Source organism: Elgaria multicarinata, chromosome 21, assembly GCF_023053635.1.
Source record: "Elgaria multicarinata webbii isolate HBS135686 ecotype San Diego chromosome 21, rElgMul1.1.pri, whole genome shotgun sequence".
Lineage (NCBI taxonomy): Eukaryota > Metazoa > Chordata > Lepidosauria > Squamata > Anguidae > Elgaria > Elgaria multicarinata.
The window spans coordinates 13,662,568-14,788,973 of NC_086191.1; the positions used below are offsets into that span (position 1 = coordinate 13,662,568).

Below are 1,126,406 nucleotides of genomic sequence, written 5' to 3' on the forward strand. Positions count from 1 at the left end.
GTGGCCAGGTGTCCTCTTTTACAGAGAACCGTCTTCTGTTTGAAGGGCTACCCCTGTCCAAGCCCAGTTTAAAGGTCAAGAACCGTAAGTACTCTTGACCATCCACAGTTAGTATCTGGACATCCGTCCTCTTCTTGGTCAGTGGAGGGTGGCATGGGTTCATCCTCTCCTCCATGAGAAGACAGGGCTAAAAGGGTGATACATTTCTCCTGTCCTGAGAGGAGAACGCCCCTTCGCCTTGGAGGGTGCCAGGTTGGGTAAGGCTGCTCACTGAACGAGCCAGCTAAACGATTCAGGGGTTTTCTCATTTAGCAGGCGACTTTGGTTTGAAACCCCAAACCGAGCCAATGGAAAAGGCACTGTGTGAAAAGAAACATTGCTCCCGTTTCTCTCTCTTTCCCATCCCACTCTACTTCAGACTACCAGAAGAAATTAGGACCGGAGCATCCCCTCAGCTTACAGATGGAGGATCAAGTGGACAGGCTTCAGGTCAAACTCCAGAGAAAAGGGGTGTTTTGAAAAAAGGAGGTGCACCAAAGAAGTGCACCCCCACCCACCCCCACTTCCGTGCACGCTCGCCCTAACCCTGATAGCCGCAAAGCCTGGGGACAAAACAAGTAAATGTATCTATCAATTTGCTTCCAGACCCCTTTTTGTCAGGGACCACTAAAAGCCTTTCTCACAGTTCAGAAGGAAAGGGAATTCCGGAGAGGGGCAAATCAGCTGGTCTGGCAACGCAGCGACAAGTCTTAAAGCAGGGGTGGGGAACCTCCTCCAGACCAAGGGCTGGATTCCATTTCGAAGAAGCTCTCGGGGGCCGCATTGTAGTGGTGGGCGGGGCATTAAAAGCTCCATCCGGCGAGCGTTTTACTGCACACTTGTTACTGGGCCCTCACGGATTGCTCACATGACATCGCCTGCCTCTTGCGTGTCGTCCGCCCTTTCTGGCCTTTGTTGCGCTGCAAACCCACCCACCCCCACCCCCGGAAAAAGTCCGGTTGCTGCTTTCTCCTACCAGACTGAATGGGCCTAATTACTTCCTGTTTTCAGGAAGCGACGTCGAAGCGACATCGAAGCGACGGGAGCCGCGCGTTTCGACCTAGATGGGATGATGGGGCTTTTAAACTCCTAATGCCAGTAACTAAATGTTAGGAAAGGGGGTACGGGGGGAAAGATAGCACAAACAAAGGCCTGGAAACCATCAAACTACCAGCAGTTGGAGGGACGGAGGGGGAAAGAGGCGTGAGGCTCCCTACCCTTAAATTCTAACCACATTTATTATGGCATTCGTTTTTGTGGGAAGAATCCCAGCTTCGTCAGATTCCTGAAGCCTCGGGGCCCTGATCCAAAGTATGTTTGGATTGTTGTTTCCTCCTCCTAAGTAGGGCTCAGGATATTTGCATCCAGTTGCAGTGCCTCTTGGGCCTTGTAAATCTCAAGGCTTTGTAAGGAAAGGAAAGGAACCTCTATGCAAGCACTGAGTCATTGCTGACTCTTGGAGGGACGCCAGCTTTCGCTGACGTTTTCTTGGCAGGCCTTATAGCGGGGTGGTTTGCCGTTGCCTTCCCCGGCCGTGATTACCTTTCCCCCAGCTAACTGGGTACTCATTTTACCGACCTCGGGAGGATGGAAAGCTGAGTCGACCTGAGCCGGCTGCCTGAGAACCAGCTTCCGCTGGGATCGAACTCAGGCCGTGGGGAGGGTTTCGGCTGCAGAAACTGCTGCTTTACCGCTCTGCGCCACACGAGGCTCTTAAGGCTTTGTAAACATGGACCTAAATTGAACAATGTAACGTGTCCTGTACACCAGGGTGTGTATATGTGTGCTTTTGGCTTGCGTTTCTCAAATGGTAGCCCCCCTGTCCCTCCGCTGCTGCCCCCCACAACCCCATGTCATGTAGCAAACCCCTTTTGAAAGGGAAGAACGTTTTCAACGGCCACGGGGCAGCGCGACGACCGCCGTTCAAAGGCAAAATCCTTCCGGGCGCTGAGCGGCATCCTCTCTCCCTCTTGCGGCTTTAAAGAGGCCTCCGGGCAGGAATGACGAGGCCCACGGCATTGCACAAGACGATTTAATTTGCTTAGCCCAACAAAATAAATGATTGCTTCCTCGGCCAAATTAGTTGCGTGCAAACGCTCGGAAACTTTAGGGCAAGGGAAAATCCCTTCTCCGGCGTTGCTTCTGGGGGAGCCTCTTAGATTGGGGGTTCTGCAAAAGAGTTTGAGGGGAGCATCAGGTTCTCAGTGACCTGCACCCTCTCTCTCTCTCTCTCTCTCTCTTCCAGGACATGGCCTTGTGGCCCCACATCCCAGGCCCTCCTCCCACCTTCCTGGACCCCCAGTGCCCGGGGTTGGGAGATCCTAGGAGAACTCCGTGTCTCCATCTGTGTCATGTTTACCCACGGCTCCAAGTCCGAAACCACAGAGCTCCTCTCTCAAATATTTACCTGTAGCTGAGCTGACACACCCCCCCAACAGCCCCCTCTGTCTGCCTCCTTTCCTATCTCTCCCCCCTGCTTCCTCCCCCCCCCATATAACACTTAAACACACAGCCTTGTTTTCTCCTGCTGCCCTAAATTCTCCTTTTCCCTGTCAAGGGGTTCTTTGTCCAGCAACCTGCTTCTCTGCATGTCACTCTGCTTTCTGTTTGCACTCGCCGGTCCCTGCGCCAAACTTTTGCCAAGCACTTGGTTTCGGGGGTGTGGGGGGGGGGGAGGGGGGGAGGCTCTATCCCAAGAACTGTAGCCAGATTTCCTCCTAAAAAACTTAAGACTGTCTTCAATCGATTCCAGCTTTGACAGGTTTCTGTTCTTGGTGTGGGACTTAAGCTAATCACCCAGAGCTTGTGTGATAAGGCTGCACACTAGAAATAGGTGATACACGGGGAGAATGGTTCTCAGCGCACGTTCAAGGCCATTCTCTTCAAGCTGAATAGCCCACCTCAGGGCCCTTACACCAGGGAAACCAGGGAGTAAGGCATCCAGGTGGACTTTGGCTCCAATGTTTGTTTGTTTGTTTAAAGAAGGAAATGAAATGCTTGAATTTGTGGGGAAAGGAACCGGCTCTGGGATTCCCCTCTGCCAGTTAACAAAGAAGAGACTCCGTCCATCGCTTTGCGAAAGCAAAGGCGAGGCGCTCGTTTGTGAACTGAGCCGGACCAGAGGGAGGAGCCTCTCCCTGGTAGGTGGAGCCGCAACAGGAGGAGGAGCCTCTTCCTGGAAGGCTGGGCCAGAATAAAGAGGGAGGAGCCTAGCAGTGGTGGGCGGGGCAAGGTCAGGTGTAAGATCCTTTCCTAGTGACTCTCTTGTGTGTGTGTGTGTGTGTTGTGTTCCAGCTCCCTCCCTCCCCCCCCCAACACCCCTCCTCAGCGACAACGGCAGGACTTCACGACCATGTTGCTGAGCTGCTGCACTTTGGGCGAGCGGCCAACGTAGTAGAGGATGGTCAAGGGGTCCAGTTCGTGGGGGACACAGCAAGGGGCGGCCGAGGCCTCAGGGTTCAGCTTGTTGTACAAAGGGAGGACCTGCAGAAGAGGAGGGTTGGACAGAGAGGCTGTTAGAGAAGATGCCTGCCCTCTCCCTCCACTTCTACCCCTCTGGAGCTGCCCCGATGTCTCCTGCTCCCACATCTCTCTTGCTGCCCTACACACTTGGAGCTGCCTCCTGGAACCCCTGTGTGAAACCGCCTCTCCGCCTTCAAGTCCCTCCTCGAAATCTCACATCTTCCATGGAGCTTTCGGCTCATGTCCTCATCTCCAACTTCGGCAAAGTGTAAGTACCACTTTTTGAGCCGTGTCTTTCCCTCTCTTTTCCTCTGTTGCCTTCCTCCTTTTATCTCACCACCACCACCACAGATGTAAAGCTAAATTGTAAGCTCATTGCAGCGGGACAGGGGAGCCGTCTTCCCCCGCCCTTTCATTTTTTGGCTATTGTTACTCCATAAACCACCATGTACGTGGCTAATATTCCCGTATTTCTTCGATTGTAAGACGCTGTCCATTGTAAGACACACACTAATTTCAGTACCACCAACAGAAAAACAAGCTTTGATTCTAAGAAATAATAAATGCACCCGCAATTCTAAGACGCACCCCGTTTTTAGAGATGTTTATATGGGGGGAAAGTGCGTCTTAGACTCGAAGAAATACGGTAATTCATTCTCTGACACAAGGGTGGGGACATCAGGCCTGGTGGGCCAAACTTGGCTCTCTTGGGATCCCAATCTGGGTTCCCCAGAGGGACAATGCCGCCTTCCCCTTTCCTCCAAACATCAATTGTGGTTTGAGGACAAGCTGGAGGGGGTTCAGAGGAGGGCAACCAGGATGATCAGGGGTCTGGAAACAAAGCCCTATGAAGAGAGACTGAAAGAACTGGGCATGTTTAGCCTGGAGAAGAAAAGATTGAGGGGAGACATGACAGCACTCTTCAAATACTTAAAGGGTTGTCACACAGAGGAGGTCCAGGATCTCTTCTCGATCCTCCCGGAGTACAGGACACGGAATAACGGGCTCAAGTTAAAGGAAGCCAGATTCCAGCTGGACATCAGGAAAAACTTCCTGACTGTTAGAGCAGTACGACAATGGAATCAGTGACCTAGGGAGGTTGTGGGCTCTCCCACACTGGAGGCCTTCAAGAGGCAGCTGGACAAGCATCTGTCAGGGATGCTGTAGGGCGAATTCCTGCATTGAGCAGGGGGTTGGACTGGATGGCCTTTTACGTCCCTTCCAACTCTGCTATTCTATGATTCTATGGTGGCTTCCTAGCTTCTCCACAAATCCCACCCCCTGTCCTGAAAGGTTTAATTGCCTCTCCTAAGGCTTTAGTTCCTGGCAGCAAGAGCTTTAAGATAGAATACGCTGGCATTTGTATACGCCTCTCCTCCTTCGCCTTTGACCCCATCCGCCAGTGGAATGCGGCCCCCAAGGGCTTCTCCGAAAGAGGTTCCCCACACCAGCTTCATCACACCAGGGTTATATTGTGCAATCACTGCGAATTGCGTGCAAAGGACTCCGAAGTTTTCCAGCTTATAATCTGCTTTGACTTGTGAAGGACTCCCATGCTTTTAATTGTGCTATAAAGCCAAAAGACCCGACCTATTTGCTACTTGTTTATTAGCCAATCTTTTGTAGTTCTCCAAGTGGCCACTGGGGGAGCAGGAGGAGGATGTGATATGTTTAAAGGACAAATTAAACAAATGCTCACATCTGCGTAAGTTTTAAAGATAAAGACATCAAAATTGGCACAGGTATAGATATTAAGGAGGGCTTTAAGCATGCCAAATTTGAATCGGATTGGGTCATCTGTTGATTTTTTAAATGATTTTATTATATTTCTCCCCCTTAAACCCTTTCCTGGTATGCAAAGGATCTTAGGAGTGCTGCCGCCCGGGGTGGCAACATCTTTACACTATGGGGATAATTCAAGGGAAATGGGTACGTGGGATGAAGCCCTTGGCCTCACACATGGCCTTAGAGAGCGCCATGTCCTACATCGCTTCCTTCTAACAGCAAACTCAGATAGCAAGTGCCAACAGCCTTGAATGCAGGATGGAGCAACATAGAACAAGAGAAGAAGACCGCAGCTTTCAGGGGCGAAACCCTGAGGTTTGCAGATGTAAAAAAGTAATAATTATCTTGAAACACACCGGGAGTGGGGGGGGAGAAGCCCAAGGAGGACTGAGGATGCCCAAAATGTTGAGTATCTGCTGGAAAAGAAAGCCAGGGGGGATGGAATGGAGGTATCCTGAACACTGAACAAGAGCACTCCTATTAGGAGAGGAGCTATACTGCAACATTTTGTTGCAAGTGTCACTTTAATTAATTAATTAATAAAAAGTAATGCCCCCCCCCCAGGCTCTTGGTTTGGAGGCAAGGATGGCGCAAGGCCAACTCTTACCATATTGTACTGTGTATCTGTGCTCCAAACGTAGCGGCAGTTTCCGGCACAGAAGTTAGCCTTGTAGCCTTTGGGCTGGTGGATCCACTTCCATTTCAGATCCTTGCGGAAATCGATGTACAGTGTGCGTAGGCAACAGCCCTGATCGGTACTCCTGGAGCAAGGTGGGGTGGGGGATGGAGAAGAGGGATAGGCAGGAGATTCACGTCACGTTGACCAATGGAACTCACCGCCACAGGATGTGGCAGTGGCTGCAAGCCACAAAACGCCCAAGATCAATCGTTGTGGTTGGTCTCGCTTACTTGTTGCCCTGGGACTGGAGAACTGAAGGGAAGGATAGAGTTGCCTCAAGGCTATCAGCAGCTACTTGTCATGATGGCTGCATTGAGCAGGGGGTTGGACTCGATGGCCTTATAGGCCCCTTCCAACTCTACTATTCTATGATTCTACATTACCTCCAGGATCGGTATGCTTGTGGGCTTCCTATAGGCATTTGGCTTCACCACTGTGAGAACAGACATCCTCAGACTACATAGGCCGGGAGTTGCCTACCAGATGTTTCACGCTACAACTCCTTTTTCTGCTCCACCCAGCAGGGCCAATAGTCAGGAATGATGGGAGTTGTATTCCGAAACATCACTGAGTCACCAAAAAAGCGTTTTCAAGTTTTTAGAATGGGGGGGGGGGGATGCACAAAAGTCGGGGAATCACCAAAACATTGGCAGTTGGGGGGAACTGGTAGGGCTGGGGGAAGAATCATAGAATCATAGAATAGTAGAGTTGGAAGGGGCCTATAAGGCCATCGAGTCCAACCCCCTGCTCAATGGTGGGGGGCCATTTCTGGAAAACCCCAGCTGGACTGAATTTGTCCCATCTCTCCTGCCCAAACACACACACACCGAGTGTTAGGTATTTTAAGGCCCAGCACCACGTATCCACCTTTGAACGACCGCGTTTGCTCACCTGGCACAGCTGGGGGCGTTGGCTGCCCTGCGCCGCCGGCCCTTTGGGGAGGGCTCTAGCCGGTGTGGGGGCAGCAGGGTGAGGACCAAGTGGGGGGATTTCCCACTGAGGTCTGGGGGCCGTGCCCGGCCTTTCCATGCCTCCTTGATGAGATCGTCATCTAGGCCTGTGAGTGTATAGAAAGCATCTCTCTGAGTCTTAGATGGGAGGGATTCTTCTGGGGTTTTTTTCCTCCCATCGTCCTCACCTGCATACGTACCTGCAAACCGCGCGTCCAGCTCCTCGCTGTGGTTGGGGTTAATCGTGTTTCCGGCAGGGACGTACGTGCAGCAGGGGCAATGCACGCCCAGTTTGAGCCCCAAATTTCTCTCTGGGGAGAGGATGCAGGGAGGAGGAGAAGGAGGAGGAGGAGGAAGAGAATTAAAAAGGAGAATTTGGATTCCACAGTCCGAAAGGCAATAAGCAAACAGTGTTGCCACTTTAGGAACAGTATATTGGAACGGGTTGAAGGTAGGGGAAGATGTGGCAGGGCTGTTAAAGAAAGAGTTAGGTTTCTCAAGCTGTCAGCCTGATTTGGAAGGTGGGGAGAGAGAGTACTTAGACACAGGCGTCCCCTCCTCTTTTATAACAGGCCAACATATGAAAATTAGGGCAGGAAAGGGGAGGCACCAGAAATAACTAGGGGGGGATCTACACTACTGCTTTAAAGTGCTTTTAAAGCGCTTTATAACAGTTTTGACAACTTTAGGCCCAGGACACACTGCATATACAGGTTTCAAAATGTTTTCAAAGTGCTTTAAAGCGTTTTAAAAGCAATAGTGTAGATCCCCCCTAAAAGATTTACCATCAACCTGCCCAGGTGTCAGATAAATCTGGCAAGCTGGTAAAATACCAGGCTGTTGGTAATGCCTGGATTGAAAACTTCCCTAGCAGGGAATTTTCACTCAATGCAAATAGGTTTGAGGGGAGAAGAGCTCTCACCTCTTTTATCCAGCCACTGACTGACAGTATCAGTGACATCAAATGATACCCATTCAGCCCGATCCGTTGGCCGCAAGGTCCTGCTCCCCACGTAACGCTGGCTCGGTGCAGAGGGATCCCGTGCTCGAATCACCTGGGGAGGCGTTTATTTTTATTTGACTTGATTTTAAATATATGCCTCGTGCACTCTCTCAAAGGAGCTTCCGAAATTAAAAACAAGACGAAACGCAGTTAGGGCTCCATTCTATGCATGTTGAGACAGAAAAGAGTCCTGCAACTCCCACCATGCCCTAGGGTGGATCTAAACCGAGGGCTCCTAACGCCGGCAGTCAGAAGTTGCTGTGCGGCAATTCTCTCTCCCCAACACCCCTTAATGGACTTCCTGGAAGGAAAGGAACCTCTCGTGCAAGCACTGAGTCATTGCTGACTCTTGGAGGGACGCCAGCTTTCGCTGACGTTTTCTTGGCAGGCCTTATAGCGGGGTGGTTTGCCGTTGCCTTCCCCGGCCGTGATTACCTTTCCCCCAGCTAACTGGGTTCTCATTTTACCAACCTCGGGAGGATGGAAGGCTGAGTCGACCCGAGCCGGCTGCCTGAGAACCAGCTTCCGCTGGGATTGAACTCAGGCCGAGGGGAGTTTCAGCTGCAGAAACTGCTGCTTTAACAGTCTGTGCCACACGAGGCTCGTAATGGACTTCCTACCGTAGGGGAAAAGACGCAAGAAGCGATGGGAGAACATGCGAAGGCTACAAACGGAAGACGGCGACTTCTGGACCCCCGTAAAATTCCACGAGAGAGGCAAGGAGAGGGGAAGATAAAAAAAAACCTGTCTGGAAGCATTCCGAGTTACACCGCTTCCCCCCCCAAGGAGAGCAAGACAGAGCAATGTGCAGCAAATCGAGACTTGCAGTCCGTGTGTGGCAAAGGGCCCTCCGTGGCTCTGACCTGATACAGCTCGACCCGCTGCTCCGTGGCCCGCGCCCGGGGGTTTGGCACCCTGTAGACCCGCAGTTCGGCCTGGATGAGGCTGCTGAGGTTGGCTTCAGCACCCGAGACATCGAAGCGCAGGAGGCGGAAGAAGGGGCTGGCTTGGGTGCTGGCGATGGAGTCTACGGAGGAGGAGGAAAAGTGGAAAAGGTTAGGAAACGGCCATTGCTCCTTTAGGTATTTAGTTTTAATGAAACGTCCACCAATGAGAAACATGCAACCATTTTATTCACCTGGCTTTGATGTCTATATTTTTATATTTCATAAAGCATGGTATCGCTGTTTTGCCCCTTGCTTTATTAAAAATATTGATTCTTACCAGGGTTTGCCTGACTGCAGTGCTATTTAGCTGCTTTTCCCGTAATACACATAGAATCATAGAATAGCAGAGTTGGAAGGGGCCTACAAGGCCATCGAGTCCAACCCCCTGCTCAATGCAGGAATCCACTTAAAGCATCCCTGACAGATGGCCTCTAGTGTGGGAGCGCCCACAACCTCACCAGGCAACTGATTCCATTGTCGTACTGCTCTAACAGTCAGGAAGTAAAATGTCAGGGATGCTTTAGGGTGGATTCCTGCACTGAGTGGGGGGTTGGACTCGATGGCCTTATAGGCCCCTTCCAACTCTACTATTCTATGATTCTATTCACCGGGGGGCATTGCTGGCCTGGGCCCCTCAGCCTTCAACTCCAAATCTACTTCAAATGGCTTCGAATCTTTTCCGCAGACCCGATTCTTTATTGATTCCAATAGACTTTTCCCCCCCTCTTGGCTTAATTGCCATGCTGTGGTGGGTGGGCAATTTTCAAGGGGGCCTTGCAGCTGGGGAGAGAAGGGTTAACTCTCTTCCCCACTTATTGCAACACCCCCACACAGCACACACCCCAGGCACGAGAGAAGGGTGGGAAAAGCTTTTCTTTCCAGTTTTGAAATGACCTGGGGCAAGATTAACTGAAGAATTCATTAATTCCGTTGATTTGGATGTGAATTTTATTTGGCTCTGCCCCCTGTGAAATTAAAACAAATCCTCATCCTTATTTCTAAACTTTTGCATATGCAGATATAAAGTAGCATATGCAGATTTGTGTCCTGAGGACCTGAGCCCCAAATCTTTTAAGTGCTTAGCAACCCCCCTGTAGTTCACCCCTTCCTTCACAGTCTGTGGATCCTGACGGCTTGGCCCTTGCTAAGCCCCCATTTGCCTAGCCGTCTCCCCGATACCCCTTTCCACGCCCCTTACTGTCAGCGTGCCCGGAGGGCAACATGTCCACGCGCCGGACTTCCTTGGCGTAGTACTCCTCTTCCTCGCTGCTGCTGGTGCTCTGTCCTCCGCAAGACGCCCGTTCCCGCGCCAGCTCCCGCGTGCTGTTGTACAGGAGCATCACCTCGGGGGGCGGCTGTTCGGGCACCCCTGCCACCACCTCGGGGGGCGTCAGCAGCTGCAGCTTACTGAGGATTTGCCCTCGCACGGCCTGCACGCGCCGGGCCCGGGCCACCTCCAGGTCCAGGGTTTGGCAAGTGGAGAGCGCCAGGGCCGTGCCGCCAGGCCCTAGAAGTAGTGGCACCACCAGGAGCACCACGGAAAGCATACTTGAGGTCCCCCCAAAAAAAAGCCAGACCAGGGAGGGGACGGAGAGCCGCTCATCCAGACCCCCCCACCCCCGTGACAAGTTTTGTCTCTGGACGTCCAGAGCTCGGGAGGGTGCAAGAATCCGCCTTCTGGTCCTGATGGAATTTGGCAGATTTGGAAGGTCTCCGGGCAGATCCACGAATACCTGGAAGCTCTGGAGAATCCTTAAGCACGGGAGCAGGAGGGGTGTAGGCTCAGGAGGCGGGAGGACCAGTGCGCCCCCTCTGTGCAGTCATCGGACATATGTGTCAGCACCCTTGCCGTCTCTCTCGTTGTGAGCTGCTTTGCTGCACTGTGTGCAGTCAAAAAAGTGGGCAAAGAGTTGTTCAATGCACTCTCCTTCCATCCCCTCAGGAAACTGGGAGTCTCTCCGGGAGAGAGAGAGAGAGAGAGAGACTTCCCCACACACCCACCCCAGCCTTCCCACACATCTCCACCCCCTTCCTGCCACATGCTTTTGCTCCACAGAGCAAGCATTGATCCCAGGCGCCACCGAGAACGGCCGGGAGCAGTGCAAAGAGCACTGGGTTATGGTGTGTCCTGGACAGTGCTTCATTTCACCCTCACCTCTCCCCAGGCCCCCTCAAACCTCTGGTTTCTCTCGCTCTCTCTTTCGGGCCCTTTGCAGACCGACGCATTGAAATGGCTGCAGAGGTTCAAATCTCACCTTTGGCTTCGGAGCCAGGGCTAAGCTATTTTTCTCACAAGTGCGAACTGCGGAGCGATTAAAGCAACAACGATTACTTCCAGAACAACCACCTGCCCAGCTGGGTTTCATAGAATCATAGAATAGCAGAGTGGGAAAGTGCCTACAAGGCCATCGAGTCCAACCCCTGCTCAATGCAGGAATCCACCCTAAAGCATCCCTGACAGATGGTTGTCCAGCTTCCTCTTGAAGGCCTCCAGTGTGGGAGAGCCCACCACCTCCCTAGGTCACTGGTTCCATTGTCGCACTGCTCTAACAGTCAGGAAGTTTTTCCTGATGTCCAGCTGGAATCTGGCTTCCTTTAACTTGAGCCCGTTATTCCTTGTCCTGCACTCTGGGAGGATCGAGAAGAGATCCTGGCCCTCCTCTGTGTGACAACCTTTTAAGTATTTAAAGAGTGCTGTCATGTCTCCCCTCAATCTTCTCTTCTCCAGTTCTTTCAGTCTCTCTTCATAGGGCTTTGTTTCCAGACCCCTGATCATCCTGGTAATTAAATTATGGATTTGTTTTTTAAAGGATTGCAGGGATTTTGGGCTGTTCAGGTTAACCCGGCCTTCTCGTTCCCCTCCCGTGATAGCACTGTCAGGCTCACTGGCATAGATTGAATATAGCGGGGTTTACACACACAAAATGACATTTCCCTCCCCTGAGCTCCAATACTGTGGAAAGTCAGTTTCACTTCAGCTTGTAGCTTACAGTGGAAGAGCAGTGACTGATAGAAATAGGAGCCGCCCAACAGGAGCAATCTGACTGGTTTTAGGAAAGCCTCAGCTTCCATATCCACAATATGGGGACAATAATATTCTCCTATTTTACAGGACTGACGTAAAGATTACTGAGAACATACATGAAGCGATTTGAAGATTCAAGACTCCCTGAGAAGTGGGCCCACATTCCTCAGTCCTCACACCCATCCGGAATGAAGCCAAAATCCATGTAGCAGCAAGTACTCAGGTTTGGCTTTCCTTCCTTTTCCATATTTTTTTCGCTCCATCTGGAGAATTCCAGAGGGCTGGATTGGGACCCCAGACGGGGCAGATCCAGACCCTGGCCTTGAGGTTATATGCATCCTTCGTGTCCACACTGCTGTGATGATGTTCAAAATGTACCATTGCACCACCAATAAGGTCTTCGTGCCTTTGGCATAGGAACAGGGAAAAGTCTATCAACGGCTACTAGTCCTGATGGCTATATGCGGCCTCTAGGATCAGAGGCAGAATGCCTGTGTACACCAGTTGCTGGGGAACATGGGCGGGAGGGTTCTTGTTCATTCACGTCACTGGTTGGCCCCTGTGTGAACAGAATGCTGGACTAGATGGACCCTTGGTCTGATCTTCTTCTGTTCTTCTGTGAACCAGCAGCCCTTGTCTGCTGTACTTCTGCAGGGCTTGACTTACATTCTTCTGTCAATGCAACCCAAGCATCTCCCTCCCCGCCCCCCACCTCCCCAAATTTCCTACTACTTGACCATGCAGTTTGTCCAAACCCAGATGCCCCCGAGAGCCGCCCAGCTTTTAGACCCCTATCGATTGTCCGCGTTTCGGTTTGTCTCCTGGAGAAGATCGATCAGACAGCTGGCTGCAGTGCTAATGGGGGAAGGCCGAGCCATTAGCGACGGGCAGAGAGCGGCCGCCCCGTGCCAACCTGCGCTTGGCCTTCTGATCCGCTGCCAGGCCTTGAGTAGGCCTCGCTGTGCTTCGTTTGCCTGTCAGCAGCTTGTCCTAGAAGCAGAGCTGGTCTGCTCGTCTCTGTTCTTCCTCTGCCTCACGCCTCTTCTCTCCGCCCTTTCTTCTACCTTTCAAAGCGTCAGGCGAATGGGCTCCAGGGAGTCATAAAGGAAAGGGGTCACGGCCTGGCGGGCTGGCAGAGAGAAGATGCCAGGGCCGGGTGTAGTGCAACACTGAGATGTGATTGAGGGCAAAAGGATGGAGGCCCCGGAAGTGGGAGGCACTTTTTACAATTCCTCTGCTCGAAGCTGCTTTATACCAGATCAGACTTTATTAGTCCATTTAGATCACAACTGCCTGCTCTGCTTGGCAGTGGTTGTCCATCATGTACACTGATGGTGCTATATAAATAAATAAATAAATAATTGTCCAGAGCCCTTGGCAGAAAAGGGTCTTTCCTGTCATCCAAACCCTAGTTCTTTTCTTTTTTAAAAAAAGTGGAGACGCTACAGCCTCTCCTCTAAAGACTGAGAGCTTTATCACGCCAGCGTTATTCGGTGCACTCACTGCGAATTGCATGCAAAGGACTCAGAAGTTTTCCACCTTATAATCTGCTTTGATGGTGAAGTACTCCCATGCATCCTGCCTTAATTGTGCAATAAAGCCAAAAGGTTTATTTGAAGGAACGCCTCCTCCCATATGTGCCTGCCCGGACCATAAGATCATCTACAGGGGTCCTTCTCCGTGAGCCCCTGCCAAAGGAAGTGAGGCAGGTGGCTACTAGGAGCAGGGCCTTCTCCGCTGTGGCACCCCGGTTGTGGAATGAGCTCCCCAGAGAGGTCCGCCTGGTGCCTACACTGTACTCCTTTCGTCGCCAGCTGAAGACCTTTTTATTCTCTCAGTATTTTAACATTTAATTTTAACTTAAATTTAAATCTTACTGTTTTAACTCTGTATTTTAATCTTATATCAATTTCTGCTCCGTGGTTTTATCCTGGTTGTGCTTTTTATACTGTATTTTGTAATTGTGCTTTTAACCTGTTGGTTGTTTTATTATAGTTTTAATGTTTGTGAACCGCCCGGAGAGCTTCGGCTATTGGGCGGTATAAAAATGTAATAAATAAATAAATAAAAGATTCGCCGTATTTAGCCTCTACTTTAAGCTTCATCCCACGTACCTGCTTCCCTCGGATTATCCCCGTAGCGCTAAGCTTTCGCTATTGGTGTTGTTTTTGCTACCGGGCGACAGCAATCCTTTGCATACAAAGAAGTGAGTTTAAGAGGGGAAATGTAAAAAATCATTAAAAAATCAATGGATGGCCCAATTCAATTCAAATTTGGTATGCTTAAAGCGCTCCGTAATATCTATTACTGTGCCAATTTTGGTGTCTTTATCTTTAAAGCTTATGCAGATGCAAGCATTTGTTTAAAATCCTGCTCCTGCACCCCAGCGGCGGCTCGGAGGATACGCTGAGATTCTAGGGCTGATTTCAATATTGATATTCAAGAAGGTCCCAGATTCCAGCTGGACATCAGGAAAACCTGACTGTTAGAGCAGTACAATGGAATCAGTTACCTAGGGAGGTTGTGGGCTCTCCCACACTCGAGGCCTTCAAGAGGCAGCTGGACAACCATCTGTCAGGGATGCTTTAGGGTGGATTCCTGCACTGAGCAGGGGGTTGGACTCGATGGCCTTGTAGGCCCCTTCCAATTCTACGATTCTATGATTCTATGATTCTAAATCAGTGGGTCCATCTAGATCAGTATTGTGCACTGACTGGAAGCATTTCTCCACGAATCCCAAGTAGACAAAGGTCTTCCCAGTACCTGGAACCTGATCTCTTAACTGGAGATCGCAGGAATTAGGAACATAGGAAGCTGCTTTAAACTGGGGCTGTTCACACGGTTATCTTGCTCCCAGATCCTTTGAACTGGAGATGCCTTGGGTCTGAACCTAGGGCTCTTCTGCATGAGATGTGTGCGCTAAACCCCTGAGCTGCAGCTCTCTCCCTTCCAACACTGCCAACGTTACCTGTCGCTTTACCCCTTCCCTGGAATGGGACTCTTCTGGACTGGTCAAACTGGTTCTGAATGAAGCTAAAAGTCGAGGTTGAAAGCTTTGTGATCCGAATGACCTGACCTCCTTCAGCCTTCAGGGCTGGCAGCACTGCACCTGGAACCCATGTTCCCCCCATCCCCCCAGGAAGGGCTTTCAACCCCCTACTGGGGGTTGTCAGGTGCACAATGCCCCCACTCCCCTTTTTTGCTGACTCTGGCAGGCAACAAAACCCAGGAGATTTATTTATGATCCGCCACCACTATACATGCATTGGGGACACCGGGGAGTTGCGTTCAGCTTGAGGATGGGTCCCATCCTGTTGCAGACCTGCGCCGCACAGCGCCCATCACCTACTGCTGGCCGGCTTCATGCAGATTAAAGGAAATGCCTGGCTAACTCACCCACCTGGGAAACCGCAGAGAAAATAGCATAGAACAGGTGCAATGAGCCCTTGAGCCCAGTCCGGCTTAATTTGCACCAGGAGGGTTCCAGAGTGTAACCCTGGACCTTGCTGCAACGCCTAGGAACATGAGATTTTAAAAAGTACCTCTGAGCACGTGCAGAACGCAGTCCCTTTACCGCACAGAATAATATCACAGCTGAGATTCGAGGGCACAGTCTTTCATTCTCTTTCTCTCTCTTTTAATAAATTAAGTGCCGACTCCTTGTGGGGGGGAGTTATTCTTTACTGGAGCACTGGGACATTGGGTTTGGGGTTTATATATCATCACCACCAGGAGAGTAGTCCATTTTGAGAGAAGTGTGACATCTAGTGATGAATGCTGGGATGGCAAATGCTCCTAACACCTGGGTAAGGAATGGGGACTGATAATTTAGACTAGAGAAGCCTTCCTCCACCTAGTGGTGGCTTCCGGTTGTGTTGGATTGCAACTCCCATCACCCCCAGCCAAAATGGCTATGGGCTATGCTGGCTGAGGACGAGAGGAGTTATAGTCCAACACACTGGGGAAGGCTGGATTAGAGCGAAAAGGGTTGAGAGAACCAGGAGGACTCCTGGGTTGTCTGAGAGGAAGTCTACTGAATTACATTCCATCAGTGTGGTGCTTAGTAAACAGTGTTCCAACCTCGGACCTCCCCCTTGGTCATAGGGCACCCTAGGTCACATCATTTTCGCCTCCCCCCCATCCCAACTGATCTACTTCACAGGCTCTGCTATAAATGTCTACTTGGAAGTAAGCCCAACTGAGTGCAATGGGACCTGCTCCTGGTTAAGTCTGCATAGGATTGCAGCCTATCATCTTGAAATGGCTACACTACACTGATGTTTCCGCCTCTTGGCTGCCATTGGCTTAATTGCTCTGATGTCACTGAAAGGCCAAGGCTGCAATTTAGAGGCAAAGACTTGGCATTCTGTCATTGTTTTGAAGCTTTGGAATGAGCTCCCCGAAGGGGCACATCCGTCTTTTTTTTACATTTTCCATCTCAAGCAGCCATTCACGGCGCATCTGTTTAGCTCCGCTGTTAGCGTTTTAACGTAAAACTGTTTTTAGCTGCCTGCTGTTTTAAAATAATCTGCTCTATCTTTAATAGGGTTGTGCGTTTGTTTTGAACCGCTCCGATCGTTCCATGATTCTGGATTTTGTCAGTCCCCTGAAATGCAGGATAGATTAGTGGGACTCTAAAGCAGAGTTCTGGGGGCCTTCTTAGCAGGAGGGCTGCCAAACACATCAACAGGGGTGGGATGGCCACACTTTGAAGGGAGTGATGGGAGTTGTAGTAGCCCAGCCCATTCAGAGGTCGCTGGTAAGAAAGCCAAATCCAGATGCATAACAATGCTAATAATTCACTCTATCAACCCTTTCTTTTTTAAAGTTGTACTTCTGGTAAATAGAAACAGTCTTAGGGTGGCCTGTGCCCTATTTTACAGAGGACAGCCCTCTGTTTGAAGGTCTGTCCTATCCACTTCTAGTTTTGTTCGTCCTTTCTTTTCTAAAAGTTGTTCTCGGTGGGCTCAGAACAAAAAAACCCTGCACCTTGACACGGAAATCTTTTTTATACAGCTTTGATGATTGCAGGGAAGAAAAGGAGAAGGTGTGGGGGGGGGGGGGGAGAACAGAGGGAAAACTTTGCCAGATCTGCAGATAAGCACGATGAACTGAATGGCAGGTGAAAAGAGAAATGCACACAGACACACACACACACTCCCCAGGGGGATTCTCCTTCAGCGTATGACTCAAGGGAGTGTCGAAACACGTGCAGGTAATTCTAGGTGGTTTCTTTGCCCGGTGAAAGGTGGAGCTCAACTACCTTTAGCCCTTGGTTTACTCCAGCAACCAAGGGTGTGTGTTGGGGTGGGGAATGCGAAAGCAGGGGGGAGCGATGTTGAGAAGGGACAGGGAGGGGCGACAGGGCCCCAGGGCAGGACAATTTCTTGCATGGCGAGTTTCACATATGGGTCCCGCCCTTCGGAATGATAGAACTGGTACCAACTGGAGCTGTCCAGCCCTACAGCAGCAATGATTTATGCCTTTTGGAAGAAAACTGGTCTTTAGAAGAACTTTGTAACTAACAACTAGTGCGGCATCTTCTTTTTCTTCTCCCCTCCCCGGTCCCTTTTCCTTTTGTGTCATGTCTGTTGGACCATACGCCTGAGGACAGGGACTATCTGATTTCTGGAATTCGTAAGCTGTTCTGACGGCCTTTTATGAAAAGCAGAGTAAAATGCTTTCTACAGCTTGTACTGTCAGGAAGATCTTTCTAATGTTCAATAATGATGATGATGATGTATTTATTTCTTACCCGCCTCTCTGACTGAATTGAAATCCTTTTGTCATTTCATCCTGTTGGTTCGGGCTCTACCATCTGGAGCAACAGAGCCCAAGTTTGATCCATTCTCTCTGTGACAGCCCTTCAGATATTTGAAGATGGCCTCTTAATTTTCTCTGCCAGTCTCATTTGTACAATGGGCTGTATAATTTATACAGCACTGACACACAGTAAAAATAAAAATGAGGATCTTGTTGGCTGTCGTGCGAACGGAATGCTGTGTTAGATAGGCCCGGCAGGGCACTTACATTCTTACGTGATTTTTAATATTATTTTTACAAAGTACAACCACCCCAGCCTTCGCGTCATAACCAGATTTACCATTGTCAGTTTCAAGACTACAGAGGCCTTTGTATATCTGTCCACCCAGTGGGAAGAGGGTAAATCCCAGCATGTATGGGTGGTTGTCCATCTGTTTATAAAAGTTGTGGTTGATCTCAAGTTACGGCTGTCAGAGGTGTAAGAGACAGCGAAGCCTTTGAGCAAAATTGCACAGCTGTTAGACCCACGAGATGTAGGGGATGGCCGCCAATTTGGATGTCTTTAAAAGGGGATTGGGCGGATTCTTGGAGGGGAAGGCAATCAATGGCTACTAGCCCTGATGGCTATATGCTACCTCCGGTATCAGAGGCAACGTGCCTATGTTTGCCAGTTGCTGGGGAACATGGGCAGGAGAGTGCTCATGCACTCACGCCCCTGGGCAGCTGGTTGGCCACTGTGTGTAGGGAATGCTGGACTATGTGGACCCTTGGTCTGATCCAGCGTAGCTCTTCTTATGAGTCTCCAGGGCGGCTTTTCTTGCCCTACCTGAAGATTCTGGGGATTAAACCCAGCTCCTTCTGCATGTGCTCCAGAGTGCAGGACATGGAATAACGGGCTCAAGTTAAAGGAAGGCAGATTCAAGCTGGACATCAGGAAAAACTTCCTGACTGTTAGAGCAGTACGACAATGGAATCAGTTACCTAGGGAGGTTGTGGGCTCTCCCACACTAGAGGCAGCTTGACAACCATCTGTCAGGGATGCTTTAGGGTGGATTCCTGCATTGAGCAGGGGGTTGGACTCGATGGCCTTGTAGGCCCCTTCCAACTCTGCTATTCTATGATTCTATGTAAAGCAGAGGCTTTACCACTGAGCCCCTCAGTAATTGGCCTTCCTGTCTTGTTTGTACCCAGCGTTTTGCTACTCTACCCAAAGGTGAACTGCCTCTGAACATGGGAGGCTCTAGCTATCACGGCTAAAACCAGGAACCTAATGAACTGACCTACCCAGCTGAATTTTAAGATGCCTTTTTTAAAGGGTGTGCTGCTTTTAATGATGCACTGGTTTTAAATGTTTGAATTAGTTTTATGTATTTTATGTTGTTTTTAATTGTGTTGTACCCCGCCTCGATCCAGAGGGAGAGGCGGGTAACAAATAAATAAATAAATAAATAAATTATTATTATTATTAACTGCTTTTACTGGGTCAGATCACCTTGTTTGAACAGTGGCCCCCCAGTTACCTGCATGAAACTCCCAAGCAGGACAGGAAGGGGCTGCTGGTCTTCTGTCATCTGTCCCTACTAGCATCTGCTATTCAGAGGGAGATTGCATTTGGATATGGAAGCTTCAATTAGTTGTTGTTGTTATTATTAAAGTCTCATGAGCCTCATGTGGTGCAGAGTGGTAAGCGGCAGTTACTGCAGCCGAAACTCTCCCCACAGCCTGAGTTCGATCCCAGCGGAAGCTGGTTCTCAGGCAGCCGGCTCAGGTCGACTCAGCCTTCCATCATAAAATGAGTACCCAGCTAGCTGGGGGAAAGGTAACCACGACTGGGGAAGGCAACGGCAAACCATCCCGCTACAAAGTCTGCCAAGAAACCGACAGTGAAAGCAGGCGTCCCTCTAGGAGTCATAGAATCATGATTCTATGACTCTAGGAGTCATAGAATAGCAGAGCCGGAAGGGGCCTACAAGGCCATCGAGTCCAACCCCCTGCTCATTGTGTCAGCAATGATTCGAGAGGTTCCCTTTCCTTTTATTAAAGTCTGCAGTATCTGGATATGGACGATCCATTTAGATTTTTGATGATGATTAGGCAGTCTCCATCCTGTTCCTTTTAGAACAACAATCAATCAATCAATATACTATTAAGGTAGACTGCGTCTACATATGGAGGTCCGTTTAGAATTCTTCTTCTTCTTGTTCAGATTGGGTCTAGAGAGGGCGTTTCCATGTCGACTTAGGCGGGCTCTAGACAGAGAGGTTCCATTTAGCAGCTAAAACCTTCGCTTAGTTTCGCTGCTGCTGTTATGATGGTGACTGTTATGTAGATGCGGAGGGGTTCCGTTGCGCTCATCCATCCATCCATGCGCTCCATTTCCTGGGTGACCTTGAGAAGCGAGAGGGCGCATCCCAGCCGCCTTCCCCGCCAGCAAGCTGGGCTCCCACGGGTTTCTCCAGGCCTGACAGGTCCCTCCTCCTCCTCCGCACGCCCCCCCCTCGCCCCCCAGCCCCGTCCTTCTGGCTCCCCTCCAGCGCCCCGCAATAGCGCGCCCCCGTCTTCCCAGCGCGGCGCCTTGGAGAGCCCGAGCGCACCCGCCCGCGCGCGCCTGCCTGCCTGCCTGCCTGCCTGCCTTCCACCGGGGAGGGGCGGGGGCCATGTGGGCCGTGGCCCCGCCCCTCTGCTCTGCATATTCCCCCCCAGGCCCCGCCCCCACCAGCTGGAGGAAGCCGAGTAGGAAGTGGGTTGCGATGTCCTTTTGTGTCCTACAGCCGGAGCGAGGAGCGAGCGCGCAGCCCCAGACTATGGCTCGGCCGGTCCCCGGCGCGCGGGGCCACTGAGCCGCCCCCCCCGGCCGGACCCAGCAGCAGCAGCCGCCCCCAGCCCTTGTCTGCGACCAAGGTCAGTCAGTGCCATCGGGGGTGGGGTGGGGGGTGCTGAGCCCCCACCCCCGCTCCCGCACCCCAACCCGGCTCCATGTGACTGGTGCTGGAGGGAAAGCCGTGGAGAAAACAGGGTTGCAGAGGGAGAGAAGCCCATCTAGGAGGCAGGGGGCAAGCGGCACTGGAGGGGGGAGGGGGGCCCCCCATGGTGATGCCCCCACTTGGGGCAGACAGCAGGGGGTGGCCTCAGGCAGACGCATCGGCACCCAACCCCCACCACCACCACCACCACCATACACACACCCCAGTGCGCCAAGATTCCTAGACAGATCAAGAGAGACGGTTACACACCTCGGCTGACAGGCATGTACTCAGATCGTGGGGGAATAGAAACAACCGTGCGCTCGTCTGGACGCTCCCGCCGGTCCCGTGGATGGTGCAGGGCCGAGTGGCGCTCCAGTAGGTGCGGCAGAGATGGTTCGCACAGGCATCCGGTGCGCAAGGGGCTCACTTCTACGTGCCCACTGCTGGAGTTTGGCGCATGGGTACAGCCGCGCGGGGCCGTGACGGGAGCCACACGCTTGCACGGGGGCGGGTGGGCACCCAGGACGGCTCGGCACGGGGGTGCAAAGGCACAGACGTGGAAAGGGAGCGGATGCTTTGGTGTGCCTGTACGTGTGTACATGTCAAAAGGGGGGTTGTCACCACCGCACCTGGACGGTGCGGTCACCACCGCACCTGGACATGCTCTGGCCAGGCCGGTGGGATAGGCTGAGCAGTTGTACGGACACAGCTGTGTCCCCTGATGTCTCCGGGACGGGCGAGCATTTCTTCAGTCACGGGACAGGAAGCGCACACTCTTACATGCACAGCAAACTCCAGGGCACGTGTGAACAGAGGGGGCTGGATAAGGAGGAGTGCCCCCGTCTCTTTCACCCAGCTGGACCCACTGCTGGGCCTCTAGTGGGTGCTGCAGACCACAGTGAGCGTTGGGGGGGAGTTGTCCAGAGAATGGCAGAAGTGAGCTGCAGGGGGGGTCAAAGGTCACAGGCGTGGGCTTTGCACGAGAAATTATCCCTGGAGGAGTCCGGCGGAAACCTGACCACACACCATGCGGGGAGGTCGTGTGCAGATGTACGCGGGGTTGGGACAGCGTGTCGGATCCTGACAGCTGCCTTAAATCACATTTCTGAGACTCGTGGGTGGGTGTTTTGGGCCACCAGGGAACAAGAGAAAGTTTAACTATTAGACATGCAGAGGCTTTTCCAAATGTTTTTTTTCTTTTTGCTAGCTTGGGGTGGGAGAAAGTTGGACCGTGTCATTTTGTCTCACATCCCCCTCCCCCTGCCTTCCTCCTCTTGCGTAAACTCTACTCTCATTCCCGATTGGGGAATGCAAAACGGGACAAAGGTCCTCAGACCGCCCTGGCAAAAGTGGGGAAGAAAAGCCCACGGGTCGAGATACGGGACAGCGCAAGATAACGCTTCCCTTGCAATGCACGGACTTAAATACGTCGGGGTAGGATATTATCTCTGCCTGGGAGCTTTTCTGTTTAGCTCCGGTCACGGGACCTAACTTGTTAATGCCAAGCAACTAATCGCAAGTGCTTAAGAAATATTATTAGCCTTATAATTTCTTAATATTGTAAGCTGTGCCCACCCCACCTGGCAGGGCTGGTCATTCCAATGTGGGGCGTTTAAGAAAGCTTTATACTCCCTTCCCCAAATTCTAAAGGAGATGCTTAGGAACCAAGACGAACACTTTCATACCTTCAGTTCCTGGCTGGTTATGGGGGACAACCTTCGATCAGGGGAATGGATCCTGTACCTTAAGTGTGTTTGTGGAGGGAGACAATTCATGGTGGTGTGTGTGTAAAATCTTTGTTGCATTGTAGTGGCAGGGGGGCAGGGGGGGAGAAAAGAGAGACGCCAGGTCGCTGAGCCAAGAGGCTATTCCCGTCCTACGGCTGTTTACATTTAACTTGCAAAGTCCCAGGATGTTGCCGCATCCAGAGACGGCAACGGAGAAGGGACGGGATGGGAGGCAGCGAGGGTGCGCTCGCCTTCGATGCCACTCCGGTCCTGCCAGGGTGCCTGATCGTATCTCCCTGGAGTGACCTTGAGGCCGTTCCAGTCTCGTGGCAGAATGCCGGTAGCTGGAGACTGTGCCAGCAGCTGATGGGGGAGCCAGGGGTCAACAGATTGAGGGGGAGAGGGGTGCCTCTAGGCCTACCTGGCAGAATGCGCCATGAGGGGGATGCTCGCCCCATAAGAAAGGGTGCCAAAATGTCGTTAATTTTGATGGACTTCCGGGGGGGGGGGGGGTGGAAACGTTCGTCTCGGCCTGTGTGAATTAGGCCGTGACCCAAAAGCTTCGCTGCGATTTCGTGGAGCAAGCCGTAGAGGTTCTGTGCTCCTCCCTCCCACGATGCATTGGGGGTCCATCTCCCCAGATTGGCCAGTGGGGATGGAGGCCTAGTTCCACAGTTGCTTGGCTTTGTCGCTAAGGGGATCTCCGAAGGCGTCCAGGCAAGCTACAGAGGCCGCCTCTGACCCCTAAACTCAGGTTGGCCGATACGATGGGGTTGTGCCCTACATCCAGCCATTGATTGTGATCCTTTCCCTGGTCAGCTAAGTTGGTTTGGCCTCAAAAATTCTGCACTGATCTCTGATTGGCTGGTTGATTTGGGACACACACACACACCCCTGACTGGCTCGGCAGTATTTGGGGTGACATGACAGTCTGTTCCTTGTAACCACCCCAAATCCCTTTCATGACTGCAGTCCCCAGGCCCATCCGGATGAAAAATGGATAATCATTTTTTAAAAAATAAAATAAAACGCAACTTTAATCACCACCTTTAATTTTATAAGACCGAAGAGGTTATAGCCATTCCCCCCCTGTTTTAATGCCATGAATTTAAGCAAGCGAATATGTTTTTTTTAAAGACGTGGGTGGAAAGCTATCTCCCGCCGTTCAGGATGGATCGATGACTTCGTTCAGCCTGAGCAGTGCCGGCACCGGGTCTTGGAGGGGCCTTAGTCACCTTCAGGGGGTCCCTTTGCTTTAGCCGCCCTGCCTGAGTGAGTCCCTTTCCTGGCAGTGTCAGCAGCTGCTGTTGCTCCTCTTGGTCTTCCTCATCATGCTTGCTTGACAGGCGAAGAGCCAGTGAGCAAGTAGGCCGTGGCTTCTTCTGCTCATCGACGCCGTCGTCTAGGCCAGAGCGAGAGGCAGGAGAACAATTCACTTGCAGTGCTGGAGCAACTCCAGGGGGCTCTTGACAGTGGGCCCTCAGCTGGTGCATGACTATACCTACCCTGGGCGCTTAGCCCTGAGTGTGAGAGGTTCCTCTGCCAGTTCCCAACACTGCTTTCTGCTAAGGACATCTCTGTTATCATAGAATCATAGAATAACAGAGTTGGAAGGAGTCTACAAGGCCATCGAGTCCAACCCCCTGCTCAATGCAGGAATCCACCCTAAAGCATCCCTGACAGATGGTTGTCCAGCTGCCTCTTGAAGGCCTCTAGTGTGGGAGAGGCCACAACCTCCCTAGGTCACTGGTTCCCTTGTCGTACTGCTCTAACAGTCAGGAAGTTTTTCCTGATGTCCAGCAGGAATCTGGCTTCCTTTAACTTGAGCCCATTTTTCCGTGCCCTGCACTCTGGGAGGATCGAGAAGAGATCCTGGCCCTCCTCTGTGTGACCACCTTTCAAGTCTTTGAAGAGTGCTGTCATGTCTCCCCTCCATCTCCTCTTCTCCAGGCTAAACAGGCCCAATTCTTTCAGTCTCTCTTCCTAGGGCTCAATGCAGCTGATGGTTAACGTCTTGTTTTTTTCCCTTCTCGCCCCCTTCCTGCAGCTCCTTTCAGCCATGTCGTCCCGGGAACGCCGAGCGGAATTCTTCATCAAGACGGAGCCGGCCTCCCCAGACAGCCTTGCCCAGCACAGCCCAAGCGGATCATCTGACACCAGCGTCAGCGGGGCTCCCCAAGAGCTTGAGACTGCGGGAGCGCTACCCGCCGGGACGGGGGCTTCCCGCCGTCGCCACGACGATGATCCGGATGAGCCTCCGGGGCGGGGGAAGTACATGCTGGGCTCCATGCCCAAGCGGCTGTGCCTGGTGTGCGGAGATGTCGCCTCGGGGTACCACTACGGCGTGGCGTCCTGCGAGGCCTGCAAAGCGTTCTTCAAGAGAACCATCCAAGGTATGTCCACAAAGACGTTGAAAGAAAAGAAGGACCGCAACACGTAGCGATGGCCACCAACTTGGATGGCTTCAAAAGGGGTTAGACAAATTCTTGGAGGAGAAGGCATGGCTACTAGTCCGGATGGCTACTTGCTGCCTCCAGTATCGGAGGCAGTAAGCCTGTGTGCACCAATTGCTGGGAAACATGGGCAGAAGGATGCTGCTGACCTCAACTCCTGCTTGATTAGATGGACCTTTGGCTTGATCCAACAGGGCTCTTCTTATGCTCTTAGTCTTGCATCCGGTTCTTCTGACAATAGCCAGCTAAACATCTCTGTGACGCTCACTTTCCTTGTTTAGCTTCAGTGGCACACTGCCTCTGAAAGTGGGGCTTCCAGAGCTGGCTAGGGAACGATAGAAGTTGTAGTCCAACACATCTGGAAGATACCAGGTTGGGGAAGGCTGCATCTAGGCATTACAGAGAATTGATATCCACAGGGCTGATCCCATGGGGGTGTGCTGTAGCCCCTGGTTCCCTTCAGGAATATTCCAGACTCCTTTCCTAAATGTTCTGTTTTCATTATTATTTTTTAAGTAAACCTCTAGTCCTTTTTACGTAGGGGTTAGCAACCTTAGGCCCGCAGACCAAATCCGGTGCTCCTGGGGTCCCCTATATGACCATGCCCCCTTTCTCTGGCCACGCCCCTTTCTCCGACTGATTTCCCAGCTTTCACATTTCTTATTTCTCCCCCATCCAATTCTAAAAGGTTGAAATGCCTCTCTTAAGGTGTAGATCAGTGGTTCACAAAGTGGGCGGTACCCCCCCTTGGGGGCGGTGGGATTGCATAGGGGGGCGTTCGAGGTGGTATTTTCCGTACCAGGAGTTTTGGATACAGAAGGACATTTCTGATCGCTCTCCTGCACTACAGAGAGCGGTTCAGAAGCCCCTGGTTGCATTTCCAACATCATATTTGGTGGAATGTGGTTTTAGTGTAGTCTGCCTACTTCTCTCCAAGCAAAGAAATCGACTCCAAATTACTAAATGTGGCGATTTAAGACTCACGTTAAGTGACTTTAAACCAGACATTGGGAAACTGGTATCCCTTCATCAAGCCCATCCATCACATTAAGAATTTACAGAATAGTGAGGTCCTCTACCCTAGTTACTAAATGTGGTATCTAATATTCTTGCTCAATGACTATCAGACTTTGAAAAGATGATATCACTGGATCAAGTTCAATAATTAGGTTTAATTGAGTAAACTAAAAAAAATGTAATTGGATTTTTAATTTTGATTCAATTAATTGTTACTGTTTTGATTTTCATTGTTATTATCTTCTGTCGTGGGTTGTTGAAAACCGCTATTCTGAATAGTGATTTTTATAGTGTATGGTAGGGGGCACTGGGCGTGAGTTTGTGGAACCAAGGGGGTGGCGACCTGAAAAAGTGGTTTAGATACTGGCTGGAAGAACTTTGAGGTAAAAAATGCTGTTTTGAGCCTTTTCCCTTTTTGCCTTCAGTTCTGCCCACTAGTGAAATGTGGCCCTGAAGAACTAAATTTGGCCCTCAGGCTGAAAAAAGCTTCCCACCTCTGCTTTTACTTGTGGAGATATAATACGGATATAATACGGACAATCGTACAGGCCGCATTTTGCATAGGTACTCACTGAGAAGTACTGCAATTTAATATCTTTGGGGTGCAATCCGATGCATGTTTGGACAGAAAATTCCCAGCATGCCCAGGCTAGCATAGCTACCTAAAGAGATGCTGGGAGTTGAAGGACTCTTTTTTTTTCTGACTCTAAATATAGTTGAAATTAGACATGTTGAAATTAGGTTCTGGGTGATCCTCTACTACTTTAGGCCCTAGCCACGAAATGTCCAGCTATGGGCTTCAACTGAATAGACCTTTTCTTCCTCCATGCATTTATTTCTTTTGGTGTTTTTTTTTTTTTACATATATAAAAAAAAGTCTAGAAAAGCCATCTCAGCTAACTCTTGCCTCATCTTGTGGCAGGGGAATTCCATAGGTTAATTATGTGTTCTGCGAAGAAATGGTTCCTTAAATGGTGTCAGTCTTGGCCCTACGGCCTATCTGCTTCCTCAATCTGTTCCATAGGGCTGAGTAAGGGCAGCGGTGACATGAGCGTAAGAAGAGAACCACTGAACCAAACCAAGGCTCCATTTTGCCCCCAGTATTCTGTTCCCAACAGTGGCCAGCCAAGCCCTGCCAACAGGCTATGACAGCAAGAGACTTCTGCCATGGATGTCTTCCTCTGCAGCAATTAAAAGAAGGGTGCAAAACCTCAGGACCAGGGACCCAATCCCTCCCTCCAGGTTTTCCTGGACGGCCACTCCTCTTTCCCCATGAACACCATTTGGCCTATATAGAATCATAGAATGGCAGAGTTGGAAGGGGCCTACAAGGCCATCGAGTCCAACCCCCTGCTCAATGCAGGAATCCACCCTAAAGCATCCCTGACAGATGGTTGTCCAGCTGCCTCTTGAAGGCCTCTAGTGTGGGAGAGCCCACAAGCTCCCTAGGTAACTGATTCCATTGTCATACTGCTCTAACAGTCAGGAAGTTTTTCCTGATGTCCAGCTGGAAACTGGCTTCCTGTAACTTGAGCCCGTGATTCCGTGTCCTGCACTCTGGGAGGATCGAGAAGAGATCCTGGCCCTCCTCTGTGTGACAACCTTTTAAGTATTTGAAGAGTGCTTTCATGTCTCCCCTCAATCTTCCCTTCTCCAGGCTAAACACACCCAGTTCTTTCAGTCTCTCCACAGGAGCCACGTATAGCCTCAAGGCACAATCCTATGAGTGTTCAAACAAAACAAAAAAAAGTCCTACAACTCCCAGCATGCCCCAGCTATGGCTGGCTGCGCATGCTGGGAGTTGTAGGACTTTTTTTCCTCTTTCTAAACATGCGTAGGATTGTGCCCTTATCCCCCAAGAATTTGTCTCATCTCCCCTTTAAAGCCATAGAAGTTGGCGGCCATCACTGCATCTTGTAATGAATTTCACAGTTTAATTATCCGCTCTGCGAAGAAGTCCTTTCTTTCATCTTCCACCGTTCCGTTTCATTTTAGTATAAGATTTTAGTATACTGAATGAAGGAGAAAAGTTTCTCCCTATCCTCTTTCTCCACACCATGCGCAATTGTATTCACTTCTATCTTATTCCCTTTGACTTGCCTTTGTTCTAAGTTAAAAAGCTGCAGACGTTATAACGTTGCCCTTTTCTGTACCTTTTCCAACTCTGCAATGATCCTATGAAGTGGTATTGGACAACTTTTTGCCCCAATGTCCATTCTTCTAAAGACCATGACCTAGGCTGTTTGGAAAGGCTGAAGCCCGACATATTTTCAAAGGGGAGTGACACCCTGTACCACACAATTGTGGGAATTGTAAAGTTAGCCCCAGTAAATCTCCAGGGAATAAGCAGTCCGTATTGGCCGCTGACGAAGACCCTTTGTCGAAACGCGTTTGGGCTCTTCCTACGTGGTTTTAGCTACGCATTGGTCTGTGCAATATGTTATTGCACTTTTAACGCAATATCATTGTTAAACTTTATTTTATAATTTTGTATATTAAACGTTATGGTTTCCTTGTATATATATATATCCGTAACTTTTTGTTGAACATTGTATACTGACTTTATACTGCTAGTTTTACCCTACCCTGTGCCTGTTTGGTGCATTCTCTTCCCCTCCTTATTGTTTTATTATGATTTTATTAGAATGTAAGCCTATGCGGCAGGGTCTTGCTATTTACTGTTTTACTCTGTACAGCACCATGTACATTGATGGTGCTATATAAATAATAATAATAATAATAATAATAATAATAATAATATACTTGTTCGTTAAGGATTTCACCTTTCCTTGCTCTTGAAGGTGCTACAGGACCCTTGAGTTCCTTTTTACTGCAACAGGCAGACACGGCTACCTGTCTGTAGGCTGTGTAACCCTTTCTCTCTCTCTCTGTCTGTCTCTCTCTCATTCTTCCTGCATCTCTCCCTCTCTTAGGCAGCATTGAGTACAGTTGCCCGGCCACCAACGAATGTGAAATAACTAAACGCCGCCGGAAGGCCTGCCAGGCGTGTCGTTTTACCAAGTGCCTCCGCGTGGGCATGCTGAAGGAAGGTACGGTTTTGGGAGGGGTGTCCTTCGTCAGACCCACGGGGTTTCCCAGTTGCCTGTGCTGCCTTTCTCCAGACTGCTGATCATTGGGCGTTTTCCCAGCTTATCTACAGCTTTTCCCCATTCTGAAAGGTTGAAATACCTCCCCTAAGGCTACACAAGGGACTGTAAGAGCTTGAAATTAAAATACGCGGGTCTTTTTGTCTTTTTTTGCGTTTTACTCCCTGCTCCATTTTTGCTTTCGTACACACCCACCACTGGGATGCGACTCCTGATACCCTCTCGGGCCAAAAGTCAAGGGCACGGGACGTGTGTTCTTAGAATCATAGAATCATAGAATAGCAGAGTTGGAAGGGGCCTACAAGACCATCGAGTCCAACCCCCTGCTCAATGCAGGAATCCACCCTAAAGCATCCCTGACAGATGGCTGTCCAGCTGCCTCTAGTGTGGGAGAGCCCACAACCTCCCTAGGTAAACCCATGATCTTCCTGGTTGCCCTCCTCTGAACACGGGGAGGTAGAAGATTTAGTACACCTCTTGTTTGCATCCCTGACAGATGGTTGTCCAGCTGCCTCTCGAAGGCCTCCAGTATGGGAGAGCCCACAATCTCCCTAGGTAGCTGATTCCATTGTCGCACTGCTCTAACAGTCAGGAAGTTTTTCCTGATGTCCAGCCGGAATCTGGCTTCCTTTAACTTGAGCCCGTTATTCCGTGCCCTGCACTCTGGGAGGATCGAAAAGAGATCCTGGCCCTCCTCTGTGTGAGATTAAAAAGATTAAAAACATAGTAATAAATCCTTAAATTTTTGTAAAACATTTGCGGTTCTGGCATGTTAGTGTCATAGGGAATGAAAAAAAACCCAGAAAATATTTGAGATGGGCTTTTTATTTTAACATGTATTTTAATTTCTGTTTGTCAGATTTCAGTTTCTCTCAAATAACTGAAACAAGGCACATACATTGAGGTTTGGGCACAGTACGGATTTATTTAAATATAATTGAGTAATCAGAACAATGGCAGGTGATGGTTCAACGGAGAATTCTTTCTTATGGCCTAAAGTAGATAGATATCTTTGCCTTTACAAAAATTTAAGGCTTCTTTAATCATCTTTTTAGGGGGATTTACAAGTTCCATCAGCCAAAGCCAGAATAGCCAATTGTCAAGGGTGATGGGAATTTATTTATTTATTTATTTAAAATATTTATATCCCGGCCCTATATCACTAAGATCTCAGGGCGGCGTGCAGGTAAAAACATACAGTATAAAACAATAAATATACACAGTTAAAAACAAATTAAACCATGATCCAAGTTAAAACAATATATAATTTAAAAGCAATAGATACAGTTAAAACAATGTGCCAGTGAATTGAATTGTTATACAACAACACTGAATTGTTATACAACAACGTCTGGAGACCCCAGCTGCGACCTAACTTCACACAATAAAGCAGATACTGAGCAGTTGACCTTAATGGGCCTAGAAAGGCCCTGTTTGGTGGAGGAGGAGGAGGAGTGTGTGACAAAAGGAAAGTATAGGTCAAAATTATGTCCCAAAGCAGGTACTTAAGAGAGTACCTCTGGGCATGAGGCGATGGCTTTTTCCCCTCTCCATCACAGTATCACAGCCATGTGAGGACTTCTGGGTAAAAGCTTTTTTTCTTTTTCTTTTTGAAGCAAGAACTTCTTGATAAAACCATTTTTTTGGAAGCGAGGACTACTGGGTAAGAGCTTTTTGTTGGAAGCAAGGACTTCTGGGTAAGATTTTTTTTAGAAGCAAGGACTTCTGGGTAAGATTTTTTTTTTGGAAGCAAGGACTTCTGGGTAAGAAATTTTTTGGAAGCAAGGACTTCTGGGTAAGAACTTATTTGGAAGCAAGGATTTCTGGGTAAGAACTTTTTTTGGGAAGCAAGGACTTCTGGGTAAGATTTTTTTTGGAAGCAAGAACTTCTGGGTAAGAGCTTTTTTGGGAAGCAAGGACTTCTGGGTAAGAGCTTTTTTGGGAAGCAAGAACTTCTGGGAATGAACTTTTTTGAGAAGCAAGGACTTCTGGGTAAGAGCTTTTTTGGAAGCAAGGACTTCTGGGTAAGAAATTTTTTGGAAGCAAGGACTTCTGGGTAAGAACCTATTTGGAAGTAAGGATTTCTGGGTAAGAACTTTTTGGGAAGCAAAGACTTCTGGGTAAGAACTTTTTTGGAAGCAAGGACTTCTGGGTAAGAGCTTTTTTTGGAAGCAAGGACTTCTGGGTAAGAACTCTTTGGCAGAGTTAAGGCCAGACACCCGCCTTTTGAAAAATGACACGTGAGATGGCAATGCTTAGCAATTGACCGTGATATTTCTTCCCACCCTTATATCCTTCCTCTCTCTCTCTCTTCAGGGGTACGTCTAGACCGGGTACGAGGCGGCCGCCAGAAGTACAAGCGCCGGCCTGAGGTGGAGAGTTCCACCTACCCCAGCGCTTTTGTCACCCCGCAGATCGCCACGGCAACCGCTAAGAAACCAGGTGAGCGGCGATGAAGGTGTAAGGTGCACCTCCAAACCCACATTCTCATCCAAAGTTTGGGGATAAGGGACCCAGGACACAACCTTAGGGTGACCCTATGAAAAGGAAGACCGGGCTCCTGTATCTTTAACGGTTGTATTGGAAAGGGAATTTCAGCAGGTGTCATTTGTACATATGGAGAACCTAGTGAAACTCCCTCTTCATCACACCAGTTAAAGCTGCCTTCTTTTAAATCTGGTCACTCTAGTATAGCTCCTGCAGCTTTAACTGTTGTGATGGAGAGGGAATTTCACCAGGTGCTCCATCTATACAAATGACACCTGCAGAAATTCTCTTTTCTATGCAACCGTTAAAGATACAGGAGCCCTGTCCTCCTTTTCATAGGGTCACCCTACACAACCCAGAGCGGACCAACTCCTTGGCTGTGTTCTCAAGGGTCCTGGAACTGTGAAGCAGAAAGAGAAGCCTGCGTGAAACTTTCTGCCCTGTTAAAGCTGATTTTTTCTGCTAACCTTAAAGCTACTGTTGAGGAACTCTCTTCTGACAGGGGGGATTCCCTGGCCGCCAGGATATGACACTTATTTGCTGCAAGCATCCAGGAAACGGGCAAATAGCAACTCCGAGAGCTACGAGGCAGAAAGGGGTGAATATGATTTACTCTAGGATATGGTTCCTTAAGTTGCCCATTGCTATGGCAACCTGGGAGGCAGAAGAGAGCGTAGGCCAAGATTGAAAGGCTTTTTAAATTTATAATTAGATCTACATATTCAGGAAAAGAAACACACGGCACAGTCATAGAATCACAGAACCATAGAATAGCAGAGTTGGAAGGGGCCTACAAGGCCATCGAGTCCAACCCCCTGCTCAATGCAGGAATCCACCCTAAAGCATCCCTGACAGATGGCTGTCCAGCTGCCTCTTGAATGCCTCTAGTGTGGGAGAGGCCACAACCTCACCAGGCAACTGATTCCATTGTCGTACTGCTCTAACAGTCAGGAAGTTTTTCCTGATGTCTAGCTGGAATCTGGCTTCCTGGAACTTGAGCCTGTTATTCCGTGTCCTGCACTCTGGGAGGATCGAGAAGAGATCCTGGCCCTCCTCTGTGAGACAACCTTTGAAGTATTCGAAGAGTGCTCTCATGTCTCCCCTCAATCTTCTCTTCCCCAGGCTAAACATGCCCAGTTCTTTAAGTCTCTCCTCATAGGGCTTTGTTTCCAGACCCCTGATCATCCTGGTTGCCCTCCTCTGAACCCGCTCCAGCTTGTCTGCGTCCTTCTTGAATTGTGGAGCCCAGAACTGGACGCAATACTCTAGATGAGGCCTAACCAGGGCCGAACAGAGAGGAACCAGGACCTCACGTGATTTGGAAGCTATACTTCTATTAATGCAGCCCAAAATAGCATTTGCCTTTCTTGCAGCCATATCGCACTGTTGGCTCATATTCAGCTTGCAGTCTACAACAATTCCAAGACCCTTCTCGTTTGTAGTATTGCTGAGCCAAGTATCCGCCATCTTGTAACTGTGCATTTCGTTTCTATTTCCTAAATGTAGAACTTGGCATTTATCCCTATTAAATTTCATCCTGTTGTTTTCAGCCCATCACTCCAGCCTATCAAGATCCCTTTGAAGTTTGTTTCTGTCTTCTAGGGTATTAGCTATCCCACCCAATTTTGTGTCATCTGCGAATCTGATAAGTGTTCCATGCACCTCCTCGTTCAAATCATTAATAAAAACGTTGAAGAGCACTGGGCCCAGGGCTGAGCCCTGCGGTACCCTTCTGGGCCTGTACCTTTCGGAGTGCAGGGGAGCTGCGTGATTGAATATTCCCCTTTGTATAATCAGAAACGAGCATTTCAGAGAGGAAGTTAAGCCAAACCGCAGTTCCTTGATGCATGAGTAGAGAGGTGGTCGTTGCTTGTTTTGCATCCAGTCACATGAATCCACCCCTGCATTCTTGAAATGGTACAGTCCTGGAGGGTTGTACCGTATGATTTATAGCTAAGAGTGAACAATATCAGGAGGGTCTTGGCGGTCTGGTCGCTGACCATGGCGATAAGTGAATTTGTGGATATGGGTGAAAAAGGAGTGGGGAGACGTGGGATCAGGGCCGTATGGTCCGCTCCTGAGACATATGTATCTTGCTTTCTTCTTTGCTCCCAGCTCCAATGAACACCATGGTGTCGCACTTGCTGGTAGCAGAGCCTGAGAAACTGTATGCCATGCCCGACCCTGCGCTTCCTGACGGCCCCGCCAAGGCAGCGAGCACGTTGTGCGACCTGGCCGACCGGGAGATCGTGGTCATCATCGGCTGGGCCAAAAACATACCCGGTGAGAGAGGGAGCTGCCCGGAGCCTCAGCCAATGGGTTGTTGGGAAGGTATTTTACCACCCGCCAAAGACTCCTGCTGGCTTCATTCCAAGAGGCTGACGCAGGGGTGCACAACCGAGAATCATAGAATAGCAGAGTTGGAAGGGGCCTACAAGGCCATCGAGGCCAACCCCCTGCTCAATGCAGGAATCCACCCTAAAGCATCCCTGACAGATGGATGTCCAGCTGCCTCTTGAAGGCCTCTAGTGTGGGAGAGCCCACAACCTCCCTAGGTCACTGATTCCATTGTCGTACTGCTCTAACAGTCAGGAAGTTTTTCCTGATGTCCAGCCGGAATCTGGCTTCCTTTAACTTGAGCCCGTTATTCCGTGTCCTGCACCCTGGGAGGATCGAGAAGAGATCCTGGCCCTCCTGTGTGACAACCTTTTAAGTATTTGAAGAGTGCTCTCATGTCTCCCCTCCATCTTCTCTTCTCCAGGCTAAACATGCCCAGTTCTTTCAGTCTCTCTTCATAGGGCTTTGTTTCCAGACCCCTGATCATTCTGGTTGCCCTCCTCTGAACACGCTCCAGTTTGTCTGCTTCCTTCTTGAATTGTGGAGCCTAGAACTGGACGCAATACTCTAGATGAGGCCTAACCAGGGCCGAATAGAGAGGAACCAGGACCTCACGTGATCTGGAAGCTATACTTCTATTAATGCAGCCCAAAACAGCATTTGCCCTTCTTGCAGCCATATCTAGATGAGGCTTAACCAGGGCCGAATACAGGGGACCCAGCACCTCACCCCAGGCAACTAGCTGTTTGTTGATGAGCCTGAATTAATCCCTCCTTTGCCGACTCCCTGGTGCAGGATTCCCAGCGCTGTCCTTGGCAGACCAGATGTCAGTCCTGCAGAGTGTGTGGCTGGAAGTTTTGCTGCTGGGGGTTGCCTGGCGCTCGCTGCCCTGCGAGGACGAGATCGTCTTTGCGGAAGACTTCGCCCTCGACGAGGAAGCGGCGCGGACGGCGGGGCTGCTGGAGCTCAGCGGGGTGGTCCTGCAGCTCGTGCGCAAGTACCGGGCCTTGCGCCTGGAGCGCGAGGAGTACGTGCTTCTCAAAGCCTTGGCGCTTGCCAACTCAGGTGAGTCCCTGTCGTGGCTGCGTGGCGGGGCGGAGTTAGCGGGTGCGACGACACTGACCTCACGCAGAAGGCCTTGCCTAGCACACCTTTCTCAAGCCAAGCGCCACCTCTTGAAAAGCCTGAGGAAACGGGTAAAAACAACAACACCTTTCCCCTATATGGGAGGGAACAAGGTCAAGGGTTTTGGAAAATAGGTTCTATTTATTATTTATTTAGAATATTTATATACCGCTCCCCACTGAAAAATTCCGGCGCAGTGTACAAGGTAAAATGAAAATAAAAACAGAATAAAACAGTTAAAACAAAATTTAAAAAGAAGCAAAAACAGAAATCCAAGACTGCATGTTAAAGAAAGGCTTCTTGGAATAAAGATGTTTTCAGGAGGCGCCGAAGGTTGGTGCCTGCCTGACCTCCAGAGGCAGGGAGTTCCACAGGAGGGGGACCACCACGTTGAAGGCTCTTCCCCTGATGGATTCCAATCGGAGGATGGATCTATGTGGAACCATCAGGAGCAGGCCCTCGGATGACCTCAGTGACCGGGCAGGTTGGTAAGGAGAAGGCGCTCTCTCAGGTATCCTGGTCCCAAGTTGTTTAGGGCTTTGTGCACAAGTACAAGTTCTATGGTTTAGGTACTGTACTGCAGGTGAGTTGTTGGATGTTTTTACACTGTGTAATATAGCAGGTAATAAATCCGAGCTGACGCGTGGTTTGTGGTAACAGAACTCCAAGTAAAGTTTGTTGAAATTGAACAGATCTTTGGTATTTCAATTTGGATCAAACCTGCTTATTTTTTTATACTTAAAACAACAATCCCAAGTCCCTTAAAACCCTATCTCTTCTCGCTCCTCGCACACCAAACACTCTCACGAAGCACAAGCCAGACTAAAACTAAACCTCAAACGAACTCACAATCCCCTCAGCCAACCTTTTTATACTCCTCCCTCTCCGCATCACTAGCCACACCCACTCAGTCGAACATTCCGCACTCGCTAGACATACAAAGCCAGACATACCCAAGGGACAGAAAGGTGGGTATCGTCACAGGGGGCATTCCCCGAAAGCAACGGCAGAATGTGCAGGGCGAAGAACCGGCCAAGGACACCCTATTAGAATGTATTATCCCATTGTGACCTTTGGATATTCGCCCCACCCCAACAGACCATTGTCGCTCTGCCATTTTTCCATGCTTGGCTTGAGCTACCTGCAGCAGTGCCAACTTCCACTTCAACCTGCCCTTGCACTGATTTCGTTTGCTGGTGCCCCCCTCCACCTGAGGCCCAGGGCAATCTCGGAGAGGAAACCTTTGCCTGTGGAACCCCATCTCTTGAACTTCCTTGGGGGTGAGGCTCACCAGCCAGCCCAGCGTCTATTTTTGGAGCTAGACAAAGACATTTGCTGTTTTCAATTCCGCAGCCTCGTTAAAACGGATTGATCTGGGTTTTACGCTGCCGTTTAATTGCCGTTTTTGTCATTTGCGGATGACGTTTAGCCCTTTGTGCTTGGGTGTTGTAGTTTTTAACCTTCAGTTCTGGAAACTGCCCTCCAAACCTCTGCTGAAGAACGGTATAGAAATGTTTCAGTAAACGGAATTAAAAAACCAAAAGAGGCTTTTGTTGGAAGCCTCGAGCTCAACCTAGTCTAGAGCACGAACATTAACTTTGGCAGGAGGTTCTCGCCTTGCGGTGGGCGGCTTCTGTTTTGGGACTCTTCTGTCGAATTAAGAGGGCCCGAGGGATGTGATCCGCTGTGGCGTTGCATGCATTTCTCTCCACCCACCCTGCCATCCGGATTTTTCCTCCAGACTCCGTGCATATCGAGGACATGGCGGCCGTGCAGCGGCTCCGGGACGTGCTCCACGAGGCCCTGCTAGAATACGAAGCGTCGCGGCGCCCGGAGGAACCCCGCCGCGCCGGACGCCTCCTCCTCACGCTGCCCTTGCTGCGCCAGACGGCCACCCGGGTCCTCCACCACTTCTACAGCCTCAAACTGGAGGGCAAAGTGCCCATGCATAAGCTTTTCTTGGAAATGCTGGAGGCCATGATGGACTGACCGATTAGGCCGGAGGGGGGCAGGATTTGGGGAGTGGGGGGAGCCGGGGCGCGGCACAGCATAGCACAGGTGATCAGGGGTGGGAGGGAAACAGAGGCCTGGTTCCCCCGTCCCCTGTCCCCTCTTGCCGCTGCTCACCTGCATAATGTTAAATGCATTTCAATGTATGCAAACGTAGTAATTGCCCATTGCTTCGCACTGAGGCCGGCGTCAAGGAAATGGACCCACCGGGGAGGCGAAGGAGGGAGCGGTTTCAACCCAGACAGAGTGCCAAGCCTTCCCAGCCGTAAGGGTGGGACGGACGCGTGGGGTGGGAGTGGGAGACGCAGAACGTTTTGACATTCACACTGGAAGCCATACTTTTAATTTATTAACTAGGGGAGGGGTATTAGCTACTGTAGCTCTAGCCTGGAAGCCATATTGGATTAGCGTGGCATGAAGGAATAGGTACTGGGGTGTGCGTGGCGGGACGGGGTGGGTGGGGGGACAAGTTGTGTGTTCTTGCCCTAGGATATGGCTACTGTTGAGTGTGCGGTGGAGAGCAGAGGTGTCAAACTTCCGTTGCGCTGTCCGTACGTTCGGGCGGTGCCTTCCCTCCACCTCCTGCTTGTACCTGGGCTGGGCCCGACCAAACGCACCTTAACGTGGGGTGTAAAGAATAGCCTCATAGCGTCATGCCTCTAGGCATCATGAGGGAGACAGATTTGGGATGGAGGAGGAGACCCATGACACTTTTTTGCCTTCTTTCTGTCTCTTCACTTCAGAGTCTTTGTTGGGCAACTCTCAGGGGAGGGAAATTGCCCCCACCAAGGCCACCTCCCTCTGGGAATGTTGCATTATCACTTTTAAGCAATAAAAAAAAGAAAGAATTGGGGGGGGGCGGGGGGGCTGTGTCTTATGTTGTGCTTTGCATGGAGCCTGCCTTAACATTTGGGGAGGGGGGTTGCGGCGATGGAGTCAGCCCCTGGGGAAGGCGAAGGCAGGGCCTTTAGTGCTCCATCCGGCAAAGTTTCTTCACTTAATTCCCTTGTAGCAATAGTTAAAAAGGCATTTATGCTTTTTTTCAGGTGTGATTTCATATCTTCCCGCACCCCCAAACCCCCTCCCCGAAAGACCAGTCAAGCCAACCTCGTCTTCTGTCCAAAGCAATAAAAACAACACTTCCCTTCATCTTCCTTCGATTCCCTTCCCACCCGCTAAACCAAGGAGGGAGGCTGCATGGCGTAAAGCTGAGAGCCGTGTACATAGCAATATATTTTATTGTATATTTGTTGCAGGAAAAGAAAAGAGATAAAAAAGAAGAGATCTACCCTCCGTTTCTGGCTCACTTCCCCCAAGGGCAGGGCTGCAGCCGCCCATGCCCCGTCGGGGAAGGGGGGAAGGAAGGTGGCAGAATTCGCTTGGGGGGTGATGGTTTTTTTTGTATTAAATTATGTGTGTGTACATATTATAAATACCTCTGATTTGTGTATAAGCGGCTACACATACACATCCATAGAGAGCTCTATTACCGAACAAATTAAAAAAAGGCTGCCACAGCCTACAGAGAACGCTGTCTGTCTGTCATCTTCTTGCACGTGTGCCAAAGAGCCAGAGAAAAACACACAAGTCAGAGGGGAAATCATTGCTCCGTTCGCCCAGGTGAGTCTACAGCGGCGTTCCCTATCCTGGTGTCCTTCACTAGCCGTGCGTGCTGGGGATTATGGGCGTTCCAGTCATAGAATCATAGAATAGTAGAGTTGGAAGGGGCCTACAAGGCCATCGAGTCCAACCCCCTGCTCAATGCAGGAATCCACCCTAAAGCATCCCTGACAGATGCTTGTCCAGCTGCCTCTTGAAGGCCTCTAGTGTGGGAGAGCCCACCACCTCCCTAGGTCACTGGTTCCATTGTCGTACTGCTCTAACAGTCAGGAGTTTTTCCTGATGTCCAGCCGGAATCTGGCTTCCTGTAACTTGAGCCCGTTATTCCGTGTCCTGCACTCTGGGAGGATCGAGAAGAGATCCTGGCCCTCCTCTGTGTGACCACCTTTCAAGTATTTGAAGAGTGCTATCCTGTCTCCCCTCAATCTGCTCTTCTTCAGGCTAAACATGCCCAGGTGTTTCAGCCTCTCTTCACAGGGCTTTGTTTCCAGACCCCTGTTCCAGTCCAACACACCTGGAGGTTGCCAATTTGGGGAATAGTGCCCATGAAGCTCTGGCCTGCTGAGAACATCCCCCCCCCCACACACACACACCCTCCCCAAATGTCTGCAAAACAGCAACAGCTACTCCCGGGGCTTACAAAGCTGTTTAGAGGCCTTCTAGCCTGAAACTTGGTAACTTCATTCATCCGTAATTCAAGGTGTACCAGCTGACACTAAGAATGCTGTGAAGACAGGCCAGGCCAGGCAATTTACCTCCTACAGGCTAAGAATCTAACATCGATGGAACAGGACGTCAGGCTTTCGCAGCGCCACTCGCCTGTCACCCACAGGAACCGGCAGCAGCAGAGGACTATACCACTTAAGGCTGCAGGTAAGGAAAGCCTTTTTTCAAACCCCATCTAAGTGAAAAACCAGACACCTTAAAAAACACCACCAACCAACCCCCCACCCCCAGCACAACAGGGTGATAGCAGTAAAAGCTCTAGAGAAAGGGCTAGGAAGCCGGCGCCCCTTCTAGATAACTGTCTCCCACCAGCCCCAGCTCATGGTCAATATTGATAGGTGTTGTAGTCCAACAGCATCTGGAGGGATGCAAGTTCTCCACCTCTTACCTAGAATCTTTCTCTGTTGCCATGCTAGTTTTCTACTATTTCCCCCCTACAGTGTAACCCCCCCATTCTGAGACCTCAGGGGTCTGTGACTGGGTTGGGAAACACACACACACACACACACACACGCCGTGGAAGACGTAATTCCCTCTGGGGAAATGTTCCATTCCCCAAGGTAGCAGCAGAGAGGCCAAAGCCAGCCCTGAGCAAGGGCGAAGTCCAAAGCTGCTGGCTACCTACACCAGCTCCATAACCTTATTTCCCAGCCTAGTTAAACACCCACTCTTCAGTCTTGGATGGGTTGTGGGGAACAGCAGTCCTGGTAAAAATCAAATAAAGGCAAAAGTTGAGAAGTAAAGAGCAGAGAGCAACAATGGCAGCAAAATCCTGTACAGTAAGACTGACACTTCGTTCTCTACCTTAAAACTCACATTTATTTAAATATTCGCAGAAGCAACAACTTGGAACATTTTCAGAACATTTCCCAACGGAAAAAAAACATAAAATAAAGGGGTTTGGCCTTCCACAGGAATGGACCACCCCAATCTCGCTTCTCGCAACAGTTCCCTCGAAGCAAAACGGGCTCATGTCTCTTTCTCGCTCAGCAACATGTTGGGGATACCCTTCGTGATGGGAAACTCGTGCCCAGTATCCGGGCATTTCAGGACACCTTCCATCACCTCCACCTGCGAAAGAAGAAACATGAGATGAGCAGCATGCTGTGGGGTGGGGTGGAAAACAGGAGTGGCAGGAGGAAGAGAAGAGAGATGGAGACTCCACGGCTGGAAGAAAATGCGGCTAGATTCCATTCCTAGAAAAGGCAGCAGGTAGCCACAAACTCTTTGCTTGAAGGGAGGCTTCTGTGGGTCATGAGGGGAGAGGGAAACTACAGCCAAGAAGAGGGGCTCTTACCTCCAACAGCACATGATGCACTTTTCGAAGGAAATCCTCGTTTCCCTCGTAGCCGGGGAGGAGCTCCGAGGGCAAGTCTGAGCGGTGACCCAACTGCAAAAGAGGTGCAGAATAGGACACGTCATTTTTGCAACCCTCCTAATTCAGGGACCGGTATTATCGCTTAACCACTGGATGCTGGGAAGTTTATCCCACTGGCAGCTCCTCGGTAGCATTTGGCTGACCAGAGAGTGGCAGAGATAGGACACTGAGCTTGGTCCAAACCTCACACAATCCCCTAGAGGAAGCGTGAGCAGATGTTTTCGACTGCAACTCCCATAATCTTTGACCATTGGCTATGATGGCTGGGGCCAATGGGAGCTGTAATCCAACACATTGCCTAGCTCTGCTTTAGATCAAGCCAGTGCTACAGTTCCACATCTATCTTGGATTTTCCCATTTGATTTTTCCTACTCTCCATAGATGGCCTTCAATGGCTGGAGGATATCAATGTGCTCCTTTGCTCCACCAGGTACATTGTGAATGTGCCTGACAATCCTTGGTGTCTTCCCCCTTCCTCTGGTGGTTCAAGGGCGGGCAAACCAACGGCTCTCAGCCTAATTTCAGATGCTCTTGGAGAGCGATTAATTAGCTCACACCTCTGGCGAGGGATGCCCCCCCACACCTTTCGCTGTGGACTTGCTGACAGCTGGCATGCAGCTTTGACAGATTATCCCTGGGGGAATGTGACCCCCCACCACCACACACACACCAAAATACAAACAAACCATCCTTGTACCGGATGTAAACTGGCTCCTGACTTATGGAAAAAAACACACCTTTCAATGCGTAAATTCCCAGGCGGCTTATTGCAAATGAAGGGAACACAAAACACACCACTAATATATCCCTAAAGCAAGAAAACCCCAATAGCAATCAGTTCTGCTCTTGTCCTGCTGATGCGTTTCCCATTGTGGCAGCTGGGTAACCACTGTGTGAACAGAAAGCTAGACTAGAGAGGCCTTTGGTCTGATCCAGCAGGGCTCTTCTTAAATCTGTAGTTTTCCTTCAGTACCCTGCCCCCATCACCACCAGGAAGCGATGACTCACACTCTCAGCCGCCTCCACCAGTGCACCCCATTCCACTTTGGGAACCATCCGGGCAGTGAACTCCGGGTTGAAGTCTACATTGTTCACTTTCACCTCTGTGGCCTGTTGGAAGAAAATGGAAGAAGAAGAAGAAGAACTTGAGACAAAGAACTAAAATCAAACCTTTCCTCTCCCTGCTCTTCCATAAGTGAGACAGAGCAGGGTCGAAGGAGGAAACGCAAGAAGGATAAAAGAGCATCCCTTTACGTCATGTGCAAAGTCCCAGGTTCAAAATTCCGTTTTAGCCACACACTTACAAATGGTGCAAGTTTAGACAGAAAAAAAGTCCTTCAACTCCCAGCGTTCCCAAGCCAGCAAGAGGTCTTCCTATTTTTTATACCATCTTATTTTGAGAGTTCACACATTATTAAATAATTTTCTTTGCCAAATACACCCTTCTGGATTTTTCAGTACACAAATTATTATTACCTCTAGGGGAAGGTGGGTTTAACCTTCCAATTTCCAAGCTTAACATTGCATACATATTTTGGCTTCTGTTAACAGGGTGGAACAGAGAGCCTCAGAAGTCATTTCCCCTTTGGACTCAACTTGAGTTTCAACTCTGTGAATCCTTAGCAGGTACTAGTTTCCTTATTTGTTCAGGGAGCTGTTTTATTACCAGCACTTTACACTGCAAGGTATATATGGGAAATGCTGGGTCGAAGGTATTGTTTTGATCTCTTTATCCATGAAAATTTTAATTTGTGGGAAAATCCTAGTTTAAAATAGCTTGTAAATCTTATTTTGTGTGTGGGGGAAATTGGGCTTTCTGCAATATTATTAGAATCCTAGAATAGTAGAGTTGGAAGGGGCCTATAAGGCCATCAAGTCCAACCCCCTGCTCAATGCAGGAATCCATCCTAAAGCATCCCTGACAGATGGTTCTCCAGCTGCCTCTTGAAGGCCTCTAGTGTGGGAGAGCCCTCAACCTCCCTAGGTAACTGGTTCCATTGTCGTACTGCTCTAACAGTCAGGAAGTTTTTCCTGATGTCCAGTTGGAATCTGGCTTCCTTTAACTTGAGCCCGTTATTCCGTGTCCTGCACTCTGGGAGGATCGAGAAGAGATCCTGGCCCTCCTCTGTGTGACGACCTTTTAAGTATTTAAAGAGTGCTATCATGTCTCCCCTTCATCTTCTCTTCTCCAGGCTAAACATGCCCAGTTGTTTCAATCTCTCTTCATAGGGCTTCATTCCCTGACCCCTGATCATCCTGGTCGATCATTACTTTAGCTCAACTTCACTTCTCTTCTCTAAGGCCACTTTTAAAACCTCCGACGCTGTCAAAGTAGAGTTTGATTCATCACAGGCTGCTTGTTGGGAGTTTATTCAGCTTAAAACATTTGTTATTTCGGCTTTTTGGTCTTGATGCATTTGGGGTTCTGGATCTCAAATCTTTTAGTACCCAAACCTGTCGCGTAACTTGAGCTGGTTGGAGAGATGTAAACGTGACGGCGGTGTACTCTGCAGGGTTGTTGTGGAGTTAACGGATGAGCTGTGGAGAAAAACCACTATACAAATAGTAAATATTGATTATGAGTATTATGGGGCATCTCAAGAGGCAAATCCCAGCTCCCCCAAGGACACTCTGTGGGAATCCCCGTTACCTGGATACGGAGAGGGAATCCTCCACCGGGCTGCACTCCCCGCACGTGTGAAGTGAGCATGTTGTGTGTCAGGAGCTTCATGATTTCTAGACACCAGACTCAAAACTACAAAAAAAGAGAGGGAGGGAGAAGTGCGCATGCGCGTGACCTTCCACTCGGAACAACTTCCGGTTCGGTTGAAATCTTCCCGCTGTGATGTGTAACCGTCTTTCCCGCACGTGTGGGAAACCTGATTCTGGAGTGCGATAGTTCCGGGTAGGTTTTCATTCCAGCCCACGTGGAGTTTGTTTGCTTGTTTGCTGATCCAAAGACGGTTTGGATAAAGTCTGAAGAGTTTGCAAAGCTTGCAGTTTCTGGTATGCAACAACAACAACAACGAAGTGTAGAAAAGTCACATATTGGGCTGCACAGATCAGTGCAAATGTAGGCAAATACAGAACTGGCTTTCTGATGCAATCAAGTGTCAAAAGCAAAGTTGCAGAAGTTAGCATGCAAAGAAGCTCATGCCAACCCGATCCTAAGGCACGTTCCCTCAGAAGTAGCTCCTACTCCGTGCAGTGAATTTATTTATTTATTTTCATTTCTATACCGCCCAATAGCCGAAGCTGTCTGGGCGGTTCACAAAAATTAAAACCATGAATAGCATAATAAAACAACCAACAATTTAAAAACACAAATACAATGTGAATATTTACTCACATTCAAGAAGGCTTGCGATGTTGTGAATTGCCCAGAGAACATCAGCTGTTGGGTGATATTATTATTATTATTATTATTATTATTATTATTATTATTATTTATTACATTGATATACTGCCTCATAGCTGAAGCTCTCTGGGCGGTTTACAAAAGTTAAAAACAGTAAACAGATTCGTCAACTTGACAGTCTTTTAGAATTTAAAAAAGCAATAAAGACTGATCTATTCCGGCAGTCCTATCCAGTGAAATTTTAGAATGTTTTCAGGATGTTTTAATCATGTTTTAATTCGTTTTAATGTGTATTTTATCTCATGTTTTTATACTGATTGATTTACACTTTGAATTGTTTTAGTTTTTGTGAACCGCCCAGGGAGCTTCGGCTATTGGGCGGTATAAAAATGCAAATAATAATAATAATAATAATAATAATAATAATAATAATAATATAAAAACCCATCAAAAACAACAGTATCCATTTTAAACAACAGTATAAAAACAACTATCCATTTAAACAACAATTCTGGGGGCCGTTAGATTGCCAGTGTGGTGGAGTGGACAGAGGGGGACAACTTGGATTAAAATTCCTACCCTGCCAAGAAGCTCCCTGGAAAATCTTTATTTGTTAGCCCAGTCCACCTCAAAGGGTTGTTTTGAGGATTGGGCAGGAGACACATAGGGTTGGGTTGCATTTAAGACATGGTAGTCTGCAATGTGTATGGGCCCAAACCTTGTAAGGGTGAGTGGCTTGTTCTAGGTTTCCCGGGTGATTTTTGACCTGCTGGGTTTGGACGTCATAACAACCCACACCTGTACAGTATGTACAAGTAAAAATCCAACAATATCCTGCCCAGAGGCTTACAATCTAAGGTCTGCTTTGATCTGCAACATCTTGCAGATGCTTCGCTTGTGTCTTTTACATCTTGCTACCATATGCCATGGGCACATCCTCAAAAGCCAGGAATTGGCAACTTCGAGTGAACAACCTACGATATTTCCATAGGCTGTAATGAGGCAAGAATACACTGTATTGGTGTCTCCTTCCATGACTTCATGTTTGTAACGGGAGGGACCGTAGCTTAGAGGCAGATCACATGTTTTGCATTCAGAAGATCTCATGTGTTGTGAACTGCCCAGAGAGCTTCAGCTATTGGGCGGTATAAAAATGCAATAAATAAATAATAAATAAATAATGCTAATTAAGTGGGCTTGCAACTGGCATGAGTGGGGAGCTAAAATAAGCTACCAGGGCTTATTTCCCCCTGTGATCATGGGTAGTTTGTTAGCCATGCCAACAAACATGGTAATATATATAGTAATAAATAAATCCGTGATCTCGTGCGCCAGTCTATACGGATGTAAACCCTGCTTTGCAAACACTCAGCACCGTACCCGAAGTCACGCTGCAATCCTTCCTTGGTAGGGTGACCCTATGAAAAGGAGGACTGGGCTCCTGTGTCTTTAACAGTTGTATTGAAAAGGGAATTTCAGCAGGTCTCATTTGTATATATGGGGAACCTGGTGAAATTCCCTCTTCATCACAACAGTTAAAGCTGTAAATCTGGACACTCTAGTATAGCTCTTGCAGCTTTAACTGTTGTGATAAAGAGGGAATTTCACCAGGTTCTCCATATATACAAATGACACCTGCTGAAATTCCCATTATTATTATTATTATTATTATTATTATTATTATTATTATTTATTAGACGCCAGGTGAAGACCTTTTTATTCTCCCAGCATTTTAACAATCTCTAAATACATTTCAACTTGGTGTTTTAAATTTGCAATTTTGCATTGCTGCTGTTTTGATCTAGTTGAGTTTTTATATTGTATTTTATATTATGGTTTTATACTGTTGTTTTATACTTCGAATGGTTTTAATTTTTGCGAACCGCCCAGAGAGCTCTGGCTATTGGGCGGTATAAAAATGTAATAAATAAATTAATTAATAAATAAAATACTGCCCAATAGCCGAAGCCCTCGAACCAATAGCTCTTTTCTATGCAACGGTTAAAGATCCAGGAGCCCTGTCCTCCTTTCCATAGGGTCACCCTACTTTACTCACAAGTAAGCCTATGCTTACTTGTGAGTAAAGCATAGGCGTACTTGTGAGTAAGCATAGGCTTACTCACAAGTAAGCCCTTTTTTTTGTCCTGCGCTGCAACCATGTAGGCTGCGCTCCCTTGCACGCTTACGAGGGAGTAAGTGCCGTGGGGGAGCAGTGGGGCTTACTTGCGAGTAAATGAGGTAGCCATCAGTGGCATGCAAATGAGATGCAGATGAGCCACCCGCCTGCCCAGCCTTTGCGGGAGCGGCGGCGGCGCGCGCTTGCACAACCCGAGCAGAACGAGGAGGAGGAGGAGGAGGAGGAGGAGGACTTCAAAGGCCGCGGGTTGCTATGGCAGCCGTCACTCAAGCGATTTCCATGGCAACGGGGTGGAGAGGAGCAGCGGGGTTGGCTTTGCTGAGCCGTTGGGGAGCCAGTCCCGGTTCCCCGCCCGGACGAGGTCGAGCGGCTTGGGTGACCCTGCGGCGGCCCTTTGGATCCACGGCGGCCATGGCGGCTCTCAAGGTGAGGCTGCGGAGCGGGGCCCCGCGGGCCGCCCTGCCAGGGGAAGCGGGGGTCCCCAGCGCTGCCCCTGTCCCCTGTCTCCGCCGCGTAGGACAGCGGCAATGCAGTGTAGAGGACAGGACGCCCCCACTCCCGGCCCCATAGAAACCCAGGTCTGGGTCCATGCAGTGCAAAAGCCCCAATGCAAAAGGGCAGCAATGTAGAGGACAAGACGCCCCCACTCCCGGCCCCATAGAAGCCCAGGTCTGGGTCCATGCAGTGCAAAAGCCCCAATGCAAAAGGGCAGCAATGTAGAGGACAAGACGCCCCCACTCCCGGCCCCATAGAAGCCCAGGTCTGGGTCCATGCAGTGCAAAAGCCCCAATGCAAAAGGGCAGCAATGTAGAGGACAAGACGCCCCCACTCCCGGCCCCATAGAAGCCCAGGTCTGGGTCCATGCAGTGCAAAAGCCCCAATGCAAAAGGGCAGCAATGTAGAGGACAAGACGCCCCCACTCCCGGCCCCATAGAAACCCAGGTCTGGGTCCATGCAGTGCAAAAGCCCCAATGCAAAAGGGCAGCAATGTAGAGGACAAGACGCCCCCACTCCCGGCCCCATAGAAGCCCAGGTCTGGGTCCATGCAGTGCAAAAGCCCCAATGCAAAAGGGCAGCAATGTAGAGGACAAGACGCCCCCACTCCCGGCCCCATAGAAGCCCAGGTCTGGGTCCATGCAGTGCAAAAGCCCCAATGCAAAAGGGCAGCAATGTAGAGGACAAGACGCCCCCACTCCCGGCCCCATAGAAACCCAGGTCTGGGTCCATGCAGTGCAAAAGCCCCAATGCAAAAGGGCAGCAATGTAGAGGACAAGACGCCCCCACTCCCGGCCCCATAGAAGCCCAGGTCTGGGTCCATGCAGTGCAAAAGCCCCAATGCAAAAGGGCAGCAATGTAGAGGACAAGACGCCCCCACTCCCGGCCCCATAGAAGCCCAGGTCTGGGTCCATGCAGTGCAAAAGCCCCAATGCAAAAGGGCAGCAATGTAGAGGACAAGACGCCCCCACTCCCGGCCCCATAGAAACCCAGGTCTGGGTCCATGCAGTGCAAAAGCCCCAATGCAAAAGGGCAGCAATGTAGAGGACAAGACGCCCCCACTCCCGGCCCCATAGAAGCCCAGGTCTGGGTCCATGCAGTGCAAAAGCCCCAATGCAAAAGGGCAGCAATGTAGAGGACAAGACGCCCCCACTCCCGGCCCCATAGAAGCCCAGGTCTGGGTCCATGCAGTGCAAAAGCCCCCATGCAAAAGGGCAGCTTTGGACTACCTCCCTTTTCAGGAAAGGTGACAACATCTGGGATTGTTTAGCTTAGGGGAAAGGCGAGAGAGGAGAGACATGACAGAAGTGTACAGAATTGTGGTGGTGGAGGAGAGGGAAACATTTTCTCCCTCTCCCATAACAGATAAAAAAAAGAAGGACTTCTTCACTCAGTACAGAATTAAACTGTGGAACCCGCTGCCACAAGACGTAGCGATGGCCACCAGTTTGGACAGGTTTCAAAGGGGGTTGGATAAATCCCTGGAGGAGAAAGCTATCAATGGCTACAAGTCTTGAGAGCGCTGTGTGCTGCCTTCTGGATCAGAGGCATCAGTTGCTGGGGAGGGTGGTCTTGCACTCGTGTCCTGCTTGTGGGTTCTGCTTGTTGCTGGACTTCATGGACTCATGGTCTTCCTTCAGCATGGGTGTTCTTATGTTCCTGGCCATTGGCCGAACTGGATGGGGCTTATGGGAGGTGCAGTCCAAAACATCTGTTGGGTACCAGACTGCCCATTCTTGCAGTAAGATATCAGCAGGTTTGGGGGGGGAAACTGCAAGGTTTGCAAAATATCTTTAGAAAAAAGTACTGTTGAGAGATGCAACATCTAGAAGGACTGTTTAGAACAGTGGTTCTCAACCTTCCTAATGCCGCGACCCTTTAATACAGTTCCTCATGTTGTGGTGACCCCCAACCATAAAATTATTTTCGTTGCTACTTCATAACTGTAATTTTGCTACTGTTAGGAATCGTAATGTAAACATCTGATATGCAGGATGTATTTTCATTGTTACAAATTGAACGTAAGTAAAGCATAGTGATTAATCACAAAAACAATATGTAATTATATGTTGTGTATGTGATAGGGTTGGTGTGATGATGTCATCATGCCGGGCACTCGTATGTGGGCGTATCTGCGTGTGGGCGGACACTCCTGGAGACGGATAGAGGAGCGGTTTCTCGGTTCCTAAGACCATCGGAAATATGTGTTTTCCAATGGTCTTAGGCGACCCCTGTGAAAGGGTCGTTCGACCCCCAAAGGGGTCGCGACCCACAGGTTGAGAACCGCTGGTTTAGAAGGACAACTTGCACAAGAATATGTCCGTGCTGCGGGTGTTCTTCTGGAGAAGGCTGCGTGTGACCCGGTCTCCTCTCCAAGTGGCCAAAACTGACTGAGTGCAAGTTAGTGGAGGAAAAAGATCCCTGCTGCGCTTTAAACCTTTGCCTCCTCTTCTCGCCAGGTTGGAGACAAACTTCCCAGCGTGGAGGTCCACGAGGGAGACCCCGGCACCAAAGTGAACGTGGCGACCCTGTTCAAAGGCAAGAAAGGCATCTTGTTCGGGGTGCCTGGGGCATTCACCCCAGGTTGTTCAAATGTGAGTTATGTCCTCGGGTGTGTTCGCTGGGATCCCGTTCAGCGACGTACTCCCATCTATGCGGGGATGCCCTTAAGGCTGGTCCGAAAGCTGCAGCTACTCCGGAATATGCAGCAGAGCGGTTGTTGTCTAAGGATGCCCCCTTTCAACCTGCAGTGGCTGCTTATCTACTACCAAACTAAGTTTAAGGTTTCGTTATTTGGGGACCAGGGTATTGGAAAGAGTGCCCTCGCCCTTACCAGCCTCTGTGGAACTCCCTGCCTGTTGATGTCAGGCAGACACTGATGCCGTTTCGTTTTCAGTGACCACTGAAGAAATTTTGATTTTAACAAGCCTAGCCATCCCTGATGGTTTTCTTGACATAATTGAATTTTAGAGATTTTAATTCTGTATATTTTAAATTTTTTATTTATTATTATTATTATTCACCGCTCTGGAATTTTATTGGATGTAGCGCAGTATATATTGCGTCCAGTTCTGGGCTCCACAATTCAAGAAGGACGCAAACAAGCTGGAGCGGGTTCAGAGGAGGGCAACCAGGATGATCAGGGGTCTGGAAACAAAGCCCTATGAAGAGAGACTGAAAGAACTGGGCATGTTTAGCCTGGAGAAGAGGAGATGGAGGGGAGATATGAGAGCACTCTTCAAATACTTAAAAGGTTGTCACACAGAGGAGGGCCAGGATCTCTTCTCAATCCTCCCAGTGTGCAGGACACGGAATAACGGGCTCAAGTTAAAGGAAGCCAGATTCCAGCTGGACATCAGGAAAAACTTCCTGACTGTTAGAGCAGGAGGACAATGGAAGTAGTGAACTAGGGAATTTGTCAGTTACCTAGGGAGGTTGTCAGTTTCATAGGGAGGTGTGGGCTCTCCCACACTAGAGGCCTTCAAGAGGCAGCTGGACAGCCACCTGTCAGGGCTGCTGTAGGGTGGATTCCTGCATTGAGCAGGGGGTTGGACTCCATGGCCTTGTAGGCCCCTTCCAACTCTGCTATTCTATGATTCTATGATTCTAAATCTTCCAAATAATCTAAAACTCGATGGTAGAGTGCCAAGACTTCTCAGGAAAGCTGGAACCATGGTTTAAAAACCCCAAAGCTTTGGAGCTCAAACCAAGACACTGATCGGTGCACCCCCTCAAGATCTACACTCAGGGAGGTGTCCTGGCAATTTCTTGGCCGCCTTTCAGGGCAAGCAGAAACATTTCACATGTTTTTGTGGGTTTTTAATTATTGTTTTCAAGTGTTTTTACCTTATGTGAACCGCCCAGAGAGCTTCGGCTATGGGGCAGTATACAAATGCAATAAATAATAATAATAACAATAGCAGCAGCCCTGATAGTCTTTTTTTCTGCCCTGGGCCCTCCAACATAGACCCACCTTCCAGGCTACGTGGAAAAGGCAGGTCAGCTCAAGGGTAAAGGCGTGGAAATCATTGCCTGCTTGTCCGTCAACGACGTCTTCGTCATGAACGCCTGGGGAAAGGCTCATCAAACCGAGGGAAAGGTAGGAAAACTGCGGCTATCTTTCTTTTTAAAACCAAAAGCCACGTTTCTAACCCTTACGGTTGCTAGAGAAGTTCAGAAGTGCGCGGGCAGCGCCCGGTGACATCTGGGAAGACCGGAAGGTAGCTGACTAAGACAGCTGGCAGCCAGACGGCTGGCTCTCCCAACGCCTTCGCCCCTTACACAAGGTTCCTTTTATTTCGCAAGTGTGAACGCCACTCACAGGTTTCATCAAGTGCCAGGCTTCAGAAGACCGGAGATCAGAGAGGCGGCTCCTGTGGGTTGGCGCCTAGATCCTCCACCCGCCCCACACGCAAACCCCAGAGTTTATATCCAGTGGTGCCTTCCTTCTCCCTCGACCGAGGGGTCTCTGGACAGTTTTGCCCGCATTCCACAAGGGCCCCTCCTGCCGGTCTCTTGTTATATTGTACCTTTGCAAGGATTTTCATTGCTGGCTGCTTCAGGAGCTAGCCTTGGCTGCAACGGAGGCTAGAAATGTAATAAATGAAGCAGGGTTGGGCAACCTCAGGCCCAGGGAGCGAATCCAGCCCTTTTGAGGCCCAGTGGTTATCAGATGGTCTCTGGCCCTTACAGCGTTTCCCCCTGGCCACCGGCTTTGGTGGGCTTCCCCCCCCCACCCCCCGGTTCTAAAAGTTTGAAATACCTGTGTGCCGAGGCTTAGTTACTAGCCGTAAGAGCTTGAAGCTAAACTAGGCTGGTATTTTTGCCTTGCCCCATTTTCCTTTCTGCCCCATCTGTTGGGTGGGGCACCATTCCTTTTCGCAGCCCTTTGTGCCAAAGAATGTGCCTCCGCTCAGGGAAGACGAGCCACAGGAGGTTGAATGCTTCCTCTCTCCCCCCACGCCCTCCCAAATAAGAATTTAGCCAGAATTTAGAGGGCTTGGCTGAATACAAACCAGGAGCAACAGAACCCTGTGTAAACCCCCCGCCCCGCCCCCCAAAAAGAGCAAAGGCAGACGCACCAGGCTGTTTCATTCTCCTGGGCCTGTATCTCCAGAGAGCCGGAGGCTTGTAATTAATCAAACGTTTCTTCTTAATCCGAAGACGGCGTGTTAATGAACTGGGAGGGCGGGAGGAAAAGGAAGATGACGGTAACTAGGCCCGAGGGAATCGCTTCAGCACTCAAGTGGCAGGGCAGATTTCGGCATGTTCTAAGGGCCGAACAACACGCTACGTTAAATGCCTCGCGTGTCAGCGATACGATGCCAAGGAGATTTTCCTTGCTTTCTTAACCCACCCGCAAGCGAGGGGAAGGAATGTAAAGACAAAAAATGTTTGGGTGGGAAGATTTTTCTATGAAGCGGGGAAATTCGTATTTCCTTTTCTCGGGAGGCCAAAGTGGGCCCCATGGCATGGAACACTTCGACCATCAACCCCATTTATTCATCATAAACATTTATCATATTTATTGTTTTCTAATTCTTGCCAGCGTTGTAGATTTTATTTATGGACAGGTCTCCGCGGTTTGTTTTCCTGTTTTCACTGAGAGCTTCGTCGGAACAAACGCCATGACGAGTCGGATAAATTATTGTATGGTCAACATCTTCAAAGGTGTTTTTTCAGGCTACAAGCGGACCGGCTGTTTCATCTGGAGGGGTTTACACCCCATAATAATCTTTGAAGCTGTTGACCATACAATAATTTACGGCTTTCAGCCGACTCGTCATGGCGTTTGTTCCGACGAAGCTCTTAGTGAAAACAGGAAAACAAACCGCGGAGACCTGTCTATAAATAAAATCTACAACGCTGGCAAGAATTAGAAAAGAATAAATACGATAAATATTTATGATGAATAAATGGGGTTGATGGTCGAAGTGTTCCATGCCATGGGGCCCACTTTGGCCTCTTGAGAAAAGGAAATATGAATTTCCCCGCTTCACAGAAACGGCCTGGTGTAGGAGGGTCAAACATTCCCTTCCATGGCACCAATAAAAACCAGAGATGTTATAGCTGTGCTTCAGAAGTTTGTTTTGTTTTTAAAGCAAGGAGGATCCTTTCTCAGGTTTTGCACATCGCGTGCGGTTTGGCCACCAGCTCCCAGAGGTTTAGGAAACACTGCCCGACAGGCACAGCCACGCCCAGACCAATGCTGCCCGTGCCCTTTTATAACTTTCCCCCAATTAATTCGGCATTATTCGCCTTGTTTCATGAGGATGCAAGGGATTGCATAGCCAAGGGCTGGGAGCCGCCAACCTAGAGCTGAGGTGGGGAGAGGCAAGGATTGACTTCTCCAGAGCCAGTCTGCCTGTGCCCCCCACCCCGGGTCTCGGAAGTGGTTTCTGCCCTATGCTTCAGGCGAGGAACAGTCTGTGCTGGCAAGGTGGGTTGCGTAACTCCAGGAACGGCTCTGTCGTTCATTATGCAATAGCAGACTTGCGACAGAGTGTCTCTGTGGCGTAAGGATTGCCTTTCTAGGTCAGATTGAAGTCCACCCAGCCCGGTTCGCGGTTTCCAACAGGGGACAGCCAGGTTCTTCTGGGAATCTTGCAAAGCAGGGCACGAGAGGGGTTACCTTTTCCTCTGGCTGGTCTCCAGCATCTGGTATTCAGAGATACAGCGCCTCCGCCCATGGAGGTTCCATTAATCGTAACCCTATACACACTGACCTGTGAGTGAGCCCCACAGGGCTCAATGGGACTGACTTCTGAGAAGGTCTGTGTGGGAATGTGCTGTAATTCTGGGACACAATGTCGCGTGTGGCAGCGGTGGTGTCCATAAACCGATTGCACACGACTTCCTGTTGCCTGGTGTAAACATGAGAGTCAGTGTGGTGTAGTGGCTAAGGTGTTGGGCTGGGAGCCGGGAGATCCGGGTTCTAGTCCCCACTCGGCCATGGAAAGCCACTGGGTGGCTTTGGGCCAGTCACAGACTCTCAGCCCAACCTACCTCACAGGGTGGTTGTTGTGAGGATAACATGGAGAGGAGGAGGAGGGTTATATACGCCGCCTTGGGTTCCTTGGAGGAAAAACGGCGGGATAGAAAGGTGATAAATAAATATGTTTCCAGGGCCATGCACCAAACGCCTTACGCGGCCCCCTGGACAACGGACGGACTGTGGACTGGCACTTAGGAATTGGAGGCGTGTGTCACCTCTTCGCAACCGGCATTGCCAAGCTGCGGTCCTCCTCATTCAAACAGCTGCTGCCGTCTGTTGGTGTTGCAGCCTGTTTTGCAGTGTTCCTTCACGCAGTCTTGGATTTCACCTCACGCCTGGTCACCAAAACCCTGTGCAGCCGGTGACCTGGCTGGCGAGGGGATGGGGTGCTCTGTCCCTCCTGTACGCCCAGCGTAGACACCCCAGAAGAAGGTCGCCTTCCCCATGCCCAGAAATGAGCTGCCGGAAGAGTGATGGAGCTTTCCATCTGTCGGTCATCTCCCAGCCAGCTATAATTCCTTTGTTTGTAGTGCAAGCTGCCGACTTAAGTTTATTTATTTATTCATTCATTTATTTTATTAGATTTATATACCGCCCCACAGCCGAAGCTCTCTGGGCGGTTTACAACAATTAAAAATAGTAAACATTAAAAGTATACAAAAATTAAAAAAACATAAAAACAGTATAAAAACAACAGTATCCATTTAAAAACAACAATTCTGGGCTCCATTAAAAACAAACTTAACGTTGTTAAATGCTGTTAAAATGCCTGGGAGAAGAGAAAAGTCTTGACCTGGCGCTGAAAAGATAACAATGTTGGCGCCAGGCGAGCCTCATCAGGGAGATCATTCCACAGTCGGGGGGCCACCACCAAAAAGGCCCTCTCCCTTGTTGCCATCCTCCGAGCTTCCCTCGGAGTAGGCACTCGGAGGAGGACCTTAGATGTTGAGCGCAGTGTACGGGTACGTTCATGTCGGGAGAGGCGTTCCATCAAGTCTTGCGGTCCCAAGCCATGTAGGGCTTTATAGGTTAAGACCAGCACCTTGAATTGGGCTCGGAAACATATAGGCAGCCAATGCAAGCGGGCCGGAATCGGTGTTATACGTTCGAACCTTCTGGTTCCAGTTATCAATCTGGCCGCTGCATTTTGCACAAGCTGCAGCTTCCGAACCGTCTTCAAAGGCTGGCCCACATAGAGGGTATTGCAGTAATCTAATTTGGAGGTTACCAGAGTGTGGACAACTGAAGCTAGGTTATCCCTGTCCAGATAGGGGCGTAGCTGGGCCACCAGCTGGAGTTGGTAGAAAGCACTCCGTGCCACCGAGGCCACCTGAGCCTCAAGTGACAAAGGTGGTTCTAGGAGAACCCCCAAGCTACGAACCTGCTCCTTCAGGGGGAGGGCAACCCCATCCAGAACCGGTTGAACGCCCAGTTCTGGATGGGGTTGCCCTCCCACTGAAGGAGCAGGTTCGTAGCTTGGGGGTTCTCCTAGAACCAACTTTGGAGGAACCACCCACCAGCAGCATCTCAGTCTTATTTACAAGTCTGCCTTAAACAGTCTTAATTCTTGCTCCCCGCCCCAGTGGTTGCAACCGCCGCAATTCCCCTTTCGTACCCGCAGCAGGGCTATTTAACCTCCGGGTTTGCCTTGTCTCCTCCACAGGTGCGGATGCTGGCGGATCCAACAGGAGCGTTTGGGAAGGTAATGAAATAATCTGATCCTAGGACGGCCTGCCAGGATTCCTGTCCTCCTTGGTCCTCTAAAACATACATTTCTGGATGGGATGGGTGACACCTTTGTCTGCCAGGGACTGCATTCCCTTTATTTATTTATTTATTTATTTTATTTAAGCATTTTTATGCCGCCATTCAGCCAAAAAAGGCTCACATGGCGGCTTACAAAAGTATTTCTTGACAGGCCCTGCCCACAGGCTTACAATCTAAAAGACATGACACAAGAGGAAAGAGGATTGGGAGGGAGGAGGAGGAGGGAAAAGGAAAGCAAATTCAGGCACTACAATCTTAGTTGCAAAGTTCAGCATTGACAGTTGGCAGCAGGAGGGAGGAGGCTCTCAGCTGGAGCTGGAGCCAGGCACGATGGAGAGGTGCCTGGCTGCTGCTTCCTCCCTCACTGGTGGCCTCTGCAGAGACAGTTGGTAGCAGGAGGGAGGGGGCTCTCAGCTGGAGCTGGACTCAGGCATGATGGAGAGGTGCCTGGCTGCTGCTTCCTCCCTCGCTGGTGGCCTCTGCAGAGACAGTTGGTAGCAGGAGGAAGGGGGGCTCTATGGTAATCTGTCGGGGCCAGGGAGCGGGGAGAGGCCACCTTTAATCTGTCCTAAGTATCCCACCAATGCTACATGTATGGAAAAGCCTGCAGGCCCCCTCAGACTCAAGGCTGGTGTGCAAGACAGGTCAAAAGCCTCAGCCCCTTGATTTTAATCTCTGCACCAAGCACGCCCCCACTAATTCTGGGTAGTTCCTTGTTTAACCGCCCCATCCCAAAGCTTGGTTGTTTTTCTTTAATGGCTCCTGCAAAGGTGTGGGCTTCTGGGTTTTTTTTTTAATTTTATTTTATTTTGCAGCGCTCTCCAAAGCCTTTAGATCTCTCCCGCTTACGTTTTCCCCTACAGGCCACAAACCTCTTGCTGGATAAGGAACCGCTCCGAGAGCTCTTTGGGACCAACCGCTCTAAACGGTAAGGCATAAGTGGGGCCTGCAGGCAGGAAGAACAGGGGCTTCCCGCCTGTGTGATGGGGAAAGAGAGAGAGAGGCCTCCGTTTAGCTTTGCCTGGGTTTTAAGGTCTTGGAGGCTCGTCTCTGGGTGCCATTGCGATCGGAGGGACATTTGATGGGGACACGAGGCAGGGCCTTCTTGGTGGCTGCTCCCTGGCTGTGGAACACCCCGCCCAGCTCCTTCTGCCAGCATGCAAAGATGTTTCAATTCAGGCAGGCCTTCGGCACGTCAGCTATGGCTGAAGTGGCTTAAATTGTGTGCTGTTTTTTATTTCTTTCATTCTGGTGTTTTACGTGTCCTTTTAACTGATTTGTTTTCACGATGGTTTGAATTAAGTTTTTTTTTTTTTTAATCTTGACATTATTGTCAGCCGCCTTGAGCAACATTTCATAGCGGAAACGCAGGATGTAAATCAATAAATAGCACATAACCCTCAATCCACCCATTCCCTCACTCCTCTTCCTGCCACTTGTAAGGCCCGAGTTTCCTATAACGATGTTGTTTTTGAAAGTTACAGGCAGAGGGCTCTAGTTTGGCTAAAAATAGGGGAAGCCGTAAGCCCTCTCTCCCCCCCCCCCCGCCCTTCCCCAGCCAGCGTTGTAAGACCCTTCATGAGTTGAGGTGTAGGCGCAAAGGCGTCCTTGCCTTGGAAGTCCCTGCATGCAGAAGAGACGAGGCAGGCGGAGCCATGCAGAAGGGGGGCGAGCTAAAGATGCAGTCCGACAGCTGCTTTTGACATGGGCAGCGCTTTCAAGTGAGTAACACGTGAAGAGGTGGGTGGGACAGCATCATAGAAGGGACCTTAGAGGCCATTTAGTCCAACCCTTTTTCAGTGCAAGAACCCGGCAACTACTGCTTCCTTGACAGATGGCCGTCCAGTCTCTGTTCTAGCTTTGGATTAGGGGGTGGGGTTTCTGGTAGGGCTGTGCACGGACCCCCCCGATCCGCTTCGGGCTGATCCGCCTGTCCCCCGCTTCGCTCTGCAGAGTGAGATCCGGCTCTGTCGCCACATGGACGGCGGCACCAGGTAAGCCAACCCCCCCACCCCCTTACCTGTGTCCATCGTCACGGGCTTCAATTGAGGCACTGGCTTGAAGCCGGAAGAGGCCACTTCAGGCTTCAACTGGGGCCTCAATTGAAGCCCGCAACAGACGCAGGTAAGATTCCCTCCTCCCTGCCCCCTTACCTGGCTCCATCACTGTCGCCACAGGGACTGCGGCAGCGCCAGATGAGTCCCCCTCCCCCCCCCCACTTACCTGCATCCGGAGCTCAGGATCGAGGCGATCCTCTTTGCCTCGATCCGCAGCCCCCCCCAACTCGCTTCTCAGCCTTTTCTGGAGGCGAATCAGGGCGCTCCTATGTCGCTTCTCCGAAGCGAAGCGGAGCACAGCCCTAGTTTCTAGATTCCATTCATGCCCCCCCCCCCAATAATTCAGGGACTGCTTTGGAGTCACACAGAGTTCTTTCTCGGGGGAAACACACTTACCAGCTAGTTTCTAGTCTGGTCTAGCTGCTAAGTAGATTTCTCCTTGGGCCAGAAACAGATGGCTCCTTCACCCCGCGGTTGCTCACCCTCTCTCCCTCTCCTGTCCCATTTTACAGGTTCTCCCTGGTGGTGCAGGATGGCGTGGTGACGGCCCTAAACGTGGAAGAGGATGGGACCGGCCTCACCTGCAGCTTGGCCAACAACATTGTATCTCAGCTCTGAGCCCCGGATACTTGGGTCCCAACCTGGCTCCTGTGGGCTGACGCAGCATCTAGGATTTGGCCTAAATTAGTGCACTGGGAGGCAGTGCACTTTATGCAGTTGCTTTAACCCTTTCGCTGTTGGCTCTGTTCTCTTGGGTATAAACAGCTTGCAATAAAACTATCCTGGGTTGTCTGTTTTGCTCTTGCTTGTGTTTCTAGCTCGTTAGACGTAACAAACAGTTTAGCCTTTGATAGGTGGCGTAACTTGGCCGTGAACATCATTACATCGTAAAGCTTTTTTCTTTTTTACAGCGCAATGCTATGCATGTTGCGTTCCGCGGACATTACTCCTCGGTAAATGAATCACAGCCTTAGTCAGCGAGCTTCCTGCCCGTGTGATCTGCTTTTGCATTTCCTAGAGGTAAGCTGTTAGCCATTGCGTGAAACAGGATGATAGACTAAATGGCCCTTCAGTCATTAATCAATGAGGGCGCACACGTGCATTTATTCAGCCTGTTTTGGTGTGTTATTGTAACAGAAGTAGTAAAGACAACTTTTCCTCCTAACTATACAAAGTTTAAAAAAAAATTAAATACACTGCATCTGAATTGATCTCCTTGCAGTTCTTTCTGTCACTCGGGATCTTTATTTGGTACAAGAAAGACAACCTGATAAAGTTATCACTCATCGTCCTAACATCCCTCCATGGAGTTCTGTGGACTTCAAAGAGGTTCTCATGGGTTTTTCCCAGCATTGGCGCATTCAATAAATGGATAGCGTATTCCATGAAAAGAATCCATTTGGCCTCTGCACCTGAAGATGTCAGAGGAAACAGAGCAGTAAAAACTCTGCATGCCTTTAGAATCATAGAAAAGCAGAGTTGGAAGGGGCCTACAAGGCCATCAAGTCCAACCCCCTGCTGGAAGCATGCAGAAATAACCTTCCTGTTATCCAACAGGGAAGGGTGCTTTCCAGATGGTTTGGTCTCCAGCTCCCTAGACTGACACTCTATTCTCAAAATGGCTATTGAGATGTTGAGGCTGTTGTGCTCAGAGTGACCACAAGAAGATAACCTTTAAATATTTTGATGCGCTAAACACTGCTACTCAGTGGTGGCCACAAGAGGGCACCCTATTAAGTCTCAAAATGGCAATTTTAGCTGATCAGGCTGCCATAATGATAATAATGATAATGATAATAATTTTATTTGTTACCCGCCTCTCCGTCTAGATCGAGGCAGGGTAGAACACAAATAAAAATACCAGAAAACACATACAAGTAATTCAAACGTTTAAATGTTAATGACTTATAATTTTGTTGTGTATTTTAAACCCCCTTTTTTTTTTTACATTTCTTTTCCTAGGTTTTACAATGTATGTTTTAAACTTTGTAAGGCCGCCTTGAGGCCCAGTATTGGGCAAAAGGATGGGATACAAATAAATATAATAGTAGTAATAAACAGTGCATCATTAAAAGCAGCACACAATTAAAAAAGGCATCTTAAAATTTAACTGGGTAGGCCTGCCAGAAGAGATCAGTGTTTATGGCTTTCTTAAATTCTGGAAGACTGTTAAGTTGACGAATCTCTCCCGGCAGGTCATTCCATAATCTGGGAGCGGCAGAAGAGAAGGTCCTCTGGGTAATAGTTGTCAGCCTGGTTTTTGTTGATTGGAGGAAATTCTTCCTAGAGGACCTGAGTGAGCGGGGCGGATTGTACGGGAGGAGGCGATCCTGCAGGTAACCTGGACCCAAACCATGTGGGGCTTTAAAGGTGATAACCAACACTTTATACTTCACCCGGAAACTAATTGGCAGCCAGTGAAGAGATTTTAAGACTGGTGTAATGGGGTCTCCCCTAGGTGTACCGGTGACCAGCCTGGCTGCCATATTTTGAACTAGTTGGAAGTTTCCGGACTAGGCACAAAGGTAGCCTTATGTAGAGCGCATTGCAGAAGTTGAGCCTCGAAGTTACCAGCGCGTGCACGGCCGTCTTTAGGTCTTCTTACTCTAGGAAGGGGCACGGCTGGCATATCAGCTGAAGCTGATAGTAGGCACTCCTGGCCATAATCAGGCCTGAAGCCAGATTGAAATGGATCTAGATAATCTGTGTCATCCAGGAATCCCTGGAGTTGGGAGGCCACCACACGCTCCAATACCTTTCCCAAAAATGGGATGTTGGAGACTGGCCGGTAGTTATCCAATACAGTGGGGGCCAAGGAGGGCTTTTTCAGTGTGGGTCTTACCACTGCCTCCTTCAAACAGGCTGGGACCCTTCCTTGGCGAAGGGAGGCATTGACCCGCTCAGCCAGACCCCCTCTGGCAGCTTTTTTAAGCCAGGAAGGGCACGGACCTAGTGTACACGTGGTGGCTCTCACCAATCCAAGGACCCTGTCCACATCATCAGACTGTGCAAATGGAAAGGTACCCAATAATACTGGTCAAGCAGGTGCCAAAGTTACATTCACTGGGTCTGTATCAACAATAGCATCCAAGTCAGAGCGGATCCGAGCGATTTCATCTGCAAAGTGCTGGGCAAATTGGTCACAGTGGTCTGTCGAAATCTCCTCTTGGGGGGCCAGAGTGTAGAAGGCCCCTGACCACCCGAAACAGCTCCGCTGGACGGCTGCTTGCAGACGCAGTAGTGGCAGAGAGAAAAAGTTTTTTCGCTGCCCGAATTGCGTCGGAGTAGGCCTTCAAATAGGCTCTAGCCTGTGTTCGATCAGATTTACTCTGAGTTTTCCGCCAACGTCGTTCCAGCCTACGTCTCACTTGTTTCATTGCTGCCAGTTCACTGGAAAACCAGGGGGCTGGTGTGGCTCCACAACGTGAGAGAGGACGCTCAGGAGCAATCGTGTCCACCGCCCTGGCCATTTCTCCATTCCAGAGATCGACCAGGGCTTCGACAGAATCACCTGCCGAGGCAACAGGAAAATCCCCAAGAGCCATCAGGAAACCATTTGGATCCATCAGCCTCCTGGGGCTGGCCATCTTAATCGGTCCTCCACCCCTGCAGAGGTTCTGAGTGCCAGCAAGTCTAAACCCCACCAGGGAGTGATCTGCCCATGACAACGGAACTATAGAAAGTTCCTCCACTCTCAGATCCCTGTCACCCCATCCAGGACAGAAAACAAGGTCCAAAGTGTGCCCAGCAACATGGGTGGGACCAGATACTATTTGGGACAGACCCATAGTTGTCATGGCGGACATGAAGTCCTGAGCTTCTCCAGACAGGACAGCCTCCACATGGATATTGAAATCCCCCAGAACAACAAGCCGTGAGGACTCCAACACCAAATCTGAGACTATCCCGGCTAGCTCAGGAAAGGAGACTGTTGAACAGCGGGGTGGACGGTACACCAACAGAATCCCTAATCTATCCCAGGCACCCACCTTCTTTTTACTGTTTTATTCCTATGTGCACCTGTCTGGAATTTATTTTAGATAAATACAGCAAATAAATAGATATAGATTCATGTTGTCACGATTCCTGTGATAACGCATATAACTTCTGTTGTCTTAAATCTCTTATTGTATTTTAAATCCCTCTATTGCTGCTAGGCTTTTTTCCCCTTTTCTTTTTTTGGTTGTAGTTCTCAGCTTTTATATTGCAATTTTAAGCTAGTTCATTTTACATCGGACTGAAGCCTGGAATGGATTCAGAGGCCCACCGGAATCAGAGCCACCAGCCTCTGCTCCCCAGGAATCTCAACAGGAAAAAGATGGGTTTTGTTGCCTTTCGCTGCCATCAGTATATGCTGAGTTCTCCTCGTGTGAGTCCTCCGGGGCTTCATCAGTCTAAAACCTGCAAAGAGAGAACTTGAAGAAATATGCCTTCAGTAAGCATTAAATTATACAAAGACGTCACAGATATCCAATACAAATGAACGCACCAATGAGTCCTTCGAAGTCCAAACAAAACATGGATTTCTAGCTTGCAACTTTTCAGTGGTCCAGTCCCAAAGTGCCTTTCTTTACTCCAGATGCTGAATATTTCAGTAGCTTCTTTTGTAGATTTCTTAACTTCACTTCACAGGGCAATCCCCAATTTGTAGCTCAACACTGTCGTTCCAGGTAGTAGCCCAATAATAATAATAATAATAATAATAATAATAATAATAGAATGATAACAAATACTGAAAGATGCAAAACTGATTCCCTATTTGAAATTCTCCTGTGCACAAATATCAGTTTGGTTTATCTTGTGCAAAGGGAGAAGCAACCCGAGAAGCAATCCTCTGATGGTCAGCTTCTTGGCAGAACAAGCTGGGTTTTTACTTTGGAGGAGGAGGGGTGTCTGGTCTTTCTTCCCCGGGTGAGAACTCCGCTCCCAGGGACTCAACCATCTCCTCTGCAGGGGTTATGTCAGCTGAAACAGGAGATGGAGACGTGGGGGAAATTTAGCCAAAGGACTGACCAAGCCCTGGGATGAGGAGGAGCCCTTGGGGAAGGGGGGATGCGAGGAACTGTTGCATTGCAAGCATCTTGAGATGCCAGAGACAGCTTCTGAAATGCTACTTTATTCTCAGCCTACACTAAAACTGAGACTCCAGCAAACACTGGCTCCCATCTTCCAGACTCCACCCTCCACTTCCTCTCCCTCCCATGCCTCTACTACAACTCCCAGCATGCAATTCACCTACCACAATTTCACAGGACCCCAGGCAGGAGCAAGCCAGGGGAAGCGCAAGGCCAGGCAGCAGCCTCCGCAGGGGAAGCGCTCCGCTCTGGTGCCGCCCAGGGTGGGACCCAGAAGACTCCCAGCATCAGAACTGGTCCAGTTCACAAGAGCGGTGGAGAGGCGTCACATCCGCCAGCAAAGGGGACCCTCTCCGTAGCCCCCCACCAGCCCAGGGGCTTGGGCTGCTCACGCCCCACCCCACATGGTGCCTGGATGTGAGTATAAATAACTAGGATTGCTTTCCTCAAATATGCTTCCCTTCGCTTCGGCTTGCTTCCATTCCCTGGGTTGCTGAATGAGTCCCTTGTAACACTGCGTGCAGGCTGTGGAAACCGCCCAGGGCTGTGTCCATCCCATTTGATTCTTAAGGAGCTGGGCTAAACCTCCGCTCCTGTTTTGTAGCTTCATCCCCCATACCTGCTTCCCTCGGATTATCCCCGTAGCACTAAGCTTTTGCGGTTGTTGTTCTTTTTGCTACCAGGCAACAGCGATCCTTTGCATACCAGGAAGTGAATTTAAGGGGGGAAATGTAAAAAAATCATCAAAAAATCAACGGATGACCCAATTCAATTCAAAGTTGGAATGCTTAAAGCTCTCCCTAATATCTATTCCTGCGCCAATTTTGGTGTCTTTATCTTTAAAGCTTACGCAGATATAAGCATTTGTTTAAAATCCTGCCCCTCTGCCCCAGCGGTGGCTCGGAATATATGTTCAAAAAGTAGGGGCTAAATACGGCGAATCTTTTTGCTTTATTGCACAATTAAGGCAGGATGCATGGGAGTACTTAAGGTGGAAAACGTCTGAGTCCTTTGCATGCAATTCACAGTGTTGCAAAGTATAATGCTGGCATGATAAAGCTCTTATACAGATTTCAGAGTGTTATTTCCTGCTTTTTATCCTCCATTCAAGGTGTAGATCTGGCCATTGGCAGTCAGCGATAATCCATGTCTGACAGCCCAGGATTAGACCTGACAGCCGGCTGAAATGTTCTGTGTTCTTACAACACCTGGGCCTCCCTTACCCGTGTCCGTCCTTAAGGGAATTCTTTTAGCTGGCAACTGAGATGAGGGAATTCCAGAGATGCAAAGAACCACCTTTTCTGTGCAGAAAGCCAGGCAAAACAGAATTCCTTTAGTGGAACCGATTCCTGACTGCAGAATTTGGCAACATCTTTATCCCACCTGACCCCTTCTCAAACCTGCCCTTTAACAACTTGCCTGACGAAGAGACCTGTTGGCCTCCAATGCTTGCACGTGTTTCCTGAGCTTTCACTTGGCCTAAGCAAGGCGTTATTATAGCATGATGGATTATTCAATTGTGAAAAAGAGAAACACTTCACCATACCACAAATCGATTTTAAAATATGTGCAGGGACCCACAGCATCAAAAATTGATTTATAAAACACGCAAGGACACCACCGTACCAGGAAAGGATTTTTTTTAAATTATGCAAGGAACAACCCCTCAATCAATTGATTTTTTAAAAATATGCAAGCTCTCCAGCAGCAGAGACTGAATATGAAAAAAATGATTTTTTAAATATGCAAGGCCCTGAAGCACCAGAAATTGATTCTAAAATTCTACTTTTTCAGAAATGGATGGAGTAGTATCCCCCAATAAAAAAAATTATCAGGTATGAATCAGCCCTATTAGGTATAAGACCTAGGTCTTTAAACAAGGCAATTCTCACATCTTTATAAATTGGGCAGACAAGCAGGTAGTGAGTTAAATCTTCAGCTATATTAGATCCACATGGACAAAATCTTTCCTCCATGGGGATCCGTTGGAATCACTGCTGAGTTCATTGACTGGCACCGAAGAGCTGTAAATGCGTATCTCCACTTAGAATTAGTTATACTATTTAAATATTGAGGGTAAGGCGTATGAATAGGCAATTTAGCATACCAGGGGGCAAGTTTTGACAAGCAGACAGAGATGCGATCAGCTTGGAAATCATATTTTAGGATATGAGACTTCAAATAATGTGCTGCCTTCTCAAAACTTAGAGCACCTAAAGAATCCAGAGAAAGACCATACAAATCATTCATGCTCAGTTGGAAGGAAATCTGAGGCTCCGATGATTATGGGGGAATTTTTGAAAATCCTACACCCCACTTTCAGAAATGGGATTTACCCTCTTCGCCCGTCTCTGGTTGTGATCCAGAGGAAGCTTTGAGTCTGAGCATCTTAGGAGTAGGAGGAACCCCCTGGCTCCCCCCACTATCTTCAGTTTCCCCCTGCGTCGTGGTGTTCACCTGCCTTGTGAGGATGGCCTCCTTCTTTTGACCCTGTTTTGGGCTGCTGTAGACAGGAGGATCTTCAGATGCTCTGGACATTTGTGAGAGAGTAAAGGGTCAGAAGGAACATCTCTCTTTCTGCCTTCTCCCAAACGCCTCCCTGTTCCCACTGAGATCTCCCCCCCTCCCCCCCTACGCACACTCAACACCCCATCTTTGTTCTTGCTTCTTCCGCTGCTTGGGGGAGCCAAGAAAGAGCAATGAAGCTAGAACACACCAGAATCCTCAGCATTAGCCAGAGTTGTTTTCTTATATATTGCCGCCTGATGTGCAAATCATGCCACTATGTCCAAAAAGGCCACCAATAAACATTAAAAAATGTATCTGTGGGCCACCCTACTTGTCAATTCTCTTGATTATCAGTGGCTCCTTTGATAATTGAAATAAACATCTCTTGGGTTTCTACTTTCAGCTGATGGGAAGCTGTATGGAAGAACTCACGCAGCCATGAAGCCCTATGAATGCTTAGAGTGCGGGAAGAGGTTCACTGTTAGAAAGAGCCTTGATATACATCACAGGATCCACACAGGCGAAAAGCCCTATAAATGCTTATTATGCGGGAAGAGCTTCAATTACAGTACAGCTTTGAAACGGCATCAAAAAATCCACACTGGTGGGAAGCCTTATAAATGCTTAGAGTGCGGGAAGAGTTTCAGTCAGAGCTCACACCTTGATGCCCATCGCAGGAGCCACACAGGCGAGAAGCCCTATGAATGTTTAGAGTGTGGGAAGAGTTTCAGTCAGAGCTCAAACCTTGACGCCCATCATAGGATCCACACAGGTGAGAAGCCCTATAAATGCTTAGAGTGCGGGAAGAGTTTCAGTCGTAGCGCAAGGCTTGATGTCCATCGCAGGATCCACACAGGCGAGAAGCCCTATGAATGCTTAGAGTGCGGGAAGAGTTTCAGTGAGTGCTCCTACCTTGATGCCCATCTCAGGATCCACACAGGCGAGAAGCCCTACGAATGCTTAGAGTGTGGAAGGACTTTCACTTGGAGGTCAGGCCTTAACTCCCATCACAGGATCCACACAGGTGAGAAGCCCTATAAATGCTTAGAGAGCGGGAAGGCCTTCACTGACAGTACAGCTTCTAAAGAGCATCAAAGAATTCATACAGGTGAGAAGCCCTATAAATGCTTAGAGTGCGGAAAGAGTTTCAGTAAGAGCACAAACCTTGACTGCCATCGCAGAACCCACACTGGTGAGAAGCCTTATACATGCTTAGAGTGTGGAAAGAGTTTCAGTCATAGCTCACACCTTCGTGACCACTACAGAATCCACACTGGCGAGAAGCCTTATACATGTTTAGAGTGTGGGAAGAGTTTCAATCGTATTTCACACCTCAACAGACATCATAGAATTCACACTGGAGAGAAGCCCTTTAAATGCTTAGAGTGCGGAAAGAGCTTCACTGATGGAAGGAGCCTTGAATTACATAAAAGGATCCACACAGGTGAAAAGCCTTATGAATGCGTAGAGTGTGGAAAGACTTTCACTTGGAAATCAGGCCTTAACTCCCATCACAGGATCCACACAGGTGAGAAGCCCTATAAATGCTTAGAGAACGGGAAGGCCTTCACTGACAGTACAGCTTCTAAAGAGCATCAAATAATTCATACAGGTGAGAAGCCCTATAAATGCTTAGAGTGCGGAAAGTGTTTCAGTAAGAGCAGAAACCTTGACAACCATTGCAGAACCCACACTGGCGAGAAGCCCTATAAATGCTTAGAGAACGGGAAGGCCTTCACTGACAGTACAGCTTCTAAAGAGCATCAAAGAATTCATACAGGTGAGAAGCCCTCTAAAGGCTTAGAAAGTGGGAAGGCCTTCACAGACAGTACCACTTCTAAAGAGCATCAAAAAATTCATACAGGTGAGAAGCCCTCTAAAGGCTTAGAAAGTGGGAAGGCCTTCACAGACAGTACCACTTCTAAAGAGCATCAAAAAATTCATACAGGTGAGAAGCCTTATAAATGCTTAGAGTGTGGGAGGAGTTTCAATCGTATTTCACACCTCAACAGACATCATAGGATCCACACTGGCGAAAAGCCCTTTAAATGCTTAGAGTGCGGGAAGAGCTTCACTGATGGAAGCATCCTTGAAATACATCACAGGATTCACACAGGTGAAAAGCCTTATAAATGCTTAGAGTGCGGGAAGAGCTTCACCATTGGAAGGAGCCTTAAAATACATAACAGGATCCACACAGGTGAGAAACCTTATAAATGCTTAAAGTGTGGGAAGACTTTCAGTAGGAGCACAAACCTTGACAGCCATCGCAGAACCCACACTGGCGAGAAGCCTTATAAATGCTTAGAGTGTGGAAAGAGTTTCAGTCGGAGCTCAGGCCTTAACGTCCATTGCAGGATCCACACTGGCGAGAAGCCTTATAAATGCTTAGAGTGTGGAAAGAGCTTCAGTCGTATTTCACACCTCAACAGACATCATAGAATCCACACTGGCGAGAAGCCCTTTAAATGTTTAGATTGTGGGAAGAGTTTCAGTGTCAGCTCACAACTTAATGACCACTACAGAACCCACACAGGTGAGAAGCAAGAAGAGCTTCAATGACCGCGCAACCTTTAAAAGACATCACAGGGTCCACACTGGAGAGAAGCCCCATAAATGCTTCAGTGGGAGCTCTTCCAATTTTTGCTATTAGTTGTCTTGCAGCTGTCAGCATATATCCTATTAGCATTTTTTTCTCTTATCTTTTTATTTTCTTTGACAAAAATATTCAATAAAGCCAACTCTAGCATTTTATGTATTTTTTGGTCAGTATTTTTTTCTATTTCTCTAAAGATCCTGTCCTAGAACTTCTTTACCTTTCTGCACTCCCACCACATGTGAATTTGAGATCTGTTACCTTCACATCCTCTCCAACATGAGGATGACAAAGCCTTGTTGATTTTTGGCAGCCTCACAGGTGTCCAATACCACTTCTGGGCTCATTTTAAAACACCCTGTTTTATTCTTGTTCATGTTGTTTCAAAGGAGAATCTCTCAAATATTTTCTCCCATTCTTCATCGTTTATCTGCTCTTCTATATCCCTTTGCCACATCTGTTTTATTGCCACATTTCCCCATATCTCTTGCTTTATTAATATTTTGTATATTTGTGTTACTAACCCTTTATCTCCTACCTTATAGCTCCCTATAATTTTTTCCCCATTCTGTTAAGTCCCTTATACTTTGCCTTATTATCTTTCCCACACTTATAAATCTACTAATTTGTGCCCATACTATCCAAGGCATTTTCAAATTTTGGGTTCGATTCTTCCATACTTCATTTGTTATAGGGTGTTGTTGTTAATAAAAAAATTTCATCTGAGTCTATCCTGTTTCCTTCAATTCTTTTTTTCTACTGTTTTATTTTTTTATATTGAAATCCAGATGTACCCAAATTAAAGTTAGTGGTGAAATCCCCAGCATCAATTTCTCTTTTTTAAAATACCATGTTTTCAATAGTCCTATAATTGTGCAGCTTTTTCTCTCTATTCGTTGATTTATGTATTTTCGATTATGGAACATATTCTGTATTTCTTCCTCCTTTAGTTCCATCAATTCCCTTTCTATTTCCATCCATTGTACACTAGTTCCTTTTTTATTATTATTGCTAATAGGTGTCTTAATTGGTATGTGTCATAGTATGTTTTTAAGTGTGTTATACCCCAGCCTCCTTCCTGCCCTGGTCTATACCTAAACGTTTTTGCTGTTCGTGGACTTTTGCTCTTAAATATAAATGTTTCTATCCTATTTTGCCATATTTAAAATCTTTTTATTGGTATTTCCTGCGGTAATGTGTTAAATAAATGTGTCAATTTTGGTAGTACCATAATTTTTAGAGTCAAGATACGGTCTGAGAATGATAGCTGTAACTTCTCCCATCTAACTATATCCTCCTTTATATCTTTCTACAATTTCCCATAATTTAATTTCCACCGGTTCTTCTGTTGTTTAGGTATCTGAATTCCCACATATCTAAACGCTTTTGTTACTAAAGGTATATTTGTCTGTTTTGAGATTTATATTTGTTTTTTGGGTGCTATATTTATACACATCAGATCCGATTTCTTCATGTTTGCCACCTGTTGGAATTGTAATAATTCTTCTATCAATTCTTTTATTCCCTTTTCTGAGTCCTGCAGTGAGAATATAATATCATCTGCATAAAGGTTTAATTTAAACTCCCTCCTCCCTGTATTCTTTTAATATCCTTATTTGACCTTATTCTATCTGCAAGAAACTCTATTACCATTGTGAATAAAAGAGGCGATTAAAGGACATCCCTGTCTTATTCCCGAGTTAAATTTTATTTCTTCCGTTTCTGTTCTGTTAGATCGTATTTTTGCTACTGTTTGTCTATATATTGCCTCTATTATATGTTTAAATTTATCTCCCAATTTGTATATTGCTGGCAAATTAATTATAAATTTTGGGTTAACCATATCAAAAGCTTTATGCAAATCCAGTGTCATAACTATGGTTGGAATTTTTCTTTTTTTGCAAATGTTAATTAAAGCAAATATTTTCCGAATTGGGTCTGCAATGAATCTATTTTTTAAAACAACAACAACATATTGATCTGAGCCTATGGATTCATGGTTGACCTCTTTCAACCATTTTGCCCATATTTTTGTAAAGATCTTATAATCTACATTCAGTAGGGATATTGGTCTATATGACTTCAGAGTGTATTTATCTTTGTTGGGTTTAGGTATCAGTGTTATTATAATTTGTGTCCATAGAACCCATTCTTGTATTTCGTCAAATAATACTTTCAGTTGCGGTACCAATATGTTAGCAAATATCTTTAAAAAAATTCAGATGCATATCCATCTTGACCTGGTGATTTATTGCTTTTTAAATCTTTGCCTCTTTTATCTCATTTTCTTCAATCCTTGCTTCTAAATACTGTTTTTGTTCTTCCTTTAATGGTGGATTTTTGCTTTCCCTTGGTATCTCTGAATCGTTTTTCTTTCTATCTCTTCTCCTTCATTGGTGAACCGCCCAGAGAGCTCCAGCTATTGGGCGGCATAGAAATGTAATAAATAATAAATAAATAAATACAGCTTTTAAAAATATTTTTGTAGAATTCACATCAAAGAATAGACACAGGGAGTAATCTTTTCAATCCCAGCAGTTCCCGGAATGTAGGAAGATCTTCAAATAGAGCACAGCTCTTCCTTTTAAAAGAAGCAAGCCCAGAGGAAAGACCTTGAATTAAAAACAAATACTCATGCCACGTTCACCTAGGGGTGACCACATTACACCAGTCTTAAAATCTCTTCACTGGCTGCCAATTATTTATTTTATTTATTTATTTATTTAATTACATTTATATACCGCCCCACAGCCGAAGCTCTCTGAGCGGTTTACAACACTTAAAAATAGTAAACATTAAAAGTATACAATTTAAACACACACACACACACACACACACATAAAAACAGTATAAAAACAACAGTATCCATTTAAAAACAACAATTGTGGGGTCCATTAAAAACAAACTTAACGTTGTTAAATGCTGTTAAAATGCTGTTAAAAATGCCTGGGAGAAGAGAAAAGTCTTGACCTGGCGCCGAAAAGATAACAATGTTGGTTAGTTAGTTTCTGGGCGAAGTATAAAGTGTTTGTTATCAACTTTAAAAGCCCTACATGGTTTGGGTCCAGGCTACCTGCGGAATCGCCTTCTCCTGTACAATCCGCCCCGCACACTCAGGTCCTCCGGGAAGAATTTCCTTAAGCCAGCCAAAATTAGGCTGACAGGTATTACCCAGAGGACCTTCTCTTCTGCTGCTCCCAGGCTGTGGAACGGCCTGCTGGAGGAGATTCATCAACTTAACAGTCTACTAGCATTCAAGAAAGCAATAACGACTCATCCCCTCCGGCAGGCCTATCCAGTGGAATTTTAGGATGCTTTTAATATGCTTTCAGGATGTTTTTTGGATGTTTTAACAATGAATACTATGTTTTTAATAGTATTTTTTGTATTTTATACAAAATATATTGTATATTATTATTATTGTCAGAAGTTGCCCCTTTTCGGCATGTAACTCCTTTGCTGAAGGGACTGCAATGGCTCTGTATTGGGTACAGGACCATGTTTAAGAGGGGAGTGTACAAAGCCCTAAACAGTTTGGGATCGGGATACATGAGAAAGCGCCTTCTCTCCTCTCACCCTGCCCCAGTCACTGAGGTCATTGGAGGGATGGCTCCTGGTGGTTCCACGTGGACCTTTGTCCGGATTGGAATCCAGCAGGAGAAGAGCCTTTAGGGTGGTGGCCCCTTCCCTTTGAAACTCCCTGCCCCTTGTGGTTAGGCAGGTGGCAACCCTAGGCTGCTTCTGACTCCTCCTGAAAGAACCGTCTTCCAGGAAGCCTTCCTCAACTGACCAGCCTCTCGTGTGGGTCCGGCGGGGCTTCATCAGAATAAAACTTGCAAATAGGGAACTTGAACAAGTATGTCTTTAGTAAGTATTAAAGTATACAAACACGTCACAGATATCCAATGAAATGAACGCACCAATGAGTCCTTCGAAGTCCAAACAAAACATGGATTTCTAGCTTGCAACTTTTCAGTGGTCCAGTCCCAAAGTGCCTTCCTTTTCTCCAGATGCTGAATATTTCAGTAGCTTCTTTTGTAGGTTTCTAAACCTTACCTCGCAGCGCAATCCCCAATTCGTATCTCAACACCGTCATTCATTCAAGCCCAATAATAATAATAATAATAATAAAAAAAGAAGAAGAATGATAACAAATACTGAAAGATGCAAAACTGATTCCCTATTTGAAATTCTCCTGCGCACAAATATCAGTTCAGTTTATCTTGTGCAAAGAGAGAAGAGCCCGTAATGTCATATCTCGTCCTCTGACATTCAGCTTCCTGGCAGAACAAGCTGGGTCTGTATTTTGGAGGAGGAGGGTGTGTGTGTCTGGTCTTTCTTGCCCGTGCGAGGACTCTGCCCCCGGGACAGTGCCCACCTCCTCTGCAGGGGTGTTGTGAGCAGAGGCTCTTCTGTGAGTTGCTTCCTCTCCCTGCGGCTGCTTGAGCTGAAACAGGAGAAGGAGACGATGTGGGGGAAAACTCAGCAGAGGGACCGATCAAGCGCTGGGATGAGGTGGAGCCCTTGGGGAAGGGGGGATGCGAGGAACTGTTGCATTGCAAGCATCTCCAGATGCCAGAGACATCTTCTGAAATGCTACTTTATTCTCAGCCCACACTAAAACTGAGACTCCAGCAAACACTGGTTCCCATCTTCCTGACTCTACCCTCCACCTCCTCTCCCTCCCAGCTCCCCTCCATGCCTCTACTACAACTCCCAGCATGCAATTCACCTCCCACAATGCCACAGGAACCCAGGCAGGAGCAAGCCAGGGGAAGCGCAAGGCCAGGCAGCCTCCTCCGCAGGGGAAGCGCTCCGCTCTGCAGCCGCCCAGGGTGGGACCCAGAAGACTCCCAGCATCAGAACTGGTCCAGTCCACAAGAGCGGCGGAGAGGCGTCACCTCCGCCAGCAAAGGGGACCCTCTCCGTAGCCCCCCACCGGCCCAGGGGCTTGGGCTGCTCACCCCCCATCCCACATGGTGCCTGGAGGTGAGTATGAATGACTAGGACTGCTGTGCTTAAATGTGCCTCCCTTTGCTTCGGGTTGCTTCCATTCCCTGGGTTGCTGAATGAGTCCCTTGTAATGCTGTGTGCAGGGGGTAGGAACCACCCAGGGCTGTGTCCGTCAAATTTGCTTCTTAAGTAGCTGGGCTGAATCTGTGTTCCTTTTTTGTAGTGGTATTGAAGTGTCCTGGTAACTGTTGGGCTGCGATCCACGTTCCTTATACAGCTTTCAGAGCGTTATTTCCTGCTTTTTATACCCCATTCGTAGTGATTTGACTCAAGGTGTAGATCTGGCCATTGGGAGTCAGCGATCATGGATGTCTGACAGCCCAGGATCAGACCTTTCGGCTGGCTGAAATGTTCCAAATTCACAACAACTGGGGCTCTGTCAGCCGCGTCCCGTCCTTAAGGGGATGCTTTTAGCTGGCAACTGAGAGGAGGTTATTTAAAACATTCAAGGTCCGCCACAATCAATTGGTGTTTAAAAATACGCTAGGCTCCACAAGCCAGAAATGGGTTTTTAAAAGCATGCAAGGACCCTGTTGCAAGAAAATCACCTGTTCCGTATATTCTGAAAGCCAATCAGCCCCGAGTATATAGCTTCAAGCCTTATATGGGCAACGCTTGATGAAGGCACACCAAGCCAAAAGGCATTGCCTAACCTTGTATCGATACCGATTGGATTAAGCTTCGTCTCGCCTGATCGACTGTCCAGTTGGACACGAATCTTGACCAGCCACATCAACCCACCGTACCAGAAACAGTTCTTTTTAAATAATGACCTAACCTACACCAAGCAGGATATTGCACTATGAAAGCTGTATGAAAAGGCAATAGAAAAGGCAGGAGCCGCACGGCTGCTTTATAGCAGTATTGAAGTGCACTGACAACTGTTGGGGCCCATTGACACGTACCATGTACTGCTTTCATACCGCTATATCCTGCTTGGTGTGGCTTCTGCCTCTTATTTATCGCTTTTAGACCACTTTCATAGTGAAATATCCTGCTTGGTGTAGATTAGGCCAACGAAAGGAACCCACCACCACCAATGAATTGATCTTTAAAAAATATACAAGAAAATCAACACCAGAAGTTGATTTTGAAATATGCAAGGACCACATCTCCCAAATGAATTGATTTTCAAAAAACAAAACCACAGGGCTTTGTGGCACCGCTCTGCCATCTGCACCCCTCTCTGGTTCGGATCCAGATTGAGCTTTGGGTCTGAGCATCTTAGGAGTAGAGGAAACCCCTGACTCTGCCCCTCCTCCTGCTATCTCTAGTTTCCCCCTGCGGCGCGGTGTTCACCTCTCTCATCTCACACTATCGCCCCGCTCGGGCTCTCCGCTCCTCTGATGCCATGCTTCTCGCCTGCCCAAGGACCTCCACTTCCCTTACTCGGCTTCGTCCTTTTTCTTCTGCTGCCCCTTACGCCTGGAACGCTCTTCCAGAACACTTGAGAACTACAAACTCAATCACTGCTCTTAAAACTCAGCTAAAAACTTTTCTTTTCCCTATAGCCTTCAAATATTGAGTTTGTTCTGACTCTATACTGTTAGCTTCACCCTACCCGGTGCCTGTTTACACTTCCCTGTGCCTGTTTGCATTCTCCTTCCCTCTTTATTGTTTACTACAACTTATTAGATTGTAAGCCTATGCGGCAGGGTCTTGCTATTTACTGTGTTATCTGTACAGCACCATGTACATTGATGGTGCTATATAAATAAATAAATAATAATAATAATAATAATAATAATAATGCATTGTGAGGAGGGCAGTCAGGTGTGAGCAGTCTGTGCCATGAAGCTTCCTTTCCATGTTACCAGCGGCTGCCTTTCATCCAATACCGTGGTGGAATCAGCAGCACCCAAAAGCCTTGTCTCTTGGCAAGACCTTGCAAATAACTGAGAATCAGGGGCATAAACTATGGGTGGGTGGGTGTGCTCAAGCCCCCTCTGGGATTTCCCAGAATTGGCAAAGACCCCTCCAGGCAACCAGCTGTTTCATGTTTGGGGGGCAATCTAAATTACCTCCAGTGATCCCTTATAACTCAGTGTCTCTAAGTAAAAGAGATTAAGGATACCCTTCCCCCACTGCAATATATACATACATAAATGTAAACAAATAAGCATAACCCCCCTGCTCAGGTTTAGCCCCATGCCCACCCCCCAGGAAATTGAAAAGTCCCTGCCCCTGCTGAGAATAGTGGGCGAAATACACCTGGAAGGGTAGCAAACTCACCCTGCTGATTACTGCAAGGAATATTATTATTATTATTTATTTATTTATTTATTTATTTATATAGCACCATCAATGTACATGGTGCTGTACAGAGTAAAACAATAAATAGCAAGACCCTGCCGCATAGGCTTACATTCTAATATGTGAACATGCTGAGCCAGGAGGCCTTCTCTGTTGCTCCTGCCAGATTTGGAAAATGTTGTGCCTGTGATCAATTTGTTTCCAGGTTTGAGCTAACTTCTCTAAGCAAACTCTTTGGGCCTAATTGGTGAGATTCAGCACTTTGGGGCAGACTCTCCAGTCAGCTGTGTTGCTTTGCCAGTAAAAGCTCTGGGAGCATGTTCTGAAATCCCAGTGCAGAAGTGGCCTCAGTTTCCGCCACACCACCCACATCGAATGATAGAGAATGAGCTGACAAAAACACCCTCTCCTGAACAGGGATAGATTGGGCACAGAGGTGGAGGCCCTAGTTTTCTTATCTCTATAAAAGCACATTGCTGTGTGATGTGCAAACCATGCCACTACGTTCAAAAAGCCCCCCCTATTAACAGTGTAATCAGTAAAATAATATCTCTGTTAAGTACTCTCATCAGTTCTCTTGCTTATCACCAACTACTCTGATAATTAAAATAACCATCTCTTGCTTTTCTTCTTTTAGCTGATGGGAGGCTGCATGAAAGGATTCCCCCAGGCATGAAGCCCTATAAATGCTTAGAGAGTGGGAAGAGCTTCACTGACAGTACAGCTTTTAAAGAGCATCAAAAAATTCACACAGGAGAGAAGCCCTATAAATGCTTAGAGTGCAGAAAGAGCTTTAGTCACAGCTCAGCCCTTAACGTCCATCACAGGATCCACACTGGGGAGAAGCCTTATAAATGCTTAGAGTGCGGGAAGAGTTTCAATCAGAGCACAAACCTTGATGCCCATCACAGAATCCACACTGGAGAAAAGCCCTATAAATGCTTAGAGTGCGGGAGGAGTTTCAGCCACAGCTCACACCTTAATGACCACTACAGAACCCACACTGGCGAGAAGCCCCATAAATGCTTAGAATGCGGAAAGAGCTTCAATCACCGTTCAACCTTCAAAAGACATCAAAGTATCCACACTGGTGAGAAGCCCTATATATGCTTAGAGTGTGGGAAGAGTTTCACTCGGATGTCAGGCCTTGATGCCCATCACAAGATCCACACTGGGGAGAAGCCTTATAAATGCTTAGATTGTGGGAAGAGTTTCAGTCGGAGCTCAAGACTTAATGACCATCACAGGATCCACACTGGGGAGAAGCCCTATAAATGTTTAGAGTGCGGGAAGTGCTTCACTGATAGCCTGGGCCTTAGAAGTCATCGCAGGATCCACACAGGCGAAAAGCGTTATAAATGCTTAGAGTGTGGGAAGAGCTTCCCTGATCATAGCAGCTGTAAAAGCCATCAAAGAATTCACACAGGCGAGAAGCCTTATAAATGCTTCGAGTGCGGGAAGTGTTTCCGTCTGAGTTCAAGCCTTAATGCCCATCACAGGATCCACACTGGAGAGTAGCATTGTGAATGCTTAGAGTGCAAGAAGGCCTTCATTCACCACAGAAACTTTGAACAGCATCAAAGAATCTACTAAAGGGAGAAATCCTTTAAATACATTTCTTAGCATACTGTAAGAACTTCCAACATTATAAGGACCTGAAATCATATCAAAGAACAGACACAGGGAGGAATCTTTTCAATCTTAGCACTTTCCGGAATGTAGGAAAATCTTCAAATGGAGCATAGCCCTTCCTTTTAAAAGAACCAAGCCCAGGAGGAAAGGCCTTGAATTAAAAACAAATATCCATGCCACGTTCAGCCGAACAGATCTGTCGAGGGCTTCTCAGCTTCACTGAGCCACCAGTGTGTTGAGAAATGAGAGCGGTTAAGGGCCGGGCGGGGGAGTTATTTTGGCCTTCTGTGTGTCATATGGTGTCCTGCGCTGTGGTCCTTTCCAGATTCCCAAAGACCTTGGAGGACGGTCAGGGGCAGAGCGGTGGAGCTACACCGCAGAGGTGTCTTTTCTCCTGGACAGGCGCATGCAGTCTGTGCAAGCGAAGCTCCTCTTTTTTGTTACAAGCGCTGGACTCAGTAGCCCCAAAGGCCTCCTCTCTTGGCACCATCTTGCAAGTTCCTGGGAACGTTGTACGAAATATGCCTGGGAGGGTAGTGAACTCACCCTGCTGATTACTGCAAGAAATATGTGAATGTGCTGAGCTGGAAGCCTTCTTTTTTTTTTAATGCTTTATGTGTGTATGTTCTGTGTTTTAGAGTTTTAAATTTTGTATACTTGTTTTAACCTCAATTTTAGAATTTCTGTAAACCGCCCAGAGAGCCCCGGCTATGGGAGCGGTATATAAGTGTAATTAAATAAATAAATAAATAAATAAATACATTCTCTGACACTCCTGCGTGATTAGGAAAATGATCAATTGGTTTCCAGGTTTGAGCAGAAGTGGACTCGGCTTCGTCCACACCGCCCACATTGAACGATAAAGAGCTGAGAAGAGCACCCTCTCCGGGACAGGGACGGCTTGGCCACAGAGGTGCAGGCGCTACGAACCTCAAGTCTGGAGGACTGCAATGTGCTCCATCTGGGGCTGCCCTTAAGGCTGCTTTGGATGCTGGAGCCCGTTCAGAACGCAGCAGCTCGGCTGTTGTCCGGGGCTGCTCCTTTTCGGCATGTAACTCCTTTGCGGAAGGGACTGTACTGGCTCCGTATCGGCTACAGGGCCTGGTTTAAGAGGGGAGCGTACAAAGCCCTAAACAGTTTGGGATCGGGATACATGAGAAAGCGCCTTCTCTCGTCTCACCCTGCCCCAGGGACTGAGGTCATTGGAGGGCCGGCTCCTGGTGGTTCCACGTGGACCTTTGTCCCAATTGGAGTCCAGCAGGAGAAGAGCCTTCAGTGTGGTGGCCCCTTCCCTTTGGAACTCCCTGCCCCTTGTGGTTAGGCAGGTGGCAACCCTAGGCTGCTTCTGCCTCCTCTGAAAAGGACTCTTTTCCAGGAAGCCTCCCTCAACTGACCAGCCACTGTTTATATTGGTCCTTTGTTTTAAATTCAACAAAATTCAATTTACTGTTTTGTATCTTCTTCTTTTTTACTGTTTTATTCCTATGTGCACCACTCTGGAATTTATTTTAGATAAATAAAGCAAATAAATAGATAAAGATTCATGTTGTCACGATTCCTGTGATAATGCATATAACTTCTGTTGTCTTAAATCTCTTATTGTATTTTAAATCCCTCTATTGCTGCTAGGTGTTTTTTATTATTATTTTGGTTGTAGTTTTCAGCTTTTATATTGCAATTTTAAGTTTGTGCATTTTACATCGGACTGAAGCCTGGAATGGATTCAGAGGCCCACCGGAATCAGAGCCACCAGCCTCTGCTCCCCAGGAATCTCAACAGGAAAAAGATGGGTTTTGTTGCCTTTCGCTGCCATCAGTATATGCTGAGTTCTCCCTCGTGTGAGTCCTGCGGGGCTTCATCAGTCTAAAACCTGCAAAGAGAGAACTTGAACAAATACACTTTTAATAAGCATTAAATTTTTTTGCTAAGTGTAAGCCGCTCCGAGAGCCTTTTTTGGCTGAGGAGCGGGGTATAAGTATGATAAATAAAAATAAATAAATAAAATAAATTATACAAACACGAAACAAATCTCCAATACAAATGAATGCACCAATGAGTCCTTCTAAATTGAAATGATAGTGTTGAGCGACAAACTGGGGATTGCCCTGGTAATTAAAAGTAAGAAATCTACCAAAGAAGCTACTGAAATACAGCTTCTTTGGTAGATTTCTTACCTTTAATTCTCAGGGCAATCCCCAGTTTGTAGCTCAGCACTATCATTCCAGGTAGTAGCCCTGCAATATTAACAATAATAGAATGATAATAAATACTAAAATTCTCCTGTGCACAAATATGTTTGGTTTATCTTGTGCAAAAGGGGGAAGAGCCCGTAAGGCCACATCTGTCCTCTGACATTCAGCTTCCTGGCAGAACAAGCTGGGTCTGTGTTTTGGTGGAGGAGGTGGAGGGGTGAGTGTCTGGGCTTCCTTGCCCAGGTGAGGACTCCGCCCCAGGGACCCTGCCTATCTGCTCTGCAAGGGTGATGTGAGCAGAGGCTCTTCTGTGAGTTGCTTCCTCTCCCTGCGGCTGCTTGATTTGAAACAGGAGACCGAGACGACGTGGGGGAACACTCAGCAGAGGGACCGATCAAGCCCTGGGATGAGGAGGAGCCCTTGGGGAAGGGGGGATGCGAGGAACTGTTGCATTGCGAGCATCTGGAGACGCCAGAGACAGCTTCTGAAATGCTACTTTATTCTCAGCCCACACTAAAACTGAGAGTCCACCCTCCACTTCCTCTCCCTCCCAGCATCCCTCCATGCCTCTACTACAACTCCCAGCATGCAATTCACCTCCCACAATGCCACAGGGCTCCAGGCAGGAACAAGCCAGGGGAAGCGCAAGGCCAGGCTGCATCCTTCGCAGGGGAAGCGCTCCGCTCTGCAGCCGCCCAGGGTGGGACCCAGAGGACTCCCAGGATCAGAACTGGTCTAGTCCACAAGAGCGGCGGAGAGGCGTCACCTCCGCCAGCAAAGGGGACCCTCTCCGTAGCCCCCCACCGGCCCAGGGGCTTGGGCTGCCCACCCCCCACCCCACATGGTGCCTGGAGGTGAGTATGAATGACTAGGACTGCTGTGCTTAAATGTGCCTCCCTTTGCTTCGGGTTGCTTCCATTCCCTGGGTTGCTGAATGAGTCCCTTGTAATGCTGCGTGCAGGCTGTGGAAACTGCCCAGGGCTGTGTCAGTCCCATTTGATTCTTAAAAGTTATTTCCTGCTTTTTATCCCTCATTTGTAGTGATTTGACTCAATGACTGGCCATTGGGAGTCAGCGATAATCCATGTCAGACAGCCCAGGATCAGACCTTTCGGCCGGCTGAAAAGTTCTATATTCTTACAACACCTGGACCTTCCTCAGCTGCGTTCCATCCTTTAGGGAATGCTTCTAGCTGGCAACTGAGAGGAGGGAATTCCAGAGATGCAAAAAACCACCTTCTCTGTGCAGAAAGCCAGGCAAAACAGAATTCCTTTATTGGAACTGATTCCTGACTGCAGAATTTCATACCATCTTCACCCCACCCGAACCCTTCTCATACCTGCCCTTTAACAACTTGCCTGATGAAGAGACCTGGAGGTCTTTTTTGATTTAGATGTTTTATTATGCTCTAAGACACAAACAAACACAAACGCTTTACAAAACATAAACATCAACATAAAAAAACATACACATTTAAGATGGACTTCCCATTCCCCACACAGCAAATATATATGTACTCAATATCTTTTCTTATTCCATAACTAATAATAGTTTCTCTCTTTCTTTCATTTTAACATTTTCTTCTCATTCATTGAATCTACAGATAAACAAGGGTGATAGTAGAGCGGGTTAGCAAAAAAATTGTGCACATTGTGATACAAGTGTGAAATTTGGTATGGTGGCATTTATGACCATGTAGATTAAAATGAGATATAGGGGCATCTTGGGAAATCATCATAACGGTTACCACCTTGGAAAATGGCGGCCAAAATCCAGTTTTCGCACAATTACTCTATTATTTGTAATCTCACAGAAAAGATGTCTCAGCACAAAATGAAAGAGCATAAAATTTGCTACAAAGAAGTCATTAACAATCTTTTCATAAGAGCAACCCTCGTCGAGATATAAAGGTTTTATTCCTACCCATTCCTATCCAAGCCTGAAACTTTCAGATGTTGCATTTTACACATTTTTCAACATTATCAAAGTAAAGGAAAATTGATCCTCTGCAGATGCAAACGGGGGGAATTCCACATTGGTGGACTATCAGGACAAGGGCTCAAGGGGACAAAATTTAAACATTCCTAAAAAATCAAGGGATGAACCAATCTGATTCAAGCTTGGCATACCTGAAGCCCTACTGAAAAGCTCTCAGGGTCCCAAGTTTCATCTGTTTATCTTTAAAAATAAGGGAGCTGTGGGCAAGGAGGGGGGTAGGGTTGGAGCAGTAAAAGTACGTTACACTAAATTTGGTTGGTTACCTACATGGGATACATTTCCTCCTGCTTCAAATTCACCACAAAAAAGCAAATCTTAAAGAATTATAGCCATTTCCCCCATTGTGGTAGAATGAGCATAGATACATATAAAAAAAAGGTTAATAGTTTAAGAACGTAAGAAGAGACATGTTAGATCAGAGCAGGGCTCCATCACACTAGTGATTTAATGCACTCTCGCCATGCCTGGTGTGGTTTTGCAGCATGGTACCCACATGACGCTGTGCCTGTCTTGCAGACACCCCACCTCTTCCCCAGCCTTTTCTGTCTTTTCCTAGAATGGGGAAAGTCTGGATTATTTTCCCCAATTGAATTTAATGCACCCTGAAGCCTCCATGTAGTGCTGTCCCCTTGCTTTTTCCTTTGCTGGGGGCATGTGCTGTAAGTGAGAGCTTGCTGATGAAAGGGGTCCGTGGAGTGGTTCTCCTCCTCCACGCCTTTCAAACCAAGGGGCTGAGCCAGTGTAACATACTGCTCCAACCCTACCCCCCTCCTTGCCCACAGCTCCCTTATTTTTAAAGATAAACAGATGAAACTTGGGACCCTGAGAGCTTTTCAGTAGGGTTTCAGGTATGCCAAGCTTGAATCAGATTGGTTCATTCCTTGATTTTTTAGGAATTTTTAAATTTTGTCCCCTTAAGCCCTTGTCCTGATAGTCCACCAATGTGGAATTCCCCCCGTTTGCATCTGCAGAGGATCAGTTTTCCTTTACTCTGATAATGTTGAAAAATGTGACCTCTGAAAGTTCCAGGCTTGCAACACAAGGTGCAAGATTGGAAAGAGGGTGAGATAGTGCATCTTGTTGACTTCTCAGACAAATGGGTAGGAATAAAACCTTTATATCTCGACGAGGGTTGCGCCTAAGAAAATATTGTTATTGACTTTTTTGTAGCAAATTTTATGCTCTTTCATTTTGTGCTGAGACATCTTTTCTGTGAGATTACAAATAATAGAGTAATTGTGCGAAAACTGGCCATTTCCCAAGGTGGCGGCCATTAAAATGATTTCCCAAGATGCCCCTATATCTCAATTCAATCTGCATGGTCCTAAATGCCACCATACTTGTATCACAATGTGCCCCATTTGGCCAGAAATTGTCGTTAACAATTACTATTACTAAGACTGTTGACGTGAGTTTTGCCATCTCTGCCATCCTTGACCTTATGCTTGGCCTACGCAAGGTGTTATTATAGCATGACGAATGACTGAATTGTGAAATAGAGGAACTCTTCTCCAAACTACAAATCGATTTTGAAATATATGCAAGGACTCCCAGCACCAGAAATTGATTTTTAAAAATATAAAAGGACCCATCGTACCAGGAAAGGATTTTTTTTAGGTATGCAAGGCCCAGAAGCACCATGAATTGATTCTAAAATATGCAAGGACCCCCTCCTCCAATAAATCTATTTAAAAAAAAACACCAAACACCTCAAGGCTGTGGGGCTCAGCTCTGCCCTCTTTGCTCGTCTCTGGTTGTGATCTAGAGGAAGCTTTGAGTCTGAGCACCTTAGGAGTAGGAGGAACCCCCTGGCTCCCCCCTCCCCCCACTATCTCCAGTTTCCCCCTGTGTTGTGTTGTTCACCTGCATTGTGAGGATGGCCTCCTTCTTTTGACCCTGTTTTGGGCTGCTGTAGACAGGAGGATCTACAGTGTTCACACAGTGGCCAAAGAGCTGTCAATCAGGGACCCACGACCAGGACATGGTGCAACAGCATTCTCCTGCCCATGTTCCCCAGCAACCGGTTTCAAAAGGCTTCCTTCCTCTGATCCTGGAGATTGGACTTAGCCATCAAAACTGGTAGCCCTCGATAGCCTTCCCCTCCAGGAAATGCTCCAACACCCTCTTCAGGCCATCCCAGTCGGTGGCCATCACCACATCTTGTGCTGGTTAATTCCACTCTGTGCTATGTGCCAAAGTCCTTCCTTTGATCTGTCCTGAATCAAGCTAGAACACACTGGAATTCTCTAGGTTACCCATAAAGAGTGATCTCTTCCGGCAGGCCTATCCAGTAGAATTTTAAGATGCCTTTTTCAGTGGTGTGCTGCTTTTAATGATGCACTGGTTTTAAACATTTGAATGAGTTGTTTGTATTTTGTGGTGTGTTTATTTGTGTTGTATCCTGCCACGATCCAGAGGGAGAGGCAGGAAACAGATATATTTCCGGTTTTGTGAACCGCCCAGAGAGCTTCGGCTATTGAGCGGTATAAAAATGTAATAAATAAATAAATAAATAAATAAAATAAAATACACATACACACACACACACACACACACACATTGCTGCATGATACGCAAACCAGACCACTGTGTCCAAAAAGGACATGTATATTTTTTTTTAAAAAAAAAGGATCTGTGGGCCAAACTAGTTGTCAGTTCTCTTGATTATCATCAGCTCCTCTGATAATTGAAATAAACATCTTTTCGGTTTCTTCTTTCAGCTGATGGGAAGCTGCATGAAAGAATTCACACAGGCATGAATCCCTATCAATGCTTACAGTGTGGGAAGAGTTTCAGTCGGAGGTCAGCTCTTAACACCCATCACAGGATCCACACAGGCGAGAAGCCTTATAAATGCTTAGAGTGCGGGAAGAGTTTCAGACTGAGCTCACACCTTGACATCCATCACAGGATCCACACAGGCGAGAAGCCTTATAAATGCTTAGAGTGCGGGAAACGTTTCACTGAAAGTTCAGGTTTTGAAAAGCATCAAAGAATTCACATCGGAGAGAAGGCTTATAAATGCTTAGATTGCGGGAAGAGTTTCAGACAGAGCCATCATCTTAACGCCCATCACAGGATCCACACAGGCGAGAAGCCTTATAAATGCTCAGAGTGTGGGAAGAGTTTCAGTGAGAGCTCAACCCTTAAGTACCATCACATGATCCACACAGGTAATAAGCCTTATAAATGCTCAGATTGTGGGAAGAGTTTCAGTAAGACTTCAGACCTAAACAGGCATCAAAGGATCCACACAGGCGAGAAGCCTTATAAATGCTTACAGTGTGGGAAGAGTTTCAGTACGAGGTCAAGCCTTAACGCCCATCACAGGATCCACACAGGCGAGAAGCCTTATAAATGCTTACAGTGTGGGAAGAGTTTCAGTTGGAGTTCAGAGCTAAACAGGCATCAAAGGATCCACACAGGCGAGAAGCCCTACAAATGCTTAGAGCGCTGGAAATGTTTCACTGAAAGTTCAAGTTTTAAAAAGCAGCAAAGAATTCACATGGGAGAGAAGGCTTATAAATGCTTAGAGTGCGGGAAGAGTTTCAGTCAGAGCTCAGGCCTTAATGCCCATCACAGGATCCACACAGGTGAGAAGCCTTATAAATGCTTAGAGTGTGGGAAGAGTTTCAGTCAGAGCTCAAGCCTTAACGCCCATCTTAGGATCCACACAGGCGAGAAGCCTTATAAATGCTTAGAGTGTGGGAAGAGTTTCAGTCAGTGCCAACTGCTTAACCGCCATCACAGGATCCACACTGGTGAGAAGCCTCATAAATGCTTAGATTGTGGGAAGAGTTTCAGTCGGAGGTCAAGCCTTGACAACCATCACAGGATCCACACAGGTGAGAAGCCTTATAAATGCTTAGAGTGTGGAAAGACTTTCAGTGAGAACTCAAGCCTTAACGCCCATCACAGGATCCACACAGGCGTGAAGCCCTATAAATGCTCAGTGTGCGGGAAGAGTTTCAGTCAGAGTGCACACCTTGACACCCATCACAGGATCCACACAGGCGAGAAGCCTTATAAATGCTTAGAGTGTGGAAAGACTTTCAGTGAGAACTCAAGCCTTACTGCCCATCACAGGATCCACACAGGCGAGAAGCCCTATAAATGCTTAGAGTGTGGGAAGAGTTTCAGTCGGAGCTCACAGCTTAACACCCATCACATGATCCACACAGGCGTGAAGCCCTAGAAATGCTCAGTGTGCGGGAAGAGTTTCAGTCAGAGTGCACACCTTGACACCCATCACAGGATCCACACAGGCAAGAAGCCTTATAAATGCTTAGAGTGTGGGAAGAGTTTTAAGTTCAACTGTTTAAAAGCATCAAAGAATTCATACAGGAGAGAAGCCATATACATGCTTAGAGTGCGGGAAGCATTTCAGTCAGAGCTCAAGCCTTAACATCCATCTCAAGATCCACACAGGAGAAAAGCCCTAGAAATGCTTAGAGTGCCGGTAGAGTTTCACTTGGAGCTTGAGCCTTAACACCCATCACAGGATCCACACTGGGAAGTAGCCTTTTAAATGCTTAGCGTACAGGAAGGGCTTCCAACATTGCAAGTCCTCGAAATTGCGTCAAAGAACAGAAATGGGGAATCTTTTCAATCCAAGCATTTTCTGGAATGTGGGAGGATTTTCAAATGGAGCACAGCCCTTCCTTTTCAAAGAATCAAGCCCAGAGTGAAAGATCGTTTCTCCGGGACAGGCGCAAGCAGTCAGTGCCAGTGAAGAGCCCCTTCCAGGTTACAAGCGGTGGAATCAGCAGCACCCAAAGGCCTCGTCTCTTAGCACGATCTCGCAAGTTCCTTAGAAGGTTGGCCGAAATACGCCTGCATGAGTAGCAAACTCAATACCCTGCCGATTACTGCAAGAAATATGCAGTGGACTCGGTTTCTTCCACACCGCCCACATCGAACGATAGAGAAAGAGCTGACAAACGCACCCTCTCCTGGACAGGGATCGCTGGGCCACAGAGGTGCAGGCACTAGGAACCTCAAGACTGGATGACTGCAATGCACTCTCTGTGGGGCTGCCCTGGACGCTGGAGCCAATGCTGAACGCAGCAGCTCAGCTGTTGTCAGGAGCTGTCCCTTTTAATCTCTTTTAGATAATTATTCACATTGTGACTATTCCTCTGATAATGCAGATGAGCTCCGTTGTCTTAAACCATGTATTGTATTTTAAATGTGTCTATTGCTGCTTGGTATTTTAGTCTTGTAATGTAATCTTATATATTTTTAATATATTTGATTATTCTGTTTTATTTGATTATATATATGTTTGTAATGGCTTTGGCTACACAAATAAATTTTCTTTACTTAAGCTTGTGCCTTGCGTAAGAAGTGGCAAAGGCTACTTGAAGCTTTTGCCCACGGAGAGAAGAAAGATAGGCTTCAAAAGCTGGCTCTTTGCAGGAATACCAAAAACGGGGGCGTGGGATTTCCCAACTTGAGGCTTTATTAACATGCTGCTCAACTTTCTCAATTACTTCACTTTCTTAACAACATGTTGGATATCCACAGGGTGCAGATGGAAAATGTACAAACCGTTCCATCCTTAAGGGGAACGATTTTCCTTCCTAGAAGGCCGTCAAACCTGGCACACATAACCAACCCTTTTACCCAGGCTCCCTTTTCAGTTTGGAAGCAATGGGTGACAAAGCTTGCTCCATTTCCCCCTCTTCCCATTCCTGGACCACCTGGCATTTTGTGAACGGTCCAAATATGGACAATACAGGGAATGTGAAGCTAGAGGACTTTACAGAGTAGGGGATCTTGTAGACAAAGGACTCCCCATTTCACCTGCAAAACTAAATGATCTGTTAGTGGGAACACGAGCTGGGTGGATGCAGAAACTCCAAATTAAAGTAATTGCTCAGAAGGTGGTCAAAAACATGGCATTAACCAGGTCATTTACAAACTTTGAATCTTTGTGTCTTCAAACCACAGAGAACACGAAAGGGCTGTTCTTTATCATTGATAACATACTTTTGGAAGGGTGACGCGTAAAGTTTAAAGGCAGTCTGGGAAACTGATCTGCATTCCCAAATAGACAAGGACAGTTGGAATAAACTTTGGGCCAAACTACCTTTTAATACTATCTCTGCTAATTTGCAAAAGCTGGGTTTTGTTGCCTTTCACTGCCCTCTGTATATGCTCAATTCCCCTCATGTGGGTCCTGTGGGATTTCATGAGAATAAAACTTGCAAAGAGAGAACTTGAACTAATATGCATTTAGTAAGCATTAAATTATACAAACACGTCACAAATCTCCAGTACAAATGAATGCAACAATGAGTCCTTCTAAATTGAAATGATAGTGTTGAGCTACAACAGAGCTCTGTTGCCCTACAATAGGGCAACAGAGTTGGGAGGGAATATGGAGACAAAGAGTGTTGAGAAGTGTGTCAGTGAGCATAAAAGAGAACTATGGAGGTGGTATCTAACCCCGGTGAGATTAAATAAAATAAACCAGCTGCATTCAGCAAATTGCTGGAGAGGATGTAAAGAAAAAAAGGAACGTATTTACATATGTGGTGGGAATGTGTATTTGTTCAAAAAATGTAGGAAATGGTGTTTAAAGAGATAAATGATATCGTGGGAATGGAGATTGAAGAGACACCTACAGTGGCATTGCTATCATTATATGGAGATTATTATTATTATTTATTTATTTATATAGCACCATCAATGTACATGGTGCTGTACAGAGTAAACAGATTTAAAATGCAATAAAGAAACAAAAGAACTGATAACGAATTTGCTGACAGCAGCAAGGCTGATCATATGTAGGAACTGGAAGGTGCAGGGAGATTATCATGTTGAGGATTGGTATAAAGAGATTTGGGATATGGCTATAAATGATAAATTGACATGTAATATAAAAGTAAGAAAAGGAATAACAAAAACAAATGATTTTGAGGGAATTTGGAATCAGTTCCTAGAATATGTATATACAAACATGTCACAAATCTCCAACACAAATGAATACAACAATGAGTCCTTCTAAATTGAAATGATCGTGTTGAGCGACAAACTGGGGATTGCCCTGGGAATTAAAAGTAAGAAATCTACCAAAGAAGCTACTGAAATACAGCTTCTTTGGTAGATTTCTTACCTTTAATTCTCAGGGCAATCCCCAGTTTGTAGCTCAACACTATCATTCCAGGTAGTAGCCCTGCAATATTAACAATAATAGAAAGATAATAAATACTAAAATTCTCCTGTGCACAAATATCAGTTTGGTTTATCTTGTGCGAAAGGGGGAAGAGCCCGTAAGGCCACATCTGTCCTCTGACATTCAGCTTCCTGGCAGAACAAGCTGGGTCTTTATTTTGGAGGAGGAGGTGGAGGGGTGAGTGTGTCTGGGCTTCCTTGCCCGGGTGAGGACTCCGCCCCAGGGACCCTGCCTATCTGCTCTGCAAGGGTGATGTGAGCAGAGGCTCTTCTGTGAGTTGCTTCCTCTCCCTGCGGCTGCTTGATTTGAAACAGGAGACCGAGACGACGTGGGGGAACACTCAGCAGAGGGACCGATCAAGCCCTGGGATGAGGAGGAGCCCTTGGGGAAGGGGGGATGCGAGGAAGTGTTGCATTGCGAGCATCTGGAGACGCCAGAGACAGCTTCTGAAATGCTACTTTATTCTCAGCCCACACTAAAACTGAGACTCAAACAAACACTGGCTGCCTTCTTCCGGACTCCACCCTCCACTTTCTCTCCTTTCCAGCTCTCCTCCATGCCTCTACTACAACTCCCAGTATGCAATTCACCTCCCACAATTCCACAGGAGCAAGCCAGGGGAAGCGCAGGGCCAGGCAGCCTCCTCCGCAGGGGAAGCGCTCCGCTCTGCAGCCGCCCAGGGTGGGACCCAGAAGACTCCCAGCATCAGAACTGGTCCAGTCCACAAGAGCGGCGGAGAGGCGTCACCTCCGCCAGCAAAGGGGACCCTCTCCGTAGCCCCCCACCGGCCCAGGGGCTTGGGCTGCTCACCCCCCACCCCACATGGTGCCTGGAGGTGAGTATGAATGACTACGACTGCTGTGCTAAAATGTGCCTCCCTTTGTTTCGGGTTGCTTCCATTCCCTGGGTTGCAGGATGAGTCCCCTTGTAACTCTGCGTGCAGGCTGTGGAGACTGCCCAAGGCTGTGTCAGTCCCATTTGATTCTTAAAAGTTATTTCCTGCTTTTTATCCCTCATTTGTAGTGATTTGACTCAATGACTGGCCATTGGGAGTCAGCGATCATCCATGTCAGACAGCCCAGGAGCAGACCTTTCGGCCGGCTGAAAAGTTCCATGTTCTTACAATACCTGGACCTTCCTCAGCCATGTCCCATTCTTCAGGGAATCCTTTTAGCTGGCAACTGAGAGGAGGGAATTCCAGAGAGGCAAAGAACCACCATCTCTGTGCAGAAAGCCAGGCAAAACAGAATTCCTTTAGTGGAACCCATTCCTGACTGCAGAATTTCATAACATCTTCACCCTACCCGAATCCTTCTCATAGCAGCCCTTTAGCAACTTGCCTGATAAAGAGAAATCTACCAGGTCTTTTTTAGATTTAGATGTTTTATTATGCTCTAAAACACAAACAGACACATGTGCTTTACAAAACATAAAAGCAAACATCAACAAAAAACACACATAAACAATTAAGATAGACTTCCACACAGCAAATATACATATATCTCAATATCTTTTCTTATTCCATAACTAAAAATAGTTTCTCTCTTTCTTTCATTTTAATATTTTCTTCTCATTCATTAAATCCACAGATAAACAAGTTTTTTGTTTTCTAGGCCCTGCCAAAAGTCTATAAAAGGTTTCTATTCAGTTATAAACCTATATATTGACGTTCCTCTGATAGTAGAGTGGGTTAGCAAAAAAATTGTGCACATTGTGATACAAGTGTGAAATTTGCTATGGTGGCATTTATGACCATGTAGATTAAATTTTATCCAACCCTACCCCCATCCTTTCCCACAGCTCCCTTATTTTTAAAGATAAACAGATGAAACTTGGGACCCTGAGAGCTTTTAAGTAGGGCTTCAGGTATGCTAAGATTGAATCAGATTGGTTCATTCCTTGATTTTTTAGGAATTTTTAAATTTTGTCCCCTTAAGCCCTTGTCCTGATAGTCCACCAATGTGGAATTCCACCTTTTTGCATCTGCAGAGGATCAGTTTTCCTTTACTTTGATAATGTTAAAAAATGCGACCTCTGAAAGTTCCAGGCCTGCAACACAAGGTGCAAGATTGGAATGATGGTGAGATAGTGCCTCTTGTTCACTTCTCAGACAAATGGGTAGGAATAAAACCTTTATATCTCTACGAGGGTTGCTCCTATGAAAAGCTTGTTAAGGACTTTTTTGTAGCAAATTTTATGCTCTTTAATTTTGTGCTGAGACATCTTTTCTGTGGGATTACAAATGATAGAGTTATCGTGCGAAAACTGGATTTTGGCTGCCATTTTCCAAGGTGGTGGCCGTTAGATGATTTCCCAAGATGCTCCTATATCTCATTTTAATTTACATGGTCATAAATGCCACCATACCAAATTTCACACTTGTATCACAATGTTCCCCATTTGGCCAGAAATTATCGTTAACAATTACTATTACTAAGACTGTTGACGTGAATTTTGCCATCTCTGCCATCCCTGACCTTATGCTTGGCCTTCGCAAGGCGTTATTATAGCATGACGAATGATTGAATTGTGAAAAAGAGGAACTCTTCACCACACTACAAATTGATTTTAAAATATATGCAAGGACTCCCAGCACCAGAAATTGATTTTTAAAAATATGAAAGGACCCATCGTACCAGGAAAGGATTTTTTTTTAGGTATGCAAGGCCCTGAAGCACCAGAAATTGATTCTAAAATATGCAAGGACCCCCTCCTCCAATAAACTTATTTAAAAAACACATCAAACACCTCAAGGCTGTGGGGCTCAGCTCTGCCCTCTTTGCTCGTCTCTGGTTGTGATCCAGAGGAAGCTCTGAGTCTGAGCACCTTAGGAGTAGGAGGAACCCCCTGGCTCCCCCCACTATCTCCAGTTTCCCTCTGTGTTGTGTTGTCCACCTGCATTGTGAGGATGGCCTCCTTCTTTTGACCCTATTTTGGGCTGCTGTAGACAGGAGGGTCTTCAGATGCTCTGGATGTTTGGGACAGAGCAGACGGTCAAAAGGAAAGTCTCTCTTTCTGCCTTCTCCCAAAGGCCTCCATGCTCCCAGCTGGGATCTCCTCTCCTGGCAGGAAAGAAAGGGGAAGGTCCATTCCTTGGGGTGGATGAAGAAACAGAGGCGTCAGCAGATATGAGCCTGGGACTGAGGGACCTTTGAGAGATCGTTCAGTTTCCTCCCAGTCGCTGACCTGCCTTTTGGGCCGAGCCATGGGGAAGGCAGGGGCCTCAACGCCAGGAAGGGTCTTGGAGGAAACAGTCAGTTTAGATCCCAGATTCCTTCCTGGGTTTGTGATGAAATGAGTCTTCGTCACTCGATGACCTATGCCGGAAAGACCTCTTGGTTTTCTCAGCAGCGGTAGAAACTGTTAACCATTAGATCAGAAGAACGTAAGAAGGGGCCTGATTCAGGATCAGACCCAGGGTCCATCAAGTCCAGCAGTCTGTTCACACAGTGGCGAAAGAGCTGTCAATCAGGGACCACAACCAGGACATGGTGCAACAGCATTCTCCCGCCCATGTTCCCCAGCAACCGATTTCAAAAGGCTTCTTGCCTCTGATCCTGGAGATTGGACTTCGCCATCAAAAGTGGTAGCCCTCGATAGCCTTCCCCTCCAGGAAATGCTCCAACACCCGTTTCGGGCCATCCCAGTCGGTGGCCATCACCACATCTTGTGCTGGTGAATCCCACTCTGTGCTGTGTGCCAAAGTCCTTCCTTTGATCTGTCCTGAATCAAGCTAGAACACACTGGAATTCTCTGGGTTACCCATAAAGACTGATCTCTTCCTGCAGGCCTATCCAGTTGAATTTTAAGATGCCTTTTTCAGAGGTGTGCTGTTTTAATGATGCACTGGTTTTAAACATTTGAATGAGTTGTTTGTATTTTGTGGTGTTTTTATTTGTGTTGTATCCAGCTTCGATACAGAGGGAGAGGCAGGAAGATATATAGATATAGATACACACACATACACACAAACACACACACATTGCTGCATGATACGCAAACCAGACCACTGTGTCCAAAAAGGACACCTATATTTTTTTTAAAAAACAAAAGATATCTGGGCCAAACTAGTTGTCAGTTCTCTTGATTATCATCGGCTCCTCTGATAATTGAAATAACCATCTCTTGGGTTTCTTCTTTCAGCTGACGGGAAGCTGCATGAAAGAATTCAGACAGGCATGAAGCCCTATGAATGCTTAGAGTGCGGGAAGAGTTTCAGTCGGAGGTCAGCTCTTAACACCCATCACAGGATCCACACAGGCGAGAAGCCTTATGAATGCTTAGAGTGTGGGAAGAGTTTCAGTCAGAGCTCAAACCTTAGTGCCCATCACAGGATCCACACTGGTGAGAAGCCTCATAAACGCTTAGAGCGTGGGAAACGTTTCACTGAAAGTTCAAGTTTTAAAAAGCATGAAAGGATTCACATGGTAGAGAAGGCTTATAAATGCTTAGAGTGCGGGAAGAGTTTCAGTCAGAGCTCAAGCCTTAATGACCATCACAGGACCCACACAGGTGAGAAGCCTTATGAATGCTTAGAGTGCGGGAAGAGTTTCAGTCAGAGCTCAAACCTTAATGCCCATCACAGGATCCACACAGGTGAGAAGCCTTATGAATGCTTAGCGTGTGGGAAGAGTTTCAGTCAGAGCTCAAACCTTAGTGCCCATCACAGGATCCACACTGGTGAGAAGCCTCATAAATGCTTAGAGTGTGGGAAGAGTTTCAGTATGAACGCAAGCCTTAACCGCCATCACAGGATCCACACTGGTGCGAAGCCTTATGAATGCTTAGAGTGTGGGAAGTGTTTCAGTCGGAGGTCAGCTCTTAACACCCATCACAGGATCCACACAGGCGAGAAGCCCTACAAATGCTTAGAGCGTGGGAAACGTTTTACTGAAAGTTCAAGTTTTAAAAAGCATGAAAGAATTCACATGGTAGAGGAGGCTTATAAATGCTTAGAGTGCGGGAAGAGTTTCAGTCAGAGCTCAAACCTTAATGCCCATCACAGGATCCACACAGGTGAGAAGCCTTATGAATGCTTAGAGTGTGGGAAGAGTTTCAGTCAGAGCTCAAACCTTAGTGCCCATCACAGGATCCACACAGGTGAGATGACTCATAAATGCTTAGAGTGTGGGAAGAGTTTCAGTCGGTGGTCAAGCCTTAACCGCCATCACAGGATCCACACTGGTGCGAAGCCTTATGAATGCTTAGAGTGTGGGAAGAGTTTCAGTCGGTGGTCAAGCCTTGACAACCATCATAGGATCCACACAGGTGAGAAGCCCTATAAATGCTTACAGTGTGGGAAGAGTTTCAGTACGAACGCAAGCCTTAACCACCATCACAGGATCCACACAGGAGAGAAGCCATATAAATGCTTAGAGTGCGGGAAGAGTTTCAGTGAGAGCTCAAGCCTTCATGCCCATCGCAGGATCCACACAGGTGAGAAGCCTCATGAATGCTTAGAGTGTGGGAAGAGTTTCAGTACGAACGCAAGCCTTAACCACCATCACAGGATCCACACAGGAGAGAAGCCATATAAATGCTTAGAGTGCGGGAAGAGTTTCAGTCGGAGCCATCATCTTAATGCCCATCGCAGGATTTGCCGTGTGATGTGCAAATCATGCCACTATGTCCAAATAGGCCACCAATAAACATTAAAAAAATGAATCTGTGGGTCAATCAAGTTGTCAGTTCTCTTGATTATCAGTGGCTCCTCTGAAAATTGAAACTACCATTTCTTGGTTTTCTTTTTCAGCTGATGGGAGGCTGCATGAAAGAACTCACACAGCCATGAAGCCCTATGAATGCTTAGAGTGCGGGAAGAAGTTCACTGTTAGAAAGAGCCTTCAAATACATCACAGGATCCACACAGGCGAGAAGCCCTATAAATGCTTATGCGGGAAGAGCTTCAATTACAGTACAGCTTTGAAACGGCATCAAAAAATCCACACTGGTGGGAAGCCCTATAAATGCTTAGAGTGTGGGAAGTGTTTCAGTCAGAGCTCACACCTTGATGCCCATCGCAGGATCCACACAGGCGAGAAGCCCTATCAATGCTTAGAGTGTGGGAAGAGTTTCAGTCGGAGCTCAAACCTTGACGCCCATCACAGGATCCACACAGGCGAGACGCCCTATCAATGCTTAGAGTGCGGGAAGAGTTTCAGTCGGAGCTCACACCTTGATGTCCATCGCAGGATCCACACAGGCGAGAAGCCCTATCAATGCTTAAAGTGCGGAAAGAGTTTCAGTGAGATCTCCTACCTTGATGCCCATTGCAGGATGCACACAGGCGAGAAGCCCTATGAATGCTTAGAGTGTGGAAAGACTTTCACTTGGAGGTCAAGCCTTTACTCCCATCACAGGATCCACACAGGTGAGAAGCCCTATAAATGCTTAGAGAGCAGTAAGGCCTTCACTGACAATACAGCTTCTAAAGAGTGTCAAAGAATTCATACAGGTGAGAAGCCCTATAAATGCTTAGAGTGCGGAAAGAGTTTCAGTAAGAGCACAAACCTTGCTGGCCATCGCAGAACCCACACTGGTGAAAAGCCGTATAAATGCTTAGAGTGTGGAAAGAGCTTCCCTGTTGGAAGGAGCCTTGAAATACATAAAAGGATCCATGCAGGTGAAAAGCTCTATAAATGCTTAGAGTGCGGGAAAAGCTTCAATTACAGAATAGCTTTGAAAACGCATCAAAAAATCCACACTGGTGAGAAACCCTATAAATGCTTAGAGTGCGGGAAGAGTTTCAGTCAGAGCTCACACCTTCATGCCCATCACAGGATCCACACAGGCGAGAAGCCCTATAAATGCTTAGTGTGCGGGAAGTGTTTCAGTCGGAGCTCAAATCTTGATGCCCATCACAGAATGCACACTGGTGAAAAGCCCTATAAATGCTTAGAATGCGGGAAGGGTTTCAGTCGGAGCTCACACCTTGATGTCCATCGCAGGATCCACACAGGCGAGAATCCCTATGAATGCTTAGAGTGCGGGAAGAGTTTCAGTGAGATCTCCTACCTTGATGCCCATCGCAGGATTCACACAGGCGAGAAGCCCTATGAATGCTTAGAGTGTGGAAGGACTTTCACTTGGAGGTCAGGCCTTAACTCCCATCACAGGATCCACACAGGTGAGAAGCGCCATAAATGCTTAGAGAGTGGGAAGGCCTTCACTGACAGTACAGCTTCTAAAGAGTGTCAAAGAATTCATACAGGTGAGAAGCCCTATATATGCTTAGAGTGTGGAAAGAGTTTCAGTAAGAGCACAAACCTTAGTGACCACTACAGAACCCACACTGGCGAGAAGCCTTATAAATGCTTAGAGTGTGGGAAGGGTTTCAGTCAGAGTTCAAGCCTTAATGCCCATCACAGGATCCACACTGGCGAGAAACCCTATAAATGCTTAGAGTGTGGGAAGGGTTTCAGTCGGAGTTCAGGCCTTAATGCCCATCACAGGATCCACACTGGCGAGAAACCCTATAAATGCTTAGAGTGTGGGAAGTGTTTCACTCGGAGTTCAAGCCTTAACGCCCATCACAGGATCCACACACGGGAGTAGCATCGTATTTTTTTAAAATACATTTCAAAATTAAAATTCCAATACATATGTATAAACAAACATACAAAATACAGTAAACTTTTTTTATCAACCAGAAATTTTAACAACAGTACTTTCTTTTCAAGGTTCACCTTTTATCCCTCTACCCTGTTCCCTGCCCGTCTCACATAGATTCACCATAGTTTTCTTTCTAGGATGGTATATCCTTTTTCTTTATCTCTTCCATTTTATTTTGTGTGGTGTATATATATAAAACCCTCCTTCTTTTTCAGCAGTCCCAGAGAGTCCTATAAGCTTCTTCCAAAGTTGTTCTATTCTTTTCTTTCTTCATATATTCTATATAATTTTGCCAATCCTTCTTAAAATTATCTCTTTGCTTTATTCCTCTTTGAAATTGTAACTTCTGTGTCAATTTTTCACTAATTCCTATTTCCCAAATTTTCCTTTTCCACATGCCTACTGTCAGCCTCCTTGCTGTCTTCCAATTTTTTGCTGTTAGTTGTCTTGCAGCTGTCAGCGTATATCCTATTAGCATTTTTTCTCTTATCTTTTTATTTTCTTTGACTAAAATATTCAATAAAGCCAACTCTGGCGTTTCATGTATTTTTTGGTCAGTATTTTTTTCTGTTTCTCTAAAGACCCTGTCCCAAAACTTCTTTACCTTTCCGCACTCCCACCACATACGAATTTGAGATCCGTTACCTTCCTATCCTCTCCAACATGAGGATGACAAAGCCTTATTGATTTTTGGCAGCCTCACAGGTGTCCAATACCACTTCTGGACTCATTTTAAAGCACCCTCTTTTATTCTTGTTGACGTTGTTTCAAAGGAGAATCTCTCAAATATTTTCTCCCGTTCTTCATCGTTTATCTGCTTTTCTATATCCCTTTGCCATGTCTGTTTTATTGCCACATTTCCCCATATCTCTTGCTTTATTAATATTTTGTATATTTGTGTTACTAACTCTTTATCTCCTACCTTATAGTTTTCTATAAATTTTTCCCATTCCGTTAAGTTCCTTATTGTTGTTGTTTATTCGTTCAGTCGCTTCCGACTCTTCGTGACTTCATGGACCAGCCCACGCCAGAGCTTTCTGTCGGCTGTCGCCACCCCTAGCTCTTTGCCCTTATTATCTTTTCCATACTTTCCCTTACTTATAAATCTACTCAGGTCCTCTGGGAAAAATTTACTTCAGCTAGCAAAAACTAGATTAACAACGGTTACCCAGAGGACCTTCTCTTCTGCCGCTCCCAGACTGTGGAACGGCCTGCCGGAGGAGACTCATCAACTTAACAGTCTACTAGCATTCAAGAAAGCCATAAAGACTGATCTATTCCAACAGGCCTATCCAGTGGAATTTTAAGATGTTCTAAAAATGTTTTAGGATGTTTTTAACAATGTACATTATGTTCTGATTGAGTATTATGTATTTTATCATTTTTTATTGTTCCCCGCCTGATCAGAGTGGAGAGGTGTGTAAGAAATAAAATTATTATTATTATTATTATTATTATTATTATTATTATTATTATTATTATTATTATCTGACTTTTATACTGTTAGTTTTACCCTACCCTGTGCCTGTTTGGTGCATTCTCTTCCCCTTCATATTGTTTTAATAAAACAATAAAACTAACAGTAAAAACTAACAGATTTTATTAGAATGTAAGCCTATGCGGCAGGGTTTTGCTATTTTATTGTTTTACTCTGTACAGCACCATGTACATTGATGGCGCTAAATAAATAAATAAATAAATAATATTACTGATTTGGGCCCATACTATCCAAGGCATTTTCAAATTTTGTGTTCAATTCTTCCATACTTCATTTGTTATAAGGTGTTGTTGTTCATATATTTTTTTTCATCTGAGTCAATCCGGTTTCCTTGAATTTGTTTTCCCCCCCTACTGCTTTATTTTTTCTATCGAAATCCGGATGTACCCAAATTGGAGTTAGTGGCAAAATCCCTGGCATCAATTTCTCTTTTTTTTAAAATACCATGTTTTCAATAGTCCTATAATTGTGCAGCTTTTTCTCTCTATTCGTTGATTTATGTATTTTCTATTATGGAACATATTCTGTATTTCTTCCTCCTTTAGTTCCATCAGTTCCCTTTCTATTTCCATCCATTGTACACTAGTTCCTTTTTTATTATTATTGCTAATAGGTGTCTTAATTGGTATGTGTCATAGTATGTTTTTAAATGCGGTATACCCCAGCCTCCTTCCTGCCCTGGTCTATACCTAAACGTTTTTGCTGTTTGTGGACTTTTGCTCTTAAATATAAAATTTTCTATCCTATTTTGCCATATTTAAAATCTTTTTATTGGTATTCCCTGCGGTAATGTGTTAAATAAATATGTCAATTTTGGTAGTACCATAATTTTTATAGTCAAGATACGGTCTGAGAGTGATAGCTGTAACTTCTCCCTTCTAACTATATCCTCCTTTATATCTTTCTACAATTTTCCATAATTTAATTTCCACCAGTTCTTCTGTTGTTTAGGTATCTGAATTCCCAAATATCTAAACGCTTTTGTTATTAAAGGTATATTTTTCTGTTTTGAGATTTATATTTGTTTTTTGGGTGCTATATTTATACACATCAGATCCGATTTCTTCATGTTTGCCACCTGTTGGAATTGTAATAATTCTTCTATCAATTCTTTTATTCCCTTTTCCAAGTCCTGCAGTGAGAATATAATATCATCTGCATAAAGGTTTAATTTAAACTCTCTCCTCCCTACCTGTATTCTTTTAATATCCTTATTTGACCTTATTCTATCTGCAAGAAACTCTATTACCATTGTGAATAAAAGAGGCGATTAAAGGACATCCCTGTCTTATTCCCGAGTTAAATTTTATTTCTTCTGTTTCTGTTCCATTATATCATATTTTGCTACTGTTTGTCTATATATTGCCTCTATTATATGTTTAAATTTATCTCCAAAATTGTATATTGCTGGCAAATTAACTATCAATTTTTGGTTAACCTTATCGGAAGGGGAAGGAAAGGAACCTCTTGTGCAAGCACTGAGTCATTACTGACTCTTGGAGGGACGCCAGCTTTCACTGACGTTTTCTTGGCAGGCCTTATAGCGGGGTGGTTTGCCGTTGCCTTCCCCGGCCGTTATTCCCTTTCCCCCAGCTAACTGGGTACTCATTTTACCGACCTCGGGAGGATGGAAGGCTGAGTTGACTTGAGACGGCTGCCTGAGAACCAGCTTCCGCTGGGATCGAACTCAGGCCGTGGGGAGAGTTTCAGCTGCAGAAACTGCTGCTTTACCGCTCTGCGCCTATCGGAAGCCTTATACAAATCCAGTGTCATAATTATGGTTGGATTTTTTCTTTTTCTGCAAGTGTTAATTAAAGCAAATATTTTCAGAATTGGGCCTGCAATGAATCTATTCTTTAAAAAACCATATTGATCTGAGCCTATGGATTCATTTATGACCTCTGTTATGTCTAACTCTACTGCCCCTGTGTCGGTAGAAGGTGTTTCAAGTAATCAATCAGAATCAGATTCAGAAATAGAAGATGCAGCGCCAGACACCAGCTAGTCTGTACCAGTGGAGGAGGAAGCTCTCAGGAGAGAGGCTTCAGCTGGTAGTTGCCCCCCTCCAGAGCTTATCGCATCAAAGCCAAATCCTACAAGCTCAGTGGGAAGGGAGGGAGCTTCTAAGGATGAGCATTCCCACACGTTAACTGATGCTAGGGTCCGCCAGAAGCTAAAATGCACAGCGTGGACAGAAGCCGTGAGAAAGTTGGAGAGATTACGCCAGAAACTACCATCTCACCAGTCGCTTTAATCTTACAGACGTTTGAGATGCTGTTTCTTTTCCTTTTGAACAGACAATTGTCTTGCTTAGTTTGCATAGTTTTGTGTGTGGGGGGGGTCGTTTCACAGCAGTGGCCTCTACTCAAGATAAAGGAACGTTTGTAGTTTGAAATAAAGCTTTGTGGATTACTTAGCACGGTTCCTCATTTTGCCTCCCATTGAAAGCATAGAGCAACTGAGAGACACGACAACCTCTTTCAACCATTTTGCCCGTATTTTTGTAAAGATCTTATAATCTACATTCAGTTGGGATATTGGTCTATATGACTCCGGATTGTATTTATCTTTGTTGGGTTTAGGTATCAGCGTTATTATAGTTTGTGTCCAGATGCTGAACATTTCAGCAGCTTCTTTGGTAGATTTCTTACCTTTAATTCCCAGGTTAATCCCCAATTCGTAGCTCAACACTGTCATTCCAGGTAGTAGCCCAATAATAATAATAATAATAATAATAATAATAATAATAATAAGAAGTATTATAAGAAATGCTGAAATATTTGGTTAATCTTGTGCAAAGGGAGAAGAGCCCGTAAGGCCACATCTGTCCTCTGACATTCAGCTTCCTGGCAGAACAAGATGGGTCTTTATTTTGGAGGAGGAATTGGAGGGGGGGTGTCTGGTCTTTCTTCCCTGGGTGAGAACTCAGCCCCAGGGACCCTGCCCAACTCCTCTGCAGGGGTGTTGTGATCAGAGGCTCTTCTGTGAGTTGCTTCCTCTCCCTGCGGCTGCTTGAGCTGAAAGAGGAGACAGAGATGAGGTTGGGGAACACTCAGCCGAGGGAGCGATCAAGCCCTGGGATCAGGAATGGCCCTTGGGGAAGGGGGGGATGCAAGGAACTGTTGCATTGCAAGCATCTTCAGATGCCAGAGACAGCTTCTGAAATGCTACTTTCTTCTCAGCCCACACTAAAACTGAGACTCCACCCTCCACTTCCTCTCCCTCCCAGCATCCCTCCATGCCTCTACTACAACTCCCAGCATGCAATTCACCTCCCACAATGCCACAGGACCCCAGGCAGGAGCAAGCCAGGGGAAGCGCAAGGCCAGGCAGCCTCCTCCGCAGGGGAAGCGCTCCGCTCTGTTGCCGCCCAGGGTGGGATCCAGAAGACTCCCAGCATCAGAACTGGACCAGTTCACAAGAGCGGCGGAGAGGCGTCACCTCCGCCAGCAAAGGGGACCCTCTCCGTAGCCCCCCACCGGCCCAGGGGCTTGGGCTGCTCACCCCCCACCCCACAAGGTGCCTGGAGGTGAGTATGAATGACTACGACTGCTGTGCTAAAATGTGCCGCCCTTCGCTTCGGGTTGCTTCCATTCCCTGGGTTGCTGAATAAGCTCCTTGTAACGCTGCATGCAGGTGGTGACTTGTAAAACTATGCAAGCTCTCCAACATCAGAAACTGAATATTCAAAATGAGTTTTAAATATGCAGGGCCCTGAAGCACCCGAACCTGATTCTCAAATTTGCAAGGGCTCCTTCCTCCAATAAATCTATATTAAAAAACAAAAAACCTCAAGGCTGTGGGTGACAGCTCTGTCCTCTTCGCCCATCTCTGGTTGAGATCCAGAGGAAACTTTGGGTCTGAGCACCTTAGGATTGGGAGGAACCCCCCCGGGCTCCCCCCTCCCCCGCTATCACCAGTTACCCCCTGTGTCATGGTTGTATATTTGGTCCTTTCTAACCTCAGAACCTACACCAAATGGGTCCGAAACACCCCAGGGGGTAACCAGTGCTGATCCAAACAGACAAACATTGAATCCCAGCCGACAAGCATCACCGCAGACGTGATTGTAAAGTAGAATCTATTTATTGTGAAAATTGCAAAACAATTGGCATGCTGGTTATATACTAGACAATCTCTCTCTGGTTACAAGAAAAGAGAATGAAATGCAAATACAAGATTGTTGCCAAAGCAGGTATCACAAACTTAGCTAATAAGCTTCTAGCATTGTGATGACTCCTCCTTATCCACTTCCGTTTGTTACTTGTGGTTTAAAGCTAAACTAAAACACTTTCGACTATACTAAAACACAGCAGTTAATACTCCCTGTTCTTCGTCTTGCACACTATTTGAATCTAAAAACTATACTAAAGTATTAATAAATTCATCTGTGCATGTGAAGAGCAAAAGCAGAAGTCAGAGAACTTCTAAGACTTGGAAATAATTTCAAGTTCCAGCTTCAGAAAATAAGTCCAAGTCCCAGAATCTAAACTTTCAGGGAAAAGTCCCAAAGCCTATTGGCATAAAGAAATTCATAATTACTCAACTGCATCACTCCAAATGTCCGAGGTGAAGTTGAAAAGCAAGTAACAAAATTCCAAAAAATAAAATAATTTTAAAAATTCTGCCTTCCAGCTCTGCTACCTGTGCTTTGATACCCTTGTTCTGCCCCAAAGGTGGGGGTCCACGCGTGAGGAGACCACCATCTCCCAATCACAATTGGCACGGACACGTGAGTAGACCACCCATTCACCAATCAGAAGTTAGGTGTCTCCCCCTCCCCAATGTCTCAAGTGAATGAATGAATGAATGAATAAGTTTATTACGATATAACAACCAGCACTCCAATCAAACACCATACAATTTAACACATTACATTACAGATGTAGAACATGCATATATTATTATTGTCTTGCCTCTTTACGGCGTGAGATGGCTGCAGCACAATATCTGGTCAATTTCGCAATAACTTGGGCATTCATGCCTGACAAAAGGTAATCTAAACAAAATTTGTCTGTTCTGCCCGGGAATCTTTTTATGAGTGGAGTTATTAAGGAAACTCTGAGGTGTTCATACAGGTGGCAGTAAAGTAAAACATGGACTATTGTCTCCACATCCACATGGACATTGCCGTTCGCTGTAAGGGATTTTTTAAAATCTGCCCTCCAGCAATGCTGAAGGTAGGACATTAAACCTGGCTAACGTAAAAGCTCTTCTGAGCCTCGGAACGGTCAAGTTTATCAGGTACGTGGCGAGTGCTGGAGGACCACTATTTTCCCTGAACCCCGGGTTCAGGCTAGCTCGACTCAGTTGGTCTTGTAGGTCGATGTCTTGAATCCTTTGGGCAATGTCCATTTTTGCTTTCTCGTATCCTAGGTTCAGGACTGCATCCATGGAGTAGCCTAGGGATTGCAACTTCCTATTCAAAGTATCTTTCCACCTTGAATTGAAAGTGTCCGTTAGAGTGAGCGGAGCTAAACCCACAGGGACAAACAGTAATTTTAACCAGAGATGAAACTTACGTATCCATATACGGGCCTCCAACGAGATCTGGCCTGCTTCCAGCCTTGCAATTGTATTTTGAAGGCAGGACGGGACCGCAAGTATTGCCCTCAGAAATTTAGTTTGTACAGCTTCCAGAGGGGCCATGTTTTCATAGACACAAATCTCTGAACCATACAGCATTTGAGCTAAAACCTCAGCAGCAAAGGCTTGGAGAACAGAGGGAACATGCTGCCCACCTTTGTTGTAGAAAAAGGAGAGGAGTGCCTTAATGCTCCTCTGCACATTAGCGATGGCATTTTTAGATTGAACCCTCCACGTTCCTGATGAGTGGAATATTATTCCCAGATATTTATACGAAGCCACCGGTTCGATTTGGTGTTCATTTAGTTGCCATTTATATTTTACTCTTCTTCTGGAAAAAACTACAACCTTTGTTTTGTCATAAATGATCTGCAATAGTTCCCTTTCACAGTAACCCATCAAGGCCCTCAGCAATCTCCTCAAACCTGATTTGGTCAATGACAACAGCACCGCATCGTCCGCATAGAGCAAAATCGATAAGGGTCTCTTTGAAATACTAGGTGGTTGTGCTGTTTGCTCCGCTAGACATTCTACCAGGGAATTAATGTAAAAACTAAACAGAGTGGGAGCTAAAACACAGCCCTGTTTCACGCCCATCGTAGTAGTGATAGACCGGGACATAAGACCAGCCCTGTTACATCTCACCTGGAGAGCCTAGTGTGTTCATATAGGCTGCGAATGAGAATCTGAAGTCGCCGGTCAATGTTAGTACCCTCTAGCTTGTCCCACAGCCTGTCCCTGGATATCAGATCGAATGCGGATCTAAAATCAATAAAGGCAGTATAAAGTGCACCCCCCGGGGAAGCTGAATATTTTCCTCTTAGATGCTGGAGAATGTCCCTGATCTACCTTAGAGCACCCACCCCTAAACCCAGCCTGTTCATCCTTTATAATATTTTCCTGTTCCAGCCAATCACTCAACTTCTCCAGTAAATGGCTAGCATACAACTTGCTTGTAACACTTAGGGGGCTAATAGGTCTGTAATTCCCAGGGTCTGCTCTTCTCCCTTTTTTGTAAATTGGAATAATGGTAGCCAAGCCCCAATCGTCCGGAATTCGTGCTGATTGGTCGATGCTCGTAAAAAGGGCCGCCAGCACGGGTGCCCACCAGTCTAAAGTAGATTGAAATATTTCCGGTGGGAGGTTATCACTGCCCGGGGCTTTACCCACTTTAAGCCTGGTTATAAGGCACTTTATTTCCAGGACAGATACAGGTGGCCATTCTGGGGAGTTATTAATATGGATCTGCTTAATGCACGGCAGGGCTGGCGAGCTCCCACTAGATTATAAAAGTGCTGCTCTCAGATGTCAGGGGGGATATGGGACTCGATGTTTATAGGAGCGTTTGGATACCCCTCGCAACCAGCCTCCAGAAAGTGGTTGTATCCTTTTCCCTGGATGCTGATATTAAGTCACTCCATGCCTCCCTTTGTGCTGGGGACTTTTTTGCCTTTATTGGTTTTTTATATCCCCTTTTTAGCTCAAACCATTCATGACGAATTGTTGTCAAATTCTTTTCCCTATATTGTCTGTACTTTTCGACCCAGGATTTTTTCATAATTACACATTCCTTATCAAACCACCGCTTAGAAGTACACTGGGAGAAGGATTTTTTTGGTAGGGTCTTTTGCGTTAAAAGGTTCTGAAGGGTCACTATCAAACCCTGATAGGATTCATGCATGGAGTCCACAGAATTTGCTGTTACCAGTGCGTTACGATAGTTTAGACAGTTTTCAGAGTATAGTAATTCCTTCACCTCTTTCTCAAGCCTAGATGTCCGTCTAACACGGGAAACTCTTATTGCAAAGTCCCCGATTTGCATGAGGTTTTGTTCTGCATGGATTCTTTGGTTGCCATAGTTTAAAAATAGGACCAGGGTTAGGTGATCACTTTCTATACATCTTTCCACTACACACGTGGTCATTGCCCGAAATAGACCAGAGGAAACAATGAAATAGTCAATTGTAGAAGCTCCTAAGCGTGATAGAAAAGTAAATTCTCCATTACTGTCACCATTCGCCCTCCCATTAACAATACACAAATCTAGCCTATTTAGCAGAGGCATAACCCCGCGAAGTTGCATCCCTTGTCTTTAGAATGTCTAACTGGGAATTTTAAAATCTCTTTGTTTATAGGCGGGGGTATATGAAAATACGAATATATAGCCTCCTCACTTTGTCCCGTTCTAGCATTTAAATCACCTGCCATTATAATGGAGGCTTCCAGGTACAGAGCAAGACATATATTCTTCTAGTCTGCACCAGGTTTCCTTTACCAATTTCTTTTGGTGCTGAGGGGGGAGATACACATTTATAAGAAATAGACTTGCCCACTTAGATTTTACAATCAGGGCATTTGCAAGCCCAGGGAGAGGATCAAGAATGACGAACTTAGCTTCAATACTTAAATTAACCAAAAGTAAGAGACCCCTGTTTAGGCCGCCCCCCCCCCTTTCTGCTTAGTTCTGCATCTAGTAGATATGCTGCAAAGCCGTCCAACGCAATATCATCCGTGGCCCAGGTCTCCTGCAGTAAAATTATATCATGCTTTTTTATAAATTTTAAGAAGGAAGGATCTGCCACTTTTCCCTTCCAAGTGCAAAAACAAGGAAAACCCCGGGGGGGAGTAAAAAATAGCCAAAGGCAAGGGTGGAACCAAGTAATCTTCAAACTTAATAATTGCAGGAGTATTTATTAAAGTGCCAAAGTGCGAAGATGCCTACACGTTTCGAACGCAGTTGAAAGGACGCAGTTGCGTCCTTCTTCAGGGCATTTAGAGTATTCGTGATGTTATCTACAGAAAGCTGCCATGTCTTGCTTGTGTCAGGGACCCACAAGCAGGACATGGTGCAACAGCACCCTCCCGCCCATGTTCCCCAGCAACCAGTTTCAAAAGGCTTCCTCCCTCTGATCCTGGAGATTGGACTTAGCCTTCAAAACTGGTAGCCCTCGATAGCCTTCCCCTCCAGGAAATGCTCCAACACCCTCTTTGGGCCATCCCAGTCGGTGGCCATCACCACATCTTGTGCTGGTGAATTCCAGAGTTGGACTCTGTGCTGTGAGCCGAAGTCCTTCCTTTGAACTGTCCTGAATTTCACACCCATCAGCTCCTTGACAGGACCCCATTTGGGTTCTATTACTGTGGGAGAGGGAGAAAAATGTCTCCCTCTCCACATTCCCCACCTCATATCCTTGTAGACCGCCTTGCTCAGCTTGATTGTGAATTACTTTTCTTTAACCAGACCTCCATTATAAAATGAATGTTGCACTGCTGTCTGGCTTTCACGATGAATTTATTCGAGCGAAGGGTCAGAAGGAACGTCTCTCCCTCTCTCTCTCTTTCTGCCTTCCCCCAAAGGCCTGCCTGTTCCCACCTGGGACCTCCCCCCTCCCCACACTAGCCACACTCATCACCAGGGTCTTGCTCCTTCCGCAATGAGGCTTGAACACACCAGAATGCTCAGGGTTTCCCAGAGTTGCTGCATGATGTACAGACCAGGCCACTAGGTCCTAAAAGGCCACCTGTAAACATTAAAAAAATGAATTTGTGGGCCACACTAGTTTTCTGTTCTCTTGATTATCATCGGCTCCTCTGCTAATTGAAATAACCTTCTCTTGGGTTTCTTCTTTCAGCTGATGGGAGGCTGCATGAATGAATTCACACAGGCATGAAGCCCTATGAATGCTTAGAGTGCGGGAAGACTTTCAGTCGGAGCTCAGTTCTGTATCGCCATCACAGGATCCACACAGGCGAGAAGCCTTATAAATGCTTAGAGTGCGGGATGAGTTTTAGTCGGAGGTCAGGTCTTAACTCCCATCAAAGGATCCACACAGGGGGAAAGCCCTATGAATGTTTAGAGTGCGGGAAGACTTTTAGTCAGAGTTCAGGCCTTGACACCCATCGCAGGATCCACACAGGCGAGAAGCCTTATAAATGCTTTGAGTGTGGGAAGAGTTTCAGTGACAGGTCAACCCTTAACGCCCATCACAGGATCCACACAGGCGAGAAGCCCTATAAATGCTTAGAGTGTGGGAAGAGTTTCAGTCAGATTTCAGGCCTTGACACCCATCACAGGACCCACACAGGAGAGAAGCCTCATAAATGCTTAGAGTGTGGGAAGAGTTTCAGTGACAGGTCAACCCTTAACGCCCATCACAGGGTCCACACAGGCGACAAGCCTTATAAATGCTTAGTGTGCGGGAAGAGTTTCAGTCGGAGCTCACATCTGTATCGCCATCACAGGATCCACACAGGAGAGAAGCCTTATAAATGCTTAGAGTGTGGGAAGAGTTTTACTGATAGCAATAGCCTTAAAATACATCAAAGGAACCACACAGGAGAGAAGCCCTATAAATGCTTAGAGTGTGGGAAGGGTTTCAGTTCAAATTCAAGCCTTCACGCCCATCACAGGACCCACACAGGAGGGAAGCCTTATAAATGCTTCGAGTGCGGGAAGAATTTCAGTCACAGCTCACACCTTAACGCCCATCACAGGACACACACAGGCAAGAAGCCTTATAAATGCTTAGAGTGTGGGAAGAGTTTCACTGATAGCAATAGCCTTAAAATACATCACAGGATCCACACAGGAGAGAAGCCCTATAAATGCTTAGAGTGTGGGAAGAGTTTCAGTCTGAGCTCACGCCTTTACACCCATCACAGGACCCACACAGGAGAGAAGCCCTATAAATGCTTCGAGTGCGGGAAGAGTTTCAGTGAGAGCTCAAGCCTTAACGCCCATCACAGGATCCACACAGGCGAGAAGCCCTATAAATGCTTAGAGTGTGGGAAGAGTTTCAATCAGAGGTCAAGCCTTAACAACCATCACAGGACCCACACAGGAGGGAAGCCTTATAAATGCTTAGAGTGTGGGAAGAGTTTCAGTCACAGCTCCAGCCTTGACATCCATCACAGAATCCACACAGGAGAGAAGCGTTATAAATGCTTAGAGTGCGGGAAGAGTTTCAGTCTGAGCTCGCATCTGCATCGCCATTACAGTATCCACACAGGGAAGTAGCCTTTTAAATGCTTAGCATACTGTTAGATCTTCCAACGTTGCAAGTACCCAAAATCGCATTTTCTGGAATGAGGGAGGATTTTCAAACGGAGCACAGCCCTTCCTTTTCAAAGAATCAAGCGCAGAATGAAAGATCTTCTCTCCAGGACAGGTGCACACAGTCTTTGCCAGCGAAGCTCCCTTTCCATGTTACCTGCGGCTGCCTTTCTTCCAATACTGTGGTGGAACCAGCACCCCCAAAGGCCTCATTTCTTGGCCCAATCTCTCAAATAACTGAGAATATTGGGAGAAATACACCTGGAAGGGTAGCAAACTCACCCTGCTGATTACTGCAAGAAATACGTGAACATGCTGAGCCAGGAGGCCTTCTCTGGTGCTCCTGCCTGATTTGGAAAATGTGCTGTGATCAATTTGTTTCCAAGTTTGAGCAGAAGTGGACTGGGTTTCGTCCACACCGCCCACATTGAACGATAGAGTAAGAGCTGTCAAACGCACCCTCCCCGGGATAAGGATGTCTTGGCCACAGAGGTGCAGGCGCTAGGAACCTCAAGGCTGGAAGACTGCAATGCGCTCCATCTGGGGCTGCCCTTAAGGCTGCTTCGTATGCTGGAGCCAGTGCAGAAGGCAGCAGCTCGGCTATCGTCAGGACCTGACCCGTTTTATCTATTTTGGAGAAATATTGCAAACAAATACATAAATATTCATATTGTGACTATTCCTGTGACAATGCACATCAGCTCTGTTGTCTTCAACCATGTGTTGCATTTTAAATGTGTCTATTGCTGCTAGGTATTTTTTTTTATTTTGGTTGCAGTCTTCAGCTTTCTTTATTGCAGTTTTAAGCTTGTGCGTTTTATGTTGTTTTTATACTGTTGTTTTTATGCTTCTGAAGATTATTAAATTTTGAATACTTACTTAATTTTTGTAAACTGCCCAAAGAGCTTCAGCTATTTGTAATATCTAAATGTAATAAATAAATTAAATAAATAAATTTCAGAATGAAGCCGGAAATGGAATCAGAGCCCCACCAGAGGCAGAGCCACCAGCCTCTGCTCCCCAGGAATCTCAACACGAACAAGCTGGGTTTTAAAAACTTTATTTTATTTAGTTATAGTGCATTGTACAACAAGCTTATAGTTTATATCTTATTTTAATTTCATCAACCGTAGAATGTCCTTACAACACCGCTGATTTAATTAGATCCCTCCAGAGTGATGTTTGGGATGTCACAGGCTTCTAGGCCTCCATCCCTTTGTTCATAAATCTTCCCTCCCCATCCCCTTTTCCTTGTGTGTCGCGTCTTTTTTAGAATGTAAGCCTGACGGCCCGGACTGTCTTCCTTACTGATCAATTGTAAGCCGCTCCTAGAGCCTTTTTGGCTGAGGGGCGGGATAAAAATACTCTAAATAAGGCAGGGAAACCAGATTTCCATGGTGTGCTTGTGTCTGGCCACCCCTCTCAGAATTCTGGGAGTCTCTCTGGAAGTGCAGTTTCCCAGATATTGGAGAACCACCCCCGTTTCCCAATGTCATACTATTTCTAGGCGCGCTGCTAGCAATAAAAACAGGATTACTTCACAGTGTGGCAAATTGCCTCTGACATTATCCATTTGCCATAACAGGACTAAGAGGGGTTCTGGCACAATGACGCAACTCTCAACATCTGTAATCACCCCAAATTTAGAATTTCTGTAAACCTCCCAGAGAGCCCTGGCTATGGGAGCGGTATATAAGTGAAATAAATAAATAAATAAATGCTCCAAACCAGAAGTGTTGAATCTGGGGACAGTCCCAGCACATATGGATCCACGTCCCAACATTCCCACATCCCCTCCAGCAAAGGGACAAAAGGGAAGGGTCCCGCCTGGATACGGGAAAGCAGACAGGACTTCCATGCCTGGAGCAAATTAAATCTATCCCGGCTGGGCAGAATTGCCATGCTGACAATGTTGATTCCACCCCGGTTCCTCTTTGAGACTCTCCCTGTCCAGGTTTCAGACGAATTGCTTAAGAAGTGGCAAAAACTACTTTTGCCCACAGAGAGAGAAAAGCTAGGTTTCAAAAGCTAGCTCTTGACAGGAATACCCAAAATGGTACAAACAGTTCCATTGTTAAGGGGAACGATTTTCCTTCCTCTGAGGCCATCAAACCTGGCACACATAACCAACCCAAGCTACCTTTTCAGTTTGGAAGCAATGGGTGACAAAGCTTGCCCCATTTCCCCCTCCTCCCATTCCTGGACCACCCAACATTTTGTGAATGGTACAAATGTGGACAATACAGGGAATGGGAAGCCAGAGGACTTTACAGATTAGGGGATCTTGTTGGCAAAGGACTCCCCATGTCACCTGCAAAACTGAATGATCTGTTAGTTGGAACACCAGCTGGTTGGATGCAGAAACCCCACATTAAAGTATTTGCTCACAAGGTGGCCCAAAACATGGCATTAACCAGGACATTAACACATTTTGAATCTTTGTGTCTCCAAACAACAGAAAAAAATGAAGGAGTTGTTATCTATCAGTCTGGGAAACTGATCTGCCATGCCAAATTTGAAAAAGCTGGGTTTTGTTCCCTTTCGCTGCCCTCAGTATATGCTGAAATCTACTCGTGTGGGGCTTCATCAGAATAAAACATGCAAAGACAGAGCTTGAACAAGTATGCATTTAGTAAGCATTAAATTATACAAATGCGTCACAACTCTCCAATACAAATGAATACAACAATGAGTCCTTCTAAGTCCAAATGATCTACCAATGGGGGATTGTCCTGGGTATTAAAGGTAAGAAATCTACAAAAGAAGCTACTGAAATATAGCTTGTTTTGTAGATTTCTTACCTTTAATTCCCAGGGCAATCCCCGGTTTAATCGCAAGACTTGTTCCAGGTAGTAGCCCAATAATAATAATAATAATAATAATAATAATAATAATAATAATAATAATAATAATATAACTGAAAGATGCAAAACTGATTCCCTATTTCAAATTCTCCTGTGCACAAATATCAGTTCGGTCAGTCTTGTCAAAGGGAGAAGAGGCCGTAATGTCACATCCACCTTTGACATTCAGCTTCCTGGCAGAACAAGCTGAGACTTTATTTTGGAGGAGGAGGAGGGGGGTCTGTTCTTCCTCTCCCTGCGGCTGCTTGAGCTGAAACAGGAGACCGAGAAGACCTTGGGGAACACTCAGCAGAGGGACCGATCAAGCGCTGGGATGAGGAGGAGCCCTTGGGGAAGGGGGGATGCGAGGAACTGTTGCATTGCGAGCATCCTAAGACGCCAGAGACAGCTTCTGAAATGCTACTTTCTTCTCAGCCCACGCTAAAACTGAGACTCCAGCAAACACTGGCTCCCATCTTCCAGATTCCACTCTCCACTTCCTCTCCCTCCCAGCTCCCCTCCATGCCTCTACTACAACTCCCAGCATGCAATTCACCTACCACAATGCCACAAGACGCCAGGCAGGAGCAAGCCAGGGGAAGCGCAGGGCCAGGCAGCCTCCTCCGCAGGGGAAGCGCTCCGCTCTGGAGTCGCCCAGGGTGGGACCCAGAGGACTCCCAGCATCAGAACTGGTCCAGTCCACAAGAGCGGCGGAGAGGCGTCACCTCCGCCAGCAAAGGGCACCCTCTCCGTAGCCCCCCACCGGCCCAGGGGCTTGGGCTTGGGCTGCTCACCCCCCATCCCACATGGTGCCTGGAGGTGAGTATGAATGACTACGGCTGCTGTGCTTAAATGTGCCTCCCTTTGTTTCGGGTTGCTTCCATTCCCTGGGTTGCTGAATGAGCTCCTTGTAACGCTGCATGCAGGTGGTGATTTCGAAAACTATGCAACCTCTCCAACATCAGAAACTGAATATTCAAAATGAGTTTTAAATACGCAGGGCCTCTTGCACACTATTTGAATCTAAAAGCTATACTGAAGCATTACTAAATTCCTCTGGGCATGTGAAGAGCAGAAACAGAAGTCAGAGAACTTCTAAGACTTGGAAATAATTTCAAGTTCCAACTGCAGAAAATAAGTCCAAGTCCCAGATCCAAACAGATAAACATTTAATCCCAGCCGACAAGGATCACCGCAGATGTGATTGTAAAGTAGAATTTATTTATTGTAAAAATTGCAAAACAATTTGGCATGCTGGTTATATCCTGTTTACACTTCCCTGTGCCTGTTTGCATTCTCTTTCCCTCCTTATTGTTTACTACAACTTTATTAGATTGTAAGCCTATGCGGCAGGGTCTTGCTATTTACTGTGTATAATCTGTACAGCACCATGTACATTGATGGTGCTATATAAATAAATAAATAATAATAATAATAATAATAATAATCCTATACAATCTGTCTCTGGTTAGAAGTAAGTAAAGTAAGTAAGTAAAGAAGGTTTATTTGTGTAGCCGAAGCCATTACAAACATATATATAATCAAATAAAACAGAAAAATCAAATATATTACAAATATATAAGATTACATTACAAGACTAAAATCGTCCAAAAGCATTGTTCAGTAGACTCCATTCAGTTGCAACTTAAAACCTGATCATCATCATTAGAAAACTTCCTCCTTAAAATTGATGCTTTAAAAGCAAAACAGGCTACTTTTCCAGAAATGGATGGAGTGGTATCCCCCAATAAAAATTTAATCAAGTAAGAATGAGACCTATTAGGTATAAGACCTAGGTCTTTAAACAAAGCTATTCTTACATCTTCATAAATTGGGCAGACAGGCAGGTAGTGAGTTAAATCTTCAACTATATTAGATCCACATGGGCAAACTCTTTCCTCCAAGGGGGAATCCGTTGGTAGCGTCCCTGAATCACTGCTGAGTTCATTGACTGGCACCGAAGAGCTGTAAATGCATATCTCCACTTAGAATTAGTTCTACTATTTAAATATTGAGGGTAAGGCGTATGAATAGGCAATTTAGCATACCAGGGGGCAAGTTTTGACAAGCAGGCAGAAGTGCGATCAGCGTGGAAATCATATTTTTGGATATGAGACTTCAAGTAATGTGCTGCTCTCTCAAAACTTAGAGCACCTAAAGAATCCAGTGAAAACCATACAAATCAATAAGATGCAGAATTTCCTGATTCCAAGGCAGATTTATCTTACAGTTGTATCTTGACATTTCTAAACATTTAGCCAAACATTTCTAAACATTTCTAAACATTTCTAAACATTTGACATTTAGCCAAAACTCAAGCTGAGCCTATTCCTTTTCTCAATTTCAATCAGTATTTAATGGTATGTATATAAACTATAGCCTTCACTGAACGAAGGCCGGCTTCCAGCCGAAGGATAGAAGTTTCAAATCCTTTGGGTAAACCTAAAATCGCTCGTAGGTAATTGTTTTGGGCTATTTCTAAGTCTATTTTCAGAGAAGACCCCCCAAAGTTCGGCACCATAACACATCTGGGCAACAACTTTAGCCTCGTAAATTTTTAGAACAGGAGGGATCTGTTTGCCACCACTGCCCCAATAGAATCTTATTAAGGAATTAACAGTATTGATGGATTTTTTTTTAGTATTATCAAAATGATTTTTCCACGAGCCAGTTGAGGAGAAATTGACACCTAAATATTTAAAGGACTTCACTTGTTCTATAGGATGTCCATCAATCTGCCATACATGTTTTTTATATCTATTGGCAAATACTAATATTTTTGTCTTTTCGTAGTTGATTTTTAGTTTATCTTGTACAGCCAGTTGGTTAACGGCTTTCAATAATCTCCTCAAACTTTGTTGCATTTATGACAGTAAAAGGGTATCGTCGGCATACATGAGTACTGTTATTTTCCTAGTGCCCAATTTAGGAGGCACATAATTATCGTTGTTGCTTAAATCGGTTATTAGTGAGTTTACATAAATATTAAACAGTGCTGGGGTTAGCAAACAGCCTTGGCGAACACCTCAACTGGTTGTTATCATATCTGATCACGATCCAGAGCGGTTCAACCTAACCTGGATCTTCGTATCAGAGTGAAGCTCTCGCGTATTAGCATCAGCAGTCTTTTGTCTATAGATGTTTTACTCAATTTATCCCAGAGACGATCCCTGTCAATGGAGTCAAAAGCTGCTGAGAAATCAATAAATGCCGCATATAAACGTCTTCGTTTCAATTTGACATACTTGTACCTCAAGTTGAGACAAAACAAAGCAGTGATCTACAGTTGAACGATTGTATCGGAAACCCGCCTGTTCTTCTGCTAACATCTCACTGGACTCAAGCCAATGATTTAGTTTTTGGGATAGATACTTAGTATAAATTTTTGACGCTATATCTAACAGGCTGATAGGGCGAAAATTAGTTGGTTTGCTAGGTCCACCTTTTTTAAATATAGGAACTACTATGCTGATATTCCATTGAGGAGGAAAGTAACCGCTATAGTTGATTGATGTAAATAAGACTGAGAGGATAGAGGCCCACCAGTTTGGTGCCGCTTTATAGACTTCACCCACAATTCCATCGGCACCAGGAGCCTTCCCATTCTTTAGAGTGGCAATTATTTCACAGATCTCACTAGGGGAGACAGGCTCCCATGCTGGCAAATCCTCTCCCGACTTGGGAGCAAGTCTATTAATCTTTGTTGAAGTCTCCAAGAAATTATTATTAGAGGGTTCATGAAATAAATCTTGAAAATGGTCTTCCCATACCTGTGAGGGAATTTTTGGTTCAGACAATAATTGCCCATTTGACCTCGATTGATTAATAAGATCCAAACTGAAAATTCCAACAAGCTGAAAATTAGCTATATTTCCTCCTCTAACTAAGTTCACAGTCCACTCCTGAGCCATCCCACCTGCTACATTTCCCCCAAGTTTGAAAAATGGGGTGTTTATTTCAATCTTGGCTCTATCTGATCTGGCAACTTCAGTTTGTTGGAATTCAGTATCAGCATTTTCACACATATTCCTGTAGTTTAAATTGGGATTATCTAAAGCAGTGGTTCTCAACCTTCCTAATGCCGCGACCCTTTAATACAGTTCCTCATGTTGTGGTGACCCCCAACCATAAAATTATTTTCATTGCTACTTCATAACTGTAATTTTGCTACTGTTAGGAATCGTAATGTAAACATCTGATATGCAGGATGTATTTTCATTGTTACAAATAGAACATAATGAAAGCATAGTGATTAATCACAAAAACAATATGTAATTATATATTGTGAAATATTTATTTCTAATTACAAATAAATGAAATATGTGTTTTCCGATGGTCTTAGGCGCCCCCTGTGAAAGGGTTGTTTGACCCCCAAAGGGGTCGCGACCCACAGGTAGAGAACCGCTGATCTAAAGTTACCTGATTTCTTTCCCAACTATCTGTATCTACATCCAGCTCTTTCAAATTTACCTGCCAATCTTCACCCTAGTTTGGAGGTTTGGTTCTGGCAATTTGACCAAATTAATGAGATCATCTCCACTCACTATTTCACTAGTGGGAGCTGTGTTGGACTAACACATCCCACCTTTGCAAAGACCTAGCAGGGATAGGGGATGTGTCAGGTTTTTAAAATATCTAGCTACTGTTATGCCCAGAGACAATATTTCCAGTCTCTTATCATATATCTTTTTAGCTATTATACTATCCTTGAAGGTCACCACGGCACGCGCGTGGGTGTAGTTATAAAACAAATATTCCACCTTCAGAATTTTAGTTGGAGTAAGCAAATCAATAGAAATGGCTTTTAAGATTTTAATTAGATGCAATGTGCGATCATTCTGCGGGAGCGTACCTCTTGGTTTTGGATAGCCACAAAACACTAAGGTGTGAGCAAATAATCTTAGCTCCCAGTTCACATTGGGCTTTGGCTGTATAAATTGTTGAGGTGGCTGGTTTCTCTTCCTGTTGGTGCGCATTAAGGCATCAGCCCATGGATCTTGTCCGACTTTGACTTTAGTGTTTTCTGCAGAGGTGACATTATGGTGTGTAACAATGGCAGCCTTATGGCTTCTTACCTCTGAGGTCTTTCTCTCAGAACTGGATGATTTTTTTATTACATCTAAGGTTAGAAGAAAAGAGAATGAAATGCAAATACAAGATTGTTGCCAAAGCAGGTATTACAAACTTAGCTAATAAGCTTCTAGCCGTGTGATGACTCTTCCTTATCCGCTTCTGTTTGTTACTTGTGGTTCAAAGCTAAACTAAAACACTTTGGACTATTCTAAAACACAGCAGTTAACCCTCCCTGTTCTTCCTCTTGCACACTATTTGAATATGAAAGCTATTCTGAAGGATTACTAAATTCCTCTGGGCATGTGAAGAGCAAAAGCAGAAGTCAGAGAACTTCTAAGACTTGGAAATAATTTCAACTTCCAGCTGCAGAAAATAAGTCCAAGTCCCAGAATCTAAACTTTCAGGGAAATATTCTAAATCCCAAAGTCTATTGGCATAAAGAAATTCATAATTACTCAACTGCATCACTCCAAATGTCCGAGGTGAAGCTGAAAAGCAAATAACCAAATTCCAAAAAATAAAATCTTCCGTGGATATCCCACCCCTAAACCCAGCCTGTTCATCCTTTATAATATTTTCCTGTTCCAGCCAATCACTCAACTTCTCCAGTAAATGGCTAGCATACAACTTGCTTGTAACACTTAGGGGGCTAATAGGTCTGTAATTCCCAGGGTCTGCTCTTCTCCCTTTTTTGTAAATTGGAATAATGGTAATCAAGCCCCAATTATCCGGAATTCATGCTGATTGGTCGATGCTCGTAAAAAGGGCCGCCAGCGCAGGTGCCCACCAGTCTAAAGTAGATTGAAATATTTCCGTTGGGAGGTTATCACTGCCCGGGGCTTTACCCACTTTAACCCTCTTCCAGAACACTTGAGAACTACAAACTCAATCACAGCTTTTAAAACTCAGCTAAAAACTTTTCTTTTCCCTATAGCCTTCAAATATTGAGTTTGTTCTGACTCTATACTGTTAGCTTCACCCTACCCGGTGCCTGTTTACACTTCCCTGTGCCTGTTTGCATTCTCTCTCCCTCCTTATTGTTTACTACAACTTTATTAGATTGTAAGCCTATTCGGCAGGGTCTTGCTATTTACTGTGTATAATCTGTACAGCACCATGTACATTGATGGTGCTATATAAATAATAATAATAATAATAATAATAATAATAATAATAATATTACTGTGGGAGAGGGAGGAAAATGTCTTCCTCTGCACATTCTCCACCCCGTATCCTTGTAGACCGCCTTGCTCAGCTTGGTTGTGAATTACTTTTCTTTAACCAGACCTCCATTAAAAAATGAATGTTGCACTGCTGTCTGGCTTTCACAATGAGTTTATTCGAGCGAAGGGTCAGAAGGAACGTCTCTCTCTCTCTCTCTCTCTTTCTGTCTTCTCCCAAAGGCATCCCTGTTCCCAGCCGGGATCTCTCCCCTCCCCACACCAGCCACACTCATCACCAGGGCTTTGTTCTTGCTCCTTCCACAATGAGGCTTGAACACTCCAGAATGCTCAGGGTTACCCAGAGTTGCTGCATGATGTGCAGACCAGGCCACTATGTCCTAAAAGTCCAACTCTAAACATTAAAAAAATGAATTTCTGGGCCACAATAGTTTTCAGTTTTCTTGATTATCATTGGTTCCTCTGATAATTGAAATAACCAACTCTTGGGTTTCTTCTTTCAGCTGATGGGAGGCTGCATGAAAGAATTCACACAGGCATGAAGCCTTATAAATGCTTAGAGTGCGGGAAGAGTTTCAGTTGGAGTTCAAGACTTGATGGCCATCTCAGGATCCACACAGGCGAAAAGCCCTATGAATGTTTAGAGTGCGGGAAGAGTTTCAGTCAGAGTTCAGGCCTTGACACCCATCGCAGGATCCACACAGGAGAGAAGCCTTATAAATGCTTAGAGTGCGGGAAGAGTTTCAGTCAGAGTTCAGGCCTTGACACCCATCACAGGATCCACACAGGAGAGAAGCCTTATAAATGCTTAGAGTGCGGGAAGAGTTTCCGTCAGAGTTCAGGCCTTGACACCCATCGCAGGATCCACACAGGAGAGAAGCCTTATAAATGCTTAGAGTGCGGGAAGAGTTTCAGTCAGAGTTCAGGCCTTGACATCCATCAAAGGATTCACACAGGGAAGAAGCTCTATAAATGCATAGAGTGCGGGAAGAGTTTCAGTCACAGCTCAACCCTTAACACCCATCACAGGACCCACACAAGAGAGAAGCCTTATAAATGCTTGGAGTGCGGGAAGTCTTTCAGTACGAGCTCATCACTTAACTCCCATCACAGGATCCACACAGGCGAGAAGCCTTATAAATGCTTAGAGTGTGGGAAGAGTTTCCGTAAGAGTTCATGCCTTGACATCCATCACAGGATCCACACAGGAGAGAAGCCTTATAAATGCTTAGAGTGTGGGAAGAGTTTCAGAACCAGCTCAGCCCTTAACATCCATCACAGGAGCCACACAGGAGAGAAGGCTTATGAATGCTTAGAGTGTGGGAAGAGTTTCACTGATAGCAATAGCCTTAAAATACATCACAGGATCCACACAGGCGAGAAGCCTTATAAATGCTTAGAGTGCGGGAAGAGTTTCAGCAGCAGCTCAGCCCTTAACACCCATCACAGGAGCCACACAGGAGAGAAGCCCTATAAATGCTTAGAGTGCGGGAAGAGTTTCAGCAACAGATCAGCCCTTAACACCCATCACAGGAGCCACACAGGAGAGAAGCCTTATGAATGCTTACAGTGTGGGAAGAGTTTCAGCACCAGCTCAGCCCTTAACACCCATCACAGGAGCCACACAGGAGAGAAGCCTTTTGAATGCTTAGAGTGTGGGAAGAGTTTCAGCAACAGCTCAGCCCTTAACACCCATCACAGGATCCACACAGGCGAAAAGCCTTATAAATGCTTAGAGTGCGGGAAGAATTTCAGTCAGAGTTCAGGCCTTGACATCCATCACAGGATCCACACTGGTGAGAAGCCTTATAAATGCTTAGAGTGTGGGAAGAATTTCAGCAACAGCTCAGCCCTTAACACCCATCACAGGACTCACACAGGAGAGAAGCCTTATGAATGCTTAGAGTGTGGGAAGAGTTTCACTGATAGCAATAGCCTTAAAACACATCACAGGACCCACACTGGTGAGAAGCCTTATAAATGTTTAGAGTGCGGGAAGAGTTTCAGTCAGAGTTCAGCCCTTAAGATCCATCACAGGAGCCACACAGGAGAGAAGGCTTATGAATGCTTAGAGTGTGGGAAGAGTTTCACTGATAGCAATAGCCTTAAAACACATCACAGGATCCACACTGGTGAGAAGCCTTATAAATGTTTAGAGTGCGGGAAGAGTTTCAGTCAGAGTTCAGGCCTTGACATCCATCACAGGAGCCACACAGGAGAGAAGCCTTATAAATGCTTAGAGTGTGGGAAGAGTTTCAGCAACAGCTCAGCCCTTAGCACCCATCACAGGATCCACACAGGTGAGAAGCTCTACAAATGCTTAGAGTGCGGGAGGAGCTTCAATGACCGTTCAACCTTAAGAAAACATCAAAGTATTCACACTGGTGAGAAGCCTTATAAATGCTTAGAGTGCGGGAAGAGTTTCAGTCAGAGTTCAAGTCTTGACACCCATCGCAGGATCCACACAGGAGAGAAGCCTTATAAATGCTTAGAATGTGGGAAGAGTTTCAGTCGAAACTCACACCTTGACACCCATCACAGGATCCACACAGGGGAGAAGCCTTATAAATGCTTAGAGTGTGGGAAGAGTTTCAGGTACAGCTCAAACCTTGACTCTCATCACAGGATCCACACAGGAGAGAAGCCTTATAAATGCTTACAGTGTGGGAAGAGTTTCAGGTACAGCTCAAACCTTGACTCTCATCACAGGATCCACACAGACGAGAAGCCCATAAATGTTTAGAATGCGGAAAGAGCTTCATTCACCATACAACCTTTAGAAGACATCAAACTACTCACTCTGCTGAGAAGCCTTATAAATGCTTAGAGTGCAAGAAGAGCTTCATTCACTGTAGAAACTTTAAACAGCATCAAAGAATCCACTAAAGGGAGAAATCCTTTAAATGCATTTCTTAGCATCTGGGAAGAACTTCCAACATTATAAGTACCTGAAATCACATCAAAGAACAGACACAGGAAGGATTTTTTCAATCCCAGCAGTTTCCGGAAAGAAGGAAGATCTTCGAATGGAGGACAGCCGTTCCCTTTAAAAGAAGCAAGCCCAGGAGGAAAGACCTTGAATTAAAAACAAATATCCATGCCACGTTCAGCCTAACAGATCTGTCGAGGGCTTCTCAGATTCACTGAGCCACCAGTGTGTTGTGAAATGAGAGCTGTTAAGGGCCGGGCTGAGGAGTTATTTTGGCCTTCTGTGTGTCGTATGGTGTCCTGCGCTGTGGTCATTTCCAGATTCCCAAAGACCTTGGAGGGCGGTCAGGGGCAGAGCAGTGGAGCTACACCACAGAGGTGTCTTTTCTCCTGGACAGGCGCGTGCAGTCTGTGCAAGCGAAGCTGCTCTTTTTTGTTACAAGCGCTGGACTCCGTAGCCCCAAAGGCCTCGTCTCTTGGCACCATCTTGCAAGTTCCTGGGAACGTTGTACGAAATATGCCTGGAAGGGTAGCAAACCCACCCTGCTGATTACTGCAAGAAATATGTGAATGTGCTGAGCCAGAAGCCTTCTCTGATGCTCCTGCCTGATTAGGAAAATGATCAGTTGATTTCCAGGTTTGAGCAGAAGTGGACTCGGCTTCGTCCACACCGCACACATTGAACGATAAAGAGCTGAGAAGAGCACCCTCTCCGGGACAGGGACGGCTTGGCCACAGAGGTGCAGGCGCTACGAACCTCAAGGCTGGAGGACTGCAATGTGCTCCATCTGGGGCTGCCCTTAAGGCTGCTTTGGATGCTGGAACCCGTTCAGAACGCAGCAGCTCGGCTGCTGTCCGAGGCTGCTCCTTTTCGGCATGTAACTCCTTTGCGGAAGGGACTGTACTGGCTCCGCATCGCCTACAGGGCCTGGTTGAAGAGGGGAGCGTACAAAGCCCTAAACAGTTTGGGATCGGGATACATGAGAAAGCGCCTTCTCTCCTCTCACCCTGCCCCAGGGACTGAGGTCATTTTCTCCGCTGTGGCACCCCGGTTGTGGAACGAGCTCCCCAGAGAGGTCCGCCTGGCGCCTACACTGTACTCCTTTCGTCGCCAGCTGAAGACCTTTTTATTCACTCAGTATTTTAACACTTAATTTTAACTTAAATTTAAATTTTACTGTTTTAACTCTGTATTTTAATCCTATATCAACTTTGCTGTGTGGTTTTATCCTGGTTGCGCTTTTTATACTGTATTTCGTAATTGTGTTTTAACCTGTTGGGTGTTTTACTGTGGTTTTAATTTTTGTGAACCGCCCAGAGAGCTTCGGCTATTGGGCGGTATAAAAATGTAATAAATAAATAAATAAATAAATAAATTGGAGGGCCGGCTCCTGGTGGTTCCACGTGGACCTTTGTCCCGATTGGAGTCCAGCAGGAGAAGAGCCTTCAGTGTGGTGGCCCCTGCCCTTTGGAACTCCCTGCCCCTTGTGGTTAGGCAGGTGGCAACCCGAGGCTGCTTCTGCCTCCTCTGAAAAGGACTCTTTTCCAGGAAGCCTCCCTCAACTGACCAGCCACTGTTTATATTGGTCCTTTGTTTTAAATTCAACAAAATTCAACTTACTGTTTTGTATCTTCTTCTTTTTTACTGTTTTATTCCTATGTGCACCACTCTGGAATTTATTTTAGACCAATATGGTAAATAAGCAGATAAAGATTCATATTGTGACTATTCCTATGATAATGCATATAACTTCTGTTGTCTTAAATCTCTTATTGTATTTTAAATCCCTCTATTGCTGCTAGGATTATTTTTTTCTTTTTCTTTTTTTGGTTGTATCTTTTAACTTTTATATTGCAATTTTAAGCTATTTCATTTTATATCGGACTGAAGCCTGGAGTGGATTCAGAGGCCCACCGGAATCAGAGTCACCAGCTTCTGCTCCCCAGGAATCTCAGCAGGAAAAAGATGGGTTTTGTTGCCTTTCGCTGCCATCAGTATATGCTGAGTTCTCCTCGTGTGAGTCCTCCGGGGCTTCATCAGTCTAAAACCTGCAAAGATAGAACTTGATCAAATATGCTTTTAATAAGCATTAAATGATACAAACACGTCACAGATATCCAATGCAAATGAATGCAACAATGAGTCCTTCGAAGTCCAAACATGGATTTCTTGTTTGGAACTTCTCTGTGGTCCAGTCCCAAAGTGCCTTCCTTTCCTCCAGATGCGGAACATTTTAGCAGCTTCTTTGGTAGATTTCTTGCCTTTAATTCCCAGGGCCATCCCCAATTCGTAGCTCCGTTCCGTGTTCTTACACCTGGGCCTCCCTTAACCGCGTCCCGTCCTTAAGGGGATCCTTTAAGCTGGCAACTGAGACGAGGGAATGCTAGAGATGCAAAGAACCACCTTCTGTACGCATAAAGCCAGGCAAAACAGAATTCCTTTAGTGGAACTGATTCCTGATTGCAGAATTTGGTAACATCTTTAACCTACCCAACCCCTTCTCAAACCTGCCTTTTAACAACTTGACTGATGAAGAGACCTGGAGGTCTCCAATGCTTGCAGGGGTCTCCTGAGCTTTCCCTTGGCCTAAGCAAGGTGTTATTATAGCATGATGAATTATTCAATTGTGAAAAAGAGGAACTCTTCACAGCACCACAAAATGATTTAAAAATATATGCGAGGACCCAACTGTACCAGGAAAGGATTTTTTTTTTAATTATGCAAGGAATAAGTTACTATAGTTGAATAAAAAAGACTATGAACTTTTCAGGTTGAGGTTTTTATTGTGGGCTCATCCTTCCTCACTCCTGGCTTTTTACAGGTGCCTTAGACGATGTCATCACCGTTCATTTTTGCTTCCAGTTTTTAAAAGCAATTTTGTAGGGATTTTTGGAGCAGGGGAAAATCCAGTATTATTTGTGAAAGTGAAACAAAACAGTAGTCCTTGCTAGTGTAATTCCACTATTCTGCTATTCCACAGTGCCATCTAGCGGTCATGTAGTGGAAAGTACAGAAAGGCAGGAAAGGAAAATAATTCATGTAGAAAATAATACATGTAGATCATACTACTTTTGTTAATGCTCAGTGTGTGTTATAAGTTGAACCAAATGCCACCAGAAGTAAACACCACTGAATTCAACAGAGATTATTCCCAGATAAGTAGGGGTAGAATTGCAGTCATGCTGATCCTAGTAAATTGTGTTACTATGCTATGAACTGCTGCTCTTTTTTTAAAAAAAATCTTATAGTTAATATAATTTAACACAAGAGAGCAAATACAATACCAAAACTGGGATATTCTTAATACCATCAGTTCATCACTGCACTTTCTCAATTCAATACTTTTCTTACTACTTTTCCAATCCAAGTTGATAAACAATTGAAATTGTCATATGGAGCTAAAGAATTCTCTCTCTCTTTTTGGTCATTTGACCCTCCCATATTTGTTTTAAATATTTGGCACATGAAATTAATGCACAAGATATTATGCATTAATTTTATGTGCCAAATATTACTTTCTCATTCCCTTAGTGGTGGTAACCCCAACGGACTGTTGCTCATTTATTCAGTCATTTCATAGAATCATAGAAACATAGAATAGCAGAGTTGGAAGGGGCCTACAAGGCCATCAAGTCCAACCCCCTGCTCAATGCAGGAATCCACCCTAAAGCATCCCCGACAGATGCTTGTCCAGCTGCCTCTTGAAGGCCTCCATTCATTCATTACATTTATACTCCACTCCACAACTCAAGCTCTCCCATCCACCTTGCTGCCACCTCCAAACACCTGCCGTCTGAAGCAACCACCTCACTCTGCCTCATGGTAGATCCGGCCATGCCACTGTTCTATGGCAAAACACATGCTCTAACCCCTCAGCTATTCACTCATTTTGCAGTAGCAGGACTCACCAAGCACTGTTACGGTCACCTTGCGAGTGGCCACAGTGGTTTTCTTCACCTTGCACTCGTAGGTGGCCGAGTCTGAAATCTGAACATTCTGCAGATTGATGGAGGCGTACTGGCTCGGATCCGGGACAGCAAATGTCACCCGCTGTTGCAGGCCAGAGCAGCAGTCACCAACTGAGCCCCCTACCACCACGTTCTGCTGTGAGCCGGTATCGCCAAATCGGCGCACATCCTGGGTTACGTAACCCCCATTCTGCTGCAAGTAGTGGGATCCAGGGTGGATCACTTGATGGTCATGGTAGCTTAGGACCTGGTGGGCAAGAACCAGAGAACAACAGTGCTGAATCTACAGAGATTGGCTTGGGGGACATGATCAACTTCCTCCCCAGAAGAAGTTTGCTTATCTCCTAAACACAAGATGGTTTCCTGCTGGATCAGACCAAGGGTCCATCTGGTCCAGTACTCTGTTCACACAGTGGCCAACCAACTGCCCACAGAAAAACTACAAGTAGGACATGAGCACAACAGCACCCTCCCGCCCATGTTCCCCAGCAACTGGTATTCACAGACATCCTGCCTCTGATACTGGAGGTAGCACGTCGCTATCAGGACTAGTAGCCATTGAGAGCCTTCTCCTCCAGAAATGTGTCCAATCCCCTTTTAAAGCCATCCAAATTAGTGTCCATCACTACATCTTGTGGCAGTGAGTTCCATAGTTTAAATCTGCGCTGTGTGAAGAAGTCCTTCCTTTGATCTGTCCTGAATCTCCCACCCATCAACTTCATGGGATATGACCCTACTGGGTTCTCGTATTATGGGAGAGGGAGGAAAATGTCTCCTTCTCCAGTTTCTCCACAACAGGCATCATTTGCTACAACTCTATCATGTCTCTCGTTCCTTGCTCTTTCCTCGATGTTCTGCCCAACGAGGTGGCACTCATTGCAAAAATAAAATAAAATAGAGGAATTGCATCACCAAAAAGAAGATGCTCATTTGCATAACATTACTTTTACCCTACCCTGTGCCTGCTTACCCTACCCTGTGCCTGTTTGCATTCTCTTCCCCTCCTTATTGTTTTACTATGATTTTATTAGAATGTAAGCCTATGCGGCAGGGTCTTGCTATTTACTGTTTTACTCTGTACAGCACCATGTACATTGATGGTGCTATATAAATAAATAAATAAATAATAATGACAACATGGTCGCCCCCAAGGAGGCGTGTCCAGTACCAAGGGGGCGTGCCCACCCAAACATAGCCTTGGTCACATGTCTGATTTTACAGCACACATTTAAGACAAATCTGTTCTACATAACATCTTAATGTTAAAATCACTGAAATAAAGAACAAGTGAGAGATTCAATGTATCTGAAATTAACTTCACTCACTCCTACTTTTGTAGGTTTTGCTGTACTTTGAAGCTTTTGCTATACTCTGTGTGTTACATTCTCCCCTTCCCTCAAATATCTTTTCTGACTGTATCTTCACTCACTGCAAGCTGCTGTTGTTGTTAACAGGGTTTGCTACTGCCCCCAGATCTGCTTCAAATTTGGTATGGCTAAAGCTCTACCTAAATCCTATCATGGTACAAAGTTTCATCTCTTTATCTTTAAAAATGACGATTTTAAAAATAATAATTTTAAAACCTCAATTTTTAAAAAATTCCTAAAAAATCAATGGATGAACGGATTTGTTTCAAATTTGGTGTGGCTAAAGCTCTACCTAAATCCTATCACGGTACAAAGTTTCATCTCTTTATCTTTAAAAATGACGATTTTAAAAATAATAATTTTAAAACCTCAATTTTAAAAAAATTCCTAAAAAATCAATGGATGAACGGATCTGTTTCAAATTTGGTGTGGCTAAAGCTCTACCTAAATCCTATCACGGTACAAAGTTTCATCTCTTTATCTTTAAAAATGACGATTTTAAAAATAATAATTTTAAAACCTCAATTTTTAAAAAATTCCTAAAAAATCAATGGATGAACGGATTTGTTTCAAATTTGGTGTGGCTAAAGCTCTACCTAAATCCTATCACGGTACAAAGTTTCACCTCTTTATCTTTAAAAATGACGATTTTAAAAATAATAATTTTAAAACCTCAATTTTAAAAAAATTCCTAAAAAATCAATGGATGAACGGATCTGTTTCAAATTTGGTGTGGCTAAAGCTCTACCTAAGTCCTATCATGGTACAAAGTTTCATCTCTTTATCTTTAAAAATGACGATTTTAAAAATAATAATTTTAAAACCTCAATTTTTAAAAAATTCCTAAAAAATCAATGGATGAACGGATCTGTTTCAAATTTGGTGTGGCTAAAGCTCTACCTAAATCCTATCATGGTACAAAGTTTCATCTCTTTATCTTTAAAAATGACGATTTTAAAAATAATAATTTTAAAACCTCAATTTTTAAAAAATTCCTAAAAAATCAATGGATGAACGGATCTGTTTCAAATTTGGTGTGGCTAAAGCTCTACCTAAATCCTATCACGGTACAAAGTTTCATCTCTTTATCTTTAAAAATGACGATTTTAAAAATAATAATTTTAAAACCGCAATTTAAAAAAAATTCCTAAAAAATCAATGGATGAACGGATCTGTTTCAAATTTGGTGTGGCTAAAGCTCTACCTAAATCCTATCATGGTCCAAAGTTTCATCTCTTTATCTTTAAAAATGACGATTTTAAAAATAATAATTTTAAAACCTCAATTTTTAAAAAATTCCTTAAAAATCAATGGATGAACGGATCTGTTTCAAATTTGGTATGACTAAAGCCATTCCTAAGAGCTACCATTGTGCCAAGTTTCATGACTTTATCTTAAAAAATGACGGAGTTATAAGCATTTTTGTTAATTCCCATTAGAGCTGCTCTTTGCAAAAAACCCTGGATTTCCCCTCTCCCCCCCGGATTGCCATCAAAACCCCCGTCACCCTAGTATTAATATATCAGTGCATATAATGGGGTGCCCTCTCCTGGCCATTACGTAGCACTGCAAACTGATCATTTCAATAGCGATTTAGAAATTCAGGCGTTATACCGGCGTTATATACAGCTGAGCACTGCAGCCTTGTAATGTCAAGGACGATTTAAAAATCAGGATTTATACTGGGCTGCCCTCTGCTGGCTACAACTGCACATTGCAGCCTGCTGATGTGAATAGGTAAATTTATTCTGGTCTGCCCTCTTGTGGCCAGAGCTGAGCACTGCAGCCTTGTAATTTCAATGGTGATTTATAAATCAGGATTTATACTGGTCTGCCCTCTTGTGGCCACTATGGAGCACTGCAGCCTGATCATCTCAATAGCGATTTTAAAATTCAGGATTTATACAGGGCTGCCCTCTGCTGGCTGCAACTGCACACTGCAGCCTACTGAGGTGACTAGGTAAATTATGAACGTAGTGGTTATTCTGGTCTGCCCTCTTGTGGCCAGAGCTGAGCACTGCAGCCTTGTAATTTCAAAGGTGATTTATAAATCAGGATTTATACCGGTCTTCCCTCTTGTGGCCACTATGGAGCACTGCTGCCTGATCATCTCAATAGCGATTTTAAAATTCAGGATTTATATAGGGCTGCCCTCTGCTGACTACAACTGCAGCCTGCTGAGGTGAATAGGTAAATTATGAATGTAGCGGTTATTTTGGGCTGCTCTCTTGTGGCCACAGCTGAGCACTGCAGCCTTGAAATATCAATTATGATTTAAAATTTCAAAAGTGATACAGTACTGCAGCCTGATCATCTTAATAGCAGCATTAATTTAGCAGTGCATATAATGCAGCCTGATCATCCCAATAGAAATTTTATCTTAAAAAATGACGGAGTTATAAGCATTTTTGTTAATTCCCATTAGAGCTGCTCTTTGCAAAAAACCCTGGATTTCCCCTCTCCCCCCCGGATTGCCATCAAAAACCCCGTCACCCTAGTATTAATATATCAGTGCATATAATGGGGTGCCCTCTCGTGGCCATTACGTAGCACTGCAAACTGATCATTTCAATAGCGATTTAGAAATTCAGGCGTTATACCGGCGTTATATACAGCTGAGCACTGCAGCCTTGTAATGCTGAGGTGAATAGGTAAATTATGAACGCAGTGGTTATTCTGGTCTGCCCTCTTGTGGCCAGAGCTGAGCACTGCAGCCTTGTAATTTCAATGGTGATTTATAAATCAGGATTTATACTGGTCTGCCCTCTTGTGGCCACTATGGAGCACTGCAGCCTGATCATCACAATAGCGATTTTAAAATTCAGGATTTATACAGGGCTGCCCTCTGTTGGTTACAACTGCACATTGCAGCCTGATGATGTGAATAGGTAAATTATGAACGTAGTGGTTATTCTGGTCTGCCCTCTTGTGGCCAGAGCTGAGCACTGCAGCCTTGTAATTTCAATGGTGATTTAAAAATCAGGATTTATACTGGTCTGCCCTCTTGTGGCCACTATGGAGCACTGCAGCCTGATCATCTCAATAGCGATTTTAAAATTCAGGATTTATACAGGGCTGCCGTCTGCTGGCTACAACTGCACATTGCAGCCTACTGAGGTGACTAGGTAAATTATGAACGCAGTGGTTATTCTGGTCTGCCCTCTTGTGGCCACAGCTGAGCACTGCAGCCTTGTAATGTCAAGGACGATTTAAAAATCAGGATTTATACCGGGCTGCCCTCTGCTGGCTACAACTGCACACTGCAGCCTGCTGATGTGAATAGGTAAATTATGAACGCAGTGGTTATTCTGGTCTGCCCTCTTGTGGCCACAGCTGAGCACTGCAGCCTTGTAATGTCAAGGACGATTTAAAAATCAGGATTTATACCGGGCTGCCCTCTAGTGGCCACAGCTGAGCACTGCAGCCTGATCATCTCAATAGCGATTTTAAAATTCAGGATTTATACAGGGCTGCCCTCTGCTGGCTACAACTGCACACTGCAGCCTGCTGATGTGAATAGGTAAATTATGAACGTAGTGGTTATTCTGGGTTGCCCTCTTCTGGCCAGAGCTGAGCACTGCAGCCTTGTAATGTCAAGGGCGATTTAAAAATCAGGATTTATACCGGGCTGCCCTCTGCTGGCTACAACTGCACACTGCAGCCTGCTGATGTGAATAGGTAAATTATGAACGCAGTGGTTATTCTGGTCTGCCCTCTTGTGGCCACAGCTGAGCACTGCAGCCTTGTAATGTCAAGGACGATTTAAAAATCAGGATTTATACCGGGCTGCCCTCTAGTGGCCACAGCTGAGCACTGCAGCCTGATCATCTCAATAGCGATTTTAAAATTCAGGATTTATACAGGGCTGCCCTCTGCTGGCTACAACTGCACACTGCAGCCTGCTGATGTGAATAGGTAAATTATGAACGTAGTGGTTATTCTGGGTTGCCCTCTTCTGGCCAGAGCTGAGCACTGCAGCCTTGTAATGTCAAGGGCGATTTAAAAATCAGGATTTATACTGGTCTGCCCTCTTGTGGCCACTATGGAGCACTGCAGCCTGAACATCTCAATAGCGATTTTAAAATTCAGGATTTATACAGGGCTGCCCTCTGCTGGCTACAACTGCAGCCTGCTGAGGTGAATAGGTAAATTATGAATGTAGTGGTTATTTTGGGCTGCTCTCTTGTGGCCACAGCTGAGCACTGCAGCCTTGAAATCTCAATTATGATTTAAAATTTCAAAAGTTATACAGTACTGCAGCCTGATCATGTTAATAGCAGCATTAATTTAGCAGTGCATATAATGCAGCCTGATCATCTCAATAGAAATTTTTAAATTCAAAAGGGCTGAGCATTGCAGCCCAATGATGTGAATAAGTTAATTATGAATTTAGTGGTTATTCTAGGGTGCCCTCTTATGGCCACCACTAAGCAATGCAGCCTAATAATGTCAAGAGCAGTATTAACATATCTGTGCATATAATCATGTACTGCAGCCTTGTTATTTCAACAACAATTTATTTATTTATTTTATTTATTACATTTCTATACCACCCAATAGCCAAAGCTCACTGGGCGGTTCACAAAAATTAAAACCATAATAAAACAACCAACATGTTAAATGCACAATTACAAAATACAGTATAAAAAGCACAACCAGAATAAAACCACGCAACAAAATTGATATAAGATTAAAATACAGAGTTAGAACAGTAAAATTTAAAATTTATTTAAAATTAAGTGTTAAAATACTGAGCGAATAAAAAGGTCTTTAGCTGGCGACGAAAGCAGTACAAAAATCAAAAAGTTATTCTGGTCTGCCCTCTTGTGTCCACAGCTGAGCACTGCTGCCTTGTAATCTCAATAACAATTAAAAAATCAGGATTTATACAGGGCTGCCCTCTTGTGGCTACTGCTGAGTACTGCAGCCCGATCATCTCAACAGAGATTTAAAAATTCAAAATTTAGGCAGTGCTGCCGCCTTGTAATCCCAATAGTGATTATAAAATTCAAAAGTTATACAGGCCGCTGCTGAGTACTGCAGCCTTATAATTTCAATAGCAGTATTAACATATGCGTGCATATAATGGGGTGCCCTCTTGTGGCCAACATCATAAACTGCAGCCTTGTCATTTCAATAGCAATTTAACAATTAAAAAGTTATTCTGGGCTGCCCTCTTGTGGCCACAGCTGAGTCCTGCTGCCTTGTAATGTTAATATTGATTTAAAAATCAGGATTTATACAAGGCTGCCATCTTGTGGCCACCACTGAACACTGCAGCCTGATCAACTCAACAGCAGCATTAATATATCAGTGCATATGACAGGGTACCCTTTTGTGGCCACCACTGACTTATACAGGGCTTTCAATATTTATACCACTGAGCCTTGCTGCACACTGCTACCTGCTGATGTGAATAGGTTAATTATGAATTTAGTGGTTATTCTAGGGTGCCCTCTTATGGCCACAACTGGTGGTCATTGATTAGCACTGCAGCCTTGTAATTTCAATGGTGATTAAAATTTCAAAAGTTATGCAGGGCTGCCCTCTTGTGGCTGCTACTGCACACTGCTGCCTGCTGATGTGAATAGGTTAATTATGAATTTAGTGGTTATTCTGGGCTGCCCTCTTGTGGCCACGGCTGAGCACTGCAGCCAACTGATGTGAATAGGTTTTATGCATTTAGTGGTTATTCTAATATAGCAGGGCATATAATGGGGTGTGGCCACCATGGAGCACTGCAGCCCAATCATCTCTAGAGATTTAAAAATTCAAAACTTAGGCATGGCTGCCCTCTTGTGGCTACAACTGAGCACTGCAGCCTGCTGAATTGGATTGGTTTGTTATGAATTGTTTTTATTCTGGGCTCTCCTCTTGTGGCCACTGTTGAGCACTGCAGTGAGATAACCCCAATAGTGGTTTAAAACTTCAGGATTTATACAGGGATGCTGTTTTATGGCCACCACTGAGTGCTGCAGCCTGCTGATCTGAGTAGCTTAATTAAGAGGTAAGCAGTTACTCTGGGGTGCCCTCTTGTGGCCAACTCAGCATTGCAGCATTGCAGCCTGCATTGCCCTTTTAAGAGCTCAGCCCCTCCCTACTTCCTCACCCTCATCAGCTGCAGCTGATCTTCTTTTGCCTTCTCATTGCTGCCACTTTTATTTCTTGTCCTGCATCGATCAAGGCGCTTGTGGCATCTCCTGCTCCTTCTGGGCCAGAGCAACAGGTAGGTGAATGAGCAGATTGTAGGGGTGAAAAGGGGTGACTTGCTCATGGGCCCTTGCTGGGGCGTGGGCCCTTGGCAGCTAAGATAACACCCAAGGCTGGCCAGGTGGTCCTGGCAGCTGAGACAGAGAAACAAGCCCATAGCTCTCCCTGGGAACAGAACCTAACTATAATTTTAAATAGTAAGTAAACATTTGCTGCCTTTTCATGGGAAATTCATATTTCCTTCCTCTGGAGGCTTGAGTGGCCCCCTTGGCATGGAACACTTTTAACCAGTTATGTCCCATGGGTAGTATGACACCGAGCGTATAGCCATGAGGACTAGTAACCACTGATAGCCTTCTCCCCCATGAATTTGTCTAATGTTCTTTTAAAGCCATCCCTTGGGCTGAGGGACAACACCATTCTCTCCCTGCTGCCATTCCACTTAGAGAAGCCACCCAGCTTGGCAGTTGAATCTTAGTTCACCACCGGTAATGGGACAGATTCCTTCACTGCACCTGAGGGCAGCAGGCTAGGTATGGGGGGGGCAGGCCCCATGGCGTCATCGCCTCTGTCCTCCCAACTCCCTGTCCCCTTAGTGCCAGCCACCTGAGATGGCTGCTTCAGTCTGCCTTCATGGTAGGGTCAGTCCCAAAATGATTTTGCAAAATTATTATTCCTCACAGCACTTTTAATTTATTTGCTGTTTCTTCCCCAGGGGACCCCCCACCCAGCATCCCTAAAGCCGTGCCAGGGATGGGAATAACCCCTAGGAAAAACCCTTCAATCATCGCAACCAAATCCTGTCAGTGCTGGTGGGCCTAGAGGCCAGGGTTGGCTACGCGCTCATCGCGGGCATCGTCTGCATCCAGAAGCCGGTGCCTAGCCACGTGGGGCCTCGCGCCATTGCAGTCAAGGAGGAATAAGAATAAGAGTGGGGCACCTGGCTGAGTGACAATGTGCTCCGTGTTCTTCAAATGGACCGTGGTTCTTGTACTACGTTAGGCCTGGCAAAGCCACCTCCCCTCAGACGCTTCTCTCTCTTTCCTCTTGTTCATTCCAGAATTCAGGGCATGGGACGGGGTGGGGGGCAGCCAAGGCCAATAAATCTGTGTCACCCACGCTTTGCAGTTCCACTCGTGTGCAACTAGCCTCTCAGTCCTCGCATGTTGTGGGTTGAAATGGAACTAGTTGGTAGGCAGATCATATGCAGCGGCGGACCTCTGGCTCCGATACCTACATTCCTTTACTTATTTACTTGTTCTCTTCAGCCAAAAATAGCTCCCAAGGTATTTGTTTTGGGGTGGGGTACTGGGGTAGGGAAGAAGGTGGACGTGGTTGGCTTTACACCAGTCGCTGTCTCTCAAGACTGCTTGGGTTCCATCAGTGTTTCCCCTATTTCCGATGTCTGGGCTGTGAATGCTGTTGCGTACGCAGCCAAAACAGCACCACCCCTGGAACGAGACAGAGGGATCAGCAGGCAACATTTGCAGAAATACCCCCTCCCCAAATTGGGGTGGGGGAGATCTCAAAAACAGCCCAATGATGGCTACGTGTGCTCAGTGAGCCCAGAATGCTACCTGTCATTCTGTGCCCACTGAGCATGCTTATCCATCATTATTGGGGTAGGGGATGGAAATGGAGGGGGCCATAGAATGGGGTTTGCAGGAATCCTGAATTACAGCATCTCACCCTGCTACACTTGTGTCCTCTAAACTGGAACCTCTGGACTGCTCATCCCAGTTTGGGGCGGTGGGAGTGAGCTGGCATTACCTTGTAGTAGGAGATTTGCACTCTGTACATGCTCAAGGGCATGGTATTGCCTAAGGCTGAGTTATTACAGATGGGATCTAGGGAGAACCCCTTGCTTGCCCCAAATTAATGTTTTAAATTCTGCTGTCCCGCTGCAGCTAACAGAAGCAGTGACTTAAGTCCTTCAGAGCAAGTTAGTCACGGCTTTCCTAAGAAGTGAGTAAGAGCAAACGTCCATCTAGTCAGACATAAGTTTCCATCAAATGGATGCTGCTAGGAAGCCCACAAGGCAAACTTTCCTGTTAGGAAAAGATAGACTCTTTCTGAACACGGCAGTTCCATTTTGCTGTGATCCAGACCTCTTCTCTATGAGTTGGCCTAATCCTGTGTAGTCTTCCATTTATTCTGTATATCGGTTGCCAAATAACAGCAGTTCTCTGGTCAATGTACCAACGGGAGGGCGGGAAGAAAAATGAGAAATCAGGACAAGCAAACAAACATTAGGAAGTAAATTGATCAACTGTAAAATTGAAACACGAGTACAAGACATCCAAACTTTGCATTAAGAGCAGGGAGATACTACAATACCAATTTCACTGAGCCAAATGACCCTATTGAAACCACAGTATAATATATGAGTATAAAAGGTTGAAGGGGAAATAAAAATCTCCTTGCCTGGTGCAAGAAAGGCAGTAAAATAGATGCCAGGGACGCCTTTTTGGGAAGGGCCACTGCTGAAAAGGCTCTGCTCTCGTAGCCCCAGCGCCGGGGGCATGTGGAGAAGGCTCAGCCTGTGTACAAATTAGCTCTAGACATTTTCCACACTGTATTTGAGGGGAAGGAAACTGTGTGTGTTGGGGGGAGGTGGGCAGGGTACCGTGCCTTGCCTTGCCCAAGTACTTACCCCCTTTTTAACTTTGCAACCTGGAATTAAAATGGAGTTCATGGGCATGTTTACCATTCGATTGACACAACATACTTATTGTGGCACAAAAGTCGAATTTACAATAAAAAAATACTTTGCACCTTCAAAGTGTTAAGTATGTTGTGTCAATCGAATGGTAAACATGTCCATGAACTCCGGTTTAATTCTAGGTTGTAACGGAATGAACTGTGAACATGGGATGGTGCTTATGCACGGCTGTCTGTCATTGCTAGTAGTTCAGATTTAAAACCCGAGTCACACTGAGACTGTATAACAGGGGTGGGTAACTTGTGGCCCTCCAGATGTTTTGGTTTACAAATCCCATCAGCCTGAGCCAAGGACATAGTTAATGGTGAGAGATTATGGGACTTGTAGGTCAAAACATCTGGAGGGCCACCAGCTGCCCACCCCTGTTTTATAACGTTAACAAGCCTGCATCCATCACTGCCCTTTTTGTGGACATTGGCTAACGCTGCACTTCTCAAATACAGTGAGCTGCTGAAAGAACAATTCGTTCATTTTATAAAAGTTGTGTGTCTTTAATCCTGTGCATATTGAACTTCTGTCCACTCTAATGGCTGCCCCCAGTGAGGGGCTAAGGAAGCAGTCATTTTTTAAAAAGCGTCAGCAGCCCTTTGAGGTTTCCCAGAGTTCCCTGCCCAACCCCACTTCAGAACAAGGCTTTCTGGGAAAGACTAAATGTCAGCCATTCAGATTCTCTTCTCGCCCTGCCAAGATTAGATAAAGGATTCGTCCCTGGAATTAATTGGGGTAAAGTTTTCTTTTTAAATTGCACTACATGTGTTTGATGTTTGTGTTATCAGCAATAACTTCACTGTGAATGACCACTGTCAATAAGGCGATGGGCATTTAATTTTCTTCTGCCTTCCCTGTTCTTTGGGCTTTTCTTTTTTCTCTTCTCCTACTCCACGCTGTATGTGTTGTATGCAAACCTGAACCTGTCCACAATGCTTCATGTGCATCTGATGGAAAGTTTGTGCCAGAATAAAATGTTTGGTCTTTAAGGTGTCCCAATCTTTGTGTAATGGTTGTTAAGATCTTCTAAGAAGTTTTTTTTTAAAAGACGCTGCTGCCGCCTCCCTTAAATCTGCTTGCAGTTAGATTACAGTATCTACAACAGGGGTGGGTGGGCAGAAGGTAAATCCCCAAATGTTTTGGACTTCAAGTCCCAGAAGCCCCAGCCTGCATTCCTGCAGTGGTCAGGAATGCTGGGAACTGAAGTCAGGAACATCTGGAGATCTCCTTTTTGCTCACCCGTACTCTAAAATACCTTCCACAGGATAGCTTTCAGCAAATCATTTAATGTATTTATGTAAAATGTTCCTTGGGCGCTTTTCAGAGCAGAAAGCCCTGCCAAGGCGGCTTAAAGGAATAAAATACATAAAAGCAGCTCCTATAGTGTTGGGAGATAAATATAAGCTCATATAGCGTGGGGAGACGAATGATCATAATTTATAATAATGCATTTGCCATGCCTGGTGCAGAATAGTGAGGATGATCGTCTATTTGAGAATCTGGTAGTTAGGAGTTCCTATCCCCTTTCCAACAGGTGCCTTTTTAAACTAACCCCCGGGAGTTCCCCAACTCCTGATATAGTGCAGAGGGGAAGGGGTCTAGTTGTGGGGTTGGTGGCTGGACATTTGAGTTGACTTTGTAGCTCCTGTTTGTTCGTTTTTGCCTGGAAAGGCTGCATCAATCTAGAGGTTGGGAGTTCCATTTCCCCTTGGTGTGTATTCTTTTTCCTTGAAAGGCAGCTTAGAACTTGAGCCCCGGATCTAAGTCACCATGTGTCAGGGCTGCTTTAGGGTGGATTGTTGCCTTGAGCAGGGGGTTGGACTGGATGGCCTTTTAGGCCCCTTCCAACTCTCTTATTCTATGATTCTAAGTGCCACAGTCTGTCTTTCGCCTGCAACTAGAGCATAAACTTTCGAGGCTGAGGCTGGATTTGCCATTGCCTTTGGTGGCTTGGTGTGTTTTGCGTTGTGCAGAAGCAGGAGCGCCGGCTGAACTCCACGTCCCCCCAAAACTCTAGCGAGGAGAGGCGCGTGATTGTGCCGTGTCCCTCTTGAAGGCCTCCTTGGGAACGGAGCTTCGCCTCGTAGGCCCGAGAAGCGGTGTCGGGCTGTAGGCGAGTGTCAGAAGCGTTGGGCTTGTAGAGGCTCGGGTGCGGGCTTGCGGCTCCCCCGGGTCTCCCCTTTGGCCGTGAAAGGCTCGAAGCGGCTCCCCCAATGGAAGCTCCGGCCCTCTTTTTGTGGAGCGCGGTGGGCGAGCGCCCCCAGCGGTGCAGGCCGAAGTGTGGGAGGTGCAGCCCCGGCAGGGTTTTTCCCCCTTTCAATGTGTGTCGCCTTAAATGCAAGTTTGGGGGTAACAGCTCCCCAGCAAGTTTGGCTCCGTAGGAAGAGCGGCCTGCGTCTGGGCGCCCAGTCCGGGGTTTTGGAATCCCCGGTATTGGCGCTCCTTTTTTTTTTATTTTCAAAGGGCGCGTTCGGCGCCTTAAGTATAAGTTCCGAATAGGTGGATTCCAAGTGCTGGTATAGCACAGTGGGAAGGCGCTTGGCTGCGGAGCCCAAGCCTGGGAGTTCGAATCCCCACTGTGCGCTCCCGGGAGAGGGGCCAGCCGAGATCACCCATAGTCCAGTGGCCATGCACGGGATTAACTACCCGGCCACACCTCTATAGTCAGTGGCCATATGCACGGGATTAACTACCCGGCCACACCCACATAGTCAGTGGCCATACACGGGATTAACTACCCGGCCACACGGAGCGGAAGTGGCTCATGGGGTTACGCGCCCCGCCACCTGGGCAGCCTTGGGCAAGCTGCACAGACCTCGGTGCCCAGCTGCCCCCCAGCCGTCGACCCAAGAGCGGACAAGCCCAGAGTGCGGACAAGCCCAGAGAGACACCCCAAAAGACTGTGCGGCAGTGGCGACGCAGCACAAGTCACAGGCGGCTGGGGCGGTTATGCCTAAAGTAACCTGGGGGCATCACAGTACGCCCCCAGGCGAAAAACTTCGCACTTAGTATCTTTTAGATATATACAGCCGCCTCTCGCGCCTGCGCAAAAGGCTCCTCCCTCTCTCCCCTTTTGCATGGCTTCCCCCCCTTTCTCCGCCTCCTAGGGACCTCTCCCCAGGGGCCCCCACTCGGGCTGCGGCAGGGTACTTAATCCCGTCAATTGCCGCTTCGACTAGGGGTGATCTAGCTGGGCCGACCCCGGCAGGCACAAGCGGGGATTCGAACTCCCAGGCTCTGGCTCCGCAGCCAAGCGCCTTCCCACTGTGCTATTCCAGCTGTTGGAAGGAACAATTCGGAACTAATATTTCAAGCGCCAACTCCCACACACCTGATCGAGATAACTACTTAATTACCCCAGCCGGATACGTCAGACCGCAAGTGCTTGTGGGAACTTAGATGGGAGGCTGCAGTGCAGGCTTCAGTAACGCAAGGGGGCGCCACGTACATTGCGCAGACGCAGGGCCACCACTCGCAAGACCTGCCATTGCCAACGGCCTTCGCCAGGGGCGCCACGTACATTGCGCAGACGCACGCCCACCACTCGCAAGACCTGCCATTGCCAACGGCCTTCGCCAGGGGCGCCACGTACATTGCGCAGACGCACGCCCACCACTCGCAAGACCTGCCATTGCCAACGGCCTTCGCCAGGGGCGCCACGTACATTGCGCAGACGCACGCCCACCACTCGCAAGACCTGCCATTGCCAACGGCCTTCGCCAGGGGCGCCGCGTGCATCGGCCAGCCTTGCAAGCCAATGGACACAGGAAGGACCAGCAACAGCGCCCATTGCCAAGAGCCTGCCGCACCTCCCACTGGGCTGGGCTACACGATGGGCTTCGCAACTCCTGCTCCAGCCTCTCGCCCCGGGTGGCCTCTTAAGGAAGCACAACACACTTAGGACTGCCGAGCGCCGCCTTCCCACGGGGCTCCAGCTCCCCAGCCTTCAACACGGCAAGGGGCCTTCCCAAGGCCACAGAGCCGCTCCTTCGGAGCTGGCCCCACTCAGCCATGGCTCGCAGGGGAGAAGAGCGGCGACCCTCTAGGGCTGCTCGGAGGGTGCCGTCTCGCTCCCAGGCGCCCCTGACAGCGAGGCCCGGGCTCACCAATGCTGCGGGGCCAAGTCCCAAGCTCCCGCAGACCCGCTTTCCGACCAGCCCTGCCCTACACGGCCACTCCACGCCAGCCATGGGCTCGTGCCCTTCTCTGGACCCCCTCGACCCTGCTCCCGCCCCCGAGCTGCGCAGGAACACCTGGGTCCCCCCCCCACCGCTTTAGTTGGCCCCTCTGCAGCAGCGACCCCCGCTCCGAAAATGCTCCGCGCTCCATCAGGCTCGGAAAAAGTGGCCATTAGCTACAACGGAGCCTGACTGCGGGGGGCGCATTTTCGGAGTGGGGGGCGCTGCCTGGGAAGCCAAAGTACCCCCCCAAAGCTAGCTCCCCCCTCCCCAAAGACGCCCCCTCCTCGTCTTCTCTTAGGCTCCATTCGGACGAATGGAGCCTAAAGGAAGCAGGGGGGGCATTTTCGGAGTGGGGGTCGCTGCCTGGGAAGCCACAACTAACCCCCCCAAAGCTAGCACCCCCTCCCCAAAGACGCCCCCTCCTCGTCTTCTCTTAGGCTCCATTCGGACGAATGGAGCCTAAAGGAAGCAGGGGGCGCATTTTCGGAGTGAGGGGCGCTGCCTGGGAAGCCACAACTAACCCCCCTCCCAAAGCTATCCCCCCTTTCAAAAATGAGCCCTCTAACTCCCCCTCCCAATGCCCCCTCCCCTGCTTCCTTGAAGCTCTATTGGCACGAATAGAGCCTAAAAGAAACAGTGCGGGGGGCATTTTCGGAGTGGGGGGCGCTGCCTGGGAAGACAAACTAACCCCCCCTCCCAAAGGTAATTCCCCCCTCCCCAAAGATGCCCCCTCCTCGCCTTTCTTTAGGCTCCATTCAGACGAATGGAGCCTAAAGGAAGCAGGGGGGGTCATTTTCGGAGTGGGGGGCCGCTGCTTGGGAGGCCACAACTAACCCCTCTCCCAAAGCTATGCCCCCCCTTCAAAAATGCCCCCTCCTCTCCTTCCTTTAGGCTCGTAAAAAGGCACCATTGGCACAATCGCAGCCTAAAGAAAGCAGTGCGGGGGGTGCATTTTCGGAGTGGGGGTCGCTGCCTGGGAAGCCAAACTAACCCCCCTCCCAAAGCTAACTCCCCCCTCCCAAAGCTATGCCCCCCCTTCAAAAATGCCCCCTCCTCCCCTTCCTTTAGGCTCGTAAAAAGGCACCATTGGCACAGTCGCAGCCTAAAGAAAGCAGTGCGGGGGGGGGGCGTTTTCGGAGTGGGGGGTCGCTGCTTGGGAGGCGAATATTAACCCCCTCCCAAAGCTATCCCCCCTTTCAAAAATGAGCCCTCTAACTCCCCCTCCCAATGCTACCCCCCCTTGAAAAATGCCCCCTCCCCTGCTTCCTTGAGGCTCTATTGGCACGAATAGAGCCTAAAAGAAGCAGTGCGGGGGGCATTTTCGGAGTGGGGGGCGCATCCTGGGAAGCCAAACTACCCCACGTCCCAAAGCTAACTCCCCCCTCCCCAAAGATGCCCCCTCCTCGCCTTCCTTTAGGCTCCATTCGGACGAATGGAGCCTAAAGGAAGCAGGGGGGGTCATTTTCGGAGTGGGGGGCCGCTGCTTGGGAGGCCACAACTAACCCCCCACCCAAAGCTATGCCCCCCCTTCAAAAATGCCCCCTCCTCTCCTTCCTTTAGGCTCGTAAAAAGGCACCATTGGCACAATCGCAGCCTAAAGAAAGCAGTGCGGGGGGTGCATTTTCGGAGTGGGGGGTCGCTGCCTGGGAAGCCAAACTAACCCCCCACCCAAAGCTATGCCCCCCTTCAAAAATGCCCCCTCCTCTCCTTCCTTTAGGCTCGTAAAAAGGCACCATTGACACAGTCGCAGCCTAAAGAAAGCAGTGCGGGGGGGGCGTTTTCGGAGTGGGGGGTCGCTGCTTGGGAGGCGAATATTAACCCCCTCCCAAAGCTATCCCCCCTTTCAAAAATGAGCCCTCTAACTCCCCCTCCCAATGCTACCCCCCCTTGAAAAATGCCCCCTCCCCTGCTTCCTTGAGGCTCTATTGGCACGAATAGAGCCTAAAAGAAGCAGTGCGGGGGGCATTTTCGGAGTGGGGGGCGCATCCTGGGAAGCCAAACTACCCCACGTCCCAAAGCTAACTCCCCCCTCCCCAAAGATGCCCCCTCCTCGCCTTTCTTTAGGCTCCATTCGGACGAATGGAGCCTAGAGGAAGTAGTGGGGGGCATTTTCGGAGTGGGGGTCGCTGCTTGGGAGGCCACAAGTAACCCCTCTCCCAAAGTTATGCCCCCCCTTCAAAAATGCCCCCTCCTCTCCTTCCTTTAGGCTCGTAAAAAGGCACCATTGGCACAATCGCAGCCTAAAGAAAGCAGTGCGGGGGGTGCATTTTCGGAGTGGGGGGTCGCTGCCTGGGAAGCCAAACTAACTCCGCCCTCCCCAAAGCCAGGGCCCCGCCCCCTCGAAACCCCGCCCCTCCCGCGTTTCCTTTAAGCTCGAAAAAGGCCTCCGTGGACGCCCAGGAAGCGCCTTTCCGTGCCTGAAAGGAAGCGGGGGGAGGGAGGGCGGCGGAGAGGCTCGCTAATTCTCCCCGGGGCCCCCCCACGCGCGCCGCGACCCCCCTAAGCAAAACTCGCCCCTTCCACGCTGCGCTCCGTCTCCACAGCTGCTCTTCCGACGACCGCCACGAAGAAGGGAATTTGCAGGTGCAGACTTGTCCTTTAAATTTCGCACAATGCCCTCGACAGAGCTCTGGTGCCTTGTGGGAGTTTTAAAGGGCGCCTGATAGGTGAGCTCAACACTGCCGTGGAAGAACCAGTTTGGATCCAGGCGGTAGCAGAGGGAGAATGTCAGTCATCCATCTCAGCTTTCCCCAACCTGGTGCCCTCCAAATGTTTCACACTTTAACTCCCATCAGCCTCAACCTGCATGGCCAGTGGTCAGGAATGCTGGGAGTTATAGTTGGAGAAGGCTGGTCTAACCGTACACACACGGCTCCAATCCAGATCCCGACCACAAACATACATACACCACTATTAGCCGTGGAGGAGAAAACATATTTATTAATTTACAGCATTTTTATCCTGCTTGCTCCTCAGGCAAAAACCTTTCCAGAGCAGCGTACATACAATCAGTACAAGAAGACAGTCCCTGCCCGCAGACTTACAATATAAAAAGTCATGACAGACAAGGAAAAAAGGATGAGGAGGGAAGAGGGGGGAAATGAGGTGAAAAAATTAGGAAACTGCTGGTGGTGAAATGGCCCCACTTATCCATCACATCCAGACCAGTGAAGCCTTTTGGAATGGTTGCTGGTTGTGAAATGTGCAGATGTGAACATTTACCAGGAGTGTTTATACGGGGTTGCCCTCTCGTGGCCACCACTGAGCACTGCCGCCTGTTCATCTCAACGTCAGCGTTTCTACTGGAGGACTCTGAGCCCTGAAGTCTGCTTCTTTCAATAGCAGAGTTAAGACCTCACCTCAGCATTTATACTGGGGTATACTACATGCATAAAACTGGTTGAAACTGTCATTCTCACATCCTGGGGTACTCTGGGAAATGTAGTTCTTTGGGAAAGGCTAGGGAGCATTCCCAAAAGTTTCTCTGCTATCCAGCCAAACTACCATTTGCTTCACCTGCCAGTACCTTGACCTCCCAGTAGCTTCCCCTGCCAGTATGTTGACCTGCCAGTACTACCAACAGATCATCAGCCACAAACAACTGGGTTAAAAAGCCACTAAGAAAAGAATAACGTAAGAGTGATGACCAAAGCCCCCCACCCAATTCTTAAAGGGCTCTTGTGACCCACCTACACACACACACCCCAAAATAAAGATTCTTCATCAGAATACTCAGATCAGCAGGAATTTTGTGGTTTGGGCCTATTTTGCAAAACTGTCCTTCACTTCTGCTTTCTGCAGTAGACTCTGATAATCTTTTGGGGGTTTCCCACTCTTTCTAACCCGTGGGGTGATAAAAGGGGATTTCCTGTGGGAAAACTGGAGCTTCATCCACAAGAACTTTCTCCTCCGCTCATTTCATTTCTTCTCCCTGCTGTGTTCCAAAACGGGGCTGCAATGATTTGGACTTCGCTTGCTTCGATGCTGTACGCAGGTAAGAAGGTTTATCTTCTTAAAAGATATGTCCGCCTTCTGATCCCAGTTTCTTGCTTCTGAGGGAAGGAGAGAAGTTGGTGGCAAACGACTCAAGAAAGATTAGCGGTAGAACAGTGAACCATCAGTGACTTTACCAGCAGAAGGTCCCAGTTCAATCCAGGTATTGCCTGTTAAAAGGAGTTAGGGGATGAGAAAGGCCCTCATCCCTTCTCTCTCTTCTCCTATTGCATTTCAGGAGAAAAAATATTGGGCTCCCTGGATAAACAGACAATGCAGGCAGCTTCCTAGGATGAATTATCCCTGGCATCGACGGTAGCTCAGCGGGACAGGGCATGTTTCGGATGGAGAAGGCTCAGGTTCAATCTCCAGTATAATAGCAGGGAGAAGATAGCTATGTTTTGCCATATATTCTGCATGGGGACAGGACTGAAAGCCTCTTCTAAATAAATTCAGTGGGGAGAAGGAGAAGAAAATCCCCTTCTAAGGCACATTGGTTCAGTTCATACTGCTGCATGAAGCTCTGTCGTTGTACAGCTTGGGACCTTGCTACAAGTTCTAGACTTCATAAGGAACTGTAATGAAACACAGATGGATTCATTTACTGCAGGGATGGGTTTTATAAGGTGACCCTATGAAAAGGAGGACAGGGCCCCTGTATCTTTAACGGTTGCATTGAAAAGGGAATTTCAGCAGGTGTCCTTTGTATAGATGGAGAACCTGGTGAAATGTCCTCTTTTAAATCTGGTCACTCTAGTATAGCTCCTGCAGCTTTAACTGTGGCGATGAAGAGGACATTTCACCAGGTTCTCCATCTATACAAATGACACCTGCTGAAATTCCCTTTTTTATGCAACTGTTAAAGATACAGGAGCCCTGTCCTCCTTTTCATGTGGTCACCCTAGGTTTTATCCATCGCATCTTGGAACAATAAATTTCCAGATTTGGCCCACCCATTTTTTTCCCTTTTGTTATTGTAGGGCAGGGGCCTCCAACCCTGTTGGATCAGTGGGCACATTTGGATTTTATTTTATTTTTCAGAGTGTCATGGGAATTCTCACAAAATGGCTGCTATGAGGTGTGGCTTGCCTATTCATAAAACGGCAAGCGTGGCCAGTCACAAAACACTCATTATTTATTCTCAGCCCACGCTAAAACTGAGACTCCAGCAAACACTGGCTCCCATCTTCCAGACTCCACCCTCCAATTCCTTGCTCCCTCCAAGCTCCCCTCCATGCCTCTACTACAACTCCCAGCATGCAATACACCTACCACAATTCCACAGGAACCCAGGCAGGAGCAAGCCAGGGGAAGCGCAAGGCCAGGCAGCCTCCTCCGCAGGGGAAGCGCTCCGCTCTGCAGCCGCCCAGGGTGGGACCCAGAAGACTCCCAGCATCAGAACTGGTCCAGTCCACAAGAGCGGCGGAGAGGCGTCACCTCCGCCAGCAAAGGGGACCCTCTCCGTAGCCCCCCACCGGCCCAGGGGCTTGGGCTGCTCACCCCCCACCCCACATGGTGCCTGGAGGTGAGTATGAATGACTACGACTGCTGTGCTGAAATGTGCCTCCCTTTGCTTCGGGTTGCTTCCATTCCCTGGGTTGCAGGATGAGCTCCTTGTAACGCTGCACACAGGTGGTGATTTCTGAAACTATGCAAGCTCTCCAACATCAGAAACTGAACTTTCAAAATGAGTTTTAAATATATGCAGGGCCCTGAAGCATCAGAAAGACCCAGGATTTTTTCATAATTACACATTCCTTATCGAATCACCGCTTAGAAGTACACTGGGAGAAGGATTTTTTTGGTAGGGTCTTTTGCGTTAAAAGGTTTTGAAGGTTTTGTTCTGCATGGATTCTTTGGTTGCCATAGTTTAAAAATAGGACCAGGGTAGGTGATCACTTTCTATACATCTTTCCACTACACACGTGGTCACTGCCCGAAATAGACCAGAGGAAACAATGAAATAGTCAATTGTAGAAGCTCCTAAGCGTGATAGAAAAGTAAATTCTCCATTACTGTCACCATTCGCTCTCCCATTAACAATACACAAATCTAGCCTATTTAGCAGAGGCATAACCCCGCGAAGTTGCATCCCTTGTCTTTAGAATGTCTAACTGGGAATTTTAAAATCTCTTCGTTTATAGGCGGGGGTATATCAAAATACGAATATATAGCCTCCTCACTTTGTCCCGTTCTAGCATTTAAACCGCCTGCCATGAAAATGGAGGCTTCCGGGTACAGAGCAAGACATATATTCTTCTAGTCTGCACCAGGTTTCCTTTACCAATTTCTTTTGGCGCTGAGGGGGGAGATACACATTTATAAGAAATAGACTTGCCCACTTAGATTTTACAATCAGGGCATTTGCAAGCCCAGGGAGAGGATCAAGAATGATAAACTTAGCTTCAGTACTTAAATTAACCAAAAGTAAGAGATCCCCTTTAGGCCGGCCCCCCTTTCTGCTTAGTTCTGCATCTAGTATTTATTTATTTATTTATTTATTTATTTATTACATTTTTATACCGCCTAATAGCCGAAGCTCTCTGGGCGGTTCACAAAAATTAAAACCACAATTTTGCGGTTTTAATCACAGATATGCTGCAAAGCCGTCCAACGCAATATCATCCGTGGCCCAGGTCTCCTGCAGCAAAATTATATCATGCTTTTTTATAAATTTTAAGAAGGAAGGATCTGCCACTTTTCCCTTCCAAGTGCAAAAACAAGGAAAACCCCGGGGGGGAGTAAAAAATAGCCAAAGGCAAGGGTGGAACCAAGTAATCTTCAAACTTAATAATTGCAGGAGTATTTATTAAAGTGCCAAAGTGCGAAGATGCCTACACGTTTCGAACGCAGTTGAAAGGACGCAGTTGCGTCCTTCTTCAGGGCATTTAGAGTATTCGTGATGTTATCTACAGAAAGCTGCCATGTCTTGCTTGTGTCAGGGACCCACAAGCAGGACATGGTGCAACAGCACCCTCCCGCCCATGTTCCCCAGCAACCAGTTTCAAAAGGCTTCCTGCCTCTGATCCTGGAGATTGGACTTCGCCATCAAAACTGGTAGCCCTCGATAGCCTTCCCCTCCAGGAAATGCTCCAACACCCTCTTTGGGCCATCCCAGTCGGTGGCCATCACCACATCTTGTGCTGGTGAATTCCAGAGTTGGACTCTGTGCTGTGAGCCGAAGTCCTTCCTTTGAACTGTCCTGAATTTCACACCCATCCCACCCATCAGCTCCTTGACAGGACCCCATTTGCGTTCTATTACTGTGGGAGAGGGAGAAAAATGTCTCCCTCTCCACATTCTTCACCCCACATCCTTGTAGACCGCCTTGCTCAGCTAGGTTGTGAATTACTTTTCTTTAACCAGACCTCCATTATAAAATGAATGTTGCACTGCTGTCTGGCTTTCACGATGAATTTATTCGAGCGAAGGGTCAGAAGGAACGTCTCTCCCTCTCTCTCTCTTTCTGCCTTCTCCCAAAGGCCTCCCTGTTCCCAGCTGGGACCTCCCCCCTCCCCACACTAGCCACACTCATCACCAGGGCTTTATTCTTGCTCCTTCCGCAATGAGGCTTGAACACACCAGAATGCTCAGGGTTACCCAGAGTTACTGCATGATGTGCAGACCAGGCCCCTAGGTCCTAAAAGGCCACCTGTAAACATTAAAAAAATGAATTTGAGGGCCACACTAGTTTTCAGTTCTCTTGATTATCATCGGCTCCTCTGCTAATTGAAATAACCATCTCTTGGGTTTCTTCTTTCAGCTGATGGGAGGCTGCATGAAAGAATTCACACAGGCATGAAGCCCTATGAATGCTTAGAGTGCGGGAAGAGTTTCAGTCGGAGCTCAGTTCTGTATCGCCATCACAGGATCCACACAGGCGAGAAGCCCTATGAATGCTTAGAGTGCGGGAAGAGTTTCAGTCGGAGTTCAGGCCTTGACACCCATCGCAGGATCCACACAGGCGAGAAGCCTTATAAATGCTTAGAGTGCGGGATGAGTTTTAGTCGGAGGTCAGGTCTTAACTCCCATCAATGGATCCACACAGGGGGAAAGCCCTATGAATGCTTTGAGTGCGGGAAGAGTTTCAGTGACAGGTCAACCCTTAACGCCCATCGCAGGATCCACACAGGCGAGAAGCCCTATAAATGCTTAGAGTGTGGGAAGAGTTTCAGTGACAGGTCAACCCTTAACGCCCATCGCAGGATCCACACAGGCGAGAAGCCCTATAAATGCTTAGAGTGTGGGAAGAGTTTCAGTCAGATTTCAGGCCTTGACACCCATCACAGGACCCACACAGGAGAGAAGCCTCATAAATGCTTAGAGTGCGGGAAGAGTTTCAGTGACAGGTCAACCCTTAACGCCCATCACAGGGTCCACACAGGCGAGAAGCCCTATAAATGCTTAGTGTGCGGGAAGAGTTTCAGTCGGAGCTCACATCTGTATCGCCATCACAGGACCCACACAGGAGAGAAGCCTTATAAATGCTTAGTGTGTGGGAAGGATTTCACTGATAGCAATAGCCTTAAAATACATCACAGGATCCACACAGGAGAGAAGCCCTATAAATGCTTAGAGTGTGGGAAGAGTTTTACTGATAGCAATAGCCTTAAAATACATCAAAGGAACCACACAGGAGAGAAGCCCTATAAATGCTTAGTGTGCGGGAAGAGTTTCAGTCGGAGCTCACATCTGTATTGCCATCACAGGATCCACACAGGAGAGAAGCCTTATAAATGCTTAGAGTGTGGGAAGAGTTTTACTGATAGCAATAGCCTTAAAATACATCAAAGGAACCACACAGGAGAGAAGCCCTATAAATGCTTAGTGTGCGGGAAGAGTTTCAGTCGGAGCTCACATCTGTATCGCCATCACAGGACCCACACAGGAGAGAAGCCTTATAAATGCTTAGTGTGTGGGAAGGATTTCACTGATAGCAATAGCCTTAAAATACATCACAGGATCCACACAGGAGAGAAGCCCTATAAATGCTTAGAGTGTGGGAAGAGTTTCAATCAGAGGTCAAGCCTTAACAACCATCACAGGACCCACACAGGAGAGAAGCCTTATAAATGCTTCGAGTGCGGGAAGAGTTTCAATGAGAGCTCAAGCCTTAACGCCCATCACAGGATCCACACAGGCGAGAAGCCCTATAAATGCTAAGAGTGTGGGAAGAGTTTCAATCAGAGGTCAAGCCTTAACAACCATCACAGGACCCACACAGGAGAGAAGCCTTATAAATGCTTAGAGTGTGGGAAGAGTTTCAAGTACAGCTCAAGCCTTGACATCCATCACAGGATCCACACAGGAGAGAAGCGTTATAAATGCTTAGAGTGCGGGAAGAGTTTCAGTCTGAGCTCGCATCTGCATCGCCATTACAGGATCCACACAGGGAAGTAGCCTTTTAAATGCTTAGCATACTGTTAGGTCTTCCAACGTTGCAAGTACCCAAAATCGCATTTTCTGGAATGAGGGAGGATTTTCAAATGGAACACAGCCCTTCCTTTTCAAAGAATCAAGCGCAGAATGAAAGATCTTCTCTCCAGGACAGGTGCACACAGTCTTTGCCAGCGAAGCTCCCTTTCCATGTTACCTGCAGCTGCCTTTCATCCAATACTGTGGTGGAACCAGCACCCCCAAAGGCCTCATTTCTTGGCCCAATCTCTCAAATAACTGAGAATATTGGGAGAACTACGCCTGGAAGGGTAGCAAACTCACCCTGCTGATTACTGCAAGAAATACGTGAACATGCTGAGCCAGGAGGCCTTCTCTGGTGCTCCTGCCTGATTTGGAAAATGTGCTGTGATCAATTTGTTTCCAAGTTTGAGCAGAAGTGGACTGGGTTTCGTCCACACCGCCCACATTGAACGATAGAGTAAGAGCTGTCAAACGCACCCTCCCCGGGATAAGGATGTCTTGGCCACAGAGGTGCAGGCGCTAGGAACCTCAAGGCTGGAAGACTGCAATGCGCTCCATCTGGGGCTGCCCTTAAGGCTGCTTCGGATGCTGGAGCCAGTGCAGAAGGCAGCAGCTCGGCTATCGTCAGGACCTGACCCGTTTTATCTATTTTGGAGAAATATTGCAAACAAATACATAAATAAAGATTCATATTGTGACTATTCCTGTGATAATGCACATCAGCTCTGTTGTCTTCAACCATGTATTGCATTTTAAATGTGTCTATTGCTGCTAGGTATTTTTTTTATTTTGGTTGCAGTCTTCAGCTTTCTTTATTGCAGTTTTAAGCTTGTGCGTTTTATGTTGTTTTTAAACTGTTGTTTTTATGCTTCTGAAGATTTTTAAATTTTGAATACTTACTTAATTTTTGTAAACTGCCCAAAGAGCTTCAGCTATTTGTAATATCTAAATGTAATAAATAAATTAAATAAATAAATTTCAGAATGAAGCCGGAAATGGAATCAGAGCCCCACCAGAGGCAGAGCCACCAGCCTCTGCTCCCCAGGAATCTCAACACGAACAAGCTGGGTTTTAAAAACTTTATTTTATTTAGTTATAGTGCATTGTACAACAAGCTTATAGTCAACAAATATAGTCAACAAATACAATAACAGTCAACGATCTTATTTTAATTTCATCAACCGTAGAATGTCCTTACAGCACCGCTGATTTAATTAGATCCCTCCAGAGTGATGTTTGGGATGTCACAGGCTTCTAGGCCTCCATCCCTTTGTTCATAAATCTTCCCTCCCCGTCCCCTTTTCCTTGTGTGTCGCATCTTTTTTAGAATGTAAGCCTGACGGCCCGGACTGTCTTCCTTACTGATCAATTGTAAGCCGCTCCGAGAGCCTTTCTGGCTGAGGGGCGGGATAAAAATACTCTAAATAAGGCAGGGAAACCAGATTTCCATGGTGTGCTTGTGTTTGGCCACCCCTCTCAGAATTCTGGGGGTCTCTCTGGAAGTGCAGTTTCCCAGATATTGGAGAACCACCCCTGTTTCCCAATGTCGTACTATTTCTAGGCGCGCTGCTAGCAATAAAAACAGGATTACTTCACAGTGTGGCAAATTGCCTCTGACATTATCCATTTGCCATAACAGGACTAAGAGGGGTTCTGGCACAATGACGCAACTCTCAACATCTGTAATCACCCCAAATTTAGAATTTCTGTAAACCGCCCAGAGAGCCCTGGCTATGGGAGCGGTATATAAGTGAAATAAATAAATACATAAATGCTCCAAACCAGAAGTGTTGAATCTGGGGACAGTCCCAGCACATATGGATCCGCGTCCCAACATTCCCACATCCCCTCCAGCAAAGGGACAACAGGGAAGGGTCCCGCCTGGATATGGGAAAGCAGACAGGACTTCCATGCCTGGAGCAAATTAAATCTATCCCGGCTGGGCAGAATTGCCACGCTGACAATGTTGATTCCACCCCGGTTCCTCTTTGAGACTCTCCCTGTCCAGGTTTCAGAAGAATTCCTTAAGAAGGGGCAAAGACTACTTTTGCCCACAGAGAGAGAAAAGCTAGGCTTCAAAAGCTAGCTCTTGACAGGAATACCCAAAATGGTACAAACAGTTCCATCGTTAAGGGGAACGATTTTCCTTCCTATGAGGCCGTCAAACCTGGCACACATAACCAACCCATTTACCCAGGCTCCCTTTTCAGTTTGGAAGCAATGGGTGACAAAGCTTGCCCCATTTCCCCCTCCTCCCATTCCTGGACCACCCGGCATTTTGTGAATGGTACAAATGTGGACAATACAGGGAATGGGAAGCCAGAGGATTTTACAGATTAGGGGATCTTGTTGGCAAAGGACTCCCCATATCACCTGCAAAACTGAATGATCTGTTAGTTGGAACACCAGCTGGTTGGATGCAGAAACCCCACATTAAAGTATTTGCTCACAAGGTGGCCCAAAACATGGCATTAACCAGGACATTAATACATTTTGAATCTTTGTGTTTCCAAACAACAGAAAAAATGAAAGTTGCTATCTATCAGTCTGGGAAACTGATCTGCCGTGCCAAATTTGAAAAAGCTGGGTTTTGTTCCCTTTCGCTGCCCTCAGTATATGCTGAAATCTACTCGTGTGGGGCTTCATCAGAATAAAACTTGCAAAGACAGCGCTTGAACAAGTATGCATTTAGTAAGCATGAAATTATACAAATGCGTCACAACTCTCCAATACAAATGAGTGCAACAATTAGTCCTTCTAAGTCCAAACAATCTACCAATGGGGGATTGCCCTGGGTATTAAAGGTAAGAAATCTACAAAAGAAGCTACTGAAATATAGCTTCTTTTGTAGATTTCTTACCTTTAATTCCCAGGGCAATCCCCGGTTTAATCGCAAGACTGTTGTTCCAGGTAGTAGCCCGATAATAATAATAATATTATTATTATAATAATACTGAAAGATGCAAAACTGATTCCCTATTTCAAATTCTCCTGTGCACAAATATCAGTTCGGTCAGTCTTGTCAAAGGGAGAAGAGGCCGTAATGTCACATCCACCTTTGACATTCAGCTTCCTGGCAGAACAAGCTGAGACTTTATTTTGGAGGAGGAGGAGGAGGAGGGGGGTCTGTTCTTCCTCTCCCTGCGGCTGCTTGAGCTGAAACAGGAGACCGAGAAGACCTTGGGGAACACTCAGCAGAGGGACCGATCAAGCGCTGGGATGAGGAGGAGCCCTTGGGGAAGGGGGGATGCGAGGAACTGTTGCATTGCAAGCATCTTGAGACGCCAGAGACAGCTTCTGAAATGCTACTTTCTTCTCAGCCCACGCTAAAACTGAGACTCCAGCAAACACTGGCTCCCATCTTCCAGATTCCACTCTCCACTTCCTCTCCCTCCCAGCTCCCCTCCATGCCTCTACTACAACTCCCAGCATGCAATTCACCTCCCACAATGCCACAGGGCTCCAGGCAGGAGCAAGCCAGGGGAAGCGCAAGGCCAGGCAGCATCCTCAGCAGGGGAAGCGCTCCGCTCTGCAGCCGCCCAGGGTGGGACCCAGAGGACTCCCAGCATCAGAACTGGTCCAGTTCACAAGAGCGGCGGAGAGGCGTCACCTCCGCCAGCAAAGGGGACCCTCTCCGTAGCCCCCCACCGGCTCAGGGGCTTGGGCTGCTCACCCCCCACCCCACATGGTGCCTGGAGGTGAGTATGAATGACTACGACTGCTGTGCTAAAATGTGCCTCGCTTTGTTTCGGGTTGCTTCCATTCCCTGGGTTGCAGGATGAGCTCCTTGTAACGCTGCATGCAGGTGGTGAATTATAAAAATATGCAAGCTCTCCAACATCAGAAACTGAATATTCAAAATGAGTTTTAAATACGCAGGGCCTCTTGCACACTATTTGAATCTAAAAGCTATACTGAAGCATTACTAAATTCCTCTGGGCATGTGAAGAGCAAAAGCAGAAGTCAGAGAACTTCTAAGACTTGGAAATAAGTTCAAGTTCCAACTGCAGAAAATAAGTCCAAGTCCCAGATCCAAACAGATAAACATTTAATCCCAGCCGACACGGATCACCGCAGATGTGATTGTAAAGAAGAATCTATTTATTGTAAAAATTGCAAAAGAATTGGCATGCTGGTTATATCCTATACAATCTGTCTCTGGTTAGAAGTAAGTAAAGAAAGTAAGTAAAGAAAGTTTATTTGTGTAGCCGAAGCCATTACAAACATATATATAATCAAATAAAACAGAAAAATCAAATATATTACAAATATATAAGATTACATTACAAGACTAAAATCGTCCAAAAGCATTGTTCAGTAGACTCCATTCAGTTGCAACTTAAAACCTGATCATCATCATTAGAAAACTTCCTCCTTAAAATTGATGCTTTAAAAGCAAAACAGGCTACTTTTCCAGAAATGGATGGAGTGGTATCCCCCAATAAAAATTTAATCAAGTAAGAATGAGACCTATTAGGTATAAGACCTAGGTCTTTAAACAAAGCTATTCTTACATCTTCATAAATTGGGCAGACAGGCAGGTAGTGAGTTAAATCTTCAACTATATTAGATCCACATGGGCAAACTCTTTCCTCCAAGGGGGAATCCGTTGGTAGCGTCCCTGAATCACTGCTGAGTTCATTGACTGGCACCGAAGAGCTGTAAATGCATATCTCCACTTAGAATTAGTTCTATTATTTAAATATTGAGGGTAAGGCGTATGAATAGGCAATTTAGCATACCAGGGGGCAAGTTTTGACAAGCAGGCAGAAGTGCGATCAGCGTGGAAATCATATTTTTGGATATGAGACTTCAAGTAATGTGCTGCTCTCTCAAAACTTAGAGCACCTAAAGAATCCAGTGAAAACCATACAAATCAATAAGATGCAGAATTTCCTGATTCCAAGGCGGATTTATCTTACAGTTGTATCTTGACATTTCTAAACATTTAGCCAAACATTTCTAAACATTTCTAAACATTTCTAAACATTTGACATTTAGCCAAAACTCAAGCTGAGCCTATTCCTTTTCTCAATTTCAATCAGTATTTAATGGCATGTATATGAACTCTAGCCTTCACTGAACGAAGGCCGGCTTCCAGCCGAAGGATAGAAGTTTCAAATCCTTTGGGTAAACCTAAAATGGCCCGTAGGTAATTGTTTTGGGCTATTTCTAAGTCTATTTTCAGAGAAGACCCCCAAAGTTCGGCACCATTACAAATCTGGGCAGCAACTTTAGCCTTGTAAATTTTTAGAACAGGAGGGATCTGTTTGCCACCACTGCCCCAATAGAATCATATTAAGGAATTAACAGTATTGATGGAATTTTTTTTAGTTTTATCAAAATGATTTTTCCATGAGCCAGTTGAGGAGAAATTGACACCTAAATATATATATATATATATATTTAATAATTTTTATTTGTTTTCTACACTATATAAACATACAACATTACCACTATTTCACTAGTGGGAGCTGTGTTGGACTTACACGTCCCACCTTTGCAAAGACCTAGCAGGGATAGGGGATGTGTCAGGTTTTTAAAATATCTAGCTACTGTTATGCCCAGAGACAATATTTCCAGTCTCTTATCATATATCTTTTTAGCTATTATGCTATCCTTGAAGGTCACCACGGCACGCGCGTGGGTGTAGTTATAAAACAAATATTCCACCTTCAGAATTTTAGTTGGAGTAAGCAAATCAATAGAAATGGCTTTTAAGATTTTAATTAGATGCAATGTGCGATCATTCTGCGGGAGCGTACCTCTTGGTTTTGGATAGCCACAAAACACTAAGGTGTGAGCAAATAATCTTAGCTCCCAGTTCACATTGGGCTTTGGCTGTATAAATTGTTGCAGTGGCTGGTTTCTCTTCCTGTTGGTGCTCATTAAGGCATCAGCCCATGGATCTTGTCCGACTTTGACTTTAGTGTTTTCTGCAGAGGTGACATTATGGTGTGTAACAATGGCAGCCTTATGGCTTCTTAGCTCTGAGGTCTTTCTCTCAGAACTGGATGATTTTTTTATTACATCTAAGGTTAGAAGAAAAGAGAATGAAATGCAAATACAAGATTGTTGCCAAAGCAGGTATTACAAACTTAGCTAATAAGCTTCTAGCGGTGTGATGACTCTTCCTTATCCGCTTCTGTTTGTTACTTGTGGTTCAAAGCTAAACTAAAACACTTTGGACTATTCTAAAACACAGCAGTTAACCCTCCCTGTTCTTCCTCTTGCACACTATTTGAATCTAAAAGCTATACTGAAGGATTACTAAATTCCTCTGGGCATGTGAAGAGCAAAAGCAGAAGTCAGAGAACTTCTAAGACTTGGAAATAATTTCTAGTTCCAGCTGCAGGAAATAAGTCCAAGTCCCAGAATCTAAACTTTCAGGGAAATATTCTAAGTCCCAAAGTCTATTGGCATAAAGAAATTCATAATTACTCAACTGCATCACTCCAAATGTCTGAGGTGAAGTTGAAAAGCAAATAACCAAATTCCAAAAAATAAAATAATTTTTAAAATTCCGCCTTCCAGCTCTGCTACCTGTGCTTTGATACCCTTGTTCTGGCCCAAAGGTGGGGGTCCACGAGTGAGGAGACCACCATCTCCCAATCACAATTGGCACGGACACGTGATTAGACCACCCATTCTCCAATCAGAAGTTAGGTGTCTCCCCCTCCCCAATATCTCACATGTTATACTCCTGGGGTCCTAGGAAACATGGCTGCCATCGGGGCGTCCTATCTGATTGGCGTAGAGGACATCTTCTTTGAGCTCGTGTTCTTCTTCAGATGTATTTGGTCATATCCACCCAAACACCGTCTCCCAAGTGCCACGTTTGCTTAGTATTATGACTTTCCACGCCCAACTTCGAGTGAGGATATTCTCTTATCAGCAGGTGCACAAGATCTCAAAACAGGGTATTCCCCCTCTTAGTGGACATCTGAGCATGCTCAGCTCTCTCATTCAGCTCACTGTGGCCTTGAACGTGCTCCACTGTGGGTTTTTCCCCCTTTCTTCAAAGACAGTCCTGCAAGTCTTAGCTAGAATCTTAATTAATAGTATAACATTAATTAGCATGGAATTAACTTTAAGGTCTTCAGGTCCATGACTCAATGGTCTGGCTTATACCTCTGGGGGTAATTCAGATATGAGTCTGGGGTCTTTCAGGGTGTCTTGTAAATCTTCCCAAAACCCTCACTCAAGCTACCCCATTCCAGATCAGATCATCCATATTTCACTTGATGTAGCCTTCTTCTTGCAGCATAATTTAACCCTTTTAGCACCAGATTAACAGTGGTGTTCACCTGCATTGTGAGGATGGCCTCCTTCTTCTGACCGTGTTTTGGGCTGCTGTAGACAGGAAGGGCTTCAGATACTCTGAATGATTGGGACAGAGTGAAGGGTCAGAAGGAAAGTCTCTCTTTCTGCCTTCTCCCAAAGGCCTCCCTGTTCCCAGCTGGGATCTGCTCTGCTGGCAGGAAAGACCCACACTAGCGGCCTTCAAGAGGCAGCTGGACAACCATCTGTGCTGTGAGCCGAAGTCCTTCTTTTGATCTGTCCTGAATTTCACACCCATCCCACCCATCAGCTCCTTGACAGGACCCCATTTGGGTTCTATTCTTCTTACTGCCAAGTCTAAAGGCCATTATTCCATTCTTATTCTCCTTGATCTAACTGTAGCCTTTGACACGGTTGATCACGATCTTCTCTTAGATTCCCTCCATGACCTTGGACTCTGTGGCTCTGTCTATAACTGGTTCGCCTCCTATCTAGAGGGTTGCTCTTTCAGCGTGTCGGCTAACAGCAGCTCGTCCTCCTCTTTTCCCCTTTCAGTAGGGGTTCCGCAAGGCTCGGTGCTTGGCCCGTTGTTGTTTTCTTTATACATGCTGCCCTTGGGTAAGCTTATTCAATCTCATGGCCTCCAATATCACCTGTATGCCGATAATACACAATTATATCTCTCATCTCCGGAACTTTCTCCTGATGTTCACGATCGTATCTCGGCATGTCTTTCAGATATCTCAGCCTGGCTGCTTCATCGTCGTTTGAAACTTAATATGGCAAAGACTGAATTGCTTGTTTTTCCTCCTAAACCTTCTCCTCACCTCTCATTCTCTCTTACTGTCAACGATGTCACGCTTACTCCGGTCAAGGAAGCTCGTAGTCTTGGCTTTATATTTGACTCCTCGCTCTCCTTTATTCCTCATATTGAGGCAGTAGCTAAATCTTGTTGTTTCTTCCTGTATAATATTGCCAGGATTCGAACATTTTTGTCTGTCTCTTCTGCCAAGACTCTTGTTCACGCACTGGTTATCTCTCGGTTGGACTACTGCAACCTTCTTCTCTCTGGCCTTCCTTCGTCTCACATCAGTCCGCTGGTCTCTGTCCACCACTCTGCCGCTAAGATCATCTTCTTGGCCTGCCGCTCTGGCCATGTCACTCCACTTCTGAAATCTCTTCATTGGCTTCCAATTCACTCCAGAATCCAATATAAACTTCTCCTGTTGACCTTCAAAGCTTTTCATGGTCTAGCTCCTGCCTATCTCTCCTCTCTCATCTCACACTATTGCCCCGCTCGTGCTCTCCGCTCCTCTGATGCCATGCTTCTCGCCTGCCCAAGGGCCTCTACTTCCCTTACTCGGCTTCGTCCTTTTTCTTCTGCTGCCCCCTACGCCTGGAACCCTCTTCCAGAACACTTGAGAACTACAAACTCAATCACAGCTTTTAAAACTCAGCTAAAATCTTTTCTTTTCCCTATAGCTTTTAAATATTGAGTTTGTTCTGACTCTATACTGTTAGCTTCACCCTACCCGGTGCCTGTTTACACTTCCCTGTGCCTGTTTGCATTCTCTCTCCCTCCTTATTGTTTGCTACAACTTTATTAGATTGTAAGCCTATGCGGCAGGGTCTTGCTATTTACTGTGTAATCTGTACAGCACCATGTACATTGATGGTGCTATATAAATAAATAAATAATAATAATAATAATAATAATAATAATAATAATAATAATAATAATATTACTGTGGGAGAGGGAGAAAAATATCTTCCTCTGCACATTCCCCACCCCATATCCTTGTAGACCGCCTTGCTCAGCTTGGTTGTGAATTACTTTTCTTTAACCAGATCTCCATTATAAAATGAATGTTGCACTGCTGCCAGGCTTTCACGAGTTTATTCGAGCGAAGGGTCAGAAGGAACGTCTCTCTCTCTTTCTGCCTTCTCCCAAAGGCCTCCCTGTTCCCAGCTGGGATCCCTCCCCTCCCCCCACTAGCCACACTCATCACCAGGGCTTTGTTCTTGCTCCTTCCGCAATGAGGCTTGAACACACCAGAATGCTCAGGGTTACCCAGAGTTGCTGCATGATGTGCAGACCAGACCACTTTGTCCTAAAAGTCCAACTCTAAACATTAAAAAAATGAATTTGAGGGCCACAATAGTTTTCAGTTTTCTTGATTATCATTGGTTCCTCTGATAATTGAAATAACCAACTCTTGGGTTTCTTCTTTCAGCTGATGGGAGGCTGCATGAAGGAATTCACACAGGCATGAAGCCCTATGAATGCTTAGAGTGCGGGAAGAGTTTCAGTCGGAGTTCAAGACTTGATGGCCATCACAGGATCCACACAGGCGAAAAGCCCTATGAATGTTTAGAGTGCGGGAAGAGTTTTAATCAGAGCTCAAGCCTTAACTCCCATCGCAGGATCCACACAGGAGAGAAGCCTTATAAATGCTTAGAGTGCGGGAAGAGTTTCAGTCAGAGTTCAGGCCTTGACACCCATCGCAGGAGCCACACAGGAGAGAAGCCTTATAAATGCTTAGAGTGCAGGAAGAGTTTCCGTCAGAGTTCAAGCCTTGACATCCATCAAAGGATTCACACAGGGGAGAAGCTCTATAAATGCATAGAGTGCGGGAAGAGTTTCAGTCACAGCTCAACCCTTAACACCCATCACAGGACCCACACAAGAGAGAAGCCTTATAAATGCTTGGAGTGCAGGAAGTCTTTCAGTACGAGCTCATCACTTAACTCCCATCACAGGATCCACACAGGCGAGAAGCCTTATAAATGCTTAGAGTGTGGGAAGAGTTTCCGTAAGAGTTCATGCCTTGACATCCATCACAGGATCCACACAGGAGAGAAGCCTTATAAATGCTTAGAGTGTGGGAAGAGTTTCAGAACCAGCTCAGCCCTTAACATCCATCACAGGACCCACACAGGAGAGAAGGCTTATGAATGCTTAGAGTGTGGGAAGAGTCTCACTGATAGCAATAGCCTTAAAATACATCACAGGATCCACACTGGAGAGAAGCCTTATAAATGCTTAGAGTGTGGGAAGAGTTTCAGCAGCAGCTCAGCCCTTAACACCCATCACAGGAGCCACACAGGAGAGAAGCCCTATAAATGCTTAGAGTGCGGGAAGAGCTTCAGCAACAGATCAGCCCTTAACACCCATCACAGGAGCCACACAGGAGAGAAGCCTTATGAATGCTTACAGTGTGGGAAGAGTTTCAGCACCAGCTCAGCCCTTAACACCCATCACAGGAGCCACACAGGAGAGAAGCCTTATGAATGCTTACAGTGTGGGAAGAGTTTCACTGATAGCAATAGCCTTAAAAAACATCACAGGATCCACACAGGCGAAAAGCCTTATACATGCTTAGAGTGCGGGAAGAATTTCAGTCGGAGTTCAGGCCTTGACATCCATCACAGGATCCACACTGGTGAGAAGCCTTATAAATGCTTAGAGTGTGGGAAGAATTTCAGCAACAGCTCAGCCCTTAACACCCATCACAGGAGCCACACAGGACAGAAGCCTTATGAATGCTTAGAGTGTGGGAAGAGTTTCACTGATAGCAATAGCCTTAAAACACATCACAGGACCCACACTGGTGAGAAGCCTTATAAATGTTTAGAGTGCGGGAAGAGTTTCAGTCAGAGTTCAGGCCTTAACACCCATCACAGGAGCCACACAGGAGAGAAGCCTTATGAATGCTTAGAGTGTGGGAAGAGTTTCACTGATAACAATAGCCTTAAAACACATCACAGGACCCACACTGGTGAGAAGCCTTATAAATGTTTAGAGTGCGGGAAGAGTTTCAGTCAGAGTTCAGCCCTTAACACCCATCACAGGATCCACACTGGTGAGAAGCCTTATAAATGCTTAGAGTGTGGGAAGAGTTTCAGGTACAGCTCAGCCCTTAGCACCCATCACAGGATCCACACAGGTGAGAAGCTCTACAAATGCTTAGAGTGCGGGAAGAGCTTCAATGACCGTTCAACCTTAAGAAAACATCAAAGTATTCACACTGGTGAGAAGCCTTATAAATGCTTAGAGTGCGGGAAGAGTTTCAGTCGAAACTCAAGCCTTGACACCCATCACAGGATCCACACAGGGGAGAAGCCTTATAAATGTTTAGAATGCGGAAAGAGCTTCATTCACCATACAACCTTTAGAAGACATCAAACTACTCACTGTGCTGAGAAGCCTTATACATGCTTAGAGTGCAAGAAGACCTTCATTCACTGTAGAAACTTTAAACAGCATCAAAGAATCCACTAAAGGAAGAAATCCTTTAAATGCATTTCTTAGCATACTGGAAGAACTTCCAACATTATAAGTACCTGAAATCACATCAAAGAACAGACACAGGAAGGATTTTTTTCAATGCAAGCAGTTTCCAGAAAGAAGGAAGATCTTCGAATGGAGGACAGCCATTCCCTTTAAAAGAAGCAAGCCCAGGAGGAAAGACCTTAAATTAAAAACAAATATCCATGCCAAGTTCAGCCGAACAGATCTGTCAAGGGCTTCTCAGCTTCACTGAGCTCTCTTCACTGAGAGCTGTTAAGGGCCGGGCAGAGGAGTTATTTTGGCCTTCTGTGTGCCGTATGGTGTCCTGCGCTATGGTCCTTTCCAGATTCCCAAAGACCTTGGAGGGCGGTCAGGGGCAGAGCGGTGGAGCTACCCCGCAGAGGTGTCTTTTCTCCTGGACAGGCGCGTGCAAGCGAAGCTGCTCTTTTTTGTTACAAGCCGTGGACTCCGTAGCCCCAAAGGCCTCGTCTCTTGGCACCATCTTGCAAGTTCCTGGGAACGTTGTACGAAATATGCCTGGAAGGGTAGCGAACCCACCCTGCTGATCACTGCAAGAAATACGTGAATGTGCTGAGCCGGAAGCCTTCTCTGATGCTCCTGCCTGATTAGGAAAATGATCAGTTGGTTTCCAGGTTTGAGCAGAAGTGGACTCGGCTTCATCCACACCGCCCACATTGAACGATAAAGAGCTGACAAGAGCACCCTCACAGGGATGGCTTGGCCACAGAGGTGCAGGCGCTACGAACCTCAAGGCTGGATGACTGCAATGTGCTCCATCTGGGGCTGCCCTTAAGGCTGCTTTGGATGCTGGAGCCCGTTCAGAACGCAGCAGCTCGACTGTTGTCCGGGGCTGCTCCTTTTCGGCATGTGACTCCTTTGCGGAAGGGACTGTACTGGCTCCGTATCGCCGACAGGGCCTGGTTTAAGAGGGGACCGTACAAAGCCCTAAACAGTTTGGGATCGGGATACATGAGAAAGCGCCTTCTCTCCTCTCACCCTGTCCCAGGGACTGAGGTCATTGGAGGGCAATTAAAAAATACTGAAAGATGCAAAACTGATTCCCCATTTGAAATTCCTGCCCATCTCCTCTGCAGGGGTGTTGTGATCAGAGGCTCTTCCGTGAGTTGCTTCCTCTCCCTGCGGCTGCTTGAGCTGTAACGGGAGACAGAGACAACGTGGGGGAAACTCAGCTGAGGGAGCGACCAAAACCAGGGATGAGGAGGAGCCCTTGGGGAAGGGGGGATGCGAGGAACTGTTGCATTGCAAGCATCTTCAGATGCCAGAGACAGCTTCTGAAACACTACTTTATTCTCAGCCTACACTAAAACTGAGACTCCAGCAAACACTAGCTCCCATCTTCCAGGCAGGAGCAAGCAGGGTTGGCACTGCCATATAGGCAGCTAAGTAAGGGGGGGGAAGTCGCCCGGAAGTCGCCGTTCCACAGCGGCTCTGAGGGGGTGGCTTCCGGGCTCGCCATTCCAAAGCCGCCTGCCCACCCCCCAACCCCAGTGTCCTGGCTTCAAAGCGGCTTCCAGCTGGGCGCTGGCTTTGAACTCAAAACGCTGGGTGCAGAGGTTGGCTTTGGAACGGCGTGCCCAGAAGCCGCTCTCCCAGAGTGCCAGCGAGCGAAGGCGGTGCCCCGGCCATTGCCTTGTGTCGCTCTCATGCTCGTCAGCATGGGGGCGACACGAGGGAGGGGCGAGGGGTCTCTGTTTGTTCGTTGTCGCATGCGGATGGGTCTGCCCCAGTCGCTTGTGAAGGCGGAGTGCTGGCAGATGGCTGATTTGCCACCCCCTCCCTTCTCAGAGACCACCGAAAACTCCGTTGCCCGCCCCCCTCCACGTATAACTACCAGTTGGCATGGAGGGAAGGGAGAGCACCCCGCAGCAGCCCAGCAGTAACCGCAGGACCACGAGCGGCTGCCCCATGGCCGAGGACCGTCTGATTTTATAATTATAGAGATATTTAGACTAAATGTGATGATTATATAAGTAATATTATTTTATCTCTGTAGCGTTTGTTCCGAGGAAGCTTGAGCAGCGAAAACGGGAAGTTTATTGCAAAATCCTGTCAACAACTTACAACGCTGGAAAGAATAAAATATAATAAGAACAAACCTTATTTATAATATATCCGTGAACATATGTTTATGTACTGATGTATTGCCAAATGCGTTTAATAGACTAAAGTGTGTTAGTGTGTCTTTGCTGTGCTATATTATAGACTTGTATTGTCTTATAGTAGGAACAGCATTCCAATTATTGGTTTATTGTATTATAGTACCCAACACCACTATTGTCTAACAACTATGGGATACATCAGCTTTTTTGTATAATAATAAATGGGTTTCTTGTTAATCATCGGCACTACCAGGCGATGAAAGGGGATGGATTAGGTGTGAAAACGTGAACCAGAGCTTGCAGAATCTAAACATCTCCATGTCTCCCGGCCCACAGCTCAGTGACAGCCTGTGAGCTTTGGAAGCGGAAGGTCCCAGGTTCAACCTCTGGCATTTCCAGTTAAAGTCACTATATCGTTATTGGGGAGGGGGGGAGAGATACAAATCCCTGCCATCTGTTCGCCTTTGCTGACTAGTCCTGTTGTAGTGGCCCTAAACCCGTGTGTGTAGTCGTATGAGTGTGTGTGTGTGGGGGGAACGTTGCACCCTGCACGTAATTCCACTTGTTTGTGAGTGGTAGAGGAATGCATGCGTGAGAGAGGGAGTATAACAGCATGAAACACTCTCACCAATGAAAAAGTTGTCTTGTTGGGTTTTTGTGTGCCCTTTGTCTGTCTTCAAATAAGTTGAGAGTTCACCTGGGCAAGGTAATAACGTAGCAGCTCCCTTGACATCAAAACTGGTCCAGTTCAGACAACACGCTAAACCGTGCTGCTTAATCGCAAAATGTTTAACGAAACGTGTTGACCTTAAAGCATTCCATTAACCATTTTGTTAATGGAACGAGTCCTTCCAACTCCAAGCAAAAACATGGATTTCTTGTTTGGAACTTCTCAGTGGGCCAGTCCCAAAGTGCCTTCCTTTCCTCCAGATGCTGAATATTTCAGCTGCTTCTTTTGTAGATTTCTTAAATTTGCTTCACAGGGCAATCCCCAATTCATAGCTCAACACTGTCATTCCAAGTAGGAGCCCAGTAATAATTAGAATAATAAGAGGAAGCATAAAAATAGAATGCTAATAAATACTGAAAGATGCAAAACTGATTCCCTGTTTGAAATTCTCCTGTGCACAAATATCAGCTCAAATTATCTTCTACAAAGAGAGAAGAGCCCGTAATGTCACATCCGTCCTCTGACATTCAGCTTCCTGGCAGAACAAGCTGGGTCTGTATTTTGGAGGAGGAGGTGGTGGGGGTGTCTGTTCTTGCCTGGGAGAGGACTTCGCCCCACGGACTCTACACTCTCCTCTGCACGGGTGTTGTGATCAGAGGCTCTTCTGTGAGTTGTTTTCTTTCCCTGCAGCTTCTTGAACTGAAACAGGAGACGGAGACCACTTGGGGAACACTCAGCCGAGGGACCGACCAAGCCCTTGGATGAGAGGAGCCCTTGGGGAAGGGGGATGCGAGGAACTGTTGCATTGCGAGCATCAGATGCCAGAGACAGCTTCTGAAATGCTGCTTTCTTCTCAGCCTACACTAAAACTGAGACCAGCAAACACTGGCTCACATCTTCCAGACTCCACCCTCCACTTCCTCTCCCTCCCAGCTCCCCTCCATGCCTCTACTACAACCCCCAGCATGCAATTCACCTACCACAATACCACAGCACTCGAAGCAGGAACATGCCAGGGGACGAATATGGCCAGGCAGCATCTTCCGCAGGTTTAGCGCTCAGCTCCGGAGCCACCAAGGGTGGGACCCAGAGGACTCCCAGGAATAGAACTGGTCCAGTTCACAAGAGGAGCTGGGAGGGGTCACATCCGCCAGCAAAGGGGACCCTCTCCATAGGCCCCCACCGGCCCAGGGGCTTGGGCTGCTCACCCCCCACCCCACATGGTGCCTGGATGTGAGTATGAATAACTTGGAATGCTTTCTTAAAATATGATTCCCTTTGCTTCGGGTTGCATCCATTCCCTGGATTGCAGGATGAGTTCCTTGTAACGCTGAGTTCAGGGCGTGGAAACTAGGGGTGTGTATGGACCCCCCGCTCCGCTTCACTTGCAGATCTGCCATTTTCGGAGCGGGCTGCTTCGCCCCACCCCCGCTCCACCCACTTCCGCTCCGCTCCGCTCGGAGCTCCGGATCCGGATCGGAGCTCCGTTTCCCCCCCCCATAGGGTTGCATTGAAAGCTAAAAAATTATACAACTTTTTTTCTTTTCAAGTTAGAAACCTCATGTTTGGCACCATGACACCTCATGGGGGTATACACACGCACGCCAAGTTTCAAGGCAATCCCATCATCCCCTGATTTTGGGGGAATTTTTGAAAATCGGGCACCCCATTCACACCCCTTGAGATAGCTCCGTCAATTTGCACGTTAGAAACCTCAAACACGGCACCAGGACAGCTTATCCATGTGTCCACATGGATGCCCACACTCAAGGCAATCCCATCATCCCCTGATTTTTGGCGCGGCTCTAACCTCTAACGCACCACCCATAACCCTAATTCTCACCCCTTTCGATAGCTCCGTCAATTTGCACGTTAGAAACCTCAAACTCGGCACCATGATAGCTTATCCATGTGTCCACATGGACGCCAAGTTTCAAGGCAATCCCATCATCCCCTGATTTTTGGGGAATTTTTGAAAATCGGGCACCCCATTCACACCCCTTGGGATAGCTCCGTCAATTTGCATGTTAGAATCCTCAAACTTGGCACCAGGACAGCTTATCCATGTGTCCACATGGACACCCACACTCAAGGCAATCCCATCATCCTCTGATTTTTGGCACCCCAAATCAAGTCCCATTCTACAACTACGTCAATTTGCACGTCAGAAACCTCAAACTCGGCACCATGATAGCTTATCCACGTGTCCACATGGATGCCAAGTTTCAAGGCAATCCCATCATCCCCTGATTTTTGGCGAATTTTTGAAAATCGGGCACCCCATTCACACCCCTTGGGATAGCTCCATCAATTTGCATGTTAGAAACCTCAAACTTGGCACCAGGACAGCTTATCTATGTGTCCACATGGATGCCCACACTCAAGGCAATCCCATCATCCCCTGATTTTTGGCACCCCAAATCAAGTCCCATTCTACAACTACGTCAATTTGCACGTCAGAAACCTATCCTTTGGTCCCATGACAGCTTACCCATGTGTCCACATGGATGCCAAATTTCAAGGCAATCCCATCATCCCGTGATGTTAGGGGAAGTTTTGAAAATCGGGCACTCCAGTATGTCAGGGATTAAAGTTGCAATGCAGACAGCTCAATGGGGCCAGTTCAAAGGAAATCCCAACATGCCATGAGATAACCCTAAATCTTCTTCCACACTTGAAAAATGGATTTTTGAACTTGATAAAGTCTAAGTGAGCGCAGGAAGGACTTCTCCCCTGAGTCAAAGCAAGACACCATCCCTGCGAGGCGGGAAGGCGAGAAGGGAGGGAAGGCGAGAAGGGAGGGAAGGCAGGCAGGCAGGCAGCACTAACGCATAGCAAACCAACCCGTAAGCGGGCGCAAGGAGCAAGTGAGGCAAAGATGGCTGGTTGTTTCTTTCTAAGCCAGCAGTTACGCATTGAGGGGCACAGAGGAGGACGACTGGGAGCAAGCGTGCCGGAGGGTGCTGGGCACGAACCGCAAAGCCCATCTCCCAGGCACCAGACGGGCAGAGAGGCAGGCAGAGCAGACGAGGAGTCAGTCCTGGCAGATGCCCCACCACAGCAGCAGTTGTGGTGTTCACCTGCATTGTGAGGATGGCCTCCTTCTTTTGACCCTGTTTTGGGCTGCTGTAGACAGGAGGGGCTTCAGATGCTCCGGACGTTTGGGACAGAGCGAAGGGTGGGAAGGAACGTCTCCCTTTCTGCCTTCTCCCGAAGGCCTCCTTGTTCCCAGCTTGGATCTCCTCTCCTGGCAGGAAAGAAAGGGGGAAGGTCCATTCCTTGGGGCGGCCGAAGAAGCAGAGGCATCAGCAGATATGAGCCTGGGACTGAGGGACCCTTTGGGAGATCCTTCAGTTTCCTCGCAGTCGCTGACCCCCTTTAGTGCTGAGCCATGGAGAAGGCAGGGGCCTCAACGCCAGGAAGGGTCTTGGAGGAAACGGTCAGTTTAGATCCCAGATTCCTTCCTGGGTTTGTGATGAAATGAGTCTTGGTCACTCGATGGCCTTGACCAGAAAGACCTCTTGGTTTTCTCAGCAGTGGTAGAAACTGTTAACCATTAGATCAGAAGAACATGAGAAGGGGCCTGATTCTGGATCAGACCCAGGGTCCATCAAGTCCAGCAGTCTGTTCACACAGTGGCGAAAGAGCTGTCAATCAGGGACCACAACCAGGACATGGTGCAACAGCATTCTCCTGCCCATGTTCCCCAGCAACCGGTTTCAAAAGGCTTCTTGCCTCTGATCCTGGAGATTGGACTTCGCCATCAAAACTGGTAGCCCTCGATAGCCTTCCCCTCCAGGAAATGCTCCAACACCCGTTTCGGGCCATCCCAGTCGGTGGTCATGACCACATCTTGTGCTGGTGAATCCCACTCTGTGCTGTGTGCCAAAGTCCTTCCTTTGATCTGTCCTGAATCAAGCTAGAACACACTGGAATTCTCTGGGTTACCCATAAAGAGTGATCTCTTCCGGCAGGCCTATCCAGTTGAATTTTAAGATGCCTTTTTTAGTGGTGTGCTGCTTTTAATGATGCACTGGTTTTAAACATTTGAATGAGTTGTTTGTATTTTGTGCTGTTTTTATTTGTGTTGTATCCTGCCCCTATCCAGAAGGAGAGGTGGGTAACAGATATACACACACACACTGCTGCATGATATGCAAACCAGACCACTGTGTCCAAAAAGGCCACCTATAATTTTTTTTAAAAAAAGGATTTGTAGGCTAAACTAGTTGTCAGTTCTCTTGATTATCATCGGCTCCTCTGATAATTGAAATAACCATCTCTTGGGTTTCTTCTTTCAGCTGATGGGAGGCTGCATGAAAGAATTCACACAGGCATGAAGCCCTATGAATGCTTAGAGTGCGGGAAAAGTTTCAGGTACAGCTCAAACCTTGACACCCATCACCGGATCCACACAGGCGAGAAGCCTTATAAATGCTTAGAGTGCGGGAAGAGTTTCAGTCAGAGTTCAGGACTTAACACCCATCAGAGGATCCACACAGGAGAGAAGCCTTATAAATGCTTGGAGTGCGGGAAGAGTTTCAGTCACAACTCACAGCTTAACACCCATCATAGGATCCACACTGGAGAGAAGCCTTATAAATGCTTAGAGTGCAAGAAGAGTTTCAGTCAGATCTCACACCTTAACATCCATCATAGGATCCACACAGGAGAGAAGCCTCATAAATGTTTAGAGTGCGGGAAGAGTTTCAGTCAGAGTTCAGGACTTAACACCCATCAGAAGATCCACACAGGAGAGAAGCCTTATAAATGCTTGGAGTGCGGGAAGAGTTTCAGTCACAACTCACAGCTTAACACCCATCATAGGATCCACACTGGAGAGAAGCCTTATAAATGCTTAGAGTGCGGGAAGAGTTTCAGTCAGATCTCACACCTTAACATTCATCATAGGATCCACACAGGAGAGAAGCCCTACAAATGCTTAGAGTGTGGGAAATGTTTCACTGAAAGTTCAAGTTTTAAAAAGCATCGAAGTATTCACTTGGTAGAGAAGGCTTATAAATGCTTAGAGTGCGGGAAGAGTTTCAGTCAGAACTCAAGCCTTAACGCCCATCACAGGATCCATAGAGGAGAGAAGCCCTATAAATGCTTAGAGTGCGGGAAGAGTTTCAGAGAGAGCTCAAATCTTGATGCCCATCACAGGATCCACACAGGGGAGAAGCCTTATAAATGCTTAGAGTGCGGAAAGAGTTTCAGACGGAGCTCAAATCTTGCTGCCCATCACAGGATCCACACAGGCGAGAAGCCTTATAAATGCTTAGAGTGCGGGAAGAGTTTTGGACGGAGCTCAAGTCTTGAGGTCCATCACAGGATCCACACAGGCGAGAAGCCCTACAAATGCTTAGAGTGTGGGAAATGTTTCACTGAAAGTTCAAGTTTTAAAAAGCATCAAAGTATTCACTTGGTAGAGAAGGCTTATAAATGCTTAGAGTGCGGGAAGAGTTTCAGTCAGTGCTCAAGCCTTAACGCCCATCACAGGATCCATACAGGAGAGAAGCCCTATAAATGCTTAGAGTGCGGGAAGAGTTTCAGTCGGAGCTCAACCCTTGACACCCATCACAAGATCCACACAGGGGAGAAGCCTTATAAATGCTTAGAGTGCGGGAAGAGTTTCAGTCACAGCTCATACCTTAACGACCATCACAGGAGCCACACAGGAGAGAAGCCTTATAAATGCTTACAGTGTGGAAAGAGTTTCAGCACCAGCTCAGCCCTTAACACCCATCACAGGAGCCACACAGGAGAGAAGACTTATAAATGCTTAGAGTGTGGGAAGAGTTTCACTACAAATGCAAGCCTTGACACCCATCAGAGGACCCACACAGGACAGAAGCCCTACAAATGCTTAGAGTGTGGGAAGAGTTTCAGGTACAGGTCAAACTTTGTTACCCATCACCGGATCCACACAGGCGAGAAGCCTTATAAATGCTTAGATTGCGATAAGAGTTTCAGTCGGAGCTCAAGACTTAACACCCATCACAGGATCCACACAGGTGAGAAGCCTTATAAATGCTTAGAGTGTGGGAAGAGTTTTAGTCGGAGCTCAAGCCTTGACACCCATCACAGGATCCACACAGGGGAGAAGCGTTATGAATGCTTAGAGTGTGGAAAGAGTTTCAGTCAGAGCGCACACCTTAACACCCATCACAGGATCCACACAGGCGAGAAGCCTTATAAATGCTTAGAGTGTGGGAAGAGTTTCAGCAACAGCTCAGCCCTTAACACGCATCACATGATCCACACAGGTGAGAAGCCTTATAAATGCTTAGAGTGCGGGAAGAGTTTCAATCGGCGCTCAACCCTTAACACCCATCACAGGATCCACACAGGTGAGAAGCCCATAAATTTTTCGAATGCGTAAAGAGCTTCATTCACCATACAACCCTTAGAAGACATCAAACTACTCACTGTGCTGAGAAGCCTTATAAATGCTTAGAGTGCAAGAAGAGCTTCATTCACTGTAGAAACTTTAAACAGCATCAAAGAATCCACTAAAGGAAGAAATCCTTTAAATGCATTTCTTAGCATACTGGAAGAACTTCCAACATTATAAGTACCTGAAATCACATCAAAGAACAGACACAGGAAGGATTTCTTTCAAACCCAGCAGTTTCCGGAAAGAAGGAAGATCTTCAAATGGAGGAGAGCCATTCCCTTTAAAAGAAGCAAGCACGGGGGGGCGGGGGGGGGGGGCGGAGCCTGACAGTTTGATGAAGCGGTAAGTTTTTTCTCAGCTCCTGATAAGGAGGCCTAAAAGCGTATTTAACTGCATTTGATCGGCATAATATGTTAGTACAATTTTACAAAAAGACTTATGAAATCTTTCTGCATTCAGAGAAAGTTGAAACGTCTCCCGGAGAGCTGTGAAATTATTTATAAGATCTACTTTAGCTTTCAACAGTTCTAATAGCCTCAGCTACTCCATAAGGGAGAGTTTCTTAAAGTTATAAATAACACTTTAAAGGAATGCAGGGACATTAAGAAGAAGTAAATCAATCATTACCTAAGAGGAACAAATTAGTCGCTCTAAAATAACTTACTGAGGCAAAGGAGGGGTCACGAAAGCGCATGGGTTGTTGATGCAACTGACTTCCGCCTAGTGAACTGAAAGAGCGATGTGAGGCTTGATGCCAAGAAAGAATAATAATAAGAGCAAAAATCCAATTTGGTCAAGGGCAAAATCACATCCCTCTGATAAATCTACGACCAGACTAACAAAAGTATTGGAAGGGAAAGAGAGTGGAAGTGTACAGGATTCAAACGGCTCGTTAAGAAATCTTCAGCACAGCGACGAAATGGTGGCCATAGCTGGCACTGAGCCAAAATCAGCACTTGATGAATTGCAAACTGATATGATGGAGTTTATTAAAAGCAACAACGAAGCAATGCTCCAGGAAATGAAATTGATTAAAGAAGAAATTATCAAAAATATGCAAAAGCTCCAAATTTCAGTAGTAAAAGTTGAGAAAGACCTGGCAGAGACTAAAACAGAACTTAAGCAAATATCAAATCAAGTGAATTTGAACAAACAACAAATAACTCAGCATAATATTAAATTTGATCAATATGAGCTGAGGCTGATCCATTTAGAAGGTCAATCAAGATGAGCAAATCTTCGGGTAAAAAAATTCCCAGAAATGCAAGGAGAAAATTTGAGATTGAGTATTTTGGGATGGTTTAAAGAGCTGATATGGATTTAACACAGCAGGACATCGAGAGAATCCAAAGAGTAGCTGGAAACAGAACAAGGGCTATGTCAAGAGATATTTTGGTCAGATTCAGAAATTATTATAAGAAGGAGCAATTCATGAAAAAATTAAGGTCAATATCTACGCTGAAGTTTCAAGAAACGCCAGTTCAAATCTATAATGATCTTTGTCAGAAAACCGTGGAATGGAGGCAAAGCGTTAGACCCGTGATAGCAAAGCTTAAGAGGGAGGGAATTGCTTATTCATGGGGTTATCCGGTGTTCCTGAGATTTATGCAAGATGGAAGACAGCATAGAGTAACATCGCTGGAACGGGGAATGGCGCTGCTGAGAAGTCTAAGGCTAGATGAAGAAATGTCAACCCAGCAAGAAGGAGTAGAGGAAGAAGATCCTGGCCCAAGTGGGAATTAAAGGTTTAATGAATTAAAAAAAAGGGGGGAAGGAGATATAAGAATAATCAATGAGTAAGAGGCTTGCCACATCGGGACTGTGGGTTCCAACTCTCCCCCCCCCCCCCGGTTAAGGTTGATAGCCATGACCGGGGTGTTTCACCAACGGAGTAATAAAGGGGGGGAAATAGGGGGGAGAGGGGAGGGAGAGGGGTTAAGGGTGAGAAGGGGAGGGGTGGGAATAAAAAGTGTATTTGTTAGTTGTTATAAGTTTAGTTTTTATTTTGTTAATAATGTGGGTGTGCACAAGGGATCTACAAGAAATTAAACAAAAATATAATGGGATATTGCTATTAATGATAAATTAACATGTAATATAAAAGTAAGAAGCGGAATAACAAAAACGAATGATTTTGAAGGAATGTGGAAACAGTTCCTAGAATATGTTCTATCTAAGGGAAGAAACAATGAGATTTTGGAAACAGGAATAGATCCTGGGGTGAGGTGGGATGCACTTTATGGTATATGATTATGTTAACACATTAAATTAGAAAATGTTACAAGGTTATTCAACATTTATGTATTATGTTGGGGTTTTTTTTGTTATTGTATTGATGTATGCTTAAGTTTTGAAAAGAATAAAAATGATTAAAAATAAATAAATAAAAGAAGCAAGCCCAGGAGGAAAGACCTTGAATTAAAAACAAATATCCATGCCACGTTCAGCCTAACAGATCTGTCGAGGGCTTCTCAGCTTCATTGAGTCACCTGTGTGTTGGGAAATGAGAGCTGTTAAGGGCCGGGCAGAGGAGTTATTTTGGCCTTCTGTGTGTCGTATGGTGTCCTGCGCTGTGGTCCTTTCCAGATTCCCAAAGACCTTGGAAGGCGGTCAGGGGCAGAGCGTTGGTCCTACACCGCAGAGGTGTCTTTTCTCCTGGACAGGCTGTGCAAGCGAAGCTGTTTTTTTTTGTTACAAGCGCTGGACTCAGTAGCCACAAAGGCCTCGTCTCTTGGCACCATCTTGCAAGTTCCTGGGAACGTTGTACGAAATATGCCTGGAAGGGTAGCGAACTCACCCTGCTGATCACTACAAGAAATATGTGTATGTGCTGAGCCAGAAGCCTTCTCTGATGCTCCTGCCTGATTAGGGAAATGATCAATCGGTTTCCAGGTTTGAGCAGAAGCGGACTCGGCTTCGTCCACACCGCCCACATTGAATGATAAAGAGCTGACTAAAGCACCCTCTCCGGGACAGGGATGGCTTGGCCACAGAGGTGCAGGCGCTACGAACCTCAAGGCTGGAGGACTGCAAAGTGCTCCATCTGGGGCTGCCCTTAAGGCTCCTCCGGACGCTGGAGCCAGTGCAGAACGCAGCAGCTCGGCTGTTGTCCAGAGCTGCTCCTTTTCGGCATGTAACTCCTTTGCAGAAGGGACTGTACTGGCTCCGCATCGCCTACAGGGCCTGGTTTAAGAGGGGAGCGTACAAAGCCCTAAACAGTTTGGGATCGGGATACATGAGAAAGCGGCTTCTCTCCTCTCACCCTGCCCCAGGGACTGAGGTCATTGGAGGGCTGGCCCCTGGTGGTTCCACGTGGACCTTTGTCCCGATTGGAGTCCATCAGGAGAAGAGCCTTCAGTGTGGTGGCCCCTTCCCTTTGGAACTCCCTGCCCCTTGTGGTTAGGCAGGTGGCAACCCGAGGCTGCTTCTGCCTCCTTTGAAAAGGACTCTTTTCCAGGAAGCCTTCCTCAACTGACCAGCCACTGTTTATATTGGTCCTTTGTTTTAAATTCAACACAATTCAATTTACTGTTTTGTATCTTCTTCTTTTTTACTGTTTTATTCCTATGTGCACCACTCTGGAATTTATTTTAGACCAATATGGTAAATAAGCAGATAAAGATTCATATTGTGACTATTCCTATGATAATGCATATAACTTCTGTTGTCTTAAATCTCTTATTGTATTTTAAATCCCTCTATTGCTGCTAGGATTATTTTTTTCTTTTTCTTTTTTTGGATGTATCTTTTAACTTTTATACTGCAATTTTAAGCTATTTCATTTTATATCGGACTGAAGCCTGGAGTGGATTCAGAGGCCCACCGGAATCAGAGTCACCAGCTTCTGCTCCCCAGGAATCTCAGCAGGAAAAAGATGGGATTTGTTGCCTTTCGCTGCCATCAGTATATGCTGAGTTCTCCTCGTGTGAATCCTCCGGGGCTTCATCAATCTAAAACCTGCAAAGAGAGAACTTGAACAAATATGTTTTTCATAAGCATTAAATTATACAAACACGTCACAGATATCCAATACAAATGAACGCACCAATGAGTCCTTCGAAGTCCAAACAAAACATGGATTTCTTGCTTGCAACTTCTCAGTGGTCCAGTCCCAAAGTGCCTTCCTTTCCTCCAGATGCGGAACATTTCAGCAGCTTCTTTGGTAGATTTCTTGCCTTTAATTCCCAGGACCATCCCCAATTCGTAGCTCAACATTGTCGTTCCAGGTAATAGCCCAATAAGAATAAGGATAAGTATTATAAGAAATACTGAAATATTCGGTTAATCTTGTGCAAAGGGAGAAGAGCCCGTAAAGCCATATCTGTCCTCTGACATTCAGCTTCCTGGGAGAACAAGATTGGTCTTTATTTTGGTGGAGGAGGAGGGGGGGTGTCTGGTCTTTCTTCCCCAGGTGAGAACTCCGCCCCAGGGACCATGCCCATCTCCTCTGCAGGGGTGTTGTGATCAGAGGCTCTTCTGTGAGTTGCTTCCTCTCCCTGCGGATGCTTGAGCTGAAAGAGGAGACGGGGACAATGTGGGGGAAACTCAGCCGAGGGAGCGACCAAAACCAGGGATGAGGAAGGGCCCATGGGGAAGGGGGGATGCGAGGAACTGTTGCATTGCAAGCATCTTCAGACACCAGAGACAGCTTCTGAAATGCTACTTTATTCTCAGCCTACACTTAAACTGAGACTCCAGCAAACATTGCCTCCCATCTTCCAGACTCCACCCTCCACTTCCTCCCCCTCCCAGCTCCCCACCCTGCCTCTGCTACAACTCCCAGCATGCAGTTCACCCCCCACAATTCCACAGGATCCCAGGCAGGAGCAAGCAGGGCCGGCGCTGCCATAGAGGCAGTTCAGGTGGCGGCCTAGAGCATCAAAGTAAGGGGGCGCGCCGAACCGCACGCCCGGAAGCCGCCGTCCCACAGCAGCTCTGAGAGGGCGCCTTCCGGGCTCGCCGTTCCAAAGCCGCCCGCCCTCCAACCCCAGTGTCCTGGCTTCGAAGCCAGGTGCGGCTTCTGGCCAGGTGCTGTCTTTCAAGCCAAGACGCTGGGGGCAGGGGTTGGCTTTGGAACGGTGCACCCGGAAGCCGCTCTCCCAGAGCGCCAGCGAGTGAAGGCGGTGCCCCGGCCATTGCCTCGTGTCGCCCTCATGCTTGTCAGCACGGGGGCGACACGAGGGAGGGGCAGGGGGTCTCAGTTTGCTTGCCGTCGCAAGCGGGTGGGTCTGCCCCATTTGCCACCCCCTCCCTTCTCAGCGACCACCGAAAACTCCGTTGCCTGCCCCCCTCCACTTATACCTACCATTTGGCGTGGAGGGAAGGGAGAGCACCCCGCTGCAGCCCAGCAGTAACAGCAGGACCACGAGCGGCTGCCCCATGGCCACCTCCTCACCCGGCAAGGACCGTACGAGTGGCCCCACAAATCCAGCCTCCAGCGCCTCAAGAGTCGTGTCGTCTGTGAGAGGCGGTATGTGAGGGGAAAGGGCAATACAAGTGCTACAGGGAGACCACGGAAGCATGCCACCGAAGGAGGCGGCCCACAGAGATAACGACTGACCCAAAGCCGGAGGGGAAGGACGGGAGCTAAGCCCAGTGCGCCTCCCGCGTCCAGTCTCCTCCACCACCGCCTTCTCAACGCCGGCTGGCACAAGGAGGAGAAGAGCGTCTTGTTCAGTATTTGTATTTTGCTCTTCCACCTTATTCCCATGAGGTTTACATCTGTCTCTCTCCCCTGCCCTCTCTCAAACTGTGGGTTCCTTACAAGAGGAGAAAAGGGGATATAAATGTAATCAACAGATAAATAAAAATAAAAGCCACAAAATGGTAGACGCCACATAAAGCATTGGGCAGGATTAAAGGTGCATCTAAAAATCTCAGCAAGATAAAAAGGGGCTGAAGATACAGGAGGCACTAGAACCTCTTTGGGGAGAGGGTCTCAGGTAACACTAAGGTGTGTGTGGGGGGTGCGCATGCTGTCAGTGTGTGCATTCATGTGGTTGCTTGCATTCCCTCAGTTGCTGGATGAGTTCCTTGTAACGCTGCGCTGTGTGCAAGCTGTGAAAACCACACAGGGCAGTGTCAGTCCCATTTGAGTCTTAAAAGTTATTTCCTGCTTTTTATCCCTCACTCATAGTGATTTGACTCGATGACTGGCCATTGGGAGTCAGCGATCATCCATGTCTGACAGCCCAGGATCAGACCTTTCGGCCGGCTTAAAAGTTCTATATTCTTACAACACCTGGGCCTCCCTCAGCCGTGTCCCGTCCTTCAGGGGATGCTTTTAGCTGGCAACTGAGAGGAGGGAATTCCAGAGATGCAAAGAACCACCTTCTCTGTGCAGAAAGCCAGGCAAAACAGAATTCCTTTCGTGGAACCAATTCCTGACTGCAGAATTGGGTAACATCTCCTCATAGAATCATGGAGTTGGAAGGGTCTTACAAGGTCATCAAGTCCAGCCCCCTGCTCCATGCAGGAATCAATGAACACGGGGTTCCCAGGTAGTCACCCTTCGAGAAACTGACCAGGCCTAGACCCCGCTTAGTTTCATCAAGGTTGCAGCATCAATGTACATGGGGTTCCCTTGATGAAGCTAAGCGGGGTCTAGGCCTGGTCAGTTTCTCGAAGGGTGACGAAGGGACCGGGGGGTCTCCAATGCTTGCATGTGTTTCCTGACCTTATGCTTGGCCTACACAAGGCATTATCGCAGGAATAGTCACAACATGAATCTGGATTTATCTATTTATTTGCCATATTTATCTAAAATAGATTCCAGAGTGGTGCAGATAGGAATAAAGAAAAGAAGATACAAAACAGTAAAATGAATTTGTTAAATTTAAAACAAAGGACCAATGCAAAGAATGGATGGTCAGTTGAGGAAGGCTTCCTGGAAAAGAGTCCTTTTCAGAGGAGGCAGAAGCAGCCTAGGGTTGCCACCTGCCTAACCACAAGGGGCAGGGAGTTCCAAAGGGAAGGGGCCACCACACTGAAGGCTCTTCTCCTGATGGACTCCAATCGGGACAAAGGTCCACGTGGAACCACCAGGGGCCGGCCCTCCAATGACCTCAGTCCCTGGGGCAGGGTGAGAGGAGAGAAGGCGCTTTCTTATGTATCCCGATCCCAAACTGTTTAGGGCTTTGTACGGTCCCCTCTTAAACCAGGCCTGTGGCCGATACAGAGCCAGTACAGTCCCTTCCGCAAAGGAGTTACATGCGAAAAGGAGCAGCCCCGGACAACAGCTCAGCTGCTGTGTTCTGCACTGGCTCCAGCGTCCGAAGCGGCCTTAATGGCTCTCCTCCATTTGAAGATCTTCCTTCTTTCCGGAAACTGCTGGGATTGAAAAAAATCCTCCCTGTGTCTGTTCTTTGATGTGATTTCAGGTACTTATAATGTTTGAAGTTCTTCCAGTAGGTTAAGAAATGCATTTGAAGGATTTCTTCCTTTATTGGATTCTTTGGTGCTGTTTAAAGTTTCTACGGTGAATGAAGCTTTTCATGCACTCTAAGCATTTATAAGGCTTCTCACCAGTATGAATACTTGGATGTCTATGGTCATTGAAGCTCTTTCCGCATTCTAAACATTTTTGGACATCTCGCCTGTGTGGATCCTGTGATGGGTGTTAAGGGTTGAGCTGTGACTGAAACTCTTCCCGCACTCAAAGCACTTATAGAGCTTCTCGCCAGTGTGGATTCTATGATGGATGTTAAGGGTTGAGCTGTGATTAAAACTCTTCCCGCACTCTAAGCATTTATAGAGCTTCTCGCCTGTGTGGATCCTGTGATGGGTGTTAAGGGTTGAACTGTGATTGAAACTCTTCCCGCACTCTAAGCATTTATAAGGCTTCTCTCCTGTGTGGATCCTCTGATGGGTGTCGAGGCTTGAACTCTGACTAAAACTCTTCCCACACTGTAAGCATTTATAAGGCTTCTCTCCAGTGTGGATCCTGTGATGGGCGTCAAGGGTGGAGCTCTGACTGAAACACTTCCCACACTCTAAGCATTTATAAGGCTTCTCACCAGTGTGGATCATGTGATGTTTTTTAAGGCTGTTTCTATCAGTGAAACTCTTCCCACACTCTAAGCATTTATAAGGCTTCTCTCCAGTGTGGATCCTGTGATGTTTTTTAAGGCTATTTCTCTCAGTAAAACTCTTCCCACACTCTAAGCATTTATAAGGCTTCTCACCTGTGTGGATCCGGTGATGGGTGTCTAGGTTTGAGCTCCGACTGAAACTCTTCCCGCACTCTAAGCATTTATAAGGCTTCTCGCCTATGTGGCTCTTGTGATGGACGTCAAGGCCTGAACTCTGACTGAAACTCTTCCCACACTCTAAGCATTTATAAGGCTTCTCGCCTGTGTGGATCCTATGATGTATTTTAAGGCTATTTCTACCAGTGAAACTCTTCCCACACTCTAAGCATTTATAAAGCTTCTCGCCTGTGTGGATCCTGTGATGGGTGTTGAGGTTTGAGCTGTACCTGAAACTCTTTCCGCACTCTAAGCATTTATAAGGCTTCTCGCCTATGTGGGTCTTGTGATGGACGTCAAGGCCTGAACTCTGACTGAAACTCTTCCCGCACTCTAAGCATTTATAAGGCTTCTTGCCTGTGTGGATCCTGTGATGTATTTTAAGGCTATTTCTACGAGTGAAACTCTTCCCACACTCTAAGCATTTATAAGGCTTCTCGCCTATGTGGCTCTTGTGATGGATGTCAAGGCCTGAACTCTGACTGAAACTCTTCCCGCACTCTAAGCATTTATAAGGCTTCTCTCCTGTGTGGATTCTGTGATGGGTGTTAAGGCCTGAACTATGACTGAAACTCTTCCCACACTCTGAGCATTTATAAGGCTTCTCGCCTGTGTGGATCCTGTGATGTATTTTAAGGCTATTTCCATCAGTGAAATTCTTCCCGCACTCTAAGCATTTATAAGGCTTCTCGCCTGTGCGTCTCCTGTGATGCTTGTTAAGGGCTGAGCTGTTGCTGAAACTCTTCCCACACTCTAAACATTTATAAGGCTTCTCACCTGTGTGGATCCTGTGATGTATTTTAAGGCTATTTCTATCAGTGAAATTCTTCCCGCACTCTAAGCATTTATAAGGCTTCTCGCCTGTGTGGCTCCTGTGATGCCTGTTAAGGGTTGAACTCTGACTGAAACTCTTCCCGCACTCTAAGCATTTATAAGGCTTCTTGCCTGTGTGAATCCTGAGATGCGTGTTAAGGGTTGAGCTCTTGCGGAAACTCTTCTCACACTCTAAGCATTTATAAGGCTTCTCTCCCGTGTGGATCCTGTGATGGTAGTTAAGGGATGAGCTCGTACGGAAACTCTTCCCGCACTCTAAGCATTTATAAGGCTTCTCTCCAGTGTGTATCTTCTGATGGGTGTAAAGGTCTGAACTCCGACTGAAGGTCTTCCTGCACTCTAAACATTCATAGGGCTTCATGCCTGTGTGAATTCTTTCATGCAGCCTCCCATCAGCTGAAAGAAGAAACCCAAGAGTTGGTTATTTCAATTATCAGAGGAGCTGATGATAATCAAGAGAACTGAAAACTAGTGTGGCCCAGAAATTCATTTTTTTTTTATGTTTACAGGTGGCCTTTTTGGACATAGTGGCCTGGTCTGCACATCATGCAGCAACTCTGGGTAATCCTGAGCATTCTGGTGTGTCAAAGCCTCATTGTGGAAGGAGCAAGAACAAAGCCCTGGTGATGAGTGTGGCTAGTGGGGGGAGGGGAGAGATCCCAGCTGGGAACAGGGAGGCCTTTGGGAGAAGGCAGAAAGAGAGAGAGAGATAGAGAGACGTTCCTTCTGACCCTTTGCTCGAATAAACTCATCTTGCAGGCTAGGCATCAGTGCAACATTCATTTTATAATGGAGGTCTGGTTAAAGAAAAGTAAGGCTGAGCAAGGCGGTCTACAAGGATGCGGGGTGAAGAATGTGGAGAGGGAGACATTTTTCTCCCTCTCCCACAGTAATAGAACCCAAATAGGGTCCTGTCAAGGAGCTGATAGGTGTGAAATTCAGGACAGATCAAAGGAAGGACTTCGGCTCACAGCACAGAGTCCAACTCTGGAATTCACCAGCACAAGCTGTGGTGATGGCCACCGACTGGGATGGCCTGAAGAGGGTGTTGGAGCATTTCCTGGAGGGGAAGGCTATCGAGGGCTACCAGTTTTGATGGCGAAGTCCAATCTCCAGGATCAGAGGCAGGAAGCCTTTTGAAACAGGTTGCTGGGGAACATGGGTGGGAGAGTGCTCTTGCACCATGTCCTGGTTGTGGGTCCCTGATCGACAGCTCTTTGGCCGCTGTGTGAACAGACTGCTGGACTTGATGGACCCTGGGTCCTATCCAGAATCAGGCCTCTTCTTACGTTCTTCTGATCTAATGGTTAACAGTTTCTACCGCTGCTGAGAAAACCAAGAGGTCTTTCTGGTGTAGGTTTTCTGACCAAGACTCATTTCATCACAAACCCAGGAAGGAATGTGGGATCTAAGCTGACCGTTTCCTCCAGGACCCTTCCTGGCGTTGAGGCACCTGTCTTCTCCATGGCTCGGCCCAAAAGGCAGGTCAGCGACTAAGAGGAAACTTAAGGATCTCCCAAAGGGTCCCTCAGTCCCAGGCTCATATGTGCTGATACCTCTGCTTCTTCGGGCGCCCCAAGGAACGGACCTTCCCCCTTTCTTTCCTGCCAGGAGAGGAGGTCCCAGCTGGGAACAGGGAGGCCTTTGGGAGAAGGCAGAAAGAGAGACGTTCCTTCTGACCCTTCGCTCTGTCCCAAACGTCCGGAGCATCTGAATCCCCTCCTGTCTACAGCAGCCCAAAACAGGGTCAAAAGAATGAGGCCATCCTCACAATGCAGGTGAACACCATTGTTAATCTGGTGCTAAAAGGGTTAAATTATGCTGCAAGAAGAAGGCTACATCAACTGAAATATGGATGGTCTGATCTGGAATGGGGTAGCTTGAGTGAGGGTTTTGGGAAGATTTACAAATCCCCCTGAAAGTCCCCAGACTCATATCTGAAATGCCCCCAGAGGTATATTCCAGACCCTTGAGCCATGGACTTGAAGACGTTCAAATTAATTCTATGCTATTTAATGTTATACCATTAATTAAGACTCTAGCTAAGACTTGCAGGACTGTCTTTGAAGAAAGGGGAAAAAACCCACTGTAACTTTTACAAAAGGCTTCGTAGAGCACGTTCAAGGCCACAGTGAGCTGAATGAGAGAGCTGAGCATGCTCAGATGTCCACTAGGAGGGAGGAAACCCTGTTTTGAGATCTTGTGCACCTGCTGATAAGAGAATGTCCTCACTCGAAGTTGGGCATGGAAAGTCATAATACTAAGCCAACGTGACACTTGGGAGGAGGTGTTTGGGTGGATATGACCAAATATGTCCGAAGAAGAACACGACCTCAAAGAAGATGTCCTCTACGCCAATCAAGATAGGACGCCCCAATGGCAGCCATGTTTCCTAGGACCCCATGAGTATAACACGTGAGTCATTGGGGAGGGGGAGACACCTAACTTCTGATTGGTGAATGGGTGGTCTACTCACGTGTTCGTGCCAATTGTGATTGGGAGATGGTGGTCTCCTCACTCGGACCCCCACCTTTGGGGCAGAACAAGGGTATCAAAGCACAGGTAGCAGAGCTGGAAGGCAGAATTTTTAAAATTATTTTATTTTTTGTAGTTTGGTTATTTGCTTTTCAAATTCACCCCGGACATTTGGAGTGATGCAGTTGAGTAATTATGAATTTCTTTATGCCAATAGACTTTGGGACTTAGAATATTTCCCTGAAAGTTTAGATTCTGGGACTTGGACTTATTTTCTGCAGCTGGAACTTGAAATTATTTCCAAGTCTTAGAAGTTCTCTGACTTCTGCTTTTCCTCTTCACATGCCCAGAGGAATTTAGTAATGCTTCAGTATAGCTTTTAGATTCAAATAGTGTGCAAGAGGAAGAACAGGGAGGGTTAACTGCTGTGTTTTAGAATAGTCCAAAGTGTTTTAGTTTAGCTTTGAACCACAAGTAACAAACAGAAGCGGATTAGGAGGAGTCATCACAATGCTAGAAGCTTATTAGCTAAGTTTGTGATACCTGCTTTGGCAACAATCTTGTATTTGCATTTCATTCTCTTTTCTTGTAACCAGAGAGAGATTGTCTAGTATATAACCAGCATGCCAATTGTTTTGCAATTTTCACAATAAATAGATTCTATTTTACAATCACGTCTGCGGTGATGCTTGTCGGCTGGGATTAAAAGTTTGTCTGTTTGGATCAGCACTGGTTGCCCCCTGGGGTGTTTCGGACCAATTTGGTGTAGGTTCTGAGGTTTAAAAGGTCTGAATATACAACCACAGGGGATAACTGGAGATAGTGGGGGAGGGGGGAGTCCGGGGGTTCCTCCCAATCCTAAGGTGCTCAGACCCAAAGATTCCTCTGGATCACAACCAGAGATGGGTGAAGAGGACAGAGCTGTCACCCACAGCCTTGAGGTGTTTGGTTTTCTTAAAACATAGATTTATTGGAGGAGGGGGTCCTTGAATCTTTTAGAATCAGGTTCTGGTGCTTCAGGGCCCTGCATATTTAAAACTCATTTTGAATATTCAGTTTCTGATGTTGGAGAGCTTGCATAGTCTTAGAAATCAGCACCTGCACGCAGCATTACAAGGGACTCATCCTGCAACCCAGGGAATGGAAGCAACCCGAAGCGAAGGGAAGCGTATTTTAGCACAGCAATCCTAGTTATTTATACTCACATCCAGGCACCATGTGGGGTGGGGGGTGAGCAGCCCAAGCCCCTGGGCCGGTGGGGGGCTACGGAGAGGGTCCCCTTTGCTGGCGGAGGTGACGCCTCTCCGCCGCTCTTGTGAACTGGTCCAGTTCTGATGCTGGGAGTCCTCTGGGTCCCAACTTTGGCGGCTCCAGAGCGGAGCGCTTCCCCTGCGGAGGAGGCTGCCTGGCCCTGCGCTTCCCCTGGCTTGCTCCTGCCTGGGTTCCTGTGGAATTCTGGTAGGTGAATTGTATGCTGGGAGTTGTAGTCGAGGCATGGAGGGGAGCTGGGAGGGAGAGGAGGTGGAGGGTGGAGTCAGGCAGATGTGAACCAGTGTTTGCTGGAGTCTCAGTTTTAGTGTGGGCTGAGAATAAAGTAGCATTTCAGCAGCTGTCTCTGGCGTCTCAAGATGCTCGCAAAGCAACAGTTCCTCGCATCCCCCCTTCCCGAAGGGCTCCTCTCATCCCAGGGCTTGGTCGGTCCCTCTGCTGAGTGTTCCCCAACGTCTTCTTGGTCTCCTGTTTCAGCTCAAGCAGCCGCAGGGAGAGGAAGCAACTCACAGAAGAGCCTCTGCTCACAACACCCCTGCAGAAGAGTTGGGCAGGGTCCCTGGGGCAGAGTTCTCGCACAGGCAGGAAAGACCAGAACCCACCCACCCCTCTACCTCCTCCTCCAAAATAAAGACCCAGCTTGTTCTGCCAGGAAGCTGAATGTCAGAGGACGGATTTGGCCTTACGAGCTCTTCTCTCTTTGTAGAAGATCATTTGAACTGAACAGGAGAATTTCAAATGGGGAATCAGTTTTGCATCTATTATTATTATTATTATTATTATTATTATTATTATTATTATTATTATTATTATTGGACTACTATCCGGAATGACAGTGTTGACCATATGAACTCCCTCCTGTCTATAGCAGCCCAAATCAGGGTCAGAAGGAGGAGGCCATCCTCACAATGCAGGTGAACACCACGACACAGGAGGAAACTGGAGACAGTGGTGGGAGGGGGGAGACAGGGGGTTCTTCCTACTCCTAAGAAGCTCAGACCCAAAGCTTCCTCTGGATCACAACCAGAATCGGTCGGAAAGGGCAGAGCTGTGCCCCACAGCCTTGAGGTGTTTGGTTTTCTTAAAACATAGATTTATTGGAGGAGGGGGTCCTTGAATCTTTTAGAATCAGTTTCTGGTGCTTCAGGTCCTTCCATATTTTTTTTAAAAAACGTTTTTAAAATTCAGTTTCTGCTGTTGAAGAGCTTACATCGTTTTAACAAATAATTGATTCAGGGGTTGTTCCTTGCATTATTAAATAAAATACTTTACAAATGAATTTTTTGATGTGGTGAAGAGTTCCTCTTTCTTACAATTCAATAATTCATCATGAGATGCTGCAACCCTGATGAAACTAAGCGGGGTCTAGGCCTGGTCAGTTTCTTGAAGGGTGACTACTTGGGAACCCCGTGTTCATTGATTCCGGCATTGAGCAGGGGGTTGGACTGGATGGCCTTGTAGGCCCCTTCCAACTCAATGATTCTATGAGATGTTACCCAATTCTGCAGTCAGGAATCGGTTCCAATAAAGGAATTCTGTTTTGCCTGGCTTTCTGCACAGAGAAGGTGGTTCTTTGCATCTCTGGAATTCCCTCCTCTCAGTTGCCAGCTAAAAGCATCCCCTGAAGGATGGGACGCGGCTGAGGGGGCCCCAGGTGTTGTAAGAATACAGAACTTTTAAGCCGGCCGAAAGGTCTAATCCTGGGCTGTCAGACATGGATTATCGCTGACTCCCAATGGCCAGTTATTGAGTCAAATCACTACGAGTGGGGGATAAAAAGCAGGAAATAACTTTTAAGAATCAAATGGGTCCCCTTTGCTGGCGGATAACTGTAGCTAGGCTATCTCTGTCCAGATAAGGGCATAGTTGGTATATCAACCTAAGCTGATAAAAGGTGCTCTTTGCCACTGCCTCAAGTGACAGTTCTGGATCCAAGAGCACCCCCAAACTACGGACCCGATCCTTTAGGGGGAGTGAAACCCCGTCCAGGACAGGGCAAACATCACCTCGCCGGACAGATGAACCACCCGCTAACAGTACCTCCGTCTTGTCTGGATTGAGTCTCAGTTCATTAGCCCTCATCGAGTCCATTACCGTGCCCAGGCACTGGTTCAGAACAGCCACTGCCTCACCTGGGTTTGATGAAAAGGAAAGGTAGAGCTGGGTATCATCCGCATATTGATGACACCTCAGTCCACATCTCCGGATAACCTCCCCAGCGGCTTCATGTATATGTTAAACAGCATAGGGGATAAGATAGCGCCCTGTGGAACCCCATGGCTTAGCAGCCACGGCATAGAGCAATAATCCCCCAGCACCACCTTCTGGAATCGGCCATCCAAGTAGGAGCGGAACCACTGCAACGCAGTACCTCCAACTCCCAGCTCAGACAACCTATCCAGAAGGATACCATGGTCGATGGTATCGAAGGCCGCTGAAAGGTCCAGGAGAACCAATAGGGTCGCACTCCCCGTCTCTCTCCCGACAGAGGTCATCCCACAGGGCGACCAAGGCAGTTTCCATTCCAAAACCAGGCCTGAAACCCGATTGAAATGGATCTAGATAATCCATTTCATTCAAGAGTGCCTGGAGTTGTCCTGCAACCACCCGCTCAAGCACCTTGCCCAGGAAAGGGATATTAGCCACTGGCCTGTAGTTAACATCCTCTGGATCCAGGTTAGGCTTCTTCAGGAGTGGTCTAATTACCACCTCTTTTAAAGAGGTCGGCACCACTCCCTCTCTCAAGGAGGCATTTACAACCTCCTGGACCCAGCCGGTGATCCCCTCCTTATTGGATGTAATGAGCCATGAGGGGCAAGGGTCAAGCACACAGGTGGTCGACCGGACTTGGCCAAGCACCTTGTCCACATCCTCGGGCCTCACTAACTGAAACTCATCCAATAACGCTGAACCAGACGGCGCTCTGAACGCCTCTACTAGTGGAGCTGCATTAAGTGTGGTGTCCAATTCATGACAAATCTGAGCGACTTTATCTTCAAAGTGCCGTGCAAACTCGTCACAGCGTGCTACCAAGGGTTCAACTATCTCACGTCCTGTCCCAGAGTGTAACAGGCCGCGAACCACCCGGAAAAGCTCCGCCGGACGACACTGAGAAGATGCAATGCTGGTGGAAAAGAACTGCCTCTTTGCCACCCTCACTGCCACAGAGTAGGCTCGATAGTGAGCTCTAACCCATTATTATTATTATTATTATTATTTATTTATATAGCACCATCAATGTACATGGTGCTGTACAGAGTAAAACAGTAAATAGCAAGACTCTGCCGCATAGGCTTACATTCTGATAAAATCATAATGAAACAATAAGGAGGGGAAGAGAATGCAAACAGGCACAGAGTAGGGTAAACAGGCACAGGGTAGGGTAAAACTAACAGTATAAAGTCTGCACAACATCAAGTTTTAAAAGCTTTAGGAAAAAGAAAAGTTTTTAGTTGAGCTTTAAAAGCTGCGATTGAACTTGTTCTCAAATGTTCTGGAAGAGCGTTCCAGGTGTAAGGGGCAGCAGAAGAAAATGGACGGAGCCGAGCAAGGGAAGTAGAGGCCCTTGGGCAGGCGAGAAACATGGCATCAGAACCCATGCTCGATCAGACCCAGCACGAGTTTTCCTAATTTTTAAGAGGAACCTGTTTGGTTTTTCTTAACTGCCTTCCCCCCCTCCCTTTTTTAAATTTACTTCTGGAGGTATTTATACAGAAGTAACACATATTGAATGAGCCTCGTGTGGCACAGAGCAGTAAAGCAGCAGTTTCTGCAGCCGAAACTCTCCCCACGGCCTGAGTTCGATCCCAGCGGAAGCTGGTTTCAGGCAGCCGGCTCGGGTCGACTCAGCCTTCCATCCTCCCGAGGTCGGTAAAATGAGCACCCAGTTAGCTGGGGGAAAGGTAACAACGGCCGGGGAAGGCAACGGCGAACCACCCCGCTATAAGGCCTGCCAAGAAAACGTCAGCGAAAGCTGGCGTCCCTCCAAGAGTCAGTAATGACTCAGTGCTTGTACGAGAGGTGCCTTTCCTTCCTTTCAACGTATATTGAGCAGTTTTAAGCCGCTGGTGGTGTTGGTTTCTTCAAAGCTGCCCGAGCCGAGCTGCTAGGACCGCGTGGACGCCACCCAAAAGACCCACAAAGCCGTGGTGTGCAAGAATTGCTCCGTGGCCTGGAACGACCTCCGTTGCCCCAGCCAAGACTCTGGGTGCCTCTGGCTTTCTTGGGTGTGTTTGTCTGATTGTTTAATTCAGCACCATCTGTGTACATAGCTCAGGATGGAGTTGCGTAGGCAAAACAAGAGAGGCCCCTGCCCGTAAGGAGCTTACAGTTCTATTTTAGGCTATGGAAAGGAGAAAGGCAGGCAAGCAGGCTGGGGGGTGGTTACAGAGCCTTCAAGTTTGGTTAGGGTTGGTAGTGAGGGTTAAGGGGGAGGTTTATTTATTTGTTTACAAAATTTGTAGACCGCTCCATATCTGAAACAGGTTCTGGAGTGGTGAACGTAAAGAATTTAAACAGCAAAAGATCTAAAAATTTAAACACCATTGTTATACCAAAAAGCGCAGAAAGGCAATAAAAACCGTGGCTGTCGGTCAAGGGACGCTTCATGGAAGAAGACTGCTTACAGGAGGTGCCGGCAACAGCACAATGTTGGCGCCTGCCTGACCTCCAGGGGCAGGGAGCTCCGAAGGAAGGGGGCCACCACACTGAAGGCTCTTTTCCGGGTGGGCTCCAGTCGGGCTATAGGCCCATGTGGAACCACCAGGAGCATGCCCTCTAATCACCTCTCCCACAGTAGAGGCCTTCAAGAGCCATCTGTCAGGGTTGCTTTAGGGTGGATTCCTGCATTGAGCAGGGGGTTGGACTCGATGGCCTTAGAGGCCCCTTCCAACTCTACTATTCTATGATTCTATGATCTCCCCTCTTGCTTCATTGCCCTCAGCTCAGGTGTATACCAAGGAGCTGACCAGGCTCTGCTCAGAGGGAAAGGACGCTTGGGCGCGATCGTGTCAACCGCCCAAGTCATCTCTGCATTCCACAGAGCGACCTGGGCTTCGACAGGAGCACCGGCCATATCAGCAGGAAAATCCCCCAGAGTCCTCTGGAATCCATCGGAGTCCATTAGCCTCCGGGGGCGGACCATTTTAATAGCCCCCCCCACCCTTGCAGAGGGGAAAGGCTACCGAAAGTCTAAACCTCAATAGGAAGTGATCTGACCATGACAAGGGAGTAGATGTTAGTTCCCCCACTTCCAGATCACCATCCTCCTGTCCAGTCGAGAAAACCAAGTCAAGTGTGTGTCCCTTTGCATGTGCTGGGCCGATGACCTGTTGAGACAGCCCCATGGTTGTCATGGCAGCCATGAAGTCCTGAGCCGCTCCGGATACAGGAGCCTCAGCATGGAAGTTGAGATTCCCAAGAACCACCATCCTGGGGGTCCTCAACACCAGGTCCGAGACAACCTCCGTCAGCTCAGGCAGGGAGACTGTTGGGCAGCGGGTGGACGGTACACCAGCAGAATCCCTAATCTGTCTCGAGTGCCCAACACACAGTACAAACACATAGAAATAAAACAGTAAAAAGAAAGAAGATACAAAACAATAAATTAAATTTTGTTGAATTTAAAACAAAGGACCAATATAAACAGTGGCTGGTCAGTTGAGGGAGGCTTCCTGGAAAAGAGTCCTTTTCAGAGGTGGCAGAAGCAGTCTAGTGTTGCCACCTGCCTAACCACAATGGAGCAGGGAGTTCCAGACGGAAGGGGCCACCACACTGAAGGCTCTTTTGCTTGACTCCAATCGGGACAAAGGTCCACATGGAACCACCAGGAGCCGGCCCTCCAATGACCTCAGTCCCTGGGGCAGGTGCACATGCCTGTCCTGGAGAAAAGTCACCTCTGCGGTGTAGCTCCACTGCTCTGCTGCTGACCGTCCTCCAAGGTATTTGGGAATCTGGAAATGACCATAGCGCAGGGCACCATACGACACACAGAAGGCCAAAATAACTCCTCTGCCCGGCCCTTAACAGCTCTCATTTCCCAACACACTGGTGGCTCAGTGAAGCTGAGAAGCCCTCGACAGATCTGTTAGGCTGAACGTAGCATGGATATTTGTTTTTAATTCAAGGTCATTCCCCCTGGCTTGCTTCTTTTAAAGGGAACGGCTCTCCTCCATTTGAAGATCTTTCTTCTTTCCGGAAACTGCAGGGATTGAAAAAAATCCTTCCTGTGTCTGTTCTTTGATGTGATTTCAGGTACTTATAATGTTGGAAGTTCTTCCAGTATGCTAAGAAATGCAATTAAAGGATTTCTTCCTTTAGTGGATTCTTTGAAGTTGTTTAAAGTTTCTACGGTGAATGAAGCTCTTCTTGCACTCTAAGCATTTATAAGGCTTCTCACCAGTGTGAATACTTTGATGTCTTCTAAAGGTTGTATGGTCATTGAAGCTCTTTCCGCATTCTAAACATTTATGGGCTTCTCGCCTGTGTGGACCCTGCAATGGGTGTTAAGGGTTGAGCTGTTGCTGAAACTCTTCCCACACTCTAAGCATTTATAGGGCTTCTCTCCTGTGTGGATCCTGTGATGGGTGTCAAGGTTTGAGCTGTTGATGAAACTCTTCCCACACTCTAAGCATTTATAAGGCTTCTCACCAGTGTGGATCCTGTAATGTATTTTAAGGCTATTTCTAACAGCGAAACTCTTCCCACACTCTAAGCATTCATAAGGTTTCTCTCCTGTGTGGATCCTGTGATGGGTGTCAAGGTATGAGCTGTTGCTGAAACTCTTCCCACACTCTAAGCATTTATAAGGCTTCTCACCAGTGTGGATCCTGTAATGTATTTTAAGGGTATTGCTATTAGTGAAACTCTTCCCACACTCTAAGCATTCATAAGGCTTCTCTCCTGTGTGGCTCCTGTGATGAGTGTTAAGGCCTGAACTCCTACTGAAACTCTTCCCACACTCTAAGCATTTATAAGGCTTCTCACCAGTGTGGATCCTGTGATGTATTTTAAGGCTATTTCTACCAGTGAAACTCTTCCCACACTCTAAGCATTCATAGGGCTTCTCTCCTGTGTGGATCCTGTGATGGGTGTCAAGGTTTGAGCTGTTGCTGAAACTCTTCCCACACTCAAAGCATTTATAAGGCTTCTCACCAGTGTGGATCCTGTGATGTAGTTTAAGGCTATTTCTACAAATGAAACACTTCCCACACTCTAAGCATTCATAAGGCTTCTCAGCAGTGTGGATCCTCCGATGGGTGTTAAGGCCTGAACTCTGACTGAAAGTTTTCCCACACTCTAAGCATTTATAAGGCTTCTGGCCTGTATGGATCCTATGATGTATTTTAAGGCTATTTCTATAAGTGAAACTCTTCCCACACTCTAAGCATTTATAAGGCTTCTCTCCTGTGTGGATCTGGTGATGGGTGTCAAGGCTTGAGCTCCGACTGAAGCTCTTCCCACATTCTAAGCATTTATAAGGCTTCTCCCCTGTGTGGCTCCGGTGATGGGCGTCAAGGCTTGAACTTTGACTGAAACTCTTCCCGCACTCTAAGCATTTATAAGGCTTCAGGCCTGTGTGGATCCTGTGATGTATTTTAAGGCTATTTCTATAAGGGAAACTCTTCCCACACTCTAAGCATTTATAAGGCTTCTCTCCTGTGTGGATCTGGTGATGGGTGTCAAGGCTTGAGCTACGACTGAAGCTCTTCCCGCACTCTAAGCATTTATAAGGCTTCTCCCCTGTGTGGATCCGGTGATGGGAGTTAAGATGTGAGCTCCGACTGAAGCTCTTCCCGCACTCTAAGCATTTATAAGACTTATCCCCTGTGTGGATCCGGTGATGGGAGTCAAGGTGTGAGCTCCGACTGAAACTCTTCCCGCACTCTAAGCATTTATAGGGCTTCTCGGATGTGTGGATCCTGTGATGTATTTTAAGGATATTTCTATAAGTGAAACTCTTCCCACACTCTAAGCATTTATAAGGTTTCTCGCCTGTGTGGATCCTGTGGTGAGTGTCAAGGTCTGAACTCCGACTGAAACTCTTCCCACACTCAAAGCATTTATAAGGTTTCTCTCCTGTGTGGATCCTCTGATGGTCTTTAAGGGTAGACCTCCGACTGAAACTCTTCCCACACTCTAAGCATTCATTGGGCTTCTCGCCTGTGTGGATCCTGTGATGCGTGTCAAGGTCTGAACTCCGACTGAAACTTTTCCCACACTCGAAGCATTTATAAGGTTTCTCTCCTGTGTGGATCCTCTGATGGTCTTTAAGGGTAGACCTCCGACTGAAACTCTTCCCGCACTCTAAGCATTCATAGGGCTTCATGCCTGTGTGAATTCTTTCATGCAGCCTCCAATCAGCTGAAAGAAGAAACCCAAGAGATGGATATTTCAATTATCAGAGGAGCCAATGATAATCAAGAGAACTGAAAACAAGTGTGTCCCACAAATTCATTTTTTAAATCTTTACAGGTGGCCTTTTAGGACCTAGGGGCCTGGTCTGCACATCATGCAGCAACTCTGGGTAACCCTGAGCATTCTGGTGTGTCAAAGCCTCATTGCGGAAGGAGCAAGAACAAAGCCCTGGTGATGAGTGTGGCTAGTGGGGGGAGGGGGAGGTCCCAGCTGGGAAAAGGGAGGCCTTTGGGGGAAGGCAGAAAGAGAGACGTTCCTTCTGACCCTTCGCTTGAATAAACTCATTGTGAAACCCAGGCAGCAGTGCAACATTCATTTTATAATGGAGGTCTGGTTAAAGAAAAGTAATTCACAACCAAGCTGTGCAAGGCGGTCTACAAGGATTTCGGGTGGAGAATGTGCAGAGGGAGACATTTTTCTCCCTCTCCCACAGTAATAGAACCCAAATGGGGTCCTGTCAAGGAGTGGATGGGTGGGAGATTCAGGACAGATCAAAGGAAGGACTTCGGCTCACAGCACAGAGTCCAACTCTGGAATTCAACAGCACAAGATGTGGTGATGGCCACCGACTGGGATGGCCTGAAGAGGGTGTTGGAGCATTTCCTGGAGGGGAAGGCTATCGAGGGCTACCAGTTTTGAAGGCTGTCCAATCTCCAGGATCAGAGGCAGGAAGCCTTTTGAAACTGGTTGCTGGGGAACATGGGCGGGAGGGTGCTGTTGCACCCTGTCCTAGTTGTGGGTCCCTGATCGACAGCTCTTTGGCCGCTGTGTGAACAGACTGATGGACTTGATGGACCCTGGGTCCGATCCAGAATCAGGCCTCTTCTTACGTTCTTCTGATCTAATGGTTAACCGTTTCTACCGCTGCTGAGAAAACCAAGAGGTCTTTCTGGCCAAGGCCATCGAGTGACCAAGACTCATTTCATCACAAACCCAGGAAGGAATCTGGGATCTAAACTGACCGTTTCCTCCAGGACCGTTCCTGGCATTGAGGCCCCTGCCTTCTCCATGGCTCGGCCCAAATGGGGGTCAGCGACTGGGAGGAAACTGAAGGATCTCCCAAAGGGTCCCTCAGTCCCAGGCTCATATCTGCTGATGCCTCTGCTTCTTCAGCCGCCCCAAGGAATGTACCTTCCCCCTTTCTTTCCTGCCAGGAGAGGAGATCCAAGCTGGGAACAAGGAGGCCTTCGGGAGAAGGCAGAAAGAGAGACGTTCCTTCCCACCCTTCGCTCTGTCCCAAACGTCCGGAGCATCTGAATCCCCTCCTGTCTACAGCAGCCCAAAACAGGGTCAAAAGAAGGAGGCCATCCTCACAATGCAGGTAAACACCACTGTTAATCTGGTTCTAAAAGGGTTAAATTATGCTGCAAGAAGAAGGCTACATCAAGTGAAATATCGATGATCTGATCTGGAATGGGGTAGCTTGAGTGAGGGTTTTGGGAAGATTTACAAGACACCCTGAAAGACCCCAGACTCATATCTGAATTACCCCCAGAGGTATAATCCAGACATTTTGCCATGGACCTGAAGACCTTGAAGTGAATTCCATGCTAATTAATGTTATACCATTAATTAAGACGCTAGCTAAGACTTGCAGGACTGTCTTTAAAGAAAGGGGAAAAAACCCACTGTAACTTTTACAAACGGCTTCGTAGAGCACATTCAAGGCCACAGTGAGCTGAATGAGAGAGCTGAGCATGCTCAGATGTACACTAGGAGGGGGGAAACCCTGTTTTGAGGTCTTGTGCACCTGTTGATAAGAGAATGTCCTCACTCGAAGTTGGGCGTGGAAAGTCATAATACTAAGCAAATGTGACACTTGGGAGGAGGTGTTTGGGCGGATATGACCAAATACGTCCGAAGAAGAACACGACCTCAAAGAAGATGTCCTCTACGCCAATCAAGATAGGACGCCCCAATGGCAGCCATATTTCCTAGGACCCCATGAGTATAACACGTGAGTCATTGGGGAGGGGGAGACACCTAACTTCTGATTGGTGAATGGGTGGTCTACTCACGTGTTCGTGCCAATTGTGATTGGGAGATGGTGGTCTCCTCACTCGGACCCCCACCTTTGGGGTATCAACAAGGGTATCAAAGCACAGGTAGCAGAGCTGGAAGGCAGAATTTTAAAAATTATTTTACTTTTTGTAGTTTGGTTATTTGCTTTTCAACTCCAAGTCATTTGGAGTGATGCAGTTGAGTAATTATGAATTTCTTTATGCCAATAGACTTTGGGACTTAGAATATTTCCCTGAAAGTTTAGATTCTGGGACTTGGACTTATTTTCTGAAGCTGGAACTTGAAATTATTTCCAAGTCTTAGAAGTTCTCTGACTTCTGCTTTTGCTCTTCACATGCCCAGAGGAATTTAGTAATGCTTCAGTATAGCTTTTAGATTCAAATAGTGTGCAAGAGGAAGAACAGGGAGGGTTAACTGCTGTGTTTTAGTATAGTCCAAAGTGTTTTAGTTTAGCTTTAAACCACAAGTAACAAACAGAAGCAGATAAGGAGGAGTCATCACAATGCTAGAAGCTTGTTCGCTGTTTGTGATACCTGCTTTGGCAACAATCTTGTATTTGCATTTCATTCTCTTTTCTTGTAACCAGAGAGAGATTGTATAGTATATAACCAGCATGCCAATTGTTTTGCAATTCTTTCGATAAATAGATTCTATTTTACAATCACGTCTGCGGTGATGCTTGTCGGCTGGGATTAAAAGTTTGTCTGTTTGGATCAGCACTGGTTGCCCCCTGGGGTGTTTCGGACCCATTTGGTGTAGGTTCCGAGGTTAAAAAGGACCGAATATACAAATATGACAAAGGAGGGAAACTGGAGATAGTGGGGGAGGGGGGAGCCCAGGGGTTCCTCCCAATCCTAAGGTGCTCAGACCCAAAGTTTCCTCTGGATCACAGCCAGAGATGGGCGAAGAGGACAGAGCTGTGACCCACAGCCGTGTGGTTTTCTGGTTTTTTAAATATAGATTTATTGGAGGAAGGAGCCCTTGCAAATTTGAGAATCAGGTTCTGGTGCTTCAGGGCGGTGCATATTTAAAACTCATTTTGAAAATTCAGTTTCTGATGTTGGAGAGCTTGCATAGTTTTACAATTCACCACCTGCATGCAGCGTTACAAGGGGACTCATCCTGCAACCCAGGGAATGGAAGCAACCCGAAACAAAGGGAGGCACATTTTAGCACAGCAGTCGTAGTCATTCATACTCACATCCAGGCACCATGTGGGGTGGGGGGTGAGCAGCCCAAGCCCCTGGGCCGGTGGGGGGCTACGGAGAGGGTCCCCTTTGCTGGCGGAGGTGACGCCTCTCCGCCGCTCTTGTGGACTGGACCAGTTCTGATGCTGGGAGTCCTCTGGGTCCCACCCTGGGCAGCTCCAGAGCGGAGCGCTTCCCCTGCGGAGGAGGCTGCCTGGCCCTGCGCTTCCCCTGGCTTACTCCTGCCTGGGTTCCTGTGGAATTGTGGTAGGTGAATTGTATGCTGGGAGTTGTAGTAGAGGCATGGAGGAGAGCTGGGAGGGAGAGGAAGTGGAGGGTGGAGTCTCAGTTTTAGCTTAGGCAGAGAATAAAGTAGCATTTCAGAAGCTGTCTCTGGCGTCTCAAGATGCTTGCAATGCAACACTTCCTCGCATCCCCCCTTCCCCAAGGGCTCCACCTCATCCTAGGACTTGGTCAGTCCCTCTGCTGAGTGTTCCCCAACGTCTTCTTGGTCTCCTGTTTCAGCTCAAGCAGCCGCAGGGAGAGGAAGAACAGACCCCCCTCCTCCTCCTCTTCCAAAATAAAGTCTCAGCTTGTTCTGCCAGGAAGCTGAATGTCAAAGGTGGATGTGATATTACAGCCTCTTCTCCCTTTGACAAGACTGACCAAACTGATATTTGGGCACAGGAGAATTTGAAATAGGGAATCAGTTTTGCATCTTTCAGTTATATTATTATTATTATTATTATTATTATTATTATTATTATTATTATTGTTGAGCTACTACCTGGAACAACAGTCTTGCGCTTAAACCGGGGATTGCCCTGGGAATTAAAGGTAAGAAATCTACAAAAGAAGCTATATTTCAGTAGCTTCTTTTGTAGATTTCTTACCTTTAATACCCAGGGCAATCCCCAGTTGGTAGACAGTTTGGACTTAGAAGGACTCATTGTTGTATTCATTTGTATTGGAGGGTTGTGACGCATTTGTATAATTTCATGCTTACTAAATGCATACTTATTCAAGCGCTGTCTTTGCAAGTTTTATTCTGATGAAGCCCCACACGAGTAGATTTCAGCATATACTGAGGGCAGCGAAAGGAAACAAAACCCAGCTTTTTCAAATTTGGCACGGCAGATCAGTTTCCCAGACTGATAGATAGCAACTTTCATTTTTTTCTGTTGTTTGGAAACACAAAGATTCAAAATGTATTAATGTCCTGGTTAATGCCATGTTTTGGGCCACCTTGTGAGCAAATACTTTAATGTGGGGTTTCTGCATCCAACCAGCTGGTGTTCCAACTAACAGATCATTCAGTTTTGCAGGTGACATGGGGAGTCCTTTGTCAACAAGATCCCCTAATCTGTAAAATCCTCTGGCTTCCCATTCCCTGTATTGTCCACATTTGTACCATTCACAAAATGCCAGGTGGTCCAGGAATGGGAGGAGGGGGTAATGGGGCAAGCTTTGTCACCCATTGCTTCCAAACTGAAAAGGGAGCCTGGGTAAATGGGTTGGTTATGTGTGCCAAAAAGGCTCTAGGAGCAGCTTACAATTGATCAGTAAGGAAAACACTCCGTGCCCTCAGGCTTACATTCTAAAAAAGACGCAACACACAAGGAAAAGGGGACAGGGAGGGAAGGTTTATGAACAAAGGGATGGAGGCCTAGAAGCCTGCGACATCCCAAACATCACTCTGGAGGGATCTAATTAAATCAGCGGTGCTGTAAGGACATTCTACGGTTGATGACATTAAAATAAGATTGTTGACTGTTATTGTATTTGTTGACTATAAGCTTGTTGTACAATGCACTATAACTAAATAAAATATTTTTTAAAAAAACCAGCTTGTTCGTGTTGAGATTCCTGGGGAGCAGAGGGTGGTGGCTCTGATTTTGGTGGGGCGCTGATTCCATTTCCGGCTTCATTCTGAAATTTATTTATTTAATTTATTTATTACATTTATATACCGCCCCAGAGCTGAAGCTCTTTGGGCAGTTTACAAAAATTAAATAAGTATTCAAAATTTAAAAATCTTCAGAAGCATAAAAACAACAGTATAAAAACAACATAAAACGCACAAGCTTAAAACTGCAATAAAGAAAGCTGAAGACTGCAACCAAAATAAAAAAAATACCTAGCAGCAATAGACACATTTAAAATGCAACACATGGTTGAAGACAACAGAGCTGATGTGCATTGTCACAGGAATAGTCACAATATGAATCTTTATTTATGTATTTGTTTGCAATATTTCTCCAAAATAGACAAAACGGGTCAGCTCCTGACGATAGCCGAGCTGCTGCCTTCTGCACTGGCTCCAGCGTCCGGAGCAGCCTTAAGGGCAGCCCCACATGGAGCGCATTGCAGTCATCCAGCCTTGAGGTTCCTAGCCCCTGCACCTCTGTGGCCAAGACATCCTTATCCCGGGGAGGGTGCGTTTGACAGCTCTTACTCTATCGTTCAATGTGGGCGGTGTGGAAGAAACCGAGTCCACTTCTGCTCAAACTTGGAAACATATTGATCACAGCACATTTTCCAAATCAGGCAGGAGCACTGGAGAAGGCCTCTTGGCTCAGCACGTTTGCATATTTCTTGCAGTAATCGGCAGGGTATTGAGTTTGCTACTCATGCAGGCATATTTCGGCCAATAATCTCAGGAACTTGCGAGATCTTGCTAAGAGACGAGGCCTTTGGGTGCTGCTGATTCCACCGCTTGTAGCCTGGAAGGGGCTCTTCACGGGCACTGACTGCTTGCGCCAGTCCCGGAGAAACGATCTTTCACGCTGTGCTTGATTCTTTGAACAGGAAGGGCTGTGCTCCATTTGAAAATCCTCCCACATTCCAGAAAATGCTTGGATTGAAAAGATTCCGCCATTTCTGTTCTTTGACGCAATTTCGAGTACTTGCAATTTTGGAAGCCCTTCCCCTACACTAAGCATTTAAAAGGCTACTTCCCAGTGTGGATCCTGTGATGGCCATACAGCTGTGAGCTCCAAGTGAAACTCTTCCCGCACTCTAAGCATTTCTAGGACTTTTCTCCTGTGTGGATCTTGAGATGGGTGTTAAGGCTTGAGCTCTGACTAAAACGCTTCCCACACTCTAAGCATTTATAAGGCTGCTTGCCTGTGTGGATCCTGTGATGCCTGGTTAGGTTTGAACTCTCACTGAAATTCTTCCCACACTCTAAGCATTTATAGGGCTTCTCGCCTGTGTGGATCCTATGATGGGTGTTAAGGTGTGAGCTCCGACTGAAACTCTTCCCACACTCTAAGCATTTATAAGGCTTCTCGACTGTGTGGATCCAGTGATGTGCATTAAGCTGTTGGCTCCGACTGAAACTCTTCTCGCACTCTAAGCATTTAAAGGGCTTTTCGCCTGTGTGGATCCTGTGATGGGCAGTAAGGCTTGAGCTCTCACTGAAACTCTTCCCACACTCTAAGCATTTATAAGGCTTCTCGCCTGTGTGGATCCTATGATGGTTGTTAAGGCTTGACCTCTGACTGAAACTCTTCCCACACTCTAAGCATTTATAGGGCTTCTCGCCTGTGTGGATCCTGTGATGGGCATTAAGGCTTGAGCTCTCATTGAAACTCTTCCCGCACTCTAAGCATTCATAAGGCTTCTCTCCTGTGTGGATACTGTGATGGGCATTAAGGCTTGAGCTCTGACTGAAACTCTTCCCACACTCTAAGCATTTATAGGGCTTCTCTCCTGTGTGGATCCTATGATGGGTGTTAAGGTGTGAGCGCCGACTGAAACTCTTCCCACACTCTAAGCATTTATAAGGCTTCTCACCTGTGTGGATCCAGTGATGGGCATTAAGATGTTGGCTCTGACTGAAACTCTTTCCGCACTCTAAGCATTTAAAGGGCTTCTCGCCTCTGTGGATCCTGTGATGGGCGTTAAGGCTTGAGCTCTCACTGAAACTCTTCCCGCACTCTAAGCATTTATAAGGCTTCTCTCCTGTGTGGATCCTATGATGGTTGATAAGGTTTGACCTCCGACTGAAACTCTTCCCACACTGTAAGCATTCGTAGGGCTTCATGCCTGTGTGAATTCTTTCATTGCAGCTTCCTATCAGCTGAAAGAAGAAACCCAAGAGATGTTTATTTCAATTATCAGAGGAGCCAATGATAATCAAGAGAACTGACAACTAGTTTGGGCCACAGATCCTGTTTTTTTAAAAAATTATAGGTGGCCTTTTTGGACACAGTGGTCTGGTTTGCGTATCATGCAGCAATATGTGTGTGTATATATGTTACCCACCTCTCCCTCTGGATCGAAGCAGGATACAACACAAATAACAACACCACAAAATACAAACAACTCATTCAAATGTTTAAAACCTGTGCATCATTAAAAGCAGCACACCACCAAAGAAGGCATCTTTTTAGATGCCTTCAACTGGATAGGCCTGCCAGAAGAGATCACTCTTTATGGGTAACGCAGAAAATTCCGGTGTGCTCTAGCTTGATTCAGGACAGATCAAAGGAAGGACTTCGGCTCACAGCACAGAGTCAAACTCTGGAATTCACCAGCACAAGATGTGGTGATGGCCACCGACTGGGATGGCCGGAAAAGGGTGTTGGAGCATTTCCTGGAGGGGAAGGCTATCGAGGGCTACCAGTTTTGAAGGCTGTCCAATCTCCAGGATCAGAGGCAGGAAGCCTTTTAAAACCGGTTGCTGGGGAACATGGGCGGGAGGGTGCTGTTGCACCATGTCCTGGTTGTGGGTCCCTGATCGACAGCTCTTTGGCCACTGTGTGAACAAAGTGCTGGACTTGATGGACCCTGGGTCCGATCCAGAATCAGGCCCCTTCTTATGTTCTTCTGATCTAATGGTTAACCGTTTCTACCGCTGATGAGAAAACCAAGAGGTCTTTCTGGCCATGGCCATCGAGTGACCAAGACTCATTTCATCACAAACAGAGGAAGGAATCTGGGATCTAAACTGACCGTTTCCTCCAAGACCCTTCCTGGCGTTGAGGCCCCTGCCTTCCCCATAGCTCGGCCCAAATGGGGGTCAGCGACTGGTCAGTTACTGAACCATCTCCCAAAGGGTCTCTCAGTCCCAGGCTCATACCTGCTGATGCCTCTGCTTCTTCGGCCGCCCCAAGGAATGGACCTTCCCCCTTTCTTTCCTGCCAGGAGAGGAGATCCCAGCTGGGCACAGGGAGGTCTTTGGGAGAAGGCAGAAAGAGAGATGTTCCTTCTGACCCTTCACTCTTCCCAAACATCCAGAGCATCTGAATCCCCTCCTGTCTATAGCAGCCGAAAACAGGGTCAAAAGAAGGAAGCCATTCTTACAATGCAGGTAAACACCACTGTTAATCTGGTGCTAAAAGGGTTAAATTATGCTGCAAGAAGAAGGCTACTTCAAATGAAATATCGATGATCTGATCTGGAATGGGGTAGCTTGAGTGAGGGTTTTGGGAAGATTTACAAGACGCCCTGAAAGCCTCGAGACTCATATCTGAAATACCCCCATTGGTATATTCGAGACCCTTGAGCCATGGACCTGAAGACCTTGAAGTGAATTCCATGCTAATTAATGTTATACCATTAATTAAGACTCTATCTAAGACTTGCAGGACTGTCTTTGAAGAAAGGGGAAAAAACCCACTGTAAATTTTACAAACGGCTTCGTAGAGCACGTTCAAGGCCACAGTGAGCTGAATGAGAGAGCTGAGCATGCTCAGATGTCCACTAGGAGGGGGGAAACCCTGTTTTGAGATCTTGTGCACCTGCTGATAAGAGAATGTCTTCACTCGAAGTTGGGCATGGAAAGTCATAATACTAAGCAAACGTGACACTTGGGAGGAGGTGTTTGGGCGGATATGACCAAACATGTCCGAAGAAGAACACGTGCTCAAAGATGTCCTCTACGCCAATCAAGATAGGACGCCCCAATGGCAGCCATGTTTCCTAGGACCCCATGAGTATAACATGTGAGACATTGGGGAGGGGGAGACACCTAACTCCTGATTGGTGAATGGGTGGTCTACTCACGTGTCAGTGCCAATTGTGATTGGGAGATGGTGGTCTCCTCACTCGTGGACCCCCACCTTTGGGCCAGAACAAGGGTATCAAAGCACAGGTAACAGAGCTGGAAGGCAGAATTTTTTAAATTATTTTATTTTTTTGGAATTTGGTTATTTGCTTTTCAACTTCACCTCGGACATTTGGAGTGATGCAGTTGAGTAATTATGAATTTCTTTATGCCAATAGACTTTGGGACTTTTCCCTGAAAGTTTAGATTCTGGGACTTGGACTTATTTTCTGAAGCTGGAACTTGAAATTATTTCCAAGTCTTAGAAGTTCTCTGACTTCTGCTTTTGCTCTTCACATGCCCAGAGGAATTTAGTCATGCTTCAGTATAGCTTTTAGATTCAAATAGTGTGCAAGAGGAAGAACAGGGAGGGTTAACTGCTATGTTTTAGTATAGTCCAAAGTGTTTTAGTTTAGCTTTAAACCACAAGTAACAAACAGAAGCGGATAAGGAGGAGGAGTCACAATGCTAGAAGCTTGTTCGCTGAGTTTGTGATACCTGCTTTGGCAACAATCTTGTATTTGCATTTCATTCTCTTTTCTTGTAACCAGAGAGATTGTATAGTATATAACCAGCATGCCAATTGTTTTGCAATTTTCACAATAAATAGATTCTACTTTATAATCATATCTGCTTGTCAGCTGGGATTAAACGTTAGTCTGTTTGGATCAGCACTGGTTACCCCCTGGGGTGTTTCGGACCAATTCGGTGTAGGTTCTGAGGTTTAAAAGGACCGAATATACAACCAGGACACAGGGGGTAACTGGAGATAGCGGGGGGGGGGGGGAGCCCGGGGGATCCTCCCAATCCTAAGGTGCTCAGACCTAAAGCTTCCTCTGGATCACAGCCAGAGATGGGCGAAGAGGACAGAGCTGTCACCCACAGCCTTGAGATTTTTTGTTTTTTAAATATAGATTTATTGGAGGAAAGGGCCCTTGCAAATTTGAGAATCAGGTTCTGGTGCTTCAGGGCCCTGCATATTTAAAACTCATTTTGAAAATTCAGTTTCTGATGTTGGAGAAGTTGCATAGTTTTCGAAATCACCACCTGCATGCAGCGTTACAAGGGGACTCATCCTGCAACCCAGGGAATGGAAGCAACCCGAAACAAAGGGAGGCACATTTTAGCACAGCAGTCGTAGTCATTCATACTCACCTCCAGGCACCATGTGGGGTGGGGGGTGAGCAGCCCAAGCCCCTGAGCCGGTGGGGGGCTACGGAGAGGGTCCCCTTTGCTGGCGGAGGTGACACCTCTCCGCCGCTCTTGTGGACTAGACCAGTTCTGATGCTGGGAGTCTTCTGGGTCCCACCCTGGGCGACTCCAGAGCGGAGCGCTTCCCCTGGCTTGCTCCTGCCTGGCGTCCTGTGGAATTGTGGTAGGTGAATTGCATGCTGGGAGTTGTAGTAGAGGCATGGAGGGGAGCTGGGAGGGAGAGGAATTGGAGGAAAGCTGAATGTCAGAGGACAGATCTGGCCTTACTGGTTCTTCTCTCTTTGCAGAAGATAAACAGAACTGCTATTTGTGCACAGGAGAATTTCAAATGGGGAATCAGTTTTGCATCTTTGATGATGTTGATGATTGTGCTCCTATCCGGAATGACAGTGTTGACCATATGAAGTCCCTCCTGTCTATAGCAGCCCAAATTAGGGTCAGAAGGAGGAGGCCATCCTCACAATGCAGGTGAACACCACGACACAGGGGGAAACTGGAGACAGTGGTGGGAGGGGGGAGACAGGGGGTTCTTCCTACTCCTAAGAAGCTCAGACCCAAAGCTTCCTCTGGTTCACAACCAGAAACGGTCGAAAAGGGCAGAGCTGTGCCCCACAGCCTTGTCGTCTTTGGTTTTCTTAAAATATAGGTTTATTGGAGGAGGGGGTCCTTCAACCTTTTAGGATCTATTTCTGGTGCTTCAGGGCCTTCCATTTTTTATTTTTTTTTAAAAAAAACATTTTTAGAATTCAGTTTCTGCTATTGAAGAGCTTACATAGTTTTAACAATCAATTTATTCAGGAGTTGTTCCTTGCATAATTAAATGAAATCCTTTCCTGGTAAGGTCGGGTCCTTACCTGTATTTACAAATGAATTTTTTGGTGTGGTGAAGAGTTCCTCTTTCTTACAATTCAATAATTCATCATAAGATGCTACAGCCTTGATGAAACTAAGCGGGGTCTAGGCCTGGTCAGTTTCTCGAAGGGTGAGTACCTGGGAACCCCATGTTCATTGATTCCTGCGTGGAGCAGGGGGTTGGACTGGATGGCCTTGTAGGCCACTTCCAACTCTATGATTGTATGAGGAGATGTTACCCAATCCTGCAGTCAGGAATCGGTTCCACGAAAGGAATCCTGTTTTGCCTGGCTTTCTGCACAGAGAAGGTGGTTCTTTGCATCTCTGGAATTCCCCCCTCTCAGTTGCCAGCTAAAAGCATCCCCTGAAGGACGGGACGCGGCTGAGGGAGGCCCAGGTGTTGTAAGAATATAGAACTTTCAAGCCGGCCGAAAGGTCTGATCCTGGGCTGTCAGACATGGATTATTGCTGACTCCCAATGGCCAGTCATCGAGTCAAATCACTATGAGTGAGGGATAAAAAGCAGGAAATAACTTTTAAGAATCAAATGGGACTGATACAGCCCTGTGTGGTTTTCACAGCTTGCACACAGCGCAGCACTACAAGGAACTCATCCAGCAACTGAGGGAATGGAAGCAACCCGAAGCAAAGGGAAGCCTATTTGAGGAAAGCAATCCTAGTTATTCATACTCACATCCAGGCACCATGTTGGGTGTGGGGTGAGCAGCCCAAGCCCCTGGGCCGGTGGGGGGCTACGGAGAGGGTCCCCTTTCCTGGTGGATGTGATGCCTCTCCGCCGCTCTTGTGAACTGGACCAGTTCTGATGCTGGGAGTCTCCTGGGTCCCAACCATGGCGGCTCCAGAGCAGAACACTTCACCTGCGGAGGATGCTGCCTGGCTTGTGCTTCTTTTGCCTTTCTCCCAGACTATTTCGCCCCCTAGGCAAGGTGAGCTACTTCCACCACCTTCGAAACTTTTTTTGCCAACTTCAATTTTTAAGAACAGATGGTTTGTAGGAAAAATAAGCACGAAACTTGAAACTGCTAAATTTATTTTAAATTGCAACAATAAGTAATAAACCATTTTTGACTATCTTTCTCAAATACAAAAGACAATGTTTTGGCACAGAAATCATTTTGAACTAAGGGGCACTCGGTGTAATGCATACTTCCGCCATTGCAAATGCAACAGTAAAAAGGAGTTTTTGTTCACAGGGCAGAGAGGTGAAAATGGTCAAGGGAGCTGCTAAATTATTACATTGTCCAGGTGCACTCTCAACTTATTTAAAGACAGACAAAGGGCACACAAAAATCCAACAGGACAACTTTTTCATTGGTGAGAGTGTTCATGCTGTTATACTCCCTCTCTCTCACGCATGCACTCACAAAAAAGTGGAATTATGTGCAGGGTGCAACGTTTCCCACACACACACACACACACTCATACGCCTACACACACGGGTCTAGGGCCACTACAACAGGACTAGTCAGGAAAGGCAAACAAATGTCAGCGATTTGTATCTCCTCCTTCCCCCCAATAACGATATGGTGCCTTTAACTGGAAATGCCAGAGGTTGAACCTGGGACCTCCCGCTTCCAAAACTCATAGGCTGTCACTGAGCTGTGGGCCGGGAGACATGGGGGTGTTTAGATTCTGGAAGCTCTGGTTCTCGTTTTCACACCTAATCCATCCCCTTTCATCGCTTGGTACTGGGGTTTACCCAACAGCCTTGAATATACACCACTGGCTACGGAAATTAAAGACCTGGGGCAGCAGGAAAAAGTCACAATTTTTCCATCAGTCACCAGCATCCCATGATTATCAAGTCGCATTGATTTCAATAAAGCAAACACCCCATTCAGACATGAATACACACACTGCCAGCATGCGCACACACACACACACCTTAGTGTTAACAGGGACCCTCTCCCCAAAGAGGTTCTAGTGCCTCCTGTATCTTCAGCCCCTTTTTATCTTGCTGAGATTTTTCGATGCACCTTTAATCCTGCCCATTGCTTTATGTGGCGTCTATCATTTTGTGGCTTTTATTTTTATTTATCTCTTGATTACATTTATATCCCCTTTTCTCCTCTTGTAAGGAACCGACAGTTTGAGAGAGTGCAGAGGAGGGAGAGAGATGTAAACCTCATGGGAATGAGGTGGAAGAGCAAAATACAAATACTGAACTAGACGCTCTTCTCCTCCTTGTGCCAGCCGGCGTTGAGAAGGGAGGGTGTGGCAAACTGAGACCCCTCCCCTCCCTAGTGTCACCCCCAAGGACAAATGTGGCCCCACGGGCTCTTCTCCCTTTGCACAAGATTAACCGAATATTTCAGCATTTCTTATAATATTTATTATTATTATTATTATTATTATTGGGCTTCTACCTGAAGTGACAGTGTTGAGCTACGAATTGGGGATGGTCCTGGGAATTAAAGGCAAGAAATCTACAAAAGAAGCTGCTGAAATGTTCAGCATCTGGAGGAGAGGAAAGGAAGGCACTTTGGGACTGGACCACTGAGAAGTTGCAAGCAAGAAATCCATGTTTTGTTTGGACTTCGAAGGACTCATTGGTGCGTTCGTTTGTATTGGATATCTGTGATGTGTTTGTATCATTTAATGCTTATTAAAAGCATATTTGTTCAAATTCTCTCTTTGCAGGTTTTAGACTGATGAAGCCCCGGAGGACTCACACGAGGAGAACTCAGCATATACTGATGGCAGCGAAAGACAACAAAACCCATCTTTTTCCTGTTGAGATTCCTGGGGAGCAGAGGCTGGTGGATCTGATTCCGGTGGGCCTCTGAATCCATTCCAGGCTTCAGTCCGATGTAAAATGCACAAGCTTAAAATTGCAATATAAAAGCTGAAAACTATAACCAGAAAAGAAAAAGAAAAAGCCTAGCAGCAATAGAGGGATTTAAAATACAATAAGAGATTTAAGACAACAGAAGTTATATGCAATATCATCTGGATAGTCACAATATGAATCTTTATCTATTTATTTACCATATTGGTCTAAAATGAATTCCAGAGTGGTGCACATAGGAATAAAACAGTAAAAAGAAAGAAGATACAAAACAATAAATTGAATTTCGTTGAATTTAAAACAAAGGACCAATATAAACAGTGGCTGGTCAGTTGAGGAAGGCTTCCTGGAAAAGAGTCCTTTTCAGAGGAGGCAGAAGCAGCCTAGGGTTGCCACCTGCCTAACCACAAGGGGCAGGGAGTTCCAAAGGGAAGGGGCCACCACACTGAAGGCTCTTCTCCTGATGGACTCCAATCGGGACAAAGGTCCACTTGGAACCACCAGGAGCCGGCCCTCCAATGACCTTAGTCCCTGGGGCAGGGTGAGAGGAGAGAAGGTGCTTTTTCATGTATCCTGATCCCAAACTGTTTAGAGCTTTGTACACTCCCCTCTTAAACCAGGCCCTGTAGCCGATACGGAGCCAGTACAGTCCCTTCAGCAAAGGAGTTACGTGCCGAATAGGGTCAACCCCAGACAACAGCCGAGCTGCTGCGTTCTGAACTGGCTCCAGCGTCCGGAGCAGCCTTAAGGGCAGCCCCAGATGGAACACATTGCAGTCATCCAGCCTTGAGGTTCGTAGCGCCTGCACCTCTGTGGCCAAGCCATCCCTGTCCCAGAGAGGGTGCTTTAGTCAGCTCTTTATCGTTCAATGTGGGCGGTGTGGACGAAACCGAGTCCACTTCTGCTCAAACCTGGAAACCAATTGATCATTTTCCTAATCAGGCAGGAGCATCAGGGAAGGCTTCTGGCTCAGCACATACACATATTTCTTGCAGTGATCAGCAGGGTGAGTTTGCTACAGTTCCAGGCATATTTCGTACAACGTTCCCAGGAACTTGCATGATGGTGCCAAGAGACGAGGCCTTTGGGGCTACGGAGTCCACCGCTTGTAACAAAAAAGAGCAGCTTCGCTTGCACAGACTGCACGCGCCTGTCCAGGAGAAAAGACACCTCTGCGGTGTAGCTCCACCGCTCTGCCCCTGACCGCCCTCCAAGGTCTTTGGGAATCTGGAAATGACCACAGCGCAGGACACCATACGGCACACAGAAGGCCAAAATAACTCCTCTGCCCGGCCCTTAACAGCTCTCATTTCCCAACACACTGGTGGCTCAGTGAAGCTGAGAAGCCCTCGACAGATCTGTTCGGCTGAACGTGGCATGGATATTTGTTTTTAATTCAAGGTCTTTCCTCCTGGGCTTGCTTCTTTTAAAAGGAATGGCTCTCCTCCATTTGAAGATCTTCCTTCTTTCCGGAAACGGCTGGGATTGAAAAAAATCCTTCCTGTGGCTGTTCTTTGATGTGATTTCAGGTACTTATAATGTTGGAAGTTCTTCCAGGATGCTAAGAATTGTATTTAAAGGATTTCACCCTTTAGTGGATTCTTTGATGCTGTTTAAAGTCCTTGGGGGAGCTAGGGGTGGCGATAGCCGAAAGAAAGCTCTGGCGTGGGCTGGTCAATGAAGTCACGAAGAGTCGGAAGCGACTGAACAAATAAACCACAACAATAAAGTTTCTACGGTGAATGAAGCTCTTTTTGCACTCTAAGCATTTATAAGATTCTCACCAGTGGGAATACTTTAATGTCTTCTAAATGTTGTATGTTCATTGAAGCTCATTCCGCATTCTAAACATTTATGGGCTTCTCACCTGTGTGGATCCTGTGATGGGTGTGAAGGGTTGAGTTCCGACTGAAACTCTTCCCGCACTCTAAGCATTTATAAGGCTTCTCACCAGTGTGGATCCTCTGATGGGTGTCAAGGCTTGAATTTGTAGTGAAACTCTTCCCACACTCTAAGCATTTATAAGGCTTCTCTCCAGTGTGGATCCTGTGATGGATGTTAAGGGCTGAACTATCACTGAAAGTCTTCCCACACTCTGAGCATTTATAAGGCTTCTCTCCTGTGTGGATCCTGCGATGGGTGTTAAGGTTTGAGCTGTGACTGAAACTCTGCCCGCAATCTAAGCATTTATAGGGCTTCTCTCCTGTGTGGATCCTGTGATGGGTGTCAAGGTGTGAGCTCTGACTGAAACTCTGCCCGCACTCTAAACATTTATAGGGCTTCTCTCCTGTGTGAATCCTGTGATGCTTGTTAAGGCCTGAACTCTGACTGAAACCCTTCCCGCACTCTAAGCATTTATAAGGCTTCTCACCTGTGTGGATCCTGTGATGGGTGTCAAGGTTTGAGCTGTACCTGAAACTCTTCTCGCACTCTAAGCATTTATAAGTCTTCTCGCCTTTGTGGCTCTTGTGATGCGTATTAACGGCTGAGCTGTTGCTGAAACTCTTCCCACACTCTAAGCATTTATAAGGCTTCTCACCAGTGTGGATCCTGTGATGTATTTTAAGGCTATTTCTACCAGAAAAACTCTTCCCACACTCTAAGCATTCATAGGGCTTCACCCCTGTGTGGATCCTGTGATGGGCGTCAAGGGCTGAGCTTTTTCTAAAACTCTTCCCACACTCAAAGCATTTATAAGGCTTCTCACCAGTGTGGATCCTGTGATGCATTTTAAGGCTATTTCTACCAGTGAAACTCTTCCCACACTCTAAGCATTTACAAGTCTTCTTGCCTGTGTGGCTCCTGTGATGGGCGTCAAGGCCTGAACTCTGACTGAAACTCTTTCCGCACTCTAAGCATTTATAAGGCTTCTTGCCTGTGTGAATCCTGTGATGCGTGTTAAGGGCTGAGCTCTTGCTGAAACTCTTCCCACACTCTAAGCATTTATAAGGCTTCTCTCCTGTGTGGATCCTGTGATGTATTTTAAGACTATTTCTATCAATAAAACTCTTCCCACACTCTAAGCATTTATAAGGCTTCTCGCCTGTGTGGATCCTGTGATGGGAGTTAAGGTATGAGCTTGTACTGAAACTCTTCCCGCACTCTAAGCATTTATAAGGCTTCTCTCCTGTGTGGATCCTGTGATGGGAGTTAAGGTATGAGCTTGTACTGAAACTCTTCCCGCACTCTAAGCATTTATAAGGCTTCTCGCCTGTGTGGATCCTGTGATGGGCGTCAAGGCCTGAACTCTGACTGAAACTCTTCCCGCACTCTAAGCATTTATAGGGCTTTTCGCCTGTGTGGATCCTGTGATGCGTGTTAAGGGCTGAGCTCCGACTGAAAGTCTTCCCGCACTCTAAGCATTCATAGGGCTTCATGCCTGTGTGAATTCGTTCATGCAGCCTCCCATCAGCTGAAAGAAGAAACCCAGTAGATGGTTATTTCAATTAGGAGAGGAGCCAATGATAATCAAGAGAACTGAAAACCAGTTTGGCCCACAAATTCATTCTTTTAATGTTTACAGGTGGCCTTTTTGGACATAGCGGCCTGGTCTGCACATCATGCAGCAACTCTGGGTAACCGTGAGCATTCTGTTGTGTTCAAGCCTTATTGTGGAAGGAGCAAGAACAAAGCCCTGGTGATGAGTGTGGCTAGTGGGGGGAGGGGGGAGGTCCCAGCTGGGAACAGGGAGGCCTTTGGGAGAAGGCAGAAAGAGAGAGAGAGAGAGACGTTCCTTCTGACCCTTCGCTCGAATAAATTCATCGTGAAAGCCAGGCAGCAGTGCAACATTATTTTATAATGGAGGTCTGGTTAAAGAAAAGTAATTCACAACCAAGCTCAGCTAGGCGGTCTACAAGGATTTTGGGTGGGGAATGTGTAGAGGGAGACATTTTTCTCACTCTCCCACAGTAATAGAACGCAAATGGGGTCCTGTCAAGGAGCTGATGGGTGTGAAATTCAGGACAGATCAAAGGAAGGACTTTGGCTCACAGCACAGAGTCCAACTCTGGAATTCACCAGCACAAGATGTGGTGATGGCCACCGACTGGGATGGCCGGAAAAGGGTGTTGGAGCATTTCTTGGAGGGGATCCAACATGTCTCTTCTTACGTTCTTAAACTATTAACCTTTTTTCATATATGTATCTATGCTCATTCTACCACAATGGGTGAAATGGCTATAATTCTTTAAGATTTGCCTTTTTGTGATGAATTTGAAGCAGGAGGAAATGTATGCCACGTAGGTAACCAATCAGATTTAGTGTAACATTCTTACAACACCTGGGCCTCCCTCAGCCATGTCCCATGCTTCAGGGGATGCTTTTAGCTGGCAACTCAGAGGAGGGAATTCCAGAGATGCAAAGAACCACCTTCTCTGTGCAGAAAGCCAGGCAAAACAGGATTCTTTTATTGGAACTGATTCCTGACTGCAGAATTTCATACCATCTTCACCCCACCTGAACCCTTCTCATACCTGCCCTTTAACAACTTGCCTGATGAAGAGACCTGGAGGTCTTTTTTGATTTACATGTTTTATTATGCTCTGAGACACAACCAAACACATACTCTTTACAAAACATAAAATCAAACATCAACATAAAAAAAACATACACAATTAAGATGGAGTTCCAATTCCCCACACAGCAAATATATATATACTCAATATCTTTTCTTATTCCATAAATAATAATAGTTCCTCTCTTTCTTTTTAATTTTAACATTTTCTTCTCATTCATTGAATCCACGGATAATAGAGTTATTGTGCGAAAACTTGATTTTGGCTGCCATTTTCCAAGGTGGTGGCCGTTATGATGATTTCCCAAGATGCCCCTATATCTCATTTTAATCTACATGGTCATAAATGCCACCATACGAAATTTCACAGTTGTATTACAATGTGCACAATTTTTTTGCTAACCCGCTCTACTATCGCCCTTGTTTATTCGTGGATTCAATGAATGAGAAGAAAATGTTAAAATGAAAGAAAGAGAGAAACTATTATTAGTTATGGAATAAGAAAAGATATTGAGATATATGTATATATATTTGCTGTGTGGGGAATGGGAAGTCCATCTTAATTGTGTATGTTTTTTTTATGTTGATGTTTGATTTTATGTTTTGTAAAGCGTATGTGTTTGTTTGTGTCTTAGAGCATAATAAAACATCTAAATCAAAAAAGACCTCCAGGTCTCTTCATCAGGCAAGTTGTTAAAGGGCTGCTATGAGAAGGGTTCAGGTGGGGTGAAGATGGTATGAAATTCTGCAGTCAGGAATCGGTTGCAATAAAGGAATTCTGTTTTGCCTGGCTTTCTGCACAGAGAAGGTGGTTCTTTGCCTCTCTGGAATTCCCTCCTCTCAGTTGCCAGCTAAAAGCATCCCCTGAAGCATGGGACGCGGCTAAGGGAGGCCCAGGTGTTGTAAGAACATGGAACATTTCAACAGGCCAAAAGGTCTGATCTTGTGCCATCAGACATGGATTATCGCTGACTTACAGATCTACACCTTGAGTCAAATCACTACAAATGAGGGATAAAAAGCAGGAAATAACTTTTAAGAATCAAATGGGACGGACACAGCCCTGGGCAGTTTCCACAGCCTGCACGCAGCATTACAAAGGACTCATTCAGCAACCCAGGGAATGGAAGCAACCCGAAGCGAAGGGCGGCACATTTTAGCACAGCAGTCGTAGTCATTCATACTCACCTCCAGGCACCATGTGGGGTGGGGGGTGAGCAGCCCAAGCCCCTGGGCCGGTGGGGGGCTACGGAGAGGGTCCCCTTTGCTGGCGGATGTGACGCCTCTCCGCCGCTCTTGTGGACTGGACCAGTTCTGATGCTGGGAGTCTTCTCCTGGCCGGCTCCAGAGCGGAGCGCTTCTCCTGCAGAGGAGGCTGCCTGGCCATGCGCTTCCCCTGGCTTGTTCCTGCCTGGGTTCCTGTGGAATTGTGGTAGGTGAATTGCATGCTGGGAGTTGTAGTAGAGGCATGGAGGGATGCTGGGAGGGAGCAAGGAATTGGAGGGTGGAGTCAGGCAGATGTGAGCCAGTGTTTGCTGGAGTCTCAGCTTTAGTGTGGGCTGAGAAGAAAGTAGCATTTCAGAAGCTGTCTCTGGCGTCTCCAGATGCTCGCAATGCAACACTTCCTCGCATCCCCCCTTCCCCAAGGGCTCCTCCTAATACCAGGGCTTGGTCGGTCCCTCGGCTGAGTGTTCCCCAAAGTCTTCTCGGTCTCCTGTTTCAGCTCAAGCAGCCGCAGGGAGAGGAAGCAACTCACAGAAGAGCCCCTGTTCACAACAACCCTGCAGAGGACATGGGCAGGGTCCCTGGGGCAGAGTCCTCGCATGGGCAAGAAAGAACAGATACCCCCCCTCCTCCTCCCCCAAAATAAAGACCCAGCTTGTTCTGCCAGGAAGCTGAATGTCAGAGGACGGATGTGACATTACACTCTCTTCTCTCTTTGCACAAGATAAATTGAACTAATATTTGTTTTGCATCTTTGATGATGATGATGATTGGGCTACTATCTGGAACGACAGTGCTGACCATATGAAGTCCCTCCTGTCTATAGCAGCCCAAAACAGGGTCAGAAGAAGGAGGCCATCCTCACAATGCAGGTGAACACCACGACACGGGAAAACTGGAGACAGTGGTGGGAGGGGGGAGACAGGGGGTTCTTCCTACTCCTAAGAAGCTCAGACCCAAAGCTTCCTCTGGATCACAACCAGAATCGGTCGAAAAGGGCAGAGCTGTGCCCCACAGCCTTGAGGTGTTTGGTTTTCTTAAAACATAGATTTATTGGAGGAGGGGGGCCCTTGGATCTTTTAGAATCAATTTCTGGTGCTTCAGGTCCTTCCATATTTTTTAAAAAAAACGTTTTAAAATTCAGTTTCTGCTGTTGAAGAGCTTACATCGTTTTAACAAATAATTGATTCAGGAGTTGTTCCTTGCATAATTAAATAAAATCCTTTCCTGGTAAGGTTGGGTCCTTGCCTGTTTTTAGAAATGAATTTGTGGTGTGGTGAAGAGTTCCTCTTTCTCACAATTCAATAATTCATCATGAGATGCTGCAACCTTGATGGAACTAAGCGGGGTCTAGCCCTGGTCAGTTTCTTGAAGGGTGACTACCTGGGAACCCCGTGTTCATTGATTCCGGCATTGAGCAGGGGGTTGGACTGGATGGCCTTGTAGGCCCCTTCCAACTCTATGATTCTATGAGATGTTACCCAATTCTGCAGTCAGGAATTGGTTCCACGAAAGGAATTCTGTTTTGCCTGGCTTTCTGCACAGAGAAGGTGGTTCTTTGCATCTCTGGAATTCCCTCCTCTCAGTTGCCAGCTAAAAGCATCCCCTTAAGGATGGGACGTGGCTGAGGGAGGCCAGGTGTTGTAAGAATATAGAACTTTTAAGCCAGCCGAAAGGTCTGATCCTGGGCTGTCAGACATGGATGCTTGCAATGCAACAGTTCCTCGCATCCCCCTTCCCCAAGGGCCATTCCTCATCCCAGGGCTTTTGGTCGGTCCCTCTGTCAGATTTTCCCCACGTCGTCTCAGTCTCCTCTTTCAGCTCAAGTAGCCGCAGGGAGAGGAAGCAACTCACAGAAGAGCCTCTGCTCACAACACCCCTGCAGAGGAGACGGGCAGGGTCCCTGGGGCAGAGTCCTTGCACAGGCAGGAAAGAACAGGGCCCCCCTCCAATTCCTCTTCCAAAATAAAGACCCATCTTGTAACCAGAGAGAGATTGTCTAGTATATAACCAGCATGCCAATTGTTTTGCAATTTTCACAATAAATAGATTCTATTTTACAATCACGTCTGCGGTGATGCTTGTCGGCTGTTTGGATCAGCACTGGTTGCCCCCTGGGGTGTTTCGGACCCATTTGGTGTAGGTTCTGAGGTTTAAAAGGACCGAATATACAACCACGACACAGGGGGTAACTGGAGATAGCGGGGGAGGGGGGAGCCCGGGGGTTCCTCCCAATCCTAAGGTGCTCAGACCCAAAGCTTCCTCTGGATCACAACCAGAGATGGGCGAAGAGGACAGAGCTGTGACCCACAGCCTAGAGGTTTTTTGTTTTTTTAATATAGATTTATTGGAGGAAGGGGCCCTTGCAATTTTTAGAATCAGTTTCTGGTGCTTCAGGGCCCTGCATATTTAAAACTCATTTTGAAAATTCAGTTTCTGTTGTTGGAGAAGTTGCATAGTTTTACAATTCACCACCTGCATGCAGCGTTACAAGGACCTCATTCAGCAACCCAGGGAATGGAAGCAACCCGAAGCAAAGGGAAGCACATTTTAGCACAGCAGTCGTAGTTATTCATACTCACATCCAGGCACCATGTGGGGTGGGGGGTGAGCAGCCCAAGCCCCTGGGCCGGTGGGGGGCTACGGAGAGGGTCCCCTTTGCTGGCAGATGTGACGCCTCTCCGCCGCTCTTGTGGACTGGACCAGTTCTGATGCTGGGAGTCTTCTGGGTCCCACCCTGGGCGGTTCCAGAGCTGGATGCAGCCTGGCCATGCGCTTCCCCTGGCTTGCTCCTGCCTGGGTTCCTGTGGCAATGTGGGAGGTGAATTGCATGCTGGGAGTTGTAGTAGAGGCATGGAGGGGAGCTGGGAGGGAGCAAGGAATTGGAGGGTGGAGTCAGGCAGATGTGAGCCAGTGTTGGTTGGAGTCTCAGTTTTAGTGTGGGCTGAGAATAAAGCAGCATTTCAGCAGCTGTCTCTGGCTTCTCAAGATGCTCGCAATGCAACAGTTCCTCGCATCCCCCCTTCCCGAAGGGCTCCTCTCATCCCAGGGCTTGGTGGGTTCCTGTTTGCTACTTGTACAGGCGTATTTTGCCCAACATTCTCAACAGGAACTTGCAAGATTGTGCCAAGAGACTAGGCCTTTGAGTGCTGCTGATTCCACCGCTTGTGACAAAAAAGAGGAGCTTTGCTTGCACAGATTGCACGCGCCTGTCCAGGAGAAAAGACCCCTCTGCAATGTAGCTCCACCGCTCTGTTCCTGATCACCCTCCAAGGTCTTTGGGAAGTTGGAAATGAACACAGCGCAGGACACCATAGGACACACAGAAGGCCAAAATAACTCATCTGCACAGCCCTTAACAGCTCTCATTTCCCAACCCACTGATGTTTGAGTGACCCTGAAAAGCCCTCGACAGATCTGTTAGGCTGAACATGGCATGGATTGTAAATTTGGTCTTTTTTTTTTACCTCAGAACCTACACCAAATGGGTCTGAAAACCCCCAGTGGGTAACCAGTGAGACAAACATTTAATCTCAGCTGACAAACATCACCACAGACATAACTGTAAATAAGAATCTTTTTATTGTAAAAGTTGCAAAATTAAACAAGTGGCATCGTGGTTATATAAGTATACAATCACTGGCCTTAGCTAGACCTAAGGTTGATCTCGGGGTCATCCCTACCTGATCCCTGGATCCCCTGTGTGTCATTTATATGCACAAAGACGACCCCAGGACGATCCTGGGATAAACCTTAGGTCTAGCTAAGGCCTCTCTCTCTCTCTCTCTCTCTGTGGTTACAAGAAAAGAGAATGAAATGCAAATACAAGATTAAGTAAAAGAATTGCAGTTGCTAAAGCAGGTATTACAAACTTAGCTAATAAGCTTCTAGCATTGTGACTCCTCCTCCTTATCTGCTTCTGTTTGTTACTTGTGGTTTAAAGCTAAACTAAAACACTTTCGACTATACTAAAACAGAGCAGTTAACCCTCCCTGTTCTTCCTCTTGCACACTATTTGAATATGAAAGCTATACTGCAATATTACTAAGTTCCTCTGGGCATGTGAAGAGGAAAAGCAGAAGTTAGAGAACATCTAAGACTTGGAAATAATTTCAACTTCCAGCTTCAGAAAATAACTCTTAAGTCCTAAAGTCTAGAAATACTCTAAGTCCCAACTTTCAGGGAAATACTCTTGAAGCTTTTAGACATTAGGAGTTAAAGAGATTCGTAGTTACCCATTGGTCCAGCAATCCACAAGTCTGAGGTGAAGTTGAAGAGGAAAATAAAAATAAAATCTAAAATAATAATAATAAAAAATCTGTGTTGCCGCTTCTGCGACCTGTGCTTTTATACACTTGTTCTGGCCACCTCTTGGAAAGGGGAAGAGGGAGGGTTGAGCATGGAGTGCTTGGTGTACACTTTTCCCCAGAAAGGGGGTCTTTGGTGGGGGTCTTTTGGTCCATCCTAACATAGGGTGACCATATGAAAAGGAGGACAGGGCTCCTGTATCTTTAAGAGTTGCGTTGAAAAGGGAATTTCAGCAGGGGTCCTTTGTATATATGGAGAATCTGGTGAAATTCCCTCTTCATCACAACAGTTAAAGCTGCAGGAGCTATGCTAGAGTGATCAGATTTAAAAGAGGGCAGCTTTAACTGTTGTGATGAAGAGGGAATTTCACCAGTTGCTCCATATATACAAATGACACCTGCTTTTCAGTGCAACTGTTAAAGGTACAGGAGCCCTGGCCTCCTTTTCATATGGTCACCCTACCTAACAGCTCTAATAGGCAGCAGCTGAGTCTGGGTGTGGCTCAGCAACCTTTATTAGGAAAAGCCCAGCAGTCAGCATTTGCTGGCTGCTGGCATCAAACTCTCCCCAACTTCTCCTGGTTTCTTCGCCCATCTTGAACCCATGTGCTATGAACTTGGACTCCTGCTTGACCCTGCTATTGGATTGTGTATGTATTGGGCTGCCTTACTCTGTTGGACTACTTCTGCTTTGCCTGACTCTATGGCCCTGTTCAGAAGATACCTTAAACCACCGGTTTAAGCACTGTGGTCAAAGCCATGGTTTAACATGTCTGCTGAACAGGGCCATTATCTTGGCTTGCTTGCCTGTGTCTTGACCCTGGGCCTGTTATCTGGATCCCTCCTGCATTTGCCAGAGCTTCTGAAACTTGTCTTCTGGGACATTGGCCTGGGTTATAACTTGTCCCTTCCGTCAGCCCTATAACTAAGACTGCTACATACACAGGACTGCTAAAATCAAATGTTAAAGTGTGAGATACTGTGTGTCTCTGGCCTGGTTCAGACAACACGCTAAACCATGCTGCTTAACCACATAATGGTTAAGGGAATGCATGCATTTTGTGGTCAAGCAGCATGGTTTAGCATGTGGTCTGAGCCAGGCCAGTGAAGGGGAAGGAAAAAGTGTGTGTGTGTGTCCTGACTAGAAGAGCCAAGACACCCACTAATGGCACTTTGCTCTGGCAAGCAAGAAGCCTAGTGCTTTCAGCAGGAGCCTTTCCTCTGGGAAGAGAGTCTCAGTGGCTTCAGCAGCGGTGTTGCACCTTTCCCTGGGGAGTTGGGGGGGTAAGGTACACTGTCTTGTTTTCAATGGATTTTACTGTTTTAAAATTTCATATTGGTTTAATATGTCAATGTTTTAATTTGTTTTAGGATTGTGTATTTATTCTATTTTATATGTATGGTTTTATCTGTATGCTGCCCTGAGATCCTTGTGGTATAGGGTGGGGTGTAAAAGTTTTAATAAATAAATACAATGCCTCTGGGAAGAAGGGGAGTCTGGGCTCTCCCAAATGCGAGGGTACTTATACAGTTCAGAGAAGTGCAGTGCCATGGGTGGAAAAGATGCTACTTGATATGGGAGAAAGACTGGGCTGCCTTTCCATCCCATCTAAGCAAAGAGAATAATTGCTGTAGTTGCCAGAAACCTGCTTTTAACAAAAGATGGCCTCACATGCTAATGGCTGCCTTAACAGACAGGTGTGCAGACTGACCAGGTGTGTCACTAACGATCACTCTGGCTATCCAGTGTTTCATATTCTGCTCAGGTTTAAAATAAAACACTCTTTTGCCTTTGGGGAATACGTTTGTAAGAGGTCTGTTAGGGACTGAATTGCTTGGTCCAGCCTTCCCGGATTCCTCTCAGCCCTGTTCCCTGGGCTTTTCTCACAAGGGGGGAGGGAGACGCCTTCCTTTTTGGGCTGCCTCAAAATGGAGCCGCTACTTCTCACTCGCAAAAGAGCTGCTTTGGAACAAGAGAGCTGAAATAAGCCCTGAAATAAGAGTAGGGTGACCCTAGGAAAAGGAGGACAGGGCTCCTGTAGCTTTAGCAGTTGTATTGAAAAGGAAATTTTAGCATGTGTCATTTGTATATATGGAGAACCTGGGGAAATTCCCCTCTTCATCACCACAGTGAAAGCTGCAGGAGCCCAGCCCTCTTTTAAATCTGGTCACTCTAGTATAACCCTTTTCTATGCAACTGTTAAAGATGCAGGAGCCCTGTCCTCCTTTTCATATGGTCACCCTAAATAAGAGCCCCAAAATTGATGTGGAGGTTTGAACTGAGACCCTAAGCATACTAAGAGTTTTTGCTGGAGGCAAAAGTGGAATGGTCCCCACTTTGTGCATGGCCACCTTAGGTTCATTCAGAATGGCCATAGGAAAGCACTGGGCTGTCAGGCAGCCCCCCCCCCAAAAGGGGAGCCCCAAAATTGTTGTGGAGGTTTGAACTGAGACCCTAAGCATACTAAGAGTTTTTGCTGGAGGCGTGCTCCATTGGAATGGTCCCCACTTTGTGCATGGTCACCTTAGGTTCCATCAGAATGGCCATCGGAAAGCACTGGGCTGTCAGGCAGCCCCCCCGAAAAGGGGGAGCCCCAAAATTGTTGTGGAGGTTTGAACTGAGACCCTTAGCATACTAAGAGTTTTTGCTGGAGGCAAAAGTGGAATGGTTCCCACTTTGTGCATGGCCAATTTAGGTTCATTCAGAATGGCCATCGGAAAGCACTGGGCTGTCAGGCAGCCCCCCCCCCCAAAAAAGGGGGAGCCCCAAAATTGTTGTGGAGGCTTGAACTGAGACCCTGAGCATACTAAGAGTTTTTGCTGGAGGCAAAAGTGGAATGTTCCCCACTTCGTGCATGGCCACTTTAGGTTCCATCAGAATGGCCATAGGAAAGCACTGGGCTGTCAGGCAGCCCCCCCCCCCCCCAAAAGGGAGAGCCCCAAAATTGTTGTAGAGGTTTGAACTGAGACCCTAAGCATACTAAGAGTTTTTGCTGGAGGCGTGCTCCATTGGAATGGTCCCCACTTTGTGCATGGCCACTTTAGGTTCCATCAGAATGGCCATCGGAAAGCACTGGGCTGTCAGGCAGCCCCCCCAAAAGGGGGAGCCCCAAAATTGTTGTGGAGGTTTGAACTGAGACCCTGAGCATACTAAGAGTTTTTGCTGGAGGCAAAAGTGGAATGGTTCCCACTTTGTGCATAGCCACTTTAGGTTCCATCAGAATGGCCACAGGAAAGCACTGGGCTGTCAGGCAGCCCCCCCAAAAGGGGGAGCCCCAAAATTGTTGTGGAGGTTTGAACTGAGACCCTAAGCATACTAAGAGTTTTTGCTGGAGGCAAAAGTGGAATGTTCCCCACTTTGTGCATGGTCACCTTAGGTTCCATCAGAATGGCCATCGGAAAGCACTGGGCTGTCAGGCAGCCCCCCCAAAAGGGGAGCCCCAAAATTGTTGTGGAGGTTTGAACTGAGACCCTAAGCATGCTAAGAGTTTTTGCTGGAGGCAAAAGTGGAATGTTCCCCACTTTGTGCATGGTCACCTTAGGTTCCATCAGAATGGCCATCGGAAAGCACTGGGCTGTCAGGCAGCCCCCCCAAAAGGGGAGCCCCAAAATTGTTGTGGAGGTTTGAACTGAGACCCTAAGCATACTAAGAGTTTTTGCTGGAGGCGTGCTCCATTGGAATGGTCCCCACTTTGTGCATGGTCACCTTAGGTTCCATCAGAATGGCCATTGGAAAGCACTGGGCTGTCAGGCAGCCCCCCCGAAAAGGGGGAGCCCCAAAATTGTTGTGGAGGTTTGAACTGAGACCCTGAGCATACTAAGAGTTTTTGCTGGAGGCAAAAGTGGAATGTTCCCCACTTTGTGCATGGCCACTTTAGGTTCCATCAGAATGGCCATAGGAAAGCACTGGGCTGTCAGGCAGCCCCCCCCCAAAAGGGGGAGCCCCAAAATTGTGGTGGAGGTTTGAACTGAGACCCTAAGCATCCTAAGAGTTTTTGCTGGAGGCGTGCTCCATTGGAATGGTCCCCACTTTGTGCATGGCCACTTTAGGTTCCATCAGAATGGGCATAGGAAAGCACTGGGCTGTCAGGCAGCCCCCCCCCCAAAAAAAAGGGTGAGCCTCAAAATTGTTGTGGAGGGTTGAACTGAGACCCTAAGCATACTAAGAGTTTTTGCTGGAGGCAAAAGTGGAATGTTCCCCACTTTGTGCATGGCCACTTTAGGTTCCATCAGAATGGCCATAGGAAAGCACTGGGCTGTCAGGCAGCCCCCCCCCCAAAAAAAGGGGGAGCCCCAAAATTGTTGTGGAGGTTTGAACTGAGACCCTAAGCATACTAAGAGTTTTTGCTGGAGGCGTGCTCCATTGGAATGGTCCCCACTTTGTGCATGGTCACCTTAGGTTCCATCAGAATGGCCATCGGAAAGCACTGGGCTGTCAGGCAGCCCCCCCGAAAAGGGGGAGCCCCAAAATTGTTGTGGAGGTTTGAACTGAGACCCTAAGCATACTAAGAGTTTTTGCTGGAGGCAAAAGTGGAATGGTTCCCACTTTGTGCATGGCCACTTTAGGTTCATTCAGAATGGCCATCGGAAAGCACTGGGCTGTCAGGCAGCCCCCCCCCAAAAAAGGGGGAGCCCCAAAATTGTTGTGGAGGGTTGAACTGAGACCCTAAGCATACTAAGAGTTTTTGCTGGAGGCAAAAGTGGAATGTTCCTCACTTTGTGCATGGTCACCTTAGGTTCCATCAGAATGGCCATCGGAAAGCACTGGGCTGTCAGGCAGCCCCCCCCCAAAAAAATGGGGGAGACCCAAAATCGTTGTGGAGGTTTGAACTGAGACCCTGAGCATACTAAGAGTTTTTGCTGGAGGCGTGCTCCCTTGGAATGATCCCCACTTTGTGCATGGTCACCTTAGGTTCCATCAGAATGGCCATAGGAAAACATGGACTGCAATATCTGTTATTTTACTATGATTAATAAGGAGTAAGCTTTATTGTGATTAACATGTCCACACATTTTTATCTGCTTAAAGTCATTGACTATTCAGTTCTGAAACTGGGTTCTCATTTAAAGGTCTTTTTAAAAATATATATTTTGGTTTAGTTGTACTTTTTTCAAAAGTTGTTGAATTCTGCCACTACTGTTTAAGTAGATGATAACCCCTGAACTTTCTAATTATTACAGCCTCAGAACTACATCCCCCCCCCCAGTTTATGAAATCCTGCACAGTATTTTTTTATGAGGACAGCCTTAGAACTTATCTAAAGGAATAGAAATGGAGTGGAGTCAGTAGTAGGTGACCCTATGAAAAGAAGGACAGGGCTCCTGTATCTTTAACAGTTGTATTGTAAAGGAAATTTTAGCAGGTGTCATTTGTATATATGGAGAGCCTGGTGAAATTTCTTCTTCATCACAACAGTTAAAGCTGCAGGAGCCCTGCCCTCTTTTAAATCTGGTCACTCTAGTATAGCTCCTGCAGCTTTAACTGTTGGGATGAAGAGGGAATTTCACCAGGTGCTGCATGCATGCAAATGACACCTGTTGAATTTTTTTTATATATATATACAACTGTTAAAGATACAGGAGCCCTGTCCTTCTTTCCATAAGGTCACCCTAGACACTCAGGACTCTGTGGAGGAGATCCAGGAAATAGATTCGGGGCTGCCATGCCCTAGCAGGCTTCCAGAACTGTCACCAGCGAGGTCAATTTATGATGTGCTAATTTTGCTGGGTCACAACTTATACGGGCATCTAAGAGAGTCCTGCTAGATTGGGGCAAAGTCATCCTGCTTCCAGCCAGGGGTTTCTGTGATGGCCACAGGTAGGCCCTGGGAGCACCATCAGGCGCGCATTTTCTTGCACGCTCGTTACTGGGCACTCACGGATTTTTGTGGGTCCCTCTCACGACGACCGCTGCCTCCTCCTGCACGCCTCCCGCCCCTTCTAGCCTTCTTCATGCCACCAAAAAACACCCCAGTAAGTCTGACTTATTTTTAAAGACGGAAGTTGCCGCTCTCTCCTGCTGTGTGCAGGAGAAGCAGCGGGCTCAAAACGGCCCACGGAATGGGCCATGTGTGTGTTATTTACTTCCTCTTTTGAAAGAGGAAGTAATGAGGGACAAACATGCGTGTGATGACGCTCTGAAACAACAGCTCCCACCTCCAGCAGCTAGTATTCAGAGGTACTTGCTTGTGAACATGGAGGTTCCATTTAGTTCTCATGGCCAAAGAATAAGCACCCAGCAACAGTGCTCGCTGGCAAAGATGGTCTCCTCAGGAGAAAGCAAAGTCCTCGTGTAGGGCTCTGGCCAGAGGGCTCTGATAGGGAAAAACTCCCCAACTAGAAGGGAACAGGAAACCAGACAAGTCCAGATGCAGTGACTATCTTTTTATTAACTACACGTGTAGGAGGAACCTCACCCTCGACGGATCAAAAGCAAGATTCTCCACCCATCATCCACAACTAACATCTTTTATAACTATCCAGGCCCCTCCTGAATGAGCTCATGTTCATCCCTCCTCCCATCCCTTCTTGGTTGCAGAGTTACACATTTTCCATAACCGAAGCTATTAACAACACATAATGTTTTGACAACTATGCCTTATTCGTGTGACTTACTGTAACAGATAAGCCCCCCATGCAAGGGCAAGCAAAGCTAACAAGCACAAATGCACCAGGGTGTCTGAGTAAAAGACAACTTGGGTCCAGGGTCCAAGCCTCAGAAGCTGTGGTGTTGTAAGTTGCCACATTTGACCAGGCAGATTGGGCCTCTGTTTGTGTTCTTGAGAAGTACAGGGCAACTTGCTGACTGCGTTTCCAATGACTCTTGGGAAGGGAACGGGGAAGAGGGAGGGATGAGCAAGGAGGGCTTGGTGTACACTTTTCCCCAGAAAGGGGGTCTTTGGTGGGGGTCTTTTGGCCCACCCTAACAGCTCTAATAGGCAGCAGCTGAGTCTGGGTGTGGCTTAGCAGCCTTTATTAGGAAAAGCCCAGCAGTCAGCATTTGCTGGCTGCTGGCAACAACCTCTCCCCAACTTCTCCTGGTTTCTTCGCCCATCTTGAACCCAACTTGGACTCCTGCTTGACCCTGATATTGGATTGTGTATGTATTGGGCTGCCTAACTCTGTTGAACTACTTCTGCTTTGCCTGACTCTATGGCCCTGTTCAGAAGATACCTTAAACCACAGGTTTAAGCACTGTGGTCAAAGCCATGGTTTAACATGTCTTCTGAACAGGGCCATTATCTTGGCTTGCTTGCCTGTGTCTTGACCCTGGGCCTGTTATCTGGATCCCTCCTGCATTTGCCAGAGCTTCTGAAACTTGTCTTCTGGAACATTGGCCTGGGTTTTTACTTGTCCCTTCCATCAGCCCTGCTACCAACACAGGACTGCTAAAATCAAATGTTAAAGAGAGAGATACTGTGTGTCTCTGGCTGCAGCATGGTTTAGCATGTTGTCTGAACCAGGCTTCTGTGTGTTCTCTCCTCACCCCCCCCCCCCAAAAAAAAATCTGGGCTTCAGCAGGATCAGGAGAAAATTGCAATGCCCTAGGTCCTTCCTGGCTAAAAAGGATTCAGTAGCACCTTTTCCAGAGGGCTTCCTAAAACAATTCCTATCGGCCCCTGCTTATATTAGGGTGTCTAAAAACCCCTTTTTTCAAGCAAAAATGATGCAGTAACCAGCAAACTGTTCTTTTGGTAAACATGGGGTATGTGTGTGTATATCTTGTGTCACCTTAAAAACAGCTGCAGCACAATCCTAAATATGTCTACTCAGAAGTGTCTACTCTCTGGTGACTGTAATCTGATATTACTTGCTGGTTTAGAGACAGAACAGTGTTAATGTTTAAACTTAATTCAGGTCTCAGGTAAACACTTCCTGCAGTTGGAGGCTCTACTTTTGTAGTCCTTCCTCTATCTAAAGGCAGTTGATTAGGAAGCAAGAGCTGGTTAACAAAGGGACGTACTAAAACAAAGGACAGTACTTGCCCATAGGGAAACCATACTTGCCCATAGAGAAACCATACGTGCCCATAGGGATCCATTGAAAAGCACTTGCCCATAGGGGAACATAGGACAGAATTCTCCATAGAGAAACCATGCTTGCCCATAGGGATCCATTGTCTGAGCCAGGCCAGTGAAAGGGAAGGAAAACGTGTGTGTGTGTGTTGCCTGACTAGAAGAGCCAAGACACCCACTAATGGCACTTTGCTCTGGCAAGCAAGAAGCCTAGTGCTTTCAGCAGGAGCCTTTCCTCTGGGAAGAGAGTCTTAGTGACTTCAGCTGCAGTGTTGCACCTTGCCCTGGGGAGTGGGGGGGGGCATAAGGCACACTGTCTTCTTTTAATTGGATTTTAAAATTTCATATTGGTTTTAACATGTTAATGTTTTAATTTGTTTTAGGATTGTATATATATTCTATTTTATATGTATGGTTTTATCTGTATGCTGCCCTGAGATCCTTGTGGTATAGGGTGGGATGTAAATGTTTTAATAAACAAATAAAATGCCTCTGGGAAGAACGTGAGGGTACTTATACAGTTCAGAGGAGTGCAGTGCCATGGGTCCTGAGCCCTGGAAAAGATGCTACTTGATATGGGAGAAAGACTGGGCTGCCTTTCCATCCCATCTAAGCAAAGGGAAAAATTGCTGTAGGTGCCAGAAACCTGCTTTTAACAAAAGATGGCCTCACATGCTCATGGCTGCCTTAAAAGACAGGTGTGCAGACTGACCAGGTGTGTCACTAACGATCACTCTGGCTCTGCAGCATTCATATTCTGCTCAAATTTAAAATAAAACACACTTTTGCCTTTGGGGAATACGTTTGTAAGAGGTCTGTTAGGGACTGAATTGCCTGGTCCAGCCTTCCCGGATTCCTCTCAGCCCTGTTCCCTGGGCTTTTCTCCCAAGGGGGGACGGAGAGGCCTTCGCTTTTGGGCTGCCTCAAAATGGAGCCGCTACTTCTCACTCGCAAAAGAGCTGCTTTGGAACAAGAGAGCTCCTTAAGCCCTGAAATAAGAGTAGGGTGACCCTAGGAAAAGGAGGACTGGGCCCCTGTATCTTTAACAGTTGTATTGAAAAGGGATTTTCAGCAGGTGTCATTTGTATATATGGAGAGCCTGGAGAAATTCCCTCTTCATCACACCAGTTAAAGCTGCAGGAGCCCTGACCACTTTTAAATCTGGTCACTCTAGTATTTATTTATTTATTTATTACATTTCTATACCGCCCAATAGCCGGAGCTCTCTGGGCGGTTCACAAAATAGTCTAGCTCCTGCAGCTTTAACTGTGGTGATGAAGAGGGAATTTCACCAGGTTCTCCATATATACCAAGGACACCTGCTGAAATTCCTTTTTCTATGCAACTGTTAAAGATGCAGGAGCCCTGTCCTCCTTTTCATAGGGGCACCCTAAATAAGAGGCATTTGCCACGAATAAGAAACCCCAGCGCTGAGGAGAGAGAGAAAAATCCCCTCAGAAGGAACAACTCCCAGCAGGGCAGTTTGCAAGTCAGTCAGAATGCAATTAGTAACAGCTGGCTGCACTCTCGCCATTGCTGGGCGCCAGAGGAAGGCGAGGTGGAGCTGGCTGAGGGTTTAGGGAATATGGCCTGACGTTAAAAAAAGGAAGGGAAAGAAGTATTTATTAAGAGGCTTGTAGGGTGGATTTGATTTAAATCATGATTTAAATCACTACTCAGAAAGACTTTGAGGTGACCCCCCCAAAAAAGTGCACTCTTCCTTGCTAAATTTTACACAACTCAGCGTTACCAAAGACTCATTCTTGCTGGTATAAGCGTAATATTTGCAACCAGATGAAGGTTTCAGTTTTAGAAGAGCAACTTTTCAGAATAGTTTTACAGTTATATTTAAAAAAATAGTATCTAATAGTTTCTAATAGTATCATATTTGGTGATACTATTAGAAACACATCATAGATAGATAATTATGAAATTATTGTGAGGTAAACTGTCTCCAGTTTAATAGGTTAATCATTCATATTTGACCACTTCTCTGCTGTACTTTATTGGAAGGTGAAAAATAATCTTACAGAAACCTCTGGAAGAGCATGACATTGTGAATGGATTCATGGAATACATTTACCAAAAAATTAAAAATGCCTCATGCTACGTAGTTAAAAACTAATCCTTATTTCATGATGAATAACCTTTGAACTATAATGTATCTTAAATAGAAAACTATCTTTAGATAGATTTTTCCTCAAAAAACATATCAAAAGCATCAAATTTAAATTTAAAAAATCCATTTTTTTTGATTATTTTTTTTAAAATCATGGATTTTTAATCAGTGATTTAATCAGTGATTTTAAAAAATCACTGTTGCTACTTGTAGTCCTTCAGAGTTGCCACCAAGCAATCTTGAAAATCCTAAAGTAAATATTAGGGTCCCCTCAGGTCTGGAGTTCTTGCTGTCTCCTGCACCCCACACTTTCAGTCCTTAATCTCTCTCAGGGACCCCCACACACCACCCCCAAAACTTCCATGTCCCCTTTTAAGACAAATCACCCAGTCAAAATCACGCACTCCAGAGTAAAGTTTTTTTTTAAAAAAAAACACTTTTGGTGATTTTAAATTTTGTATATTTGTTTTTAATGTTCATTGTGTATAACTTTTGTAAACCGCCCAGAGAGCTTTGGCTATGGGGAAGTATCTAAATGTAATAAAATAATAAAGTTAACAGAAAAGGAGGACAAGTCCTGGTTTCCCTCAATCTAGAGCTTTCAGCTACAGAAGGGGCCCAATCCTCCCCCTTTCCCAAACACAGAGGTAAAGGGGTTTAAGGACTGGGGCATTGCTTCAGTAGGAAAAGCACCTAGTTTGTGTGAGAAAGGGGGGATCTACACTATTGCTTTTAAAGCGCTTTGAAAACGTTTTGAAACCTGTATATGCAGTGCGTCCTGGGCCCCAACAGTTGTCAAAACTGTTATAAAGCACTTCCAAATCAGCTTTGGAAGAACCAGTTCGCCACTATATATATTATATATTAATGCCGCTTTGTAGCATTACAGACCACACAAAGGCTCGAGGCTGAACATTTCTATTCAGGAGCAAAAGCCTGCTCATGAGGAGAAGGAACCAGTCCTTTTAAAGTTTCTTTTCCCCTTCTTTTTTTAATAGCTGCTTTCAGTGCTGCAAAGCATCGAATGGGTGGAGACTGAAGGGGTCTACTCAAGAGAAGGAAGGACAAGCTGTGAATGCCAACGAGCCAGACTCCGTTCAGCTGCAGCAACAGAGCCAGCGTGCGCATAATCTCTCCGTCTCCTCCAGGACCTCAGTTAGGTGGAGAGTTTGCGCAGGGGAGAGACTTAAACGAAGAACCAGCCCTGCCGTGGCCAGCAGCACAAAGACCCAACTGGCCATGTGGGGCCAGAGACTCACCTGGAAGTGGCTCATTTAAAAAAACCAGAGCTGCCTCGTGGGGGCATAGCCGGGCATAGCCGCCTCGTGGGGGCATAGCCGCCTCATGGGGGCATAGCTGGGCATAGCCGCCTCGTGGGGGCATAGCTGGGCATAGGCACCTCGTAGGGGCATAGCTAGGCATAGCCGCCTCATGGGGGCATAGCCGCCTCGTGGGGGCATAGCCGGGCATAGCCGCCTCGTGGGGGCATAGCCGCCTCGTGGGGGCATAGCCGGGCATAGCCGCCTCGTAGGGGCATAGCCGCCTTGTGGGGGCATAGCCGGGCATAGCCACCCGTAGGAGCATAGCCGCCTCATAGGGGCATAGCCGGGCATAGCCGCCTCGTAGGGGCATAGCCACTTCGTGGGGGCATAGCCGGGCATAGCCGCCTCGTGGGGGCATAGCCGGGCATAGCCGCCTCGTAGGGGCATAGCCACCTCGTGGGGGCATAGCCGGGCATAGCCGCCTTGTGGGGGGGCACAGCTGCCACGTTGCCACGAGGGAGCACAGCCGAGCACAGCCGCCACGAGGGACACAGCTGAGCACAGCCACCATGAGGGGGCACAGTCGCCGCGAGGGGGCATAGCCGGGCACAGTCACCACGAGGGGGCATAGCCGGGCACAGCCACCACATGGCATAGCGCCTTCTTGCTTGGCCTGCCTGCTTACCGGGACTGTTTCAACCTGCAGCTGGCCACTAAGGGTTTGCTGTTGGGGACTCTGTGGTGGCTGGATTGGCCCAGAGCCTCACCTGGAAGTGGCTCATAAAAGAGCTAGCCCTGCAGTGTCCTTCCTTCCTGGGAGCAGCACCCAGCCCTCTGCCTCAGCTGCGTTTTACCTGCTAGCAAGAGTGCCTTCTCGCTTGGCCTGCCTGCTGACCTGGATGGCTTCAATCTGCAGCTTGGCTGGTAAGGGTTTGCCTCTGGGGACTGTGTGGTGGGGGGATTGGGCTGGAGCCTCACCTGGAAGAGGCTCATTTAAAAAAACACCACCAGCCCTGCCACTTGGGGGCAAGCTGTCATTTGGGGGCAAGCCTCAACACACGGGCGACATTTATGATCATCAGAGGGGGGCCCTGCTTCTTGTTCCAAGAAGAACAAACTGTCGTCATGAAGATCCTCGACGGCAGGGCCTTCTCTGTAGCAGCACCCACCCTCTGGAAAAACCCACCCTCGTGCAGTTTGGGAGGCGGGAAATATAACTTCCTTCAAACGCCTCCTGAAGACATACCTGTTTAGACAAGCTTTCCCTGGACTATAACTTGCATTGGTTTTATATGACATTTTAAAATCGTTATTCTTGATTTTGTGTATTATGATTTGAGCTGCCCAGAGAGCCTTGGCTGTTGGGCAGTATAAATATATAATAAAGGAATAAAATAGGGTTCTGCTCTCTTGGCTAGTCTGCTGTAGTTATGGCCGGGGTGGTCAGAGAGTTACTTGGCCAGTGGCTTTGCTCCCGTTCTCCTCCTGGTTGTACTGAACAGCAAATGAGCCAACAAGCCCTATTGAAATGCAGCTTCTGTTTGAGGGACATCTGAAAACTAAAGGTGTCTCTTTGGATATTGCAATTAGTAAGTTTTAGTTTGCATTCGTCTTAAGTGTTTTATTTGTTCTTGTGTGTAATTGTACGTTTTCACTTCTCTTCTCAGCTTGTCTGTCTGCTTGATCTACTTGCATCAAAGAAAGCTAAGTGCCTGGGATTTCATTTTATAATGTTTCTTGTGTTTTGCATTGTTGTGGGTTGCATTTTATTTTCTGATGCATTTGGGATTGGAATTGTTGTGGGTTGCATTTTATTTTCTGATGCATTTGGGGTTGGAATTGTTGTGGGTTGCATTTTATTTTGTAATGAATTTTGTGGTTTGAATGGTTATTATTGTGAGAGTTGGGTTGTGTAACTTTTTTAGCGTTTATCACGCAATCCTACGTGTGTTTAATCAGAAGTAAACCCCAATGACCCTGTTCAGGAGGTGCCTTAAACTACGGTGGTTCAGGCTTTTTTGTTAACAAAAAAGTCTGAACCACTGTGGTTTAAGGAGCCTTCTGAACAGGGCCAATAGGGGGCACCAGGTTGGGGAAGGGTGGTTTAGAGGAAGAATGATTGGTACTGACAGGGTTAAACTTAAACCCCTTACCAAGATTCCTTCCTGGCTTCCTAAATGTGCTTTCACATTTTATATTATATTTTATTTGATGATGCGTTCTGTGGTTTGAATTGTTGTGTATTTCATTTTATTTAATGATGCGTTCTGTGGTTTGAATTGTTGTGTATTTCATTTTATTTAATGATGCATTTTGTGGTTTGAATTGTTGTGTATTTCATTTTATTTAATGATGCATTTTGTGATTTGAATTGTTGTGTATTGCCCACAGAGCTCAATTGTAAAGTTGGTTAGTGCCACTTTTAGGATTTATCACACAATCCTATGTATGTTTAATTGGAAGTAAATCCCAATGTGTTTAACTGCAAAATGGAAGGGCACCAGGGCAAGGGTGGGTTAGAGCAGCGATGGTGTGGTTGGGATTGCTTCCTAGCTTGCAGACTTCGAGGACCACGCCCACTCTCATCACGTCTGACAAGGTAAGACATTGTGGGTACTCTTACTTCTTTACTAGCAATTGTTTCATTACCTAGTCATGTTTTATTAGGTTGTGTGGGGTGGCACAGTTTTTGGGATTGCTTCAGGCAGCAAAGCTCCTTGGGCCAGACCCGGACTTAGAACTGTGTTAGACACAGCTTGCATCCCTTTATGGGATGTCTCAGGTTAGCCATGGTGCCCTTCCAAGGACCCTCCTTCACGGAGAGCGTTATGGTCTAAGTGCTGGAACTTAGCGGACTTCTTTGCCACCTCTTCACGAGGACCGCTGACTTGGGACTGTGTTCCCTTCATGGGAATGTCTCAGGTTAAGTGAAGATGCCCTAGCAGGCATGGCCAGCATTCATGCATTTTGTGGTTTTAAATTGCCCAAAGTGCCTCACTGCAAAGAGTTGGTTAGTGCCACTTTTAGGATTTATCACACAATCCTATGTGTGTTTAATTAGAAGTAAATCTCAATGTGTTTAACTGTGAAATGGGAGGGCACCAGGTTGGGGAAGGGTGGTTTAGGGGAGCAATGGCTGGCAGTGATACGGTTAAACTCCCCTTACCAAGATTCCTCCCTGGCTTCCTAATTACAATATAAAATGTAAAAGCACATTTTATTTCATAAAGCATTTTGTGGGTTTTGTTGCATTTTTTGTTATGGATTTGGTGGTTTTAACTGTATTGCGTGTTATTTGAACATGCATTTTGGAGGTTCAATTGTTGTGTGGTTTTGATTGTTGTGAGTTCCTCAAAGGGCGTCATTGGCAGAGACAGGGCTGGACACCGCAAGATTGGTTCCTAATTGCAATATAAAATGTAAACTCAAGATTCCTTCCTTGCTTCCTAATTGCAATATAATATGTAAAAGCGCATTTTATTTCATATTTTGTGGTTTTAATTGTTGTGTGTTGTGTTTTAGTATGCATTTTGGTGGTTTAATTGTGTATTGTGTTTGATTTTACTATGCAATTTGAGGGGTTAATTGTTTATTGTTTTGATTTTACTATGCAATTTGAGGGGTTAATTGTTGTGTATTGCAATTTATTGTGTTTTATTTCATTTCTTAAATTTTTATACTGTCCCATAGCCGGGGCTCTCTGGGAAGTTCACAAAAAAATAATTCCAGGCTCAGAATCATAGAATAGTAGAGTTGGAAGGGGCCTATAAGGCCATCAAGTCCAACCCCCTGCTCAATGCAGGAATCCATATAATAATAATAATGATAATAATAATTTTATTTCTTAACCGCCTCTCCCTCTGGATCGAGGCGGGGAACAACATAGAACAATACAGATAGTGGGATAATTGTAAACAGTGAGGTCAAAATAAATTTAACTGCAAAAAGCTGCAACTGCATTAGCAGTAAACAAGGTAAATGATAACACCATCTCCCTGACACCAGGATACAATCTGACAACTGGTGTTAATTGGCTTAATTGCCAGAGGTGTCGATGTATTTGACATAATTATGCATGGGGGGTTAATTGTTGTGAATTTCCCAAGGAGCCTGGTTGTAAGAGTTTGTGCCCACAGGCATTTTGCAAGGTAAGTGTTCATAGGAATGACGCATCTCATCAGGCTCATTAACATCAGTTGAAGACTTCTGACAAGGTGAGTGCAAGACTGTACATGTGTTAGAGTAGAATTATAAAAACTCAGCTTAGCTTAGTCCTATGTACATCTTTTCTCAGACACTGTTAGTTCTGTTGCTTCTTTACTAGCAATTGTTTAAATATCTAGTCATGTTTTATAGGGTTGTGTGGGGTGGCACAGTTTTTGGGATTGCTCCAGGCAGCAAAATACCTTGGGCCAGACCTGGACTTAGGACTGTGTTACACACAGGTAATGTCCCCTTTATGGGGATGTGTCAGTTTAGCAATGGTCGCTTGCAAGCATGGCTGGCCCTCCATGGAGAAAGTTATGCGCTAAGTGTAAGGACTTAGCAGTCTACTTGCCATCTCTTCATGGGTTGGCTGACTAAGTGCTGTGTTACACACAGGCAGTGTCCCCTTTATGGGGTTGTGTCAGGTTAGCAATGGTCACTTGCAAGCAAGGCTGGCCCTCCTCCATGGAGAAAGTTATGCGCTAAGTGTAAGGACTTAGCAGTCTACTTGCCTCCTCTTTATGGGTTGGCTGACTAAGTGCTGTGTTACACACAGGTAGTGTCCCCTTTATGGGGACATCACAGGTTAGCAATGGTCTTCGTGGATTATGGAGGTTTTAATTGTTGTGTATTGCATTTACTGTACACATTTAACATTAGTCATTAGGCAGATTTAAAATATAAATTAATGAGAGGATATTAAATCAAAAGAAATGTTTTTATTATGAATTTTATTTTATTTTCTCCTGCGATATTAATGTAACAATTTAATAAAGGCATCTGAAACCTGAGTTGGTGTATTTATTTTGTCCGTGTGCATTTATTTTGCTTGTGTATATGTAACAAAAGCATTCTGTTGCAAAAGTGTCATTTTTCTTTTGTCACATTACTCTAAAAAGTTTAAGTTTTTCTGAAAGTGCCATTTTTCATGCTATAATGTATCATCTTGTGTTGAAATGTTTTGCATCCTTCCAAAATTTGTTTATGTGCATTTGGCTATCTGCATTTTGTTTTACAAAGTATTTTGTGGTTCTAGTTGTTGTGAACTGCCCAAAGAAATTAGTTGTGAGAGTTGGTTTGTGTCATTTTTTTTAGGGTTTATCGCAAGCTCCTATTTGTGTTTATTCAGAGGTAAATCCCCATGCATTTAACTGTGGAATGTGAGGACTCCAGATTGGTGAAGTTTGGTTTAGAATTTGAGTGGTTGTCAGTGATAGGGTTACACACCCCTTACCAGGACTTCTTCCTTGCTTCCTAACTGCGCTTTTACATTTTATATTGCAAAACATTTTGTGGGTTTAATTCTGGTGTATTGCATTTTATTTTGCAATGTGTTTTGAGGGTTTTAATTGTTGTGAATTGCCCGAAGAGCATTGTTGTAAGAGTTAGTTTGTGTCATTTTTTAAGGGTTTATTGCAAAGTCGACAGAAGTAAATCGCAATGTGTTTAACTGTGAAATGGTGGGTGAGGGTCCAGCTTGGTTAAAGGTGTTTTAGAGGAACTGTTGGCAGTGATTGGGTTAAATACACCTTACCAAGTTTCCTAATTGCACGTTTTCATTGTTGTGTATTGAATTTTATTATTTTATTATAAAACTTAAATATCACCATAATACAGAAATCTTAAAAGCAAGGAATAAGTAATAAATTGCTATATATATTTAAAAGAAAGAGTCCGACACTATAAATACCCCGTAGGAATTTAACATTAATTATTAGGCAGGTTTAAAATAAGATAAACTAATGGGAGGATAGGTATCAAATAGAAAGGTAGACTGTTTTTTATTATTAATGTACTTTGATTTTTCTCTCCTATTGAAACCATAACCTAATAAAAGCATCTGAAACCTGTGTTGGTACTTTTATTTTGTTTGTGTGAATATAATAAAACGCCGGCATTCTGTTGCAAAAGCGTCTCCTTCCTTTGCTTTCTTAATAGTCTAAAATGTTGCGTATGTTTCTCTGTAAGTGCTATTTCTCATACTGTATTGTACCGTCGTCCTTAGTTTAAACCCTTTTGCATCCTTCCAACAGTTGGCAAATGCTATTTCTCATACTGTATTGTACCGTCGTCCTTAGTTTAAACCTATTGCGCCCTTCCAACATTTGGCTATCTGCATTTTATTTCAAAATGCATTTTGTGCCTTTAATTGTTGTCAGTAGACCAAAGAGTTTGTGCCCACTTTGTGATAAATCCTAACAGTGTTCAGTTAGGAATGACACATCCCATTACTTCTGTCAAGGTAAGTGTGTAATTTGTACATGTGTGAGAGCAGAATTATAAAAACTCAGCTTAGTCCTATGTACATCTTTTCTCAGACATTGTTAGTTCGCTTACTGCTTTACTGGTAATAGTTTCATTAGGTTGTGTGGGGTGGCATAGTTTTGGGGATTGCTTCAGGCAGCAAAATACCTTGGGCCAGACCTGGATTTAGAACTGGGTTACAGCCTGCATACCCCTACATGGGGCTATCTCAGGTTAGCAATCCTGACTTGCAATCCTGAAGAAAGTTATGCTTGAAGTTCTCAGACATAGAGACCTAAGAGCTTGGTTGTAAGAGTTTGTTTGTGCCAACTTTGTGATAAAGCTTAACAGTGTTCAGTTCCCAATCAGGCTTTCTGCAAGGTAATTGTGCATAGGAATGACGCGTCCAAACAGGATCATTAACATCAGTTGAAGACTTTGAGGACCAGGCCCGCTCCCATCTCTTCTGACAAGGTAAGTGTATAATTTCTACATGTGTGAAAGCAGAATCATGAAAACTCAACTTATCAGAGACATTGTTCTGTTACTTCTTTATTCGTAATAGTTATATTGCCTAGTCATGTTTTATTGGGTTGTGCAATTTTTTGTATTGGTTCAGGGAGCAAAACACCTTGGGCCAGACCTGGACTTAGAACTGTGTTAGACACAGCTTGCATCCCTTTATGGGATGTCTCAGGTTAGCTATGGTGCCCTTCCAAGGACCCTCCTTCACGGAGAGCGTTACGGTCTAAGTGCTGGAACTTAGCGGACTTCTTTGCCTCCTCTTCACGAGGACCGCTGACTTGGGACTGTGTTATACACAGGCAGCGTTCCCTTCATGGGAATGTCTCAGGTTAAGTGAAGATGCCCTAGCAGGCATGGCCAGCATTCATGCATTTTGTGGTTTTAATTGTTGTGAATTGCCCAAAGTGCTTCACTGCAAAGAGTTGGTTTGTGCCCTTTTTTAGGGTTTATCACACAATCCTATGTGTGTTTAATTAGAAGTAAATGCTAATGTGTTTGACTGTGAAATGGGAGGGCACCAGGTAGGGGAAGGGTGATTTAGAGGAAGAACGGTTGGCAGTGATAGGGTTAAACACCCCTTACTAAGATTCCTTCCTAGTTTCCATGCTTGCAGACTTTGAGGACCAGACTTTGAGGTTATCAGTTATTCCTGATAACGCACATCCCTAGCCAAGAAGCGTACCTCTAATGAGAGGATGTACGGCTGGGTCCAGCTGGGTCCAGGTGTTCAGAAATTCCTGTTTGAGAGAAGGGTGGGTCACTCTTGGGTCGACCTGTGCCAGGAGAAGGACAGAGGACCTGCAACCCTGTGGACTCCCTTGGAACTCCCATGCCATCCTTCTGGGAAGGCTGCCTTGAGTCGGGATGTGAAGCCATTATTGCGATGGTCCCGCTCCTGCCAAGAATTTTGAAGGTGGTGGTATTCGGGGATGGTGGATCTGTCCTACGGCAGTCTTACTACGGAGTGTCTCAGGGCTTTATTTGACCCCCAAGCTTTTCAACATCTACACGAAACCGCCGGGAGACGTTTACCAGGGGTGCGGGCTGAGGCATCACCCATGACACCCAGCTTCACCTCCCCTTCTCAGCTAACAGAGGTGGGGCAGTTGGAGCCCTGAACCAGCGCACGGGCAGGAGAATGGACTGGATGAGGGCCAATAAACTGAGATTCAATCCAGCCAAGACAGACATACTGTTTGCGGGTGGGTCATCATTCCAGTTTAGTGACATTCACCCTGTTCTGGCGGGGGGTTACAGACTTCCCATTCGGTGACGTCTGTAGTTTGGGGATGGTCATGGATCCGTCGTTGCCCGTAGAGGCACAGGCTCCCTCCGGGGCTCAGAGTAGCTTTCCATCAGCTTAGGCCAGGGAGGAACAGCTGCAGTTGTTTTGGCCTAAAACTCCCATGATCCCCTGCCATCAGCGACGCTGGCTGGAGCTGATGGGGGTTGTAGTCCAAAACAACTGAAGTCACCATTTTTTTAATTTCCATTTGTATTTTAGTTGTGTTTTATTTTGCTTTAGTTCATTTTTTTTCTTTATTGCACCCAATCCCAAAGTTCTTCAAGCATTTAAAATAATAAAAATATAAACAGAATAAAACTAGCCGAGATTCAAACCATAGAAATAATTATACTAAACTTAAAACCAGCAGGATAGAAAAGTACTAAAATTACTGTCTAATAATATTTAAAATAACTAAAAAGAACTAAAAACATCCCTTTAAACAGGAGGTGCTCTCAGCCCCTGAGGGAGCCTGCACCTCTACGGACGATGACGGATCTGTCATCGTCCCCAACCTGCAGACCTCACCCTTTAGGAAGTCTGTAACCCCCTTCCAGAACAGGGTGACTGACACTTAACCGGATAGATGAGCCACCCACAAACAGTATTTCTGTCTTGTCTCGATTGAATCTCAGTTTATTGGGCCTCATCCAGCCCACTCCTCTGCCCCTGTGCTGGTTCAGAGCTTCAACTGCCCCACCTCTGTTTCGCTGAGAAGGAGAGGTGGAGCTAGGTGCCATGGGTCATGCCTCAGCCCGTGCTCCTGGTTAACATCTCTCGGCGGTTTCATGCAGATGTTGAGAAACTTGGGGATCAACTACAGCCCTGAGGCACCCTGTAGCAAGACCGCCATGGGACAGACCCATTAGCCCCTGCCACCACCTTCTCTAAGGGCCATTCTAGGCTGGAGCGGAACGGTTGCAATACGCGACTTCACATCCCAACCCAAGGCAGCCTTCCCAGAAGGATAGCCTAAGAGGTCCAAGAGTGTCCACGGGGTTGCAGGTCCTTCTCCCAGCAAAGGATGCAAGCAACAAGCAGACTTGCACGCCCCTCACCTGGCACAGGTCAACCTAATTGTTTCATAGCCTAGTCATGTTTTATTGGGTTGTGCCAGGAGCCACAATTTGGGGGATTGCTTCTGGCAGCAAAATACCTCGGGCCAGACCTGGACTTAGAACTGTGTTACACACAGCCAGGATTCCCTTCATGGGATGTCTGAGGTTAGCCATGGTGCCCTTCCAAGTGCAAGGACTTAGCTGACTGCTTGCCTCGCCTTCATGGGATTTCACACAGCCAGTGTCCCCTTTATGGGAATGCCTCAGGTCATCGAAGTTGCCCTAGAAAACATGGCCAGCTCCGCCTTCATGCATTTTGTGGTTTTAACTGTTAAGAATTGCCCAAAGTGCTTCCCTGTAAAGAGTTGGTTTGTGCCCTTTTTTAGGGTTTATCACACAACCCTACGTGTTTTTAATTAGAAGTAAATCCCAGTGTGTTTAACGGTGAAATGGAAGGGCACCAGGTTGGGGAAGGGTGGTTTAGAGGAGCAACGGTTGGCAGTGATAGGGTTAACCACTGCTTAACAAGATTCCTTCCTAGCTTCCTGGCTTGCAGATTTTGAGGACCAGGCCCACTCGCATCACTCCTGACCAGGTAAGACATGGTTAGTTCTCTTGCTTCTTTACTAGTAAGTGTTTCAATATCTAGTCATGCTTTATTGGGTTGTGTGGGGTGGCACAGGTCAGCCCGGTGTCCTTCCAAGCCCGGCCAGCCCCTCCTTTATGGAGAACGTTGCGCTCTAAGTGGAGGAAGTTAGCGGACGTCTTTGCCCCCTCTTTATGAGGATGGCTGACTTAGAGGGCTGTGTTACACAGAGCCAGCGTCCCCTTTATGGGAATGCCTCAGGTCAGTGAATGTGCCCTAGCAAACATGGCCAGCTCTTCCTTCATGCATTATGAGGGTTTTAAATGATGGCTCACTGTGAAGAATACTAAGAATGGTATTCTTGCGTAAAACTACATGTGAGCACAGTTGTGGTCTTGATCACTCTTGATTCCTCTACTGAGGATGTGCTCGGGGGCGCCCGATTCCTAAATTCTTAGTGTAACTCTACTGGCGTCCTATTGGAAGTCCCACAAACCCTTAAAGGACTGGATTTCCTGATAACCCACATCCCTAGCCAGGAAGCGTACATCTAACAAGGGGATGTACAGCTGGGTCCAGGCGTTTGAAAATGCCTGAGAGAAGGGTGGGTCACACTTGGGTTGACAGAGGACCTGCAACCCCGTGGGCTCCCTTGGACCTCTCATGCCACCCTTCTGGGAAGTCTGCCTTGAGTCAGGATGTGAAGTCATTATTGCGATGGTCCCGCTCCTGCCAAGAATTTTGAAGGTGGTGGGAGGGGATGGTGGGTCTGTCCTACAGCAGTCTTACTATGGAGTGTCTCAAGGCTTTATTTGACCCCCAAGCTTTTCAACATCTACACGAAACCGCCGGGAGACGTTTACCAGGGGTGCGGGCTGAGGCATCACCCATGACACCCAGCTTCACCTCCCCTTCTCAGCTAACAGAGGTGGGGCAGTTGGAGCCCTGAACCAGCGCACGGGCAGGAGAATGGACTGGATGAGGACCCAATAAACTGAGATTCAATCCAGCCAAGACAGACATACTGTTTGCGGGTGGGTCATCATTCCAGTTTAGTGACATTCACCCTGTTCTGGCGGGGGGTTACAGACTTCCCATTCGGTGACGTCTGTAGTTTGGGGATGGTCATGGATCCGTCATTGCCCGTAGAGGCACAGGCTCCCTCCGGGGCTCAGAGTAGCTTTCCATCAGCTTAGGCCAGGGAGGAACAGCTGCAGTTGTTTTGGCCTAAAACTCCCATGATCCCCTGCCATCAGCGACGCTGGCTGGAGCTGATGGGGGTTGTAGTCCAAAACAACTGAAGTCATCATTTTTTTAATTTCCATTTGTATTTTAGTTGTGTTTTATTTTACTTTAGTTCATTTTTTTTCTTTACTGCACCCAATCCCAAAGTTCTTCAAGCATTTAAAATAATAAAAAATTAAAACAGAATAAAACTAGCTGAGATTCAAACCATAGAAATAAATATACTAAACTTAAAACCAGCGGGATAGAAAAGTACTAAAATTACTGTCTAATAATATTTAAAATAACTAAAAAGAACTAAAAACATCCCTTTAAACAGGAGGTGCTCTCAGCCCCTGAGGGAGCCTGCACCTCTACGGACGATGACGGATCTGTCATCGTCCCCAACCTGCAGACCTCACCCTTTAGGAAGTCTGTAACCCCCTTCCAGAACAGGGTGACTGACACTTAACCGGATAGATGAGCCACCCACAAACAGTATTTCTGTCTTGTCTCGATTGAATCTCAGTTTATTGGGCCCTCATCCAGCCCACTCCTCTGCCCCTGTGCTGGTTCAGAGCTTCAACTGCCTCACCTCTGTTTAGCTGAGAAGGAGAGGTGGAGCTAGGTGCCATGGGTCATGCCTCAGCCCGTGCTCCTGGTTAACATCTCTCGGCGGTTTCATGCAGATGTTGAGAAACTTGGGGGTCAACTACAGCCCTGAGGCATCCTGTAGCAAGACCGCCGTAGGACAGACCCATTATCCCCTGCCACCACCTTCTCTAAGGGGCATTCTAGGCCGGAGCGGAACGGTTGCAATACGCGACTTCACATCCCAACCCAGGACAGCCTTCCCAGAAGGATAGCCTAAGAGGTCCAAGGGAGTCCACAGGGTTGCAGGTCCTTCTCCTGGCAAAGGACGCAAGCAGGCTTGCACGTTCCTCACCTGGCTCAGGTCGACCTAATTGTTTCATGACGTAGTCGTGTTTTATTGGGTTGTGTGGGGTAGCACAGTTTTGGGGATTGCTTCAGGCAGCAAAACACCCTGGGCCAGACCTGGACTTAGAACTGTGTTAGACGCAGCCTGCATCCCCGTTATGGGATGTCTCAGGTTAGCCATGGTGCCCTTCCAAGCACGGGCGGTCCCTCCTTTATGGAGAACGTTATGGTCTAAGTGCTGTAACTTAGCGGACTTCTTTGCCTCCTCTTCACGAGGACCGCTGACTTGGGACTGTGTTACACACAGGCAGTGTTCCCTTCATGGGAATGTCTCAGGTTAGTGAAGATGCCCTAGGAAGCATGGCAGCTCCTCTATGGAGAATGCTACACTTGAAATTCTGGGATTTAGCTGCCTGGCCTACCTCTTCATGGGGATGGCTGACTTAACTGACAGGCATGTTCACGAACATGTTATTTGGAATTAACAGGACACAGGCTTCTAATGTGGAAGGCTGAGTTCAGAATGTATTTAAATAGTTCTCACAGAAAAGAGACATTTGCACTGAGATTGTTTACTTGGCAGTATAAAAAGGCTGCGGTAACTGTTCGCTGGGCGTTCCCTCTCTTGTTGGGGTTCAGCCCACCGCTGTGCTAACTCTCTTTTGCTGTGGAAAATAATTCTGTTGCTAGTGTCTCACTGGTCTCTTTGTCCATGTCTTTCAAATCCATAATACCCGGGGGAGCCTTGTCTGGGATTTGACAGCGCTCGTCAGAACCACACCGGCAGAAGCTCTCTGGGGACCACCTTTCCAGCTTGCACCCAAGGTAAGAGACCTTTTGAAATCCCCATTGGCTTAGCCTCCTGTTTCAGGTGACAGCATGGGTCTGGATCACACTGGACTCCCAGCCCAAGACTTCTGTGAGACCCAGCAAAACAGACTTAGAAAAGTGGGCCTGGTCCATTGGAGGGGCAGATGAGGTTTGACATGGCTGGGCCCAGCGCAAAAGACAGGTCAGTAAAACAGGTCCCTGAGGAAGCAAGTGAGCAGAGCTGTTGCTGATACCCATAGTGTATATGTACAAAACTTATGGGGCAGGACCTGCAAATTCCAGAATGTTTAAAATGTTCAGATTCTGTTTAAGATAACTAGGAAGAAGTTGAATGATTTGTGGCTTAGAGACAGGTAGAAGAAGAGTTTAAATCTGGCACATAGCAAAAGGTGTTGTGGAGCCTAGAGACAAGAACTGCGAAAGAAAGGGGAGGGAGTTTTCTCCTGCCAAAGAAAGAAAGAATTTTTAGGCTGTTGTATATTTAAGCTTCCAACATGATTATTTTTAATGCATCACTAGTATTGCATTGTAGAAGGAGTAGAAATGTCCGTCTCTGAAGAGTTAACTTGCATTTAGAGTTCAAGCAATTTAGAAAGAATCTCATTTTTCAAAAAGCCCAGGAAGCAATAACAATGCAGAATCCATGGTAGATTCAAGGGCAGAGGCAACGGATGAGAACATGGTGTGAGCAAAAAGCAAAATCACCCTAGCTAGAATATGCCACTATTGTGGTCAAATTGGTCACTAGAAAATGAGTGTCCTAATAAGCCTGGCCAGCTTATGCAGACACCTCATAAAGCTAGCTGATCTAGACTAAAGTTTCAAGATGTTCTTACAGCTACGCTGTCTGCTAAAAAAATTACAACTGTTGTAGGCATGTTTCTTAACTAACTGCCTCACTATCCAGACCAACATGCTTTGGTTAAGTCCTTCCTCTTTAAGCAGAAAGCTATTTTGTAATAAAGATTTTCTCACCACATGAAGCATTTCTTGATGCCCTAAATACGTTGTGACCTTGCTGCAAAGCATGGTGTGTGTGTTCTCCTGATTCCTCTTCATGAAATCCAGACTTCCAGCCTGATCACCTGGGGGTCTTGGAATTTGATGAAATCCCTTTTTTGCAATTAAGAAAAGGGAGTATCAAGGATATCAGGGCACACCATGTTTCCAAGGAAGGGCAAGCTCATACCTTGTGTATGGTCTGAGCTATATGCAGTTGATAATGCATAATTACTCTAGTTGGCAATCTTTATGATGTGTGGCCGGCCTCTGGCACTTATGAACAAGAGTTTAGTCCTTATGGAACCCTCACGGGTAAACCAGTGACTCTCCCCTTAATAAAATTCAGGCCACCAAACTCCAACTAACAGATGATCAAGTGTTAAGGCTATGGCCGTGCATTAATGAGGTAATTTAAGGTTCTCATTCACAGATTAAAGACTCCCAGACGAGCCCTGCCACGACCACCGGCCAAAGCCTGCATCTGCATCAAGGTTCTTCAGTGGACAAGAGGACCCTGGCGCCCAGGTGGAAAGGTCCCCACCAGATCTTCCCGGATCCACACATCACGCTGCAAGAGGGCCGTTGACCCAGACTTCGCCAGTCAACTGTAGACAGCAACCAAGGCGGCGCTCTCAAGGACAACGCGGGCGATTTCTCCCCGACGCGGCCAACAGCAGGTGTTGACTGCTTCTCCCAAGACCCAGCGGATCATGCCCCTCTACAAACATTTAAGGGACATAATAATGCCCAGCCACTCGCCAGAAACCAAAACGGTTTCATCCTACTGGTAGAGTTGGCAAAAGTCCAGCAAGAGCCAAATGCCAGCTGCACGAAGACAGACTTAGCCAGGCAGCCAATGATGACTGAGATGGCCACCCTGTTCCAATACGGTGGTCTTGTTCTTTTTGAACTGTGCTTTATGGGAAATAGAGGAGGGTATAGTACAACTCAGTTTAACTGTAGCAGAAACAGATAAACTTACCAAACTGTTAAATATTTAATTGTTTAAAACGTTAGCTGTTTTTATGCTGCGCCCCAGAACTCACTCATTGCACCCCCGTTACACCTCTGCAACCCTAACACACACCCATTCCGGCCCCAGAACCTGTTTTCAACCCCAACAAACGTGTGGTGTAGAAATAATGATGAGAGTGCATCTGAGCGTCTGCAGAGTGCTTTCAACACCCGCCCTGTATATGCTTGGGAAGCAGCATTCTTCAGCAGACTTCACTTCTCAGTGCCTTTGCAGGGGACTGAGTGGCTCCCTTCCTCAACTATAGGCAGCCTTAGCTCAGCTGCAGAGCATAACCTTTGTCCGCACAAGGTCCCAAGTTCGATTCTTGTCCGGTCCAATTCAAAGGGTCTGGTAGCAAGCCAGAGGAAAGATGAGAACTTGCCAGTCAAAACAGATGGCACTGTGCTAAAGTGGAGGCGGTTTCATATGCCTGCATGTTCATTTATTTAGGGTGACCATCTGAAAAGGAGGACAGGGCTCCTGTAGCTTCAACAGCTGTATTGAAAATGAAATTTCAGCAGGTATATATGGGGAACCTGGAGAAATTCCCTCTTCATCACAACAGTTAAAGCTGCAGGTGCCCTACCTGCTTTTAAATCTAGTATAGCTCCTGCACCTTTAACTGTGGTGATGAAGAGGGAATCTCACCAGGTCCTCCTTTTCATATGGTCACCCTAAAATAGTACATAATGCTATGGGGTTTGGCAGTGCTAAATGATATTACCCCCATATCCCTGGGTTAAACCAGGAAATGGGTCACTTTAGGAATCCTAAACAAGGCATTATTAAAAGAAAACCTTTTACATTATTATGGACAACAGAACAGCGGGGAAAATCGGGTTCACTTTGAATACAACAGCAATGGTTGAGTTAGTTGGTTGTAGGGTTATACTGCTGGTTGATAACTTATATTTTTACTTTATTGTAATTATTAGTTTACCTTTATTGTTACATTGTCAGTGTTTTTATTTATTGAGATATCAAGATGTATTCTATTCAAATACTGTGACCAGGCCCCAGTGAAAACTCTTCTAATCTCACCACCAAGGCCATATTGTGGGTGCTCTCCAAAGAGTGTACACATAAAAATCTGCAAACGGCTATGCCCGGAGTAAGACCTTCAATAGAAATTGACTTGTGAAAATCTAGTTTTATTTATTTATTTATTTATTGCATTTCTATACCGCCCAATAGCCGAAGCTCTCTGGGCGGTTTACAAATTTAAGGCAATTCAAAACAAAACAATAGTGTGAAACCATAATATAAAATACAATATAAAAGCACAACCAAGATAAAAACAGCAGCAATGCGAAAATACAAATTTAAAAGAGCAAAGTTAAAATTAATTTATAGACTGTTAAAATACCGGTAGAATAAAGAGGTCTTCACCTGGCACCTAAAAGAATATAATGTAGGTGCCAAGCGAACCTCCTTAGGGAGCTCATTCCACAGCCGGGGTGCCACAGCAGAGAAGGCCCTCCTCCTGGTAGCCACCTTATATTACATCCCAAGTGTTAAAATATTTTAAAGAGAGCTGCATTTTGTTGCTTAATATTAACTCACACTGAATAGGTCTGAGAAAAGATTGCTTCAATAACCCAATCATTCCTCTCTTCTTTCTCCACCCTTACCTGGGAGTAACTCCTGTTATTAAAAGATGCCTTTTTTAATGGTCCTTCCTCCTCCCTCCCAATCCCCTTTCCTTTTGTGTCGTGTCTTTTAGATTGTAAGCCTGTGGGCAGGGACCGTCAAGAAATACTTCTGTAAGCCGCTGTGAGAGCCTTTTTTGGCTGAATGGCGGCATAAAAATGCTTAAATAAATAAATAATGGTGTGCTGCAACTCAATCACAGCTTTTAAAACTCAGCTAAAAACTTTTCTTTTCCCTATAGCTTTTAAATATTGAGTTTGTTCTGACTCTATACTGTTAGCTTCACCCTACCCGGTGCCTGTTTACACTTCCCTGTGCCTGTTTGCATTCTCTTTCCCTCCTTATTGTTTACTACAACTTTATTAGATTGTAAGCCTATGCGGCAGGGTCTTGCTATTTACTGTGTATAATCTGTACAGCACCATGTACATCGATGGTGCTATATAAATAAATTAATAATAATAATAATAATAGTTTTAAACATTTGAATTAGTTGTATGTATTTTATGGTGTTTTTATTTGTGTGGTGCCCCGCCTCGATCCAGAAGGAGAGGCGGGTAAATAATAATAATAATAATAATAATAATCTCAGTGAGGCTTGCTTCTGGTTAGGGCACGATCCTATGCTGGCAGTTGTAGGACTTTTTTCTGGCTAGGGAATTGCGCCTTTTGCCTCCCTGTCTGATCTTTCTTTACTGCATATTTCCCATTTTCTGTTTAGTCTAGCACTAAACATTTGGATAGGAGCATTTCCCCTCCTATCCACACTGTTCTTTGTTTTTAACTGTGTATATTGTTTTATACTGTATGTTTTTATCTGTACGCCGCCCTGAGATCTTAGTGATATAGGGTGGGATATAAATATTTTAAATAAATAATAAAATATTTATTTTTCTAATCCAGGACCTTTTGCTTTTAAAACAATAGAAAATAATAATTGTCTTTTCTACTGGTCTTGTATGAGGACAGCAAAAAGAACTACCATAAAGAAATTTGTACAGCCACTAAAAATACATGTTGATTTCAGATACATTGAATGTCTCACTTGATCTTTATTTCGGCGATTTTAACATATTTGCTTGGCTTTTCCCCTTCCTCCTCCCTCCCAATCCCCTTTCCTTTTGTGTCGTGTCTTTTAGATTGTAAGCCTGTGGGCAGGGACTGTCAAGAAATATTTTTGTAAGCTGCTCTGAATGGCAGGATAAAAATGCCTAAATAAATAAATGTATTTTGTAGAACACGGCGGTGTGACTTGTGAGCTGTAGAACCAGACATGTGACCAAGGCCACGTCCCCTTGGGGGGCAGGTGGGGCCATCCTTTTGGGGGGCGGGCATGATGTTGGGGTGGGCAGGTCTCCTTGAGAGCGGCCGTACGGAATTGTAGTCCAGCAACATCTTGTCTAAATATATATTCTCAATCTTTTATTCACATGCACATGTCGTTTCAATCAAAATAGCCTGGTGGCGTTGATGTCAGTTGTGATATGTGCATGTACCTGTAAGAAGCCTGTAGCTGCTAGTCTCCAGGTCGTCATCGAAGGCCTGGGCGGGGCCTCTGTTTCTTCATCCACCTGGTGGCATGGGCCTTGCTGCAGGGAGTTGGGTGTATCACTGTTCCAGGAGGTTTCAATAATAAAGGAATCCAGCAAGGAAAAGGCTCTGCAGTTATTGCCTGGTAGTCTAGGGCAGGGGTCCCAAATCCCTGGGCCATAGACTGGTCCCAGTCCCAGTCCATGGCCTTTTAGGAAGCAAGCCGTGCAGGTGAGCTGCTTTTACCCACCCACCTCCACCCCAGCGTACCTGGGCGCCGGGCGCCATCTTGCCTGCCCAACCGAAGCAAAGCCAGGACGCTGGGGTGGGGACGGCAGCTTCAGAACGGCGCGCCAGTCCAGAAGCCGCCCCAGTGTCCTGGCTTCGCTTCGGCTGGGCGCCCACCCAGCCGAAGCGAAGCCTGAATGCTGGAGTGTTGGGGTGCGTGGCTTCCCCAAACCATCCCCTCAACCCCACCCACCCCAGGTCTGTAGAAAAATTGTCTTCCACGAAACCGGTCCCTGGTGCCAAAAAGGTTGGGGACCCCTGGTCTAGGGGCAAACGGCAGGCTGAACAGGTAAGCTCACCCCTACGGTCCCTATGCCTGAGGGATGCTACAAGGTGTCAGAAGTGGACTATCCCGTTCAGAAAACCACCTGAAGAGGGTTTTTTAGTGCCCACCGCCATATTGGAAGAAAAGATGGAGCATGTCCTGGCCCGCTCCTTCCTGGGTTTGTGATGAAGAGAGTCTTGGTTCGAACCCAGGTTTGCCAGGAACCAGTGACTGCATTGTGACTCCTTCTCCTTGGTTTGTCCCTTTCTGCCTTAGAATCATAGAATAGCAGAGTTGGAAGGGGCCTACAAGGCCATTGAGTCCAACCCCCTGCTCAATGCAGGAATCTACCCTAAAGCATCCCTGACAGATGCTTGTCCAGCTGCCTCTTGAATGCCTCTAGTGTGGGAGAGCCCACAACCTCCCTAGGTAACCTTCTCCCAAAGCTCTTCCTGTTCCCAGCTGGGGTCTCTCCCCCCCCCCCCCCCACTCGGCTGTTTTGGGAGCTGCCCCCTTTTTGTATCTGTTATGTATAAATCTTGCAAATAAATAGATATATAAAGACTCATGTTGTGACTTTTCTTTTGATAATGCCCGTGAGCTCTCTTGCATTTTAAATCTCTCTATTGCTGCTAGAGTTTCTTTTTATTTGGGTTGTTTTCAGCTTTTCAATTGCAGTTTTAAGCTTATACTGTCATAAGCTTCTCTGTGGAATGAGCTCCCTAAGGAGGTTCGCTTGGCATGTACATTATATGCCCTTAGATGCCAGGTGAAGACCTTTTTATTCTCCCAGCATTTTAACAGTCTATAAATAAATTTGAACTTGGCGTTTTGAATTTGTAATTTTGCATTGCCGCTGTTTTGATCTGGTTGAGCTTTTATATTGTATTTTATATTGTGGTTTTATACTGTTGTTTTATACTTTGAATGGTTTTAATTTTGGTGAACCGGCCAGAGAGCTCCAGCTCTTGGGCGGTATAAAAATGTAATAAATAAATTAAATAAATATCAGGCTGAAGCCTGGCCTGGATTCGGAGCCCCGCCAGAATCGGAGCCACCAGCCCATACCCGCACTGCACCCCATGGCGTTGATTCCCTCCGTAAATGCATGCAAATCGAAGGGATCGCTGCCCAAATTGCGCCTTGCCCTGCCCCATCCCTCCCTCCTTTCCACCAGCATGGCTTTTCCCCTCTCCAGAGAGCCTCTCTCCGCCTTGCACCGGTGGGGACGCATTTCGCGCTTCCCCGGACCTTATTTCACGGCTGCTTGCCTCGAGGGGGCGTGGCTCCGTTGCCTTGGCCCCGCCCCTAACCGGAGTCAACCCGGGATCGAGCGCCACGTCGGATGTGGGCGCAGGCAAAGGCGAGGACGCGCAGAGGGCGCCATCGCGCGTAGAGCGCGGCGAGGCAAAGGCGTCAGCAGGCTGGTTCTTTGGCAGCAGGGAGACAATACCTGCGGGGGTTGAAGGGGGCAGGTGGGTTGGTGTTCTTGGGCGGAAGGGGGCTGGGAAGGGGGAGAGGTAGGGGGCTGAACCTCCAGGCGCCTCTCTGGGTGTCAGGCTTGGGCAGAACCCAACTGGGGCCCCAGCTGGGTCTCCCTTGCGACAACCACAGCAGCCATGTGGGTCCCCGGACTCCTGGGTCCCTGGGTTTTGGTCCTGTCCCTGTCCGCAGGGGGCTGCCAGGCTCTTTCCTTCCAGCTTCCGCCGCAGACCCGCAAATGCCTGAAAGAGGAGCTGCACCGGGACGTCATGGTCACCGGGGAATACGAGGTCTCCGAAGCCGCCGCGCCAGGAATCCGGACAGACTTACGGGTGAGGGCTCCGTCCACCCACGCACCCACCCACACCCCTGTGCCCCCTCTTCGGGTCTTCCCAAGCGGTGGCCACGCTGTTGCCTCTTTCGGCGCAGACAGCAGAGGGATGAACTGGACTGCAGCTTGTGCCGTTCCGCCTTTAAGGCTGTGTCTTGGTGTGGCACTTTGGACATGCCCAGGGGCACTCTGGCTGCACCTGAGTGGACACCACCGCCGGCCCTCTCTATTATTTTATATCCATGGTCTTGACGTTTTGGTGTAAGACAGACAGAGATATGTATGTGCGTGTGTATGCGCAGGCCTGTATGTATGTAAACGACAAGAAGTAGAATAATGACAAAAGGATAAGTGAGCTGATGACCAAAAGATCCTTAAGTTTTCCATCATCTTATCCATGTACTTTCAGTGTTCATTGGATGATCTTCCCCGGAATTGTATTTTGTTTTGTAATAATAAATTCCTGCATTGAGCAGGGGGTTGGACTCGATGGCCTTATGGACCCCTTCCGACTCTACTATTCTATGATTCTCCCCGCAGGTCACGGACTCCTCCGGACACCTCTTGTATTCCAAGGATGAGGCCAAGAAAGGGAAATTTGCCTTTACCACCGATGATTACGAAATCTATGAAATTTGCTTTGAAAGCCATGGACAGCCAGGTATGTGGGGGTGGGGGTGGTCCTGGGTGCTTGTTGCACTGAACTGACCCATGAGCCTCCGGGCAACACAACCTGCCTCTTCTTTACTGTCTCCCACCCCCCACCCCTTTTGAAGCCTTCCCATAGTTCTGACAGTGGGGTTTAAATTTGTAAAAGCACCAAAAAGAGAGAGGTACGGGGGCCGAGGCCTGCCTAAGATTCATGGGAGGCTGCAACCTTGATGAAGCTAAGTGGGTTTTTGATGAGGCATTGCCATTAGAAATTAATGGCAGTTAATTTCTGGAATTCTGGTCAGTTTCTGGAAGGGTGACTACCTGGGAACCCCATGTACATTGATTCCTGCATTGAGCAGGGGGTTGGACTCGATGGCCTTGTAGGCCCCTTCCAACTCTATGATTCTATCTATCATTCTATGCCCCTGAAGTCCCCTGGCCTCTGTTCCCCAGTTTTTGGTGTGTTCACCCACTGGAGAGGGGAATGTCCTCCAAACATGCTCAGAGACACTCATTCTGTTCAATTTGCATGTTTCACGGCTGACCCTGGATTGGAAAAAAGAGCAGGTTTATTTATTTATTTATTTAATTGTTGCATTTCTATACTGCCCACTAGCTGAAGCGCTTTGGGCGGTTCCAAATAATTCCTGTCGCTTTTACACACACACACATTATTATTCTATCTATTTTCCTCTGCAAAGTAAGCTAGACAGATTATTTGCCTGTATCGGTTGTTTCAATTCTTTAATATGGCTTGCTGTAGTCCGCCAAATTGTCAGAAAAAAATACAGCCATGGTTGTTGGTTGGTTTTCATTTCTCAAAAGCCTACCTGGAATCCGTATTCCTTTAGGGGTACTTATGCTCAGCACACCAATTTCTGTTGCCTTCAGCATTTCTAGGTGGGTCTTTGAAGAAACAAATGGAAAATTAGTGATTGCTTTACAATCAGCAGAAACATCTTAAATCCCTCTCTCTAAGCTGAGTGTATATATATTTTATTTTATTTTTATTTATTACATTTTTGTAGCGCCCAATAGCCGAAGCTCTCTGGGCGGTTCACAAAAATTAAAACCATAATAAAACTACCAACAGGTTAAAAACACAAATACAAAATATGGTATAAAAAGCACAACCAGGATAAAACCACGTAGCAAAATTGATATAAGATTAAAATACAGAGTTAGAACAGTAAAATTTAAGTTTGGTAACACTCAAAATATATCAGTAATTTGAAGGTTCAAGAATTTTTAACTGCTCTTAACCAATACCTTCCTTAGGTTACGTCCTCCCTGGCCTCAAGCTTTCTGCTATGCTCAGGGTCAGATTAATTGGGGGAAAAGGAGGTTTGTGGGTGTTTTTTTTTTAAAAAAAAAAATCACCAAAGTATGATAAGATGTGTAGAGATCTTGGAAAAATACACACTGAGCTGTAAGTGGGGAAAGCCAAACAGATCAGGGTTTTAATGGAATTGTCTTAATGCGGGTTGAGGGTTTTAATGGAATTGTTTTATATGTTATTGTAAAGCCAGAAATGGTAAGGCGGTGCTATAGAAATGCTTTAAATAATAATAAATAAATAAATAAATAATCAGGTACGGGAGTAGAATTTGGGACACTCCCCCATTTGAGAGTTATCAGAATTGTTTTCTTATTATGAAAAAAAGGTAAGCTTCATGTATCACCCATTTTTAAAGCCTGGTTTCTGGTGGCTTTTAGAAAAATTCTTAAGAGTTGCCGTGCATTCACAGGCCTCACTTTGGCTACTGCTTTAGTTAATGGGAAGGCATGGGCATTTTGTGTATGCTCAGGGTTTTTTTCTTATCATTTCCCACATGCTTAAAGGAGGTTCCAAAACTTTTATATTGTGGTTGGAAGTTTCCATATTTTATACTTTAATTATACTCTATAGTTTTAATCTTGTGAACTGCACAGAGAACTTCTGCTGTTGTGTGTGTGTGTGTGTGTATATAGAAATGAAATAAATAATAAATGAATAAAATAATTGTCCTCTAGAACTATCATCATCATCATAGCTTCGGCTATGGGGCGGTATATAAATGCAATAAATAAAATCTAACCTTACTCTCTCTGTCTGTATCTATCTGGATCTATCCCTATTTCCAGCACCACTCACTTCAACCATTCTTTTTCATCTGGTCTTCCAGGGAATTTCCGGGTCCCCGACCAACTGGTCACCCTCAATATCAAACACGGGGTGGAGGCACGGAATTATGAAGACGTAAGTATAACAACGCCCACTTTGCTAGGGGAGGCTCTTGATAATAGCCCTATATGGTTCGGGTCCAGGTTATCTGAAAGACCGTATTCTCCCTTATGAGCCTGCCCGTGCTTTGAGATCTTCTGGAGAAGCCCTTCTTTCAGTCCCACCATCTTCACGGGCGCACTTGGTAGGAACATGGGACAGGGCCTTCTCGGTGGCTGCTCCGGTGCTCTGGAACTCTCTTCCCGGGGAAGCTAGGCTGGCTCCCTCCTTGATGGGCTTTCGGAAGCAGGCAAAAACTTGTTTGTTCCAGCAGGCCTTTGGAGAATAATCTGGCCCTCCATCTATGTTAATGACTTATAATTTTGTTGTGTATTTTAAACGTTTTTTTTCTTCTTCTTTCCGATGTATGTTTCAAACTTTGTAAGGCCGCCTTGAGGCCCAGTATTGGGCAAAAGGTGCGATACAAATAATAATAATAATAATAATTTGGGGTGCCCCATGGCAGGTGGGCAGTGGGCATGGAGTGGGGTTATGCTGGTCCTCAAAGCATGGGGTGAATGCAATGTGTAATGACAGCATAACCCTTTCCCGTGGCTCTTCTCCAGAGATGGCTGGTCTTTTCTGACTTGGACACTGTGTCTCCAAAGCTCAAGGTTTAGCCCTCCCCAGCATGGGTGCTGCTATACCTAGACCGAATCACTTTCCCAGGGTCCTGGATTTATTCCATACGGTCCGGAGTGTCCATTGGTGCCAATAGAATTTTTTTCTCTCTGCTTCATTGCCATGCAGAGGGCAGTTTTCAATTTCCACTTCCTACAAGCTACAATAACCTCCCCCCTCCCAAATATATATATATCTTCCTTTGCATGGCAAGGAAGCTTAGGGGAAGGAAATCCTTTTTTCCCATTGGTTTGGTTGATCTGGGTTAGGGTGCAAATAAATGGAACGATTTCTTTGATTTGAGATGATTCAGTTGAGCAATTAATTGGCTGCCTTTGCCCCCTGTGAAATGTAAATAAACCCTCCCAATGTCTTTTCATTGAGCCCCTGTATAAATGAACATCAGCAGATTTTATGCTGATTTGCGTCATAGAATCATAGAATAGCAGAGTTGGAAGGGGCCTACAAGGCCATTGAGTCCAACCCCCTGCTCAATGCAGGAATCCACCCTACAGCATCCCTGACAGATGGTTGTCCGGCTGCCTCTTGAAGGCCTCTAGTGTGGGAGAGCCCACAACCTCCCTAGGTCACTGGTCCCATTGTTGTACTGCTCTAATAGTCAGGAAGTTTTTCCTGAGGTCCAGCTGGAATCCGGCTTCCTTTAACTTGAGCCCGTTATTCCATGTCCTGCACTCTGGGAGGATCGAGAAGAGATCCTGGCCCTCCTCTGTGTGACAACCTTTTAAGTATTTGAAGAGTCCTATGGGCCTGGGCCATGAATCTTTCGCCAGAAATGGCTGCATCTTTGAGCTCAGCGAGAGCTAGGTGACCTTGCAGGTGCTGGGGGGTCGTCCCTCCTCGGGGTCCAGCTCACCCTCTCCTCGCCTTTTCTTTAGATCGCGAAGGCGGAGAAGCTCAAGCCCTTGGAGGTGGACCTGAGGCGTCTGGAAGACCTTTCTGAATTCATCGTCAAGGACTTTGCCTTCATGAAGCAACGTGAGGAAGAAATGCGTGACACCAATGGTGGGTTTGTACGCTGACGCAGAATCATAGAATGGTAGAGTTGGAACGGGCCTACAAGGCCATCGAGTCCAACCCCCTGCTCAATGCAGGAATCCACCCTAAAGCATCCCTGACAAATGGTTGTCCAGCTGCCTCTTGAAGGCCTCTCGGGTGGGAGAGCCCACCGCCTCCCTAGATAATTGGTTCCACTGTTGTACGGCTCTAACAGTCAAGAAGTTTTTCCTGATGTCCATCCAGAATCTGGCTTCCTGCCACTTGAGCCCGTTATTCCATGTCCTGCACTCTGGGAGGATGGAGAAGAGATCCTGGCCCTCCTCTGTGTGACAACCTTTTAAGTATTTGAAGAGTACTCTCATGTCTCCCCTCAATCTCCTCTTCTCCAGGCTAAACAGGCCCAGTTCTTTCAGTCTCTCCTCATAGGGCTTTGTTTCCAGCTCCCTGATCATCCTCATTGCCCTCATTGTGGCTGCCTTCCACGTGGCACAGCGTGGGCGCCTCCTAGGACCCCTTGCCTTGCCCCAGAGGATGCTGGGAGCCATGCTCTCTTGATTAAACCGGACATGGCAATGAACTCAGACTCTGGGGCAGAACCCCTGGGCTTACTGGGGACTGAAGCTGGCACCTGTGCTTGACCAATCTCATACAGCCCCTCCCCAAACATAGTTAAACAATAAAGTTCCGAAAACGTGACAAACTCTGACACCGCTCTGCCATTCTCCCTTTCCCCTTTCTCTTTGCAGAATCCACCAGCGTTCGTGTCTTCTACTTCAGCATCTTCTCCATGTTTTGCCTCGTCGGCCTGGCTACTTGGCAGGTCTTCTACCTCAGGCGGTTTTTCAAGGCCAAGAAACTCATTGAGTGATTGGTTAAGGATGGGTGGGGGGAGGCAATAAGTGAATCCCATTCTTCCTGGGCTCCCTGCCTCACCCCTTCTCTAGCAACTTGCTCTGATCCTGAGCTGCCTGGATTCTTTTTTTTCTGGCTTTTTCCTTGGCCAGGAGTCTTGGTGGAACATGAAAACTGGACAGGATCTCTCGGCCAGCTGGAAATCAGAAACCCATTGGTATTGGAGGCTGGATTTCAAAACCACTGGCTCACTTTTTGTGTGTGTGTGGGGGGAAGGAAACCCTGGTGCTTTCCCTGGGTGCTGGTGGAAATTAGATGGTGGTTAACTGCAGTTAATTTAAATCCCAAATGCTGAGCACACTGGAGAATGTTTGAAAGTAATAAATGTTGGATAATAGATGTTGTTGTTATTTGGGAGGGTGGGAATACACACACACACACATGTACATACACACCTCTTCAACTGGGGCCAGGATTTATGGAGTTTAGCAGGATGCATGCGTGGAAGATCTGTAGCTTCCTTGGCCGGTTTTATAATTTTGACCTGTGGGTCATTATGCAATGTTGGAGAACATCAGAAGAGCCCTGCTAGATCAGACCAAGAGTCCATCTAGTCCAGCATTCTATTCACAGAGTGGCCGACCAGGCCCCCCAAACAGGACATGGTGCAACAGCACTCTCCTGCCCATGTTCCCCAGCAACTGGTGTACATAGGCCTCTGATTACGAGAGGAAGCATAGAGGCATCAAGACTGGTAGTCATTAATAGCCTTCTCCTCTAGGAGCAATATGGAAAGTGTGTGTTTGTGTGTTGTGTCTGCTGGAGTCCATTAATGTTGCCATTTTGTGTTTTGCGTACGCTAGAGTCCATTAATGTTGCCATTTTGTGTTTTGCGTACGCTAGAGTCCATTAATGTTGCCATTTTGTGTTTTGCGTACGCTAGAGTCTATTAATGTTGCCATTTTGTGTTTTGTGTACGCTAGAGTCCATTAATGTTGCCATTTTGTGTTTTGCGTACGCTAGAGTCCATTAATGTTGCCATTTTGTGTTTTGCGTACGCTAGAGTCCATTAATGTTGCAATTTTGTGTTTTGCGTACGCTAGAGTCCATTAATGTTGCCATTTTGTGTTTTGCGTACGCTAGAGTCCATTAATGTTGCCATTTTGTGTTTTGCGTACACTAGAGTCTATCAATGTTGCCATTTTGTGTTTTGCGTACACTAGAGTCTATTAATGTTGCCATTTTGTGTTTTGCGTACACTAGAGTCTTGATAAAATAGTTAAGAGCAGAGACACCACAGTGACAACAAAGGTCAGCATAGTTAAAGCAATGGTGTTCCCCGTAGTAACCTATGGCTGTGAGAGCTGGACCATAAGGAAGGCTGAGCGAAGGAAGATAGATGCTTTTGAACTGTGGTGTTGGAGGAAAATTCTGGGAGTGCCTTGGACTGCAAGAAGATCAAACCAGTCCATACTCCAAAAAATAAAGCCAGACTGCTCACTTGAGGGAATGGTATTAAAGGCAAAACTGAAGTACTTTGGCCACATAATGAGAAGACAGGACACCCTGGAGAAGAGGCTGATGCTAGGGAAAGTGGAAGGCAAAAGGAAGAGGGGCCGACCAAGGGCAAGATGGATGGAGGATATTCTGGAGGTGACGGACTTGACCATGGGGGAGCTCGGGGTGGTGACGGCCGACCAAAAGCTCTGGCGTGGGCTGGTCCATGAAGTCACGAAGAGTCGGAAACGACTGAACGAATAAACAACAACAAAGAGTCTATTAATGCCATTTTGTGTACACTAGAGTCCATTAATGTTACCCTTTTGTGTCTTGTGTACGCTAAAGTCTTTTAACGTTGCCAGTTTTCGTTCGTTTTACTGTCCTGTTTCTGTGTTTTGCATCAGTATGCTTTTTTTACGCCAGTTAAACAAAGAAATGTTGGTTTGTCTTTCTAGAGATTTCAGGTCTGTCGGTACAATTAGTGGGTGGTTGTTTTTCAAAAGAGGTGTTGGGGTTCAAGCTGTCACAGAAATGGTAGCCTTTGCTGTAGGCTGCTTGAACCCTAAGCTCAGATAGTTGGAGGCTGCAGGTGGAACTTGACCAGACCAGAATTTCCTCATCCCTGCATAACCTTTTTTTTGGTGAAGGCAAAAAAATTCAGATGAAGCACCTGCTTTGCCAGCCGAGATCTGAGGGATGGGGGATGGACACACAGAGGAAAAGGTGTAAGCAGAATGGACAGGTAGAACCCTATACAATCAACGGTTACATTGATCACCCTCTTTTTGCAGAATGTAAAAAGCCTTTGTTGGCTAAACTGGTAATTCTCACACATTGGGCCATGAGCTGTATTATGTCCGATCAAAAGCGTGGGGTGTTTTTTGGGGGGAACAACACATTTTAAGATGTGACTTTCTAGGCCACGTTCCTGAATAAGAAATGAGTTCACACTCCTTCCAAATAAATTTGGATCAGCCCAAATAACACGCCCCCACCTTGTCAACATTGCTGCCCCGTAGCAATGAGTGTTGATATAAAGGAACTGGTCCGGTGCGACCCCAAAGAAGTGTTCAGTGACTCCAAATCATATATCCACAGCGTCAGGACCATGTCCCACACAAGACATCACAGCAAACGCTTCATAAGAAATAAATTATTATTATTAATTTCTGAGCATGACACCATCGAGAGCACTGGGCCCATGGCCGCAACTGCCAGTATATTGAATATGAAATTCAGAGCTGGGGTTATGCACCCCACATTGCGATTTGGGCCACCCACTAACACAAATGGGGAAATTCTTCAAGGTGTCTTCAGGCTCATGTCTGGCTTGATGATTCATGTTTGTGCAAGATAATTGGCCTGGTTCAGACAACACGCTAAACCATGCTGCTTAACCACAACATGGTTAAGGGAATCCCTTAACCATGTTGTAGTTAAGCAGCATGGTTTAGTGTGTTGTCTGAACCAGGTCATTGTCAATTGCAGCTCCCAAAGTTTTGTTCTGTGTGTATTGGACTCCACAACATCTCTTTAATAAGGGATTGTCTAATTCTGCTGATTTCTGGTGGTGCAATGCAGCAAATGCTTCTGTTAAGTGTATGTTTTGGCAATGGCCAGTAGATGCTGCTTTTGTGGAGGAAGTTATTGTATGGATAAATTTTGTACTGGAACATCCTTTAATACCTGCTGATGTACATGCCCTTTTAAATTATCTACCTACTTCCTAAAAAATGATGCACGGTCAGCATAAATCTGGTCACAGTATAGCTACAGTATAGCTCCTGCAGCTTTAACTGTTGTGATGAAGAGGGAATCTCACCAGGTTCCCCATATATACAAATGACACCTGCTGAAATTCCCTTTTCTATGCAACTGTTAAAGATACAGGAACCCTGTCCTCCTTTTTATATGGTCACTCTACGCTATAAATAGGGTGACCCTATGAAAAGGAGGACAGGGCTCCTGTATCTTTAACAGTTGTATTGAAAAGGGAATTTCAGCAGGTGTCCTTTGTATATATAGAGAACCTGGTGAAATTCCTTCTTCGTCACAGCAGTTAAAGCTGCAGGAGCTATACTAGAGTGACCAGATTTAAAAGAGGGCAGGGCTCCTGCAGCTTTCACCAGGTTCTCCATATATACAAATGACACCTGCTGAAATTCCCTTTTCTATGCAACTGTTAAAGATACAGGCAATTCCTGCCCAAGTGTCTATCTGCGTGTGTGCGTCTTGTCTACCCTTTTTTTTTTTTTTACAAGTCTACGGACACGCAGACCTTACGGGGGACTCATTTCTTTGGTGCACCCATTGGCAACCATGGGGTTTCCATGGCAACGGATCCCCGGGCTTATCTGTCATGGCGGCTGCAGCGGCGTCTTCATCTTCCTTTGCAAGCACCAGCGAGAGGTAAGGAGGAGCAGGATGGTAGTTTTAACAGTATCTTTTGTAGAAGGAAATTATTATTTTTTGTCTGCCTCCCCCTCCCCCCTCCCCTCCTTGTGATGGGAATCTAGGATTCCTGGGTCCCTTCTTATGGGGAAGAGTCTCTGCCTGCCTCTGATATCAAGCCAGGACTCCTGGGTTCCTGGATAAGGGGAGTTTATGACTAGATCTGGAGGCTCGGACTCCTGGGTCCTTCAGTGGAAAAGTGTGTGTGTGTGTGTTGAATTTTCACCCCAGCAAGACTCAGTCAATCAATCAAATTTATTACATGATTCCTATATGCTTTTCAGCTAATCATCTTCATCATCTATCTTTAACAGTTGCATAGAAAAGGGAATTTCAGCAAGTGTCATTTGTATATATAGAGAACCTGGTGAAATTCCCTCTTCGTCACAGCAGTTAAAGCTGCAGGAGCTATACTAGAGTGTCCAGATTTAAAAGAGGGCAGGGCTCCTGCAGCTTTCACCAGGTTCTCCATATATACAAAGGACTCCTGGGTTCCTGGATAAGGGGAGTTTATGACTAGATCTGGAGGCTCGGACTCCTGGGTCCTTCAGGGGAAAAGTGTGTGTGTGTTGAATTTTCACCCCAGCAAGACTCAGTCAATCAATCAATCAAATTTATTACATGACTTCTATATGCTTTTCTGCTAATCATCATCATCATCATCTATCTTTAACAGTTGCATAGAAAAGGGAATTTCAGGTGTCATTTGTATATATAGAGAACCTGGTGAAATTCCCTCTTCGTCACAGCAGTTAAAGCTGCAGGAGCTATACTAGAGTGACCAGATTTAAAAGAGGGCAGGGCACCTCCAACTTTAACTGTTGTAATGAAGAGGGAATCTCGCCTGGTTCCCCATATATGCAAATGACACCTGCTGAAATTTCCTTTTCAATACAACTGTTAAAGCTACAGGAGCCCTGTCCTCCTTTTCATATGGTCACTCTACTACTATCCACCCTCAACCCTGGTAAAATTTTGTACATAAGTCAGGACAATTGCACACTCTAAGGCCTGGTTCAGACAACACACTAAGCCATGCTGCTTCACCATAAAATGGTTAAGGGAATGCATTAAATGCATTCCCTTAACCATTTTGTGGTTAAGCAGCATGGTTTAGCGTGTTGTCTGAACCAGGCCAAAGCCGTGTCTCAAGCATCCTTAGTCCAAAGTGCTACCACTGTCTTCATCCTTCTTATGCAATGGGCTAACAAGGGTACTTAAAAGGCACAACCCTATGCATGCTTAGACAGAAACCCACACCCCCCCCCCCACACACACAACTTCCAGCATTCCCCAACCAATATGAAAAAAAGTCCTACAACTCCCTAAAAAAAGTCCTACAAAAGAGATTTACAATTTCCAGGATTCCCCAGCCAGCATAAAAAATAATAATCCTACAACCCCCTATCTATCTATCTATCTATCTATCTATCTATCTATCTATCTATCTATCTATAAAAAGTCCTATAAAAATAACCCTACAACTCCAGGCATCCCCTAGCCAGCACAGCCAGTGTTCATAAGTGATGGGAAATGTAGTCTCAAACGTTCCGCTTGCAACTCCATGCTGTTTGCACGACCCGTAATTGTCCTGGGGGAAAGAGACCAAGGGGTGCTAATCTTAGGCGTGTTTAGACAGAAAAGAGTCCTAGCAGTCCCTAAATCGTAAACCCACCTTGAGTGCGTGGGCAGAAAGGCCCCAAAGTACCTGCAAGGTCTCAGGTGTGTTTTCTCAACCTTTTCTCCTACCCTCGCTTTGCCTAGCAGTTCTCAAGCCAATTCCAAATGGCTGGACGCCCACTACGACCCGGTGGCCAACCTGTACACATTCTCCTCTTGCGTCGGTAAGTCAGGATGCCTTTTCAGTGACTCTGTAACAACGGGTGTCTCTTCCTTGTTTGGAGGGGTGGGTGCCCCACCACCTGATTCCCCTCCCTTAATTTTAGCCAAATCATGCTCCCTCTGGTAGCCCCCATCTCCCAGTTTGGACCTCTTGTTGAATGGGCTGACACGGGGTCTGTTTTCTGTTTTAGCCCTCGCTGATCTGCATGGCGATGGAGACCATAAGGTAAGGTGGTGCTGCTGTCTCACCCACAAACCCTTCTCTGGCCTGGTACCAGCTCTTCAAATTTCCTCCCATCGCACCCACAAACCTGTGCCCAGTCTGCTTTTTCCCCATCCTACCTCCATCTTCGATCGGAATAACACACCTTATCGCCAATGTTTTTGAAAGCGGGATACAAGTCATAAACCATGGGAGGGACCCTGGAGGTCGATGACATCGTGTAAAGGACTCGCTAACTTCCGTGAGCAGCCAACCTAGATCGCACGATACAAGCCTTGTGTAAAAGGGCCTTGCGTTTGTTTTATACTTTGAATTGTATTTGATGGTTTTAACTTTTGTGAACCGCCCAGAGAACCTCGGCTATTGGGTGGTATAGAAATGCAATAAATAAATAAATAAATAAATATTTCCCGTTGGCCTAATGGACCATTCATACCATACCGCTACAAATGCATACAATTTCTACACTTTAGCTTGGCGAAAAGGTGGATAAAAATCAATGAGATATTTTTTTAAAAAAAAATATCCGGTTTGTTTTGTGTGCTTGTCTTTCCATTTACCACTTAGCCTATTCTGGTATCTCGGCATCCTAAGAAACGTTGAGTGCGCAACCATACACATAATTCAAGGAGGCTCTTAGCTCTCTTCTCCTTTTCCTTCCCCAGCTGGTGGTGGGCAATTTGGGCTCTACGGGCCATGAGATGAAGCTGAAGGTGTACCAAGGCATGGGCCTCCTGAGTGAAAACGCCCTGCCGGATTTGCCCGCAAGTGTCGCCGCTTTCCTGATGGAGCAGCATGAGCCGCGCATGCCTGCTGTGGCGGTGGCCTCTGGGCCTTACATCTACGTGTACAAGAACCTGCGTCCCTACTTCAAGTTTACACTGCCCCTGATGGAACCGAACCCAACCGAGAAGGAGGTCTGGGAGCAGGCAAAGGAGGTAAGGAGAGCGAGGCCAGACTTCGGATGAGGAGGGTGTCTGCTGGGCAGATATTTTTGGCGTTGGGTCTTCAGCCATTTCCCCTTCCTTCTGATTTGCGTTTTTGGCATCCTGCTCCTTGGATCTTAGGGCACATATAATTCTTTTCTAATCCATGGGATCATAGAATAGTAGAGTTGAAAGGGGCCTACAAGGCCATCGAGTCCAACCCCCTGCTTAATGCAGGAATCCACCCTAAAGCATCCCTGACGGATGGTGGTCCAGCTTCCTCTTGAAGGCCTCTAGTGTGGGAGAGTCCACAACTTCTCTAGGTCACTGGTTCCATTCTTGTACTGCTCTCACAGTCAGGAAGTTTTTCCTGATGTCCAGCCGGAATCTGGCTTCTTGTCACTTGAGCCCGTTATTCCGTGTCCTGCACTCTGGGAGGATCGAGAAGAGATCCTGGCCCTCCTCTGTGTGACAACCTTTTAAGTATTTCAAAACCACTGGCTCACTTTTTGTGTGTGTGTGGGGGGGGGGGGAAGGAAACCCTGCTGCTTTCCCTGGGTGCTGGTGGAAATTAGATGGTGGTTAACTGCAGTTAATTTAAATCCCAAATGCTGAGCACACTGGAGAATGTTTGAAAGTAATAAATGTTGGATAATAGATGTTGTTGTTATTTGGGAGGGTGGGAATACACACACACACACACACACACACACACATGTACACACACACCTCTTCAACTGGGGCCAGGATTTATGGAGTTTAGCAGGATGCATGCGTGGGAGATCTGTAGCTTCCTTGGCCGGTTTTATAATTTTGACCTGTGGGTCATTATGCAATGTTGGAGAACATCAGAAGAGCCCTGCTAGATCAGACCAAGAGTCCATCTAGTCCAGCATTCTGTTCACAGAGTGGCCGACCAGGCCCCCCAAACAAGACATGGTGCAACAGCACTCTCCTGCCCATGTTCCCCAGCAACTGGTGTACATAGGCCTCTGATTACGAGAGGAAGCATAGAGGCATCAAGACTGGTAGTCATTGATAGCCTTCTCCTCTAGGAGCAATATGGAAAGTGTGTGTTTGTGTGTTGCGTCTGCTGGAGTCTATTAATGTTGCCATTTTGTGTTTTGTGTACGCTAGAGTCCATTAATGTTGCCATTTTGTGTTTTGCGTACACTAGAGTCTATTAATGTTGCCATTTTGTGTTTTGAGTATGCTAGAGTCTTAATAAAATAGTTAAGAGCAGAGACACCACACTGACAACAAAGGTCAGCATAGTTAAAGCAATGGTATTCCCCATAGTAATCTATGACTGTGAGAGCTGGACCATAAGGAAAGCGGAGCGAAGGAAGATAGATGCTTTTGAACTTGGGTGTTGGAGGAAAATTCTGAGAGTGCCTTGGACTGCAAGAAGATCAAACCAGTCCATGCTCCAGGAAATAAAGCTAGACTGCTCACTTGAGGGAATGGTATTAAAGGCAAAACTGAAGTTCTTTGGCCACATAATGAGAAGACAGTTATTCCGTGTCCTGCATTCTGGGAGGATCGAGAAGAGATCTTGGCCCTCCTCTGTGTGACAACCTTTTAAGTATTTGAAGAGGGCTCTCATGTCTCCCCTCAATCTTCTCTTCTCCAGGCTAAACATGCCCAGTTCTTTCAGTCTCTCCTCATAGGGCTTTGGGTCCAGACCCCTGATCATCCTGGTTGCAGAACCTCTCCTATTCTGACTCTGCACAGTCTGAATTGAACTCCATTTCCAGCTGCGGCAAAATTCCTAGGTCTCTGCTCGACTCTGCGGTGTGTGCCTGGGCCATAACTGATTGTCCTCTTCTCTCTCTCTCTCTCTCTCTCTCTGTAGGACAAGGTTGACCTTCTGTCGATGAAAGAAATGCTAGAGGTGATCCGGTGAGAAACTCTTGAGTTTGGGCAGGGTGGAAAACGTAGAATCCTAAAAAGCAGAGAAAAAGCAGGGGTGGAATATGCGACTTTGCTTCCCAAGGCTGTGAATCAGCTGGATCTATTTTCGGTTTCGTCGCAGAACTGAGATCCGAGCACTACATGGTGTTTCCTTTCCCGCTTTTCCATGGCATAGCCTCTAGGTGGCAGTGTGGTAGCACAGAATCACGCGAAAAAAAGCACTTTCTTTTGCGTTCACTATTAAAGGCTGCATTTTCCCTGCACCAAAGACAAAAAATTGCTGAAAGTGATTGTTAGACACAGAAGCGAAACTGGAGGGTCACAGCAGCGTCTAAAGAGCTTACAAACAACCATGAGTCAGGAATGAGGAGCACGCGATAAATGCCTCATGTAGAAAAGCCCTAAGTGCCGGAACACCAAGCTGAAGCAGGGTGTTGGTGGCTCAACATAGAGATGCCAAGAACCCACATATGTGACATCCCACCTCTTTAGTTAATTTGGAATGGCTCCTAGCTACTCGCCCTGTGAAATGCATGTAAGGTTCTTGTTTGTTTGTTCCAGGCAGAATTCCCTAGCCTGAGCCACCCCCCTCATCTCCGGGCAGCATGGCCAATAGTTGGGGATAATGGGAGTTGTAGGCAACAAAGCTTTTTGAAAGCCAGGGGTTCCCCCCGCCCCCAGAGAAAGAGGATTCTTGAGTGGCAGTTACAGGAGTTAGTAGGAGCATCTTAGTTTATTGCAGCTCATTATTATTATTATTATTATTATTATTATTATTATTATTATTACTTAACCACCTCTCCGATTGGATCGAGGCAGGAAACATCAGCAAGCATAAAATACATAAAATAGTGATTAAAAACATAGTATACACTGTTAAAAAACATCCTAAAAACATACTAAAAGCATCCTAAAATTCCACTGGGTAGGCCTGCCGGAAGAGATCAGTCTTGATAGCTTTCTTGAATGCTAAAAGACTGTCAAGCTGATGAGTCTCCTCCAGCAGGCCATTCCACAGTCTGGGGGCAGCAGAAGAGAAGGTCCTCTGGGTAATAGTTGTCAGCCTAGTTTTGGCTGGCTGAAGGAACTTCTCCCCAGAGGACCTGAGTGTGCGGGGCGGATTGTACGGGAGAAGGCGATCCCGCAGGTAGCCTGGACCCAAACCATGTAGGGCTTTAAAGGTGATAACCAACACTTTATACTTCGCCCGGGAACTAATTGGCAGCCAGTGAAGAGATTTTAAGACTGGTGTCCTGAGCACCCTTCTGTACTTGCTCTCATAATGGTGGAAGGGTCAGGTCGCCACTTCCCCCTCCTCTCCTATCAATGTGGTTATTGCTGTTCAAAGGGAGGGTGAGTAAAAAATAAGGACTCCAGATCATTGAAAGTGGTTGAAAAGGTGGAGAGGAAGAAGTGGTTCTCTCTCCCCTCCCCATGAATTCCCGATGGTGAGTGTTGCCGGACGGTTCATCGGTATCTCATCTTAACGATGGTTTAGAAATAGTTTTAATGACTAAATAGAAATGAGCGCTCTGTTTGGTGCCCCAGGTACTGACAACCGGAGCTCTGCTTTCAGCCTGCATTGGAGCGTGGGCAGGCTTCGGTTAGTGCAACAGAGGCCCTCTGCCCATGTTCAGAGGCAGTCTCCACGTGTCTTCTCTGAAGGCTAAGGCCTAGCGTTGAAGTAAGTTCTGCGGCAGACTCCTAACTCGGATTAAGTTGCAGAGCCTGTCCTTCACTTGGGTACTATTTGACTGGGGCACACGGCATAGACACCGTGGGAGATGGAATTCTTCTGCTGCAGGTCTGGACCAGGACTATGCCGATTTAACTTGAGTTTCACAGCAATAACCACATTGATAGGAAAGGAGGGGGAAGTGGCGTTTTATGGATTTTATGTATGTATTTTATTGTATATTGGGGTTTTTAATATTATTGCGATGATGTTTTCTGTTGTGCTGGTCTATGACCGAAATAAACAAACATTCATTCATTCATGCCGATTTAACTTGAGTTGAGAAATTGAGGCTGAGAGATTTCATTTGTGGAAGGCTCTCAGGCCCAAAGCTAGTTGCTGCCCACACTGGCATGAGTAAGAGAAAAGCCTCACAAGTTCAATTTGCCCTGACTTGTCTTATCTTCTTCCCTGACAGGGAAAATTCTGAGATGCCCTTGTCGGTGCAGTCCCTGAGGTGAGCCCTTGGGCAGAGACCCCTAAATCCTTTGCTTCAGGCTTGACTGGCGTTCAGCCTTCGTCTTTTCATCAACCTTTCCCCCTTGGAGGGTGGCTGGTGATCGCCCCGTCTCTCTTCTCTCTCTGACTGGGTTCGCACAACACGCTAACCCACACAGAGATTGAGGGTGGGTTGTTTGTCAAACCGTGGGTTAGCGTGTCATCTGAACCCAGGACGTTTCCCACAGGGCAGCTTGTTAACCATGGGGTGTGGCTCATTCTTCTCAAACAAGCCACCTTGACAACCCATGGCTTGTTGTTGGATTGTTCAGGGTGGTTAACCAGCTGCACTGCATGGTTAAGCCACCCTGGGGAAAATGTCCTGGGTTCAGATCACACGCTAACCCACGGTTCAACAAACTACCCGTGGTTCCACAGCAGCCCACGCTCAACCACGGAGTGTGGGTTAGCGTGCTGTGTGAACGGCTTCCCTGGGGGTGAGGTCCCTATGATCTCCTCACCATCTTCCCCTCTGCTCTGTAGGTTCCTCACCCTCGACCCACCTGAGATGGAGTCCTTTGTGAACCAGCATAAACTGCAGCCAATCAAGCACCAGGTGTGTACTCCTATGCCTGGGGGGGTCGTCGGGTGGGTGTGGGGAGATTCTCCCGCTTAGAGGAAGCACAAACTCCACCCATGGAGTGGGATTTGGGTGTCAGTCAGCTGACCATGTCCAAATGCTGTCCAATATTCCATGAATGGCCTTTTGCAGGGCTTGGCTTTTAGGTGGTATCGAAACGAAATTACTATTATTACAATTTTCATTTCTCTACCACAACGCAACAACTCACAAAGTCACTAACCACAGATACAAGATCATAAAACGCAGCATATTCATTTCAATATATAAAATCGAAAGCCGTTTAAACAGTTAAAAGCAATTTCAATTAAAATACCAGACCTGTTCAAGACAGCTGACATCAATGCCCCCTTCATATGCCATTAAATGCCCAGGAATAGAAGGGCAATCTTAACCTGGCGCTGAAAAGATGACAGCGTTGGTGCCAGGCGGGCTTCGCTGGGGAGAGCATTCCACAGTTGGGGGGGCCACCACTTAGAAGGCGCTTCCCTCTGTTGCCACCTTCTGTGCCTCCTTTACAGTGCAGAAATTGAACTGATTTTGCACACTGGGTACCAGCATTAGGTCCCTTTTCACTACGTGTTCCATCCTGCTGCTTAAGAAAGGGATGGCCTAGAAACTTTGTCCTCGCGCTCTGGGACTCATCCCTCTTAGGTCTGACCCTAAGAGATACCCACCACCCCGACCATGTCTTCCAGACGGTGATCACCTGCATGGCCACCCTGAAGAAGAACATGGTGGACGAGGACGCGATCAGCTGCCTGGTGATTGGGACAGAGAATGCCGAAATCCTAATCTTGGACCCCGAGGCCTTTACCATCCTGGCAAAGGTGAGGCCTTGAAGAAGAGCTCTGTGATATTCAAAAGCCTGCATGTTCCAAGTGGGGAGGATCATTTCCTCGGCACCTTACATTTTACATTCCTCTGCATCTTACATCTACCACTTGCTCCCATGTTCTCCGCTATCACACATCCAGCTGTAGAATTCAGTACAGTAGAGTGGATAAGAGCATTTAGGTTGGGGAGACTTGAGTTCAGATCTTACCTCATCCATGGAGCTAGCTCACTGCATGACATTGGGCCAGTTTATTTATTTATTTATTGCATTTATATCCCACCTTTTTTCCTCCAAGGAACCCAAGGCAGCGTACATAATCCTCTCCATTTTATCCTCACAACAACAACCCTGTGAGGTAGGGTTGGCCTGATAGTCTGTGACAAAGTCACCCAGTGGGTTTCTATGGCCAAGTGGCAACTAGAACCCAAATCTCCCGACTCCCAGTCCAACATTGTAGCCACTACACCACACTGGCTCTCCTTCAGTCTAACCTACCTTGCAGGGCTGTGGTGAGGATATATAAAAAAAGAGAGAGCGAGAGAGAGAGCTGCTCTGCTCCCCTATTTCCTTGGGAAGACATGTGAGATAAAAAGAATGATTTGGCTGACTGAGAACGCTAGCTTTGAAGAAATTAAAAAAGATACGTTTCTAGTTTTGATTGATTTGATTTGTACGCCGCCTTTTCCTCCGAGGAAATGACACTCATTGCAGCCAACAGTGCTAACAGCTAACATTTAAAATAAAATAAAAAACTTGGATAAAGCAAGGGAGAAGATGGTCTTCCATGACATCTCAGAATCTTGTGGTCCAGTGGTGCGGCTGTTGGGGACTTCTCTTACCAACTGGTAAACTCTCCGCTTGCCTGGAGGATCCACAGTGCCACCCCCTGTATAAACTCCGCCTCCTACCTGTCCCTTCGAGGCGCTCTGCCTGGGGGAATCCAGCCTCACCACCGGTCTCTTGTTCTCCACGGCAGATGACGGTGCCGAGCGTGCCGGCCTTCCTGGACGTCACGGGTCAGTTTGACGTGGAGTATCGGCTCACCGTGGCCTGCCGTAATGGATGCGCCTACATCCTCCGCAGGTGGGTGGGAGAACGGAGGGAGCAGCTGCCCATGGCTACGGGGGCAAGCAGGCTTGAGAAGAGCCCAGCAAGGTTCTATCTGACATGGGAGAAGACAGTCCAAATCCTTGCCCAGACCTCAGCCTCAACGTTCAGTCCTGGGGCAGGAGGCAAGCCAAACTCCAGCCTATGCATCACCAGCCAGTAGCCAGGTGAAACACCCCGCGAACAACCCACGGTTCTGGGTTCACACATAACGACAACCCAGCGTTCACAACCCAACCACAAACCATGGGTTCTCTTTCTGGGTTATTCGTGGCTAACATGGATGGGTTTGCACCTAATGACAACCCAGAATTCAGGTCCCTTGTTCATTGGCAGGAGGGAAGGAAGGTACCCTTTGGATCTTCCACCCCGAGCATGAAAGGTTTGGGGTCAGCCCTGCCCCGAAGCTGCTTCCAGTCCCGGTCCCCATCCATCACCGCTGTCTTTCTCTCCTCCGCAGAGACTCCAAGCGGCCCAAATACTGCATTGAGCTGAGCGCACAAGCCGTGGGCTTGGTTCGGGTCCAGAAGAACATCGTGGCGGCCTGTTCGGACGAGACACTGCAAGGCTACACTCAGAAGGTTGTGGGGTGGCTGCCGTGGCCGTGAGGAGGAGGAGGTTTAATTCATGGCTGCATGGCTGAGGCTCTGCACTTTGCCTTTTCTGAAGTGCCAGAATGAATGCGAGGGAATTTAGTCACCAGGGCTTAGCTTGGACCTGGGCGCAGTTCTGTAACCTGGAATCCAAAAGTGAATTAGACTTAACTGAACAAGGCCAAAATACATTGAAGGGCATGGTGGGCTTTGGGTGCGTGCGTGTGTTTTCTGCCTGCAGGTGGCAGAGTTGGTGCCTCATTCTTCTTTCAGGGGTTAAAGCAAGGACAATCCTGATGCCGGGTGGCCCTTAACTATCAAGGAAATGGATTGGGGAGCAGGGTACGAGTAGCCGCTCAGGCATGAACCTGACGCTCTCTTCTCCCGGCAGGGGAAGAAGCTCTGGGTGGTCCCACTGCCAGCCACGCCCGTCACTGTCGGTCTCCTGGATGAGAAGTTCCAGAGCTTCCAGGCTGTGCTGGTGGCCTTGGCCAACAGAGAAGTCCACATGTACCGGGACAAGAACCTGGTCAACGTCATCCAAACACAGGTGAGACACATTAGAGCAGAGCTGACTTTGGTGGGGAGGTTGGTGACCGGAGCAGAACGGGAGCTGGGCGGGGAGAACTCTAAGGAAGGAGTCGTCTATGGCGAGCCTCCTCCCATGAAGGTAACCACTGGGAGATACAGGACAGAACCTGGAGAGAACTGAACACAGATCGGGGAGGCCTGCACTCGGCGAAAGGGAGGAAGAATAGAACGGAATTCAGGAAGAGGAGGGATTGCAGGAGATCCCAAACTTCAACATGATCTTGATAGGCTGGAGTGCTGGGCTGAAAACAACAGAATGAAATTTAATAGGGATAAACGCCAAGTTCTACATCTAGGAAATAGAAACCAAATGCACAGTTACAAGATGGGGGATACTTGGCTCAGCAATACTACAGATGAGAAGGATCTTGGAATTGTTGTAGATCGCAAGCTGAATAGGAGCCAACAGTGCAATATGGCTGCAAGAAAGGCCAATGCTATTTTGGGCTGCATTAATAGAAGTATAGCTTCCAAATCACGTGAGGTACTGGTTCCTCTCTATTCGGCCCTGGTTAGGCCTCATCTAGAGTATTGCGTCCAGTTCTGGGATCCACAATTCAAGAAGAACGCAGATAAGCTGGAACGTGTTCAGAGGAGGGCAACCAGGATGATCAGGGGTCTGGAAACAAAGCCCTATGAAGAGAGACTGAAAGAACTGGGCCTGTTTAGCCTGGAGAAGAGAAGATGGAGGGGAGACATGAGAGCACTCTTCAAATACTTAAAAGGTTGTCACACAGAGGAGGGCCAGGATCTCTTCTCGATCCTCCCAGAGTGCAGGAAATGGAATAACGGGCTCAAGTTAAAGGAAGCCAGATTCCGGCTGGACATCAGGAAAAACTTCCTGACAGTTAGAGCAGTACAACAATGGAACCCGTGACCTAGGGAGGTTGTGGGCTCTCCCACCCTAGAGGCCTTCAAGAGGCAGCTGGACAACCTTCTGTCGGGGATGCTTTAGTGTGGATTCCTGCATTGGACTCAATGGCCACTTGCATTGGCTGCCTATACGTTTCCGAGCCTAATTCAAGGTGCTGGTTTTAACCTATAAAGCCCTACACTGCTTGGGTCCACAATACCTGACGGAACGCCTCTCCCGACATGAACCTACCTGTACACTGCGCTCAACATCAAAGGTCCTCCTCCGAGTGCCTACTCCGAGGGAAGCTTGGAGGATGGCAACAAGGGAGAGGGCCTTTTCGGTGGTGGCTCCCCGACTGTGGAATGATCTCCCCGATGAGGCTCGCCTGGCACCAACACTGTTAACTTTCAGGCACCAGGTCAAGACTTTTCTCTTCTCCCAGGCGTTTTAACAGCATTTAGCAACGCTAAGTTTGCTTGTTTTTTTAATGGACCCCAGAACTGCTGTTGTTTAAAACGGATACTGTTTTACACTGTTGTTTTTATGTTTTTGATGGTTTAAAATTTTGTATACTCTTTAATGTCCACTGCTTTTTTAACTTTTGTAAACCGCCCAGAGAGCTTCGGCTATGGGGCGGTATATAAATTTAATAAATAAATAAATAAATAAATAAATAAATAAATAAGATCTCAGGGCGTCATACAGATAAAAGCATACCGTATAAAACAATAAATATACACAGCTAAAAACAAATTAAACCATAAACCAAGTTAAAACAATATATATGGGCCACCAATGAAGTGCACCTCTGTTCTCTCTCCCTCATCTCCCACCCCCAAAACGTCTCTTTTCACACTTCTTTTTTCTTTCTCTCCTGCTGCCAGGATGTCGTCACCAGCATCTGCTTTGGCCGCTACGGGCGAGAGGATAACACCCTGGTCATGACGACTAAAGGTAAGAGCAGAACATAAGGCATCTCACCCAGTGCGATGTTTCCGAGCAGTGGGCAGCCGGACGTCTCTGGAAGAGGGGACATTTCATAGAATCATAGAATAGCAGAGTCGGAAGGGGCCTACAAGGCCATCGAGTCCAACCCCCTGCTCAATGCAGGAATCCACTTTAAAGCACCCCTGACAGATGGTTGTCCAGCTGCCTCTTGAAGGCCTCTTGTGTGGGAGAGCCCACTGCCTCCCTAGGTCACTGGTTCCATTGTCGTACTGCTCTAACAGTTAGGAAGATTTTCCTGATGTCCAGCCGGAATCTGTCTTCCTGTAACTTGAGCCCGTTATTCCGTGTCCTGCACTCTGGGAGGATCGAGAAGAGATCCTGGCCCTCCTCTGTGTGACAACCTTTTAAGTATTTGAAGAGTGCTCTCATGTCTCCCTTCAATCTCCTCTACGCCAGGCTAAACATGCCCAGTTCTTTCAGTCTCTCTTCATAGGGCTTTGTTTCCAGACCCCTGATCATCCTGGTTGCCCTCCTCTGAACATGCTCCAGCTTGTCTGCGTCCTTCTTGAATCTCCTAACATGTGGCACTTAGCTTTATCCTGCCCCTGATTGCAGGGACTTCCTGTGGGGCTGGAAACTGCAGATCTCCTGTCTGGTTGAAAGGGGACATGTGCCGCTGAACCTTGGGGCCTCGGCTGCAGCTGAGAATTTTGCTAAAAACCTCCGCTTCACAGACAGACCTCACTCAGGGCTCCTGGGGCAAAAGCCATGTTAGTTTAAGCTGGCTGGAGTTGGTAGCTGAGGGAGTACCTCCTTTGTTTCCCCATCTCTAATTTCAAAGCAAAACGGAGGCAACAAGTTTCTAGTGCTCGTGGAGGTACACTGGAAAGCATGTGTGTGTGTGTGATAGCGCCCTGCCTCTGCCTTGCGTCTCGTCTTTCCTCTTCTTCTCTTAGGCGGGGGTCTGATCATCAAGATTTTGAAACGCACGGCCACATTCAACAAGGGGGACGCAGTTGTCGGAGCCCCTGTCGCCCAGAGTATCAAACTCAGCGTTCCCAAGAAAACAAAGCTGTATGTGGACCAGACGCTGCGGGAGCGAGAAAACGGAGTAGGTGAGTCACGCGGGCGGCGGGTTTCACGGCACGGTGCCCTCGGCCACCTGGGCCAGCGCTTGGGCACACAGCCTCCAAGCAAGCGCTAAGCTCTTTCTTCCTCCTTCTCTGGAGGAGGAGATTTTTTTCTCCGCTTCACACATTTGGGGCTTTTATAACCTCCCCGGAAACATTCCCATTGATTCTCTTGGACCTCTCAGAGGCTTTCGGTACCATCAACCGTGGTAGCAACGGTTTCACTCATAGAATCATAGACTAGACCTGGATAAGGACCAATAGAGATTCAATACAGATTTCATTTCAGTTATTACATTTCCATACCAAAGCCGTGTATTTATTTTATTTATTTATTTATTTATTTATTACATTTCCATACCGCCCAATAGCCGAAGCTCTCTGGGCGGTTCACAAAAATTTAAACCATAATAAAACAACCAACAGTTTAAAAACACAAATTCAAAATACAGTCTCAAAAGCACAACCAGGATAAAAACCACGCAGCAAAATTGATATAAAATTAAAATACAGAGTTAGAACAGTAAAATTTAAATTTAAGTTAAAATTAAGTGTTAAAATACTGAGAGAATAAAAAGGTCTTCAGCTGGCGACGAAAGGAATACAATGTAGGCGCCAGGCGAACCTCTCTGGGGAGCTCATTCCACAACCGGGGTGCCACAGCGGAGAAGGCCCTGCTCCTAGTAGCCACCTGCCTCACTTCCTTTGGCAGGGGCTCACGGAGAAGAGCCCCTGCAGATGATCTTAAGGTCCGGGCAGGTACATATGGGAGGAGGCGTTCCTTCAAATAACCTGGCCCCAAACCATTTAGGGCTTTAAATGTCAATACCAGCACTTTGAATCGGGCCCGGACCTGGACTGGCAGCCAATGAAGTTGTAAAAGGACTGTAAACGTCTAAAAACACAACAGTTAAAAATAAATAAATGCAGAAGGACTAAAAGTCCTGGGAGAACAAAAAATTCTTTACCTGGCAGCTTTTGGTGATGCTGAGGATAGAACTGGTGAGTTCTTGGCTGGTGAGCGATGGCTTTACAGACTCGCTAATCTATGTGCCCAGAGGATGTTTTGAAGCTGGGAACAGAGAGAGAACATTTGCTCTCCTCTTCTCCTTCCTTTAATCCGCCTCCCTTCCCTTCTTCCTTAGCCATGCATCGGGTGTTTCAGACGGACCTGAGCCGCATCCGCTTGATGGCAGCCCGCGCTTACGTCCGGGCGCTGGAGTGTAGCATGACGCCTGTCTCAGAGTCGTTGCAGGAGCCGCTCAAGATGAATGCAGTGGTGAGAGAAAGAGGAAAGAGTCCGGAAGGGCTTGTGGCTTTGGATGTGCTCAGGACCCCTTCGAACCCTCCCTAGATTAAATCTCCTGTAGTAATTATTTATTCATCGTTTTGAAACGTTTCTATACCGCTTCCCATTTTGAAAATCCCACCCTATTACAAAACAATACGTCAGAAAAAACTATAGCAGCATTCAGATAAGTTGAGGGTCGGGAAAAGCCGGGGTGAACTAGCACCTTTTTAGTAGTCGCCAAAAGCACATGATCTTCGGTGCCCGATGTATCTCAGAGGGGAGGTCGTTCTAGAGCAGCCTTCCTCAACCTGGGGCGCTCCAAATGTGTTGGGCTACAACTCCCAGAATGCTCTGGGAGTTGTAGTCCAACACATCTGAAGCGCCCCAGGTTGAGGAAGGCTATTCTAGAGGGAAGGGGCCACCACAGAGAAGGCCCCATGGATGTGTTGTTGCCAGACGGGACACTGCAGGGTTTAGCACGGACAACAAGGCCTCCCCTGAAGATCGGTCCAACAGGTCTAAATTGGCCGAGATGATTTTTCAGGTCATGAGAGGCGTTATGATATCTCCGTGGAGACATGGGTTGAAAACCAGAGGGGGGCAGGGCAAGGAAAAAGAGAAGTATTTTAAAAAATCAACTATGGATACTTGAGTGGGGGGAACTCTCCCACAGCTATTCCCTAGTTCCGACATGGGTTGGGAGCAGGACCTCAAGCCAAACACATCATCTGATGGAGGTCCTGGAGGCTTCACTGGGACACTGCCTATCCAATCCTCTTTGTCTTCTGTGCTCAGTTTCCACACTTGCTTACACCCTTCTTCCACAGGTCCAGGGGATGGGCCCCACCTTTAAGTTGAGCCTAAACCTCCAGAATATGTCAGATACCCGTGCGGTCGCTAACCTCCTCATCAGCTTCCTCTATGATGAAAAACTCTACTCCGTAGAACATCCTTCCTTCAAGGTAACTCCATCCTTCTCCTAGGTATTATTATTATTATATTTATTTGTATCCCGCCTTCAAGGCGGCCTTACAAAATTTAAAACATATACATTATAAACCTAGGAAAAGAAATGTCCAATATATATAATTTTAACAAAAATTACAATATTAAAACATTAAATGTTTAAAATACAAGACCATTTTACAAGTCCTTAACGTAGACGGAGCGCCAGATTATTCTCCAAAGGCCTGCCGGAACAAACAAGTTTTTGCCTGCTTCCGAAAGCCCATCAAGGAGGGAGCCAGTCTATCTTCCTCGGGAAGAGAGTTCCAAAGCACTGGAGCAGCCACCGAGAAGGCCCTGTCCCGTGTTCCCACCAAGCACGCCTGATTTTGGCATATTTGCAAATGTTGTGTGCCCTATAGCGGTTTTGGTTGTTCTCAGAGGTTCAGGCACACGCCACGCCAGAGAAGGCACTCATGTCTTGTTCGACATTTGCAGCCTGTCTTCGACGTGGGAGTCTGAACCCTGCAGCTTCATTCTTTCTAGACATTCCTCTGCCTCCCCGGTGCTCTGCTTGCATTGAAAATTTTCTTTAACTTCTGCCCTCCTTTAGACTCCGATGCTGGTCCCGGGACTGAATTACCCGCTGGTGACCTTTGTGGAGTGTCTCAGTGACCAAGGGATCTCCGATATCATTAAGGTTGGTGTCCATGTGTTGATTTTCCTGTAATAGAATCATAGAACCATTGAGCTGGAAGGGGCCTCTAAGGCCATCAAGTCCAACCCCTGCTCAGTGCAGGAATCCCTGAAAGCACCCCTGACAGATGGCTGTCCAGCTAACTGCCTCTTGAAGGCCTCTAGGGTGGGAGAACCCACAACCTCCCTAGTTCACTGGTTCCATTGTCGTACTGCTCTAACAGTCAGGACATTTTTCCTGATGTCCAGCGGGAATCTGGCTTTCTGTCACTTGAGCCCACGATTCCCAGAATGTTTAGGACAGGCCTGTCTATTGACTGAAGAGGACCGTTTCATTGAAATACATTTGGGATGTAGACATTGTGCATTTATATAGCCTTTTGATTTGGAAACCAGTATTGGAACTCTGTATACGGGATGGACTGCTAACCAATGAAATGGTGTGAAATTTCAGGATTCGTATCAAAATTTTGGTCGTATTTTTAACACCCATAATCAAAGCTCTCTGGGCACTTCACAAAAATTTTAAACCATTAAAATACATTATATAAAGTATAAAACCATTCGCGTAAGGACATAAAACAGATCACACACGCAACAACGCATCTCTAAACCAGGTGAAGACCTTTTTATTTTCACAGACTTTTTAGCCCTTCGGTTTTAAAACTGGTGTTAGTGCGTTTTTCATAGAATCATAGAATAGCAGAGTTGGAAGGGGCCTACAAGGCCATCGAGTCGGAGGAGGACCTTAGATGTTGAGCGCAGTGTACGGGGAGGTTCATGTCGGGAGAGGCGTTCCGTCAGGTATTGTGGTCCCAAGCCGTGTAGGGCTTTATAGGTTAAAACCAGCACCTTGAATTAGGCTCGGAAACGTATAGGCAGCCAATGCAAGCGGCCATCGAGTCCAACCCCCCGCTCAATGCAGGAATCCACCCTAAAGCATCCCTGACAGATGCTTGTCCAGCTGCCTCTTGAAGGCCTCTACTGTGGGAGAGCCCACAACCTCCCTAGGTCACTGGTTCCATTGTCGTACTGCTCTAACTGTCAGGAAGTTTTTCCTGATGTCCAGCCGGAATCTGGCTTCCTTTAACTTGAGCCCGTTATTCCGTGTCCTGCACTCTGGGAGGATCGAGAAGAGATCCTGGCCCTCCTCTGTGTGACAACCTTTCAAGTCTTTGAAGAGTGCTATCATGTCTCCCCTCAATCTTCTCTTCTCCAGGCTAAACATGCCCAGTTCTTTCAGTCTCTCTTCATAGTGCTTTGTTTCCAGACCCCTGATCATCCTGGTTGCCCTCCTCTAAACACGCTCCAATCTTTTGCCGTGCTGCTACTACTTTTCACTCTGCCATTTTAAAACTTCGGATTTACCCTGCCTTCAGCTGAAGGTTGACGTTTTACCATGTTATTGCATCGTATGGGTTTTTTTTTACGTTTTTGTTTTGCCAACCTGCCAGAGAGCTTTGGTTGTTGGGCGCTGGAGGAAGGTCGTACGTGGAATTAAAAAATGAACGAATGGGCTTCTAAAGAGCGCCTTGTTCTGCTCCTCACTTGCGGCTGTCTGCTTTGCAGGTATTTGTGTTGCACGAAGGCACAACGGAGCCCTTGCTCACGGCACACATCAACATGCCCGTCAGCGAAGGCTTGGCGGCTGTGTGAACTTCCTTGTGCTGGAAGCCAAAGAAAACTCCGTTCTGAGCTGGCCGCCTAGAAAGCAGCGTTAGCTTTACCTTTCGGCAGCATCGTGACGGGACGCGCAGAGAGGAGTCTCCTCCCAGGGCCGCCAGATGGCGGCAAACGGGCCCTCTCCTCCCGTTGAAGACCGGCCCGCATCCAGAGGCCGCCACAGAATAGGCCCTGCTTAGGAATCGCTTGCCTTCCAGGTCGGAGATGAAAGGTTAGAACAGCAAAGCCAGGCCGGTAGTCCAAGTCGCTCAATAAATTTTTTTATTTTGTCTGCATTACATTTGAGTGTGGGTTGGGTGTCTGCAGAGAGGCTTGTGTTGCCCTGGGGAAAAGATATATGGATAAGATCAACCCGCGGGAGCAGAGAACTGGAGCCATTTCCATACCCTAGCCACCCCAATCTGGTGCCTTTTGGCTGTTTCGGACTACAACCCCCAGCATGCCTGACTACTAGCTGGGGCTTTTGGGAGTTTGGAATCCAAAACATCAAGGGGGGGGGCACGGCTCAGGCCTCCCCCCCTCCTCCCCCCCAAAACAGGCTGGTGTGTGTGTCTCCACTTCTAGTTCTCCTCCACACAAGCACTGCTCCGTGTTTCGCAACGTGGTCCTCTCTGCCATTTTGAACGGCCCTCTTTTCCTTCCCATCACCAGAGGGTGGGCTGGGCTGGGGGCGGGGGGACGACCACGAGAGCAGTTGGCTGCTGTTATCAGCAAGAGACTCAGTCGCTGTCGCTTGGCTCGTTTTCTCCACCGATGTGGTTTTTGCCTCCGCGCCTTGCGAACGCGGAGGTGCGAACAGCCGAGTTCCATCCCCAACCACAGTGTCCGCCAGCCGCCCCTATTTATATAAAAGGTGCTAAGTTTCCCCCCTCTCAAGCAGCCCTCGTTTCTGTAGACCTCCCAGATCTGTCGAAACGCGCACTTCCTTTTCTGACTGCAGCCCGTTTCAGGCTGGTGCCGGAAGGGTGGCCGTTTGCCAGGGCTTCAAAACCAGCAGAGGACCGACACCCCCCCCCCACACACACCTTAAGAGGGCTCCCCTTTCCGCTTTGCAGGCGAAGAGAACTCTCAGTGTGCATGCCCCACTTTCTCCTGCAGACAGAACTGCTCCCACACACCTCAATCTCCAGTACGACAATGGAACCCATGACCTAGGGAGGCCTTTTTCATTTATAGCCTTCTCCTCCATGAATTCATCCAACCCCCCTTTTAAAGCCATCCAAATTCCAGGCCATCACTACGTCTTTTGGTAGCAAATTCCATAGTTTGAATCTGCGCTGGGTGGTAGAAGTCCTTCCTCTTATCTGTCCCGAATGCCCCACCAAAGAGCCGCATGGGGTGACCCCGGGTTCTAATATTTTGAGAGAGGGAGAAAAATATCTCCCTCTGCACATTCTCCACACCAGGCATCATTTTGTCCACCTCTATCATGTCTCTCCTCAGCCTCCTTTTCCCCCAAGCTAAACAATCCCAGCTGTTGCAGCCTTCCCTCATAGGGGAGAATTTCCAGCCCCTTGAACGTTTTTAGCTGTCCCTATTAAAAACTTTTCCAGGATGACCTTCGGAAGAACTGGTGCTATTCTGTTTGAAGGATGATGCATCCAATGTCACCGGAAAGGATGCTAGCTTCTTCCTCGTTTCAACGCAAACAAAAGAAAAAATTACATTGGCCCTGTTTTAACATGTATTGGTTTTATTGAATTACTCTTCATTAGCTGTATCTTCCATACAAAACCCAGTATTGGTGTGTGATTGTAATAAAACGATTCACTCATTCATTCATACGTACGTAGGCACACACACAGAGTTGTCCCATTTAGGGAGGACAGCGGACGGGTTTCTTTCCCCCTGAATTCTTGACGATCGCCGTCGCTGTATACATGGCTACGCCACAAACGTTGGTACCCCGATACAGGCGGAAATACCCCTAGGTGAGAAGAGCGCGAATTAAAACAGGGCAGGGTGACGCTTTTGTTCATCCTGGTCATTGTTTCACATTGTTTCCTGCGTTGAGCAGGGGGTTGGACTTGATGGCCTTGTAGGCCCCTTCCAACTCTGCTATTCTATGATTCTACGAAACGGTGAAAAATGCGTGGTTGGAATCGAGATGAATACCAAACTGTGCTTACAAAAATGCTAGACTTGTAAGGGACCCCTGAGACCATCTGGTCTACCCTCTTGCTAATGCAGGAAAGATACTGATACGGCATCCCTGGTAGGTGGGCCAACGAGCCTCTAATTTAAACCCTCCAACAAAGGAAAGCCCACAGAGTTCTTAATAACATTGAAATGACATTTAAACCTGGTGCTTTATGTTCTGAGAGCCATAAAAGATGAGATTGGGGCAGGCCTTCATCTATCTGAAGGTGGCTATGGTCCGGCCTCTTCATCATCTCTTCTCCAGGCTAAACATATCCCTTCACACTTTCTTCGTAGGATTTGGTCTCCAGACCCTCAGACATCTTTGCCACCCACCTTTGGGCATCCTCCAGCTTGCTGCACCCCTGTGCTGCCTCCCTCGTCCCCCCACATCCTTCCCAGTGGTTAAAACCATTGGAAACCAACCTACCTTTTCTCCCCAGTCTGCTCCCCATGAGTTCTGGATGATCCAGTATGACCCAGTCCAGGATCCACGCCGAGATTTGACTGCGTAGAAGGGTAAACAGCAAACTAAGCGTCATTTTGCTGGATCAGGCCCAAGCCTTTGACACTGATCAGGCAGATACCAGGGACATGAACAAGTATGCCTGAAGGAGACAGGTCACCCATGTTGGTTGAGCTATCCTTCGCTACTGATACCTCCTCTAGGGATTTGTCTGACCTTATTTTGAAAAGCTATCCTGCGGCAGTGAGTTCCACCGGTTAACTAGCAGCCCACCGCTAAAGAACCGCCTGATTTAGGTTTCAAACCAAATACGATCCTGTTATTCCCAGCCGGCGTGGCTAAATGACCTCAGGCAAACCGTCTCCCGGCCTCAGGGTCCATGCCCTCCAACTGCAAAATGGGGATGACACTACCCTGGGATGCTACTTTTCTATGTGCAGGGCTTTTATTTATTTATTTATTTATTTTCACACAGAGGATGGGGGATTTTTCCCTATCCACTTTTGCTGGCTCTTTGCTGTACCCTAGAACCCGTGCCGTGAACTCGAGGTCCTATTGCCATCAATGGGTGGCAGAACTTACCCCGCCGGCAAAGACCTTGTCCACTCACCTTCATCAAAGCCCACAATGGCTGCCACATGATCCAGGTACCTTGGGGTGCAGTCCTGAGAAGATCTCCGGATAATGCCCCTTTTGTAGTGCTGGCAAACCGAGAGAAACAGAGCATGTAACAATCAGCAAAAATGTGAGGAATCCTTAAAAGAATGGCCACCTCCACCACCATTTGCTGGTTTCCTGGTTTTTGTGATGATACTGGCAGTAAGAGAGTTAAGCTACGATAGACTGGCCCTTTTTGTATTTTTAGCCCCACCCCTTCTGCTTATGACTTCACCCACCACCGGAATGCGGCCCCTGAAATTGAATGTGGCCCTCGAGTTGAAAGGTTCCCCACCCGGGCTTAAAACAAAGGTTACCTTCCCAAGAAAGTTGGAAGGGGGGGCAGGTGAGGTGGGTAAGACAGGTTTCCCCTCCCCCAAAGACTCACCTGAAGGAATTTTTGGTTGAGCAGAGCAGTGACAGGACCTTGGGAAGCAACTATTACAGCGATGACTGGAAAATGAGGGAGGGATTATTTATATTTATTTATATAAATAAATGATGCAGGGATCATAGAGTTAGCATTGAGAAGGGCAGAGAACAGGAGAGATCAAGGAGTTATATTTAGCTAGTGTTCTGTCTCAAAATTTATCTCCTCCCCACCAGCACACACACAGAGCCAGTGCCAAGTTTCCACCCTAGGGCATGATAAATTATGACTAATGCCTCTGAGAACATGCAGAGCGCCTTTTCTTCACTAACAGGAAGTCCCAATTAGCTTCCGTGTGGCTTAGGGCCTGGTCAGAGGTTAGAGGAACTGGCGTGGGCTGACTAATATTCAAAGTGCCAGAAGTGAGCTTTTAGGTTACACAGAGTTCTTCTTCAGGGGGAGAAGCTATTACCTGCCAGGCTGACATTGCCTCAATAAAACTGTCTTCCTGGTTGTTTTAAGGACAGCTTCCCCCAATACAAAACCCAAATCTTAACTTTACCCTTTAGCTGGCAGTAATTTTGGAACACACCACCAGCCAAAGAGTCCAGTGCTGCTCTGAAGTTTGCTCCCAGAGTTCTGAATGTTATGAGGTTCGGCCTGGCAAAGACAACTTCCAGACAACTTAATGTCTTAAAAGAAAGGAGACCCAGTTCCTTGGAAGATTCACACTGTGGGCCATGCCTTCTTTCTACTCAACTGATGCTTCATCTTTGTTCCAGAACAGGTAAGGCAGTCTGCCATCTTCCTTTTATACAAGTACCTAATTCACTACAGTCTCAACCAGGACATAAGCTGAGCCCAGGCCCTAAGAATCGAAGTCCGCTTCCCATCCCAGTTATGCATGCGGCTGCGGATGACAGTACCTCTAAACATGTGCAGAGTGCATTCTTCCTTCCTCACCGCTTGCTTGCCCGATTCAAATCCCCCCTACCTCTAGAATTAAGGGGCATTCGTTCTAAGCAGGCTTGAGCAGACCTGGGCGCCTCTTCCTTTTACAAACAACATCCGCTTGGCCACAAATGATTCACTCGTTTCTCTCCAGGCCTCTCCTGTTCTACCCCACCGCCAAATCCTTACATTTCTCATCCCGGGGGAGTATTTCATAGCCGTCGATCTTGGCCACATTTCGTCCCTTGTGTTTTTGGCACGGCTGATCTTTGCCCACATAGGGGTACAGGACGCTGCTCGACAGGCCACCTGGGAAGGAATACACAGTGTTTAGCAATGTGTGTCTACAAGAGAGAGAGAGAGTGTGGTGGAGACATCTCATGATGATGATGATGATGATGAAACTGTAGCACAGAGGGAGCTAGCCCGGCCTCCCTGGGAAGGCGGTTCCAGAGCCTTGGAGCAGCCACCAAGAAGGCCCTGTCCCGCATACCCATCAGGCGTGCCTGGGATGTCGGTGGGACTGAGAGAAAGGCCTCCCCAGAAGATCTTAGAGCATGAGCAGGCTCATATGGTCTTTCAGATAAATTGGACCCGAGCCGTAGAGGGCTTTATAGGTGATAACCAGCACTTCTCATCATTCACTCATTCAGAGCTTGTAGCGTAGAAAAAATGGTGAGTGAGGGGAGCAGACCTGGCACCAAGAGTAGGCATAGTTGGGCAAATTCAGAGAGCCCAAACCCCAGCAGGGGCCCATGGACAAGATCCCCCTGGTTGATCCTCTCTGCCGTTGCGACTTGCTTCCCCACCTGCCTCTCGCTCTGGCCCAGACAATGGTGGTAGAGACGGCAGGACCTTCTTGCTCACTGCCCCTCTGACTGTAAAGCAAGCAAGTGAGAGCCAGGAGGTAGAGGAGGAGGAAGAGGAAGAGCAGCTGGGGACCATGATGCTGAGACAGTGGACTGGCCGAGGGAGGAGTCCGTTGAGAGTCTTTTGCACCAGGTCCCTCCAGAATCCAGAGACCGCACTGAAATGGAGAAATGACCGTGGGACACAAAACCACGCCTGGGGTGGAGGAGGTGGACAAGGAGACCTTTTTCTCCCTCTCTCAAAAGACTAGAACCCAATGGGGAGTCATTCCAAGAAGCTGGTTAGGGGGAGATCCAGGGCAGATTCAAGGCAGGGCTTCTTCACACGGTGCAGAGTCAAAACAATGGAATCTGTCGCCACAAGGTGGAGCGATGGGCACTGTCCATGGTTACTAGTCCTGATGGTTCTGTGCTACCTCAAGTATCAGACGCAGGGTGCAGTTGTTGGGGAACATGGGCAGGAGGCTGCTGTTGGCCTCACGTCCTGCTTGTGGGTTTTCCGTGGGCAGCTGCTATGGGAACAGAGTGCTGAACTAGATGGCAGCGATCTTCTGACGTTCTCCTGCCAAAAGGCCAACCAGCCCCGGAGGAGGCCCACACCCAATACAGGCAACCATCAGTTGCGTTGAACCTGGCATTGAGCCCTACGAAGAGAGACTGAAAGAACTAGGCATGTTTAGCCTGGAGAAGAGGAGATGGAGGGGAGACATGAGAGCACTCTTCAAATACTTAAAAGATTGTCACACAGAGGAGGGCCAGGATCTCTTCTCGATCCTCCCAGAGTGCAGGACACGGAATAACGGGCTCAAGTTAAAGGAAGCCAGATTCCAGCTGGACATCAGGAAAAATGTCCTGACTGTTAGAGCAGTACGACAATGGAATCAGTTACCTAGGGAGGTTGTGGGCTCTCCCACACTAGAGGCCTTCAAGAGGCAGCTGGACAACCATCTGTCAGGGATGCTTTAGGGTGGATTCCTGCATTGAGCAGGGGGTTGGACTGGATGGCCTTGTAGGTCCCTTCCAACTCTGCTATTCTATGATTTTATTTCTGGACAAGTTCCACCATTCTCCCTATCCGCTGAACCTGCGGGAAACCCAAGTTCCAATCTCCCAGTCAGCCATGAGCCTCCCCGGGTGACCCTAGCCCACTGACCCGTCTCCGACGGCACCCTACCTCACAGGATTGTTGTGAGGATAAAATGGGAGGGGGGTTGTATGCTGCCTTGGGGCCTTCAGGGGGAATTGCAGGCGTTGTCATCGCAAGTATAACAGGTGGTGCTGGTTATACGTACTGTTGTTGAAAACGGTCAGGAGTCCATCCCACGCGTAACCTCCTTCACAGCCTCTCCTGGGGTACGTGCAGTCGATGATCTCTGGAACGGAAGAACAGAGAGCCCGGTAACGTGCCTTTGATGGTGGTGGGACTCAGAGCTGGGACCCCGCCAGAGTTCTTAACCTGAACCAGAAGGTTCGAACATATAAGACCGATTCTGGCCCTCTTGCAATGGCTGCCTGTACGTTTCCGAGCCCAATTCAAGGTGCTGGTTTTAACCTATAAAGCCTTATATGGCGTGGGACCACAATACCTGATGGAATGCCTCTCCGGCCATGAACCTACCCGTACACTGCGCTCAACATCTAAGGTCCTACTCCAAGCTTCCCTCGGATGGCAAGAAAGGAGAGGGCCTTTTCAGTGGTGTCCCCCCAATTACGGAGCGATCTCCCCGACAAGGCTCACCTGGCTCCAACATTGTTACCTTTTGTCAGCTCCAGTTCTCTTCTCCCAGGCAGTTAACAACATGTGCTGAGTTTTTAACTGACCCCAGAACAGTTCTTTTAAATGGATGCTGTTGTTTTTATGCTTTTGATGGTTTTTGCATTTTTGTATATTCGTTTTTAACGTTCTCTGTTTTTAACCTTTGTAGACCGCCCAGAGAGCTTTGGCTATGGGGCGGTATATAAATGTAATAAATAAATAAATACATGGGTGGACTTGTATGGGAGAAGGCGGGCTTTCAGGTAGCCTGGTCCCAAGCTGTAAAAAAAGGGAGTCACTGGTTACTAGTTTCGCTGCGGCGTTAGTAGATGCAGCAGGGGCAGAGGCTAAGCTCCAGTAGAGCCAGGCGCAAGCCAGGCCTTCTGCGTGCCCAACCCAGGTCCCGTCCTCCCGATGCCCAACGTACCCTGGATCGAGAGATTCCGTGGCGAATGTCGGTGGATGTTCCACAAGGCTTCAATGTTGGACACGGCAGCAAAGGCCCAGCAAGACCGGCACGTCTTGCCCTGTGAGGCGGGGAGGGGGGGAAGTCGTTTTGGAGTTCATCGAGGAAACTTTCACCCCCAAATTCTGATCTCAGGGAAGGCCACGGAAGGCTCCAGGGTCTATAGCAGCCTTCCTCAACCTGGGGCGCTCCAGATGTGTTGGACTACAACTCTCAGAATGCCCCAGCCAGCTGGGGCATTCTGGGAGATGCAGTCCAACACATCTGGAGCGCCCCAGGTTGAGGAAGGCTGGTCTATAGCCTCCAGGATCTAGCTGCCCACTTAATTTCCCACAATACGCCACAGCAACGGTAGAGCGTAGGCACTTGTAGGGAAATCTACATGCCTGGTACTGCTCAGTGTGCTAGATCTAAGGGGGTGAGGGATTAAGGAGGTAGTGATGCCTGTGCTCCTACAGGCCCTGCAGAACGGGTTTCCCCCTCTCTTTCTGGGTGACACAGACCCCCGCCCCCCGTGCACAAACCTCAGCATCAAAGAGGATAGAGCCTTTCATAGAATCATAGAACAGCAGAGTTGGAAGGGGCCTACAAGGCCATCGAGTCCAACCCCCTGCTCCATGCAGGAATCCACCCTAAAGCATCCCTGACAGATGCTTGTCCAGCTGCCTCTTTCTGCTGTCCCCTTTGAGTCTCCACCGGACGGAGCCAGCCTGCTAACAGACCGCAGTCCCTCCGTGAACCTTACCTGGTGTTTCACTGCCGTGACCGCTCCAGCTTTTCTCCAGTCGCAGGATCTGCCTGTCTTCCCCACATAGGGCTTCTCCGACTGCCCCAAGGTAGGGGGCAGGCCGAGCCCAGAGCCAGGGGAGTTGGCAAACCTCTCCGCAAACTCGCTTCCTGGGTGACAGGGGAAAGTTGCATACGTGTCTGTGAAGGCGAGCTTGTGGCCAAGGGTTGGCATGGATGTGTCGGACTACAACCACCATCGTTCCCAGCCAGCCTGGCTGTTGGGGATGATGGGACTTGTAATGCAACCCATACGGAGACCTCAGGGTCAGAGAAGGCTGGATTAGAGTGTTGATTTTAAACTGTGAGTGTATTTGAGTCAAAAGGAAGGGCAGCAGAGAGGGAGCGGGCCTCTGGACCTGGCAGGATGTTTCTCTGCGGGGGAACATCCGTTCATCTGGATCAGGCCCCAGTCTTAGATCGGTTCCTTTTGGCTCTGCTGCCCTTGAATAGCGCATGCGTCACCCAACCTGTCCTTTCGATCCAGGTCTCCCTGTTACCTGTCAGGTCACTGAAGCGGGTGACCCCATACTGCGCTGTCCCGAGTTCAGTTGCCTGCAGCGCACGGCTCACTTCCAAGTTGTGCACGAAGGCTTTGAAGCGATGGTGCATCTCTGGGGTGAGAAATCAAGGGCAGGTGAGAGAGGGGGGCGAGGCGTAGATCACCAGGCAATGGTGCATTTAATGCGTAATCCTATGTATGTTAGACAGGAAAAAAGTCCTACAACTCCCAGAATTCCCCAGCCAGCATGACTGGCTGGAGAATGCTGGGAGTTGTAGGAATTATTTCTCCCCCTGCTGTCTGGGGAATTCTGGGAGTTGTAGGACTTTACCCCCTGCTGTCTGGGGAATGCTGGGAGTTGTAAGACTTTTCCCCATGCTGTCTGGGGAATTCTGGGAGTTGTAGGACTTTACCCCCTGCTGTCTGGGGAATGCTGGGAGTTGTAAGACTTTTCCCCATGCTGTCTGGGGAATTCTGGGAGTTGTAGGACTTTCCCCAGTGCTGTCTGGGGAATGCTGGGAGTTGTAGGACTTTCCCCCTGCTGTCTGGGGAATTCTGGGAGTTATAGGACTTTTTTCTTTCTAAACATGCATAGTATGCCATCCCTTAGGTCATTTTAAACTGGACTTCGTGGTCTTATGGAGAGGGCTCTCTTTACATCAGAGTATCTCAGGCCTGCAGGTCAAAACCAGCACCCCGGGGGCTCCCTGAACAGCCACGCCCCTTTCCCTGACTCCGCCCCTCTCCCCAATCCCCAGTCATTTGGAACGTCTGCAGAGTTTCCCCCCTCCCATTCTAAAAGGTCTAAATGCCTCTCCTAGGGTTCAGTTCTCAGCAGTAAGAACTTGAAGCTAAAATTACCTAGGCTGGTGTTTTGGGTCATATTGGCCCCGCCCCTTTTACCTTCAGCCTCGCCCACCGCTCAAACGCGGCCCCCGAGAGCTAAATGGAATCTGGTCGTCGGACTGAGAAAAGGTTCAACAGCTTGGCTTTAGATGGTGACATGTGTATTACCGTATTTCTTCGATTGTAAGACTCCATCGATTGTAAGACGCACACTAATTTCAGTACCAGCAACAGAAAAAAACCCTTTTGATTCTAAGAATAATAATCGCACCCGCGATTCTAAGATGCACCCCGTTTTTAGAGATGTTTATATGGGGGGGGGGGGAAAAGTGTGTCTTCACTTTCTACGAAATGTGGTAAACTGGCCCTGCCGTTGGGTTTGGGGTCACTTCCTGCCCCATTCTGTTCAATGGGGGCCCTAGACACCTACTCCAAAGTCCTGCCCTGATAGAACCACCTTTCTGCCTTCCTTGACTAGTACAGACTCCATTTCAGGGCATTGAAGTGTCCCTGGGCGATTTACAGTCACCCCGCTCATTTTATTTCCAAAGCCAGAGAGCACTTTTCAAACTTTAGCTCGAGTAAACCCAAATGCAGCAGCAGGGAGGCGGGGAAGGGCATAGAAAGCACTCCACCCATGCTCAGAGGCAATGGCTGGGTTCACACAAAACCCACCGAGAACGCTTCTATTACCTTCTTGGTTCCGGTAGGTTTTGTTGAACTGCATCATGAAGTCCTGGAACATCTGAGACAAAAGCAAAAGGCAGAGAGAGAGGGTTAAGAAATTTCCCCCAAAGAAGGGGGGGGGCATTTCAAGTACAACCCATCCTCCTTAGATTAACCCCTTTTAGGATGCATCTTTAGACAGAAAAAGCCCTACAGCTCCCAGATTTCCCCAGCCAGCCATGCTGGGAGCTGTAGGACTTCCTTTTTCTGTCTAAAAATGCACCCTCACAGCGTTAATTCTGCCAACAGCTACCACCCTCCATTTTGTCTCTGGCTTTCTCCCAGGGTTGCCTCTCAGGGTTCCTCTACCTTCAGAGCCTTTTTAGGCTGCCAGGGTTTAGGGAACCATTCTCCCACCCCCAGATTGCACAGTGGCAAAGCCCGTTTTTTTCACCTGTTGGATTGCTGTCTGTAAGGCAGACATTCAACCCATTCTGCGGGAATGGGGCAGAATGAAAAGAAATAAACCCGCGGCCCACGAGACCCTCAATGCTTTCCCTTCGGGGGTCTCCTCACCATGCTCAGGTCTGGGGCCGGGATGGAGTAGGTAGGGGGGGCGGAGATCCATGGCCCCCACAGCATCAAGCAAAGAGGCACGGTGGCTGACCACATAGCAAAGCACATCCTGCGAGGTCGTGGTGCGGAGTGAAGGTAATCTTGGCCAGGCACAAAAACTGAAGATGGAAAGGAAGGGGGGGAGTGGAATGGGGGCATCCGTTGAGGAAACCACAGCAGCAGGAAGACGAGGAGGTGTTCCTCTGGGGTGCCCCCCTCCCGCGTTGTCGGAAAGACTTAGATGCACACCATGCGTAGGAAAACGCGACAGGGCAATGGGGAGCCCTTAGAGACGGTGCCACAGAAGCAGGGCAGCCTCTGAGCATGCACAGAAGGCCTCCCTCGCAAATCACCGCCCTGCCCCTCCCAACTCTGCTCCTCTCTTTCTCGTTGTTGTATTCAGTTTTGAGTTTTCTTTTTAAGGAGTCATGGATAGTACACGGGTGGAGAACCTTTTTCAGGAAAGCTCTCGGGGGCCGCATGCCAGGGGTGGGCGGGGCTGAAAGCAAAGGGGCGGAGTCCAAAGCAGAAAGGGTGTGACCAACCCATCCCAGCGCAGTGTGGCTTCAAGCGCTTCCTGCCTGCCATTAAGCCCTATAGGAGAGGCGTTTCGACTTTGCACAATGGCGGACGGACTGCATAAAAGCTGGGGAAAGGGGGAGGGGTCATGGGAAAGTGGCGTGGCCATTTGGGGAACTTCAGAAAGCTGGACTGGGAGCCTAGGGAGGGCCAGATTTGTTCCCCGTGGAATGCCTTTATTAAACCAATTCAAAGTTCACCAAAAACGTGCAAGCTTTTGACATCACCAGAGCTCTTCATCAGGCGAAGTGTTACTAAAAACGAAGTGGCAGAGGGCAGAATATGGAGAGGGGAAAGACTGACTGGATATTGTTGGCAGGATGTCTGTGTGCTCAGAGTCTTAAGAAGATATAGAGGGAGGAGGAGGTTTCGAATTCAGCTCTACCGAGGGATGGGACAGTTTCCTGTTTCAGTGCCCCTAAGATAAGGGTGAGCAACTCAAGACTGTCTGGAGCAGCCTTTTCCAAGCTGGTGAACTTCAGATGTGTTGGACTTCAACTCCCAGAATCTCCAGGCTGGGGGATTCTGGGAGCTGTAGTCCAACACATCTGAAGTTCACCAGCTTGGAAAAGGCAGTTGTAGATTAGGCTGCAACTCATCCCTCACCAGAGCCTCGTGTGGCGCAGAGCAGTAAAGCAGCAGTTTCTGCAGCCGAAACTCTCCCCACGGCCTGAGTTCGATCCCAGCGGAAGCTGGTTTCAGGCAGCCGGCTCGGGTCGACTCAGCCTTCCATCCTCCCGAGGTCGGTAAAATGAGTACCCAGTTAGCTGGGGGAAAGGGAATAACGGCCGGGGAAGGCAACAGCAAACCACCCCGCTATAAGGCCTGCCAAGAAAACGTCAGCGAACGCTGGCAGCCCTCCAAGAGTCAGTAATGACTCAGTGCTTGCACGAGAGGTTCCTTTCCTTTCCTTCAACCCTCACCATTGGCTCTGCTGGCCGGGGCAGTTGGGAAATGTAGTCCCCCCCCAAAAAAAAACACCTGGAGAGCTACAACTTGCCCTGGGACCACTGAGAACAATGAAGTCGCAGCTAATCGAAGGTCCTCTGCTCCTTTTTGAAAGTATCAAATCCAGCTGTTAGCTCAAAACTCTCTCCGTCCTGGGCGAATGAGACAAATTCCTTCATTGGCCCAAAATACTTTTTTTAAAAAAACACCCTTCAGTCACGTCTGGCTTGGCACAACCGTTCCGGCTACGAAACCCCTTTGGGCCTCCAGCCGTGTGCCGGAATGTCAGCCTTCTGGGCAGACACACACACAGGCACTCCGCTGTCCGGACACAACCCCCGCACCTGTCCCACACTTCCAGGGCCTTGGCAAAGTTCCTCCGATCCACCCGGCCTGACCTTGAGCGGTATTTGCCTGGCTTGCCCGGGCCGAGGTGCGTGCAGCAAAGTTGGAAGCGGTTGCGAGAAATCCTCCATCCAACTTGCCCTGTCCGCTGGGCATTCCTTCCACGTTTGGCCCGTTCGTGCCTTTATAAGATGGACGGGGGGGGGGGGGTGCTCCTCTCTTTCTCTCTTCCCTCTCCCACCTCCAGATGAGGGGTGAAACCATCTGGAAATTGGGTCACGAAACTTGGGAACGTCACAGTAACAGCACTCCGGGTGTTCTCAGACTTCAAGCATTCCACTTGCGTTTATGGCGGCCCTTACAACAACCTTGCAAGGGAGGCCAATATTATTTCCCTTCTATCGTAGATCATTGGCCGTGGCAGGGAAAGGGTGGAAGCCAAGAGAGTTCGGGATAGGGGGTTGGAATTGCTGAGTTCACTGCAGTGGGGACATTTGAATCCAGGACTTTCCTGGCCAGTAACTCAAAGCGCAAGGCAAGGCTCAGAACGTGTCTGCTCCGACCGCATTGCGCGTTTACAAGACATGTATTCCAACTGGGTTCGGAGGGCTTACTCCCAGGTAAGGCTCTGTAGGATTGGGGCAGCCTCAATTACTGAGTCACTGTGCCACACCAGCTTGCAAAGATGAAAGAATCGTGTGTGTTTTCATAGTGCCTCCAAGCACGTACAGAGTTCAGTGGTGGGTCCTCCTCCTCTTCCTCATCATGGCTCCCACTTGCTTGCTTGGCAGGCAGGGAGCTGGGAGGCCGTGGCGTTTGCTGCTGCTCCTTTTCACCTCTCTGGTTGTCTGGGTCAGAGCAAGGGGCAGGCGAACAAGCAGGTTGCAAGGCAAAGAATCATAGAATAGCGGAGTTGGAAGGGGCCTACAAGGCCATCGAGTCCAACCCCCTGCTCAATGCAGGGATCCACCCTAAAGCATCCATGACAGGTGGTTGTCCAGCTGCCTCTTGAAGGCCTCTAGTGTGGGAGAGCCCACCACCTCCCTAGGAGGAACAACTTCAGAGGGCTTTTTTCCCCGTGGGCCCCGGCTGGGATGTTGGGCCCTTGACAGATGCCCAGCTGTGCCGACCTTTGATCCAGCCCTGGTCAAGGGCCCGGACCCCTGGGTCTTTTAAGTATGTAGTCATGTCCCTTGTCATGGCATCCTGGCACTTTTGTTTTGAAGCATGCCCAGCAAAGAGTCCGCCCTGCCTTGGGAGGCTAGAGCATGTCCTTGGAAGCAAACAGGTTGCATGACAGAGAGGTGGCTTGTTTCATTGTTTTGGCACGGAGCGTGTTTTGCCTGGGTTTGTGTGTATGTGTTTGTGTGGGATGTGTTTTGCCCTTTGGAGGCGGGGCGGCTATGTTTTGCCTGTGAGTGTTTGTGTTTCTCTGAGCATCTCCACATCGCCTTCTGTGAAATGGATATTTTGTTGTGCTCCGCGGAGGCAAACGTGGGATTTGGCATTTGTTAGTTCAGAGCCCACCTCTGCCGAGGACGGTGTCTGAGCTGCAGTTTGCTTCTCTCTGAGCCTCAGCAGTTTTGCCATCTGTGAAATGGGCGTCCGAGGAGAAGAGGGTGGGTTCAAAAGCGACTTTCTGTTTGGGGCCTGAGCACCGCACCTCTGCCTGGCGCTTCGGTTCATGGGGAAATGACTCTTCTTTTCATCTCAACAGCTTGCCTTCCGGGTGCCCTGCGCAACATGGCAGCCAGTTTGCAAACGAGCACGCCCTCTTGCAGCAGCCATTTTGTGAGAGTGCCCACAATACTCTCTTCCCATTCCAAAGCCCCACCACCACAAAACCCCAAAGGGTCATAATTATAGAAGTGTACAGACATGTCCCGGAGACTCAGTTCTCACATTTACTGGATTCCAGCAGCTGTTGGGTTACCACTGCTCAAATGTGTCTGAATTTCCCACCCTTCTACCACATGGGCTATTAATGTCTTCCAAGCGGCAGAACTATCCCCCCTGGTTAGGTTTGGGGCCAATTTCAGGGGGTCATTCATGGTTAGCTTGCCAAGTTCTCTCACAAACATGGCATGGCTTCCAGGCCTGGAGCAGGCCCGGCGTCAAGAGTTGGCTTAGTCGGGTAGTTGACAAGGGACCACCCCACAGCAGGGTCCACCTGGCAAGTACACCTTGGACTTTCTCCTCCTATTCTCCATTGCCACCTGTTTGTTCACCTGCTTCTCGCTCTGGCCCAGGTGGTGGTGAGAAGAATGAACAGGAGGTGCCACGGTCTCCTTGCTCCCCGGGTCTTGGCCTCTCAAGCCATCCTGAGGAAGAGGACAAGGCATTATCCCTCGTGATAATGGCGGGAAGGTGGACCCACCGAAGGAGGGGGCCCAGGGAAGGTATCTCGCCCAAGGCCCCTCCAAAACTTGGAACCGGCCATGGAGAGAGAATGCCAACTGCAATCCAAGGAAGGGGCTTCGATTCATCTTCAAAGGGGTCAGGCCCCACCGCGGTGTGACTGCAGCGGCTCACGACTCCTTCGCCCAGCTAGCGTCCCGCACTCCCCGTTCATCCCTTTGATGTCGAGACCTTGAGAGCAGGTGCGGAGAGGTTGTGTTTGTGAACATCTAATCTCTTCACAGATTCCATCCGTTCTGTGTTCCCCCCCACCTCCATCTTTCCATACACCCCACCACCACTCCCAGACGACCTGGGGAGCTATTTATAGCTCAGAAACAACAGCTCTCTGTTCCCTAGGAATGTGTAGTCCAAGGAGGGTGTGTGTGTGTGTTTCCTCCACGATCCAAGCTTGTCCAACAAAGCAAGGGTCATGTTTTGTGCGATTCGTTTTTAAGCCTGATGGAACTCCCCACAACAGAACTGCCTTGGCTGAGGGGGCTCACGTAGCCCCGTGTCTGGTTTCCAAGCATGACCAACACTGGGACGTAACCCACCAGTAGGCATCTGCTGCGGTTTGGTCTTCAGCATCTGATTCTCGGAGGTGCAGGGCCTTGGAATGTGGCGCTCTACGTTATTGCAGCTGATAGCAATTGATAGGCCTGTTGTATAAGAACAGCCGCCATCTCTAGCCTTAATTCTACTCCATAAGGAAGGGTGGGGAGAAAGTAGACCTCTAGATCAGTGGTTCCCAATTAGCTAAGTACCATGGACCCCTTGTTTTTCAAGTGCCAAGCCACGGACCTCCTACTTTTGAAAAATGTGTGATCTCTATAGTAGTTACCTGTGCGAAGCAATTTTTTGGAGAAAATAAGGGGTAGCCCCTCATAAGCAAAGGATATTAGGTCTACTAAAAAAAACAGACCATAAAATTTGTGATATTTGTGATATTACCACACAAAAATGACAATGATTTAATTAGGAATGTAAAGACGAATTTAATTTTATTAACGTCTAGTTTACCATTGAACAACTTATGACTTGTCTAGCAGCTACTAAATCTAAATGTGATGGGAGAAATCATGCCTCTTTTTGTCCCGAACAATCCCTTCCACATCCGGTTCAATATTTCCTACTTTTAATCTCAAATCTGGATCAACATCGAGCCGATTTCTATGCTTGTTCTTCATATAACAAAATGTCGAAAATGTTTGTTCACAAAGATATGTGGAACAAAAGGGAACTAGATGTTTCAAAGCTTTTTCGCCTAACTTCTTATAATCAGGAAAAACCTTCACCCAGAATTGGTCCAGTCTATATTCTTTGAAAAATGATTTCAGTGAATCATCACAAGTCACGTCAACGGGTGCATCTCGCTCTTCCGCAGACGGAGTTCTTAGTTGTACATCACCTCATTCAAAAGGATTCCTTCTCCATGAGTTTTCAGGATTAGGTGCAGGGAAGTAATCTCTGAAGCTGGTCGCTAAATCACGCAGGTGCTCAGTGATGTTCGATTTTACTTCTGGTAGGAATTTGTCGTCGGTGGACTCCAGAAATGAATGGTGAATATGTGAATGGTGCCATAGACCACCAGAGGTCCACAGACCACCAATTGAGAACCACTGCTCTAGATGTTTGGGGCACTCTTAAGACCATCAGAAGAGCCTACCCAGATCAGACCAAGGGTCCATCTCATCCTGCATTCTGTTCCAACCAGCTGCCCACAGGAAACCCACGAGCAGGACACGAGTACAACAACACCCTCCCGCCCATGTTCCCCAGCAACTAGTGTATACATTGGCATCCTGCCTCTGATACTGGAGGTAGCACATAGCCACGGAGGGCCTTCTGCTCCAGGAATTCCTCCAACCCGTGGGCCCCGGCTGGGATGTTGGGCCCTTGACAGATGCTCAGCTGTGCCGAAGGCCTCTAGTGTGGGAGAGCCCACAACCTCCTTAGGTAACTGATTCCATTGTCGTACTGCTCTAACAGTCAGGAAGTTTTTCCTGATGTCCAGCTGGAATCTGGCTTCCTTTAACTTGAGCCCGTTATTCCATGTCCTGCGCTCTGGGAGGATCGAGAAGAGATCCTGGCCCTCCTCTGTGTGACAACCTTTTAAGTATTTGAAGAGTGCTATTATGTCTCCCCTCAATCTTCTCTTCTCCACGTCATAAGCAAAGAGTGCCTCTGAGAGTATGCAGAGGGCCTTTTGCCTCATCGCTAAGCAAGCATAACCCACCTTCAGGAATCCAAGGAGGAGATTTGGCTTCCAGGAAAACATACATAAGGGGTGTGGAGTATCTGTATTTATAGTGTGACCATATGAAAAGGAGGACAGGGCTCCTGTATCTTTAACAGTTGTATTGAAAGGGGAATTTCACTCTGCATCACAACAATTAAAGCTGCAGGAGCCCTGCCCTCTTTTGTATCTGATCACTCTAGTATAGTTCCTGCAGCTTTAACCGTTGTGATGAAGAGGGAATGTCACCAGGTGCTGCCTGCATACAAATGACACCTGCTGAAATGCCTGTTTCAGTGCAACTGTTAAAGATACAGGAGCCCTGTCCTCCTTCTCATATGGTCACCCTAGTATTTATCTTCCAGTACTAGAAGACTTGTTACATTACTTAAGAAGAAAATCTTTCTCTCTTTCCCCCCCAAACATTTATGGCTTAGTAGCCTTTCTAATAGCAGAAAGGCCTAAATTTGAAACGCATTCGGCAGTCCCTCTGTCACCAGAAATGAGTTTCAAAAAATCTTAATTAATTTAGGCTACAATCCTATGTGCATTTACCTAGGAGAAAACCCCATGAAACACAATAGGCATGAATTGGATTGCAGCCTTAGCACAGCTGAACCTTGCCTCCCAAATTTCCAAGCAGAGGAAAAATAAATTAGCATTTAAGGTCCTAATTTAGTGTTAGTATTTAAGGTACTAAATCCCACGGGCTTTTAGTGGGTAGACACCACCTGGGATGTGCTTCCTTGCAGATTTCCTTTCAAGGGTAGGTACCTGGTGCTGATTTTTTTTGTCATGCACTCTACTTATGCTCAGAAGCCCTTTTCCATCTATTATCATCATCATCCTATTACATTGATATCCAGCCTTTTCCGTCTCCAAGTTCACATGACCCCCCTCCTCTCCGTTTTGTCCTCACAACAACCCTGCGAGGTAGGTCAGGCAGTGACTGTCACCCGGTGAGCTTCATGGCAGAGCGGGGAATAGAACCCACATCCCACTCCAACGCTCTAACTCCTACACCACACTGCCTCTCGGAAATGAGCTCCTGGTATTTTAAAGCATGCCCTAATGCCGGATATCACCTGGAAAGTTAATTTTGGGTCTTTCAAAGTTGGGAGGGGGGGAGGTTCGGTTGGGGATGGGGGGAGTCTGGGCCCTGCCCCAGAGGGCCGAGACAGCTGGCATCTGATGCTTTTTGGCTAGTTTCTGTCGTGGGGGAAGATGCAAAGCCTGCCTGTGAAAAATGCCAAGGTCACCTCAGTGGTAAGGGAGAGGCAGATAAAAGTGGATTCTCACAGTTGCTTCAAGCTCTGCCCGCCTTCCTTGTCCACCCAGTCGCCAAACCCACACCCCTTTGCTTTGCCCAGGGATACATTCTGCCTGGCGCCATGTTGCACCTGCTGCTGCTGAGCGGCTTGCTGGTGGGGGTGCTGCCATGCGGCATCTGTGCCCCCCGGGAGACCCGCCTTGGGGAGGAACAACCGCTTGAATCTGTTGTCAGCCTCAACGAAAGGTAAGCAGTGGGTTTTCTCCCCACGCAGGGAAACTGCAAAGAGGCAATGCAGCATGGGGGTTACGGGTCTCAGGTTGCAGAGACCTGAATTCGAATCCCCACTCGGTCCACTGGCTGGCCTTTTCCCCTGTGGGTCTCCCTCTAACCCCAACCTACCTCACAGGGCTGTTGTGAAGACAAAATGGGTTGTGCGGACGGGGAGGGGGGGGAGAATGCTATATACATTGCTTTGAGCTCCTCGGAAGAATATAAATGCAGCAAATAAAGAAATGCAAAGTAGGAAAGCAGACAGTCTCCATCAGTGGTGTGGCTAGGGCTGGACCTGGGGGGTCAAAATACGGGGGGGGGCACCAATGACCAACCGGACAGGGCAGATAGGAGCAGAAGCAAATAGAGCCAGGATGGGTGGACACAGGATCTACACTACTGCTTTAAAGTGCTTTATAACAGTTATAAAGCGCTTTAACTGCTTTAAAGCGCTATAAAACTGTTATCAAGCGCTTTAAAGCAGTAGTGTAGGATGTTAGAGCATCTGTCTTATTTTTAGAAATATTTTATACTCAGGGAGTGCATGTACATGGTTACAGATACTCATTTATTCTTATTTTATATCTATCTATCTATCTATCTATCTATCTATCTATCTATCTATCTATCATACCTTTACTGAGAGCTAGTGTGGTGTAGTAGCTAAGGTGTTGGACTAGGAGTTGGGAGATCCGGGTTCTAGTCCCCCACTCGGCCATGGAAACCCACTGGGTGACTTTGGGCCAGTCACAGACTTTCAGCCCAACCTACCTCGTAGGGTTGTTGTTGTGAGGATAAAATGGAGAAGAAGAGGATTATGTACGCCGCCTTGGGTTTCCTTGGAGGAAAAAAGGTGGGATATGAATGAAAATAAATAAATAAAATAGGCCTGCCCTTATTCCCAAATAAACGAGATTGGCGTCAGGGCAGCGGAAACAAAATTCCGTTTGATACCTGGGCTCCCGACGGCACCATGATTTCAGTGAGCTTAAAATGAGAAACTCTTCAAGCCCAGAGTATTTCTGGTGGTGCTAATAGAAGCACGACCTCGTATCTTTCTATATGGCAATTTCTATAGGGATTATAGTTTCTATGCTTTATTTATAGCCGGGAAGCTCTGGTGAGTTTTATACATTTCTTGCGCTCACGGCAGATGCAAACATCATGTTAGCTGAAAACGCAGCCAAGTTCCTTTCCACAGCTGTTAGAAACGAGGTCACGGATGCTATGTGCGGCTGCGTCATTTGGAGTCTGGTCTTATTAAATTTGATTATGTCAATATCGTTTGAACAGAATACACATGCTCTAATTTTGGTTCAGATTTTTTTTTTTTTTTATTATTATTATTATTATTATTATTATTATTATTATTATTATTTTGGTGCTGGCTTTTTTTTAAGGCTTCTGGAATAGAAACAATTATTATTATTATTATTATTATTATTATTATTATTATTATTATTATTATTTATTGCATTTCTATACTGCGCAATAGCCGAAGCTCTCTGGGCAGCTCACAAAACAAACATTTGGTGTTTGTTTATTTATTTATTTATTTTATTAGATTTATATACCGCCGCACAGCCGAAACTCTCTGGGCGGTTTACAACAATGGTAGTATTTATCTTTATAAAATCAGGGTTGGCAAATATTTTTGTTGGTTTATTTATTTTGCCCTTAACACATCAGGAAGAAAGGAAAGGAAAGGAACCTCTTGTGCAAGCACTGAGTCATTACTGAAGCTCCAGCTATTGGGCGGTATAGAAATGTAATAAATAAATAAATAAATGGTAAAGCATTGGATGGCAGGTGGGCCAGCAGGGATCACAGAAATGTTAGTTGTGCACTCCGCGGTTGAAGGGTTTTTTTTGGGGGGGGGGGAGTGACATCTAAATGGACACATACACGCACCCCGTAGGACCATCTAATCCAGATCTAAACTTCCAGTTTTCCAATTCCAAAGGTTTTCTCACTCTCAACTCTAGCAACAACAAAATGACTTTTCCCACCTGAATGATACTGCTGAAAGGAAGAAAGCTTGGGGTGACCAAAAGTGTGGGTTTTTGGGTGACACCCCCCGCCCCCCCCCCCCGCCCCCCAGAGGTCTGGTGTTACAATCTAATTCCTGGGCTCCAAATTCGTTAATTCTAAGTGTAGTTGAGGCCGGTGGCTCTGGTGTCAGTGGGGCAGTGAATCCGTTCTGGGTTTCAGTCAGAACCACCCAGTACTCTAAAGAAGCTCTCCAAGGTAGCTCCTTTAGAGTGTTCCCCTGTACCAATTTGGTGCTTTCTCTTCCTTTTCTTATTATGATTTTATTAGAATGTAAGCCTGTGTGGCAGGGTGTTCCTGTTTTATTCTTTTACTATGTACAGCACCATGTTCATTGATGGCGCTAGATAAATGGGTGCAATCCTATGTATGTTGAGAAAGAAAGAAAAAAGTCCTACAACTCCCATCATTCCTGGTTGGGAATGTTGGGAGTTCTAGGACTTTTTTCTGTCTAAACGTGCATAGGATTGCACGCTGAGAATTGTTGTCCAACCAAGTTAACAGCATCTGGACAGCAGACACCCATCTTACCTGGGCAAAAGCCCTAAACTGTTTGGGGCCAGGTTATTTGAAGGAACGCCTCCTCCCATACGTGCCTGGACCTTAAGATCATCCACAGGGGTCCTTCTCCGTGAGCCCCTGCCAAAAGAAGTGAGGAAGGTGGCTACTAGGAGCAGGGCCTTCTCTGCTGTGGCACCCCGGCTGTGGAACGAGCTCTCCAGAGAGGTTCGCTTGGTGCCTTCACTGTACTCCTTCCATCGCCAGCTTCCGGCTGGACATCAGGAAGACCTTTTTTATTTTCTCAGTATTTCAACACCTATTAATTTAAATTTAAATTTTGCTGTTTTAATTCCATATTTTAACCTATATTAATTTTTGCTGTGTGGTTTTATCCTGGCTGTGCTTTTTATATTGTATTTTGTATTTGTGTTTTTAGATTGTTGGTTGTTTTTATGCTCTTCATGATTTTAATTTTTGTGAACCGCCCAGACAGCTTCGGCTATTGGGCGGTATAAAAATGTAATAAATAAATAAGTTACCTAGGGAGGTGGTGGGCTCTCCCACACTGGAGGCCTTCAAGAGGCAGCTGGACAACCATCTGTCAGGGATGCTTTGGGGTGGATTCCTGCATTGAGCAGGGGGTTGGACTCGATGGCCTTGTAGGCCCCTTCCAACTCTGCTATTCTATGATCCTATGAAAACATTACCCACTATAGTGGGATGGGCTATATTTCTATTTAAACCATAATCATTATTTCCCAGTTTGCATCTTGACACATACACGAGCAACGTTTGTGCAAACGGGCGTCCTCTTTTGGCCGATTCATTTCCTTTTGCGGGAGGCATGTATACATGGCCACCCTGTGCCTCTGGCCACACACTAGTTTTGAAAACCGGACCAGCGTGGCAACTATCGTACTTGCATTTTTGTAAACCCCCTTGGCTGGTCCCGAAAAGGCAGTACGGAAATGCAATACACTAACAAATGCGTAATAGCGACCACGCTCTGCAGAAGTGCATGTAGAATCTGTGGTTCATCTTTCTTCTGTCTTTCTCTGCAGTTGCAGGGAACAGGTGCTCCAGCATGTGGCTTCAGCTGTGCTTCCTTTGCTCCGGCTGGAACGGCCCCCCAGAATTGCAGCTGACACCATGCCCCAGCTGCGCGACGCCTGGACAAAGGAATCCATTCCGTTCCCGGCACTGTCCGTTGTGGGACAACATCACAGTGAGTGTCCCTCTCCCCTTTTTCAACCTGAAGACTGCATTCCAGGAATGGGCAGGGTCAAAGGCAAAGGGGCAGAGCAAAAGAAATACCGGCCTATTTTCTGCGTGGCTTCACTCATTGGCTAACTGCACTGGAACGTGTTGGCTGGCTTATTTCTCACAAAAACGATTGGACAGGGGGCGCGGGGATGTGCTACAAGGACTAGAAACTTGTTCTTCTTTTTTTACTTGAAAGCTGGGCTAGCTAGTGGGTGCTCTTAGCCCTGTGTCAAATCTGGCTATGGAGCTGAGAGTGATAGAAGTATAGCTGGTGCGTTGGCTTTGAACCTGGGAAAGATGGGTTCAAATCCCACCTCTGCTGAGGATTTTCTGTGTGACTATGTGTAAAATCACTACCTTCCAGCCCTGGTGTTTCCATCTGTAAAATGGGAAGCGTGACCAGGATTGGAGGGCAATTGTTATGGCCGACAGCCATACTTGCTGGTAGTTTCAAATCAATATGCCTTCTCTACTGTCTGTCCGCTTAATTTCTTGTCTGCCCCCCACCAGCAGATCCCTGATCTGTTTCCAGATCAGGGGTCTGGAAACAAAGCCCTATGAAGACAGACTGAAAGAACTGGGCATGTTTAGACTGGAGAAGAGAAGATTGAGGGGGAGACATGATAGCACTCTTCAAATACCTGAAACGTTGTCACACAGAGGAGGGCCAGGATCTCTTCTTGATCCTCCCAGAGTGCAGGACACGGAATAACGGGATCAAGTTAAAGAAAGTCAGATTTCAGCTGGACATCAGGAAAAACTTCCTGACTGTTAGAGCAGTACGACAATGGAATCAGTTACCTAGGGAGGTTGTGGGCTCTCCCACCCTAGAGGCATTCAAGAGGCAGCTGGACAACCATCTGTCAGGGATGCTTTAGGGTGGATTGCTGCATTGAGCAGGGGGTTGGACTCGATGGCTTTGTAGGTCCCTTCCAACTCTGCTGTTCTATGATTCTATGATATTTCTCCTATCGCTACATTCTGTATCAGGTTCTTCCCCCTTCCAAACTGACCTTGCACTACCACACAGAAGTTGCACTGATTTTAAACATTCCGCAGCTTTCTGTTTCCTTCCACGGAACGTTCCTTGAACAATTATTATTATTATTTTATTTATATAGCACCATCAATGTACATGGTGCTGTACAGAGTAAAACAGTAAATAGCAAGACCCTGCCGCATAGACTTACATTCTAATAAAATCATAATAAAACAATAAGGAGGGGAAGACAATGCACCAAACAGGCACAGGGTAGGGTAAAACTAGCAATCTGTGACATCACATCAGCTCAGCAAATGGCTTTAGTCGGTCAAGGGGATGGGGCTTGTATAAAGGCGGCGGAGGCAATATTTTGCCTTCTATATATCTGTGTAAATAAACAGGGTTGTTATTAAAAGGATTTCTCGTTCAATAAGAAGCCCTTCTGCCCTCTGCTGGCCCCTCTAGGAGTAGACAACCAGGATGGCAGATCCAACAATGCCCCGTTCTGATCAGCGCAACTTTTCCCCTCCGTCATGCCACACTGCAGGGAGAATTTGCAACAACCGGAATTCCCCCTTCCAAATAAGTTTTGCAGATGCAAGAGCCCATAACTTTATCCCTGTTTTACAGAACCTCGTAATGTATCACCAGCCGCTCATTTGGTTGTCCTCATTTCCCCCAGATATCTCTTCCAATCAGACGCTGTTGATCCGAAGAGGAGGCTGCGCTCAGATCTCCCACCGCATAACGCTGGATGGTAAAAGCTCAGTAGATTAATACACCCATTGCACACACAGACATTGCAAGCTTGCACGCCTACACAGAACTCCAACCCTTGACGGCCATAATGAAGCTGACTTGGGTAGAGCAGATCACTGATTTGCCATCTATTATTTGTCTTCCAGAAAAAAAGAATGAGACATATAACCAGTGTTTGTACAGAGTTCTGCCCATCCGCCCTCCATGCTTACGCCTCTTCCTCTGTTTCTCTCCTCCCATTGCCATCCGCCAGACCTAGGTTGGCAGAGCTGGGTGCTGCACCCTGATTCCTTCGTCTTCACCCAATGCCTGGGGTGTCACTGCCACCAGAAGGAAGCGAGACCCCCGCTGCCCCTTTGGGTTCAAGACTGTGGACTCGGCCAGCCAAACCCTTGGCTGGACATGGACGAAAAGAAGGTACAGCGCTTTACTTAAACCTTTTTGGGTGGGCCATGGCTCGTGGGTGCTTGGAGGCAGAACGTCCCAGGTTCAGCCTCTCCAGGTAGAGTTCAGAAAGAATCTTGCCTGAAACCTGGGAGAGTTGTTGCTGCCAGTCAGTGGACTTGATAGATCAAGGGTCTGACGTAGTAGGAGGCATGTTCAGAGGAGGGCAATGAGGATGATCAGGGGTCTGGAAACAAAGCCCTAGGAGGAGAGACTGAAAGAACTGGGCATGTTTAGCCTGGAGAAGACAAGATTGAGGGGAGACATGACAGCACTCTTCAAATACTTGAAAGGTTGTCACACAGAGGAGGGCCAGGATCTCTTCTCGATCCTCCCAGAGTGCAGGACACGGAATAACGGGCTCAAGTTAAAGGAAGCCAGATTCCGGCTGGACATCAGGAAAAACTTCCTGACTGTTAGAGCAGTACGACAATGGAACCCATGACCTAGGGAGGTGGTGGGCTCTCCCACACTAGAGGCCTTCAAGAGGCAGCTGGACAACCCTCTGTCAGGGATGCTTTAAGGTGGATTCCTGCATTGAGCAGGGGGTTGGACTCGATGGCCTTGTGGGCCCCTTCCAACTCTACGGTTCTATGATTCTAGGACTTCTCTGTTCCTGTGACCCAGCACACTATTCAAAATAGAATTAGGAACGAAAAAAAGCTGCTTTAGACCAAGACAGATTCTTTGAGCTTTTTTTATTGCACCGTGGATCGCTCCTTTAGAGTTCTGACTGAAAACTGGAATAGATTCACCACCCCACTGAGCTCAGAGCCACCAGCTTCCACTGGCTACAGCAGCAGAGATTTTTTGGTTTAGGCAGAGGCATTCTTGAGGTTTATGCAATTTGGAGTTCAAGTTCCACCTCTTTGTACTTCGGTTTTGGGGGCAAGTTTTTGTGTGTGTGTGTGTTTTTTTTAAGTGTCACCAGTTTGCCTTCTGTGAAACGGGTGTCCCGTGACCCCCCATGGCAGCCATTTTGTGAGAGCGCCCACACCACCCTCCCGAAATTCCGAATGTGCCCACCGCCCCAAAAACCTTGGAAACTCCTGCTGGCCGCTGCAGGAAACAGGGTAGAACCATATACAGAATCATAGAACAGTAGAGTTGGAAGGGGCCTCTAAGGCCATCAAGCCCAACCCCCTGCTCAGTGCAGAAATCCATAAAGAAGTCCCATTTTATGATTCTATGACTTCAGTGGGTTTACTTTATGTAGACTAACATTGGATACCACGAAGGGACGTTGGTCTGATTCTTCAGAGGTTCTGATCTCCTCTCCAGGATGGAGAAAGGAAAATTGACGTTAGCTTTGAAGGTTGCTTTGCCTGGCAGTGAAGAAGCTGTATGTTCTCTGTGGCTTTTGTTTCGGCTTTCCTGCCTTGGTTCACATCGTTTCTCTCTCGCCAGAGACGTTGCTGTCGGCCGCGCCGGAATACGCTGCCCTTTGCTTTCCTGAAAGCGGATGGTTCTTTGGTAGTTCAGCCGGTCCGCTTGGTGCAAGATTGCTTCTGCCGAGCCTGAGTGTCTGGGAGAAACCCCACCCCACCCCACCCCGACTGACATAGAAAGAACCCAACGCCAAAAGGAGGCGTGCAGAGCTTCAAAGCGATGCCCCCAAAATGGGTGAGGCCAGAGTGGAACAGTGTGTGGTTGGGTGGGTGGAAAAGGACTGTTTTTGCCCAGGGACATTCACGGAGTGAAGACGGATTCCCATTCCTTTCAGGCCTGCTTGCTGCACGGCACGTCCAGCACGACTGCACTGCTATTCTGATAGGTGTGAAACCGGTTTGGCTGTCGCGGCTTCCCAAAGACCCCTGGGAGTTGTAGTTTTGCAAGGGGAGTTCTGTTCCGCTCTAAATCTCTCATTGCAAAACGACAATCCTGAAACGGCTTCTCTCCTTCCCTTTCTTTAAAAATAAAAACCAGGAGAGTCGTTACAAACAGGCGTCTACAGTAATGTTGCCAATTTCTTCCGTCAGCCCTCGCTACTACGCCTGTAAATCACCGCTTGTGCCGCAGATATCAGCAGGAGACAATACTTATTAAAACTTCCCCTGCTGATCTGTGCAAATCAACCTTCTGTTAAAAGGCATAGGAGCAGGCCTGGTGTGTGTTTTTTCCTGTAAAGTTGGCGATCCCACTTGACATCTGATGCAAGCCAACTCATGACAGGTATGAAACTGGTTTAAAATTTCAGTGTAGACTTAGCCAAGATGTCAACCGTTCGTTGGGGGGAAGGACCGGGAGACCAAAGGGCACATTTTGTATTTTTTAATCGCTATAAAGAAATGCACGCAGACTTACAATAAATATGCACTGACTATTTTAATACAACGTGGCCTCTTGATCACATTTATCCTCTTTTTCTGTTTCAGCAGAGAGTGCAAGTTAGGGTGTGATTAGCATGTTTAGAAAGAGAGAGACAGAAAGTCCTATAACTCCCAGAATTCCCGGTCATCAATGTCATGAAGACAGTGGGTTTGCTTGTAAGTCATAATACACAGGATTTAGCTCCGTGTCCCATATCGAATATTATTTTTCCGGCCTGACTTGAGGTAGTGGGTGGGTAGAAAAACCCATTTATTCCCACCCACTCCTCCTAAATAGCAGCAACGTCACAGAACCAAACTGTATAACTTCCAAGATGTTCAACTTTGCACTCAGCAATTGGGACTTAAATTAACTTCAGTCAAATTAATCACCTGTGCCCTAAATACCCACCATTCGTTTGGGGTAGAAGTCTGTTTTGGGAAGGGGAGGAACATTGATTTCCAAATCCGTGTTCCGGATCGCATGCCCGTTCTGTTTCCAGCTAGGAAAGGGATTCATTCCAGTGGATACATCCTGGTTTAGGGAAATCGAGTGGGAGAAAGAATCCAGAGCAAATGGGTGGGAGAAAAGGCAGCAGAGAGCACGGTTCATACCTAAAGTCTCTGGCAAAATCAGGTGGGGAGTCCAGAGAGGGTGGGATTCACATAGTGCCTCTTTCCCCGCTCCCATCCTCAACCTCAGCTCAATCACTCGCTGATTGTCATGGACTTAAAACAACGCTTGAAATAAAAGGACTGCCAAACACCCAGAGCCAAGAGGCAAAGCGTAGAGAGGACGCTGAAGCGGAAGACCAGAGTGCCAGTGGATGCTGCAAAGAGAAAGAGAGAAGAAGGGCAAATGGCAGGTCGGTGTCGGAGCTTCGTTTGGAGAGAACAGCAGCCGACGGATGTCACAGAGATCTGCGGCGGATTCAAACGAGTTCAGATTTCTACGAATCTGACCTGGGGATGCCGCGTCTGGCCGGCTTTTTCTGAGTCGCGCGGACTTTGCCGGTCTTTTTTTCCACCGGGGTGGTGTTGGTTATGCTAATACACACCAGCATAAATAACGAGTGCAAGTGCCCGTTAGCGCTCATGTGAATGTGTGCCAGCCCAGGAGTTACAGGGCTTTCCCTCCCGCTATCTAAACCTGCATAGGATTGCAGCCTGAGTGGAAGAGACTTCTTTTGTCCCAGCTAATGAAAGGGCAGGGGAAGAAACCTCAACCCATCATGCAGGGGTGATCAACTTGCAGCCCTCCAGATGCGGCCAGGATCTCTTCTCGATCCTCCCAGAGTGCAGGACACGGAATAACGGGCTCAAGATAAAGGAAGCCAGATTCCGGCTGGACATCAGGAAAAACCTCCTGACTGTTAGAGCAGTACGACAATGGAATCAGTGAGCTAGGCAGGTGGTGGGCTCTCCCACACTAGAGGCCTTCAAGAGGCAGCTGGACAAGCATCTGTCAGGGATGCTTTAGGGTGGATTCCTGCATTGAGCAGGGGGTTGGACTTGATGGCCTTGTAGGCCCCTTCCAACTCTGCTATTCTATGATTCTATGATTCTATGTTTTCGCCTACAACTACCATGAGCCCTATAGCCAAAAGGTGAAAGATCATGGGAGCTGTAGGCCCCCCAAACCCTGAAGGGCCACAAGTTATCTCGTCCTGCAGGGGGTTGGACTCGATGGCCTTATAGGCCCCTTCCAACTCTACTATTCTACGATTCTGCCACACTGTGTGTGGACGCCACTCACGCTTGGTGCTGTGCCCGTCCTTTTCCCGTTGCTTCCTGAAAGCAAATTCTTTGAGGATGGATTCCGACAGGTCCTCCAGACGCCGCAGGCCCACCTCCAAGTGCTTCAGTTTCTCTGCCTTTGCGATCTGTGGGTATTGTATATTTTTTAATATATTGTGCCCTGGCCAGAGGACTTAAAAGTTTAGAAGAACGGGGGGATAACAAAATAAGTATATAACTAAGTAAAAGCGCAATCCTATGTATGTTTAGACTGAAAAAAAGTCCTCCAACTCCCTGCGTTCCCCAGCCAATAAGGAAAGAAGTAAGTAAAATAAAGTGAAGATGAGGTCAGCTGGGAACCAGCACAAAACTGGTTTCTCCAAAGTCACCATTTACTTAGCTTAAAGATGCAGCCGTTTCTGGAGAGGGCTACACCCTGGGCTGGAGATACGGGCGTGCCTCATCCTCTGAAGAGGCAGCCACCTCTGGGATGGAGCACAGAAAAGGTTCATGCTGCCCTAACCCATCGCATCCAGCCCGTGCTATGGGGATTGGCCTAAACAGCCCCACGTCGCCCGCCCCACATCACCCTGACCCGGGCGTTGCACTTACGTCCTCGTAATTCCGTGCCTCCACGCCGTGCTTGATGTTGAGGGTGACGAGTTTGTAGGGAATTTGGAAATTCCCTGGAGGAAAAGTTGAAAATGAGCCACTGGGGTGAGAGGCGAAGGAAACAGGGGGCGATCTTGGTGGATCTGCTCTTTATCCAATACAGGCTCAGCCGTGAAACATGCAAATTGAAAAGAATGAGTGTCTCTGAGCATGTTCAGAGGACATTCTGATCTCCAATGGTAAATGAAAGAACTGGGCATGTTTAGCCTGGAGAAGAGAAGACTGAGGGGAGACATGAGAGCACTCTTCAAATACTTAAAAGGTTGTCACACAAAGGAGGGCCAGGATCTCTTCTCAATCCTCCCAGAGTGCAGGACACGGAATAACGGGCTCAAGTTCAAGGAAGCCAGATTCCGGCTGGACATCAGGAAAAACTTCCAGACTGTTAGAGCAGTACGACAAAGGAATCAGTTACCTAGGGGGGTTGTGGGCTCTCCCATACTAGAGGCCTTCAAGAGGCAGCTGGACAACAACCTGTCAGGGATGCTTTAAGATGGATTCCTGCATTGAGCAGGGGGTTGGACTGGATGGCCTTGTGGGCCCCTTCCAACTCTGCTATTCTATGATTCTATGAAATGCACCAAAACTTGGGAACATTGGCTAGGGGACTTGTGGGCAGACAGGGTATGAACCCTTGTATCTCTCTCTTCTTGGTGCTTTTACAAATTTAAACCCCACCGTCAGAATTATGGGAAGGCTTCAAAAGGGGGGGGGACAGTAAAGAAGAGGGAACATTGTGTGGCCAAGAGGCTCATGGGTCAGTTCGGGGTTGCAGGCACCCAGGACCACCCCCCGGCTCCATCTACCTGGCTGTCCGTGGCTCTCAAAGCAAATTTCGTAGATTTCATGATCTTCCGTGATAAAGAACATTTTCCCTTTCTTGGCCTCATCCTTGGAGTACAAGAGGTGTCCGGAGGAGTCCGTGACCTGCAGGGAGAAGAGAGGGACAGCTGTGGTGTCCACTCAGGTGCAGCCAGAGTGCCCCTGGGCATGTCCAAAGTGCCAAACCATGGCCCCTTAAAGACAGAACGGCACAAGCTGCAGTCCAGTTCATCCCTCTGCTGTCTGCGCTGAAAGAGGCAACAGCGTGGCCACCGCTTGGGAAGACCCGAAGAGGGGGCACAGGGGTGTGGGTGGGTGCGTGGGTGGACGGAGCCCTCACCCGTAAGTCGGTCCGGATTCCCGGCGCGGCGGCTTCGGAGACCTCGTATTCCCCGGTGACCATGACGTCCCGGTGCAGCTCCTCTTTCAGGCATTTGCGGGTCTGCGGCGGAAGCTGGAAGGAAAGAGCCTGGCAGCCCCCTGCGGACAGGGACAGGACCAAAACCCAGGGACCCAGGAGTCCGGGGACCCACATGGCTGCTGTGGTTGTCGCAAGGGAGACCCAGCTGGGGCACCAGTTGGGTTCTGCCCAAGCCTGACACCCAGGGAGGCGCCTGGAGGTTCAGCCCCCTCTCCCCCTTCCCTGCCCAGCCCCCTTTCGCCCAACAACGCCCCCACCACCACCTGCCCCCTTCAACACCCTCCTCCCTCCCCACCACCCCCGGCGGTATTGGCTCCATGATGTCAAACCTCCAGCGAGTTGATGCCTTTGACGTGGCGTCCCTTGAAGCGCGATCGCTCGTTTCCAGCCTCGGGCTCTTTTCCGTCCGCTGCTTCTCTGCCGTCTGCCTGCGTCCACATCCGACCTGGGTTGACTCCGATTGAGGGCGGGGCCAGGAGGGAAGGAGCCACGCCCCCCTCCAGGCGGGCGGCGTGAAAGGAGGCCCGGGGAAGCGCGAAATAGACCTTTTGCATCGAGCAAAGGAGAGGGCCGTCTTTGCACGTGCAGAGCGCTGATTTTGGGCTTCGGATGGCACGAGAAGAACTCCATCATGGGCAAGAGATTCACAACAACCCTGTGAGGCAGGGCTGGGCAGACGTTGGAGCTCCCACATATTGGAGTTGGAGTTAAAAATATCTGGGAATCTTCCTTCTGCTCACCTCTGCTGTAACCCTTACCCACCCAGGGCCCCTGCAGGTCCCATTAGCCCCCGCCAGCATGGACTACATCTCCCATTAGCCCCAGCCAGCATGGCCCATGATCTGGAGTAGTTTCCCCCTTGCTTGCAAAACATTGGGGATGAACCAAATGGGTGAAGGGATCCATGACTCCCAGAATGGCTTGGCTCCCGTGGGTGTTTTGGGGTGTGTGGGGGGTGGGGGAGAGAAAGGATTCAGGTAGAAGCTTGTTTTTGAGAGGGATTTCGAGGAGAGGAAGGGGGAGCATGGGACGTGATGACTCACCTCTCTGAGACCCATTTACTCTCACCCCAGTGGGTGGGCTTGGATTGGGGGAGGAAGGAATTGGCGGGTGTTGGGCCTGCGACCAAAATTTGGTTGACTCACGGAACTGGAATGATGGCACTAACTCAGGTGCCAAATGGATGACAAACCACAACTCGGAGATGACTCACCAGCTGCCATTTCGGGGACCCAGGGGGTAGTATGCATGAGTATTTGTGTGAATGGGAGGGGGGCGGTGTCACAATTTTGGAGAGCAGAGTTAGGGTTTGTTCCCCCCACTTTTTGTTTTGCCTGGGTCCTGATCCTTTAACAGTGGCGTGCCCCCTTCTACAATCCGCTGAACAGGGACCCAGACGTCTGCCCCAAATTCCTACCCTAATGGTGCTGCTGTTCTCTTCCTAACAATTAGGCAGCTCTGGGCCGTCTAGTTGAAGTGGAGGGTGGAGAAAAGGAAGAACTTCAAAAATGCAGGATGAACTTGAGTAGCAGTAAAAAATTGGAGAATGGTAGAATTGGAGGGGGTCTTCGAGGCCATCTAGTCCAACCCCCATTAGATGTAGAAAATCCAGCGTCCCAAGCAAACAATTGTCAGGACTCTAACTGAAGACCTCAGGTGAGGGAGCTCTCTCTCTCACACACACACCTCAGGTAATTGGTTCTATTCTCAAATGGCTCCAGCCATCAAGACGTTTTCCCTAATGTTCTACCCAAATCTACCCCACTGTAATGGAAACCCTTGAAACCTTGCCACCCTCTTATTCACCATAGGGAAATTTATTCATTTCTTTATTATTGGTTATATTTATATCCTTCCTTACCCCTCCCAGAAGGAACCCATACATGAATCATAGAACAGTAGAGTTGGAAGGGGCCTGTAAGGCCATCAAGTCCAACCCCCTGCTCAATGCAGGAAATACACGAATCATAGAATAGTAGAGTTAGAAGGGGCCTGTAAGGCCATCAAGTCCAACCCCCTGCTCAATGCAGGAAATGCTTAAAGCATCCCTGACAGATAGCTGTCCATGCTCTTCCTCCTCTCTGTTTTATCCTCTCAACAACTCTGTGAGGTAGACTTAGCTTTTGTGTGAGGATTCGAACCCAGGTCTCTTCAGCTCCAACCTGACATTGTAACCCAAGCGTCCTCAATGCAGCACCCTCCATACATGTTGGGTTCTTCTCAGTGAGGAAATCAGGACCCATAAAACTAAAGTCTACAAAAAGGAATTTAAAACTATGTTTCTTCCCCCTCTCTCCTCCCCAACCCCTGTCCTTGATCTGGCCTCTCGTCCCAGATTTTGGCTTCTCACTCCTGATTTTGGTTTGTGGCGCGAAAGAGTCATGTGTTTGGAGGAAGGACGGAGCGGGCTGAAATCCAAGAGACATCTTTGAAACGTGAGTGAGTCGGCTCTGGGAGGAAGAGGAAAGGTGACTCAACTGAAAAATATAGAGAAACCTCACATATCGTGCCAGTCCTGCTCAGACATCGCCCTGAGCTTTTGGGCTACAGCCATTAGAGGAGCCTGCTGGTTGCCACGTGCGAGGCCCACCGGCTGCCTCGCCAAGCCACACGGCACAGGAATCCCTCCGCTTTGCGTCCTGCGTGGGGTAAGCGGAGAATCATAGAATCATAGAATAGTAGAGTTGGAAGGAGCCTATAAGGCCATCAAGTCCAACCCCCTGCTCAATGCAGGAATCCACCCTAAAGCATCCCTGACAGATGGTTGTCCCGCTGCCTCTTGAATGGCCAGGATCTCTTCTCGATCCTCCCAGAGTGCAGGACACGGAATAACGGGCTCAAGTTAAAGGAAGCCAGATTCCAGCTGGACATCAGGAAAAACTTCCTGACTGTTAGAGCAGTACGACAATGGAATCAGTTACCTAGGGAGGTGGTGGGCTCTCCCGCACTGGAGGCCTTCAAGAGGCAGCTGGACAACCACCTGTCAGGGATGCTTTAGGGTGGATTCCTGCACTGAGCAGGGGGTTGGACTCGATGGCCTTGTAGGCCCCTTCCAACTCTGCTATTCTATGATTCCAGTGTTGTGTGGATAAAACGGACAGGAGGAGGAAGAGGCTCATGTCTGCTTCCTTTGGCATCTCGGAGGAAAGACGGGTTCTACATGCATCAGATAAATAATTAAACCTTAGCTCTGTTGATGCTCAGCTGTTTTTACTGGGAATTATTAGGTCTGGGCCTATGGGGTGCTCACCCCGAATCTATTTCCCAGGGCCCCTGAATCTGTTTCCCAGGGCTCTGAGTGTTACAAGGGAAGATTTCTCTCTCTCCACTTAATTGCCACGCATGGTGGAGGTGGTGCAATTTTCAAGGGTAAGATTCCACCTGGGGAAGGAAGGTTCACTCTGCGTCACACCCACCCAAATCTCTCCCTGCATGGTCAAGATACTTAGAAGACAGCAAACTTTTCCCTGTTGGTTTGGGGTGATCTGGGCCAAAAATAGAAGGACTTCTCTGAGTTGAAATGATTCAGATGAGAAATTAATTGCCTGCCTTTGCCTCTTGTGAAATTGAACTAGAACTTTTTAATTGTTTTCACATCTTCATATGCAGATACCGATCAATGTGTGCAAATATTATGCATGCGTGTGTCCTGTGGGCCTCAGCAGAATCTTTTAAGTACCTAATCGTAGCACTCCCTTCCTTCCATCCCTCTGCTTGGGAGGGGCCGTAGCGCAGTGGTACGGCCCCTGTTTTGCATGCAGGAGGACCCAGGTTCGATCCCTGGCATCTCCAAGCAGGGCTGGAAAAAAATTCCCCCTGAAACCCTTGAAAGCCGCTGCTGCTGTCAGTCCGTGTCGACAATACTGGGCTAGATGGACCCAAGGTCTGACTCAAGATAAGGCAGTTTCTGATGTCCCAGCTCTGCCAGGACCCCTCAAAATAGTCGGGGGGGGGCTCCCAACCTCTCACATCTGTGCTAGCTTTGTAGGGCTTTTAAGAGTCCTCCTGGGCTCCTTCTAGCATTTGGGGACAAGCCGTGAGCATGTGTTTTCTCCTCTTCACCCCCCCTCTTCCTTCAAGGTGAGTCACCAGAGTCCTAAATGGGTGTCTCATATCCTGCCGGATCTCAAGAGAGCCTTCTTGTTAACTCTTGGCGATCCACAAGAGGGCCAGGGAATCCCCTCCAGCCTGGAGACTGGAAATCAGGAATGTGGGTCCCATTTAGCTGGGATGGTTGGAAATCAATGTCAAACTAGGGAATTCTCTACCACCATTTGTAGCAATGGCCACCGGTTTGGGTGGCTTTGAAAGGGGAGTCCTGGAGGAGAAGGCTACTGATGGCTATGTGCTACTTCCAGTATCAGAGGCAGGATGCTGGGGACCATGGGTGGGAGGGTGGTGTTTCACTTGTGTCCTCCTTGTGAGTCCCTGGTCGACAGCTGCTTGTCCACTGTGTGAACAGAGCGCTGGATTAGATGGAACCTCAGTCCTCTTAGGTTGTTAAAGCCTCGTTGGAGTGGTGAAATGAACAGTGCCTTCCCATGTCAGAGAAGGCAGTGTCGAATAATGGTTAGGATTATATCACTCGGAATAACAGGCTCAAGTTAAAGGAAGCCAGATTCCAGCTGGACATCAGGAAAAACTTCCTGACTGTTAGAGCAGTACGACAATGGAACTGGTGACCTAAGGAGGTGGTGGGCTGTTCTCCCACACTAGAGGCATTCAAGAGGAAGCTGGACAACCATCTGTCAGGGCTGCTTTAGGGTGGATTCCTGCATTGAGCAGGGGGTTGGACTCGATGGCCTTGTAGGCCCCTTCCAACTCTGCTATTCTATGATTCTATGTGGGGTGGAGGAGAAGGTTTACAATGCCAGTTGGGCAATCCCTGTCTTGTTTTTTTCTTTTTCTTTGCTCAGCCTCAGTTTACCAAGCCTGTACAATGGGGATAAGAATTCCCACCCACCCCCGAAACCAAAGCAGCACATTCAAAAGGGTTATGGGAGTAGCATGTGGCCATAAATATTCCCAGTGGTTAGATTTCTGACATGGAAAGGCTGTTGGAGTCAAGGTCTCCTCCACCCCTTTCTCCTTAACTGGGACTATGATGACTGTACATGTTTTGGTGTACACTTCACATCCTCCACCACCCTGAATGAGATCTAGCACTAGAAGCATCTTCAGAGGGACTGATCCAGCCCAACCAGCCTTGATTCAAAGGATAACGTGTGTGTTTGTGTGTTCTTTCACATTCATTTCCAGTTTAACTTTGACACTGGATGACCTGTGGCCATCTAGATGATGTTGGATAACAAACCCCATCATCCCTGGCCACCCACAGGTCCTCCACGCCTTTTCGACAGGGTGCGGTTTCTCTTTTGCTCTGATGATTTTCCCAGGTTCAGAAGAAAACTCAGTTTACTTTTCAATCACTTTCTATTCCTGAGTCTTTTGCACCAGAGCAGGGGAAAGAAAAGACATGAAAAGAAAAATCATTGCTCTCGTTCTTCCATTCTCGCTCTGAGCAGGTTTTGAGGCTGAGATTCAAGTTCAAAATGTCTGGAAATCTAGCCCACCCCTGCTCAGTCTAAAGAAAGGCACTTATGGATTCCATCTTCCATCACCCCTGCCCAGTGGCTATGGGGCTGATGGGTCTTGAGACTCCAACACTATCTGAATGAACACAGTGACCTCCGGGTATGTGTGTGTGGGGGGGGAGAGAAGTTAGTGTAATAGATTCCCTCCCAATTTGAGCTGCTCTGCATGAGTTTGGAAAAGGGACCCAGGAATAAAATCCAACATAAATCCCACTTAGAGTCCCATTCATTTCAATGAGTCTACTCTAAGTAGGACTTACTTTAGATTTTAACCCTAGGAGTCCAGATGCTTCTTGTATTGCATGGACCCTACTTTCTTTCCAGAGAGTTTTGATTGTGGGGTGGGGTGGGGGGTCGTGCCCCTACCCCCAATATCTCCGAAGGGTCTTCTGTCGCGTTCCCTGAATGAAACAGGGCGCAAGTGAGTTTCGCTATCTAGGTTTATTACAGGTTGGCTCGATTCCCAGCGGGGAAATATGGGGGATTTCCCTGCTTAGCTGCCCACGAGGGTGTGAGTCACACCCGTGAAAAATGCAGAGACGCCATCAGGATTAAACCGGTAAGACGAACACGTGCCCGGCGGAAGGGGTTGGCGGGTAGGCTGTCGCTTTCTCCGTTTCCTAACTTTCCTACCCCCTGAAAAAATGTCTCTCTCCCCACCCCCCGAGTAAAATCTCAGGCATCGGACTTTTTTTTTTTTTAAGGCCAAGATTCAGTTCTACACACACGATTATTATTATCAAACATGCTGCAGAGCATGTGCAGAGTGCCCCCGCGTTGAATAAACACTTGACATGAACAAGGACAGGTTTATCCAGGAGAAAGTAGGGATTTTAAAATAAAACTAATAAAACTTCTAGACAGGTTTGAAGCCCCGGTACCTCTCCTCTGTGCCCCCCAGAAAACACGTCTCACCGCATCCCCAAAGAAGCTTTCGGCTTTTAAAGTCACCAGCGTCAAAAACCACACACGTGAAAAAGCTGGGCAAAGGGGAATCCTTTTCTAAGCGAGCTAAACAGGAAGAAAACAGGCCATGTAAGGGCATCTACGTCACCGCTCCGTGATTCACTCCTTGGGACGTACCAAGTGCTGCTTCGCCGTGGGGGAAAGGGCGGCAGGGGGGGACTTTTCGGGGTTTCTTAAGAGCCCCCAAACCGTGTCTGTTGGTGCGTGGGGGGGTCGTGATTTTTTTATAATGTCCCACCTTGCAGGGATGGGGTGTTGGGGGCGGGGCTTGAAGCGCAGGGGCGGCGTTGCCGTTTCTCCCTCCCCCTCCCCTTCTAGAGCGAAGTGTCCCGGGAGTTCCCATTCATAAAAAACTCCAGGCAGCTCGCAAAGCGCTCATTCAAAGCGTGGGTGAATGAATCAGCGGCCGCGCTGAAATGTTCAAAGATTACGGAGGAGGAAGGCCACCCGCTCCCGGAGCTCAGCGCTTTCGTTTACAGGGCCTCGCCTCCCCCTTACGCCCAGGAGCACAGCAGCAGCAGCAGGTAAGTCTCCCCACCCCGCGATTCCTTCGGCACTCTGTACATGCCCTGTGAAACTCTGCGGATTGGGCTTGTCCCCTGAAAGTGACCTTGAATACGCTGTGGTTCTCCTTCTTTCCCCACCACGTGTCTTTCAAGGCTGAGGCCTGGTGATGAAGAGACGTTTGGGGGTGAAAGGACCCTAATTTTAAATTTTGTTTTAACTGTTTTATTCTGTTTTTATTTTCATTTTACCTTGTACACCGCTCCGAAATTTTTCAATGGGGAGTGGTATATAAATATTCTAAATAATAAATAATTTGGATCGTCCCTCATTTCTTTGGGGTGAGGTGGGGTTACTTTTATAGTAAGGCCAGAGTTAGCTCTCAAAAAATAGTTTACTGTTGGCCTGGAGGAAATTGGTTACTTTGGGGTCTAAGCCTGCTTTAGAAGCCCGTCTATGAGACTTGTCCCTCCCGAGCGGTGCTTCTCTTTCAACGAGGGCAGAGGGCTGGTTGCAATGGATGAGATGAATGTAGGTTGCTTGGTTACAGCTGTCTTGAAAATGAAGCAATCGCTAATAGGATTTTTGTGGGACTCTAAGTCTATATTTATGTATTTGAAGCATTTCTACCTGGCTCTTCAGGCAGAAGGATCCCAGGGTGGCTTACAGACTGGTAAAAACCAGGCAGCCCCTGTCCTGCAGAGTACAATCTGAATTTTAGATTCTAGAAAGACACGATGCAAAAGGAAGAAGGGATGAGGAGGGAAGAGGAAAAAAGCAATCTCAGGGACTAATTTGTGTGCGGATGTAGATAAGTATATAAATCTATATCTGTACTAATGTGTGTGTGTTTATAGGGTGTTTTACACCAGAATTCTCCAACATGGTGCCTTCCAAATGGGTTGGACTAACATTTCCATCTTTCCCAGCTATCCCCATGTTAGCTGGGAATAATGGGACTTGTGGAAGGCACCAGGTTGGAGAAGGTTGTTTCTATTAGCTATCAATTAATTCATTTACTCTGACTGTGACATCATTTACAAGGATGAATGTGCATTTACTCTGCATGTGCAGAGAGCATGCTTTGAATGCAAGAGTCAAAAGCAAGGGTCGTGCAGGCCAGTGGGAGGAACTGGTATTTTAAGCCCAAATCGGTCATTGCACAGAGGGGAGAAAGCCACATTACTCTGTCTTGTCTTTCTGGAATGTTCAAAGAGGATTTGGGGAGTGTTCGCTTTGAGAAGGGAGCAGTCTTTGGGTAGAAAAAGGTTTTTTGAGTGGTCAGGACACTTGGGTTCTTTCGAAGCAGAAAGTCACAGGTGTGGAAGGGTAGGGCTGGTGATTTGGGATAGTTTGGATTTAGCTTTAGCTTTAAGCTAAAGCTGAACAGAGAGTCTATGTATAGCACCTAGCATGGTGGCTCAGAGGAGCCATTTAAAAAAACACCATGCATATGTTTTTGGGCTGCTTTCCCCAGCATGGTGCCCTCCAAAGAGGAGAAGGGATGAGGAGGGAAGAGGAAAAAGCAAAGTCGGGCACTAATTGTGTGTGCATGCCTGTGTGCCATTTCTCCTGCTGGCTGGGCTGATGGGAGTTGGAGTCCAAAAGATCTGAAAGATGCCAGATCAGAGATGGCTGTTTTAGGGTGTTCCAGGAGTATGAAAGCCATGTTTTTGGGGACAGAGAGAGAAGAGGAAATTCTGTAGGCCCAGAGGGAGAAGGGTTTGGAATGCTCTATGTCCCCTATCTGTCTTTGATTCTAGCCATGGTAGGGGAATTGGCCAGGGCAGAGCCTATAGGAAGGGATGTGTGTGTGTGTGTGTGTGAATGGGTTCCCACGCCTGCCTCTTTCTGGTGATGTGTGTTCGTGTGTGCTTGCATGGTGGATAGGCTGAGTCAACCGGGACCTGTATACTGGGGCAGGGGGATGGTGGTTCTTTAGGGTTCTGTTCTGTATGGGAGTCTAGTTAGAAGATCAATAAAGAGGTTTCAGGGCAGAGAAGTTGGAAATCAACACTTGTGAATGAAAAAAGTTTTGGGGTGTTGCAGATCAGTGTTGATCATCATTGGGTTCTTTGAAGATAAGAGGCTCAACACAAGAGCCAACATCCCCCCCACACACACTTCCTCTCTTCGACCTGTGAGTGAGGAAATAAGTATGCCAGCCTTTAAGTGCCACAGAACTCTTCGACAGGCCAGGGAGAAGAGGGTGGTGGAAGACAAAAGTGCAGCAGATTGATAGCACATGGAAAGTAAACCTACACCTTGTTCTAATCCAGCTCTCTCTCCTCCTTCTCCCCCACCAATCCGGCATCCTTCAGATGTGTTAAACTACAAATCCCACCATCCCCAGCAGCACCAATCGCCCGCTGTGCCTTTCTCAGGAGTTTGCTTTCCCGCTCTTGTGGAGAGAATTCTGCAAGAACAGGCTGTCTCCATCAGGATCCTCTTTCCCACAGTAGTCAAGCAGATGCCTGCAGGGGAGAGAACACCCCTTCCTTTGGTTGTTCATTTCCTGGCAATCAGGGATAGACTGCTTTTAAAAATGGAAGCTCTTTTAAGCTCACTGGCCAGTGCTAGATGTATTCTTGGCTGCCTTTCCCAGCAAGAACAAAGTGTCCCACTGAAGGGGAATTTCTGCCTTACATAGGATGAATAATAGACTGGAGACGTCTCCTCTTGTATTTATATTTACATGTCCCTTTTCTCTCCCACTCCCGTCCCAAATTCACATTTGTTTTGTTGGGGGCAGGGTATGACAGGAGGTGCGTGTGTTAAATCACAACCATTTTATCGCAGAAGGTGGGGGGAAATAACCTTTTGAAAAAGGGAGAGATTGAGGTTAGAACTGAGTAATAGAGGGATCATTTTACTCCACCCTCCATAAGCATCTTAGCTGCATGAGGTATCTTTCAGGTCTTTGTAGTTTGTAAAAAGGTGTCCTCTCTTCTCTACCCTCCCCTCCCCCCAAAATCCACACCTGGGTCATTGTGCCTGGAGCAGGATGGGAGGATTTGTACTTTTTATGCTGTGTCATTTTGCACTGTGTCATAACACGGTGACTCATCAGAACAGTCATACTGGGAGTCACACACTCCGCAGACAGCGAGGGTGGGGCGCCTCTGCCCTTCTCTCCCTGTTCTCATCCTCTGCTCCAGTTTCAGTGGAAGGAGGGACATTTTTTTTTCTCAGCTACTTGTCTTTCTGTCTCCTTGTGAAATCCACCTGGGAATATTCCTCTTCCTCCCACCCCCTCTGCAGGCCTACCTCACAAGGGGGTTGTTTGGACGGAGACGTAAGCAGAGCACTCCAAAGACTCCATGACTGAGGATGTTTCAGTAGGGCGTTTTAAGAGCGACAGCCTTGCAAGGGAGGCCTCCATTGTCCAAATCCCAGGGCAAGTGGGTGAGGAATCTAAGGACCCCTAGATTGAGGCAAGATTTGACCCACTGAGGATGTGGGGAGGGGAGCAAGTTCCCAACTCAATTAGCCAGCCACTGGCTGGGGAACATGGGAATTGAAATCCAACACGTCTTGAGTAAAAGCTGCTCTTAGCTGCAATACTTGTAGTAGATGTACTTCAAATCTGCTCAGCTGCAATACTTGTAGTAGATGTACTTCAAATCTGCTCTTAGCTGCAATACTTGTAGTAGATGTACTTCAAATCTGCTCTTAGCTGCAGTACTTGTATTAGATGTACTTCAAATCTGCTCTTAGCTGCAGTACTTGTAGTAGATGTACTTCAAATCTGCTCTTAGCTGCAATACTTGTAGTAGATGTACTTCAAATCTGCTCTTAGCTGCAGTACTTGTATTAGATGTACTTCAAATCTGCTCTTAGCTGCAATACTTTTATTAGATGTACTTCAAATCTGCTCTTAGCTGCAATACTTTTATTAGATGTACTTCAAATCTGCTCTTAGCTGCAATACTTTTATTAGATGTACTTCAAATCTGCTCTTAGCTGCAGTACTTGTATTAGATGTACTTCAAATCTGCTCTTAGCTGCAGTACTTGTATAAGATGTACTTCAAATCTGCTCTTAGCTGCAATACTTGTATTAGATGTACTTCAAATCTGCTCTTAGCTGCAATACTTTTATTAGATGTACTTCAAATCTGCTGTGTCAACGTCATGATCGGTCAATTTCTCTTAACCCTAGCCAAACCCCAGGGTTTGCTTCGCAGGCACCCCAGTTTTTAATCTCGAGAAAGATGGGTGATGAATAGATGGACGCCCTTTCCCCCTCCTCTCATGTGTAGGTGGGTGGGGTGCTTGCAGTAAAAAGAGGCAATCTGTTACTTCCTGACTTCTGACAACTGAGCACCCCCTGGCCAAAAAATAAATAAAAAAATAAGAATTTGCTAATCCGAGTCAGACCCAAATTTTTGTCTAATCTAGCGTTTCATGGCCAGCTGAACGCTCTGTAAAGGGGGCTTTTAGTTTGATCCTCAGCATCTGGTGTTTAGAGATAGACTTCCTGTGAACGTGGAGGATCTGAGGAGCCATTGTGGCTCAGAACAGCACCGTACAAGCCCATCCCAGCCAGGGATTCCATGTGTTCTGTATATACTAGGCAAGTGTAGGGTAGATGGGTCCCAAGCCCTGAAACTATTCCCTGGTGCCCTGAGCGTCCATTGATGCCAATAGAAAGTCTCTCTCTTTCTGCTAAATTGCCATGCAGGGAGCAATTTTCAGGGGTGATTGCAGCAGGAGAAGGAAGAGTTAATTCTCCCTTAATTAACTTAATTAAATGGGGTGTGTTGCAACACACCCCGTTTATTTATTACATGTCTATACCTCCCCATAGTCAAACCTCTCTGGGCAGTTTACAAAAGATCAAAACATTAAAAAGGATATACAAAATTTACAACCTTCAAAACAGACAACATACACACGCACACCATGCATCTAAAAACAACTTCCAGCAAATCTTCGCCAGCATGGCGACGAAGCATAGGAAAAGGACTTTTTTTCCCTGTTGCTTTGCGCTGAGGATGCAAACGAACTGGAGGGATTTATTTCATTTGAGATGATGTGGATGAGAAATTCCTTGGCTTTGCCTCCTGGGCCCTTTTAATTAATTCTCAGCTTTCTTTCCAAATTTGCAGGTTTAGATATGAATTTGCATACGGCGTTTTGATTGAGATTTGGGTGTTCTGTAGGCCTGGGCTACGAATCTGTTAAGTTTGCTGCAATACCAAAACGCTACTGTAGCGTTTGTGATTTTCCTCTAGACCTCCGTCAGTTATTGAACCCAGTGCCCTGTGTTGCTCTAGCTGCTATACCTCACTCCCTTCAGGGCGTGGGAGTGTATTACTGTAGAATCCGGCAACCTGGAACTTAGTAGACACCGACATAATTCTGCCACATCTTCCCATGTTCCACCTTAAGACTGTGGCTAAATCCACATTCCATCTAAGCAGTTCTGCTGAATGCGAAAGCTTTGCTCATTGTTCTGTGAAATGTTGGCTAGTGAAATGATGACGTTCCCCTGGCTACTATAAAGCAGGAAAGTTTTCTTCTGGGCCAACACGTCTACCTTTGCTTTCTGGTTTCTTGTAACCAGACTAGGGTTGGGGTGAGAGAGACCTGGGTTCAAATCCCCACAGCCCTGAGTCTTACTGGGCTGAAGCCCAGACTTCCTTGCAGGGTTGTTTTGTGAGGATCAATAGAAGGAAGGAACCTTGGCCTGTCGCATTCTTGCTGCCTGGCTGACCTCGCAGGGTTGTTGTGAGGATAAAACGGGAGTGGGGAATCAGGTCGCCTGCGCTGATGTTTTTGGAGGAAGGGTAGAGGTGGGATAGATATAATGAAAATAAAATTGTGATTCTGATTGTGACCCACACACACAAATGCCCAGATACCTGCGTTAAAAGATTCCACTTACTGATTTGGGTGGAGGTGAGTTGTAAGGTCTTTCAGCCTGCTTTAACCCGTTGTTGTCTTCCCCCTACCTGGGCAGAGAACCCAGGGGTCCCGGTTCCCATCAGGCCTACCCAACACAGCCCTGGTGAGTGGGCACTGGAACTACCCCACCCTTACCTGGCTGGAGGTAGGATGCGTCAGAGATAGGAGGCCAGTTCTGCCTCACCCACTGAGTCGGATGGTGAAATGACGCCATCGCCCCACGCAGAAGGTCAGGGCGTGACTCCCCATAGCATGCCAGGAGGCTCCTGGCAGAGGCAACCCAGGGAATTGGGTCGGGAGGTATGTGGAAAGGGCACAGAGTTCAAAGACCCATTTCTCGCTGGGCCTGATAATCCCACAGAGTGCCGTTCCCACAGACTGTGTTTCATTGCCATGACTCGGCCCTCAAATATGTGAAGGAGCGACAAAGTGCTCCTGAGCATGTCCAAAGTGAGGGAGCGACAAAGTGCTCCTGAGCATGTCCAGAGTGAAGGAGCTACAAAGTGCTCCTGAGCATGCCCAGAGTGAAGGAGCGACAAAGTGCTCTTGAGCATGTCCAGAGAGAAGGAGCCACAAAGTGCTCCTGAGCATGCCCAGAGAGAAGGAGCCACAAAGTGCTCCTGAGCATGCCCAGAGAGAAGGAACCACAAAGTGCTCCTGAGCATGCCCAGAGTGAAGGAGCCACAAAGTGCTTCTGAGCATGTCCAGAGTGCTCACACCCTGTCACACATCTGGGAGATGAAAGAAAGGCAGATTCTTGGCCATGGCCTTTTGGGGGGGGGGTGCCTCAGGTGAAGAGCCGTTGGCGTTGTTCTCTTCTCTCCCCTCTACTCCCATGCCATAGGAGTCTCGTGGAGGAGAGCTTCTGGTGGATTGGGCCCTTTGTGTCAGTTCTGCCACTCTTCATGGCAGATCAAGGGGGTGGCATGGTGGGGTAGGGATGTCTTTAAGAGGCCACATAGGTTTGAGGGATGGCTGAGGAATTTGGGGGAATTGTAGAAACTTCCCCCAGTCTGAACATGCATCACATCGCATCCCAAGTTCAGGGTTTAAAATTACCTAGCAGCAGCATTGCTGCTGCTCCAGGTGACAGCCAGCCAGGCCCTCGCCCAACCTATGCTATTCCATTCCTCCGCCGTCCACTTTGCCCTGCCCCCAACAGTCTGAACATTCCAGGCCTACTGAGCGTTTCTTGCCTTCCAAGGCTGCTCTGTTCTCGTTGAGCTCTTTTGCGTGACCCTCTTAGGGGTTTTCCCCACCCTTAAAAACTTTTTTGGGGGTTAATCCTGCAAACCTCAGGTGCCCCACCATGTCCATCCTTGATACCGCGTCCATGTGTGTGTTTTTCTTTAGACCTCCCTAATTTTTGTGAACCGCCCAGGGAGCTTCGGCTATTGGGCGGCATAAAAATGCAATAAATACATAAAATAAATAGTAAGTATTTTCTTTTGGGGGGGAGCGGCCCTAACCACTGCCACCGCAGCTGTGCTCTGGAGCATGTACAGAACGCCCAAAGACAGCTACGTGGCACATCCGTGGCTTCTTAGCCACGCAGACCCAGAGTCCGTAATGCTGCTTTCCTTCTTTTCTTCCCCACAGAAATACCCGTCGGATCCCGGGGCCGGAAGCAGCAGTTCTACAACTAGCAGCTTTGTCCCCAACCTCAACACCATCACCACCAGCCAAAACCTCCAGTGGATGGTTCAGCCCACGATCATGGGTGCGTCTCCGGGAATCCCCCCGTACCCACGGCCGTACCGCTGCCCGCACTTCGCGGCCGGGATGCGGCCGGGCGTCATCCGCACCGCCGGACCGCTCCTGACGCCTCGGAGGCGTCATTCGGAGCATGTGAGTATTCGGGGCGACCCGTCGGCTTGTCATGGGCGTAGGAGGATAGGTTTAATTTAGTTTGCGTATTTATGATACGCAAACTAAACTCTGACCTGGGGGGCAAAATCCGACCAATATTGCCCAGGTGGGCTCATGGCTTTGCCCTTGATCTTGTCTCATTGGGTAGTTTCCAGGCCTTTTGCAGAGATCCCCCACCACCACCATTCTGAAAAGCTGAAACACCTCCCTTAAGGGTTGGCTACCGGCAGTGAGAGTTTTTCTCTACAATATTTATTTAATTTATTTATTATTGCATTTACATCCCGCCATTGTTCCTGCAAGGAACCCAAGGTGGCGTACATAATTCCCCTCCTCCTCTCCACTTTATCCTCACAACAACAACCCTGTGAGGTGGGTTGGGCTGAGAGCTTGTGACTGGCCGAAAGTCACCCAGTGGGTTTCCATGGCCAAGTGGGGACTAGAACCCGGATCTCCGTACTCCCAGTCCAACACCTTAGCCGCTACACCACACTGGGAGGGTGTGCCTCTGACTCCGCCCGTTTGCCCTTGACCCCGCCTCCTTTCCCCTGACTCCACCCCTTCGCTTCTGACTTGGTCCACCCCTGGAATATGGTCACACGATCTTTTCTGAAATTGAATATAATAATGATAATAATAATTAATAAAATTAATTTGAGCCAAAAGAGGTTCCCTGCCCCGATTTCTGATATCCTAGTTCCTTTTAAAAATGTATTTTTTAATGGATAGAGGTATATAAATATTTTTGGATAAGAGAGAGGTATATAAATATTGTAAATAAAATAAATAAATAATAGTTTCGGGGGGTGTCTCCCCCCCCCGAGGTTATGACTTGCAAAACACATGCCAGATCTTCTTTCTTTTTCTTTTCTTTTTAAAAATATTTTATTACCGTATTTCTTCGATTGTAAGATGCCATCGATTGTAAGACGCACACTAATTTCACTACCACCAACAGAAAAAAAAAAAAACCCTAAGACACACCCGCGATTCTAAGAGATGTTTATATGGGGGGGAAAGTGTGTCTTAGAATCGAAGAAATAGGGTAAGTTTCCGAAACACATTAAAAATACCAACAGTAGGAGAGAAAAGGAAAAGAAGTAAATGGAACACACTGGATTTAAATTGAATTATTGCCCGAGGGTAATACATTTCACATATAATGTATATGATATTCCAGCTGGATTCCAGATTCTGGCTGGACATCAGGAAAAACTTCCTGACTGTTAGAGCAGTACGACAATGGAACCAGTTACCTAGGGAGGTCGTGGGCTCTCCCACACTAGAGGCCTTCAAGAGGCAGCTGGACAACCATCTGTCAGGGATGCTTTAGGGTGGATTCCTGCCTTGAGCAGGGGGTTGGACTCGATGGCCTTGTAGGCCCCTTCCAACTCTGCTATTCTATGATTCTATATATTTTTTCCTTTACCTTATAAACCAAGGTATAGATGGAATCTGTTTGGATTCTTTTGTGTGTGTGACGGGATTTCTCTTTGAGAGAGGTCTGCTAAACTCTGCTGCAACATACAAAGCATGTGCAAGAGTGCTTTGGGACACGTCCAGAGTACCTGCGTTGTGCCACTCAAGCCAAAAACGATTTGTAAAAGAGCAGAGCCAGCTTAGGGCCCTACACTACCGGGGTAATAACGTGGACTGCTTTCGTTGGCGGGGTAGGACCTCCCAGACATTCGATGGCGTAGAGATGCCATGGCAGAGAACAGGCTGCTCAGGTTTTCTGCTTGTGTGTCCCTTCAAGGCACAGCAACCTTTAACACACGAAGAGTTGGCGACTGTTTTTGGTGCTGGATTTCTGTGCCACTGGCGCCCTCTGGTGCCCAGTGATGGCCCTCCAATTGGCCAAGTTCCTAGAATGGCTCCAAGTTCTTGTTAATACGAACAATATTTTATTTTTTGTTAGAACGTCTTTGTCACCGTTCTCGTATTTTCTTTTTTCTAGCTATTTAGGCTGCCATCCTATTACACCCCCGTCTGTGAGAACGTCCCATTGAACTCAATGGGACTTCCTTCTCCCGTGGGCTTCTTGCCATCACTGAACCTGGTACACTCCAGATGTGTTGGGCTACAATTCTCATCACACCTACCCAGAATGATAGGCATTGTAGCGTAAGGATTGGTTCATATCTTATTGTAACTGAGCCAAAGTGTGTGCGATTGAAGTAATCCCATTTTCCCAAAGCCTTGGACTGGGAGTCGGGAGATCCGGGTTCGAGTCTGCACACGGCCATGGAAACCCACTGGGTGACTTTGGGCCAGTCACAGACTCTCAGCCCAACCCACCTCACAGGGTTGTTGTTGTAGGATAAAGTGGAGACGAGGAGGATTATGTACAGAACCTTGGGTTCCTCGGAGGACAAAAGACGGGATATAAATGTAATTAATAATAATTACTTCAAGTAACTTCAAGAAGGACGCAGACAAGCTGGAGCGTGTTCAGAGGAGGGCAAACAGGATGATCAGGGGTCTGGAAACAAAGCCCTATGAAGAGAGACTGAAAGAACTGGGCATGTTTAGCCTGGAGAAGAGAAGATGTAAACTTCAACAATAATATTAGTAAAAGTTTTATTAAAGTGCCAGGTGCCTACGCGTTTCGAACGCGGTTGCGTTCTTCCTCAGGGCTTTATCTAAAAAACAAAGAAGTCCTTTGTATCATAATATTTACAATTAGAGGCATTTTACAAGTATCTGTACCTTAAAAATTTATAATAGCTAGTTAGAATTTTTTTAAAACAATATGTATAACAAGACATACACCGAAGTCAGAGACACCAGCCTCCACTGCTGCCCCCTACCTCCTCCTATGGGGCAGCCCCCCCCATCGGGAATGGAGTGGACAGACTCCTCTCTCAGGCGACTATAGGGACACACTATGGCAGGGGCAATTACATAATACTTGTTATGGATAGAATTGCAGGCTAATGATGAGTTTGAAGCACTCTGTACACGCTCAGAGGCAGTTTCTACGGCTGCACCCTGGCTCAAAAGAAAGACTGCTTTGCTGGGTCCAGATTCCAGTGCTCAACCTGAGATCTTACTTCGGCCTAGAAACGGGAACGTGCGTCTCCCAGCCAGGAAAAGGCAGGAAAGAGCAAAGCAGAAAAGAGGTTAATTTTGTGAGTCATCGTGCGTCATTGACAACTCTCTTCTCCCTCTGTAGCTGACGGCTGAAGAGGAAGAGCGCCGTCGTTTACGTCGGGAGAGGAATAAACTGGCAGCCGCAAAATGCCGAAACCGACGGAAGGAATTGACGGACACTTTGCAAGCGGTGAGTGAGCTTCTGTGGACTTGGTGGGGAATGTGGGATCTAACTGCGTTTGTGTTAATTGTGTGCTGTGTATATATTACAGGGGCGCGCCGACCACGACATTTGGTTCAGACTCCGAATTCGGAAAACAACCCCATTCAGAAGCAGCTCGATTTGACTCGGGTCTGCCTCCGAATCTTGATTCGGAAACTTGAATTTTCATTCCTCAATTTGAGCTGTAACTTTTCCTCTCGTTTGTCAGAACTGAGAATATTTGCAGGCATAGCAAATATGCCTTAGGACAGGACCACACCTGCCAAATTTCGGACCGAGTTTTTTGTGCTGCACAGTTTTAGATTTTGATGATTTTTTAAAAGAAAACTGCCGATGACTTCTATTATTATTTCGGAGTCGAATTGGATGGAATTTGCCGGGATAGCCGCCCCTCCTGAGGGGATTGCGCCTGCCAGGTTTTGGACAAATTGGTGCAGAATGCTTTGTGCAAGAGTAGCCTTTACCATTTGGAAGTTTCCCGAAAAGAATGTGCTGATTCCTCTCTGTTTTTGTGGGTGACTGTTAGGAAAATGACATAGAAGTAGCCCTGGTTAAGAAACCTGCAATATTTCAGAAGGATAGGTGCAGCATATATTGTGTGGAAGGGGAGTGTTCAAATTGGGTGTGGGTGTGTGCAGTAAGCGATTTGCTTCACCTTATCCCCCCCCATGGTTTTTTTTTTGGGGGGGGGGTGTAATTTGTATGGAAATGAAATATGTCAGAGAAGTGTCCCTGGACAAGAAACCTGCAATATTTCAGGAGTATAGGTGCAAGGGTTAGGGAGTTATGATGAATGAAAGACCGCCTAAGACTTCTTTGTTTTTGTTTTCTGACTGTAGATTAACGTGTTGTCTGAACCCAGCCAGGGTGGCATCTTAACCATGCAGTGCGGCTTATTTTCTTGAACAAGCAACCTTAAGAATCCATGGTTTGTTGTTAGGCTGTTCCAGGTAGTTAGCAAGTCACATTGTATCGTTAACAAACCCTACTGGCCAAAATATCCTGGATTCAGACAACACACTAACTCACGGTTCAACCGCTGAGTGTGGATTAGCGTGCTGTGTGAAAAACCCGGGGTCTTCCGGATCCTGAATCTTCAAGAGCGTTGGGATATGGATGTGGTCAAATTCAGGAAATGTCCGAATCAAATCAGCTGAATTCGCTTCGGGATTTGACCGAATCTGAAGCACAAGTCGAATATATTGTGCTGGTTGATTCCCTTTCTCCATGCAGAGAAAGGCACGGAGCCGACCATGCCTGTTTTTGGCCAGAGGAAAGAAAAAACGAGAGAGGGTTTCGGGGTCATCCGGCTTGGTCCGGGAGGGTCACCCTCTCGCTCCCTGGACTCATAGAGGTTCTCCGCCCCATCCTTCCTTGGATCCAGCAGCCACTGACCCGAATCTTTTTCACTCTCAAGGAGACTGATGAACTGGAGGCTGAGCAGTCCGGGCTGCGGAAGGAGATTGCGGAACTGCAGAAACAGAAAGAGCGCCTTGAGCTGGTCCTGGAGGCCCACCGCCCCGTCTGCAAAGTCCCGGGGGAGTCCTCGGGGGAAGAGGAAGAGAGCAGCGGGCAGCTGGTGGTCTTTCAACAGCCGCCTGTCAAGCGGGAGTCTCCGCCGGGGCCCAGCGTCCCCCGCCGTCCTGTTCCCTTGCCTCCGAGTATCACTTTGCCCCCCAGCGGCATGCTGGAGCCCGAATCTTTGCACACCCCGACCCTGATGTCCACCCCTTCTCTCACCCCCTTCACCCCTAGTCTGGTCTTCACCTATCCAACGCCGGGAGACCCCGAAGCGCCCTCCGGTTCGGGCTTCCTGCCGGAGCCTTGCTCCTCTGCTCACCGACGCAGCAGCAGCGGTGACCACTCCTCCGATTCGCTCAATTCCCCGACCTTGCTGGCCCTCTGAGGAGCGGGAGCGAGACGCGCGGCTCTCCAGAATGGGAGAACGGTCTAGAACATTTCTCTCTCTCTCTCTCTCTCTCTCTCTCTCTCTCTCTCTCTCTCCCTCTCTCTCTTTCCAGCTAGGTTCTAGGCTGGCTTCTCATCTGCCCTTGGGTCATGCCACAAGCATAGGACATGCAGGCTTCTACCTCTCGCCCCCGAGTTTTGGCGTCAAGTTGCCAGTCCTCAAGAGCGACCACACAGCCCTTTTCCTTTGAAAAAGAATTTCCTTCTCCCACAGCACCAGAACACTGTCCGTTATCCATTCTTTTTAAAAACCAAACCAAACCTACTTACACTTATTTTTTAAAAATCTCTTCACTCCACTTTTTTTTGCTGAAGCCACCATTTTCTGACTTGTGCCTCATAGAAACGTTTGTCCTCTTTCAAAACTGGGTACAGAAACACTCGATAAAATGAACTCCAGCCTCACCCACATCTTTTGGACTACACCCTACACCAAGAATTAACCCATAGCCTCCTGGTTTGAGGTGGGACCTCTCTTTGCTTCTCCCACTGTTGGAGCTGGTTGAATGTAGATATATAAGAAATATAGATATATTTTTTATCAAAAACATATTTGTTTCCTTTCTCCTGGTCTTCATTCCTTGTGGCTATGATTAAAAGTTACTGTCAGCCAGAACCTGGGTGTCTTTTCCTGCAAGATTTAAAGAGGTTGTCTCCTTTGTCAACAAAGTCCCCCAACACACACACACACAAACATTTATAAAAATAATAGTATACTGAAAGCAGTAATATATCTCATTTTCAAACATTCACATTGAAGGTTGCAATGCGGAAGTTGGAAATTCAATTTTGGAGATGTTTTTGTGGCTGCATTCTGGTGGTGGGTGGAGCTAAAGGGGTGGACCCAAAAAGACCAGTGTATTGTAGCTTAGATCTCTTATTGCCAGTAACTAAGCCTTCATAGAATCGTAGAGTTGGAAGGGGCCCACAAGGCCATCAAGTCCAACCCCCTGCTCAATGCAGGAATCCACCTTAAAGCATCCCTGACAGATGGTTGTCCAGCTGCCTCTGGAAGGCCTCTAGGGTAGGAGAGTCCACCACCTCTCTAGGTCATTGGTTCCTTTGTCGTACCGCTCTAACAGTCAGGAAGTTTTTCCTGATGTCCAGCCAGAATTGGTCTTCCTATAACTTGAGCCCATTATTCCGTGTAGAAGAGGCATTTCAACCTTGTGTGGAATACAGGGCGAAAAAACTGCACTAAAGCCAGGATTGATTGATTTGGAGAAAAGGAGGGCGGGGGATGTGAGCCGCAAGAGATCTCTGATCCACGTGCCGACTTAGTTGGGTCAATTTCGTAGCAACAATGCTCCTTCTCTCAACCTTCACATCACACCTGCAAAACGGGGAATCCAGCACACCAGAGTACACAATGGGTGTTTTTTCCAGGCCTACAACCCGGGACTGCCTGCACAAAACACCCATGCAGCTATGTTCATGGGCGAAGAGCAAAAATCACGAATGGCAAACCTTCTTTTCCAGCGCCTTAATTTTGCGATTGCCTGAGTCACTGCCATAGTTTTTATCCTACATCCCTCACCCCACCCAACAGTGCTAGGAATACTAGAGATTTAAAAAAAACCACCCTTCCCCTTTCCGCCTGGGGGAGATGCAACTCCATGAAGGCCGGGCAAAGGGCACGTCCGGGGATTGTTGACGTTGGCTCCTTGTTATCAGTGAGTGTGAATCCGGACACCTGCTTCCTGGCTCGGAGACCTTTTGTCTCCAATTTGGCCGGGCAGGAAGACGCACGGAGGCCCTCCCGGCAATCCGGGTTCGTTTCAGTTTTACGCGCCGCAGATGTTGCTGGGAGAAAGAAGGGGCATCCTGATCTAGAGTTTCGGCTAGTGCTTTGCACCACAGCAAATCGGCTAAAGCCACGGCCCTCTGGCTGCTTGCCTACCAATGCATTGCAGGCTAGAGTGAATGAGCAGGATAGCGGCGCCGAAAGGCCAGGACTTCAGGGCACATGTCAGGGGGAGGGATGTTTGGAGGAGACTGCCATAGACAAAATTGAGAGAAACAGGCCTGCAGCCTGACACAGTAAAAGGCTTCTTCCCATATTTCTCTCCCCAGGGCCGATTTAGATGTTAATGGCCCCCAAACGCGGATGCCTGAAAAAATCATTATTTCAGATCTTGATCCCGTATCGTCCCTTCAAGGACCAGCTGGGAAAGACGGGGGGGGGGGGGGCTACTCTGTTTTCTCCTCCCAACCCCTGCAAGGCGGACTGACCTAAACTCGTCTGCAGGATCAAACCTTCAGTTCGTCGCACAGCGTGTGGCTGAGGATAATCCAGGTAAAATCCAACCTGAGCCCTGCTTAAGAGTACAGCCATTGAAAGGAACGGGATTTAAATTAGTAATGACTAATTTAAGTCCCATTCGTTGCAATGGGTCTACTTTAGTAGGACTTAGGATGGATGTTACCTTTTTAAAAACAACAACACTAGAATAAATGGACATGTTATTTGTTTATTCGTCCAGTCGCTTCCGACTCTTCGTGACCACTATGCCACTGTGAAGGAAGGACTCAACCTTTGCCCTCCCAGAAATCCTCCCTGGAGTGGATTTTGAATCCCCCCCCCCCGCCCGGTGGTCCTAATCCAAATTGGATTACTCTAGAGCAGGGGCAGGAAACTTTAAGAGATGAAGGAATCAGCCGTTTGCAAACAGCAAAAGGCTTAAAAATGTTAAATCCAGTTTGTTTTCAAGCTCAGTTCGTCCCTTTTAAGTCTGCTGCGATTTCCTGCCGAATTTCGGCAGCAAACCAATTTTGGCTATTTTGCCACTGCATCGCCCATTTCGGTGGTGTGTTGGCCACACTGGAGGCTGGGGCGGGGGCCACATGAGGTCTGCAGGTTGCACACCCACTTTACAATAAGAAAACCAAGGTTATCCTCAATACACTACACAATTCGTTGTTGGAGCCTGTTTTGGGGCCGAGGGAAGACTCGAATCCAGGCCTTTCTGGCCCAAGTTTGATGCTCTGGTCTAGCGACTACACCTCACCACCAGAAGCTCCAAATTAGGGGGGGGTGTCATTTCTGTTACCCACTTGCATCCTGCCCCTCATGTCAGAGGAAGCGTTCTCTGTTCCCGTCTCTCCATCAAACCTTGGCTGGCCTCTTGCTGAACCCAGAACGTTGAGATTATGTTTAGCAATGAAGGAAGGAAGACCCACAGCACCCATTTCTCTTGCTCACCTGCCCTGAAATCACAGCTGGGAAACTATGCAAGAACACAGAATTTACCCCTGACTTCATCCACGAAATACCTCCCCTCTGCTGCTGGTTGTTAAAAACACGATCCGTTCTCCGGTTTCCATGAAAACGCAAGGAGCTCCATCCACCCACCTTTACTGGAAAGCCAGGGTTCAAGCCCCCCCCCCAATGGCATCGTTTCTGAGTTGGACAAAGCGATACATTGCCCCTGAGCATGTACAAAATACCCTCAGATCCACACGTCGCAGTCATGCACGGCTGGAAGGGTTCCTATGCAGGAAATAAAGCAGCAGTATGAACTGCCTAGGTTTTTATTTTGAATTGTCTGGACTGGGACAGCACCGTGGGGGAAATAATTGTGATCCCACGTTTCTATTCCATGCCAAGAGGAGTCTCGCAATTTCAGAGTTTAAGGGAGGGGAGCACCCTCTGTTCCAACAATGGGAGCAGAAGCTCTTTCAGCAGAGGGCTTAATTCCTTTTGGGAGAAGTTCTTGGGGGCGTAAAAAAATATGGGCATATTTGAGCTTAAAGCTGTTGCTGCTGGTAACTAAGTCTTTGCAGAGGCATTTTGAGCTTTTAGAAAGGGGGGGCATGCAAAAGCTGAAAAGAAACCCCCCCCCCCAATAATTGATGGTCATGGGAAAAGGAAGCATGGCAGTGAGGATGATCAGGGGTCTGGAAATAAAGCCCTATGAAGAGAGACTGAAAGAACTGGGCATGTTGAGCCTGGAGAAGAGAAGATTGAGGGGAGACATGAGAGCACTCTTCAAATACTTGAAAGGTTGTCACACAGAGGAGGGCCGGGATCTCTTCTCGATCCTCCCAGAGTGCAGGACACGGAATAAGGGGCTCAAGTTAAAGGAAGCCAGATTCCAGCTGGACATCAGGAAAAACTTCCTGACTGTTAGAGCAGTACGATAATGGAATCAGTTGCCTGGTGAGGTTGTGGGCTCTCCCACACTAGAGGCCTTCAAGAGGCAGCTGGAGAACCATCTGTCAGGGATGCTTTAGGGTGGATTCCTGCATTGAGCAGGGGGTTGGACTCGATGGCCTTGTAGGCCCCTTCCAACTTCGCTATTCTATGATTCAGCCCGGGGGGCCCTAAGATCGCCCACCCCTGCTCCCCAGAATCAGCACATTCCGACGGTCGAAAGACAAGGAGTGAACGCCTCTCTGGAAACGGCAGTTTTTAAAACATTTATTAGCATCCTAAGGAGGCAGAAGGAATTTCTCACTGCTGGGGTCTTCCTCCGTCCCAATCTTGGACCTAGAGGCTGTGTCAACACAGCCACACGCTGGTTCCCATGCAAGGTAAGAGGACATCCCCTGCCCCGCCCCCCCGGCCACGACACGTGGTTGGCTACATCTTGGAAGGGAGCGGGGGTTAAACCCCAAAGACCTGGCTCAGGATCCTTGGGGGGTGGGCAGAGGACGCTGTTATTCCAAGCCTCAATATCCTGCTGTCCAAGGATGAGGATTTCAAAACAAAACAACAGGCGGATGTAGTTTGGCTTCCAAGCATCCCTTCCTGCACGCAAGCCTCCTGTGGAGCGCCGAGGCTTGCTACTTTCACCGCCAGCTGTCTGTCCGACGAAAGGCGAGGTTCTGACCCTGATGCGGCAGCGGCCTCCATCGGGGAAGTAAACCCTGCACGTAACAGCCGTGCCAAGTCCGTCCTGGCGGCCGCAGTTCAAGTGGAGGGGAGTTCCGAAGTTCGCCGCTCTTGAACGGTCAATGCCCAAACCAAATCCTCCAAGCTATTGCTGTTCTGAAGACAGTTTAAGGGAGGTGTGGGGGGGGAGGGGTTATCTGCTTATGCTCTATTGGCCAACCTCCCATTTATTCCCTAGGTAGGAGGATTAACAATAAGGAACACTTTAAATTACCGGAGGACGCTTCGTTCTGTTCCCTGCACCCCAAGACCCTCCAAATAACGGTAGGAAGCTGATTGCTCTAAGACCGCCTTCTAAAATGGGGGTACTCAGATACTTTGAGGGTCCCTGTTCTTTTGTCCATACTTTGACCTGTCCACACCTTTCGCTCTCTGCAGCTCTAGTTCCTGCCAGGGGACCCCAACTGTTGCTTGTGGTGGGTTGGGGGATGCTGGGACTTGGGGAAGGGCTGAGCTATGTGGTATTTCAATGTTGAAACCACCACTTCCAAAAGGAGGGAGAGGAGGGGAAAAGTGCAACAGGATGGAACTCATAAAGATCTTTTTGGGTGGCCAGATTCCTCTCGTCCCCTCCCACAAAACGGCTTCTCGCTAACGCCAAGTCCTTGCAAAACAGCAGCCTCTGCACCCAGAACCGCCTCCGCTGTGTCGAGAACCACTTGCAAGCTGCCAGAATCAAATGGTCCACTCTGCTACTTTGCCTCCACTTGATGCACAGGAGGGCAGGGTGAGGAAGAGGGGCACCCCCCCCCCACAATCCCAAATTCCCCATGTCTGAAACCAATCGAAGAAAGCCTGCCGCACAGTCTTTTTTTAAGCGCCACAAATGCAGCCCTACGGACGGATTGAAGAAGAACCCTGTGCGATCCAAAAGCTTGCTACTCCCTCCAGCGCACCGAAAAAAAGGGGGTTAATCGTGTCAAACAGAACAAAACGAAGCCTCAATCAGATCACACCGGGTCGGCGGCGATGGGAGGCCGGGCTGCTGGTATATCCGGCTGGTCGATTCGGAAGGAAAACACATTCCCTGTCCGGCGCCATCCGTCCAATTTCTCCAGGGAGCAGGTCGGGAAGCCGCATTGAGGGACGGGGCGGGAGCCGTTGGCAGCAAGAGGTGAAGGGAGGTGGCCGCCCGGATGGAGCAGGGCTGGTTGGGGGCTCCCCAACCCAGCGAGAAGCGTCCAGTGTGATCCGGCGGTGACCGGAGCCAAAATAAAACCGTTCTCCATATTTGGTGTGCGTGGATGGATGGATGGATGGGGGGGGGTTTCCCATGCTCCCCTCGTCCTACGCGTGAAAAAAGTCCAGGGGTGCAGAGGGGGGGGAAGGGGGGTCGCCCCGTAGAAGCCGCGTGGGCAGCCGGGGAGGGGCTGGTCCGCTTCAGTCGTCGGGGGAGCAGGCCGGGTGCAGCTGGTCGGGGCTGCCCACGCTGCCGGTGCTGGAGCTGCCGTCGCCGAGGTCGCGGGGCCCGCAGGGCAGGCCCAGCTCGGCGGCGCCCCCGCCGGGGCTGGCGTCGGCGGGGGTGGCGGGGGCAGCCAGGGCCAGCCCACCGCCCTCCTGGTCGAGGGCCAGGCAGAGCGCCTTGAGCTCGGCGTTGTCGGCGGCCAGGCGCTCCTGCAGCCCCTCCAGGCCGGCCAGCTTGCGCAGGCAGCCGGCCACGTCGTCGCGCAGCACCTGCGCCGCGTGGTGCCCGAAGAGCTGCCAGTGGCGCGCCAGGCGCTTGGCCTTGAGCCGGTCCTCGTCCAGGAAGCAGCACAGCTCGCGCAGCTCGCGGTTCTCGGCCTGCAGGCGCCCGTTGACGGCCTTGAGCTCGCGGACCTCGCGGAGGTGCTCCTGCAGCTGCCGGTTGACGCCCTGCATCAGGCGGCCGCGCTGCACCAGCGCCGCCAGCTTGGCGGCCTCCTCGACGCGCAGCCGGCGCACCAGCTCCTCCTTGCTGCAGCCGCCCAGCTCCGCGTCGCTGGGGGGAGCCGCGGCGGCGGCGGCAGCCGGGGGCGCGGGCAGCCCGGGAGGCGGCGGGGGCGGCGTCGCCTCCGGGCTCGGCGGGGCGCCCCCGGCCTCGCCAGCCGGGAACATCGCCGGGGCGCACGGAGGGACGCGCGCGCGCTCACCGCCGGCCAGGGCGCACCAGCCGCGCCGCCATCACATCCTGCCGCCGCCGCCGCCTCCTCCTCCGGGGGATAACGGGGCCGCCGCCGCCGCTGCTGCGCTCTCGCCCCTTGCAAGTGCGCCGCTTCGACGGTAGAGGGGAGCAGGTGCAGCCTCGGAGCCCGGGGCGCCTGCGCCGGAGGGAGGCGCGCGGGTGGGTGAGTGGGTGGGCGGCCGGGTGGGGTGGGGCAAGGAAGGGGGCGAGCCCGGGGGGAGGGAGGAGAGAGAGAGAGAGAGAGAATCGAGGCTGAGCCAGCGCCCAGCTTTAATCCGGATTAAGGGCATCGCATTTGTCCGCAGCTGGACAAGCATCTGTCAGGGATGCTTGAGGGTGGATTCCTGCACTGAGCAGGGGGTTGGGCTCGATGGCCTTGTAGGCGCCTTCCAACTCTGCTGTTCTATGATTCTGTGATTCGCCACCGCCGTGCCAGCTCATCCAAGCCTCGTCAGAGACATCAGTCTGCCCAGGGATGCTCTGAAACTGGATTCCTGCACTGAGTTGGGGGAGTCGAGTAGGGTGACCCTATGAGAAGGAGGACAGGGCTCCTGCATCTTTAACAGTGGCATAGAAAAAGGGAATTTCAGCAGGGCCGGATCTACACTACTGCTTTAAAGCGCTTTATAACAGTTTTGACAACTGTGTATGGAGTGTGTCCCGGGCCCCAACAGTTGTCAAAACTGTTGTAAAGCACTTTTAAGCACTTTAAAGCAGTAGTGTAGATCCAGACCTGGTGTCATTTGTATATATGGAGAACCTGGTGAAACGCCCTCTTCATCACAACAGTGAAAGCTGTCCTCTTTTAAATCTGGTCACTCTAGGATAGCTCCTGCAGCTTTAACTGCTGTGATGAAGAGGGAATTTCACCAGGTTCCCCATATATACAAATGACACCTGCTGAAATTCCCTTTTCTATGCCACTGCTAAAGGTACAGGAGCCCTGTCCTCCTTTCCATAGGGTCACCCTAGAGTCGAGGGCCCAAAGGGCTCCTGCTAACATCTGGTGTTAGGCCGATGTAGAGTATTTATCACACAGAGGAGGGCCAGGATCTCTTCTCGATCCTCCCAGAATGCAGGACACGGAATAATGGGCTCAAGTGACAGGAAGCCAAATCCAGCTGGACATCAGGAAAAACTTCCAGACTGTTAGAGCAGTACGACAATGGAACCCGTTACCTCGGGAGGTTGTGGGCTCTCCCACACTAGAGGCATTCAAGAGGCAGATGGACAACCATCTGTCAGGGATGCTTTAGGGTGGATTCCTGCATTGAACACGCTCTGAACATTGATTCTGAATAAAGGGCTGATTTAAACAGCATGATAACAGCTGCCTTCTACAAAACCAGAATCTTTCTCCATCGAGCCCAGAATTGTCGCTGCTGACTAACAGCGACTCTCAGCTGTTTTTCCAGATGCCAAAAGGCAAGAAATGTGTCAGGATGCAGATATTTTAATAGTGGAAATCCCAACGCATTTCAACCTCTTGTTTTGTTTTGTTTTAAAGCCTTCCTCAAGGTCTTATAAAAACGACCGCAGAGATTCCGTTAACAAAATGGCAGAAGTGACTTGCAATTTCAGTGGAAGATGTTACAACAGGAGAGATTTTCTTCTAAGAATCCCCGCAGACGTTTTTATAACCCCTTGAAGAAGGCCTTAAAAGAGTCCGAAACACATTGGGCTTTCCAGAAATAAAATATTTGCTTCCTGAGACATTTCTCTCTGTTTTGGGTCTTCTTCAGATACTTACCAGCCTTTGCACCCAGGCGTTTTTCCAGCCCTACCTGGACATGCCAGGGTTCGAACATTCTGCATGTAAAATATGTGTCATAATCGTGAGCCCTCCTGCAAATCATGGCTGAGTTCTGTCAGATGCACAGGCAGATTTTTTTTGCTGAAGAGCGGCCCATAAATGACCTGAATAAAAAATTAAAATGAAATCAATGCCGCGTCCTCCTTGGCCTCCCACGCCTTTGCCTCATGGTAGGGTTTCTCCTGCACATGGACCTTTGGGGCTTCTCCTTTCTCAGTTTCCAAAAAGCGTTGTTGCGCCCCGGAATCCGTGACCTACGGAGACATAATGGCAGCCAACCCATTGCAGGCCCGCACCCATGCCAATTCACCCGGGGAAAGACAAAGAGCTTTTCTTCCCACCCACACAGGCACGTCAAGAGACTTGGAATCGTTCTACCCGCCTACGATGCCTGGCAGGCCTCCCATCCCTTTGAGAGCAGAGTGGTAACACCGAAACTCAACAGGTGAAGCTTCCCCATGTCACCGCATGGCACAGCAGCAGAAAGCTGCACCTGTTGAATTTCCGGCTTCTCGTCTATTAAAATTAATCTGTTGAAATGTTATAGACCAGCCTTCTGCAGCCTGGAGCTCTGCTGTGGGCCATGCTGACCAGGGATGATAGAAATTGCAGTCAACATTTCTGGAAACCATCCAGTTGGGGGTGTTACAAACCCACCAGCCTCAGTGTTTTCAAGTCTATTGGGTTTCTCATATATTATCAGACCTCAGTTTATTCCCCATTTTTATTTTCATATTGTTGTTTTAAACTTTTTTTTATTGTATTTCATCTTCTGTATTTTATTGTCTGGTATTTTATGTTTTTAATAGCTTTTGCTATTGGGTGGTATAAAAATCCAATAAATAAATAAATCATTTAAATAGGGTGACCCTATGAAAAGGAGGATAGAGCTCCTGTATCTTTAACAGTTGCACAGAAAAGGGAATTTCAGCAGCTGTCATTTGTATATATAGAGAACCTGGTGAAATTCCCTCTTCATTACAACAGTTAAAGCTGCAGGAGCTATACTAGAGTGAACTGTTGAACTGTTGAGCTGTTGAACAGCTTGAACTGTTGTGATGAAGAGGGAATCTCACCAGGTTCTCCATAAATTCTCCATATATGCATGCAGCACCTGGTGAAATTCCCTCTTTATCACAACAGTTAAAGCTGCCCTCTTTTAAATCTGGTCACTCTAGTATAGCTCCTGCAGCTTTAACTTGTGATGAAGAGGGGATTTCACCAGGTTCCCCATATATACAAATGACACCTGCTGAAATTCCCTTTTCTATGCAACTGTTAAAGATACAGGAGCCCGGTCCTCCTTTTCATAGGGTCACCCTAATGTTGGCATTTTCTTCATGGTCAAACCTTTATTTTTCCTTGCAAGAGTAGTAAACCGGTTTGTGTGAAAAGGGGTGTTATTGGTGAATAAATAAGGATTTGAAGGGTAAAATCCAACATAAATCCTATATAGAATACCCCCCCTTGAAATGAATAGGACTTAAATTAGTCATAATGTAATCCCCATTCATTTCAAGGGGTCTACTCTTAAGTAGGATTTATGTTGGATTTTATCCTTAAAAAGCTAAGGAAACACACACATGTTTGGCAACAAGGCTCTTAGTCATCAGCCTGGCTTCCTACCCCAGTGGGCCCAATGAGCTTTAACCGCTAGGCGGCATTTCCCTTCCTTGCCCGTCCTAAACATGGAGGACAAAGCTTCAGGAGCAAAAGAGCGCGTGCGCAGAGCTTCCAGCCCAGGCGTGACCCGGAAGAGGATGTCCCCGGCAGGGGTCATGTGAAAAGGCTCTATCCAAGGCAGTGGCAGCTGGATGGAGGTAGGTCGCTTGGAAAAGGGGAGGGGGGCGCGTTGGAGCCAGGACTCCTGGGTCCGCCGTGCAAAAGGTGGGGCTTATGGGGGGCTGGGGACCCATGAGTGTAAGCATGGGAGTGTAGCTTTGAAGGTCAATCTCCTCCCTGCTGCTTCGGGCAGGGTGCCTCTGAGCATGAGCAGAGTGGACACCTTTCTTTAAACACTGCCTGCTGGGGAAGAATCTACGGGCGAAATGCCTCTGAGCATGGGCAGACTGCTTGTTCCTTGAGAGAGGAGGCGAGAGAAAGAAAGATTTGCATGCATGTGTAGACAGAAAATCCTATGCATGTTTAGAGGGGGGGGGAGTCCTGCAATTCCCAGCATGTAATAATGCAGTGTTATTTACTTTAATAAGTAACTCAAGGTGTGTTTCTAGACAGAAAAAAAGTCCTGCAATTCCCAGCATGTAATAATGCAGTGTAATTTACTTTAATAAGTAACTCAAGGTGTGTTTTTAGACAGAAAAAAAGTCCTGCAGCTTCCAGCATTCCCCAGCTAGGAATTGTAGGACTTTTTTCTGTCTAAACATGCACAGGATTGCACCTTATGTCAGTCAGTGCAGCAACTGAGACCCTATAACCACGGTTTTATTCCCCCCCCCCAAATCCTCATCTGCATTTTCCCATTTTTTTTTTAAAAAAAGCATCATTCAAAATACGAAATGGGTTTACTGTATTTCTTCGATTCTAAGACACACTTTTTTCCCCATATAAACATGTCTAAAAACGGGGTGCGTCTTAGAATCGCGGGTGCGTTTATTGTTTCTTAGAATCAAAGCTTTTTTTCTGTTGGTGGTACTGAAATTAGGGTGCATCTTACAATCGATTGCATCTTAGAATTGAAGAAATACGGTAATAATCTTGTACTGTTGGGGGAGGGTGTGTTTAATCAGTTTAATTGAGAAATAAGGAAATAACCACACATTGATCTCGGTGTGTGTTTTAACGCCTTCCCCCGTTTCTTCCCTTCACTCTGGGAATTGACTAGGAAGACGGCGGTTTATTTTCTTTTGCAATGTTTCTAAGAGACCGCTCTTCAATTCGAGATGTGTGGGGCGCTTTTGCAATAACTCCGAAAAGAGAACAAAGCACACGTTGTTTATTTAAAGTATTTTTAACCTGCCTCTCAGCTGAAAAGCACCCACCCCCAGGAAGAGCTTACATATCATCAGTAAAACAAGACAGTCTCCGCCCTTGCAGGCTTACAATCTAAAAAGGCATGACACGTGAGGAAAAACGGATGGGGACGGCAGAGGAAAAAATAATTAAATTATTCCTTCAGCAGCCTGTTGGAATGGGGGTGACTACTGAGGGAGGAGGAGCCTTTGGGGAGATTGTCCGATAAACCAAAGAATCAGCAATAATCAAGAAATTGTGGTCAGGCCAGAGAGGTTCTATGTCTAGCAGGCGTCCGCTGTGTAAAGGTGGCGGGATGCCATCAAACACGTTGGAGCTGCAGAACAGGGGAAGCCATGGCTGTTGGGTGAACAGCGTTTGTAGACTGGGGAGAGTCTTTTGTTCCTCCTGCAGCCACCCCTCTGATCTCTGGAGTCCCTCGGGAGCAGCTGGAAGTTGGGGAGCAGGTGACGGATCTTGAGCCGGAGAGGCCTGGCTCTGTGGACCATGACCAGCAATCTGGACATCTTCGTGGGGAACACCACCCTGATTGACGAGGAAGTCTACCAACTCTGGTTGGACGGCTACTCGGGTAAGAACGGACGCCTCGGATCATTCTATCTTCTGAAAGAACTGGGCATGTTTAGCCTGGAGAAGAGAAGATTGAGGGGAAACACGATAGCACTCTTCAAATACTTGAAAGGTTGTCACACAGAGGAGGGCCAGGATCTCTTCTCGATCCTCCCAGAGTGCAAGACACGGAATAACGGGCTGAAGTTAAAGGAAGCCAGATTCCGGCTGGACATCAGGAAAAACTTCCTGACTGTTAGAGCAGTACGACAATGGAACCAGTTGCCTGGTGAGGTTGTGGGCTCTCCCACACTAGAGGCCTTCAAGAGGCAGCTGGACAACCACCTGTCAGGGATGCTTTAGGGTGGATTCCTGCATTGAGCAGGGGGTTGGACTCGATGGCCTTGTAGGCCCATTCCAACTCTGCTATTCTATGATTCTCTTTCCTTTTTTGATGTGATGCAGCCAACCTAAGAGCCCTGCTGGATCAGACCAAAGGACCATCTAGTCCAGCACTGTTCATTTTCTGCCTATCCTCTCCACACAGTCCTTGGTTTAGCCCAGCAGAGCCCACATTCTGTACCTGTCAATGTACTGGTCGATTTCATCTCCACTTCCACCAAGTGAAACTGACACGCTCATATATTCTTAACTAGCAAATGGAGCTGGTTTTTCAGGCATTAGAACATCAGAACTCCCGCCCATGTTCCCCAGCAACTGGTGCACACAGGCTTACTGCCTCGAATACTGGAAGTAGCACACAACCATGGTGTGCTACTAACCGTGCTAGTAGCCATGGATAGCCTTCGCCTCCAGGAATTTATCCAATCCCCTTTTAAAACCATCCAAATTGGTGGCTATTACTTTGCCTTGTGCTAGCAAATTCCATAGTTTGATTCTGTGTTATGTGAAGACGTCCTTCCTTTGATCAGTCCTGAACCCGGTGCCCAGTGTGTGGGACTACACCTCCCATCACCCCCAGCCCCCAAGGGCAGCATGATTTTTTAAGTCCCGACGTTTCAGTATACTTTGGGCCGCGTCCAATGTAGTCCTGCGTAGAGCGGAGTCACGGAAATGAATAGGGTTTCAGTGGGTCGTGAGTCACTGAGGCTCCATGATTTCAATGGGCCTACTCTATGCAGGAGTAGCACTGGAGACTCCTTGATCATGTTTTTATTGCATTTTTCCCCCTCTATGTCGATTGTGTTTCTTTTTCTTTGAAAGCCGCCTTGAAATTTTGGGGGAGGCAGGATTGCACGTCTGGAGGGGGCGAAGTTGAACAAGGGAGAATCTAAACGCTTTACATAAATAAATCCCACCCATCGCAGTGCTCGGTTTCCAGCTATGCCCGTACCTTCAGCTTTTGACTGTCCCGCAGTGAACGATGCAGTGACGCTCCGCTTGAGGAGCGGGATCCTGGAGCAGACCGGGGCCACGGTGGACGTCTTGCAGAGCGACACCATGGACCACTACCGCACCTTCTACATGCTGGAACGCCTCCTCCACTCGCCCCCCAAGCTGCTGAACCAGTTGCTCTTCCAAATTCCGCCCTGTCGCCAGACCATGTTGATTGAGAGGTGGGGCAGCTGGAGAAGGAGGGCTGGGAAGGGAAAAGAGTCGGGGGCACAGGCTGGGGATGGGAGGGTGAAGCAACCAGGTCACTCTAAAACGTGACGTCTGAACTAGCCGTGTGTTTAACCGCTCCCCTGGTCGCCTTAGGCGAGGCGGAACAACACACAGGTGAGCATAGAGGCGAACGGAAAAGGGGGAAGTCTTCCTCTATGCCTGGCATAGAAACCGAGATGGCTGACAGGGAGGGAACCCAGTTCTTCTGCAACCTGCGTAGAATTGCTGTGGGCTGCAGCTGTCTGTCCCCTTTTGCCAGCTCACAGTGGGCAAGTAGGAATAATAATAATAATAATAATAATAATAATAATAATAATAATAATAATAATATTTCTTACCTGCCTCTCCGATTGGATCGAGACGGGGAACCACAGCAATCATAAAATACTGATTAAAACATAGCATACACTGTTAAAAATGTCCTAAAAGTATTCCCAAGGGAAGCTCGGAGAATGGCAACCAGGGAGAGGGCCTTTTCAGTGGTGGCCCCTCAATTATGGAATGATCTCCCTGACGAAGTTTGCCTGGCACCAGCGTCGTTGTCCTTTCAACGCCAGGTCAAGACTTTTCTCTTCTCCCAGGCATTTAACAGCATATGCTGAGTTTTTTTAACTAACTCCAGAATAGTTGTTTTAAATGGATATTGTCTGTTTTTGTTTGTATTTTATGGTTTTAAATCTTAATGTTCACTGTTTTTACCTTCTGTAAGCCGCCCAGAGAGCTTCGGCTGTGGGGCGGTATATAAATGTAAATAATAATAATAATAATAATAATAATAATGGATAGAATTTCGTTTTGTTTTGCAGATGAGTAGGTTTCGTGGGCTCACTTTACACAGCCGGCATTCACTGACTAAATAAGTACTGTATTTTCTGGCGTATAAGACTACTTTTTAACCCAGGAAAATCTTCTCAAAAGTTGGGGGTCGTCTTATACGCCCAGTCGTCTTATACGCCGGAAAATACGGTAAATAGACTAGTTCTGGAGTAAGCAGCCTTTTGCCCTCCAGAAATTTTGGACAGCAACTCCCATCAGCTCCAATGGCCAGGGATTCTGGGAATTGTAGTCCATGACATCTAGAGGGCACCAAGTTGCCATACTCCTGGATTTTTTTAAAAAATGGCTAAACCTGCTTCTGCGATCTGTTCTTGTTCCTTGCCGCCTCCTCCAGATATTATGCCTTCGACGAGGCCTTTGTGCGGGAGGTTCTAGGTAAGAAACTCTCCAAGGGCACCAAGAAAGACCTGGACGACATCAGCGTCAAAACCGGGGTCACCCTCAAGAGCTGCCGTCGACAGGTACGCTTTCTAAGGCTTCTCTGAACTCCCCATGCTGTTTCCACAGCGATCTGTGAGTAGATAGTTTAAAAATGTGAAAAATTGCTTTTAAATATGCCTTTTATGGATATATATTCTGCCGCCCCTAAAGTGCCACTTCAAAGACCTTACCTCCCACCCCCCTGCTTCCAAAATATGCCATTTTAAACATCTGTTTTGATATGTTTTTTGAGCCAAGAGCAAAATCTGTTGGGTAACAAAAGTTCCTCGCATTAGCCTGGTATTTGAGGCTTAGGTCAGTTCATGACAGAATTCACGAGGAATCATATTCCTCAAACATCCCTGGCGATTGGAGAGACCAGAAGAGGTTATATACCTCACCCAGTGGCCTACATTTCTCAGACTTCAGTCCAGATATGCCTGCTAGGCTCATTTATTAGTGGCGGAGTTGTCTCGCTAAAACCGTAGATCGACACCAGAAATGTTTTCGCTTTTAAACCAGTTTAAACCATCACGAGTGTTTGTGAGCACACTCCCAAAATGGCTGGCAAGGAGGGGTGGGATTTCATCCGGAAAATGGCCGTCGTGGTGGCCGGGGCTGTTCACGAAACACTCATTTCCCAGAAGGCAAACTGCGAAGACTGAAAGAAAAGTCACTCGCCCAAGAACCCACGTACAAGGCAGAGGAGGGCTTTGAGGTTTCAAACAATAAAACGACTCTGTTGAACCCTAATAAAGATGGCACCGTAGGGCAGCGTGTGGCTTTGAACCTGTGAGCCTGCCACGAAATAAAAATTAGGAGTGACAGAGCTTCGTGGGCACCGTGGGTTCAAACAATGGGAACGGCTATGAAACCAGTTTAAGCCAGTGTTGTAGACACGCCCTGACTTTTTCTGCCCTGTTTCAGTTTGACAATTTCAAGCGAGTCTTCAAGGCCGTCGAAGAGCTCCGTGGGTCCCTGGTGGAAAACATCCAACAGCATTTCCTGCTCTCGGACCGGCTAGCCAGGTGAGGGGGGCTGGAGAAGAAGACGCTGAGGTGTGACTGCGTGGGCTCGCTGTGGCGCTGGGCGCCTCCATCGCCACCCCTGGCCCAGATTGTCGCTCCCTTGACTTGAGTTCTGGGGCGGTAGGGAGTAGGCTGTGATGTGTAGCGAGGCAGATCTTAAAAATAAAAGGCTTAACCTAGTGCCGAAACTCTCCTGTCTTTTCAGGGATTACGCAGCCATCGTATTTTTTGCCAACAGCCGGTTTGAGACAGGGAAAAAGAAGCTGCAGTACTTGACTTTTGAAGATTTTGCGTACTGTGCAGAACAAATGATTCAAAACTGGACATTGGGGGCAGTTGGTGAGTTCTAGTTCTTATTGTGGTTTTACCTTCAGTAAGGTTCTAGTCCTCATTCTGGTTGAAGATAGCACAGCCTTCCTCAACCTGGGGCGCTCCAGATGTGTTGGACTGCATCTCCCAGGTGGGAGTTGTAGTCCAACACATCTGGAGCGCCCCAGGTTGAGGAAGGCTGGCTTAGAACGTTACCTTTTTCTTATTTATTTTATTTATTAATTAATTACATTTCTATACCACCCAATAGCCGGAGCGCTATTTTGAGTTTCAGTCTTACTTTTCCCTGCCTCAATATTTTTCTTTAAAAAAGGAAATACTTTTTGAAAAGGAATATTAGAAACTTCGCAAAGTTATGCCTGGTGTGGAGTGGAGAGGGAGACATTTTTCTCCCTCTCAAGATACTAGAACCCATGAAGCTGATGGGTGGGAGATTCAGGGCAGATCAAAGGAAGGACTTCTTCACACAGCACGTAGTTAAACTATGGAACTCACTACCACAAGATGTCATGATGGCCGCCAATTGGGTTGGCTTTCAAAAGGGGTTGGATAAGTTCCTGGAGGAGAAAGCTATCCGTGGCTACTAGCCCTGATGGTTGTGTGCTATCTCCAGTATTCAAGGCAGTAAGCCTATGTGCACCAGTTGCTGGGGAACATGGGTGGGAAGCTGCTGTTGCACCATGACCTGCTTGTGGGTTCCTGGTTGACAGCCGCTGTGTGAACAGAGTGCTGGACTGAATGGACCCTTGGTCTGATCCAGCATCAGGGCACTTCTGACGTTCTTATGAACACCCAAATAATTTACAAATGTCCTGTGGAAATTAAGGATTTCCAAATCTTAAACAGCACTCTTAGAAGGTATTCAAGTCCGGTCTTTCATAGTTAGATCCCTGAGCTAGAAATCTGATGTTGGTAGCTGAGGCTCAATCCAGAAGGACCATCAAGGTGGTTTCTTTGATTCCTCAAACTCTAATCTCTCTCTATGGAACAATGATCCGCAAAATTGTCCCCTTGTGGGGACTCTACAGTGCTAGCATCGGTGAAACATTCCCCCTCAAATTACTGGGTCCGTTTCACGAATTTGTGGCCGCGCCACTTTTCTGCCACCTTCTCCCCTCCTTCCTGGGCCTCCTCTTCTCCCATGAAAGTAATAAAAATGTCCTAGATCAGCCTTCCTCAACCTGGGGCGCTCCAGATGTGTTGGACTACAACTCCCAGAATGCCCCAGCCAGCTGGCTGGGGCATTCTGGGAGATGCAGTCCAACACATCTGGAGCGCCCCAGGTTGAGGAAGGCTGTCCTAGATGATTTGGAAGATGGAGCCATCTGTCAACCTGCCATGCTCAGTACCGTCCGTCTTCCCTCCACAGATACCAACGTGGACGACATGGACGTCGACCTTGACAAGGAATTCTTACAGGGCCTGAAAGAGTTGAAGATCCTGTTCGCCGACAAAGACCTGTTAGACCTCCACAAAAGGTACCGCAGGTGGGGTTGTGGGTCGGCGGTGTTTACAGAGTATCTAAGGGGGAGCAAAGGGATTGCCTGGCATGACGTCTGCGGTCAATTCTGAACCGCAAGCATTCACCACGCCTGTCCCCTATCACCACATCCCCGAGCAGGGCCGGCCCTCCCGCTAGGCAAAGTGAGGCGATTGCTTCAGGCGGTAATTGCTGGGAGGCGGCAAAAGCTTGCCGCCTTCAGGTGCACTGCAGCCCCCACCTGCCTGTCATCTCAAATGTTTGGAGAGGGGCATGCTGTGGTTGGTTAGTAGCGACGCCGGGAATGTTCTCTACGCATGCTCAGAGGTACTATGCTCTTCCTTTTTTTCATGTTCTACAAAAGGGTTAGGGGAACCTGTGCCTCTCCGGATGTTGTTGGACTCCAACTCCCATCATAGTCAATCATTGCTGGGGATGATAGGATATGGAGTCTGACTGTCTCCGGAAGGGGCAGTTTCCTCACCCTTGTTTATTTATTTCTTATATTTATATTCTACTTTTTCCTCTAAGGATCTTCAGGCAGCTTACACTCCTCCTCCTCCTTCTCTCTACTTTATCCTCACAACAACTCTGCGAGGTTGCATAGGCTGAGACAGACAGTAACTGGCCCAAAATCATACAGTGGGCTTCACAGGAAAGTGGAGACTCGAACCCAGATCTTCTGAGTCCCAATCCAACACGCCTTCCTCAATAGGTTTGGGGGCTGAGATTTTTCAAGCTTACCCCCCTGACAGTTCCTCTTATATCTCTCCCCACCCAGTCTGGTGTGTACGTCCCTGCGGGGGAAGATTTCTGTGTACAACGAGATGGAATCCAGTTTTAAGGTGCGTCGTGGAAACTGTGAGGGACCCGTCCGGAGAAGCGCTCCCTAGTTTTGAGATCTTGCGCTGGCACCCCAGCCCTTTGCTGAGATCCCTTTTCCACCTTTGGAAAATTTCGTTGCTGTTTGGCCGGCTACTTCTCTGTTGGCCACCAGAAGGGGCTCTTGAGCTTCTGAAATCCTCGAGCAATGTTGAGAGGTGGTGGAATTTCGTTTCTTTTCGCAAATATCAGAACTTGCCATTTGCAGTTCTGAACAGGAGTGCATTCCCCCCCCCCCAAAAAAAACCCACACACATCTGCACTTTTCTGAACTTTCAACCTTTTGAAAAATATGCACTTTTAAAAGTTTTTTTTTACTGTAACACTTAGAGAAAACCAAACACAAATTGCAGCTACGTGAGTTCGAATATGTCAATTTCAGTGCATGCTTAAGGAACGTGTGTGTTTGTATACGTGGGGAAATATGGCTTTCTAACAATTATACATAAACTTCAACAAAAGCAGATAAATAGCCCCATATATGTATCCATTCACGAGGGGCGTGTCTATATACCTCCCATTCAGATGTTGAAAGCATTTTTAGGTTAATGTGCACCTTAAAAAATATGCATTTTCACACATTAGCCAATGGGGAGAACGGATGTGAACAGAAATTTGGACTTCCCCTGTCTGAAACGGCCATCTTCCCCGTTCGAATTCAACGAAAAAACCAGTCGAAAATAAGAACGGGAGCGAGTTTTACAGTATGGTTTTATGCTGTTGTTTTATACTTTGAATGGTTTTAATTTTTGTGAACCGCCCAGAGAGCTCCGGCTATTGGGCGGTATAGAAATGCAATAAATAAATAAATAAATCAGCCTTCCTCAACCTGGGGCGCTCCAGATGTGTTGGACTACAACTCCCAGAATGCTGGCTGGGGCATTCTGGGAGATGCAGTCCAACACATCTGGAGCGCCCCAGGTTGAGGAAGGCTGAAATAAATAAATAAAGAAGGCCTGTCGGTGACACACCCACACACCCGTCGCTCCTTACAGAACCTTTCCCGGGCTCTGATCAACATCGCTTCGAAGCTCACTCACAGCAAAGATGTCCGGGATTTTTTCGTCGACCTGGTGGAGAAGGTAAGAGCTTCCCTCAACTATCCAGATAAGCGGAGGCAGAGAGAAAGTGTGGTCCAGACGGGGTGGTCCATGCCATGGGTGGTGGTGGTGTTGTTTTTAATGGCCCCTCCCACTTTGGATTTTGGTTCCGCCCACCCCTGGGGTGCGGCCCCCAAGATGGAATTCGGCCCTTGAGCTGAAAGAGGTTCCTCACTGCAGGGCTACGGCTGATTTCGCAACGTTTGAGTGACCCCCTCAGTCCCGTTCGCCACCTTATGAGGCAGGCTCCTTTCCCCCCCTGTTTATGGCAGCTTTTATTATCAGTAACAAGGCCTTAGGGGAAGTATTTAAAACATTTAGAATGGGGGGGGGTGTCTGGGGAAAGTGGGTGGAGCCAAAGGAAAGGGAGGGTGGCCTTCTGGGGAATGCCAGGGGGTCTGAAGTTCTGTACCCCACCTGCTGCGTCTCCAAGGTTAATGCTTTTTATTTTATGTAAGGGATTTCTACCCCCAACTTGGCTTAAAATGAAAAGCAAAAACAAAAACAAAAAAACCACCAGTGCATAGCTTGGGACTCTTATGGGGGTCGCTGTTCAGAGTCTATGCACAATCCCCCCTCCCACGCCATCGCCCGGTAAGTCTATAGGGTGCCACTTTGAATGCTTGTCGTTTTCCTTTGCAGTTTGTGGAACCCTTTCGGTCGGACAAATGGAGCCCCAACGACGTGCGCCTCTTTCTGACGCAGTACACGGCTTGCGCTCACACGCTGGATGCGTTCAGGTGTGTGCGAACGCCAGATATTGTGGAGTACAGTTCCCATTGTCCCCGGGGCTTTTGGCTTGATCCAGCAGAGCCCTTTCTCTCTCTCTCTCTGATGCTAAGGCAATGCGTGGCATGGAGGTTCTGAGCTATAACACTCTGGAACTTCTGAGCTATGAGAAGAACTTTGTAAGATAGGTGTTCCGAGCTATGAGAAGAACTTTGTAAGATAGAGGTTCCGAGCTATGAGAAGAACTTTGTGGCTAAGCAACAGGATATATAAACACAGCTGGGAGTGGGGTGGTGGTGCCTGGGAAGAGTGGGGAGTCCAACGGACTCCTGATCAGCCCCGTGACCAGCTTTTCTGGGGGATGCTGAGCAATAAGGCACTAGTGCACAAATGGTCTGTGCAAGTCAAGTTAGTTATGATTATGACTACATTTATATACCACCTTTTTCTCTCTCTCTCTCTCTCGGAACCCAAGTCAGCTCATGGAGTCCTCTTCGCCTTATCCTGACAACGATCCTATGAGGTTGATTAAGCTGAGAGAATCAGTAACTGGCCCAAAGTCACCCAGTGAGCTTCAGGGCCGAGTGGAGGACTAGAACCCGGGTCTCCGTTGTCCCAATCCAGCACTCTAACCACTAGGCCACCCTGGCTCTCTTCCTATGCTCGTCTCCCCGTTTTCAGTGGACTGTAGTTCTAACCTGGGTCCTCCTTTTCCTTTCCCCCCCTCCTGCAGGCATCAAGTGCTCTGGGAGAGATACATGGCAACGCTCAAAGCTTGCCTTCTGAAGATGTACCACGACTGAGACCCTGGCGTTCTGTTTTCAGTTTTAGATTTTAGTTCTCTTCTAGGAGAGACAAGTTGAAGGGCGAAAGCAAAAGGGGGGAAGAAAAAGAAAGTCTACCAGCCGGTCAGCAGTGAGCTTCTGTGCCGGTCAGTTCCGCCGGCCGCTCTCCGCTCCGCCTCGGCCGAATCTCACCCATTTTTCTCTCCATCTCTTCAGAGACGGCAGCGAGGCCCTTGCTTTTAAGAAATAAAGGAGCATTTCTGTCACAAGGGGTGCAGGTGTCTCCTGGTTGGCCTGACTTCGCGACGTGGTTGTGAGCTGACAGAGAATGCTCCGTCTGCAGGTTTTTTACGTCGCCCGTGAAGCAGGCGTGTAGGATGTTAGGCAGACCTCGACGCTGCCGTTTCCAGCTTTCCTTCTCTCTCCCTCTCTCATCTCCGCGAAATGTGCCGGAGGGCCCCCGAATCCCGGATTTTGATGTCAATGAAGGAAGGCACGCTTGCCGTCTAGAGGGCAGAAGAAGAGTGTGGCCGTGTGAAATCGGCAAAGTGACACACGCCGCCTTCTAAAGAAGGGCCCCGTGTAGGACCAGAGTCTAAAACGGCGGTGCACAACCTCTTTCGGCCCGCGGGCCGCATTCCGTGTCTGAGAGGCTCTTGGAGGGGCGGGGCATGTTCTGGAGGTGGGCGGGGCGAAGTTCAAAGAGGCGGGGCAAACACCAAATATTTTACCTTTAGGTTCTTTAGTGGCAGCAACAAAGCTTGGGAGAAGCATTTCAACCTTTCAGAAGGGCGGGGAAAACACACAAATAGCAAGAAATCACCAAGGGATTTTGGTGGGTGGAATTTGGACCCTGGGCCTGAGTTTCTGCTCCCCTGGTCTAAAACTATCGCTCATGGGTTCTCTTATTCTTAATTAATTCTCCTGTCTCCCCCCCCCCCCCCACACACACACACTGCCGCCCTGGAAACAATCAATTTTATATCTTTAATGTCGTTGAAGATATTTTCCCTCCCCTAAAGACCGGGCCTCAAGGCAACTCGTAACAAACTTGAAAATTTATTTATTTATTTATTACATTTTTATACCGCCCAATAGCCGAAGCTCTCTGGGCGGTTCACAAAAATTAAAACCATAATAAAACAACCAACAGGTTAAAAGCACAAATACAAAATACAGTATAAAAATCACAACCGAGATAAAAACCACGCAGCAAAATTGATATAAAATTAAAATACAGAGTTAAAACAGTAAAATTTAAATTTAAGTTAAAATTAAGTGTTAAAATACTGAGAGAATAAAAAGGTCTTCAGCTGGCGACGAAAGGAGTACAGTGTAGGCGCCAGGCAGACCAATCTGGGGAGTTCGTTCCACAACCGGGGTGCCACAGCGGAGAAGGCCCTGCTCCTGGGAGCCACCTGCCTCACTTCCTTTGGCAGGGGCTCATGGAGAAGGACCTCTGTGGATGATCTTAAGGTCCGGGCAGGTACATATGGGAGGAGGCATTCCTTCAAATAACCTGGCCCCAAACCGTTTAGGGCTTTAAATGTCAATACCAGCACTTTGAATCGGGCCTGGACCTGGACTGGCAGCCAATAAAGTTGTAAAAGGACTGGCATAACGTGATCTCGCCGGCCAGTCCCTGTTAGTAAACGGGCTGCCCTGACAATAAGACAAAGTACACAGTTCAATAACAGACCAGCAGCCACTGCTGCAGCGAACAGCGTAACAAATGAGCCATCGATTAATCAGTCAATTGATCTGCTGCTCAATCGATTAATCGGGACCGCCACAGCCTGTCCGGCCTGGCGTTGAAACCGAGCCGACGGCCGGTAGATCATTTGAGGCGGGAATTCACTTCACACAACTGCAGCTCTTGGGGGCGAGGAGAGGAATTCTGTACGTGCTCAGGAGACCCCCTTTCCTTTGTTTCGTATCATCCGGGCCTAGCACGGAGAGTTCAGCTTCACATTTTAGGCCAATTTAGCTGGTGGGTTGGAACTCGTGCCTCCAAACCCGATCTCTAGCACGTTTCTTTGTACTCGGTGGGTTCCGTTTACATTCTTTATATCCCCTAATTTACCCCCTCCACCTGCACACCTGCCCTGCTGGAAGAGACAGAATGTGGATGTTACCTGCAGTTTAATTATGCCCTGTGGCTAACAGCCCTTCCCAACCTCATTCCTTTGTAATGACCCTGCAGCAAGAGCATTTTCTACCCTTTAATTTCCTTTCTCCCCCCTTCACCGCTAAGCTGCACCTGGTTCAAGGCTGCTCAGAGCACAGAGGGGGAAGCCGGTTCCACTCCTGATTCAGAGAGGGGAGAAGGGCCATAGCTCTGGTGTGACCCAGGTTTGGCACTCAGGAGGTCACAGGCTCAATCGCTCAGCGTTCGGGGAAGACCCCTGTCCAGCTATATCCAGTAAGCATCAACACGGCTTTGCTCCACAGACCAAAAATCCAGCAGAGCCTAAAGCATTTTCCTATGTTTCTGTTTAAGTCCGACCCCGGTTCACAACCATGAGGACCAGCAACTTGGGGTTGAAGCTTGCAATAACATTTTCAGCCCTTGAGGGCAGACTTCCCCAACCACCAGCGCATAGCTTGCCGTTATGCGCCAGCCAGGCCAATGCGTACAGCTCTTGACCCGACGAGTCCTACAGACAGGGTGTCCACTTAGAAATTGCCCCCTGCCAAAAGAGGAAAAAATCACCAAAAAAAAAGCAGAACTAAAGAGGACAGCGATTTGCATAACTATACATACGCAAATGTCTATGTACAGATGCAATGCAGAAATAGTTATCAATTCCAAAAGGAATACAGCAAATCTCACCTGAGTGTGAAAGACTGGGACCAGGCGGCCTGTGTGCCTACCTGTTCAGTCTGTTGTTCAGGTGCGAACCGTAGATGGGCAACAATTCTTTTTTTGCCGTAAAACAGGGAAACCTTTCAAACAGCACACACACATTCAAATCGAGGACCATCCTCTGTAAAAGAGGACACCTTGCTACTTGTTTGAACTATTTTGACTGTTGTTATTAGCAGTAAGAAGCATTAAACAGTTCCCTTGATAAATATTTTTTTGAAAATGTTTTGGAAACCAAAACATCTGTTTACGTGTCCTTCGGGTTTTTTTTTTACAAGTCTCCTCCTTCCACTGGTTTTTTTAAATTTCACACGCGTTGCTTATAAGCGTTGAAACCCGCCGTTGCGCCTTGAGGCCTAGAAACTTCCTTTTTAAAAAAACAAGCAGAGATTGCCCAGATCCTGAACGTCACTCATGTTGATTTCTGCGCTCCATGCAGCCGTCTCTTGGTGGTAGCTATCTATGTATGCCCAGGAATGGGAGTAAGGAACGTATCCTGATGCCGGCTGGAGCCCTATTAATGCAACCGTACAAAAGGCAAATTGGAAGCAATTTTGCACCGTGTGGGGAGCAGAGCTATGGGGCGGAACGTGCCCTTTCCGTGGCAGGGTTGTGAGCAGTGTGACGACTGGGAACAGCTGGCCAGGAAAGGGTGTTTGCTGGAGGCTAAATGGAACCAGATGTTGGGTGGAATCCTTTAGCAACTACTGCTGGCAGGGCGCCAGGAATTCGGCATGGGGGGGTGTTGAAGGGGGAGCGCCAGCGCACACTCTCCCAGGGAGCGTTCGCCACAGCTCACTCCGCACCCAGCCGGGATTGGGGGGGTGTTTTGAGCGTGCCGCCGGAGAAGCGAAGAGGGGGTACCGGTACGTACCAGGCGGCTGTCAGTGTGGTGAGTGACGGGCCGTTTCGTATTTGGTTTTGGGAAGGGGGGGTGTTGGAGGAAGGAGAAGGCCGGGGCCTGAAGCACGGCGGAAGAAGGCCACAGGGAAATCGCTCGGTAAAGTGGGTGCATTTATGGGTCAGGGGGATCCTTGGCCCAGCTGCAGAAAGGCGCCTCTCTTTTTCTGGCCATGGGGTGTCTTTGGGGCGATGGGTCTCCCTGCAAAAAGTTTCCCTTTGCGGAATTTGAGGACTGCACAGGTGGACAATTCTCCAATCTCTTGGGATGCCCCTTTCCCCTTGTTTTCTTCCCAAAGGGTGGGATTCGCTCTGCGCCCGCCCGGCTGGAGTGTCCATCCTGGACGAGCCCGTCCCAGGCGTTCGTCTGTTCCAGCTTTGTGGGGGAGAGGCAGGGTCTTCTTGGGGTCTGGGGACAAGCTGCCATGCGCCACGAGTCACAAAGTCCAAACTGTCTTTCACAACGTTTCTACGGGGCTGGTGGCCTTTGGGGAAACACTGGCTCTAGTCTCTAAGCCAGCTTTCCCCAACCTTGTGCCCTCCAGATGTTCTGGACTACAACACCCAGCATTCCTGACCGCCGGCCAGGCTGCCTGGGGCTGATGGGAGTCAAAGTCCAAAACATCTGGAGAGCATGAGGCTGGGGAAGGCTGGAAAAGACCGTGCCAAACCATTCTCCCACTGGCTCTCATCTCTCTCTTTTATTATGGGATAGCTGCCTTTTAATTCGCTTATATATACAGCTATGTTAAGTGCTGGACTCTCCCCCTCCCTGGTTTTTTTCTACCCGCTTTGGATGTCCCCATTGAAAAGGGTATAAAAGCAAGAGGTTAATCTGTGTAGTAAAAATATTGAGGCCTGGCCCACCTGGGATAGCCACAGCCTTTGACCTGGAAACCAAGTTCCACAGCCTCCAAGGGAGTGTGTTTGCCTCAGCATTAAAAACCATTGGAAGCGGCCTTATCCTGGGTTAACTCTGGGTAAGGCAACAAGCCATGGATTAGAATCATAGAATAGTAGAGTTGGAAGGGGCCTACAAGGCCATCGAGTCCAACCCCCTGCTCAATGCAGGAATCCACCCTAAAGCATCCCTGACAGATGCTTGTCCAGCTGCCTCTTGAATGCCTCTAGTGTGGGAGAGCCCACGACCTCCCTAGGTCACTGATTCCATTGTCGTACTGCTCTAACAGTCAGGAAGTTTTTCCTGATGTCGAGCCAGAATCGGGCTTCCTTTAACTTGAGCCCGTTATTCCGTGTCCTGCACTCTGGGATGATCGAGAAGAGATCCTGGCCCTCCTGTGTGACAACCTTTTAAGTATTTGAAGAGTGCTATCATTATGTGTGAACCTGGTCACTGTTCACCTCATCTGCCTTCATGAAGACCTTTTCTGGATACCTCAAACTCCTAAGAGCAATTCTCCTTGTTCTAGCCAAAGTGGTACCCACACAACAATTTGCATTCCCCGCTCCCCTGAAACTCTGAACTGACTGGCTGGTCCATTACTTCTGGTCAATGACATTTTGGAACCTGGAAGATACTTGATGATGGGTTAAAGAAGGGTGCTAGGATAAACTCTGTGGCTGGGTGTGTTTTATATATAGATATACATTTGTCCAAACAAGGGTTATATTTAGCTCAGGCTGGAAACAAACTCTCCCTTGAAGAAAATCTCTTTCTCTCTCTCTCTCTCTCTCTCTCGCACACACAGAGAGAGAGAGAGAGACGCACACACACAGGGTCTGTTCATCTCTTAAAGGAAGTGGATTCCTGTAATTAAAAGCCCGGGACCCCAGGAGTCAAACCTGAATTTATTTTTAACTACTGTTTTGATACTAAATAAATTCCAGTGATTGAGTTAATGGTTTACACACACACACACACACACACACACACACACACACACACTTAGAAATCACCTCTTTTTGAAAATACTGGTGCAGCTATGCAATTTTAGACCCTGAACAAAGGCTGCAATTCTATACACACTTACCTGGGAGTAAGTACCCTTGAACTCAGTAGAGCTTGTGTCTGAGTAGACATGCATAGGCTTACACTGTCAGTGGACTTCCGGAGGGGGAGGGGGCGTGGGGCTTTAGCAGAACAATGCTGTATTACCTCTTGAATCATTGAATAGTAGAGTTGGAAGCGGTCTATAAGGCCATCAAGTCCAACCCCCTGCTCAGTGCAGGAATCCACACTAAAGCATCCCTGACAGATAGTTGTCCAGCTGCCTCTTGAAGGCCTCTAGTGTGGGAGAGCCCACAATCTCCCTAGGTCACTGGTTCCATTGTCATACTGCTCTAACAGTCAGGAAGTTTTTCCTGATGTCCAGCTGGAATCTGGCTTCCTTTGAGCCCATTAGTCCGTGTCCTGCACTCTGGGAGGATCGAGAAGAGATCCTGGCCCTCCTCTGTGTGACAACCTTTTACGTATTTGAAGAGTGCTCTCATGTCTCCCCTCAATCTTCTCTTCTCCAGGTTAAACATGCCCAGTTCTTTCAGTCTCTCCTCATAGGCCTTTGTTTCCAGACCCCTGATCATCCTGGTTGCCCAGGAAGTATCCAACCAGGGTTTCTTTTCTTTTCCCCTCTGATTTTCCCTGCTTTTGCAACTGCTCCTAAATTCCTGAGATATTAGAGCAAAGGAAATCAACAACAACCTGAATTTGCCAACCCCGATTTAAAAAGAAAGAACGTCACACTCTGAATGGGTGCAGCATGTCACATTTACATGCATGAAATGGAGTTTGTTTCAGCTGATGCTAAACATGCTGAATTGGGAATCCACACCGTTTATGCAGTCAAAAGGATAATATATGTTTGAAGTAAAAATAATAGTAATAAAATGAGGAACTGTAACCACCTGGCTGCCCTCTGGCTGAGTGTATGTGTAGACGTTATGTTGTTGCTGCCTCAAACCATTACCTGTCTGATTTTTAAAAATAAAAAAATAGCCGGTGATCATGTGAACATAAGTTTTGTACTGGATCAGACCCAAAACCTATCTACTCCAGTATCTTGCTCCCACAGTAGACCATGAGTGCAGGGCTGTCTTTCCGGTTGTGTCCCCCAGTACACAGCCTCCTTCCCATTACAAGATGGGGGATACTTGGCTCAGCAATACTAAAAACGAAAAGGATCTAAGAATTGTTGTAGACTGCAAGCTGAATATGAGCCAACAGTGCGATATGGCTGCAAGAAAGGCAAATGCTATTTTGGGCTGCATTAATAGTATAGCTTCCAAATCATGTGAGGTACTGGTTCCTCTCTATTCGGCCCTGGTTAGGCCTCATCTAGAGTATTGCGTCCAGTTCTGGGCTCCACAATTCAAGAAGGACGCAGACAAGCTGGAGCGGGTTCAGAGGACAGCAACCAGGATGATCAGGGGTCTGGAAACAAAGCCCTAGGAAGAGAGACTGAAAGAACTGGGCATGTTGAGCCTGGAGAAGAGAAGATGGAGGGGAGACATGAGAGCACTCTTCAAATACTTAAAAGGTTGTCACACAGAGGAGGGCCAGGATCTCTTCTTGATCCTCCCAAAGTGCAGGACACGGAATAACGGGCTCAAGTTAAAGGAAGCCAGATTCCAGCTGGACATCAGGAAGGCTTCCTGACTGTTAGAGCAGTACGACAATGGAATCAGTTACCTAGGGAGGTGGTGGGCTCTCCCACACTGGAGGCATTCAAGAGGCAGCTGGACAGCCATCTGTCAGGGATGCTTTAGGGTGGATTCCTGCATTGAGTAGGGGGTTGGAATCGATGGCCTTGTAGGCCCCTTCCAACTCTGCTATTCTATGATTCCATGAATTTGTCGAATTTCCAGGTATCTTGCATCGTTTGGGCCTGATATGGTCAGCTAACTGCTGTGTGCTGTGAGCCTTGCTCATTTCTAACCAGCGTCTTCCCCCAGGTAGAACAATGAAGCCTGTTTCATGCCTCCTTTTAGCAACGCTTCTGAGAGCGTCCGTTTCACAAGAACCGGAGGGAACCGAGTTTTACACGACAAACGTAAGCCGGAGCGCGTGCCGTGGGGCGGGCCCCAAAGCACAAACCTGGGGCCCGTCGCTAACTCTCAGCTGAACCTACCTCGCAGGGTTGTTATGAGGATAAAAACTGGGGCGGGGGGCGCGCTACGTATGCCACCTCGAGCTGTTCGGAGAAAAGAAGACGTGACAAGGGGAACCCACGACAAAAAGAACTCCTGTTTCAAGTATCAGCCGGCCGGGACCCCTTCTGGGAAACTCTATTACAGGGGTGGGCAGGTTCCAAGTGCGAATCCCACCGGAACCTAGTGCACTGCAGAAATTTCTGCCAAAATTCAGCGCAAATGAGGCCTCATCTCCCCATCTCACCCCGGTTGAAACATAGACGAAGCAGCACTATTTTGCTGCTGCTATGCTACCGAATTTTGGCAGCAAAGCAGTAGTTGTTTTCCTTAAAACAGGGTGGATGGGAAGAAATATGTTACTCCCCCCCCCCCCCATATGCCAGCAGGGGAAGCTGACAAGACCCCCACCCCTTGGGGATGCTCATTTAAACACCTTTTCTGTTTGTCCTAGGAATGCACAGATGGCTACGACTGGGATCCTGACAGCCAGCACTGCAAAGGTAGAGGCATGCTAGAGACTTACAGGGTGGACTTACTGGATGGAAGGGGAAACCCTTGCGCCTGGATTCACCTAGCGGCATCCTTGCTTTGGGGAAACTCAGCATTTCCCCAATGAAGAAGCCCAATGACGTTTTGGCATCCCGGAACAACGGGCGGCCACCGTTTTGAGGGGCACGCAGGCAGCTTCCACCGCTGCATGGCAGGCAGAAATGCAACTGGTGAAGCTCGGCATTGGGGTGTGTGGTGGTTGGGTGACCTTCTTTAGCTGTTGAGTTTTTTCAGCTCCGTGCTACCGTTCTCCCGAAAGGTAGCAAGGCCAAATTTTAAGATGTTTTTAGGCTGTTTTAATGTATATTATGTTTTTAATTCAGTTTTATATATGTTATACTTCTTGTTGTTTCCTGCCTTGATCCAAATGGAGGGGGGGGTAAGAAATATATTATTATTATTATTATTATTATTATTATTATTATTATTATTAGCTCAGATGCTGTATTTCTATCCCAGAACTCTGGTAAGGGACTGATCCTAGAGAACAGTTTATTTCAACAATAAGTCAGGCTTTGCACAAAACACAGAGCCGGTGTTTAGCGTGTCAGACTGGGAGTCAGGTCCCCCCTCGGCCATGGAAACCCACTGGGTGACTTTGGGCCAGTCACAGACTCTCAGCCCAACCCACCTCACAGGGTTGTTGTTGTGAGGATAAAGGAGGAGGAGGATTATGTACACCGCCTTGGGTTCCTTGGATTGGGCGGGAAAAGTGGGCTATAAATGTAATAATAAATTTAAAAATTATTTAATCTTTATTCCAAGAAGCCTTTCTTTAACATGCAGCCTTGGATTACTGTTATGGCTTCTTTTAAATTTTGTTTTAACTGTTTTTATTCTGTTTTTATTTTCATTTTACCTTGTATACCGCTCCGAAATTTTTCAATAGGGAGTGGTATATAAATATTCTAAATAAATAAATAAATAATAATAATAATAATAATAATAAATAATAATAATAAACACAGAGGGAAAGATCATTATTTCTAGATTTGCCTCTGTACACATCGATTCGCACCTGCAAATTCTATGCCTCTTTTGGCGTGATTCGTCAGTGGCTGCCCCATTTAGAACTGGCCATAAGACAGTCAGGGTGCCTTTTCCTCCTCCACCGTCTGACCCTCCTTTCTTCCTCTCTCATCTACACTCTGCCCCCCCCTCCCAAGATGTGAATGAATGTGAGACCATCCCCCACGCCTGCAAAGGGGAGATGAAATGCATCAACCATTACGGCGGGTACCTCTGCCTCCCCCGCTCAGCCTCGGTGATCAACGACGTGAACTCTGACCGAGCCCCCCCGCCCAGCCCTCCTCGGCCAAGGCCCCCCCAGCCCCCCCAACATGACTTCCGACAGAACACCTGCCCCCAGGGCTACGAACCAGACAGGCATGGATCGTGTTTGGGTGAGTGAGGAGGTGGATTCCAGCCCCCAAGGGCTGGTTCTTGCAATAGGCTTGTGTTGTGTGTGTGTGTGTGGAATCAGCTTAATTTGATGAAGATGCAATGGCTCGGCTATATCCGACATGTATATAGAGGGCTCGGAACTGGTGTGTCTCTGAACGTGTCTGCTTGGATGCACTGCCGGAGAGGACACTTGGTAATGTCTTCTCCAAAGGTAACTGACCAGGATAGGTGACCCTGAACTTTTTTTTAGAAAGAATGGAGCAAAACCATGCCTTGGTATACTTCTAAGTGTGTAAAGGAGAGTCTTATGGTGATGGAGATCCATGGCTAATGATTAAGGGGGCTGGAGCATCTCCCCTACGAGGGAAGGTTGCATCAACTGGGATTGTTTAGTTTGAAAAAAATTAGGCTAAGGGGAGACATGATAGAGGTGTACAAAATTAGGCCTGGTGTGAAGAATGTGGAGAGGGAGACATTTTTATAAATAATAGAGCCCGGGGTCATCCCATGAAACTGATTGATGGGAGATCCAGGACAAATAAAAGGAAGGACTTCTTCACACAGCGCATAGTGAAATTATGGAACTCACTACCACAAGATGTAGTGATGGCCACCAATCTGGATGGCTTCAAAAGGGGGTTGGATAAATTCCTGGAAGAGGAGAAGGCTATCTGTGGCTACTAGCCCTGATGGTTGTGTGCTGCCTCCAGTATTCAAGGCAGTAAGCCTGTATGCCCCAGTTGCTGGGGAACATGGGCGGGAGGGTGCTGTTGCACCATGTCCTGCTTGTTCATCCCTGGCCTATGGCTGGTTGGCCGCTGTGTGAACAGAGTGCTGGACTAGATGGACCCTTGGTCTTCTCCAGCATCAGGGCACTTCTGAGGTTCTTATGACTTCTAAGCCAACCTTACAGGAAAGGTGCTCTAAAAAATTCCAGGAGATTCCTTAAATATTTCCTGTCTAACTCCAGGAAGTCCAAGTATGAACACCTTGCTTTCATCTCTCTTCCTAGGAGAACTAACCCTTTCCCCCTTGTGACTTAGGAGTCTGATAGGGAGAGATCATAGCTCAGTAATAGAGCCTTTGCTTTGCATGAGGAAGGCCTCGGGTTCGATTCCCGGCATCGGGATGGAAAAACTCCGGCCTGAAACACCGGGGAACCACTGCTGCCAGTCAGGGTTGACAATACTGGTCTAGATGTTCCTGTACGATGACGTGTTTCTGTCTCGCAGACACGGACGAGTGTGAATACGATCTGCACGACTGTCAGCCAAGTCAGGAGTGCATCAACACCATGGGAGGCTTCCATTGCCAGTGCCCGGATGGCTACCGGAAGATCGGCACGGAATGTGTGGGTGAGTGGGTGCGGTGGGGTGGAGCAGCCATGAACACACAGGGTTGCAGGGGGGCTTGAAAACAAAGGGTGCCTGTTCACACTTTGGAGAGCTCCTTTAAAGTTCTGACTGAATCCCGGAGCGGATTCATCGCCTCACTGGCATCGGAGCCATGACTGGTCCAACTCCCCTCCCATTCAGTGCAGATTTAGAAAATCTAGAATTGGAGCATCCCAATCAGAGCTCTAGAGAGAAGTGAAAGGCATACACACACACACCCTGCTTGGTTCCGTTGTCACGATCAAGATGTTTCTCCTAATGTCCGAACGAAATCTACCTCCCCGCAATTCAGGGGTGTTGAACATCAGGAAAAACTTCCTGACTGTTAGAGCAGTGCGACGGTGGAATCAGTTACCTAGGGAGGTTGTGGGCTCTCCCACACTAGAGGCATTCAAGAGGCAGCTGGACAACCATCTGTCAGGGATGCTTTAGGGTGGATTCCTGCCTTGAGCAGGGGGTTGGACTAGATGGCCTTGTAGGCCCCTTCCAACTCTGCTATTCTATGATTCTATGATTCTATGATTCTCAGCAAGAAGGGGAAAGTCCTTTGTGCATGCTCAGAGGCACAGCGAAGAGGCAGGGGTGCCGGTAATCATGCGACATAATCCAGTGATTTCCTCTCCTTTCCCCATTCCAGATATCGACGAATGCCGTTATCGGTACTGCCAACACCGCTGTGTCAACTCGCCCGGGTCGTTTTCCTGCCAGTGTGAACCCGGCTTCCAGCTGGCCAGCAACAACCGCTCGTGTGTAGGTAAGGGAGGCAGACAGTGTGGTGTAGTGGTTACAGTGTTGGGACTGGCACTCAGGGGACCTGGGTTCTAGTCCCCTGGGCCTGTCACTGACTCTCAGCCTGACCAACCTCACAGGGTTGTTGTGACGATAAAATGGAACAAAGAGCCGGAACAAAGGCGTCACAGAAATGCTGGCTTTTGGGGGGACATTTTAAGGAAGAGGATACTAGCTGGAGTAGAGGTTCTGGGAGGAAGGGTTCAGGACTTGGGGGCAGCGTGGGAGAGCGAGCGGAGCCACTGAAGAGCACGGAAGGGCTTCTGATAGCAGAGGTCGCCTGTGGGCAAGCTGTTAACAGAGAGAGAGGGGAGATTGCCCCCCAAATTAGGTAGGCTCCCCTTCCGCACGCGCGGTCTGTACGCCTCCCACATTTAACCTACACCCTGTTTAAGCCGCATCCTCTGCACCCTCCCCGCAGACGTAAACGAGTGTGAGATGGGAGCCCCGTGCGAACAACGCTGCTTCAACACGTACGGCACGTTCATTTGCCGCTGCAATCAGGGCTACGAGCTGGACCACGACGGCTTTACCTGTAAAGGTAGGCGAGTGGGCGGGGCTTCACCCCACTTTGTAGCTAGGCCCTTCTTTCTTTCCCTCTGCCCCTCCCACCTCACCCCATGGTTTATCTGTTTATTACATCCTTTTCTTTGTATTGCAAAGTCCTCATCGGGACAGAGGTAGCCTTGCTACAGTTACCCGTGCTCTGATAACTTCTCACCTGGGGTCTTTATCTCCCATCTATCCCTTTGCTTACCCCCCTCTTTCTCAGCCCCACTGTCTCTCTCCTCTACCCCTCCTTAGCTCACTTTTGATTAGCCAGGCCTCATGTGACTAGCCACACCCTTCGCGGGAGCCATTTTGTGGTAGGCCCACAGCAGTTTCTCAAATTCCCAACAAGTCCGAAAAGTTTGGAGACCCTCTGTCAGGGATGCTTGAAGGTGGATTCCTGCATTGAGCAGGGGGTTGGACTCGATGGCCTTAGAGGCCCCTTCCAACTCTACTATTCTATGATTCTATGAGATAGATGGTCCCAGGTTCAAAACCTGGCATCTTCAGATAGGGTTGGAAAAGACCTCTGTCTGGAACCTGGGAGAGACACTACCAGCCAGTGTATACAGTACTGAGTGCGAAGGACAAAAGGGTTCCCATTTTCCTATTTAAATCAGACCCTTATTCAAACCCATGAGGACTAGCATCTTTATTTTAGAGGACAATGCCATCATTCAGTGGTCAGGTATATCCTTTGTATGCAGAAGGTTCATTATTCATTCCCTGCCATCTTCAGGTAGGAAAAATCCTTGTCTTGAACTCCAGAAAGCCGCTGCTGGCTGGTTCCCCCCCCCAAATAATAATAATAATAACAGTGCCCGGGTAAAGCATGCTTTTTAAATAATGTACCATCAGTTGTACTGAGGGAGATGAGAGTGAAAAATGGAGACACTGAAAGACTTTTTTAAAAAAATCCCTCTTCCCTCCCTGTTCCTTTTTCCTTGCATGTCGTGTCTTTTCAGTTTGCAAAGCAGGGACTGTTTTGTTTTATTGATTATATTTAAGCCACTCTGGGATGCTTTTTTAAAAAACTTTAAATATAAATAAATAAATAAATAACACATAGTTTGGCCCTCAATGGAATCTTCTCCCTCTTTCCAAGATGTGGATGAGTGTAGCTACTCCACCTATTTGTGCCAGTTCCAGTGTGTGAATGAGCCAGGACACTTCTCTTGCGCCTGCCCTCAAGGATACCAGCAACTGAGCACCCGTCTCTGCCAAGGTAATTGTACATCACGTAATGTTGTCTTGGGCTGTGTCATGGTCTCTGGCCTTGATTCTCCCTTGCGGAGGAGGCATTGTCCAGTGATGCATCATGATCTGCCACCCCAGGACCTTCCAAGCCAGAGGGCATGAACTCAGAGGGCGCCCTCCCAGCCGATGTAGTTCTCACTACCCCCATTCTGGAAGACCCAACAGATGTAGAATCAGACAATGTCTCTTTAGGAATCAGACAGGTCCTCACAAGGGTGGGGTTAACAGCATGTCCAGATCAGCCTTCATAAAGCCTCAGAGGGCCTCTACAAGTTGCTGAGACAACAGGTCTTTCCTGAGTGAGCTCCAGCCAGTGTACAGCTGTCCAGGGTCCTGAAAGGTCCACCGTTGCCTTCTTAGACTTCACTCTACCTCACCCTTCTAGAAAGTGCAACTGCTTCAGATGGGCTTTCCTGCAAACCTTGAGCTGAGTTAGACGGGACAGGACAAACGGGCAACGGAGCTAGCAGGGTGCTTTACAAGGGGCCAACCCCAAATCAGTTCATGTTATACGATCAGAGTTTTAACGATTTTCCAATATGCTTAATTTGAATTGCACACATTGGTTTTGAAACGATGAACTATTTTATCAATGAAGTCAAAGTAAAATATTGTTTTTACTCTGACAATACTTGAAGATTGACTATTTTGAGTTCCAGTAAGGTGACCTCTACCCAAATGGTTCTGGTTTCAGCCATGTACCTCTAGGGAGTCAAACCTTTCATACCTTACGATGTAAGTTTTCTGACACCGGCTCGGATTTGCAAACTTTTCTGGAGAATAAAGGTGCTCCTGGTCACGTGGGTGTCCAGGATTGCAAATCTCTGCACTGCTGCATGGTTTTATTCTGATTGTACTTCTATATTGTGTTTTTAGGTTGTGGTTAAAGTTTTATACTTTAAGTTGTACTTTGTGGTTTTAATTTTTGTGAACCGCCCAGAGAGCTTCGGTGATTGGGCGGTATAGAAATACAACAAATAAATAAATAATGAAATTTTCATACTTTCCGGCAACCTACCTGGTAAGACCAGTGAGGACAGATTCCTTGTTTGGAAGAATTCCTAGGAAATCAAGGAGACGGGTTTGCTTTCCTGATTTGTCTCTCTGCTGGCTTTGGTAACTGGTAAAACTTCTTTCTCTCTCTCCCTCTCCTGCTGCAATCCTAGACATCAACGAATGTGAGACAGGAGCCCACCAGTGCACCGAATCCCAGAATTGTGTCAACTTTCACGGCGGTTACCGTTGTGTTGAGAAAAACCGCTGCCAGGAACCCTACATACAGGTCTCAGAAAAGTAAGCGCTCACAGGGGCAGCGGCGGTGGGCGTGAACTGGGAGAGTGGAGAAGCTGTAGTGATTCTTTTTGACCAGAGCAACGTATCACTAACTCATGGGGTTTCTACAACCCCGAGATCTGGCAATGAGCAGTCGAGTCAGAAAGACCGGTGGCCTTAAGCGGGGGAAAGAAGTAGATGAAACCATGGAGGGTAGATTTCTTTTTAATGGCTGCTCGTTGGAATAGGTAAACAAAGCCTCCACCTTCAGTGGCAGTCTACTTTTGAGCACGGGACAAAGGTGGGCTGTTAGCACCAGTACCCGCCCCCCCCCCCGGATCCTCCCTTTTGAAAAGTTTTTTTTTTCTGGATCAAATTTCCCCAAGTCTCCTTTCCCAGCAATGTCTAGTGTTGCTCCAAGGCATTGTAGGAAATTAAAATGGCAGCTGGACTTTGCCAGCCGGCATTTTGGGGGGTGTCTGTCCCTGTAGATTCCCCCCAATATTTCCTGTACTTCTGTGAATCTCAGCATTGGCAAAAGTTCCTTTTCCTGCTTGGGATGCCTCCATAAGCAACGGCACTCACAGCCCGTACGTCTGACATAGAAGGGTGTCTTTATTTCTCTGCAGCTTTTTTATCCCAGTCTTCAGCTCCCCCTCCAAAAAAAAACCCTCTCGGAACAGCTTACAAAGATGAATATCTTGCAATCTAAAACCCAACCCAATTTATTCCCCCTGTAGCCGCTGTCTCTGCCCTTCCACGAACCCACTCTGCAACGAAAAGCCCTCGTCCGTCACCCACCGGTACATGAGCATCACGGCTGACCGAACGGTGCCCTCCGACATCTTCCAAATCCAGGCCACCAGCATCTACCCGGGAGCCTACAACACTTTCCAGATCCGCTCAGGCAATGAACAAGGAGAGTTCTACATCCGAGTGAGTCTGTTTCCTAGCAACGGCCAATTGGAAAGGCCGCTGCCCAAGTCTGCCATCTTTCCGGGCAGAGGAAAACTTAAGTGGTTTACAAACTGTGCAAGGTTCGGTTTGTCTCCTTACAGGACTTCATCAAAGGAGAGTTTATTTATTTAAAGTATTTTTTTCCTGGACTCCTCAACACAGAGGAGGTTGGTGGCTCACATTTCCATGGGGTCTGTGAATCCATTCTGGGTTTCAGTCAGAACCAGCCCAAACTCTAAAGGGGCTCTCCAAAATAATGAACTCTGGAATGGATTCACAACTGCCATGAAACCAGAGCCTCCATTGTAAGATCACACCAAGGGTCATAGAATCATAGAATAGTAGAGTTGGAAGGGGCCTCTAAGGCCATCAAGTCCAACCCACTCCTCAATGCAGGAATCCACCCTAAAGCATCCCTGACAGAGGGTTGTCCAGCTGCCTCTTGAAGGCCTCTAGTGTGGGAGAGCCCACCACCTCCCTAGATCACTGGTTCCATTGTCGTACTGCTCTAACAGTCAAGAAGTTTTTCCTGATGTTTTTCTCTCTGCTTTGGCAGAGAAACATTCCCATTGATTCTGTTGGACCTCTCAGAGGCTTTCGGTACCATCAGCCATCGTAGAAATGGTTTCACTCATAGAATCATAGAATAGTAGAGTTGGAAGGGGCCTACAAGGCCATCGAGTCCAACCCCCTGCTCATTGCAGGAATCCCCCTTAAAGAATACCTGATAGATGGGTGTCCAGCTGCCTCTTGAAGGCCTCTAGTGTGGGAGAGCCCACAACCTCCCTAAGTCATGGCTTCCATTGTCATACTGCTCTAACAGTCAGGAAGTTTTTCCTGATGTCCAGCTGGAATCTGGCTTCCTTTAACTTGAGCCCGTTATTCCGAGTCCTGCACTCTGGGAGGATCGAGAAGAGATCCTGGCCCTCCTCTGTGTGACCACCTTTTAAGTATTTGAAGAGTGTTCTCATGTCTCCCCTCAATCTTCTCTTCTCCAGGCTCAACATGCCCAGTTCTTTCAGTCTCTCTTCATAGGGCTTTGTTTCCAGACCCCTGATCATCCTGGTTGCCCTCCTCTGAACCCACTCCAGCTTGTCTGCGTCCTTCTTGAATTGTGGAGCCCAGAACTGGGCACAATCCTCTAGATGAGGCCTAACCAGATCCATGCTGGATCAGGATCAGTCCAAGGGTCCATCCATTGCAGCATTCTGTTCACACAATGGCCAACTAGATGTCAACCAGGAACCCACAACCAGCACAGGAGTGCAACGCCACCCTCCCGCCCATGTTCCCCAGCAACTAGTATAAATAGGCCTCTGATACTGGAGGTAGCAGAGAGCCATGAGGACTAGTAACCATTGATCACCTTCTCCTCGTCTTCGTTACCCTGGCTGACAACAAACTTGAGATTTCTATAAGCCTTGAGCAACAGAATTAGCCCCAGGATCTAATAAAACAGGCATCACTAGCCAGCTCAATAAAGAGGCCCAAACGGCACTCTAGACATGGGCAGGGGTATTCTGGGCACCATTAGCTCCTCCCCGGAGTCACCTTCTGCCTCTTCTTTTCCTTTTTAGCAAATCAATAACATCAGTGCAATGTTAGTTCTGGCCCGGCCGGTGACCGGGCCCCGGGAGTTCGTCCTGGACTTAGAGATGGTCACCATGAACACCGTGATGAGCTACCGCTCCAGCTCCGTCCTGCGTCTCACCGTCTTCGTAGGCGCCCATCCGTTCTAGCCGTCCAGCGGCTCTGCCCTTACCTGGCCGAGGAGGGAAGGGGGTAAGTCCGGTTGTTGGAGAAGGGGGAGGAGAGACTGGCTCTCCCCACTTTTGAAAAAAGGAAGGCCATCAAGTCCGCTCAAGTGGTGGAGGTTCAGGCGTATTCCTGAGCCACTCAGCGGTGTCACGATCTTTGTCTCCGCGGAGAGGTTTCCATTTATGGGCTGTCTGGGGCTTTTAATATCATATTCTTACCATGGTTTCTAATGCATTTTGCTAACTTGTACCTATGTGACTACCTAGTCTTACTCTACACCTGTGAGTTGGCAAACCCTCTAGTAAATACATATTTTCAGGGTGACATACATTAAACACAACCAGTATCTCTGATGAGTTTATCTGTCCACCCCGCCCAAAACATCCTCCCTAAATTCCTTCGCGAGAGGCTGGGAGAAAGCTCAGGGAGCCTGAAAGAAGGGAGAGTCATGCATGAAGATTCGAACGTACACCCAACGTATCCTCCTTGTGATAGTAGTAATTCGTAGAATCATAGTAGAGTTGGAAGGGGCCTACAAGGCCATTGAGTCCAACCCAATGCAGCTCAATGCAGGAATCCACCCTAAAGCTCAATGCAGGAATCCACCCTAAAGCATCCCTGACAGATGGTTATCCAGTTGCCTCTTGAAGGCCTCTAGTGTGGGAGAGCCCACCACCTCCCTAGGTAACTGATTTTCAGCCCCTGAGTTTCAGCCCTTCCCCGAAAAAGCAAGTGCGGCAGCATCCCTTCCGGCTAACTGAGCATGTTTAGCCTGGAGAAGAGAAGATTGAGGGGAGACATGAGAGCACTCTTCAAATACTTAAAAGGTTGTCACACAGAGGAGGGCCAGGATCTCTTCTCGATCCTCCCAGAGTGCAGGACACGGAATAACAGGCTGAAGTTAAAGGAAGCCAGATTCCGGCTGAACATCAGGAAAAACTTCCTGACTGTTAGAGCAGTGCGACAATGGAACCAGTGACCTAGGGAGGTTGTGGGCTCTCCCACACTAGAGGCCTTCAAGAGGCAGCTCGAGACGCATCTGTCAGGGATGCTTTAGCGTGGATTCCTGCATTGAGCAGGGGGTTGGACTCGATGGCCTTGTAGGCCCCTTCTAACTCTGCTATTCTATGATTCTATGATTCTAGATCATTTTTTTTGCGACTTTTCAATATACTCTATCAAAAGTTTCCAGTCCATTGCAAATGAAGTTGTTGATTTTTCTCTTACTAACACCCTAAGTTTCACCATTTCCCCCAGTTCCAACACCTTAACCATTCTTCCATCGTTGATACTTGGTTCCCCTCCCCACCCCCAGTATTGCGCATAAAACAATATAGCCGCTGTTGTCATATACAAAAATAACAGTGCTTTTGAAGTGGTTTCCTGTTCTTCTTGAGCGGACAATTGCCTTGCTTATTTTGCATAGTTTTGCCTCGGGGGATGTTTCCAAAAGATTAGACTCTCTTCAGGTAGAAGAGACATTTGTTGCTTCATAAAAGCTTTGTGGATTACCTTAGCAAGCCTCGTCTTTTGCCTCCTGTCGAAAGCAGGAGTGTTCTGAGAAACATGACAGGTGAACCGGCAGGTTGCGATGGGGAAGACGAGAAGCAACTCTACGGGGCACTTGACAGTGGGGTGTGGGCCCTGGACAGGTGCCCAAGCGTGCCTACACTTGACGCCAGCCTGTGCCACCCCTCATAGAATCATAGAATAGCAGAGTTGGAAGGGGCCTACAAGGCCATCGAGTCCAACCCCCTGCTCAAGGCAGGAATCCACCCTAAAGCATCCCCGACAGATGCTTGTCCAGCTGCCTCTTGAAGTCCTCTAGTGTGGGAGAGCCCACCACCTCCCTAGGTAACTGATTCCACCGTCGCACTGCTCTAACAGTCAGGAAGTTTTTCCTGATGTCCAGCTGGAATCTGGCTTCCTGTCACTTGAGCCCGTTATTCCGTGTCCTGTACTCTGGGAGGATCGAGAAGAGATCCTGGCCCTCCTGTGTGACAACCTTTCAAGTACTTGAAGAGTGCTCTCATGTCTCCCCTCCATCTTCTCTTCTCCAGGCTAAACATGCCCAGTTCTTTCAGTCTCTCTTCATAGGGCTTTGTTTCCAGACCCCTGATCATCCTGGTTGCCCTCCTCTGAACACGCTCCAGCTTGTCTGCATCCTTCTTGAATTGTGGAGCCCAGAACTGGACACAATACTCTAGAGGAGGCCTAACCCTGATTTAGCGGTGTGTGCTATGCATGGCTACATTCTCTTCTTTGTCTCTCTCCACTGCAGAAAACATCCGGGGAGGGGGAATCACGCGCTGAGGCGTCACGGCCCCAACTACCAAGGCAGCAATGCCGCAGGTCTCTCCCACCCGCCCACGAACCAGAAGCACTGCTTGGATGAAGCTTCTAGCGGCCAGAGCTGCGGCTTAATGAAGTGCACCCGTCCCCACACAATGACAGCCACCCCCCTCCAACGCTGCCCTTTGAGCCGCAGCACTGCCCAGTGATGAAACCCTGTCTCCTGCTCCCAAGTAGAGGGAAGCAAGGAAGAGAAGAAGCCAGCCCTGCATCTCCAAAAACGGAGGGGACTTTTGAACCTTGCTCAAAAGAGGGAGACCGACAAAAATTAGTAAAATGTTTTTTTTTTAAAAAAGGAAAGCATTCAACAGAGGCAATTTGTGGTGTCTGTGTATTACCCCTGAGTCTCAAATGCCCGAGATTGCGCTCCTCGTACGCAAAGGACAAAGAGATTTTGCCTGATCAACCCAGGACTCTTCTGGGTTTTCCGTAGTAGTTGGGAAGTCGGTTTTCTATTTTAGATGTTGGCTCTGGTCACCCCATCTTAAAAAAAAAAAGCAGCAAATTGCAGAGTTTGAAAAGGGGCAGAAAAAAACCCTACTAGGAAAGGCTAGAACAATTTGGGCCTTTTAGTTTAGAACGAAGGTGACTGCGGTTTATAGAATTATAGATAGTGTGGAAAATGAGAGAGGCATTTTTCTCTCTTTTCTAAGCCTTGAACAGGTTCATAGTTAGAGATGGTCTTTGAAGTCACTTATTCCAACTTTCCGTCCATCTGACAAGGAGGGCACTCCAGACGTTACAATGAACAACACAGGGACCAAATGTCTCTGGGTTGTTTAGCTCCACTTGGCTAAACCATGGGTTTTTTAAACCCTGGGTTATTGTGATGTCTGAACCGGGTGACTTAGGAGAAGGCAGGCTCTCTCTTGATGGGAGCTGGGTGGCCATCTGTCAGGGATGCTGCAGGCACAAATTCTTGCACTGAACGCAGGGCAGGACAATGTAAATCCCAAGATCCCTTCCAGTGTAATCATGGGTTGTCGTAACTGAATGGAAATTAATTCCCAGAATTCCCATTACCTTTCTTTCCCCCAGCCAATGGGGAAAAAGAACTAGGGATTACTGAGAAAACGAGGAAAGGAAAGCAGCCTGTGGTATTTTCTCTTGGCATGATCACTGGAAGAATCTGTAATATTTAAAGCAAATATTATTACTTCTTCCCTTCCAAGGATTTAGAGTCTCAACCTGTCCATTTTTAGGCTGCCTGGTCTAATTAAATACAGGGAGGGGGAATGTATGTACGTGTTTCTTACCGTCCTGGAGTGAATGAGCAAACGGTGCTCAGTAGCTGGTTTGCCCATCTGTTACAGCCTGGATAGGGAGACATTTTTCTCCCTCTCTTATAATACTAGGACTCAGTGGGAGATTCAGAATGGCTAAAAGGAAGTTCTTCACACAGCACGGAGTCGAACTATGGTATTTGTAGAGCCTTTCTGGAAAGCTGAAGAGAACTCCAGGCTATCCTCAGCAAATGCGTCCTTCCTTGCAAATACTTCAAAAGGGGCTCTTTGCCTTTGCCTGTGCAAATTGCTGCAGGAACAGACCGTACGTTTTTAAAGCTGCAGAGGCTGGGAAATGCCCCACCAGAGCTGGCCAAATTGCCCAGCTGCGCTCCGAAAGCAGGAGCAGAAAACCTCTTTCAGCTTAAGGGATGAATTCGATTTCGGAGAAACTCTTGCATTCTGGTGATGGGTGGAGCAAAAGGTAAAAGGGGACCCCCCCCAAAATAATAATTAAAAAATAGTGCATTGTAGCTTAAAGCAATTAACTGCCAGTGACCTGGTTTGCACGATCGCAGGGGGGTTAATAAACCGCTGTGACTTCATAGAATCATAGAATAGCAAAGTTGGAAGGCGCCTACAAGGCCATCTAGTCCAACCCCCTGCTCAATGCAGGAATCCACCCTAAAGCATCCCTGACAGAGGGTTGTCCAGCTGCCTCTTGAAAGCCTCCAGTGTGGGAGAGCCCACAACCTCCCTAGGTAACCGGTTCCATTGTCGTACTGCTCTAATAGTCAGGAAGTTTTTCCTGATGTCCAGCCGGAATCTGGCTTCCTTTAACTTGAGCCCGTTATTCCGTGTCCTGCACTCTGGGAGGATCGAGAAGAGATCCTGGCCCTCCTCTGTGTGACAACCTTTTAAGTATTTGAAGAGTGCTCTCATGTCTCCCCTCCATCTTCTCTTCTCCAGGCTAAACATGCCCAGTTCTTTCAGTCTCTCTTCATAGGGCTTTGTTTCCAGACCCCTAATCATCCTGGTTGCCCTCCTCTGAACATGCAAACACCCTGCAAATGCATGAACGGGGCCCAGTAACTCTGCTTTAGGGGAAGCTTTTTAGAATGGGGTGCGGGGGGGGGGGGGGAACTGTACAAAACATGGAAACCGTTGAATGATTGGTGGGTGAGGGGAAGGGGGCGTGGCTTGGGAAAGGGGTGGGGCCTCAGGGCGTGAAGTTCCACACTTTTGTCTTATAGAGAACAAGCAGGTCAAAGTGAGACCAGCGTGGCCCAATTTCCCCCATCTGAAAGGCTAAGCTAGGCCCAGAGAAGGTGGGAGGTTGTGGGGGGGGGGGAGGAGAGGTTGGCATATCCCCCCCTCCCCACTTATGGTTTCTGACCCTTGGTGGGAGTCAAGTTGTGTCCCCTCAACACACACACCGGTTCTGTGCACCGCTGCGATTGAATACCGAAAACCTTTTGCAAAACAATTCGTAACAATTTTATTAGAATATTAAGAGCTTAAATGGGAAAAGGAGGAAACAGGTATGAAAATAGGCCCTGCCCAAGCACCGACTTCCAAGGCAATGCAGAGTATCCAATAATGAGCTCTTCCCTAAACACTCGATTCCCCACACACACTTCTAAACTTGTGAGGACGAGGTGCTAGTAAATTTCCATCACACAACATGGGTCCAATAGGCCCACACATCGCCTTTCGCCCTCCAACGTCGTTTTACTAGCAGTGGTGGGCATTCCGTGGGCTGGGTTTTAGCCAGCTGCTGTCTATGCAGGTCATTTGTGGTCACCCGCAGGCCTGCCCCACATCTGGTGTGGGGGACGGTCTCGTCCACTGAGAGATGGTAATACACACACAGAGCCTCCCGTGGATTCAAGGCAGCGGCCCCCGTGTACAGTACAGCTGGGCCAAAGTCTTGCTCAGCGCGGGACCCAGGTTCCTGCAGAGGAAGTAAGGAGAACGAGAAGAAGAAAGGTTACGGGCTGGCAGAAGGAGGGAGCCAGTATCTCTTCTTCAAAGACGCTCCCAAATTCAGCAGGACAATTTTCAAGGCTACAGGAATGCATCTTCAGGGAGTGATGAGATAAAAGTGTCTCCACAATTTCTATGGTCTCCTCTCCCCAGATTTATTATTTTCCTTGGCTGTTAGATTTATATCCCACCTTCCTCCAAAGAGCCCAAGGTGGTGTACATGATCAGCCCTCTCCTCCCCGTTTTATCCTCCTAATGACCCGGTGAGGCTGGCTAAGCTGAGAGTCCGTGACTGCCCCAAAGTCACCCAGGGAGCTTCATGGCCGAGTGGGGACTAGAACCCAGGTCTCTGCAGTCCCAGTCCAACATTCTACCCACTACACCACCATGGGAGGGGGAAAAGGGAGTAAGGGACGACCTGAGAGAGGTGTACAAAACTATGCCTGGTGTGGAGTGTGGACCAGGAGACAATTTTCTCCCTCTCCCCAAACAGGATTCACCCTTTGATTGGTGGGAGATTCAGGACGGATAAAAGGAAGGACGTCTTCACACAGAGCATAAACTATGGAACTCTCTACCACAAGATGTAGTGATGGGCGACAATTTGGCTGGCTTTCAAAGGGGGTTGGATAAATTCCTGGAGGCAAAGGCTATCCACGGCTACTAGTCCTGATGGATCTATGCTACCACCAGAATCAGAGGCAGTCTGCTTATGAATGTCAGTTGCTGGGGAACATGGGTGGGAGGGTGCTGTTGCACTCATGTCCTGCTTGTGGGCTTTCTCTGGGCAGCTGGTCGGCCCCTGTGTGAACAGGATGCTGGCCTGGATGGACCCTTGGTCTGATCCAGCAGGGCTGCTCTTATGTTCCTGCATTACATAACCCCCAGAGCAGGGCATGACGGCAACAGCTTCTTCTGTAAAGGAAATACAGAAGTTCTACATCTAGGAAATAGAAACCAAATGCGCAGTTACAAGATGGGGGATACTTGGATCAGCAATACTACAAACGAGAAGGATCTTGGAATTGTTTTAGATCGCAAGCTGAATCTGAGCCAACGGTGCGACATGGCTGCAAGAAAGGCCAATGCTATTTTGGGCTGCGTTAATGGAAGTATAGCTTCCAAATCACGTGAGGTGCTGGTTCCTCTCTATTCGGCCCTGGTTAGGCCTCATCTAGAGTATTGCGTCCAGTTCTGGGCTCCACAATTCAAGAAGGACGTAGACAAGCTGGAGCGTGTTCAGAGGAGGGCAACCAGGATGGTCAGGGGTCTGGAAACAAAGCCCTACGAAGAGAGACTGAAAGAACTGGGCAGGTTTAGCCTGGAGAAGAAAAGGCTGAGGGGAGACATGATAGCACTCTTCCAATACTTAAAAGGTTGTCACACAGAGGAGGGCCAGGATCTCTTCTCGATCCTCCCAGAGTGCAGGACACGGAATAACGGGCTCAAGTGACAGGAAGCCAGATTCCAGCTGGACATCAGGAAAAAACTTCCTGACTGTTAGAGCAGTATGACAATGGAACCAGTTACCAAGGGAGGTTGTGGGCTCTCCCACACTGGAGGCCTTCAAGAGGCAGCTGGACAACCATCTGTCAGGGATGCTTTAGGGTGGATTCCTGCATTGAGCAGGGGGTTGGACTCGATGGCCGGCCTTAGAGGCCCCTTCCAACTCTGCTATTCTATGATTCTATGAAATCCAGAGCAGAAGCCACTACAAGGCCGCTGCCGGATCTCCATCTGTTGTCTCCAGAATCCACATCCTTTGTGGTTCAACGGGGCTTGCACAAGAGGCCGTTGTGCATGCAGGCGTTCCGTACCAAGCCCAGGGGAGGAGGTTGTGGGGCGGGACGTGCAGCGCCATCACTCACCTCTGCAGTTTGCCACATTTGATGTTGCTCAACAGCTGCTCCTGGCCACGCGGAGTTGGGCAAGTGGCATAAGCAGCAAGCAGGCTGAGGAAAGACAGAAATGTTGTGAAGGGTCACGGGTGGCCATCAGCCCTGCCTCCAACCCACCCACGGACAGAAAACGCATTCAAATCCCTGGCAGTGTGAGAAGAAGCCCTTATACCAAATCACACGCTTTGTCTCCCTTGCTTTGAACAGCATCATCTCCACGTCCTTACCTGGCTGGTGTCTTGTACCTCTCCAGTACAGCAGCTGCCTTCTCTCCGCTGATGCCGCTGATCTGCATGAGTTGCCGGGCAAAGACCTCGCTCACCGTCTGGGCCTGGGAGAGATAGACAGCGATCAAGACGGTTGTGGTCTCCCATCCCGGAATCCACTTATTTTATTTATTTCTTTATTTGTTACATTTATAGCCCGCCTTTTCCTCCAAGGAGCCGTACACGTCCTCCTGCAGGTGCCTTCTCTGAGGTTCGGAAGATGGCAACAAGGGACAGGGCCTTCTCAGTGGTGGCCCCCCTCAATTCTGGAATGATCTCTCTGATGAGACCCGCCTGGCGCCAAAGATTATTCATCTTTCAGTGCCCAGTCAAGACCTTTCTCTTCTCAGGAATTCAGCAGCTCACAATGAGTTTTAATCAGGTCTTGGATTTGCCTGATGGTCATGTTCTAGATAGATTTTCTAGGCTTCTACTGCCTGTTTGCATGTTTTTGATGCAAGTAGTTTTTAACCTTTGTACAGGGAATTTTTTTAATGGTCTTTAATCTTTGCAAGCCGCCCAGACAGCTTCCTCTATGGGGCATTAGAGAAACATAATAAATAAATAAGTAATAATAAAAATGACCCTCCTCCACCTCTCCATTTTATTGTGACCAACCCTGCGAGGTAGGTTAGGCTGAGAGAGACAGTGACTGTGCATCACCTAATCCTGGCACCTTTGGCATGCAAAAGAGCGTTTTCTCACTCCAGAAACATTTCTTCTGTTGCATCAAATCACCTTGTTCTTCACAGATCCCTCGTTAAACTCCGCAAAAGTCAGGAGCCGGCAGGAACCGGCGCTGGGCTGCAGGGGGCGCTCACACTCCAGTTCCTCCTTGGTACAACTCAAGAGCGTTTTGTCCTAAAGAGGAAATAAACAATGAAAATAAAAAGACAAACCTACAAGCTACAAGGCTTAGAGCAGCCTCCAGCTGCATTGGATTTCAGTTTCCATCATCCCCACGACTGGGGCAGATGGGAGCTGTATGTCATCAAATCCCAGGTTGGTTAAGGCTGGATTAAAGCATTCTCTCTGTCCCAGAAGCGCAGCGTCACTCTTGCCCCAGTGTCCTCATATAATATGACCACATTTCCTTATAGCGCTGGTTAATTTCTCAACCACGGGGAGAAAAAGTAAAAATAAAACCTGCCAGCTAGCAAAGAACTTCCTTTCATTCAAGCCGGAGAATAGAGCACTCACCGCGTTTTTAAAAAAACAGATTGCAGACAATTAATCGTATGAAGTTTAAGCTCCCCACACTTTTTCTTTTCAAAAATAAATAAATACAAATACCAAAATAGGCAATTTGGCAGCAGTGGAAGCAATAATGGTAAATGATTTAATATGCAAGACTTAAATATGTAAGACCTTAATATGCATAGAACCCTAACTTAAGCCGTCAGTGCCCTGAAGGAAAGTCTCAGGAGGAGGAAACCTGGGGAAAAGGAGACTTTACTGTTCTGTGACTTGTACCATCATCAGTATAGCCGAGAAGGAGGGACGGATTGTTGTTTTTTTAATTGTTAAAAAATAATCACAGAAAAAGAGCCCTTTCAATAAAGGACAATAAATAAATAAACTCAGAAAGGGCTTAGGGACAAAAGTTTGAAATAAAACAAAGACACACTTCCAACGATTAAAGTCACAAACTAGGGGACATCAGAGCAGCGGAGAGACAGAGAAGTTCAGCCTGCTGCCGTCCCGGAGTCGAGATGCCTGTTCCCCGCTCTGTACTCACCCCGTACAATTTGGCCAGGTGACGCGTCATGAGGGTCAGGTAGGCGGCGGATTCCCGAATGTCACGGGTGCGTTTGACGAAGAAGCCATCCACCACCTGGAGAAAATGAGGGTTACACCGCTGTTCCACTCTAACACTCCCTCTATTCTCCCCACCGGGTGAGCAACACCAAAGCCGGTACGATGGCTGGGATCGGGGCCAGAGAGACAGAGAGGGTGCGCGCGTGTGCTCTGGTTCATCTATGAAGAGGATGAAGTGGAAATGCAGAAGACTTTGGTATTTCGAGGCGTCAGTGGTGCAACAGTTCTCCTGCCCATGTCTAGAGCGCCTGTTTGTGAACTGACGACAGTAGGCAGCTATGCTAGTACCCAGAGCATCACTTGTTGATGCTGAATTCGGGACTTGTGGATAAAGACGGTGGCAGAATGCAAAGGCCGGTGGAGCTTGGAGCTTTCTGTATTGGGCTTGAATGGTTGAAGCTGGTTGTTTTCCAGTGAACAAGAATATAGAATATATGAAGTCCTGTGACCATGTCCACAATGAGAGAGATCAAGGGGTAATATATGATTCATAGAATCGCAGAATCATAGAATAGTAGAGTTGGAAGGGGCCTATAAGGCCATTGAGTCCAACCCCTGGCTCAAACCCTGGGACTTCCAGAATTCAGAACTTCTCCATGGGCCGAATTGACAGGCCTTTGGACCCCGTTCATTGCCGCTCTTATCTCATTTTCTGATCTTAAGATAAGAGTGCGGCACTCCCAGTGACTAAAGTATGCTTTATGCTTTGAACATATTGTCTTGGTTTTTCTTCCTTTATAAGTCTGTTTTAGCTCTATAAACTTCTTTCTTTCACTTCCCAAAGAACCACTGCCTATTTCCAAAACATTTAGCAAAACAGAGGGTTGGCAGAGCCTAGGGAAACGCGTGCTTAGTGTTGTTTTACAGTATGGGCAGGGTGAAATATCGACCTTCCTGGGGAGTCCGTACCTGGGTGTTGGTCATCGCTTGCTGCAGAGTCTTTTCAGGCAAGCTGAGGTGCTGTGCTGAGTCCAAATCCTCCACCAGGTAGATGGGGTGGGAGAGACCGCACTGCCGCAGACGGAACTGGGCGTGTGATGCGTTGGGGAGAAAAAAGCAAATGCTTTAGATTTTGTGTTATATTTTACGGTGCTCCCAATATGCTTATTTTTAATGTAAGCTGCTTCAGGAAATGAGTTTGAAAAACGGCACAGGGAACTTAAATAACATGCTGAGTTCTAGGTCAAGTTAAACGCTGCATCTGCTTCCAGGAATCTCTGTCCCTTCCTAACTCTTAATAAGATCTCTGTTTGCTGTGCTCTGACCCCCCACCCCCACCCCCGGTACCTTCTGCTCGCGAAAACGTCCGTCGATAATACTGCTGCACAAATCAGGCATCCTTTTGCGTTCCACCACATAGTCCAGCACCAACTCCTGAGCTGAAGTTGGCTGCCGTTCTCCTGAAAAGGGTAGGTGAGAGACAGGAAGAAAGGAAGGAAGATTTATTTATTTATTACATTTTTATACCGCCCAATAGCCGAAGCTCTCTGGGCGGTTCACAAAAATTAAAACCATAATAAAACAACCAACAGGTTAAAATCGCAAATACAAAATACAGTATAAAAAGCACAACCGGGATAAAACCACGCAGCAAAATTGATATAAAATTAAAATACAGAGTTAAAACAGTAAAATTTAAATTTAAGTTAAAATGAAGTGTTAAAATCCTGAGAGAATAAAAAGGTCTTCCGCTGGCGACGAAAGCAGTACAGTGTAGGCGCCAGGCGGACCTCTCTGGGGAGCTCATTCCACAGCCGGGGTGCCACAGCGGAGAAGGCCCTGCTCCTAGTAGCCACCTGCCTCACTTCCTTTGGCAGGGGCTCACGGAGAAGGACTCCTGTAGATGATCTTAAGGTCCGGGCATGTACATACGGGAGGAGGCGTTCCTTCAAATAACCTGGCCCCAAACCGTTTAGGGCTTTAAATGTCAATACCAGCACTTTGAATAGGGCCCGGACCTGGACTGGCAGCCAATGAAGTTGTAAAAGGACTGGCGTAATGTGATCTCGCCAGCCAGTCCCTGTTAGTAAATGGGCTGCCCTGTTTTGTATCAGTTGAAGCTTCCGGACCGTTTTCAAAGGCAGCCCCACATATAACGCATTGCAGTAATCCAAACGAGAGGTTATCAGAGCATGGATAACTGTAGCTAGGTTATCTCTGTCCAGATAAGGGCAGATTAGAATAATTGTAGAAAGAATGTCATGGGGTTAGGGGGTCCACCACTGAAAAGGCCCTCTCCCTTCTTGCCATCCTCCAAGCTTCCCTTGGAGTAGGCACCCGGAGAAGGACCTTAGATGTTGAACGTAGTATACGGGTAGGTTCATGTCATAACATTCTATAATTGGGAAAATCCTGGTCCAGTCCTCCAACAGCTTCAGTTAAACACACCCACCCACCACACACACATACCTGCAAAGGGAGAGACCCTCTCCCGGGCTACCCAGAGGAAGTCCCCGATGTGTAGTTTCCGGATGCTGAAGGGAACGTGGTGGCGTTGCAGTTCGCTCACCAAGTCCTGTTTCCGGGACGTGGGGCCACTGGAAGTTAAAAGGAAAAGCGGGAGCTGCCGTTTAGAGCAGACTTCAGGCTTGGGAGCTCGACTTTGTTTGGACTACAAGCTCCAGATCCCACGACCAGAGGCACGTGCAAGATGGCGGGTTAGGGAGGGGACTTCCATACCCTTAGAATTGAGGACCCAGGTGTGTTTGAGCACATGCTCAGCCTGAGAATCCGTTTTGGGGACCAGAAGTGATCTCCGTCCTTTTACACACAAATCGTCTCCTAGGTTTTCCCCAAGCTTTCTTCGTTTCAGCAACGTAAGAGTGCAATCTTAGGCATGTTTAGACAGAAAAAAGTCCCATGAAAAGAAGGCAAAATCCTATACTCCAGAGATTGGGAACCTTTTTTGACCTGAGACTGAAATTGGCTCTGGGCAAGCATGTTGGCTCTGGCCAGGATCTCTTCTCGATCCTCCCAGAGTGCAGGACACGGAACAACGGACTCAAGTGACAGGAAGCCAGATTCCGGCTGGACATCAGGAAAAACTTCCTGACTGTTAGAGCAGTACGACGACGGAACCAGTTACCTAGGGAGGTTGTGGGCTCTCCCACACTAGAGGCAGCTGGACAACCCTCTGTCAGGGATGCTTTAGGGTGGATTCCTGCACTGAGCAGGGGGTTGGACTTGATGGCCTTATAGGCCCCTTCCAACTCTACTATTCTTTGATTCTATGTTGCGGGAGCTTTAGACCAGCAGTGGGTGGGGCTATGCCACTGCAGTCAGGGACCCACTCCTGCAACATGCTTGCCCAGGCCCCATTCACACACACACACACACACGTATTTCGCATTCACATGACAGCTGCCTCTCACCCTGTGGTTTCAATGACATCTACGCAGAGGATAACATCGAACTGCCCCGGGCGAAAGACAAACTGAGCCTTAAACAGCGCTGCCCTTGGCTCTGCACAGCTGGACCTGGAATAAAAAAACCAGAGGAATCCCATTAGGTCATATTTGGAGGTTACACAAGCGCAACGGTCTAGTAGTAGCTGCCTTCTACTGAGCTAGACTCTTGGTCCATCTAGCTCAGTATTGTCAACACTGGCTGGCAGCAAGGGCCCTCCGGGGTTTTAGACAGGAGTTTTTCCTGCCTTACTTGGAGATGCCGGAGATCGAACCCGAGACCTTTTGCATGCAGGGCAGAGGACATGGCCTACACATAAACATTCCCCACCCCTGCCAAAGCAGCTCCACCACATAAGAATGTAAGAAGAGCCAAGGGTCTGCTCACACAGTGGCCAACCGGCTGCCCACGGGGAAACCCGCAAGCACGACAGGCGTGCAACAGCACCCTCCCGCCCATGTTCCCCTGCAGCTGTTGTATACAGGCAGACTGCCTCTGATACTGGAGGTGGCACATAGCCATCAGGACAAGTAGCCATGGACAGCCTTCTCCTTTGAAAGCCGTCCGAATTAGTGGCCATTGCTACGTCTTGTGGTAGTGAGTTCCATAGTCCACCACCTCTGCCATTCATCTGAAATCCCATACTGGCTGGGAATAATGGGACTTGTAGTCCAACACATCAGGAGGGCAGCAGGTTAGGGGAAGTCTGGTTCAGAGAATGGAGGGGGGGGGGAACTACTTACTCGGGGGAGGCACTGCCTGAACACTGCTCGTCCCCATCGCCTTCCTCCGGAAGCACCCGGAGTTCTCCGGTGTCCGCTGCTGGCGAATTGGCGTCCTTATCCTTCGGCTCTTCCGAAGCGACCAGCTCCTGGGCTAAGGCCAGCCCTGCCTCGGTCAGAGAATACCTGGCAGAGCAGAGAACTCAAAACAGTCTCCACTTGGGCTCTGCATCCCCACATCCTGTGGCCGCTTTCCTTATGCCGGGGCAAAATCTAGCCGTCCTGTGGTCCCATCCTGGCCACAACTCCCTTCCACTGATTGGCAGTTTCCCAACTCTGGGGCACTTTTAATTCTAGGAACAGGGGACGCTGCCTTATATGGAGTATATTTAGCTCCTCCCCTTCTGCCTTTCCCCCCCCACCACCACTGGGATGCAGCCCCTGGAAGCTGCTCTGAAACGGAATTCATCCCTCGTGCCGAAATCGGTTCTGCACCTCTGTTCTAGGAAATAAAAGCCTGCATACAGACGTTACTTCTAGGACTCGTTCACTGAGACCAAACCACGTAAGAAACGGGTGGGTTGTGCTAATAGCTCATACACCTAGCTCCAAGTTACATCCGACCATGGGTTCTTCTCCCTCACCCCAAATATACTGCTGTATATTCACCTGGCTGGGATATTGGTCTTGAGGACTAGCTCCTTGCGAATCAGACTGCTGACTGCAGACCAGGCGGTGTTCTTACTCCCGGGATCAGGCTGTAAGAGGGAAGAGGGGGGAAACCCAGCAGCAATGAACATAACAACCAAAGAGGGAGGGTGGCAAAATAGGGTGGTCTCGGGCCACCTTTGGGGGTGGGAACGCAAACAAAGGTGTTCCACAACCCGATATTGACTCAGGATTCTAAGGACAGGCGGAGAGTCTGGGAACTCACCAGAGAGAAAGATTTATCGCACAGCGGCTGAGCTGCTCTCTGCAACTCCGGCTTTGTCAGGTAACCCCTAGTGTGAGGATTCTGGGAAAGAAATCCAGAAGGACAAATGTATGATATACACACACACACACACACACACACACACACACACACACTTCTGTTCTCTTAACCTGTTCCCATCAGTTTTGCTGCCCTCTGGATCAGGCTTCCATTCCACCTCCATGATTCCCCCCCAATTTGGGAGGCGCAGATGCTACACCCACCAGCAGTCCCCCCCCCCACTCCTTCACATCCACCCCAAATGCCCTCCTTTGGAGCCAACCGAGTTTTGCACCAGCCGTATCTTACCGTACTGTCTTGGTACAGAGCCATGAGCACAGCATAGGCTGCAGAACGTGGAGACGGGGCGTTTCCCCTGGCACGTTGGCGTGACCCGGGCTGCTTTTTCTAGGAGAAAGAAAAATTAAGTATGCCTACTTCAGGGACTCTGTGGTAGGTGGAGTTTTCTCCTCCATGTATCTCTCTCCAAGAGCTGTAGTCAATTAACTTCAACCATCAATGAGCGTTTGCTAACCCATTCTGATTAATAAGGGTACCAAAACATGCATTGATTCCTCACCTTTAAGCGCTGCCCTTGGCACGGATCTGCCCCTGTGGAGCACAAAGCAGGCTCCAGTCCTGGGATATCACCAGCAGCTATGCCTTCTGGAGCCTGCTGACCTGGAATTCGTGGTATAAAATCATCAGCAGGCAACGTTTGGGGGCCACGGGAACATTTACCAATTAGAGAAATCATCCATCCCAACACGGCCGCCACAGGAGGTGTGGCAAACTACCTCCCAAGATCTTACTCTGCATCCTGACTGCCTGATATACCCCTTTTGACATCAAAATCAGGCAAGACTTGATACGTGAATGGAGCAGACGTGCGATTTAATAAGCATTGCATCTAATTGGACCCTTTGTTAAGCAGGCATTATAAGAAAAGGAATTGAGAATAAAACGGCCAGTATCGTACCGCCCTTATACAAATCAATGGTGCGACCACACTTAGAATACTGTGTACAGTTCTAGTCACCACACCTTAAAAAGGATATTATAGAGCTGGAAAAAGTGCAGAAAAGGGCAACTGAAATGACTAAGGGGCTGGAGCATCTACCGTATGAGTGAAGGTTATGAGGGCTGGGATAGCTTAGCTTGGAAAAAAGGAGGCTAAAGGGAGACATGATAGAGGTGTACAAAATTAGGCATGGTGTGGAGAATGTGGACAGAGAGGCATTTTTCTCCCTCTCCCAAAATACTAGAACCCGGGGTCATCCCATGAAACTGATGGGTGGGACAAATAAAAGGAAGGACTTCTTCACACAGCGCAGAGTTAAGTTATGGAACTCACTACCACAAGATGTAGCGATGGCCACCAATCTGGATGGCTTCAAAAGGGGGTTGGATCAATTCCTGGAGGCGAAGGCTATCCATGGCTACTAGCCCTGATGGTTGTGTGCTATCTCCAGTATTTGAGGCAGTAAGCCTGTATGCACCAGTTGCTGGGGAACATGGGCGGGAGGGTGCTGTTGCACCATGTCCTGCTTGTGGGTCCCAGGCTGACGGCTGGTGGGCCCCTGTGTGAACAGAGTGCTGGACTAGATGGACCCTTGGTCTGATCCAACAGGGCTCTTCTGACATTCTTAGATGTCTGTGCCACATATGTGTGTGAGTGGGAGAAATCAGACTATCCATAACTCTGCCCATATATCCTGCTTTATATGATTTCTCACATATACCAGGCTCAGGCCGAAACTTTAACGGCCTCCCTCCGCGCGCGCGCACACACACGCACACACACCTGTTAACGCTGTCCCCTCCTGGGCGCTGTGCTGCTTCTCCAGCTGTTCATCCAGCTGACGGCAGATGTGCTCCCCGAAGTACTGAAGGATCCGGGCCTCCCGCCCACTGCGCAACGGGAGCGGATATTTGCGGAGTGAGCTCAGTGCCTGCACAGGTGGAAGAGGAGAGCACTTAAGGCAAGCAGAGGAAGTTAAGACGCTATCAGCTGTTATTAATAACAACCTCTTAATGAGTGGTGTGTAAGCATTAATACACTGCATTCATTAAACATTCTGCATTCTGCATTCTGAAACTCTTCCCTGGCTTCCTCCTTGATGGGCTTTCGGATGCAGGCAAAAACTTGTTTGTTCCAGCAGGCCTTTGGAGAATAATCTGATCCTCCATCTATGTTAAGGACTTGTAACATTTATGTTTTAATATTGTGATTTTTTTTGTACATTTATATTTATTTATTTAACTTATTTATTAAATTTATAAACCGCCCCATAGCCGAAGCTCTCTGGGCGGTTTACAAAAGTTAAAACAGCGAACATTAAAAAGTATACAAAATTTAAAACCATCAAAAATATAAAAACAACAGTGTAAAACAGTATCCATTTTAAACGAGAGTTGTTTTCCTGGGTTTGAAATGTATATAAGGGAATATAAGGGAAAGGGCTTTCTCTGTTGTGGCACCCTGACGGTGGAACGCCCTCCCCTTGGGAGGCCCGACTGGCGCCGACATTGTTTGCATTTCGACGCCAAGTAAAAACATGGCTTTTAAACAAAGCCTTTGATGGTTAAACTCACTGGCACATTGTTTTAACTGCGTCTATTGCTTTTAAATTATATATTGCTTTAACTTGGATCATGGTTTAATTTGTTTTTAACTGTGTATATTTATTGTTTTATACTGTATGTTTTTATCTGTATGCCGCCCTGAGATCTTAGTGATATAGGGCCGGGATATAAATATTTTAAATAAATAAATATGTTTTAAATTTTGTAAGGCCGCCTTGAGGCCCAGTATTGGGCAAAAAGTGGGATACTGTTGTTTTTATACTGTTTTTTTTAATGTTTTCGATGGTTTTTAAATTTTGTATACTTTTAATGTTTACCATTTTTAATTGTTGTAAACCGCCCAGAGAACTTCGGCTGTGGGGCGGTATATAAAGGTAATAAAATAAATAAATAAATAAATAAATACAAATAAATATTATAATAATAATTAATAATCAGAAATAATTGCTTTCAATAATTACATTTATTATTATTATGTTCCTATTATTATTATTATTATTATTTTGTTGTTATTGTTATTATTTTGTAAACCGCCCAGAGAGCTTCAGCTAAGGGGTGGTATATTATTATTATTATTATTATTTATTTATATAGCACCATCAATGTACATGGTGCTGTACAGAGTAAAACAGTAAATAGCAAGACTCTGCCGCATAGGCTTACAATCTACGCAATAAATAAATAAATAAATTATTATTATTATTATTATGCTCCTGTTATTACATTGCTGTTATTAAATATCATAACTATTAACATTGACACTATTGTCAAGGCTTACATAATAGTTTAAACTAAGGACTTAATTCTTGGGTGGGCGTGGCTTGGGCGAAATGGGCGTGGCTTGGGCTAGATGGGCGTGGCCTCCGCCTGGAAGGGGGCGTGGCTTACCCTTTCATAAGCCCGTTGGCTCCTGGGTCGTCCCCGCTCGGCGGCCTGGTCGCGCCACTCCTGGAGCCACCGTGTAAATAAGGGGTTCGGGCACCCCGGAGGCGGTCCCGGCATCTTCCTAACGCGCCAGGGGTCGTTTTCCGTCCGGGCCTGCCTCTTGCCCTTTAACCCGGATCTCGTCGTACCCCCTTTACCACAGAGTCTCCGGAAGAGCGGAGGGTAGAGTGTCCGCGAGGAAAACACTCTTCGCCCCTGATGGCGAGAAAGTGAACCACAGATCTAGGAAAAGAGAGAGAAAGAAAATTATAGAGATGCACACGACGCTGGAGTTGCGGGTCCAGTTTTTTTCCTTCTTTATGTCTTAATTCCAACCCATAGATCTGCCTATGGAAATCAATGGAGAAATCTAAAGTTTTCCCTGTGACTTGGGAATAGCGTGTCTACCATCTTCCCTAGGAAGGGAAAGGGGATTTGAGTTTTGGGGCATTTACAGTGCACTCTTACTCATAAGTAAGCCCTATTGAGTTCAATTAAGTGTGTATAGCGCTGCAGCCTAAAAGCATGGCTGCAGGCCAAAGGAGCAAAAGGCTGATTTGCATGCAACTAGGGAGTGGGTTTATTTATCTGTAGGGGAAAGTCCAAGGGGGCGATGCTAATACAACTGACCTTTGATTTAACTTGAAAATTGTTGGTTGTTTTATGGGCGATTTTCACCAGCCTCAACTCAGTCTTCAACCCAAAATATAAAGAATTGCAGGGGTGTTGTAAGCTACTCTACCCACTGCATCCTCCAAATTGTTCTTATTATACAATGCACAACAGGGATTAAATACACAAATATTTTGAACAATAAACAGCTAAAAACAACAATAAAATACTAAGGCCTGACCCGTAGTAACCTACAGCTGCAAGAGCTGGACCATAAGGAAAGCTGAGCGAAGGAAGATAGATGCTTTTGAACTGGGGCGTTGGAGGAAAATTCTGAGAGTGCCTTGGACTGCAAGAAGATCAAACCAGTCCATACTCCAGGAAATCAAGCCAGACTGCTCACGTGAGGGAATGGTATTAAAGGCAAAACTGAAGTACTTTGGCCACATAATGAGAAGACAGAACACCCTGGAGAAGAGGCTGATGCTAGGGAAAGTGGAAGGCAAAAGGAAGAGGGGCCGACCAAGGGCAAGATGGATGGATGATATTCTGGAGGTGACAGACTTGATCTTGGGGGAGCTAGGGGTGGCGACGGCCGACAGAAAGCTCTGGCGTGGGCTGGTCCATGAAGTCACGAAGAGTCGGAAGCGACTGAACGAATAAACAACAAAAAAATTGAGAAGCCCTTTACATGCCTGGCAGTAGGGAGAAGTTTCAACCTGGTGCTAAAAAATGACGATGTTAGTGTCAGGTGTGGGGTCTATTACACAATCAGGGGGCCACCACCGAGAAGTCCCTCTCAGAGGAGGCGTTCAGAAGAAGAGTGTTGTGTATATTTATTTATTTATTTATTACATTTCTATACCGCACCAATAGCCGAAGCTCTCTGGACGGTTCACAAAAACTAAAAACATTCAAAGTATAAAACAACAATACAAAACCATACTATAAAATACAATAGGCAAGTCCATCCCAGGAGAGACGCTTTGTTAGGTATAACGGTCGCAAGCCATCTAAAGCTTTATAGCTCACAACCAGCACTTTGAGTTGGGCTTTAAAATGTACAGGCAGACAGCGCAAACGGGTCAGAATCGGTGCTATAGGCTCAGGCCTTCTGATCCCCGCTGTCAATCTGCATTTTAGCACAAGCCACGGTTTCTGAACCGTCTTCAAGTGAAAGCCTATACTCTCAAATATCATTCGCTGGGGAACATGAAAGGAAGCGTGCTGTTGCACTTGGGTCCTCCTTGTGAGTTTCCCATTGGAGCATCAGGGGGGATCTACACTACTGCTTTAAAGCACTTTATAAGAGTTTTGACAACTGTTGGAGCCCAGGACACACTGCATATACAGTTTTCAAAATGTTTTCAAAGTGCTTTAAAGCGCTTTAAAAGCAATAGTGTAGTTCCCCCCCGGTTGGCCCCTGTGGGCTAACAGTAGATTCGATTCGGTGGGCCCTTTGTTCTGATTTCGTAGGGCGATGCTGCCTCAACGGCCCCGTTCAGACAACACGCTAAACCATGCTGCTTATCCCCTTCTTTGGAACAAAGTGAGGCTGTCCTTTCAGTTTGGGAGGCTGCATGGTTTAAGCAGCATGGTTTAATGTGTTGTCTGAACGGGGCCAACGAGTCTAACTTTTCACTGCCATGGTCACCAGCTACTCTTCCTCTTCCTCCTCATGGCTCCTACTTCCTTGCTTGAGAGGCAGGGAGCAAGGAGGCCGGTGCGTCTGCTGCTTCTCACCACCACTGTTGCCTGGGCCAGAGCGAGAGGCAGGCGAACAAGCAGGGTGCAAAGGTGAAGAACAGGTACAATTCCAAGGGCCGCTTGTCCGTGGGCCCCCGACCCTCGACGCTGGCCCTGAAGCAGGCCCTTACTTATTAAGAGAGCCTTAAGATGCACTCTTGTTCTGCAGATTTAAAAACAAGTCCACGAAGATTCTAGTCCAGGTGGAAGTAGATGTGGGTAAGGCTGAAGTCGGCCCACCTGCTCCTGCTATAAGGCGTGTATTCATTCCGTGTTCTTGGATTCGATGTCTCTCCTCGGCAAGCAAGACAAGGCGAGGCATCACCTTGGGGTGGTTACGCATAGTTTAACCGGAGCCAAGTGTAGCTTGCGATGCTAGCAAGGCCGCCTGCAGTCAAATTTGTCATAGCTGTGGAACGATCCTTCTGGATTGCGCCATATGCCTCCGTTGACACCTTTCCCCACCCCGCAAGGGTCTTTCCAGCAAATGACTCATCGCTCACCGTGAGGCGGTGCTGAGATTGTTTTTGGGGGTGGAAGGTGACTGAGGAAACCCTTCTGTCCACGTGCTTGGCTCGGGGAGCGGTGGATCGTTCAGACGGAAAAGCTACAACTGGATCTAGCAGGAGGGGGAGAAAGCAAGGGGGAGAACGGAAAGAGAGACAGGGGGAGACATGGGAGCATCCTTCAAATACTTAAAAGGTTGTCACACAGAGGAGGGCCAGGATCTTTTCTCGATCTTCCCAGAGTGCAGGACACAGAATAACAGGCTCAAGTTAAAGGAAGCCAGATTCCAGCTGGACATCAGGAAAAACTTCCTGACTGTTAGAGCAGTACAACAATGGGACCAGTGACCTAGGGAGGTTGTGGGCTCTCCCACACTAGAGGCCTTCAAGAGGCAGCTGGACAACCCTCTGTCAGGGATGCTTTAGGGTGGCTTTTGGTTGCCACCCAGTGCACAATATTGCAACCGTACCAATACTGAATGGTCTGCACTGGTTGCCAGTCAGCCCCACCTCCATGGCGCAGGGGCTAAACAAAGGGAAAAGCCTCCAGTTCCACCAATTGAGGGCTTTCCCCCCTCTTATTTATTTATTTATTTATTTAATTTATATACCGCCTCGTAGCCGAAGCTCTCTGGTCCCTGTGTGATGGTGGTGGGGATTGAAACTGAAACAAATGAGATTTACTTCTGAGTAAATATTTATAGGATTGCACTTATGTATTAATAAAAGCTTCGTAGTTCTAGAGGTTATTGGTAAGTTTGATTCTATTCATTTAGGGCCCAATCAGGATCAAGGTTCTCTTTCCCGCAAAAGCTATTGAAATAGCATAGCAAAACTAGGAAGATAGGCTTTTGCTCTTGGCGTGGGTGCGCAGTGTTCTTAATTTGTATATATCTGAGCTTTGCCTAGAAATGTCACAGACTGGATGTCTTGCATTTCATAGTCTTTCAGCCCTGGTATGAACAAATTCCTTCTCAATCCTCCTGGGTGATCATCTGGTGACTTTGTAAACCTGCCAGGATAATCTTTCAGGCATCCCATGTCATTGGCTTTAGTCCCTGAATGCTTCTGTCACAACCAATCTATTCGCAGATAACAGTCCAACTTCTTAGCATGTTATTATATAAAGAAAATGGGCCCAGAAGGTTGGAAGCAAGGCCAGAATTCTCTGTATCAGCCAAGGTACAAAATGTCTATGCCATCTGTTCACTGATCTGTGGAGAAATGTGAACTCTCTAACCAGATTTTCAATTCTCCCGATCTTCAATTCTCTATCATTAGCCAATATAAACTTAATATATTATATTAGAATATTATTATTATTATTATTAATAATAATAACTATAAGACTAAATGGAAAGGAATTTGTCAGAATTTAAATCCAAGGCAGAGGTGGAGTCTGAGTTCGCAAACATGAAAACCATTCTTTTGAACCCAAATAAAGATGGCACTGGAGGGTGACCTTCATGGTTCCGAATAAAGTGCTGATTTGAATGGGAGCACTGGAAGCTACTGTATCAGATCAGTAGTCTATCCAGCTCAGTCCACTGACTACCAGGTTTTCAGACCCGGAGTCTTCCCCAGAGGTGCTTGGGGATTGAACCGGGGACCTTCTGCTTGTAAAGTTGAGGTGGAATACAAATGTAATAGTAGAATACAAATATAATAATGGAATACAGATGTAATAGTGGAATACAAGGTAAAGTAGAACATAAATGTAATAGTGGAATACGAAGTGAGGTGGAATACAAATGTAATTAGTGGAATACAAAGTAAGGTGGAATAGAAGATAAGGTAGAATACAAATGTAATGGTGAATACAAATTTAATAATGGGATACAGATGTAATAGTGGAATACAAGGTAAAGTAGAATATAAATGTAATAGTGGAATATGAAGTGAGGTGGAATACAAATGTAATAGTGGAATACAAAGTGAGGTGGAACAGAAGATAAGGTAGAATGCAAATGTAATGGTGAATACAAATGTAACAGTGGAATACAAATGAAATCAATACAGTAATGACAGTTAGTGGTAGCAATGAGCAGAGCCTGTTGGACAATCTCCCTGTTTATCTTACATCAGTGGAAAAACAGAAGATGGGTAAGTAATGAATGGATCTGTCTACAGTTCCCAGTTGGGATTTTTTTTTGTGTGTTGTTGATATTACGAAGGTAACACACACAAAGAACTCTGAAAGTAATGCCAGGTAGAGCTAAAATACGACAGATTTTGATGTAACGTACAGCCTTTATCTAAAAGAGGCAGCTGGACAACCATCTGTCGGGGATGCTTTAGGGTGGATTCCTGCATTGAGCAGGGGGTTGGACTCGATGACCTTTTAGGCCCCTTCCAATTCTATGATTCTATGATCTGGCACTAACTTGTATCACTAACTTGTGTACCCATGCAGGCTGGTGTTTCCGACTTGGGCTGTGACTCCATTCTGGCTTTCACCCACAACCAGCCGGAACTCTGAAGGAGCTCTCCAAAGTGCTGAGCCCTACTCCCCCACCCCAATTTTTTTGGGGGGGGTTTCAGCACCTTGGACAGCTGCCTTAGAGGCCTGGCTGCTTCTGAATGAGACCCAGAACGGATTCACAGCCCCGCCGGAATCGCACCCACCAGCCCCCACTGACGACCTCCCCTTTCTCTCCGGGCCGACAAAGCGCTGCAATGCCCCGCCGCGGCCGCTGCGGGGCGCCCGCGCGCTAGGCGCTGCGCCTCCGCCGCTCCAGAATGTCCAAATAAGGGCAAATCTGGTCGTGGGGAGGGAGGCGCTTGCGGGTTTGGCTCGCACGACGCCTTATTTGGAAGAGAGCGGCCAGAGGGGAAAGAAAGGGGGGGGGGAGACGGCCCGGGAAGGGCGGAGGAGGGAGCAGCCTGCCGAGCAGAAAGGAAGGCGGCCAGAGGCAAAGGGAAGGGGGGGGGGAAGGAGGGGTGCTGGCCTGACTCGTGCACAAGCTCTCTTTGTTTCCCCTCGTGCATCTTGCAAGCGCGCAGGCTGCCTGCAAGAATAGAAGGAGCCCACGTCTTTTTCTCTTCTCCCCCCCTTTCTTTCTTTCCTTCCCCTCCCCCAGCTGGGCAAACCTTCCTAGAGGTTGCAAAGAAGAGAGAGAGAGAGAGAGAAAAGCGAGTCGTTACAAACGCGCTCCCTGTCTGATGAGTCAACGGAGGGGGGGGGGGGGTGGCTTACGCATTTTTAAATTATTTTTGCAAGCCAGAAGGTACTGCAAGGGTTTCTCTCTCTCTCTCTCTGATGAATCAGCTGTCTTGCTTGGGTCTCTTGTGCATTTTTATTTTTATTTTGCAAAGAGAGAAAGAGTTACTACAACAATCTTTCTCGCCTATGAACCATCTTTCTGGAGCTGTTTTTATTTTATTTTATTTGCAAAAGGCAAAGCGTCCACTGCAACGTCCTCTCTCTCACACACACTCACACACATCAATCAACTGTCTTTCTGGATCATTTCCACATATATATTTGCAAGAGAGAATTTCTGCACCGGTGTGTGTGAAGCTGTGTGCTGTATCTTCTTCAATGAATCACTTGGATGCCTCTCGTTCATTGATTTTTGCACGCTCACGAAAAGGCTGTCACAGCTCTGTATAAATCTGCGTAAAACCGATATGATGTTAAGAATAAAAACAGTAAGAAAGCAGCAATGAAAAGAGTAGCAGCAATTTGATCGAGAGAAAGCCAGAGTAAAATAACATGTTTTCAAGACTTTCTTGTTTCGCATTCGATGATGGAGCAATTCCAGAGACGGGCCACTGCAGAGAAGGCCCTGAAATAATCTTCAAGGACCTTTCTGCTCTCCCTCCTTAGGGTTCATAGAATCATAGAATAGTAGAGTTGGAAGGGCCTATAAGGCCATCTAGTCCAACCCCCTGCTCAATGCAGGAATCCACCCTAAAGCATCCCTGACAGATGGTCTTTAACCTTTGACTTTAACCTATATTTGGACTGGACAGCCCATCAAATGGAATTGCTTCAAAAGGAGAACTGTCTTAGGTAAAGTAGGATGCATGGCAATCCTACCTCGTGAACCAAGACTTCTTTGCTTCAGCTATGTGCTCTGTGGTGGTACAAGGCTAGCCGCTATGTAAGCCTTCTCCAACCTCGATGTGTTTGAGTCCAGGGTTTACAGCTCCGCTATGACCATGTTTACTCGGAAGGCAGTCTACGATTTGCTTGTCCTGCAATCCATTTGCCCTGGTCTGCAGGCACAATGTTTAAATTTGTGTTTTTTAAACATGTGGGGGTGGGGGTGGGTGTTAAAATGTTGCCCAGAAAGCACCTGCTTCAAAATATCTGGGGAAAGGAAGGGCCGTAAAATTGTAAGGAAACCAGAGAGGACAATGCAGCCCACTTGCTAATGTCACGCCAACGGCATGGATGGAACATGGCATAATCCCAGTTCCCAGGGCAGACAACCGGGACCCCATCATCCTAATAATACCTCTTGTGGTTTTGGGATCCTTTTGAGCATTTCACCAACATTTCTCTCAGGTACCTGACCCCGCGAGGTAGCATTTTCCACAGGGGAGGTCCTCTTCGGGGTGGCCGCTTGCACCTGGCCGAAAAAGAACGATTGCATCACACACACACACCGCAAAAGAGAGCAGATGTTTGTAAAAAAAAATCTGCATGTGCTCATTTATATGTATAGATGCAATTTTTGAGTAAATAGCTATTTAAATAGAAATGCAATACATCTCCCGACATGAATCGACCCGTATGCTACATTCAGTATCTAAGGCCCTCCTCCGAGGGAAGCTCAGAGGGTATCAACAAAGGAGACGGCCTTCTCTGTGGTGGCCCCCAATTCTGGAATTCTCTCCCCAACAAGGCCTGCCAGGCGCCAGCACTGTTCTTTTTTCAGCCCCAGGTTAAAATCGCCCTCTTGCATCAGGCCATTAGCAACATAGAATGAGTTTTTAATCAGGTTTGTTTAAAAACAGTGTAGATATATGTTGTCTGTGTGTGTGCTGTCGGTTTATATCCTTCTATGTAAATTGTTTAGCACTTTGTATAATGTATGTTCAATGGTTTTTCATTTCAATGCAGGAATCCACCCTAAAGCATCCCTGACAGAGGGTTGTCCAGCTGCCTCTTGAAGGCCTCTAGTGTGGGAAGCCCACCACCGCCCTAGTTAATTGGTTCCAATGTCGTACTGCTCTAACAGTCAGGAAGTTTTTCCTGATGTTTTTCTCTCTGCTTTGGCCGAACCAAACCAACGGTACCCCGAAGGTCGGGAGTTGCTTTGTCCACCAGGCCTTCTACTCCCTCCTCCTTAAACTGGGCTATTTTCCTGCTGGCACGCTGGGACCTTTTTTCTTTCCCCAACCTTTTTCTCTTCCTAAAATGGGCATATAATTGATGTGCCTCCTCTGCCTCACTCACCATCCTTTGGACCCAGGAATGCCCTTTGCCTCCGATTTCCAAAGTAACATTCCTAGTGTGTTTGTATGACCTTCTTCCACCCTTGCTGGTGACACACACACGTCTTCTTTTCTTACCAACCCATGTAGGGGGGTTTCAAAAGTGGGGAGGGGGGGGAATAAAACCACAAAACGACTGTACCGCTTTGTGCTTCCCTCAGTCTTTAATTCCCCTCCCCCTGGCATGCATTTAGGAACTCTGCTGTGGTGGGAGGCTGGCTGAGTTATGCAAGTTCTGCTGTTGCCAAGACATTTGGCTGTGGGAATCCAAATTCCCATTAAGGCGCACAGTGCATCACCGGCAACCCAGAAGTCCTTTGGAGAAGGTTTGGTTTGTTCTGAGCTAGGGAGGTGACTTTCTTATGGTAAGGTATATACTCAGAAGTGTGCTGGTTCCAGGTATTTTGGAGGGTGGGGACCCGTGACAAGATGCCCTCAGTGGCTACAGGACCAATCTGTACCATTGCCTCAAATGTCAAAGAAGCAGGCCACGGCTATCCTTCCGCTCACTCCTCTAACTCACTGGCACTCTGTCTTGGGCCAGTGTCACAGGGTGGGTGAGCAATTGGCAAAGGCAAGAGAAGCAGCAACAGCAGCAGGGACTTCTCGGTGGTGGCTCCCAAGGTGCAGAATTCCCTGCCGAGAGAGGCTAGGTTGGTTCCCCCAATGTCATCCTTCCGCAGGCAAAGGCTCCAGCAAGCCTTCAGCATGTCAGCCGGCCTCTTGGGTCCGGCTACCATTTTGATTCTTCGTCTGTTGTGTCGTCGTTTTTCACGTTATTGTTTTTCGACCGAGGTTTTGATGTTAAAAGTTTGGCTCCTATGATTGTGAACCCTGAGCACCATGTTCTTAGCGGAAAGGACAGACACAAATAAAATAAAATGAAATAAAATCAATCCATCTACAGCATGGGGGAAGGTCAGCATCGGTGCTGACCCAAAGCCGGAACCATTATGGGATAGAGTTGGTTCTAAAACCAACAGGAGCAGCTGGAATTAGAGACCTATCTTGAATCGAGCAAACTCAGTTGCATGCCTTCCTGATGAAGAGAAGTTGGACAAGGACGTAGCTGTTTTTTCCTGCTCCTGGCATTAGCAGTCTTATTCAGCGCCCCTTTCCATCTTATTACTAGTTCTCTGAGATATTACCCCACCCCATCTTCTTTCAGAACAGGAAGCACACTGCACATTCTCAGAGGCAATTGTGGCTGTAGGACGTTTAAGAAAGAGAGAGAATATGATTCCCTTGACAAAAAGGAAAATATACTGTGAATGTTGGGTGGTGGTAGTTTTTCTTCAGATCCTTTTGAAAGACTTTTCTCCCAGGCAGTTAACAACGTAAGCTAAGGTTTTTTTAACTGACCGCAGAATAGCTGGGGTCAGTTAATAGGGGGTTGGACTCGATGGCCTTATAGGCCCCTTCCGACTCTACTATTCTATGATTCTGTTTTAAATGGATATTGCTGTTTTTATGTTTTTAAATTTTGATAGGGTGACCATATAAAAAGGAGGACAAGGCTCCTGTATCTTTAACAGTTGTATTGAAAATGAAGAAAGACTGAAAGAACTGGGCATGTTTAGCCTGGAGAAGAGAAGATTGAGGGGAGACATGAGAGCACTCTTCAAATACTTGAAAGGTTGTCACACAGAGGAGGGCCGGGATCTCTTACCGATCCTCCCAGAGTGCAGGGCACGGAATAACGGGCTCAAGTTAAAGGAAGCCAGATTCCGGCTGGACATCAGGAAAAACTTCCTGACTGTTAGAGCAGTACGACAATGGAACCAGTGACCTAGGAAGGTGGTGGGCTCTCCCACACTAGAGGCCTTCAAGAGGCAGCTGGACAACCACCTGTCAGGGATGCTGTAGTGTGGATTCCTGCATTGAGCAGGGGGTTGGACTCGATGGCCTTGTAGGCCCCTTCCAACTCTGCTATTTTATGATTCTATGAAAAGAGAATTTCAGCAGGTGTCATTTGGATATGTGGAGAATCTGGTGAAATTCCCTCTTCATCACAACAGTTAAAGCTGCAGGAGCCCTGCCCTATGTTGTATGTGACAAAGAGGGGCAGGGCTCCTGCAGCTTTAACTGTTGTGATGAAGAGGGAATTTCACCAGGTGCGACATACATACATATAACACCTGCTGATGAAATTCCCTTTTCTATGCAACTGTTCAAGATATAGGAGCCCTGTCTTCCTTTTCATAGGGTCACCCTAAATAAATAAATAAATAAATAAATGCAAATTAATAAATAAATGAATAAAAACATGCAGATTTGCTTCAGCTATGGGGCAGTATATAAATGTAATAAATAAATACACATAAATAAATAAATAAATAAATACATGCAGACTTGCTTCGCCTATGAGGCAGTATATAAATGTAATAAATAAATACAAATAAATAAATAAATAAAACCATGCAGACTTGCTTCGGCTATGGGGCAGTATATAAATGTAATAAATAAATACAAATACATAAATAAAACCATGCAGACTTGCTTCGGCTATGAGGCAGTATATAAATGTAATAAATAAATACAAATAAATAAATAAATAAAATGCAGACTTGCTTTGGCTATGGGGCAGTATATAAATGTAATAAATAAATACAAATACATAAATAAATAAATAAAATGCAGACTTGCTTTGGCTATGGGGCAGTATATAAATGTAATAAATAAATACAAATACATACATAAATAAATAAATAAATAATTTAAAAAACAACATGCAGACTGGTTTTGCCTGGCAAAAGGGTGGGGTGTGTGTGTGGGGGGGGGGAGTTTGAAGACATTCAGAGGCACTCTTCTCGAAGGAATACATTTCCCAGGATGCCCCGGGTGGGGTGGGGTGGGGAGGAAAGCGAGGAAGACTCGCTTTCCCGTGATGCCGCGCGCCGCCGGGCCGGAAGCGGCTGCTCCTCAGGCGGCGCCTTAAAGCGGAAGCGCTGAGCCGGGGCGGGGCAGCAGTTCCTTTTGGGCCTCGCTCGACGCGCAGACCGAGTCGAAGCCGCCGCCGCGGAGGAGGGAGAAGCAGCAGCGCCGCCGCCGCCGCCGACCCGAGAGCAGCCCCAGCACCAGCACCGCCGGCTCCTCTTCCTTCTCCTCCTCCTCCTCCTCCCTCCTTCTTCTTCTTCTTCGCCGACACAACCATGGTGAGGCCCGGCGCCCCCTCCCCTCCCTCACCCCCCCTCTCACGTCCGCCATCTTGTCTCCCGGCCGCCATTTTGTGGGGGGCTCCTGGGGGCCCCTTCCCCCGCCCGCTTGGAAAGGTGGGTTTGTGCCCCTGGGCTGCCCCCTTTCCCCCTCGCTACCTGCGGCGGCGGCGGCGGCGGCTGCCTCCCCCCGCCCTCAAAACACACAAATGCTGGTAGTCACGTGGCTAGTGGGGGAGGGGCTTCCCCTTAGGACCCCCCCTCTAACTTCATGATGTGAAGCTTCCCCCACACCCCACCCTCCTCCTCGTTTGGTTTCCTGTATTTGCCCCCCTCCCGCCAATTCGCAGGGGTGGAAAAGGACCCAGGAGTCCTGTATAAGGGGGGGGTCTTCTTCTCCCCCCCCCGTTTCCTTTGATCTGCGTTGTCTCCCTTTGCTACTTTCAGAACTAGGGAGGGAACCCAGGAGTCCTGCTTCGCATCCCCCTCCCCCGAATATCATACACTCTTCTCTCTCTAATACTCTCTCTCTATATATACTCTGTCTCTTTCTCTCTCTCTCTCTCTATATATATACTCTATATATTCTCTCTCTATATATATTATTATTATTATTATTTATTTATATAGCACCATCAATGTACATGTATATACACTTTACTCTCTCTATATATGTTCTCTCTACATATATATCTCTACTCTCTCTATATTCTCTCTCTATATATACTCTCTCTTTATATACACTCTACTCTCTCTATACTCTCTCTCTATATATTCTCTCTCTATATATATACACTATATATATACTCTCACTCTCTCTATATATACACACTCTCTCTTTCTCTCTCTATATATACTCTCTCTCTCTTTATATACACTCTACTCTCTATATATATTCTCTTATATATACTCTCTCTCTCTCTATATATATATATATACTCTCTCTATGTATATACACACTATATATATATATACTCTATATATATACACACTCTCACTTTCTCTATATATACACGCTACTCTCTATATTCTCTCTCTCTCTCTCTCTCTCTCTGCACCTTGCATCATCCTTTCTCCTTGGGCTGTATTTAATGGCGCTCCTGCACAGAGTAGACCCCCTTCGAAGTGAATGGGCCTGATCTACGGAAGGCTGATGATGGGATGTGGCCCCTTTATGCCCCTTCCTCCTACCTAAAAGGGGTGCAGATTGAATGCCCGGGGAAGAGCGGTACAGGAAAGACCCATTGTGTGTCCTGGGATGGGGCGGTTCAGGATTTAGTGGGGCTGTCATGGGGTCAGGGGGGCCTCAGCACCCTCCACCATTTGCGCTGCTCTCCTGGTCTGAGAAACTTGGTTCCTCTGGAGCTGTTCCTCCACCTCTCTTCTAAAATGTAGTCCTGTGTTCCAGTCTGCATCTTTTCCTGCTGCCTTTTGTTCTCCTCCTCCTCCTCCTCCTCCTCCTCCTAACCACCGGCCTGCCAAAAGACTCTGCAGAGACATTCTTGGGCTTTCTGTCCTGTCCATGTCCTGCCTTCTCTCCCCCCCCCCCAAATCCCAAAATAAGCCCTTCTTTCCCTCTACTGCTGGTTGTCGAATCCAAGAACGTCTCTCCCCATCCCTGCCGGCCCCCCTCCGCTAGGCTGCTCCCCATACGTGAAACAGTCGGGCCTTCTGTGCGTTCCCCAAACTCATGATACTGACAATAGATCTCTCTTTCTCTCCCCCCCCCCTCACTGCGCACTCATATCCTGGCTGCCGCCACTTAACATTCTCCCTCCCCGCCCCATGCGGCACAACTCCACTTCCTTTTCTGGCGTTGGCGGCCGCTGGTGCTTAGCGCCTCCTCCCTGAGCACCTGCTCCCCCGTGCTGTTCTTGTTTCAGACGGTTTATGCCAGATTGCAGGAGTCTTCCTTCGCTCCTGCCCTCTCCTGGGGGCAGGCATGGAATCAAGGAGACCCTGATTTCCCTGGCACTCCCTAGCTGGTTTGCCTCCCAGTTTCTGAGAGGTACAGCGCCTAAACCTGCCACTCCCAGATCCTGCCTGGAGATGAATGGCGCTTCAGTCCTGGCTCTCTCTAGCCTCTCCTCCTGGGATGGGACCCTCTGACTTGGCTTAAAACGTCAATTGGGGAGGGGGCTTCCTCTCTGTTTCGTGTGCTGAGTCTGTCTACTCATATTAGTGCGTGAATATTTTTTTTTTTTAACAAGGGCTAGGTCAGATGCTGAGATGAGACACTGGAGCCCAGTTCTCCCAAAGAAGGCGCTCAGTCTTGTGCATCCTTGGCTGTTTAAGGCCTTTCTGAGCAAGGCCGGGCTCATTCAGTCACCCACATTTGCGGTTGCCATGACCCTACCCTCCTAACTTGTGTGTGTGTGTGTGTGTGTGTGTGGTTTATCTCTGCCACGATGAGCTTTAAGGTGTTGAGTGTCTCTGTAACACCAGCCCAGGGAAGGTCCCCTGCTCCCCCCCAGTTCCAAACTTGGGGGGGGGGGGAAGTGAGCGGGGCTTGCCTTTCGTCATGCTGTGTTTCTAAAACACTTCTGCCTGTGGGTGGTTAGCGAGGGCTTCTGCTTGCCAGAGTGGGAAGGGATTTTGCTGTAGCGAGTGAACGCATGGATCGCTGTTTCTGAGCCCTTGCTTGTTAGCGTGGGAAAACCGGATCAAACCAGAGGCCCATTTACTCCATTATCCTGTTTGCCACAGTGGCCAGTTAGATGCCTCTGGGAAGCCCACGAGCAGGACATGAGGGCGTGAGCCCTCTCCTGCCGCTGTTTCCCAGCAACTGATACTTTGCCCTGTGAAACACGGGAGGTAACATATAGCCATCAACCCTGGCTAGTAGCCATTGACAGACTTTTCCATGAATGTCTCTAATCCCGTTTCGAAGCCGGTAGCCATCACTGCATCTTGGGGCAGAGAGTTCTGTCAATTACTCGCCGCTTGGCTTCATGGGCTAACCCCAAGTTCCAGCATTATGAGAGTGGGCGGAAAGTTCGCTCTTAACGTTCTCTGCGCCATGTAGGTCCACTTCCTCCGGTACAGCGACTGCTGACCTCTTTCCCTTTTCCCCTTCTTCCCCCCTCCACCCCACCCCCTGGCAGGCCTCCGGCGTAGCTGTCTCGGATGGAGTCATCAAGATCTTCAATGACATGAAGGTGCGCAAAGCTTCCACTCTAGAGGAAGTGAAGAAGCGCAAGAAGGCTGTGCTCTTCTGTCTGAGTGAGGACAAGAAGAACATTATCCTGGAGGAAGGGAAGGAGATTCTGGTGGGCGACGTGGGGGACACCATCGACGACCCCTACCTGCACTTCGTCAAGATGCTGCCCGACCGTGACTGCCGCTATGCCCTCTACGACGCCACCTACGAGACCAAGGAGAGCAAAAAGGAGGACCTTGTCTTCTTCTTCTGGTGAGGACCCCCAAAAAACCAACCGAGGCCTGCTGCCAGAGCAGCCCTCGTTCAGCCCCTGCTCAGTACTTGCCGAAGCATGAAACCACCATCCATGCTTACAAGCAAATGTGAGCAGGATTGAGGTTCTGGAACCCTTTCAATTTGGAGGTTTATTATTATTATTATTATTATTATTATTATTATTATTATTTTGGAGGTCTTTATTTATTTGGAGGTTTTTATTATTATTTTGGAGGTCTTTATTTATCTGGAGGTTTTTATTATTATTTTGGAGGTCTTTATTTATCTGGAGGTTTTTATTATTATTTTGGAGGTCTTTATTTATCTGGAGGTTTTTATTATTATTTTGGAGGTCTTTATTTACTTGGAGGTTTTTATTATTAGTTTGGAGGTCTTTATTTATCTGGAGGTTTTTATTATTAGTTTGGAGGTCTTTATTTATCTGGAGGTTTTTATTATTAGTTTGGAAGTCTTTATTTATTTGGAGGTTTTTATTATTAGTTTGGAGGTCTTTATTTATTTGGAGGTTTTTATTATTTTGGAGGTCTTTATTTATCTGGAGGTTTTTATTATTAGTTTGGAGGTCTTTATTTATTTGGAGGTTATTATTATTTTGGAGGTCTTTATTTACTTGGAGGTTTTTATTATTATTTTGGAGGTCTTTATTTACTTGGAGGTTTTTATTATTAGTTTGGAGGTCTTTATTTATTTGGAGGTTTTTTTTAAAACCCGTTTTTGTCTCACAAGGAAAGAGGTCTCTAAATAGACCCTTTCTCCTTTGCAATAAAAAAAGCGTGGCTATCTTCTGAACTGGAAACTAGCTGCTGGACTAGCTGCTCCAGCCAATGCCTAGCCTCAAGACAGCTTGAGGTCCTTTTGAACAAAGAGCTGTTCCTGGTTTAGAAAACATTGAGGACAAGCCCCTTGGGTTTAGGTGACATGTGAGCGAGGACATGTTGGGGAGAACTCTGGGCATTTCATGGGTCTCCAGAGGCCTTATGGTGTTGATTTATGTCATATTGGTTCTCTTTTAAGCGTTGATATTGAGGAAGCAGCTTCTTTGACGTGCGCAAGACTCTTAGGGTAGGGCGGCATATCCCACTGCCTCAAACACTTTGCAACACCTAGCACAGTGGCTTTTTGGTATTTACAGCACTCTCATGCTGCTAAATCTACAGTGTGTGTGTACATCCCCCCCCCCCGCCCCCAAAATGTGGTTGAGGGGAATACCAAATGCCTTTGTACCAGTATCATGATGCTGCGAGAATACAATCATTGGACGACTTCTATATCGCAGGTAATTGGGGCAGTACAGACAACCTTGGAATGCTGGGAAGGGTGGCTGTCAGAAACTGCCTTACCCCCGGGTCAGGTTAATCCAGCCTGCTGTTGCCGACACTGACTGTCAGCAGGGGCTCTCCAGTCTTTCAAACAAAGTTCTTTCAAAGCCCTACTTGGAGAATCCGGGGTTAGAACAGGGGGGTCAGTCTGCGTGCAAAGCCTTGTCCCCTGCTGCTGAACTGCAACGCAGGCCTTTGTCTCGTGCAGAGAAACGACCACTAGACTCATACGTGTTCTTTATCCCATTGGAATCCCGGTGTAAAGAGCTACACATGTGGTCTCTGTCCTCTAGCCCAGTGGTTCCCAAACTTTTTCAGGTCGCCACCCCCTTGTTTGTGGAACCCCTTGTGAGTTCCACAAACTCACGCCCAGTGCCCCCTACCCTACGCTATAAAAATCATTATTCAGAATTGCGGTTTTCAACGACTCACTAAGGAAGATAACAATAAAATTCAAACCAGTAACAATTGAATATTTATTCAAAATCCAATTACATTTTTTTTTAGTTTATTCATTTAAATATAATTGATGAACTTGATCCAGTGATATCATCTTTTCAAAGTCTGATAGTCATTAGCAAGGATATTAGATCTCACATTTAGTAACTAGGGTAGAGTTACTAAACTATTCTGTAAATTTACACTATTCTGTAAATTCTTCATGTGATGGATGGGCTTGAAGTGATACCAGTTTCCCAATGTCTGGTTTGAAGTCACTTAACATGAGTCTTCAATCGCCACGTTTAGTAATCTGGAATCGATTTCTTTGCTTGGAGAGAAGTAGGCAGACCACACTAAAACCACATTCCACCCAATATGATGTTGGAAATGCAACCAGGAGCTTCTGAACCGCTCTCCGTAGTGCAGGATAGCGATCAGAAATGTCCTTAGAATCATAGAATCATAGAATAGCAGAGTTGGAAGGGGCCTACAAGGCCATCGAGTCCAACCCCCTGCTCAAGGCAGGAATCCACCCTAAAGCATCCCTGACAGAGGGTTGCCCTTCTGTATCCAAAACTCCTGGTACGGAAAAGACCACCTCGAGCGCCCCCCCTGCTGCCCCCTTGCCTCTTAACGCCCCCCTATGCAATCCCACCGCCCTCTTTGGGAACCACTGCTCTAGCCTACCAAAGGGTCCGGGATTCCCTCTTGGAGGCAATTGCTCCTTTCAGCAGGTGGGTAGCGTACTGCTGCCTGCTGCCTTCCAGATGGGAGTTGCAGTCCAACATACCTGGAAGGCACCAGCTGGGCCAGGCTGACAACAGCCCACGTCCCTCGCCGTGCTTCCCTGCCTGCTCTTTGCCCATCTCCTCTCCTCCCTCTTGAGCTTGCTGTTCTCTCTCCCCGCAGGGCGCCTGAGAGTGCCCCCCTGAAGAGCAAGATGATCTATGCTAGTTCTAAGGATGCCATCAAGAAGAAATTTACAGGTGAGAGCCGGCGGGGCTGCGGCTTGTACACCAGAGGGTTGGTGGCGGGGCTCTTCTGCTAGGCCGGCCCGTGTCTTGTCCCCGGGGCGCTGCCCTGGGAGCAGCACGTGGTGATGCACAATCGCTGACTAACCGCAGCCTGGTTAAATATCTGGGATTAGCAGGCTGGGGCTCCAGCGCCTTGTTAGAGAATCAGCCCTTGGCTTAGTCAGCACCGCAGACGACGCAGTGTTGGTGCCTTGACTAATGACCGTCTGTGCGGCGCTCGGGCCTTGCAAAGGGCTCAGCCCTGTCCTTGGAGTTGGGGAAACCGAGGCTGAGAGGAGCAAGCCCGAAGCCCTGCCTCCGCCTCGTTCCTGTCCGCAGTAAGCACCCCGACCCACGCCGAAAGAGCGCGGAGGGTCTCAAAATGATCCAGACCTGTCGGTAAACAGTTGGGTTCTCTTGGAGAGACGCCATTAGAGGAAGCGAGTCACATTTCAGTCTCCCTTGGCTGCTGGCTTCGTCCTGCCCTGTCCCAACGGTTGCATTTTCGGCTTTTAACGTACACTGGCCCGGACGGCTGCCATTTTATGCGGCTGGTTTGAAAGGACCGAAAAGAAAGGGAATGAGACGCATTCGTCTGGACTTCGGGAAGTTGCGTTAATTCCAACGGGGTCACAGTGAAGCAGACTTCCTCTACCTGGTGTCCTCCAGATACGGTGTTGAGCTGCATCCATCAGCACGCCTCAGCCAGTCCAGCATATCTGCAGGGCAGAACGCTGCAGTGAACTGTGACTTCCTTAGTCTGGGTCCGGTCCTAAATACCTTTCAGACGGCCGGGCAGCGAAAGGAGTCCTAGCCTGTCAAACCGTGAAGTCGTAAGTTACGTCTTCGTACCCTCGAAGCCGGCAGGGACTCGTTAGCCACAGTCAGCTTGTCTCCTCGCCTTTCATTGGGACTGAAGCGGTGATTCATATAGATTTGTGTGTTCTACTGCTTGGCCGCCCTGCCCAGCCTTCCGCTTTGACCGTCGCCTGTAAACAAGGCGCTGAGACCCCTCCTGTGTCCAGCTCTACCGGCCGCCGCCCTGCCCACACCCTCGACTCTTGAGTCTGGCCTTCTGCTCGGTTGGGCCTCGCTGTCCGGCTGAACTGCCGGAATAGCTGTGCCTGCTGCGACCGTGCTTCTGCCCTGAGCGTTACACCCTCTCCGCTGCACATGGCATCACCGTTCCACAGCAACCTTCAGGGAAAAGCCGGTGGGAAGGAAGGGGGAGGGGTGATCCCCCACCCCCGTGGCGGTGCCAGGCCTATAGGATAGGCTTGGTGTGGGCAGGGCAGCGCATTCACTCACCCCCCACCCCCAAATCTCTTCCTTTGCAGGGATCAAGCACGAGGTGCAAGCGAACTGCTACGAGGAAGTGAAGGACCGCTGTACCCTGGCGGAGAAACTGGGCGGCAGCTGCGTCATCAGCCTGGAGGGCAAGCCCTTGTGAGCGCCTCCCCCTCCCCTGCCGTGCCAGCGTCTCCAGAGCTTCCATGTTAACGGCCCTGTGCTACCGTTTTGGGGTTTTGGTGGGCGGGATGGGTTTTCTCCCCTTTTTAGTTACGTTCCAGTCTCTTCTGCCTTCTCACCTTTTTATCCCCTCCGGTGCTCCCCTCCTGTAACAAACAAACAAACCCCACAAGCGGTTGCCTCCCAGCTGTGCAGCTGCTGTTGAAACTTGCCAAACTAACCACGACTCTTCCCCTCCCTCTTCCAAGCCCAGCCATTAAGGTGACATTCCTGGGAGGGGGGCTCCACTCCTGGGCTGCCTCCCCCCCCACCCACCCTGTGGGGACCGTCGGCTTCCTCCATTCCAGCTGTGGGACCACTTTCGTGAGAGAGACTCCACTCCTGGCCAAGGCTTGCAGCGAGGGGGGTCTATCTAAAGGCAGGGGTGTTCAGGGCCCCTCATTCCAAAATTAGCCCATCATTCCCAGTGTGTAAATTTTTTTTTTAACGGTCTCTGTATGTGTGTTTTGGAAAACAAATGTGGAATGGCAGCTGCGTTCCCAGCCCCTTCCCCCCCCCCATCCCTATGATCCACTACCCCCCCCCTCCTTACTGCCATAGTGGCTTTGTGCTTTGTCCGTAGTACTGTGTATAAATGAGATATTGTGGAGAAAGTTGCACCCATCTCAATGTCGGGGGGGTGGAATTAACAGAATAATGGAAGCAGCACCAATGACCTTCAATAAAAAAAACCCACAAAAAGAAATAATGCTGCCTTTTCCCGCGTTGCTCCTTTCTCGCCTGAGCTTCGGGGTTAAGCGCAGCGCTTTGTGTCCAAGGTGCTAAATTATTCTTGGTTCTGGGCCAAGGAAAGCAAAACTGCTCAAATGATGCCGGTCCGTTAAATCTGGGTGGTTTCGTGTTAGTAAAGTCCTGCTTTACTAAACCAGGTACTGGTTCCTCTCTCTTCGGCCCTGGTTAGGCCTCATCTAGAGTATTGCGTCCGGTTCTGGGCTCCACAATTCAAGAAGGACGCAGAGAAGCTGGAGCGTGTTCAGAGGAGGGCAACCAGGATGATCAGGGGTCTGGAAACAAAGCCCTATGAGGAGAGACTGAAAGAACTGGGCATGTTTATTATTATTATTATTTATTTATATAGCACCATCAATGTACATGGTGCTGTACAGAGTAAAACAGTAAATAGCAAGACCCTGCCGCATAGGCTTGCATTAGCCTGGAGAAGAGAAAGCTGAGGGGAGACATGATAGCACTCTTCCAATACTTAAAAGGTTGTCACACAGAGGAGGGCCAGGATCTCTTCTCAATCCTCCCAGAGTGCAGGACACGGAATAGCGGGCTCAAGTTAAAGGAAGCCAGATTCCAGCTGGACATCAGGAAGAACTTCCTGACTGTTAGAGCAGTACGACAATGGAATCAGTTGCCTGGTGAGGTTGTGGCCTCTCCCACACTAGAGGCCTTCAAGAGGCAGCAGGACAACCACCTGTCAGGGATGCTTTAGGGTGGATTCCTGCCTTGAGCAGGGGGTTGGACTCAATGGCCTTGTAGGCGCCTTCCAACTCTGCTATTCTATGATTCTGCTAGTTTATGGTGGGTGGTGGTGGTGGGTGGGAATGAGGGTGCAGAGATGTATATTTTGTGAACCGCCCCGAGAGTTCCAGCTATTGGGCGGTATACAAATGTAATAAATAAATATATAACTGCCTTCCCCAGCCTGTCCATACAGGGGAAAAATTCAGCCACAGCTCCGCTTCAGAAATCTACCAGGTACTGCCCGCGGCCTTTCCAGCCCGCCTCTGCATTAAAATGAAAGTTGATCTTTAATCTGGAATAAACAGAACTAAGTTAATATGTTCCATCCCATCCAAATCTGGTTCGACGTGTACGTTAATGGATCGCTTTCTTGCCCCGAAAGGTGCACAATCTTTTTGACCCCGCAGGTCACATCTGGCTGCACCCCCCTGCCCTAAAGCCTCAAGTCTGGATTGCCTTTAATGTTTAAGGAAGAGGGGAATTAAAATTCACAGCCTCCCCTTGTGATTTGCCTCACAGCCCAGCTTAGTTAATATACCAAACCAAGCGTCGCGGGGTGTGTGGGGGGGAACCTGAGCAGTCAGCCGTTCACCTAAACCCACTTCCCCATAACCTCGAAGGATGTGAGCTTCCGAGTCTCACAGAAGGTTTTGCCGAATTGGAAGTACGCTGTGATGTTCCCTCACCGAGGCTAAATAAAAAGGAGCCTCTTCGTTATCCGTATGTGGGCACAGGGCGCTCTTGAAATACAGCCCGCCGTTTTGTGTGTGTGTGTGTGTGTGTGTGTGTGTGTGTGTGTGTGTATCACAATCCTAGCAAACGAGCACTGCGCCTTCCCTGTGCTTCTACCTAACGCTGGGAGACAGTCACCTCAACAGACCGCCGCTGAAGCTTCCCTGGCAGTAAATGACACCCTTGCTCCAGAGGGTATGAGTCAAACCGCAAGAGTTCAAATTACAAATGAGGGGATTTCGACTAAACAGCGAGAAATTTTGGGTGATGCAAACTGGTAGTTGGAAGATGTCACGCTCTCCTTCATTGGGATGTTCTGCACCTTTTCGTGGATACTCTTGCATCGGCGGGGGGTTGGACTAAATGACCTTCGAGGTCCCTCTCAACTCCCATGTTTCTAACAACAGCTTCCTAGGAGGCAATCGGCTAAATCTGCCTTCAGTCAAGTCACAATATCTGCTCCAGCGCTGGCATGTTTAGCCTGGAGAAGAGAAGATTGAGGGGAGACATGAGAGCACTCTTCAGATACTTGAAAGGTTGTCACACAGAGGAGGGCCAGGATCTCGTCTCGATCCTCCCAGAGTGCAGGACACGGAATAATGGACTCAAGTTAAAGGAAGCCAGATTCCAGCTGGACATCAGGAAAAACGTCCTGGCTGTTAGAGCAGTACGACAATGGAACCAGTGACCTAGGGAGGTTGTGGGCTCTCCCGCACTAGAGGCCTTCAAGAGGCAGCTGGACAACCCTCTGTCAGAGATGCTTTAGGGTGGATTCCTGCGTTGAGCAGTGGGTTGGACTTGATGGCCTCATAGGCCCCTTCCAACTCTGCTATTCTATGATTCTACTCCAAGGCGTCAGGCAGAAATGTCTCCCAGCGCTGCGAAAGGGTCCTTCAACGAGAGTTGTGGGTGACCTAACCTGTGAAGCTGTATCCTGGCAAAACTGTGAAGCTTTATATAGCCAGCACCTTCGATTACACCTGTTTAAAAAAGAAAAGCTGGTGGAGAGATTAGGTTATACTGGGAGGGGACCCCAGCCTTGAATTCAATCCCTGGTAAGAAGGCACATGTGATGGGGAAAGTCCCTGCTTCTCTGCCAAAGACATCACTGGTCCAGACAGCCTGCCCTGGGGACATAGAAACTTCAGCATGCCGGGGCCTGTCCCCATTAACTTAGCCGGTGGCTATGTTTTAGTCTCCCTGCAATGTTTTCAATCTCATCTTGAGAAGCTGATGCTTTTCTGGACTAGTATTTGTGGCTCCTTCGCATGTGCCCCCTCTCCAGCTTTCTCAAGGTTGCCGCTGCCAATATTCACTGCCTCCAAGCCCTTCCGGCACTGCGGTCTTGCGTCCCTGTGGCTCAGTCTGTCCTTGGGTGGGGCTGGCCGTGTTACCTTGGCTCCACATGCACACACACACACACACACACACACACAGACCAAAGTCCTGGGTGGGGCTGGCGGCCTTGATTTAAGTCATCGCTGCCTCCGGTGCCCCAGGAGCTGAGTCAGCGTGGCACCACCTTCTACCAGCTGCGAAAGGACTCACGGGCTGGTGGAGGCACTGCGTGTGTCAAAGCAGAGAGCATTTGGCTCTCCTGCAGTTCCAGGCCTGAGTTGGAATAGAGGCCCTGTTCTATCTTCTTCACAACCCTGCGGGGTACAGTAGCTGGAGTGAGCGTCCGGCCCAACATCAGCTGGCAGGCAGGCTTGCCCCTTGGGACAGCCCAGTTTAGCGTTCTGACCACCACACCGGGCATGCAGAACGTCTTTTAACCCGAGGGCCGCATGGCAGGGTTGGTTGCGGCCAAAGGCAACGGGGACTCTTCTCGATCCTCCCAGAGTGCAGGACACGGAATAACGGACTCAAGTGACAGGAAGCCAGATTCCGGCTGGACATCAGGAAAAACTTCCTGACTGTTAGAGCAGTACGACAATGGAAGCAGTTACCTAGGGAGGTTGTGGGCTCTCCCACACTAGAGGCCTTCAAGAGGTAGCTGGACAAGCATCTCTCAGGGATGCTTTAGGGTGGATTCCTGCATTGAGCAGGGGGTTGGACTCGATGGCCTTGTAGGCCCCTTCCAACTCTGCTATTCTATGACTTTTCGACCTCTTAGAATGGTGTGTGGGGGGGGGAACGGTACGAAAGATAGGAAAACTTCCAAAGGACCCGCAGCTAGAGAGGGAAAGGGGCGTGAAGCCAGGAAGTGGGGTGTGTGTGGCATTTTGGGCTAAGATTTAGCCCAAATTTGGGGTGAGGTTCCGCACCGTTGCAAATATAACCTGCAGGTGATACTGGCTTGCCCTGATGGGGCCCACAACTGGCCGTGCCCACAACTGTGTCTAAATACAATGTAGGTCAGAAAGCATATCTTAGGGTGCACATTTAGACAGGACTTCCCCCACACACCGCATCTAAACATGCATAAAATTGCACTTTCAGCTGTTCAAAATACTTTTGCTCCGAAGCAATCTCTGTAAGGTATTCTAGTCTGGCGTCCTCTACATCTTCCCCCTTTTCGTGACAGGACGCTGAGATTCATGGGGAACGCTGAGGTATCGAGGCCTTCCCCCCCCCCCCCCCGTCCTAAACCTGCATAGGATTGTGCCTTGATTTCCCCCCCTTTGCCCTAAATTAAACATGCGGTTAAGGAATTGTGATATCTAGCCCTGATGACGCACGTGGCTTGTGGCTTTTTGTTCTCCGTTGCTTGGGGGCAGTGCCTGCTTGTGGAATGAGTCACACACGAAGTTCAAAGTCAAGTTTCCCTGGGTGAGAGACTTACTTTAATATTTTTTAATATATATATATCTATATATATATCTATATCTAAAAGTGCCTCTGAGCATGTGCAGAGTTCCTGAACCACCCGGGGGGGGACCCGTGATGGTGGCAAGTTTTATACTGTCTGTTTTATACTTTGAATGTTTTTAATTTTTGTGAACCGCCCAGAGAGCTCCGGCTATTGGGCGGTATAGAAATGTAATAAATAAATAGATAAGGCAAGGAGAAGCTATGACTCCTAAGCTTTGAGCCCAGTAATCTTTAGAAAGTTAGGATTGTGTACCATGTGCTGTGTGTGAGAGAATTTATTTATTTAAAATATTTATATCCCACCCTATATCACTAAGATCTCAGGGTGGCGTACAGATAAAAACATACAGTATAAAAAATTAAATATACACAGTTAAAAACAAATTAAACCATGATCCAAGTTAAAACAATATATAATTAAAAGCAATAGATACTCTCTCTCTCTCTCTCTCTCTCTCTCTCTCTCTCTCTCTCTCTCTCTCTCTCTCTCTCTCTCATTATTATTATTTATTTATATAGCACCATCAATGTACATGATGAATGTACATATGAATGAGGTGGGTGTATTTGTAACTCAGTGGGCTAGGCATTTTTCCAAAAGGGGCGTGCATCCTCTAATTAAGCCTACACACACACACACACACACACACACACACAATTATGATTGTCATGGTAACTTAATTACGATTTTAAGAATCACTGGCTTTTTAAAAGGAAGGGGAGGGGGGCAAAAGAGGAGGATGTCACATGGCTGTCAAAAAATTGGGCTATGCTACCCTCTGCAGGCCATGTACAGCTCCTGCAAGAGTTTTCAAATCAGGGCTGAATGTCTCTGTGTGTCTTGTGTGTGTGTGTTCATTTTTAGTCCTGCAGCGGAGGCTGGTGCAACCTATTATGGTGCAGCTGTGAATCCGCTCTGGATTTCAGTCAGAAACCAGCCAGAACTCGGTCGTATCTTGCACCCTCTGCTTCCAAGAGGTCCCATTTCTGTTGTGCCGAATATGAAGGGGAAAAGAAATTCATAGAATCATAGAATAGCAGAGTTGGAAGGGGCCTACAAGGCCATCCAGTCCAACCCCCTGCTCAAGGCAGGAATCCACCCTAAAGCATCCCTGACAGACGGTTGTCCAGCTGCCTCTTGAAGGCCTCGAGTGTGGGAGAGCCCACAACCTCCCTAGGTTACTGCTTCCATTGTCGTACTGCTCTAACAGTCAGGAAGTTTTTCCTGATGTCCAGCTGGAATCTGGCTTCCTTTATCTTGAGCCCGTTATCTTTATCAAGATTCCTTTATCTTGAGCCCTCAAGAAATTCTTCACTCCCATTATATTTCACTCTTTTCCCTAATATTCCCGGACTTCTCTTCTATTACACCCGCCGGTATTTTCTCTCTCCTGAAATCTCCTTTTCTGACTCTCTCCTTCCTTTTTGTTTTCACCTGGGGTTGGGTGGGTAGGGGGCTGTCTTTTTTCTTTTTTGCTTACGCTGTAACGTGGCATGTGCTCTCTTTCACTTCATAACATTTTTTATTTATTTAAAATCGTTTCCAGGCCACCTTGGAAGGTGGAATCCTCTCGTGGTAGCGTATAAGATATCATTGGCCTAATAGGCAGGGCCGTCCCAAGATGTTTCTTGTCTGAGGCAAAGGACATCCAGAAGCCAACTCAACAGGCCGTTGAATCTTACTTTGACTCTGGCAATGGGTCTACATCCTCCACCACAGCTGAGTTTAGGGGATTATGGGATAATGCCTCCTCCAGCTGAATGCCTTGTGATTCTGCCACTACTGCCTCCTCCCGTATCTGCCGCCTGAAGCAGTTGCCTCACTCTGCCAAATGGGAGGGCCGGCCCTGCTAAAAGGGATCACGGAGTTCTTAACTGTATTGATTTTAAATGATTTTTTAAACGCCGCCTTTAAAAGGTAGAACCTTCCAAATCAGTCCCGGCGCTCCGCTTAGCCTTTGTGCAACTCCACACCTCGATCTCAGGGCTTCCGTTTGTGCGGCTGGCGGCTGCCAGGTTGGGGTTTTAGCCTGTTGCGTTAAAAAAGAAAGGGTGGGTGGAATATTCCATTCCAAGCCTTTGACTGGGAAACCCAGATAACCATCTCGTTTTCTTAGTTTATTTTAAAAAGAATTATGCAAACTCAGCTCAGCAGCCATCCAAGGAAACGGCATGAAGCACCCTGGCTTCAGGCTGAACACGCCAAAGGGCCACCTTCCCCCCTTTTTTTAATGCACTACCATCTCTAGAACTCCCACGTCCAAATTTGACAGCAGACCACCTCTTAGCAAAAACAATAGCAAAGTCATTAAGGGAGACTCAACTCTGGTGTTCTCCTCTCCCCTTACACACACACACACACCCCTCTACCTCAGACAAGGACATTTCCAACATATTCTATAAACACGTCTTAAGTTTCTGGTATGCATTAGGAGTTCAGAGGTGCGGTTGCATTTTCTTTGCATTGGTTTCTTTGTTATGGCAGTGGCCACGACTCTGGCTTTTGCCTCTTTAAAGATAAAAGCAAAAGCAAAAAGCCTTCCAGGAGTCATTCCACTTATGCTGAAGCGAAAACCTTGGAGGAAAATACACAACACATCATTTCAATGCACCATTTATATCTCTCCTTTTGCCCAATCCCGGGCCTCAAGGCGACATTACAAAATTTAAAACCTATACATTAAAAACCTATAGAGATGTGCAAAAGTTAAAAGTACGTTAAACATATTCCAATATTAAAACGTTAAAACATTTAAAATGACAATAATAATGGTTTATTTTCCCAAGGCTTGTCACATAACATACCTCATTTCGGACACCAGATCCCTGCCAAGAAAGCAGGCATGTATGTGGGAAGGAGGTTGGGGTGGGGCGGGGACTGTTCACACAACACGCTAACCCACACTCCGTGGTTGGGCGTAGGTCATTTGTTGAACCGTAAAAGTTAGTGTGCTGTCTGAACCCAGGACACTTTCTGCAGGGTGGCTTGTTAACAGCCCTGAACAGCCCAGCAATAAACCATGGCTTCACAAGGTGGCTTGTTCAAGAAAATAAACAACCCAGGGTTTGACAGCAACCCACGCTCAGTTGCGTTGTGCGAACCAAGTCAGTGATTTTCATTCATCTCTACGTTGGACTTGAACAAAGCATTGGTGATTTACGAGAGCGTTTTGTGTTCAGGCATCAGGGACTTGCTTTGCAGGAAGCAAAGGTTTGATCCTGAACATCCGTTGTCGTACTGTTAGAGCAGTACGACAATGGAACTAGTGACCTAGGGAGGTTGTGGGCTCTCCCACACTAGAAGCATTCAAGAGGCAGCTGGACAACCATCTGCCAGGGATGCTTTAGGGTGGATTCCTGCATTGAGCAGGGGGTTGGACTGGATGGCCTTACAGGCACCTTCCAACTCTACTATTCTATGATCTCCAGATATGACCGGGGGGTGGGGGGATTCTGCCTGAAACCTTGGAGTGGCTGCTGCCAGTCAGTGTCAACAAGACTGGGGTAGATGGACCAATAGAAGACGTCTTCCGATGTCCCTATAAACCCATGGATGCAACCATGGAGGCGATTTTGAAATTGCGCCTGCCCCCAAAGCGGCCAATTTGGAAATGGAACTGGTTTTCCTGAACGGCCAGTTTCACCAAGATAAGAACCCTTTCTCGAAATCCTCAAATAATACACGGCCCGGCCCCCAAACGCCCCGCGGCAAGGGAAGGGACGTTTCTGCGCTCACGGTGCTTAAATAAACGCGACCCGCCGGAGAGATGGAAGGAAAAGGCTGCGAGGCCTCCTTTAAGAGGACGTGACTACGTTGGCTATAAATTGAAGGCCTCGTGAAAAACTCAAGTGGGGTGGATTGCAGGGGGAGGAGAGAGATGGAAACCATTTGTTCTTGAACGGCAGGAGATATTCTATAACCTCATCCTCTCAACCCGCTGCTAAGGGATTTCCATCATGCCTCCATGCTTATTCATTAATGTTCCCTCTTAGCAACACGGGCATTAGTGATGCTCTACATCATAATATTAGTGATATTGGAGCTCCTCACATGAGGACAGGCCTTTCAAAGAACAAAATGTCTTCCTTTTTCTTGAGCTCACCCCGTCCCCAAAGTTCGCCGGGGAAGGGGGGGGGCGCGCTATATTAGACAAAGACATTTAAAAACATTCAGGGACGTGCGGTGAAAAGTCAAGCTAAACCATGTCAAAAATGAGCCAAACGCTACCCAAATAAAAGGTTTTCTGAAGTTTTTGTCTTCCTTTCTTTCCAAAGTACGCTCAGGCTATGGTTTTGGTGGACCTCCGAAGCTGTGAGGAAGGCAGCAGGGACATCTTCCGATGCAGCCTCGCGGTTAAAACAAGACTCTTTGTCAATCTTTCAGGTGGCATTTGGCGTTTTTATTCTTTTAGCATATTAGGTTGTCGTTTGCCAGCAGACCGATGTGAAACGGTCTCACCACCTGGTGGCAGTTTGCGAAATAAGCACACGGCACATGTCAATGCACTTGAGAGCTGTTCAATTAACACAGTTCATATTAACACAGCCCCACATTACACGGTTATCGTATGGCATGTGTCAGCCCTTTCATGAGGCATGTTCAGCGTAAGATCGGGTGCAAGTAGTTTCAAGGAACCTAAGAGGAACGTACAGTGGGGTTGCGCTAATGGAAGGACACAGTTGGAGATTCTGGACTCAAACTCCCAGCGTTCTTGCCTATGCTCACTGGGGCTGATGGGAGTTGAAGTCCGAAGGATGTGGAGGTCACCATTGTTGGGGGAAGGCTAATCTAATCTCTACCTCTTAAGTAGTACAGATAGAAACCTGACACTAATTTAGACCTAAATTAGCAGAAGTTGGGGATGCTGTCGGAGATCCACCGGGAGATCCTTTTTCAGCTCGAGAAAAAGACCTATCCTTCCTCCACTCTGGGATTGGATTTAGGGCGTTGGGCCCTTAAGCATGACAACACTAGCAAAGGCATTTTAACAAGGCGTCCCCAAGAGGCCTACATAACTGTAATATATAGGGTAAAGAGGTACATTGGGAGAATGTGTGTCAGCCAAGCCAGAAACAACCCTGGAAATGTATTCTTTTGCCGGGAGGCGTAGGGGGGAATGGGACCCTCTGTAGTAAACCAGGCGCAGCTGGAGTCGACCGGGAGAGGCCTGCGAGGGTTGTGTAAATAAACGGAACGGGCCAAGACGCCAGACAATGGTTTTAGGAGGTTGAAGGGAGAAGCCCACTGCTAGGGTGAGTTTCTCTGGCAGCCCCGGCGTTCACGTTAATTGCTTCAAGCTTGGCGATGCCGTATTTCCCCCACCCCTAGGTCTCCCCTGCCGTTTCCCACGCAAAAGGAATTCCATGCATTTCCCGCCGTTCCCTTTTCTACATCTGCACCCTGTCCCCCCCCCCCACTAATAACACCCCTCTCCATCCAAATGGATAGGCAGGAAAAACGGCCTGCATTTGTGTGTGTATTTATACACACATCCCGTCGTGATTCACATCAACAAACCAGTTCTAATGGTTCGCGTCCCCCCTGGAGAAGCCAAACGGGTCTGAATTGTCCATTCAGCAAAGAACAACAGATTGAAAGTCGGTGTGGCGTAGGTTGGGTCGGGAGATCTGGGTTCGAATCCCCACTCGGCCACGGAAGCTCACTGGGACTCTCAGCCCAGCCTACCTCATAGGATTGTCGTTAGGATAAAAACGGAGAGGAGGCGGGTGACGTACGCAGGCTTGGGTTCCTTGAGGAGGAAAAATGGTGGGATAGAAACACAATAAATAAATAATATTTGCTGCTGGGATAATTTATCACCCGCCCCACCGCCCAATTCCCCACACCCGGCTATGGGAAGGAGTGCAGCAATGGAGGCTGGTGGCTCTCATGTCAGTGGGGCAATAAATCCGCTCTGGGTTCAAGTCAGGACTCTGAAGGAGGAAACCAAGTTGTTTCACAGCCAGAGTTCTGACTGAACTCCCGGGTGGATTTACAGCCCCACTGGCACCGAAGACACCAGCCTCCACTGACCTGACCGAGGTGGCCGCCTCACTCTGCCTAACAGGAGAGCCGGCCCCACTCCTGGGTTTTCTGCAGCAAGGTTGAGAACCAGGGTTTCTCTTTGCAGGTCCAGAAGAAGACTGGGTGAGATTTGGGGATGGCCTTTTCTGTGCCTCCTTCGCCTTCCTTCTTTTCGGGCTCCTCCCCTGCTCACTCCCCACCCCATCCAGTGGAGGCTGGTTTCTCCACGGTCAGTGGGGCTGCGAACCCCCTCCGTGTTTCACTTGAGAACCAGCCAGAACGCTACAGAAGCCGTCTACGGTGCCAAAACCCGCTCACCCCAAACAGGTCCAGCTCCTTTAGAGTGCTGACCGGTTCTGGCTGAAACTCAGAGTGGATTCAACACCCCGCCGGCATGGGAGCCCCCAGCCTCCACTCCTGGGGCAGGCAGTGCAGGCTGGTGGCTCTAATTTTGGGAAGGCAGTGCATCCATTCTGGGTTTTCAATCGGAACCGGCCAGGACTCTGAAGGAGCTGTCCAGGTGGCCCTCTGACCCAAAATAGGATTGGGGAAGAGTTCTGACTGAAAGCCCAGACGGAATCCACACCCCGAGGGGATGGGAGCCCCCCTCCCCTGGCCTCCACCGGTGGTCGGATGCTTTGGAAAGGGGGGTGGGGTGGGGAAGGAGGCGTGCTTGGGGGGCTCCTCCTCCTCTTCTCCCGCCCCGTCCCACCCCGGCTGGGATGGGGAAAGGGGAGAGGAGCAGGGGGCCCCTCGGCTGTCAGAGCGCTGGACGGTCGGCTGGGAGCAGGGTGAGCAGGGAGCCGCCACCATGGCCCGGTTGCTGCCACTGCTGCTGCTGCTGCTGCCTTGGCCCTGGCCGGGCGCCTCGCAGGACTCCCCGGCCGCCGCCTGCGACCCCGACGGCTGCTTGGCTGTCTTTGCGCAGCGCCGCAGCTTCCTCGACGCCTGGCACAGCTGCCGGGAGCTGGGGGGCACCCTGGCCGCACTCAAGCGCCCCGAGGACGCGGCCCGGTTGGCCCCGCTGCTGCTGCGCGGTTCCGGCGCCGTCCAGGGGGAGCCGCGCCTCTTCTGGATCGGGCTGCACCGCCAGCCGCGCCAGTGTTTCCCGGGCCGGCCGCTGCGGGGCTTCGCATGGACCACGGGCGACCAGGACACGGCTTACACCAACTGGGCCAGCGCCGCCGACGGGCCGGGCAGCGCCGCCTGCAACGCGCAGCGCTGCGTGGCCCTGGACGACCGCGAGTTCCAGTGGGTCGAGGGCTCCTGTGTCAGCCCGCTGGACGGCTACGTGTGCCGGCTGGCCTACCGAGGCATGTGCCCCGGCTTGGACGAGGAGGGCGCCGGCACCGCCGTGGCGTACACCACCCCCTTCGGGCCGGCGGACGGCAGCCTGAGCTACGTCCCCTTCGGCACCGTGGCCGCCGTGGCCTGCGGCCGGGCCGGGCCGGCGGTGTCGCTGCTGTGCCTGCAGAAAGAGGACGGCGCCGTGGCCTGGTCCAAAGAAGGCCCGCTCTGCAGGGAGGACGTGTACCGGCACAGCTGGTGCGAGGGCGACAACGGCGGGTGTCAGCAGCTGTGCCTGGACGAGGGCTCGGGCTACTCCTGCGAGTGCCACGCCGGCTACTTCCTGATGCCCGACGGGCACTCCTGCGCGGCCCACGATGCCTGCCGGGACCGGCCCTGCCAGTTCGGGTGCGTGCCCCTGGAAGACGAGGAGGGCGGCGAAGGAGGCTACCAATGCCAGTGCCCCGCGGGCTTCGAGCCCAGTGACGACGACCCCCACCACTGCGAGGACGTGGACGAGTGCGCGGACGAGGCATCCTGCGAGCACCAGTGCGAGAACACCGAGGGCTCCTTCGTGTGCCGCTGCCACCTGGGCTTCAGCCCCTCCTTGGACGACGACCCGGGCCGGTGCGTGGACACGGACGAGTGCCAGTTCTCCGGCGTGTGCCAGCAGATGTGTGTCAACTACGAGGGCGGCTTCGAGTGCTACTGCAACGTGGGCTACGAGCTGGAGCCCGACGGCATCAGCTGCAGCCCCGGCGCCCAGCTGCCCCCGTTGGCCACCCCGATCTTCGTGGCCAAGCCCACGTGGCTAGTAGAGCCTCCGGTCCACATCCCGGCCACCTGGGGGCAGGACTCCTCGCTCTGGCTGCAGGACTCCACTGCCCAAACGGTCTCCCAAGCGTCCCCCTCCTCGCTTCCCCCGACAGACACCTACGGTGATGACTACATGGCACCAAGCGCCGAACCCCTTGACCTTAGCCCATCCCGCCCTGATATGACCTCCGCTCCCTTGGAGCCCACCAGCGCTGGTTTCGGTCCTCTGGCTGCCACGTGGGGCTCCCTGCAGCTTACCACGGGCCCCCCCCAAAACTCCCTGAGCCACCCTGCAGGTGAGACCGGGCCTGGATCTCCCCGGATCCCTCTTGCTCCCACTGCTGCCCCGTTGCCGGATTCCTCGGAAAGGGGGCAGGGCGCGGTGGTCGGGGGAGTCCGGGCCCTGCTCCCCACTCCGGCCACCCCCAGCCCGGCCCCGGGGGAGGAGCCGGGGCGGCAGCGGAGAGACGACCGCTGGCTCCTGGTGGCCCTGCTGGTGCCCCTCTGCGTCTTCGCGGTGATCATGTTGGCGGTGGGCATCGTCTACTGCACCCGCTGCGGGGCCCAGGCCAAGGCCCGGAGCGTCACCCAGTGCTACCGTTGGGTCATCAACTCGGCAGGCAAAGGCGCCCCTCCGCCGACCTCCCGGCCCTGCCAGCCGGCCACTTGCCGGACCAGCGTCTGAGCCGCAGGACGGCCGCGGGCACAGTGCCCCTCCACTCCACCACCAACACCACCGCTCAGGCCTGGTTGGGGCCTACGAAATACAGCTGTTCGCGGCCGGCAGGCAAGTGTCAACCACAAAGAACTCCTTCTCCCCGGTGGGGAGGCCCGTCACCACCACATCACCGCCCGCAGCGGACGCCGGGACGCTCCGAGCTCTGCCGGGTGGGACGCAGAGACCCAGCTGGGACGCAGAGAAGCCTCGCTGGGCTTTCGGCAGGAGGAAATCCTTTTCCTCCCACCCGCCCCCTTGCCGGGTGGGATACAGGCAGCTCGAGCCGCAGCCAGGGGGTGGGGTGGGGGGATCCGGAAACACTGCTGGGACAAAGAGACCTTTCAAGATGCTAAGGCAGCGATCTTCCGTCCCCGGCTAACCGGGACACATGCAAGAGGAGGCCCTGAACAAGCAGTCCAAGGTTTCAGATGGAGGCCTTTTCTTGCTTTACCTGGAGACATAGAACCTGGAGAGACAGAACCTTCTTGTCCTCTACAAGTAAGGTTCCAGTCCTCATTGTTCTGAATAAGGGGGGGAGCAATTGAAATAGGAACACAGGAGGACGCTCCATCTATCTCGCTCCGTCTTGTCTACCCCGGCTGGCAGCGGTGCTCAGCGATTCCAGACAGGGGGTGTTCTCCAGTCCTGCCTAAACACGGTTAGATTTGAACCTGGGACCCGCGCCTCCAACACAGCTGCTTTGCCCACGGAGCAGTGGGCCTTCCCAGCGCAACGTGGCTCCGGAGAGCCCTCATTGGTGTGGGACTCCAGGCCCCAATGCAACCATCAATGCTCCTGGGATGTACAGAACTCCTCACCGCCGAGGGGAGCACAACTTCGACGTAAGACGGCCGGCAAAAGGGATCCATAAACCCATCTCTGGCCTCCCCCCACCCAGTCCAGCTGTTCTGGAGGGAGGGGCAGCACATCTGGGACAGCTATTCTCCTGCTCGTCACCAGCCAGGACAAAACTTTCCGCCCTTCTTTTTTGGCAAGAGCAGAATGAGGAGCGAAAGGCCCCGGCTGGGATGGGGCCCGCTCCTTGCCTTTATTATCCCCTTGCTCTGTTCCCCTGCACAAAAGAAGCAGATGCCCTCCGTCAGGGGAGTCAGCAGCTGGTGTGGGTGCAAGACTTGGGGTCTGATTATTGGGGTGCAGATGTTTCTTTTTGGGCCAGAGGCCGGGGTGTCCGTGCTGTCGCAAAGAGGCAGGGGCGAAGGCGGTTCCGTGGAAGGGGAGGCCCTTCAGGACCCACATTCCAGGGAAGGGCAGCGTTAATTCGTGACCGCTGATGTACTTTTCCTTTGTGGGGAAATTGTCTCCCTCCCTTGCGTGTGCGTGCACTTTGTGCATGTGTGTGTGTGTGTGTGTCTGTGTGTGCGGGCGTGCGGTTTCCCCCCCATGTGTTCAATAAAAGGGACTGGGCGCCTCTGTCTGGCTGGAATGAGAAATAAATCTTCTATGCACCATGGAGGAGTGGAGAGAGAGGGTGGACCCCCTATTTAGTGAGCGAGGGCCTACTTGGGGGAGAAAGGTCTACAAGCCACACGATCGCTTGCCAGTTTAATATGAGAGAGAGAGAGAGAGAGTTTTGGGTTCCTGCCCCCCCCACTGAGAAGAAGAGATGGGGTGAATGGGAGGAAAAATCCAACTTCTGGACTCCTAGGTCCAGTTGCCAGCTGTTTGAGATGCTCACGAGGACCAGCTGGCTGAAGAGGAATAAAGTGGGCCGAAGTGAGGGAAACGCCTTCTGCTCATGCCTAGAGGCACTCTCTACACCCCTTTCATTTTGTGCGTGTCCCAGAGCTGATAGAAGGAAGAGACCACACCTCAGGATGTATTTTTATTCCCTGAAGCCGCTCAACCCATTTCGGCCCCGTTATCGTGTACATAGGTCTTTTTAAAAATTGCCTGCAGAGATCTCTGAAAAAAAGTATAAAGCCCCCAGGTGATGGCTGTGACTGGTTCAGTGCTCTGGGATGAAGGGTGGGTGTGGGGTGAGGGTGGAACAAGCCCCACTCCAATTCTCAGTGTTGCAAGGAAATGGAATTTAGGGGGTTAATCCCAAAAGGCCTTTTGAATCCTAAAACTTTGATAAGAGAGTTTGGGAGTAGATAGCTAGGAAGGGGAAGATGGATTTTAGTGGGGGTTTTCCCTAGGGGGAAAAAGCCCCAGGGGACAAATAGCACAAAGGGAATGTTTGTGTTCTCCGACCATCCCTATAATTTCAAGATAATGAAAGATCTGGATTTCGAGGAATTAAAACCAACATGTTATACCTATCCAGCCCTCGGATCCGTGCCCTGTCTGATGTTCCCAGTTGCTGGGAAAAGAAAATTTGGAGCCTATACGCTTAGCACCACTTATTCACCACGTCCTCAACTCACATATTTCATCCGCTGTTCCTCCAGCCCTGCAAGAGATGTGGTCGGAAACCGGATAAACGTAGAAATAGGATAAAAGCCAGGACAAATACTAGTCGTTGGGGCTGCTGGCCTGGGTGAGAGCCTGTCTCAGCTTTGCACAGTTGATGAGGGGTAGTTCGTTTGCTGCTTTAAAGGGACGGTGCACAAAATTGGGCATGTAACTGGTTTCCTGGCTTTCTCAGGCCCAGCGAAGGGTCAGAGGGAACTAAAGCCCTCGTAGAAACTGCATCCGGTCAGAGGTGGGCCCTTTTTCTTAATGCCGACATTGTCTAGTTGTTGCTATGCAGATTTGAAGGAAATGCACTCTGCCCATGCTCGGAAGCACTCTCTCTGTTTTTTTGTTTTGTTTTGCTTTGCACGTTCCAGAGCTGAGCTCAGCATTTGCAACAAGCCCCACAAACAATGTGTGCGTGCGTGCTGAGGGCTGGGCTGGGAGTTGTTTTGTGTATGGGAGAGGGGCAGGGGCTGAAATGAGGTAACAGCATATGCAAAAGCCAACCCCCCCCCTCGCCCCCCAATTTAAATTCCCATTTCACTCCCATCTTTATTCTCGCCGGCCCAGCCACCTTTCCACGGCCCTGCGTGACTCAGCCCAAATAGTTCTGGCTTTAGTTTAAATTCATGGGTGTGGTGGTAACTCAGAGGCACTCTGCCTAATTTGGGGGGGGGGAGGGAGGAAGAGGGGGGGCTATAGGGCACCCCAGCAAAATCTGAAATGTTAACCCTGTGCAGCACTTTGAGGCCCAGAGAGACAGTGAGAACTTCACAGCTAGTTGAACGGGGAGAAGTTTACAGTTTACATTCCTGTATTGCTCTCCGCCCCACCTACCCCCAAAATTTCTGCCTTTAAGCCAAATGTCTATATCTACTCTGCCTCCCAGACCCCCCTGCCCTGGAAAATCCAAAACTTGAGCTAAAACGGATGGGGGAGAGATAACGGGAGGATCAGAAAGGGGTGTTTTTTTTTCCACGGCTCTCTTTTTGGTGGGTCGGTGGGGCCGGAATGTGATTCAGTCGCACAGGGCCCAGTAAGGGTTAATAGCAACCTCTGGAATGTGCGCTTTTAATAAGGAACAGATGGGGTGGCATTTGCCCCCCTCCCCACACATTGCCCCCCCCCGATCACGCTCCAGACCCCCCACCCGAATAGGGCTGGGCTGCATTTCTCCCCGCAGCTTTCTAAAAGGGGCCTCTGCGGCTGTAGTGGCTGTGTACCAGGCCGAAATACTACAGGTAGAGCTCTCCCCCCATTGCTGCGCCTTCTTGGCTGCACCGGTTGTGTTGGTGCCTGCTGTTGCAGCAGCTGTTAAAGTAGGGGCTGATCTAGTCCTGGTGTCTCAGTCTGACCCTCCGGAATTTCCCAGGGATTTCAGCTCAAATAGGCTGTTCCTTTTTGCTCCGTCTTTGCCTTCGGGGTGAAGGGGGGGATATTGATTTGAGAGGATTAATCCCCATTATTCAGCAGCGGATTGGTAGGAAGGGAGGGAGGAGAATGGAGAGGTGGCGTTCAGTCTGCTTCAAAATCCACACCTGGGCAATACCTTGAATTACGGCCAAGCGGAACGTCACAAAAAGAGTGCGCAAGCTTTCGGGTTCCACAGAACTCTTCGTCAGACTGAACGGCAGCCGAGGAGAGACGCTCCCTGTATTGCTTCACATGTGCCCGAACCGAGCCACGAAATAGAAAAGATGGGTTACAACGGGATTTAGTTTGCACCCGCTCCACCTTATTTATTACATTTATATCCCACACAGAATTCTCCCCTTTCCTTGGCTCTTCACAACAGCCCTGTGAGGTAGGTTAGGCTGGGAGAGAGCCTGGCCCCAGATCAAGTGAACTTCATGACTATGTGGGGATTTGAACCTGGGTCTCCCCAATCCTAATCCAACACATTGACCGCCTTGGGTCCACCTTGGGTATTACCTCCACGGCTGCTTTCAGGGCCGGCGCCGGAGGTCAGCATCACCGGGTGCCTGCTATCGCCCACACTTCTGCATTGGGGTCCCTTTACCACTCTCTGGACTTTCCTGCTGTTGCAGCTTGATAATTTATTTCTTCCTTGTTTCAGAACATTTATATACATCGCCTCCCATTGTACCACTTTGCAATTTATTACAAAATACGAAATCCCGGGAGAGCGTAGCAGCACTGAGTCAAGTTGACAGTTGGGAAAAGCCAAGGGTGAGCAAATACGGATTTACTCAGCATCAAAAGCGCAGGGTGGTCTTTGCCTGACGTATGGCAGAGGGGAGGTCGTTCTAAGGGAGGAGGCCACCACAGAGAAGGTCCTGTTGCTGTGTTGTTGCCAGACGGGATTTAAGGCCTTCCCTGACGTTCGTAGTGGCTTAACTGGTTTATATCGGTGGAGACGATCTTTCAGGTACCGTGGTCCTAAGTTGTCCTCTGCCCTCTCCTAGCAGGCGATGACACGTGGGGAGACAGCTGGGTTTTTCCCTGGGTGCTTGTCTGGATTGGGCCCATAGAGCAAGCAGAGCCTGGGGGCACACTAAGAAGGGACCCACCCCCCACCCCAAAAACCACTGGTGTCAGCACGTTCTCTGATCTGGAAGCCCTGTTCCTGAAATATCACGACAGGCTGTTGCTCCTCAATAGCAAACAAAAGTACTCTGTGTATGCTCAGAGACTCCCCCCTGCTTTCTTATATCAACAACAAATGCATACCGTGCTTATGTTTTCCAAGGGCTGATTTCTGGTTGTGAAATTTTATTTATTTATTTATTTATTATTACATTTCTATACCGCCCCATAGCTGAAGCTCCCTGGGCGGTTTACAAAAGTTAAAATCAGTAAACAGTAAAAAAAATGTACACAAAATTTAAAACCATCAAAAACATAAAAACAACAGTATAAAAACAACAATATCCATTTAAAAACAACAGTTCTGGGGTCCGTTAAAAGACAAACTTAGCGTTGTTAAATGCTGTTAAATGCCTGGGAGAAGAGAAAAGTCTTGACCTGGTGCCGAAAAGATAACAATGTTGGCACCAGGTGAGCCTCATCGGGGAGATCATTCCACAGTCGGGGGGTCACCACCGAAAAGGCCCTCTCCCTGGTTGCCATCCTCCAAGCTTCCCTCGGAGTAGGCACTTGGAGGAGGACCTTAGATGTTGAGCGCAGTGTACGGGGAGGTTCATGTCGGGAGAGGCGTTCCGTCAGGTATTGTGGTCCCAAGCCATGTAGGACAGAGAAATCAGATTGTAGCTTTAGTTCATTTCAGTTTCCAAACACTTCTGTACCACTCAATAGCCAAAGCTCTCTGGATGCTTTAAGGAAACGTCTCTGAAGGAAACCGCACCATCTTTGCATTGAGGAAACTACAAGAAAACACACCTAAACTCTTAAGATGACTTATACCAGGTCAGGCTGTTTTCCATCCAGCCCAGTATTGCCAACACAGGCTGGCAGCAGCGCCTCTCCAGGGTTTCCTGCAGGGTTTTCCCCACCAGCCCTACCTGGAGAAGCTGTCTGGGCTTGAACCCAGGACTTTCTGCATGCGAAGCAGGGTTCCCACCACTGAGGACAGAGTAAGATCCCAGTCCTCATTGTTCAAAATAAAAGCCGGATTTAAATAGGAACGTGGGAAGGCGAGTCAGATGGTTGGTCCATCTAGCTCAGCAGGGCCGGCCCTTCCATTAGACAGAGTGAAGCGATCACCTCAGGCGGTAAATGCTGGGAGGTGGCAGCAAGATATTGGATGGTGTCCTAAATTAGCCTGTTCCATCATCAATGTTGTTGACGGATTCATCTGTCTGTCCCGTTGGCTTGCGTACTTGGAATGGGTGGGGGGCACCGTCTTGTCCTTCTCTTCAGGCTGCTAAATGTCTTGAGCCAGCCCTGTTAAGCTCAGTCTACTGGACCCTGACTGGCAGCAGGTCCCCAGTGTTTCAGACACAGAAGGTCTTGGATTATCTACACTATTGCTTTAAAGCGCTTTATAACAGTTATAAAGCGCTTTAAAGCGCTATAAAACTGTTATAAAGTGCTTTAAAGCAATAGTGTAGATCCAGCCTTGGTCGCAATCTTCGCCCTAGAGTGAGTTTTAAACCACAGTCACGACTTCTAAACGTGCCTCTATCCCGATCAATGAGCATGTGCAGACCGCAGGCACATCAGTGTCCTCTTTTCCCTTTCGGGGCGGCCACCCGAGCGCTTGGAAAAGGTCTCCGTTTTTACAGCTGCGGATGGACCTCTCCGCCGGCCCCACACACAGACACAGCTGAGATTGGGGGGTGGGTGTGGGTGGGGGCCCCTCTCTGCTCTGCCCCAGTTTGAGGGAGGGGAGATTCCCATCCTGTCCCTCGCTCCACTTCTCTTCCCCCCCCACCCCCCTGCTGAAACTGGAGAGCGCGTTAAAAGACCCTCCCGGTTCCTGGCTTTGTTTGTGTTCTTTGAGTGGTGCTTGGGTGGGAAATTGGTCATCCAGCCCACACACACAGGCAGAGGCAGCTGGGAAATAGGGAGGTGGGGAGGTGGGCGAGGCCTGGGAAACAGGACACCCGGGTTTCCCTGCCGGGGTCTGGCAAACAGCAAGGGAGCCTAGTGGTTGGAGGAACATATGTCAAAAGTGGGATCGCTTATAACAATAATAATAATGAGAATGAGAAGAAGGAAGAGCAGGCCTAATGGAAGTGTGGACAACTTTCTGGCCCACCAGACATTTCGGCCTACAACCCAGTTCTCTGTCACCGCCAGTCCAGCAGTTTTTAATGACAGAGAGGACAGGGGGAAAGGGGCCATTTCACTACCCTATTGAAAGACTCCCCCCTTTTTTTCACCCTCCCCCCCTTCCCTTTTCCCTTGCGTGTCATGACTATTTAGGTCATAAGCCTGCAGAGCAAGGACTGCCTTGTTTAATCGATTATACATAAGTGCTTTTGGCTGAGCAGCAACACGAAAATATTTCAGATAAAGAACGTGACAGAAAATAAATCATCCTGGTCTTCTGGCTACGGCTGATGTGGGTGGGGGCACAAATTGCCCACCGCTGGTGTAATGGTTTGTAGGTTTGCGGGTGTGTGCGTGTTTGTCCTCCAGCAGAGTTCTGGTGCCTTTAGGGCTTTGAGATGGCAGAAATTCAACAGGTGTAGTTCCCCAGGTACAATACTGGAGGTGAGTTGATTTGCCTACAACCACTGTACAGCCCAAGAGCCTTTCAGAGAATCAGAGAATAGTAGAGTTGGAAGGGGCCTATAAGGCCATTGAGTCCACCCTAAAGCATCCCTGACAGATGGTTGTCCAGCTGCCTCTTGAAGGCCTCTAGTGTGCGAGAGACCACAACCTCCCTAGGTCACTGGTTCTATTGTTGTACTGCTCTAACAGTCAGGAAGTTTTTCCTGATGTCCAGCCAGAATCTGGCTTCCTGTCACTTGAGCCCGTTATTCCGTGTCCTGCACTCTGGGAGGATCAAGAAGAGATCCTTGCCCTCCTCTGTGTGACAAGCTTTTAAGTATTTGAAGAGTGCTATCCTGTCTCCCCTCCATCTTCTCTTCTCCAGGCTAAACATGCCCAGTTCTTTCAGTCTCTCTTCATAGGGCTTTGTTTCCAGACCCCTGATCATCCTGGTTGCCCTCCTCTGAACACGCTCCAGCTTGTCTGCGTCCTTCTTGAATTGTGGACGTTATAAAGCTTTAAGCTCAAGTTTCCCTCTCCTCCTGCATTTTCCCCTCACAACTGCCCTGCGAGGTAGGCTAAGCTGAGAATGACTTTTCCAAACATTGTGGGTAAGAAGGGATTTGATCCCATGTGTCTCTGGCCCAACTCCAATGGCTACTAGCCCTGATGGTTATGTGCTGCCTCCAGTGTCCGAGGCAGTAAGCCTGTGTGCACCAGTTGCTGGGGAACATGGGTGGGGGGGTGCTGTTGCACCATGCCCTGCTTTGTTGGTCGACGGCTGGTCGGCCACTGTGTGAACAGAATGCTGGACTAAATGGGCCCTTGGCCTGATCCAGCATGGCCTTCCTTATGTTCTCTTTCTAACCAGGAGGCCCATTGGGATTGCCAACTGACCTGCTCTTGGCCTGCTACTCTGCCTTGAACATAGGCCTACGCTGCAGAGTTTGGCTGGCTGGCGGAGCTCGAAGGGCGGTTAGAGGCGGAGGAGCAGGGGCTGGCTCAGCTGTTGACAACCTCGCTTCTCAGCCCATTTCTTGTCTGTGTGTCCACATATGGACACATGCTCATAAGCAGTGGCGAAGCCTAGTGGTTAGAGCAACGCTCGGCAAGGGAGTTTTCAACGTGGGCCGGCCTCCTGGGTCTCCCTGTCTCCAGCCAGGGTGGAGGCCGCTGCCGTCCCTATTTGCTGGCCGTTCTCTCTGGTGCAGGGTTGCTGTGAGGTCAGGAGGAACGCAAAGTCCCTTCTTTTCTTCCCTTTTCTGCTGCAGATGGACGTGGCTGCTGCTGTTAAGCAGTAGGGCGGCCCCACCCGGATGGTGGGCCTGGGGGACTGAGTTATTATAGGGAGCCCTGCCCAAAGCGGGGAGCGGAGGGGAAAGACAGCCGGTCTGGTTTGTGTCTCATCTCTTTCTTTTAAAAACTCTCTCTTTTGCTTTTAATGCAAGCATTGCCATCCGAAACGTTCAGGCTTTCCGGGAACAAACGGAGCCTGCCGTGGAGAGAACCGAACAGGTTTGGGGGCTGAACCCTGGAGGCTCAATGGTGTCTACCCAGCCCCATTCTTCTAGCCCAGCCTTCCTCAACCTGGGGCGCTCCAGATGTGTTGGACTGGAGTTGTAGTCCAACACATCTGGAGCGCCCCAAGTTGAGGAAGGCTGTAATCTAGCCCCACAACCCCATTATTCAGCCCCACTCTTCCAACGTCACACGGAAAGGTTGGAAAAGGTGGCAAACCAAAGGGCCAGGCAAATTCTCACCCCAGCCGTTTCTCAGCCTCCCTTCCCTATGGAGGAAAAATGCCACACGGGGCATTTCTATGCCTCTCTCCACCACCACCACCACGTCTGCCCTGCCTTTCCCAGCTCTGAAATTCTCCCCCGCCCCTCTGCTTTTGGGGTCTTGCACGGATTCTCGGCCAGTGACATCCACAAACCCAGGTTGGATTCCTCCCAAGACATTCCAGCCCTGATAAAAGCTCCTGACCTTTCAAAACATCAGCGTTTTCCCCCACTTCGAAAATGGGTGGGGTTCCTGATGCATCATTCCGAACCTCATGCGGCCTCTACAGAGCCAAGTTCTGGGATAATTGTTGTGTGTGGGGGGATAGAAATTCGGAATGAAGGTTTGCAGCAGAATTGGACGAACAAAGTCATCCCCCCACCACCACCATCTACCACGTATCTGGCGGGGTTCACACAACACAACAATCCAGAATCTAGGGTAGGTGCGGGTTGTTGCTGAATCGTGGATTGTTGTGTTGTGTGAACCCGGCCACACTAACAAACCATGGTTTGTTAACCACGAGCAACCCCTGAAGACAGCCCATGGTTTGTTGTTGGGTGGTGAACTGTGGGTTGTTCGTGGTTAACAAACTATGGTTTGTTGGCGTGGCTGGGTTCAGGCAATGCAACAACCCACGATTCAGTGACAAGCCATGGTTCAACCAGTGGATCGAGACTTGGCTTTTCTCAACCGTCAACTTGCTGTTATGCGTTGTCAGAGGGCGCGTGGAGGGTGTCTGGCGGACGCACTGCCACTACCACCTGGAGTAAACTTCACCCATCCTCTACAAATCAGGGTAAAGACAGCAAGCTTTGAGATCAGAGATGGCACGGGATGCAGGCAGACTAGTTGAGCCTCGGCACCTGTTAACCTCTGGCTGGAACGGCTTGCTACCGGTCTGCAACTGGCTTGCAGAAAACAGAATGGTGGGAAACCCTTTCCAGAACGAGACTTCGACTGACGCACGCATAGCAAAGAAAAGAAAAATAAATAAATCCGGAAAATCGACGCATTGTGAGAGCCAGGCCGGCTTGGATACTTGTGGGTTGGATTCAGAATTTGCCACGTTTCATGTAGACCAGCCTTCCTCAACCTGGGGTGCTCCAGATGTGTTGGACTACATCTCCCAGAATGCCCCGGCTGGGGCATTCTGGGAGTTGTAGTCCAACACATCTGGAGCGCCCCAGGTTGAGGAAGGCTGATGTAGACGCTCTCGAAATCCACAGGACATAGGACTGTCATGACTTGCTGCATTCCAGGGGTCTACTCTATTGAATTCAAGGGGGTCTACTCTAACCATGACTCCATCTGAATCTGTCTCTCCGCTTACCCTGTTCACACAAGACCACTTGCAATGCGCACGCAACAGCGGGTGAGAAAGCGGAGCAAAATCTATGCTTTACGTCGTCGACTCTGAAGAGGGTGGGTGGAGGTGAAATTGTTGTTTATTTTTCCCCTCTGCAGTCTTTCGCAATCGGGGCAGAACACAGAATTGGATCGGGACGGCTATGATCTCATCCCGTCCCCGGAGCAGATACAAGCAAGGAACAAACATGCACCACACAGCGGAGCTCAAGACGTGAGATGGAAGCAAAGCGTCCCATTTGCTACTCTTTTATTTATTTTATTTTTGCTGGCTCAGGAAAAAGGTTTAGGGCCATGGAGTCCAGGTTCTGCCAGCGATGGGGGAAGAGCGACACTGGGCGATTGTCCATAAGGGATTGATCGACAACGTCAAGAAGGCCTTGCTCGTGATCTTTTTGGGAAGGGACCACGAGCCGTCTCTAAGGGCTTGTCCGCAGCGGAAGAATTTATGGCGGCTGGGCTCCAGAGTACTTGAAACTGATTTAAACAGCAGATGACTGGCAGTGCAGAGACCAAAAAACCCCAAAACACATCTGGAAAGCAGAGTTTGCATTGTTTTGGGGGGGGATGTTCTGTGTACGTAGTTCAAGTGGCATTGCTTCGAAGGGACAGGCAGGCAGGGAAGGGGGATAAAGCCAAGGACTTGCTTTGAGTTCAAAACACGCGAGGCCTCGGCCCAAGAGTCTGACGTTAAGGCTGGGAACAGGCAGAGCAGCTGCTGAGAGCGGCGTGGCCTCTGAGCATGCACAAAGCGGACACTTTAGATCTGATGCTGGATATGGCAATGAATAAGAAATTAGCAACGGATCTAGTCCTGCTTAGACTAGACACGCTGAAATCAGTGGGATTAATCTTCTCAAGGAATTTGTCCAACCCCTTTTTAAAGTCATCCACGTTGGTGGCCATCACTACATCTTGTGGTAGTGAGTTCCGTAATTTCGCTTTGCGCTGTGTGAAGAACTTCCTTTTATCTGTCCTGAATCTCCCTTCGTTCAGCTTCATGGGATCTGATCCCTTTGGGTTCCAGTATTATGAGAGAGGGAGAAAAATATCCCCCTATCCACCTTCTCCACACCGGGCATAATTCTGCACACCTCTGCCATGTCCCCCACCCCATGGGATTTGCTTCCACCCCACCACAAAAGCCACACACTGAGTTGACCTTTCCATAGCTGCTGTCCACTACAACCCCAAGAACCCAGCTTGAATCTCAGCCGCGCACCTGCGAAATTGTCATCACGCGCCTCGCTTTGCACTTGGGTTACCCCGAACCACATTCCCCGCTTCCCCCAGTTTGGAGAGCGATCCCGTCGGAGATCTTCGCGAACCCTCTTCATTTTTACCACCGTAAATAATTTCATAGCGTCGGCAAACTTGGCCACTCCACAATTCACTCCGTTGCCAGAACATTTACGAACAACTTAAATAATTCCAGTCCCAATACAGACCCTTCCATTGCCGGCACTGAACGCTGATTCCCAATTTCAGCTCTTTAACCAGTCTCTAAGCTGGTGCAGGAGTCTTTGGTGCAAGACTTTTGAGAAGGGCCTTTTGGAAGTCCTAAGAAACAACGTCCAGCGGATCGCCTCCTTTTGCATGTTTTCCGGCACTGTCTGCCCGAAAGGGTTAACGAGACAGGCCTTACCTTTACACCGGGGTGCACCAAAGCAATGCTTTGCACCATGGGTGTGGGGGGGAACAGTTTGGAGCTAGTGATTAGAGCCAGGTGGATATGGGTGAGGGGCAGGGCTCCTGTCAGTCTCTTTCTCCCCCCCCCCTTGGGAGGTGAGTCAGGCCTGGAAGAATCTAATGAGTTCATCCATTCTGTCCCCGCAACAGGCACCCCGCCCCAGGCCAGCACTTTGTTCCAGAGGCTATGAGCCAAGCTGACCCACAGGAACAGCTGAGCCCTGTCTTTGCTGGAGACCTCAGCCAGGGTAATAAGTTGCCGTTGACCTTAACCTGTGGTGATCTGAGGACTTCCTTTTCCATCCGCTCCCACCTCTGACTTGGAAGGAGCACCCTCTGGTTGGCTCTAACCGCCCGGGGTCTCCAACGTCGAACCACCAGGACTAGAAACTTACATTCTTGTTAGGGGGAAGGATCGTAGCCCATTGGCACAGCGGCGACTTTGCCTGCACCTCGCCCTGTTTCGGCCCGGTCTGTTGCCGTATGAGGCAGCTTTTGAGATCCTGATTTATAATCAGAGTGTTTATTCAGAACCAAAAGGGCTAGAAACTTTTTTTGTTTAAATAGGAAATTTCTTTTTAAGAGAAGGGACGTAGCTCTGCACAGATCCTTCATTGCAGAGCTCTGTTGAAAGACTGATTGAAGTTTGGATTGGGTTTATGGATGCTTCAGGTATATACTATCAGCTATAACAACATCAGAAGTGCCCTGATGCTGGAATAAAGGAAGCCAGATTCCGGCTGGACATCAGGAAAAACTTCCTGACTGTTAGAGTAGTACGACAATGGAACCAGTGACCTAGGGAGGTGTTGGGCTCTCCCACACTAGAGGCCTTCAAGAGGCAGCTGGACAACCACCTGTCAGGGATGCTTTAGGGTGGATTCCTGCATTGAGCAGGGGGTTGGACTCGATGGCCTTGTAGGCCCCTTCCAACTCTACTATTCTATGATGCTATGATTCCATCTAGTCCAGCACTCTGTTCACACAGTGGCCAACCAGCCATCGGCCAGGGATGAACAAGCAGGAAGTGGTGCAACAGCACCCTCCCACCCATGTTCCCCAGCAACTATGAGATAGGAGGGAATGCTATATCCCCCCTTCTTCTTATGAAACATCTATAGACTGATCGTAACAGATAAGCTGTGCAAGAGGTCTTTCTGGGCTGAATCGAATAATTAACATCAACTATAAAAAAAGTTTAGTGTTTTCGGGGATAGTTCTGATAATACAGTAGAGGTTTTCAAGAGGCAGCTGGACAGCCATCTGTCAGGCATGCTTTAAGGCGGATTCCTGCATTGAGCAGGGGGTTGGACTGGATGGCCTTAGAGGCCCCTTCCAATTCTACGATTCTAGGGTTTTATCCCCCTGATGAAGACTCTTGAGATTGAAATGCTTCTGGGACAGATGGATGTGTACTAATATAGCCTACTAAATGACTATTAGAAAAGAAAAAGAAAAAGTAAGGTCACTATGTTTGTGGACCGTTCCGTTTCTATTTGGGTATACTTTTATATGGGTTGCCTCGTGTGGCGCAGAGTGGTAAAGCAGCAGTTTCTGCAGCCGAAACTCTCCCCACGGCCTGAGTTCGATCCCAGCGGAAGCTGGTTTCAGGCAGCCGGCTCGGGTCGACTCAGCCTTCCATCCTCCCGAGGTCGGTAAATGAGTACCCAGCTAGCTGGGGGAAAGGTAATAACGGCCGGGGAAGGCAACGGCAAACCACCCCGCTATAAGGCCTGCCGAGAAAACATCAGCGAAAGCTGGCGTCCCTCCAAGAGTCAGTAATGACTCAGTGCTTGCACGAGAGGTTCCTTTCCTTCCTTTCCTTTATATGGGTTGCAATAGAATTGTTTATATTGTAGTATGGATTAGCTATTTTATCAATTCCATTATAGTTTATTTTATGATAGCCCTGTCGTCATTCTGTATTTTACAGGTCCTCTTAGTAAACCCATTTTGCTTCGTGAGCCGCTGCTGCCAGTCCGTGTTGACAATACTGGGCTGGTTGGACCAGGGGTCCGACTGGGTATAAGGCAGCTTCCGATGTTAATATGTAACATCTGGTGGGCTGTATGTTCTCCAGCTCTGGACTAGAGGGAGATAAAGTCTGAACTGGCATAAGGCAGCGTCTTTGTCCCAGGGAAGAGAACGCAGCTCAGCAGTACAGGCTTGTGGCTCCAATTTCAAAGGGGGTGTAAATCCATTTTGGGTTTCATTCAGAACCAGGTGGGACTCTAAAGGAGCGATTCAAAGGCCTGAACGCTGACCCCAAAGTGCCTTGACATTTTCATTACGTTGAAAATGTCTGCCGTTTAGAACCTCCCACTAGGCTAGAGGGATTCAAGTGGACTTGATCAGCATAAGTGGTTTCTTAAGGAGGGGCCCTAGTCCATGATGAACACATCCTTTGCATGAGAAGGTGTCCGGTTCAATTCCAGGCCTCCCCAGCCAAGCTGGGAACGGACCTTGTGTGGCCTAGAAAGAAAGCGGATACAGAGATGTTTTTCTCTGACTCTCATAACGGAAGAGCCCCGGGGTCATTCAAAGAAGCTGATTCATCCTTAGAATCATAGAATCATAGAATAGCAGAGTTGGAAGGGGGCTACAAGGCCATCGAGTCCAACCCCCTGCTCAATGCAGGAATCCACCCTAAAGCATCCCCGACAGATGCTTGTCCCGCTGCCTCTTGAAGGCCTCTAGTGTGGGAGAGCCCACAACCTCCCTAGGTCACTGGTTCCAAACAGCCGGGAAGTTTTTCCTGATGTCCAGCCGGAATCTGGCTTCCTTTAACTTGAGCCCATTATTCCGTGTCCTGCACTCTGGGAGGATCGAGAAGAGATCCTGGCCCTCTTCTGTGTGACAACCTTTTAAGTATTTGAAGAGTGCTCTCATGTCTCCCCTCAATCTTCTCTTCTCCAGGCTAAACATGCCAGGTTCTTTAGTCTCTCTTCATAGGGCAGCTACTGACCAAAAGAAGAAGAGGACACCTATTTGCATAACATCAACACAGACAAGTCTCTATGTATAGGAGCAAGTTTAGAAAGAGTGGCTCCCCTTTAAATAGAAATGCAAGTCAGGGCTGTTCACACAACACTCTAACCCACGCTCAGACACTGAGCGTGGGTTGTTGTTGAACCACGGGTTAGCGTGTTGTCCAAATTCAGGGCATTTCCCACAGGGTGGCTTGTGAACCGTGCAGTGTGGTTTATTTTTCTCAAACAAGCCACCTTGAGAACCTACTGACAAAGGCTTGATCCTCATCTTCACCTTTGCAACCTGCTTGTTCACCTGCCTCTCTCTCCAGCCTCCTTGCTCCCGGGTTCTCTGCCCAGCGAGCGAGCGGCGCAGGGCAGGCCCAAGGCATTCTGCTGCCTAAGTTGAAGAACAAGATGGCGCCCACGCCTGTTCCATGCGGAAAAACCACCTTGACTTGCAGGGGAATCTTATGTCAATACTGGGGATGGGACGTCTTCTTCCTCCACTGGCTCTGAAGGCAGCGGGCTAGCCTAGAAGGTGGCCCAAAGCTCGCTCCTCTGACATGCCACCTCCCAGCATTTGCTGCTTGAAGCAACTGCCTCACTCTGCCTAACGGTAGGGCCGGCGCAGAAATGGTAGCAGGGAAGAGGAGGAGGAAAGATAGCAGCTAGAGATCATGGCAGTAAGAAGATAGACTCATTGAAGAGGGGGTCCATGGACAGTGTATTGGACAAGAACTCCCCAAATCCGGGATCCAGTACCAGCCGTATGGGTCTTTGAGTTTAAACCAGACGTGGACAGGTCACTGCCAGGTCTCCAAAAGAGGACGGTAAAGCATGACATCTAGCCACGATAACAGCAGCATGAAATTTAGGGCGTGACACATCTTTTCTCCTTTCACCCCATGTCAGAGAACTGCAGCCTCGATCGACCTTTTCCCCCCCACAGCTGATGATCACGGAGCCTGGACCGGTTTTCCCATTCCCAGCATTTTTCATCTGCTGTCCCATTTCCTGTTCTCCCAGGGATACGACGTGCTGAAGGGCAGGAGAGGGCAGGCGAGACCGGATCCTGTCTCCCTTGGGATCCGGTCCCTACGGCAGCTGTGGGGCACAGGGGCAGGGCGGCCGAAGGATTCCGCGGAAGCGAGGGCGGAGGCGCCGTCCGCACAGCTGGGCTGCTGAGGCTGGAATGGGTGGGGGGCAGACGGGACAGGCAGGGAAGGAGATGTCCTCACTGGCCCTCATTCACGTGCCCCTGTACTCAGTTGGGACCAGAGGGGTCCCGTAGGTGTCATTGGGAAAAAGGACAAAACAGATCCAGGAGGAAGTAAGCCCTTTTCTTTCTCGCCACCAGCATTGTCTGGGCCAGAGCGAGAGGCCGGAGAACAACCAGGGCGCAACTAGGATGATCAGGGGTCTGGAAACAAAGCCCTATGAAGAGAGACTGAAAGAACTGGGCATGTTTAGCCTGGAGAAGAGAAGATTGAGGGGAGACATGAGAGCACTCTTCAAATACTTAAAAGGTTGTCACACAGAGCAGGGCCAGGATCTCTTCTCGATCCTCCCAGAGTGCAGGACACGGAATAACCGGCTCAAGTTAAAGGAAGCCAGATTCCAGCTGGACATCAGGAAAAACTTCCTGACTGTTAGAGCAGTATGACAATGAAATCTGTTACCTAGGGAGGTCGTAGGCTCTCCCACACTAGAGGCCTTCAAGAGGCAGCTGGACTACCATCTGTCAGGGATGCTTTAGGGTGGATTCCTGGACTCGATGGCCTTGTAGGCCCCTTCCAACTCTGCTATTCTATGATTCTATGGTGAAGAGCAATTTCCCAGGGCCTCTTGCCTGTGGAGCGGGCCCTTGACAGCAGGGCCGGCGCCAGACTATTTTGCGCCCTAGGCAAGGTGAGCTACTTCCACACCCACGCCCCAACAAACCACCAAAAACCACCAACTTCGTTTTGTAGAAAATAAATAAATAGCACCAAACTTGAAACTGCTGAATTTATTTTAAATCGCAAGGATAAGTCATATAACCAGTCTTTGTTTTACCTTCCGCGAATACAAAAGAAACTATTTTGGCACGCAAATCATTTTGAACTAAAGGGCACTCGGTGTAATGCAGACCTCTGCCATTGGCAACACGTCATTAAAACCTTTTGCTTCACACACCTTGAAGTACTGCGCCCCTCTGAGGTCGAAGCCCTCGGCGGTGGCTTCGTTTGCCTAATGGTAGCACCAGCTCTGGTTAGCAGACACCCAACCATGCTGACCTTGGATGCTGGCCTCACTTCTACGACACAAGATCTCTTCGCCCTGGTGACTGCTTTCTCTCTCTCTTTCATCTTCTGCTTCCTGCTCCCAATGCAATGGGTCATTCCAGCACGCCCCCGCCCCCACCGCCCCCCATCTCTGGGGAAGAAAGATGTCAAAGAGACCCGCGCTTCACTTTCAAGTGCTCTTGGCCAAACCAGGGGAGAAAAAAAACAATTTAAATCTAAAAATAAAATAAAATAAATCCCAGGACTTGGCAGGGCGCTTTGCAGGCTGTTCCCTTGCATCCCTCACCAGATCTACACTGATAAAAATTCCCAGGGAAGAGAAAAAAGAAGAAGCGTCCCGCTCCATAGTTAGAATGCAAATTAAACAAAGCAAGCGAAACATAATAAACACAGAAAGTCAGTAAAATCTTCAAAGCGATGTGACAAGAACCAGCAGGGCGAATGTTGCCTGGAAGAAGCCTGGGGAAATAAACAGGTCTTTTGCACGGCCGCAAAAAGACAGCGAAGTTGGATTTGGGGACGCCACTACGTTGAAGACCTTCTCCGTGCCCCCAACAAGCTTCTGCCTTGATCTCCTGACCTGGCGGGCGTTCTCGGTTGATATCCTGCATAAGCTTTGAGAATTGGTTGTGCAATTTGTGCCTATGTACATGGGACTCCCCACCCGCGTGTGTAGGTAGGTCGCTCTGCGAATGTAGCAGCTGCCCCTGAATGATCAGGAGGCTGAAAAGGCCAGGTAACAGTGGTGTAATGGAAGCAGGGCTCGCAGAGTGTCAGCCCTGACACTTTTTTCATTAGCAGGGATCCTTCTGTCACCTGACACTCCCTCCATAGAATCATAGAATAGTAGAGTTGGAAGGGGCCTACAAGGCCATCGAGTCCAACCCCCTGCTCGATGCAGGAATCCACCTTAAAGCATCCCTGACAGATGCTTGTCCAGCTGCCTCTTGAAGGCCTCTAGTGTGGGAGAGCCCACAACCTCCCTAGGTCACTGGTTCCAGTGTCGTACTGCTCTAACAGTCAGGAAGTTTTCCCTGATGTCCAGCTGGAATCTGGCTTCCTGTCACTTGAGTCCTGCACTCTGGGAGGATCAAGAAGAGATCCTGGCCCTCCTCTGTGTGACAACCTTTCAAGTATTTGAAGAGTGCTCTCATGTCTCCCCTCAATCTTCTCTTCTCCAGGCTAAACATGCCCAGTTCTTTCAGCCTCTCTTCATAGGGCTTTGTTTCCAGACCGCTGATCATCCTCGTTGCCCTCCTCTGAACACGCTCCAGCTTGTCTGCATCCTTCTTGAATTGTGGAGCCCAGAACTGGACGCAATACTCTAGATGAGGCCTAACCAGGGCCGAATAGAGAGGAACCAGTACCTCACGCGATTTGGAAGCTATACTTCTATTAATGCAGTCCAAAATAGCATTTGCCTTTCTTGCAGCCATATCGCACTGTTGGCTCATATTCAGCTTGTGATCTACAACAACTCCAAGATCCTTCTCGTTTGTAGTATTGCTGAGCCAAGTATCCCCCATCTTGTAACTGCGCATTTGGTTTCTATTTCCATATTCCCAGGGTCCATCTAGTCCAAAGTTCTGTTCACACAGTGGCTGACCAGTTGTCCCTATGGGAATCCCCAAGCAGGACAAGACTAGATGGATCCTGGGTCTGATTTTCTGATGTTCCTATGCCTGAAGGCTTTGCCGTATCAAGCTAAGGCCCTACTTCATCTTTGCAAAACCGGCACCATTCGCTAGTTAAGAATATATGAATCTAAGAAGAACTTGTCAACTTCACTTGGTGGAAGTGAAGAATGAAATTGACCAGTACTTTGACAATTACCCTCTGCTGAGCTAAACCAACATGAAATTAACAAGGACATTTACAACAGGAATATGTTTCTGCGGGGCTGCATAGGATTGATAAACTTGTGATTGTGCACAAGATTGCTACAAAGGGACTTTAAGCACCTTTTATTTATTCAATTTTCAAGGTTGCATCGTGCAGAGTTGACTGAAGAAGTATTGAAACATTTATCACAATCCGGAGTTGTCGTTTTCTTCTGTGTACTGGCTTGTTCTCCTACAACAAATATGTTTGGTTTAAGTCTGTGTTAATAAATTTGTATAATGTTCAATTTATTAATGTACAGGGGTTTGGAAACAAAGCCCTATGAAGAGAGACTGAAAGAACTGGGCATGTTTAGCCTGGAGAAGAGAAGATGGAGGGGAGACATGAGAGCACTCTTCAGATACTTCAAGGTTTATTTATTTTTATTTATTATTTATTTATTTATTACATTTTTATACCGCCCAATAGCCGAAGCTCTCTGGGCGGTTCACAAAAATTAAAATCATCATAAAACAACCAACAAGTTAAAAATACAAATACAAAATACAATATAAAAAGCACAACCAGGATAAAACCATGCAGCAAAATTGATATAAGGTTAAAATACAGAGTTAAAACAGTATAATTTAAATTTAAGTTAAAATTAAGTGTTAAAATACTGAGTGAATAAAAAGGTCTTCAGCTGGCGACGAAAGGAGTACAGTGTAGGCGCCAGGCGGACCTCTCTGGGGAGCTCATTCCACAACCGGGGTGCCACAGCGGAGAAAGCCCTCCTCCTAGTAGCCACCTGCCTCACTTCCTTTGGCAGGGGCTCACGGAGAAGGGCCCCTGTAGATGATCTTAAGGTCCGGGTAGGTACATATGGGAGGAGGCGTTCCTTCAAATAACCTGGCCCCAAACCGTTTAGGGCTTTAAATGTCAATACCAGCACTTTGAATCGGGCCCGGACCTGGACTGGCAGCCAATGAAGTTGTAAAAGGACTGGCGTAATGTGATCTCGCCAGCCAGTCCCTGTTAGTAAACGGGCTGCCCTGTTTTGTACCAGCTGAAGCTTCCGGACCGTTTTCAAAGGCAGCCCCACGTATAACGCATTGCAGTAATCCAAACGAGAGGTTATCAGAGCATGGATAACTGTAGCTAGGCTATCACTGTCCAGATAAGGGCGCAGTTGGTATATCAGCCTAAGCTGATAAAAGGTGCTCTTTGCCACTGAGTTCACCTGTGCCTCAAGTGACAGTTCTGGATCGAAGAGCACCCCCAAACTACGGACCCGATCCTTTAGGGAGAGTGCAACCCCGTCCAGGACAGGGCAAACATCACCTCGCCGGACAAATGAACCACCCGCTAACAGTACCTCCGTCTTGTCTGGATTGAGTCTCAGTTTGTTAGCCCTCATCCAGTCCATTACCGTGCCCAGGCACTGGTTCAGAACAGTCACTGCCTCACCTGGGTTTGATGAAAAGGAAAGGTAGAGCTGGGTGTCATCCGCATATTGATGACACCTCAGTCCACATCTCCGGATAACCTCCCCCAGCGGCTTCATGTATATGTTAAACAGCATAGGGGATAAAATAGAGCCCTGCGGAACCCCATGGCTTAGGAGCCACGGCACAGAGCAATAATCCCCCAGCACCACCTTCTGGAATCGGCCATCCAAGTAGGAGCGGAACCACTGCAACGCAGTACCTCCAACTCCCAGTTCAGACAACCTATCCAGAAGGATACCATGGTCGATGGTATCGAAGGCCGCTGAGAGGTCCAGGAGAACCAACAGGGTCGCACTCCCCCTGTCTCTCTCCCGACAGAGGTCATCCCACAGGGCGACCAAGGCAGTTTCTGTTCCAAAACCAGGCCTGAAACCCGATTGAAATGGATCTAGATAATCCGTTTCATTCAAGAGTGCCTGGAGTTGTCCTGCAACCACCCGCTCAAGCACCTTGCCCAGGAAAGGTTGTCACACAGAGGAGGGCCAGGATCTCTTCTCGATCCTCCCAGTGTGCAGGACACGGAATAACGGGGTCAAGTTAAAGGAAGCCAGATCCCGGCTGGACATCAGGAAAAACTTCCTGACTGTTAGAGCAGTATGACAACGGAACTAGTTACCTAGAGAGGTTGTGGGCTCTCCCACACTGGAGGCATTCAAGAGACAGCTGGACAACCATCTGTCAGGGATGCTTTAGGGTGGATTCCTGCATTAAGCAGGGGGTTGGACTCGATGGCCTTATAGGCCCCTTCCAACTCTACTGTTCTATGATTCTATGATCAGCAATGTTCATATTATATGTAACATATAATTAATTGTTTGACTAATACAGTTATGACTTGTACAGCTTTTTCTGGAGTATATATCATCCCTCACAGGTCTTATGTGTTTTGCGCACACACAAAAATACAACATTAGCACAAATTTCAAAAACCATCTATCCACTCACCCACCCAATTGTGCAAATTGCTACCATTAAAGTAATAATAACAGAATCCGGGTATTGGCTCACCTGGCTACAGGTCAAGCCAACATCAGCAGGGTGGTGGCGACAGAATGAAACCCACAGGGCCAAACTGGGGTGGGGGGTGGGGGGGGAATCCATCAAGTTTTCACTCCCAAAATTGAATTCTGATTGTGGCACCAATCTACAATTAAATATGGACATGCTGCCCCCTGCTGATGGGTTTGCAGGACTTCATTGAACCTGGATTGTTTTCTAGAGAGGAGATTTAAAGCAGGGATTTGAAATCTTTAAAATCTGAGCTTCTCTTCCTTGTCCATGTCTCCTCCCCCAGCGCAACCGAGCCAGGATGCCTTTGTTAAATTATGTAACTTATAGACACACAACGGAGATCTACCTTATGTCTGCCTTCCCCGCCTTCCCTTGAACCACAGTGTATACCAGCGAGAGTACAATATCAGTACACTAAGAGGAAGAGAGATGGTCTACAAGCCATGACCCTACAACCAAGAGAGAGGCCCTTCTCCGGAGAAGTTGCCTAGGAAAGGTATGCCCTGTTTGGGGAAGTTGTCCCTACGTTTGAAGAAACAGCCACTGTTCCTTTCTTCCTCACCCTCCTCAAAACTATTTGCACAGCTAGCAACCTACACTCTTCCCATTAGTAAAGCAGGGGTGTGGTGGAAGGGGAGAAGCCACTATGTTTAACCAGTCTGGGTATTTTTTGCACACTCCTCGTTCCCATGCACAATTCACAGGGCAATCTGAAAGAAAGGAAGAATAACCGATGGAAAGAAACTGAAAAAACCCCGAAGCCTTTAGCTCCTCCAGCCATCCTGGAATGACTCAAATAATCTGAACGGAAGGCCAGCAAAAACCCAGACTGAAAAGGGAAATGTCTTCCCAAGCCCAACAACCAAGTGAAGAGCTCCAGACTTGAAACTTGATCAGAGAACAAATGCAAAATCTCAGCAAATCCATACACATTTATAAATGCTTTTAATAGCTGGACGGTCAGAAAGGTTTTGGAGCGGGCCAGAGTTCCACTGTCTCTTGCTGTCACCGTCTCTACTGTGGCTTCAGTGCGTAGAAGACCCCCCAGCGCTGGTCTCCATCTGCACAGCGCTCCAGTTTCTTCCGCCATCCAGAGGCCATAGACTCGAACTCGTCTTCTGAGAACGCCTGGGCGGGAGGAGAAAAAAGAAAGTCCGTGATTCATTCTCTACTGGGAAGCAAACAAAAGTTCCCTGGGAGGAAAAATACTCCTGCCCCTATGCCGTGTTTGAAAGGGGCTCACTGTGAGGATTTGGGGGTGGCCGTAGGGTGATCAGGTGCCCTCTTTTACAGGGAACAGTCCTCTATTGGAAGGCATGGAACCCCAAGCTGGGAAATCCACAGGGCCAAGCAATACCCCCCAAGGACCACCTTCTGTTGTAGGGTTATTTGGGGGTTGTTTAACCCTCAAACAACCATTGCCACTCGAGTTGGGATGACAGGACAAACCGTGGTGACCCCCAACCGGGGATTAAATATTCCAAACGCCTGCCTGCCCACATCACGAGCTGTGTGTGAACTGGCTTACTGTTTTTTTGCTGGCCTAGAATATATCCCAACCAAAGGCACGCACCAGTGTTCGATTGCATCTACTAGGGATCATTCCCCATCTGTACGCAAGGCATTCCTCTCTTCTGAAGAGCTATCCCGCCCAATCCCAGTTTAAAGATAAAGAACCATCCACAGTTAGCCCTTGAACAGCAGACTGAACAGGCAGGCCACAGAAGGAAGGACATTGCGGAAATTTGTAACGGAATCAAATGAGCTCAGATTTCTATTAACCCGGCCTGTAGATTCAAGCTGCAGCGTGTTCAAAGGATTCCTGCATTTGTATTTGTGCTTTTAACCAGTTGGTTGTTTTATTATGGTTTTAATTTTTGTGAACCGCCCAGAGAGCTTCGGCTATTGGGCGGTACAAAAATGTAATAAATAAATAAATTCAAAGGAGGGCAACGAGGATGATCAGGGGCCTGGAAACAAAGCCCTATGAAGAGAGACTGAAAGAACTGGGCATGTTTAGCCTGGAGAAGAGAAGACGGAGGGGAGACATGAGAGCACTCTTCAAATACTTGAATGGTTGTCACACAGAGGAGGGCCAGGATCTCTTCTCAATCCTCCCAGAGTGCAGGACACGGAATAACAAGCTAAACAGAAGCCAGATTCCGGCTGGACATCAGGAAAAACTTCCTGACTGTTAGAGCAGTGCGACGGTGGAATCAGCTACCTAGGGAGGTTGTGGGCTCTCCCACACTAGAGGCCTTCAAGAGGCAGCTGGACAACCATCTGTCAGGGATGCTTTAGGGTGGATTCCTGCATTGAGCAGAGGGTTAGACTCGATGGCCTTATAGGCCCCTTCCAACTCTACTATTCTATGACATGGGTGCAACAGGTACAGCAGGCTCTGTAGCTCAATACACGTGAAACACCTGTTTTGTGTCTCCAGTTAAAAAAAGGGTCTCACATCGCAGATTTTGGGGGCGGGGAACCTGAAGCCGTGGAGAATCAGGGCGATGACATGACTAGAACATACTATTCTGTGATTCTAAGTCAATGCAAAGTAGCATTATTCTCATGCACTAACTCACAAGCCGAATGAAATTCTGGTTAAAAAAAACACCACCCAAATCCATCAAGGAGCGCTCAATGGAATGAAAAACGCCTGACCGTCCGCGAAACACATCCTAATAGATTGCATCCTTAGAGGCTAAAACCACTTCTCATTTGTTGTGGTGGTCACAGGCAGCAACGTGTGTGTGTGTGTTTTCCCCCTCCAAGAAATCACGCTTGCATGCCACACACTGGGAGGGGTAGAATCTACTTCCGATGTGCCGACTCACCTGAACAAACCGATCCTGACTTCCTTTCAGCTGTCGCAGTTCTTGGGTCAATGCCGACAGCATCCGCTCTGTGCGGTCCAAAGCCTGCACCTGCCTGAATCCAGCCTCCTGCAGGACCTACGTAGGACGGTGCCGGTGAGCGGTGTGAATCCATCCCTGCAAGAATCCATTCCCTGCCCTGCCTTCTAAAAGCCAGTTTATGCACCCAGGTATTTTGCAGGACAGATCTCCATCCTTTCCCCCCAGGGCCGGATCTACACTACTGCTTTAAAGCACTTTATAACAGTTTTGACAACTGAATATGGCGTGTGTCCTTGGCCCCAACCGTTGTCAAAACTGTTATAAAGCGTTTTAAAGCAGTAGTGTAGATCCTGCCCTGGAGTTAGTTACTTATCCTCAGCACCACCTGTCGGGTGCTGAAATCCTTGCCCAGAACCCAGCCCTTCCGTCTCGCAAGGCGTTTCTTACACTGCGAAGTACGGGGGCAGGCTCAGGGTCCCTTCACACAAATTAGGGGCTCTTAGCTCTGGGGCAGGGTTGAAGAACTTCAGGCTCGGGGGGGGGGGGGGCAAAATCCAGAGCAACAGGGTTTCTGAAAAGGCCACGCTCCTTCCCCGGCTCCGCCCCTTTCATTTGGTGATTTCCAGGGGTGTTTTTTTTGCTGTTCGGTTTTTTGAACCTTGAGTCGAATTCTGTTTTGAACAAAGCTCAACATCCCCCCGATTTCTTCCCAACGGCTGTTGTACACCTTCAGCAGTGGCAGCGTCCTTCCTGGGCTGTACCACTTCAAGGTAGGGTGTGTGTGTGTGTGTGTGATTTTTAAATACTCCCCAGTTGAAGAAGACGTGCTTGCTTCTCCATCAAAGCGACTTGCATAGATTTCTCCCCTCTAGACACACACACAAATCAGAGAGATTTCAAAAATATGACCCCCCCCCCCAGCCCTGAGAATGAAGTCATACAATCCAGGAAGGGCTGTTCCACATGATTCCACTTGTAGGCCCCTTCCAACTCTGCTATTCTATGATTCTGCAGAACCTGTAGCCCATGGACACAATTCTAATCAATTACATAGTTTGACCTGTTCTGATCTTCCCTTGTTTTCGAGTGGCTACCCGGCCCACATACCATACCTGGCCGTATTCCTGGGGGGTGAGCAACCTGTACCCCCTCTGCTTGACATACTCGGCGAACGCTTTCGACCACGGCCGTGGCCCACAGCAATAATCAGAGATGAGGAGCTGCCCATCTGGTTTTAGCCATGACTAGGGAAGAGAGACGCAGAGACGGCTGTGTAAGATGGAGAGTGGGAGGTAGGTGCTACTTGTGGGACAGGATCCAGTATTTTCATAAAGTTTTGTAGCGGACTAACGGGGATGCAACACTGTCCCCAACGAAGACTATTTGGGATACGTTGGGCTGAACGAATTATATTTTTCTCTGCACTTTGGAGGCTCTGTCTTCTCTGATTCCAACCCGGTAGGCTCCCCAACTTTCCATCTTTGTGGGCAAGCACTCACGGGTGCACTCACCAGGAACCTCTCAAAGAGGGCACGTTTGTCCACCACATGCAGGATGGTGTCCCGGCTGTAAATGACATCAAAGGACTCTTCTGGGAACGTCCTTCGGGTCGCGTCACCAATTTCAAACTGCACCTAAAAAAGCAGAGCTGGGAAAAGATTGGTGTCTAGCCTGTATTTGGCCCTGGTTAGGCCTCATCTAGAGTATTGCATCCAGTTCTGGGCACCACACTTCAAGAAGGACGCAGACAAGCTGGAGCGTGTTCAGAGGAGGGCAACCAGGATGATCAGGGGTCTGGAAACAAAGCCCTACGAGGAGAGACTGAAAGAACTGGGCATGTTTAGCCTGGAGAAGAGAAGATGAAGGGGAGACATGATAGCACTCTTCAAATACTTAAAAGGTTGTCACACAGAGGAGGGCCAGGATCTCTTCTCGATCCTCCCAGAGTGCAGGACACGGAATAATGGGCTCAAGTTACAGGGAGCCAGATTCCGGCTGGACATCAGGAAAAACTTCCTGACTGTTAGAGTGGTACGACAACGGAATCAGTGACCTAGGGAGGTTGTGGGCTCTCCCACCCTAGAGGCCTTCAAGAGGCAGCTGGACAAGCATCTGTCAGGGATGCTTTAGGGTGGATTCCTGCATTGAGCAGGGATTGGACTCAATGGCCTTATAGGCCCCTTCCAACTCTACTATTCTATGATTCTATCCAAATGGTACCCAACTCAATAACATATGGACAGGTCCAGCTCCAGGTCTTTGAGGGTCCTTGGGAAAGACACCTTCCCTGGGACCACCCCGTCTCACCGCCAGGGTCTCCTGTTCTTCATCCTCTTACTCATCATGGCCGCCACTTGCTTGCTTAACAGACAGAGAGCCAGGGAGCAAGTTTCTCTAGTTCCCGTGAAGTGTGTTTCCCTAGTTCCAAAGTTTTAAATGCCCATCTTCTTAGGGAACAAAACACCAGCACTTTTTTGCATCCCGGCCGATGAAGAGTGCTTAAAAGCTTGCTCACAATTTGAGGCACATGATGCCGATCCAAATAAAGATCTTTCCTGACCGTGGATTTTGGAACCATAACACAGGGGCGATACCTGAGCCTGCCGTTGTCTCGTGGCTGGCTGGGGGATGCTGGGAGTTGTAGGACTTTTGCCTAAACGTGCATCATGCCGTAAAGGATTCTCTCAACCTTTCGCTCCGCCCCCTCCTTCAAGGCTTGTATCGCAGGATAATTTCTCCTGCTTCCCTTGAAAATACCTGGGTCGTATTTTCCTTCTGCGCTCGCTCCAAAGCCAGTTCCACCATGTTGTGGGAGAGATCCATGCCCAACACCTCCACACCAAACTCCTGAAAAGGCAAGGCAAGGGTCAGACCCGCACAGGACTGCCTGACGGGTCAGAACCAGGACAGCAACATGAGGTAGGGTGGGTGGCCCTCCGGCTTGCATGACTCTTCTTATGTTCATATTATGACCTCGGCACTTGTAGGGCCTGTTCAGACAACATGCTAAACCATGGTTAGGCTGCTAACCGTTTTGCAGCAAATGGTTAGTGAGCGTGTTTAAACCATGCTTACGTAGCCACCATGGTTAGGAATGGTTCACATGACACGCTAAGCCATAATGTTTAGCTCAGAATGCTTAACCACTGTGGGTTAGTGTGTCATCTGAACAGGGGCCATCTCTGTAATGCACCATGCACGCTGATGGAGTCACAACATCATCAGGACACAGGCAAGCTGGTGCGTGTTCAGAGGAGGGCAGCCAGGATGATCAGGGGTCTGGAAACAAAGCCCTGTGAAGAGAGACTGAAAGAACTGGGCATGTTTAGCCTGGAGAAGAGAAGATTGAGGGGAGACATGAGAGCACTCTTCAAATACTTCAAAGGTTGTCTCACAGAGGAGGGCCAGGATCTCTTCTTGATCCTCCCAGAGTGCAAGACACGGAATAACAGGCTCAAGTTACAGGAAGCCAGAGTCCAGCTGGACATCAGGAAAAACTTCCTGACTGTTAGAGCGGTACGACAAGTGAACCAGTGACCTAGGGAGGTTGTGGGCTCTCCCACACTAGAGGCCTTCAAGAGGCAGCTGGACAACCATCTGTCAGGGATGCTTTAGGGTGGATTCCTGCCTTGAGCAGGGGGTTGGACTCGATGGCCTTGTAGGCCCCTTCCAACTCTGCTATTCTATGGTTCTGTGATTCTATGATCAGCAACCCAAAACAATGGGTATAAGTTACAGCTACCTAGATTTCGATTAAATGTTAGGCAAAACTTCCTGACAATAAGATCTGTACCACAGTGGGGCAGTCTACCTATGGAGGTTGTGGGTTCTCCATCTCTGGAGGTTTTTAAGAGGAGGCTGGACAGCCACCTCTCAGGAATGGTTTAACTGGTTTTCCTGCACATTGCAGAGGGTTAGACTAGTTGATCCTTGTGGTCCCTTCCAATTCCACCATTCTATGATTCTATGAACCAAAATGCTACTTTATGCCAGTACCTTTGCCATGTAGAAATCGCTACCGCCAATTCCACAGCCCACATCCAGCACCTGCTGACCTGGTTTCAAATCCAGCATGCGCATTAGTTCCTGAGGAAAAATCAGGAAACTTAGGCAGAGCTCAGACACAACCCAGCCTCACCCAGTCTCTGTGCCCAAAGCAAGGCTGGACCTGCTGGATAATAGATACGACTTTGCATGGGTCTAATGCTAAATGCTGTGTTGCCACGCTTTCTCTGCATAAAGCAACTCCGCTGTAAGCCACACCAGACTTTCCAGCAAAACCAACCATAGAGACAAACTAGGCAGGCCTCTTGGGTTGCCCAAATATTAGAAATGTCTCTTTCTCGGAGGGAGAGAGCAACTTCCTGCATGTCTGGAAGTATGCTAGTGATGGAGTCCAGGAATTTTTTGGGGGGGCGTGCATTTAGTCTGGCGGAACAAATGTGGGACACAACAGTGCAGAGGAGGAGGAGTACTAGTCACTGGGTGAATTTGGGCCAATCACTTCCGTTACAAGGTTGTCGTGAGGATTAAAGGGGAGAGGAAGAGGATTGTGCATAAAAATAAAAATAACTCCAAAATTCTACCCCAACCTTCCCACACTCCAGTTACCTGGGTGGTACTGAGTCCACCAGTGCTGACAAATCCAGGCCCAAATATCCATTCATAGCGACGGATGCTACGGGTTGCATATTGCTCGTTGTCTAAGAAACTCTGGAAAGTGTCATAGCCTTGTGTCGACTCACGGTCCCGGGCGACTTTCTGGAGAAGCCAGCACACCTGATTCCTGTTTTTCTTCCTCTGCAAAAGCACGTTGTGACTTAGCCCCCTTTTGATCACTAAGGACATCGGAGGAGGCTTTATTGCTTGGACCACAACCTACAGAGTGCCATCTGACGGGAACCCAGAATCAGGTCTTCTTTGTGGTGGCACCCACTTTGTGGAAGACCCGCCCCCTTGGTATGAAGGAGGAGCCAACAATGGGTGGGATGTTTTAGACTGCAGTTAAAGATCTACCTTTTCACCCAGGCCTGAATACTGGGAGGCGTAGGACTTTTATCTATCTAAAAATGCACCCTAAATTACTAAAATGAAGGCGTTTTTTTCCTCTGCTACCTGGAAACCCCCATCACTTCTCAGTTAGGTAGTTTTCACTGCTGCATTTAGGTAATTTTAAAACATAATCCAATGCATGTTCAGATAGGAAAAGTTCTACATCTCCCAGCCTGCCCCAGCCAGCCTGGATGTAGGACTTTTTTCTGTCTAAAGATGCATAGGATTGCACCCTAAATGATAAATAAATAAATAAATAAATGGGCATCTTGTCAATGCATTTCATTTCTAAAAGGTCAAGTTTCTAGTCCCTAACATTGTTTTCTGGCAGAACCCACGGCAGGTTCGTGTGCCATCTGTGGTGTGTTTCCGGCCACCTGTGATGGGTTAAGCCGCCCAAACGCCCCACTCTGACAACCCACGCTCTGCACAGTGGGCTGTTTACATCATTTGTGACACATAGAGCTGAGCAAACCATCATGGCTTGGTGTTACGTGTGAACCCAGCCTGCACCGGCCCTTCGTTGGTCCACACTGCCGGAATAGAAGTCAGAAAGGGAATAAATATTTTATTTTATTTATTTATTACATTCTACCGCCCCATAGTCAAAGCTCTCTGGGCGGTTTACAAAAGTTAAAAACAGTAAACATTTAAAAAGTATACAACATTTTAAACCATCAAAAACTTCAGAACAACAGTATAAAAACAACACCATCCATTTAAAAACAACGGTTCTGGGGTCCGTTAAAAGACAAACAGCGTGGTTAAATGCTGTTAAATGCCTGGGAGAAGAGAAAAGCCTTGACCTGGCGCCTGAAAGATAACAGCGTTGGCACCAGGCGAGCCTCGTCGGGGAGATCATTCCATAATTGAGGGGCCACCACCGAAAAGGCCCTCTCCCTTGTTACCATCCTCCGAGCTTCCCTCGGAGTAGGCACTCGGAGGAGGACCTTAGATGTTGAGCACAGTGTATGGGTAGGTTCATGTCGGTTACCTTGACGTAGGTTTGCACGGAGCGGGACATGACGATCTCAAAGCCGTAGAGCGTGTCTTCCACGGCCACGTGGGCCGAGGTCAGGAGGCGATTGTACTCAGCAGGGGTTCGATACAGCGTGGGGTTGAAGGTACGTACGGTGTCTCCTAGGGAGCGAAAGAAAGCCATATGAGACTGGAATGTGAGATGTAGAGCACCCGCTTCTCACTCAGAAGGTGCCAGGCCGGGGAAAGACATCCGCCTAAAACCTTGGCGGGCCGCTGCCGGTAAATGCAGAATGGACCATTTGTCTGGCTTGGTAAAGGCAGCCTTTCACATTCCTGTTGGACTAGGAGGACTGGATATCGATGGGAACACTTTTGGGGGTGGAGCCAGCTCACGGATCCCTGCTCTGGCTCGACACGTGGTTTCCCACCTTCCCCCTGCTAATCACGGGGCCCTGGGAAAGAGATCCCTTTTTGATCACTAAGGACATCGGAGGAGGCTTTACTGCAGAGAACCATCTGACGGGAACCCAGAATCAGGTCTTCTTTGTGGTGGCACCCACTTTGTGGAAGACCCGCCCCCTTGGTATGAAGGAGGAGCCAACAATGGGTGGGATGTTTTAGGCAGCTGTTAAAGATCTACCTTTTCACCCAGGCCTGAATACTGGGAGGCGTAGGCCTTTTATGTATCTAAAAACGCACAGGATTGCACCCTAAATTACTAAAATGAAGGTGTTTTCCCCCTCTGCTACCAGGATACCCTCATCACTTCTCAGTTAGGTAGTTTTTACTGCTGCATTTAGGTAATTTTAAAGCACAATCCAGTGCATGTTCAGTTAGGAAAAGTTCTACATCTCCCAGCCTGCCCCAACCAGCCTGGATGTATTTATTTATTTATTTATTTAAAACATTTATATCCCGCCCTGTATCAATAAGATATCAGGGCGGTGTAGAGATGTAGGACTTCTTTCAGTCTAAAGACGCGTAGGATTGCACCCTAAATGATAAATAAATAAACAGGCATCTTGCCAACGCATTTCATTTTTAAAAGTTCAAGTTTCTAGTCCCTAACATTGTTTGTAAACAAGGCAGGGGCCAGTTTCAAAAAGGTGAGATGCCGGAACCAAACCTTTCAATTCAGACCCACCCATCGCATCGTCCTCCGCAGCTCACTAGGTTCCAGGGCTTCCCAAGAACTCTCCTGCCCCGTCACCTGTTGGGCCACTGACCTGACTGGTAGAAACAGGACTCCCGGAAGAAAAGGTAGCCTCCCGGACGTAGCCAGAGAAGCATCTGCTGAGCCACGTTATTCAGTTCATTATCCATGAGGTACATGAAAAGCCAGTTAGAGAAGATGAGGTCGAAGCTACAGCAGGGAGGAGAAGAGAGACTGAAAGAGCTGGGCATGTTTAGCTCAGATCTACACCAAGCAGGATATAAGACTTTGAAAACAACATACATAATGTGTCCTGGGCCCAAACAGTTGTCAAAAACATTATAAAGCAGTAGTGTAGATCCAGCACTGGAGAAGAGGAGATTGAGGGGAGACATGAAAGCACTCTTCAAATACTTAAAAGGTTGTCACACAGAGGAGGGCCAGGATCTCTTCTCGATCCTCCCAGAGTGCAGGACACAGAATAACGCGCTCAAGTTAAAGGAAGCCAGATTCCAGCTGGGCATCAGGAAAAACTTCCTGACTGTTAGAGCAGTACGACAATGGAATCAGTTACCTAGGGAGGTTGTGGTCTCTCCCACACTAGAGGCCTTCAAGAGGCAGCTGGACAAGCATCTGTCAGGGATGCTTTAGGGTGGATTCCTGCGTTGAGCAGGGGGTTGGACTGGATGGCCTTACAGGCCCCTTCCAACTCTGCTATTCTATGATTCTATGATATAATTGAAACTGCTGCCTATTCCTTTCCTTGGGGCAGAGACCTGTCCATTTGTACTCTGCAAAAGTCCAGGCATTAAGCAAGGCGACAAACCGCACCGCTGGCTTTGCAACGTCAGGCTGGTAACGTCGGCCTGTAGAAACACCACATTGGATCGGTGCCCGTTCTCTTGCCGGTTCTGCGCCAGGAATCTCTCCATGAAATCCACGGCCGTGACGTGTTGCGCGGACTCAGCAAGAGCCCCAGTGAACCGGCTGAAAGAAAAGCAGGGGAAAGGGGGAGGTCTTAGGCCTCTATCCGATAAACGCATCGGCCCGCCGCCGCCTGAATTGGTGATAAAAAGCAGAGGGCTGATCTTTGCCCCCCCCCTGCTGGGGTGGCCCAAAGATTTCAGGACAGGGAGTCAGATCCCCAGAACTCAGGGCTAGGACAGCAGAGCCAGTAATCCCCAGCTGCCTCTGAGAATGTGCAGAGTGCTTTCTCTCTTACTATGGAAAAACCCAGGGTGATTCTTACTCTGTGTGAGAGACAGAAAGTACACTAGAGGCCTTCAAGAGGCAGCTGGACAAGCATCTATCAGGGATGCTTTAGGGTGGATTCCTGCATTGAGCAGGGGGTTGGACTCGATGGCCTTAGAGACCCCTTCCAACTCTGCTATTCTATGATTCTTTCTTTCTTTTTCAAGATGTTAGGGTTCAAGTCTAGGCAAACTCATGCTCTTCAACCCTCCCACCCTTTTCCCATGAAGGGCCGGTGTAGTTAAGCAGGCGAGGATGAAGGAAAGATCCTTTGTACATGGCCAGAAGTTCTCTCTCCCCTTTGCATTGCTTCATACATTTCAGGCGCATGCGATCTGTCACCCGGACCTCGTTTCGAAATACTCTGGAACAAACCTGTACCAATTTGGGGAAGTGGGGAGGGAATGAGCAGCATGGGATACGTAGTCGCTGTCAGAAACAGCCACCCTCTCGGCAAACAAGTCACCCCAAGCTCCCTGCAAAGTGTTGAGGGTTACGAAAAACGGCAGCGTCTCTGAGCATGTGCAGAGTGTCTCCACCCCCGCACTGAATAACCACAGCAAGAGAGGTTCTGGGACTGCGTGGAAGAAGCTTCCTGGCCTCTGGGAAAGAGCTGGGGTGGGGGTTGGCCTTCCTGACTGATAGTCTTGGGGGGGGCAGTCCCCCCAGGGCTTCATCCCCACGCACCCTATACCAGCTCCCAGTTCCAACACATCCTGTCCTTTCAGGCAAGGCAAGAGGCCAAGGATCTCCGGGGTGTCTTCTTGCGTGAGTTGCTGCGCGCCAGAGTCCAGCATCATCTCCTCCAGCGAGGAAGCCTGCGAGTGCTGCCACCAGTAGCACCGCATCAGCGTACGAGGGGTGGGTTCCGGTGCTAGAGGGGGGATGAGAAAACACACGACTGCATAGACAGTGGCCGGAACGCCGCTCCTAAAGCGTCGGAACGTCAGAAGCGGCCTTATTCCGAGTCATATTTGTGGTCCACGTAGCCCAGTATTGTCGACACGGACTGGCAGCAGCGGCTCTCCGGAGTTTCCAGATGGGGTTTTTCCAGGCCTACCTGGAGACGCCAGGGATCGAACACGGGGCCTCCTGAGTGCACAGCAGAGGCTCTGCCCTTGAGCCATGCCCCCTCCAAGACTTAGTTACTGGCTGTAAGAATTTCAAGCTACAACAGGTTGGAAGGTTTGGGACTTTGGGCAATGCCCATTTTGCCTTTAGCCACGCCCACACTGGACTGAGGCCCCCCTAGAGGTGGGGGGACCATCTCCAATGTTGTGGGAGCGGGTGGGGGGAACATCTGTCTATATGTGAGAGTGTTCAGAGGAGGGCAACCAGGATGATCAGGGGTCTGGAAACAAAGCCCTATGAGGAGAGACTGAAAGAACTGGGCCTGTTTAGCCTGGAGAAGAGAAGATGGAGGGGAGACATGATGCACTCTTCAAATACTTGAAAGGTTGTCTCACAGAGGAGAGCCAGGATCTCTTCTCGATCCTCCCAGAGTGCAGGACACAGAATAACGGGCTCAAGTGACAGGAAGCCAGATTCCAGCTGGACATCAGGAAAAAACTTCCTAACTGTTAGAGCAGTACGACAGTGGAATCAGTTACCAAGGGAGGTTGTGGGCTCTCCCACACTAGAGGCCTTCAAGAGGCAGCTGGACAAGCATCTGTCAGGGATGCTTTAGGGTGGATTCCTGCCTTGAGCAGGGGGTTGGACTCGATGGCCTTGTAGGCCCCTTCCAACTCTGCTATTCTATGATTCTATGTCCCTTGCAAGAAAATCTTCTGAAGTAGTTAATGTTGCTTTCTTCTCTGACCCCCAAATTCTTCTGTTCCAAATTCTGTTGCTTTGCCTACTTTCAGCCTATAGAAACCACCACCTTCCTTTTATTATTATTATTATTATTATTATTATTATTATTATTATTATTTGGTGTGCATGGTACTTTAAAGAAAACAAGAGAGCAGGTCCCTGCCCCAAGAGGATTCCAATCTAAAACTGGAGACAGGAGGAAACCAGGGGAGCGACAGGCCGTTGTGCTGAGGGCTAGCTGCTGCTTGGATTCTTATTACGGCGGGCGTGGGGATCCGGGGGTCTTGCCAAAGGCCTAGCAGAAAGGGTGTGAATTGAGGCGGGGTCGGGAGAAGGGAGTGAGGTGGGCTGGAGGTGAGCGGAGAAGCAAAGGGCAAAACCTTTGGAAGGAGCCTGAGACCTTCGCCTGGCCGAAAGCTGTGGAGCTGGAGGAGCAAAGGGCAACCGTGTCTCAGCCTGCATCAGGGTAGGACTCTGGGGCAGAGGAGTGGGCGCCCCACTCGGCGCAAGGGCCCCCCAGACCCACTGGGAAGTAAAACAATAACACACATTGCTATTGAAGAGAACCCTCTGCCCCGTCCGATAAGACCATGAAGTTCAGAGTCTAAAATGGTGCCCCATAAAGAGAGGGGGGGGGAGAGTTGGGGGTCTCTGAAGATCGAGCCAAGAGTTTGTGCCGAATCCCAGAGTGGAGATAAGAAGGCGGTGGAGGGGTTTGGCGGGTGGTGGTGGTGATGTGCTCAGGGGAACAGTGCAGAGAAGAAATTGATTTGGGCGCCGCAGGAGCGCCGCAGTGCTGGATGCAATTGAGGGGACCAAGGTGAGATGTAAGAGAGGAGAAAAACCCACAGGTATTTAGGTGAGAGGTGAACGGCGCTTCTGCCAACGGCCTCTCCCAAGACTCTGGCTCCTTGCAGGAGGATGAAACCCAGAAGTCTCGAGAATTTAGGCTGCCCAGTTGCCCTTTTTCTCTCTCATAGAATCATAGAATAGCAGAGTTGGAAGGCGCCTACAAGGCCATCGAGTCCAACCCCCTGCTCAATGCAGGAATCCACCCTAAAGCATCCCTGACAGATGCTTGTCCAGCTGCCTCTTGAAGGCCTCTAGTATGGGAGAGCCCACCACCTCCCTAAGTCATTGGTTCCATTGTCGTACTGCTCTAACAGTCAGGAAGTTTTTCCTGATGTCCAGCCGGAATCTGGCTTCCTTTAACTTGAGCCCGTTATTCCGTGTCCCGCACTCTGGGAGGATCGAGAAGAGATCCTGGCCCTCCTCTGTGTGGCAACCTTTTAAGTATTTGAAGAGTGCTCTCATGTCTCCCCTCCATCTTCTCTTCTCCAGGCTAAACATGCCCAGTTCTTTCAGTCTCCCTGTGATGCCGGGAAAAGCCAGCACCAAAAAATAGTCCCTTGGCTTGATTCCCCTGTCACGCTCGGCTCATCTTTCCTGTGGACCCTGGACTCTTCTTTTGCCTGGGTTATGGATCGTTCAGAGTGGAATCTTTACTTTCCATCCCATTCCTTTCACTGCCCCCCTACCCAAATTCGCCCACCCCCCACCCCCACGGCAAATCTACTCACCCACCGCCATGGGGTCAGCCTGCTCCTTCTGAATGCTCCTGGATTCTGACATTCCAATTAATCATTAACTTACCATTGTCCTGATAACGGCTGGCAGGCAAGTGACAGGATCACCCGGTCATCTATCGGACCCGCCTTTGGCCCAGTTCGTGGAAAATGTTTGCGTGTTTCTCCTCTGGAGTAATTAATCCAGACTGATTGCCACCTTTGGTCTGCATTTGGGGAGAGCAACCGAGAGACCCCCCCCCCACCGAATCGAAGCGCATGCTGTACTGCAACATTTTGTTGCAGGTCTCGCTCGTACCGTTTCTTTCCCTTTGGAAGGATCTACACTACTGCTTTATAACGGTATTGACAAATGATTCAGGCCCAGGACACATTCCATATACCGTTTTCAAACCGCTTTCAAATGGTTATATCTTGCTTGGTGTTGATCTGGCCATGGTCAGTTCTCAGCTCAAAGCCATGAAGGAAACCGAGCAAGGTAATGCCAGTCCAATCACTCCCTCTCTCAGCCTAACCTGCCTACCTCGGAAGGTTGTAGTGAGGACAAATGCTGGAGTGGATGGGCTATGTATTCTTTATATATATTAATTATATTTTTATAACCGTCCATTAGCTGACGATCGCTGGAAACGTAAAAACCCTAAAATACGAAAACATAATATAAAAAACGTAACTTTCAAATGATTCTATGATCTTGTAGGTTAGTACCAGCACTTCAAATTGGACCCAGAAATGGACTAGCAGCCATAAAGTATATCATAAAGCACCTGTGTAATTTCTCGAGACTAGCCAGCCCCAGTTTACAATCATGCTGTCCTATTTGGGACCAGTTAAACTTCCTGCACCCTTTTCAAAGGCAGCATATTAACGCATCGCAGGAATCCAAACCTGTCCAGATGCGTGGATAATTATAGTGAGGCTATCTCTGTCCAGATGGGGTCGTAACTGGTATTTCAGCCCACGCTGATAAAAGGTACTCCATGCCAGCACTTTTCAGGCAGAGAAATGTGTTCAGGTATGTAAAAAATGGAAGGGGAAGAGAAATGGCCCGGTAGGGGGTGAAGCCGGGGAGGTAAAGGCAGGGAGGAGATAAGAGGTATTTTGCAAGGAGCAATGTTTTTTGGCCACCTCTAAGGAACAGGTGGACCAAGGCGGGGGGAAATGTACCTCTTTGAAAGGAAGGAAGATAGACTTTCAGCACATAGGAGCATGCAATGGGACACCCATCCTGGACCAGGGATCCTTTTGCCCTGTGGAAGGGGCTGTTCTGACAACATGCCTTGCCCCACATATTTGGGGTGGGAACGCTTGGGATGCGAAGGGAATTTTGCCAGCAAAACAAAGAATCATAGAATAGTAGAGTTGGAAGGGGCCTATAAGGCCATCGAGTCCAACCCCCTGCTCAATGCAGGAATCCACCCTAAAGCAGCCCTACCTCTTGAAGGCCTCTAGGGTGAAAGAGCCCACCTCCTCCCTAAGTCATGGGTTCCATTGTCGTACTGCTCTAACAGTCAGGAAGTTTTTCCTGATCTCCAGCCGGAATCTGGCTTCCTGTCACTTGAGCCCGTTATTCCGTGTCCTGCACTCTGGGAGGATTGAGAAGAGATCCTGGCCCTCTTCTGTGTGGCAACCTTTCAAGTATTTGTAGAGTGCTCTCATCTCTCCCCTTCTTGCAGTGAGAGACAAACCACACACGGCCTGCAGATATAACCTTTCATTTCATACAGCAAGTACTATGTTCGATCCTGCACAGTCCAATTCCATCCATGTCAAAATGACATGAATGCAGCTTGCTCCTAAGTAAACAGGTACAGCCTTGCAAACAAAACCGCTTTTCAAGCACAATCCTGTGCATATTTAGACAGAAGAAATATACTACCATGCCCAGCATCCTCCAGCCAACCATGCTGGCTGGGGGTGTTGGGAACGGTAGTACTTTTTCTGTCTAAACATGCACCCTTAAATAGTTAAGCAGACGAGATATTTATTGGAGGGGTGTCCGCCCCTGCAAAGCTTTATTTGATGGTTTTATTTGATTTTACAAAGTTTTATTTGATTTCACAGATTTGTACACTGATGGCGCTATATAAATAAACAATAATATAATAATGGGGTTTAAGATGTGAAATTCATTGTAAAAATAATAATGTAGAGCTTATATTTATTAATAACAATAATATTGATTGAAAACATTTTTTTTTATCCCTGCCCTTCATCAAATAAGAGTCAGGACTAGGTAGAAGACACGTAAATCGTAACACAAAACAATAATTTCAATCAAACATTACTCAAGCATGCTGTAACATCCTCCTTCTACAAAAGAGAGGTTGAAGCAATGAGAAAGATAGTTTAAAAAGTGGGGGACATAAGGATGTTTTAGCAGCTTTGGGGATACCGTGACTTTTCCTGGCCTTTTGCCCGCTACCTTGCTTAGGGTGCAGCCCTGGGCATGTTTAGAAGGAGAAAAGTCCTACAACTCTGAGAATGCCCCAGCTGGAAGTTGTAGGACTTTCGTCTGTGTAAACATAAATAGGATCGCATCCTCAACACCTGCATCAGTTTCCCAGATCCCCTACATTCAACGGTATCCATAACTGGAAATGCTTTCAAAAAGACAACACTTAAGAAATAAGTTTAATATCTTAATTTCCTGCAGGAAGCTCAAAGAAGCACACAATTTTGCACTCACGACAACCCTGTAAGGTAGGGCAAGACTGTGGGGATGTCTGTTGTGGAGAACTCTTAGAGAGGGAAGCCAATGGAGTTCCATGGCATGTAAGACTCACTTTGCATCTGGGAGACTTTTTGTGCATTTTTTTTTACAGTTCTGCAATTTGTGCAAATTCGGTCACTGCCGAATCACAGCCAAATCCCCACAAATTATGGCCGAATTTGCACAAATTGTAGCCACTTTTAGCAACGAAGGCATACTTGGCTGTAATTTGCACAAATTGTTCAGAAATTTGCACAGATTGCAGAACCTCCCCCCCCTCCCTAAATTCCCAGAAAATCCACGAACTGGCTCGGATTGAGTGCTGCAGCGAGAACCAAAACGAAGTTCAGCAAGCCAAGCCTAGAACTGCTTGAATTTGAACCTGCAAATTGATATCTTTGGTATCCCTACAAGACTGAGAGGGAGTGACCAGCCCAAGGTCGCCCAGATTAATAATAATGATGATGATAATAATAATAATAATAATAATAATAATATTTCAGAGAGTAGGAAAACCATGGAATTAATATATTATTAATTATTCTTATTCTTTTACTTATATCCCACCTTTCTTCCAAGGATTTCAAAGTGACCTACATGACTGTCACACGCCCGTCCCATTTTATCCTCACAACGCCCCTGTGAGGTAGGCTAGCCTGCTCTGAAACCAGCCACAAACCTCGCGCTGCCTCTAGCATAAATGTACTGTTTTTGCAAGCTTTGAAGAATCCCCCCCCCCATGAACTCTCCCTTCATAAAAACAACCCCCACCTTGGGTCTGTACTTCTCAGAAGAACTGAGAAGTTCTGACTTGGAGACCCCCGAATTTTATTCCTTTCCCAGAGTTCGGATAGGCCCCGTCCATTTCCTCTGTGGGCTGTTAGACTTCCGTCCTTTCACAGAGAAACCGAGGAGTCTGAGGACTTGTGCGTCCCGTCAAATTCTACAAAAGTCCAGCTCCAGGAATGGCTCAAGAAAAGTGAAAGGATGAACGTGTGCAGTCTCTTATTCCGTTGTCCAAACTGCCTCTTTCTTGGGCCGGGACGTTCCAGGGAAAGTGATCCGAGTGAGCGGCCTGGTCATATGGCTCTGCCTGTTCCTCCTCCATAACACGTAGCAGCTGACCCAAGGAAGAAAGAGGGGTTACAGAGACCCCAGAATGACCCACACCCTCCTTGTCGTTGCTCTGGGGCCCGCGGTAGGTCTCCAACTTCGCCGTCAAGGAAAGCGGAGGCGGTGGGTCGCCATTGGAAGACGGGCTTCCCCCATCAGGGACAGGAGACTGGGGCAGATGTTTCTTCTTCTTCCCAACGGGTATTGGGGGTGGAGGGGCAGCCGGTGGAGACAGCGGGCTGGCGGCCTCTGTGGACACTTGTACTTTGATGTTGTTCTTGAAGTGCCGGCGGCGGACACCCACGTCTCCGTCAGATGGAGGGTTCGGAGAGTCACAGGCTTTGCCGGGTTTTCTGCCGGACGCCTCGGCGCAGCTCGGCACACAGGCGTCACTCACGGGGTGGAGCAGGGAGTCCGAATCCGTACCGGAAGGAGGCAGCGGCGGCCTGGAAAATTGCTTTGTATTGAGGGAGGAGTTCCAGAATTCTAGAAGTGAAACCAGAAGAGAGGAAGGGTGTTAAAACTGCATGCCTTTGCAGCAACTCATCAGGGGTGCAAACTCATAGGAATGGCTCTAAAAAGAGCCCTGCTGGATCAAACCCGGGGTCCACCCGGGGTCCCAAACAGCTGTCGGCCAGGGACCCACAAGCAGGACGTGACTGCAACAGCACCCTCCCACCCATGTTCCCCAGCAACTGCCTCTGATACTGGAGGCAGCACATAGCCATCAGGGCTAGTAGCCATTGATGGCCTTCTCGGTCCAGGAATTCATCCAACCCCCTTTTAAAGCCATCCAAATGGATGGCCGTCGCTACATCTTGTGGTAGCGAGTTCCATAATTTAACTGTGTTCTGCGTGAAAAAGTCTTTCCTTTGATCTGCCCTGAATCTCCCACCAATCAGCTTCATGGGAGGACCCCCGCCGGGTTCTAGTATTATGGGAGAGGGAGGAAAATGTCTCCCTCTGCACATTCTCCACACCAGGCCTCATTTCGTTCACCTCGATCGTGTCACAATCCCAGCTGTTGCCACCTTCCCTCCTAGGGGAGAGCCTCCAAGCCCTTGAACCTTTGAGTTGCTCTTTTCTGTACCTTTTCCAGCTCCACAATAACTCTTTTTTAGGTGCGGTGAACAGAACTGGACCCTAACAAGAAGCCGCTGTTTTTATTGGTTTGGGGGTATCAACACAGAGAAAACCTGCGTCCTTGTGCATTACAAGGCATACATACACTCCACTACAGGAGCAGGGAACCCCAGCCCAACAGGTGTCGGATTGCAACTCCCATCAGCCCCAGCTGGAATGATGGGAGTTGGAGTCCAACATCGGAGAGAGCGGGGCGACATGTTCATAGAATCACAGAATAGCAGAGTTGGAAGGGGCCTACAAGGCCATCGAGTCCAACCCCCTGCTCAATGCAGGAATCCACCCTAAAGCATCCCTGACAGAGGGTTGTCCAGCTGCCTCTTGAAGGCCTCTAGTGTGGGAGAGCCCACAACCTCCCTAGGTAACTGGTTCCATTCTCGTACTGCTCTAACAGTCAGGAAGTTTTTCCTGAGGTCCAGCTGGAATCTGGCTTCCTTTAACTTGAGCCGGTTATTCCGTGTCCTGCACTCTGGGAGGATCGAGAAGAGATCTTGGCCCTCCTCTGTGTGACAACCTTTCAATTATTTGAAGAGTGCTCTCATGTCTCCCCTCAATCTTCTCTTCTCCAGGCTAAACATGCCCAGTTCTTTCAGTCTCTCTTCATAGGGCTTTGTTTCCAGACCCCTGATCATCCTGGTTGCCCTCCTCTGAACCCGCTCCAGCTTGTCTGCGTCCTTCTTGAATTGTGGAGCCCAGAACTGGACGCGATACTCTAGATGTTCCCTCCTGCTTTGCTGCCGCCACTCAACCAGGCAGGTTCGGTTGCGAGTTCAGGGTGCCGGCTGAAAGCGCTTCCCCTGGAGTAGCCGTGTTACTCTGTGGCGGCAAAAGCAAATCGTCTCGTGGCACCTTAACGACGAACAAATTTACAAAAAGCCTAAGCTTTTTGCGGACTGGGGCCCTGCATCCGCTGCTCCGAAGGTTGGCAGCAGGGAACGAGTTTTACCTCTAGGTCAACACCTGATCCACTCACCAAGTCCCAAGTGCGCGATGGCTTCCAGCTGCTGGCAGGATGAGGCCTCCCAGATGGGCCGAGGAAGTCGGAGGGAGAGAGTGAGGATGTCCCTTAGGAGCAGAAAAAGGACATTTTTTTTACAAAATACATACACTATGAAACATAACATACATGAGAGGCAGTGTGGTGTAGTGGTTAGAGTGTGGGACTGGGTCCCTACTTAGTTCCCCGGGTGACTTTGGGCCAGTCACGGGCTCTCAGCCTAACCTACCTCACAACCGTGGGTTGTTTGCTGAACGTGTTCATTTATTTTCTTTTTATGTATTACATTTTTATACCGCCCGATAGCCGAAGCTCTCTGGGCGGTTCACAAACATGCTGTGTTGTCTGAATGCAGCACGTTTTCCGCAAGGCGGGTTGTTAACCACGCTGCCGTGGGTTGTTGTTGGAATGTTCACGGTGGTTCCCAAGCGGAAAATGTCCTGGGTTCAGACAACAGGGTAGCCCACAGTTCAGCAATAACCCACAGTTCAACAACAACCCACACTCAACCACTGAGTGCAGGTTAGCGTGTTGTGTGAACAGCCCCACGGCCACCGGCTTTCCAGGGTTTCAGACGGCATCTTTCGTAGCGAAATCCTGAGATGCCGAGGAATGAAACTGCGGCATCCTGCAGGCAAAGCACAGCTCCTACCATTACGAGCTTTCCCTGGAAAACGTTTGCAAGGAAATTGGAGCGAGCGGCGAAGGAAACGTTGCCTGGGGGATCGTTTCCCACAACGCAGACATTTCACATCACTTACGGGGATGAGCAGTAAGAAGCGATCAGATGCAGCAGGCTGGGGAAGGCCAGCTCCGAGCCATCCAGCGAGATGCCTAGAGGAAACGAGAGGCCGGTGAACAAATAGCAAATTTCCAGAAACCACCAGAGCCTGCTTCAGTCAGAAACCATCCCCTCCACAAGGCTAACTGCCACCTTCACCCTGGGGGGGTCTGCCCCTCCATTGGGAGATGAGAAAGGGGAGCAGGGCCTTCCCACCAGCCTAAACAGTCTCCTACATTTATTTTTCCTTTTCTCCCTCTTCCCTCCCCATCCCGTTTTCCTTGTGTGTCGTGCCTTTTTTAGAACGTAAGCCTGAGGGCAGAGACTGTCTTCTTTACCGATCAATTGCAAGCGGCTCCAAGAGCCTTTGTGCAGCATAAAAATACTCCAAATGAATAATAATAAATAAACTTTCCCCACCAAAATTCTTATTGACAAAAAGGTCGAATAGACTCAGAACCCAGCAGGGAACCGACCTTACCTGCGCGCTGCTGGTGCAAGCGATAGTTCGTGACGAAAGCGGGCGAGGAATCGTCCGGCAGGCGTAAACAGAGCACTTGGCACTGACGCGTATTTGAGCTCCTCACCAGAAATGTCTGCAGGCAGGGGAGAGGAAAGGAGCCCGCAAGGCAGGATTAAGAAATAAAAAAGGCAGAGAAAATTAACATTTTTAAAGAAATACCCGAATGCCGCAGAAAACAGAATGAAAAAACTCGCTTGAGTTTCGATGATGCCGCCCTCCAGGCCCCAAAATCACACCCCCTTATCCACAGCTTCCATTAATCTGGAGAAACGACTCCAGATGGACTACCACTCCCATGTCTCTGCTGGATAGGGGATAATGGGAGTTGGAATCCCACAAATCTGGAGCACCCCAGAGTGGGGGAGGCTGATTTAAGGTGCCATCCTATGCATGTTTAGACAGGGGGAAAAAGTCCTACAACTCCCAGTATTCCCCAGATCAGCTATACTGGGAATTGTAGGACTTCTTTCTTTTTTTTCTGTCTAAACATGCACTTTTAAAGGCTAATGAGCCTTTAAGAGAAAAGGTAACGACAACCCTATCAGAGAGGTGCGAGAATTGATTATGTTGACTCAGAGGCTGGGCTGTCCACTTTCTGCCTTTTAACAGCAGCAAGCCAGAAATCCAACAGGTGAAGTTCCAAGTGCCATTTCATCCTGTGGAAGGTTGAATTATAGCCCGGGGGTTACTGAACACAGAGTGATCCCTACTACAGTATTTCTTCAATTGTAAGACGCACACTAATTTCAGTACCACCAACAGAAGAAAAAAAACCTAAGACACACCCAGGATTCTAAGACGCACTCCATTTTTAGAGATGTTTATATGGAGAAAAAAGTGCATCTTAGAATCGAAGAAATAGGGTAAGTCTCGACCTCAGCACTGCAGGCAGCCTGTCTTCTCTAAGAAAACGTGGCAATCCTACCCAAATGGGCAAGGAGCCCACTTTGCAGATGCTCAGAAGCACTCTTTTCATTATCCATCCTGCGTCAACAGTCTTTCAGTTTGAGGGGTGAATTCCATTTTGGAGAAGTGTGTGTGTGTGTGTTTGTGTGTGTGTGCCTTCTATAAAAATGCCAGCATATAGTAGTTTAAAGCTCTTGCTCCCTGGAGAAGAGAAAATTGAGGAGAGATATGATAGCACTCTTCAAATACTTGAAACGTTGTCACACAGAGGAGGGCCAGGATCTCTTCTCGATCCTCCCAGAGTGCAGGACACGGAATAACGGGCTCAAATGACAGGAAGCCAGATTCCGGCTGGACATCAGGAAAAACTTCCTGACTGTTAGAGTAGTGTGACAGTGGAACCAGTTACCTAGGGAGGTTGTAGGCTCTCCCACACTAGAGGCCTTCAAGAGGCAGCTGGACTGCCATCTGTCAGGGCTGCTTGAAGGTGGATTCCTGCATTGAGCAGGGGTTGGACTCGATGGCCTTATAGGCCCCTTCCAACTCTACTATTCTATGATTCTAGGAGAGCCATTTCAACCTTTTAGAATATGGAGGGAAACGGCAGGACAGCTGATAAACCACCAAAGAACTTGTGGAAAGGGGCGGGGCCACTTGGGGAATTTCCGAGGGCCGGATTTGGCCCACGGAGCCGAGGTCCCGCACCCCTGTCCTAAAGCTAAGCTCTGACTCAAACTACACCCCGCCTCTCCTTACCCCTGGAGGTTCACGCTGCAAGACGTGGAGCGCGGCGGCGGAGTTGATGCCCAACTGAAGCCAAACTGGCTGGGTGAGCCGCAGCCGTCCCACGAGGCTGATCTTCCGGGGTGATGCCACCGTCCCATGCCGGGGGTTGGCATAGGGTTCGGGATAATCGTAGATCGGATTCCGAGTCATCCTGAGTTAGGAGAGAGAGAGAGGGGTGGTGGAAATCTTCTCTAAGTCCAACGAGAAGCGGAAAAAGACGCAAAGAGCAGAAGGCAACGTAAGAGAGCAACCGCTGGTTATTATTTTGCTCATGGAGTTTATAAACTACGCTTCCTCCAAGGGGAAAGAAAGGCTGCATTTACCGGTTCTTCAAAGGAAAGAAGGCCTCTAAGCATGGGGAAAGGACCCTCCTACAAAGGCCAGGAAGCCTGCATCCAGGTCATTTCCGGGGAAGAGACCACCCCCCACCCCAGATCTCCAGACCAAGGTAGAATGAAGGTGAATGACAGAAATTGCAACACTTTTCTCCCCCACCAAAACAAATAACAATTAAGAGAAAAAGACGGTCGAGCTAAGTTGGGAAGGAAACACAGAAACTTAAAGCTTCCTAAGGCGACAAAGAAACTGAACTCCTTGTTGGTCTTAAGTTTGGATCTGAGCTCCCATGCTGCCCCTCTGGATGTGTTGGACTACAACACCCATCATCCACCAGCCAGCTGTAATCCAACACATCTGGAGAGCAACTGGTTGGGAAAGCAACTGAAAAATGTGCATCCCTCCTCCCCGCTGGCTAAAGCATGAAAAGATGCATTTTGGATGGTGATTTGCGCATTTTGCACAAGCGGGGATTTGCTCAAATGTGTATTTGCACGAACGCAAATTTGGGGGAAAATCCGATCGCATGAATGAGACGCACCTTGACAATCCACAAAACGCAGACAGGACAGATTTTACAAAATCTCTACATTTATTTTATTGCATTTATATCCCCGTCTGTTTTCCTCCAGGGAACCCAAGCTGACATATATAATCCTCCTCCTGTCCATTTTATCTTCGCAACAACAACCCTGTGAGGAAGGTTAAGCTGAGCGTCTGAGACTAGCCCAAAGTCACCCAGTGAGCTTTCATGGCCGAGGGGGGACTAGAACCCAGATCTCCCGACGCCCAGTCCAACACTCTAGCCACTACACCACACTGCCTCTCAAGATGAAGCCTCCTTCAGAAAGGTCTGAGTAGAAGGCCCTCTGGGTTGAGTTGGGCTTTAAGTTGATCCGTTGAGGCAGAAGTTGAGTTTGACCCTGTGCTGCTGTTGCTGTCTGGGTTTGAGATCCCTGGAAGGTTTCTTGGGAGGCTGACTTCTCTTAGGTGGCGTTGAAGGGACGTAAAGAACAAGGTTGTCTAGGCATCTTCTTTTCCTTCTCCTCCTGGTGAGGATTTCAGCAGAACTTTTCACCTGCCCTTGGTCTCCACCAAAGTTCCCCTGAAAAAAAACTCCTAGAGAAAGAAAACCTGGCCACTGGTTGTCCACGTCTGGTGGCCACATTCAAAGCCAGAGACCTGGTTCTAGAACGGCATCCATCACAAAGGAAAACTTTGCGGAGTGAATCCCTCCGTCTTTAGGGAACCATTTCCCAAGAATCCATCGATCATTGGGATTGACAGGGAATTCATCCGAGCCTGAAGGAAGCCAATAAAACATCTTAGATGTGAGAGTTAGCATTGGGAGGTGTTTTTTCCTACTGGGACTTTGCAAATTGGGAGCCCGGCCAGCGCCTGCCCAGAATGCAGGAAATCGTCTGGGGATTTGAGGAAGGGAGCCTTCCTCTCCGGAAATGGCTCCAGAGGTTGGCTGGCGGGCCAGCCTTCCTGCCCCGGAGACTAGCATGCGAGGAGGAGAGACACTGACCAGGTGCACTTACGAATCGTGAGAAATGAGGCCCTGCGCCCGCAAAACAGAGGACACGCATTTGCATGAAATGTGCGTATCCTAACGTATATGTACGGATGCAAAAACAAGGAAGGGATATAATTTAACTAGAAATACAGTGCATTTATCATTCATTCAAGATTTGTGGCTGTTTAAGTCTCCTTCCATTCTGGCTGGAGCAAACTGGGAACTGCAGGGCTTTTGATGTAGGGCATAGAATTGCACCCTGAAACGATCACACCTGCGGAGCCAAGCAGGTCCCTGCCCGAAGGAACTTACAGTCGCCGCTGGAACTGTTTGAGGGTGAGAGATGATGACTGGATGCAAGGAGAGAAGCCAACGTAAAGGGATGTGGTTAGAGAAGCACAGAGCCTTTGTTTTGGGCATGAACTCGGAGGTTAGGGGTCCATTTAAACTCTCTCTGGTGTAGGATCCATTTACATGCACTTTCTCTCTGGCAAGCACGAAGAGATCCACTTAAAACTGCTCTCTCTCTCTCTCTCTCTCTCTTTTTCTCCAAACCCTGTTGGCACTGGCACAGTGGTGATTCATCCTCTTGTCTTCCTCCTTTTCTCGCCCCCGCTGAGTTTTGTAACGGCTCAAAAAGGACGTCTCGTTCAGCTCGCATGCTTTCCAGATGCGCCTCCGCCGCACATGGCAACCTCCTTCTCCCAGCAGGCCTCCGGACCTGACGATGAGCTGCAGAAACTCAACAGGTGCCACCTTTGCGTTTCCACACAGGGATAAGCTTCACCTGTTGGATTTCTGTCTTTTGTGGGCCTGGGATCAAGCTTTTTTATTTTATTTTTAATACCAGCTCAGCTGCTTGTCCTTCTAGCTCGGTCGTGTGTGCTGTGCTGGTAGGACCTCTTTCTCCGGCAGAAGAAGTTCTCTTTCCGTCACCAGATTATTTTTAAGTGGAGGTGCCGGAATTTGAACCCAGGACTTCCTTGCATGCCAAGCAGGTGTTACACCACTGAGCTACAGTCCCTCCACTGGAATATCAAAATCTACCTTGTACCAGGTCAAACTGTTCATTTAACTCAGTATGGTCTATTCTGGCAGCATTTCTTCATAGAATCAGAATAGTAGAGTTGGAAGGGGCCTACAAGGCCATCAAGTCCAACTCCCTGCTCAATGCAGGAATCCACGCTAAAGCATCCCTGACAGATGGCTGTCCAGCTGCCTCTTGAAGGCCTCTAGTGTGGGAGAGCCCACAACCTCCCTAGGTCACTGATTCCATTGTTGTACTGCTCTAACAGTCAGGAAGTTTTTCCTGATGTCCAGCCGGAATCTGGCTTCCTTTAATTTGAGCCGGTTATTCCGTGTCGTGCACTCTGGGAGGATCGAGAAGAGATCCTGGCCCTCCTCTGTGTGACAACCTTTTAAGTATTTGAAGAGTGCTCTCATGTCGCCCCTCAATCTTCTCTTCTCCAGGCTAAACATGCCCAGTTCTTTCAGTCTCTCTTCATAGGGCTTTGTTTCCAGACCCTTGATCATCCTGGTTGCCCTCCTCTGAACACGCTCCAGCTTGTCTGCGTCCTTCTTGAAGTGTGGAGCCCAGAACTGGACGCAATACTAAAATTATGCATCTAAAATTACCACTCTGGATGTCATGGTCCTATGCTCCTCCCTCTTTAGATGGCCCTGTGTATCACTTCAGTTGTGAAGCCTCCATTTCTCTTCTTTCTCCCCCCACCACACTCAAAACCATGCTTTACAACAGCTTTTTCATTCCATAGGCATTAGAATCTTTGCCCACCCTGAGAAAACACATCCTCTGACCATATGCAGTGTTGCATTTTAGGCTCGTCTGTATCACAGCACTGCAATGACTAAGGGTACAATCCCATGGGTTTTGAGCCAGGGGCGGGGGGGAAGCCCTACAACTCCCGGCATGATTGAGGCCTCTCACGAAAAGCAGGAACGCTAAAAATGATAGAGACAAAACGACTCTTTCCAATAAAGAAAGATGAAGCATGCGATAGATATGTGCCAGTCAAGTGCCACATACATCAATGGGCAGCTCACCACCACGGGCAGCTGAGGTCTGCTACGAGCCAATGTGATGTAGTGGTTGGAACATGGGACCGGGAGCCGGAAGAAGTGGGTTCGAATCCCCACTCACGCTCACTGGTTGACTTTGGGCCAGTCGCTTTCTCTCAGCGTAAGCTACCTCGCAGGGTTGTTGTGAGGGTGAAAGGGAGGGAGAAGAACATAATAAATAGGCAGAGTGGCCTCTCCAGCAGATTAGAAGTTAAGCAACTAGGCCCTGCAGACAGGAATTACTGACTCAGCCCCACAGCGGAGCCCTGCCGGCTTGCCCACAACCATCACCTGACTGAGACTCTTGACATGCACACCTGGGGCGGGGCTGTGAGGCATCCATTCCAGGACAAGGCTGAGGACTGCGGTCACGTGCAACGCGCATGAGGAGGCGGAGAAGTGTGGTTGAAAAAGAAAAGAAAAAGATAAGGGGAAGAAAAAGGAGGCGTCTTTTCCAAACATCCCATAATACGAAGCAGAAAGCAAATTCATGTGTGTGGGGAGGGGGGTGTCTCCGACATTTTTCAATAGAGTCTGAAATAGAACCAAGATTCTCTCTCTGCAATAGGTATGCATTCAACACCTGCCCAATTTGAGATTTGAATGCAGGCACCAGTCCTCACCAGTAAACACCAGTAAATTCATTTCCTTTGAGGTATCCAGGAATCAGAGTTCGCCCCTCTCCAGATATCACCTAATGACATCAGTGTTAAATGCTTCCCAGAACCCCAGAGAAATTAGAAATCCTAACAGTGCAATCTTATACAGGTCTACTCAGAAGTAAGCCCCCACTGGATTCAATGCGGCACAATCCCAGCTATAAACAGGGGTGGAGGACCAGATGCTGATGGGTTCCAATTCCCATCAGCCTCCACCAGCATGGCCAGTGATCAGGGATGATGGGAGTTGGCGTCCAAGAGCTGAAGAGGGCACAGCTTTCCCCTGACCCCGGGGAATGGGATCACAGCCTAAAACTTGCCCTGACCCCAATCTTACTCCGGAGTAGCTCCCACCCTCTGGTCCGGATCCAAAATCGCCAGGCAGACTTGTTACATTCCTTAAGGAATATTCTGTTGACGGAAGGTGTGCGTTTTCAGGAAGCCAATCAGGTGCACCCAATCCTGGGCGTATAAAGGGTTTATTTAGTACCCAGAGCTGGACATGACCCCCAAAAGACTCCTGGTTTGCTTCCTATCCCCCCCCCCCAAAACACATCAGTATCATTAACGTCTTCTCTTCCAAACACACGTGCACAGAGACACATGCGTACACACGTGCCTTCTGGTTCTTAAATCTGAACCCCGCACACACACACACACCCGGATCACTTTGGCTCTAACCTTTAGACCATACTGCCCCTGCCTAAAAATAAATAAATGCTACTGGTAGATTACAAGATGGAGAGTTCTACAAACGAGGAAGTGGACTAGCCCAAAAACACATCTATAAAAATTCCCCCAGCAATTCAGTTTGGGAAATAAAAGTCAAGGAGGAAGGGGGGAGTCTTCTCTGGGCACCCTTCCATCGCAGGACCCAAACCAAGCCCCCTTCCACCCTGAGCACTCACCTCCTGGCTTCAACAGCCCTGCTGTCGCTTCTCTTCCCCCTTTCTAATCCATGTGGTTTCTCTTCGTCGTAGCACCCGCAGCTGAGACTGTCTGAACACGCCTCGGCTCCGATCCAACTGCAGGGCGAGACCTGGCAGGCACTCAGCACAAGGAATGGGGTGGAGGGGTGGGGGACTGGATGGGCACCACGCTCCCAAGCCAGCTCCGATTCCCAGGGTTGCAGGCTTGAGGCTGACCTCAGCCAGGGCTGGGTCTTTCTTTAAAAAAATAAAAAGCACACACAGAAAAGGGCTGGTTTGGGGTTTTTTAAATGCCAAATAGAACAAGCCTTTTTGGGCATCAAAAAGAGAAGCGACTGCAAGGGAGAGAGAGAGAGAGTCTCTGAGGAAGTGCAGAGTGCTTCCACAGGGCAAACTTCTGCAAAGGAGAGCGTGTGTGTCTCTGAGAAAGTGCAGAGTGCTTCCACAGGGAAAACCTCTGCAAAGGAGAGAGTGTGTCTCTGAGAAAGTGCAGAGTGCTTCCGCAGGGAAAACCTCTGCAAAGGAGAGAGAGTCTGAGAAAGTGCAGAGTGCTTCCACAGGGCAAACTTCTGCAAAGGAGAGCGTGTGTCTCTCTGAGAAAGTGCAGCGTGCTTCCACAGGGCAAATCTCTGCAAAGGAGAGTGTGTCTCTGAGAAAGTGCAGAGTGCTTCCACAGGGCAAACTTCTGCAAAGGAGAGCGTGTGTCTCTCTGAGAAAGTGCAGCGTGCTTCCACAGGGCAAATCTCTGCAAAGGAGAGTGTGTCTCTGAGAAAGTGCAGAGTGCTTCCACAGGGCAAACTTCTGCAAAGGAGAGCGTGTGTCTCTCTGAGAAAGTGCAGCGTGCTTCCACAGGGCAAATCTCTGCAAAGGAGAGTGTGTCTCTGAGAAAGTGCAGAGTGCTTCCACAGGGCAAACCTCTGCAAAGGACAGAGTCTCTGAGAAAGTGCCGAGTGCTTCCACAGGGAAAACCTCTGCAAAGGAGAGAGAGAGAGAGGCTGAATTCGGACAACACGCTAATCAACGGTTGTTTCCCGTTCTGTTCCTATTACCCCCCCCCACCCCAGTTGATTAGTGTGTCGTCCGAACTCAGCCAGAGTCTCTGAGAAAGTGCAGAGTGCTTCCACAGGGCAAATTTCTGCATAGGAGAGTGAGTCTCTGAGAAAGTGCAGAGTGCTTTCACAGGGCAAACTTCTGCAAAGGAGATTGTGTGTGTGTATGTGTGTGCTAGAGAGAGAGAGAGAGAAAGTGCAGAGTGCTTTCACAGGGCAAACTTCTGCAAAGGAGAGTGTGTGTGTGGTTCGCTTGGCACCTACATTATATTCTTTTAGACGCCAGGTGAAGACCTTTTTATTCTCCCAGCATTTTAACAGTCTATAAATTAATTTTAACTTGGTGTTTTAAATTTGTATTTTTGCATCACTGCTGATTTTATCTTGGTTGTGCTTTTATATTGTATTTTATATTATGGTTTTATACTGTTGTTTTATACTTGAATTGTCTTAATTTTGTAAACCGCCCAGAGAGCTTCGGCTATGGGGCGGTATAGAAATGTAATAAATAAATAAATATCTGGGATTTGGGCAGAAAAGTTGGTGATTTCCTTCGCACATTTTGGGTGATGCATCATACTGTACTGAATTCTTTTAAACATTGGTCTTGTATGTTATATATATTTTAACTGATTATCGCCGGCATTTTAGCCTTTTAACCATTTCTAATCCACTCAGAGACCATTAGTTATTTGGGCGGATTAGAAATGTAAAAAATAAATAAGGGATTTTCTGACAGTCACCACGGCTAGCTTTGATTTGGAGGGAATATATCTAGATAGTGCAGGAGAACCTAGCTACAGTTATCCCTGCTCTGATAACCTCTCGCTTGGATTACTGCAATGCGTTATACGTGGGGCTGCCTTTGAAAACAGTCCGGAAGCTTCAGCTGGTACAAAACAGGGCAGCCCGTTTACTAACAGGGACTGGCCGACAAGACCACATCACACCAGTCCTTTTCCAGCTTCATTGGCTGCCAGTCCAGGTCTGGGCCCAATTCAAAGTGCTGGTATTGACATTTAAAGCCCTAAACGGTTTGGGGCCAGGTTATTTGAAGGAACGCCTCCTCTCATATGTACCTGCCCGGACCTTAAGATCATCCTCAGGGGCCCTTCTCCGTGAGCCCCTGCCAAAGGAAGTGAGACAGGTGACTACTAGGAGCAGGGCCTTCTCCGCTGTGGCACCCCGATTATGGAATGAGCTCCCCACAGAGGTCCGCCTGGCACCTACACTGTACTCCTTTCGTCGCCAGCTGAACACCTTTTTATTCTCTCAGTATTTTAACACTTAATTTTAACTTAAATTTAAATTTTACTGTTCTAACTCTGTATTTTAATCTTATGTCAATTTTGCTGCGTGGCTTTTATCCTGGTTGTGCTTTTTATACCGTATTTTGTAATTGTGCTTTTAACCTGTTGGTTGTTTTATTATGGTTTTAATTTTTGTGAACCGCCCAGAGTGCTTCGGCTATTGGGCGGTATAAAAATGTAATTAATAAATAAATAAGAACCCCAGAACAAGAAGGCGTTTCCTGATCACTGAAAACAGCTTGGTTTTGCTTCCTATGGACCTACCAAGAAGCACCCTGATGCTGAATCAGAACAAAGGTCCATCTAGTCTAGCACTCAGTTCACACAGCGGCCAACCAGCTGTCTACCAGGAAGCCCAAAAGCAAGACATGAATGCAACAGCAGCGTCCTTAATTAACATAGGTGCAATCCTACGCAGGTTTAGATGGAAAGAAGGCCTACAACTCCCAGAATTCGTTGTAGGACTTCTTTCCATCTAAACCTGCGTAGGATTGCGCTCTTAATTGAGAAGATATTTTTATTTTCCCAGACAGAGGGGGGCTAGAAGCAGCTGTTTCATTTATTCCCAGAAAAGTAGCATATCCACACACACACACACACACACACACACACACACACACACACGTCACTTCTCCAGAGAGCAAGCGTTGAATTTTAAGAAAAGCCAGGCGCAGGAGGGAAAAGGGAAATTCACTTTGGTGCTTTATTTGAAGTCCTTTCCAGAAACGGGAGTCGCCGTCGATTCTGCTCCAGTCCTCCCCGAAACAGTGGGAGCGCCCGCTTGGCAGTCATCATCGAAATGGGCGCGTTCCCACACCAGGGGCCCAATCCACCGGCTGCCGCAACAGCTGGGCCATCCACCACGGCAAGCGTGTCTCCGTTTCCCTAAGCAGGCGCAGGGAATGTATCTTCTGGTACAGGGGCCCTTCGGGTTTCCGAGAAGGAGGACGCTCCGGTTCCGGGAGAAGTGAGGGAGACAAAGTCCGTGATCGGGCCGCCGTGTGTGTGTGTGTGTGTGTGTGCTAGACCTTGTGTACTGAATACTTGCCCTTTTGGAGCTGGGACACGTAGATTTTGGTCTTGCTGCCGTCATCACGGCGGAGCCAAACTTCGCCCGTGCTGACGGCGGTGATCACAGCCCTGTGGGGAAGGGATGCGGGTTGGCAGAAAGAAAAAGGGTGGGTGGGTCACGCAGCAGCAGCAGCACCACCCACAGCTTAGGGATGCCCACTTTTGAGGCTTCATAGAATAGCAGAGTCGGAAGGGGCCTACAAGGTCATCGAGTCCAACCCCCCGCTCAATGCAGGAATCCATCCTAAAGCATCCCTGACAGATGGCTGTCCAGCTGCCTCTTGAAGGCTTCGAGTGTGGGAGAGACCACAACCTCCCTAGGTCACTGGTTCTATTGTCGTACTGCTCTAACAGTCAGGAAGTTTTTCCTGATGTCCAGCTGGAATCTGACTTCCTGTAACTTGAGCCCGTTATTCCGTGTCCTGCACTCTGGGAGGATTGAGAAGAGATCCTGGCCCTCCTCTGTGTGGCAACCTTTTAAGTATTTGAAGAGTGCTATCTTGTCTTCCCTCAACCTTCTCTTCTCCAGGCTCAACATGCCCAGTTCTTTCAGTCTCTCTTCATAGGGCTTTGTTTCCAGACCCCGGATCATCCTGTTTGCCCTCCTCTGAACACGCTCCAGCTTGTCTGCGTCCTTCTTGAATTGTGGAGCCCAGAACTGGACGCAATACTCTAGATGAGGCCTAACCAGGGCCGAATAGAGAGGAACCAGGACCTCACATGATTTGGAAGCTATACTTCTATTAATGCAGCCCAAAATAGCATTGGCCTTTCTTGCAGCCATGTCGCACCGTTGGCTCAGATTCAGCTTGTGATCTACTTCCGCGGTGCGCCCACTCAGCTTTGCATTTGCGATTGGAGCCGCGCACTTCCCCTGAATTCCGGGGACTTTTTACGTATTTTATTTGCAGAAATAGGCCTTGGGTGGCTCCCGACCTCCTTTGGGGAGCTCTCCCCACCCCCTGCACTTCGCCTTTAGTACTCACTGGACCGGGGCCTCGTCCCCAACTTGCAAGGAGATGCTCTGCCCCTTGACATAGGCCTCGCCTTCATAGTGGAGGTGGCCGTCTTCGCAGTGCGCAGAGAACAGGGCGGGGGACGGCAGCTTCTCGGTCTTCACTGGGCCTGGAGGAAGGACATGGGGGGCAGGGAGGCGTGGGGATCAAGACCATTTACAGATTGACACCGTTTCGATACGCCCTGGCAGCTGAAACGCTGCGGCCAGCTCACGAAACAAAAACTTAAAACCCTAAAATACAAGCACGGAGCAAGACACAATTTTTTTAAAAATAATAATCCTACAGCTGCTTCCCCGTAAGAGTACAAACGTACCGCCAATCAATCACACAACTAAAAGGAGTTGTCCTTTCAGCCCCTCAGGCTGAAAGAGGTTCTATTTAATGGTGTGCGTTTACTTCTTCTTCTTCTTTGAAAAACCCTAAAGCTAAAATATTGTTTTCTGCTAGGCTAAGACAAGCACAGAGTTCAATAGTAAGATAATAACTAGGTAGGCTGGGCCCAGCCCTTTAAAATACTAGGCATGTTGGGCCAGGCCTGTCCCACTTCTGTCTTGAATTGAGCGCTGCACCCTCCCAGGTACCCAGTCCACAGGAAGGAGTCCCTTGGGGAGGCATAACATCATACATTCTCCTCCCTGCAAGGAAGGGAGAAAGATCGGGGGCTCTTGCCTTCTAGTTTCCTCTTCGGAGGGGACACGGCGGCTTTAGCCTGAGAAATAAGAATGAGAAAGTGTTGAGAGAAAGAAAGACAGACAGACACACACACACACACACACACACACGACTACCCAGGGCTCCTTGCCTATTCTCCAGCCTTCCTAGATTTATCCTGAATTAGAAAAACGGGACAGGAAACGTAAGAGCAGCCATGCTGGGTCAGACCAAGGGCCCATCTAATCCAGCATTCTGTTCACATGGTGCCCCACCCCCGGAAGCCCAAAATAGGACATGAGTGCAACTCCTCTGCTGAGGGAACTGCCCTGGCTGCCTATTCGCTACCGGGCCAGGTTGAAGGTTCTTGTACTTGTGTACAAAGCCCTAAACAACTTGAGACCAGGATACCTGAGAGAGCGCCTTCTCCCTTACCAACCTGCCCGGTCACTGAGGTCACCTGAGGGTCTTCTCCTGGTGGTTCCACCTAGATCCCTCCTCCGATTGGAGTCCACCAGGGGAAGAGCCTTCAGCGTGGTGGCTCCCCTCCTGTGGAACTCCCTGCCTCATGAGGTCAGGCAGGTGCCAACCTTGTACTCCTTTCGGCGCCTCCTGAAAACATCTTTATTCCAAGAAGCCTTTCTTTAACATGCAGCCTTGGATTTCTGTTTTTGCTTCTTTTTAAATTTTGTTTTAACTGTTTTTATTCTGTTTTTATTTTCATTTTACCATGTACACCGCTCCGAAATTTTTCAATGGGAAGCAGTATATAAATATTCTAAATAAATAAATAAATAAATAACAGCACCCTCCTGCTTGGATACCCCAGTAACCGGTGTTCCTAGGCATCGTGCCTCCAATACGGTAGGTAGCACAGAGCCATCAGGATTAGTGGCCCTTGAATACCTTGATCCTCCATGGAATTTGTCTAACCCCCTTTTAAAGTCATACAAATTGGCGCTCCGTCTTAAGAACATACATCAGAAGAGCCCTGATGGAGCAGACCCAGGGTGCATCCAGTCCAGAATTCTGTTCACACAGGGGCCAACCAGATGCCCCAATGGGAATCCCACAAGCAGGACTTGAGTACAACAGCACCCTCCAACCCATGTTCCCCAGAAAGTGGTGCGCCCAGGCTTACTGCTTCGGATACTAGAGGAAGCACATAACCATCAGGGCTAGTAACCACAGATGGCCTTCTCCTCCAGGAATTTATCCAACCCCCTTTTCAAGCCATCCAAATTGGTGTCCATCTTGTCGTAGCGAATTCCACAGTTTGACTCTGCACTGTGTGAAGAACTCCTTCTTTTTATCTGTCCTGAATCTCCCACTCATCAGCTTCATGGGATGACCCCAAGTCCTAGTATTATGAGAGAGGGAGAAAAATGTCTCCCTCTCCACATTCTATGAAGCCTCGTGTAGCGCAGAGCGGTAAAGCAGCAGTTTCTGCAGCCGAAACTCTCCCCACGGCCTGAGTTCGATCCCAGCGGAAGCTGGTTCTCAGGCAGCCGGCTCGGGTCGATTCAGCCTTCCATCCTCCTGAGGTCGGTAAAATGAGTACCCAGTTAGCTGGGGGAAAGGCAATCACGGCCGGGGAAGGCAACGGCAAACCACCCCGCTATAAGGCCTGCCAAGAAAATGTCAGCAAAAGCTGGCGTCCCCCAAAGAGTCAGTAATGACTCAGTGCTCGCACGAGAGGTTCCTTTCCTTTCCTCCACATTCTCCAGACCAGGCATAATTTGGTACACCTCTACCATGCCTCCCTTGGGCAGGTATTCCAAGACCCAGCTCCATTCTCGAAGAGTTCAGTACGGGGCACGTTAAGAGCTGAGCATCATAGCGGACTCCCTGTTTAGTCCCCGAAAGGCGCTGGGCATCCTTGATCGGAACCTCCGGGAGACAGGAAGCTGCCTTAGATACTGAGTCAAAGCCTCGATCCATCTCGCTGCATATTGCCTACACGAACTGGCAGCAGCTGCCCAAAGTTGGAGATGGTCCCCACCACCACCGCCCCAGGCCTCCACCGCTGCCCAATCAGAGCGTCTGTCTCCCCAGGACTTACCTTCTTGATGGCCGTCCAGTCCTCCATGATATCCATCTCGTGCAACATGTAGACGATGTAGGGACGTGAGGAAGGGGAGTTAAGGAGGTGATGCACAAGCAACCACGAGAAAGTGGCATTCACCACCACCACCACCACTTCCTCCTTCTCCAGGCCGAATTTTGGGCCGGAGTACAACAGGTGTGCGCACGGCCTGCACAAGAAGTTGCAAAAGCCACCCAGCCGCGCATAGAATCATAGAATAGTAGAGTTGGAAGGGCCCTGAAAAGCCATCATGTCCTACGTCCAGCTCAGTGCAGGAATCCACCTTAAAGGATCCCTGAAAGATGGCTGTCCAGCTTCATCTTGAAGGCTCCTAGTATGGGACAGCCCACAACCTCCCTAAGTCATTGGTTTCATTGTCGTACTGCTCTAACAGTCAGGAAGTTTTTCCTGATCTCCAGCCGGAATCTGGCTTCCTGTTACTTGAGCCCGTTATTCCGTGTCCTGCACTCTGGGAGGATTGAGAAGAGATCCTGGCCCTCCTCTGTGTGACAACCTTTTAAGTCTTTGAAGAGTGCTCTCAGGTCTCCCCTCCATCTTCTCTTCTCCAGGCTAAACAGGCCCAGTTCTTTCAGTCTCTCTTCATAGGGCTTTGTTTCCAGACCCCTGATCATCCTCGTTGCAAACGGGTCGGGCGAGGCCACAAAAGGATATCAGACACCAGCGGTGGCTTCTTCCTCTTCCCGGGCCGGAGAGGGTCCCAATCCTTGGCGCTGTGCTTCGGCCGAAGCTTGTCGTCCCACCATTCTAAGGGAGGGAGAAGCCGCCCACCGTGGCGAGAGAGATTCAGCCCGGAGGGTGGGCTACGCTGCTGGATGAAATGAATCTGGCTCCCCGGGAAATCCCGGGAGGTGCAGTTTTGAGCAGCGGGGCAGGGATCTCCCTGATCGACCGTGCCCCTGGTTTCGCTGTTTTTAAGGTTGAGCTGCCACACCAGAGAGAAAACGGGGACGTGGGGATCACAGCCCGTAACACCCACCTTGGAGAGCTCCTTTAAAGTTCTGACTGAAACCCGGAGTGGATTCATGCCCCCCACCCTGAAATCAGAGCCACAAGGCTACCAAACGACGTCCCCTCTCTCCAAATGGGTCCACAGCTGCCGTGGCAGGAGCAAACCAGAGCACCACTGCACTGACCTGAGGTGAGGCCCACGCTGTGCCGGTCGTCCTCCAAGTGCTGAATCCGTTCCAAGAGGCGTTCCTGGAGGGTGTCAAACAGCAGAAGCTTCTCGCTCTGGATGGGGGTGGACAGAGCAAGAATTGAGAAAATACACGGCGTCCTTTCTCTACATGACCTCCCAAGTCGGGCTTCTATTAATCCAGAATATACTCTTCCTCTTTGCCTACAGGAAGACTAAGCCTCGTTGTGGCTGTTTTTAGTTTTTGAGTGAACCACCCAGGGAGCTGTTTTAGTTTTTGTGAACCGCCCAGGGAGCTTCACCTATTGGCCAGTATAAAAATGCTATAAATAAATAAATAAAGAACACTCTTCAAATACTTAAAAGGTCGTCACACAGAGGAGGGCCAGGATCTCTTCTCGATCCTCCCAGAGTGCAGGACACGGAATAACGGGCTCAAGTGAAAGGAAGCCAGATTCCGGCTGGACATCAGGAAAAACTTCCTGACGGTTAGAGCAGTATGACAATGGAACCAGTGACCTAGGGAGGTGGTGGGCTCTCCCACACTGAGGCAGCTGGACAAGCATCTGTCAGGGATGCTTTAGGGTGGATTCCTGCACTGAGCAGGGGGTTGGACTTGATGGCCTTGTAGGCCCCTTCCAACTCTCCAATTCTATGATTCTATGATTCTAGTGCAAAAGATCTGGAAGGGGCCTGCCTGTGCCCCCAGGGATTTGAGTAAAAAAATAAAGACAGAAGAGGTTTTGTTTTTTCTCACCTCCAGATGCTGCTGGGCTCCCTGTAGTTCACAGCGGTGTTTGTGGTGAATGACCTCCAGGCAGAAGCCTCGGTAGATCCCTGCGGAAAGACAAAGGGGTGGAGATCGGTCTGAGCCAGGGATCAGCACCTCCCCGCCACGCCCCAGGGTTCTTTTTTCAAAGCCAACGAGCAGGCCACAGAAGAGACAGAGCGAGCCTCTTTGCCTTCCCCCCCACATTTCTTTCTCGTCAACAGAAAGTTGCGCAAAAAAGCGAGCTTGCCCAAGTTCCGGACGGCGTTTAGCTCATTCGCGCAAGCCACGGCCGGGATTTGCGTGAAACGCAGCCAGAATCTGTGCAAATTCCACCCGCCGTGGGCACAAACTTTCTACTGTTAAGGAAAAGAAACCCGGATAACCCGCAAATCGATGCAGGTCAAACTGGGCCAGCTTATGGCTAAGTGCGCTGGGATGGGGGGCAAGGTCCACACACACCCCACACACTGATTCCTCTCACGGGCTCCCCTTTTCTGGAATCTAACCACAGGCCCTTTCCCCAAATGCCACATTTCAGAAGTCCTCTCTCTGCCTGAGTTTGCCCCATCTGCCCAAAAGCTCACCCCACCCCACCCCCGGGAAGCAGGGACCTCGCTTTACCAGCCACTTCGATGCGGATTTGCATGTGGTTCTGCGACACCCCCAGGGGATCGAGGTACTCCGCCGCTTTTCCCGACACCACGTCCTCCAGTTTGGCCTTCACCTGACTCTGGCGCTCCTTGAAAAGCCTGCAAGAGAGCAGCGGACACCCTCGTCTGGCTTTCTAGGCCCTCCTCTCACCAGGGACCCTGCGTGTCTGCGCGTGCGCGAGTGTCAAGTCCCCGTTCCCGGAGTTGCGCAGGTCAGGTGTGACGGAGGCAACCGCCATCCTCCGACAACCGGCCTCTGCAGCCAAGAGGTGGGCCGCGTCCGAACGGCGCAGGTCGCCTTTCATTACAATTTAATTATTGGGGTTCAGAGCAGAGGTGTCGAGCCGAGGGTTCAAATCCCCCCTCAGTCATGTGCCTTGCTAGGTGGCGAGGGAAAAGCCACTCATTAGTTTGACCTCGCAGGATGGTTGTGAGGATAAATGGTGTGTGTGTGTGTATGAGAGAGAGAGAGGGAGAGAACGAGATATCGTCGGAGACATTTTAGAGGGCTGAAGATATCAAACTTATCGTTTTGTTAGCTACCAAACACCACGTGTCAGCTGGGCATTATTTACCTGCCTTACAGCTATTCAACACCCACCCCAGATTAGACCCACCCTATATTTAGAGCAGATCCTGTATTAAAACTAGGGTGACTCTATGAAAAGGAGGACAGGGCTCGTGTATCTTTAACAGTTGCATAGAAAAGGGAATTTCAGCAGGTGTCATTTGTATATATGGAGAACCTGGTGAAATCCCCTCTTCATCACCACAGTGAAAGCTGCAGGAGCTATACTAGAGTGGCCAGATTTGAAAGAAGGCAGCTTTAACTGTTGTGATGAAGAGGGGATTTCACAAGGTTCCCTATATATACAAATTACACTGCTGAAATTTCCTTTTCAATACAACTGTTAAAGGTAGAGGAGCCCTGTCCGCCTTTTCATAGGGTCACCCTAATTCTATCATTGTACTCCTCACAAGGATCTACAGAGAAAGTAGCTGGTCTTGAACCAGACCCTGAAGACTGAGGGGATTCTGTGGGACTCCTGGTCCTACGCTGAGACAAGCACTGAGTGCATCTTATTGCACGAGGCCAGTTCAAGTATGTGCACATGTGGCATGACCACTTATTTGCATTTTCCATACTGTAGGATGACTTAACTCTTGGTCTTGCACTGGAATCTGGACATATCAAAGGGCCGCTGCCTCCTTCAATACTTGTAGGATCCCAGTCTCTACCAACATCACTTGAACCACTCTTGAATGGACCTTCGGTGATAATAGTTCCACTAGGTCTTTGAGCACGGCACATGGTACACTTGACTGCAGACGGTCAGTTTTCGTATGTGCAATACTATTCCACGTTCTGTCGTCCTGCACTCCCTGAAGTTAATTGTTTCAGGCAGAAAGCTTGCAGGGCCGCCTCCCAATCCCGTGGCTATCTCCTCAGCAGCTGCCGTTCATGCCCCTCACCTGCAATCCATCCACCCCTGCACCGCTGGCTGCGGCCTGCTCTCCCCTCCCCTCCCCCCAGCTCAAGACATCGGGTCCCCCTAAATAAACCTGTTTCCCTCATAGCTAGGAGAAAGGATTTAATCAACCCTAAACCTCAGGTTTTCAAGTGGTGGCGCGTGGCCTGAGAACGGTTGATGCAACGGGCCTAGCGTAAGGGTCTGTGACGTCGCATAAAACCCTCTGGGGTTTAGAGGGCTCTTCAGCAACACCCCCTCAAACGACCCCCTCCCTCAGCAAGCCAAACTTCTCACTGCGGTCGTCACTGGCTATTCTTCCTCCTCCTCCTCCTCTTCCTCATCATGGCTGCCACTTGCTTGCTTGGCAGGCAGAGACCCAACAAACCGTGGCATCTGCTTCTCCTCCTCCTCACTTCCACCGGTACCTGGGCCAGAGCGAGAGGCAGGTGAACCGTCAGGATGCAATGATGGAGGAGGAGGAGGAGGAGTTCCAGGGGGGCTCTTGCCCGTGGGCCCGTTGCAGAGCAGGCCCTCAGCAGCTGCCCGGCCACGCCGACCCTCGGGCGGATAAAAATGCCAGAATTAAACAAGGACTGAGGGAGAAGCAGCAACTTACGTCTCCTTGAGTTCGGAGAACTGCTTCTCCAAGTCCGACATCTCGTCCACGCACTCGGCGCGGCGGCGCTCGCAGCCCTCCTCGTCCATCTCTGCAGGCAAAACCAACAACGTGGGCGCAAAACCGGGCGTCTTTCCCACGCTCCCACGGCACCGACCGTTAGGAAGCTTCTCCTCGTGTTCAGCCGGAATCCGCTTCCCCGCCCTTTCCACCCGTCGGTTCTTAGCCCTGCCTTCCGCTCCTTCTTTCAGATATTTGTAGGCTGCTCCCATGTCTCCCCTTAAACTTCCCTACCCAAGGTCCCGATTCATGATGCTCCCTGTCATTTGCACTCCCCGTGAGTGGGTTTAAAGGGGCAGTTTTGTGGTTGGGGGCTCAGGTGCCCACCTCTACCTTGTATTCAGGTTCTTGGGCACGTTTTAGCCTCATCGGTTTGCCTTTCTGCAAAATGGGCGTTTCTCTTGCAGAAGCAAATGACGCCAGAGGCAGCCCACAACTCACGGCGGCCATGATGTGACGGTGCTCACGACGCTTTCTTAAAAATTCCAAAGGTGCCCAGGGAAGGAAAGGAAAGGAACCTCTCGTGCAAGCACTGAGTCATTACTGACTCTTGGAGGGACTCTTGGAGATTTCTAGGCAGGCCTTATAGCGGGATGGTTTGCCGTTGCCTTCCCCAGCCATTATTCCCTTTCCCCCAGCTAACTGGGTACTCATTTTACCAACCTCGGGAGGATGGAAGGCTGAGTCGACCCAAGCCGGCTGCCTGAAACCAGCTTCCGCTGGGATCAAACTCAGGCCGTGGGGAGAGTTTCAGCTGCAGAAACTGCTAGCCTGCAATTGGCAGAGGCACTCCAGGGACTAACAGAGATCCTCTAACTCAGCTTTCCCCAACCTGATGCCCTCCAAAATGGTTGGACTGCAACTCCCAGGTTCCCCCATCCAAACACATCCACAGGACACCAGGCTGGGGAAGGATGTTCTCAGTAAAGCAGGAGTAAGCGGAAGGTAGATCTCCAGGTGTTTTGGACTACAACTCCCAGAAGCCTCTGCCAACAAAAGAGGACGTGGCGGCTACCTGAACTCTCCTCTTCTGACTCAGACTGGCTAGCGCTGGGCTCATCTTCGCTCTCTTCTTCGCCATTCATCTCAGCAGCCGAGTCTCCTTCTGCCTCCATCTCCTTGGGCAGGGGTTGCACAGGCATCGTGGTCTGCGGAGGTGAAGAGGGCACAGAGTTGGTAGAAAAGAGGGAGAGAAAATGACCCAATGATGGAGGGCTGGTCAGCCCCAGCACATCACTACTGCATTATGGTCTGCATATTCTGCGAGGGTGTAAAAGATAGCTACGGTATCGGGCACAGCATTCAGCAAGTTTCTAGTCCTTAAGAGCACAACCCTATGCACGTTTAGAGAGAAGAAAGTCCTACAACTCCCAGAATTCCCCAGACACTACTACAATTCCCAGCATAGCTGGCAGGGGAATGCCGGTAGCTGTAGGATTTTCTTCTGTCTAAACGTGCCTCGGTTCGCCTTTTTCCTGTTGCTGGGTAAGAACCATCCAATAGAGGAAGGGGAGATACTGCGTGGTTTAGGTAGGGTGACCATATGAAAAGGAGGACAGGGCTCCTGTAACTTTAACAGTTAAATAGAAAAGGGAATTTCAGCAGGTGTCATTTGTATATATAGAGAACCTGGTGAAATTCCCGTCATCACAATAGTTAAAGCTGTAGGAGCTATACTACAGTGACCAGATTTAAAAGAGGGCAGGGCTCCTGCAGCTTTAACTTTTTGTGAACCACCCAGAGAGCTTCGACTATTGGGCGGTATAAAAATGTAATAAATAAATAAACTGTTGTGATGAAGAGGGTATTTCAGCAGGTGTCATTTGTGTATATGGAGAACCTGATGAAATTCCCTCTTCATCACAACAGTTAAAGGTGCAGGAGCTATACTAGAGTGACCAGATAAAGAGGGCAGGGCACCTGCAGCTTTAACTGTTGTGATGAAGAGGAAATTTCACCAGGTTCCCCATATACACAAATGACATTTGCTGAAATTTCCTTTTCAATACAACCATTAAAGATACAGGAGCCCTGTCCTCCTTTTCATAGGGTCACCCTAGTTTAGGGATATCAGAAGGAGCCTTCCTTTCTACTGAAAGCATCTCTGCAGGCCCTCTTGGAACTCCCCCAAATCCCAGAAATACCTAGCGGGACTAAGGACAGGGCCTTTTTGGTGGCTGCCCCCAGACTCTGCGACTCCTATGCCAAGAAGGCTTGCATCACTCACTCATTGATGACCTCCTTGGAAGCTAGGAAAGACCTTTCTTTAGACATTTAGGGTGCAATCCTATGCATGTTTAGATAGGGAAAATAATCCTGCATGCCCCAGCCAGCAAGCAAGCTGGGAATAGTAGGACTTTTTTTCTCTCTGTCCACACATGCATAGGATTGCACCCTTAATAAATAATTCCTGCTGTTTTAATCTGTGTATATGTGTGTGTGTGTGTTTTAAAAAAAATCAGCATATTTTGAAGGCTGTGATGGTTTTCACCACCTGCTGCTGTCTTGATGTCTGTGTTTTAATTGTTAGGATGCTTTTCATGGTTCAGTTCATGGCTTCTCTTCTTCGCCGTCTTGAGCTCCCGGGAGGAAAAGCGGTTTATAAGTGTTTAAAAACAGGTTAAACATAAACATAAACATAAACATAAACATAATAATAATAATAATAATAATTTATTTGTTACCCGCCTCTCCCTCTGGATCGACAACACAAATGCAAACACCATAAAATACATATAACTAATTAAAACATTTAAAACTAAAAATATCACAACCCAGACCTCTCCCCCCCCACACCCCCAAGATTGCAATGGACTAAACCACAACCCTCTATGGATTTCATAGGGGAACAGACTATGGAGGGCTTAAAAAGGGGGCCCCCGGAGTTAATAGGGAGAAACCAGCCATCTAGAGGTCCCTACAAGGAGACACCCCCGCCCCGGGTTGCAGTGGTCTGGCCCATGGCTTCCCACCCTTGGACTGGGATGGGTGGGACCATCATTCCCCACAAAATGGGGGGGTTTGGTGGGGGAAAGCGTCTGGACCCCCTCATTACCTGGGGGTGGGGCTGAGAAAGGCGCAAACCCCGCTCAGGCTCCCTTCAGCAATCGGAAGTCGTCCTCGCTCGGCCCCGCCCACCGCCGCCAGCCAATCACAGCGGCGCATCTGGCGGGTGGTTATCTATGGTCCGCGGCTTCGCAGAAGGGCTCTGTGGTTCCCGCGCTGCATGGCGGGAAGCTGGAAGCCGGAAGTTGGGCCCGCTGTTTCCACAGCAACGGGGCGCCAGGAAAACAAAAACAGTGGAATTGAGAGTCCAAACATGCCCTGTGTGGAGGAGTTGTTAAAAATAACCAGGGGATTATTCAGACAAAACTATAATAATTTAAAATAGCCGCTGTCAGCCTCCCTGGGCATGGCTCATTTGCATGTGGCTACCTATATGCTAATGTGCAGGGGTGTAAATACCTAAATAGATGCACCTTTACAATGGTTAGCAATGAGAAGAGGGAAAAATTAGAGCTAAAACCACCCAAGAGGCAGAAGCCACAACTATGAAAAGAGGGTGTTGTTGCCATGGTTCCCAGTACAGTTGCCATGGCAACTGGCCTTCTCTCCCCCCCTACTGCCCACCCACACACCATCTGTGCTATTTATTTGAATTTTTATCCCACCTTTCTACCAAGCTCAGACAGCACTCATGATTCCCCCCCCTTTATTGTCACAACAACCCTTTGAGGTAGGTTAGTCTGGCTCATATCACCCTTTGAGCTCTGTGGCTGCGCAAGGGGTTTGAACCGAGGTTTCCTCGCTTAAGAACATCAAAAGTGACCTGATGCTGGATCAGACTCAGGGTCCATCTAGTCCAGCATTTGGTTCACACAGTGGCACGACCAGCCATCGGCCGGGGATGAACAAGCAGGACACGGATGCAACAGCACCCTCCCACCCATGTTCCCCAGCAACTGGTGCACACAGGCTTATTGCCTCGGGTACTGGCGGCAGCACACAACTGTTGACAAAAAGTGCCCAGCTCTGAACCAGAGTAACCTACAGTAGTCGCTAACAAAATGTTGCAGAATTGAAATGTCTAAGAAGCCAAGAAATTCTTAGATAACCGAAATCAAGTGAATGTTCTCTTAAAGAACAGTGAGTCCCTATCTCTTTTAGCAGATGCTTGCCAAAAGAACAGAGACTGTATTTCCATGTTCTTTCTTTTCAGCTAGGAATTTCCTGTTAGATGGTGCCTGCATATGCGGCCGCTTGAGAAGATTGTGTATAAATACCTAGCTACCTCCCTTGCGAGGGTAGGCACATGCTTTGCAGCAATTAACTCCAGTACCAATTTATTCTGCAGAATAAACGCTGTTTGACCCATACTTCATCTCCTCTCCTCCTCGTGTGCTGAACTGGACTTGGTACACCAGGGAACGAGCTATTTTTGCAACACAGCCCTCAGGGCTAGTAGCCATTGAACGCTTTTGCCTCCAGGAATTTATCCAGACCCCTTTTAAAGCCATCCAAATGGGTGGCCATGACCACATCCACTCGCTTCTTGATGCTGAACTATGCTCAATGGTGACATGCCACATCAACACAGGGACTCACTGTCATAACACCATGCTCTGTTGGGTACAGTGACTAAGACAAAGACCATGAAATGACTGACCAGGCTCTACCAGAACTCTACCAGAGTTCTAGATTTTGTCACAGAAGGTTTGGGGTCATGCAGGTTACTTGTTCTTCGTGGAAGACAGAAACATCCGTTTTGTGCAACGTGACAGAGAGAGCGGATCCTCATCGCAAGTTAGAAAGGAAAGGAGTAAGCCAGCCCCACTAAAAGAATGCCCTAAAACGTTTTTAAAACATCATGTTCGTATGATAATCCAAATCTCACTCTAGTGAGGGTACCAAAACACAAATGCAGTTGATTTTCCCCATCTGTCACCGAACCAACGGCGATTCCATCAGGATGCAGAGCAGAGGGAGGAGAAAAGCATGGGATTCCATTACCTTGGCTGAGACCCACCTGCCTTTGGCTTTTCCTCAATGGACACCTGGCTGAAAGCCATTCTGTCAGGCTACCTAAACTATTTCCATCCCATGATAAGAACTGTAACTTTAAGAACTGAGCTTGCTTTTTTCCTCCTCCCTCCCCTTCTCCTTCTCCTTGCGTCTCCTTTCTTTTAGATTGTAAAAATGCCTTGAGCCATTTGAGAATATTAAAGCGTGCTGTCCACCCACCCAGTCCTCACCAGCTATGTACAGTGGTCCTAATTTACAGAGGACTGTTCTCTATTTGCAGGCAACTTCTGTTTGCAGTCCAATTCAAGTCTGGATTAAAGGGGTTTAGTTGCCGCTCACAATTACAACAGATAGGCACACAATTCATCTGGTCGCAGTCTTCCTCAATATGATGGCAAGATGCATTAAATCCTATTATATTATAGTAATTATTTCTAAATTTGCATCTCTCTATATACAAATTAGCATAGTTTTTTGCAAATCCTTATCCTTTCTTGGGTGATGGCATGAGTGGCTACATTTAACGATTCCTACAAACCATTTATGGTGGGACGCTCAGTACAAGATCAGTGGGATTTTGAGAGCATTTTAAATCCAACCGGTTCCACTTTAATTCGTTTGCGGATTGTAATGTTTAAGGGAAGAAATAAATCAAGCTTCTCCCCTCCTGTCCCTGGAGGTACATCAGGATATTTACTACATTCATACAGAAAAAGAAACGGAGGGTACCAAGTAGAGAAGCAACGTCACGGGTCCAGTTCCAGGTTTTTGAGGGTCTTTAAAGCCAAGGGTACCTCCATGGGCTCCCTCTGTCAATGAATCTACTTTCTTGCCACCATTGTCACCAGCTACTCTTCCTCCTACTACTCTTCTTCATCATGGCTGCTGCTTGCTTGCTTGACAGGCAGAAAGCCAGGGATCAAGGAGGCCGTGGCGTCTGCTGCTTCTACCAACTAAGCACCACCTTTGTCTGAGCCGGAGTGAGAGGCAGGTGAACAAACAGGTTGCAAAGGTGAAGATGAGAGGCAAGGCTAAGGAGAGCTGTGTCAGTGACCCGCTGCTGAAGTGGGCAGGTAACCCATCGTGCCAAGATTAGGCCTCTTTCTCCCCACCACACTAGAAGATCTCACTTCACAACCTCAGAACCAACGTCTAGTTCCTCTGATTTGTCCCCACCTCAATTAATTATCATAAAACATCAGACCTTATTCCACAGGCTTTTTATTCACAATGCCCATTAGGGAGAAATTGACCAGGGTGGGGACATTCAATGTCTGTAAACACTAGAAAGAGAAATGGTGAGACAGAACGCTTATTCACACAATCAATCTCCAAAGATAGTTATCTCGGGGTTTTATCCCAGGATTTGTATACTAAGATAACAGGAAGTAGTTGTTGTTGTTTAAAAAAGCCAGAATAGTTCATTGTACCTGTGTTTTTAAAAAATGAACACCCATCAAAGGTGACCCCCGGTACTGTTTACCTGGAAGTGAGCTGTTTCTTCTCCTTTAACAACCACAGATCTCTGAATTACCCCTTGAGGTTGGGATAACTGAACTGTAAACAACTGGTTTATTCTCCAGCGACACCCACCCTCCCACCCGGCACAGGAGTGGGTCTCATCCTGAGCTGGACGTCTCTGCTGAGGCAGTGTGCAACGCACGGTTTCCCCGCAGTTCGAAAGAGCCTCAGTACCCTCTCCACCTGAAGGGGGACGTGAAGTCAGCATCGCCGCAGAGAGTCAGGGTACCTGGTCTTCAACTCCTGCTTGAACTGCCGAAAGAGCACCTTGTTGCGCTGGTTCTCGGCGTCTTTTTGCGCGTGGAACTCGCCCGCCACCTTGAAGCCCTTGTGGACCAGGAATGCGTTGCTCAGCACCGAGAAGCGGTAGCCAGCTACGTGGAGCTCACAGGCCTGGCAGGAAAGGACAGAGCGACGACAGCATGGAATACACAAGAACGAAACCCCCGCTCCCAAGCCGACCAAATCTGGTCCCTTCCCCAGCGTAGCTTACCTGGCTGATGCGGTTGAAGCCGTACTGCTTGAAGCGCTCGTCATAACGTGGCACGGAGCTGGCGCCGATGTAGAAAGGTTCCCAAGGGTCTTGCCACTCCACCTCGTACGCCACCCGGAGCGGGCCGCCCGTAGGGAGATTCAGCCAGTGGGAGTAGTTGGTAGGAGCCTGGCACCGCGCGCACAGCTCCTCGTAGAACGGCCGGATCTCGCCCACTTGGTACAGCTGCAAGAGCTCTGCCTTCGTGCCAGGGATGCGGCGGGTGTGGCGGATCTCGAACGCCGGCACGACGAAGACCCCCGGCGTGCCCTCCTCTGCGGCTCTGGGTAACGCCAAGAAGGCCTCCCGCAGGCCCTCGCTGGGCACCATGTCCATGTCCACCACCAGCATCCAGTGGCCCTCCGCCGCCCCCCGAGCCACGTTGCGGAGCAAGTTGTTGGGGTAAGAAGCGTTGGCCACCTCCATGGCGTAATTGCGCCGGCCGGCCCCGACGCGCACCAGCTTGGCAAAGACGTCCGCGCAGCTCTGCAGGCGGGCAAACTCCCCGCCGTCCGCCGGCTCAGGGAAAGCGGCCGCTTGGTCGGCGTGGCACACCAGGTGCAGGCGGACCAGCTGGCGGGCCGGGGCGCAGAGGGCCCCCAAGGCGTAGACCATGGCCGTGGCCAGGCGGACCTCGGCCGAGCCCGGCGCAAAGAGGGCTACCGAGACGGGCCCCCGCCAGCGCTCCGCCAGCCGCTGCGCGTGGTGTAAGTTGCCCAGGCTGGTGTGCGTGACCAGCACCACGTCCGGGCCCCGCTGGCCGTCCCACGAGCCCCGCAGCATGTCGCGGTAGATGCGGTACTGCCCACTGGCATCCAGGACGCCGCCGCTCGCCAGGACCTTCTTGAGCCTCTCCTTGTGCCCGTCCCCGGGCAGCCGCTGCCGCCCCTGGAAAAGCTCGGCATAGCGGGAACGCTGGTCCTGCCCGTGAAGCCCAGACAGCAGGGCCAAGTACAGCAGCTGCAAGCCGGCCACCAGCGCTAGCGCTGCCACCAGTACCTGGAAGCATGAGCAGTGCATGGGCATAAGAACGCAAAGGGGGAAGGGGGCAGAGATGGATATTGGGGTGGGGGGTCTCAGACCCGGCTCATCAGCTCTGCTTCCTTGCCTTTGAATGAAAAAACTCAAAACTTCATGGAAGTCCAGCGCGGAGAGCAATCCAAAGATCCGTTCCCGGTGCTGCTGCTTCCTCCTCCTCCTCCTCCTCCTCCTCTGCAACTCTTCACATTTCCTGCCGCCTGTCCCTTGGAGAGGTGACAGCCCAGGATTTGGGAATTTGGAAAAAAGGAGAGATTGGGAGGGGGGGTCCCTCTCCAGCGCCCTCTACTCACGAGGAGGATGCATTGCAACAAGGAGGCACAGCCCTGCCTCCCTCCCCACCACCGCTTTGACGTTGCCCTCCCCCCCTTCTGCGACCCCTCCTCCCCTCCCCTCCCCTCCCCTCCGCCAGGGACGCACGTGCGCAATGAGCCCTGTGCGCTTTCGCTTTGCGCTGTGGGTGGGTTGATTTGGGAAGGGGTGTTTTTTTTGGGGGGGGGGGGCTCGTGGGTGGTTCTGCTCCACAGCGAGTGGAGGAGCGGGGAGAGAGAGGGGGGAACACTGAGATCTTGGGGTGGAGAGAAAGCATGGAGACCAGGAGGGCACAGTGTCTCCCCCACCCCACCCTGTGCGCGCACACCCCATAGGAAAACAGCTACCGACCAGGTGGAAGAGGCAGGGGCGAGGTGGCCGAGTGGTTAAGGCGATGGACTGCTAATCCATTGTGCTCTGCACGCGTGGGTTCGAATCCCACCCTCGTCGCTTCCTCCCTTTTGAGCATGGAGCTGCGCGTTATATTTTCAGCAGAGAAGGGCTGGAAAGAAAGCCCGCAAGGGTCGCTCCTCCAGCTAGCGGAAGGGGGAAACACAAGGCCGAGGACGTGGCTCTCCCCGAAGTGTCCCTGTTACTGGGGGCCCAGGGAAGTCCTGGGGGATCCCCAGGAATCACAGCCCAGTCTGTGGCAGAGGGGAGGGGAGCGTGAGTGGGTGGGGGGCTGCTTTGAAAGGAACCCACAAGAACATCAGAAGAGCCCTGCTGGGTCAGACCAAGGGCCCATCTAGTCCAGCACTCTGTCCATGCTCCCCCCCCACACACACACACTCCTTGGTTTAGCCCAGTAGAGCCCACATTTTGTATTTGTCAAAGAACTGGTCGATTTCATTCTCTACCCACCAAGTGAAATTGACAAGTTCTTCCTGAGCTGGTTTTGCACAAAACAATCATATATATATGATTGCGGCTACAAAGTTAAGGAAATCATGAAACAATAAATGTATAGCAAAAACAATAAAGAATAAAACGTGGGACACTTTTTAGAAGCATACACACAAAAGTAATAAGCCTACAAACAACAATGATGCAGTAATAAACCTTCTCCACAATATCTGTAAGTGAAGGCCAAACGCGTTTCGACTTGCGATCTTCTTCAGTGGCCTGATAGCTAAAATAAATAAAGATAACATACACAACACAATAATAATAATGAGTGTCTCAGAGGTTAACAACAGGATCGATAATTTCAGCTGTTTTGAAAGTACGTACGTACCTGAACTGACGTTTTTAACGAGTTGTGGCACGTCCCCTTGACTGTATTACTGTTGTTCGTATGCTTATTACTTTTGTGTGTGTGCTTCTAAAAAGTGTTCCACATTTTATTCTTTATATATATATATATATATATATATATATATGATTGTTTTTACTATAAGTTTATTGTTTCATTGTTTCTTTAACTTTGTAGCCACTCATTGTTTAACTTTTGGTTAAGGTGAGCGCCTGTTGTTCAGACGTTTTTGCACAGAGTAGGCCTTAGTTTGATATGGCAAAGCTTTCAAGTGTAGCACTGTTGTCAATAAAGGATGGGGTGAACTGCACACAACCTATTAAGGATTCGATTACGAACTTATTAACAGCAGCAAGATTAATAATAGCTAGGAAATGGAAGATACAAAGTGAATATCAGATTGAGGAATGGTATAAAGAATTATGGGATATAGCTATCAATGACAAATTAACATGTAATATTAAAATAGAAAAAGGAAGGTGCAATTATAATGAATTTGAGATTATATGGAAACCATTTTTGGAATTTGTTTTGTTAAGAGGGAAAGGATGTACACCTGTACAAGAAATATTACAATTTTGGGAAAAGGGATGAAGGTGTATAATAATAATAATAATAATAATAATAATAATAATAATAATAATAATAATATGTTTTTTCAAAAAAAGCTTTCAAGTGTAACAACCTATTCACACAGCGGCCAACTAACTGTCCATAGGAAACCCACAACCAGGACAGGAGCACAAAGGCACCCTCCCACCCACATTCCCCAGCAACTGGTGCATATAGGCTTACTGCCTCCGATACTGGAGGTAGAACATAGCCATCAGTACTAATAGCCATTGATAGCCTTTTCCTCCAGGTACTTATAATTTGATACAAGGTCATTGCCTTTCGGCATTACCTGGAGAATTTGGCAGGGGTCTTAAGTCTGTCCAGGGCAGGTAAGGATTCTTGCACTGCAGCAGTACCCATTCTACCTCCCAGATCCTCCCGCCTCTCAATTATGGACACCGAGGAAGAGGGAGGACAAAGCAAAGGTGACTTTTTGTGGGGTGGGGAGATGTTGGTTTTTTTAAAAAAAGGAATGGAGAAACAAAATCATCGTTCAGATTTTGATTTTTTTTAAAGGCTTTATTGGCGAAGGAATAAGCAGCTAGCCATAATAACCGCAATAATTCCACACTGTGCATGCAACAGAAATATTCTTTAAAAACAAAACTTGAATCTAAACAGAGTCACCCACAAAGACCTGGTCTAAAAAAAAAAAGTACTCATACCACAAACAGTAAAATATATAGTCCTATTTTTAAAAAACAAACAAACATAGTAGCACTATTGCCCTTTGATCCTTCATAAAGCTAATATTAAGTCACTAAAGTCACAATCCTGTGCATGTTTAGACAAAGGAGGGGGGGGGAGTCCTAAAATTCCCAGCATCCCCCAGCAAACATGGAGAATGCTGGGAGTCGTAGGACTTTTCTTGGTTTAAACATATATAGGATTGTACCCTTATTTATTTAAAAGCGAGCCTCAAGCCCGGTTCAGGCATTACCATTACTGAGAAACGCAACAGACTAGACGCACTGTGCCGCACAACCCATTCCCTGACCTGGTGCACATAAGTAACCTCTAATACAGGAGAAACATTTCCATTGAGATGGCCTCTATGCACACAGCTATAGATGTAAAGGCCCTTCTGTGCTGAGATTCACGCTGTATATGCACGAGGGCCCCCAGGAACACCGGGTATATCAGCTAGTATATTATATTATTGCTTAAGTAGATAGCAAGACTGATGTAGTTCAGTTGTACTGAAATATATGTGTGTGTGGGCCCTGTTCAGAAGACACCTTTAACCACAGCTTTAACCACTGTGAATTTTGCTTTATTTATCATGGTTAAAGCCGTGGTTTAACGTGTCTTCCGAACAGGGCCTGTGTGCGTTTTCCTATCAGATGTCTGAGAAAAAAGACCAGGGTTACCTTGAAGCAATACCTGGCCAGAGTCTAGCACTTGACAAAGTAGTATTAACAGCCCAAGAACATTCCGGGGATGTGTTTCCATGAGAACTCATTGTCGTCATTTTCCTTAAGTCTTCGGAATAGCTAGGAAATACCTGATAGGGAGTATTATATGCCTTTCTCTCCCCAACCGCACCCTCCTAGCTGAGGATGGATTCCTGCATTGAGCAGGGGGTTGGACTTGATGGCCTTGTAGGCCCCTTCCAACTCTGCTAGTCTATGATTCTATGATTATACCCTCCAGATGTGTCATCCCCCAGCAGAACACATCTGGAGGGTAGCATACAGTAACATCACTTTGCCTTTCTGTGCCACAACCCCCACTTTCCCCCATAAAACTATTTCATCAGAGACTAAATCTCACACCCTAGTTTAAAGATGCATTCTACCATTTCTCACCAATTCTATACCTCTTTCTGGAGCATGGGGAAGTGTCTCCCTGTTCCTTTCTTCTCTCTTCCTATGTTTTCCCCCCAAAATCCTGGATATTTTATATGTTGCTCGGACCAGCCTTTGAAACCACCACCATTAGGGTAGGGGGTGGACATAAATACTTCAGGCGTCCGTGGGTTCAAGCCCCATGAAACCCCATTTACAGTAGGGACTGAAACAAATTACATTCATTTGTTCGTTGGTTCTGCGTTAGAAAAGCTGCCGCAGAATCTGACGTCTCGCGGAACTCGTTTCGAGGAAGGCGGGGTTCTAGCCCTGTGGTTTTCGCGGATAGTTTGAAGCTGCCAAATCATGGCAGGACAGGAAGGGAGGAGAGAATTTGGGGGTGCCCTGCTACAGAAGGCAGGGCACCCCCCAAAGAGATTGTGCGCGTCATGTGTGCGAACGCCGAGCGGAGAGAGAGAGAGAGAGAGAGAAGCGAAGTGTGCGAAACTTACAAAGCCTTCCTTTTTGTGCGTTTCGGGTAGGCGCTGCAACGCAGGAAGCTGCCCGGACCTTCCGCTTGCACGAGGAGGAGCGGGGTCTTGAGAATTCTCGCTGGGAAAACCCAGGAGCGGGTCATAAAATACATACAAAAGAGGAGGGCGATCGGGCGAACACAAAACCACACACAGAGATAGACGGAAGTGTTCCCTTCATTCTCCCTTCCTGCCCTCCACCTTCCCCATACACGGGAGATTAATAGCTGCCACACGGGGAGGGGGGAGATTTGAAGCAAAATGAAGCCCCGCCCATCAGGCCCCCCCTCCCCACAAGCTTTCAAGGTGTTCTGACGGTTTGTTAGCGGCAGGGTGGCGTCCATCACAGCAAGGCCTTGAGGACGAAGGACAACCCAGCCCCGCAGGAGAGACCTAGGGCCAGGAAAAAGGTCATGATGGCCCCAGCCAGCTCACTCTCCTGAGGCTGGACCTGCCTGGGGAAGAGAAGAAGAGAGAGCTTTAGAGGCTTTATCACACCAGCGTTATACTGTGCAATCACTGTGAATTGCGTGCAAAGGACTCTGACGTTTTCCAGCTTATAATCTGCTTTCACTGTGAAGGACTCCCAGGCATCCTGCTTTAATTGTGCTACCCGACCTATTTTGCTACCTGTTTAGGAGCGAATCATTTGTTGTTTTCCAAGCTTTGCGCTGTAGGGGATAATTCAAGGGAAACAGGTACGTGGGATGAAGCCTTTATAGAATCGTAGAATCATAGAATAGCAGAGTTGGACGGGGCCTACAAGGCCATGGAGTCCAACCCCCTGCTCAATGCAGGAATCCACCCTAAAGCATCCCTGACAGATGCTTGTCCAGCTGCCTCTTGAAGGCCTCTAGTGTGGGAGAGCCCACAACCTCCCTAGGTCACTGGTTCCCTTACTGGGATAGGGAGGCTCAGGACCCTGATGGCCACGCCCCTCCCCCAGACAGCCCCTCCCCTCCCCCCCCCCCCACTGATCATTTCAGGGTTTCCTGGCTTTCACGCATCCCCCTTGCAATTCTAAAAGACTGAAATGCCTCTCTTAAGTCTTACTTAATATAGCTTTTAAGCTACATTGGGGCGGTCTTTTTGGCTTTACCCGCCACTGGATGTGCCCTGCACCAAGATCTTCTCAGAAATTGAATCTACCCCTTCATCTTATCCCTCCCTCACTTCTTTAAAATTAAGAAGAACAATCCACCAGCGTGGACCTCCCGTTAAGCCTTTCGCCCCTCCGAGTATTTCAGGGGGAGAAAGCGGCACCGGTCCCCACACTCACTTCGGTGCCAGGCACATGGTGAGGGAGACGAAGTAGCCGTTGGAGAGTGAGAAGACCACCATGAAGAGGACAAACCAGGCGTCCTGGCGGAACAGCATGGGCAGGTAAGCGCGCTGAGGGACATTGCACAGCAAGAGGAGAGGAACTAGAAGCAGACGGAGACCCACCACCGCGGGGAGCAGCCGCAGAAACTTCTCCGGCTGGGAAGGAGTAAAAACACAAACACAAAAAAAAATTCCCAGTTTATTAGTTAAGTTCTAAATAAATTTCTGATGCTAGAGGTAGCCCTGAGGACTAGTAGCCATTGATACAAGCGTATCGTCTTCTCCTCCAGCCATCGGTGGCCTCGCGACATTGCCGCCCTGAGGTCTTAATGATACAGGGCAGGGTACAAATACTTTAATAAACGAAATAAACAACTGAGTTCCATAGTTTTAACACTGCCCTGTGTGAAGAAGTCCTTCCTTTTATCTGTCCTGAATCTCCCACCCATCTGCTTCATGGGATGATCCCATTGGGTTTTGGGCTGCGTTAATAGAAGTATAGCTTCCAAATCGTGTGAGATATTGGTTCCTCTCTATTCGGCCCAAGTCAGGCCTCGCCTAAAGTATTGCGTCCAGTTCTGGGCTTCACAATTCAAGGACGCAGACAAGCTGGAGCATGTTCAGAGGAGGGCAACCAGGATGATCAGGGGTCTGGAAACAAAGTCCTATGAAGAGAGACTGAAAGAACTTTGCATGTTTAGCCTGGAGAAGAGAAGATTGAGGGGAGACATGATAGCACTCTTCAAATGCTTAAAAGGTTGTCACACAGAGGAGGGCCAGGATCTCTTCTCGATCCTCCCAGAGTGCAGGACACGGAATAACGGGCTCAAGTTAAAGGAAGCCAGATTCCGGCTGGACATCAGGAAAAACTTCCTGACTGTTAGAGCAGTACGACAATGGAACCAGTGACCTAAGGAGGTTGTGGTCTCTCCCACACTCGAGGCCTTCAAGAGGCAGCTGGACAACCATCTGTCAGGGATGCTTTAGGGTGGATTCCTGCATTGAGCAGGGAGTTGGACTAGATGGCCTTGTGCGCCCCTTCCAACTCTACTATTCTATGATTCTATTATGGGAGAGGGAGAAAAATGTCTCTCCATTTTCTCCATACCATGCATAATTTTGTACGCCTTTATCATGTCTCCCCTCACTCACCCTTTTTCTAAGCTAAACAGTCCCAAACACTGCGGCCTCTCCTTATAGGGGAGATCCTCCAACCCCTTGATCATTTTAATTGCCCTTTTCCGCACTTTTCCCAACTGCAAAATCTCGTTTTCATGTGTAGTGACCAGAACTATCCACCGTATTCTAAGTGTGGTCGCACCATAGATTTGTTTAAGAGCAGTATGATCTTGGAAGGTTTATTTTCAGTTCCTTTCCTAACTATGCCCAACACAGAATTTCCCTTTACACAGCAGTTGCACGTTGGGTCAGTATTTTCATCGAGCCGTCCACCACAACCCCAAGATCTCTTCCTTAGGTTATACAACAATAAAATTGTTCGCCTTGAAGGTGTCACAAGCCTCCTCCTCCTCCTCATTTTTGCTATGAGAGACTAATAACATGACTCCTTGGGATTTCCTCCAAGGCAACGGTCGTGCTGCTTGTCCCTGACATGGAGCAGACCTAAGCTGGAAGACAATCCCACTGCTGACACCATCACCACTCTTATCACTTACCCAGAGGAAATAGGACGTAGCGCTACGGCCCAGCCAATCCATGACGTTGAACAGAAGGAAGCAGCAGACAGGAGTGAAGAACTCGCCTGACATGGAGAGAAAGGAAAGAGAAATTGAGGGTGAGGAAGAGAATGGGACACAGAATTGCAGTTGTTATGAGACGGTCGTGGTCTCAATGCAAGATGTGGAATTAGTTGGCGCCTTTCCTGAGACTCTGGTTCCCCTAGAAAGACTTGGCAGGCAGAGAACCCAGCAAATGCTCCCATTATGGGGGAAATGGCAGTTGCTAAAAACTCAAACAAAAAGTTCATTCTTCTCCCTGTATGATTATACCTCTCCATCCCATCTCTCGCCCAAAAGCCCCCATCACTTACTCCAGGTCTTGTTCTCAGATGTGCTGGCAACACTGGCAGTAATGGCAGGAAACACGGACAGGGTGACGGAGAAGACCATGACGATACACAGGGCCAGCTGCCAGATCTGAAACACAAAGACAGAGTCAGACAGAGCCCTAGCAAAACTGTGGCCCCGTTCCTTCATCCTGGCCCTGCCTTCACCCAACACTCAGGGCAGAATTGGGAATAGCTACCCTTAGCACCTCTACAGCCTACGGAGCAGTTTCCTGCTCCTCCCTTCACCCCTACCCCCCCACACACACTCTTTCTGACCTCCTCCATTGCTGGAAGCAAGAAACGGACTGAACAAACTATGTTTGAAACTTTATGCTGTACCTGCATTTTTATGCAAGAATATTATGAGTAAACCATTTAACCTTTTCTTCACTAAAGAAAGGTGTGGTCTTTTTTGTCTTTTTTTTTTAAGCCTCTGTGTGCATGTGTAAACGCTCATTCTGTTTTGCCTTTTTGTTTTTCTCTGCTAACTGTCATCACCAAAGTACCAGTGTGGTGTAATGGTTCAGAATTTTGCACTGGGACTGGGGAGATCCAGGTTCTAGTCCCCACTCAGCCATGAAGCTCGCTGGGTGACTCTGGGCCAGTCACTGACTCTCAGCCTAACCTACCTCACAAGGTCGTTGTGAGGATAAACTGGAGAGGAGGAGGCCTATGTAAGCGGCCTCAAGTTCCTCACAAGTGTATTTGTGTTTTTAACCTGTTGGTAGTTTTATTATGGTTTTAATTTTTGTGAACCGCCCAGAGAGCTTCGGCTATTGGGCGGTATAAAAATGTAATAAAATAAATAAATAAATAAATAAATAAGAAGGCGGGATATAAATGTAATAATAAATACATCACTGTTAGCCATTCCAACTGACTGTACTGAAGGAGATGAGAGGGTGAAGTCCAGCCATTCAATCACATTTTTCCTCTTCCCTCCCCCTCCCTTTTTCCTTGTGTGTCATGTCTTTTTAGATTGTAACCCTGCAGGGAAGGGGCTGCCTTCTTTTGCTGATTATATGCAAGCCACTCCGGGAGTCTTTTCGGCTGAGGAGTGGCATAAAAATAAATAATAAATAGAATATATTTTTTTTTTTAATTAGAAACAATAAGGTACTATTGATGCCAAAATGTCCACATCTAAGGACTGAACAATCTCTCTGCAAGAACATGAAAGGCGTAATCCTATGCATGTTTAGACAGGGAAAAAACTACAACTCCCAGCATTCCCCAGCCAACACATGGAAATTGCCCACTATAAGGACATATGGAGATACTGATATGACCACCTAGCACAGTGTTGACTGACAAGCATTCCAGGTTCTCAGACAGGTCTTTTCCATCGAGTGAGATGAAATTCCTTTTCAATGTAAAATGTCGGGGATTGAACTACTCACCCGCATGGGATTCCTGTTCGCCTGGGGCGACCAGGCACGCTGTTAAATGTCAGGCTGCTTTCGTTCATTACCATACATTCTACCATTGCGCTGTGGTTATAGCTCTTACTTTCTTGAGCACTCCAAGGACGGACGGTTTGGGTGGCCCATGGTTTGCCCCTCCGTTCCCATTCATCATCTCCGGGGGACATTTCAAGCCTGCCTGTTCTAGGACCACAATGTTGCCGTTACTCTGGTGTAGCAGTTCTCCTTGGGGGCCGTCCACTAGAGATACAAAGAACAGGACGAGGGACCAGTCAACACATGGCAAAGTGGCATATTAAAACAATGCCGGCAGTCAACATTTGAAGAAACCCTCCAGAGAAAGCCCACCAGGAGAAAGCAGCCCAGCTTTGGTCTCCATTTCACAGCCTGGTTCTTCCGGGGTTCTTTTCTCCAGGTAGTGACGGGCAAAATCCTGCAAAGACAGAAGGCTAGCGCTGTTGCAACGGCAGGCGTTCCTGGATCTACCCCCTTCGTCTCTGCAAGACGCAACGACGGCGTTCACAGAGCACTTCTCATGTTACATTGATCTCAGGAACTCGCCTGCATGGGATTCCGGTTCGCCTATGGCGACCAGGAGCGTTGTTAAATGCCAGGCTGCTTTCCTTGATTACTGTACTTTTTAACCAGGAGTTGCAGGGGGGACAATTGGATTTTACATCTCAGGTCCGCATTACAGAGATCGTACACTTTCCGTGGTGAGGTCATGCATCCCTTCCTGCCTCGAGCCCAGCCAAAGGACGTCCCCCTTATTTTTTCAGGACTGGGGATTGGGGGTCAGGGGAAAGAGGGTTTTGTCTAACCTTGTGAGGTAGCAAAAGATAACACACAATTGAGATCAGCGTCCCGACGCAGGGAGTCACAAAGTAGCTTAAGGCAGAAGTCTGAGAGTCCAAGCCACCTAAAAAGACCAACGAGACAAGATTAATGAGGGGGACGCAAATTCCTTTCTCCTGTGCTCTTTCTGGACTACAGTGTAAGAGCTCCCCCAAAATTAAAGGCAGGCCATGGAGCTAAGGTGTGGCTACCCAGACTTTCTGTAAGTGTCGCCCGACTTTAAAAAGCGAAAAGGACATCCTGGATCTTTGAGAAAGGGTACAACTCCCTCTCAAGGAGAAGTTACAACGTCCAGGAGCTATTTGGTTTTAAAAAGTGGCTTTGGAAACTTCCAATTCTGCGCCTTGCATGACTTCGCAGCTGTTAAAAGGTTTAGATGCAGGAAACCAGGGTCAGTAGGTTCAAAAGGATGAAGATGTATAGTTTTACGATGACATTCCCACCCCCTTGGTTCTAGCCTTGATCTCTGGAGCGAAAGAGGTCTGCCCCGGTTTCTGAGTGACAGACCTTGAGATCATAGAATCATAGGCTAGTAGAGTTGGAAGGGGCCCACAAGGCTATCGAGTCCAACCCCTGCTCAATGCAGGAATCCACCTTCAAGCATCCCTGACAGATGGTTGTCCAGCTGCCTCTTGAAGGCCTCTAGTGTGGGAGAGCCCACCACCTCCCTAGGTCACTGGTTCCATTGTCATACTGCTCTAACAGTCAGGAAGTTTTTCCTGATGTTCAGCCGGAATCTGACTACCTGTAACTTGAGCCCGTTATTCCGTGTCCTGCACTCTGGGAGGATCGAGAAGAGATCCTGGCCCTCCTCTGTGTGACAACCTTTCAAGTATTTGAAGAGTGCTATCATGTCTCCTCTCAGTCTTCTCTTCTCCAGGCTAAACATGCCCAGTTCTTTCAGTCTCTCTTCATAGGGCTTTGTTTCCAGACCCCTGATCATCCTGGTTGCCCTCCTCTGAACCCCCTCCAGCTTATCTGTGTCCTTCTTGAGTTGTGGTGCCCAGAACTGGACGCAGTACTCAAGATGAGGCCTAACCAATGCTGAACAGAGGAGAACCAGTACCTCGTGCAATTTGAGAGCTATACTTCTATTAATACATCCCAAAATAGCATTTGCTCTATTTGCAGCCACATCACACTGTTGGCTCATATTCAGCTTTCGATCTACAACAATTCCAAGATCCTTCTCGCTTGCAGTATTACTGAGCCAAGTATCCCCCATCTTGCAATGGTGCATTGGGTTTCTTTTTGCTAGGTGCAGAACTTGGCATTTATCCCTATTAAATTCCATTCTGTTGTTTTCAGATATGTGCAGGGCGCAATCCTGTTTCCGCTGGCTCTTCCCTTCCCCCAGGCTAAAGATGCTCTGCTCTTCTGATCTTTTCCATAGGACGTGGTTTCTAGGTCCTTCTATCTTCCTCACTCATCGGGATACTCACTGGCCATAGAAAGCAACATGGCTAGAGCAGCGAAGGTCCCCGCCATCCCCTGGCCACTCAGGAAGAGAGTGCTGTAGCTTTGCGGAAACGATCCCAGCTGCCCGAAAAGGCTCCCTTGCAGGACGGCACAGAAGGCTGGAGAGAGACGGGGAAGGAGATAGAAGAGAATTTATTTATTTATTTATTTATTTAAAACATTTATATCCCGCCCTATATCAATAAGATCTCAGGGCGGCGTACAGATAAAAGCATACGGAATAAAAACAGTAAATATACACGGCTAAAAACAAATTAAACCATAAACCACGTTAAAACGATATATAATTTAAAAGCAGTGAATGAGAATACCAGCAGCACAGGATTCAAGCGAAATGCCCCCTGCAATTTTGTGAACTGCCCAGAGAGCTCCGGCTATTGGGCGGTATAGAAATGTAATAAATAAATAAATAAATAAATAAATAAATTCTACAAGCTTTGGTTCCTGGGGGGGGGGTGTCTTGGGGGCTGGATTCTGTTACCCGGGGGTAAAGGAAACACACTCCAAACATGCCCAAAGGCAAGTTTCCTTCTTGATGAGCTCATGTGTCCCAGGACCGTGCCCTGGGACTGAAGGCAACTAAGCCCCAGAGAAACCGGATGGTGACTAAATCTTCAGAACTGAGCTGTTCAAAACAGGCAGTGAGGGGTGAGGGGTGGAAACAGAATTGCTGTTAGAACTCATGGTGATGGGAAAGCCGCACCTGTTGAATTTCGGCCTGACACAAAGCAGAGGTGGGGAGCCTCTGGCCTGGTTTCCCAATCCAGCCCTCTGGGGTTCCCGAGATGACCCACCCACTTTCCCCCAACTATTGATTGTTTCCTGGGTTTTTAATGCAGTTTCCCCCCTATTCTCAAAACCTGAAATGCCTCTTCGAAGGCAATGAGAGCTAGAAGCTGCAACACAGCTTTTTGGCCACACCCCTCTTGCCTCCAGCTCCACCCACCTCCGCCCGAGCGCTTCTACGAAATGGGTTAGGGCGAAAGAGATTCAACGCGCCTGCTCTAACCACTGCACCACACTGCCTCGCAACTTCTTCCTCCCCAAGCTAAACACGGACGGGCCCCAGACCACGCAAACTCACAGTTAATGAACCAGACGCTCGCCATGGTCACGGAGAAGAAGCTCTGGGGCGTCATCTCCACCCTGACCAGGATGGCCGTCAGCATGAAGAGGACCAGTATCCCAACCAGGCTACCCACGATCCGCACTTTGTCCGGAATGCTTTGTAAGAGAGGAAAGGAAGAGGTTGAGTGCTCCAGGGCACGATTGCCGGCAGCCCTGCGTACGACGTAAACAGTCGTGGTCCTACCTCGCAGGGTCGTCTCCAAGGAAAACACAATCAAGGCCCTACCGTCGCTAGTCACTTACAGAACTGATTTATTGGAAACAAAGCCCTAGGAGGAGAGACTGAAAGAACTGGGCACGTTTAGCCTGGATAAGAGAAGATTGAGGGGAGACATGAGCACTCTTCAAATACTTGAAAGGTTGTCACACAGAGGAAGGCCAGGATCTCTTCTTGATCCTCCCAGAGTGCAGGACACGGAATAACGGGCTCAAGTTAAAGGAAGCCAGATTCCAGCTGGACATCAGGAAAAACTTCCTGACAGTTAGAGCAGTACGACAATGGAACCGGTGACGTAGGGAGGCGGTGGGCTCTCCCACACTAGAGGCCTTCAAGAGGCAGCTGGACAACCATCTGTCCGAGATGCTTTAGGGTGGATTCCTGCACTGAGCAGGGGGTTGGACTCGATGGCCTTGTAGGCCCCTTCCAACTCTACAATTCTATGATTCTATACTTCGGTAAGTGCTAAGCTATAGAGAACAACCCGGAAAGGGGAGAGCGTGGATGGAGCCGGAGTGGGCGGGGTGGGGGGGCGGGGACACAGTCTCGGGACGGGACCCTGGAGCTTTGCTGGGATAAAATCGTGTGAACGCGTCCGTCTCACCACTGGTAGAGGAGCGAGTTGAGAAGAGTAAAGAGCAGCAAAGGCAGCTGGGAGAGGAGGGCCAGCCAGTTGCTGAAGTTGAAGTCATCGCTGCAGCGAGGTGCAGGCCCAGGGCTCTCCGACGTCCAGTTCCCATCCTCCTCGCCAACCGAGCAGTTCCCCAAAATGAGACGGGCCTGAAAATACTGAGGAGAAGGTTTTATTTGTGGGGGTGTCCTTGACGTGGAATCACCCCAGAAGAACGTGAGGGTCGGGACGCGGGCTTGCTTGGCTGTGAGTCAGGCTTGAAAGCAATCCCCTCTGAACGGAGATACGTGCAAGGTAATAAGTGGCTATTCAATTGCATGGTGCAAGGGCGCTTTGCGCGTGCCCTGAGGCACTCCCTTCATCCCTGTTGGACAGAAGCTAAGCCAGACCAACTTCATTCCTTCCCTCTGGACTTGGACACTCAAAACACGAAAGGAAAGGAAAGGAGGTGGTTTGCATGGTGAAGAGAAAGCCGGAACAAGCATGTACATCAGGAGGAAAGAAAAGGAAAAGAAAGCAATTTGCTCCCGAGTAAGTCCATGCCAAGCAATGAACCTCAGACCCTGGCCTAGGGAGAAATCATGTGCTGCCCAGATACTGGATCTATCACAGCTTAACAGCACAATCCTTCACATTGCGTCCAGTTCTGGGCACCACAATTCAAGAAGGAAGCAGATAAGCTGGAGGGGGTTCAGAGGAGGGCAACCAGATGATCAGGGGTCTGGAAACAAAGCCCTATGAAGAGAGACTGAAGGAACTGGGCATGTTTAGCCTGGAGAAGAGAAGATTGAGGGGAGACATGAGAGCACTCTTCAAATATTTAAAAGGTAGTCACACAGAGGAGGGCCAGGATCTCTTCTCGATCGTCCCAGAGTGCAGGACACGGAATAACGGGCTCAAGTGACAGGAAGCCAGATTCCAGCTGGACATCAGGAAAAACTTCCTGACTGTTAGAGCAGTACGATAATGGAATCAGTTACCTAGGGAGGTTGTGGGCTCTCCCACACTAGAGGCCTTCAAGAGGCAGCTGGACAACCACCTGTCAGGGATGCTTTAGGGTGGATTCCTGCACTGAGCAGGCGGTTGGACTGGATGGCCTTATAGGCCCCTTCCAACTCTACTATTCTATGATTCTATGATTCTATGATCTAGCTCAGGAGTTGAAGTCCAAAACATTTAGAGAACTACTTCCTTCCCACCCTCGGAGACACGGTGGGACTTCTGCTCTCAGTATTCCTGATCATTGCCCATGCTAACTGATGGGTAAAAAGACCCAAACATTTGGGGGGTGCCCAGTTGGGGGAGGAAAAGTACAAGAGAGTGGTGATGCACACAGAATTCCCCATAAATAATAACAATAATTCATTATGATGTATTAACAACAACGAGAAGGAGATATACAAAGGGGAACTGAGCTGGGAAAAATCCAGGGGTGGGGCGATTCCTAGCTGAGCCCCGCAACAGTCCGGTTGCCCAGAAAAGTATCGAAATCAAAGCACCAACCGGGATGGCCGTGATGAAGAAATTCCAGGGAAGGAGAGTTCCAAGGCCGAGAAGGAAGAAGATGATCCCCACACAATGGAACCTAACGGTTTGGATAGAAAGATGAGAGAGACTTTGGTCAAAATAGAGGAATCTTTTCTTATCCCATGCTGACCGGGGCATGCTGGGAGTTGTAGTACTTTTCTTTCTGTCTAAACATGCATAGGATTGCACCATAATGTATCTGGAGAGAGAACAGACACGACAAAATCTAAACCAGACAGGCCAAAGGTTTCCTAGATAAAAATGTCTTTGGCTGGTGGCTGTTTTTCCTTGGTTCCTTTATCACCACCCACTCCTGCCCCTAGCAGAGAGAGAAACGGTGTACTTTGTTAAAGAAAGAAATGTTTGCAGTTCCTTGGCCGTTTCTAGACCAGAAAATCAAGTTTTGGAGGAGGAAGAGAGGGAAAGGGTTTGCCCCCGAAATGCAGGCGGGGAGACACGACAAGGAGGCTGTGCACCTGGCCAGGAAAGCTGGAAACTCAATACCTTTCAACCTAAAACTATAATCTATGCAAATTGACCCAGCCAGGTGTGCCGTATTTCCTTCCTTGCCTCTCCCAAACACATAACTGACTACATGAAAACGAAACAGCAGCAAGAGGACACATCTATACAAACTGTCATAGCTGCCTCTTCTAAAAACAAACAAAATGCTTACGTAACTGCCCCAATTCATGTCGAGCTGGGGGAGTAAGCCAGCTTGGGAGTCACACAGAATTCTTTAGGCGCAGAGCAGAAAACATCAAATTATTATTATTATAGTTATGATTAAACAATCAAGGTAGCACCAAAGGTATCTTGTGCCTGGGAGACGGGACGACACTTTGTTCAGTGGGGGTAGGGAACTTGGGGCCCTCCACCAGATGGTGTGGGACTCCAGTTCCCATCATCCCCAGCTATGGATGATGGGAGTTGTAGGCCAACAGCAGTTTTGTTTTGTTTCCTGCTCAGAGCCTGGTCCATGGGGGTCATCCCATTTTATCTTTACAACCTCCCAAGAGGTTTCATCCTCTTCAAACTATGACTGGCATTATGGCTTTAAAACTAGGGGTTCACACACACTGAATTATTGGGCTACATCCCACTGGCTTATTGCAACCTTTGCCCAAGAAAGCGTTTTCAGTAACTCAAAAAACTAACTTCTTGGCAGGCCAGACATTAACTGGTCCATGAAAGCCTCCTCCTCCACGACTCAACCTCCTTTTGAGACGTTACAAAATTTTGACACATGGAGCTCTAGGGCTGGAGGAAATGGCACTCTGCATATGCTCAAGGGTATCCCCCGTATTGTTCTCATATCCTACGATTCAGCCTCAGCATTCAAGAAGAGATTCCACGGACAAGGCAGAAGCTGGGTATATTCTAAGCTCCTTTCCAACTTATATCCTCTGAAATCGGACGTAACGCAGCTCGGCTACTTACGAATCCTTGGGTCTCCCCTGGGAAGCCATCGGAAAAGGGTTATCCTGAAGCCGGAGGCAGGAAAGGCCACGGAAGTCTCCCCTCTGTCAAAACACAGCTGCACCTGGGAGAGAGAAAAGCAGATGTGTTGAACTACTGCTCCCAGAATCCCCCCTGCCAGGTTTCTGTAAGCAGTAAAGTCCCACACATCTGGTGGGCATCCGGTTGGGGAAAGCGACTTAACAGATAAATAAATAAAATGAAGCAACATTTCAATATGGGAGTACCGGAATCCGTTCTTTCCTTCTGAACGCTCCAATCAAAAGTAGGCAATAAAGTGTTACATGAGCGGGGAGAACGCTGTGCTTTTACAAGGACAAGAAAAGTAAACACCATATAGATAAGCCCTTAAGCCAGGACAAAGGCGGGAATACACAGATAGCAATTCACAACTGGAAAAACAAATCCTTTCTTTATACATACACACACACACACACACACACACACATATAGGATGAGTCTACTCACGTTACACCATTTAGCACCCTTTGACCAACGTTCAGGGTTGTGCAATTAGAATGAGGGATTTGCCAAGAGCGGTGGGAGATTTTTACCCTTGCAAATATTTTGAGCAATGCTCAGGGCTTACCCTTAGTTTCTGCAATTTCTCCTGTCCCTACACATGACTGGTATTGGGGTTTTTTTTAGAATTATTCTAATATCGTATCTTCACACTGATACAGGGTATTCAAAAAGAGATTCGTCTACATGGGAATAAGATCCAGCCTCAGTCATACTTGGAGTAGACCCACTGGAATCACGGGGACTTCACTGTGCTATGCTTAACCTGAGTCAGTGGGTCTACTCAGACTACGTCTGGATCCGACTCGTGATTTCAATAAACCTCACAACAACTGTGCAGTGTAGGCCAGGGGTGCCGGTCCCTGAATTTCGTGGTATGGATACCGAGAGTGAGACCTAATTGAATAGTCACTGGAGGGCTGTATGTCGCCCCATTCCAACCCAGTGGGGTTATCCTATAAAGCTGGATGGTGGGCCAGTGTGGTGTAGTGGTTAGAGCATTGGACCTGGGTTCAAATCCTCACTCGCCCATGAAGCTTGCTGGGATGACTTTACCTCTCAGCCTAACCTACCTCACAGGGTTGCTGCGAGGATAAAAGGGAGAGGAGGAGAATCCCACATGCCTCTTTGGCCTCCTTGGAGGAAAAAAGCGGGATATCAACGCAACAAATCAATGCATGAAAGAAGTTAAACTACGGAATTTGGTGACACAAGATATAATGATGGGAACAACAAAACTTAGATGGCTTTAAAAGGGGATTAGACAAATTCATGGAAGAGAAGACTGTCAAGGCCTACTAGGCCTGATGGCTATGTATCACCTGAAGGTTGCGTAGCCTAAAGGTGCGATCCTATGCATGCTTAGACAGAAAAAAACCTCCTACAACACCCAGCATTCTCCAGCCATCACAACAGCCGGGCGCTGGATTGTAACAGAGATGGCCTACACTCAGCTTTCAGGGAGGGAGCCCTCTGCACAAGCTCAGAGGCACGGCCGCCCTTCTTCCTCACCCGCTGTCTTTCCCGGTTGCGTCGTGGCGCTGCAAATCCGATAGATCCCATAGGAAGGGGGTTTTTGAAAAGCCAACCTGGACCCCTCTTTTCTCACCCACCCAGAAATCCGCGCGTCCCGAGGACGAGGACTGGGTAACCCCTCCTTCTCCAAGTCCTACATCTCTTCCAATGGACACATTGGAAGCTCGGGGGACACAATCCGGACCGGATTCGCCCCCCACCAGGGCGGAACCCCTTCCCCCCCCCCCCGAAGCGGGCCGGGGAGGCTCACCTAGGACGGAGGCCCGGCCCCCGGCGGTCCGGCCCCGGCTCCATCAGGCAGGATGCGGCCAAGGCGCGCGGCACTCGCCTTCCCCCGTCCTTGGAGAGGAGGCGCGCTCGGGGAGGAGCCGGCCTCGGCAGCTGCGTGCAGGTACGCAGCCCGGGAAGAGGCCGCGTCTGGCCGCCGCTGCTGCCCGCCCCCAACGACCCTCGGGCCGGGCCTGCTGCAGCCTAGAGGCCGGCCGGGACGGGAGGGGGGCTCCTCCGCCGTCAACCAGACGAGGGGAGAATCGGGGAGGGGCGCAAAGGAGGAACCTGGGAGCGGGGAGCACAGATGGCGCAAAGTAGGAGGTTAAGAACATAAAACCATCAGAAGACCTGACTGGGCTGCGATTCATGCAGATCCCACCCCCCAACCACCCAGGGAAGTCTTTTGGGGGGATCCCCATGAATCACAGCCCATTCTGTGGCCCGGTGGGGGGAGTGGGTGGGGGTGGGGCTGCTCTGAAAGGAACCCATAAGAACATCAGAAGACAGACCAAGGGTCCATCTAGTCCAGCACTCTGTCCATGCTCTCTCCACACACTCCCGGCAGAGCCCATATTTTTGTACCTGTCAAAGAACTGGTCGATTTCATTCTCCACTGCCACCCAGTGAAACTGACACGTCTTTCTTACCTTCGTATATTCTTCACTAGCGAATGGAGATGGTTTTGCACAGGTGAAGTAAGGCCTTAGCTTGCTACGGCAAAACCTTCAAATATAAGAACATCAGACGAGCCCTGCTGTCAGACCCAGGGCCCATTTAGTCAAGCACTCTGTTCACACAGGGACCAAACAGCTGCCCCCAATGGGAATCCCACAAGCACAACATGAGTGCAACAGCACCCTCCCGCCCATGTTCCCCAGCAACTGGTGTCCATAGGCACACTCCCTCTGATCCTGAAGGTAGCATATAACCATCAGGGCTAGTAGCCCTGGATAGCCTTCTCCTCCAGGAATTTATCCAACCCCCTTTTAAAGCTACCCAAACGTATGGCCGTCACTCCATCTTGTGGAAGTGAGTTCCATAGTTTGACTCTGCATGTGAAGATGTCCTTCCTTCTGTCTGTCCTGAATCTCCCACCAATCAGCGTGTTCAGAGGAGGGCAACCAGGATGATCAGGGGTCTGGAAACAAAGCCCTATGAAGAGAGACTGAAAGAACTGGGCATGTTGAGCCTGGAGAAGAGGAGATGGAGGGGAGACATGATAGCACTCTTCAAATACTTAAAAGGTTGTCACACAGAGGAGGGCCAGGATTTATTTATTTATTTATTACATTTTTATACCGCCCAATAGCCGAAGCTCTCTGGACGGTTGACAAAAATTAAAACCATGATAAAACAACCAACAGGTTAAAAGCACAAATACAAAATACAGTATAAAAAGCACAACCAGGATCTCCTCTCGATCCTCCCAGAGTGCAGGACACGGAATAACGGGCTCAAGTAACAGGAAGCCAGATTCCGGCTGGACATCAGGAAAAACTTCCTGACTGTTAGAGCAGTACGACAATGGAATCAGTGACCTAGGGAGGTTGTGGGCTCTCCCACACTAGAGGCAGCTGGACAACCCTCTGTCAGGGCTGCTTTAGGGTGGATTCCTGCATTGAGCAGGGGGTTGGACTCGATGGCCTTGTAGGCCCCTTCCAACTCTGCTATTCTATGATTCTATGATGAGATGACCCCCATGGGGTTCTAGTATTAGGAAAAGAGGGGACAAAAAGGTCTCCCTGTCCATATTCTCCACACCAGACATAATTTTATACCTCTATCATTTCTCTTTACTTACTTTGTCTCCAAGCTAAACAATCCCAGCTGTTGTCCTTCTGGGGGAGTTTTTCCAGACCCTTGAACATTTTAGTTACCCTTTTCTGCTCTTTTTCAACTCTACAATGTTCTTTTTTAGGTGCAGTGACCAGAACTACCCACAATATTTTAAGTGTGATCACAGTTAGAATACTATAGCCGACCCACGGCATGGATAAATGCCTTGAGCTTGACCAGGTTCTTGACTTATGGTCTCCTCTATGCTTTGCAGCTAAAACACACTTCCTGTTTCCAGGATCTGGAACTAAATCTGTGCACAGACAGCAGCTGTCCAAAACTTTGCTGGCCTGTGCAGGAGAAAAAAAGAGAAATGTATGTCGTTGCACAAATGATTCAAAGTCTGAATCATTGCTGAATCGGCTGGCGTGATTAAGCAAAAGAGGCATGAGCAGAGAAAATCAAGATATCTATCTGCCTCATTTATATCTTGGCTTTCCTCTGAGGAGGCCAGAGGTGGTATGCATAGGCTTTCCTCTGGGTTCTCCTCACAACAACCCTGTGAGGTAGGTTAGGCCGCAATGTCTTACGTTTATTAACTATTCATGAGATATACCATATATTCCACAAAGTTTCAAAGCGGTGACTGTGTTGTGATTGGGACAAAGTCATCCTGTGAGCCTCATGTCATGACTGAAAGAGAGCTGATGATATAGGGTGGGATACAAATATTTTAATAAATAATCTATAAATGAAATTAAATCAGAATGTAAGCAGAGACCTCCTGAATTAGGTTTCCATCTAGTCCAGGAGCTGAAAGTCTGAAACATCTAGAAATCTATTTCCTGCCCACTCCTGGAGTCACAGAGGGATGTCCGTTTGAGTAAACAGACATACATTTTTCTCCCTTTCTCATAATCCTTGAACCCAGGGTCACCCCATGAAGTTGAATGGTGGGAGATTTGGGACAGATAAAAGGAAGGACTTCTTCACACAGTGCATAATCAGGTGATGCAATTCACGCAGAGTTAAACTGTGGAACTCACTTCCACAAGACATAATGATGGCCACCAGTTTGGATAGCTTCAAAAGCGGGTTAGACAAATTCAGGTCAGAACAGAAAAGGCTACTGTTGGCCTTTTCCAACCTGGAGCTGCTCAAGCTGCAAAAAACAGTAGCGAGAGCTGCAGATCAAGCTCTTCTTAAAATGCACAAACCAGTAAAAAAAAACCACCACCCAGCCCTTCCAGACAGATACCAGGATGCTACAGGAGATGTGCTCCTTTCACTGATAGCTTTTTGTTGTTACTTTGCCCCATGAAGGTGCACAGAGTACAAGAGGAGAGGTCCCTGCCCCAGCAAGCTTACAATCTGGAGGGAGAACAAAGGGCCGCTGAGAGACCGCGTCTCCAGCCTCCAAAGAAGAACAGCCTGGCCCCATACATCATCAGCCAGAGAAGGGGCAGCTACAGGGAGCTCGCTTCACCCTTCACAGCTACAAGAACTTTGAAACCAAGTATGAGTTCCTGGGTTGCACTTTATTATTATTATTATTATTATTATTATTATTATTATTATTATTATTTATTTATTTATATAGCACCATCAATGTACATGGTGCTGTATCCCCTTTCCTTTTATGTCGTGTCTTTTAGATGGCAAACCTGACAGCAGGGACTTTCACACTCTTAATCTTTATCAGGCGCAGGGTGGGCGCTTTTTTTGCTGCAAATAAATAAATTTGGCAGAAGAGAAGGAAAGGGTAGCAAACAAGGAAGTTGAACTCCAATACACTGGGAGGGTGCCAGAGGTTGGGGAAGTTTGCAGTACTGCTCGAGAACTATAAAACACGTCGTAATGAAGTCCTGTTCCTCTGCTTCCTTTGCTTTTTCAGCCAGCCCCAGAAGGTAAGGCTAAGCAAAACACAATATTTCTCGCCAGCCCCCAGTCCCCACGCCTCGGTCTCCTTACCTTACAGTCGGCTCTCCACAACCTTTGGAGGGGCGAGAAAAGGAAGTTTTTCTGTCATTTCGTTTTAATTTCCCGCCAAATGAAAACCCGGTTCTCTCTCGGTGGTGTGCCTTCCCTCCCCCAGCAGAGGGCATTGGGGACCCAAATTTCGACACACGGGAGGATTTTTCAAGAACATACTAGACTGTGCTTCCAGATCTCTGGTGATGAGCAGGGGACCAAACGGTTGCCTAATCCAGCAACCTGCTCCCACGATGGCCAGCCGGATGTCCTTTCAGGGAACCCACAAGCAGGGTGTGAGAACAATTTCGCGTCTTCTTACTTCCGTTACCCTTCATCGTACATTGAGAGGCCTCCTGCCTCTGATGCCAGAGGTGGCTTGTGGCCATCAGGACTAGTACCCATTGATAGTCTTCTCATAGAATCATAGAATAGCAGAGTTGGAAGGGGCCTACAAGGCCATCGAGTCCAACCCCCTGCTCAATGCAGGAATCCACCCTAAAGCATCCCTGACAGATGCTTGTCCAGCTGCCTCTTGAAGGCCTCTAGTGTGGGAAAGCCCACGACCACCCTAGGTAACTGGTTCCCTTGTCGTACTGCTCTAACAGTCAGGAAGTTTTTCCTGATGTCCAGCTGGAATCTGGCTTCCTTTAACTTGAGCCGGTATTCCGTGTCCTGCACTCTGGGAGGATCGAGAAGAGATCCTGGCCCTCCTGTGTGTGACAACCTTTCAAGTATTTGAAGAGTGCTCTCAGGTCTCCCCTCCATCTTCTCTTCTTCAGGCTAAACATGCCCAGTTCTTTCAGTCTCTCTTCATGGGGCTTTGTTTCCAGACCCCTGATCATCCTGGTTGCCTTCCTATGAACACGCTCCAGCTTGTCTGCATCTTTCTTGAATTGTGGAGCCCAGAACTGGACGCAATCCTCTAGATGAGGCCTAACCAGGGCCGAATAGAGAGGAACCAGTACCTCACGTGATTTGGAAGCTATACTTCTATTAATGCAGCCCAAAAATAGCATTTGCCTTTCTTGCAGCCATATTGCACTGTTGGCTCATATTCAGCTTGCGATCTACAACAATTCCAAGATCCTTCTCGTTGGGATGTGTCTAGCCATCTTTTAAAGCCATCCAAAGGGGTGCCCAATGCCACCGCTCGTGGTAATGAATTCCATAGTTTCACTCCTTGCTGGGCCAAGAAACTCTTTTTCTTCATCCCGGATCTCCCAGCGATCATGGGACGACCCCATTGGGTTCTTGTAGGAGAAAGGGAGAAAAATGATTCCCTGTCCTGTCTCCACACCATGGGTAATTTTGTAAACTAGCACATCACCGTTCCGTACATACACCCCAATCTAAAAAACACCAATCATTGTAGCCTGTCCCTGGACTCGCGTCAGAATACGAACATTTCAATAAGCTACTTTATACCCGGTTAGAGCCTTGCTCCATCGAAATCAGGCATGTCTACACTGACAGGCAGCCTTCTCCAGGAGAGGACTTGTGTCCGGCCTTACCTGGAGAGGCCAGGAATCGAACCTGGAATCTTCTGCATGCCAAGCAGGGGCCCTATCCATTGATCTATGCATGATCCTTCCCCATCACAGCCAGCCAGATGGTCCTCAAACCAACCACCGAGAAATGTGTGGTCACGTTCACGCCTGCCTTCGTTACATCCCGTTCGGACGACTGAAATTCGTGGGGCTGCCCTTGAAAACTGTTCAGAAACTTCTGCTGATCCAGAATCGGGAGCTGGGAAGAATCCATTCAGGGTTGGAGCATGATGAGATTTACTTTGTTCATCCCCCTGGAACTTTGGTCCATTTTCCATGGCAGTGAGTTGGGACAGTTGATAGGTTTTCCATGGTGGGGTTTTTTTTAAAAAAAAATACATGAATTTTGTGCAATTTGCACAAATTATGCACATTTTGGCCTTGAGTTGCACAGATTACATAAATTTGCACAAATTAGGTCTCTCTTTCTTAATCTCTCTCTCTCTCACACACACACACACACACAGCAAGACGTTCCCCGACTCCAGGGGAAATCTCACAGCTTAGCCTGAGTTGGCTATGCTACGGTTTTTGTGAATTGCCCCAGGAGCGTCAGCTATCGGGTGATATAAAATTGCAATAAATAAATAAACAAACTCTGTTGAGCCAAAAGCAAAATGGATTTCCCCACGATGGACGTCCCTTTTCCAGAATGGTCCCACCGTACCGTTGCCCAGAGCTGTTTACACAGGGTCCTCATGACTCCCTCGTTACAACAGGTTCAGTGTCTCTTTCCCAATGCAATTCAATCTGCTTGTTATGACCTAGAAAGTTCTATATATCTTGGGGCCAGCAGGCTACCGAAAAAGGCCACCTTCTCCCAAACACAATTGCCTGGGGCTTAACATCATTGTGGGAGTCTCTTCTTTTGATGTGGCCACCTACAGAAGTGGATACAGTGAGGATGAGGAAGAGGGCCTTCTCGGTGGCTGCTCCCCAAAGCTGAAATTCCTTGCCAAGGGAAGCTACATTCCCTCTTTCTCTGTTGTCTTTCTGCTGACAAGCAAAGATGTTTTTTATTCATCAGGCCATTGACATGTAAACTGGTCTGTTGGCTTGCATTCCATATTTATCCTTTTATTGTTGTGTTTTTCATTGTGTTTCTAATGTATCTGTTTTGTTTTTATGACTGTTTTCATTATGTTATTTTAAATGTTGGCTTTTACTGTTGTTAGCTGACTTGAGTGACATTTCCTGGTAGAAAGCAGGATGCAAATAAAATAAACACATGTATACCTGAATACACACAAAGTTATAACACTTTGTGAAATGTCATAGAATCATAGAATAGCAGAGTTGGAAGGGGCCTACAAGGCCATTGAATCCAACCCCCTGCTCAATGCAGGAATCCACCCTAAAGCATCCCTGACAGATGCTTGTCCAGCTGCCTCTTGAAGGCCTCTAGTGTGGGAGAGCCCACAACCTCCCTAGGTCACTGGTTCCATTGTCATACTGCTCTAACAGTCAGGAAGTTTTTCCTGATGTCCAGCCGGAATCTGACTTCCTGTCAGATTCCCATTATTCTGCATTATTCCGTGCACTCTGGGATGATCGAGAAGAGATCCTGGCCCTCCTCTGTGTGACAACCTTTTAAGTATTTGAAGAGTGCTCTCATGTCTCCCCTCAATCTTCTCTTCTCCAGGCTAAACGTGCCCAGTTATTTCATTTTATTTAAAGATCCTGGTCGCTTCCCCGCCTGATAAATAGTGCAGTTTAATGCTGTGTCTTCACCAGTGTTGCTTTTAGTGAAAAAAAATGCTTTAAACTTGTTCATGGTTTCATATTTTACTTTTATTCCAAAGTGTTCATATCAAGACCCAACTTCGGGTCAAACATTTGCACAATACAAACAGACAGGGATGAGTGTGTTCCACCGATATAAAAATCACGATACACTTGTGTTTGTTTTTTTTAAAATGAAAAAGCAAACCTGGTCTCACGTCCCCTTTTTATATCTATCGATACAAATGTACATTATTCGTCAATATATATATTTTACAGCGTCTCACACTTCAGCAATGTGTGAATTTGTAAAAAGGTACAGAGGAATCAATCCTGATACTTGATCGTAGAGAATTCTACATTTTGTGACCGTTCCCCCCCACCTCCAGAGGTGGGATGGCGGCACATATTTCAAAACCACAAAGAAAGAGGAGGGGACAGAAAGAACAGTTCCCCACAGCCTGACCCACACATTTCTGTTCAGAACAGAGGTTGGGACAAGCTCCCGGAGAAATTTCACAAGCCCTCTTACAAAAGAATTGGTTAAAAAAAAGAAGAAGAACTTACCTAGATAGCCACTGATATTTATACCTATAAACATTTGTTTATCTGGACCAGGATAACTGCACCACCACACAGCTGCTGTTGGAAGGTAATAAATAGCCTTCTCCCAAGTTAGATTTTTGGTCAATGTAGCTCAGTGTTTTCTACACTGACCGGCAGTAGCCTCTCCCCCCCAATGCCCCCATTGCTGGGAGGTTAGGGGCATGTTTAGGTCTCTAAAAAGATTATCGTCGTTATTATTGTAATCTTTCCAAATAGCTCAGACTGTAACCTTATCTACGGCAGATCCTGCTGTTCAAACAGGCAACGCTTTCTTTGCGACCAGAACAGATGAGGTTATTTTATGAGCAAAACGACGTTATTCATGTTAAAAAAGAAAAATATTTTTTGCTGAAGGCCAAAGTGGGGGCAGACGGGGGAGAGGCGAGATCTGACAGAGGTCATGAGGTCGAAATTGCCAGTAAATGTATTACTTCAAAGGAGTTGCAGTCTTTAAAGATCCAGCACCTTCGGATAGGAACTGGAAGAGTTCTAATTTCTGCAAGTCGTCCTTGCAGTTAACACTAGTGCCGCTGTTGGCCTTTTAAAAAAATAAAATTAAAAAAATCATCCCTGGATTTGTTTTATTTGCAACCGTTAAATGTAGTCAACTTTCTCTGTCAGGCCTGGCTCTTACCCCAAGCCAAAACGAGGATCAGATGAGTGGTGAACACAGAGGGTCATGGAACTAGAATTGGGGAACGTTACAATCCTAGGCATCTCTACACAGGAGTAAGTCCCATTGCGTTCAATGGGACTTCCTTCCCCTGTAAGCGGCTTTGGAATTGCAGCCTACGTCTCCCAGAGAAGTTCTGAGACACAAAAATTAGGAACCATAAGAAGAAGGAGAATCCCCTCCCAAAATGGGCAAGTTGGAACCTGAATTTGAAAACTTCTTCGTGAACCGAAACGCAATTAACAAGAGAAGAGCAGCGAGGAAAATTAGGAAATAAAACGGAAGATTATATCACCAGCCATTGGCCCTTACTATAGTAGGTTCTAATACCACCTACACTGTCTGTTCTTTTGGGGGCGGGGGACAGATCGAAAAAATAGGAACCCCCAATTCATGCACAAACCAGCTCTACAGTTGCTTCGCTCCAACGCTGCGTTGAATGGCTAATGTGAGCAGCCCAGCACAAATCCCCGTCTCATTTTTCTTAGTAAATTACATACGAGTTTACTCACTACGAGTGAATACAGTAACATGTGTAAGTCCATTTACAATGGTCCATCCCTTAGCTCGGATCAACTAGCCTACCATCGATGTCTCAGAATCAAGATAGATATAGATATATAAATACTTGCTTTCGTTTAAAAAAAAAAAGGACAAAAAGTCTATCTCCCCACAAAAGAAAATGAAAAAACACACCCATTTCCCAGGTTGATCGGTGCGACGCCCTCTCACTTCATCTTGAGAGAGCTTCCCGGGGGTGGGTTCAGTGGAAGAAGGTCTTTGGGATATGACAATATGCCATACTCAGAGAAGTAAGTCACAGACTTATTTCAAAACGAAGGGTCACTTTCGCTTCCATCTGTAGAAGGAGACACAAAGCCAAGAGCACACGGGTTAATGCACAGCAATACTTCCACCTTCGCAGCCATGAGGACTAGAAACTTATTTTCGAAAGAGGAATGGGAGGTGTACAGCAGTTTTTTTAAAAAAACAACAACAACCCAAATATCTACCACAGGGGTGTTCATAGAATCATAGAATCATAGAATAGCAGAGTTGGAAGGGGCCTACAAGGCCATCGAGTCCAACCCCCTGCTCAATGCAGGAATCTACCCTAACGCATCCCTGACAGGTGGTTGTCCAGCTGCCTCTTGAAGGCCTCTAGGGTGGGAGAGCCCACATTGAACCTCTTTAAGCCAAGGGCTGAATGCTAAGCTCTCTGAGGCCTGCATTCCTTTGGTGGGTGGGGCTAGAGGCAAAAGAGGGTGTGGCCAGAAATACCAGCATGGTGTTGCTTAAAGCTCTTAGTGCCGGTAGCTATTTCAAGCTTTTAGAAATGCAGGGGACGTTGCATGAAAACCGGGAAATCAACAAACATCCTGGTGTTTGGAGAGAATCCATCTAGAATCGTAGAGTTGGAAGGGGCCCACAAGGCCATCGAGTCCAACCCCCTGCTCAGTGCAGGAATCCACCCTAAAGCAGCCCTGACAGATGGTTGTCCAGCTGCCTCTAGCTATGCCTTGACTACTTGACAGAATTTCAGGCAGGTCTCCTGCCCCCAAGCCCGACTTGGAGACTCTAGGAATTGAACCCAGGACCTTCTCCGCCCCACTGAGCTTCTAAACCACCACGTTTCCCCCCTCCCTCCCCGCCTTGGGCCTGATTGCCCCTGCTTACCTTCATGGAAGCCTTCTTGTATGTGGCTCTGGAGTTGATACAACTCATCTAACCCGTCACAGGGAGAGTTTGAGGCACGTGTCTCAAAGGCTGTTTCGTAGGAGGCCAGTTCTTCCAAAAGGCATTGGTCTTCTGGAGGCAGGTCCATCCTGGGCGAGGGAGCCAGGGCCCCCCGGCTCCGGTCTTCGGTGTCCAAGCCGACTGGACTACTGACATTCCCACCGCAGAACTGGTGGTGAGGGCACCTCACACCCGCGCCGACTCTCTCGAACAGAGAGGCGGACAGGTCTTGGAGAAGGGTCTCAAGAGCATCGTCTTCCAGGATGTCGGCCTCCGGGCAGGACAGTGAGAAGTCGATGCTCCTCCAATCTTTGGCAGGCTGGATGTCCAGGCACGGTCCAGGCACCACGGCCGGAGCAGGACCGTCGAGGGCCGCTGGGCCGTTCCGGGCCAGCTCCCTGGAAGCCACAGAGCTGAAGGCCTCGGCCAGGCTGCTGATTTGCTGAGCCAAGAGTTCGATTTCGATCTTCTCTTTTTCAGAATATCTGAAGAAGGTCTGCTTGATGGGCGAGGCCTCTGGAGTCAGGAGCCCCTCAGGCACCATGGGCACGTCTACGTAGAGGGGCCCCCGGATCTCCGGCAAGGTCATCACGGTACAATCCCCATTACCGGGGCTGTCCGGGGTAGGCGGTAACTTCTCATAGAGAGCACTGCATTGTTCTTGGGTGTAGAACAGCTCGGAGGTGGTGGTCACGGTGGTGGTAGTGGGGGGGACGCTGGCGGTCGGGGCGGCCGTCACAGGGGGTGTGGCGGAAGGGGCGGTGCTGGGAGCGTACAGTTCCTGGGCCCCAAACAGGAAGGCTGAACCCTGATGGGGCGTATAAGGAGGGGTGCAGATGAAGTCCTTGGAGGAGGAAGAGGAGGAGGTGCTCAGGTTGTCCCTCCTTAAAGTCTGTTCGTAGCCCGTCGGGAAGATGACGTAACCAAAGGCCGGGCCTTTGCCGAGAAGGCTGAGGGTGGAGCCCGGAGCGGCCTCCTCCATGGAGGAGATATTCCCGGGCTCCGTCACCTCCTGGGGTAGACCGGCGGCAGAGGTCTCCGTGAACGCCGGAGGGCATTCCACGCCACTGAAATCGAAGGCCGTCGTGACCATGGTGGCGCTTGGGGTGCCGCCCACGGGCGTAAAGACTTGGTCGGGGCTGGACAGCTGCCCCGGAGAGAGCAGGCCTTCCAGGAAAGCGGGCGTACTTCCGAGGGCATAGGCCGCCTGGGTTTCTTCTGCCGAAAGCTGCTGCTTAAGACACCAGGCTTCGGAGTCACTGTGAAGAGTTAAGGAAGGGGAAATGAAATGGCCGTCCAGAAGCAGAAATACAAAGAAAGCCTATCCCTCGATAGCTTCCCTCCATGTCAGCTGTCGGACTGTGAGCTCCTTGAACCTCAATAGTAGTCCTACTAGATCAGACCAAGGGTCCATCTCATCCAGCATTTTGTCTACACAGTGGCCAAACAGCTTCCCATGGGAAACTGCTGCTATATCAGGAGGGGGCAACGTGTAGCCCTCCAGATGATTTGGCCTACATACAATTCCAATCCTCTCTCAGCAGTGGTGATGCTGGCTATGCCTGAGGGGAGTTCTAGGCCCAAAACGTCTGGACAGCCAAAGTTGCCCATCCCTCTGCTAGATAGTATGATTCCCTCCAATGCTGAAAGATGACTTTGTTTTTTCCCCTCTTCCCTCCTCATCGTGTTTTCCTTGCATGTTGTGTCTTTTTAGATTGTAAGCCTGCGGGGCAGGGGCTGTCCTGTTTAATTGGTTAGACAGGCAGCTGTGGAAGCCTTTTTGGCTGAGGAGACGCATAAAAAGCCTTCAAGTGCATAAATAAATAAATAAATCCCCTCCTCCTCGTTTGGAGGACAAAATAGCCTCTTAGCTAGCAACCCTGAAAGCAGGACTCTAAGGAAAGCGACGGAGGCAAAGTCTTGACAGTTCCACTGACTGCAAAATTTATTACGAAGGAGCAAGTCCTTCAGAGACCGATAGAGAGGCATTTCTTGATATCTACCTGATGATATAGTTGTGGCAGGTGATGGGAACGTCAACATTCTCCAGGTGGAGCAGCGAATATATCCATATCCAGCTCGTGGCATCTTTGGTTTGGAGTCGGACGACCATTTCAGCCCGGGTTTCACTCGTGTCACCCACTGGAGAAAGAAACAGAGCGGGAAAGGTCAGATGATGGGGCCTCTCCAAAGAAGCAGCTCTGCAATTGTACAGCCGCTCTGGTTTTCAAGGCACGGTAAAGGCCACGGGGGCCCTTGATCAATCAAACAGCTGAATTATATACTCACACAGCTTATAATGCTGGGCTGACGCATGGCTGAGATCTTCCGGATGGATGAGGCTGTACCAGGACTTGTGGAAGAGTTCGCTTTTCTCAAAGCCCAAGTGGAAAACCACACTACAAAGAGTTGTAAAGGGAGAGAGATCAGTGTTTTGAATCATTCACCCACTAACAGCTTCCTCGTTTGCTAGGCCTAGGCTATTCCTGCTGTGAAGCAAACAGCAATGCCTTCCCAGCACACCTTCTTACCTCTCAGAGATGTCCACAATGGCCAAGTCTTTTGCGTGACGGCTCTCGAAAGAAGACAAGAAGAAAGAGTTGGGAGTGCTTCTGGGCTTGGGATCCAGAGGGGTGCAGAAGGCCGTGAAGACTGGGTTAGTGGACCAGTAAGAGCCAGGTGGGGGCTGGTGGAACTGCCCTCGGATCAGGACCAGCTTGTTGCCTGCGCTTTGCCGCCGGATCGTCTTGGAGGTGTTGAAATGGCAGCGGAAGAGTCGGTCTGAAGGTGTTTAAAAAAAAAGAAAAGGGACGTTGAGAGATCAGAAGTGCCACCCATACATTTCTATACATCCACATCATTGAGCCAATCCCTAGCAGAAAGCATTCAATAGTTCTACTCTCCTCGGCTCCTTGGCAAGGAACTTTCATTTTTATATGGCATTTCTAAGCTTGAATTCTTTCTTTTTTAAAAAAAAAGAGATAAACATCACAGTTTGAACCTTCCTAGAATCAAGGGAGAACCCTTTTCCTCTAAACCCTACAGGGGCTGGCTTTGATTGCTTAGTGGTGAGGGGTAGGCAGTCTGCACATGCTCAAAGACACTCTCACTTGCTAGGCATCACTCTCTTTCGGACACATGCTGGCCAGCTTTTCATCTCTCTACACAGTTGCATGTCACAGAGCAAGACCCATTTTTATTTTTTTTTACAAAGCATCACCTACCGGTATCTGTTGGAGAGGGCAGTGCCAGCTGGTTCCTCATCACAAAGTGATCTGCCGGTTCAATAATGTCATAGATGCTGTCTCCTTGGGCCACCAAATCCACCTGTAAGATAAGAGGGAGGGATGCCAGGTGAGATTGACAAATTGTCTCTGAACTTAAGCACCCTAGTATCACAATTGCATCCATAAAGGGCCTTAACCTCCAACAGACATTCCTGGGCAGAGGAATAATTGGTATCAGCACATCAGAAAAGATGCCAAAAGGCTATAGATGAACTGAGCTTGAGTTACAGGAAGCCAGATTCTGGCTGGACATCAGGAAAAACTTCCTGACTGTTAGAGCAGTATGACAATGGAACCAGTGACCTAGGGAGGTTGTGGGCTCTCCCACACTAGAGGCATTCAAAAGGCAGCTGGACAACCCTCTGTCAGGGATGCTTTAGGGTGGATTTCTGCACTGAGCAGGGGGTTGGACTTGATGGCCTTGTAGGCCCCTTCCAGCTCTACTATTCTATGATTCTATGAACTGTTTGTATTATGAGGATCATAGGATTAATCTAATGAAAACTGGGATCTGAAACAATGGAAAGATATTGAACTAAACAGTTGTGGTTTAATTAACTACCTGCCCAAAGGGTTATTTGATTCCCCCCATTTTATAGTAAACTCCTCTCTCTCTCTCTCTCTCTCTCCCCACAAGCCTGGGAAGTAATTTTTGTGAACCGCCCAGAGAGCTCCGGCTATTGGGCGGTATAGAAATGTAATAAATAAATAAGTAAATAAATAAATAAGTACGTACCATAGAGTGCCCCAGGTGCTCAGAGACATTCTCCGACACATAGATGAGTTTGCCTTCTCCGGTGAAAGCGAGCAGGAAGCCCGGCAGGCTCTGTATGAAATCATCCAGGTCCTGGGAAGACAGCAAGGTCTCCAAGCCTTCCAGAGTCGCACCTGTTGAAGAAGAGGGGTGGGAATTAGCCATTTCTCAAAAGGGCTCTCTCCACGTCCAATGTAACACGCAGAGGACGCTGCGGGAGGGTTGCTTCAGCACCAGGGACAGCGGTACATGGCTGTTTCAGGACCCTGGACAGCTTCCCCATCACTTGGTATTTCAGCACCTGTTGAGTTCCACCATCTCAAACCAGGGGCGACACTTTTGGAGGGCAGGTCCCTCTCCCAACTTTAGGTTGGGAGACGCATCCTGGCACCTCTTGCTCTCCCCCCACCTCCGCCCCGAACTCTTTCGGTAACTACCTTTGGAGAAGAAGATGGATTTCCGAGTGTAGATGCACGCCAAGGACATGATGTGCAGGTAGGACAGCCGGAGTTTATCCCCTTCTGCGATGGGCAACAGGTCTTTAAGATTCCTGATCTCGGCATTGATTTGGTCCCGCCGTGCCTTCGAGGCGCCCTTCGTGGACCGGTACATCTCGGCTGGCGCAGATCCGTGCGGCTAAGCGCTCCTCTGTCTCTGCTTTCTCTCTCTCTCTCTCTCTCTCAAGTCTGCCTGTGGATCTGTATGAGAACCACCGCTTGCCTCCCACCTTTTATAGGCTGCCGGGAGTGTGGGCACTGCCATGTTAAGGAAAGTGGGGCGGGAAGTTTTGTTCAGATCAATGAAGGGACACGGCTGCGGAGTGTTCAGCCCCCTCCTTTCCTCGGGCTTGGGGGAACCCGACGTCACTGGCTCCTGAATGACGTGGTGAGGAAAGGCGGGGGGAGCGGAGGAGGAAGCCAAAGAAACACTGCACCGAATTAGGAGATGAAGCAGAGGAGAGACTTGATTGTTGGAATCACATCTTGGTCTAGTCTAGTCTGCCTCTTTCCCTCCCAGACTTAGAATTCAGTCTAGCCCTGGAGTTTCCCTCTTCTCTTCCTTCTCACAGAAAGGGTCTCTCAACTCCTCATATATACATCCACCCATTTTTGCTTTTTAATGTTGCCTTTCTTCCTTTCACGAAAGTGGTATAGTGAATGTTTTCTGCACCCATTTTTTGTTTTTTGCTTGCGCTCTCTCTCTCTCTCTCTCTCTCTCACACACACACACACACACACACACTATGTACCTGTCAAACCTCTTCTCTGCTGCACTAAAACAGAAAACCAGGGAGGAATGGTGATGTGAAAATCAAGGCGTTACAAGCGAATTGTTTGAAAAGCAGCTTTGAATTGCAATTTAAAAAAACAACAACCCAGAAAAGGTGTGTTTGCATTGTGCTTTAAGCCGGGCTCTCTTTCATCTCTATATCTATGTGTTTATTGCTCTGAGCACAGTCTTTATTTTAGTGGCATTAAAAAAACGTTCCTTATGTGGGCTCATAAAAAAATACAAACATTGATTTGCAACAATGAAAGAACATTCCAAGGTGTTTTCATTTTCTTTCTTTTCCTTCCCACCCTGTCCTTTTTCGCTCCCTTTGTCTAAAATATTTTTGACTGATTTATTTTCTCTTTTCCACCTTCTTTTTTTTAGTAAAGAAAACATGTGCTAAGCACACCTTTATATGGGATTTCTCTCCAGGAATTCTGTCTTCTCTCCCGTAGAGCAAACAGGGGTGAGTTCATCTTCTTTTCTTTCTTTCTTTTTTAACTCCTTCAAAAAATAAATAATTAAATCAGGTCTTAAATAACACTTTCTTATATGAAAGCCAAAAATAGACTTCAGAAGATGGGGGGGGAGAGTGCCCCCCTCTTTTTTGGCTTCACGGTTGCCTAAGCAACTGAATGAAAAATGACAGCTCTCTGTCTCCCATTTTGGGATGTGGATGTATGTGTGTGTGTTTCTACTTCTTCAAAGAGGTAACCTAAATTAGGTAGGTGGCTTTTGCATAATCTCCCTTTCCATATAAGGGAAGAAAGCTGAGACGGTAGAAGGCAAATAACTCTTTGCAGTCTGGATGCTTCTGCAGTGCTTTGGAAGCTGCAAAGAGAAGCCATCTCTCAGGTTGTACTTCTTCAGTGAATGAAGCTGCATTTTTTTTAAAAAAAAAGCAACCTGTTTGCTTGTTTTCTTTTAATCTTCTGTGATTTAGTGCTTTTGTACTTAAAAAAGAAATGTTGTTTGAGCAGAGCTGAAACAGCACCAGTCTTGAGTGAGCCCTGGTTCCATAGAGCAGGTTTTGACACCGTTATGCAATTACAGCTTTCTGCAATGCAGACAGCCAGTTTATGCAATCAAGTTACCCGGAGATAGCAACTTTTCCAGGAGTTCGAACTCTGATGTATACACATTTTCTGTGTGTGTATAATCAGAAGCTGAAGTGAGCTGCAAGAGATTCCATAAGCCCTTGCAGAATCAGAGGCCTGCTGGCTCCCTTGCGTCCCAGGATAAGAGATCATGGTAGCAGCAACTGCTTTTGCATTTGCAAAGCTGTTTGGGAGGGCAGAGTTCCTTAGTGATGCACAGTGAACTGGGAATGACCTGGAAAAGCCAGCAAACCTGATATTGACTCCTTTGCAGTAAAGTTAAGAGCTATTGACCCAGGATAACCATCCTAAACAGACAGCTGCCAGAAACTGAATGGCATCCACCACCACCCAGAACTCTTGGACTACAACTCCAATCATTTCAGCCATCATGGCCCATCACCCAGTGCTTCGGGAGGGCACCAGGTGACCTGCAATACAACATGACTTTATCTCCACAATGAGTTGGGTTTCTCCAACGGCCTCTTTCAACCAGCGTGATGTGTTGAGTCCTGGATTTAGTAAGGAGAACCCCAGTAAGCCTGAAGAAGAGAAGATTGCGGGGAGACATGATAGCCCTCTTCAAATACTTAAAAGGTTGCCACACAGAGGAGGGCCAGGATCTCTTCTCGATCCTCCCAGAGTGCAGGACACGGAATAACGGGCTCCAGTTACAGGAAGCCAGATTCCGGCTGGACATCAGGAAAAACTTCCTGACTCTTAGAGCAGTACAACAATGGAATCAGTTGCCTGGTGAGGTTGTGGGCTCTCCCACACTAGAGGCCTTCAAGAGGCAGCTGGACAACCATCTGTCAGGGATGCTTTAGGGTGGATTCCTGCATTGAGCAGGGGGTTGGACTCGATGGCCTTGTAGGCCCCTTCTGACTCTGCTATTCTATGATTCTATGATTCTAAGGCCAGGCTAAGGAATCACTTTCGGCCCAAAAGGCGAATCCAATTTCAGAGAAGCTCTTCGTCATGGGCGTGGCTTGAGGCAAAAGGAGTGGAGTTAAGAATGCAAAAGAAAATACTAGCATATTGTATGGCCAGTAGAATACAGGCCAGGAGACAAAATACTTCCCAGTAAAAGATACTGGAAAGATTATCTTAACCTCCTTGTAAAAAAGATTAAAAAGATGATTTATTGATTTATTTTACGTCCCAGAAATACTTCCCAGTAAAAACATTGGAAAGATGGTTTTTACGGGCCAGCAAAAAATACTTCCCAGTAAAAATACTTGGAAGATGATTTTTACTTCCCAGTAAAAAGATGGTTAAAAGATGATTTTTACTTCCCAGCAAAAATACAGGTAGTAGTATACTGGCATACCTTAACCCCAGTAAAATACTGGTATATCTTAACCTCTAAGAAACATTTTAACCTTTTAGAATGGGGGGGGGGAAATGGGAAAAGGGAGCCATAAAACCACTCAAAGATGGGTGTTTAGGGGAAAGGGGCTGTTGCCATCCAGCAAACCCGGGGGGGGGGAGGGCAGATTTCACCCCCCCCCCCCAGGGCCTGAGTTTCCCCCTTCTGTGAGGCTCATTAACAAAAAACAGTTGTCCATGAAAGACCAGGCCTAAGACTTACCATTTTGGAGGAAGGCTCCTTTTTTATTTTATTTTTTTGTTCGTTTGTACAGGGTGTTGCCATCCCAATAAATTGCAAACACACCCCAAACCATTTTGCAGTATCAATTCTGGGGTGCTCACATACACGTCCTCGGTTTGCCTTCTTCCGAAGACGCTTGCTCCATCTAGCTCAGGGTTGTCAACACTGACTGGCAACAGCAGCAGTCCTCTGGGGTTTCAGATGCCTGGTTTGAAACCGGGACCTTTCTCAAGCAAAGCAGGGCCTCTTATCATTGAGCCTCAAAAGGAAGTTTCTAGTCCTCATGGCTCTGAATAAAGGCCTGGCTTGAAATCGAAACATAGGAAGCAGCCCTGATACTGCATCAGACCATTCGTCCATCTAGCCCAGTATTGTCAACACGGACTGGCAGCAGCAGCTCTCCAGGGTTTCAGGCTGGAGTTTTTAAAGCCCTACCTGGAGATGCCAGGGATCGAATCAGGGACTTCTTGCATCGAAAGCACGCATTCTGCCATTGCAGGCGCTCTAGTATTTTGCTAAGCATATGGTCTCCCAGATTGGACCAATTTGTGGGGGAGGATGTGGCTAACAGAATACCCAGAATGGATTTACAGTCCCACTGAAATCGGAGGCTACATGGGAAGAGAGGAAGGATATTTTTTAAAAAAATAATAATAATTGATGAGGCATTGTGGGGGAAAGGAAATGAATTCACCATGTTTCAGTGTTCTTGTTTTAGTAACATGATGCTATAAATAAGCAGAGGGACATCCCTGTTTTTTGTTTGGGGATTTTTCCTGCCAGCGTCCCGGTTCCTCGAGATGGGATCTTTTCCAAAGCACCACTGAGTTTTGCAGGTTGAGCGGACCCGTCAAAAGCAGGGGAAGCCCTGTGGCACAAGCAAGTTGGGTCCAACCGCAGCCCAGAAGGCTGTTCGAGAGAAGGTGGAGGGCTGGGGGGTATTGCTAAGCATTTAAAAGATTTGAAGCTCAGGCTCATAGGATGCAAACCCGCGTAGAAATTCGCATACGTCAATTGATATTTATCTGCGCAAATGTAGAAAGAATTACTAGGGTGTTTTTAAATTTCGCAGGAGGGAAAGTCAGCCAACCCATTCCTCATCCGAGTCATTGAGGGTAAAGTAAATGCTTCAATTAAATCACATCCTGTTGCAGGGCATCCCAAACCAATGGGTTTGACTGCCATGATGGGAGAGCTTTCGGGGAGGGGGCCGTTGCAGCATGTAGGGAGAGGAGAGTTAACCATTCCCACCTCGCCTGCCAAGTCCCTTGAATCTTGTCTCCTGAAGGGCCATTAAGCCAAGAAAAATACCCTTCCAATGGCACCAAAGGGCCTTCTAGGGAAGAGATCCGGGGCACTAGGAAATATATCTGGGGATCATGCCACGGTGGGCTCCTGGTGGAGGGGGGGGAAGTGGTGGCCATGTGTCAAGGAAAGCCATTTGTGCTTTGTCTCCATGGGCACGTACCCTCAAGGAATTTAAGTTTTAAATGGCGGAGTTGCAGATGGAGTTCCCCCTGTGTAAGTGATGGGGAGAAGCACCCCACACTTTTAGCCATGAAGATCTTTTTAGCCACTCAATGCTTTTGGCATTCCAATTCTTGCTCAGCCCTGCAGCCTGGTCCTCTAGTCTGCTATGCAATGAGACCAGAAAAGGTGGCTAGAATCTCCAGGCTCCTATCAACCACAGCCAGCTACCGCTCCCTCCTGATTGATGGGGTCTGTAGTCCGACACATCTGGAAGGAACCATAGCCTACATGAGGGCAAACAGTGATCAGGCCTGAAACACAGGAGGACATTGTGGCTGACCCCACAGCCATGATTTATTGTTGAGTTGTGAACTATGGGTTGTTTATGGTCAACAAACCAGGGTTTGTTAGCAGGGCTGGGTTCACACAACATAACAACCTACAGTTCAGCGACAACCCAACTCACCCCAAATTCTGGCTTGTTGCGTTGTGTGAACCAGGTCAACATCTGTGACTGGGTTCAGACAACATGATAACCCACAATTAGGGGTGGGTTGAGTGTGGGTTGTCATTGAAACATGGGTTACCGTGCTGTCGGGACCCAGCCATGCTAATAAACCATGGTTTGTTCACCACAAACAACCCACGAAGAGAACTTATGAGTTGTTGCTGGGTTGCAAACTGTGGGTTGTTCACGGTTAACAAACCATGTTTTGTTATCGCAACTGGATTCAGACAACATGATAGCCCCCAGTTCAGCAACAACCCATGGTTCAACAACAACCCACATTCAACCCATTCCCTTGAGTGTTGTTTATCGTGTTGTGTGAACCCAGTCGCTGTCTGTATGTGTTGGGGGGGGGCAGTGAGGACAGAAAGGCAGAATTCCTAATAAGGAGGAAGACCTGCCTAAAAGGGTGGCAGGCAAGACCTCCGATTTGCTCACAGCTTAGCCTAAATTTGAATGAATCATGTTGTGTTGTGACAGTGACTCACTGCCCTTGTAGCATATTCTGTGGGTTTGGGGATGGGGTGTGGGGAAAGGATATGGTGAGTGTCTGGGGGGCAGGGGGGTAATAGCAGGGGGCTGGTTTGATGACTGTAGACCCCCCTTCTCAGTCCTTCTAAAAGCCTCCCATCTCCCCACACACACACACTCCCTGCCCCCTCCCCAACTCTTGCTTAGGTCTCCAAGCCTTCTTGGGCATATTTTTCCCCCCTTCACCTCTTTATTGCTAATTTGGGTTCTGAATCAAGAAGCTAAAAACAGCAACCCGGCAGCTAAATATAGCCAGCCTGGAGTGCGCACACACGCCGGAGCTCCTGTGCTTTGCAATTCAGCCTGGATAATGCACAGTCCCTTTGCTGCAGCGTGTGGGGGCGGGCCAACAGCGTCGCTCATCGCCGGAGAGACTGCAGTGGGGAGAGCAGGAAGAGGGAACGCGGGGGAGGCACGGCGTGCAAGTTGTACTTTTACCCCAATAAGGGTTGATAAAAATATCTTTGGCTCCTGGAGCTGTTTGTACCAGAAGTGACACACACACACACACAACACACACACCAACCTAGAAAGTGGGGGGAGAGGTGTGAGCTGACATACATGTACAAATAGGCAGTGTGCGCATCATGCATGAAACATGCGCCAACACTGGCCGCATGCGCAGATAGAGGAAGTTGCTTTTTGCAGGGTTCCCCCCCCCTCCGCCGCCCTCTCTGGAGGCTTCTGCACGCAAAAATATGCTGTACCTCTGAGATAGGGCTTTTCGCCTCCAAAAAGAAAGTAAGACTCCAGTCCTCATGACTCTAAATAAGGGGCTGGTTTTAATATGAACTGCCTTATATTGAGTCAGACTCGCAACCCATCTGGCCCAGTATTTTCAACACTGACTGGCAGCAGCAGCCGCTCTCCAGGGTTTCAGGCAGTTTTTCATGACCTATCTGGAGATTCTGGGATTGAACCAGGGACTGAGCTACAGCCCTCCCTTAGGACCTGGGAAGCTAGCAGACCCTTGCTCCATTAGTGCAACTTGTCCGGGATGCTCTACTCTGACAGGCAGCATTTTTCCAGGGTCTCTTAAAGCGTTAATCACAGGATCTCCTCCATGCAAACCAAGAACCACAGAGCTCGGGGTTTCCCAGAAACCAAAGAGCTGCCTTACTCTATGGGTCCATTTCGCATTTGCAGCACAAAGAGGGGGCGTCGTGGCTCTGCTTCGGTGGTGCCCCCCTATTTCTTCCACTGCCACTCTGGCTCTATGGAAAAGTGTCTGCAATTACACTATATGAAGCTAATCCCCTATCCACCATCTGACCAATCTGTCCTCACCAATGTCTGGGAGGTATCCTTCTCATCATTACCCTGCGTATGGACTGAAATCATCTCTTGGTTCATTTTAGTATCTTTCCTACCCGGTAATTGCAGACATGTCTGAAAGGGAGCCCCCTCCTTTGGAAGCTTTGTACAGCACCGACTAAGGTAGTGGACCTAAATCAACCACTGCTAACGGGAACACACTCAGACATGCACACACAGCAGCCTTAATCACAGTTGCTAGGCACTTAGAAAAATTGGCATCAATAGAAGGTTTCCCCCCCCCTCTAAGCTTAATTGCTATACGGAGGGGGGGATTGTTGGGGGGACGGACGACAAAGTGCACAGGAAATGAAGGGTTAACCCTATCCCTACCAATGTTGATCACCCTGGAAATCACCCCCTCCCAGGAAACAAAGCCCTATGAAGAGAGACTGAAAGAACTGGGCATGTTTAGCCTGGAGAAGAGAAGATGGAGGGGAGACATGATAGTCCTCTTCAAACACTTGAAAGGTTGTCACACAGAAGAGGGCCAGGATCTCTTCTCGATCCTCCCAGAGTGCAGGACACGGAATAACGGGCTCAAGTGACAGGAAGCCAGATTCTGGCTGGACATCAGGAAAAACTTCCTGATTGTTAGAGCAGTACAACAGTGGAACCAGTGACCTAGGGAGGTTGTGGGCTCTCCCACCTGAGAGGCCTTCAAGAGGCAGCTGGACAACCATCTGTCAGGGATGCTGTAGGGGGGATTCCTGCCTTGAGCAGGGGGTTGGACTCAATGGCCGCCTAGGCCCCTTCCAACTCTACTATTCTATGATTCTATTTGGCTGCTAAGCTTAGGGAAAATCTCTGATTGGTATCAACAGAAAGATTTCTTTTGCCTCTAAGGTTCATTGTCAACAAGGGTGCGGGTTGGGGAGACATTGCATGCAATGCCCCTTGGAAATTGCCCCCTGCATGGCAATAAAGCTGAGTAGGGGAAACTCACATTGTTTAGGTTTCCAGAGAATAGATCCAGGGCCACGGGAAATAAAACCAGGGCCCGGACCTCAACGTGCCTAGGTCTAACAACGTCCCTGGTGGCTGGCATCCTCTTTGTGCTTGGAGCAAACTTCACCCACCCACATGATTATTGATGAACGGGTAAAGACCCCTCTGATAAGTTTTCGATAAGCGTCCACACAGCTGTGCCTGAACCGGAATCCTGGCTGCCGCACTGTGTGCGTTAATTTAGTCTAGGAAATGAGTGCGAGAGAAGGGGAAAGGGAAGAAGAAATGGTTGCAAAGAAACATTCCTGGGGTCGCCACCTCGTTACATAAAGTAGCCCCCTCACTGGTTACTGCTTTTAATCTGTTGCTTTTAATAACCCAAGAGAGCAAGCTATTTATATTCCTCCACCTAGCTAGGACAAACAACAAGGGGGGGGAAAAACCACCCTAGAAAAATGGGTTTTGCAATCATGTTTTCAACAGGGGCATTTGGAGAGCTCAAAGGGTTGGGGGAGACACAGCAAATTAACAGGGCCCACTTGTAGGTCACCCACACACCCCAAAATAACAGCTATTGTGTGTATCCTTTTGCTGAACTGTACTTGCCTCTCACTGCCGCTGGCTTGCTAACCCACACTTTTGAGATTCAAAACTGACATTAGCAGAAACCCAAGGCCATGTGCCGTACACACACACACACAATGACCTAGTTTGCACATAGCGCTAATCCGTCATCGGTTTAATCCATGTGTTGTTGGATTCTGGGTTGTCGTGATGTGCGAACCCAACTGCGTGACCAAAACATGGTGGATTAACCATATCCAGAAAGAGAAAACATGGTTTACTGTTGGGCTGTGAAGTATGGGTTGTTTAAACCATGGGTTGGCATTACCTGTGAAAACAGAACCGCGGGTTGTTTGGGCAGGATGTCAAAACAAACAAGCAAACCAAAAACCAGCCATTCTACATGCCCGTACTACAGCGCTGCAAAGGCATTTGGGATACAGGGAGGGACGGGGTGAAGGCAGAGGGAAACACACAACCTAGGAGATGGAGAAAAGAAAGTATAGCTTGTTCTATCGTCTGCTAGACAAACCGTGGGTAAGGCAACAAACCATAGCTTAACCACGATTTAAATAAACCACACATTAGTGCTATGTGTGAACAAGGTCACAAAGTGCTTGCTTTCTAAAATGAGAGGGGCTCAAACCACCACTGGAAGCTGTTCGATCCCTAATCCCAAATAAGAAGAAATCAGTGGTGAGGGAGGAAGAGGCGCTCTGCACGTGCTCAGAGCTACCTTCTTCTTTACTGCTACGGCAAATGTCCCACGGTTGAGCTTTTGCATGCAAAAGATCCTGACCACGGACCCAATCCCCAAATACAACCTTCGACTGGGATCCTGAGGGCAAAGCAGCAGCTGTCCACAGAGCTCTTCCAAGGGGGGACCCCTTTCCCCCTCAAAATGCCCCCGGAGTAGAGTGAAGAGAAACCCACAAAAATTTCACATAGGAACCTCAACCTCACATAACCTCCCTCTATAAGTTATAGGGCCGCCACTGAGGCACCGGAAGAGAAATCACAAAGTACTAATCATAATCAAATTAAGAAGTCAATTTCCATTTGGGGACCGCTGAAACTAACAACCACAGACTCTGTGTGTGTTTGTGCACGCACATGTGAACGCATAGGAACTGGCTACGGTTAGTGGGTATGAGATCGGCCCTTTGCACATGGCCAGAGGTGCACTCTCATTACATCACACTGTTCAAGGCCAGAGGGCCTAACACGGAAAGAAACCCCCAAATCACGGCTCAAATGAAATCCCGACCACTCGCAAACGTGAGCATTTGTTGAAATCTTTGAGTTGGCCTAATGAAGCTATTCCCACGACATGGATATTCCTTCACACATGCATAACACACATCCTGTCCTAGAGAACAGAGGGCCAGAAAGGTTGCCATTCCCTCTGATTCATTCGGACCTTTCCCCATTTTGCTATAAAATCTATGTAGATGGATGGATGGATGATAGGTTATTTAATCCCTCTCTCCCCCTCCCCGTTCCTGTTTGCATGGAGGGGGTAGAACGGCGCATGCGACGGGGAGGGGGCATAGAGTGTGAGGAACGCTTCCAAGTCCCGTCTTCATCGAAAATATCTCAGCCGTTGCCATGGCGACCCACCCACGGCTTTGCCAAAAAGGACAAGAAGGTTCAGAAGAGAGAAAGGCAGCTTTTTATAGAAAGAAAAAAGTGTGTGTGTATGTGTGTGGGGGGGGGGGGGGCAGAAAAAGCAAGGGGAGCAAACAGCAGAGCGGTTCAAGACACACACACCCATCTCTAAAACGTCCCAATTATTTGGGCTAAGGCTTTGTGTGCATTTCCCTACTAGGGGCAGGTTTGGGCCTACACGTCTTGACAACAGTGTGGCCACTCCCCACAAATCCCATCCCTTCGCCCTTTTTTCCTGGCAGCAGCTTTTAAAGGAGTGTGTGGCAGCCAGAAATCCAACAGGTGCAGCATCTTCTAAAACTGCCAGGCCGTCTGAGAGGGAGGGAAAGAACTCTGCCTGTTGAGCTGCTGCCTGTCATGTGGTTGTGAGGGAGGCGGATCTCTGACTCCCCCTTCTGAGGTCGGAGCGGTCTCGGAAGGGCTTTTCCGAGCCATGGTACCTGGAATGCTTGCCCCGGGACTACATAGCACTATTCTCTCCATGTGCTTTAGATTGCAAGCGAAGGACCATTAAGAAGTGGCAATGGTGCCATTCCACCTGGCACACTGCCCTCACTAAGCCTCCGAGCAAGCGAATATCTAGCTTAACATCTTTAAAGCTGTGCTTATTTCAAACTGCAACGAACATGAAGCTTTAACATTAATTTTTAAGGATGTTCAGTATATTCCCTGATCTCTGGTGGCCATTTCATACTCTTTTTCTGTTGCATGGAGGGTGTGTGTGCAAGAACAAGAGGAATTGGTCGAAAAAGGACATGAAAAGGGGGGGGGGGAGGAGGGAAAGAAGATAATAAAAGACACAAATTATGAAAACGAGGGAAAATGACCAGTCCAAAACTAGTGGGCTGCATCAACTTGGTGGTTCATCCAATTCAACTCTCCAGGATCTGAGACAGAGTGATGTCTTCCCCCATCACTGGGGATGATGGGACTTGTACCTCCGACCTTCTAGGTGCAAAGTATATCTTCTATCACTAATCTATGGTTCTTCTTACTTCATATATTCTTGACTAGAGAATGGAGCTGGTTTTGCACAGACGAAGGAGGCCTTAGCTTGATATAGAGCAAAGCCTTCAAGCATAGGAACGTCAATAGAGCCCTGCCGGATCACACCCAGGGTCCATTTAGTCTAGCGTTCTGTTCACACAGGGGCCGACCAGCTGCCCCCAATGGGAGCCCCACAAGGAGGAGTGCTGGTCTTCAGGCCTTGAGCTGGGGCTGCACTTCTTCGCCTCACTGTCCGTCAGCTCCTGAAGTCAACTCTTGATGACTGGAGTGTGGAGACTGTGCAATTCTATGGAGAAATGCTGCATTTGATGCTGTGAGCAATGGCTCATACACACACACACACACGTGGCAGCTGATGCCTGGAGGTTGACATGTTGGAGGGCAATGTCACCAGAGATGGCGGTAATGACACCCACCATCCATTCACCCACAAACGTCATATCCATCCATTCGCACACACGGAAGTCAGAACGTCAGAAGAGCCCTGCTGGATCACACTCAGGGTCAGGGTCTTCAGACTCAGGGTCTGAAGAGAGACTGAAAGAACTGGGCATGTTTAGCCTGGAGAAGAGAAGATTGAGGGTAGACATGAGAGCACTCTTCAAATACCTAAAAGGTTGTCACACAGAGGAGGGCCAGGATCTCTTCTCGATCCTCCCAGAGTGCAGGACACGGAATAACGGGCTCAAGTGACAGGAAGCCAGATTCCGGCTGGACATCAGGAAAAACATCCTGACTGTTAGAGCAGTACGACAATGGAATCAGTTGCCTGGTGAAGTTGTGGGCTCTCCCACACTAGAGGCCTTCAAGAGGCAGCTGGAGAACCCTCTGTCAGGGATGCTTTAGGGTGGATTCCTGCATTGAGCAGGGGGTTGGACTCGATGGCCTTGTGGGCCCCTTCCAACTCTGCTATTCTGTGATTCTATGATTCCATCTAATCCAGCATTCTGGGCACATAGTGGCTGACCAGGGACCCACAAGCAGGACAGGGGTGCAACAGCACCCTCCCGCCCATGTTCCCCAGCAACTGGTGTATATACGCCTACCACCTCTGATACTGGAGGTAGCACATAGCCATCAATAGCCTTCTCCTCTAGGAATTTATCCAAGTGTATGTACACACAGACACACACACACACACCATATCCATCCATCCACACATAAGCACACACCCTTTATCTATCCATCTTTGGCAGAGGCCAACGCAAGCCTTTGAAACAAATACATTTACAGAACCCACCCCCTCAAAAAAAAAAAAGCATTTTGAAGCTACAGGGGAGCTCCAGATCTATCACCCGTGTCTAACGGTCTCACCCGTGTCTCTCTCTCACACACACACCTCATTGCTTCATTGTACAGTCATCCCCTGACGGGACGGGCACAGGGCATTCAAAAAAAAGCCCAGAGGAAAATGTGGTGTTTTTTTTAAAAAAATACATATCGTGTTCAACGAGGTGTCTTTCAACGCTTGGACGCGCCGGTTGGTTCATGGGACGCCTGAATGGCAGGGCTTTGCCAGCCAAATCCTGGACTGCATCAAATTGGGCTCTGCGCCTTTAAAGATGGTGGGGGGGAGGAAGCTGCTGACGCAGCTCCAACTTGCCTTTCACTGCCAAAATAGGGGAAAAGGCTGAAAAACCTGAAAAGGAAAAATATAAGCGGCGCTAGGCAACCAGGCTGTGGCGTCACCATCACCCCTTCTCCCGCGCCCCCCCCCCTCTGCCAGCCCTGGTCCCACGAAGCCTGCATCACATTGCCATGGCAACAGCATATAACCAGCATCCAAGGCACAGAGGCTTCTTCAGTAGGAGGAGGAACGCGTTGGTTTGAAAGGAATCCCATTGATTTCACCATGAATCCGAAGGAGGCAGCTGGGCCGGCCAGCACCAAAAGTCTTTGTTTGGCTCAGAAGCACCAAATACTCCCCCCTCCCCGAAAACTTCATGGGAACAAATAAAGGACAAGATGTTTAAACGAATCCCTATTTTGCTGAATGGCTGCCATTCCAGGCTCGATCCTTGGTGTCTCCTTCGGATGGGGGATACTTGGCTCAGCAATACTACAAACGAGAAGGATCTTGGAATGGTTGTAGATCGCAAGCTGAATAAGAGCCCACAGTGCGATAGGGCTGCAAGAAAGGCAAATGCTATTTTGGGTGGCATTAATAGAGGTATAGCTTCCAAATCACGTGAGGTACTGGTTCCTCTGTATTCAGCCCTGGTTAGGCCTCATCTAGAGGATTGCGTCCAGTTCTGGGCTCCACAATTCAAGAAGGACGCAGGGAAGCTGGAGTGTGTTCAGAGGAGGGCAACCAGGATGATCAGGGGTCTGGAAACAAAGCTCTAGGAAGAGAGACTGAAAGAACTGGGCCTGTTTAGCCTGGAGAAGAGAAGATTGAGGGGAGACATGATAGCACTCTTCAAATACTTGAAAGGTTGTCACACAGAGGAGGGCCAGGATCTCTTCTCAATCCTCCCAGAGTGCAGGACACGGAATAACGGGCTCAAGTTAAAGGAAGCCAGATTCCGGCTGGACATCACGAAAAGCTTCCTGACTCTTAGAGCAGTACGACAATGGAACCAGTGACCTAGGGAGGTGGTGGGCTCTCCCACACTAGAGGCCTTCAAGAGGCAGCTGAACAACCATCTGTCAAGGATGCTGTAGGGTGGATTCCTGCATTGAGCAGGGGGTTGGACTCGATGGCCTTAGAGGCCCCTTCCAACTCTACTGTTCTATGATTCTATGATTCCAGGTAGGCTGAAAGAAAACAAAAACTCCTGCTTGAAACCCTGGACAGCTGCTGTGGCCAGTCAGTGTTGACAGCACATGGGTTGTTTGCTGAACCATGGGGTTGTGTTGTCCGAACACAGCATGTTTTCTGCAGGGTTTATTATCATGTTGTCTGAAACCTGGTGGCATGTTAATCACAACCACTCTGAACAAGCCATGGTTTCTCAAAGTGGCTTGTTTGAGAAAATAAACCACACACACTTCATGGTTAAGACGTTAAGCCACGGTTCAAAACAACCCATGGTTCAAAACAACCCACATTCCACCACTGAGCGTGGCTTGCCGTGTTGTGTGAACAGCCCCAAAGAAGCTAGGCCGGGAGGGCAAGGAAACACCCTCCTAGGCCTGGGAGCAATACACAGAGGCAGGCGTCCTTCGCAGCTGGGAATAAGTGGTTTGACTAGCAGACAGGATGGTGGGTTTCCACGACTGAGATGTGGCAGGCGGACACAAGAACTGGGAAACACTTTGCCGAAAGGGAGCGAGTTCTAAGGGCATGTGATTTGGGGAGACCGCGGTCAACTTATTTGCTGCCCCAGGAGTTCCAGTCAGGGACCTATTTGGCCATGAGTGTTGTTTTCATCCAGGAAGAGGCAAATGGAGGCATCTGCATTTGGGGTGAGGCTTTTTTTCAGAGCCCTGTCCTTTTATTTCAGGGGCGAGAGGATTCTCTGGAGTAAGGAAGGGACGCCTCCCCTCTTCCCCCTGCCCCAAATTGCTCCAAATTCCCCCAGCTGCCTCTCTCTTCCCTCTCCCCGCTTGACTCTGGCACATCCGTCTTCCAACCAAGCAGACCTAGCAACAGGAAGCCGGCATCCCAAAGAGCTTCACTCGTTGCTATGGAAACTCTGGGTACCAGTAAGGAGGAGAAGGGCAGTCAAAGTCCATCAGGAACTCCTGCCAGGTAAAGGGAGCTGGTGTGGTCACAGGGGGTAGGAAGGCGTCCCACTGGAGCCTGTGGGTTGTCAAAGGCTCCGCTCCATTTCTCATAGGTGCTGAGTTTTAGGGTAGGCCTCCAAGGCCCCACAGAGCAATGTATGAAAGAGAGAGAGAGAAAGAGAGAGAAATGTGTGTGGGTGTCTACAAAACAGAGAGGTATAGCTCAGGCCTGACACCTGCTGGATACTCTCTAACACGTTGCCCAATTCCACGCTTCCAGTATTAAGAGATAAATCCCACCAGCACCTTTTAAACAACCGCCAGTAATAGAGAGAAGGGGGGGGGTTGTGCATGGGCAGAGGGTTCGAATGATGAGGAGCAAGTTAAATTGTAGGCTGGAGGACAGAGTGAAAGACGGCTTAGATAAATAAATTTTAAAAATCCGCCAATGGTGAGCCGTTTGGAGACATGCTGTTTTGAAGTCCGTGCTGACAAGCCCCGATTATTTGAAGGAATGGGTTCCTCTCCCTGACACCAAGCTCAAACTAACTTTGGGTCATCGGTACAGGCTGTGTCGTTTTGAGGGGTGGTGGTTCAGTGGCAGAGCACCAATTTGGCATGCCAAAGGTCACGGGTTCAAGCCCTAGCAGCTCCAGTTTAAAAAAATAAAATCGGTGGGGTGGAGTAGCAGAGAGATCCCTGCCCAGTACACTCCAGAGAGGCCTTTGCTGGTCAGTGTAGAATCTACTCGAAGGCTGAATTCAGTTTTAGAGAAACTCTCAGAGGCTGCATTTTAGTGGTGGGTGGAGCTAAAGGCAAAAGGAGGAAGGACCAATGGCAAAAGAGGTGTGCCCAAAAAATACCAGCCCATTGGAGCTTCAAGCTCTTACTGCCAGGCACGAAGCCTTAGGAGAGGAAATTTCAACATTTTAGAACGGAGGGAAACATTGCGCAAAAAACAGAAGCCATTAAACAACTGGTGGACAAAGGGGAGGGGCCAGGAAAAGGGGGTGTGGCTATCTGGGGGACTTCGGAGGATCAGGTTACAAACTCGAGAGGGCCGGTTTTGCCCCCAAAGGTTCCTCACCCCCAGGATAAACTAGACCAGCAAATCATCTGACCAGCAGCCTAGGTTCTTACGTGTGCATGTTTGCTTGCTGACTTCAGTACATCGAAACGACGTTTTCACTTGCATTTAATATCGTTCGTCGACGTTGATTTCGGCTCGTAAGCCGCTGCTGGGCTGTCGGGGGGTTCGTTGCCGCGGTTTTGCGGAGGGAAGGGAGAAAGGAAATCCCCAATACCCGACGAATCTTACCCTTCTCATGGCTCATTGAGAAACACCAGCTTTCTCCTACTTCCTCGGCCCTTGAGTGATCAGATCAGAAAGAGAAACGCAGGCGCAGAAAGACAACTAGACACCCGGGTGAGTCAGGGGATTGTTATGATTTACTTACAAGGGACTGACAATAACGACACCAGAACCTGCAGTGTGGGCCAGGTCCCAACCAGGAGCACGGCCCTTCGGGGCTCCCGCCTGCTTCCTCTCCCAAACCGGCCATCGCCCCCAGCGCAAAGTGGATGGGGACAAGACCCACGCTGGCACCCTCAGCCTGCCGGTGCTGCCCAGAGATCCGGATCCCAGGGCGCTAAACGTTGGCGGAGGCAGCCAATTTCTTCTTCAGCGCTGCCAGTTCAGCCTGTTTGGCTTCAGCCGCGGCTGCCAACACCTCTTCGCGCTGCTTCAGGAAGACACCGTATTCCTCCGGATTCAGTCTGAGAGGGGGAGAGAGAAGGGAGAATTGGAGCTGCTTGCTCCCTGTGACGCTCGATTCGCCTTTTCCAATTGTATCGACCCACCCCTGCAACTTCCTCTGCCATTTACTGTGCCAGTTCCATTTTCCCTTCCGTGACCTCCGTCGAAGAATTTTGAGCTTTGATTGCTCTGAACCTGCATCTCCTAACGACCTCCCTCCGCAGAACAGCCTCTGGTTCTCCTCCGGCACACCCATCTCACGAGAACATCAGAAGCTGCCTCCTCCCGAGTCAAGCCATGGATCCACGGACTGGCAGCAGGGTGTCAGGCAGGGTCCTTTCTGTCGCTCTACCTGGAGAAGCCAGGAATCGAACCGGGGGACCTCTTGCACGCAAAGCAAGGGCTCTGCGAATGAGCTCTATGGATAGCTGCCTTAAACCGCAGGAAGCTGCCTTATATGAAGGTCAAATCATGTGTCTATCTAGCCCAGTGCTGTCAACACTGACCGGCAGCAGCGGCTCTGTAGCATTTCATACGGGAATTTTTCCAGCCCTACCCAGAGAAGTAGCCTCGTGTGGCGCAGAGCGGTAAAGCAGCAGTTTCTGCAGCCGATCCCAGCGGAAGCTGGTTTCTGGCAGCCGCCTTGGGTCGACTCAGCCTTCCATCCTCCCAAGGTCGGTAAAATGAGTACCCAGTTAGCTGGGGGAAAGGGAATAACGGCCAGGGAAGGCAACGGCAAACCACCCCGCTATAAGGCCAGCCAAGAAAACATCAGCGAAAGCTGGCGTCCCTCCAAGAGTCAGCAATGACTCAGTGCTTGCACGAGAGGTTCCTTTCCTTCCTTTCCTACCCGGAGAAGCCGGGGATTGAACCATGACCCATCCCATGGAGTTACGGCACCTCTTCCTGTCCCACCTCCGGCCCCGGGTCCCACACGGCGCCAGACACTCACTCTCTGACCACCTTGATGCCCAGCGAGCGGGCGCTGCCCAAGAGCGACCGGACGACCATTTCGAGCGGCATGTCCCGCAGCACGAAACACGGGTCCTGAGACTTCACCAGGGCGATTTCGTACAGCTGCTTCAGCGTCACCATCCCGGCCACCTCTTGCCCTGCACAGCACACAGATTGCCTTGACGCAGCGGCAGGGGACTCGGGGACAAATCCATCCCTCCGGGCTTCGCAGGTGCCCAGGCCCTCTACCCCCCCCCCCCCAACCAAAGACAGTTTGGCGATTTCCAATCTTATGTGCAGTCCCCCCCTGCCACCATTTTAAACAGTTGAAAAGGCACTCTAAAGCTTCAGGGTTAGCAGTAGGAACTTTAAGCCAAAACAGATTGGTAACTTTTGTATTTGGGGCACTGCCGCTTTTAACCACACCTCCTTTGCCTTTAGCCACGCCCACCACTGGAATGAGGCCCCCCAAGAGCTCCTCTGAAATGGAATTTGTCTCTTGGCTGGACTCTGCCCTGTGACACAATGTCGTCCGGCCCCTCAAGGCCCAGCCAACTTTTAATCAAGGCACTGTGCCCAGCTTCACTCCTAAAGGAAAATGTTTTCTCCCCAAATGTTGTGTGTGAGTGTGTGAGAGAGAGAGACAGAGAAAGATCAGTTCACATGTCACAGAGGCAATTCCTGGGTTATTTAACCCAGGAATTGCTGGGAAAGAGCTGACAGTGCGAACCATTTCCAGTTTCAATTAACAACCCATGCATACCCATGACCTATGAACCCAGAAACTGTGCATTAAATAGCCCAGAGTTCACCCAACAATTGCCCTCTCCTTTAGAGTCCTGACTGGAACCCGGAGTGGATTCACCACCACTCTGACATTGGAGCCACCAACCTCCAGTGGATCTAATGCTAGATCCCTTTGCGATTTGCACTTTAAGCCAGACCTTCCATCCTGCCCATCAGTTACCCTCTTCGTTCACATATCTTACCGGGGTTTGATGCTCCCTTTTCGATCCCAGCTGCCGACATCAGAAAATAGCTGGCTGTTGGCTTGTTAATCTGGATCTCGTATGACCTGTCAGGCTGGAAGTACAAGGAAAGGCAGGAGACGGGGCGTCAGAGGTGTCTCAAAGATCTCTGGCAAAGGCACAAGGGAAGATGGGGGTGCTGCACTGATGTTAATAAACAGAAGTGTTGTTGGGCGGGAATATTGGGGAAAGGCTGGCTGTTGACTCAAAGAACTGGGCACGTTTAGCCTGGAGGAGAGAAGATGGAGGGGAGACAGGATAGCACTCTTCAAATCCTTAAAAGGTCGTCACACAGAGGAGGGCCAGGATCTCTTCTCGATCCTCCCAGAGTGCAGGACACGGAATAAGACTGCAGAGGCCACCATGAGGGAGGAAGCAGCAGCCAGGCATCTTTCCACCGTGCCTGGGTCCAGCTCCAGCTGGGAGCCCCCTCCCTCCTGCTACCAACTGTCACTGCAGAGGCCACCATGAGGGAGGAAGCAGCAGCCAGGCATCTTTCCACCGTGCCTGGGTCCAGCTCCAGCTGGGAGCCCCCTCCCTCCTGCTACCAACTGTCACTGCAGAGGCCACCATGAGGGAGGAAGCAGCAGCCAGGCATCTTTCCACCGTGCCTGGGTCCAGCTCCAGCTGGGAGCCCCCTCCCTCCTGCTACCAACTGTCACTGCAGAGGCCACCATGAGGGAGGAAGCAGCAGCCAGGCATCTTTCCACCGTGCCTGGGTCCAGCTCCAGCTGAGAGCCCCCTCCCTCCTGCTGTCACCTGTAACTGCTGAACTTTCCAACTAAGATTGTAGTGCCTGAATTTGCTTTCCTTTCCCCCCTCCTCCTCCTCCCTCCCAATCCCCTTTCCTTTTGTGTCATGTCTTTTAGATTGTAAGCCTGTGGGCAGGGACTGTCAAGAAATACTTTTGTAAGCCGCCATGAGAGCCTTTTTTGGCTGAATGGCGGCATAAAAATACTTAAATAAATAAAATAAAATAAATAAATAACGGGCTCAAGTTTAAGGAAGCCAGATTCCGTCTGGACATCAGGAAAAACTTCCTGACTGTTAGAGCAGTACGACAATGGAATCAATTACCTAGGGAGGTTGTGGGCTCTCCCACACTAGAGGCCTTCAAGAGGCAGCCGGACAACCATCTGTCAGGGATGCTTTAGGGTGGATTCCTGCATTGAGCAGGGGGTTGGACTCAATGGCCTTGTAGGCCCCTTCCAACTCTGCTATTCTATGATTCTATGAACACACAGCCTTGGCAGCAAACATCGGGGAAGTGTTCAGAACACACAACAAAGCATGACCCACAATTTGCTGTGGAGAGAACGACCAGAGAACCAATCAGGTAAAATCAAAGCCCCTCCAAGGATTCCATTAGAGCCCTTCAGCGTTAACAGCATGGTGGTGGTGTTTTTAATGGGCGAAAACACTCGCAACAGGAATCCTCCATAGCAATCTTAGCCGTAAACATGGTTTGGAGTTGCCCTGCAGGGCAGACAAGCATGGCAAGGAGGAAGAGGATGCAACAGATACACAGGGCTGCCTTTGAAGCCTGTTCAGAAATTGCAATGAATCCAAGACATAGGGCCCAGGTGGCTAACTGGGACCGGGCACTATGACTGCATCCCTTCATCAATTGCATTCGCTTCTAGGGCAGATCTACACCAAGCAGGATATAATGCTTTGAAAACGGTATATATAATGTGTCCTGGGCCCAAGCAGTTGTCAAAACCATTATGAACTGTTATAAAGCAGTAGTGTAGATCCTGCCCTGGTCAATTTCTCAGCTAGGATCTTCAACAAAATCTTTTTTCGAGGTTCCCCACCATTGGACATGACTTAAGTCCCATGGATTTCAATAGGATATTAACAGTTTCCCTTCCATTCCCTCCCCTCCCTTAAAATCTAAATAATATCAGGGAACTGCATGCTATCGAGTTATGCTGTCTTAAAATCTTTACAAGCATCAGAATCATAGAATAGCAGAGTTGGAAGGGGCCTACAAGGCCATCGAGTCCAACCCCCTGCTCAATGCAGGAATCCACCCTACAGCAGCCCTGACAGAGGGTTGTCCAGCTGCCTCTTGAATGCCTCTAGTGTGGGAGAGGCCACCACCTCCCTAGGTCACTGGTTCCATTGTCATACTGCTCTAACAGTCAGGATGTTTTTCCTGATGTTCAACCAGAATCTGGCTTCCTGTAACTTGCGCCCGTTATTCCGTGTCCTGCACTCTGGGAGGATCGAGAAGAGATCCTGGCCCTCCTCTGTATGACATTTTTCTCCCTCTCCCATAATAGAATCATAGAATAGCAGAGTTGGAAGGGGCCTACAAGGCCATCGAGTCCAACCCCCTGCTCAATGCAGGAATCCACCCTAAAGCATCCCTGACAGATGCTTGTCCAGCTACCTCTTGAAGGCCTCTAGTGTGGGAGAGCCCACAACCTCCCTAGGTCACTGGTTCCATTGTTGTACTGCTCTAACAGTGAGGACGTTTTTCCTGATGTCCAGCTGGAACTTTACATGACCTTTAGGCCGCAATCCTATGGCTGTTTAGACAGAGAAAAGCCCTATAGTGTGGTTGTCTGGAGCTCTTTGGAATAGATCCGGGGGCCCTGGGAAACAGATTAGGGACTAGTCCTAACCACTAGGCCACACTGGTTCCTATCTGGGTCGGTCGCTCCCTCTAAACCAGCCAAAGAAATGTCTTTTCCTCACGTGCACAGTGATGCGTGTGGGCAACGGGATCCCGTCTTTGATGTCCTTGGTCCGTTCGTTGAAGTCCTTGCAAAAATGTCCAATGGGGATGCCTCTCTGGAAGGAGGACAAGAGGGTTTGGAAGGAGACGAGGGATTGGGTCCTCCAGCCAGGGTAAACCCTTGCCCGGATGCCCTGCGTAAGGCCTTGGTGCAGCACTGCACTGACCAGGCTGGAATTCCCTTGCTCCTTGAGTACACGATAGGAGCCTTGCCCCCACCCCCCGACCAACTGTACCTCCAGGGTCCCCCCCCCCCGTCCCACAAACACACAGCAAGGCCTTGTCCACACCAGCAAGCCCCGATTCCCCACAGCTAAAAATCCAGGGGTGAATCGCTCACACATTTCAATATTTCCAAGCCCGATTTAAGGTGCTGGTTTAAAGCTATAATAAAGCCTTCCACGGCACGGGACCCCAATCTTATACATCAGCTTTCCTCAACCTGGGGCGCTCCAGATGTGTTGGACTGCATCTCCCAGAATGCCCCGGCTGGGGCATTCTGGGAGGTGCAGTCCAACACATCTGGAGCGCCCCAGGTTGAGGAAAGCTGCTATACATGAATGAATACCTTACTGAATAAGTCTTCTGACCATTTCAAAAAATCACATAATCATTAAAAACAAACAAACGTTACTTAAAATTTATGATTTAAAATTTTAAAACAATATACAGTTTGTATATGATATATTATATATGACTAACAGTTAATAATTAATAAAACCCCTTGTATATTACAACATTTGATAAAAACTTATTAATTAATTATGCATGTCTAGACACACACACACCTTTTCTAAACATGCATAGGATTTAATTCAATGATATTATTATGATGATGATCTCTTCCGGCAAGCCTACCCAGTTGAATTTTAAGATGCCTTTTTTAATGGCGTGCTGCTTTTAATGACGTTTGAATTAGTTGTATGTATTTTATAGTGTTTTTATTTGTGTTGAACCCCGCCTCGATCCAGAGGGAGAGGCGGGTAACAAATAAATAAATTCATTATGATGATGATGATGATGAATTACATTTCTCTACCACCCAATAGCCGAAGCTCTCTAGGCAATTATTCATGAATATTAAAGCCTGTTCCAGTACAAAATATATCTGTAAGCTTCTCCCCAGAATAAGCAGCTACCGGATCTATGTATATATAATTCTACGTACAATATAATCTCTATCTATGTATATACATTTTCTCTCTCTTTTCCCCCTCTCCTTTCTTTTATATATATATATATATTTATTTTCGCTTGAATTCTGCAATAATCAAAAAAGGAATTTAAAAACATCAGGCTCACGGTTAAACCCCTTGGGGGAGATATACGGCATTAAATGTCCCCCCCCCCCCCGGCTGCCCTTCCACCCTTTTCCACGCAGGCAGAAAAGACGTGACCGCAATAAAACGAGGATGTTTCTGGCGCCTGTGTTTCAAATCCTCTAGCTTGCCCACTTCTTGAATGGAAAACGGGGTGGAGGCACACCACCACACAGATGCTCCCTCCCCACTTCCTTACAAGAGGGAGCTTTCCCTCGGCCCCATCTTCGCCTGGAGAGACAGAAGCGCCCACGCTGCTGCCACCGTCCGTCCGTCCCCTCCTGATGATTCCCGCAGGTATTGGAAGGAGGGAAGGGGGCAGGATGTGGGACATTCCGCCATCACTCACAAGCAGCTTGGAAGGATGCGGGGAAGGGGGGGCGCGCGGGGAGGCAGAACTGGGCCGGCTTTGCGCCTTTCTTCAGCACAAACAGCAGCTGTAGAGATGGAAGGGGGACGGGTGGGGGAGAACTGAATGGGAAGCAAATCAGATCCCACACTCCCCCCCCTTTTCCCCACACAGGAAATATAGGAAGGCCGAATACGAACAGACTTAAATGCATACACTACCAATCGGCTCCCTGTGTTTGCCCATCAAATAGCAGCCTGCTTATCTAAGGGGATTGTGGCCTTCCTCTGGCCTCTCCGGGACCTTCCATCTAGATTAGAAAGAGAGCCAACAAAGACCTTTCCAGTACACCCATCTTCCTGGGGGTGGGGGCCACAGGCACGCACACACACACACACACACACACAAACTTTGGCTCCCCCATCTCCAAAAAGAAGTAATCAGGAGTCCTATGTAGAGAAAAGGGGGGGGGACATTTCTCTCTCTCTCCCTCTCTCATAATACTAGAACCCAGCGGGGGTCATCGCATGAAGCCGAAGGGTGGGAGATTCAAGACGGATCGAAAGGAAGGATTCCTTCACCCAGCGGGAAAGTTAAATGAAGGAATTCGCTACCAGAGTAGCGGCTACCAACTTGGACGGCTTTAAAAGGGGGTTAGATAGCGTGACCCTATGGAAAGGAGGACAGGGCTCCTGTATCTTTAACAGTTGCATAGAAATGGGGATTTCAGCAGGTGTCCTTTAGTATGCATGCAGCACCTGGTGAAATCCCCTCTTCATTACAACAGTTAAAACTGCAGGAGCTATGCCAGAGTGACTGGATACAAAAGAGGGCAGGGGTCCTGCTGCTTTAACTGTTGTGATCAAGAGGGGATTTCACCAGGTTCTCCATATGTACAAATGACACCTGCTGAAATTCCCTTTTCAAGACAACTGTTAAAGATACAGGAGCCACGTCCTCCTTTTCATAGGGTCACCCTAGGTCAGACAAAGCCCTGGAGAAGGCCGTCCATGACTCCTGCGTCAGAGGCAGTATGCCTAGGCATACCAGTAGCTGTGGAACATGGGCAGGAGGGTGCTGTTGCATTCTTGGACTCCTTGTGGTTTTCTCATGGGCAGCTGGTTGGCCGCTGTGCGAACAGAGTCCTGGACTAGATGGACCCTGGGTCTGTCTTCTTATGTTCCTATTTTGTGCCAGTTTATAATTAGCACACCATTGTTCACATTAAGAACTGGTTCCTAAAAAGAGGAGCTAAGCCACAAACTATGTAGACCTGTGTGGCGCAGAGTGGTAAAGCAGCAGTTTCTGCAGCCGAAACTCTCCCCATGGCCTGAGTTCGATCCCAGCGGAAGCTGGTTTCAGGCAGCCGGCTCGGGTCGACTCAGCCTTCCATCCTCCCGAGGTCGGTAAAATGAGTACCCAGCTAGCTGGGGGAAAGGTAATAACGGCCGGGGAAGGCAACGGCAAACCACCCCACTATATAAGGCCTGCCAAGAAAACGTCAGCGAAAGCTGGCGTCCCTCAGTAATGCTTTGCCGTTGCCTTCCCCGGCCGTTATTCCCTTTCCCCCAGCTAGCTGGCTACTCATTTTACCGACCTCGGGAGGATGGAAGGCTGAGTCGACCCGAGCCGGCTGCCTGAAACCAGCTTCCGCTGGGATCGAACTCAGGCCGTGGGGAGTTTCGGCTGCAGAAACTGCTGCTTTACTGCTCTGCGCCACACGAGGAGTTGCAAAAGGCCCCTTAAAAAATTCATGGCAGACCTGAGATTGATGAAAGGGACACAGCTTAGTCCCTTGGGACCTGATAGGGATGAAGCAAAGGCTTTGTGGAAGAGGCAGGAAGACGAGAAGACGCAACAAGGATGTGTTTAATTGCTGCCTTTTTTCAGCCCCCTCCAGGCTCCTGACCCCAGAGCCATGGCGTTCGCAGTGACTGGACCGGGTGACCGAGAAGCCACTCCCCAACTGCAAGGGCGATCCCTGCAATCTGCTGACCAGGGAGCCCTTCCAGCTCGGGGCTGACAGCGAAGCGAGGCGGTGGTCTCTCAAGCAGGCCGTCTAACTGCGAAGCAGAGCGAGGCAAGTCGATTCTTGGCGACCCCCACCAGCCTCCACGATGCCCAACATCCTGCGTGTGGTAGGATGTTGCGGCCGCCCAGAGGCCCGGCCTGGCTGTGACACCGAAGCCACAAATGAAGCGGGTGGTGGAGGTGCCAAGGTTGTTCTGATGTGGGGGCAGGGCGGGTGGGGGGAGGCCACTCTAGCCTACACAGGCCATGTCCTTCGGGGAAGCAACACACAGACCCGAGCTTTACTTTTCAGCGCCCCCTTAAAACGGGGATGCCACATTCCTCGGGCACTCCAGCCTTCCTTCCCCTGACGCTCTCCGCTTCCTCTCCCCACAGAAGGGCTCCATGGAGCTGCAGCCCCCCAACGTCCCGCACAGCGGCGTGGCGGCCGTGGTCATCGTCTGCACCATGGGGGCCATGGACGTCTACCTGGTGGAGCAGAGCGTGGGGCCCCGCCGGCTGGGCGTGGGGGCTCTCGCCCTGGCCGGGGACCTCTTCTTCCTGCTGGTGCTGCGCTACGCCACCCTGTGGGTGGGGGGCGAGGCCCGGCCGGCCCAGCGCGGCTACGCCATGGTGCTGTGGTTCCTCTTCGCCTTCGCCCTGGAGGTCAAGCTCTACTTCATCTACCAGCACTACGCCACGGAGGGGCGGGCGCCCGACCCGCTGGCCCGGCGCACCCTGACCCTCCTGCTCTCCGTCTGCATCCCCGCGCTCTACACGGTGCTGGGCGCCACCGAGCTCGTGGCCCAGGCCGCCGCCAGCTTCCGCAAGAAAGACGAGCTGCGGGGCCGCCTCTTCTGGGTGGTCCTGGACCTGCTGGACGTACTGGAGATCCAGGCCAGCCTGTGGGAGCCGCAGCGGCGGGGGCTGCCCCTGTGGGCCGAGGGCCTGACGTTCTTCTACTGCTACGGCCTCCTGCTGGTCCTGCCGTGCGTCTCGCTGAGCGAGCTGGGCGTGCCCGGCCCCCGGCCCGGCCCGCTCTACCCGCTGCTGAGCCTGGCCAGCGTCAACGTGGCCACCATCTTCATCCGCGGAGGGCTGCTGCTGCTGTGCCGTGAGCAGCGCATCTCCTCCATCTTCATGGGCAAGAACGTCCTGGCCATCGCCCTGAAGTGCTGTGCTGCCACGCAGCACCACAGGGGCGCCCAGGCCACCAGGGGAGCCAGCCACGGCCGCGCCAAAGGCAGCCAGCCTTCTCAGCACAGCGGGGGGCTCTGCGCGCACGTCAGAACCCCAGGGGAAGTGCGTCACGGACAGGCTATGGCTGACTGGCCCCACGGAGCTGCTGTGACCACGGGCGAACAGCCTGACCGGTGTACCGCAGGGGAGCCACCACAGGGACACGCCCAGGCAATGGCGGACGTGCCCCACAGGCTCCCTCAGGCCCCAGGCGGGCGGCCCGACGGCCCCATCCAAACCAGGGCTCAGCAGCACCACAGACACTGCTCTCACCATTCCCAACACTCGCCGAGACCTCCAGCTGCTGCCGCCGGCCCCTCCGCTTCCAGAGGGCTCCGTACAGGCCATCGTGTCCAGCTCAAGTCTGTGTGGGGCGGCCCGTGAGACCCCTCCGTGGGGACGCTGCTTGATCAAAAAGCCCCGCCTGCCTCTATGTGCACCCACGAAGGTTGGCCTCAAGCGGAGGGCCACAAAAGGAGCGGCGTCAGCCGCACCTAGGGCCAGCCGCCTGAGTTTAGCAAGCGCCGCTGGCATGCGTTCGCCTTACAGCACTGCGCAATAACCGGTTGGCCACCTGCACTACGCATCGCCCGTGCCCGGAGACCAGGTCGCCCCGTTGCTCATGATCATCGCTGTAACTCCACTCTGCCTGACCTGGTACCTTTCAGACGAGCTGGACGGCAGCTCCCATGGCCATGGGCCAATCTGGCAGGGAACGATGGGAGGTGTAGTCCAACACATCTGGAAGGCACCAGGTTGGGGCAGGAGGCTATGACTGATCCCAATGGAGACTTCTCCAAACCATTTGTGTCCTGGGTCCCTTCCCAATTTTGCTCTACTTTGTCTTATAAAGTCCCTTTCGGAGGTTTATACAAATGAATTGGTTTCATTTACATGCCTTGGGTGTAAGCTAGCAGCAGCGGAGGGATCCGTCCAGGGGGATGGAGCTTGCCAACATTTCACCTGCTCGGCCCCCTGGACTTCAGCTTGCTTTGCCACAAACTGGCCCAAACCCACATCAAGACACGGGCAGTTCATGGATTTCCCAGATATTTTTCACATCAATAGAAAAGTGCGCCAATTTCAGCTGCAACTGACACAAATTTAACGTAATTGGCGTAATTCCTGCAAAGGGTAGGTGCAATTCGTGTAAACTACACCATTTGCAGCCACACATTTCTATTTACGTTTTGGGGTTTTTTTTAGGGAAAAACTTCAGATATCAGGAAAAGCGCTGCAACACAGCACAGAACTGCGAGCCCAAAACGGGCCGATTCCACAGCAATGGGCATCCCTAGCGTAGGGTTTTGACCCTTAGCACTCTAAATCTCTTTACGTATGTAACTTTGCACCACGGAGAGGTCTAGAAAATGCAATACTTGCGTCTATTGAACAGAAAAATGTTTTTACAGATCCTTTCACCACGTTATTTTTCACCTTCCACTTTCAAAGTTGTTGAGACTGCCCGTTCCTTGAACAGATACCATGTCCCTTATCTTAGGAAGAGGAACTCAAAGTGACTAACCAAAGGACTGCAATTATACTGTTTCACTTAGAATTGGACTGGAGTTGTATTTGATCCCAGGGAGCATAGTCCCAGAATGTGTGAAGCAATAAAGAAGAGAGTGCCTCTAAGCATGTCAAAAGTGTCTTTTCCTTACCAACAAACAACCACAACCATCCTCTATACACCCACCTGCAGAAGAATCAACAGTGTCCGATTTTTCAAACATTAAGTGCTGATGGTGTGTATATTAAAATAGGGATTTTGATATATTACTCGATTATATATTAGATAGCCCTATAGATGTTCTGGTCTACAACTCCCAAAGATTCTCACCACTGACCAATGAATTATAAGACAAAATATCTGGAGGGCCACGCCCAGCACGAGATTACAAGATACTTATAAATTGTTAGGGCCTTTGGGATCGCCTTCTCCCATGCAGTCCGCCCCACACACTCAGGTCCTCTGGGGTGAACTTACTTCAGTCAGCTGAAACTAGGCTGACATCAGTTTCCCAGAGGACCTTTTCTTCTGTCACCCCCAGATTGTGGAACGGCCTGCCGGAGGAGATTCGTAAAATTAACTCTCTGTGTGATTTTAAGGCAGCTTTAAAGACTAGCCTTTTCCGGCAGGCCTATCCAGATCAACGTAAAATCAAGAATTTTTAAGATGTATTGATTCCTGTTCTAATGTTGTTCCCTGCCTCGATCCAAAGGGAGAGGCAGGTAAGAAATTTATTATCATCATCATCATCATCATCATCCTGGAAGATCACAGGTTATTCTCCAACCATTTGGGAGGGACTTTAAAATTCCCTTCTTTTTTTTCTTAGAGAGCAATCCTATGCCCACCAAACTCACACAGTGAACTGTGGATCTTTGGGATTCACTGCCACAGGATGTAGGCATATAAAAAAGTTCAGGAAAAAACCAACACACTTATGAAAGGTAAGGTTTAAGGAGTGTGATTTCTAGGTTAGGGGATGTAGGTGCTAGGCAGATCTGAGCCCAAGCATTGAATTGCCACCCATCCCATAAGTCCTTTTCATAGCATGTGACCAATGCCAATGGTACCTGCTAACCCCTCCTCAGAAAGGAAAACCGCAACAGCAGACTTTTGTCAAGTTGCTGGTTCAAATCTTGCTTTGTGGCTTACAAGTGAAAGCTGCTTGCCGATCTAGCCTCAACCTCCATTTAGCGGGGGGCCCTCCCATCTGAACTCTCTCTCATGCATACCTGCCCAAGGATGGGCCCTAAGGGGGGTCCCGGAACAGCCTGTCCAGCTCGAATGATTGACCGAATCACATTCCCAGGCTCCACCTTTGGTAGCGCTTTAGCAGCACGAGAGATCTTCGACATGGTAACAGAGCTTCTGGATAGACCTGGATTAGAACGACACGAGATAAAAAAAGGAGTTCGGGATGAACAGATTCTATAGCACTGTCATCTCACAGGGAGAAGGGCGTACACATGCTGCATCAGGCTGAGAAAAGTTACGCTCTGATACACCCTGCTTGCGACTGATGGGGGTTGTCCTTATCAAACTCTAGCTGGGGCTGATGGGACTTGTACTCCAACACATGCTGGGTCGGGCTGAGGAAAGTTACAGTCTGATACACCCTAACTGCAACTGATGGGGGTTGTGCTTATTAAACTCTAGCTGGGGCTGATGGGGGTTGTGCTCCAACACTTGGTGGATGGGGCTTGTACTCCAACACATGCTGGGTCGGGCTGAGGAAAGTTACAGTCTGATACACCCTAACTGCGACTGATGGGGGTTGTGCTTATCAAACCCTAGCTGGGGCTGATGGGGGTTGTGCTCCAACACTTGGTGGCTGGGGCTGATGGGATTTGTACTCCAACACATGCTGGGTCGGGCTGAGGAAAGTTACAGTCTGATACACCCTAACTGCGACTGATGGGGGTTGTGCTTATCAAACCCTAGCTGGGGCTGATGGGGGTTGTGCTCCAACACTTGGTGGCTGGGGCTGATGGGATTTGTACTCCAACACATGCTGGGTCGGGCTGAGGAAAGTTACAGTCTGATACACCCTAACTGCAACTGATGGGGGTTGTGCTTATCAAACCCTAGCTGGGGCTGATGGGGTTGTGCTCCAACACTTGGTGGCTGGGGCTGATGGGACTTATACTCCAACACATGCTGAGTCGGGCTGAGGAAAGTTACACTCTGATACACCCTAACTGCGACTGATGGGGGTTGTGCTTATCAAACTCTAGCTGGGGCTGATGGGGGTTGTGTTCCAACACTTGGTGGCTGGGGCTGATGGGACTTATACTCCAACACATGCTGGGTCGGGCTGAGGAAAGTTACAGTCTGACACACCCTGCCTGCGACTGATGGGGGTTGTGCTTATCAAACTCTAGCTGGGGCTGATGGGGGTTGTGCTCCACACCTCCGGAGGGCGCCAGGCTGCGTAAGTCTGGAGGAGATCATACTGAGCTCGCTGGACAAACGGGGCCCCACCTCCTCGGCCTCCCCACCTCCTCGGCCTCCCCGGCTCCTCGCTTCGCCTCCCTCTTACCTTCCACTCGCTCAAAGCATCTCCTCCGCCTCCCTGGGCGCCGCCATCTTGGGTCACGGGGGTCAACGGCGCGCTGCATGCCGGGAGGGGTTCGCCTAAGCGGCCCAAAACGGCGCCCGTTCCCATAGCAACCACAGAGCGCAGCTCAGGACAGGGATGGAAAGCTCAAGAAACTTAAGGCTTTAGGCCCTAAAGCAGCCTTCCTCAACCTGGGGCGCTCCAGGTGTGTTGGACTGCATCTCCCAGAATGCCCCAGCCAGCTGGCTGGGGCATTCTGGGAGTTGTAGTCCGACACATCTAGAGCGCCCAATGTTGAGGAAGGCTGCCCTAAAGCCTTAAGTTTCTCAGGCATGTTGCTTAGGCCGACCATATTTTGGAAACCAAAAAGGAGGACGATATGGCTGCTCTCAAGGAGACCTGCCCGCCCCCCAAAAGGGTGGCCCCACCTGCCCCCCAAGGTCACATGTCTGGTTCTACAGCTCACAAGTCACACCAACGTGTTCTACAAAATACATTTATTTATTTAGGCATTTTTATCCTGCCATTCAGAACAGCTTACAAAAATATTTCTTGACAGTCCCTGCCCACAGGCTTACAATCTAAAAGACACGACACAAAAGGAAAGGGGATTGGGAGGGAGGAGGAAAAGCAAAGCAAATATGTTAAAATCGCCGAAATAAAGATCAAGTGAGACATTCAATGTATCTGAAATCAACATGTATTTTTAGTGGCTGTACAAATTTCTTTATGGTAGTTCTTTTTGCTGTCCTCATACAAGACCAGTAGAAAAGACAATTATTATTTTTCATTGTTTTAAAAGCAAAAGGTCCTGGATTAGAAAAAGAAATATTTTATTATTTATTTAAAATATTTATATCCCACCCTATATCACTAAGATCTCAGGGCGGCGTACAGATAAAAACATACAGTATAAAACAATATACACAGTTAAAAACAAAGAACAGTGTGGATAGGAGGGGAAATGCTCCTATCCAAATGTTTAGTGCTAGACTAAACAGAAAATGGGAAATATGCAGTAAAGAAAGATCAGACAGGGAGGCAAAAGGCGCAATTCCCTAGCCAGAAAAAAGTCCTACAACTGCCAGCATAGGATCGTGCCCTAACCAGAAGCAAGCCTCACTGAGATTATTATTATTATTATTATTTACCCGCCTCTCCTTCTGGATCGAGGCGGGGCACCACACAAATAAAAACACCATAAAATACATACAACTAATTCAAATGTTTAAAACTATTATTATTATTATTATTTATTTATTTATTTATATAGCACCATCGATGTACATGGTGCTGTACAGATTATACACAGTAAATAGCAAGACCCTGCCGCATAGGCTTACAATCTAATAAAGTTGTAGTAAACAATAAGGAGGGAAAGAGAATGCAAACAGGCACAGGGAAGTGTAAACAGGCACCGGGTAGGGTGAAGCTAACAGTATAGAGTCAGAACAAACTCAATATTTAAAAGCTATAGGGAAAAGAAAAGTTTTTAGCTGAGTTTTAAAAGCTGTGATTGAGTTGCAGCACACCATTATTTATTTATTTAAGCATTTTTATGCCGCCATTCAGCCAAAAAAGGCTCTCACAGCGGCTTACAGAAGTATTTCTTGACGGTCCCTGCCCACAGGCTTACAATCTAAAAGACACGACACAAAAGGAAAGGGGATTGGGAGGGAGGAGGAAGGACCATTAAAAAAGGCATCTTTTAATAATAGGAGTTACTCCCAGGTAAGGGTGGAGAAAGAAGAGAGGAATGATTGGGTTACTGAAGCAATCTTTTCTCAGACCTATTCAGTGTGAGTTAATATTAAGCAAGAAAATGCAGCTCTCTTTAAAATATTTTAACACTTGGGATGTAATATAAGGTGGCTACCAGGAGGAGGGCCTTCTCTGCTGTGGCACCCCGGCTGTGGAATGAGCTCCCTAAGGAGGTTCGCTTGGCACCTACATTATATTCTTTTAGGTGCCAGGTGAAGACCTCTTTATTCTACCGGTATTTTAACAGTCTATAAATTAATTTTAACTTTGCTCTTTTAAATTTGTATTTTCGCATTGCTGCTGTTTTTATCTTGGTTGTGCTTTTATATTGTATTTTATATTATGGTTTTATACTATTGTATTGTTTTGAATTGTCTTAAATTTGTAAACCGACCAGAAAGCTTCGGCTATTGGGCGGTTTAGAAATGCAATAAATAAATAAATGAACAAACTAGATTTTCACAAGTCAATTTCTATTGAAGGTCTTACTCCGGGCATAGCCGTTTGCAGATTTTTATGTGTACACTCTTTGGAGAGCACCCACAATATGGCCTTAGTGGTGAGATTAGAACAGTTTTCACTGGGGCCTGGTCACATTATTTGAATAGAATACATCTTGATATCTCAATAAATAAAACCACTGACAATGTAACAATAAAGGTAAACTAATAATTACAATAAAGTAAAAATATAAGTTATCAACCAGCAGTATAACCCTACAACCAACTAACTCAACCATTGCTGTTGTATTCAAAGTGAACCCAATTTTCCCCGCTGTTCTGTTGTCCATAATAATGTAAAAGGTTTTCTTTTAATAATGCCTTGTTTAGGATTCCTAAAGTGACCCATTTCCTGGTTTAACCCAGGGATATGGGGGTAATATCATTTAGCACTGCCAAACCCCATAGCATTATGTACTATTTTAGGGTGACCATATGAAAAGGAGGACCTGGTGAGATTCCCTCTTCATCACCACAGTTAAAGGTGCAGGAGCTATACTAGATTTAAAAGCGTGCAGGGCTCCTGCAGCTTTAACTGTGGTGATGAAGAGGGAATTTCTCCAGGTTCCCCATATATACCTGCTGAAATTTCATTTTCAATACAGCTGTTGAAGCTACAGGAGCCCTGTCCTCCTTTTCAGATGGTCACCCTAAATAAATGAACATGCAGGCATATGAAACCGCCTCCACTTTAGCACAGTGCCATCTGTTTTGACTGGCAAGTTCTCATCTTTCCTCTGGCTTGCTACCAGACCCTTTGAATTGGACCGGACAGGAATCGAACTTGGGACCTTGTGCGGACAAAGGTTATGCTCTGCAGCTGAGCTAAGGCTGCCTATAGTTGAGGAAGGGAGCCACTCAGTCCCCTGCAAAGGCACTGAGAAGTGAAGTCCGCTGAAGAATGCTGCTTCCCAAGCATATACAGGGCGGGTGTTGAAAGCACTTTGCAGACGCTCAGAGGCACTCTCATAATTACTTCTACACCACATGTTTGCTGGGGTTGAAAACAAGTTCAGGGGCTAGAATGGGGGCGTGTTATGGTTGCAGAGGTGTAATGGGGGTGCAAGGGGTGAGTTCTGGGAGTGCAGCATAAAAACAGCTAACGTTTAAAACAATTAAATATTTAACAGTTTGGTAAGTTTATCTATTTCTGCTACAGTTAAACTTAGTTGTACTATACCCTCCTCTATTTCCCATAAAGCACAGTTCAAAGAGAACAAGACCACCGTACTGGAACAGGGTGGCCATCTCAGTCATCATTGGCTGCCTGGCTAAGTCTGTCTTCGTGCAGCTGGCATTTGGCTCTTGCTGGACTTTTGCCAACTCTACCAGTAGGATGAAACCCTTTTGGTTTCTGGCGAGTGGCTGGGCATTATTATGTCCCTTAAATATTTGTAGAGGGGCATGATCCGCTGGGTCTTGAGAGAAGCAGTCAACACCTGCTGTTGGCCGCGTCGGGGAGAAATCGCCTGCGTTGTCCTTGAGAGCGCCGCCTTGGTTGCTGTCTACAGTTGACTGGCGAAGTCTGGGTCAACGGCCCTCTTGCAGCGTGATGTGTGGATCCGGGAAGATCTGGTAGGGACCTTTCCATCTGGGCGCCAGGGTCCTCTTGTCCACTGAAGAACCTTGATGCAGATGCAGGCTTTGGCCGGTGGTCGTGGCAGGGCTCGTCTGGGAGTCTTTAATCTGTGAATGAGAACCTTAAATTACCTCATTAATGCACGGCCATAGCCTTAACACTTGATCATCTGTTAGTTGGAGTTTGGTGGCCTGAATTTTATTAAGGGGAGAGTCACTGGTTTACCCGTGAGGGTTCCATAAGGACTAAACTCTTATTCATAAGCGCCAGAGGCCGGCCACACATCATAAAGATTGCCAACTAGAGTAATTATGCATTATCAACTGCATATAGCTCAGACCATACACAAGGTATGAGCTTGCCCTTCCTTGGAAACATGGTGTGCCCTGATATCCTTGATACTCCCTTTTCTTAATTGCAAAAAAGGGATTTCATCAAATTCCAAGACCCCCAGGTGATCAGGCTGGAAGTTTGGATTTCATGAAGAGGAATCAGGAGAACACACACACCATGCTTTGCAGCAAGGTCACAACGTATTTAGGGCATCAAGAAATGCTTCACGTGGTGAGTAAATCTTTATTACAAAATAGCTTTCTGCTTAAGGAGGAAGGACTTAACCAAAGCATGTTGGTCTGGATAGTGAGGCAGTTAGTTAAGAAACATGCCTACAACAGTTGTAATTTTTTTAGCAGACAGCGTAGCTGTAAGAACATCTTGAAACTTTAGTCTAGATCAGCTAGCTTTATGAGGTGTCTGCATAAGCTGGCCAGGCTTATTAGGACACTCATTTTCTAGTGACCAATTTGACCACAATAGTGGCATATTCTAGCTAGGGTGATTTTGCTTTTTGCTCACACCATGTTCTCATCCGTTGCCTCTGCCCTTGAATCTACCATGGATTCTGCATTGTTATTGCTTTGTGGGCTTTTTGAAAAATGAGATTCTTTCTAAATTGCTTGAACTCTAAATGCAAGTTAACTCTTCAGAGACGGACATTTCTACTCCTTCTACAATTCAATACTAGTGATGCATTAAAAATAATCATGTTGTAAGCTTAAATATACAACAGCCTAAAAATTCTTTCTTTCTTTGGCAGGAGAAAACTCCCTCCCTTTTCTTTCGCAGTTCTTGTCTCTAGGCTCCACAACACCTTTTGCTATGTGCCAGATTTAAACTCTTCTTCTACCTGTCTCTAAGCCACAAATCATTCAACTTCTTCCTAGTTATCTTAAACAGAATCTGAACATTTTAAACATTCTGGAATTTGCAGGTCCTGGCCCATAAGTTTTGTACATATACACTATGGGTGTCAGCAACAGCTCTGCTCACTTGCTTCCTCAGGGACCTGTTTTACTGACCTGTCTTTTGCGCTGGGCCCAGCCATGTCAAACCTCATCTGCCCCTCCAATGGACCAGGCCCACTTTTCTAAGTCTGTTTTGCTGCGTCTCACAGAAGTCTTGGGCTGGGAGTCCAGTGTGATCCAGACCCACGCTGTCACCTGAAACAGGAGGCTAAGCCAATGGGGATTTCAAAAGGTCTCTTACCTTGGGTGCACGCTGGAAAGGTGGTCCCCAGAGAGCTTCTGCCGGTGTGGTTCTGACGAGCGCTGTCAAATCCCAGACAAGGCTCCCCCGGGTATTATGGATTTGAAAGACATGGACAAAGAGACCAGTGAGACACTAGCAACAGAATTATTTTCCACAGCAAAAGAGAGTTAGCACAGCGGTGGGCTGAACCCCAACAAGAGAGGGAATGCCCAGAGAACAGTTACCGCAGCCTTTTTATACTATCAAGTAAACAATCTCAGTGCAAATGTCTCTTTTCTGTGAGAACTATTTAAATACATTCTGAACTCAGCCTTCCACATTAGAAGCCTGTGTCCTGTTAATTCCAAATAACATAATAAACATGTTCGTGAACATGCCTGTCAGTTAAGTCAGCCATCCCCATGAAGAGGTAGGCCAGGCAGCTAAATCCCAGAATTTCAAGTGTAGCATTCTCCATAGAGGAGCTGCCATGCTTCCTAGGGCATCTTCACTAACCTGAGACATTCCCATGAAGGGAACGCTGCCTGTGTGTAACACAGTCCCAAGTCAGCGGTCCTCGTGAAGAGGAGGCAAAGAAGTCCGCTAAGTTACAGCACTTAGACCATAACGTTCTCCATAAAGGAGGGACCGCCCGTGCTTGGAAGGGCACCATGGCTAACCTGAGACATCCCATAAAGGGGATGCAGGCTGCGTCTAACACAGTTCTAAGTCCAGGTCTGGCCCAGGGTGTTTTGCTGCCTGAAGCAATCCCCAAAACTGTGCTACCCCACACAACCCAATAAAACACGACTACGTCATGAAACAATTAGGTCGACCTGAGCCAGGTGAGGAACGTGCAAGCCTGCTTGTGTCCTTTGCCAGGGGAAGGACCTGTAACCCTGTGGACTCCCTTGGACCTCTTAGGCTATCCTTCTGGGAAGGCTGTCCTGGGTTGGGATGTGAAGTCGCGTATTGCAACCGTTCCATTCCTGCCTAGAATGCCCCTTAGAGAAGATGGTGGCAAGGGGATAATGGGTCTGTCCTATGGCGGTCTTGCTACAGGGTGCCTCAGGGCTGTAGTTGACCCCCAAGCTTCTCAACATCTGCATGAAACCGCCAGGAGATGTTAACCAGGAGCACGGGCTGAGGCATGACCCATGGCACCTAGCTCCACCTCTCCTTCTCAGCGAAACAGAGGTGAGGCAGTTGAAGCTCTGAACCAGCACAGGGGCAGAGGAGTGGGCTGGATGAGGGCCCAATAAACTGAGATTCAATTGAGACAAGACAGAAATACTGTTTGTGGGTGGCTCATCTATCCGGTTAAGTGTCAGTCACCCTGTTCTGGAAGGGGGTTACAGACTTCCTAAAGGGTGAGGTCTGCAGGTTGGGGACGATGATGGATCCGTCATCGTCCACAGAGGCACAGGCTCCCTCAGGGGCTGAGAGCACCTCCTGTTTAAAGGGATGTTTTAGTTCTTCTTTTTAGTTACTTCAAATATTAGACACTCAGTGATTTTAGTGATTTTCTATCCTGCTGGTTTTAAGTTTAGTATATTTATTTCTATGGTTTGAATCTCAGCTAGTTTTATTCTGTTTTAATTTTTTATTATTTTAAATGCTTGAAGAACTTTGGGATTGGGTGCAGTAAAGAAAAAAAATGAACTAAAGTAAAATAAAACACAACTAAAATACAAATGGAAATTAAAAAAATGGTGACTTCAGTTGTTTTGGACTACAACCCCCATCAGCTCCAGCCAGCGTCGCTGATGGCAGGGGATCATGGGAGTTTTAGGCCAAAACAACTGCAGCTGTTCCTCCCTGGCCTAAGCTGATGGAAAGCTACTCTGAGCCCCGGAGGGAGCCTGTGCCTCTACGGGCAACGACGGATCCATGACCATCCCCAAACTACAAACGTCACCGAATGGGAAGTCTGTAACCCCCCGCCAGAACAGGGTGAATGTCACTAAACTGGAATGATGACCCACCCGCAAACAGTATGTCTGTCTTGGCTGGATTGAATCTCAGTTTATTGGGTCCTCATCCAGTCCATTCTCCTGCCCGTGCGCTGGTTCAGGGCTCCAACTGCCCCACCTCTGTTAGCTGAGAAGGGGAGGTGAAGCTGGGTGTCATGGGTGATGCCTCAGCCCGCACCCCTGGTAAACATCTCCCGGCGGTTTCATGTAGATGTTGAAAAGCTTGGGGGTCAAATAAAGCCCTGAGACACTCCATAGTAAGACTGCCGTAGGACAGACCCATCATCCCCGAACACCACCACCTTTAGGATTCTTGGCAGGAGCGGGACCATCGCAATAATGGCTTCACATCCCGACTCAAGGCAGCCTTCCCAGAAGGGTGGCATGAGAGGTCCAAGGGAGCCCACGGGGTTGCAGGTCCTCTGTCAACCCAAGTGTGACCCACCCTTCTCTCAGGCATTTTCAAACGCCTGGACCCAGCCGTACATCCCCTTGTTAGATGTACGCTTTAGATGTACGCTTCCTGGCTAGGGATGTGGGTTATCAGGAAATCCAGTCCTTTAAGGGCTTGTGGGACTTCCAATAGGACGCCAGTACAGTTACACTAAGAATTTAGGAATCGGGCGCCCCTGAGCACATCCTCAGTAGAGGAATCAAGAGTGATCAAGACCACAACTGTGCTCACATGTAGTTTTACGCAAGAATACCATTCTTAGTATTCTTCACAGTGAGCCATCATTTAAAACCCTCATAATGCATGAAGGAAGAGCTGGCCATGTTTGCTAGGGCACATTCACTGACCTGAGGCATTCCCATAAAGGGGACGCTGGCTCTGTGTAACACAGCCCTCTAAGTCAGCCATCCTCATAAAGAGGGGGCAAAGACGTCCGCTAACTTCCTCCACTTAGAGCGCAACGTTCTCCATAAAGGAGGGGCTGGCCGGGCTTGGAAGGGCACCGGGCTGACCTGTGCCACCCCACACAACCCAATAAAGCATGACTAGATATTGAAACACTTACTAGTAAAGAAGCAAGAGAACTAACCATGTCTTACCTGGTCAGGAGTGATGCGAGTGGGCCTGGTCCTCAAAATCTGCAAGCCAGGAAGCTAGGAAGGAATCTTGTTAAGCAGTGGTTAACCCTATCACTGCCAACCGTTGCTCCTCTAAACCACCCTTCCCCAACCTGGTGCCCTTCCATTTCACCGTTAAACACACTGGGATTTACTTCTAATTAAAAACACGTAGGCTTGTGTGATAAACCCTTAAAAAGGGCACAAACCAACTCTTTACAGGGAAGCACTTTGGGCAATTCTTAACAGTTAAAACCACAAAATGCATGAAGGCGGAGCTAGCCATGTTTTCTAGGGCAACTTTGATGACCTGAGGCATTCCCATAAAGGGGACACTGGCTGTGTGAAATCCCATGAAGGCGAGGCAAGCAGTCAGCTAAGTCCTTGCACTTGGAAGGGCACCATGGCTAACCTCAGACATCCCATGAAGGGAATCCTGGCTGTGTGTAACACAGTTCTAAGTCCAGGTCTGGCCCGAGGTATTTTGCTGCCAGAAGCAATCCCCCAAATTGTGGCTCCTGGCACAACCCAATAAAACATGACTAGGCTATGAAACAATTAGGTTGACCTGTGCCAGGTGAGGGGCGTGCAAGTCTGCTTGTTGCTTGCATCCTTTGCTGGGAGAAGGACCTGCAACCCCGTGGACACTCTTGGACCTCTTAGGCTATCCTTCTGGGAAGGCTGCCTTGGGTTGGGATGTGAAGTCGCGTATTGCAACCGTTCCGCTCCAGCCTAGAATGGCCCTTAGAGAAGGTGGTGGCAGGGGCTAATGGGTCTGTCCCATGGCGGTCTTGCTACAGGGTGCCTCAGGGCTGTAGTTGACCCCCAAATTTCTCAACATCTGCATGAAACCGCCGAGAGATGTTAACCAGGAGCACGGGCTGAGGCATGACCCATGGCACCTAGCTCCACCTCTCCTTCTCAGCGAAACAGAGGTGGGGCAGTTGAAGCTCTGAACCAGCACAGGGGCAGAGGAGTGGGCTGGATGAGGGCCAATAAACTGAGATTCAATCGAGACAAGACAGAAATACTGTTTGTGGGTGGCTCATCTATCCGGTTAAGTGTCAGTCACCCTGTTCTGGAAGGGGGTTACAGACTTCCTAAAGGGTGAGGTCTGCAGGTTGGGGACGATGACAGATCCGTCATCGTCCGTAGAGGTGCAGGCTCCCTCAGGGGCTGAGAGCACCTCCTGTTTAAAGGGATGTTTTTAGTTCTTTTTAGTTATTTTAAATATTATTAGACAGTAATTTTAGTATTTTTCTATCCCGCTGGTTTTAAGTTTAGTATAATTATTTCTATGGTTTGAATCTCGGCTAGTTTTATTCTGTTTATATTTTTATTATTTTAAATGCTTGAAGAACTTTGGGATTGGGTGCAATAAAGAAAAAAAATGAACTAAAGCAAAATAAAACACAAAATACAAATGGAAATTAAAAAAATGGTGACTTCAGTTGTTTTGGACTACAACCCCCATCAGCTCCAGCCAGCGTCGCTGATGGCAGGTGATCATGGAAGTTTTAGGCCAAAACAACTGCAGCTGTTCCTCCCTGGCCTAAGCTGATGGAAAGCTACTCTGAGCCCCGGAGGGAGCCTGTGCCTCTACGGGCAACGACGGATCCATGACCATCCCCAAACTACAGACGTCACCGAATGGGAAGTCTGTAACCCCCCGCCAGAACAGGGTGAATGTCACTAAACTGGAATGATGACCCACCCGCAAACAGTATGTCTGTCTTGGCTGGATTGAATCTCAGTTTATTGGCCCTCATCCAGTCCATTCTCCTGCCCGTGCGCTGGTTCAGGGCTCCAACTGCCCCACCTCTGTTAGCTGAGAAGGGGAGGTGAAGCTGGGTGTCATGGGTGATGCCTCAGCCCGCACCCCTGGTAAACGTCTCCCGGCGGTTTCGTGTAGATGTTGAAAAGCTTGGGGGTCAAATAAAGCCCTGAGACACTCCGTAGTAAGACTGCCGTAGGACAGATCCACCATCCCCGAATACCACCACCTTCAAAATTCTTGGCAGGAGCGGGACCATCGCAATAATGGCTTCACATCCCGACTCAAGGCAGCCTTCCCAGAAGGATGGCATGGGAGTTCCAAGGGAGTCCACAGGGTTGCAGGTCCTCTGTCCTTCTCCTGGCACAGGTCGACCCAAGAGTGACCCACCCTTCTCTCAAACAGGAATTTCTGAACACCTGGACCCAGCTGGACCCAGCCGTACATCCTCTCATTAGAGGTACGCTTCTTGGCTAGGGATGTGCGTTATCAGGAATAACTGATAACCTCAAAGTCTGGTCCTCAAAGTCTGCAAGCATGGAAACTAGGAAGGAATCTTAGTAAGGGGTGTTTAACCCTATCACTGCCAACCGTTCTTCCTCTAAATCACCCTTCCCCAACCTGGTGCCCTCCCATTTCACAGTTAAACACATTGAGATTTACTTCTAATTAAACACACATAGGATTGTGTGATAAACCCTAAAAAAGGGCACAAACCAACTCTTTGCAGTGAAGCACTTTGGGCAATTCACAACAATTAAAACCACAAAATGCATGAATGCTGGCCATGCCTGCTAGGGCATCTTCACTTAACCTGAGACATTCCCATGAAGGGAACGCTGCCTGTGTATAACACAGTCCCAAGTCAGCGGTCCTCGTGAAGAGGAGGCAAAGAAGTCCGCTAAGTTCCAGCACTTAGACCGTAACGCTCTCCGTGAAGGAGGGTCCTTGGAAGGGCACCATAGCTAACCTGAGACATCCCATAAAGGGATGCAAGCTGTGTCTAACACAGTTCTAAGTCCAGGTCTGGCCCAAGGTGTTTTGCTCCCTGAACCAATACAAAAAATTGCACAACCCAATAAACCATGACTAGGCAATATAACTATTACGAATAAAGAAGTAACAGAACAATGTCTCTGATAAGTTGAGTTTTCATGATTCTGCTTTCACACATGTAGAAATTATACACTTACCTTGTCAGAAGAGATGGGAGCGGGCCTGGTCCTCAAAGTCTTCAACTGATGTTAATGATCCTGTTTGGACGCGTCATTCCTATGCACAATTACCTTGCAGAAAGCCTGATTGGGAACTGAACACTGTTAAGCTTTATCACAAAGTTGGCACAAACAAACTCTTACAACCAAGCTCTTAGGTCTCTATGTCTGAGAACTTCAAGCATAACTTTCTTCAGGATTGCAAGTCAGGATTGCTAACCTGAGATAGCCCCATGTAGGGGTATGCAGGCTGTAACCCAGTTCTAAATCCAGGTCTGGCCCAAGGTATTTTGCTGCCTGAAGCAATCCCCAAAACTATGCCACCCCACACAACCTAATGAAACTATTACCAGTAAAGCAGTAAGCGAACTAACAATGTCTGAGAAAAGATGTACATAGGACTAAGCTGAGTTTTTATAATTCTGCTCTCACACATGTACAAATTACACACTTACCTTGACAGAAGTAATGGGATGTGTCATTCCTAACTGAACACTGTTAGGATTTATCACAAAGTGGGCACAAACTCTTTGGTCTACTGACAACAATTAAAGGCACAAAATGCATTTTGAAATAAAATGCAGATAGCCAAATGTTGGAAGGGCGCAATAGGTTTAAACTAAGGACGACGGTACAATACAGTATGAGAAATAGCATTTGCCAACTGTTGGAAGGATGCAAAAGGGTTTAAACTAAGGACGACGGTACAATACAGTATGAGAAATAGCACTTACAGAGAAACATACGCAACATTTTAGACTATTAAGAAAGCAAAGGAAGGAGACGCTTTTGCAACAGAATGCCGGCGTTTTATTATATTCACACAAACAAAATAAAAGTACCAACACAGGTTTCAGATGCTTTTATTAGGTTATGGTTTCAATAGGAGAGAAAAATCAAAGTACATTAATAATAAAAAACAGTCTACCTTTCTATTTGATACCTATCCTCCCATTAGTTTATCTTATTTTAAACCTGCCTAATAATTAATGTTAAATTCCTACGGGGTATTTATAGTGTCGGACTCTTTCTTTTAAATATATATAGCAATTTATTACTTATTCCTTGCTTTTAAGATTTCTGTATTATGGTGATATTTAAGTTTTATAATAAAATAATAAAATTCAATACACAACAATGAAAACGTGCAATTAGGAAACTTGGTAAGGTGTATTTAACCCAATCACTGCCAACAGTTCCTCTAAAACACCTTTAACCAAGCTGGACCCTCACCCACCATTTCACAGTTAAACACATTGCGATTTACTTCTGTCGACTTTGCAATAAACCCTTAAAAAATGACACAAACTAACTCTTACAACAATGCTCTTCGGGCAATTCACAACAATTAAAACCCTCAAAACACATTGCAAAATAAAATGCAATACACCAGAATTAAACCCACAAAATGTTTTGCAATATAAAATGTAAAAGCGCAGTTAGGAAGCAAGGAAGAAGTCCTGGTAAGGGGTGTGTAACCCTATCACTGACAACCACTCAAATTCTAAACCAAACTTCACCAATCTGGAGTCCTCACATTCCACAGTTAAATGCATGGGGATTTACCTCTGAATAAACACAAATAGGACCTTGCGATAAACCCTAAAAAAAATGACACAAACCAACTCTCACAACTAATTTCTTTGGGCAGTTCACAACAATTAGAACCACAAAATACTTTGTAAAACAAAATGCAGATAGCCAAATGCACATAAACAAATTTTGGAAGGATGCAAAACATTTCAACACAAGATGATACATTATAGCATGAAAAATGGCACTTTCAGAAAAACTTAAACTTTTTAGAGTAATGTGACAAAAGAAAAATGACACTTTTGCAACAGAATGCTTTTGTTACATATACACAAGCAAAATAAATGCACACGGACAAAATAAATACACCAACTCAGGTTTCAGATGCCTTTATTAAATTGTTACATTAATATCGCAGGAGAAAATAAAATAAAATTCATAATAAAAACATTTCTTTTGATTTAATATCCTCTCATTAATTTATATTTTAAATCTGCCTAATGACTAATGTTAAATGTGTACAGTAAATGCAATACACAACAATTAAAACCTCCATAATCCACGAAGACCATTGCTAACCTGTGATGTCCCCATAAAGGGGACACTACCTGTGTGTAACACAGCACTTAGTCAGCCAACCCATAAAGAGGAGGCAAGTAGACTGCTAAGTCCTTACACTTAGCGCATAACTTTCTCCATGGAGGAGGGCCAGCCTTGCTTGCAAGTGACCATTGCTAACCTGACACAACCCCATAAAGGGGACACTGCCTGTGTGTAACACAGCACTTAGTCAGCCAACCCATGAAGAGATGGCAAGTAGACTGCTAAGTCCTTACACTTAGCGCATAACTTTCTCCATGGAGGGCCAGCCATGCTTGCAAGCGACCATTGCTAAACTGACACATCCCCATAAAGGGGACATTACCTGTGTGTAACACAGTCCTAAGTCCAGGTCTGGCCCAAGGTATTTTGCTGCCTGGAGCAATCCCAAAAACTGTGCCACCCCACACAACCCTATAAAACATGACTAGATATTTAAACAATTGCTAGTAAAGAAGCAACAGAACTAACAGTGTCTGAGAAAAGATGTACATAGGACTAAGCTAAGCTGAGTTTTTATAATTCTACTCTAACACATGTACAGTCTTGCACTCACCTTGTCAGAAGTCTTCAACTGATGTTAATGAGCCTGATGAGATGCGTCATTCCTATGAACACTTACCTTGCAAAATGCCTGTGGGCACAAACTCTTACAACCAGGCTCCTTGGGAAATTCACAACAATTAACCCCCCATGCATAATTATGTCAAATACATCGACACCTCTGGCAATTAAGCCAATTAACACCAGTTGTCAGATTGTATCCTGGTGTCAGGGAGATGGTGTTATCATTTACCTTGTTTACTGCTAATGCAGTTGCAGCTTTTTGCAGTTAAATTTATTTTGACCTCACTGTTTACAATTATCCCACTATCTGTATTGTTCTATGTTGTTCCCCGCCTCGATCCAGAGGGAGAGGCGGTTAAGAAATAAAATTATTATTATCATTATTATTATTATATGGATTCCTGCATTGAGCAGGGGGTTGGACTTGATGGCCTTATAGGCCCCTTCCAACTCTACTATTCTATGATTCTGAGCCTGGAATTATTTTTTTGTGAACTTCCCAGAGAGCCCCGGCTATGGGACAGTATAAAAATTTAAGAAATGAAATAAAACACAATAAATTGCAATACACAACAATTAACCCCTCAAATTGCATAGTAAAATCAAAACAATAAACAATTAACCCCTCAAATTGCATAGTAAAATCAAACACAATACACAATTAAACCACCAAAATGCATACTAAAACACAACACACAACAATTAAAACCACAAAATATGAAATAAAATGCGCTTTTGCATATTATATTGCAATTAGGAAGCAAGGAAGGAATCTTGAGTTTACATTTTATATTGCAATTAGGAACCAATCTTGCGGTGTCCAGCCCTGTCTCTGCCAATGACGCCCTTTGAGGAACTCACAACAATCAAAACCACACAACAATTGAACCTCCAAAATGCATGTTCAAATAACACGCAATACAGTTAAAACCACCAAATCCATAACAAAAAATGCAACAAAACCCACAAAATGCTTTATGAAATAAAATGTGCTTTTACATTTTATATTGTAATTAGGAAGCCAGGGAGGAATCTTGGTAAGGGGAGTTTAACCGTATCACTGCCAGCCATTGCTCCCCTAAACCACCCTTCCCCAACCTGGTGCCCTCCCATTTCACAGTTAAACACATTGAGATTTACTTCTAATTAAACACACATAGGATTGTGTGATAAATCCTAAAAGTGGCACTAACCAACTCTTTGCAGTGAGGCACTTTGGGCAATTCACAACAATTAAAACCACAAAATGCATGAATGCTGGCCATGCCTGCTAGGGCATCTTCACTTAACCTGAGACATTCCCATGAAGGGAACACAGTCCCAAGTCAGCGGTCCTCGTGAAGAGGTGGCAAAGAAGTCCGCTAAGTTCCAGCACTTAGACCATAACGCTCTCCGTGAAGGAGGGTCCTTGGAAGGGCACCATGGCTAACCTGAGACATCCCATAAAGGGATGCAAGCTGTGTCTAACACAGTTCTAAGTCCGGGTCTGGCCCAAGGAGCTTTGCTGCCTGAAGCAATCCCAAAAACTGTGCCACCCCACACAACCTAATAAAACATGACTAGGTAATGAAACAATTGCTAGTAAAGAAGTAAGAGTACCCACAATGTCTTACCTTGTCAGACGTGATGAGAGTGGGCGTGGTCCTCGAAGTCTGCAAGCTAGGAAGCAATCCCAACCACACCATCGCTGCTCTAACCCACCCTTGCCCTGGTGCCCTTCCATTTTGCAGTTAAACACATTGGGATTTACTTCCAATTAAACATACATAGGATTGTGTGATAAATCCTAAAAGTGGCACTAACCAACTTTACAATTGAGCTCTGTGGGCAATACACAACAATTCAAATCACAAAATGCATCATTAAATAAAATGAAATACACAACAATTCAAACCACAAAATGCATCATTAAATAAAATGAAATACACAACAATTCAAACCACAGAACGCATCATTAAATAAAATGAAATACACAACAATTCAAACCACAGAACGCATCATCAAATAAAATATAATATAAAATGTGAAAGCACATTTAGGAAGCCAGGAAGGAATCTTGGTAAGGGGTTTAAGTTTAACCCTGTCAGTACCAATCATTCTTCCTCTAAACCACCCTTCCCCAACCTGGTGCCCCCTATTGGCCCTGTTCAGAAGGCTCCTTAAACCACAGTGGTTCAGACTTTTTTGTTAACAAAAAAGCCTGAACCACCGTAGTTTAAGGCACCTCCTGAACAGGGTCATTGGGGTTTACTTCTGATTAAACACACGTAGGATTGCGTGATAAACGCTAAAAAAGTTACACAACCCAACTCTCACAATAATAACCATTCAAACCACAAAATTCATTACAAAATAAAATGCAACCCACAACAATTCCAACCCCAAATGCATCAGAAAATAAAATGCAACCCACAACAATTCCAATCCCAAATGCATCAGAAAATAAAATGCAACCCACAACAATGCAAAACACAAGAAACATTATAAAATGAAATCCCAGGCACTTAGCTTTCTTTGATGCAAGTAGATCAAGCAGACAGACAAGCTGAGAAGAGAAGTGAAAACGTACAATTACACACAAGAACAAATAAAACACTTAAGACGAATGCAAACTAAAACTTACTAATTGCAATATCCAAAGAGACACCTTTAGTTTTCAGATGTCCCTCAAACAGAAGCTGCATTTCAATAGGGCTTGTTGGCTCATTTGCTGTTCAGTACAACCAGGAGGAGAACGGGAGCAAAGCCACTGGCCAAGTAACTCTCTGACCACCCCGGCCATAACTACAGCAGACTAGCCAAGAGAGCAGAACCCTATTTTATTCCTTTATTATATATTTATACTGCCCAACAGCCAAGGCTCTCTGGGCAGCTCAAATCATAATACACAAAATCAAGAATAACGATTTTAAAATGTCATATAAAACCAATGCAAGTTATAGTCCAGGGAAAGCTTGTCTAAAACAGGTATGTCTTCAGGAGGCGTTTGAAGGAAGTTATATTTCCCGCCTCCCAAACTGCACGAGGGTGGGTTTTTCCAGAGGGTGGGAGCTGCTACAGAGAAGACCCTGCCGTCGAGGATCTTCATGACGACAGTTTGTTCTTCTTGGAACAAGAAGCAGGGCCCCCCTCTGATGATCATAAATGTCGCCCGTGTGTTGAGGCTTGCCCCCAAATGACAGCTTGCCCCCAAGTGGCAGGGCTGGTGGTGTTTTTTTAAATGAGCCTCTTCCAGGTGAGGCTCCGGCCCAATCCCCCCACCACACAGTCCCCAGAGGCAAACCCTTACCAGCCAAGCTGCAGATTGAAGCCGTCCAGGTCAGCAGGCAGGCCAAGCGAGAAGGCACTCTTGCTAGCAGGTAAAACGCAGCTGAGGCAGAGGGCTGGGTGCTGCTCCCAGGAAGGAAGGACACTGCAGGACTAGCTATTTTATGAGCCACTTCCAGGTGAGGCTCTGGGCCAATCCAGCCACCACAGAGTCCCCAACAGCAAACCCTTAGTGGCCAGCTGCAGGTTGAAACAGTCCCGGTAAGCAGGCAGGCCAAGCAAGAAGGCGCTATGCCATGTGGTGGCTGTGCCCGGCTATGCCCCCTCGTGGTGACTGTGCCCGGCTATGCCCCCTCGCGGCGACTGTGCCCCCTCATGGTGGCTGTGCTCAGCTGTGTCCCTCGTGGCGGCTGTGCTCGGCTGTGCTCCCTCGTGGCAACGTGGCAGCTGTGCCCCCCCACAAGGCGGCTATGCCCGGCTATGCCCCCACGAGGTGGCTATGCCCCTACGAGGCGGCTATGCCCGGCTATGCCCGGCTATGCCCCCACGAAGTGGCTATGCCCCTACGAGGCGGCTATGCCCGGCTATGCCCCTATGAGGCGGCTATGCTCCTACGGGTGGCTATGCCCGGCTATGCCCCCACAAGGCGGCTATGCCCCCACGAGGCGGCTATGCCCGGCTATGCCCCCACGAGGCGGCTATGCCCCCACGAGGCGGCTATGCCCGGCTATGCCCCCACGAGGCGGCTATGCCCCCATGAGGCGGCTATGCCTAGCTATGCCCCTACGAGGTGCCTATGCCCAGCTATGCCCCCACGAGGCGGCTATGCCCAGCTATGCCCCCATGAGGCGGCTATGCCCCCACGAGGCGGCTATGCCCGGCTATGCCCCCACGAGGCAGCTCTGGGTTTTTTAAATGAGCCACTTCCAGGTGAGTCTCTGGCCCCACATGGCCAGTTGGGTCTTTGTGCTGCTGGCCACGGCAGGGCTGGTTCTTCGTTTAAGTCTCTCCCCTGCGCAAACTCTCCACCTAACTGAGGTCCTGGGGGAGACGGAGAGATTATGCGCACGCTGGCTCTGTTGCTGCAGCTGAACGGAGTCTGGCTCGTTGGCATTCACAGCTTGTCCTTCCTTCTCTTGAGTAGACCCCTTCAGTCTCCGCCCATTCGATGCTTTGCAGCACTGAAAGCAGCTATTAAAAAAAGAAGGGGAAAAGAAACTTTAAAAGGACTGGTTCCTTCTCCTCATGAGCAGGCTTTTGCTCCTGAATAGAAATGTTCAGCCTCGAGCCTTTGTGTGGTCTGTAATGCTACAAAGCGGCATTAATATATAATATATATAGTGGCGAACTGGTTCTTCCAAAGCTGATTTGGAAGCGCTTTATAACAGTTTTGACAACTGTTGGGGCCCAGGACGCACTGCATATACAGGTTTCAAAACGTTTTCAAAGCGCTTTAAAAGCAATAGTGTAGATCCCCCTTTCTCACACAAACTAGGTGCTTTTCCTACTGAAGCAATGCCCCACTCCTTAAACCCCTTTACCTCTGTGTTTGGGAAAGGGGGAGGATTGGGCCCCTTCTGTAGCTGAAAGCTCTAGATTGAGGGAAACCAGGACTTGTGCTCCTTTTCTGTAAACTTTATTATTTTATTACATTTAGATACTTCCCCATAGCCAAAGCTCTCTGGGCAGTTTACAAAAGTTATAAACAATGAACATTAAAAACAAATATACAAAATTTAAAATCACCAAAAGTTTTTTTTAAAAAAAACTTTACTCTGGAGTGCGTGATTTTGACTGGGTGATTTGTCTTAAAAGGGGACATGGAAGTTTTGGGGGTGGTGTGGGGGGGTCCCTGAGAGAGATTAAGGACTGAAAGTGTGGGGTGCAGGAGACAGCAAGAACTCCAGACCTGAGGGGACCCTAATATTTACTTTAGGATTTTCAAGATTGCTTGGTGGCAACTCTGAAGGACTACAAGCAGCAACAGTGATTTTTTTTAAATCAATGATTAAATCACTGATTAAAAATCCATGATTTAAAAAAAAACAATCCAAAAAAATGGATTTTTTAAATTTAAATTTGATGCTTTTGATATGTTTTTTGAAGAAAAATCTATCTAAAAATAGTTTTCTATTTAAGATACATTATAGTTCAAATGACCTTTGAACTATAATGTATCTTAAATAAGGATTAGTTTTTAACTACACAGCATGAGGCATTTTTAATTTTTTGGTAAATGTATTCCATGAATCCATTCACAATGTCACGCTCTTCCAGAGGGTTCTGTAAGGTTATTTTTCACCTTCCAATAAAGTACAGCAGAGAAGTGGTCAAATATGAATGATTAACCTATTAAACTGGAGACAGTTTACCTCACAATAATTTCATAATTATCTATCTATGATGTGTTTCTAATAGTATCACCAAATATGATACTATTAGAAACTATTAGATACTATTTTTTTTATATAACTGTAAAACTATTCTGAAAAGTTGCTCTTCTAAAACTGAAACCTTCATCTGGTTGCAAATATTACGCTTATCCCAGCAAGAACGAGTCTTTGGTAACGCTGAGTTGTGCAAAATTTAGCAAGGAAGAGTGCACTTTTTGGGGGGAGGGGGGGTCACCTCAAAGTCTTTCTGAGTAGTGATTTAAATCATGATTTAAATCAAATCCACCCCACAAGCCTCTTAATAAATACTTCTTTCCCTTCCTTTTTTTTAGGTCAGGCCATATTCCCTAAACCCTCAGCCAGCTCCACCTCGCCTTCCTCTGGCTCCCAGCAATGGCGAGAGTGCAGCCAGCTGTTACTAATTGCATTCTGACTGACTTGCAAACTGCCCTGCTGGGAGTTGTTCCTTCTGAGGGGATTTTTCTCTCTCTCCTCAGCGCTGGGGTTTCTTATTCGTGGCAAATGCCTCTTATTTAGGGTGCCCCTATGAAAAGGAGGACAGGGCTCCTGCATCTTTAACAGTTGCATAGAAAAAGGAATTTCAGCAGGTGTCCTTGGTATATATGGAGAACCTGGTGAAATTCCCTCTTCATCACCACAGTTAAAGCTGCAGGAGCTAGACTATTTTGTGAACCGCCCAGAGAGCTCCAGCTATTGGGCGGTATAGAAATGTAATAAATAAATAAATACTAGAGTGACCAGATTTAAAAGTGGTCAGGGCTCCTGCAGCTTTAACTGGTGAGATGAAGAGGGAATTTCTCCAGGTTCTCCATGTATACAAATGACACCTGCTGAAAATCCCTTTTCAATACAACTGTTAAAGATACAGGGGCCCAGTCCTCCTTTTCATATGGTCACCCTACTCTTATTTCAGGGCTTATTTCAGCTCTCTTGTTCCAAAGCAGCTCTTTTGCGAGTGAGAAGTAGCGGCTCCGTTTTGAGGCAGCCCAAAAGCGAAGGCCTCTCCGTCCCCCCTTGGGAGGAAAGCCCAGGGAACAGGGCTGAGAGGAATCCGGGAAGGCTGGACCAGGCAATTCAGTCCCTAACAGACCTCTTACAAACGTATTCCCCAAAGGCAAAAGTGTGTTTTATTTTAAATTTGAGCAGAATATGAATGCTGCAGAGCCAGAGTGATCGTTAGTGACACACCTGGTCAGTCTGCACACCTGTCTTTTAAGGCAGCCATGAGCATGTGAGGCCATCTTTTGTTAAAAGCAGGTTTCTGGCACCTACAGCAATTTTTCCCTTTGCTTAGATGGGATGGAAAGGCAGCCCAGTCTTTCTCCCATATCAAGTAGCATCTTTTCCAGGGCTCAGGACTCATGGCACTGCACTCCTCTGAACTGTATAAGTACCCTCACGTTTGGGAGAGCCCAGACTCCCCTTCTTCCCAGAGGCATTTTATTTATTTATTAAAACGTTTACATCCCACCCTATACCACAAGGATCTCAGGGCGGCGTACAGATAAAACCATACATATAAAATAGAATAAATATACAATCCTAAAACAAATTAAAACATTAACATGTTAAAACCAAAATGAAATTTTAAAATCCAATTAAAAGAAGACAGTGTGCCTTACCCCCCCCTCCCCTCCCCAGGGCAAGGTGTAACACTGCAGCTGAAGTCACTGAGACTCTCTTCCCAGAGGAAAGGCTCCTGCTGAAAGCACTAGGCTTCTTGCTTGCCAGAGCAAAGTGCCATTAGTGGGTGTCTTGGCTCTTCTAGTCAGGCCACAGGCCCCACCCACCCACCCACCGACACACACACACACACACACACACACACGTTTTCCTTCCCTTTCACTGGCCTGGCTCAGACAATGGATCCCTATGGGCAAGTATGGTTTCTCTATGGACATTTCTGTCCTATGGATCCCTATGGACAAGCGCTTTGCAATGGATCCCTATGGGCATGTATGGTTTCTCTATGGAGAATTCTGTCCTATGTTCCCCTATGGGCAAGTGCTTTTCAATGGATCCCTATGGGCACGTATGGTTTCTCTATGGGCAAGTATGGTTTCCCTATGGGCAAGTACTGTCCTTTGTTTTAGTACGTCCCTTTGTTAACCAGCTCTTGCTTCCTAATCAACTGCCTTTAGATAGAGGAAGGACTACAAAAGTAGAGCCTCCAACTGCAGGAAGTGTTTACCTGAGACCTGAATTAAATTTAAACATTAACACTGTTCTGTCTCTAAACCAGCAAGTAATATCAGATTACAGTCACCAGAGAGTAGACACTTCTGAGTAGACATATTTAGGATTGTGCTGCAGCTGTTTTTAAGGTGACACAAGATACACACACACATACCCCATGTTTACCAAAAGAACAGTTTGCTGGTTACTGCATCATTTTTACTTGAAAAAAGGGGTTTTTAGACACCCTAATATAAGCAGGGGCCGATAGGAATTGTTTTAGGAAGCCCTCTGGAAAAGGTGCTACTGAATCCTTTTTAGCCAGGAAGAATTTTCTCCTGATCCTGCTGGAGCCCAGATTTGGGGGGGGGGGGGTGAGGAGAGAACACACAGAGGCCTGGTTCAGACAACACGCTAAACCATGCTGCAGCCAGAGACACACAGTATCTCTCTTTTTAACATTTTATTTAGCAGTCCTGTGTTGGTAGCAGGGCTGATGGAAGGGACATGTAAAAACCCAGGCCAATGTTCCAGAAGACAAGTTTCAGAAGCTCTGGCAAATGCAGGAGGGATCCAGATAACAAGCACAGGGTCAAGACACAGGCAAGCAAGCCAAGATAATGGCCCTGTTCAGAAGACATGTTAAACCATGGCTTTGACCACAGTGCTTAAACCTGTGGTTTAAGGTATCTTCTGAACAGGGCCATAAGAGTCAGGCAAAGCAGAAGTGGTGAAACAGAGTTAGGCAGCCCAATACATACACAATCCAATAGCAGAGTCAAGCAGGAGTCCAAGTTGGGTCCAAGATGGGCGAAGAAACCAGGAGAAGTTGGGGAGAGGCTGTTGCCAGCAGCCAGCAAATGCTGACTGCTGGGCTTTTCCTAATAAAGGCTGCTAAGCCACACCCAGACTCAGCTGCTGCCTATTAGAGCTGTTAGGGTGGGCCAAAAGACCCCCACCAAAGACCCCCTTTCTGGGGAAAAGTGTACACCAAGCCCTCCATGCTCATCCCTCCCTCTTCCCTGTTCCCTTCCCAAGAGTCATTGGAAACGCAGTCAGCAAGTTGCCCTGTACTTCTCAAGAACACAAACAGAGGCCCAATCTGCCTGGTCAAATGTGGCAACTTACAACACCACAGCTTCTGAGGCTTGGACCCTGGACCCAAGTTGTCTTTTACTCAGACACCCTGGTGCATTTGTGCTTGTTAGCTTTGCTTGCCCTTGCATGGGGGGCTTATCTGTTACAGTAAGTCACACAAATAAGGCATAGTTGTCAAAACATTATGTGTTGTTAATAGCTTCGGTTACGGAAAATGTGCAACTCTGCAACCAAGAAGGGATGGGAGGAGGGATAAGCATGAGCTCATTCAGGAGGGGCCTGGATAGTTATAAAAGATGTTAGTTGTGGATGATGGGTGGAGAATCTTGCTTTTGATCCGTCGAGGGTGAGGTTCCTCCTACACGTGTAGTTAATAAAAAGATAGTCACTGCATCTGGACTTGTCTGGTTTCCTGTTCCCTTCTAGTTGGGGGAGGTTTTCCCTATCAGAGCCCTCTGGCCAGAGCCCTACACGAGGACTTTGCTTTCTCCTGAGGAGACCATCTTTGCCAGCGAGCACTGTTGCTGGGTGCTTATTCTTTGGCCATGAGAACTAAATGGAACCTCCATGTTCACAAGCAAGTACCTCTGAATACTAGCTGCTGGAGGTGGGAGCTGTTGTTTCAGAGCGTCATCACACGCATGTTTGTCCCTCATTACTTCCTCTTTCAAAAGAGGAAGTAAATAACACACACATGGCCCATTCCGTGGGCCGTTTTGAGCCCGCTGCTTCTCCTGCACACAGCAGGAGAGAGCGGCAACTTCCGTCTTTAAAAATAAGTCAGACTTACTGGGGTGTTTTTTGGTGGCATGAAGAAGGCTAGAAGGGGCGGAAGGCGTGCAGGAGGAGGCAGCTGTCGTCGTAAGAGGGACCCACAAAAATCCGTGAGTGCCCAGTAACGAGCGTGCAAGAAAATGCGCGCCTGATGGTGCTCCCAGGGCCTACCTATGGCCATCACAGAAACCCCTGGCTGGAAGCAGGATGACTTTGCCCCAATCTAGCAGGGCTCTCTTAGATGCCCGTATAAGTTGTGACCCAGCAAAATTAGCACATCATAAATTGACCTGGCTGGTGACAGTTCTGGAAGCCTGCTAAGGCGTGGCAGCCCCGAATCTATTTCCTGGATCTCCTCCACAGAGTCCTGAGTGTCTAGGGTGACCTTATGGAAAGAAGGACAGGGCTCCTGTATCTTTAACAGTTGTATATATATATAAAAATTCAACAGGTGTCATTTGCATGCATGCAGCACCTGGTGAAATTCCCTCTTCATCCCAACAGTTAAAGCTGCAAGAGCTATACTAGAGTGACCAGATTTAAAAGAGGGCAGGGCTCCTGCAGCTTTAACTGTTGTGATGATGAAGAAATTTCACCAGGCTCTCCATATATACAAATGACACCTGCTAAAATTTCCTTTGCAATACAACTGTTAAAGATACAGGAGCCCTGTCCTCCGTTTCATATGGTCACCCTACTACTGACTCCACTCCATTTCTATTCCTTTACATAAGTTCTAAGGCTGTCCTCATAAAAAAATACTGTGCAGGATTTCATAAAGTGGGGGGGGGCATGTAGTTCTGAGGCTGTAATAATTAGAAAGTTCAGGTGTTATCATCTACTTAAACAGTAGTAGCAGAATTCAACAACTTTTGAAAAAAGTACAACTAAACCAAAATATATTTTTTAAAAACACCTTGAAATGAGAACCCAGTTTCAGAACTGAATAGTCAATGACTTTAAGCAGATAAAAATGTGTGGACATGTTAATCGCAACAAAGCTTACTCCTTATTAATCATAGTAAAATAACAGATATTGCAGTCCATGTTTTCCTATGGCCATTCTGATGGAACCTAAGGTGGCCATGCACAAAGTGGGGATCATTCCAAGGGAGCACGCCTCCAGCAAAAACTCTTAGTATGCTTAGGGTCTCAGTTCAAACCTCCACAACAATTTTGAGGCTCACCCTTTTTTTGGGGGGGGGCTGCCTGACAGCCCAGTGCTTTCCTATGGCCATTCTGATGGAACCTAAAGTGGCCATGCACAAAGTGGGGACCATTCCAATGGAGCACGCCTCCAGCAAAAACTCTTAGTATGCTCAGGGTCTCAGTTCAAACCTCCACAACAATTTTGGGGCTCCCCCTTTTGTGGGGGGGCTGCCTGACAGCCCAGTGCTTTCCTATGACCATTCGGATGGAACCTAAAGTGACCATGCACAAAGTGGGGACGATTCCACTTTTGCCTCCAGCAAAAACTCTTAGTATGCTTAGGGTCTCAGTTCAAACCTCCACAACAATTTTGGGGCTCCCCCTTTTTGGGGGGGCTGCCTGACAGCCCAGTGCTTCCCTATGGCCATTCTGATGGAACCTAATGTGACCATGCACAAAGTGGGGACCATTCCACTTTTGCCTCCAGCAAAAACTCTTAGTATGCTTAGGGTCTCAGTTCAAACCTCCACAACAATTTTGAGGCTCCCCCTTTTCGGGGGGGCTGCCTGACAGACCAGTGCTTTCCTATGACCATTCAGATGGAACCTAAAGTGGCCATGCACAAAGTGGGGACGATTCCACTTTTGCCTCCAGCAAAAACTCTTAGTATGCTTTGGGTCTCAGTTCAAACCTCCACAACAATTTTGAGGCTCCCCCTTTTTTGGGGAGGGGGCTGCCTGACAGCCCAGTGCTTTCCTATGACCATTCAGATGGAACCTAAAGTGGCCATGCACAAAGTGGGGACCTTTCCAATGGAGCACGCCTCCAGCAAAAACTCTTAGTATGCTTAGGGTCTCAGTTCAAACCTCCACAACAATTTTGGGGCTCCCCCTTTTTTGGGGGGGGGGCTGCCTGACAGCCCAGTGCTTTCCTATGACCATTCGGATGGAACCTAAAGTGGCCATGCACAAAGTGGGGACCATTCCACTTTTGCCTCCAGCAAAAACTCTTAGTATGCTTAGGGTCTCAGTTCAAACCTCCACAACAATTTTGAGGCTCCCCCTTTTTTTGGGAGGGGGCTGCCTGACAGCCCAGTGCTTTCCTATGGCCATTCTGATGGAACCTAAGGTGACCATGCACAAAGTGGGGACCTTTCCAATGGAGCACGCCTCCAGCAAAAACTCTTAGTATGCTTAGGGTCTCAGTTCAAACCTCCACAACAATTTTGAGGCTCCCCCTTTTTTGGGGGGGGGATCTGCCTGATAGCCCAGTGCTTTCCTATGGCCATTCTGATGGAACCTAAGGTGACCATGCACAAAGTGGGGACCATTCCACTTTTGCCTCCAGCAAAAACTCTTAGTATGCTCAGGGTCTCAGTTCAAACCTCCACAACAATTTTGGGGCTCCCCCTTTTTGGGGGGGGGATCTGCCTGATAGCCCAGTGCTTTCCTATGACCATTCAGATGGAACCTAAAGTGGCCATGCACAAAGTGGGGACGATTCCACTTTTGCCTCCAGCAAAAACTCTTAGTATGCTCAGGGTCTCAGTTCAAACCTCCACAACAATTTTGGGGCTCCCCCTTTTCGGGGGGGCTGCCTGACAGACCAGTGCTTTCCTATGACCATTCAGATGGAACCTAAAGTGGCCATGCACAAAGTGGGGACCATTCCACTTTTGCCTCCAGCAAAAACTCTTAGTATGCTCAGGGTCTCAGTTCAAACCTCCACAACAATTTTGGGGCTCCCCCTTTTGTGGGGGGGCTGCCTGACAGCCCAGTGCTTTCCTATGGCCATTCTGATGGAACCTAAAGTGGCCATGCACAAAGTGGGGAACATTCCACTTTTGCCTCCAGCAAAAACTCTTAGTATGCTCAGGGTCTCAGTTCAAACCTCCACAACAATTTTGAGGCTCCCCCTTTTTTGGGGGGGGCTGCCTGACAGCCCAGTGCTTTCCTATGGCCATTCTGATGGAACCTAATGTGACCATGCACAAAGTGGGGACCATTCCACTTTTGCCTCCAGCAAAAACTCTTAGTATGCTTAGGGTCTCAGTTCAAACCTCCACAACAATTTTGGGGCTCCCCCTTTTCGGGGGGGCTGCCTGACAGACCAGTGCTTTCCTATGACCATTCAGATGGAACCTAAAGTGGCCATGCACAAAGTGGGGACCATTCCACTTTTGCCTCCAGCAAAAACTCTTAGTATGCTCAGGGTCTCAGTTCAAACCTCCACAACAATTTTGGGGCTCCCCCTTTTTTTGGGGGGGGGGATCTGCCTGATAGCCCAGTGCTTTCCTATGGCCATTCTGATGGAACCTAAAGTTTCCATGCACAAAGTGGGAACCATTCCACTTTTGCCTCCAGCAAAAACTCTTAGTATGCTCACGGTCTCAGTTCAAACCTCCACAACAATTTTGAGGCTCCCCCTTTTTTGGGGGGGGATCTGCCTGATAGCCCAGTGCTTTCCTATGACCATTCAGATGGAACCTAAAGTGGCCATGCACAAAGTGGGGACGATTCCACTTTTGCCTCCAGCAAAAACTCTTAGTATGCTTAGGGTCTCAGTTCAAACCTCCACAACAATTTTGAGGCTCCCCCTTTTCGGGGGGGCTGCCTGACAGACCAGTGCTTTCCTATGACCATTCAGATGGAACCTAAAGTGACCATGCACAAAGTGGGGACGATTCCACTTTTGCCTCCAGCAAAAACTCTTAGTATGCATAGGGTCTCAGTTCAAACCTCCACAACAATTTTGGGGCTCCCCCTTTTTGCGGGGGGGCTGCCTGACAGCCCAGTGCTTTCCTATAGCCATTCTGATGGAACCTAAGGTGACCATGCACAAAGTGGGGACCATTCCACTTTTGCCTCCAGCAAAAACTCTTAGGATGCTTAGGGTCTCAGTTCAAACCTCCACAACAATTTTGGGGCTCTTATTTAGGATGACCAGATTTAAAAGAGGGCTGGGCTCCTGCAGCTTTCACTGTAGTGATGAAGAGGGGAATTTCACCAGGTTCTCCATATATACAAATGACACATGCTAAAATTTCCTTTTCAATACAACTGCTAAAGCCACAGGAGCCCTGTCCTCCTTTTCCTAGGGTCACCCTACTCTTATTTCAGGGCTTATTTCAGCTCTCTTGTTCCAAAGCAGCTCTTTTGCGAGTGAGAAGTAGCGGCTCCATTTTGAGGCAGCCCAAAAAGGAAGGCGTCTCCCTCCCCCCTTGTGAGAAAAGCCCAGGGAACAGGGCTGAGAGGAATCCGGGAAGGCTGGACCAAGCAATTCAGTCCCTAAAAATGTACTCTTAAAAATGTATTCCCCAAAGGCAAAAGTGTGTTGTTTTATTTTAAACCTGAGCAGAATATGGAACACTGGATAGCCAGAGTGATCGTTAGTGACACACCTGGTCAGTCTGCACACCTGTCTTTTAAGGCAGCCATTAGCATGTGAGGCCATCTTTTGTTAAAAGCAGGTTTCTGGCAACTACAGCAATTATTCCCTTTGCTTAGATGGGATGGAAAGGCAGCCCAGTCTTTCTCCCATATCAAGTAGCATCTTTTCCACCCATGGCACTGCACTTCTCTGAACTGTATAAGTACCCTCACATTTGGGAGAGTCCAGACTCCCCTTCTTCCCAGAGGCATTGTATTTATTTATTAAAACTTTTACATCCCACCCTATACCACAAGGATCTCAGGGCAGCATACAGATAAAACCATACATATAAAATAGAATAAATACACAATCCTAAAACAAATTAAAACATTGACATGTTAAAACCAATATGAAATTTTAAAACAATAAAATCCAATGAAAACAAGACAGTGTACCTTACCCCCCCCACTCCCCAGGGAAAGGTGCAACACCCCTGCTGAAGCCACTGAGACTCTCTTCCCAGAGGAAAGGCTCCTGCTGAAAGCACTAGGCTTCTTGCTTGCCAGAGCAAAGTGCCATTAGTGGGTGTCTTGGCTCTTCTAGTCAGGCCACACACAGAGAGAGAGACAGGTTTTCTTCCCCTTCACTGGCCTGGCTCAGACCACATGCTAAACCATGCTGCTTGACCACAAAATGCATGCATTCCCTTAACCATTTTGTGGTTAAGCATCATGGTTTAGCGTGTTGTCTGAACCAGGCCAGAGACACACAGTATCTCACACTTTAACATTTGATTTTAGCAGTCCTGTGTTGGTAGCAGTCTTAGTTATAGGGCTGACGGAAGGGACAAGTTATAACCCAGGCCAATGTCCCAGAAGACAAATTTCAGAAGCTCTGGCAAATGCAGGAGGGATCCAGATAACAGGCCCAGGGTCAAGACACAGGCAAGCAAGCCAAGATAATGGCCCTGTTCAGCAGACATGTTAAACCATGGCTTTGACCACAGTGCTTAAACCTGTGGTTTAAGGTATCTTCTGAACAGGGCCATAGAGTCAGGCAAAGCAGAAGTAGTCCAACAGAGTAAGGCAGCCCAATACATACACAATCCAATAGCAGGGTCAAGCAGGAGTCCAAGTTCATAGCACATGGGTTCAAGATGGGCGAAGAAACCAGGAGAAGTTGGGGAGAGTTTGTTGCCAGCAGCCAGCAAATGCTGACTGCTGAGCTTTTCCTAATAAAGGTTGCTGAGCCACACCCAGACTCAGCTGCTGCCTATTAGAGCTGTTAGGTAGGGTGACCATATGAAAAGGAGGCCAGGGCTCCTGTACCTTTAACAGTTGCACTGAAAAGCAGGTGTCATTTGTATATATGGAGCAACTGGTGAAATTCCCTCTCCATCACAACAGTTAAAGCTGCCCTCTTTTAAATCTGGTCACTCTAGCATAGCTCCTGCAGCTTTAACTGTTGTGATGAAGAAGGAATTTCACCAGATTCTCCATATATACAAAGGACCCCTGCTGAAATTCCCTTTTCAACGCAACTCTTAAAGATACAGGAGCTCTGTCCTCCTTTTCATATGGTCACCCTATGTTAGGATGGGCCAAAAGACCCCCACCAAAGACCCCCTTTCTGGGGAAAAGTGTACACCAAGCACTCCATGCTCAACCCTCCCTCGTCCCCTTTCCAAGAGTCATCAGAAAAGCAGCCAGCAAGTCGCCCGAGGTTGCCCTGTACTTCTCAAGAACACAAGCAAAGGCCTAATCTGCCTGGACAAATGTGGCTACTTACAACACCACAGCTTCTGAGGCTTGGACCCTGGACCCAAGTTGTCTTTTACTCAGACACCCTGGTGCATTTGTGCATTTGTGCTTGTTAGCTTTGCCTGCCCTTGCATGGGGGTCTTATCTGTGTTGCTGTAGGACTTATTTCTTTCTAAACATGAATAGGATTGTGCTCTAATTGGCTGTGGTCGAAAATACCTCCCCCTCCAAAAAATATCATTAACAACAAAACCAATAAAAATAAGAATCCCTGTGATTTATGTCGTTTTAATTCTTCATTTTAAAAAACCCACCACATTTGAAAGTGTATGCAAGTCAACAGAGCGAGAGGGTTCTGCTTGCAAATGAGCATTGGATTTAGTCTCGTGACCACTGCAGAACAGGCAGAAATTCCACAGATAAAACTCCCTCACATTGCTGCATCTTCATGCCAGGAGGAAACTGCATCTGTTGAACATCCGCCTGTTAAGAAAGCCGTAAAGGCTGATCTCTTCCGGCAGGCCTACCCAGTGGAATTTTAAGATGCCTTTTTAATAATGTGCTGCTTTTAATAATGTATTAGTTTTAAATGTTTTAAAAGAGTTATATGTATTTTATGGTGTCTGTATTTGTGTTGTACCCCGCCTCGATCCAGAGGGAGAGGCGGGTAATAAATAAATACAATTATTATTATTATTATTATTATTATTATTATTATTATTATTATTGGATAACTTGGCCACTTGAACCGAAATTGAACTGTCAAGACTTAGCTGGGTTCTGCTGCAGCCTAACAAAATGAAAATCAGTGGGCAGAAAACTGGCTTGATAAAACCCAACAGTATCGTGGTGAGATTATTATTAGCAAGTTCTCAACTCCATTACACCAGAATATTACTAATTCATTGGCATGTGAGCAAGGCCTCCCAACTCCTACAGCAATAGTCAACATTTTATGAACTTCTTGCTTCCATGGTTTATTATTAAATTACTAATTTTGTTTTCTGTTCTTATTATTTGATTCTTGGAAAACTGGACATGCCTTTCAATGCTGGAATGCAGAAATGATCATTTTTTTGTAACAAGAACAGGCAATATAGACAGTATCTCTCAGAACATGGATTTTCTTTTCCCTATACAACCCGAATCCGGTATAGTACTACTGGCCATGAATTGGGGCCGGACACGATATAATGCTATGGAGAAACCCTATTTCAGAAATCAACAGGAAAGCATAGACTTTCTACATGCATTCATTCATTCACACACACACACACACACACACACTTTTGGGTTACTAGTTCCCCCCACCCCCTTGTTCTGCTCTCGTATCTTTTAAGATGCAGAAATCTAGCAAAAGATATTGGAGAAATTGTAATCAGCAAGGTTTATACATGCATATGTAGTGGTCGTGTCTTGTCGTGTTATAGTTTGGGAACATGATATTCTCAGAAATGGCAAACGTTACACACCAAGAGATATGCATCAGCGTTGGCTTTGTTGACAATATGGGAAGAACAAAATGAAAAAGTGACATTTAAGGAATTAGTTGTATTTATGCTGATGACAGCCTGCAGGGTAATAGCTAAAAGTTGGAAAACTGCAGGACACGGATATCTTGGCACAAAGAGCCGTGGCAGAAAAATTGTGGTACCAACTGAAATTAGCTAAAGACAAAGGCAAAACATCTGGTTCTCACAAAATGTGGCATGATTTTATTTGATGTACAAACCAGGAGGACATACGCCTCTGTATTTGTCAAAGTCTGTCCTCGGATTATGGTAAAGAGACTGAATATAATTTGTTCTTATGAAGTATAAAGGAAACCTCCATGCAACTAATAGATTCCACCGATGTTTTTGTATGTAAAATTAAGTTGCAGGGAGAAAATGTAGGCCTTTTCCCCCTGTCTAGCCAAGCATAGGATTCCACCCTTAGCTGTCAGAGGTGCATTCTTGGAAGGTTGCCATGTTTTCCCTTGTGTCCCTCACTTCAATCGTAAAAGTCATCTTTATCATCTGGACCGCCATCTTTGCTTGCTTCCTCTTCATCAGCCCAGAACTCTGTGGAAGAAAAAGATGTTGCCATGGTATCAAGTGTTTTCTTCAGTATAGTTCTAGCACTTTTTTCCTGTAGAAACATGGAATATGCTGGCGCACTCGGGTGCACGCACACACACACACACAGAATGGTGCAATGAAGGTGGGACTCCTGGTAGCCACCTGCCTCACTTCCTTTGGCAGGGGCTCACGGAGAAGGACCCCTGAGGATGACCTTAGGGTCCGGGCAGGTACATATGGGAGGAGGCGTTCCTTCAGATAACCTAGTAGCTAGGAGCCATGGATAGCCTTCTCCACCAGGAATTTGTCTAACCCCCTTTTAAAGCCATCCAAATTTGTGGCCATCACCACATCTTGAGAAAGCAAGATGGTCAGTCACAAAACACTCATTTCGCAGAAGACAAGCCCCTGAGACTAAAAGAAAAATCACTCGCCCAAGAACTCAAGTATAAGGCAGAGGTGGTGTGGGGAGTGGCCTAGGGTCCAAATTACTCTTTTGAATCCAAATAAAGAAGAGGGCAGCACCTTGCTTTGGAGCAATACAGCCTCCCAGTTTTAAAAAAATAATTGTTCTGATTTTTTTTTTTAAATAAAGAAATAAAATAAAAAGCTAGAGGAGCAGAGAGCCTAAGAGAGTACCTCACTGGAGACCCCGGGATTAGATAGTGGAAAAGAGAGGTAGAACTGCATGTCATGCTCATATTGACGGCACCTCAACCTCCAGATGATCTCTCCCAGTGGATTCATGGAGACGTTGAGAAGCCCAGGGAACATGACTGAATCTTGAGACATCCAGTTAGGAGGTTCAGGTGGCTAACTGGAGATGCTGAGAATGAACCGGGCACCTCCTGCATTCAAAGCACTGAGCTACGGTCCCCTCTCCTCTGCGGTCCGTATTTGAGGCTCTGAATAGCAAGTGGCATGCTGAGAACTTCAGCTCAAGCACCTGCTCCCTGTGCCCAGGAAACACACGCTCACCTTGAAGCCTTCTGACGGCTGCCTCACTCTGTGGATCCCTAGGGAGAAGAGGGCGGGGGAGAAACAGACTCTGAGAATGGGGGGTCCAAATGCAGAGACATACCTCCAATTACGGCTTAATTGCAAGATCAGATTTATGTACCACAACCATCCCACCTCCTTTGCAAGCCCACTTGGCTAGGGTTCTGGGTATATTTAGAACAGGGACACAAAAAGTGGAACAGGCAGGGAGAATTGGCCCTCCAAGACCACCAGGTTGTTTAGGGGCTAAAAAACCCAGCAGTTAACCCAACAACAAACCATGGCTAACTGCTGGGTTGTTTAGCCTTTTGTTTTCTCCCACTGGGCGGAATCGGAGGCGACAGAGAAGGCCTGCCAAGCTTTGACATTGTAAGCTTTTACGATATCCTTGAAAACGTTTTATTTTACTGTGGCCTTCTTGTGATAGGACTACTGTTGCTGCTGCTGGTTTCATTGTAGCCTTTTATTGCTTTAATTGCTATTTTATTGTGTTTATGTTTTTATTGCTTTTAATACTGTAATTGTTTTCATGTATTTTGTAAGCAAGGGCTTCTTTATTTTAACTAAGTAAAGAACAATATCAGCAGCTCAAGATCTCAGACAAGCAACACGCAGAGGTAATTGACTAGAATAACCATTGTCGGTCCATAACATATAAAGGTAAACAGATTCCTGGAACACAATATAACTCTATCTATAATGGCTAAGTATATAGACCTTTTGTGTGATGGACCAAGTTAATCCTTGAATATATTTTTTTCGTTCTTTCATAGCGTGCCTTTTGTTTTTCCTCCGCCTTTCGTTTTTCCTCTGCTAATTGCATTTCTCACAGGAGGCATCATTGCTAAACAATCCTATCATATCAGACCATTAAGTCCAGAATCAGAAATTATCTAGCCGCACCACTGCGGAGCAGATCGGAGAACTTCTTTTTGTAGCTTCATCTTAAGCCTATGCTTGGAAGTTAAGTTCTGCTAGGTTAAATGAGATTTATTCCCAAGTATGCATGCCTAATAAAATTACAATGTTGTGAAATTTGATATGAGGCAGTAGATGGCGCCCTGTTATCATGTCTTCATTGGTAGATAAGATGTCAAGTTACTACCGGGAGGGAATCTACACGTCGTACTGAAGGTGTTTGCATGCGCCCCCAGTACGCCCCCAAAACGATGGTGTAGATTCCTGCCTACCTGCAGCCCAGAAGAGACGGAGGAGGAGGAGGAGGAGGCAAGGACGCGGCCGGATTCCCCAGCCTCCTCCTCCTCCGTCTCTTCTGGGCTGCAGGTAGGCAGGAATCTACACCATCATTTTGGGGGTGTACTGGGGGCGCATGGAAACACCTTCAGTACGACGTGTAGATTCCCTCCTGGAGCAAGGACCACCTTCCTTAGCTAGAAAGACATTATTACTATTACTATTATTTATTTATTTATTTATTTATTTATTTATTTATTGCATTTTCACACCGCCCAACAACTGAAGCTCCCGTGGCGGTTCACAAAAACCAAAACCATCCAAAGTATAAAACACAGTATAAAAACATGATATAAAATACACTTTAAAACTGATTAAAACATACCATACATGATTAAAATATCTTTAAAACATCCTGAAAACATTTTAAAATTTCACTGGATAGGCCTGCCGGAAGAGATCAGTCTTTATAGCTTTCTTAAAATCCGGAAGACTGTAAATGAATCTCTCCCAGCAAGTCATTCCATAATCTTAGAGCAGAAGAAGAAAAGGTTCTCTGGGTAACAGTTGTTAATCTAGTTTTTGCTAGCTGAAGTAGATTCTTCCCAGAGGACCTGAGTGTGTAGGGCAGATTGTACAGGAGAAGGCGATCCCGCAGGTAGCCCGGACCCAAACCATGTAGGGCTTTAAAGGTGATAACCAACACTTTATACTTCGCCTGGAAACTAATTGGCAGCCAGTGAAGAGATTTTAAAACTGGTGTAATGTGGTCACCCCTAAGTGTACTGGTGACCAGCCCGGCTGCTATGTTTTGGACTAATTGAAGTTTCCGGACTAGGCACAAAGGTAGCCCTATGTAGAGCACATTGCAGAAGTTGAGCCTCGAAGTTACCAGCGTGTGCACGACCGTCTTTCGGTCTTCCGACTCTAGGAAGGGGCGCAGTTAGCGTATCAGCCGAAGCTGATAGTAGGCACTGACGGATTTTAGCTTAGGAAAAAGCCATCTGTATACAGAGAAGGACAAGATCAAAGTCTTAGAAGGTCATGGGAGGAAAATATAAAGAATTACCTTGATTCCGACTTCTGGCAACGGGGCGCTAAAGTAGCTTCAATATCTGTATCAGCTTCACTGTTTCCTTCTTCATTGTCTTCTTCCTCCTCCTCTTCCTCCTCCTCCTCCTCCTCCTGTCCTTCACATGTGCCTGCATAGGGAATAAATGAACTGGGACAAATTTGACAGGAAGAAGGGGAAGAGAATGACGGGTGCACAAGGACTTGACTGGCACACATGCTCCATTTTCGGTTGCTGGACCTTCCATTCGTTTCGTCGCAAAGGACTCCCCTCGCATGATTCGAACTGATGGTTTGGGCGTTTGGAGTCTTTAAGCCAGTCTTCGCCAACCTGGTGCCCTGTAGATGTGTTGGACCACAACCCCATCATCCCCAGCCAGCATGGCTGGGGATGAAGGGAGTTGCGGTCCAACACATCAACAGGGCGGTTGGTTGAGGAACGCTAAAGAAGACCACACTGAGCTAATGAGACCAATGGTCTCACTTCGAACAAGTCCGTTTCCTGTGTTCCTATTTAAATCATCCCTTTAGGAAGAACATTGAGGACTGGAATCTTATTTTATTTTTAGGGGAAAGTGTTTTGCATGCAGAAATACCCTAGGTTCAATCCTTCCTGCATCTCCAGGTAGATCTGGGAAAGAAACCCCGGTTTGAAACTTGTTCCAAACTTGACTGCTGGCGTGACTCACCTCCCTGCTTCAGCTTGGCTTCCAGGGGGCTGTCCTTCCGCAGGTTAGGGGTCTGGCTGGCCCCATCGTTTCTCCTCAAGCAGAAGAAAAAAGAACAGTGATGGGGTGGGGTCCATCTCCACAGAGAACACAGAAAGAAAGTTCTGCCCTTCTCCATCAGAACACCAAAGAAACAGGTTGGGGGCAAACTTACGGCTCCGATGAACCACCGTTCCTGGGTCCCAAAGGGAACCGCACCGAGCCCAGACTGCTGCTGGCTGCATCCTCTTCCGGACCACTGAGCCCCTCTTGGCTACTCACGCTCCTCTCTGGGCCTCCTTCCTTCTTGCCACCACTGCATCCATGCTGGCCTCCTTCAGCCCCGTCACGTTTGCCATTTCCTCCTTCGCCCTCTTCGCTTTCATTTCCCCTTTCACTGCCCTTCCCTTCCACCTCTGGACTGCCCTTCTCCCCAGCCTCTGGCCCTGCACATAACTCCCCATTTCCTTCCACGGCGCTGTGCCCCAAAGACTCAACTTTATTTCCTTCCCCAGTTTTGCCCTCCTCAGCGGCACTACGGCACCCATCCTGTTCTCTTTCCTCTGGCTCTGGTCTTTCATTCCCCTCTTCTTCCTCAGCCGGGGCTCCCCCTAGAGCCCCGTACTCCCTGGTGGTTCCCTCCTGTCCCAAATCCAGACTTTCTGCATCTTCTTCAGCCTCATTATTGATTTTTCCTTTTCCCCTTTCCTCCTTTTCCTCGAGGTCTCCTTCTCCCTGCTCTTCCAAGCTTGCTGTTCTTTCCTGCTGCTCCAAAACCTTCCCGGATCCCTGGATTATCTCATTCTCCTCCTGTTTGAGCCATCCTAGAGGTCTGGGAAAAGAAAACAGTGAAGAACACGATCAAGGAAAATGGACTCAGAGCCGTCCTTCCAAAAAACGGAGAGCAATTGGCAAGATGAAACCTCCCCCAGTAATTCCTGCTGTGCATCTGACAGCAAAGACCACTTTATTCAAGAAGGCCTTTTGCTTGTAAATTGATTTGTTGGGTTGGGGGCTGTTTTTAATACATTTTTTAATCCAGGGTATAAACCAAATCAAATCAACACGTAAGCAGGACAAGGATTTTCCAAACCACCACCTTTCCACATCCACTGCTCTGGTATGCAACGAGGAGGTATTAGGGCTGTCCACACAATGCGCTAACCCACACTCAGCGGTTCAGTGTGAGTTGTTTTGAACCGTGGGTTGTTTGCTGAACCGTGGGTTCACGTGTTATCTGAACGCAGCCAGGGGGGCTTGTTAACCATGCAGTGCGGCTCATTTTCTTGAGAACCCATGGTTTGTTGCTGGGTTGCTTAGGGTGGGTTAACTGCTGCCGCCCCCAGCAAGTGCCGCCCGAGGCAATCACGCCACTCTTCCTTATGTTTGGGCTGGCCCTAGGGCCGATACCTCTCCTGGGTCATCTGCATCCATTCCTCATTTAAAACCGCTGGGTTAGCATCCTGGCGTTGTGCCTCCGTCCCTCGTCGCCTTGGCAAAACCGTTGAGGCCTGTTCAGCCACCTGGTGCCCGGGACCCACCTCGGCCGAGGAAGAGATGAAAATGTCTGGCCAGAGGGGAAGAAATGGGTCTCAGTCCAGAGACCCGTTTTCACAAAACCCAGGCTTCTGCCTCAGAGCACATGGGCCAGCAATAATGTTGGGATTACTCTGCACATGCTCAGAAGCACCATTCCTTGAGTACGGTAGACAGGAGATTCTGTTCCCCAAAATTTCCTAAGAACGGTCAAGACAGAAAAGCATTTGATGCCAGCATCCTTACCTGGGGCTTCTCCATAAAGCATTACAGGCGGCGAAATTTCTCGTGCCTGGCCTCTCCTCCTCGCTGACACATCGTCCTGCTCCTCTCCTGTATCTCTGCTGCTCAGAACGGCACTCCTGGTTGTGTCTCCGGACCCTGCGCATTTGACAGTCTCACTGGATGTGAGACATGGTCCCTCTGGTATCTGGGCCATGCCACGCTTCAACCATCCCTGTGGAAGGCCTCCCGTCAACGCAGTGGCCTCACTGGGGACTGCCCACATTTGGGAGCCTACAGAGCGGTGTCTTCCTTGACCAGAGGAAAGCCAGGTCTCCTCATCCTTCTGAGATGTCCATGGAGACCATGAGGAAGACAAGGACTGGCAGCCATGTTTCCTGGCAGCTTGGGGGCTGGTGTTTACGGCGTGGAAGGATCGTGCCATTCGGAGGACCTGGTTCGGCCCATGCACCCCAAGCCCTGACCACAGTTGCCCATGAGTTCTGGGGGCCTGGGCCGGCACTGTCTCAAACGGCAATCGGTCTCTCAGGTAGCCAATTTCCAAAGGACGGTGCCCATTCCAGTTAGCAGAGGGTGGCCTCGTCAGAGGCTCTAGCGGGGGCGCGGAGACCCAGCCCTAGGGACAAAGAAATCGCAAGAGGGAGGCGTGTAGAAGCCAGAACTGGAAATACGTCTACACAGGGCACACTTTTCCAAATGCCACCCACTCTCCAATCCCAATTTGGTTATTCACTTGTTTGCTGTCAAGTTAAGATAAAGGAAAGCTTCTTCTTTTTTTAATGAACAACAACAGGTGAATTGATAGAAAACTGGCGGTCCATAGCAGGTGTTGGAATCCAGGCTTCAGAGCGGCAGACTGAAGGCTGAGCATCAAATGTTTGCAATAGTTCAGGTTCTAACGGGACCCTTTCAAAAGCAAGGAAGAAGACCTGAAATGGAGTGAGGAAACTAGCCTCTGAGTGTGTGTGTGTGTGAGTGTGTGTGTGTGCGCAGCCACAATTTTCCCAGTGTTGAACACATGCAAAATTCCCGATCAAAGGAAATCCAAATTTGGTTTTAGCACCTGAACAGCCTACCTGTCTCACGCCAGGTGTGTGGGGCCTCTCCGGGTCGATCCTCAGATGTTGGAGGAATTCTTCGTAGTATCTCTGAGATAAAGGGCAGTTTTGGATCTGGGGTTCAAATCCTTTGCACATACACCCCCCACCCCCCATTTATCCACCAACACCCTTCGAATTTTCCAATATGGTTAGTGAAGATTGGAACGTCCTGCCTTCTCCATCAAAGAAAATCGAATGTAGTTCTGCTGGATGAGACCAGGGTTCAGAGCTCTGTTGCTAGCCAACAGACAGGAATCCAACAGGTACATCTTTACCCATCATACATCTCCATGCTGGAAAAAGCTGAACCTATTGAACTTCTGCCTGTCAAATGCACAACAGCCCCTCCCCTATTACTCCTGTGTGCCTGGTTCTTGAACATCCCCTAATTAACCTTTTCCTTTTTAGGGGAGAGGTCTCCTCATCTCACCTTTCTCCTCCTCAGGGCATCTGTCTTGGCTGACAACTTTGCCAAGTGAGACTCCACTTCTGCAAAATCTCTCAATAGCTGCCCGTTCCGAACCTGGGCTCGGTTTTGGCGCGTGCAAAGCTCGGTCCATAACCTGCACAGCGCAGTCGCTTGGTTCTTTGGGCTAGAGAAATGAAGAGAAGTTACCTGGCGCGGAAACACCTTGGCTAGCTCCATTAAGAGATCTGACTGAAACCCGGAGTGGATTCGCCGCCCTTCTGACAACAGAGCCACCAGCCTCCACTGTAGTGGAGGGGAAACACAGCTATGGGGCTGTTTTCAGAGCAGTAATGTCATTGGAGCACTCGGGTGAATGACAGACCCTCCTTGAATGAGGACATAACGAAGCTTTCCATTTCGCTACACTTGTCTTAAAACTAACCAATTTATTACGGCATAAACCAGGGATTCTCAGCCCATTTGGGTCAGTGGGCACATTTGGGATTTTGAGTCATGGGCACTCTCACAAAATGGTTGCCATGGAGGGTGGCACATTCATAAAATGGCTGCCATGGTGGGCACAGCCAGTCACAAAACATTCATTTCATAGAAGGCAAACCAGTGTGACTCAAAGAACAGTCACTTAGCCCAAGACGACTAAGACAGGGGTGGACTCTGAGCCCCAAAACACAGCCTCACTCTTTTGAACCTAAATAAAGATGGAGCTGTCCACAAAAGCTCATGTCAACACAAATGTGTTTGGGTAATAGCTAAACGTTAGTCCTATTTAGGGTGACCCTATGAAAAGAAGGACCAGGCTCCTGTATCAGTTGTATAGAAAAGGGAATTTCAGCAGGGGTCATTCCCTCTTCATGAAATTCCCTCTTCATCACAACAGTGAAAGCTGCAGGAGCCCTGCCCTCTTTTAAATCTGGTCACTCTAGTATAGCTCCTGCAGCTTTCACTGTTGTGATGGAGAGGGAATTTCACCAGGTTCTCCATCTATACAAATGACCCCTGCTGAAATGCCCTTTTCTATGTAACTGTTAAAGATACAGGAGCCCGGTCCTCCTTTTCATAGGGTCACCCTAGTCCTATTAGAGTAGACCCATTGAAATGAATGGGATTTATGCCAAGACTGACTTAAATCCCATTCGTGTCAACGGGGCTGCTCTGAGTAGGACTAACAATTGGAGAACATCCTTCATCTTTTAAGGTGTCACAAGAGTTTTTGTTGCTTGAAGAAGAAAAAAGAGCACTATACCATTCTCACAATTTAATTTTTTTTCTTTTTCTAAAAAAGTAGAAATATTTTGAAAGGCCCAAGTCTTTCTCTGCAACCCAGCTGCTCAATCTCCTCTGAACTACAGCGAAAGGGATTTGGGCCGTCTCTTCTTGCCCAGCGGGCAGTTCGGAATTCATCTCCAGTTCCGTTGCAAGAGCTTACAGCCGCTTGCAAACGAAGAAAAACGCACGGCGGGAAATGGCAGGAATGAGATCGCACTGTTGGCGGTTCCTGGGCCGCCCAATGTCAAGCGCAGTCCGTTTACCTCGAATCGGGAAGGGGCTGGGATTCAAACTGATCGTGACCTGGTTGAAACAGAGCAAGGAGAAACGGAAAAGCCACCGAATTCGGGAGTTGTCACACAGAGGAGGGCCAGGATCTCTTCACGATCCTCCCAGAGTGCAGGACACGGAATAATGGCCTCAAGTTAAAGGAAGCCGGATTCCAGCTGGACAGCAGGAAAAACTTCCTGACTGTTAGAGCAGTACGACAATGGAAGCAGTTACCTAGGGAGGTTGTGGGCTCTCCCTCCCTAGAGGCCTACAAGAGGCAGCTGGACGACCATCTGTCAGGGATGCTTTAGGGTGGATTCCTGCCTTGAGCAGGGGGTTGGACTTGATGGCCTTGTAGGCCCCTTCCAACTCTGCTATTCTATGATTCTATGGGGTTGTGGGTCAGCTCCTACCTTCGTTCGCTCTTGGTCTGTGAAGGAAAGTCCAGTTTTGCGTTGCGATGGTCATGCTCCACTTCTAAGCCTAGTGGGGATTTTTTCTCCCAGGTTCTTAATCCAATAATAGCATCCTCCTCCTCCCCTCCTTTCTGGGCTCCTATCTCACTCTCTGTCCAAGGTTTCTAACTGGGCCAATCTGTAGGGAAGATCTCTGGAGGATTAGCAAATCAATCTCTTTAAGAAGCCGCAGACTTCTCTTCCAGCGAAGGCAACGCTGCTGATTCTTTCTCCCCTGGGAGACCTAGTAAGAAATAGGAAGTAGAGTCTTCTAACTCTTACACACACACACACACACACAGCGTAGAGGTCAATTGGGAGTGCAGGCGTTCATCGTAACAGCCCCCTTAGCCATGCACCCCCAAGGAAAGTCCAGAAATTGATCGCATTGATCCGTGCGATCAATGCGATTCTAACCATTTTCATCTCTCCCAGGAGCAGATCTTTGGACAAGCGAACAGGTCTGGATTGTTGGGAATATTGCAACCTTGTCTGCAAGTTGCTGGAAGGGGGCAGTGTTGCATTTTGTTTGTTCATGGGAATTTTGACCAGCTAGCGTCAGGCTCTCTATGGTCGACAGTGTGGTTTCCTGTGATTTCTTCCTTTTGCTCCACCCCTTCCTTCGCCCTCTCTCTCTCTCTCTCTCTCTCTCTCTGACCTTCCACTATTGCTGGGAACGCACGTGTTTACTCTCTCGCTCCTGCCTGTGTAATGGAACACAAAACAGACTGAAAAAAACTCCTTGAAACTCTACGCTGTACCTGCATTGTATATGCAAGATTATTTGAGTGAACTGTTTTCTTTTTCTTCATTGAACGGTATAGTCGCCTTCATTGTCCTAACAACGCCTCTGTGTGCATGTGGGACTGGTAAACGCTTCTTCTGTTTTGCCCTTTTTTTTCTCTCTGCAAATTGCCTTTCTAGCAGGAGGCATCGTTGCTAAATAAAAAAAAAATTAAACTGTTTTAGTCTGTTTTTATTTTCATTTTATCTTGTACACCGCTCCGAAATTTTTCAATGGGGAGCGGTATATAAATATTCTAAATAAATAAATAAATAAATAAATAATCCCATCATGAATTGCCCATTCGAGACTTGGCCACCCCAAAAGACTTGGCATTACTGCAGTCTTTTAGAGTTTAAAAAAGCAATAAAGCAATTAAAACTTATCTATTCCGGCAGGCCTATCCAGTGAAATTTTAGAATGTTTTAAGGATGTTTTTAATCATGTATGATATGTTTTTAATCAGTTTTTAACGTGTATTTTATATCATGTTTTTATACTGTTTGTTTTATACTTTGAATGGTTTTAGTTTTTGTGAACTTCAGCTTCAGCTATTGGGTGGTATAAAAATGCAATAAATAAATAAATAAATAATAAACAGCAATAGAACCTTGCTGAGGAAATTCATTTCTCCCCTGCTACCGAGAGGATTTATTTTACTTTTATTTGTTTTATCTGTGGCATTTGTATACCGCTGAATATAGTAAAAAAAAAATCTCAGTGCTTCACAATATTAATTGCAGCCAAATTCAGAGGAGAACAGGGAAGTTTGGGGGATGTGGGGTGGCAATTGACAGCCTACCCATTAATACTTAAAAATACATATGCTGGTGTTGTGTCCCCGTGAACAGGGCCAGCCCAATGTATTTTGCTACCTGACGCAAAGGACAAAATGGTGGCCCCCTCCATTCCATGTAGAAAAGACAACTAGGCTGGCAGTTGAATTTTTCTTTGACAGCATCACCCACCACACCCGAGGGCATCCGGATTGCAGGCTGGGCCTCTCAGCACACAGAGCTTTCTCCTTTAACGCCTTGATGCCACCTCCCGGTATCTGCCACCTGAAGCAATCGCCTCACTCTGCCTCATGGTAGGGCCGGCCCTACCTTTGAGCTCTGGCTCCACTACCACACTGTGCCTCAGTCCAAAAGGGAGAAGAGGAAGGGAATGTCACCTACAGCCAGTGTTTGTTATGTATATGGTGCTGTATAAATAAATAAATAAATAAATAATAATATACACCTGCAGCAGAGGCAAGAGCAAAGCTCTATCAGGTCATCATAGTCCCTAGGCTAGAAGTGGGAAATCTGTGGCCCACGTTCAGAGGGAATAGGGGATTTTGAGAAGGTGGTGGCAGATGAAATCAACATCCCTGCTAATAAAAAAGTGCCAGTACTTTGACCCCGAGAACCCCAGTTCTGCTACAACACGGCATCCCTGCAATGAGAGCTCCTGGCTCACTCAAACATGCCCCAAAACACACATTGGATTCAAACAGAACAGGCTTTTATTGGCCTCGCATTTCTCGTTCAAGGAAACACACGGAGGTCTTCCCTATCACAACATTGTCAGTTCTTGGGAGTGCTGGAAACAGATTCCTGGAAGTGAAGACCGGTGAACCGCCCGGAAGTGTGGATGGACGGGAAGGAGACAAAATAGGAAGGAAGAACCTCAGAAGTGCCCTGATGCTGGATCAGACCCAGGGTCCATCTAGTCCAGTACTCTGTTCACACAGGGGCCCACCAGCCATCGGCCAGGGAGGAACAAGCAGGACATGGTGCAACAGCACCCTCCCGCCCATGTTCCCCAGCAACTGGCGCACACACAGGCTTATTGCCTCGGATACCGGAGATAGCACACAAGGTGTCACGATGTGGCCCAAATTGGAGGATACGGCGGTATGGAATGGAGGAAGTGGGACACAGAGGTGCAGGCATGAGCTGTGGATTTGGGGCAGGGGTAATAGGTGGAATGGGAAAAGAGGGCAGGTGTGCAAGAGACCGGGGGGGGGGGAGAACCAGCGGACCAACACACCCCTCTTTTTCCAGGGCCAGCGTGCTTGCAGACAGCTCCTCCTGAAAATCAATCCCTGTTCTTCTGCGGGAAGCTACATGTACATCTGCAATTGGCTTTCCACATTATGGGATGGAGGGGAGGGGATATTGTGCTTTTTTCAGTGGGTACACCCCCAAACCAGCAGCTTTAACTGCTACTCTTCCATCTTTTCTAAGGTGCCCGTAACGCTCCATCTTCCATTTTTGACACGGGCAGCTGAGACAGAGCCTTTAAGTCGCACTATAACATTTTTGTTTTGTTTTTAAAAATAATAATTTTTAAAAAAGAATTCCCAGTCACCATTAACCACTTGCTAAAACGGCAGTGAATGGAAAGAGATGTTTCCTCCCATCTTTTTAATATATTGCATTCCTATCTAAACATGCATAGGATTGCGCTCTTAAAAGACCATTTTTAAAAAACCGAATGACTGACGACAGTAGGACTTTTTTCCCCTGTCTAAACATGCGTAGGATCGAGCCTTTCAAAGACCTTTTTTTAAAAAAAAAAATGATGCTAAATATGTCCTGAACCAAGTCAGGTCCGTCTGTTCCAACAGTTCAACATTTCTCAAAGATGGAAGACCAGCATTAAGGGCGCCTACAAGCTGAGCATTACTTTTCTATCCTTTTCAACAAAGCGAAGACTTCCCAGAAGCAGCACTGGGGGGGGGGAGAACCCGCAGGAGGGTGGGAAACGGATGACAACACAGTGTGGACCCCCGCGAGAAAGGTGACCGAACGAGCCATGGCAATGACTCAATAAATGCCGTGTTCGGAAGCAGCCTGGGATTTGTTCCGGGTTGCCCTGAGGTCACTGTTCCTCAGAAGCACAGAAGACGTTCGGCCAAACCGGAGCGCCCAGCTGGGGTTTTGAAGACCCAGCTGGTAGCGAGCGACCTGACCGGAGACAATCTACACACAGCTTGCAGAGCGTCCAGACGAGAGCCCTGCTCGCCCAGACGCCTGGGTCCTGAGCATAACGGCGTCAAAATATCCGACCGTTCCAGAGAAGACATAAGGGAATCACCACCGAACGGGGCCATCAGGTCTCCGGCAGACCCCACCGTCCTCAGAGGTCTGCCCTCAAAAGCACACCCCCGAAACAGGATAATGGGACGCCACGGAAAGTTTTCCCCGCTAGGCTTGCCGTGTGGCATGGGGATGGTCTTTCGCCTGCCCCGGGGAATGTTTAGGCTACCTTGGGAGCCGGGTGCCGGGGGGGTCGCAGAAGACCCCTGGGAGGGAGCGGCCGGTGGGGGGCCGCCCTCCGCCGGTTCCTCAGGCTCTGCTTCCGCAGCAGGTAACGAGAATACTGCACCTCCGGCATAACGAGCTTGAGGCACTGTTCGTCCAAGGGCGCCCCGGAGCCAGGGAGGTCGTAACCCACAATGTCCACCTTGGCGCTGGGCTGCCACGGACGGAGGTCTTTGTTCTTGATCTGCATGGCCGGGCGCAGCTGGGGCTGGCCCCCGAAGCAGCGGCGCGCCAGGCGCTCGCAGGCCCGGCGGAGGGCGCGCACCTCTCTCGCCACGCAGTCCGGGCCCACCTCGGCCAGCTTGCGCCAGAAGGTGGCGTTGAAGTGGCCGTAGAGCTGAGCGTCGAGGGCGTTCCAGCTGCGGATCTGGGCCGCCACGCGGGCCGAGGTGATGTTGAGCTTGGACTCCGGGCTGCGCATGTTCAGCTTGACGTAGAGGACGTCGTCCAGGTCCCAGGCCAGGAGCCGCCGCAGGAGGACCAGCGACTCGTCGAAGTACTCCGCTAGCATGACCAGGGAGAAGATGCCCTCCACTTGGCGGATGAACGCGGGCAGGTAGGCCGGGTCGTCGGGGTCGCGCTCAGGGTCGCCCCCCAGGTCGTAGACCAGGGTATTGTGGGCGTACATGGCGTACTTCTCGTGGGGGCGGTAGTAGCGGCGCGGCTGGTCCAGGAAGGCCTCCATGGAGCCGTTGGGCACCCGCTTGAAAGCCGGGCAGTACTGGTTGTAGTAGCTGAAGAGCGACTCGAACATGGCCACCGGCTCGCGCAGGATGGTGACGTAGACGGTGTCGTTGGGCATGAGGCGGCGCAGCTCGTCGCGGTTGAAGCGCAGGTGGCTGGCGATCAGGCGCGGCGGCAGGGTGTAGGGGTGGACGAAGCGGGAGGAGAAGTTGCGGGGGTAGCAGAACTGGTGGTCGCAGGCGTGGTGGGGCAGGGCCACCGTCAGGTTGTGCCGCTCGGCGAAGCGGAAGAGGAGGTTCTGGACGGTGGTGCTGGCCGTCTTGTGGGTCTTCAGGAAGGCCACGGCGGTGTGCTTGGGGCGCGGGGGCGGCGGCGGGGCGCAGCTGAAGAGGGGCGCCTTGGGGAACCTAGCAGGGGGGAAGGAGCAAGGGGTCAGCGTGGCTTGAGGGGTCAGGGCAAGCTGGGGCAACCTACGCTAGAGCAGTATGACAACGGAACCCACGACCCAGGGAGGTGGTGGGCTCTCCCACACGAGAGGCCTTCAAGAGGCAGCTGGACAGGGATGCTTGAAGGTGGAGTCCTGCACTGAGCAGGGGGTTGGACTCGATGGCCTTAGAGGCCCCTTCCAACTCTATGACTCTATGATAAGCCCCACCCCTTTCCTTCTTCCCTGCTCCACCCACTCACTAACCCCACCTCCGTTTCCCCTTGAGTCCGCAAGTAGCCCTCTCCCCATTCCAGCCATTCTTCCCTCCTCCCAACCACGTCCCTCTCTGTGCCCGCCCCTCCCTCCCCCTCTCCCCATCAACCCATTAATTTTAATCCCACCCAAAGATGGCACCAAGGCTTTTAACCCACCCCTTTACCGAAGCTTCTACTTCCGGATCCTTTGCGAGTTTAAGATCGGCTCCTTTACACATATTCCCCCCCTAGGGTTTTTCTTTCCCGGAGTTTCTATTATACAACCACTAGGAGGCACTGTGGTACGGCGCAATCGCACAATTGCCCAGCAGTGTTATAGAGCCCGAAAAGACGTGATAGTGGTCTCAAAGCACAGGAAAGGTCCTGGAGGACAACGACGTCATGTAAAGGACCTGTGATTGAGCAATCAGAAACGCCCAATAAAAGCCTCGTGTAGAAAGGCTCCAGGAGGGCAGTGAGGGAAGAGGAGCAGAAACCCTGCCGTGTGCGTTGTCCTCTCCCTCTGGAGCCAGCGTGGAGGCAAGCAAGCAGGCAGGGACAACTGTGGCAAAGAGTACGGTGACTTGGGCCCACCCAAGGACTGGTCCTCCTATGCCCCCATTTTCACTGCTCCCCAATCTATTTGCTTGCTCCTATCCCCTTCCCCGGAGCCCTACCAGCCGAGGTGGGCGCTCTGGCGCAGGATCAGCGTGCCCGTGCTGAACGCCAGCAGGAGTAGGAGCAGGGCCTTCTTGCGAGACATCGTCTTGGGGCCGTAGAGCAGTGCAGGCAGAGAGCAGGCCATGCTGGGGGCCCCTATCCAGGTGCAGCTGCGCAGGTGTGAGTCCACCCCGGCATGGGGACTCAGGGTGATCGTGAAAGCCTGGAGCACTGGGCTGAAAACAACAGAATGACATTTAATAGGGATAAATGCCAAGTTGTACATCTAGGAAGTAGAAACCAAATGCACAGTTACAAGATGGGGGATACTTGGCTCAGCAATACTACGAACGAGAAGGATCTTGGAATGGTTGTAGATCGCAAGCTGAATAGGAGCCCACAGTGTGATAAGGCTGCAAGGAAGGCAAATGCTATTTTGGGCTGCATTAATAGAAGTATAGCTTCCAAATCAAGCGAGGTACTGGTTCCTCTCTATTCGGCCTTGGTTAGGCCTCATCTAGAGTATTGCGTCCAGTTCTGGGCTCCACAATTCAAGAAGGATGCAGACAAGCTGGAGCATGTTCAGAGGAGGGCAGCCAGAATGATCAGGGGTCTGGAAACAAAGCCCTATGAAGAGAGACTGAAAGAACTGGGCATGTTTAGCCTGGAGAAGAGAAGATTGAGGGGAGACATGAGAGCATTCTTCAAAGACTTAAAAGGTTGTCACACAGAGGAGGGCCAGGATCTCTTCTCGATCCTCCCAGAGTGCAGGACACGGAATAACGGGCTCAAGTGACAGGAAGCTAGATTCCGGCTGGACATCAGAAAAAACTTCCTGACTGTTAGAGCAGTACGACAATGGAACCAGTGACCTAGGGAGGTTGTGGGCTCTCCCACACTGGAGGCTTTCAAGAGGCAGCTGGACAACCATCTGTCAGGGATGCTTTTGGGTGGATTCCTGCATTGAGCAGGGGGTTGGACTCGATGGCCTTGTAGGCCCCTTCCAACTCTGCTATTCTATGGTTCTGTAATTCTAGGGCAGGCAGCGCTCACTGGCTCCTGGCCTCAGGAGCCTGATGTAGAAAGGGAGACCTGGAGAGAAACACAACAGCCGGTGGTTACTCGTTTTCCCTCTCTCCCCCATAACCCTGGAAGCCAACGGGGTCTTCCCATGAAGCCGATTGGTGGGAGACTCAGGACAGACCAAAGTTTGCACTTCTGCAGAGATAAATGATGGTATTCGCTCCCCCCAAGATACAACAATGGCTGCAGAAGGGGATTTAGATAAACACACGGAGGAGAAGGCTATCAAGGGCTCTACCCATAGAACACAGGAAGCTGTTTTAGACTGAATCAGACCCTGGGCCCATCTAGCTCAGTGTTGTCGACACAGACTGGCAGCAGCGTCTCTCCGGGGGTTTCAGGCAGGATTTTCTCCCAAGCCTACCTGGAGACGCCGGGGAATCAAGTGTGGCAACGAGGGACAGGGCCTTTTCGGTGGTGGCTCCCAGACTATGGAACGATCTCCCTGACGAGGCTCGCCTGGCACCAACGCTGCTGTCTTTCCAGCGCCAGGTTAAGACTTTCCTCTTTGCCCAGGCATATGGCGGCACATCTTAATCACCCACAGGTTTAGGTTTTTTTTAATGGTTTTTAATGCTTTATGTGTGTATGTTCTGTGTTTTAGAATTTTAAATTTTGTATACTTGTTTTTATCTCAATTTTAGAATTTCTGTAAACCGCCCAGAGAGTCCTGGCTATTTTTTATTTATTTTTATTTATTTAAGGATTTTTATGCCGCCATTCAGCCAAAAAAGGCTCTCACGGCGGCTTACAAAAGTATTTCTTGACAGTCCCTGCCCACAGGCTTACAATCTAAAAGACATGACACAAAAGGAAAGGGGATTGGGAGGGAGGAGGAGGAGGGGGGAAAGGAAAGCAAATTCAGGCACTACAATCTTAGTTGGAAAGTTCAGCAGTTACAGGTGACAGCAGGAGGGAGGGGGCTCTCAGCTGGAGCTGGACCCAGGCACGGTGGAGAGGTGTCTGGCTGCTGCTTCCTCCCTCACTGGTGGCCTCTGCAGAGACAGGTGACAGCAGGAGGGAGGGGGCTCTCAGCTGGAGCTGGACCCAGGCACGGTGGAGAGGTGCCTGGCTGCTGCTTCCTCCCGCTATGGGAGCGGTATATAAGTGCAGTAAATAAATAAATAATAAATAAATAAATTCTGGCATTGAAGACAAAATTACCCTCCATGGTCCCCATACAAACTCTCCCCCCAACCCAACACCTCCCTTGCACACCTATTTTTGCTTCTTCCCTTTGCTCCTCCCCCCTTCATGCTCTTTACACGTTTATTCCTCCCTCCCAGGCCTCTGAGCTGCGTTTATTTTCTCTACTCAGACCCTTTTGCACCAAATGGGGCCATTTTAAGCTCCTGAACCCTCAGAGAGTGTTCTCTGAACATATCTAGAGTGCCCCCATTCGCTCTCTCCCCACTGAGTTCACAAAAGCAGGTGTTTCAAGGTTGAAACGAGCCCCTCTACCTCTCTGTTGAGAGATCAACTGCTAGTCCGTCCCTACGCCAGGGTGGGCAGGGGTCCCCACCAGCTGATCGGTCAACTTACCTGGGTACAGCGGTTCTAAGAGGGGTTATTTCAAGTTAATCTACAACAAAGCTGTATTCTTCCCACCCAGGACCAGCGTCTGTCTCTTTCCCAGGTACGATGGCACCTTCCTTCCTACACCCAGCTCCCAATTCCTGGCCCCAAACGCTCGCTCTCTCCCGCACTGTCCGCCGATGAATGAAGAACATCCCATCCACTGGGTGCCCACCTTTCTTCGCTCCGCCCTCCTCCAACACACACACACACACACACACACACAAAGGAAACTAAAGACAGCCACCAAGTTCACCTTGTTCCAAAGAATGGGAGGAGATTAGGTGTCCTAGCACCAGGATCAGTCCACGGGCGCTTTTCTGGATAGCCTCCAAGCGCTTGCGATCTCACGGAAGCACAGCTCTGGGGCTGCCCCTAGGATCTGGTCCTGGCATTTCCAAACACGGCAAACAGAAACAGCCAGAGCCTCAGCTTTACCCATGGGGGGGGGGCAAATTTGGCAAAGAACCCCCCCTCCAATTGAACAGGGAGCGAGGGAATACAGAGAAGGAGAGAAATGCACAGATTGTGTGCATTGTTATCGCTGACTTTCATCACACACGGCCTGCAGAAGGAATCAGACCGGGTGCAGAAAAGATTGCATCCATAAAGCAACCGGAAACCCGGACGTCCGTATCAGAGGGCACAGTTCAATACAAGGGCAGCCCCTTCGAGGCTTACATTGCTCCTGAGCCCGTGCAGAGCGCAGTTCCATTTGCACGAATTAAACGCAACCCACCTGGACCCTTCCCAGAGCCGAAGAGGTGAAAGAACCCCTCACCCCAAAACCAGTCCTTCGGTATTCTGACAGATGCAGAAAAAGAGTGTTCAGCGGATGTATCACAGTCTGAAATAGGAGCCGAAACAGGAGGAAATAAGACGCGGAACAGAGGAAGATGAAGCTATGGGAAGGGGGCATGGGGTGATCAAAGGAGCCTGGCCCCAAACCAGACCTCAAATACTTTGACTTCTGGAAGGTTCGTGGAAGAATTAACAGCAGATAAAGGACGTCTACTTGGGAGAGGAAATTGTCCTTCCAAAATCACTAAGAGCATGCACCCTAAAGAAGTTTCACGTGGTATTACGCACAGAATGGGCACGAAGCATCCTGCATTAGCCGGATAGAAACCATGTCAGCCAAAGCCCAAAGAAGCAATGAAACTAACAGCATCGTCTTAAACTTGTCTACCTGGGTCCCAGGTGAGCAAGTACTGGACTGCGACCCTCGAGATGCGCTTAGCAGGCTGAAGTAGCAAACTCAGACTGATCTGTCCACACAAGACAGAGAGAGAACGAACTGTTTGTCCATTGTGGGTCATTACAGCCCGAATCCAGAGATTGGGCTGTCCCCTGTCTACTTTCCCCGTCTTTTGAGGGCGATCCGCTCAGCCATCGTATTTCAGCTGGTGGCGCTCAAGCCGAGAACGGATTCTCACCAGCGAATGGAGGGAGCGACAGAGTTCACTGTACGTTGGGGTAAAGAAAGCCCTGGGAAGCTGACAGGGATACACGTTGTTGCTCCAAAGGCAAGGTGGTGGGCTCCGTCCGTTTTCGAGAGGCCGGGGATATATATATATAGACAGGCGTCGCACAGGTGGATGCATCTGCCCCAAATGTTTCCAGCGCCGCACACACAAGCAGCCTTTGTGTGAGGATAAGGGAGCGGAGAGAAATTAGAGTCAGACGGATTAACCCAATGACCATAGCCACCAGCTACGGTCGTAAATAATACAAAGTCAAGAAGAGCTCTCCTGCATCAGACTGAAAGGCCTAGCTAGCCCAGCCTTCTGTTCACACAGCAGCCAACCAGCTGCCTGTGGGAAACCCACAACAGGACTTGAGTGCAACAGCACCCTTCCGTCCATGTTCCCCAGCAACTGGTGTACCTAGGGATCCCCCTGCCTCGGATACTGGAGGTGGCACATAGCCATCAGGACCAGTAGCCGTTGGACAGCCTGATCCTCCATGCAAGTGACAGGAAGCCAGATTCCGGCTGGACATCAGGAAAAACTTCCGGACTGTTAGAGCAGGACGACAATGGAACCAGTGACCTAGGGAGGTCGTGGGCTCTCCCACACTAGAGGCAGCTGGACAACCATCTGTTAGGGATGCTTTAGGGTGGATTCTTGCATTGAGCAGGGGGTTGGACTAGATGGCCTTATAGGTACCTTCCAACTCTACTATTCTATGATTCTGTGTTTTGTCCAATCTCCTTTGAAAGCCAACAGAATTGGCAACATAGCCACATCTTCCAGTGTGAAGGATTACTGAAACAGCACCATGTACATTGATGGTGCTATATAAATAATAATAATAATAATAATAATAAATGACGGTGGTGGTGAAAAGGGTGCCCTGAGCACACGCAGAGTGCCTTTCCGACCCTGCCACCTGCTCACAATGATCTACGATGGCACCACAAAGCTGGAGGGACAACTTCCAGGCAGCTTCTTGTAGCCATGACGGGAGGGGCAGATGGGCACTGAAGTTCAAAAGGTCTGGAAATCTACTTTCGGCCCACCTGTGCTTTAAGAGAACAATCATCAGCTAAGACTAAAAATTCATGGCCCATAAGGGTTTTCAGCTGCCGAATGACCCTACAAGTGCGAAATGTTGTTTTTGGACAGAGGGCAAACTTCTCTGCTTTGACAATAACTTCCCGCTCAAGAAGACAACTGGGTTCTTGTTCTCATCGTCCCACAACTCGCTCGATGCTTGCAGGTTGGCTGCTGAAAGTCTGGAAATCTTTCCGACGCTTGCAAAACGTTATCTTCACCCCCACGTGTAACGTGTTCGGCGTATCTGAGTCACTCTATGCACTGGCAGAGGACTGAAAAGGACGCTTTATCTTTCGTCCTCCTTTTCCAACTTCCGACACGCTTGACGCAAGAAAGCATTCTTTTCCTGGGTGTGCCAACTTTGCTCAGAAAATGTCCACATTCAACCTTTGCTTTGATGGGCTGTCAAGCTGTCCTGCAGAAGGAATACCATGATCTGTTTGTTTGTTTTTTAAAAAAAATAACTTTGCATGAGGCTTACTAGGAAAGCAGTCTTTCTCGACCCTGGGTGCCCAGGTTGGGTTAGAACTCCTGTTGTCTCTGACCATTGGTCCTGCTGGCTGGAGATCACGGGGCTTGAGGCCAGCGTTATCTGGAGACCCACCATTGAGAAAGGTTGCTTAACAGGTCCCCACGCTAGGTCTCTGGCTGCGAAGAGTTCTACAGATTATCAGGGACATCACCTTGAATTTGGAGCCCACAAGGGCATACAAAGGCAGACATCTTCTCATGCCTCTGTGCACGCATGGCCAATTTCGGTGAACGCTGCTGCCTCCACATCCCAGCGAGAGAGCAAGAGAAACCGATCGAAAGGTGGGTGACCCGAATCAACCGCCCTTCCAATTCAGAGAGGCTGCCCGGTGCGTCGAACCCGCCGCTAATAAAATGTCCCTTCCAGCAACCTGAAAATCCAAACAGAGCTGAAAGACCGGACTGGAAAAACCCGGAAATCAAAAACTTCCCCACACACACACACCCACCCCCTAACCCTTCACCGCTCCCTTTTTCATAGCTGGAAACTGAACGTTGGCTCCTTTTGTTCTAACCACTAATCCTCGCTTCCCTCCAAGAGAATCTAGGCCAGACCTCTGCCCAATCAATGGGTACCAGCCTCAGGGCGCTGATGGAAACTTATCAGTTCCCTGTGTCTCAATAAATCCATGCCCAGTCAGAGAGATGAGGGGGAAAGTGGGGGAAAGGCGGTGGATGTTCAGCGCAGGGAAAGGGTAAAATAGACTGCCAGATGTACCTAACCACTCCCTCTCGAACGAACGCTAAGTTTTGCGGGTGGTTTGTCCCTTTGGGAGACGAGTGTGGGCATTCAAATGCTGCTCGCAACAAAAAGGCAGAGGCACTAGCAAAGGGGGAAGCCGAGAATTTACTCGACTATCCCGTGAAGTGCAAGAGGGCAGCTTTGGGGCCTGAAAAACGCTTTCAGATTCCTGAGCACCAAACTTCAGAGCGCCCAAGCAGAAGGAGTTGGGAGGACGTGTTGTTTTCTTTTTTACGTTTTTCATACAGAACGTCCCAACTATCCCAACCCACCGTCGGGAGCGCATTCCTCGGAGCTCAGCAGGGCTGGCTTTCCAAGTCAATACACATTAAGGTTGATGTCAGTTGTCAGCTGCAGTAGATGAAAAGAAAGAAAAGGCTCCCCCCCCCTTCAAAAGCTGGGTTCAAAATCCTGCCCCTGTCACGGATCCCGCCGAGGGGTCTCCGTGCAAGTCCCTCACGCTTCCTCGGCCTCGATCCCCCCACGTGGTGAATGGGTAGGACACAAGGGGGGTGTTCACACAACACGCTAACCCACACTCGGATAGTTTCAAACCGTGGGTTGTCGTGTCCTTTGACCACAGCCACGGTGGCTTGTTATTCAGGCAGGGCAGCTCGTTCGCCGTCCAGAACAACCCAAGAACAAGCCATGGGTTCTCAAAGCAGCATGCTCAAGAAAAATAATACGTGGCTAACAAGCTTGGAGAAGAGAAGATTGAGGGGAGACATGAGAGCACTCTTCAAATACTTGAAAGGTTGTCACACAGAGGAAGGCCAGGATCTCTTCTCGATCCTCCCAGAGTGCAGGACACGGAATAATGGTCTCAAGTTAAAGGAAGCCAGATTCCGTCTGGACATCAGGAAAAACTTCCTGACTGTTAGAGCAGTATGACAATGAAACTAGTTACCTAGGGAGGTTGTGGGCTCTTCTCCCACACTAGAGGCCTTCAAGAGGCAGCTGGACAACCATCTGCCAAGTATGCTTGAGGGTGGATTCCTGCATTGAGCAGGGGGTTGGACTCGATGGCCTTGTAGGCCCCTTCCAACTCTGCTATTCTATGATTCTATGAAGCCACCCTGACTGTGTTCAGACAACACACTAGCCCACAGTTCAACAAACAACCCGCAGGCAACCCATGAGTGTGGGTTGGCGTGTGGTGCGGACAGCTCAAGAACTAGCCGCACAGAGAGCAAAGGGTTTTAAACACGCTTTGAAAGTGAGACGTAATTTTGCCAATATCAGTTAAGAACAGTCCCCACAACAGTCCACTCAGCACTAGAGGTAGCAGGCCTGAGCTACCCATTCAGGTGGAAACAATGAGGCAGACTGGCTACCTGCCAGGTCTCCAAGAAGTATCCGTTCCCTGCCCTCCATTGGCCCAGGCAGGAAAACTGTGCCAACTTACCTGGGCTCAGGTTACTGTCTTATGATTAAAACACAGAAAGATCCCTGCGCAAGTGACCTGGTTACAGAGCTGCCCATTCAGAGACAAAAGCCAGGCCTCTCAAGGGGCCGGAGGAAGATACAGCGAAGGTGGACTCTGGAGCATCAATGCCAATATGTCTGCACTCTAACCATTAGACCCCGCTCCCCTTCCCGCAACTGGAGTGCAGAGACTACAGAAGGCCTTCGCCCTTTGCCCAGAACACTGCTTGTTTGGAGTTCCTCAACGTTTGCGCAGTTTTCCGTCTCTAAAAGGTAGAAATGACTGGACTAAGGGTTAGTTACTGGAGCTAAGAGCTTGAAGCTAAAATAGGCAATGGGATTGACTCCGCCCCTTTTTGCCTTTGGCCACGCCCACCACTGGAATGCAGCCCCCGAGAGCTTCCTGAAATGGAATCCGGCCATCGGGTGGGAAAAGGTTTGACACCTCGTGTGTTGCAGAAACGCTGGCTATCTAAACCAGGGGTGGGCAGATGGTAGCCTGTGTCCTACTGGAAAATCTCTGGGGGATTTGTACCAGAGGGGCTCCAGGTTTTTGACCCCCTCAATGACTCTGCCTTCTTACTGCGATGGTCACTGGCTGATCCTCCTCCTCCTCCTCTTCCTCATCATGGCTTCCACTTCCTTGCTTGATGGGCAGAGATCCAAGAAGCAAGGAGACCGTGGTGTCTGCTGCTCCTCCTTGTCACCACGGTTGCCTGGTCCAGAGTGAGAGGCAGGTGAACAGGTAAGGCAGGTGGCTACCAAGAGCAGGGCCTTCTCTGCTGTGGCACCCTGGCTGTGGAATGAGCTCCCTAAGGAGGTTCGCCTAGCACCTACACTATATTCTTTCAGACGCCAGGCGAAGACCTTTTTTATTCTCTCAGCATTTTAACAGTCTATAAATTCAATTTTAACTTTGCCGTTTTAAATTTGTATTTTCAATTTGTATTTCCAACACTGCTGCTGATTTTATCCTGTTTGTTTTATACTTTGAATGGTTTTAATTTTTGTAAACTGCCCAGGGAGCTTCAGCTATTGGGCAGTATAAAAATGCAATAAATAAATAAACAAACAGGGTGCAAAGGTGAAGAACAGGTACAACTCCAGGGGGCGCTTGTCTGTGGGCCTCTGCTGCAGAGCGGACCGTCAGCAACTGCCCTACTATGACTACTACCCATGACACTGATCATGGATGTCTGTCTGCCAGCGATTCCACAACAGCAACAACAAAGCAACTTGAAGTTCTATTTGGGGTATACCAAGGGTGGATTTTCAGGTGGGTTCAGAATTCTTTGCTTCTAAGTGTGTGTCTTTTGCATCGGGCTCTGGCTGATGGCTCTTAAAAAATAAAGGGGAAAAAAAGTTTACCCCATACGGCTGAAATTTGCTCATCCCTGAACACAACACAAAAGGAAAAGAAGAAGTGGAGGGAGGAAGGAAAGCTTAGGCACCAGTTCTTAAAATTACAGTCCTTTTAAATGAACCTCATTTAAAAGCCATGGCTAGGTACTTTGTTCCTCCTCTGTAACCAGTAGGCTCCACTCTCCTGCCAGAGGTGGATTTAAAAAATGAAACATGCCTCCCTGTTCCTGCTCTCAAAAACCTGCCAGGACTTGTTTTTGTCCGAAGGAATAGCGGAATCCAGTCCCCGGGGGCGGGGGCTGTTTCTGCTACAAACTCACCTGACTACCCCATTCCTCTCCCATGGCCTGAAGCAACGCAGATGCCTGGCTGGCAGAAGACCACCTGCTTGCATCCGAAGAGGTGGCTCACCTGCTTGCATCCGAAGGGTCCCAGGTTACTTATACACACACACACACACAGCATCTTCAGTTTCAAAAACACACTCAGGCAACCAGAAAGACCTTTCTCTCCTGGAGAGCCACTGATTTATTATAGTACTTTTATCCTGCCCTTTAGCCAAAAAGGCTCTCAAGGCGGCTTACAAAAATATTTCTTAAGACAGTCCCTGCCCACAGGCTTACAACCTAAAAAACATGGCACAAAAGGAAAGGAGTTGGGGAGGGAAGAGGAAAAAAAGAAGAAGCAAATTCAGGCATTTGACTCTTGGTTGCAAAGAATGAGAGCAGGGGTCAAAATGACTCTGAATAACTAACGTGCTCCCTCTGTTCGTAGAAGCCATCCCTTCAAACCAAACCTGCAAGTCCTAGAAGATCTGATTAGAAATGACAGACGTGCCTCTGAGAGTGAGCAGAGGGCCTTTCTCCTATCCTCCCCACCTGTCTTGGGGGTTTGGAAGCTCAGCTTGCAGGTGAGAAACCGGCAAGCTTTGACAGGTTTCGCTCCTGACATTAAATGAAGGCGCTTGGGTCTGTTTAATATTATCTCTTCAATGTCCTTTCGGATCAGCTGCAGGGACCCCAAAGATATCGGGGGACACAGAACGGAGGCTTCCTCACCTGCCCTGGCATTCAGAGGGGACAAGGGCAAACAATCCCGCCGGCCCACGCCCAACATGCCAAAGCCGGACGGCGCTGCCAAGGGTATTATTTATATCTCGGCTACACAACCCAACTCTGCCAAGCGTCGACTTTGTCGAAGGGCACCTGATGTCTCTCCTATCTTAAGACCGGCCTGGCACATAATGTGCACGGAAAAGAAAACGGGGAGGGGGGGGGGAACACCAAAGAAAATAAACGCGTGGGGCAAACGAGGCAATATCATTTGGAAACTGGATTCATCGGTGCCGAAAGGCCAAGATTTGCAGGCCCAGGTTGCAAACTGCATAAACAAAAGAGGCATTCCTTCGTAAGTTTCAGTTTTCTTCCAATATATCAATGAAAGGCTTCCGATTGTCCATGGATCTGGATTGTCTTTCTCCCACCGGAGTATTTTTTTTTTTATCATGTTCCAAGGTGTAGACTTTAGCAAAGTCCTGATATTCTTACCTAGGGCTGGACCCAGGGCCGGTGCTACCATAGAGGCCACTCAGGTGGCTGCCTAGAGTGCCAAGCTAAGAGGGGCACCGGGTGCAGCGCAGCACTCACGCGCGTTGGCTGTAAGCCGGCCCGGCCCGAGGATTCAGCTGGGCCTGGGCGGGTGAGATGGTGCCCCACGCCTGCCCAGCCGAAGCAAAGCCAGGGACGGCTCTACATTCGGACTTCTGGAATGCACCCGGAAGAGAGAGAGAGAGAGAGCGTATGGGTGAATGGGGTGCACGGGGTCTTTGAGTGAATGCATGTGTTCATGTGTGTGTTTGTTTGGAGTGAGTGATGCTGAGTGTGTGTGTGTGTGTGCGCGTGCGCATGAGTTGGGGGGGATGATTTGGAGGTGACGTTCCTATTAAATAATGCATTGTAGACCCATAGACGTTCCTTTCCAATTTGTTTGCTATAATTGGCATGACGTATTTCTTGCACTTTAAAATAAATTTAGCAGTTTCAAGTTTTGTGCTTCTTATTTTTTCCAGGAAACATATGTTCTCAAAAATCAAAGTTGGCATTTTTTCAGGTGTGGGTGGGTGAAAGTAGCTCACCTTGCCTAGGGCGCAAAATAGTCTGGCACCGGCCCTGGCTGGACCCCTTTGGGACTGGGTCTATTTGGGGAGTGGAGGGGTCAGGGTGCTATTAGAATGGACGCTGGGGCACAGGCGCAGGGGTCACACAGGACAGAATGTTGGATCGTTCCTTTCAAGTTTTGGCTGATTCTGTCTGAAACCCAGAATGGATTTACAACCCCACCATAATCGGAGCCACCAGCCTGCACTGCAGCCAATACTCGACTAATTGAATGAATAGGACACCCACCCACCCCCAGCTATGAATTCTAGGAAGATATTTTGGCAGGAAGGACTTCAGTGGGAGGGCCCCTGCACTGCTTGCAGAAGGTCCCGGGTTCAATTCCTGGCATCTCCAGCTGGGGATTCAGGAGCAGGTGATGGGGACAGCCCCTTCTCTGCTTCCGTCCCTGGAGAGATGCTGCATGTCAGAGCAAACAATACAGCCTAGATAAAGTCTGACATATTAGGTAGAGGTGGTCAGAACGGAGATCTTTAGATGATTTGGGGTTTAACGCTTTGGGCAGCTCCCAGAGCAGCCTTTCAACAAAGAACAAGAATGGTTGACTGCCAGCAATGGTAATTGGATTACAGAACAGCTAAGCCTCCCCGATGGGGTCAAATGGACGGCGCCTCTCCCCCCCCCCCCGACCCACAGAAAGAAATCCCATCCGTCTGTTCATTCCAGAACCTGCCAGTGGTGACATCTGGACTTCACACAATAGGGGATTCCTCATACTCCAACAAGACTGAGTTCCAGCACCAATCTGAGGCAAACCATCACCCCTGGATGCGGGGAATCGATGCCTATCATCTTGGATTAGCTTTCTCCAGCCTGCCGCTTTCCAAATATGTTGCACTACAACCCCCATCATCCTCACCCAGCATGGACGCCAGGTTGCAGGGTAGGAAGGCGCTCCAAGTTGCACAGAAATGGGGCTGCACTTCCCAAGAGCGGGAAAGAGAGAGAGAAACACCTTCGTCTTATAATTATTATTCTTGACATTTAGAGAATAGGTCCGGGGGCTCAAAGCTGGCTCCAGTTTTAGCCCCAGTCTGCAATCCCAGTTCATACTCACCGGGGCCGATAGAAACGGTGAAGAACCCCAAGCCAAATGATGAGAAATGGGAAAATACAAAAAATGCCAAGATTCTCAGTAAGGCCACGAAAAGGTGCAGGGGTCATCCTATTTCACAAGTCAAAGCCGTCTCAGGTGATGTCCTACGCCCCCGCCCCCCCCCGCCCCCTGGTTATTTGGGGGAATGTCCATCCATGGTGGAGCCATAGACACACGCAAGCAGAAGGGGAAAGAGTTTGGCGAAACCCAGAGCAAATGCCAGGACACACCTGAGCAACGGCCGGTCAAGCGTTCGGGGCGCAAATCAGTGAAGCACTTCCAGTCTAAAATGATAATCCGACCGCTAGAAATATTAATCCAGTTGTGGGGAATATTAATCCGTCTCTGGCAAAGAGGCTCAGCTGACCCAAATGGAGACAGTGAGATTATGGGATGTAATGGTGGGCGAGGGAGAGAGAGAGAGAGAGAGAGAGGAGGTGATAATGCTTGTGTATTTGGAGATAGAGAATGCTGTCTTACACCCAGAAAGAATATTGGTTCATAGCAACGGTCCTTCCGGGTTTCTACCCAGCCCTATATGGGAGGATCTACCTGGCATTAATCTTTACAAACACAGATTCCCTCGTAATGCAAATGTGCATGATGGGACCTGCTTTTAAATTCCCTCTTAACACAAACATGCAAGAGGGAGACCGACTTTTACTTTTCTTGCGTATCAATAAGAGCACCATGTCTAGCAGAGAGTTGGAGAGGGTCTTGGAGGTCATTTAGTCCATCCCCCTGTTCAAAGCAGGATGCCGCTACTTCATCCCTGACAGATGTTCGTCCCCGCCTGGGCTTCAAATGCCCCCGCCTCCCAAAGCAGTCAGCCTGCTGCACCACCGAACGTCTCTTACTGATAGGACGTTTCTCCTAATGTTTCCCCGAAATCTGCTAGTCTGAGATCTCCACCCGTTGCCGATTCCAACCCAGGCCTGTGCTGTTCTTTTCTTCCCTTTCTTTCTAGCTGGCTTTTCTCTTCTCTCAGACTGCCAAAGGTGTTCCTGGGGCTGTTGATGCAGCCTGATCAAAAGACACAACCCCCCAACCTCGAAACTTTCCCCTGAAAACCGACAAGAAGCAGACCCTGCCCTTTCTGCAAGTATAAGGACATAGGAGTTACAGGAAGCCAGATTCCGGCTGGACATCAGGAAAAAAAATTCCTGACTGTTAGAGCAGTACAACAATGGAACCAGTGACCTAGGGAGGTTGTGGTCTCTCTCACACTAGAGGCCTTCAAGAGGCAGCTGGACAACCGTCTGTCAGGGATGCTTTAGGGTGGATTCCTGCATTGAGCAGGGGGTTGGACTTGATGGCCTTAGAGGCCCCTTCCAACTCTACTATTCTATGATTCTAGGATGAGCAGTGTTGAATGAAACACAAGGTCCCTCTTTTCCAACATTCCACAGATTCCCCGATGGAAAGCCCCCAAGTACATGAGCGCAAGACCGCAAAAAAAAGAAAAGGAAGCTGTTTATACTGTTTTCCAGGAAGCATCTCCTACAGTTTCACCTGAATCCAGCTTCCCATGTAGAGTGACCAGCTACAAAAGAGGGCAGGGCTCCTGCAGCTTTAACGGTTGCGATGAAGAGGGGATTTCGCCAGGTGTTGCATGCATATAAATGACACCTGCTGAAAACCACTTTTCAGTACAACTGTTAAAGTTACAGGAGCCCTGTCCTCCTTTTCATAGGGTCACCCTAATAGAGAATTGCATTTAGGGGTGTGTGTGTGTGTGTTCAAGAAGGGGTAACAGAACTTTAAAGAGAACCATTTAATTCCTGGGCAAGTATGTGTGTGTGCATGGAGAAGGAGGAAGAAAGTTAGGGTGACCATATGAAAAGGAGGACTGGGCTCCTGCATCTTTAACAGTTGCATAGAAAAGGGAATTTCAGCAGATGTCATTTGTATATATGGAGAACCTGGTGAAATTCCCTCTTCATCACAACAGTTCAAGCTGCAGGAGCTGTACTAGAGTGAGCAGAATTAAAAGAGGGCAGGGCTCCTGCAGCTTGAACTGTTGCGATGAAGAGGGAATTTCACCAGGTTCCCCATATATACAAATGACACCTGCTGAAACTCCTTTTTCAATACAACTGTTAAAGACACAGGAGCCCTGTCCTCCTTTTCATAGGGTCACCCTAAGAAAGTGGAGTGAAAGAATGACGTTTCAACCTGAGACAACTTGAATGGGGGAGAAACAGATCGTGCTAGGATGCGTGAGAGTGTTTTGGGGGAGGGATGGTGGGGTCTTGAAAGGAAGACTTAAAAAGAAGGACAGAGCGCTTCAAAGCTAACAGTTTGGTGCTGAGAATATTAAGGGAAATAGAAGAAAGGAGCTATTGGCTTATGTAAGGAAAATAGAAATTAATGCAACGCTATACTTTTCTATCTGCTGTCTGCTGAGCATTGGCAAACCTGGCTGAGTCCCTCCTGGAAAAAGATGGGGAGATACAGAGAAAGAAACAGAGGGGGGAAAGGTTGCTCTTCTCATCAGCAAGCGTGAGGGTTCTTCCTGGGTGGAAAGAAACCTCCCTCCAAATGCAGGCCTCCTCTCAGGATGGAAGGCTTCAAAATAAAAACAAAATACGTTCTCTGCTCACCGCTGGAAAATGGATTTTTCAGGTGTCAGATACTGAGAGAAGAAAGGAGTCAATGGCCGATCACGAGTCCAGATGAGAAAGAGAAGCCAAGGAGATTTCAGTGATGGCTTTAAAAAAAAAAGGTTGGGTGACAAAAGAGCCCTGTAGGATCCTCCACTAATACCGTGCTGGGATTTCAGGGCCTTGCAGCTATAAAAGATGTGGAATACTTTAAAGGAAGCAACCTTGCTGAGCCTTTTTTCCTTCCATCTGGCTTGAAGGTTAGAAATCCGCAGCAAATATTTCTGGATGGGGGGGGGGGGGCTTCTCTGGCATTTGCAAGTGTTCATCCAGAGGAATTAAGGCAAGCAACACACAATGGCCGACCAGAAAGTTGTTTGCAAGAAGTCACATAGGTCATTTTCGCCCTAACCGGGGGTGGGGGTGGGTTGCTGTTTTGCTTTCCTGCAAGACCAGAACGCCAGCCCCCACAGGCCTTTTCTTCCCTTACAAACAACAGCGTTTTTGTGACGCTTCGTAACACGAAGAAAATGATCCAAAATGAACCAATGAACACAGCATTGCTCAATTTAGCCAATTCTCAATTCCCCAGATTAAATATGTGTTTCCTATTTTTGGGGGGGGTGGTGTCATTCTCCTAAATGCCACTCTCCACCCAGAACCAACCGAGGTATTTTTTTTCTCTCTCTCTCTCTCCTGCGACCCAACATTCACCAAAGAGATCCATGAAGCCTTGCTGTGGCGTTTACTCATAAGGCCACAGACACTGCTGGGAATTCAGCTCCTGTGTCAGTTTCAAAGCAGGGTGCCCCTTTGCAACACCCTCCCCATGGTTCCAACGGCTTCTCAGCCTCTGAGCATGCACGGAGTGCTCCATCCTCCTTACTGAGTCACCACAGGGAGAGCTTCGACCCCTTTAAAGCCATTCACACTAAAGCCCGGTGGTCCTTGTCCCTTTGACGCAACCCAACTAACAGCCCCCACCCCCGGCCCCGATCTACCTGCAAAATGCCCTGCACAAGCCTCCTTTCACCTCCCGCTCCGTTTCAAGGAGACGCGGACCCCCTGGCGGATCGGGCCCCTTAACCCCTCCGCCTCCACTCGCAGACTCACCTGGCCTCAAGGTAACAGCATCCCCCCTTAAAGGTGGCGCCCTCCCCGGCTTCCCAGGCCGTGCTGGTGGGGATGATGGGGTCTGTAATCCAACCCACGCGGCGGGTCTCAGCTCGGGGGAAGGTGCGCGCTCTCCACACAGCCGGCCCCTTCCCAGGCTTGAGGTTGTGCGGGGTGGGGGTGGGGGGTCGATCAGAGACGAACCGAGCCGCCCCTCGCGAGGAGACCCGCGATGCGACGGAGGCGGGGAGGCGGCGGTCGAGGTGCAGCCCGGCGCGTTCAGTGCCCTCGGCTCGTGTTTTCCGAGAGAGAGGGGGTCTCCCCCTTCCCCCCCCTCCCCAGAGATATTTTGAATCAGGGGGGCTGGAGAAAGAAAGCGCACCCCGACCTGCCTCTTCCCCAGCAACCGCGCGCCCCCGCCGGGCTTTGTACTCGGGTCCTGCCTGCCTGCCGCGCTGCGCCCCGCTTCTCACGTTCGCAGGACACACCGCCGAGCCGCTGGAGACGCCGATGCGCGCGCGCCCCGCCACACGCACAAGCGCTCGCGGGCGCCCCGAGCCGGAGGAGCGATGCCCGGGGAGAGGGGGGGAGAGAGAGGGGGGAGGGGAGGGGAGAATCCCTGCCTATGGCGTGGCCGGCTGGAGAGATGGCGGGGAGGCGCGTCTAGGGGGGAGGGGGGTGGGGCATGGGCCCCCCGCCCCCCACGCACCTGTCCCCCTCCCGGCTCGGGGCCGCCGCAGCAGCTCCCCTCGCACTGCGGCTCCGGGGATGGCTCCGGGGGGGGGGGGGAGGTCGCGCGGCCCGGCTGTCCCCCGGGAGAGAGGGGGAGCGCGCAGCCTACGAGCCCTGGGCTGCGTCCCGGCGCCGCGCCATGATGCGTCCTGCCGGCTGGGGAGGGAGCGAGAGAGGTTCGGGGGCGGGGAAAGGACGCGAGGAGGGGAGGGAGAAACGCGTTTTCCCCTCCGGGGGGGCACGCGGGGCCCCCGGCAAGGCCACGGTCCCCGCGCGCGTCCCCGGGAGGCGCGGGTCGGGGTCGCCACGTCGGAATGCGCCAGCGTGACGTGGACGAGCCTTGCCACCCGTGTCGGCGACGGGGCTGCCTCCCTGTGACGTGGGTGGGCACGAGCCCACGCCCCCCCCCCCGGTTCTTGGTGACACTTCTCAGGGTCGAGCCAGTTCCCCGTTCCGTGGGTCATGCGTGACGGAAACACGCCCGCCCCTTTCGTTCGCCACGCGTCTGCATCCACCTCCCTGTTACGTTTGTGACACGGATGACCCTACCGCCTGCGACATGTGCTGTGGACAGGCCCGGGGCCTGTTACATCAGTCACGCATGATGGTCCTGCACCCCATTCGTTCATCACGCTTCTGGGTCTCCATTACACAGCTCACGCATGACAGAAACCTGCAGGCCATCGCGTTTGTCACGCGTGATGAAAAATGAGCCTGCGTCCCGGCCATTCATCACACGTGTCAGAGACAAGCCGGCTCCCTGGTAAGATGGTCACGCATGACAGAAAGGAGCCGGGTACCCCTCGGCTGCACCCCATTCCTCTGTGAAACGTGACGGGAACAAGCCAACACACACACACACACACACACACACACGCTCGTTTGTCATGCATGATGGGAACACGCTTGCACCCCCCTTGGTCACCCGTGACGTGCTGGCAGCTGCATGTGTCAGTAATCCCCCTGCTTCCAGGCGTGCTTTTCCATGCTGGCTTCCGCACAGCAGCTGTGCCGATTTGTAGATTGCCTTTGTATAAATCTTCCCGCAAATGTGTGGCGCTGGTGACGCCGTGCCAAGGTGTGGGCTGCCTTCTCTGGCCCAGGCTGGGAACCTGTTCCTCCCCAGTGGTGCGCTGCTGAATTTCAAAGTGCAGTCGCTCATCATCACAGCTTCTGCAGCTGCACCCCCAAGGAGAGTCCAAAATGCAGGCTTCTAGGAGTCCTTTGTAAAGCTAGCGGTCCGAATTGCCTTTCTAGACCAGGCTGCCCCAAAAAGACTTGGCATCACAACCTATTATTGCTGGGAAAATCCGTTTCCCTCTTGCTGGTGTGAGGATTGCAGCTAAATTCAGAAGAAACAGGGAAGTTTGAGGAGGGCCCCCCCAGCATCCCTGCTAATAAAAAAAGTGGTGGACCCTGGTGACACAACATCACTGTTTCCCAGCAAATGCCTCTTTGCACTTTTGTAAACTGCGGAGTGTTACAAATAGCTCCCCAAATTCTGCTGTTTGGGGCAGAAGAGGCCTGCGTCTGAAAGGCTGAGCTTGGCCGTCCCCATCCCCTCGATATTTATTTATTTATTGCAGCTTACACATGCCTGCAGCTGCTCCGCTCATCGTCTTCTCAAATTTCCCTTCTCAGCCTAGATCACTGGAAACGGTTTTCAGAATTTTCGAATTGGGCATTTGAGGCCAGCGTCACAACCGCGCAGGAAGGAAGCCCAACGGCGAAATAGATCGGGATTCTCATTTGTTTCTGATACGGTCACAGACCCCGTTCAAAGGCGAAACAACAATGGAAACAATTAGATCTCTCTCCTGTGTATAACTCAATAGCATCCTATGAGATATCTTTGCGAGTTTGTTTATAGTACAAGGATTTCCTTTGGGAAATATTGTATTTAAAGTTAATTAAAATATAGGTATTTGAAACCATAAAGGGGTTTTCTTCCACTTTTGAGAAAGAGGGTTCACCCGTGCTCTTTGACTACATAGAATCATAGAATTGCAGAGTTGGAAGGGGCCTATAAGGCCATCCAGTCCAACCCCCTGCTCAATGCAGGAATCCACCTTAAAGCATCCCTGACAGAGGGTTGTCCAGCTGCCTCTTAAAGGCCTCTAGTGTGGGAGAGCCCACAACCTCCCTAGGTAACTGATTCCATTGTCGTACTGCTCTAATAGTCAGGAAGTTTTTCCTGATGTCCAGCTGGAATCTGGCTTCCTGTAACTTGAGCCCGTTATTCCGTGTCTTGCACTCTGGGAGGATCGAGAAGAGATCCTGGCCCTCCTCTGTGTGACAACCTTTTAAGTCTTTGAAGAGTGCTAGCATGTCTCCCCTCAGCCTTCTCTTTTCCAGGCTGAACATGCCCTGGTGTAGTGTTTTGGATTCCCAGTGTAGAACGCCTGCTTTGCTGGTCCCACTTTCAGGCACCAGAATTTCCAGTTGCTTCACTCCTTTAGAGCGAAGCAACTGAAACCCAGAACAGATTCATTACACTGGAACCTCCACACTATATTTCCCTTCTGTGAGATAGATATTGCCATAAGCAGCACAAATTAAGGCAATTTGTGACTTGGGTCCAGGTTATCTGAAAGACCGTATTCTCCCTTATGAGCTTGCCCGTGCTTTGAGATCTTCTGGGGAAGCCCTTCTTTCAGTCCCACCATCTTCACAGGCGCGCTTGGTGGGAACACAGGACACGGCCTTCTCAGTGGCTGCTCCAGTGCTTTCGAACTCTCTTCCCGGGGAAGCTAGACTGGATCCCTCCTTGATGGGCTTTCGGAAGCAGGCAAAAACTTCTTTGTTCTGGCAGGCCTTTGGCGAATAATCTATGCCTCCGTCTGTGCTAATGACTTGTAAAATTGTCATGTATTTTAAATGTTTAATTTTTTAAATATTGTAATGTATTTAATTTGTTTTAAAAATTTTGTATATTTCTTTTCCTTGGTTTTAAAATGTATATGTTTAAAATTTTGTAAGGCTGCTTTGAGGCCCAGTATTGGGCAAAGGGTGGGATACAAATAAAGATGATGATGATGATGATGTAGTCATCTACCTGCCCACCCAAACCCATCTTGGACATCTGCATGCATCATGCCCACAACGTGAAATTCAGAAAGGGACAACTGTCTTCCTAAAGACGGTAGTGCACCCGCTGGTAACTTCGAGGCTTGACTTCTGCAATGCGCTCTACATGGGGCTACCTTTGTGCCTAGTCCCGAAACTTCAACTAGGTCAAAACATGGCAGCCAGGTTGGTCACCGGTACACCTAGGGGTGACCACACCACACCAGTCTTAAAATCTGTTCACTGGCTGCCAATTAGTTTCCGGGCAAAGTACAAAGTGTTGGTTATCACCTTTAAAGCCCTACATGGTTTGGGTCCAGGTTACCTGCGGGAACGCCTTCTCCCGTACAATCCGCCCCGCACACTCCAGTCCTCTGGGAAGAATTTCCTCCAGCCAGCAAAAACAAGGTTGACAACTATTACCCAGAGGACCTTTTCTTCGGCCGCTCCCAGTTTGTGGAACGGCTTGCCGGGAGAGATTCGTCAACTTAACAGTCTACTAGCATTCAAGAAAGCCGTAAAGACTGATCTCTTCCGGCAGGCCTACCCAGCTGAATTTTAAGATGCCTTTTTTAATGGTGTGCTGCTTTTAAAGATGCGCTGGTTTTAAACATTTGAATTAGTTGTATGTATTTTATGGTGTTTGTATTTGTGTTGTACCCCGCCTCGATCCAGAGGGAGAGGCGGGTAACAAATAAATATATGATGATGATGATGATGATGATGGATGCCGTTCCTGTTCGCCATAGGTGATTAGCCACGCAGGTCTTGCCCATTTCAAACTTCCTCAGCATTGGTTTGCCCTTTGAAACTTCAGAGCAGCCGTCCAAAGCTGTTAACAACCTGCCCCCCCCCCCCACACCTCTTCTGCCAGCAAATTTTTGAGGGAATTAAATACAGCAGGTGTTCCATTTGCGACCGACCGTATGAGCCGGTTCTGCGCTCTCAAAAACACAACCCCCTTAAAAACACGACTAAATGCAAGCAATTAAACACTGGCTTGTGCTCCCTCTTGTCAGTTTCACTGCATCTCATAAATGGGCCCCCTTTTCCTCCCTCCATTCCTAGATCAGCTTTCTATTGTGCCTGGGGCTGGACAAACCTCCTTGCCACCATTAAAAAGAAAAGAAAAGAAAAATGGGATTCAGCAAACGTCAAGGTCTCGATGGGGAGAGGAGGTGGACGGATACAAAGCCGAGAGAGGCCTTCTCCATAAATCGAAGCCGACTTGAAGGCACGTAACTCCCTAAAAGTATAGTCATGGAATGTCCAGAAGACTATTCTGCAATGTCCCTCTTTCTCTCTTCCCAGCAGGATCAGACACACTTTTCTCAACAAGATCTTTGTCTTCACAGTTGGGAAAAACGCTTGGAGAACTGAAGGATGCCCCCGTTTTCCACCTCCCTGTCCCCTTCAGTCTCCGCTTTGTTCCAGCGGCTGGACACCCATTGCGAGCCATGTGGGGGTTGACCCAACTTCAGGGCAACAATAGCAGGCATGAGAGAGGCCATTTGTGCTTTCAGTCTCTCCGCGGGCCCCTTTTCCCCGCCTCCTCTCCCTTCCCCACGGCTTTCCTTACTACCAAGACAGAGGGCAGAAGTATCGGCCCACAAAGCATCGATTGTGTCAAGGTCCCAAGAGGGCAGAAAGACAGACAGACCCTGGCTTGAAATTACAGCTTGGGACAAGTCAGCCACGGAAGGAAAAAAGGCGTGGCAGATCCACACAGCTGCCACAGTGTGATAAAAAACGGAGTGCAAACCCTGGAGGTGCAAACCACGGCTGAGTACACGCCATTTCTGCAGCCTCGGCACACACAGAATTCGTTTCCAGCCCACGTTGCAAGTTTATAGTCCGTCCCAGGTGAGGGCATCACAAAGGACAAGGATGTTGCTAGGTGTTTTAAGACCTCACCTTTGCCGCAGATTCAGCTAAGTGGTCTTAGGCTGACTGGCTTTTCTCTGAGCCACCAGCAAGTCCAAGACGACAATAACGTTGGCCTACCTTTCAGGATTGTTGTAAGGGTTACAGAAATGTGCAAAATGACTGTAAGAAGTCATTTTCAAAACCCTTCCCCCCACCCCACCCCCATCGCAGATTGCTTGAAAATTTCTTGGGCCTTGGCAGACTAGTTCATAAGATGTGTTTTTTTTTCAGTTCTAGAAATCAAAGCATGTACAGAAGTCATATTATAATACGGTTTCCTTTAGAACCAGTGTTTTCAAAACCAGCAGCAAACTACAACAATCATAAGCTCAAGGCTGTGGGATCACTGAAAAGGACCACTTTAACTGGATAAAGTGTTTCAAGGGAAATGAATAACCCTCGTGAAAGCTGTATTGTGAAAATCACAGGCCCTGGGCTGGTCTAAACAGCCTTGATTTCTGTCCTCACAAAGAAAAGTCAAGTGCAGGATGGAGCATACAGACCAACTTGATGTTTCCATAAATACATTTTGCAAATTGCTTGGCTTCACTTTTTTAGCCTGAATGGCAGCCCTTGAGTTTGGATGAGATAGTCACTATAACTTCGGGGCCAGCCTTCCCCCAACCGGGTGCCCTCTGGATGCCATGGACTACACCTCCAATCAGCCACAGCTGTTTGGCGATTGCTGGGAGTTGTAGTCCAACCCTACAACTGGCGAAAGCTGCTCTAGCGCACCTCGAAAAACAGGCGATTCACAAATTTACTTCCATGCAGTACGATTACGCCATATTCATGGCGGCGTGGCACTCGATTCAAAAGGATCGCCTCCCCAAAGGATGGTAATCTGAGCAACTCAGGGGTTTTGTTTTAAACAAACCAAAAATCCGAATTATTGTTTTCGTAAAACACTCCGGGTTTTTGCTTTTGAGAGGGGACGAACTTTATATAGGCTTATCAGTCACAAATTTCAAGAGCTTCTCTAGCCCCTGAACTTGAATGTCCTGGGAAGACGGAGCGGATACAGGTTAGATAGCGGAGGAATCGCACAGCACAGCAGATGGACATATATATACTTGATCCCCAAGAGATGCAAGCAACTTGGTGTAGGATAAACGGGGACTCCACAATGCCCCTCTTCATGAATCTTTGCAAAGCGCCCAGAGCGCTTCGGGTATGGGGCCGTACATAAATGTAATGAATAAATAAGCAGCCATGTCAACAGCAAGGAAACCGGAGATCGGGCTTGTTAAAAGGTAGGAGGTAGTAAGGGCTTGCTTTGCGGATGGAAGTTTTAGCTTCAATTCCCGATTTTATTTTCAGTTGAAGTAGATGAGCGGAAAAGGCTTCTTTCTGCCTGCAAAAGCAGGCTGGACGAATTGACAGCCTGACTTGGTATGCAAAGGCAGATATGTACGCGGACTCTTTTAACTGGAGAGGCAAAGAATTGGGATGTTCTGTGTGTGCAAAGCAGCGCTCAGCCGAACTATGGCAAGGCATGCAGGTTTAAGACTCTATCTAGGAAGTTGGGATGGAGAAGACCAGCACAGACCGGCAGCATCCCACGCACTTGCAACCCCCACCACCTCTTCAGCTCTGCTAGGGACGGAGACGGCTTCTTCCTACCACCTCTCCCCAAGAGAAGTTTCCAGTAAAACAAAAAACAAATCCCATGGACACAGGTTCAAAGCTGAGCATTTGCAGTGTGGATTTGCTTCCCCCTGGTGGGCGCAGAGGATCCAACGCTTCCCTGAAGCGTTTCAGTTAGCAATCGCTCACGTATTTCCACAGTGCGTTTACGTTACGCAGCGTTCTATATTTGTTCACCCCTGCAACGAACTGGAGAACACCGCGGCCGAGGGGTCCTGCCCAGCGTTGCACAGAAGGCAGCGGAGGTGGAAAGCAAAGAGACGGGAGATTCTGACTCCCTCAATTCTCTGCGCAACACTTAAGGGGCTGAGGCTACTTGGTGTGTGTTGGGGAGGGAATACAAGAGAATAATCCTGGTCATTTGCTTTCTGTTTTCAGACAGACATGTCCATTGAGTTCATAGAATCCTAGAATAGTGGATTTGGAAGGGGCCTACAAGGCCATCGAGTCAACCCCCTGCTCAGTGCAGGAATCCACCCTACAGCATCCCTGACAGAGGGTTGTCCAGCTGCCTCTTGAAGGCCTCCAGTGTGGGAGAGCCCACAACCTCCCTAGGTCACTGGTTCCATTGTCGTACTGCTCTAACAGTCTGGAAGTTTTTCCTGATGTCCAACTGGAACCTGACTTCCTGTCACTTGAGCCCGTTATTCCGTGTCCTGCACTCTGGGAGGATCGAGAAGAGATCCTGGCCCTCCTCTGTGTGGCAATCTGTCAAGGACTTGAAGAGGGTTATCATGTCTCCCCTCAATCTTCTCTTCTCCAGGCTAAACATGCCCAGTTCTTTCAGTCTCTCCTCATAGGGCTTTGTTTCCAGAGCTCCTGCACAACTGGAAAAGTACAGGAAAGGGAAGACGTGGGTTTTCCTGGCATGTGGAATTACTATGTCTCCTTGTTGTTGTTGTTCATTCGTTCAGTCGCTTCCGACTCTTCGTGACTTCATGGACCAGCCCACGCCAGAGCTTTCTGTCGGCCGTTGCCACCCCTAGCTCCCCCAAGGTACTTAATACTTTAATAGAATACACACATGGGGAGGAGGAAGAGAAAAGCAACAGCTACAGATGCAAAAGGCTGCAAAAATTCCACACACACACACCCTGCCCCAAGGCCTTAACATCAGCATAGGCAAACGAGGCAAGGGTCTTGAGGACATGCATTCAACCATGCAGACGCCGGTAAAAGCAAGACTTCGCTACTATTTGACGCAGGAACGTTTTGCAAAATCCATCAGGTCAGGGAAGGGAAGCGGCTGCGAGTAAGAGCGCACGACTCCAGTCTGACATCCAGAACGAGGGGGAAACGCCGCAACGCAGAAGTAAAGGAACAGAATACAGATGGGCCACCTATATTAAAGACCACCACCCCCGTGATAGTCGCTAGAAATACAGCTTTACCTTAATTTAATGGCGGGACAGAGTGCAGGGTTTGCGGACAACGGGATTTTTTTGGGATTAAATTAGGGTTGTGGATCATGTGGACTTGCTGGGACGCTACGACGGGAATGGAGGCTTTGGTGAGAAGGGCGATCTCTTTGGAGGCATGGGCTTGCCCACCGAAACACCGGCCCTCTCCTTTTCAAGGATTGGGGTTATGGGTCTGAGGTGTAGCATAACCTGCCCCACGGCGCTCAGAACTCTTCCTGCCTAAATCGTTACCGCTCTCCGGCTTGGGGGGGGGGGGGGAATGAGATCTCCAGGGAGCAACTCCACCTTTTATTTACAAAATAATCCACATCTTAAATTCAGACCGAAGAACATCACAAAAGCCAGGGGGGCTCCCTGGCAGAAGGGGATTTCAGGCCGGGACAGAAAAGCAGACGAGGGTACTGAAAATAGACAAACGCGAACAGGAACAGACGTGACATTTCGGAATGGGGCTAGAACTTGAACTCCTTGTACTTCTTGGCTCCGGCCCGGGTATCCTGGGGTTGCGCTTTCCGCTTCTTTTGCTGGGGGAGCAAAGAGAGGGATGGTCACAGCCACGCCAGAGAGATGGTCACAGCCCCCCACCACCATATCAACCAATGTGAAAATTCATATACGCCCCCTTCCATTCAGCCCACCGTCGCCTCCCCGCCTGCTACGCAACACCTCCTCTTCTTCCAAACGGCAGCATGAAGTTTTTTCCAGCATCCCCTTGGTCCTCAGCTACTTCCTTCTGCCTTCTTGTTTTCAGTCTTTTGCTGCAGATTTCTGCTCGGCCCTTCCGTCCTCCCCCCTCCACTGGCCACCCTGACACCTAGCTCTCTCAGCCCGTCCGCCCCACGGGCCTGCCCACAACCTACAGCTTTTTCCTGTCGCTGATCCTCTTCCGAAGTCACCGCCACCAAAGCCGCGCACCTTTCACTTCCCTCACAGCAGCTGCACTTTGTCAACATTCCGTGACCTCCCGCAGCTCAGGGCTTCCCCGACGCGGTGCCCTCCCGAAGAGTTGGGACGGCAAACCCCCCCCGATTCCCAGCTCGCGGACCGCCTCACCTTCTGTTTGGCGGCGTGCTCAGCCACCATGTCGCTGAAGTCCTCCTTCTCCACCTGAGCCTGCTGCTCCCGCACGTGCTCCTCGTACTTCTGGGTCATGGCCATGGGGTCCAACTCCAGCTCCTCTGGGGCCAAAGCCACCTCCACGCCTTGGATCTCCGGCACCGGTCCCTTGCGGCTCATCACCTACAAGCCAACACAAGGCAAGAGTGGGGGAAGGAAGACCTGCATGGCAGGGAATGAAAAGACCCACCCTTTGCCCCACCCTCCAATTAGACGCACAGACAGTGCTTGGCAGCCCCTTCTCGGATCTGGGGAAGCAGAGCGTTGCCTATAGGGCATCTTGTGTGTAAGGAGCCAGCCAGCATCCGAACAGCTGCGCCCCCATGAACGCAGGCAAGCAAACAGAAGGGACTCCCAGCAGGGGTCATTCTGCAGTTGCTGCTCACTCGCACACAAAGCTTTATGACAAGGGTGGGGAACCGTTTTCAGCCCGAGGGCCAGATTCCATTCCTCAGAAGCTCTCGGGGGCTGCACTCCAGAGGTGAACGGGGCCCAACAGCAAAGGAGTGGAGTCAGAAACACAAAAAACATCACCCTCGCGTAGCCTCAACCGCTTACTGCCAGTCACCCGAGAGGCTTAGGAGAGGAACTTCGACCTTTCAGGATGTGGGAAACCCAGCACAAAAGCTGGGAAACCACACAATGGTTGGTAGTTGGGAGAAAACGGCTGGAGGAAGGGAGGGCGGCCTTCAGAGGGCCGCATTGGGATTCCACGAGGGCCGCATCGGGCCCGCGGTTCTGAGGTTCCTCACTCCTGCTCTACGCGCAGGATACGTTCTCCAGGAGGAAGATTACCTCAAGGCGAGGGATATCCCCCAAAACTCTCATCTGCTCTGCTTCGTACAGCAGCAGCAGACGTCTTTAGGGTCGAAGAGAGGATTCCCAAGAGGAGGGCCGGGCCCCACCATTGGGCAAATGTTCATACGAGCCGTTCCGAAGCAGAATGCAGCTGCTGACTTCCCTCCAGCTCTCCCCGCCGCGAGAAGCGTGCCCCTGGACACGTCAAGGATTGGTTAAGACGGAAATTCCTATCTGCGCATGGCCTTCCGGGCCAGGGGCGTTCCGCCCTCTCGCTGCTAGGGAGCCAAACAGCAGGAACTGTTGGCCTTCTCCTCACTTCCCTGTCCCTGCTGGGGGATCTCCAGAGCATGGAACAGAAGGCTCCTTCGCAGGCCCTGCGCCATCCGCGGTGATCCCTAAAGCCGAAGGCAGAACCGAGCCCATACCGTCGCCATGTCATAGATGTGCGTAGAGCCCATCATGGCTCCGCCCACCGTCGCCGTCCTCTTCTCCGGCAGAACTGTGAAGAGCTGGGGCGTCTCACTGCTGCAGGGGACAAGGCGGAGGGGAGGCAGAAATTCGTCACTGCGAGAGCAGCAAGGAGAGGCAGCCGAGTGTCGATTAGTGAGGGAGAACCTTCCAGCACCCAGTGGAGACAGGAGGCCTGGTCCAGTGCCAACGGACCTCCTAAGGACTAGAAACTTACCTCCCCTTCCTCTGCAAATGACAGCTCGGACTCAGGTGAGGCTAAATCCTGGGCCCAAGACCAAGCTCCAGGCTGGCTCCTCTGCATTTGTGCTCAGCAACAGGACCGCCCAGCCCTGCCCTTTAGTGAGTCAGTCTCTGGATCCTCTGGCAAGTGACTGCCTCCCGCAACAGATGGCAATTCTCCACGGGGGCAGAATTGGACAGGCAGAATTAGAAGCCTTCGCAGGCCCGATTCCTAGAGATCTTTTCCAAACCAGAGATGCCGAGGACTGGACCTAACTGGCAAAGTGTCTGCTCTGGCACTACGCCATCGACCCGGCGATGTCTCCTTGCGATTCTAACTCCACAGCCGGACACAGGAGCTCTTCCCTGCCCCTTTTTAACAGCCAGCTTCATCAGCCTTTCCCTCTCGCCCCTGGACTGCCACCCAGCAGCCTTTCCCTCAGGCTGCAAATGAGGGAAACGCAGAGAGCAGGGCCGCTCCATCAACTGAGCATGGAGGCGAGACATTTTGGGCTCCCCCCTCTCTTTGAAGTGGTCACCGTAAGGCTAGCAACAACATCCAGCGGCATTACGCCTGGGACATGCTAAGTATCCTGTCACAGTAACAACTGGCACCTCAGTTGCCTTGTTTTCCTTCTCCCTCCCCATCCCTTTTTCCTTTTATGCTGCAAATTTTCTTTTTCTTTTTTACTGCAAGGCTGAAGGCAGGCACCGTCTTGGGTTTTATTGACCCGTAAGCCGCTCTAGGAACCTTTCTGGCTGACGCGAGCGGCATAAATGCATTAAAATAGATAAACGCTATAGCACTGGAGGCAGGCCCCGGCCAAAGACAAGTCTTTGCTCCCCTGTAGTTCAGTTCCCCCGCAGGATGGGGGGGGGGGAGGCAGAGAAAGGGAGATAAGGAGGAGGTCACCACTCACCCATCCATGGCTTCCTCGATCTTCTTCTTACGCAGCTCAATGAGTTCAGGCGTCTCCATGCCAGCAGGAACGGAAGAGAAGCCGCCAGGCGTGATGAGGCCACTAGCGAGGGATCAGGGGGGGGGGGTCAGGATCAGACGAAACACCCTCCCACTGCCTCAAACATACGAGCTCCAGCCTTGTGGCAGAGCCCCACGGCCAGATTTGGGGGTGGGTGGAGGGGTGGGCAAGACGTCCTCGGTGGTCCTGCCAACATTTTACCACTGCCAGCTCTCTCCCCTCCAGACCCCATCTGCACAAGGGCAACTATATGGTTGGTCTATATGGTTCGGGTCCAGGTTATTTGAAAGACCATATTCTCCCTTATGAGCCTGCCCGTGCTTTGAGATCTTCTGGAGAAGCCCTTCTTTCAGTCCCACCTTCTTCACAGGCGCGCTTGGTGGGAACACAGGACAGGGCCTTCTCGGTGGCTGCTCCGGTGCTCTGGAACTCTCTTCCCGGGGAAGCTAGGCTGGCTCCCTCCTGGATGGGCTTTCGGAAGCAGGCTAAAACTTTTTTGTTCCAGCAGGCCTTTGGAGAATAATCCAGCCCTCCATCTATGTTAATGACTTATAATTTTGTTGTGTATTTTTTAATTGTTTATGGTTTTGGCCCGTGTGTGAACAGAATGCTGGACTAGATGGACCTCAGTCTGCCCCAGCAGGGCTCTCCTGATGTTCTTCACGTCACGGCTTGCCCGCAGGCTATCAGCTGCCCACAGCAGGGCCAGGAGACTTGAGGGGGCAGCGGTGGTCCCCTTTGCAAGGGTGTGAGCCTGGGCAGGGGCCAGCCATGACGACCCCCTCCGCACCCTACCAAGAGGCATCACGGCGAGGCGGGCAGACCTACCTGTCTGCCGGGGTGATGAAACCTGTCTCGTCGGGTTTCTCTTCGTCACTGTCGTCCTCCTCTTCCTCCTCGGAGGACTCTTCGTCCGAGGGCTCCAGCTCCCCCCACGGCGTCCGGTCAATCTCCTCCTCCTCTGTCTTGGTCTGGTGGGAGGGATGTTAAAAAGTCACTCTCCGAGCCCCCTGCACAGCTCAGAGAGGGCTCTAAACATGCAGCGAGGGAGCGAGGGGGGGGGGCAATTCGCCTCCTTGCTGCCAGCCGGCCTCCGAGGGCCTGACGCCTACCTGAAATTCCGCGGCGTTGGTCCCAAAGACATCTCCGTAGAGAGGCTTCCCGGTCTCGTCCACGGGGGGCTTGCCCCAGCCCCCGGCGTGGTACCCGAAGGAGCAACCCTGGAGAAAAGGAGACAGAGGGAGGTCACGGTTTCATTCGGCAGAAGGAAGGAAAAGTACTCTGGGCTCCTGGGCTCCCCGTTCCTTTTTCTCCATTACAAATTTTCATTTGGTCTCCCGATACAATCCTTCAGCTTAAGACACATTTAGCATATCGATAGCGTGAGGTTCTGGTTCCTTTCTATTCGGCCTTGGTTCAGCCTCAGCTAGAGGACTGCGTCCAGTTCTGGGCTCCACAATTCAAGGACACAGACAAGCTGGAGCGTGTTCAGAGGAGGGCAACCAGGTTGATCAGGGGTCTGGAAACAAAGCCCTATGAAGAGAGACTGAAAGAACTGGGCCTGTTTAGCCTGGAGAAGAGAAGGCTGAGGGGAGACATGAGAGCACTCTTCAAATTGGTTGGACTCGATGGCCTTGTAGGCCCCTTCCAACTCTGCTATTCTATGATTCTATGATTCTACTTAAAAGGTTGTCACACAGAGGAGGACCAGGTTCTCTTCTCAATCCTCCCAGAGTGCAGGACACAGAATAACAGTCTCAAGTTACAGGAAGCCAGATTCCGGCTGGACATCAGGAAAAACTTCCTGACTGTTAGAGTAGTACGACAATGGAACCTGTTCCCTAGGGAGGTGGTGGGCTCTCCCACACTCGAGGCCTTCAAGAGGCAGCTGGACAACCCTCTGTCCGGGATGCTTTAGGGTGGATTCCTGCATTGAGCAGGGGGTTGGACTTGATGGCCTTGTGGGCCCCTTCCAACTCTACTATTCTATGATTCTACATCTCCTGGCTGGAAGCTATTGCAATACTTGAGAACTGGTATTCAACTTGTCTGCAGAGTCTGGATGGAGCCCATTCGATAGCTACCTATTTTATTCATTGCCACTGAAGTCCACATTTTCGATTGTAGAGTGGTATAGCCTCAGGGGGTATAAGGCAGACTCCTACATTCCAAGGGAGGAGGGACCATAGCTCAGTGGTAGAGCCTCTGCTTTGGATCCAGAAGGTCCCCAGTTCGATTCCCGGCATCTCCAAGTAAGGCAGGAAAAACTCCTCCCTGAATCCCCGGAGAGCCGCTGCTGCCAGTCCGTGTCGACCATACTGGGCTTGATGGCCAAGGGTCAGACTTGATATAAAGCAGCTTCCCAGGTTCCGTGCTTGTTTCGTAGTGTGTAAACCGCTCTGGCTGAAAAGTGGGCGTCTACGTGCTTTCAATAAACAAGGTCCACTCACCTCGGGGATAGGAGAATTCAAGCCTGGGATCTTCAGGTTGGGATAGGAAGGGGGCGGGCCGTAACGCTGCATCGCAATCAGCCAGGGAGGAGGAACTTTGTGTGCGTTCTTGGAGCCGGGAGGAGAGAGAGAGAGAGAGACAGACAGACAGACATTAGCCACAAAAGCCTTTCCAAGCAGCCGTGCACAAGTTCCACTGGCCCCACTCCCAATACTGCCATGTCTATCCCTGTTCCCCGTTTTGGAAGAAGGTGTTTCAGGTAATCAATCAGAATCAGACTCTGAAGTAGAGGAGTCGGCGCCAGAAACAGGCCAGCCTGTACCAGTGGGGGAGGAAGCTCTCACGGGCTCTTCACCAGCTGGGAGTGAACCCTCTCCAAAGATTATCTCTTCAAGGGCAAATAATACACAGTCAGTGGGAAGCCAATATTCTTCCGAGGGGGAGAGCACGGAGAGGTTAGCCGATCCTAGAGTGTACACCGCAGACTAAAATGGGCGGAGCCAAAGGAAGGCGAGAGAAAGTCAACCCGGCTGGCATCCTGTCAGAAGCTGCCTCAGAACTAGTCTCTCTGAAGTTAACGCGTCCTGTGAAAAGGCTTTCCATTCTTCTTGAAAGAACAATTGTCTTGGCTTAGTTTGCATAGTTTTGCCTAGGGGGGGACGTTCCAAGAGATTAGACCCTCTTCAGGTGGGAAGAGATGTTGATTTCTTAAATAAAGCTTTGTGGATTACTTAGCAGGCCTCGTCATTGTCTCCCAAGGAGCCAGGAGGTTTCTGAGAAACATGACAGATACCCTGCCAGGCAACCCCACCGCTCACCCTGCCCCTCCCCTCCCGTTCTCACAGCCATGCTTAAAATCACAATCCCTGCCTGCACTACCGTCTCAGCAGTACCAACACCACCCTCCTGAAACTCCTGCCACCTCTCCCCAAAATGAGAGGACATGGATTGGCATGCTCTGCGATACATTTCGAGAGCTCGGGGCACAAGAGGTTCCAAACCCACATTGTGAGTCGAAGAATTAAGCAAATAAACGCACCTACGTAACACAGCTAGGGTGCCATCCCATGCCTGTGTAGACAGAAATAAGTCCTAAAGATCCCCCAGCATTCCCCAGGGTGAAGGGTTTATTTCTGTCTAAACAGTCTTTCGTTTGTGCTCTTGGGAAATCGCTTCACTCTTTCAAGCGTGTCTGCTGGAAACAGCGATAAAGGAGAGCAAGTTTTGGAGGGATCTGGCGTTTGGAGAGGACGGCAACGGATTTGCCTGCATTCTGGCTTCCCCCATCTCTCAAGACTTGCCTGCGAGACCTTCAAGGAAACCACCCCATCCTCCATTACTCCCGACAGGGGTGAAACTCACCGGCCCCACGGGCATCCCGAGGGCGATGCGCAACTCGTCGGACAGGTCCCCTGGCTTCTTCTCCTTCAGCCGTGTCTCGAACTCCTTACCCTGGTGGGGAAGGAGAGAGAGAGGAGAGGGGTCAGCAAAGGAACAGCCTGGATTGCTTCTGCTCCGCTGTCTTCTTTGATGAGAGGGGGCCGGGCAGGCCTGACGGTGGCAGCCCCGTTACCTCATAGTACAAGTCCCCGTGGATGGTCAGTTTCGGCTTGGTCTGCCACTTGAAGAAGGCGTCATGTAGCTTCTGGTAGTCGATATCGATCTTGCCCATCTTGGGACGAACTTTCTCCCTCATTTTGGATTTCATCGTCTTCTGTTCCTCCTGGGAAGGAGGTGAAAGAGGGAAGAATGTTACGAAACGGAAGCCTGCATCTTCACAAACACACACACAAAAGGTTCCTTCAGGTTAAAACTCCTAGAAGAACATCAGCGTCATTATTATCTTTCTCGCTAGCGGCGGTTTTTCCTAGACGGACGTGACACGGGCTTTGCCGAGTCATGCTGGCTTTTACCGATTCAGGAATTTCCTGACAATTGAGCATGTTTTAGGTATGACTGCTTTCTGGATGTTGGTGTGGATGTATTTTGGAATATCCTTTTGGTAGGCCCAGTTTCTGATGGATTTCTGTATAGTTTTTTTAATGTGATGCCAGTGACAAATGTGACTAACGGAATAATTGTGACCTTCTCCTGTTGCCACAGTTCTTTCACTTCCATGGCCAGTGGTGTATATTTTCCTCTTTCTCTCTTCCTTTTCTACATTTTTGTCATTCGGTATTGCTATGTCAATGAGGTTTGTGTGTTTTTTCTTTTTTCTCTATAACTGTTATGTCTGGTCAGCCGCAAGGTATTGTCTTGTCCGTATGAATCACATAGTCTAAATGTTTTTTAACATACAAAATTTAAAACAATTTAAACAGCTGAAAATGGTATCAGTGAACAATTTTTTATAGACCTGTTATAAAACACCAGATGTACATGCCCCATCATATGTCATTAAATGCCTGGGAGAAGAGGTTAGTCTTAACGTAGCACCCAAAAGATGCCAGTGTCGGTGCCAGGCAGGCCTCAATGGGGAGCTTACACCAGGGGAGTGGGATACATCATTATCTTAGGACTGAAACATGACCAGAATGCTCTGGAATATCCTTGCAGGATTTCACTGAAGACGAGCATGCGTGTGTGTGTATGTTTGGGGGGCGGGCATTGTCATACAAACTGCCTGTGGAAATGGTGCTGAAATGAAGGACGTGAACTTCAGGGCCTCGATAATGGGAGCGGGCGGGACCCAGATGCGAATTCTGTATTCTGCGCTCACCTTTTCCTGCAGGGCCTCTCTCATCTCCTGGATCCCGGTGCGCTTGATGAACTCCGGCAGCTCGAAGGGCGGCTTCTCGATGCCCCTCTTGCCTTGCAGGTACTTGCGTTTGAAGCACCAGTGCCGGGGGACGGGTACCGAGTTGCGGGTGGCCTTCAAGTGGACTAGCAGCTTGGGGTCCTGGGCGGTCACATCGTGCATCTCCACAACGTCAGGACGGGCCACGAGCTGCGGGGGAAACACAGGGCTGAAATGAAGCCCACGCCTCCTGCCTCTTGGGTCGGGGCTGACCCATTTCCCCCCTGGGTAGATGCTTTGCCCACCTCTGAATCCAGCCACAAATCAGCAAAGCGCTCTCATGAAGCATTCTGCTTGCCAGGTCGTTTTCTTTTTCTCTCCCTCAATTTAATAGAACCCCCACCCCACCCCACCCCACCCACCCCAAGGTCCACCAACGAGAGCCAGGTGCAAAAGAATTGAAGCCTTCAAATTAAACGCGCTTAGAATTAAAGAAAAAGGGGGGCCCCCTCTGAGCCGAGGGATTTGTTTTCAGCGCCGGAGCTGGCTGAACGGAGCGTACGGTCCTTAAAAGGAAATCGTCAGCCAGATCTGTACGCCCCCTCCCTGTCACAACCCACCCTGAGGGGCTCAGGGAGAGCGGTACTTCTATCCCTGAACTAAGTGGGGTGGGAGGAGGAAGACCCAGAAAGAAGAGAGCCTCTCTCTCGGAGCGGGGGGCTTCCTGTTTCTTTCCACAAGGGAAGCGACTGCACACGCTCGCCCTCTACGTGGCCCCCCCACCCCACCCCACAGATCCGCCATACCTGCTTGAGCTCGGCCACGGTGAAGCGATTCATGCGCCGCAGTTTCTTCTTGGAGAGCTTGGGGGCTTCTGGCTTCTTCTCCTGCACGTAGTCGGGAAGGAACACACCGTTCGCGGCCTCTTAGCGTAAGAGCCGGGAAAGCCGGCAAACGGCCGTCGGTCGGGCGAAAAGGGGCGGGGCCCTTTGGGGAATCTCGGAGGGCCGGATACGGCCCGCGGGCCTGAGGTTCCCCCGCCTCTGCTCTAATGGTCACATTTCCTTTGGGGTTCTGCATAATAACAAGATCTCCAGCCCCATCCCTTGCGTCCCCTTCCGCAAGCTAACAGGAGGGGCATGACAGCGACTCCTGTCCCCTGCCGTCCGTCCTCGTGTGTGTGTGTGTGTGTGTGTCTGGTACCTAAGGGATGAGCTGCCCCCGATTTTGGAGATTTCGTTCTTCAGTCGTGACGGCCAAGAGCCGCCTAGAGACCTATCCCAGGCTCAGGCACACAGCCCCAAGAAAGGAGGGTTTCCTCCGCCCCTGCCATGCCAGGCACTCACGTGTTCATCATCAGAGCTGTCGTCGCTGTCCTTCCGCTCCTCCTCAAAGCCCTTCTTCTTGGGGACAGCGGAACTGGCCACCTTGTCCGCCTTTTCCGGCTCTTTCTCTTTGTCCTTTTTTACGTCGTCGGTCAGCTGCAGAGAGGAAAAGGCGAAAAGTCCAGGATGGGGAAGAGGTGGGCGCCTGAGTTAGGGAAATAGTTTGGTACCCCAGCGACCTCCCACCTCCTCCCCACGGTTGTCCGCTTTGGCCGTGGGGAGGCGACCAGGACGCCCCAGGCCCCGTCAGACCTTGAACGCCTCGAAGATCCTCTTGAAGAAAATGAAATTGGGGTCGTAGATCTCCGGCTCCTCCGTGACGTACTCGATTTCCACCGGGGCGTCGCTCCCCGACTCCTCCCCACGCCCCTTGGCATCCTGTGGGGTAGCCGGACCTTCTTTCGGGGCCGCGTTCTGCTTCTTCTTCTTCTTCCGATTCCGCCGCTTGCGGTTTTTCTGTCAAGGTGGACAAAAGGCGCTTGAAAATCGGCACGCGGCAACCAACTCGCTCTCTGGCAGGGGGGGATCGCGCCGCCCCTCCGAGGCACCCCAAATCCCAGCGACCGGAGTCCCTCTGCCAGGGTTCAGAACTCATTCATTTGTAGCCACGACTGGGGAAGGCAACAGCAAACCACCCTGCTACAAAGTCTGCCAAGAAAACGTCAGCGAAAGCAGGCGTCCCTCTAGGAGTCAGCAATGACTCAAGTGCTTGCACGAGAGGTTCCTTCCCTTTCCTCACTCCCAGTGTGGCTTCCAATCAACCAGCCAACACCCCCTCCCAAAAAAACCCCCAGGCTTACAATCTTAAAAAGAAAAGCAAAAACAAAACCACATCACACAAGGAAAGGGGGATGGGGAGGGAAGAGGAAACAATTAAGCAGATTGATAGCAGGGCTATTGGAATGGCACTGTTTCCCCACTCAATTTCCGAGGGGAGGACAGCAGTCCAACCGGAACAGTCCCTGATGATGGCTCCGTCTGCTCCCTTCTCCCTCATTCCTTCTTCTTTCCCACAGGGCAGTTGATATCAGGTAGTGCTGTGAGGGAGATCCAACTGTCCCCTCCGCCTGCTCCTGTCTCTCTTAACTGAACTCCCTGCTCTGATCACATTGCCTTAACACCTGATCTGCAGGTGTTGGCCTGTCTCATGTGGCAGCAAGTGCTGAGGGCCTAACAGGTCAGTTGCAGAGAGGGGCTAAGAGCTTTACCGCCTGCTGGCTGGGATTCTTGCTTCTTCAGCCCAGGCATCCGCTTACCTCTTTCTTAGACAGCGCCAAAGCATCCTCCTCCGCGTCTGAAGCAGAGATACCAGCCAACATCCTCAAGTCGGTCTCCATGTCATCATCTACAGGGGGGTAAGCAGGGCAGGAGAGACAGCCTAATTATCTCTCCGGGAAGTGTACATACAGATATGCCCCCTACCGCTGCATAATCTCCCAAGAAGTCCTTCTGTAGCTTTGACTGCCATTCAGCATAGCAAAGAAAACAGCCAGAGAGTGTGACCGAGGCCTCGAAATCCAGCTGCTTTATCTCTCTCCATTTCACAAAAAACAAAACCTAGATTCTAGCCCCTAAGGTAGCAAAGATGTGCTTGACTAGGCGTGGGCAATGCCTGGACCAATTTCAGAAGACCGGGCAAGAATTATGATCCAAATAAGAGAAATCCTGACACGCCTACTTTGCACAAGTTAGAGAACAGGCCGAATTTAGGGTTGTGCTTCGGTACAGAATCTTTTTTTGAACACAAGAACACATCGGCCTATCTACAGATCCCTCCTACCTGGCACTGGAAGAGCTAGGAGTTCCACCCCTGTTCCTTAAAGAACGGATTCCTGTAAGCTCTGCGCTCCAAGGTAGCCCTAACTCCCCCACCTGAAAGTTTCAGAGGTATTGAGGAGCCTGCTGATTCTGCATAATTATCTTTGGCTAGTTAGGGGAGGCAAGAATAAGAAGCAATGCCCAGCACGTTCCCCTCCCCTCTGACTTCTGAAACTTCACCTGCTGCTGTTCCCAAATGGGTTTCGTTGCCATCATGAAGGCTAGAAACCTGTGGGTTTTAAGAACAACTAAACCAGATTCCAAAAAACTCAATTTCATAGAATCATAGAATAGCAGAGTTGGAAGGGGCCTACAAGGCCATTGAGTCCAACCCCCCCCCGCTCAATGCAGGAATCCACCCTAAAGCATCCCTGACAGATGGCTGTCCAGCTGCCTCTTGAAGGCCTCTAGTGTGGGAGAGCCCACAACCTCACCAGGCAACTGATTCCATTGTCGTACTGCTCTAACAGTCAGGACGTTTTTCCTGATGTCCAGCTGGAATCTGGCTTCCTTTAACTTGAGCCCGTTATTCCATGTCCTGCACTCTGGGAGGATCGAGAAGAGATCCTGGCCCTCCTCTGTGGGACAACCTTTCAAGTATCTGCAGCATAACCACTCGGGATAGGCACAAGCCCACCTAAGAGAGAGATCTGTCTGTTTCAACTTCTGCTTGGCCTTGAGCGCATTACCTGTGATGCTGGGCACAGCTGTGAGCTCTTCCTGACGGATCTCTTTGAGCTGGAGGATCTTCTCCAGAACTTGAGGGATTTTGGGTCCCACCCCGGACTCATCGACCTGGAAGAGGAAACAACATTGGCCGGGCAGAACAGGCATCGTTTCGCTTCCCTTACTTCGGGGGTGCAAAAGCGTGGCACTGGCAAGGGAATCCCTTCCCTCATCTCCTACCTCTGTGTTTGCAATGGCGCTTCAGTGCGTGAGCATAAAGATGTGCTTGCGTGCACACGCACAGACACGTGTGCAGCCCCCCAGGCATCCTGGCCCTGCTGGAGGTGGACCTCATGCCGAAAACACTTGCGTACTCTTACCCCAATGAGTCCTATGGGGTGGGGATCAAGGGATCCACCAGCCAGCTATGAAAAATGTCAAAATCAGGGCGGTATATTAACAAGGCAGATTCAGCCTGCCGGTTAGGGCTCTTGTCTTAGCAATGAAGTGAGGCAAACAGAGGGGAAAGGAAGGACAAAGCAGGAAAGAGGGATGAGTGAAGAATTACTGCGAGCACCACCAAGGGATTAAGAGTCATGAAAAGAGCCACAGATCCCTCTCCAACAGACGCTGCCCAAATTGCTCAGCCTCCGCTGAACCCTAAGAACTCGATTTGTTAGAAGGAAAAGTAAAAATTAAATCCAAATCAAATCTCAAGAGCCCGGAATGCACCAGAGTACTCACAGCACTGCCAAGTGTCAACACTGCTTGAACCTCACTCCTATCCAGAGCTGGGGTACACCTGGACCACAAAAGCCTGCTGTCCTTTTCAGTTTCTTCTAGCTTGCTTAATTTCTCCCCCGCCCCAAATCTGGGAAGGTCTAGACGGTTTAATTCCTCTCCCACCCGGTAGAGCCTCTCACCCAGCCCCGCCCCCTCTTCTACAGTGAACGGCTTTACCTCGCGGCTGTCCTCTCCAGGAGGCGGTGGGGGACCCCGGGGCCTCGGGCCCAGGGGTCCCATGGATGGGACCACGGCAGGGTTACCTAGGAACAGAGCAGAGGAATTAACGGGACGGGTCTACTGGTCAGAACAAACTGTTTAACTTGACCTTATTTGGATTTGCATCGCCATGATTTTTTCCCCCCCCTCTTCCCTCCCCATCGTCCTTTCCTTGCGTGTCAGGACTTTTTAGACTGTAAGCCTTCAGGAAAGGACTGGCGTTTTTACTGATTTGCTGGGAGCCACTTCTGGTTGAGGAGAAGGATAAAAATCCTTTAAATAAATGAAATAAATACGAATAAACGGCCAGCGTAGTCACAGAAACCCGGTTTCAAAGGACGCTGGCCAACTGTACTTCAAAGCCTCACAAACAAGGCAACATGGGAAGAGCCATCCCCGTGGTTTGCTCCCGGCACCTGGCAATCACACCCTACTTGCCTTCCTTGAGAAAACCGCCCCAGAATTCCTTCCCTTACCTCTCGGGAGCCCCGGAGGTCTTGGGCCCATGTCCGGAGCAGACCTGGGTATTGAAGGGGGCAGCTTGGACATCTCTTGCTGGCGCTCTTGTTCCATAAGGACGGCAGCCTGGGGGGGGGGGGAGGCAGGGGAACAGAGGAGGGCAGGGGCGCATCAGCTGCTAGATACAGGTGCTGCATCACAGCACCTCTTCGTGCTGGGATTTCACAGAACGTTAAAGAGTTGGAAGGGACCCTGGGAGGTCATGCAGCCCAACCCCCGCGCTCAACAGTTGTTGTACCCTGCGTTTGTCACACGACTGCACGCAAAGAGCACACACGTGAAGAAAAAGCGCCAGCTGTAACCCAGGGAGATGAGCTGGGAAAGCAGAGCCATCCCAACAGGCCTCCTAAAAGACTCGACTTCTCCCACCTCTTCCCTCCCCACCCCGTTCCGTTTTCCTTGAGCGTCGTGCCTTTTTCAATTGTAAGCCTGCAGACAGGGAACGGCCTACGTTTAATGATTATACGTCCGCCGCTCTGGGGAACGTGATAAAAAAGATCTCCAATGAATAAAGCCGCTACCTGCTTGACTCTCTCCTCCTGTTGTATCAACATGGCGGCTTGCTGCTGTGCCAGTTTCAGACGCTCTTCTTCGGGCAACGCGGAAGGATCCACCGCTTGCATGCGGAGGGGCGGGCCCATGCCGGGTGGTGGGGGAGGGGGTCCCACACCCATGGGGAAGCCGAGGCCCATGCCAGGGGGCGGCGGGGGCGGTTGCATCGGTGGCATCCCCATTGGAGGGGGTGGCAAAGGAATACCAGGGTGCTGAGAGAGAGAGAGAGAGAAAGAGAAGGTGTTTGAGGTGCTTCTGGTTTAAAAAGCGTTCCTGTGCGGAACAAACCTCCAAAAGAGAAAGGCAGAAGCGTTAAGGGGGCAGCTGCAATGCAGGCAGAAATCCAGCAGCAAATGGCTGTGTTGCTGGATTTCTGCCTGCATAGCATTTGCCCCCTTAATGCTTCTGCCTTTCTCTTTGAGGTCTGTCCCCATAAATCTCCATCTCTTGTTAATTTCTACTCCATCTTTTCGGGGGGGGGGAACCCTCACAAGACAACTTACAAAAAATAAATAAACCCCCACCTTTTTTAAAAAACTTTTTTTAAAAAAAAAGCTGGAGTGATCAATGATTGAACCTGGGGCTTTCTGCACGCCAAGAAGGTGCTCTTCCAGAGACGGGGTTCCTCCCAAAGCCATCCGATCCTATAACAGCTGCCCAAATGCTCTCCCTGGACAAATCGCTCACCTGTCCTGGCATGGGAGGCGGGGCTGGCTTGTCTCCATCATCTCCCCGCAGGACTGGCCTGTTGAGCACGATTCCAGTCTGAAGAAAATAAAAGAGCAGCCACTGTTGGTATTTCATTGCTCAAACAGGAGCGTTCAGTACTTATAAGCTGCTTTGCTTTCCTAAATCAACCTTTGTGACAAGAGTATTAAGAGGTAAGACAATGTGCCAGCAATTTCAGAGGGAGAAAGCAGTATAGACATGGTGCTTAGCATGAGTGTCAATGAGCCCTTTGCAGGTTAATCAAAAGCAGCCTAAAAAGCCTTTTAACGCTCCCATGATGTGGTTAAGAAGTGGGAGAGAGGCAAAGTGGAGGAACCACCACAGGGAAGGCCCCGTCCTGTATGCTTGATAACCTAACTGTGCTTACAGATGTGCTCACAAGTAGGATCATACGGGCAGTCCTTTATATTTGTGAACCGCCCAGAGAGCTTCGGCTATTGGGCGGTATAAAAATGTAATAAATAAATAAAATAAATAAATAAATATTACCTGCTCCCAACCATTTACAGCTTTGAATGTAGTCAAAGTAGTAGTCTATATGGCAGGAAGTTTGGTTTTGGGGGCTAAATAGGTAACATAACTGCAAAGACTGAACAGAGGGTGTATGAAGAACACACTAGAGGATTCTAGCTAGGCTCCCATGTACAATTGCCAAATTGTTGCTCCTACATTCCATACTGACCTTTACATTTAAAATCCTTACAATTTTTTTTTTTAAATCAACGTTTTCCCACCACTTGAACGGCCCTGTTCAGAAGACACCTTAAACCACAGCTTTAACCCCGGTGGTTAAGCGAGAATGCCAGGTCGTGTTCAGAAGACACCTTAAACCAAGGCTTTAACCACGGTGACTAAGGCAAATAGCCTTATTCACTGTGTTTTAGGTGTCTTCTGAACACGACCTGGCTTTCTTGCGTAACCACCGTGGATAAAGCTGTGGTTTAAGGTGTCTTCTGAATGGTGCCAGAATGGGAGAAAAATAAATCTTTCAAACTACTAGGCGCTGGAATCAAGCGCTGAGATGCATAAGGATTGTTCCCAGCCCTGCTGCATCCATTTCACACACTGAGATGCACCTTCAATTCACATTTACAACACAAGGGCCCTCGATATATTCGACACAAATATGGTCTTTGGTCCTGAAGCGACCCTCCCAGCACGTCTTCCTAAGATGGACTTGCTGCACAACGCCAGGCCAACAACACCCATCTCCATCCTCAGACAGTTAAACCCTCCATAACCTCAAGCATCATGATGAATGATGTGGCCAAGATGAAAGTTAACCTAAGCACAGCGGCTGCCATCTAATAATAGAAAACATTACATGTATTTATGCCACAAGAATTAAGGGCTCACCTGAAGTGTGTATGTCTGCAACCGTTCCACCAGCTCTTCGCGGCTACCTGGAAGGGTAAAGAGAAGCTGAAGTCATTCTGCGGTTACTCATAAGAACGTAAGAAGAGGGATCGTGGCTCAGCGTTCAACCTATTGCTCTGCATGTTAAAAGACCCAAGGCTTAATTTCTCAACGTAGATCACAGGTATCAGAGCTGCCCGATATTCTGGAGAGTAGTTTCAGCAGACAATATTGGGCTATCTGGATCATGACCTAACATATAGCAGAGGTGAAGCTTGAAACGCAGACTTAGAATCATAGAATAGTAGAGTTGGAAGGGGCCTCTAAGGCCATCAAGTCCAATGCAGGAATCTACCTTAAAGCATCCCTGACAGATGGCTGCCCAGCTGCCTCTTGAAGGCCTCTAGTGTAGGAAAGCCCACAACCTCCCTAGGTAACTGGTTCCATTGTCGTACTGCTCTAACAGTCAGGAAGTTTTTCCTGATGTCCAGCTTGATTCTGGCTTCCTGTCACTTGAGCCCCTTATTCCACATCCTGCGCTCTGGGAGGATCGAGAAGAGATCCTGGCCTTCCTCTGTGTGTCTCCCTGGCCCACAACTCATTCTCTTTGCTTTTAACACTACACCAGGAGATGGAGATATCCTGTTGTTTATTCCCAACACTAGGGTGACCCTATGAAAAGGAGGACAGGGCTCCTGTATCTTTAACAGTTGCATAGAAAAGGGAATCTCAGCAGGTGTCATTTGTATATATGGAGAACCTGGTGAAATTCCCTCTTCATCACAACAGTTAAAGCTGCAGGAGCTATGCTAGAGTGACCAGATTTAAAAGAGGGCAGCTTTAACTGTTGTGATGAAGAGGGAATTTTACCAGGTGCTGTATGCATACAAATGACACCTCATGAAATGCCTTTTTCTATGCAAATGTTAAAGATACAGGAGCCCGGTCCTCCTTTCCAAAGGGTAGGGTGACCCTATGAAAAGGAGGACAGGGCTCCTGCATCTTTAACAGTTGCATAGAAAAGGGAATTTCAGCAGGTGTCATTTGTATGCGTGCAGAACCTGGTGAAATTCCCTCTTCATCACAACAGTTAAAGCTGCAGGAGCTATACTAGAGTGACCAGATTTAAAAGAGGGCAGCTTTAACTGTTGTGATGAAGAGGGGATTTCACCAGGTGCTGTATGCATACCAATGACACCTGCTGAAATTCCCTTTTCTCTGCAGCTGTTAAAGATACAGGGGCCCTGTCCTCCTTTCCATAGGGCCACCCTACCCAACACCTGACACTCAGAGGTATGCTGTGTTCACCTGCAGCCCCCTAAAGTTTCGCCCCGTGGGGCCTAAGCCGAACCCTGGCTTCCATCTCCCGCTCCCCCACAAGAAGGGCCCCGGGCCTGGATGAGGCCAAGCCCCGCCGTTCCCCGCAGCCGCCCAGCCCCACGCTCCTGGGACGCCCGGCAGACAGAGCACCGCCCTCACCCTGCGTGGGCGCCCCGATCTCGGCCAGCCTGGCTTGCAGCTCGTTGGGCGACCAGGCCGCGTATCCTGGCAACGGCAGCTCCCCGGCCTTGGGAGGCTCGGAGTGCACCTCGGACGCCATCTTGCTTTTCCCCGCCGCGCTGACGCAGGCTCCGCCTCATTGACACCACGCGGCCGCCGTAGGCAGCTCTCGGCCAATCAACGCCGGCTGACGTCAAAACCCCGCGCGGCCATAAGAGGGAGCAGTTCGCCGGCGGGGTCTGAAGAAGGGGAGGGAATGGGTAGAGGAAGTAACTGCGCATGCGGAAATCTAACCAATCAGCGTCATCTTCAAGCGGGGTGAGGATGGGGGGTGGTCCATGGTCCGTAAGTGGTGTCCCAGAATTAATTATTATTATTAATTTATTACATTTTGTTTATTACATTACATTTCTATACCACCCAATAGCTGAAGCGCTTTTTATTTTAAAACAAAATTGTAATACAATTTAAAAATGCACTTGTGTTAGGCACTTATGCGTGGCATTCTCTGTTTCCTTATTTGCCTTGTTTATTTATTACTAATTTATTTATACACATGCTGTCTTTCAAAGCAAAAAGCCACACGAATGCAGTTTACAATCTAGCTAAGATAATATTTATTTATTTATTTATTTATTCATGATGTTCTTAATCCTCTCAATAATAAACATTCTCTGGGCAGGCTGCAATCAGATTAAAAAAAAATAGAATACATATAGTTGAAAGATGGTATAAATGCGATTTTTAAATAAATAAATAAATAAATGCAAGTAAAGAAAACAAAAAAGCAGTTCTGAGCCCATTCCAGTTCTATGACTAATATGAACAAATATATTGGGAGAAGTTTAGGAGATTTATATTCCACCTTTCCTCCAAGTCGCTTTGTGAACCGCCCAGAGAGCTTCGGCTATTGGGCGGTATAAAAATGTAATAAATAAATAAATAAATAAATAAAGGCAGCATTTGGAGAGAGACCCGCACATTTTTTCTTTACAGCAACCTTTTGGGGTAGGGCAGACTGTGAGCTTGCTTGAGAGGGCTTTGACATCACGCTTTCATAGCATATTATTCATTCGTTAATTGATTTGTTACACTTGTAACCCACCAAATGGTGCACAAGGAAAATACAAAATAACAATCAAAACATAAGAACAGTTACAACAGAGGACACAGTTATTTGGATCACCGTTTAATGATGTCTGTGTTATCATCCAACAATATTTTGTGTATAGCCACTGTTAATCTAATCATCACTCATACCAAACCCAGCTATGTTCAACTGATAAATGTCAAAAGATGTACATTATTTAAAGAATATAACATAATCTTTAACATAGGTAGACAATTAATTAAAAAATTCAAGCTACTTTGATCTTTTAAATGCAGGAACCTCTGCTGAAAAGCAAAGTCTAGCCTGTGAGCACTATGGAATTTTCTTTCTGAGTTTCATCTGTTAAGGTAATCCTCTTCTGTTGTCTGTAAGGAGAGAGAAATCAAAACCATCCACCAGGTGATCATTTATTGCATTTTTACACCAATCGTTTTCCAAAGAGCTCAACGTTCCATGCATGATTGTCTTCCTCCTGGCTATTATATCCCACCACAACAGGTTAATTCGATTAATCGAGACTATTCCAAAATTATCTAGTGAGTTTCAGGGCAGAACAGGGATTTGAACTTGGATTTCTGCATCCAAACATTTCAAATGACTGCCTCCTTCTCAAGGACTACTAGAGCCAGCATTTCCCAACCGTGGGTTCCCAGACATTGTTGATTATAATTCCCATCATCCCCCACAGGTGTGGTCAAGGACGACGGAAGTATAATTAACAGCACCCGGGGGCTGAGGTTGGGAAAGGCTGCATAGGACTTTGTGGATTTTTAAGAGGATTACAACTCCCATCATCCCATTGGCTATGCTGCCTCATACTGATGGGATTTGGAGTCCAATATAATCTGGAAGGCCAGATAAGAGTTGTAGTCCAAAAACATTTGGAGGCTAGGGAAGACCGTCTTAGGGAAAAGGTACCTTTAGTTCTCTCTAACCTCACTGAGTGGCGAAGAGGACAAGAGGTTAACCTTGGCCCCAGTGAGCTCTGGGGATGTCTCCTTTTGGGAAAGACGGGAACAGATCATATCCAGTGGAAGCAGGCCTGGAAAAAGTTTTAGCCGCCTGTGGCTGGAGGCTCTCTCACCTCAAAGAAAGTGTCCAAGATCTTGTCGGTGGTGGAGGCCTGAGACCTGAGATGCTGCTGGTTCGTTTCAATGGCTGTCATCAGCTGGAAGTAGGCATAGAGAAGTTGCCACTCTCTGGAAGCAGGAGAAGAAATACGAGAGGCGTGGGGGACTTCTGTTACTATCCAATTGCTGTTAGTCTGGTCCTTCCTCTCAGGAGAGCCATGGGAGAATGAAGACCTCCAAAAATCTATTCTCATCTCCCGGGAAAGGCAAATGACTCTCAGTCTCCAAGGCCCATAACCTGGGATACCATCTCAGGCCTCTTCCTACATCCAAGATACACCCTGCTTTCTTGCAACCATAATTCAATGCCTTTTTCATGCTCTAGATGCCTCTTGCTTAGTCTACTGTGGCCTCTGTTTTTCTGGACCTCTTTCCTGGCCAAGCTGTACTCTCAAGATGGCCTTCTAACTAATTCAGGGATACAGAACTCGAGAGAAAAATTTCCCCCTCTGATCTAAACGGTTGAAACGCCTCTCCTAAGGCTTTGCTACTGGCAAAGATCAGGTTTGCATTTAATGACAACCCAGAGTATAAGTTGAGTATGAGTTATTACACGTAAACCCTGCCCTATGGTCTAACTATGGGTTGTTGACTGCAAACAACCCAGAGTTCACAACCCAACAACAAGCCATTGGGATGTTTGTGGTTAACAACCCATAGTGAAACCTCTGGAATTTTGGTCCAGCCCCTTTTTAGAATTGGCTCCACCCACTACCAGAATGTGGGGCCCCATAGTTTCTCCAGAATGGAATTCAGCCCTGAGACTGAAAGAGATTCAGCACCACCTGATCTAGACGAAGCCGACGGGACCAGCAAAAGACGCTGTCCCTTCAAACTGGGCCATGACTACAAAATTCTGGCATTTGCAGCACTGAAACATCTTATTCTTTCTGAATCTCTCACTCCCGCCACAGTTCACACGGTCCTGGGCCGGCTTCCCAACATCTCATCTGGCCATGACCTCTTCGTGGTGTCAGAGGCCACGGTGGATCAGGACAGCCGGCTGCTGCACCTCCTCACCTGTCCACCAGCTCGATGCTGGAGTATTTTTCCATGATCATCCGCCGGAAAAACTCCTCCTCCTCTTCTTCGTTAACTTTTGTCTTTTCTGTCGCAAGGCAAAGAACAGAAGGTTCATCTCCCTCCCTCCTGACTTTGCAAGCCGTGACCAACCCCCTTTATATCAGGCTGGTGGGTACAGGCTGGTGAGAGAAAGGCACTCTGCTTAGACACAGAGGCACTCTCTCCTTGCTACTACACGCCATAAGAGTTTCCAGGCCGAAGCCCAATCTCATCATTTTCTGCCCCTGCCCAAAGAAACGTGTCACCTGCTGCCTTGGTAGTGGCATCGTCTTCTGCAGTGCTCTCCTTTGGCTGGATCTGCTTCTGTCAATTTGAGAAGAGAGATTTAGCAACAGACACCTGTGTCAGGCAATACGAACAACTCCGCTTGCTTCCAGACACTGGGGGGCGACAGAGAACATGTTGGAGGGCTATCAACGGCTACTAGTCCTGATGGTCATGTGCTACCTCCAGTAGCAAAGGCAGTATGCTGGGGAACATGGGCAGGAGGGATGCTATTGCACGCATGTCCTGCTTGTGGGTGCCTGGTAGACGCCTCGTTGGCCAACAGAATGCTGGACTAGATGGACCCTTGGATTGCATAGCCAACGTCAACTTGTGTAGCTCATCCCCTTGTTGTTCTGTAGCATCCTCTGGCCTTGTCCTCCTTCCCCCGCTGGCCTTTGCAACGTTGAGCAGGGGTTTGGACTAGATGGCCTCACAGGCCCCTTCCAACTCTACTCTTCTATGTTTCTGCATTAAGCCATGCTGCCTGCTTCTCTGAGGATGTGCGTAGGTGAAAAGTACAGAGCCCAAGTCCAGGTATGGTCCGGACTCTAAAAAGCAGTGCTTCGCTGCCGTGACTCCTCAGCACCCCACCGGTGTCCTCGGCCGTGGGACTGACCTTATTTTTCTTCCGCTCCCGGTGCTTAAGCAGGGCCATTTGGAAATTATCAACCAGGACTGCAATCACCAGGCTGGAAGGGAAAGAGAGAGGATGGAGGAGCATCAACCAGAAGCATGCGGTTAGGTTGCCACTGGTTTTCCCCCCAGCAGGGCTTTTGTGCCGTCAATGGAGTTCGTTGACAGACCGAAATTCAACCGATGCCACGTTCCTGTTCCCCGAATTGCTATGGTGGGGGAAAGCTCATAGATAGCGTAAGTCAGGCATGAGGAACGTCTGTCCCTCTGATTGTTGTTCGATTCATCTCTCATAGAAACATCAGAAGCTGCCTTAGCCTGAGTCAGACTCTGGCTCCACCTAAGCCAGTATTGTCAGCACGGACTGGCAGCAGCAGCAGCTTTTCAGGATTTCAGCCAGGAGTTTTTCCAGCCCTACCTGGAGATACCGGGAATCGAACCTGGCACCTTCTGCAAACAAAACAGGGGCTCTACCCCTGAGTACGACCACTGCTCATTATTGTCTGTTCTGCCTAAGGTTGATGGGAATTGCAATCCACCTGGAGAGCAACACATTCTCCACCCCTGACTTAAGACTATCCCCTCCACCCTTTTTTTTTTTTTGGTGCTGGAGGTGAAAATCCAGAGAGAATCCCATTCTTGTTAATCAACGTGGGGAGAGAGAAAATGCTCGTGCGTTTGTACATCGTGCGATGTAAATAGAATAGTATAGCTTCCAAATAGAATAGTATAGCTTCCAAATCGCGTGAGGTACTGGTTCCTCTCTCTTCGGCCCTGGTCAGGCCTCATCTAGAGTATTGCGTCCAGTTCTGGGCTCCACAATTCAAGAAGGATGCAGACAAGCTGGAGCGTGTTCAGAGGAGGGCAACCAGGATGATCAGGGGTCTGGAAACAAAGCCCTATGAAGAGACACTGAAAGAACTGGGCATGTTTAGCCTGGAGAAGAGAAGATGGAGGGGAGACATGAGAGCACTCTTCAAATACTTAAAAGGTTGTCACACAGGAGGGCCAGGATCTCTTCTCGATCCTCCCAGAGTGCAGGACACGGAATAACGGGCTCAAGTTAAAGGAAGCCAGATTCCGGCTGGACCTCAGGAAAAACTTCCTGACTGTTAGAGCAGTACGACAATGGAATCAGTTACCTAGGGAGGTGGTGGGCTCTCCCACACTAGAGGCCTTCAAGAGGCAGCTGGACAAGGGATGCTTGTCAGGGATGCTTTAGGGTGGATTCCTGCATTGAGCAGGGGGTTGGACTCGATGGCCTTGTAGGCCCCTTCCAACTCTGCTATTCTATGATTCTATGATTTTCCCTGACATGCAGTCATGCATCCTGATACATGTGTCTGCACACGTGTACAAGCAAGCACGCACACACCCTCTAGGACACCCCACCAGGAGCCCAACCGGGGACATCTGGAAAAGGCAAGTGGGCACAACAAGCCAGGGGAGGGGAGTAGCCAGACGCCCCTCAGTAAAAACTCCATTTACCCCCATGCAAGTGGCATGTAGGTGACTTCCAAGCCCCTTTCTTGCCAGACGATATCGGTTGAGTTAATCCTGCGGAATCCACTCCACTGATTAACTGCCAGGACAACACCATAGGTCAGTTTCAAATGAAACTGACCAATCAAACCCAGCCAAGTCCTTACCACTGCCCCCTAGCCACATCACCAATAGGGGAAGGGCTACAGGTGCAAAGCACACCTGGGAAAGCACATGGCGATGGCAGCCGAGTAATCACAGCTGCAATTCCCCCTTCTGACCACTGCATGGAAGTATATAAGCTATTGTCTTGCCTCATAGAATCATAGAATAGCAGAGTTGGAAGGGGCCTACAAGGCCATCGAGTCCAACCCCCTGCTCAATGCAGGAATCCACCCTAAAGCATCCCTGACGGATGGTTGTCCAGCTGCCTCTTGAAGGCCTCTAGTGTGGGAGAGCCCACAACCTCCCTAGGTCACTGATTCCATTGTCGTACTGCTCTAACAGTCAGGAAGGTTTTCCTGATATCCAGCTGGAATCTGGTTTCCTTTAACTTGAGCCCCTTATTCCGTGTCCTGCACTCTGGGAGGATCAAGAAGAGATCCTGGCCCTCCTCTGTGTGACAACCTCAGCGCCGAGTGACTCTGATTTAGCAGCGTGAGCGCCAAGAGGTCACCTTATTCTCGAGAATAAACGTTTGGAGCCCAACGCCTTGCCTGTGATCTTTCGCAGGTGTCTCAATATTGGATTTGAACGCACTCGGATTAGCAGAATTTATGCAACACGTGGATCGAGAGCATGGCAAAAGATCAACTCTTAAAGGTACAGGTGCCCTCCCAGGTGGGAAAAGAAATAAAGTGAATAATCGCTATTACTTACTTGAGGAGCAGGAAGTACTCCACAAGGATGTAGATAACTAGGAAGATGATAATGTACCAGGCACCTGGAAGGAGGGAAGGAAACATGGCAGAGGTGAGGAACTCCATCAAGAAATCCAACCCCCCACTGCCATAGTGCTGAGCTGTGCCTGCCTGCCTCTCAGCTCCTAATATTCTCAAGCACATTGGCAGGGGTCTGGGGCAGCTGTGTTTTCGAGCCGCCCATCAAATGACCCACAATGGGGTGGTTGAGTGTCCTCTTTTACAAAGGGCTATCCTCTATTTAACAGCTGAAAAAGGACTGTCCCCTATTCAAAGAGTTGTCTTGTCCAATTTCGGTTAAAGAACCGTAGGAACAATTCAAATCCACACCACTTAGCACCTGGTCACGCAAGGCCACCTGGACACCTATTTAGATTCGAATCGTTATTTCCAAATTTGTCTTACGATTTACTTGTCATTTCTTTTAGTACCTTTCTTTATCGCCTAATGCCTTTCCGGCCGACGGTTCACAACAGTTAAATCCCCAAAACACAACAGGGTCAAATATAAAACTATTTCTATGTAGAGGTGCAAATATATATAAGTTTGGCACTACATCTATACATAATCATTATTTATTTATTTATCTGTGATATTTATATGCCACTAAATATAATAGAATCCCTTTGCGGTCCTTCTCCTCCTCCTCCTCCTCCTCCTCCTCCTCCTCATCATCATCAGGGAACAACAATAAATGGTAAAATACATAATACTCAATTAAAACATAATATACATTGTTAAAAACATCCTAAAAGCATTTTAAAAACATCTTAAAATTCCACTGGATAGGCCTGCCGGAAGAGATCAGTCTTGATAGCTTTCTTGAATGCTAAAAGACTTTCAAGCTGACTTTCAAACTTCCTGACTGTTAGAGCAGTACGACAATGGAGCCAGTTCCCTAGGGAGGTGGTGGGCTCTCCCACACTAGAGGCCTTCAAGAGGCAGCTGGACAAGCATCTGTCAGGGATGCTTTAGGGTGGATTCCTGCATTGAGCAGAGGGTTGGACTCGATGGCCTTGTGGGCCCCTTCCAACTCTGCTATTCTATGATTCTATGAGTCTCCTCCGGCAGGCCATTCCACAGTCTGGGAGCAGCAGAAGAGAAGGTCCTCTGGGTAAGTTGTTAATCTAGTTTTTGCTAGCTGAAGTAGATTCTTCCCAGAGGACTTGAGTGTGCAGGGCGGACTGTACAGGAGAAGGCGATCCCGCAGGTAGCCCGGACCCAAACCATGTAGGGCTTTAAAGGTGATAACCAACACTTTATACTTTGCTCAGAAACTAATGTGACTAATATTAAAGTCACATTTAAAAATGCAATATTAAAAACACAACCCATTAAATTTAATTAGATGTGAAATGAGTGTATGCAAGTCGCCGTCCCTTTTGCTGAGGAGGGTCCTCTTTTTGGGTGAGTCATAAGTGGTCATCCGACTGACATAGCATTGCTCCCGGGCATTGTGGGAAAACGGCATTCCTGGCCATTTTGTAGGATTTCTTTTCTGTCTCAAGCATGGGTGGGATCACACCCTAAGCAATGTCTTTCTACCCTGAAAGAGTTCTGATAGGTACTCACCTGCGTCATAACAGGTAAGATAGATAAGGGACCAGTCGTCCAAAGTGAAGAGTTGGAAGAGGGTGAAAATGGTTTGGAAAAGGTCTCCAAAGTGTTTCTTATCAGCGTTGTGAAACATGTCACGTAGCACAACAGAAGACATGACTGAGAGATGGAAGGAGTTAAGGAAAAATAAGCTGCAGTCCTAGGGGACGCAATCGGCTACATTTAAAGAAGAGCAGATAACATTTTGATAGATCTATTGTATGTATTAGCACGATACAAAAGCTGGGAAAAGATAACTGTCTTTCTTTTACAGACAGTTAAAGACAGTGTACATATTTCTCCCTCTTTTATTTCTGGTAAATAGGTTTGGTAAGTTTGGGTGTGTCCCACCAAAAAACCTGCCGAACCGGCTTAGCCAGAGTGATAGTGGAACCAAAGAAATGTGTGGGTACACCCTGGGAAAGTGACGCCCTTGTCAAACCACTATCGGCTCCTTCTTCATAACAGTGACCCCAGAGAGAAATAACCCAAACTTGTAACCCAAGAACAAACCATGGATTATAAATCTGGGTTGTTCTTCCCTCAACAACCTCCAATTCCGGGTTCTGATGCCCAGAGACAGCGTTGTTGAATCATTCAGGGCTACAAAGCAGTTGTTCAACCACAAAGCCACAGTCCTTGGCAGGCAAAGGGAAGTTCCCGGCCCTTGTGTTAGGATAAGATTCAGACCGGGGAGACCCAGGTTCAAATCCCCCATGGACCAACAATAAAGCTCTCTAGCTGACCCTGGGCCAGCTGCCAGACCTCTCAGTGGTTGTGAGGATAATATTGTGGCATTGTACGCTGCCTCTTTACAGGAGAGGCAGGATATAGGTGTAATAAGCAAATAAACAAATGTTTTGGGTCAGTCCTGCTTCTCACCCACCCTCCGAACACCTTCCTGGGGGTGGGGATACACAGGAAAGAAAACATGAGGACAATAATGGCTCCAATTGACTGGCAGGAAAGCATAAAAGTACTTGTGACTTCTTGAAGATTCTCCGTCACCCTACGCGGAAACACACAAACAAAACACAGAGTTAGTTTGGGGTCTAAGGGCAGTCCCCATCTTCCCCCCTGAAGGGACGGCCCTGTCATGAAGGAGTGTGAGGCCTCCGCCTCAGGTGGCAAACTTGGGCTGTCATGGAAGGGTGGCTAATTATCAGTGACGTGATTTGTATTTCTTGTGGTTTTGCTTGAGAGGTTTTCTGCCTCAGGGACCAAAATGAATTCACTGGGTACGCTGCGCCTAATAATAATAATAATAATAATAATAATAATAATAATAATAATTTCTTACCCGCCTCTCCCTTTGGATCGAGGCGGGGAACAACATTAGTACAGAATCAATACATCTTAAAAATTATTGATTTTACATTGATCTGGATAGGCCTGCCGGAAAAGGCTAGTCTTTAAAGCTGCCTTGAAATCACAGAGAGAGTTAATTTTACGAATCTCCTCCGGCAGGCCGTTCCACAATCTGGGGGCGACAGAAGAAAAGGTCCTCTGGGAAACTGATGTCAGCCTAGTTTTAGCTGGCTGAAGTAAGTTCACCCCAGAGGACCTGAGTGTGCCGGGCGGACTGTATGGGAGAAGGCGATCCCGCAGGTAACCTGGACCCAAACCATGTAGGGCTTTAAAGGTAATGACCAACACTTTGTACTTTGCCCGGAAACTAATTGGCAGCCATTGGAGTGATTTCAATGTTGGGGTAATATGCTCACCCCTAGATGTACCAGTGACCAACCTGGCTGCCATATTTTGAACTAGTTGAAGTTTCCGAACTAGGTACAATGGTAGCCCCATGTAGAGCGCATTGCAGAAGTCAAGCCTTGAGGTTACCAGCACGTGCAAAACCATCTTTAGGTCTTCTGACTCTAAGAAGGGGCGCAGCTAGCGTATCAGCCAAAGCTGATAGTAGGCACTCCTGGCCGTCGCATCTTTCTGGGCTGTCATTTGGAGCGACGGATCCAGGAGCACCCCCAAACTGTGAACACAGTCTTTCAGGGGGAGTGTAACCCCATCCAGAACTGGGTGACACACCTCCAAACCCAGGTCAGACCTCTGTTTTGTCTGGATTCAGCTTCAGTTTGTCTTTCCTCATCCATCCCCTTCCCGCCTCCAAGCATTCATTCAGAGGAGACACACTAGCCTTAGCTGATGCTGTTGTCGAAGGCATAGAGAAATATATTTGGGTGTCATCAGCATACTGACAGCACCCCGCCCCATGCCTCCGGATGATCTCTCCCTGCGGTTTCACGTAGATGTTAAATAGCATTGGGGAAAGGATGGCACCTTGTGGTACGCCATACAACAGCTCCTTTTTTGATTTAGACTTAGTTGGGGAGTGTCATTTGCAGCCCTGCCTTAGATACAAAAAGGTCTTCAGCCAGCAACTCGCCCCACACTCCTTGTTGAACCTGGGCAATTGTTTTAGCTCTTCCAGTCCATCCCACCATTCAAAATTAAGAAGGAGCAGGCTTGACTTTTATTGCTTTAGAGCCTGGCATCATCATCATGATGGTTATTATAATTATCACATTATTATCATCATCATCTATATCTCTTTACTCGCTTGTAGTGGTTTTTCCAGACGAACATGACGGGCTTTGCCAGGTCATGCTGTCTTTTACTGATTCAGGAATTTCCTAACTATTGAACATCTTTAAGTATGTCTACTTTCTGGATGTTGGTGTGGATGTATTTTGGTAGGCCCAGTTTCTGAAGGTCTCCTGTATAGTTTTTTGATGTGATGCCAGTGACTGATGTGACTAACAGAATAATTGTGACCTTTTCCTGTTGTGATAGTTCTTTGATTTCCATAGCTAATGGTGTATATTTTTCTCTCTTTTCCACAACATTTTTGTCATTAGGTATTGCTATGTCAATGAGGTAAGTGTGTTTTCCTATAACTTATGTCTGGTTGCAGATCCCAGGTCTAGGGCCAACCTTGTCCTAGAACGAATGAGGGAAGCAGATTCAAGGATTTGCAAGGAAGTAGATTCCAATAAAGCAGTAGGAGAAATGTCCTAATGGGAAAAATGTTTGACAGTGGAACAGACTTCTTGGGGAGGTGGTAGGTTCTCCTTTGTGGAGCGATTTAAGTAGCGTCTGGATGGCCATTTCTCAGTGTCCTCCGTCGCAGATCCAGCATTGAGCATGGGGTTGGTCTAAATGATCTCCAACGTCCCTTCCAACTCTATGATTCTATGGTTCTATGAGTGCTGACCGGAGCGTGAGGAGAAACCGGATGGCGCGAATGGCACGGATCCCTTTAAAGATTTTGAGGACACGGAACATGGTCACTGTGTTGCTTCGGTTGCCTTGCGTAGTGGTGATGATCAGTGGTAGTGTGAAATCCAGCACCGTCATGATCATGATGAAGAAATCTGGCAAGGAGTAAGAACGAGACACAGAAGTAAAGGTCAACCCATCAGATATGGTGCAGCAGCGGGCTTGTGAGATGCCGGCTGAGCTGGCGTGGTTGTTCACGTGCCCCGACCCATTCCGCAGAAGACCCACCAATGTCATTCCACGGGTCGCGGAAGTATTTGATGTCCAATGCGATCAGCTTGAGGATGGTTTCTATGACGTAGACAGAAAGGAAGACAGGGTCCAAGGCAGAAAAGAACCACTCTAGAGAGAGAGAGAGAGAGAGAGAGAGAGATTGATGGCGACACCCCTGTGTCAAAAGCGCAGAGGTGACCCTTGGCGTATCAAGCCCTCCTGGAATAGGGCGTTAGGAAGGTGGATTTTTTGCTGCCGAGTTTACAGGCATAACGTCATGCTGTCACAGAATAAAGGAAAAAGCCCTGAGCAAGCAAAGTGTTCCTCCTAAATCCAAGGAGGTGAGGCAGGTGGCTACCAGGAGGAGGGCCTTCTCTGCTGTGGCACCCCGGCTGTGGAATGAGCTCCCTAAGTACGTTCGCTTGGCACCTACATTATATGCTTTTAGACGCCAGGTGAAGACCTTTTTATTCTCCCAGCATTTTAACAGTCCATAAATAAATTTTAACTTGGTGTTTTAAATTTGTAATTTTGCATTGCTGCTGTTTTTATCTGGTTGAGCTTTTTTATTGTATTTTATAGTATGGTTTTATACTGTTGTTTTATACTTTGAATGGTTTTAATTTTTGTGAACCGCCCAGAGAGCTCCGGCTGTTGGGCGGTATAGAAATGTAATAAATAAATAAATAAAGGCGAATAGGGTTGCCATATTCTGAATCCACAAAACCGGGACAATTTGTGGTGGGGGGGGGGATAGGTTTTTTTTAAAAAAACAACAACAACTGAGCAACATGTAAAGGTCTAGGGAAAGAAAGAACGCTATCTAAGCTTTAGTTATCTAACACTGCAATCCTATGTGTGTCTACTCAGAAACAAATCCTATTAAGTTAAATAGGACTTATTCCCAGGTAAGCATGCATAGGATTGCAGCCTAAAGCACTTAAGCACTTGCAAATAAATACCATATTTCTTCGATTGTAAGATGCCATCGATTGTAAGACGCACACTGATTTCAGTACCACTAACAGAAAAAAAAGCTTTGATTCTAAGAATAATAATCGCACCTGCGATTCTAAGACGCACCCCGTTTTTAGAGATGTTTATATGAGGGGAAAAGTGTGTCTTAGAATCGAAGAAATACGGTAATACAGTTTAAGCAAACGAACAGAAAAAAATGAGGCTAAATTACATTTCTCCACTAGTTCTCAAAAGCTAGAGGAGAGTTCAATACGGAGGCTTACACTCCAATTAGCAGGCTCAAGGCACCATTTCGGAGGTTGGAATTTCTCCGGCTGGCTGGAACAGGAATCTAGGATTCTTGACTGACTGGCCGGGACATTTGGAACCAGGACATTCCTGGTTTTCCGGGACGTATGGCGACCCTAAAGGCGAACCGGTCACCTTGGACAGCTTCCTGAAGCACCTAGCTCTAGATAGCACCTTGGACAGCTCCGAGCACTTTAGAGTTCTGGCTGAATCAGTGGATTCTAGGTCTCTGCAGCCACTGCCCTCCACTGACCCTTGGTCTGATCCAGCACGGCTCTTCTTATCTTCTGATGGTATGTTAAAGGCTCCTGTTCTGCTCTCCCTCCTTAGAAACCAGACTCGGACTGGTTGGCACTTTAAATAGGGGATGGTCTTCTGTAAACCAGGACACAGGGTCCTCCAATGCTCCCTGGCACTGTAGGGAATTTATGGGACAGCTCAGACCTGACTCACCGTACCGTTGCTCTTGCTACCGCAAGGTAAGCCGACCATGGACTAGCGGTGTACTGCTAAATGTTTAAGTGCAGGCGCTCATCGTGAAAGTGCCCTATAGCCACGCCCCCCCAAGGAGAGTCAAAAATGCAGGCAGCCTTGTTGATCCCTATCAACAAACCAATTGTAGGAGTTCTCCACTCCGCTTGGAGCAGGCCTGATGTCAAGCGAATGGGTCCGAATTGCCGATGCACCACTAAGCCACCACAAAATACTTTGCAACACAGGGCACAATTTATTGTTATTGGGGAAATTCTTTTTTTTTTCCCCTGCAGCTAGTGACTGTGTTCACTCAACACCCTAGTGTAGGTCGCTGTTGAACTGTAGGCTGTTTGTTGAACCGTGGGTTAGCGTGTTGTCTGGACCCAGGACATGTTCCACAGGGTGGCTTATTCTTCTTGAACACACCATCTTGAGGACCCATGGTTTCTTGCTGGGCAGTTCACAAGCCATACTCCACGGTCACCAGGCCACCTTGCAGGAAACGCCCTGCGTTCAGACAACCCACGGTTCAACAAACCATCCACGGTTCAACTACAACCCATACTCAAACAATGAGTGTGGGTTAGCATGTTGTGTGAACAGGCCACACTGTGAGGATAGAAGCTCAGAGAGAACAGAGAATCTGAACAGGGATGGCGGATAACAAAAAATACAAAAAAGTGCCAGTGTTACATCTATGAAAACACCAGCTCCACTACACTACTGATGGAGGAGGGTGGGCACAATAATAATAATAATAATAATAATAATAATAATAATAATAATAATAATAATATTTCAAACCCACCTCTCCATCCTGATCGAGGCGGCGAACAACAATAAATGTTAAAATACATAAAACTGAATTAAAACATAGTATGCACTGTTAAAACATCGTAAAAGCATATTAAAAGCATCCTAAAATTCCACTGGATAGGCCAGCCGGAAGAGATCAGTCTTGATAGCTTTCTTAAATGCTGATAGATTGTTAAGTTGACGATTCTCCTCCAGCAGGCCATTCCACAGTCTGGGAGCAGCAGAAGGGAAGGTCCTCTTTATTTATTTTTTTGCTAGCTGAAGTAGATTCTTCCCAGAGGACCTGAGTGTGTGGGGCGGATTGTACGGGAGAAGGAGATCCCACAGGTAGCCCGGACCCAAACCATGTAGGGTTTTAAAGGTGATAACCAAGACTTTATACTTCGCCCGGAAACTAATTGGCAGCCAGTGAAGAGATTTTAAAACTGGTGTAATGTGGTCACCCCTAGGTGTACCGGGACCAGCCTGGCTGCTATATTTTGGACTAATTGAAGTTTCTGGACTAGGCACAAAGGTAGCCCTATGTAGAGCACACTGCAGAAGTTGAGCCTCAAAGTTACCAGCGCGTGCACGGCCGTCTTTAGGTAGTGCACCCAGAGTGCAGGACACGGAATAATGGGCTCAAGTTACAGGAAGCTAGATTCTGGCTGGAAATCAGGAAAAACTTCCTGACTGTTAGAGCAGTACGACAAGGGAACCAGTGACCTAGGGAGGTTGTGGGCTCTCCCACACTAGAGGCCTTCAAGAGGCAGCTGGACAACCCTCTGTCAGGGATGCTTTAGGGTGGATTCCTGCATTGAGCAGGGGATTGGACTCGATGGCTGTGTAGGCTCCTTCCAACTCTGCTATTCTTTGATTCTATGATTCTTCCGACTCTAGGAAGGGCGCAGCTGGCATATCAGCCGAAGCTGATAGTAGGCACTCCTGGCCATCGCATCTATCTGGGCTGTCATTGGAGCGACGGATCTAGAAGCACCCCCAAGCTGCGAACACATTCTTTCAGGGGGAGTGTAGCCCCATCCAGAACTGGCACTTTGCTGGGAGCGAAGGGGGTGTCCCAGCCTGGAGGGACACCATGTCCTGAAGGCTCTCCAGCGTGCAGAAAACGTCCACCCTGGATATGAGGAACCGTTGCTCTCCAGTTCTAAGGACCGGCTCACCTCCCCGAATTTCCACAAGAGAAAACGTCTGAGCCACCAGCAAGATGGTGTTACAGGCAACGACAGTGCAGATGAAGATGTCAAACAGCATGGACTGGGTTAAGACATAGATGACCTCCCGCAAGGTGATAAGGTAGGGGTAGATTTTTTCCCAGGAGCGGGTCAGCAGCTCCTTCACAGTCATCCGCCGACGCTTCCGTTTGTGATGGCGTCGGGCCTCTTTCGCCACCCCTAGGTGAGGAAGGGAGCGAGTTTTTAGGAAGGGCACACAGGCACGGCTTTCCCCCAGCCCACACACCATCATGCGGGATTATTCGCATAGGTGCAGCTGCAGTTCTGATAGGGCAAACCCAGCAGCACTGACGGTGGGTTACCAGGGGCCACACAGAAGAACAAGGGGCCGTGTGGTTTCCCCACCATTGTGGTAGGCAGTACTACTGACCCCAGATTTATGGAGGACTATCGGGGCAAAATACTCCCAGTGGGGGAAAGGTTTTCCATCGTAACGAGTATTCGCAAGAATGCCCATGGGGAAAGCCTGCCATCTTTTTAATTTCATTTATTTTTGAGCCAACAGTGCCCCTCCTGGGAATGACACTATTTCATGACACTACCTCCCCATTCCTTTTACATCCAAATATGTGTCCCAGGTTTTTTAAGAACCTAGCAGCGCCCCTGACTGGCTGTGTGTTAACTTCCAGGAAGCAGATAGATCATTTAAGAGAACGGGTACATCAGTAGGGTGACCAACTGTCAGGATTTCCCCGGATTTGTCCTGGGTTTTGTTCTTTCCATGGTGTCAGGGGGGATTTTCTATAATTTTCAATAATGTCCTGGAATCACCTTCCCCTTTAAGGCTGCCATTAGCATGGCAGGAAGGAATGACATGCTTTCTTGAGGCACATCATTCCCCCACCCCGAGCTCCAATTGAGGTCTTAAAGGGGAAAGTGGGTCATTCGTGGATATTATAGAAAAGGCTCCAATTGGAGTGGATGGTGGTGGTGCAGAATGAAATCCTTTCCCCTTCTCCACCCCAATCGGGTTCTTTAAGGTGGCGGGGGAATAATGTACTTTCTGCAGGACTCAGAAAGCTGCTTCCCCACACACACACTAGGTGTCCTCTTTTTTGGTTTCCCAAATATGGTCACCCTATACATCAGTAAATATTAAAGAGTGTTCCAGTACAAAGTTTATCCTTATAATAACCTCCTCCCCCAAAGAGGCAACTATTGGTTAAAATAAGCATCAGCTGTGTTACACCTCCAGCTGTTAGCTGGCTTAGGTAAGTCCTTATTAAAGAGACGTTGTGGCATATTGGATGCCACAATTGCTGGCCGTAACACACATGGCCATAATACATAAGACTGCAAAGTCCAAGGAGTAAAATGACCTCGGTGTACCACGGTTCTCACCTCTGGATCTCTGCGTAGAATGTGTGGCTCTGCTTCCCCGCCTCTGCTTGTGGAACCTGCTAAATCTCTGCGATGTTCTCATCCTGCTGCCCGAAAAAGGCATTCCTGAGGTGATGGCCATGACAGTGGACTGTTCTTGGATGAGAGGAATGGGGAGAGAGATACCAGACACCTGGTTGGAGTCAGTTCCTGGAATCCCAGGACTTGAGACTTGGGCCTGGTCGTCTTTGAGCATGGCTTTGTCCATCTGAGAAAGAGACGAAATGTCCGGGACGGTGAGGTAATCCATGGCGGTGGTTGAGTGAGCCTGGTTCTTCAGCTCTCACACTTGGTGACTTCCTAACAGGTCAAGCCCCCTTCCCTTCTGTGCCTGAGATCCTAGAATGCAGGAAGCCTCAGCCTTCCGAAGGGGATGTTTTGCCTTCCTTTGTGATGCCATCATCAGTGAAGCAAGGCCTTCTCCGCTGTGGCACCCCGGCTGTGGAATGAGCTCCCCAGAGAGGTCCGCCTGGCGCATCCTTTCATCACCAGCTGAAGACCTTTTTATTCTCTCACTATTTTAACACTTAATTTTAACTTAAATTTTACTCTTCTAATTCTGTATTTTAATCTTATATCAATTTCTGCTGCGTGGTTTTATCCTGGTTGTGCTTTTTATACTGCATTTTGTGTTTGTGTTTTTAGACCAGTGGTTCCCCAAAGTGGGCGGTACCACCCCCTTGGGGGTGGTGGGTTTGCATAGGGGGGAGTTAAGAGGCAAGGAGGCAGCAGGGGGGCGCTTGAAGTGGTCTTTTCCAAGAAGCATCTCTCATAAAATCGTAGAATAGCAGAGTTGGAAGGGGCCTACAAGGCCATCGAGTCCAACCCGCTGCTCAATGCAGGAATCCACGCGAAAGCATCCCTGACAGATGGTTGTCCAGCTGCCTCTTGAAGGCCTCTAGTGTGGGAGAGCCCACAACCTCACCAGGCAACTGATTCCATTATCGTACTGCTCTAACAGTCAGGAAGTTTTTCCTGATGTCCAGCCGGAATCTGGCTTCCTTTAACTTGAGCCCATTATTCTGTGTCCTGCGCTCTGGGAGGATCGAGAAGAGATCCTGGCCTTCCTCTGTGTGACAACCTTTTAAGTATTTGAAGACTGCTCTCATGTCTCCCCTCAATCTTCTCTTCTCCAGGCTAAACATGCCCAGTTCTTTCAGTCTCTCTTCATAGCTCTGTACAGCACCATGTACACTGATGGTGCGATATAAATAAATAATAATAATTGTGAAGAACTGCCAGCATGGCAGCAGTCCTCCTGCCCAATAGTTAGCTTTGGTCAGTTGGGCTTCGGCCTCTGGACTGGGAGGAGGGAGTTTCAAGGAACATTCCTTAGAGTTAGTCTCACAGTATACATAACTGGACGCTGCTGTTTTTATACTGTTGTTTTAATGTCTTTGATGGTTTTTAAATTTTGCATACTTTTAATGTTTACTGTTTTTAGCTTTTGTGAACCGCCCAGAGAGCTCCGGCTGTGGGGTGGTATATAAATGTAATAAAATGAAATAAATAAATAGATAAATGCGTGTCAAGCCCTCCCTGTCCTGTGGGAGTAACACCTGTGAGAGTTATCACTTTTAGCTAGAGTAGTCAAGGCCGCACTAACTGGGGTGCTGATCCGTGTCAGCTGGGAAAAAGCTTGACACGAGAGGGAGGGAGGGCCGGAGATCTGAGAGGGGATCAGAGATTGGCTGACGTGAGTCAGGAGACCTGTAAGTCAAGGAAGGGATAAAAGAGTGGGCAGCCAGTGGCCAGCCATCTTCCCTGGGCCTGTAAGTGCGTGATGCAGAAGATCCCCGTTGAGCTGGGTGAAAGCTTGGTCTCTATTTATTTATTTATTGCACTTATATACCGCTCCCATAGCCAGGGCTCTCTGGGCGGTTTACAGAAATTCTAGAATTAAGATAAAAACGAGGATACAAAATTTAAAATTCTAAAACACAGAACATACACACATAAAGCATTAAAAACCGTTAAAAAAACTAAACATGTGGGTGATTAAGATGTGCCGCCATATGCCTGGGCAAAGAGGAAAGTCTTAACCTGGCACCGGAAAGATAGCCAGGCAAGCCTTGTCAGGGAGATCATTCCACAGTCTGGGGGCCACCACCGAAAAGGCCCTGTCCCTCGTTGCCACACTCTGAGCCTCTCTCGGAGTAGGCACCCGGAGGAGGACCTTAGATGTTGAACATAGTGCCGGGGATATTCACGTCGGGAGAGGTGTTCCATCAGGTATTGTGGTCCCAAGCCGTGGAAGGCTTTATAGGTCAAAACCAGCACCTCTAGCTAGGTTTTCTTATGTTTAAGTGTCTGGAGGTTCCAGGGGAATTTATTTGCCTTAGGGCACGGTTCTGGGTTGGCTTGGAGTCTTAGTGGACTGTTGTGTGGGAGCTGTTTGTGGTGAAGTGTTTTTTAGCCTGTTCATCCTTTTCCTGTGTAAAGTCTGTTTTAAAGCATTGTTCCAACTTTCCCCTACCCCTCCCCTTTCCCCCCTTTTAAATATTTTATTGTCTGTGTCTTTTTGTGTTTGACTGAAGCCCTACTTGTTAGACTAGACTTTTTATTAAACTGCTTCGGTCCTTAAACGTGTGTGAGTGCCTTATTTCCCCCGAGGGCTGGCTTGGACAGGAGTGGGGTGAGGATTATCCGGGGAATTGGGTATTTGGCCTAGGGAGCCTACCCTGCGGGGTGGTTAGGTGGACCCTAACTCCTTTACAACAATAATTTACTATTTTATACTGTATGCTTTTATCTGTACGCCACCCTGAGATCTTAATGATATAGGGCGGGATATAAATGTTTTAAATAAATAAATGAATGTCCCGCCCACACAGAGCAGGAAGAGTAAGACGGATTCAGTGTCTCTGCTCTCTGAAGCTAGCTTTATTTTCAGGTGCTTCATGGCTACAGATGCAGGAGATACGTGTCTAGCCGTAAGGTTCTCTCTCTCTCTCTCTCTGTCTTCCACGTTTTGCTCTCAGGTGGATTCTTCGAGATATTCTGGTGACTCCGTCCTCTTATGCCTGGAATACATAGACCGAAATGAGGCTGTAAGTCCTAGATGCTCCAGCAGCTCACCCAGGGTGTATCCCTTCCTCCCTGTTTAGGGAAAGGCCATAGCACAGTGGTAGAGCAAACGCTGGAAAAAGATCCCTGTTTGAAAACCTGCCAGTCAGTCTACCTACACATACAAGGCGACTGCCATGAAGAAATGTGAAACAGCCTCTTGGGGTCGGGATGATGAGCCCACGAAATGGTGCTGCCTGAGGCAGAACAGCAAATGGTGCGGAAGGAAGGCGTGAGAAAGTCAGTTCGATTACGCCAGAACCTGCCTCCGCACCAGGTGCTCTGAAGTTACAGGCATTTGGGAAGTGGCTTCCTGTTCTCCTTGGTCGGACAATTGTCTCGTTTAGTTTGCATAGTTTTGCCTAGGGGGACATTTCCAAGCGGTTAGACTCCCTTCAGGTAGAAGAGACGTTTGTTGCTTCATAAAAGCTTTGTGGATAACTTAGCAAGCCTCGTCATTTGCCTCCCATCGAAAGCAGGAGTGTTCTGAGAAACACAACACCAAGGTGCAGAGGACCCAAAGTGAAGCAAGTGATTTTGGCATACGAGGGAGAAATTCCCACAAGCACCACTCCCTGTCGTTCGTGTTAAAAGTGTGATAACAACAAATAACTATTTGCTGACTTTTTGTGAAAACCCAGATCTGCCGCCTGAGGTGGATGCCTCACTCTGCCTACTTGTAGGGCTGGCCCTGCAGGAGGCAGCAGGTCGGGAAAGAGCGGGTTTCCCTGCCTCCTTTCACCTCCACCTCCGTGGGTTTTTTTAAAAAAAATCTATGACTGGTGTGTCCAAGCAGCATTTTGACTTCCTTGCTAAAACGTCTCGGTCATCTCTGGGGAGTCACGAAGGTGCATAATAGAACAGGAGCATAACAGGCAATTGAAGAAGAAGGGATCTATGAGGAGGAGCCCAAAACTAGACCCAAAGTTACTCCATTGATAAGTATTTTAAACTCTATGGCTTTCAATGGCGCTCCCCAAACTTGCATCTGGCCCTGTTAAAAACACATTTAGTGTAGAACAAGCTTTCGTAGGCTATGGCCCAATCCGTCAGAGATCTGAAGTGGCTGCATTTATAGACCACATAATATACACCAGGCAGCTACCACACTGGTCACTGGTACACCTAGGGGAGACCCCATTACACCAGTCTTAAAATCTCTTCACAGGCTGCCAATTAGTTTCCGGGCGAAGTATAAAGTGTTGGTTATCACCTTTAAAGCCCTACATGGTTTGGGTCCGGGCTACCTGCGGGATCGCCTCCTCCCGTACAATCCGCCCCGCACACTCAGGTCCTCTGGGAAGAATCTACTTCAGCTAGCAAGAACTAGATTAACAACTGTTACCCAGAGGACTTTCTCCTCTGCCGCTCCCTGACTGTGGAACGGCCTGCCGGAGGAGACTCGTCAACTAGCATTCAAGAAAGCTATAAAGACTTATTATCTCTTCCGGCAGGCCTATCCGGTAGAATTTTAGGATGCTTTTATTATCCTTTTAGGATGCTTTTAGGATGTTTTTAACAGTGTATACTATGTTTTTAATCAGTATTTTATGTATTTTATGATTGCTGTTGTTCCCCGCCTCGATCCAATAGAAGAGGCAGGTAAGAAATAAAATTATTATTATTATTATTATTATTTATGCAGATTTTAGAGATTGCCTCCAAAAGGTAATTTTTGTTTGGCTTTCAGTGTATGCAGAGTTCTGGTCTAAGCTGAAAAGGGGGAAATCTGTATTTCCTACAGGGGAAGAAAGTTCTCCCCCCTCCCTCCCCGCCGCCCCATTCTCCTTAGCCTCACATGATCTTGGCCGAGGGTTTGCCACCGGCCTGCCGTGCAGCATGCTTCCACAGCATCTCTTCGTCAATGCCGAGCGCGGCCAGAACTTGGGAGAATCGCCGCTCCACGGCCTGGCGGGCGTTGGCCTGCAGAGGAGAGTGGCATCAGGCCAAAGGCAGCCCAGGGAGGGCGTCGAGGGGAGGCACAGTCGGGCACCTGCCGTGGGGACACGCCCCAGCAGGGGCCCACGGACAAGAGACCCCCTGGGCTTGCTCCTTCTCTTAACCATTGCAACCTGCTTGTTCACCTGCCTCTCACAGAATCGTAGAGTTGGAAGGGTCCCATAAGGCCATCAAGTCCAACCCCCTGCTCAATGCAGGAATCCACCCTAAAGCATCCCTGACAGAGGGTTGTCCAGCTTGAGGGCCTCTAGTGTGGGAGAGCCCACAACCTCCCTCGGTCACTGGTTCCATTGTCATACTGCTCTAACAGTCAGGAAGTTTTTCCTGATGTCCAGCCGGAATCTGGCTTCCTGTCACTTGAGCCCATTCTTCCGTGTCCTCTCGCTGTGGACCGGGCAACAGTGGTGGTGTATTTCTACATGCGTTCCCCAGTCCTGGTGCTGCTTTCTACCCACTGCACCCCTTTGGCTCCCCGCCTCGTTGCGAGATGGACTTGTCTCCCGGTTCCCAGCCTCCCCACCTCTTCACCTGCATGACTCTTTCGAAGAGGTACGGCCTGCTCTCCACACGGTCGTGCATCTCCTGCAGCTGCAACGTGTAGTCTTCCATGCGCTGTCTCTCCTGCCTCCTGCGCAGGAAAGAGCAGTGAGACGTTGATCGATCCTTGCCTTCTCCCCCACCCCCATAGAAGCACAATAACTAGGGCAACTCCCCACACCCACCACCTAAAAGGCTGCTTGCAATGTAGCAAACTATTTATTTATGTATTTATTACATTTTTATACACCCAATAGCCCAAGCTCTCTGGGCGGTTCACAAAAATTAAAACCATAATAAAACAACCAACAGGTTAAAAGCACAAATACAAAATTTGTATTTTGTATACAAAATACTTCCCTTGTTCAGCTTCGTCCATTTTCTTCCGCTGCCCCTTACGCCTGGAACGCTCTTCCAGAACATTTGAGAACTACAAGTTCAATCGCAGCTTTTAAAGCTCAGCTAAAAACTTTTCTTTTTCCTAAAGCTTTTAAAACTTGATTTTGTTCTGACTTTATACTGCTAGTTTTACCCTACCCTGTGCCTGTTTGGTGCATTCTCTTCCCCTCCTTATTGTTTTATTATGATTTTATTAGAATGTAAGCCTATGCGGCAGGGTCTTGCTATTTACTGTTTTACTCTGTACAGCACCATGTCCATTGATGGTGCTATATAAATAAATAATAAATAATAATAATAATAATAATAAAATGCAGTATAAAAAGCACAACCGGGATAAAACCACGCAGCAAAATTGATGTAAGATTAAAATAGAGTTAGAACAGTAAAATTTAAATTTAAGTTAAGTGTTAAAGTACTGACAGAATAAAAAGGTCTTCAGCTGGCAACGAAAGGAGTACAGTGTAGGCGCCAGGCGGACCTCTCTGGGGAGCTCATTCCACAACCGGGGTGCCACAGCGGAGAAGGCCCTGCTCCTAATAGCCACCTGCCTCGCTTCCTTTGGCAGGGGCTCACGGAGAAGGGCCCCTGTAGATGATCTTAAGGTCCGGGCAGGTACATATGGGAGGAGGCGTTCCTTCAAATAACCTGGCCCCAAACCGTTTAGGGCTTTAAATGTCAATACCAGCACTTTGAACTAAGCTGCGGAGGAGGAGGAGGAGGAGGAGAGGGAGGAATCTCCTTTCTTAATAGTCATCTGTTGGCCCGACGGGCGCCAACATGGATTGCATTTCAACGCCAAGTAAAAACGTGGCTTTTTAACAAAGCCTTTGATGGTTAAACTCACTGGCACATTGTTTTAACTGTTCTAACTGCTTTTACTGCTTTTAAAATATATATTGTTTTAACTTGGATCATGGTTTAATTTGTTTTTAACTGTGCATATTTATTGTTTTATACTGTACGTTTTTATCTGTACGCCGCTCTGAGATCTTAATGATATAGGGTGGGATTTAAATGTTTTAAATAAATAAATAAATAAATAAATAACTCTGTTGGGGAGAGGTGTGTGGGGTCTTTTCCCAGCCTCGTACAGTGACCACATCTCTGGCATGTTGTTGGTTATTTGCCCAATACTGGGCCTCAAGGTGGCCTTACAAAGTTTAAAACATACATTGGGGGGAAAAACTGTTTAAAAAACACAACAAAATTACAAGTCCTTAACATAGATGGAGGGCCAAATTACTCTCCAAAGGCCTGTCGGAACAAACAAGTTTTTGCCTGCTTCCGAAAGCCCATCCAGGAGGGAGCCAGCCTAGCTTCCCCAGGAAGAGAGTTCCAGAGCACCGGAGCAGCCACCGAGAAGGCCCTGTCCTGTGTTCCCACCAAGCGCGCCTGTGAAGATGGTGGGACTGAGAGAAGGGCTTCTCCAGAAGATCTCAAAGCACGGGCAGGCTCACAAGGGAGAAGACGGTCTTTCAGATAACCTGGACCTGAGCCATATAGGGCTTTATAGGTCACAACCAGCACTTTGAATTGTGCCTGGAAACAGACTGGAAGCCAGTGGAGCTGTTTTAACAGGGGAGTTGTGTGCTCCCTGTTCCATTATTCGACCACTAGGTGGTGCGGTGGTATTGCGGAATTACATGAGATTTCTATGGCGTGACAGAAGCCGTTCAGAAAAAAATACCGCACTTTCCTCATTAGGAAAAAAAAAACGTGCTAAGCACGGGAAAGCACAGCATCCGCAAACTACTATGAGTGAGCAACCTCCCGCACTACTCAGGAGCAGGATTCGCTGTGACGACGAATGCCCAAATAATAATTTTGGCGATCCTCACCCGGATCCAGCCGTAGTTGGCAGGTGAGCGCAAATCCCAAAACACGACTGTAACGTAGAGAGACTTCTCGGGGAGAGAGAGAAAGAGAGGGGTTGTGAGAGGTTACCTGAGCTCCTCCCGCCTTCTCTGGAATGACACTGTGGGGTGTCCACGGGTCCGGTAAGTCGCCAGGCACTTGGCCACTTCCCTCTGGACTTGCTGTTCCTTGACCCTGCGGACCTCAGCTCTCCTCTTCTCCTGCCGCTCCTGCCGCTCCCATTCTAGTAACAGCAGCCTAACGAAAAGAGGTAGGGTGAATTCTCGAGGGGCGGAGCCACCAAACATAGCCCTAACAGTCCAAAGATTCTGCGCCGCTATTCTGTCTTTTCCATCTTAACGGGGAGCTCTAGGCTATGTCGCATTCAGTTATGACATCCAGGGTGGGTGTCATGTCTAACCGTACTGCCCCTGTTTTGGGAGATGTTTCAGGTAATCAATCAGAATCAGATTCGGAACTAGAAGACGCAGCGTCAGACACCAGCCAGCCTGGACCAGTGGGGGAGGAAGCTCTCATGGGTGATTCCTCACAACTGGGAGTCAGCCCTCTCCAGAGCTTATCTCCTCAAGGCCAAATCCTACACACTCAGTGGGAAGTGAGCCTTCTTCCGGAGGTGAGCGTCCCAACAAGCTAGCTAATGCGAGGGTCCGCCAGAAGCTCAAACGCACCGGGTGGAAGGAAGGCGTGAGAAAGTCAGTTTGATTACGCCAGAACCTGCCTCCACACCAGGCGCTCTGAAGTTACGGGCATTTGGAAAGTGGCTTCCTATTCTTCTTGAGCGGACAATTGTCTCGCCTAGTTTGCATAGTTTTGCCTAGGGGGACGTTTCCAAGAAGTTAGACTCCCTTCAGGTAGAAGAGACGTTTGTTGCTTCATAAAAGCTTGGTGGATTACTTAGCAAGCCTCGTCATTTGCCTCCCATCGAAAGCAGGAGTGTTCTGAGAAACACAATAGTAGGCATGGTCAGGTATTTGCCGAGGGCTCACAATCCGTGGGCCCCACAGACGCCAGCCCCCTGGAGTTCCTCCTCTTCGCCGCTGCATAAGCGAAATGACTCAAGACTAAAAGCAGGCTGAAACGACAATGACAACAGTGCACTCCACTGTTCATCAGCTGCATCCAGTTTCGGTTTCATTGCAGAATTGAGATCCAAACACTGCAATAGGAAGGTTTCCGTTCCTGCTTTTCTGCCGCGTCACCTCTAGGTGGCACTGCGGTACAGCAGATCTCAACACTGCAACGGAACCGACAGTAGTAGTGGATTAACAGTCGGTTAACAGACTGGTGTAGAAAACTCTGTTTCATCAGGCTCAACAACATTATTTCTCCCCTGCTAAACGGTGGTGTGTGTGTTTTAAGCTTAATATTCAGACAGAAGAAAAGTTCTGATAAACTCAAAAACCTGCTTGTTATTTTGTGACATTTTAGTCATTTCCTACTTCTGCTTTTGCATCCCCATCCGAATGGACCAGGTTTTGCTTTGGCTTTTTTTTTTTTAACCTGAATGTGGAAATGTTTTTGTATGTTTTTCCGGACTCCGGCACCGCAGCAGCACATGTGTTATACCTGTTGGCTTCCTGGCGCTTGTCGGACGCCTTGGTGGGCATGACGGGAGGAACCACTGGCAGACCAAAGTCTGGGCAGGATTGAGCCCTCCACTGAACGTCCCAGAGTCGACGGATTTCATAAAATGGATCCTCCTGGTCCTCGTCCTCACAGAGGGGCTGGGAGCTGCTGGCGGAGTGAAGCCGGAAAGGCTTACAGATAGTCAGCTTTGCTAGGTGGGGCAGAGGGAAGAGAGGTGTTAATAGGGTGCCCCCAACATCACCTGACTGTTCTACTTTGGTCTCTTCAAAGGAAGGAGAGTCATAGAATCATAGAATAGCAGAGTTGGAAGGGGTCTACAAGGCCATCTAGTCCAACCCCCTGCTCAATGCAGGAATCCACCTTAAAGCATCCCTGACAGACGGCTGTCCAGCTGCCTCTTGAAGGCCTCTAGGGTGGGAGAGCCCACCACCTCCCTAGGTCACTGGTTCCATTGTCGTACTGCTCTAACAGTCAAGAAGTTTTTCCTGATGTCCAGCTGGAATCTGGCTTCCTGTAACTTGAGCCCGTTGTTCCGTGTCCTGCACTCTGCGATGAGCGAGAAGAGATCCTGGCCCTCCTCTGTGTGACAACCTTTCAAGTATTTGAAGAGTGCTCTCATGTCTCCCCTAAATCTCATCTAGAGGATTGCGTCCAGTTCTGGGCTCCACAATTCAAGAAGGACGCAGACAAGCTGGAGCGTGTTCAGAGGAGGGCAACCAGGATGATCAGGGGTCTGGAAGCAAAGCCCTGTGAAGAGAGACTGAAAGAACTGGGCATGTTTAGCCTGGAGAAGAGAAGATTGAGGGGAGACATGAGAGCACTCTTCAAGGACTTAAAAGGTTGTCACACAGAGGAGGGCCAGGATCTCTTCTCGATCCTCCCAGAGTGCAGGACACGGAATAACAGGCTCAAGTTACAGGAAGCCAGATTCCGGTTGGACATCAGGAAAAACGTCCTGACTGTTAGAGCAGTACGACAATGGAACCAGTTACCTAGGGAGGTTGTGGGCTCTCCCACACTGGAGGCCTTCAAGAGGCAGCTGGACAACCATCCATCAGGGATGCTTTAGGGTGGATTCCTGCATTGAGCAGGGGGTTGGACTCGATGGCCTCGTGGGCCCCTTCCAACTCTGCTATTCTAGGATTCTATGATCAATGGATGGCTGTTCCCACCTTGCTCTTTCTTTTGCTCCAGTTGCTCTTGGAAGCGCCTCTGCAGGCTCTTGAAGTTGGGGATCTTGCGGTTAATGATGGGCTGAAAGGTCGGCTCCTCCTTGGCCGACTGGAACCGGCTCTTGGCTTTGCTTTTCTCCTTCTGGGGACCAGGCTCCTCGGGCTCTGTGGCCAGGCAGAGCATTTCTACCTGGAGCTTCTCTTCCAGCTGCTTGAAGGAGAGGCGTTTCTCCGGACTGGGGGACCGGTCTTCGAGGCTGAGGAGCTGCTGAGTGAGCTGGAGCCAACGTTTACGCTCCTGACGCAGCTGGCGCTTCCGGGCCTCGGACCGAGCTTCCATCTTCCAGTAGAGAGGCAATAGGGACCTCCCAGGAGCGAGGCCTGGACACTGGTGATGCTGCCTGCGCCTGGAGCAAGGGTTCTCAGGACCACGGGACGGCTTGGGCTCTTCTTTCACACCTGCGGAGGCCTGGCCTGGCTCCGGCGTACACGGCGTCTCACAGACAGAGATGGTGGAAACCCGAGGGGACTTCTTCTTCTTGGCCTTCTCGGGGGGTCCCTCTTGGTACACAGCCTGGCCTTTGACGGAGAAGCGCTCCCACATCCAGTGAAAGGGAAAGGAGCCTTGACGAGAAGGCTTGGGGGACAGCAAAGGACTTGGCGATGCGTCACTGGGGTTCGGAGTGGGGGGCATCGACTGCCTAGGGAAAAAAGCCAAACATGGATCAGACACAGACCTCATCTCTCCCCCGCTCTGAAATCCAGTTCCCCCAGGGAAAAGGAAAGGAACCTCTCGTGCAAGCACTGAGTCATTACTGACTCTTGGAGGGACGCCAGCTTTTGTTGACATTTTCTTGGCAGGCCTTATAGCGGGGTGGTTTGCAGTTGCCTTCCCCAGCCGTGATTACCTTTCCCCCAGCTAACTAGGTACTCATTTTACTGACCTCGGGAGGATGGAAGGCTGAGCCGACCGGAGCCGGCTGCCTGAAACCAGCTTCTGCTGGGATTGAACTCAGGCCGTGGGGAGAGTTTCGGCTGCAGAAACTAACCCTGCCTTTATTCCAGTTCAGGCGGGCAGCTTTCAGCGATACCTGGTTGCCGTTCTTCCCCTGTAAAATCGGTTTTCCTCACTTTGCAGGGAGGGGAAATATTGCTCTTTCCCCTCCACCAAAAAAAGGACATGATTTCTTTCCCCCTCCCTGAGTCTTTGCATTCCACCACGGCCGGCCAGCCTTCCCATGAGATGTGCTGAGCCACGTGCTTCAGGCAGCAGATTGGGAAGGGTGGCGGATCGCCTCCCCACACTGCAATCCGCCACTTGCAAGGATGTCTATCGCTGCCTCCGCTTTTCTTGCTGCCACAAATACGGTTCGTTAAGCCGGATTTGCCACTGCAGAAAATTGACCGGCAATATTCCGACGCAGCTCTTGAAAGGATGAAACCAAAATTCCCGAACCGGGTGCTCTCCAGATAGGATAGCCTGTAACTCTTACCAGTCAGCTTAGCCAACGGTGAGGCAAACCTAGGACACCTGTCCCCTGGATTTATTGGTCTGCAGCTCCCATAATTCCAAGCCACCATGGCCAAAGGCTGGTGATTCTTGGAACTGCAGGCCAATACATCTGGAGAGCACCAGGTTGGGGGAAAACAGTCAGGACCTGGCTACTTTATAACAGGATTAGCAACTTATGGCTCTCCAAGTATTTTGGCCTAACATTCTCAATAGCCCTAGTCAGCTTAGTTAGGGTGGACCTATGAAAAGGAGGACCGGGCTCCTGTATCTTTAACAGTTGTATTGAAAAGGAAATTTCAGCAGGTGTCATTTGTATATATGGGGAACCTGGTGAAATTCCCTCTTCATCACAACAGTTAAAGCTGCCCTCTTTTAAATCTGGTCACTTTAGCTTTAACTGCTGTGATGGAGAGGGAATTTCACCAGGTTCCCCATATATACAAATGACACCTGCTGAAATTTCCTTTTCAATACAACTGTTAAAGATACAGGAGCCCGGTCCTCCTTTCCATAGGGTCACCCAATACGAGGCCCAAGGGAAACCACTGGGGAGCCTGGCTTTCTTAACCCTGAACAGCTAGATATCTCCAAGCAGACCATTCCCAGCACCAGCAGCAGTATAAAAGCAGGTATCAACTCCCTTCAGTCTGGCCTCTCTCCACCCCAGCATCTTGCCTGTTCGTTTCAGGATCCAGCTCTATGTCTGAGGCGTCACTGACATTGGGGGCATTTTTTTCAGGATACCAGCGGCCCTTCCTTGTTGGGTTAGGACCTCTCTTCTTCGTCCGTTTCATACAGATCAGCATGCCATCACCAGTATCCAAATAGTCCTCCTGAAACACCAAAACAGCGGCAATAAATCACGAAGTTCACGATAAACCCCAAATCCACACGCCTTCAAGGAGAATCCATCATCACACACCCAACTGAGAGAAACTTATATACTACTTTTCTATTTATATTTAAAGGGTGCTAATAGTTTAAAAACTCCGGTTAAAAAGAAAATAAACCACTCATACAAGTTTGCAATTCAGTTTATGAGACACGACCGCTCTCCCTTTACCCCTTTTTTTTAAAATACACATACATAAATGTGTATGTATCTGTAGCAATGAATACATATGCTATATATATGAAAATACAACTAACTAGCATTTATACAAGCATGTGTGGGCTGGCTGGGGCATGCTAGAGTCACAGGACTTTTCTCTGTCGAAACATGCATCTGATTGCACCTTAAAAAGCTTAACAGTCTATAGAGAATATTTCACGTTTCTTTTTTAATCGTGAAATTTTATTTTATTTCACAGTTACTGTAGATGTTCCGTTAACCTATCGGTTTTAGACTTTTATTTATTTATTTATTTATTTATTTATTTATTTACAATATTTATATACCGCTCCCCATTGAAAATTTCGGGGCGGTGTACAAGATAAAATGAAAATAAAACCAGAATAAAACACTTTAAACAGATCTTAAAAGAAGCAAATACAGTGACTCTTGGCTGGATATTAAGGAAAGGCTTCCTGGAATAATGATGTTTTCAGGAGGCGCCGAAAGGAGTACAAAGTTGGTGCCTGCCTGACCTCCAGAGGCAGGGAGTTCCACAGGAGGGGAGCCACCACGTTGAAGGCTCTTCCCTTGGTGGACACCAGTTGGAGGATGGATCTATGTGGGACCACCAGGAGAAGACCCTCAGGTGACCTCAGTGACCGGGCAGGTTGGTAGGGGAGAAGGCACTCTCTCAGGTATCTCTCAGGCATTTTTTGTGACAAAGAAGAACATAATAAATCAAGATCATAAAGAAACAAAGGAATTCACTCATAATAATGCTTAGTCTACAACCAATAGGTCAATGGAACATCTACAGAAAAACAGTCTAGAACCTCAATATCTAATGAAAGAATAAAAAAAATACAATTTACACAGCATATAAAAGGAGTGTGTGCAAATGTGTATTATTTTGTATATTAGCCAGAAATAATATAGGCAACTCTACTTGGTGGGAATTTGATCCAAAGTCTGAAGGCCTTCAACAAAGGAAATAAATGGAAACCATGGTGCCATAATATAATTCTTAAAGTTAAGATTTCTTCGTTGCTGAGTAAGTTTATACATATAGGGTGAAATCCAACCCAAGTCCTAATTAAACCAGACTAACTTAAGTCCCATTCATTTCAATGAGTCAACTCTAAGTAGGACTTAGGTTGGATTTCACCCGAAAGTTAGAAAAGTTGGTTGCTTTGGAGACTTCCAAGTACATGTTATACATGACTTTGCAGCTGTACAAAATTGCTTAAGATCTTTACGCCAGAATCCAGGTTCATTAGGTTCACAAAGACGAGGATGCATCGCTTTAGGAGTTACATGAAGAAATTCAACAACCATGTTCCAAAATTCCTACACCGTTGAACAGCGATTCACTTTCCGTGGCATGTGCAGGGCCTAGCGTGCTGCAGCAATAAACATTCATCAGCAGTAACGTGCGTGTTTCTGTACATGTGAGAAGAAGCATGGCCTCCCATGGTGGGTGCTGGTAGCCTCAGTTGCCCATGGCTCCAAGCTACCTGCTGCGAAGGCTTGCTCTCTGACAGCAGGCCCAAGAGCCGAACTTGCCCTTTGGGCTCATAGATGGTGCCGGGTGTTCGGCTAATGGGGTCCACAGAGTTCTTGATACACGCATTGGTCAGCACCGACTGGCGATGAGGGTTCAACATGGCGCCCACGACAACATGGAACCAGGCCGGTTACCGGGGCAACAGGCCCACTTCCAGAACATGGCTCCCTCCAGCCAGGCGGTTGTCACGTCAACCTGTGTCGGCCCTTCGTTTGAGCTTGGCCTCCGTCCCAGAACCTTTTCATACGTGTGCGCGTGTGTAACCATTTGGGGGCTCAGCCATCGAAGCAATGTGAAGCGGCAGAAGTAATGTTATCGGTTTGAAGGGAGCCACGAATGAGCTGCAACGCTTCCATTAGGTTCCTCACAGGAAGATTCTCGAAGAGAATCTCGGATAGATTTAGATTCTCTCAAATATAATGCAAAGCGAGAGCTTTCAGCTAAGCTGTCTAGAACAGGGATGCTGTTTTGGGTCAACGGGCACATTTGGGGTTTTGTGGAAGTGTCGCGGGTGCGGTCATAAAATGGCTGCCATGGGGTGGGCGGCAGGGGCTTGTCCAGTCATAAAATGGTAGCCATGGTGAGCATAGCTGGCCACAAAACATCCACGTCCCCAGAAAGCAAACTGGTGAGACTAAAAATAACTCGCCTAGAAACCAAAGTACCAGGTAGAGGTGGGATCGGAGCACCAAAACACAAAATCACTCTTTCGAAGCAAAATAAAGATGGCACTGGAGGTCAGGCGCTTTCTAGCCTCACAATTATTTTAAAAAGTATTTTAAAAAATCTTAATAAAGCAAAAAATCATAGGGGACCGGGAATCTGACAGATGCCAAGAAACGCAGGAAAATTGGTGCCCGTGGGCACAATGGGAGACTCCCATGTCTAGAATAGTGTCCAAGGTAGGGGTGACCATATGAAAAGGAGGACAGGGCTCCTGTATCTTTAACAATTGCATAGAAAAGGGAATTTCAGCAGGTGTCATTTGTATATATGGAGAATCTGACAAAATTCCATCTTCATCACAACAGTTAAAGGTGCAGGAGCTATACTAGAGTGACCAGATTTAAAAGAGGGCAGGGCACCTGCAGCTTTAACTGTTGTGATGAAGAGGGAATTTCACCTGGTTCCCCATATATACAAATGACACCTGCTGAAATTTCCTTCTCAATACAACTGTTAAAGATACAGGAGCCCGGTCCTCCTTTTCATATGGTCACCCTAGCCAAGGAGATGTGTTTCAGCCCAAATATTCCTGCATTCAGGAAAGGGTGCATAGCCTGTTTCGTAAGGCTGTTACAGGGCTGATAAGAAATATTGTATGGTTTGCTAACACTTGCACAATTCCAATCAATGTTATGGTCATTCAACCCAGGTTTTAGAAGGACGATCAAGTCCTTTGTTTCTAAAGGATTTGGAGATGACAGGCTGATGCATTTGATACTGATATTTTATGATTTTATGCCATCCTTTTATAGCACAATTTAACATTTAGTCAGAAATAACCCATATTTTAGAGGTCTTATAAAAGCATGTATCCACAGGATTGCAGCCTTATTGGTCCGAAACAGCAACACGTAACACTTAAAAAAGGTTTTGGACTTTAGAGATGCGAACGTTTGTTATATAACAATATTTAAGAATCGCTTTTGTTGAAGAAATCTCCAAGTGATGTCCAGAGAGCAAGATTACTTTCCTGGGAATACCTGTTGGAAAAGGCATGCTTTTTAGTAACACCGAAAACCCAGAGGGGCTGGTGTCTGCCTAATTGGTAGCAGTAGGGAATTATATAGGACAGTAAAGGTCCTACTCAGAGCTGTTTCACCCAGAAATATTGGGTTTCTCTAGTTGACTGCAGCAATCAAACAGGCCGGTAGCGGTGACAATGGCAAGTGAATGCAACTCGTCTTATTACACTCTCTTGGCAAAAGCTTTGGTTGTCGTGAAAGCCCAATCTGTAAAATGTTATAAACCCAATCCATTGTTCTCTTTTCGACGCCAGGCCAAGACTTTTCTCCCATTCAACAGCGTATGTTGAATTTTAATTGACCCCAGATCTATCTCTAGCTGGGAGCTCAAAGTTGCTTTTAAATGGATATTATCTGTATATCTTGTCTGTTTTTATGGTTTTACATTTTTGTATATCGATTTTAATGTTTAAATCATTTGCAAAGCGTCCAGAGAGCTTCGGCTATGGGGCGGTATAAAAATGTAATGAATAATGATGAGGGATTAAAAACAAAAACCCTAATATGTGCCCAATTCTAAGTGCACCATATTTGACCAGGAACTGAAAACGTGCGAGGTTTAGCAAGCATCTTTCCGGAAGCAACTTACTTGTGCAGTTTTCCCAGTGGCTAAAAGGTTGAGATCCCTTTTCTGAGGCTTAGTTACTGGCAGTACGGCCTTAGCTAGACCTAAGGTTTATCCCGGGATTGTCCCCGGGTCATCCCTGTTCATGTAAATGACACACAGGATATCCCAGGAGCAGGCAGGGACGACCCCAGGATAAACCTTAGGTCTAGCTAAGGCCTAAGAGTTTTAAGCTTAAATAGTTATTTTATTATACCACTTTTATCTCTCCTTTTAACCAAAAAAGGGCTCTCAAGGCGGCTTACACAAATATTTCTTAAAGACATATTAATTTCTTAATATGCTGTTATCTGGCCTGTCCCGTTACCTTCAGACTTACCTGCTACTGGAATGCGGCCCCTGAAATGGAATTTAGCCAACAAGCTTAAAAGAGATTCTGTACTCCTGGACTACGGGCATGTCTACACCAACCACTTATTCCGGGATCATCCCTGTGCATGCAAATGACACACAGGGGATCCCGGGAGCAGGCAGGGACGATTTCTCCATTTTCCTGGAAAAATCCTTAGGTGTAGAAAGGGCCATAATATGAACCTTGATGTGATCTAAGCAAAACAATTCTTACCTTTCTTTTTACGCACAAACTCCTCTGTCTCTTGTATTTATTTTTTAAAAAGTCACAACAGGATTGAGCGATCGTTTTAAATAGCATTTTAATGTGCAAAAGAGGTGTTTACATCAGAAGGCAGGCAGGTCAAGATGCGAAACGGAAAGCTGGAACAGAAGAGAATAGCAGCTTGCCGTAAACCTCCCCATCGGGTTCATGATTAAGAAGGTATTGATTTCTTCAGAACCAACATGACTTGAGAAAAGACGGCACTGCTGCCATCCCACATGGGTTTGTTTACACCGGCAGTCGGCTTGCCTAGAAATCAGAACCAACCCCAAAAAGTGGGGCTGACAAAACTTGGGAAGTTGCCAAGAGATTTTTCTGGAAACTGTTTGAAATTTGTTTATTGCGGCCTGAGACGAATGCAATTCAGGGAAGCTGAACAAATCTGTAGCAGGACTAGCGCTGTCTACTAGCTTACCAATAAAAACTGGTCCACCAAATACATTTATAAATGCGATACCTGAAATCTCCAAAGCATTCTTCTGCAAAGGATACCCTGATATACCACCTCTGGGGGGGGGGGGAGAATTCCCTCATCAGAAAGGTACAGGAGCTCAATAGTAGAGCTCCTGTTTTCATGCTTACGCTTAAGGCCTCCATTTCAATCCCTGATATCTTCAGTTGACGAATCCCATGTAGCAGGGCAAGGAAGCACCATTGAGTAGCCAGTCTCTGGCTACATGGGCCAAGGGCGCAAATCTGTACAAGGCAATTTCATAAATACTATAATCCTGGAAACATATCCAAGAGAGCAAGGCACGAGACGAGAATTTGCATCTCTTCTATCCACCCACTCATCTTATGGGCTGTAGTAGTGCAAGCCTTGCTTCCGGGCAGTGTGGAAGGGGTGGGGGCAGGCAGCCAGATAACATTTTATAAGGATTCATCGGGCAATATGGCAGGAGCACCAAGACAGGACTTGCAAGCCACACATGGAAAGCTCTTGGGTGTTGCGAGGCGGCTGGCAGAATTCTAAAGCGACAGATTGCCACAATTCCTCCACCATGTTATGCGACAGTTCCAAACTCTCACAACGTATCAGCTGTTCTCCGTTTATTTTTGTCGAACACGGCTTTTTCTGGCCCACAAGAAGCCAGCCTCACCAATGCCGCAGTGGGCAAGGAAAAGTGAGGAAGAGTCAAAGCCTGTGTCACTCCAGGCTTAGCCTGGAGTCCGCACAGCAATTCCTGACCGGCATTTGTGTGTGTTCCCTTGGGCGTGAGACATCTCATAGCGGTGGAGAAAAGCGAGCTGGTGGAAAAAGCGCTACACAGAGCAGGAAGAAAGTTGGTCCCAACATCAACCACCAGACAAAATGGTTTAGCCCCAGCACTGGTGACTAAACCCCCATACCCACTTCCTTCCTCCCAGATCGCTGAAGCGAAGCATTTCGGGGGCCCAAAGAGAATCGCCACTGTAGAAAAAGCAACCAAATCAGATGGACGTCTACGTCATCGCCACCCCGAAAGCAAAAAACTCTGATGGAGGAGCAAAACACGGAGAACTCATCTCCCAAATCATCTGCTTTGGAACAGAGGCAGCGATCGCTCTCCCCACGAAGGGACTTTCCTTCCCTTGTACGGTGCAGAATGGAAACCTGGAGGAAGAGAGAAATTCGGTCATGCTTGGACTGGAATTGCTATGGGGAGAGGGTGGGAGGGGGGAGGGGGGGTCCATCTCCCAAATGGAGCGTTTTAACTATTCAGAGTAAGACCTCCTGATTCAAATGGCATCAATTCAAGATTACTTGAGTGGCTACCTCACTGTTAAACCTTTACTAGGTATCCACCGCTTCTGTAAATTGTTAGATTTGCCCTGCGGGGCTAAGCTTTCCCACTCTGGTTGTAAGGATCATCAACCAGGATGATCAGGGGTCTGGAAACGAAGCCCTATGAAGAGAGACTGAAAGATCTGGGCATGTTTAGCCTGGAGAAGAGAAGATTGAGGGGAGACAGGATAGCACACTTCAAGGTCTTGATAGGTTGCCGCACAGAGGAGGGCCAGGATCTCTTCTCCACCATCCCAGAATGTAAGACACGGAATAAGGGGCTCAAGTGACAGGATGCCAGATTCCGGGCTGGACATTAGGAAAAACTTCCTGACTGTTAGAGCAGTATGACAATGGAACGGATGACCTAGGGAGGTGGTGGGCTCTCCCACACTAGAGGCAGCTGGACAGCCATCTGTCAGGGATGCTTTAGGGTGGATTCCTGCATTGAGCAGGGGGTTGGACTCGATGGCCTTGTAGGCCCCTTCCAGCTCTGCTATTCTATGATTCTCTAAGTACAACTAGAGAATGGACGTGAAGCGCTTCAACTACTTGAAAGTGATAGTCCCAGTCGGCATCGCATAACTCACCTTCAGAGGTCCCGGGTTTTGAGGAGCAGCTCAAATTGGGGAGACCTGGTTTGGAAAGTGATTCCATCCCCCGGCAAAGGGGAAGCAATGAAAGGCGTGAGCCACGCAAGGTACCACTGCTCCCCCAGGACTTCCCGGAGGTTGTCCCGCCAGCCCAAGTCGTACTGGCGATTGCCCTCAAACCATTCTTTGGTCGTCTGTCCACGCAGCGCCAGCAGGCTGTGAAAGAGCAGGAAGCCCGAGGAGAAGAGGAAGCCCACAATGCAGACGTCCGTCACAAAGGCGTAGACGAAGGCGGCGATGTTCACTTGCCCTACAAGAGAGGTTCAAGGAGTCCATCCAGAAAACATGAGAGAGAGAGAGAGAGAGAGAGAGAGAGAGAGAGAGAGAGAGGATGTTTTTAATAATGTATGTTTTTAATTCAGTTTTATGTGTTTTACACTTATAGTTGTTCCCCGCCACAATCCAAACGGAGAAGCGGATAAGAAACAATTTTATTATTATTATAAATAGATAGATAGATAAGAATTTGGGCAATTGTTGTGGACTGGACATCAGGAAAAACTTCCTGACAGTTAGAGCAGTACGACAATGGAGCCAGTGACCTAGGGAGGTGGTGGGCTCTCCCACACTAGAGGCCTTCAAGAGGCAGCTGGACAAGCATCTGTCAGGGATGCTTTAGGGTGGATTCCTGCATTGAGCAGGGGGTTGGACTGGATGGCCTTGTAGGCCCCTTCCAACTCTACTATTCTATGATTCTATGACTGCAGAAGAGAAGCTGAATTTATCTGTAAAAGCAAGAATCGTGCCACACCAGCATCACACCATCTTTGAGCAAACTGGAAGACGGGAAGCTGCTTTAGACCGAGTCAGGGCCTTGGTCCATTTAGCCCAGTATTGTGGACACTGACTGGCAGCAGCAGCTCACCAGGGTTTCAGGCAGTCTTCCTAGCCGTACCTGGAGATGCTGGGAATCGAACCTGGGGCCTTCTGCCTGCAAAGCAGTTGTTCTACCCTTAAACTAGGGCTCCTCCTCAAACGTCTTGGCAATGTCTCTCAAAGGGATGATTGTATCTTTGAACCTGCCCTTGCTTGTTTGTACATCACTTTGTGAGGGTGTTCGAAAGCGGTTCTACTGGTGCTGCTGCAGCTGAGCGGCAAGGCTGAAAACAGGCTCGGGATGGGGGCTGAACCACAGGAAACCTGGGCTCAAATTGAGCCCTGCGGGTAGGTCAAGGAGCCCTCAAATGCGGCCCAATAAGGCTTTCAAGCAGAGGCCCAGGCCTCTGTGGTAGGACTGTGCTTCCAATCCCCAAACCGATTCGGATCCCGAGCCAGACCTTCTGGATCAGGCCCAAACTGGTTCAGGTCGATCTGGACCACCCCCGATCCGCTCTGGAACCGGATCCGGAGTGAGATCTGGAGGTCCAGATTAATATTTGGGCCCCATTTCCCCCCCCCTTTCCCCACTTATTGCCTCCGCGGCAGATGGCCAAGGCAGGTAAGTCGGGAAGGGGGGACAAAATGGGGCCCAAATAAGCCCCCCTCCCACCTTACCTGGCTCCGCTGTCTGCTGCCGCATGGACCACAGCAGCAGTGGAGCCAGGTAAGCCCCACTCCCCCGCTTACCTGGCTCCATCGTCTGTCGAGGTCTGGGCAGCGGCTTCAACTGAGACCCAGGCCTCAAGCAGGAAGCAGGCCGCTTCCAGCTTGAGGCCTGGGCCTCAGTTGAAGCCGCCGCCCAGACCACGATGGAGCCAGGTAAGCTCCCCTCCCCTCTGCCCCCTTACCTGGCTTCGCCGCCATCGCCACACAGACTGCAGCAGCGGTGCCAGGTAAGCCCCGTCCCCTCCACTTACCTGGGTCCAAATTGCTTCGGAACAGTCCAAATCGCTTCGGACTGTTCCGATCCGTGCCGCTCCAGACCTCCCCAGCTCTGCTCCAGAATCGGGCTTCAGAGGTCCAGATTGGCCCACTCCGCTTCGGATCCAGGGATCCATAACGGAGCGGTGCACAGCCCTACTGTGTGGTACCCGTACAACTGCAAAGGAGACAAGCATCTCCTACTCATCCTTACCCATCAGTAGCATAAGCCAAGGCAGGACTAGCAGCAGGATCGTCTGGGCAGGGGTGTCCTCACGCAGCAGCGACATGACCACATCCGCGTTGAGCAGGCAGCCATAGAGCAGAGCAACAGAGCCGTACAGCAGCAGGCAAAGGAAGTAGCGGTAGTTCTGGTAGCCCAAGCACTGGCCAAGCAGCGTGCAATGGTGATCACGCCGCAGGACGCAAATGTTGCAGGAGAAGCAGTGGCTGCAACGGGGCGGCACGTGGGACTGGCAGGAGTAGCAGTAACTGAAAGAGAGGAGAGGACGGGAGTGGTGGTCGGCTCGCGCGACTCCAGATCGCTTCGTCCTGCGCACCCTCGCAAAAAGCCCTAGCTCAGTGGGAGAGCGCTTGCTTCAATCCCCAACTGGAAAAGGATTGGAGTGGACGCCGGTAAGTGTGTCGACCAGGAGCGAGCAACTTCTGGGGGGCAGGGGGCTCACACTGCCCTCCCAAACCTACAGGAGGGCGCACCCCACTGCACCAGATTTACTGTCGCCGTTGAATTTGCCACAGCGGCAGCAAAAGCCGCACCGATTTAGCAAGCAGAATTGCACTTCCAGGACAGCAAGTCCACGTGGAAACAAGATGCATACCCATTGCGCGTCTTAAGCTGGTGCAATTGTTTGCTGCCACTGCAGTGAAGTCGGTGGTGGTGGCAGAACACAGTGGGGGGGCGCTAAACTGACCGAGGGGGGGGTGCATTTTCAGCTCGAGCGTTGATCACCCACGGTGCAGAAAATACTGAGCTAGATGGACCAATGCTCTGACTTAGTAAAAATTCCCTTTTATTTTTGGAAACTCTGGGTGAATGGTTCTCTTCTATTCTGGGGAACGATGCCATCGACTCTTCCCCCCCCCCCCCGCTTTTTAATAAGTCCAAAGAACATCTGGGCATATGCAGAGGGATTACGTTTCATTTCCTTGAACAATGTGGTTAATTTCTATTAGCTTTGCTTCCTGTGTTCTCATTTGAATCACCCAGGGAGCTTCGGCTATTGGGCGGTATAAAAATGCAATAAATAAATAAATAAATAAAAATTTGTCAATCTCATGTTGCAAAGCCATTTCTGAACACATGTGTACAAGTATGTATAAAATACACGCACACCCCTCCGTCATCTTCTATTTCCCTTTCGTGCACCTACGAAGAAAGTTCGTCTTTACAAAAACTTGTGCTCCAATAATTTAGAAACAGAGGCAGTGCCTTACACCAGGTCAAATTATATGTCTACCCAGCCCAGTATTTTCTGCTCTGACTGGCCATGCTGTTCGAGGAATACTGGGAGTTGTAGGACTTCTCTTGGTGTTGTTTAAACGTGAATAATATTGTGCCCTTAGTGGTCCTTTACATGCCCATGTGTGGTCCACAACTGAAGTCACACACAACTAACATTTCTCTTCTCTCCTCCAGCCACCACCCCACACTTTAAAACCTGCTTCTGCATTCCTGTTATGTTAGAATAGCAACCAAACTATCGGCTAGCCCTGATGAAATAAAATAATAATAATAACAACAACAATAAATACTCTAAGCACGTGCAGTTTTGCATTTTAAACTCACTTAATCATAGCATCATCACAACCAGGCATTCTCTTCTCCCAGGCATTTAACAACGCTAAGTTTGTTTTTTTTAACTGACCCCCAGGACTGTTGTTTTTAAATGGATACTGTTGTTTTTATACTGTTGTTCTTATGTTTTAAATTTTGTATACTTTTAATGTTTACTGTTTTTAACTTTTGTAAACTGCCCAGAGAGCTTCAGCTATGGGGTGGTATATAAATGTAACTAATAAATACAAATAAATAAACCAAAGGAGTTTGCTTCTGCTGGTCCCAAGGGCAGCTCCTTACATTTCCATAAGAACATCAGAAGTGCCCTGATGCTGGATCAGACCAAGGGCCCTGATGCTGGAATAAAGGAAGCCAGATTCCAGCTGGACATCAGGAAAAACTTCCTGACTGTTAGAGCAGTACGACACTGGAACCAGCGACCTAGGGAGGTTGTGGCCTCTCCCACACTAGAGGCCTTCAAGAGGCAGCTGGACAACCATCTGTCAGGGATGCTGTAGGGTGGATTTATTTTATTTATTTATTTATTAAACTTATATACCGCTCCCATAGCCAGGGCTCTCTGGGCGGTTTACAGATTCCTGCATTGAGCAGGGGGTTGGACTTGATGGCCTTGTGGGCCCCTTCCAACTCTGCTATTCTATAATTCTATGATTCCATCTAGTCCGGCACTCTGTTCCCACAGTGGCCAACCAGCCGTCAGCCAGGGATGAACAAGCAGGACACGGTGCAACAACACTCTCCCACCCATGTTCCCCAGCAATTGGTGCACACAGGCTTACTGCCTCGGATACTGGAGATAGCACTTCCACGTGCTTTTTAGCTGGGACAGACTAAATATATTGCTCTCCTAGGATTTTAATTCCCCCCTCCGAAAAGGAGCTTCAGGAAAATAAAACCAATTCAGGAAAAGAGTTCCTCTGAGCATATGCAGAGGGTCTGGGCAATGCTGCTCATTCTGCAACTTTGGCCTCCTCCCGTCATTGGTCTTTAGGTTCTACGTCATGCCCCGCCCCCTTCCCTAGCTAAGCCCCTCCTCCCCGCTCCCACGCCCACGTTCGATTGGCCCCCCGGCCTCGCAAGCACTTACTCCCATCCTTGCCCCGCCCCCGCGAGCATGACGCCGCGCGTGCTGGGCGACGCCGTGACGAAGCGGCGCGCGTTCTCGAGCGCGTTCCCGAGCAGGAACAGCAGCGAGGCCAGCGCGAAGAAAGGGAAGGGCGCGGGCCCGCGGGCCTCGTCTCCGCGCTCCCGCAGCAGCAGCACCGCGAGCACCTCCAGGACGAGCGCGCCCCCCAGCGCCGCCCCCGCGTACACGGGCAGCGCTCTCTTGTCCCAACCGTTGCCGGCCATGGCGGCGCATGCGCAGGGCTTCCGCGCGTGACACCCCCCGCTCGCTTCTCCTCCTGTTTCGCCTCAGACAGCTCCTCCCGCTCAATCGTCGCGCAAACCCTGGCCGCCAATCAGCGACGGCAGCTTTACTTAACCCCGCCTTAGACATTTGATCGGCGGGCCCCCATAGCCAATCGCTGGATCGGCCCACGCGTTGTTTTAATTTTCTACCTCAGGGTTGCTTTTGAATGAGTTGTTTCTGACTAACCTATGTCAGTTTCACAAAGTGCAAGACAGTACTGAATCCTCATGCAATATAATAATTTAATTTAATTATACATTCATTATAATGAAATTCGACCCAGAGGGAGAGGCGGGGTACACCATAAAACACATATAACTAATGAAACCATTTAAAACGAATACATTATTAAAAGCAGCACGTTATTAAAAAGGCATCTAAAATATTTAGCTAAGAGATTCCCAAGTAGCAGAACTCAACAGTTTCCCTGCGCAGGGTAGATCTCCAAAAAGAGATAGAAGATGAGCTGAGAGTAGCAAAGTCACCTATTTTTGTGTTTTTATTCATAGCATAGATCTCTATGAATGATGATGAAATTGGATGGATACTTCAAGGGGGGAAACCTGAACATAATTGGGCTCCCATCAACGAACCACGTATGAAAGGTTCACTGAAAGAGAGGAGTGGGAATATTATGGACGTACAGGATGGAGAATATTGATTACAACCTTTTTCAAAGAAATAAATGAATTGGGATCAGCTCTTTCAGTGTGGGGACCAGGAAGTCATTGTAGGGCCACACTCAGAATGTGGGGAACACTCAACAGCCACCCTAACTATGGTCCATTTTAAATTTGGACCAGCTCACATGTGGGCCATGATGGTTGGAGAAGTGATTACACCTGGAAATCGACGGTACTATTGGATCCCCAATGAGAGACCCTCAGCCTTTCTCAACCTGGGGCACTCCAGATGTGTTGGACTACAACTCCCAGAATGCCCCAGCCAGCTCTGCTGGCTGGGGCATTCTGGGAGATGCAGTCCAACACATCTGGAGTGCCCCAGGTTGAGAACCACTGGATCCCCATACCTGAATTTGAGCCCTATGATCCCCCATGTAATCTGCTTTGTTCAAAGTGTGCTTCATTTTAAAAAATACTTTTGAGGAGGGAAAACTGTAGAATAAATTGTAAATGTCTGCTTGAATTAAGCTAATCACAAGACCCTGAATACACATCCGTGCCTAAGGTAGTAGGCCGGGAGCAAAAGTTTAGTGTTCTGAGTACAAAGAATGACCGTCAGCTCCGGTGTAAGGAGTGCAAAAGCAGCGAGCGGGGTGCAAACTCTGGGTGCCGAGTGCAAACTCTGCCCAGAAACAGCAACGTGGCATTTGAACTTTGACTCTGAAGTAACCTCACATGATTGTGACTCATCCCCACTGTTTGTATGTTAATATAATGCAATTAAAAAAAATGCAATAAATAATAATAATATAAGGAAATACCTTTAGATTGTTCGCGCTAGCTTGTAGGGGTCTTGCCTTTCTTGAGAAAATAAAGCTGAATTGTATCCGCCGAAGGCCTGTGAGTCTGATTCCACCCTGAAGGATAAAATTGGCACAGTCTGCCAGGGGAAACGAAACTCTTTCTGCCATTTTAGGCAACAGCAGGGAGAGGAAGCAACTCACAGAAGAGCCTCTGATCACAACACCCCTGCAGAGGAGGTGGGCACGATCCCTGGGGCAGAGTTCTCACCCGGGCAAGAAAGAACAGACTCCCCCCTCCAATTCCTCCTCCAAAATAAAGACCCTGCTTCTTCTGCCAGGAAGCTGAATGTCAGAGGACAGATGTGGCCTTACGAGCTCTTCTCTCTTTGTAGAAGATAATTTGAGCTGATATTTGTGCACAGGAGAATTTCAAATGGGGAATCAGTTTTGCATCTTTCAGTAGTTGTTGTTGTTGTTATTATTATTATTATTATTATTATTATTATTATTATTGGGCTACTATCTAGAAGGACAGTGTTGACCATATGAAGTCCCTCCTGTCTATAGCAGCCCAAATCAGGGTCAGAAGGAGGAGGCCATCCTCACAATGCAGGTGAACACCACGACACAGGGGGAAATTGGAGACAGTGATGGGAGGGGGGAGACAGGGGGTTCTTCCTACTCCTAAGAAGCTCAGACCCAAAGCTTCCTCTGGATCACAACCAGAAACAGTCGAAAAGGGCAGAGCTGTGCCCCACAGCCTTGTCATCTTTGGTTTTCTTAAAATATAGATTTATTGGAGGAAGGGGGTCCTTGAATCTTTTAGAATCAATTTCTGGTGCTTCACGGTCTTCCATATGTTTTTTAAAAATCTTTTTTAAAATTCAGTTTCTGCTGTTGAAGAGCTTACATAGTTTTAACCATCAATTGATTCAGGAGTTGTTCCTTGCATAATTAAATGAAATCCTTTACTGGTAAGGTTGGGTCCTTGCAAGTTTTGAGAAATCAACTTGTGATGAGGTGAAGAGTTCCTCTTTCTCACAATTCAATAATTCATCATGCTATAATAATGCCTTGTGCAGGCCAACCATAAGGTCAAGAAACACATGCAAGCATTGGAGACCCCCAGGTCTCTTCATCACCCTTCGAGAAACTGACCAGGCCTAGACCCGCTTAGCTTCATCAAGGTTACAGCATGTGACTACCTGGGAACCCCGTGTTCATTGATTCCTGCATGGAGCAGGGGGTTGGACTCGATGGCCTTGTAGGCCACTTCCAACTCTATGATTATATGAGGAGATGTTACCCAATTCTGCAGTCAGGAATCGGTTCCACAAAAGGAATTCTGTTTTGCCTGGCTTTCTGCACAGAGAAGGTGGTTCTTTGCATCTCTGGAATTCCCCCCTCTCAGTTGCCAGCTAAAAGCATCCCCTGAAGGACGGGACACGGCTGAGGGAGGCCCAGGTGTTGTAAGAATATAGAACTTTTAAGCCGGTCGAAAGGTCTGATCCTGGGCTGTCAGACATGGATGATCGCTGACTCCCAATGGCCAGTCATTGAGTCAAATCACTATGAGTGAGGGATAAAAAGCAGGAAATAACTTTTAAGAATCAAATGGGACTGACACAGCCCTGTGTGGTTTTCACAGCTTGCACACAGCGCAGCGTTACAAGGAACTCATCCAGCAACTATGGGAATGGAAGCAACCCGAAGCAAAGGGAAGCACATTTTAGGAAAGCAATCCTAGTTATTCATACTCACATCCAGGCACCATGTGGGGTAGGGGGAGAGCAGCCCAAGGCCCTGGGCCGGTGGGGGGCTACGGAGAGGGACCCCTTTGCTGGCGGAGGTGACGCCTCTCCGCCGCTCTTGTGAACTGGACCAGTTCTGATGCTGGGAGTCCTCTGGGTCCCAACCTTGGTGGCTCCAGAGCGGAGCGCTTCCCCTGCGGAGGATGCTACCTGGCCTTGCGCTTCCCCTGCCTTTCTCCCTGGGCCGGTGCCAGACTATTTTGTGCCCTAGGCAGGGTGAGCTACTTTCACCACCCGCAAAACTTTTTTGCCAACTTCCATTTTTAAGAACAGATGGTTTGTAGAAAAAATATGCACAAAACTTGAAACTGCTAAATTTATTTTAAATTGCAAGAATAAGTAATAATCAAGTTTTGATTATCTTTCTCAAATACAAAAGAAAATGTTTTTTCCACACAAATCATTTTGAACAAAGGGGCACTCAGTGTAATGCATACCTCTGCCATTGCAAACTCAACAGTAAAAAGGAGATTTTGTTCACAGGGCAGAGAGGGGGAAATTGTCAAGGGAGCTGCTACGTTATCACATTGTCCAGGCGCACTCTCATCTTATTTAAAGACAGACAAAGGGCACACAAAAAAACCAACAGGACAACTTTTTCATGGGTGAGAGTGTTTCATGCTGTTATACTCCCTCTCTCACGCATGCATTCCTCTACCACTCACAAACAAGTGGAATTACGTGCAGGGTGCAACGTTCCCCCCCCACACACACACACACACTCATACGCCTACACACACGGGTTTAGGGCCACTACAACAGGACTAGTCAGCAAAGGTGAACAGATGGCAGGGATTTGTATCTCTCTCTCTCCCCCCCCCCCCCCCAATAATGATATGGTGCCTTTAACTGGCTGTCACTGAGCTATGGGCTGGGAGACGTGGGGATGTTTAGATTCTACAAGCTCTGGTTCTCGTTTTCACACCAAATCCATCCCCTTTCATCGCTTGGTACTGGGGTTTACCCAACAGCCTTGAATATACACCACTGGCTACGGAAATTAAAGACCTGGGGCAGCAGGAAAAAGTCACAATTATTCCATCAGTCACCAGCATCCCACGATTATCAAGTCCCATTGATTTCAATAAAGCAAACACCCCATTCAGACATGAATGCACACACTGCCAGCATGCGCACCCCCCCACACACACACACCTTAGTGTTACCTGAGACCCTCTCCCCAAAGAGGTTCTAGTGCCTCCTGTATCTTCGGCCCCTTTTGATCTTGCTGAGATTTTTAGATGCACCTTTAATCCTGCCCATTGCTTTATGTGGCGTCTATCATTTTGTGGCTTTTATTTTTATTTATCTGTTGATTACATTTATATCCCCTTTTCTCCTCTTGTAAGGAACCAACAGTTTGAGAGAGGGCAGGGGAGAGAGACAGATGTAAACCTCATGGGAATAAGGTGGAAGAGCAAAATACAAATACTGAACAAGACGCTCTTCTCCTCCTTGTGCCAGCCGACGTTGAGAAGGCGGTGGTGGCGGAGACTGGACGCGGGAGGCGTACTGGGCTCAGCTCCCGTCCTTCCCCACCGGCTTTGGGGCGGTCGCTATCTCTGTGGGCCGCCTCCTTCAGTGGCGTGCTTCCGTGGTCTCCCTGTAGCACTCGTGTTGCCCTTTCCCCCCACATACCATCTCTCACAGACGACACGAATCTTGAGGCGCTGGAGGCTGAATTTGTGGGGCCACTCCTACGGTCCTTGCCGGGTGAGGATGGGGCCATGGGGCAGCCGCTCGTGGTCCTGATGTTACCGCTGGGGTGCAGCGGGGTGCTCTCCCCTCCCTCCATGACAAATGGTAGGTATAAGTGGAGGGGGCGGGCAACGGAGTTTTCGGTGGTCGCTGAGAAGGGAGGGGGTGGCAAATGGGGCAGACCCACCCGCTTGCGAAAGCAAGCACACTGAGACCCCCTGCCCCTCCCTCGTGTCGCCCCCATGCTGACGAGCATGAGGGCGACACGAGGCAACGGCCGGGGCACCACCTTCACTCGCTGGCACTCTGGGAGAGCGGCTTCCGGGCGTGCCGTTCGGCGCCCCCTTACTTTGGCGCTCTAGGCCACCGCCTGAACTGCCTCTATGGCAGCGCCGGCCCTGCTTGCTCCTGCCTGGGGTCCTGTGGAATTGTGGTAGGTGAATTGCATGCTGGGAGTTGTAGTAGAGGCAGCCAGGGGAGCTGGGAGGGAGAGGAAGAGGACGGTGGAGTCGGGAAGATTGGAGCCAGTGTTGGTTGGAGTCTCAGTTTTAGTGTGGGCTGAGAATAAAGTAGCATTTCAGAAGCTGTCTCTGGCGTCTCAAGATGCTTGCAATGCAACAGTTCTTCGCATCCCCCTTTCCCCAATGGCTCCACCTCATCCCAGGGCTTGGTCGCTCCCTCTGCTGAGTTTCCCCCACATCGTCTCTGTCTCCTCTTTCAGCTCAAACAGCCACAGGGAGGGGAAGCAACTCACAGAAGAGCCTCTGATCACAACACCCCTGCAGAGGAGGTGGGCACGGTCCCTGGGGTGGAGTTCTCACCTGGGGAAGAAATACCAGACACCCCCCCTCCTCCTCCACCAAAATAAAGACCCAGCTTGTTCTGCCAGGAAGCTGAATGTCAGAGGACAGATGTGGCCTTATCGGCTCTTCCCCCTTTGTACAAGATTAACCGAACACTTCAGTATTTCTGTTAACACTTATTATTACTACTACTACTACTACTATTATTCTTATTTTTATTGGGCTACTACCTGGAACGACAGTGTTGAGCTACGAATTGGGGATGGCTCTGGGAATTAAAGGTAAGAAATCTACAAAAGAAGCTGCTGAAATGTTCAGCATCTGGAGGAAAGGAAGGCACTTTGGGACTGGACCACTGAGAAGTTGCAAGCAAGATATCCATGTTTTGTTTGGACTTCGAAGGACTCATTGGTGCGTTCATTTGTATTGGATATCTGTGACGCATTTGTATCATTTAATGCTTATTAAAAGCATATTTCTTCAAGTTCAATCTTTGCATATTTTAGACTGATGAAGCCCCGGAGGACTCACACGAGGAGAACTCAGCATATACTGATGGCAGCAAAAGGCAACAAAACCCATCTTTTTCCTGCTGAGATTCCTGGGGAGCAGAGGCTGGTGGCTCTGATTCCGGTGGGCCTCTGAATCCATTCCAGGCTTCAGTCCAATATAAAATGAACTAGTTTAAAATTGCAGTATAAAAGCTGAAAACTATAACCAGAAAAGAAAAAGAAAAAGCCTAGCAGCAATAGAGGGATTTAAAATACAATAAGAGATTTAAGACAACAGAAGTTATATGCATTATCACAGGAATAGTCACAATATGAATCCTATTTATTTACCATATTGGGCTAAAATGAATTCCAGAGTGGGGCACATAGGAATAAAACAGTAAAAAGAAAGAAGACACAAAACAGTAAATTGGATTTTGTTGAATTTAAAACAAAGGACCAATATAAACAGTGGCTGGTCAGTTGAGGGAGGCTTCCTGGAAAAGAGTCCTTTTCAGAGGAGGCAGAAGCAGCCTCGGGTTGCCACCTGCCTAACCACAAGGGGCAGGGAGTTCCAAAGGGAAGGGGCCACCACACTGAAGGCTCTTCTCCTGCTGGACTCCAATCGGGACAAAGGTCCACGTGGAACCACCAGGAGCCGGCCCTCCAATGACCTCAGTCCCTGGGGCAGGGCGAGACGAGAGAAGGCGCTTTCTCATGTATCCCGATCCCAAACTGTTTAGGGCTTTGTACGCTCCCCTCTTAAACCAGGCCCTGTGGCCGATACGGAGCCAGTACAGTCCCTTCTGCAAAGGAGTTACATGCCGAAAAGGAGCAGCCTCAGACAGCAGCTGAGCTGCTGCGTTCTGCACTGGCTCCAGCATCCGGAGCAGCCTTAAGGGCAGCCCCAGATGGAGCACATTGCAGTCGTCCAGCCTTGAGGTTCGTAGCGCCTGCACCTCTGTGGCCAAGCCATCCCTGTCCCGGAGAGGGTGCTTTAGTCAGCTCTTTATCGTTCAATGTGGACGAAACCGAGTCCACTTCTGCTCAAACCTGGAAACCGATTGATCATTTTCCTAATCAGGCAGGAGCATCAGAGAAGGCTTCCGGCTCAGCAGATTCACATCTTTCTTGCAGTGATCAGCAGGGTGAGTTCGCTACCCTTCCAGGCATATTTCGTACAACGTTCCCAGGAACTTGCAAGATGGTGCCAAGAGAGGAGGCCTTTGGGGCTACTGAGTCCACGGCTTGTAACAAAAAAGAGCAGCTTCGCTTGCACAGACTGAACGCGCCTGTCCAGGAGAAAAAACACCTCTGCGGTGTAGCTCCACTGCTCTGCTGCTGAACGTCCTCCAAGGTCTTTGGGAATCTGGAAATGACCACAGCGCAGGACACCATACGACACACAGAAGGCCAAAATAACTCCTCTGCCCGGCCCTTAACAGCTCTCATTTCCCAACACACTGGTGGCTCAGTGAAGCTGAGAAGCCCTCGACAGATCTGTTAGGCTGAACGTGGCATGGATATTTGTTTTTAATTCAAGGTCTTTCCTCCTGGGCTTGCTTCTTTTAAAGGGAACGGCTGTCCTCCATTCGAAGATCTTCCTTCTTTCTGGAAACTGCTGGGACTGAAAAAAATCCTTCCTGTGTCTGTTCTTTGATGTGATTTCAGGTACTTATAATGTTGGAAGTTCTTCCAGTATGCTAAGAAATGCATTTAAAGGATTTCTCCCTTTAGTGGATTCTTTGATGCTGTTTAAAGTTTCTACGGTGAATGAAGCTCTTCCCGTATTCTAAAAATTTATGGGCTTATTGCCCAAAGAATTCAAGACATAGACTTTCAAGACCAATTGAGTCGAGCTAGCCTGAACCCGGGGTTCAGGGAAAATAGTAGTTCTCCAACCATTGCCATGTACCTGATAAACTTGACCGTTCCGAGGCTCAGAAGAGCTTTTACGTTAGCCAGATTTAATGTTCTACCTTCAGCATTGCTGGAGGGTAGATTTAAAAAAATCCCTTACAGTGAACGGCAATGTCCATGTGGGTCGGGGGATGTTGAGACAATAGCCCATGTTATACTTTACTGCCACCTGTATAAGGACCTCAGAGTCTCCTTAATAACTCCACTTATAAAAAAATTCCCAGGTAGAACAGACAAAGTGTCTTTAGATTATCTTTTCTCAGGCATGAACACTCAAGTTACTGTAAAAGTGGCAAGATTTTGTGCTGCAGCCATCTCACGCCGTAAAGAGGCAAGACAATAATAATATTCACGTACCACATCTGTAATGTAATGTAATGTGTTAAATGTGTTAAATTGTATGGTGTTTGATTGGAGTGCTGGTTGTCATACCGTAATAAACTTATTCATTCATTCATTCATTCATTTGAAGATCTTCGATCTTTCCGGAAACTGCTGGGATTGAAATAAATCATTCCTGTGTCTGTTCTTTGACGTGATTTCAGGTACTTATAATGTTGGAAGTTCTTCCAGTATGTTAAGAAACGCATTTAAAGGATTTCTCCCTTTAGTGGATTCTTTGATGCTGTTTAAAGTTTCTACAGTGAATGAAGCTCTTCCCGTATTCTAAAAATTTATGGGCTTATCGACTGTGTGGATCCTGTGATGGGCGTTAAGGCCTGAACTCTGACTGAAACTCTTCCCGCATTCTAAGCATTTATAGGGCTTCTTGCCTGTGTGGATCCTGTAATGCCTGTTAACGGCTGAGCTGTTGTTGAAACTCTTCCCGCACTCTAAGCATTTATAGGGCTTCTCTCCTGTGTGGATCCTGTGATGTGTGTTAAGGGCTGAGCGCTGCCTGAAACTCTTCCCACACTCTAAGCATTTATAGGGCTTCTTGCCTGTGTGGATCCTGTGATGCCTGTTAAGGGTTGAGCGCTGCCTGAAACTCTTCCCACACTCTAAGCATTTATAAGGGTTCTCTCCTTTGTGGGTCCTGTGATGTGTGTTAAGGTTTGAAGTCTGACTGAAACTCTTCCCACACTCTAAGCATTTATAAGGCTTCTTGCCTGTGTGGATCCGGTGATGGGTGTCAAGGTTTGAGCTCTGATTGAAAGTCTTCCCGCACTCTAAGCATTTATAAGGCTTCTCTCCAGTGTGGATCCTGTGATGCATGTTAAGTACTGAGCTCTTGCTGAAACTCTTCCCACACTCTAAGCATTTATAAGGCTTCTCTCCAGTGTGGATCCTGTGATGGGTGTCAAGGCTTGAACTCTGATTGAAAGTCTTCCCGCACTCTAAGCATTTATAAGGCTTCTCACCAGTGTGGATCCTCTGATGGGTGTTAAGGTTTGAGCTCTGACTGAAACTCTTCCCGTATTCTAAGCATTTATAGGGCTTCTCTCCTGTGTGGATCCTGTGATGCCTGTTAAGGGCTGAGCTGTTGTTGAAACTCTTCCCGCACTCTAAGCATTTATAGGGCTTCTCTCCTGTGTGGATCCTGTGATGTGTGTTAAGGGCTGAGCGCTGCCTGAAACTCTTCCCACACTCTAAGCATTTATAGGGCTTCTTGCCTGTGTGGATCCTGTGATGCCTGTTAAGGACTGAGCTGTTGTTGAAACTCTTCCCACACTCTAAGCATTTATAAGGGTACTCACCAGTGTGGATCCTGTGATGTGTGTTAAGGGCTGAGCTGTACCTGAAACTCTTCCCACACTCTAAGCATTTATAGGGCTTCTTGCCTGTGTGGATCCTGTGATGCCTGTTAAGGGCTGAGCTGTTGTTGAAACTCTTCCCACACTCTAAGCATTTATAAGGGTACTCACCAGTGTGGATCCTGTGATGTGTGTTAAGGGCTGAGCTGTACCTGAAACTCTTCCCACACTCTAAGCATTTATAGGGCTTCTCTCCTTTGTGGGTCCTGTGATGTGTGTTAAGGGCTGAGCTGTACCTGAAACTCTTCCCACACTCTAAGCATTTATAGGGCTTCTCTCCTTTGTGGGTCCTGTGATGTGTGTTAAGGTTTGAAGTCTGACTGAAACTCTTCCCACACTCTAAGCATTTATAGGGCTTCTTGCCTGTGTGGATCCTGTGATGCCTGTTAAGGGCTGAGCTGTTGCTAAAACTCTTCCCACACTCTAAGCATTTATAAGGGTTCTCTCCTGTGTGGGTCCTATGATGGGTGTAAAGGTGTGAGCTGTACCTGAAACTCTTCCCACACTCTAAGCATTTATAAGGCTTCTCTCCAGTGTGGATCCTGTGATGGGTGTCAAGGCTTGATCTCTGATTGAAAGTCTTCCCGCACTCTAAGCATTTATAAGGCTTCTCACCAGTGTGGATCCTCTGATGGGCGTTAAGGTTTGAGCTCTGACTGAAACTCTTCCCGCACTCTAAGCATTCATAGGGCTTTTCGCCTGTGTGGATCCTGTGATGGGCATCAAGTCTTGAACTCCAACTGAAGCTCTTCCCGCACTCTAAGCATTCATAGGGCTTCATGCCTGTGTTAATTCTTTCATGCAGCCTCCCATCAGCTGAAAGAAGAAACCCAAAAGATGGTTATTTCAATTATCAGAGGAGCCGATGATAATCAGGAGAACTGAAAACTAGTGTGGCCCACAAATGCATTTTTTAAATCTTTACAGGTGGCCTTTTGGGACCTAGGGGCCTGGTCTGCACATCATGCAGCAACTCTGGGTAACCCTGAGCATTCTGGTGTGTAAAAGCCTCATTGCGGAAGGAGCAAGAACAAAGCCCTGCTGATGAGTGTGGCTAGTGGGGGGAGGGGGGAGGTCCCAGCTGGGAACAGGGAGGCCTTTGGGGGAAGGCAGAAAGAGAGAGAGAGAGAGAGAGACGTCCCTTCTGACCCTTCGCTCGAATAAACTCATCGTGAAAGCCAGGCAGCAGTGCAACATTCATTTTATAATGGAGGTCTGGTTAAAGAAAAGTAATTCACAACCTAGCTGAGCAAGGCGGTCTACAAGGATGTGGGGTGAAGAATGTGGAGAGGGAGACATTTTTCTCCCTCTCCCACAGTAATAGAACGCAAATGGGGTCCTGTCAAGGAGCTGATGGGTGTGAAATTCAGGACAGATCAAAGGAAGGACTTCGGCTCACAGCACAGAGTCAAACTCTGGAATTCACCAGCACAAGATGTGGTGATGGCCACCGACTGGGATGGCCTGAAGAGGGTGTTGGAGCATTTCCTGGAGGGGAAGGCTATCGAGGGCTACCAGTTTTGAAGGCTAAGTCCAATCTCCAGGATCAGAGGCAGGAAGCCTTTTGAAACCGGTTGCTGGGGAACATGGGCGGGAGGGTGCTGTTGCACCATGTCCTGGTTGTGGGTCCCTGATAGACAACTCTTTGGCCACCGTGTGAACAGACTGATGGACTTGATGGACCCTGGGTCTGATCCAGAATCAGGCCCCTTCTCATGTTCTTCTGATCTAATGGTTAACAGTTTCTACAGCTGCTGAGAAAACCAAGAGGTCTTTCTGGCCAAGGCCATCGAGTGACCAAGACTCATTTCATCACAAACCCAGGAAGGAATCTGGGATCTAAACTGACCGTTTCCTCCAGGACCCTTCCTGGCGTTGAGGCCCTGCCTTCTCCATGGCTCGGCCCAAATGGGGGTCAGCGACTGGGAGGAAACTGAAGAATCTCCCAAAGGGTCCCTCAGCCCCAGGCTCATATCTGCTGATGCCTCTGCTTCTTCGGGCGCACCAAGGAATGGACCTTCCCCCTTTCTTTCCTGCCAGGAGAGGAGATCCCAGCTGGGCACAGAGAGGCCTTTGGGAGAAGGCAGAAAGAGAGACTTTCCTTCTGACCCTTCACTCTGTCCCAATCATTCAGAGTATCTGAAGCCCTTCCTGTCTACAGCAGTCCAAAATAGGGTCAAAAGAAGGAGGCCATCCTCCCAATGCAGTTGAACAACACTGTTAATCCGGTGCTAAAAGGGTTAAATTATGCTGCAAGAGGAAGGCTACTTCATATGAAATATGGATGATCTGATCTGGAATGGGGTAGCTTGAGCGAGGGTTTTGGGAAGATTTAGGGTTGACCATATACGTCCGAAGAAGAACACGAGCTCAAAGAAGATGTCCTCTACGCCAATCAAGATAGGATGCCCCAATGGCAGCCATGTTTCCTAGGACCCCAGGAGTATAACATGTGAGACATTGGGGAGGGGAAGACACCTAACTTCTGATTGGTGAATGGGTGGTCTAATCACGTGTTCGTGCTAATTGTGATTGGGAGATGGTGGTCTCCTCACTCGTGGACCCCCACCTTTGGGCCAGAACAAGGGTATCAAAGCACAGGTAGCAGAGCTGGAAGGCAGAATTTTTAAAATTATTTTATTTTTTGGAATTTGTTTATTTCTTTTTCAACTTCAACTCGGCCATTTGGAGTGATGCAGTTGAGTAATTATGAATTTCTTTATGCCAATAGACTTTGGGATTTAGAATATTTCCCTGAAAGTTTAGATTCTGGGACTTGGACTTATTTTCTGAAGCTGGAACTTGAAATTATTTCCAAGTCTTAGAAGTTCTCTGACTTCTGCTTTTCCAATTCACATACCCAGAGGAATTTAGTAATGCTTCAGTATAGCTTTTAGATTCAAATAGTGTGCAAGAGGAAGAACAGGGAGTATTAACTGCTGTGTTTTAGTATAGTCGAAAGTGTTTTAGTTTAGCTTTAAACCACAAGTAACAAACAGAAGCGGATAAGGAGGAGTCATCACAATGCTAGAAGCTTATTAGCTAAGTTTGTAATACCTGCTTTGGCAACAATCTTGTATTTGCATTTCATTCTCTTTTCTTGTAACCAGAGAGAGATTGTATAGTATATAACCAGCATGCTAATTGTTTTGCAATTTTTACAATAAATAGATTCTAGTTTACAATCACATCTGCAGTGATGCTTTTTGGCTGGGATTAAATGTTTGTCTGTTTGGATCGTCACTGGTTACCCACTGGGGTGTTTCGGACCCATTTGGTGTAGGTTCTGAGGTTAAAAAGGACCGAATATACAACCAGGACACAGGGGGTAACTGGAGATAGCGGGGGAGGGGGGAGCCCGGGGGTTCCTCCCAATCCTAAGGTGCTCAGACCTAAAGCTTCCTCTGGATCATAGCCAGAGATGGGCGAAGAGGACAGAGCTGTCACCCACAGCCTTGAGTTTTTCTGTTTTTTCAATATGGATTTATTGGAGGAAGGGGCCCTTGCAAATTTGAGAATCAGTTTCTGGTGCTTCAGGGCCCTGCATATATTTAAAACTCATTTTGAAAATTCAGTTTCTGATGTTGGAGAGCTTGCATAGTCTTAGAAATCACCACCTGCATGCAGCGTTACAAGGGACTCATCCTGCAACCCAGGGAATGGAAGCAACCCGAAGCGAAGGGCGGCACATTTTAGCACAGCAGTCGTAGTCATTCATACTCACATCCAGGCACCATGTGGGGTGGGGGGTGAGCAGCCCAAGCCCCTGGGCCGGTGGGGGGCTACGGAGAGGGTCCCCTTTGCTGGCGGAGGTGACGCCTCTCCGCCGCTCTTGTGGACTGGACCAGTTCTGATGCTGGGAGTCTTCTGGGTCCCAACCTTGGCGGCACCAGAGCGGAGCGCTTCCCCTGCGGAGGAGGCTGCCTGGCCCTGCGCTTCCCCTGGCTTACTCCTGCCTGGGGTCCTGTGGCATTGTGGGAGGTGAATTGCATGCTGGGAGTTGTAGTAGAGGCATGGAAGGATGCTGGGAGGGAGAGGAAGTGGAGGGTGGAGTCTCAGTTTTAGTGTGGGCTGAGAAGAAAGTAGCATTTCAGAAGCTGTCTCTGGCATCTGAAGATGCTTGCAATGCAACAGTTCCTCGCATCCCCCCTTCCCCAAGGGCTCCTCGTCATCCCAGGGCTTGGTCGGTCCCTCGGCTGAGTGTTCCCCAACGTCGTCTCCGTCTCCTCTTTCAGCTCAAGCAGCCGCAGGGAGAGGAAGCAACTCACAGAAGAGCCTCTGCTCACAACACCCCTGCAGAGGAGGTGGGCAGGGTCCCTGGGGAAGAAAGATCAGACACCCCCCCTCCAATTCCTCCTCCAAAATAAAGACCCATCTTGTTCTGCCAGGAAGCTGAATGTCAGAGGACAGATGTGGCCTTATGGGCTCTTCTCCCTTTGCACAAGATTAACCGAATATTTCAGCATTGCTTATAATTGTTGTTGTTGTTGTTGTTGTTGTTGTTGTTGTTGTTGTTGTTATTATTATTATTATTATTATTGGGCTACTACCTGGAACGACAGTTTAGGGATGGCCCTCTGAAGTAAAGGTAAGAAATCTACAAAAGAAGCATCTGAAATGTTCAGCATCTGGCAGAAAGGAAGGCACTTTGGGACTGGACCACTGAAAAGTTGCAAGCAAGAAATCCATGTTTTGTTTGGACTTCGAAGGACTCATCGGTGCGTTCATTTGTATTGGATATCTGTGACGTATTTGCATAATTTAATGCTTATTAAAAGCATATTTGTTCAAGTTCTCTCTTTGCAGGTTTTAGACTGATGAAGCCCCGGAGGACTCACACGAGGAGAACTCAGCATATACTGATGGCAGCGAAAGGCAACAAAACCCATCTTTTTCCTGTTGAGATTCCTGGGGAGCAGAAGCTGGTGACTCTGATTCCTGTGGACCTCTGAATCCATTCCAGGCTTCAGTCCGATATAAAATGAACTAGCTTAAAATTGCAGTATAAAAGCTGAAAACTACAACCAAAAGAGTGCTGCATGGGGCCCATGTTCCCCCCTGTCCCTAGGACTACCAGCCTTTTTTTGTAAGGATGGGATGCCTTATCTACGCTGGTTGTCTATTCCTAAATACAGGAGAGCATTTTCATTAGCCAGACTTAATGTCCTTCCCTCCAAACTTCCGGAGGGCAGATTTAATAAAATTCCAGTGCTCAACAGATGCTGCCCTTGCAACAATAGTGAAGTGGAAACTGTATCTCATGTTTTACTGTTTTGTAGATTTTATCTAGGGGCTAGAAATGATCTTCTAAACCCTATTTTACAATCTTATCCTGGTCACCCAACTGAATTCTTAACGTCTCTTTTACTTTGTAATATAGACAAATCAATCACTGAGCAAGTGGCCAAGTTTTTGAACTTGGCCATTTCTTTTAGATCTTCTATGATCGTCTGACTTTTAGTAGTTAATGGTATGTTCAGTTTGCTTGTATGTAAAATTTTTATTTGCTGGAATGGTCTATTGACTGCAATAAACTGTTGTTGTTGTTGTATAGCTTAAAATTGCAATATAAAAGCTAAGAACTACAACCAAAAGAAAAAGGAAAGGAAAAGAAAAAGCCTAGCAGCAATAGAGGGATTTAAAATACAATAAGAGATTTAAGACAACAGAAGTTATATGCATTATCATAGGAATAGTCACAATATGAATCTTTATCTATTTATTTACCATATTGGTCTAAAATAAATTCCAGAGTGGTGCACATAGGAATAAAACAGTAAAAAGAAAGAAGATACAAAACAGTAAGTTGAATTTTGTTGAATTTAAAACAAACGACCAATATAAACAGTGGCTGGTCAGTTGAGGAAGGCTTCCTGGAAAAGAGTCCTTTTCAGAGGAGGCAGAAGCAGCCTAGGGTTGCCACCTGCCTAACCACAAGGGGCAGGGAGTTCCAAAGGGAAGGGGCCACCACACTGAAGGCTCTTCTCCTGCTGGACTCCAATCGGGACAAAGGTCCACGTGGAACCACCAGGAGCCGGCCCTCCAATGACCTCAGTCCCTGGGGCAGGGTGAGAGGAGAGAAGGCGCTTTCTCATGTATCCTGATCCCAAACTTTTTAGGGCTTTGTATGCTCCCCTCTTAAACCAGGCCCTGTGGCCAATACAGAGCCAGTACAGTCCCTTCAGCAAAGGAGTCACATCTTAAAATCCATATACTCTGCTGGCATCTGGTGGCCAAAAGTGGGAACTGCGGCCTGTTCATTTCAATGGCCTATTTAAAATCCATATACTCTGCTGGCATCTGGTGGCCAAAAGTGAGAACTGCGGCCTGTTCATTTCAATGGCCTATTTAAAATCCATATACTCTGCTGGCATCTGGTGGCCAAAAGTGGGAACTGCGGCCTGTTCATTTCAATGGCCTATTTAAAATCCATATACCCTGCTGGCATCTGGTGGCCAAAAGTGGGAACTGCGGCCTGTTCATTTCAATGGCCTATTTAAAATCCATATACTCTGCTGGCATCTGGTGGCCAAAAGTGAGAACTGCGGCCTGTTCATTTCAATGGCCTATTTAAAATCCATATACTCTGCTGGCATCTGGTGGCCAAAAGTGGGAACTGCGGCCTGTTCATTTCAAATGGCAATTTAAAATCCATATACACTGCTGGCATCTGGTGGCCAAAAGTGGGAACTGCAGCCTGTTCATTTCAATGGCCTATTTAAAATCCACTTAATCTGCCGCCCCCTGGTGGCCACCACTGGGAATAGCAGACTGTTCATTTCAATGGCCTATTTAAAATCCATGTACTGTGCTGGCATCTGGTGGCCAAAAGTGGGAACTGCGGCCTGTTCATTTCAAATGGCAATTTAAAGTCCATTTAATCTGCCACCCCCCGGTGGCCACCACTGGGAATAGCCGCCTGTTCATTTCAAATGGCAATTTAAAATCCATATACTCTGCTGGCATCTGGTGGCCAAAAGTGGGAACTGCGGCCTGTTCATTTCAAATGGCAATTTAAAATCCATATACTCTGCTGGCATCTGGTGGCCAAAAGTGGGAACTGCGGCCTGTTCATTTCAAATGGCAATTTAAAATCCATATACTCTGCTGGCATCTGGTGGCCAAAAGTGGGAACTGCGGACTGTTCATTTCAATGGCCTATTTAAAATCCATATACTCTGCTGGCATCTGGTGGCCAAAAGTGGGAACTGCGGCCTGTTCATTTCAATGGCCTATTTAAAATCCATATACCCTGCTGGCATCTGGTGGCCAAAAGTGGGAACTGCGGCCTGTTCATTTCAAATGGCAATTTAAAGTCCGTTTAATCTGCCGCCCCCCGGTGGCCACCACTGGGAATAGCAGCCTGTTCATTTCAAATGGCAATTTAAAATCCATATACTCTGATGGCATCTGATGGCCAAAAGTGGGAACTGCGGCCTGTTCATTTCAATGGCCTATTTAAAATCCATGTACTGTGCTGGCATCTGGTGGCCAAAAGTGGGAACTGCGGCCTGTTCATTTCAAATGGCAATTTAAAGTCCATTTAATCTGCCACCCCCCGGTGGCCACCACTGGGAATAGCAGCCTGTTCATTTCAAATGGTAATTTAAAATCCATATACTCTCCTGGCATCTGGTGGCCAAAAGTGGGAACTGCGGCCTGTTCATTTCAATGGCCTATTTAAAATCCATATACTCTGCTGGCATCTGGTGGCCAAAAGTGGGAACTGCGGCCTGTTCGTTTCAATGGCCTATTTAAAATCCATATACTCTGCTGGCATCTGGTGGCCAAAAGTGGGAACTGCGGCCTGTTCATTTCAAATGGCAATTTAAAGTCCATTTAATCTGCCGCCCCCCGGTGGCCACCACTGGGAATAGCAGCCTGTTCATTTCAAATTGCAATTTAAAATCCATATACTCTGCTGGCATCTGGTGGCCAAAAGTGGGAACTGCAGCCTGTTCATTTCAATGGCCTATTTAAAATCCACTTAATCTGCCGCCCCCCAGTGGCCACCATTGGGAATAGCAGCCTGTTCATTTCAAATGGCAATTTAAAATCCATATAGTCTGCTGGCATCTGGTGGCCAAAATTGGGAACTGCGGCCTGTTCATTTCAATGGCCTATTTAAAATCCATATACTCTGCTGGCATCTGGTGGCCAAAAGTGGGAACTGCGGCCTGTTCATTTCAATGGCCTATTTAAAATCCACTTAATCTGCCGCCCCCTGGTGGCCACCACTGGGAATAGCAGCCTGTTCATTTCAAATGGCAATTTAAAATCCATATACTCTGCTGGCATCTGGTGGCCACCACTGGGAATAGCAGCCTGTTCATTTCAAATGGCAATTGAAAATCCATATACTCTGATGGCATCTGATGGCCGAAAGTGGGAACTGCGGCCTGTTCATTTCAATGGCCTATTTAAAATCCATATACTCTGCTGGCATCTGGTGGTCAAAAGTGGGAACTGCGGCCTGTTCATTTCAATGGCCTATTTAAAATCCATATACTCTGCTGGCATCTGGTGGCCAAAAGTGGGAACTGCGGCCTGTTCATTTCAAATGGCAATTTAAAGTCCATTTAATCTGCTGCCCCCCGGTGGCCACTACTGGGAATAGCAGCCTGTTCATTTCAAATGGCAATTTAAGATCCATATACTCTGATGGCATCTGATGGCCAAAAGTGGGAACTGCAGCCTGTTCATTTCAATGGCCTATTTAAAATCCATATACTCTGCTGGCATCTGGTGGCCACCACTGGGAATAGCAGCCTGTTCATTTCAAATGGCAATTTAAAATCCATATACTCTGCTGGCATCTGGTGGCCAAAAGTGGGAACTGCGGCCTGTTCATTTCAATGGCCTATTTAAAATCCATATACTCTGCTGGCATCTGGTGGCCAAAGTGGGAACTGCGGCCTGTTCATTTCAAATGGCAATTTAAAATCCATATAGTCTGCTGGCATCTCGTGGCCAAAAGTGGGAACTGCGGCCTTTTCGTTTCAAATGGCAATTTAAAGTCCATTTAATCTGCCGCCCCCCAGTGGCCACCACTGGGAATAGCAGCCTGTTCATTTCAAATGGCAATTTAAATGCTGCGTTCTGCACTGGCTCCAGCGTCCGGAGCAGCCTTAAGGGCAGCCCCTGGTTGAGCTTTAGTAATTTAGGAATTTAGTAATCCTTCAGTGATGACCATATGAAGTCCCTCCTGTCTATAGCAGCCCAAATCAGGGTCAGAAGAAGGCCATCCTCACAGTGCAGGTGAACACCACGACACAGGGGGAAACTGGAGACAGTGGTGGGAGAGGCAGTCAGGGGGTTCTTCCTACTCCTAAGAAGCTCAGACCCAAAGCTTCCTCTGGATCACAACCAGAAAAGGTCGAAAAGGGCAGAGCTGTGCCCCACAGCCTTGAGGTGTTTGGTTTTCTTAAAACATAGATTTATTGGAGGAGGGGGTCCTTGAATCTTTTAGAATCAGTTTCTGGTGCTTTTGAGTCTTCCATATTTTTTTAAAAAAAACTTTTTTAAAATTCAGTTTCTGCTGTTGAAGAGCTTACATAGTTTTAACAAATGATTGATTCAGGAGTTGTCCCTTGCATGATTAAATAAAATCCTTTCCTGGTAAGGTCGGGTCCTTGCAATTTTTTAGAAATCAATTTGTGGTGTGGTGAAGAGTTCCTCTTTCTCACAACTATTTTGCGCCCTAGGCAGGGTGAGCTACTTTCACCACCCGCAAAACTTTTTTGCCAACTTCCATTATTAAGAACAGATGGTTTGTAGAAAAAATATGCACAAAACTTGAAACTGCTAAGTTTATTTTAAATTGCAAGAATAAGTATTTATTTATTTATTTATTTATTTATTACATTTTTATACCGTCCAATAGCCGAAGCTCTCTGGGTGGTTCACAAAAATTAAAACCATAGTAAAACACCCAACAGGTTAAAACACAATTATGAAATACAGTATAAAAAGCGCAACCAGGATAAAACCACACAGCAAAGTTGATATAAGATTAAAATACAGAGTTAAAACAGTAAAATTTAAATTTAAGTTAAAATTAAGTGTTAAAATACTGAGTGAATAAAAAGGTCTTCAGCTGGCGACGAAAGCAGTACAGTGTAGGTGCCAGGCGGACCTCTCTGGGGAGCTCGTTCCACTACCGGGGTGCCACAGCAGAAAAAGCCCTGCTCCTAGTAGCCACCTGCCTCACTTCCTTTGGCAGGGGCTCACGGAGAAGGGCCCCTGTAGATGATCTTAAAGTCCGGGTAGGTACATATGGGAGGAGGCGTTCCTTCAGATAACCTGGCCCCAAACCGTTTAGGGCTTTAAATGTCAATACCAGCACTTTGAATTGGGCCCGGACCTGGACTGGCAGCCAATGAAGTTGTAAAAGGACTGGCGTAATGTGGTCTCGTCAGCCAGTCCCCGTTAATAACCTTGCTGCCCTGTTTTGCACCAGTTGAAGTTTCCAGACCGTTTTCAAAGGCAGCCCCACGTATAACGCATTGCAGTAATCCAAACGAGAGGTTATCAGAGCATGGATAACTGTAGCTAAGTTTTGATTATCTTTCTCAAATACAAAAGAAAATGTTTTTTCCATACAAATCATTTTGAACTAAGGGGCACTTGGTGTAATGCATACCTCCGCCATTGCAAACGCAACAGTAAAAAGGAGATTTTGTTCACAGGGCAGAGAGGTGAAAATGGTCAAGGGAGCTGTTACGTTATTACATTAATCCAGCCTTTCTCAACCTGGGGTGCTCCAGATGTGTTGGACTACAACTCTGCTGGGGCATTCTGGGAGATGCAGTCCAACACATCTGGAGTGCCCCAGGTTGAGAACCACTGCATTAATCCATTAATCCATCCCCTTTCATCACTTGGTAGCGGGGTTTACCCAACAGCCTTGAATATACACCACTGGCTACGGAAATTAAAGACCTGGGGCAGCAGGAAAAATCACAATTATTCCATCAGTCACCAGCATCCCAAGATTATCAAGTCGCATTGATTTCAATAAAGCAAACACCCCATTCAGACATGAATACACACACTAACAAATAGAAGGAAGCAGTTTTTAAATGACTAATATATATAAGGTGCCAAAACGCACACAACTACTCGAACCACTAGTGGAGAAGGATGATTAACAAGAAACCCATTTATTATTATACAAAAATTACAAAAAAGCTGATGTATCCCATAGTTGTTAGACAATAGTGGTGTTGGGTACTATAATACAATAAACCAATAATTGGAATGCTGTTCCTACTATAAGACAATACAAGTCTATAATATAGCACAGCAAAGACACACTAACACACTTTAGTCTATTAAACGCATTTGGCAATACATCAGTACATAAACATATGTTCACGGATATATTATAAATAAGGTTTGTTCTTATAATATTTTATTCTTTCCAGCGTTGTAAGTTGTTGACAGGATTTTTCAATAAACTTCCCGTTTTCGCTGCTCGAGCTTCCTCGGAACAAACGCTACAGAGATAAGATATTATTTATATAATCATCACATTTAGTCTAAATATCTCTAGGATTATAAAATCACACGGTCCTTGCCGGTGAGGAGGTGGCCATGGTTCAGCCACTCGTGGTTCTGCCGTTACTGCTGGGCTGCTGCGGGGTGCTCTCCCTTCCCTCCACGCCAAGTGGTAGTTATAAGTGGAGGGGGGCGGGCAATGGAGTTTTCGGTGGTCGCTGAGAAGGGAGGGGGTGGCAAATCAGCCATCTGCCGCCGGTTCGCCTTCACTCGCCGGCACAAGCGACTGGGGCAGACCCACCTGCTTGTGACAGCGAGCAAACTGAGCCACCCCCCCGCCCGTCCCTCGTGTCACCCCCATGCTGACGAGCATGAGGGCGACACGAGGCAACGGCCGGGGCACCACCTTCGCTCGCTGGCATTCTGGGAGAGCGGCTTCCGGGTGCGCCGTTCCAAAACCTACCCCTGCCCCCAGCGTCTTGGCTTCGAAGCCAGGACACTGGGATTGGGGGGCGGGCGGGCGGCTTTGGAACAATGAGCTCAGAAGCCACCCTCTCAGAGCTGCTGTGGGACAGCGGCTTCTGGGCTTGCCGTTCGGCGCCCCCCTTACTTTGGCGCTCTAGGTCGCCGCCTGAGCTGCCTCTATGGCAGCGCCGGCCCTGCTTGCTCCTGCCTGGGGTCCTGTGGAATTGTGGTAGGTGAATTGCATGCTGGGAGTTGTAGTAGAGGCATGGAGGGGAGCTGGGAGGGAGAGGAAGTGGAGAGTGGAATCTGGAAGATGGGAGCCAGTGTTTGCTGGAGTCTGTTTTAGTGTGGGCTGAGAAGAAAGTAGCGTTTCAGAAGCTGTCTCTGGAGTCTGAAGATGCTCGCAATGCAACAGTTCCTCGCATCCCCCCTTCCCCAAGGGCTCCTCCTCATCCCAGGTTTTGTTCAGTCGCTCTGCTGAGTGTTCCCCCACATCGTCTCCGTCTCCTGTTTCAGCTCAAGCAGCCGCAGGGAGAGGAAGCAACTCACAGAAGAGCCTCTGCTCACAACACCCCTGCAGAGGAGGTGGGCACGGTCTCTGGGGGAGAAAGACCAGACACCCCACCTCCTCCTCCAAAATAAAGACCCATCTTGTTCTGCCAGGAAGCTGAATGTCAGAGGACAGATGTGGCCTTATGGGCTCTTCTCCCTTTGCACAAGATTAACCGAATATTTCAGCATTGCTTATAATTGTTGTTTTTGTTGTTGTTGTTGTTGTTGTTGTTGTTGTTATTATTATTATTATTATTATTATTATTATTATTGGGCTACTACCTGGAACGACAGTTTAGGGATGGCCCTCTGAAGTAAAGGTAAGAAATCTACAAAAGAAGCATCTGAAATGTTCAGCACCTGGCGGAAAGGAAGGCACTTTGGGACTGGACCACTGAAAAGTTGCAAGCAAGATATCCATGTTTGGACTTCAAAGGACTCATTGGTGCGTTCATTTGTATCGGATATCTGTGACGTGTTTGTATCATTTAATGCTTATTAAAGGCATATTTGTTCAAGTTCTCTCTTTGCAGGTTTTAGACTGATGAAGCCCCGGAGGACTCACACGAGGGGAACTCAGCATATACTGATGGCAGCGAAAGGCAACAAAACCCATCTTTTTCCTGTTGAGATTCCTGGGGAGCAGAGGCTGGTGACTCTGATTCCGGTGGGCCTCTGAATCCATTCCAGGCTTCAGTCCAATATAAAATGAACTAGCTTAAAATTGCAGTATAAAAGCTGAAAACTACAACCAAAAAAAGAAAAGGGGAAAAAAGCCTAGCAGCAATAGAGGGATTTAAAATACAATAAGAGATTTAAGGCAACAGAAGTTATATGCATTATCACAGGAATAGTCACAATATGAATCTATGTATTTATTTGCCATACTGGTCTAAAATAAATTCCAGAGTGGTGAACATAGGAATAAAAAAGTAAAAAGAAAGAAGATACAATACAGTAAATTAAATTTTGTTGAATTTAAAACAAAGGACCAATATAAACAGTGGCTGGTCAGTTGAGGAAGGCTTCCTGGCAAAGAGTCCTTTTCAGAGGAGGCAGAAGCAGCCTAGGGTTGCCACCTGCCTAACCACAAGGGGCAGGGAGTTCCAAAGGGAAGGGGCCACCACACTGAAGGCTCTTCTCCTGATGGACTCCAATCGGGACAAAGGTCCACGTGGAACCACCAGGAGCCGGCCCTCCAATGACCTCAGTCCCTGGGGCAGGGTGAGACGAGAGAAGGCGCTTTCTCATGTATCCCGATCCCAAACTGTTTAGGGCTTTGCACGCTCCCCTCTTAAACCAGGCCCTGTGGCCGATACGGAGCCAGTACAGTCCCTTCAGCAAAGGAGTTACATGCCGAAAAGGAGCAGCTCTGGACAACAGCTGAGCTGCTGCGTTCTGCACTGGCTCCAGCGTCCGGAGCAGCCTTAAGGGCAGCCCCAGAAGGAGCACATTGCAGTCATCCAGCCTTGAGGTTCGTAGTGCCTACACCTCTGTGGCCAAGCCATCCCTGTCCCGGAGAGGGTGTTTTAGTCAGCTCTTTATCGTTCAATGTGGGCGGTGTGGAAGAAACCGAGTCCACTTCTACTCAAACCTGGAAACCAATTGATCATTTCCCTAATCAGGCAGGAGCATCAGAGAAGGCTTCCGGCTCAGCACATTCACATATTTCTTGCAGTGATCAGCAGGGTGGGTTTGCTACCCTTCCAGGCATATTTCGTACAACGTTCCCAGGAACTTGCAAGATGGTGCCAAGAGAGGAGGCCTTTGGGGCTACGGAGTCCACTGCTTGTAACAAAAAAGAGCATCTTTGCTTGCACAGACTGCACGCGCCTGTCCAGGAGAAAAGACACCTCTGCGGTGTAGCTCCACTGCTCTGCTGCTGATCGCCCTCCAAGGTCTTTGGGAATCTGGAAATGACCACAGCGCAGGACACCATACGGCACACAGAAGGCCAAAATAACTCCTCTGCCCGGCCCTTAACAGCTCTCATTTCTCAACACACTGGTGGCTCAATGAAGCTGAGAAGCCCTCGACAGATCTGTTAGGCTGAACGTGGCATGGATATTTGTTTTTAATTCAAGGTCTTTCCTCCTGGGCTTGCTTCTTTTAAAGGGAATGGCTGTCCTCCATTCGAAGATCTTCCTTCTTTCCGGAAACTGCTGGGATTGAAAAAAATCCTTCCTGTGTCTGTTCTTTGATGTGATTTCAGGTACTTATAATGTTGGAAGTTCTTCCAGTATGCTAAGAAATGCAATTAAAGGATTTCTGCCTTTAGTGGATTCTTTGATGCTGTTTAAAGTTTCTATGGTGAATGAAGCTCTTCTAAGCATTTATAAGTCTTCTCGCCTGTGTGGATCCTGTGATGGGCGTAAAAGTTTGAGCTCTGACTGAAGCTCTTCCCACACTCTAAACATTTATAGGGCTTCTCTCCTGTGTGGATCTTGTGATGAGCGTCAAGACCTGAACTATGTCTGAAACTCTTCCCACACTCTAAGCATTTATAAGGTTTCTCGCCTGTGTGGATCCTGTGATGCCTGTCAAGCCCGATACTCTGACTGAAACTCTTCCCACACTCTAAGCATTTATAGGGCTTCTCTCCTGTGTGGATCTTGTGATGGGTGTCAAGTCTTGAATTCCGACTGAAGCTTTTCCCACACTCTAAGCATTTATAGGGCTTCTCTCCTGTGTGGATCCTGTGATGGGTGTCAAGGCCTGAACTCTGTCTGAAACTCTTCCCACACTCTAAGCATTTATAGGGCTTCTCTCCTCTGTGGATCCTATGATGGGTGTCAAGTCTTGAATTCCGACTGAAGCTTTTCCCACACTCTAAGCATTTATAGGGCTTCTCTCCTGTGTGGATCCTGTGATGGGTGTCAAGGCCTGAACTCTGTCTGAAACTCTTCCCACACTCTAAGCATTTATAAGGCTTCTCTCCACTATGGATCCTGTGATGAGTGTCAAGACCTGAACTCTGTCTGAAACTCTTCCCACACTCTAAGCATTTATAGGGCTTCTCTCCTCTGTGGATCCTGTGATGGGTGTCGAGGCCTGAACTATGTCTGAAACTCTTCCCACACTCTAAGCATTTATAAGGTTTCTCGCCTGTGTGGATCCTGTGATGCCTGCCAAGCCCGATACTCTGACTGAAACTCTTCCCACACTCTAAGCATTTATAAGGCTTCTCTCCTGTGTGGATCCTGTGATGGGTGTCAAGCCCGATACTCTGACTGAAACTCTTCCCACACTCTAAGCATTTATAAGGCTTCTCTCCTGTGTGGATGCTGTGGTGGGTGTAAAGGTGTGAACTCTGACTGAAACTCTTCCCACACTCTAAGCATTTATAGGGCTTCTCTCCTCTGTGGATCCTGTGATGGATTCCAAGGTATGCACTCTGACTGAAACACTTCCCGCACTCTAAGCATTTATAAGGCTTCTCTCCTGTGTGGATGCTGTGGTGGGTGTTAAGGTGTGAACTCTGACTGAAACACTTCCCGCACTCTAAGCATTTATAAGGCTTCTCTCCTGTGTGGATCCTATGATGGGTGTTAAGGCTTGAATTCCGACTGAAACTCTTCCCACACTGTAAGCATTCATAGCGATTCATGCCTGTGCGAATTCTTTCTTGCAGCTTTCCGTCAGCTGAAAGAAGAAACCCAAGAGATGGGTATTTCAATTATCAGAGGAGCCAATGATAATCAAGAGAACTGAAAACTAGTTTGCCCCACAAATGCATTTTTTTATGTTTACTTGTGGCCTTTTTGGACGTAGTGGCCTGGTCTGCACATCATGGAGCAACTCTGGGTAACCCTGAGCATTCTGGTGTGTTCAAGCCTCATTGCGGAAGGAGCAAGAACAAAGCCCTGGTGATGAGTGTGGCTAGTGGGGGGAGGGGGGAGGTCCCAGCTGGGAACAGGGAGGCCTTTGGGGGAAGGCAGGAAGAGAGACGTCCCTTCTGACCCTTCGCTCGAATAAACTCATCGTGAAAGCCAGGCAGCAGTGCAACATTCATTTTATAATGGAGGTCTGGTTAAAGAAAAGTAATTCACAACCAAGCTGAGCAAAGCGGTCTACAGGGATACGGGGTGGAGAATGTGCAGAGGGAGACATTTTTCTCCCTCTCCCACAGTAATAGAACCCAAATGGGGTCCTCTCAAGGAGCTGGTGGGTGGGATGGGAATGAAATTCAGGACAGATCAAAGAAAGGACTTTGGCTCACAGCACAGAGTCAAACTCTGGAATTCAACAGCACAAGATGTGGTGATGGCCACCGACTGGGATGGCCGGAAAAGGGTGTTGGAGCATTTCCTGGAGGGGAAGGCCATCGAGTGACCAAGACTCATTTCATCACAAACCCAGGAAGGAATCTGGGATCTAAACTGACCGTTTCCTCCAAGACCCTTCCTGGCATTGAGGCCCCTGCCTTCTCCATGGCTCAGCCCAAATGGGGGTCAGCAACTGGGAGGAAACTGAAGGATTGCCCAAAGGGTCCTCAGTCCCAGGATCATATCTGCTGATGTCTCTGCTTCTTCGGCCACCCCAAGGAATGGACCTTACCCCTTTCTTTCCTGCCAGGAGAGGAGATCCGAGCCGGGAACAGGGAGGCCTTGGGAGAAGGCAGAAAGAGACGTTCCTTCTGACCCTTCACTCTGTCCCAAACATCCAGAGCATCTGAATCCCCTCCTGTCTATAGCAGCCCAAAACAGGGTCAGAAGAAGGAGGCCATCCTCACAATGCAGGTAAACACCATTGTTAATCTGGTGCTAAAAGGGTTAAATTATGCTGCAAGAGGAAGGCAACTTCAAGTGAAATATGGATGGTCTGATCTGGAATGGAGTAGCTTGAGTGAGGGTTTTGGGTAGATTTACAATTCCCCCTGAAAGACCCCAGTTTCATATCTGAAATACCCCCATTGGTATACTCCAGACCCTAGAGCCATGGACCTGAAGACCTTGAAGTTAACTCCATGCTAATTAATGTTATACCATTAATTAAGACTCTATCTAAGACTTGCAGGACTGTCTTTGAAGAAAGGGGGGGGGAACCCACAGTACATTTTACAAACGGCTTCGTAGAGCACGTTCAAGGCCACAGTGAGCTGAATGAGAGAGCTGAGCATGCTCAGATGTCCACTAGGAGGGGTGAAATCCTGTTTTGAGATCTTAAGAGAATGTCCTCACTCGAAGTTGGGCATGGAAAGTCATAATACTAAGTAAACGTGACACTTGGGAGGAGGTGTTTGGGCGGATATGACCAAACATGTCCGAAGAAGAACACGTGCTCAAAGATGTCCTCTATGCCAATCAAGAAAGGAAGCCCCAATGGCAGCCATGTTTCCTAGGACCCCATGAGTATAACACGTCAGACATTGGGGAGGGGGAGACACCTAACTTCTGATTGGTGAATGGGTGGTCTACTCACGTGTCCGTGCCAATTGTGATTGGGAGATGGTGGTCTCCTCACTCGTGGACCCCCACCTTTGGGCCAGAACAAGGGTATCAAAGCACAGGTAACAGAGCTGGAAGGCAGAATTTTTAAAATTATTTTATTTTTTGGAATTTGTTTATTTCTTTTTCAACTTCACCCCGGACATTTGGAGTGATGCAGTTGAGTAATTATGAATTTCTTTATGCCAATAGACTTCGGGATTTAGAATATTTTCCTGAAAGTTTAGATTTGGGGACTTGGACTTATTTTCTGCAGCTGGAACTAGAAATTATTTCCAAGTCTTAGAAGTTCTCTGACTTCTGCTTTTCCTCTTCACATGCACAGAGGAATTTAGTAATCCTTCAGTATAGCTTTTAGATTCAAATAGTGTGCAAGAGGAAGAACAGGGAGGGTTAACTGCTGTGTTTTAGTATAGTCCAAAGTGTTTTAGTTTAGCTTTAAACCACAAGTAACAAACAGAAGCGGATTAGGAGGAGTCGTCACAGTGCTAGAAGCTTATTAGCTAAGTTTGTAATACCTGCTTTGGCAACAATCTTGTATTTGCATTTCACTCTCTTTTCTTGTAACCAGAGAGAGATTGTCTAGTATATAACCAGCATGCCAATTGTTTTGCAATTTTCACAATAAATAGATTCTAGTTTACAATCACGTCTGCAGTGATGCTTTTTGGCTGGGATTAAATGTTTGTCTGTTTGGATCAGCACTGGTTACCCCCTGGGGTGTTTCGGACCAATTTGGTGTAGGTTCTGAGGTCAAAAAGGACCGAATATACAAATATGACAAAGGAGGGAAACTGGAGATAGCGGGGGAGGGGGGAGCCCGGGGGGGTTCCTCCCAATCCTAAGGTGCTCAGACCTAAAGCTTCCTCTGGATCATAGCCAGAGATGGGCGAAGAGGACAGAGCTGTGACCCACAGCCTTGAGGTTTTCTGTTTTTTCAATATGGATTTATTGGAGGAAGGGGCCCTTGCAAATTTGAGAATCCATTTCTGGTGCTTCAGGGCCCTGCATATATTTAAAACTCATTTTGAAAATTCAGTTTCTGATGTTGGAGAGCTTGCATAGTCTTAGAAATCACCACCTGCATGCAGCGTTACAAGGGACTCATCCTGCAACCCAGGGAATGGAAGCAACCCGAAACAAAGGGAGGCACATTTTAGCAGAGCAGTCGAAGTCATTCATACTCACCTCCAGGCACCATGTGGGGTGGGGGGTGAGCAGCCCAAGCCCCTGGGCTGGTGGGGGGCTACGGAGAGGGTCCCCTTTGCTGGCGGAGGTGAAGCCTCTCCGCCGCTCTTGTGAACTGGACCAGTTCTGATGCTGGGAGTCTTCTGGGTCCTACCCTGGGCGACTCCAGAGCGGAGCGCTTCCCCTGCGGAGGAGGCTGCCTGGCCTTGCGCTTCCCCTGGCTTACTCCTGCCTGGGTTCCTGTGGCATTGTGGGAGGTGAATTGCATGCTGGGAGTTGTAGTAGAGGCATGGAGGGGAGGTGGAGGGTAGAGTCTGGAAGATGGGAGCCAGTGTTTGCTGGAGTCTCAGTTTTAGTGTGGGCTGAGAATAAAGTAGCGTTTCAGAAGATGTCTCTGGCGTCTCCAGATGCTTGCAATGCAACAGTTCCTCGCATCCCCCCTTCCCCAAGGGCTCCTCCCATCCCAGGGCTTGGTCGCTCCCTCTGCTGAGTGTTCCCCAACGTCATCTCGGTCTCCTGTTTCAGCTCAAGCAGCCACAGGGAGAGGAAGGAACTCACAGAAGAGCCTCTGCTCACAACACCCCTGCAGAGTCCTTGGGGCAGAGTCCTCGCACAGGCAGGAAAGATCAGAACCCACCCACCCCTCCACCTCCTCCTCCAAAATAAAGACCCAGCTTGTTCTGCCAGGAAGCTGAATGTCAGGGGACGGATGTCACATTACGGGCTCTTCTCTCTTTGCACAAGATAAACTGAACTAATATTTGTGCACAGCAGAATTTCAAATGGGGAATCAGTTTTGCATCTCTGATGATGTTGATGATTGTGCTACTATCTGGAACGACAGTGTTGACCATATGAAGTCCCTCCTGTCTATAGCAGCCCAAATCAGGGTCAGAAGGAGGAGGCCATCCTCACAATGCAGGTGAACACCACGACACAGGGGGAAACTGGAGACAGTGGTGGGAGAGGCAGTCAGGGGGTTCTTCCTACTCCTAAGAAGCTCAGACCCAAAGCTTCCTCTGGATCACAACCAAAAACGGACAAAAACGGCAGAGCTGTGCCCCACAGCCTTGTGGTTTTTGGTTTTCTTAAAACATAGGTTTATTGGAGGAAGGGGGTCCTTGAATATTTTAGAATCAATTTCTGGTGTTTCAGGTCCTTCCATATATATTTTTTAAAAAACCTTTTTAAAATTCAGTTTCTGCTGTTGAAGAGCTTACATAGTTTTAACAAATAATTGATTCAGGGGTTGTTCCTTGCATAATTAAATAAAATACTTTTCAAATGATTTTTTTGACGTGGTGAAGAGTTCCTCTTTCTTACAATTCAATAATTCATCATGAGATTCTGCAGCCTTGATGAAACTAAGCGGGGTGTAGGCCTGGTCAGTTTCTCCAAGGGTGACTACCTGGGAATCCCGTGGTCATTGATTCCTGCATGGAGCAGGGGGTTGGACTCGATGGCCTTGTAGGCCACTTCCAACTCCATGTTTCTATGAGATGTTACCCAATTCTGCAGTCAGGAATCGGTTCCACAAAAGGAATTCTGTTTTGCCTGGCTTTCTGCACAGAGAAGGTGGTTCTTTGCATCTCTGGAATTCCCTCCTCTCAGTTGCCAACTAAAAGCATACCCTTAAGGACGGGACACGGCTGAGGGAGGCCCACGTGTTGTAAGAATATAGAACATTTAAGCCAGTGGAAAGTCTGATCCTGGCCTGTCAGACATGGATGCTTGCAATGCAACAGTTCCTCGCATCCCCCTTCCCCAAGGGCCCTTCCTCATCCCTGGTTTTGGTCGCTCCCTCGGCTGAGTTTCCCCCACGTCGTCCCCGTCTCCTCTTTCAGCTCAAGCAGCCGCAGGGAGAGGAAGCAACTCACAGAAGAGCCTCTGATCACAACACCCCTGCAGAGGAGGTGGGCATGGTCCCTGGGGCGGAGTTTTCACCCAGGGAAGAAAGACCAGACACCCCACCTCCTCCACCAAAATAAAGACCCATCTTGTTCTGCCAGGAAGCTGAATGTCAGAGGACAGATGTGGCCTTATGGGCTCGTCTCCCTTTGCACAAGATTAACCGAATATTTCAGTATTTCTTATAATACTTATTCTTATTGGGCTACTACCTGGAATGACAGTGTTGAGCTACGAATTGGGGATGGCGCTGGGAATTAAAGGCAAGAAATCTACCAAAGAAGCTGCTGAAATGTTCAGCATCTGGAGGAGAGGAAAGGAAGGCACTTTGGGACTGGACCACTGAGAAGTTGCAAGCAAGAAATCCATGTTTTGTTTGGACTTCGAAGGACTCATTGGTCTATTCATTTGTATTGGATATCTGTGATGTGTTTGTATCATTTAATGCTTATTAAAAGCGTATTTGTTCAAGTTCTATCTTTGCAGGTTTTAGACAGATGAAGCCCCGGAAGACTCACATGAGGAGAACTCAGCATATACTGATGGCAGCGAAAGGCAACAAAACCCATCTTTTTCCTGTTGAGATTCCTGGGGAGCAGAGGCTGGTGGCTCTGATTCCGGTGGGCCTCTGAATCCATTCCAGGCTTCAGTCCGATATAAAATGAACAAGCTTAAAATTGCAGTATAAAAGCTGAAAACTATAACCAGAAAAGAAAAAGAAAAAGCCTAGCAGCAATAGAGGGATTTAAAATACAATAAGAGATTTAAGACAACAGAAGTTATATGCATTATAATAGGAATAGTCACAATATGAATCTTTATCTATTTATTTACCATACTGGTCTAAAATAAGTTCCAGAGTGGTGAACATAGGAATAAAACAGTAAAAAGAAAGAAGATACAATACAGTAAATTGGATTGTGTTGAATTTAAAAGAAAGGACCAATATAAACAGTGGCTGGTCAGTTGAGGGAGGCTTCCTGGCAAAGAGTCCTTTTCAGAGGAGGCAGAAGCAGCCTAGGGTCGCCACCTGCCTAACCACAAGGGGCAGGGAGTTCCTTTTTTTTTTAATTTTAAATTTTTTATTTACCACAAATTAAAACATCTTGCAAAAAAGAAACAACAACACAACATACTACATACATTTTGAATAAATGTTGAATACATATATATTGAGTAAATATTAACTATAACCTATCCTATCATAACAATATAATCATTCTTAACATATAAGTGCACCCCCCACCTCAGGATCTATTCCTGCTTCCAAAATCTCATACTTTCTTCCGCTGGCGGTTTCCCACTTCCCTTAGAAAACACAAATATTAGGAACTGTTTCCAAATTCCTTCAAACTCATTTATTTTAGTTATACCTTTCCTCCACTTAATATTACAAGTCAATTTCTCATTAATAGCTATATCCCAAACTTCTCTATACCATTCTTCAATAGAATATTCCCCCTGAATCTTCCAGTTCCTAGCTACCATCAATCGTGCTGCAGTCAGCAAACTCGATATCAATTCTTTAATTTCTTTTCCACATTTTAAATCTTCAAATAGTGATAGTAATGCAATTTTTGGTGTTTGTTCTATTTTCATTCCCACTATTTCTTCAATTTCAAAAAACACCATCTTACATAATCTTTGTACATATTTGCATATTTATCTGCTTATTTACCATATTGGTCTAAAATAAATTCCAGAGTGGTGAACATAGGAATAAAACAGTAAAAAGAAAGAAGATACAATACAGTAAATTGAATTGTGTTGAATTTAAAACAAAGGACCAATATAAACAGTGGCTGGTCAGTTGAGGGAGGCTTCCTGGAAAAGAGTCCTTTTCAGAAGAGGCAGAAGCAGCCTAGGGTTGCCACCTGCCTAACCACAAGGGGCAGGGAGTTCCAAAGGGAAGGGGCCACCACACTGAAGGCTCTTCTCCTGCTGGACTCCAATCGGGACAAAGGTCCACGTGGAACCACCAGGAGCCGGCCCTCCAATGACCTCAGTCCCTGGGACAGGGTGAGAGGAGAGAAGGCGCTTTCTCATGTATCCCGATCCCAAACTGTTTAGGGCTTTGTACGCTCCCCTCTTAAACCAGGCCCTGTTGGCGATACGGAGCCAGTACAGTCCCTTCAGCAAAGGAGTTACATGCCAAAAAGGAGCAGCTCTGGACAACAGCCGAGCTGCTGTCCAGAGCAGCCTTAAGGGCAGCCCCAGATGGAGCACATTGCAGTCCTCAAGCCTTGAGGTTCGTAGCGCCTGCACCTCTGTGGCCAAGCCATCCCTGTCCCGGAGAGGGTGCTTTAGTCAGCTCTTTATCGTTCAATGTGGACGAAACTGAGTCCACTTCTGCTCAAACCTGGAAACCGATTGATCATTTTCCTAATCAGGCAGAAGCATCAGAGAAGGCTTCCGGCTCAGCACATTCACATCTTTCTTGCAGTGATCAGCAGGGTGAGTTTGCTATAGTTCAAGGCATATTTCGTACAACGTTCCCAGGAACTTGCAAGATGGTGCCAAGAAACAAGGCCTTTGGGTGCTACTGATTCCACCGCTTGTAACAAAAAAGAGCAGCTTCGCTTCCACAGACTGCACGCGCCTGTCCAGGAGAAAAGACACCTCTGCGGTGTAGGACCAACGCTCTGCCCCTGACCGCCCTCCAAGGTCTTTGGGAATCTGGAAAGGACCACAGCGCAGGACACCATACGACAAACAGAAGGCCAAAATAACTCCTCTGCCCGGCCCTTAACAGCTCTCATTTCCCAACACACTGGTGGCTCAGTGAAGCTGAGAAGCCCTCGACAGATCTGTTCGGCTGAACGTGGCATGGATATTTGTTTTTAATTCAAGGTCTTTCCTCCTGGGCTTGCTTCTTTTAAAGGGAACGGCTGTCCTCCATTCGAAGATCTTCCTTCTTTCCGGAAACTGCTGGGACTGAAAAAAATCCTCCCTGTGTCTGTTCTTTGATGTGATTTCAGGTACTTATAATGTTGGAAGTTCTTCCAGTATGCTAAGAAATGCATTTAAAGGATTTCTCCCTTTAGTGGATTCTTTGATGCTGTTTAAAGTTTCTACAGTGAATGAAGCTCTTCTTGCACTCTAAGCATTTATAAGGCTTCTCAGCAGTGTGAATACTTTTGATGTCTTCTAAAGGTTGTATGGACATTGAAGCTCTTTACACATTTTAAACATTTATGGGCTTCTCGCCTGTGTGGATCCTGTGATGGTTGTTAAGGGCTGAGCTCCAATTGAAACTCTTCCCACACTCAAAGCATTTATAGGGCTTCTCGCCTGTGTGGATCCTGTGATGGGTGTTAAGGTATGAGCTATCACTGAAACTCTTCCCGCAATCTAAGCATTTATAGGGCTTCTCGCCTGTGTGGATCCTGTGATGGGCATTAAGGCATGAGCTGTCACTGAAACTCTTCCCACACTCTAAGCATTTATAGGGCTTCTCGCCTGTGTGGATCCTATGATGGGTGTTAAGGGTGGAACTCTGACTAAAACTCTTCCCACACTCTAAGCATTTATAGGGCTTCTTGCCTGTGTGGATCCTGTGATGGGCATTAAGGCATGAGCTGTCACGGAAACTCTTCCCGCACTCTGAGCATTTATAAGGCTTCTCGCCTGTGTGGATCCTGTGATGGGTGTTAAGGGCTGAGCTGTTCCTGAAACTCTTCCCACACTCTAAGCATTTATAAGGCTTTTCGCCTGTGTGGATCTTGTGATGGGTGTCCAGGCCTGAACTCTGCCTAAAACTCTTCCCACACTCTAAGCATTTATAAGGCTTCTCGCCTGTGTGGATCCTGTGATGGGCATTAAGGCATGAGCTGTCACGGAAACTCTTCCCGCACTCTGAGCATTTATAAGGCTTCTCTCTTGTGTGGATCCTGTGATGGGTGTTAAGGGCTGAGTTGTACCTGAAACTCTTCCCACACTCTAAGCATTTATAGGGCTTTTTGCCTGTGTGGATCCTGTGATGGGCATTAAGGCATGAGCTGTCACTGAAACTCTTCCCGCACTCTAAGCATTTATAAGGCTTCTTGCCTGTGTGAATCCTGTTATGCTTGTTAAGGACTGAGCTGTACCTGAAACTCTTCCCACACTCTAAGCATTTATACGGCTTTTCGCCTGTGTGGATCTTGTGATGGGCGTTAAGGGTTGAGCTGTGACTGAAACTCTTCCCGCACTCTAAGCATTTATAAGGCTTCTTGCCTGTGTGAATCCTGTTATGCTTGTTAAGGACTGAGCTGTACCTGAAACTCTTCCCGCACTCTAAGCATTTATAAGGTTTCTTGCCTGTGTGAATGCTGTGATGCATGTTAAGGGCTGAGCTGTACCTGAAACTCTTCCCGCACTCTAAGCATTTGTAAGGCTTCTCGTCTGTGTGGATCCTGTGATGGGTGTCAAGGCATGAACTCTGACTGAAACTTTTCCCGCACTCTAAGCATTCATAAGGCTTCTCGCCTGTGTGGATCCTGTGATGGGTGTTAAGGGCTGAACTCTTACTGAAACTCTTCCCACACTCTAAGCATTCATAAGGCTTTTCGCCTGTGTGGATCCTGTGATGGGTGTTAAGGGCTGAACTCTGACTGAAAGTCTTCCCGCACTCTAAGCATTTATAAGGCTTCTCTCCTGTGTGGATCCTGTGATGGGTGTTAAGGGTTGATCTGTACCTGAAACTCTTCCCACACTCTAAGCATTCATAGGGCTTCTCGCCTGTGTGGATCCTTTGATGGGAGTTAAGACCTGACCTCCGACTAAAACTCATCCCGCACTCTAAGCATTTATAAGGCTTCTCGCCTGTGTGGATCCTGTGATGGCGATACAGAACTGAGCTCTGACTGAAAGTCTTCCCGCACTCTAAGCATTCATAGCGCTTCATGCCTGTGTGAATTCTTTCATGCAGCCTCCCATCAGCTGAAAGAAGAAACCCAAGAGATGGTTATTTCAATTAGTAGAGGAGCCAGTTTTCAAGAGAACTGAAAAAAAGTGTGTCCCACAAGTGCATTTTTTAAATCTTTACAGGTGGCCTTTTAGGACCTAGTGGCCTGGTCTGCACATCATGGAGCAACTCTGGGTAACCCTGAGCATTCTGGTGTGTAAAAGCCTCATTGCGGAAGGAGCAAGAACAAAGCCCTGCTGATGAGTGTGGCTAGTGGGGGGAGGGGGGAGGTCCCAGCTGGGAACAGGGAGGCCTTTGTGGGAAGGCAGAAAGAGAGAGAGGGAGAGACGTTCCTTCTGACCCTTCGCTCGAATAAACTCATTGTGAAAGCCAGACAGCAGTGCAACATTCATTTTATAATGGAGGTCTGGTTAAAGAAAAGTAATTCACAACCAAGCTGAGCAAGGCGGTCTACAAGGATACGGGGTGGAGAATGTGCAGAGGGAGACATTTTTCTCCCTCTCCCACAGTAATAGAACCCAAATGGGGTCCTCTCAAGGAACTGATGGGAGGGATGTTTGGGAGATTCAGGACAGATCAAAGGAAGGACTTCGGCTCACAGCACAGAGTCAAACTCTGGAATTCACCAGCACAAGATGTGGTGATGGCCACCAACTGGGATGGCCCAAAGAGGGTGTTGGAGCATTTCCTGGAGGGGAAGGCTATCGAGGGCTACCAGTTTTGAAGGCTAAGTCCAATCTCCAGGATCAGAGGCAGGAAGCCTTTTGAAACTGGTTGCTGGGGAACATGGGCGGGAGGGTGCTGTTGCACCAAGTCCTGGTTGTGGGTCCCTGATCGACAGCTCTTTGGCCACCGTGTGAACAGACTGCTGGACTTGATGGACCCTGGGTCCGATCCAGAATCAGGCCCCTTCTTACGTTCTTCTGATCTAATGGTTAACATTCTACAGTTGCTGAGAAAACCAAGAGGTCTTTCTGGCCAAGGCCATCAAGTGACCAAGACTCATTTCATCACAAACCCAGGAAGGAATCTGGGATCGAAACTGACCGTTTCCTCCAAGACCCTTCCTGGCCCCTGCCTTCTCCATGGCTTGGCCCAAATGGGGGTCAGGGACTGGGACGTTACTGAACCATCTCTCAAAGGTCCCTCAGTCCCAGCTCATATCTGCTGATGCCTCTGCTTCTTCGGGCGCACCAAGGAATGGACCTTCCCCCTTTCTTTCCTGCAGGAGAGGAGATCCCAGCTGGGAACAGGGAGGCCTTTGGGAGAAGGCAGAAAGGGAGATCTTCTGTCCCTTTGCTCTGCCCCAAACATCCAGAGTATCTGAAGCCCCTCCTGTCTACAGCAGCCCAAAACAGGGTCAAAAGAAGGAGGCCATCTTCACAATGCAGGTAAACACCACTGTTAATCTGGTGCTAAAAGGGTGAAATTATGCTGCAAGAAGAAGGCAACTTCAAGTGAAATATCGATGATGTGATCTGGAATGGGGTAGCTTGAGTGAGGGTTTTGGGGAGATTTACAAGACCCCCTGAAACACCCCAGACACATATCTGAAATACCCCCAGAGGTATATTCCAGACCCTTGAGCCATGGACCTGAAGACTTGAAGTTAATTCCATGCTAATTAATGTTATACCATTAATTAAGACGCTAGCTAAGACTTGCAGGACTGTCTTTGAAGAAAGGGGGGAAACCCACAGTAGACTTTTACAAACGGCTTCGTAGAGCACGTTCAAGGCCACAGTGAGCTGAATGAGAGAGCTGAGCATGCTCAGATGTCCACTAGGAAGGGGAAAACCCTGTTTTGAGATTCTGTGCACCTGCTGATAAGGGAATGTCCACACTCGAAGATGGGCGTGGAAAGTCATAAAACTAAGCAAACGTGACACTTGGGAGGAGGTGTTTGGGCGGATATGACCAAGTATGGGAGGAAGTTGGGAGGAAGTACTTCCACTTGGGAGGAAGTACGCCAATCAAGATAGGACGCCCCAATGGCAGCCATGTTTCCTAGGACCCCAGGAGTATAACACGTGAGACATTGGGGAGGGGGAGACACCTAACTTCTGATTGGTGAATGGGTGGTCTACTCTCGTGTCCGGGCCAATTGTGATTGGGAGATGGTGGTCTCCTCACTCGTGGGCCCCCACCTTTGGGCCAGAACAAGGGTATCAAAGCACAGGTAGCAGAGCTGGAAGGCAGAATTTTGTAAATTTATTATATTTTTTGGAATTTGGTTATTTGCTTTTCAACTTCATCTCGGACATTTGGAGTGATGCGGTTGAGTAATTATGAATTTCTTTCTGCCAATAGACTTTGGCATTTAGAATACATCTCTGAAAGTTTAGATTCTGGGACTTGGACTTATTTTCTGCAGCTGGAACTTGAAATTATTTCCAACTCTTAGAAGTTCTCTGACTTCTGCTTTTCCTCTTCACATGCCCAGAGGAATTTAGTAATGTTTCAGTATAGCTTTTAGATTCAAATAGTGTGCAAGAGGAAGAACAGGGAGGGTTAACTGCTATGTTTTAGTATAGTCCAAATTGTTTTAGTTTGGCTTTAAACCACAAGTAACAAACAGAAGCGGATAAGGAGGAGTCATCACAATGCTAGAAGCTTATTAGCTAAGTTTGTGATACCTGCTTTGGCAACAATCTTGTATTTGCATTTCATTCTCTTTTCTTGTAACCAGAGAGAGATTGTACAGTATATAACCAGCATGCCAATTGTTTTGCAATTTTTACGATAAATAGATTCTACTTTACACTCACGTCTGCGGTGATGCTTGTCGGCTGGGATTAAACGTTTGTCTGTTTGGATCAGCACTGGTTGCCCCCTGGGGTGTTTCGGATCCATTTGGTGTAGATTCTGAGGTTAAAAAGGACCGAATATACAAATATGACAAAGGGCGGGAAATGGAGATAGCGGGGGAGGGGGGAGTCCGGGGTTCCTCCCAATCCTAAGGTGCTCAGACCCAAAGTTTCCTCTGGATCACAGCCAGAGATGGGCGAAGAGGACAGAGCTGTGACCCACAGCCGTGTGGTTTTCTGGTTTTTTAAATATAGATTTATTGGAGGAAGGAGCCCTTGCAAATTTGAGAATCAGGTTCTGGTGCTTCAGGGCGGTGCATATTTAAAACTCATTTTGAAAATTCAGTTTCTGATGTTGGAGAGCTTGCATAGTTTTACAATTCACCACCTGCATGCAGCGTTACAAGGAGCTCATTCAGCAACCCAGGGAATGGAAGCAACCCGAAACAAAGGGAGGCACATTTTAGCACAGCAGTTGTAGTCATTCATACTCACATCCAGGCACCATGTGGGGTGGGGGGTGAGCAGCCCAAGCCCCTGGGCTGGTGGGGGGCTACGGAGAGGGTCCCCTTTGCTGGCGGAGGTGACGCCTCTCCGCCGCTCTTGTGGACTGGACCAGTTCTGATCCTGGGAGTCTTCTGGGTCCCACCCTGCGCAGCTCCAGAGCGGAGCGCTTCCCCTGCGGAGGAGGCTGCCTGGCCTTGCGCTTCCCCTGGCTTACTCCTGCCTGGGTTCCTGTGGCATTGTGGGAGGTGAATTGCATGCTGGGAGTTGTAGTAGAGGCATGGAGGGATGCTGGGAGGGAGAGGAAGTGGAGGGTGGAGTCAGGCAGGTGTGAGCTGGAGTCTTAGTTTTAGTGTGGGCTGAGAAGAAAGCAGCATTTCAGAAGCTGTCTCTGGCGTCTCAAGATGCTCGCAAAGCAACAGTTCCTCGCATCCCCCCTTCCCCAAGGGCTCCTCCTCATCCCAGGGCTTGGTCGGTCCCTCGGCTGAGTGTTCCCCAAAGTCGTCTCGGTCTCCTGTTTCAGCTCAAGCAGCCGCAGGAAGAGGAAGCAACTCACAGAAGAGCCTCTGCTCACCACACCCCAGCAGAGGAGATGGGCAGGGTCCCTGGGGCAGAGTCCTCGCACGGGGAAGAAAGACCAGACCCCCCACTCCTCCTCCTCCTCCAAAATACAGACCCAGCTTGTTCTGCCAGGAAGCTGAATGTCAGAGGACGGGATGTGACATTACGGGCTCTTCTCTCTTTGCACAAGATAAACTGGACTAATATTTGTGCGCAGGAGAATTTCAAATGGGGAATCAGTTTTGCATCTTTGATGATGATGTTGATGATTGTGCTACTATCCGGAACGACAGTGTTGACCATATGAAGTCCCTCCTGTCTATAGCAGCCCAAATCAGGGTCAGAAGGAGGAGGCCATCCTCACAATGCAGGTGAACACCACGACACAGGGGGAAACTGGAGACAGTGGTGGGAGAGGCAGTCAGGGGGTTCTTCCTACTCCTAAGAAGCTCAGACCCAAAGCTTCCTCTGGATCACAACCAAAAACGGACAAAAAGGGCAGAGCTGTGCCCCACAGCCTTGTGGTTTTTGGTTTTCTTAAAACATAGGTTTATTGGAGGAAGGGGGTCCTTGAATATTTTAGAATCAATTTCTGGTGCTTCAGGGCCTTCCATATTTTTTTTTAAAAAAAACCTTTTTAAAATTCAGTTTCTGCTGTTGAAGAGCTTACATCGTTTTAACAAATAATTGATTCAGGGGTTGTTCCTTGCATAATTAAATAAAATACTTTACAAATGAATTTTTTGATGTGGTGAAGAGTTCCTCTTTCTCACAATTCAATCATTCATCATGAGATGCTGCAGCCTTGATGAAGCTAAACGGGGTCTAGGCCTGGTCAGTTTCTCGAAGGGTGACTACCTGGGAACCCCGTGTTCATGGATTCCTGCATGGAGCAGGGGGTTGGACTCGATGGCCTTGTAGGCCCCTTCCAACTCTATGATTGTATGAGGAGATGTTACCCAATTCTGCAGTCAGGAATCGGTTGCAATAAAGGAATTCTGTTTTGCCTGGCTTTCTGCACAGAGAAGGTGGTTCTTTGCATCTCCGGAATTCCCTCCTCTCAGTTGCCAGCTAAAAGCATCCCCTGAAGGACGGGACGCGGCTGAGGGAGGCCCACGTGTTGTAAGAATATAGAACATTTAAGCCAGCGGAAAGTCTGATCCTGGGCTGTCAGACATGGATGCTTGCAATGCAACAGTTCCTCGCATCCCCCCTTCCCCAAGGGCTCCTCCTCATCCCAGGGCTTGGTCGGTCCCTCTGCTGAGTGTTCCCCAACGTCGTCTCTGTCTCCTCTTTCAGCTCAAGCAGCCGCAGGGAGAGGAAGGAACTCACAGAAGAGCCTCTGATCACATCACCCTTGCAGAGGACATGGGCAGGGTCCCTGGGGCGGAGTTCTCCCCTGGGAAAGAAAGACCAGACACCCCACCTCCTCCAAAATAAAGACCCATCTTGTTCTGCCAGGAAGCTGAATGTCAGAGGACAGATGTGGCCTTATGGGCTCTTCTCCCTTTGCGCAAGATTAACCGAATATTTCAGTATTTCTTTTAACACTTATTATTATTATTGGGCTACTACCTGGAACGACAGTGTTGAGCTACGAATTGGGAATGACCCTGGGAATTAAAAGTAAGAAATCTACCAAAGAAGCTGCTGAAATGTTCAGCATCTGGAGGAAAGGAAGGCACTTTGGGACTGGACCACTGAGAAGTTCCAAGCAAGAAATCCATGTTTTGTTTGGACTTTGAAGGACTCATTGGTCTATTCATTTGTATTGGATATCTGTGATGTGTTTGTATCATTTAATGCTTATTAAAAGCATATTTGTTCAAGTTCTCTCTTTGCAGGTTTTAGACTGATGAAGCCCCGGAGGACTCACACGAGGAGAACTCAGCATATACTGATGGCAGCGAAAGGCAACAAAACCCATCTTTTTCCTGCTGCGATTCCTGGGGAGCAGAGGCTGCTGGCTCTGATTCCGGTGGGCCTCTGAATCCATTCCAGGCTTCAGTCCGATATAAAATGAACTAGTTTAAAATTGCAATATAAAAGCTGAAAACTACAACCAAAAAAAGAAAAGGGGAAAAAAGCCTAGCAGCAATAGAGGGATTTAAAATACAATAAGAGATTTAAGACAACAGAAGTTATATGCATTATCATAGGAATAGTCACAATATGAATCTTTATGTATTTATTTGCCGTATTGGGCTAAAATGAATTCCAGAGTTGTGAACATAGGAATAAAACAGTAAAAAGAAAGAAGATACAATACAGTAAATTGAATTTTGTTGAATATTAAAAGAAAGGACCAATATAAACAGTGGCTGGTCAGTTGTGGGAGGCTTCCTGGAAAAGAGTCCTTTTCAGAGGAGGCAGAAGCAGCCTAGGGTTGCCACCTGCCTAACCACAAGGGGCAGGGAGTTCCAAAGGGAAGGGGCCACCACACTGAAGGCTCTTCTCCTGCTGGACTCCAATTGGGACAAAGGTCCACGTGGAACCACCGGGAGCCGGCCCTCCAATGACCTCAGTCCTTGGGGCAGGGTGAGAGGAGAGAAGGCGCTTTCTCATGTATCCTGATCCCAAACTGTTTAGGGCTTTGTATGCTCCCCTCTTAAACCAGGCCCTGTAGCCGATGCGGAGCCAGTACAGTCCCTTCAGCAAAGGAGTTACATGCCGAAAAGGAGCAGCCCTGGACAACAGCCGAGCTGCTGTCCAGAGCAGCCTTAAGGGCAGCCCCAGATGGAGCACATTGCAGTCGTCCAGCCTTGAGGTTCGTAGCGCCTGCACCTCTGTGGCCAAGCCATCCCTGTCCCGGAGAGGGTGCTTTAGTCAGCTCTTTATCGTTCAATGTGGACGAAACTGAGTCCACTTCTGCTCAAACCTGGAAACCGATTGATCATTTTCCTAATCAGGCAGGAGCATCAGAGAAGGCTTCCAGCTCAGCACATTCACATCTTTCTTGCAGTGATCAGCAGGGTGAGTTTGCTATAGTTCAAGGCATATTTCGTACAACGTTCCCAGGAACTTGCAAGATGGTGCCAAGAGACGAGGCCTTTGGGGCTACTGAGTCCACCGCTTGTAACAAAAAAGAGCAGCTTCGCTTGCACGCGCCTGTCCAGGAGAAAAGACACCTCTGCGGTGTAGCTCCACCGCTCTGCCCCTGACCGTCCTCCAAGGTCTTTGGGAATCTGGAAAGGACCACAGCGCAGGACACCATACGACACACAGAAGGCCAAAATAACTCCTCTGCCCAGCCTTTAACAGCTCTCATTTCCCAACACACTGGTGGCTCAGTGAAGCTGAGAAGCCCTCGACAGATCTGTTCGGCTGAACGTGGCATGGATATTTGTTTTTAATTCAAGGTCTTTCCTCCTGGGCTTGCTTCTTTTAAAGGGAACGGCTGTCCTCCATTCGAAGATCTTCCTTCTTTCCGGAAACTGCTGGGACTGAAAAAAATCCTTCCTGTGTCTGTTCTTTGATGTGATTTCAGGTACTTATAATGTTGGAAGTTCTTCCCGTATGCTAAGAAATGCATTTAAAGGATTTCTCCCTTTAGTGGATTCTTTGATGCTGTTTAAAGTTTCTACGGTGAATGAAGCTCTTCTTGCACTCTAAGCATTTATAAGGCTTCTCACCAGTGTGAATAGTTTGATGTCTTCTAAAGGTTGTATGGACATGGAAGCTCTTTACACATTTTTAACATTTATGGGCTTCTCGCCTGTGTGGATCCTGTGATGGTTGTTAAGGGCTGAGCTCCGATTGAAACTTTTCCCACACACAAAGCATTTATAAGGCTTCTCGCCTGTGTGGATCCTGTGATGGGTGTTAAGGTATGAGCTATCACTGAAACTCTTCCCGCAATCTAAGCATTTATAAGGCTTCTCGCCTGTGTGGATCCTGTGATGGGCATTAAGGCATGAGCTGTCACTGAAACTCTTCCCGCACTCTAAGCATTTATAGGGCTTCTCGCCTGTGTGGATCCTATGATGGGTGTTAAGAGTGGAACTCTGACTAAAACTCTTCCCACACTCTAAGCATTTATAAGGCTTCTCGCCTGTGTGGATCCTGTGATGGGTGTTAAGGTATGATCTGTCACTGAAACTCTTCCCGCACTCTAAGCATTTATAAGGCTTCTCTCCTGTGTGGATCCTGTGATGGGTGTTAAGGTATGATCTGTACCTGAAACTCTTCCCACACTCTAAGCATTTATACGGCTTTTCGCCTGTGTGGATCTTTTGATGGGTGTCCAGGCCTGAACTCTGCCTAAAACTCTTCCCACACTCTAAGCATTTATAAGGCTTCTCGCCTGTGTGGATCCTGTGATGGGCGTTAAGGCATGAGCTGTCACTGAAACTCTTCCCGCACTCTAAGCATTTATAAGGCTTCTCTCTTGTGTGGATCCTGCGATGGGTGTTAAGGGCTGAACTCTTACTGAAACTCTTCCCACACTCTAAGCATTTATATGGCTTTTCGCCTGTGTGGATCTTGTGATGGGTGTCCAGGCATGAACTCTGCCTAAAACTCTTCCCACACTCTAAGCATTTATAAGGCTTCTCGCCTGTGTGGATCCTGTAATGGGTGTTAAGGCCTGATCTGTACCTGAAACTCTTCCCACACTCTAAGCATTTATAGGGCTTTTCGCCTGTGTGGATCTTGTGATGGGAGTTAAGGTCTGAACTCTGACTGAAACTCTTCCCGCACTCTAAGCATTTATAAGGCTTCTTGCCTGCGTGAATCCAGTGATGCGTGTTAAGGACTGAGCTGTACCTGAAACTCTTCCCACACTCTAAGCATTTATAAGGCTTCTTGCCTGTGTGAATCCTGTGATGCGTGTTAAGGGCTGAGCTGTACCTGAAACTCTTCCCGCACTCTAAGCATTTGTAAGGCTTCTCGTCTGTGTGGATCCTGTGATGGGTGTCAAGGCATGAACTCTGACTGAAACTTTTCCCGCACTCTAAGCATTCATAAGGCTTCTCGCCTGTGTGGATCCTGTGATGGGTGTTAAGGGCTGAACTCTTACTGAAACTCTTCCCACACTCTAAGCATTTATAGGGCTTTTCGCCTGTGTGGATCCTGTGATGCGTGTCAAGGCTTGAACTCTGACTGAAAGTCTTCCCGCACTCTAAGCATTTATAAGGCTTCTCTCCTGTGTGGATCCTGTGATGGGTGTTAAGGGTTGATCTGTACCTGAAACTCTTCCCACACTCTAAGCATTCATAGGGCTTCTCGCCTGTGTGGATCCTTTGATGGGAGTTAAGACCTGACCTCCGACTAAAACTCATCCCGCACTCTAAGCATTTATAAGGCTTCTCGCCTGTGTGGATCCTGTGATGGCGATACAGAACTGAGCTCTGACTGAAAGTCTTCCCGCACTCTAAGCATTCATAGCGCTTCATGCCTGTGTGAATTCTTTCATGCAGCCTCCCATCAGCTGAAAGAAGAAACCCAAGAGATGGTTATTTCAATTAGTAGAGGAGCCAGTTTTCAAGAGAACTGAAAACAAGTGTGTCCCACAAGTGCATTTTTTAAATCTTTACAGGTGGCCTTTTAGGACCTAGGGGCCTGGTCTGCACATCATGGAGCAACTCTGGGTAACCCTGAGCATTCTGGTGTGTAAAAGCCTCATTGCGGAAGGAGCAAGAACAAAGCCCTGGTGATGAGTGTGGCTAGTGGGGGGAGGGGGGAGGTCCCAGCTGGGAACAGGGAGGCCTTTGGGGGAAGGCAGGAAGAGAGAGAGACGTCCCTTCTGACCCTTCGCTCGAATAAACTCATCGTGAAAGCCAGACAGCAGTGCAACATTCATTTTATAATGGAGGTCTGGTTAAAGAAAAGTAATTCACAACCAAGCTGAGCAAGGTGTTCTACAGGGATACGGGTGGAGAATGTGGAGACGGAGACATTTTTCTCCCTCTCCCACAGTAATAGAACCCAAATGGGGTCCTGTCAAGGAACTGATGGGAGGGATGTTTGGGAAATTCAGGACAGATCAAAGGAAGGACTTCGGCTCACAGCACAGAGTCAAACTCTGGAATTCACCAGCACAAGATGTGGTGATGGCCACCGACTGGGATGGCCTGAAAAGGGTGTTGGAGCATTTCCTGGAGGGGAAGGCTATCGAGGGATACCAGTTTTGATGGCGAAGTCCAATCTCCAGGATCAGAGGCAGGAAGCCTTTTGAAACTGGTTGCTGGGGAACATGGGCGGGAGGGTGCTGTTGCACCAAGTCCTGGTTGTGGGTCCCTGATCGACAGCTCTTTGGCCACCGTGTGAACAGACTGCTGGACTTGATGGACCCTGGATCCGATCCAGAATCAGGCCCCTTCTTACGTTCTTCTGATCTAATGGTTAACATTCTACAGTTGCTGAGAAAACCAAGAGGTCTTTCTGGCCAAGGCCATCAAGTGACCAAGACTCATTTCATCACAAACCCAGGAAGGAATCTGGGATCGAAACTGACCGTTTCCTCCAAGACCCTTCCTGGCCCCTGCCTTCTCCATGGCTCGGCCCAAATGGGGGTCAGGGACTGGGACGTTACTGAACCATCTCTCAAAGGTCCCTCAGTCCCAGCTCATATCTGCTGATGCCTCTGCTTCTTCGGGCGCACCAAGGAATGGACCTTCCCCCTTTCTTTCCTGCAGGAGAGGAGATCCCAGCTGGGAACAGGGAGGCCTTTGGGAGAAGGCAGAAAGGGAGACCTTCCTTCTGACCCTTTGCTCTGCCCCAAACATCCAGAGTATCTGAAGCCCCTCCTATCTACAGCAGCCCAAAACAGGGTCAGAAGAAGGAGGCCATCTTCACAATGCAGGTAAACACCACTGTTAATCTGGTGCTAAAAGGGTGAAATTATGCTGCAAGAAGAAGGCAACTTCAAGTGAAATATCGATGATGTGATCTGGAATGGGGTAGCTTGAGTGAGGGTTTTGGGGAGATTTACAAGACCCCCTGAAACACCCCAGACACATATCTGAAATACCCCCAGAGGTATATTCCAGACCCTTGAGCCATAGACCTGAAGACTTGAAGTTAATTCCATGCTAATTAATGTTATACCATTAATTAAGATGGTAGCTAAGACTTGCAGGACTGTCTTTGAAGAAAGGGGGGAAAACCCCACAGTGGACTTTTACAAACGGCTTCGTAGAGCACGTTCAAGGCCACAGTGAGCTGAATGAGAGAGCTGAGCATGCTCAGATGTCCACTAGGAAGGGGAAAACCCTGTTTTGAGATTCTGTGCACCTGCTGATAAGGGAATGTCCACACTCGAAGATGGGCGTGGAAAGTCATAAAACTAAGCCAACGTGACACTTGGGAGGAGGTGTTTGGGCGGATATGACCAAGTATGGGAGGAAGTTGGGAGGAAGTACTTCCACTTGGGAGGAAGTACGCCAATCAAGATAGGACGCCCCAATGGCAGCCATGTTTCCTAGGACCCCAGGAGTATAACACGTGAGACATTGGGGAGGGGGAGACACCTAACTTCTGATTGGTGAATGGGTGGTCTACTCTCGTGTCCGGGCCAATTGTGATTGGGAGATGGTGGTCTCCTCACTCGTGGGCCCCCACCTTTGGGCCAGAACAAGGGTATCAAAGCACAGGTAGCAGAGCTGGAAGGCAGAATTTTGTAAATTTATTATATTTTTTGGAATTTGGTTATTTGCTTTTCAACTTCATCTCGGACATTTGGAGTGATGCGGTTGAGTAATTATGAATTTCTTTCTGCCAATAGACTTTGGCATTTAGAATACATCTCTGAAAGTTTAGATTCTGGGACTTGGACTTATTTTCTGCAGCTGGAACTTGAAATTATTTCCAAGTCTTAGAAGTTCTCTGACTTCTGCTTTTCCTCTTCACATGCCCAGAGGAATTTAGTAATGTTTCAGTATAGCTTTTAGATTCAAATAGTGTGCAAGAGGAAGAACAGGGAGGGTTAACTGCTATGTTTTAGTATAGTCCAAATTGTTTTAGTTTGGCTTTAAACCACAAGTAACAAACAGAAGCGGATAAGGAGGAGTCATCACAATGCTAGAAGCTTATTAGCTAAGTTTGTGATACCTGCTTTGGCAACAATCTTGTATTTGCATTTCATTCTCTTTTCTTGTAACCAGAGAGAGATTGTACAGTATATAACCAGCATGCCAATTGTTTTGCAATTCTTTCGATAAATAGATTCTATTTTACAATCACGTCTGCGGTGATGCTTGTCGGCTGGGATTAAAAGTTTGTCTGTTTGGATCAGCACTGGTTGCCCCCTGGGGTGTTTCGGACCCATTTAGTGTAGGTTCCGAGGTTAAAAAGGACCGAATATACAAATATGACAAAGGAGGGAAACTGGAGATAGCGGGGGAGGGGGGAGTCCGGGGGTTCCTCGCAATCCTAAGGTGCTCAGACCCAAAGTTTCCTCTGGATCACAACCAGAGATGAGCAAAGAGGACAGAGCTGTGACCCACAGCCTTGAGATTTTTTGTTTTTTAAATATAGATTTTTCGGAGGAAGGGGCCCTTACAAATTTGAGAATCCATTTCTGGTGCTTCATTTTGAATATTCAGTTTCTGATGTTGGAGAGCTTGCATAGTTTTCGAAATCACCACCTGCATGCAGCGTTACAAGGAGCTCATTCAGCAACCCGGGGAATGGAAATAAAGGGAGGCACATTTTAGCACAGCAGTCGTAGTCATTCATACTCACATCCAGGCACCATGTGGGGTGGGGGGTGAGCAGCCCAAGCCCCTGGGCCGGTGGGGGGCTACGGAGAGGGTCCCCTTTGCTGGCGGAGGTGACGCCTCTCCGCCGCTCTTGTGGACTGGACCAGTTCTGATGCTGGGAGTCTCCTGGGTACCACCCTGGGCGGCTGCAGAGCGGAGCGCTTCCCCTGCGAAGGATGCAGCCTGGCCTTGCGCTTCCCCTGGCTTGTTCCTGCCTGGAGCCCTGTGGCATTGTGGTAGGTGAATTGCATGCTGGGAGTTGTAGTAGAGGCATGGAGGGATGCTGGGAGGGAGAGGAAGTGGAGGGTGGACTCTCAGTTTTAGTGTGGGCTGAGAATAAAGTAGCATTTCAGAAGCTGTCTCTGGCGTCTCCAGATGCTCGCAATGCAACAGTTCCTCGCATCCCCCCTTCCCCAAGGGCTCCTCTCATCCCAGGGCTTGGTCGGTCCCTCGGCTGAGTGTTCCCCAAGGTCGTCTCGGTCTCATTTATCAAATCAAGCAGCCGCAGGGAGAGGAAGCAACTCACCGAAGAGCCCCTGTTCACAACACCCCTGCAGAGGAGATGGGCAGGGTCCCTGGGGCTGAGTTCTCACCCAGGGAAGAAAGACCAGACACCCCCCCTCCAATTCCTCCACCAAAATAAACACCCATGTTTTCCTGCCAGGAAGCTGAACATCAGAGGACAGATGTGGCCTTACGGGCTCTTCCCCCTTTCGCACAAGATTAACCGAATATTTCAGTATTTCTTTTAACACTTATTATTATTATTATTATTATTATTATTATTATTATTATTCTTGGGCTACTACCTGGAATGACAGTGTTGAGCTATGAATTGGGGATGACCCTGAGAATTAAAAGTAAGAAATCTACCAAAGAAGCTGCTGAAATGTTCAGCATCTGGAGGAAAGGAAGGCACTTTGGGACTGGAACACTGAGAAGTTCCAAGCAAGAAATCCATGTTTTGTTTGGACTTCGAAGGACTCATTGGTGCGTTCATTTGTATCGGATATCTGTGACGTGTTTGTATCATTTAATGCTTATTAAAGGCATATTTGTTCAAGTTCTCTCTTTGCAGGTTTTAGACTGATGAAGCCCCGGAGGACTCACACGAGGAGAACTCAGCATATACTGATGGCAGCGAAAGGCAACAAATCCCATCTTTTTCCTGTTGAGATTCCTGGGAAGCAGAGGCTGGTGACTCTGATTCCAGTGGGCTTCTGAATCCATTCCAGGCTTCAGTCCAATATAAAATGAACTAGCTTAAAATTGCAATATAAAAGCTGAAAACTACAACCAAAAAAGAAAAAGAAAAAAAAGCCTAGCAGCAATAGAGGGATTTAAAATACAATAAGAGATTTAAGGCAACAGAAGTTATATGCATTATCCGGGAAAATGGCGTTGGAGGCTGCAGTGTTGTGTGAGTCTCCGCGACTCAACAGAATTTAGTTTAGAAGTTTTACTGTTTTATTGACCTATTTTAAGCAGTTTTATTGTTTTATTGTTTTACTCTTTCACTTGTTTTTAATTGCTCTTACTGCCTCTGCATTTCCAGCTTGCAGTTTTGCAGCTCTTGACGTGCGTAACGCGCCCCGCGCCAAGCAGTGCAGGCTCGACAGTTTTATTGCTCGGCAGCCTCCTCATGCCGTCTCTGCTGCTTCTCCGAGAGATGAAATCACGTTGTCTAACAGATATGCTCCTCTGGCCGAGGGAGGCGAAGTTACCGGTGAGTCTATCTTAGGGGACGCTGGCGTTTCTCAAACAAACCAGCCAACTAGCAAATCCACGGAAAACTCCCAAAGTGAAGCTTCTTCCTTTGAATTACTGGCTGAGCAATGTTTTCTAACAGCGAGGACACTCCAATCGATTAGTTCTAACTTAGAAACTGTGCTTAGCTCTTTAAATAAACTGTTGATGTGGCTCCCAGAAAAGCTTCTCTGCCAAGGCATCCAGGCTCAACCTCCACCCCGCCCTCCCCGCTTAGATCTGGTCTTCGAACCTCACTGCAATAATGGAGGCTGTTTATCTACAGCCCCCAATAGTGGACCAGATATTGGAATAATAGAGCGAAAAAACGGTGGCCTAGTTCTTCAGCCCTGCTCGATGGTTATAGATGTACATCCCCATGGAGGACAACACCCATTCTGGGCATCAGTTCAAAGTGCTAACTTAAACCTCAAATGGCTGCTAAATATTCAGCCATCATATTTGTTGGCTGTGGAACTACTTTTCTCTTCACCTGTTTATAAGAGGTACCTATTGAAGTTTACTAAACCTACCATCCCAAATTTACTAATGAAGGAAAAACTTTTTCTACTCACTGTGGGGATCTACCCATCACGGCTTTTTAAAGATCTCCAGGTTAAACCATTAATATCCATCAAAAGCCGCTCTAATTCTACCCTCCAGCTGCAGTGTAATGCCCCCAAACTGAGTAGCAGCAAATCCATGGCTTTTTCAACTGCGGTGACTGAAGAAGTAGATTTACCACACAAAAACTTTATACCATCCTCCTGCCTACTGTGTGAAGACCAGCCTCAAAGCATTCAGCAATCTCCGAGCAGGCTCTCCGACTTCCTTAAATTGGAACAGGAACTGTCTCCTGATTCACTTCATTCGGGGGTGGAGGTCGATTTCTTTTGCGCTCAGCCCTTGGTCGAAGGGCAACATACCATCTCTACCTTGCAAGATCTGACAACTTTTGGCCAAGACACTCCTGTGAAAGTTGACAACGTTTGTCCGACGTCGTGCCTCTATCCAGGAGTGCTGCATGCATCGGTGGGGAGCAAGACGTCATCCATCCCGTCCTGCCAACTGCCACAGCTGTCTGGAGGGCTGCCTAATGCTAATCAAGTAGGGCCGACATCAGAGTTAATATCGCCCAGTGTCATCAATTCCGACCCACAGCTTCCATCGAACCACATGACAGCAAAAAGGAATGGCTGCATTCAGAGGGACATGGATGGATCACTGATCGGGATTACCCCACTGGATTGATGCCAGTGGCCCCAGGGTGATTCCTACCTCAGGATCATATCCTGGAATATTGCAGGCTGGGCAAACAAACGTTGGGATAGCTGCTTCTGTCAATATATCTCTTGCTTTGATGTGATCTTGCTTCAGGAAACTTGGGCCATGGACACTGTTGTTGTTAATGGATTTTCCTCCTACTCTTTGAATGCTCACCGGGTAAATAAGAAAGGCCGTCCAAGGGGTGGCCTTGCCATTCTGGTGTCCTCTTCACTGATAGCTAAGGTTACTGAATTAGACAACTGGTGTTTGGAATTTGCTTGGAAATTAATGCTAGTCATTTTATTTTTGTGAATGTTTATATCCCTCCTGCTAAATCCAATGAGCAGATCAAGAAACTCTGGCATAAAGTAGAGAGCTATTTATCCACTCAAATTATTAGGTCCCCTGATGCATATTTATATATTCTGGGTGACTTTAATGCCAGGATTGGCTCCAATAACAACGATCTAGAAGCAAGATACCCTATCTTGAGTGAACTTAGGGAAAATCGAAATTTTCCACACAGAAACTCAAAAGATCAGTTTCTGAATTACGCTGGCTTTTGCCTGGCTCAACTTCAGCTCAATCTAGATTTAATTATTTTAAATGGGGTGGACCTTTGGGAAGGCTCAGGTGAATTTACCTTCTCAAATTTATTTGGTTCAAGCACAATAGATTATGGGCTGGCGTCTAGAAATGCCTTCCAGTTAGTTTATCATTTTTATATAGGTACAAGAACCTGTAGCGATCACCAGCCTTTAACCCTTACTTTATGTGCCCCAACTCCTAATTTAAGACTACCCCATACCCATTTAACTGATGTCCTGTTTGAGTGCCCACACAGAATAAGGGTGAAATGGTCTGATAAATTAAGCAGTCTTCTAGAGGAAAGATTAAACTCTGATTCAATAATTCGATTAAGATCAGCAATTTTGTGGAAGGAATCGGCTGCATCCTCTATAAAAGCATATGATGATTTAATCGACTCCTTCCAAGATGCTTTAACTCATGCAGGCAGGTCAGCCCCAGACAATACTGCCCCTACGATCTATAAGGGCCCTACTTGGTTTGATAGAGAATGTTACCTGAAGAAAAATGAGTTAAGGGAGTCTTATATAACCTACAGAAAATCGGGCTACAATTATCTCCCTTCGACCTATTTTCAGCTAAAAAAGCAATATAAGTCCCTCATAGCCCAAAAAAGACGCCAAGCTGAATGAAACTCCTGGTCCCTGCTGTTAAATGCCTCCTTGAATAATGATTCAAAAATGTTTTGGCAGATTGTGTCGGGCGCCTTACGATCCAACTGCCAAGCACCCAGTTGTACAATTCCAGCTCAGGTCTGGGAGGCTCATTTCAGAGCCATTTTTACCGACCCAGACACTATACAATCAGCTCAGGTTGATATGCAGGATGTCACTTTCTCTTCCCTCCTCCCCTGGAATTCAGTCTCTAAGGAGGAAGTGATTGAATTAATCCAACAACTTAAAGGGGGTAAGGCACCCGGCATAGATTTTATCCCTGCTGAATTTATTAAAATCAATCAGGATTGGTGGGCCCCTTTGCTAGCCGCCCTTTTTACCGTTATAAATCAATCTGGCAATATCCCTGACAGTTGGAGACACGCAATTGTGGTTCCGATATACAAAAAGGGACATCCAGAGGATCCTGGGAATTTTAGACCTATCAGCCTCCTCTCAATAATAGGCAAGCTCTATGCTCGATTTCTATCTAATAGACTAACTGACATCCTTGAGGCCAATAATGTTGTCACGGAAGCCCAAGCTGCCTTTAGAAAGAATCACTCCACTTCTGATCATGGTCTGATTCTTTTTCACTTAGCCGAGAAACATCTTAAGTTTCTACGTAGCAAACTGTTTGTCGCCTTCATGGATCTGAAGTCCGCTTTCGACTCCATCCCTAGAACTAAACAATGGGAGAAATTAGATAAAATCCTGGTGGACAAAAGACTTCTTAATCTTATAATGGTTCTATACAGCGACAGCAGGATGCAAGTTAGATGTGGCACACAGGGACAGCTTTCAAATGAAATTCCTATGTCTAGAGGAGTAAGACAGGGCTGTATCCTCGCACCTACACTATTTAACTTATACATAAATGATACTGAGGAGGCCCTGTCTGACCATGAAGGACACTTGCCCAAAATTGGCGCAAAGAAAATTCCTATTTTACTTTACGCAGACAATGCTGTTATTCTCTCCCGCTCTAGACCTGGTTTGAAACATCTTTTAATGAAATTCTCCAACTTTTGTTTGACCAACGATCTGAAAATTAATTTTGAGAAATCTAAAGTCATGGTCTTTGAAAATAGATTTTCTCAACGTCGGTGGTCCCTTGATGGGCATATCCTGGAACAGGTGAAAATTTTCTTACCTGGGGCTGCTATTCCATCATACCCTGTCCTGGAGTGCCCATAGATCGGCCACCCTTAACAAAGCTTCAGTCAGTTCAGCTGTAATAACACGCTTTTTCTTTACTAAAGGGGGAATGTTTATACCGTCTGCCATCAAAGTGTTTAATGCCAAGTCTGCAGCCCAGCTTTTATATGCCTCCAATATCTGGATAGGGGGATTAACATCTGAGATAGATAGGCTGCAGACAAGGTTTTTGAGGACCCTTCTTCAACTCCCAAAGTGTGTCCCTAATTTGGTACTTTTGTTGGAAACCGGGGAAAGCTCTCTTTTGCTTAGGGCTTGGTGGTCTGCCTTAAAATTTTGGATGGAAGTTAGTCTTTTTGGGAGGGGCTCAGGTCTGCTTCCCTGTCTGGCTCAGGACAACTACGTGAACAGCTGGTCCAAGCTTCTTGCCAGGAAGGCAGCTTCAACCGGTCTCTCCTCTTCCCTCCTCCTTAATCTGGGCTTGAATTTTGCTTTTAAAGCTATCAAACAAAGACTGTGGGATATAGCCTTCTGCGACTTACGCGCTCGCTCTCATGTTTCTTGCTCTCCCAGTGCATTGCACGTTCATTACGTTGGGCCTCTTCAGCTGGCTGACTATCTAAAGAACTTGTCGGTCGCTAAATATCGTATTGTTTTCTCCAAGGCCAGATGCAATGTTTATTCTATTGAATTACTTCAGGGCAGATATGCTGGTATCCCTTATCAGGAACGACGGTGCCCCTGTAGGAATACGGAAGTGGAGACGATGGAGCATATCCTTCTGTCCTGTAGCTTTTATAATCAGGCCCGCCATCTTATGATTACCCCATTGTTGAGCAAACTGTCCAGAAGTACAGGCAAATTTTATGTTAAGTTTCTGTTGGAAGATAAGTCCTCAAGTGTAACTTTGGCTGTTGCTAAATTTCTTACAGTGGCGGCCAAGATTAGAGCTCTTTGTGTATTAGACTAAAGTTGATAATAGCTCCAACTGTATGATTTCATGTCTGATTCTTGTGTTTGGTTGTTTGTTGTTTGTTTGTTTTCTTTTTATGGATCTATAGATCGCAATAAAGAAAGTTAAGTTAATTATCGTAGGAATAGTCACAATATGAATCCTATTTATTTACCATAATGGCCTAAAATAAATTCCAGAGTGGTGCACATAGGAATAAAACAGTAAAAAGAAAGAAGATACAATACAGTAAATTGAATTGTGTTGAATTTAAAACAAAGGACCAATATAAACAGTGGCTGGTCAGTTGAGGGAGGCTTCCTGGAAAAGAGTCCTTTTCAGAGGAGGCAGAAGCAGCCTAGGGTTGCCACCTGCCTAACCACAAGGGGCAGGGAGTTCCAAAGGGAAGGGGCCACCACACTGAAGGCTCTTCTCCTGATGGACTCCAATCGGGACAAAGGTCCACGTGGAACCACCAGGAGCCGGCCCTCCAATGACCTCAGTCCCTGGGGCAGGGTGAGAGGAGAGAAGGCGCTTTCTCATGTATCCCGATCCCAAACTGTTTAGGGCTTTGTACGCTCCCCTCTTAAACCAGGCCCTGTCGGCGATACGGAGCCAGTACAGTCCCTTCAGCAAAGGAGTTACATGCCAAAAAGGAGCAGCTCTGGACAACAGCCGAGCTGCTGTCCAGAGCAGCCTTAAGGGCAGCCCCAGATGGAGCACATTGCAGTCCTCAAGCCTTGAGGTTCGTAGCGCCTGCACCTCTGTGGCCAAGCCATCCCTGTCCCGGAGAGGGTGCTTTAGTCAGCTCTTTATCGTTCAATGTGGACGAAACTGAGTCCACTTCTGCTCAAACCTGGAAACCGATTGATCATTTTCCTAATCAGGCAGAAGCATCAGAGAAGGCTTCCGGCTCAGCACATTCACATCTTTCTTGCAGTGATCAGCAGGGTGAGTTTGCTATAGTTCAAGGCATATTTCGTACAACGTTCCCAGGAACTTGCAAGATGGTGCCAAGAAACAAGGCCTTTGGGTGCTACTGATTCCACCGCTTGTAACAAAAAAGAGCAGCTTCGCTTCCACAGACTGCACGCGCCTGTCCAGGAGAAAAGACACCTCTGCGGTGTAGGACCAACGCTCTGCCCCTGACCGCCCTCCAAGGTCTTTGGGAATCTGGAAAGGACCACAGCGCAGGACACCATACGACAAACAGAAGGCCAAAATAACTCCTCTGCCCGGCCCTTAACAGCTCTCATTTCCCAACACACTGGTGGCTCAGTGAAGCTGAGAAGCCCTCGACAGATCTGTTCGGCTGAACGTGGCATGGATATTTGTTTTTAATTCAAGGTCTTTCCTCCTGGGCTTGCTTCTTTTAAAGGGAATGGCTGTCCTCCATTAGAAGATCTTCCTTCTTTCCGGAAACTGCTGGGACTTAAAAAAATCCTTCCTGTGTCTGTTCTTTGATGTGATTTCAGGTACTTATAATGTTGGAAGTTCTTCCAGTATGCTAAGAAATGCATTTAAAGGATTTCTCCCTTTAGTGGATTCTTTGATGCTGTTTAAAGTTTCTACAGTGAATGAAGCTCTTCTTGCACTCTAAGCATTTATAAGGCTTCTCAGCAGTGTGAATACTTTTGATGTCTTCTAAAGGTTGTATGGACATTGAAGCTCTTTACACATTTTAAACATTTATGGGCTTCTCGCCTGTGTGGATCCTGTGATGGTTGTTAAGGGCTGAGCTCCAATTGAAACTCTTCCCACACTCAAAGCATTTATAAGGCTTCTCGCCTGTGTGGATCCTATGATGTTTGTTAAGCTGTGAGCTCTGACTGAAACTCCTCCCGCATTCTAAGCATTTATAAGGCTTCTCTCCTGTGTGCATCCTATAATGGGAGTTAAGGGATGAGCTTGTACTGAAGCTCTTCCCGCACTCTAAGCATTTATAAGGCTTCTCGCCTGTGTGGCTCCTGTGATGGGTGTCAAGGTGTGAGCTCCGAATGAAGCTCTTCCCGCACTCTAAGCATTTATAAGGCTTCTCGCCTGTGTGGATCCTGTGATGGGTGTTAAGGCTTGAGCAATCACTGAAACTCTTCCCACACTCTAAGCATTTATAGGGCTTCTCTCCTGTGTGGATCCTGTGATGGGTATTAAGGGATGAGCTCGTACTGAAACTCTTCCCACACGTTAAGCATTTGTAAGGCTTCTCACCTGTGTGGATCCTGTGATGGGTATTAAGGGCTGAGCTCCGACTGAAACTCTTCCCGCACTCTAAGCATTTATAAGGCTTCTCGCCTGTGTGGATCCTGTGATGTTTGTTAAGGTCTGCACTACGACTAAAACTCTTCCCACACTCAGAGCATTTATAAGGCTTTTCCCCTGTGTGGATTCTGTGATGCATGTTAAGGTCTGAGCTGTAACTGAAACTCTTCCCACACTCTAAGCATTCATAGGGCTTCTCTCCTGTGTGGATCCTCTGATGTATTTTAAGGCTAGTTCTATCAGTGAAACTCTTCCTACTCTCTAAGCTTTTATAGGGCTTCTCTCCTGTGTGGATCCTGTGATGGGTGTAAAGGCGTGAGTTCCTACTGAAACTCATCTCACACTCTAAGCATTTATAGGGCTTCTCTCCTGTGTGGATCCTGTGATGTTTGTTAAGGCATGAATTCCTACTGAAAGTTTTCCCGCACTCTAAGCATTTATAGGGCTTCTCGCCTGTGTGGATCCTGTGATGGTTGTTAAGGTCTGCACTCCGACTAAAACTCTTCCCACACTCAGAGCATTTATAAGGCTTCTCGCCTGTGTGGATCCGGTGATGCGTGTTAAGTCCTGACCTCCGACTGAAACTCTTCCCGCACTCTAAGCATTCATAGGGCTTCATGTCTTTGTGAATTCTTTCATGCAGCCTCCCATCAGCTGAAAGAAGAAACCCAAGAGATGGTTATTTCAATTAGCAGAGGAGCCAATGATAATCAAGAGAACTGAAAACTATTGTGGCTGAGAAATTCATTTTTTAAATGTTTACAGGTGGCCTTTTTGGACCTAGGGGCCTGGTCTGCACATCATGCAGCAACTCTGGGTAACCCTGAGCATTCTGGAGTGTTCAAGCCTCATTGCGGAAGGAGCAAGAACAAAGCCCTGGTGATGAGTGTGGCTAGTGGGGGGAGGGGGGAGGTCCCAGCTGGGAACAAGGAGGCCTTTGGGAGAAGGCAGAAAGAGAGAGAGAGAGAGAGACGTTCCTTCTGACCCTTCGCTCGAATAAACTCATCGTGAAAGCGAGACAGCAGTGCAACATTCATTTTATAATGGAAGTTTGGTTAATGAAAAGTAATCACAACCAAGCTGAGCAAGGCGGTCTACAGGGATACGGGTGGAGAATGTGCAGAGGGAGACATTTTTCTCCCTCTCCCACAGTAATAGAACCCAAATGGGGTCCTGTCAAGGAGCTGATGGGTGGGATGGGTGTGAAATTCAGGACAGATCAAAGGAAGGACTTCGGCTCACAGCACAGAGTCCAACTCTGGAATTCAACAGCACGAGATGTGGTGATGGCCACCGACTGGGATGGCCGGAAAAGGGTGTTGGAGCATTTCCTGGAGGGGAAGGCTATCGAGGGCTACCAGTTTTGATGGCTAAGTCCAATCTCCAGGATCAGAGGCAGGAAGCCTTTTGAAACTGGTTGCTGGGGAACATGGGCAGGAGGGTGCTGTTGCACCATGTCCTGCTTGTGGGTCCCTGATCGACAGCTCTTTGGCCACTGTGTGAACAGACTGCTGGACTTGATGGACCCTGGGTCTGATCCAGAATCAGACCCTTTCTTACGTTCTTCTGTTCTAATGGTTAACAGTTTCTACAGCTGCTGATAAAACCAAGAGGTCTTTCTGGTGTAGGTTTTCTGACCAAGACTCATTTCCTCACAAACCCAGGAAGGAATGTGGGATCTAAACTGACCGTTTCCTCCAAGACCCTTCCTGCCGTTGAAGCCCCTGCCTTCTCCATGGCTCAGCCCAAATGGGGATCAGTGACTGGGAGGAAACTGAATGATCTCCCAAAGGGTCCCTCAGTCCCAGGATCTTATCTGCTGACGCCTCTGCTTCTTCATCCGCCCCAAGGAATGGACCTTCCCCTTTCTTTCCTGCCAGGAGAGGAGATCCCACCTGGGAACAGGGAGGCCTTTGGGAGAAGGCAGAAAGAGAGACGTTTCTTCTGACCCTTCGCTCTGTCCCAAACATCCAGAGCATCTGAATCCCCTCCTGTCTACAGCAGCCCAAAACAGGGTCAGAAGAAGGAGGCCATCCTCACAATGCAGGTGAACGAACACCACTGTTAATCTGGTGCTAAAAGGGTTAAATTATGCTGCAAGAAGAAGGCTACTTCATATGAAATATGGATGATCTGATCTGGAATGGGGTGGCTTGAGTTAGGGTTTTGGGAAGATTTACAAGTCCCCTGAAAGACCCCAGACTCATATCTGAAATACCCCCAGAGGTATATTCCAGACCCTTGAGCCATGGACCTGAAGACCTTGAAGTTAATTGCATGCTAATTAATGTTCTACCATTAATTAAGACTCTAGCTAAGACTTGCAGGACTGTCTTTGAAAGAAAGGGGGGGAAACCCACAGTGGACTTTTACAGTGGAGCACGTTCAAGGCCACATGAGCTGAATGAGAGAGCTGAGCATGCCTTTTTTGAGATCTTGTGCACCTGCTGATAAGAGAATGTCCTCACTCGAAGTTTGGCGTGGAAAGTCATAATACTAAGCAAACTTGGGAGGAGGTGTTTGGGCGGATATGAACAAACATGTCTGAAGAAGAACACGAGCTCAAAGAAGATGTCCTATACGCCAATCAAAATAGGACGCCCCGATGGCAGCCATGTTTCCTAGGACCCCATGAGTATAACATGTGAGACATTGGGGAGGGGGAGACACCTAACTCCTGATTGGTGAATGGGTGGTCTAATCACGTGTCTGTGCCAATTGTGACTGGGAGATGGTGGTCTCCTCACTCATGGACCTCCACCTTTGGGGCAGAACAAGGGTTTCAAAGCACAGGTAGCAGAGCCGGAAGGCAGAATTTTTAAAATTATTTTATTTTTTGGAATTTGGTTATTTGCTTTTCAACTTCACCTCGGACATTTGGAGTGATGCAGTTGAGTAATTATGAATTTCAAATAGTGTGCAAGAGGAAGAACAGGGAGGGTTAACTGCTGTGTTTTAGAATAGTAGAAAGTGTTTTAGTTTAGCTTTGAACCACAAGTAACAAACAGAAGCGGATTAGGAGGAGTCATCACAATGCTAGAAGCTTATTAGCTAAGTTTGTGATACCTGCTTTGGCAACAATCTTGTATTTGCATTTCATTCTCTTTTCTTGTAACCAGAGAGAGATTGTATAGTATATAACCAGCATGCCAATTGTTTTGCAATTTTTACAATAAATAGATTCTACTTTACAATCACGTCTGCAGTGATGTTTGTCGGCTGGGATTCAATGTTTGTCTGTTTGGATCAGCACTGGTTGCCCCCTGGGGTGTTTCGGACCCATTTGGTGTAGGTTCTGAGGTTAAAAAGGACCGAATATACAAATATGACAAAGGAGGGAAACTGGAGATAGCGGGGGAGGGGGGAGCCCGGGGGTTCCTCCCAATCCTAAGGTGCTCAGACTCAAAGCTTCCTCTGGATCACAACCAGAGATGGCGAAGAGGACAGAGCTGTGACCCACAGCCGTGTGTCTTTCTGGTTTTTTAATATAGATTTATTGGAGGAAGGAGCCCTTGCAAATTTGAGAATCAGGTTCTGGTTCTTCAGGGCCCTGCATATATTTAAAACTCATTTTGAAAGTTCAGTTTCTGATGTTGGAGAGCTTGCATAGTCTTAGAAATCAGCACCTGCACGCAGCATTACAAGGAGCTCATTCAGCAACCCGGGGAATGGAAACAAAGGGAGGCACATTTTAGCACAGCAGTCGTAGTCATTCATACTCACATCCAGGCACTATGTGGGGTGGGGGGTGAGCAGCCCAAGCCCCTGGGCCGGTGGGGGGCTACGGAGAGGGTCCCCTTTGCTGGCGGAGGTGACGCCTCTCCGCCGCTCTTGTGGACTGGACCAGTTCTGATCCTGGGAGTCTCCTGGGTCCCACCCTGGGCGGCTGCAGAGCGGAGCGCTTCCCCTGCGGAGGAGGCTGCCTGGCCTTGCGCTTCCCCTGGCTTGCTCCTGCCTGGGGTCCTGTGGAATTGTGGTAGGTGAATTGCATGCTGGGAGTTGTAGTAGAGGCATGGAGGGTAGCTGGGAGGGAGCAAGGAATTGGAAGGTGGAGTCTGGAGGATGTGAGCCAGTGTTTGCTGGAGTCTCAGTTTTAGTGTGGGCTGAGAATAAAGTAGCATTTCAGAAGCTGTCTCTGGCATCTGGAGATGCTTGCAATGCAACAGTTCCTCGCATCCCCCCTTCCCCAAGGGCTCCTCCTCATCCCAGGGCTTGGTCTGTCGCTTTGTTGAGTGTTCCCCAACGTCGTCTTGGTCTCCTGTTTCAAATCAAGCAGCCGCAGGGAGAGGAAGCAACTCACAGAAGAGCCTCTGCTCACAACACCCCTGCAGAGGAGATGGGCAGGGTCCCTGGGGCAGAGTCCTCGCATGGGCAAGAAAGAACAGACACACACACACCCTCCAATTCCTCCTCCTCCAAAATAAAGACCCAGTTTGTTCTGCCAGGAAGCTGAATGTCAGAGGACGGGATGTGACATTACGGGCTCATCTCTTTGCACAAGATAAACTGAACTAATATTTGTGCACAGGAGAATTTCAAATGGGGAATCAGTTTTGCATCTTTGATGATGTTGATGATTGTGCTACTATCCGGAACGACAGTGTTGACCATATGAAGTCCCTCCTGTCTATAGCAGCCCAAATCAGGGTCAGAAGGAGGAGGCCATCCTCACAATGCAGGTGAACACCACGACACAGGGGGAAACTGGAGACAGTGGTGGGAGAGGCAGTCAGGGGGTTCTTCCTACTCCTAAGAAGCTCAGACCCAAAGCTTCCTCTGGATCACAACCAAAAACGGACAAAAAGGGCAGAGCTGTGCCCCACAGCCTTGTGGTTTTTGGTTTTCTTAAAACATAGGTTTATTGGAGGAGGGGGTCCTTGAATATTTTAGAATCAATTTCTGGTGCTTCAGGGCCTTCCATATTTTTTTTAAAAAAAAACCTTTTTAAAATTCAGTTTCTGCTGTTGAAGAGCTTACATCGTTTTAACAAATAATTTATTCAGGGGTTGTTCCTTGCATAATTAAATAAAATACTTTCCCAGTAAGGTTGGGTCCTTGCCTGTTTTTAGAAATCAATTTGTGGTGCTGTGAAGAGTTCCTCTTTCTCACAATTCAATCATTCATCATGAGATGCTGCAACCTTGATGAAACTAAACGGGGTCTAGGCCTGGTCAGTTTCTCCAAGGGTGACTACCTGGGAACCCCGTGTTCATGGATTCCGGCATTGAGCAGGGGGTTGGACTGGATGGCCTTGTAGGCCCCTTCCAACTCTATGATTGTATGAGGAAATGTTACCCAATCCTGCAGTCAGGAATCGGTTCCAATAAAGGAATTCTGTTTTGCCTGGCTTTCTGCACAGAGAAGGTGGTTCTTTGCATCTCTGGCATTCCCTCCTCTCAGTTGCAAAGCATCCCTTTAAGGATGGGACGTGGCTGAGGGAGGCCAGGTGTTGTAAGAATATAGAACATTTAAGCCAGCGGAAAGTCTGATCCTGGGCTGTCAGACATGGATGCTTGCAATGCAATACTTCCTCGCATACCCCCCTTCCCCAAGGGCCATTCCTCATCCCAGGGCTTGGTCGCTCCCTCTGCTGAGTGTTCCCCAAGGTCTTCTCGGTCTCCTCTTTCAACTCAAGCAGCCGCAGGGAGAGGAAGCAACTCACAGAAGAGCCTCTGTTCACAACACCCCTGCAGAGGAGGTGGGCATGGGCCCTGGGGCGGAGTTCTCACCTGGGGAAGAAAGACCAAACACCCCCCCTCCAATTCCTCCTCCAAAATAAAGACCCATCTTGTTCTGCCAGGAAGCTGAATGTCAGAGGACAGATGTGGCCTTATGGGCTCTTCTCCCTTTGCACAAGATTAACCGAATATTTCAGTATTTCTTTTAACACTTATTATTATTATTATTATTATTATTATTATTATTATTATTATTGGGCTACTACCTGGAATGACAGTGTTGAGCTACAAATTGGGGATGACCCTGGGAATTAAAAGTAAGAAATCTACCAAAGAAGCTGCTGAAATGTTCAGCATCTGGAGGAAAGGAAGGCACTTTGGGACTGGACCACTGAAAAGTGGCAAGCAAGAAATCCATGTTTTGTTTGGACTTCGAAGGACTCATTGGTGCGTTCATTTGTATTAGATATCTGTGACGTATTTGCATAATTTAATGCTTATTAAAAGCATATTTGTTCAAGTTCTCTCTTTGCAGGTTTTAGACTGATGAAGCCCCGGAGGACTCACACGAGGAGAACTCAGCATATACTGATGGCAGCGAAAGGCAACAAAACCCATCTTTTTCCTGCTGCGATTCCTGGGGAGCAGAGGCTGGTGGCTCTGATTCCGGTGGGCCTCTGAATCCATTCCAGGCTTCAGTCTGATATAAAATGAACTAGCTTAAAATTGCAGTATAAAAGCTGAAAACTATAACCAGAAAAGAAAAAGAAAAATCCTAGCAGCAATAGAGGGATTTAAAATACAATAAGAGATTTAAGACAACAGAAGTTATATGCATTATCACAGGAATAGTCACAATATGAATCTTTATCTATTTATTTACCATTCTGGTCTAAAATAAATTCCAGAGTGGTGCACATAGAAATAAAACAGTAAAGAGAAAGAAGATATGAAACAGTAAATTGAATTTTGTTGAATTTAAAACAAAGGACCAATATAAACAGTGGCTGGTCAGTTGAGGGAGGCTTCCTGGAAAAGAGTCCTTTTCAGAGGAGGCAGAAGCAGCCTAGGGTCGCCACCTGCCTAACCACAAGGGGCAGGGAGTTCCTTTTTTTTAATTTTAAATTTTTTATTTACCACAAATTAAAACATCTTACAAAAAAGAAACAACACAACATACTACATACTTTTTGAATAAATGTTGAATACATATATATTGAGTAAATATTAACTATAACCTATCCTATCATAACAATATAATCATTCTTAACATATAAGTGCACCCTCCACCTCAGGATCTATTCCTGCTTCCAAAAGCTCATACTTTCTTCCGCTGGCGGTTTCCCACTTCCCTTAGAAAACACAAATATTAGGAACTGTTTCCAAATTCCTTCAAACTCATTTATTTTAGTTATACCTTTCCTCCACTTAATATTACAAGTCAATTTCTCATTAATAGCTATATCCCAAACTTGTCTATACCATTCTTCAATAGAATATTCCCCCTGAATCTTTCAGTTCCTAGCTACCATCAATCGTGCTGCAGTCAGCAAACTCGATATCAATTCTTTAATTTTTTTTCCACATTTTAAATCTTCAAATAGTGATAGTAATGCAATTTTTGGTGTTTGTTCTATTTTCATTCCCACTATTTCTTCAATTTCAAAAAACACCATCTTCCATAATCTTTGTACATATTTGCATATTTATCTGCTTATTTACCATATTGGTCTAAAATAAATTCCAGAGTGGTGCACATAGGAATAAAACAGTAAAAAGAAAGAAGATACAATACAGTAAATTGAATTTTGTTGAATTTAAAACAAAGGACCAATATAAACAGTGGCTGGTCAGTTGAGGGAGGCTTCCTGGAAAAGAGTCCTTTTCAGAAGAGGCAGAAGCAGCCTAGGGTTGCCACCTGCCTAACCACAAGGGGCAGGGAGTTCCAAAGGGAAGGGGCCACCACACTGAAGGCTCTTCTCCTGCTGGACTCCAATCGGGACAAAGGTCCACGTGGAACCACCAGGAGCCGGCCCTCCAATGACCTCAGTCCCTGGGACAGGGTGAGAGGAGAGAAGGCGCTTTCTCATGTATCCCGATCCCAAACTTTTTAGGGCGTTGTACGCTCCCCTCTTAAACCAGGCCCTGTAGCCCATACAGTACAGTCCCTTCCGCAAAGGAGTTACGTGCCGAAAAGGAGCAGCTCCGGACAACAGTCGAGCTGCTGTCCAGAGCAGCCTCAAGGGCAGCCCCAGATGGAGCACATTGCAGTCGTCCAGCCTTGAGGTTCGTAGCGCCTGCACCTCTGTGGCCAAGCCATCCCTGTCCCGGAGAGGGTGCTTTAGTCAGCTCTTTATCGTTCAATGTGGACGAAACTGAGTCCACTTCTGCTCAAACCTGGAAACCAACTGATCATTTTCCTAATCAGGCAGAAGCATCAGAGAAGGCTTCCGGCTCAGCACATTCACGTATTTCTTGCAGTGATCAGCAGGGTGAGTTTGCTACCCTTCCAGGCATATTTCGTACAAAGTTCCCAGGAACTTGCAAGATGGTGCCAAGAAACGAGGCCTTTGGGGCTACTGATTCCACCGCTTGTGACAAAAAAGAGGAGCTTCGCTTGCACAGACTGCACGCGCCTGTCCAGGAGAAAAGACACCTCTGCGGTGTAGCTCCACCGCTCTGCCCCTGACCGTCCTCCAAGGTCTTTGGGAATCTGGAAAGGACCACAGCGCAGGACACCATACGACACACAGAAGGCCACAATGACTCCTCTGCCCGGCCCTTAACAGCTCTCATTTCTCAACACACTGGTGGCTCAGTGAAGCTGAGAAGCCCTCGACAGATCTGTTCGGCTGAACGTGGCATGGATATTTGTTTTTAATTCAAGGTCTTTCCTCTTGGGCTTGCTTCTTTTAAAGGGAATGGCTGTCCTCCATTCGAAGATCTTCCTTCTTTCCGGAAACTGCTGGGACTGAAAAAAATCCTTCCTGTGTCTGTTCTTTGATGTGATTTCAGGTACTGATAATGTTGGAAGTTCTTCCAGTATGCTAAGAAATGCATTTAAAGGATTTCTCCCTTTAGTGGATTCTTTGATGCTGTTTAAAGTTTCTACGGTGAATGAAACTCTTCCCGCACTCTGAGCATTTATAAGGCTTCTCGCCTGTGTGGATCCTGTGATGGGTGTCAAGGTCTGAGCTGTACCTGAAACTCTTCCCACACTCTAAGCATTTATGAGGCTTCTCGCCTGTGTGGATCCTGTGATGGGTATTAAGGGCTGAGCTCTGATTGAAACTCTTCCCGCACTCTAAGCATTTATAAGGCTTCTCGCCTGTGTGGATCCTGTGATGGGTGTCAAGGTCTGAACTCTGACGGAAACATTTCCCACACTCGAAGCATTCATAGGGCTTCTCTCCTGTGTGGGTCCTGTGATGGGAGTTAAGGGATGAGCTTTGACTAAAACTCTTCCCGCAATGTAAGCATTTATAAGGCTTCTCTCCTGTGTGGATCCTGCGATGGCTATTAAGGTGTGAGCCCCGACTGAAGCTCTTCCCGCACTCTAAGCATTTATAAGGCTTCTGTCCTGTGTGGATCCTGCGATGGCTATTAAGGTGTGAGCCCCGACTAAAGCTCTTCCCGCACTCTAAGCATTTATAAGGCTTCTCACCTGTGTGGATCCTGCGATGCTTGTTACGGGCTGAGCTGTTGCTGAAGCTCCTCCCACAATCACTGCATTTATAGGGCTTCTCTCCAGTGTGGATCCTCTGATGTATTTTAAAGCTAGTTCTATCACTGAAACTCTTCCCACACTCTAAGCATTTATAAGGCTTCTCTCCTGTGTGGATCCTGTGATGGGAGTTTAGGGATGAGTTCATACTGAAACTCTTCCCGCACACTAAGCATTTGTAAGGCTTCTCGCCTGTGTGTATCCTCTGATGGGGGTAAAGGGCAGAGCTCGTACTGAAACTCTTCCCGCACTCTAAGCATTTATAAGGCTTCTCGCCTGTGTGGATCCTGTGATGGGTGTCAAGGCCTGAACTATGACTGAAACTCTTCCCGCACTCTAAGCATTTATAAGGTTTCTCGCCTGTGTGGATTCTGTGATGGGTGTTAAGGTCTGAGCTGTACCTGAAACTCTTCCCACACTCTAAGCATTCATAGGGCTTCTCTCCTGTGTGGATCCTGTGATGCATTTTAAGGCTAGTTCTATAAGTGAAACTCTTCCCACACTCTAAGCATTTATAAGGCTTCTCTCCTGTGTGGATCTTGTGATGGGTGTAAAGGTGTGAGTTCTGACTGAAACTCATCCCACACTCTAAGCATTCATAGGGCTTCTCTCCTGTGTGGATCCTGTGATGTATTTTAAGGCTAGTTCTATCACTGAAACTCTTCCGACACTCTAAGCATTTATAGGGCTTCTCTCCTGTGTGGATCCTGTGATGTTTGCTAAGGCATGAATTCCTACTGAAAGTTTTCCCACACTCAAAGCATTTATAAGGCTTCTCGCCTGTGTGGACCTGGTGGTGGGTGTTAAGGTCTGAGCTGTACCTGAAACTCTTCCCACACTCTAAGCATTCATAGGGCTTCTCTCCTGTGTGTATCTTGTGATGCTTGTTAAGGTTTGAGCTGCTACTGAAGCTCTTCCCGCACTCTAAGCATTCATAGGGCTTCATGCCTATGTTAATTGTTTCATGCAGCTTCCCATCAGCTGAAAGAAGAAACCCAAGAGATAGTTATTTCAATTATCAGAGGAGCCGATGATAATCAAGAGAACTGAAAACTAGTGTGGCCCACAAATATTTTTTTTAATGTTTACAGGTGGCCTTTTAGGACCTAGTGGCCTAGTATAAGTTGGGTGTGGAAAGTCATAATACTAAGCAAACGTGACACTTGGGAGGAGGTGTTTGGGCGGATATGACCAAATACATCCGAAGAAGAACACGAGCTCAAAGAAGATGTTCTCTACACCAATCAAGATAGGACGCCCCAATGGCAGCCATGTTTCCTAGGACCCCATGAGTATAACATGTGAGACATTGGGGAGGGGGAGACACCTAACTCCTGATTGGTGAATGGGTGGTCTACTCACGTGTCAGTGCCAATTGTGATTGGGAGATGGTGGTCTCCTCACTCGTGGACCCCCACCTTTGGGCCAGTACGAGTGTATCAAAGCACAGGTAGCAGAGCTGGAAGGCAGAATTTTAAAAATTGTTTTATTTTTTGGAATTTGGTTATTTGCTTTTCAACTTCACCTCGGACGTTTGGAGTGATGCAGTTGAGTAATTATGAATTTCTTTATGCCAATAGATTTTGGCATTTAGAATATTTTCCTGAAAGTTTAGATTTGGGGACTTGGGACTTATTTTCTGCAGCTGGAACTTGAAATTATTTCCAACTCTTAGAAGTTCTCTGACTTCTGCTTTTGCTCTTCACATGCCCAGAGGAATTTAGTAATCCTTCAGTATAGCTTTCATATTCAAATAGTGTGCAAGAGGAAGAACAGGGAGGGTTAACTGCTCTGTTTTAGTAGAGTCCAAAGTGTTTTAGTTTAGCTTTAAACCACAAGTAACAAACAGAAGCGGATAAGGAGGAGTCATCACAATGCTAGAAGCTTATTATTATTATTTATTATTATTTATTTATATAGCACCATCACTGTACATTAGCTAAGTTTGTAATATCTGCTTTGGCAACAATCTTGTATTTGCATTTCATTCTCTTTTCTTGTAACCAGAGAGAGATTGTATAGTATATAACCAGCATGCCAATTGTTTTGCAATTTTTACGATAAATAGGTTCTACTTTACAATCACGTCTGCGGTGATGCTTGTCGGCTGGGATTCAATGTTTGTCTGTTTGGATCAGCACTGGTTGCCCCCTGGGGTGTTTCGGACCCATTTGGTGTAGGTTCTGAGGTTAAAAAGGACCGAATACAACCACGACACAGGGGTAACTAGAGATAGTAGGGGAGCCCGCGGGTTCCTCCCAATCCTAAGGTGCTCAGACCCAAAGATTCCTCTGGATCACAGCCAGAGATGGGCGAAGAGGACAGAGCTGTCACCCACAGCCATGAGGATTTCTGTTTTTTTAATATGGATTTATTGGAGGAAGGGACCCTTGCAAATTTTAGAATCAGGTTCTGGTGCTTCAGGGCCCTGCATATATTTAAAACTCATTTTGAATATTCAGTTTCTGATGTTGGAGAGCTTGCATAGTTTTACAATTCACCACCTGCATGCAGCGTTACAAGGGGACTCATCCTGCAACCCAGGGAATGGAAGCAACCCGAAGCGAAGGGAGGCACATTTTAGCACAGCAGTCGTAGTCATTCATACTCACCTCCAGGCACCATGTGGGGTGGGGGGTGAGCAGTCCAAGCCCCTGGGCCGGTGGGGGGCTACGGAGAGGGTCCCCTTTGCTGGCGGAGGTGACGCCTCTCCGCCGCTCTTGTGGACTGGACCAGTTCTGATGCTGGGAGTCCTCTGGGTCCCACCCTGAGCAGCTCCAGAGCGGAGCGCTTCCCCTGCGGAGGAGGCTGCCTGGCCCTGCGCTTCCCCTGGCTTGTTCCTGCCTGGGGTCCTGTGAAATTGTGGGAGGTGAATTGCATGCTGGGAGTTGTAGTAGAGGCATGGAGGGATGCTGGGAGGGAGAGGAAGTGGAGGGTGGAGTCTCAGTTTTAGTGTGGGCTGAGAAGAAAGTAGCGTTTCAGAAGATGTCTCTGGCATCTGAAGATGCTTGCAATGCAACAGTTCCTCGCATCCCCCCTTCCCCAAGGGCTCCTCCTCATCCCAGGGCTTGGTCGCTCCCTCGGCTGAGTGTTCCCCAAAGTCGTCTCAGTCTCCTGTTTCAGCTCAAGCAGCCGCAGGGAGAGGAAGCAACTCACCGAAGAGTCCCTGTTCACAACACCCCTGCAGAGGAGATGGGCAGGGTCCCTGGGGCAGAGTCCTCACCCGGGCAAGAAAGACCAGACACTCCTCCACCTCCTCCTCCAAAATAAAGACCCAGCTCGTTCTGCCAGGAAGCTGAATGTCAGAGGACGGATTTGGCATTACGGGCTCTTCTCTCTTTGCAGAAGATAAACTGAACTAATATTTGTGCACAGGAGAATTTCAAAAGGGAATCAGTTTTGCATCTATTATTATTATTATTATTATTATTATTATTATTATTATTATTATTATTATTATTATTATTGGGCTACTATGTGGAACGACAGTGTTGACCATATGAAGTCCCTCCTGTCTATAGCAGCCCAAATCAGGGTCAGAAGGAGGAGGCCATCCTCACAATGCAGGTGAATACCACGACACAGGGGGGAACTGAGACAGTTGTGGGAGGGGGGTGTCCGGGGGTTCTTCCTACTCCTAAGAAGGTCAGACCCAAAGCTTCCTCTGGATCACAACCAGAATCGGTCGGAAAGGGCAGAGCTGTGCCCCACAGCCTTGTGGTTTTTGGTTTTCTTAAAACATAGATTTATTGGAGGAAGGGGGTCCTTGAATATTTTAGAATCAATTTCTGGTGCTTCACGGTCCTTCCATATTTTTTTTAAAAAAACGTTTTTAAAATTCAGTTTCTGCTGTTGAAGAGCTTACATCGTTTTAACAAATAATTGATTCAGGGGTTGTTCCTTGCATAATTAAATAAAATACTTTACAAATGATTTTTTTTTGGTGTGGTGAAGAGTTCCTCAACGTGTATTAAGGAAACTGAGGAGTCACCTACACCTTGACAACATTATACAAAAGGTAGGAGCCACACGACTGCTTTATAACGGTATTGAAGTGCACTGACAACTGTTGGGGCCCCTTGACACAGGCCATATTCTGCTTTCATACCACTTTCATAGTGCTATATCCTGCTTGGTGTAGATGCGTCATGGGCCCCAAGCAGTAGCGTAGATCCTGCAGTGCACTTCAATACTGCTATAAAGCAGTCGTGTGGCTCCTGCCTTTTATATACCGCTTTCATAGTGGAAGATCCAGATTGGTGTAGATGAGCCCTGAGATACAGCAGAAGTTCACAGTAGAACATCCAAGAACTCTCTAGCCTTTCTCCGTCCCAACGTGAGTCTTTTCTTTATTAGCCATGCATTTATTCTTGAAGCTGACAGCATCAAAGGAATCTTTCCTTGTATCTCAGTGAGAGGGTCGACCTCAGGGATCTGGAAAAGACTCTCCCCCGCGCCCCCGCACCTCAGGAGGCAATTGGAACGGTTTCCATATTGCATGAAGGCCATTGCTCCTAAACTAATTATTCCCCTGTGCCCAGCATAGATCGTGTGGGGCACAGAATTCAGACACCCCTATGGGGTCAATTTCCCCTTTAAGAGCATGCTGCCTTCTCTTTAAAGGGGGATCCTTGGCTTGCTAGCAGCTGTCTTCACTCTTGTCTGGTTGGTAGGGACATTTGTGCTGTCCCCTCCCCTTGGCCTTTTTAAGATGGAACTTGATCCCTCTTCCCAGGGCTGATAATACTTATTGAGGACCGGTCACGTGGGCTGGTTTTGACAGGTGCAGCTGCAAAGCCGGCAGACACACCGCCTGGGAGGACTTGGGGGGATCTTGACCTCCGAGAGGAGCCGAGAGAGGGTTGCAAACAGAGGAGAAGAAGGGGGCTGAGAGTGTACGAGGGAGAACAGGGGGGTCTGTGTGGCTAGTGGGGAAGCAGGGCAAAGGCACGGAGAAAAAGGGCTTGGCGAGACAGAAGGAGACATGACGACGCAAATGGAGACGCACATCCAGTACAACCACTCGTACGTGATGACGACCGAGGACTACATGGCCCAAGAGGAGGACTGGGACCGTGACCTGCTGCTTGACCCAGCCTGGGAGAAGCAACAGCGAAAGGTAGGGGACAAAGAGGTTGGGGGGCAGGCCAGTGAGGCATGGAATGGATTCCAGGCCTCAGTGGCCTTTATGCAGTGGGCAGCATTAAGGACGGCCGCTCCACCGACTTAAAACATGCCTGTTAGTTCTTCTTTTCTTTTCTTTTTGCTAGGTTTCCAGGCTAAAACACAGGCAATGTTACGTCTTTATATATCTAAATAAATTGACATGGGTATGCTTAATTCCGCTGCCCCGCGCCCGCTACAAATCTAGCAAAGTAAGAAGACGAGACGGACCCGTAGAAGATGTAAATCTGGATGGGTGGGAGGTAACAGCGTAGGCTGACTGCGGGACAACCCAAGTGGTCGCTTGGCGTGACTATTTCCAGAGGCATCATAAAACACTGCAAAGGATTCTGGGGCACAGCTTTATCTTATGGGGGTGGGTGGGTTGGCAAAATGTATTGGGCTGGCCTCAAATCGAAGGTTGAGAAAGGGGGAAAGAGCATCGGTGTTCCCAAAATAAGAGGTGCTCTACAGAGCCAAAGGCGCATTTGATCTGGTGGCACTCTGCAGCATGGGGGGGGGGGGAAGAGTTGTAGGGAGCTTCTAAAGAAGCTTCTGTAGCAATGGGACCAACCCTTTAGAGGAATTTGCTCTAAGGGTCTGAGATGCTGCCTGCTTCTCTAAAGTCAGCATCACCCCAAATAAATGTTTTTCTTTAATGTTAGCAACCTGATTCTTCACCATGTTTCAGTCTGGAGGAACAAAGGCCTTTTACTTCCATACACAGGGCATTGTCGGAGGGGGGGGGACTTTTCGGGGCCATCTGCTGTCCCTTTGCATCAGATACTGTTGCCTGCAGCTGTCTTTTCCCATCAGCCGGATCCATATCCTATATGAAACTATGAGTGACATTTTGGGTAGTGTACGTCAGAAGAGACTCACACCAGTGCTGGTGGGGCTGGGGGGGTGTACAGAGAAGAGGAAAGGAGAGCATATGTCACCAGAATGGAATCCACCAAGGGCCAGAGATGTGTCTGAGCTATGCCTGGAATGATGGAGACCCAAGAGAGAGGGAAAGGAATCGGCTAAATATATCTTTGTGTGGCAGTAGGGAACATGTCCTAGCGCGGCTTAAGTTTTTAAAATGTTATTGCATATGGGGGATGTCCTAATTACAAACTTTCAGAGACACCCCTCCACACACACACACACACACACACACACACACACACACACACACACACACACAATTTCCCCAGCATAGCAGCATAACACAGACTGGCATGCTAGTGCAAACCCCTTGTGTGCAAATATGTCAGGTCTGCTGGTAGTGAAACGGAAGAGACTGCTCCTTTGCCGCAAAGAGCTGAAGAAAAGTGTCTGCTTAGGGTTTTCAAATCCCAGCCATGGGAGAGCTCTGCTATGTGTTGCTTCCAACCCCGAAGTTCATGTGGCAATATATTATGCCCAGTACTGGAATTAAGGGGTAAGTGAGGACAGGAAGAGGCTTTATGAAATCCATAAACCTCAACCCTAATTTCAGCTAAATAATGCCCCATCGTCTGCTCGTCTATGAACAATAGCTAAGGGGGCCATCACAACAGGTAGGCCGATGACCCCCTGTAAATGGGGCACTAATTCCGCCTTCTATGCAGCTCTTAAATGTACAGAAACCACTCTGCAACCTCAAGTTGGCTGCACAGGCCCTGTGGCAGCCATGCTCATGTAGAGATTTCTCCTAACACACCCCTTGACACAGACGCATCCCTGGTCACAAGTATCAACACGCTGCCGTATTCATGTGCCGGAAGACGTCTTTATGCACAAGTCTCCGCAAAGGCATTGACAAACAACGCCCTTTCGCACAGGCACTCTCACTTTTCCTTCAAAGTGTGCTCACTTTCATACGGGAACCGGATTGCCTACGCATATTCTTACTGTGCCATGCACTTTACGGCCCCAGGGGAACCATACCCTGCCACGTATAAGCCAAAGAAAGAAGGCATATGTGACCCAGGGAATAAGGCGCTAGATCTGGACTCTGGTACAAATTCCTAGTCTGTTTCCTCATGAGCTGAATGGCTTTGGCTATCAAACGCCTCTGCATTTGTCTCTCAGCCTCAGTTCCCCAATTTTAAAAATTACAGATGAGTGTGGCCTGCCTTTGAGGATTTGTGTGTGTGCAGGTGAATAAGATCAAAGTTGTAAACCATGCTAGATGTTAGACATACTACATAAATTGTTATATTGGGGGGAAATAGGCATGCAGTGTTTTGAGATAATAACTCCTACGCCTTCACACTTAGTTATTTATTTTTGGAGGCTGGAAATGGAAAAAGAGCAGGTGACTGAAGTTCCATGGAATATGGATTTGTCCTTCTCATTAAGTCCTTGGTGAGGGAACACTCTCTAAGATGTGGTGTTTCTTGGAAGAATGGAGTAGGGTGGTTGATGCCTGCCTGGACTTGGAGCAAGTCGATTGGGACTATGGTATCCAATGCCCTCTGTGGCATCAACAAAGAAAAGGTGTATTGTCTGATTTAAGGGAAGGGCTGTCGCTCAGTAGCAGAGCACAGGCAAAAATTCCCAGTCCTCTGCATCTCCAGCTAGGGGTGGGGGGAAATTTAAACCCTGTAAATATTGAGCTAGAATAATTTCAGCCTTCCTCAACCTGGGGCGCTCCAGATGTGTTGGACTGCATCTCCCAGAATGCCCCAGCCTGGGAGTTGTAGTCCAACACATCTGGAGCGCCCCAGGTTGAGGAAGGCTGAGCTAGATAGACCAATGGATGATTCGATATAAGGCAGCTTCTTACATCCGTAAGGTATCAGAGACATTCAGTTTTCAACAGTATATTAAAGGCATTTTCATGCCAAGTTTCAAGGTCAAAACCACTCCTACTATGTAGGGCCTGCACTGCAGGTAATTCAAACCTACTTGACAAGGCTCCTCCTGGTCATACTTGGTTTATGGTCATCCTACCATGACTCTTATTTGTAAATCTGAATCGCCCTAGAAATGGATTCAGCTTTACATTAGCACTTCTCCAGTCTGGGTTGCTGAGGCAGGTACTGTTCCTCAGCCATGGGGTACAACAGACGCAACTCATTTTCAGGGCCAGGTTGTTTGAGCGGCCTGTAATCTATCTACAGAGAAACGCCAGCTGAACATTCCCCTTGTCTAAAACATGAGCCACGGCCTCCCTAAATGACTTAGACCAGCTTGTCCCAGGGCTGTATAACCCTGCTCTTTGAGGCCCGGGCACTGTTCCTGCTGATCTCATTGCCAGAAACATTTCTCCACCTGTTTCTTTGGACCCAGACACATGGCAGATCCTGTAGCCCGCAGCATTGGGTCAGGGCCAGAAAATAGTAGAAGACTGCATGACAAACCTGCCATGATACTTTGGCACAAGTCATACCTGAGGCCTAGAAGGGAACAGAATTCTCAAACGGTTTGAGCATCACCCTTGATCATATGGAAGACCATGTTCCTGCCCTGTTTGGTTCTGCGTCCGCTTTCTTGGATTCCAGACCATCCGCGTGAATTTCTCACAGCCTGGTCTCTTTCCTCAAACTGGATAATTTTGTGTCTTCAACTCTGTTGTGCCTTCTTTTCATGCCCTGAACTACTCATGCTAAAAAACACACACATGCGGATAATGAGATTATGGGAGCTTTAGAAGAGGCAAAAATCAGTGTGGCTTCCAAATAGGGCAAACTTTGGTGTCAAGAGGAAGCTACCATCCTTGAGTGGGTAGGAATCCCAATCTCCTATTTTTGCAGCATTCCCTGCAATTTCTGGTCCCAAAGGAGGGATATCTGAGAAGGTATATTAGATTAACTGGTCTCTCCCACATCATTAAATTCTCCCCACCCACACTCTCCTCTCCAAACACACACGTACACCTACCAAAAGGGTGGTCTATTTCAAACAACTTTTCAACCTGTCACTGGAATATGGATTTTTCTTAAACTAAATAAAGAAAAACAAGAGATGTTTGTAAGAGAGAGTCCAGATAGATTTTGAGGTAATTTACCAGAGGGAAGGAAATATCTTTTTTTTTTTTTTTATCCTTCCCTAAGACCTGAGGGTTGGTTATAGTATATTCCTCTTTCATACATCACCACTTGGCAAGGCATGATAGATTAAAAGAATATGACCACCCAGTTCCATGTCCAACGAGCGATTCAACATGGACTTCCTGTATCAGAAAGACAGTCTAGCCACTTCACATTAAATTACACTGGGTGTAATTTCATGTGCAACTGCTTAATGGCTTTCACGCACCAATAAAGGAAGGCAGAAACGCCGCACCTGTTGAGTTCTAATTAAATGTGGTGAGCAAGCCCTGGTGTGAACAAGAACACCGAGAGACCTGTTTTGCAAATGCAAACTCTTGAGAACACTGAACTTCTCCTCTTCCTCCTGGGACTTTTCCCCCCACCCACCCTGCTTTGCTGATACGGGATTGCTTCCCCGAAGAACAGCTCTTGCAGTATGGCTTGGGACACCATTTCCTGCTGATGCTACAGATCTGTGGGGGTGGTTTTGCAGCAATGGGGTATCGGGTAGCTGCTGCTGTTCCAGATGCCTTGCCCATGTAAGGCAGTTTCTAAAAACTGCCCTTCGGCTGTACTCCCCTGCAAGAAGGCAGGGGATGAGCTAATGGCAGTATTTTGGAAGAGGGTAGAGCTTAATTAGGTGACAAGAAGGGTCTCCCTCATCCCTCCCCTTCCCTGAGAGGCTGGATGGGCAGGCGGATGGCAAGGCCTGGCCTCCTCCAGAATGAAGAAGCTATTTAAAAAGGCTCTCATGGCTAGGTTATTATCAGTTGTCTTAAAGGAGTGCTTCAATTCATGGGGAGGTGGTGCTGCATTTTTCTTTAGAAGAAAAACGTTTAGTGTTGAGTTTTAGCAAAGTGTGTGTCTTCTAAAGGACTGCAAAGCTAGGGATGTCCTGTGGAGATGTTGGATATTTAGTGGCAAGGTCTAGGTTTGAATTCCCGCTCAGCTGTGGACTCATCCATTTATGTAGCGCCATCCCTATACATGGCATGTTCATAGAACAGAGGCAAGCACGTTGACATGTAGAGCCTTTCCACACAAGGCTTTTATTGTGCACTTGTGATTCCTCACTCAAAACAGTTTGCGAGTCCTACACACAACATCATTCTCCAGAGCCTCTCCCATGGTTTGCAACCGTTATCACGTTTTTTTTCCTAATGAGGAAAGTCTGGTATTTTCCTCAATGGCATTATAAAAGCCTTCTGTATTTGTTTATTTAGTTATTTATTATTACATTTATATCCCGCCTTTTTTCCTCGAAGGAACCCAAGGCGGTGTACATAATCATCCTCCTCTCCGTTTTATCCTCACAACAACAACCCTGCGAGGTAGGTTGGGCTGAGAGTCTGTGCCTGGCCCAAAGTCACCCAGAGGGCTTCCATGGCCGAGTAGGGACTAGAACCCGGATCTCCCGACTTCCAGTCCAACATTCTAACCACTACGCCACACTGGCTCTCAATTATTTGCATAATCCCGCTATACCATGGCACCACCTAATGATTGTGTAATAGAACATATAGAAGGTCAGAGAAAGAAAAACTCCAGGAAAAAACGTGTAAAAGAGCCGATCTTGATTCCGCAAAGAATCCAGAAGCAGAAGCTTCGGTAAAGGTGCGGGTTAAAAGCCTCATGTAGAAAAGCCTGTAATGAAAGTGGGGGCTATGAGGGCCTGGACCCCCCATGGGGATACTCTGGACCTCTTCCCTGAATTTTCAGCTCCTCCCCTTCCCCATTTTCCCCTTCCCCTTCCCCATTTAGACATTATAATAATAATGTAAATGGGAATGTAGTACATCACACCAGAGTGTGGTAGGCTATGACCAAGTGAATGATGTGCCTGCCCGTTAAACCTGCTGTTCAGGTGCTACAGTTCTTATGGCTCTTTGTCTTTGAAGTAAACTTGGACTGGATAACCCTTTAGAAAGGGAAGGAACCTCTCGTGCAAGCACTTGAGTCACTGCTGACTCCTAGAGGGACGCCTGCTTTCGCGGACGTTTTCTTGGCAGACTTTGTAGAGGGGTGGTTCGCCGTTACCTTCCCCAGTCGTGGCTACCTTTCCCCCAGCTAGCTGGGTACTCATTTTACCGACCTCGGAAGGATGGAAGGCTGAGTCGACCTGAGCCGGCTGCTTGAGAACTATCTTCCACTGGGATCGAACTCAGGCCGTGGGGAGAGTTTCGGCTGCAGTAACTGCTGCTTACCACTCTGCGCCACATGAGGCTCTTTAGAGGACGCCTTCAAATAGAGGACTGTCCTCTGTAAAAGAGGACACATAGCCACCCTAGGAGGATGCTTAGATGTCAATGTCTGTTGTTGTTGTTGTTGTGTACAGAACAAAGGTAAGAGTCCCACAAATAACTTAGCCCACTTTGGAGTATGCCTCCACCTACGTTTTCCTCTTGTGTATTTGCGTTCTTCCACTATACCACAGTGCCACCTAGAGGTTCTGTAGTGGAAAAGCATGAAAGGAAACGCTCCTTGTGTTGTGCTCAGATCTCAGTTCTGCAAGGAAACCAAAAGTAGATACACTGTTCTCCTGCTACTTCTTCTGCCCCCTTTTATTTTCCTTAGTGCAGGAAATTTATTAAGAATAAAAAAAAATTGGAAGAGCTGCACATTGCCTTTTGATTGCTAGTGTTGGGAGCTTTCCATCTGGAGCATCATCTCTTGGCTGCCCCAAGCAGTGCACAGTGGATGGGATTGCCCCTTCTGCAATTGTGTCGGCTGAAGCCAAATCAGTTAAGCCGAGTAAACAGTGGGACGTGAGACAGGGCCATTCCAGGCATGACAAAAAGCACCTGTGGGGAGTTGCTTGCCTTGGCTGGCCTCGTCTCATGAGGCTGCAAATAGCTTCCCATTGTGGGTGCCAGTCACACACACACACACACACACACATTGTCATGAAATGAACAGGGTTGGAAATGGTCAGTATACAGTTTGGCAAACCTACAAACTGGGTGAAAGCCAAACTAACAATAGCCGGACCAAGAATGATATAAATACGAAACATCCAAACCATTTTGCACAGATTATTTGAGAGCGGAAAGGCACATTGCATGGTATAGCTCTTGCTGAGCTGTACCGTTTCAGACTGCAGCGAGGGGGGGGTGCATTTTGAATATTGACGGCAATATTCAGAGAGAAAATTAGGCTAGGACAATTGCCACAGGGAGTGTTTCTATGTTTTTGTTTGTCTGATTTGATGAACAAATCCCACTTTGCTTACCTTGCTAGAAGTGTCTATTCTTTCACGGCCCTCTTTTCCTTCCAGGTTCACAGTAAAGCCAGAGACTGTGGGACACATAAAAGAGGACTTCCCAGTTTCTCCTTTAAGCTCTTTCTGTCCCTCAATTGCCCTTTTGAAAGCTGAGACTGTAAAGGATGCTAAACTCTGAGCCAGATTCCATATGGCTCCATGTACACATGGGAGTCTAGATCACACCCAGCAAACTATTTTTAAAGTACCCTTATATCCCACCATTTATATTTATGTCACACACGTTTCCTTCAAGGCAGTCAAGGAAGTATACATGACTCTCCACCCCCCCTCCCCATCTCTCCATTTTATCCTCACAGCAACCCTGTGAAGTAGGATGGGGCAGAGTTTATTCTTGTTCACTCATCTTAATGCTGCTTCAATCTGACTTCTAGATGCACCCTAGCATTGAAACCTTCGTTGTAGGGGTACTGTGGGGTATTTCATGAGCATCTTCTTTTGCAGCTCACTCAGGCCTTAGCTAGACCTAAGGTTTATCCCGGGATCGTCCCAGGGTCATTCCTGTTCATGTAAATGACACACAGGATATCCGGGGAGCAGGCAGGGACGACCCCGGGATCATCCTGGGATAAACCTTAGGTCTAGCTAAGACCTCAGTCTCTGTATACATATGTGAAGCTTTTTTTTCCCATAAGAGTGAAAAGGGAGAGGATTTTTTTTTAGAATAGTGACCCGAATTTGGAAGCACCCTCAAATGCATTCAGTCTGTATGTACTTTTCTTTCCAGGGCTGAACTCAGGGAGTGGGGGACGGGTTGAGACCCAGACGCTGCAAGCTTGCAGCAGATGTCGGCGGAGTACAGCATGGATTGGCTGGTATCAGTGTTGTCACCAAAAATCCACATACACCCTACCCAGATGCAGTTTTCTACTTTTTTTAAAAAAAAAAAAATTTAAAATATGTATTAGGGTGAATAGATTGTAGATAAACTTAAATTGTATCATTTTAGAAATGAAAAGTTGGTCTATCTGAAGCACAGGGGATGGGGCAAGGTTCACGGCGGAATCAGCATTCAATTTACTGACGTTTATGTCTGTCAAGTGATGTGTGAAGCTGGGCCAACCCCATGTTAGAAACATATTACAAGCTCTTTCTATATATATTTTGACTGTCCTCACCCTTTGTCTGCTAGGTTGTGCTTAATTTGTTCATAATGCAACAAATTGCTCAGCAACGCTGCAGTTATAATACAAGTTCCTAGGTGTTAGAGACATATTTTTACATGCCACAATCCTGTGTACAGCAGGTGTGTAGGTGGGGTGGGATGGAGGGGGGGTGGAGGGGGGAATCAACACATTTGTATGCCTGCATGAAATTTCTAGGGGCCAGATTGAATAGCTGTCTGAGATTTTTCTAGAGTTGTAATATTCCACAGACATTTTGCATAGATACACACCCACTGCTCTACCAGCCCTTCTCCCACTGTTCATATGTCCTGGGCTTTTCAGCCAAGGATGGTACTCCGGCCATCGTACATGAAGCAGGAAACGTGTTCCATGTGCATGAGAAAAGATCATAGAATCATAGAATCATAGAATAGCAGAGTTGGAAGGGGCCTACAAGGCCATCGAGTCCAACCCCCTGCTCAATGCAGGAATCCACCCTAAAGCATCCCTGACAGATGGTTGCCCAGCTGCCTCTCGAATGCCTCTAGTGTGGGAGAGCCCACAACCTCCCTAAGTAACTGATTCCATTGTCGCACTGCTCTAACAGTCAGGAAGTTTTTCCTGATGTCCAGCTGGAATCTGGCTTCCTTTAACTTGAGCCCGTTATTCCATGTCCTGCACTCTGGGAGGATCAAGAAGAGATCCTGGCCCTCCTCTGTGTGACAACCTTTTAAGTATTTGAAGAGTGCTATCCTGTCTCCCCTCAATCTTCTCTTCTCCAGGCTAAACATGCCCAGTTCTTTCAGTCTCTCTTCATTGGGCTTTGTTTCCAGACCCCTGATCATCCTGGTTGCCGTCCTCTGAACCCGCTCCAGCTTGTCTGCGTCCTTCTTGAATTTTGGAGCCCAGAACTGGACGCAATACTCTAGATGAGGCCTAACCAGGGCCGAATAGATCAGACTTCATCCAGCAAATCTACTCTGGAGCACCAGCCCTTTCACGTAGCTCACTGTTCACCTGTGTATCTCATGTTACGTGGCGGTTTGTGCACAGCATTGTGCACAAAGAAGGGATGGGCATGCATGGCTTCCTGAATCGCATCCACGACCAAGCGTGATGTGCATACAGCATGGAAGATAGAGTAATTTGCAGGGATTCCCCCACCTCACTCCGTTTTCACCCTACTAATGAGAGGATTGGAAGCTGCTATATAAATTGGCATGGCACTTTGGGGGTCTTCTGTAGAGATGCCCCTGTAGAGACCCCTCAGGGGCTATGGAAGGCAAGCAAGCATTATGCTTCAAGAGAGGCTCTGGAAATAAGACCGGAGCCAGATGAAACCATTGTGGCTGGTTATGCTCAGTAGTGACAGAAGCTCTCCAAAACACCCAGAGGATGGGCGCCATGTTTTGGCCTACAACTTCCATCAGGCCATAGCCAGTGGTGAAGGATGATGGGAGTTGTAGGCCAAAACATCTGGAGGGCCACAAGTTTGCCCACTCTTGTTCTTGGCACTCCACTGGGATTAAATCTACTTAAATGTAAATATGGTGCCAAGTCATTTTTGTATTATTATTTATTACATTTTTATCCTTCCTCACTTCCAAAGGAGCTCTAGGAATTCTACATTGATTCCCTCATCCCATTTCATCCTCGCAATAGCCCTGTGAGGTAGGCAGGCTGTGAGGGGTAATTTCTGGCCCAATGTCACACAATGAGCTTCATGGCTGAGTAGGGATTTTAATGCCTGACTCCACACCTAACACAATCTTAGCTGACATTTACGAGCCTCGTTGATTTCAGTGCTAAGGGAGAGTTATGTATAGGCTTAGGTTAGTCCCACTGAAACCATTGTGGTGGTAAAGTCCTATAACGCAACAATACAACCATGAATGGTCTGCAAAAAGAGAATAGGTAGGGATCTGGTGTCTACTACTTCCCAAAATGCAAGATAGTAAGGCGGTATTTTCCAGATTTAAGAGGTTTAGAGCTAGTTTCAAAAGGAAGAGTGCAATCCTATGCATATTTGGACAGTCAGCACAGCCGGCTGGTGAATGCTGAAAGATATACACCCACTATCTAAACATGCATAGGATTGCACCCTAAGTTAATTTGTGCTGCTCTTAGATACTCAGCAGATAGTGGTTTTGCTTGGAAGCATCCCTGTTGATTTATGTTAGGTTCAAAAACCAGATAATTCAGGTCAGTCTGATGGCTGTGTAGCTTCCTGTGATATTCCTGTCCTAAAATTCTGACCTCCAAGTATGCCCTTGAACTAGACCAAAGTGTTATTATTATTATTATTTATTTATTTATTTATTTATTTATATAGCACCATCAATGTACATGGTGCTGTATAGATTACACAGTAAATAGCAAGACCCTGCCGCATAGGCTTACAATCTAATAAAGTTGTAGTAAACAATAAGGAGGGAAAGAGAATGCAAACAGGCACAGGGAAGTGTAAACAGGCACCGGGTAGGGTGAAGCTAACAGTATAGAGTCAGAACAAACTCAATATTTAAAAGCTATAGGGAAAAGAAAAGTTTTTAGCTGAGTTTTAAAAGCTGTGATTGAGTTTGTAGTTCTCAAGTGTTCTGGAAGAGCGTTCCAGGTGTAAGGGGCAACAGAAGAAAAAGGACGAAGCCGAGTAAGGGAAGTGGAGGCCCTTGGGCAGGCGAGAAGCATGGCATCAGAGGAGCGGAGAGCACGAGCGGGGCAATAGTGTGAGAGGAGAGAGGAGAGATAGGCAGGAGCTAGACCGTGAAAAGCTTTGAAGGTCAACAGGAGAAGTTTATATTGGATTCTGGAGTGAATTGGAAGCCAATGAAGAGATTTCAGAAGTGGAGTGACGTGGTCAGAGCGGCGGGCCAAGAAGATGATCTTAGCGGCAGAGTGGTGGACAGAGACCAGCGGACTGATGTGAGACGAAGGAAGGCCAGAGAGAAGAAGGTTGCAGTAGTCCAACCGAGAGATAACCAGTGCGTGAACGAGAGTCTTGGCAGAAGAGACAGACAAAAATGGTCGAATCCTGGCAATAATATACAGGAAGAAACGACAGGATTTCGCTACTGCCTCGATATGAGGAATAAAGGAGAGCGAGGAGTCAGATATAAAGCCAAGACAGCCCAAATCTTTTCAGAATAGACGACTGCCCCGTGTCAAAATGGCTGCTTATTTTTAAGAGTTCTTTCCATTTCATTCTACCCTGGAATCTAGGCTATCAACTAGAATCTATGGAATGGACAAAGTATTTTGCCTTCTTTTGTTCATTCAGAAATAGTGCGCAGGGAATGGTACTCTCCATTTATCAGGAATGGGAACAGTTTAGCCTTGCATGATCTGTGTAATTTTTCACTAGAAAATTACTGTGTAATTTTCCACCAGCTTAAGCCGGCTACAAAATAGTGGCTCAGGAAGGGGGTCGCAGAATTGTGAACATAAGCTTGGCCCCGTCAATTGTTTTCAATAGCAGTATCTTCTCTCTTAAGGTTGGTTCCTTATTAGCTCTTTTCTCTAGAATTGCCATCTGTTGTTCACTTAAATTTAACAAAGAATCCAGGCAAGTTTCTGGCCAGATTGTTACCTTCTAGTGTTTTCTGTGTTTCGCTCTTTCTCTCTCTTTAATTTAGACCTGATTTCAGAAATTTGTTTGTAATAAATCACAATTGCAGCACCAAGTCTGTTCAGTATGAGGCGATTGAGGCTTTTAACCTAAATATGCCTTTAATTAAAAGCTTCCTGTTTGCAGCTTCTTCCCCTTTTATTGCTTACTGTTTCGCTTGGCAGAGGGCAGGGGTAGTGATAATTATCCCTCAAGCAAACATTCTGGCTTCCTCCCCCTTTCCCCCTTATTTCATGGCAGAATAGTACTTTTTTTTTTTTTGCTATAAAAGAAAGAAAAGAAAAAAATAGTGAAAAGAAACCAGTAGTTAAAACTGTTGCAGTGATGAGAAGCTGACTAGTTAAAGGGCAATTCATCATTTATCCCTTAAGGGTGCTGCACAGAAGCGATAAAGGGGACAGAACCTGTAAGGAGGAAGCTTCTAATAAAAGTTGCAGGGGAGTTTTGCTGAATAAGCATTTTAGAAGGTCTTAGGCATGAAGATGGGTATTGTTGGATAATATCAACCATATTCAGTGCTTCCAGCGGATTGTGAAAAGCAATGTCTCAGCAGTGCTAAAGGGTTCTACTGGAAGCAAGATATGAATGACTGATTTCTGAGTGCACAGTGGGGAAACAGTGTGTCTTTGAAAGTTTTGTGTGATATATGTGTAGCCACCAACAACAGCGGTTGAACAGGCCACATCTCCATTTATTTCTCTGGATTCTCACATCACACTCAAAATTTCATAAAGCCCAAAGTCTAGATTTGACAAACGCTTTGGTTCCTAGAACCACTCCGTGTTTAGGCGTATCCAGATTCTGTTCTGATCTTATAAATATTGGTAGCCATGTTAAGTCTGTTTTGCGACTGGCCACTGGTAATAGGGTGACCCTATGAAAAGGAGGACAGGGCTCTCATATCTTTAACAGTTGTATTGAAATGGGAATTTCAGCAGGTGTAATTTGTAGATTTGGGGAACCTGGTGAAATTTCTTCTTCATCGCAACAGTTCAAGCTGCAGGTGCCCTGCCCTCTTTTAAATCTGGTCACAGTATAGCTGCAGTATAGCTCATGCAGCTTTAACTGTTGTGATGAAGAAGAAATTTCACCAGGTGTGGCATGCATGCAAATGACACCTGCTGAAATTCCCTTTTCCATGCAACTGTTAAAGATTCAGGAGCCCTGTCCTCCTTTTCATAGGGTCACCCTTACTCAGCCTTCCTCAACCTGGGGCGCTCCAGATGTGTTGGACTGCACCTCCCAGAATGCCCCAGCCAGCTGGCTGGGGCATTCTGGGAGTTGTAGTCCAACACATCTGGAGCGCCCCAGGTTGAGGAAGGCTGGTAATAGTGTAACAGTTACTGTACATTCCTTCATTTCCCTCTGATCTCACTCTTTACTGTCCTCCCCCACAACCACGGATATAAATACCTGTAATTTAGGATAAGAGTTCATGCATGTGATGAAGTGGACCATAACCCACGGAAGTTTATGCTGTACTAAATCTGTTGGGTTGAGACGCGTAGGGACCTCTTTCAGCCTGGAGACAAGCGTGTCAGGAGCTGCATGCCAGCAGTGAGTGGGTGAAACCTTCCCCACTGCTGGCATGTACCCCTGATGTGCTTGCCCCATGCTCACAGACACACATAGACACATTCATACCCACAGACAGCCCAACCCAACCCAACCCCCCTCTCACACACAAACACTAAACTCTGCCGGCACCTTGAGGAGTTCTGCCTGGCCTGTTCTCCCTCACCTCTCCCTTCTCTGAAGGGTTGGGAGTTTGTGGAAGGAAGCAGGGCCTCACCCGAGGCCTCTGGGGTGGATGGGGTGTCCTGGCGGGTCAAATTCAGCCTTCCTGATTCAACCTTCATCCCTTTTGTAAGGTGCTAACAAAACTTTCGGTTGTGATAATAGACAGAGAGAGCGTGTTCCACCAGACGGTCAAGTGCCTTCAGGTTTTCTTTGCAGCTGCTTCTGAAGTCGTAATATACCTACACCTGTGTCATTTCGACTAAAGGGCAGTTTCTCTGCTTTACCTTTTACATTATAATCTGCATGTGTGCACTAGTCATAAGGTGCTCTAGCTTGCCCCGGTGGGATGAATCTAGAGGATTGCGTCCAGTTCTGGGCTCCACGATTCAAGAAGGACGCAGACAAGCTGGAGTGTGTTCAGAGGAGGGCAACCAGGATGATCAGGGGTCTGGAAACAAAGCCCTATGAAGAGAGACTGAAAGAACTGGGCATGTTTAGCCTGGAGAAGAGAAGATTGAGGGGAGACATGATAGCCCTCTTCAAATACTTAAAAGTTTGTCACACAGAGGAGGGCCAGGATCTCTTCTCGATCCTCCCAGAGTGCAGGACACGGAATAACGGGCTCAAGTTAAAGGAAGCCAGATTCCAGCTGGACATCAGGAAAAACTTCTTGACTGTTATATCAGTACGACAATGGAATCAGTTACCTAGGGAGGTTGTGGGCTCTCCCACACTAGAGGCCTTCAAGAGGCAGCTGGACAACCCTCTGTCAGGGATGCTTTAGGATGGATTCCTGCATTGAGCATGGGGTTGGACTCAATGGCCTTGTAGGCCCCTTCCAACTCTGCTATTCTATGATTCTATGATTCTATGAAGCCATCTCATCCAAAAGTCCAGAACAGAGGTCCTGCGGCAGGTTTCCTTTGTACTTTCCAACACCTCCTCTTGAAAAGGACTTCCCTTTATCTTCTTCATTCCAGAACATGACAGGTAGTGATGACCGTCTGATTTCCGAGCACCACAGCTCTGCTCAAGGCCCATCTTTTTGAGGCCTGCGGTGTCCTAAGCTGCAGGAATGCACAAGGGTTGGCATCATTGGGCACCTGCCAAGGGCCCATACTCAGGCAGGGGCCCATTGATAAGAGCCCCCTGGACTTGCTCTTCCTCTTCCGCCTTGCAACCTGCTTGTTCACCTGCCTCTTGCTCTGGCCCAGACAAGGGTTGTGGTGAGAAACAGCAGCAGCAGCAGATTTTCTGCCTGTCAAGCCAGCCATTATAGCAATCATGAGAAAGCGGGAAAGCAGCAAGAAGAGTTGGGGACAGCGGTGATGAGAAGGCAGGCTTGCTGAGTGAGGGAGCCCACTGAAGGCCCTTGGGAAGCTGGAGCTGGCAGTGCCCAGAGCTAAGGTGCTGCTGGGTGAGGGAGGAGAAACCTGCCAGCCAGAGCAGGTTGCAGTGGCCCATGTTGTAGCCTCTGGCCATGTCCGACACTTTACAGTACATACGCTCATGGTCCTGGGATGGCCAGCAAACACCACTCTCCCAACATCGCGCCCCCCTGCCTTCCCCTGGCTTCTTCCCATCCCCCTGGCGCCAGGTGGCTGCCCATAAAGGTCTTCTGCAGACTCAGGGCATTGCATGAATGTTGCTTCATTGCAGGCACCTTGAGGCCAGATCTAAATTTGGCCAGGCACGGGCGGGGTGGGTGTGTGGGCGGGGGAGGAGGCATAGGATGCAATGGAACAGGCTCAAGGCTTCTCTCGCTGCGTAACCCCTTATGCTCCGGTTGTGTCTGTTTAATTATATCTCAGACTTTCCCCTGCTGCAAGCAGCTACTTTCTTGGATATTTAGATTTGCAAAGGCATACGAAGTCTGATAGAAGCATCGGTTTAGGGTCCCTCCCCTTTCCACAGATGCTGTGGGGGGGACGCTGTGGTGTGATATTGGAGGACAGAGGGTGCTGGTGTGATATTGGAGGGCACAGTCGTGTGTCCACCCTCTACCCTCTAGGCCAGTGGTTCTCAACCTTCCTAATGCCGTGACCCTTTAATACAGTTCCTCATGTTGTGGTGACCCCCAACCATAAAATTATTTTCGCTGCTACTTCATAACTGTAATTTTGCTACTGTTATGTAGCAAAATTATGTAGCTCGGTTCCTAAGACCATCGGAAATATGTGTTTTACGATGGTCTTAGGCGACCCCTCTGAAAGGGTCGTTCGACCCCCAAAGGTGTCGCGACCCACAGGTTGAGAACTGCTGCTCTAGGCGCTAGCATCATTTTCTTTTTAAAGAAGCCAACTTCCAATGTTGAGGTGCCAGCACAGACCTGTTGAATGGGTTTCCACTCCTAGGTAGCGACATCAATTTCCTTTGATAATTCCAGTTCAGGTTAAGTCAATAATATCTGATCTACTCTCTTCTGGTGAAGGAGGATGACAAATGTTAATGCTGCACGTAAAACTGAAAAGGGAGATATAGGGATGAAGTGTGCAAAGGTTCCCCCTACACACACACACACACCAAACAAATAGTAGTCTAATCACCAGACCCTTTCCTACAATCAGCCCTGCAGAAATAGGGAAATTGGAAGTTGCCTTATACCAGGTCAGATTATTTGTCCATCTGGCTCAGTATTGAATACTCTGACGGACAGCAGCACTCCGGGTTCTCTTACAGAGAAGGACCTTTTCCCTCACCTTCTATCAGATCCTTTTGCCTGCAGATGTTGGGGGTTGAGCCTGCGACATTCTGGATGCATGACAGCTCCTCTGCCACTGAATTATGGCTGTCAATCATGAATAGGAGATGGGCAGGAGCGTTTGAGGGAGGCTTGTGCTGCCAGGGAATTCCCTGGTGGACGATGCATCAAATTTTGTTTGCTTCAAGGGCATAGAATATAGTGATAAATCAAGGGTTGCCCATGGCTTTTTTCCTTTTTTAAAAATGAACTGATTGCTTTTGGCACAGAACCAAATTACAGGAGTGTCTTTCTAAGTCGTTGCAAAGGGAACCTTGTAGGACAGGAGGTCAGGTTGGAAGAAGTACTCATAGGAGAAAAGATTGTGTGTTGTATTGGCGTCATTCAAAACTTCCAAGGTGGCAATGTTGTTCAGCCATGTCACTTTCGTTGGAACCTTAGGTGCATTCTATTAGGTGTGCTTACCTACAGAGACAGACTGGAAAAAAACCCAGGCACTTGGTCACACAAGTACCCAAAAATCTGATGGTGACACTGAACACGTCTTGGGACCACAATACCTGATGGAACACCTTTCCCGACATGAACGTACCCGTACACTGCTCTCAACATCTAAGGTCTTCCTCTGAGTGCCTACTCCGAGGGAAGCTCGGAGGATGGCAACAAGGGAGAGGGCCTTTTCAGTGGTGGCCCCCCAATTATGGAATGATCTCCCCAATGAGGCTCGCTGTTATCTTTTCAGCACCAGGTCAAGACTTTTCTCTTTTCCCAGGCATTTAACAGCATTTAACAACACTAAGTTTGTTTTTTAACAGACCTCAGAACTGTTTTTTTTTAATAGATACCGTTGGTTTTATACTGTTTATGTTTTTGATGGTTTTAAACTTTGTATACTTTTTAATGTTCACTGTTTTTAACTTTTGTAAACCGCCCAGAGAGCTTCAGCTATGGGGCGGTAGATAAATGTAATAAATCAAATAAATCAAACCAGGGGTGTAGAATCTCCGACCCACAGGATACCACACTCTGGCTCGCAGAGCCTCCCGGGGTTCCTCCAGTGGGCAGGGCTTAGCCTCTGAAAAGAGCTGATGACATCAGGGGCAGTGCCATACACCCTTGACATCACCTGGCCTGAGATGGACATGATGGGGGGGACGGCAATTTGGGCACCCACCTGAAAAGTTCTGCACCCTTCACTAAGCACATCGACGTTTTCTCCACCCGTGTGCAAGCCTGGTAGCCACAATTTAACTCTGATGGTTCCCACAAGCCGAGGCTACGGGCCGTGCTTCTGATTTGATGTCTCTTTTCTTTCTCCTCAGACGTTCACAGCCTGGTGCAACTCCCACTTGCGGAAGGCAGGGACACAAATTGAAAACATTGAGGAAGATTTCCGGAATGGTCTTAAGCTCATGCTTCTGCTGGAGGTGATTTCAGGTAAGAGGTTCCTGGGAGCGTGTCATCCGTGGGGCCATCCATGGGCCAGACTATGGGGGCGGGGGAGGTTGCAGCATAAGTGGGTAAATCCATCCTCTTTTTATTCTCATGGGGGAGCATTGAGAATAAGGGATGGGCCGTAGCTCAATGGCAGAGCCCTACTTTGCAATACCAGAGGTCCCAGATTCAAGCTCTAGTATCTCCAGTTTAAAAAAAGGATCTGTTGGAGATCCCGTAGAGCAGCTGCCAGTGAAGGGGAACAATACTGGCCTCTGATCTGCTTTAAGGCAACTTTCAATGTCGCAGGGGAGGGATCGTAGTTCATTGGTAGCTGGCGTCTCCAGGGAATCAGGTAGAAGGATCAAGTAGAATGGTCTCTCTCGTGATAATCTGTTACAAGCCAGGGATAGCTTGTACAAACAAGTAGATTTCGAGTCTTTCCACATGAGGCTTTGATTGTGTACTCATGATTGCTCACCCATGGTAGTTTGCGAGTCATTTACATGACGTGGTCATCTTCCAAGCCCTCTTCTGGTCTGTGCAGCTATTTCCTTGGCTTTTCTTTAGATCGAGGAAAGTGTATTATTTAGAAATGGTGGGATGGGGCTCTTTTATATTTGTGCAATTCCGCCATACCACAGTACCATCTAGTGCAGCCTTCCTCAACCTGGGGTGCTCCAGATGTGTTGGACTACAACTCCCAGAATGCCCCAGCCAGCTGGGGCATTCTGGGAGATGCAGTCCAACACATCTGGAGCGCCCCAGGTTGAGGAAGGCTGATCTAGTGGCTGGGGTAATGAAACATTTAGAAAGGCAGAGAAAGAAACCCCCAGGGGAAAAATACGTGGGGAGGCGGTGATCTTAATCCCACAAAGAATCCGGGAGCATAAGCTTTGGTAAAGGTGTGGGCAGAAGAGCCCTTTCAAGAGGCATTTAAAACACACCACTTTTTCTGCCTCCAGAACCACATTGTGGAGGGTGTTTCAGAGGCTAAGTGCCATAGCAAGGCCTCCTCTGGAGGTCTTAGGAGGTGGCTGGGTGTATATAGGGGGAGGCAGTCTGTTACGTGTCTTAGTCCTGAGTTATTTAGGGCTTTGAACTGAACCTTGAACAGGGCTCGGTAGCTAACAGGCACATGCATGTATCTGCTGTACAGTATGGGGTATGGAGCATTTAGCAAACAGACCAGGTGCAGGGGCAGGTGCCAGCCCTTTGGGGCCGTTGGGTGCTGTGAAGGCTGGCATCCACGATTTGAGTCACCCTGCTGTGCCGTTTCCACCGTACACTAGCCACATTAGAAATGGGTGGGTATTGACTGAATATTCTTCTGGGCTTGTGCAGACGCATGTCTCGCCACAGAGTTCTCTCACCTTGCCTCCTTTTCCCTTCCTGCCCCTCCTCTCCTCCCCCCCAAGGTGAACGGTTGCCAAAACCAGACAAAGGCAAAATGCGCTTCCACAAGATTGCCAACGTCAACAAAGCACTGGACTTCATCGCCAGCAAGGGGGTCAAACTGGTATCCATTGGGGCTGAAGGTGAGTGTCGGAGTAGGTGAGAGAAGCTGGAAATGTTGCCCCATTTTGACCGCTGTCTCTGCTGCCTAAGACACCAAAGAAAAGGCAGTTGGGGGCTGGAACCCAAGGATTTGGGGATTCTACCAGGGGCGGAGCCATGGGGTTTGTCACGATGAATGCTTTGTACCTCAAAATTTACCACGACAGCGTTGTAGGCGACTAGTTGACTACTCAGTATTTCTGACGACATACCTCTTTGCGTTCCGAAAGCAGCGGAAAGGAGAACTGCACATTGCTTCGTTGCTCCTTAACTTGGCCAGCGGAAAAGGAGCTTCCCTATCCCGCAACCACACAGGATGCTCCCTCCGCCCTGAAACCGTTTTCTGGAGTAGAAGGGGGATGTGCCAGTCCCTGGCAGATGACCGGTTTCGCTCTGCAGAGTGAGAATCAGAGAGTGAGCCCAATGCTGCCTTTGTTTTTGGACTCACTAATGCTCAAGTTGCAGAGAGCTGCGTTTTGAGTTACCCTCCGAAGGTTCAGGCATTGGAGAGCTAAGTTAGTGTTTCCACACAAGATGGCATAGGCCCCATCAGAGCCAAGAGGACTTAAAAACAAAAGAGCAGAAAGATTTGAGCAGGGACTACAATGAGGCTGATGCACACAGACACCTAGATCGCATAATCTTTAACTGGGGTGGAATCATAGAATCGTAGAGTTGGAAGGGACCTATAAGGCCATCGAGTCCAGCCCCCTGCTCAATGCAGGAATCCACCTTAAAGCATCCCTGACAGATGGTTGTCCAGCTGCCTCTTGAAAGTCTCTAGTGTGGGAGAGCCCACAACCTCCCTAGGTAACAGATTCCATTGTCGTGCTGCTCTAACAGTCAGGAAGTTTTTCCTGATGTCCAGCCGGAATCTGACTTCCTTTAACTTGAGCCTGTTATTCCGTGTCCTGCACTCTGGGAGGATCGAGAAGAGATCCTGGCCCTCCTCTGTGTGACAACCTTTCAAGTATTTGAAGAGTGCTCTCATGTCTCCCTTCAATCTCCTCTTCTCCAGGCTAAACATGCCCAGTTGTTTCAGTCTCTCCTCATAGGGCTTTGTTTCCAGACCCCTGATCATCCTGGTTGCCCTCCTCTGAACACGCTCCAGCTTGTCTGCCTCCTTCTTGAAGTGTGGAGCCCAGAACTGGACGCGATACTTGTGGACAAGTGTTGCAAACCACATGGGATCATAGAATCATAGATAGCAGAGTTGGAAGGGGCCTACGAGGCCATTGAGTCCAACCCCCTGCTCAATGCAGGAATCCACCCTAAAGCAGATGGTTGTCCAGCTGCCTCTTGAAGGCCTCTAGTGTGGGAGAGCCCACCACCTCCCTAGGTCACGGGTTCCATTGCAGAGAGCAGTATCTCCCTTTCAGGTATTTCCTGGTCATTCAGAAGGCCAGCTATTGAGAGCAATCAGCCAATCTCCTCAACAAAAATAAAGGTATTTGGCAATAAAGGCAGCTTGGCAAAGAGGTGGGGTGGCTCAGTGGCAGAGCACCTGTTTTGCATACAGAAGGGCCCCTGGTTCAATCCCCACCATCTCCAAGTACAGTAGGTCTGGATTGGAATAGAATCCCGCCTGGAACTCCTTAACTTGGCCAGCAGAGCCGCTGGGGCAAGTGAGATAGTCTTTCTACGTTCCAAATTTTCCCAGGGTTGTTAAGGCAGCCCTCTAGGCCCGTTAGCCCTCCCGTCACAACAACGTTTAGCATTTGCGCAGTCTTTTTGCAAAGCGTTTCACGGAGGTTATTTCTAGCATCCTCACAACACCCTTGTGAAATAAGTCATGATTGTTTTCCTCAAATCGCACGTGGGAGATGAGGTTGTGGCTGAAGGTGAGAGCGTGCAGTTTGCCTGAAATCATCCTGTGAGATCGTAGCCATCATGAAATTTGAACCACGGTCTGAAGGACCTAAAACGAGACCTCGTTGTTTGTCTCCCAGAGGTACACTGTCTCTGAACATGGAGGTTCAGTTTAGCTATCCTTATTTTCCAGTCATCCCTAGTGGACACATCTGTCAGCCTTCCCTTTCCACTCTCGCTGACTTTCTCTAACTCTTTCCTCCCGCCCCTTCCTGCTGTTCCAGAAATTGTGGACGGGAACCTGAAGATGACTCTGGGCATGATCTGGACAATCATTCTTCGGTTTGCCATCCAGGACATCTCAGTGGAAGGTGAGTATGAGACCTGAGCTACGGGTGGGGTCTTGTCCCTCATGTCATTCCCTGGGGAAAGGCCATCGCTCCACAGCTTTGCACGCAGAAGGTCCCCAGCATGTCAAGTTAAAAGGATCAGGTAGCCAGTGGTGAGTAAGACTCTTCTCTGCCCAAGACCCAGGTTCAATCCTGGGCTAGAAGAACCAGGTGGTCTTGCCCTGGTAAAATAAAACTGCTTCTGTGCTGATGTCCATAGAGGAGATGCCTAGAGGGAATCCTGGCTGTTGGCCTTCACAGAAAGGGTGTTGCCTCAGGGTGCCTTTCTTCCTTTCTCTCCCAGAAACCTCTGCCAAGGAAGGGCTCCTGCTATGGTGCCAGAGGAAGACGGCTCCCTACCGGAATGTGAATGTGCAAAACTTCCACATCAGGTATGGGGCAGGGCAGAACCTGGGCCTGGCGTTGCGCAGGGAGGGATGGCCGATGGGATCCGAGGTTTGTCACGCTGGGGTCATCGTCCACTACACCAGTTAAGCACCACAACCAAGGACTGGGGGCCGCAGCAGGGCCGGCCCAATATATTTTGGCCCTTGAGACAGAAAATCTAAATGCTACCTTGCCGTCCCTCCATAATAAAAATGCAATCATAAATTCACTGTGCAATCCTGTGCAGGTCTGCCTGAGCACGTGTGTGATGTGCTGGGTAGCGCGGAAATGTTTTTAAAATAATGGGCAAAAACTGTGTGTTGTTCTGTAGCGTGTGTGTGTGTGTGTGTGTGTGATGGCTACTTCAGCTTTTTCTGTTTATCAACATGCATATTAGGTGTGTTAAGATCTACGTTGCATGCAGCAACTCTAAACGCACTCTTCTTTAAAATGAGAAACGTTACATTAATACCTGTGTAGAAAAGACTCATGCCTTTAAAACCGTCAAATATAATATCATTAAGTGAAAAACATTTGCACTGCCTCTGAAAGAACAGGTTCGTCGTTTGGGGGTACTCTTAGACCCATTTCTGTCGTTGGAGGCTCACGTTGGAGGCCACGGCTCGGTGTGCCTTTTACCATCTTCGGTTGGTTCGCCAACTACGGCCTCTCCTGGACAGGGATAGCTTGGCCACGGTGGTACAGGCATTGGTAACCTCAAGGCTGGATTACTGCAACGCGCTCTATGTGGGGCTGCCCTTGAAGCTGCTCTGGAAGCTGGAGCTCGTGCAGAATGCTGCAGCTCGGCTGTTGTCTGGAGCTGCCCCTTTCCAGCATGGAACTCCTCTGCTGAGGGAACTGCACTGGCTGCCTATTCGCTACCGGGCCAGGTTGAAGGTTCTGGTACTTGTGTACAAAGCCCTAAACAACTTGGGACCAGGATACCTGAGAGAGCGCCTTCTCCCTTACCAACCTGCCCGGTCACTGAGGTCATCCGAGGGCCTGCTCCTGGTGGTCCCACATAGATCCCTCCTCCGATTGGAGTCCACCAGGGGAAGAGCCTTCAGCGTGGTGGCGCCCCTCCTGTGGAACTCCCTGCCTCTGGAGGTCAACCTTGTACTCCTTTCGGCGCCTCCTGAAAACATCTTTATTCCAAGAAGCCTTTCTTTAACATGCAGCCTTGGATTACTGTTTTTGCGTCTTTTAAATTTTGTTTTAACTGTTTTTATTCTGTTTTTATTTTCATTTTACCTTGTACACCGCTCCGAAATTTTTCAGTGGGGAGCGGTATATAAATATTCTAAATAAATAAATGAAATAAATAAACGGAACAGCCTCTGACTAGCATGCTGGTCAGAAGCATATTGAGGGACGAGGGAGGTGGCAGCACCTGGGCCCAACTGAAGACGATAAGAAACAGAGGCTATTAGCTCTGGTGCTATGAAACGTCACAAGAAATTATTTCCCCCCGAAATATAAAAATATAATAATGTTCTAAAAAAACCCCTTTCAACCAAACTTATACAACGCTCAGAACAGTTTGACTGCTGATGGAGACAGAATGAACACGACTGCTGTCTTGTAAAAAATATATATCTAGAAGATTTTAAATATATAATTACTTCAAAAAGTAATTTATTTAGTTATGCAGCTCCTGATGAAGGCTCTCCGGATCCGAAACGTTGAGCGTTGTACAAGTTTGGTTGAAAGGGTTTTTTTGTGGTTTTTTTGAACATTTTTATATTTCGGATAAAAATAAAGAAATTTCTTTGGACATTTCATAGCACCAGAGCTAGTAGCCTCTTTTTCTTATAGCCTTTCCGTGGTTCTTTCCCCCCTCTTTTTCCTCACCCAACTGAAGACACCCAGGGCTTACTCGCTCTTTTCTTCTTCTCCCTCCATGTCCCACCCGCCAGCTGGAAGGATGGCCTGGCCCTCTGTGCCCTGATCCACCGGCACCGCCCTGACCTCATTGACTACGCCAAGCTCAGAAAGGTGCCGGCTTCCTCTTGCCTCCTGGGTGTAGCCCTTCCCTTCCGGCTTTCTGCTTCTTACCTCTGGGATCCGGCTGCATCTTTGTACTTTCTGTCACTCTCCGATTTCCCCACCCACCCCTACCACACACGCTCCCTACCCATGGGCATTTTGATAAGAGAGGCAGCATAGCTTTGTTGCCTTGTATGCAAACGATCCTGGGTTCAATTCCCAGTTAAAAGGATCCTGTCGCAGGTGAGGGGAAAACCCTTCTCTGCCAGAGCCGCTGCCAGTCAGAGTCTCTGTATGACTAGGCTAGGTGGGCAAAAGAACTGATATAACACAACTTCCAATGTCCCTAGGAATGGACTTTCATAATGAGTAGCGTAGCAAGACCCGGGGGGGGGGGGGAGCTACACTACAGCTTTAAGGTAATAACGGCCGGGGAAGGCAACGGCAAACCACCCCGCTATAAGGCCTGCCAAGAAAATGTCAGCGAAAGCTGGCGTCCCTCCAAGAGTCAGTAATGACTCCGTGCTTGCACGAGAGGTTCCTTTCCTTTCCAAAGTGCTTTATAACAGTTTTGACAACTGTTGGGGCCCAGGACACACTGCATATACAGTTTTCAAAACGTTTTCAAAGTGCTTTAAAGCGCTTTAAAAGCAGTCGTGTAGATCCTCCCCCGGCCCCTGAGTCAGGAGCTGCCCACCCCTTGACTCCTGCCCACCTGCCCATCTTGCCACGCCCTCCCTTCCACAGTGCAGGGACTCACACAAGGCCACCGTGTGTCCATCTCTGCACAGGATGACCCCATCGGGAACCTCAACACAGCCTTCGAGGTGGCGGAGAAATACCTGGACATCCCCAAGATGCTGGATGCAGAAGGTGAGAAGCCAGATGTGAGTGTATTGGAGCTAGAGGCCAGGGATGGTGAGGTAGGCTAGGAGCAGCCTTCCTCAACCTGGGGCGCTCCAGATGTGTTGCACTACAACTCCCAGAATGCCCCAGCCAGCTGGCTGGGGCATTCTGGGAGGTGCAGTCCAACACATCTGGAGCGCTCCAGGTTGAGGAAGGCTGGCTTGGAGGGAAATAAACGTAGAGGTTTCGTAGCACAGGTGAAGCAACCTCCCAAATTGCCAGTAGGGAAGTGCAAGATGGGGATGGGTGGGGGGGACAAAGCAACCCTTATCTTGCCCGACCCACCTTCTATGCCGTAGACTTCTGTAGCTCCTGCCGGTCATTTTTGTGGTGCCTTTATCCACCTTCCGCTTCAGCGCATGACTTCTCTCCACAGATATTGTTAACACCCCCAAGCCGGACGAGAAAGCCATCATGACCTATGTCTCCTGTTTCTACCATGCCTTTGCTGGTGCGGAGCAGGTAAAAACCAACCAACCCGTTCTTCCGAGTCTACGTATCTGCAGCTGAGAGCCATAACAGTCAAGTTGTTGTTGATGCTGCTACTGCTGTTATGCTGCTGCTGCTTTATTTACATTTATTTATTTATTACATTTTTATACCGCCCAATAGCCGAAGCTCTCTGCCTTTGTCTGCCCCAACTGCTAGGTGATCAAAATTTATTTATTTATTTATTTACTTATTACATTTCTATACCGCCCAATAGCCGGAGCTCTCTGGGCGGTTCACAAAAATTAAAAATTCACAAAAGCTTAACAATACCTGACGGAACGCCTCTCCCGACCTGAACCTACCCGTACACTGCGCTCAACATCTAAGGTCCTCCTCTGAGTGCCTACTCCGAGGGAAGCTCGGAGGAGGGCAACAAAGGAGAGGGCCTTTTCGGTGGTGGCCCCCCAATTATGGAATGATCTCCCCAATGAGGCTCGCTGTTATCTTTTCAGCGCCAGGTCAAGACTTTTCTCTTCTGCCAGGCAATTAACAACATATGCTGAGTTTGTTTTTTTAAAACTGACCACAGAATAGTTGTTTTAAATGCATACAGTTGTTTTTATGCTTTTGATGGTTTTACATTTTTGTATATTTGTTTTTAACATTCACTGTGTTTAACTTTTGTAAACTGCCCAGAGAGCTTCGGCTATGGGGCGGTATATAAATGCAATAAACAAATATTGTTGCTGCTTCTCCTCCTCCTCTGTCTCCTTTTTCTTCACTGGAGGCTGGTGGCTCAGATGTGAACGTAGGACTGCGAATCTGCTCCAGGTTTCAGTCAGAACTCTAAAGGAGCTATCCAAACTCTGACTGGTTCTGACTGAAAGCTGGAGCAGATTCGCTGTCCTATGTTCACATCTGAGCCACCAGCCTCCACTGGGCTTTTCCTTCTCCTTCTGTTGTTGGACGTAGCATCAACACTGTGCCTAGTGCTCTGCAGAGTTCAGGTCCCTGCCCTGAGGAGCTTACAATCTAAAATTTGACACAGGGAAACAACAGAGGAAGGAAGCAGAGACAGGGGTAGGCAAGGAAGCTATAGGCAATTGTTTCAGTTGAGAGTGCTTAGGGGTTTCGGCAAAAGGCGGGATATAATAATAATAATAATAATAATAATAATAATAATAATAATAATAATAATAATAATAAGGTTTGTTAGAGGCGTACTTGCAGGAGGGCAAGGGGTTCTGAAGGGGTTAACTGGATTTAATGCATTTAAGTATATTTCACGACAGTGCAAACATGTACATGTCTACTCCGAACTAAGCCCCAAGAAAACATAAAAACTCCTCTCCCCGCCCCATCTAAATTGCACTGTCGATGTGAGGCATGAACCCTGAGCCCTAGGCATGCTGATCAAACACCTGTACAAACTTCAGAGTTGCAAAACGGGAGGCTTTTAAGCACTGGATGTTTGGTCTTGATGTCTTGAACGCGAAGGACACCCCCTAAAGCTTGCTGTGTGTGGAGGTGTCTGCAGAGGGGGATTGGATGTCCTCCAGGTGTGTGCCCCCCCAAACACTCCGGTTCTGTGGACTACACCCAGTTCTAATCTGTGCCTACTTTTCCCTCCTGCTGCTCCCAGGCCGAGACAGCTGCCAACAGGATCTGCAAAGTGCTTGCCGTCAATCAAGAGAACGAGAAACTGATGCAGGAGTACGAGAAGTTGGCCAGTGAGGTACTTCGAAACTAACGGCCCACGTGGAAGGTCCAGGCCAGTGGTTCCACTTTGATCTCTGGGCTGATCTCTTGTTCCTGTCAGGAACTGGAGCCCTGGATGCAGGAGCAGAAATCCTGGCTTCAGTTACCAGGGGTAGAAGGTGGGGTCTAGCGTCTAGGACTGGGTTGGAGAAGCTTTTTTCTGCCCCGGGCTGCTTTCCCTTGTAATCTTTTGAGAACCGCATGCCGGTTATGGGTGGAGCCAGTTCCAGTGGTGGGTGGTCAAGGCCACCCCTTTTCTCGCCCTCTCTCTCCTGCCCACTCGATTGCCTTCTCTTTCTTCCCCCCTCCCTCTTCCTTTCCCCCCATTTCTCTGACTCTCTCCCTTTCTTTCTCCTCCCATCCTCCTGTCCTTTCTTTCGGCCATCCCCCTCCTCTCTCTGGGCTGTGGTCCAGCGGTAGATCCCCTGCTCTGCCTGCAGAAGGTCCCAGGTTCGATCTCCGCTATCCCCAAGTAGGGCAGGGGGGGAAATCCTACCTGAAACCCTAGAGAGGGCCACTGCTGCCAGTCAGTGTTGACAATACTGGGTTGGATGGACCATGGGTCTGACTCTGTAGAAGGCAGCTTCCTGTGTTCTCTCTCCCTCTCTCTTCCTCCCCATCCTGTGGGCTGTCAAGAGAATCATAGAATCATAGAATAGCAGAGTTGGAAGGGGCCCACAAGGCCATCGAGTCCAACCCCCTGCTCAATGCAGGAATCCACCCTAAAGCATTCCTGACAGAGGGTTGTCCAGCTGCCTCTTGAAGGCCTCTAGGGTGGGAGAGCCCACCACCTCCCTAGGTCACTGGTTCCATTGTCGTACTGCTCTAACAGTCAGAAAGTTTTTCCTGATGTCCAGCTGGAATCTGGCTTCCTGTAACTTGAGCCCGTTATTCCATGTCACTCTTGCCAGAGGTCTGAACTGATCTCTTGCAGAGGGCTTTTGAAACTGGGCCAAGGCCTGAGGACAGGGGTGAGCAATGCCAGGCCCAGAGTCCCAGCCTTGCCTACTTGAGGTCCCAATCCGGCCCTCCAAGGTTCCTGCACTATGGGTCAGAGCCTGACCTAAGATGGGTTGCTACAGTAGCAGCGGCACTGTACAACCCAACGGTAAAACATGAAAAAGCCCATCCCCAAATGTACGTTTGAGCCAACAGCGGGCCCTAGGTCTGAAAAAGCTGAAGATTACAGGTCTGCCTTTGACTTCGCGCCCTGGGTAGGCTGAGCCCTCTTCCGTTTCTCCTGCCAGCTCCTTGAATGGATCCGCCGCACCATCCCCTGGCTGGAGAACCGCATGCCGGAGAAGAGCATGAGCGCCATGCAGCGCAAGTTGGAGGACTTCCGGGACTACCGGCGCGTGCACAAGCCCCCCCGCGTCCAGGAGAAATGCCAGCTCGAGATCAACTTCAACACCCTGCAGACGAAGCTACGCCTCAGCAACCGGCCGGCCTTCATGCCCTCCGAGGGCAAGATGGTCTCCGTAAGTCATGGGCAGGGCAGGGTGGAACGGGCAGCCCCAGAAGTCGTGGGAGAAGCAGCTCAGGGTCCAGATAATAATAAAACTACAACGAAATGACAGTTACAAATAGAATATCAAATCACATCAGTGGAAAACTGTCTTTTTAAAAAATGAACGAAAAAACCAAGTGGCAGCAAGAGAATAAAAATATGCAAAGAACGAAACTCTGTAAAAGCAAATTTCTCTTTGGTTACCTGTATAAAAATGTAAGCAGTGATAGGGCCCAGCTCTGTGGAGCTCCCATCAAAAGCTGAATCGATCCATCCATCCATCAGTCAGTCAATTACATCCTAATTAAACTTTGCAATCCCACTGGAGAAAGAAAACAGTGCTCAGGAAAGTGGTTTTCAGAGTGGCATCCCTTCCCGAGGGACGTAGGCGCATGGTTTTGTGTGTGTCTCATTGCCACTTCCTCGTCACACAAACAGGTTTTTGTTTTTTAAAAAGTCTCTGTTTACAAGAGGCTAAAACAACCGTACACAACACAAGCTACAAGCCCTTGTTGAAGCCATTTTCATCTCTCTGAAAACTCTCTCTAGCTACTTGGTTCTTTTCTCAAGCAGACAAAAGGTTGATCTTTTTTTTTCTGAAAGCAAAAAAGAAACCCCCAGAAGCACTTTCTCCAATGACCAAGCATCAGAGGGGCAGGAATTGATCACTGAACGTGAACCCCCATGCTGGTGTTTCAGCCTATACTGGGTGGGCACGGTTGGCTGCTGTCAATTGGAGGGTTTCTTGCGTTGAGGCTGTGCCGTGTCGGCCTGCAGGATATCGCCAATGCCTGGAAGGGGCTGGAACAGGTCGAGAAAGGCTATGAAGAATGGCTCCTCACCGAGATCCGGCGCCTGGAGCGGTTGGACCACTTGGCAGAGAAGTTCAAGCAGAAAGCCACCCTGCACGAGAGCTGGACCAGAGGTACTTCCACTCCCTGAGCCCGTTGCCTAGAATCATAGAATCACAGAACCATAGAATAGCAGAGTTGAAAGGGGCCCACAAGGCCATCAAGTCCAACCCCCTGCTTAATGCAGGAATCCACCCTAAAGCATCCCTGACAGGTGGTTGTCCACCTACTCATGGCCAACACCGGTAGTGTAACGGAGGCAAAGTTCACAAGGATGCAGCGGAGGCACTGAGGGCCGCTGACGTCATCTGCCACCTCCACCCCCCCACACACACACTTCCCTGTTCCCTCTGAGCTTAGCCACAATCCTCACTGTAGCTGTGGGCTGGAATCAACTTCTTTCCCAGCAGTAATATATTGTAGGGTGACCCTATGAAAAGGAGGACAGGGCTCCTGTATCTTTAACAGTTGTATTGAAAGGGAATTTCAGCAGGCGTCATTGATATATATGGAGAACACGGTGAAATTCCCTCTTCATCACAACTGTTAAACGTGCAGGAGCCCTGCCCTCTTTTAAATCTGGTCACTCTAGCATAGCTCCTGCAGCTTTAACTGTTGTGATGAAGAGGGAATTTCACCAGGTTCCCCATATATACAAATGACACCTGCTGAAATTCCCTTTTCTATGCAACTATTAAAGATACAGGAGCCCTGTCCTCCTTTCCATAGGGTCACCCTAATATATTTTTCCTTGTTATACTGTGATGGGTGGCTTGGTCAGGCCCATTCGCTTTACAAAAGCCCCGCTTTCTAGCAAACGGAAACGGCTAGAACTGGTGTGTTGATACGGATCCACACAGCTGCCTGCATGTTTGGCCTCTCCTTGGGTGTGTGTGTGGGGGGGTTGTGGCTGTAGGGAATTGTCACGATGAGCGCCTGCACTTCCCAATGGATTGCTCCACCCTGCTCAGGCCCTCTGGCTTTGGCCCAGCCTCTAAGCACCCCTCTGCTTCTTCCCACCTCAGGGAAGGAGGACATGCTGTCGCAGAAGGACTACGAGTCAGCCACCCTTTATGAGATCCGGGCGCTGATGCGCAAGCACGAGGCTTTCGAGAGTGACCTGGCCGCCCACCAGGACCGCGTGGAGCAAATCGCAGCCATTGCACAGGAGCTCAAGTAGGTGCCAGGGAGAGACCAGCGCTCCTTCCTCGCTTGGGATGAACCCAGGGCAACCTGGATCCTAGCTCTCTCTCTCTCTCACACACACACACCCCAGTCCAACCCTTTAGGGCAGCCTGCCCCAATCTGCTGCCTTTCGGATGTGTTGGACTACAACCCCCATCATTCCCAGCCAGTGTGGCCCTCCTAGACATCCAGCTTCCAGAAGCCAGGGGACTGATGACACACTTTTCATAGGGGGTGCTGAGCAGTGATGGGGGCCGCACATCTCTTCCCACCTGGCGGTGGCAAAGGACGTCAATCTTGCTGGCCTCAAACACTGCGCTGTGTCTGTCTGAATCCCAAGAATGCCAGATTGTATTTGAGGTGCGGGGTCAAGGAGGAGAAATTCAAATCTTCACTCTCCTGATGGTATGGCAGAATCATAGAATAGCAGAGTTAGAAGGGGCCCACAAGGCCATTGAGTCCAACCCCCTGGTCAACGCAGGAATCCACCGTACAGCATCCCTGACAGAGGGTTGTCCAGCTGCCTCTTGAAGGCCTCTAGTGTGGGAGAGCCCACCACCTCCCTAAGTCATGGGTTCCATTGTCATACTGCTCTAACCGTCAGGAAGTTTTTCCTGATGTCCAGCCGGAATCTGGCTTCCTGTCACTTGAGCCTGTTATTCCATGTCCTGCACTGATGGTAGGGATCTCTTTAGAAAGGCAAAGACGGGATCTGTTGATAGCAATGGGACTAGACATTAGCAGGGTCTGATGGTGGCTCTGGCTGAAGCTAACTTCACCAGGGGCCTCCTTGCCCCCCTTTGCGGGGAATTCATTCTACCCTATTCCAGTTTCTCAAATTTTATTGGCTTTTTCTTCCATTCTCTTAAGCCTTAAATCCTTAAGTTTTAAGAATTAGAAACATAAAGTCAAATGAGATGTGACATTAATATCCCGGGTCTCCACATTTTTCTAACACATGATCCTTGTGTGTTTGTGCACCCATAAGATGTATGATGTTCTAGTTATCCTTGTGACTACTTTTGCCTTCTTCGCCAAGTGTCCAGGTCACGAACCTTTTGCAATAACATGCATCACTCATTTCTTCTCTAGTTCCTCTTAAAACCCTTCTGTGAATTAAAACACAAGTCCTTTAGGAGTAGTTCTGACTATCACCCGTGCCTGCATGCATGGATAACTGTAGCTAGGCTATCTCTGTCCAGATAAGGGCGCAGTTGGTATATCAGCCTAAGCTGATAAAAGGTGCTCTTTGCCACTGAGTCCACCTGTGCCTCAAGTGACAGTTCTGGATCCAAGAGCACCCCCAAACTACGGACCCGATCCTTTAGGGAGAGTGCAACCCCGTCCAGGACAGGGCAAACATCACCTCGCCGGACAGATGAACCACCCGCTAACAGTCTAGGGTTGCTGACTCCCCATTTCTTGTGATCCAGAGTTGTTCTCTGCTTTCGGGCTTGTGGCTGGGTGGGGCGGGGCGTTGTCAGGCCTGCTCTTAGTGAGAAGGTCCACTGAATGAGAAGGTCTCTGCCCCCTAACCTTTGTGGCCCTCTGCTGCAGTGAGCTGGACTACCACGACGCGGCGTCTGTGAACTCCCGCTGCCAGGCCATCTGTGACCAGTGGGACAACCTGGGGACCCTAACTCAGAAGAGGAGGGATGCCCTGGAGGTGAGCGAGTGAAGCTGGGGGGTTTGAACCCTCCGTGGAGTGGGTGAAGCGTGTGGCCCCACAGACGTCGTTCTCTGACCCTGCCTTGTCTTCCTTCCTGCCCCAGCGGGTGGAGAAGCTGCTGGAGACCATTGACCAGCTGTACTTGGAGTTTGCCAAGAGAGCTGCCCCCTTCAACAACTGGATGGACGGTGCCACCGAAGACCTCCAGGACATGTTCATTGTGCACAGCATCGAGGAGATCCAGGTGAGCTGGGCGTTGGAAATCGGTAGGGTCCCGCACATTCTGAGCAATTGGGGGAGAGATTAGAGCTAGCCCCTTTCTTACCAGAGGCTTTTTAATCCAGAGCGCATAAAATAGAACTGGGAAACCTAGTGGAGAGTTTCTGGAGCTAGGTGTGATTGGGCCCACGGGCAACAGCCCCCTGGCATTGCTCCTTCTTTCCCCGTTCCTACCTGCTTGGTTACCTGCCTCTTGCTCTCTGCCCAGACAACAGAGGCAAAGGTGAGGAGAAGGAGAAGGCTGTGAGCCAGCTGCTGGGAAGATGACCCCCACATAGCATCACTGTGGGCACAGCGCACAGTTTAAGACGGTGGCTTCCCAGATGCCGCCTGCTGCCACTCTGTAAGCCAAGGCAAGAGAGGGAAGGGCCAAAACTGACGTCAGCTTCTACTGGGCCTCTTGGGCCACAGTCGCTACTCCAAAGGTGTCAAGCGCTGACGCTACCCCTGAGGTTATGAGAGAGAGCTGCAGGAGGTACGGGAAAGGTCAACAGGGGACGGAGCAACTTCTGGTGGGCAAAAGGATCTTTAGCTAAGATGAAGGGACTGGGGAGGGGGTAGATGTGATCCAGATTCATAATATCACGAACCATGTGGAAGACATGGATGGATTAGCAATAGATCCAGGCGAAGCAAAGGAAGAATCCGCCTTAAAGAAAAGAGGCAACGCCAGAGGTGGGAGCAAGCCAGAGGGCAGGCAGTCCTCATAGAATCATAGAATAGGAGAGTTGGAAGGGGCCTACAAGGCCATCGAGTCCAACCCCCTGCTCAATGCAGGAAGGGGCCTACAAGGCCATCGAGTCCAACCCCCTGCTCAATGCAGGAATCCACCCTAAAGCATCCCTGACAGATGCTTGTCCAGCTGCCTCTTGAAGGCCTCTAGTGTGGGAGAGCCCACCACCTCCCTAGGTCACTCGTTCCATTGTCGTACTGCTCTAACAGTCAGGAAGTTTTTCCTGATGTCCAGCTAGGATCTGGCTTCCTTTAACTTGAGCCCGTTATTCCGTGTCCTGCACTGTGGGAGGATCATTTCCCCTCCGCCTCTATCCCGCTACCAGCAACAGCTGACTTTTGTGTCTTTCTCCCCTCTGCCGGCAGAATCTGATCACTGCCCATGAGCAGTTCAAAGCCACCCTGCCTGAGGCCGACAAGGAGCGCATGGCCATCCTGGGCATCCAGAACGAGATCCAGAAGATCGCGCAGACCTACGGTATCAAGCTGTCGGGCATCAACCCCTACACCAACCTCTCACACCTTGACATCGCCAACAAGTGGGACAAGGTGAGAGCCTCTTCTTTAAAAAAAAACCACGCCGTGGTGCTTATGGCTGCAGAAGCTGTGTGAAGATCTGAGGAGAGTGTTCAAGCATCCGTCCCCCCTCAGTGTACAGTCTCCACCCACCCCTGTGTGCTCCCCTCCCAGTGGAGAAGGCGGGCAACCTGATGGGGCTGGATACAGCTCTTCTGCCCAGTCCATTCTGTTCACCTCCCTCTGGGGTGAAAAGCAGATGGTTTTCTAGCGAGAAATGAGACGTCTGCTCCTCACGCACGACGCCCAGGAAGAGGGAGCGAGAAAAGGAAAGGAATCTCTCGTGCAAGCACTGAGTCATTACTAACTCCTGGAGGGACGCCAGACGTTTTCTTGGCAGGCCTTATAGCGGGCTGGTTTGCCGTTGCCTTCCCCGGCCGTTATTCCCTTTCCCCCAGCTAACTGGGTACTCATTTTACCGACCTCGGGAGGATGGAAGGCTGAGTTGACCCGAGCCAGCTGCCTAAAACCAGCTTCCGCTGGGATCAAACTCAGGCCATGGGGAGAGTTTCAGCTGCAGAAACTGCTGCTTTACCGCTCTGCGCCACACGAGGCTAGCGAGAAAAGGGGGTGGCAAAAAGAGAGAAAAAGTGGCAGAAAGGAAAAAGGGGCGATCAACCCACTTTTGTCTCTGGGCTTCTGCCCTGTGCACGGCTGACATGCAGCCCCTGGCAGATTACCTGTGGGCTGTGAGGGAAAATGTGGCCCTCGACAGAAAAATGGTTGCCCACCCATGATTTTAACCAATTGGCGAATGGGCAGTGTAAAGAGGCCCTGAGGTGCCACAGCATAGTTACACTTCTTGCTGGTCTTGACGAAGGCCTCTCTTCATAGTTGTGCTTTGGAGGTCTTGCTTTGCTCTTAGCCAGGAATGAGCTAAGGGTGGGTGGGGAGGGATTGGGTTCCTTGTGTCCTCCCAGGTCTACCCATGCCCCCATCATCTACCAATGAGGGTCTAAACCCCAGTTTTTGTGAAACCATCTGGAGAGCTTTGGCTATAGGGTGGTATAGAAATGAGATGGATTCTCTTGTGCCCTCGCCTCTAGGTGAAGCAACTAGTCCCACACCGTGATCAGACCCTGCAAGAAGAGTTGGCAAGGCAGCAAGCCAACGAACGCTTGCGACGCCAATTTGCTGCCCAGGCTAACATCATTGGACCCTGGATCCAGGCCAAGATGGAGGTAAGGCCCTCTCCCGCCCCACCCACCCACCCGTGCAAAGTAGCAGCAGCAGCAGCACCTACCATCTCTGGAACGGGGACGTGTGTGTGTGTGTGTGTGTGTGGCAGAGTTCAGGTTCTATCTGGGGGAGCGTCTAATGGGTTAGCTACAGCTTGGGTAGGGGAGAAGGGCGTTGAAAGCAAGGGGGAAAAACATGGAATGAGAGGGGTGTAGAAGCTGGCACAGGCTGTAGGAGTCGAAATATAGAAGCAAAGCAAGCAAGAAACTCCAGAACACGCGGACTGCTTTTCTTGTAACCCAAACTTCCAAGAAGTAAAATCTCACTGTTTTCCCCCTGGATCCTCCTGCCTTGCAACTTTCTACGCACCATCCATGAGGTTGTTCCAACTATTAGCCCCTCTAAGAGGAGTGCTCTCACTCTGGTTTGCCAAGAAGTCCTGTCCAAATGGGAAGGGGAGAGCCCTTGTTGTCAATTCCCAGTGAATCTGCCTTACCTGTGACATCCCATAGGGCAGCCTTCCTCAACCTGGGGCGCTCCAGATGTGTTGGACTGCATCTCCCAGAATGCCCCAGCCAGCTGGCTGGGGCATTCTGGGAGTTGTAGTCCAACACATCTGGAGCGCCCCAGGTTGAGGAAGGCTGCTGTAGGGGGAGGGAGACCTGTCGGCTTAGGGCCAGCTGACAGCATCCAAAGCCCCAGGCTAACAGCACCTTCCTTTCTGCCGCCCCTTGGTAGGAGATCGGCCACATCTCCGTGGACATCAGCGGGTCCCTTGAGGACCAGATGAACCACTTGAAACAGCACGAGCAGAACATCATCAACTACAAGGTGAACATCGACAAGCTAGAAGGTGACCACCAGCTCATCCAGGAGGCCCTCGTCTTTGACAACAAGCACACCAGCTACACCATGGAGGTGGGTGCCTGCGATGGAAGCCAAGGGAAGCAGAAGAAGGCGCGTGCATGAGGGGATGTTGACAGCATTCGTTCCTACATCCAGGGCCAGCCCTACCATTCGTTAGAAGGAGCTGGCTGCCTCAGCCAGCAGATGTTGGGGAGTTGCTGTGTGATATGGGAGGGCAGGGCTGTGTATCTCGCACAGGCCGCCTTGCGACCTCTGCGTTAGCCTGCCGCCTTCAAGTGTGGTAGAGACCATTGTCCCAAGCCAGCATTGAAGGCCATTCCTGTAGCTGGACCAGGGGTTGGAGGGGATGTATGTGCTATCTTGTCAGAGAGCAACATGTCTTGGCCCTGGGTGAATTGCACAGAGAATGTGGCTTCTGCAAGTAGAGGGGTGTGGGTGTGTGAGAAAGAGAGAGAGAGAGAGAGAAAGAGAGAGAGGCAGGCCTTTTCATAGAATCATAGAATAGCAGAGTTGGAAGGGGCCTACAAGGCCATCGAGTCCAACCCCCTGCTCAATGCAGGAATCCACTCTAAAGCATCCCTGACAGATGGTTGTTCAGCTGCCTCTTGAAGGCCTCTAGTGTGGGAGAGCCCACCACCTCCCTAGGTCACTGATTCCATTGTCGTACTGCTCTAACAGTCAGGAAGTTTTTCCTGATGTCCAGCCAGAATCTGGCTTCCTTTAACTTGAGCCCGTTATTCCATGTCCTGCACTCTGGGAGGATTGAGAAGAGATCCTGGCCCTCCATCTCAAAATCAGATGGACTTCTGCTCCATCTCATTTTGCAATGCCTCCTCTGGTTGACTGCAGCACATTCGGGTGGGCTGGGAGCAGCTGCTAACCACCATCGCCCGCACCATCAACGAAGTCGAGAACCAGATCCTGACCCGCGACGCCAAAGGCATCAGCCAAGAACAGATGAACGAGTTCCGGGCCTCCTTCAACCACTTCGACCGGGTAAGGCATTCTGGCGCGTCCCAGGCCTCCGGGCCCTCAGATGCTCCGTGCTGCTTCCATGTGTAACCCAACCCTGCGAGAACATTTCTCACCACTTCCACGTATGCGGCTCTCAAAACCCATCCCCGGATTTGTTAAATGGGCTAACTGAAAGCAGATCCTGGGGCCAGTGGCTTGATCCCTTCTACTGGTAGCGTACCCTCCGCCCACCTCCAGTCTGGATTCAGACAGCTGTTGACGCCCACAGAGAAGAGTTAAGCCCTTGGCTGGGCAAAGTCCCTTAAAACCAATAGAAAGGCAGGGGTGAGGGGACAGAGGGGCAACCGTTGCATTTCTCTTGGATGCAGGCAGCTGCTGCCAGCAGTTTAAAGAAGGTCTCCCATCAAGGAGAGGCTTGAGGTGGGCATATCTGCTTCTCACTAAACAGCTCCTTTTTCTTCTTGGCTCCTTGCAGAAGCGAAACGGCATGATGGACCCCGACGACTTCCGTGCCTGCTTGATCTCCATGGGATATGACTTGGTACGAGGCCAGCCCCTAACCTGGGCCAAGAGGAGAGATTTCCTCTCTCACACAGCATAACACTTTAAATGTGGTTTTTGTGAGTTAGGGGTGAGGAAGAGAAAACAGAACAGAACAGAACAGATTTAGGATTGAACACATGTGAAATTGACACAGACTGAAAATAGTCTGTTCTGTCCATCGGTAGATTTTAGAAGCCTCCCTTTCCTTGTAGAGAGCGAGACATTGAGAAACTGGGAAGGACTAAAACAACTCCTTTTATATGTGAGGAGTAGCGGTTGGGTTGCAAAGGTCACGATAGCGAAACCTTGAGGTGGGGGAGGACTGGTGCGGAGCAGTTAGCAGGGCCTGCTCTGGGACCGCAGGGTGGCCCCGTTGGGGAGCCACTTTCCTTTCTGTTAACCAGTTCCCGTTGCTCCCAGGGCGAGGTGGAGTTTGCACGCATCATGACGCTGGTAGATCCCAACAACACAGGCGTGGTGACCTTCCAGGCCTTCATCGACTTCATGACTCGTGAGACCGCCGAGACCGATACAGCTGAGCAGGTCGTGGCTTCCTTCAAGATCCTGGCCTCAGACAAGGCAAGGCTTGGCTCAGAGTGGCCTTTTTGGGGTGATCTTTCCTGTCGACATAATCATAAAAGAATTGGAAGGGGCCTATAAGGCCATCTAGTCCAACCCCCTGCTCAATGCAGGAATCCACCCTAAGGCATCCCTGACAGATGCTTGTCCAGCTACCTCTTGAAGGCCTCTAGTGTGGGAGAGGCCACAACCTCCCTAGGTCACTGGTTCCATTGTCGTACTGCTCTAACAGTCGGGAAGTTTTTCCTGATGTCTATCTGGAATCTGGCTTCCTTTAACTTGAGCTCGTTATTCCGTGTCCTGCACTCTGGGAGGATCGAGAAGAGATCCTGGCCCTCCTCTGTGTGACAACCTTTTAAGTATTTGAAGAGTGCTATCATGTCTCCCCTCAATATTCCGTTCTCCAGGCTAAACATGCCCAGTTTCAGTCTCTCTTCATAGGGTGGAAACGCCCTCTCTGCTTTATACATAGGAGCCTGCCCGTTAGGCCAGGCTGGTCCATAGTCTGCAAAATTATACTGCCCAACAATAAGGTTAGAACCTGGGAGCCAAAAACAGAACTTTGCTTCCAGGGAATCTCTGTTTTCTCCACACGCCCCTCTTCTCTCCCTCACTCCTGGCCCATTTCAATACTTCCGTGTTAAGGTGAAAAAGCAGGAGGGTAAAGCTACTTAGTGAAATCTCACAGGAGCAGACCTTGAGCGGCTCTCTGGCCCAGTGGCAGGCGCTGAAGGGAAATACCCAGTCCGGTTTGGCGGTCCCAATGTAGCTGCAGAGTGCCTGCCTGTCCATCTCAGTGCCCGTGGCAGCAAAATCCTGCAGGCCTGACCCAGAAGGTGGGCTTAGCCAAGGCTCAGAGCCTTGCAACATCTGTTGACCGGCCCTATGTCCGGCAGCAGCAAGGGAGCTATCCAGATTTGCCCTGCATGCACGCAGCTCCTGTAACTGGGCTCTCGCGGGCCTGCGGAGTTAACAGGCTGTTTCCGCCTCCTCCTGCAGAACTACATCACGATAGAAGAACTGCGCCGGGAGCTGCCGCCGGAGCAGGCCGAATATTGCATCTCCAGGATGACGAAGTACTCCGGAGCCGACGCCGTGTCGGGCGCTTTGGACTACGTCTCCTTCTCCAGCGCCCTGTACGGAGAGAGCGACCTGTGATTCCCTCCCCGGAACCCCAAGCCCACCCACCCACCCCCTCCACCAGAAATGGCACGTGGGAGCGGAACAAACTCCCCCGCTGTGGGGGATGAACGCAACCCAGAGTCTTATGCCCGCGGAAGAGGGGTGAAGTCAACCCGTGCCCTCCCCAAATCTCCCCTACTGCTGAGCAAGAGGCTGTTGGGTGATGACGCCCCACCTCCGCCCACGAGCCAGGGCTGGTGTAGCCAGGGTGGTCTTGGCTAAGAAAAACCCGTGTCCTTCGTAGAAGCTGCTGTCTGTTCCTCGCTGCTGAGCTAGTCGCGCATTCCCCGGGTCGATGCTGTACCTTCCCTCCTCCCTGTAACCTTTTTCTTTCTGGCTCTCCCTGGCCCCCAACCGCGCCACGGGAGAGGCAAGCGCTGCTCTTTCTCAAACCTCTGCCGACGTAGGGCTCCCGTGAAACCAGGAAGGCCCTAGAACCGTGATGTGTACTCTGCCAAAGTCAACGCTGGGGCTAGAGTGGGGGGGTGGGGATGAGGAGGAGGAGGAAGGGGGCCAGAGGAAGCAGGGGAGGGCTGGATTGGAAGGGATGCTGTATCAATAAACCACACACACTGGAGGCCCAGCTGCTGCGGAGGCATCTTTTCTGGTCATGCGCAGGCAGACCTGGCAACGGGCGAAAAGGCAGGCGATGAGCGGCTCTTGGTGCAACGCTGGCATCGTCTTGCAAGGTTGTGACCCGGGACAGAGGCACGAAGGAACTCTCGCTTGGCCCTGGAGAGTCTGCGTTAGCCAGCAACAGGAGGGTGTAGCCACCGGTGGGGGGGAGCAAGCGAGGGCTGTGCACGGACCCTCCCAAACCGCTTCGTGGCCTGATCCGGAACTTCCAAGTCGGGCCCGAAGTGCTTTGGGTTGACCCTGCCGGTCCCCTGCTCCACGGAGCGAGATCTGCCTCCGCCGTCGTCCCCGTATGGAGGGCGCCGCCAGCTAAGCCAACCCCCACCCCCACCCCCTTACCTGTTTCCGTCGCAGTCCGTTGCGGTCTTCAATTGAGGCCGCGGCCTCTTCCAGCTTCAAGCCGGGGCCTCAATTGAAGCCTGCAACGTCGCCGTACGGACTGTGGGAGCAGCACCACCAGGTGAGTCCCCCTCCCCCCCCCCCACTTACATGCGTCCGGATCGAAGCGAACCGCTTCACCTCGATCCGCAGGCCCCCACCGACCCGATTCATCTCCGCCGTTGTCGGAAGCGAATCTGGCCACTCCGTTATCGAAGCGGAGCACAGCCCTAAAGCAAACTCCCTACTCCCATCCTGCACACCTTGAGCTTCCCCTCCACTGGAAGCCCCCAATTCCTTACTTGCCTCTTCTGGGATAGGCTGGCAGAAGCGGGCAGGGCACCAGGAGTCCGATAAGACTGTGTTAAAGTTATAAACGGATATCCCCATTTGCAGAGGAAGGTTAGGGGAGTGGTAATGGCGGCCCCCTCCCCTGCTTCCCTGAAGCAATGGCCCATCATAGAATCGCAGAGTTGGAAGGAGCCTATAAGGCCATCGAGTCCAACCCCCTGCTCAATGCAGGAATCCACCCTAAAGCATCCCCGACAGATGCTTCTCCAGCTGCCTCTTGAAGGCCTCTAGTGTGGGAGAGCCCACCACCTCCCTAGGTCACTGGTTCCATTGTCGTACTGCTCTAACAGTCAGGAAGTTTTTCCTGATGTCCAGCCGGAATCTGGCTTCCTTTAACTTGAGCCCGGTATTCCGTGTCCTGCACTCTGGGAGGATCGAGAAGAGATCCTGGCCCTCCTCTGTGTGACAACCTTTCCAGTATTTGAAGAGTGCTCTCATGTCTCCCCTCAATCTTCTCTTCTCCAGGCTAAACATGCCCAGTTCTTTCAGTCTCTCCTCATAGGGCTCTGTTTCCAGACCCCTGATCATCCTCTGAACACGCTCCAGCTTGTCTGCGTCCTTCTTGAATTGTGGAGCCCAGAGCTGGACGCAATCCTCTAGATGAGGCCTCACCAGGGCCGAATAGAGAGGAACCTGTGCTCCTGTCTAGTTTTTCAGAGGCATCTAGGGCTAGACTACTCAGAGAAGGCTCCTCTCCTTCCCCGTCAGAGGAACTTCTTTGCGCCTGCTTACAAAGACCTGGGTTACAAGTCCTCTGCCAGAACCGACACAGACACGGCCAGCTGCTCACACCACTCCACGCACAAGCGCCTCTTGCACGCAGGCCCGGCGCTGTGACACACGTGGCCAGTCCGAGCAGCACAGTGGAAGGACAGGCACCAAACCTCAACCCCAGGGTAATAAGCGTTGTGTTCCCCATTCCCCGTTCCCTCCCCAGCGACTGACCAATTCAAAGTGCCTCTTTAAAGTATTTTAATAATAAAAAATAGAGCTCTTTGGAGGAAAAGGGGATCCCCTGGGGTCTAGAAAAGTGGGGGGGTAGGTGGGGTGCTGGCTCAGGGCAGAGGTGTGCAAGAATGCAGGCAAAGGCTACACGTCCACTGCAAATGGGTAGGTGACGGCTTCTCCAAGACCCGAGAGAACTGGGGCTGCGGGAGGGAGCTCTGGCCGTCCTCAGCACCCTCACACAACGACAGTCACAGAATCCAGGGTCCGGGGAGGGTGCAACGGTCACAGAATACAGGGGCTCGGATGTGAAAACCGCCTCGAAACCGGACAAAGCGGGTTGTGTAGCCCCACGTGCCGCCGCGGACGCCATGCGGGTGCGTTGGAAGAAAAAGGTCCCAGCCGGGCGTCAGGAGCACAGAGAGACGCTGCTGATGCTGTTCGTGGGAGAGGTCAGCCTGGACAGGGAGCAGATGGGCAGGGGTCCGAAGAAGGCCGGGTCCGTCATAGGGTGCAGGAGGAGGAGGAAAAGCGCCACGCCCAGCAGGTAGAAGAACACCACCAGGGACCGATGGGGGTGCTCCAATGCTGCCCCCACGGCCGGGAATCCAACGTAGTTGCAGAATGAATGGCAGAGGACAGGGCCAATGAGGTGCCCTGTGGGGAAAAGGAGGGAAGGGCCTCTGAGCAAAAAAAACTGTACCAAGGTTCCAGTCCTGATGAATCATAGAATAGCAGAGTTGGAAGGGGCCTCCAAGGCCATCGAGTCCAACCCCCTGCTCAATGCAGGAATCCACCCTAAAGCATCCCTGACAGAGGGCTGTCCAGCTGCCTCTAGTGTGGGAGAGCCCACAACCTCCCTAGGTCACTGGTTCCATTGTCGTACTGCTCTAACAGTCAGGAAGTTTTTCCTGATGTCCAGCTGGAATCTGGCTTCCTTTAACTTGAGCCCGTTATTCCGTGTCCTGCACTCTGGGAGGATCGAGAAGAGATCCTGGCCCTCCTCTGTGTGACAACCTTTCAAGTATTTGAAGAGTGTTGTCATGTCTCCCCTCCATCTCCCCTCAAAGAACCCCCCCCCCCCGGATAGGAAACAAGTGGTTCTGAACAAGACTTTCCTCCAAACTTCCACTGATTTTCCACTAGGGCCTTCCCCTGGGGCATTCTGGGAGATGCAGTCCAACACATCTGGAGCGCCCCAGGTTGAGGAAGGCTGTGAGCGTTCTGCAGCTCCAAGCTGCCACTAAATATGCCCAGTCTTCATTGGGCCAGGTGGGGTTGTCCCTTTAAAATAAAATAAAAAGTGTTGCACTTCTGCCTATCTCAGGATTTACCCAAGCTTCCCAGTGCCCTCCTGTTTCTCAGTGGCCCAATTAAGACTCAAATCTTGTCAACACTCAACCATACTATTAGAGGGAAAGATGGCATTGGAACTCTCATTCACTCCCTCCTTCCTCCCGGCGGTGTACTTAGAATCATAGAATAGCGGAGTTGGAAGGGGCCTACAAGGCCATCGAGTCCAACCCCCTGCTCTACGCAGGAATCCACCCTAAAGCATCCCTGACAGAGGGTTGTCCAGCTGCCTCTTGAAGGCCTCTAGTGTGGGAGAGCCCACAACCTCCCTAGGTCACTGGTTCCATTGTCGTACTGCTCTAACAGTCAGGAAGTTTTTCCTGATGTCCATCTGGCTTCCTTTAACTTCAGACCGTTATTCCTTGTCCTGCACTCTGGGAGGATCGATAAGAGATCCTGGCCCTCCTCTGTGTGACAACCTTTCAAGTATTTGAAGAGTGCTCTCATGCTACTTGAGCAAGAGCGGAATTGTTCTCCCACCTCCATTACTGAATTCCCCCACAATTGATTCTACCCTTTCCCATCTCTCTCACCAACCTGTCCTGATGAAGATGAAGGCTGTGTAAGCTCCAAAAACAGCTGTGTATGAGAACTGGAACACTGCAGAGGGAGGAAAGAGTCTGTTAGAAGCTAGGGGGGAAGTGGGTTAGAAGGAGATTCCGCCAGGATCTTGTGAACGGATTAGATGTATGCGCTTGCACACCACATGCACACAGTGCCCGGCACATTTGCACACCACAACTAAACTGTTTTTTTAAAACCAGTCTGTTAGGGTGTTTGTACAAACAATACTATGAACAGCTCTTTGTGTAAAAAATGTGTAAAAAAACCAAAAACCTCCCTGCATTTCAGAATGTGTAAAAACAACAACAACATGTCCCTGCATTTCAGAACATAGGGCAGGAGTGGGGGATTTTTGGCCCTCCAGATGATGTCGGGTTGCAACTCCCTTCACCAATTGGCCTTCTGGGAAATTAGTGTTTTGTTACTGGCCATGCCCACAATGGCGCCCATCTTATGAATGGGGCGCCCTCCTCAAAGGCAGCCATTTTGTGAGAGCACCCACAACACACTGTCAAAACTCCACATGTGCCCGCCAACCCCCAAAGGTTGTGATCTCTGGGATACAACAACGCAGGACAGCTCTGCAACATTTCAAAACCCCGCAGCAAACAAGCAGCCCAGAATGTGACAGGCGGCACCACCAGACCTCCCGCCTTCCTGTCCACGTTTTCATCGATGGCAAAATCTCCTACCTGCAGAGAGGAATATACTAGCCGTGCTTCCCTGGCGAAAACGTAGCTGCTCAATGACGTGGTGAAAATGAGCTAATAGGAGGAGGAACAAAGGTAATATGTAAGTATGTTCTTTATTCCACACTGCTGACCCAAAGTGTCCGGGCCCTCCCGAAAAGGGGCCAACTGGTGGCAGAAAGACTTCCTGTAGCACTCTGGGTTCAAACAACTGTTTGCGAACGAGCAAACAGCTGCCTCTTACTAGACAAGCAGAGCTAGTTCAGCTCAGGCCCACCAGAAAGTGCCAGCCTTGAGGAGACCAAGCTAGGAAAGAACCGGAGGTCTGGAGAAGGCAGGGGAAAAGCCCAAAGCAATTCTCACGGAGAACGCTGCACTCACCGACTCCGAAGAAGAGGGGGCAGGTGAAGATGGCAGGCCCCAATCCCGTGCAGGGGACAAGCATGGGCAGCATGCAAGCCCGGAACACCAGCTCCTCCGTGAACGGCGCGATGACTTGGTTCCGAAGCCAGCGCATGTCAGTCAGGCAGAGAAACCAGAATCGCGGGTCTGGGGGGAGGCATGAGCAACGTTACCAACACCCCACCCTCCGTCACCTCCACAGCAAGCACAGGCAGTCAAAAGAGTCGGCACACCTTTGGGCATCAAATTAGGGCCAATTTAGGCAACTGTTTTATCGGGTGGGAGGAGATCCCCACCAAGTGAGAAACGGCCTTATGCTTTTCCATACTTAACGGAAAGACGTCCTCTAGAAACACACAGATGCGCCTTCTAGAAACACACAGATGCGTCCATGTCCTGACTGCAGGACATTTGAGATTTGGTCGAGGTTCTAAAAGAAACTCTACGCTCCGAAGAAGCACGGAAAAGTAGGCATTCAGTTGAAAGTTGCCCCCGTGCATAAGGGGACAACAGTTTGCTTAACGGTGCAAACCTATCCGCGTTCGCTCAGAAATAAAACCCATTGAGCGCAATGCTGTAAGATGAGGGGGAAATGGCAGAATCGCTTTTGCCTTAGAACAATGGTGGGCTGAAATTTTAAAAGCCTTCTGCTGGTGCTCAGTTCAGATCTTTGGCAACAGCAAAGTGTTCCTCTGCCCGCAGCCCACTGGGTGGAGACGAAGAGGGAGAGAGGGGAGCGATACATACTGAGAGGAAAAGGGGGTTAGAAAGGAAGAGGTGGGCACATCTATTTTTGGTTCGGGCCTCACTGGCTTCGACGCTGCCCACCGTTGGCATGTGACTGCCAGCAGATCACTCCCAAGGGAACGTGACCCTCAACAGAACATCAGAGGAGGAGCGTTGCTGGATCAGACCAAGGGTACATGTGGACCAGCACTCTGTTCACACGGTGCCCGTCCAGCTGTCGACCAGGGACCTGTGCCCTAGAGCAGAGCTAGGGAGCTTCCTTCAACGGAAAGACCAAATTTGATTTCAGGGAAGCCCTTGGGGCTGCACTCTAGTTAAGGGTGACGTTGAAGGCAAAGGGGGTGGGGTGAAAAATACCAGCACATTGTAGCTTAAAGCAATGACTAAACCTTAGCATTTCGATATTTGGGGACGGACAGACTGCAAAATCGCCACACCGTTGTTGGTGGAAGGAAAGAGGGCAGGAGAAGGAGGTAAGGACACTTGGGGAAACCAGGACAGCTGCATTTAGCTTCCAGGCCTGAGCTTCCTAACCCCTGTCCTACGGTCTTCCCCTCGCACTCTCTAAAGCATTGCAATAATATGCCAATCAGCACGGACTTACCAAAGACAACCTTTAAACCATCCATTAGGTCCCAGGGCCAATCCATTGACTGCTGGATAAGGGGGCCAAGAAATAAGACCTGAGAGAAGGAACAATACTATTTTCACAAGCACGCCCAAAGACCAGCCTTTGAATTCCCTGTGATCTCTAAATCTGGAAGAGCCACATTGATCAAGGTAGAAATTCAGGGTTGGGGTTTTTTTGGGTGTTATTTTTTTTTTTTACTTCTTCAAAATGTGTTTATTTCAAAGTTTAAAACCAATGCAAATCAGCATAAATCAACATCAATTCATTGGGCATAAATCTATTTAACAAAACTCCCCCCAATAAATCGATCAATTAAAGGGGAAAAAACATTTATTCTGGTGAAACGTTTTGATTGGCAAGTCTATTCCAAGCAAGTCTATTCCAACCAGAGAGCTCCAGCTATTGGGCGGTATAGAAATGTAATAAATAAATAAATAAATAAATAAATATGGACTCCAACCTTCACAGATTTTCCCTTTATCTTTTCTTGAAATCGAACGACACAGGCAAGTTCTACAGTGCGGACATTCACTTTTAAAAAGATTGTCCTCTCCTGTTCTCTACAGTGGGGTAAACCCCCACAACTTAATAATAGCACCTTGCAGGCATATTTTTGGAGTCACTGAAGCACCTAAAAGAGCAGTTTTTAGCACCTAGTGATATAATTTGGAACACAGTCGAAGTCAGCAAGGTCCTTAAAACTACAATCCTATGCATACACTTCTGAAAGGACATTCTGAATCCTGGCATAGAGCTGTATGATCAGAGTACATTGTAGCTGAATATCAAAGCAGTCTTATAGTTCACAACTCGCCTGGTCGCCAGAAGCGACCAGAAATTCCATGCAGGCGAGCATATGGGTTGGCAGAGGGGGAATGGGTCACTCCATTCCTCCTCTAGTTCGCCCAAACCATGCTGGCTGTACAGGAAAGGACACCTGTCTCCCAGCAGGGTTCCCTCTCTGTGTTTTACTCAATTACCACAAAGTGAGCATTCTGCATTTCCATGCTGGCTGCTTATCCTCTTAGCGGGTTAATAAAAATATTAATAATTGCAGGCTAGTAAAGTTTGTGAGCTTATTTACAAGGCTGCACCAAAGTGAGCCACACTTACCATGGTTAGCAGCAAAGGTAGTAGAGTTGCCGGTATGATGCCTTCGAGCCGGAAGCCCATCAGAGCGAGAAGGGATGTACCTGGCTGAGCAGAAGACGGAGACGCCTTCATCAGCATCACGTGACCACAACCGCCCGTGCTCCCCTGTTTTCACTGACTGGTCATGGCTACTGGAGACCCTATAATTCAGGAGTTGGGATGCAACTCTCATAATCCCTTACAGCTGGAGCGGATGAGAGATTTGAGTTCAACTACGTTGGAGGAGCACAGCTTCCTTGTCTAACTGGAAATATCAGATCCTGGGGCCTGGATACCGGCAAAGTATTTACCCACCGAGCTGGTAGCATTGCCCTGGAGTTTACACAGCAGAAAGCTTGAGATGACTCAAGCAACCGAGCCAAGCCAGAAGAGAAGGCAGGAATCTGCCACCCATGTGAACATCTGGCCAAACTTTTTCAAATATGGTGACAGCAAAAGGTTCTGCTTGCAGTTAAGGTCTGCTTACTGGGAACCCTGCCAGAGCATTGCCATATCCTGTGTTGTCTCGGGAGACCCTGTCTCAGAGGAAGGTGGGGAAACCCCACACGTTCCTAAACAAAATGGTCCTCCCAAAGTGTAAAGAGACACAACGGAGGGATCTGAATACACTCGCCTTCCATTTGTGCAGAATGCAGAGCCCAGGGTTTCAACTGGCACTGCTCCCGCAGATATCTCATGCGTTTGAAAGGAACTTCACTGGTTGCCAGTGCAAATCGTTGCTCACCTTTAAGGCCTTAAATGGATTGGGGTCCAAATACTTGAATGAGCTCCTCCTCCCAGACCAACCTGCCCACCTGCTTAAGTCATCCGCTGATGCCCTTTGCCTTTTTTCATAGAATCATAGAATAGCAGAGTTGGAAGGGGCCTACAAGGCCATCGAGTCCAACCCCCTGCTCAATGCAGGAATCCACCCTAAAGCATCCCTGACAGAGGGTTGTCCAGCTGCCTCTTGAAGGCCTCGAGTGTGGGAGAGCCCACCACCTCCCTAGGTAACTGATTCCATTGTTGTACTGCTCTAACAGTCAGGACGTTTTTCCTGATGTCCAGCTGGACTCTGGCTTCCTGTCACTTGAGCCCGTTATTCCGTGTCCTGCACTCTGGGAGGATCGAGAAGAGATCCTGACCCTCCTCTGTGTGACAACCTTTTAAGCCCTTGAAGAGTGCTATCATGTCTCCCCTCAATCTCCTCTTCTCCAGGCTAAACATGCCCAGTTCTTTCAGTCTCTCTTCATAGGGCTTTGTTTCCAGACCCCTGATCATCCTGGTTTTTAAATGATTGTTATTATTCTCCCAAGCATTGAAAAACATTTTTTACCATCTTCTGAATTTTAAACCCTTTGCCTAAAAATGCCGCTTGTATTGTATGCAATCATAGAATCATAGAATAGCAGAGTTGGAAGGGGCCTAAAAGGCCATCAAGTTCAACCCCCTGCTCAATGCAGGAATCCACCCTAAAGCATCCCTGACAGATGGTTGTCCTCTGACTTTTTGCCTTAAAATCACTGCTGTTGTTACAACTGTTTTAAGCAAACAAATCTCCAGGTAATTATGGCCGGCCGTTTCCAGACCTAGCTGGGTCACCGACTGTCTCACCTTAACGCCGGTCACCTCTTTCCAGGCCCAGATGAAGAACGGCGAGAGGCTGGAGACGATGAGGACGCTGGTGAAGCGGCGTTTGATGACGGCGGGGTGGTCCCTGCAAGGGGAAAAGCCCAACGGGGGAAGAGACGTGGAGGTGTTGCAGGCTCTGGGCCTAACCCTCCCTACAGGTGCAGGACCGCTCTAGCCAGGGCTGCAGGTGCTCTGGGGCTATTCACACCATCAGCTCACCCTGGGAGAGGGACCCCCTGGCTAACCTCAGCCTCCAATGTGTCTCCCAACTCAGGAGGTGAAGTCGAGCCTGGGCTGAGTTTAAAAAGGGATTAAAGAGGGCGCTTGACCGCCCCATGCCTCTGGCCCTTGGCGGAAGGGATGATATAAGCAGGTGGGGTGCAGCTGCGAGGGGCTCCCCGGTGATAGGTGGGCGACCCCGGGCGCAGCAGCCTGCAAAGGGCGCTGGCTGCTGACCGCTGACCTCCAAGTCTCTTTATCTCTGCGGACTGAACGTGTGAACGAGCCCAAAGCCTCGCTTTTGGGACACGCCTGGAATGGCGCATGGGGAGAGGAGCGGGGCGTTCGTGGACCGACTTTCCCACGGGGGTGAACATTGCGCACGGGATCCAGAGGCGCTCCGGGCGCACCTGGCCGGCCGGCCGGCGGCGGCGCTTTGCATTCAGGTGGGCTTGGGGGGTTGAGAGCATCCAAGGTCACCCCGGCCCAGGTGCGCAGGAGAGCCCTCCCCGTGATGGGGCTGCGGGGGGCTGCTGGAGCGCGCGCCTGGCACGCGCGCCTGGCACTCACCTGGGCAGGTGGCTCTTCCAGACGTAGAGGCTGCCCACGTAGGAGCAGGCCAGGCCGAGGCAGGAGACCAGCGAGGCCCAGCACAGCCCCGAGCCGGAGCCGCCCGGCCCGGCGGTCTCCTCCGACATCGGTGCGCGGCAGGAGCGCAGGGCAGCCCGGCCGCCCAAGCGAAGCAGGCAGGGCCGCGTGGAGGAGCCTCCGCCTCCAGGCCACCGCGGAAGAGGAAGCCGGCCCAGCCCGGCCCAGCGGAGCCGGCGGAGGAAGCGCCCAGGCAGGCAGCGCAGGCAGGCAGGAGCAGCCAGACCCCAGCCCGGCTCCACCCACCGGCCCCCTCTCTCTTATTCCCCATGGCAAGCTCCACCCCCCCTTCCTTCCTCGCCAGCCCCCCACAGCGCACCAGCTGGCTAAGCCCCCCTCCCCAATTCTCCCCCCCCTCCTCCTCCTCCTCCTCCTCCTCCTCCTCCTCCTCCTCCCTCTCACTCCTCCTCTCCACCAGCGGAATTGGTTTCCCACGCTGGCCTGTTCTTTCCATGCCTGCTTTTAACTTTAACAAAGTTGGGTAGAAATTCAATCGGTACAGCCCATGGCGGGGGAAACTTCACCTTTTGCATTTCTGCCTGTCGTGCGGCTGTGAAAGGCAGCGGAGGTCACACACACGTTGTAAATAAAATGACTGCATTTTCTGGTGGGTCTCTTGGGGATCTACACTACTGCTTTAAAGCGCTTTAAAGCACTTTGTGACAGTTTTGACAACAGTTGGGGCCCAGGACACACTGCATATACAGTTTTCAAAACGTTTTCAAAGTGCTTTAAAGCGCTTTAAAAGCAGTAGTGTAGATCCCCTGCTTGCAGAGGGACCATCCCCGGTGAATGAGGAGGCAGACACGCTCCTTCGGGTGGACTTCGCTCATTATTTTATTATTGCATTTATATCCCACCTTTTTTCCTGCAAGGAACCCAAGGTGGTGTACATAATCCTCTTCCTCTCCATATTATCCTCACAACAACAACCCTGTGAGGGAGGTTGGGCTGAGAGTCTGCAGCTGGGGGGTGAAGATTGCAGCTGGCCGGGGGCTGCTCTGACATTCTCTGCTTTTTTTGCTTAAGTGCCTCTCTTTTCAGAAATGAAAAAATATGAGTACAGAGGAGGTCCACCAGTTCCTTTTCTTTTGGAGCTAGACAGGACTGGAACTGGGAGAGAGGCTTTCACACACACACCGTACAAGTCCAGTTTTCATAATCCCTGGCTATTGGAACCGTTTGAGGGTCTCCTGCCTCCACCGTAGGAAAACGTAACACTCCCATGTTTCCCCAACTCGTCTTCCATCTTTTTCTTACGGGGTGGGAAATCATTAACAAAGAAAAGATAGAATAGCTTTAATTGGAGGCATTAGGGGCCCTGGTAGCATTAGAGTCTGGAAACACCCCAGTGGATTAATGACCTCTCTCCTCAGACAAGATGGGGATTTCACTTAATTTAAGAATGTATTAGTTTTAAACGTTTTAATTAGTTATATGGATATTATGGTGTTTGTATTTGTGTGGTACCCCACCTCGATCCAGAGGGAGAGGCGGGTAACAAATAAATTTATAATTATTATTTAGAGCTGGGAGTGAGGGCGAGTTTGCTTATGAGGCATTTATTTGCCAAGGTTGTGAACTGCTATCCAGTTCGTCTTTGTAACAGAAGAAGCCAGGGGCCAATGCATGTTTTGTCTTTTATTAGCCTACATATATCACACAATGTTTTCATTTGCTACACAGGCTGGGACTATTTCAGGATGTCCACTTGGCTAAGTTTGAGACCTCCCGATTCCAAAAGTCGTCGTCCTGCAAGACAGAACCAAATCTGGGGTCAGTAGTGAAGCGGATGAAGAGAGCCATGAAACTGAAACTGACAAGATAAAGGTGCTGCTGCTGGTGAGTAGTTTGTCTTGGGAAGTGATATTAACCGTGATATTAACCATGTTCTGGATGGAGTTGTGCTTCCTACAAAAGACCAGGTTTGCAGTCTGGGGGTGCTATCCATGGCATGAAGAGCCCTTTTTCTCAACCAGTTATGGCTAGCGCCCTGGCTGCCTGCCCTCCTTTAGACAGACACGGCCCAGCAAACTCCAGTTTTTACTATTGCAATGTATTCTATGTGAAACTATCTTTGGAAACTTCTCTGAAACGTCTGTTAATACATCATACGGCTGCTAGTTCATTAATTAGGACTGGTTTTGCTAATTGGCTACTGGTCTGTTTCTTGGCACATTCAGTGCTCACCTTTAAAGCCCTAAACAACTGAATTTATTTATTTATTGCATTTCTATACCGCCCAATAGCCGAAGCTCTCTGGGCGGTTTCCTGCACCTTTATACCCAGGTGCAGGAAGGATTGCCTCCTACCATAAAAGCCTTGCCCTAACCTTACAGTTTCCAGAGACCACCTTTTCAAGGTCTCGTGCTTTCTGAAGTAAGGAGGGCCTTCTCAGATTTAGTGCCCCACCTGTGGAATGTCCTCCCCAGAAAGGCTTGCCTGGCACAGAGTATTTTTTGGCTCTGAGCAAAAGCATTTCTATATGCTCAGTCACCCCAAAATATTTTATAGCTGGCTTTTTATTTAGCATCTTATTGTTCTGCTGGATTTTATCACTGTATTATGCTTCCGTGTTCTTAAATCAAATGTTAGTATTTCTATTTCGCATTGCATTTTTTATTCTTTTAGATATGAGCTGCCCTGAAAGTTTTAACTGAAGGGTAGCATACAACTCTTGTAAATAAAATAAGCGTGGTATATTACAATCTCCAAGATTGAGTTCTGGCCTTGAAAACAGGTTCCAAGGCTAGGAGCTGATGAATCCTGGTTCCAATTAAGACCCTCATGTGCAAAGTTTTGAAAACTGGATAGAGACTCATCAAATGGTTTGCAAAATGGTCATGGATGCATCTTTTCTACTGAGCCAGATGCGTTGATGTTATTCATTAGTGCTCAAGGAACCTGTCAGGAATTTTTGATGGTTAATTAACTCCATCAGTGGTGGAATCTACTCCCTCCACTCCTTTCTCCAGGTTATTAACTGGGATGGACTGTTTTTTATTTTGGTTTGGTTTGACGGTGGTATGTTTCTTGACAAACCTGACACAGATTTTCATTATTCCCAGTTCGGCTCGCGGGTGGAACTGCCCATTTCTGTTGGCTTTTATCTAGGAAAGCACCATGTCCGGTTTCAGCAGGGCATGAAAATGAAGAGCTTGAGGAAGCTCTGGGTTGTGCTGAGAGGCATTCTCTCTTTTCCTTGGTTTCTGCCTCCCCAGAGACACTTGGATCTTCTGGGCCTTGCACAGGGAGACCTCTCCTTGCTGGCCTTCTCTTTTCCATCTCTCTTGTTCCGCCAAACTCTGGCCTGTCAAGCAAATGTCCTGCAGGACATAAAACCAGGACACGATGCCCTGAGTGTGCATGAAGCCACATACTCAAACGCAGTTTGTGTATCACACGCATGTACAAGCACGACGAACAACGTTCAAACAACGCTCATGGTCAGATTAACCCAACAGCATTCTGGGCCGCTGCCAGTCAAAACATTCATATTCCAGGTATTTGTCCTTCCTCCCATCCGAAAATGTTTGAAAAGACATTTTATTTTCAACACACCAAGCACCCACTGGTTGAGTATGATATAGGTAAAATTATTGTTGATATTTAATACCTCATTAAGTGAGCTGCAAATTGCTCGGACTTTCAAGAGATACTGAGATTCTTGACCATGTCATTATCTGTGGCAGAGCCATAGGGGGCAGGGTCCTAGAATCTTAGAATCTCACTTTAGCATCTAAACTCCGGGATCTCTGCCTTCTTTTCTTACTTGTTCATTCTCTCTCTTTCTCTTTCTCTCTCTCCTTATCCCAGTTATTGCTGTATAGTTTACTCGCTGACATTAGCAGTATATCCTGGAGCATCCAGCTAGAGTTAAGGAGTTTAATATTTAGAATAATGAAGTGTGATGTTCAGCTTTAGCGTTGGATAGTCATAGTGCAGATGTCCACGCAAAGCCAGCACACACCCAAGGAACTAAGGCTGGAGAAAGATGATAGTTCAAGATATATATTACACACACACACACACACACACACACACACACACACACACAAACTCACATGCCCTGAGCGTTCAGATTGGTTTGATGGAGCCATTGCCACCTGTTGTGTATATACTTGTTTCATTTGTCCTACTGTCATCTCTGTTTGAATAGACTTTGAAGGACCCTTTTTGAAGCCCTGCAAAATTTTGCAAAGCCTTTTTCATAGCGATGACGGTGGATCAGAAGAAATGAGTGCACCCACCCTCAGCGACAGTAATTCCATCTTAGCATTTTCTACGCACTGGTGGTGGGGTTGTGAGAGTTACCACATGCCTCCAGCCTGGGATCAAACTCAGAATCATACCTGGTGTCCTTGCAGCTCTTATCGAGTCAGCTTTTGGGTTGGAGAGTAGAAGGCATGTGCTTTTGGATGACAGTGGGAGGCAACTTTCAGACCCCAATTTCTCTGAGTCGCTTGTGACTTTGAAGAGAGGCAAAGTCATTTTGTAGTTGAAGATGAGTAAAAGTGAAATAGGAGGGGGAGAACTGTATTTCAGATTAAATGGTCTCCAAGCAGCAACTCTCATATTTGGCAAAGAGAAGGGGCAAACATTTATATTTGTACTTTTGTAAACTGCCCAGAGAGCTTTGGCTATGGGGCGGTATATAAATTTAATAAACACACACACACACACACCTACCTACCTTCCCCTCCACAGCTGCCCCCTTGCTCCAAACTTGCAGAACCTACATAGGAGCACAATAGCTTATTGTGACCGGAGGATAAACCAAGGTCTGTACTCAGCTGCCCTGTCTCATTGTTTTTAGGTAATGGCTGCAGAAAAGCAAGAGATACAAATTACATTAGATCAACAATAATACTTTACGTCTTCAGGCCCAGCAAAGCCATTGCGTAGGCCTGATCTAATAAGGGCATTGAGAGGGTATCAATTTCCTGCCTCGTCTTTCCTCGCAACAGCCCCATGAAGTCAACCACGGTATTATCCCTTTTATAGGATTGGAAAAATAAGGCTGGGCATGTTGAATTGTCACTTCCACAAGCCCAGGGGTGAGATGAGAGTTGGTCTAAGTTCCGAGTTCATCAGTAGACCACGCATCAATGAAAAATAAAGATGCTTTCCTTATAGAATGGGCTGCACAGAGATCCAAGATGGACTTCAGAATAAATAATTTCAGCAGGAGATTAACGCTTCATCTCTAATAGCTGTGTTCGGGGTGGTGATGAGCACACGGAGAAAACACAAGATTGTGCGTATGAGCACTTAAGAAGAGAAACTTGCCCTGTTGATGCTGCATGTATTGTTGGGCTTCCATCGTTTCAGAATGACTTTGTTGAAGGTGTCTCTGATGGTTACCTGGAGGTCCTGGGTATCTGCAACCTACAGATAAAGACATATTTCCTAGCAAGATTGCAGCTGCAACATTTGCGCTCCTTTATTTCCTTGTGAAAATGCGAGCATGTGAGATGACATTTAAGGTGACATTTAAACTAGTAGTTTGGAAGCTTGCTTAATCTAACTTGATTCATTCATTTATTACTGCATTTGCATCCTGTCTTTCCTCCAAGGTAAATAGGGGTGTGTGTTGAGTGAGGTGGTGACTGCCTCAAGGTCATCTAATGAGCTTCATGGCTGATTTGAACCTGGCTTTCCCCAGTCTAACCTACTAATCGCTACTCCACACATGCTCTGTGCCTTTGACATGCTAATCATATCATCTGATCTAGGGGGTCTTTGTCCTCTCCCCTTGCAGGTTTGCATTTTCACTCTGAACAGTTAACCATAAACATGAGGAGAGACTGAAAGAACTGGGCATATTTAGCCTTGAAAAGAGAAGACTGAGGGGAGACATGATGGCACTCTTAAAATACTTAAAAGGTTGTCACACAGAGGAGGGCCAGGATCTCTTCTCGATCCTCCCAGAGTGCAGGACACGGAATAACGGGCTCAAGTTACAGGAAGCCAGATTCTGACTGGACAACAGAGAAAACGTCCTGACTGTTAGAGCAGTACGACAATGGAACGAATTACCTAGGGAGGTCATGGCCTCTCCCACCCTAGAGGCCTTCAAGAGGCAGCTGGAGAGCCATCTGTCAGGGATGCTTTAAGGTAGATTCCTGCATTGAAAAGGGGGTTGGACTCGATGGCCTTGTAGGCCCCTTCCAACTCTACTGTTCTACGATTCTCTATGATTCTATGTAAATTACCATGGGCGTACCTGCAAACGTTGAAGGCATGTTGTTCTGAACTTGCTGTCTGTGCTGCTTGAAATTATACTGGAAATGGCATCTACCATGATGGGCAAAGAGTGTGCCAGTTTCCGCTGTTCCTGTGAGGACCCAAGAGCATGACATGGCATCTGGATGCCGCATAGCCTAGGCCTTATACTAAATGCAAGGCAAAATACTCCCTGCCCATAAGGTCTGCTTCTTGTGGACATTCCACCACTTCTCTAGACACAAATCTATGAGCAGAACATAGCAGGAATTTAGGACCCTGCTCCAAAAACCTCCTCCCTCCACCACCACTCGGTCTCAGCGGTTCTGGTCTTCCGTCATTAAATTCTCACCTCGGCCGCTTTGTAGTGCTGCTCCAGTATCCCATTGACAACTCCTTGGATGGCGCCTTTCACAACCTGCCCACTGCACGAGAGAATAGGACAGAGATAGGACAGAACCACTCGCCGGTCCCCTGCACCATACAAAGAGTGAAAATGAGAAAGAATTAAATCCAGGTAAAAGGTAGAAGGATTCGAATGATCAGGTTCCAAATACCAGGTTTCACAAAACTGAAACTATAGGCACTTTTGCAATTGTTCTTTAACTGGGGGGAAAGGTAAAAACTACTATTTCTTTTTGGCAATCTGTAAGTTTTTGCTTTAATAACAGCTGTGAGGCACCACTAAGTGCCCTGTCTTCATGGAATTTGTTCTTTTAGTGAAGAGGGGTTGGACTTGATGGCCTTTTAGGCCCTTTCCAACTCTACTATTCTATGATTCTATGAGTAAACATGCCCTTACACATAGATGAAATTTAAATTATTTGTTCCTGTGTTTTATGGCTTCCAAGACATGGAAGCTTTTTCTCACCCCAACTCCCTTGCATTAAGGGAGAGGGATCTTTAAAACATTCTTGATTAACTGTGGCATCATAAATTTCACTCTGCATCCCCTCCAGCCGGCTTCCAGAAGACATCTCATTCCAAAACTACCAGTACGTTCCTCGCAACCCCCCGCAATAATGTACAGAAAAAAAGCAGCTGTATATACAGAAATTATAGACTGGTTTGTCTTGAAATTGATTAGCGTAAGAGAGGAAGAGGAAGAGCATCAACGTCTGTTCCCGCGTATCTGGTTCCTCTTTGTGGCTGGTGTGAAGCTTGTATCTGACATCAGGCTTTGCTGTATCTGTGAGACAGAATAGGTCACATGGCAAATCATGTAGATAACGACGACAGGAAGGAATTATATCTAAGGAACTGTGTGATATTTTATCAGAGGTGTTTTTGGGGAGGGAGAGAACTAATTTATTTATTATTATTATTTATTTAGAATATTTATATACCGCTCCCCATTGAAAAAATTCGGAGCGGTGTACAAGGTAAAATGAAAATAAAAACAGAATAAAACAGTTAAAACAAAATTTAAAAAGAAGCAAAAATCAGAAATCCAAGGCTGCATGTTAAAGAAAGGCTTCTTGGAATAAAGATGTCTTCAGGAGGCGCCGAAAGGAGTACAAGGTTGGCACCTGCCTGACCTCCAGAGGCAGGGAATTCCACAGGAGGGGGGCCACCACGCTGAAGGCTCTTCCCCTGGTGGATTCCAGTCGGAGGATGGATCTAGGTGGAACCACCAGGAGCAGGCCCTCGGATGACCTCAGTGACCGGGCAGGTTGATAGGGAGAAGGCGCTCTCTCAGGTATCCTTGAGATAATTCCCACCTCATGCCACACCCCACCCCAGTTTAATATATTAATGTCCCCTGCTATACAAAATAGCAGGTCTGAAGGCACATTGCGTGTCATCAGAAAATAGCTAAGATCAATATTTATTATTTATTTATTTATTTATTAATTAAATTTATATTCCGCCCCATAGCCGAAGCTCTCTGGGCGGTTTACAAAAGTTAAAACAGTGAACATTAAAAAAAAAGTATACAAAATTTAAAACCATCAAAAATATTAAAAAAACAACAGAATCCATTTAAACAACCACAGTTCTGGGGTCCATTAAAAAACAAACTTAGCATATGTTGTTAAATGATGTTAAATGCCTGGGAGAAGAGAAAAGGGCCTGGCGCCGAAAAGATAACAACGTTGGCGCCAGGCGAGCTTCATCGGGGAGATCATTCCGTAATTGGGGGGCCACCACTGAAAAGGCCCTCTCCCTTGTTGCCTTCCTCCGAGCTTCCCTCAGAGTAGGCACTCGGAGGAGGACCTTAGATGTTGAGCGCAGTGTTTATAGACATTTCTCCACCTTTGCACTTATTCAAGGCAGCATGTAAGTTCTAGTCAAGCACAGAGTTCATTTGTTAGCTAAGTAGCCCATCCCGACCAAAGAATTCAGATGAGTAACAATATTGTATAGCTACAAAAATATAGTTTGCTGTCCCAGAATATCCTACGGGCCCAATTTGAATTTAGTGCCACACATGTAAGAAAAGAAAATACTTCTGCACGGCTTTGGCATCTCTTTTAAACCAGGTCAATTTGTCTCCTACATATTGTTAGGATAGAGAGCGGTGGGTTGAGATGTGGGGTAAGTTTTTCTTACACAGCCAGCATCATGTTTAAATTGGGCCTGAAGATCTGGTATCTGGTATGGTTTCTGGACTATACAACACAATGGCCCCATTCAGACAACACGCTAAACCACGCTGCTTAATCACAAAGTGGTTAACAGGATGCATTGACCTTAATGCATTCCATTAACCGTTTTGTGGTTAAGCAGCATGGTTTAGCGTGTTGTCTGAACCAGGCCAATGGTGCAGCAGATGGAGTGGGTTTTTTTCTGGATGGAGGAGACTTGGATTCAAATCTGGGCTCTACTGTGAGGCTCAGTGGGCGGCCTCACTTTAAGCTTTTCTACTCGAGGTTGTTAACCACTGTATCTACTTCCAGTTTCATCGTAAAATTGAAATCCAAGGTCTACACAGAGCTTTTCCTTTCTTGCTTAACCTCTAGGTGGCGATGTGCTATATTGCAATTACACAAACAAGAGAATACCTTTTCTTTCACTTTGAGAAATAATTCCTCATATTCCCCACTCTAAAAAGCCCCCCAGGAAAGTTCTCTTAAAAAGCAGAAGCACAACTGGAGGATCCCGTGGGCAAGCAATAAATATATCTCATTTTACCTTCTTCCCATAATGGATCTGAATTCAGTGTTGCCTGGTAGGCATATCTCTCCCAGGCTGCTAAAGATGAAGGGTCTTCGAAGAAAGAACATGACGCTTCCTTTGTAGGGAACAATACAGGCAGGCCAGCTGGGTCGTAAAGAAAGATATATTGCTGGCTAAGGAGAAGAAGATGCAGAGGTCATAGAATCATAGAATAGTAGAGTTGGAAGGGGCCTACAAGGCCATCGAGTCCAACCCCCTGCTCAATGCAGGAATCCACCTTAAAGCATCCCTGACAGAGGGTTGTCCAGCTGCCTCTTGAAGGCCTCTAGTGTGGGAGAGCCCACCACCTCCCTAGGAAACTGGTTCCATTGTCATACTGCTCTAACAGTCAGGAAGTTTTTCCTAATGTCCATCTGGCTTCCTGTCACTTGAGCCTGTTATTCCGTGTCCTGCACTCTGGGAGGATCGTGTGACAACCTTTCAAGTATTTGAAGAGTGCTCTCCTGTCTCACCTCAATCTCCTCTTCTCCAGGCTAAACATGCCCAGTTCTTTCAGTCTCTCCTCATAGGGCTATGTTTCCAGACCCCTGATCATCCTCGTTGCCCTCCTCTGAACATGCTCCAGCTCGTCTGCATCCTTCTTGAAGTGTGGTGCCTGAACGATGGCTTTGGCGTAGTACAAGAGGTATTTATATGCAGTCACGGCTTTGGGTCAGCTAGCCCTAAGCCCATTTTCTTGTTATGCGTCCTCACTAATAATATAGCAACACAATAAAACAGTAAAAAGCAATTGTGGATGGAACAAGAAGATTTGACGGACCCCTCCCTATCAAAAGATACTGTGCACCTGTTCCAGCTTTTGCTCCTTAATGTATTTTTGGTGGAGAGAACAAAGATGGAAGAAGTGACAGGAAAGCAGGGCAGGGTTACAAGGTGAAGATGACATCTGGAGCTCCTTGTAAAAGTCCACAAATGAGGCAGGGCGATTGAGGGATAACTGTAGTTCTCCAGTCCTGTCCACAAATAAATAGTGAAGCCCACGTCATGTAAGTTCTTCGTTACCCGTATATCATCTGCAAGGATACAGAGACATCGGCTATCCTCACTGGCTGGCTAGGGAATGGTTTCCAGCAGGGCCACAAGGCCCCAACGGGTGTAAGCCTCAGCTCTCCACTGAAGCCTCTTTCAGCTACTTCATCTGGAATGAAGAGACCAACTGGCTCACCCATCATGGGATGGATTTTGTCACAGGACAAGTGCAGATCCCTGGATGCTGACCTGCTCATATCCACACCAGAAAGGGATGGGATTTAGAAAGGAAACAGAAACAAGGAAATAATAAGGCAAAACCGACCCCAGCCTAGACCATCTCGCTTTCACCCCACATCAGAGACCCCCCTGTTAAGAACGGCTGATCTGGAGGCCTCATAGAATCATAGAACAGCAGAGTTGAAAGGGGCCCACAAGGCCATCGAGTCCAACCCCTTGCTCAATGCAGGAATCCACCCTAAAGCATCCCTGACAGAGGGTTGTCCAGCTGCCTCTTGAAGACCTCTAGTGTGGGAGAAGAGCCCACCACCTCCCTAGATAACTGATTCCATTGTCGTACTGCTCTAACAGTCAGGAAGTTTTTCCTGATGTCCAGCTGGAATCTGGCTTCCTTTAACTTGAGCCTGTTATTCCGTGTCCTGCACTCTGGGAGGATCGAGAAGAGATCCTGGCCTCAGATAGTTGCAGAGCTGCCACCACGCTGTTCGTCTTAACTCCCGTGCAAAACAAGTCCACAATTCTGAAATCGGGAGACCGCATTTTGTGTCTGGTTATCATTTGCTCACGTTTTGCAGATTTATGTATGTATTTAATTGGCATGTTTTGATAGGGGGCAGGAAAGTGGGGGAATTGTTGGTTGTTGCTTGTCGGGGCCTTATTTGCAACCTTTTTTCTGGCAACATTCCTGGCCCTGCTTCTGGGAGCTAGATGTGGCTTATCCCTGGCAAAGCTAGTGACCCTCACCCACCACATCCACATACCCAGTTCTCACCTCCCCTGTCCACAAGGTGGCAACAGACTGCTATGACAATACAGAGCTCTCTCCTGCCCCCATTTAAAACCATCCCAGGCATTATTTTTGCAAGTAAATACTCTAGGTGCCTGGAGCAGGGCTTTGTGGCCAGAAGATTAAGAGATGGAGCACTGCTTAACCCTCTCAATGCCTGCCCTTTGTCCTAAACTCAAACTCTGCCTGCAATGGAAACTAACCAAGGTCACCCATGGCACAGTTCCCATTCATTGCAATGGGGCTTGTACAGAAGACATTCCCAGTAGATTGAGCCGATGGGCGTGTTTTTTGCTCCAGTTTTATAAAACAACCACCAACGGCTAAGAGTTTTCAAAGTGCCCAAAATATTCTTTGAATCCTTTTGTCATGTATCTTTTAAAGGTGGGGAACAAAGCTATCAAATTGTTCAAAGCTTAGGTTCACAAACATTTTGTTAATGTCACTGAACTCTGTTTTCACGACCTGCCCTTAAGGACTGACATATACCCACAACTGCCTCATTAGCACCTGCATTGCAACTACCTACCCCCCCCCCTTTCTCACCTCATAAAATGACTCCCATCAATGAATAGTTTTGTCCCATCTGGCAAACATGTGCTGCGGGTCCCCTCTGGGCTAGAGAACCGAAGAGTTAGGTTTGCACAATCAATGCATGTGGAACTTCTTAAATAATAAATCAGAACATCAACAAAAATGAAGAAGCTTCCAGGCCAGGAAGTGGGGTCTGGGAGAGGAGTTTCCCACCACTGTTGTAAACAGTGAACAAGCTAAATACTTTTTCTTCTTCTTCATCATCATCATTCTCATCCTCATCCTTCTTACCCGCCTCTCCAACTGGATTGAGGCAGGGAAAAACAGCAAGCATAAAATACTGATTAAAAACATAATATACACTGTTAAAAACATCCTAAAAGCATCCTAAAATTCCACTGGGTAGGAATGAGAGCTGTAGTCCAAGAACATCCGGCAGACCACAGGTCTCACACAGCCCTGGCTTAGAGTATCCTGGAGGGCATGGCTGGCTGAGTGAAAGCCTGATCCCAAGCTAGGAGGTCAGAATACACTGCAACATTTTTTTGCAGATCTCATATGGTCATATCAAGTAGTGATGATATTCTATTGGGTAATGGTTAATTCAGCAATGGATAGCAGGTGTTTAAAGCGTCTGCCAAACCGATGGAATAGAGACTTGCCTCATCTCTCTCTTCCCCAAGCCAGGGATTGGGTTCTTTCTGTTTTTTTGAAGCAGGCCGTGACGACTATTGTGTCATGTCAAATGGCAGAGCAACTGAACCTTATAAATCTTTTGCAGCTGCCATTATAACTTTGCGGATGAAATGTTTACTCACCTATAAGTCTCAGCAGAAATGGAGCCATTCACGTTTACACAGTAATGAAATCTGATCTATAAAGCAGGGCAGCAGAAAATTAACTCGACTCAAAACAGCTAAAGAACGTAGGAAGTCGCTTTATACTGAAGAAGACCATGGTCTACTTCAGTATTGTCTACACAGACTGTGGCAGCAACTTTTGGGGGTTTCTGACAGGAGCTACGGTACTTCCCATAAAAAATAAAGTAACATTCTAGTCCTCATGACTGATTATGAATAAAGGACTGTTAGGAAGACATGGGATTTCCATAGTTGTATATTAAGTGAGACATATACAGCCACATCACGTTTGCTTACCATCGCTTCTCCGCCCACGCATTTGTTCCTCATTACTTCCTCTTTTGAAACAGGAAGTAAACAACCTGCTCGTGGCCCATTCAGTGGGCTGTTTTGATCCCGCTGCTTCTCCTGCACATTGCAGGAGATAGCGGCAACTTCCATCTTTAAAAAAAAGTCTTACTTGGGTGGTTTTTTTTGTCGCGCGAAGCATGCTAGAAGGGACGTCGTGGGAGGAACCCGCAAAAATCCGTGAGTGCCCAGTAACGAGCGTGCAATAAAGTGCTCGTATGATGGAGCTCAGTGTGTGTAGTGCCAATGCCTATAGCTGCATGCTTCACACTGAATAATGGCCATTAAAGATGCGTTTGTTAAATGAATCATAGAATCATAGAATAGCAGAGTTGGAAGGGGCCTACAAGGCCATCGAGTCCAACCCCCTGCTCAATGCAAGAATCCACCTTCAAGCATCCCTGACAGATGGTTGTCCAGCTGCCTCTTGAAGGCCTCGAGTGAGGGAGAGCCCACAACCTCCCTAGGTCACTGATTCTAAATGAAGATATTCCTTATTCCAATTTTTGGTGGCATCTTTTTTTAAAAGGCAAGTGGATTGCCTCAGAGGGCAGGACGCAGAGTTTTCATGTTATTCAGCTCCCAGAAAGTCTCCCTGCTGCTAAAGTGACGCCCCCACTGTCTTTAAAGCTTCTGTTTGCAGCTGTTTAATCCCAAGGCGGCTTCGGAGAAACATTCAGCAAATCAAAGCGAAGAAGCAGGGCCTTACCATGGTGTGCACCAGGCTGATCCTACGGATGAACTGCTTCATTGCTAAACAGTCCCCTTTGACAACTCCAGATTTTTCACAGAGCTGAAAAACCACAAGATGCACTTCGTTAAAACCTCCTTTTAATTTTTTTTCTCAAAAGCTGTATTTCAACCCCTACGCAAAGCTTTCGATTCATTCCTGCTTGCCACAGCCAAGTAGTCCAAAGTTTAAATTTAGAAATAAAAAAACAACTGTTACAAGAAAAGGGCATGCAATTCTTTCTTTCTTTTTGTTCCTAGAAAACACTTTAAACCAACCAGACCTTGTGAGGTACAACAATTTCAGCCCTGATTCTTCTTACCATGTGCTTTGCCAAGTTCATGGGATGGGTGCTGAATCTTCAAATTCATCTGGTTGCACATGACACACACTTCACCCCCTTATGTAAAAGTGTTTACGCACCACACCGGCCCACAGCAGAGACGATTTATCCCACACAAGGGGATTTTCTTCACTAACCAGTTCTGACCAGAGTCCAGGATCTTAGCCCCACCATCACGCTGTAAACAAGAATCTAGGCCACTGCCTTCATTTAGCAACTCTGCGCATAGCTGTACCAGAAACGCTAATGTGTTCCACATTTGTTCTGGTTATGCAGGAAGAACTCTGTTTTCCCTTGCAATTTTCTGTGGACTTTTAGACGTTGGTAGCCTATTTTACTTGGGGTGACCATATGACCGGATTTGCCCAGATTTGCCCGGGTTTTTGATGACAAATCCGGGAGGGGAGGGGAAATCCAGATTTTTCCAAAGAACAGCTCTAATGGGAATTAACAAAAATGCTTATAACTCTGTCATTTTTTAAGATAAAGACATGAAACTTGGCACGATGGTAGCTCTTAGGAAGGGCGTTCGTTATACCAAATTTGAAACAGATCCGTTCATCCATTGATTTTTTAGGAATTTTTAAAAAATTGACATTTTAAAATTATTTTTTAAATTGTCATTTTTAAAGATAAAGAGCTGAAAGTTGGCACCATGATAGCTTTTAGGCAGAGCTTTAGCCATACCAAATTTGAAACAGATCTTTCCATCCATTGATTTTTAGGGTTTTATTTTATAGTTTGAGGTTTTAAAATTATTTTTTAGCAGCCTTTCTGTCCTAAAGCACCCCAAATCTGACGGTATTCAACCGTATCACCCACAAAACTCTTCACGTCCTCTCCTTGGTTTTTCTTCTTCTGTTTCACTGTGTTTCACTAAAGTCATGTGAAGAACTGTAGATGGGAATGTCTTTATCTCTGTCTGCACTACATGTTGAAACTGGTTTAGCTTTACAGCCTCTTTAAAAGGATTTTTGAGGAACCCAAGTCTTTCTTTTTTGCAATTCATAGACCCCTCTTGCAACCTGGAATTCATTGGTTGTGAAATGTGACAGCGACAGCCGTTTTGGAGAAGATTCCAGTTTTATAGTGTAGGGTTATAGTCCAGCAGGGTTGGCTGGAATAGTCGTCTCACTCAAGTTTCTCTCTGAAGAAAAGACAAGAGGCCAGGAAAAACAAGAAAAGACAGCTGCAGACCTCCACTCCCCCCTCTCTCCACCCCTGCATCTGTGGAGGTTGGGTGTTGTAAAAACCACAGAAGCTTTGACACTAGACCAGTATCCTCAGCTGTTGGGAGGATGCAGGAGAATAGAAGATTAGGCAGAGGCAACACAAGCCATTTCTCAGGGGCAAGCTAAACATGACATTAAATGCATCTTCGCATTTAATGTGTTTTCCCCCACCCCAAAATACAAATAACAGCTGATAATTATGGACTTACAACCAGTGGTGAGGTGGGGAAGACTTAAAGCCTTTTCCTCCTCTGTAGCAGCCCTAACAAAAACAGCCCCTTTGAAGCTCCTATTTGCAGAAATTTTAAAAAGCAAAGACGCGTTTGTCTAGTGAAGCTTAGATGCCCCCCAAAACAGGGTCCAGGAACACACAGGACACAGGTGACAAGTGTCATGGCAAACCCTACTGCCCCTGTTTTGGGAGAAGATGTTTCAGGTAATCAATCAGAATCAGATTCAGAACTAGAAGACGCAGCGCCAGACACCAGCTAGCCTGTACCAGTGGGGGAGGAAGCTCTCAGTTTCCTCCCCCACTGGAGCGATTCCCCAGCTGGGAGTCAGCCCTCTCCAGAGCTTATCTCCTCAAGGCCAAATCCTACACACTCAGTGGGAAGTGAGCCTTCTTCCGGAGGTGAGCATCCCGACAAGCTAACTGACGCTAGGGTCTGCTGGAAGCTCAAACGCACGGGGCGGAAGGAAGGCGTGAGAAAGTCAGTTCGATTACGCCAGAACCTGCCTCCGCACCAGGCTCTCTGAAGTTACGGTGTTTGGGAAGTGGTTTCCTATTCTTCTTGAGTGGACAATTGTCTTGCTTAGTTTGCATAGTTTTTGCGTAGGGGGACGTTTCCAAGAGTTTAGACTCTCTTCAGGTAGAAGAGACGTTTGTTGCTTAATAAAAGCTTTGTGGATTCCTTAGCAAGCTTCGTCATTTGCCTCCCATCGAAAGCAGGAGTGTTCTGAGAAACAGGACAACACATTTATCTGGAATGAGTGATTGTTTAAAATGCTGGCACAACCTTTCAGTTCAAGATATCTGCAAAAGAGGTAAACTAGTGAACTCCCTTGGGGCTTAATCTTATAGTCTCCCCTTGGTAAGAAATAGACGCTTTCACTGTTAAAGATGCAACACTTTGTCGTGAGATGCAGCTGGATTAAATTCCTCCCCAGACATCTCAGGGGCATCTACATAAAAAATAAATAAATTGCAGGCTAAATCCCACAGAACACTGATGCTTGAGGAAAGACAGCAGAAGGTTCTTCAGTGAAATCCATGCTAGTAAACTGATAGCTGATAACCCAGAATGTTATCATAGATGCTCACAGAGCTGGCATAGGTGCAGCCTATGCTTCTGCCTGGCTTTTCCACAGTGAGAATAATTAAAGTATCATCTGGGCTCTGCAGGATATTTTGCACCAAATTTAAGACAAGCTCACCTCAAAGGAAAACTGAAAAGGCATAGTCTGTACGGATTCATGAGGGCAGCCTCTTCCACTCGGGGCTTTGGTCTGGCGTAAAGAGGGCAAGCCTTCCAGGTCTGCAGGAGGGAAAAAAACCACTGAAGTGAGACAAATGTTGTAAAACACCAGTGGAGACAGGAAATTCAGCTGAGCCCTGTCTCCAGAGACCAAGGGGTGGATTTATCCTTCACAGAATGTCCTCCTTTTCTCTGAGAAAGTAAGCAGCAACAAGCAGGTTTCATGGGGCCTTTTTTAAAAAAGCATGTCGCCGTTTGAGGATCACCTCTCTGATAATACATTTTAAAAATAGATATAGAAAAACAGTTATAAAATGGCTGCTAACATGCATAGTTATAACACTGAAATGTCAGGATGCTTCCTGTTGAGGTTGTTATTTGCAGCATCACAGGAGGCCCAACATCGTCATTTTCATTTTGTAACCTTTGCGTGTTTTCCCAACAGTTCTTTTTTTCTTTCTTTTTTACCAGAAAAAATCCATTAAGGGGGGGGGGGGAAAGAGGGCATTGCAGCACAATGATTTCTGGTTGGCAGCACCAGGAACTCTCTGTCTGGAAACCCTCTGGAGCACAAATTCACACAGTTGGCTCCCTGGTCATTGCTTTGCAAGGAATGTGAAATCACCCAGCATGAACTAACTGGGAAGAAAAAGAACTCCCACACTTTAGAGAGAGAGCCTTTTCGGTGGTGGCCCCCCTGACTGTGGAATGATCTCCCCGATGAGGCTCGCCTGGCTCCCACGCCCACACTGGTGTTAATGTGACAAGGAATCTGCTACTAAGGACCAGTATTTGAATTATGGAGGGAAAGATAGGGAAACTCTTAATGAATTCCAGAAAGGTAGGTCCTTGACTTCCTGTGTTATAGGCAAATCGTGCCCTAAAGACAGAACAGGATGCAAGCTTCAAGCCCTAGCTATCTCGAAGGTTAGTAAATCTATAGCAACAAATCCCTGAATGCCAATTGGTGGGGAACATGTCTGAGAGGATGCAACTGCATTTGTGTTCTGTTTGGGGGCTACCGGTTGGCTACTGTGAGAATCAAGACTGCGGACTTTTGGTCTGATTGAATGGAGCTCTTGTGTTCTTAACCGTCAAACCGTAGAAATTGGTAAGATGTTTACCTCTAAGCATCTGCTCAGTGAGGAGCTTGTGGCAGAAATCACCCTTGGCTGAAACTGCAGGGAATAAATGAGGGGAGAGTTTTTGTTTATTTCATTTCAGACTTCTGTTCAGCATTAAGTATACTTAATATACCCTCAGCATGAGCGTTACAGGCCCGTAGTTTATAAAAAATATAGAAACACTGTAAACAATCCTCCAAACTCTAGGAAGGGCAGCCATGTACCCTACTTTAAAGAGAACGGTCCTCTATTGGAAGCCTGTCAAAAAGTAGTCCTCTGTTTGAAGGCTCATCACAGTCTTCTCCACTAGGCTGAGATATATTGGATTCCTGCTTAAATTATATTCCTTCCAAATTTGTGTCTATTCAGCTAAACTAACGTATGCACATTTTATGCAAATATGTGCCCTCCTTTTTCTTCTTTTTTGCTGATTCATTTCCTTTTTGTTTTATTTTTTTGTGATGCATAAGTGGCAACTCTAGGTGTTGGAAGCCATGCAGAGAGTATTTGGGTCTGGAAATGGCTGCTAGAAGAAGAAATGTTATTCCTAGTTGACAGTTATGAGTGCATTGGTTTTTTTTCTTCATTTGTAAAGTACTGGGGCTGTTCAGGCACAATGGTGGCGTTTGGCAGCAATCCATGGGTTAAATAACCCAAGAACAAACCATGGGTTAACTTGGGGTTGTTTAACCCACGAACAAGCCCAAGTGCCAGGGTTCAGATGTCATGGTATCAACTAATGAATGCTGAATTCGGAGGGTGTTGCAGGAAACTGGAAGTGGCTCACATGACCCCACAATTCGTGGGTTAATTAACTCACAAATTGCTACTAACCGCCACTGTCACGTCCAAATAAGATAAGAGTCCTTCTAAAGGAGCAATTTGAATTATACTCACTGAAAGTTGCACAGTGGGATTGATTCACATCCTGGAAAGAATCTTTAATGTCCACAGAAACCACAAATGTTCCTCGTAGTGTGGAAAACCTCTCTGGCTGTTCTTCCTTTCGATACTGAAGGTGAATGATTAGATATTCTAAAATCTGAAATGGTAAAGCACCTTCAGATATGGGCAGTAAAGTATGAAATCATCTTGTATAGTACACAAATTCTTGCTCGAGGAATATGGAAGCATGGTGTTCCTGATGAGCTATTTAAGCACCAGGACTGAAACTACCAGCTGGCCTGGGAAATGGAAGGCGAGGTGAAATGCCCTTAAGTCTTCTGTGCATTATGTCGGTATTTTTCCTTAACAGCTTTTCCATGGTAAGAAAAACGTGGTGGGGAATCACGGGAGGGTGGCTGGTGTCGTCATGTGGACCCGCCGTAAAATTCTGCGAATGAAGCAGGATGGTGGTGTGATAAAAACCTGATCACTGCTGTCTTGTGACTTCCACAAAAAATTCCATTAAGGAAGCAAAGTTGGTAATACTATGTGGCATCCATTCGGAAGCACCATGTGTCTGTCTGGAATATTCAAACATGGTTCTTTCTCTAAAAGGTTTGAACATCAGAAATATTGGTTGTTACTCACGTGTCTCTAGCTTCTCCAGGCTAGTTCTATATAAAGGTTCTCGACCTTACAGGGAAATAACTGCTACTGTTCTTTCTATTTTGCTTCCTAAAACCGCTGAATATCCAGGCACCCTAAATTTTAGATTTCTAAAATGCCCACATTGACTGAACGTTGTTCCGTGTTTTAACCCCCCCTAAGCTTTTGTGTGCTTTTACTTGTCTGAGGAAGGAAAGGTTTCATCACTGAGGAAGGGTGAGGTCCAAAGTTTCTCTGCTTGGACAATGGGAGGTTTTAGGACCTTCCGTCTGTGGGGCTGAGACTGAGACCGTAGCTAGACCTAAGGTTTATCCCAGGATCATCCCGGGTTCGTCCCTGCCTGAGCGCTGGATGCCCTGTGTGGCACTTAGATGAACAGGTTTGACCCCAGGACAATCCTGGGATAAACCTTAGGTCTAGCTACAGCCTGAGAGGCAAACCACAGAGACCTATGAATGGCAACAGAGATCCACCATCTTTAAACTCTTACAAACCACAGGAGGGGGTCTTAATCTGGATTGGGACTGTCCTCTCCTCTCCACTTTCCCTAGCAAGGGGAAATCTTGCAGCTTGCATGACCGGCTTCCCAATTTGTCAGCAGAGGTGGGGGGAAAGTACTTTCCTTGCAACCCAGAAGCTATTACTCTTTGCTTCCCAGTAATAAAATTAATCAATAAACATTAGGCATCTGTTAATTTGCTTCTTGCTGGCCTCTCACGGAAGGGAGGGTGAGCCCTTTCACTATCTCTCTTTCAAATAGTTCTCTGGACAAAGGGTCGTGCGGCAGAATTGATCACTCAGGTTGGATTGCTACTGTGGATTGCTTTGTGTTCCTCCCCACCAGGCACATCCTAAACATTTCATGTGCATCTGTGAAGCTGTAACCTGGCCAAGCAGGTAACACATGTTTCCGGCTGAGTGTATCATACCAGGAACATGGGACTAGGTATGTACAAACTATTTAGTTCAGACTATTTACACAATAGTCAGCCAAAATGTTATCTTTTTTGTGTGTGTGTGTGGGGGGGGATGAACTTCTCTTAGGACAAGCGCTGGCCTGGTTAAAATGTAACCAAATCGGTTTAATAACCTGATTAAAGAGCATAGGAACATAACTAGAGCCATGCTGGATCAGATGAAGGATCCACCTGTCACAAGAACATCAGAAGTGCCCTGATGCTGGATCAGACCAAGGGTCCATCTAGTCCAGCACTCTGTTCACACAGTGGCCCACCAACAAGCAGGACATGGTGCAACAGCACTCTCCCACCCATGTTCCCCAGCAACTGGTGCACACAGGCTTATTGCCTTGAATACTGGAGATAGCACACAACCCTCAGGGCTAGTAGCCATTGAGAGCCTTCGCCTCCAGGAACTGATCCAACCCCCTTTTAAAGCCATCCAAATGGGTGGCCATCACCACATCCTGTGGTAGTGAGTTCTATAACTTAACTATGCGCTGTGTGAAGAAGGCCTTCCTTTTATTTGTCCTGGATCTCCCACCCATCAGTTTCATGGGATGACCCCTTTGGGTTCTAGTATTTTGGGAGAGGGAGAAAAATGCCTCCCTGTCCTCATTCTCCAGACCATGCATGATTTTGTCCACCTCTGTCACGTCTCCCCTTAGCCTCCTCTTCTCCAAGCTAAACAATCCCAGTGGATGTAACCTTCCCTCATAGGGGAGATGCTCCAACCCCTTTTAATGCTTTATGTGTGTATGTTCTGTGTTTTAGAGTTTTAAATCTTGTATACTTGTTTTTACCTCAATTTTAGAATTTCTGTAAACCGCCCAGAGAGCCCTGGCTATGGGAGCGGTATATAAGTTTAATAAATAAATAAATAATCCTTTTAGTTGCCCTTTTCTGCACTTTTTCCAGCTCTATAATATCCTTTTTTTTAGGTGTGGTGACCACAAGCTTTCGTGGAGACTGTATTTGACCACGCGCTCATATTTCCCCGCAAGATTTTTCTTTTGTCCGTTGAAAGGTTTTGCTCAGCAGAAGGCTTGGAAGCTGCAAATCCCAGAGGAAAAAACAGCAAAGCGTTCTCAGTGGCCGCTAGAGGGTAGGAGAGCATGTAGATCAATTCATCACCCAGGTTATAATGCTGACAACTTTGGATCCTGCAGCCTCACAGATCATGGAAAATGAACGCACATTTAGGGTGCCATGCTATTCATGTTTAGACAGGGGTAGGGCGACCCTATGGAAAGGAGGACCGGGCTCCTGTATCTTTAACAGTTGTGATGAAGAGGGCATTTCAGCAAGTGTTATTTGTGTGCACGCGGCACTTGGTGAAATTCCCTCTTCATCACAACAGTTAAAGCTGCAGGAGCCCTGCCCTCTTGACCAAATACAAAAGAGGGCAGCTTTAACCGTTGTGATGAAGAGGGAATTTCCCCAGGTGCTGCATGCATGCAAATGACACCTGCTGAAATTCCCTTTTCAATACACCTGTTAAAGATACAGGAGCCCGGTCCTCCTTTCCATAAGGTCACCCTTATTTTATTTATTTATTTATTTAAATTTAAAACCCAGCAGATCTCATGATAGCAGATCTAATTACCCACGTGTTTTAGTTTTTAATCGGTTTTTAATGCGTTATGTGTGTATGTTCTGTGTTTTAGAGTTTTAAATTTTGTATACTTGTTTTTACCTCAATTTTAGAATTTCTGTAAACCGCCCAGAGAGCCCTGGCTATGGGAGCGGTATATATATAAGTGTAATAAATAAATAAATAAATAAATAAATAAATAAATAACATTTCTATACCGCCCAATAGCCGAAGCTCTCTGGGCGGTTCACAAAAATCAAAACCCTAGTAAGACAATCAACAGGTTGTCTTACTACGATTGACAGGGAGGGAAAAGGCCTACAACTCCCAGCATGGCTGGCTGGGGAACATGGGCCTTGTAGGATTTTATGCCGTCTAAACATGGATAGGATTGCGCCCTTAGGGAATCATGGGTGATTTTATTGCTGGTATTCGTTGCGGATCTCAGGATGGTTGTCTTCGCTATTGTTTAGGGGGAAATGTTTCTTTTCTGCTGGATTGTTGTTGTTATTGTTTTATGTGTTTGCCTGAAACGATACAGTGTTTCTTTCCTTCCTTTTTTGTACTCCGCCTTTTGCACTGATCTGCAGAAAGGTGGTATATATATATAAATGGCAATAAATGAACAAAAAAGACCCAAATCTCTGCCTTCTCTCTCTCAACCCCCCCCCACAGACCCCCCTAATTTAGGCTAACTTGCCTATTCTATTCTCACCTCAGCACCCCTCTCCATCCCAGAGCTCCCCAATAACACCCCACACCTTCTCCCCCCCAAAGCACTCTCAACAGCCCCCCCCCATCACCAGCCCCTCACAAGCTCAACCCGAGGCTTTTACATGCCTATCTATACGCCCCGCCACTTTTTTGCTCCACTCTGCCTCCCGCCCTCCCGTTCACACGGCCATTTGACACGCGTACCATGCGTGTCGCCGCCGCCGCCCCCGCCCCTTCCATGGCTAGGCGCGCGCGCGCGGCCGTCCCGGTTTTCCCGCCCAAAGCCGGGGCGCGCGTGCCCGTGGGCGCGCGCTCAACCCTCCTCCCCCCCCCCCTCACGCGACGGAAAGAAAAGCGCGCGCCCGCTTCTTCCCCCCTCACCCTAAATTTCCCTTCCTTCCTTCTCTAAACCCCCTTTTCTCCTTCCTCCAAAGGTATAACCACAATATTTGACAGACTTCCCATAAATTAAATTAAATAAAAAATAAATATAATATAATATAATATAATATTCCCTCTCACATAAAACACCTCAGACCTCCCTTGGGGATGGGTTAGGTGGGTTTACATCTCTCAATCTCTCTCTCTCTCTTTCTCAACATAACAGCATAACATATGCTGAGTTTTTTAACTGACCCCGGAATAGCTTTTAAATTTATTTGTTTTTAATGTGCATTGTTTTAAACTTTGGTAAACCGCCCAGAGAGCTTCGGCTATGGGGTGGTAGTCGATAAATGTCACAAATAAATAAATAAATAAATAATTGCTAGTTCTTTTAGGTGAGCTACACCCCTCCCTCGTTATAATCCGATTTTCTACCTCACAGGAACAATTCTACCCCCCCCACACACACACTTTTTAAATCCCATTTCCTGCCTAACATTTCAACTAACTCCTTCCTCTGGACATCAGGAAAAACTTCCTGACTGTTAGAGCAGTACGACAATGGAATGATTTACCTAGGGAGGTGGTGGGCTCTCCCACACTAGAGGCCTTCAAGAGGCAGCTGGACAACATCCATCAGGGCTGCTTTAGGGTGGATTCCTGCACTGAGCAGGGGGTTGGACTCGATGGCCTTGTAGGCCCCTTCCAACTCTGCTGTTCTATGATTCTATGATTCAACTCCCCTATAAAGTCCCTTTCTTTTCCCTCCCAACAACCATTGAATTCAACAGCCCCCTCCTCAACTACAGCAATTCCCTGGCCCATAGGAACATCACAAGAGCCCTGTTGGATCCGGCCCAGGGTCCATTTAGTCCCACACTCTGTACACACACAGTGGCCACCAGTTTATTTATTTATTTATTATTGCATTTATATCCCGCCTTTTTCCCCTGCAAGGAACCCAAGCCAGTGTACATAATACTCCTTCCTCTCCATTTTATCCTCCTCACAACAACATCCCTGTGAGGAAGGATGGGCTGAGAGTCTTGGACTGGCCCAAAGTCACCCGGTGGGTTTCCATGGCCGAGTGGGGACTCGAACCCAGATCTCCCAACTCCTGGTCCAACACTCTAACCTCTACACCACACTGGCTTCTAATTGCCTGCTAGAAGCCCATAAAGCAGGATGGTGCCTGTTTGGTGCATTCTCTTCCCCTTCTTATTGTTTTATTATGATTTTATTAGAATGTAAGCCTATGCGGCAGGGTCTTGCCGTTTTATTGTTTTACTCTGTACAGCACCATGTACACTGATGGTGCTATACAAATAAATAATAATAATAATAGTAATAATAATAATGAGTGCAACAGCACCCTCTGGCCCATGTTCCCCAATAGCTGCCTCTGATACTGGAGGTAGCACATAGCCATCTGGACTAGTAGCCCTTGATAGCCTCCTCCTCCAGGAATTTATCCAACCCTCTTTTATTTATTTATTTATTTATTTATTTATTTATTTATTTATTTATTACATTTATATACCGCCCCATAGCCGAAGCTCTCTGAGGGGTTTACAGAAGTTAAAAACACTGAACATTAAAAAGAAGTATGCAAAATTTAAAAACATAAAAAACATAAAAACAACGGTATCCATTTAAAAACAACAGTTCTGGGGTCCGTTAAAAACCAAACAAACTTAGCGTTGTTAAATGCTGTTAAATGCCTGGGAGAAGCGAAAAGTCTTGACCTGGCGCCTGAAAGATAACAATGTTGGCGCGAGTCGAGCCATCCGAATCGGTAGCCGTCGCTACGTCTTGTGTTAGTGAGTTCCAGGGTTTGACTATGCGCAGAAATCCTTCCTCTTCGCTGTCCTGAATGTCAAAGCAGCAGGAAGGGAAGAAAAGTGGAAGCATGGCCCTTAATGAAGTCTGGTTGGCAGTCCTCCTTTTCAAAATGTCTCCTTTTATTTCTATTTATTCCATTTTTACACTGCCCGATAGCTCCTTTACTGCAGACTATCGCCGTCCCAGAGAGTAGAGGCGACGCAGCTCATGTCAGAAACCATAGAAATGGATCCCCATGTCTCTCTGCTATTTGACATTTCAATTTGGCAGCTTTCAGCTCTGAGGCCCACGCGTGTCCATGGGGGTTGAGATTGGCAGGGCTCTTGGAGGAATTGCTTGTGCACATTATGTTTTTGACGCATGTAGCTTGGGTTACAACAACGAGTAAGAGGCAAGCTGCAGGCATTTGTCTTTCTGCCTCCAGCAGATTCCCTGTTAGCTGCTAGCAAATTACTTTTAGGCACAGCTTCGAGAGAAGCTAGCTTTCCAGACAGGTTTTATTTATTTATTTCTATTTACTTATTTAAAGCGCTTTTATCCCGCTTACATCTAATCAGGAAAACAAGGCGGTCTCTGCTGCTTACTAGGCACAACGCACAAGGAAAACAGAATGAGGAGGGAAGAGGAAAAATCAAGTCGTTCAGCCGGGCTGGTGGACTGGCCCTGCTTCCTCCTCAGTATAGCCTACTGGAATGGGGGGTGACCACTGAAGGAGAATCCTACTTAGAGTAGACCCATTGAAGTCTACCAGGAGGAGGGCCTTCTCTGTTGTGGTACCCCGGCTGTGGAATAAACTCCCTAAGGAGGTTCGCTTGGCACCTACATTATATGCTTTTAGATGCCAGGTGAAGACCTTTATATTCTCCCAGCATTTTAACAGTCTATAAATAAATTTTAACTTGGTGTTTTAAATTTGCAATTTTGCATTGCTACTGTTTTGATCTGGTTGAGCTTTTATATTGTATTTTATATTATGGTTTTATACTGTTGTTTTATACTTTGAATGTTTTTAATTATTGTGAACCGCCCAGAGAGCTCCGGCTATTGGGCAGTATAGAAATGTAATTAATAAATAAATAATAAATAAATAAATAAATAAGTGAACAGGACTTAAGCTAACGTTGGATACAACCCAGGACTGAAAAAGTGTCAAATTCCTAAGCGTCTGCACGGATTCTTTCCAGTCCTACATTTACAGTAAACACAGTTGTTACTCAAGGGTACCAAGCTGAATTTTACCTGTTTACCAAGAGGTAAAATGTAACAAGAGAGCAAGTTCCTACCCTTTATTTATTTATTTATTTATTTATTACATTTATATACCGTCCTATGCCATTTCTCTCCCTATTACTCCTTTGCTATAGGGTTATCAGTGGGACAGGCTTGAGGATCGTATGTACGTCTGGCTCAGTGACGAGAGACACTTCTTTGCGTTTCTTATTCCAGGTGGGCCACACTGCCTGCGTCCCTCCAGCTGGATTTAGTAACACAAGCCGGCCAAACTGAGTGCAGTGTGAAACCGATCAGAGAGCACACATATACACACCCCTCTCAGTCTCTGTGGAAGCTCCTGCCGGCTACCCGTGGTCTGCGTTGGACTATGGCTTCTCCTGGACTCTGGGCAATCGACTATGAGGTTTTTGGGGATGTCCAGGGTGAGTCTGTTCCATTTCCCACCCACCCCACCCCTTGCCCTCTCTGGGGTTTTTGTGTCTGGAAATGATCGCTCCCTTTCCCCGTGGTTCATGCTGCAAATAGTACAGTCCTTGAAATAAGATGCCAGCAGCCAGCTCGGCTTGTCAAACTGCAGATTCTTGCTTCAGTGCTGGCTGCAGTAAGGCTGGCTGGATCTGCCCTACAGCTAGAATCTGCAAAGACCCCAAAGGAACTTAACTGAAGCCAATAAAGGGAGGGGGGGAATAGAGGAGACTAATTGGGAACATTAACGTAATTTGGTGTTGGATCTGCATATCTCAGAGCAGAGCAGGGAGATGGTTTCTCCCTAGTGCTGAAATCTGGGACATTTCAGGGAGGGAGGTTAAGCATCCTTGATTCAACATCATTTATTTGGCTTTTAAAAAATAAAACAATAAAACCCACAATCTATTAAAAAATGTACCGTGATCTGGGACATTCAAGAAGAAGTACAGCTTAAGCTGCCATAGTTCAGAAATAGGGACTCCGTTGTTTCCATGGTTTTTAAAACCATGTACATCAATGTACATTGATGGTGCTATATAAATAAATAAATAATAATAATAATAATAATAATAATAATAATAAAAGAAGAAGAAAGCTGTATCCTTTTGTCACTTAGGACAGTGATAGGCTCTTCTGTGGTGGGATCTATTGGAAGGATCCAATGACTGGGTTATTTTATTTATCTATTTATCCACTACATTTTTATACTGCCCAATAGCTGAAGCTCTCTGGGCGGTTCACAATGCTACCTCCAAGCAGGGCCGGTGCTACCATAGAGGCCACTCAGGTGGCCGCCTAGAGCGCCAAGCTAAGAGGGGCGCTGGGCACAGCGCAACACTCACGTGCGTTGGCTGTAAGCCAGCCCGGACCGAGGATTCAGCTGGGCCTGGGTGGGCAAGATGGCGCCCTGTGCCCGCCCAGCTGAAGTGAAGCCAGGGACGCTGGGGTGGGGGTGGGGCGGCTCCACGTTCGGACCTCCGGAAAGCGCCCGGAAGAGAGAGAGAGAGAGAGAGCGTATGGGTGCATGGGGTGCATGGAGTCTTTGAGTGAATGCATGTGTTCATGTGTGTGTTTGTTTGGAGTGAGTGATGCTGAGTGTGTGTGTGTGTGTGCGTGCACGTGAGTTGTGGGGGATGATTTGGAGGTGACGTTCCTATTAAATAATGCATTTTAGACCCATAGATGTTCCTTTCCAATTTGTTTGCTGTAATTGGCATGACGTATTTCTTGCACTTTAAAATAAATTTAGCAGTTTCAAGTTTTGTGCTTCTTATTTTTTTCCAGGAAACATATGTTCTTAAAAATCAAAGTTGGCAATTTTGGGGGTGTGTGTGAAAGTAGCTCACCTTGTCTAGGGCGCAAAATAGTCTGGCACCGGCCCTGCCTCCAAGCCTTTGGTTGTAGGACTTTGGTCACTTACGTTTGTCTCTAATATGTGGATGTGTTCACTGACTGATGTACCTCTCTTTCCTCTTGTAGGTGTCTTCTTTAGAAAGGTAAGACACATATCCATTGTGGGATGGGGAGAGGTTTCCTTACAGAATCATTAAATCAATGTTGTGTTTTCGAAACCAAGTTTTCAGAGGGAAAAGCTGGTGTTTCTAGTTGGATTGGACATTAATGGGACATCTGGAGATAACTCCAAATAACTCATAATATATTATCCAAATAGAAAGCGTTGCTTTGCATTTACACTTCTCAAGCCTGACTCAGAAGCCTGGACCTCTCCGGCATGTAGATTCAAGTCTAGCAAATGGGTTGGATGAGGTGGGTGAAGCCAGGTAATTTTAGATCCTGGACTTAATGGTCTTATGGGGACCTCTTTAGACAACCATTTTGTATTAATTCAGTTGGCAAGCACATAATTAACATTGCTGTTCTCTTCCCCCACTAGAGCCATTCCGTGATTTAAAACTTTTGCCAACCCTGATAAAACAAAACAATAAATACTCTGTGCATGTGCCGTTTCACATTTTGAACTCACTTAAATCATAAGGCTATCATGACTACAGGAATAAAATGGATCCAATAGAATGGGATCCAATCAAGGCCTTAGGGATTCTTGTAAGAAGAGAGGAAGGTTTAATTGCTGTTGAGGCAGGCTTGGCTTTGTCACGGATCTTGAAGGACTGGGAATTTCTCTCCATATGGGTTCAAACAGACAGGGCTGATCTTTCCACATGCACTCTGCAGCTCAAGAACATTTGGGTAGTCCTTGGGAAGATGTAGCAGAGCCTCTATCTGAAAACCATATTATTGTTGTGAAGCAGGCTGTCTCGTCGTATTCCCTCCATCAAAACCTCGGGGGAATAGAACATTTGCTTGCCTGAAACGGCCATCACAGACCGTACACCGCTGACCGAGCTTCCCTGTCACCTCACATAATCTCAAAACGGGATTTCTCAATGAAGGCAGCTCACATATTCCACCGCCTGAGCCTAAGGAGAGACACTGAGCAATGTATGCGGGGTCGTGAATCGGCCTTAAAATCTCTTGGGAGCTTCCCTGTAAGCCTGTGTGCACCAGTTGCTGGGGAACATGGGCGGGAGGGTGCTGTTGTACCATGTGCTGTTTGGGGGGCCCTGGTCGGTAGCTGGTTGGCCACTGTGTGAACAGAGTGCTGGACTAGATGGACCTTTGGTCTGATCCAGCATCAGGGCTCTTCTGATGTCCTGACGTTTCCTGGCCTTTGTCTCTCTGGCTTCTTCCACCAGTACACAGAAGAGCAAGGGAGAAAGCTGGGAGTGGTTGGCTGGGTGAAGAACACTGCCCACGGGACTGTGACCGGACAGGTACAAGGGCCGAAAGACAAAGTGGAGATAATGTAAGTATGTGAAGCTGGGCTCCGTCTGCAGTTGTTGAGCGAAGGGCTGCATTTTTTTGCACAAGGAGGGGGGAGGCGAAGCACAAAGTATAACAGGTATGGTGGAGCCCTTTCACGGCTTAGGTGTCTCAGAAGAGGTCTGGGCACAGGTGGAGAGGGGAAAAAGCACAATTCCACGCACCATTCACAGATTCACGCCACTGCTCTGCTCCTGGCACTGCCAAGAATGCCTGAAACTGGAGACCAACCTTGGAACTGAAATTATTTACTGATTTGATTTATATCCCCCAGCTTTTCACCAAGGAAACAGCACTCAAGGCAGCTGACAATAAAAAACCGAAATTTAAAACAAAAAACTCGCTTAAAACCACCGTAAAACAAATACATTAAAAACATAGCAATATAAGAATAAAAACAGCATTCAACCCAACAGAAAAGATCACATGTCAAGGTTTGCTTGGCATGTAATCCAGCAGAAGTCCAAGGGGACTCAGATTTCCCCCCCCCCCCTGCGCTTGCTGGATGGCTGAAGAGTAAAGTGACCACAATCTTGAGCAGATTCTCAACATCGGATCCACTCCAGCTAGGCCCATAGCTCTATGATTTGAGCATCCCAACAACGCCTCGGCTGTTACTGCTAATATGATTTTGCACAGCCTTCCTCAACCTGGGGCGCTCCAAATGTGTTGGACTACAACTCCCAGAATGCCCCAGCCAGCTCTGCTGGCTGGGGCATTCTGGGAGATTCAGTCCAACCCATCTGGAGCGCCCTAAGGTTGACGAAGGCTGATTTAGCAGCTACTTTGCTGCGGCAATGCCCAAGGTGCTGGACAGAGTGTAAGAAGTTACACGTGTTTGTCCTCAGACCAGACACTCTCTCTCTCTTCAGCAATCTCTCCTTTTGTTAAAATAAATAAATAAGGGACCTCACCTGCACATTGCGCTAAGGTACCATGTCTGGTGAATCCCGCCCTCTCTCTCGAAAGACGTTGGGCAAGTCAGAGGAGCACGTTTTGCAGCCAAGTTCAAGGTCTGATCTTGGTTTTGTTCAAATTTAAATTAGAATCATAGAATAACAGAGCTAGAAGGGGCCTACAAGGCCATCGAGTCCAACCCCCTGCTCAATGCAGGAATCCACCCTAAAGCATCCCTGACAGATGGTTGTCCAGCTGCCTCTTGAAGGCCTCGAGTGTGGGAGAGCCCACCACCTCCCTAGGTAACTGATTCCATTGTCGTACAGCTCTAACAGTCAGGAAGTTTTTCCTGGTGTCCAGCCGGAATCTGGCTTCCTTTAACTTGAGCCCGTTATTCCGTGTCCTGCACTCTGGGAGGATCGAGAAGAGATCCCGGCCCTCCTCTGTGTGACAACCTTTGAAGTATTTGAAGAGTGCTCTCATGTCTCCCCTCCATCTTCTCTTCTCCAGGCTAAACATGCCCAGTTCTTTCAGTCTCTCTTCATAGGGCTTTGTTTCCAGACCCCTGATCATCCTGGTTGCCAGGATGATCAGGCATTTGCCAGGGCTACTTTTCTATTCTTCCTAATATAACTAGAGATATAGGGTGCTCTTGGTGGCCCTGAAATATTGCCCCTCCCATCATTAATCAGCGGCACCCCCAGTTTTCTTCTGAAGAAAAAGAAAACCTGGTGAGAGGAAGACGAAGGCCTGTTATAATGGTTCGACTAGCGTTATCTGAAGGGAGCCTTGCATTGGCAATTTGCAAAACCCTTTTCCCTCTCCACCCCCACCCCTCTTTGAAATGTCTAAATAGGGCACCTCCCTAGGCTCTGCCCCCACAGTGAATTGACACCCTGTAAATCTGGGACTTGGGTCAGCTTGCAATTAGGAAGTTGGTCCAGGAGGAGAGGAAGAAAATTGCTTTATGAATGTGTGAGCAGCAGCATGGAGCCGGGGGTTGGGGGGGGGGGGTGGGAAGGTGGAAAGAGAGAGTGAAGACGTGGTCCCGGAGCGACCCCAGGGATTTGTGGTGATGGTGGAGACAGCTACTGTAACAATGGGCTCTGTCACCTTCAGAGAGATGACAACCGGAGGCAGTTTCTATAGCAACCAGTCTTCCCCCACCATCACCTTGAAGATACAGAGAGAGAGAGAGAGAAACATGCAAGAAACTGGGACAGTTCCCATGGCAACCTGCCTCTCCATATCTTCTACCTTCACGTTGGAGGGGGAGGAGGAAATTGGGGCTGTATCCATAGCAACCACAGTACTCCATCCCTTGCCTTCCTGAGTAAGAGATAAGTCGGTATTGAGATAATCCATAGCAACTAGTATCCCCCCCCCCCCGCACTGCTTTTACTCTCTCTTCTCCCCCTCCTTTTTTCAGGTCCTGGCAGGAAATAAAAAAATCAAGGAGTACAGCCTTCAATTTAGCCCTCCACCCCTCACTTTTTAATTAGGGTTCAGGTGGGAATCATAAACAGACACTTAGGTCTGTATCTCTCCCCCCCCTCCCCCAAATGCACACTCTTCAGTTTTGGAAATGGAAATACCATCTGGGCAAGATTATTGTGTGTGGGCAGTGTATGAAAAGTTGTTTCCTTATGTTAATAGGGGCAACTTCATTCATAGATTCTTTTGAGACCTGAAGCTTTCTTTTAGGTTCCTCAGTCCTACCTCTGTGCTAATTTGTACTCAAGGGGCCAGAAATTTAGAAGCCACCACTATTCATAGAACCATAGAATAATATAGAATCATAGAATAGCAGAGTTGGAAGGGGCCTACAAGGCCATTGAGTCCAACCCCCTGCTCAATGCAGGAATCCACCTTAGAGCATCCCTGACAGAGGGTTGTCCAGCTGCCTCTTGAAGGCCTCTAGAGTGGGAGAGCCCACAACCTCCCTGGGTCACTGATTCCATTGTCGTACTGCTCTAACAGTCAGGAACTTTTTCCTGATGTCCAGCCGGAATCTGACTTCCTGTAACTTGAGCCCGTTATTCCGTGTCCTGAACTCTGGGATGATCCAGAAGAGATCCTGGCCCTCCTCTGTGTGACAACCTTTGAAGTATTTGAAGAGTGCTCTCATGTCTCCTCTCCATCTTCTCTTCTCCAGGCTAAACATGCTCAGTTCTTTCAGTCTCTCTTCATAGGGCTTTGTTTCCAGACCCCTGAGATGGAAGGGGCCTATAAGGCCATCAATGCAGGAATCCACTCTAAAGCATACCTGTCAGATGGTTGTCCAGCTGCCTCTTGAAGGCCTCTAGTGTGGGAGAGCTTTGATTGAACCCTAAATTTGGAGCTGCAAAGGGATTTATTCTGCCTACATTGGCAAGTAACCCTGTGAAGTCCACCCCCATGGCCTTTCTTCTGTAGCATGGCTCACTTCCTTGAGTAGTCTGGAGCCATTTGCTCTGCTAGCACCTCCCTGCAGGGTTCCTGCTTTCTTTTCTGTTGCAGATCATGCTTTGAGTTGCATGAGTTTGTTAATGATGGCCCATCCTTCCAACAATGTGTGTGTATGCTGGACTTGATGGCCTTTTGGTTCTGTGAACAGCCATTTCCCTGGAAGTTGGGCTGGAAGGGAGCGGAAGAGGGCAACAGGGGAATGATGCTGACGTGTGCTTCTTCCTATTCCAGGAAGAACTGGCTACGCAGCGTGGGAAGCCCTATGTCACGCATTAACCACGCTGTGTTCACCAACGAGAGAGAGGTCACCAGTTTGGAGTTCCAGTCCTTCACCACCAAGTATTAGAAGCAGCTGGCTGGTCAGGATGGGGGCGGGGCGCAGCGGATCTAAGCACAAGCCCCTTCCAGCATCCTTTTGGGTCCTCCAAGCTGTTAGCATTGAGGTCATTGCTCTTTTTGCTGCTTTACACTGCTTTACTCAGGGGTGACCAGGGGAAAAGAGCTGCAGTTGGAAGGGCCTGGTCGAAATCCCACCCTACAGGAGACCCCAACACCTCCTCCTGCCGGAATGTGTTCATGAGCACTACTGAGCAACCTTAGAACTCCCTTTTGGACAAACATACTAATGAGAGGCTTTTGACTAACCGACCATTCCTCAGTTCCACACTTGCACGCTGGAGTCAGGCTGCCCCGTCCCCCTAATGTCAATTTCTGCTCAGCAAGAATGTGAGCTCATTAAAGTTTATCTTTAAAAGAAAGGGAAGCAAATTGCCTTTTTGCAAGGGGAGTTGGACAGGGTCAGTGTGTGTAGGGTATTTTTGGATAAAGATCCTTTCTGTTTCAGGGAAATCCTACTGAGACACCAGAAGATGGAGTTAGGAGGGAGGAAGTGATTGAGAGATGCAATGAATTAGTGTTGGTAGCAGTGAGAAATGTCCTGTTTTGCTTTGCTTTATTACATTTATATACCGCCCCATAGCTGAGGCTCCCTGGGCGGTTTACAAAAGTTAAAAACACTGAACATTAAAAAGTATAAAAAATTTTAAACCATCAAAAACATAAACAGTATAAAAACAACGGTATTGTATCCATTTAAAAACAACCGTTCTGGGGTCCGTTAAAAAACAAACAAACGTAGCGTTGTTAAATGCTGTTAAATGCCTGGGAGAAGAGAAAAGTCTTGACCTGGCGCCGAAAAGATAACAACGTTGGCTTTCAACTTTTACAGCTCAGCCGTGTGATTTTTTTTTAAAAAAAAATAAGGTACCTTTTCTTTTTCTCTCTGCTGCAACTTGAAATGCAGAACTTGCATGCCGTTGTGAAAGGGTTGTCCCTCTTCTGTTAATGCCATCCACACCCCTGTGATACAAATGTGTGCACCCCGGCCTGCACTAATAAAACACACGTTTACAATCGCCCATTGTTCTTTTCAGCTGCTGAATTGCTGGTGCATTTGAATACTGGAGAACTAAAATGTAACAAAAAGGAATGTAAACATGCTGCAGTATGTGTAGTTAATAAAGGTAAAGGTAAGTGATAAGCATGGGATGGTGGTGGTGAGAATATGGAAAGAAAGGATGCCTATAACACTAAACTATACTAGGAGAAACATTCAGTTAGCAAAGCGTTTCCCAATGCTGTCAGTTGCTTATTCTGAGTTGTCCCTGATTATGGATATCATAGAATAGCAGAGTTGGAAGGGGCCTACAAGGCCATCGAGTCCAACCCCCTGCTCAATGCAGGAATCCACCCTAAAGCATCCCTGACAGATGGTTGTCCGGCTGCCTCTTGAAGGCCTCTAGTGTGGGAGAGCCCACCACCTCCCTAGGTAACTGATTATGAAGTCTGGAACAATTGCCACACCCATCACAGAATCTCTACAGAGAAAAGTAAGGCATGGACAACGCCCTGCAACACTAATACAAGTTTTTGCACATTGACTGCAGATGCTCCTTACTCTTCTGTTACATGTCTGTAGTGGAGCGTTGTGGTTTTAGGATCTTCTTTATTAAGCCTAGAATAACAGAGAAGGGCGTATTTTAGACTTTCTGGTTGCGAAGGAAAGCTTTGAAGTTGCCGCGGCTGTATAAATGAAAGGCAAAAAGAATGATAAACATTCTTTGAAATCTCTCGATGTGGGGTGTGGATTTAGTGCTTACTATAGGCTTTTTGAGCAGGTAGGGGTTTTAAGTAACTCCCAGGTACAAGGGCGTGGAGGGTTGTAAACTTGTGTAACATGTTTTCAACAAAGACGTACACTTTGTCACAGGGTGACTGCCTAGCACAGATGTCCCATGTGAGCTATGGCACTGCCTACCCTTTGGGGTTGCTTATAATGAATGATGCCTTCACCAGCTTTTTGCTGTTGTTGTATTCTTCCAGAGTCCTGGGATTTAACAAATCATGTTGGCAAAGAGCTGATATTTATACACTTTGAACACAGAATGGTCAGGGTTTTGAAAGTAGTAGATTTGTCCGGGTACAGATAAAACGAGTAAGTTGCGGTACATAGAACCATCGTAAGACGGGGAAGGGACACAAATGGATCATCTTCTAGTCCAAAATGCTTTTGCAGCAGATGGTAACTTTGGGAGTGGGGGAAATTGAACTCTTCTCCACCCCTGTGTCATAGTCCCCAATCTGGGGGAGGGGGGGGAAGGCACAGGGAATCCCTAGTATGGGATTCAAATGTGCATTTAAGAGTGCTATCCTGTGCATATTTTCTATCTAAACATGAACAGGATTTCTCTCTAAAGTAATGTTTGGTTTAGCCAGAACCTTCCCAGCTTTTCCATCCCTGAAGGATGTGTTGCAATGAAACAAGGATGGGGGAGAATTGTCCGACTGGGTTAAATGAACAGACCATCCAACTCACCATTCTGTCTTCGAACAGTGGCTAGCTAGATTGTCTAGAGATGTTTATAATTAGGATATAAGAGGAGGGCAACCAGGATGATCAGGGGTCTGGAAACAAAGCCCTATGAGGAGAGACTGAAACAACTGGGCATGTTTAGCCTGGAGAAGAGAAGATTGAAGGGAGACATGAGAGCACTCTTCAAATACTTAAAAGGTTGTCCCACAGAGGAGGGCCAGGATCTTGTAATCTCTTGTAATGTTCTGAAGAGCTGGAAGGTGCTGAAAGCAGAAATACCTGGTTGTTCAGGTGACTGTGACATAACCCATGATCAGTTTCCTTCATCGGAGCATAAGAAGGTGCGTTATAGAGTGTCAAGCCATAGGTCCATCCAACTCAGGCATGTCCCACTGCAATGGCAGGGATTCGGACAGACTGTCTTTCCCACTATCGGACAGGAGCATTAGCAGCGGGTGACAAGATAGACTCCATGAGCGAGGGAGCCCACTGAGGGTGTCCTGCCCAAAACCTTTCGCTGGCCTTGGTAGCAATGGCGAGGAGGCATCTTCTGATGGTGCTTTTGTCAATGTTGAGAAAATCACCCCTTCTCTTGCTGTACTCTTCCGTAATTCACTGGACCACCATAATTACAAGTGTGTGTGTGTGTGTGTGTGTGTGTGTGTGTGTGTGTGTGTCTGTCTGTTCTGCATGTGTGTGAGTGTGTGTGTGCAGGCAGCTAATCTGTATTGTGGGGTGATCTTGGAGGGCTACCCATTGGGGGAAAGGGGGGGTCTTCCTTTGGGAACAGCCCCTCTCCCTTCTAGGAGAGGCCAGGATCCGGTCTGGATCTTGCCTCGTTTGGGGTGGGGGGTGTCTCTCGCCTCCCCCGACAACGGAGGCCGCGTGCGGGCCCGGCCCGGCTCCCCCAGCGGCGACGCGTGAATGGCGGCGAAGGCGCCCAATAGCAGACCGGGCCTGGCAGCCGGGAGGCGGGGGTTCTTTGGCAAGCCGAGCCGGGGCTGGGCAGCCCCATTCCGCAGCCGAGGCTGCTGCTGCTGCTGCTGCTGCTGCTGTGGTGCTGCTGCTCCTCCATCGAGGGGGAGAGGCGGCCCGCTGCTCGCGCGCCTGGGTGCGCCCCGGCGCCACCTGTGATGCTGACGCGCGAGAAGCGGAGAGGAGACGGCGGTGCGCGCAGCGGGCGCGCTGGGAGCCGGGGGAGACGCCGGGCGCCTGCGGGAGGAGGAGGCGGCGGCGGAGGCGGCGGAGGCCGAGGCGGCGGGTGAGCTGCGATGCTGAAGAGGTGTGTGTGCGTGCGCGCGTTTATTGTCTCTTGCCGCAGACCCGGCTGGACAGGGCCTTGGAGAGGGGAGGCGGCGGCGGCGGCGGCGGCGGCACGGGCGCTCTCCAATGCGGCACCTGGCTGGAGAGCGCGCGAAAGCCAGAGGCGCCCGGCTTGGCCCGGCCCGGCCCGAGGCTTGGCTGTGCCGCCGAGGCCGAGCGGGGATCGGGGGGGAGCGGGAGGGGGAGCGGGGCTGCGCCGCTGCGGAGGTCTCGAGCCAGGAGCCGCCGGCGCAGCGCGGGCAGCCCGTGCGCTCTGGAGCCGCCGCCGTGCGCTCCCCCGAGCGGGGATGGAGGCGCCCAGTCCGGCGCCCGGGAGGGCGGCTCGCAGCGCGCCAGCCCCCGCTCCCGTCTCTTCCCCTGCCTGCCTGCCTGCCCGCCTGCATTGCCAGATGTCCCCCCCCTCCCCTATTTCTTTCCATTTTTTTTTAAAAAAAGACAGAGAGAACAACAGAAAAGGGGAATGAAGGAGGGGGGAGGAATGCGGGCTTGTGTCCCTCGTTTCTGCCCCCGCCCTCTCCCTCACCGCCGCGTGGAGGGGCCCGGTTCGGTGATTCAAATAAAATAATAATAAAAAAGTGGGTCTTGGCATTCCTAGGCTTCCTTTCAGAGAGAGGTGCCGGGGCTCAAGCCTGTTAGAACCTTCCCCCCACCCCTCTCCCCCGCGCACCGGTTTTCATATAATCGCACTGCATAATGTGATGTAGTCGGACCCAGCGGTGGGGCACTCTGCACATGCTCATCAGAAGTGGGTGGTGGTTTTTTGGGAGCAGGGGCAGGAGGCTGGCTGAGATTAAACCCTGGTGGCCGGACCTTGGTGACTCCATGCTCATCCATGAGGGAGTTAGGGGTGTGTGTGTGTGTGTGTGTCAATTTCCTCTCTCTCTCTTCCTTATTATTCTAGATTCCAGCATAGGCCAAAGGATGCAATTATTATTTTTATTATTATTATTACTATCATCATCATCTGTGCTTTTATATCTTGCCATTCCTCCAAGGAGGACCCCCATACATGATCCTCCTCCCCATTTTACCCTCACAACAATCCTGTAAGGTAGTTTAGGCTGAGAGTTAGTGACTGGCCCAAAGTCACCCAGTGAGCGCCATGGCCCAGTGGGGATTTGAACCCGGGTCTTCCCAGTCTAATACTCTAACCACTACACTGCACTGTACCAATATTTATTTATTTAATAGATTTATATACTACTGTCCATATTTAAAAATATATCTAAGAATGTTCTTGCTTCTGTGTGTGTATGTGTGTATAGTATTTCCTACATATTTAGTAATTTGTGGTTTATTTTGCAAAGGCCTGCTTCCTTTTATGAGCAGCAGGGAGGTGGTGGGTTATTCTAAGCTGCTATCCGCTGCATTTCAGGAGGATCAAAGAGAACTCGCTGTGGCTTACAAAGGTGTTTAAAAACACACACCTTCCCCTCCCCATACCAGGTCCATGTGGGCGGGGATTATTGCAGGGTTAGATACACGGAAAAGCCTGGGACTAAAGACCAGGTAGGTACTTGATTTAGATTGGAAATAATTGTTCTGTTGGTAAAGTGTATGGTGGAGGGTGGCGAAAATACAGGATTGGCATAAGACAAATTCAGTGATGGGGGGAAGGATGGTCACATGGCGTTGCCCCCCCTCCCGTTAACTAATGGGACTCAGTCTGCCGGGAAGTTCTCCCGCACAAGGTCCGCAAAAGATCTCCCATGAATGAGGTTTGCCTAGGAGAAAGACTTGGTGGGTTTTTCAACCCTGGTCAGTTTTCTCTCCCTCCTTTATGCAACCTTCCCTGACTTGGGGCCCTTGAGATGTCCTGAACTACAGCTCCCATCATTCCCAGCCAGCAGCTGGAGGGCATCAGGTTGGGGGAAGGCTGCCTTAACGACCCCCTGAGGGGTCCCACATTACCTCATTGCAAAGGTAACTCAGTGAACAACTTGACATTATTCTTACAATCAATCTTGATAGAAAATTCTGACCATGTCAGCTTCAGAAGATATCTTTATTGCACAGGTTTTCCAAAATTTGAAGGGACGCTTCGATTTATACAGCTTGCTCCCTGAAAATCTTCTGCTGGCTACTTACCCAGATGTATTCTTATGTATGTTTACTTGGAAGCACGTCCTGCTGTGTTCACTTTGGGCCCAAGACAATTTCGGTGAAAATTCGTGGGAAGACCCAAATGTTTCAAAATCTGTGTGTGCTTGAAAGAGGATAATATGCACCATCTGAATTCTAAATCTAGGGCTTTGGGATTTCGCCCTTTACTACCTGAAGGCAAGCTTTGATTGTTCCAAGTTTTGCATTGGTAGCTCACTTGGAAAAAGATGAGGACCATCAATTATATGTCATTGCATACAAGAGAGAGAAGATTATTGCAAAAAAGTGCTGTATCACACCAGTGTTGTACTGTGCAATCACTGCGAATTGTGTGCAAAGGACTCCGAAGTTTTCCAGTTTATAATCTGCTTTGATTGTGAAGGACTCCCAGGCATCCTGCTTTAATTGTGCTTCTTAACCAAAAGAAGTGCAATATTTTGCTACTAGTTTTCGAGCTTATCATTTGCTGTTTTCCGAGCGGCCACTGGGGCGCAGGAGCAGGATTTGAAGAAAAATTAAACAAATGCTTACATCTGCATAAGCTTTAAAGATAAAGACATCAAAATTGGCACAGGAATAGATATTAAGGAGAGCTTTAAGCATGCCAAATTTGAATCCGATGATTTTTACTGATTTTTTTACATTTCTCCCCTTAAACCCATTTCCTAGTATGCAAAGGATCTAGCTTAGCGCTGCAGGGGATAATTCGAGGGAAACAGGTACGTGGGATGAAACTCTAAGAGAGATGCAGCTGTTGGTTTAGGATTGTTTAGTGGGACCTACGACAAAACGTTGCAGTAGGTCCTTGTCCCTTAAAAGCCTCACACTTGTTCAGGGTTCCAGACAGCTTGAAACAGCAGCCTTGTAACCCTGCCATCGCCTCTCTGCTTGCAGATGGCTTTACTTTTTGCTCTCCGCTGCCTCTTCAGCATTCTCGATGTCCTGGAATCTCACAGGACCTTGTTAGGCCATTTTGGGATATTTTTAAAATTTCTTTGAATGTTCAAATTTAAATATTTCTGCATTCCTTGGCGGCCACGGCTGCATTATTGTCCAGGGATGGGTGGGATGGGGCAATTCTGCCTCCAAATTGGATATCTACTCAACCACCTGAGTCGCTTATTAGATGGGATGATTTCAAAGCCATGTATGAAGCAATAGAAGAAGCAATCTATTATTAATAATATAATCATCAGCATCTTTAATACTTTTCAGCATTTGGAGTCCTTTCTGGATTTTTATTTAAGGCCGGTTCTCAGGCGCATAATCACTCAGTGTTTCCTCACTCTATGACTGACAGCCTCATTTGAACGGCCTCATTGAGAAATCATGTGTGTTGAAGTAATAAGAGATGATAACAGAAGCTCGGACTGTGAATCTGCAAAATCGTTTTTCAGATGTGCAAATTGTCACTAGACATTGCTGTCATGTGCGAACTTGCCCTTACAGGTGTCTGTGGAAAGGGATGTGTTTAGTGATGGGATCCTGCCATCTTGTTATAGAGCAGTGGGCCGATGAAGAGGATTTAGGATTGGGTCTGCAGGTGTGTTTTTTTTGGATACCAGGACTCAGCCTGGAGTTTTGTCTGTTGGTTTGTTGCATTTATATCCCATCTTTTTTTCTTCCAAGGAGCCCAGGGCGGCATACCTGATCCTTCTTCCTCCTCTTTATTCTATCCTCACAACAACCCTGCGAGGTTGGTTAGGCGGAGAGTGAATGACTGGGCCAAAGTTACCCAGTGAGCTTCCATGGCTGAGTGGGGACTAGAACCCAAGTCTCCAACCACTTCACCACACTGGCTCTTTGGCAGAGGGTGCTAAAAAGGCAGTGTCTTTGAGCTTGTGCAGAGTTTCCCTCCCTCCCAAGAAAGTATCTATGGCCTGGAGGAGGGAACTCCAGAGAATCCTATGGTCCTTGGGAGGCTCTTGCAGGACCAACGATTGCTCCCTTAAGCTACAATATGCTGGTATTTATTTATTTTTTGTATTTTCACCCCATCCCTTTGTATTTTCACCCCATCCCTTTGTTCTCTGGGACCTTCTCCAAAATTGAATTTGGCCCTTGGGCTTTAAGAGGTTCTCTCATCCACACTCTAGGGCATAATAGCCTTTCCCGATGCAAAGCAAACGTTTCCCCGACGCATAGGACATTTCCCCAGAAACTTTCCCAATTCACAATTTCCCTGGAAAAAAAATCCACATCGCTAATTTCCGGAGCTGAGGACAGAATCCAGAAATCGCGTAGGCTGTCTGCCACTCTGGAATTGCGCTCTGCCATCATTTCTCAACCCTTAGAGGAGGAGAAGCGGAGTCCCATCTGGTCCAAGAGCTTTGTAGCAGAGCAGGGGATGATGTCACAGACGACTTGTGGAAGCCTTTGATCTTGCAGAGACTGTGGTAGTGGAGAGTGAGAAAAAGGAAAACAAAAGATTCAGGCCCCCTCCTGGATTTGGGGCCATTCTTTTGCAAAATCTGAACTCTTCAGGATTTGGTAGGCTGAAATAGCTTTGCAAGTTGGTTTATGTTACAGCAAGCCAGTACCAAGCTGATAAACCGAGAGATGCCAGCAAATGCACTTTACCCATGTCCGAAAGCACTATTTTATCTTTGCTTCCTGTGTCTTGGAACTCTCTCACGCATGGCTAAAAATGAAACTCACAAATGAAAAAGTCAGGGCTGGTGATGGCAATTTATATGTAGATTTCCTTGGCAACTCCCCCCTGAAAGCTTGCTGTTAATGGCAATTTAAATGTGGCCTTTTAAATTGCAAAAGATGTCAAAATTGCCTGGCACGTGCTTGTGGAGTTATACGACATGCTGTTTCGAGACAGATGGCGAAATGGGCAACAACAGCAAAGACTTGAGAGCTTCACTGCTATGTCCGGTAACTAGGTTCACAAAGTCACTAGTCCACGTTGTTGGGTTGTGGTTTTTTTTAATGATTCCATGTGCTGTGTGAAGTCTTGGAAGTCAGATGTTGTTTTGGTGCGTCTGCTGCCGAGTAAGATTTTTCCTATAGATGTGCCTGCCATTGTCTTCTTAAGATGCACTTGTCTCGGCTCAGCAGTATATCGGTTTGGATCCAGGATCTGCCTTCCGCGAGATGAAGGGACCTGGCGCACTCTGCCTGCGAAAAGTCCTCTACCCAATCTTCGGGGAACTCATCAGGGTCTCCTGACCTTCTGTGGGGGCTGCCGTGGCATCGTATTTAAGGGCCGCGCGACACGTGGGAAGGAGGGGGTGGGAAAACCCGCTTCCTCCGGTGTCATTGATCCAGTCTAAATCCGGATCCGACCCATTGTGTCTGTGGGCCAGAGCCAGGCTGTCGTTTTGCACCAGGTTGGCTTATCTTATAGATCTTATAGTGTTTTGCCCCATTCAAATCCTGTTTTACAGCACGGTGTAACAAAATAACGGCCTAAACCTGCACCCCAGCAATGAGTAGGGGAGTGGGATGGGGGGAGACAGCGCCTGTTCCATGGGGACAGCTGTGCCCCTTTCTTCATTGTGTGTCCTAGAAGGAACCTTCCTCCCCCCCTCTTTGTCTTCTGCCTCCCACGCCAGCTGGCTCTCTGTGGTGGACACCTCCGAGGGTGCCTTGGGAGATGCCATTGTCCTGCCCCCAACCGCCCGCTCCTCGCCTGCCTGCTCTGTGAAATCAACCAACACCCTCCCCCTTTCCCTTGCAGCCAGCTGGCCCTGGGCTGGGTGGGGGAGAAATGGGCTCCTAACACAGGAATATGGGAGAGGTCTGAGCTTCCTCTCCCTCCCCACTTCACAGGTAGGAGAAAGACTGGGGGATGCCGGGATTGATGCTTGGGTTTGGGATGGCGGCAGAAGGCCCTCCGCTGCCGTGGGGGGTGGGCGGGTTGGTGAACCGGCCATTTAGATCCTTTATCTCAGCCTCCTTTTTCTCTTCCTCCTCCACACTGCGTGTTTGTGTCTGGATGGGCAAAGCACGCTTGCCGGTTTGTGCGCCCGGCTGCTGTAGCTCCGTGCCTCTGGCGCGTGTCCGGGCGCATTTCCTGGCCCCTGCGTATGAAGACAAGGGCTTACAAGAATTTCATTTCTTGCACAATTCACAACCCCAAATGCAAACAGGAGTGCATCCCCAATCCCACAAAAAAATGTGCGCACATTCTCGAGCTTGTGACTGTGTTTGAAAAATGGGGAAAACGTGCAGTTTAAGGAGGAAGTCGGAGAACCTGGGTTGAATCTGAGCCTGTTATAAAACCAAAGTATAATACAGAATTAAAAATAGTGGGAATGTAAAACTCTGAAAGCATGATGACCCAACCAAGCGAAAGCAGTAAAAAACCTGGGGAAATAAAACAAGCCTTCCCCTGGGGCTAAAAAGACCACAACGCAGGAGCCAGGCAAGGTTATTTGGGGCGGGCTTTCCACAGCAAGGGTGCCCCCACTGAAAAGGCCCTGTCCTTCACAGTTACCCATCTCTCCTCATTCAGCGGTAGCTCAAGAAAGACAGGCTCGGGTCCAGATTCACGGGAGTCCAGATTCACGAGAGTCCAGATTCACGAGAGTCCAGATTCACGGGAGTCCAGATTCACGGGAGTCCAGATTCACGGGAGTCCAGATTCACGGGAGTCCAGATTCACGGGAGTCCAGATTCACGGGAGTCCAGATTCACGGGAGTCCAGATTCACGGGAGTCCAGATTCCCTACACTGTTGTAGCGACTTGACAACGTGGGCAGTCCTGTCAAGACTGAACACATTGGTCCAAAAATGTGGTTTGTTTGTTTGATGTTTAGCTTTTTTAAACGTTGTGGTATATGGCCCTGTGGGGAAGGCTCTTGTTTTGTATATGCCAGCATCGAACGTGTTTTTTTTTTTAAAGGGAGGGGTCGATTGCCAAGTTCACACTTGTGGCGTGAACATGTCCTGCTTTCTTGGCTTGTGCGTCTGTTTATGCCCCGTCTGCTAATGGCTCCCAATCCAATCAGTGTGGGGATTAAGTCTTCATGGTATTAGTGGCACAAGGAGGGGGTATTCGGGGGGGGGGCAGCAATGAGGGACATTAGCAAAAATCCTAGTATTTGCTTGGACATAGCCAGTCCCGGTTCCGTTTGCAGAGGACGAGGAAGTTGTACGTAGTTCTGGCTGCTTTTCTACAATATATCAAGCGAGGCTTAAGGAGTGCTTAATTTCTGAAATGATAGGTGCTGGGGCTTAAGGCGATCCCTTGGCTTAGTAGCCCTGCTCCCTTAATCCTAGAGCCATGGGTCAGAGCTGGTTACTGGGGGGGGGGGGAGGCGTTGATCGTGATGCACTCTGCACATGTGCAGAGGCATTGAGCAGGGGGTTGGACTCGATGGCCTTGTAGGCCCCTTCCAACTCTGCTATTCTATGATTCTGTGAACTTCCGTTGCTCTTTCACGTGTTCCAGGGCTTTGAGGTGAGTCTTCTAGGTTAATGGAGGACCCGAGCTGCGAACCAATTCAGGATGTCCCAGAAAAACCTCGCGACAGAAATAACATTGGGTCTGCAGGCGCTTTCCGAGAAAGAAACCATCAAGTTTTAAAAGCAAGCTGCATTTGGGGCATAAAATAATGCATTTATTATTTATTTATTGCATTTTTATATTGCCCAATAGCGTCATTGCATATAGAATCTGGCTTTCTAAAAAATAAAAATAAAAAAAAAGTAAGATACTAGTCCTCATGCTTATGGGGGGAGAAACACTTTTTGTTGTGGTGGTGGTTAAAAAAGCGCAGGCATCGTGTGTCTCCTTCGCCGGAGTCCTTAAGAGTATAAGCTTCCTTTGGCACTTCAAAGCTAAGAATAAACTGGTCAATTGCCCTGCATAATCTGTGGATTAGCTACTCTTGTGCTCCCATGTTTGGTGCTGGGCTCCTGCTGGTGAGCATCAGAGCACATGAGCAAAGGTTTGCCTGCTCTCTGTTCAGCCTTGGTGCCAGTGGGTGATTCAGGATAAATAAAAGCAAGGCCTTCTTCACACAGAGCATAGTCAAACTACGTAGTGACGGTGACCAATTTGGATGGCTTTAAAAGGAGGTTGGACAAATTCCTGGAGGAGGAGGCCACCAATGGCTACTATGGCTCTATGCTGCCTCCAGCAGCAGAGGCGGTATGCCTATGTACACCAGCTGCTGGGGAACATGGGCAGGAGGGTGCTGTCCTGCTACTGGGTTTCCCGTTGGGGCAGCTGAGTAGCCACTGTGTGAACAGAATCCTGGACTGGATGAACCTTTGATCTGATCCAGCATCAGGGCTCTTCTGAGGTTTTTGTACTCCGTCTTTGGGGCAGGCTTGTTGTCTTTTGCCCAAACTCCCATAGCAGCCATGTTGTGGTGGCGCCCAGGACAGTTTTGCAAATTGCCAAATTTGCCCAGGGCCCAAATATGGTCCCTTCCTCTGGACATGTGTCCATAGAGGGCCGTCTCTTTTACCGTGATTTTCAGACGGTGTGGAGATTCCCTGTGGATACAGGAGACGCTCCTCTTCGGAAAGCCGCCCTCCATAAGCACACAGCGACAGAAACGTATTTTTCCTCATTTTTAAGTAAATGGGATGGGGGGAAAAGCGTGGCAGGACAGCTCCAGCCTTTTGTGATTTTATTGTAACCTGAACTTCCAGTGAGGGCCTCCCCTGAATCCCCCGGGGCCACCGACTCTGGTCTCAGCTGCTTGTCCCCTGCTGTCGCTTTGCCAAAAAGCAACATCTGTTCCCCACACCGCATCGATGCTTTGCTTTCCCCGGAGTCACCGGGCACTGCGTCCCGAGCCCCCGGGAGATGGAGCTGCGAGGCAATCGAAGTGACCCGGTTTGGCCGCTTGACCCGGATCTGGCATCGCAGCGGCCGCAGGGAGCCTGAGTCACTGGCGCTGTGACCCAGATCTCCACATCAAGGGGGCACTGGTTGGCAATGACCGACTGCCCCAGCGGGTGCCCCTCCCAGCCGAGGACTGCAGCTACCAGATGTTTATTTCTGGCTCTGGGTTAACGGTATTTCAAGGTAAAGCAAGACATTGGTCAGGAACGCAAATTGTTGAGTTCACCAGGGGCGGCCCGTTGATATAGGTGAACTAGGTGAGCACCCAGTTAAGTGGGGCACCAAATTCGAGGGGAGGGAATACATATTTTAGAAAATAACATACGGGGAATTTGACTGCGTGTGTGGAGGTGAGCGAGTGGCTGATTGAGGATGGTGGGACTTGGTAGCCAAGGATGATGGGAGTTCTAGTCCAAAACATCTAGAGGGCCTGAGGATCTTTTGGTGAACGTCTCATGTTCACCAAAGGTATCCTGTATCCCTGCCTGGTGGCTGTCCAGCTCCTGCTTACATCCCTCCTGTGAAGGAAAGCCCACCACCTTCCAAAGAAACCTATTCCACCGTCTCCTACCACTAGAAGTTCACTTGTTCCTTAGCCAAAACGGGGATTCCTTGCAGTTTCCACCCACTGGTTCCAGTCCTGCCTTCTGGAATGATAGAGAACCACCCTGTTCCATCTTCTGTGTGACTGCACGGCCCACTATCGTGTCTCCCGTTCAACTTCTCCAGGCCAAACTTCCCCAACCCTTTCAAGCGTTCCTTGTAGGACTTGGTTTCTATACCCTTCGCCATCCTGGTCACCCTGTTCCAGCACACGGTCGTTTGTAAAATCTTTCTTAAAACGTGGTTGCCAGTGCTCCAGAGTGATACACAACTGCCACACCATTGTTATTCCCCTTGGTTTCCTGACCTCTGCTCTCGAACCCTGTACACACTTACCTGGGAATAAGTCCCATGGAGCTCAGTGGGACTTACTTCTGAATAGACATCTTCAGGATGTGCTGCCTTGATTGTCCCTGTCTCTTCTGGTCAAAAACAAAACCCTTCTGTTTCAAGGACCTGTGTGAGGCTTTCATCCCTTCCCTAGCCAAGCTAACCTTGTAGTTATCCAAATAGAAACAACACTGTTTGTCAACGTTTTGTGGCTGAGACCTTCCCCAGGAGCTTTTAGAATGTTTGTGAACGTTCCGTGACATCACAGTAGCTCAGCAAGTCATAGAGGGGGGGGGGGGGCTTGCAGTCAGGCAATGGATACCAAAGAGCTGGGATTTGGTTTCATATATACAATATTTTAAAAATGTGTTGCTTACCTCAAGGCTTTTGAAATGCTGTGGGTCAGCCGTCCAAATAAAAAGACTAACCATTTGTTCTCTTTTGTGTATGTCTTGCAGGTCCTTGCATGAAGAACTCAAGCAGACACCCAGCAAGGGGGAATTGCATACCCTGACAGCGTGGCATTTGGACCAGCAGAACCAGGTTGACTTTGCAAGTAAGTGGAACCTGGCAGCTGTGACTTACATTTGGAGGATGTGGATGCAAAATATTCTATCGTTCTGGCCTGCTTTTTTTCTTAAAATTGTCACAATAACCCTGTGAGGTAGGATGATATGAGATTTTCTGCACGAGGCATCTGTTGTGCGTTCGTCGTTCCCTATTCGTGGTTGTTTACAGGTTCTTTAGATGACATTGTGAACCGCCCAGAGAGCTCCGGCTATTGAGCGGTATAGAAATGTAATAAATAAATAAATAAATTGTGACCCTCCAGTTTTGCTTCTATTTGTAAGCAGCACTTTCTGTAAGTCTTTTTTTAGAGCAGTGAAAATGGGGTGTTATTTCTGATATCCAACGGAACCGAGATTTTCTCTTGTGTATTTGTGCTATTCCACTACACCACAGTGCCACCTAGAGGTCATGTAGCAGAAAAGCAGGAAAGGAAATGCGGTGAAATAAAAAGGAAATGCAGTGGGTTAACAACCTCTTATAGAAAGGCCCGCAGTATAAGATTACTTCCTAGGTTCCTTACACATGAGCAAAGAATTGTGACCACACCATGCTTAAAATGTGGGCGTATAAATGGCCCATAGAAATGTGCTTTGGGGACCATACCTGCCCTGAGCAAATGGTTCAGTTTTGGAGGCACTATTAAAGGACAATTGCTCATATTTTTGCTACTAGCTGTGGGTTAGGGTTCTACATGGATTTCTTTGGGTGTTGTTGTTCTGCCTTGGGCAGTAATGCAGATAGGGCATAACGGTCTTATGGAGGCGGGGGCCTGTGTTGACTGTGTGTATCATTTCAGTTGTGACGCACATAACTAAACCTTCTTCCACCTCCTCATCCCACTTAGTCGCCACTCCGTGCTTTACAACTGTTTCTGCGTTCCAGTTTGCCATCTCTGATTAAATAATAATAATAGCATACTCTGAACACGTTTGCATTTTAAACTCGCTTAAACATGGCATCGTCAGGACTCCATGAATGAAATGGAGTTTGCTTCTGAGGTCCTTGTGTCCTGTGGCTTTCTGGGTGATAATTTCATGGGCTGTGGGGCCGTCGATGGCGGCTCCAAGATCCCTTAGGGCAGCCTTCCTCAACCTGGGGTGCTCCAGATGTGTTGGACTACAATTCCCAGAATGCTGGCTGGGGCATTCTGAGAGATGCAGTCCAACACATCTGGAGCGCCCCAGGTTGAGGAAGGCTGCCTTAGGGGGCAACATTTCTGGACCCCTTTTAGACTCTTCTCTCTCAAAAACTTGCTTAGCTTAAAAAAAAAAAAGTCCGATTCCCCCCTGCCTCGCCCCCAACTCGTACTGAAGGGCTCCTGCCAACATACCTCCGCAACCCAGACTCTGCCCGGCTTTGGTTCTGGTGCCAACCGTAATGGACTACCTGTCTTCAGAAGCCACGGCGGCGGTGATGGATGGATCTTCTTAATGCGGGGGTTGCAGACAAGAGGGCACCGTCCCACGCCTGCGTCTTGGCAAGCAGAACGACAGCCCGAAGACTCATGGTGTGTGTGTGGTGTTGTTGAGTTCAGATTCTGCCTTTCCTTCTCCCCGCACCCCCGCAAATTGTTCAAGGTGGCTGCCAAAATTTTGAAAAACGGTGCTGCAAGTTTTGCAGTAAAAAGATATTTGCAGTAAGGATATTTAGAATGGCCAGAGCCTAGCAGACCTACATCACCACCAAAAGCATTTGGTCTTAAGGATAATACAGTCTTTCTGGAGTTCTGCATCTAAATATTCTGCTGGAATTGCCAAAATCAATAGGTGAGACTCACCTCCCCCGCTGCCCTGCCAGTCTCAAAAACTCTTGTAAAAGGAAAGTCTTAACCTGGCGCCAGAAAGATAGCAGCGTTGGCGCCAGGTGAGCCTCGTCAGGGAGGGGGCCACCACCAAAAAGGCCCTGTCCCTCGTTGCCACACTCCGACCCTCTCTCGGAGGAGGCACCCGGAGGAGGACCTTAGAAGTTGAATGTAGTGACCGGGTATATTCACATCGGGAGAGGCGTTACGTCAGGTATTGTGACCCCAAGTCACAATAATGCCCAAATGTGCCTCTAGGCCCCCCAGAAAAGGATTGGGGACTCCTGCTCTGATTATTACACCACACTGCCTCTCATACTGTGAGCGTTTGCAGTTGCGTATTTTGGATTCGCTTAAATCCTAACTCCGTCAGAACTGCAGGACTAAAATGGAGGTCGCTTCCACCTGCTGCTTTCTCTGTGTGTGTGTGTGTAGCAGGGATGATTTTCCTGGAGCATTCCAGTTGGGGTGGAGGCGGGAAGCTGTGATACAGCAAAGCCTTCCATCATCTTGAGGAAGTCCAGAGAGACAGGAAGCCAGACTGCTGTGGGGCTCCCTCAGTAATGGCGTCAACAGAAAGGCTGCACGCTTCTGGAGTGGATCCCATGACAAATGAGCCTTGTCTGGAGGGAGCGGATGAGAGCAGTGGAGGCAAAGCAGAACTGGGGTGTGTGTGCGCATTTCAGGAACTTTAGCGTTGCCTTCCACTATGCAGAAAAGCCTCCAGGCATGGGCCTTTCTCTTAGGAGTTATTTGCGAGGGTCTGTCCTTGCAACTCAGTGGGGAGTGGGTGTACACAGGACCTCCCACCCTCCTCAGCCAGGGCTACAGCAGTGCCTTTGGAGATGGTGCCGAAGCAGCAGCCTGTGCAAAATGCAAGCGGTCAGATCGGGACCAGAAAGCCTGACAGATAACGTCGATTCTGCCCAGAAAGCCTGACAGATAACGTCGATTCCGGCTGCCTGTATGTTTCTGAGCCCAATTCAAGCTGCTGTTTTTACGGCTTGGGACCCCAATATTTGATGGAGCAGCTCCCCAAGTATAGGGCCTACCCATACATCATGGTCAGTACCTGAGGCGCTAAGCCTGGGTGCACCAGTTGCTGGGGAACATGGGCGGGAGGGTGCTGTTGTATCATGTCCTGCTTTGTTGATCCCTGGTCGACAGCTGGTCAGCCGCTGTGTGAACAGAATGCTGGGCTAGATGGATCCTTGGTCTGATCCAGCAGGGCTCTTCTGATGTTCTTAAGGAATGGAAATATAATAAATGAAATTAAATGAACGAAATAAGAGTGCTGAGTTGCTCATGTTGAAACCAGCAGAGGGAAAGGGATGAATAGAGCTGGCAGGTTTGCGCCTGACGGCATTTGCTGCCCCCTCTTGTCCCCGCAGGCGGGCGTGGGCCCCGTGCCGAAATCGCCATGAGCAGCACCCTCTCTCCCACCGACTATGACTGCCTGGAGATCCAACAGCAGTACAACGACATCAACAACCGCTGGGAAGTGGCCGACGAAGAGTGGGACAATGAGAACAGCTCGGCCCGGCTTTTCGAACGCTCCCGCATCAAGGCCTTGGCAGGTAAGGGGACGGCCGGGGATTTATTTTAGACTTAGCCAGGTTCCTTCGGTGCCACGCCTGTTGCGGTGGTTCAGCCTTGAACGGCGTGATGCAGTGCCTTTGAGCATGTGCAGAGCGTACCTTTCCCTCCCCACTGAGTAACCCCCTGTCCCCACAAAGGCAGGCCCGGTAGTTTAGAAGATGGGGGATACTTGGCTCAGCAATACTACAAATGAGAAGGATCTTGGAATTGTTGTAGATCGCAAGCTGAATAGGAGCCCACAGTGCGATAGGGCTGCAAGAAAGGCCAATGCTATTTTGGGCTGCATTAATAGAAGTATAGCTTCCAAACTGCGTGAGGTTCTGGTTCCTCTCTATTCAGCCTCATCTAGAGTATTGCGTCCAGTTCTGGGCTCCACACTTCAAGAAGGACGCAGACAAGCTGGAGCGTGTTCAGAGGAGGGCAATCAGGAGGATCAGGGGTCTGGAAACAAAGCCCCCACTCAACGCAGTAATCCACCCTACAGCATCCCTGACAGAGGGTTGTCCAGCTGCCTCTTGAAGGCCTCTAGTGTGGGAGAGCCCACCACCTCCCTAGGTAACTGATTCCATTGTTGTACTTCTCTAACAGTCAGGAAGCTTTTCCTGATGTCTAGCTGGAATCTGGCTTCCTGTCACTTGAACCTGTTACTCCGTGTCCTGCACTCTGGGAGGATCGAGAAGAGATCCTGGCCCTCCTCTGTGTGACAACCTTTTAAGTATTTGAAGAGTGCTCTCATGTCTCCCCTCCATCTTCTCTTCTCCAGGCTAAACAGGCCCAGTTCTTTCAGTCTCTCTTCATAGGGCTTTGTTTCCAGACCCCTGATCATCCTGGTTGCCCTCCTCTGAACCCCCTCCAGCTTGTCTGCGTCCTTCTTGAATTGTGGATCCCAGAACTGGACCCTACGATCTGTCTCCTGGGTGGGTGGGGGAGGAACGGAGGCAGGGAGGATTGCCCCATATCTAGTTGCTGGACCTGGCTGCAGGAGCCCAAAGCCGCCTTCCCTCTCCCCTTCCTCGTTGGTCACTGCCTGCCTGCCTGCCCGCTGCACTTTGCTCCCTATTGAAACGGCCTGCCTTTCTGTTTACCTGCCCCCCTCCTTCCCCCTTGCCCTGTTTGGATAGCATGCCAGGAGGGAGGCCGTTTGCTACCGTACAGAGCGATGTGATCGCTCCTGTGTACATGTGTACACTTCGTGTCTTGGATTAGGGGGCTCCTCTTCCTCCACGGTGGCTTTTGTGGGAGGCAGGCACTAGGTCAGGGGTCTAATTCTATTTTGGAGAAGCTCTCAGGAGGTCTCATGCCAGAGGTGGGTGGGGCCCGAAGTACAAAACATACAACCCTATTGCAGCTTCAAGTTCTCACTATCAGTCACTAAAGCCTTGGGAGAGGCATTTCAGCCTCTTAGAAAAGGGGGTGGGGGAAGGGACTGCACAAAAGCGCAGAAATGATCAAATCATCCAGGGCCACCTGAAGAACCTAAGAAGAGCCCTGAGGCTGGATCAAACCCTGGGCTCAACTAGTCCAGCATTCCGTTGGTTTAGCCCAGCAGAGCCCATATTTTGTACCTGTCAATGAACTGGTCAATTTCATTCTCCACTTCCACCAAGTGAAACTGACAAGTTCTTCTTACCTTCATATATTCTTAAGTAGTGAATGAAGTGGATTTTGCACAGATGGAGGAGCCCTTAGTTTGATACGGCAAAATCTTCAGGTATAAGAACCTAAGTAGAGCCCTGATGCTGGATCATAGAATCAAAGAAGAGTAGAGTTGGAAGGGGCCTCAAAGGCCATCGAGTCCAACCCCCTGCTCAACGCAGGAATCCACCCTAAAGCATCCCTGACAGAGGGTTGTCCAGCTGCCTCTTGAAGGCCTCTAGTGTGGGAGAGCCCACCACCTCCCTAGGTCACTGGTTCCATTGTTGTACTGCTCTAACAGTCAAGAAGCTTTTCCTGATGTCCAGCCAGAATCTGGCTTCCTGTAACTTGAGCCCATTATTCCGTGCCCTGTACTCTGGGACTATCAGGCCAAGGGTCCATCTAGTCCAGCACTCTGTTCACACAGTGATCACCCAGCTGTCAGCCAGGGAATCACAAGGAAGTCGACAGCTGGTCGGCCACTGTGTGAACAGAGTGCTGGACTAGATGGACCCTTGGTCTGATCCAGCATCAGGGCTCTTCTTAGGTTCTCCTAGGGTTCTCCAGGTGGCCCTTTCCCAGTGACCAATTTGTTTGGAAATTGGAGCCCCAGGAGGGCAGGATTTGGCCCTTAGGCCCAAGGTTCCCCACCTGTGCTCAAATGTAAGTCGTGCCAATGTAGATGGAGTTCACTTTCCAGTCAGCATTGCTGAATGGTTTTAATTTCCAGTTTATGAGACAGAATAGAATCTGTGTGTGAAACGTGCGTTTCCTTCAGGCGGCCACAGGGGTCCAGTGGAGAGCTACTCATGCACGGCTTCATGTAGTATGTGTGCTGCTTTGGGGTTTATTCAATGAGAGGCTGTACATAAATATTGATGATGAAAATAATAATAATAATAATAATAGCAACGACCATCGTGTGCTCCAACCTACCGCCATTCTGTCTTCTCTGACAGTGCTGTTTGTTGCAATTTCAACTCAGAGATGATTTTGCAAACTTTACACTGCAAAGTGTGGATTGGCTTAATGAAGGACTTGGATCGTTATTCATTGTCCCCTGCCCCAGGGAAAGCAGACACGAGATAGCCCAGACAGAAGCCAAGGACGCAGGCCAACGGCCTTGTCCATTTCTCTTGAGTAATCAGGCGCAGACGGAGCGCCAAGCGCTGCCACCGTCTCTCCAGCCCTGTAACGGCTCTTTGTGTGTGGGGGGGGGGCAGGCAGGAGTGGAAGAAGAGGAGCTGACTGGGAGGGGCAGCAGTAAACAGACGTTTAATGACAGCCTGGGATGATACCAAACAGGGTGGGGCGTGCGGGCAAGAAAGACTGGAGCCAGGCGGGAGAGTGGCGGAGGGGGGTGGGAGGTGGCACAGGGCCTGGGTGCGTGTTTGTGGGGAGGAGAACCGAGGTGCTGTTGAAGACAAAGACTCGATGGCCTTATAGGCCCCTTCCAACTCTACTATTCTATATGCTTGGGTTTTGAGTTTTGGGTTTCACAGCACTGTTTTCCAAGTATAGATGTTCAAAGCAGATAATAATAATAATAATAATAATAATAATAATAATAATAAAGAAGTAGTTCCTATATGGAGTAGAATGTAGAAGGAACAGGCCTTTGGGTTCCACAGATCTCTTTTCCAAGCATAGATGTTCAAAGCAGCTAATAATAATAATAATAAGTAGTAGTTCCTATATGGAGTAGAATGTAGAAGGAACAGGCTTTTGGGTTCCACAGCACTCTTTTCCAAGCATAGATGTTCAAAGCAGCAAATAATAATAATAATAAGTAGTAGTTCCTATATGGAGTAGAATGTAGAAGGAACAGGCTTTTGGGTTCCACAGCACTCTTTTCCAAGCATAGATGTTCAAAGCAGCTAATAATAATAATAATAAGTAGTAGTTCCTATATGGAGTAGAATGTAGAAGGAACAGGCTTTTGGGTTCCACAGCACTCTTTTCCAAGCATAGATGTTCAAAGCAGCTAATAATAATAATAATAAGTAGTAGTTCCTATATGGAGTAGAATGTAGAAGGAACAGGCTTTTGGGTTCCACAGCACTCTTTTCCAAGCATAGATGTTCAAAGCAGCTAATAATAATAATAATAAGTAGTAGTTCCTATATGGAGTAGAATGTAGAAGGAACAGGTTACACAGCACTCTTTTCCAAGCATAGATGTTCAAAGCAGCAAATAATAATAATAATAATAATAATAATAATAATAATAATATCATCCAATAATAATAATAATAATATATTTGTTACCCGCCTCTTCCTCTGGATCGAAAAACACTATAAAGTACATAAAACCAATTCAAACATTTAAAACCAGTGCATCATTAAAAGCAGAATGTAGAGAAGTAGAATATAGAAGGAACAGGCTTTTGGGTTCCACAGATCTCTTTTCCAAGCATAGATGTTCAAAGCACCATCATCATCACACCCACCACCACCAGTGCATAAGAAAATGTATGGATGAATACGTACGGTTGTCGTGGGCAGTTTTGGGCACACAATCAAGGTAGATAAAGCACAATTTAACTTGCTGTTGTGTTCTCCAACTGAGCCTCAGGCTGCCCGGGCCTCTTTAAATCCCAAATATGTAGAAGCTGGCAGTGCTTACTCAATGGTGAGAGGAGAACACACTCTGCACTTGCTCAGAGGCACACTCTTCTTGCTAATTATATCAAACGTTCAGAGGCTGAGCTCTGGCATTTGAGAAACCAGTTCTGGAGCTGTGAGGGCCTTTCCGTAGGAATACCTCCCCCCCCCTGAGCAAGACAGACTCCAGAGGGGTCTTGACAGGCATCAGACCTTCAGAGCAACTTGATGTTGTTTAACATCTGGCCTGAAGTACTCTGTCTCATGCCAAAGGTTGTGCCACGAAGCTGTGAGTCACGGTTGCACCTTAATCAACTGTCCCTGTTCGGATTCTGAGGCAAAGCATCTCTTTTTTCTCCCCTCCTGCAAAAACCCGTCATTTGCTGGCTCCCAGAAAATGAATTCCAGCTTTCCCAAGGGCAAAACAGGGAAGCAGATATAAGGCCAAGAGCCATTTTTCCGGCCCCGGCAGGGTAGGGAAGGAGGAGGGGCGGCAGCGACGGCCACATAAAGGCAGACAATGGGATGCAAATCCTGCATTGTCGGTCCTGGCGGCTGGCTGACCTCATCTCTCTCTCCCCTCCCCGTGCACAGCACCCAACTTGGTCTCTCTTTTTCGAAAACCTGGGACACCAGCTGGCCTGTTTTCCCTTTCCACACATTCTCTGTCCTGGAGCAAATGCAAATCCCCTTGTGACCCCAGGGGCACCTGGCTTCTGGTTCTGGTGGGCGAGGAGGCGAGAAACCCAAACACCTGGTTTCCCTTTGTGGGAGAAATGCAGGGGTTGTGTGTGTGGGGGGGGGGGAAGGGGAGGCTTACTGGGAGAAATGGTGGTGGTCTCACCTGCCTGGGAAAATCTGACTCTGGGAACATCTCGCTCCCAGCTCAGGAAATATCGCTCCGTACGATGTATCCACTCAAAACTTTCTCGTTATTATTCTTGTGGGCTTTGTAAATAAATAGGTTAAGGTGACTACGACTCCCAGGTTATTATGTCCATTCTGCAGATAGACAAACTGACTTATGTAAGGCTTGGGCCTGGATACCCAGCTCTCCCACTTACGGGGAGGAGAGGACCAGAAATTCATCGGATAGAGCCCATTTTAAATGCAGGGACTCTGCTCCAGGACAGAGGCCTCTGTGCCAACCAAGTGTCACTCATTCCTCCCCACTACACCATGGCTCAACGAAAGTGCATGCAGAAGATTCCCGGTTCGATCCCCAGCCTCTCCAGGTAGGGCTGGAAAAACCTGCCTGCGACCCTGGGGAGCCGCTGCTGCCAGTCCGTGTCGACAATACTAGGCTTGATAGATCCAGCTTCTGATTCAGTATAGGGCAGCTTTCTCTGTGCCTATGTAGAGGTCAAGGATTCCTCAAGTCAGGAGAAGAGAGGGAGAGGTCCCAGCAACCCTTACCTTTCTCAGCTGCCCATGGGAAACCCACGAGCAGAACATGAGTGCAACAGCACACTCCTGCCCATGTTCCCCAGCAACTGGTGTTCATAGGCACACTCCCTCTGATACTGGAGGCAGCACAGAGCCACCAGGACTAGTAGCCATTGATAATCCTCTCCTCCAGGAATTTTTCTAACCCTCTTTTAAAGCCATCCAAATCGGTGGCCGTCGCGCGCGATGTCCCGCGGCAATGAATTCCGTAGTTTGCCTCTGCGCTGTGTGAAGAAGCCCTTCTTTTTGATCTGTCCTGAATTTCCCGCCATTCAGCTTCATGGGATAGGACCCCATTGGGTTCTAGGATTATGAGAGATTATCCCTATCCACATTCTCCACACCGGGCATAATTTTGTATGCCTCCTTTTGCTCTCGCCCACTAGGCCTTACTCCTGGGCTTAGCACCGCGGATAGTAGCCAGGCAATTCAGTAAGAGCTTTGGCTATCCCCCAATGCTGAGATTTGCTAGTTTCAGGCTGTTGAACTCTGTGTGTGTGTGTGTGTGTGTGTGTGTGTGTGTGTGCAGACTGCCCATCCCTCCTCCTCTTCCATGTTTGCCTGAGCTCAACACACACACACACACAGACACACACACCTCTACTATTCAGGGCAGCCCAACCTGTTTTTATGTAAATTTCCCAGGGCCTCCCTCCCTCGCCTGGGAGGGGACAGCAAACTCCCTTGAAACACTCAACTCACACCAAGGTGCTGGAGCAAGTTTCCTTCCTGCTACCTGGGCCCAGCGAGGGTTAGCTTGTGGGGGCAGGGGAGGAGGGGGGCTGCTGAAGTGGAGTGTGTCTGCCCCAGCTGCAAGGATGTACCAACCTGAGCCAGAACTGCTGGAGGTGATCCGGGGTCCCTCTCCGCTTCCCGAACTCTCCCCGGCGGCTTTTATCAACGCGGTTCAGTACGCCAACGTCTTGGAGGGCAGGTTCAAGCAGCTACAAGGTAGGAGCTGTGGAAGCTGAGGAGGTTTTGGGGTGGGTTGCAGGAGAATTGGGGGGGAGTTACCAGCGTAGAGTTCGCCGTTCTCCGCTCACCCTATGTCTCCTTGATCTAAGTGGTGGCAGCGGGAATCCTAATCCGTGAGGTGTTGCCAGGAATTAATTCGACACACGCTGGATTTGCAAGGGGCAATGGAAGCGGCATGGTTGAGATTCTCAGGGGCTGTGCCCAGGTACCCCCTGCCTAGAGTGAGGGGGTGGGGCTCTAGCCCCCCCTCATTGTCCTGAAGGTTGAAGGCAGGCCTTAGGTGGGACTGGAGACCTTGTCAAGTGAGGGACAGGAAGGGCAGAAGCCTGGATGGACCGTCTGCTGTGTCACCCACAAGGGTGACACGCAGACACCCGCCTCTGTGCCTCCCACCGGACTGCACTGCCCTACCCCGACTCCAGTCCGGCCACCGTGGCGCCTTGACCCTCAACGTCCTCCCTGCCGCCACCCGCCCAGTTATTCATTGAAAAGATTTGTATCCTACCTGTCAACTAAAGCCTCCACCTTGACTACCAATTAAATCCAGCGTTCACCTTGAACGAAGACAGCAATGTACTTATAAACATCTAAAAAAGCCCTAAAGCAGGCAGTAAAAGCGGCAATAAAAGCCACAGTGGGGATAAAATAAATCCTCCATGAAAGGCTCAGGAAGCTTAACACGACTTTCCTTTGGCACCGAGGCACAAGCCGAGTGTCTCGGGGGTGGGGGTGGGGTAGGGTCTTCTACAAACTGGGGGCCACCACCAAAAAGGAATCCTAGCTTTGTTCCTCAGCAGCGATCTTAGGATACTTTGCGCTGTGTCCTGCACCTCCTCCCCCATTACCTCCCCTGCTACAGTTTCACGCCATGTTTTTAACCAGCATACGCAAAATGACGCATCCTCACTGGCGTTAATTCCTCCGGAATAATGATTGCTTCCCCCTGGCTCTGTAACCCACCGTGAGCAAACAGCCGGTTAAACCTTCCATCCCTTTAGTTAACACAGAATGCAAAAATATGGTCTTGTGGATTTTTGCCACCCCAAAATGTATAACAGGAAAGGGCAGTATTTTGCGTGGGACTGTAGGAGGATTGTAGGGAAAGTATTTTGTCCATACCAGTTTACAAAGTCTGCTGTCCTAAAAGCAATAACTTTAGTGCCACCTGTTCTTCAAATAGCACCTGAACCACGTGGGCCTGCCGGCCCAAATTTGACACCTACCACTTTGGAAGGACACCTGCGTGAGCAGGCAGGTGGGCCGAGAGTTGCTGGCGATTGCTTTGAGGTGTGCCTTCAGGGTGGAGGATGTTTTTGAATTTGCCATACTGACTGCCATTTCAAAGATGCGTCCACAGTCCCAGTTTCCATGCAGAGCCTGTGCAATCCTCCATTCGTAGGCGTGGAGTATTTTCCAGGCATTTTAGCCTTCTAGTCTTTCAGCTCTGCTGTTTTAAATCTCTATTTTAAATCTCTGCGTTGCTGGTGGTGCTTTTGTGTTGTAGTTTTAATCTTTTATCATGTTTTTGCACTGTTTTTGTGTTTTTAATTTTTGTGCATCGCCCAGAGAGCCTTATGTAATAAACAAATACGGGCTTTGAAGTCTTGTTTGGGTTTTGCCAACTGAAACATGTGATCTTCCATCGATGCAAAACCTTCTGGGTTCTTGTCCACATCTCTGGGATTTGGGAGGTGGGTTAATTTTGTGGCAAAGCTCAGCTCCAGCCCCTGTTTTGTATGCGAAGGCTTAATCCTGGACTATATCAACCAAATAATCATTAAAAGACAGCCTGTACCTAAAAGCCTTTTACCTCTGAGTAGTCATTACCAGACTGGCACATATCTGTGAAATGGATCCCATGTTTCCAAGTGCATGGTGTGTTGGCTGATATACCAATGTGTAGAGGTGGTGGTGGCAGGAATTGTATAAAGAAGGGGAACAGACATTGAAACATAAGCGTAACAGCGGGGCTATGATGTTTCTGTGCAGATCCCAAATATATGCAAAATCAGACGAGAGGTTCACGTCTTATCAGCTCTGCTATGCTAATGAAACTGTCTTATCAGCTCTGCTCTGCTAATTAAACACCAGTAATGACAAAGTAAGCCAAGGTTCAGATTAAGCCCGAATTGAATAGAATCAAATTTGCCGATCCATTTCAGTTCAGCGCTTTCCTGCCAGAGCCCTCCTCTCGAAACCATTTCATGCTGAAGTCTGGAGACTGCCTGAGGTCAGCAGCAGCAGAGAGAAAATGTTCCCCCATGGGTCTCTGAACGTTGCTGTTTTGCTGACCTCTGATTTGGGTCCAAATTGAAACAAGCCTGTCTGTCTCGTGGAGACGGCAGGAGTGCATTGTGCACAAGTGATGGTACACGGCAGCTATGATTAACTTGGAATGTCGATAGGGTGTCATTGGTGCTCTCACAAAATGGCTGACCATGGAGTGGAGGGGGGGGGCTTGCCAGGGCCGGTGCCAGACTATTTTGCGCCCTAGGCAGGTGAGCTGCTTTCACCCCACCCCCACCCTAGCGTACCTGGGTGCGGGGTGCCATCTTGCCCACCCAGCCGAAGCGAAGCCAGGACACTGGGGTGGGGGTACTGGCAGGCAGGTGGCTTCAGAACGGCACGCCCAGCTGGAAGCTGCTCTGGGAGAGTGACTTCCGGGCGCGCCGTTCCGAAACCGCCCACCCCCCACCCCAGCGTTCTGGCTTCGCTTTAGCGCCCACCCAGCCGAAGCGAAGCCAAGATGTTGGAGCGGGGGGCGGGCATGGCTTTGCTTCAGCTGGGTGGGTGCCCAGCCGAAGCGAAGCCAGGACACTGGGGCGGGTGGGCAAGCCGCCCTCTCAGATCCGCTGTGGGAGAGCGGCTTCCGGGTGCGGCGTTTGGCGCCCCCCTTACCTTGGCGCTCTAGGCGGCCGCCTGAGTGGCCTCTATGGTAGCACCGGCCCTGGGGCTTGCCCATACATAGAATGGCTGCCATGGTGGGCATGGCCAGGCACAGAATACTCATTTCCCAGAAGGCAAATGGGTGAGACTAAAGGAAAAGTTACTTGCCCAAGAACGTAAGTCCAAGGCAGAGGTGGGGTCTGAGGTCCGAAACTCGAAGCCACTCTTTCGAACCCAATTAAAGATGGCGCCAGAGGGCAGCTCTTTGCGTTGCAGCTTGCCAGTCTTTCCCAGGTAAAATAACGATAATAATTATACAACATAAGAAATAAAATAAAAATTAGGAGGGTGGAGATGTCTGGGGCACATGAGTAATTGGAGACCCCTAGTTTCTGCGTTTCCGGTGAACAGATAGTAATGCATTCTTTAATATACTTATAAGAGAGCCAGTGTGGCGTAGCGGTTAGAGTGTTGGACAGGGAGTTGAGAGGTCCGGGTTCGAGTCCCCACTTGGCCGTGGAAGTTCACTTTTGGACCACTTGCAGACTCTCAGCACAGCCTACCTCACAGGGTTGTTGTTAAATAAGCTGGAGAAGAGGAGGATTACGTGTGCCGCCTTGGAGGGAAAGAAGTGGGATATAAATGTAATGAAAAATAAATATACAAGACCTGTTTAGGGATTGGTGTTTTCAATTGTGGGGGGGGGCGATCTGTAATCAAGGACAGACCTTCTCTCCTTCGCCTCTGGCATTCGACGGTGAAGGATAATTGCCCAGGCGGCCTTGGGGCCTGGCCTCTCCCTGCTTACAGACAGCTCACTAATATCTGGGAGTGGTGCAGGGGGAGGCTCTATTTCGGTCTCTGGCGAAGGCTTTGGGGCTCCGGGGAGGGGGGGGCTGTTTGTTTACGCCCGGCCAGGACTCCCGTAAACAACTTCCCTTTCCAAAATGCTTCTGTATCCACCCCAGCTCTTCCATTCAGACCTGTTTTTTTTTAGCACAGCACAAGCCCTGCTCCGACATGTCCCGGTGACTCAGGCTGAAGGGCAGGCTGAGCCCTCGGCCCCACGGAGGCTGTCTCTACACGCGCTGTGGGTCGGGGCAGCGGAGCAGCACCTGCCTGGGCTGCAGGGCAAATGCCAGCCGCGCAGAAGGCCATGAGACACACCCACCCCACCGCCGCCATAAATCCAGAACGGGGCAACGATACAGCCTTCACCCAAGCCAGGGCTGGGCGTTGCGCACCTCCTTTTGCAGTGGACGGGAGGTTTTGGCTTTGGGGGTTCTCCAGCATGCAAGAAGCAGCAATAATGCAAAAGAGGAGGAAAAGCAAGGCAGCAGCTGAGAATGGCAGTGAGAAAGTGGACCCGCTTAGGGCGGGGCACCATTGAGGGCACCTTGCTCCAAAAACTGAAGCCTACCCTCCTGCAGAGCATGTGCAGAGTGCATTTCCCTTGCCTGCTTCTCTGGTCTCCTTACCCTCCTGTCTCTTCAAGTGACAATCTTCCTCCTCCTCCTCCTCCTCCTCCTCCTCCTTCTTCTTCTTCTTCTTCTTCTCTATCCCTATTGCGGCCCCCAAGAACTTCTCTGAAATTGCCCCCAGGCTGAAAGACACCCCCCCCCCATATATCACACAGGATGGAGCCCGAGGCTGAGAATGAGCGGTTTGCGTAAGCCTCCTGAGTGAATTTATGGAAAAGATGACATTCAAACCGCTGACTTCCTGATTCATAGCTCAGTGTCTTAGCTGTGACATCTGCCCTAAAGAGTAAAAATAGAAGAAATGATCCTAGAATACCTTAAAGGCCTGAGAGAACAAGAGTATTTTTGTCTGGCACCTTAAAAAAAATGGCAGAATATACCCTTTAATAGCTCCAGAAAGTTAGCAAAGAAGCTCTTCCAGATAAAAAGTTAGTTAAAGATTGCTGGAAATACTGAGATAGCAAACCAAGTGATGCTTAACAACTGGGGCTCTTCACCGATAAAAAGTGTTTTTAGTTGATTTAGTTATCTACCATTTAACCAATCCATTGGTTAAGTAAATTTGTATATTACTGAAACATTAGTATGGGTTCCTTTTTGAGATATTGAAGGAAATGTTTGAGAATGTAGCAGTTTAGCCAACAACCCCATGCTCTGCTACCGGGAAAGACTTATGTTCCATTACCTATTACAGTAGCACACCAGAAACAAAATAGCTTCAAAAACTCTGCCCTATTTGAGCCTCACTGACAAAAAAAAATCATGCCGAGTTATTAATCCCCTCCAATTAATCAACCAATGGTTTGCCCGTCTTTCAGGCTCAGTAAGCATATTTGGATTTTTGAGGAAGTATCATGGGCGCTGTCACAAAATGGCTGCTGTGGTAGACACAACCCATCGCAAAAAAAACACCCATTACTCAGAAAGGTGAACAGGTGAAGCAAAAGACAAGGAACTTCCCCAAAATCCTGAATACAAGATACACTGGGAGTTGGGAGATCCGAGTTCTAGTCATCACATGGCCATGGAAACTCACTGGATGACTTTGGGGCAGTCCCAGGCTCTCCTCTTTCCTCCTCTGGCATTTGACAGAGAAGGATAATTCCCATCTGAGCCCGAAAGGCAAGGCCCCATTCTTGAACTGCCCCCATCACAAATTTCAGGGCAGCGGAGAGGGTGCGTGTGCCCACCCCTCCTCCGGAGGACAGGGCTTCTCCTTGCCCTAAAAGACGGAGGATGTGGCATTTCTGCAGGAACCTTCTCATAATGCCAGTTGGTATGATGTCACAGTCCAGGTGCAGGAAATTAAATACAAAAGCCTGCGGTCACATGAGGAGTTAGTTCAAACCAAGCGATCCCTTGATGCGCTTTGCCTCCTGCCCTATCTCACTGCCGTTGGCCGTCCCTCAAGTATCACCTAGCTGGCAGCCGTTCCATCAGGCTGCCTGCACTGTTTCCATCCCGGTGCTAAGAACTAGAACTGGTGCCTGAGCTTGCGTTTTTCCTCCTCCTCTCTTCTCTCTTTGTCTTCCTGGGGGCTTGCAGGCAACAGGCCGGTCGTATTTGGAAGTGCAGAAGTTACACGGCCTATCTTACTGTGGTGGGTGTGAGGTGTGTTTTGTAGAGAAAGAATCATAGAATCAGAATAGTAGAGTTGGAAGGGGCCTCTAAGGCCATCGAGTCCAACCCCCTGCTCAATGCAGGCATCCACCCTAAAGCATCCCTGACAGATGCTTGTCCAGCTGCCTCTTGAAGGCCTCTAGTGTGGGAGAGCCCACCACCTCCCTAGGTCACTGATTCCACTGTCGTACTGCTCTAACAGTCAGGACGTTTTTCCTGATGTCCAGCCGGAATCTGACTTCCTTTAACTTGAGCCCGTTATTCCGTGTCCTGCACTCTGGGAGGATTGAGAAAAGATCCTGGCCCTCCTCTGTGTGACAACCTTTTAAGTATCTGAAGAGTGCTATCATGTCTCCCCTCAATCTCCTCTTCTCCAGGCTAAACATGCCCAGTTCTTTCAGTCTCTCTTCATAGGGCTTTGTTTCCAGACCCCTGATCACCCTGGTTGCCCTCCTCTGAACACGCTCCAGCATGTCTGCGTCCTTTTTGAATTGTGGAGCCCAAAACTGGATGCAATACTCTAGATGAGGCCTAACCAGGGCCGAATAGAGAGGAACCAGCACCTCCCGCGATTTGGAAGCTCTACTTCTATTAATGCAGCCCAAAATAGCATTTGCCTTTTTTGCAGCCGTGTCGCACTGGAAGAAGAGACAAGCACCAGTTCTGGGTGCAGGATGGCCCGGCTTGGGCTGCGGCCGAGACTTGCTTCTGATTGCTGCGTGCTTTTGTCTTGCAGATGAGCGAGAGGCCGTGCAGAAGAAGACCTTCACCAAATGGGTGAACTCTCACCTGGCCCGGGTCACGTGCCGCATCAGCGACCTGTACAGCGACCTGCGGGATGGCCGGATGCTTCTGCGTCTCCTGGAGGTGCTCTCGGGGGAGCAGCTGGTGAGTGGCTGGAAAAGGGGCTGAAGCAACGCAGCGAACGCTCCAGCGTGTTATAAGACAGGTCTAAATACAAATGTATTTACTTATGATGAACATACATTTTTTTAAAAAATCCTAAGCCATGTTCCACAAAAAACAAGTCTTCGTGGGTACCGGGTGGCGCAGAACTTATATAACTTCCCTTTGCGGGGCGCTTTTTAAAGATGAGAAATCTGAAGGGTTCGTTGGTGACAGGGCGTCTAGATGATTTGTGTCTTGTGTTCGTAGCCCTCTTGTGTTTTCTCATTGCTTATCGGAAAATAAAACTCCATTAAGGAGGAAAAGGATGGAATATTTATTTATTTATTTATTTAAAACATTTATTTGTTGTTGTTTATTCGTTCAGTCGTTTCCGACTCTTCGTGACTTCATGGACCAGCCCACGCCAGAGCTTTCTGTCGGCTGTCGCCCTCCCTAGCCCCCCCAAGGTCAAGTCTGTCACCTCCAGAATATCCTCCATCCATCTTGCCCTTGGTCGGCCCCTCTTCCTTTTGCCTTCCACTTTCCCTAGCATCAGCCTCTTCTCCAGGGTATCCTGTCTTCTCATTATGTGGCCAAAGTACTTCAGTTTTGCCTTTAATACCCTTCCCTCAAGTGAGCAGTCTGGCTTGATTTCCTGGAGTAGGGACTGGTTTGATCTTCTTGCAGTCCACGGCACTCTCAGAATTTTCCTCCAACACCACAGTTCAAAAGCATCTATCTTCCTTCGCTCAGCTTTCCTTATGGTCCAGCTCTTGCAGCCATCTCTTCCTATATCATTAAGATCTCAGGGCGGCCTACAGATAAAAGCATACAGTATAGAACAATAAATATACACGCCTAAAAACAAATTAAAGTATGAATAGCTGCACAATGCGTTAGGAACCCTCTGTCTGGAAGCATTTTAAAATATTCATTCATTCATTCATTCATTCTATTTCTATAACGCCCAATAGATTAAGTTCTTTGAGTTGTTCACCAAAATAAAAAAGAATACAGCATAAAATAAAATATAAAACACAACGGCTTAAAACTGTAGGATAAAATTGCAACTAGAGTTTTTTTAAAAAAACTAGCAGCAGTGCAGGGACTTAAAATGCAATAGATTTCAAACAGCAGGGCTAAAAACTGGAATGCTAAAATGCTAGGGAAAATAAAAAGGACTTTGCCTGGCGCCCGAAAGAGTGCCATATAGGTGTCGCATGAACCTGTCTAGGAAGCTCATTCCATTCCATATTTAACTGTGGTGCAAAGTATTGACTCGCTAAATCCCTTTGTTTGCACCCATTTCATTTCCTTCTTTCTTTTTTAAGCTTCAAACATCCACCAGCTATAGACTGATGGGCAGCACATTTAGGATAGCTCTTCAAACAAGCACAATGAAATTCAGGAAAATAACCGTCGAACTTGGAGAATGTAAACGTTTTCGCACACAAAGTTTTGTGTTGAAACAATTGGGGAGGGGAGGGGGGGACCAGCAACTTTTTGAGCAAATTGTTCCAACTCAAAATATTTGCTTGCAAGACTGGTTTGAGTCTTATCCTCCTAATTTCATTGTCTTCCTGGAGTGAAGAAAGCTCTTCAAATAAGTTTGTAATTTTATATACAGGCACAGTTTGCAGCAAGAAGTACTTTCCTACAAACGATGACACTGCAGCTTTGAAGGATTGCACTTATTTCATAATTACTTTCAGGGCACTTGGTAATAAGTCAAGGTGGAAAAATCCCAAGAAGATTGCAGAATCCTTTTACATAGTACAGATACTGAGTGCCTATAAATGAGTTCCTTTAGTTGTTGTGTTGATCATTATGAGACTTGTAGTCCAATGGCATCTGTGTATTAAAGATTAGGAAAAACTACATAGCCTAACCAAGGAGAAGAAAAAATGCTGAGCTCCACAGACCCATTTGAGCTTGTTTCTCAGTGGTCATTTCCAATTTATTTATTAAAAAATGCAAATACCGCCTGCCAGCTCTTCTTCCAGGACGATATGCGTGAAAATAAATTGGTGGCCATCACTACGCCTTGTAACGAATTCCATGGTTTAACTCTGCACTGTGTAAAGTCCTTCCTTTTGCCTATCCTGAATCTCCCACCCATCAGCTTCATGGGATATGACCCCCCATGGGGTTCTAGTATGATGAAAGAGGGAGAAAAATGTCCCCCTATCCATTTTCTCTGCCACGCATCGTTTTGCACACCTCCAGCGAATTTCCCTGCATTCAGCGGTTGAGACTGTGCAATTCCTGCCCTGTTACCCTAAGAAAAATGCATTATTTTGCGTGATGAATAAGGGACCCCCTGAATTGTTTGTATGAGAGTGAATCTAGTCAGGGGCAATTGGAGAAAAATATGCTTTCTTCATCTCTGCCACGTCTCCTTAGACCTTTTCAGACTGAGCCATCCTCAGCCACCTCCCCACCAGGAGAGACACACACATACACACACACACCCCTGTTCCCAGAATTCCACGCATCGCCTCCCTCACAGCCGAGAGGGGAACGGCCCGTTCCCAGCCCAAGCGAGGCTGTTTTTCCGGTTCCCAGGCAGCCTGGCAGCAAGATCCACCCTGCCTGGTAGCTTGGCAGGTGCTTCTGCCTTGGCTGGTGAATTTTCCGGCAGATGTTAACAGAGAGACTGAGAGAGAGAGAAAGAGAGAGATGCTAAAGTAAGTTAGGAGATGTTACAGGCCCCAAGGGATGATGCGAACCAAGCGAATCAAAGCAAGGTCATCTTGGAACAACCTAGCTCATTTTCCCCTACAGCAGGGAGGTGCTAAAAGGCCCAGGGTTCGGCTTAGTGGTGCTAGGTGCATGCATGCATGTGCAAAAACAAACACAACACTCAGTTCTAGCATTTTTAAAGAATTCAGTTGGCCCGTATACTTCAATCGTATATAGAAGCTCCCCTCTGGCTGCCACAGTTGTCTGAGACAAGGCAGGCAGCAACTGGGGACGGAGCCTACTTGGCTGTGGCACCCTGTCTTCAGAATGCTCTTCATTTAAGAGGCTGTCATGGCATCTACTCTGATTTCGGCATTTATTTATTGTTATATTTATATCCCTGCCTTCCCCCCACCCTCTTTCAAGAAACCCAAGGCTCCTCCTCTCTATTTATCCTCACAACAACCCTGTGAAGTAGGTCAGGCTGAGAGCCATGTGACTGGCCCAAAGTCTAATCACACAAGGCATCTGCACAGAGGGCATCTATAGGAAGCCAAGATGGCTGCAGATCGCTCCCCCTGCATGCTGAAACCATCCCAGCAGCCAATATGAAAATATAATAAATATTTCTAAATAAAAATTGGGAAGAATCGGGTGTCTCGGGGACCACCGAAGAAGGTGTCTGGGGGCACATCAGTGCCAATGGGCTCCATGTTGCCGACCCCTGCTACTGCCTTCTTAAAAAATTACAGGCAAGCTAGTAACTTTTGCAGGCTTATTCACAAGCCTGGCTTGGCCCGTCCCTCACCTCTCCTTGCATTAACTAGCAGGCGGGTATTTGGCAGACAGGTTTGCCTTTATAACCCGGAGAGGGAACGACGGACGCAGAGCCAGCCCAGCGGGATTGATGGATAAAGCACCTGAAATTGCTGGGTGCCATGCAAAAGCAACAAAGGCCCTGCCCACGGGCTTACAGTTGAAAGATAAATGTGAGACGCAGGGTAGGAAGATCTGAAAGTAAAAGGAAGATTAGTGGAGGTAAGAACCGAAGAAGATTCCTGCTATGGGGTCAGCAACTTGGGTCTCACAGTTCCCGCCCAGACGCCTCTGGCAAACCCACAAGGAATTGAAGGCTGCAGTCCTCTCTCGTGGTTGCTTCCCAGTGGTGGTTCTTCCACTGGTATTTTGCCTCGGATCCAGGAGTTGGCATATAGCCATCATAGCCTAGTTGTCCACAAATTTGTGTAATCTTCTTAAAAAACATTGAAGCCAAGGCCCTTCGCCGCATCTTGTCGCAGTGAGTCCCACAGGCTGTCTGAAGGCATCCTTCCTTTTCAGCAGGGGTGCAGAACTGCAAGCCCGGGGCCCGAATCTGGCCTTCCAGAGGTCCCCAGGCAGCCACTCCCCTTTCCCCTAACCGCAAGTTGCTTCATGGTTTCCAGGCTTTCTGCAGTCGTCGTGCCGTTTCTCCCACGTTCTGAAAGGCTGAAATGCCTCTAAGGCAGTGGTTCCCAAACTTTCTCAGGTCACCGCCCCCTTGGTTCCACAAACTCATGCCCAGTGCCCCCTACCCTACCCTATAAAAACCATTATTCATAATAGCTGTTTTCAACGACCCACTAAGGAAGATAATAACAAAATTCAAAACAGTAACAATTAATTGAATATTTATTCAAATCCGAAGCACCCGCCACAGGTTTGCCGAGGGAGGGAGGGAAAAGAGAGTGAACGCCTCTGTTTTGCAGCCGGCATGACGGGGCACACCAAGCAGGCTATGTCTCTTCATTAGCATTTTGGTGCTTTTGAAACATTTCAATTCACCGTTAAAAGGACTCTTCTTAAATGGTATTAATACATGTGTGGATTCTTCCCCTATATCGCTTGGGACCAAACTACCTTCTCCCATAAAAATGTCCCTGGGTTTTAAGACCTTTTGGAGAGGCGCTTCTCGGAAAAGATCACCTCGCGCGCGCCCCTGCTGCTCCCTTGCCTCTTAACGCTCCCCTATGCAATCCCACCGCCCCCAAGGGGGCAATACCACCCACTTTGGGAACCACTGCTCTAAGGGCTTCTAGCTCAAACAGGCTGGTATTTGGGCCCCTCCCCTATTGCCTTTAGCCCCGCCCACCATTGGAACGCGGGCCCCGAGCACTTTTCTGGAATGGAGTCTGGCCCTTGGGCTGAAAGCGTCTTAACACCTGCTAGCTTTATTGGCTGGCCGCGGGTTGTAATCAACTGCGCAGTGGTGCGGGGGGGGGGGGGAGGCTTTCGAAGGCCATGTGTATCGCTTCAGTTGTGAAGCACATGACTAACGTTTTGCCCCGCCCCAAATTCCCACTGCATGCTTTACAACCGCTTCTCATTTCTGATATGTCGGAACGATAACAAAACTATTTGCCAACCCTGGTTTTATACATTCCTGCCCTTGCGCGGTTTTGCGTTTGAAACTCACTCCAACCATACATGACTGCAGGAATAAAATGGAGTCGGCTTTGGCTGCCTTGGTGGCCGGGTGACCTCTGGATGGTCATTCGGGGACCGATTTCCTCTGGTTCAGAAGAGTATGTGCATGTTCTGAAGCCGCGCCTGGTCGCCGTGGTGGGTTGGGTGCGAGGCAGCGAACTGAGGCTGAGTTCCAGCAAGGTGGAGACGCCGTGAGTGGGTGGTTCCCAATTGCGGGAAACAGCGAGCTTGCCTGTTCTAGCTGAAGTTGCACTCTCTCAGGTAGAATAATAATAATAAACAAGTTTTGGAGTGCTGCCGGCCTCATCATTAGAAGCCTGTGGCTTCTATGGTGAGGAGCGCCCATGACCAGCTTCTGTTGGTCCGTCAAGTGTGCCCTTTCCTGGACAGGGATAAAATGGCTTCTGCAATCTATGCGTTGGGAGCCTCACATTTCCATCACCGTGTTGCACTTTTATGTGCCGTTACAGCTGTGCTTGGTGCAGGAGCTTTAGCCGTTGCAGAAAAATGGGCTCTGCCCTGCTTCCCGTGGCACAGGGACAAGAACTCCGGGGTTTGAGCCGAGGTCATTTCCAAAAGCAAGGTCCAAAAATGTGAGAGGTTCAGAGAAGAACAGAATTTGCAAGGGAAAGACCAGGCAGCATTTTATGACCTCCTGCAGACATTATTCCAGGATGAAGGCATTTAAGCCTTCGGGGACCTCCCCCAGAGGTCATCGGTGCCACCTGAGGAATGGCCTACTCATGAGTAGAACCTTGCTCACGAGTATACTTTTAAACTATGCATTTGACAAATAGCTTGGCCCACAGTGGCAGCCAGAGTTAGAACGACCGGGGTTCAAAATTGGGGGCCTTGTTGGAGGAGCTTTTAGAAATTAAATGTAAGAGACAGAGGTCTCTGCTCTTTGGTGGGGGGACTGTGTGTGTGTGTGTGTGTGTGTGTGTGTGTATAGAGCTTTATAATGATCCTGGTAGAGAGATATACACAGAGAAGGGTGTGTTAAAATAGAAGCCGTGCGGGTTTGGCTTAGCTTCTGTTCAATGCCCAGCTCCCTGCTCAGACATTTTGCATGCAAATGGGGATGCTGCATGGATAGTGTTGGGACGTTGTTGAACCCATTCCAGCGGTCTCCACAGGGCCAGCCACACCTCCTGCCTGGGAATTGCTTGTCTCCCGGCCCACGCTGCCATTTCCTCTCCTTGCCCCATTCCGCCGTCCTCAGTACACCCCTTGGTTCCGCCCTTCCATTCAGCCTCGTGTTTTAAGGTTTGCAAACGGAGAGGAAATTCTTCTCCTGGGCAGGGCCGCCCGCCCTGCCCCTCCCTTGGGGTTTTTGAACCTCAGTGGCACCCAGATGAAGCCGTTCTGGGAACCTCGTCTGGGAATGCTGTGTCGGGAGGCAGTTCCGACGCTGGTCTAACCGGCTGCCTGGCTGGTGCAACCTAGTGTGACGTGTTCCTGGATCACAGGCATGCCCTCTGCACACAGGGGCAGGTAACTGGGTGTGCAGAAGATGCTGGCGGTAGTCCCTGTATGAGTGCAGGGAGGAAGGGAGCGACCAGGATAGGAAAAAAGGGGGTGGCAGGTGGTGGGAAAAGAAAGACCCTCTTCTGCATGAGACCCCTTTGCAAACTGCCCAGAGAGCTTCTGCTATGGGGCGGTGTAGAAATGTTATAAATGAAGGCATGTAATAAATAGAGAGGTGCTGCAGCCAGGGCAACTTCCTGTGTTCCAAGCAACTTTCCCTCAATGGAAATCGTGACCCAGTGGGTAGCAGCTGTGAAAAAAGGCAAATTCTATGTTAGGGATCACGGCCATGGAAGGTGATTTGCCCACCCCAAAGTCTGTTCCCGGCACTGCTGGGGATTGATTGTGTGCAGGCTGGAAAAAGTGCAGAAAAGGGCGACTGAAAAGACCCAGGGGCTGGAACGACTCCCCGGTGACGAAAGCTCACGATGGCCGGGACTGTTTAGTTTAGGGAAACGGAGCGAGCGAGGGGAGACGTGGCAGAGGTGTGCAAAATGATGCGTGGCGTGGAGGATGTGGACAGGGAGACTTGTTCCTCCCTCTCTTCTAATCCTAGAACCCAAAGGGGTCCTATCCCATGAAGCTGATGGGTGGGAGGTTCAGCACAGATCAAAGCAAGGACTTCTTCACTCAGCGCAGAGTCAAACTATGGAATTCACTGGTATTTTTATTTATTTATTTATTACATTTTTATACCGCCCCATAGCCGAAGCTCTCTGGGCGGTTCACAAAAATTAAAACCATTATTAGAATGTAAGCCTATGCGGCAGGGTCTTGCTATTTATTGTTTTACTATGTACAGCACCATGTGCATTGATGGTGCTATATAAATAAATAATAATAATAATAATAATAATAACAACATTAAGAACATAATAAAACATCCAGCAATCTAAAAACCCAGATCCAAAATGCAATATAAAAAGCACAACCAGGATAAAACCACACAGCAGAAATGGATATAGGATTAAAATGCAGAATTAAAACTGCGAAGTTTAAATTTAGGTGTTAAAATACTGAGAAAATAAAAAGGTCTTCAGCTGGCGACGAAAAAAAATACAGTGCAGGCGCCAGGCGGACCTCTCTGGGGAGCTCGTTCCACAGCCCGGGTGCCACAGCGGAGAAAGCCCTGCTCCTAGTAGCCACCGGCAAGATGGCTAGTACAAGACGTGGTGATAGCCACGCATTTAGATGGCTTTAAAAGGAGGCTGCACAAATTCCTGGAGAAGACGGCTATCCGGGCTACTAGTCCAGATGGCTATATGCTGCCTCCAGTATCAGAGGCAATCTGCCTAGGTACATCAGTTGCTGGGGAACATGGGTGGGAGGGTGCTGTTGTGGTCATGTCCTGCTTGTGGGTTTTCCAGAGGCATCTGATTAGCCGCTGTGGGAACAGAACGCGACGCTCGCTAGGCCTTTGGTCTGACCCAGCAGAACGGCCGCTGTTACGCTGTCTCAGCCCAGGCCCCCCACCTGTCAAAACAGGAATGAGAGTCACCTTAATTATGCTCATTAGCTGTGTGCTGGGGGCTAAAGGGCTTTCATGCACTTGAGAGGAATGTGCAAAGAAAAATGCCGTCAGGGCTATAATTACGGAGCAAGAATTTCAGGGGGTGGACTGAGAAGCATAACAGCCTTCCCAACAACGTGCCCTCCAGTTGTGTTGGGCTACAACTCCCAGGTGGGCGGGCCTGCTGCGGATTATGGAAGCTGTAGTCCAACACATCCAGAGCGTTGGCCCTTTTGCGTATGAATGCCCTCTTCCCAGTGGTTTAACCTTGAGAAAGGAGAGGTGCTGAAACTGACACGCTTGCTTTCCTCCTCCCTATCAACCCTTTTTCTTTTTGTGTCATGTCTAATGGTAAATGGGCTGGGACTGTGTCATGGTTATTAATCTTTGTAAGCCCCTCTTGGAGCCCTTTTTTGGCTGAGGAGCGGGGATAGACATACTGCAACGAAATAAACAGCTGGGCAGAGTTCCTAAAGTTGAGCCCTGGTTCTCCTTACTTATTTAGGGCCTTTTTTTGCTGTCTAAACATGCACTCTTCAAATACTTCAAAGGTTGTCACACAGAGGAGGGCCAGGATCTCTTCTCGATCCTCCCAGAGTGCAGGACATGGAATAACGGGCTCAAGTTAAAGGAAGCCAGATTCCGGCTGGACATCAGGAAAAACTTCCTGACCGTTAGAGCAGTACGACAATGGAATCAGTTACGTAGGGAGGTCATAGTCTCTCCCACACTAGAGGCCTTCAAGAGGCAGCTGGGCAACCACCTGTCAGGGATGCTTTAGGGTGGATTCTTGCATTGAGCAGGGGGGTTGGACTCGATGGCCTTGTAGGCCCCTTCCAACTCTGCTATTCTAGGATTCTATGCCTAGGATTGCACCCTTCTATTTAAAAAAACACCTCTAAGCGGTTTACGAGAGAATTTAAATACATTGTCATAGACATTAAAATCAAATTAAAATGTATAATAATTGCTAAAGCATTTATATAAAGCATTAATAAAACATTAGAACCAATTTTAAACAATACGGCGCTGTAATTGCAAACTGGGGAGCGCGCTCACTCAGGAAGGGCCCAGGGAAAGGAACGGCTCTTTAATTGGCATCCAAAACACGCTACTGCTGGCACCTCCCAAATGCCAGGAGGGAGATCCTTCCATCAATTGGGGGTCACCACGGAGAAGGCTGTGGTGCTGTCAGATGACAGTCTACAGGACATGGTACAAGTATAATGAGTGCATTATATAAGATATTGCTGGGATTGGAAGAGCAATATGAACATTATAAAATGACATGAGATCAAGACATGGAAAAACAGTTGAGTAGTCAAGAGTGGGAAAAGATATGGAACTAACATCTGTTAAAGACTATGTCGGTAAGAATAAAGGAAAATTATTATAAATTGATATGGAGGTGATATTTAACACCAGTAAGATGACACCAAATGGATAAAAAGTATTCTGTATATTGCTGGAGAGGTTGTCAGGAAAAAGGCACGTATTTCCATATGTGGTGGACTTGTGAAGCTACTCAGAGGTTTTGGCAAATAGCATTTAAAGAGATAAATGATATAATTTATCATATCAGCTTTCTCCGCTGCGGCACCCCGGTTGTGGAATGAGCTCCCCAGAGAGATCCGCCTGGCGCCTAAACTGTATTCCTTTCGTCGCCAGCTGAAGACCTTTTTATTCTCTCAGTATTTTAACACTTAATTTTAACTTAAATTTAAATTTTACTGTTCTAACTCTGTATTTTAATCTTATATCAATTTTGCTGCGTGGTTTTATCCTGGTTGTATTTTTTATACTGTATTTTGTATTTGTGCTTTTAACCTATTGGTTTTTTATTATGGTTTTAATTTTTGTGAACCGCCCAGAGAGCTTCGGCTATTGGGCGGTATAAAAATGTAATTAATAAATAAATAATGGGATGGAAGGTAAAGATAGGGCCAAGGATAGCTCTGTTATCAATATATGAAGAGGTTAAATGTACACAAAACAGTAAAGATTTAATAAACAACTTATTAACTGCAGCTAGATTAATAATTGCCAGGAATTGGAAGGAACAAAGGGATTATCAAATAGAAGAATGGTATAAAGAAGTCTGGGATATAGCTATTAACGACAGACTCACGAGTAGTATTAAAGTTAAGAGAGGAGTGCTGAAGCGAAATGACTTTGATGAGGTTCGGAGACCATTTGTTAAATTTGTATTAGAAAAAGGGAAAGGGAGTAAACCGTCGCAGGATACATTACAATTTTGGAAAGGAGAATAAGGGTCCCCGGGGGTTGGGGTGCACGAGACAGTATTATATTATTTTATTAAGTTCTTTTTTAATTTCATTATTGTGGTGTATTAAGTATGTGTAATAAAATCTAAATAATAAAAATATTATATATATATATATATATATATATATATATATATATATATATATATAAAAAAAAGGACATGGTACATGGCATTCAAGAGGCAGCTGGACAACCATCTGTCAGGGATGCTTTAGGGTGGATTCCTGCATTGAGCAGGGGGTTGGACTGGATGGCCTTGAAGGTCCCTTCCAACTCTGCAATTCTATGATTCTGTGATCTCTGAGATAGAAAGATAACACATGCAAATGCTCCAACCCAGGGAGAAATCTTAAAAATACTTGAAAGGTTGTCACACAGAGGAGGGCCAGGATCTCTTCTCGATCCTCCCAGAGTGCAGGACACGGAATAACGGGCTCAAGTGACAGGAAGCCAGATTCCAGCTGGACAGCAGGAAAAACGTCCAGACTGTTAGAGCAGTACGACACTGGAACCAGTGACCTAGGGAGGTTGTGGGCTCTCCCACACTAGAGGCCTTCAAGAGGCAGCTGGACAACCATCTGTCAGGGATGCTTTAGGGTGGATTCCTGCATTGAGCAGGGGGTTGGACTCGATGGCCTTGTAGGACCCTTCCAACTCTGCTATTCTATGATTCTATGATTCTACAAGCAGCAAGGTTTCCTCCTATGATCTTAATTAAGATAAATTAAGCCCCCCCCTCTCTCTCTCTCCCCGTTCTGCTAGCCCAAGCCAACGAAGGGCCGTATGCGCATTCACTGCCTGGAAAACGTGGACAAGGCGCTCCAGTTCTTGAAGGAGCAGCGTGTCCATTTGGAGAACATGGGCTCTCACGACATCGTCGACGGCAACCATCGCCTGACGCTGGGCCTCATCTGGACCATCATCCTCCGCTTCCAGGTACAACCTGAGCCCTGCTTCTTCTCCCTCCCTCGCTCTCGATTCCCCCTCGATTTGGCCTTCCACGTCTCACCCTCCTCCTGTCCACCCGAGGCCCGCAGTCAGAACTGTGTACCCTTTCTATTTCCACAGAAACGTAGAAAAAGAAACAACGTGGTAGCTTGTGGGCAGAATCCTGTGTCCTAAGTACACCCACTTTCATTTCAAAAGGAGCAAAACAAATACAAAATGCAAAAATTAGAGACTTAATCAAATTTGCTCGGCTCAGGCAGGCTGCAGAATTCTCCCCCTTTAAAAAAAAAATTGGTGCAGAATTTGAATAGGATGAGCACAGGCTTTTAAATCCGTATTTAATACAACAAAGGTTACAGCTAGACCTAAGGTTTATCCTGGGATCATCCAGGGTTTGCCCCTGCCTGAGCACTGGATCCCCTGTGTGTCACCTAGGCTGTAGCTAGACCTAAGGTTTATCCCAGGATCATCCAGGGTTCGTCCCTGCCTGAGCACTGGATGCCCTGTGTGGCACTTAGATGAACAGGTTTGACCCCAGGACAATCCTGGGATAAACCTTAGGTCTAGCTACAGCCCTAGATGAACAGGTTTGACCCCTGGACGATCCAGGGATAAACCTTAGGTCTAGCTATGGCCAAAATTGCAGAGTGTCTGCTGCTCTGATTGTCCCCAGCTCTGATCAACGGAGAAATTTTTGTTCTAACTGTCCTCTCCTGTAGATCCAAGATATCAGCGTGGAGACGGAGGATAACAAAGAGAAAAAGTCTGCCAAGGATGCTTTGCTGCTCTGGTGCCAGATGAAAACAGCTGGGTAAGGAAGATATTGGAGTCAGGTGGGCTAGGGGCTTCCCCCACCTCCCATAGCCATGTGGGCTAGCGGATAGTAACTCGCTGCCCTCCCTTTGAGGCCAAATCCAGCCCAACTGAGCGTGAGACCACATAGGTTCTCCCATCCTCCTCCGGGTGCCTACCCCGAGGGAAGCTTGGAGGGTGGTGACAAGAGAGAGGGCCTTCTCTGTGGTGGCCCCCCAGCTGTGGAAAATCTCCCTGACGAGGCCCGCCTGGCGCCGACATTGTCATCTTTTCAGTGCCAGGTCAAGACTTTTCTCTTTTCCCAGGCATTTAGCAATGTGTAATGACCCTGGGTCTGTTTTTTGGCTCATTGTTTTTAAAGTTGTTATAGTGGTTTTAAAAGTATGTGTATTTTGCTTGTTTTTGTGGTTTTTAATCTTTGTATAATGTTTTTAAGTGTTTTTATCTTACGTGAACCACCCAGAATGGGGCAGTATACAAATGCAATAAATAATAATAATAATAATAATAATAATAATAATAATAATAATAATTTTAAGCATTGCCAGGAGTTGATGTTTCAAGAAGCCCGAAGGAGGAAGCGGGGAAGAGCTGGCTATGAAAGGCACTCTGTACACGTTCATGGGCTTAATCAAATATTCCTAAGCATCTTACTGGAGGGTCTTTCTGTTTGGGCCAACGTTTTTTAGAGATGGTATAAGGACGTCATTTGGATGATGCAACATCCAAAATTATTATTATTATTATTAATAATATTAGTTTGGATTAATATTAGTAAATGAGATTAGGATTAGGAAGAGCACAGATGAGTATTTGTTGCTACCTGCCATGAACTTTAGGGATAGGTCAAAATTAAACCCTTGAGGCAAACGAAATGAATAAGCGGGGACGTCTCTCCTCATCCCTTTCCCCTTGTCTCTGTGTGTTTACAGGTACCCAAACGTGAACGTCCACAACTTCACCACCAGCTGGCGGGACGGCCTGGCTTTCAACGCGATTGTCCACAAACACAGGTCAGTGGTAGTGGTGGTGCCGTGGCGTAATGTTAGACCAGTGGTTCCCAAAGTGGGCGGTACCACCCCCTTGGGGGTGGTGGGATTGCATAGGGGGGCCGTTAAGAGGCAAGGGGGTGGCAGGGGGGCCCGCTAAGAGGCAAAGGGGCGGCAGGGGGGCGCTCCAGAAGTTTTGGTTACCGAAGGAAATTTCTGATCGCTATCTTGCACAATGGAGAGTGTTTCAGAAGCTCCTGGTTGCATTTCCAACATCATATTGGGTGGAACGCGGTTTTAGTGTGGTCTGCCTACTTCTCTCCAAGCAAAGAAATCGACTCCAGATTACTAAACACAGTGATTTAAGACTCATGTTAAGTGACTTTAAACCAGACATTGGGAAACTGGTATCCTTTCATCAAGCCCACCCATCACATTAAGAATTTGCAGAATCGTGAGGTCCTCTACCCTAGTTACTAAATGTGATCTCTAATATTCTTGCTCAATGACTATCAGACTTTGAAAAGATGATATCACTGGATCAGGTTCATCAATTACGTTTAATTGAATAAACTAAAAAAATGTAATTGGATTTTGAATAAATATTCAATTAATTGTTACTGTTTTGAATTTTATTGTTATTATCTTCCTTAGTGGGTCGTTGAAAACCGCTGTTCTGAATAATGATTTTTATAGTGTAGGGTAGGGGGCACTGGGCACGAGTTTGTGGAACCAAGGGGGCGGTGACCTGAAAAAGTTTGGGAACCACTGTGTTAGACTCTGGACTTCACGGCCTCACTAGTCCCATTTGGACGCTGGCGCGTGTACGACTTTAGTTGGTTGTGCCTATTACTTCACGTACTTCAAAGTAGGTTCAGCTAGCCCATCTTCCCTTTCTCGTTTCCTATAAATGTCCAGCCCCACAGACTGGAAACATGCATCGAAAAGTAAAATGGGGACATAAATGCTTTCCCCACTGGCAAAATGGGGCAGCCCCACATCCTGTCGTTTTCTTCCACTCGTGTGGCATCGCAGGATACGCCCCACGCTGTCCGTGGCTCGGCACGCCTTTGAGACTAAACAAATGCTAAGGAGCAAGAGTAATGTTGCACCCAGTGCCCATTGTCTAGAGAGAATTCTAATTCCCTTTTTCTTGAAACGTGAGAGTTTGGGATCATCAGGTGAAGTTCGATGCCCGCAAGCTTAGGACAGACCCAAAAATAAAAGAAAATTGTGTGTGCGGAACATGATGATCACACGGAACTCATTGCTACAGCAAGTTGCCATGGCTGGTAGCACAAGCGGCTTTGGAAGAAGGTTAGCTCTAGATTCACAGAGGATTGGTCCATCGGTGGCTAACGGCCAGGATGCCCATAAATAGAAAACTTTGTGTTCAGAGAGAGATAAACTCCAGGCATTCTCTGCTTGCGAATTTCTCGATGGTGTGCACTGTTGGTGACAGAGCGCTAGGCTACACAGACTTGTGGTTCTGACCCAACAAGGCAATCCCTGTATTCTTGGGCATGTATGTGTCTTCACCTTATTGTCCTCAACAGGCCAGACCTGATAGACATCGACACCCTGAAGAAATGCAACGCACACTACAACCTCCAGAATGCCTTCAACGTTGCCGAAAAGGAACTGGGCCTTACCAAACTCCTGGACCCAGAAGGTGAGTTCGGTCAGTGGCAGCTGTTGCCAAGGGATCGCAGTAGGAAGAACATCAGGAACACATCGCAGAGAGGCTGGGTTCACACAACGCACCAACCCACACTCAGTGGTTGAGTGTGGGTTGTTGCTGAACTGTGGGTTGTTTGTTGAATTGTGGGTTAGGGTGTTGTCTGAACCGAGGACATTTCCAGCTGGGTGTCATTGTGAACCATGCAGTGTGGCTTATTTTTCTCAAGCAAGACACTTTGAGAACCCATGGTTCGTTGGCGGGTTGTTCACGGTGGGTAACAGGACACACTGCACGGTCAACAAGCCATCCTGCGGAAAATGTCCTTGGTTCAGACAACACACTAACCCACGGTTCAACAACAACCCACGCTCAACCATTGAGTGTGGGTTTTTTGTGTTGTGCGAACAGCCACTGCAGGCAAACTGAGGCATGCAAGTTAACGTCGAGATCACAAGTTCCTAGCAAAGGGGTTGTTGCGTGACGGGGGAGGTTCTCTCACCCACACAGCAACGCAATAAAACATTCCTTTGAGCCCACATTTGTCAACTCCGCCAGCACAGAAAAAGTCAAATCAAGGCAAGTCTCTTCCTGGTCACGAGTGCTGAGCAGGCTAAAAATTCAGGGTGGGGCGGGGGAAGAAAAGAAAAAAATGGGGGTGGGGGAAATTGGGGAGAATAGCAAGGTGCTAGGCACTCTTACCACATCCCACCTACGTCCCAGAATTGCTCTCACATTCCCAGGACACCATTTTGAAACAACAAGACCAAAAAGAGAGGGAAGAAAAGGAAAAAAATGGGAAGAAAAATAAGAAGGGGTTGGAACCTCACCCCTACCCCACAATCCCTTAAATGCCCCCCTACCTCCAATTTAAGAAGTGATTCAAAACAAAGACAATTAAAAAATACAGCTAGGTGCTCTCAGCCTTTTGGCCATTCTACACACGCACACGCACAGACACACGCCACATAATTGAAACTCGCAAAGGATGCAAGCAAACTCACCTGGCTGCAGGTACTGCTGCTTCCTTCCTTCCTTCCTTGGCAGTCTTGGGGTGTGTGTGTCCATCTAAGGACCCTAAGAACAACATTCAGGTGTCCATCTAAGAAACCAGGCATTAATCTCCCTATTTTGCCCTGTTTCTCTCGCTCCGCCCTTGTTCTCCCACTTCTCCTTAGATGTGAACGTGGACCAGCCGGATGAGAAGTCCATCATCACTTACGTGGCCACTTATTACCACTACTTCTCTAAGATGAAAGCCTTAGCTGTGGAAGGGAAGCGGATTGGGAAGGTATCACGAGAGGGACTGGGGAGGGGTTCAGGGGAGGGGAGGGGAGGAAAAGCCGTCCGGTGGCAAACGTTCCCGGAAAGATGCAGGAAGAGAGGCAGGCGGTTGAGGAGGCGGTGCTGTATTTTACTAGGGTGGCAAGATGTGCGAGCTTTCGGGGAACACCAGAACAAAGTGCAGGATATAAAATGGCGGGCTGGACTCTCCGGAAGCCCTGGAAATAGTTACAAACCCGGACAACGTTCGGATGTTTCCGAACTCCACAGAAGTTACAAACTTGGAAAACTTTTACCAACTTGCTAATGGGCGAGGACGCTCCCTGGGAAGGGGAGGGGGCATCTCAAGCGAGAGGCCCTTTCCCAAGCTGCCGGGCGGCCCAAGTGACGCAGGTTCCCCCGCCAGGTGCTGGACTACGCCATCGAGGCGGACAAGTTGATTGATAAGTACGAGACGCTGGCCTCCGACCTCCTGCAGTGGATCGAGCAGACCATCCTGACCCTGAACGACCGGAAGCTGGCCAACTGTCTGAGCGGGGTGCAGAACCAGCTGCAGGCCTTCAACACCTACCGCACCGTGGAGAAGCCCCCCAAGTGAGTCAGTAAGCCTGGCGCCGAGAGAAGCGGCAGCAGTGCCAAAGGTTGGCCGAGGGTGCTGGAAGACAGCGCACCGCCGGTCCCCTTAAAATCCTCGTGTGCTCACAGGGAGGGCTGGGGAAACGATCCATTCAGTTTGCATTTTAGACCATATTCTCCGATGTGATCCTGCCCGTGCCCTGAGATCTTCAGGGGAGGCCTTTCTCTCGGTCCCACCATCATCACAGGCACACCTGGTGGGAACATGGGAGAGGGCCTCCTCGGTGGCTGCCCCCAGGCTCTGGAACTCCCTTTCCAGGGAGGCTAGACTGCCTCCCTCCTTGTTACGTTTCCGGAGGCAGGCAAAAATGTTTTTGTTCCTGCGGGCTTTTGGGAATACTCTGGACCTGTGTTAATGCACTGGATTTTTAATTGATATTGGCACAGCCGATATTGACTGATACGTTCATCCCTGCTTATGTTGTGAGAATGGGAGGGGGTGTTCCCATCTGATGCACTCCCTGCCCACCCCCATGTTTTAAAACGTGCCTTCGTCCTTACCTTCTCTTCCCCCTGCCCCACCTTCATTCTTCTTCCTCCACAATCCCGTTCCCAGGTTCACAGAGAAGGGGAACCTCGAAGTTTTGCTCTTCACCATCCAAAGCAAGATGAGAGCCAACAACCAGAAGGTTTACACGCCCCGGGAAGGGCGGCTCATCTCGGACATCAACAAGGTGAGGGCCGCGTGGCGGAAGACAGGAGTGTTTAGGAACGGAAGAACTTTGTCAGACCTCCAACACTGACTGGCAACAGCGGCTCTTAAAGGTTTTCATGCAGGGTTCTTCCTCTGCTCTACCTGGAGAGGCCGGGGATTGAACCCGTGACCTTCTGCAGGCAGAGGAAGGGCTGTTCCCCTCTAGGGCATCCCTGTGTGTATATTTGTTAGGACCAGTTCAACTGCCCCAGAAAGCCAGTTGGTCGCTTTAGGGCAGGTATGTATTTTGGGGGGAAAGGCCAACTTATGTGTGCGATGGATTCTGGTGTATGTGCTTGCTTTTTTTTTAACCTCTTGTAACGTTTTAATTTTAAAGGAAAGAAGCCTAAAAAATGCATCAAACAAAAGTAAATAGTAGATGAATGCTACAAGAACGTAAAAAATAAAAATGCTTAGCCCAGGTTCAGTGTTTGCAGATTCCAAACAGAAACTATCGACTTATGGCGGTTAATGATAGATAGGAAAATGCTCTCATTTAGGCAGGTTCTGGAATCTGGGTTTAATTTAACTCAGGATCAGCCTGCAAACTTCCGACTGCTGGGGGTGTAATACTACTACTACAGTGCCTCTGATCATGTGCAGAGTGCCTTTTTGGAATTCTGCACCCGTATTAGGACCCAGAGCTTTGAAGCAGGCTGGAGTTCCTGGCACCTCTGCTTTTAGATTTTAAAGGTGTCATCCTATGCATATTTAGACAGGAAAAATTCCTACAACTCCCAGCACTCCCCAGTCAGCAGTGCTAGCTAGAGGATGCTGGGAGTTGTAGGCCTTTTTTCTGTCTAACCTTGCATAGGATTGTGCCCTAAGGAGACTGGTTTTCTATTGGAAGGGTTGGTTCATTAGAACATCAGAAGTGCCCTGATGCTGGATCAGACCAAAGGTCCATCTAGCCCAGCACTCTGTTCACACAGTGGCCAACCAGCCATCGGCCGGGGATGAACAAGCAGGACATGGTGCAACAGCACCCTCCCACCCATGTTCCCCAGCAACTGGTGCACATAGGCTTATTGCCTCGAATACTGGAGATAGCCAGGTTCCATCACTGTCTTCCTCCTCCACCTTCTCCTCTGCCCCCCCCCCATATGCTCTCCTCAGGGCTGGGAACGGCTAGAGAAAGCGGAGCACGAGCGAGAATTGGCCCTGCGAAACGAGTTGATTCGGCAGGAGAAGCTGGAGCAGCTGGCCGCCCGCTTCGACCGCAAAGCAGCGATGCGCGAGACCTGGCTGAGCGAGAACCAGCGCCTCGTCTCCCAGGTCAGTTCTGCACAGAGACCAAGAGGGGGAGCCTGGGTATGAGGCAGGGCCGGCCCTCTCATTGGTCACTGGCAGCCTTTCTCCGGCAGAGTGTATGAGAGCCAGGGCCGGCCCTACCCTTAGGTAACGTGAGGCAAGCGCCTCAGGCGGCTTTCCTCCTCTCGCTACGAAATATAATTCAGTCCCTAAGAAATTCCATATTGGGGCAGGGGCCGTTGTGTTTTAATGATCATACGCATGCCGCTCTAGGAGCCTTTTTTGGCCGAGGAGTGGCACAAGAATACGCCATATAATTAACAAATTAATAAAATAGCGTGTGTTTTACGCCACCTGTCCTTCCCCCACCCCCTGCAGGATAACTTTGGGTTGGATATCTCAGCGGTGGAGGCGGCTGTGCGGAAGCACGAAGCCATCGAGACGGACATCGTGGCCTACAGCGAGCGGGTGGCCGCCGTCAACGCTGTGGCAGCCGAGCTGGAGGCCGAGGGCTACCACGACCTCAAGCGGGTGCTGGCGCGCAAGAACAACGTGGCGCGGCTTTGGGATTACCTGCGGGAGCTGGTGGCGGCCCGCCGGGAGCGCCTGCTGCTCCACTTCGAGCTGCAGAAGATGCTTCAGGACTTGACCTACCTCATGGATTGGCTGGAGGAGATGAAGGTGAGTGGAGGGGCAGCGGGTGGTCGGGGGCCCGTGGGATGGTGCGTGGAGGGTCGCCAGGTTGCAGAAGCAAAGGGGGGGGGCAATTGGGGTCAGATTCAACGCTGGGCAACGTACTTCATAATAAATAAATCAAAATAATAAATAAATCATATTCAGATTACAAGCTGAATATGAGCCAACAGTGCGATGTGGCTGCAAGAAAGGCAAATGCTATTTTGGGCTGCATTAATAGAAGTATAGCTTCCAAATCACGTGAGGTCCTGGTTCCTCTCTATTTGGCCCTGGTTAGGCCTCATCTAGAGTATTGCGTCCAGTTCTGGGCTCCACAATTCAAGAGGGACGCAGACAAGCTGGAGCGTGTTCAGAAGAGGGCAACCAGGGTGATCAGGGGTCTGGAAACAAAGCCCTATGAAGAGAGACTGAAAGAACCGGGCATGTTTAGCCTGGAGAAGAGAAGATTGAGGGGAGACATGAGAGCACTCTTCAAATACTTAAAAGGTTGTCACACAGAGGAGGGCCAGGATCTCTTCTCGATCCTCCCAGAGTGCAGGACACGGCATAACGGGCTCAAGTTAAAGGAAGCCAGATTCCAGCTGGACATCAGGAAAAACTTTCTGTCTGTTAGAGCAGGACGACAATGGAACCAGTGACCTAGGGAGGTTGTGGGCTCTCCCACACTAGAGGCCTTCAAGAGGCAGCTGGACAGCCCTCTGTCAGGGATGCTTTAAGGTGGATTCCTCCATTAAGGAGGAGGTTGGACTCGATGGCCTTTTTGGCCCCTTCCAACTCTGCTGTTCTATGATTCTATGAAATTACCCCTGGAGTTGGGGACCCATGAACAGGGTGGTTGGGGTGATGCCGGGTGGCCGCATTCCGGCTCTCCCATCCTTCGCTGTGCTTTCTCACAGGGCCGCCTCCAGTCACAGGACTTTGGGAAACATTTGCACGGCGTGGAGGACCTGCTGCAGATTCACGCTCTGGTGGAGGCCGACATCGCTGTCCAGGCCGAACGGGTGAAAGCCATCAGTGCCGCTGCTCAGCGCTTCGCCACCCCGGGAGAAGGTGAGCACCGGGGGATTTTTACCTTCTTAAAGCATGTTTCAGTGCTCCCCTGCAAATTTGTTAGAATTATCTACTAGAATGGGGCGGCTCTGAGCTTTTTGGCCAGTTAGAATACATGTTGCTAAGCAAGGATCGCTGGGTATCAAGTTCTGAGCAGTCTAGCACTCCAGGTTTAGCAAAGCCACTTAAGGAACTATGACAACAATGAGGACTAATACCTATTCTGCAGTAGAACAACATTTAAATCTAGTTTGGCCTCAGATCACATTCAGCAACATTCCGTTTCTGAATATGTTTCTTTTAAAGAAACATTTAGGAAGGCTCAGTTCAGCTCTTCATGTCAAGTCGTAATTAAGGAAGCTGAACTTTGGCTTGGTGTGACCCATGGTTTGCAACTATATGACAAAACAGAGTCATAAACCAGGATTCTCAGACTCCAAGGCTGCTTCACCATGGAATTGGGGGTGACGTGATGGATTCATGCAAGTGAGTGTTGAAGGGAGTGGAAATGAAAACAGGCAAGCTCTCTAAACCATGGATTGCTTGTATGTTTTTGGAAGCTCATTTTTTGGGGGGGTGTTTCTAAACCATGGTTTGCTTAAAACCATGGTTGGTATGAAGTTTGGATTGAGAGCCATTAGAATTAATACGAAGACTACAATAATTTACACCCTGGTTATCATTCCTTTAAGTCCCGTGTGGCACAGAGTGGTAAGCGGCAGTTTCTGCAGCTGAAACTCTCCCCACGGCCTGAGTTCAATCCCAGCGGAAGCTGGTTCTCAGGCAGCCGGCTCGGGTTGACTCAGCCTTCCATCCTTCCGAGGTCGGTAAAATGAGTACCCAGTTAGCTGGGGGAAAGGGAACTGCGACTGGGGAAGGCAACGGCAAACCACCCCGCTATAAGGCCTGCCTAGAAAACGTCAGCGAAAGCAGGCATCCTCTAGGAGTCAGCAATGACTCAAGTGCTTGCAGGAGAGGTTCCTTTCCTTTTCCTTATCATTCCTTTACACAGAGCAGGGGTGGGTCTGGGACCCAAGGTCACTCTTCTGCCACGCTGCCCAAATTTGGTGCTGCGGCAGAAGTAGCAAAAACACATACAAAGCAATCAAACCGGGATGGAGGCGTCAAAGGGACAAATTTGAATAATAAAAAATAGTAATAAATAATAATAATAATAATAAAAAACACAAGACAGGCTAAAGGAATAACATTCCATGTTAAAAATTATAATAAAAAGAAGAAAAGAATTCTGATAAAGCTACGGCTGGTCAATTGCGATTTACTGCTGAAATTCGCCGTCGGTTCGTTTTTGCCGAATTTCGGCTGGGGTTATTGTGGGCCGAACTGGAGGCTGAAAACTGCATCTTGCGCACTTCTGTCTTAGTGCATGGGTCACGTGGTCGGGATAAAGAGCCAGTCACGGCCGGCGGCAGGGGGGAATTTAAGTCTTCCTTGTGGATTGTTCAAACGTTGGCGAATGTATGGCTGCTAGAGCCGGTTCTTCTTTGCCGCCTGCAGGATACAAACCCTGCGAGCCCCACCTCGTCCAGGAGCGCGTGGCCACGCTGGAGCGGTGCTACCAGGAGCTGGTGGCGCTGGCGTCGCAGCGGCGCGCCAAGCTGGAGGAGTCGCGTCGCCTCTGGAAGTTCTTCTGGGACATGGGCGAGGAGGAGGCCTGGATCCGGGAGCAGAGCCAAATCCTCTCCTCGGATGACTTCGGCAAGGACCTCACCAGCGCGCTGCGCCTCACCAGCAAGCACAACGCCTTCCGGGACGAAATGAGCGGCCGCGCCGGCCCGCTGCAGCAAAGCATCGCCGAAGGCCGCCAGCTGGTTGCCGAGGGCCACTTCGGGGCCGCCGAGGTGGCCGAGCGGATCCGGGAAATCGAGGAGCAGTGGGAGCAGCTGGAGGCGCTGTCGAGCGCACGGGAGCGGCGTCTCCTCCAGACCTCCAGCTTCTACCAGTTCCAAGCGGACGCCAACGACATGGAGGCCTGGCTGCTGGACGCCCTCCGCTTGGTGTCCAGCTCCGAGGTGGGCCACGACGAGTACTCCACCCAGAGCCTGGTGAAGAAGCATAAAGATGTGGAGGAGGAGATCCACAACCACCGGCCCGCCCTGGACGCCTTGCACGAGCAGGCCCGGAGCCTGCCGGAGGCCTTCGCCCGTTCCCCCGAGGTGGACGGGCGGCTGCCCACGCTGGAGCGGCGCTACGAGGAATTGGTGACGCTGGCCGAGCATCGCAGGCAAGCCCTTCAGGACGCCCTCAACCTCTACCAGATGTTCAGCGAGGCGGACGCTTGCGGGCTGTGGGTCGGCGAGAGGGAGTACTGGATCGAAACGATGGACGTCCCGGAGAAGCTGGAAGACCTTGAAGTGGTTCAACAAAGGTATCGACCCAGCGGCCGCCGTGTTCCTCCTTCTTACCCAGAAATTGAGTGCGTGTGAGTGTGATTGTGTGTGTGTGTGTGAGAGAGAGATAGAGAGAGAGAAGGGCTCCCAATTAAGTGCTTTGTTTGGGCCACTGGTTCCTGGAGAAAGGAAGCCCTGCCATGCTTTGGAATGCATTTAATTATTTGTACGTTCATGAGTCACCCTTCGGCCCAATGAGGTGACCTTCGGTTAAAACTCGGGACCATCTCAACACTCGATCCAGCGCCCGATGAAGAACACGCGACCTCTTTTTTAAGGTTTAAAACCGCTTGAAAACCCTTAAACAACCTGTTTAAAACAATCCGGCAACGTTAGAAGAGCGCCATCCGCAGAACTGAAGCGCGGGAGAGGATATTAAAGAGAGAGTGCAGAGCTAAGAGATGTGAGACGCTGGAAACCATATGGGACAGCCAGGGTTTAACAACCTGTATAAAACTTGAGCAGGGAAGGAGACGGGCGAATTTACTTGGGGAGAGAATTCCACGGGGAAAAGGCTCATAGCTCAGTAAATAGAGCCCCTGTTTTGCATGCGGAAGGTCCCGGGTTCGATTCCTGGCGGCATCTCCAGGTAAGGGTGGAAAAACTGCCTGAAAACCCTGGAGAGCCGCTGCTGCCAGTCAGTGTCGACACCATTGGGCTAATGGACCAAGGTTCTGGCTCAGTATAAGGTAGCTTACACATGGCCCGTCTCCTCTAAATAAAGTAAGCTTCCAGTCCTCATGCCTCTGAGCAAAGGGCTGATTTAAATGCGGACGTAGGAAGCTGCTTTAGCCCGAATCATACCGTAGGACATTCTAGCTCACGGCCATCCGCACCGACCGGCAGCGGCAGCATTTCCGTTTTTTGTGAACCGCCCAGAGAGCTTCGGCTATTGGGCTGTATAAAAATGTAATAAATAAATAAGTAACATTCTGAAGAGCTAGGAGTGAACGCGGCCATCTCTCTGGCCCCTCTCTCATTTGGGCCTCGTCCTCCCAGGTTTGAGACACTGGAGCCGGAGATGAACAACCTGGCCTCTCGCATCGCGGCCGTCAACGAGATCGCCAGCCGGCTTTTGGGCACCGACCACAGGAACAAGGACAGCATCCAGGCCACTCAACAGCAGCTCAACACCAGGTGGGTGCCTGGCGGGGAGGGATGCGGTGGGAAAACAGGGCAACGGAGGGTACGGCCCTGTGAGTGTTTGAGCCAGGGGAGGGTGAAGCCCTTTCGTCTGAAGAGCCCAAGCGACGTTGAAGGCTCCCTTCGAAGCAGGAATGGGGAATCCTCTGAATCCTGCTCTCGTGGGCCGCGTTCCAGTGGTGGGAGGGGCCAAGGGCAAAAGGGGGCGGGACCAAAATGCCCCAAATACCAGCATGGCTAAAGAGTGCCAGTCACTAAGCTGGAGGAGGGGCATTTCAACCTCTTAGAATTGCACGGGGGGGAACAGCACCAAAGCCAGGAAAACTGCAAAGAACTGGTGGTTGGGAGGGGGAGGGGGAGGGGAGGGGCCTGGAGAAGGGGGTGTGGCCACCTGGAGAAACCCGGCGGGCCGTATTACTACCCCAGGAGGGCCGGATTTGGCCCCCGGTCTGAGGTTCCCCAACCCTGCTTTAAAGCCCGTGAAATTCACATTCACGTAAAAAAGGAGGAGGCGCCCGCGGCTGTGTCGGAGCGCGATCTGACCGCCCTCTTTGCCCGCAGGTGGCAGCAGTTCCAGGCCCTGGCCAGCCGCAAGAAGGAGGCCTTGACCTCGGCGCTCAGCATCCAGAACTACTACCTGGAGTGCAACGAGACCAAGGCGTGGATGCGGGAGAAGACCAAGGTGATCGAGTCCACCCAAGGCTTAGGCAACGACTTGGCCGGTGTCATGGCTCTGCAGCGCAAGCTGGCCGGCATGGAGCGGGACCTGGAGGCCATCCAAGGCAAAGTCCGGGACCTGCGGGACGAGGCCGCCCGGCTGGCGGACCAGCACCCGGAGCAGGCCGACGCCATCTCGGAGCGCTTAGCTGAAGTCGACGGGACCTGGGACGAGCTCCGGGGGACCATGCGCCGGCGCGAGGAGTCGCTGGGCGAAGCCAGCAAACTGCAGGGCTTCCTGCGCGACCTGGACGACTTCCAGGCCTGGCTCCTGCGCACCCAGACCGCCATTGCCTCGGAAGACGTGCCGGCCGCGCTGCCGGAGGCGGAGCACCTGCTGAGCCAGCATGAGGCCATCCGCAATGAGGTGGAGCACTACGAGGGCGACTACCGGCGGCTGCGGGCCATGGGGGAGGAGGTGACGCAAGGCCACACCGATGCCCAGCACATGTTCCTCCAGCAGCGCCTCCAGGCCCTCGACACCGGCTGGAACGAGCTCCGGCAGATGTGGGAGAACCGGCACCAGCTGCTCTCGCGGGCCTACAGCTTCCAGATCTTCCTGAGGGACACCAAGCAAGTGGAAGGGGTGCTCAGCAACCAGGTAAAGGCTTCGAGGAACGGCGGCGCGGCACCCTGTCCTGGAGCGGGGCGGGGCGGCCGGGTGGCCTCGTAGCCGGTTTGCAGGCGCTCATCGTGACCGTCCCTGTAGCCACGTGATCCTTTTGGACCTGGACACCCCATGGCCTCAGCTGGTGTGGCTGATGGTCAGGAATGCTGGGGGGGGGGTCATGCAAAACATCTGGAGGGCAGAAATTTGGGGAAAGGCTCCCGTAGATGCTAGAGGGCCAGGCAGCTTCCTGGGGTGGCGGGGCGGGGGGGAGCATCACTGCTGTAAACATGAAAAGGCATTTATCATCAGGAAAAACTTCCTGACTGTTAGAGCAGTATGACAATGGAATTAGTTGCCTGGTAAGGTTGTGGCCTCTCCCACACTAGAGGCCTTCAAGAGGCAGCTGGACAACCATCTGTCAGGGATGCTTTAAGGTAGATTCCTGCAATGAGCAGGGGGTTGGACTCGACGGCCTTCGCTTCGCTTCACTTCGGCTGGGGGTGGGGGTTGCCCAGCCGAAGCGAAGCCAGGATGCTGGGGCGGGCGGGCGGCTTTGGAACGGCGTGCCTGGAAGCCGCCCTCTCAGAGCTGCTGTGGGAGAGCGGCTTCCGGGTGTGGCGTTTGGCGCCCCCCCTTACCTAGCGGCCGCCTGAGTGGCCTCTATGGTTGCACCGGCCCTGTTGATCGCCTCCCTCCCCTCCCGATATTCCTCTAACCCCCTTTTAAAGTCCTACAACTTGGTGGCCACCACTACATCTAAAGGACATTAGAAGGGCCCTGCTGGATCAGATCAAGGCTCCGTCTTGTCCGGTATTCTGTTCTCACACTGGCCAACCGGATGCCCCAATGGGACGCCCACAAGCAGGACAGGAGTGCAACGGCACCCTCCTGCCCACGTTCCCCAGGACGCAGCAGACAGCCTCTGAGACTGGAAGTGGCACAGAGCCTTCCGGACTGGGAGCCGTGGATAGCTGGGGCCGCGTCCCTGTGAGCCCACTACGCCACTGCTGGTCTCAGGTTGTCCTTTTTGGCTGATGTCCTGCCCTGCTCTTCGTTGTCTGTTCCCCTTGGCTAATCTCTCCCAGCCTCTGACCTTCATAGATCACCTGACTTCCATACCTTTCATTCGCAGGATCTAAAAAAACGGATTCCATTTAAAACAACAACTACTACTTTACACCTAGAGATTTGGGGGTGGCCGTGATAGTTTTGCCTCTGCTGCCATAAGGCTGTTTTCATCTTCCGCCGGCCTTGTTGCCGGAATAAGTCAGGCGGACGTCCCTTCGTGCACTCACCCTTCGCTTCCGCTTCTCCGGGGTGCGCCCTTTTACACTTCTTTGGCGTGACGCGTTCTTTTCCCCCCTGGGCAGGAATACATGCTGACGCACACAAGCATGCCGGCCTCCCTGCAGGCCGCGGAAGCTGCCATTAAAAAGCACGAGGATTTCATGACCACCATGGAGGCCAACGGGGAGCGGATCAAGGGCTTGGTGGACTCGGGGCGGAAGCTGATCATGGAAGACGGGCTCCACTCGGACAAGATCCAGGAGAAAGTGAATTCCATCGACAGTCGGTGAGCGAGTGGGATCACTTGGTGTCAGGGTGCCAGTCGGGCTTTGTGAATGAGTGCAGGACACGGAATAACGGGCTCAAGTTAAAGGAAGCCAGATTCCAGCTGGACAGCAGGAAAAACTTCCTGACTGTTAGAGCAGTACGACAATGGAACCAGTGACCTAGGGAGGTGGTGGGCTCTCCCACACTAGAGGCAGCTGGACAACCATCTTTCAGGGATGCTTTAGGGTGGATTCCTGCATTGAGCAGGGGGTTGGACTCGATGGCCTTGTAGGCCCCTTCCAACTCTGCTATTCTACGATTCTATGATTCTATGAATGGAGCGGGGCCTGGGAAGCTGGTCAGGAATGAGGGCGAGATGAACCTGTGAATACTCACCCAAGGCACCGTATGGTGGCCTGTGGCTCTAAGCAATGGCGTTACTACTTTAGTCTTTATGTTTGAAGTGCGTTGACACCATTTGCTGTTCCTTGAGACTGCCAAGTTTTTTTAAAAAACCTCTGCCTTGGCTGGGCTTGTGCTAACCACAAATCTTTCCAGCTTCTGTGGGGTCCTGGGCTATGAAATAAGTTGCATGGGGCTGCCCTTAAAAACTGCTTGGAAATGGCAGTTCGTACAAAATTCAGCCGCTGGGCTCTTAACTGGGGAACGTTCATCTAAACGCAGGCCTGCTTTTGCTGTTGGTGTTGTAAACCCTCCTGGCGAGATGAAAGGGTGAGGATGTGCAACTACCCTTTCAAATTACCTCTGACCTGTGTCTGTTCCTTCCCTGCTCCCCTCTCCTCTTCCAGGCACAGGAAAAACCAGGAAGCAGCCCAAGATCTCCTGGCCCGGCTTCGTGACAATCGCGAGCTGCAGCACTTTCTACAAGACTGCCAAGAGGTGAGCAGGGCCAAGTCATTTGACAGAATAGGGAAGCACCTTGGACAGCTCCTTTAAGAGTTTTGACAGAAAGCTGGAGCGGATTCACTGCCCCACTGACATCGGAGCCACCAGCCTCCCCCGGCAGAATGGGTGGACACAGCAGGGGAGAAGGAGGGTGTTGGGTGTATGGAATTAAAGATCCCAGGTATCCGCCGCCCCTGTCTGTAGCGCGTGATTCTTGGCGAATAGCAAAAAGGAAGTGTAACCCGCAACAAAATGTTGCAATGTGGAGTACTCCCATTCGTTGGTTCAGCCAGCCATGCCCTCTTTCTCGAGACACCATTCCTCTTTCTCGAGACACGGAATAACAGGCTCAAGTTAAAGGAAGCCAGATTCCAGCTGGACATCAGGAAAAACTTCCTGACTGTTAGAGCAGTACGACAATGGAACCAGTGACCTAGGGAGGTTGTGGGCTCTCCCACACTAGAGGCCTTCAAGAGGCAGCTGGACAACCCTCTGTCAGGGATGCTTTAGGGTGGATTCTTGCATTGAGCAGGGGGTTGGACTCGATGGCCTTGTAGGCCCCTTCCAACTCTGCTATTCTATGATTCTATGAATCCGCCGACCACGCACGAGGTCATGCCCGCGTCATTCCCTATTCATGGTTGTTTATTATTTCTTTAAACAATGTCGTGACTTTCCAGTTTCGCTTCTGTGTCTAACCAGCACTTTCAATTAGTTTTTTCTTTTTCTTTTAGAGCATGGGAAATGGGATATTATTTTTGATGGCGGGGAAAAAAAGAGCACAATTTTCACTTGTGCATTTCCCGCTATTCCGCTGTACCACAGTGCCACCTAGAAGTTAGGTAGAGGAAAAGCAGGAAAGTGCTCAAATCTCAATTCTGTAGTGCTCAGATCGAAATTGGGTGATGAAACTGGAAGTAGATGCAATAAGTAAATGAATAAGTATGGATTTGGTGACTTTAGGATTTAGTGCTGACTCTCCCCCATAACTCTCTGCTCCTGCCGCCATCAGCTCACCCTTTGGATCAACGAGAAGATGCTCTCAGCTCAGGACATGTCGTACGATGAGGCCCGGAACCTCCACACCAAATGGCAGAAGCACCAGGCCTTCATGGCTGAACTGGCCTCCAACAAGGGCTGGCTGGAGAAAATTCAGAAGGTGAGTCCCACCTGGAAGAAAGGTCCCTGCTGTCACCCTTGTCCTCTTCCTCCTCCTCTTCCTCCTCCTCCTCCATCTCTCTCCAACAAACCTCTGCCCTGGAGCCTTAAGCCCTTAATCTGGATGTCCTGCCCACGAATGCTAGAAAAACACATCCTCAGAGAAGCTCTTTGCTTTCATCCATTTAATAAGAGAGTTGCTGGGACTCAAGCTGGCTTTGAAGACTGAAAGCCCTGTTCGTAAATCCAGGGGCCGGGCGGGTGTGTGTGTGTGTTCTTCCGTGGCAAGACAAATGAACGCCATACATGCTCAGAGGCACTCTCTTCTTTACTTCTAGTAAAGAACATATAACGACTGAGTTGTGGTACTGAATAGTAATAGTAACGGGGCAAAATGCCAGTCTATTGGAGCTTAAAGCTCTCGCTGCCTGTGACTAAAGCCTTTGCGGCTCGACTTCTGCAATGCGCTCTACATAGGGCTACCTTTGTGCCTAGTCCGGAAACTTCCAACTAGTTTAAAATATGGCAGCCAGGCTGGTCTGCGGTACACCTAGGGGTGACCACATCACACCAGTCTTAAAATCTGTTCATTGGCTGCTAATTAGTTTCCGGGCGAAGTATAAAGTGTTGGTTATCACCTTTAAAAGCCCTACATAGTTTGGGTCCAGGCTACCTGCGGGGTCGCCTTCTCCCGCACACTCAGGTCCTCTGGGAAGAATTTCCTTCAGCCAACAAAAACAAGTCTGACAACTATTACCCAGAGGACCTTCTCTTCTGCCGCTCCCAGTTTGTGGAATGGCTTGCCGGGAGAATTCGTCAACTTAACAGTCTTCCAGAATTTAAGAAAGCCATAAAGACGGATCTCTTCCGGCAGGCCTCCCCAGCTGAATTTTATATTTGCCTTTTAATGATGTGCTGCTTTTAGTGATGTATGGGTTTTAAATGTTTTAATTAGTTGTATGATGTTGCATTCGTGTTGTGCCTTGCCTCGATCCAAAGGGAGAGGCAGGTAACATTTATTATTATTATTATTATTATTATTATTATTATTATTATTTATTATTATTATTTCAACCTTTTAGAACTGCACAAAAGCCAGAAAAACACCAAATGATTGTTGTTTGCAAGATGTGGCCTTTTGGGGAACTTTGGAGGGCCAGGTCACGACCCTAGGTGGGCCAGATTTGGCCCCTGGCCCTGGGGTTCTGCACCCCAGTTTTACAGGCATAATTCTGACTTAAATCTAATCCTTGTGATGCTTAGCTTAAGTCACTCAGGTTTTCAGGGAATGCCTCCCTCAGTTGTCCTCTAGTCAGGCGGTGCAGGTGTGCAGGCCGTCTTGCTGCAGCGATCCCTCTCTGTGCCTCCTTTTCGGCAGGAGGGAGAGCAGCTGGTGGCCGAGAAGCCGGAGTTGGAGCCTGTGGTGCGGGCCAAGTTGGACGGCTTGCAGCAGCTGTGGCAGGAGCTGGAGTCGAGCACCCAGACCAAAGCTCAGTGCCTCTTCGATGCGAACCGGGCCGAGCTCTTCACGCAAAGCTGCTCCGCCCTGGAGGCCTGGCTGAGCGGCCTGCAGGCCCAGCTGCACTCGGACGACTACGGCAAGGACTTGACCAGCGTCAACATCCTGCTCAAGAAACAGCAGGTAAGCCAAGCTGGGCAATTGTAGGAAGAACGGGGCATTGCTGGGGCATTGCTTCCGGTAGGAAAAGGGCCAATTAAAAACGAAGCGTGAGTGCCATAGCGAAGCGAGAGGCTTCCCAGGTGCAGTGTGTAGAGGCAGCGGCACCCTGCGGGGTTTCTTCATTCCCATTCGCTTCCTCCCCCCCCCCTCATAAGATGCTGGAGAACCAGATGGACGTGCGGGAGAAGGAGGTGGACGGCCTCAAAGCCCAGGCGCTTGCCCTCACCCAGGAAGACTCCAACACCGTGGAGGTGGACGGCAAACTGCAGGCGGTGGAAGACAGGTTTGTGGAGCTGCGGGCGCCGCTGCGGGAGCGGTGCGAGAAGCTCCTGGCGTCCAAGGAGGAGCACCAGTTCAACCGGGATCTGGAAGATGAAATTGTGAGTGGCAGGAGGAATCGTGGCTGGGGGCGGACGGGCGGACGGGCTGAGCCAGAGAGGATGCGGCTGTTCACACAACTTTCTAACTTACACTCAGGGGTTGTTGTTCATCCGTGGGTTGTTTTGAACCATGGGTTATCGTGTCATCTGAACGCAGTGCATTTTCTGCAGGGTGGCTTGTTAACCATCCCCAAGCCTTTTATTAGTTGTACTTCCTCTGATTATTATTTTTTTTAACACAGGGCCAGCCCTGTCATGGGGCATGGTGAAGTAACCTCCTTTGGGCGGCACTTTGAGGCTGGTGGCAGATAGACTGGACCCAGTGTCTGAATAGTGCAGCAAGGCTTTTAAAAGAGTTAGCCTTACTGGACTCAATTTCGGACAGCAAACTGTCTTGGAATGTCATGGTTTTTATGCTGTTTATATATATATATATATTGCTGTGCATTTTACTTTTATACATTGCAAGCTGCCCTGGGACGATGATTATTTTTTAAAGGGCAGAATATTTTTTTAAAGAAAAAATTAAGTAAGAAGCACCTGGCTTTTCTTAGCCTTCATCTTCCCTCATGTCCTGCAGTTGTGGGTGAAGGAACGGAGGCCAATGGCTGTTTCCACCGACCACGGCAAAGATCTTCCCACCGTCCAGCTGCTGATCAAGAAAAACCAGGTGAGGCTTCGTGGGAAGTCTTCGGAAGGAGGGGAGTTGTGCTTGGAGCAACCAGTCACAGGGGTCCTTTTGGTAACGACATAACAACCGTAGGGAGCCAAGCTTAAGATCAGTTGTCAGCTATATTATCTATCTTGGTAACTGGGGGAAGGTAAGATGAAGCCGTGTAGATTGTTTTTCCACCAAAGGAGTTTTCATCTGACCGTTCAACTGCGTAATGATAACACACACTTCCCCAATCCGCACTTCCGTGCTAGGTCAAAAAGTTGCTTTTTTGTACCTGCCCTTGGGCACATGGGAAACGTTTACGATTCCGTTGGGAACACACCATTTCTTCTTTTGTATTCACGCTAGGGCTGGATTTCTCTCTTTTTCTTTCTGTCTGTCTGTGTATTTATCTAAGAGGGAGAAGTTTTTAAAAAAAAGAAAAATGGGGCAAGATGACAAGGAAAGGCTTTTTGGGGTCACGGCATCTCGCGTTGCAGATTTTATTTATTTATTTATTTATTTAAGGATTTTTATGCCGCCATTCAGCCAAAAAAGGCTCTCAAGGCGGCTTACAGAAGTACTTCTTGACAGTCCCTGCCCACAGGCTTACAATCTAAAAGACATGACACAAAAGGAAAGGGGATTGGGAGGGAGGAGGAGGAGGGGGGAAAGGAAAGCAAATTCAGGCACTACAATCTTAGTTGCAAAGGGGGAGTTAGACCAGTTGACTTCCGAGATGTCTTGCAACGGTTATGGTATATTGATGCTGAGGGATAGAGCGAGGAAGTCTGGGACTTGCGTTCGCCATCTTGTCCCACGTTGGATGGCGGAATGCGGACGCCATGTTCTTTGTGCGCTGCGGTCAGTGCTCTTTCTTGTCCCCTCTCTCTCAGACTCTGCAGAAGGAGATTCAGGGCCACCAGCCGCGCATCAACGACATCCTGGGGAGGTGGCAGGGCTTGGCGTGCAGCGGCCTGGAGGCCGAGCTGCAGGGCCGCGTGGAGGCGCTCCAGGAGATGTGGCAGGAGCTCCAGAACCAGGTGGACCAGCGGCACGGGCGGCTGGAGAAAGCGCAGATGGCTCAGCAGTTCTACTTCGATGCCGCCGAGGCGGAAGCCTGGATGGGCGAACAGGAGCTGCACATGATATCGGAGGAGAAGGCGAAGGTGTGTGCGTGTGTCCGGGTGGGCGGGTGGACACATCTGGGCTGTACGTTTTATTTATTTCAAGTATTTTTAACCCTAACCCCAAAAAGACTCCCAGGGCGGCTTATGAACGATCACTTAAACAAAATAGTTCATGCCCCTGCAGGCTTATGGTCTACAAAGACACGACACATGAGGAAAGAGAGATTGGGAGGGTAGAAGGTAATGTAAACATAAAATGTGCCCAGGCTCATGTTCTCCCGGAAGCACAAAGTCTTCCCATTAACCTGGATGTGAGAGAACTGGTTTGACAGCAGACAAAGGGCACTCTGCGTGCCCTCAAAAGCTCTCTTTGCCTTTATTACTTCACCCTAATCCTAACACACACACCCAAAAAAAAAACCTGAAAAAAACTTGATGGGAGTTATTTAGTACCGATGCTCCCTGTTAAAAAAAGCAGTTAGCAGAGGAAAAGCAAAAGGCAGAACAGAACGAGCGTTTACCAGTCCCACATGCACACAAGGCTAAAAAAGGAGACCATAGGCTTCCTTAGTGAAGAAGAGATAAAATCGTTTATTCACAGTTTTCTTGCATAAAAATGAAATGTGTATATTTTCAAACTTGAGTTTGTTCGGTCCATTTCCTGTTCTATAACGCAACTACTGCCAGCAATGGAGGAGGTCAGAGAGGGCGTGGAAGGAAGGGGAGGGGCAAAAGGCCTAAATTCCCATGAACCAACTGACTGCAACACGCCCCCTTCCAGCCACTTGCAGTTGACGTTGCAATATTCCCAACGAGAACTTCCTTCCCTTCCCCCAGGATGAACTGATTGCCCAGGCCATGGTGAAGAAACATCTTGTGATGGAGCAGGCTCTAGAGGACTATGCCCAAACCATTCACCAACTCTCCATCCAGAGCCGCGACATGGTGAACAACGGGCACCCTGAGAGGTTAGTAGGCTCCTCCTCCCAACACTTCTGTGCAGATGGGCGGGGAGTCCCTTCCTCCCCCACCTGACCCACAAATCTCTCTGCTTGTGGCTGGTTAGCTCCCTTATACATCCTGGAAGCCTATCAGGGAGCCTATGAGCTGGGAGCCTATCAGGGAGCCTATGAGCTGGGAGCCTATCAGGGAACCTGTGAGCAGGGAGCCTATCAGGGAGCCTATGAGCTGGGAGCCTATCAGGGAGCCTATGAGCTGGGAGCCTATCAGGGAGCCTATGAGCTGGGAGCCTATCAGGGAGCCTATGAGCTGGGAGCCTATCAGGGAACCTATGAGCAGGGAGCCTATCAGGGAGCCTATGAGCTGGGAGCCTATGAGCTGGGAACCTATGAGCTGGGAGCCTATGAGCTGGGAACCTATGAGCTGGGAGCCTATCAGGGAGCCTATGAGCTGGGAGCCTATCAGGGAGCCTATGAGCTGGGAGCCTATCAGGGAGCCTGGCTGTAAGCAAAACAACCTGAGAAAGTGGGCTGGCCAGCATTTGCCAGGCCTTCTCAGGCCTCGCTGGCTCCAAACCCAAAGGATACAGGCTTCCTTGGCATCCGTGGTTGACATCTGCCCTCTTCCCCCTCTCTGGCAGTGAGCGGATCACTCTCCGGCAGGGCCAAGTGGACAAGCTCTATGCTAGCCTGAAGGACCTGGCCGAGGAGCGCCGTGCCAAACTCCAGGAACATCTCCGGCTCTGCCAGCTGAAGCGGGAGGTGGACGACCTGGAGCAGTGGATCTCGGAGCGGGAGGTGGTGGCCGCCTCCCATGAGCTTGGGCAGGATTACGAGCACGTCACGGTAAGCCTCCCTCTCCGGAGCCCCCCATAGCCTCCGCAGAGGCAGGGAAGACCCATTCCAGAGGTCATCTTCTCCTGCCCTGAGCCGACTGGAGACTGAGGTGACCGGCGGTTCGCAATAAATACCAAAATCAGATTTGAAATACAGTATTAAAAGCACAACTTTAAAAACACTTCCAGTTACGATAAAAGCAATACCGGGAGCGGTGAAATGGAGTGGCGTGACTCATTTAGTTAACAGCCCATGGAAAGCCTGAGTGAACAAGTGTGTTTTTAGGAGGCGTTTGAAAAATGCCGCGTTTTCTGCCTCCCGAGAAAGCCTGCGTTTTCCAAAGGGTGGGTGTCCCTGCCGAGAAGCCCCCCACCCACCCCCAGTGGGGCATTGCACGGCGACATGGACTCAAGTTAAAGGAAGCCAGATTCCAGTTGGACGTCAGGAAAAACTTCCTTGCTGTTAGAGCAGTGCGACAATGGAACCAGTGACCTAGGGAGGTTGTGGGCTCTTCTCCCACACTAGAGGCCTTCAAGAGGCAGCTGGACAACCCTCTGTCAGGGATGCTTTAGGGTGGATTCCTGCACTGAGTGGAGGGTTGGACTCGATGGCCTTGTAGGACCCTTCCAACTCTGCAATTCTATGATAATCCTTTTTGAACAGGAGATGTGGGGGGCTCGTGTCCTGCTTGTGGGTTCCTGGTCGACAGACGGTTGGCCCCTGTGTGAACAAAGTGTTGGGCCAAATGTACCCTTGGTCTGATCCAGCGTCAGGGCTCTTCTTATGTTGCTATGAGCCTGTGACCTTCCACATTCAAACCATGTGCTCTGCCTCTGAGCCACAGTCTCTTATTTATTTATTTATTACATTTTTATACCGCCCAATAGCCGAAGCTCTCTGGGCGGTTCTCTTTGTCTTCCTGGCTTGACTTTGCCATTCCCACTCCGGCTCGTGCCCCACCCTTGTGACCCTTGCGGCGCTCTGTCCTTCTCCACAGATGCTGCGGGACAAGTTCCGGGAGTTCTCGCGCGACACCAGCACCATCGGCCAGGAGCGCGTGGACGGCGTCAACCGGCTGGCGGATGAAATGATCTCCGCCAGTCACTCGGAGAACGCCACCATCGCCGAGTGGAAGGACAGCCTGAACGAGGCCTGGGCGGACCTGCTGGAACTCATCGATACCCGGAGCCAGATGCTGGCGGCTTCCTACGAGCTGCACCGCTTCTACCACGACGCCCGCGAGACCCTCAGCCAGGTCCAGAACAAGCAGAAGCAGCTGCCCGACGAGGTGGGCCGCGACCTCAACACGGCCGAGGCCATGCAGCGCATGCACAGCGCCTATGAGCACGACATCCAGGCCCTCAGCACGCAGGTACCCTCTGGAGGACGGGGAGCCGAGCGATCAGCACGGGTTGCATCAGCTGAGTGGGCGAGGAAGGGGCGGGACCAGGGGAAAGGGGCGTGGCCATCTGGGGAACCCCCGAAAGACAGGATTGGGACCACAGCCAGGCTGTAGCTTCTGCCCCTATGCCATAGAAACTACCAGCTCCCCCCCCCCCCCCGCAACAAGTTTTCAATTTAACTCGCTCATCGTTGCAAGGATCTACCCTCTTTCACTATTTTGTTTTTCATTCCCTGTTACTGTAACATAGTAGCATTTTGGGCTGCATTAATAGAAGTATAGCTTCCAAATCACGGGAGGTACTGGTTCTTCTCTATTCGGCCCTGGTGAGGCCTCATCTAGAGTATTGCGTCCAGTTCTGGGCTCCACACTTCAAGAAGGACGCAGACAAGCTGGAGCGTGTTCAGAGGATGATCAGGGGTCTGGAAACAAAGCCCTATGAGGAGAGACGGAAACAACTGGGCATGTTGAGCCTGGAGAAGAGAAGATTGAGGGGAGACATGAGAGCACTCTTCAAATACTTCAAAGGTGGTCACACAGAGGAGGGCCAGGATCTCTTCTCGATCCTCCCAGAGTGCAGGACACGGAATAACGGGCTCAAGTTAAAGGAAGCCAGATTCCAGTTGGGCATCAGGAAAAACTTCCTGGCTGTTAGAGCAGTACGACAATGGAACCAGTGACCTAGGGATGTGGTGGGCTCTCCCACACTAGAGGCCTTCAAGAGGCAGCTGGACAACCCTCTGTCAGGAATGCTTTAGGGTGGATTCCTGCGTTGAGCAGGGGGTTGGACTCGATGGCCTTAGAGGTCCCTTTCAATTCTACTATTCTATGATCCAGCATCAGTGGGACTGTGAATCCGCTCTCCAAGGTGCTGAACCCTTGTTCCCACCTGGATTCAGCACCTTGGACAGAAAGCAGCCCTGAAGGAGAGGCAGCCCAGATGCCTTGCTGGCCAAGGAGAGTCCTTGCTGTAGCCTCCACATTCCTCCCATCTCTTGAGGACAGGAGCTTGGCGGTGGCATTTGACACCCACTGCTTGGTCCTCCTTGTCTCTAACTCTGCCGAACTTCTGGTGTCCTCCTCTCCGTCCCCCACTTCCCTTTTAAAAATCCCCGCTGCTCCAGGACGCCCCCTTCAGGCAGGGCCTGCTGCCTTCTGGGCCTTCCCTTGCCTGCGCATTTGGTCTTCTGCGTGAATCCCGCCTAGTGCTTTCTACAGTGGCCTTGTAGGCCCCTTCCAACTCTGCTATTCTATGATTCTGTGATTCTATGAATCAAAGTAGGCTCAAAAAGAAGACAAAAAAAGCAGATGTGCCCTGAACAAGTTACTAGTCCACAAGCTCTCGGTGTAATAAACAAAAGCTCCTGCTCATTGTTGGCTCTCTTAGTGTTTTATTGTTCAGACGCTGTTACAGGTACCAGAACAAATTAAAAAAAGGAAAGAAAACCCAGACAGACGAGTGCCCTTAATAATTGCCAATTAAACAATAATGCTTTCTGTTGATAGATCTCCTGATCAGCCTATATTAAAACCTCTTTAGCCCTTATTCCTGCAGAGGGGGGCTCTCCCAGCTTTGAGCTGTCAGAAGGCCAAGAGCCTTCACCCCGTTAGCTCAAGGGGCGAGGCAGGATGCATAGGAACGCAGGGAGCTGCTGTATACCGAGTCCCGTGGTCCTTTGAGCCCAGTACTGCCGACACGGACCGGCAGCAGCAGCGGCTCTCCTGTGTTTCAGGCAGGGGGTTTCCCAGCCCTACCTGGAGATTCTGCCGGGGATTGAACCCGGGGCATCCTGCGTGCAAAGCCGGGCCAGCTACGGCCGCCATTGCTGTTTGGGTGCTCTCGGTGGCAGGGGAGCCTGAGCCACCCGTGTCACGTTCGGCTTGGCAGGTGAAGCAGGTGCAGGACGACGCGGCGCGGCTGCAGAAGGCCTACGCCGGCGAGAAGGCGGACGACATCCGGCGGCACGAGCAGTCCGTGAGCGAGGCCTGGTCGGACTTGCTCAGCAGCAGCAGCGGGCGCCGGCACCTGCTCCTTGACACGGTGGACAAGTTCCGCTTCTTCCGCATGGTGCGGGACCTGCTGCTCTGGATGGACGACGTCAACCTCCAAATAGACGCCCAGGAGAAGCCCAGGTGAGGGGGCGGCCGGAGGGCCGGCGGTGCTCTCGACTGATTGGCCCAGCGCTCCGGGCACCGCCTTGGGCGTGGCGGTGTGGAGTCACCGTCCCCAACCTTGGAGCTGTCCAAGGTCCTGTCCAGACTGCAGTGGCGATGGTGCTTGGAATGATGGGAAACGCGGTCCACGATTCCCACAATGCCCTTGCTTAGAACGAGGCAGTGAGGCCAACGTTGCCCAGCGGTGTCTCGGCCTGCCTCCCAGTGCCGGCTTCAGGCTTTGGGGGGCCCATGGGCAAGACACCCCCCCTCCTCAGCGCGTCCTGCTCTCTCACCGCCATGGTCACCGTCTTCCTCCTCTTCCTCTTTCCCACCATTGCTTCCATTTCCTTGCTTATTTATCCACTTATTTGAAATATTTCTTGTCCGCCTTTCAGGGCAGAAACCTTCCCAGAGCAGCGTACAGAACTTTTACTTATTTAATTATTTGTTACATTTCTATCCCGACTTTTTCCCTCTTGCAAAGAACCTAAAGGCCACTTACGTGGTCCTCCTTCCATTTTTTTAATACCCACAATAACCCTGTGAGGTAGGTTAGTCAGCGGCTGACCCGAAGTCACCCAGTGAGCTCCGTGGCCAACTGAGGACTCGAACCTGCATCTCCCGAGGCCCAGTCCCGTACGCCACACTGGCAATAAAACACAAGAGACCAGTACAATATTAAGAGCGATAAAAACGCAATCAAAACAGTAAGAACATTATAAAACGTCAATAATAACTTCCATAGAAGGCCGCAGTCCTGAGAAACGTCGCTAGACGGCGCCAGAGGGCAAAAACTATTTCTGGGAACTTGGAACTTCCATAGAAGGCCGCAGTTCCGAGGAACGTCCCTAGATGGTGCCAGAGGGCAAAAACTATAACTGGCTTGGAGGAGCAGTCTGGGCTTTTATATAGATAGATAGATGTGTGGGGCCATTGCAGAAAAGGCCCTCACATGTGTCGCCCCCTTCCTAGCTGCTCTCATTGGCAGACAAATGAGGAGGGCCTCCCTGACTGATTCTAAAGGGCAGGCAAAGTGACCTGGGTGTAGACAGAGAGCCAGTGGGCTGTGATATCCGCCGCTCCTCCTTCTCACAGCCACTGTGGTCTAGGCCAGAGCGACAGGCAGCAAGACAAGCAGGTTGCGTTGTTGAGGAGGAAGAGCAAATTTATGGACCTCTTCTCAGTGGGTCCCTGCTGGGGTGTTTCCCTCCCTTCCCCTTCCGCTCCCCACTCTGCCTCATTGTGATTCGTGAGGGGAGCCTGGCTAACAACTTTGCTGCGTTTCTTCCGTTCCCCTCAGGGATGTGTCATCTGCTGATCTGGTCATCAAGAACCACCAAGGCATCAAGGCCGAGGTTGAGGCCCGGATCGACAGTTTCAATGCCTGCATCGCCATGGGCAACGACTTGCTAGCCAAGGGCCACTACGCCTCTGACAAGGTGGGAAGGCCTTGGCTGCATTGAGATGGCGGTGGCCTGCTTCGCATGAGGGGGCGTTGATGGAGCTGGCGGGGGTGGGGGTGTATCTATTCTGCAGAACAGGAGTGACTTAAAATAAGGGGTGCTTTCCTAAACAAACGATAGAGGTGGATGAGGCTGCAGTCTTAAAACTTGTCCTGACTTGTGGTGTCTGCTGGCTGGAACTTTCTCCTACCAGGACAATAGGAGGATGTTGTCTCAGCAGGGAGCTTAAGCCAACTGAAGCTTTATGTTGGCTGATTAGACCTGTACTGTGGACGAATCTGCTCCTCCTGGAGGAGCAGACTGGATGGTTAAACGGCCTGATTTTGAAGTCTTCGGAAAAGCTGGGGAGATGGAGGTTCTGCTGGGAAGTTGTCCCCTGGGCTAGAGGACAACGGCAGGGTTGTGTTCTCTGGCCGGGAGGACCCTGAATAAGGCCCTGAATGGCCTACCCTAGAAGTAGTAGCTCATGCCTCGTCTTCATCACAATCCTCTGCTGCACACTGGAAGGCCCGAGGGTGGAGGGTCATGAGAAAAATGCACGTTGGGCACCCATGGTCATCATGTAAGAATGGTGCCCGCGGGGGCGGGGGAGGGGGCACAACACAGCAGGCTCTGTAGTGGGCTGTCATGACGTGCGAATAGGTTCACTATGTCTGATCCTAACGGTAATTTATAGCCGTGGATCGTCTCGCCCTCCGAGAATTTGTCTCATTCCCCTTTTAAAGCCATGGGAAGCTGGTGGCCTTCAACACACCTTGTGGAAGAGAGTTCCATAGGTGAACCGTGCGCTGTCGTCCTTCTTTTTTGTCTGTCCTGAATCAGATTCATTGATGACCCCTGGTTGTTGTTTTGCCAACTGAGCTCCCTCCCCCATCCTAGAATCACAGAATAATTAGAGTTGGAAGGGGCCCATAAGGCCATCCAGTCCAACCCCCTTGCTCAGTCCTTTTCCTTTTGGTGTGCAGATTGCAGAGAAACTGACCCAACTGCAGGACCGACGCAAAGAAATCAACGACAAATGGCGGGAGAAGATGGACTGGTTACAAATCGGTAAGGTGGGAGCAGGGAAGCAGGTTGGGATTTAGAGTGGGGGATACACAACCTTAGGCCCAGGGGGCATATATGGTCTACCTGGGGTCCTCAATCAGGCCCTCTGGGGGTCCCCAACAGGCCACGCTTCCTTCTTTTGGTGGCGCCCCCTTTCCCCTGACCACTTTTTTGTGCAGTTCCCCCCCCCCCCCCATTCTGAAAGATTGAAATCCCTCCAGTTTCTGCAGCTGAAACTCTCCCCATGGCCTGAGTTCGATCCCACCGGAAGCTGGTTTCAGGCAGCCGGCTCGGGTCGACTCAGCCTTCCATCCTCCCGAGGTCGGTAAAATGAGTCCCCAGTTAGCTGGGGGAAAGGGAATCACGGCCGGGGAAGGCAACGGCAAACCACCCCACTATAAGGCCTGCCAAGAAAACGTCAGCGAAAGCTGGCGTCCCTCCAAGAGTCAGCAATGACTCAGTGCTTGCACGAGAGGTTCCTTTCCTTTCCAATGCTTCGTTACTGGTAGGATTCTTTTCCGAATCCCCCACTCATCAGCTTCATGGGATAGGACCCCCTTTGGGTTCTAGTATTATGAGAGAGGGAGAAAAAATGTCCCCCTCTCCACTTCTACAGCCTCTTCCAGTCCCATTTTTGGCCAAGCGAGCATTTGAACCCCGGCCTCCTCAGCCCAAGAGGAATGCCCTTTCCCCGTGGCTCTCAAGCTGCTAAACCGATTTACTTGGTCTTTGCAGGTTAGCGGCTAGGACCATGAGCCCACGAAGACTTCCTTGTTTAAAACCTCAGTGAAGCTGTGAGCTTCCTGGGTGGCCCTAGGCCTGCCGCTACCTTTCGGCCTCTAAAGATGCCCACTGCTGCATTTAAGACTTTAATGGTTAAACCAGCACTTTGAATTAGGCCAAGAATACTAGTAGCCGGTGCAGCTCTTGCAAGATAGGACTTGTTTCTCTCTCCCCCCGCCCCCCCCGCTGTAGTCATGGAGGTGCTGATGTTTGGGCGGGACGCTAGCATGGCCGAGGCCTGGCTCTCCGGCCAGGAGCCCATCGTGCGCTCGGCGGAGCTGGGCAGCAACGTGGATGAAGTGGAGAATCTCATCAAGCGTCATGAGGGGTTCCAAAAATCAGCCGCTGCTTGGGAGGAACGCTTCCTGGCGCTGGAGAAGCTCACAACGGTTAGTGGGCGAGGGACCCTGTGTGAGATTTGGGGCTGGGGGGCACAGAGGAAGGACAAGGTTGGGGGAAGAACCCCTGCTGACCCCACCAAATAACTCTCAGGGTCAGTTAGGGTGTTTGTTTTTGTATGTCTGTATGCATGTGTTGATCTCTTAGAGCCTTTCTCCACGGGGCTGTCATTGTACACTCTTGATTCCTCACTCACGCTAGTTTGCAGGTCATTTACACAACCTCCTCCTCTTCCTCCAGTTCCTCTCCCAGGCTTTGCAACCATTATCGCGGTTTGTTTCTTAATGGGGGAAATCTGGTATTTTTTTCTGAATGGCGTTACGGAAACCTAGTGTAATTGCGCAACCCCGCTATGCCACAGCGCCACCTCGTGGTTGTGTAATGGAACTCAAGGATGGATTAGATGACCCTCTTAAGGTTACTCAACTCTCCGATCCTATAACTTTCCTGGCAGTGAGTTCCATAAATTCGTTCTTTCTTTCCACCAGCTGGAAGAGAACGAACGTCGCCGGCACGAGCTGGAGGAAGCGAGGAAAAAGAGACCTCTGACGCCCCCGCTGCAAGAACTGACAGCCACGTCGCCCCAGAAGCAGCATCCGGAAAGGCAGCATTCTCCCAGTGCTCATCACGACAACCGGTGAGAATTGGGGACCCGGCCCTGTTGGGGGAAGACAGGTGTGCAGGCCGGCCGAGCGAGTGGGTTGGTTTTTGGAGGTGGGATGCTATGTAGGTCCAGCACAGGAGAGAAGCAGTCACAACAGGAATGGACTTAAAGGTACTCTGCTCCAAAGGGCTGTCGTGTTTCTCTGAAAACTCCTGCTTTCGATGGGAGGCAAATGGCGAGGCCTGCTAGGTAATTGACAAAGCTTTTATTAAGCAACGAACGTCTCTTCCACCTGAAGAGAGTCTAATCTCTTGGAAACTTCCCCCTAGGCAAAACTAAGCAAACTAACGAGACAATTGTCCGATCAAGGAGAACGGGAAGCCTTTCCCCAAACGCCTGTAACTTCAGAGAGCCTGGTGCGGAGGCAGGTTCTGGCGTAATCGAACTGACTTTCTCACGGCTTCCTTCCGCGCTGTGCGTTTCAGCTTCCGGCAGACCCTAGCATCAGCTAACTTGTTGGAACCCTCACCTCCAGAAGAAACCTCACTTCCCACTGTGTGTGTAGAATTTGGCCTTGAGGAGATAAGCCCTGGAGAGGGCTGACTCTCAGCTGGGGAATCTCCTGTGAGAGCTTCCTCCCCCACTGGTCCAGGCTGGCTGGTGTCTGGTGCCGCCTTCTCTAGGTCCGAATCTGATTGATTACCTGAAACACCTTCTCCCAAAACAGGGGCAGTAGGGTTAGCCATGACACCGGCATGGGGTATGACCATTAACCCATGTGGTGCAATTTAAAACAAGCAAACAAACCTTTATCCTGATTCATGCCATGATAAACGCGTTAGCCTTTAAGGCGTCCCAAGACTCTTTGTTGTGATGACAGCCATCTTGGTCCGCCGGAACTTCAGCTTGACCTGACCTGCACATCCCTTTCCCCTTCCTTCCTCAGGAGCCCTGGAGAGAGAGGTCTGTCGCTGGAGTTGCCGTCTCTGAATGGGATCAACCCTGATTCTGAGTCTTCCCAGGTGAGACACATGGATGGCGGAGAGTGACAGGGTGGGGAGGGAAGAAAACCGGAAGGCGCCGAGCTGATTGGTCGGTCAGCCAAGCCTGAGGTGGAATCCCAGAGCTACAGAGTAAACCCACCCTGAGTTCAAAATCCACCCAAGTTATCCCAAGAGGAATGGCATTGCAACTTGGCTCTAGACAAAAAAGCAGGCAGAAGCCCGAAGCCCAGGCAAACAGTCCAATAAAAGCATTCTTATCAGGAATCCAGGGGTTAGCAGCATAAGAGATCATTCCTTTGCTGCTAAGGTCAGGAAAGCGGGGATGCCAGGCATGAGAAGCCAAAATGGAGCTGTTTTTCCGGGAAGCAGCAGGTCACAACGGAAGGGTTATAAAGCCCAAGTCTTCCAGCTCCAGCACATCTCGCGGGGAAAGACTTTTACTCAAGAGGAGCCTTCCTCTGCAGCTGGGCACTTCTCTCGAAGAGAGGGTTCCGGCTTGTCTTTTGAGACGCTGCCGCTCTCAGGGGCTGGGTGATTGCTCAGCCTTCATCTCAGGAGCGGATCTATCCTCCTCCTTTGGGGAGGGAGCCGTGGACATCTCCCCTAAGGGCCTGGGCTCCTCCTGGTCCGTCTCCCAACGCGCGCTGCTCCTTGCTACGGTTTACCTCCAGGATCTTTGCCTTTTCCTCTGAAAAAGATTCCTCCGGTGGAGCCATGACACCCAGGACCATGATCCATGGGGATGTTGTGAGGATAAAGAGGGCGAAGTCTAGATCTCATGAGCTTACGTTACAGGAGGGCAGATTTTGGTTGAACGTTAGGAGAAATGTCTCGATGGCGAGACCAGTTCGACAAGGGAACAAACGGCCTAGAGTGGTGAGGGGTGAGCTTTCCCTCCTCCCTGGAAGGTCCCAAGCAGCGGCTGTACAGATGTTTGCTGGTGACGCTTTAATTCTGGATCTCCCGTGTCCAGCAGAGGGCTGGAACAGGATTCTAACCCGACCCCCCACCGTTTACAGATTTCAGAGACGTCGGCCACGGTCAATGGGTCGCATCTGGACTCCGGGTCCAAGGGGAAGGAGCCCAGCCCGGCCCCCTCGCCCAAGCGGCCCAAGCTGCCTGCCCTCGGCGCCGACCCCTCTCAGTCCACCACGCTGCCCCTGCGGACGCCGGATCCCTCGGCCTCGGAGCAGATGGAAGGGGTGCTGTGTCGGAAGCAGGAAATGGAATCGCAGGGCAAGAAGGCCGCTAACAGGTGACCGGGGCGGGCGTGGAGGGGTGCGTCAGGAGGCCGCAAAAGGGACTTGGGAAAAGGCTTGCAAAAATCTCCAATTCCTGCGTATGGCAGGGGTGAGGGGCTCAGTCCCAGGGGTCCAATCCAGCCCTTTGGGCTTCTCCAGAGAGCCACGTTCCAAACGAACCCAAATCAGCCGCCACCCACATGAAAGCAAGACGTTCCTTACGTGCAAAATTTGTACTCCCCCCCCCTTCGAAAGTGGCTAGCAGAGCTAATTGAGGGGAGAGGTCAAATTTCCCCCCGTCCTTTCCGCCTCTTTGAAGACATTGCTTCAGGGCTGGCTGGCCCAGGGGCACGGAGGCCACGTAAGAAAGGAGGTGCCGCTTTCATCACGTCCTCTCCAATCACGTCTCTCCCCCCGCCTTTGCTTTTCATCCCCGCCTCGCCAGGTCCTGGCAGAACATCTACTGCATTGTACGGAAAGGCAGCCTGGGCTTCTACAAGGACGGCAAGAACGCCAGCAACGGCATCCCCTACCACGGCGAAGTGCCCGTCAGCTTGCAGGGCGCGCAGTGCAACGTCGCTCTGGACTACAAGAAACGCAAGCACGTCTTCAAGCTCGGGTAGGGGCCGTTTCCCTGAATTCTCAGAACCCCAAAGTCACGTTCTCACGGTGCAGCCCTGTTCAGGGAAGCGTGGGTACGTTTGCAGCCTGACTTTTGAGTTTTACACCAAGTAGTAGGGCTTTTTTATTTCCATTAGGCTAGCAATGGCCGCTAATCCTGTGGTTATATGCCACCTCCAGTATCAGAGGCAGTACGTCCGCATACACCACTTGCTGGGGAACATGGGCTGGAGGGTGCCTTTGCGCTCATGTCCTGCTTGTGGGCTTGCCGTGACCGGCTGGTTGGCTGCTGTGTGAACAGGACGCTGGATTGGATCAGCATCAGGGCTCTTCTTAGGTTCATATTTCTCTCTCTCCCTTTTTAACCACCTTCTCATAGAGCCTTTTCCTCCATCAATGTGTCTGATTCCATACTTTCACTATGGTCTGTGTGAAGAAGTCCACAGTTCCGTGGAATGGTGGGAGTTGTAGGACTTCTTTCTGTCTAAACATGCATAGGATTGTAGGACTTCTTTCTGTCTAAACATGCATAGGATTGTAGAAATTCTTTCTGTCTAAACATGCATAGGATTTGTAGGACTGCTTTCTGTCTAAACATGCATAGGATTGTAGGACTTCTTTCAGTCTAAACATGCATAGGATTGTAGGACTTCTTTCTGTCTAAACATGCATAGGATTGTAGGACTTATTTCTATTTAAACATAGGATTTGTAGGACTGCTTTCTGTCTAAACATGCATAGGATTTGTAGGACTGCTTTCTGTCTAAACATGCATAGGATTGTAGGACTTATTTCTATCTAAACATACATAGGATTGTAGGACTTCTTTCTGCCTAAACAGGCATAGGATTGCACCTTTAACCACCCTAAATAATTTGGTGTCATCTACATTGGGGGTGAATCTTTCCCACTTTTCTCTCTCCTGGCAGGCTAACAGACGGCAAAGAATATTTATTCCAAGCCAGGGATGAGGTGAGTAGATCTCAAATTCTGCAAATCCTAAAGAGCTACCTTACAGCCTCCAGTCTACTATTCCACCTGTGAGCTAATTCCAGAGGAACTTCTATTAGGCAGACTACTGGTCCATCTTGTACTGACTCCACTGATTGCTGGCTGCTCTTGTGGATTTCAGACAGTATATGTAGAGTTCTTCCAAGAGTCTAAGTGGGAAACAGAGCTATGTTCCTATGATCTCTCCATACTGCAACATTTTGTTGCAGGTTTTGCCTATTAAAGTCTAACATGAAAGACCTCTGAATATCCTGTGATTTAGAAGCTGCGAATGCCCATTCTCATCACACACCCCTCTTAAGAGTCACGATGTCAGTACTGGGGGTGGGGGATATTTTTATTTATTTATTTATTTATTTATTTATTTATTTATTACATTTATATACCGCCCCACAGCCGAAGCTCTCTGGGTGGTTCGCAAAAGCTAAAAACAGTAAATATTAAAAGTATACCAAATTTAAAAACCATCAGAGACATAAAAACAACAGTATAAAAACAGCAGCATCCATTTAAAACAACAGTTCTGGAGTCCATTTAAAAACAAACCTAGCGTTGTTCAATGCCGTTAAATGCCTGGGAGAAGAGAAACGTCTTGACCTGGCGTCTGACAGATAACAGTGTTGGTGCCAGGCGAGCCTCATCAGGGAGATCATTCCATAGGCGGAAGGGGGCCACCACCGAAAAGGCCCTCTCCCTTGTTGCCATCCTCCAAGCGTCCCTTGAAGTAGGTGCTCAGAGGAGGACCTTAGATGTTGAGCGAGGTTCATGTCGGGAGAGGCGTTCCATCAGGTATTGCGGTCCCAAGGGGACAGCTTTCTGCACGTGCTCAGAGCGACGGGTGCTTTATACTCTGCCTCTTCTCCTCCCTCTCCACCCCTCCCCCCCAGGCCGAGATGAGCAGCTGGATGAGAGTCATCAACACCACGGCTGCCTGCACCCCGACGCCGCAAGGCCTTGCGGAAGAACAAGCCCCGCTCATCAACAAGGGCATGTCCCGGGCCCTGACCATGCCTCCCGTGTCTCCCAACAGCGCCCCAGAAGGGACCGTCACCCTGCGGAGCAAAGAGACCAAGGAAAAAGACCGGGAGAAGCGCTTTAGCTTTTTCAAGAAGAACAAATAGGGACACCCGCGGGAAAAGGGGCAGGGGGTGGAGTGCTGCAGCTGCTACATCTGTACAGGACTGATCATCAGGGAGGGCACAGCCAGGGGCTTCAGACTGGGGTGGGTGGGCAGGGCGGGTGGGTGTCGCTGGGGCATGACGCAACTGACAGAGACCACGGTCGTCGTCCTTTTTATAGTCCCGCCGATCGCATGAAGCACCTCCAACCTTTTCAAGGAATGCACCCCCCACCCTAAAAAAGAAAAAAAAAGAAAAAACCCACACTGCCTCTGCCGAAACGTGTTCGCAACCGGAGGCTGTGTTAAGGACTGGGTCAGACGGGGGCCGCGCTTTTGGGGGTTGCCGGAACGCCGGGCGTCATAGCGGGGGGCACGTCCGGCGGGTCGATCGGATCATTCCACGTGGGAGCTGCAAACGGTGCGGGCCAGCAGCACCAGGTGCAGAACGGACTTTTCCGGCTGATGCCGTCGAGCGTTTTCTCCTCCTACGATCTCCCCCCTAGTCAGGAAAACCTCCCACCCTCTGACTCTGGTTCTTCTCTCTCTCCTATCGCTGGTGCGCTTCAGGGCAGTTGGCCGTTTCCTCTCCCCGCAGTCAGTCACCAAGGCTAGAATAGAGACCCGAAGGAACCAAACTGGTTTTGCTGGTGGAAAGCCAGTTGGCATTTTTTTTGGGGGGGGGGAATCTCCTCTTCTGCCAAGCTAACTTCAGCAAAGGAATCACAGTGCCTTCCAGATGTTTTTGACTAACCCCTGACCATTGGCCATGCTGGCTTGGGCCAGTGGAATTGTAGCCCTACATCTGGACGGCGCTGGGATGTGGACTCCTGCGTCTGATACAGTGGAATGACCCAGTGCTCACATTACGGGAGGTAAAGTTAGTGAAATCCACAAACCATGCTCCCCTCTCCCCCCGTCCAATTTTAGCTTAATCATGAACCCCCCCCAATCACCTTATAAAACAGTACTTAAGGATAAGGGGGACGTCCTCTTTCCTCCCCCCCTCCCAATAATTTAAGCACCAATAGAACTCATGGCTTAGGGTCAAGGTACCTATAGTTTTATTTACTTGAGTGTAATTTTGTGTGATACCAATTCAAATCAGCACAAACTGGGAGGGGTGAATTAAACTCCCCTCCCCCATTTGTCACCCCATGGGGTGGGGTTAAAAAATCCTCCGTTGACCCCCATTGGAGACTTTTAATCTTTTGTTTTAAGTGCCCCACAGGCGGATGGATTTTTTTTTGTGGGGGGGGGGGGGAAACTGTATGTGGAGAAGAGACAGGGGAGAGATTTAATCTTCCCCTCCTCGTTTGCGCTGGTCCCAATCCGAATCAGGGTTGCATGGGCTTACACGAAAGTAAATAAGATTCTCAGGCTCAGTGCTGCAATGAGCGGAACGTGTGTTTTGGCACTTAGAAACGGATCGTGACGAACGGTTGTAAAGCAGGAAGGGTGGATGAAGACGGGTCAGCCGTGCCCCACGCCCACTGCCGTAGAGGGGTTGCAAGGTGAGGGCAAAGGCATTGCACGAAACAGGGGATTTACCCCATCCTTCCACGGTTGCCTTGAGATTTGAGGGGGTTGCCCACCAAAGTGCCCTTCCCAGCTGCAACTTTATCTGGCAGCTGCATCTTGGACACGGCACACTATTTTGACCTTGTCACCACAATGCCCCGGAGTGACACTGACAGGATCTCTGGTGCATTGTGGGAAATCTTAAAAGGCAAGGCGGCTTTCCGGATGCTCCTGCCAGAGAAGCCCACGAGCAGGGCTCAGGTGTCAGAGCCACAGGGGCCGAAGCAGGCATGCTTGCCAGGGGGCCCTCTGCCCAAGGGTGCCGGGTGCTAATGGCGACCCTCCACTTTAAATCACGCCCCTTTCACATCCTTTACAGCTACAAGGCAGAGCTGTGTTCTAACACCCAGATCTGCTCCCTCACATTTAGTTACGGCTCTACAGCTCCTGCCACCCAAGAAGCCCCCGACCCCAATACACCCCCCTCCTTGCCAGGCTTTGATTTCCTGAAGCACCAAACAGAAGGACAAAGGAATTATGATGGAGGAGACCAAAAGTCCATCTAGTCCAGCATGGAAAATTTCTCAAGCAGTGCCTGATTGGGGGGGGGGGAATAGACACCCCACTTCTTTTTGTTAACCTGCTACCATCAGGGAGGCTTGATTTTTCAGCGATCATGGCTTGCCAATAGCTGCTGGACCTGCCAGCCGCAGAGGTCGCACCCAATTTCGGTGCCCTGCGGCAACACGTCGCGGATTATTTTGGTCCCAAAGAGCCTTCCATATCGAAATGGAGCCAACGCATTGTGTTGGGGTGTGTGTGTGTTTGTGTGTGACAAGCCTGTCCTGAAAGATAACACCACACAGGGGTCCTTTGTTGGGGTGGGGAGGAGAAAGCAGGGGCATCGGTGTCCGAGAACCATATTGGGAAGAACCGGGGTTTTCAGGGGCGGGAGGCCTGCCTCGGCTATTTTAACCTTTGCATCGCTTTGCCTGGTTGCGGGAACTGACGGTGCTCCATTGCTGCCTGTCCAACAGCCGCTTGCCTGGGTCTCCGCAGGCGCGGAAGCTGCCACTGCCAATGTTCACATCCTACACAGCTGACTTCATCCTCCTTCCCCTCTTAGTTCTGGTTTCTGACCCGTGCGTGCCTTCCTTTCATAATCACAACCTGCTCCGACTCCCTGCCACGCTCCCACCCCTTTCTCTTGCCGTCGGAAGGTAGCAACACCTCTCCTGTACCCCATCAGGAAAGAAACGCAGAAGCTGCCTCCATGCAGGGCCTGTAACCCGCTGCTCAAAAGACCCGGCGTCTCCACTGCCTCCCAACGGGGCACGATGTCCTGGTACTCCTTGAATCGCAGGAGGTAATCAGGGAAGGGATTTTGGCTTCGGAGGGAGGAGGCCTGGCTGAAAAGTTAAGGCACTCTGCCTGTCGTGGGCCCCGGCGCCCCAGTGGTATTTCTGTGCTCATGGGAGACCGTTATTCACGTGTTTGCAGTGGCATCTTTCTGATTTTTTTTGGACAAATAAAGAGAGTCTGTGTAGAGGAGAGTCAGCGTGTTTCGTTCGTACCCACCAGTTGCAGTACTGAGCTTTTCTCCTCTCGTTCCCCGTCTCTGCAGCGGAAGACGCGAAAGCTGAGAGGAGTCTCCCCTTTCGCAACAAACAAGCCAGCTGCCTGATTAGGCAAAAATGTTGCTTTCTTTAATACATTTCAATACCACCTTTCTGCCAAGCCACCCAAGGCTGTTTACATTTTTAAAATACTAAAACATTACCCCAAAAAACAACCCCCCAGCAGAATAACTAAACCTCTGTGCTTCCCAATAGCTGAAGCTCTCTGAGCAGTTCACAATAATTCACAAGATAACATACAGCATAAAAATTTTAATATACATTTTTTTTTAAAAAAGTTAAACAGCTAAAATTCATGCCAGTAAAATACTAGACCTATTTGGACAGCTGGCATAAATGCCCGTCGTATGCCATTAAATGCTTGGGAGTAAAGGGTGGGCTTAACCTAGCACTTAAAAGGTGAGATCGTTCCACAATCGGGGGGCCATCACTGAAAAGGCACTCTCCCTTGTTCCCACCTTCCAATCCTTCCCTGTAGGTGGCACTTGGAGGAAGGCCTCTGATGTCCATCGTAGTGTCTGGGCAGGTTCAGATCAGCAGAGGCGTTCCATCAGCTATTGTGCTCCTGAGCTGCATAAGGCTTTATAGGTTAAAACCAGCACCTAGAATATTTTATTATTATTTATTACATTTATATACTGCCCCATGGCCGAAGCTCTCTGGGTGGTTTTCTCAGGTCACTGATGGTTCTTTCAAGTATTCTCTGGCCTGGGCTTCTCTTCTGCCTTATCTCAGAATCTTGTTGCTGAAGCGTTCCCCAGTACACAGCTTCCATGATGGGGAAAACTTAAACTGAATTTCTGCTAGCTCCCTTTTGTTTAGGCTACGATGCCAGGGCTGGTGGCAGCTCAGTGGAAACACACCTTTGCATGAAAAAGATTCTAGGTTTGACCCGCCCGGTAGGGCTGGGGGGAAAAACTCTCTGAAACTGGAAAGCTGTTGCCTGTCAGCATGCAGATAATATTGAGGTAGATGGACATTTCACATATTTTCAAGCCTCCCAAGCAATTCACAGCAATGGGATCTACATAGTTACCCCTACATTTAGCAGCCTTGACTGCAAAAGAAGCAACCCTCCAGAACACTGGTTAGTTGCTTGGTTTGAATATTGTGGAGAGCAAACAGAAGCGTGAATGTAGGACCCCCCATACTTCTCCCAGGACTGAAACTGTCTTTTCACTGCCATCAGTTTTTGCTACTGTTAAGTCTGCCACCTTTTTTTAGCCAGGTAGGGCTTATGTGTTTTTGACAATGGGAGTGCAGGCAGATGTTTAGCATAGGAAGAATCCTGCCAGAGCAAAGATCAAGAGTCCATGTAGTCTGGGGACCTTGGGCTGACTAGTGGCCAGTGAGATGGACAAGCCCATTGTATGTCCTTGGTAGGGTGACCCTATGAAAAGGAGGACCGGGCTCCTGTATCTTTAACAGTTGTATGGAAAAGGAAATTTCAGCAGGGGTCATTTGTATATATGGGGAACCTGGTGAAATTCCCTCTTCCTCACACCAGTTCAAGCTGCAAGAGCTATACTAGAGTGACCAGATACAAAAGAGGGCAGGGCTCCTGCAGCTTTAACTGTTGTGATGAAGAGGGAATTTCACCAGGTTCTCCATATATACAAATGACACCTGCTGAAATTCTCTTTTCTATGCAACTGTTAAAGATACAGGAGCCCGGTCCTCCTTTTCATAGGGTCACCCTAGTCCTTGGCCTTCTTGTATACAAATTATGCTACTCAGCTATAGCCCTTGATAGGTTTCTGCTCTAAAAGTACAGAAAGGCACAGCCTCATTTTACCCTCCTGCCCATTTCTGCACCTGTGCAAAGGCGGTGGGGGGGGGGGAGATTTACCTGCTGGATTTATTTCTGCATCATATTAAAGGAAGGGGAGGGGGAGAGAAACAGCAGGAAAGAAAAGGTAATGCTGCTTCAATGCCCCCACTGAGCATCCTTTTGCACACACCCCTGACCAGTGTGGCCTAGTGGTTAGAGCAAGTGACTTTCTCACTCAGCCTCTCCTACCTCGCAGGGTTGTTATGAGGATAAAAGGGTCTGGGAGAAAATAAACAATTAGGTTAGTAATAATTACTGAATTATTAGCCAGAGTTCCCACAGGAACATTCCCCATAGCACCTCCCCACTTCTGAAGCATTCCAGTCCCCCCTTAGGGTACTTCATAATGGAACAGCCCTCCTTAATCTCCCCCCCTATTGGGAACCCTCATGGAACAGTCCAATCTCCCCTCCCTTCGTTCCATGGAGCAAACCATCTTCATCCCCCCCCCCTTCGCCTCTATGGTATAACCCAGAGCGGCTCCTTCATCTTCCTCCCCACCACATCCATTCGCCTATCATCGAGCCTCCCACACTAATGGAACAGCCTATTGTCTTCCCGCGCACCCCCGTCTCTGAAAATAGTACAGCCCCGCGGGGAAGGAAGAAAAAAAAAAAGACTGGGCGGGAGGGGAGGAAAATCCCGCCCTCCTCCTCCTCCTCTTCCTCCGCATACGCCGAGAGCCAATCGGGTCGGCTCTTCGCCCAAAGGCGAGTTCCGGTTGGCTTAGTCGCCCTTGAGCGACAGCCGCCCCTGCCCACTCAGCAGGCGCGCTTGCGGCTCGCGGGGCCAATCGGAGCTGTACGTGAGGGGGAGGTGCGCGCGGGGGCTTAGGCGGCCTCTGAGGCGCTTTTTCCGTTGTTCCGGCCGCCATTTTGTGCTGTGGGCCGCTGCTGAGGTGCGTGGCGGGGCAGGGCGGGGCGGGGGGCGTGGGGGGCGCTTGTGGGGGGCGTCGAGGGCGGCCGAGTGGGGCAGGGGGGGTTGGGGGAGAGTGTCAGGCGGCGCCGGGGCCTCTGCTCGGCGGCTGGGTTGAACCCGACGTGCCGTTTATTCATGGCTCTATTGCCCCGCCCTTGAGCCGGAACAGGCTCCCGAGGCGGCTGACAAAGAGGAGGAACTAATAGGGCCGTGTGGCTTGTTTCTGGGCCGTTGCTTGCGAACGCGGGGCCTGGAGTGGTGGTGGTGGGGGCCTGGAGTGGTGGGGAGTGGGGGTGGGGCCTGGGGGGGTGGGGCGTGGGGGGGTGGAGGGGGGTGGGGAGGGGGGGCCTGGGAGGTGGGGGGGGCTGGGGTGGGGGGGGGGGTCCAGGGGCCTTTGCCCCTGCTGTTGGTTCTGCTCTGCTAGAAGAAGAACACTCAAGTGTCAGCTTTAATGGACATTTAGGGCTATCATTAGCTTACAGTGTCAGCTTTAATAATAATAATGATGATAATAATAATGATACCATAGGGATATTGATATATTCTATTACTAGAATAATAGAATATATTAGAATATAACAATAGAATCATAGAATAGCAGAGTTGGAAGGGGCTTACAAGGCCATCTAGTCCAACCCCCTGCTCAATGCAGGAATCCACCCTAAAGCATACCTGACGGATGGTTGTCCAGCTGCCTCTTGAAAGCCTCTAGTGTGGGAGAGCCCACAACCTCCCTAGGTCACTGGTTCCATTGTCGTAATGTTCTAACAGTCAGGAAGTTTTTCCTGATCATAGAATCATAGAACTGTAGAGTTGGAAGGGGCCTACAAGGCCATCGAGTCCAACACCCTGCTCAATGCAGGAATCCACCCTAAAGCACCCCTGACAGATGGATAGAATCGTAATGAGAGAGCTTCGGCTGTTTACTATTTTTAATTGTTGTAAACCGCCCAGAGAGCTTCAGCTGTGGGGCGGTATAGAAATGTAATAAAATAAATAAATAAATATTCTAGTATTAGCTTTAAAAATCATATCATAGGGATGTTAAAATATAGTGATAGTGATATACTAGCTTTAATAATCATTTCGTAAGGACGTTCAAGTATTTTAACATTAGGTTTAATAATATAGGGATAGTGATATATTCTAGTGTTAGCTTTAATAATCATATTGTAGGGATGTTAAATATTCTAGCGTTAGCTTTAAAAATATAATATAGGCAATAATTGGCTATCATTTATTTCATGTATACTGTATATTTATTGAATAGATTTTTTTATTTACGGATTTCATTAGTTTTCTAAACTGAAATTCAGCTTACAGAAAGGAAAACAAAACGAAGCAAGATCTTAATTATTGACAGAGGGTGTAACATATATGTATATTTTTCACCCTTACCTTACAAATCAGGATATAGGTGGAATTTATTTCTGTTGAATAGATTTTATACTGTTAATATTTTTTTTTTTTTTAAAAAAAGCGAAGTATTTTTATGCCCCCAAAGCTCCCGGAACAGCTCAGTATAGTCAGACATTATCCATTAGTATTAATATCAATGTTGACAGTATATAATGCTTATTACTATTCATATTCTAGTTCAGATTATTAAAGGTAACATTGGATATCAACATATATTGTTAGCTTACTAATATAGTATATAACGTTATGGATAATATTGAAAACATGTCAGTGCTCTCATTACTTGACAGTACTAATGTATCCTTCCGCTATTATCCATAACATGTTACATATTATGTTAGTATGGACAGTGTTGGTTGTAATTATTACTGCTATTCAGGAATATCCGTATCGATATATGTTAGCTTTAATAAGGTTAGTGGAGGGTTTTACCAGCTAGATACCTGTGTGAAGCCCAGAAGCAGGACAACAGCACCCTCCTAACCATGTTCCCCAGCAACTTGTATTCAAAGGCATGCTGCCTCTTCTTAGTCACAGTGGTGGTGGGGGAACCTGTGTCTGTAAAGCGAGATCCCTTTTACAATTGTTACCCCCCCCTCCCCGTGTCCAGTGAGGCCACGATGACAGGGGCCTCCTCACCATGATTATCACCCCTTTCAAGGTAATGCCCGCTGAGGACTTGTGAAATTCACTGGGGGTTCTTGAAAGTGGTGAATCCTGGCTGTTCTTTAAAAAAAGGGGAAAAAATCCAGAAGTGGCCAGTGCTGGTTGCTTGTCCTTGTTCGAATGCAGCCTGACGCCTGTTTCTTATCCCCCGCACCCAGCTCTAGCCGCCATGGTGAAGCTTTTTATTGGCAATCTTCCCCGGGAGGCCACGGAGCAGGAGATCCGCTCTCTTTTCGAGCAGTATGGGCGGGTTCTGGAATGTGACATCATCAAGAATTACGGCTTCGTGCACATAGAGGACAAGACGGCTGCCGAGGACGCCATCCGCAACCTGCATCACTACAAGCTCCACGGCATCTGCATCAACGTGGAGGCCAGTAAGAACAAGAGCAAGGCCTCCACCAAGCTGCACGTGGGCAACATCAACACCACGTGCACCAACCTCGAGCTGCGGTCCAAGTTCGAGGAGTACGGCCCCGTGCTCGAGTGCGACATCGTTAAGGATTATGCCTTTGTGCACATGGAGCGAGCTGAGGATGCCGTCGAGGCCATCAGGGGCCTTGACAACACAGAGTTCCAAGGTGGGAAAGGGGCAGTGTCAGTGTAGGCCCCGAGGCAGGATTTGCCTCTCAAGGAGCCAAACCTCGTCAGCTCGGTAGTGGTGCTGTCTGCTGACTAGGCTTAAAATGTTCCGTTAGTCTGGCTTTTTACCCGTTATAGGGTTAAAAGGTTACATTTAAACGCGTTGACGTGCTTCGGTGTTTCAGCAAAGGTGCTGTAGGGTGGATTCCTGCATTGAGCAGGGGGTTGGACTCAATGGCCTTGTAGGCCCCTTCCAACTCTGCTATTCTATGATTCTATGCCTCCTCAAGCTTCTTGAAGGGGGCACTTTCCACGTGGGAACTTTACTAAACAAAAGCTCCCACCGGTTGTGAAAAGGGAAGCCTTCCTCGGTCCATTTTTAGCAGAATTTGGGGGGTATAGGCGGATCACCATGGAAAAGCTAGAGGTGACATAGCTTCAAATATAAGTTTGAGCCCTGTGAATTTCACGAAAGGACCAGACTTCAAAGGTGTCTTAAAATGGATTTCAGTTGAGCACTGCCAGTATTAGAAGGAAAACTTCCGAAGGCCAAAATACTGTTTTCTAGCTTTGTTGTTAAGTTTCTTTTTGCATCAAGTTTGAGACCAGTAAGAAGGAAGGAAGTATTTCTGTGTCCTTTGGTAGTCCCTAGGTCTTTGTGTGACCCTATCCCTGCTAGTCAAATGGTGTGTGCAGGTGTTCCGTGTGTATTTAAAATTTGGTTTGGTTGGTTTCTGATTGACAGAAGCATGCAGCACTAAACAGCTAAAGACTGGCAACCAAAATAGCCTCAAATCAGTGTGATACTGAGCCCATCTAATCTAGCTTTTTGGCCTTTTGTGACCTAAGACAGACTCTTGATCACAGCCCCCACCCCAGGTGCTTTGCCTGTCTATTCCTTCCCTGACAGCCTTCACCCCTCTGTCCCCAGTGTCCCTGCCTGTTTATTCTTTTCCTGACAGCAAGGCGGTCTTTTAAAATAAAGATTTGTCCCTCTTTTCCCCCTCATGCCTCTGTTTCTGCTACCCCGTCTTCATGCAGCTACACCTTTCTCAGCTCCATTCCTTCACCCAGTTTGCTTCTGGACTCCCTGTGTCTTCCTCTGTTCCAACCTGCTTTCCTGGCCTTCTTACTGTGATTCTCTTCTTTCCTTCCCCGCTTGTTTCTGCCAACAGTACACAACTTAAGCTACTGCATGAGGTTTGGGCTAAACTGACTTTTTAACTTCTGTCTCAAGCTGCAGTGTTTATCAAAATTCTGCTACTAACAATTTCCTGCCAAACAGTTAGAACGTTGTTGGTAATTCTAAGACGTCGCAGAAAATCTCACAATTGCTAAGGGCAGCTGCAAGAAGTCAAGATCCACTTTTTAGCCTCTTATATGTGCTAGTAATCTCTTCCTTGTTTGTGGGGGTTTGCATCTAATGCTGGGAAAGCCGAGCATCTTAGCAGGTTTGTGGTCAGTTATTAAAAATCTGCAATTTACATATTGGTGGAAACGTGTTAAAACAAGCTTTGGGGGAAATCCAGAATATTCCCCCTGAGCAATTTTCACTGAAGTTGGCACCCTCCCAAGCGTGAAATATAGTGGAAATGTGTTGAAGTTCCCACTTTGCTATTAATACTAATTAGCTGAAATATAATTATGCAAAGTTCTTTTTTTTTTCATTTTCCTTTTTAGCTTTTCTGGAAAGATAGTTAGAATTTTGTTTTATCATGATGGTAGGTAAGAAGCAGCTCTGTATATAAAGATAGAGGTCTCTTGAGAAGTGGTCAAGGGAAGGAACTGAGCATGACCTGGATTGTCACGAAGAGGAATTGGTCAATTGCCTGGATTGTAAGTCAAGTAAACCTGAGGGCGGGTGAAACGCTGGTTCGTTTGAAACGGATTGGGAAAGCTGTGTTTGTGATGGGGAGAGGCTCGGATAGAGTTGAAATGGGGAGAAATGCATACCATAATATTCATTGCGCATTAAGCACTTGTGCAAGCAAGACAAGTCCCCCCTGCCTTTTTGGTTTTTCCGTTGTTGGGCATCTTAGGGCACCATCCTATGCATCTTTAGACAGAAAAGAGTCCTACGACTCCCAGCAGTTCCTCACCTGGCATTGGCTGGGGAACGGTAAGACTTTTCTGTCTAAACATGCGTGCAATGGCACCCTTACACTGTAGGCCTGCCCCCTTGGCCTGGTTGCTTTTTTTTTCATCTCCCAGGAGCAAATGCCAAATTGTAGCCGCATTTAAGCTGCACTTTGGAGTGGGGACTTGGCCACTTGATGATGTTTGTGGGGCCCACAGCGGTACTCTGCTGCCCTATAGAGCAGTTGTGCGTATGCTCTTGGATTCTGTGCCGAAACGGCCATTAGATTAGATCCAGCTACTGTAGCTGACGCACCGTGCATGTGTCTCTGCCAACGGCTGAGACTGGTTGAAGAGTGCTAGGCCAGTAGTAAACACTGGTTATTGACGAATTCTTGGAGAATTCGTGTATAGCAAGGTGGGGGAAAGACATGCATTGCCGAATTGGTCTCTGTGAATGAGTTTTTGCAGAGAAGGGCCTGCTTCCTCAGACCCAGGAAGTAGGTGGAGAAAGCAGTAGTTGACCACCATCACCCAATAGCCCATGCATGCACCCTCTTTTTAGGGATTGATAACTAAGGGCTACTGCCTCCTTTCACTTGTACATGCATAGGGGTATTGCCACACCCATGTTCCCCCCCCCCAAAAAAGTGGCTTTCCAGCAGCAAGCAATCTTATCCGCATCATCAGCTGCCAGTCAAGGATACATTTATGCCGGGGGTGATCAGATGCACAGGTGGGCACACCTCCTGTATCTTTAACGTCTGCGTAGCCACGACTGATCATAGGGGAGTGAGAGAAGCTGCTCTTGAGGGAAGTCCCTGTTTGACAGTATTACCCAGTTAAAAAGCTGGGGCAGGATTTAGCCTGGTCAGCAGCGCCCCACCCTGTCAGGCTAGGTAGGATGTTTTTTGACACAGCTCTGAAATGTGCAGGGCCCTGACTGCCTCATTTGCAAGTGGGGCTGAAGTGCAGTGGAGGGTAAAAGTCCAACAGGTAAGGCAACTCTCTGGAACAGCCTGCAACAGCAGCAGGATATGCTGACCCATTGGGCAAAAGCAGTGGGGAGGACTTAGGGAGCAGAGCCGCACGCTCTCACCTGAAGGCCTCCCCCTTTCCAACCTGGGGTTCTTGGGGAGCAAAAGCCATGCTTTTTAGCTTTTGTAAACCGCCCAGAGAGCTTCAGCTATGGGGTGGTATATAAATGAAAAAAATATATAACTAAAATAGGCTTGGAGATCTCGGGCGCAAGGCACTTCTCTCCGTCTCGGCCGCCTGACCAGAACTGTGGGGATTGATAGAGCTTTCCCTGTTTCCAGAGCGGTGGTGAAATCAAAGAGGGCTGGAAGGGCGTAAATGTCTGGGGGCATGGGCAGCAGGAGGGTTTCTGCCTCTGGCTTATATCCCCTAGGGTTGATCTTCCCCACTGCTGAAATACAAGCAGCCTGATGGCACATGCGCTAACCAGAGTTACTCAGTTAAAAGGCGTGTGTGTGACTGAGCTGGGTGTCATCGGCCCCTTTGAATGGGAAACAAAGGACAATGGGCAGAACGCCTCAGTTTTGCTTTGTGCTCTGGGCCAAATCTTTAGAATTCATATATGGCGCATGTTTACTTCTGGTCAGGCTTCGGGACCTGGGTAGTCTTCCTTATGAGTTCCAAAAGCGATCAGTGTCTGCTTCTTCTCTCTCCCCCCCCCCCCCCCCAAGACAAACTGTGGCCCAGGTGGCTTCCGTGGCTCTTTCCATTTAGTTGCTGGGTTAAGGCTTTACGTGTGAAACTCACTACCTGTCCCTGATAGGAGTGGCACCGGGGCCGTCGCAGGAGGTCTTGACTGACTGCATACCAAACCCCTGAGTTTCCAGAACCCGAGAAGCCTAATTCTGCAAGAGCGGAACATGTGGGGCGGGTCTGAATCATGACACTCAAGTTCTTCTGGGTGTCGGCAGGGAATACAGATATGCTCAAGGCAGTGCCATAGGGCCCTGAAACAGTGGAGTTAGAATAAAGAATGGGGAAAGGTAGTCTTTGCTGGAGGACCAGATCTGGAGAGGAGGAAGAGTTTCAGGACTTTTCGCATGTGTTCGCATTCTGTTGTTACCACCAGGGGCCATAAATGTCCTTTTATTAATGGCAACTGTGATTTATCTGGAGTGTTCTGGTAGCCACATGCGGCTGTACAGTATTTAGCTCTTACAGTAAACACCAGACTCCTGAAGTCTGGTGTGCCATTCCTTCTCTACGTTCTGCAAGCCTGCCAAAAACATTTCCGGTTTTCAGCAGCCAGCATCATCACGTTCACAGGCTGAATAAAACATTTCACATTCCTAAGCAGGCCCGAACGACTCTCTGGCCGCTGAACGCTTTGCTCCCCCGAGTAACTTACTGGCTGTTCCAAACCAGGCAGAATCTTCCCTTCCTGCCGCAGGGAACAACTGCCCCCGGGGGCAGTTTTTTGGTTGCCTCTTGTGCAGTTAGCTTTGGTGGGTTGGTTGTTCCCTGACTGTTTCTTTTTTTAACACAAACAAACAACTGACCTGCTGTGCTTTTGCTTTGAACTTGTTCTTAACCAACCTTTATAGCTGCCCTTCTTGCGTCTTGTTTCCTTCAAGGCAAACGAATGCGCGTGCAGTTGTCCACCAGCCGGCTCAGGACCGCGCCCGGGATGGGAGACAAGAGCGGCTGCTACCGGTGTGGGAAGGAGGGTCACTGGTCTAAAGAGTGCCCGGTAGACCGCACGGGGCAAGTGCCCGAGTTGACCGAAACTTATAGCGAGCAATACGGAATGGTGCGCACCCCCTACCCTACGGGCTATGGGGACCCCGTGTATTACGATGACCCCTATGGAATGGTGGACTACTATAAACGGTATCGCGCGAGGTCCGCCGCTGCGGCGGCGTATGGGGCTTCTGCATATGACGCTTATGCGGAGCACACCATGGCCCAGTATTCCCAGTACGCCCAGTACTCACAAGCCACAGCCATGGCCGGTCGCCTCACTACCGCCTTAGACCCCTACGAGAGGGCTTTGCTGCCAGCCTCGGGAACTGCAGCAGCGGTAGCCGCCGCTGCTGCGGCCGCGACCTCCACATTTTACACCCGGGATAGAAGCCCTCTGCGTCGCTCGGCAGCTGCGGCTTCCACCGCCGGAGACGTGTACGGATACGAGCGGGTTCAGCTGTCTCCCGTCCCGCGATCCTCCCTCTACGACGTCCAGCGGTTCGGGCGGGATGCAGGCGCGGACAGGTTGCGATACTCCGCGTATTGAGTCTGGAGGTGAGAGCGTTTTTTCATGCGTAGCTTGGAGGAGGAGGGGGGGGGATGGAACATCCGGTGTGGTTGATGGCGAGGCTTGGGCGGGAGGGAAGTGGGCCGCTGCTACTGCGTGTATCTCTCGAGGGGGTACCTTCCGGTATCTGCTGGGCTCTGGGTCTCATATTTGTTTGCAGAGCATTGAGACCATCTGGAGCAAGCTGTGCCGCTGGGCGTGGGAGGCGTAGCGTGGATCAGCATCCACCGATACCTTCCCGTAGGAAGAACAGCATCAACCCAGGCCGGTTAATTCCCCCCCCCCCCCCGCCCCAAACTGGCTCTGGTCTCATTCCTTTTTTGCCATTTGGCCTTTGCCTTCTGCCCCGTCCCACCCATCTTGCATATGAACCCTCGGTTTGCCCTGCAGCGGCTGGGATTGAGCTGCACCAGTCACAGCCTGACTGGCAGGAGTTAGGGTAGCCTTTCGGTAAAATGTTACTCTGAGATCTGATGGCAAAAGGTCTCGGTCCTATGGAAAACGATCCAGCATCGCCCCTGAGCCTAAACTTCCGGGGGTCTAAGAGGATCCTCTCCTCTACCCGAGCCCCTTAAGGCACAGTGGTGAGCTAGTTTGCATCAGCGTGTTGGGTGGGTTATTCATGAAGGGTCTCTGGTTTTCTCCCAAGAGAACAGATCTGCCCAAGGTACAGCTTTGATGCCTTGCTCCGTGGCGCAAGCATGGCTGTGCTGAATCAGACCAGTGGCTAAACAGACGTCGGTCTTGTCTTCCCCCAGCATTTAGAGGCCTCCTGCCACAGTTGACGCGTCCTCCTCCCTGTCTGACCCTTTTCAAGAGCCGTGTAAACCAGTGGCCGCATCTTCCGACTGTGGATTTCTTCGGTTAATTGATGCCTTGTGTGAAGGATGACTTTACTTTTGTCTATCCTGAATCTACCCACAATTATTTTCAGTGGGCATCCCCCCCTGAGGACTAGTATTACATGGGAGGGCAAAGTATGTCCCTCCCCATTTTCCCCACAGGGTTCATAACTTTATAAACTTGTTTATGTTGTGTTCTCTCTCTCTCTCCCTCCCTCCTCGGTTGTCTTTCTTTAAAACAAGACCCAAAGGCTTCTACTGTAAAGAAAGTGCTGCAGCTCCTTGATACCTTAGTTACCCCTTTTCTGGATTTCTTCCAGCTGTGCGATAACCTTTAAGAGATGGGGCAGGCAGAATCACATCGGTGTTCAAGATATAGCCACACCATGGATGTTTGCTATGATGCTTGTCATCCCTGCTAATCCCCAAGACGGAGGGTCCTGCCCCCTTTCTCATGGCAATATGGAACTTCCTGCCACCTCTCTTAAGCACTCTTCCTAGATAGTAACAGCTAGACTCATCGGTATATCAGTAAATTTGGTATTCATCTGGAAGTGAGCAGGCTGAATTGTATGCATTATGAGGTGGGGAGAGTCTCATAGGCTGTGGCGCTTACCACACACGGACTTCGGTCATCCTGTCAGGTGTCTTTTTCCTGCAGCTTAATCTATAGCTAAGGCCACCTTTCCTTGGCCGTCAGGTTTGTGCGATTCACAGTGCATTGCAGGATTGTCTGAGACTCCCTCAATACTTTGTTGGAAAGGCTCCAGCCTGGGCAGTCCTCATGGGGAACCGGGGGCTAGTGCTGCCGCCGCCAGGGACTGTAGCTCAGTGGCGGGAGGAGGCACACGCTTCACGTGCAGAAGGCCCCCAGTTTAATGCTCCCGTTGAAAGGATCAGATAGCAAGTGCTGGGGAAGTTCCTTCTTTGCCTCAGCCTCTGGAAAGCTGCTGCCGGTCAGAATAGACAATATTGAGCTGGAGGAATCAAGGAATTCATAGGAATCAAAGCCCTATGAAGAGAGACTGAAAGAACTGGGCATGTTTTGCCTGGAGAAGAGAAGGTTGAGGGGAGACATGAGAGCACTCTTCAAAGACTTAAAAGGTTGTCACACAGAGGAGGGCCAGGAGCTCTTCTCGATCCTCCCAGAGTGCAGGACACGGAATAACGGGCTCAAGTTAAAGGAAGCCAGATTCCGGCTGGACATCAGGAAAAACCTCCTGACTGTTAGAGCAGTACGATAATGGAATCAGTTACCTAGGGAGGTGGTGGGCTCTCCCACACTAGAGGCCTTCAAGAGGCAGCTGGACAACCATCTGTCAGGGATGCGTTAGGGTGGATCCCTGCATTGAGCAGGGGGTTGGACTCGATGGCCCTGTAGGCCCCTTCCAACTCTGCTATTCTATGATTCTAAGGTGACTCGGTCCAAGACTGCTTCCTATGTTTCAGGGAAGGGATCACAGCTTAGAGCGTATGCTCCGAATGTAGAAGGTTCCAAATTAATCCCTGGCATCTCAATTTCAAAAGGATATTGGCTCGTAGGGCTGAGAGAGCCTCCTGATTTGGGGTGGGGGACAATGCCAGTCACCGGTCTGAGCTAGGGGAGGGCACCCTCTTTCAGGGACAAATATGGGTGGACGTAGCATGGCCAAAGAAGAGTCATCTGGTCGCTCCACACTGCTGCAATTGTGTGGTGCTTTTAACCCGTTTGCCTCCCTTTCAGGAGATCTAGAAATCATCCGATACTGAAATGTACACCAGCACCCTAAGGGTAGCCGATGAATGGGAAGGTTTGGCCCTCAAATGCTTAATTTTGTTCTTGGTTGTTGTTTTTGAAAAGTGGAATGTTTCATATTAACCAGGAGAAGAATTCCAGTTCCCCTAAACTGTTTTCCTCCTATTACAAGACAAAGCCAAGGTGTGAGATTCTCTGTAAACCATTGAGGGAACGTGCTGATGTTGTCTTTGCGGAACGATTTGTGAAATAGTGGTTGTAATCCTGACTGTTCGTTCCCCCTACTCTTCCCTGCCTCCGGCCAGCACCTTTGTGGGCGCTCAAGGCGTCTGAGTGGGCCCACGCCCCCTCCCATCCCTAGAAGTGAAGACTCCTCTCTGCTGGAATCCTACACAGCCACGGTTCTGAGGTTCCCTTAGGCACCGAGACCCATCCCTGAGCCTTCAAATGAACTGTGTCTTTTATTTTTCAGGTAGGCTATTTGAGGGCTGGACGGCGGGTTCCTGTGGTACGTCCGCGGCAAAACTGTGCCAGGCTTCACGATGTGTCGATTTGTGTTTAGCATGGTCTCACTAATGGACATCTTGTGTCTCTTCAAAGCTTAGTGACAGCTAAATTTCTTTTTTCCCCTCTTTTCTTTTTAAACAATGACAATGAAAACCTCCCCAGGAATTGCTTGGGTAGGGGGGAAGGGTTGATGTTCGTGGCACCTTTATCTAGGGTGGGTAAATGTCTTTGCTTTCTTGATCTCTGTCTAGATCTGTTTTAAGCTTAGACAGGAAGCCACAGGGGAGAGCAAGGGGCACATTCTCTTCCTTCTGGAGCCTGTTTGGAGCCACTGCCTTCTCACCCTGCTTAGTTTGTGGCTTCTCCTTCCCCCTAAATAGGCTTAATTTTGGAAGTGAATAACCAGGAACACCCCCCCTTTTTTTTTACTATGAGAAGTCATTGTCGTACTTGATATTTTCCTGAGGTTTGGTCCCTCCTGTGGAGTCCTTCCCTCCTTACATTTATATTAACCTGTGACTTTTGTTCTCTGAAGTTTGCTGAACCTCTCCTTGTTCTACACCCCCCTTTTCTCCCTGAAATAAAGCATTTGTAACAGATGCCTGGAAACTTGTCTTGTGTACGACCTTAAGCCAGTTCCAAAGTCCCCGTAACTTGTATCCAAGTGAAATCGCGAGCACATGTCAAGACACTTTACGAGGGTTTTCTCTCCTGCCGGGAGGCTGTAAAATTCAGTCCCTTCGCATAGGTGGGAGCTGAAAATTGCTTCTGTTTTACCTTGAAAGGTTTGCTTGTGTTACTTTCTCTTCAGAGTTTGGTTCTTTCACTTCATTATGCAGAGGCTGTGTAAATGTCTTGTTCGATGCTTGAATATTCAGTTATACGAACCCCCCCCCCCTTGAAAACTCAATTCCTTTCTACATAGGCCAGATGTGAGTTAAACCTAGACAGATTTCCATAGTGACACTGATCTAACTTTTTAGTTTGCAGAATAGGGCTTGCACACAATTAAAATAAAATAAAATTCCCTGACCTGAGTGGAAGAGTTGCAAAGCGTCCAGAGAGTATCGCGTTGAAACCGCTGCACCCTGTTTTTTGCTTATCTTTCAAGACAAGGGACCTACTTGCACCATGTCCCCTGCCTGTCTTAATGCGCTTAGGATTGCACACTACGTGTACTTGAGTTACGCGTAGGATGGACAAAAGCATGTTGCAATGTTGAGTTTAATAAAATGTGGTCCTAGGTGTTGTGCATCCCTATTTTGGCTTAAACATGCAAGTAAGTGTGTGTGTGTGTGTGAGAGAGAGAGAGAGAGATGGGGGAATGGAAATGAGGGGGGCAGAAGGGACGGACACACACACACAGTAGGAAAATAGGTCTATCCCAACACGCACACAACTATTGTTTTGCATTTGTCTTTGGTTGGACTTCTAGGTTCTAGTAAAACAGTGTAGCTCTCCCACAAGCCTGAAATACGTCCAGCCCTGATCTGCCACACAAAATCTGCTTCAGGCAACGTGGAAAGCTGCCTTCTGTTCCCTGGCCAGTTTTTAATTATTGGTCGTCGTCCCCCCGAGAAGAAATGCCTCCTCCAACTACTGTATAAAATGCTGCAAAAAGGAAGGATGACGACAACAGCACAGTCGGCCAATAATGACCAGAATGGGTCTGGCCTGAGCACACCACGGTGTACATAAGTGTGGATCATGAGACTGTAGGGTTGAACAACATCAGCATCCAGGTCACTTGCCGCTGCCAGGCAGAGTAATCAAGATGCTGGCGGAACAAGCCTCTTTTGGAGATGGCTCAAAACAAGTAAGCCAAGCCAGGTGCTGTTGGGGGGGGGAGTGGGAGGGGCAGACTCCCCCTGGTTTCTCTCTAGTCTGACTCCAGATGTGGCCAATCCTTGGTGTGAGCAAAAGCAGCCCTAAATATCCTGTCCTGCGCAAGCTAGGAGTGGGGAGAGGGAAAGGCTGATTTAAAGGGCCTCAAAGGCTGCCTCCCACGACAGTTCTCTCTCCCTTAAGGGCCCCTCCTCAAAACCCACCTTTGCTGTGAAGCCTTTAGCTCAGCCTTGGAGTGATCCCATATCCTTTCCCCGCGACCGCCTCGCTCTCCTTCCCATTTCCCTCAGAGTAAGGACGGAGGTCACAGTATTAATAATACTTAATAGATTAAGAGGCTGTGTCGAGGTTCTAGAATATATTTAATTCTCTCCCATCTGGGCTACCTGCCACTGGCACCCACAGAAACATGGCAGCTGAAGAAACCTGAGAAGCAGCTCAGCAGACCTCATAGGATCCTTAAGCCATATTTACCATAGATATTGGATCCTTTCAAACATGGTACCCGAACTTTAAGCCATGAGGACCAGAAACATTTTTTTTTAAAATGGAACTAGAGGATGTTAGGAACCTCGTTTGTGAACAATGCAACTCTCTCAAACGCCTTTGAAATGTGGACTGAGCCAGGCCACCACAAGTCTTGACACTTGGTCTGTATCTGCACATTCTTCAAACGATTGGTGACTCTTTGCTGTAAGCCTGTCTCCACTGCCTGTCTCTTACACTGTGTGCTCCTTGAACCGCAAAGTCAGCGCCCTTAAATTCTCTATTTGGCTTAGGTGAAGAGAAACGGCTTCACGGTCTTTGGCGGAAGGTGGCACGGGTGAAAAAAGGATGCCTTTCCGCCTGTTGTCTTGACCTGTCGTCAAAGGAACATAAATTGGAGGGAGTTTCCTTCTCTGGCCCCCTTTCTTGACTCCTCTCCACAAAGCGCTCGCACGCCGCTCTTGTTGCAACCAGTACAGCATCTCCACCGTGTCCCACTCCATCTTCTCCAGGTACGGGCGTCCCCTGAAAGTCACCGTGTCATCGAACGTCTTCTTGATGTGGTTCAGGATGACGTAGAGCTCCGCATCAAACTGGCCCAACTCGGCACGTTGGCGGCTCCTGGTTTTAGATTCCTCGATTCGCAACATGAAAGACTGGGGTTCCCTGTCGAACAAGCGGTTTGGATCTGAAGCGGTTTGTTCAAAGCGTTCCATTTCCGCCAGCAGGAGCTCCCGATCCTGGATAAACCGCGCTGCCTCCTCCCAAGCCTGCAGCATGTCTGGGAGCAACAAGTAATACTGGTTGGAGCTGTACTTGATTGCCATGTCCAGCCTTTCTCGCTCCGAGAAATGGAGAACCGTCCAGAGTCGTTCCAGCCTTCTCTGTAGGACCCTGAGATCCTCGTCCTTGTGGTCGCAAGAAAGGAATGCCCCCAGCCCCCCCATCATGACGCTGTTGGTATTCCACTTCCCAGCCTGGAATTCTTCTTTCGTGGACTGAATCTTCGTGGCTTCCTTTATCACTTCCTTCTTCACCTTCTCCTGCTCCTTGATTTCAGCCTGGTCTAATACAGGCTGCATCCACTGGAGCTGCTCCGCTTCCCCAAAGTCATACAAATGAAATATTACTGGTAAATAATCAGCCTCCTTGGTGCTGAGGTATTTCAGATAATTATCGGTATTGAACGATGCCTTCCACCACTTGAGCCAAGAGGCAAATTCCTTTTTCGCTTTCTTCCTTTTGAAGGGTAGGTTTGGGGTCATTGGTGTGTCTACCACTTCCTCCGGGGAGTAAGGTCCAGTGGGCAGGATTTTACTGAGCTTTTCATTAATGATCCGCTCACATTTTTTCCTTGCCAGTGTTGAGGAAGCAAAGCAGACGGACAGGTCTATGTTAGCTGCATCAGGTTCTGTCAAGGGCCCAAGGTCGAACTTCAGGTAGTCTTTTGGGATGGTGCCTTTCAGTTCCTTGTACATCTCCCTGACCTCTTCCCCAGTGGAAAGGTTAGCATCCAGAGATTTTATGGTAGCCGCGTTTATCTCCCCCAGGAGATGGTTGTAAATTGGTGGGCATTTCTCCATAGCCATGGCTTCTACATAGCTCCTTTCTGACACTTGCAAATCAGCCGCCTTCACGACCAGCTTATCATGGACTGCGAAGTTCACTGTTGCAGCCTGAGGATGGGAGGCCGGGGCAGAGATGATGGTGTCCCTTCGTTGCCTCTCAGAAGACTCCTCCTTCTGCAGGGAACTCTGCATTCTCTGGAGCTGCTCTTGGCGGACTTCGTTCGCCTTGCGCCACGTCAAGGCTTTAATGAGGGGAGGCAGTTCCAAATCATCGTCCTGTTCTCCTTTCCATGGGCTGGTCTTGAGGACAGAACCCTGAACCAGCCTCCGGAGGTCCTCAGCCAGGCCTATTGTCCCACCGAATTCCCCGTCTTCAGTGGACTCATAGTGACAAGGCAGATCAGGGCTGAGAGGGCGATGCTGTATACAGATGCCAAGTTCATCAGCGAGGAGCTGCCCCACTCTCATATTGGGCAGGGACTGGCTTCTCTTGAGAATAGTGGAAGTAGCCCGCTTAGCCCGATGTAACTTCGTCTGGTCTTTTGAGGCAGTGGCCCGCGGACAAGGCGTTGTGATTGCGGCACAGGTCATTTGTCCCAGGAAGGCACTCTTCTCCGGCCTCGGGAGGTTCAACTGCTTTATTTTGTCCATGTCCAACAAAGGTAGCTCCTCCAGCTCTTTGATATCCTTGGCCATCTTCTGTTTCAGCGTTGGCACGTGAGGTCTGGTGAGCCTGATGAAATAGCTGATGGTGAAGCCCAGCCGGCAGCCCAGGTTGCGTGTCCGCGACTGGCCCTGCGGGCTCAGCGGTTTGGTGGGGGACTCCGGCGGGCGGTTCTGCGGGGTCTTCATCTCCATGACTAGGCGGTGCCGGACGGCCGCCACGTTGAGCAGGCTGGAGCAGTCCAGGGACAGCTGGGCCGAGAAGCGGGTGAGGTTGGCGCAGTCGGTGAAGATGCCCAGCTGGTGGCGGTGGTCCATGACGCGCAGGTAGTGCAGGAAGAGATGCTGGCACACCAGGCCGATGTACACGACCAGCTGCTGGTAGAGCTCGCGGTTGGTCTGGGCGCTGAAGGCCGGGTCGTACAGCGAGTGCTGGACGTCCTTGAAGATGTGCTTGACCTCCAGGAGGATGACCTCTCGGAACACCTGCCGGTCCCGGGACGGGACGTGCGCCCACTGCGGCCCCGGTTCCAGCCGCGCCTTGACCATCTGCAGGAGGGCCGTGAGGGAGATGGGCACCGGGACAGCGCTGTGGACTGAGGGGACGGCGGAGGGCCTCTCGCTGGGGAACGAAGACTTCACCCGGGTGAAGGAGGCGGGGAAGAGGGACAGCGGGGCCAGGATGCGCTGGTACAGCTCGTGCAGCTCAAGGGCGGCGCCTTCCGTGTCTGCCAGGCCGTACAGCTGCCCCGTGGAAGGCGAGGCCATGGCGCGGGGGCGGCGGCGGCAGGTAGGCCGCGGACAAGGCCCGGCGGTTTATTTAGCCGTCGCCATGGTTACGGCGGCGCCGCCGGGACGAGCCGGTCCGATTCCGTTCATCTTCCGGGCGGGACGCTGAGCCCGCGACTTTAGTTCCGGCGCTGGAGTGGAGTGGGCGGAGCCTTCCTCTGGCTTCGCTCGAGGCGGGACGTAAGGAAGGGGTGGGGCCAGCCGCCGCGGTTGTGTGTCGCATTTAAAGGGGCTCGGTCGGGCGATTTTTTTTTTTTTCCGTTCCGGCCGCAGAGGGAGGCAGCGATGGAAGCGGCTCCGGGAGGGGACAGCGGCGCCAGCTGCAGGGTGGGAGAGAGACGTGGGGGTGGGGAGGGAGGGAGGTGGGGTGGTTAATTATCTCCCCCCCGCCCCCAAAGCCAGGCAGAAACTCAGCAGGTGAAGCTTTTCCTGGCGTGAAGTGGAGAGGGTGGCCTAGGTGCATAGCTGTTGGGTTTCTGCACAGAGGAGGCGTTACTGGGTGGGTGAGTGGGATGGTTAATGCCTGTTGGAAGAGGGAATATTGGGCAGTATCCCATGGCAACGCCCATTCTTTTCAGTGGGTCTACTCTGTGTAGGAGTACCATTGGATACTGCTCATGGCTGGGTGATACAGCTGCCTGCTTTGCAGGCAGAGGCCCAACCTGTTGGTTGTTTTATGATGGTTTTAATTTTTGTGAACCGCCCAGAGAGCTTCGGCTATTGGGCGGTATAAAAATGTAATAAATAAATAAATAAATGAATGAATGAAAGAAAGGATGAGGGGACAGATTGGGATAAGCTGGAGTGTGTTCAGAGGAGGGCAACCAGGATGATCAGGGGTCTGGAAACAAAGCCCTATGAGGAGAGACGGAAACAACTGGGCATGTTTAGCCTGGAGAAGAGAAAATTGAGGGGAGACATGAGAGCAGTCTTCAAATACTTAAAAGGTTGTCACACAGAGGAGGGCCAGGATCTCTTCTCAATCTTCCCAGAATGCAGGACACGGAATAACGGGCTGAAGTGACAGGAAGCCAGATTCCGTCTGGACATCAGGAAAAACTTCCTGTTAGAACAGTGTGACAATGGAACCAGTTACCTAGGGAGGTTGTGGTCTCTCCCACACTCAAGGCCTTCAAGAGGCAGCTGGACAACCATCTGCCAGGGATGCTTTAGGGTGGATTCCTGCATTGAGCAGGGGGTTGGACTCGATGGCCTTGTAGGCCCCTTCCAACTCTGCTATTCTATGATTCTAAGAAAGGCTCTTATAGGTATATGTGATTGCAAGCAAGAGGGTAAATTCAGGTAGGTGACGGATCGGAGATTTTAGGCACAACTGGGGTGCCTAAAATCGTTTTAAAAAACATCCTAAAATTACACTGGATAGGTGTAGGCATTGATGGACCTGCTCTTCTTGAGTGGGGATTTAAAGTAGAGTTCCAGTTGCACGTTAATAAGAGACTTCTGTGTAATGTTTCTGCATATTTTCTCCACCTGAAAATGTCGGCCTCATGTGGCACTTTTCTCTCTCTCTCTCTCTCTCTCCCCCCCTCGGCAGTTGGAGTTTGCCGTCCAGATGACTTGCCAGAATTGTGTGGAGGCCATCCAGAAGTCTCTACAAGCAGTACCAGGTGATATGAGCAGCAGGGCCTTGTCATTCATTTCTTTTTCTATTATTATTATTATTATTATTATTATTATTATTATTATTATTATCGTTTCTCTACCGCCCTATAGCCGAAGCTCTCTGGACGGTTTAAATCTGTATGTATTCTATTTTTCCGGGGTGTATTATAAATGTCAATAATAATAATAATTAATAATAATAATAATAATAATTTATTTCTTACCCGCCTCTCCTTTTGGATCAAGACGGGGAACAACATTAGAACAGGAATCAATACATCTTAAAAATTCATGATTTAACATTGATCTTGATAGGCCTGCCGGAAGAGGCTAAAGCTGCCTTAAAATCACACAGAAAGTTAATTTTACGAATCTCCTCCGGCAGGCCGTTCCACAATCTGGGGGCGACAGAAGAAAAGGTCCTCTGGGAAACTGATGTCAGCCTAGTTTTAGCTGACTGAAGTAAGTTCTCCCCAGAGGACCTGAGTATGTGGGGCGGACTGTATGGGAGAAGGTGATCCCGCAGGTAGCCTGGACCCAAACCATGTAGGGCTTTAAAGGTGATGACCAACACTTTGTACTTTGCCCAGAAACTAATTGACAGCCAGTGGAGTGATTTCAATGTTGGATTAATATGCTCACCCCTAGGTGTACCGGTGACCAACCTGGCTGCCATATTTTGAACTAGTTGAAGTTTCCGAACTAGGTACAATGGTAGCCCTATGTAGAGCACATTGCAGAAGTCAAGCCTTGAGGTTACCAGCGCGTGCACTACTGTCCTTAGGTCTTCTGACTCTACGAAGAGGTGCAGCTGGCGTATCAGCCGAAGTGGTATCAGCTATACCACTCTCTTATATTGTTTTATGTTTTGTGGTAGGTAGGGTGTAAATAAAATATTCTGCGCTTCCCCTCCAGGCCTCCAGTTGCTTGATATCCAGCTGGATTCACAGAGTGTGCTGGTGGAGACCAGCCTCACCACGGAGAAGGTCCAGAACCTTTTGGAAAGCACAGGTCGCATGGCTGTGCTGAAAGGGATGGGCGGTGCTGTGCCAGGTAAGTCCTGGCCTGACTCCCTCTGACTTACCCTTTCCCCAAAATAGAATCATAGAATCATAGAATAGCAGAGTTGGAAGGGGCCTACAAGGCCATCGAGTCCAACCCCCTGCTCAATGCAGGAATCCACCCTCTGCAACAAACCATTTGGGGGGGTAGAGTTTAGCATTTTGGATCGCTCCTTCAGTATTCTGATTGAAACCCAGAATGGATTCACCGCCCCACCGAATTCAGAACCCCCAGCCCCCACCGGGCCCTATCATTGCTGGCTTTTGGGAAGGCCCCGAAAACCTGCTGGTATACTCTGGCCTTCCCCTCATTATATTGGGCTGTTCTGCTCTGCAGCTGGAGTTACATTGTAGGTCTTTCGTACTATCTAGGCCAGATGTTTTAGGCTGGTGTATGTTGTTTTCAAGAAAAGTTTTCTGCTGTGGTACTGTATCGGTTTTTATTATCTGAATATTATTCTTGAGGCCTGCAGCTCTGACTGGTGGCCTTGAAATACTTCAAATAAATAAATAAAACAGGAAAAGGGCCGCTTAATTTCACAGGGTGAATTAAAGAGATATATCTGCAAGCCCGGGGAATGTGGGTGAGTTGAAATGTCCTGGAGCCAACTCATGTATGGGAGGAATGACCAGCTCCTCCGTGGAGGAAACGCAGCTCTCTTCACCCTCCGATTCCCTCACAGGGCCTTTCGGCAGTGCCGCTGTGGCCATGGTGTCTGGCCTTGGATTGGTGCAGGGCGTGGTGAGGTTCTTGCAGGTCTCGCCAGAGAAATGCCTCATAGATGGCACCGTCGATGGCCTGGAACCAGGGCCTCACGGCCTGCATGTTCATGAGTTTGGGGACGTCACCAGCGCCTGTGACAGGTGAGAGGCGCTGACGGGCATCTCCTGGATGCTTCTTCAGCCTTTGTGGGGAGAGGGGCTGCGGCCCAGGCAGCTTGGACTGACTGACTGTCAAAGACCCCGACTTCATTTCTGTTCCTGAATAGCTGTGGAGACCACTTCAACCCCGACAGGGAACACCACGGAGGCCCACAGGACGAGCACAGGGTGAGTCTTGGCAGGTCCACCTATCGCCTACATGAGGAACCCTTTCCAGCCCCGAAAGCCGTTTTGGGTTTCGGTGAAGCTCTCGCGGGGGGGGGGGGGGGGCGGCTTGTTCCAGTGGTGGGTGGGGCCAAAATGCCAACCAATGGTATTCAAGCTCTTCCTGCCCGTCACCAAGCCTTAGGAGAACTGGTTCCCCAACCCTGCCACAGAGCGCCTCATAGTCTTGCACTGCTAGTCGCTATCGGTGGAGACCACTCTGCGGTCGGACGGTGCAGCCTGTTGCTCTCTCTTTCCAGCATGCCGGGGATCTTGGAAATATTCTGGCCGCTGATGACGGAAGAGCTGCTTTCCGGATGGAAGACAACAAGCTGAAGGTGAGCCTTCCCAGAACTAGCAAGTAGTCCCACAAATGGATTCATCAAAGAACGCGTGGTGGCCACGGAGGTGGTAGCGTGGGTGTGCCTCTGCTGCTTTGTCCCCCTCCCGCAGTGTAAAGAACGTGCGCTGCCGCGGAATTGTGGCCCTTTCTCACTGCATACTAGAGCAGGGGCAGAATGACTGTCGCCGACAGAGCTCTTTTCAGTGCTGTGCTCCAAAGATGTGCCCAATAAGAGGCCCGAACAGACCTTACTGCAAGATCCCTCTCTATTCGGCCCTGGTTAGGCCTCATCTAGAGTATTGCGTCCAGTTCTGGGCTCCACAATTCAAGAAGGACGCAGACAAGCTGGAGCGGGTTCAGAGGAGGGCAACCAGGATGATCAGGGGTCTGGAAATAAATCCCTATGAAGAGAGACTGAAAGAACTGGGCATGTTTAGCCTGGAGAAGAGAAGATTGAGGGGAGATACGAGAGCACTCTTCAAATACTTAAAAGGTTGTCACACAGAGGAGCGCCGGGATCTCTTCTCGATCCTCCCAGAGTGCAGGACACGGAATAACGGGCCCAAGTTAAAGGAAGCCAGATTCCAGCTGGACATCAGGAAAAACTTCCTGACTGTTAGAGCAGTGCGACAATGGAACCGTGACCTAGGGAGGTGGTGGGCTCTCCCACACTGGAGGCCTTCAAGAGGCAGCTGGACAACCATCTGTCAGGGATGCTTTAGGGTGGATTCCTGCCTTGAGCAGGGGGTTGGACTCGATGGCCTTGTAGGCCCCTTCCAACTCTGCTATTCTACGATTCTACGATTCTATGACTAAGGCATGCACATCTCTGTGCATGAACCGTTCTCAACTGCCATTTCCCCTCAGCAAATCCCAGTCGTAAGAAAATATATCCGGTCAGGCCCTGGGTCCATCTAGCTCAGTATTGCCAGCACAGACTGGCAGCAGCGTCTCTCCAGGGCTTCAGCACAATTCTTTCCTAGCCCTACCTGGAGATGCCGGAGACCGAACCTGAGGTTTTCGGCATGCAAAGCAGCTCTGCCGCTGAGCCGCAGCACCCACCCAAGTCCAAATTGCCCCAAAGCCTTATTCCCAGTCCGAATGACCCTTCATGGCATCACCCACGAAAGCTGTCCTACTTGTCAATGTTCCTATTGCAGACATCTAACCTCGGAGCCGTTGCAATGTTCATGCAGAGACCTCCTAGCATCAGGTCAGCCAATGGTGAAACCGTCGTGTTGTGATAAAACGTACGGGTTTATTTTATTTTGGCCTCAGTGCAGCAGCCCTTCCCTAATCAGCCTGTCGCAACCAATGGAGGGGCGAGGTTTAATTGTGCACACTTTGCTGTCTCCCTCCTCCTCAGGTCCACGATATCATTGGACGCTCCTTGGTGATAGATGAAGGGGAGGACGACTTGGGCCGCGGAAGCCACCCCCTCTCCAAAGTCACTGGAAACTCAGGCGACAGGTGAGAAACCAAGGGCCAGGATTGGGTGAGGGGCTCTTCTTCTTCTTCTTCTTCTTCTTCTTCTTCTCCGCTGCAAGTTGAGAGTTTCTACACCTTGTGCCACTTTGTTCCCAGTCAGGCTATTTGTCCATCTTGTCCAAGAGTGAGCAGAAGGTAGATCTCAAGCTGTTTTGAACTTCAGCTCCCACCAGCCCCATCCTGGCCAGTTTTCAGGAATGCTGGGAGCTGAAGTCCAAATCATCTACTTCCTGTCTACCCCTGTGCTCCAGGGCATCAGGTAGAGAAAAGTCCTCCCCTATGCCTTCGCTATCCAGGGGTGCGGGCCTATAGGAAGTGTTTTATGGCACATCTCTTCCATTTGAGTTTTGGTTTGACTGCTCCTTTGCAGAAAAGGGTTTACGTCCACCTCCTCCTACCCTACTTTTCCCTTTCTTTGCGTTCGCAGAGTGGCTTGCGGCATCATTGCCCGTTCTGCTGGCCTTTTCCAGAACCCCAAGAAAATATGTACCTGTGATGGAGTGACATTGTGGGAAGAACGGGAGCGCCCTATGGCCGGGCCGGGCCAGAGGGCCGCCAACCTGCCAACCCCTCATCTCTAAGATTTCCAGTTCTGCTGGTGTTCTTCTTGGGCTCGGAGTTTCCGAGAACTCTCCCCGTGGGGAGTCGGAATAATACCCCACCGTGCCTGGAGACTGTAAGAACGACCCCCTGAAATTGCACAGAGAGGGGAAGTGGGAGGGAAGGAGAGAACACAGCAGCCATGCGGACTTTGCTCCGTCTAGAAACATTCCAAAAAGAAAGAACAGGTGTTTTCCCTTTGGGTGGCGGTAAAACACAGCACTATTTTGCTAACGCACAATTGTTTCGGCAGTGCTCTGCGAATGCTTTTCTTTGTCGCTTGTACACCTTTCTTATTGCTTGTCCTCCACACGCCCTTTGCATACAGCTTAGTGGCAATGCAGGGATAGAAGCTTAACCCATTTGAACAGGTCTGCGTATCGTGCGGCGGCTCTCAAAGGCACAGGAGCCTTGCCGTGGAGGGAAAGGAAGAAACCTTCTCTTCCATATCAGGGCGCTCATCCTTGCTAGGGCTGTGTCTGCCGTTATCAATTCAATTTCTCATCTGAATTAAGAAAGAAGGGAAAGAATCCATCTTCTGTGGATGGCGAAACTACTGTTTTATTAAGAATTGTTGTCCTTACAATGCCTTTGGGGGCCATACATAAATAAATAGCAGTGCTATCTTTTAAGTATTTGTCAAGGTGTACAGAAAAGTGCCTTTAGCTCCTGACAAACTTGCTTTGATTCTGAGGATCTTTGCCTTAGGCCTTCGCTAGACCGAAGGATTATCCCAGGCAAATGGAGGGGTCGTCCCTGCCTGCTCCCGGGATCCCCTGTGTGTCATTTGGATGCACAGGGACAATCCCGGGATACAGAGCTGGTGTAGACGTGGCCTGAGTCTTTCCTTTGTGGTCAAGTTGTCTTGTGAGTCTAGGAGATGTCATTCCAACCATTGACAAGAGCCTCTCCCTATGACTCAATACAAGTCGTATAGACAAGCTAACTAGTTTTTTTTTTATGAATACAGATAAGTCAGAGAGCGACTGGGGCTGCTTTTCCCCTTTAAAAGCAGTGCTTCGGGAGAGAATTGTACGAGCAGCAGTAACAATCAGAATGTGGTCAGAGTTCTAAAATGGGTGTGGCCGCACAGTCACCCTGCAAAGCTGCAATCTGCTGATAGCATTGGCTGGACATTAAGCTCAATCAAGAATAAAATGTTTAACAAAAATGTTTAGAGTGAAGCAGTGTTTTTGTTGTTTCTTCAGAGAATCAGAGAATCATAGAACAGCAGAGTTGGAAGGGGCCTGCAAGGCCATCGAGTCCAACCCAGGAATCCACCCTAAAGCATCCCCGACAGATGCTTGTCCAGCTGCCTCTTGAAGGCCTCTAGTGTGGGAGAGCCCACAACCTCCCTAGGTCACTGATTCCATTGTTGTGCTGCTCTAACAGTCAGGAAGTTTTTCCTGATGTCCAGCCGGAATCTGGCTTCCTTTAACTTGAGCCCGTTATTCCGTGTCCTGCACTCTGGGAGGATCGAGAAGAGATCCTGGCCCTCCTCTGTGGGACAACCTTTCAAGTACTTGAAGAGGGCTCTCATGTCTCCCCTCCATCTCCTCTTCTCCAGGCTAAACATGCCCAGTTCTTTCAGTCTCTCTTCATAGGGCTTTGTTTCCAGACCCCTGATCATCCTGGTTGCCCTCCTCTGAACACGCTCCAGCTTGTCTGCGCCCTTCTTGAATTCATTACATTTATATCGCGCAGGCGCAGTGCCCCTCCTTCCCTTAGAGTGGTTCGCAGCGGCCCCAGCGCGCATGCTCGAACAGAGAGAGAGCGATTGAGACGCGCGAGGCTCGCGCAGGCGCAGTGCCCCTCCTCCCCTCAGAGATGTTCGCAGCGGCCCCAGTGCGCACGCTCGGACAGAGAGAGAAAGAGAGAGCGATTGTGACGGGCGAGGCTCGCGCAGGCGCAGTGCCCCTCCTCCCCTCGTTGTTCGCAGTGGCCTCAGCGCGCACGCTCGGAGAGAGAGAGAGAGTGAGCGCGCGCGATTGTGACGCGCGAGGCTCGCGCAGGCGCAGTGCCCCTCCTCCCTTCAGAGTTGTTCGTAGCGGCCCCAGCGCGCATGCTCGGAGAGAGAGCGAGTGAGACGCGCGAGGCTCGCGCAGGCGCAGTGCCCCTCCGCCTCCTTCCCTCAGAGTGGTTCGCAGCGCCGCCGCCGCCATTTTGTGCGCCTCCCTCCCTCCCTCCCTCTCGCCGCTGCCTCCGTGGCCCTTTCTTCTCCTTCTCCTTCTCCTCCGCCGGTGCCGCTGGTGAGCGTCGGAGGGGCGAGACCGATGCACCAGGGCGTGAAGGTGTTCGTGGGCAACGTGCCCGAGGAGACGTCGCAGGTGGAGCTGCGCGACCTGTTCGAGGCGGCGGCCGAGCCGGGCGAGGTGCTGAAGGTGGCCCTCATGAAGCAGTTCGCCTTCGTCCACATGCGCGACGACGCGGCGGCCGACCGGGCCATCGGCAAGCTCAACGGGCACCTGCTGCACGGGCACCGCGTGGTGGTGGAGCACTCGCGGCCCAGGCCCACCCACACCGTCAAGGTCTTCGTGGGCAACGTCTCGGCCGCCTGCACCAGCGGCGAGCTGCGCGTCCTCTTCCAGGAGTTCGGGCCCGTCGTCGAGTGCGACATTGTCAAAGGTACCGGTGGGGGGGGGGAAGGAGGGAGAGCGGCAGAGCCTCTGGGCGTGTGCAGAGAGAGAGAGAGAGCCTCTGGCCATGTACAGGAGAGAAGGAAAGACAGGGCCTCTAGGCATGGGCAGAGAGAAAGAGCCTCTGGGCATGTGCAGAGAGAGAGAGAGAGAGAGAGGCATGTAAAGAGAGAGAAAGAGCCTCTCTGGCCATGTACAGGAGAGAAAGAAAGACAGAGCCTCTAGGCATGGGCAGAGAGAGAGAGACAGAGAGAAAGAGCCTCTGGGCATAGGCAGAGAGAGAGAGGCATGTAAAGAGAGAGGAACAGCCCCTGGCCATGTACAGGAGAGAAAGAAAGACAGAGTCTCTAGGCATGGGCAGAGAGAGAGACAGAGAGAAAGAGCCTCTGGTCATCTGCAGAAAGAGACTCTAGGCATGGGGAGAGAGAGAAAGACAGCTTCTAGGCATGTGCAGAGAGAAAGACAGAGCTTCTAGGCATGTGCAGAGAGCGTGGGCGCCACCCCCTACCCTGAGGACCCGTGAACTAGGCTATGGGCAGTATGCTATTTATTTATTTACTTACTTACTCATTACATTTGTATACAAATGTAATAAATAATTAAAACCGTAAAAATAAAATAAGTATACCATAAATCTGTTTTTTATGCTTTTAAGTTTTGTATATTTGCTTTTAAAGGTTTCGTGTTTTAATCTCTAAACCGCCCAGAAAGCTTCGGCTATGGGGCGGTATATAAATGTAACAAATAAGTAAGTCAATGAATAATAATAAATTAAAAGGTTTAAAAAAAGAAGAAGAGTACAGTGGTCAGCTTACGTCCAGTAGCGTGCCCCCCCCCCCCCCCCGGTCACTTCAATGGCAGCCCACTCTTTTGTAGAAGCACCATTGGTCACTGCCTCCTCTTTCTCTCCAGGGAAGGACAGAGAGAAAGACCACCTTCTCCCCCCCTGGCAAGACCCCTCCTTCCTCCTCCTCCTCTTGTTTCTTCCACAGGTAGACCGAACGTGGACACATATGCGTTGATTTCCACTGTTTAATTTATCTTGTTTTTTTAGCCCCGCTCGCCAGCCGAAACCGTGCGCCTGAGAGGGTTACAAAGGCCAGTAATAGCAATGCGACACCCTCTGCCTTCAGTCTAAAAGGGGAAAAGGGTTTAAGGGAGAAGTGGGAGCAAGTAAACTCTCGTTATTATTTTACGAAGTTCAGTGCGTCGTGGAGCTGGATCGAAACACATATCGGAAGGGCTGCAGCTTTCCTATTCTTTTGTCAGTGGCGGTTTGTGGATGGAGGGAGAGGGGGGAAAGGAGGCCTCTAGGCACTATGGAGGTGTGCCTGGCTACATTTTTTAAATAAAGCATTTTTATCCTGCTCCTTATCCAAAAGGGCTCCTGAACCAGGGAACTGGGGAAAAACAAGTAGGCTTCCAAAGAGTTATTGCATTGAGTGAGGAGAGAACAGGCTCTCTAGACATGTGCCTTACAGGCCTTTCAAGTTGAGTGACTGCAAGGAAAAGAGCCCGTCTTTCCCTTGCTAGCAGAGGGTGGCCAGATTGCTTTGCTCCACCCTGGGGAATTTACCACCAGAGCATTAAAAGCAGTGACTTGTGTGCCTCAAAAGGGCCTGTGCGATGCCTCCTCCGCCCTTGGTATGAGGAAGGGAATATGTAATTCCAGCACTTGCTGCCTTGAGGCAGGACCTCGAACACACAAACACCGCAATGGCCCAGGTATCTGCTCTTTTCTTGTCATACCAGATCATTTCGGGATCTGAAGAGATCCCAAGATACTGGATCCCATCTCCAGCATACCTACTGCTGGATAAAAGGTTTTGAATCCACAATGTTGGGCGAACTTGTCGTCTTCCTATTAATAATAATAATAATATATTTCTTACCCACCTCTCCTTTTGGATCGAGGCGGGGAACCACATTAGAACAGGAATCAATACATCTTCAAAATTCATGATTTTACATTGATGTGGATCTATTCAGGTTCTCTTCCAGGCTGGCCCATTTGGCATCCGTCAGGGTCAGTGATACAGGGCTGGACACTTCTGTACCTGCTAACAAGGTACCTGCCTGTATCTTCAAGAATCTCCTGCCAAGTGCCTATAGGGTTATTCTTCCTCTAGTGTATTGCTTATTCTCTGACATAGCAGTGGTACCATGTAAACTCTGTCAGAAGTAGTGAGATGTGTTCCCAGCAGGCCATCTTGAAACAGCTGCTCTTTCTGAATGATTGTCAAGAGCAAACAGCACAAGACACTAGTCTAAACATGGATCACCATAGCTAGACTAACCCAGTCCAGGAGAGGTCATAGGTGGCATACAACCAATGGTGGCAAAAAAAAACCCACCACCCGTTCCGTGCTGCCAAGGACACCTGAGCCTTGCATGATAAAGCTGGATTAGGGTGTACTCCCAAACATTGAACCTGGTCCTTCAGAGGGAGTGTAATAGGTTGAGCATAAGATTAGCCAGGAAGGGGGAGCTGAGTGTGATGTCTGAGCCCATATTTATGGTTTACTCTGCCTAAACAAACCAGGATTGCAAGCCGACTGTTAACCAGGGCTGTGTGCATGGACACACTGTAAGTTCACGTGGTTTAATAAGGTAGGATGGATGGCTTTCGTTATGTGCAAACATGGCATCGCCATTTAGGCAGGAAAAGCCTACCCTTCATTTTCCTTGTGCCGTAAGGTAAGTATATGTCAACAGCCTTGTCATGGTTATTACTTCTGTGATAAGATGGTCCCACGTTACCTGGGAAGTTTGGGAGAGCATGTCCAAATATTCATATCCTCCCTCCCTCCCCCTAACAAGTTGGTTTTAGGCACCTACGAATCTAAATCTGTTCCCGATGATACTAGTTGGTAGCAAAGTGTACGATGAGGGGCAAAATCCTTTCGTATCTAATGGATCCCTTCTAGATCTTGCGTAAGGATTTTACGTTACTGCCGTCTTCTAAGCTAAATTGATTGTACAGTGGCCAGAGCTGTAAGGAAAGCTGGCCACTAATAAACTCCTACGAGCCCGGGCCCTTATTGTACTCATGGGCAAATGCATCCCTCAGGTGAGAAGTCGTCTAATCTGTAACTGAACCCTGAAGGTGCCGGAGGGCACGGGGTTCTCGCACAACAGTGCCTTGCGAAGCGTGTGCCGTGCCGTGCTTCTCACCGTGAAGCGTGTGCTGTTTGAATGTCCATGTTTCTTAAATGCGTTTTTCAGTCACCCGGCGTGCAATGTACAACCTCGCTTCATTTTATCTGTGAAGACGGGTGCGCCGTTTCAAAATTTTAAACTTAAGTGTCCGGGTGCTAGTCCTCCTTCCTGGCTGGCAGGAGAAAGCTGGTGGTGTTAAAGCCTCCTCCAGGGTTAGTGCAGTATGGCCCAGCTGCTGCGTCTAACCACTTCTAGTCTATTTACCGACCTACTCTTCTGCCAAAGCCTGCTTTCTTTTCCCAAAAGGAATTGCTGAAGAGGACAGTCTTGAAATAAAGCCCAATGGAATTCAGCAATGTTCACCAGTAAGCCAGCCAAAGGGGTCTTTGTGGGGGGGGGGGTCTTTGCTCATTGGATTAGGGAAGGAAAACTAAGGCATACAAAGCAGGGGAAATAGAGGTGACTAGTTTGTAATACTTCTGGCCTGATCTTCTCTGCAGGTGCAGTGAGCAAAACGTTCCTTCTGTTTCCTTGAAAGAATTGGCAAAATCTTCAAATTGTAATGTTAACAGGGGAAGCCTTTTGGAGATGTCTTTCCACCAAGTCCATTTAGTCCTATATTTATTTATTTATTTATTTATTTATTTGTTACATTTATATACCGCCCCATAGCTGAAGCTCTCTGGGCGGTAAGCAGCCTTCTTAAAGAAGTTGGAGGTCTACAGCTCCTAAGGTGGAGACCCAATTTCTCTCTGTCCTCTTTAGTCCCTAGTGCTAACCGCCTCACGTTGGAGCAGTTGCCAAATATTCTTGCGCCTTCCTGTCTCTGTGTGTTTGTAGCCGTTGGCTTGAATGATTTGCATGGTATTCGGTCACTGAAGGAAACTATTGCTTGAGCGCTCAGGTCTAAGATGGCCAGACATTCCTTTTAGAGCTTTCCTGAGTTGGCCACAAAACTACGGGACCCGGCGTTGCACCATGCTTTACAGAGCAATGACTTTGGAGGCAACTGCGTCTTTGGCCAGAACCTTATCATTAAGTGGGACTAGAGAGAGGTTGATGGGTTTTCCCACTGCTGTATGTCCAGTAAGCAGCATGACCGGGCCTTAGATCTTGTTGCTATCCCTTTCAAGTCTTGCTTGCAGTATGTAATCCAAAGCAACGCCTCATTTGTTCCAGGACAGCTGAATCCATCCTGGACCTGACGTCAGGGCCCTGTGTAGGTGGGGTATATATAAGCATAGTAAACCTTGGAGGACTCAGTTGAGGGCTCTAAAACATAAGTGCGGAACTTGCTAGGTGTTCCTGCATTACAGCTCCCATAATCCCTGATAATTGGCCATGCTGGTTTGGGGCTGATGGGAGTGAGACTCCAACAGCATCTGGAGGGCCACAGGTTCATCTTTCTTGATCTACAGGGTAGTAAATACCCAGCTTTTATAGGCCATGATAACATCCTCAGAGACTGGTCAGAAATGTGGGTCTCCCATCCCCAAGAGTCCCGTCGGCTGCTGTGCGCACTCTCTGTCTCTTTGTTCGTCTGTTACCGTTTTTAGATAAATTTGTCTGTAAACAGTAAATTTGCCTTTCACCCATTGTTATCCTTTTGAGTAAAACTACTCAGGAGGTGGAAAATGTATTAGCTTTTAAATGCCTCCTAAAAACATATCTTTTTAAACAAGCCTTCCCTGGACTGTAATTTATTCTGGTTTTATGTGATTTTAAAGTTTTAAACTGGATTTTATGGTTTTAGTTGCAAACTGCCCCAGAGAGCTTAGGCTGGAAACAGGACACGAGTTTGCAGTCTTGAAACCACAAGGAGCAACTTTAGAGCCCTGAACCTCTGGCACAATCCCACTGGATGCTTTTTTCAAGCGCCGTAGATTTAAACTGCGTTTTTGCTCGATCCAACCATGTTGGTTTATGGTATCTGTTAGGTTGAAACACTAGGAAGCCTTAAAAGTTTCGACAGTCTTGACCATTTGTTCCAACAGTTCTGGTCAACTTGAGCCCATTAGGTCTCTTAATCTGAACCCAGTAGGTAAAATAGGCTTAGCACCCGGAGATGCTTGTCCTGTGTCTGCTCTGACATGTATGTCTGGTGTCCTGAGAGGGAGTTAATAGGAAATACAGCCTGAGAGCTGGCATGTACTCCGTGCTGTTGAGCACACAGAGTAAAAGGGTGACCTCCGTCCTTTGTGCGGTCGCTTGCAATTCGCCTTCGTTAAAGTAGAGCATAATTCTCCCTTTTTAGAATAACATAAAATGTAAAGTTGGGTCACAGCCTCTCCGCAGAAGAATAAAGCGTTTCTAACAGCAGAACGCCAAATTGTACGGTTGCAAAAAACATGCATAGCTTTTTCCTTATGTTCAGGTGCAGGTGAAGCGTTAACGTTTGAAGGTGGAATAGCTGTGTTCTCCGCCTTTTTTTTTTTTTGTTAATGGGGACCCCGGAGCGTCAGCATTCGAAGTGCTTTCCTCAGGATTACTAGTGAAGAAGTGCAGGATGGTGTGGTACATTTGGGCTGTCTCTGGGGATTATCCTGACATGGGCCCACTGGGGAAATCCTTCATGTAGCTGAAGGCAGGCAGGCTGGGCCTTGTGCCTTACTAAGTGCCAATGGCCCGTTCCAGCATTGTGGCTGTTGCAGTTGTAGAGCAGCTGATTTAGTCTGCAGACCCCGGCTACCAAGTAGATCGTGTGCTGCCGGATGAGGCCTTCCTTGGTATCCGGGCCGAGTCCAAGTAGGAGTGGGTCCCAGTAATAAAATGTCATGTGTTCCTTATTGATAACCTTCTGTCTGCTGCTTTATCAGACTATGCGTTCGTTCACATGGAGAAGGACGAGGATGCTAGAGCCGCCATTGAACATCTTAACGGAAGGGAAATCAAAGGCCGAAGAGTTAATGTGGAACTCTCGAATAAGGCTCACAAAAGGGGCCCAGCTGGGCAAGTGGGCCAGCTGGCTGTCGGAGCCGATAAGAACAAAATACCAACCGTAGAGAAACTCCAGCCCAGGAACGATGCTTTGAGATCCGGTAATCTAGCCTTCCCGATGGCAGCTACGGCCTATTCTTCACTCGAATACGACTACCAGCAGCGCATGAACAACAACAACAACAATTTAACCAAATTTGACTCTCAGGACGGTCAGGCCAGGCAGATCTCCCCCTCTTATTTCGGAAGGGATAGGAGCCCCATTAGGCGCTCGCCCACGAGAGCAGGTCACATGGTCTCCATGGCAACCCAGCAAGCATCCTACAGAGACCAGCCTTCCGCCTCCTTGGGAACATCGTACAGGGACCAGCCTTCAGCATCGCTTGGGATGGCCTATAGACCCCAGCCCACTACTGGGCAGGCAGCAATGTACAGAGCCCAGCCCTCAGCCTTGCTTGGAAACGCCTATAGAGCCCAGTCCGCTGTGCCCATGGCAACTTCAGGCACCCAACCAGCAGCCTCGGCGCTAACCACCTACAATGCCCAGGCGGCTGCCTACGAGGCCCAGGCGGCTGCTTCCCAAGTCCCCACTTACGAGGCCCAGACCGCCACCACATACGCTGCCACTTATGGGGCCCAGGCGGCTGCGACGTACGCAGCTTCCTACGGGGCTCAGGCGGCTGCCCTCTCGGCGTCTTACGGGGCCCAGTCTGCCGCCAACCAGTCCGCCTTGTACAGTGCCCACCCTCTCTCAGCACAGTCGGCTTCATACGGAGTCCAACCAGCCGTCGGCCATGCAGCGGCCTACGGGGCCCAGGCAACGTCTGCTCTCTCCGCTGCCTACGGGGCACAGTCTGCCGCAAACCTGGCTGCTGCTTATAGCATGCAGGATGCCGCCGCCGCCGCCTCTTATAAAACCCAGCTTTCTGCTTCCCTGTCCAGCGCCTACAGAGCCCCAGCGGAGGCAGCCTATGCAGCAGCGCAGCAGTCCGCTTCGGCCCCCCTAGCAGCCGGTTACAGGGCTCAGCCAGCCTACAACGGGCTGACTCAGTCTGCGCAGCAGGCAGCCTCCTACTCGGGGATGCCTCAGGCAGAAGCGGCTGGCCTCCACCCGCCGTACGAACGCACTCGCCTCTCCCCGCCACGCGGCAGCCGTGAGGATCTCTACAGAAAAGCAGCTGCGATGAATAAGAGGTATGCAGCCAACCGGGTGGCGATGCTTTTCACCTGAATGGCGACTTCTACCCAAAATGTTCCCTCTGCACCTTCAGAGGGACCCTGAAGGAGCCTTCGTGCCCACGCTCTAAATGGGCGTGTGACTGAAAGCAAGCGTGGGTTGGGCGTGGGGCTCGCTCGTCCTTTGCTACACTGGCTGTGCCGTTAGCCTCTCACTCTCTCTCTCTCTCTCTCTCTCTCTCTCTCTCTCTCTCTCTCTTAGTCCAGCTGATCTTTCAACCCTTTTCTGTGCTTTGCTTTTTGCAGGGGTGTGTGGTGGGGGGAAGCAGATACGGGCTGCACTCTTACCATTTTTCCTGCCTGCACATTTCTGTATACGATTGCGAGTACATGGTCTGTGTAAAGTGTGTTAGGTAGGAATCCCTGGAGACAGAAAATCCCCAGGCAAGAAGCTGTGCGGAAGGGTTCTTGTATACTGGCCAGTGATGTGGATTTTCTGGAAAACGTTGGATTGGAAAACTTTTTCCATTGCCAGTCAGGTTAATTTGCATACGGTCATTTGCATAGGAAAATTTTCAGTTTGCATTGGAAATATTCTAATTTAGCATGTTTATTTTACTTGCGTTTAGCTAAAGAAAAGAAAAAAGTACCCCATGTCATTTTTCTTCCCAATATGGGGGGCATTAAAGCACACAGGGGTTTAAATGTTATATTATGTAGAAAAAAATTATTGAACTACTTGTTAAAAAAAAATCAAAGACAATAGCATGTATTTCCTTTACGTTGTTTAAATTTAAGAAAAACAAATAAAGGTACTAAAAACCGTTGATGCACTAATTAATTTTACCAACCCAAAGAATTGTGCATGAGATGCTGACAACCACTCATCTATTTCAACAAAATTCAACTCCCTTCCACTGAGGTTGTTGGGGCACCTTCACTATTTATTAGTTTCATTTCACTCTTATATGTAATTCAGTGACATATATATATGCTAGGGCTTTTGCTTTTTCCAAATTTTTCACATCACTGATACTGGCTCTATTCCCTGACTAGATCCTACCACATTGAACAGAAAGTAGACCTTTTGAGCTTCCTTGGGCTGAAATCAGTTGTTGCACCGGCTTTAACTCCTAGTAACGACAAACACCACAAATATTCCAGTGCTTTATACCCATTCCAAGAGGCCAGTGTAACTTCCTAGTATCTAGTCAAAGCATGGGAGGCCAGGCCTGCAGCTAGCACCTATTATTTCAGCCCCCACCTCTTAACTCTGGAAGAGTGGGTTTATTTTGGACTGTGCTGTATAGTCAGGGCTGAATGTGAGTCCATTGATCATCCGTGGATCATGTGTGAAGTAATACGTCAGCCCCTGAGCATATGTTAAAATGCGTTTTGCTCACTGGGTGATGACAGGGAGCGTCTTGCGCCTGGTATTAAGGGATTTGAATTGCACACCATTTCACGTTTGCCTGCAGGGCAGGTTTTATTCCCTGCTTCCAGCTTTTTAGGAGCTAACTGCTGCATGTCGTGTTTTGAGGCCTGATCTTAACTTGCTCTTGTAATGCAAGGCTCAAGATTCAGCAAGCGTTACAGCGTTCCCTGGGTATTGTAGCACAGCTAAACTATTCAGGCACTTGCTGTGCCATCTGAGGCGGAGGTAAAATAGCCCAGTTCTTGCAAGCAAGACAGTGGAGGAAAGATTCTCTTTTGGTTTCCTCAAGGAGCTCCTTTCCTTTGCTTACATCTCAGCAATCCTCTCCTGTGCAGGGGCGGGGGAGGCTGTCTTAAGAGTATGTATTATTTGGGGTGTCGCCATGAGCATTTTTTTATTTATCAAATGTCTCTTCTCTTAACCAGGTACAATTCTGACCTCTCAGATGACCGCCGTTTATCTGACCTCTCTGATTTCCGCCGTTTAGCAGACTCCCCCCATGCGTACCGCCAATCGCCGACAAAGGCTCAACTGGATTATCGCCGTCTCCCAGAAATGCAGTCTGATTATGCCCAATATGCGGGGGCCTATGGCGATTATTTGCGTAACGCCCAACTGCAACTGCATGCTAGTTACCAGCGCCGTCTGTAGAGGATCTTTATCCCCCGTCTCTCCTGGGGTGGGACCGCGTCACTGTTCTGGCGCCCGCCGTTCTAACACATTTAGCATAACCCCAGCCGCTGCGTCCTTGATGAGCAGCCCTCGCCTTTTGATTTCAGACTGTCCTTTTAGTCGCTATACATTTCTTCCCACCTTTTGTCACAGGTGCCCTCGACAGCATTCCTGTCCCTCTCATTTGTTGTTGTCGTCCTTTCGTATTCTAAGTAAAGGGTGTGTTACTTACTTTAGTGAGCCATATGTGGCCATCCAAGACGTTTTCTAGGAGAGTCGTTCGGGTCGCCACCTCAATCTCAGAATTAGGGCTCTGTGCTTGGCCTCAGGAGCGCTATAGATTGCTGCATATTCAACCCTTTAAAACCAAAGTCCCAGGGGTGAGGGTAACCGTGTGGTGAGCAACGTTTGCGTCCGGTTCCTTGGTCTTGCCTTTCTCCAGGTCCCGCCAGTGAGAAATACAACTCTTCCTGTATTGAAATCCTCATTTAATGTCCTGGTTGAAAGGATCGCTTGGCATCTTTTTCTAAGTCCGCTCACTTGCTTTTATGTAATAGCATCCTTCGCTGATATATTTTTTTTCTCTCTCTTGTGACTTGCCAGTATAGAGTGTGCAGGTAAACCTGATGTTAGAAGTGAGTTCAGGTAAATTTCTTTTGTATTAACTGTAAATAAAATGTGGGGAGTGAAATTTTAGAAAATCAAGTCGTCTGGTGGTTTTGGTGATGGTGTGTGTGCGTGTGTGTGTGTTACTCCATTTCATTTTTGCACGTGTGTCAAACAGCCCTCCCCATCCTGAGTCCTTTCCAGATGTTTCGGCTTACAGTTGCCTTCGTCACTGACCATTGGCCATGCAGGCTACGACTGGTGGGAGTTGAAGTCCAAAATATTTCACGGGACATGGATTGGGGGAGGCTGACGTAAGCAGTCATGCTCGGGAGCACCTCTGCTGAAGTCGACTCGAGGCGGGTGATTGCAGTGATGAATGCAGATCAGGCCTGTCAAAATACTTTGGACTCCTAAGACCCAGTCTCCCACTGGTACATAGAACATTTACAGGCCTGCGACTGCCCTTCAAGCCAAGGGCTTGAGGGACCGAGCGGTCCTTCTGTTTCTGCAGTATTGAAGACCGCCTCCTTCCTACGTGTAAATCATAACAGTCCCTGCAAAGGTCGGTCCTCCCTGCGGTCTTCTGCGGTCAGGATCTCGTTGGGAATCCGCTCCATTTGCCCTTTATGGTGTCAGATTCTTCTGATAGTGGGAAGAGCCAATGCGACGGGGAGGTGAAAACTCCACTCTGAAACCAATGGTGTAGAACGAAAGAGAGGTATGGTTTTACGCAACTGGAGGGCTGAAGTGATCTCGTCGGACAGGAGCTATTGTTGCTCCCATTGAGTCACAGTGAAACTGCAGAAGTAATGCTTCTCCCCCATATATAACTGCCTATGAACAGCAGGAGCAATTAAAATTTGAGTCCTAAAACGGGTGTGGGTGTAAAGTCCAAAGGGAGAAGCAGAACTGTCAACTAGTTACAACTAGATACTGATTAAAATGTGCAAACTTGCTGTTCTCCTATCCTGTATCTGTTCCTTGTTTAAAGGACGTGATTTCTTGGGCAAAACCTTCTTGTGACTTACCTGGCCTGCCTGCTTGGTTTGCGCTTGACTAGGCAGAATTCTCCCGAGAACACCTACAATGAGATGTAAATAGTGCTCCACCTGGTCCTTTTGTATCCTAGCAGCTACATTGCCAAATTAAATGTAACAGATTGCTCCATAAAACCAAAGTGTGCAGCCTTACACATTCCCTTTCCTCCCTCTGTTGGGGGGTGGGCTACACCAAAGTCCCCAAATAGACTACAACTGTCACTAGAAGGGAGTACCGTTCCTTCTTCTGTTGCTCATATTTATCCTGGAAAGCTTCTAACGGAGTCACCTGACTTGGAGACAAGGTAAATTATGCACTTCGAGAGGCGGTGGGAGGGTGATATCTGATTCTACTAGGGTAGCAGAAAGTGGGTTGCAGTATTTCTCCCGCAATCCGGTCAGCTTCTGTCCTGCAAGAGCTCAGTGCCAATCAGGGAACTGTACACTATTAAAAATAGGATGGTGAGGCCTAAAAAAATGTCTCTTGAAGACATTAGAAGAGCATGAGTCTACCGCCAGAAAATTGGACATATGTCGTTGCGTGTCAGCTGTGGTGCGCCTTTCCTATAGGTTGTGTAAACTTCTGGGGTGTCTAGAGTTTTCTAAAGGGGAGGCTGTTGGCAATAGAGTTTAGGTACCAGGTGTGCTTTGTGATCAGTGTTGACAGAAAGGGATTAAGATAAATTAAGAGCTAGCTTTGAGTGGAGGCACAGCTGAACGTTTACTTTTAGAGGTTGGCCAAACTTGACCGCAAGTATGGACAGATATTTGCATAATCCTCCATTTGACTTGTAGTCAAACTCCATGGACTTCACTCAGTTCAGCCCCAGCGAGAACCATCCCAGGAGTCCCAACGCTGAGATCAAAGGACAGCCTACGTGAGGTTGTCCCTGAATTGAGGGACGATATGGGCCCTGGCAGCCTGGGCTGAGCTGGAGATCTGAACAAATGGAGTCTGCATGGGAAGCTCTAGTTTCCCTTCTGCTTCCTCCACCAACTCGTCTGGTGGTTCTAATGAGATATTGTGGCTGAAGGCCATGTTGTGCAGGGAACAGCATGCCAGAAAAATCTGGCAGAGCTCGTGTGGGGCGTATTGTAAAGAGCCACTGGACTTGTCCCGGCATTGGAAGCACGTCTTCAGGAGGGTGCATCACTGGTGGAGATTAGAGAGGGCTTCCTTGTGCCAGCTAGGCTACAGGGAAACAGTATTTAGGCCATAAGCCATGTTTTCAAGGGGCAACTGCAATCCCCTGTAGACAGAAAACGGACATGTGACCTGGGTTAGTCAGAGATGCATCAGAGATGGGACAGAGACCCACACCTTCATTCCATCAAGCATTCTCAATTCAGCCTCCTGACCATAAGTGCAAACACTGTTGCTTTAGCTATAAGCACTGTGACATCCTCGATTAAAAATTGAAATACATCAGTCCTTGCCCAGGTTCCTTATAACTTACCCATCTCACCTCATCTTATAATTTTATCAAATTGTGCCCCCCACCCCGGGGTTAGCCAATTTCTGTAAACTTTTGGACTCTGAGAGCCTTAACCATCTGGTCACAAAAAGATGTTTTTCACCCAGCTTTCTACACTAGAAATTCACTCACCGCCATGTTTTATTTTTATGCCTTCTGGATAAACTTTTATCTCTGACAGAACGATGGAGGGCCCTATGTTCATGCTGTTTCCTGAGCAGCGTGCAGGTGCCCTGCAAACACATTATTGGGAAAGACAGGTTTCTTTCTCTCCCCAATCTCCTTGCTCTTATGGCAAAGGTCCAGACCTGCCTGACAAGTCATGTGGTTGGATCAATTGATAGAGATTGTCTCTTGGCTAGCAGCATTCATAGAATCATAGAGTAGCATAGCTGGAAGGGGCCTATAAGGCCATCAAGTCCAACCCCCTGCTCAATGCAGGAATCCACCCTAAAGCATCCCTGTCCAGCTGCCTCTTGAAGGTCTCTAGTGTGGGAGAGCCTCAACAGTCTTGAGCGCTACAGTTCTGAGCGCTTGATACTTTCTCGGCACCCCATAAAACGACACTCTTGGTGCATATTCCTACGGTAACCTGCTATGCCAGACCTGTTAGTTAGATGGCCGAAGATATTGCCACACAGGTATTTATCCAGGACACGGAATAACGGGCTCAAGTTAAAGGAAGCCAGATTCCGGCTGGACATCAGGAAAAACTTCCTGACTGTTAGAGCAGTGCGACGGTGGAATCAGTTACCTAGGGAGGTTGTGGGCTCTCCCACACTAGAGGCCTTCAAGAGGCAGCTGGACAACCCTCTGTCGGGGATGCTTTAGGGTGGATTCCTGCATTGAGCAGGAGGTTGGACTCGATGGCCTTGTAGGCCCCTTCCAACTCTGCTATTCTATGATTCTATCCTTTTAAAACCCTTCAGTTGATGCGCGCCGTTTCTGACGTCCACTTTTGCCAATAAAAGCTCACGCCGCAACATCAAGGTTGCCTTTGCGGAAAGCGCTCCTTCGCTCCCCATTTAATGACATCTGGTATAAATTCTCCGCCTTCCAAGGATCTCAGCATGGCATACAAGGGGCATCATCATCCCCCTCCCTCCCCCCCCCAAAAAAAACCCCTCCATGTGGCAGGTTAGGATGAGATCTATGGATGTGCCCTTGGTGAGCTTTAGGACTTGAGTGAGAATTCGTACCCAGCCCTCCCTTCTGATACGGATATTTGAGACTTCTCCGGAGGCGCTTGAGCAACAAATTAGGTCCGACCCCAGTGTTGGGTGTGTGTGTGTGTTTTTTAATCTGCATCTTTGCGGAGGGTGGAAGTTGCGGCAAAACTGCTCGTTCTCGGAGGGCGCCCGCCCCGCCGTGTGGTACAGCCCTAGCAGCGCCGTGTGGTACAGCCCTAGCACTTCGCCGGCCGGGCGGGGCAGCGAGGGGAAGGTGACGTAGCAGGAACCGGGCGGTGCCCGGCCTGGTCCAGGCGGTAGCGTTGCAGCCGGTGCTCGGGGTAGAAGCGCCGCCGCCGCCGCCATCGCCTCCTCCCCGCATCAGCGTAGGCCGGCGGGGCGATAGTCGCCTCTCCTCCCGTTGCCAAGGCAACAGCCCCAAGAGAGGGACCAGGGATGACTTCCTTATCTGCACCAGGAAGTCCCGCCCTCTTTCCCCCCCTCCTCTCGCGGACGGCGATTGGTAGGTACTCCCATACTTCCGCCGTCACGTATTCCTCCCGCTTACGGCGATTGGTAGAGCCCGCTGCCAATTATCTCGGTCGTCGCGCCAACCGCCCTAAGGAACTACGCTTCCCGACCGCCCCCTTTCCTAATCTTGGCGGAGGGGGTTGTAAAGCTACAGGCCCACCCTCCGCGCCGCGATTGGTCGTATCACAGAGATAGAACAGCAGAGAGACACCTCACCGCATGGATAGGGCATTCACGGGTTTCCGTTAAAAGGGCTATTTAGAAACGTTTACCTTTTTTGGAAGGGGGGATTTTTAAATAACTCAAAAATAGCCCAGTCCAGTGCAAATTCCAATGTCATTAACCCTATATTGCAGGGTCTGGCTGTGGCGCACAGAGAGAGAGAGAGAGAGATTTAAGCCCTGCAATGTAGTCCACTTAATATTTTGGGTCAGAGGTGAGGCTGTGGGTTTTCAGCCCAAAAGCCCCCATACAAAACATCCTTCAAATTGCAGTAATGGTCCGTCTCCTAAAATTACCCCACATATCCCCCTCCCAGCCCTAATCCAGCATTGAAAAAAGAATGCCACCATTGCTGCTGTCTTCTGCCCAATCCTGGATTTTCCCATTGATTTCTATAGGCAGGTTTCTCTTATGTCTCAGGAAAGGGGTGGGAGGAGTAATACTATCATAGAATAGCAGAGTTGGAAGGGGCCTACAAGGCCATCCAGTCCAACTCCCTGCTCAACACAGGAATCCACCCTAAAGCATCCCTGACAGAGGGTTGTCCAGCTGCCTCTTGAAGGCCTCGAGTGTGAGAGAGCCCACCACCTCCCTTGGTCACTGATTCCATTGTCGTACTGCTCTAACAGTCAGGAAGTTTTTCCTGCTGTCCAGCCGGAATCTGGCTTCCTGTCACTTGAGCCCGTTATTCCGTGTCCTGCACTCTGGGAGGATCGAGAAGAGATCCTGGCCCTCCTCTGTGTGACTATATATTCATGCTGCCTGTCATTCTATACTTTCCCTACCTCTCTGGTTGCAGGTTGCATTAAGTGGGCAGTTTCGAACCACCAGGAGTTAAAACACCAGGAGTCCCCAACATTTTTGGCTGGATGGGCACGTTTCAAATTTTGAGAGAGTGTTGTGGGTGCTCTCACAAAACGTCTGCCATGTGGAGTGAGCCTTGCCAATTCATAAAACGCTCGCCATGTGGGGGTACCAGAATACTGTTTTATCTATGATACTTTTTTTTGCTCCCCTATCTGATTTCAACATGACTGTGTGATTATTTCCAGGGATTTACACATACCGATCCTGTTAACCGAAAGAGTTCTCTTGAAACATTTGTAATATCCTGTTACATCAGTTGTTCTGGCTGGCTGGATAACACGTGAACTGTGTCATATTTCACAGGAAATCTCGAACTATAATGTTATATTTCTCCAATAAAGAGCAAAAAAAAATTTAAAGTCTTTATTAAAGAATTATTGCAAATCACTATCTACAAAGCACACTTCTGCTTGGTAAAGAATATCATGATACAAGGTGGCTATGCCTGCAGAATGAGAATTACTGTGTGTGTGTGTGTGTGTGTATGTTATATCCACATTTTCCCTACATAAGAAGATGGGTTTGGAAGAGTTTTGCTGTTCTTTTGTGGAGAGGGAAGAGGAAATCCATGCAGCTGCTTATTGTCCACAAAAATACATTTCTGGATTTTTCAGTCGTCTCTTACGAGTAGCTCTCACTTTTACCCCTCTAACTAGAAGAAAATAAGGTGTCTCAAATGAACCTGAAAGTCCCACCTGCAGGCAAAGGAATTTGCAACACTCAGCTGCCGTTCAGCGTCTGTTTCCCTAAAGGAGGGGTGCTCAACCTTTTCAGCCCTAAGGGCAAATCCAGAGTTGGTAGGAGACCTGGGGCCGCGCACATACAGACCTACACACACTGCTGTTGCTCATTACATTCTATACACACACCAGCTCCACCGCTCTGTTGTTTCCTTACTTTAAACAGCAGCACTTCTCTGTGGCTCTTGGCAGCTGCAGCGCTCAGAAGTAGTCGGAGAGTTTTCTGACAGAGTAAAACAAAACTTTTAGCTAATCTCCTACGGGCTGCTGTCAGCATGAACATGACTAATTCTTTAGATGTCACTTCTGCATTTCCCCCTAAGTCCAGTATTGTCTATTCTGACCACTGTCCAGAACCTCAGAGAGAAAGAAAGAGAGAGCAGTTTTCACAGTCACCTGATCCTTTTTATTACTGGAAATGCCAGGAACTGAGAAACCACAAAAACGTGGCTTTCAGAAATCACATTCATTTCTCCCACAAAAAAACCCCCACGTGGGTTTGGGGAATCCGTTTGTGGTGGCTCTATGAAAAAGAATGCACTCTGTACATCATAATATATTTGTTCTGCACTTTTCCCTCTGGATCGAGGCAGGGTACAACACAATTGAAAACACCATAATATATATATATATATATATATATATATATATATATATATATAATTAAAACATTTAAAACTAATACATTATATAAATATATATAATTATATAATATAAATACATTAATAATACATTATTAAATGCAATGTATTTAATAATGAGCTCCGGCTATTGGGCGGTATAGAAATGTAATAAATAAATAAATAAATCTTAAAATTCAGCTGGGTAGGCCTGCCGGAAGAGATCAGTCTTTATGGCTTTCTTAAATTATTTTTAAATTATTTTTTAAATTATGGAAGACTGTTAAGTAGACGAATCTCTCCCGGCTCAGCGGAGAAGCAGCCCATAAAACTATGGCTTCGAGGCAGATCTGGAATCTGTTTAAATATGGAGCGGTAATTAGGGTGACCCTGTGAAAAGGAGGACAGGGCTCTTGTATCTTTAAAGTATAGAAAAGGGAATTTCAGCAGGTGTCATTTGAATGCATGTAGCACCTGGTGAAATTTTGTCTTCAGTATAACAGTTAAAGCTGCAGGAGTGACCAGATTTAAAAGAGGGCAGCTTTAACTGTTGCGATGAAGAGGGAATTTCACCAGGTGCTGCATGCATACTAACGGACACCTGCTGAAATCCCCATTTATATGCAACTGTTAAAGATACAGGAGCCCTGTCCTCCTTTCCATAGAGTCACCCTAGCGGTAATATCAATGCTGCAAATAAACACGTTTGAAACGACGCGTACATGTGCGTACAGTGTAGGAACATAAAACCTCCGGAACCTTTGTGACGGCCCCACGGTTTCCGGCGGAGGGATTAAGAAAGCGTCCCGTTCCTTCGTGGAAGGCGCGTCGTGAAGTGGGCGGAGACGGAGGCGTGGCCAAATCCGGAAGCGGCGGCTAGGGGTGGGGGGAAATCATGGCGCTGAACGCGGCAGGTAAGTGAGCCGGGGGGGGGGGGGGTAACCATGGCAACGGGGCCTGCTAGGCCTCGGCCGGAGGCGACGCTCCCCCGGTAACCGGTTTGAGAGGCGATGCGGGAGGGGAGAGGAGAGGAGAGGCGGGCTCGGCACCCGCTCCTACCGCTGCTTGCTTCCTCCTTCCCGGCGCAGGCAACGACGACGCGGAGTGGGAGCCGCCTTCGGAGGCGGAGCTGAAGGTGATCCAGGCCCGGCGGGAGCGGCAGGACAAGATCAGCAAGCTGATGAGCGAATACCTGCTCAAGGGCTACCGCATGTTGGGCGACTGCTGCGAGGACTGCGGGGTGAGAGGAGAGGCGGGGGCGCCCCGGGGCGTGCACAGAGCGCAGGCGGGCAGGCAGAGGGAGAGCAGGAGGCGTGCGTTCCTCCAGAAGCCCTGGACTACAACTCCCATCAGTCCCCTGGCACCACGGGGTGGGGACCATGGAAGCTGCAGCCGCCCCCCCCCCCCAGATCAGGAGGGCACTTGATGTAGGGTGACCCTAGGGAAAGGAGGGAAGGGCTCCTGCATCTAACACTTGCATAGAAAAGGGAATTTCAGCAGGTGTCATTTGTATGCATGTCGCACCTGGTGAAATTCCCCTCTTCATCTCAACAGTTAAAGCTGCAGGAGCCCTGCCCCTCTTTGCCAGATACAGCTTTAACTGTTGTGATGGAGAGGGGAATTTCGCCAGCTGTCATTTGTATGCATACAGCACCTGGTGAAATAATAATAATAATAACAACAACAACAATAATTTACTTCTTACCCACCTCTCTGATTGGATCGAGACTGGGAACAACAAGCATAAACACACAAAATACTGATCAAAAACATGGCACACACTGTTTAAAAACATCCTAAAAGCATCCTTAAAACATACTAAAAACTCCCTCTTCATCACAACAGTGAAAGCTGCCCTCTTTTAAATCTGGTCACTCTAGTATAGCTCCTGCAGCTTTAACTGTTGTGATGAAGAGGGAATTTCACCAAATTCATATATATATATATACATATACACACACACAAATGACACCTGCTGAAATTCCCTTTTCAATACAACTGTTAAAGATCCAGGAGCCCTGTCCACCTTTTCATACGGACAACTTAAACTTGATGGGCTCAGAGAAGCCTGCACCAGCTGGAGTCCTTACAAGAAAGGCAAAAGGAGGACTGGTCCCCATCCACACAAACACGCCCAGCAAAGAAGGGCTGAGCCCCAGCACCTCTCAGGTGTAAGGATTCCCTTAGGTTCAGTAGTAGTAGTAACAAGTAAAAACATGGCTTTTTAACAAAGCCTTTCATGGTTAAATTCACTAAGATGGCACATTGTTTTAACTGTTTTTACTGCTTTTAAATTATATATTGTTTTAACTTGGTTCATGGTTTAATTTGTTTTTAGCTATGTAAATTTATTGTTTTCTACTCTATGCTTTTATCTGTACGCCGCCCTGAGATCTTAGTGATATAGGGCAGGATACAAATGTTTTAAATAAATAATAATATATGGCATAGCAAACTGGCTAAAGACTAAGGTACAAATCAAGAATCCCCGAATCCTATGCATGTCTAGACAAAAATAACCCCCTGCCCTTCCCAGGTTTTCCTGGGCAATAAAGTACCTGGATGCCCCTAGTTTCATCCCCACCCATGTTTTGTTGCTGTTGCTTTCCTTCGAAGGTGATAACGCTAACAGGAATGGAATCTTTTCCCGGATGGGATATTGGTTGGGGTTGAACAAGAATCCTGCCGCTATATCCCTGTAGCTGACTGCAAAATAATGGGCTAAATTATGCCCAGATTTGCATCCAAAGGTTTTGTGTGTGTTTCAAACTTGAACTTTCGAAATGGGACTTTCTTTTCCCCATCAACATCGGCTCTAGTTGCTGTTAGATTTGAGTTTTGGGAGCTGGAGCCCGGGTTGCCACTTATTTCCTTGCTGTTTCTTCTCCTCTCCCCCTGTTGCATTTGAAAGAACAGACGCTGCAGTCCTTTCGCAAAAGCTGACACTTTTTTCTCCCTCCTTCCGTGTCCTTCTAGACCATTTTGCTGCAAGACAAGCAGAAAAAATTGTACTGTGTTGCCTGCCAAGAACTTAATTCTGATGTCGACAAAGACAATCCGGGTATGTTTGGGGGTGATGGAGGGAGCTTCTTGCTGTTTCACCTTAACTTCTAGCCCTGTAGATAACTCTGGAAGGGACTGGGAGGCGTGGGAGACCTGGATACATGGAATAGGGCTCGGGGGACCCCTCCCCCTGGGACGGAAGGCGTTATTTGTTAACTAACTGCATCAGCTGCAGCACTGGAAATCGTTCAGAAGCCGGGCTCTGTTTCTGGGACTTGAAGTGCTGCCGTTGCTATAAAATGTAATTGGCGCTGCAGCTGTTGATTAGTAATCACGCTTTGATGGCTCTGACGTCCAAAATGATCTCTATATTCATGGCTGTACTGTTTGCAGTAGTCGCTGAATGTGCCAAGGAAGAAACCTTTTCCGCTCTAGAAATGTTTGCGCTTGACAAGAGGGAGTAGTTCAGTGTCCCCATTGCTGTCGCGGCTCCAACTGTTTTCATTGGGGTGTTCGCAAGAAGCTGTCTGTGTAGGATTGGAGCGGGGGCACAGGCTGAGCTGGACTGCTGTACCCCAGCCCCCGTGGTCATGTCCATGTGCGTCTCTTCCCCTCTCTCTCTAGCTCTGAACGCACAAGCTGCTCTGTCCCAGGTGCGTGAACGCCAGTTGGCTGCTAACTCAGAGGACATCTCTTCCCCCGGGTCCCTCTCCTCTCTGCCAACTCCACGCCACGTCCCGCGCCCAGAACACTGCGAAGGGGCGGCCTCAGGACTCAGAGCTTCTGCCCCAACCCCAGCCCTCCCGGCACCCGTCGCACCGCCGGCCTCTCCACCCCCCGTCAGCGCCCTGACCGTGGCAGAGGAGGCCATACTGCAGAAGATCAGCTGGGCCGGCCACGAGCTGCAGCAAAGCACCTCCATTGAGACCAGCATACAGCTCTGCTCGCTTATTCGTTCCTGCACGGAATCCCTCAAGGGCATTAAGGAACTGCAGCAGTGAGGCGGGGTGGGAGTGCCTTGATTTTCCCAGGCCGTGGTTGTGGGGGCCCAGCGTGAAGCACAACGGGATGGGGCCCTTTAGAGGCTAGAGTTCGAGCAGTTCAAACCAGACTGTGCTCTTTGTTCTGATTAAAACGTGCGCCCTCCCTCTCATTCTGCTTGTCTTGACGTTCGGGGGACATTATAGAATCATAGAATAGCAGAGTTGGAAGGGGCCTACAAGGCCATCGAGTCCAACCCCCTGCTCAATGCAGGAATCCACCCTAAAGCATCCCTGACAGATGCTTGTCCAGCTGCCTCTCGAAGGCCTCCAGTGTGGGAGAGCCCACAACCTCCCTAGGTCACTGGCTCCATTGTCGTACTGCTCTAACAGTCAGGAAGTTTTTCCTGATGTCCAGCTGGAATCTGGCTTCCTGTCACTTGAGCCCGTTATTCCGTGTCCTGCACTCTGGGAGGATCGAGAAGAGATCCTGGCCCTGCTCTGTGTGACAACCTTTTCAGTATTTGAAGAGTGCTCTCATGTCTCCCCTCCATCTTCTCTTCTCCAGGCTAAGCATGCCCAGTTCTTTCAGTCTCTCTTCATAGGGCTTTGTTTCCAGACCCCTGATCATCCTGGTTGCCCTCCTCTGAACACGCTCCAGCTTGTCTGGGGATTTGTGTAACAGAAAGGAGCTGACAGGCCATAACATAGAGATATTGTGTGTGTGTGTGTTTATCCTCATGGGTCACAAGTTGGTCAGTTCCAAACATAAGAGGATTTTGTCCATGTGGATCGTAGGCCTCGCTTTATCCCTCGTGAATTCCTTGCACTGCTGGCAGGTGGTGTGAGGCTCAGACAGCTTTTGAAATCATCACACAACACACACACCAAGCCTCCTTAAAACCCTTTTGGGCCCTTATTCCAACTTCCGTTATTATGCGTCTGTGTGTGTGGATTGTCTAGAATGTTCTTGCTTAAAGAAGCTCACTGGTGGGAGTCTGATTACCATTTAAAACATGACAGTTCAGAATAGTTCAGTATCTATTACTTTCCCTACCCCCCAGATCTTCCCAATTCTGAATGTGTGGGGCTTTGAGCTAACTTTTCATCGATGGTATCCTAGAATTGGAAGGGAACAAAACGCCATGCTGTTTTCGCCTTCCCTGTCTCACCCACACAACCCTCCACAGCCAAAACCATTCTCCTCGGTCTACCCTTACAATTTGGAGAAGGCTGTTCTAGATTACTTTATCAGGAACAAGGCGTGCTGCCATAAGGTTTTGCCGAATAAGTACTTCCAGATGACTTAAGGAAGTGAGCCAAGCTACTTCTGGGAAATACTGAAACATTTCAGGGTCTTTTGCTAATTCATGCCTGCTGGAAAACCCTGTCTTTATATGATCTTGTGTATGCGCCTCAGCTGTTAAGCTATACCTGTGAAGCGCAATGTGTGAGACACCTTTCTCGCTCCTGACAATGTTGAAAACACGTCAGGTGTCAAGAGGTGCATTAGCTTTCGTTCCAGTATCTCAAGATTGAAACACTGTGTTTTTCCCCCTTTCTATCCCCCCCTTTATAAAAGTTTCGCGCTAGTTCGTCCTTCGAATTGGCTAGGTGCACCAAATGCAATTTGAACTACCTGTGATTCAACAGATCGCATGGTGAACAAATGGAAAATGGGTTAAACCAGTAGCTTGGATGAACATGGAGAAGGAGTGTCCGTCCAAGTTTGAGGAGTACAGAGGTAAACAAAAGGGCTTGCTGCATTGGCTAATTGCCACAATCCAGTCCTGGGTGCACCATTAGCCAATGCAGCAATGGCCCTGTTCAGAGAACACGCTAAACCGTGCTGCTTAACCACAAAATGGTTAACGGACTGCAGTGACGTTAATGCATTCCATAAACCATTTTGTGGTTAAGCAGCATGGTTTAGCGGGTTGTCTGAACCAGGCCACTTTAACCCATGGTTTTAACCACGGTGAATAAGGCTTTTTTGCCTTCTTCACCATGGGTAAAGCCATGGTTTAAGGTGTCTTCTGAACAGGGCCGCAGTGTGCCTGTTCTCATCCTGCCTCAGTGGAAACTGACAAGTGCAATGAAGACAGAGGAAACTGCGGGACCTGGTGTCAACCGCAGGTGTGGTTGTTTACCTGGCCCAGGTAACGGCGGCGAGGAGGAGGAGGAGCAAGGAGCCATCTCCACCAGGCAAGCGAGCAAGTGGGGGCAACGGAGGAGGAAGGGCACGAGCAGGTGGGGGCCCTCGTAGGAACCGCTCTTCGGCTGTGTCGAGAAGCCAGCCATCCCCGGGCAGAACCCCACTCTCAGCCCTACTTCGCGTAGGCCCATTGGAACGAAGGGGATTGTAGTTGGGCACGCCTGGCTGACGCGCCCGTTCCAAGGGGTCTGCTCGGGAGCAGGGCTGCGGGCCGCCTTGCAGAGAGGACGGGCCCAGAGCGGGGGAAGGAACCGGGGCCCCTCCCGGAGCTGGGCCCGCCTGGAGGCCGATCCCCCCCCCCGCCTCCTGCCGCCGCGGTGGCCCCTTTACGCACCGGCGGAGGCGGCGTCTTTGCGCGCACGCCGGGGCCCGGGCGCAGCGGGTGTGGCCGCCGCCGAGCGAACAAAGAGGCGAGGGGGCGCCCGGCGGCTCCAGCCCCCGCTCCGCTCCTCCCTTGGCGCCGATCGGCCCCCCTTTCCTCCTCCTCCACCTCCTTCTCCTCCTCCAAGGACGCGCCAAGCAGGGCGCAGGGCCGCGGCATGGGGGGAGCCAGCTGGGCAGCCGCTGAGCCGGGAGGTGAGTGGGCCCGAAAGGGAGAGACCCTAGCCCCGGCTCGAGAGTGCCTCTGCGCATAGCCAGAGTGCCCTTATTGGCGGAGGAGGAGGGGGGCAGGCCTTCCAGGCAGACCCGGGCCCCCGGGCTGTCCCTTAGGGCAGCAGCGTCTCGCTTGTCTCCATATATGGCTGGCCCGTCGCCGCTGGGACCCGTCTCTGCCCCTCCGCCCCTCGGGGGCTTTGCGCCCCGCTGGGGCACCCGATCCCCATCCCTGTAAGCCCCCAACCCTCGGCGGCCCCTTGCCTGCACCCCCGCGCCCCTCCTGGACTCCGCCCCTTCCCCCTCGCCATGAACTGCCTGCAGTCGTCCCAGGATAGCCTGGCGGGCAGCGTGTACCCCATCGAGGGGCTGCCCCCGCTGCCCAAAGGCCTCAGCGGCATCCTCAACTCCAGCGGGGGCTCCTGGCGCGAGATCGAGAAGGTGTACAGCAAGAAGACCCGCATCCAGGCCGACCTCAGCAAGTCCCAGGCCGCCCCGGAGAAGCGGCTGCTGCGGGCCAAGCCGGCCAACCTGGACTCCGCTCTGGCCGTGCTGCGCAAGGAGATGGTGAGGAGACCCCCCTTCCCCTACCTGCCCCCCAGCGCCATGAGGCCTGGAGGGGGGTGGCACGATTCTCCCCAACACCCCTCTTCCGTCCGAACGAAACAAGACTTTGCTATTCGATGTTTCTTTACCTTTTATATGATTCAGACCCTTGGTGCACTGCTTAGCCCAGTATTGTCCACACGGACTGGCAGCAGCAGCAGCGGCTCCCCCGGGATTTCAATCAGGCTCCAGCCCTGCCTGGAGAAGCCAGAAACCTTCTGCATGCAAAGGTTCCACCGCTGCGCTTCAGCCTTTTTTCCTCCAAGGAGCTCAGGGTGCAACCCCAGTTTCTTCTCCCTCCTAGTTTAGTCTCACGACAATCCTGTAAGGTAGGTCAGAGATCAAAGAAAAAGCTTGTCCCAAGATCAACCAGAGAGCTTCACGACCGAGTGGTGGATTTGAACCCAGGGCCCCTCTAGCCTTTGCCTGACACAATGACCACTGGACACCTCACAAACTCTCTTTTGTTGTTTATATACCGATAACGGGGTGGAGGGAGGGAAGCAGGGCTGCCCCTTCCCCGAGGAATTTGCAGTTTGACACAAGTGAGGCGACAGATGGAGATGAGAGAGGAAACGGAGGAAGAATATTTCAATGCCCCTCTTTTAATTTAAAGATCTTAGTGGAAGAGTCTGGGGTTGTGGCAGCAGTTTTACCAAAAAACACCCTAACTCTCTCCCTAAGGGCTATAGATATCCAGAGTTCCACTCCTTGTAAGCATAGAATTTGTTCTCCTGTGCAGGATTTAGCATTCTCATATGTATATTTTAAAAAGAAAAACGGAAGTTCTACATAACTTGATAGAGGCCTCCAACCTGCATTTTTGGAGGCAGGATTTTTCACTGGAATACACACAGTTAAGATCAGAGATGGGTTATTATTTGTATTATGTTTTGTTTTATAAACAGCTGCTCTGGATGTATATATCTCCACAGCATGGGAGGGCAGGTTTTTTGGGGGGGGGTCTGGGGCCCACTTACAGCCCCTGTATCCCCCTGGAGGCCACATTCCTGCTGCATCCCTGAGTTTCAGTGGCGAGCCCAAAATATCACCGGTTTGCCAAATGTTTTACCAGCAAACCACCTGGAGCCTTAAAAAGGACGCATTTTGTCCGGATTGTGTTTCAGTCGAATTCCTAAGCAAAGTGCCGCACCGTTTAATATAACGCACGACAATATCTGTGCCGGATTTTGGTATTTGTATTACGTATAATTATTTTTTCGAGTTGTGATAGGTATTTTTTGACATCTGCTAGTTTTTACATAAATTAAATGGAGTGGATAGAAATTCAATAAAAGTTGTGGAATGATGGCTAGAGGTTTGGGATTCCATTTAGGAGCTGTGGGATAGCGAATACCCTGGAAGACAGAAACAAACTTCAAAGTGATCTTGATAGGCTGGAGTGCTGGGCTGAAAACAACAGAATGAAATTTAATAGGGATAAATGCCAAGTTCTACATCTAGGAAATAGAAACCAAATGCACAGTTACAAAATGGGGGATACTTGGCTCAGCAATATTACAAACGAGAAGGAGCTTGGAATTGTTGTAGATCACAAGCTGAATATGAGCCAACAGTGCGATATGGCTGCAAGAAAGGCAAATGCTATTTTGAGCTGCATTAATAGAAGTATGGCTTCCAGATCGCGTGAGGCCCTGGTTCCTCTCTATTCGGCCCTGGTTAGGCCTCATCTATAGTATTGCGTCCAGTTCTGGGCTCCACAGTTCAAGAAGGATGCAGACAAGCTGGAGCGTGTTCAGAGGAGGGCAACCAGGATGATCAGGGGTCTGGAAACAAAGCCCTATGAGGAGAGACTGAAACAACTGGGCCTGTTTAGCCTGGGGAAGAGAAGATGGAGGGGAGACATGATAGCACTCTTCAAATACTTGAAAGGTTGTCACACAGAGGAGGGCCAGGATCTTTTCTCGATCCTCCCAGAGTGCAGGACACGGAATAACGGGCTCAAGTTAAAGGAAGCCAGATTCCACCAGCTGGACATCAGGAAAAACTTCCTGACTGTTAGAGCAGTACGACAATGGAACCAGTGACCTAGGTTGGCCGTGGGCTCTCCCATACTAGAGGCCTTCAAGAGGCAGCTGGACAGCCATCTGTCAGGGATGCTTTAGGGTGGATTCCTGCATTGAGCAGGGGGTTGGACTCCATGGCATTGTAGGCCCCTTCCAACTCTGCTAGTCTATGATTCTATGACTCCTTGGGTGTCTACGGAGCTAGAGGCAGGTGAACAAACAGGTTGGAAGGGTGAAGAGGAGAAGCAAAGCTCTCGTCCGTGGGCTCAACCACGCCGACCCTTAACACTGGCCCAGGGTGCAATGTTGTCGCCTTCAGCTTTGTTTGTGTGTGTACAACAGGACAAAGAGTTTACAAACAAACCTTACCAATGCAGTGAAGCATTTTGCAAACTCTGATCCATTCATGATAGGTAGACTTTGCATGGGGGCGACTGGAAACCGCTTTCTTCGCTTCCAAGGCATATTCAAAGCATTCCTCCAGCAGGGGGAAGCAGAGACACATGCGGACGCTTTCAGTCGCCTGGCACCGAACCGATTTTTAAGTTTGCTGTGTTTTGCAAAGACTTGCAATTTCATTTCGGGGTGTGAGTTTTTCTGGGCTAGCCATCAGTTGCCTGATGAAGGAAGTCTCCCCTTCCTGACTACTACTGACAAATCCTGTTGGACTTCCCCCTTTGTGACTTTTCAGGGATTTTTGTTCTCTTCTGCGTCATAACAAATGTTGCGAAAATATTCCCAAACCTCGAAATTTGCTAAGCTCCATAACCAGGGCTGTGGAGTTGGCACATAAAACCTCTGACTCCTTTATTCATGGCGACTCCGACTCCTTTAATTATATATATTGATATAGGAAATTAATTTCCAATATATTTCCTACATCGACTGCAAGCACGCAACTTTTTAGAACCCTAACCTGTTAAAGCCCAGGTCTAAAGGCTATAGCTAAGACATTCTGGTTTATTTTATTTTATTTTATTTATTTATTACATTTCTATACCGCCCAATAGCCGGAGCTCTCTGGGCGGTTCACAAAAATTAAAAAACATTCAAAGTATAAAACAACAGTATAAAACCATAATATAAAAAACAATATAAAAGCTCAACCAGATAAAAACAGCAGCAATATTTATTAAAGAAGCCCAAAAATGAAAACAATGAGGTTACATTTTTATTTATTTATTTAATTGCATTTCTATCGCCCCACAGCCGAAGTTTTCTGGGTGCTTTATCAAAAGACTAGAGAGTATAAAGTTGCTGTCACCCTTTGGTTTGTTCAAATATTCATCTCTTCATTTGAAGTATTTATTCATCGCCCTAAATTAGTCTTGATTCCAGTGGGGTTTGCAACGATACGAGAAACCCAGCATAAAGTTAGAATGCAACCCACACTGAAACCCACACTGATAAAGAAAAAAAAATATCCCGGCTAATCACGACACCAGCAGATTAAAAAAAGGCCTCAGAGAACTGTACTTTAAAATGTACTTATTGTTAAACAAGTTGGTGTTGGACAACATCAAACACTGCCTTATACTGAATCGGACCTTGGGCCTGCCAGGCCAGTGTTGTCTGCACGGTTTGGCAGCAGCGGCACTCCAGGGTCTTTTCCAACCCTACTTGGAGAAGCCCAGAGCTCGAACCTGGGATCCTCTGCATGCAAAACAGGAGCTCCGCTGCTGAGCAATGAAAAAAATAAGGCAAGGTTCTAGTCCTCATGCATCTGAATAAAGGGGTGGCCTGATTCGGATCATAGAGAGCTGCCTTTCATCCCGAGTCAGAGTGTTTGTGTGCAAAGCACGTGTTCTGCTCCAGAGCCACCGTCCCTCCGCAAATGCAGAACGTCCGAAAACAGTTGCACGGCCAGCGTCTAGGACCTGTGTGACTTGGGCGTTGGTGGCCCTGTTCTCAGTTGAACCGCGGCTCTTTTTCTTCCAGGTGGGGCTTCGTCAGCTCGACATGTCCCTCCTGTGCCAGCTCTGGTCCTTGTACGAGTCCATTCAGGAGTACAAAGGCCTCTACCAGGACATGTCATCCTCGCTACACTCGGAAGGCAGCCTGGCGGCCGAAAATGGCTTCTCGGACGACGAGGAGGATTTCGAGGTGGACCAGGCGAGCCCCGAGGGGCAGAAGGAGAACCCCTTGGGTCAGCGCCTCCACCTACTCCAGCCCCAGAACTCTCGGGATCAGTGGCTGCAGGATTCATTCCACATCACCATCTGAGTCGGCCTGTGCCGTGGAATTGCCTTCTTCCTTCTGCCCGCGACGTGTGGGGGGAACTCTGTCTGCGTCTTTGGAAAAGATTGGTTCCTGTTTTTTGGGGAGGGGGATTGAGGTGCGCTCACAGTAGCAGTTTACAGCTGGTTTCATAATGCTGGAACAACCCTCGGGGAGATCTTACCGCTGTACTGAACCGGTGGTGTTTTAGTTACCACTATTAGAATTCCGTTGGTCTTCCTTCCCAGAGAGAGAGGGAAAGATGGGGGGAGGCAATCTTTTGGGCCCCCGGGCATATTTGGAAATTTGAGAAACTGTCCTGGGCACCATCACAAAATGGCCGCCCTGGGTGGGTGCGGCTAGTCCCAAAGGACATGAGGGTTGGACTCGATGGCCTTGTAGGCCCCTTCCAACTCTGCTATTCTATGGTTCTATGTTCAGCGGCATGCATGGGAAATTAATGGCAGGCAGCTAAAGGCTCCACCTTAACGCTGAAGCAGTTGCCTGTAAGAAAATAGGGAAAAAGTAAAAATTGGGAGGAGACGCATGGTACCCACAGGCACCCTGTTGCTCAGCTGTAAGATTTACGTGTGGGCATTTCAGGAATGGAGAGTAGCTCCTACAGGACATAAATAGCTAACTATAGAGTATTCCCCCCCCCCCCAAGGTTGTAGCTTCCATTCCGCCTCACCTGGGGCAGGTTGGACAAAGCAAAGAGGTAGAGCCATAGTTTTATCCTTGCAGAACCTGCGTCTCAGCATGCTGAGAACTTGGGCACTTCACGACACGGCTTTTACTGTGCAATCGCCCTGCCTCAAACACAGAATTTCGCGGGCAGTCCGGATGACGACGTCTTCCATTTATAACCCACCCGTGTTTTCCTTCCGCCTGTTTCTTTTCTTCCTACAAAATATCCATTGAGCGGCGTGTCTGGAGGGGCGGACGGACCAGCTGCATCATGCGATTGGCGGCGCTAGGGAACGTCTGCCCATGTGGGTGCTACAGAAAAGCCGGGTTTCCAATGTGTGAAGAGCACATAAATATTTGCTAGGTGTAGAAAAAAATAGCCGCAGATCTGTTCTGTGCGCGAATAACGCCCTGTTATTTGAGGATTCGTTGAGGGCGTGTCGATGGATACCTGAATGTTTATTGATGGGGAAGAGATAGCGGATTGCTGGTCTCCGTTTTCTTCTCCCCCATTCTTAGGCCCTAACTCAGTGGGTTCAGCACCTGATTTGTATGCAAAAGGTCGAATCCTCAGTGTCTCCAGGTAGGGTTAAGAAAGACTCCTGCTGAGATGTTAGAAGCTTGCCCCAATTATCGTAGACCAGGGGCGCACAACCTTTTCAGCTCTGGGGGCTGCATTGGGTGTGTCTGGGGCCGCGAATGTGCACATGGGCAGGTACCGCTCACGCATCCCAGCAGCAACAGATCTTGGCCTTGCAGGAATAGTGTCTGTTCCACGTCACAGCATCAAGGTGTTGAAGCCCCCTCCCTAGGTGCCCCAACTGCAGCGCCTCCACCCAAAAAGGAAAAGCCACTCTGGGAATGTGCTTTACGGCTCCTGCCATACACACCGCCTTCCTAGAGCCTCCCCAGAGCATTCTAGGAAGCTGGTAGGACCCTTGAAGGATGGCCTCCTAGGATGTTCTATAGATGTTCACGGAATGAAGCTTCTATGGGAGGAACCATAGAGCCTGTTCCTAGAGTGGTTGTTTTTTCCACCACTGCCCTTTTCTTGGCCGATGCTGAGGGTCTGGGGGCTGCCCGATAAAACATGGGCCACACTTTTCTTGCACCATGCTGTAGACCAAGGATGGGCAGAAGGTATATCTCTAGATGTTTTGGACTTCAACCCTCAGCATTCCAGACCATTGCTCATGCTGGCAGGGGCTTCTGGGAGTTGAAACCAACCCGTAATGTAGACAATTCTAAGCTAGATCCTGGGCTAGGAGCCTAGCCTCGGTATGAGGCATCTCCCGAAGTTTCTGCAAAGACTGAACTCACTCCCACCCGCTTTCTTGTCCTGCCTCCCAACGCTGGAAGCACCCGAAAATAGTGTAGCTGGAAAGGAACTTTTCTGTGCACGACGAAGCTTATTTGCTAGACGTTTCTAGGCAAAGTTGCATTGGCTGGATTTATTATTAGTGCCTCAGCCGTGCGACCTAAAAACGGCCTGTTTAAAGTATTTAACTGTATATGATTTCCTAATTTTTGAAGGCGCTGAAATACAACGGTTTTTTTTCCTCTGGGGAGGGGGTGGTGGAAACCCCCACTTTCCCCCCCCCTCCCCATTTTGTAACCGGGTACAAACCTTAGCTGATTAATATATTGGTTGGCGGTTACGGGGCATTTTGTAACTGGGTCTGTTGCGTGGAGAGCACAAGGCCAGGGGAATAAAATGTCTCTGCCTCTTCAACGGGCGTCTTGACTGCGTTTCATTCTGAGCTGCGGTAATGATCATGTTTCGGAAGGAGGCACAAATCCAGGAAAGCCCTGCCGTCTGTTGGACCTAAGTTAGCAGGCAACCGTTTCCTTCATGGGGCCAAAAGCATTTTATTTGGAAAGAGAATATTGTACATTTGTGTGCTTATAAACTAGGAGTTAGCATGGATTGGTTCAGTGGCCGGAAACGTTTTTTTGTTTTTAACTGGTTTAATATCTCCTTTCCCCCCCCCCCCCTTTTAACTGGACATGTCTAAACACACCTTCCGTCCCCTATTTACGTGTAAGGAGCAGTGATGGCTCTGAGATTTGGCAGGGGGTGTGGCGGTGGGCCCAACCCAGTGTTGGATTTAGGAACTAGCCACGGCTTCATATTATGAGCAGCCTCTAACTATAATTAAGATGCATTGAAATCGAAATCGCTTTGGCTTAAACATGTTGGAAAGTGTGGTGTGACTTATAGCAAAGTTGCCTTATAGAGAGAGAAAGCGCGGCAACGCATCATGTAGTATTGGGGGCAATAAGCACAGACTAGAGCGGGTTTTAAAAAAACCCACGTATTTACTAGAGCTTTTATACACATCATCAGAAAAGGCTATCTAACCCCGTTTAACTACAAGCAAACCCCAATGCTGGGTGATACCCTTTTAGTACCCTTCCTTGTATAATATAATACTTTTTTCTCTTTATTTTTATGGTACGGGGCGTCTGAATCTTGACATGGTTTAGGGCCTCGGCGTGTCTTAGTCCCGCCCTGATCGCAAAGCAAACAGACTGCTTCTACATCTTCTCACTGTTTGCATACCTGGAGAAGGCAGGTGAACAGGTGGGTGGGATTGGAGTTGGTAGATACCTGAAGATACTGGCCCAGGCCTAAGGAAAGGGAGTCCAGTTCCCATCTTCTGAGCGGTCCCTTTGAGCGGTCGGTGGTTTCACACCCCTTTTCTCCTCCACCCTCACAGTTAACCCTGGCAGGAAAAAGAGAATAGATTACTGTGCCCACGAAATCCTGCTACAGCAGTAACAGAGATGGAGCACCACACCCACAAAAGTTTCAAATTGCTGCTTGCGCCAAAGACGCACACATCTGGAAGCCTTTTCTAGATGAATTGCTTTTTCTTTTTTCTGTTTCCGTTGAAGCCGGAAAAATGACTCATAGTTTTTTAAAAAAAGACAGAAAAATATCCCAGGTGGCTGCAAAGTCTGACTGTGGGGACTTAGCTGGGAAAGGGGGGGGGGGGAATGCACTCTGCAGATGTGCAGAGGCACACTTTCATTTTTAACTTCATTTTTATTTGTTTATTTATTTATTTATTGCATTTCTATACTGCCCAACAGCCAAAGCTCTCTGGGCGGTTCACAAAAATTAAAACTACAAAGAACATAATAAAACAACCAACAATCTAAAAACACAAATACAAAATACAGTATAAAAAGCACAACCAGGATAAAACCACGCAGCAGAAGTTGATATAAGATTAAAATACAGAATTAAAACAATAAAATTTATATGTAAGTTAAAATTAGTTGTTAAAATACTGAGAGAATAAAAAGGTCTTCAGCTGGCGACGAAAGGAGTACAGTGTAGGCGCCAGGCGGACCTCTCTGGGGAGCTCGTTCCACAACCGGGGTGCCACATCGGAGAAGGCCCTGCTCCTAGTAGCCACCTGCCTCACTTCCTTTGGCAGGGGCTCACGGAGAAGGGCCCCTGTAGATGATCTTAAGGTCCGGGCAGGTACATATGGGAGGAGGCGTTCCTTCAAATAACCTGCCCCCAAACCGTTTAGGGCTTTAAATGTCAATACCAGCACTTTGAATCAGGCCCGGACCTGGACTGGCAGCCAATGAAGCTGGAAAAGGACTGGCGTAATGTGGTCTCGCCGGCCAGTCCCTGTTAGTATTTATTTATTGTAATGTTTTCCCAACGGCCCCTCTTTCAAATGGATTATTTATTTATTTATTACATTTATCTTCCGTCCCATAGCTGAAGCTCTCTGGGTGGTTTACAAAAGTTAAAAACAGTGAACATTAAAAAGTATACAAAATTTAAAACCATCAAAAACATAAAAACAACAGTATAAAAACAACGGTATCCATTTAAAAACAACAGTTCTGGGGGCCGTTAAAAACAAACAAACCTAGCGTTGTTAAATGCCTGGGAGAAGAGAAAAGTCTTGACCTGGCGCCAAAAAGATAACAATGTTGGTGCCAGGTGAGCCTCCTTGGGGAGATCATTCCACGGTTGGGGGGCCACCACTGAAAAGGCCCTCTCCCCTGTTGCCATACTCCAAGCTGCCCTCGGAGCAGGCACTCGGAGGAGGATCTTAGATGTTGAGAGCAGTGTACAGGTAGGTGTATTGTGTAGGGCTTTGTAGGTTAAAACCAGTACCTTGAATTGGGCTCAAAAACATATAGGCAGCCAATGCAAGCGGGCCAGAATCGGTGTTATATGTTCGAACCTTCTGGTTCCAGTTATCAATCTGGCCGCTGCATTTTGCACAAGCTGCAGCTTCCGAACCGTCTTCAAAGGCTGCCCCACGTAGAAGGCATTGCAGTAATCTAATTTGGAGGTTACCAGAGTATGGACGACTGAAGCTAGGTTATCCCTGTCCAGATAGGGGTGTAGAAAGCACTCCATGCCACCGAGGCCAGCTGAGCCTCAAAGGACAGAGATGGTTCCGGGAGAACCCCCAAGCTACGAACCTGCTCCTTCAGGGGGAGTGCGACCCCATCCAGAACCGGTTGAACACCACCCCCATCCGGTCAGAATTCCAGCACATACGAATTTATAATAACAAATTCATTCCTGCAGCAGCAAAAAATAGCCTTAATGCAAACAATAAAACTGAGAGACAGCAAACTATAAAATGGGTGCAGAACCGCAGGCGTGAGTTCCTGGCTGTTAGGGCTTTAGGTGGAGTTCGAGGCATGTTTGGACAGAAAAAAGGCCTAGCGCTCACAGCATGCTTCAGCCAGGCATGCTGGGAATTGTAGTCCTTTTTTAAAAAAGTGTAAACATGCATAAGATTGCTCCTTTAAACTGCAATAAGTTGATATTTTTGGCCTCCCGCTTTTCTCGTTGGCCTGCCCACCGTAGGAATGCACCCCTGAAAGCTTCTCTGAAAAGGAATTCGCCCCTTGGGCTGGAATAAGTTCAAAACTCCAACTATAAAACAAGCAGAGGCAACACAGGTTTTTTTTTTCCCCCTTCAAAATGTTTTGGTGCTGAAAAGATTGTAATGTTGACGTCCCATGAGCTTCTGGTTGTCCTGTCCCCTAATCGACATCTCGGATTGGGAGCTGTGCTCATGGATGTGCAAGGTGGAAAGCTACTCTGTACATGCCCAGAGGTACCCTCGCTCCTGTGACTGAGCCTCAGCAGTTAAAACTGCCACCAAGGTTAAGTTTTAAGGTGTCCTGGAGCTGACAAAACCCTGCCTCTCTCATCGGGGAGTTCTCCCACCCTTGTTGGGGCACTTCTGAACGTCTCCTTTTTTCAAGTTTGGGCCTCCATTGTCTGCAGCTTCCTGTTTGCGCAGTTGTCTGGGTTTCAAATTGCCTCCACAATGGGGCTTTCCTGGTTTCCTGCTTCCTTCAATTCTTGAGGCTGCCAAAAGGCCGGGGACTTCCTCACTCTCCGTCCCCCGTCGGTTCCGCACACACCTCCCCAGCAAACTCGAAGCGCCTTCGTCTTATAAGCCCGGGCGCTGGATGGACCCTGAAAGCAAAGATCCTTTTACAAGGTCAACAGGACAAAAGTCTCCGTGAGGCAACAGCTTGACTTGAAGTGACTTCTCTCGGAGTGACGCAGAACACTTCGCAGGGTTGCAACAAACGAATGCAGAGTTCAGTGTTGCCTCAAAAGCCTGCAGGCATTCGGTTATTTTGAGCGGGTTCTAGACATGTTCTAGATGTTTAGAACAAGGGTAAGCGGTGTGTCCCCGGACACCGTCTTTAACGCCTGCCAAGAAAACAGAGCTTGCTGTGAAATAGGTTTCTGTGTGTCTGTGTCGTGCGTTGAGGCTGGGACCTCATCTCTCCCTTGCATTCAGGCCTTTGGGCAGGTTACTTGCCTGGGGTGACTAGCCAAGCCTCCCCTGGCAGCCATTTTGTGGTGGCGCCGAGGACGGGTACTCAAATAGTCGCATGTGCTCACAGGTCCCGAAAGGTTGCCTGCCCCCCCTTCGCACTAGACATTAGATGCACGGAGAAAAGGGCTGTGGAAAAGGGTCAAGAACTGGACGGTGCCACTGCTGGCTGGGGAATGATGGGAGTTGTAGGACTTTTCCCCCCATGGTGGCTGGGGCATGCTGGGAGCTGCAGGCCCTTTTCCCACGGTGGCTGGGGCATGCTGGGAGCTGTAGGCCTTTTTCCCCATGGTGGCTGGGGCATGCTGGGAGCTGTAGGCCTTTTCCCACGGTGGCTGGGGCATGCTGGGAGCTGTAGGCCTTTTCCCCATGGTGGCTGGGGCATGCTGGGAGCTGTAGGCCTTTTCCCCATGGTGGCTGGGGCATGCTGGGAGCTGTAGGCCTTTTTCCCCATGGTGGCTGGGGCATGCTGGGAGCTGTAGGCCTTTTTCCCCATGGTGGCTGGGGCATGCTGGGAACTGTAGGCCTTTTACCCATGGTGGCTGGGGCATGCTGGGAGCTGTAGGCCTTTTTTCCTGTGTAAACATGCGCAGGATTGCATCATCAGTCGCTTGCTTTCCTGGCTAAGCTGAAATTTAGCACCGCTGGAGAAGGTTCAGTTCTCCATACTCAGGGCCACAGCGTGCAATCTTTTCTGGTGGGTATTCAAAGGAGGTGGGAGATTCCAGGCCACTTCTCTTGGTGGCCTGCAGCTGCTTCACTCGAAACCACCTCCCTCCGCCAGAAGCCCTGGGCTTCTCTCTCTCTCTCTCTTGAGTGGCTTTGGCAAAGAATGAGGCATCGCCAGTTTCTTCTTTGCCGCTCCGGCTTTGGGCAAAAGGCACCTGAAAGTGTTGTCCCGGGGGCAGTGGCGTTATAGGGATGCTTTGAGGTGGATTCCTGCATTGAGCAGGGGGGTTGGACTGGATGGCCTTAGAGGCCCCTTCCAACTCTACTATTCTATGATTCTATTGTGCCGACTCAGGGTGAGAGGTTGGCTCTAACTGCGCTGAGTCACAGGGCAGCTCTGTTTGCTCTAGGTGTGGCTCCAGCACTCTTGTAAACACTGAAAGCCACAAATGCGCGTTCCCAGCTCCCAGACGCTGACTGTGTCCGTACCCAGTGCCTCCGCCCTTCTGTGCAACTTGGCTGGTGGATCACTCTTGCACACTGGTTTCCACACTTGTGCAAGTCTGGACGGTGCACAAGTGCTCTTGTTCTCAGTGCACCTGTTTGGGGACAGTGTAGCCGCCACGCTTGCAGTGGCTTTGGAGAAAGCGGTGCCCAAACCGGCCAGGCGATCTCTTCGACTTCACCGGCTTCCGTCGGTGTAAGGACGTAGCCAGCGTCCTGCCATGTGCAGCTTCTCAGCTGGAGGCTTGCCTCCTTCGTCACAGAGCTAAGCTCTGCGCGCTTTACGAAAGGCCTGCCTGGGGACAGGGCTCTAGCAGGACATAAACGAACACCAGGAAGGCTTTAGTCATCCCCGTATCTAACCGGCTTCCATCCCAAAGGCTCAAAGCTGGTATCTATGCATCTTTCAATGCGTTGGGTTATCCCACTGTTGTATTTCCACAACAAGTTTTTCAGGTAGGCTGAGCTGAGAAACAGTTGCTTCCCCAAAGCAGTGCAGCCTCACGGCTAAAAAGGGATTTTTAAAAATAATAATCCAGTTCACACTCGCTGTCCATTACAGCACACTGACAACAAAAGCTGGGGTGAACACCCTCCAACCACAAAAAAGAAAACCAAATTCACAAAACCTGTTTAAATAAATGTATGTATATCCATTGTTCTCAGTATATATATGTATATTAGTAGCGTGTAACATGTACGTCAATAGTGCTCACAATAAAAGCACATTGGAAACAATTATACAACATATGATAGCGATATTCGTATAATAAAAACAATTTTACAGTGTGTAATAATTCAATAACGAAAACAAAATTGCAGCGTGAAATAATTCAACAACAGGAGTGCGGTACATTCAACCTGTTTCGCCAGGGACCGCTTCCTCAGGACCACGCTTATTTGGAACAGTTAGCCAAAGGCTTTCATACAATCTCACCCACTATATACAATCTCTGATATCTCTCTGGCTGAAAACTCAAGTCTACTGGATATATAGTGGGAGACTGTATGAAAGGCTTTGGCTAACTGTTCCAAATAAGCGTGGTCCTGAGGAAGCGGTCCCTGGCGAAACAGGTTGAATGTACCGGACTCCTGTTGTTGAATTATTTCACGCTGCAATTTTGTTTTCGTTATTGAATTATTACACACTGTAAAATTGTTTTTATTATACGAATATCGCTATCATATGTTGCATAATTGTTTCCAATGTGCTTTTATTGTGAGCACTATTGACGTACATGTTACACGCTACTAATATACATATATATACTGAGAACAAGAGATATACATACATTTATTTAAACAGGTTTTGTGAATTTGGTTTTCTTTTTTGTGGTTGGAGGGTGTTCACCCCAGCTTTGTTGTAGTATTTCCAACCACCGCCTCCTCTTATTGAGGTAACGTTACAGCACACTGACATTTTGTGCCCAAATAACCATAGCATGCTCCTTGACCATGTTCTGGTTTTAGTGGGGTTAAAGAGCACCTCTCTTACTGTCTTCCCTGGCCACAGAGGCTGTCAAATGAGTCTCTTCTGGTGGTTTCACATCAGAGCCAGTGTTGGACTGGGAGTCCGGAGATCCGGGTTCAAGTCCCCACTTGGCCATGGAAACCCACTGGGTGACTTTGGGCCAGTCACAGACTCTCAGCCCAACCTACCTCACAGGGTTGTTGTGAGGATAAAATGGAGAGGAGGAGGATTATGTACGCTACCTTGGGTTCCTTGGAGGAAAAAAGGCGGGATATAAATGCGACAACAACGCTCACTGTCCATTTGGAGTCCACTCGGAGTAGAGCCTTTAGTATATTCACTCAGCCACTATGGAACTCCCTGCCTCTTGATGTCAAGTAGGAACGGACGTCGCTTTGTTTCTGGCTTGCCAAAGACATTTTTATTTAAACAAGCCATCTCTGATTGACCTGTCGGGGCTTTCTGTTTTATTTTTATAGTCTGGTTTTAAATATTTTAATTCTGCATTTCGGTGTGGCTTAAAAACGGCACGGTCAGGCGCACGGCTAACTTGTGATTATGTCACGCCCACGCGTGTGGATGAACGTAGGAGGATGGACGCACGGCTGTACTGTACCACCGTCCCCTGAAGTGTGGAAAGTCAAGTGCAGTTCCTTATCTTGCTTACGGTGGAAAAGCGAGGACTGGGTGGCGCTAAGATGAAGCAGCCCTGCTTAAAAAACTCCGTTATTTCGAGGGGAAATGTCCCATTCGGATGTTTCCACATGCTGTCTCTTCAGAGCGTTATCCGCCTGCTGGCCTTTCAGCAGACTCTGTTACTTGGTTGCTAAATCTGGGGTGGTGAATTTCCATGATGAATATATATCCACCCAGGATGACTCCCGGAATCTGTTTGGGATCAGTTTACCGGGTGCTTTATTTATACTTTCTGAGCTAGAAGACAACTATGTGAAAGCTAGAGGGAGGGTGGAATAGACGGGGAAGACGGCAGGCGAGGCAAGGTTAGGAAGACAGTGTGGTATAATGGTTAGAGCAGGGGCGTTTCCCCCCCCCCAACCCTTTTGGGTCAGTGGGCACATTTGGAGTGTTGAGTGTCATGTAGGGTGACCCTATGAAAAGGAGGACAGGGCTCCTGTATCTTTAACAGTTGCATAGAAAAGGGAATTTCAGCAGGCGTCATTTGTATACATGCAGCACCTGGTGAAACTCCCTCTTCATCACAACAGTTAAAGCTGCCCTCTTTTAAATCTGGTCACTCTAGCATAGCTCCTGTAGCTTTAACTATTGTGATGAAGAGGGGATTTCACCAAATTCCCCATGTATATATGACACCAGCTGAAATTCCCTTTTCAATACAACTGTTAAAGATACAGGAGCCCTGTCCTCCTTTTCATGGTTACCCTAGTGTCATGGGCACTCTAACAAAATGGCTGACATTGGTGTGTGTGTGGGGGTGTGTGTGTTTCTTCCCTATTGACAAAATGGCAGAGGTGGAGCCTGAACATCAAAACACAAAACAACTTCTTTTCAAGCCACTTTTTTTGCTCCAACGCTCATTTCACAGAAAGCAAATTTTGGAAATGTGGACCCAGAGACATGCTTAAAAAAATAAAGATGGTGCTACAGGGTTGTTGTGAAGCTAAAATGGAGAACCAGGAAACAAATGTAATAATCAATTAAGAATTAAGGATGCATTGAGGGGTCAATGCGTGTGAGTGTTCAGAATTTGGGATCCAGATTTCAGTGGCCTAGAAATTTGGGATCTGAAGTGGGTGACAATTTTGCAGCCTGATACCTGAAGGGAGACGTGTTCAAGGGGGATCATTTAACACAGCCTTCCTCAACCTGGGGCGCTCCAGATGTGTTGGACTGCATCTCCCAGAATGCCCTACTTATTTTATGCTCACAACATTCCTGCGAGGTAGGCTGGGCTGAGTGAGTGCGACTGGCTGACGGTAATGTGTTTGGTGCGAAACAGCGTCCCTAGAGGTTGGGGTAGGGAATGCATGGATGGGGCAAATTCAAAAAATGGACCCTGGTCCCTTCTCACAGAATATAGCAGGTGCCTGATCAGCCTGGTGCTCCCTCATCTGAGGGAGATTACATGGTGGAGAGAGAAACACGCTTCGTACATGCTCAAAGGCACCGTCCTCTTCATTATTCACTCCTTCGCATTTTACTGGGGCTGAAGCCCGTTGAGCAAAATGAAACGTTGCTGTTGACTAGCTACCAATCGCTAAGGCCTGTCTGGAAGAAGAGGCAGGTTGCCAGCTGGCTGGGATTTCAACTTCCTGGCTAGTAGCCAGACAGGAGAATGTTCAGCCAGCAGAAATGGGGCCGAAAAGAAAAAGAAAAACGAAAAAAACCTGAAAACAAAAATAAAAGGAAAAGGAAACCGTCAACAAAAGAACACTGAGTGTTTTTGTTGTTTTTCTGTTTTCTATTAAGTCTTTTTTTAAAGACTCTGCATATGCTCAAAGAGACTATTTTCTTACCTTGATTTTCTGCTTAAGCTGCTACGCGGCAGAAAGGAAGACATCCTTAGACAGGCTCAGAAAAAAGTAATTTAGCCCTCTGCTGTTTATTTTTAAACTTTGCTCAGAGAGACAAGAAAAAATAAAACTCTGTGCATGCTCAGAAACACTGCAGAGGTGCTGGATATATTTTTTTAAAGGCCTCTGCATGCTTAGACAGAAAAAAGTCCTACAACTCCCAGCATGCCCAACCACCATGGTAGTGGGAGTTGTGGGACTTTTTTTTCTGTCTAAACACACACAGGATTGGGCCCTTATTCGGTTGAGAAGGGAGGCATCTTTAAACGGGCTCAGAAAGAGCCATTTACCTTGCTGCGTGTTTGTTTTTACACTTTGCTCAGGAAGGGATTTTTTTAAAAAAACACTCTATGCATGCTCAGAAGCACACTATCATGGGGCCGGATTTTATTTATTTTATTCAAAGAGGCCATCCTCAGAGCCATTTTGCACACTGCTGCTTTTTTTAAAAAAAAATTGCTCAGCGAAAAAAGAAAGCCAAATAAAACACTCCGCCAAGGAGGTGCGGCTTTCATTAATTTACTTTATTCCGCAGAGGACGAAGCCATAGAAAAAAGAGCCATTTTGCCCTCTGGTTTTGTTTTGAAATTCTCAGAAAAAGAAGGAAACCGCCATTAAACACTCTGTGCATGCTCAAAACCGCAGAGGACGAAACCATCAAAAAAAGCCATTTTGCCTTCTGGTTGTGTTTTGAAATGTTCAGAAAAAGAAGAAAACCTCCATTAAACACTCTGTGCATGCTCAGAAGCACACTATCAAGGTGCCGGGTTTTATTTATTTCATTCAGAAGAGGCCATTTTGCACACTGCTGCTTTTTTTTTTTAATTGCTCAGCGAGAAAAGAAAACCAAATAAAACACTCTGTGCATGCTCAACAACACTTTCATTAATTTGTTTGATTCCGCAGAGGACGAAGCCGTCAAAAAGGAGCCGTTTTGCCTTCTGCCGCTTTTGTTTTGAAATGGCCCAGAAAAAGAAGAAACCCCCCCCCCATTTAAACACTCTGTACATGCTCAAAAACGTTCTGCCGAGAGCTGCCATGAGCTAGCGCCTCCTGGATTCTTCCCACCCCACTTCCCCGGTTGTTCGTGGAGTGGGGCGGGGGGGAGCGTGGGTGGAGAGCTGTGCCTGCTGTGGCTTCCGCCCCCCCCTCCCCTCCCCGCCGCTCCGCCCCGCCCCCTCCTGCCCCCGTTCCGCCCCCTCCTGCCCCCGTTCCGCCCCCTCCTCCTCCGGAGGTGCCCGCCCCCCGCCTTGGCCATTCGCGGCGTGGGACTCTGCCCCCCTCGCGGAGCCCCGTGCAACTTTCTTGCGCCTTTGCGCTCCGCCCGGACTTCCTCCCGGCTCCCTTGCTTTCTGCGGGGCTGCGCGGCGCCTTGCGCGGGCGGAGACGCGCCTCCGGGCTCCACTGCTCGCTTCGTCGGGGCCCGCGAAGGCGCCGAGGATGCCCACGGCGTTAGCAGCCCATCGGCGAGAGAGAGGCGCCGGCCGGGGGCGCTGAGGACGCCGCCGCTCCTTCCAGACGGGGCCCCGGCCATGACTTCGGTGTGGAAACGGCTCCAGCGCGTCGGCAAGCGGGCGGCCAAGTTCCATTTCGTGGCCTGTTACCAGGAGCTGGTGGTGGAGTGCACCAAGAAATGGTGAGCGCGCGGCGCCCGGTTGGGGCTGGTGGCGGGCGAGGCGGGGACTCAGGGTCTGGTGAGTGCGGGAGGAAGCCGCTCGCCCGGGTGGACGAGGAGGAGGAGGAGAGAGACGCGGCGCTGAAGGGGTGTGTGTGTGGAAGTGGAGAAGGGTACCCTAACCCCTCCCCGAAGGGGGATTTTCTTCGTACGTGGCCACCCAAAAGTGCCCAAAGCTTTGCAGCATAAACTGTTAAGAACTGCCCTGTAAAGTAGGCCAGCATTGGGTTGGATCCAATGTTGGTGCTAGAGGAAACCCGTTGGAAGGAATGGGACCCCAGTCCCCAGAGGGACTAGCGTTGGGTACCAGTGTTCTCGGTGTCAACTTTGAGAACTTGTCTTGTAAGGTAGGCCAGAATTGTGTTTCAGTGTAAACGTTAACAACTGCCCTGTTAGATAGTGGGCAAAAGGCGGGACACTAATAATAATAATAATAATAATAATAATAATAATAATAATAATAATAGGTAGGCCAGAATCGTTTTTCCGTGTAAACTTTTAACAACTGCCCTGTAAGGTAGGCCAGAATCGTTTCTCCATGTAAACTTTGAACGGCTGCCCTGTAAGGTAGGCCAGTATTGTTTTTCTGTGTAAACTTTTAACAACTGCCCTGTAAGGTAGGCCAGAATCGTTTTTCCGTGTAAACTTTTAACAGCTGCCCTGTATGAGACGCCAGTATTGTTTCTAGATGCAACTAGGTAATTTTAGATCCTGGATTTAGGCTGCAATCCTATATACATTTAGACAGAAAAAAACCCTACAATTCCCAACATTGCTGTCTAAACACACCTAGCGTTGCACCTCTAATGGACTTATGGGGGAGCGGGGGGGGGGCTTTAGATGGCCCAGTGTCTCACTTCAGTTGTGAAGCACAAAACTCACATTTCTCTTTCCCCTCCCCTCCCTCTTCTATCCCGTGCTTTATAACTGCATCTGCATTCCTGATGTGTTAGAACAGCGACGAAATGCTTTGCCAATTCCGAAAGAAATAATAAGAACAATCTGAGCATGTGCGTTTGCATTCTAAATTCCCTTAAATCAAGGGATGGAATGGGCTTTGCGTCTGCTGCCGTGGTCACCTGCCCCTGTCCGTGTGGGTGGTCATTTAGGAGCCTCTGAGAGCCGGGCTCTGGCCTCCAGGTCCAGCCCTAGCATCACCTCGAATTGTTACTATTTATGCCCCAAAGTTCAGATCAGAGGGGGGTTCTCCTGGAGAAGAGGAATAGCTCTGTGTTAGGGCACATAGAAAGGGTCCTAAGTTGGATTGCCGACAGCACTTTGAAATAATAATAATAATTAATAATAGTCTGGAACCCTGGAGAGCCACTAAAAATCAATGAAGAGTAAATACAGAGCTAGATGTTTTGACTTCGTAGCTTCTTCTGTCTCCGTTTAAATCAATCCTTTAGTCAGAGCCATGAGGACTAGGAACTTACTGTATTTTTGGGGGGAAGGACCATTGCTGAGTGGTTGAGCACCTGCTTTTGTGTGCGAAAGGTCCGAGGTTCGATTCCCAGGTAGGGCTGGGCAAAAGATCCCTTTCTGAAACACTGGGAAATTGCTGCCAGTCAGTGTTGACAATACTGGGCTAGAGAAAACTCAGTTGCTGAGTCAGTATAAGGCCACCTAACCCTTTTTGTGGCAGAGGTGGGATTTGAATTGGAGGCTTGCTGGTTCCTGGTGCCAGTTTGTTGCACCAGGAGCAGAGGCAGAGGGGATCTGGTTGTGTAATTAGAAATGGATGGTTTGTGAGCATCAGGAAGTGGTGAACGGAGGTAGAAAGGAGGGACGCTTTCCGTGTTTGGTGCCGGAGTGCGCAACCTTTTCAGCTCGGAGGGTGCATGTGATGCACGGGTCGGTCGGGGCCATGCATATACATGGGGAATGCATACATGCCTTCTCTCCCCTTGCTTGTCCAGTGATGGTGACCACTCTTTCCACATGGTATCAGGTTTGCTAGGACAGAGAATTCAGTAGCAGGGTGGGTGGCCACCAACCCCCCCCCCCCCCGGCAATGAAGGCCTTGGAGGGTTGCTTGCACACACCCCGGGCCATCGCTTGAGCACCCCTGATTTTATGCATTCAAAAAATAAAAGAACAAAATGCATACAAGATTCCAGATTGGTCAAACGCCTGTCGGAAAGGAGAGGTCTTGAATCCCTTCCGAAAAAAGCTCATAAAGGAGTAGGTTTTGTAACCTCTGCAGGAAATTTGATCATAATTTCAGTGTTTGTAAAACATTTGCTCCAGACCGTTGGCGGCTGTAAAACTGTCGACAGGAAGTCAGGCTTTACTTCTTTGCTTTTTATATTTGGATTTTTACTTTCTGTTCTGTTGTTGTTAGCTGCCTTGAGTACCATTTAGCGGAAAGGTGAGATACAAATTTAACGAAGAAAACGAACAAATAATATATGATAAACCTGCCTGCTAGTTGGGCTTTGGTTGATGAGTGGGCATGAATAGAAGAGATTTGTGTTGAAAGTATGTGCCTGGAAGAGAATAGGTGAAAGATACGACTGGGACGAAACAGGTGAAATATATTTACGTCTCCCAGTATAACCCAGACGTTCCAGAAATATGGTTCAGCGTAGGGAAATCGGGTATATCTTTGCATGTCAGGAAAGAATGAGAGTGGTGGGTGACGGACGTGCTTGGAATGGTGGATTGGGAAGACGTTTAAAAAGAAGGGACCCTAGAAACTGAGGGGGGGTCTTGTAAAGGAGGGGGTGGGCTTGGTCGAAATGCAAATTGGCTTCCCTCCAACCCAAGCTGTGAAGGATGGAACCTTGTGAGCCACTTTGGCGTTGTAACTGACCGGTTTGTATGTGTCACTGATGGCTCAAAAGGAGAGGGAGGAAAAAGCAAGCTTGACTTCTCTGCTTAGTCACCTGGCGTTGATTCCGTCTCTCCGCAGGAGATTAGGCCACTTGACAAGCCAGGAATAACACAGGTAGGGTTGTTTAAAGACTCCTGTCGGAAGCCCTAAAATGTCCCTGCCTGTGCACACAGTGCTCAGCTAGATGGATAGACAAAAGGTGTCACAGTATAAAGCAGTATAAAGCAGCCTTCCTCAACCTGGGGCGCTCCAGATGTGTTGGACTGCAACTCCCAGAATGCCCCAGCCAGCTGGCTGGGGCATTCTGGGAGTTGCAGTCCAACACATCTGGAGCGCCCCAGGCTGAGGAAGGCTGGTATAAAGCATTTTCCTATGTTCCTAATTTAAGGGGTGGTTGTAGCTCAGTGGCCCGCAGAAGGTTCTGGATTTGAACCCCACCATCTTCAGCTAGAGCTGAGAAAGACCCCCTTGTCGGAAGCCCTGGAGAGACGCTGCTGCCGGTCAGTGTCAACAATACTGAGCTGAATGGACCAAACCTCTGTGTTGCTAGACTGTTCAGGGAACACTGTCTGCAGCGTCGTATAACAGCCCCCAAACTATTCTACTTCTCCCGCATCAAGCGTTTCTGGTTCTCTGGCACACCAATTTGGGGTGCTGCTCCCCTCCCCCTCAATCTCAGGAGTACAAGTGAAGACTTGTCTATGATCACCCGATGCTCAGTAGCCAAAGAAATGCATTCTGTGCATGCTCAGTGAAACGGTGACTGGGTTTGCTCAGTTCACTAAACCCTGCAAGTGGGAAACGAGATAGGTTAAGTAGGAGTCCCCGTGGCACTTTGGGGAGGGAGATTTGACCCACCTTCTCACAAGCAGGCAAATGGTTTTTGGGGGTACCAGCAGAACCACGTACACCTCCCACAAACATACCCCAAGACGCCTTGCAAAGTTTCAAAGGATTTTCATTCCTCGGACTGTGTGGTTCAGTCGTCTGTTACCATGGCAGAAGGACTTTGGGGAGACGTAACTTTTTCTCCCCCCCATCCCCTGCCGTTGCTAAACTTTTGCGAGTCAACGATGAAGTGCTTTTATGGGACAAACAAATAAGGAGTGGGGGATGTTCTTTCTCTCTCTTCCCCCCCCCCCCCGTGTCTCTGTTCTGACATGGCAATGCCCTTAAAAGGATCTCCAGAAATGATAAATATTTAGTCATTGCAGAGCTAAAAATGGAAAAGGGAGGGTGAAAGCCCTGAAGTGTGTGTGGCTAGAATACCACGGGGGCCTGTAAAAACTAGAAAGGATGGGGGGGAGGGTTGGGGGTTTCAGATGGGGGGCTTTGAGGGTTTCACATGGGGGACCCAGCCACCTCTCCTTGGGATAAATGGGCTCCCCGTCTTGAAAGTTTTATTCCTCCCTTATAGCTCAAGTTCTTTTGAGTATTCTGGTCCTCAGCCCCACCCTGGTTCCCATGACTTGGCAAGATTTCGCCCAGCCTTTTCAGTGCAAAGTGTAGCGTAGGGTGGGGTGGATAAGGCAGCCGACACAGTGTTTAGTGTTTTTTTTGGGGGGTGGGGGTTAAAAAGAAGTGCTGGGTTTTAAGCCAGCCTGAGAGTGTTTATTTCAAATGCTTCCGTTGAGGGAGCTACTTCTAGTTTTGTCGCAAAGGACTAGGCACTCTGCACATGTTCAGAGGTCCCCGTTATTGCTCTGAGCCTGAGCTTGTACATTGGGGATGGGTGATTGATTGCCCTCTTGCAATTTGCCAACGTATCTTTCTCGAATACCTAAAATTGGAGAGAAGTAGGGGGAATGATGCTACCCAGAGTAGAAGTTCTACTCTGTGCGCTGTAAGAGAGAGAGAGAGAGACAAAGATGACTGGGATTCCTCAGGAGTAAGAAGGACTCATCATCATCATCATTATTATTATTATTATTATTATTATTATTATTATTATTATATCTCATGGCTCAGCCCTAGGATTGAAAATGGGAAGGCGTTTTAAGCAACCCACCTGCAAAGTGGGGCGTTGGAGTGCGATTTCTGCTTTTTTGCTAGGGCAATAAGTCTGAATCCATGTGTGGGGTTGATGGAGGTTGTATTCCAACACATTTGCTGGACACCAGGTTTGAAAAAGCTGCTCTATTTATTATTATTATTATTATTATTATTATTATTATTATTTATTGCATTTTTATACCGCCCAACAGCCGAAGTTCCCTGGGCGGTTCACAAAAACTAAAATCATTCAAGCCACTAAAAACCACTAAAACCATTCTAGATCTTGCTGCTCAATGGAGTGATAAAATGTAAAAAAAAAAAAAGTAGTAGTAGTGTTGGTGAGCAAGAGTTCCTCTGGACATGTGCGGAGTTTCCTTTCCAGCATGCTGGATCCCGGTCCGTTTGAGAATAGGGTTCAGGGTGCAGGTTGGCTTGTGTCTTGAACCCTCTTTTCAGGGAATAACCTCCGCGAAAGTCTTCCTCTGTCGCTCTTTGGTTCTTGGGTGAAAGTGAAGGTAGCCATGGGCCAGCTTCAGTGATGAAGAGAAGGGCGCTTGGTGGGTGTATTGAGTTTCTTTACCAAGCCCAGAATTAACCCAGCACCTGCAGTGGATTTATGATTCCCAGCCCCCGGGGGGAGCTAAAATTAGCTTTTGGCCACTAGCCCAGAAGAATGAAAGATGCTGTTAGAAGATGAAGCCGGACATCAGAGCTTTACTCTGGTCAACAGGTTATTTAAAAAGAAATCTGGGCAGAGGGTAGGAATTTGGGCTTTGAAAACTACAACCAGGAGCCCGGACTAAGGCAGATTCTACGCTTACCATATGGTGCCCAAATGATGTAGGAGGTTTTTTCCTGCAGAAAAATGTTCTGCTGTCAAAAGAGTTTTCTGCAGAAAAGGTTCCACATTTTAGAGAGGCATGATTCAAAACACATTGATTCATACCAGCCTAATGGATGAACCCATAGTTCACGTCAAACTGGGCAACTCAAATGGATACGAAACTAGCCAAATGTAAAAATCAAAGTCGTCATTAACTTTTTTTTCAGACAACTTTCCCTACGAAAGTGCATATATGTATATATTCCGGCATGCCCAAATTAACATGTTAACAGTTTCCAATGCTTTTATTTCCCCCTTCTTTAAAATCTAAGTTACGTAAGGGGAATGTACGATATTCAGTTGTCATGAATTTCAACACATTCCAGCACAATACATTTCTAAGTAAAGCTTTGAATATGTTTGAATATCATATTTAAGCCTCAGTAACAGTGCAGTCCTGTAAGCCTTTCTAGGTTCCTCCTGATTTTAATTTTGTTTCTTAAATTAATAACAAAACAAAACTAGGAGGTTGCCCTCCACCACCATCTGTATTTGGGTTCAAAAAACTGTGTTTCTGGAGCTCATATTTCACTTCTTCCTTGCAGTTAGGTTTTGGGGCAGGTTTTCTTTCAGTCTCAGTGGGACGTTCTGTGGCTGACCGTACCTACCGTGGCGGCCATTCTATGAATGGGCAAGCCCCACCCCCAGCCTCATGACAGCCATTTTGTGAGCGTGCCCACGACTCTCCTTCAAAATTCCAAAAAGGTTGGGGTCCCCTTGACTATTGATTCAGAGCTGGTGTGATCCTGAGCTTTGGTGGAGAGAAGAGTTTTGGTTTTTTTTAGTTCAGATTGCTGCGAGTTACGACTTTGAGAACTTATTTTGAGGATTGGGAAAGGAGAAGTTCTGTGGCAATTGGAGAAGCAGATAGGAACGGCAAGGTTAGGCCTGAAGGACACCAGGGGCCGGCCTCTTTCCATGCTCATGTGCTCCTGGCAGGGTGCGGCCTGACCCTACTCAGAGGAGGATCAGTGCCGCACCCAGGGCGCCTGGAAAGAGGAAGATTAAAAAAAAAAAACCCTGTTCGAGGAAGTGCAAGTCTGCGCACGGTCCTAGGACGTCTGTTTTAAAAGCCTCCTCCGGAAACAAAATGAAGAAATATTCTTCACGTGTTCTCTGCCCCCCTGTTCCCCCGCTTGATGGTCAATTATTATCATTAGGAAAGGAATCGAAAATAAAACTGCCCAGATCGTAAAGGGCCCTATGCAAATCGATGGTGTGCGGCTGTACTCGGACTAGTGTGTACAGTTCTGGTCACCACACCTGGAAAAAGGTGATTAGAATCATAGAATCGTAGAGTTGGAAGGGGCCTACAAGGCCATCGAGTCCAACCCAATGCTCAATGCAGGAATTCACCCTAAAGCATCCCTGACAGAGGGTTGTCCAGCTGCCTCTTGAAGGCCTCTAGTGTGGGAGAGCCCATAACCTCCCTAGGTCACTGGTTCGATTGTCGTACTGCTCTAACAGGCTGGAAGTTTTTCCTGATGTCCAGCTGGAATCTGGCTTCCTGTCACTTGAGCCCGTTATTCTGTGTCCTGCACTCTGGGAGGATCGAGAAGAGATCCTGGCCCTCCTCTGTGTGACAACCTTTGAAGTACTTGAAGAGTGCTATCATGTATCCCCTCAATCTTCTCTTGTGAGTTGGAAAAGTTGCAAAAAAGGGAAACTCACTTCACAGGGACATCAGGTCTGCTGTTGCTTTGTAACACCGTGCTGAGGTCGACGGACCTTTGAATTTGATCTGAGCAAGGTGTTCTCGACTTAAACCGGATTTCCATTTTGCGGGTTGATTGAGGAAGGCCGGGAAGAGAGAGGTCTTGAAAAATACATGACTCTGGTTGTCCGCTGCAGTTGCTCAGATGAGGGATGCTACACTTGGCTTGTAAATAATAGCCATTGAACGGGTGTTGGTAGGCACTTAGAAGATTTGGGGTCTAAGCCCATAGGTCCAAACTCTGCATATAAAAATTGCACGTGCTGATTCGTATTTATATATATATGCCAATGTAGAAATAATGGCTAGGATTTATTGATGGCAAATACTTGAAAGGTTGTCACACAGAGGAGGGCCAGGATCTCTTCTCGATCCTCCCAGAGTGCAGGACACGGAATAACGGGCCCAAGTTAAAGGAAGCCAGATTCCGGCTGGACATCAGGAAAAACTTCCTGACTGTTAGAGCAGTACGACAATGGAACCTGTGACCTCGGGAGGTTGTGGGCTCTCCCACACTAGAGGCCTTCAAGAGGCAGCTGGACAACCCTCTGTCAGGGGTGCTTTAGGGTGAATTCCTGCATTGAGCAGGGGGTTGGACTTGATGGTCTTATAGGCCCCTTCCAACTCTACTATTCTATGATTCTACTATAATTCCAAATCAACATTAGGGGGGTAGTTTTCCCCATCCTAGGCCTTTGCCATGCCCCCAAATGACAAATACAGGTATGTGCAAGCAGGTGAGCCAGTAAACCATTTTATCAGCTAATAAGCTTGCCCGGTTTTGTTCCTGAATTGTTTTCTGTCCCAATGCCAGGCAGCCGGACAAACTGGTTGTGGTGTGGACCCGAAGGAACCGGCGAATCTGTTCCAAGGTACGTACATTTCTCACTTAGGACGGCGGTGGGCCAAGCAACGGATTCCTTAAGACAGGAATGGGTTTTTTGTGTGTATCACTCCACATTTCCTTAGGGGTTATTGATCGTGGGCTGCGTGCCAGCCATGGCCAGAGCCAAAATGGGCAGAGCAAAAGACATATTCGAACAATCTTCATAAGGAATAACTATGCTGGGAATTTTATAGAGGTAATTAAAAACAAAAATCCCCCCAAGGCTTCAAAATTTGCAGAAATTTTACATCTCTAGTCTTACATAAAAGTCTTCCTATTATTTATTTAATTAATTTATATACCGCCCCCAAAACTAGAGCTCTCTGGGCGGTTTACAGAAATTCTAAAATGAGTTAAAAACAAGTATACAAAATTTAAAATTCTAAAACACAGAACATACATACATGAAGCATTAAAAACCGTTAAAAAACTAAACGTGTGGGTGATTAAGATGTGCCGCCATATGCCTGGGCAAAGAGGAAAGTCAGTTACAAAATGGGGGATACTTGGCTCAGCAATACTACAAACGAGAAGGATCTTGGAATTGTTGTAGATCACAAGCTGAATAGGAGCCAACAGTGCGATGTGGCTGCAAGAAAGGCAAATGCTATTTTGTGCTGCATTAATAGAAGTATAGCTTCCAAATCACGTGAGGTACTGGTTCCTCTCTATTCGGCCCTGGTTAGGCCTCATCTAGAGTATTGCATCCAGTTCTGGGCTCCACAATTCAGGAAGAACGCAGACAAACTGGAGCGTGTTCAGAGGAGGGCAACCAGGATGTCGTACTGTTACAGCAGTACGGTAGTGGAACCAGTGACCTAGGGAGGTGTTGGGCTCTCCCACACTAGAGGCCTTCAAGAGGCAGCTGGACAAGCATCTGTCAGGGATGCTTTAGGGTGGATTCCTGCATTGATCAGGGGGTTGGACTCGATGGCCTTATGGCCCCTTCCAACTCTCCTATTCTATGATTCTAGGTCCTAGGATGATTCAGTTGTTTCTGGGAGCATTTGCTGTAGTTCCCCTCTGGTCAGACATCAAACAGTAACCTCGAATGAGTAAATTGATTTTGCTCATAAAATTATAAACGCCTGGTATATTACATTTAAACGTGGCTTTTGTTCAGACAATAATTACAACTTTACTGGGTTTACTTTTGAACGGTTTTAATTTTATGAGCAAGCCAAGTTATACCTAGTACATTTTATGTTCACAGGGTGACTTTAGCTCTGTAAAGAAGGTTAAAATAAAATCAAGTGTTGTGTGTGTGTTTTCTCTGGACACAAATCCTAGTTTTTTTCCTCCGTGGTTTCAACATTTCTGGACATCTAGTTACTGCTGCATGTTTGAAGGTGCGGATTGATGGCATAACTATCTTGTCTTCTGTAGCCCCATGGCTGGCAACCGGGGATAAAGAACCCGTACCGAGGCACGGTGCTATGGATGGTACCCGAGAACGTGGACATCATGGTGACACTCTATCGGGTATGTGGGATCTCGCCTAGCTTGGATGACCTTCTGTGGGCTTGGAACATAGGGCCTTAAGAGGAGCAGGATGAATACCCTGCTTCATCAACCAGTTCGTTTAGGGCTTTAAATGTCAATACCAGCACTTTGAATCAGGCGCGGACCTGGACTGGCAGCCAATGAAGTTGTAAAAGGACTGGCGTGATGTGATCATCCATTTGAACGTTCAGACCCACCGGTTGACCTGCATGTCCTTCCTCTTTTCCAGGACCCTCACGTGGAGGAATACGAAGACAAAGATTGGACTTTCGTGATTGAAAACGTAGGTTGGGAGAACGTTCTTCCGGGGGAGAGGTGGGGTGGAAGGTGGTCTTGGCCGGTCCAGGAACAGGGAGTTGGAGAAGTCGCGAACCGGCTTTACATGCCGTAGGTCCCAGGGCGAGGGCACGGGATCTCCAGTTCAAAAGATCTTCGTTGTGGGGTGATGGAGAGACCCTCTTCTCTTCCCGAGCGCCGGGGCTGAGACCTTTCTAAGGCCTCACTAAGACTTCTCTTCCTAAGTTCCTGAGACCCCGGATGCCAGTTTCAACCCCTGGCATCTCCAGATAGGGGAAAGCTCCATCCTTGAAACTTTGGAGAGCCGCTGCTGCTAGTCAGTGTTGACACTACTGGGCTAGCTGGACAGAGGGTCTGACTCAGGAGATCCCTTTATGTATGTGTGTGGGTTTTAAAAGAGAGACGTAACGAGGAGTTATGAGGAGCTGTTGTTGAGCAAGACAGTGAAAGCACGACGGATCCAGTTGTTTTAAGAAGCCTGAGGATTTGCTTTGGGGCAACCGGTTTAATAATAATAATAATAATAATAATAATAATAATAATAATAATAATAATTTATTTGTTACCCGCCTCTCCCTCTGGATCGAGGCGGGGTACAACACAAATAAAAACACCATAAAATACATACAACTAATTCAAACGTTTAAAACCAGAGCATCATTAAAAGCAGCACACCGTTAAAAAAAGGCATCTTAAGATTCAACTGGGTCGGCCTGCCGGAAGAGATCAGTCTTTATGGCTTCCTTAAATTCCGGAAGACTGTTAAGTTGACGAATCTCTCCCAGCAAGCCGTTCCACAGTCTGGGGGCAGCCGAAGAGACGGTCCTCTGGGTAACAGTTGTTAATCTAGTTCTTGCTAGCTGAAATGGGTTCTTCCCAGAGGACCTGAGTGTGCGGGGCGGATTGTACGGGAGAAGGCGATCCTGCAGGTAACTGGGACCCAAACCATGTAGGGCTTTAAAGGTGATCACCAACACTTTATACTTCGCCCGGAAACTAATTGGCAGCCAGTGAAGAGATTTTTAGACTGGTGTAATGTGGTCCCCCCTAGGTGTACCGGTGACCAGCCTGGCTGCCATATTTTGAACTAATTGAAGTTTCCGGACTAGGCACAAAGGTAGCCCTATGTAGAGTGCCTTGCAGAAGTCAAGCCTTGAGGTTACCAGCGTGTGCATGACCGTCTTTAGGTCTTCCTACTCCAGGAAGGGACGCAGCTGGCGTATCAGCCGAAGCTGATAGTAGGCACTCCTGGCCGTTGCATCTTTCTGGGCTGTCATTTGGAGCGACGGATCCAGAAGCACCCCCAAGCTGTGAACGCAGTCTTTCAGGGGGAGTGTAGCCCCATCCAGAACTGGTTGACAGTTGTAAGATTTAAGCAGCAAACATTAGAATAAGCAGCGTGACACCCTGTTTCTCGCAGCGGCCAACCAGGTGTCTCCGGGAAGCAAATCCACAGGACAGGGAGGGAAGTAGGAACGCAGGAAGCTGAGATGAGGTGGTGTGGAAGGTGTGTGTGTCTGCGTTGGCATCTGTTCCCATCGTAGGTGGGTCAGGAGTTCCAGGTTCTACCAGAGGAATACGTAGGGGCAACAGATTTGGGAGCAGTGCATGATGGGAGGAAGAATAGCCAAGGGTTTTTTTGGGGGGGAACCCCAAGCAGAGGATGTTTGAGGAGGGGGCCAGGGATGTCACGTTTCCCTGTAGAAACTCTGACCGTTATCCCACATGCCAGGAATCCAAGGGGCAGCGGAAGGTCCTGGCTTCCGTGGACGTGAACCTCAAGCGCTTCGCCAGCCCCACGCCCACCCAGGTGGACCTGAACCTGAAGCTGAAGCCGCGGTCGGTGAAGGTGGTGACGGCCACGCTAAAGCTCACGCTCTCTTGCGTGTTCCTGCGCGAGGGGAAAGCCACGTGAGTCCTGCCCTAGGGGGGAGGCAGGGGTCATGGTGGGAGGGCCCCCGGCCTGGAATCCACCATTCTGCACCTTTTGGGGAAGGGGTCAGAGCCTCGGTGGCGACCTGCTTTCCGTGCCAGAGGCCCCGGGTTCAATCCTCAGCTTCTCCGCTTCAAAGAATGGGGCACCCTTTTTTGCCTGAGATCCTAGAGAGGTGACTGTGTGGGGCTAGACGGGCAGATTGACCTAGTATAAGGCAGCTTCCATCCTCCTAGGACACAGGGGTGGGGACCCTTTTTCAGGCCAAGAGTTGAATTTCAACCTGGGAAGGGTCTTGGTGGCCACATCTTGTCTGTGGGTGTAGCCAGAGGCAGTGTCGGAAAGACCAAAATGCAGTTCTTACCAATTTTTAAGCCTACTCAGAAGTAAGCAGGAGAAGCCTCTGCATGCCTACTCAGAAGTAAGCAGGACCAAGTCAGTCAGCAGCACTTTCAAATAGCATCCCAAACTACCAAGCCCATGTATGTCTGCTCAAAAGCACGCATGAGCAGCATGTCTACTCACAAGTAAGCAGGACTGAATCGGCTGCATGCCTACTCACAAGTAAGCAGGAGAAGCCTCGGAAGTGAACAGGGCTGAATCACTCAGCAGTGTCCTCCCCAGGCCCCATCACCTCTTCCCAGTGGGGAAAGCTCTTCTCTCCGATCAGCAGACGATCAGATAGGGGAGCTTTTCCCTGCTGAGTTCTGAGAAAGGGAGCCTTTTTAAGTGCACAGCAAGGAAAAGCTCTTATCACTGATCAGCTGCTGATCAGAGTTTAAGAGCTTTCCCCAAGAGGGCCTGGGGAGGATGCTGGTGAGTGAATCCAGTCCTGCTTACTTCTGAGACTTGGCCTGCTTACTTGTGAGTAGACATGCTGCTCATGCGTACTTCTGAGTAAATGTGTGGAGTGGACGGGGAATCCCAATGGGCCATATCCAATAGGATCTTCCTAGAAATTTCTCTAAGGTGATGGGGGTGTCGCTTTTGAATTGAAAATATTCTGGCTGGGGGTGTATGGAAGAAGGCTCACAGATTCATATCCGTACGTTGGTTAAAAGGCAGCCGCCCAATTTTATTTATTTATTTATTAAATTTATAGACCCCCCCCCAATAGCCGAAGCTCTCTGGGCGGTTTACAAAAGTTAAAAACAGTGAACATTAAAAAGAAGTATGCAAAATTTAAAACCATCAAAAAATATGTAAAAACAACGGTATCCATTTAACAACAACAGTTCTGGGGTCCATTAAAAAACAAACAAACTCAGCATATGTTGTTAAATGCTGTTAAATGCCTGGGAGAAGAGAAAGGCCTTAACCTGGCACCTGAAAGATAACAATGTTGGCTCCAGGTGAGCCGCATCGGGGAGAACATTCCATAATTGAGGGGCCACCACCGAAAAGGCCCTCTCCCTTGTTGCTATCCTCCGAGCTTCCCTGGGAGTAGGCACTCAGAGGAGGACCTTAGATGTTGAGCGCAGAGTACGGGGAGGTTCATGTCGGGAGAGGCGTTCCATCAGGTATTGTGGTCCCAAGCCTTTATAGGTTAAAGCACCTTGAATTGGGCTCAAAAACGTATAGGCAGCCAATGCAAGCGGGCCAGAATCGGTGTTATATGTTTGAACTTCCTTGTTCCAGTTACCAATCTGGCCGCTGCATTTTGCACAAGCTGCAGCTTCCGAACCATCTTCAAAGGCTGCCCCACGTAGAGGGCATTGCGGTAATCTAATTTGGAGGTCACCAGAGCATGGACAACTGAAGCTAGGTTATCCCTGTCCAGATAGGGGCGTAGCTGGGCCACCAACCGGAGTTGGTAGAAGGCAGTCCATGCCACCGAGGCCACCTGGGCCTCAAGTGACAGAGATGGTTTTAGGAGAACCCCCAAGCTACGAACCTGCTCCCTGTGACCTCTCTGTGCCTTTTTACCTCCCAGGGATGAGGACATGCAAAGTCTGGCCAGCCTGATGAGCGTCAAACCCTCTGATATCGGTAACCTGGATGACTTTGCTGACAGCGAGGAGGAGGCGGCGGCAGAGGAAAGCTCAAAGCGTAGCCAGGAAGAGAACGGGGCGAGCCAAGGGGATCCTCCTAAAGGTAGCGCATCTTTCCTTGCTGGAAACGTCACACTCTATGGGGCTAGGCCTACAAGGCTGTTACGGGCGAGGTGATCCCCTCCGATCTTCTGGCCCCCTTCCGCTGCTTTGCCCCACGGCGAAAGCCAAGCGAATCCGTTCCTTGCGAGGTATTTGGAGTCTCAGCGATCCAGTCGCTGGGCTTTTGCCGAAGTTCATTTTAGCTGCTATGCGGGTGAGCCAAGGTTGCGTTGGGCGCCTTGCTTCGGCCGCTTACCAGCTCTGGTTTTGCAATGTTGATTTGTTTGCAGAGCTTCTCAGGTCTTGCAGTGGTGGGTGGGTGTTTTTTGGAGGGGAGGCTTTGCTCTTGCCGGGCCTCGTTCAAATCACCAGTAATGCCGCTTACATGAAATGGTGGCAAAACCTCAAAGCAGCCTCCAGCTCTATTTAGCACTAGATTAGGAAAGTCTGCCCTAAACAGTCTAAGACCAAGACATACGAAGGTCCAGGCATCTCTATATGAGCCCTGCTCAAATGCTACATCGTTTTTGGAAAACCTGATCTCAGTATTATCACCACGTGAAGAAAGGGGGGCTGTTAAGGCCAGGGGACTAGTCGTTGGTGACTCCCCGACTTTGGACATCGTGTCTTCTTTCTTCTCCTTCTGTAGGCAACTTGAAATCTTCCCGTTTTATTTTTCTTTGAAAACTTGTTTTTTTGTGTGTGTGGGGTTTAGGATAACTATATATGCCATGGGGCTGCTATTTTTCTGTCTGTTCCTGTTTGATGATGATAGAAAAGCCATTTTTGCTTACATTTGTCATGGGCTTCGTAGGTTTTACTGTTTTAAATTCCGATGACGTGTTGGTGTGTGTTCATTTCTCCTGCTGCTGGCTGCTTTGACGCCCAGCGGAAAGGCAGTTTGTAAAAGCAGGGGTTAAATCTGACCCTCCCGGGGTCTCAACGTGGACCCCGACAACTTCTCTGAAGCTGAATTTGGCCCATGGGCTGAAAGAGGTTCCACACCGCAGGCATAAGGACTAGAAACTTGCTTTTGCGATTTTGTTTTTTTTAAAATGAAACTGACGTTATAGAGAGAGGTTGTGGGGCACCCTTTATAGACAAAAGGTCCCAGGTTCATGCCCAATTAAAAGCATCTGAAAAATAATAATCAATACCTTTGTTAGGACGTACCAAAATTTCACAAGTTGTTCGGTTCTCCAAACAAAGCTTGTGGAGAACAATTCGGTTTGGTGGTACAAGAAGCAGGTGAAGGAACGTAGCAGGATTGTTCCCCGAAGAACGTTAGGCGACGGGGACAGATAGAAATAATAAATAAATATCAGGAGAGATGGAGAAATAGCCTGGCTTGGTATAAATCTGCTTCCTGCCTTCCCATGACGCTCCCTGTGCTCTATACAAATTCCTACGCGCAACGGCGGAATTTCCAGACGTACGACACAAGCCCTGGGTGCATCCCTGTCGAACATCTTTTGGCTTTCTGGATTCTTTTTTTCTCCCCTTCAGGAGGCGCTGGCTGTATCCTCCTTGCTGGACGCAACGGTAACCACGCATGTGCTTCTCAGGTGTCTCTATCTATTGCTGTCTTCCTGAAGTCCACCTTTTAACCATCGCTTTCTTCCCCGCGATGCGTCCACCGGTGGCCTCACAGTTGCTTCGGCCTCTAAGTCATGCTGTCTTTCTCTCTCTCTCTCTCTCTCTCTCTCTCTCTCTTCCTGTCTGTCTTGTATGTTCAGGATTCCTCAAAAACGTGTTGACGGACTATTTTTCAGGTAGGCCGCTTCCCCGGTTGCGTTGGGCACACGCCCGGAGTTCTCTTCCCACCCTTTAACTCAGCCTTCCTCAACCTGGGGCGCTCCAGATGTGTTGGACTACAACTCCCAGAATGCCCCAGCCAGCTCGGCTGGCTGGGGCATTCTGGGAGGTGCAGTCCAACACATCTGGAGTGCCCCAGGTTGAGGAAGGCTGCTTTAACTGCTGTTTTCCCAATTGAGGCGGTGTGTGTGTGTGTATATATGTGTGCTTACACCTCTGGTGTTCCGGTTGTGGGAATAGTGGCAGTTCTAACTCACGCTCACCGACGTGGATGCTTGTCCTGGGATGTCGCTTTTTCTGGATTAATTGACTGATTGATTGATTACACTTATATACCGCCCCATAGCCGAAGCTCTCCGGGCGGTTTACAAAAGTTAAAAACAGCAAAACGTTAAAAAGTATACAAAATTTAAAACCATCAAAAAAGTAAAAACAACGGCATCCGTTTAAAAACAACAGTCCTGGGGGCCGTTAAAACACAAACAAACTTAGCGTTGTTGAATGCTGTGAAATGCCTGGGAGAAGGGAAAAGTCTTGACCTGGCGCTGAAAAGATCATAGAATCATAGAATAGCAGAGTTGGAAGGGGCCTACAAGGCCATCCAGTCCAACCCCCTGTTCAACACAGGAATCCACCCTAAAGCATCCCTGACAGATGGTTGTCCAGCTGCCTCTTGAAGGTCTCTAGGGTGGGAGAGCCCACAACCTCCCTAGGTCACTGATTCCACCGTCGCACTGCTCTAACAGTCAGGAAGTTTTTCCTGATGTCCAGCTGGAATCTGGCTTCCTTTAACTTGAGCCCGTTATTCCGTGTCCTGCACTCTGGGAGGATCAAGAAGAGATCCTGGCCCTCCTCTGTGTGACAACCTTTGAAGTATTTGAAGAGTGCTGTGATGTCTCCCCCCAATCTTCTCTTCTCCAGGCTAAACATGCCCAGTTCTTTCAGTCTCTCTTCATAGGGCTTTGTTTCCAGACCCCTGTTCATCCTGGTTGCCCTCCTCTGATAAATGTTTTCGCCAGGCGAGCCTCATCGGGGAGATCATTCCATAATCGGGGGGCTACCACTGAAAAGGCCCTCTCCCTTGTTGCCATCCTCTGAGCTTCCCTTTCGTGTCGTGGCACAATTGAGAGGTGTTCAGGGTGGGGTGGGGGAGGTTAAGAGTCTGCATTTTGACGGTGGGGGAGATGACGTAAAAAGTGGAGGAAAGGAATAGAGAAACTGGATCACAAGTGACAGATGTAACAGGGGATACCTGCACAGTGGCGTAGTCGTCCTTTTTGAAGTGCGGACGCTCATCGTGACGATCCCAAAAATAGCCACGCCTCCTTTCCTCCTCCTAATGCAGACACTTCACGGGATCTGAACACTTTGGCCGAGGAAGAGGAGGAGACGTCTGCCCAGAGCACCACCCAGACCGGATCAGGCCCTTCCCAGACCTTCAGGAAGGAAGGTAAATTGAGGCATGGGAGGATGTCTGCATGCTCCGAGAGGCACATTTCTAGTTTTCCAGGTGGAGCGGGCGATCTAGAAGGTGGCCCTTATGCTTAGAAACAGGGTTTTCCATCGGTCTAGGATGATCCTGGGCAGCGTGAGAATTAATTCAATCGTGTGTTTTGATTTGAGACAGTTTGGAAAAGAAATCAATGGGCTCTTTTTGGCCCCTGGGAAGTTTTAATTGTTTCTAAGTTCGTATATGGCCTGTTTTATATTGCATTTTATGCTGTGTTTTGTATTTTTAATTTCTGTGAACCGGCCGGAGAAGCTGTTGCTATTGGAGGGGGGAAGGAGCTTATAGAAAAGAATAAATAAATAGAAAGATACCTATACAAATACACATTTATCTTGTATGCCGCCTTGAGAGAGTTCCAGCCTTAACGGCGGCCTAGAAATCTTCTTAGATACATAGATGTGAAGATTCTTCCGGGCCTGGCTCCAAATCTTTTAAGTGACTAGTAGCACCCCTTGGCCAGCTGTGCAAACATCTGGGCTTTGCTTTCTCCTTGCAGCTGTTGCTGAGGTCCCCAAGCGAGCCGGTGATGCCGTTGACGGCAGCCGCAAAGCCCTTGGGGATGTCGCCTGTCCGGCGGCCGGGCCAAGCCCTGCTGTGCCCTTGGTGGCCGCGACACCCGTGGCAGTAAGTGGACCGGTGCGTTCTGGGCATGTGGGGCACGGAGGGGCGAGCAGCATGTGGCCGGGAGGAGCGACAGGCACCCCAAGAGGGCCGGGCGCTTCAAACCGTGCGACGGGCGCTTCTGGGAAGCTGGCAGAATCGGGGGCCGAAGAGAAGGAAGAAGAGGGATCCGAGGAGCCACAGGGACGGACGGCGGCGTGGAGCGACACTGAAGTTAGGTGAGTGCTGCTTCGTTGGGGGGGGGGAGGGCAGGTGTGCTGGGACACCTGGGTCCCATTCCTGAATTGGAGAGGAGGAAAAGGTGTCTGAGCAGAGAGAGAAGAAATGTGAGCAAAGGGGGAAACAGGTGTGATTTTAATTATATTATATTTTATTACTGCATTTATATCCCGGCTCGTCTTAAGAGGAGCCCAAGGCAGCTTACATGGCCCTCTTCCTCCTCTCCAATTTTCTCCTCACAACAACCCTGCGAGGTAGGTTGGGCTGAGAGTCTGTGACTGGCCCGCACGGCCTGCAAAAATTGTGTTATTTGAGCTGATTTGGCTGAGGAATGAACCGGCTCTGGTGAAAGTTCAAGAAATCCTCCGCGTTTCTAAACGGGCCTGTCTAGGTATAAATTAGCCTATGCAGGTTGGTGTTTGACGGGCCCAGCCGTGCATTTGACCTCGCATCTCTGTTCCGGCTTTGGGCTTTTCCCTCTCAAGCGCCAGGCGCTAGGAACGGAAGAGCATCTATTTTAGGCCAGCTCGAATGCACCGGGCATCCAAGGAGCGGAGTTAGAAGACCCGACAGCTGTTAGTTTTGCTTCTGCTTTTTTGGGAGGGGTGTTGGTGGTGGGGCAGAGAGGTTGCCTTCCTGATATAGGTTCTCTCCGTCTTGCCCCACCAGCGAAGTTCAGAAGAAGTGAGGCTGCCCCACCCAAAGGGAGAAAGGAGAAGTTTGCTTGCTGGAGAATGGGAAGTGAGAGGCTGGTTTTTGTGTGTGTGGGGGTGGTGGATTCCGCAATTTAGAAGGACGGGGGTGGGAAGGAACAGGAGGACGCACTGACCCCTAACAAGCACCCCCCCCCAGACACACACGCACATATTTCCACACCCAGGTCCTTAAAATCAGCCTCAACTAAATGTCTTTACCCTGGTGGTGGAGGAAGGGGTTAAGGAACTTCTCCTCCTCTGCATCAGTTGGGCTGTTTGTGGTGATGCCTTACCTGCCCTCCCTGGCTTCGCTTGCATGCTCAGACCGCCCTCAGTCGCTTCATCTGCGTAGCTGCCCCCCAACGTTAGCAAATCACACACACACCCCGTCCCCTCCTTGTTCGGCTTCACGAAACAGTAGCCCAACCTGGTTGCTCTCCAGATGGGTTGGACTGCAACTCCCATGGTAAGCTGGGGATCATGGGAGTTGCAGCCCAACACTTCTGGAGGGCGCTGGGTTGCAGATACGTTGCATTAGAGCCTGCTTCACATGGTTTAGAGGCATTTACTCTACACCCAGAGGGGGCAAAAGGTCAATGTTTTGACCTTCAACCAGTGGGGTGTTTTTTTGCTCAGGTGGTGAGTGGGTTTTGGAGGAGAGGGGGAGGGGGCTGTTTCAGGGCTGTGCAGTCTGCCCGCGGCCCCCCTGCACACAGCACTTGCCACACACACACACACACACACCGCTGTCTTGGCCCAATCAGGGTCACCCCTTGTACAGCTGAGCTCTTTGCTGGTACATCTCCTTCCGATAGGCTCCAGACGTAGGGCGGGATGTATGTGGTTATGAGGGCTAGTAGCAGGGCGCAGCCTCATGGACATCATCGCATGTTCTTTCAACATGTGGGAGTTCTTGAAAACTCCCCCCCCCCCATAAGGAGGACTAGAAACTTGGCAGGGGGGCAACTCTGGTGGCGAAAGAAGTTAGAACAGGATGAGGGTAACAGTAAGTATTGCAACTTTCTAGGAGGAGTCGTAACATTTTGTAGGCCGATGAAGGCAGGCTGCCCCTATGGGCCCAATCCTCAGGACGTCTCTTTCTTTCCCGCCTCCAGGCCTGTGGATATCTGGAGACCCAGAGAACAGAACCCCGTGTCTGCACCACGGAGGAAGAGGAGTCCCCCCAAGGGACTGGCTGAGCCCCCAGATGCTTCTGTGTTGCCGTCATTTGCACCTGGACCCGTCCCTGTGCGAAAACGCAGGTCGGAGAAGATGCCGGAGAGGCACCCAAGCCCTACGCTGGAGGTGGCCAGGCCCATAGAGGACCGCTCTCATCCCACCGCTGTGTCCGTTGATCCAAGTAGCCCAGCAAGGGAAAAACCTGACTGCAAGAGCCAGGCAGACACGCCTCCCTCTCCCGTTAAGCCTGAGAATCCCATGGTGGTGTGTTTTGTGGAGGATCCGGCTCTCATTGAACACCGCCCTGTTGTCATCACCGGCGCAGAAGGTCCGACGGGGCCTTCTTCAGAAGCGGCGTTCCTGGCGTTGTCTCCCGTCATGGGGCCGCCCCCCAGGGCATGGGACTTTGGAGAACCGGCCCTGGGCAGCGTCCAGAGTGTAGCGGGCGAGCGAGCCTCGTTAGAAATTGCGCCGGCGTTGATGAGCGGCACTGCCCTGGGGGAACCAGTGGCGACGGAGTGCAGGGGGGATGGCGGAGGGCTGGTGGGGCCTTCTGGCGATGCCGAGACACCTTTAGTATCCGTGGCTGACCCGGAGACGGGTGGGACGGAGGAGGAGTATTTTGTGGTCGAGGAGGGGTCTGCGGCAGGAGAAACGTCCCCTCTGGAGCTCCGAGGTGATCCAGAGAGGGAGCAGGTGGAGGGTGAAGTTTGTGGGGCCGGTTTTGAGGAGGGGGCTTGCTCAACGCCTCCTCCAGAGACCCCTCCGCAGCGGGAGGAACGTTGGGGAGAGAGCGAGGCAGACACGGAGCATGGCCAAGTGTCTGAGGAGGCTGAAAATCCTGCCACTCCGGCAAATGTTTCCACGGAAGCGCTCCAGCAGCAGGTCCTGCTAGTATCAGAGGAGAAGCTTGCAGGTGGTGGCAACCTTCGAACCTTGATGGAGCCATCGCTGCCCTCACCTGCAGAGGAGGGCAAGGCTGAGGGAGGTCTGGGGGAGATGCCCGTCGCTGCCCTGCGTGGCCTGGAGACGCCTGGGGAAGCGGAGGAGGCAACGGCACTGGCCGAGAACAGCCGCCGAAGTCCGCTGGTAGGACCCCCGGCGCTTTTGGAGCCGGAATTGGCGAAAGGAGAGGCCCGCGGCGGAAGGGATGGGGAGGAAAGGAGAGCGTCTGGAGGTGACGTGTGGGAGGCGGAAGACAAGGAAGCTCCAAGAGAGGAGCACGTTGCGTTGGAGGAGGAAGTGGAGCGAGGCGAAGCAGAAGGAACCGGAGGGACACGGCAAGAAAACGTTTTGGAAGCCGTAGCGACGCAGGCCTGCGTGCCAGACACCGAGGGGAGCGTTGAGGATTCGGGCCTAGCACGGCCGGAGTTTGAGGCCCCCGGCCGAAAAGGGCCGGGGATCAGCCAAGAGGGGCCACAGAGTTCAGCCGGCTACGAAGATGCAGGAGGCGAAACGTCACCCAGCGAAGCAGAGTATAACTCGGCACCGGCAAACGCTGAGCAAGCGGCCGCCCCCCGCCCCCCACCGTCTCCGGATTCTGCCCGGCCCCTCCCAGCTGCCTGTGCCCCCGAGGAGAGGAGCGCCAGGCCCTGCCATGAAACCCCGGTGCTGTGCCCTGTGCCCTGCGGCCCAGCACTGGATTCCGGAGCACATGGGAAAGCCCAGGTACAGACGGCTGTGCCGCCTAGCGTTTGCAACCTCGGCCCGGTTTCCTACACTCCGACTATGCATCTAATTCTGGCTGGGTGCTTCTTGCTTGTGCGTTGGGGAATATTTGGGGAGGCTGTGTGTGAGCAGAGGTAGAAGCGCATGAGTACTGTTGCTGTGTCAACGTGAGAAATTATGCCCACCCTCCCCGAAAGCTCGTGCCGTTCCACGGGTTAGATTCCGCAGCGGCGAGATCCGAACCCTTTTCAGTGGAGTAGGGGATTCAGAGCTGAGAGAGAAAATGTCCCATTGAGGGTTCTTCCTTTTCCACCTGGAGCTGGGGAATGTAGTTTGGGGTGGTAAACTCACCGTGACCCAGTTAGATGCTTCCGTGTGCTGCACAGCATGACTCAGGACTTGGTATATGGCCCCAGTTGTCTTCCCCTGAAGGCAACGGCTGTCCGTAGTGCGGTGCCAGAAAGGCACAGGCAAAGTGTTGCGTAGCACCCATGTTCCTTGTGTGTTCAAGGATTTTAGCGCATTCGCACCAAGGGTGATGCGTCCACTTTGCAGCTGGCGGACTGTGTGCAAATGCAGACGTTGCGGTCTGCTAGGGAACGGTCCTTCCTGGGATTCTCAGCGTTTACTTTATTTAATATCTTTTTTCTTTCTTTCTTTTAGTTCCTAGACCTCATGGTCCCAATGGGTAGTATCCTCCTTTCCCCTGCATCCTTCTTTGTCAGAAAACCTTCAGAAACTATCTGAGGACTCGTAAACAGAAAGAACTTCTCCTTGTTTCAAAAAACCTGTGTCATAAAATGTATTCTCGGTTGGGAGAATTCGCACGGCAATTCGATTCCCTCCCGCACACCACGAGATAGCAGGGTTTCCCTGCCTTCACAGGCCTGGGGGGGTTTCGTTTAGGTCAGGGGTCCCCGTCTGGCGAGCCACATTTCTCCTCTGCTTCATAGGTTTTGCTGTTCTTATTCCGATTACATGGTGTTGCGTGTTAATTTCTTCTGCTGCCGGCTGTCTCGGAAGCCTGTCGTCCAGCAGAAAAGCCGCATGTAAACCAGGGCTGGGCAACCTCGAGCCCGCGGGCTAAAGTCGGCCCCTGGTGGCCACGCCCTGGGACGGAAAGAGGTGTACCCCTGACTTAAGCAAGCGCTCCAGCAATGGGGACAGGGATCAGTAGCTGCCTGTGTCTCCCCTTGCCCTAGGCCGTGACCGGCTTCTTTCCGCTGCCCTTTTTAGGTTGACTCCTGCCTCAGCAGTCCGTCCCTCATGAATGCCAGCCAATCCTTGCTGGAGTGGTGTCAGGAGGTGACGGCCGGCTACCGGGGCGTCCGCGTCACCAACTTCACGACCTCCTGGCGCAACGGCCTGGCTTTCTGCGCCATCCTGCATCACTTCCACCCAGACAAGATGTGAGTTTGGGAGGGATGCGCAGTGCTGAGGGAGGTCAGGGGAATGTTCCTTCGGCAGACGGGCTTCCCGATCTGACGGGAGGCTGCGGTCGCCGCGGCTGTTCAAAGGCGGCAGAGCTGTGATTTGCAGCGGTGCAGTAGCTAAAAGACAGGGGTACTGACCGCAGGACTCCCCGACCGTTTGAGTGACCCAAGTTTTCCTGCCATAGGATGCAATCCATCGATGCTCCCGCAATACCAGCAATTAATCAATGCGAGCTTTATTCGATTAAACAATAGAACTGATGATAAATGCTTGCAGAGCCAGCCAGAAGCCTGGAGTGAGAGTATTTGGGAGGGGAGAATGTCTTGGGCTTGGGGCAGAGTATAGCTGATCCGGTGGTGGTGTTTTGGGGTCCAGGATCGATGCCGCCAAAGCCCCACTCACAGTCTTTGTGCCTTCTTCCCCCCCTTCAGCAATTACGAAGCCCTGGAGCCGCTTGATATCAAAGAGAACAATAAACTGGTGAGTTGGTAGCGCCAACATCCCTGGGGCAGAAGGTCGCTTGTTTGAACACCCCTCCAAGTGTAGGGAGGCCCCGAGACCTTGTCGGGCTAGAGGGTTTTACCCTTTGCTCAGCCAGGGATTCCCTTAGCCCAGGCTAAACGACTAAACATCCTATTCTGAGGATGAATAATTCAGGTAAATGGAGTTAAATTCAAAGCCTGCAGGCTGCATGCAGCCCACATCGCACCCAAAATGTTGTCGTCTTTTTTTAAATGGCCGTTTACCATTAGAGGTTTACTAAGCACAAATCTAGCCTCTTTCCTAGCTAAATTTGGCCCCAGTAAGCCCGTAACCGCTACGGAGGCTTCACGTGGACACATTTACCTTGAAGACAAGCTAAATGCATTCACAGTAAGCCTTCGTAGCAGTGTCCCACTGAATTCTAGCAGTAAACCACCAATACTTTTTATTATTATTTTTGTCACTATCATGAGGGTTGAGGCCTTGGGGAGGAAATTTGCACACACACCCTTGCTCTAGCGGGTGGGGTTGGATGTGAGTCTTAATTTCTCTGCTAGCCTCAGTACTTCCATCTGTAAAATGGATAATCCTGGGACAAGGTGATTTCCAGAAGGCGTTTTTACACCTTGAAGGCAGAGAGGAGGCGACGATGATGTTATGAAATAATACTTTGTTGAGAAAAAGGGTTGCAGGTTTTGAGTCTCTCTCTCTCTCTCTCTCTCTCTCTCTCTTTCTCCTTCTGTAATCAGGCCTTTGATGGTTTTGCCTCGCTGGGCATCTCCCGAGTGATGGATCCTGCTGACATGGTTTTCCTGACCGTGCCCGATCGGCTGATTGTCATGACGTATCTGTGCCAAATCCGGGCTTTTTTCACAGGGCAAGAGCTCAATGTGGTGCAGCTTGCTAGCCACACTAGCCAAACCACCTACAAGGTGGGCAAATTTGACACCGATGCCTCTGGCTCCGTCGACCCTGCCGTCTTCTATTCGCAGCACCTTCAATTTGCTACCTCCCAGGCAGAACAGCCTGGGAGGCTGGACGCTGAGGACTCTGGGAAGCCACAGGCTTCGGTTACGGTCATGGAGGGAGAGCAAAAAACGAAGGCGGAGGACACTGCCCCAAAGCATTCTGGGAGCGAGGAGAAGGCAAGCGCTGCAAAGGATTCTGGGAACGAAGCCGTAACAGAGGACCAGATGGCAAAAGTCAGCCATATTGACTCTCTACAGGTTGTGGAACTGGAACGGGTCTCTGAGGTAGTGGATGGTGCAGAGAATGATGGGAAAGAAGTTGTTGATGGTGCCCTGGCCACGTCAGTTGGAGAACCTGTGTCGGAGCTGCTCAGATCTGTGGGAAGTGCAAAGGTTGATGCGAGGGCCATGCCTGAGAGCCCCCCAAATGGGCAGTCTTTCCCCAAGGACTCTATGGTAGAGGCCTCAAAGCCTGATGGGAAGGCATTCGTTAATGGCACCATGGCTAATTCAACCGTGGAAAATGGGGCAGGTTTTCTGGGCCAAGTGGATTCTGGGACTGAGGCCTCAAGGCCTGATGGGAAACCAGTGACTAAGGGCACCCGGACCATTCAGAGCGCTGAACCAGAGGAAGAGCTCCCTGAACCTAGGGACTCTGGGACGGAGACCTCAAAGACTGATGAGAAGGCATTGGCGAATGGCGCCATGGCCACTCAAAGCCCAGAACCGGAGGCTGAAAAGAATCATGGGGTGGAAGCTGCAAAGCATGATGGGAAACCGTTGGCCAGTAACGGTGAGAAGGTGGTCCCCCCTCCGCGGCTGAAGCGGCTTGCTTCCCGGGGCAGTGTGGAGCGCGTCTTGCAGCGGGCGCTCTCCACAGGGAGCCAAGTTCCCGTAGCCCCTCCCCGCTCCCACGCCGCCAAATCCACCTTCGCCCACGTCCGCGACGCGGATCTGGTGAAGAAGCGGCGCTCGCGGTTGAAGAGCGAGTCCTTGTCGATCGATGAACCGGACTCGGGCGACCCTGCCAAAAGGCTGGCTCCGGTGAGTGGCGCTCCCAGGAAGGTGCCGAATGGGGTCTGCTTACGTGCGGCGCATGGCGCGGTGTTTTGCCTTTGGCCACGCCCACTTGCCTTTGGCCACGCCCACCGTTGGACCGCGGCTCCCGAGAGATTGATCTGAAATTAAATCCGGCCCTTGGGCTGAGAGTGGTTCTGCATCCCTGGTTGAGGAACCGGCTCTTGGGTTTGACGGACAAATTTGAGATCCGTCCGTCAAATCTTCTGTTCCGAAGCAAGGGGACGCAGCGCCAGGCCGTTGCATTACCCGGGTGTAAATGGTGTTATCCCTTACCTTGGGGTTTTAATCCCTTCTAACTGCTCTCCCCTGATTCTCTCTTGCTTTTCGCATTTGGGGACCAGATTGTCGTGTCAGCTTTCTGTGTCCCTCTCCACCAAAGCAATTTCTCCTCCCAGCTTTGGGGCGTGAGCTTTTTGCTTCATTCATTTAGGTTGGCTTTTTAAGTGGCAAACGCATGGCTTAAAGGTTGCGCGTTGTGTACTTCTGTTTTCCGTAGTCCTGGTGTACTATGAACCATCTGCTATTTATTAAAAACGAAGAAACCCCCTCCCCTGGCTATTTCCCAACTGAAATTATCCCCTGTGAGGAGCAGCCTGCCAGCAAGGGACCACGTAACTCAGTGGTAGATCCTCTGCTTTGCGTCACAAGGTCCCAGGTTCGATTTTTCGGCATCACCAGTTAAAAGTCTCTGCCTCAGACGTTGGGGTGCTGCTGCCAGTCTGATGTGTTGGACTGCAATTCCCATCATCCACATGAGTATGCTGGTGGGGAATGATAGGAGTGGTGGTTCAACGCTTCCACAAAGGCATCTCCAGTGCCCACACCTACTGATGTCATCCGGCCACAACCCTGGTTTAAATCTATAAAGTTTCTGCAACCTGCAAAAAAAAAGTTCTGCAATCCTGGTTTAAATGAACCAAGGCAATGCCTTGGCCTGAGGGTCCGTACCTAGTTTTTTTCCTAAGGTAAACGTTTTATATGGCTAGGTTTTCTTTGTTGAGACTCACTTTCCTCTCTCTCTCTTCGTCAGGATGAGGGTTACGAGGAAAACTCAAGGCCCCGGCAAGCAGCAGCAAAAATGCAGCAGTACCCAGGTGAGTTTGGACTTTTGCGCGATTGGTCCTAGAAGGCCGTTTTCTCATTTCTTCATGCTAAAGCCACTTTCCTCATGGCCACCTGTCAACCCATTGCCTCCTCGCCTTCCTATCCCTGTAATTCTGGGGTCTGCAACATGGTGAACCCTGGACACCTCTCGTGGTTACCCCCAGGCTTCCTTCCCGTCCTGATTTTGAGCTTATTTCTGAGGCTTATTTAAAACTAAAAACGTTTTCTAACTGGGAGTCTGGCATGCTGCAAAGCGAAGTCCTGACTTCCAGCACCATCTTTATTTGAGTTCAAGCGATGGTTTTGTGTTTTGGAGTTCTGCTTTGTATATAGGTTCTGGGGCAAGTTACTTTCCTCACTATTTTGCCTTCTGGGAAATGAGTGTTTTGTGTCAGGCCCTGCCCATCATGGCAGCCATCTTGCGCATAGGCAAGAGCCCCCCGTGGCAGCCATTTTGCGAGAGTGCCCATGACACTCGGAATCCCAAGAGTGCCCACCGACCCCAAAAAAGATGGCGGACCCCAGCATTAGCTTAGACTGATCTTTTCCGGTTCTCTCCATCTTCCCAGATCTGGCCCAGGACTCCAACCTCAAGAACAGCACCAATGAAGAAGAGATCCCGGTAAGGTGGGGTGTGCGGACAACTTGTTGGTTTAGAGTCCCTCTTTGTGCAAAGATCTGCTTGCCACATGAGCTAAAAGTGGAGCTTCCAAATTCAAGCAGTGACTAGCAGTCATTTCAGCAGCTAACAGGCCCAGGGAGCACTGCTGGAAAAGAGCTTGGGAACCCAGCCTCCAGAGTGCTTGTAAATTGCCCGTTCCCAAAAGAGAAAGAGGTGGCATGAGTTCTACTCTTCCCCCTTTTCTCCTGCTCCCTGTCAGGACCGCCTGTTTCTCCTGGCGGAGGGCTCGCTCACCTTTTGCAGCCGCGTGACAAAGCAGAAGAATGGATAGTTCCATCAACAGCTGGTTTTAGCCACTGGAGTGTCAGCATAGCGGTGAATCCGCTCCGGGTTTCACTCTGAAACCCGTCGTCATTCTCCAGGGCCGCTCCCGTGCTTTGCAACCATTTCAACGGATTTTTTTTTCTATGGTGATATTTGTGAATGGCGGGATAAACCTTAGTGCAATCCCGCAATTCCGCGCCACCACAGCGCCACCTAGTGCTTATGTAATGGAACGTAAGGAAAGGAAGACTTTTTCCGAAATTGAATTCAGGCCCTTGGTGTTGGCGTGGCCTGTACGTTGCAGCCACTTTTGGAGGAGGGATTTTATTTATTTATTTATTTATTAAATTTATAGACTGCCCCATAGCTGAAGCTCTCTGGGCAGTTTACAAAAGTTAAAAACAGTAAACGTTTAAAAAGTATACAAAATTTAAAAACCATCAGAAACATAAAAACAACAGTATAAAAACAACAGTATCCATTTAAAAACAACAGTTCTGGGGTCCGTTAAAAGACAAACTTAGCGTTGTTAAATGCTGTTAAACGCCTGGGAGAAGAGAAAAGTCTTGACCTGGCGCCTGAAAGATAACAGTATTGGCGTCAGGCGAGCCTCATCGGGGAGATCATTCCACAGTCGGGGGGCCACCACCGAAAAGGACCTCTTCTCTGTTGCCATCCTCCGAGCTTCCCTCAGAGTAGGCACTTGGAGGAGGACCTTAGATTTTCCCAGGGGCTTGGGGTGGGTGGCACGGTAAGACCTCACGGGGATTGGGTCCTCATGGGCACAGTTAGAACCAGACAGTTGGAAAAAACGTGTTCATGCCAGAAAGAGAAAGGTTGTGTGAAATGGTCCTTAACTTTAAGGTACCATGTTTCTGTCCCTCGTGGATTTGCTGGGAAACATTTGGGTCATTGAAGAGAGATTATCTGAGTGGCAAATTCTAGTACTTTGAAAGGCGGGGAGGTTTTTCTGGGCAGTTCTTCTGCTCTCCTCTGCTGCCGCCTATTTCTCCACGCTCCTTACAAGGGAAAGGCTGTAAGCTTAGACTCAAAACACCTGCTTCGCACGCCGAAGGTCACAGATTTATTCCTTGACCTTTCTACATGAAGCTTCTCGGATAGCAACGCTGGGAAAGCGACCGTCGGTCACGTGCAGCCAAAACCAGGCTCAGTGGGCCTGTTTATTTACTTATTTTAAAAAGTTGCGCCCGCGTCCGGCTCGTGGGCTTTCTGTCGGCAGCGAGTTGGGCCGCTGGTTGAACAGAACGCTGGACTAGATGGACCCTTGGTTTGATCCGGCGTGGCCCTTTTTATGTTACATTTTAATCCCCCTTTCCCCCCTCTTGTAATTAGCTCTAGTCCGCTTACTTGGGTCTTTAACTCTCTATTTTGTCTTCACAACAGCCCTCTAAGGTAGGCGAGGCCAAGAGCCAGCCACTGGCCAAAGTCATGTTCATGACCTGGTGGAGACTTAGAACCGGACTTTTCCAAGTCCTGGTCTGATACTTGAACCACTGCACCACTCAGGGTGCGATCCTACACATGTTTCGACTGAGAAGGAGCCCCACAGCTGCCCCCACCCCCATTCCACAGCCAGTAGGGAGAAAGGAAATGTGAGTTGTGGGCTTCACAAGTTCAGGAATACCTGTGACCCTTTAAAAGCCCGTCTCCCACGTAAGACCATTAAGTCCAGGGTCTAAGATCTGAATCGTTCTCTCTTAACTGAGAAGATGGATGGGAGACATGAGAGCACTCTTCAAATACTTAAAAGGTTGTCACACAGAGGAGGGCCAGGATCTCTTCTCAATCCTCCCAGAGTGCAGGACACGGAATAACGGGCTCAAGTGACAGGAAGCCAGATTCCGGCTGGACATCAGGAAAAACGTCCTGACTGTTAGAGCAGTACGACAATGGAGTCAGTTACCTCGGGAGGTTGTGGGGTCTCCCACACTCGAGGCCTTCAAGAGGCAGCTGGACAACCACCTGTCAGGGATGCTTTAGGGTGGATTCCTGCAGTGAGCAGGGGGTTGGACTTGATGGCCTTAGAGGCCCCTTCCAACTCTACTATTCTATGATTCTATTACTCTTCTCAAGATTGTCCTCCATCTCTGATTCCCTGATCGAGGCACCGAGGCTTCCTGGGAAATCTTTTTCTAGGGACCTTTTTAGATTCTCCACAGCTCCTAACTCCTCCAGCCCCAGTCACCCACTCTGAACAGCTTCTGTGTTTTCGCCGTAGAGATTCCACGACACCAGCCAGTACGTGGTAGCGGAACTCCGGGCGTTGGAGAACGAACAGAGGCAAATCGACGGCCGGGCAGCTGTGGTGGAGAAGGACCTCCGGAGCCTCATGGAATCAGGTAAGGTTTTGAACCCAGGCGCCGTAAGGAAGAATATCCTGAGTTTGATTTCTGATCTCTCTGGTATAAAAAGCGGCGGAAGTGAATGTCTCCTGCCCCATATCTCACTGAGCTCCTGGGGAGCTGCTATCTCTCCCAAATGGCAACAGAGACAATCTCCTGACCTATTATTATTATTATTATTATTATTATTATTATTATTATTATTATTATTATTATTATTATTATTATTTTATATAGCAGCATCAATATACATGGTGCTGTACATGGTAAAAGAATAAAACAGCAACACCCGGCCACATAGGCTTACATTCTAATAAAATCAGAATAAAACAACAACAACAAAAATAATAATAAATTTATTTCTTACCCGCCTCTCCATTCTGATTGAGGCAGGGAACAACAGTAAATATAAAATACATGAAATTGAATTAAAACATAATATACGTTGTTAAAACATCCTAAAACCATTTTAAAACATCCTAAAATTACACTGGATAGGCTTGCCGGAAGAATCACAGAATCATAGAATAGCAGAGTTGGAAGGGGCCTGTAAGGCCATCCAGTCCAACCCCCTGCTCAATTCAGGAATCCCCCCTAAAGCATCCCTGACAGAGGGTTGTCCAGCTGCCTCTTGAAGGCCTCTAGTGTGGGAGAGCCCACAACCTCACCAGGCAACTGATTCCATTGTCGTACTGCTCTAACAGTCAGGAAGTTTTTCCTGATGACCAGCTGGAATCTGGCTTCCTTTAACTTGAGCCCGTTATTCCGTGTCCTGCACTCTGGGTGGATCGAGAAGAGGTTAGTCTTAACAGCTTTCTTAAATGCCGATAGACTGTTAAGAAAGGGAAGAGAATGCAGCAAAAAGGCACAGGGGACGATAAAATGAACAGTGTGAAAGTAAGAACGAAGTCAAGTTCTAAAAGCTGTAGAAAAAAAGAAAAGTTTTCAATTGAGCTTTAAAAACAGCCATTGAACTCGTGATCCGCAAATGCTCTGGAAGAGAATTCTGACAGATATTTTTTTTTTATGAAAAGAGCCGGGGGGCAGAAATGATGGAGGGATAAGAATAAGGGTGTGTGATTTCTCGGGAGTTTGTGGCGAATTGGTTACATGGGGCAGAGGGTTGCTGTACGGGAGACTTGTGACAGACACACGGCATAGCGTGTGTGTCCTTCCCCCGGTCTGGTCTCGGCCAGATTGTGTTGTGCCGTGCGACACAGCATCCTGGCACCATCTTCTGTCTGAATGTGGGACCACGCTAGCCTGGGATCAGGGAATCATTTTATACTCCTCTCCGCATTGAACTTCAGAAGCTAAGAATCATAGAATAGCAGAATTGGAAGGGGCCTACAAGGCCATCGAGTCCAACCCTCTGCTCAAGGCAGGAATCCACCCTAAAGAAGAGCCCTGAGACTGGATCAGACCAAGGGTCCATCTAGCCCAGCGTTCTGTCCTCACAGGGAAACCCACGAGTGCAACAGCACCCTCCCGCCCATGTTCCCCAGCAACTGGTGTACATACTGCCTCTGATACTGGAGGTGGGCATGTCTGCTTGATTGCTGCGGAGTCTGGCAGCTCTAAAACTCCCTCGGGAACAACCACAATGCAGAATTTGGCCATACATGTCCTGGCTTCCTCCTTGGAAATTGTAGGGGTTTGGGGTGAGGGGTGAGGCAGCTATCTACAGGCCTGGGTTTAGGGCAAGAAGGGGGCATATGTGTGCCACAGGCAGACCCTTATTTTTTGCGGCCTCTGCAGCCCCCAAATGGCCGCCTCGCTGTCAAATTTCGGCTGCACGCAACAGCAGAGAGGGGGAAAAAAGCCTCATGTTTGCTTTAAAACAGCACACAAGGTGTGTATACGCCTTTTTTTAAAAAAAAGTGCAAAACCGTACGCCCCTTAGGCTTCCAGGAGCACAATTTCACAGTTAAAACCAGGCGTGCCCTCGAGTTAAATTTCGCCTTTTTTACCACTCTTTTTTATGGTTGTTTGCTGACGAAATTCGGCAGCAAACTGCCGGTGTTTATGCCGCTACCGCAAATTTCGGCGATCTATGCGAAAATAGTACGGACGGTATTCTCGGAGCGGAGGGTCCTTCCGTAGCCAAAATAGCCCCACGCATGTGCTCGCCTGCTGTGTTTCAGGCACGGACAAGCTGAAGGAGGAGGAGTTGATCCAGGAATGGTTCACCCTGGTGAATAAGAAGAACGCCCTGATCCGGCGGCAGGACCAGCTGCAGCTGCTGTGAGTGTATCACTGGGGGTCTGGGGGGGAAAGGTCTGGCAGGGCTGAAAGTAAATCCCTCTGTGTCACCCCCAGCCCCATTTTGAGGGAGTCCAATATGCCACGGGTGTAGTATTCTCTCTCGAAATCTGCGTTGTGCTGTTATTGTTCTAACATATCGGGGCTGTAGAAGCCATTTTGAAGCACAGAACAGCCATCGGACTAAGTAGGGAACGAGAAATCTTGGGCGTGTGCTTCAACGGAAGCAGTGCACTGGGTGTTAAGTCCAGGGTTTGAAATGACCTAGCTGCCCCCATGTTCGTTGAGCGGAGGAAATGATCACCGAGGGCCCTTCAGACGTTCCTCTCGTCTCGTTCCGTCCTCTTCCTTCGAGCCTACGTTGAGGCACCTGCTGCACAGGGCTGCATCTAAAGCTCTTTGTTATTGTGTGTCTCTGAACGCTGCTCTCTTGCTTTCTCCTCCAGGATGGAAGAACAAGACCTGGAACGGCGGTTTGAGCTGCTGAGCCGCGAACTGAGGGCCATGATGGCGATTGAAGGTGAGGGCCCAATCCCCACACCCTGCCCTAGAGAGAGGGAGAGAGATGAAGGCGGTGTGCTGGCTGCAGAGCGTGAGAAAAGGGTGCCTTGGAATGCCCCACCCTCCCTGCTGCGTGATTCCAGCAGGTCCCACCTCACAGGGTTGTTGTGCCTCTTACACACCAACACTGGAGTGTTTCCTGGGCGTGGAGGATCAAGAAGAGGGGATACAGAGACACCTAGGAAGTTGGAGAGACGGGTTGTGGCAATACAGAGGGAAGCACAGGGCCCATCTGAGCCTGCCCTCATCAGGGTCCACTCCACTCCTGATTCAGATCTCATGTTAAGGCACCTGTGCCGGGGCCTTTTCGTTGGTGCCCCCGAGATTGTGGATTAACTTCCCCCATGGAGATTTGCCTGGCGTCTTTTTTCTCTTTTAACATTTAGCACATTAGTCAAAAACTGTTCTGTTCCAGCCAGGCTTTGGAGGTTGTTGTCACCACCACCACCATTATTATTATTATTATTATTATTATTATTATTATTATTATTATTATTATTATTATTATTATTCAGTTTCTTCTGCTGCTGCACTGTGCTCGGCTTTTAACCTGTCATTGAAATCCGGTTTTAGTTTCCCCCCCACCCTCTGCTGCTGTTTCGAATGGTTTACTTTTGCGTGATGAATCCGTTCTTTTATTTTAAATGTTTTAATGGTCTTGTGCGGATTTCTTAAAATTCTGTCAGCTGCTTCACGCGTCCGCAGACAGAACGGTGGAATAAACATGAAACGGATCAACTCAAAAAGCCAAGCAGAAAGCCTGGGCGAGTGGGCAAATGGTGGAATGTATCGTGAGCAAGAATATGCCTGTCTTGTTTCTCTCCTCCCCACCACAGAGTGGCTGAAGACGGAAGTTCAGCAGCAGCGGGAACAACTCCTTCTAGAAGAGCTGGTGTCCCTGGTGAACCAGAGGGACGAACTGGTGAGAGACCTGGACATTAAAGAGAGGATGTGAGTACTTGCTTTCCCCACCTCTTTTGGGTATAAACAAGGAGGGGCATTGGGACTTAAAAGAGCCAGCCGGGACTTTCCCCTTCTCCCCCCCCCCCCCCGGAACCAATTATAATTATAGACTCAGAGGAGACCTCAGAGCCAATCTAGTCCAACCCCCTGTTCGGTGCAGGTTCAAAAGACAATGCAAGCATCAAAAGCTTTGGGCATTCTTTGTAGCAAGAGTACACCCTCTTCCCTGGCCTCACGCACAAAACAGCAGGCCAGAAAACCCTGCAAGGATTATGGTAAAATTATCTGACTTCAAACAACAGTTAATTTAATTAAGGAGAGGGGAGGGAACGCAATGATGAGGATTAGCTCGATTAAGTTTATTTTCATGGATATGAATTGCTGGCATAACTTCTTCCAGCGTGTATTGCAGAAGAGGTGAACGCTGCTGCCTTCTTGCAAATGCTGGGGAGGGCCCATAGCTCAGTGGTTAGCGCCTCTGGTTTGCATGCAGAAAAGGTCTCAGGTTTGATTTCCAGCATGACCAGGTAGGACTGGGGAAGAATTCTATCTGAACCCCTGGATAGACTTCGGCTGTCTGTGCAGACACCGAGAGATTAGCAGGCAACCGATTATCTCATGAAGAAGTGGGCAAACGTTCTATAAAGCGATTGTAATGAAAAATACAACAACGGACGGAATCAACTTGCTATTTTATTTTCAGGAGTCAGATTGTGCTGATACAATGAACTGTCTTCCTGTAATCACAGCAAAGAGGTTAACGTTGCTTTCTTTTGCCTCCTGTTTCCTCATCCTCCCTTCCTTCCTCATTCTCCCCAATCCCCACCCTGCGGGGGGGAAAAACCCCTCTTAAGAGCCCTGGAAGAGGATGCCAGACTAGAACGTGGCCTGCAACAGAGGCGTCACAAGCTCAGCCGCAAGGAGAAGTGTCGTGTCAGCTGAGACAACTTCCTTCTCGTCTTCTCCTCCGAGGAAGGTGGCAAACGACAAGCACGTCTTCTTTTTTTTTGCTCCCGAAAGGTGACCCCTCCACCCCAGCCCCCAAATCCCACCGGCCTTCAGAAGGGCACCCTAGCCTTGCCCACTTCCTGGCACCCATTATTACCCACAGTCCTCCAGGGCTCACGGCTGCTTGTCTGTTCATGCCAAAGAGGGGGCAGTGGGTTCCCTGCCCCAGTATGTCCGTCCGTCCAGAACTTCTCTTTTTCTCTCTCTCTCTCCCCGCCATCCCGTTTCTGTGCCCTCTCCACAGACAGACGACATTTTAAAGAGCAGGACCTATAAACCCAGAGGTGCACAACTTCAGGCGGTCTGGGAGATCATCCACTCCCCCTCTCCGCACCGGTCCCCCGAAACGGGCACTTCGCTGCCGAAATTCGGCACCCAACCGCTACAGAGACATAAGGACGAATTTGGCTCGAAAAGAAGTTAAATTTGCCCTTAGCAATCCTCTGTAGCTGTTGGCCTTTTTCTTTTGCAGATTTTTTTGGGGGGTGGAAAGGGCTGAATGCAGCCCTCCTCACCCCCCAAAACCCAGCTTGTATGGGGAACAGAAAACTTTAAAAAATTGCTCTCCAAACTAGGAACTATTTATTGCGTGCGTGTGTGCGTGTGTGTATGTGTGGCCTTGTATGCCTGCGAGCTGCTCCTTTGGGTTTGAAAACGGGTTCTTCTTCCCCTTCGCCTTTCCCAATCAGGATGCGGGCTTTAGAAAGTTTTGTGCGCTCTGTCTTTTACTTTAATTGCATTTTTTTTTTTTAATGATCAGTGTTTGTTGTCGATGATGGTACAAAAACTACCAAGTGCCTTTGAACACTCCTGCAACCCGATACAATAATGGGCGGATTTTGTTCCCAGTTTTGCACCTCTCCCCTGAACCTTTTGCGGTTATTTGCACTAAATTTGTACCGGAGTTTGAAATAAATGTATCAAAAGACACCAGGCGTGGGGAATGGATTTGTGGTGCGGACATACACGCGTGGGCGCGCTCACTTCCTAAGCTAAAAGTAACCTCGTGACCATTGGCTGAGTTACTCTTGCATTGTGGGAAGTTTTATCAACCCTCTTAACTGGTTGGGGAGGAAGGTGCCAGCTATAGAATGTTGATGAACAGTGCAGCTTCTGTGAGGGGAGTGAGAGGGATATCATCCCGTCTATTTCTGATGTACACGAAATACACCACCCACCCACACGAGGGAGATATGGGCAGGCTATGTGAACCACAGTTTGTAGAAGAACACACACATCAAAAATGTTAGGGGGAAAAACGCCAGCCAGCCCAATCAGCTTCCTTATTGGCCCCAGAAAGCTGGCTGTTGGGAGAAAACACGCACACTGTGAAGAGAAGGGGGTGAAATGTAATCCTGAACAGCACTGCAACATTTTAAGTCTAACTTGTGTCCATACAGGAGGTGCCCCTATATGGGGGTCACCAGTTCCCACATCATCACTACGGAGATAAAGTCTTATACCGGAGGTGTATGGAGGTATTGATCTTCTGCTGTTGCTTTTCTCTTTCACCCTACAGAGAAGTAGCCACCTTCCCATAAGAGCTGGCAGGGAACGGAAGGGAGGAGGACAGAAATGGCTGCCCTTGAAAAAAGGAAAGGAAAAAAAGGCCACTCTAGCCCACTTTCCTATGCCCAGGAGGACCTAACTGCAGCACTACCCTAGAACCGTCCACACTGTCCTTTCCCCAAATTGCAGGGAAGTTGAATTACCGCAGAGGAGTTTGGGGGAGGTTCCCTCCTCCACCCGGTGACGTCAAGTGGACCCAGATATCGTGGCCAAAGCGAGCTGGTCTCCACGCAAGATTTCCAGACGGTCGTCATTGTCCCGGGGCGGGTTGTGGGTGGGTGCAAAGAAAGAGACCAGAGCCTGGACCTCTCTTAGCTGGTATGCTGTCTCTAGAGTCACGAGCATGGCTAGTAAACCCACGAGTAGATAGCCTGAATGGGTGGGGCAGAAAAAAGTCACTGAACAGAGGAATTAATTAATTAATTAATTAATTGTTAAAGACCTGGAACACACCTCCTGCAGCAGGACTTCCACCCACCCACGGCACACAAACACTTCCTGCATGCCCAGCCCTTCTCTTGCGCCGCTGTGTCCCCCGTGGTGACTTACACGTGATGCTGAGCTCATATAGAGGGTGCAGAAAGGGTGACGTGCCTTTGGGCACGTAGTCGCCTAGGCCGATGGTGCTGAGCGAGATGAAGCAGAAATAGACCGACTCCAGGAAGTTCCAGTTGTCCTCCAGCGCCCAGAAGCAGATGGCCGGTATGAGGATGAAGAGGCCGAGGGTGGCCAGCCCCAGCGCCATGGCGTGGGCCAGCGCGACGTGGCCCTGCGGGAAGCCCCAGCGGATGTGGATGTACTGAACGGGCCGGAAGCTCAAGACGGGCAGCAAATGCCGAAGCAGGCAGGCCAGGAACAGCAAAGTCAAAGGGATGCCCAGGAAGGAGTAGAGGACGCAGAATATTTTGCCCCCGTCCGAGAGGGGCACCGTGTGCCCATAACCTGTGGGCGAGAAGAAGAGGCGGTGGGGTTAAAACCAAAGGTCTGCACAGCCACCTTGGTCCCATAAAACAAGGAAGGCAGAGCCAGTAAAAAGACTTCTTTGAAATGGGCCTTGTTAGGGTTGGGCGCCGAGAAGCCCGGGCCCTGAATCCGTTTTTCAAGGGCCCAGATCTATTCTCCTTTCATACCAATGGAAGGTTTTTCCCTTATTTGCCATGCAGGGGATGATTTTGAGGTGGAATAGCTGCAGGGAAGAGACAGGTTAACGCTTTCCTCGCGACATACTGCAACTGCCCCTGCATTCCTTTAATTACTTGTTGCATTTATATCTCCCGCCTTTCCTCCAAAGGGTCAAAAGCAGTTCACATGACCCTCTTCCTTTCCGTTTTACCTTCACGACAACCCTGTGAGGTAGGCTAGGCCGAGAGTCAGAGACTGGCCCAAAATCATCCAGCAAATTTCGTGACTGGATGGGAAGTGAGTGGAGATTAGAATTGTATGGCAATTAGAACTGTTCAGCTTAGAAAAAATACTTGTATCAAAGCTAACGGGAGTCCCCCCCCCCCTAAAAATTGCCAAATGGTGGATTTCTGGGGTGTGTGTGCAGTAGGGTTAACCCTCTCCTTCTTGCATGCTGTGCCCCACACACACACATCGTACCACATGACAATCAAACCTGTGCACCTTCCTCCCTAACCTTTTAAGTACCTAGCAATGCCCCGGCTCGTGAGTTTTTTATCCAACTAGCCATTCCTGCATTTGAATCAGTGCACAGAGAGAAAATTAGGGAGGGGGTAATTAAACCCACAAGCCTCAGCCCTTGACTGCCTCTGAGATCTGGGTTCTAGTCCCCACTTGGCCATGGAAACCCACTGGGTGACTTTGGGCACAGTCACAGGCTCTCAGCCCAGCCTACCTCACAGGATTGTTGTGGGGATAAAATGGAGAAAAGGATTATGTACGCCGCCTTGGGTTCCTTGGAGGAAAAAAGGCAGGATATAAATGTAATCAATCAATCAATCAATCATCAAAACAACAACTTGCCCACAGTTTTCGGAAACCATCCTAGGATAGTTTGGAATATCTGTGCTAAAAATTTCCAGTTGCAGTAAAACTGGAATTGCTCAATTATTAGGATAAAACCATCACACTTTTTATCTGGAATAATGAACCGGGATAATCGTCTCACCTTCTGTCGACGTAACCGCTGACACAGGTGAGAGCCTTTGCCTGCCTGACCTGAAGCCCTGCGGTCTCCTAACCCTCAATCATTGAGATTGTGAGTTTGTGTGCAGATATGCATTTTAAAGTATGTTAAAGGGCAATTGATTCATGTCACGCTATCTTATGAATCCCGCCTGGAGAAAGCGGGGCGTTGGTTGTTCCTAGTTTTGCACATAGGTCTCTCTACAACTGCTCCAAAGGAGAATGAAGAAAAACAAACAAACTCTGAAGTTGGAGTATTAGCTACAGGGGGAAAAACCCATCCAGCTTTTTGCGCTATTGGGAAGGCCCATATTTCAGTAACCGACTCGCTGCATTGAGTGCATAAGGTCACAGGTTTGAATCCCAGCATCTCCACGTAGGGTTAAGAAAGAGATCTTAAAAAACTGCCAGTCATTATTGTATCATCATCATCATCATCATCTCAGAAGAACAGTAAGCCACATTTTTCTTTTCTGTAATTTTTTTTTTACCAAGATCTCCATAACGACTTATTTATTAATTCATTAAGACATTTGTATCCCGCTCTATAATCACTAGGATCGCAGGACGGCGTACAGATAAAATCATGCAAACCATATCAAACAATCAATATACACAGCTAAAAACAAATTAAGCCATTAATAAGCTAAAACCGGTACAGAATTTAAAACAGTAAAACCCATTAAAACTACGTACAGGCTTGGTGAATTTAGTCGGCGAAGGTTTTGTTAAAAAGTTGTGTGGCGCAGAGCGGTAAAGCAGCAGTTTCTGCAGCTGAAACTCTCCCCACGGCCTGAGTTCAATCCCAGTGGAAGCTGGTGTCAGGCAGCCGGCTCGGGTCGACTCAGCCTTCCATCCTCCCGAGGTCGGTAAAATGAGTACCCAGTTAGCTGGGGGAAAGTTAATCACGGCCGGGGAAGGCAACGGCAAACCACCCCGCTGTAAGGCCTGCCAAGAAAACGTCAGCGAAAGCTGGCGTCCCTCCAAGAGTCAGTAATGACTCAGTGCTTGCACGAGAGGTTCCTTTCCTTTCCTAACTTGGCGCCGGAATGGAGGGCATTCCACAGCCAGGGGGCCACAACTGAGAAGGCCCTCTTAATTAACCCATTAATCTCTTTGCATCCTGGACGAAGGAGTCTGTTATAGAAACCGTAGCTAAATCGTTGCTACGATAAGAGCCTTGGGGATATGGGCGAAAATGTTATCTCACCGGACTAATTTTTCTAATTGCTCCGCCTCTTCGCCCTTGCAACCTGCTTGTTCACCTGCCTCTCGCTCTGGCCCAGGCAATGGAGACGCTCCGGCCTCCTTGCTCCCTTCCTGCCAAGCAAGCAAGTGATGAGGAAGACGAGGAAGAGGAAGAGCTGGGGGCAATAGCAGCGATAAAGTAGACTCACTGAGCAAGGGTCTTGTCCAGCGGCCCTCCAAAACCCTGTTTCCATGAACTGTTAATATTTTGGGAAAGTAGTTTGCTCCTAGCATGCAGAGAGATTATTTGACTTTGCTTATATTTCCTGGGAAGGCGGAATGACATGTCTGAACAAATATTAGCTACGGATGCCTCCAGTTTGAACAATAAATGCTAATGTAAGTACGGGGTGTGGACAGCCAACAGAGAGCAAACCGCAAGTTAGATAATATATATAACACAAGCCACATCTACTCACACACACATACAGACAGAAAAACAAGGATGAATAAAGATTACTTCTTTTGTAGGAATATAACGCAGTAGTGGTTTGTTGGAATTTGGTGTCATCCTGACCCTGAAAAGCTAACTTGCTTTTGTCTAGGAAATAGGCTAAGAACAGCCTTTGTGGTTCATTAGAGCCACGGTGACCCGTTTACCGATTCTCCACTGATTAATTGAAATAAAACAATGTTCCTAGATATGCATGGTTAGATTAGAGCATGAGATGTACTCGTTCGTCTATTTTCTGGTTTTGAGGTCTTGTGGCCAGTTCTGGCTGCCACAGAGCGCAGGACACGGAATAACGGGCTCAAGTTAAAGGAAGCCAGATTTCAGCTGGACATCAGGAAAAACTTCCTGACTGTTAGAGCAGTACGACAATGGAACCAGTGACCTAGGGAGGTGGTGGGCTCTCCCACACTAGAGGCCTTCAAGAGGCAGCTGGACAACCATCTGTCAGGGATGCTTTAAGGTGGATTCTAACTCTACTATTCTATGATTCTGTTGCTCCAGAGGTCAGGACTAGAACCAGTCAATGGAAACTGTTAGTGAAGCAGACTTCAGCAAAACATTAGGAACAATTTACTGACAGTCCGAACTGTTCAACAGTGGATCTGACTGCCTCTGGAGGAGGTGGGGTCTGCTCCATTGGGGGTATTTAAGCAGATGCTGGAGGATCATTTGCCAGCGATGCTGCAGATCCAGCATTGTGCAGAAGGGCCAGACTAGATGACCTCACACCTTCTAACTCTGTATCCTATGGACTGTGAGAAGCGTTTTGATGGAGCGTTCATTTTGTCTCGCTCAGAGACAGCCTCGTGTTATGGGAAGCAGTGGAGGCTGGCAGCTCTGATGTCAGTGGGGTAATGAATCCGCTCCGAGTTTTCGCTTCCGAACCTTGGATAGCTCCTTGAGAGTTCTGACTGGAGAAGATTCATAAACCCACTGACAACAAAGCCATCAGCCTCCAATACAGGCAAGGGACACAGTCCTGCTCCCACCCCGGTCTCCCTAGAACTTTCCTTTTGGGGCTGGGGACTTTTTTCTTCCCTTTAAAGCTGGGGAAAGGTGTGTGTAGATACATAGGTTGAGCAAAGCAACGCTCTGTAGGCCTACTCAGAAGCAATTCCCACTGAGTTCCACATAAACATGCAATTTGTTCTAGGGTGGAAATTGGATCTCTTCTCGATCCTCCCAGAGTGCAGGACACGGAATCATGGGCAGGAGTAACAGGAAGCCAGATTCCGGCTGGACATCAGGAAAAACTTCCTGACCGTTCGAGTAGTACGACAATGAAGCCAGTGACCTAGGGAGGTGGTGGGCTCTCCCACACTAGAGGCAGCTGGGCAACCATCTGTCAGGGATGCTTAGTGTGGATTCCTGCATTGAGCAGGGGGTTGGACTTGATGGCCTTATGGACCCCTTCCAACTCTACGATTCTAGGATTCTAGTTAACTGGGCATGTTTTCCAGTTTTGTGAGTTCTAACCAGGATGACTGAGATGGGCATTTGTCTTTTGTTATGATGGCATATCGCATTCAAGCTTCCACAAACTTTATCCCCTTTTCCGTGTTATCTTTGGCAGGAAAAAAAACCCCCAGCGTTACCAGTTGATGGACGTCTTGATTTTCCACTTCACAGTTGCTACAAAGTTCCGTCTGTGGCTGTGTTTACTCACTTGGAGTGAGAGCCCTAGTATGATAGGGAAGTCACTCCCCATGCTCACACAGTAGGAGAATTAGTTTGGATGAAAGACTGTTCTCAGAAACTCGAGGAAGTTTCACCCAAGTTACAGAAATATATTCAAGGCCCTTTTTTTTAAAAAAAGTACAGTTAGTGTGTGAAATCAAGCAAAATGAAAGGATACACAAGTTGTTCATTTTAATAGAGTAATTGTCTGTGACTGATCAACGTCACCCACTGCGCTTCTATGGCTGAATGGGGACTAGAATCCAGATCTCCTGACTCTGCTACACCACACTGGCTTTGAACTCATGATCTTAAAGCTCGTGCCTCAGTTTCCCCTGGAGAATAGGCTACAGACTCTCCACCCCGCTAGCCGGAGTGGGCACCAGCTGCTACAGCTCTCACTGGAGCACCGAATGGCACAGCTCTGGCCCATTGTCCCTGGTGAAACGGCGGAAACTCTTAACCCGGCGTTGACCGGGTTTTTATTTACGACGTTGCTTTTTCACTGTTGTCTTTGTGTTCCGTTTTAATGTTTACACGTTTAATATCGGTGTTCTATATAACGATTGGGAAGTCTTGGCAGGGAAAAGCTGGTTGTAAATCAACGATAGGAAATGAATGGCTCTCTAGATGTTGCTGGAGTCCAACGGCTTGTGGATTATGGGAGTTGCAGAACATCTGGAGCGACACCTGCTCAACATCCCAGCTTAGACTGGGGGGGTGGGGGGGGAGTTCTAGAACTCCGAGCGTTCCTTACACCACCTGGTTGTAGGGAATGTTGGGTATTGGAGAACTTTTTCCTGCTCTCCCCCCCCCCACCCCGTGCGCAACCTGTGGCATTTCTTCTCTCTCTGCGGTGTGTTTTCCCTGCCTCATTGCGTCTGCCTCGCTACACCGGTTGGCTTTCAGCCTGCTCCCCCCCCCCCCCTTATTTCAAGCCTGCTGCCCCAACACCCCTGTTCTCTCTACCTGCGGAGTTCTCTCCCTCTCTCTCTCCCTGTGGTGCATTTTCCCTGCCTCCGTACTCCCCCATCTCTCTCTACACCGGTTGGCTTTTGGCCTGCTCCCCCCTTATTTCAAGCCCGCTGCCCCAGCACCCCTGTTCTCTCTCTACCTGCGGAGTTCTCTCTCTCTCTCCCTGTGGTGCATTTTCCCTGCCTCCATACTCCCCCGTCTCTCTCTCTCTCTCCACCGGTTGGCTTTCGGCCTGCTCCCCCCTTATTTCAAGCCGGCTGCCGCAGCACCCCCGTTCTCTCTCTCCCTGTGCAGTTCCTTCGCCCCCTCCCTGCGGTGCCTTTCCCCCGCCTCCACGCGCCCCGGGGTCTATTTCTCTCTCCCGGACGGCTTTCCGCCTGCTGCTCCCTCCCCACCCTCCCTCCCTCCCGACGTGCCCGGCTCGATCCGGGGCGCCCTACCCGTGGTGGTGAGGACGCTGGCGGCGAAGAAGAGGGCCGAGGTGAACTCCCAGGTCTCGTCGGCGGACGCGTTGGCCAGGCCGGCGGCGCCGTAGCTGCGGGCGGCGAGCAAGCGCTGGAGCAACCGGGCCAGCTGCGGCTCGTCCAGGCAGGCGGCGTGCCGGGCCAGCAGGCGGGCGCGGGCGGCGCGCAGGCCGGCGTGCAGGGCGCGCTCGGGCGGCCGCTCCAGGGCCGCGAAGACGGCGGCGCCCAGCGCCAGGAAGAGCGCGTAGGCGCACAGCAGCAGCGCGTAGCGCCAGCGCCGCAGCCTCGACGCCGGCTCCATGGCGGGGCCCCGACGGCGGTGGCCCCGGCTCCCGCGCGCCCTGCCTGCCTGCCTGCCTCAGGTGAGCGCCGCCAGGGCGGTTCCAGGCGAGCTGCTGCTGCTGCTGCTGGCCCCAGCCCAGGGCGAGGCAACCGGTTCCTCCGTGACGCACGGGCGCCGCTGCACCTCCCCAACCTGCCGGGGCTGCGCCGCCTAACAGCAGCCTCACCCCTGGCGCCGGCCAGGTGGCGGACTACAGTCCCCAGCAGCCCCAGCCAGGGGGGCTACTCGGAAGCTTACTCACCTCTGTTCGCTGCTGGGCCTCCAGGCAACAGTGTGGTGTAGTGGGGAGTGTTGGGGCTGGTTCGAGGGCTCCCCTCGTTGGGGGACTTTGGGTAGGATGACCCTGTGAAAAGGAGGACCAGGCTCCTGTATGGGTGCAGGGCCACAATCGGGGCCATTCCCAGATTCCCCCCCCCCCTTTCCAGCTCCATCTGCACCTGGCCCTCTCGTCGCTTTATCTAGGGTGACCCTATGAAAAGGAGGACAGGGCTCCTGCACCTTTAACGGTTGTACAGAAAAAGGGCATTTCAGCACCTTGGTACGCGTTCAGCACCAGGTGAAATCCCCTCTTTGTCACAACTTTTAAAGCCGCCCGGCCCTCTTTTGCAGCTGGTCAAGGGCAAAAGGTGGGGCAGAAATTTGCTAGAACACATCCTGGGAACAAGAGCATTTGGTAAGCTGATTTTATCTCTTTTTGCACTTTCCCTCCTCCAGTCCAGTCTCAGTTGCCATTTAGATTTCAGCCCCTCTCCTAACAATTCGTAACAAAAGTTTGGCTTCTTTGTCCTTCCTCTCTCGGTCTCCCTTTTTGTTCGTCCATAGCTGCTGAGCCGATGTTTTAATATTGATGTACCCCTGCTATATTTCCCAGGGTGGTCCCAACTGACACAGCCTTTACCAGCTCACAGAAGGGAGGCTGCAGGTCGCAGCAATGAAAGCAGGCAGGATGAGACAGGCAGGGTGTGTTCGCAAAGCGTTACGGAATGGCAGCAACGCATTTGCTCCACTTGTTCGTTGCAGGGAACCGCGTGATCCACGCTTCACTTGTGGTCATCCAGCTGTGTGTCCGTCCGTCCGTCCGTGTGCCAACCCTGGGTCTGTTGGCACACACGAAAACTGCGCAAAAGCTCTCTGGGTGTGTGTGGTTTTGCTCAGCTTCCGCTATCCCGGAGCAAGATCCCCTGGTTTGTTCACACCTTCAGAGATAAAGACGGGATGAGCAAAAAAACACCCAGAGCTTCAGGTATTTGGCACTATAGAAATATTCTATAAATTCGTTTATCTTTCATCCCAGATCAACGAATGCTTACAGTAGAACAGTCCTGGGGGAGCTCTACACTACTGCTTTTAAAGCGCTTTAAAGCACTTTGAAAACATTTTGACAATTATATATGGAGTGTTTCCTGGGCCCCAACACTTGTCAAAACTGTTATAAAGTGCTTTAAAGCACTTTAAAACAGTAGTGTAGATCCCCCACTGGAAAAGGTGACCATGGTGCAATTCAGGTCTTGCCAGGGCGGGTGGGTGTTAGGGTGACCCTACGGAAAGGAGGACAGGGCTCCTGTATCTTTAACAGTTGTAACGAAACAGGAATTTCAGCAGATGTCATTTGTGTATATAGACAACCTGGTGAAATTCCCTCTTCATCACAACGGTTAAAGCTGCAGGAGCTATGCTAGTGACCACATAAAAAAGAGGGCAGCTTTAATTGTTGTGATGCAGTGGAAAATTCCCCTTTCAGTACAACTGTTAAAGATATAGGAGCCCTGTCCTCCTTTTCATATGGTCACACTAGTGGTTGTTAGTTTCAGAAAGGGGAAAAGGCAACATATTTTTTTGTCCTTACCGCCCCAGCACCCTGCTATGCTACATAGTGCTAGAGTGCCTTCAGCCCAGATGCCGAGCATTTTGTAACTAGAAAGCCAGAGGCTATGAACAGCAGGAAAAACCCAATTCAAAGTGCTGCTTTTGACCTTTAAAGCCCTAAGCGGTTTGGGACCAAGTTACTTGAAGAACCGCCTTCACCCATATCAGCCTGCCCGCACTTTAAGATCAGAGTCCTTTCTCCTTTGCTCACCCATGAGAGAAATTAGGTGGGTGTTCACACAGGGCCTTCTCATCAGTGGCTCCGCGAATGTGGGACAAACTCCCATCGGAGGCTTTTAAAAAGGCCTTTAAAATGTTTTATTCCGCCACGGCCTTCTCAGGAGTACTGCTATTGCAGTTGTCTTAAATGATTTTGTTTGCTTTTGCTGTTTTAACTATTTCATTGTGTTACGTTTCTATTGCTTTTAATGTTTTAAAACTGTTTTTATGTATTTTATTAAAATACATAAATATTTTAATAAAATACATGCGGGCTCCTGCCCTAAACGGCGGCCAAGAAATGTTTTAAATAAACAAATCAAATAAACCCAGAGCGCACGGTGCTATTTTTACCTGCAGCTGTGTTCCAATGGGTTCCCTTTCCTTGACTTTCTCCTGATATTTTTTTAACATCTTTTCACCCCTTTTCTCCTCCTGTGCAAATAAGCGTACATCGCTACCTTTAGAGCTGCGTGAACGTCCTTCAAGGGAAACCTTCAGTACTACATTCATCTGGTCTTGCTGCTTTTGAAAGTTTTAGGCCGAGAAGCTTGAAATTGACCGTTTTGGCTTGGCCCTTATTTCTGTAGGAGGGTCCTATAAGCTCAGAGTCCCCCGGCTCAGGCTGAAGTGAAACATTAAGAGACAGTGGCAGTTCACTGGGTAATGGTTTACCCTTGCCTACACGGCAGGGACGTTTTGGGGGAGGCACCCGTCTCCCTGCAAGCGTGGAAGAAAGGCCCGTGTGCTTTTTTAAACCGCTGTGGATTCCCACCGTAAAACTCTGGTCTTCCCTGATCCACCCCTGCAACCATGGAGGTTCCGGCCTCCTTTATGGACTAAACGAGACGCAGACCCGGCGGCAGCAAGTGGAGGTTTATTTGGTCTCGTTTCACAGGCTTGGCCCGCCCCTCGCAGGGGCCGGGCTGGACACACGGGGCTCCCTTGCCCTTGCAGAGTGGCAGGGAGCCTGGCGCACATGTGGCTTTCAAGTAGGGGTGAGTGGACACAGTAGAATTGCACGTGCAAAGTGCGAGCGGATGCAGGCGGGACCCAGCCGGGAGTGGCGCGGCTTCGGCGCAAGCGGGGACCCCGTGTAGACGTTCGCTGCTTCCCTCTTCCTTGTCAAAAAGACCAGCATACAGGCGGGACGTCAAAATGCCCTCCCCCTGTTTCCAACCTCTCCCTCGTCTCACATTTCCACCCTCCGCCCCTCGTGCGACGTGACGGGCTCGTGAACAGCAGAAAGCATCGTTACCTGGTGTCTTCCAGATGGATTACATCTCCCATTAGCCCCAGCTGTCATGGCCAATGGCCAGGAGTTGGAAATCGTAATTTAAAACATCTGGAGGGCACCAGGTTGCCGATCTGCGTGGTGGTCCCAACACATCTGGCTACGGCAGTCTTTCCTCCTGGGCGAAAGGGGAGCTATGTGTTTGCTGGAGCAGTGCTTGGCCTGGCAAGGAGGAATCCCGAAAAGGACCATGTGGGGTATGGGGGGGGGGGAGTGTATTGTCCTGGTCTGTCTGGAGGTGTCTACACCCACCCTGCAATTCAGTGGGGGGGGGAGACACCAAGGCACAGTCATGGTGAATGGAGTTGGCAAAGGAGCCAGGATGCAAACGGAGCCAGGATGCAAACGGAGCCAGGATGCAAATGGGACATAAAGAAAGAATGAAAATAGCTGCCAATTTGGGAACCCTCTCCCCACAACCTGCCCCTACAAACATGGAGGAGCCAGAGAGAGAAAGGTGAATTGCCAGTGGGTCTGACCAGTTAGTGTTCACGACATGGAGGGGCACGAGAAACGCCCACACCCTGCTACCTCCTTCACCCCACCCTGCCCAATACATACAGACCCTTCATCACTTCCCCCAGGGACACTCAACGCTGTAGAGAAAAAATATGGCTTCACATCCTTGAAGAAACTGGCTGAGAGAGAACAAACCGGACTTTGCAGCCTCATGTCCAATCGCTGTTGAGCGTGAGGTTTGAGTTCGAGGCGCCCACTTCCTGCAGAAGAAAGGTCCCTTTCATTTGGGGGTCGCCCTTCCTTGAGGGGCCGCAGGGGCCGACCACCAGGGCTGGGCCGGGGGCTGTTCTTTAGCCGGGAGGGGTCCAGAGGTCCAACCAGGCGATGGAGAACGGCTGAGCCGGCCGGGAGGAGCCAGCCCGGACGCGACAGCAAACGGGCCGGAAGGCGCGGTCGTCGTCGTCGTCGGCTCCTTCAGGGCCGAGAAGTCCCCACAGGCAAAGGGGTCAGGATTGGGCGCCCCGAAAGGATTGGTGCCCTGGGGGCCCAGCGGCTTGAGCTGGCGTGGTCCCAGGCGGGGAGACTGAACGGGCGAGGCGCGGGCTCCCGACGACACGAAGCTCCAGGGGTCGATCCGGCTGCGGACCGGAGACGGCCGTGGCCGGGAGATGAGGCTGGACGGGCGAGGCGACCGGGGACTGCGAGGGGAGGAGGGAGACGGCAAAGCCCCATCTGTGTGTGTGGGGAGGAGAGGGAGAGAGAGAGAGAGAGAGAGAGAGGAAGGAAGGAAGGAAGGAAGGAAGGAAGGAAGGAAGGAAGGAAGGACAGAAGCCAACGTTAACAAAGGCAGCCCCACCTCGAGCTGAAATAATAGACCAACGAGGGCGAATCACCATCCGCTCGTCCCACCCGCACCGCCAGATTTTAAAACCGGTGGAAGGCGATGCGTCGACAGCCGTACAGACGTCTTTCGGGGCCGATCCTGCAGGCTGAGTTGACGGGACTTACCCCATTTCTGGTTCTTGTTCCCACGCCCCTCCGTCAGTCTCGGGACCTTGGGCGACATTTGGATCCACAGGGGCGGCAAGGCCCCCCGGTCGCCCCCCGAGGCCACGTCCACGAGGAGCTCGGTGGGGGGGTCTTCCTTGCACAGCTCCACCTGCAGGGCAGGGGGGGCCTCCGGCGGAGGGGAGCTGGGTGGGTGGGGCTCGTGGGAGGCGGACGGCAGCTCCCGGCCCAAGCCCAGCGAAGCCAGCAAGGCTGTGCCCCGGAGCAGGGCGCGCTGGATGAGCCGGGGGGCGCTGGGGCGTTCCGGTGCTGGGTCCTCCGTTTCGGGGGCATCGGCAGGGATGTCGCCTGTCAAGGTGAGAAAGTAGGAGGGGGGATTAATGTACATCTTTAGAGCAGGTAGGTGTGTCTGAGGGACATACAGCCCAAGAACTGGATGCGTAAGTTGGGCTAGTTTCCACAACTTGGTGCTCGCCACATTTTCTGGATTACAACTCCCATCAGGCTCTTAGAAGGAAAGGAACCTCTCGTGCAAGCACTGAGTCATTACTGACTCTTGGAGGGACGCCAGCTTTCGCTGACGTTTTCTTGGCAGGCCTTATAGCGGGGTGGTTTGCCGTTGCCTTCCCCGGCCGTGATTACCTTTCCCCCAGCTAGCTGGGTACTCATTTTACCGACCTCGGGAGGATGGAAGGCTGAGTCGACCCGAGGCGGCTGCCAGAAACCAGCTTCCGCTGGGATCGAACTCAGGCCATAGGGAGAGTTTCGGCTGCAGAAACTGCTGCTTTACCGCTCTGCGTCACACGAGGCTCATTATCAGGCTCTTAGGAACCTGGAATATAGGAAACTCCTGGAAACTTAGGAATAGCGGAACCTATTGGAAGCTGAGTTATATGGTCCTTCCCTGGGGATGCAGGAAGGTGTCTTAGACCAAGCTGGGCTGTTGGTCCATCTTCTCAGTGATGGGCAGCACCTGTGCAGGGGCTCTGAGTGCGAGAGGACTCCCCCACCCAACAGCCTTTGAATAGGAGGTACCGGCTTTGGACCGGAGGCAGCTGCTCCAAAGGTGGCAGCAGCGCCAAGCAGCTGGGGCACGGAAGAGCTCACCGTTAGGGCTGGGCTGGACCTGGGGCTGTGCAGGAACAGGCAGCACATCTGGCTCCAAGTACCACGTCGTTTCTTCCAGCCGCGACCGTCTCCTGCGGAGGGCGGAGACAGGAAATGGGTCACAGCACCCTGTCAAGAGCACACGCCTCACCCGCTGTAATCGAAGGGCCGTAAGAAATGGCTTCCTACCAATCAGGGGATCTGTCAGTCTAGCTCAGTATTGCCTGCTCTGACTGGCAGCGGTGGCTCTCCAGGGTTTCAGCAAGGAGTTTTTCCATCCTTACCTGACATCGCTGGAGATCGAAAAGCATGCAAACAATGGCTCTACGACTGAGCTACAATCCTTTCCTTTCCTGGGACTGCCTTATACGGAGTCAAGTGAGCCCATAGCTCCATCAAGCCCAGTATTATTTCCTTCATCCACCTCCTATTTCAGTGGGGACTGCACATCTGGTCCAGTTTTCATAGAATCATAGAATAGTAGAGTTGGAAGGGACCTGTAAGGCCATCAAGTCCAACCCCCTGCTCAAGGCAGGAATCCACCCTAAAGCATCCCTGAAAGATGGTTGTCCCGCTGCCTCTTGAAGGCCTCTAGTGTGGGAGAGCCCACAACCTCCTTAGGTCACTGGTTCCATTGTTGTACTGCTCTAACAGTCAGGACGTTTTTCCTGATGTCCAGCTGGAATCTGGCTTCCTTTAACTTGAGCCGATTATTCCCTGTCCTGCACTCTGGGAGGATCGAGAAGAGATCCTGGCCCTCCTCTGTGTGACAACCTTTCAAGTATTTGAAGAGTGCTCTCAGGTCTCCCCTCCATCTCCTCTTCTCCAGGCTCAACATGCCCAGTTCTTTCCGTCTCTCTTCATAGGGCTTTGTTTCCAGACCCCTGATCATTCTGGTTGCCCTCCTCTGAACCCGCTCCAGCTTGTCTGCGTCCTTCTTGAATTGTGGAGCCCAGAACTGGACGCAATACTCTAGATAAGGCCTAGTGAAGACTGTAAAGGAGCTATCCAAGGTGCTGAACCCTATCCAGAGAACTGGTTGCTTTGACCCACAAGAAAGCAATCTCTGCTATATCCTAATCTTTTGCAGAGGAAACTACTAGCTTCCTATTCGCTACCAGGCCAGGTTTAAGTTTTTGTTACTAGTGTACAAAGCCCTAAACAATTTGGGACCAGGATATCTGAGAGAGCGGCTTCTCCCTCCCCTACCAACCTGCCCAGTCATTGAGGTCATCTGAGGGCATGCTCCTGTCGGTTCCACGTGGATCTATGGTCCGACTGGAGCCCACCAGGAGAAGAGCCTTCACTGTGGTGCCCCCCTTCCTACGGGATTCCCTGCCTGCCTTTGGAGGTCAGGCAGGCACCAACACTGTGCTGCTTCTGCCGCCTCCTGGAAACCTTGTTCCAGGAAGCCTTCCCTTAGTGACCCACCACGGTTTTATTGTGCACTTTGTTTCATTTAAAAATGTGTTTTGAATGTGTGTTTTTTAATTCTGTTTTTATTCTATTGCTTCATCGCTTTGAAATTCTTGAATGGGGAGCAGTAAGATATTTTAAGGAGGGCAACCAGGATGATCAGGGGCCTGGAAACAAAGCCCTATGAAGAGAGACTGAAAGAACTGGGCATGTTTAGCTTGGAGAAGAGAAGATGGAGGAGAGACAGGATAGCACTCTTCAAATACTTGAAAGGTTGTCACACAGAGGAGGGCCAGGATCTCTTCTTGATCCTCCCAGAGTGCGGGACACGGAATAATGGGCTCAAGTTAAAGGAAGCCAGATTCCATCTGGACATCAGGAAAAACTTCCTGACTGTTAGAGCAGTACGACAATGGAACCAGTTACCTAGGGAGGTTGTGGGCTCTCCCACACTAAAGGCCTTCAAGAGGCAGCTGGACAACTATCTGTCAGGGATGCTTTAGGGTGGATTCCTGGGTTGGACTCGATGGCCTTGTAGGTCCCTTCCAACTCTGCTATTCTATGATTCTATGAGGTAAATAAAATAAACTGATGGGAGAAAGAAGTCAAGTAGTAAGGAGGAGGGGGTATCTCTCCCTTTGCACCAGAATTCGAACCCGAACCCGTCCTCACCACAGGGATCAAGGCCTGCTAACCGCAGAGGTGCCCTTCTGCTACATTACCAGCAGGGAAGGAAAGGGTGCCCCCTACCTGCCGTTCTGCGTACTGCTCTCCCACGGTTTGGGGGAACCGGGGCTCTTGGTCCGCCCATTCCAGGTCTCGTCCCCTCGCCGTGGCAACGGGCAGCCCCAATTCTGGTCATTCTCACTCGGTTCCACTGTGGTGGAGAGAAAAAAGAAGAAGCACGTGATTCAGATAGCGCATCTGCACGCACACACAAAAAAGGGGGTCCGTGTTTCAAATGGCTCATTTGCACACACATTTTTCAACTCGGCTAAAACCATCACTGCCCCTGCTGTCCACAAAACCGTAAGCCGTAATAAATTTCTAAGGCTTTAAGGATCCCCCACTAATATTGATTTATTATTGCATTTATATCCCGCCTTTTTTCCTTTAAGGAACCCAAGGTGCCGTATACAACCGTTTTCCTCCGATCCATTTTATCCTCGCAACAACAACCCTGTGAGGTAGGTTGGGCTGAGAGTTTGTGACTGGCCCAAAGTCACCCAGTGGGTTTCCGTGGCCGAGTGGGGACTAGAACCCAGATCTCCCAACTCCCAGTCCAACACTTTAGCCACTACGCCACACTGGCTCTGTATTCAACCAGTTCGGGGCACGTACGACTTCAGGTTACTTTTATATCCCGCCTTTCCTTCCCAGAACCTCTGAAGCGACGTATGTGATCCTCTTGCTCTCCTCTATTCATCTTCACAACAACCCTCTGAGGTAGGCAAGGCTAAGAAATAGCGACAATCCTCTGGGGGACTTTAGGCTGGGCGTCAGTGACTGACCCAAAGTCCCCTGCCGAGCTTCATGGCCGTGTGGGGATTAGAACCTACGTCTCCTGAATCCTGGTCCAATGCTCTAACCGCTACACCACACTGTCTCTCGATTGATTGGATGCCGTTGCATTCAACTAGGGTGGATTCCTGCATTGAGCAGGGGGTTGGACTCAATGGCCTTGCTAGGCCCCTTCCAACTCTACTATTCTATGATTCTAGGGAACTATCTACCCACAGCACCTCCTTGGTTGGGCTTGCCTGAAATCTGAGGGCGCCAAAGTCCAGCGTTTCCAACTCTCTCCTCTACATGACATTACTCACATTGGATGGCTCTCAGCCGGGTGAAGGTAGGGGAGCCTCCTCCGCCCACTTCAAAGAAGTCCTTTCTCTTGTCCAAGCTGGGTGAAGCCTGCACTGTGATGCGGTGCTTGAAATCTGAAAGAGCGACGGAGAAAGAGAGAGAATATGCATTTGCCGGTGACACCGTGTGTCAGGGAACAGGATTGCAAAACCTTGTCCTCAGTAGAAGAGCCTCCTGAGTTCAGGGAGACGACTTGGCCATGGAAGTGTGTCAGGAGGCTTCTGCCTCCCCAGGGCCGACGACTTCAGGAAAAAAAAAACCAAGTGTCAGGTCCCATGCATCCAGAGAAGGTTGCATTATTGTCCTCAGACTCGGATTCGAGCCTTGAGGACAGTAGCCCGCCCCAGCCGCTCCCACGTCTTCACAACCTGGGACTGCTTAAAAACAGGTCAGGCCCCTTTAAGAGATGAAGCCTCAGATGCCAAGGAGTGACGATGCCAAGTTGCAGCTGAGGTCTACTCAGGAGGAAAGTGGCTCCTTTTGAGTAGGGCTCTGACCAGAGCGCTCTAATGTGCTGCAGCTGAGCCATGGGTGGGGCAGCAGGCTCTCCTGTGTCTGGCTGGTTAGTTCTAGCAGCCCCAGTACCCAGCCATGTGGTTGATACTCCGTGATACTGACTCTGCTTCTGGACTGTGTAATGCACAACCATCTGTCAGGTATGCTTTGAGGTGGATTCCTGCATTGAGCAGGGGTTGAATTCGATGGCCTTATAGACCCCTTCCAACTCTACTCTTCTATGATTCTACAATCATATTGTGTTTTGACCTCTATCTAGTCTTCGAACCGCTCGTACGTTTATTTATTTATTACATTTATGTCATGCCTTTTTTCCTCCAAGGAACCCACATAATCCTCCTCCTCTTTAGTTTCTCCTCACAACAACAACAACCCTGTGAGGTAGGCTGGGCTGAGAGTCTGCAGCTGGCCCAAAGTCGCCCAGTGAGATTCCGTGGCCGAGCGGGGGACTCAAACCCGGATCTTCCCGACTCCCAGCCTAGTCCGATACTCTAACCGCTACACCACACCGGCTCATTAGCCTGACCCCGTGCATCATGGCTGTTTGCTTAATTGAACTCTCCCTTGTTGATGTCCCCGCTTTGACTAGCAAAGAGCCCAGACTCCGGTTTGAAGCGGGACGACTCCCCGCCCCGCAGTCTGTACCAAGAGGCATGCTGATACGTTCGCTGTCCCGGCCTTTCAGCTTGTTCCTCTTGAAGGTCCCCTTGCGCTTCTTCACGTGGGGCCGCTCCCGGTTCATCTGCTGGATCAGGAGGCTCAGCTCACGCTCAAATACCTCCAGTTCCCACTGAGCCAACTCGTGTTCACGTTGACGCAAGAACTCTTCCTGGGATTTCTGCTTCAGGGCCGCCTGCTTCAACTCTTCCTCGCGGCTCAGCAGTTCCTGAGGGGGCAGACACAGCGAGGGACAGGATGAAGACAAGGGGACTTGAGAGAGAGAAAGCCCTCAGAACCCGGGGCTGATAGTGACTGGGTTTACACAACACGCTAGCCCACGCTCAATCCCCTCCTTCTCCTCCTCTCCCTTCTTACTCTCACAACAACCCTACGAGGGAGGCCAGACTGAGAATCAAAGTGAGCCCAAATGGGGACTAGAATTCGGATCTCCCAAGTCCCAGTCCAATGCTCTAACCACTATGCCACACTGCCTCTGCTAGGCCTTGTGTAGGTCCGCACAAGTAAGGAAATGGACAAAAAAAGTGTGTGTGTGTGTGTGTGTGTGTGAATCTACTCCTGCCTCTGACCAGTTGAAAAAGGTGTTGTGGGCTCATACAATGCCTACACAAAACCTGAGGGAACGCCGTTCCTGACATGAACCTACCCCTACACTGCGCTCAACATCTAAGGTATTCCTCCGAGTGCCTACTCCGAGGGAAGCTCGGAGGATGGAAACAAGGGAGAGGGCCTTTTCAGTGGTGGCCCCTCAATTATGGAACGATCTCCCAGACGAGGCCCGCCTGGTGCCAACATTGCTAACTTTTCAGCACCAGGTTGAAACTTTTCTCTTTTCCCAGGCATTTCACAATATGTGATGAGCTTCATCGATCCTGGATCTGCATTTAAAGTTGTTTCTAGTTGTTTTTAGATTTATGTTTTGTGGTTTTATTCTTTGTATATTGATTTTAATTGTTTTAATCTTACGTAAACTGCCCAGAGAGCTTCAGCTATGGGGCGGTATAGAAATGTCAATAATAATAAATAGTAATAAGAATTCCACTACTATTTCTCCCTTCTCCTTTGAGATGTTTTCCATTTTTCTCTCCCTCTTAGGTCTCGCCTAGAGTCTACTGGGACCTTTGCCTTATTGCAACGACCTGCTCCGATGGAGGCAGAAGGCTCTGTCAGCCGCTTCACTGGAAGGGTAGAGACAAACTACCCTTCCAGTCTCCCTATGAAGAGAGACTGAAAGAGCTGGGCATGTTTAGCCTGGAGAAGAGAAGATTGAGGGGAGACATGAGAGCACTCTTCAAAGACTTAAAAGGTTGTCACACAGAGGAGGGCCAGGATCTCTTCTCGATCCTCCCAGAGTGCAGGACACGGAATAAGGGGCTCAAGTTAAAGGAAGCCAGATTCCAGCTGGACATCAGGAAAAACTTCTTGACTGTTAGAGCAGTGCGACAATGGAATCAGTTACCTAGGGAGGTTGTGGGCTCTCCCACACTAGAGGCCTTCAAGAGGCAGCTGGACAACCATCTGTTAGGGATGCTTTAGGGTGGATTCCTGCATTGAGCAGGGGGTTGGACTCGATGGCCTTGTAGGCCCCTTCCAACTCTGCTATTCTATGATTCTATGAAACTTTTGCCTATCATAACGAATAGTCTAATGATTAATCAACATGGGTTGTAGGAAGATACAGGCTAGGTTTGACCTGTTTTATATACCCCAAACATCCCCCGTGGGTCTTGGTTATGAACCCTAGGGAAGAGTTGCTCTATCTTTCACCAGCCTTCCACAACTTGGCGCCCATCAGCTGTTGTGGACTACAACGCCCAGAATCCCTGACCATTAGCATTTCTAAGGGGTTGATGTAGTTGAAGCCCACCGAGTCTGGAGGACGTCCGGTCGAGGAAAGCGGCTTTAGCCAAAGGCAAACCTCCTCCGATGAAAGTCCCACGTTCTGCAAAGATGTCGGAGGCTGAGTTCTGCCCGGAAATTCCACCCACCCACCCTCCTCCTCTCCTACCTTCTCCTTGGCGCGAAGCTCATCAAACATGTCCTGGATCTCGACCTTCCAGTCGTCCTGCATGGAGTGGAAAGACTCCTGTGGCATGTCGTGGAGAACCTGGGTCTCCAGCACCATCAGCTGGGACAGAATGGATGCAAAACTGGGACGCCGGTGAGGGTCCTGCTCCCAGCACTCTGGTGGGGTCAATGGGAGAACAGGAGCAGGGGGAGAGACAGAACGAACAGTGGTCTCAATAGAAGCAATGACCGAGGGAGGTGGTGGTCTCTCCCACCCTAGAGGCATTCAGACAGCCATCTGTCATGGCTAACCCTACTGCCCCTGTCTTGGGAGAAGATGTTTCAGGTAATCAATCAGAATCAGATTCGGAACTAGAAGACGCAGCGCCAGACCCCAGCCAGCCTGGACCAGTGGGATGGAAGCTCTCACGGGCGATTCCCCAGCTGGGCGTCAGCCCCCTCCAGAGCTTATCTCCTCAAGGCCAAATCCTACACACTCAGTGGGAAGTGAGCCTTCTTCCGGAAGTGAGTGTCCCGACAAACTAGCTGATGCTAGGATCCTCCGGAAGCTCAAATGCACCGGGCGGAAGGAAGGTGTGAGAAAGTCAGTTCGATTACGCCAGAACCTGCCTCCGCACCAGGCGCTCTGAAGTTACGGGCGTTTGGGAAGTGGTTTCCTATTCTTCTTGAGCGGACAATTGTCTCGCTTAGTTTGCATAGTTTTGCCTAGGGGGATGTTTCCAAGAAGTTAGACTCCCTTCAGGTAGAAGAGACGTTTGTTGCTTAATAAAAGCTTTGTGGATTACTTAGCAAGCTGCGTCATTTGCGTCCCATCGAAAGCAGGAGTGTTCTGAGAAACACAACATCGTCTGTCAGGGATGCTTTTAGGGGGATTCCTGCATTGAGCAAGGGGTTGGACTCGATGGCCTTAAGGGACCCTTCCAACTCTAGTATTCTATGAGCCTACAAATGGCCACCAGGGGGAGAAAGGATACCAAGGCCATTTTTGCTCTCTGGCAGGGTTTTGGAGAGAATCCCCAAATCTTGCTTTTGCTTACCTGCCATGAGGCGTGCGAAGGGTTCTGGACAGGTAGACGGGATTGGGAGGGTCAGCTTGTTCACGGCGACGCCGTAGGCAACGGCAAGTCCATCAATGCCCCGGTACGGAACTTCGCCGGTAAGGAGTTCCCAAAGTAGTACCCCGTAGCTGGAGGGAAAATGGACCCTGGTGAGAATCCCAGGAAGCATTTGGGTACCCCATCGCCTTGTGGAATGCCATGCCTTCGTGCCCCAACTTTTCTCCTTCTCCCCACCCTGGGAGAGAAGTGCTACGACCCCAAACCCAGAACCTCCATCGGGGCAGGACCTTCTCTCTCTCTCTCTTGCTCACCTCCAGACATCGCTGCCCCGGGAGAAGGTGGAGCTTTTGATGACCTCGGGCGCCATCCAAGCGTAAGTGCCAGCCGCACTCATCTTCGTCGTCTTGTGCCACTCGCGTGCCAGCCCAAAATCCGTGATCTTCAGGGTCTTCCCGCTCACGTCCCCGTCGTCCACATATTCAGCCAGCAGGACTGCGGAGAGAACAGGACCAAATGTGGGATTTGAGCAGAGCCAGAAATGGAGGCCTCCATCCGGGGGGGAAAAAGCCAATCCCCAAATCAGCACTTCATCAAAATCCCAAATATGAGTATGAGTCTGCAAAAGTTACCTGCCGCTGTATTAAAACACAGAATCTGTTAAGGTCAGGGCAGTCAACAGCTGTAATTTAGAATCATAGAATAGTAGAGTTGGAAAGGGGCCTACAAGGCCATCAAGTCCAACCCCCTGCTAAGTGCAGGCTAGACATCAGGAAAAACTTCCTGACAGTTAGAGCAGTACGACAATGGAACCTAGGGAGGTCGTGGGCTCTCCCACACTAGAGGCCTTCAAGAGGCAGCTGGACAACCCTCTGTCAGGGATGCTGTAGGGTGGATTCCTGCATTGAGCAGTGGGTTGGACTCAATGGCCTTGTAGGCCCCTTCCAACTCTGCTATTCTATGATTCTATGAAATGCTGCCAGTCCATGTCGACAATACTGAGCCAGATAGACACATGCTCTGACTCGGTATAAGACAGCATCCCACGTTCCTATTCAAGTCTTGCCTGGCTCCTACCCAGATTCAGCCCTTTCCTGGTACCAGCGGGCTCCACTATGCTGCAATAAATTCCCTGGCACGTCACCCTCATCTCCATGGCACAAGGAGTGTTTCCTCTGCTGGCGGTTCTGGCCCACGCTGCTGTGCTTCCTCTGCTCTCTTGGCACACAGGGTCCTGGAAATCTGTGCCAAGCCGAGACAGAAGTAGAGATGTGTGCGTCCGTGCTCTAACCTACTTAAGCCCATTTGTAATTTCACTGGTGAAAGAACCCAGGAGTCCCGTCTCCAGGCCCTAGAAAACTCGGCCTCATCCCCTCCTCTCCAAAGTGTGGAGATGGACGGACCTTGCTTGAATTGCTGAATGCCAGACTCTAAACCTGAAATTGTCTCCTGCTGCAATAGCTGTGACTCCTCGCCTTTCCGCTCATCTACAATCATAGAATAGCAGAGTTGGAAGGGGCCTCTAAGGCCATCGAGTCCAACCCCCTGCTCAATGCAGGAATTCACCCTAAAGCATCCCTGACAGATGCTTGTCCAGCTGCCTCTTGAAGGCCTCTAGTGTGGGAGAAGAGCCCACAACCTCCCTTGGTAACTGATTCCACTGTCGTACTGCTCTAACAGTCAGGATGTTTTTCCTGATGTCCAGTCGGAATCTGGCTTCCTTTAACTTGAGCCCGTTATTCCGTGTCCTGCACTCTGGGAGGATCGAGAAGAGATCCTGGCCCTCCTCTGTGTGACAACCTTTTAAGTATTTGAAGAGTGTTATCATGTCTCCTCTCCATCTTCTCTTCTCCAGGCTAAACATGCCCAGTTCTTTCAGTCTCTCCTCATAGGGCTTTGTTTCTAGACCCCTGTTCATCCTGGTTGCCCTCCTCTGAACACGCTCCAGCTTCCCTGTGTCCTTCTTGAATTGTGGAGCCCAGAACTGGATGCAATACTCTAGATGAGGCCTAACCAGGGCTGAAGAGAGAGGAACCAGTACCTCTCTGCACTAGATTCCTCTTGCCTTGTGCGTTTAATGCCAAGTTGCTAGTCCTCACATTTAGGGCTCCCTGCCCATGCCTTAACTTAAGCACATGGCTCCCGCTTGTTTGACAGGCGGAGAACCCAGGAGCAAGGAGGCGGTGTAGCCTCCACCGTTTTCTTTGCCGGAGCGAGAAGCTGGCGAACAAGCAGGTTGCAACAGTGAAAAGGAGGCGCGGTTCTGGTCAGTGGTTGCAGGCATCCAACCATGCCTAACTTTCATGCTGCCCCTTCTCCCCAAAGGCCCCTTGAAAATTGCTGGGGGTCTCAGCAGACCACTTAGTGCACTATTTTCTTTCCTTGCAGTCAAAGCACCTGGATAACCCACATTTAGGTAACTGCCGTCTTGCCTTTCCAACGGAGATGTGCCTGTTTTGTGAGCAGTGTTTATATACAATAATATGTCATTAAAACAGGCTATTTAAAGAGGTGGCAACGGTGACAATTTGCTTCTCCCCCCCCTCTTCCTCGCAGGGTGGCTGGTTCTAATGGCCTCTGTTTCAGGCGAGGCGGGTCCCGGTCCCAGATTGGTGAAGCGGCAGCAGGTAGGCAGAAGAGCCTCTGGCTCCATTATCGGGGGGCCGGGGGGGGGGATAGACGAAGTGGCAAGCACAGGTGTTCTTGGCTGTTCTACAACCTTTCCATGGACCTCTGAAGAGAACTTGAGAACATTATTTCAGACCCAGGAAACAGAGAGAGAGAGAAGGAGAGAGAGAGAGAGAGAGAGAGAGAGAGAGAGAGAGAGAGAGAGAGAATATATACTAAAAGCTCTACACAGAGTGGATCACAAATGGACCTTGACTCGATGTGGAAAAACCAGGAAAACCTCATTTAATGATCTCAGGGAGATCTCATTTAATGATCTCAGGGAGCTGGTAAGGGAGAAGGCGCTCGCTCAAAAATCATGGCCCCAAGTTGTTTAGGGCTTCATGCGCCAATGTAAAAAAAAAAACCCTCCTTAAATCTGGCCCAGTCGCAAATAAACAGCCAGTGCAGTTTCTGCAGTAAAGGAGTTACAGGCTGAAAAACGCCAGCTGTTCGGACAACAGCTGTATTCTATGATTCTATGATTCTAAGACAATGCTAGATTGGGAGGCGTGCATGGATGGGAATATACCTATTCATACGTGTGTTAAATGTGTATCGGTGCACCGGTGTGGAACGAAATTCTCGTACATTCCTAAAAAAATAATAATCCGGTTTCATCAATGAGCAGCCGACGCCACAAAAAATCCCAGACAATCCACGAACCACAGAAGGAAGGGATTTAATAAAATCCGTAAGGCGTTGATCAGTTTCATGCCCGACTGTTATTTTTTATGCTGTTTGGTTTGTATTATCACTGTCCAAACCCCAATACAGTCTTGTAAAACGAAAACCACGAGAAACATAAACAGGGGGAAACAAACCCTGGCCTCTAATCGCAAATGTATGCAGGATGTGGTGATTCAGGGCTGAAATGGAAGGCCCTCTGCACGTAGCCAGGGGCACTGCTGTTATTATTTTTGCCTGGGCTCTGATATTGCGGATGGGTCCTAGGGGAAGTTATTCCTCTCCGTTCAGGCCTATGCTTGATGTCTTGGCATCTCTAAGGCCCGGCATCACAGCCGAAAGTCCTTCGGAGTCCTCGCCAAGGCGCAATTCCCACCCGCCACTGTGGCTGCGTCTGGGCCCCGTGACCCGTAGGCGACTCAAACATTTCCCTGGGACGCTGCGTCACTGAGCGTCCCATTGTGTACGGGGCTGGCAGGAGAATTGGGCCATTGTTTCACCAGGCGGTGGGGACGGTGGCCCACGCGGGAAACGGGATCCCCTTGCAGAAGAACCCCATGGAGGCACCCCGCCTGCCTCCCCTCACCAACTGCTGCTCCAGGCCCTGGACTTTTTTCCCTTCCCCCTCTGGCCTAGGCAAGGCGGACGCCTGAGCGACATGGGGCAGGAAGCAAGTTAGAGGAAGCAAAACCGGGGCCCCGCCGCCATTGGGTCATTGTTTCGGAAAGTCTGGCGAACGGCTTCTTCTCCCCTGCCCCCGCGCAGTGCAAAAAACCACTCTACCCAAGGGAAGCCTCTTCGGAATAACACCGCGCCCTCAATCCAAAATCCAAAGCTGTTGCAGACCTTAAAGAGAAGGGCTGTCTACTGGTTCCCCTACACAACATGGTAACTTCCTTCCCAGAGCTGGTGCATGAAGTGAGGCAGGGAGCTGTAGCATCCTCAGACCCAGTTGCAATGCCAGGTTCGATGCCCGGCCTCTCCAAGTAGGGCTGGGAAAACCCCTGGCTGAAGCCCTGGGGAGCCGCTGCTGCCGTTCCGTGCGGACAATATTGGGTTAGATGGCCCCAGGCACTGATAGAGTATAAAGCAGCTTTTTGTCACATCCGCACAAGGCATCCCGTTCCCAAGAAGGAGCTATCCAGGGTCTCCAAGGGAGAGCCTTTGCCAGGGGCCTTAAATCAAGACGGGGCATCTCCCAGAAACAATTTTGCAACACCAGGGGCCTAGGATGACACAAAGCCATGCATGGGGGGATATTTGAAATGCACCCCCTTTGAGAAGTATGATTGACCCCCCTGGCTTTTGTGTGGGGGGGATGATCAAGGGGCTGGAGCAACTTTCCTATGACGGAAAGTTAATTCAGCTGAGATTGTTTAGCCTGGAAAAAAGGAGGCTGGGAGGAGACCTGATAGAGGTGTACAAAGTTATGCCTGGCGTGGAGAAAGGGACATTTTTCTCCCTCTCTCAAAATACCAGAACATAATGGGGTCATCCCATGAAGCTGATGGGTGGGAGATTCAGGACACATCAAAGGAAGGTCTTCTTCACACAACACATGGAAGTCACTACCACAAGATGTAACGATGGACACCAGTTGCTGGGGAACATGGGCGGGATTGTGCTGTTGCATTCATGTCCCGCTTGTGGGTTCCTAGTCAACAGCTGCTTGGCCACTGTGTGAACCGAATGCTGGACCAAATGGACCCTCGGTCTGATCCAGTTCTTACGTTTATTTATTTATTTATTTATTACATTTCTATACCGCCCAATAGCCGAAGCTCTCTGGGCGGTTCGCAAAAATTAAAACCCTAATAAAACAACCCGCAGGTTAAAAGCACAAATACAAAATACAGTAGAAAAAGCACCACCAGGATAAAAACCATGCAGCAAAATGGATATAAAATTAAAATACAGAGTTAAAACGTTCTCTTAGAAAGGGTGTGAAGAGGCACCTTTTCAATTTTACTGGGTTTTATGACGCTTTTTTTCTTTTTTAATGGAGCAAAGCTTTTATCGCTTTAATTTGTTGTACGCGGACTTTGTGGTGGACTTGACGGCTTTTTAGCACAGGAGGCGGCACCTAAATGCAAATAATCTTTGCCCACCGAGCGGGGAGGGCCGTGTTCCTGCTCTGGCATCTGCTGAGGCTGGTTCAAGCCCCCCCCCCCCGCCCAGCTTTTTTCTAAAATGAGAACAACACGGCGTAAACCGCCGTTTCCGGTAACCTTAGGTCACACATCCCTGTCTGTGACTGACAAGAGGCAAAGATGTTTGCTGAAGGGCGGGGGAGTGAGGCCGATGCCGGAACCACGGCCAAAGGCCGCCCGTGATAAGGAAATAACTGGTAGAACTGGAACCCCAGCTTCATGGCAGGGGGTAGGCGGGATGAGAAAGCAGAAAGACACGAGGGGGGGGGAAGGAAGGGAGGGCCCCCAGCTATGGTTGGGCTTCTTCCCTCTCCCCCAAATCCTAGCTTCCTTGATAACCAACCACTTCCTGTGCTCACCGGACCGAGCAGAAAACAGAAGGGCGAAGCGTTATCGCTTCGCGTGGCGTTAAATCCACCTTCCTCAACTTGGTGTCCGTCAGACGTATCAGGCTACAATGCCCATGTTCCCCCACCAGCACAGCGGTCCCTTTCCCCAAAGGCAGTACGGGGAACATAACCATTGCTGCCGTCATAATAAATAACGCCAGCCCACCTTCCGCTTTGTAAAGCTTCAACTGAAGCGCGAGGAGGTATTATTCCGCGTGGTTAAACCAGCATGGTGAGCGACCATACTCTTGGTGGACTTGTAATTATTATTTTTCGCAGGCTGTTATGGGGGCTTCGTGACAGTGCCGAGAAGAGACATGGCCAAGGAAAATCCAAAAAACTCAGGCTGATGTGCTGATCCAGATGAACAAATCCTTCAAACGGCTTTCATCCCCACCAGGTCTTTGATAAAGTTCATGGATCTTTATTGCCCATTCAAGATCAAATACTTTGCATGGCAACAGGGAACAATGTCTTGTTGAGGGGAGAATTCATTTCCTTCTAGCTAGGGTGAGGACTGCAGCGAAGCTAAGTCCGAGGGGGGTGGCTGATGATGTCAGAGACCCCGCTGATAAAAAAGTGTCGGGGAGCCCTGGCTACACTACACCTCTGCAAACGCTGGGGAAGAAAGGCAGGCTCTGAAACACAGAGAATCCTGCTGAACTTTTAAAACATGGGTGGGCAGTTTTTTTGGGGGGGGGGGGATCTGAGGGCCACAGCAGCAAATGTTGGTGGCACGCCGGCAGTTGGGGCCCCTGCAAGCCACATGTAGCCTGCCTCTTTTAAAAGCGTCCTTTAGCAACTGCGGTAGCTAGGAATGTGCCTCTTCTCCTCTCGAAAAGCCAAGTTTCCCCTGAAAGACACGGTGTGGATATGGCAAGAATGGGCAGACTTCAGACGTGTGGGATTCTTTTCTTTCTCTTACTAGAATCCTGAGATTCTGAGCTCAGGAAATTGTTTTGTGTATCCGGACTGCGAGTTCCTAGTCCTACCATACGAAAATATACTCCTCATTACCCCTCAAACTTCCTTCATTTCAGCAGTATAATTTAGGATGTGCACCGAAGGGGACATTTTATCGCTGCCACAGTTAAAGTATTTGGAGTCTGGAATCCTTGCTGATCTACTGAAAAGTCACCCAGAGATCTGCCAGTAGGTCCCTACGTATCTCCTGCCCTTCCTTGGAATACAGCACCAGGGATCGAATTCCTAGGACAGTTAGAAAGGAAATTACTCACCCCATTTCCCTCTGGCTCACACATGCCTTAGTTGTGTGGTGTGTCCTCATCCCCATAGGCTGTTTTTAGCATGGAATATGAGAGGATAAATACAAAGAAACACACACACACCCCTCTCTCTCTCTCACACACACACACACGTGTGAGCACACACAAACACACACACGTACACACCATCCCAGAGCCCCTATTTACAATTTTACTGTCCAGGCCTGCCGCCTGTAAGCATCACAGGGTTCCCATGGCGACAATTGCACAACAGATACGGCGAGTCTTTCCGCTTGTGATTTCACAATTTTTGGGCCTCCCAGAAATGTCCCGGAGTTCCGGCAGCTGATTCCAAGTAAAGGCGAGGCAGAAGACGTAACTGAGGTCCTCAACCCGTTCACCTGGTTGCAATTTTTTGAAGTTCATTCATGAAAGAAGCAGCCACGTCCAATCTGAGAGGTGACACCCTGGCCCTGGGGTCCCTACCAACTCCACGGATGGTTATGGGAGTAGACTAAAGACACGTCTCCCCCCCACAATTAAAAACATCTACAAGAGACAGGGCCTTTTCCGTGATGGAACCTTTTTTGTTGTTAAATGTTCTTCCTAGAAAGGCTCACCTGGCGGTCTTTTTGGTGCCATTTCTTGTATTCCCCCGGGCATTTTGAGAACTGTGTTTTTAAAAGGGCTTTTTAGTACTTTATTCCGTTGCTGGTTTTAATTTGGTTTTACGCGCTGGAACGGTTTTATTCTTTGCCGCTGGTTTTAATTTTGCTTTTGTACTGCAGTATGTAAGGTTATAACAGCTGGCGATTGTTTGGCTTTGAGGAAAGATGATTAAGGGGAGACTTGATAGAGATGCCCAAAATTATGCACGGTGTGGAGACTGTGGATAGGGAGATATTCGTAGGGCTTGAAAAGGAGGTTAGAAAAATTCCCGGAGGAGAACGCTATCACTGGTTACCAGTCCCGATGGCTCTGTGCTACCTCCAATATCAGAGGCAGCCTGTCTATGGACACCAATTGCTGGGGAACATGGGAGAGGTGGTTCTGTTGCATTCCTGTCCTGCTTGTGGGCGTCCCGTGGGCAGCTGGTTGGCCACCGTGAGAACAGAATGGTGGACTAACAGGGCTGATCAAGCAGGGCTCTTCATAGAATCATAGAATAGCAGAGTTGGAAGGGGCCTACAAGGCCATCAAGTCCAACCCCCTGCTCAATGCAGGAATCCATCCTAAAGCATCCCCGACAGATGATTGTCCAGCTGCCTCTTGAAGGTCTCTAGTGTGGGAGAGACCACCACCTCCCTAGGAAACTGATTCCATTGTCGTACTGCTCTAACAGTCAGGAAGTTTTTCCTGATGTCCAGTTGGAATCTGGCTTCCTTTAACTTGAGCCCGTTATTCCGTGTCCTGCACTCTGAGAGGATCGAGAAGAGATCCTGGCCCTCCTCTGTGTGACAACCTTTTAAGTATTTGAAGAGTGCTATCATGTCTCCCCTCAATCTCCTCTTCTCCAGGCTAAACATGCCCAGTTCTTTCATTTTCTTCTCAGGTTCTGAATTCCCTCTGAAAGCCATCCTAACGAGCGGCCATCACTACATCTTGTGGAAGCGAATTCCTTAGTTTAGCTCTGCCCCACGTGAAGAAGTCCTTCATTTTATCTCTCCCAAATCTCACACCAACCAGTTTCAGGGGATGCTCGGGGTTCTAGTATTTTGAGAAAGGGAGAGGCAGGGCAAAGGGGAAAACGCATCTCTGAACATGTGCAGAACACCTTTCTGTTCCCACACAAGCCACTGTGGCCGTCTACTTCTCTGGGGTGGGGAAGTTCCTGGAGTTTCTGCGGCAAAGGGTTTGTTTTCCAAGGCATTGGGGGCCATCATGGGTTGGTACAAAATGCCCCCTTGCGATCAACTTCCTTCCTGAATCGAGAGCCGGAGAGAGGAAGGGCTACAAATCCCCAAAGCTCTTGTTTGCATGGAAAGAAAAACAGTTATCTCGCCCTCGCAAGAGGAAATGGCACACAGAGCCAGTTTCAGAGAGAGAGAGAGAGAGAGAGAGAGAGCGTCACTTCCTCCTAGCCTCAGGTCACCGAGGTCACGCCAGCTCAAAACTCCTACAGCTGAACAGTGAGAGGGTGCCAGGTAGAGCCGCCCTCCCCAATTAATTGCAGATAAACTGTGTTTACTGGGTGGGGATGGGGCAGCGCTCTGGACATGCTCAGAAGCACATTCTCTTCGTAGATCCAAGTGCTAAGGAACACCTTCAGGGTTTCTCCAGACTTGAAAAGTAAGGTTTCGTTCCAAATCCTTAGAATCCCTTCTGGACCCCTGGACACCCAATCCGTCAATGAGACTCCTCAGTGTGTTTGACCGAACTGCTTTAAACACGTGCGCCCCTGCTAGAACGCATTGATGTATTCATTTACTGATGTATTCATTTATGTATGTCTGTATTCGTCAACCGCTCGGAGCAGTTTACAATATTTAAAAACAAAACACCAACCCAAAAAAAGAAAGAGAAAACAATAACAACACTCTTCCAGAACATTTGAGAACTACAAGTTCAACCACAGCTTTTAAAGCTCAGCTAAAAACTTTTCTTTTTCCTAAAGCTTTTAAAACTTGATTTTGTTCTGACTTTATACTGTTCGTTTTACCCTACCCAGTGCCTGTTTACCCTACCCTGTGCCTGTTTGCATTCTCTTCCCCTCCTTATTGTTTTATTATGATTTTATTAGAATGTAAGCCTATGCGGCAGGGTCTTGCTATTTACTGTTTTACTCTGTACAGCACCATGTACATTGATGGTGCTATATAAATAAATAATAATAATAATAATAATAATAATAACAACCCAACCCAACCAGAAGAACACATAATGACAAAAGAATATATCAAAAGATTAAACATATTTACGAGCCAGCGGTAAAGTTAATAATCAGAGCCACTGATTAAAAATAAAATGTGTGTTGGACTTAACCTGGCATCTAAACATATACAGTGAAGGCACTCGGAAGATCTCCAGGGGAAAGGCATTCTATGGACGGGGCCACCACGGAGAAGGTTTTTTCTTAGGTAGCCACCCATCGCACCACTGTGGGCAGTAGCATCCAGTGAAGAGCCCCCAAAGATGGTTTGAGGATACTTTCTGGGGATCCATCACTTGAATCCCAGGCAGGTGAAGAGAAGCCACCATGCCCTAAGGATCGGATCCAGTGGGACAGTCTACCTCCTACGTAAACCCCACCGAAACAAGCAAGGGCTGCACGGGGACACATTTCTTGTGCACCTCTAGTTCATTTCAGTGTTGCGTACACAGGAGCGTCCTGCTGGTTTCCGTATCCCAACGCAGAAACAAAATTAGAAGGAAATGTATAAAGGTTTGGATTTTGTAAAGGAATCTCAACATTGGTTCCACCTGGCAAACGAATCCTTGACACGGCCGCTTTAGAAATTGATTAGCAAGGTGGAACGATACCTTTCCCCAACCTAGCTTCCTCCCTCCAATGTGTTAGACTGCACCTCCCATAATCCCCGGTCAGCAGAGATGGATTTTGTACCCAGGGAGGTTTACCCAGGCCCCTCATTGCCCAGTATTAAGTGGGATTTGAAAACTGTATTATTTTGGCAGGCATTTTTTAACTAATATTTCTCTGGGTTTTCTTGGGTTGCTGTTTTGTGCCTGCTGTTTCCACGATTGCCAGTTTATAGTCTGCTTATATTTCATCTTGCTTTGTTGCATTCTGTTATCTTAAAGCAGTGGGGGGGAAGCTCTTGGGGGCTGCATTCCGGTGGTAGGCGGGGCCTGTAGCCAAAGTGGGTGGAGCCAATGGCCAAAGTGGGTGAAGCCAGAATACCAAAAACATTAGCCTATTTTAGCTTATGGCTATTACCACCAGTAACTAAGGCTTAGGAGAAACATTTCAACTTTTTAGATTTAAGGAATCACACAAAACCCCAGAAATCGCCAGACGATAGGCGGTGATACCATTTGACAGCAAATTAAAGGTTTTTAATGGGTCGTGGGATTTACTGAACCACCCAGAGAGCTTTGGCTGTTGGGCGGTATAAAAATGCAATAAATAAATACTGTTGACAGTTTTCAAATTCTTACATTTTTTGAATGTTAGTTTTATCGTAGGTGTTCTTGGAGTTTTTAAAGAACTTTGGCTCTTGGAGGGTATAGAAATGTAACACATGGAATGAAAAGGGAAGGGGGCGTGGCCATCGGGGGAAATCTGCCAAGCCAGATTTCCACCACAGGTGGGCCGAATTTTGCTCCCGGTTTCTCCACCCCTGTGTGAAGGCATCGCAAGCCGGCTCGAGTGGGAATCTGGCCCAGAAACTTGGGACGTAAACTTTTAATATGAATGAAGAGCTAGTCTCTAAAATGTCATAGAATCATAGAATAGCAGAGTCGGAAGGGGCCATAAGGCCATCGAGTCCAACCCCCTGCTCAATGCAGGAATCCACCCTAAAGCATCCCTGACAGATGGTTGTCCAGCTGCCTCTTGAAGGCCTCCAGTGTGGGAGAGCCCACAACCTCCCTAGGTCACTGGTTCCATTGTCGTACTGCTCTAACGGTCAGGAAGTTTTTCCTGATGTCCAGCTGGAATCTGGCTTCCTTTAACTTGAGCCCGTTATTCCGTGTCCTGCACTCCAATTTATAAATTTCTTAGTCTATCTACCTATCTCTCTTGCAAATATTTTAATTCACCAACGCTACTCACTGTTGTTGGATTTCAGGTCGCGATGGATGACGGGCACGATCGCGCCGCAGTGCAGGTACTGCATCCCGTGCGCTATTTGGACGGCCCAGTTGATGAGGATGTGCGGAGGAATCCTGCGGCCGGCCAGCATCCGGCTCAGGGGACCTCCGGCGGCGAACTCCATCACCAAGCACAGGTTGGGCTCCTGGAGACAGACCGCCTTGAGGGCAATGATGTTGGGGTGCCGTAGCATGGCAAAGAGCCGGGCCTCCTGCCGCACCCGCTCGGCCGTGGTGCTGATGTCCTCGTCGGGGTCCTGCCGGGCAGCCTTGACCGCCACCAACTGCCCCCGCCAGCTGCCGCGGTACACCTTGCCGAAGCCGCCCACCCCGATCACTTCCTCCAGCCGCAGGTCGCGGAAGTGGGCCACGGGCGGGTCCTCGGGCCCCGCGTAGCCCCCCGTCTTGGGCGAGACATAATTGGACGGGAAGATGCCCACCTGGTCATGGACCTTGCCGGCCCACCAGCCTTCGTCCCCGGAGATGGCCGCGTCCCACGACAGCACCTCCACCAAGTCACCTTTGCGCAGGGTCAGCTCATCGCTGCTGGCGGCCTCGTAGTCGAAGAGGGCCGTCCAGACGGGGTTGGCGAAGGCCGGGGTGCCCCCTCCCCGCGAGCCTGCCCCCCAGGCCGCCAGCGGGGCCTTCCGGAACATACTTTTCAGCGGCTCCATGGCATCCTCTGGACCTCATGGGTCCAGGGGTCGCCGACCTGGGCTTCCTCCAGACGGCACCGGGACCACCCAGGGGCCTTCTATCTGCCCAAGCCCCTTCCCATGGGGGTGGCAGCAGGACCCTCCCCTCCGAGGTTAGCCTCCCCTCCACCGGACCAAAGCCTCCATCGTCCTCCAGGAGCGGCTGGCCGGCGACCTCCCCGTCTGGTCTCTCGCAATGGCGCGCCTTGGTCTGTTTCCTCCTCGCTGGGAAGGCAGCTGGCTCGACTCCGCCAACGGCGGCGCAGGCAGTCCGGGATCGCGCCCTCCGGGCCCGCCCGATCTTCTCCCGAAGCCCCCGAGGGCGCGCCCCGCGCCCCTCGCCCCGCGCCTCCGCTTTACGCGCGGCTCCCTCGCCCGGGCGCGTCCCTGCCCTCGACGTTTCCCGGCTGGGGAAGGGCGCCCCGGAGTGCCGAGCCCGGATCGCGGGCGGGATCGCGCGCAGGGGCCGCCGGAGACCCCCGGGCCGTCGAGGAGGGCGCGTCGTCGGCGGCTCCGTCTCCGTCTCCCCGGGCTTGGGAGCTTCGCTGAAGCGCCAGGCAGCAGCCGTGCCGGACGGAGCGAGGCGGGGAAGGCAGGGCGCCAGCGGAGGGCAGGGCGCCGGGGCTCGGCCTGCCCCGCTGGAGGCGGGTCTCCCTCGGCCCCCGCCTGGCTGGAACAAAAGGGAAGGCGAGGCTTCCTTCGCCGGGCAGCCGGCCATTTAGATGCCGCTTTCGCAGCCCGCCTGCCCGCCCGCTCCGCGCTGCCTGTCGTCCGCGGCACATTCACGCACGCTCGCTCGCGTGGAGCTCTCGCCTTGCCAGCCCCTTGTCTGAACGCATGAAACAGTCAGTTAGCATTAAACGGGTCGTGACATTTATACCTCGCCTTTCCACCTTCCCCTCTTCAGCGCAGTACTTACGAAATGTATCTAATGCTACATTTATTATTGCATTTATTATATCTTGCCTTTCCAACCGGCTCTCTTTTGATTCGTATTTAATTAAACGCGCTGCATTTACTTAGTATTGCATTCGTGATTACATTTCTGTCTCACCTTTCCAGCCGCTTTTATGAATGAATTAAATGCATTCAATGTATTTGGTATTAAATTTATTATTGCGTTTATAACCCACCTTTCCAGCCCACTTTTTAAATTTATTAATTTAAATACTTAATATTATATTTATTGTTGCATTTATGTCTTGCCTTTCCACCCACTCTCTTTTATTTATTAGTCAATTAAACACATTTATTTAGCGTTACGTTCATTATTACATTTATAGCTCACTTTTCCAGGCCCTTTGACGAATGAATTAAATCTGTTAAAATGATTTAGTATTAAATTTATTATTACATTTATATCCTGCCTTTCCACTTCCCTTCTTCAATATATTAATTATTAAATATATTTTATATTACATTTATTATTGCATTTATATCTTGCCTTTCCACCCTGCCCTTTTATTTAATAAAAAATTATTAAATAAATTAATAAATTACATTTATTTATTACATTTAATTGTTAGACCATGCAGTTAAATAGGGATGAAAGGATAGATCAGCGTTCCCTCAATCAGCTCCACTCTAGATGTGGACTACAATTCCCAGTATCCCCCAGCCAGGTTGGGAGTTGTTGTCCATCAAAACCCGGGGAAGGGTGGGTTGGCAGGTTGTTCCTTCCCAACAGACTACTACTACTACTAATAGTGTAATTTATATATAATTTTATTGGTTTCTAAGGGAGCAGTCCTATGGCTCCTAGACAGTGTCTGAGGCGCCATAGGATATTTCAGATTCCCCTGTCCACTGTCTCCAACCTCGCAGGAGGATATCGGAACTCCGTCCCATCTCCCTTGCAGCTTATCCCCTTACAGAGGGTTCCTCGTTTAGATAATATCGCTTCTCTTACAACCTCGATGCATTTGGGGAACCCTTGCTTATTTTTCAGAAGGAGGTTGCGCCCCAAAGTCCTGGCCTGATGTGACTCCCAAGGAAGAAAGCTGAAGTGGGTCACGTGAATGGCTTCCTGTACAGAAACATCTGGGTACACACACACACACATTTAAAAACAATTACTAGGATGTAGTTGCACTGTTACATTAACCCACAATTTGCCAGCTTTTTGAATATGTAACCTCTGCTTGGCGACCTCCATGACATGCGAACCCGGACACTATGGGTTAATCACAGGTTAAACAACCCACAGTTAAGCTACAATTATTTCTACGGCTAACTGTGTTTTTTTTTTGAGACATAACCTATATCACGGACAAACCATCATGGAAAAAGCATATCTCAATGGTAGTAGTACACACTGAGTATGTGCTGTGGCAAATCATGGGTTAATTAATTAACCTATGACCTGCCACCGTTACATGTGAACAGGCTAACTGCATGTGAACCGCCCAGAGAGCTTCGGCTATTGGGCGGTATAAAAATGTAATAAATAAATAAAATAAATAACATAACCCTCTTTCTCCCTTCCCCTTCCTGAAACGTGGGGATAATAGTTCTGGTTTATTTCACAGGGCTGTTATAAGGATGCGATCCTATGCATGTGTTGGCAAAAATAAGACCATGTTCAAGGGGATTTCCCCCCTAGTAATGTTCAGGATGGCAAACAGATTATAAAACTGTTAATAATCTCAGTTTGCCATCCTGAAGCCAGTTGAACATTCTGAAATGTTCAACAGTTTTGCTTATGCCGACGAAACCTGTTTGCCTTGATAGTATGATGTTGCAACGCCTGTATAGAGACTATTGTGCCAATTTCTACGCATAATTGAAATAGCTGATTGTGAATGATAAGGGACAGCCTGTTCCTGTACCAAGTTCCCTGGCCATTAAAATCAGCCCCAGTGACTCTGCAAGAGGAAACTTCCATTCACGTCCTGCTTGTTAGCTGCTGGAAGGGTGCAGGCCTTTATCTGATCCAGCATAGTTATTATTTAAGTATTTAAATAAAATATAGAATAAAATAGACGCAATGGTGGGTGTTTCATTGGAATGCAAAAGTAGTAGTAGTTGTTGTTGTTGTTGTTATTATTATTATTATTATTGTCTCTTTCTCGCTCATGACGGTTTTTCTAGATGGACATGACGGGCATTGCCAAGTCATGCTGTCTTTTACAGATTCAGGAATTTCCTGACAATTGAGCGTGTTTTAATTATGTCTGCTTTCTGGATGTTGGTGTTGAAGTATTTTGGTAGGCCCAGTTTCTGAAGGTTTTCTGTATAGTTTTTTGATGTGATGCCGGCGACTTATGTGACTCACGGAATAATTGTGACCTTTTCCTGTTGCTGTAGTTCTTTGACTTCCATGGCCAGTGGTGTATATTTCTTTCTCTTTTCCTCTTCCTTTCCAACAAACTTTTTGTCATTTGGTATTGCTATGTCGATGAGGTATGTGTATTCTTATTCTTATTCTTATTATTTGCCATTTTGTGTATTGTATTTCAAGGGTTTTAAATTCTAAGCCGCTTTGGGTTTATTTGATGAATTGGGCTGTAATAACACCCAGTGTGGTGTAGTGGTTAGAGTGCTTGCCTGGGAATAGGTAATAATCATCATAATAAAATCAGCAATAGCTAATGTATGCAGCCAGCTTCCTCCCCCTCCCTTTCCCTATTTTGGAACATCCCAAAAGGAGGATTTGGGGTGGGGACAAGAGCTGAACTTTATTTCTCATTGGGAGACAGGACTGCTTCCCAATAACCAGACCAATAGGAATGGAGCTAGGGCAGCTTCTCAACGCGAGTGGACCAATAGGAAAGAAGATTGCCGCCTCCACTTTTAAAAACCTAACAACAACCCGGAAGTAGGCGCATGCGCAGTGGTTCTCAGTGCCTCCCCTTTGAGTGAACGTCCGCCCTTTTTGCGTGCATACCTCGAAAGGCGCATGCGCGAGATAATGATTTCCTTTAAGGGAAAAATCAACTGGGAGCTTGAGAGGTGCGCATGCGTAGAGAAGCCAACGCGTGCGTAAGGCACGTTAGCGCAGACTGCGGGCTTCTTGTCGCGCCCACAGAGAGATGTAGAGTTAGAGAAGAGAGTCCCAGTTTATAGATAGGTCACTTCTGGGTTCAGGCTGAAAAGCCATTTTTGAAATCTCACCTCCCATCCTGGCGGGGAAGTATAAGATGAACCATGGACCGCCTGTATGCAAAGCAGGGGGCTCTATTAACTGAGCTACGATATGGGGAGAATGGCACTCTGCACATGCTCTAGGGCAGTGGTTCCCAAAGTGGGCGGTACCGCCCTCTTGGGGGTGGTGGGATTGCATAGGGGGTGTTAAGAGGCAGGGGGGCACTCAAGGTGGTCCCCAGAAGGTCTTAAAACCCAGGGACATTTTTATGGGAGAAGGTAGTTTGGTCCCAAGCCATACAGGGGAAGAATCCACACATGTATTAATACCGTTTCAGTAGAGTCCTTTTAACGGTGAATTGAAATGTTTCAAAAGCAACAAAACGCTAATGAAGAGAAAACCCTGCTTGGTGTGCCCTGCCACGCCGGCTGCAAAACAGAGGCATTCACTCTCTTTTCCCTCCCTCCCTCCCTCGGCAAGCCTGGTGCTTCGGATTTTGAATAAGTATTCAATTAATTGTTACTGTTTTGAATTTTATTGTTATTATCTTCCTTCGTGGGTCGTTGAAAACCACTATTCTGAATAATGATTTTTATAGTGTAGGTTAGGGGGCACTGGGCATGAGTTTGTGGAACCAAGGGGGCGGTGACCTGAAAAAGTTTGGGAACCACTGCTCTAGGGCAAGGTGGGCAGAAAGTAAAACTCCAAATGGTTTAAACTTCAGTTCCCAGCATTCCTGAGCATTGGCCACGCTGGCAGGGGCTTCTGGGAGTTGAAGTCCAAAACAGCACCTTGGAGAGCCACCCCCTTGAGAGCCAAAACCCAACACTCCAACACATGCAGAAGCCTTATATTCCATTGGCTTGCAGAGAAAATAAATATGCAAAAAGACACTCTGTGTGCATAGACAGATATTGTTTTCTCATTCACAAATATAATATAAATATAATAATAATAATAATAATAATAATAATAATAATAATAAATAGATAATAATAATAATAGATAATAATAATAAAAAAACTATAATAATAATAGTTTATGTTGAACCCGGAAATCCCTGGGTTGTGAGTGTGCGTGTCCCTCTCTCCTTTTCGTATCTCTGTGTGTGTGTGTGTCTTTCTCCCTCTCTCCCCCCCGCCTCCTTCTCTTGACCCTTGACTCCTACTTCCGGTCTGGAAGGGGGGAAACGCGAAGAAGATGGCGCATGCGCGGTGCCGCAGCTGCTGCTGCTGCTGCTTCTCCTCGGGCTCTTCTTCCGGCCTCCCCAGTCCGTGCTGAGGTTGAGCCGCCAGGTGTTCGCCTCTGCCCCTGGGCCCCGTGCGGCTGAACCTTGACCCCGGAAGTGAACAAGACTGGGCCGTTTGCAGGGCAGGGGGCTGCGCGTTCCCCGGGTTCGTTCTTCTCCCAACTTCCCCCAAAGGACCCCCAGTAATTTGGGGGTGCTTCTCCTGCCCTCCCTCCCCCTCCAGTTAGCACCCCTCCCGGGCTACTTCCGGTGCAGGCTTTCCATTGGGGTTCACCCTCCTTTGGAGCAGCTCCAGCCCTCCTTTTTTGGGGGGGTGGGGGGCTTGCCCAGACCCAGGCCTGCACGGATACCATTAAGGCCCCTTGCTCCCCAGCCCTCTGGAACCCCCCCAAAATGGCGTGAGTAGAGGGGTTGGGTTGGGTTAGGGGGAGACCAGTGGGGCGGGGTGGGGGCATTTGCAGGTCTGCCTTGAATGGGGAGCAAAGTCCTGCGGTGAGTCACCCCCACGGCCCCTTAGCTAGAGAAGGGCTTGTGCAGAGCGACAGCTACGAGAAGAAGAGGGTTCTGCATCCCACCCACCACCACCACCCAGCCCTGGTGGATCATGGGCCTCAAGCTGCCTTGATGAAGGAATTTGCGAGCGCCAGCTGGGCTGTGGTGTTCCCTGAGGAGGAGGACGGCGGCGGCGGTGAAGAAGAGGAAGAAGAAGAGGAGGAGGAGCAGGGCGACGACACCCCGCCGTGGAGATGGGGTCGCAGGTCCTGCAGATCCTTCGCCAGGGCGTCTGGGCCTCGCTGACCGGCGGCTGGTTCTTCGACCCGCACCAGAGCACTTTCTCCAACTGCTTCCATCTCTACACTTGGCTCTTCCTGCTCATTTTCCCTTTCCTGCTGTATATGGTGAGTCTGGCAGTAGTAGCTGTGGCAGGTGGACTTTGGGCAGGAAGACAAGTGTGTGTGTGTTTGCGTACTGCTGGCCTGAATGTCAACAGCAGCTTTCCATGTGAAAAGTGTGTGCTTTCTCCCTTATTTCTCTCCCCCCCCCCTCATGGAACAGCGTTCCCTTTCCTTTTATCCGCTCATTTCTTTCCTGGAAGATGCACAAAAGCGCGGGATGGTTGAAATTAATACTGCAGGCAGAAGAGAATTAACAGCATGTTATGGAATCACTAAGAATCATAGAATCACAGAATCATAGAATAGCAGAGTTGGAAGGGGCCTACAAGGCCATTGAGTCCAACCCCCTGCTCAATGCAGGAATCCATCCTAAAGCATCCCTGACAGATGGTTGTCCAACTGCCTCTTGAAGGCCTCTAGTATGGGACAGCCCACAACCTCCCTAGGTAACTGGTTCCATTGTCGTACTACTCTAACAGTCAGGAAGTTTTTCCTGATGTCCAGCCGGAATCTGGCTTCCTGTAACTTGAGCCCGTTATTCCGTGTCCTGAACTCTGGGAGGATCGAGAAGAGATCCTGGCCCTCCTCTGGGTGACAAACTTTTAAGTCTTTGAATAGTGCTATCAGGTCTCCCTTCAATCTTCTCTTCTCCAGGATAAACATGCCCAGTTCTTTCAGTCTCTCCTCATAGGGCTTTGTTTCCAGACCCCTGATCATCCTGGTTGCCCTCCTCTGAACACGCTCCAGCTTGGAGGCTCTTGAAAGCTCCAGCCTGGAGGCTCTTGAAATTTCAGCTCCTTGCAGCGATCAGGCCTGGTAGCCTTTCGACCTTTTGCCTTCATAGCCTGGATCTCTCCTTTAAGCTTGCTTAGCCTTTGCTAAATGAGACGTTGGAAATGAGAAACTGAATCAGGGATGCTATAATCTCAGGATAAATTTCAAAGCAGTCCGGCAAGTGCCTCAGAACGCTTTGCGCTACGGTTTTAAGCCGAGAGTTTTGACTGGAATGTCTAATGTGCATTAATTGGAGCACACGCTCACACCCAAACCCAGGTTTTGTTTGTTTTTGGACTAAAAGCTCAGTGCTCTCATGGCCTCCAAACAACACCTTTGCAATGCTTGCTTAAGGAAACTTGAGAATGTGTCTCCAGTGATCTACGGAAGAAACTGGGGTGTTAGTTCTCTGCAGAAACCAGAAATTGCTGTTGTTGGTTTTAGAAGATAGAAAGAATTATCACTCTGGAAACAAGCAGAGGGTACAACACTAGATATGTGGAAGGTACAATCTTATGAATGTTTAGACTGAAAAAAGTCCTGCAGTTCCCAGAATTCCTCAGCTAGGAATTCTGGGAACGTCAGGACTTTATTTTCTTGTGCCCTAAATGTGTGGAATGGATTTTTAATTTTAAAACAACAGCTACGGCTTCAGCTATTGGGCAGTATAGAAATGAAATCAATCAATCAAGGCGTGTGGGCTGGGTTTGCTTCCTCCCTGCTGTCCTTCCATTGGCAAGCAAAGAACATTTTATTCAAGCAGGCTTTATGCATGGTAGCGGGTCTGTTGGGTGCTATTTTTATTCTGTTGTCCTTTAGTTGAGTTTTAATGAATTTGTTTTATTGTTTGAATCACGGTTTACTTGATTATAAGCTCCCTTGAGTGCCATTTTTCTTGGTAGAAAAGTGAGCTTCAAATCAAGTCATTAAATAAAATATGGGCAGGTTTTTATTTTTTTGAAGCTTTTCCCCATGTGGTTCTGGTAAAATCCCCCCGCCCCCCAAAGCTGGGTGGTGGCAGGAGGGGGTTCTCACTGGGACTGTGGTTCAAGGGAAAGGATTAACATAAGAATCCTAGAATAGTAGAGTTGGAAGGGGCCTCTAAGGCCAACCAGTCCAACCCCCTGCTCAATGCAGGAATCCACCTTAAAGCATCCCTGACAGGTGGTTGTCCAGCTGCCTCTTGATGGCCTCTGGGGTGAGGGAGCCCACCACTTCCCTAGGTCATGGGTTCCACCGTCATACTACTCTAACAGTCAGAAGGTTTTTCCTGATGTTCAGCCAGAAGAAGAGCCCGGCTGGATCAGGCCAAGGATCTATCCTGTCCAGAATCCTCATTCTCACCGCGACAAGCCGGAATCTGCCTCTGGGAAGACCATGAGAAGGACGTTATAGCAATACCCCTCTTCTGCTGATCCCCAGCAACTGCTGCTGAGAGGAACAGAGGATCTCTTCTCGATCCTCCCAGAGTGCAGGACACGGAATAAGGGGCTCAAGTGACAGGAAGCCAGATTCCGGCTGGACATCAGGAAAAACTTCCTGACTGTTAGAGCAGTACGACAATGGGACCAGTGACCTAGGGAGGTGGTGGGCTCTCCCACTCTAGAGGCCTTCAAGAGGCAGCTGGACAACCCTCTGTCAGGTGTGCTTTAAGGTGGATTCCTGCACTGAGCGGGGGGTTGGACTCAATGGCCTTATAGGCCCCTTCCAACTCTACTATTCTATGATTCTATGAATTCTGCCTCTGGAACCTGGAGGTTGTATATAGCTGTCATGGCTTGTAGCTCCTTCCCTATTTGGTAGGGTCTTGATTAACCCCCTGCATCTGTTATTTTAGAAGTTAAAACAAAAATGCACTAGATGCATTGTCTTATTGAACGTACTCTCTAGTTTGGCATTGAGCAGGGCAGGACTGTACCGAGGAACAGGTCTGGTGCTGTAGTGTTTTTCTGTGAAAGAAAATGTAACAACGAAAGAAAGAAGCCCAGGTCCTTTGAAATTTAATTGGCATGTTAAGCATAGGCTCCTTGCGCTGTGTGCGTTTCCTCATTCTCGCCAGAGGTTTGGGAAGCATCATGGAGATTATGCTGTATGAAAGTGGAATCATAATTGGAGTCAGAGAGCTAATTGGTTGGGCATCTGTAAATCTGATGCTGGCTGACACCCAACAATTTTTGCCTGCCTCCCAGCCCAGTCTGTACACGTAACTGAGTCCTGAAGTCTTAACTGAATTTGAAAGATATTTTTCCAGCAATGTTCGGATAGAATTCGGAGACTCCACGCAACTTCTGAACCTGCTTTTTTTCAGGGCGAGTCTTGAAATAAGTAATATGTAAATAAAAAAAAGGAAGGAACCATTCCACTCCCAGTTAGCTAGTTAAAGGACATGGCGTTTGTGTTGTGGCTGGAGGGTGACGGTTTGGGGGTAGGATTTCAACCAGGTTGGCTGGGATATGTGTCATGTTTCTCAGAACACTCCTGCTTTCGATGGGAGGCAAATGACGAGTCTTGCTTAAGTAATCCACAAAGCTTTTATTAAGCAACAAACGTCTCTTCTACCTGAAGAGAGTCTAACCTCTTGGAAGCGTCCCCCTAGGCAAAACTATGCAAACTAAGTGAGACAATTGTCCGCTCAAGAAGAATAGGAAACCACTTCCCAAACGCCCGTAACTTCAGAGGGCTTGGTGCGGAGGCAGGTTCTGGTGTAATCGAACTGACTTTCTCACGCCTTCCTTCCGCCCCATGCGTTTTAGCTTCCGGCGGACCTTAGCATCAGCTAGCTTGTCGGGATGCTCACCTTCGGAAGAAAGCTCACTTCCCACAGAGTGTTTGGATTTGGCCTTGAGGAGATAAGCTCTGGAGAGGGCTGACTCCCAGCTGGGGAATCGTCTGTGAGAGCTTCCTCCCCCACTGGTCCAGGCTGGCTGGTGTCTGGCGCTGCGTCTTCTAGTTCCGAATCTGATTCTGATTGATTACCTGAAACATCTTCTCCCAAGACAGGGGCAGTCGGGTTAGACGTGACAATATGTGGGCTCTGCCTGCAGGTCTCCCACAGGCCCGTGTTCTGTGTTTAGTTCTTGCCTTATCTCAGCCCTTCCCAGCACGGCCTCGCTGCGGTAGGCACAGCTCCCAAGACTTATGCCCAGTTCTTGTTACTGGTGATGTAGGGACGTCTCCATGGTCGGAGTTCTGGGAAGCGACTGTAAAGATGTCACTTAATAACAGCCAGATTTATTTGAGTCACCGGTGCAAAGTGTGGTTGGGGTGGGGTGAGGTGAGGCGTGATGGGCTAGCTCAGACGGAGGATTTGAGCGGCCCAATCCAGAGAGGTGTTCCTGCCAGTCCTTTGCAGCTCTGGGACTAAAATAGGGTTGTTAGCGAAGTGTCAGCACAGAAAGCAAACTGCTTGAGTTCTGACGCTGCAGGCCTGAAGGCTACAGAACGAAATCCTCAGGCTGGTGGAGAATATTGCGATGAGTCTCTGTACTGAAAGCCAGGCTAAAGAAAGACAAATGGAAGCTTGAGCTGGCCCGGTATTTTTTCTTGTGACTAGCGGTGCCTCTTGATAACTTTTCATAGAATCATAGAATAGCAGAGTTGGAAGGGGCCTACAAGGCCATCGAGTCCAACCCCCTGCTCAATGCAGGAACCCACCCTAAAGCATCCCTGACAGAAGGCTGTCCAGCTGCCTCTTGAAGGCCTCTAGTGTGGGAGAGCCCACCACCTCCCTAGGTTCAACTGAAGGTGCCCGGAATTGAACCTAGGATCTGCAGAGTGGTTGCTTTAACATCGATCTGTGATGTCCCATTCTCTGGACCACACCTCCCTCTTAGGTAGGTCTGGCTGAGAGTTGGACTGGGTTCGCACAACACGCTAACCCACACTCAGCTAGGGTGGCTTGTTAACCGTGCAGCGCGGCTTATTTTCTCAAACAGGCCGCCTTGAGAACCCATGGATTGTTGTTGGGTTGTTCAGAGTGGTTAACAAGCCACCCTGGCTGCGTTCAGACAACACGGTAACCCACCCTGCGGAAAACGTGCTGCGTTCAGACAACACAATAACCCACGGTTCAACAAACAACTCACAGTTCAAAACAACCCGCAGTCAACCACTGAGTGTGGGTTAGCATGTTGTGTGAACTCAGCCTTGGCATCTGGTGGGGAATTCAGCATCCTGAGTCACTGAACTTCCTTTTTAAGAAGACAACAATTCTTTCCCCTATTGTCTGTGGAGATGGCTCCAAAGCAAGCTTGACAGAGTTCCTGAGTTACACACAGCTCCTTCGGCAGAAGCAGGAGTTGCCAGCGAAAAGTAAAATGTTACCTCATGTTGTCAGCAGCAGCTCAACGATGTAATGATGCCTTCTCACACTTTTTTTAAAAAGTGCTTTAGTTTGAAGCTTTCCGAAAAAGTAAAGCCATGTGGTCTCCTCCTGCACCTGAAGAAGAGTTCTGTGTAACTCACAAGCTTGCTTCCGCCATTTTGAACACGAGGGCGTTCCATTGAACTGCCGCCTCCCTTAATATGTACGAACCTGGAAGTTACAAGTTATACGCTGAGTGCTGAACTCGTGGCTCTGTTTCTAACCCGTGGCCTTCTCCTTCTGTGGCAGGTGATGCCTCCCAGCGTTATCGTGGCGGGTGTGTATTGTGTGGTGGTGGCCGCGTTCTTCACCACCGTCAAGACCGTCAACTACCGCCTGCACACGATGTTCGACCAGGGCGAGATTGTGGAGAAGAAGTCAGCTCTGGCGGAGGCGGCCAAGGCTGAAGAGGAAGCAGCCGCTGACGAGGGAAACCTGGCCAGGTAGGTCCAGCTTCCGGGATCGGGGCTGGGGGTGGGCATGAAACTAAGCCTGTTGGTGCCAGGATTATTTATTAATTTTGAATTCCTGGCATTCATTTTTGGGAGCCGGCGTACGCGATTTCGGCAGCGGTCTGTGAGAGGCTTGGAGCGCCTTGCGACTTTCCGAGAAGCCCCTGTGACCCTTCCGGCTGGCTCTTGCGGGATTATTTTCAACCCTCCGAACCATGTGCCATGTTCCTTCCTGGCCATTTGAAATCCCCGTGGCTGCCTTCTTATGGAGAGCCAAGGGGGAACCGTGTCTGTTTTCCCAGCGGATTTGAAATAAATATGGATCAAGTTAAGGAAAAAATAGTTCTGGGTCGCTGAAGACAGTACGGAGTGGACTGCTCTGTGTGTGGACTGTCAGATGGGGACAGTGTGGGCTGGTGGATCCCGTTGTATGATTTATCATAACCCCCCCCCCCCCATTTTTAAATATGGGCCTGGCTCCATTCCTCTCCCAAGTGACAGGAAGCCAGATTCCGGCTGGACATCAGGAAAAACTTCCTGAGTGTTAGAACAGTACGACAATGGAACCAGTGACCTAGGGAGATGGTGGGCTCTCCCACACTGGAGGCCTTCAAGAGGCAGCTGGACAAGCATCTCTCAGGGATGCTTTAGGGTGGATTCCTGCATTGAGCAGGGGATTGGACTCGATGGCCTCGCAGACCCCTTCCAACTCTGCTATTCTATGATTCTGTGATTCTCTCTCCTCGCAGAGACGCTGGCGGGGTGGAGATGACGGTCTTCCGCAAGGTCAGCTCTACGCCTCCGGTGCGGTGCAGTTCCCAGCATTCCGTGTTTGGCTTCAACCAGGTCATGGTAAGAATGTGGAAGCTGAGTGAAGCTGTTTCGTCAGAGTGGAGGACGGTGGGAGAGGAAGGAATTGTGGCTTGGCGGGTGGAGAAGGCTGCAGGAGCAGTGCTGACGTGGAGCAGTTTAGCCACAGAGCGTGCTGCCGAGAGGAATCGGCTTCCATGGAGGTTTCAGAAGGGAAAGGATGTTTGGCTTGCGTCTAGATGCCCCCTTCTCATTCTGTGCTTCAATAAGTTATTTACAGTTTGGACGAAGCCGGAGCTCTGCCCAGATTGCACATGGGAGGACCTAGAAAGGGCCGGGCTGGTCCATTTAGTCCCGCGTCCCAGCCTGTTAACCGCGCACTTGTGGCTTCTTTTTCTCGGAACAAGCTGCCTTGAGAACCCATGGCTTGCCGTTGGGCTGTTCACAGTGGTTAACAAGCCTCCCTGTGTTCAGACAACACGCTGACCCACGGTTCAACAACAAACCGCCCTTGGGTGAACAGCCCCGTTGTCTTCTCTGGCTGGCAGCAGCAGCTCCCCCGGGTTCCAGGCAGGAGTTTTTCCAGCCCTACCTGGTGATGCTGCCGGGGATAAATTCATGCCGAACGTGCCCTCTCCGCCTGAGCCAGGGCCCTTCCCCGTCGCCCGGAGGTCTATCGGGCTTCCAGTTCTTCATTCCTGCCTTCCCACGACACTGTCCATTTGTGAAAGAGCAATGTCACTTTCTCTCTCTCTCTCTCTCTCTTTTCCCCTTCTAGGATCTGCTGCCCCACTTGGAGGACAGGGGGGCCGTAAGAGGTAAGCAGTGCTGAGAGGCAGGGGCCACGAACCGCCTCTACGGATACGGTGTAAACCACTCCGCATTGGCTCCTTTTCAGTTAGAAGTTTTTATTTTTTGGGGGGGGGGTGTCCTCTGAGTACGTCTGCACGATCCCCTTCGCAGCGGATGGCTCTGCACGTGATCCCCCAAAAGCCTTCCCTCCCTCTCTCCCTCCCACCCAGCTGTTTTCTGGCTGCTTTCCTATGTACGTGTTTCTAAATATGGCCAGCAATGGTCCTGATGACCTCCTAGTACTGAGAGGGGCGTCACCCTCCGTTTGCGGGACAGGCACCCGGTAGCCGAGGGAGCGGGCTTGGGGCGAGCGTGGGCTGTCAGCGGCCTCGCTCTCACGCCCGCGGTGGCTTCACCCCACAGACATCAAAGAACTCGTGCGCGAGCAGGGCAGCAACAACGTCATTGTCACGGCAGCTGACCGGGAAATGCTTCAGCGATGTTCCCCCGAGAACTCTGGTAGGTCTCTAGTCTTGTTGGCGGGGAGGGGAGGCGGCAGGAGCTCTGAATAAGGCCCGGTGTGTGTGTGGGGTGTGTGTGTGTTTGCGGCTTTTCCTTCCGCCATTGATACAGTGGGGGGAGGCACGCAGTTTCCAGAACCTCTGCGATGGAGGCTTTGGAAATTGCGCATTTGACCCCCTTGCGTTAATGGTGGCTGTAAAGGCCCCTTTGACGCAGTGGGGGAAGAACGCGATTTCGGCAGCGGGCGCGGATGGCTGTCATGCGCTTGTCAGGGGGCCTCGTGGATGCTGAACTCATGCGCTTGCAGCAGGGATGCTGAACTGCCTTGGGGTGGTGTGGAGGTGCGAGTCCGTCGGACTCCTGGACTCAGACACGTGAGACCCCCCTCGTCACACATGCATTGAGAGACTGAAAGAACTGGGCATGTTTAGCCTGGAGAAGAGAAGATTGAGGGGAGACATGAGAGCACTCTTCAAATACTTGAAAGGTCGTCACACAGAGGAGGGCCAGGATCTCTTCTCGATCCTCCCAGAGTGCAGGACACTGAATAACAGGCTTAAGTGACAGGAAGCCATTTTCAAGCTGGACGTCGGGAAAAACTTCCTGACTGTTAGAGCAGTACGACAATGGAATCAGTTACCTAGGGAGGTGGTGGGCTCTCCCACGCTAGAGGCAGCTGGACAACCCTCTGTCAGGGATGCTTTAGGGTGGATTCCTGCATTGAGCAGGGGGTTGGACTCAATGGCCTTGTAGGCCCCTTCCAACTCTGCTATTCTATAATTGTTTTATAGAAGTTTTCTCTATTTAGTACGTTCCTTCAGATTCTTGAACGGGCGTAATTCCATTGCTCCTCCCAGGACGCTGCGCTAAATTCCCTTCCCCACTTTTGTTTATAGTTTCCCTTTGTCAATATTTTACGTGCTTCGGCCTTCCTCCTTAAACAGGCATTTAATCTCTGCCCTGTTGCTTTGATTATTTATTTATTTATTTAGACTATTTATATACCACTCCCCATTGAAAAATTCCGGAGCGGTGTACAAGGTAAAATGAAAATAAAAACAGGATAAAAACAGTGAAAACAAAATTTAAAAGAAGCAAAAAACAGAAATCCAAGGCTGCATGTTAAAAGAAAGGCTTCTTGGAGTGAAGATGTTTTCAGGAGGCGCCGAAATTATTCACTTTACTGCTGGCTCTTCGGCGTTTTTAATAACGTAAATGTCTTCTTAACGTGTAATGTTGCATTATTCGATACTTTTGTCGTTGTGTTGTTGCGGTTTGGTTTTAGGGTTGTCGGCTGCCCCAGGGCGTTTGCCCGTCAGGTGGCACACGGCTCAAAGGCATTAATAATAATAATAAAGTAAATAAATAAATAACGTCGATGTATAGGACACGCATCCTAATTACGATCTCAGTTAATGAGGAGGGTCTTCAAAGCTTGCCTTAAATGATGGAGCAAGACTCAAGTCAGTTGGGAGGGTAGCACCAGATTTTGGGGGCTACCACCAAGAAGGCTTGACCTAAAAAAAACCTCTCCTCTCCATTCCTCCCCCTCTATAGCTGGTGGTGATACGATGGTACCGGCGGACCTGGAAGGGGCGAGCAGCACCCTACCGGCCGTCCCCAAGGTGGAGCCCCCGCCCAGTAGCCGGAAGCAGCCCCCCTCTCTCCCGGTCCAGGCGTCCATCCAGAGCACGGACTCCTCGGAACAGTCTCCCCCGGCCGGGGCCGCGTCGCGGGCGCCCCCCTGCTGGCCCGCCAGCGAGTCGGAGAGCGTGGGGGACACTCCGCTGAGCCCTCTGATCAAGAGCAGCCTCAGCGAGGAGCTCAGCCAGAGCTTCCTGAGCCTGACGCTGCCCGAAGCCGGCGGCCACGGCCGGCGGGAGAAGCGGCGCTCGGGAGCAGACTACCAGCCCCTGGAGCCCCGGCCGGAGGGACCCCTCAAAGCAGGCTCCTCGGACAGCTGCTTCAGTGGCACCGACAAAGAGACGCCCAGCACCCTGAGCAGCTACCGGAGCGAGAAGACCAACTCCACCCACTTGGACAGCCCCTTGTTGGGGTCGGGCCCTGGCGGGGCCCCCCCGGAAGACCAAGCGGGGCCCATCCCGTCCCCGCCTCCCGAGGGCGGCAGTGACACCGACGCCCTTTCGGACAGCGAGCTCCTCCGTTCCCCCGAGCTGGGGCTCCTCGGGGAGCTGAGCTTCGACACGCAGAACACCCTGAACTCCCTGGACACGGTCAAGGGGGACGGCGAGCTGTGGGGCGCCCCCGAGCTGGAGCAGGTGGTGCGGCCCAAGGAGCTGGGCCTCAAAGGCCGCCGGCGCCTCTCGCGCAAGCACGGCAGCGCCTACCTGCCCATGCGCACCCTCCTGGACAGCAAGGCCTACGCGGAGGGCTTCTTCGCCGACGAGGACTCGAGCGACTGCAGCGACTTGAGCCGGGCCTCCAGCCTGCACTCGCAGCACAACTACAGCACGGACAGCTCCTCCAGCACCTCCTGCTACTCCCCCGAGCGCCACCCCCCCCGCCCAGCACGGCAAGCAGAGCCTGCTCCCCGCCGCGGAGGCCAAGCCGCCCCCGGCCCCCGAGGGCGGGCCTCTCCCGCCCAAGCACTCCCGCTACGCCCAGCGGGCCGGTAGCACGGCCAGCGCCAAGACCCACGCCCGGGTGCTCAGCATGGACGGGGCCCATGGGGCGGAGGGCAAGGCCCCGGCCTCCCTCACCCTCTCCAAGTCGGATTTGGAGTCCCACGCCGGGAAGCTGGCGGCCGAGCAGGAGCCGGGCGGCGCCGTGCGCAGCCAGTCGGCCAACCAGCCGGGCTGGAGGGGGGAGCTGCCGGCCGAAGGGGCCGTCGGAGGCGGTAAGTCCCTGAGCGCCGGGCGGGGCCTGGTCTCCTCCGGTTTCCCCGGGGCGGGGTCTTGCTTCCCTGCGGAAATGCCCCCAGGCAGGGAGAGGCAGAGGGTGGATCCACACCTGGACTTTCGGAAGAGTGTCGTGCTGCCTGTGGCATGCTGGGAGTTGTAGTCCAATAAATCTGGAGGGGAATGTAAGGGGAGGATCTATTGGACCCTTTGCTTCTCTTACCCTGTGTATACGCACACACCCTTTGAAGTCCTTTGGTGTGAAGCATTCCGAAAAAGTAAAGCCGTCTGGTCTCCTCCTGTTTAAATTCGCTTGATCAAGCTCCTGTCCATGCGGGCTCCCTGTCCGTTCCTTTCCCTGAAGAGGCCGGGCTGCCCCTCACGCCCAGCCTCCCCCGTGGTCGAGGATTCTCACCGTCCTTTCTCTTGCAGCTCCCCCCGCGGAGGAGGGCCCCAAGTCGGACCGGTCGAGCAACGTGAAGCGCATGCAGGCCATGAGGCGGCGGCATAACGCCGGCAGCAACCCCACCCCTCCGTCCTCGGTGATGGGGTCCCCGCCCAGGTAGGCCCACCTCTCACTTTTCAGTCGCAATAAAGAACGAAATAAAGTATCGGCCTTTCTAAAACCGCCCAAGAGCGGAGCGAAAAGGCTGAAACGCCTAGGAAAGGGAAAAGGGAGTGGATGAGCCTTTTGTCTGTGGGGTGGCTGCAAAAAACATGCGAATTTCGCTTTATGTTCGCAAATCACGGGAATGTGTCCCATCGGCGACACCGAACGCAAACAGGACATCTGTTCGCAAATCCGCACGCTCGCTTTCACATTTGAAAAAAATAAATGTGGGTGGGAAGCGTGCGTTTGCGTGTGCTCCTTTAGAAAACGCCCGTTTTTCACATTCAAAATCTACGCTTCTCACATTCGGACACCGGCAGCAAAAATTCGAGCGGCAGGGCAAGGCGAACTCGGAGGCCGTCTTCGGGGTGGGGGGGCGGCGCTTGCGAGAATCGCTCGCTCGCCTGTGTCTTAACGGCTGCTCGCCCCTTGCCTCCCTCCGCGCAGTTTACAGGACCTGCAGCGAGGCCGGGCCTCGTCGCATTCCCGCGCCCTCACCCTCCCCTCGGCCCTGCAGTTCGCCAGCTCCCTCCTGCTGCCACGTGGGGTCATCCACGAAGCCTGCAACTTCGACGACACCTCGGAAGGCGCCGTGCACTACTTCTACGACGAGAGCGGTGAGTGAGCGGGGTGAGCCACGGGCAGAGGGCGGCCAGACTCTCTGAGGGGTTCCTGTGGAGGCAAAACATCTGGCCACAGGTCCCCCGAAACATCTGGCCACGGGTCCCCCACCATTGCAAGAGGAACATGAGGGGGGAAGCAGGTTTCTGAGAGCTTGGGAATAGCACTGGCTGGATTCCTGCCCCCAGATCCCCAGGCGTTCGTTACGGCATGGATATCAACGCCCCCTCCGCCCCCCTGGCCAAGTCAGGGATGGGTTTTCTGGTCATCAGCAGGTCAGCCTCTGTGTGAACAGAATGCCGGACTTTTATTTATTTATTTGTTGGGTTTCTACACCGCCCCATAGCCGGAGCTCTCTGGGCGGTTCACAAAACTAAGACCATTCGAAGTATAAAACAACAGTATTAAAACCGTAATATAAAATACAATATAAAAGCTCAACCAGATACAAACAGCAGCAATGCAAAATTACAGATTTAAAACAGCAAAGTTAACATTTATTTATAGACTGTTAAAATGCTGGGAGAATAAAAAGGTCTTCACCTGGCACCTAAAAGAATATAACGTAGGTGCCAAGCGAACCTCCTTAGGGAGCTCATGCCACAGCTGGGGTGCCACAGCAGAGAAGGCCCTCCTCCTGGTAGCCACCTGCCTCACTTCCTTTGGCAGGGGCTCGCGGAGAAGGACCCCTGAGGATGACCTTACGGACCAGGCAGGTACATACGATAGGAGGCATTCCTTCAGATAGCCTGGCCCCAAACCGTTTAGGGCTTTAAATGTTAGTACCAGCACTTTGAATCGGGCCTGGACCCGGACTAGATGGACCCTTGGGTTGATCCAGCCTCAGGACTCCTCTGATGTTCGCAAGGTTTTAAAGTTTTGAGTTGTTTGCAGCAGGAGGAACCTTAAGGGTGGCGTTGAATTTTACTGGTGTTAACGAAGCTGTACTTCTAAGGTTAATGTTTCAAGTCAGCGTGTCTGCCTCTTGCACTCCATGCTTTTTCATCCGTAGTCGCAAGCCTGGCCGGGCCTGGGCAGCCCACATTTAACTTCAGGGTGCATCCTGGGTATTCCTTGTGAACGTAGCCCTTGGAATCTCCTGCGCAGCCATTCCATAGTCCTGTCCTTTCCCCCACCAGGTGTCCGACGCTCGTACACTTTTGGGCTGGCAGGGGGCGGCTACGAGAACCCCATGGGGCAGCAAGTCAGCGTGGACCACGCAACCACAAACAGCGGCTGGTGAGGCCTCCTTGGAGCGTAACTGTCACGGGACTTCCGCCGGAGAGGCGGGATTCCTGTAAAATGTTGAACTGTGGGCAGGGGGTGGGTGAGAATGTGGAGAGGGAGAGTTTCCTGGAAATTTTCCCACCGCCCTGAATCGATGGTGATCTGATTTCGCCTGTTGGCTTCTTTTTACCAAATGTGACTTTTAAACTGTATGGATGAAACGGGTTGGGAGGGGGGACGGGACCACGTAACGCTGCGTCGAACTCCTTCGCAGGGTGGAAACGTGGTAAACAAATAAACGAAGGGGGTGTGAAGCTCTTTCAGTGTAACGTCCGGATTCAGTTTCGGAGATTCCTGCATTGAGCAGGGGGTTGGACTCAATGGCCTTCTAGGCCCCTTCCAACTCTACTGTTCTATGATTCTATAAGGTCTCGGGGGTCTGTATTCCGCTGGTGGGCGGGTCGAAAGGCTAGCTGAGCAGGGCTAAAAAATGCTGAATAAATGCTGGCACCTTGTAGCTTAAAACTGTTCCTGACCGTAATTGAGCCTTAGGAGAGCCTTGGGATGGGGTGGGTGGGGAGAAACTGCCCCAAAGCCGGGACACGATGAAAGGATTGGTGGTTGCGGGAAAGGGGCGGGGCCATCTGGGGAACCCCGTGGGGGCACATTTGGCCCCCGGGTCCGAGGTCCCCCACCCTGGCTGTACGCGGAGCCCGCAGTGCTGGGAAACGCTGATTGTGGAGGGGCCGCTTTGCCAGCCAGCCCTGAGCGTCCGGTTCCGTGCGCGTCGCTCAGGGGACGGCTGCCCCGTCCTCACCTTCGCTTTGCCTCGGCAGGGACAGGCATTCGCACTCCTCTAGCTTCAACTCCGCGGAGGTGCCGGAAGGGACGCCTGCCCTCACGCTGCTGCAGCCCCGTCCCGTGGTCCTCCAGGGCATGCAAGTGCGCCGAGTGCCGTTGGAGATCCCCGAGGTGAGGCTCCGAGACCGGCGTGGCGTCCGCTGACTCCCCTTGGGTCTCCTCCTCCCCCCCTCAAGACCACTGGAGGCCTGAGGTTGCGTTGCACGGCTGTGCGGTTCCATCATGCGCCTCGCACGCCTAGTGTCGTGTTCAGTGCCTGTTCCCTCTGGCATTCACACGTGCTGGCAAGCTGACGCGAGGCACTCACATCAGTGAGACTTCTTTTATGGAGGAAATCACACGGTAGACAAGCTTAAGGGTTACAGAGTCTCCAAAACACACTTAAAGCTGAACGATGGTTAGGAAGCTTTAGGCTCTTTTTTCCGAAACGACCCTTAAGGCAAACGCTCAGAGAGGGGTGTGTGATCAGGGGTCAGGAAACAAAGCCCTACGAAGAGAGACTGAAAGAACGGGGCATGTTTAGCCTGGAGAAGAGGAGATTGAGGGGAGACATGAGAGCACTCTTCAAAGACTTAAAAGGTTGTCACACAGAGGAGGGCCAGGATCTCTTCTCGATCCTCCCAGAGTGCAGGACACGGAATAACGGGCTCAAGTTAAAGGAAGCCAGATTCCGGCTGGACATCAGGGAAAACTTCCTGACTGTTAGAGCAGTACGACAATGGAATCAGTTGCCTAGGGAGGTTGTGGGCTCTCCCACATTAGAGGCCTTCAAGAGGCAGCTGGACAACCCTCTGTCAGGGATGCTTTAGGGTGGATTCCTGCATGGAGCAGGGGGTTGGACTTGATGGCCTTGTAGGCCCCTTCCAACTCTGCTATTCTATGATTCTATGAATAGGGTACGCCAATAACAGATCTGAGCTTCTCCAGACATGCATACGCTGGCTCCTCAAAGGGACACGACTAAGCTCCTAAAACGAAGTCCCAGGGAAGGTTGCTTTGAGCCCCCAGAGCGGGGCAGAGAGATCCGTCATGCACTTGTCAGTCTCAGCCTACCACTACTGAGCTGACCCCGTTACCACGACTTCAGGAAAGTTTAAACCTCAGGCCCAGGAATCCCATCCTTCTGCTAAGGACTGGGAACTCCTTGCCACCTGAGTCTGGGCACGAACACAGAATCCACAGCCTATGCAAGTCCAAGTCTATGAAAAGCCTCGCTACTTTTCATGGCACAGTTCTTCGATAGGTAGAAGAAAGAGAGGCGAGCTCTGGTGCCGCGTGTGAATGAACAGCGAACGTTTTATTCTTGTAACGATATAAAAACGCTCGACGTTTCGGATTCAGAAGAATCCTTCCTCAGGAGCTGAAACAAATAGATTACAAAACCATTGTTTAATATAAAAGAACAAGAACAATTATAATTATATTTGTGTGGCTGTTGTTCTTCTTTTTCTTTTATATTAAATAATGGTTTTGTTTACCTAACCTTCTCCCATAAAAATGTCCCTGGGTTTTAAGGCCTTCTGGAGAGGTGCTTCTTGGAAAAGACCACCTCGTGTGCCCCCCTGCTGCCCCCTTGCCTTTTAGTGCCCCCCTGCTACCCCCTTGCCTCTTAACGGCTCCCCTGTGCAATCCCACCGCCCCCAAGGGGGCGGTACCCGCCCACTTCGGGAACCACTGCACTAGGTACAAGGCCTATACCTGACGCCTAGTGTGGAAAGACGGTATAGACCTGATAATAACCGGTGAGGTTTTCGGATCAGATTGGATTTTACTTTCAGAGTAAATGGTGAAGCTGGCGGTTCGTCTTTTTTTAAAAAAATAATTATAATGTGCTACTTTTCTGTACCTCCCCCGTTAGCAGCGGTTCAGAAATTAAAACTCCAGAGGACAAAATGGTTAAACGGGAGCAGGCGCTGAGGGCTTGGACGCCCCTGATTCAGTTTGCTCTTTCCCCAGTTCGACCTACTGGACCAAGAATCTCTGCACGAGTCCCAGGAGAACACGCTCATGATTGAAGACAAGTGCCACCCGCGGCAGTACTACAAGTTCTGGGTGCTGCCGGGGCGCTGGATGCGTGTGCGCTACGACCGGCTGGCGCTGCTGGCCCTGCTGGACCGGTGAGGGCCCTGAACCAGCTGCCGTTCGGACCAAGGTCTAGGCAGTTCCCCCTGAGCCATCCCGCCTAACGGCACCCTCTGGGCGTGCCTGGCACGGAAGCCCCAGCTGCAGGCTGTGAGAATTTGGATGGCTTTAATAGTGGGGAGGAGGAGGAGGAGAAAGCTATCCGTGGCTACTAGCCCTGGTGGGTAGCCACCTCAAGGATTGGAGGCAGTAAGCTTGTGTGCACCGGTTGCTGGGGAACATGGGTGGGAGGGTGCTGCTGCACCTGCGTCTTGCTTGTGGGTCCCTCGTTGGCAGCTGGTCAGCCACGGGGTGAAGAGGGTGAACAGAGTGCTGGACTAGATGGAGATTCTGGGGGCGAAGCTCTATGCTGCCTGCTTTGATGCGAGTCCCCTGCCCTTTGCCCTGCCCAGCTCACTGAAGCGTGCTAATAGGTGAATTGAGAGTTCTTCCTTAGCGTATTGAGAGCCTCCAGAAAGCAGTTCCTAAAAGGAAGGCGATGGCTATTCAGAGAGCCATTCCTAATAGGAAGGCGATGGCTATTCAGAGAGCAGTTCCTAAAAGGAAGGCGATGGTTATTCAAGTGTGACTGAAAGCTTTGCCTTGCATTCAGCCTTCTGTACATGCTCAGAGGCCCCAGCTCCCATTTTTCTATGCTACCATAAGATAGGTACTAGTTCCTCTCTATTCGGCCCTGGTTAGGCCTCATCTAGAGTATTGCGTCCAGTTCTGGGCACCACACTTCAAGAAGGATGCAGATAAGCTGGAGCGTGTTCAGGATAGAGGAGAGACTGAAAGAACTGGGCATGTTTAGCCTGGAGAAGAGAAGATTTTGGGGAGACATGATAGCACTCTTCAAATACTTGAAAGGTTGTCACACAGAGGAGGGCCAGGATCTCTTCTCCATCCTCCCAGACATGGAATAACGGGCTCAAGTGACAGGAAGCCAGATTCCGGCTGGACATCAGGAAAAACTTCCTGACTGTTAGAGCAGTACGACAATGGAACCAGTGACCTAGGGAGGTTGTGGGCTCTCCCACACTGGAGGCCTTCAAGAGGCAGCTGGACAACCACCTGTCAAGGATGCTTTAGGGTGGATTCCTGCATTGAGCAGGGGGTTGGACTCGATGGCCTTAGAGACCCTTTCCAGCTCTACTGTTCTGTGACTCTGTGATTCTATGTAGATCTAGGCTCTGTACCCAGGAAAAGGTGATGGCGGGAATTGGTATCCAGTTCAAGCAACTTACCTGTGGCTTCTTTCCCTTCCCACCCCCAGGAACCGGCGAATGGCTGAGAATGTCTTTGTGGTGTTGCTGGTGAGTCTGGTAGCTTTCCTCGGCTACCTCCTCCTCCTCCAGGGCTTCTTCCGGGACATTTGGGTGTTCCAGTTCTGCGTGGTCATCGCCAGCTGCCAGTACTCCTTGCTGAAGGTGAGGCCTGAGTCACCCTCGAACTTTTGCCATGCTCCCTTTTTGACTCCCTTTTCCCCCGGGTGGAGCAGCTGTTTAGGAGACTCCAACTTCTATTCTCGTATTTATTTGTGATATTTATACGCCGCTAAATCTAATAAAATCCACTCACAATTTCTTCTCTGCAAACGTCCTTCCCCACCACTTTATTTATTTATTTATTTATTTATTTAAGCATTTTTATGCCGCCATTCAGCCAAAAAAGGCTCTCACGGCAGCTCACAAACGTATTTCTTAACAATCCCTGCCCACAGGCTTACAATCTAAAAGACACTACACAAAAGGAAAGAGGACTGGGAGGGAGGAGGAGGGGGAAAAGGAAACCGCTGTTTCATTTCATTTATTTATTCATTACGTTTCTCTACCGCCCAATAGCTGAAGCTCTCTGGGCGGTTTACGTCCGTTAAAACCGCAAAATCGCAGAAAATGTCGCCGTTTTTTAAAAAAACGACATTATAAAAGTCACAAACTGAAATAAAGCCCTGGCAGCGGTGCAAAGATTTAAAATACAAGAAGGGATTTAAAACGACAAAGCTGCAAGACTAAAACACCCCAGGGAAACGCACATGTTTTCACCTGGAGCTGGAAAGAGTGCAACGTAGGCGCCAGGCAAGTCTTTCTGGGGAGTTTATTCCACAACCGGGGTGCCACAGCAGAAAAGGCCCTGGTAGCAATGTTTTGCACGTCCGCAACAAACAACAGATTAAAGATCCGTGCGTCTGATGCTGAATTTGTCGTTCTGCCAATGTGTGGGATTGTTTTTCCAAAACCACTGCCCCTCTGATAGGACCACGGATGGGTTTGCTCTGCAAAGGGAGGGAGACCATACGATTCCGCCTCATCCCCCAACTTCTCTCTTTCAGAGCGTCCAACCCGATGCCGCTTCGCCCATGCACGTGAGTACCCTGCCGTGACAAATCCAGGCAGGCTTGGTGGCGGTTGTGTTGCGGGGACGGGGGGGGATATGGGTCAGGGAAAAGGGTTATTCGGGGAGCCCCTTTGCATAAGTGTTCCCTTGCACACCTGAGAACTGTGTGGGGAGGATGGGGGAAGAGAACTCCACCCACCGTGGCGCATTCCTACAAGTGGGCCGTGTGTCCTGAAACGCCTTCAGCGGCGGGCGGCAGGAAGACCCCCTCGGAAGGCAGACGTGTAAAAGCCCCTGGCCCAGAGACCCAGGGGAGGGGTGCCGAACCTCCAATCCAGGCATCTTTATGGCTGAAAGACCTTCTGCGCTCCCCGTGCCAGGGGCTGTACGTAACGGGAAGGAGGCCTGCCCCCCGCCTCCCCAGCCCTCAAGGGCGTTCTCCAGCTTTTCCCTTCCCTTCTTCCAGGGGCACAACTGGATCATCGCCTACAGCCGGCCTGTCTACTTCTGCGTGGCCTGCCTGCTGATATGGCTGCTGGACTTCTGCGCCCGCGCGGCGCCCTTCCCGCCTGTCGCTTTCTACGATCTCACGCTCTTCTCCTCCGGCTTCTTCTACTGTGCCCGGGATGTGGCAATCGGTGAGCGGCTTGCCAGTGGGGAGGGGGCGAGGCGGGGCTAGGCTGCCGGAATCGCCGGGTCTCGTCTCTGGCTTAATTCTGTGTTGTTATTCCTCCCCCCCCCCCCCCCCGTTTCTGCCCAGTTTTCACCCTCTGCTTCCCGGCGATCTTCCTCTTCGGACTCCTCCCGCAGGTCAACACGTGCTTCATGTACCTTCTGGAACAGGTGGACATGAACATCTTTGGTGGAACAGGTGCAGAGACCATGGGCGAAGGGAAGGGAGGGGGGTTGAGGACCCCGGGCCCCCGGGTTCCACTTGAGGGGAGTGGTGGGTAGAAACCCCGCTTTGCACGCAGGTGGGCCCCGGTTTGATCCCCAGTTGGAGAAACTCCTGCTTGAAACCCTGGAAAGCCGCTGCTGCCAGCCCGTGTTGACAATACTGGGCTGGATAAAGTAATGGTCTGAACTCATTATAAGACAGCTGCCTGTATTTGGTTCACATTTGTATTCGAGGGACGTTATTCAGTGGTAGACCCCCGACTTTAGGCTCCCGGCGTCTCCAGGTGGGGCAGGAAAATCCCTGGAGAGCCGCTGCTGCCAGCCCGTGTCGACAATACTGGGCTAGATGGAGCAAGGCTCTGACCAAGGGTATTCATGGTGTTGTCTTTCTTTTCCTAGCTGCCACCAGTCCCCTCACCGCCTTCTTTGCTCTCCTGCGTAGCATCCTGGTGGCTTCCCTTCTGTATGGCTTCTGCCTTGGAGCCATCAAGGTACCTTGTTTTGCGGGGCGGCGGAAATGACCGGGGTTGATCGATCTTCACAGCCGGGGAAGCTTGCGATGAGATTTTGGATTTGGTCTCCGGGACGTTGCAAGTCCCACGTGCGCGTGGCCGGGAGGCTGCTGGCCTTGTGGGTTGGTGTGTCGCGGTGTGATGCGTGTCAAGTCAGGGGGTGAAGAAGTTCAGGCCCGGGACCCCTGAATCCAGCCCTTGAAAGCTGCCCGGTGGCTGCTTCCCCAACCAGCAGTTGTGTGACGGCTTCCCAAAAAGTCAAAATGCCTCCCCTAGGGCTTAATTACTACCAGTAGGAGCCTTAAGTTACAACATGCTAATATTATGGATATTTTGGGCACACCCACCTTGCCTTTGGCCCCCCCCTGGAATGTGCCCCCCCCCCCGGCTTCCAAGAGCTGCTACATTTTACACTCGGAGTCGCTAGATAGGGATCTTCTGCGACATTAACAGGGGATCAGTAAGAGTTTGTGTCTCCTGGCTGCTGAAGGAGATCAACGGCTTCTCCATCCCAAATTGGGTTACTGAAAAGAAGAATGGATGAGGCTGGGGGAAGCAGGAGTTGGGTTTTGGGAAGAAAAGACCCCTCGCCCTTCCGCTCCGGCCCTGAGTTTACGTTTAAACCTTTTATATCGTCGGAGTCATGCGATGACCAAAGTTGCACACATTCCACTTTAGCTTCCTTAAAAGTCACAAAGTGACTTTACAGCTGTAAAGGGGGGGCTAAAAGAAAATTAAAAACAAGCCTTGCACATTCCCCCCCCCCCCCCAATTCCTTCCAAGATTTCTGTCCCCTCCACCTCGCCTGGAAAACCTGCAGATTTTCCATGGCTTTATTTATTTATTTTTATTTATTTATTTATTACATTTCTATACCGCCCAATAGCCGGAGCTCTCTGGGTGGTTCACAAAAATTAAAAACATTCAAAGTATAAAACAACCGTATAAAACCATAATATAAATACAATATAAAAGCTCAACCAGATAAAAACAGCAGCAATGCAAAATTACAAATTTAAAACACCCAAGTTAAAATTTATTTATAGACTGTTAAAATGCTGGGAGAATAAAGAGGTCTTCACCTGGCGTCTAAAAGCATATCATGTAGGTGCCAAGCGAACCTCCTTAGGGAGCTCATTCCACAGCCGGGGTGCCACAGCAGAGAAGGCCCTCCTCTTGGTAGCCACTTGCCTCACTTCCTTTGGCAGGGGCTCGTGGAGAAAGACCCCTGAGGATGACCTTAGGGTCCGGGCAGGTACATACGGGAGGAGGCGTTCCTTCAGATAGCCTGGCCCCAAGCCATTTAGGGCTTTAAATGTTAATACCAGCACTTTTCATCGGGCCCGGACCTGGACTGGCAGCCAATGAAGTTGTAAAAGGACTGGCGTAATGTGGTCTCGCCAGCCAGTCCCTGTTAGTAACCGTGCTGCCCTGTTTTGCACCAGTTGAAGTTTCCGGACCGTTTTCAAAGGCAGCTCCACGTATAATGCATTGCAGTAATCCAAACGAGAGGTTATTTGAAATTTCCAGGATTTTTTATATCTGCAGATGGGGGTGATGCCCCGACAGTATCTGGAGAGCACCAGGTCCCCTACCTCGGAGACGGACCTTTGGTTCGGGCACATTGAGGGGAGGGCCTTTGGTAGGCTGTGGGGGGGCTGCCTCTCGCTCGGTTCGGGGGTCTGGTTAGGCTTCGAGAGGGCCAGCTGCAGACCGGGACTGGCTGACTTCCCTTGTTTTCTCCCCACCTTCCAGGCACCGTGGGGCGACCAGCACGTACCCGTTCTCTTCTCCGTCTTCTGTGGCCTCCTCGTGGCTCTCTCGTACCACCTGAGCCGCCAGAGCAGTGACCCAACCGTTCTCTGGTCTGTATCTCCGCCCCAGACGGGGAAGTCCTAGTCAGGAGCTTGGAGGGTGGCGGGACAATTGATTGGGGCGGACGGTCAGGAAACTGGAGTCTCCGTTTTGGAGTCTCCACCGTGATACCTGTGGGTGCTGGTGTGCTGCGGACACCTCTCTTGGTGTCCGCCAGGCTTCCGTTCCCTTCTGTGATTATTTTATTTTAATTGGGAGGGGCTGGTATGGGGCAAAGCAAAGGCCCTCCAGCACCCTCTATATTTGGTCTCAAAAGGGCGTTACGTTGTGTTTCGGAGCTCAGAATCTGTCTCCCCCTCGTAATTCGGTTCGTGGGAAAGTCATTTTTCTCTTAAGTCTCGCCAGTTTGCCCCCGGGGAAAATGAGTGTCCTGTGCCTGTTGTGGCGGATGTTTCATGAATAGGAAGCCATTTTGCGAGGGTGCCCGCGACACGCTGTCAAAATTCTGACCGTGCTCTCACCCACCTGTAAACGTTTGGGGAACGCACACACACACCACCGTAGGAGCTGGTGGGAGGAAGCTGTGTCGTTTGTTGTGGGGAGAGGGGTGGGTTGCCGGTTTGACACGGGGGAGAGGAAAGAGACCGCTGGGGTTTCACCACCCGGGTTCCCCCTTCCCTCTTCTAGGTCTTTGATACACACCAAGCTCTTCCCCGAGTTCGAAAGCCGCAACGTGGAAAGCCCCCTGGTTGGGATTACGGACCCGCTGCCTGAGAAACTGCGGAGTTCGCTGGTGAGGGGACGAAAAGCCCGGGGAAAGGGATTGGGGTGCGCGGAACGGAGGGGCCCCTCCACGGAAGGCTTCAGCCTCCGCCACGGATGCGCGGTTTGCAGGCTCAACAAGAAGGAACTGGAGGGGGAAGGAAACGTGTGCACGGCCCCTCACTGCCTCCTCTTCTTCCTCCTCCTCTTTTTGTCTTTCCTCGCCCCCCCAATGCAGCGGGAGATCCTCCATTCAGACATGGTCATGTGTTTGGTCATCGCTGTCTTGACCTTCGCCATCAGCGCCAGCACGGTTTTCATCGCCCTTGAGGTACCCGTGGGGAGAGGGGCGTGACGGCGGTTTGCCTGCTGCCTGGCCTGTCGGGATCGTTGGGCCTCCCGAAGCCTGGAGCCCGAGACCCTGAGCTCAGTGAGGTCACAGGCGTCCAACCCTTGGAAGTCAAGAAAATCGATTGCTTGGGTTGGGCCTGGAACCACGGCTCAGCCGTTAAGGCACGGGTGGGATGCTTGTGACGCCCCGGGTGTTCGGCCTACAACTCCCATGATCCCTCACTATTAGCTACAGCTGATGGCAGTTGTAGCCTACGAGTTGCCTGAGACGTGGGGCCCCAGAACAATTTTGAGTTGGTCGAGGAGAGGAAGACCGTGTCCTACTTGTGGGCTCCTGGTCGACAGCTGGTGTGGAACAGGATCCTGGACTAGATGGACCAGGTCCACATGGGTCAGCTAGCCTAGCGCCCGCACATTCTAAAAAAAGCCTTTTTGCTGGAGCAAGGATTTGCTTTCGCCGTGTATGAGAACGTGCCCCAAGGCCTGAGACGTGGTGGCACCTTTATGCGCGTCTGAAGTTGCAGTGGCCACGGGGTCGGCGTGAGGGTGGCGTGAACCCACCTGCCGTCTCTGAGCCCCAGAGTGGCAAGGCTTTGCTCTTCCTCTGCAGGTGCCTCCGTTCACAACCTCTCCCCCACACACCACCACCACGCAACGGCCCGCTTCTCACTCTGCCATTCTCAGTCTGTTCTAGGCTATGTGCTCTACGCCTTGGCAGGCCTGGTGGGTTTCGTCACACACTACCTGCTGCCCCAGCTACGGAAGCAGCTGCCCTGGTTCTGCCTCTCCCAGCCGGTGCTGAAGCCGCAAGAATACAGCCAGTTTGAAGTGCGCAGTAAGTCTGGGGTGGAGAGGGAGGGAGGGAGCGTTGCGTGCACACGCCTGAGCATGAGTCCCTCCAGGCCAGGGGTGGGCAAAAATAGATCTCACACCTGGAACTTCAACTCCCAGCATTCCTGGCCATTGGCCTTGCCGGCAAAGGCTTCTGGGAGTTGAAGTCCGGAACACCTGGAGTTCTTTTGAATTCAATAGTTTTATTATTTTCTACAGAAAGCAAAGAACCTGGGGGGGGGAAGGGTAAGGAAAAACAATACGAAAGTTACCTAACATCACATACAACATTTATTTATTTATTTATTTATTTAGAATATTTATATACTGCTCCCCATTGAAAAAATTTCGGAGGTAAAATGAAAATAAAAACAGAATAAAACAGTTAAAACAAACTTTAAAAAGAAGCAATAGCAGTAATCCAAGGCTGCATGTTAAAGAAAGGATTCTTTGAATAAAGATGTTTTCAGGAGGCGCCGAAAGGAGGACAAGGTTGACCTCCAGAGGCAGGGAGTTCCACAGGAATACATCTAATCAAAACACATATACGCATATAAGGCCATAATCCATTTGAAGCCGTCTTCGTGTCAGACGTAGACTGTCAATTGTTGCCCTCTGGTAATACTGGCGTGAGCGTATTAAGTAAAAAAAGAAAGACCCCCCCCCCCACACAGATTATATATAAAGACCAGACACAAGTAGATCTTTTTTTTGTGTGTGTGTGTGTGTGTGTGACAACACCTGGAGCTCTCTTGCTTCTGGCCACCCCTGTTCTGCCCCATCCTTCTCCCAACCTGTTGCCCTCCGGATGTCAGCAGGGATGTGTTGGACTACTGCTGCCATCACCCGAGCCAGCATGGGAGTTGTAGTCCACCACATCGGGTTGGGGGCCACGTCTTTGCGCGTGAGCGTCCGGGCAGGGCTCTCGTGAGGTTTGCCGCGTGAGCCGATGCCGCGGCTGCCCACCGCCCTCCTCTCCTTTCCCAGGTGCGGCCCAGCTGATGTGGTTTGAGAAGCTCTACGCCTGGCTGCAGTGCGTGGAGAAATACTTCATCTACCCGGCGGTGGTGCTCAATGCCCTCACTATCGACGCCCACCTGGTCAGCGCCCCGCGGCAGGACAAGTTCTGCGTCTAGTAGGTGCCTTCGCCCTGCCGTCCGCGGCCACGGCCCCACGGCGTGGCGGGAGGGAGGGAATTCCGCGGCTGGCGGCTTCTCTCTCAACGCAGCCGTCTGCCTGGTGTGAGCACAAGGGAGGGGGCAGGACCGCACCGCATGCAGATTTTGAAGGGGGGTTCATTATGCATGAGCCATATTTGCGTTGTTCATGAGTCCCTCTGTGGTGCAGAGCAAAATACTGGGAAAGGAGCAGGACTCCGGAGGCCCATGGCGACCTGGGTTTTACGCTACTAGTGGTAGTAATATAAATCAGCCACTTTGACTAGATCTGGTGGATGACCACTCGGCGGTGTGGCTTATAGAACCATAGAATAGTAGAATTGGAAGGGGCCTACAAGGCCATCAAGTCCAGTGCAGGAATCCACCCTAAAGCAGCCCTGACAGATGGTTGTCCAGCTGCCTCTTGAAAGGCCTCGAGTGTGGGAGAGCCCACAACCTCTTTAGATCACTGGTTCCATTGTTGTACTGCTCTAACTGTCAGGAAGTTTTTCCTGATGTCCAGCCGGAATCTGGCTTCCTTTAACTTGAGCCCTTTGTTCCGTGTCCTGCACTCTGGGAGGATTGAGAAGAGATCCTGGCCCTCCTCCGTGCGACAACCTTTCAAGTATTTTTAAGATTTCTCCCTGGGTTGGAGCATTTGCATGTGTTATCTATCTATCTCAGAGATATAGAATCATAGAGTTGGAAGGGGCCATCGAGTCCAACCCCCTGCTCAATGCAGGAATCCACCCTAACGCATCTCTGACAGAGGGTTGCCCAGCTGCCTCTAGTGTGGGAGAGCCCACCACCTCCCTAGGTCACTGGTTCCACTGTCGCACTGCTCTAACTGTCAGGAAGTTTTTCCTGATGTCCAGCTGGAATCTGGCTTCCTGTCACTTGAGCCCGTTATTCCGTGTCCTGCACTCTGGGAGGATTGAGAAGAGATCTTAGCTTAGGGGTCCCAGGACGAGACTGGAGAGACCCAGGTTCAAGTCTCCGCTGAGCCGTGAAGCTCGTGGCCGTGCCTCGCTGACGTCTCCTTGCCTTTCTTTCCCTCCCTGAACCCAGCTGCCGGGCCCTCCTCATCACGGTGGCGGGCATGAAGCTTCTGCGTTGCTCCTTCTGCTGCCCCCCGCAGCAGTACGTCACCCTGGGCTTCACCGTCCTCTTCTTCCAGTTTGACTACAAGCAGTATTCCGAGGGCTTCCTCACGGACTACTTCATCATGTCGATCCTCTTCAACAAGGTGCGTGCAGGGCCGGGCCCTCCCTTTCTGGCAGGATGGGGGCCCTGCCCTGGCAGGGTTGGCAGCTTCCCTTGGGGGCTGGGGAGCGAGGCAGAGGTCCGTTCGCCGTCCGCTTTTAATATCCCTGTCCCATCAGCTCTGCCCGTTCATAGAAGACCCAGACTCCCCTGACGCTTTCCCCCGTCCTGCTTTCCAAAATCCTCCTCTCTTGACAATCTGAGAAGAGAGGAAGCCGTACCAGCATTTTCCCTTGATCCCTCCCCCCCCAATTCTGTAAAGAACTCTGCAATATGTAATTGAGCACAGTGAAATTTGCAAAGGCCAACATTTATCACATTTATAGCCCTTCTTTAAGAGCATCAGAAGAGCCCTGATGCTGCATCAGACCAAGGGTCCACAGAGTCCAGCATTGTATTCACACAGTGTTCACAAGCAGCACATGAGTGCAACAACACCCTCCAGCCCATGTTCCCCAGCAACCCTGATTTTAAAAACGCAGCAACTCCAAGCAGGTGCTATTTCGCCTTTTAAGCTCGTTTAAATCATAGCACCAGCATGAGCAGAGGAATAGAACGGCTTCATCACCCGGTTGGTCATTTGGGCTTGGCTCTCAGGGCCCAACCCTAGCAGCACCCGCGCGGCTCCTCCCTCTACTGTCCCGTTTCGCCGTGTGAGTAAACCCATCTCTCTCCCTTCTCTTCCCCTGTCCCTCTCTTCTACCCCACTTCCCAGCTCTGGGACCTCTTATACAAACTACGGTTCGTCCTCACCTACATTGCCCCCTGGCAGATTACATGGGGCTCAGCTTTCCACGCCTTCGCTCAGCCTTTCGCCGTGCCTCGTATCCTTTTGCCGTCGTGGAGATGGTCGAGTTTCCCCCAGTACTGGACGGTCCGGAGTCTTCACCCCACCGCATGAATCCACCCAGAGGACGTTGGCAGATTAAAATCAAGTTGGCAGAACGTGGAAGTTGCTGGACTTCCCCACCCCCTCCCCCCTGTCTAAACATTACTATTATTTATTATTATTATTATTTAAAACATTTCTTAGCTGCCTTTCCCAATAAAATACATAAAAACAGTTTAAAACATTAAAAGCAATAAAATGCACACAGTAAAATAGCAGTTGAAACAGTGGGCCTATTCAGAAGACAACTTAAACCGTGGCTTTAACCTCAGTGGTTAAGCCAGAAAGCCGGGCTGTGTTCAGAAGACACCTTAAACCATGGTTTTAACCACAGTGGTTAAGCCAGAAAGCCGGGCTGTGTTCAGAAGACACCTTTAAACAGTGGCTTTAACCACAGTGGTTAAGACAGAAAGCCGGGCTGTGTTCAGAAGACACCTTAAACCATGGCTTTAACCACAGTGGTTAAGCCAGAAAGCCGGGCTGTGTTCAGAAGACACCTTAAACCGTGGCTTTAACCACAGTGGTTAAGCCAGAAAGCCGGGCTGTGTTCAGAAGACACCTTAAACCATGGTTTTAACCACAGTGGTTAAGCCAGAAAGCCGGGCTGTGTTCAGAAGACACCTTAAACCGTGGCTTTAACCACAGTGGTTAAGCCAGAAAGCCGGGCTGTGTTCAGAAGACACCTTAAACCATGGTTTTAACCACAGTGGTTAAGCCAGAAAGCTGGGCTGTGTTCAGAAGACACCTTTAAACCATGGTTTAATAGTTGATAGTTGTGGCATTTGGGGCCACGCCCCCTTTTGCCTTCAGCTCCACCCACCACTGGATCATGGCCCGTGGAAGCTTCTCAGACGCGTTGGGAGCGGAGGCTTCTCTCCCAGCTGCAGGGTTTGCGTCCGGCTCTCCTCCAGAGCAGGCCGGTCTCTGCAAGAGGGAAACGGGAGGCTGTTCTCCTTCCTTTCCGGATTCCGTAGCGGCTGCTGGCGTTTCCTTGACCTCCTGCCTGCCCAGATTCGGCCATGCTATTCGTCCAGGCCGTCCTCTCTGCCCTCTTCTCCACCCCCCTCAACCCGCTGCTGGGCAGCGCCGTCTTCATCATGTCCTACGCCCGCCCCGTCAAGTTTTGGGAGCGCGACTACAAGTAAGTGGAGCAGCCTGTTCGGCGCAGGGACCCCGAACCAAAGTCCTTTGTCAAGGCGCTGAGCAGTTCTTGCCCTGGAGTTGGGCGTTTCTATGACTTTGGGTTGCTGCTTCTGGGTTTGGGGTGCTGGTTGTGGCTGAAGGGTGCTGGTTTCTTGGTTCCTGGGCAAGGCGCTGAGCTGCTTCTGCCCCGGAGTTGTGCTTCATAGAATCATAGAATAGCAGAGTTGGAAGGGGCCTACAAGGCCATCTAGTCCAACCCCCTGCTCAATGCAGGAATCCACCCTAAAGCATCCCTGACAGATGCGTCTCGAGCTGCCTCTTGAAGGCCTCTAGTGTGGGAGAGCCCACCACCTCCCTAGGGAACTGATTCCATTGTCGCACTGCTCTAACAGTCAGGAAGTTTTTCCAGATGTCCAGACGGAATCTGGCTTCCTTTAACTTGAGCCTGTTATTCCGTGTCCTGCACTCTGGGAGGATCGAGAAGAGATTCTGGCCCTCCTCTGTGTGACACAGAGGAGGGCCAGGATCTCGTCTTCTTGAAGGCCTCTAGTGTGGGAGAGCCCACCACCTCCCTAGGTCACTGGTTCCATTGCCGTACTGCTGTAACTGTCGGGAAGTTTTTCCTGATGTCCAGCCGGAATCTACCTTCCTGTCACTTGAGCCCGTTCTTCCGTGTCCTGCACTCTGGGATGATTCTGTAGCTTCAAGATGCGCTTACATGTGTACCGGTCTAATCTGTCTTTTTCCCTTTTCCCCAGCACTAAAAGAGTTGACCATTCCAACACCCGGCTGGCCACGCAGCTTGACCGCAACCCAGGTGTGTTTCCAGGTGGCGCCTGTATTCCGAGCGCTTGCTGGGGTGGGATGGGGGTGGGTGGGCAGGCCGGCCGGGTAGCCCAGCTCCTTGTCCCAAAAGCAAGACCCTTCTCCTTACCTTAATAAAGTCAGTTGAGCAGAGAAGCTGACTGTAAAAAGTACCTTGGAGAGGGTAGTCTTCGGATACACAGGAAAGTTCTCCCAGCATGAACAGACCTGTATGCTACGTTCAGAATCTAAGGCCCTCCTCCGAGGGAAGCTCAGGGGGTATCAACAAAGGACGGAGCCTTCTCCGTGGTGGCCCCCCCAATTCTGGAATTCTCTCCCCAACGAGGCCTGCCAGGTGCCAACATGGTTCCCTTTTCGGCCCCAGATTAGAATCGCCCTCTTGTATCAGGCCATTAGCAACATAGAATGAGTTTTTAATCAGGTTGATTGTTTAAAAATTTGTAGATACGTGTTGTCTGTATACGTGCTGTCGGTTTATAGGAGCTGTGGGGCAGGTATAGGAATAAAAGAAATGAAATGAAAATGACGAAGCTATCTCAGACCAAGTTCGAACTGTTTGCCTGTTTATTTTATAGTATTTTTGTGTTCAGTGTTGTTCTCTGCCTCGATCCAGAGGGAGAGGTGGGTTAGATATAAATATATTACTATTATGAGCCCAGAATTGTCTGCAGCAGCAGTAGTACTCCAGGGTCTCAACCAAAGAAGGGACTTTTCTAACTCCGTTTTATAACTGGAGACGCCGGGGATTGAACTGGGTACCTTCTGCAGCCAAAGCAGGGGCTGTACCACTGAGCTACGGTCCTCCCCTGGAACATGGGGAACAGAATATGGCAAAGACTGAATCGCTTGTTTTTCCTCCTAAACCTTCTCCTCATCTCTCATTCTCTCTTGCTGTCAGTGATGTTGCACTTACTCCAGTCAAGGAAGCTCGTAGGCTTGGCTTTATATCTGACTCCTCGCTCTCCTTTATTCCTCATATTGAGGCAGTAGCTAAACCCTGTCTTTTCCCCCTATATAATATTGCCAGGATTCGATCCTTTTTGTCTGTCTCTTCTGCCAAGACTCTTGTTCATGCCTTGGTTATTTCTCGGTTGGACTACTGCAACCTTCTTCTCACTGGCCTTCCTTCTTCTCACATCAGTCCGTTGCTTTCTGTTCACCACACTGCTGCTAAGATCATCTTCTTGGCTCGCCGCTCTGACCACTTCTGAAATCTCTTCATTGGCTTCCAGTTCACCTCAGAGTCCAATATAAACTGCTCCTGTTGACCTACAAGGCTTTTCACTGTCTAGCTCCTTCCTATCTTTCCTCTCTCATCTCACACTATTGCCCCGCTCGGGCTCTTCGCTCCTCAGATGCCATGTTTCTCACCTGCCCAAGGGTCTCTACTTCTCTTACTCGGCTTCGTCCATTTCCTTCCACTGCCCCTTAACGCCTGGAACGCTCTTCCAGAACATTTGCGAACTACAAGTTCAATCGCACTTTTTAAAGCTCAGCTGAAAACTTTTCTTTTTCCTAAAGCTTCTAAAACTTGATTTTGATCTGACTTTTATACTGTTAGTTTTACTCTCCCCTGTGCCTGTTTGATGCATTCTCTTCCCCTTCTTATTGCTTTATTATGATTCTATTAGAACAGCCTCCCTCAACCTGGGGCGCTCCAGATGTGTTGGACTACAACTCCCAGAATGCCCCAGCCAGCTCTGGCTGGGGCATTCTGGGAGTTGCAGTCCAACACATCTGGAGCGCCCCAGGTTGAGGAAGGCTGTATTAGAATGTAAGCCTATGCGGCAGGGTTTTGCTATTTTATTGTTTTACTCTGTACAGCACCATGTACACTGATGGTGCTATACAAATAAATAATAATAATAATAGTAATAATAACATAGGGAACCGCCTACCCCGTCTGGCGAGGGATCTCCAGGGTCTCAGGGTTGTTGCCTCTGCCACCACTCTTTCCTCCCGTGCTTCCGCTTCCATTTGTGCACCTGTTGCATTCCCAGGTGCCGACGACAACAATCTGAACTCCATCTTCTACGAGCACCTGACGCGCTCGCTGCAGCACACGCTCTGTGGGGACCTTCTCCTGGGGCGGTGGGGCAACTGCACCCCGGGGGATTGCTTCATCCTAGCCTCGGATTACCTGAACGCCTTGGTGCACCTCATCGAGATCGGCAACGGCTTGGTGACCTTCCAGCTACGGGGCCTCGAGTTCCGCGGTGAGTGGGCAGCAGCCGGGGCAGGGTCATAGGAACGGCCGAGGCAGCAGAATTCGCACGGCTCCCTACCTGGGGATCGAACCCAGGGCCTTCTCCATGCAGAGCTTCTGAGCAACGGCCTTAAATCCAGCTGTAGACCAACGTCAATGGCTTGGAACCAGGTTATCTGAAGGGTCTTAAGAACATCAGGCCATGCTGGATCAGACCGAAGGCCAACCAGCCATCGGCCAGGGATGAACAAGCAGGACACGGTGCAACAGCACCCTCCCACCCATGTTCCCCAGCAACTGGTGCACACAGGCTTACTGCCTCTGGTACTGGAGATAGCACACAACCATCAGGGCTAGTAGCTATTGATAGCCTTTGCCTCCAGGAATTTATCCAACCCCCTTTTAAAGCCATCCAAATTGATGGCCATCACTACATCACTACAAAACAAAATGTTTTGTTTCTGCGTCTGCGCCTGTCCGTTGCTAATGGATCGTCCGCTGCCCGTAGAGCTTCTGCTGTCGGGGCGGTTGAAAAGCGCAGCGAATCGACGGGTCGCCGTTGTCCGGGTGTGTCCCTTTTCCAGGCACGTACTGCCAGCAGCGGGAGGTGGAAGCCATCACGGAAGGCGTGGAGGAGGACGAGGGCTGCTGCTGCTGTGAGCCGGGCCACCTGCCCCGCATGCTGAGCTTCAACGCCGCCTTCGGTCAGCGCTGGCTGGCCTGGGAAGTGGCCGCCACCAAGTACGTCCTGGAGGGCTACAGCATCAGCGACAACAACGCCGCCTCCATGCTGCAGGTCTTCGACTTGCGCAAGATCCTCATCACTTACTACGTCAAGGTGAACCTCTCTGCGCCTGGGCTGGACACACCTAGTTCAAAATATGGCAGCCAGGTTGGTCACTGGTACACCTAGGGGTGACCACATTACACCAGTCTTAAAATCTCTTCACTGGCTGCCAATTAGTTTCCGGGCGAAGAATAAAGTGTTGGTTGTTACCTTTAAAGCCCTACATAGTTTAGGTCCAGGCTACCTGCGGGAAAGCCTTCTCCCGTACAATCCGCCCCGCACACTCGGGTCCTCTGGGAAGAATCTACTTCAGCTAGCAAGAACTAGATTAACAACTGTTACCCAGAGGACCTTCTCTTCTGCTGCTCCCAGACTGGGCCTGCCGGAGGAGACTCATCAACTTAACAGTCTACTAGCATTCAAGAAAGCTATAAAGACTGATCTCTTCCGGCAGGCCTATCCAGTGGAATTTTAGGAGGCTTTTAATATGCTTTTAGGACAGTTTTTAATCAGTATTTTATTATTTTATGCTTCTTGTTATTCCCTGCCTCGATCCAATTGGAGAGGCGGGTAAGAAATAAATTATTATTATTATTATTATTATTATTATTATTATTACTCAGAAGTAATAATTTCTGCTGAATTCCATAGGGCTTACTCCTGGGTATGTGAGTTGAGGATCGCAGTCTGTTTTTTTTTTTTTAGAAAACCGGCCATGGCAAGGCTTGGAGGATGCAAACTCTTCTCTCTCTCTCTCTCTCTGCCTCTCGCTGATTGTCTCCACTTTTCGGCCCACAGAGTATCATCTACTATGTGACCTGCTCCCCGAAGCTGGAGGACTGGATGGGTAACGAGGGCATCCAAGAGGCCCTGCGGCCCTGCTCCGCCCTCAACTACGCTGACAGCGACCCCACCTTCAACCTCAACATCGATGAGGACTATGACCCCCGCATGGCGGGGATCACCCTGGTTTCCTTCTGCAACATCTACCTCGAATGGATCCAGTACTGTGCTGGGCGCAGGGAGAAGGTGGGTCGTGGTACGGGTGGGTGGGGGGTTGGTCCCCATTTTTCCGTCGTGGAAGTAGGGGCAACCAGATCGCTTCCTTTCCAGTCTGTATCAGTCATACAGATGTTGATTCAGAAGTCCTGTTTCTGCGCGAAGCTGCTGTGCTTTTAACAGCTCCGCACTAAAATGTGTTTTTAGATATTTGAATTCAGGTTTTGGGGAATTTTAGACGGGGTGCCCTTGTTAGTCCGTTGCAGCAAAACGACAGAGTCTTGCAGCACCTTAAAGCCTTACACGGCTTGGGACCGCAATACCTGATGGAACGCCTCTCCCGACATGAACCTACCCGTACACTGCGCTTAACATCTAAGGTCCTCCTCTGGGTGCCTACTCCCAGGGAAGCTCGGAGGATAGCAACAAGGGAGAGGGCCTTCTCAGTGGTGGCCCCCCGACTGTGGAATGATCTCCCTGATGAGGCTCGCCTGGCACCAACATTGTTATCTTTTCGGCGCCAGGTCAAGACTTTTCTCTTCTCCCAGGCATTTTAACAGCATTTAACAACATATGCTAAGTTTTTTTTTTCTAATGGACCCCAGAACTGTCGTTGTTTAAAATGGGTACTGTTTTACACTGTTGTTTTTTTATATTTTTGATGTTTTTAAATTTTGTATACTTTTTAATGTTCACTGTTTTAACTTTTGTAAACCGCCCAGTAGAGTTTCGGCTATGGGGTGCACGGTACATCAACTTAATAAAATAAATGAATTTAATAATAATTTAATAAATAAATTAACAAATTTAGGGTGAGATCCTGTCCACATTTAAGCCAAGGAAACCCTACAAGGGTTGCACCTTAAAGACTTCCAAATTCAGTGTGAGATCCTGTCCGTATTTAAGCAGAGAAAACCCTACAACAAGGTTTGCACCTTAAAGACTTCCAAATTCAGGGTGAGATCCTGTCCGTATTTAAGCAGAGAAAACCCTACAACAAGGTTTGCACCTTGTGTGTTGGGCCTTTCCTTTTAATCGTAAGCCTTCAGGCAGAAATGGGATAGAGAGGCGTTTTTCTCCCCCTCCCATAATCCTATAACCCAAAGGGGTCCTATTATCCCATGAAACTGATGGGTGGGAGATTCAGGGCAGGTAAAAAAAGGAAGGCCTTCTTCACACAGCGCAGAGTCAAACTCTGGAGTTCATTGCCACCAGATGTAGTGAGAGCCGCCGGTTTGGATGGGTTTTAAAAAAGAGGGCTTAGACAAATTCCTGGAGGAGGAGGCTGTCCATGGCTACTGGCCTTGATGGCTCCGTGCCACCTCCCTCGGCAGGGGCTTGAGTTTTGCTTATTCCGCCACTCTGGCCAGGGCTTGAGAGTCCTGCCGCGCTTCCTCACGCCTCTTGCCTGTCTTTTCCTCCCTGCAGCCGGTGGACCGCGAATGGAACTCTCCTCTGGTCAGCCTGTGCTTTGGGCTCTGCATCCTGGGGCGCCGGGCGCTGGGCACGGCCTCCCACAGCATGTCCGCCAGGTGAGATCAGCCCCAGGTGTGTCCCTTCCCTGTCCTTGCTTGTGCTAGGGCATCAGGGCCACCCGCCGAATAACCGTTGTAAGCCGCCCAGAGAGCTTCGGCTATGGGGCGGCACATTAATGTCATAAATCTCTCTCTCTCTCTGTGCAGCCTGGAGCCCTTCCTCTACGGCTTGCATGCACTTTTCAAGGGTGACTTCCGCATCACCTCGCCCCGCGACGAGTGGGTCTTCGCCGACATGGACCTCCTCCATCATGTGGTGGCGCCCGGAGTGCGCATGTCCCTCAAACTGCATCAGGTGTGCCCTTCTCCCCCCCGCTACGATTAAGTTAGGCCCAGAGAGGTGGCAGGTGTTTAATGCCCAGAGAGCTTAAACCGCCCAGAGAGCTTCAGCTATGGGGCCGTATATAAACGCAATAAATAAATAAATAAATAAAATAGATGCGCAAACTTCACGCAGCATACAGCTGAACTGTGGGTAATTCACTACCTTGAGGTGTAGCGATGGCCATCAACTTGGCATGTCTTTAAAGAGTGATCCAGTGGGTTCGTGAAGGTTCTGGGCGCAATCCTTTGCATGCTTAGATGGAAAAAAGTCCCACAACGCCTAGTATGCCCCCAGTCAGCCAGACAATGGAAGTATTTAAAACAGTGGTCTTCAACCGTTGGATCACGACCCAGAAATGGTTTGTGAAATCAGTCTGGATGGGTCGCGGCAAAGCTGTGGCCGCCGTGTTTGGCAATCGTGAAAGTGCATCCCATGTTGCTGGTTGGGCGTCCGAGGTGGGTCCCACATCTGGACTGGTTGAAGACCACGGATTTGAAAGAATAAAACACAGTATAATGCAAAACAATAAGCAACACACGAATCGATAAAACAGTACCTGGGAAAAGAATGAGTGACTAGATAGCTCTTTGGTCTGATCTATTATAGGCATTCTTAACTGTCCTAGAAGAGTTGGAAGGGGCCTCTAAGGCCATCGAGTCCAACCCCCTGCTCAATGCAGGAATCCACCCTAAAGCATCCCTGACAGGTGGTTGTCCAGCTGCCTCTTGAAGGCCTCTAGTGTGAGAGAGCCCACAACCTCCCTAGGTCATGGGTTCCATTGTCGTACTGCTCTAATCATCAGGAAGTTTCTCCTGATGCTTTGTCATACTGCTCTAACCTGACGTCCAGCTGGAATCTGGCTTCCTTCAACTTGAGCCCGTTATTCCGTGTCCTGCACTCTGGGAGGATCGAGAAGAGATCCTGGCCCTCCTCTGTGTGACAACCTCTCAAGTCCTTGAAGAGTGCTACCGTGTCTCCCCTCAATCTTCTCTTCTCTGTGTTACCCAGCAGTGGGGATGCTTATGCAGGGCGTGGGACCAAAGAAGGAGTGCTGCTATCTTGTCACACCCTTCCCAGAGGTGGGGGACGAGTTCCCCTTCTCTTCCCTCTCTGCCGCTGACATAATCCTCTTTCTCCTCCCCCCCTGCCCCCAGGACCATTTCACCTCCCCAGATGAATACGACGACCCCACCGTCCTGTACGACGCCATCCGGTCGAACGAAGAGAAGATGGTGATCTCCCACGAGGGAGACCCCGCCTGGCGCAGCGCCATCCTCACCAACACGCCCGCCCTCCTGGCCCTCCGCCACGTGATGGACGATGCCAGCGACGAGTACAAAATCATCATGCTCAACAAGCGCTACCTCGGATTCCGGGTCATCAAGGTGGGCGAGGCGGCACGGTTGTCGGAGACCGCTGAAGCGCCTTTCCACGTGGTGGCGGGGTGTGTGGGCAGCTCTAAGCGGCCACCGAGGCCGGTAAAATCGAGGAAGCCCAGCCGCTGCCCATTGGGGCATTTGGTTGGCCACTGTGTGGAGAGAATGCTGGACTGGATGGTCCCTTGCAATGATTCTTGGTCCAGAACATCAAAATGGGGGGAAAGAGTGGAACGATAGTGAGTTCATTCGGGAGCTTTCGGTAGATGCCTTCTGCTCTACCCTTTCCAGTTCTGAAGCTGGTTTCCTTGTGCGCTCTTCATCTTTGCTCCTTGTGGGTCTTCCACGTTCTCTCTCTCGCTCTCCCCCTTTGCCCCAGGTGAACCGGGAATGCGTGCGGGGCCTGTGGGCCGGGCAGCAGCAGGAGCTGGTATTCCTCCGGAACCGGAACCCGGAGCGTGGCAGCATCCAGAATGCCAAGCAAGCCTTGCGCAACATGATCAACTCTTCCTGCGACCAGCCCATCGGCTACCCCATCTACGTTTCGCCCCTGACCACTTCGTATGCCGGTAGCCACCTGCAGCTCCGTTCGTTGTGGGGAGGACCTATCAGCTTACACAATATCTCTGCTTGGTTCATACGAAGCTGGGAGAGGTGAGTGGGGTGGTGTCCGCTCTCTGCATTTCCCTTATGGCGGTCGGGGATGGGGTGTAATGCAGGGGTGGGCAGGAGGCAGATCTCCAGTTGTCTAGAACTTCAACACCCAGAAGCCTCTGCCTGCATGGCTGACAGTCAGGGAATGCTGGGAGTTGAAGTCCAAAACATCTGGAGACCTGCCTTCTGCCCATCCTTGGTCTGCAGCGTGGTGCAAGAAAAGTGTGCCCCATGCCTTACCTGGCAAATCCCAGACCCTAAACATCTGCCAAAATAAAAGGGAGATGGTGGAAAAAAACAACCACTCTAGGAACACGATCTATGGTTCCTGCTATAGAAACCTCATTCCTTGAGCGTCCATGGAACATATAGGAAGCTGTGGTTGAAGGACCCTACCAGCTTCCTAGGACGCTCTGGGGGCATTCTAGGAATGAGGTATTTATGGCAGGAACCATAGAATGCATTCCTAGAGTGTGTATGTTTTCCTTTTGGGATGGGGCGGTAAATTTTGAAGTGCTCATTGTAACAGTCCGTAAAGTAACATCCCCAAGGAGAGTCAAGCTGTGTTGATCCTTATCAACAAACCAGATCTATCTGTTAATTACCTTTTTATACTGCCCAACTGTTTTACTAGTTTTACTGCTTTTAAATTGTATATTGTTTTATATTTATTTATATTTATTTATTTATTGCACTTATATACCGCTCCCATAGCCAGGGCTCTCTGGGCGGTTTACAGAAATTCTAAAATTGAGATAAAAACAAGTATACAAAGTTTAAAATTCTAAAACACAGAACATGCACACATAAAGCATTAAAAACCGTTAAAAAAAACTAAACATGTGGGTGATTAAGATGTGCCGCCATATGCCTGGGCAAAGAGGAAAGTCTTAACCTGGCGCCGGAAAGATAGCAGCGTTGGTGCCAGGCGAGCCTCGTCAGGGAGATCATTCCACAGTCTGGGAGCCACCACCGAAAAGGCCCTGTTTTAACTTGGCTTATGGTTTAATTTGTTTTTAGCTGTGTATATTTACTGTTTTTATACCGTATGCTTTTATCTGTACGCCTCCCTGAGATCTTATTGATATAGGGCGGGATATAAAAGTTTTAAATAAATAAATGAGAGGGGGAAAGGCAGGATATAAATGTAATAATAGATAGATGAATAAATACATTTATAGAGCTGTCGGTTCTTAATTGCCCATTCAAGAGCAGCACCATCCTGCCCCCCCCCCGCCCACAAATAATTTGCACTCCATCAGGGATGTAGCTCACAACTACGTCTTGTTGCTGAGAAAACTGTTCCCCTCTCCTCCTCCACCTACTGTGAGGTTTGCAGGTAAGCTAAGAGGGAGGAGGGAAGTCCGAAGAGGGGCGGGCGATGACGTCAGCGTCCCTGCCCATAAAAAAAAGGCGTCCGTGCGAGCGCTGCCTCAATGACATCACTGGTGCTGACGGCTACTAAGAGCAGTAGCAAGCGTGGCTGTTTCTCTCTCTCCCCCCCCCCCCCCCGGTTCTTGCAGGTTACAGAAAGGTTGTGGGGCTGGTTGCAACAGCGGGGGGAACATTGAGGATTCGGATTGCGGTGGTGGCTCTTCCTCCCTCAGCAATAACCCTGCAACGCACGGGTCTCAGGTTCCCGGGAGCACCGCTCACAGCATCGGACCGGCAGCTGCAAACCCCACAGAACTGGCAGTCACCACTGCTCAGCCTCAGGCAGGTAAGGTGGCCTTCCCCCGCCCCCCACGGTCAGACGCTGTTCAGTTCTGGATCCTCCTACGTGACGCGTCATTTGGCCCTTGGGATCTTCAGATATGGACGTCCCCGAACCTCTGAATGTCCTAAGTAGCCTGGGATCTTCTATCCCACTGGACCCGCGGCTCTGCAGGATTTCAGCCGGGATTTTATCATACTTTATTACAACTTAATTACAAATTAAAAATCATAGCTTTTATAAGTCTTAAAGAGTTTATTAAGACCTGCAGTGGTTATTTAACTATTAGCAATTGCACGTCCGAAAAGGCAACCGTCTAGTAAAGATTTACTATTGCTTGTTCACATATAGCAACTGCGTGTTGTTATAACTCTATTACAGATTAAAAATTAGCAACTGCTTGTTAAAAACGGCACACTTGCAATTGTATTCTCATGTCAACAATCACTTTGTTTAAAATTGTAACTGTGTTCCTGGAAGTCACTACATTTGCTTTCTACCACACCAATTGCTTGTTAAAACCGCATCCTCTGAAAGAGATAACTTTAGTGTTTCCCAGCTTCCCAGTGGGCAGTGCCAGGGGAGGGCGCCAGGCTCAGGACAATCCTGCGAGCAGTTTCATAAACGATCTGCTTTCGGGACGTGGGAAAACCCTGACTGAGCTTCCCAAAGTATTAGCTTTTTTAGCGCAGGGAGGTCTAAATCGCCCTGGCTTCTCCCGTTTGAAAGGATCGAGTTGCAGAGACTTGAGGGCACGAAGGCTCATTTGTTAGCCTGACTCATGCGTACGGAACACGCTGAAGAGGAAAGGGTAGTGGCTTAGAGGGCATGTTCTGCATGCCAGCGCTTGGTACACTCCTGGCTCAGGAATGCCTGCATGCCCGTATTTGGGTGTCCTCCGCTCCCTGGAGTCGGTTGCAGCTTTGGATGCTAAGCCTGGCTTACCAAAAGATACATTTATTTATTTATTACATTTCTATACCGCCCAATAGCCGGAGCTCTCTGGGCGGTTCACAAAAATTAAAAACAAAGTATAAAACAACCGTATAAAACCATACTATAAAATACAATATAAAAGCTCAACCAGATCAAAACAGCAGCAATGCAAAATTACAAATTTAAAACACCAAGTTAAAATTTATTGATAGACTGCTAAAATGCTGGGAGAATAAAAAGGTCTTCACCTGGCGTCTAAAGGCATATAACTTTGGTGCCAAGCGAACCTCCTTAGGGAGCTCATTCCACAGCCCGGGTGCCACAGCAGAGAAGGCCCTCCTCCTGGTAGCCACCTGCCTCACTTCCTTTGGCAGGGGCTCGCGGAGAAGGACCCCTGAGGATGACATTAGGGTCCGGGCAGGTACATACGGGAGGAGGTGTTCCTTCAGATAGCCTGGCCCCAAGCTGTTTAGGGCTTTAAATATTAATACCAGCACTTTGAATCCGGCCCGGACCTGGTCTGGCAGCCAATGAAGCTGGAAAAGGACTGGCGTCCTTTTCCATCCTTCAGCTTCCTTCCCTGGAAGGTCTTCGAAGCCCCCTGGATTTTGGCTATGCAGGATCCCAGACTGGTGGGAAGCAGGTCTTCGCTGTGTTCTGTTTCTGAACCTACCGGGGCTCAGGCCTGCCTAGAAAAATCCCTCCCACTGCTCTGGGAATCCTCCTTCCGTGTCCCAGTTGCGTCAGCGGCCAAACTCCCAAGGGGAAGGCGCGCTCCGTACGCGCTCCGCGCTGCCTGTCCGGCCGCTGCGGTGATGTTGTTGTTACTGTTTCTGCAGACCTCGACCCCGGCCTTCCTCCTCCGAACCCAAGCTGGCTGGTCCAGCCCCAGCCGGCCCCCTCGCTGAGCCAAGGCGAAGGACGGCCCCCGCCGACGCCGGCCGCGTCTTGGCCCCCCGGACCGCACTTCTTGGGGGGGCAGCTTTCCTGCGCCAGCTCCTTGGCTTCCGTGGCAGACGGGATGGGGCGTGTCCCCCTGCCTCTCCGCCCAGGGCTCGGGACTCCCTCCGCCTTCGCCTACGAGGGGCTTTGCGGGAAATGGAGCCTGCCCAGCCGCAAGGGACTGAACGGGCTAGGCGGCAGCGAGAGCGACGTCCTCCCTGGGACACCCCCGCCCCGCTCCAAGGACAACTCTTCGATGTCTTCTGCGGTGGCTGCGTTGGGGACGCCGGGCGTGGCGGGGAGTCCGAAGCCCGAAGTACGTACCTCTTCCTTGTTGCTCCTTTCTCCCTACAGCGCCCCCTGCCTCCCCCAGGGGGGCAGCACAATAGCTTGCCCACCCCCTAATCCGAGTAGCTCCTACCCACACACCACGATAACCCACAATTCAATAAACAACCGAGTGTGGGTTACCGTGTTGTGTGAACAGCCCCATGAACCACGAGTCCTTTTAAAAAATAAAAGCGGAAGCAAAATCTTCCAAATTCCTCCTCCTTAACCGACCGGGAGGGAGGAAGCACATTTCAGTAAACCAGGAACGGGCAACTCGGGGCCCTCTGTATTTTTTAGCCTGCAGCCCCCATAGCCAAAGGCAAGGGCCAGAATTCTTGGAGTGGCGCAAGTTCCCCGCCCTTCCATTAAGCCACAGTTTAGCGCGGCATCCGGGCGCGATCATCCTGCGCGGGGCCAACGATATTATTTAGTTGTCCTTCGTTTATCCTGGAGGTGGGCCCCATGTGTCTCGCAGGCAACCCCTCCCTCCAGCCTCTTTTGTGGGTCACGCCCCCCCCCCCCAAATCCAGGGGGCGATTTCGGGGCAGGGTTGCTTCCGAAGGTGGGAAACAGTTCTCTTAAGATGCACACCCAGCTGTAGCTAGTTAGATGCAGGCCTACGCACGTGGGCATGCTGGCTCCTTCCCTCCCCCCCCACCAAGCAGGCACCCCCCCTCCCTCCAACCAGGTGGCTGGGCACAGCAGGACGCCGTCCTACACGGCGCAATCTTATTAGCGCTAATGGAAAGCCATTAAGCTGCCTCCTCCTTCCCCGTCACTACCAGGAGAGGTGTTCTTTTTGAAGGGCACGGGAGAGGACTGGGCCTCAGCACCGTGGTGTCTGAATGGCTGTCTTGCGCTCCAGGCCTCCTCCGCTCAGCTCTATCATAGAATCATAGAATAGCAGAGTTGGAAGGGGCCTACAAGGCCTTCAAGTCCAACCCCCTGCTCCATGCAGGAATCCACCCTAAAGCATCCCTGACAGATGGCTGTCCAGCTGCCTCTAGTGTGGGAGAGCCCACAACCTCCCTAGGTAACTCATTCCATTGTCGTACTGCTCTAACAGTCAGGAAGTTTTTCCTGATGTCCAGCCGGAATCTGGCTTCCTTTAACTTGAGCCCGTTATTCCGTGTCCTGCACTCTGGGAGGATCGAGAAGAGATCCTGGCCCTCCTCTGTGTGACAACCTTTCAAGTATTTGAAGAGTGCTCTCATGTCTCCCCTCCATCTTCTCTTCTCTAGTCCAAACATGCCCAGTAGTTTCAGTCTCTATCTAGGGCTCTGTCCACCGCCTTTCCATTCACCCTCTGCAGCCTCACATCTGCCTCAAGGCTCCTTTCCCCCCAGTCGGGAGTCTGTGTTTCTTTTACGCCGTCTCCCCCCCCATCCCGATAACGTAAGGACGTACCGCAACGATAACATCACAGGGCTTCAGGAAGGGTCACCCGTGTTTTAAAATATCGATCTACAGCGCAAGGGATTGAAAGCCTTCGTTTTTTTAATTGCACAACAACGTAATAATAACGTCAAAGCCTTTGCTGTTCCCTTTTTAATAAATTGTATGCATATGGATGTTTTAAGAGGAACAGTGCCATACTAGTCATACTTACTCAAAAGTAGGCCCTGACGACGCCACTGTGCCTTACTCCCGAGTAAATGTATAGACCAGCCTTCCCCAGTCGGGTGTCTCTCCCCCCCTTAGGGGATTTTGAGAGTTGTCATCCAAGCTGGTGTCTGGAAGAGCCAGTGTGGCCTAGTGGTTAGAGTGTTGGACTGGATCCGGGTTCGAGTCTGCCACTCAGCGACGGAAGCTCATCGGGTGACTTTGGGCCAGTCGCAGACTCTCAGCCCAGCCTACCTCACAGGGTTGTTGTTCTGAGGATAAAATGGAGAGGAAGAGGGATTATATATGCCTCCTTGGGAGGAAAAAACAAAAGACGGGGTATAAATGTAATAAATAAATAACATGAAATAGAATCGCATCCTAGTTCTATAAGATCCGATACTGTACCTCTGGATGCCTCGGGCATTAACATGGAGGCCTGGCCTTTTTTTCTCCCCCTCTTCATGCAGCCCCCGGCTCCGGCCCCTCAGGCTCCCAGCGACTCCACCCCGTTGCCACTGGAACTGTCTCCTGCCCACCGAGGGAGCTGTCCCCTACCTGAACCTGCCCCCATTGTGGCTGAGTGGGGCCGGCAACGGGAAGAGGAAGAGAGCCCGGCCGCCGGGCACCGACTTCTGGACCACCAGTACTGACGGGGAGGCCCCCCGCCCCCATCCGCTACAGAACCACGGGCTGGTCCCGTTAAGACGCTTCCTTTCCCCCTTTTTGGGGGGGAACCCGCTCTCGGACTTGCCTTCCCTTTCCTTCAGGACCATGGACAGCAATAAGGGGACGGGGCTGCTCCGTCTTAGCCCTCCGCCGTGGCAGCCATCCGTTCCCCCATTCCCCCCCCCTCACTCCCCATTTGCCTGCAGGGGCAGGCTCATTCTCTTGGGACACGGAGTGTGTGTGTGTACGGGGGGCGGGGGGGGGAGAGGTCTCCATGCACTGCCCCCCCCCTCCAACCTTGGACACCCAGTTCGTTCCGGTGACGCTCAAGGGCAATTTTTCCCCCTCCTTTTCTGCTGTTGTTGTTCCTTCGGATTAATAATAATAATAATTTTTTGTTTTGTTTATTTTCTTCTTTGGCCTCCCCCCCCCCGACGCCCCCTCCTCTCTGGATCCTGGATTTTTGGTTGATGTAAGAATTAAAGGCGGGGTGGGGTGGGGGTGGGAACGCTAAGAACCAAGAAGCGATCCGCTTCAACACACGTGAGGATGCGGTACTTGTGATGAATTGCGTCCAGTTCTGGGCTCCACAATTCAAGAAAGACGCAGACAGGCTGGCGCGTGTTCAGAGGAGGGGAACCAGGATGATCAGGGGTCTGGAAACAAAGCCCTATGAAGAGAGACTGAAAGAACTGGGCATGTTTAGCCTGGAGAAGAGAAGATTGAGGGAAGACATGACAGCACTCTTCAAATACTTGAAAGGTTGTCCCACAGAGGAGGGCCAGGATCTCTTCTCGATCCTCCCAGAGTGCAGGAAACGGAATAATGGGCTCAAGTTAAAGGAAGCCAGATTCCAGCTGGACATCAGGAAAAACTTCCTGACTGTTAGAGCAGTACGACAATGGAACCAGTGACCTACGGAGGTTGTGGGCTCTCCCACACTAGAGGCCTCCAAGAGGCAGCTGGACAAGCATCTGTCAGGGACAAGCATCTGTTGGACTCGATGACCTTGTAGGTCCCTTCCAACTCTGCTATGCTATGGTTCTATGATTCTATGAAATGGTGTGTTGGGAGAAGGAAGTCGGGGTGGTGGCAGGGGAAGAATTGGTCAGACGTCTTGTGCTCCCCGTCTTTCCTAATCCAGCCATTTTAGTCACATTTTTTAAATTTATTTATTTAGTATTTTTATCCCACACCTCCGCCAAAAAGGCTCCCGGAGCGGCTTACAATTGATCAGTAAAGAAGACAATCCCTGCTGTTGGCTTAAGTTCTAAAAAAGACACGACACACGAGGAAAAGTGGATGGGGAGGGAAGAGGGAGAAAATTAAAAAGAAATTAAGGAGATTGTTCAGGCTGGTTGGAAGGCCCTGCTCCGTCCTCCGTCTCCCAATGGAGGGGCAGACCCACGGCTCCTTCTTCCCCACAGGGTGATGGCAGTTAGCCCTGTGGGGGTGGGGGTGTCCAACTGAAGCAGGCTCTGATGGTCTCTGCCTGCCCCCATCATTTGCTTTTCCCCCTCCGTCCCAGGGCTCAGATCCTATCACCCCTGTTTCAGACCGATCCCGAATTCGTTACCTCTCCCTTTCCAGTCCCTTCTTTGAAATTCTGCCCTTTAATCTATCCCCCCCCACACACAGATATTATTAGTCGTTATTAATATTACTATTTGAATTTTGTAGTCGCCCTTCCCTTTTAAAAATGAAAAAAAAAGACCCAAGGTGACTTGCAACAAAACCATTGCAAAATAACTAGTACAATTATTACGAGGTAGAAAATAGCTAAAACCGACTTCCATTAAACCTACAAAAATATAAAACAACTAACATATCCGTACGGCTCTGTAACCCAAAGAACCGCTTGCATAAAGGCCTGTTATATGTCTAATACCATATTTCTTCAATTCTAAGACGCACTTTTCCCCCCATATAAACATCTCTAAAAATGGGGTGCGTCTTAGAATCGTGGGTATGTCTTAGGGGTTCTTTTTCTTGTTGGTGGTACTGAAATTAGTGTGTGTCTTACAATCGATGGTGTCTTACAATCAAAGTAATAATAATAATAATTTATTTCTTACCCGCCTTTCCAATTGGATCGAGGGGGTGAACAACAGGAAGCATAAAATACTGATTAAAAACATAATATACACTGTTTAAAGCGTACTAAAAGCATCCTAAAATTCCACTGGATAGGCCTGCTGGAAGAGATCAGTCTTGGTAACTTTCTTGAACGCTAAAAGACGGTCAAGCTGACGAGTCTCCTCCGGCAGGCCGTTCCACAGTCTGGGAGCAGCAGAAGAGAAGGTCCTCTGGGTAACAGTTGTTAATCTAGTTTTTGCTAGCTGAAGTAGATTCTTCCCAGAGGACCTGAGCGTGCGGGGCGGATTGTACAGGAGAAGGCGATCCCGCAGGTAGCCTGGACCCAAACCATGTAGGGGTTTAAAGCTGGTAACCAACACTTTATGCTTCGTCCGGAAACTTAATTGGCAGCTTGGGTGTAGAAGGAAACTACAACAGTAAGCTGGCGGGGCTCACGGGGGAGATTATTCCACCGCCGGAGGGGGCCAGCACCGAAAAGGCCCTGTGCCTTGTTGCCCTCCTCCGAACGTTCCTTGGAGGACGCACTCCTAGGAGAGCGTCAGAGGTTGATTGCGGTGTGTAGGTAGGTTTCAGATGAGATGGACAAATCTGAAAAAAGAATTATTTTATTTTACCCTGGGGGGGGGATGTGTGGTTCTTCCTTGTGTTAGGAATGGAAGTTTTGCTGTGTTTGGGGGCTTGGGTTGGGGGGCGCAGAAGGGAAAAGATGACCTTGAACAAGCCCTTGCTGTAGCTGCAGGACAGAGGAGCCAGGCAGCCTTCAGGGGAGTATTTTATTCGTAGGCTCCTGAGAGCCACCAACCTGGTGCAAGGCAGACGCCTCTCGCTCAGGGATGCTGAGCTCAGCAGCTCGTTTTGAGTCCCAGGACTCAGGGGAGCGCCCCGTCCTTCCAGAAAAACCCCTCTGGAGTCACTCTGGGCTCTCTCGGTTTCAACAGCACAAGGGGGAGAGATCCGTGTGGGTTTTATGTCGCTGCTGCTGTAAAAGAAGTCAGGCTGTAAGAGGTTGCAAGCTTCCCTGCAGCTCATAGAGAGAGAGAGAGATCTACCTGGACCTATTCTCTCCAGTCCTGCGGACTTCTCCCCGGTTTTAGGAAAGGAGGCCAGCCTTGGTTTTAGCAGGTGACATTTGCGCATCTTCTCCTTGACTGCTTTTGTATTTGACACCCTTGCTGGGTTGCGCTTGCGTCAAAGGACCTTGAAATGCCCCACGTGGGGGAGTGTCGGCTTCCAAACTAGGGTAGGTGGGAAAGAATGGTTCCCCCTTCCTGCCCGCTGCTCTTTCGGGGTAGTTTTATTGATTCCCCCCCCCCCAAGGTAGGGTGACCCTATGAAAAGGACGACAGGGCTCCTGTACCTTTAACAGTTGCATAGAAAAGGGAATTTCAGCAGGTGTCATTTGTATGCATGCAGCACCTGGTGAAATCCCCTCTTCATCACAACAGTTAAAGCTGCCCTCTTTTAAATCTGGCCGCTCTAGTATAGCTCCTGCAGCTTTTACTGTTGGGATGAAGAGGGGATTTCACCAGGTTCTCCATATCTACAAATGATCCCTGCTGAAATGCCCTTTCCTATGCAACTGTTAAGGATACAGGAGCCCGGTCCTCCTTTTCATAGGGGGTGACCCTACTTAAGGGCCTTCCCGGACAGCCGCCTCGCGGCGGCGGGGTGCGTCTTTTGCGCCGCGCGCTCTGCCCATGCTCAGGAGCTACGTCCTCTGCTGCGCCAAGGCGAGACGCCGGGCTGTTTCCCGCGGGCCTCTCCGCGCGCCTCCCCACCCCGGCCGGCTTTGCGCGTCCTCCCCGGCGGGGTGTGACGCCGCGGCGCGCCTCCCTCCCTCCTTCCCAATCTGGGTCTCTCTCTCTCTCTCTCTCTCCGCCCCCGATCGCGAGGAGGCGGCGGCGGCGGAGGGGCGGCGCCAGGGCCGCGAGGAGGGGAGCGCGGGGGCGGGAGGGACGGACACGCGGGGCCGGCGGCGTCCGCGTCCGGTCGGGCTGGAGAGCGGACGGGCGTGGAGAGGTAGGCGGGCAGGCAGGCAGGCAGGGGCCGCGCGGCACGTGGAACGGGGGAGCGGCGGCGGGGTGGGTGGGGGGCTTGTTTTTGGGGGGTGGGTGGGTGGGCAAGAGGACGGTGATGGATGCGGCTGTTTGGGGGGGAAGCCTTCACACACACACACACACACCCCACGCGCCTCCACCCCTCCACCCCCCGCGCCTTAATGGACCCCTCGGCCGCCTCTCCACCCCGGCGGCTGAATGGCCGGGCAGGCGCGCGCCTCTCCATGGAAGCGGCTTTCTCTGCCCCCCCCCCCCCGGGACGTGACAGCGGGCTCGCGCCCCTGCCCGGCTCGCCCCCTGGCCGGTCCTCGGCGGGGATGGGAGGGCAGGGCGGCGCGCGCCCCCCTCCGCCGCCTCCTCCGCGCACGCAACCTGCAGCGCGGGCGCCCTCGCCCCTCTACCGGGGACAGGCGCTTCCTCCCTCCTCCAGCCGCCCGCTATTGTGTGACAAAAGACCCACCGCCACCCACAGGGCCGCCCCTGCCTGGCTTCAGGCTCGGCCGGGGCGAGTGCTGGAGCATGTGCAAAGTGCCCTTGCTTCCACGCTCGGCACCCATCGTTTCGTGCTGCCCCCCCTCCCCGGAATAGAGGCTGTGACTTCCCCCCAGGTTTGCCACACACACACCCCGGCAGCGGTTCTTTCAGCCTTCTCTAAGCTGGTTCTCTCCAGCTGTGGGACTATCGCTCCAATGATCCCCAGCTCCCATGGCTGGTGGCCCTTCAGCCTAGAAACGATGGTTGTCTGGGGGGGGGGGGGAAGGCGGTCTTAGATGGCCGGCGTGCCCTTCCCTCCGCACATCTTCTCACAACAACCCTGTAAGGTGGGCTACGCCAAGGGGGAGCAGGCATCTCTAGGTCACCGAAGCAGCCCGTCAGACTGCAATTCCCACTATCCACAGCCACCCTGACTGCAGGGCTAGCTGACTTTGAGAGCAACATGGCTCTCAGTGGGAGGATTTGAACCCAGGCCTCCCCTATCTGAGTCAGAACATTCTATGAATTGTAGCGGGGAAGTTTCCCCATGGAAGCTTAATCATGGGTGTTGCAGGAGGGCAGCTGGTCAAAGAGGGTGTGGAGGACAGAAAGTTGACTTCTAGATCTTTTGGACTTCAACTCCCAGCATGCCTGACCATTGGCCATGTTGCCAGGTTCTTCTGGGAGATCCAAACATCTGGACGTCCACCTTCTGCTCACTCCTGGTCTAGAGGCGTCTCTCAGGAGCTCCACACCACAGCATCCTTTCTTAAAGCAGCAGTGAGCCCTGGCTGCTGGGGTTATGGCTCCCATGATTGTGAATCATGGATGAACCACCGCGTAGCACCCTTCAGCTTCTTTGGGATTGCTGAAAAGCCGTGGCAGCTGCTTCCTTCCAGAACGTACTATTTTCCCATCTATCTCTGTGTTGTCTCCTGCTAGGAAACATTTCCCCCCCAGAAACTGCTTCTATGACCCTTTTTTAAACTGGATTGAACCCGGGGCCTTCTGCTCCGCCACGGAGCTATTCCATCCAAACACTAGAACCCAAACGGGGTCATCCCATGAAGCTGATGGGACAAGATGGAAGGAAGGACTTCTTCAAACAGTGCGTAGTTAAATTGTGCAAGATGTAGCGATGGCCACCTGTCTGGATGGCTTTAAAAGAGGGTTGGATAAATTCCTGGAGGAGGAGGCTATCAAGGGCTAATAGTAAGCCTGTATGCACCAGTTGCTGGGGAACATGGGTGGGAGGGTGCTGTTGCACCGTGTCCTGCTTTGTTGGTCCCCAGCCGACAGCTGGTTGGCCACTGTGTGAACCGAGTGCTGGACTAGACGGACCCTTGGTCTGATCCAGCATCAGGGCTCTTCTGATGTCCGTATCCTTTCCCGATATTCCATCATGACCCTTAACAGTCAATCTGTTACGTGGTCTTGTGGCTATGTCGTATCTCTAGCGGTTTCTCGTGCCTGCAACTTTACCCTAACTTGGAGGGCCGGCACAGGGTGTGAGGTTGATGGTCCTTGTGGGCTGGAATTAATCCACGATGTCAACATTGGAGGTTTCATTTGACATGTTCTGTTTTTTCGCGAGGTTTTGTTTAAGGGAGTTCTCCTGCGTCCAACCCCCCGTTGCAATAAGAGTGTGTTTCATTTGCTTTCATTTGTGACATTTTTATACCATCCAGTAGCCAAGCCTCTCTGGATGGTTTATAAAAATTAAAAACAAAAATCCCATATTGCGTAAAGTAAAAAAGCCATTGACATACGGACATATAAACAGACAACACACACAATCTTAACAAATATGACCATATGAAACGGAGGACGGGGTTTCTGTAACTTTAAGTGTTGTCTTGGAAAGGGAATTTCAGCAGGTGTCATTTGTAGGGTTGTCTAAGGGCTAGCACAATTGCTTAAGGGCTAGCATCACAGAGGCTGGCAGGGGCCAGCTTCACAAATGGGAGGGGGTCTGTGGGTCCCACCCCCTCCTCAGTGCCAGAAAGCTCCAGGAGGTTCTACTCCTTGTCAGAAGTCCAGCAAGGGAGAACCAAACACCCCCTGACAAAGTGGCCCGAGATGTTTTCCCTAATGTTCAGCCAAAATCTGCCCTTCCTGTAATGTACGTCCATCAAACCTAGTCCTATGTTTGGGGACAGCAGAGAAAACGGTTTTTTCCTTTTTGATGTGACAGGCTTGCAGGCAGTTCAAGAGCGTCAGTGCAGGGCCCCCTTCTCTTCTCTAGGCTAAACATACCCAGGTGTTTCTACCTTTCCTCATAGATCTTAGTGTTTAGATGCTGCGACCATCTTCTTTGCCTTCCCCTGGGGCCTAGACAAACAGAAATACTGTCATTTGGGGCCCACTTTAGGCACAATCCTACGCCCGTGGAGACAGGAAAAAAGCCCTAGGGCTTTTTTCCTGTCTCCACGGCCGTAGGATTGCGCCCTTTCTCTGTATCCTTTTTTAAAACACAGTCTCCCAAATGTGGATCACCTGCTTCTCCGGGTGAGGCACATTTGCAAACCAGGCTGGAGGAAAGATTCTTTATCGAGCCCGCGAAGGCTCGTCCGGCGTCCGCGAAAGGGCTTTGCAAACGCACCTGGAAATTGGCGAGCGAATGCCGCGGAATCCAAGGAGCGGCCTTGCGTGCCTCTGTGTTTTCAATTTAAAATTAATTAGCCTGGTGTAGGAGGATGTGGTTTGCGCCCAAACGCTCCCTCATCTGTCTCTCCGTAGACAAAGGAAGCTACTGTGAACGCGTCGAGTGGTTCCGCTCGCTGCTGACGTCCAGGCCTTTCTAATCATCAAAATGCCGCTGCCCCCCCCTTCATTTCAGATGTTGGCTTTCAGTTGTATCTGCTCCTCTTTATTACGACTTGCTCCTGAGTAAACGTACATAAGCTTGCACTGCAAAATGTGGCCGGGAAGGAGTGCAGTGATGCAGCTGAGCGGATCTGAACCCCTCCCACTGCCTGCATCTTCTTCTCCGCCCCCCTCCCCAAATGCTGCTTTTATCTGAACCACATCAAGCTTGCTGAATCTGGTTAGGTTCCGTCCTGCCCTTGGGGAAGGGGTGTTTCAGAAGGGAGGCGTTTGCTCAGGCGTGGGCTACTCACAGGCCCCTTCCAACGCATCCCCACATTTTATACACATGGCTCCAGAGCACTAAAAGGGTCAAACGAGCTACGTTTATTTATTTATTTATTTATTTTTATTTATCATATTTATAACCCCACTCCTCAGCCCAAAAAAGGCTCTCAGAGCGGCTTACAATCCGTTAGCAAGAAAGACCATCCCTGCCCCTGAGGCTTACAGTCTAAGAAAGACATGTGACACACAAGGAAAAGGCGTTCAGGAGGGAAGAGGAAAAAGAGAGAGAGAGAAAGAGAGACCAACTGGAGCAGGCCATGATGTTTTCTCCGCCTGCTTCTGTCCCCTTGCGCCTTCTTCTTTTCCACAAGGCCAAGATGACATTTAGCCGGTTTGGAGCTACGGGGCGGATTTCAGCAGCAAACTGGCGATTTAATTTTATAAGTATTTTTAAACCTGGGACCTTCTATGTGTTAATTTGAACCTGGGACCTTTATATGTTAGGCTGATGTTGTACCGTTGAGCTGCACGGTCCACTGTTGTTCAGTTGGTTCCTAAAGAGGTGCATTCTGGGTCAGCAGGCCACCTCTTGTAAGGAACGTTGCTGTAAGTATTCACGTGTGGTTGACGTGAGCCTGCGCATATCAGCTTCTGGGGTCTGTGGAACATGGTTAAAAGGCCGGTCATCAGCCTAACTTGGACTTATGGTTGAGATTGTTGAATTAGGCGGTCGGTAGATGGAGTCCTGGGATCTTTTCCCTAGCCCAAAGGTGGGTTGTTGTTGCCATTTTATTATTCAACTTTTTATTGTGATTTTAACCAAACCAATACTGTAGGAAAAAGAAAACAAAACATGGCATACATAAGAAACATCCGTCTACCATTAAATGCAAAACTCTAAAAACAAAGACAGGAAATTGTGCGTAAGCTTCAAGAGCGGCAGACCAAATGTCCGTAGATTTATCCATTCGCCTGGGGGCGCCTGCACAACAACCGTTTACACGTGGACAACGTTGTTTGCTGCGGAATCCATTGCATTCTAAGAGGCGAACGTTGGTCCTTCCAATGTTTTCACATCCATCTTTTGGAAGTCAAAAGGGCTTGGAAAATCCGGAGATGTTGAGCTTCTTTCTGTCCGAGGGACGGATTCGGTTTCTGAGAAACTTTTGGAGGTCGAATTCGGGGTGGGAGGGGCTAATGGAAGAAGGTGTGGCCAAAGTACCCGCATGTTGTCGTCTTAAGCGATTCCTGCACGTAACTCAGCCTTAGGAGAGGAATTTTGTCCTTTGAGAGTGAGGGGATGAATACTGCACAAAAGCAGAGGAACCCCTCTCCGGAGGGCTGGGTTTGCACCCTGTCCTCGCCTGTGGAAGAGGCTTCACAAATGACCAGCTGCCCCCGTCCCATTTGCCAGCTCTTCCCTCAATGCCTCCCTGTCCGCGTTGCGAGGTCAGCCGGGGGGGTGACGCAGCTGGAATGGCACTCGGCGGCCTCTCCCTGCCCCCTCCGCCCCCACCCTGGCAGAAGGAGAAAGCCCCCTATTCATCGGCGCTGGAAATCCAGCTGCAAAAGGGTCCCATTTCCATGGTCACGGCCAGGCCCAACCCGCAGCAGGCCTGGGAAGCTGGACTTGATGGAAAACCAGGCAGCAGGTGGGGAGGGGGGGCTTACCATGGCCCTGCTTTCCACCAGGGTCCATACAGCCCTATCCCCACCACCACCACACACACCCAATTAGCTTGGGATGGAAGCAAGGAAGGCAGCAGTGAGGTGCTGAAATGCACCCCGAAACGGTGACATTTGGGGGAGCAGGTTGAATCTGCGACGGCGTGCAATGTAGCGAATGCCGGCGCTCAAAATTATGGGCCGGAAGGGGTGCCAACGTGTTAGCGGCATACAAAACCACGCACGGCGTGGAGAACGTAGATACGTAGATATTTTTCACCCCTTCTTCATCACACTAGAGACCCTTCCTTGAAGCTGTCCGTCGGGAGATTCCGGACGGATAAAAGGAAAGGCTTCTGCACGCTGCGCAGAATGAAACGATGGGATTCGCTGCTGCGAGAGGTCGCGGCGGCCGCCATTTTGGGCGGTTGGATAAATTCGCAGAGGAGACGGCTCTCTACGGCTACTAATCCTGATGGCTCTCTGCTACCTCCAGGATTAGAGGCACTGTGCCAATGGACACCAGTTGCTGGGAAACATAGAATCATAGAATAGCAGAGTTGGAAGGGGCCTACAAGGCCATCGAGTCCAACCCCCTGCTCAATGCAGGAATCCACCCTAAAGCATCCCTGACAGATGGTTGTCCAGCTGCCCCTTGAAGGCCTCTAGTGTGGGAGAGCCCACAACCTCCCTAGGTAACTGAATCCATTGTCGTACTGCTCTAACAGTCAGGAAGTTTTTCCTGATGTCCAGGTGCAATCTGGCTTCCTTTAACTTGAGCCCGTTATTCCATGTCCTGCACTCTGGGAGGATCAAGAAGAGATCCTGGCCCTCCTCTGTGGGACAACCTTTCAAGTATTTGAAGAGTGCTCTCATGTCTCCCCTCCATCTTCTCTTCTCCAGGCTAAACCTGCCCAGTTCTTTCAGTCTCTCTTCGTAGGGCTTTGTTTCCAGACCCCTGATCACCCTGGTTGCCCTCCTCTGAACTGTTGCACTCATGCCCTGCTTGTGGGTTGTGTGAACCCAACGCTGGACTAGAAGGACCCTTGGTCTGATCCAGCCGGGCTCTTCTTCCATTCTTATTATGGACAGGCGCTCTCCCCATTGTTTGTAAAGGGGGGAGTTTCAGCCAAGGCCGAGCTCTTTCCTCTCAGGATGTTGCGTGAGAGGCTGTTTTAATATGTGTGTTGTTGGGGGGGGGGAGCAGAGAAGCGGAAGAAACGCTTACGCTTGGGGGGGGCAGTTCCTTCTTCCGTTTGCGCCACACTTCCTCTGCTACAGGAAGCGGATCACAGCGGCGGACCACCACGGCCTCCGTCCCCCAGACATTGGTTCTCTGGCCGGGTGAGGGGGGACGTTGTCGGGGTCCTGGGGTGGGTTTTTTTTGGACTGTGGGGTGGGGTGCGGGGGAGAAGGGACGCTTCCTTGCATTTGAGGCGTATTGCGGCCTGAGGAAATCCCCCCACCTTGCAGGAGAATCGCAGCCGGCGTACTTTTCTGCAAACCCCCCCCGTGCCCTCCTCCCCCCAACCCCCTTTATCATGTCCTTTTGCATGATGTCCCATCTTGCTTCCTTCCCCTCCGCCCTCGGCGAGCGCCCTGGTTTGCTTTCTGCTGTCATCGACACCTTTGCCTTTTTTTTGCTGTTGTTTGTCCACGGCGCTTTTTTCCTGCCGCTGAATGGATGTGGCCCGACGGCTGCTTCCTTCTCTTCCCTCGGCACGTAACGGCCGGCCGAAGGGGGCCACCGTCTCTTCCCGTGGCGTGTGGGGTGGCTACTAGGGTCTTGAGCCACGCTGGGGATTGCAGGACGATTTTCAGGCCCTTTTATCTGACCTTGGGGATGGGGGTAATCATTTGACCTTTATTTGCCTCGGGGCCGTTTCCTGCCGTGGGTCGGCATGGTCAGCATGCAGCTTGGCTCACTTACTGGGGCTTTTTGCTTGACAGGTCGTTCCTCTGTGAGGCGCCTTTTGCTTGTGGTCTAGGAGGTGAGGCACGACATAATAAGAGCAAGGGGCGGGGTGGGGCTGATGGGTGAGGAGGGGGTCCTGCCTTTGGGGAGGGGGCTGCAGTAGAAGTTCCTCCTAGGTCTTGTTTTCACTGAGCTGCAGTGGGTTCCCTTTATTACTTATTATAATTATTTATTACATTTATATACCACCCCCGCAGCCGAAGCTCTCTGAACGGTTTACAACAGTTAAAAACAGTAGACGTTAAAAAGTATACAAAATTTAAAAACCATCAAAACCAGAAAAACAACAGTATAAAAACAGCTTTGAATCGGGAGCAAATGGGAACTCGTGATGCATCCCCAGCGCCTATGATGGGGTGGGGAACTGCTTTCGGTCTCGAGGGCCACATTCCAGCGATGGGCAGGTCCAAAGACCCAAAATTCCAGCCTGTTGTAGCTCAGAGCTCTTACTGCAAGTAACGTAAGCCTTCGTGGAGGCATTCCAACCGTTCAGAAGGGGGGAAAGAAACTAAATACCGAATGACTTACGATCAGGAAAAGATGTGGCCATTTGGGGAACCCCCAGAAATTCGGATTGGGTTCTTGCTTCTAGCCAGCCAGGATTTAGACCCTTATAGTACTGTTCTGGGAGCTTAGGAGGGGCAGAAGGGAAGAGAGGACGGCATGAAAGGGCCTTCGCCAGGAATCTTGTAGAGCCGCTGCCAGTCAGAGCAAACAGCACTGGGCTTGCGCGACGAAGTCTGACTTCACGTAAGCCAGCTTTCTGTCTTCTTGTAGTGCTGGTGCTCTCTGGTTTGGGGATACCAGCCCCGGATCTGAGCCTTTTATAGTTTTGTTGGATGGGGGGCGGTTCTGTGGAGTGGGAAAGGAAGAAGATGGTCTTTCTTCCTTTCCTTCCTCTGCCTGGGATGCTTTAAGGTGGATTCCTGTATTGAGCAGGGGGTTGGACTTGATGGCCTTATAGCACCCGTCCAACTCTACGATTCTATGATTCTATCAGCAGGGATTATGGGATGTGTAGTCCTACACATCTGGAAGGTGCTAGGTTGCGGAATGCTGCTATAGATGTGTCTATAATACAGAGAGGGAAGCTTTTGTTTTTAATGTTATGGCATATAATCCCCCCTAACACTAATTCCCTTGCACAAGCTGGCTCTAAGCTGATAAAGGATCTGAGCAGGCCAATTCCTTCTGCATCTCTTCCCTCTTTCCAGTTTCCTTTTTTCTTTTCTCAACGGACATCTCAACATGGAGGGTTCCTTCCTTTTTGGAAAATATCATTTTTCTTTCAATGCACTTCTGCATATTGGGGAGTCCTGCCCCCTCTCCCGTAATGTAGAATCTACTAGCTTCTTGTTATACGGTCCACCGTTTGCTTCCAAAATGATCAGCACTCAACCATCTGTGTTTACCATTAGAGGGGATAATAATGTTGGAAGATGCGTCGCTTTTGAATGCTGGTCATGTGGGTTAAGAAGCAGAAGAGCACCGTTCTAAAAATCAAATGTGCACTTAAGCCTGAAGTAGCTTTCTCACTTGGTTTACCGATGTGGAAAATGCAAAAAACACACACGCACCACCACGGTATCACTTGTGAGAGTTACGTGCCGATGCCACGGTTCTCTCCTTTGCACCCATGCAAAGGTGTGATGCCGGCTTTGTATGTTTGCACTTTCCTTTCCTTTTGGTGTATTTTAGATCTCTCTTTTTTGCTGTTGTTGCTTTTGTCCCATTTTCCCCCCCCAATGAAATGTTCCACATGCATAAAGACCCCCCCTTTTTTTTGAACAGCATTTTTCTGCTGGACGAGAAGATCTTTTGCATGCTAAAAATGAAAAATAGGCATTAGAAATGTCTTTTGACCAGCTCCAAAGATGACCACTTGTCCCAGTCAGCAATTCAGCCCACCTGCTCCCGCTTATAGTAGAAACCTCTCAATTAAAAAGAAGTAATTTCTATCCTCCCTTTACCCTGAAGAACTTAAAGCAGCACTCATATCTTCTCCCCCCATTCCCGTTTTAACCTTACAACACGTCTTGGTAGGTAAATCAGTGTGGTGCCAGTGTGGTGTAGTGGCTAAACTGTCAGACTGGGAGTCAGGAGATCCGGGTTCTAGTCCCCACTCGGCCATGGAAACCCACTGGGTGACTTTGGGCCAGTCCCAGACTCTCAGCCCAACCTACCTCACAGGGTTGTTGTTGTGAGGATAAAGGAGGAGGAGGATTATGTACACCGCCTTGGGTTCCTTGTAGGGGGAAAAAGGTGGGATGTAAATATAATAATAAATAAGTCAGGTAGAAGTATAGTGACTAGATTCAAGTTTACCTGCTGATTTCTGCAGCTGAGTAGAAGTTGAACCCCTGGTCTCTCGCATCTTAGTTCAGCACTCTAACCACTAGGCAACATTGCTCTCAAAAGATGTCACTTATTATTATGTATTTCTAAAACCAACCGTAGCTGTCTGGAGGATTCTGGGAGTCAAAAATATCCAGAAAGTACTGGGTTGGGAAGGCTGGTGTACATAATGCGTGTCTCCCACGCACACATTTTATCTTCACAACAACCCTGTGCGGTAGGTTAGGCTGATTGTCAGTGACCCAAGATAACCTAGTGAGCTTCATGGCTGAGGAGGGATTTGAATCTGGGACTGCCCAGTCCTGATGTGGCATTCTAACCCCTATTTTGCACATGAGGGCAACCAGCCATGTGGCACACTGTGTGTGTGTATGTGTATATACATATATAAATATGTGCATTTGAGAGGGAGAAATAGAACAGAATCCAAATGCATTACAACTGGAGGGTGCAGCAGAACAACCGTGTGGACCGTCTCTAACCAAGACTCTTGTTCATGCATTGTCTGTCTCTTTTGCCAAGACTCTTGTTCATTCATTGGTTATTTCTCGGTTGGACTACTGCAACCTTCTTCTCACTGGCCTTCCTTCTTCTCACATCAGTCCGTTGGTTTCTGTTCACCACTCTGCTGCTAAGATCATCTTCTTGGCTCGCCTCTCTGACCATGTAACTCCACTTCTGAAATCTCTTCGTTGGCTTCCAATTCACCTCAGAGTCCAATATAAACTTCTCCTGTTGACCTACAAGGCTTTTCACAGTCTAGCTCCTTCCTATCTTTATTGCCCTGCTCGTGCTCTTCGCTCCTCTGATGCCATGTTTCTTACCCACCCAAGGGTCTCTCCTTCCCTTGCTCGGCTTCGTCCATTTTCTTCCGCTGCCCCTTACGCCTGGAACGCTCTTCCAGAACATTTGAGAACTACAAGTTCAATTGCAGCTTTTAAAGCTCAGCTAAAAACTTTTCTTTTTCCTAAAGCTTTTAAAACTTGATTTTGATCTGACTTTTATACTGTTAGTTTTACTCTACCCTGTGCCTGTTTGGTGCCTTCTCTTCCCCTTCTTATTGTTTTATTATGATTCTATTAGAATGTAAGCCTATGCGGCAGGGTGTTGCTATTTTATTGTTTTACTCTGTACAGTACCATGTACATTGATGGTGCTATATAAATTAATAATAATAATAACTACAGGAAACATCTTTCCTGAAACTGTGAGCAGGTTTGTTAATTCAGAATAAGACCCCAGCCTCTAACTGAGCGCGACACTCACCATCCTTGCACCTCACAGGTGGGGAACCTGAGCCCAGGGCCCCAATCCAGCCCCCTGAGGTTCCTTTCGCCACAACCGCCAATGCTTTGACTGTGTCCCAGCTTCTGCGTAGTCCTTGCCCCCCCGTTCTAAAAGGTGGAAAGGCTTTAGTTACTGGCAAGAAGACCTTTAAGCTCAGAGGCACTGATATTATTGATTTCTTGACCACGCCCCTTTTCCCCTTTGGCTCCTCCCATGATAGGTTCGATAGGTTCCCCAAACTCTTCAGGCTGAAAGGGGTTCAACACCCCTGCTGTACGTGCGTGTCTCGGTGGTCGCTCTTTATTCCTGTCGGCCTCGCCAGTGGGTTCCTTGAAGGGAGAGGCAACGCCTTGGGTGCGGATTTTGCCGGCCATCTGTACCCTGTCTGCCACGGGGAGAGTTGAGCTGGTCAGATGCTGATTGGCAGCGACAGGGGCTAACGTTTGCCCAACGACTCGGCTAATCGGCTCTCGACGTGGGCAGGGATTTGGAACGTGGGACGGAGCCCTGTTTTTAACGCCGGGGGGTATGCGCACAGGAGCAGTTGGTTTCTGAGTACGTGCAGAGCGACAGGCTTCCTTTGAGGCTGTGAAACCGAGCCTTGAGCAGGGTCAACACCTTTCTTTTAACTGCCGTGCAAAAAGTGCCTCTTCCTGGCTCGAAAGGGTGCCTCGACGGGCGTGGGGGTGGGCGGGGGTGGGCAGCCCTAAAACCACTTCCTGAAATTGTCCCTCCTCCCCTGCCTGGAAATCCCAAATTGTGGTGGTTAGTGGGGTTTTATTGACTCAGCACAGAGGGAAGCACAGCCTGTGCAGGCAGGTATGGGCCGCTCTGTCCTTTTAATTCCGGTTCCCAGCACTAAACAAAGGCATTTAAAATAGGTTCTGGGGCTTCTGAAGTTTGGAATGCATGGATTTGGGGACACCCTGCTCATCCCGATTGATGTTTAGGACCCTGCTAACTTTCCCCCCAGTGCATCCTAAAAAAGAGTCAGGAAGAAAGATTGCTCTTTGAATTAAATTCTTTGGTTGGGTGCCCAGCTGAACGAAATGAGATTGCTTGTTGCGACTGCATTCATAGAATCATAGAATCATAGAATAGCAGAGTTGGAAGGGGCCTACAAGGCCATCGAGTTCAACCCCCTGCTCAATGCAGGAATCCACCCTAAAGCATCCCTGACAGAGGGTTGTCCAGCTGCCTCTTGAAAGCCTCTAGGGTGGGAGAGCCCACCACCTCCCTAGGGAACTGATTCCATTATCGTACTGCTCTAACAGTCAGGAAGTTTTTCCTGATGTCCAGCTGGAATCTGGCTTCCTTTAACTTGAGCCCGTTATTCCGTGTCCTGCACTCTGGGAGGATCGAGAAGAGATCCTGGCCCTCCTCTGTGTGACAACCTTTCAAGTCTTTGAAGAGTGCTCTCATGTCTCCCCTCCATCTTCTCTTCTCCAAGCTAAACATGCCCAGTTCTTTCAGTCTCTCTTCATAGGGCTTTGTTTCCAGACCCCTGATCATCCTGGTCGCCCTCCTCTGAATTCTACACACACACATTCTACACGCACACACAGCAGACACACTGCCCTCATTTTCACTGGAAGAAGAACAACACGCAGTGTTAAAATGGGGAGGGGCGTGTGTGTGTGTCAAGAACGTTTTCTGTAAACCAGCTGTCTTTTCTGGTTCCCCCCCCCCGCCCCCCTTTAACACGCAGCCTTGGTGCAATTATGGGAGAAGAAGGGACCGTAGCAGAGCTGTTTTGCAACCAGGAAGTCCCGGATTCCAAACCTGGCATCTCTAACTAATGGCAGAGCCCCTCCTGGAGTACTGCTGCCAGTCCGTGCAGACAGTATTGAGCAACATAGAGAGGTGGACTGACTGTATAAAACAGCATCCTGTGTTCCAGGGAAGCTGAGCTGGGCTGAGGCTGAGCACCAGCTCCGTACACCCTCCCAAACTGTCTCAAATCATATATTCTTTTGACTTGGTTTCTTTTCCTTTGCAGAAATCCGCCCTCACCATGGTGAGTCTGGTTTCCCCCTTCCCAGCGATGCCTGGTAACTCCGGACGCCTGGGGGGCGGTGTGCTGAACCCCTGCTTCTGAATGGTGTTTGCCTGCCGTTGATGCCAACCGGAGTCACGCCGGGACGGAGCAGCTGCTCAGTGGGATCTGGGAGTTTCTCTCCCCATGGGCGGGGCACTGGCCTCTTCCCCACGAGACACGGCGGACCGGTCTTCGCTGAGGACTTGATTTGCCGGGAAGCCCGGGAAAGTGGGCCTTCTTTCCCACCCAGCTGGAGACGTGGGTGGGAATTCTGCCCGGTCCTTTGGGTCACCGGGGCAGGGTCCGAAGGGAGAGGTCCGGGAGGCGATGCAGTCTGACGACCTTTTCATCCGCAAGATCCGACGCCACTCCAATCGCCCGCCTCTCACCTCCCTCTCTTTCGACACCTTCCGGGCGCCCAAGCCTGCGGTCAGCGAGGGCCCCTGCGGCCCCCTGCTGAGGTCTCCAAGGCGTAGCTATCTCATGCATCGCAGCAACAGTGACGTGACGCTAAGCGAAGGGGAGTTGGGCGTCACCCCCGCCCCCACCCCCGGCTCTGCCTTGCCTCCCGCCCCCGGAGCGGCGATACACCGCGTCAGCAGCAGTCCAAATTCGTCCGTGAAGGGGCCGGCGCCCCCCCGAGCCCGGGCACACAGCCATGAAGAGCCCCGGGCCGGCAGCCCCACCGCACGGCGCTTCCGCGACCCCCTGCTCCTGCTAGGCTTGGCGCCCACCGAAGTCTGGGAAACCGAGGCGGACGGCACGCTGCCGGGTGATGGAGGCGGCTGCCAGCCTGTGCCCGAGGCGGCCGCTCCGGTCTGGGGCCGCCACTTGGCTCACTACGACGTCCAGAGCATCCTGTTTGAGCCGGGCGAAGTGGCGCGAGAAGCCGAGAAGCCGGGCAACGTCACCACGGGGGCATCGGCGGCTTCTCAGTCCCGACAGGTGGACGCCACGGCCCCCTTTGAGGGAGAGGCGGGCGAGGACAAAGACGGGTCTCTGGTGCTCAGGTGCCCCTGCTTCCGCGTGGAGGCCGGAGGCGAGGTGGAGTGGGGTCTCGGCCAACACAGAGGGTCCCTGGCGGGGTTTCACTGCCCAAACATGGCCGTTTCTGTGCTGGAGGAGCCTCGAGAAAGCTACGGGCAGCGAACCAGCCGGACCAGCTACGCCGTTGAATA

The 1,126,406-nt window shown here is 48.8% G+C and overlaps 50 protein-coding genes and 1 non-coding gene across 66 annotated transcripts in view; 25 read left to right on the plus strand and 26 right to left on the minus strand.

Moving 5' to 3' along the window:
- Positions 1-3,345: 3,345 nt before the first annotated feature.
- LOC134412383 (transforming growth factor beta-2 proprotein-like) lies at positions 3,346-10,412 on the minus strand. The gene is made up of 7 exons (XM_063146288.1): positions 10,064-10,412; positions 8,782-8,945; positions 7,838-7,970; positions 7,116-7,226; positions 6,857-7,022; positions 5,894-6,047; positions 3,346-3,522 (listed from the first exon to the last, which is right to left on the minus strand). Exons 1-7 carry the CDS (start codon positions 10,410-10,412, stop codon positions 3,364-3,366), a joined length of 1,236 nt encoding a protein of 411 aa, XP_063002358.1. The 3' UTR covers positions 3,346-3,363.
- A 1,650-nt stretch (positions 10,413-12,062) lies between these two features.
- ESRRA (estrogen related receptor alpha) lies at positions 12,063-38,411 on the plus strand. 2 transcript variants are annotated; one of them, XM_063146341.1, is made up of 7 exons: positions 12,063-12,113; positions 24,394-24,739; positions 28,750-28,866; positions 31,240-31,365; positions 33,526-33,693; positions 34,543-34,812; positions 36,614-38,411. In XM_063146341.1, the coding sequence occupies exons 2-7, from the start codon at positions 24,406-24,408 to the stop codon at positions 36,859-36,861; spliced, it is 1,263 nt and encodes a 420-aa protein (XP_063002411.1). In that variant the 5' UTR covers positions 12,063-12,113; positions 24,394-24,405; the 3' UTR covers positions 36,862-38,411. The 2 variants fall into 2 exon arrangements, with proteins under 2 accessions (XP_063002411.1, XP_063002410.1); XM_063146340.1 differs by lacking the exon at positions 12,063-12,113 and adding an exon at positions 20,402-20,554.
- A 1,613-nt stretch (positions 38,412-40,024) lies between these two features.
- Positions 40,025-43,356, minus strand: TRMT112 (tRNA methyltransferase activator subunit 11-2). Its single transcript, XM_063145759.1, has 4 exons — positions 43,257-43,356; positions 41,615-41,716; positions 40,526-40,618; positions 40,025-40,299 (listed from the first exon to the last, which is right to left on the minus strand). The coding sequence occupies exons 1-4, from the start codon at positions 43,335-43,337 to the stop codon at positions 40,198-40,200; spliced, it is 378 nt and encodes a 125-aa protein (XP_063001829.1). The 5' UTR covers positions 43,338-43,356; the 3' UTR covers positions 40,025-40,197.
- A 2,959-nt stretch (positions 43,357-46,315) lies between these two features.
- On the plus strand, positions 46,316-58,206 carry PRDX5 (peroxiredoxin 5). The gene is made up of 6 exons (XM_063145593.1): positions 46,316-46,527; positions 49,056-49,190; positions 50,564-50,695; positions 55,254-55,292; positions 56,221-56,285; positions 57,927-58,206. Exons 1-6 carry the CDS (start codon positions 46,354-46,356, stop codon positions 58,030-58,032), a joined length of 651 nt encoding a protein of 216 aa, XP_063001663.1. The 5' UTR covers positions 46,316-46,353; the 3' UTR covers positions 58,033-58,206.
- Positions 58,207-62,893: 4,687 nt separating this feature from the next.
- On the plus strand, positions 62,894-77,294 carry LOC134412385 (zinc finger protein 208-like). The gene is made up of 4 exons (XM_063146290.1): positions 62,894-62,906; positions 65,401-67,553; positions 72,525-72,582; positions 75,497-77,294. Exons 1-4 carry the CDS (start codon positions 62,894-62,896, stop codon positions 76,375-76,377), a joined length of 3,105 nt encoding a protein of 1,034 aa, XP_063002360.1. The 3' UTR covers positions 76,378-77,294.
- Positions 77,295-79,434: 2,140 nt separating this feature from the next.
- On the plus strand, positions 79,435-168,550 carry LOC134412311 (uncharacterized). Its single transcript, XM_063146211.1, is given in 12 exon segments — positions 79,435-79,537; positions 83,402-84,989; positions 92,837-93,129; positions 106,306-107,533; positions 113,574-113,582; positions 117,220-118,502; positions 118,923-119,435; positions 119,438-119,557; positions 145,915-147,331; positions 157,068-157,680; positions 158,185-158,896; positions 166,200-168,550. Coding segments are annotated over 12 exon segments (9,837 nt in total). The 5' UTR covers positions 79,435-79,524; the 3' UTR covers positions 168,248-168,550.
- On the plus strand, positions 93,274-95,415 carry LOC134412315 (zinc finger protein 420-like). The gene is made up of 4 exons (XM_063146215.1): positions 93,274-93,297; positions 93,739-94,231; positions 94,316-94,987; positions 95,072-95,415. Exons 1-4 carry the CDS (start codon positions 93,274-93,276, stop codon positions 95,413-95,415), a joined length of 1,533 nt encoding a protein of 510 aa, XP_063002285.1.
- Positions 168,551-175,495: 6,945 nt separating the features above from the next.
- Positions 175,496-201,550, minus strand: LOC134412302 (zinc finger protein 208-like). Its single transcript, XM_063146201.1, has 3 exons — positions 201,521-201,550; positions 187,577-189,447; positions 175,496-177,631 (listed from the first exon to the last, which is right to left on the minus strand). Exons 1-3 carry the CDS (start codon positions 201,531-201,533, stop codon positions 175,835-175,837), a joined length of 3,681 nt encoding a protein of 1,226 aa, XP_063002271.1. The 5' UTR covers positions 201,534-201,550; the 3' UTR covers positions 175,496-175,834.
- LOC134412309 (zinc finger protein 239-like) lies at positions 195,739-196,768 on the minus strand. Its single transcript, XM_063146209.1, has one exon. The coding sequence runs from the start codon at positions 196,756-196,758 to the stop codon at positions 195,739-195,741; it is 1,020 nt and encodes a 339-aa protein (XP_063002279.1). The 5' UTR covers positions 196,759-196,768.
- Positions 201,551-204,193: 2,643 nt separating the features above from the next.
- On the minus strand, positions 204,194-693,667 carry LOC134412386 (zinc finger protein 208-like). The gene is made up of 4 exons (XM_063146291.1): positions 692,242-693,667; positions 691,864-692,157; positions 577,556-577,574; positions 204,194-207,037 (listed from the first exon to the last, which is right to left on the minus strand). Exons 1-4 carry the CDS (start codon positions 693,665-693,667, stop codon positions 205,480-205,482), a joined length of 3,297 nt encoding a protein of 1,098 aa, XP_063002361.1. The 3' UTR covers positions 204,194-205,479.
- On the plus strand, positions 245,133-251,340 carry LOC134412408 (transmembrane emp24 domain-containing protein 10-like). Its single transcript, XM_063146323.1, has 5 exons — positions 245,133-245,537; positions 246,077-246,197; positions 248,356-248,429; positions 249,971-250,097; positions 250,838-251,340. The coding sequence occupies exons 1-5, from the start codon at positions 245,343-245,345 to the stop codon at positions 250,957-250,959; spliced, it is 639 nt and encodes a 212-aa protein (XP_063002393.1). The 5' UTR covers positions 245,133-245,342; the 3' UTR covers positions 250,960-251,340.
- On the plus strand, positions 254,771-276,444 carry BBS1 (Bardet-Biedl syndrome 1). 3 transcript variants are annotated; one of them, XR_010026406.1, is made up of 18 exons: positions 254,771-254,852; positions 256,662-256,738; positions 256,928-256,962; positions 257,625-257,897; positions 259,741-259,787; positions 261,953-261,991; positions 262,516-262,588; positions 263,311-263,442; positions 264,427-264,533; positions 265,018-265,138; positions 265,542-265,700; positions 267,482-267,551; positions 268,502-268,660; positions 269,821-269,954; positions 270,794-270,928; positions 271,525-271,611; positions 273,177-273,501; positions 276,424-276,444. XR_010026406.1 is itself a non-coding variant. In XM_063146203.1 (17 exons), the coding sequence occupies exons 1-17, from the start codon at positions 254,803-254,805 to the stop codon at positions 273,261-273,263; spliced, it is 1,785 nt and encodes a 594-aa protein (XP_063002273.1). In that variant the 5' UTR covers positions 254,771-254,802; the 3' UTR covers positions 273,264-273,565. The 3 variants fall into 3 exon arrangements, 2 of the variants coding, with proteins under 2 accessions (XP_063002273.1, XP_063002274.1); XM_063146203.1 differs by lacking the exon at positions 276,424-276,444 and having other exon boundaries at positions 273,177-273,565; XM_063146204.1 differs by lacking the exons at positions 269,821-269,954; positions 271,525-271,611; positions 273,177-273,501; positions 276,424-276,444 and having other exon boundaries at positions 270,794-270,912.
- Positions 292,279-299,949, plus strand: LOC134412316 (uncharacterized). The gene is made up of 5 exons (XM_063146216.1): positions 292,279-292,403; positions 296,042-296,205; positions 297,908-297,982; positions 298,238-298,401; positions 299,836-299,949. The coding sequence occupies exons 1-5, from the start codon at positions 292,279-292,281 to the stop codon at positions 299,947-299,949; spliced, it is 642 nt and encodes a 213-aa protein (XP_063002286.1).
- LOC134412317 (transmembrane emp24 domain-containing protein 10-like) lies at positions 301,446-304,594 on the minus strand. The gene is made up of 5 exons (XM_063146217.1): positions 304,309-304,594; positions 303,953-304,073; positions 303,087-303,160; positions 302,494-302,620; positions 301,446-301,567 (listed from the first exon to the last, which is right to left on the minus strand). Exons 1-5 carry the CDS (start codon positions 304,501-304,503, stop codon positions 301,446-301,448), a joined length of 639 nt encoding a protein of 212 aa, XP_063002287.1. The 5' UTR covers positions 304,504-304,594.
- On the plus strand, positions 310,778-324,498 carry FOSL1 (FOS like 1, AP-1 transcription factor subunit). Its single transcript, XM_063146219.1, has 6 exons — positions 310,778-310,807; positions 311,268-311,473; positions 318,207-318,291; positions 318,962-319,210; positions 322,407-322,514; positions 323,965-324,498. Exons 1-6 carry the CDS (start codon positions 310,778-310,780, stop codon positions 324,451-324,453), a joined length of 1,167 nt encoding a protein of 388 aa, XP_063002289.1. The 3' UTR covers positions 324,454-324,498.
- On the minus strand, positions 317,055-486,495 carry B4GAT1 (beta-1,4-glucuronyltransferase 1). Of its 2 annotated transcripts, XR_010026407.1 has the most exons (3): positions 485,264-486,495; positions 484,909-485,163; positions 317,055-317,066 (listed from the first exon to the last, which is right to left on the minus strand). XR_010026407.1 is itself a non-coding variant. In XM_063146208.1 (2 exons), the coding sequence occupies exons 1-2, from the start codon at positions 486,326-486,328 to the stop codon at positions 484,972-484,974; spliced, it is 1,257 nt and encodes a 418-aa protein (XP_063002278.1). In that variant the 5' UTR covers positions 486,329-486,495; the 3' UTR covers positions 484,863-484,971. The 2 variants fall into 2 exon arrangements, 1 of the variants encoding a protein (XP_063002278.1); XM_063146208.1 differs by lacking the exon at positions 317,055-317,066 and having other exon boundaries at positions 484,863-485,163.
- Positions 330,790-331,485, minus strand: CCDC85B (coiled-coil domain containing 85B). Its single transcript, XM_063146220.1, has one exon. The coding sequence runs from the start codon at positions 331,483-331,485 to the stop codon at positions 330,790-330,792; it is 696 nt and encodes a 231-aa protein (XP_063002290.1).
- Positions 335,150-346,393, plus strand: FIBP (FGF1 intracellular binding protein). Its single transcript, XM_063146353.1, has 11 exons — positions 335,150-335,185; positions 336,750-336,927; positions 338,284-338,482; positions 339,703-339,829; positions 340,716-340,816; positions 341,022-341,155; positions 342,516-342,624; positions 343,408-343,471; positions 344,504-344,590; positions 345,251-345,348; positions 346,071-346,393. The coding sequence occupies exons 2-11, from the start codon at positions 336,843-336,845 to the stop codon at positions 346,138-346,140; spliced, it is 1,074 nt and encodes a 357-aa protein (XP_063002423.1). The 5' UTR covers positions 335,150-335,185; positions 336,750-336,842; the 3' UTR covers positions 346,141-346,393.
- On the plus strand, positions 349,948-366,550 carry EFEMP2 (EGF containing fibulin extracellular matrix protein 2). The gene is made up of 12 exons (XM_063146307.1): positions 349,948-349,988; positions 353,798-353,895; positions 354,447-354,495; positions 355,711-355,947; positions 357,181-357,303; positions 357,980-358,096; positions 358,553-358,672; positions 359,786-359,905; positions 361,104-361,230; positions 361,950-362,145; positions 363,744-363,948; positions 366,206-366,550. The coding sequence occupies exons 2-11, from the start codon at positions 353,806-353,808 to the stop codon at positions 363,903-363,905; spliced, it is 1,341 nt and encodes a 446-aa protein (XP_063002377.1). The 5' UTR covers positions 349,948-349,988; positions 353,798-353,805; the 3' UTR covers positions 363,906-363,948; positions 366,206-366,550.
- Positions 368,973-382,189, minus strand: MUS81 (MUS81 structure-specific endonuclease subunit). Its single transcript, XM_063145999.1, has 16 exons — positions 382,042-382,189; positions 380,372-380,519; positions 379,148-379,248; positions 378,877-378,975; positions 378,529-378,609; positions 378,264-378,352; positions 377,616-377,780; positions 376,839-376,943; positions 375,877-376,004; positions 374,755-374,867; positions 374,377-374,493; positions 373,388-373,483; positions 372,388-372,510; positions 371,611-371,714; positions 371,354-371,437; positions 368,973-369,453 (listed from the first exon to the last, which is right to left on the minus strand). The coding sequence occupies exons 1-16, from the start codon at positions 382,153-382,155 to the stop codon at positions 369,387-369,389; spliced, it is 1,734 nt and encodes a 577-aa protein (XP_063002069.1). The 5' UTR covers positions 382,156-382,189; the 3' UTR covers positions 368,973-369,386.
- CFL1 (cofilin 1) lies at positions 393,381-401,968 on the plus strand. Its single transcript, XM_063145851.1, has 4 exons — positions 393,381-393,541; positions 396,646-396,953; positions 399,647-399,723; positions 401,088-401,968. The coding sequence occupies exons 1-4, from the start codon at positions 393,539-393,541 to the stop codon at positions 401,198-401,200; spliced, it is 501 nt and encodes a 166-aa protein (XP_063001921.1). The 5' UTR covers positions 393,381-393,538; the 3' UTR covers positions 401,201-401,968.
- Positions 413,133-415,730, plus strand: CD248 (CD248 molecule). The gene has a single exon (XM_063146221.1). It carries the CDS (start codon positions 413,133-413,135, stop codon positions 415,107-415,109), a length of 1,977 nt encoding a protein of 658 aa, XP_063002291.1. The 3' UTR covers positions 415,110-415,730.
- LOC134412067 (uncharacterized) lies at positions 438,101-451,848 on the minus strand. Its single transcript, XM_063145840.1, has 12 exons — positions 451,826-451,848; positions 449,118-449,304; positions 448,011-448,166; positions 447,253-447,389; positions 446,040-446,185; positions 444,605-444,793; positions 443,990-444,079; positions 442,751-442,840; positions 441,505-441,627; positions 441,106-441,237; positions 439,973-440,089; positions 438,101-438,263 (listed from the first exon to the last, which is right to left on the minus strand). The coding sequence occupies exons 1-12, from the start codon at positions 451,833-451,835 to the stop codon at positions 438,150-438,152; spliced, it is 1,491 nt and encodes a 496-aa protein (XP_063001910.1). The 5' UTR covers positions 451,836-451,848; the 3' UTR covers positions 438,101-438,149.
- Positions 455,102-460,943, minus strand: RIN1 (Ras and Rab interactor 1). The gene is made up of 5 exons (XM_063145860.1): positions 460,764-460,943; positions 459,060-459,174; positions 458,559-458,631; positions 457,774-457,865; positions 455,102-456,143 (listed from the first exon to the last, which is right to left on the minus strand). The coding sequence occupies exons 1-5, from the start codon at positions 460,941-460,943 to the stop codon at positions 455,515-455,517; spliced, it is 1,089 nt and encodes a 362-aa protein (XP_063001930.1). The 3' UTR covers positions 455,102-455,514.
- On the minus strand, positions 469,354-481,357 carry BRMS1 (BRMS1 transcriptional repressor and anoikis regulator). The gene is made up of 11 exons (XM_063145574.1): positions 481,283-481,357; positions 479,243-479,375; positions 478,168-478,258; positions 476,051-476,178; positions 475,415-475,494; positions 474,656-474,752; positions 474,174-474,266; positions 473,478-473,542; positions 471,434-471,473; positions 470,732-470,870; positions 469,354-469,814 (listed from the first exon to the last, which is right to left on the minus strand). Exons 2-11 carry the CDS (start codon positions 479,367-479,369, stop codon positions 469,697-469,699), a joined length of 978 nt encoding a protein of 325 aa, XP_063001644.1. The 5' UTR covers positions 479,370-479,375; positions 481,283-481,357; the 3' UTR covers positions 469,354-469,696.
- Positions 487,021-487,102, plus strand: TRNAS-GCU (transfer RNA serine (anticodon GCU)). The gene has a single exon. It is a non-coding gene; the product is annotated as a tRNA-Ser (tRNA).
- SLC29A2 (solute carrier family 29 member 2) lies at positions 489,042-504,845 on the minus strand. Of its 4 annotated transcripts, none has more exons than XM_063145798.1 (13): positions 504,778-504,845; positions 502,932-503,034; positions 501,468-501,549; positions 499,938-500,122; positions 499,073-499,212; positions 497,952-498,086; positions 496,476-496,573; positions 496,003-496,087; positions 495,740-495,894; positions 494,213-494,318; positions 493,839-493,924; positions 492,119-492,318; positions 489,042-491,294 (listed from the first exon to the last, which is right to left on the minus strand). In XM_063145798.1, exons 2-13 carry the CDS (start codon positions 502,958-502,960, stop codon positions 491,183-491,185), a joined length of 1,413 nt encoding a protein of 470 aa, XP_063001868.1. In that variant the 5' UTR covers positions 502,961-503,034; positions 504,778-504,845; the 3' UTR covers positions 489,042-491,182. The 4 variants fall into 4 exon arrangements, with proteins under 4 accessions (XP_063001868.1, XP_063001869.1, XP_063001866.1 ...); XM_063145799.1 differs by lacking the exon at positions 504,778-504,845 and adding an exon at positions 503,198-503,223; XM_063145796.1 differs by lacking the exon at positions 504,778-504,845 and having other exon boundaries at positions 502,932-503,138.
- Positions 513,926-519,485, minus strand: NPAS4 (neuronal PAS domain protein 4). The gene is made up of 9 exons (XM_063146003.1): positions 519,311-519,485; positions 518,856-519,007; positions 518,057-518,159; positions 517,364-517,613; positions 517,122-517,231; positions 516,836-516,974; positions 515,191-516,091; positions 514,773-515,151; positions 513,926-513,954 (listed from the first exon to the last, which is right to left on the minus strand). Exons 1-9 carry the CDS (start codon positions 519,483-519,485, stop codon positions 513,926-513,928), a joined length of 2,238 nt encoding a protein of 745 aa, XP_063002073.1.
- MRPL11 (mitochondrial ribosomal protein L11) lies at positions 535,966-550,042 on the minus strand. Its single transcript, XM_063145705.1, has 6 exons — positions 549,985-550,042; positions 548,678-548,823; positions 540,979-541,074; positions 538,234-538,327; positions 537,243-537,402; positions 535,966-536,310 (listed from the first exon to the last, which is right to left on the minus strand). Exons 2-6 carry the CDS (start codon positions 548,798-548,800, stop codon positions 536,184-536,186), a joined length of 600 nt encoding a protein of 199 aa, XP_063001775.1. The 5' UTR covers positions 548,801-548,823; positions 549,985-550,042; the 3' UTR covers positions 535,966-536,183.
- On the plus strand, positions 544,804-546,319 carry LOC134412321 (transmembrane protein 121-like). The gene is made up of 2 exons (XM_063146222.1): positions 544,804-544,824; positions 545,093-546,319. Exons 1-2 carry the CDS (start codon positions 544,804-544,806, stop codon positions 546,317-546,319), a joined length of 1,248 nt encoding a protein of 415 aa, XP_063002292.1.
- On the minus strand, positions 595,472-597,706 carry GAL3ST3 (galactose-3-O-sulfotransferase 3). The gene is made up of 2 exons (XM_063146207.1): positions 597,579-597,706; positions 595,472-596,627 (listed from the first exon to the last, which is right to left on the minus strand). Exons 1-2 carry the CDS (start codon positions 597,704-597,706, stop codon positions 595,472-595,474), a joined length of 1,284 nt encoding a protein of 427 aa, XP_063002277.1.
- Positions 622,894-641,048, minus strand: SF3B2 (splicing factor 3b subunit 2). Its single transcript, XM_063145675.1, has 21 exons — positions 640,900-641,048; positions 639,421-639,467; positions 638,023-638,100; positions 637,305-637,547; positions 636,741-636,849; positions 636,223-636,308; positions 635,286-635,391; positions 634,035-634,123; positions 633,031-633,234; positions 632,740-632,874; positions 632,200-632,280; positions 631,376-631,603; positions 630,230-630,379; positions 630,019-630,108; positions 628,656-628,763; positions 627,318-627,425; positions 627,034-627,176; positions 626,146-626,247; positions 624,961-625,060; positions 623,672-623,857; positions 622,894-623,142 (listed from the first exon to the last, which is right to left on the minus strand). The coding sequence occupies exons 1-21, from the start codon at positions 641,018-641,020 to the stop codon at positions 623,071-623,073; spliced, it is 2,586 nt and encodes an 861-aa protein (XP_063001745.1). The 5' UTR covers positions 641,021-641,048; the 3' UTR covers positions 622,894-623,070.
- TSGA10IP (testis specific 10 interacting protein) lies at positions 660,672-672,661 on the minus strand. The gene is made up of 8 exons (XM_063145885.1): positions 672,497-672,661; positions 670,604-670,761; positions 668,416-669,116; positions 667,223-667,433; positions 665,726-665,893; positions 663,371-663,470; positions 662,682-662,806; positions 660,672-660,840 (listed from the first exon to the last, which is right to left on the minus strand). The coding sequence occupies exons 1-8, from the start codon at positions 672,644-672,646 to the stop codon at positions 660,795-660,797; spliced, it is 1,659 nt and encodes a 552-aa protein (XP_063001955.1). The 5' UTR covers positions 672,647-672,661; the 3' UTR covers positions 660,672-660,794.
- Positions 675,556-682,925, minus strand: ZDHHC24 (zinc finger DHHC-type containing 24). The gene is made up of 4 exons (XM_063145884.1): positions 682,660-682,925; positions 679,968-680,245; positions 677,891-678,203; positions 675,556-677,129 (listed from the first exon to the last, which is right to left on the minus strand). Exons 1-3 carry the CDS (start codon positions 682,920-682,922, stop codon positions 677,893-677,895), a joined length of 852 nt encoding a protein of 283 aa, XP_063001954.1. The 5' UTR covers positions 682,923-682,925; the 3' UTR covers positions 675,556-677,129; positions 677,891-677,892.
- Positions 693,668-706,916: 13,249 nt separating the features above from the next.
- LOC134412306 (zinc finger protein 665-like) lies at positions 706,917-709,009 on the minus strand. Its single transcript, XM_063146205.1, has one exon. It carries the CDS (start codon positions 709,007-709,009, stop codon positions 707,708-707,710), a length of 1,302 nt encoding a protein of 433 aa, XP_063002275.1. The 3' UTR covers positions 706,917-707,707.
- An 8,120-nt stretch (positions 709,010-717,129) lies between these two features.
- On the minus strand, positions 717,130-750,064 carry LOC134412301 (zinc finger protein 208-like). Its single transcript, XM_063146200.1, has 5 exons — positions 748,924-750,064; positions 740,348-740,622; positions 739,473-740,263; positions 726,439-728,110; positions 717,130-718,748 (listed from the first exon to the last, which is right to left on the minus strand). The coding sequence occupies exons 1-5, from the start codon at positions 750,024-750,026 to the stop codon at positions 717,130-717,132; spliced, it is 5,460 nt and encodes a 1,819-aa protein (XP_063002270.1). The 5' UTR covers positions 750,027-750,064.
- Positions 750,065-754,384: 4,320 nt separating this feature from the next.
- Positions 754,385-793,858, plus strand: ACTN3 (actinin alpha 3). Its single transcript, XM_063146202.1, has 21 exons — positions 754,385-754,565; positions 772,388-772,502; positions 773,918-774,037; positions 776,150-776,236; positions 776,559-776,646; positions 778,558-778,636; positions 779,419-779,500; positions 779,910-779,995; positions 781,608-781,700; positions 782,971-783,201; positions 784,008-784,155; positions 785,107-785,257; positions 786,824-786,932; positions 787,039-787,179; positions 788,313-788,495; positions 789,569-789,703; positions 790,440-790,619; positions 791,418-791,564; positions 792,019-792,084; positions 792,507-792,665; positions 793,665-793,858. The coding sequence occupies exons 1-21, from the start codon at positions 754,431-754,433 to the stop codon at positions 793,821-793,823; spliced, it is 2,694 nt and encodes an 897-aa protein (XP_063002272.1). The 5' UTR covers positions 754,385-754,430; the 3' UTR covers positions 793,824-793,858.
- Positions 793,859-796,180: 2,322 nt separating this feature from the next.
- RCE1 (Ras converting CAAX endopeptidase 1) lies at positions 796,181-804,282 on the minus strand. 2 transcript variants are annotated; one of them, XM_063145570.1, is made up of 8 exons: positions 804,096-804,282; positions 803,289-803,391; positions 801,657-801,740; positions 800,517-800,595; positions 799,145-799,312; positions 798,767-798,838; positions 798,048-798,110; positions 796,181-796,814 (listed from the first exon to the last, which is right to left on the minus strand). In XM_063145570.1, exons 1-8 carry the CDS (start codon positions 804,221-804,223, stop codon positions 796,567-796,569), a joined length of 945 nt encoding a protein of 314 aa, XP_063001640.1. In that variant the 5' UTR covers positions 804,224-804,282; the 3' UTR covers positions 796,181-796,566. The 2 variants fall into 2 exon arrangements, with proteins under 2 accessions (XP_063001640.1, XP_063001641.1); XM_063145571.1 differs by lacking the exon at positions 804,096-804,282 and having other exon boundaries at positions 801,657-801,736; positions 803,289-803,376.
- A 3,539-nt stretch (positions 804,283-807,821) lies between these two features.
- On the minus strand, positions 807,822-827,278 carry TOP6BL (TOP6B like initiator of meiotic double strand breaks). The gene is made up of 15 exons (XM_063146292.1): positions 827,243-827,278; positions 823,118-823,262; positions 822,221-822,274; positions 821,056-821,156; positions 818,026-818,109; positions 816,927-816,982; positions 816,121-816,192; positions 814,610-814,796; positions 813,534-813,687; positions 811,450-811,587; positions 810,751-810,872; positions 810,400-810,510; positions 809,463-809,561; positions 808,867-808,996; positions 807,822-807,856 (listed from the first exon to the last, which is right to left on the minus strand). Exons 1-15 carry the CDS (start codon positions 827,276-827,278, stop codon positions 807,822-807,824), a joined length of 1,524 nt encoding a protein of 507 aa, XP_063002362.1.
- Positions 827,279-830,803: 3,525 nt separating this feature from the next.
- LOC134412310 (acylphosphatase-2-like) lies at positions 830,804-837,530 on the plus strand. Its single transcript, XM_063146210.1, has 4 exons — positions 830,804-830,919; positions 832,445-832,461; positions 833,680-833,789; positions 837,383-837,530. The coding sequence occupies exons 1-4, from the start codon at positions 830,865-830,867 to the stop codon at positions 837,495-837,497; spliced, it is 297 nt and encodes a 98-aa protein (XP_063002280.1). The 5' UTR covers positions 830,804-830,864; the 3' UTR covers positions 837,498-837,530.
- A 14,143-nt stretch (positions 837,531-851,673) lies between these two features.
- SPTBN2 (spectrin beta, non-erythrocytic 2) lies at positions 851,674-916,279 on the plus strand. The gene is made up of 36 exons (XM_063146199.1): positions 851,674-851,749; positions 854,956-855,141; positions 868,546-868,697; positions 879,928-880,101; positions 880,833-880,924; positions 881,859-881,939; positions 883,472-883,587; positions 884,772-884,884; positions 885,284-885,471; positions 886,070-886,187; positions 887,324-887,482; positions 887,837-888,139; positions 889,051-889,204; positions 890,723-891,593; positions 892,615-892,752; positions 893,320-894,076; positions 895,456-895,658; positions 896,449-896,539; positions 897,558-897,704; positions 899,082-899,345; positions 899,540-899,764; positions 900,345-900,434; positions 901,316-901,588; positions 902,387-902,517; positions 903,150-903,354; positions 904,343-904,717; positions 906,636-906,880; positions 908,205-908,343; positions 909,333-909,417; positions 910,390-910,586; positions 911,085-911,233; positions 912,147-912,222; positions 913,224-913,459; positions 913,891-914,064; positions 914,996-915,038; positions 915,965-916,279. The coding sequence occupies exons 2-36, from the start codon at positions 854,985-854,987 to the stop codon at positions 916,196-916,198; spliced, it is 7,155 nt and encodes a 2,384-aa protein (XP_063002269.1). The 5' UTR covers positions 851,674-851,749; positions 854,956-854,984; the 3' UTR covers positions 916,199-916,279.
- Positions 916,280-922,008: 5,729 nt separating this feature from the next.
- Positions 922,009-933,816, plus strand: LOC134412426 (RNA-binding protein 4B-like). 2 transcript variants are annotated; one of them, XM_063146348.1, is made up of 4 exons: positions 922,009-922,081; positions 924,345-924,767; positions 929,457-930,120; positions 933,183-933,271. In XM_063146348.1, the coding sequence occupies exons 2-3, from the start codon at positions 924,356-924,358 to the stop codon at positions 930,110-930,112; spliced, it is 1,068 nt and encodes a 355-aa protein (XP_063002418.1). In that variant the 5' UTR covers positions 922,009-922,081; positions 924,345-924,355; the 3' UTR covers positions 930,113-930,120; positions 933,183-933,271. The 2 variants fall into 2 exon arrangements, with proteins under 2 accessions (XP_063002418.1, XP_063002419.1); XM_063146349.1 differs by lacking the exon at positions 929,457-930,120 and having other exon boundaries at positions 933,183-933,816.
- Positions 933,817-935,454: 1,638 nt separating this feature from the next.
- CCDC87 (coiled-coil domain containing 87) lies at positions 935,455-938,547 on the minus strand. Its single transcript, XM_063146293.1, has one exon. The coding sequence runs from the start codon at positions 938,545-938,547 to the stop codon at positions 935,782-935,784; it is 2,766 nt and encodes a 921-aa protein (XP_063002363.1). The 3' UTR covers positions 935,455-935,781.
- A 277-nt stretch (positions 938,548-938,824) lies between these two features.
- On the plus strand, positions 938,825-945,940 carry CCS (copper chaperone for superoxide dismutase). 3 transcript variants are annotated; one of them, XM_063145874.1, is made up of 8 exons: positions 938,825-938,895; positions 940,124-940,196; positions 941,107-941,244; positions 941,936-942,116; positions 942,242-942,302; positions 942,599-942,676; positions 944,048-944,151; positions 944,597-945,940. In XM_063145874.1, exons 1-8 carry the CDS (start codon positions 938,854-938,856, stop codon positions 944,748-944,750), a joined length of 831 nt encoding a protein of 276 aa, XP_063001944.1. In that variant the 5' UTR covers positions 938,825-938,853; the 3' UTR covers positions 944,751-945,940. The 3 variants fall into 3 exon arrangements, with proteins under 3 accessions (XP_063001944.1, XP_063001947.1, XP_063001945.1); XM_063145877.1 differs by having other exon boundaries at positions 945,740-945,940; XM_063145875.1 differs by having other exon boundaries at positions 938,853-938,895; positions 940,130-940,196.
- Positions 945,941-946,962: 1,022 nt separating this feature from the next.
- Positions 946,963-999,199, plus strand: ZNRD2 (zinc ribbon domain containing 2). Of its 5 annotated transcripts, none has more exons than XR_010026394.1 (4): positions 946,963-947,394; positions 997,343-997,400; positions 998,801-998,896; positions 999,147-999,199. XR_010026394.1 is itself a non-coding variant. In XM_063146012.1 (4 exons), the coding sequence occupies exons 1-4, from the start codon at positions 947,043-947,045 to the stop codon at positions 968,056-968,058; spliced, it is 966 nt and encodes a 321-aa protein (XP_063002082.1). In that variant the 5' UTR covers positions 946,980-947,042; the 3' UTR covers positions 968,059-968,210. The 5 variants fall into 5 exon arrangements, 4 of the variants coding, with proteins under 4 accessions (XP_063002083.1, XP_063002081.1, XP_063002082.1 ...); XM_063146012.1 differs by lacking the exons at positions 997,343-997,400; positions 998,801-998,896; positions 999,147-999,199 and adding exons at positions 965,143-965,294; positions 967,031-967,115; positions 967,682-968,210 and having other exon boundaries at positions 946,980-947,394; XM_063146014.1 differs by lacking the exons at positions 946,963-947,394; positions 997,343-997,400; positions 998,801-998,896; positions 999,147-999,199 and adding exons at positions 964,895-964,968; positions 965,143-965,294; positions 967,031-967,115; positions 967,682-968,210.
- Positions 970,748-978,106, plus strand: FAM89B (family with sequence similarity 89 member B). Its single transcript, XM_063145986.1, has 2 exons — positions 970,748-971,413; positions 975,418-978,106. Exons 1-2 carry the CDS (start codon positions 971,156-971,158, stop codon positions 975,700-975,702), a joined length of 543 nt encoding a protein of 180 aa, XP_063002056.1. The 5' UTR covers positions 970,748-971,155; the 3' UTR covers positions 975,703-978,106.
- On the plus strand, positions 998,855-1,025,049 carry EHBP1L1 (EH domain binding protein 1 like 1). Its single transcript, XM_063146294.1, has 17 exons — positions 998,855-998,896; positions 999,147-999,200; positions 1,000,947-1,001,125; positions 1,003,081-1,003,241; positions 1,006,401-1,006,505; positions 1,007,062-1,007,404; positions 1,009,216-1,010,947; positions 1,012,184-1,012,356; positions 1,012,813-1,012,861; positions 1,013,614-1,014,876; positions 1,015,943-1,016,006; positions 1,016,586-1,016,638; positions 1,019,202-1,019,322; positions 1,021,470-1,021,569; positions 1,022,034-1,022,107; positions 1,022,985-1,023,099; positions 1,023,966-1,025,049. Exons 1-17 carry the CDS (start codon positions 998,855-998,857, stop codon positions 1,024,051-1,024,053), a joined length of 4,716 nt encoding a protein of 1,571 aa, XP_063002364.1. The 3' UTR covers positions 1,024,054-1,025,049.
- Positions 1,025,050-1,025,825: 776 nt separating this feature from the next.
- Positions 1,025,826-1,032,955, minus strand: KCNK7 (potassium two pore domain channel subfamily K member 7). The gene is made up of 3 exons (XM_063146295.1): positions 1,032,631-1,032,955; positions 1,026,238-1,026,630; positions 1,025,826-1,026,059 (listed from the first exon to the last, which is right to left on the minus strand). The coding sequence occupies exons 1-3, from the start codon at positions 1,032,953-1,032,955 to the stop codon at positions 1,025,875-1,025,877; spliced, it is 903 nt and encodes a 300-aa protein (XP_063002365.1). The 3' UTR covers positions 1,025,826-1,025,874.
- Positions 1,032,956-1,035,943: 2,988 nt separating this feature from the next.
- Positions 1,035,944-1,059,448, minus strand: MAP3K11 (mitogen-activated protein kinase kinase kinase 11). Its single transcript, XM_063146190.1, has 10 exons — positions 1,058,358-1,059,448; positions 1,046,821-1,047,001; positions 1,046,489-1,046,637; positions 1,045,432-1,045,607; positions 1,043,391-1,043,631; positions 1,042,190-1,042,303; positions 1,041,117-1,041,243; positions 1,038,951-1,039,042; positions 1,037,844-1,038,191; positions 1,035,944-1,037,567 (listed from the first exon to the last, which is right to left on the minus strand). Exons 1-10 carry the CDS (start codon positions 1,059,067-1,059,069, stop codon positions 1,037,116-1,037,118), a joined length of 2,592 nt encoding a protein of 863 aa, XP_063002260.1. The 5' UTR covers positions 1,059,070-1,059,448; the 3' UTR covers positions 1,035,944-1,037,115.
- Positions 1,059,449-1,064,896: 5,448 nt separating this feature from the next.
- On the plus strand, positions 1,064,897-1,108,525 carry PCNX3 (pecanex 3). Its single transcript, XM_063145578.1, is given in 36 exon segments — positions 1,064,897-1,065,322; positions 1,070,706-1,070,899; positions 1,071,658-1,071,760; positions 1,072,497-1,072,536; positions 1,072,934-1,073,029; positions 1,074,590-1,075,548; positions 1,075,550-1,075,889; positions 1,076,323-1,076,452; positions 1,076,948-1,077,117; positions 1,078,261-1,078,360; positions 1,079,185-1,079,320; positions 1,081,166-1,081,326; positions 1,082,607-1,082,760; positions 1,083,663-1,083,695; positions 1,084,134-1,084,305; positions 1,084,428-1,084,538; positions 1,084,964-1,085,055; positions 1,086,832-1,086,941; positions 1,087,579-1,087,684; positions 1,087,892-1,087,984; positions 1,088,689-1,088,839; positions 1,089,823-1,089,970; positions 1,091,061-1,091,238; positions 1,091,971-1,092,079; positions 1,093,156-1,093,285; positions 1,094,046-1,094,104; positions 1,096,113-1,096,328; positions 1,096,903-1,097,156; positions 1,097,904-1,098,134; positions 1,099,533-1,099,636; positions 1,099,787-1,099,934; positions 1,101,119-1,101,349; positions 1,101,720-1,101,994; positions 1,103,518-1,103,714; positions 1,105,484-1,105,902; positions 1,107,989-1,108,525. Coding segments are annotated over 36 exon segments (6,486 nt in total). The 5' UTR covers positions 1,064,897-1,065,169; the 3' UTR covers positions 1,108,172-1,108,525.
- A 16,911-nt stretch (positions 1,108,526-1,125,436) lies between these two features.
- The window catches only part of SIPA1 (signal-induced proliferation-associated 1), a 22,461-nt gene continuing 21,491 nt past the window's right edge, over positions 1,125,437-1,126,406 (plus strand). The window contains exon 1 of the mRNA XM_063145839.1: positions 1,125,437-1,126,406. This exon is cut by the window's right edge and continues 47 nt beyond it. Within this exon, the coding sequence (XP_063001909.1) occupies positions 1,125,556-1,126,406 (851 nt within the window). The 5' untranslated portion in view covers positions 1,125,437-1,125,555.

Excerpts from the sequence above, each read along its gene's own strand:
- LOC134412383 (XM_063146288.1), bottom strand. The coding sequence starts at position 10,412 with ATGCTTTCCGTGGTGCTCCTGGTGGTGCCACTACTTCTAGGGCCTGGC. Across the intron at positions 7,971-8,781 it reads AGCGGGTCGAGCTGTATCAG|GTGATTCGAGCACGGGATCC; the intron begins GTCAGAGCCACG and ends ACGCCTCCCCAG. Across the intron at positions 3,523-5,893 it reads CAGATACACAGTACAATATG|GTCCTCCCTTTGTACAACAA; the intron begins GTAAGAGTTGGC and ends CCTCTTCTGCAG.
- ESRRA (XM_063146341.1), top strand. The coding sequence starts at position 24,406 with ATGTCGTCCCGGGAACGCCGAGCGGAATTCTTCATCAAGACGGAGCCG. Across the intron at positions 33,694-34,542 it reads CTGGGCCAAAAACATACCCG|GATTCCCAGCGCTGTCCTTG; the intron begins GTGAGAGAGGGA and ends TCCCTGGTGCAG. Across the intron at positions 34,813-36,613 it reads CTTGGCGCTTGCCAACTCAG|ACTCCGTGCATATCGAGGAC; the intron begins GTGAGTCCCTGT and ends TTTTTCCTCCAG.
- TRMT112 (XM_063145759.1), bottom strand. The coding sequence starts at position 43,337 with ATGAAGCTCCTGACACACAACATGCTCACTTCACACGTGCGGGGAGTG. Across the intron at positions 41,717-43,256 it reads GATTCCCTCTCCGTATCCAG|GCCACAGAGGTGAAAGTGAA; the intron begins GTAACGGGGATT and ends TTCTTCCAACAG. Across the intron at positions 40,300-40,525 it reads TGCATCATGTGCTGTTGGAG|GTGGAGGTGATGGAAGGTGT; the intron begins GTAAGAGCCCCT and ends CTTCTTTCGCAG.
- PRDX5 (XM_063145593.1), top strand. The coding sequence starts at position 46,354 with ATGGCAGCCGTCACTCAAGCGATTTCCATGGCAACGGGGTGGAGAGGA. Across the intron at positions 46,528-49,055 it reads CGGCCATGGCGGCTCTCAAG|GTTGGAGACAAACTTCCCAG; the intron begins GTGAGGCTGCGG and ends TCTTCTCGCCAG. Across the intron at positions 56,286-57,926 it reads GGGACCAACCGCTCTAAACG|GTTCTCCCTGGTGGTGCAGG; the intron begins GTAAGGCATAAG and ends CCCATTTTACAG.
- LOC134412385 (XM_063146290.1), top strand. Across the intron at positions 67,554-72,524 it reads GTGAGAAGCAAGAAGAGCTT|CCCCCCACCGGCCCAGGGGC; the intron begins CAATGACCGCGC and ends CCCTCTCCGTAG. Across the intron at positions 72,583-75,496 it reads ATCCCACATGGTGCCTGGAG|CTGATGGGAGGCTGCATGAA; the intron begins GTGAGTATGAAT and ends TTCTTCTTTTAG.
- LOC134412315 (XM_063146215.1), top strand. The coding sequence starts at position 93,274 with ATGCCCATCGCAGGATCCACACAG. Across the intron at positions 93,298-93,738 it reads CCATCGCAGGATCCACACAG|CCCTATAAATGCTTATGCGG; the intron begins GTGAGAAGCCTC and ends ACAGGCGAGAAG. Across the intron at positions 94,988-95,071 it reads CCATCACAGGATCCACACAG|GTGAGAAGCCCTATATATGC; the intron begins GTGAGAAGCGCC and ends GAATTCATACAG.
- LOC134412309 (XM_063146209.1), bottom strand. The coding sequence starts at position 196,758 with ATGAAGCCCTACGAATGCTTACAGTGTGGGAAGAGTTTCAGTCGGAGG.
- LOC134412302 (XM_063146201.1), bottom strand. Across the intron at positions 177,632-187,576 it reads CCCTTAACACCCATTGCAGG|ATACACACTGGAGAGAAGCC; the intron begins GTCCACACAGGC and ends ACCCATCAGAAG.
- LOC134412408 (XM_063146323.1), top strand. The coding sequence starts at position 245,343 with ATGTGGGTCCCCGGACTCCTGGGTCCCTGGGTTTTGGTCCTGTCCCTG. Across the intron at positions 245,538-246,076 it reads GAATCCGGACAGACTTACGG|GTCACGGACTCCTCCGGACA; the intron begins GTGAGGGCTCCG and ends TTCTCCCCGCAG. Across the intron at positions 248,430-249,970 it reads AGGCACGGAATTATGAAGAC|ATCGCGAAGGCGGAGAAGCT; the intron begins GTAAGTATAACA and ends CCTTTTCTTTAG.
- BBS1 (XM_063146203.1), top strand. The coding sequence starts at position 254,803 with ATGGCGGCTGCAGCGGCGTCTTCATCTTCCTTTGCAAGCACCAGCGAG. Across the intron at positions 254,853-256,661 it reads TTTGCAAGCACCAGCGAGAG|TTCTCAAGCCAATTCCAAAT; the intron begins GTAAGGAGGAGC and ends TTTGCCTAGCAG. Across the intron at positions 263,443-264,426 it reads CCTTTACCATCCTGGCAAAG|ATGACGGTGCCGAGCGTGCC; the intron begins GTGAGGCCTTGA and ends TCTCCACGGCAG.
- LOC134412316 (XM_063146216.1), top strand. The coding sequence starts at position 292,279 with ATGTTGCACCTGCTGCTGCTGAGCGGCTTGCTGGTGGGGGTGCTGCCA. Across the intron at positions 296,206-297,907 it reads CGTTGTGGGACAACATCACA|ATATCTCTTCCAATCAGACG; the intron begins GTGAGTGTCCCT and ends CATTTCCCCCAG. Across the intron at positions 297,983-298,237 it reads CCACCGCATAACGCTGGATG|ACCTAGGTTGGCAGAGCTGG; the intron begins GTAAAAGCTCAG and ends GCCATCCGCCAG.
- LOC134412317 (XM_063146217.1), bottom strand. The coding sequence starts at position 304,503 with ATGTGGGTCCCCGGACTCCTGGGTCCCTGGGTTTTGGTCCTGTCCCTG. Across the intron at positions 304,074-304,308 it reads GAATCCGGACCGACTTACGG|GTCACGGACTCCTCCGGACA; the intron begins GTGAGGGCTCCG and ends TTCTCCCTGCAG. Across the intron at positions 302,621-303,086 it reads AGGCACGGAATTACGAGGAC|ATCGCAAAGGCAGAGAAACT; the intron begins GTAAGTGCAACG and ends CAATACCCACAG.
- FOSL1 (XM_063146219.1), top strand. The coding sequence starts at position 310,778 with ATGAACAAGGACAGGTTTATCCAGGAGAAA. Across the intron at positions 318,292-318,961 it reads CAGATCAAGGGGGTGGCATG|AAATACCCGTCGGATCCCGG; the intron begins GTGGGGTAGGGA and ends TCTTCCCCACAG. Across the intron at positions 319,211-322,406 it reads GGAGGCGTCATTCGGAGCAT|CTGACGGCTGAAGAGGAAGA; the intron begins GTGAGTATTCGG and ends CTCCCTCTGTAG.
- CCDC85B (XM_063146220.1), bottom strand. The coding sequence starts at position 331,485 with ATGTTCCCGGCTGGCGAGGCCGGGGGCGCCCCGCCGAGCCCGGAGGCG.
- FIBP (XM_063146353.1), top strand. The coding sequence starts at position 336,843 with ATGACCAGCAATCTGGACATCTTCGTGGGGAACACCACCCTGATTGAC. Across the intron at positions 340,817-341,021 it reads CTCTCGGACCGGCTAGCCAG|GGATTACGCAGCCATCGTAT; the intron begins GTGAGGGGGGCT and ends CTGTCTTTTCAG. Across the intron at positions 341,156-342,515 it reads CTGGACATTGGGGGCAGTTG|ATACCAACGTGGACGACATG; the intron begins GTGAGTTCTAGT and ends TTCCCTCCACAG.
- EFEMP2 (XM_063146307.1), top strand. The coding sequence starts at position 353,806 with ATGAAGCCTGTTTCATGCCTCCTTTTAGCAACGCTTCTGAGAGCGTCC. Across the intron at positions 353,896-354,446 it reads CCGAGTTTTACACGACAAAC|GAATGCACAGATGGCTACGA; the intron begins GTAAGCCGGAGC and ends TGTTTGTCCTAG. Across the intron at positions 358,097-358,552 it reads CAACAACCGCTCGTGTGTAG|ACGTAAACGAGTGTGAGATG; the intron begins GTAAGGGAGGCA and ends CCCTCCCCGCAG.
- MUS81 (XM_063145999.1), bottom strand. The coding sequence starts at position 382,155 with ATGCCGGGACCGCCTCCGGGGTGCCCGAACCCCTTATTTACACGGTGG. Across the intron at positions 376,944-377,615 it reads TCAGGCAGTGCCTCCCCCGA|GTCCAGCTGTGCAGAGCCAA; the intron begins GTAAGTAGTTCC and ends TTTTTATTCCAG. Across the intron at positions 371,438-371,610 it reads AGGTACAAGACACCAGCCAG|CCTGCTTGCTGCTTATGCCA; the intron begins GTAAGGACGTGG and ends GTCTTTCCTCAG.
- CFL1 (XM_063145851.1), top strand. Across the intron at positions 396,954-399,646 it reads GACCTTGTCTTCTTCTTCTG|GGCGCCTGAGAGTGCCCCCC; the intron begins GTGAGGACCCCC and ends CTCTCCCCGCAG. Across the intron at positions 399,724-401,087 it reads CATCAAGAAGAAATTTACAG|GGATCAAGCACGAGGTGCAA; the intron begins GTGAGAGCCGGC and ends CTTCCTTTGCAG.
- CD248 (XM_063146221.1), top strand. The coding sequence starts at position 413,133 with ATGGCCCGGTTGCTGCCACTGCTGCTGCTGCTGCTGCCTTGGCCCTGG.
- LOC134412067 (XM_063145840.1), bottom strand. Across the intron at positions 441,628-442,750 it reads AGAAGGAAAATACGACCCAG|GTGCAGTTTGAAATTGGTGA; the intron begins GTATTTTCAAGG and ends CTGCTTTTTTAG. Across the intron at positions 440,090-441,105 it reads CCCCCCAGGAATACGGCCAG|GTCCTGCAGGAGGCTGGATT; the intron begins GTATGGTATGTG and ends CGTCCTACGTAG.
- RIN1 (XM_063145860.1), bottom strand. The coding sequence starts at position 460,943 with ATGACTCGGAATCCGATCTACGATTATCCCGAACCCTATGCCAACCCC. Across the intron at positions 458,632-459,059 it reads CTTGCACCAGCAGCGCGCAG|GCATCTCGCTGGATGGCTCG; the intron begins GTAAGGTCGGTT and ends CGTTTCCTCTAG. Across the intron at positions 457,866-458,558 it reads GCTTCTTACTGCTCATCCCC|GGACATCCTCACTCTCTCCC; the intron begins GTAAGTGATGTG and ends TCTGCTCCTAAG.
- BRMS1 (XM_063145574.1), bottom strand. The coding sequence starts at position 479,369 with ATGCCTGTGCAACCCCTGCCCAAGGAGATGGAGGCAGAAGGAGACTCG. Across the intron at positions 471,474-473,477 it reads ACTGGACGGCCATCAAGAAG|GCTAAAGCCGCCGTGTCCCC; the intron begins GTAAGTCCTGGG and ends CTTATTTCTCAG. Across the intron at positions 470,871-471,433 it reads TCCGAAGAGGAAACTAGAAG|GCCCAGTGAAGACCGAGAAG; the intron begins GCAAGAGCCCCC and ends TCCTTCCTCCAG.
- B4GAT1 (XM_063146208.1), bottom strand. The coding sequence starts at position 486,328 with ATGCCCATGCACTGCTCATGCTTCCAGGTACTGGTGGCAGCGCTAGCG. Across the intron at positions 485,164-485,263 it reads GCTTCAACCGCATCAGCCAG|GCCTGTGAGCTCCACGTAGC; the intron begins GTAAGCTACGCT and ends CTTTCCTGCCAG.
- SLC29A2 (XM_063145798.1), bottom strand. The coding sequence starts at position 502,960 with ATGGCTTCCCAGGGGAGACCCAAGGATTC. Across the intron at positions 500,123-501,467 it reads TCTTCATCACGGCCATCCCG|TATTTTCAGGCCCGTCTCAT; the intron begins GTTGGTGCTTTG and ends CCTTCTCCTCAG. Across the intron at positions 496,088-496,475 it reads ATCTTTTGCTACCTCACAAG|GATTTTGCCCGTCACTACCT; the intron begins GTTAGACAAAAC and ends CTGTCTTTGCAG.
- NPAS4 (XM_063146003.1), bottom strand. The coding sequence starts at position 519,485 with ATGTACCGGTCCACGAAGGGCGCCTCGAAGGCACGGCGGGACCAAATC. Across the intron at positions 519,008-519,310 it reads ATCCATCTTCTTCTCCAAAG|GTGCGACTCTGGAAGGCTTG; the intron begins GTAGTTACCGAA and ends CTTCTTCAACAG. Across the intron at positions 518,160-518,855 it reads AGCACCTGGGGCACTCTATG|GTGGATTTGGTGGCCCAAGG; the intron begins GTACGTACTTAT and ends CTTATCTTACAG.
- LOC134412321 (XM_063146222.1), top strand. The coding sequence starts at position 544,804 with ATGCCCAACATCCTGCGTGTG. Across the intron at positions 544,825-545,092 it reads TGCCCAACATCCTGCGTGTG|AAGGGCTCCATGGAGCTGCA; the intron begins GTAGGATGTTGC and ends CTCTCCCCACAG.
- MRPL11 (XM_063145705.1), bottom strand. The coding sequence starts at position 548,800 with ATGTCGAAGATCTCTCGTGCTGCTAAAGCGCTACCAAAGGTGGAGCCT. Across the intron at positions 538,328-540,978 it reads CCACACGCATCACTGTGCAC|CCTGACAGGTCATACGAGAT; the intron begins GTGAGGAAAAGA and ends TTGTACTTCCAG. Across the intron at positions 537,403-538,233 it reads AAAGGGAGCATCAAACCCCG|GGCAAGAGGTGGCCGGGATG; the intron begins GTAAGATATGTG and ends TGTGCTGTGCAG.
- GAL3ST3 (XM_063146207.1), bottom strand. The coding sequence starts at position 597,706 with ATGGCCTGCTCTCTGCCTGCACTGCTCTACGGCCCCAAGACGATGTCT. Across the intron at positions 596,628-597,578 it reads CAGAGCGCCCACCTCGGCTG|GTTCCCCAAGGCGCCCCTCT; the intron begins GTAGGGCTCCGG and ends CCCCCCTGCTAG.
- SF3B2 (XM_063145675.1), bottom strand. The coding sequence starts at position 641,020 with ATGGCGTCCGAGGTGCACTCCGAGCCTCCCAAGGCCGGGGAGCTGCCG. Across the intron at positions 632,875-633,030 it reads GGATCTTCGAGGCGTTCAAG|CTGACCGACGACGTAAAAAA; the intron begins GTCTGACGGGGC and ends TCCTCTCTGCAG. Across the intron at positions 631,604-632,199 it reads CCGTGGCCGAGCTCAAGCAG|CTCGTGGCCCGTCCTGACGT; the intron begins GTATGGCGGATC and ends TTTCCCCCGCAG.
- TSGA10IP (XM_063145885.1), bottom strand. The coding sequence starts at position 672,646 with ATGTTGAACCCTCATCGCCAGTCGGTGCTGACCAATGCGTGTATCAAG. Across the intron at positions 665,894-667,222 it reads AAGCGCCAGGAAGCCAACAG|GCTGCTGTTACTAGAATGGG; the intron begins GTATAACACATG and ends TCTTTTCGTTAG. Across the intron at positions 662,807-663,370 it reads TCTTCGAAAGAGTCATGCAG|GCCAACGCCCGCCAGGCCGT; the intron begins GTGAAGAGGTGG and ends TCTCCTCTGCAG.
- ZDHHC24 (XM_063145884.1), bottom strand. The coding sequence starts at position 682,922 with ATGGCCGGCAACGGTTGGGACAAGAGAGCGCTGCCCGTGTACGCGGGG. Across the intron at positions 680,246-682,659 it reads GGGGCGGGGCAAGGATGGGA|TTACTGCTACTCCTGCCAGT; the intron begins GTAAGTGCTTGC and ends CCTCTCTTTCAG. Across the intron at positions 678,204-679,967 it reads TTGGCTTATGCTACTGATGG|GGCAAGTGAACATCGCCGCC; the intron begins GTAAGGATGAGT and ends CCTCTCTTGTAG.
- LOC134412386 (XM_063146291.1), bottom strand. The coding sequence starts at position 693,667 with ATGAAGCCCTATGAATGCTTAGAGTGCGGGAAGAGCTTCAGTTGGAGT. Across the intron at positions 692,158-692,241 it reads CCATCACCGGATCCACACAG|GAGAGAACCCTTATAAATGC; the intron begins GCAAGAAGCCTT and ends GGACCCACAAAG.
- LOC134412306 (XM_063146205.1), bottom strand. The coding sequence starts at position 709,009 with ATGAATCGCTATGAATGCTTACAGTGTGGGAAGAGTTTCAGTCGGAAT.
- LOC134412301 (XM_063146200.1), bottom strand. The coding sequence starts at position 750,026 with ATGAGTTTCAGTCAGAACTCACACCTTTACACCCATCACAAGATCCAC. Across the intron at positions 740,623-748,923 it reads GAGTGTGGGAAGAGTTTCAG|TCGGAGGTCAGGACTTAACA; the intron begins GTACAGCTCAGA and ends GAAGAGTTTCAG. Across the intron at positions 728,111-739,472 it reads CAGGCGAGAAGCCCATAAAT|CGCTATGAATGCTTAGAGTG; the intron begins GTTTAAAATGTG and ends ACAGGCATGAAG.
- ACTN3 (XM_063146202.1), top strand. The coding sequence starts at position 754,431 with ATGACGACGCAAATGGAGACGCACATCCAGTACAACCACTCGTACGTG. Across the intron at positions 791,565-792,018 it reads CCTTCAACCACTTCGACCGG|AAGCGAAACGGCATGATGGA; the intron begins GTAAGGCATTCT and ends GGCTCCTTGCAG. Across the intron at positions 792,085-792,506 it reads TCTCCATGGGATATGACTTG|GGCGAGGTGGAGTTTGCACG; the intron begins GTACGAGGCCAG and ends CGTTGCTCCCAG.
- RCE1 (XM_063145570.1), bottom strand. The coding sequence starts at position 804,223 with ATGTCGGAGGAGACCGCCGGGCCGGGCGGCTCCGGCTCGGGGCTGTGC. Across the intron at positions 800,596-801,656 it reads TACCTTTGCTGCTAACCATG|GTCTTATTTCTTGGCCCCCT; the intron begins GTAAGTGTGGCT and ends TCCTTCTCTCAG. Across the intron at positions 798,839-799,144 it reads CCCCCTCTTCTTCGGAGTCG|CTCATTTTCACCACGTCATT; the intron begins GTGAGTGCAGCG and ends TCCTCCTATTAG.
- TOP6BL (XM_063146292.1), bottom strand. The coding sequence starts at position 827,278 with ATGGAAGGGGCGGGGGCGGCGGCGGCGACACGCATG. Across the intron at positions 813,688-814,609 it reads AGCCAGTGAGGATAGCCGAT|CAATATATCTTTCTTTACGA; the intron begins GTCTCTGTATCC and ends CTCCTTAGCCAG. Across the intron at positions 810,511-810,750 it reads AGCACTACAAAGCGGCCGAG|GAACAGCGGAAACTGGCACA; the intron begins GTGAGAATTTAA and ends GGGTCCTCACAG.
- LOC134412310 (XM_063146210.1), top strand. The coding sequence starts at position 830,865 with ATGGCTTCTCCTGGACTCTGGGCAATCGACTATGAGGTTTTTGGGGAT. Across the intron at positions 833,790-837,382 it reads AAAGACAAAGTGGAGATAAT|GAAGAACTGGCTACGCAGCG; the intron begins GTAAGTATGTGA and ends TTCCTATTCCAG.
- SPTBN2 (XM_063146199.1), top strand. The coding sequence starts at position 854,985 with ATGAGCAGCACCCTCTCTCCCACCGACTATGACTGCCTGGAGATCCAA. Across the intron at positions 904,718-906,635 it reads TCCAGGCCCTCAGCACGCAG|GTGAAGCAGGTGCAGGACGA; the intron begins GTACCCTCTGGA and ends TCGGCTTGGCAG. Across the intron at positions 912,223-913,223 it reads CTGATTCTGAGTCTTCCCAG|ATTTCAGAGACGTCGGCCAC; the intron begins GTGAGACACATG and ends CACCGTTTACAG.
- LOC134412426 (XM_063146348.1), top strand. The coding sequence starts at position 924,356 with ATGGTGAAGCTTTTTATTGGCAATCTTCCCCGGGAGGCCACGGAGCAG. Across the intron at positions 924,768-929,456 it reads TGACAACACAGAGTTCCAAG|GCAAACGAATGCGCGTGCAG; the intron begins GTGGGAAAGGGG and ends GTTTCCTTCAAG.
- CCDC87 (XM_063146293.1), bottom strand. The coding sequence starts at position 938,547 with ATGGCCTCGCCTTCCACGGGGCAGCTGTACGGCCTGGCAGACACGGAA.
- CCS (XM_063145874.1), top strand. The coding sequence starts at position 938,854 with ATGGAAGCGGCTCCGGGAGGGGACAGCGGCGCCAGCTGCAGG. Across the intron at positions 941,245-941,935 it reads GATGGGCGGTGCTGTGCCAG|GGCCTTTCGGCAGTGCCGCT; the intron begins GTAAGTCCTGGC and ends ATTCCCTCACAG. Across the intron at positions 942,303-942,598 it reads GCCCACAGGACGAGCACAGG|CATGCCGGGGATCTTGGAAA; the intron begins GTGAGTCTTGGC and ends CTCTCTTTCCAG.
- ZNRD2 (XM_063146011.1), top strand. The coding sequence starts at position 947,043 with ATGCACCAGGGCGTGAAGGTGTTCGTGGGCAACGTGCCCGAGGAGACG. Across the intron at positions 947,395-953,380 it reads CGAGTGCGACATTGTCAAAG|ACTATGCGTTCGTTCACATG; the intron begins GTACCGGTGGGG and ends CTGCTTTATCAG. Across the intron at positions 954,696-956,537 it reads GCAGCTGCGATGAATAAGAG|GTACAATTCTGACCTCTCAG; the intron begins GTATGCAGCCAA and ends TCTCTTAACCAG.
- FAM89B (XM_063145986.1), top strand. The coding sequence starts at position 971,156 with ATGAACTGCCTGCAGTCGTCCCAGGATAGCCTGGCGGGCAGCGTGTAC. Across the intron at positions 971,414-975,417 it reads CCGTGCTGCGCAAGGAGATG|GTGGGGCTTCGTCAGCTCGA; the intron begins GTGAGGAGACCC and ends TTTTTCTTCCAG.
- EHBP1L1 (XM_063146294.1), top strand. The coding sequence starts at position 998,855 with ATGGTACCCGAGAACGTGGACATCATGGTGACACTCTATCGG. Across the intron at positions 1,016,639-1,019,201 it reads CCAATGAAGAAGAGATCCCG|AGATTCCACGACACCAGCCA; the intron begins GTAAGGTGGGGT and ends TTTTCGCCGTAG. Across the intron at positions 1,019,323-1,021,469 it reads CCGGAGCCTCATGGAATCAG|GCACGGACAAGCTGAAGGAG; the intron begins GTAAGGTTTTGA and ends GCTGTGTTTCAG.
- KCNK7 (XM_063146295.1), bottom strand. The coding sequence starts at position 1,032,955 with ATGGAGCCGGCGTCGAGGCTGCGGCGCTGGCGCTACGCGCTGCTGCTG. Across the intron at positions 1,026,631-1,032,630 it reads CAGCGTCCTCACCACCACGG|GTTATGGGCACACGGTGCCC; the intron begins GTAGGGCGCCCC and ends TCTCGCCCACAG. Across the intron at positions 1,026,060-1,026,237 it reads ATATGAGCTCAGCATCACGT|GCTATCTACTCGTGGGTTTA; the intron begins GTAAGTCACCAC and ends CCACCCATTCAG.
- MAP3K11 (XM_063146190.1), bottom strand. The coding sequence starts at position 1,059,069 with ATGGAGCCGCTGAAAAGTATGTTCCGGAAGGCCCCGCTGGCGGCCTGG. Across the intron at positions 1,045,608-1,046,488 it reads CTTCGCACGCCTCATGGCAG|AGTGCTGGGAGCAGGACCCT; the intron begins GTAAGCAAAAGC and ends TGACCCCACCAG. Across the intron at positions 1,042,304-1,043,390 it reads ACGTATCAGCATGCCTCTTG|ATTTCAAGCACCGCATCACA; the intron begins GTACAGACTGCG and ends TCGCTCTTTCAG.